Source organism: Ambystoma mexicanum, chromosome 6p, assembly GCF_040938575.1.
Source record: "Ambystoma mexicanum isolate Mex_15411 chromosome 6p, UKY_AmexF1_1, whole genome shotgun sequence".
NCBI classification, from domain to species: Eukaryota; Metazoa; Chordata; class Amphibia; order Caudata; family Ambystomatidae; genus Ambystoma; species Ambystoma mexicanum.
Genome location: NC_090935.1, coordinates 1,357,864,334 through 1,359,017,766, shown reverse-complemented (window position 1 = coordinate 1,359,017,766; position 1,153,433 = coordinate 1,357,864,334). Strand labels below are relative to the sequence as shown.

Here is a 1,153,433-nt window from a genome sequence, read left to right as displayed (position 1 = left end):
AGAGGGGAGAATTGAGAGTTAGAGAGAGTCACAGAGGTCACGAAAGAGTCCTGTGGAAGGACAAGAAGCATCCAGGTGGATGTTGAAGTCTCCAAGAAGGAGGAGTTTAGTGGTTGAGACCAAGAGGGAAGAGAAGAGGTCTGCCCACTCAGCGAGAAAGGAGTAGGTCTGACCGGGTGGCCGATAGATGGTAGCCACAGTAAGGGAATGGACAGGAGCGAGAGAGCCTGCAGACGAGGCATTCGAAAGAGGAGTAGGCCTGCGTATGAATGACAGATTCAGGAACCCACTCAGGGAAGATCAGGGTTACACCCCCTCTGTAACGGTTGGGTCTGGGTGGGAGAGGAACTTGTAGCCATCAGGGGGGAGAGTGTCAAAGCTTGTGACAGAGCTGGCCGTGAACCATGTCTCGGTGAGACCGAGGACATTGAGGTCAAAGTTCTCCAGGAGGTGGCAGATGTCAGAGGAGTGTTTGACAGCTGAGTGAAAGTTTAGAGTGGCAATATAGGGAAGGTTGCCGTCCTTGAAAGACTTCCGTGGTGGGGTACAAATCAGAGGTATGCCCTGCGGAGGTGGAGAAGAATCCAGAGGGGGGGCAGAAGAGGAAGGAGGAGAGGGCAAGGAAGCCAAGGAGGAGACAGCGAGTGGCGAGGAAGCTGTGGAGGGGAGAGAGGGGTCAGCAGGAGAACAGAAGAAATTGATGAGGCGCTGGAAGGTTGGCTTGAGGGCCTTGGAGCAAGACGGTACCATTCAGGTAAACATTAATGATGACCTTAGAGTACTGGAAGGAAGTCAGGAGGGCCTCCCACCAAGTGCCACCATTAATGGGAGAGGAAGAGAAGGGAGAGAGCACAGAGACCATATGTAGAGTCCATAGGTCCAGCGAGGGAACGACAAAGAGGATGTCAGTGAAGGTTTGCCTGGAGAAGGCGCTGATATAGGTGGCAAGCGATAGGGAGGCCTGGTCTGGAGACCAGGATGTCCTTTTTAAACTTCTTCCTACCAGATTTGGTGAGGAGAGCAGGATAGTCGATAGAGAAGCAGTTAGAAAAGATAGGAGAAACAGAGAGCACCATAGAGTAGGTAGGAAGGGGAGAGAAGAGGATGGGGGTGGGAAGGGTCAGGGGAGAACACTAGGGAAGGAAACAGGGCAGGGAGCAAGCAGTCGAGACAGAGACGAGACAAGTTGACAATTGGACAAGACGACAGGCACTAAGATTGTGGTAGAAGGGTTTGCAAGATGAGTGCTGTGCTAGGACGCAAGCCAGAGAACGGCACTACTCTCACAATGACATTTTTTAAATAGAGGGGAAAAATACACCTAAGTTTGAGAGTCCTGCATAGAGGAGAAAAGGCCTAGGTTTCACAGTGCAATTTTAAATACTTTCACAGTGCAATTTTAGAAAAGGAGAAAAACACACCTAAGTTTGAGAGTCCTGTATAGAGGGGAAAGAGGCCTAGGTTTCACAATGCAATTTTAAATACTTTCACAATGCAATTTTAAATACTTTCACAGTGCAAGTTTAGAAACAGGAGAAAACACACCTAAGTTTGAGAGTCCTGTATAGAGGGGAAAAAGGCATAGGTTTCACAGTGCAATTTTAAATACTTTTACAGTGCAATTTTTGAACACAAGAAAAATACACCTAAGTTTGAGAGTCTTGGTTAGAGGGGAAAGAGGCCTAGGTTTCACAATGCAATTAATACTTTCACAATGCAATTGTAAATACTTTCACAGTGCAATTTTAGAAACAGGAGAAATAACACACCTAAGATTGAGAGTCTGCTATGTGGACAAGTTGGCAGGGTAGAGTGAGGTTCTAAACCTAGCACCGGGCCACTCCTACCTTACTTAGTCGATGCTGGTTGACGGCTGGCAACTGGCTTCCCCTGCGGACACCTGCATGCACAACCAGGAACTGCCTCTGTGGGAGCCGCCGTTTGCCTAGGGGGCCTTAGCCGCAGCGGTTGCCGGATAGAGGGCTACACTTGGAAGGTCAATAGTGATAGAATGGAATGGCGAATTTGGGTGGTGGGCGGGCTTGGAGGTGGGAGGGAGGGAGGGGAAGAAGCGGATTGGAACCAGGAAGGGAAAAGAAAACAGCGGGGCAAGGGGGCACAAACAATAGACAAAATAAAATGAAAAGGACCAAGAGGGTTTCACCAGGAAGGATCTCGTGCAGCAGTCACCCGCTCGGCCAGGTGAAATGGTGAGCGCGGTGTGCAGCAGCCCGCTAGACCCAGACAGGATGATCTGACCATTCTGAGATCTGACTCTGGGTAAATGGGCACTCTAAACTTTACTTTACTTTTTTTATAATGCGCACCATTGATCCAGAGTTATTAGGGCACAGGCAATATAAATAGGCAGAGTGTAAGACCAGATCGCAATGGCAGGAGTAAAGACGGAGTCAAAAGCATAGACTTACGAAAATAACAGAGTTTTTAAGTCTTTCTTAAATGCCGTCAGCGAACTTTGGCTTCTTAAGGTTGCCGGGAGCTGATTCCAAAGCTTAGGGGCCACCAGAAAGAATGCACCATTCTCAGATTTCTTTGTTCTACTCCGAGTTAGAAACAAGTAGTTCTGCCCGCTAGACCTGAGAGTTCTCTCATTGGCTTTCTCGATGATATGTACCTGCAGGTAGGAAGGCATCAGTCCTAGCCTGCACTTAAAGGTTATAACCAATAGCCTAAACTTGGCTGTGCTTCAACCCGAAGCCAATGCAAAGAGCGCCTATCCTCTGAGACATGATTTCGGCGAGACAGACCCACCACAAATCTAACTGCTGGAGTCTGCAAATGTTACGCTTACAAAGACCAACCAGTAGAGTACTACAGTAGTCGAACTTAGACCCCATAATAGCTCTAGCAATCGTCTCTGAGTTAGCCTGAGTAATAAGTCGTCTGAGGTACAATAGCAATTTAACATAGTAAACCGAGGCTGAGACCACACTGGTTACATGAGACCTCATAGTGAGTGACTGATCCAAGACCACACACAAGAATTTTATCTTGGACAGGGGGGTGATGTTATCATCCCCTAACCTAAAGGATCTGTAGGCCGGGGCCAGCTTGAGAAGGGAGACTGAATTGCCCACAATCAACAATTCCATCTTCCCTTTATTCAATGCAAGGTTGTTATCGAGCATCCACTTTTCTATGAGAGTGAAGACTCTATTGAGTTCCTGTTTGTCCTGTAGATGACAACCTGAAAGAGGGACAACACATTGAGTGTCATCAGCATAGTTCGAAAACTTGACCCCTTCCATCTCTAAGAGCGAGAACAACGGGCCATGAAAATGTTATAGAGGCATGGGGACGTACTCGCCCCTTGTGCAACCCCAGAGAGGACTGGGATCGGAATGGCGTCTACTTCCTCGGACCATACTCTGCTATGTCTATTATCCAGGAAAGAGGCGATCCGGGATACGGCTGTGGACGAAAAGTTAGTAAACTGCGTACAATATTCTGGTTTTACCAACAGTATGGCTCCTTAAAAGGCAAGAGTGCATTGTAAGTCTCATGTAGCAGCCCCCAGGCAGAAGTCTGTGTCTTGACAGGGTAGAGCAGGGGATGTCCTTTACAACTACTCTGTGTATAGCATCACATAGCAGGTGGCAGCACCCACCCTTTTTAACTAAAGACACATATCATGTCATATATCCCCCTTCCATGAAACACCTTCCAGACATATCAAATAACTCAGACATTAGAGTCCTTGTTCCTGGCAAGCCAGGTCAGGGAGGCATTATTGGTATTAAGGACTAACTGGCAACCCATCAGATAATATCTTCTCTATCGGTCTGCCAGGCACTTCAGCTCAAGGACTGCACAATTAGTTTTTATTTGGAAGAGTATGGGGTGAAGTAAAGTGTACATTCTGCTACTGTATTGTGCCATTTCCCACTTTGGACCCCAGTACGTTTCCTAAGGAAATGGCAGATGACACTTGTCAGCATTTGCGTTAAGTCCAGATTTCCTTAGACTCTAGGAAAATTGGTGTAGATGGTACATGTGTACTTATCAATATTTTCTGTATATCACAATGTTATCCAGTATGCCCCGGTGTACCCCTGCTGAGGTTACATTGAGGTTACCAAATGCAATCCATTACTCCTTCAAATCATTGGCACCCAGTGGAGCCTTATGGGCAACATTGTAAACTGGAATGGAAAACCTGTCATAAAGACCCTTTTATCACAATCCTCTGGAGTAAAGGGTATGCTGATATCCTTTGGTCTGTTCTAACAAAGAGGTGTAGTAGCTGGTACGATTCTCTTTATAATTGTTATCAATGTGTGGCATTGGATGTGCATCATACATAAAGATTGTATTAATATTGTAGAAATCTCTACAGAACCTGTATGACCAACCTGGTTTGGCGAATAAGACTATCCATGATGACCAGTCCTTCTCTGATGGTTTTATGATGCAGATCTATACCATTGTGTTGGCATTTTTTTTAAATCCCTGGTGTCAGGCCTCTGGTAGCCTCTCGGGCAAGATCTTATGGATTTCCCAGGTGTTGTTTAGATAGGGTGTTCAGAGCCACTTCCTGTTCAGGGTTTATCAACAAACACATATTTAAAGTAGGTCAGATAATCCTATAAACCATTGACTTGATGCCCCTTCAAGGCCTCTGGGAACATCCTTCTTACGTTGAGGGTCAGACTGGTTTCAACATAAAACTCTGTGCCGGTCCTCAGGCCTAAGCCATCAAGATCCTTTCAGGCCTTCAGCCAGTTCAGGTGTTGCACTAGGTATCCCACTCAACCCATTAGTTCCTTGGTAGCCTCTATAAACTAGATGGTGATTTAATCTATTTCTTCTTGGTTCCCCATCGTTCCTTAAACATAACCAATGCATCTGAGTTTGCATCCATAAACCATTCGAAATGGGAAAACCCCGTGGAAAATGGATGGTCTTACTCATTGCAAATCGGGCCCAGGGAAGGAGAGCCTCACATTTCTTAGCATCTTCACCCACTAACGTCTGCATGAGGTTTCTTCAGGGTCTGATTAAATCACTCAAATAAGCCATCTGTCCGTGACCTAAAAAAGGATGTGTGCAGGGTAGCAATGTGTAATATAGTCTTCAATGTTCCCATTAGTCTATACCTGAATCTGGATTACTCACCTATTCAGTTATTCTTTGGGAACCCAACCCTGGAAAAAAGGAACCTAATGGAAAATAATCATCTTAGTTTTCTTGTTGCATACGTAAAAGTCTTCAGGATAACAGATGGCATAGACTACATTAACAATATATGCCCAAGGGTTCCATAATAGCCCTACCTATCCTGCAGGATAGAAAATCAATAAAAGATTAGAAAAAAGAGATGGTTATTACAACAAGCCATTACACACTTTGGCATTAAGGAGCTATCTTCCCTAGAGGAAAAAAAACATACTGCGTCTCATCTCATAGAGTCCTCTCATTCCCCTGGGCCTTTTCTCCTCCCAGGTTATCCTCCCACAGAACACCACCCCCGAGGTCAGGATCAGGAAGCATCTGCCTTTCCTGTGCCACCTGGGAGGAGACTTTAGGCAGGGATTTAGTGAGGAGTCTGCAGGATTCATCACACTGCCCACTCACAAACTCTTTTTTCTAACAACCACTCTGAGATTGTGGAAATCTTCAAGGTGAATTTTGTTATGCCTCAGGATGCCCCTAGGTGGATATGAAGATTCTGAGGTCTGATTCTCAGTTAATGGGCACTGTGAGAGTGGCACCAGACCAATTAGGTTTTTTAATCACATCATGGCTACTTGAAGGGTAAGAGTTCATTGTACCTCTCTTGTGGAGATACCCTACCAGAAGTCTCAGGATGGTGGGGTAGGCCAGGGGATCCCCCTAACACCACCCTAGAATCCAGCATTTTGTAGCATCTAGCCACATGGCACCCCAGCCCTCCACTCTAGGCCTCTAGCAATGAATATCACCACATGGGGCTAGGGTGAACATGTGGGTTGGTGCCACCACCAGTGCCTCGATGTACATCCCAGAAGAGGTAAACAAAGCATCCACCAGACTCCCAATGCCATCGCCAGACTTAGAAATTATTCCCCCTGCTGCATCCCAGGAGTCATCAAGATGAAAGGAGAAAAATGAAGCACTTCAAGTCTAACTAGCGGAGAACCAGCTAGTAACATTAGCTAGGAGGTATCATTTACCCACAACGGAGAGGCAGAGAGAATATCTCAATGACCCGCTCCCCACTAAAGAAGCCTTTGAACTCTGTGGCCCCTTTATTGGAAGGAGTTCTTCCTGTTTCCCAGCGCCCTGGCCTAATTCTTTTCTAAAGGACATGTCCAACCTTTTCTACTCTAAATTGTTACCACACTCCCGTAAATGCCAATGTCTCATACCAGCTGGTGTCTCTCTCTTTCCTAACACACACACAGATTTCGAGACTGTAGAGCAATGCTCATCTTCTTTACAAAGTATGCATTCCAGGGAGCCGTTTGGTTTTGAAAACGTGTTGCCAAAAGACAAAGAGAACAGGCAAGGCCTCTGGTGAGGAAGGGGTGCCGGGCGCCGCGTTTGGCACGAGAAATGCAGGAGCCCCCAGTCACGGATACTCGGAAATACAACAGTGGTTTAGATCCAGGAAGCGGAAAAGATCATCCCTTGGCATCCCTGTGACAGCCCGCGAGCTGAGAAGGAGAGTGCCCGTGGGTGAGTAATGACCAAGAAGGCAGTAATGTGAAAGACCCTAAGGATGTGATGACACAGAGAGCCTTGTAGGTTTCGGAACGCAGGTCCACGTGCAGGCCAATTAGAAATTACAAAGAGGAACAGTTTGAATAGAGTGGACCAATCCCAATGGTCAGCTGGTTGGGTTGTGCAGCTGAAATTGGTTTGGCATTCATGGGATCTGGAGGCGGAAAGGGAATTCATGGGAGCAAGGGTGTGGAATACTGGAGTGGAGAGCAGAGAGGAATGCAGATAGTGGCAAAGAGCGAGCAGGAGTCTAGGCAAGGTGGAGAAGCCGAAGCACAGGAGGAGGAGGATAAACATGACGAAGGAGCAAGAGGATTAAGGAGAGCGTGGAAAGACCTGGAGAGAGAGACCAGAAGTAGGCAGGAAGGAGAAGGAAAGGAGGGTGGCAACAACAGTAGAGGCAGGAGTAGAAGGAAAGAGTTGTGCAAATGAGCATGGAAGGCACCAAACAGCTGATCAGAAAGAGGTTGGGAAGAAAGCATTGGTATGGAGGAATAGAAGGAAAGAAAGATGCATTATTGAAGAGATGTCGAAGAGAAAAGCAGGTGGGCAGAAAGGACAGGGAGACAGGACAGAATAGAGGGGTATAAGAGAAGAAGAATGCCTAAAGGAGAGGAGGTTGAGAAAAGAGTATTGAGTTGGCAGGAGGAAAGAGAGGAACATGAAACAGAAGGAGAGGAGGAGGATATGAAGAGAGCAGCATTTAATAGGAGAGAGTGAGGATGATGAGGAGCAAATATTTGAAAAGACGTTTACATCAAGCAACGAATCCAGAAACAACTGGGAAGAGAGGAGGGTGAAGGGGAGAGGCCAGAGAAAGAGGAGAATGAAGGAGGAAAGCAAAAAGGAGAGGTGCAGGGCGGGTCTAGTGTTGAAGGGTGTTGAGGAGGTGATGGGAACATACTCGCTATCTGAATACAGCTGTACAGAGGTTGGGAGGTGAGGAAACTTCAGGCCAGGAATCCTACTCCTGATAAGAAGGTCGCCCGTAGTGCGCCTTTGGAGACGGTGGCAGTGTCTTTCAAGGGCACCGTGGTATCCGTGTCCCAATTCTAAGGAGGCCAGGCACACCTTTCCACAGAGCCCTGGTCCTCGACCCTTTGGTACATGAAAGGGACCTCCAGAAGAGTTCCAAGACAAGCAAACAAGCAAGAGGTACAGGGAGTGACTGACACCCCACAGACTGAGAGTGACTTTCAAGAATAGAGAAAGGGATGAACTGAGAGACTCACAGGACCTCATTATGAGTTGGGCGGTATTCCGGCAGTAAATTTACCACAATACCGCCCAATGGAATCACTGTTACTGCCACTTGGTCCAGCGGAATTACTGCCGGATTGCAAGTGGTGGTGGCGTAGTTAATCCCCATTTTATTAGAGTCGGTTGGACTCTATGGGGCATTTTTGCCAGAATTACAGCTGCAGTAATTGCACAAAATTTGAAGATTTTCAGCAGAAAGTGGGGGGGAGTTACCGCCAGTATTGTGCTGGAGGTAAACCCCCTCTGTGCCCCTCCTAAATTTGATTCCTGGCGATGCCACTGGTACTATATATGGTTTTGAACGCTAACGACAAGTATATATTATTCCATCTCAAAAGTATTTCTTGGCCATACAGGTCAGTGCTTCTCTTTTGGGATTGGGAAGTGGAGGTCTACTTGAATTACTGGAGCCCTTGGATATTCTTCCGGCGTTTTCCAATGTTCCGGATATTTCTACGGTGATAGTGGCCGTGGATCACGAATCCCATTCATGTTTTTGTTTTCGGGAGAGCGAACAGAACAACTCGTTCTCAGCTGGTTAAGGGGAGCAAAGTCTCACCATCCAAGCACTCCCTCTAGTAAGAAGTCAGAATGATCCCTAAAGGCTGCACTGTAGTGAACTTCAAAGGGAGAAAGGAAGCACAAAGGTTGCCCAAAATACCATTCCAATTGTATATGTCAATTAACTTTGAGAAGAAATCACGAGCAGGGAAATAAGCAGTGTATTCTCCTTCTGTTCCACACATCTAATTGTTCAGCCCCATTTTACTGGAGGGCAGCTCCTAGAGCAGGCAGGGACAAGAAGCTCTTGCGAGGTGTGTTATAGAACTTCAAAGTGCATTGACTAGCTACTGTAGAACGATTGGGTATTGTCTTCCTGCATGCAGTTCTGTGGAGGTGTCCACACAAACCTCCATTCCTGCCAAGAAATATGAATAGCTAATTATTTACGCCCCATTCACTCCCACTGGCTTCTATGCTGAAGTTGGAATTATCTATGTGGCCACTGTTTGATCTGATGTATTATAGGCCCTTTTCAATGTCAACTTTTATAACTTGAAAAAAATACGGTATTGACTTAATGTTCTGTGATGTCTTCATATAATGTGGCAACTGTATAGAACTTGATATGGAAAAACTATAATGTTCATAATGCAAATCTTACATGTTCGGGAAATAGTCAAGGCAGTGTTCCTGGAACATATTGTCTGATTCCAAAATCCTTTCCCATTAATAATGAGGCAAGGATCTCTTTTAAGGTTGCAGGGTAGTAAACATCTGTAAAGTGTCCACTGACTTCAGATTACTTATTTTTTCAGCATCCTATTCCAGCACTCACAGACTGAGAGAATTCAATAACACCTGTTTGTAAGGACCTAATTTGGTACAGCAATGTTACATCAGACCCCCTCTGGTATGTTCCATGTATTCTTGTTAAAGGATAGTTCCGGGACTTTTTTTTTATTGTCCCTACGGTTCGGCCATGTGTTTTTAAGCATAAATCGGTAGATCGTAGAAAACTTTCGTATGGACCTTACCCGACTTTTCGTCCATTAACGCACTCGAAATCAGCCGCCATTTTCTGATAATCCTATCATTTCCCGCCATCGACCTGGCTCACCTGCTTTTGCGGCACTAAATCAAATCCCCTGCCCCTGAAACAGACTTTATCAAAACATTCATATTCCCCGCCTCTATCCGTGACGTGACTGTGCTGCGTAGGCAAACGCGCCCAGGCGTCTTCTATACGACTCCACACAGAACCCGGAAATCAACACAGATCAGCTCACAACACAGCGCGCCACAATTGGGAATATGAAACTGTACTTTTAAATCAAACCGCAAGATTGTAAATTTGGTAAAGTACATTTATTTGACATCAAATGTTTAGAGAATATTCAGCGATTTTCATTTTTATTTGCTCACGTTCCAAAAAGTTCGTTTTGAGGCACGCGACGTTCCTTTGCTGTACACAGGGTCTTAGATCATCTCACAATACAGCGCCACAATTCGGAATATGAAACTGTGGTTTAAAAGCAAACGGCAAGATTGTACATTTGGCAAAGTACATTTATTGGACATCAAATGTTTAGAGAATATTCAGCGATTTGCATTTTTCTTTGCTCTCGATCCAAAATAGTTCGTCTTGAGGCAAGCGATGTTCGTGTGCAGTACACAGGGTGTTGGTTTACGATAAAATAAGCTCTTCGGTCGCACTGATAATCGCATGGCTGTTCCAACAACGAGGCACTAGGCCACCACAACGGTCTGTATGTTGCATCTAGCCGTTAGTACCGCGTAAGGGCATACTTGTACTTGGCGATCGTCCCATAAAATGGTCAGGGTGGTAACGTTGTTCACGCGGAGAAGCAACTGGCGGTTGAAAAAGCCATCCGCCGGTGTCTGGTACTCGTGACAAATACAATAATGAAGGATGTACCTGTTTTAAAAACATAAAAAATGAAATTAGTCTCACCATCAGATCTTTATTAAAATTATTCATTTTATATATTAGGTCGGGAAATTATTTCATAGCTAGGACAGTGCAACTGGGTATTATACGTCAAGGGGGGGCTGTAGGATACTGAGACAGTCCCCCAGTGCAGGGGTTGACAGGGAGGCAGTGCAGGTGGAGAGTGGAAGGGCCCAGGACCGAGGTCGCAGACAGTGGACCAGTTGTAGCAGGGGAGAGGGAGAGAGAAAGCAGAAGCAAAGAGGAAGGTTTTGAGGTGCTTCCGTAAAAGGAGATGGTTCTCCTCAAGATAGTGCGCGGTACAAAACAATATGCCACATAGAACGAACAAGTACAACTTAACCCGTCTTTAAAGCTACTGTATAGTAATTAAATTGCGGTATAAACTCATCTAAAGAGTTACTTACATTATATTTGCATTTTCCATTGTGTCTGTGCGTAGGGCAGCCCCGAAATACCACTCCTTCTATGCCGACGTTATTTCTTCTAATGAACGAACATTAAATGGCTTTCGTTTCTGAAATTATATTCATTATCGTTTCTTACGTTATTGCCCCACACCCCCAAAAATAAGTCTTTCGGGATGGTCCCGGCCTGTCAAGGTCAAATAACAATAGAACCTTATACTGAGTCGTGGGCCATTCCGGCACCCGAGAAAAAATCAAAGCAGCTGACCTTCACTTTGAACGAGCACACATTCCTAGTTAGCTACATTCAGTGTAAGGCCATCTCACAGGACTCACAGAGCAATCACTTTTATTTACACAATACATAGCTACACATATTCAATGGGCCTGCGACATGAGTAGACTCGAGAGAACAGACAATCAAATTACAATCATTTAAACCGTGATGTGTATTTCTCAATGAGCTCTTCTTTAGGTGGACATGGAACAGAGGCAATGTTGGGTGGCAATGCAGTTGTCCCCTGCACAGGTTCGTTCACAACTCCATGTATGTGCCTATCTAGGACATCAACAATAAGTCTCTCAATAAAGTCATATTGCATATCCTCAAACAATGGTTTGATAACCCATTGTTTACTTCTTTTAGTGAAGGCCTTATTGTAGCGAAGCGTCCCTAAAGTTCCGGTCGTCCTACTTTGTTGACGGCCAACATTATGGTTATGTGCCAAGACCGCTAGAAGAGTCCGATTTATCATGCTCTCCATGCCAAAATGCAATCGTTTTGGCCTGTACTTTAGGCACATATTGTGGAACACCTCCAAATCTCCTGTGTGGCAGAATTCCGTGAGTCCCCTCAAATCTCTTGTTATAGTTTTATCAAATACAATCTTTTCAATGGCTTTGTGAGTGGGTGATGAAGGAATCAACCACTTCTTCTTCCGTGCCTCCTCTGTGGACAAATGGCCATGTTCACAATTGTGGAAATGTTGGTTTGTGGTCCAGCGGTGAACGTTGCTATAGTGTAGCATTACTGACCGCCATTTTTCCAGTAGAATTTCCAACGACCCTCCACATGTTTTTGAGCTCCACCAAAGATGGTTGCTGATTGACTTGGACCACTGTGAAATACCTTGCATATCTTTTTTTTTACCTGCAGCCGACATTTTTTTATTGATTGTTTTTGCAAGATGCCAAACGTCAAATTGGTGATTTATATTTTTGTACTCTTCTCTCATTGTCTTGGCAATTGAAACGTGTCTGTCCGTGGCTATCAGGTCGATCACCATTCCCCGCGATTGTAGTTCTTGCAATGATGCTACAAAGCCAACTTTCTCCATGGCCACTGAGGATGTACTTTGTGACACCTGCACGACCACCGAACTCACAACTTTCTTACTTTCCATGTCCTGAAAGTGGTAGGTGCAGTACTTGGCTGAAAATCCTGGGCTGTCGCACTGTCCATCACCGGCTAGCCTGAACCGTTTGCCCGCGAATGTACTATCAATAGACATTTTTTCCATTCTCCAAGCTTCGCTAATGGCTGGAAATAGATAATCGGTTTGGTATTTGTAGAACTGAGTTTTCGCAATGAAATGGATTCCCACAAACTGAAAGAAAGACTCTAACTTTTTAAAACTTGAACCACTAAAAAGTGCAGCCGCTGCACAAAGTAGATTGCCTGCTGGCAGTTGCCCCAGCATGGGTTGTGCAGACCATGAGAAAGGATGATATTTTGTACAGGTGGCATGTATTTTAAGGTTAGTGCCTCGAATTGCACGAGTCACATTAATCAATGGCTTCCCACATACTTCCCCACCAACCGAATGCCCACATTTCATCCGAATAATAATATCAATCAAACAACTATCGAATACAATGAATTTGGCCTCTTTCCTTATACTGTCACTCTGCATCCCAGCTGGTTCGGCCTGTAACGTTGAGGACATGTCACTCACATGAAAGGTAGAATCTCTGATATCGTCTTCCGCTATGTTCAGTGATATTGATGGTGTTTCATTGTCGTCCACTTCATTCTCTTCCATTGCAACATCTGTTCCTTCTCCGGCGATGGGTGAATAAAACAATTTCTTCAACTTTCTCGCGGTCTTAGTTTTTGCGGGTGTGGATTCTGTGAATTGATCTCCGACTGCATCCGAACTACCAGGAGGACATTCACTATCAATGGCTGGTGGTGGTATAGCTCCGTTGTCAATCACTTCATATTCTTCCTATTGGCACGATGCATCTCCAGTCTCAAGTCCCTGCCAAAAGGTTTGACAAGCAACATCTCTCGTTCGCTTCACTGTCTGTGTAGATCTAGTTCGTACACCCACTCGCAACTAGAGGACAGATTGGAAAAGGGATGTTCAGTTTAAACACAACTTACAGTATTGAACTATTAACAGTGAAAAACAACATAATATAGTGACCAGGACACTAACCTTCTTTTGCTTTCTTTTCTTTGAAACTTTCTTGCCTCGAACTTCAACATCAGGACGCTGTTGCTCCGACTCGTGTGTGCATGTCTCCACTTCCTCTTGCGCTGCAACGACTATATTTTCATGATAAGCACATCCATCACGCACTGACGCTCCATCGACTCCCTGAAACATAGAACTTTCATTAGTATGTATAATAATATCGAAAACACAAAATGTACTTGGGGACCAATACCCACGTACATCTCAATAGCAAAACACGAATGAATGCTTTGTGTAGAACATTCAAACGACAATTATTCACGCAATGTTGATCTAGTTAGATGGAACTGTCAAGATCCATACCTCGGGCTCCTCATAGACTTCCATTGATGATATTATTGAAGATGATGCTTCAGTAACTCCCTGAAACACAGTAATTGCATTAGTATGGTTTTCTATTTTGTTAAAAAGAACATAAACTTTGTGCAGGCGTCAACGGCTCATCTAAATAGACCTGCACAAATGATCAGTTGTCTAAAATAAATAATGGATATGTAAATATGATTCGATTTGCTCGATCGTTGGAAGTGTCACCACCCAGAGATCTGCATCAACTACTAGGGGTGATGTTCTTGTAGAAGAAGCTCCGTCATCTCCCTGAAACATAGTACTTGCGTTAATAAAGAAGGAAGTATAGCGGATGTAATCACGTCATATGATTTCGCTTGATCGAACTGTCAGTATCCATACCTCGAAATGCATAAGAACATCAAGGGACGATGTAACTGCGGTGCACACTTCTGCAAGCTGTTGCGCCGACCCGTAACTGCATGCTCCCCCTTCTTCTTAGACTAATGCTCCATCGACTCCCTGAAACATAGGACTTTCATTAGTAATGAACACAATATTGAAAAAAGAAGACACATAGGAGGGCGACGACAGAAGGACATATCAATGGCTAAAAACGAAAGAAACATTGTGTGTAACAATCACGCTACAAGAATGCAAGATCTGATGATCTCCATCGATGGAACTGTCCGGAAACGTACCTCGAGCATCTGAGTGACATCAACGGTTGTCGTCAATACGTTGGACTCCTCAGCATCTCCCTGAAAGACAGTACTTGCATTATTTTGGATAACAATAATTATAACTGAAAACAAAGACTAGAGGACGAGTACAAGGGTGTACCATTAGGTAAAATAATCACACGATAAATTAAAACTATTGATTTACATGCCTAAAACAAGTCAGTGGCAGAATAGCTAAGTAAGATTACCCGATAGGCGCTTGAAGTGGCTGATGACTGCAATAACGACACGGATGGAGAATCTTCCGCCTTCATATTGAGTGGATACATAAATGGGGAAATTATTGTTAGCTAATGCTACACACTACCGCAAGGCCGAGAGCTAAATCCGTAAACTTGACTCACCAGTGGAGGGATGTGGACGAATAGAGTGGGAATAGCGGTTGAGAGCAATTTTCGCCTCGCTCGCGGTGTGTTCTTCTTTATTAGCAATGATGTGGAGTACATGTCTGAGCTAAAGTGCCTGCTGCAGATGCGGTATCGATCACCCCTCTTGTCCGCAAAGACTTCTAGGACTCTACTTTCAAGCTCAGACGGTGGATATCCGCAATATCGGACCCATTCTCTTATCTGATCTACTGTCTTAGGGAAAACATGCATTATAGTACCTTCAGATTTATTATGGGTCTTCGAAGGGCAATCGCCAATGGAACAGGCAGGCATTGTGGAAAGTTCTGAAAAGTAAAGATCAACAATTCTCTATGAATACCAATGTGTTAAAAAATTAAATGACACATAAAAGGTTCAATGCAAGGTTCGTTTTGGTTCTTGGAACTATACACGTTATTCACATGCGGATAAGTATTTGAATAACTTTAAAAAAATAGAAAGATAATTTGACTAAACTCAGAACATGTGACTAGTTCCTTGCATGTACTGTCTTGAACGAAAAGAAATTGGACGCAAAATGATTATGGTACATGGCCTTACCTTGACGAACAAACAGTTAGATGCAGGGATCAGAGTAGTTTCTTGTCGTAGAACAGGGAGCAGTTCACAGGTTGCAAACTGACGAGTTTCCTCGAAGTGGTCACGGAAGTTCACAGAGACGAAGAGCAGATAACCAGCACCTTCACGGGTTGACTAGCAAAGCGCAAAGAAGTTCTCATTAGAAATATGAAGTGGGTTATAAAGAATTCGAAACAGGGGTGTGTTTGTGAATGAATGACGTGTATATGTCGTGGCATTATGCGGTTTGCAGGGGGCCGTCCAGCGTGAGGGGGGATGCTTGGCAGGAGAGACGGGGTCTGGAGGTAGACATGGGAACAACAACCCATGCTCTATAGACCACTTTGAAGTGTACATGGTCTTTGGCACCTCTTGGCCTTTATCGCTCCCTGACAGCTCCACTTGCCAGCACAAGTACCCTGGTGCGAACTGCCTTTGATAGGGGGTGGGGGGGTGGATTGGGGCGGTGGTCGTGCAGACAAGACACAGGAAGACTCGTGAATGGAGACACACTTATGTGGATTGCAGGGGGCCGTCCAGCGTGAGGGGGGATGCTTGGCAGGAGACACGGGGTCTGGAGGTAGACATGGGAACAACAACCCATGCTCTATAGACCACTTTGAAGTGTACATGGTCTTTGGCACCTCTTGGCCTTTATCGCTCCCTGACAGCTCCACTTGCCAGCACAAGTACCCCGGTGCGAACTGCCTTTGATAGGGCGGGGGGGGGGGTGGATTGGGGCGGTGGTCGTGCAAACAAGACTCGTTTGCCGCAGGGCCTCACCAAGGAGAGGCCATCTAACTGCATGTAAGAGGCAGGCTGCAGGATCTAGTACATGGAAGGCAGGGGGGTGAGTTTATAAATACCTCACCCTCCCAGGAGAATATATGGGTGCAGTTCACCCTGGAGACCCTGGATGCCTAGGCAGTTAGTCAGCAGCAGGCTGGCCTGTGGTGGCAAGGCGGCACGGGCCAGAGGGGGTCATCTCTGTACCCGGTGCCCAAAAGGATGATTTATTATGATCAACCATATGGATTATTTACCTATAACCATGTTTTGTATCAATAAAATCCAACGGCCTTCCTTTTATTGCCAACGCTTGAACAAAGTGGTGTGGTAAGTATTTTTGGGGGAGGAGGCAAGGCCGGGAGGCTTGATGCCAACCCGCAAAATAACATATGTATGCCTGCTGCATATGGGTTCAACGGTTATGTGGATTGAAGGTGGGCGGCCAGCGTGAGGGAGGATGCTGGCCGGAGACATGTGGTGTGACAAGACAAGGCACAGGAAGACTATTCAATGGAGACACACTAGATTCATTTAAAAAATCAAAACAACCATTGTTAAAATATATGTTGGGTTTTATTTTAGATCTTAATTTCAATTGAACATAAATAATAAACATTACACATTGTAAAGTTCCGGTTGCAGCACATCCAGGGAAAATCGGCGGTATTGTCCACTGTCGCTGGGGAAATGTTGTCTAATGGCAAGTACCGCACAGGCAGGTATTACTCTCCGAACGCGGTGTCCGAGCCTCCCGTGAAGCCACCAAGTGAAGCAACGATAGGCCACCAGCCTGTACCACCTGTGAAAATGAAAGATGCAAACTGTATTAAAATGACAAAACTTTCTTATCACTGTCGATTCAGGTAAAAAATGTCATTCTGCTTTGAAAAAAATTCTATCTAGAAAATGCACAATATGGAACCAATTTACATGCATTTGAATGATATGTAGATGTAATTTTATATGTGGGAGACGACCATGACATAGTAGTGGCATCACTGACATCACAACCAGAGTATACTTACTCTTACTCGGATTACGCGGACGAACAGTGCCGCGAAGTTCGTGCATAAGCACCATCATCATCCTCAACACGGTCCGTGAGAGGCAGGCTTCCCTGAACTCTGGCAGCTCGGTGATGCATTGCGGACTTGGCTCGCCTTCCGAAATGTAGGCCAAGCACCCGGAATTTTCACGGCAGCAGCAGTTCTCCTCCTCAGTTGGCATTAGCTCGCACCGATTGCACGTGCACCAGGTGGAGACGCCGTCCATGCGACATGGTCCAGGCTCTTCATCCGTTGACTGGTCCTCCCAACTGCCGTCCGAATACCCATCGTTTTCGTGTGCTTGCCTTTCCAGTAGTTCTTGCTCGGTGTACTCGGGCTCGTACATATACGGCATTATTGTAGCCATTGTGTGGTAAAGAAAGTAAAATAATTTACAGAGATGGTACAGGTGTTCACAAGGCCTAGAAGCGGCGAAGGTAGCTGACCAGAGCACAGAAACGAGTCACAGAATACTCAAAGTAACACAGAGAGAGTAATGGAATCGAAAATCTGCTGCTGTGTGTTGTGAAACGGTGTGTTTATACTTATTGAGGAAAGAGGCGTCCTGCCATTTCCATGGCGACACTTCATTAGCTGAGGCGCAGCGATTGTTGACACGAAACGTGCTTTGGCGTTGGGAAATGGGCGGTACGTGTCTGCTGATGTCAGGCTCAGGGGCGGGGGATTTGATTTAGTGCCGCAAAAGCAGGTGAGCCAGGTCGATGGGGGGAAATGATAGGATTATCAGAAAATGGCGGCTGATTTCGAGTGCGTTAATGGACGAAAAGTCGGGTAAGGTCCATAGGAAAGTTTTCTACAATCTACCGATTTATGCTTAAAAACACATGGCCGAACCGTAGGGACAATAAAAAAAAAGTCCCGGAACTATCCTTTAATGTCCACGGTGGCCTACTCAGCAGACAAACCGGTTCTGTTTCAAGCCTGCAGAGGAAGACAGTGACAAGCTTTCCGTCCATGCTGCCCTCCACATCCCCACACCCGCTCAAGATGCCAGTCCTCCTTGTAGACAGTCTCAGATGAGCTTGTAACCGAAACTACACAATCCTCCGTTTTAGCATTGAAATGCTGGCGAGACAGTGTGAACAAGGGGTCTGCAGTGGGCCGTAACCACTGTTACAAGGCTTGATTTTTTTCCTAATGTTCCCGTGCAATTCTCAGTGCCGACTTTAGCCAACATTCCACAAGCACAATGCTCGCTGCGAGTTTCTGCGCACCACTGTCGACTGCTTTCTTTTGTTTTTCTAACCAACCTTTATATAATGGCATTACATCCCTAGGGGAAAAGGCTGCCTGCATTAGGCATTATCGTTCCCTTCTCTTATTATGTGCTTTTTGGTTCACTAGGGACCCATAACTCAGATGGGGGCCGATAATGCAAGTTACAGCCCTCCCCTCTGAGCTTTAATGTCGCCTTAAAAATCTACAAATGCCAAAGGAGAAGTCAAAACTGCAATCATATATAAGCAGAATCTTCTTTAACAATCCAATAGGATCGAACGCCACACATTCATCACGAGACAAAAAATGTGCATGGCAAGAAATGCCTGCAAGGAATGCATGTTATGTGATGTTATGTTAAAGGTACTTGTATAGCGCACCGTCACCAACGGAATTGGTCCCCCGGTGCTCTGGCGGATCTGTAAACAGGAAGGATGGGATAGGGTTAGTCGGGAGGAGGGGAGAAGGAGAGTGGGAGATGTGGTGTGCTGTTGGCAGCTTCAGCTCGGTATACACCGAGTGCTGGGCTTTGGTGCTAGTATCGGATCGGGCGAGGCCTTGTATGCTGTAGGTGATGTTTATATGTTGTTGATGCGGTGTGCTAAAGTGGGTGTGGATTGCTGGGAGAGAGATGGTTGTGTGGCTTTGTGTGGGTTAAGTATGCAGAAGATTGAGGGTTGGGTTAGTGGGTTTTGTATCCTGATTCAGGTACTTATGGTTCCGTTAGAGTTGAATCCCTCTGGGTTGGGTTGCTGCTGGTTCCTCGTGGGCCGTCTCGCTTTGGTGGTGCTGTGCTGATCCAGCTATATCATAGTGAGTATTGTATGGAGTGATAGGTGTGTCTGAACCTTTTCTTTGGGTGTGGGACTGGGTTGGTAATATCTATTCTCTTGTTATCTAGTGTGACTCTGGTCGGTTGAGGCTTTGAATGGTTCTGGGTCGGAGTGCTGTTGATATGGCGTCCTAGTGCATCTGTCTTGTTGAGCCTGTGTATTCAGTTGTTTGTTTCCTCCTGTCATTACTATCTTTCCGTAGCAAAAACTAGTTGAGTGAATGAATGAAGTTACATAGGCATACCATCTTGAACCACACAAAAAACAAAGTGGGGCACTATATAGCAGCACATGTACACACACACGCACAGCCACACAAATACACGCACGCAAACACAGACTGACTCACACAACCGGGCCTGTTTGTGATTGTATTGAAGGGGGGTCTATCTAATATGAGACAATAAAAACTGTGGGAGTTTGAGTGCTTGAAGATGCGCAAATTCAAAATCAGTGGTTTGAACCACGATGTTGGTTTTGGTTCCCACTATAGTTAACTAGGAACCTTAGAATATTAGGACAACCACAACAACATTGCCATGATACAACCAGAGTATGCAAGTGACATTCCAGTGCCACCCCCACCAACATCTGTGAGGTTCAACCAGGTATTGCCCTTAACAAGTCTAGGAGATACCAGACCTGTCAATGCACAGCTGGGATATATGAAGGCAACAGGGAAATGATACTACGAGGTGCAAAAATATATGATGTCAATTTTCTGATCAATGACCAAAAGCATCAGAAAGAATTTTAAGTTATACAAAGCTAGCTGTGTCCATGCTCAGCAACGTGTGGACATGGACAAGAAAATAAAGAAGAATCACGTTAATAGGAAAAACATGTATGAATCAGATATCATCAACAAAACGCGTACACAATTATGCACATATCACCAATGTGACTGTTGCGTACCACCACCAATTCACAATAGAGACTAGACATGTACAGGTACGCGCACATTTTATACAATGTCCAAATACAGAATATAGAGGCCCGTCAGGCTTTTAGAACAAAAGTCCTCATACAGAAAAACACCAATGAGTTTCGGCAACACTTAAGAGTGTGGGCCGCCTTCCTCAGGGTGAGCCCTTTAGAGTGCATGAAAAACATCATGAAGGTTCCCCTCATGATGGGTAATGTTGTGCCAACCGCATATAGTTGCCATCTATCTATGGGCAATTGTGGGGACACATGGGGCCATTCGGGGAATGTAAACCTCCCTTTTTTTCTTGATTCTTTTGGGTGTCCGCATGGGCAAATGTGATGTGTGCAGCGCCTGGCTCAAATGCAGGGATATAGATAATCCAGATATGAGCATACATGCACATCCCTACCCGCAGCAACTTCAGACCAGCAAAGAGTGTGCGTCAAACTGGACCCAGAGGGATATTTGTCGGTTTCAGGCCACTGAGTCTTCTAACATTACTGGGTTACAATCTCTTACAACCCGTCTAGGATCAACCATAAACCCAATATGTATTGCCAGGTAAAGTTGGAGGATGAAGCCTGGAAATCGTGCTTGTCTAAGCTGAACTATTATTGAGACATCTTGAAGTAGCCTTCCATAGAGTGTCAGTCAAGCACTGAAAACACATTCCATAAGTGCCTGTTACAATGTATGCAAGTCAATATATGGGAAAGTTACAGGGACTAACAAGTCTTTATATTCTGTCTAAAATGCAGGGTATTTATAACGCAGTTTTTTTGCACTGGCTTAAGTCACCAAATGCCTACACGTGTTTCACTCTTTAGTGGAGCTTCCTCAGGACCTTGTTCACAGTATAAATATTTCCTCTAGTGGTGAATCTTTCAGAGGGAGAATATGATGATATCCTTGATATCTCTTAATGTGTCCTTAAAAATAGTTTCTTGAGCGGTATTGTAACAAAGCAGATATGCATCCGTCCCGATGTATTTGCTCATAAAGCATCTCATTCGATTATTCATTAAAGTCTTTTTAAATTTCTTAGACTGATCTTTTGAAGAGGTTTTCTAATATGTATCATTTTGAGATAAGGAACATGTCAGTTCCTAATGCAAGGTTGGCATGGTATGCAGATCGGGAATTAGAGGCTGGTCCGCTAACATTATCATAGGCTTTATTAATTGTTTTTTCAGATGTTATAAATCCGTATCATTAAAAAACATAGCTTATATAATAGAGGTTCATTATTAGAATATTTCTTTATTTAAAAAATAAATTGGTGTTTTTTATTCACTAGAATAGGGGCTTAATTAGATGATTTAATGAAATTCTAGTATTAGCTAAAATTGTTGGTGCATCGAGTCTCCACCATATTCACCACAAGGCTCCTTGTGTATCTACCCAAATGCATAGACGTCACTAAGAAAGGGGCGTTGTAAGTAATTGCCATATTTCCTCAACAATTCATAGATCACATGCAACATGCGCGCTTGCCTGTGGCAGTACATCTTACTATGCGCAGTTGTGTAAAGCACTGCTTTTTTACTTAGATTTGTGTAGAAATGACTGTTGAGAATTAGGGTTGGATCAGCCATGGGAACAGCAGCTTCCATTTTAAAATCTCCCACTTGTTGCCAGGAATGCATTACAACAGACTCGTACCTCATTGCCTTGCAATCAGCTGACTCCACCGCCAAGCCCCCTGCACGAACTTGTACTTCAGTGGGTCCTCACCTGCCAAAAATGAAATAGGGTTTCTTTCACCCGCCTTGGCGACACTAAAAGTTGAGAGCTATGCACACTACAGACAAACATTTGTCTCCAGTATTGTTACAAAAGACCCTCTATGGATGGTTTAGGGTACTGCATTTGCGAGTATTTCCTCTGTGGCTGTGGTCAGGTAATGTGACCAACAGCTTACAAAGATAACTGTGACATAAATGTCAGCATCACCGTTCAGGAAGCTGTACAAAGGGCATACCTCTCAAAAGTGCTTAATTTATTAAAAAAAAAAAAAAAAGTGCCTGGGCCCAAAGAATCTTGCCTCACTAATGCCGGCCATGAGTGCCCCAAGAAACAAATTGTGATGCGCTATATGCCAAAGCTCCCTATTACTATACATTACACAACTAAAAAACAAACAATTCCTGTAACAGCGCCTTGATGCCTGCAGGCTGTGTGAGCGCTTTAAAAATGCTAAATAAATAAATAAATAAATAAATAAAGCAGTGCTATAGTCAATTAAACCATGAGTGCAGATTTTTTGAAGCATGCACACTGAGAACTAAATTACTCTGAGAAGCTGACCATTTTGAAATATTAGGGACTGGGCTGGCACTTTTTGCAGGTTAGGCACAGTGAGATTGAACGAGTTGCCTGTGATCAGACACATTTACTCACCTTGAGCCTAGAGTGTGCTGGGAGTGAGAGCTGGACTGGAGTGGAGCTGGGGAGGACTACTACTGTCCCGGTCCCGACTGCTTCAAGGACCAAAAAAAGGTTCAGTTGCCGCCGGCCGCCTCTGCTGATTCCTGTGCCACTGCCTGCCTGTGTGCACCAGTCAGGGTGGTCTAAGACCTGCCTGGCTGGCACGCACAGTCACGCACATGTTCAAAGAACAGGTGACCTGACCAATTGACACCCAGCGTCGCAAGAAAAAAGAAAAGAAATAAGTTGGTGCGCCGCTCGGATCATGATTGCTTACCAGGTGGCACAGCAGCCGTTTTAAATTAATTAGGCAGCCGAAAGAAAATGAGGGCAACTTACTTGAGTAAGTGTATGTTGTTTGTTGTGTATGCAAAAGACGGGTCGGGTCCTCCAGAATAGTTCACTAACTTGTCACAACTTACTGGCCTGGAGGACCCGACCCACCGCAGCATCCATGGGCTGGGCCCCGACACCAGCGGCAAGCAGCAGGTATCCTGCATATTGCTGGACCCGACGGCAATGAGCATTTCATTGCTGTCCACCAGACCTGTGCGGTGCCCGTGCGTGCAGTAGCACTGCAGCAGCGCTTACGCGGGATGGTGCGGGTCAGTGCCCAGCGATCTACTCTCCCCCCAATAAAATGCCAACAAGGAGGCGTCCCGGTGGCCATGCAGCACCCCATGGCCTCTGCAGCTGGCTGCAGATGCTTTGGTGCGCTATGCGGCCACCGGGCTGGCATTTTCTTTTTGAAGAACAAGATCTGGCTGTCACTGTCTGCTCAACAGCAGAGCACTGGGAGCAGTCAGATCGACTGAAAAAAAAAGGCAACAACAAAGCTTGTCCAGGCCCAAGTATGACCAAGGAAGGACTCTGCAGCTCAGCTGCAGTCTGCACTCAGACTCAAATTAGTGTTGATACCGAAAAAGAGTGCCGGTGTCAGCACCAGCAAACACCGGCACAAATTAAGCTCTGCCTCTCAACTCACATTCTTTTGGCAGGTGTCACCCGTCAAGGGAAGTATTCACTCATCCGCCAAGCTCCTCATCTGTCCATTAACTTCAATGGACTCTTCTCCACCTAAATGGCCACCTACTGAGGATAAGAGTGAGCAGGGCAAGAGTCCGGTTCGGATCAGAAACTGAAAGCACAGTGAGAGCCTACCATCAAGCCAAAAGAACGAGTAAGAAAGAGCCAGCTGTGACAAACTAGTAAAGCTAACTATGGGAAACTGGACAAGAAGCCTTAAGCACTTTGGCAGAGCAAAGTGGAATCTGGAGGAACTATGTATGAAACACTGTTCTCTGAGAGATTAGGTGGTAAAGAGCAGAACAAACAAAGAGAGCATTTCCTGCTTGAGATGATGTATGCCGGGAAAGTGCGTCAAAGGCGCCTCAGCAAACTGAGAAACGAACCAGTGAAAGGCCGAATGCCAGAAAAGTGAGTTCTAAAGCCCAGAGTAAACTGGGATATCATTTATTGCCTAAAATACTGCATTCTGCGAAAGTACATCTGAAAGCCCAGAGAAAAGCTGAGAAATCATGTTTTGCTTGAAATAGTGCATGCTGGTTGAGTGAGCCATAAAACCTAGAGCGAAGTGAGAAATCTTGCATTTCTTGAAACGTTGCATGCTGGGAAAGTGAGTCTAGTAGCCCAGGTTGCACTAAAAAATGATGCATTGCTTGATGGGAAAATTAGCATTAAATGTCAGAGCAAATGGATAAATAATGTATTGCTTTCAAGCAGAGCATGCTGCGAAAGTGACCTTTAAAGGCCGGCAGATAAATAGTTAATTGATTTAATCTCTGCCTGCTGGGAATTTGAGTTATAACTCTAGGACGATGAATGTTACATTTCAGAGCGAAGCAGGAAGTCGTTCATCGCTGAAACTGCTGTATGCCGGGAAAGTAGGTCTTGAAGCCCAGAGTGCACTGGGGACCTATTTGTAGTTCTAAATGCTGTAGACTGGGGAAATTGAGTCTTCAAGGCCAAAGTGAACTGAGCAATTGTTCGTTTGCCAAAATACTGCATTCTGGGAAGCAGAATCTTTAAGCTCACAGTGCACTGAGAAACCATTCCTGTCATGGAAGCCTGCACACTGGGTCTGGGAGGTGCATCTTCCATGCAACCATGAGTTCAAAGACAGTGATACCACACAGCTGGGACCACTCAAGCGAAAGACAGGGCCAGCGCCGACAGAGAGAGGCCACCACCCAGTAAAGCTTTCCTTTAACCCTTACAGGAGTAGCTCATCGTTTAGCTCATTGAGTCGGTCGCATAATACAGTCACGGCAATGGGAACGGTGGCAAATATGCAGTAGCATTGGCCATCTACATGTGCAATTAATGCATTGTAATATATATGGATTTAAATATGAGATGTTGAAATTCTTGCATGTCAACCTTATCTTACTATTGACATCGGCATGCTTTTTCAAACATTACGGCCTCATTAGGAGTTTGCTGGTCCGAAAATAAGGTGCCAGTAACAATGGGCCTCATTACGACCCTGGCGCTAAGGGATTACCGGTACCGGTAAGGGTACCTGTACCGGTAATCCCTTAGCGCCTGATTACGAGGTCCCTTTGCGGGTTCCCACCTCAACGCTTGGTTTTACCAGCCGTTAAGGAATGGACCCGCAAAGGGACCTTGGTGCTAATTAGGGTACAGCAATTTGCGGCACCGTAATTACCGCCTTCCCCATTCCCATTATGCCCTATGGGGCAAAAATGGGAATGGGGAAGGGTCATGGAGGAAGGGGGAATTACCGCCCCGCCAACCTTGTAATGGGGTGGTAATTCCCCCTTTCTCCATGGCGGAGTCGGTAAGTTACCGGCGTGGACCATGGTGCTACTAGCACCATGGTTTTCCGCCTGGGTCGTAATGAGGCCCAATGTACATCAGCACCTTTCCAGACCGGCAAACTCCAAGTCTCCCGGTAGGGGCTGTGACCTACAGGCAGGCCTGACCTACCGGCAGACAATTGCTGCAATCACTGGCACTGTTATTAGCGGTGCCTGTGATTACGGCATCCTTGGGAATGGGGAGTTACCAGCGTCTATTTCGCAAGTTATATCCCGGTAAAACCGGGATATCAGGTGGTGGAGACGGTATGGTTCTTTCCCGGGATCCCGCCGGTAATTCCTCTTAACTTTGGAAATGAGAAAGAATGTGTGCTGTAATGGGAAATGTCACCATTTGTGGAGAAACGCATGCACGTGCTCTGTGGGAGGAAGCCTTGTCCCTTTGGATTTCTGAAGCATCATTATTCTCTGCAGTTGCCCTCATTCCCACCTCTTGGAGGCATGTCATGGGAGCTTTTCCAGTGGGGAACTTTGCCTCCAGGCGATGTGTTTTGAAAACGCTGACAGTGCAGCCATGATTACTCTTCTGATGTGTAACCCTTTCAGGACTCTGGCGATCAGGATACTTTCCATATAATCTCAGGCACCTAGATTCATACCATCCCCTCACAGGCCAAAGATCACGATGGTAATAATAATAATGGCAAGTTTATATTTTTTATAAAAACGCTTTATAGTGGATCCTTCTAGTTTCTAAGCACTACATTATTCTGTGTCACCATTAGTACCTACCTTGCAGGAAAATAGGGACTTTGCAGGCCATTCTGCGCATTCATGGAATTGACTTTGCAGGACCTATCCGGACCTTGCGGGGGCTCCGTGCTGCTCCGGCACATATCTGCGTGCAGTCAAGAGCATTACGCGAGACTCCTAGCAGAGCGTGGGTCGGGCCTCCGCAGAGATGAATATGCATATACCCCATTTTCCACATAGAATGAGGAATTATGTGGACCTGTTGAGGGATGGGATACGGTAAGCAATGGCACGGCCAATCCACTGCAAACCCAAACGAATTAACATATTCCAACGCGCAACATTACGTTGGAAAAAGTAACACGCAAACCCTGTGATCCAACGGCCACACGATAGCAGGCGTAAAGTTCAACGTGCAAAGGATCCAATGCTATAAAGCATGCAATGTCGACAAAACTTAAGTTACACAACCACAATGAACGCTGCAATAGTGGGAGCCAATGTACATGGACACAGGAGGAGGAGGAGGATGCCCAGGCCCCAGATTTCTGCTACATGCACCACCCTGTTTGGGATACCTGATGACCAGCTGTATGCCAGGTACCGGTTCCCACCCCATGTCATCGTAGACCTTGTCATGGAGTGGGAGTAAGACGTAGCATCACCCCCTTCCAGGCCCTTGCCATCCATGAAAAGGTGCTGACAGCACTACATTTCATTGGCACAGGCTGCTTCCATCACACCACTGCCATAGGTGGTGGTATATCACAGGCCACACAGTCCTGCAGCCCACACCAGGTCTTGGCCTGCATAACATCACGTGTGTGTCTATGTTGGCACATATACATGCCGAGAACACTGGAGTAATGGCAGAGAGTGTTCCAGGATTTCTATGCGGTTGCACACTTTCCAAGTGTACTTGGAGCCATCGACTGTACACATGTTGCGCTACGGCCCCCCCAAATGACAAAGCACATATACTGCAATCACAAGCACTGGCATTCCATCAACGTGCAGGTCGTCTGTGATGCAAATGGAGTGATCATGCAAGTCAATGCCATGACAGCTACCTTTACTGCCATTCAACACTCTACCATGCCCTGGCATCGGGAAAATATGGCCACACCTGTCTGTTTGGTGAGTGTGAACTGGCACGCACATGCATGCACATCACACACTGAACAACAGACCATGAGAATAAGTTCCAATAACAACCATTTAAACATTTTTAGGGGACAATGCATACGCTCTGTCACCGTTCTTGATCACGCCATACAGGAATCCTGCCACACCAGCTGAGGTAAGATATAATACTGCTCATATGGCCACAAGGGGCATAGTGGAGCACGCATTCGGGGTGCTTAAGTCCCGTTTCCACTCCCTAGACCACTCTGGTGGGCTATTGCTATATGCCCCACCATTAGTCTGTAAAATCATTGTCGCAGCATGTGTACTCTACAATGTAGCCACACAGCGTGGCGTACCATTTGATATGCAGGTGGGACATCGACCTCAGCCACAGACACCACCCTTGCCCTTGGTTGACCAAAGGGCACAGGGAGAGTATGCACGCAAGCAGCTGGAGCAAACATACTTCATGTGAAAACACACACAGTGAGGCCACAGCCCTGGTGCCATTCAATGATGAATTGGGCACATCTTCCGTGCCCACAACAATACCTTGAGAATGTGTGTCTGTGAGACTCAAACTGTGTGTGTCCATTAGACATAATATAACATGCACCAAACACCAACAGAGTCAAAGTAAACGGAAACAACACAATCCATTCTGTTGTCGGGAAGCATGTTCAGATCCCAGCCTCTCCCAAATGATTCACATTGTGGAATCAACACTAACATGTGGGCAATTGACAGGGGCAGGCAAAGGGGTGAGGGGGAATCATGTAGGTAGAGGTGACTGAGGGGAGGCACGTGTATTGTTGATGCACATATATATTCAAGTGAAAAGAACCACTTGCTTTGCAGAAGTGTCACATACAATACATTGCATGTGTATGATATACAGAACATGAACTAACATTTTATTCGACAAGCCTCAATCCTCACAGGCTGTGTTGGAAGCACAGAACAACAAGGCCTCTTCTCTTGACTATCACATCACAACCCGAGGCAAGAAAGGGAACACGTGCGTACACACACACAAATACATCAAGTTACAAATTTGTATAATTAGACAAGAATGCAAGAGGCCGATTGTGAAGGTCAGACCCATTGGAGCCATAGCAGAGGTCCTGAGCTCCCAAAACCTAAGCAGAGATTTAGGACACCAGCACCCACCAGGATAACGGTCATTCCATTTGAATCACCAGATGCCCAGGGATAAAGATCATAAATCCTTTGTGAATCAGAAGGATCAGTGGGACTGGCAGGAACCCCAGGCTCTCCTGTATGATCTGAAGAAAGAGTGAGCCTGTGCAAGGCAAAACATCGGGAATGAGCGGAAAATGATCCACAAGTGCTCAGCTGCATGAACGGAACATTCGCTGCCAGTTCTGACATAGAATAAAGCAGAAAAACACGGCAGAAGAGTCTGACACAGATGTGGTGAAGAGTCTTCAAAATGGCGCCGGACTGCTCCATTTGACTGTGGAAGAGAGACAAATGCTAATCAACAACCGGAGCCCCGGCGGACCAGAGAAACAGCCCGCAGGTGGTCCGCGGATGTCTCAGAGAGGCTCAATGAGTGACGGAAGGCGGTAAGCTCCCGCTAGCGTTGCTGCAGCTGAAATAGAAACTGCGTAGTGCGCAACGTAAACACTACGCGGCAGCGAGATACCAGCAGCAGCTGATACCGCAGTAGCAGCCCTGGCTCTCCCACGTGACTTTATATACATTCCATTTAAAACGGAGACAGAAGCCCGGGCAGCCCAACTCACCCTCTGGGCACACCTGGCCGCATCACTTTGAACTTTCCACAACAAGCCCAGTGTCCCTGGGCAAATCCGGCCTGAAGAGCCACTCGGCTGGCGGGCAGCACCGAGTACCAATAAAGTGCGAGCGCTCCCTCCTGATAAATAATACAGAAATGTGCATACAACAGAGGAGTTTCCCCATTTGTAAAGTGATGCAGTGGGGCACATTGTAATGGGTTAAAATATTCCACAGAAGCGCCCCCCCCCCGACTTCGGCTTGACTTCCAGTCGTGGGGAAGTTGGGCACGTGGGATTTTTCTTTCTGACCATGTGAAGAAAACAGGTTTCTTCAGGTGTAGGTTGTTCTCCCCTCAGCGATTGATGCAACACGCTCTCCTCGCCGACTTTGGTTGGAATAGGAACGATCCCCCGTCTTCTCTCATGCTTTCTCTTCCAGTGTGGAGCCACACTCCAGATCTCTCTGCTTTTTCCTCTGGGGTCCCCGAGGAGGTACTCCTTGGTGATTAGGTACACTTATTGCCAATACTAGAAAACAGAACACAACCCAGTTATGGACATTTTCCCACTACTGCCCGCCAATAGGGATGACAGCCATGGGAGATAAATATGCATTCAGTGACAATTTACAATATTGCACTCATGTATTTAATAACAAATTCAGATTTTCCTAGGTTTCCTCATTCTCTCCCTCTGTGTTTTCTGTAGGCTCTTCTATTTGCCGCAAAGTATGCCTGGGGTGGCAACTCTTTAGCTGCTTAATGTGGATCCACTTGTCTTCTCCTGTCAAATCGCCCCAGGGGATGTGGATTCTGTAGGTGACTGGTGAGATTTTATCCACAATTTCAAAAGGTCCCCGCCAGTTGGGCAAAAATGTGCGCTCCTTGGCTTGGTTCCTTTGGAAATTGTACAAGCAGTCCCTGTCTCCTACTTGATATTCCTTTTTGGAAGTCTAAAGGTCATAGTGGGTCTTCATGCTGTCTGCAGATCTTTCTAGACTCCGCTGAGCATACGCAAAAGCATGTTGAAGGTGTTTTCTCAGATTCTCAGCATACTCATGAGTTGTGGAGGCATTTATCAAGGTCTGCTCTTGGGTTCTATAGAGCAGATGCTGAGGTACCACCATCCTTCTTCCAGTCATCAGTTCAAAAGTTGACATTTAAGTTGCAGATGAAGGGGTAGATCTGATGGCCATCAGGACAAGGGGTTATCGAATATCCCAACTTGGCCCAGTGTCTGCCACAAACTTTTTTAATATGCTCACAATGGTGTTATTATATCTCTCAACTCCAACACTAGAGGACAGGTGGTATGCAGTGTGTAGTTTCCTTTTTACCCCAAGTATCTCCCACATCTTTGTCATCACTTCGCTGGTGAAGTGACTACCTCGGTCTCACTCAATCCTTTGTGATAGTCCAAAACACGAGAAGTTGTGATTGATCATCATGGCAGCTGCTGTTTTTGCCTTGTAATTTGGGGCCGGGAGACATTCCACCCATTTAGTAAACAAGCATGTTACGGTTAACATGTCCTTGTTCCCCCTAGAGCAGCAAATCACAGGCCTGATGAAATCTACTTGTAAATCTGACCAAGGCAGTGTCATCCCCTTCTTTTGGAGGGGAGCACGGTGTGTGAGTGATGTTGGCTGAAATTGTGCACACACAAGACACCCCTTCAAGTATTGGTCAAGGTCCTGTCCCACTGTGGCCAGTATGCAACCTCTATCAAGATTTCTAATGTAGTATTAAACCCCAATGACTGACTGTGGCCGCATCATGGGTGTGACTTAGCATCAGGCTTTGGAATGAGGTAGGGACCACCCACTGGTCACTGCCAGATATGGATCTCTTCACCAACAAACCGTCTTGGATTCGGAACATTTTTTGCCATTTCATCAACACTCAGGTCCTCTTTCCCAATGCAATTGGTATCAGTCAGGGGAAAGTTCTCAGGGTCCTCAATGTGTTGATAAACCTACCAATTATTGGATCCCCGTTTTGAGCCGTGATTAAATCAGCATCTGGGGTCTCCTTACTCCACTGGGCAGTTGAGAGTTCATTGTGAGCATTTATCTGGGACCTAGTGATAGCAGTGACCTGGATTTCCTCCAACAGGGACTTGATCTCAAGAAGATCCCCTTGGATTGCTCCGGTTTTGGCCAGTTGATCAGCTAGGTCATTTCCAGTTTTGTCTGGTCCCTCTCCTTTGGAATGACCCTTGATCCTTTTCCAGTAGATGGTCATCCCACTAGAGTTGACCAGATCATCAATATTTTGTATTACTTTTCCAAGTTTTAGGGGTTTGTTGTTAGAACATAGCATGCCTCTGGTTTTCCAATTGACTAGGTGCTCCACAAACCCATTCCGGACATAATCTGAAGCAGTGATTATGACCAGTTCATGGAGTTGGTGTTAGACAGCAGTGAGGATGGCTTGATGAACTGCCATCAGCTCTGCCACCTGACTACTATGGGGACTGATTTTGTACCCAGAAGAGGGTTCCGGGGCATCATTCACCCAGGCATTCCCCACGCCGGCCACTAGTTCCTTTTCCCTGGTGTTGTCAATATGGTAGGAGCACCCATCCACATAGACAGTGGGCATTCCCTCACACTTGTCTTCTTCATAGACTTTGTGCGGGGAATTGAGGTATGCCTCCATGTTGTCCTGAATTTTAAGACTTTCGTCCTCAAGACAGTTTTCTCTGGCACAATCATGCAAGTCAGCCAGACCTTGCGCGAGGGGACTCTTCTTGTTTTGGCCATATCTGACCTGCACAGGAAATCCTTCCATTGACAGGTTCCAGGAAGTAATTCTGGAATTACTCTCATTTTCTGTCACTTTGAAGATATTGCAAAGGCTGGTGTGGAGTCTCCACTACGATGTGTTCCCCTTGGATTAATGGCTGGTAATTCTTCAATGCCCACACCGTTGCCAGGAGTGCTTTCTCACAATTGTTGAATTTTTCCTCCACAGAGGATAAAGTCTTACTTGCATAGGAAATGACTTTATTGACCTTGTTATGCTTTTGGTATAATACTGTGGTCAAGCTTGTATTTGAGAACCCTGTCTCCAAGAAGAACTTCTTGTTTTTGACAGGGTAAGCTAGGCAAGGCGCTTGTGAGAGGCTTCTTTTGAGTTGCTTTACTGCCTCGGCTTGTTCTGGACCCCACTCCCACTTGACCCCCCCATCAACAGATGGATCAGGGGTCTTGTGATCTCCGCGTAATCCTCAATGAACTTTCTACTGTACTTAGTCAGTCCAAGGAGGCTCCTTAGCGCACGCAGAGTTGTGGGGTCTTTTAGTTTCAGGAGTGCTTCCACTTTCCTTTCCTGGGGACAGAGACCCTCAGGAGTTATCTCATGCCCCAAGAAATTGACAGGGGTCCTGCACCACAGTGCCTTTTGGAAAGATAGTTCTGCTCCGGCAGCCCTCAACTGTGTCAGAACATAACAGATCTCCGCTATGTGTTCCGCCACAGTTGAGCTTTTGATCAGAAAATCATCTACATAGGCTAGGTTATCCCTTTCACCCAAGTCGGGCATGGCCTTGTGTAAGAAGATATTAAATTCATTGTCAGAGTTGATGTTTTTGAAGGGAGTCCGGGTCCAGCTATACTGCTGCCCCTGAAGGTAAATGCCAGCTTGTATTGGTCCTCCCTACTGACAGGTACGATCCAGTACCCATTGGTCAGGTCAATGGCAGTGTATACCTTTGACCCCTTGGTCTGGGCCAGTCCTTGGTCAATGTAGGGAAGAGGCCATCGGGACGTTTGGACCCATTTGATTAGCTGCTTTAGGTCAGCACAGAGTCTCCACTGGCCGTTCGGTTTTAAAATCCCCAGCACCGGATTATTAAAGGTGCTGTGGACTGGACGAATGATCCCACAGCACTCAAGGTTTTTCATTATTTCTGTGAGGGACTCTATGGATGCGAGAGGCAATCGATATTGCTTCATAAACACTGGAGTCATACCAGGGTCCGTGGGAATTGTTGTATGTATTTCGGTGCAACCACAATCACATGAGTCCAAAGCATCAGCTAGGTTGACTCTCTTCAACCATCTGCCTGAAGCCCGGAAAGACTTCTGGTTTGACTATCTCAGCGGCCTCCTCTAGCTGGGTGGAGAAGTCCCTGGTTAAATTATTGACCTGGACTGAGGGTTTTAGGTAGGGAAGGCAGTCCTTGTGGACTTGGAAGATCACCTCACCCCTCCTGAAGTCACAGGTCACTTCTTCCTTACCATAAGGGCAGGAAGAGTACCCCAGGAAATTCCCCCCATGTTGGGTGAAGAACCTGTCTGGTCTTGTGTCATTGTCGCTATCACTGTCAAAAATTAACTGCGGATTGGTCCTATCAGTTCATTACCTAAATATATGGAAAAATGCCGGTCATCAACCGCCATTCCAATAATAGTGCCTGCGCCAGTGGGATACTCCTAAAGTTGCTGTTATCCACCAATATTGGAATGGTGTCATGTTCTGTATTGACTAATGGTGTTGTGTTTAACCCCAACCCTTGCCATTGGAGATGGGCGCTGAGGTGACCATATGCGTCAGGATTTTGCATTTTCTGTCCTCTTTTAATTTTTACTTCAAGTGGGACCGTCCGTCCTGGGATGGTGACTTCCTCTCCAATTTGAACTTCAACTGCATACGGCAGCAATTGGGCGGACCAAAGTGCTTTTTCTGGATCATCAAAGTCCATGGGATTACACCCTAATCGGGACGAGGCTTTCAAGTTTATCAGGTCCAAACGAACGGCAAAGCGATTGAGAATGTCGCTGCCTAAATCGAAGGCAGCAGGGACATCTTGCACGACCCAACAGTTATGTACTATACTTTTGTTTCCTATAGAAATTTTGAGCATACACCTGCAGGAGATGTTTGGAATTGGGAGTTTCCAGGACCATTTCTCATTTGTCTATCAATTTAAATGTGGGAATGGCTGGATCTTTGGGGAGTTTTAGGAACATGGTTTTGCTGATGAAGCTCTTACTGTTGTTCACGCACACTCGGGCGAGAACAGAGTCCTTCCCCTCATTTAACTGAATAGGGATGAAGAACTGTTCTCTAATCTTCTGAATGTCAGCTAAACTTGAAGCTGGTTTCTCATCGTTTTGGACTATGGGGTGGGATTTTCTGATTGTGGATTAATATAGCATTTCAGAGTATTTCCTTCCAGGGTGGAATACCACTTGAAACTGGAAGGACGGTTGATTTTGAAAAATATAGAGGAATTCTCATCACCAGTTTGTTGTCCTACTGCAATTACTGTCACATCTTGGATTTGGTGTTTTGAAAATGGAACTCAATAGGATCCTGATTTTGTTCAACCATGCAGCATGTGCCATTTAAACTAACATGGTTGACACTATGTTTTAATTTTATTCGCCGGTTATTCTGGGTTCAGAGGACCTTGTTTACATAGTCTATTAGGGGAGACAATCTACAAAGGATGTCATTCCCCAGTAAACATAGTGTGCCCTCTGGAGTCATGACTATGACTGGGTGTCTCACCTTGTGTCGCCCAATTTTAATTTCTAAATCTGCAGTCCCCTCAACAGGAATTTCATTCCCATTGAAGTTCTGAAGTTGTCCAGGAAGAGGGATGAGAGGGATCTGGTACCTCTCCCCCCTTCTTGAATTCAGTTGATCATAGGCTCTCTTTGACAGGAGAGTGGCTTGGGATCCAGTGTCCACCAGTGCCAAAAATGTACATTGCCCTTGTACTTGGACCGGGGCATAACATCTTCCCTCCTTCTCCTCAAAGGGGCAAAGATAATATGCATTTTGGCCCAGTTGGTGGGTCAGTTTCTTGATTCTTGATTCCGACACAGCGGTAGTTTGGGCAGGATTCTGTGTGGGAGTTTGGGGATCTGTAAGAAAAATATGGCAGTTGGATATTGGAGGAGTTTTGGGTTCCCCTGGTTCCTGATTCTGGGCTCCCCCCCCTTTTTTGGAGGCAGTCCCCAGAATAGGTTTGGGCAAGGCGGTTTTCTGGCTTATCATTCTGGGGTTCAATGGAGGGCGATCCTAACTCAGTCCCCACATTCACCAAGTCTTCATTAGGATCTCTTGGGACCCAGTTTTCTGTGGGAGGAGTTCCCCCATCCCTGAAGGAGAAGATCTTTTCCCAGCGTCCTCTGAGGACTCCTCTCCTTCAACTTGGAGGACACTAACCTCCCCCACAAAATGGGTCTTTTTAGGTCCTTTATTTCTCCTACCCGCCCTCTGTTCCTTCGGTTGCAGACTTTCGGGGGCAGGAGATTTTGGTTCTGGTTCCTGGGATTCCAGTGGCTTTTCACAAGTGGGGAACGAAGCTTCCTCTAAGGCTTTACAACCCTCCTTCCCCCTGTGCCTCGTACTTTGGAACCAGTGAGTTGTCGGGGTTCTCTCCCCATAATTGTTCTGGAGTACCATAACATTGGTTTGTGGGGTTCTGAGCTTCCATGTTCATCTGAGGGTTCTGCTGAGCCCTCAACATGCCACCCAGATCATAGGACAAGTTCTGGACCTGGCGCTCCAGTTGGGACACCCGCTCTGGCTGGTACGGGGGTCTCTGGTCCATCCTAGGTGGATCATGGGAAGGGTAGCTTGGCCTCCCCTCTCCCAGATTGGGCTGTCTGGGCTCAGGAAAGTGGGGAAAGAAAGGAGGGTTGTTTTGTGGGTTGAGGTTTTGAGGGCACCTGTGAAAAAAACTCAACCAGGCATTTGCGGATTACTGCCCTCCTGGGGAAAGTTAGGAGGGAAGTCTCCTGGGTTGGTACCTACCTGGTTGGATCCCCCCCCCTTGGGCTGGGGGAGTCCACATATAACCCAGGATGGGTTTGTTTCCCTTGTATCAGGGGCTTATATAGTCCGGGGAGTTAGGGGTCCCATTTATGTGAATACCTCCCTGACTACCTGTCTGGGATTGGCCCGAGGGCCTTCTGGTTCTTTGGCTGGAAGGGTTCTGTGCAGGTATATTTTTAGGCTCCCCATCACCAGATCTAAAATGGGGGCAACCTTCACCTCTGCCACCTTAGCAGCAGCAGCGGTGTTGGCTGGTTTGGGGTTTTTATTGGTATTTTTGTTCTCTACAGGTTTCTTCACCTCATAAATACGGGTCACCTGTTCTATGAACCAGTCCGGTGATCTCCTCTCGTGAAAGTCCCTCACCAGCTGAGTCATGATGTATTTGGGGAGTGCATGGAAAAAGGTGTTAATGAACTCCCTACTGTCTGTGTGCACCCTCCTGGTGGTCTGCACAAAGGCCCGTTTGAGTTCCTGCACAAATTCTTGTGGGGTCTGATCTTCCCCACACTGCAGATTGTAGGCCACCTTGCAGGCCTCTTGGGGATTTCTATGGACAGAAAAGTGTTTTAAGATGGCTGCCCTGTAGGTGGACCATCTTGAGTGGTTCTGATCCTCCAGCCTCGCAAAGAAGCTGGAGTACTCAGGGGAGAAGTTCCATTTCACATATTGGATGAACTCTGCCTATCTTTCAGATGAAAAGTATCCATCATCTGTTCATATAAATCAATGTGTTCCCAGACTGAATACTTGGCATTTTTGTGATAGGGAGTTATAACACTCCTAATGGCCTTAATCTGCTTCAGGGGATCTTTTTGTATAGCCTTCTTGATTTTGTTGGCCTTTTTGGTCTTAGTCACCCGCGTCCACTCATCTTCTGACTACTACTGGAGGTGGCTATCTGATCCTCTAGGCACTCCCTGATTCTGCAAGCTTGAGAAGGACTTGCAGAATGTGGGGGCCTAGTTTCCAGATGCCTGTGGCGCTCAGAAGAGTCTTCTGACTGCCCCTGCACCCAGGATTGGCGGAGTACCCCGTCCCCACTGCCGTACCTGGGGAGAGGTCTTGAGGATACTCTTTTTGGCTTTTGTTTCCTGGAGTTCCCCACCAAATATTACAAACAGATCTTTTGGTAGGTGATATTTTTGAGGATCCAATTCCCTGACTCTCCCCTCAGAGAGGTTAAACCCATCATTTGGGGATCTGTACAGAGACACCGGTCCATCAATTTCTGGGAGGAGCTGATCTGTTATTCCCATTTTACCACTTCTGCTGAAGTCTACCATCCCCATGGCCCCCGGTTCATATGAGTCAGTGGACATGAAGGTGGCAAGGTTCATTGCATTGAAGGGGTTAGAGTCCCTGAGTACATGGGTCCTGATGTTAGGATCAGGGGTTTCTCTGTCCCTCTCAATCTCTTCTGTTTCAACCCCTATTCCCTGGTGATGTGCCAAAATCTGAACCTTTTCTTCCTCTATCAGGGCCTTACCGGTCTCATTCGCTCTTGCATGGCTATCTGTTTTTGGAGCACATCATTCTTTCACAGAGAGCCTCACAGAGAGCCTTATTGTCTCTCTGTGGTTCCTGCCTGGTTTGGAAATACTGGGCCAATTTCTGCTGCAGGAGATTTACATCCTGAGTTTTAGCATCATTGGTCTGGTTGTTGTTTTCCAGAGCATCTTCCACCCGCCTGGTGTGCTCTAGTAGCTTCTCATATTCTGTTTTAACTTCCTTGAGCTCCTGGAGGGTCAGCTTTCTTTCCTCTAGCTGGGTTTGTAATTGGCTTACTTCCTGGCCTAAGGTGTCCCTCTCCTGATTTAGGGTGCCCCTCTCTTCAGCCAGGTCGTCCCTTTGTTTTTTAAATGCAAATGCACTGGATTTCTGGCGCTCCTCCTCAAATTCCTCTTGAGAGTGGATGTCTTTAATAATTAATTTACTATTTTCCTCTTTCAAGGATTCTATGTGGTTTTGTAAGGTGACTACCTGCTCTGCGCAGGCTCTATTAAAGTTTAATTGTTGCGCCAGTTTCTGTTGACTCTGTTGTAAAGAGTCCACCCTTTCCTAACACTCCTCTTTCAGTGTCTGTAGTTGGGTGTCCTGCTCTGCGTTCTCTTTCTGTAGAATTCTTGGCTCTTCGGTAGCCTTTGCTCTGCAGAGTCTAGATCAGTCTGGATTTTCTCTAGTGTTTCCACTTGTGTCCTTGCCAGAACTATGTTCTCAGCATGTTTTTCCTGCATTACTCCTATGTGGAGGTACAGGTAGGTCGCTATTTTGGCAATTTTACTCTGCTCCTCTTTTAATTTTGGGGCCATATACAGTCCACTAAGAGCTTGGTGTAATGGGTCCTTGTCCTTCCATGTATCTAGGTCCATGGCAGTGAACTGTTATTTGATTTCCTGCAGCCATACCTGTTCATTCTGATCGGGCCACTCACCCCTGACAAACAGTTTGTGCAGGAGGTGTTCCATACCCATATTAATTTCTACTGGGATCACCATTTTGGAACTATCAATTTATTTATGAATTATTTTAGGGTTAATTTACTTTTACTTTTACAAACAGGCCTGATTTTGCAGCATTTATTTTGAGAGGTGCTTGTACACTGTAGCACAGTGTGCCAACCCAGCAAGGTGTCTGTACCCTGCAGGCTAGTATGCTGTGTTAGACTGTCAGGGGTGGTAACTCGAACTCAAAATCACGGCACAAGCCCCCAAATCTGTTAAGGATTTCAATCAGGCAATACACCTGGGTCTCGCCTGGCATGTAATGCACAAATGAAATACTTATTTATTGTGTCTATAGGTTCAATATTCTGAGTCAAATACCACTCATATCACACCGTTCTCAAAATACCCCCCAGGTCACACTGAACCAGGAATCAGGCTGGTTGGTAAAGGTATTATTTATTTATTGAAATTGAAATCAAACATAAGTTTTAATATATATGGGGCAGCAATCAACAATGTGTTGACAATACAAATCAGAAAGTAGGTAAGGCATTTGAATTCCTTTTAACAATACAGAAGATAAAACACAGGGAAAATAACAGTTTTGGCTTGTGAAAAGATAGCGCTTAGGTTAAGATTTCCCCCTGCAAATTTCTCAACTCACAAATAGGTAATTCTACACAGATGTAAGTAAGCAGCAGGTATTCAGGAATAAACAATAGTGTATAGAGTTGGAATACAATCTTCCCTACCCAAACAAGAGAGAAAACGTTTTTGGAACTTTTACACTTTTAAAATGACAGTTGAAAATGGCTGTGTGAAACAATCAAAAGTGTGCAAACATCCTTAAATTGATATAAGTCCCTATGAGAGCAACACTGAACAGGTCCTAACAAACATAAGATACAATATGAGCAACAGAACACACTTTAAATCAGAATGGGAGGTTGGGAATACTGTGAATGGGAAAACACATGTGTAAAACATTTGCAAAAATGCGAATTCCTGCCTAATTTCCACTATGCGATTTGTAATAAAAACGGGTCAAATACACTGTTTTGGGATGCAGGTCTTAGGTTTAACTCAGAGTTGAAATTAAGTCTCTAGCTATAAAATTGAGGAAGGTATGCAAGTTTGAATGAGAGGTGTTTTTGAGAAAAATAAACAGAGAAAAGCAGAAATTTGGTTTTAAATATGGCAGATTAGTTTTATTTAAACTATATTAATGACTAAGAAAAAGAAGAATGCCAACCGGAATCTCCACAGTTACAGACGGCCGATTGTAACCCTTCACGTGGCAGATATTCTGTTTTGCTTTTATGAGAATTACTTTATTTAATTCAAATCACTAATGGCTGATGGTCTAGTAAAACAAATGAGAGAAAATCAGCGCTAAGACTAGGGATACAAACAGGTTTGCAATAATGGTTCTGACACTATTGGAGGTTCTTAAGTTAAAGATGGGATAGGTTGAGAGATGGAGAAAGGACAAGGTAAGACAAGGTAGGACAAGATATGCTATGGTTTACTACGATTCCTATTTATACTTACAGTCCACTGTAAATTAAGATTGGACTGTCAGGTTCTGGTCATCAAGGATCGGGTTTACAGGCAGCAGGACACTTCTGGCAGAATTTCAGCTGGGCGGTTCTGGTCAATTTGAATGGATTGGATAGGCCCTTCTGGTTGCTGGACACTGTTTATCAGTGGGATGGGGAGTTTCAGCAGGCAAGCCTTAATGGTAGCAAGCCAAACTGGATCAGAATTGTTTCCCTGAAGTTTGGGATGGTTCAAGATTTAGGCCTAGCTGAAAAGAGTTCAGCAAATGCTGAGGCATGGGTCTTGCAAAGTAGTCTGGATCAGGACAAGATGAAGAATTCTTGAACAGGGCGTTCCACGGAAATTAGGATGTAGTCAGGAATCAGTGTGTGTCTGTGTGTTGTGAGGTTCTCTTATTTATCATGCCAAGTGACATCACTCAGTTTATGGTAGGGGCAGACTTACAACCCACACCCACAATGCTGTGATAGGTCAAAGGCACTTGCCTTTTCCTGGTTGGAAGACAAAAAGGGCTGTCACATTTTATGATGTGACTTGGGAAAAGCCCACAGGTATTTGGACCAAAATGTAACTTTCCCACAAATACACATTTCTATAATAATGCCCGCTAATAAAATCGGACACATACATTACATATTTTGTGGGTTATATTTACATCCAACTCCTACGTCAGTGTGAGCTGGCTTTGTCTTTCTGTGGAATTTTGTCAATTTTAATCATAAAGATTTGGCCTAACAATTCCTAATTCAGTACATATCTGTGCAATTACACCTAGAACACGGGTATACAATATTAAATTTGCAGCATTAATAGTCTTTGTGCAATCAGTGTTTTTGTATATCTTTGGTCCCTTATGCAGTACAGGGTTCAATCACGTCTTCAAAGAAAGAGCATAAAATTAGATTTACAACTACCAAATTTGATATTTATCCTCCTTTTTGTGGCAAAGTTAAAAGTCTTTAAAGCTTAATTACAAATAGGCATTTTACCACCAAAAGTCCTTCGCATTTTTTTAAACTTTTGTTTCAACTGGCAACAGCTGTCAAATTCCTTTGATCAGGGTGGGGGTCCTCTTCCTTGAGAGGGGCATTTCCTGCCCCTCCCCTGTGGGGATGAGTGTTCAAGCCTGCCATTGTCTTTGGCTGGGGCCCAGACAAAAGTCTGATGAGTTCTTTGTCATGAGTATGCGAAAACCCCCCAGCAGCAATTAGTCCTTTCCTGCCAGCAGTGAGGTGTCACCCATTCCCAGGCTGAGGCTGTCAAGTCAGAATTAAATAGTTAATTAACTCAGGGCTGGGTTTTAACTTTAAGTTACCTACATCTTTCATTAAACATTTAAAATGACACAGTTTATAGGTGGATTTTGACATTTAGCAATCCTTTGACATTTCTTACAGTATTAGGCCTTTCAACAAAACATGCTTTTAAACAGGCGATTTTGCACTTCCTTCAGGGAAAAAGCACATTTAAACTGAGTCCTTTAAATCAGATTTTCCTCTACAGCACACACATTTTATTCAGCACCAGTTTGTTCCTTAAGTGCCTGGATTTGCTTGTAGTCTGGCTATATGTATCCAGCCTTTTGTTTGGAGTTTCTGCATGCACAGTTGAAATTGGTACATGTTGCCATTTTAGCTGCATTTTACCCGTGGGAACTGAAAACAAATGTTGTTGGGCTGGATTTTCATGAGATACATTTCTTAGCTGCTGTCAGTCAATAAGGCCGGCTCCTCTGAACCACACTGGATGATCTGTAACCCTTTTACTCTCAAGGATTCACTGGAAAATAAATGGATCTAGCACCAAAACAGCACTTTGAAGGTCGCAAAGCTACCTATTAAAAGGCATTTTCGATTTTCAGGACAATTCTGCTACCTTTCTCCACGTTGAATGTAACAGAACCACTGGCATGCTCCTGCAGTGAGAATTCTGTTTTCACCCCCCCTTGACTATGTCTGGCAGGGTGTGCAGCCTTTTGTGGTTGTGACCCAAACGCAGTTTTGCAGATTTTTGCGCGCACAGGGGTTAGCGCGTCCATTTTTGGCTGTTTCTTTCCCCATTTGTAAAGTGATACAGTGGGGCATATTGGAATGTGTCAAAATATCCCACACATATTAGACCCAGCCCTAGATAGGTAGGTATGCCCACATCGGCCTCTCCTCCACCCGTCCAAAGCACTGAGAACACATTGGCTGCATCAAACTAAGTGGGAATACTCATTCTATTCAAGCGTACATAAAATATATACAAGAATAGACTATGGGCCTCATTACACAGATGGCGGTAAGGGTTTACCGGTACCGGTAAGGGCACCGGTACCGGTAAACCCTTACCGCCTTACTACGAGGTCCCTTTGCGGGTTGGTACTTTAACGCCTGCTGTTTAGCAGCCGTTAAAAACCAACCTGCAAAGGGACCAGGGTGCTAATTACGGTACCGCAATTTGCAGCACCGTAATTAGCGCCTTCCCCATTTCCATAGAGCCCTATGGGGAAAAAATGGGAATGGGGAAGAGCAATGGGGGAAGGGGGAATTACCACCCCGCCAACCTTGGAATAGGGCGGTAATTCCCCTTTCCTCCAAGGCGGTGCCGGTATTTTACCGGCATGGACCAAGGTGCTAATAGCACCTTGGTCCTCCGCCTACCGTGTAATGAGGCCCTATGTCTTCACGGGGAGGGAACACCTGGGAAGACTTGTTGAGGCCACGTATGAAGGCAGGACCCTGTCTGATCACTCACCCATGATCGTGCAGTGGGCCCTAGCGGATTGCCCGGCACGAATCCCCACATGGAAATTACGAGCAGAATCATTACGAGATAACAGTTTTAAAGAAGACCTGAGACTCCAGACCGAACAGTTCTTTTAACACAATCTGGAAAGCATTCAAAGCATCCGAACTGTGTGGAGGCCTATAAGGTGGTCATACGGGGAGCGGCAATAGCCACAGCAGGGGGAGTCCAGAAAGACCTAGAAAACCAGATATCTGCAGCAGATTCCGAGATCAAAGAATTGGAGAAGGCAAATTTACCGGGAAACAACAAGGAAAGTACCCTTATGGTTCCAAGACAAAAATGTATAGAACAATAGGAACAATTGGGCAACTTCACCTTTGCAAAATACACAGAATAAATACATGGTCAAGGTGACAAGCAGGGCAGACCCTTAGCTTGGTTAATTTGGGGCCTCGACGCGAGAGAAGAAGCAGTAGAAATAGCAGACTAATGTGGACACATATGTCGATCACAAACAGAGATTAATGATGCCTTTAGAGACTTCTACAACAAGCTATATGAAGACAATACGCACTCCAAGAACACAGAGATAAGGGAAACCCTAGAAGACATAGGACTGCCCACATTAATGACAGAGCAACGAGAAACACTAGATGGCCCCCTTACCTTAGAAGAAATACAAGGAATCATCACCTTGTTACCCAGTGGGAAAACCCCAGGCAGCGACGGACTCCCGTCTGAATTTTATAAAGAATACACAGACTTATTAGCCCCCGCAACTACTACAAGTCCTACAAGAAGCATACAAAACGGGGATCCTCCCGGACACGCTGGAACAAGCCCTGAAACCAGGCAAAGATAAGACGCTATGCGAATCCTATCAGCCAATCGCGCTGATGAACCAGGACACCAAGATACTCACAGCGATTCTAGCAGAACGGCTCAAAATAGTGATAACTACACTGGTCCACCCAGACCAGGCACAATATGTCCCGGGCAGGGCCACAACCGTAAACCTCAAGAGGCTCCATGCAGTCATAGGCAGTACACATGTAATCCATGAAGGATGTGCGGTAGCAGCATTAGACACCATCAAGGCAATTGAGATTGTTTTCAGCAGCGACATACGCAGGCCCACCATCCTCAGGAAGAAGGAGATATGGGAGCTGGTCTCGCAGAGGGTGAGCGCTGTCGGAAACACCCCCCGCAGCACGACGCATTGCCGCAAACGCTGGGATGACCTCCGTCTGAGGGTGCGGGCCATCCTCTCAGCAAACCGCAATCTGGCCCTAGAGACAGGAGGAGGCCCAGCCTCACCCAAAAAATGATGCCCTGGGAGGAAACATGTGCGGAGATGATAGGCACAGAAGCCATCGAAGGTGCCGGCGATATGGATTGCGGTGATCCTTCATCAGCTGATGCAGGTGAGTGCCATGAGTGTAAACAGTACATGCATCCCTAATGCAAGTCATCGCCAAGGGCTGGTCAAGCAGTCACATCATGTTTGGGTAACCCCCCCCCTCCAATGATGCCGTAACAACTGGGACCCAGGATGATGTCAGGTGCAAGGCTGACACCCATATTGGGCATGCCACACAAAAAGCTGGTCAATGTCAGTCACCACAGTACTCCGCCAACATGAGTGACCCTGCCGACAGTATGCTTTTCCCATCCAAGCAGAGATCACAGTCCCACTCAGCACCCAAATGTCACCAAAACGCTGCTATCCCATCGTAATACCGTTGTCTGGAAGTAATTCTGACCCCCAGATCATTGCTCATGCCGTCTCTCTCTTGCCCCCCACAGGCACCGGTCATGAAAGTGAGGACCAGGAAGGCCCCCGGACAAGTACCTCCCGGGGCACAGGCAGGGGACAGCGCACACCTGCAAGCAGGAAGAAGGCACATGCCACACCACCTGCCCCAGCAACCCCCATGGAGGGTACACAACCCCAATCCGCGGCCCTGGACATGGCTGCAGTTCTGCGGGACACATGCCCAACGCTGCACCATGAGGAATCGAGTGCGTCAGGGGAGAATGCTGCCATGTGCATCCTCGATGTGCAGGCAGCACATCACCAAACACCATTGACAACGTGGAGGAGCCCAATGACTATGTACAGAGCCCAGACACTCCCTCGTACAGCCAGGTTGCCCATAGCGACCCTGGGTCGAGTGACGGCCCAGGGCTCACAGGCAAAGGGGATTCACCTGTCTGTCATGAGCCCACTTCCCCTGCAGGAAGTCCTGAAAGCCCTGCAGGCACAACAACACGAAGCCTGCCGACCACATCGCCCACATCGGCTGCAGAAACAGTGCGCTGCCAGCACCTCACGGGCATGATAGAGGAGTTTCTCCGGGACAACCGGGAATCAGGGTTGGTGCTTCATAATGACCTTCAGGCTCTGGGCGAGATCTTCAGTACCAGCACAAACCGCATCTGTGAGATGCTTGGCAGGATTGCTGATGCCCTGGAGGCAACACCCCCCAGACCACAGCCCCAGCAAGAGGTGCCACCCTCCCAGAGCTCCTCCACTCAGACCAGCCCGGTCCGTAGGTCACTGCGCACGATGCGCCGGAATGGAAGGGATGCCCCAGGCTCTGGCAGTGCCCATTGACTGTGCAGCCACACACATGTGGCCAATGCTGCACTGATGGGAACATTGTGGGGTTGTTGTGGGGGGAGGGTGTGGGGGTTGAGGGTGTGTGTGGGAGTTGGGGGAAGGGTGAGGGGGTGAGGGTGTGTGTGGGAGTTGGGGGGAGGGTGAGGGGGTTGAGGGTGTGTGTGGGAGTTGGGGGAAGGGTGAGGGGGTGAGGGTGTGTGTGGGAGTTGGGGGGAGGGTGAGGGGGTTGAGGGTGTGTGTGGGAGTTGTGGGGGGGGAGGGAGGGGGTGAGGGTGAAGGATCTGTTGTACACGTTTGGACATCATCATACAATACACAGTTTGGTCTATCCTACAATACAGAGTGGACATTCATTATTGTGCATGTGTCTTTTAATGTCTCACAGTGCATGTAGTACATGTATCCCCACACCCAGTGCCCAATGCCCTGTCATCCTCACCCCCTCAGCTGACTTGTGATTCAGAAATATTGCTCGATCAATGCTTGTCGCACGGAACATCCCTCCCGTGCATCGGCACCGTGTTGCTGTTCTGCCATTCCTTCCTCCACCTCCTCCTCCTCCTCATCTGGTGGTAGCAGTCCCACGTCAGGGGGCAGTGGCACGTTCCGACGGATGCACATGTTGTGCAGCATTACACATGCCATGGTGATCTTGGACACCTTCTCGTGGCTGTAGATGAGGGCCCCACCTGACCGGCTGTGGCAATGGAATCGTGCCTTCAGAAGGCCGAAGGCCTGCTCTATGACCACCCGTGTACGGGTATGAGATCTATTATAGTCCTCCTCGTGCCTGTTTTGGGGGTTGTGGACCGGGGTCATGAGCCACGGTTTCAAAGGGTAGCCAGCACCACCTGCATGAGAGTGAAATGAAGGTAAGTGTTAGTACATTCATGGTGGAGAACTGTGCTAGTCTTACATTGCAGCGGGTGATGACTGGCCATGCACACAAGTCCCTGGATACAGTCAACCCATTACTGGTCTGGCCATGTGTGCTGGCCAATGGAATGATGGAGGGGGTAGCTTCTCCCTGATGGGTCATGGTGCGCACTCATGTCTTGTTGCATGTGCATCGTTTATGCATGCAGCAGTGTTGGACTGCATTAATTGATGACTTGCGTAAGACCTGCTGTAAGGGTGTGTTGGTAGTAGTTGGTAGCATACCCTTCATTCAGCACTGATCCCTATCATGGTGATTGGCAACTATCCTATGGAGGTGCCGAACCAGTCACACGCAGTAGGATCCCTGTTAGACTAACCTCTATGCACTCCCATGGATGACTGTCCTTTGTGTTGAGATGCAGGAGTCAGCGACATGGTGCTATTGCACTGCATGGTGCACGATGACCTTACGGTGTGTAAGGTCCACCGATGTGTGGTGCATGTGTCGTGGTCTTTGGCCAGGGTAACTGTTTGTCAGGTACCATTAGGTGTTGGCTCGTATTCACAACTGTGTGGTTAGGTGGTAATGTGGCGTGCCACTTGTCATGGGGCACAGTGTTCTGTGAGGTGCACAACGTACAATGGCGTTGACATTCCCTCCCGGGTGGAGTATGCACCCCCCCCCCACTTTCCCTCCCGGGTGGAGTATGCATCCCCCCCCACTTTCCCTCCCGGGTGGAGTATGCACCCCCCCCACTTTCCCTCCCGGGTGGAGTATGCACCCCCCCACTTTCCCTCCCGAGTGGAGTATGCATCCCCCCCCACTTTCCCTCCCGGGTGGAGTATGCATCTCCCCACCCCCTTTCACAGTGGGGTATGCTGACAACCTACTCAGAGCCTGAATGCACTGCCATGGCCCATTACGGTTACTCACTAAGCAGCCAGGTACGTTGTCCGGCATGTCGGTCCATGTAACGTGGTAGTGTTGAGTTCCACAGGACCAAGGAGTCATGAGTTGATCCGGGGTACCAAGCATTGCATTGTGTGATGGCTTTACTAGCATTACACACCATCTGGACGTTGATGGAGTGGTATTGCTTGCGGTTGCGATACGGCACCTCCATGGCATGAGGAACCACCAATTCTACGTGGGTGCAGTCGAGGGCACCTATGCAATTTGGCATGCCTGCAAGTGCCTGGAAGGCAGCTTTGGTATCATATATCTCCTGTGGAGTCCGGTTGAGGCATATGTAGTCCCATCTGTGCTTGAGGAGGGCATCCAGCACTTGGTTGAGTATCCGGGAAAATATTGGCTGTGAAATGCCATGCATGTACCCCACTGTATGCTGGTAGGTGCCTGTGACAAGGAAGTGGAGCACGGACACCACCTTTAGTAGAGGGGGGATGGCAGTGCTGATTTCTATGAGGCTCACTATGTCGGTATGTATCAGGGCCACTATGGTGGTTATGGTGTAACAGTCAAGCCGGTACAGGGTGTGGATCTGCTCTGGTGTGAAGTTGAAGGGGGTGGCTCTGATGCGGGGAATTGGGGGCTGCCGGCGTGGTAATGGTGGCTGCACCGGTAGGACATGCTGGCCCTGTCTCACCCTCCTTCTCCTCCTGTGTATCCTCTGTGGTGGGGGCTGTGGTTGATGTGGTTGCTGTTGTTGCTGGTGTCGTAGTTGCTGCCTTGCAAGCAGGGCCTCCAGCTCCAGGAATGCTGCTACAATTGATATCCTCTTGATGTGGGAGGGGGTGTGGTGTGTGGGTGTGCTCCTTTTGTGCTGTGCCAGACTCTATTGCCTCCACCTGTGCTGATTGGGTGCACCTATTCCTCTTCTAAACACTGATCAGGGTTGTTAACACCTTCCCCGCGATGCCGGTATTAACGCCATGGCGGTAAGGTACTTTGCGCCCTTGTGGAGGTCGTTATTTCCGTTTTCGCTTTGCTTGGAATCGGAGATGGTTTACGCCTTCCCGTTATTTCCGCGATGGTGTGTCGGGCACGCGACACTGGTCCGCTATTTACGCCATCGTAGTTTACGGTGACGTAAATAACGGTGTGGCGGGTCAGACTGGCCCGTGACGGTAAAGGAAGTCGTTATTCCTTTACCGGCCTCGTTTTTCCCTTAACGCCGGACTCGGAATGACCCCAATGATGTGAAAAGTCACGCTAACATGTGCCAGACATGTGGACCACACAGAATAATAACTGAATGCAAGCCATGTTACAGAAGTGTACTTGGTAGAAAACACGCATTGCCCAAAAATGGCTGACGGCTGCAGCCAGCTGTACTGCTACACAAATATGGGCAAATCAACCATGATTGCCCATAAATATGATGCACACAAACGCCACTCACCAGATGTGTCCTCAAGGGTCTGCATGCCTCCCATGCCTTGCACCTGCTCAATGCTGATGAGTTGGCTTGTGGCCTCTTCGATTGGAGCCAGCTCCTCCTCCTCTGCTGGCCCCACTCTAGCGGCCAGTGCTGAGGCCAGGTTGGTACTGAGCTTTGCATGAGATCATTCCACCACTTCTGGACCTATTCAGCATTGCACCTCTCCACACCGAAGGCGTTGATGTGGTCAGTGACACGCCACCAATGCACCAATCGTTGTGCGGTTGTAAACATTCCCCCCGCATACAGGAACATCTCGCAATGGTGTTCAGTCACATAGTCTGGAGCTCCTCATCAGTGAAGCGCCTCTTCCTCTGCGGACCAGTCTCCTGTGCTGTGTCTTGGGTTGGAGCCCGTTCTTGCTTTGCAGGTCAGCCCTTCTTGGCCCTAGTGGCCGTAGTTAGTGCTGCTTTACCTGTCTGGCTGTGACCACTTCGATGACCAGGGGCCGGGGTGCCTGTGGGCTGGGACCCACCACCTCCTCATGGAGCTGGGGCAGATGTGTCATTACCACATCCCACCGGCCCCGACCCGGAGCCTTTCCACTCATGTTTCAGATGTAAAGGAGAAATGGAAGGTACACCAAGATATTGTTCTGGCCAATATGAGGAAGGGGACACCCTACGTGATGTACAACATAGATGTGTGGTCTAGCAAGTTGTTACATTGACATCTCCGGGACAAGGATGTGATGTCTCCTCCCACTTCATTTGGAGCACAAGTGTACGTGTGCAATATGTGTTTGCTGAGCCACACAACATGAGCAATTGATTCCCAGATATTTGTGGCAGTCCATGTTGCTTGCTTGCAGGTCATGCTGTCACATATGCATGTTGATGACTGTGTTTGTGTGGGCAGGTGCCCTGCTGCAGTTACCATGCCCCTGGCTGCATCTTATACTTCTGTTGATTGGTATGGTGGAATTGCATGTTTTTGGTGATGTGTTTGTGGCCACACAACAATGTGTTGTGTTGACATGTGCCTGTGTCATGACTGTGAATCATCCTTCACACTACACTCATGTGGCAGTTGACATGCAGTTTGCATGGGCACATCTGTGTGTGTGTGCATTGTATGTGTGTGTCAGTTCCTGGTTGCAACATGCGGCATGATTGGTGATGTTACGTTGTGTATTCCACACATGCATTGACGACGATAACTGATGTTAATGTCTTTTGTCCAAATTTACACAGGTGCTGCATCTTGTGAAGAGGGCAGAGGCATCGCTGTGGAGCAGAAGGGCAGGGGCCAGGCTACCACATCCAAGCGCATACCCCGGCCAGCCACCACAGAGAAAACCTCATATGAGGGAGAGTTGGCTGGGGGAGCGCAATTAACATCGGGCAAAGAGGCTGTGGGCCACGGGGCGGAGACAGAAGGCCCATCCAGGGAGAAAGGCTCTCGGGCGTCTTCCTGGGAGATCGAGGTGGTGGTGGAGGAGGAGCAGGTGAAGGCCAGCACATGGGGTCTGGTGGGGGCATCCAGGAGGGTCTTCATGCTGCAACCCGGGCCAGGGACACAAGGATGTGCAATGCACCATGGAGGTAGTTGCTTAACCACCTGTCCCAGGTCCATCTGCTGCAGCAGTGCCCACCTTCGTGGATGCCTCCACCCAGACAAAGCCCCCCCCCTTGTGCCCGAGAAGACGAGCCCTGAGTTGGTGCATGCCCTGCTGGCTGGTCTGGTGAGTCAGACAGGCTCTATTTGTGATGCTGTGACAGCTACTCATGATGAGCTGGCACAGCATCACGGTTCGATATGCCTCTACCTGGGCCAGCTTGCATGTGCATTACTCTCGGGTGGTCTCTGTGCACTGGCACATTCACTTGTCCCCTCCTGCATTGCCTCCACTGTGCCCCAGTCGTCCTCTGGGGAGTCTTCCATGCCAGTTCCCATCACGGCCCTCCCTATCCCACCCACACTGCCAAAGCTGGTGGCAAGCACGTCCCTGCCTCTGGTGGAAGTCCCACATCCGACAGAAGGGATGGTCACTGTGCCTGCCCAGGCACCAACAGAGGGACAGGCAGCAGTGGGACAGATGGCACCTCAGGTCAGTGCTGGCTATCTACCCCCCAAAGCGTGACATCCAGACAGCGGGGGTACCTGCGCAGTCTAAGCTCAGCCAGGCAGCAGCAGGTGAGGAGTGCCCAGAGGCAATCCTCACAGGGCCATTCATCATCGAGGAGGCAAGTCAGGTAGGACAATTCAAACATCTGGCATGAGGAACATAGAAGACTCCGCAATATGGTGTGCATCCAAATGGAGTTCAGAAGGCAGCTGATGGCAGAGAGGCAGCGGGCTATAGAGGTGATGTTTGCTAGGGCCAGGGTAGAGGTGATGGAGAGATGTGCTTTCAGGCAGACTGCCATCCTGGAGGAGGCTTGCAGGGATGTGGAGGAGAAAGAGAGTAGGATGTTAGGGGGCCTGCAAGCCATCCAGACAAGAATGGAGGTCCGCCTCCACGTCGAGGGTGAGGAATGTGATTCTGCCCTAGAGAACATAATGAGAGACAATTGAGCCCGCTGCCTGTGTAAATAGTTCTTTGTGTGGATTTAATTTTTTTAAAACTTTTGTTCATTTTTGATCCTTGGACATTTTACCCTTCCACACAGTTGTTTTTTGTAGCGCACATATTTTGAATACAGATTTCAGTTTCTTGATAACACAGTTGTTGCTGTCTCTTCGTTCATGTGCCGAATCTGGTTTACTACGTTTTTGCAATGCATTTGTTTTGTGTCTGTCACGTGGGTTGGGGCCCTCACTGTGGATGTGTGGGATACACTCACCACTTGTGCAGTTGTTATTCGGTAGGTGTGTCCCTCCCAATGCATAGCCATCCACCTGCACACATCAGCTATCAGCCAGTAGATGCTTGCATGTCATGCTGCACATCTACCACTCAAAAGCTTCATCTTCACATGACCCGTTTTTTAAAGTTTGGCTTTACAAATCATCCATCTCTTTGATGCACACACTCTCAGACAGCCTTCACATTACCCATTCACTTGCCTGTTCTACTTGTGTTACTTGCAGGGGCTTTGACTGCTTTGCCTTCCTTCATTCACTGATTTTTACATGCTACTAGGCACACACATTACATATGACTCTGTCCCATCAGTGATGTCTTGGACTTGTGTTCTGCAAGGTCATTCACCTACGGCACTTTGAGGCCATTGCAGTGGCACATGTGAACAATGATATGTCACATTACATTACTTTGCTTTACTATGTCACATGTACATGGTGCGTTCACAGTGCAACTGGTGCTACATTCTGCTGTCCTGTTCCTGTGCAACTGAGTGTGATGTACCAGGGAGTCCTGTGATGAGCTACGGACATGGATTCTGCAGCAGTGCTCCCAGTTGTTCAGGATAGGGGAGGATATGTGGCCGGTTTGCTTCATGTTGGAGGCAGCTAGTGGAGTTGAGGTAAATTGTTAGTCAACATTTGACTGGTAGGGGTGTAATGTGGCAGGGCAAGGCTGGGGTAGTGTCAGAGGTGAGGGGGGCTGGTGAGTTGTGTCAGGACTTGAGGGGCTGCCTGGGGGTGGTGTTGGAGGTGAGGAGGGCTGGTGCGTGGTATCAGGGCTGCCCCAGGGTAGTGTCCGAGATGAGGGGGGCTGGTGAGTGGTGTCAGGACCTGAGGGACTGCCTGGGGGTGGTGTCAGAGGTGTGGGGGGCTGGTGGGTGGTGTCAGGACCTGATGGGCTGCCTTGGGGTGCTGTCAGAGGTGAGGGTGACTGGTGGATGGTATCAGGGCTGCCTGGGAGTAGAGTTGGAGATATAGGGGGCTTGTTGGTGGTGTCAGGACAGCCTGAGGGGCTGCCTGGGAGTGGTGTTGGAGGTGGGGAGGGCTGGTGTGTGGTATCAGGGCTGCCCCAGTGTAGTGTCCAAGATGAGGGGGGCTGGTGAGTGGTGTCAGGATGGCCTGAGGGGCTGCCTGGGAGTGGTGTCAGAGGGGAGGTGGGGCTGGTGGCTGGTGTCATGACGGAAGGGATATCTGTGGGTAGTGGGGCAGGTGGGTGGTGTGAGAGCTGCCTGGGGCAAGGCTGGGGTAGTGTCGGATGTGAGGGGGGCTGGTGAGTGATGTCAGGACCTGAGGGGCTGCCTGGGGGTGGTGTCAAGGGTGAGGGGGGCTGGTGGGTGGTGTCGGGGCTGCCTGAGAGTAGTGTTGGGGATAAGGGGGGCTGGTTGGTGGTGTCAGGACAGCCTGAGGGGCTGCCTGTGGTGGTGTTGGAGGTGAGTAGGGCTGGTGTGTGGTATCAGGGCTGCCCCAGAGTAGTGTCCGAGATGAGGGGGGCTGGTGGGTGGTGTCAGGACCTGAGGGGGTGCCTGGGGGTGGTATCAGGGGTGAGGGGGGCTGGTGGGTAGTGTCAGGACCTGATGGGCTGCCTGGAGTGCTGTCAGAGGTGAGGGTGGCTGGTGAGTGGTAGCAGGACCTGAGGGGCTACATGTGGGTGTTGTTGGAGGTGAGGGGGCTGGTGGGTGGTGTCAGAGCCTAAGGGGCTGACTGGGGGTGGTGTCAGAGGTGAGTGAGAGCTGTTGGGTGGTGTCAGGGCTGCCAGGGGTAGTGTTGGAGGGAGGGGGCTGCTGGTTAGTGTCAGAGCTGCCTGGGAGGGGTGTCAGAGGTGAGTGGGAGCTGGGGGGGGGGTATCAGGGCTGCCTGGGTGTAGTGTGGGAGGTGGGGGGAACTGCAGGGTGGCATCAGGACCTGAGGGGTTACCTGGGGGTAGTGTCGGAGGTGAGGGGGGCTGTTGGGTGGTGTCAGGGCTTCCTGCGGGTAGCGTTGGAGGTGAGGGGATTGGTGGGTGATGTCTAGGCTTGAGTGGGCTGCTGTGCAGTAGGGGCATATGCCAGCAGTTTCACTGCTTTGGGAGTATGGAGGGGGGTGGTTACATAGTTTCAAAGGGGTGCAGCCGGTACTTATGGGGGAGCTTGCACAGTTTTGCAAGGGTACAGACTTTCCTTATGGGGGACCTTACGCAGATTTGCAGGTGTGCAGCTGCTATTTACAGGGGACCTAGCACAGAATCGCAGGTGTGCAGCCATTACTTACGGAGGACCTCGGCCAGAATCGCAGGGGTGCAGCCATAACTTACGTAGGAACTTGTGCAGATTTGCAGGGTTACAGCCTTTACTTACGGGGGACCTCACACAGTTTAGTTGGGGTGCAGCCTTTACTTATAAGGGACCTCGCGCAATTTAGCTGGGGTGCAGCCTTTACTACTAAGGGACCTCACGCAGTTTACCTGTGGTGTAGCCTTTACTTACAGGGAGGTCATGCAGTTTACCTGGGGTGCAGCCTTTACTTACGGCGGACCTCGTGCAGTGTACCCGGGTCACTGTTAGTTTAGTTGTTGGAAAACGCTTCATCTTGGCCACAACAACACTACCCAGTCCTGAGGCAGTTAGTCAGAGAGATCACGCATCAACTAAAGGCGTCTGGAGCAGAACGTCCTCCCTCTCAGCGAGACTTCAACACCCGTGGTTCCACTTCTCTGTCACCTCATGGGGTCTTCACCTCTCTTCTTATGGGGATGAATCCCCGCCCCTCATAAATTGAAGACTGCCCCCAAAGGACAGACAGCAAGCATGGGAGATAAGAGTGGAAAATTCCAGACAGTGGAAAAACCCAGCTTGTCTCCCACGCTCTCGTTCCCGTCACCCCTTATCAATACACCTGCACATCTCTGACTTCCTTCTCGGCTCCTCCTTGAGCGAACAATTTGAAAACTATCCTCCACTGTGAGCTCATCTGCTTCATACTAAAATATTGCAATTGCTGCAGAAATCATGCCTGCCTTTTAACCAAGCTCGCAGAAATGTAGACCTTCATTAGTGTTTGGAAGTAAATGTCCAAAATGGCCGCACACCGCCGCATATCATCTAGTTCATTTTCGCACACGCACTACAATCCACCCTTTGGACAATGAACTACCATACCCGAATGTAACAAATGACAGTTTCTGAAACCGACGAAGCATCTCTGCTACATTGCCTATAGATGAAAGACAACAACAACAAACAACCAAAAACAAAACAATGACAAAAATACAAACAAAAGCATAGTGCAATCCAGAAAAACAGTTGATCCCACCAACTCCTGCCCTGATCTTGAGTTACTTGGGGAATCAGATAATTCAAATTACCAATATGTTTCTCAATAGAACGAGAATGGTTATTTAAATCAAAACAGCACATCCCTTCAACAGCATTGCAACCTAAATTATGCTTCAAAAACAAATAATCTATGGCAGCTCTGTTTTGTAAAATAGCCTTTCTAAAATGTCTGCTGTCCAAAGGCAGATCTGTTAAAGCCTGAGAGGTTTCATTAAGCTCTTTAACCACTACACATGCTAATCTAATCAAGGATTTATAACCACCAGTGGCCAACCCCCATACACCCACCAAGGAAAATGCGAGCAGCAAAACATTAGGTTCAGATAACAAATGCACATTAGAATCACAATCCGGCGCTAAATTAATATGATGAACAGAAAGTGTAGCACGATGAATCGCAGGCTGTAAATTAAACATCATCAAACTGAGCAGTGTCAAAGCACAAGGCCCATCATTAATATCCGCAGGAATGTAGGTGTGGGTCAAATTACCACAGGAAAATAACCAACGTGTTGGAAGTTTCACATGCCTACAATGGCTAGCAGCTAAAACAGTAAAATTACAAAACATAGTATTAGACACTTCAGTACATGCACCATTAGAACGTGCATATGTTTCTCAAAATCCGTTGCACTCTTCTCATCCGTCAAGTCCAATTGCTGACATTTGCCAATGTGTTGAGGATCACAAGTCATCATATAGCAGCATCAGCTGGAGCAATGTTATATGTGACAATAAGTGTCATATTTCTCCATATCCAATCGGTTTAGAACAAAACTTACAGTACTCAGACAGAAAAAGAAGTTCTCACATCCCAGTTCCCCTCACCTCCCACACTACACCCAGTTATCCACTAGAGTATCATGCAATACTCTGAAAACATGTCATAACACAGCTGCCGGCGTTGGTACGGCCACAATACACGTCGAAATCAAGTTTTGAAGCATCAATCCACATCAGCCAGGTAAAAGTGTGAGATGTTCAAAACCTGACAGGCTACAAAAATCCACATATTCTCAGTTTGCTTGACAATCGCAGCATAGCCATGTAGCACAAAAGATATGGATGTAGCGGACGAGGGCAAAGCTTCACGCTCATGGTCACGACGTCTCATTGACAAAACAGTCAAATCAGCATTAGGCAATGGGATAATATCAAAGCTGGCAGTCGTCATCCAGATCATTGGAGTCAGCTGAACAATGGAGACATTCGCCACATCTTTTTGCATGTCCCCGGACCCTCCTGAACGGACTCCACACAAGTGCATACATCACAAACAGGGTCTGGAAAGAAAATTACAAAACAAAACAAGATATGAGTGAAGTACATCACGCAAATAACATTTGTCAGCAAGAATTTGGCTCCAGTTCCTCTTTCCTGGCTTCATTACTAGAACAACTTGATCCTCCCCTGCTGCAATTGCATCTGCCGGAACTAGCGGGCCACTACGTTTCTCAACCAAAATTTCACTCCCAGAACCATTTTGTCTGATGAGCCTTTGTCTCCACATGTAGTTACCACTGTGGGTGGCTCTCCCTTTCTCACCATGGATAATTTTACAGGGACGATAATCAATTGTGCAACTCAATCCCCTTTATGATTTGGCAACATTTTCTCTCCACTATTGATTAAAATTACTTTTATTTCTCTCTGTTTTGGCCACTTGCCCAGGATCAAAGGAGCGGCACCATCAAGTGTAGGGAGCAGGTGACATCATGGTTCACACACGTCCCTTTGGGACGTTTATACGTGGGGGGGTGCCTGGTTAGACGCAGTCCTGCCGCCTTTGGCGCCAGGCTCATGGAAGGACTTAAATAGGACATTTTCATTATGGGCAGAAATACTTGGAAGGAAACTGAACTCTTTTATTATGAGCAGGAATCCTCTTAAGAACTTCTCATTTGTGTGTAACTAGTCCGGGTGTGGCCTCCATCTGCATCTGCACGTGCAACTTCTAGGAGTGGCAGGGTGTGGCAAGCAGGGCTGAGCTAGGGGGTGTGACCTTAAGAGCTCAGCTATAAAAGCCAGCCCAACCCCAAGGCACACGCTTTGCGTTATTCTGCACCTCCATGCAGCGTAACGCTCACCGTCGCCTGGGATTAATTTTACCTGGAGAGATCCTGCCATCTACATCCATACTTAGCAGCTGGAGGATCCTGCTCTCACCTGTGCGTATCTTCCTGGCACCACAGCACACCTGCAAACATCTTGGAGTGCAGACATCTTCTTCCTGGCACCGCGACTCACCTGCAAACATCTCGGAGCGCAGACATCTTCCTTGCACCGCGGCTCACCTGCAAACATCTCAGAGCGCAGACATCTTCTTCTTGGCAACACAACTCACCTGCCAACATCCCGAAACGCAGACAGCATCATCTGGGCACCGCGGCACGACGTACTCCATCTGAACTCGCAGCACCTGCAAAAGGAAGGCAGAAGACCAGGTTAGACACTTAACAGACATTACGTTATGGGCGTGCTGTCATTAAACCTTGCACCTTCCCTAAAACCATCACTCACCTGCTGCCGGACATCATGGCCGCATCCATCTACCACTCAGCCGCGTTCCACGCCTCCACAGCCATTGTTAGGTCGCATATCCATCTAATTGGGAGAAAACAGAGAGGAACGTTATTCAGTAAAAAACAACATTGAGAGCAATGACATCAAGACATTGAGAGAAAGCAGAAAGAGGGGAAAAGACAAGAGACATTGAGAGAAAGCAGAAAGAGGGGAAAAGACAAGAGATATTGAGAGAAAGCAAAAGGAGGAGCTTAGTCGCAGTTGAACTGGACTATTACTCAGGAATCAGTGAAAGAACTCGATTCCATTAACAAGCTCCCCTGGCAGAAGTAGCAGGACGGAGAGCTCATTATTAACATTTACCAGGAGCTGTGCCAATGATTGTCGCCGCCCACAGCTGATCCACAGGGGATGAAACCCAGAAGTGGTGACCTAACTCCAGGGAGGGCTACAACCGGCCCTCAACACCTCTGCAGGGACCAGGTGAGCATACCACTCCCTGATAATCTGCATCCACAATATCTCCCAGTACCTGGATCCCTCTCAATGCTAACCCAGATCCAGGGGCAATAAATCCCATATGTTCTGATGGAATCTGTACTCCAATTCCTTTGTCAATAACACTGATCCCTCTTGGTTCAAGGCTGATCTCCTCCATAGCAAGCAGGTCCACTCCTGCAGACTTAGGTGTCGCTCGATAAGGAGCCAGAGCTCCAGGTAACATTTCCCAATACATCAACATTTCAAATGCCCTATTTGGCTTAATTTGTAAATCTGGTGTTAACATTCGCATTAATGGAGTTTCACCATTTGCATTTGGTCTGTTAATCAAAACTTGCACTGTATCCAGAATGCGCTCACGCCACGCTTTCAGGTTACCATCACCAGTCTTTTTCGCAACTGTTCTTTCAACAAGCCATTCATTCACTCAAGTACTTCCTTGTAATAGGGCGGAATGGGTTTACCGGCACCGGCACCATTACCGGTGCCATTAAACCCATTATGACCACCTTGTAATGAGGCCCAATGTCTTCTCTTGGCACTCCATCTTTTAGTAGCACCAAAAATATGTCTTTTCTTGACACACAAGAGTCTCTACTGTTGGATCTCTTTAGAGGGAGTGTGCTTGTCACTACGCCCCTCTCTCTCTCTCCCGACAAGGGTGGTGCTTTGGTTATCTGGGACACAATCAATACCGATCTGAACTTGAAAGACAATTAGCCGATCAAGACACCTACTTGGAAATATTTAACAATCCAACTGAACATGTACAGAAAATCATCAACTGTGTTCTAGATGAGGCAGAGGCCGATGAACTTATAACTCACAGGACAAAGATGTTTCTTACCAACTCACACCCATCGATGCCTGTTATCTACATCCTACCCAAAATACACAAAAATCTTTCAGATCCCCCTGGGCGTCCAATTATAGCAGCCAACAACAGCTTGTTGGATTGATTAGCTCAGTACATAGATCGAGTTATACAACCACTGACACATGAATTTACTTCTTATGTTAAAGATACAAATCACTTTCTGAAGAAACTTGAAGGTGTGATATTTGAAGAAAGCACACATATTCTGTTCACCACGGACATTTCAAGATTATACACAGGCATCACACATCATGCTGGATTGGAGGCCATGGAATGGCTGTTACTTAACACCAAAGAAGTTTTGAAAGCAGATCAACTACTGATATTGAAACTACTTACTATTGTCCATAGCAACAATTTCTTCATGTTTGAAGACAGATACTTTGTCCACATCTCAGGCACCTTGATGGGAGCCGCAATGGCCCCGAGTTACGCCAATACCTACATGTCCTACCTGGATGAAACACTGGTTGTACTTAATGAAAGATGGAAGAAGCATTTCAAATGTTTCCTAAGATACATTGACAACCTATTTGGTATATGGAATGCGACCATTGATGAACTGATGGAATTCTTTGAATTTATGGCCTAATTGACTACAAGGATCAAATTAACCCACAAATTTAGCAACACGTCAATTGAATTTCTAGATGTATTAGTTTACTCCAAAGCTGGCAAGCTACAAACTACCATATCCACAAAACCTACAGACAGAAACAGTTTACTGCTTGCTGCGAGCTTCCATCTCAGAAAAACCATTGAGCGTATACCTCTTAGTCAACTTCTCAGATATAGACATATTATTTAGGAAGATCAAGAATATGTCACAAAAGCTGAACAACTAACTGAAAAATTTCACAAACGTGGTTACAATCCTGAATCTGTTCAGTCCAGTGCGACAAAGGTTATGAAAATACCAAGATCTGAATCCCTCAAATCAAAAGGAAAATCCACCAATAGTGATCTTGTCTATGTCACCACAAACTCGCAACAAAGCGGACAGATTAAAAAAATCATCAAAATAAATTGGCACTCTTTTTCATTTGACCTTACTCTAGCGAAGCTGTTCCCAAAACCCCCTGTGTTCACCTACACAAATGTAAATCAATACATGTTTACCTCATCCTGTGTCTAAAAAAGTGAAGTAACAAGACTTCAAGGACACTGTATCTTGTAACAATTGTAATAATTGCCACAATGTCATTAAAGGCAACTACATAACCAATCCCCACAAAGGTTACAATATTCCTTTACACCACACCTCAACGTGTGACACAAACAATGTGATCTAGGGAATTGAATGCCCATGCAGACTTTATCACGTGGGAATGACGACCAGTAAAGGCAAACACGTTGGATCGAACACAAGTCAAACATCAGACTTGCATCTGAAAAATCTCCTGTGGCACAACATTTCAATCAATTAAGACACACAATTGCACAAATACAGTTTATTATGTTGCAACATGTATTCCTGCCCAGAAGAGATGGCAATCTAAACAAACCCATGCAACAAAGGGATATCCACTGGATTGATCAACTTGATTCAATGTTCCCACATGGTGTGAATATGGATTGGAACTTAAAGGCATGGTCTAGTAAAAAATGTTATTTAAAAAATAAATAGGCAACATAAAAAAAAATATTAGCATTCTCTTTTTTAAAACTTCCTGTGTAAAATTTTGAGCTATTCAAGCTCAAAATTCGCAAAAGCAAGCACATGGGCGCATCCATTTTGTGAAATGGATGCCCTCCTGTGCTGGCTTTTGCTTTTGCAGCACTAATGAAGGAAAAGCCAGCCAGCTGTAGTAAACAAAAGCTACCGCTGGGTGGCTTTCCCTTCATTAGTGCTGTACGCGGAGGACGGGGACCGGAGACCAGAGCAGGAAAGCTGCAGCTGAATCTCAGTAAGTGCTATTTATTTTTTTTTAAAAATAAGCACTAGCTGCGTTTTTTTTTTTCTAAGTTTTTCGGGCTGGAGGAGCCCGGGAAACTTAGAAATAAAACCGCAGCTTTAAAAACGTTGTATTTATGTTTGCCGTCGCTTTTGAAGCGACCGCAAACATAAATACAACGTTATTGTGTTGGAAAACGCTGTGGTTTTTCTTTCCATGTTTCTCAGGCTCCTCCGGCTCGAGGAGCCTGAGAAACTCGGAAAGAAAAACCACAGCGTTTTCCAACACAACCGCGTTGTGTTTCTGCTTGAATCTGCTTTCCCATTTGGGGCTCTCGGGCTCCCTCCTGGGAGCCCGAGAGCCCCAAATGGGAAAGCAGATTCAGGCAGAAACAACGCAGCATTGCGGAAAACAACCGCGTTGTTTCTGCCTGAATCTGCTTTCCCATTTGGGTCTCTCGGCTCCCCACTGGGAGCCCGAGAGCCCCAAATGGGAAAGCAGATTCAGGCAGAAACAATGCAGCATTGCGGAAAACAACCGTGTTGTTTCTGCCTGAATCTGCTTTCCAATTTGGGGCTCCGAGCCGGAGGAGCCTGAGAAACATGGAAAGAAAAAACGCAGTGTTTTCCAACACAATAACGTTGTATTTATGTTTGCGGTCGCTTCAGAAGCGACCGCAAACATAAATACAACGTTTTTAAAGCTGCAGTTTTATTTCTAAGTTTCCCGGGCTCCTCCAGCCCGAAAAACTTTGAAAAAAAAACGTAGCTAGTGCTTATTTTTTAAAAAAATAAATAGCACTTACTGAGATTCAGCTGCAGCTTTCCTGCTCTGGTCTCCGGTCCCCGTCCTCCGCGTACAGCACTAATGAAGGGAAAGCCACCCAGCGGTAGCTTTTGTTTACTACAGCTGGCTGGCTTTTCCTTCATTAGTGCCGCAAAAGCAAAAGCCAGCACAGGAGGGCATCCATTTCACAAAATGGATGCGCCCATGTGCTTGCTTTTGTGAATTTTGAGCTTGAATAGCTCAAAATTTTACACAGGAAGTTTTAAAAAAGAGAATGCTAGTATATTTTTTTTCTGTTGCCTATCTATTTTTTAAATAACATTTTTTACTAGACCATGCCTTTAAGTTGCTATCTATAAAAAAAAACATTTTCTGCCCCCTCACTGCAATTGTATCTCGTTGTATTAACACCCAGAAAATTCTTCCATCACATCTTAAGATGTGTTTTCCTCTACTCAGTATCACCAGATGAGTGTGTTTGTATTACCTAATAATTGGCATATGTTTCAAACATGCAGCTGCCAAGTCCTTGCCACACAGAGCTTACACATATCAAAGGATCATTGCCGACACAGCACACAACTACAAGATGGAGCGCTGAGACAAAGTGCATTTGATTGCAGTCACCATAAGTATCCAGCACGCATGCGCCCCTGTTGCTTAGCGACTGGACACCTTTGCCAAATTCTATCAGATGGCAGCTTTGTTTCTCTGCTTGTCTCTGAACCCTTGAGACGACACCAGTAAGTCTCATCATATGTCACTTGAGACTACCGATGCATGCACTCTTAAATGGCCAACACTCCTCACAAGTACTCTTAAAGCATGAGATGCACGCAAGTCCCTTATGGGTTTTCCCCCTTTCTTTTCCCCGCAGGACGTGTAGTTCCCACAGTGCCAACTTTATGTAGGAAACTCTGAGCATTATGAAAATGACATCTTGACGCCAGATGGTGAGTATAGCTCACCGCCATCTGCATGAATGTGACAAAAGCTAGTTTCTGCAATGCAGTCATCACGTGGGCCCCAGCGCTTCCTCATAGCGACTGGTCCCGCGTCTCACTGCCTGTTTTAGTACCACCCCATATTCCTTAAATACTTCCAATTCTCTACCCACAAACACATGGTCAAGCTGTTCCATCCCCCTCGATAGTGAAGACACAACCATTTTCCGCCTTGACAATATGAAACCCGCTGTCGAGACAACTCCAAGGTTAGTGTATCATGAACATAGGTCACTCATGACAACTTAAATATGCGAATAGCATTGCTCCTTATCGAATTAAAATTACTTATGCAGTATTACCTTTATTTTTTGGAAAAGATATTAAATACACAGATATCCCTTACCTGATGAAGGGCTTCTCCATGACCGAAACACATCTTAAACAATAGGAGGTGACACGCAGAGATACATCATCTCACCATAGACAAGAACCCGTCCCTATTGAGATATCTGATTCAATTAATGTTTGGAAACGTGTACCTGTTTATGTTCTGTGAAATATCCTCACACTTTTATATGTAAGAATTTTTACAGGTTTGGCCATCACTGCAGTGGCCCTGATACATTGTTTCAAATTGTGCTGTTTCTAAAACATTCTTTTGTTCTCATTTATTATTATGTAATTACACAAATTGATTTGTAATCATACTGATACATTTAACTACATTGTTGTACCTATACACCTATTTATTATACTAAGTAAATCGACTTTATCCACCAAACAATTGTACTTTTGTTTGAAAACTGTAGGCAATTATATTGCTCTAGTGTGCCCTAGGTCTTGCCCCCCAATTCCTTTGAGGTACCCTCTCATTGTATTCCATTGTGATCTTGTAGACAAGATCTGACCAGGAGCACCTGAAACACCTCATAACCATCTCTGGAAATTAGTTGCCAACTATGTCCAAAACTCCATAATCTAGTGACTGCACCTCTACACACATCTTTAATACACCTGTCATCCCCACCATGAAAGTCATAATTATATTTTTATAGGCCAGTGGTGCAGTTTTAATGATTGTATTTCGGGTTGAAACCAATAATGCCACTAGCCCCATCTGTTCGGGATCATCAATATGGATGTCCTCTTTCGTAGCATAATCCCTAAACCTTTGGATTGCCTCTCTCAATGTGTACCACCACTTCTCGTTGTTAGACCAGTCCGACGTAATCGTATACTTGTGATTACACCCTTGAGCAGCTAAATGTAACAAAGACACTTGCGACGCTCTTCCCAGGGCATCAGGAGGCGGCCCTGCACACAATACCTCCTGAATATGGGTTTCATGGGACAATGGCAGGAACCTTGGAGAATCGGTCAGATCCACAAGAAGGCCTGCTGCACCTCCATCAAATAGCCTGACCATCCACGATAACAGAGGCTCACCAGTCCTCTGTTTCAATCTATTAATCATTTCCCCAACCTCTTGCTGAGAGTAAACCTCCAACGTTGTCAAATCCATTAGACCACCTACAGGGTTATTCAGATGTGGCCCAGCTTGTCTACGCGTAACCGGGTTAACGGTCACTTCCTTCCTGTCAAGCTCTGGTTTAGATGGTATCTCCCTTTCTGAACCACACTCTGAACTATTTATTTATTTTATTTATCTATTTCTAATTTATTTCTAATTTATTTTATTTATAAATGTCTAACTAGTGCTGTCAAATACATCCCCGTCCCACTGGTTGGGATCCCAATCAACCCCTGCAGAAGCAATTACTGTTGCCACGTTGCGGGTATTCACTCTCCCTCTTCTATTTCGATATTTGTATCGGGCAACTCTTACAGCAGCTCTTTCGGCCATTGCCTGATATTTATCAGCCTTATCATGATACAGTTTCATCTAAAGTTGTTGCATTTGCGCAATCTGTTTCTCAGCAGCCAACTTTTTTACAACCTCAAGACTTTTGCCTGCAATACTACATTCTTCTGATGCATCCTTCTGAATGCATGCAACAAAATCCAACCTCGTCTGCCCAACGCTGAGCACTCATTTCCCTCCTCTATGAGTACCTGTTGCAAACAAGCCGCAAACCAGGCCGGACTCACCTCTCCTATACTCTGTCCGCCAAGGGATCATCACTTCGGGACAATCTCTGCCTGCGGTACCTCTCCTTTTCCTAAATAAGGAACTCATCATTTCGATACATTTTTCAAGTCCCCTATCAAAACCTCAACAACAAAACACATAATACACAAATGTAAAACCTCAAAAATTGCAATTCTGTGTTCAAGCGTCAGATTCGTTTGAGTTCTTGGAATCAATTGCAGCACAAGAACCCTGCTCACAGTGCCACTATGTTTTGCTTTTCAGACACGTGTGACGACCGTAGCACTTACCCTATCACACAGACTAAATGTCTTGCACTCAGGAAGGCAATGATGTACACTTAGACCATTAGTTGGAAAACAAATAGCTCTTTACTCACATTCCATTAGTATACACATTACTACAAAATAAATGCAACTGGTTATACATGAATACATGGACGAGAATAAACACAATCGGTATACATCACAGTTAGTGTAGTTGTAGGAGAAAGCTTAATCTCAGCCAAAACACTACCCAGTCCCGAAGCAGGTAGTGCAGAGAGATTGTGCATCAACTAACGGGGTCTAGAGCGAGCGTCCTCCCTCTCAGTGACACTTCAACACCCGGGGTTTCATTTCTCTGTCACCTCATGGGGATTGCACCTCTCTTCTTAGGGGGATAACATCCTAGCCCCTCAAAAGTTGCAGACTGCCCCCGCCGAAGGACAGACAGCAAGGATGGGAGGCAAGAATGGAAAAATCCAGACAGTGGAAAAACCCAGCTTGTCTCCCGCACGCTCGTTCCCAGCACCCCTCATCAATGCACTTGCACATCTCTGACTCCCGTCTCCGCCCGTCCTTGAGTGAACAATGCAAAAACTATCCTCAAATGTGAGCTCATCTGCATCATACTAAAATATTGCAACCGTTGCAGAAATCATGTCTGCCTTGTTACTGAGTTCGCAGAAACGTAGACCTTCATTGTGGTTTGGAAGTGAAGGTCCAAAATGGTCACGCTCCAGCGGCATGTTATTTAGCTCATTTTCACACATGCACTACAGCGCATTGGACACTTTGCATGAAGGGCGATCCAGAGTCGTTTTCGGCACGGGGACTTTGCAAAATCAATGCAGACTTTTCTGTGAATCGGGCCCTTAATGATTTAAGCGCCACCTGCAGTGTATTTCACTTGAGCTGCTATCTACCCAAGCATGATATGTGGAGGAGGCAGAGCACCGATGCATGGCAGGCGCTAGCATAGTTCTAAATAGTGAGTTTTCAAGGCCTCCATTTGCTCCAATCCACTAGTGCATGCTGACGAAGTGTTAGTGGTTCTTGAATATCGACCTCTGTGTTTTTCGAGTTGGGTTTATAATGATCACTCTGATGCCTACTTTGCCAGCACTGTGTGCCCCCTTATTCCTGAACCAGCCATTCTGCTGTGTGGTCCTGTTGTCTGATGTCGCATTGAGCTCCCAGCGTGATCTGCTTGAAATGTATTCCTATTTGCAATTCCAAAACCCTTCTCCCTTCTTTCACTAGATCGGGTGAAATGGGTGTGAGTGTGGTTTGTGCTTGACTCTCCCTGTTCTGCTTCTTCGGTTTCCTGTTTCTTGGGTGGGGTGTTGGTTGTGTTTGCTTAGCTGCAGCTGTGTGATTGCCCTTGAGGTCGCCTCTGTTCTAGTGTGCAATGACTCTGCTTTGTTCCTTGTCTAGTGTTGCCACATATTAAGTTGGCTTCCCTTTGTTGTAAAGATACTCATTTTCCTGCACGGTTGGCAGGGTCTGTGGGCAGAGACACAGGTGGTGTTTATTGTCCGTAAGTCATATAATAATGCCAAAGTTGGCAGCTTTGAAGAGCATGCAATTTATAAGTGGAACTAGGGTATATGGTATCTTTTGCCACAACTCTGGCGAGGAGCTAGCTCGGGTCCAGTGACATCATATGGAGCTTCTGAGTGCTTACCCACAATGCATTTTGCATCTCTGTAATTAATTAGTGTAAATGATGTACTTATTTCTGAGTGCATGTTCTTGATGGGTTCTGATTCCACGTGTGATCTTGGGCAAATTTACTTTGCCATTATTTTCTGATTGGTGTCTATCCTGAACAGTAGGAACAGTACATATTGTCTCTCTACTTGTCATCGCACAAACTCTAATGAATCGTGTGACAACTGTTTAAAGAACCCCATACAGCCTTACTGTGGAGTAAATACTGCACATTGTTTCGTTTTTTTTCTCTCAGCACAGCCCCTTTCCAAGCTGCAGTTTCAAGGGCTGCCATAATTGTGCAGTTTTTTTCTTCCACGCATGATAAATTCTATATTTCTTTTTAACTAAAAAGGCCGTGTTTCAGATGTATTGCTCTTAAAATAATCTAGCCATACAAGACTGCATTCCGTGAATACTTTGCGAGTGTTCATGTGAATGAAACATCCACCATTGACTTCTGTCCATTCTTTTTTTACTTTGCAATTACCATTTAATGAAGAGGCTTGTGGTAATTTGAAAGCTAGGGCAGTGTACCATCTTATCATATGTCTTACCCCTAGTTCAATAAAAACGGTCACAAAACAATTAACACTGACCCCAAACAGCGTCAGACCTGTATGTGCGCCTGTATTTGTAACACGGTTTAAAAATAAATAAATAACTAGCCCAGGCAGCATCATGCAACGCCCAGTATCTGATACCTTCTTCAGTAGGATTGTCACTGGGTCAGCATTAACTGGTTGATAATTAAATGTTTAAATATATTATTTCAGATTAAGAGGAGTTTTTACGCGTTTTTGGATTCAGGGAAAATCCTTACTCTAAGTGCCAAGTGCCGCTTCCTTCCAGAGAGAGCGCCCTTTATTGCGTGTAGCCACAGGCACTCACAACCGGACACGAGGTACGTGTGGTGTGATGCCAGCATTGAGATCTCACACCTTGACTGCTTGCCCACACACCCTTCACCTGTCTTCATATAAGGAGCAATGCTCTAGGAAGTTCCAAGCTTCGTACGCGTGAACAGGGAGCGGTATCACGTGCCTCTAGTGCTGGAAGCTTCTCCATATCCATAGATAGCAACTCCTTGCCTATATAAATCAAGTACAGACAGGAAAACAGTAAAAAAAAAAGCAGGGCATTCACCTCATCCCTTTTTAGGTCAGACTAGTGAAATCCCGAACTCTCAGTCAGAGCTCTTAAAGGATAGTTCCGGGACTTTTTTTTTATTGTCCTTACGGTTCGGCCATGTGTTTTTAAGCATAAATCGGTAGATCGTAGAAAACTTTCCTATGGACCTTACCCGACTTTTCGTCCATTAACGCACTCGAAATCAGCCGCCATTTTCTGATAATCCTATCATTTCCCCCCATCGCCCTGGCTCACCTGCTTTTGCGGCACTAAATCAAATCCCCCGCCCCTGAGCCTGACATCAGCAGACGCGTACCGCCCATTTCCCAACGCCAAAGCACGTTTCGTGTCAACAATCGCTGCGCCTCAGCTAATGAAGTGTCGCCATGGAAATGGCAGGACGCCTCTTTCCTCTATAAGTATAAACACACCGTTTCACAACACACAGCAGCAGATTTTCGATTCCATTACTCTCTCTGTGTTACTTTGAGTATTCTGTGACTCGTTTCTGTGCTCTGGTCAGCTACCTTCGCCGCTTCTAGGCCTTGTGAACACCTGTACCATCTCTGTAAATTATTTTACTTTCTTTACCGCACAATGGCTACAATAATGCCGTATATGTACGAGCCCGAGTACACCGAGGAAGAACTACTGGAAAGGCAAGCACGAGAAAACGATGGGGATTCGGACGGCAGTTGGGAGGACCAGTCAACGGATGAAGAGCCTGGACCATGTCGCATGGACGGCGTCTCCACCTGGTGCACGTGCAATCGGTGCGAGCTAATGCCAACTGAGGAGGAGAACTGCTGCTGCCGTGAAAATTCCGGGTGCTTGGCCTACATTTCGGAAGGCGAGCCAAGTCCGCAATGCATCACCGAGCTGCCAGAGTTCAGGGAAGCCTGCCTCTCACGGACCGTGTTGAGGATGATGATGGTGCTTATGCACGAACTTCGCGGCACTGTTCGTCCGCGTAATCCGAGTAACGAGTAAGTATACTCTGGTTGTGATGTCAGTGATGCCACTACTATTTCATGTTCGTCTCCCACATATAAAATTACATCTACACATCATTCGAATGCATGTAAATTGGTTCCATATTGTGCATTTTCTAGATAGAATTTTTTTCAAAGCAGAATGACATGTTTTACCTGAATCGACAGTGATAAGAAAGTTTTGTCATATTAATACAGTTTACATCTTTCATTTTCACAGGTGGTACAGGCTGGTGGCCTATCGTTGCTTCACTTGGTGGCTTCACGGGAGGCTCGGACACCGCGTTCGGAGAGTAATACCTGCCTGTGCGGTACTTGCCATTAGACAACATTTCCCCAGCGACAGTGGACAATACCGCGGATTTTCCCTGGATGTGCTGCAACCGGAACTTTACAATGTGTAATGTTTATTATTTATGTTCAATTGAAATTAAGATCTAAAATAAAACCCAACATATATTTTAACAATGGTTGTTTTGATTTTTTAAATGAATCTAGTGTGTCTCCATTGAATAGTCTTCCTGTGCCTTGTCTTGTCACACCACATGTCTCCGGCCAGCATCCTCCCTCACGCTGGCCGCCCACCTTCAATCCACATAACCGTTGAACCCATATGCAGCAGACATACATATGTTATTTTGCGGGTTGGCATCAAGCCTCCCGGCCTTGCCTCCTCCCCCAAAAATACTTACCACACCATTTTGTTCAAGCGTTAGCAATAAAAGGAAGGCCGTTGGATTTTATTGATACAAAACATGGTTATAGGTAAATAAACCATATGGTTGATCATAATAAATCATCCTTTTGGGCACCGGGTACAGAGATGACCCCCTCTGGCCCGTGCCGCCTTGCCACCACAGGCCAGCCTGCTGCTGACTAACTGCCTAGGCATCCAGGGTCTCCAGGGTGAACTGCACCCATATATTCTCCTGGGAGGGTGAGGTATTTATAAACTCACACCCCTGCCTTCCATGTACTAGATCCTGCAGCCTGCCTCTTACATGCAGTTAGATGGCCTCTCCTTGGTGAGGCCCTGCGGCAAACGAGTCTTGTCTGCACGACCACCGCCCCAATCCACCCCCCCCCCGCCCTATCAAAGGCAGTTCGCACCGGGGTACTTGTGCTGGCAAGTGGAGCTGTCAGGGAGCGATAAAGGCCAAGAGGTGCCAAAGACCATGTACACTTCAAAGTGGTCTATAGAGCATGGGTTGTTGTTCCCATGTCTACCTCCAGACCCCGTGTCTCCTGCCAAGCATCCCCCCTCACGCTGGACGGCCCCCTGCAATCCACATAAGTGTGTCTCCATTCACGAGTCTTCCTGTGTCTTGTCTGCACGACCACCGCCCCAATCCACCCCCCCCGCCCTATCAAAGGCAGTTCGCACCGGGGTACTTGTGCTGGCAAGTGGAGCTGTCAGGGAGCGATAAAGGCCAAGAGGTGCCAAAGACCATGTACACTTCAAAGTGGTCTATAGAGCATGGGTTGTTGTTCCCATGTCTACCTCCAGACCCCGTGTCTCCTGCCAAGCATCCCCCCTCACGCTGGACGGCCCCCTGCAAACCGCATAATGCCACGACATATACACGTCATTCATTCACAAACACACCCCTGTTTCGAATTCTTTATAACCCACTTCATATTCTAATGAGAACTTCTTTGCGCTTTGCTAGTCAACCCGCGAAGGTGCTGGTTATCTGCTCTTCGTCTCTGTGAACTTCCGTGACCACTTCGAGGAAACTCGTCAGTTTGCAACCTGTGAACTGCTCCCTGTTCTACGACAAGAAACTACTCTGATCCCTGCATCTAACTGTTTGTTCGTCAAGGTAAGGCCATGTACCATAATCATTTTGCGTCCAATTTCTTTTCGTTCAAGACAGTACATGCAAGGAACTAGTCACATGTTCTGAGTTTAGTCAAATTATCTTTCTATTTTTTTTAAGTTATTCAAATACTTATCCGCATGTGAATAACGTGTATAGTTCCAAGAACCAAAACGAACCTTGCATTGAACCTTTTATGTGTCATTTAATTTTTTAACACATTGGTATTCATAGAGAATTGTTGATCTTTACTTTTCAGAACTTTCCACAATGCCTGCCTGTTCCATTGGCGGTTGCCCTTCGAAGACCCATAATAAATCTGAAGGTACTATAATGCATGTTTTCCCTAAGACAATAGATCAGATAAGAGAATGGGTCCGATATTGCGGATATCCACCGTCTGAGCTTGAAAGTAGAGTCCTAGAAGTCTTTGCGGACAAGAGGGGTGATCGATACCGCATCTGCAGCAGGCACTTTAGCTCAGACATGTACTCCACATCATTGCTAATAAAGAAGAACACACCGCGAGCGAGGCGAAAATTGCTCTCAACCGCTATTCCCACTCTATTCGTCCACATCCCTCCACTGGTGAGTCAAGTTTACGTATTTATCTCTCGGCCTTGCGGTAGTGTGTAGCATTAGCTAACAATAATTTCCCCATTTATGTATCCACTCAATATGAAGGCGGAAGATTCTCCATCCGTGTCGTTATTGCAGTCATCAGCCACTTCAAGCGCCTATCGGGTAATCTTACTTAGCTATTCTGCCACTGACTTGTTTTAGGCATGTAAATCAATAGTTTTAATTTATCGTGTGATTATTTTACCTAATGGTACACCCTTGTACTCGTCCTCTAGTCTTTGTTTTCAGTTATAATTATTGTTATCCAAAATAATGCAAGTACTGTCTTTCAGGGAGATTCTGAGGAGTCCAACGTATTGACGACAACCGTTGATGTCACTCAGATGCTCGAGGTACGTTTCCGGACAGTTCCATCGATGGAGATCATCAGATCTTGCATTCTTGTAGCGTGATTGTTACACACAATGTTTCTTTCGTTTTTAGCCATTGACAGGTCCTTCTGTCGTCGCCCTCCTATGTGTCTTCTTTTTTCAAAATTGTGTTCATTACTAATGAAAGTCCTATGTTTCAGGGAGTCGATGGAGCATTAGTCCAAGAAGAAGGGGGAGCATGCAGTTACGGGTCGGCGCAACAGCTTGCAGAAGTGTGCACCGCAGTTACATCGTCCCTTGATGTTCTTATGCATATCAAGGTATGGATACTGACAGTTCGATCAAGCGAAATCATATGACGTGATTACATCCGCTATACTTCCTTCTTTATTAACGCAAGTACTATGTTTCAGGGAGATGACAGAGCTTCTTCTACAAGAACATCACCCCTAGTAGTTGATGCAGATATCTGGGTGGTGACACTTCCAACGATCGAGCAAATCGAATCATATTTAGATATCCATTATTTATTTTAGACAACTGATCATTTGTGCAGGACTATTTAGATGAGCCGTTGACGCCTGCACAAAGTGTATGTTCTTTTTAACAAAATAGAAAACCATACTAATGAAATTACTGTGTTTCAGGGAGTTACTGAAGCATCATCTTCAATAATATCATCAATGGAAGTCTATGAGGAGCCCGAGGTATGGATCTTGACAGTTCCATCTAACTAGATCAACAATGCGTGAATAATTGTCGTTTGAATGTTCTACACAAAGTGTTCATTCGTGTTTTGCTATTGAGATGTACGTGGGTATTGGTCCCCAAGTACATTTTGTGTTTTCAATATTATTATACATACTAATGAAAGTTCTATGTTTCAGGGAGTCGATGGAGCGTCAGTGCGTGATGGATGTGCTTATCATGAAAATATAGTCGTTGCAGCGCAAGAGGAAGTGGAGACATGCACACACGAGTCGGAGCAACAGCGTCCCGATGTTGAAGTTCGAGGCAAGAAAGTTTCAAAGAAAAGAAAGCAAAAGAAGGTTAGTGTCCTGGTCACTATATTATGTTGTTTTTCACTGTTAATAGTTCAATACTGTAAGTTGTGTTTAAACTGAACATCCCTTTTCCAATCTGTCCTCTAGTTGCGAGTGGGTGTACGAACTAAATCTACACAGACAGTGAAGCGAACGAGAGATGTTGCTTGTCAAACCTTTTGGCAGGGACTTGAGACTGGAGATGCATCGTGCCAATGGGAAGAATATGAAGTGATTGACAACGGAGCTATACCACATCCAGCCATTGATAGTGAATGTCCTCCTGGTAGTTCGGATGCAGTCGGAGATCAATTCACAGAATCCACACCCGCAAAAACTAAGACCGCGAGAAAGTTGAAGAAATTGTTTTATCCACCCATCGCCGGAGAAGGAACAGATGTTGCAATGGAAGAGAATGAAGTGGACGACAATGAAACACCATCAATATCACTGAACATAGCGGAAGACGATATCAGAGATTCTACCTTTCATGTGAGTGACATGTCCTCAACGTTACAGGCCAAACCAGCTGGGATGCAGAGTGACAGTATAAGGAAAGAGGCCAAATTCATTGTATTCGATAGTTGTTTGATTGATATTATTATTCGGATGAAATGTGGGCATTCGGTTGGTGGGGAAGTATGTGGGGAGCCATTGATTAATGTGACTCGTGCAATTCGAGGCACTAACCTTAAAATACATGCCACCTGTACAAAATATCATCCTTTCTCATGGTCTGCGCAACCCATGCTGGGGCAACTGCCAGCAGGCAATCTACTTTGTGCAGCGGCTGCACTTTTTAGTGGTTCAAGTTTTAAAAAGTTAGAGTCTTTCTTTCAGTTTGTGGGAATCCATTTCATTGCGAAAACTCAGTTCTACAAATACCAAACCGATTATCTATTTCCAGCCATTAGCGAAGCTTGGAGAATGGAAAAAATGTCTATTGATAGTACATTCGCGGGCAAACGGTTCAGGCTAGCCGGTGATGGACAGTGCGACAGCCCAGGATTTTCAGCCAAGTACTGCACCTACCACTTTCAGGACATGGAAAGTAAGAAAATTGTGAGTTCGGTGGTCGTGCAGGTGTCACAAAGTACATCCTCAGTGGCCATGGAGAAAGTTGGCTTTGTAGCATCATTGCAAGAACTACAATCGCGGGGAATGGTGATCGACCTGATAGCCACGGACAGACATGTTTCAATTGCCAAGACAATGAGAGAAGAGTACAAAAATATAAATCACCAATTTGACGTTTGGCATCTTGCAAAAACAATCAATTAAAAAATGTCGGCTGCGGGTAAAAAAAAAGATATGCAAGGTATTTCACAGTGGTCCAAGTCAATCAGCAACCATCTTTGGTGGAGCTCAAAAACATGTGGAGGGTCGTTGGAAATTCTACTGGAAAAATGGCGGTCAGTAATGTTACACTGTAGCAACGTTCACCGCTGGACCACAAACCAACATTTACACAATTGTGAACATGGCCATTTGTCCACAGAGGAGGCACGGAAGAAGAAGTGGTTGATTCCTTCATCACCCACTCACAAAGCCATTGAAAAGATTGTATTTGATAAAACTATAACAAGAGATTTGAGGGGACTCACGGAATTCTGCCACACAGGAGATTTGGAGGTGTTCCACAATATGTGCCTAAAGTACAGGCCAAAACGATTGCATTTTGGCATGGAGGGCATGATAAATCGGACTCTTCTAGCGGTCTTGGCACATAACCATAATGTTGGCCGTCAACAAAGTAGGACGACCGGAACTTTAGGGACGCTTCGCTACAATAAGGCCTTCACAAAAAGAAGTAAACAATGGGTTATCAAACCAGTGTTTGAGGATATGCAATATGACTTTATTGAGAGACTTATTGTTGATGTCCTAGATAGGCACATACATGGAGTTGTGAACGAACCTGTGCAGGGGACAACTGCATTGCCACCCAACATTGCCTCTGTTCCATGTCCACCTAAAGCAGAGCTCATTGAGAAATACACATCGCGGTTTAAATGATTGTAATTTGATTGTCTGTTCTCTCGAGTCTCCTCATGTTGCAGGCCCATTGAATATGTGTATCTATGTAATGTGTAAATAAAAGTGATTGCTCAGTGTACATGCAATGTGTCTCTCCACCGTTGCCCCTCCCTTCACCGTGCAGTAGTGCGAACCACCCGGGTGTCACCTGTGACTTTGCTCTCGAGTCTCCTCATGTCGCAGGCCCATTGAATATGTGTAGCTATGTATTGCGTAAATAAAAGTGATTGCTCAGTGTACATGCAATGTGTCTCTCCAACCTTGTTCATTTGCGCATTGAATTAAACCAAACAGTAATATAAATCATTTTTCAAAATATATAGAATGTCTCCGTATTTATGGTTCTCTGGGGCTGCAAATACACGCACACAAAATGCAAAGATGGAGTGTAAATTTCAAGTCCTGTGAGATGGCCTTACACTGAATGTAGCTAACTAGGAATGTGTGCTCGTTCAAAGTGAAGGTCAGCTGCTTTGATTTTTTGCTCGGGTGCCGGAATGGCCCACGACTCAGTATAAGGTTCTATTGTTATTTGACCTTGACAGGCCGGGACCATCCCGAAAGACTTCTTTTTGGGGGTGTGGTGCAATAACGTAAACGATAATGAATATAATTTCAGAAACGAAAGCCATTTAATGTTCGTTCATTAGAAGAAATAACGTCGGCATAGAAGGAGTGGTATTTCGGGGCTGCCCTACGCACAGACACAATGGAAAATGCAAATATAATGTAAGTAACTCTTTAGATGAGTTTATACCGCAATTTAATTACTATACAGTAGCTTTAAAGACGGGTTAAGTTGTACTTGTTCGTTCTATGTGGCATATTGTTTTGTACCGCGCACTATCTTGAGGAGAACAATCTCCTTTTACGGAAGCACCTCAAAACCTTCCTCTTTGCTTCTGCTTTCTCTCTCCCTCTCCCCTGCTACAACTGGTCCACTGTCTGCGACCTCGGTCCTGGGCCCTTCCACTCTCCACCTGCACTGCCTCCCTGTCAACCCCTGCACTGGGGGACTGTCTCAGTATCCTACAGCCCCCCCTTGACGTATAATACCCAGTTGCACTGTCCTAGCTATGAAATAATTTCCCGACCTAATATATAAAATGAATAATTTTAATAAAGATCTGATGGTGAGACTAATTTCATTTTTTATGTTTTTAAAACAGGTACATCCTTCATTATTGTATGTGTCACGAGTACCAGACACCGGCGGATGGCTTTTTCAACCGCCAGTTGCTTCTCCGCGTGAACAACGTTAGCACCCTGACCATTTTATGGGACGATCGCCAAGTACAAGTATGCCCTTACGCAGTACTAACGGCTAGATGCAACATACAGACCGTTGTGGTGGCCTAGTGCCTCGTTGTTGGAACAGCCATGCGATTATCAGTGCGACCGAAGAGCTTATTTTATCGTAAACCAACACCCTGTGTACTGCACACGAACATCGCTTGCCTCAAGACGAACTATTTTGGATCGAGAGCAAAGAAAAATGCAAATCGCAGAATATTCTCTAAACATTTGATGTCCAATAAATGTACTTTGCCAAATGGACAATCTTGCCGTTTGCTTTTAAACCACAGTTTCATATTCCGAATTGTGGCGCTGTATTGTGAGATGATCTAAGACCCTGTGTACAGCAAAGGAACATCGCGTGCCTCAAAACGAACTTTTTGGAACGTGAGCAAATAAAAATGCAAATCGCTGAATATTCTCTAAACATTTGATGTCAAATAAATGTACTTTACCAAATTTACAATCTTGCGGTTTGATTTAAAAGTACAGTTTCATATTCCCAATTGTGGCGCGCTGTGTTGTGAGCTGATCTGTGTTGGTTTCCGGGTTCTGTGTGTAGTCGCGTAGAAGACGCCTGGGCGCGTTTGCCTACGCAGAACAGTCACGTCACGGATAGAGGCGGGGAATATGAATGTTTTGATAAAGTCTGTTTCAGGGGCGGGGGATTTGATTTAGTGCCGCAAAAGCAGGTGAGCCAGGGCGATGGGGGGAAATGATAGGATTATCAGAAAATGGCGGCTGATTTCGAGTGCGTTAATGGACGAAAAGTCGGGTAAGGTCCATAGGAAAGTTTTCTACGATCTACCGATTTATGCTTAAAAACACATGGCCGAACCGTAGGGACAATAAAAAAAAAGTCCCGGAACTATCCTTTAATCACGCATATTAGATAGGGGCCCCGGTGCTAAACAACTGCTCCATGACTCTGAATGCATCATTACAACAGCAGCCATTTTGCATAAATGAGCGGCTGTTTTCAAATTGGGGAGAGATTTGTGAATGGTGCTTTTGAAATCGTGTTTTGTTTCCATGCTGCTTAGTACAATAATGCATGTAACGCTTTTCTGCTACATTTCCTTGAGCTTGCTATTTTTGTTTTTCTTATTGCATGCGGCCGCTTCTGATCATGTAGTTACAGGTGCATGAATGTGAGTGCATGAAGTTTGCTATCATGGCTATGACAGGCTGAATGAATGAGTGTTCAGAAAGACACATCAGTGCATAGCATCCACTATACACAAACAATGCACACTCTCTTTGCTGCCATCTTTGCATAGATTGTCTTGGCATCAACCACTCCTGCAAGGCACCAAGTCATGAAGTGAGTCCCTACGCATCCACCCATGTCATACTTATTTGTACTTCTTTCAACTCTGAACAAAAGACTGGGTGGCTGGCAGAATTGACAGGTGAAGGCTACACCCAGTGAGTAGTCGCTTCCTTTCACACGTCTGCAGCACCCCATAGTGTACTATTTGACGATGTTTAGTTTGGGCTATTAGGTGGTGCTCGAGTGCCACCTATATGCTAAAACTACAGCATTGGAGTAGGAGGTAGGAGGGAGATCACGATTGAGGAGGGACACCCATCTTGAGTGTGTTTGGTTACTTACCCTTCTATTGAGTGCCCATGGCCATGCTAATTCCTATGGCCATTCCCAACAACTTCCTGCCCCCCCCCCAAAACACATCCTCCTGAAATCTCTTTGAGACCCATCTTTCAAGAGATATTCTCTAACAAAAGTCTGCTGAGAATAAATGCCTTCTTTGCAGCTGTACATGGCAACTGGTGTAATAGAAACGTCTTAACCAAGTGTTCCTTCTCTCACTTGATTTATATTTCTTGCATGCACTGAATGTATGTTGAAAACAAGCAATGCCAAGCCAACAGTTATGGCTTGAAGTATTGGATAACCATTTGCCAGGTAGAGTGTTTAATTTGTGCCGGTGTTTGCCAGTGACCAACACCAGCACTCTTTTGAGACTTAGAGCAGACTGCACCTGAGCTGCAGAGTACTTCCTTGGTCATGCTTGGGCCTGGCCATGCCTTGTTGTTGGCATTTATTTTTTAGAGAGATCTGACGGCTCCCAGTTCTCTGCTGCAGAGCAGACAGTGACAGTCAGATATCCCTCTTCAAAAACAAAATGCCAACAACGAGGTGACCAGCGGCCACACACACCTTGGTGCACTGTGCAGCCGCTGGGCCACCTCATTGTTGGCATTTTGTTTTGGGTGGGAATCACGGGCACTGACCCTCCCACATAAGCACTGCTGCTGTGCTACTACACTGCGCGCACGGCACCGCACAGGCCTGACGGCCAGCAATGGAATGTTCATTGCTGTCGGGCTGGGGCCAGCAATATGCAGCATACCTGCTGCTTGCCGTTGCCATCGGGGCCCGGGCCCATTGATGCTGCGGCGGGTCGGGTTCTCCAGGCTAGTACCTTGTGAGAAGTTAGTCAACTTGCCTGGAGGACCCAAACCCTTCTTTTGCATAAACAACAAACAACATATACTTACTTAAGTAAGTTTCCCTTACCTTCTTGTGGCTGCCTAATTAATTTAAAACTGCTGTTGTGCCACCCGGTAAGCAATTATGGCCAGAGCGGCGCACTAGTTTATTTTTTTTTTTTTCTTGTGACGCTGGGTGTCACACGGTCAGGTCACACCTTTTTTGAACGTGTGCATGACTGTCCGTGCGTGCCAGCTAGGCAGGGGTGTGCAGACTCCGTGAGTCTTAGATACACCGTGGCTGGTGCAGCGTGCAGGCAATGGCACAGGAATCAGCAAAGGCGGGCAGCGACAAATGAACCTTTTATTTGGTCTTTGAAGCAGTCGCAACCGGGACAGTAGTAGTCCTCCCCAGCTCCACTCCAGTTCAGCTCCCACTCCCAGCAATGCTCTAGGCTGAAGGTGAGTAAATGTGTCTGATCACAGGCAACTTGTTCAATCTCACTGTGCATAACCTGTACAAATTGCCAGACCCAGGCCCTAATATTTCAAAATGGTCAGCTCCTCAGAGAAATTTAGTTCTCAGTGTGCGTGCTTCAAAAAAACTACACTCATGGTTTAATTGGCGACAGCACTGCTTCATGTATAGTAATAGGGAGCTTTGGCATGTACCGCATCACAATTGTTTTCTTGGCGCACTCATGGCCGGCATTAGTGAGGCAAGATTCCTGGGTCCTGGCACTTATTTATTTTACAAATTAAGCACTGGCCAGGTACTGACACCATATGCCTAGGTAATAACCTAATTTTACAGCAATCTGGCACATGCCTATTCCATACCTAAATAAAAGCCCAAACGATTGGCTTTGCCAATGCTTGCTTTTAGGTGTGGGATAGACAGTAATATTAAAGTGGTGGTGCAAATCTCGCAGACCACCTTGCTGGTCTCACCTGCACAGGTAGCTGAAGCCCAGGGTGGCCTCAGCCAGCAGATGAGTGGGTGTATCACACATTTAGAGAAGGTCACGCATGCCCTGGCCTTAGATATGTAGCTTGCAGGGCCCTCACCACCATGCAGGAGCTGTAGAAAGCCATGCACAGTGAAGTGTGTGTATCAATGTTCATGTTTACTAATATAAAGGAAACATGTGTGCACATATGGGGTGTAAAACATATAACAATGTGTGCTCTGTGGGGTGGGTGTCATGCGCCTCTTACCGCGGCGCCTGTGGTCCAGAACGCACCTGGGTGGCCATTAGTCTACCTGCCGCGTTACACCACAGCCACAGGTAGCAGTCTAGTGTTTTACATGCACACTGGACGCTACTTTAGCCACGCCCATTGTGCTCCTCACTGCGTTGCAACCGACTCGGTTTCCTCCGCTGACTCGGCTGCATAACGCTCGTGAGTTTTCCTCTTGTTCCCTGATAGGAACCTTTCTGTTTCTTTATTTTCTGTGCTTTCTGTCCCCTGCAGCATTGTTCCGTGCCGTTCACCTCTTTCTCTTGGTGGCGGCCGGCGTCCCCTTTTGTCCGCAGCTCTCCGCCCGCCCTGTCTCCCTCTTTCTCCTTCCCTTTGCTGTGTGCTTTTGCTCCCTCTTGCCGCCACTCGCAGAAGCATTTTCCTTACCTTTCAGAGTCATTCTCTTTGGCCTCTTTACTTCCTCTTGGAAGTTGCTGTGTCCCTACCGGAGTTCCCGACTTTCATTGCTACTTGGACCTCATTCCTGGCAACTCATTGCATCATTGCCATAGGAGCCCATCTACCCTTCATCTTCGTGGCAATTCTAAGCTAGAATTTCTCCGGATTCTACCATCACAGGTTTTTTTTTATGCCGTATTAGGCTTTTTCCTCCTTTCTTTTTGTCTCCTTCTGGAAGGAAGTCCGCAGGGTAGCTGTTCAATAAACTTCCATTGTGGCTTCATTTCGGGAGAGACACTGTCTTATAAAAAAAAAAAAAGGTGAAGTATTACAACGCCCGAAGACTGCAGTTATTCTCCAGCCCGGGTTCAGGAACTGCAGGTGAGGAGGAGGAGGAGGGGGAGAAACGGACTTTGGGGAAAAAGGGTCACTGAAAGTTGACAGATTGTAACGCCAACGTATAGAAATGGCCACCACCGAACAGATCCAGGAACTAGTCACTACAGTTCAGAATATGTCAGTTGAATTGCAGAACCTAAAGGTAGAAAACAATGTGCTTCGCCAGATGGTGGCTAATCGAGACACTGGACATGCAGATCTACCCCCATATCTTTACCAACGGGCAAGTTTGATGGGACCCCGCAGAAGCTTAAAGAATTCCTTGATGCTTGCCAAGTACATTTCATCTTCTGTGCCAACACCTATACCACAGATCACTCCAAGGTGGGGTACTTAATCTCTAACATGACAGGTAATGCCCTGGCCTGGGCTACTCCACTCTTGCCCAGCTCCAGTCCAGTGCTGCAGGACTTTGGGGCCTTTACGGCTCAACTAAAGCAAACATTCAAGAGGCCTGTAATCACCTATACATCGCGTGAAGACATGTTGGATGCCCGACAGGGAAAAGATGGATGTCCTCACATATGTAACCTCATTTAAGAGACTCTCCACTGAGGCCGGATAGCCTGAGCACTCCCAATATGTTATATTTCGGTGTGGACTCAAGGATGAGATTAAAGATGAGCTGGCAAGAGCACCTCGTCCTGTTTCTTTTTCTGAGCTGGTATCTGCTGCTCTTCAGATAGAGTTCAGCCTCCAAGACCGAAGACAAGAAAGGTGTCGTCTGCGAAGCCAGTTTTCGATTGGCGAAACCCCACCTCCTCCAGCCGCTGCCCCCCAGAGGAATGAGGAACCAATGCAGATTGGCACAACTCGAGCCCCTCTAACTACGGAAGAACGGAGATGCCGGAAAGAGAAAGGCCCATGTGCCTATTTCGGTTCGGATGCTCATCTGACTAATAACTGTACAGAACTTCCATCTAGGCGCTCGGGAAACAAGCACCCTCGGTCTTAGGAGGAACGAGTAGTCGAGGGTTTCCTTCTAGTCCCTATGTCTCACTCTCAATTGGACCTAGAACATCATCAGAGGACTCCAGACTCGTGGTGATCGGAGTAAGACTTACTCTAGGCTCACAAAGGATAGAGGTCCTCCTAGATGTGGGGCGGTAGGCAACTTTGTTGACACCGTTTGGGCAGACAAGGTGGGGCTTCGCAGGCTGCACCGCAATGAAGATCAGGAAGTTGAAGGTGTTGATGGTAGTCTCCTCAGTTCTGGTCCCATCACACAGACCACGGAGGACCTACACCTCAACATTCTCCAACATACTGAAGTGCTACGATTTGACATAATACGCGCAGCACATTTCCCCATGATTTTGGGGATATATTGGCTTCGTAAGCATAATCCTCAGATTAATTGGTCCACACACCAGTTGATTTCTGACTCATTTTACTGCAAGAAGAACTGTCTCCAAGAATCTACTTGCCAGGAAGTTCATACTCTTCCGTCAAGTACTAGCACCACTGTAGGGGTACATATGGTTCCTTTATACCTTACCGAATATGATACGGTATTTGCTGATCAGGCCCTCTTGAATTGCCCCCTCATAGACCAGAGAACTGCTCCATAGATTTAGTACCAAACGCATTGGTCCCTTTTGAACGGATGTTCTCCTTATCACTGATTGAGAGGAAGGCACTCCGCTCCTACTTGGATGATAACCTGAGTAATGGACTCATCCGACCTTCGAAATAGCCTACCGGGGCCCCTTTATTTTTTATACCCAAAAGGGATTCTCAAGAACTCCGGCCTTGTATCGATTTCAGAGGCCTCAATAAGGTCACCATCCAGGATCGCTACCCCATGCCCCTTATTTCTGACATCCTTGAGGCGGTGCATGGGTCTAGAGTGCCGCCATCTCCTAAGGATCCGCGAAGGGAATGAATGGAAGACGGTATTTGGCACACCTTTTGGGTTATTCGAATACTGTGTGATGCCATTCGGCTTGGTCAATGCCCCTGCAGTCTTCCAGCGATTCATGGATCATATCTTCTCAGACCTCATGTTTATTTCTGTAATCGTCTACTTAGACGATATTCTGTTTTTTTCCTGGAACCATCAGGAACACGAACTTCATTTTAGGAAGGTCCTGAATCAGTTAAGGACTCATCATATTTTAGCAAAAAAAAGAAAAATGCCTTTTTGGAGTGGATTCTGTACCCTATATATGATATGTTCTATCTCAGAACAGCATTCAAATGGAGAAGAAGAAGGTGGAGGCTATCCCCAGTTTGTCTGATCCTACTTCTGTTAAGGAAGTACAGAGTTTCTTGGGGCTGGCTAATTTTTAGACGCTTCGTCCCTGCTTTCTCAGAGGTAGTCCTACCTATAACGCATTTACTCAAGAAATCCACTACTTCTTTTGTCTGGAGCCCTAGGGCAGAAGAGAGCTTTGACAGGTTGAAGGAATTGTTCTGTACCGCCCCCATCCTGCTTCACCCGGACCAAAGCAAGCCCTTCATACTAGAGACTAACGCTTCAGCCTCTGCTATCGGAGCAGTTTTGTTACAAGAATACCAAGGGGAAGAGCAGCCGATTGCTTATCTTTCCCGTACACTCACCGAAAGTCAACAGAACTATTCTGTATTGGAAAAAGAACTCTTAGCCATGAAGCTCACCTGCTAGGAATGGCGACACCTCTTGCAAGGAGGGACACATTCTTTCACGATAAGAACCGATCATAAGAATCTCCAGGTTTTACAGTCAATGGACTGCGTGAATTCTCGGCAGGCCCGGTGGGCTAATTTCTTTGCCCAGTATGGCTTTAGGATCACCTACATTCCGGGCTCTCAAAACACCTTGGCAGATGCATTATCATGCAAAACGGCTCAGAAGCCATCAGCGGCTCCTCTACCGGACCGTTTTTACCCCGGAATCACATCATCACGCAGATCACATCCTTCATCCAGAGGGTCAGGGAAGCAACCATCCGGATAGAACCTCCAGAGGCTGGCAAAGAGTTGGTGGAGCTTGATGGCCTTTTGTTCCATGATAACTGTCTATACTTACCTACAATTCCTTTTAGGTCCCAGGCTCTGGCTTGGTGCCATGACGCTCGGTCAGCTGGTAATCGAGGGCAAACCGGTACCTTGGAGCTACTCCGACAGTCTTTCTATTAGCCTACTATGACAGCTGACATCAAGAAGTATGTACAATCCTGCGCAGTGTGCGTCAGAAGTAAATATTCTACCTCGCGACCCATAGGTCCCCTGGAGAAAGATACGACACCCACACGACCGTGGAGCCATATCACCGCAAACTTTATTGTCGACCTGCCGCCCTCTCTGCACGTGCATCATGGTAACAGTGGACCAAATTGGCTAATTTTTCTCCTTTACCCGGAATACCAACCACCGCAGGTATGGCTGAAGTGTTTCTTTAGGACATTTTTCGCATTCACGGCTTCCAGAGAAGATCATCTCGGCCAGGGGAAGTCCATATACCTCCAATTTCGGGAAATCTCTGTTCCAACCTGGGCATTGAACGAGCCTTGTCTTCGGGGTTTCACCCCCAGACTAACGGCCAAACGGAGAGACTGAATGTTACGTTGGAACAGTATCTTCGATGCTACACCAACCGTGAACAAGACAATTGGGTGTCCTTATTGCCCACTGCAGAGTTTGCCTATAACAACTCCCGCCATTCCGCAACCAGACTTACACCTTCTAACGGACAACATCCTCTTGCGGTGCTTCCTTCTTTTCCGGTTCAGTCCAAACTACCCACCATCGAAGACACTTTGTTCCGACTATCTGAAGCACATAAAACCGCCAAGCTTAGCTTAACAGACAGTCAGAGGACATACAAGATCCAAGCTGATCGTCGCCGCCAAGTGGTGCCTGAATGGAAGGTGGGCTCCAGGGTATGGCTATCCACCAAGTACTTACTCGCTGGGTCCAACCGACTAAACTTTCACCAAGATATATCGGCCCATATCCCATTATGGCTAAACTCAATCCGGTTACTTTTCACCTTAAGTTTCTCCCTAGTCTTCAACGCATTCACCCTGTTTTCCATTCTTCTCTTCTTAAGGGGGTAACTCCTGCTTTGACCTCTCGTCCGTACCCTATTCGGACTTCCAGTCCCTCGGATCTAGAGTATGAGGTGGCACAGATATATGACTCAAGATATAGATGGGGTTGTCTTGAGTACTTGGTTCACTGGAAGGGGTACCCTAGGTCTGAGGACTCTTGGGAGCCGTTATCCCATATATCGGCTCCGATACTCCTGAGGAAATATCATCAGAGCATCCCGGAAAACCAGGAGGGACACGTTTTGGCAGGAGGCATACGGTCATGCGCCTCTTAACGCACCTGGGTGGCCATTAGTCTACCTGCCGCGTTACACCACAGCCACAGGTAGCAGTCTAGTGTTTTACACGCACACTGGACGCTACTTTAGCCACGCCCATTGTGCTCCTCACTGTGTTGCAACCTACTCGGTTTCCTCCACTAACTCGGCTGGATGATGCTTGTGAGTTTTCCTCTTGTTCCTTGATAGGAACCTTTCTGTTTCTTTATTTTCTGTGCTTTCTGTCGCCTGCAGTGTTGTTCCATGCTGTTCACCTCTTTCTCTTGGGGGCAGCCGGCGTCTCCTTTTCTGCTGCTCTCCGCCCGCTCTCTCTCCCTCTTTCTCCTTCCCTTTGCTGTGTGCTTTTGCTCCCTCTCGCCGCCTCTCACAGCAGCATTTTCCTACCATCACAGGGTTTTTTTTTATGCCGTATTAGGCTTTTTCCTCCTTTCTTTTTGTCTCCTTCTGGAAGGAAGTCGCCAGGGTAGCTGTTCAATAAGCTTCCATTGTGGCTTCATTTCGGGAGAGATTCTTCTAAAAAAAAAAAAAAAAAAAAAGGTGAAGGATTACAACGCGCGAAGCCCGCAGTTATTCTCCAGCTCGAGTTCAGGAACTGCAGGTGAAGAGGAGGAGGAGGAGATGGAGAAACGGGACTTTGGGGAAAAAGGGTCAGTGGAAGTTGACAGTGGCAGGGAAGCTGTGGTAGAAGCTGTCAGAATTTTTAAAATGAGCACCTTACTGTTATTTTTTATTTAGTAAAGTGTTCTTGGTTACATTTGAACCTTTTAAACACTACACAAAAACAAAAAGTAAAGAAATCATCATAAATATTCCCAACACAGTACAAATTCACACTTTAAATTTCATTATCCATCAGACAAAAAGTAGGTCACAATTTGCAAAATGGCACAATTACAGATCAAGCTATCATCACAAAATAGGAACCTAAAACCATTGATATTCCGGGCAATTCAGCCTAATTCATTGATCTTAATAGTAATTTCCTGTCAAATAAAACAATAATTTAAATTTAAAACATGGTCCTCTCCAGAATAAATGTTAGACGACATTTGATCACTCGCTAAAAAATCCATAGTCAGAGTCCCTTCCTATCCTTTTATATAAACATCTGCGAATTTGGAGCAGCACAATAAGTGTCTCGATGTTTAAATTTTTATTTTTACATAATTGGCACAACCGGTTTTCAAAACGGATACTCTTCCAGGCACCTATCCTGCTAAAAGTTGCGAGTTTGAACCTTAGAAGTAAAATACATCTTTTGATCCTATTATCATTTTCCTTGATAATATATTTAAAAGGTGAGTTTACTGGAAAATCTTGTTTCACATAATCCCCATACCTCCTTTTCTGATTAAGAATTCTCAAATGATTAGCTCTGTCCCAAACTGACTCCTTCTGTTTGATCTCTTTGATGGCAAATGTATGGGGTAAATAGCTTCATAATATACTGTGATGGCAGCCTGCATGTGGCCCCACAGTGAATCTGTGGCAGAATCTTCTTCTGCGTGTCTTATTAGGGCTGACTAGAGAGAACTTTGTTTCACTCATCCCATGCCACCCATCCACAAAGCAACACAATCAGATTGGTTATCCACACATGAAACTCATGCTACATCACACAGTCTCCCAGACATGTAGTTGCTCTAATTTAATAATCCGCCTAAGAAAACCCATTCCATCCAACAATCATCCATGTGCCCAATCACACTCATTCATGCTTTAATGCTCATGCATACATCCAATTTACCCCACTCATCCTTCCTCACAATCACACTAATCTATCCTTTTTCACCCATCCTTAAATTTACAAGCGCACATCTACCCAATCACATGCATTCATAAAATGTCATCCAGTGTCCATAGTAGTGAATCGGAAGTAGGACTCGGACTCTGGGGCATGATGTTCATGTATTTTTATTATATTCTTTTAAAATTATACTGATCTATTGGCCAGTTTCAAAGAAAATAACAAACTAAAATATTGAAAATTAACTGAAAATACTAAGTTTCCTATTCTAAAACTAAAATATTCAAGAAAAAGATATATTCTTGTCAGCATGAATCAAAACAAAGTGCCCAGTCTAAGCCCTATACTAGCCTACCACATCCATAGCAACTAACACTGATAAATCTAAAGGGTTTAACAATGAATGCCCTGATTGATGGATTATTTGCGCCGAAAAAAACAGGATTTGTGCACCATTCTGCCTGCAAATCCCTGTTTAACAAATAAGGATTTGCGGGCAGAATGGCGCACAAATCCTGTTTTGTTTCGGCGCAAATAAATCCATGAATCAGGCAGTGAAAGATGCTTGACTGCTGTTTCTGTTTCAGGTTGTCTCCCCTGGATACAGAGTTCTTCAAGTGCCACTGTAATGGCTAAATGTTCCAAATAAAATCTTACTTGGGGTATTTTAGTCTCCCTCTCTCTCTCCTGACACCTCAGGGTGCCCTTTGTACTTGTTTACCAAACTCCCGAGTGTTTATTTTACCACCCAGGGATTCACACACTATTTCACTACACTCAGGGTATTTCTCTCTTCCATCCCTGTTCCAGGGGTCTTCCGTATCGCCCCCTTTTCTGGGGTCTCTTGGTTCTTGTTCCCCACTCTTGGGGTATCTTTACTCTCACTCTTTCTTTTGACTATGGCCCACTCTCTTGGGGTGTCGTCACATAGGGATAAGCCTTTTACGTGTCTCCTTCACACTGGGATCATCCCTTCTCACCTTTGTGCCTCCAGGAGTAGTGAAGCTGCCTGCAGTCCCTTTATGGGGGAACTTTAGGTTGCCTAGTCCCTTCCACAGGCTAGCACAACCTGCCTTTCTTCCAGGGGTGGACTGGGAACTAAAAGAGGCCCTGGAAATAATTACTGGGGACCAAAAGAGGCCCTGGAAATAATGTCCAAAGTAGCCCCATATGACATATTTTCAGCAAGCCCAATGCTTTTCCTATGAGACAATTTTGAACTACCACATAAAAGAGGCCCAGGGTGCAGAGGCCCAACGGGAAATCTCCAGAGTTCCCTATAGGCCAGTCGTTCCCTACTTTCTTTCAGCTCCACTGGGCTCCTGGATCAGATGGGTTAGGCCTTTCCCCCCTTCTGAGTTCAGCTGGAAGTCACAGAGGCCACTACTTTACCAAAAGGCAGGGAACCAATTCCCCAGCTGAGACAACTTGCAACTGAACTTTCTCCCCATTATTCAGACCTTTCTCCCCTTAGCCTACTACTGATTGGGTTTGAGTTTGAGTAATTTCTTACATGCACCAAGCAGATAACTGCATTCGGGCGCAGATGTTCACTAAATGTTGAATATTTTGCTGTGGAAGCCTATAATCGCCCTGAAAGCTTAGGTTTATTTAAATAGGAAGGTTTTTAGTTCTTTTCGGAACCTTGCCAATCTAGTACATGAACGTATGCCAAGGGGCAACTGGTTCCACAACTTAGGACCAAACACAGAGAACCTCCTATCACCTTTGGAGGTGCGTTTTGTCCGGGGGACGTATATCAGGAGTTTGTCTCCTGATCAGAGGTCTCTGGTTGGGTAGTACTGGTGGATTCTCGTATTCAGGTATCTAGGTGCAAGTTTGTGGTAACACTTGTACACCAGACATGCCACCTTAAATTTGATGCTATCCACCATCAGCCAGTGGAATGTTTTCCTGGATGTAGAAACATGGTCTCTTTTACTCAGATGGGCAGTTAGCCTAACTGCCGCATTCTGGGCCCTCTGTAGTCTTGACATTTGTTTCACAGGAATTCCTATCATGAGACTGTTGCAGTAGTCGAGATGGGAGTTTACCAAAGCTCCCACAACCACTGGATGATCTTGAGGTATTAAGAAGGGAAGTACATTCCGAAGCCGACACAGAGAATAGTATATTGCTTTTACTTTTGCCCCTACCTGGGCTTCGCTGGCCAGATTTTCTTGCCAGATACACCCGAGATTTGTCACTCTCTTTGAGAACGGGATGTTCACACCTAGAATCTGTGGAGTTATATTTGTACCTTCCTCTCTATTTTTCTTCTATGATCTAAATAATATTACTTCTGTTTTGCCTGAATTAAGCTGTAATTGGTTGCAAGCCATTCACTTTTTTATTTCTTGCATACACCGGTCTATCCTCTCAACTGCCTCAGGCAGATTGTCTGTCTCCACATAAATCTGTGTATCGTCAGCATATGAATGGAATTGTAAACCGCGTTTCCTCAAGATGTCAAACAGCGGTCAAATATATAGGTTAAAGATCAGCTGTGAAAGTGCAGAACCCTGAGGGACTCCACATCTCAGTTGTATTAACTCTGAGAGGAATGCTCCCAGTATCACCTCCTCGGTTCTATCCTGTAGGAAGGAGTCAAACCAGTCCACCACTTCTTTAGCTGCTCTGCCTATATTTCCAATCCTTTGAAGTATGATCTTGTGGTTGATTGTGTCGAACGCCGCTGACAGGTCGAGCATCAGCAGTATCGTATTGCTTCCCCTGTCTGCGGCTTCCAGTAAATCATCCTGGACTGCTAATAGGGCAGTCTCTTTTTAAGCACCGTAGGGTCTAGGTTGGGCTTTTTCAATAGAGGTTTTACCAGCACTCCCTTAAGTGAGCATAGGACATAACCCTATATTAGGGATTCATTCACAAAGGTTGTTACAAATGGGGTAAGATTGGCTGCCAGACGAATGGCCGTGCAAGCTGGCATAGGGAAGGCCAGGTCTTTTGTAGGCTTTAGTTGGAGTATTAGTGCTTGTATTGCTTCCTTCTCAATAGGTTGGAAGCTGAAATTCTCCTCACTTTCCTGGTTTTCTACCCCTACTCCCTCTTCTCCAGAATCTCCCCATTCTTCTACAATCATTACTTCATTAATATTCTTCTGAATGTCCACAAATTTTTTGTTCATAAAATTTGTTGAACTTGTTAGCCTGTTCCTGTGAATTGGCGGTCGGTACTGATAAACATTTAGGGTTCCTGAACCATGACACTACATCAAATAAAGCTTTAGCCTGATTGCCCGCTAACTTAATTTCTTCTTGGAGGAAATCTTTGGCTGAACTATCCGGCTTCACCATTGGTGGAAGTAGTTCTTAAATCATATCAACTCAGAATAGGTCATCCCCTATTGGTCAGTTTGAATAACAGTTGGATCAATTAGAAGTTCCAATTAACTCTCCTATATAAGAGCTCTGCTCCAGTTTATCTGGTTTGCTCCTCCTGGGTAGATGGTAGTTATGGCTCTTTGTGGTCCTCTTGCTTCAAGAAATAAGGTGTTATGTTATTTCCCCATGCCTTTGTGGTCTTGTAGATATTATTGCATTGAGTCAGTTTACAGTCATTAATGGGAAATTGAAGCCAAGTATACATCATGGGAGGTAACCATTCTGCCAGTGTGCATTTTCAGCTGCACTGTTATTCAGTGGTGACAGAGGCTGAAGCCCTTTTCGTGCAGCTGACAAATGATTTTTCTCTCTGCCTGCTCTATCGATGCACGTTGCCAGCTTGACCAGCCGCTCCTCTCCCTTCAATGCCACTGGGATTCAGCGATATGTTATCTGTGTGAGCCGAGGGAAAGCCTCAATTCACCACACCATTCAAACAGACATGCCCACCAACTCCTGCATCCAGCCACCCATCCTGCATCTGGACAATCAATCACATCCCGCCAGCATTCTAGCCTTCCATGAACTAGAACAACTATACAAAAGCCAGAATTACTGGCTTTGCTGATGCTTGTTAAATAGCTCATTTGATCTAACCGTGCAATGTGCACAGGGATGCAAACATGGCTAAAAGATCAAACCAAAAAAGTGATATGCTTCAAATGACAGCATTTTTACGAAAAAGATGTAGTTATGTATTAATTTTTGCATTTATAACACCCTACATGCTATGAGTAGCCTTAGAGGTCATGGCACAATGGTAGGAAAATAAATAATTTAAATTAGGGAGAATTGTTTCTGAAATATACTTCTGAGTTTGAGGTGGGTTGTTCATGGTGAAGAGTAGAAGGGACTGAGTTCCACAGTTTGGCATCGATGTAAGAAAGACTTCTTCTCCTGTACTCTTCTATTTAATTTTTTTAGATCACAGGATATTGGTGCGGGTTGAGGGAAGATTTCTGTAACGTGTGTTGAGGGTGAAAATATGTAAGTCAGGAAATCAGCACCTAGTGCAGGTAGGGAATTGAGGGGAGGAAATGTACCACACTCAGATGGATTGCTGGGAACATTCATGTACCGCACTTAGATGGATTTCTGAGGGTAGGAAATGTACTGCATTCAGATGGATAATTGGGAACATTCATGTACCACAATTAGATGGATTGTTGGGGGGTAGTATATATACTGCACTTAGATGGATTGTTGGGGGTAGGAAATGTACCGCACTTAGATGGATTGTTGGGAACATTAATGTACCGCACTTAGATGGATTTTTGAGGGTAGGAAATGTACTGCACTCAGATGGATAGTTGGGAATATTCATGTACAGCACTTAGATGATTTTTTGGGAACATTCATGTACCTCACTTAGTTAGATTGTTGGGGGTACGAAATGTAACGCACTCAGATGGATTGTTGGGAACATTAATGTGTCACACTTAAATGGATTGTTTGGGGGGTTGTATATGTACTGCACTTAGATGGATTTTTGGGAACATTCATGTACCACACTGAGATGGATTTCTGGGAACATTCATGTACCACACTTAGTTACATTGTTGGGGGTAAGAAATGTACCATACTCAGTTGGATTGTTGGGAACATTAATGTATCGCACTTAGATGGCTTTTTGGGGGTAGGAAATGTACCGCTCTTAGATTTATTATTGGGAACATTAATGTACCACACTTATATGGATTGTTGGGGGTAGGAAATGTATTGCACTTAGATGGACTGTTAGGAAGGTTAATGTACCGCACTTAGATGGATTGATGGGAACATTAATGTACTGCACGTAGATGGATTGTTGGGGGTAGGAAATGGACCGCACTTAGATGTATTGTTGGGGGTAAGAAATGTATTGCCACTAACTAAACACACTAAAAACTCACCATTCTGCATACTCCCCCTCAAACTCTGAACTAAACCAACCAAACTTCTACCTCACTACAAACCGCTTTCGCTTCAGAACACCCAACATGAAACCAAACCACACACAATCTCACCTCGACAGCACATAACGGCTACCGACCAAAAACGCACCAAAGCTCAGTGAACGGTTTCTCCAAAACTGAAGCGGCCAAAAGCACATCAAAGCTCTCTTGCTCTTTTCCCACTCAAACTGACTAACAAATCATGCCATCCCCATTGCATTGCAGATCTGCCAGAGCACCAAGAGACCACGTAGGTGGCAACAGTGTGCAGTATAAGAAGCTTTAGCATAACAAACATATCTAACCAATCCCTTTAAGCAATCCCTAGTCTCTGTAGGTTTTTACTGAGATATTATTTTGTGATGTCAGCAGTATTTAACCCATTTTTTTCATTGAATTAATCGAGAGCTCCAAGACTTTTTATGCTTGTATGCTGTCCCTGCTTTAATTTGATGATAATAATAAAGCTGGGTTTTGCATTCCACTTTGTCTATTTCTGTTATTGAATCCAGTTTGATCTGGCTCCAGAACCTCTGTGTAATTTGGGACTTTCCAGGCCTCAAGAGCAGTCACACATTTCAATGTCAGCCAATAACAAGCAGGTAATAAATAAAAACAAGAGTACTGGCAGCATAGTTTTCAGACAAGCAAGTGGGTATATTAACGTTACTACATGTTTGCAGGTTTCCTTCAGTCTTTTTAATGTATTGTATAGTAGAAAAGGGACTACATATAAAAACAACAAATAGGCAACAATGAATACTGCACCCTACAATCAAATATCCAATAAAATGAACCAAAACAATAAATAACACAGGTGTAAAATGTAGCGTTTAATGATTGTATTCAAAATAACATTGATGGAGTAGCTTGAACTCTGGGACACAGTTGATTTAGGGGTCATCCAGTTAATGAGGCCTTCTCCCCTTTGATGTAGTATGCACCAGGTACAAACCCCAAACTAACGTGTGTGCCAGGTATGGGCGGGGACCTGTGCTCACCAATGTTTCTGCAGAAAATGGCAGATGCCTAAGCACCCATTTGATTGAAAGGATGCCTATGTTACACTCTCTTCCACCACACAGCTGACTGACAAGGAGGCAAATAGTGGTGGAATCATGAACAACATCTCGGAAGGCTGGCCCCGGCCTGCATTGGCAATTATTTGTGCCCAAATTAGTGATGGGGTGTGTTGGATAGATGGTCGGTTACAGGGCTCACACGATTCAAAAGGAGAGCAAAAAGTTGTATCATTGCCACAATTGAGCCATAAAATTATTGTGAACAATAGTATTCATTTAACAAAAAGCATGAATCAACCCTAATGTTTTCACATCTATTCTGTGGTTAAGATATGTCATTAATTACAATTACCAGTGAGAAAAGACTAGCAACACGATTTAAATAAATACATTAATACAAAACAAATTACAATTAAGTGCACCACAACTCAGTGTTTATAAATGTGTTGTGGCCACATTGCTATCATTTGAGAAGAGAACAACCAGATGTAATGCCTGCAGCACAGAGGGAAACTTACATACACAAGTGACTTTACATCAATGACTAATATCACGGTTACAGGGCTAATAACATTGCATTTTCATAGGAATTAGAATTTATACTAGCAAAGCATGAGCATCTGGTAAATGATGTGCATATATCACAACAGAGTAAGTATATGAATTGTAATTGAAGGTAGACAAATTGTGACTATGAACATCTACACCATATTGTAAACATTGTTCTTTTTTCTTTTTTCGCCTCTTTTACTTTACATCATTTATGTTTTTTATTTACACATTTTTGTTTGCTTTACACATTTTTAATAACAGTGATAACTCGAATACAAATGATACTGTTCCATACTTTCCTAACACTAAAAGTATTTTAATGCTTCATAAGTAATTGGATTTAATGTAAAATGGTCCTATATAGCACCCTTCTGCCATGCCTATGTGCCTAGCTTTGCAAGGTTCTTCAAGATGAAATTGGGGCAGAGGGAGTTAGTTGGATAGTGGGCGTGGAAGATATGAAACCTATTGTGTTGATGGGCGCAGGTCCCAAGCACCCGAGACCTGAGTGCCTTTTTGCCTTTATGGGATTTGCAGAGACACTTGGAAATTTGGTAATATGTTATCAGAAAAGGAGAGCCCAAGACATAGCAGACTACAGCGGTAAGAGTCTAGTTAGGTGCTGTAGAGAAGGAGCCAAGTACCCCCACCTCAACCACCTCGCCCATACTGCCTATATGTTGGGAACCAGAGTGTGAGACACGTGCAGTACCATTGAAAATACAGATACCAAGGAGAATCCTGAAAGCAAGGTTACCATTGAGAAAACCATACCTGCAAACGAGACAGTATGATGGCCATTTGAATGAAATCCCAGAATAAACAGAGCAAATGTCTGGAAGAACGGAATGGTGATGTCACACAAAGCCAGAATGGCATACATAGAAGAGATGCAGAGACAGAGAATGAAGATATTATATAAGGCTTCAAGAAAATATCAAAGATAAGTGACATCTTGGGCTCAAGATGAAGAAACCTATGCTATAGAAACGAAGAAGCTATCTAGTCATTTTACAAGTGTACATATGCAAAAAACGCAAGCAGATGAAGTATTCTTGAAGGCTAGCTAAGTAGTGAATAGATTGTGGCATGCTCCAATGTATAATTATATAGGAGCGAGTAAAGAATGGATGATTCCACTACCTGTTATAGCAGAGCTGGCCTAGGAAAGGAAGGACTTTTCCTGTGTTGCAGTTGAAAAAGCAATTGAATTACAGGAGTGAATCGTACAAGGGCGAGGCTGGACGAGCCCCAAAAATCCAAGGTCGTATCGTACTGGGATGAGCAGAGATTAGTTACAATCGTGTGAAAGAACAAAACTCCTGTTCAGAAGATATGGACAAAAACAAGGAAGACGTCAGAGGTCTATTAAAAAATAGTATTTTAAATACACTAGAGCTCAAATGTGTTGTCTTCAGTCACGTGGAAGGATGAACCAAACCTACGCAGGGAGGCAGAGTGTGCCTCTACTCCCCTGAATTCTCCAGAGCAAAGAACATTTCCAAGGCTGAGTTCAAAGCCTAATTGTTGTGCAGGCCACTGAGGTGATGATAGATGATATGCTAATTGGTGGGATTATGAACAGCTCACCAGCACCTGGCAGTCCAGCCTGCATGCTGCTAACATAGGTGGAAAAGTACTGAGGGATGGAAAAGAGCCAACCAATGATAGGGGGCCATGTAGTTAAGGGCCCTATAGTTTGTGTAACCAATGGGACGTTGTGTATTTAGTGATGTTCATAGTGACCTGTTTGAGGGGAGGACTTAGTCACCCAACCTGATGTTAAGGAGTCTATCACTTTCTTAGACTAGTATGGAATGTATACTTAGAGGTTCCGTTAGACCCAATCACTTTCTTCAGTAGGTTTTGGTAGTTTGCCATGTAGGATGATGTCAGCAAATGCGTAGGTCAACATCATCAATGAAGAGTTTCTACCATAAGTATGTTTTTTATGAAAATCGTTGAGACCATGCTGTGAGACGTCTGTTGATGTCCATTTTACTCCCTGTTTTAGCTAATTGATATTAAAACAGTCAACCTTTTTGCCAACTACCTGAATCGTTTTGATTATTGATGGTCGAGTAACTTCTGCAATCCCATTCATCTCTAAGTATTGTTACTTCATCTTTAAGGGCTGGTTTTGTCCCGGTTCACCTGGTAGCAGAGAGGATGGTTCAGAGCCATTGACCAAAGTAAGCTTTGGGATTCCCGGCAATATCAGACTTCCTCTGCCATTCGGATGAAAGGACGTGAGCTCCCTGCAGATAGCAGAACCAGTTTTTAAGATAGGCCTTGCAAGCGCAGGTTTTACGGGTCCCTCGGGTTTGTACAAAATCCCAATCCGACTTCTACAGGAAGCTGAATGAACAGCAGGTTGAAGCGGCTGATCAAGAGACGGCGATCCTGAGAGTCGAAAGTTGAAAGAGCGAATAGTGAGTAAAAACTGAGTGAGGTGGCAAAATTGTGAATGGGCAGTGAGTTGAGAAAATAATAAGAGGAAAATAAGTAATGGAGGGAGGTTGTGGTAAAAAGCAACTCGAAACGATGAGCGTCGAGTTATTAAATAATTCACTTGAGGAGAGGAGCCAAGCAATTGAGAAATCGTGAGACAAGGAACTAAGCCCAGTGTCCTGCGCCATAACACGTAACAGAAGGAGTCTTATCTAGAGTCCCATTAGCGGATGACGTGGACTACAGACTTGTTTAAAGACAGTCCAAAGAGAACGACTCAAATCCTAATCAGGATATTTTTTAGGGGCGAGGATAAGTATCAAGGATCGTAGACTGAGATATATGTGGCCGGTCGAGTATGTCAGTTTTTTTGTTTTATGTGATTGTATAGATATATATGGTGAAGAAATAATAGAGGAATTAAGAGACGTGAAAAGGAAAACATGAGATTCAAGAAGTTAATTATGTATTTGTTGAAATTGAATTGATGGTGTTTAAATGAATAAAGTAGATTGGAGTAAAACATGATATAGAGGGTTTGGAGCTGCGATGGTTGGTGCACGCTCATATTGGATTATTCTCTTGAAATGTATTGCTGAAAAGTGCAAAGTGTAAAGGTGAGTATTGACAGTCAAGTGTGACGGGTCAAAATGGAGGATATTACTCCACTTACACATCTGTTCATGCAGTTGCCAAAACACGCACCCAAGCTTAAGCAGTACAGTGCAGAATGGATTAAGGGCATGGCTGATAAGATGTTCATGCCATGGCCACAAGGGGATCACTATCGAAGGCAGTTTTACAAAACATAATGACATATTTGCACGCAGCATACACAGGGAAAAAGTTAGAAAGGGTACAGCAATCCGGCATATGAGTCACCTGCGCAAAGCAGTGATGAGGGTGCAAAGACAATACCCCAAAAAAGTGATCTTTAAAGTCCCAAGAGACAAGGAGAGACGCAACAAGGAGAGAAGTGACCGACCAAGTACATCCTTAGATATAGGACGGGAAATAAAGAGATGGAAAGGAGAAAAGGATAAGGCTGATGAAGTACTGCTCATACAGAGCTAATATATGGGTGGTCAGATTTTGCTCAAACTCTATGGTAAGTGCATCTAAGACGTAAGGCAAAGGGAAGATCGAGACGAAAGAGACAAAAAGGATAGAGAGAGAGAGAGAGAGGGGAAAGATGGGGCAAAGACAGGAACAGTTGTATCCAGATGAACAACTGAAAAAGCAGGAAAGGGCAGAGGAGCAAAGAAGATATGACAACAGACAGAGGGCAATTGAAGAATGAGACAAGCTAGAAAGAAAGAGAGAGGCGAAAGAACAGAAATTAAGCGATACATGAATACAAAGATATAGAGACGAAGAAATACGAAGGACAAATGAGAGAAGAGATATGAAAAGAAAGGAAGAAGACAGGGTGAGAGAAGAAGCAAGGAAACAAAGAGAGCTTGATGATGAAATAGAATGGAAGAGGAGGCAGAGAGTGTGCGATCTTGAACGTGTAGAAAAATAATTAATGGATCCTAACCCAATAGTGGCATGGGAGGACATAGAAGAGTTCTTCCCAGCACATGAACCAATGCCAGGTCCACCTAGAGGAAATCTACGGGATGAGTTTGACTCTAGAAACATTGGGGACACAATTGATAAGGTTTATCATGATATGAGGACTAAGAAAGAACTAAAAGGAAAGGGTAAAAATGATTGACTCGAAGGTACGTAGCTGTACGATAAAGAGGGAGGCTCATGTAATTTTGAGCCTAAAGAGCTGTCTTTAGATAGACTAACTCTGAATAGAGACGAAGAGGAGAGAAGCCACACAAGTAAGGGGACAGGATATGTCAGACGAGGACAGAGACACCTTCCGTGGGGAGGAAGGAGGTAACACATGTAGTCCTGAAGGATGTTTTTCAATGGACAAGGAAGTAAGATGGTTGGATCTAGGCCAACCTATATCTCGGGTGTCAGAATCTCTGATGCGGCTAGATCGACCCAGGGGGTGATCCCATGGTGAGAGGGGGGACTCGCCATCTTATGTGAGCAGGTTAAGGTCACTGCCAGGAAGAAGGCGGTGCAGAGCCATTGTCTCTGCTATGAACAGACAGATGATGGGGGATGACTGTGAGTTTGGGATTTCGCAGTTTCCCTTGTTAGAGAAAGGGGGAGCCAGACCACAGTATATATCTTGGCCACAAATGGACAAGGATAATTTAAGGTGTAAACTCCTGAGTTTAACCTCTGGCGCTGAGAAATGGATACACAAGTTAGAAAAAATGACAAGGGGAAATACGTTAGCTATAGGGGACGTTAAAGGTCTCCTAATCGCTATCCTTGGGGAAAGAGTTGACGGCGTTTGGTTAAGAGCAGAATACTCGAGTGTCACTAGGTTGAACACGGCCCATGATGGAGCACCCAGGGTCGGACTGGGACAAGAAATAGGCCCGGACACCCAAAAAAAAGTGGCCCACCCCTCGCCTCAAAAAAAGTGGCCCACCACTCGTATCAAATAAAGTAGCCCTCAAACCATCATCTGTGTCAATTCACGGTCATGCTGGGGGGTGCAGGTCTCATGTTGTGTGCCATGTTGCTGCAGAGCTCTGGTTGCATGTGGGTAGTAGCCTGCATGTGTGATGTGCTGGCGAGTGATATTTTGGGATAAGATTGTGGGTGGTCGACTGCATGTATGGGTGGCTGGGGGGCTTAACGTAGGCGGGTCCAGCGGAATTCAGAGTGCGGACGATGGCGGCAGTAAGTGCTACAAGCACATTTTGAGTCGTTTGGGCGGTAGATGGGGCACTAAAAATGTAGATTTTTTTGGGGGTATTTACCCAACCATTGATTGACTGCCCATAGGCATGCTAATACCTATGGCCATTACCACTGAGTTCCTGCCCCTCCCAACCCTAAACACTGCCTCATGGGAACTCTTTGAGCTTGCTTTAATCAAGTGTTAACCGTTAAACATTGCACTCAAAGGCTCTTCCAGTGTTTTTTCAAAGCAGCCTTCTGAGAGTTAATGACTTAATTGATTATATAAATGCGCTACTGGTGTAACAAAAATGTCTTAACCAGTTTTGACTTTATATTTATAAGCACTACCTGCGTCCTTTACTGAAGTCATGTTAAAACCAATAATTGGCAAACCAAACAGTTTTTGCTTGTGTAAGTATTAGGCTCTGCTCTAGGCTCTCTTAACATATTTACAATATTTCTGATAGTGTCAAAAGAGAAATTATATCGTGCCTCCTATTGCAATAAATATATCTATATTGGCCTACGCCAAGCTGCTCGAAAGTCGCTTACGAAAGAATCCTGACCTTAAATCAATGTAAGCTGCCATTTTAGGGCAATCCGCCATTTTGGGATTCGCTTTGTAAAAGTCACCCTGTGAGTTAAAATGGTGGACGATGTCATTCCAAAATACAACATGGCCGTCTTGACCTCTGTACATAGCTAATATGTAACTTGACTGCAGGCCACTTGTTGAGGTCGTGAACTGAGACCTTGTCCTTCGTTGACTTGTGTGTAAGGGATCACTCGTGTAAAGAAACTAATCCACGAGTATACTATAAAAACAATGTATTCAAATACTGAACATAGAACACTTGTTTAACCACATTGTATTAATGTTTAAGAAGACTAACATGGAAAATCCCAGATTACACAGTTGCTGCATAGGCTTGTTGATACGTATTAAAAGCAAACCAGTTATATGCGGTTGTTCGAGACTTGGCATGAACCCTAGATCGGTGATGTATTAAGTGGAATATTAACCCAAAGTGGGGCTGGACATCGTGCTCACAAAGTGTACAAAAAGCCAATGCATTCTAATGTACAGCGTCTCTCACTGAACACACTGAACGACGCTGGAGTTCATTATGTTGTACTGAGGGCCGATAGCTATCTGATTTTGCTCTGTTTGTGTAACTCGATTCAGTATAAAATAAAGTACTTTGTATGTTCCTTTGTAACCTGTATATTTCCTTTTGGGGTACTCAGCCTCGATATTTTGATTTTGTTTTCACAGTTGGCGCCCGAATAGGGACCCTCAAGATTGATGCCGGATTGTTGAAGTTGACACACGCTATCGGACCGGGATCGGACGGTGTGACAAAAAGGGGCCCCACTGAACGAGACGCGACACCTCAGCAGCGCTGCACGACTCGATCCCTGGACGATTAGCTTGTGGTCTGAGACAGCATCTTGACGAGGGTCCACTTATCGAGGCGGGCGGAGTTGCTGAAATCACCATACACGAGGTAAGATTAGTTAGGTAAGATTCTTTGAAATCCGATCGGACCTCCTTAGGTTTGTTCAGGTGAGTCGTGACCTGACTCTTAATTCAACCCTGAAAATTTGAATCTGGCGCATTGTATCTGCAGACACAATTATTGACCAGGTAACACCAATAAGTTGATATGCCTGGAAAATTGTCTACCTGCTTCAGGGCGTTGTTCCGCAGCGATAGACAATCTTTGGAATTTAGCCGTCCGGCACCACAAGAGGGGTCGCTGGCAGGTACTATGTACTGTAAGCATGGCATTGGAAGTATAGTATTCAATGACATTTGGCACAGACAAACCAGACATGCCTCCGAACTTCAGTGGCCAATCAATGGTAGTTTTGAAATCCCTCGTATTGAGTATTTAGAGTCAATTCTATTAAAGAAAAAGGCTAGACCTGCAGCATTTGTTGTTTTGCAGAATTGGAAAAAAGAAGCATTGCAACAACTTAAAAGTAGAGAAAAGCATGCGCGCCGTCATAAGACGAACGCCGAAAAAGCATTATTGTATGACCAAGGTAAACATTCTGAATCGACTAGGAATATGGATAGGGCTTTCTCACTTGGAATTCAAAAAATATATCCGTCCAAAGACCTCCATGCTTCCGATGAATTTATAGATAAATTGTTAAATGAACGAAGGCCTGGTGCCTCTGCGCCACCTCCATATGTTCCTCTTCCTGCTGCTTTGCCTCTTCCTCTTGTTATTCCTGCTCTACCTACTGTTGTTCCCATTGTTCCTGCTCCTCCTAATGTTCCCCTTCCTCCAGCTCCTCCACCTCTTCTTATCGCACCAGTTACAGTACCTGCATTAAATTTGCCTGCTCCCTCTCTTCCAAGTGGTCTGGAGCCGCTTGTAATCAATCGAGAAGCAGGGTCAAAGTTTGTCACTCGCAATACTGTACCACCGAAGAAGAAACGTGAGTTAATTGCATGGGCTAAGTATTGTATGGAGAAGGATGATCAAGCTAATATTTTTGCCACGCTTTGTAATGTGGATAATTTTCCTGAGAAAAATGTTTTTATTGAAGGTTTAGGGATTCAGTTATGTGTAATGTGGGGAAAATTAAATAATACAGATCTCCCGCAAGGGTTAAGGGATCTAAATACTTTAGCGTTTTCTAGAGACACTGTGGAGAAATTAAATGAGCATGTCGAGAGGTTATTTGGGTATAGAAAGGAGTTAGAAAAGATGCAGAATGAGGATGACAAGGAGGAAAGTATGTATTTACAGAAACTGTTCCTTCCTTGTCGTAAATCGATATCTGAGGAAGCACAAATTTGTACGAAGGACGCACTTAGATGGATTTCGGATATGTCAATAACTCCAGTTGAAGTATATGACACATATAGTCAGTATACGCCAGAAATGCAGAGGAAAGTGATACAGGTAATGATAGAGTACCTACAGGATGATTGTGTAAAAAGAAAGATTAGCTGTCCCACAGAGTTATTGAGTATTTACAAGAGAGTTTTTTCACTTGACACTTCTTCGACTGCTTTAGCGCTCGATTTAGCTCTGTTGCTTAGTAAGCGTTCGGAGTCACCTACTTCTCAGTTGCCTATGAGAGAGTTTCCTCCGACATTTGTCCCGAAGGTTGAGATTGCGGCCGATGCAGCACGGGGTATAGTCGCTGTGAACATTCCTGCACATTATGTATCACAGTTCGTTCACATCCCGTTCTCAAGACAGGAAGTCAATACTATTAGGCAATCTATTCCTGATATTAGGGAAAATCCGACAGGATTCTATAAAGAAATAGAGTCTGTCTTGCAATCCTCAGTGTTCACCTTAGGCGATATCGATTTATTATTCCCTGTACTCCTGCCCGTAGATTTGTGGAAGCAATTTAGAACTATAGACGATGTGCCAGGGTTGGGATATACATGGGTGAATATTACTAGACTCGATGGAGAAAGGCCAGCCTCAGTTGATATTAACTTTGCCTGATAGAATCATTGCTAAATTGAAAACCATAATTCCAGAGAAAATAATTATTTGGGACAAACTTACGGCCTGTGTCCAAGGAAAGTCTGAGGGTGCTACCGAGTTCTTTAATCGGTTCGAACAGGTACTCTCGGATTTCAGTGGACAAGACCTAGGCACAGAGTCTGGGAAAAGGTTGTTTGTGGACAAATTTGTGCGTGGATTGATGCCTGACATGCAGTCACAAATTATGTCTTCTGAGAGCGCTTGGCAGGCGAAGTCCCAATCAGAAGTGCTGCATATGGCACAGTACTACGAGAACCGTGTCAATAATGAAAAAGATAGGGTTGAAAAACGAAAAGGCGATTTGAAAACTAAAGTGCTATTGCAGCAAATTGTTAGAGGCCCCAGAGGGGGTAGTTCTCAGATTAGAGGTCAGTATGTCCCGCAACGGAATGTGCCCTTGGGTCCTGTGAACATTACCCAGTGTGCTTATTGTCGTCAAGAGGGTCATTGGCGAGTACAATGCCCCGTCCTTCAACAAAGGTCAAATAATACATTCGGAAATATGGGTAGACGATCCAGAGGTCGCCCGGGTATAGGGGGCCCTGGTAGAGGTCCGTTTACACAGGATCCTCAGCAACCTTTCTCGCAGGATAATCAGATTTCAAGTGTGGACACCAGGAACATATTTTATCATCCTTCCGCTGCATATTTATCTGAAGAGCTTCCTTTTGATGACATTCTGTTTCATTAGGATTGCCCGAAGCAGAGTTTGGAACCTACACCCATTCCCGTCAATCAGAAAGGTCCCTATGTTGAAATGATGGTGGGAAATAGGAAACATCTGTTTTTGATAGACACTGGAGCACAGAAGTGTTCCATTGATCATTCACGGGTTCCAAACATTCCACTGTCAGGGCAAACCAATGTTTCTGTAGGGTTTTCTGGCACACCAGTTGTTTGTCCGGTACCTATTTCTTTGGGTCCCTTTAAGGACCACTGTCCATTTGTGTTGACTTCGAATTGTGGAGAGAACTTGCTGGGGTTGAATCTGTTAAAAGAATTAAATGCAGTGATCTATTGTTCTTCTGATGGAGTGCGCTTGACGATTTCACCACAGACATTTTCTGTCTCACAATTCTTGACTAGACCTTTGCCGCCAGAATTCATTAATGTACCAGAGAGCTTGTGGGCTGTTGACGACAATGATGTCGGTGTTTTACAGATTGAACCTGTTAAGATAGTTTTGAAACATGGAATTGAGCTGCCACGCATTCCCCAGTATAAGATTTCAGTTGAGGGCGAGCGAGCTTGGAAATGCATTGTTTCCGATTTTGTGCATCGCGGGGTGATTGAAGAAATTTCAGGAAGTTTCTGTAATAGTCCGATTTTACCCGTGTACAAGAAAGGCGACAATGCAATTCCATTCCGTTTCATAATTGATTTATGTGCCATTAATAAAGTTGTGGCTCCACAATTTCCAATTGTGCCTGATGTAACGACAATCCTAACCATGATTCCAGCTACAGCTGCTTACTTTAGTGTGGTGGATCTTAAGAATGCTTTCTTTAGTATTCCTATACACAAGGATAGTAGATACTTGTTCGCGTTCACCCTAGGGGGACGCTCGTTCACATTTACTCGTGCACCTCAAGGGTACACAGAGAGTCCTAGCATTTATAGTAAGGCTTTGAAAAAACAACTTGATACCCTTGAATTGCCCTCTACCTGTACATTGCTTCAGTACTTTGATGACTTGCTTTTAGCTGCTGACTCTGAGAGCGCCTGTAAGGAGGGCACTGTGTTATTGCTTATCCATCTAGCTAAGCATGGTCACAAAGCTTCGCTTAAAAAATATCAACATTGTTTCCAGGAGGTCGCCTATTTAGGCTATCTCCTGTCAAAGGAGGGAAGAAGATTGACACCTGAAAGAATAAAACACATTTCTGGCATGTCTGTCCCAAATACACAGAAGGAAGTTAGAGCCTTGATAGGTATGGCTTCTTACTGTAGGTTGTGGATCCCAAATGTATCACTAGTGATCAAACCGATGTTGGCTTTGATGAAGAAGGGCATTTCTTCGCCATTGCCATGGAACGTGGAACACCAGCAATCGTTTGACTTGCTTAAGACTGCATTATGCTCTGCACCAATTTTGAGCACACCAAACTATGAAAGGGCCTTTGTGTTGTTTGTACATGAATGTGATGGATGTGGTTTGGCTGTATTAACGCAGGAACATGGAGGGAAGAATAGGCTGTGCAGTTACTTTTCTTCCGCCCTTGATCCTGTAGCCTGCACTTTGACAAGATGTTTGCGAGCTGTCGCTGCTGCTGCGTCTGTAAAACAGAGTGAGGGAATGGTCTTAGGCCATGATCTACCCCTGATGGTGCATCACTCTGTAGATGTTCTACTGAACCAAACTGAAACGCAACACCTCACTTTTGCCCGGTTGACAAGATATGAATTGATCTTGTTTGCTCCTCACATTCAAATTAAGAGGTGTTGTGTTCTTAATCCAGCTGAACTCCTACCTTTCCCGCAAGATACTACTTGCGGCGATGAAGAGCCACATGATTGTCTGTATACTACCGAACAAGAGACAAAGGGTAGAATTGATTTGAAAGACACTCCTTTGGATAATCCGCAAGGAGAACTGTTCTGTGATGGCTCCTGCGTCAAACTTCCGGATGGTACATCCACAGCTGCTTATGCAATCACCACATTAAGCACGGTTGTAGAAACTAAGAGAATCACGCATAATTCTGCGCAGGCCGCAGAGATTATAGCATTGACCCGAGCTTGTGAACTTTCCGAAGGGCTTGCAGTAAATATATATACTGATAGTCAGTATGCCTTTGGGGTGGTTCACAACTTTGGGAGACTTTGGTCAGAGAGAGGGTTCCTAACTTCACATGGCACCAAAATCCAACATGGCTCCCTAATAGTACAACTACTCTCAGCGCTTGCACTCCCTACTCAGTTAGCAGTTATGAAATGTGCAGCACATCGAAAGGTTACAGATGACATAGGGAAAGGGAATGCTTTCGCTGATCAGATAGCTAGAAAAACTGCTACCGATCTCCTTACGGAGATGTACGTTTCAAGGGAGACTGTAAATGCTTATGCAATGGATGAGGGTGTTGGGTCTGTATGGGATATCCAAGCTGAAGCCACATTAGAAGAATCCAAAAGGTAGGCTGAAGGCTTGGAGAAACTTGATGATGACGGGTGTTGGGTGGATATGGCAGAAGGGAAATGGCTACTCCCTGACGCGTATGTAATGATGATGGTCATCATGGCCAATGGTCCTACGCATGTATGTGCCCAGAAGATGACAAAAATGTTAGGGAAAGTTTGGTTAAATGACAAAATTTCGAAAAAATTCCCCAGCGCTACATCCAGGATTGCATGATTTGCCTACAACACAATGTGGGAAAGGGGACAGTACCTCCAAGGGGACGTTTTGGGCCACCCTCTGTCCCCTTCGAAGTGATCCACTTTGACTTTATTGAAAAGGAACAATGTGAGAATAAAAAATATGTGCTGGTGGTTATCTGCGCTTTTAGAAAATGGGTTGAGGCTTTCCCTGTTGAAGATGCTACAGCCATGACTACTGCAAAAATCATGTTAATGGAATACTTCCCGCGGTTCGGACTACCAAGAGTTATCTGGTCGGACAATGGTCCACATTTTGTCGCTGCTTTAATTCTGCAGATATGTACGGCATTACGAATTGACAAACTGTTCCATTCGGCCAGATATGCTCAGAGATTCGGGCTAGTAGAAAGACACAACGGTATCATTAAGAATAAGCTCACTAAGACGTGTGCCGGTACCAGACTAAAATGGCCGAACGCCTTACCGATCGTGTTGTTATCCATGCATAGAACCCCTCAAACTAAGACTGGTCTCTCTGCATTTGAGATGGTAATGGGAAGACCTGCCAATATTTGGAACCTTCCTAAATGCAATTCATTGAGAAATGTTGAAAACGTATTACTTTCAGATTATTGCAGCCAGTTGACTAAAAACCTGTATTTGAATGATCACCAGGTACGAGAAGCTCTACCTGTGCGATACGAGTCCCGGGCCACAGCATACGGCCTGGAAGCTGGGTGCTTGTGAAAGCATTTGAGCGCTCTTCCTGCCTTGCGCCTCGCTGGTGTGGGCTGTTCCAAGTCCTGTTGGTCACCCAGACAGTGGTGCGGGTCTCTGGGAGAAAGAACTGGATCCACGCGTCTCACGTCAAGAAACTTCCTCACACTGTGCCACATGTTACAGAAGAAACAGAACCCCTCGCTGATAATGCAACCAACGATCCCAAAGCAGTAAGTAGCACTGAGAATGTGTCGGAGAATCTCTCTGAGCCCTTGAGGCTTGGGGAAGCTGCCATTTTGTCTCCACACTCTCCAAAGGTTTTGCATCCGGAAACTGCTATTTCAAATTCGGCATCTTCACTTGTTTCTGACACCTTGCTTCCAGCAGGAAGTGACGACATATTGTTTCCGGATCAATCAGTACCGGGAAAAGTAAGGTACAATCTGCGTCCAAGAAAATAGACTTACGGTACGGTTTTGCTGTGCATCTGATAGACTTACGGCATGGTTTGGCTGTGCATTTGAAGAAGAAAAGGATCATTGAGGGCTTGTTTTTGCTCAAATTTGAGAAAGGGGATTCTGTTGGCTAGGGTTGTGGAAGGACTAAGAAGTCGCTGGACCGGGCTCGCCAGCAACGAACATTGGGGTATCCGTTTGAAGACTACAATGCCTGCTACCGCTACCGCTCGTATGGGACTAAGGGGGTGATCAACCGGGACAATGGACAAAATGCCTGGGCCCCGAAAATGTATTGCTGTATTTTTATAATGATATTTGGGTTTTTAATAGTCGCTGCCTTATGATTGTGGTACCTTGAGGAAACTCATTCTTTAAAACTTTTGTTACCTACTGAAAGTATACCTATTGTTCCTACTCCCTTTGTACATTTGCGTACTCTATCCCCTAGGGACTCTCAGCATAGACAAAGGTACCACAATACCACTCTACTGCTTATCATGAATGCTACACATGCCATTTTTAATAAGTCTAACTGTTGGGTCTGCTCACATTTACCGCAACACGGGGATAAGGGGCTAGGTTGGTATATTCATCCTTTACCTTTGACAACTGCTTGCTATGCTTCTCTTAGAGCACTGTTCTTTGGCCGATGTAATGATAGCATCTCAGGGAACTTTGATAGCACCAATTTGAATAGTTTTGAGAAACGTGTTTTGACTCCCCTGGGATGCTCGCTTTTTGCAAACAGGAGTAAACCTAACGTTGCTTCTATTAGGCCTTCTGACAAACTGTCTCGTCCCTTCCAATCTTTGATTTCCTTTAAGATGGCTCCAATAGGCAATAAGGATGCCATGCCTCCTTCTTACACTGTTAATCAAAGCCCCGATTCAGGTTCTTTTTGCATACAGAGGAATGGAACTCAGTCAATGGGAAATGTTCTAGGTTGTGCCAACGTTGCAAATTTGACTGGGGAAAATAGACCTTTGTATGTAGGCGAACCTGTCTACTTTGTCTGCAGTAATGCAGCATTCCCATGGTTGCCCAGTGATTGGCAGGGAACCTGTTATTTAGGGATCCTGTTACCTGGGGTGTTTATAGCTAGTACAAGAGAAGTTTCAAAGGCTTGTACACAGAGGAACGAGAATGGTGACACCCCAGCACAAATCTTGGGAGATATAGCTAAATCAGTTGTGCCATTTTGGGGGCAGATAGCGAATTCAGAAGATATCAGAAAACTAGCGAGAGTACTGGAGAGAACCATCAACCGGACCACGGACATACTCTATAATATGACGTTAGAACAGAAGGTGATAAGACTAGTAGCACTTCAAAACCGGATGGCATTAGATGTCATTCTGGCTGAGCATGGTGGAGTGTGTAAATTAGTGGGGTCCGCTTGTTGTGTTTTCGTACCAGATTCCTCCCCAACTATCTTCAAGGCAATACAGAATCTGCACGTCCTTAGTTCCGAAGTGCATGTTCCCGAGGGAAACTGGGATCTAAGCGCTTGGTTCTGGGACTTGTTGCGATCTTGGGGTTGGAAGGTACTTTCGGTCTTGCTATTATTTTGGGAATCCTGTCGTTTCTTTGTTGCTGTATTCAGTGTCTACCTGGTATGTGTTCGATGCAAGGGGGATGTTGCGCACAAGCGATAGGTTCGATAGGACATAAAGTGTATGCTCCAGATAAAACTTCCAAAGAATATGTCTTGAAAGAAATTTTAGCAAATTACCTAATGGCAATAGATATTTCCGACAGTGATTTGGGGTGCATGGACGATGATGCATGTAGTTATTTGCAAGGAGATCCAAAGTAGTTTTAGCACTTGGCATAGGCCAAAAGGAGGGTTTGTCGAAAGAGAAATTATATCGTGCCTCCTATTGCAATAAATATATGTATATTAGCCTACGCCAAGCTGCTCGAAAGTCGCTTGGAAAAGAATCCGTGTTGCAAGGTCCTGACCTTAAATCAATGTAAGCCGCCATTTTAGGCCAATCCGCCATTTTAGGATTTGCTTTGTAAAAGTCACCCTGTGAGTTAAAATGGTGGACGATGTCATTCCAAAATACAACATGGCTGTCTTGACCTCTGTACATAGATAATATGTAACTTGCCTGCAGGCCACTTGTTGAGGTTGTGAACTGAGACCTTGTCCTTCGTTGACTTGTGTGTAAGGGATTACTCGTGTAAAGAAACTAATCCACGAGTATACTATAAAAACAATGTATTCAAATACTGAACATAGAACACTTGTTTAACCACATTGTATTAATGTTTAAGAAGACTAACATGGAAAATCCCAGATTACACAGTTGCTGTATAGGCTTGTTGATACATATATTAAAAGCAAACCAGTTATAGGTGGTTGTTCGAGACTTGGCGTTAACCCTAGATCGGTGATGTATTAAGTGGAATATTAACCCGAAGTGGGGCTGGACATCGTGCTCACAAAGTGTATAAAAAGCCAATGCATTCTAATGTACAGCGTCTCTCACTGAACACACTGAACCACGCTGGAGTTTGTTGTGTTTCACTGAGGGCCGATAGCTATCTGATTTTGCTCTGTTTTTGTAACTGGATTCAGTATAAAATAAAGTACTTTGTATGTTCCTTTGTAACCCGTGTTCGGTGTATTTCCTTTTGGGGTACTCAGCCTCGATATTTTGATTTTGTTTTCACAATAGAAGGGTTCACTTTTCTCTTCAGTAAATGCAAAATATAAAAAATTAGCTCTGCACTGCTGCCAGCTGATGCCATGTCACAAAGGTCACCTCTAGCCAGTGGCACAGTGCTGTTTATTTAACCAACAGTGCAGTGCTTGCTGGGAAGTTTAGCTTTTAAAGACCCATATTTAATGGAACATGTTAAACTAAAACTCCCATAATCCAATGTGTTGTTGCCCAAATGTCCAGGCTTGGCTGAGGGGGAGCCCCATGACATGGGTCCAGTTGGCATCAAAGACCCCAGAACCCAAGAAAACCTCACCAGAGGCAGCTCACCTCATTTGGGCCCAGTCCACTCATTTCTCCCCAGTGACATTGGATGGATTTCTCCTCATTGACCTTGGAGAGATATCACTGCACTACTGTGGTTGCGGATGGGTTTCTGCCCAGTGATATTAAAGGGGTTTATGCCCCTGATGTTTGATGTATTTCTCCCCAGTGATCGTTGACTGATCTCTCCCCAGCGATCGTGGTTGGATTTCTGCCTGGGATCTTTACTGTTTCTCCACAGTGATCCTGGGGGGGGGAGGGTTGCGCTCCACTGGGGATTCTGAACAATGAAGGAGAGGAATAGGCCGGGACAGGAAACCCTGCTCCCTACAGGCACAAGCGCTGCACTGCCGCTGCTTGGAACAGAATGCAAGCCACAAATCACATGACCAGGAGGTGAGACACTGATCACCAGGAGGCGAGGCACCAATCACCAGGAGGTGAGACGCTAATCACCAAGTTACGCATCCGGCAACGGTGAGGCCCTCAGGGCTGGAGTCCGGCCCAGGCATGGGCTTTGGGAACCAGCCCCCAGGGCCTCGTCATGATTTCGGCCCGGCCACAGGCCGAATAGCTGACAGGTCAATCTGACACTGGGAGCACCATTCAACAACTGTAGGGCGGCAGTCTGGAAATCGCTTAGAGTGTTGTATATGGACATGTCAGATATGGGTGCTAAAATGACGAAAAAGATGCAGGAAGGGGATGATCCTCTTGTTTATATTCAGAATCTTCAGGCAAATGGAGCTTGGAGACACGAGAGCCTTAAGGGAAATCCATACCTGTGTTTTATCATATACTATGCCAAGGGCTACCAGATCCAGTACAGAAGCAGCTCAAGAAATTGGTGGGCATGGAAGCAAAGCCATGGTCATAAATAGAGCTGACCACTGCGCATTATTGCAGACTGCTGCAAGAGAAGAATCGAAAAAAAGATGATGCTAGGAAAGGTGAAGATGCAAAATTAGTGCAGAAAACATTGTCAAAATATGCCATTGAAGGGGTGATGTTGACTAGCGGAGAAGGGTCAGGCTCACAGCAAGCAGCAGGCATGCCACAGGTGAATAACAAAAGGCAGTACGATCAAGGCAATAATGGATTTGTACCACAAGGTACATTTCAGGAGCAGAAGCTTTCAGAATAATCAGGGACATTCCCAGAATAAACAGAGTGGGTTTCAAAACACACATAATGATAGTCAAGGCATGCAGGAAGGGCACATTAGGAGACCTCCTCTATGATGGACATGTGGTTTATCAGGACACCTTGCATGCATGTGTAGAATCCAAGGATTCTTGCAAAATGGGCAATTCTTGAGAGGGGGACCACAAACACACCTGCATACACTTAACAGAATGGAGAAGGGTTTGCTCAAAATCAGACAGTGCAGCAAACACAAGCACTGAGAATTCAACCAGGGTTGCAAACACAACAAACTGAAATTAATCCGCCGCAAGGGCAGTCACAGCATTAACCCATGCAAATGCAGAGGGCACAAGCACGGGACAATTGCTAACTCCTAGGATAGGGGGTGTCACTGTTGATGGAGGAAATCCTTTCACAGGTACAGGGATGAGAATGTACCCACAATAGGACAGCTCACTGGGAGACTTGATGTGCTCAATACTATTAGTGACGCCCAATCTTCAAGAGGTACTGAGGGTTGATGTCAATATAGGAGGCAAATCTTTTTCTTTTTGAGTAGACACGGGTGCAACACGCTCATGCATACGTATTTCACAATGTCTGGAAATGCCACGAATACTTAAGGTTTCACAGGAGCTACAAGTAGAGTTCCTTTTACTGAATAATTGCCAGTCTCTATAGGAGAATGTGACATGTCTGTAACATAATTATATTGAAGACAAACACCTGTCAATATATTAGGTCAAGATTTAATTACCAAGTTGAACATGATGATTTGGTTCAATGATGAAGGCATAGTGTGTTCAATGCCAGGAATGCATTATTTAAACGAGAGTGAATTTATTATGGCATTTGCTGGACGAGTAACCATACGAGGAGTACCGTTAGAACCAGAGTTTTTTTACTATTGGGTGCGCCTTTAGTAGGTAGTACTATGAGAATACCTGATGAATTTTTATTTAGGACAAAAATACCTATGGATGAAGAGGAAGGAAGAGTTTTTCATTTAGAATTGCAAGCAGCCATAGTGCGAGGAGAAATGGCTTTGCTTGATGGAACAAATTATGAAGGCAGACGATGGTGCACAGTGATCGCCATTGGGGAAGGTTATAGATTGACTGACATCACTGATGAGGATATGTTTGGGGACCATCCGTCAGATGAGGAAGTAAATGAGTATTATTAATTGGGTACAAGCGATTAAATGTGAGGTTCCTCAGAAGATGATGTTAGCACGGAAGTGCCCCGAGTTTTTTTATGAAGACATAGCGAAAGTGCCAGTTTCATTAAGGACAACAGGCCCCTATGATGTAGGCCTATTAAAGGGGGCTGGAGAAGTAAAGATTAAATTGAAACCAGGAGCAATTTTACCTCGAGCATGACAGCATCCATGTCTCGAGAGGCAGACAAAGGTATTTTCAAGACGATATCCACCTTGATGGAACAAGGTATCTTAGTAACGTCAGAATCGCCATGTAATAATATGTCAGTGTACCCTGTGAAAAAAGTAAGGGGGGGGTTGTGGCATTTAATTCAGGATTTATGCCTGATTAACCAGATTTTAGAGGCCGAGTACCCACTAGTTCCTAATCCTGCACCACTTTTATGTAGTATCCCTGTTGAGGCGAGATATTTCCACTGTGATGGACTTGAAAAATAATTTTTTATCAATCCCATTGCATAAAGACTCTCAAGATCTGACGTAATTTACGTTCAGACAAAAGAAACTGAAAAGCATGAGATTGCCTCAAGGGTACTGTGAGTGTCCATCGATTTTCAATAGAGTCCTGCAGATGGACTTAAGCAATATTGATTTGGAAAGTGTTTTATTGAAATACGTAGATAAAATATTAGTCTGTAGCACCTCAGAGGAAGAGTGCAGACATGATTTTATTCAGTTGATGACCATTCTTGCAGAGAAAGGATATAAAGTAGACAAGGAGAAACTGCAGTATTGTCAAGAAGAAATATTGTATATAGGCCAGTTAATTTTGCATGAAGGAAAGAAAGTCACTCCTGAGAGGGCTGAGTCTATTTTGAAAACAGCAAAGACAAACATGATAAAGCACATGCAGAGATTTCTGGGATTATGTAATTATGTGAGAGCATGGGTCTTTGACTACAGTTCGGACATAAGGCCCTTGTTGCAAGATCTGAAAAAAGCACAGGTAACTCGAGAGAAAATAGTTTGGACTGAGGAAATGGAAGAAGGGTTTGATGAGTTGAAAAAAGCAATTTGCACAGCCCCAGTTTCAGGGATTCCCAATTATGCAGAGGAATTCTTATTTTCACACATGAATGGCACTATTATGACAGCAGTACTCACGCAGTGAACCACATTGGGGTACAAGCCTCTTGCATATTACAGTAGGATTCTAGACCCAGTAATGAGGGGTCACTTTCCTTTCAGAAAATCTTTGGCAGCCGCCACGTTAGCCATTGAGAAGGCTGCCAGCATAGTAATGGGGTGTTCCATTACGTTATTTGTTGAACATGCTTTGTTGCCTACGAGGTTGTTATATCGAATCCAGCAATTAAAATAGTCTGATGCAGAATAGTGAACACTGCCATGTTTGTAGCAGAACCACTGGCAGAAGACGAGCATGCACATGATTGCTCAAACTAGGAGGAATTCTATGATGAACTCCCGAGGGTGAAGGAAAATGCGTTGGCAGCTGGGGAGACTCTCTTTATTGATGACTCTTCTAGGATCGATCAAAATGATGGACAGAAATATACAGGTGCCCCTGTGGTGAAGCACATGGCCAATGGGGAGTTTGAAGTATTGATAAGTGCACGACTACGGTCTCACTTTTCGGCATAGGCTGCAGAATTAGTGGTGCTAATTGTCACGCTCGAGAATCACACAGACTAGGAAGTAACTGTGTACAGTGACTCCGCTTATGTGACATCGACTGTGCATGCAGGGCTAGCACAAAGGAAAAGGATAGGCTACCTCCGAGCGGACGGCACTCTGGTGCAGCATGCAGCCTTATTGGACAGACTCATTAAAGCACTACAACGCCCATCGCATTCGTTAAGTGCACAGCACACACTAAAAGGGTAGACATTATCTCAAGAGGAAATCAAGCAGCAGACGAGGAAGCAAAATGTGTTGCATGTTCAGAAAATATCATGAAGTGTGACACGCCTGATGTTAATGAATGCGTGGTAGTGATGAGGAGTGTGCCTAATTGTTATAAAAATGTGTCCAAGACGCAGCTGGTAGAAATACAAGGGGAAGCGCTTCAGGATGAGAAAGACCTTTGAATGCGGAGGGGGTGTTCTTTAACTCTTTCTGAAGCATGGTGGCGACAAGACAGCACTGGTAAACTGGTGATGCCTGTAGCCATATTAAGGGTGGCATTGCAACAGCTACACTACCCTGCGCATGTCACTATAGAGAGCCTCGGCGCAACAATTGCGGAGGAATGGTTTGTTCCAAATTTGGTAGAACATGTTGCATTTTATGTAGTAAACTGCATTGTATGTCAAATGTTTACTGCTGGGCACACACTGCGTACAGTTAGAGGAATTATTCTGAGACCTAATGGTTCTTTTCAGCATTTACACATCGACTATGTCGACATGCTGCAAGTCTGTAATGGCTACAAATATATGATTGTAGTAGTATGTCCCTTCTCAAGGTGGATTGAGGCTGGTTCATGTACACATCCTGACTCCACCTGCGCAGCAAAATTTTTAGTACGAGAAGTGTTTCCTAGATGGGGAATATGTGAAATAGTAAGATCAGATAATGGCCCTCATTTTGTTAATGAAGTCGTTGAACAGATAAGCTTGTTGCTTAGTATAAAGCACAAGTTTTCATCGGTTTATCACCCTCAAGTGAACGGATTCTGTGAGAGTCTCAATGGCCTGCTTAAAGAAAGAACAGCCAAATTGAAGCTTACCCTGAAAAAAGGATGGTTGCATTGCCTACCACTGGCATTGTATGCGTTGAGAAATCAACTAGGTTCTGACCACCATCTCGCAGCCCATTAAATAGTGACAGGGAGGGTGATGAGGACAGCCCTCACACCTCCATCTAGAACTAGAAGGGATCCCCAGATGACAGCAGAATTATTAGTAAAGGAGTCACGTGATTACTTAACATGTATGACCATAAGTATCTCTGTCATATCAGATCAGCTCAAGCGGAAGGGCGTGGGACACAGAACACAGAAGGAGATGATACAACAACCAGATGTGAAGAGCTACGTCTTCCCAAAAGTTTTCCTGGTGATCAAATCTTGATCAGGAATTTCACTAGGAGAGGGCACGAGCAACGCTTTAATGGGCCATTCATCGTGGAGGATGTACCACTGTCAGCAGTGAAGGTGCAAGGCAAACGTGTGTGGATATTTCTTGGAGATGTACAGATCTACGCTGCAGAACCCCCTTCACCCTCACCCCAGTCAGAAGCAAGCATCAGAGGTGAACCTCAGCACATGCAGACTAAGTCCATGACGAGGAAGAAGGGTGCAGAAGCTGTCGAATAGACAGATAAAGTGCACATTGGACTGTGGCTTTTTTCGGGACACTCTTTTTAAGATTGCTGAAAATTGAGTAAAGGGAAGCTATTTGTTCTTAAGCCACAGGTGCTTGTTGACATTGGACAGAGACATGTTTAAGTCTTGATCGAGAAGGAAAGAGTGCCAGATCTGGAGTTCCTTTTTGATGACTGGAAGAGGGAACAGTTCCCCCGATTCCTTTCTCACTGAGTTTCTTTTTGGAGGTGCCCATGGTGGTGCCCAATGACAACGTTCATCAGATCAGCCTTGCTATTTTTATCTACATTCTTCGTTCTTGCCCTGCATTGGTGGGGAGAACTTTTGATGTTCGTAATTTCCTGCAAGTCCTGGTCCAATCGTGAGGAGATTGCTCGCAGCGCTAATAGGGCAAGTTTTCCAGCTTCCTGAATACAGTGGGGAAAACACAAACACACATATTGGCTGATAATGTGCATAGACTGGTTGGCATGGTGTTCCACTATTTGATTGAGGAATGCCCACATCCTGTTGGAAGACAAACTGACGTTCACACTTTTTTGAGAGATCCGAGGAATAACGTGGCACTTAATGAATTGTTACGAGGTATCAATGAACAAGTCAACCTATATTCTGAGAGAACACTGAGGACATCCTGAATGAGACTTTCGAGGGAAGAGATCCAAAAATCTGTCGTCTGACATTGTGTATTTCTTGCTGGAGGAGAATCTTCTTTTCGTCTGGTGAAAGGACAATTCCTTTGTCTGCATTGGTAACTTTGTTGATCGTCCAGCAGCAGCCAGCTGATCGAGAAACATGTGAAGCAGACTCAGCAGCTCCCAGAATATTTTATGATGTTGCCCGATTAAAAGTTGGTTTTTCCTTCCTTAAAAAAGATTAAGAATGGGCAGCGTCAATAGCAATAATGTAATTGCCAACAGCGAGGGACCTCCATGATGTGCAAGAAGATATTGTTGTAAGAAGTGGGTTTACCTGTACATTATTTACACATGCATTTTATTTATAGTGATACTTCTTTCACTTACAGTGTGTACTGCTTACTATGTAGATCCAAATAGAGCAAAGATTCCTGTGTATCTTCCTATGCACAAGGAGGGTACAGATGTGGCAACTACAAGGAAGCTGAGACCTTATGTAATTGTCCCTACTCTAGAGGTACATTCAAAGGCACCTAGTACTGTGATAGATAAATCTAGGCTTCCTTTTGGGAGGAGGTCCCATATGGAGATTATACAAGACATTTTTATGCCTGCATATTATGTTAATAGGATGAGACATTTGGAACTTTCTCCTACACAGGTACCACATGTAAAAACACAAAGTCCACTGACAAATATTTCTATGATTGGTCCAGAAAGATGGGATTATGCTGATATACTTCAGGAGATGATTATAGAAGCTTCTCACTGAGTTACTCCAGAGCTAATCTGAGAATGTAATATAGGACTCTCTGTAACAAAGTGTCGGGTACTTGTTGGTTTACAATTGTACTCTTCTTTATAATTTACTTTTCTGTATTAAAAAAAAAACACTTGAGCCATATTTACGTTCTTTCTTGAGAAAGATAAAAATGTTCTAATAATTGCATATTTAAAGTTTACCCTCTCTCAGTTTGAAAGCAATACTAGTGAATTGTTCATAAATATTTTTCTTGTAAAAAACTTAACTGGTGGTAGTCGGTACTCCCCTATGAATCCCAGTGTCGGGATTACTGGGGAGACAGACCCGTGAGTAAAATTTGGGAAAACGTTTTGTTCCCAATTGGAGTGCATATGAGGCTACCGGGTGGTAACACACGGTTCCATTTTGTCTAGTTTTTAAGTGGCCCCTAGTGGCCTCGTGGCATTTGCCCCTTTGCAACTGAATTGTGTTTGAGATTAATAATAATATTGATATCTTCTAGATACTTTTCGGAATACTTACTATGTGCTAGTGCCTCCTGCCACCAATTCTTTGTCATTTTCCTAGCGGCCACACACCTGGGAGGGCACACGAAGACTGAAGTTATATTTAGTTTATGGATCAGTATGTCCTTCACTAAAATAGACCAGACCACTAACCACAGAGCTGAGACCCTTGGTTTCAGCACAGAAGAAGCTAATCGTATTCTATCACTTATCAAGTTGACTTGGGAAGAGTTATTAACCTCGGAGAAACCTGAAGCGCTCATAAAACAATTGGAGTGGAAAATACGTTGTGAAGTTAACCTCAAGTTGCATGCGTCAACATTAGCACAGTATTATAAAGCCCAGAGGATCCCGAGGGGATTAAGGGTCAACCTAGAACCAGCCTTGTGCAAGGAGAATCCTGCATTCGTTAAGAGATGGCGTCAGATTCTTAATCAATGTTCGTTAGATCTTACAATAAAGGAACTAGCACAGAATCTCAAGAGTCTAGATGAAGACATTGTGAATCTTAAAACATCTCTAACCAAATGCTTTTCAGCTGATCAGCTTCAAGAAGTTCTCGACGATATGAACCAGAAGATACAGAGATATAAGCAGGAGTTACAAACTAAGAAGATCCGAAAATTTAGACGGGACACGCTTGATTACAAATTGGAGATCGTTTATACCTGGCAGGAGTACTACGGGCATCGCCAGAACAATCCTTACCAGGGCCAAGCAACGAAGCCGGGCACATCCCACACTGGTGCTACATCGTCAGACGCTTCAAGCACAGAATTGGATCCTGTCACAGAACCTGAGATCGCACAACCAACAGACTCAAGTAGTGCAGTAGCGATAGATGCAGAGGTACGTTTTTTAGAAAAGGACCTATCAGACGGGGAAATAAAAAGAAATCTATCGAGAAAGAAAACACAGAAGAAGACCTAGTATTCAATATATCCTCGTACAGACTTTCCCGTTTAGAGCTACAGGTGTTTAGGAAAGGTCTCTCATTAGTACCACAGAACAACAGCACGCTTCTCAAAGAGAAGACCAATTTTTTTAAACTACTGAGGAAAATGAAGCTGAAGCTATTCTTTGCAGGTCTGGAAGAAGATGGCCAGGAAGATAAGCTATCAGAGTACCTAGAGATCAGTCCAAAAAGCGTGTTTAATCCTCCGGTACAGAACCACATCCTATCCACTTTTGAGAAGGCAATACTGCAAGACCTGAGCAAACTGCAGTTTAAAAGTAAAGGACGGGGAAACTTCACAGCACGAGAGCGCCAAACATTAAAGAACCTTAAATGATTACCTGGACAGTACAGCACACTTGGGGAATAACATATGGTATCAACATATGAAAGAAGTGGGAAGGAGGACCTCAAAGGAGGAATGCTTTGTATGTCCAGTCCTGCCTTATAGCTTCGGGAAGTCTAAAATCTTCATAGCTATCGAAATAGATGTCCAGACTGCACATTGTCTATCGCACATAGCAAGCACTCAGTCATATACGAGGGCAGTTCATGGGCCAAACAGCCTATCACAAATGGGCAACTGAATGGACAGATCCAGATGAAGATGACTATGTCTAAGATACGAAGACAAGAAATAGGGTGCACACTAAGAATCACGTGGTCAGATACGAAAATCCTGGAAAAGGAACTGGAATCAGATGGGATGTAAAAAGAAGACTTAAAAGTCCAGGAACATCTTCAGAAGAAATTCATAGATGGAAGAATAGAGGCCAGATGCAGATTTGGGGATCAGTGCTATAACCAGATGGATGGGAAGAAAGAGTGGTCTTCTGCAGAGTCTAGGTGGTCATTGGTTTTTATCAGCCAACCATTGACATAGTACAGAATGGTTGCAAGCCTCTATGGCCAAGACTTGCTAAACTATTGACACGGGTCGAAGATAAAGGAGGAGCCTTGCAGATAGTGCCTTTTGGAAAGTGCAAAACTGTGCTTTAGAAATAACAGCACAAGGAAAGTCGGAGGGAACCAGACCTCTGGTCGAATTTTTGATGTACCAGGAATGAAAATTGGAACAGCAGTAATCATGGATCACTATTGGGCTTGTGGTTCCAGAGATTATATCAAGCTACCCACGTATTGGGTAGGATATTGCTCCCTAGTGAATGTCCATGTTCCAGCATTGGTGATTCCTAAAAGTGACCTGAACATTGACAGTTTTCCTAAAGTAGATGCTCACCTGAGGAAGAAGAGATCTGTAGAGCTGATAAATCAAATGAAGAGAGAGAACTATTTCTCAGCCAAGTGAATAGAAGCTTTTGACTCCATACCATATGAACACAGACTGTTCAGCCAGACTTCATCAATATTCACGATGATCTTCATGCCAAGGATCCAGGTCGGAGCAAATACTAAATGGTTACAGATTACCAGATGGGAATTGTTGCAGACAATCAACAATATCATAAAGGGATTCAATGCTATCAGGGAAAATATGAGAGCCAATACGACAGATGACTCTTCGGAATAGATATGTCCTGGACATGATCACAGTCATGGATGGAGGTGTTTGTGCAAAAATCGGGGAATCATGTTGCACGTTCATACCTTCTCATGATGACGAGAATGCAACCTTGACAGAGACTATAGAGATACTGATAAAACTACACGTCCAGATGGTTAACGAAGTGGAAGACATTGCTGATGGTAGCTGGTTTGGATCGACCTTTTCTTGGGTTCCACAATGGATGCCAGACATGTTCAAGTTCCTTGGAGCCCTTATGGTACTGTGTGGATTCTGTGTGATTAGGATAATAATCTCACAATGCAGGAAAACTGCAAATAAAGCTATTGGGATGAAGATTATGATTGATGTTGAATCAGAATGGAAGGCCAGAGATCTAACAGATGAAGAAATCAGAGATTTCGTCAATGCCAGTATCCATGCACCTGAGGGAACCAAGTTCCTGTATCCAAAGAACCATAAGAAGTATATGGGAAAGTGGATCTATTGCAGTCCAAGTAGACTGTCGGGGGGAAATTCTGCCGGGGTCGGCCGGGCCGTCCGCAGACCTCCGGGCAGGGAGGCCCCAACTCCTCCCGTATATCCCAGATGAGATGGAGTATGAGACACACGCAAGAAGCAAGGTGACTCTGCTGTTTATTAGACAAAAACGGCAGGGATGGGTCAAGGAGCGTACGCGTCCGTCCTGACACACACACAATCGTAGGGCTCGCAGGCCCTTTTTTACCTTAGTATGACGCGCTACTTGCGTCACCTTGGAAAGTTAGCAAAAACCTATCGCCACTCTTAATTGGTTGCTCGAGTGGTAGGGTTAGTATAGCACACGTATAGAGAACAATATTAGTGGACAAGGGTTAGTCAGGTGATATATCTGGGTTGTCCCTACAATTAGATACATGAGAATTGTTACATGAAGACCCCTGATGATTGGTCAATGTTAATGACGTCAGTGATAGGAGCCCCATGTTCTGATTGGTGCGCCCGCGAGCTTCCCAGCCTGGGACCATCGCTGTTCCCAGCTCTCGGTGTACCTGTCATTTGCAACAATGTTTCACTATGGGTACGTGCAGACAATGTGAGGACTTATTCATAGCTGGAAGGCCGACTACTCCCACTGTCGCAGATGTCCATTGATCCTTTTAATTGTATCTGCCTATGTCTTGTAACGAGGGATTCAGACGCCTTCTTCCTCCTTGGCTTGGCATCCTGTCAGGTTCGGCTTGGTCACATGAGGTGGGACCGTGTTTGAGGCAGAATTCTGCACAATTAATATTGTTTTTCCACTGTGTGCCTGGTTTAATTTGCAGGTGTGACTTTAACGTTGGGGTGCGGCGTGCGAGGTTGCAACATCGTGCCCTTGATGGTTTGCTCTCGGAATGTGGGTTTGCAACATTGCGACCTTGGCTGGTTGCTTCGCCGGGCTCATTCTGCAGGATCAGCAACCTGACTCTTGTTCTTTTAACGTCCATGGAAGCTCTTGCTTGCGGCCTACTTAGGCCTGGTGTATAAGTGGAACCGTTTGGTGCACAGGTGCTTTAGGTTACAGTACCATATTGTCTTATGACCAGTATCGTGTCTTCATTATATTTCTCATTGTGGCAACTGGTTTTAGGAGAAGCGTAGATGAGTTTATGATGCGTCTTGCGTTTCTGCATTTTGAAAGCCTATGTGGAAAATAATAAAGATGCACGTCCGTGAGTATGTCTGTCGCCTACGTCATAGCACTGAGTATATTCTTCGTGTAGATTGGTGCGGGAGTGTCAAGTGTGTATATTTGTACAGGTGTGCTGACCGTTGGCTAGGTCGTCATGGCATCTCTAACGACGTGAAGGTTGTAGTCTAGTTGATCCGTGCCGCAGGTGTCGGCATGGCCAGTGCGGGCTGCTGGGCAGGCAGATGGACACATCCGTATGTTCCTGTACCAGGGTATTTGGTCGTCTGGTAGATGGGCAAACTCTTCTCGTGGCGGGTGTCTGGGTCGTGACCCTTTAGGCCAAGCGCGAGAGGTGAAGGACGGGAGCCTGGTCTTCCATTCTCCCACTTCAATCCCCCCTCTGGTCGACTTGTCGACCACAAACATATCCTTTTCATTATCTCCTCTTACTCTCCATATCTTAGTTATTCCTCCTAAATGTCCATAGTGGTTCACATGATCTTCAAATGACCAATACATATATTCACAGGTTCCTCCAGGAGTACAGTATACCCATTTCCCTATGTAGCTCCTGGGGTTTCTTGGGTTCTCGATCTTCACCGATGGTGGGTCCAGATGGTTGGTGATGATCTGGTTGCGCAACTTCTCCCTCTCTTGTATTATTATGCCTGTGTGTTGGCCGTCATCTGCTGGCATCAAGGGGTGCATACCGACCATTTCAAGCAACTCGTCAGTGGTGCGTGCCTTCCGGGCCTTCCAAAATCTTATTATGATCAGTGTAGCTCCAGCCAAAATAGTACAACCAACTATAATTTTCAGTCCATCTGACAGCCAAGATGGCATCCATGAACATAATAGTGAAAACCAGCTCTTATCCTTGTTTACACCGTTACTTTCATCCATCATTTTGGAGTGCATCTGGGCCAATTGTGAAACTGCTTCTGTCAGTGTACCATTGTCAGCATCGTTGGCAGGAATGAACGTGCAGCATGATTGTCCTATTTTTGCACAAACTCCTCCTTCCATGGCTGTGAGGAGGTCCAATACATATCTGTTCTGGAGTGCTACCATCCTTATAGCTCGCAGCTCCTCTTTTATTGCGTTAAATCCATTTACTGTAGAATTGATGGTCATCATTAGTTCCCATCTAGTTATCTGGAGCCATTTTGCGTTTGCGTAGGCCTGCAGTCCCGGATGTATTATTGAGGAGAAGAACATTGCTGCTCTGCTGAATAGTCTGTGTTCTGGCGGGATTGAAGTGAGTGCCGTTTCCGACCTTCCCCACAGGTAATTTCCTGTCAGAGGTTCTCCTTGTCTTTTCCTTCTGTTTAGGACAGTATCATTGCTGTTGGTCCTGTTCCCTTGCTCCTCCTGAGGTGGTGCAGATCTCTTCCTTCTTTTGTCCCCTTCATCCATTTTGGGAAAGTTCGCCACATTCACATGCTTCTGGGGTACCACTAGTGATGGTAAATTGACGTGCACCATTGTACACACACCATTCCACAGGGGAGGCAGTGTATGGTATGCCTTTTCTCCACAGGCCCAATAATGGTCCATTATTACTGCTGTTCCTGCTCCCCCCTCAGCTAACTCCATCACGCTTGCACAGTTGGTGTTGTATCCTACGTCCACCTCTCCTTTATGTTGGTAGCATACCTTAGGCGCAGTCAGCGGCAGTATTGTTATTGGGTCTTCATCCGTCTCCACCCACGTGAGCATGGGTACGTACTTGATCCACGTCGTCCAACATCTGTGGTTGTGTGCCTCGATAGTTGAGATAGTTTCTTTTGTTACCATGTTGCTGCCAATCACTCCTATCTCCCAATTGTTGTCCAGGTACACCTTCCCTGTTATCGTCACCAGTGGCCTCTCCCAACATCCTGGTTTACCAGGAACTTCAGTGGCGTACCAATCACATGGTAGATACTGCAGTGTTACTTTCTTAGTTTCCCCTTTTGCAGGACCACTTGTTACGTATTTGAATGCTTCAGCATGTAGACTGCTCTTGTGGTAACTCAAATAAGTCTTGAGTAAGTTGTTTTCATATGGGTATGAGTCTCGTGTTTTCCACACCATATGCACCACTGTCCCTTGGAATCTTCCCTTCGTTTGGAACAGTGCCAAGTATATTATGCATCGTGTTGTCTTTTCATCTATTTCTGTGGCAACAAATGTTCGAGAAGCGCTCATGGCATATGGTATTAATGAGCAAACGTAGCAGCTGTCCTTTGTTGTCTGCTTACCAATGCGGGTCATGTGTTGGTACCATATGTTGTTTGAGACGTGTGCTGAATCTTGTATATAATTATCAATACCTTTATTATCTGAGTATGTGCTGCGTTTAACTCTATTTTGCTTGTGTGCAATTTTACTAGTATCACCTGACGTAACACCTGTTGCAGCAGGGGATGGGGGTGTATTAGGTTTGGGTGCAGCAATAAGATGAATAGCATAGCTGTACTGCCATACAGAGGCAGCCAAGAACCCGGTGATCATCAAAATCCCTATTAGTTTTATTACATAATCTAATTTCACCGGCATTTTGCTCTTACCTTGCTGCAGTGCTGGCAGCGTATTCTTGCGACGTTAAAGTTGCCCGCCTGAAAATTCTCAAAATGCTGGTAATTAAATGTTAGTTGTTGTTTTTTCTTTAAGCTCTCCCTATCAAATAGTCATTCAGTGCCCAGGCGAAGAGCTGTTCCCACGCTACTCTAAGTGATCTATCTCTTAGGGCAGGCAAGTATGGGTGGAGGTGGGGCATTGAATATTCTATGGCCAAGAGGAATGCTGTGTAGTAGACACGTACCCTTCTCCTTTTCAGGTACGTTGGCCTTTTTATTTCATATACAAATTGGTGTGACAATTTTTCTGGGTAGTTATCGTCTGGGGGTACCATCTACTCCTGGGCAGTGAATTTGTTAGTTATCTATTTTCTTAGCAATACAATAATACGCAGTTCCTGCATGTGCGAGAGAAGAGAAAAGAGAGCATTCACGTGTTTACATGTGTACGTGTGCAAGGCAATGTCCTCCAGTTCGGTTATTACTGTATTGGGGGTAGGGGTCAATGGGCAGGGGGTTTGGGCTCAGCTGGCGGAAGTATTTTTACTCTTTGAGCGTGTGACCATGGGGTGGGCAGTATGGGGATCACCCCTTTCTTCTTCAGTTATTGTCTCCGGGGAATCTGGGGAGTGACAGGGTATGGGAACAATTGGGTCGTTGGCTGTGGTAGGACTCTCTTCCTCCGTTGGTGATGTTGTTGCTGTTCTCCCAATGGACCTGTCGGTGGCGCTGGGGCGGGTCTGCAGTTTGTAGATCTTTACATCGTGTAGGTGGTTCCAGGCACGCTTGTCCTGTAGCTTTACTGCTCTTGTTGATACTTCCTCTACCAGATGGGGGCCAGTAAATCGTGCACTATTCCATTTCCTGTTGAAGTTGCGAAGTAGCACGTGGTCACCTTTAGCAATTTTACACAGTTTTTCCTTTTCCAATTCTTTATCCGCGTCTTCTTGTTGATTGCTGTCAGACCCGCCCCGTGTGCGCTCGAGCTGTTGAGACACAAACACTACACTAGTAATCAAAAAAGACACATATTGGTACATTTCATCACCAAGAACACTCGCTGTGCTTTCGTGGTCGGGAAATGCTCTTGATGTTGGCGTTAGGGGAAGGCGCATTTGACGTCCGGTAACCACCTCGTGTGGGGTGAGGTGGTGGTCGGACCCTGGTCTATTCCTTAGCTCAAATAGGGCTAATGGAAGGCAATATAACCAACTTTTCTTTGTTGTTTGCTGTATCTTTGCAATTGCCTCCTTTAATAGGCCATTCAGGCGTTCACATACACCGTTGGCCTGTGGGTGGTATGCACATGCAAATTTATGCTTTATGTTCAGCAAGGATGTGATATGCTGGAACATTTCGTTTGCGAAATGTGGGCCATTGTCTGACCTTAACACCTCGCACACTCCCCACCTGGGGAAGACCTCCCTCACTAGGAATTTAGCTGCTCTAACTGCATCTGGGTGTGAACAGGGCCCTGCTTCAATCCACCTAGAGAATGGGCATACTACTACAATCATATACCTATTACCTTGACATATGTTGATCATATCAACATAGTCAATATGGAGATGCCGAAAAGGTCCCTCTGGCCAGGGTATAGTACCTCTTATTACTTTTAGGGTATGGCCGGCCGTAAACTGTTGACATGTGAGACAATTGCTGATAAAATTTGACACATGAGAATTTAACTCGGGGCAGAACCAATCTTCTCTAATTCGTGCTGCAATTACTTCCTTGCCTGTGTGGGCTGGATGATGTAGTTGGCTCAGGGCGGTGTTCAAAAGTGCCAATGGTATTACAACCTTTCCAGTGCCACCCTGGCGCCATAGTGCGTCGGTTGGTGACATTGTGCACCCTCTTTTTACCCATATTTCTTTTTCGGCCATTGGTGCAGCCGCTTGTAGCTCCATAATCTGCGTGGCTGGGAGATGGGTGTACCCTTCTCTTATCAACATCTCCTTAGCCATTCCCCTCCCTCTCACTCTCTGTGACTCTGGGGGGTTCCATATCTCACCAAAGTATGCAGCATACTTCGCATGTGCGTCTGCTGCTGCATTCCCCTTTGAGACGTGGTCTTCACCATTGGTGTGTGCGGTGCATTATACTAGGGCTAATTCTTGGGGGTCATTTATTACTTCAATTAGTTCAGCCAATAAGAGGGCATGTTGCACTGGAGTGCCATCAGCTCTCCTAAACCCTCTTCTTCTCCATTTCGACAGCCCTGAGTGGACAGTGGATGTAACATATGCACTGTCGGAGTATATGGTTACTCGTTTGTCAAAGCTTTCCTTCAACGCCAAGATCAGTGCAACTAATTCCGCTGCTTGAGCGGAGTAATGCTGTGGTAATTGTACACATTTCATAGCCACACACACCGGTACCTCCATCATTTTTACCACTGCTGCCCCAGTTCTCCTTATCCCATCCCTTTGATCGATAGTTGATGACCCATCAATAAACAAAAGCTCACCTCCCTCTAGTGAGTTTTCTTCAACCTTTCTAGTACATGAGTACATTTCAGTTATTTGCGTACAGTCATGGGCATAATCTCCCTCCTCAATAACTTCTGCTAGGAACCTTGCAGGGTTAACCGTGCTACATCTAACAATTGATAGTTCAGCTCTAGATAGAATGATCTCATAACCTGATGCCCTCTGCGTGGTTAGGGTGGACTTAGGTTTATTCAATATTGCAAATAGTGCATGTTCCACAAACAGTGTAGTTGGGCACCCCATGGTGATTGCTGATGCTTTTTCCACTGCAAAAGCAGCTGCAGCGAGACCTTGTTCGCAAGGGAAGTGACCTAACATCACAGGATCTAAGTGACCGCTGTAAAATGCTACTGGTTTGTAGCCCATGCTTGTTTTTTGAGCCAACACTGCTTTCATTACTGCTGAGTCGCAATGTGAAAATATAAAAAATTGTCGCTCATAGTCTGGGGATGCCAGTACTGGAGCAGTTGATATCGCATCTTTCAATTCATCAAAAGCCTCTTTCATTTCCATCGTCCACCCCAGCTTTTTCTCCCCTTTATTAGCTTCCCTTAAAGCCTCAAGCAGGGGTCCTATGTACGAGCTGTAATCAAATACCCATACTCTACAGTAGTTGCACAGCCCCAGGAATTGCTGCAGTTCCCTCACAGTTTGTGGCATTGGAGTGCTTGAAATGGCCTGTGCTCTTTGTGGTGCAATCTTTCTTCCATGTTGGGATATAAATTGACCAATGTAAAGTACCTGTTCTTGACAGTATTGTATCTTTTCCATGTCTACCTTGTAACCTTTTTCAGCCAATATTGTCAACATCTTTAAGGAGTCCTCTCTGCATTTACTTTCGTTTGTACTGCAAATTATTATATCATCCACATACTGCAACACTGTGCTTTCCACTTCAATGTTACCCAAATCCATCTGTATTACTCTGTTGAAAATTGAGGGTGATTCGCAATACCCTTGTGGCAATCTGGTATGCTTCCACTTTGTGTTTCGGTAAGTGAAGCTCGTCAGATCTTGTGAGTCTGGGTGCAATGGTATTGAGAAAAAAGCATTTTTAAGGTCGATCACTGTAAATCATGATGCTTCTGCTGGAATGCCACACAATATTGTTGCCGGGTTTGCTGCTACGGGATATTCTGCTTCTACTATGTTGTTCAAGGGCCTGAGATCCTGTATGAAGCGCCAAGACCCCCCTTTAGCCTTGCGCACTGGGTACACAGCCGTGTTGCATGGTGATTCTGAGGGGACCAATATGCCATTGTTTATGAGGGCCGTTATGGTTTCATATATGCCCTCATCTGCCTCTTTTGACAGTGGGTACTGTTTCACTCTGGGGAGTATTGCACCTTTTTTCAATTTTATCCTTACTCCCCCTATGCTTTTTATGCACCCCACGTCATAAGGGCTAGTAGTCCACAATGATTTGGGTACCTTTGACATATCCTCCTTAAAGAAGGGGACTGGGGTGCATGCGGGTGCCTCAAGTGCCATTGCAATTTTCTGTGCTACTTGTTTGTAAGCCACTCTTAGCCATATTTCTACACTCATCATGAACACCATTTCACCTTCCTCCTTTTCTTCTGAGAACAGCTCCTCATCTGACACCTGGGTTAGCCTACATCCTTCTGCTAGTGCTATCACTGCCCTCCATGATCTTCCTTCTTTGTCTTGGGCATGCACAGCAATATAATCAGCTGTTGCAATAATGCTCTCAATGTCCATTAGAACCACCTTTCCTTCTGGTTCATTAACAGGTGTTTCTGGTCTGAACAGATAGGCTGCTGGCCTCCTCCATATTTTCCCTTCTATCCCTGGCATCCATGCAAATGCCATATCTGTTCCATACTGGAATAGTTCGCCATCTACTGGCTCCGCCCTAATCGCTGTCTGTCCGCAGTATGCTTGCATAATCTGTCGTGCTGTGAGCATGTTAATCCCTGGAGTAGAGCAAATGATGCCGTCCTCTGCAAAGGAGATCGTCATATTCAACCTGTTCATTATGTCTCTCCCCAGTATATTTACTGGTGAGGCACTATAATATAAAAGTGGAACTGACAGATCATAATCTCCAATAGATAAGGGAATGTTATCAGTAAAGGGAACCAACCCTCTAGCCCCAGAGAATCCTTGGGTGTTCATGGCTTCGCCTGACATCTTAAATTTACCTTCCCTTATGCAAGACCGGGTCGCCCCGGTGTCAACAAGGAATGATAATTTTTTGTCACCTATCGTTACCTCTATGCGTGGCTCCTCCGCACTATTAGGTGTTACTGACAGGATGGGACACACCAAGGCCGTCTGTGGGCTGTCCTATTGAGGGTACAATGATTGGCCATTTCCTGTGTAAGGGTTGTGTCCCAAGACCGTCACCCTACCCAGTTGTGCTTGGGGTTGTTGTGTCATCGCTACCTGTTGTGGCAGTGAATATGTCTGTGGTTGTTGTTGTGTTATTTGTTGTTGTTGTTCGTTTCCCTGTTGCAACGTCTGCTGTTGTTGTAGGCCCTGCTGTTCCTGTGAGGGCCTTGGTTGTCCCTGTTCACTCCATGATGGTGTTCCTGGCCTAACTCTACACGTGTGTGACATGTGTCCTAATAGTCCACAACTCCAACACACTGGTGGTTCCCTACTCTGCCATGGGAAGCTCCCTGTGTTGTCCTGGTATACTGGTTGCCCTGTGGGGTAGGAATTTCTAAGTCCTCCCACCTGCTGTTGGGTGTTATATCCGTATCCTCTCCCTCTCATAAATCCTCCTCTCCCCCTGTTATAATTATAATACCCAGCTCCTTGCATTGGGTATCCTCCTCCCATGTTGGTTGTGTATGGTTGCAGTGGCGGCGCCTGTTGTGTTACATTCTGTGAAGGTGGTATTTGGGCGGAATCTTGTGCAGCCACTACTTGTGTGGGGCTTTGGGCCATTGTTGTGGGCGTAGTTATTAGTGCCCCCTCCATTGTGTATTTAGTAAGTTTTTTCTGTACTAGTTTTCCTGTCCTCTTCCTTTTGTTTCATTTTTCCTTGCCATGTCCTGCAGTGATGCACTATAGTCAGTTGTATTTCTGGCCATGGTTTTGCTTCCATTCCCACTACTTTCTTTAGTTGTTTCTGAACTCCTTCTGGGAGCCCTTGTACTAGTATATGATAGAATATTGCTGGTGTTTTATCCCATTGCTCTCTAGTTTCCATGCGCCACTTCTCTTGGATCTCCTGGATATAATCAACAGGATCTTCATTCTCACGCATCTTACGGGAGGTAATTGCTCCTATGTCTGATGTGTCTGGGTACTGTACCCTCAGTGCCTGCCATAGTGCATGTCTGCAGTTTGCGAATGGTGCCCCATCATGCGATGTGTTTGTTATTGTTACCCCCTGGAATCCCGCTCTCTTCCAAATGTCATCCGCTCTATCCCCTAATATTGATATTAAAAGGCCCTTTACATCTCCTACTGCCAGTTTCTGTCCTGCGGTGTGTTTTTCCATTTCATATATCCACTTACCCGCACCTCCACTTAATGATGGGAGCCTGCATTTTATATTTTCTTTATCTGTATGCTTCCAAGGGACATACTGTGGTCTAACCCCTCCTCTCTCCAAAAGTGGCATTAAGTTGTGTCTCGTTTCACCCTTTATGTTCCATAATATCGAGTCCTCACACCCTTCCTCCTCTTCCCTTTCTTCTACATCTTCAATTTCGTCCTTATTACCCCTGCTTGTAACTTTCTTCTCCATCTTTTCCCCTTCTTCCATCATTTCCTGTATTTAATGTGGGCATGTGTATTCGTCTGTCCTGCCTGCGACTAGGGAGGTCTCTAAGCCGACATGCGTAGGGTGTCAGTTCGTCTGTGAAGGGCGCGAGTTTTATTTTGCGTAACGAGCGTGAGGTGGTTGAGCATGTAGGGTGCGATGGGGGAGGGCGTGATGGGGATGGGGATGGTGTGGCTTCATGTGTCTGTCTTTCCGCTAGTCCTTGCTCTCCCTCCTCACTTCTCTCCAGCTCATCCTTTCTCCTACTGATCCATGGTGAGTCTATGTTGGTTCGGGTGAGGTATAGTTTATCTAAGCTTTCCCTTTCACTTTTTCTTCCTTCCCTCTCCACTCCTTCTTCTTCCTCACTACAAAAGTCAGTCATAAACGGCACCCCCCACTCGGTCTTTTTACCTTTTATTGTTACTGTTTGTAAGTCTATTAGGTCCAATTCTCCTTTTTCTCCTTTACCAACTGCTCCCCCTTGTGCTGATGTTGTCGCTACTTCTGTGCTTCTATATACATCCCCCCATCTTTCACTCTCCCTACTCCTATCTTCTCTTTCTCCTTCACTTCTCTCCTCCATCTCCCTACTATTTTCCTCCCTTTTCCTTTTTAATTCCTCCATCACTTCACTGCTCATCTGTTCAAATATTCTTTCATCCTCTATCTTCCTTTCCCATTTCACCCTTTCTCTTTCTACTATACTCTCTATTACCTTCCCTTCTTCATATTTCTTAGTTGTTTCTGATAGTAACCTCCTCTTCCACATTGCCATTTCTTTTTCTTTTTCTTCTTCTTCCCTTTTCTTCTCTCGCAGCACTACTCTTGATACCCTTTCTGCTGCTGCTTTTACCCTTTCAGCTTCTCTCCTTTGCTCCTCATTCCGTTCCCTTATTTTTCCCAATTCGTTCTTACCTTCTTTCCTTTTCCTCGCGCTCTCTCTCTCCTCCCTCTCGAGCTGTTTGATCAATTCATTCTGCTCATCCCTTAGCTTTGCTAGTCGTTCCTCCAAAATCTCTTCCTTTTGTCGTAATAGCTCTTCCCCCCTCATTTCACTCTCACTGGCATTATCCTCGTCTGTTTTCTTTACTACCTCCTTCTCTTCTCCAGTTAATGAACCTCGTAATTTTAATAATATCTGTGCAGCTACCCAGTCATCATTTCCTATTTCCATAGTCTGCTCTTCCAGTCCTCCCCTCCCCCGCTGGCATCTTCCTATGAGCCACATATGGTGGAGGGCTGTATGCCGGGTTCGAGTAACCCTCAGCCGCCCTTAACTGTCCTCTTTCTATTTCTCCTAATTCTCTTAAAGGGTACAACCCCCCTCCCTCTGTTTTCACTTCCTGTGTTATGGGTATCTCGTTGCTCGGTTCCTTTTTTATGTCATCTGATTTATTATTCTTTTCTCCTCCCTCTCCTCCGTTCCCCGTGTTCTTTCTGCTTTCACTCCCCTTTTTCCCATCCTCTCCTTCCTCCTTAATCTCTTTTTCTTCTGGTGTTTCCCCCATAGTGAACATTCCATTTGGTCCTGGTCGGGACCCCTGGAACATCCTCCATAAGTTAAACACCTCCACATGGTTTGCCAACTTCTTCCCCTTGTATGTATTGTGCAGATGGTTTAGCAGTGAATGTTGGGCATATGGATCGAAACTACCATTAGGCGGCCACGGTGTTAGCATTTTGTTATCCGTCCCCTGGGTCCATTCTATGCTGTACTTAATCAGTTTCTCCCTATGGGGTGGCAGTGTTGTGCATATGTGTTGTAGTGGGGTAGTGAGGGTGTTCCCCCACCCTCCCGATCCTGTCCTGTATGAAATAGTAGCGCTCCACTTGTTACCCTTCCCCTATCTGGTAGCAGTTTATCTCACTAGCAGTTTACAATATACAACCTTATATCGTTTACCTGGCCCCGTAAGTTTGGGGACTTACGATAATCCGCTAATGAAAATTATAAAAAATATGGTATTTTACATTTGTATATTTTCTTCTGTCTTTCTTTCTTTATACACCACCCTTACGGCCCCCTGCGGCCGAGGCGCACCTAGCCCCCTGCGGCTGCGTACCCCTTATGACGCTCTTATACAGTCGTCCTATTTTCACGTGCTCCTCCCCCTTTTACACTTGCCGTGGCCGGCGTTTTCCGTGCGCAGCCACGCCCCCCTTTCTCCTTTCCCCGATCAACTCATTTACCGTTTATCTCCGTTTCCACTCCCTTACCATATTTCTCTTCCCCACCACTCTCAAAACGAAGATGCCTTGTGCTCGCGATATCCTATGAAAGCCCTACTGGTGACGTCACTGATCTCTTCGAGCTACTGGTAAGTTCTTCGTATATTCTTTAAGTTCAAAATACACTTGCAATCTACCCCCGTTAACCCTACAGCTGTCTTCCTGTCACTCCTGGAACAAGGTAATCAAATCAATAATATAATCGGACTGCGCACGCTGCGTCGCCTCGCGTGTGATACGCCCCTCAACAGGAGGGCTTAACCAGCCAATTATCTTCCGTATTGGCAACTAACTAGCTACCGCCTACAGGGAAACGTCATCTACCTATCGAGTTTCTTGCTCGAACAATAGGGATCCTCATCTACTCATTGATCAATAAATGCCAAATCGTAGGAAACCACACACACCCACCCTTACACGTAGTCGCGACCTAGGCCAATCAGTGTCTACGAGCGGTCGCACGTGATGTTTTCGTGCTCCGCCCCCCTCTTTCGTGTGACGTAGCCGACTGCTCTCGCACTCGTTCCACTACCATTCATTCCATTGCCAACACTAGATTGTCAAACATTCGCCGCGCACCTGTGCAACACCTCCCTCCTCCCTTATTTAATTCCTCCCCCCTCCCTCACAATTTCGCATTGCTTGTTGTGCATGTCATGCTCACCAAGTTCTCTTGATGCGGGGCCGCTCGACTGCGTGCACCCCTCCAAGCGGCTCGTCACCTCCCCTCGTCTGGACCACGTCTGGACACTCGTCAACCGCGGGCGGGATACTTCTCAACCGGCTCCCGAGGGCCTATATCCGGATTGCGCTGTCCGGTCTTCTCGCAGCTCAGCGATGGTCCTGTAGTCCTCAGAAGGGGGCAACGGCAGAGGGGGCCGCGCCGCCGGGCCTCCTCGCAGCGGGAGTGCCTGGAAAAAGTAAAAATGAAAAGGCGGATCTTAAACAGATCTCAGCAGTGCCTCCAACTTGTCGGGGGGAAATTCTGCCGGGGTCGGCCGGGCCATCCGCAGACCTCCGGGCAGGGAGGCCCCAACTCCTCCTGTATATCCCAGATGAGATAGAGTATGAGACACACGCAAGAAGCAAGGTGACTCTGCTGTTTATTAGACAAAAACGGCAGGGATGGGTCAAGGAACGTACGCGTCCGTCCTGACACACACACAATCGTAGGGCTCGCAGGCCCTTTTTTACCTTAGTATGACGCGCTACTTGCGTCACCTTGGAAAGTTAGCAAAAACCTATCGCCACTCTTAATTGGTTGCTCGAGTGGTAGGGTTAGTATAGCACACGTATAGAGAACAATATTAGTGGACAAGGGTTAGTCAGGTGATATATCTGGGTTGTCCCTACAATTAGATACATGAGAATTGTTACATGAAGACCCCTGATGATTGGTCAATGTTAATGGCGTCAGTGATAGGAGCCCCATGTTCTGATTGGTGCGCCCGCGAGCTTCCCAGCCTGGGACCATCGCTGTTCCCAGCTCTCGGTGTACCTGTCATTTGCAACAATGTTTCACTATGGGTACGTGCAGACAATGTGAGGACTTATTCATAGCTGGAAGGCCGACTACTCCCACTGTCGCAGATGTCCATTGATCCTTTTAATTGTATCTGCCTATGTCTTTTTACGAGGGATTCAGACGCCTTCTTCCTCCTGGGCTTGGCATCCTGTCAGGTTCGGCTTGGTCACGTGAGGTGGGACCGTGTTTGAGGCAGAATTCTGCACAATTAATATTGTTTTTCCACTGTGTGCCTGGTTTAATTTGCAGGTGTGACTTTAACGTTGGTGTGCGGCGTGCGAGGTTGCAACATCGTGCCCTTGATGGTTTGCTCTCGGAATGTGGGTTTGCAACATTGCGACCTTGGCTGGTTGCTTCGCCGGGCTCATTCTGCAGGATCAGCAACCTGACTCTTGTTCTTTTAACGTCCATGGAAGCTCTTGCTTGCGGCCTACTTAGGCCTGGTGTATAAGTGGAACCGTTTGGTGCACAGGCGCTTTAGGTTACAGTACCATATTGTCTTATGACCAGTATCTTGTCTTCATTATATTTCTCATTGTGGCAACTGGTTTTAGGAGAAGCGTAAGCAAGCTCTTTTAGATGAGTTCATGATGCGTCTTGCGTTTCTGCATTTTGAAAGCCTATGTGGAAAATAATAAAGATGCACGTCCGTGAGTATGTCTGTCGCCTACGTCATAGCACTGAGTATATTCTTAGTGTAGATTGGTGCGGGAGTGTCCAGTGTGTATATTTGTACAGGTGTGCTGACCGTTGGCTAGGTCGTCATGGCATCTCTAACGACGTGTAGGTTTTAGTCTAGTTGATCCGTGCCGCAGGAGTCGGCATGGCCAGTGCGGGCTGCTGGGCAGGCAGATGGACACATCCGTATGTTCCTGTACCAGGGTATTTGGTCGTCTGGTAGATGGGCAAACTCTTCTCGTGGCGGGTGTCTGGGTCGTGACCCTTTAGGCCAAGCGCGAGAGGTGAAGGACGGGAGCCTGGTCTTCCATTCTCCCACTTCAAGACAGTGCATGCCCATGACTCAGAACAAGATGAGCATGTGAAATCAGCTGGATGCCTGAAAGGAGTCATAAAGATATGGATACCAAGGAAGCATTTCTTCAGAAGAGGATGTCTAGATGTGAATGATGATGGGATAGTGATGGATGAATCACCCAGAGGGGGGGAGTGAGTGTAAAGAAGGAGCCAAGTACCCGACCTCAACCATCTCGCCCATATTGCCTATATGTTGGGAACCAGAGTGTGAGACATGTGTAGTACCATTGAAAATACAGATACCAAGGAGAATCCTGGAAGCAAGGTTCCCATTGAGAAAATCATACCTGCAAACGAGACAGTATGATGGCCATTTGAATGAAATCCAAGAACAAACAGAGCAAATGTCTGGAAGAACGGAATGGTGACATCACACAAAGCGCCAGACTGACATACATAGAAGAGACGCAGAGACAAGAGAATGAAGATATTCTTTAAGGCATCAAGAAAGTATCAAAGATAAGTGACATCTTGGGCTCAAGATGAAGAAACCTATGCTATAGTAACGAAGAAGAGATAAAGTCATTTTAAACGTGTACATATGCAAAGAAACGCAAGCAGACAAAGTATTCTTGAGGCTAGCTAAGTACTAAATAGATTGCGACATGCACCAATGTATACATATATAGCAGCGAGTAAAGAATGGATGATTCCACTACGTGCTGTAGCAGGGCTGGACTAGGAAAGGAAGTCCTTTACAGTGTGTTGCAGTTGAAAAAGCAATTGAACTACAGGAGTGAATCATAGAAGGGCGAGGCTGGATGAGCCCCAAGAAGCCAAGGTCGTATTGTACTGGGATGATCAGACATTAGTTACAATTGTGTGAAAAACGAAACTCCTGTTCAGAAGATATGGACAAAAACAAGGAAGAATTCAGAGGACTTTTAAAACATAGTATTTTAAATACACTAGAGCTCAAATTTGTTGTCCTCAGTCACGTGGAAGGATGAAACTGGATGACATGAGGAACCAAACCTACATAGGGAGGCAGAGTGTGCCTCTACTCCCCTGAATTCTCCAGAGCAAAGAACATTTCCAAGGCTGAGTTCAAAGCCTAATTGTTGTGCAGGCCACTGAGGGGATGATAGATGATATGCTAATTGGTGGGAATCTATGGTTAGGAACAGCTCACCAGCATCTGGCAGTCCAGCCTGCATGCTGCTAACGTAAGTGGAAAAGTACTGAGGGATGTAAAAGTGGCAACCAATGATAGGGGGCCACGTAGTTAAGGGCACTATAGTTTGTGTAACCAATGGGATGTTGTGTATTTAGTGATGTTCATAGTGACCTGTTTGAGGGGAGGACTTACTTGCCCATCCTGATGTTAAGGATTGTATCACTTTCTTAGACTAGTATGGAATGTATACTTAGAGGTTCCCTTAGACCCAATCACTTTCTCCAATAGGTTTTTGTAGTTTGCCACGTAGGATGACATTAGCAAATGCGTAGGTCAACGTCATCAATGACGAGTTTTAACAATAAGTATGTTTTTTATGAAAATCGCTGAGATCATGCTGTGAGACATTTGTTGATGTCCGTTGTACTCTCTGTTTTAGATAATTGATATTAAAACAGTCAACCTTTTTGTGAACTACCTGAGTTGTTTCGATTATTGATGTTTGAGTAACTTCTGCATCCCCATTCATCTCTAAGTATTGTTACCTCATCTTAAAGGGCTGGGTTTGTCCGGGTTCCGTGGTGATGTGGAGGAGTCTGATAGTGCAGGTGAGGAGAGCCTAGCCACAGCTCAGTGTTCATGTGGTAACTGCTAGGCACTGGTGGCCGTATGTGAGGACTTTTATGTGTATGTAGTGTAAAGTAATAGGAGATTTTACCAGTGAATTGGTTAGTCAGGGAGAAGAGGGGAGCAAACAAACAAGAGGTATGCGTGTTTGGGGAAGGAAGTGCTGGGCCCCATCTGGTAGTGAGGTAATGGGCGCCATCTTGGAAAATAATTAGTACAGTCTGTTAGAAGGTTGTGGTGGAATATCAGTTGTTTTGGTTTGGCTCAGGTGAGTCCCTTACACAATGTTCTTTCGCAGCTTGTTATGTGTGGGTTCCTGGTATTTCGTAGGGGTGATTTAGGGGGGTCGCTCCATTCTCTAAAGCCTCACCAGCTATGATTCAATATGTGTGATTTAGGAGGATAATTCTGCTGTCTAAATCCTCCCCATGTATCGTGCAGAATATGCAATGCATGAGATAACTCTACTCTCTAAAGCCTGACCCTGTATGGTGCAATACATTCTATTTAGGGTGATAGCTCTGCTGTCTGAAGCCTGCTCATGTGTGGTGCAATATGTGTGATTTAGGGGATTATTGCTGCTGCCTAAAGCCTGACCATGAAAGGTATCGTTTGTGTGTTGTAGAGTTATAGCTCTGTTGACTAAAGCCTGATCATGTAAGGTGCAGTATATCCACTATCTGCAATTTAGGAGATAGCTATGCTTTCCACTGCCTGACCCTATAGAGGGCAGTGTGTTCAATTTAGCGGGATAGCACTGCTGTCTAAAGCCTAACCATATAAGGTGCAGTAGGTTTGTTTTCGGGACTTAGAATTGCTGTCCAAAGCCTGACCCTTTAGGTTGCAGAATATGCAATTTAGGTGATAACTCTGCTGTCTTAATCCTGACCATGTACAGTGCTGCATGTTATGTTGTGTTATGTTGCTGGGGTGTACACATGCCATGTATACATGTTCGCTAGGTGCCCTGGCCGACCTGGCAGGCCAGTTTCTAGGTGTTCTTTGTTGAGAGCTGTGATGAATATTATGGATTCCTCACTAAATCTGATCCTGACCTTGGGGGTGGTGTTTTGTGTAAGGATCACCTGAGAGGAGAAAGGGGCATGGGGCATGAGAGGACCACATGGGGTGAGACGTGGTATTTGTCTTCCTCTAGGGATTATGTCTCCTTAATACCAGGGTTGTAATATCTTGTTGTAATAACCTTTTTGTTTCACAAGATACACATATAAATAGGGGGGTAACAATCATAAACTCCTGGGCTTTGGGAGAAGTGAGAATCTTTGCAAGACCTTGGAGACTTGAAAGCTAAAGACTTCCCTAAAACCCAAAGGCACAGTGAAAGGAAATCTGTGAATCTTAACAGTTTAAAAGAACTGCTTTCCCCTTTTCAATCAAGTCTGGTGATGAATCGTTGAGATGTTCCTTTAAAGAATACTATAAGGAACAGACTTGGGTTTAAAAGTAAAAATCAAACTCAAAAACCTAACTTTGTCATTAGGGACTTCAAGTCGCATAATTCCCTAAGTACTTGGACGAAGAAGAGGGCTAAAGAGCAATGTTGCCGAAGTGGTCAGATTTTTAGTGCAGATGACCCACACCTGAGGGAGACACAGAGGCTTAAAAGGCCCCATCAGGTGCAGGCCAAAGAGAAGAGCAGAGCAAGCAAGAAGCAGTAGCAGCGTGGTTCATGCAGGCAGCCCAGGCAGGAGCTGGAGGAGAGAGAAGATGCCAAGACCACCGTTTGGCAGATATCGGCTGCCGGTCCGGAGAGGGTCTATGTCTCCCGAATCCTGAAGTGTATAGGTTGCGCAGCGGGAAGCGTACAAGAGGGAATCATGCTCTCGGCGACCTGTTCTGCAGAAGCTGTGCTGTGGGAAGTGAATGCAAGGGAAGCTTTCCTTCCCAGGAGGCTGTCTCTGGTGGCCAGCGGGCGCCCGAGGGCCTCTAGGATGACTCTGATGACTGAAGTTGCATGAGAGTGCCTAAGGAGGAAAAAGACGTCCTGATGCAGGTTGCACAGGCAAAGGCGGACTAAGAAAAGCAGCTTGCTGTGTCAGGAGAAGCCACAGAAGCCGAAGTCCTGCAAGCGGCGAGGGGATTGGAAGTGCACATTTTACCAGGTGAGTTCACAAGTTGGTAGTGACCCCAGAGCAATCCACACCCTCTCGCGAGTACTAGGCAGGCGTTCAGTGAATAAGCAACACTTGCGTATGAGTAAAAGTCATTTTTTTGAATCTCGAACCACTGAAAAGCAGCAGAAGCAGCACTTGCACATGAGAGAAAGTGGTTCTCAAAGTAATTGTGAATACCAAACTATTGAAAATCAGTGAATACCTTAGGTAACAAAGCCAAATGACTGTAACTTTAAAAGTGTGAGTCTGTGGAAAGCCCAGCAACCCGATGGGGAATTATTGTTAAGAATGAATACCTACAAGCATTGCCCAAACCGAGAGAGACTAAAATAAAAGGCAAATACAACCAGCGGGTATTGCCAACAGCAAATAGGGACTAATGAAAGGTCCATAAGGTTTCCACTTGTTGCCCATCCTTTGCCCAACTTATTGTATTGTATTTTGTTATTTATATAGCGCTCTTTCCCCACATGTGGGGCCTCAATGCGCTTTTTCCTTGGTTGAATGCCCTTGGTGACCGTAATTGATGTCGGAGAGTTCTAGTGGGGTTAGTTTAGGAGATGCGTGTGTGCATATTACCTTTCTAGGACTTACTTGGCTGGCAAGGCTCGACTAAGCAGCCCTAGAGAGGTCAGCCACATGGGTGGGTGCTGTTGAGGGTTAGAGATAGATTGCTATTGTTGAGAGAGTTTATGTGGGTCAGCTATACCAAATTCCTTACGGGTGGTGGTCGCTGCATGCTAGTGGTAAAGGTGTTGAGGTACGTCAGGGGTGTCAGTCTGGACGGCTATGTGTGCACTACGCCGGATGTGCTTAGCCGTAGGTGCATTCTGTCATGCATGGATGCTTGGCCGTGCCTGCAGCCTGTGTACACGCTAGTGGTGTGAGCTATACGTACCGTAGATTCGAGAGTCCTGTATATTGGGAGAGAGGCCTACACCTAACAGTGAAATTTAAGAACAAGGCTAAGTATAGCTAGATTCGAGAGCCCTGTTTAGTGGGAGAGAGGCCTACATCTGACAATGCAATTGAGAACAAGGCTAAACAGGCTAGAGCCTACACTAACAGTGCAATTTGAGTAGAGGGCTAAGAAGAGAATCATTGAGTAGCGATTCCCGGGTGTCCCCCAGTAATATGTTTTGTTATACAGTAAGCCAAGAGAGGCTGTGCCTAATTTGAGAACCCTCTATAGTCGGCTGGCGGCCCAAGTTTTGCAGTGCAGGGATCTCCCTATAAAATGAGCAAACCGAGGGGACTACCCCTCGGTTCGTGAAGGTGGAGGGGGGCCTAGGCATGAAAGGCCATGGGTTACAGACGATTGTATAGTAAGTAACCGTGATGTAACAGTCATTGAGGGCTTGTTGGACCTAGCTTGGGGAATAAGGTTGTGGAGGGCGTTGCTAGTGGTGGGAGCTTCCCAGGGTAAGTGTTGCGGGTTAACAGAGGCAGTGAATAGTTAATGAAGTGTGTGTGCTATCCAGGGCCCTTATCTCGTAATTGTCTCTCTGGTGGGCAGGGTTTTGCAGTAAGTGTGAGGTTAGTGTAGCGATAGCAAAGGCTGCTGGCTTAGCTCGGGTGTTTGTAGGGTTTGAATGTTGTTGTGGGTGGGATGTTGGTGGATCAGGAAAGTCACAACGAAAGCTGCCGGCGCACCTGGAGTTCTAGACGGTGGGCAGTGGTGTTGAGCGGAGAGTGGTGGTGTGTCAGGTAAAACCACTGCAAGAGCTGCCGCCCCCTGAGTTATGATCGAAATCGGAGGAGATTATTAGTGGAGTATTCACATGGTGCAGTGGCTTAGGAGTGTATTGGGAAGAGCCAGGTTTTAAGGGACTTCCTGAATTTCAGGTGGTTTTTGATGTTGCAAATGTGTAGAGGGATGCAATACCAGATGATTGATGCTTGGACAGAGAAGGAGGAGCCGCCAAGTCTTATGGAGCTATGCGGTGGAATCACTAGGCGAAATGCATTGCAAGATCTGAGATTCCTGGAAGGTTAGTAAGGGACAATTTTGACTTGCAGGAATTCAGGGACAGTGTTGTGGATTGTGCAATGGGTGATACACATGGCTTTGAAGGTGGTTCATCGAGCAATAGGGAGCCAGTGGAGGAATCTCAGTGTAGGGCTGATGTGTTCTCTGGCGGGAAGGTTAATGAGGAGGCGTGCTGCCACATTTTGGATTCTGGAGTTTCCGTAGTTGGGATTCAGGGGCTCCTAGGTAAAGGCAGTTTGCATAGTGAAGGTGGGAGAGGAAGATGGAGTGGATAGCTGAGAAGCAGTGAGGATAGGTGAGGTAGGGGAAAATCCACCTGAGAATCCATAGGTGAAAGAAACAGGTTTTGGATACGCTGATGGTGTGTTGGGTGTGGGATAGATCTGAGTCGAATTCGCATCCAAGGTTTTTAACCACATTTGAGGGTTCTGGTGCTTGTCCTAGGGATTCCGGCCAAGGGATAGGTTGGGGTAAGAGAGATGTTTTCCCCCAGAGTAAGATTTCGGTTTTCCCAGGTTTGAGGATGTGATGATTGGTCGTCATCCGGGGATCAATGTCAGAGAGGCACGATGACAGGTTCGAGCTGCCGGATCCTTCTGTATTTGGGATTTTGAGAATGATCCAGGTATTATCCACATAGTTGTAGCAGGTAAGGTTGTACGAACGGATGATTGCGGGAATGGGTTGTATGTAGAAGTTGAAGATGAGCGGTGAAGTGGATGCTCCTTGGGGAACACCTTTGCAAATTGGATGTGATATGGATGTGAATTGGTCGAGGTGCATGATTTGCGACCGGTTAGAGATGAAGGAAGAGATCCACGACAGGGCTGTGGTTTTGATGCCTAGTGTTTGTAGTCTGTCTAATAGAATCATGTGATCGATGGTATTGAAAGCTGCAAAATGGTCTAGAAGAATGAGAACCGCGCATCAGTCTGCATCAGCTGTTCTTTTTAAGTCACCCCCGATGGAGACCAGGGAGGCTTCTGTTCCCCTGAGTGGTCTGAAACCTGATTGTGCTGGGTCTAGGAGGTCACGGGATTCAGCAAATTGGCCAAGCTGTTTGTAAGCCACGCGGTCAATTAGTTTGGCGATGTAACGCTTATTGGAGACAGGTCGGTAGTTTTGGGGAAGAAGCGGGTAAAGCGTTGGTTTTTTGAGAATGGGTTTGGTGTAGGATGTTTTTAGGGATTTCGGGAAGGATCCTGAGGTGAGTGAGTGGTTAAGGATTGTGCGAGAGACATTACCTGCACAGGTGTCAGCTAGTATTTTCTTGAGCAAGGTGGGTGGGGACGGGTCTTCCGGAGAGCCTGATTGGTGGCTGGTCAATACCAATGACAGGAATTCCTGGTGTGTGATGGGAGAGAAAGAGTCAAATGAAGATTGTGATTGGGGTGGGGTTTGTGTGGGGTGCTGCGGCAGGGCGGGCGGTGGTGATAGGATTTTTTGTTTGGCGATGGTGGTGTTGTGTCTTTCGTTGGTGGTGTTATAGAAATGGAGCGAGAGGGTGTTGCATAAGGCTTGGGAGCGTGAGATACTCAGGCGACAACATGAGGGTGCTTTGAATTATGCTGTGATTTTATGTAATTCCTTAATTGGGTTGTGGGCATTTGGGATTTGGTTCCCATAGAATGATTTCTTGCTTTTTCTGATTTCCGATCTGTAGGTTCTGGTTGTCCTTGCTAGGGCGGTTTTGTTTTGGGCTGAAGGGTCGGTTCTCCAGGCCCATTCCAGACGGTGCTTGAGAGTTTTGAGTGGTTTGAGATTGGGGGAGAACCACTTCCACGATGCTTCACATCTCGAGGGATGTTTTGACAGGGTGAGGGGTTTGAGGTCGAAGGAGTGAATTACTCGTGGTCCTTCCAGTAGGGCGAGGGAGTTGCAGAGTGAGAGTTCAAGATCTGGGGTGATTACCACTTTGTTCCATATTGGAAAAGTGGAAGGGACAGTTTGTGGAGGATGTGTTGGTTGTTGGCTGCTGACCCCAGTGTTGAGCGGTATGGTGAAACAGAGTGCTGAGTGATCAGACCATGACAGTGGGCACGGGGGTTGGGTGGATATGTTTGTGGAGCTGAATATTGCATCAAGGGTGTGGCCTCTCATGTGAGCGGTAGTGGATGTTTCAGATTGTGTGGATCTAGACTGTCTGTAAGTGACCTGGTCATGGGGTTTGATGGAGAATCAAACCATATGTTGAAATCTCCTAGGATGGTGAGGGTTGGGTGTTGGATGAGGTTGGTGGCCAGAGCTTCACCAAATGTATCTGCAAAGTTTTTGTTATAGCCGGGGGTCTATAAATGAGAAGGAAGCTGTATGAGGTGGATGGAGCGAGTTGGAGTTTTACCAGTAGGAATTCGTAATCAGTGGTGCTGGTGGAGGTGTCCTTGATTAATAGCTTGAATTGGACTTTGTGTAATATTGCAAGCCCACCTCCCCTATGAGATCCGTTCCGAATGTAACCAGGTGGGAAGGTATCATGTGTGAGAGGTTCACAGTCTTCCGAGAACCAGGTCTCAGTAATGACGGGGACTGGAGGAAAAGTGCTAAGGAGTGGAAACTCCCAGTCCACTAAGAATGCGTCCCCTAGAGCTCCTCGTGGAGGAAATTCCCTGGAGCAGATCAGTTTGTACTTCCAGTTGGCTCTGGACCTAAACAGAGCAACTTGAGGGGCTACCCGAAGGGTGAAGATCTCTTGAAGGACTTCCTGAGCTAGTTCCCACTCAAGGGAGACTGTGCTCTGCCTGTTCTGAGCATCTGCTGCTGTGTTCTCCTCTCTGGCTAGGTGAACTGCCGATAGGGAGGCTCCTTCTTGAATTAGCCAGAACCAGAGCTGCATTGCCTCTCTGCACAGTGGTAGTGACCCCTACACCTCCTATCTTTTTGAGGTAGTACATGCCCACTGTGTTGTCTGTCATTATCAGGTCATTTGTTCCCTGTACAGAGGACAGAAATGCCTTGTGGTAGTCTGATTGCCCTCAGCTCCAATAGGTCAATATGTAGTTTGGACTCCCAATGACCGCTGACTGTCATATTGTTGGCGTGGGGTCTGCACCCCGTGAGTGAGGCATCCGTAATTACTGTTATCACCAGCCATGGTTGCAAAGCTGGTGTAAAATCACATTATCAAAGCCAAAGGAAAAGCAGAGTGAGACCCTATCATTGTCAATATTTGGTTATGTGGGTAGTGGGGAAACAAGAGTGGCAAAAAGGCTGCCCTTCTGAAAAAGGATATTCAGAGTGAGAGGAGCATTATTTACAGAAGGGTATTAGAGATCAAGAGAATCTTGTGTTCCCTGAACAGTTGGTAAAAGTTTTGAAGCTGTAAACTGTTGAATACTGTGAAGTTGTTGTGAACCTTTTGTCAGTTTATCTTAACCATAAAAGCACTTGTTTTTTGTGAAACATTGTCCGGGCAGGGGAGCATACCCGGAGACAAACCTTTGGCGGAGTAAGTCTGGCATGGGAGTTAACCAGGTGGAAGTTGACGAAGACAATTTATATTGTTTGTGGCACTGAACCAAGAAAGGTGTAACGTTGTGAGAAAGAAGTTGTATTCCTTTAGAACTTCTGAGTTGTGGCAAATCATCCAGACCAAGACATTTATTGCTGCTATTGATGAACTGAGAGATAGATTATCACTTATCTAAGGAGGATAAATTATATACTTGTTCAAGGAAGAGGAAAAGTCTTCTATTTATTTTGTTGATTCACTAGAGTGTTAGAACTTTCTATTGACGAGTTGAAGTTGCAAAGAACTGTGTTGCAACTTTTTTGTTAACCAGGACTTCCTTCTTGTGTTTTCTTGAGCTGTGAAGCAGAATCCAATTTAAAAACTGGGAAAGGGGAATTCGCCCAGGTTATAAGGAAACACTGTGGTTACATTACAAATTCAGTCATTGTTGATTTTGAACTGCCATGCATTTCCTTGTTTATTTATTGTATGTATCAGTGTGAAGGACAGATATCCTTTGTTAAAGTGTATCCTTTAGTTTATTTTAGGCAGTGAAATCTTCATCAGGGTAAGAATAGTGTGGCGTTTATTCAACCTTCAAATATAATACAATGACATTTGTTGAGAAACTTTCACAAAGTTGTCCACCTCACATTTCTGACCCCTGGCACAGCATATAGACATTTGTGTCCAGTTGGGAGCCTTATATGCTGGTTGTGCTAGAATACATTGCGTGGCTCTGGAACATACATTGGTAGAAGATGTGTAGTCTCTTTTAATTGATGTCTTTTGAGAGTGCTGTTTAGTTGCCATGTGTGGGTGATTTAGCATGCATATTGCAATGTAGAATTGCTAGTGGTAACCTCTTTCAAAGATTTGAGAGAGTGAGGAGATTGGTGAGGGGAACAGACAATCCTGAAAACCACATATAGCAGATCATAAAATGGCATAACAAAGCATGAAGAAGGCATGATCCTCATCACAAAGCATAAAATGCCATACCAACACATGAACAAAGCCTCAAAGGTCCCAACACGCACTCACACTCACGCTATCTCCCTCGCTCTCTTTAGTTGTCGCTCTCTCTCTCTCTCTCTCTCTTGTTTCCCCTCTCAGATAGACTGCACCCCAAGTGCAAAAAGGACATGGGAATAGGCAGATGAGGGATGTGGCAACCCATAGAACAGGTGTTAAGAGTTACAGTAGTCAATAATGTTTGGTTTAGAGAATGGGTTGTTAAGTAACAGCAAGAATTAAAATGACACTATAATTGAAAAATTCAATTGAATTTCTATATTTTTATGAGAAAGAATCAATGAGCTTCAAGACAGGAAATGGACTCTGCAGGTAATGGATGAGCCCAAACTCTTGTAAAAAAAAAAGATACAAAGATGGCCGCCGCTATGAGAAATAGAAAAGGGAGTAAATCCCTTTTCTATTTGTACAGAGGCTTGCATGATGAGGGAAGGCAGGTGTCCAGGATGATGAGGACCCGGGGATGACTAGATAATTTGAATGGGTTTGGTAGAGGATGGAGGGTGAGGGTGAGGGTTTCTGTGGAGTTTGAGGATGTGAATTGGGGAGGTGCAAGAGGGACTTTGGCTGAAATAAATACATAGCTGCGACCTAGGAGTAGCTCTCAGGTGGGTGAAGCAATGAGGGCAGTCGCTGGGATAGTCTGCTACATTCCTGAGCACCTAAATCTACCTATCCATAGGAAATGTATAGAGCGCGGCTGTCACCAGTGGCATCACGGCGCTAAAGAGGAATGCAAAAAGGGCAGTGAGAGGAGATAGGAAAGATCAGCAAAACAGATAAGTTTTATGATTAGATTTAAAAAGATACAAATCTGAAATAGCCCTCAACAGCAGTGGGAGCGAGTTCCAGAGCTTAGGACCTGCTATAGAGAAAGCTCAGCTGCCGCATCGAGCCAACCGAAAGTGGGGAACGTTAAGGAGCAACAGACTGAAAGAACACAGCACCTGCAAAGGGCAATAAAAAGAAATCTTCTCTTGTAGCGAGAGACAACCTTGCTTGTATAAGGCTTGATATATTAGGCAAAAGTGCTTTAAACTGAACCTGTGCTGGGAGAGGGAGCCAGTGAGGTTTCCTCCGGTCTGACGCAATAGGCTGTCCATGAGGAGTCCCTGTGGCTAGGCTAACAGCAGTATTCTGCAGAACATGTAGCCAGCTAAGATAATAAAAAGGCTGGGCAAGTAGTGTGGCATTGCAGTAATCAAGACAGCCATTGATTCTGGCTATGATAACTGGAGCAAAATAAATAGGAGGAATGTAGAGGAGCACATTCTTGAGTTTACAGAAGCCAGCACTGCAAATGGCACTAACCTGTACCTTCGGCGAAAGTGAGGATGTTAATTTAATATAGAGATTTTTAATGACTAGAACTGGAAAAGGCACATCGCCTAGCGAAGATGGCAAGAAATCAGGGGTCCACATGGGCTTGGTAGGGGAGGAAGGACTCCCCACCAACACCTCCATGCTATCGCCATAAGTCTGCTTGTACTCATCCACTTACTAATGGCCTCAAGGCAGGACCTAAGACTGGGCGGCAGTGTTGTTGCGTTCCAGGTCCAGCATAAAGAGAATCTGGGTATCATCAGCATAAGTGTAGGAACAGAAACCACGGGAGTGGATGAGTTTAGATAAAGGCTGAATGGAAATGTTAAAATGCAGAGGTGAGACTGCGGATCACTGGGGAACCCTGCACGTAAGAGAGACTGAAGGAGATCGAAAAGGAGGCAGTGAACTAGACTGAGACCGAGAAGAAAGAAAAACATAAAACCACTCCAGAACTGTCACAGAATTACCTGATTCTGAGATCCTGAACAGGAGGGTGGCATGGTCAGTGGTGTGAAATGATGGCAGAAAAGTCCAAAAGAATGAGACCAGCTACTCATCCCTGATCACGGAGCACGGTCAAATCATCGATCACTGATACAAGGACTGATTCGGTGCCCATAAGAGGCTGGAAACCTAACTGAAAAGGGTCTGAAATGCCTGCCAATTTGAGAAAGTCTCTGAGTTGAGGAATAATCAGGACCTCCATGAAGCTTCTTCAAAAAGGAGAGAAGAAAGATAAGGCAAAAGCTTTGTGAAATAGAAGCATCAAGGGTGGGATTTTTAAGAAGGGGGACAACCAAAGCATGTTTTAGAGGGTCAGGAATTTGACCCGCTGACAAAGAGTAATTAACTACTTTGCCCAAGACCTCATCAAGATGGCTCACCATCAGATTTAACAAGGTGAAGGGGAATCACATCCAGGGGAGAATCAGACGTGAGACTCAAAGCTGCCCGAATAACAGCAGTGCAATCCGTAAGCAGAAAAGAATGAAAGCCCGGCAAATCAGAATTTAATTGAGGGGGTGAAGCAAAGGGATAGCGGGAATTACAGGGAAATTAGAGTGAGTGATACCAGCCCTAATTGTTTCTATTTTCTCAATGCAAACTACTGATAGATTATCACAAAAGCTTTGAGAGTCGGGAGCAGATGGCAGGGTTTTGGGAGCTGTCAGATATCGGATAGCCTGAAAAAGACTTTTGGAAGTGTTCTCTGCAGTTGATAAAGACTTCGCGTAATAAAGACACTTAGCTACTCTAATAGATCTGTGATATGCTACCTGTTTATCTTTAAAAAAGGTCTCAACTATAGCTGCATAATTTCAACACCATTTGACGGAGTTGAAGAGGCATAGCTGGAAACTCTGGTGTAAACCAAGGAGCTGAGGGATCCAACCATTTACGAATCAGTTTCAGGGATGCTAACGTGTCATCCACACTAGAAAAGGCTGTGACGAGATTTGAGAGAGGTGAAGAAGAAGAAACCTCAGAAAGGGAGACAAATTTAGAGTTGATGGTCTAGGCCAGGACCAAAGGTTAAATAGGTATTCAGCTCCTTAATAGAGTTTTGAACGGAGAGGAAAAAGCTCAGAGGGCAGGGAACAATATTTTAAAATGAATCAGATGATGGTCAGCCCAAGTCAATGGAAGAGTAGGAGATACTTGAACTAGTGAGGAACAAGTGAAAATGAGATCGAGGGTATGGACCTTACTGTGGGTGGGACCCGCAACATGTTGATGCAGAGAAATAGTCTGCACGCACGAGGAAAGTGGTGCCCCAATTGAGTCATCCATATCCTCAAACCAAATGTTAAAGACACCAACAACAATGAGATTTTGATAGGACAGTGCTAGATTAGTAATACATGAAGAAAAAGATGTTAAAAAGGTCGGATTCTGGGAGTGGGCGATACACCACCTGGATATGGATTGTTAGCGAGGGAGACACCATAATGCAAGCAAACAAACTCAACTATTGCATCACAATTTAGCCATAAAAGCAAACAAGACAGGCTAAATATATATGTTATATATAAGAGCAATGCCGCCTCCCGGAAAAGCTGCACCCCTGGTCGACACATAGGATGGAGAAACTATCAGCCGGCATATGGACAAGATCAGTAGACAAGGTTTAGGGAAGCCAGGTCTTGGTAAAAGAAACTAAATCTGCGTTGTGTAGAGGAGCAGTTACATGCCCCTGCAGGAAATCCCACCCCCTACCTCCTGTATGTTGGAAGCCTGAGATTGTGCCATGCTTGAAACCAGCAGTTGTGACCATACCACGGTGAATATTTGAAAGAAGATACCCACTGAGAAAACCTTAGCAGATGTATTCTCGAAGAGACGATAATCTGAGGGAGGAGCTGCCTGAAGGAATATGAGAACGAGTGAAAGAGGAGCTGGTGACGTCACGAGAGACAAACATGACGCACTGAGGATACTGGCTGAAGAGAGTGCATGGCCTTTATAGAAACTGATGACGAAGTTAAGAATCGAGTAAACTCTCATATGCAAAGAGAAGATTGCATGTGTGTGATGCACTGCAGAAAATACAAGCCGCTCAATAACTGTACAGATGCAGCAACGCAAGTAGACTAAGTAATCTTAGAAGCTGGCTATATGTAGTGAATAGAATGCAGGCGGAGCCATCATTGTATAGAAGCTGGACTTTGGCGTCATGAATTTAGTAAGCCCGGATCCATGGAGAGGAAAGTTAGAAAACTGTGTCGCAGCAAGAATTATTTGAGATTGTGGATACAAATGGTAAGGCTGTTTGGCATGGTGTCAAAGCTGAGGCGGCCAAGGCCGTTTATCTATTGTCAAAGGCAGTGAAGTTGAGAAGCTGAATCATCCCTTGTTAAGGTGCAAAGAAAGAACACCATGCGTGCCAAGTTGTATTCATTTAAGACATTTAAATACTGCAAAATGGACCAAATCGTGGTCTCCTGTAACGTGAGCCAAGGATGAAAATTGAGTTGAACATGGAGTCCTAGAACTACGATAGTGCGTGCTTGCACTCCCTTATATTCCCATAGACAAGAACATTCTTCAAGGCAAAGTTCAAAGACAATCTTCATGCCAGAAGGCATGGATGATGAGACTTGGGCTAAATGAGTGGGGTGGTAAAGTCAAGTCCACCTCCTGGCACCTGGGTATGAGCTTATGTGCTGCTAAGTGAACCGAATGTTCCAGACATGGCACAAGCATATCAACCAATTATAAAGGGCCATATAATGAAGCGCTTTATAGGTTGAGAGCCAATGATATGTTTTGTTCTTAATAGTGTTGAAGATTACATGTTTAAGAGGTCGGCATAAGTCGTCCACCTGACAGTAGATATCCAATCACAATCCCACCCCTCATAGAAAGTATACTTAGATGTTCCCCTTGATCCTATCACAACCCTTCATAGGTTTTTCTTATTTGCCACATTGTATGACTTCATGTATGACAAATCTTAAGTATATAAATATGTTTTTATGTGAAATGTTCGTGAGCTTGAGGGAACGTCCGCTGATATCCTTTGTAACTCCCTGTTTTAGATAATTGATAATAAAACAGCAACGTTTGCCATCTTCCTCAGTTGGTTTAATTATTTGGTGTTGGAGTTATTCTGCATCCCCATCCATTGCATGCACGATACCCAAAGGACTCTACACTCAATTTTGTTCTGAGAGAAGGTCACCCATATCAAGTTTATGTGCAACCAAAGAGCGAGTATTCAGTAGCAAGGCGTATAATGCTGGGGGCATGCTGGTACATGATGAAAGATGATCACGATCAACCATGGGGGCCAGGCCAGAGGGAAAAGCATTATCCAAAGGTGCCAGCGTAAAACTAGAGGGGGGCGCTGAGAGTCCCTACTCAGCATGGAGGAGTGCATACGGGCTAAACTTAGGTGCGACTTCGGCAAACGAACACTGTGCATGACCACTGACTTATCTCCTTCCCTACCTGCTGAAATAACACATTATCGAGCTAGTCCAATCAGGGCTCACTGGGACTTAAAAGTAGAAAGCTGACTGAAAAGCAGCAGTATGTGAAAGAAGGAGATCAAACTACAATTTGGTAAAACAAACAAACTTTGCAATACAGGTATGCAATGCACTTTTAAAAGCTACTACAGTAGCATAAAACGCAAGCTGCTTCGTTTTTTTAGAATTGAAAATGAGCTAGCAGGAATAAATAGAGCATCAAAAAAACGTTCACAACAAATGATTTGCGGACAAGTCGAGATTACAACAGCCCTTCTATAAAGATATCCAAAGGGGCTGAAGCTCAAGCTGCCTAAGAGCCGATGAGTGTCCAAACAGGGCTCACTGAGAGTTAAAAGTAGAAAGCGGACTGCAAAGCAGCCCGACGTGAAAGAAGATCAAAATACAGTTTAGTAAAACAAATAAACTTTGCAATAAGGGTAATGAATGTACTTTTAAAAACCACTACAGAAGCATAAAATCTCTACACTGGCTCCCAGTTGCTGTAAGGATCAAATTAAAATCCCTCTGCATCATCCATAAGGCTGACTGGGGCCGGGCACCACCGACAACTTGCTCTCACCAAATACTCTCCCTGCAGATCTCTCCCATCTTGTGGATCCAACTCTCTGCGTGTCAAGTGCATCTCTAAGTAGCGAGTGGGTGGCGATCTATTTCCTCGGCTGGCTCCCTCCTCTGGAACATCCTCCCCCTTCCTCTCCGTATTTTGACGATCTCCTCAAATTTCGCAAGCTCCTCAAGACTTTCCTCTTCTCCTCCTCCTTTCCCCTCCCATGCTAAACCCCACAGTCACTGATATTGGTGGCCCGGACCCTTATGTGTCCTTCCGGGTCCTGGCCTTCCGTCCAATCGCCTCCGGCTCCGCCCCCCTGCACTTGCCTTTGGCACACATTGGCTTGTGCTGTCTCACAGGCCTGCACTTATTGTACTGGCAGGTGACCACTGTCCACCAAGTGGTCTCTGCCAGGCACTTACCTGTTGCCTTGCAACTAACTCTCTGCCCCCCCTCTCTGGAAACTCTAGCACTTACCCTCTTTCCCCTGTCCCTTCTCTCTCTCTCTGCACTTGCAGGTTCCGAATGTTCACCAGGCCGAATAGGACTGCTGCTGTCTTTGTTCATCATTTTTATTCTATTTGTCTTTTTGTCCCCCCCCCCCCTTTGTCCCATGGGCGCTTTGAAACTCATTTTCTTGATGTATAAGCGCCTTACAAATGCACATTATATTTAAAAAAAAAAGAAAATGCAAGCCACTTTGTAATTTTAGAATTTAAATTGAGCAAGCAGGAATAAATAGAGCATCAGAAATACTTTCACAACGAATGATTAACGGACAAGCCGAGATTGCAACAGTCCTTCTACAAAGATTTCAGATCTAATTGAATTGGTACACTTTCTGGGTGGCGAATAGTAACTCCACCAGACTGTTTCCCCATCATTTTTTTCCTCGCTAAATTAGTAAGATCATCAGGCACAGTAATATGTAACAGCATTCTTGGACCTTGAATTAACTTTCATTTCTCTCTTTGAAGGATGCAAAGTCAGGTGCACAACCGTTTTCCTGGTGTGTCTCACAAAGTTCAGAGGTATTTAACATTCTTGTTCTAATGAAGAGATAATGTTAAAGGTACTCTTGTCCAAAACAGATGTTTACCATTTTATAAACACCATGAAATATCCCTATCCAGGCTTGTGTATACATTCAGTTATTGCCACCCGCAAATGCTGGTATTGTTGCCCACCGCTCATCCATCATACTAACCGTGTTTGTTCATACACTCTGTCATTTAATGTGCACAACGTCAGATTAAATCAACTTTTTAAATATTTTACATTTATTTATATTTGGATGTTCACTTAAATTTGTCTTTTCATAAAGATCATTACAATTTTTAAAAGTAAAATAAATGATGTGGTCTCGTAACTATAGTGTAATGTAAGGTGGCCTCCTTTCAGCTACTTACTCCACCTTAAGGAATGTATGGGCAGCTTCATGACAATTCAGAAATGGACCACATAAACTGAGCAAGAACCTATAATACTCTTGACAATATACTTTGTAAGTTGATATTTCACTTTTACAACTGAAAGTATTGCATTTGCACTCATGGCATTAACATTACAGAGTGGGCCTCATTGCGAGTTTGCCGGTCTAGAAACAACGGTACGGGTAAGCTTACCGGTACCGTTGTTTCCAGACTGGCAAACTACGAGTTCTGCGAGCGGGTGACTTTCAGCCTGCCAGTTCTGACATGGCAGGTGGAACGACACCCGCTCGCAGACCTTGACGGATGCACCGGCACTTTTGTGCACAGTGCCGGTGCATCCATCCTCCCCATTCCCATCGAGTCCAATGGGACTCGATGGGAATGGGGATTTTCTTTTTTTCTGGCGCCTGCCAGAGGCACCGCCGGGGTTGTAATGCCCAGGTAGTTCCCCATACCCAGGCGCCGGAAAAAAATGACTCAGGCGGCAGCCGTACCAGTATTTACTGGCACGGGTACCGCCAGAGTCATAATAAATGTTTCCATAAAAGTGAGGGGACGTACAACCACTGAATACTTTCACTGTCAAACTCTCTCTTTTCTATTTCTAACTGCTAAATATCCCTTTTTCTTTTTGGAGGTATAGTTTTTCACCTAACAATTGTGTGACCCAAACACAATTATATTAGTAAAGATTAGTAAAGATTTGAAAAGGAGTGGATGAAAACTCATTTTTGAACTTGTTATCTTAGATGACTACAATTATTTACAGTATTGAGCCAAATCTACAAGCTAATAACATTAACATAAACTCTCAAAATCGAAAAGAATGAATTTAGCTTCCTGAGAGGAAGCAATAAGGAGCACTGGCTTTACGGGGTGGTTTCCACTCTGTTTTTCTTGCCGTTATAGTTTTTCCTTCTGCCACCATTACCCGTTTCATGTGCCTCCTTCTAGATCCTATTGCCTGCCCCTTTCTTTTTACTCTTGTAACTTTCCCATTTTAGTCCACTAGCTATTGTCCTTTTCATTTTCCCTTTTGAAGACCTTATTCTTTTGTGTATCATCTTTCCAAAATTCAGAGAGAACCACTTGGCCACTGCTAATCTCTTCTCACTCCACTTCTGTTTTTTTTTTATTTATTTTTTTTTAAATATTCCTTGTCATTTATTTACTTGCTCTATCTGTGCCCTGCTTTCTGTACTCACTTTCCTCCACTTTTTCTTCCTCCCCTACTTTTGCTTTAGTCATTCAAGTACTTGTCATCAACATTTGAAATAACGGCCATTGCAGCATACACCTTTGGCCCCTATATGAGACCCATTGTCTCGCTGAATGATCTCTGGTTCATGTTATTCCTTTTTTCCCATTGCAGATTGTCCTGAAGAGAAACTAACAGCACTTCTGCATTCTCTTTGGTCTGGCACTTGATAGATAAGTAGTTCAAATATTCATAACCCCTTGACATCCAATGCTAATTTCTATTTCCCTCTCTGGAAAAAGTCACACTTTTTAATTATAGAACTAAAGAAGTTGAAAAAATGGTCTCTATTGAAATGTGCACTGAATTCTGGGATTGGTTTGTGTTGCAGCAACTCAGGTTTCCACTTGATTAGGACACTAGACTTCTTTATCAATCAGTCAATACGCTTCTGTTTGATTAAAAATCTTCAATCCAATAATTCATATAAGGGATATCAGAATTGACAGTATATAAATCATGACTTAAGCCATCAAACAATCTTTTAAGAACAATGCACAGGGGAGAGCCCAGCTTGCAGCCTCTATACTGATTATAACCCAACTATTTTGTCATAACGATATTCAACATCTTCTTTCTTAGTAACCATGACCTATGTGTGTATGGGCCACTGCATAAACTACATTTGTACATGAGTTGGTCTCAAAAATAACATCGCTGTTCTTGTATCTGTCACCCCGGCTTCCCTTAATGCTGGCCTCAGGTTTATATGGTGCAAATGGTTTGTTTTTCCAAATATCAACATAAAATGCATCATTGATTCAGACTTTTCCCCACACATTATACATAGCCACTGGAAGTATTCCCAATCTCACCCGCATGTATAGGGACTTTTAATATGGGGGGTTAAAAGGTCTAAATTTACCCTCCTACCAGGGGACATCAGCTCAAGGTATGTGGGCCTAGTTGTAACATCAGGGTGCCAGCCATCAACTGGTCTTTTGCTCTTTGTGCTACTTGAACCCTTTGCTCTCTCTTTAGTCCACTCACATGTTTATGAGGGTTTCCCCATAGATGACCACTTCCTAATTCATGCAGAGTTTCTTTTACGTGACATAACCAGTCTTTTGTCTTCCTAACATCCAATGACATCACATGGCGTAACACATCTCTCTATTTCTCCAGCCCTTCCTGGTTCCAAACTCTTAACCAGTAAATTACTGGGCCAGTAGATGCCAGTGTGGCTAGTGGGGTTATTTCGTGCTCCAGAAGTCGCAGTGTAGAGGGTGTGCTTTTAGTTAACAGAGCCATTTTTTTCCAAAAATGTTAGTTCATTAGATGATAATTTTGCCACATTGGCAGATCCCCTAACTCTATCCCATATAGAGCAGCAGGAATGGCCTATTTCCCGTAGAGATCCAGTGCCTGTGAGAATGCTCCTCTTCCATGACTAGCATGGAAAGCCTGAATTGACCCTCCACATTTTTAAAGGGTAATTACGGACTGTTTCACCTGGGCTGTCCATCCTTCTGATTCTTGAAAACAAACCCCTAGGTAGTCACAATTTTTGACCTGATCTAATTGGGTTTCAGTCACCTTTAACACTAAGGATTTAGATTTTACAAATCTGGGCTTGAATACCATGGTCTTCGATTTATCCATATTCAAATGCAGCTCCAGCTCTTTACATATAGCAAGAAAATTTGACAGCGCTTTTTCCAGGTCTTGAGGGGTTGTTGCCAAAAACACAGCGTTGTCCACATAGAATAATGCTGGGTACATATCCGTGGCCATTTTAGGGCAGTCCTGGTAATCCCTTAGCAACCTGTCTATTATCTCTTCTATATCCGGGTTGAATAAAAGAGGTGCCAGGGCACATCCCTGTCTCACCCCCTTTGTTACATTAAAAGCTATGTTTACCTCACCACCCAAGCCATAGCAAACCACAGCGGTGTTTCTTGACTAGAGGAGCCTAATAATCTCAACCAAATGTGCTGAAGCTTCATGCAATGGTAGCAGTTTCCACAAAGTTTCTCTTGATACTGCATCGAATTGTGTCCTCAAATCAAGGAATACAGAGTATAATTTCCTATGCTCCAATACCATTGAACCCATAGACCTAGGGCCCTTTAAGACAAGGTAGCAATATTTTGAGATGAATGAATCGGGATGCAGAAGTTACTCAAAAATCAATAATCAAACCGACTCAGGAAGTTGGCAAAATGTGGTGCTGTTTTATTTGCAATTATCTAAAACAGGGAGTTACAACAAATCATCAATGGACGTTCGCTCGATTTCTCTCAGCGCATCTCATAAAAAACACAACTTTTATAATCACAACTCAACATGAATGACGTCACACTATGTGGCAAACTACAAAAACCTACTTGGGAATGTGATAGGATTACAGGGAACATCTAAGTATACGTTCCATACTGACGGGGGAAGTGATTGGGTTTCTACTGTCAGGTGGGCAACTATGCCCATCCCAAGTGCAAATCATCTTTTGTGTCACTCTAATACTTGACAATTCATTGCTTATACAAACTGTAGGGCTCTTTGATACCTGGCCCTCTACCATTGGTTTGGCACCTTTGAACCCTTCTGGAATATTCCCACATCTATCACCACTCTTGCAGTCTGACAGTCAATTACGCTTTGAACTTGGCCTTGTAGAAGCTTTCTGTGCCTGGGAAATAAAGGGAGTATCTTCTTAGTTTCAGTGTAGCTCGACCCAATGTCTATTGTCATCTGACCATGTGACTGGGAGACCAAATTTTCAAGCCTTTTGCAGCATTTAATTCTATTAAATGGTGAACTCTTGACGCCTTCAGTGTTTTTCCATTTTATTTCAAACAGAAGTTCTTTCTCACGTTCATGTGACTACTGGATGGACACCCAGGCTCACGGTGGCCTCGTCTTCTTGGTGCTGGGCAAGCCAAGCCTTTCTTGTATTTCTCCATGGCCGCCATTAGTTGTTTTCCAACTGCGCCACACTGAAAACTCTTTCCAAATACAGGGTTTCAGCCTTGCTTAAAGTGCACTGTGGAATATCCAGGTTCTGGTTCTATGCATTTCTATGAATTACACATTGGCGCATTGCCGCAAAACTATTCACTACCTAGCCAGCCTTAAGATTACTTTGCCTACTTACGTGTTACTGCATCTGTACAAGTGTACATTGATTTACATATTGTTCAGCTTTTCTGTAGCTTGAGCATATTCATCTTGAGCCCGTAATGTTGCTCATCTTTACCATCTTCTCTTCAGAGCTTTATAGAACGTCTATGTTCTTCTGCCTTGTGCATCTTTTCAAGGTGCGTCATCATCTGCTCCGCATGACATCACCAGTCTTCTCCGTCACTCATTTTCACACTTCTTCTGGGACTTTATCCAAAAGGCCATTATTTCTTTGTGAATGCATGTAGGGCTTTCTCAATGGATACCTTGTTTCCATGATTTTGTGCGGTACAGGCATCCTTACTGGTACTGCACGTGTTGTAATTTCGAGCTACCAACGTATAGGCAGCATGGGGGCGGGGCTTTAGGTGGGGTTATTTGACTCCACCTCTACACTGTATATTTCTGTATCAGCATATGTAACAGGAAGCAATGATCAATAGTACCTCTGTTCTTTCTGAAATCCGCCTGTAGTTCGCTTATGACTTTATTGCCTTCTGCCAACTCTTGGAGATAACTTCGTATAATTTTCCCAAATAGTTTACCTGCACTGTCAAGAAGCGAAATCGAGCAATAATTTGCTGGGCTATTCCTTCCACCTTTTTTCTACAGGGGAAATAAAGTAGCCTTACGACAGTATTCAGGGATCACACCTTTCCTTATGGCAGCATTGAATATCCTACATAACACAGGTGCCCAAATATCGACCTCATCTTTAAACAGATCTGCTGGGATGAGGTCTTGCCCAGCTGCGTTTCCACCTTTTTGTGATTTGATTGCCTGCTCTACATCTCCTATTGTTATGCAGAGCCTATTGTCACTCAAGAAAACGACCTCATTATGTATCACACTGTGGAGGGCTTCACTCTCCCTGCCCCATACAGATTTTTTTAAATGAAGGCACGCCTTCTCTGCTCCTATGCAGCAGTTGAGTGTCTGGTCACCCTTTATGTCCTTGTTAGTTACGAGTTGACAAATGAGCACATCGTTTTTGCTCTCCAGGGCCTCTGACAGAATTGTCCATTTGTGTTTTATGAATTCATTTTGTTTCGAAGAAGTTATTTTTTAAATATTCAATGCATGCACAACGTAACTTAATCTTGTCTACTTCCCCCTTGGAGTCTATACAACCCAGTATTTTTTTTTTCCCCTGTGCACTCTTCATCGTACCATTCATTTTTGCTTAGGGTGTTCTTTTTGATTGTGTCTTTAGATACCGAGATGTGAGGAAACAAGTTTTCTTTTAGCCTCTCATAAACTTCTAAAATGATAGAATCATTTGTTTCCGGGTCACAGATGGCTTCTATGTCTGAACTGATTGCTGAATAGAGTAGGGTTCACTGTCATGCTCCAACACCTTTACCCACTTCACTGTTTTATGTGCATGGCCTCCTATTGATAGACCGTGAGCATGAATTGATTCGCTGTGGATGCCACTCCTTAACCCTTGACCTCTAATTCCTACTATCAGGGGATAATGGTCGCTCTCCCCTCTAGGATGAATCTCAAAATCTTCTACCCGGGCCCAAGCATTACCCGAGATAAGGATATCATCTATGAGTGAGGACTCATTAAGGCCCCTAAAGGTGTTTGAAGCAGGTAGGTCTTTGCAGAATCGCCCATTACATGCTCTTAAATTTAAGTTATACAGTACACATACTGTTTCTACTGCCAGGTGGTGGAGTCCCAGTGGGGGCAGTGCTATCAGGTCAGGGATTTCCCAAGCTGTATTCTGATCTTCCCATATATCTTCCAGTATTGCTACTCGTTCCATTTGCAGGTTAAAATCCCCTACTGCTAGAGTTAAGCTACCCCTACTTTTTCCTTTTGGGTGGAATTTGAGCTGTCCCTTAGGCTAAATATTGTTGTCATCCCCATTTTGGATGTGGGTTTATTGTAGATATTGAACAATTCTATGGATTCATTGTCTCTGGTTGAGATGGATAACCATTGCAAATCTGCACTACCTATTTGCTTAACCACCACCTTCCAACCCAAACTAACCTCCACCCAAATCATCAAACCACCACTCGGTCTGCCCTTTGTTCCCTTTGTGGCTGGTACATGGAATGTTTGATATCCCTGAAAGAAGACCGGCTCAAGGGACCACGTATCCTGTAGCACTATTACATAAACATTTCTTAAGAAAGTGCACCAGTTTGCATTGTCCATGTGTCTATTCAGACCAGCTATGTTCCAGGATACTAGAGAGAAACCCCCTTCCTTCCCAGTTGGACTGATATTGCCCCCTCCCAGCTAATCCACATCTTCTGTAGCGCCTGGACCCATCACTTGTTGTTCGGATGATGCCTTATTTTTTCTCCTATTCCCTCCTGGTTCTGAAGTGATCACCCAATTTCCAATAATACCTCTTCCCATATTTCTAGTATTGTTGCTGGACCTCAGCATTTGCAGAAACTCTGGGGATCCTAAGGTGATTGCAGACTTCCCCACTGACAGTGTCCTGCGATCTATACTCTATAGACCCTCGACTAGTTCCCAAGAACGTAGGAACACCTGTATATAGTCAAAATGAGGATCAGGGGTCCCACCCCTCTGGCCGCACACCAGGCCCTCTCTTACTACTGACAGACAACCTTTTGTATGCCGAATCCAGTGGATACATTTGTTTTAGATGCTGTCCTGGTCCTCATACAATCCTTGGCCCTTGTGTGGAATATTGGTCATTAAAACTGAAGGCCTCGGATCTCTCTCACATGTATGCATACCATTCCTTAACTGCTCAAAGCCCAATGATTTTCCCAAGGCTATAGTATTTGGGCCTGTCAGTGGGGTGGCCCTTTCTGCTTGCCTTCTAATTTTTTTTGGCAGCTCCATATTCCTTGTTCCGCCCACTATTCCATGAGCCTGCCCCCTCCAAAGGTTGATGTTCCCCCTTCAGGGTCGGATTGGCCCCTCAGCCTTTCAGCCTCTGGCTGGGCCGAAATTGTCCCTGTGGAGTGGGGGCCGGTTTCTGGCTATGCGTGGGCCAGTTTGGAAGAAAAAGAATGTTTTCAAAAAAGGGATTTTTCAAATTATTATTATTTTTTTTAAAAGCCTTTCATCCATTTTAGGTCAATAAATGAGTACCAACACAGGTTGGGTGATATTGCCTCCGTATTTGTTCTATAAAAAAGAGCTTAACCGTAGGTGCTATACAATAACATATAATTTGGCCTTGGACGTCTGCTTGGATTCACAGAAATTTAGTGTACTTAGGAACAATGCTATTTGATGCCACTTCATGTTTTGTCAAGGGGTAAAAGGTTGTGTTTCATCGCTTCCCAGGATGTCACTTTGGGGTGGATTCAAATGGCATCACTTCTGCTGATGTCATCAGAGGTCAAGGGTCGTGAGGCGAGGGGTGGGCACTTATTTGAGGCGAGGGGTGGGCCACTTTTTTTTTGGGTGACCGGGCCTATTTCTTCTCCCAGTCCGACCCTGTCCCCATTACAATGTTGGGGTTATTAATCATTGGGGTAAATTGGGGTATGACATTATAAGGCCGGGGGTTTTCTTTTAAATTGTGATTTTTTTTTCCTACTGCAGTGCATCTATCTCTCGCTGCTACTTCCAGGTCAGTCACCTTACTTTTAATCTCTTTGATTTCCCGTCCTATCTCTTTCAACAACTTTGCTCATTTAGAAGCTATACTTTCTTCCATCTCCATGAGGAAATCTTTCAACAATCATTTTATAGAATTCAGATCTAGATTAGCTATCTCCCCGCTTGGTTGCTTAAATCATCTGTCTGTGTGCCTACATCTTGTGGCCTAGATGGACCTGGTTTTTGCAAGGTCTTTTGCATCCTCCCTTTCACAGTCCCCTTGGTTATGGGCTTCTTCATGCCTCCTCCCCCATCCTACGCACCCCCTGAGTTCTTGCTTCAATGGCGGGCTCGGCACAATTATCCTGGGAGGATGTATATTTCTTCAGGGGGGGCAGGTATAGTAAGGGAACCATATCGATCTGTCAACACTATCAATGGATCTATTCCAACTAGGTCATCAATCTCATTCTCGCCGCTGACTTTTGCAGAACTGATATTATTCTCTTGCTGAGATTGCTGAACATTACCCCAAATCTACAACATTCTGGTCCTGCATAATTTTAGGCCCTTGGATGTTTTGGTCATCTATTTCTATTATATTGATCTTTCCCGGCTTCTGCCGCCATGTCCTTATTTGTAACTGGGAGCTTATAATTGTTCCCTCCCTCCTGGGCAAGTAATTTTACCACTTCAATGGGTGCCAGCCTATCTACTTTATCAGCTCGCTTACTTGCCCTAGTCGGAAATTGTGATTTGGGCTCCGGGATTGGATCACAAATGTCTATCAGGTCAAGCTCCTTGAAACCCCACAGTTGGAATTAGTTACTCTTGCCAGATCCTCTGCTTCTATATTCCCTCGGGATGCACACCCTTTCTCTTTTCCCCCTCCTTCACTTTGACCTCTTCATGCTCTTTATCCCCCTCCTTTCCTTTCCTCTTCTCATTCTCATTCAAATATTCTATACCATCTAGGTCATACAAGAAATCCTTGCTCTCTGAGATCAATAAGTCAACATCTTTTATCGGCTGCAACATTTTGAGATTTTCTTTTTTGAGGCCCCTGGGGGGTCCGCCCTTCTGCTTTCCTCTTTACCATTTCTGCTCGCGCTGGTGTTAATACCGGCCTACCGGTCTACCAGCCTTTCTATCAGAAAATATGTGCAAATTGGGAATAATCTAAAATATCTACATACAAAATACTACAAAACATATATTTGATTTGTAAAAAATTGAACTACAAAATACTAAAATGCTAAGTTAATACTAAAATGCCAAAATACAATTTAATCAGAAAATACTCCCTATACTCCCTATAAACATATACATAAAAAAGCAATTTATCTAAATACTATTGTAATTAACATTTTCTCAATTAATAATTGCTTAGAATCCACCTAGGACATTATTTTTGGAAGTGTGCTGACCTACTGCATACAACGGTTTTATCAGATACCTGACCCACTTATAAATGTTTTCAACCGCCTTAAGTCGGTTTAATAATAAAATAAGCAGAACGTTCTGAATGACCAGTTATTTTGCTGTCGAACTATGTAAAATGATCATAAATGAGTGTAGAGTCAAACAGAACTATACTTAATTAATCTGTTCCCCACACTATACCGTGTGGGCTTTGCAGCTTATTGCCATTCCTTGCTTCAGGAGCGGGGAACATCCAATCAGTTCAATGGGCATCCAGAGTCTGACTCCCCCCTCCCTTGCTCCCTTCAGCCCGTGACCTGGTGATTACTGGATCAATGCACCTTAATAAGCATCCAATGCCCTGCCCCTCTTTGACAGCGAGTCCAGTTTCTTCAACAGTCACAACTTTAACCTGCCCTCAATCGCAGTTTCTGCTTCGCAGATGCTGTACCCTTCGGATCCGTGTGTCCGCTAAAGCATGCATGGCTCTTCCTCACTGCTCCTCGCGTGGCAGGTCCTTCTGGGCGGTACACCCCGTTTCGGCGCTACCGTTTCGGCGCGGGCCGATTCGGCGCGGCCAGTTCGGCGACAGGATGTTTTGGCGCGGGGATGTTTTGGCGCGCCAGTATGTGCCTATGGTGGGCGTGTTATTTCCCCTTTAAAAAAGCAGGGCGACAGTTTCACAGCTTCCGATGGATGCCTCAGTCTCCAGAATTCCCTCAGCATTGTAAATGCAATCGAGATGTAGCATTCTCAGCCCAGAGCTTGCTTTGCCATCCGGTTCAAAAGCACTGACCACCAGATCTCATGCAGCACTTCACATTCTAGGTTGCCTTGACACATTAGCAGCTATGCAGGAGTTACAAATGTTGCCAGCACAGAAGAGGAGACTCAGGCAGTTTTGTAAGTGTATTCAAAGGAGGACTACAGTGTTGTTAATAGATTTGAAAGTCATGGCGGTGGCTGGGGATACTCTGCACATTCTGTTGAAGCCATCCGTTTCTGCGCGGACACTGACATTTTACTTGGTGGTCTGGGTCTTTTTGGTCAGCTGAGCTGTACATCCCGCGTTGCTGTGAACTCACCCTTCTTCTCGTGATTTCAAATACAGGGTGCTTCCATCCCCAGCGATGGCCGCAGAACCAGGATGCAGGCTCCGGAGCTGGACATTTCTCTGCAGCTAGTTCGGTGCAGGCTGCCGCGCCAAACTGGCCGTGCCAAATCGGCCCGCGCCAAACCGGCTGTGCTGAAATGTCCTGCTCCGCCTCCTGGGTGGGCTACCCCCAACGATCTAACAGCATGTGCACCAACACTGCACCGTTCAAACTGCTGCAGGCTTCATCACTCCGGGTCTCAGCAAGACATTATGAAGGCAGGGGGTGTGGCTTAATTGTGGACAGCAAAGAAATCCTCCATGTGACGCCAACACTGCCACGGCTTCACCACTCCGGGTCCCAGCAAGGGATTATGAAAGAAGGGGGTACGGTTAATTGTGGACAGCAAAGAAATTCTCCATGCGGCGCCACACTGCACACTTTACACTGCCGCAAGCTTCACCACTCCGGGTCCCAGCAAGGAATTATGAAGGCAGGAGGCGTGGATTAATTGTGGACAGCAAAGAATTCCTCCATGGAGGGCCAACACCGCGCCCTTCACACTGCCACATGCTTCACCACTCTGGGTCCCAGCAAGGGATTATGAAGGCAGGGGGCGTGGCTTAATTGTGGACATCCGTCCTTATGAGCTACAGATAGTCCTCTTTTTAGGGGCTGGGTGGGTGAGGACAATTAAATATCAAAACAGCAAGTTCCCACAAACCAACTTCCTATCCTTTTCACTAAGAGCGAGTGTTCACAGATACCAATGTATCAAGTCACGATAACCCCCTACTCAAAAGAAGGCCGAATAACCATGTAGTTTATCAAAAAATATACATATTTTAATTTTTAAGTATTTTCAACAACATATTGTACTCAACAGTATTGTACTAAAAACAAATATACAACAAAATCATTTGGAATACATTCCTCTGTGTTATATATGACTTGTCTATCTGGACTGGGAATTCGTATATCAAAAACCCTTTCCGTGCTCCACTACGAGGTCTGTGTGTTAACCCTCAATGATATTATTTATGCCCTTCCTAATTTACATGGGCAAGGAAAATGTGCCAACACTGTGTTCATGTGTTTCTAGGACCAGCATAAATCATAATTGTTACAGAAATATATATACGGAATCATCCCCAATACATATTCTGCTGGTTCTGTCTTCAGGGCACTTGTACTTTCCAGTGTGTCACGTATAACATTGCGTGGTATCAGCCATGGTTCCAATACTTCTAAAGACACAAAAAATAAATAAAAACATATAAACATTCTAAAAAACATGGTAATATAACTTAAAACATGACATTTCATACATCGGATCTGTATCAACTTCATCTCTATTTTCTAATACAAGTGAAAGGATATGTTACATCGTAGTATCTTTGTACACCACTCCAATTTAATTTCTTTAACATGCGGCCTCTTTGTATTTCGCATATCTATATCTTTCTCTGAATGTTTGCATATGTATCACTTGTAGCCAATGTGATTGGTATATCAACATTTCCCAGTGTTTACATCCTTCCTATGGTAGTTGCCATAGTGTCGACTGTGAGACAAGGAGACTGGGATGATGACACAGTCGACACTATGGCAACTACCACCAGTAGTGGGTCATTATACCTGCGGTAACTGTGCAGTATGTAAACTTACATCCAATATGAAATACGTAGATCTTAAGGGTAGAAAATTTCACCAACTGCAACTCTAAATGGGTGGTATATGGAATAAGGTGCCCATGTGGCCTTTTGTATATCGGGAAAACTAAAAGGCTGATACGACAGAGGATCTGTGAACACAGGTCCTGTGTAAAAAATCAGGTTCCTGAAAAACCTTTGGTGGCACATTTTAAAGGTGCTCACCATAATGCGGACGATATACATTGGTTCATTATTGAAGTGATTCTTCCACAACCAAGAGGGGGAGATAGGGATCTCAAACTCAGGCAGGCCGAACAGAAATGGATTTATTCATTAGATACGCTCAAAGCTGGTTTGAACATTTCCATTGAATGGGCTCTGTTTATTCATTATAAAAAAATAACAGGCTGATACTCAATGGGATATATGGAGGAGAAGAGATGTCCAATTTCTGTATGAGGTAAGGTAATGTTTCATGCGCCTTGACCGCCGGGCTATATACACCCACATTATGATTTTCCTTGTTGGGCACCTAATATAAGCAACAGTGTTTGGGCCGCCCATTTGGCCCACACACTATTGCCAATAGCTACTTTGGTTAAAAAAATGTTTTTAAAAATGTTTTCTATCTCGCCATTCAAAATCACTTATGGTTGTGTAAGGCATCATGTACCAATAAGACTTCACTTAGGTATTTAGTTAATACCACCAGATTTGATCTTTCTTGGCATCGGTTTTGCCATTCTTTATGGGGTTGTGCGGAGGCCGATACACAAGCAGCAGATTTTGCTCCCCGTTCCAAAATGGCGGAGGGTCGTAAGTCATGTGACCTTGCACGCACACGTACGTCACATGTAACATGACGCTGTTTACCCTTTAAACCGGAACAGGGAGTCTCACAGGCACACAGCACTGGAGACGATTGAGGTGTACCCATTGATGGACAGAGTAGTGCGAGCACGCTTTTCCCGTTTGACTTAAGAGCCATGAAAGAGAAACTTGGCAGTCGCTAGACACGGACGATCAGACGTTTCTGAATCCTCTCCCCCTTCTGATTCTACAGGCATTAGAACCACCGGCACACGTAAAGTGAAAACTCAGTGAAAGTGGAGTCTCCCGCGTGTAGCTAGTCACAATAAGATATATCTTGAAAATCTCTAAACCGGTAAGGCGGGTGAAGGATAATATGCTTTGTCTTATTCCCATTAAATGATAATGATTAAACTTAGAGAAATGTATTTTCTTTGTCTTAGAATTATACGGCTTAAGGCCGAATGCAGACAGCAAGAATAGCCACTTTGGTGACACAGAGAAGAAGGTCTCTCGCTGAGGGCGGATGTAGCGTACAGTCCACCTAATATTTTGGCGAACAAAGCAATTTCTAGGTAAATTAAGATGAAGTTTGAATCACGAGTGATCCCGGGTTCATTACATCCTTTTCCTAACCATTATCATTGAATGTTAACACTGGGAAATGTTGATATACCAATCACATTGGCTAGAAGTGATACATATGCAAACATTCAGAGAAAGATATAGATATGCGAAATACAAAGAGACCGCATGTTAAAGAAATGAAATTGGAGTGGTGTACAAAGATACTACGATGTAACATATCCTTTCACTTGTATTAGAAAATAGAGATGAAGTTGATACAGATCCGATGTATGAAATGTCAGGTTTTAAGTTATATTACCATGTTTTTTTAGAATGTTTATATGTTTTTATTTATTTTTTTGTGTCTTTAATTGTGGACAGCAAAGAAATCCTCTATGTGGTGCAGACAGCACACGCTTCACACTGTTGTGGGCTTCACCACTCTGGGTGCCAGCAAGAGAATATGAATGCAGGGGGCGTGGCTTAATTGTGGACAGTAAAGAAATCCTTCATGCAGCGTCAACACTGCGCCCTTCACACTGGCACCATTATAATGGTGTCATAAAAATTACGTGGTGGGTTGAAGTTTAAGTACTCTCTGAACTGCAGCTTTCGTACCCTTGCCTTACGGTGGAATAAGGGTTCTGTGCACTCACATGGCAACTTGAGGGAAGTATTTCATTGATCAAATTTTTCTGGACAGGCTCAGACAATCCATTCGGAACCACTCGACATCCAGTGCTGTTTTTTGTTCCCTCTCTGCGAACATATTTTTAATTAGAGCATAATTTAAAACAAGCTTCTTCACTCACATATGTGCTACTGCTTTTGGATGCATTTAGAACATGTCTTTCTTTGAGTTTTGGTTTGGGTATGAGTCACAGTAGCTCCTTTTTCACTTGTTTTGGGCATTGCATTTCAGAATGGGCCGTCTTTCTTCTTTCACGTAAATTGTCTGTTGGGTTGTTGCCAGGTGAGGAAGTCTCACTGATATGGAGATGACAACCTTCTACAGAGTGCCCGATTCCACTTCTGGCAAGGGTGTTCCGCCTTTTCACATGGACAATTCCTGTCTACCTGGGATAGAACATGTCAATAGTCCTTAAGGGACCAAGCATTGATGATTGTACTTTTGAAAGTACTCCATGAAACAAACTGCGCACATTTCTGCACCTTGCACACCCCTCCTTCTATCCTACCTCATTTAAAGGACCACATTGTAAAGACAACTATATATGAATTTGTTGTGAATTGCAACTCGTGAGCCACTTCAACTGTTGTACCTGCTCCGTTTGCAATGCCTAAAACCTTTCGCCAAGAGAAGAGCACAAAGCTGAGAGCACTTTTTGGTGCTGGGTCTTCCATTACAGAAAAGGCTTGTCACTCTCAGGATTTTATTCACACAGTCTGCCATCTAGATTCACACCACTGTGAAAGGGCTCCCTGGGAAGAGGATAATCAAGCATCGAGTGTTGTTCTCTATACAGTAGCACAGTGGTGCACAACATGCAGCCCTTCTGTAAATAATGGCCCTCCAAGTCACAGGAGTGTAATGATGAATTGTTGCTTGCCATACAGTCAGTCAACTAGTCACTGGTAATTCCATAAAAAGTCGAGGTATTACGTGCTGTGGTAACAAACGACACCATAACATTTGTGTTTTCTAAAAGTCATATTTGCGCACTGCCCACGCTACCACCCAATCATCCCAATGGATTGTTTGGCCTACTGTATGGGACTTGTGTGGTACATTTGGCCCTCCAGCGAAAACAGTTGTGCACCCTTGCAGTAGTGCATCAGTATTATTTGTGTGATCTACTGTATGCTGTTGGAGCTACAGGTGCCTATACATGCCAATCATTCATATTTAGACTGGGAGGGTTGTCTCCCGATTGGTTTTCTCTCCCTCATTAAGCCCTCTGAAATATCACGCATCCCAGTGCAAGTCAATGAGCACATTCAGTTTGCCCAGTTTCCCTTTCAAAATCTCAAAGAAATGTTCATGCTTCTGAACACTGACATCACTGTGCAATAACTTTTTGCTGTACTTGTAGGCGCATGTGTGAGATTATTTACGCCCTGCTTAAGGAAGATGACCAGCAAACTGTGTTCTAGCTCAAATCTCTACTGTACTTGCATCACAGGATAAAAGTTACGGAGGGAGTCATCTGCCATGTTCAGTGAGCATTTGGTTTGGAAAGGGCAGACTGCAGCATGAGTTAGACTTTGTAGTTGTCCTGGCTGAGGATGCGGTGGACAATATCTGAGACTTGGATTCCTGGTTTCATAATGGGACATCTTGTAGCCTGGGTGGTGGACTTGCTATTTCATCATAAGTGCTGTTACGTGGCGAGGCTGGACTGCATTGCTGCAGCCAGTCTGGTTACGTTTTCTGCATCAGGCATGTCATTTTGTACTGGCAATTTATGATAAAGCAAGCATGTTAAGTGGTATTGTATGGCTAGACTGGCATTTTGATGCAGCCAGTCTAGACATGTCTTACTGTGGCATGGATAATTTTACTGGTCATTTATGATAAAGCAAGAACGTAAGTGTTTTTATGTGGCTAGATTGGTGTTTTGGAGCAGCCAATCTAGTCATTTCTTACTCTTGCATGACATTTTTAACTGGGCATGTTAAGTGTTACTATTTGGCCAGACCTGCATTTTGGTGCAGCCAGTGTAGCCATTTCTTACTGTGGCATGGCATTTTTACTGAGAATCCATGACAAAGCAAACGTAAGTCTTATTACATGTCAAACATGTTTTCTTATTGTGGCATGACATTTTTAATGGCAAAGCCAACAGGAGTGTGCAGGTACTGCATATATTGACAAAGTGAGTTTGGACATGTTTTCTTATAGTCTCATTACTAGCATTCTGCACAAAGCAAACATGAGTGTGTTTTTATATGAGAATACTGGCATATCTAGGTGCAAGCAGCATAGAAATGTTTGGGCACAGCCAGCATTAAAATGTTTTCATACTGGCATACATTGTAGGGAAAAGCATCATGAAAACATGTTGGGAAATGCTCCAGTACACCGTTAGTGAGTTGAAACAATTGGATTTTCTCATGTGCTTCCTACAAAACCGATTGCAAATTATATGGCTGTCTATCCAATTTTTCACAAAAGGGTCTGCTGTATCAGGCACCATTTTAACCCATTGTTCAAAAATAATTCTAGGGTTAGTAGGGAGGAGAACCCTCACAGGATCCCTGTTGGATCATTTGGGCTCCTTCCGTATACTTGGTCACTCATGCATATTTGTTGCAAATACTTATGTCCCCTGTGAGACAGGCATTATATTAAGAGATGGTACAGACAACACAGTGTGACTTCAAAATTAATAGAATTTTATTAAAGGTCAGGATGGGTGTAATGCGTAACTTGCCCTATAACTATGGTGGGGATTTCCCTACCTAAAGAATCTAAGGAAAGTCTATGGGCCTCATTCCGAGTAGGCACCTTCCGCAAAACCTTGAAAACAATCTTATTCACATAAGATGCGTTGCACTAGTCGAATACATCTCATATATTCCTAATGCATAAACTGAACTGTAATGACATACTGTACCAACCAAAATGTCAGCTCTATGCTTTGTCGAACTCATACTGTACCTATGAATGACTATATGCCTGTAACTAAGATTTTTGCAAGTAACAGCGCCTCAATGCCCGTGGGTTACTTGTGCGCTATATAAATACAAATAAATAAATAAATAAAATAGGGCACCAAGGGATACCGAGCACCGTTAAGGACATCGGTGCCGGTAATCCCTTTGCGCCCTACTACGAGTTCCCTTAGCGGGTCCCTTCCTTGACGGCCTGCTTGAGGTAATCTCCGGCATGGTTTGAAGCCATTTAAAACCTTGGGCATATGGACTCCAAGCAATTTTGCCCTTTGATGGGACACTCCAGGAACAAGTTTTGTTGTGTTATGTCACTGGGATTTATACCGCACACCATGCCTTTTGCATGGTGCCCATGAACTCTGGTGGATCTGAAAGACCTTTTTAAATCAGATAGCGTGCCTTTAATGTGGCCCTTGACTCCCTTGGCAGTCAACAGACTGCTTTCCATGCTGGTTTCCCTTTGTTGTGTTTCTGCAAATTCAGGCAAAATATGGCTGTCTGATTCTTCAGCCTCTGTGGCATATCACAAGGCTTGTTGATGCTCCAAGTAGACTACATTGGAATAATCCAGACTGCCAACTACTACAGTTCTCGCCAGCTCCGCTCTGAGATCTTCCTGAAGCAGAACGGGTGTTGGGCGTTTCTCTGAGCATGTCCAGTGTAGGCTGATGCTCTTCACAACAGTGGCCATTTTATTGAATATGAACCTTAAATGTATTTATTTGTATGATATGGAAAGGTGATACAATAGTGGCATATTCATAATAATTCACTTTTATGAAGCATTTTCCGAAAAACAAATTATTTTGATCACAAACGAGGCCAGAACCCGCCATTGTTTTTAAAAAAAATGTATTTATTTAGTTTATATCAAACCGTGCCTAAAAAGACATACACAAACATCACACAGCAAATATAAGAACACTCTTCATAACACATATCAAAAAGAAACCTACAGTACCCTACTAAAGCTAAATTCAAAGCTACTTGTTACACATCATCATACAAGACCATCGTCATCTGGCGTCTAGAAAATCTATATTACTAACACATTTAAAAAAAAAATACGCTCTTACTGGGTGTAAAGCTCTACATTTAACACAATGAAATAGGGTTTCTACATATGCATCATCTTTACAGAAACAACAAATGCATTTAACAAGCGGGGTTCTGGGAGTCCCTCTACCAGCACGAACACAGCCTATTGACCTGTTCTTGGGTGCTTGGACCCTGGGAGAGACTATACCAAGTCTTTAGCTCACTGTCCCTTTCAGAGAGGAGAGATTTCCCTGCATATCAGTGTTTGTACTGCCCAGGGGCAGTCCAGCACCGAAATGCTAAGCAATTCTCCTTTGAACAAGAGTACCAACAGCAACCCCAGACACGCGTTTCGGCCTAGTCGGACCCTATCAGTGAGGTGGAGCTGTGCCTCTCTGAGAACAGTGGCAAGGGGTCCACGTCTGGATTCCCCTGGTAACTTAGGGTGAGACCCAAAGTTACTTAATATGCAAAACGAGGGGAGTTCTGGGAGTCCCTCTACCAGCAGGAACACAGCCCATTGACCTGAGGTCATTTTCATTCCATTCATTTTGACAATACCCTAGATAATCCTTCTAAAATCCCATTCAAAATTGAAAACATTGAAATCAAGGATGAGCATTATGATCTATTCAATCGTTTATTCACAGTAGCTGCAAGTTATCGAAAGTAAACATGTTTAGCAAAGGTGAAAGAATTTGTGAGTTTTCAGCTCAAAACCTTTGAAATAGATTTATTTAAACAATATTTAAGTGCGAGATTCCAAAATGACTTTTTCTTCCTGATCTTTCATTAATTAGATTTATTTTCATTGAACATTCTGGCAGTCATATTTATCGTCATTCAACTCAAAACCCTCATCACAATGCAACGTTTTAAATGAGGCATGTACTCATTTTTCTCTTTCAATGTATCGGCATTCATATATATCTCTTTTCAAGTAGAGGGCTTCAGAAAGCAATGTATATTAGTCCAGTAAAGCAATAACTTCTTGAAGACAAATGCTCCGATCATTACGTGCTGGACCGGCTCTTAGTGGTCATTAATCAGGGATGCCCAGCTGGGGAACACGAGCTGGCAGGATTGATTTTCCTCAATGCCGTCAAGATTAAGGATTCGTTGGCATCTTCTTGATGGGTTCCTGGCTTTTTATCATGGTGGTGGCTACGCTGTATGTGATGGTTGAAAGGTGACAGAAGTACAGCGTGTCCCGTAAGTGTGCGCGATACACCTGTGACGCAGCAGAAAAGCAAACTGAATCCGAGGTGAAGATGAGTACATGGCGTGAGCATTCTACCACTGCAGATGCTTTTTCTAGGTAGCATTGGGTTCAAATGTATTTATTTAAAGAGTGTGTCTAGACATACCTTTTGGTTTCTGCCACAAGGGCAGCCTGCACTTCATAAGTTTGAACCCTGTGGCAGGCCCAATTTAGGGCCTGCTTCATGGAATATTTGCCCGTTTTCAAGTGACTTTGCACTCCTGAAAAGGGACTTTGCACTGCTGACACAAACCCTGATTCATGGAACCGTGCAAAGTGTATTTTTGCCGTGCAAAGTCAGGGCATAGTCATTTTTGCAGTGCAAAGACGGCAAACATACACTTTGCACGGTTCCATGAATCAGGGTTTGCATTGGCATTGCAAAGTCACTTTTCAGCAGTGCAAATTCACTTTGAACCGGTCAAATATTCCATGAATCGGGCCCTTAGTCTTTCATGCAAGATGAATAAATCAAGTACCATTCACTATGGGGTAATAATGGCACCTTATTTCAGTGCATACAAGCTGGCGGAATGTGGCATGAAGTGCTATGTAAGAACACTATGATATTACTATGATTTTGGTGCTCGTTTTGATTGAGCATCTTTCTTGCACACAGAGACCCAGATATGATGTGCTACGAGTAAGCAGGCGGTTCTGCACTGAGAGAAACAGAGACTCTGCCTCCTCCAATATGGTGGCCAGACTTCGGAATACACTTTCAAGGGAACTCCACACACTACATGGCCACTTACCATTCAGGAAAAATCTAAAAGCATGGTTTTCAGTGCACAATCAATGGAAATTAGCCAACACTCAAACAGGAGCAGCACCTCTCAGTTGACCAACACCCATACAGAGAAACATCCTAAGGGAACGCCATACCGGCTCCTCACCGCCTGTTTCCATACCAGCTAATGGCACTCCATGAAAGATACCAATGACTAGACTATGTCAGCACCTTCAAGCACCACTAAAACTCTGACAACACAACTCCTCCTTCTTCTTTAATATCAAAAACCTAACACAGGAAATTAGCCCGCTAGAACCAAAAAGGAGCTCAGTGCCGCTCACCACAAGGCAAAAAAGGAGGGCCTCATCTGCTTGCACCCGCTAAGGAAATCATGCAGGATCAACCACCCACCCTATGCACTCATCAATTTCTCCACATTACTCACCACACGCAAGCTCAAACTAGTCTCCCGCACCAGGCTTTTAAATGACCCTCTTCACAGACACCATACAACATATCTCTACACTTCTAACACCAACTGGCACACCCATCCCTGGCCAATGAATATCCACAGTGCATGCATGACGTTGGCTTTCTGGATGGAAAGTCGTCAATGCTCCGAGCATATCGCACCTAGAAAGATATCATGGACGCAGAGCTCAAAGTACTTCCGGTCTGCACCACAAGCGCAAAGCACTGCAGTCTTGATGTTTCCCTCTCCTCCCAACTAACCAAACAAACCCACTCTCTGCCAGATGCCCCAGGAATGCCTGGAAACCACGCAAATGGCAGTGGTGTGTTGTACAAATCCTAATAAAATAACAGGTAGACACTTTCGTCTAAGCAGTCGTCTCAGTGCAATAACGATTGTTTGTGTGAAGGGGTGGGTACATCTAACACAGAAATCGAGGTGGACCCAAGCCTCTTTGCGAAATTTGCACACATTCACAAAATTGTAATTGTTTATTTATACAACGCTTATACACAGGTGCAGTGCTTCAAATCGCTTCAAGGCGGGAAGGGAACAAGGGAATACAGTAATAATTCTTAGGCCTTGAAGTTTCCGAATGATCTAACAGAAAAACTAGCATGCTAGGCCTGACGGCATCTCTCCGAGTGCAAGTGCATGAAGTGTTACAGTTGTGACCAAGCTAGGTAGGGGGGACAAAAAGGGGGGGGACAGGACAGACAAACTTACTAGTCCTAGTACATTTCGGTCATGCATGCGTACAGCCAGAGGTGCGAGGAAGAGTGTTGGGTGAAAAAACGCATCCAGTCCAGCAAGGCCTTGGGTTAAATGCAGAGAGGTTGCCCCGCTCATGGAGCGTAAGCTGAAAGTGCAGTAATACTGAATGGCCCAGAGGCAAGTGCAAAAGACTGGCGGGGGAGCCTGAGACCTGTAAGGCTCTGGAGGTGAACCAGGCAACCAGTCAGCAAAAAGTGACCAAGTTAGGGAGGAGAAGGAGGAAGAAGGGTGGAGAGAAAGAGAACGAAGGTTAGCAGGGGAGAGGGAGAGAGCAGGGGGAAGAGAAGAGAAGAAGAGGAAGGTCTTGAGGAGTTTCCGGAACTTAAGGTGCTCCGGCTCAAGACAGAGTGGCAGGGAGGCTCTTCCAGAGGGAAGCACCTGCAGAGGATAAATATCTAACCCCAAATCGCTGTTTGTGAAAGCAGCTCAACCGCAGAGTGTTGGAGGACGAGTGGAGGGCTCTAGAGGGAGAGTATTTAGGAAGGGAGCCAACAGCCAGAGTCTAAACCCTTCGGCTGGACTCTTCCTTCGCCATTTAGGTCCCAGGCAAAAGGTAAGTGTGGTGCCCAGCACTCTTTGTGCCTTTTTGTAATGTTCTTGCTAAAACTGCAACCAATGGGCTCTCCCACGGCTGCCCCTGACCCTGCTTCATGATCCATGTCACGCTCCCGCCTTCCACACCCCCTATGTCCTGTTTTGCCCGTAGCTCTTTCCACCAACAGCATGGGTCTAAACCCTTTGCTGGATGCTTCCTTCACCATTTAGGCCCCAGGCAGAAGGTAAGTGTGGCTCTGGTGCCCTTTTTGGTTTTTTTTAATGTTCTTGCTAAAATTGCAACCTGTGCACTCTCCCGTGCCTTCCCCCGACCCTATTCCTGGTCCATGTCCCACTCCTGCCTCCCACTCCACCCCCAAGCCCTGATTGGCCATTTGCACCTTCAAATTGCAACCAACCAGGCAGCCCCCTGCCCATGCAGCCCCCCAGCGAAGAGCCTCAAGGAAAATGGCAACTCTCAAAGAAGCAGCTCCAGATCTTGTCCACCAGTGTTAGCCGGGGAAGCAAGAAGCCAGCAGCTGTCAACCAGCAGCGACTGACACGGTTAGTGTGGTGCGGAAATGGGGCACAGCAATCACTGCACCGCATAAAACTGACCCACCTCTCTTATTACTCCTACTTTACCCAAACGCTTGCATACAGACACACTTTGTTAGCCCACCACAACTAGGCGGATTGTGTAACCTATCCACCTCTCTCATCTAGGTGAACTGTGTCCTAACTCTGCCAGTTAGCAATATCTTGCATCTGGTCCAGGCAGGGAGAACAACCATTACCGCTCCCCTTTGGGCTGGCACCCCGCTCTTGGTACCTAGCGGCTTTAGTATCACTCAAAGGGCCTGCATTGGGTTGCTAATACCATCCTGCACTAAAGCCATTATTTTAGCTAGCCATTCTGGATAACCCTCTGACTACCCACCTGCAGCATCACCAATTATCCTACTCATCTATGTCCATCAGCAATAGTCAGCATTTATCACACTTGTACAAGGTAGCCATCCTGCAACCAGCCTCATTGTGTAAGTTAACCACACTTTGCATTGTGCCAATGATGTTGGCCACCCACAGTTTGCATTCGAGCACGTAGGGATTGGATAGTATTATCAATTGACTAACATGCGCCACATCCACACAGATTTGCAAAGATAATCACTCATCTCATCTAGATAGAACTGTGAAGATTAGCATTAGTCACATCTAGATAGAATTGTGGCGATTAGCATGCCTCACATCTAGATACAATTGTGAAGATAACCTTGTGTCACATCTAGATGGAATTGTGAAGATAACATTGTGTCACATCTGGATAGAACTGTGAAGATAACCTGGCATCACATCTACAAAGAATTGAGGAGATTAGCATGTGTCACATCTAGATAGAATCGTGGAGATTAGCATGACTTGTATCTAGACATATTTTGGGGAATTAGCATGCCTCACATCTAGATAGAATTGTGAAGATAACCTTGCATCACATCTAGATAGAATTGTGAAGATAACCCTGTGTCACATCTAGATAGAACTGCAAAGATAACCTTGAATCACATCTAGATAGAATTGTGAAGATTAACATGTTTTACATTTAGATAGATTTGTGAAGATAACCCTGTGTCACATCTAGATAGAACTGCAAAGATAACCTTGAATCACATCTAGATAGAATTGTGAAGATAACCCTGTGTCACATCTAGATAGAACTGCAAAGATAACCTTGAATCACATCTAAATAGAATTGTGAAGATTAACATGTTTTACATCTAGATAGATTTGTGGGGATTAGCATGCGTTACCTCTAGATAGAACTGTGAAGATAATTTTGTGTCACATCTAGACACTGATGCGACTAACCAACCCTACTAAAAATCTCACCCGTCTGCATGAATCTCTGATGCTCAAACAAAACACAGCCATACCTCTAAGCACAACAAACGACATGCACATCACTACAGCGCAACAACAAAACAAACCAGACATAGGGCCTCATCACGAGTTGGGCGGTAACGCCGGCGCTATTAGTGCCGGCGCTATTAGCCCTACCGCCAAACCCCCCCAGTGCTATTAGCACCGGATCATGGGTTTGACGGAACGGTTAGTGCCCATTCCCCATTGGGCCCATTCGGGAATTCCTCATTCCCCATTGGGCCCAATGGGGAAAATGTGCGCTATTACCGCCAGCGAATTTCCCGCCACTGGTTATTGCGCCGAAAATCACCAAATTTGCCGCAGATTTCCCCCCAGCTTAGAGCTGGGGGGAAATCCGCCAAGGCCATGATCTGGCGGACACTTAAATGCGGCAGTAATAGCGCTACCACCGCATTTAAGGGTTACCTCCAGACTCGTGATGAGTCCCACAGTCTTGCACAACAGCATATGTCTGCAAACAACCGAAAAGCGCACTTAAGCTCAGTGAACAGTGTTAACCAAACTGATGCTGCCAACAGCACATCACAGCCCTATTGCTCTTCTCTCTCTCAGTCGTACTAACCCATCGCACCCTCTTTCCCTTTCAGATCCGCCAGGGGAACACTCTGGTGGTGATAGTCTGTGGTATAAATATCCTTTAACATTAACATATACATGCTTGGGTCTAAAATATTATACCCATTATTTACTAACCATATGTTTGCCACCAACACTGCAAAACAACCATACATTGCCCATCAACATCCACTGCTCTTTACACCTTGTACTCTGTTAATCTGAATTTGTTGGCAATGTTGTACCTCATCACCAACAACGCCCCTATTGGAAAGCAGCAGTGAAACATCTACCACAAAAAAGAAACAAAACAGAAACAAAAAACAACATGCACCAAACTAGTCTTGCTTCCGGCTTTCACATACAACTGAAACTACCGGGCTTCACATGAATGAGACGCTATCATCTGTCATGTATGAATATATACCAGAGTTCTGTTTCTGTATGAACCATCAACGGCAGCATCCGACACTGTCCCTCCCAAATCTGATTACAGAGTCTTCAGCACTCGATTGCCATTAAAAGAAGCTTCACTGCTAGATCTGGAATCTTGCCTTCAGTTTCTTATACCGCATCCTACAAAGCACTGTGTAAGTGATTTCAATCCGGCACTTCACCTAAGTCAATGCCTAGCGTGGGATGCACAACTGAAACCCTTAATTATTTATTTTTGTCTATAGACTCTTTTACTCTGAACGATGTACGACTTATATCACACCCCACTCTTTTAACCCCGCCGGTCACACTGAACCAGGAATCAGGCTAGTTTGCAAAGTTAAAATATTTATTTTATGGATTGCACAATATATATCACACTGTTCTTAATGGGTATACAATGATCACCAATGGGGCGATGTTCCACTAAACAATCTCTTTAATCACAAGGAGCAATGATGGGAAAAATAATGCCGCACAGAATAATACTTTTGTGTGGGTTCAGTGAAATGCATTGTGATTACTATTTCCCCCTGCACACTCTTCAATCCCCCCAATATGCAATATGCATAAATAGATGAAGAGAGAACAGGTTTCAGGAATGCAGAACTCCAAGCAAATATATCAATCCCAATTTCCCCCCAGCACATGCCAGAAAAAAACAGGATTGGCAAACTTGTCAAAATGGTTTTAAAGTTAGCTTCGAATGAAATGGGGAAAACACTGAAAATGGGATTAATTCACTGAAATTATTTACATACTAATGGGAGCCACTTTGTATGGTTTCAGACAAACACTAGCAATGAGTTGAGAGCAATCAGCAATGAGAAAACTTAATTTTGAGGTCGGGTGCAATGAAAAGCTATATTACACGTTATAGATTTTAGCCATACGAAATATTTGCGGCAAACTGGGTTCCTTGGAAAGCTTAGGATGTTAGCTTAAGGTAGAAACTTACATTTCGTTTCTAGCATAAAGTATGAAGAAGTTATGAACATTTTCGTGGAGGTCATTTTTTTAGATAGAGAAAAAATGTAAAACAATGATGTGCTTTTAAAAGTACAAACAAGGTTTCTTTACACGACGGCACAACCACCAGGCCAGGACGTCACCGATCAGGTTTTTGCACGCCGAGACGCTTGTCTTTCTTCAGATGCAATATATCAGCGCAAAGATGATTTTAACAATACTATTATAGAAGGACTATAGGATAAGAGAGAGAGTTCAGGCAAGACAAAAAGGATTTCTAGCAATACAGTTCTGGATAAAATAGATTTGATTTGGATAGGGATGACTATAGACAGTACATAGGCTAGTGACAATCCTATGCTATGGATACTCACTACCAATGTTTTGAATGGAACCGTCAGGGATTATGGTCAAGGATTTTGTTGGGACAGACTGCTGGGCACACCGGACTGGTCTGGTCAGCGATCAGCAAGGCGCTCTGGACACCGCATGGCAGGACTGGACAGCATGGTGGTCTGGTCTACACTGCACAGCACGACTGGACTGGATCTGCAATGGCTCTCTGGTCTGCACAGCACAGCACGGCACCAGACAGGGTTTAATCTGCCCTTCTGCTTATGAAGATAATTCTTTGGCAGGCAAGCAGTTACAGCACAGCCTGGCTGCTCTTTAGTTTCCCCTTAGAGTTGAGGGATGGGTTTTGGAAGTTAGGCCCAGTTGAAAGTGGTTCAGCTATGCTCTGAGCCTTTCTGCTTGCAAAGTTTTGGAGTCTGGAACAAGGAATATGGATGGATCTCCTTCAAAGTGCTTCGCCAAGATCGGGATGGTGGGTGAATCAGTGTGTCTTTCTAGGTCCTCAGCTGTCTCTATTTATGTGTTTGATAAAGGGGTGGGTAAGCTGAATTATCCTAGGCGCACCCCCAAGGTAGTCCATTGGCTAAAGTCTGCTCTCTCCCTTGATTGGAGGGGAAAAAAGAGTGTCATCATGCTGATGCAGTTTATGAGACAGGGAATACCTCACCTTTGCCTTTCGCACATAAAATCTATTTTTGATATAATACAACTTTACATGTGTACAATCTTTATACCAATGACATACATAGATCACATATTTGTTAGAGCACATATTCTTCAAACCCCATAGCTGTGAGGTCTTGGGTCTGGATTTGACAATTTTTCACACTTTTTATCCGGGACACAACATCTGATTTGTCCACAATTTTATACATATGTGCGCATTGTATATGGGCATAATCAAATGAAGTTTCATGCTTCTGACATGAATACAAGTGCTACAAAACCAGAATTTTCACTACTCCTTCTCAGAACATCGCACAGAGTTCTGGGTCCTTTTAAAATGTTCCCAAAAAAAGAAATCACATTAACAATCTTGTAATTTTACAATTTTTACAGATTTTCACAATACTTGTCCGTCTTTTTAGAAATATGCTTTCTGTCGATTGAGAATCAACAAAAATGTCTATCCCCGCCTCCAAGGTTTCTTGTAGCTCAAGAGCAAACCCCACCTTCTTCCTCTGGCAGAGGCCACTGTTGACACTTACAATCTGCATAATTTTTCAGCCAAGGAAGGTTCATTGCCTCTCCCAGGAGCAGCCCCATTTCCCCTCCCCTCTAAATCAACACCTGAATGTGAGTTCCTGGGCCAGAGAGCAGAAGGGAGGTGCCTTGCTCAGTGGGGAATTTGCTTTGTAGTATTGTGAGTCAGGCTTACTGTAAAAGTCAATTTTGTTACATTTTTCTTTGTTGAAAAACAATAAATAATAAAACAATTTTAAAACAGGCAACTCTAACTCTAATTCCAGTCTCTAAATCATGGAGATTAAACAGTTACAACCTATATTACTTTTGATACCAGGTCACTTAATTCCAAACATTTGATTCCAATTGCACAAGTTTAAGCTTCTGATGCAATTACTGACAGCTGCCAATACAGGCTGCCGTTGGTACTGCATCCATATTTTGACAGATTTTCACAGGCAAGCACACTTTTTACTATGGATATTTTTGATGATAGATTCCACTTTTCCTGACATTGTGTGCTCATATTGATTCCTTAAATGAAGTGGCAGGTAACACCCAGCAAAGATATTGGATATTTTGTGGTGTTTTGGTCCGGTATTTTATATTTTCAGCAACCAAGAAACAGGGATTTAAGAGCAATTTATGGGTTTCTTGCAATAAAGCACTGCCTTTCATGCAGTTTTCCTTTTTACTTGGTGGACAGCCCAGTAACATGTTTCAGCTGTGAGGTTTCCTTTCCACTACTGACAACAGGCAAAGTAGATCTGGCAGCCATCCTTTTCGGTTTAAAAGCGCAATTTTCATAGGTTTTGGCACGCATAGGACTTTTGCTGCCATTTTGCTGATTCTGGTGCCACCAGCACCCAGGGATGTCGCAGGGCAGAGCCTAGTGGGTTAAAACATCCCACAAAGGTTGCATCCGATTTGCTCGTCAACTGTTATTTAGCCGAGATTCTAGAGTGGTTCTCGAATTCATTACAGATGTATACAGACAATTCTCTAATCACTTTCAAAACACCTAACCTTGCTGATAATGGCCAGAAGATCTCATCATGCTTAGGCACGCCACAGGATTGGATGATAATCACCTATGTGTTATGGGGTCTGCCGTTTAGGCCCGTAGTGGTCATGGCGCCCCTGGAAGCAAGGCAGCCTTGCACAGACAGCAGAGCCGGCTGGCATGATGACACAGAGGCCAGTGGTTTTGTCTCTGTAACTGCTGAGCGGGCAACCGCTCAACCCTTTATTAGCTGGGGTCACTAGGCCATGTGACCACATTAAATGTGACTCAGCATGCACCCTCTGTTGGCGTGCTGAGGTCACACCACTTTGTATGAATGTTGAACTTATTGTCATCAGGTCTAACAGTCCTACTATACTTCCCTTCAACTTGCCTAGCACCCCAGGTCTGCCTCTCGTTCCTAATACTGAAGGCAAGAATCTGGGGTTCTTTTTTAATCGCAATGCAGCATATAGTGGCAGTTAAAAGAGCAATGGTGTTGAAAAGACCTCCCTAAAAGCGTAATCCATACCATGCAGTTTATCTGGAATAAGCTGTCTGCAGCTACGTGCAGACCCAACTGGGAGTGGTGTGCTTGAAGGCATGTGCCCTGCCACCCTGCCTAGTAACACCCTGTGTTATCCTACAAGGTCTTACTTGTTGCCCTGTGTTGCTCGGCTTGGAAGCGCAGCAGACCCTGCATCTGCTGCTGCCTTACTCATCGCCGGCTGTGGCCATGCCCCCCCACCCCTCCACTTGTACTTAAGCCTGAGGCAAAGCCACATGGAAGTCCGGCCAAGGCTCTTGCTGCCCACAGATGCAAGCAGCACCTTCTTTCTCACTTTGTCGGCACTATCCCTCCCTTCCTCTACTACTATGCTTTCTCATCCAGTCTTTCCTGCTGCTTCCACTGCGTTCCCGCTCCTTGGTCCTTAACATCTCTTCAGCCTCTGCCTTTTATTGCATGTAAACCCACATCATTGCTGGGTTTTTCTTATCTTTTTTCCATTGCTGTCCTGGTTCATTCATTTCTGGTTCAATTTACTTGGTTTGTTTCATATTTCATTCCTGTGTAGAGGAGGTCCCAGATACGACCTGCACCCCCATTGCAAGTTGCCAGTAAGGTACTCGCCAAGGTATGTGACAGACGAGGAGCAGCTGAACCAACAAAGGGCTGCAATGGGCCCCTGCCCTGTGTACATTAGAAGATCAATACCTGTTGAAATGCCCATAACCAGGCAACCCTGGGCAGCACGGTACCCAATCAGACAACCGTACCTGCCATTGGTACGAAACGATGAGTATTTACAGACTGCCCACGAGGAAACCCCAAAGGCCTTAATGGAAGGCCAATGGAAATAGACTAAGGGCCTGGGCAGCCCCGAGAACAACCAGAAGTGGCTACTGAAAGCTATGCATGCCAGTACCGACAACTGCAAGGATAATTGTAATGGATGAAGGGGAAAGACACTGTGAAAAATGTATGAGAATGGTGCCATGAGACAAGATGGAAGCAACCGCCTTATTGAAATTGTGTAAATAAGCTGGAAACGCAAGATGCTAAGTAATCGAGTCTGCTTGCAATGCTTAGTAGAAGTTAGAGCGGCAAGCGCCTACTGTATACATCTACCTCAATACAGCACAATGTACACGTGCGACTCCATTTTGTATAAACAGAAGTACTCCCAGGTGGCCATGGCCTGACTGGCCAAGTTTCATATCCAGGCCCAAGCGGAGGAAAAGAGCGGGATCGAAACTTAACAAAGGATGGCTCATGCCGGGGAAATCGAGGTCAACCAGAGAAGGGGAGGTGAGCATGAGCTCACGAGGCTCCAACTTCAGAGCATGCCAGCCCACCCGTGAAGGTCAAGATAAGAGAGGCCCATGCAGGTGGCCAAGCGCATGCAGAATTAAATGCACAAAAGGTTGGAAAGTGAAGCAGATTCACGGTGGACCAACACGTGACCAGACAGGCGCGAAGATGTACCACCGCCTGATGTCATCCAGAAACAGAGGGTGCCATAACTTTTCCTGATAAGAGACTACATATCCGAGGCCATACCCAGCCAACTAATTGACACATAGCCCTAAACCACTGATTGATGGAAGGGTGGCAGGGTGAATCTTGGGACATCAGGCACCAGGGTGTCTATTCTGCATGCTGCTAATTAAAGTGGAGATTTATGTTTAGGGGCGTAACTCGCCCAATCACAAGGGACCATGTAATCTAGGGTCCTATAGACATTGTAACCAATGAGACGTCGCACTTGTAGTGATGTCAATCACCTGTGGTGTAGAGGGATGGGCATAGATACCCACCCGATAAGAGTTATCCATTCCGTATGCCTTATATTCATATACAGATATAACAGCTATACTTAAGTTACCTTTCCCAACCAATTATATTGCATGATGATTTTGTATAGAAGTGTACGTCATTGATGACGGAATTTGCCAATAAAAAAGGCTGTTTGACTGAAGTTCGGGGAAGCCGGGGCGAGACAGGTGTTTGCGATGCTGCTGATTTCCATAAGCTGATGTATGTATTATTAAACAGACTTCCCTTTGCCAACTTACTGAGTCCCTAGTATTGATTTGTGCTGGAGTATGTAAGTCCTGCACCCTGTCCTCACACGGTGCAGCTATCTTGTAGTACAGGTTTTTGGGGGTCGAGAACTGACCATTGGGCCCGTCAGTAATTTCCTCTACCCGAGAACACTTGGTAGCGTGAGGATGGTTTCGGCCATCGATTATTGATAATCGATTAATATAGTTATAAAACACCTTTAAACCGACGGCACAAAGTAACTCTGGGCCTCCGGTTACATCGCGAGTCCTTTCGCTATTCCGGCTGAGTAGGCCGAGAAGCTTCCCGTGGACAGTGATAGTGTATTTACTCCCAGAAATCTGCAGTGGGTCTGAAGGAACCCGCTTTTCCAAGCATAACCCTTTTCATTCCCACGTGAAGCGGATCGGACGAAAACCATAAAGCGGGAAGAGGAAGGGGCGGTGATCCCGGAGATCCAGAGAGGAAAAGAGACGATCGGTGAGTGAAACAACGAAACTCGTTACCTTGGCAAATGGCTTATAGGCATTAGAGCAAGTGGGGGAAGGTAACGGAGGGTGGCGGAGAAAGATAAAATAGTTAGAGGTAGAGAAGACGGTATATATATAGTGGGTTAAAAGGAAGACAGATATAGCGGAATACAGGGGGGGCACCCGAGAATAAAAACTGTAAGGAATACCGGGGGGGCACCCGAGATTAAAAACTGTAAGGAATACCGGGGGGGGCACCCGAGACTAAAAACTGTAAGGAATACCGGGGGGGCACCCGAGGTTAAAAACTGTAAGGAATACCGGGGGGAGCACCCGAGAGAAAACTGTACATTCGCCTTGTTCGTGCGCTTTAAAGAGTGGTCAGAAGGAACTTGAACCCAGAGCCCACAGAGGGGGTGACGCTAGGCTACAATGACGTTTAAAGACGTCATAAAGGGGTAGTTCAAATCACATGACGGGGTAATAATTAGAAGGCAGGTATACGTTGACCAGCTGGTGTCTGTCTAGTCTGTCAAGCGTCTGTCCTACATGTTCTGTGCATGCTGAATGTGGAATTATTGTGATCTTAAATGATGGCAATGCATTTTGGTTTTCGCAATTCTGTAAATGAGAGGGAATCGCCACTGAATTGATGTTACTCGAGTAAAACTGTTGGTGTAAAAAGTTTGTGGAAAAGTTGGATTGAACCTTGCGTATGTGGTGCTCGCAATTGCCAAAACATGCAGCAAAGCTGAAGAAATACAGCCAGGAGTGGGTTAAGGGCACCGCAAATATAATGTTTATGCCGTGGCCCCAGAATGGGTCATTATCTAAGGCTGTCTTACAGCACATGACCACGTTCCTGCATGCCACATATAGCGGGAAGAAACTCGAGGAACGCCTTGCCGTTCTTGAGCTTTGGAAAATGTTTGAACAAGTAAAGGAAGAAGAACCTCCCATAGACTGGATATTAAATGTATGTACGGAGGGGGGTGAGACGCCTACCACGCCACCTGCCCCTCCGGAACCAGTTGTTGAGGGAAGTAAGTCGGAAGGCCTTTACCCAATACGAGAACTTAAGGCTGCCACAGGTTATAGCAACCCTGCATACGTGTCACCTGCTTGTAGAAGTGACGAGACAAAAGAAAAGGAACAGGAAATTGACTCGGCTTCCACGATCCCGTGGGACAAAGAGAGGCGAGATGAAGAAAGGAAGGACCAGGCACAAACAAGTGCACCTCTCGATAGAGAGAGAGAGGGAAAGAAGCGGAAAGGAACCGATGAGGTAACATTTGCAAAGGACGAATGGATGGGAGGGCAGATACTATTGAAATTAGATGGAAAAGGAAGTGATGACGCAAGGCCGAGTGAACGGTCTATTGAGGCGCAAAGTAAGGAAAAGAAGAAAGAAATGGCTATGAGAGACGAGAGGGCAAGAAAAAAGGATAGGTTGAGGCGAGACCAACTATATCGCGAAGAGCAGGGTATAACGCTCAGTCGCACGCAATATGCAGTCTATGAAAAGTGCAGGCAGAACATGCTAAAGTTGGAGGAAGAAAGGAGGGTGCACGAAAGGAAAGTGAAGAAGACAGAAGATGAGGAAAGTAGAAGGGCAAAAGAACGTAAAAACGAACGGGTGAGGGAAGTAGATAAGGCTAGAGAGGAGGCGAAGAAGCAAAGAGAAATGGATGAGGAAGCAGAGCGTAAGCGCAGGCAAAGGGCGCGAGATTTAGAATATTTGCAGCGGGAAGTGAAACAACCCAATCCTGTTGTAGACTGGGAAGACATAGAAGAGTTCTTTCCAGCAAGTGATGCAGTACCAGGTACAAGCGGGACAATTATTGATGATGACTTCGACACCAGAAGCATCGGGGAAGCGATTGATAAAATATGTGATGAAATGGGACTGGAACAAATCTCCCAAGAGGGAAGGGAAGATGAGCGCTTAGAGAGCACTCAGTTATATGACACTGAGGATGTCACCCAAAGTAGTGGGAGTAGGGGACGCTCCCTAGATAGACTCGAAGTCGAGCAGAACCAAGACGATACAAGAAGCTGTGTGAACTGGGAGTATTCAGAGTCTGACTCCGAAGGGGAAACGGAAGAAACTGTGTATGAAGAAGGGAGACGGTGCGAAAAGCAGCACCCAGGGAACCAAGAAGTACGATGGTCAGATGCTAGAGGGTCCACAAGTAGGACACCGAAGTCCACTGGACAGTCCAGCCGACACAGAGACACCGCACGGTCAGAGGAGGGCATCAGCCCTTGCCTATGCGGACAGGCTAAGAGCACTACCAGGCAGGCGGCAAGGCGGAAACGCCACCCTGGCAAAAGACCAGAAAGATAGAGAGGACTGCGCATTCCAATTCCCACTATTAGAGAAAGAGGGAGCAAGACCGCAGTATATTCCTTGGCCGCACATGGACCATGAGAATCTTAAAAATAAACTTCCCATGCTGACGTCGGGGGCTGGGAAGTGGATACATGAGTTAGAGAAAATGACAGGGGTTGTCACCCTAGCCATAGGGGACATCAAGGGTCCCCTAATTGCTATAACCGGAGAAAGATCAGACGATGTGTGGAAAAGGGCAGGCTACCCTAGGGTAACCATAACTAACACCTCTCATGACGGAGCACCGTTTAATAACTGTAGAGCAGCAGTATGGAAAGCGCTATGTACGCTATATCCAGACACATCCGATATGGGAGCTATAATGACTCGAAAAATGAAGGAGTCGGAGGATCCGTTGCTTTATATCCAGAATTTTCAAGACGTGTGGGTGCTTGAAACGCATGAGTCTTGGACGAAATCTATCCCTGTATTCTATCATACATTGTGCCAAGGGTTACCAGAAACGATGCAAAAACAACTAAAAAAATTGGTCGGAATAGAAACTAAACCATGGCCCGAAATCCAGTTGACAATTGCCCATTATTGTAGGCTGTTGCAAGAAAAGAATTGAAAGAAAGAGGCAACGCGTAAGGGAGAAGAGGCGAAGCTAGTGCAAAGGAAGCTCTCGAAGTATGCGCTCGAGGGAGCCATGCTAACAAGCCCAGACAATTCGAGTGCGCAATGTGCCACTAACCCACCACAGAACAGTCAAGGTAACGTGGGATATTATCCGAGAGGAAGGGGATTTGGAGGAAGAGGGTGGCAGGGTAACCATGGAGGCTTTAGAGGTAGCCAAGGAGGTTTTCAAAATGTTCAAGGTGGTATCGAGAGCGCACCAATGGGCAGTCCAGCTAAGCCAGATGGACAGATGGCCCGACCACCACCAGTGTGTTGGCTGTGTGGAGTGACAGGACATGTGGCACGCATGTGCAGAAGCCAAGGCATGTGGCAGAACAATCAAGGGATGGGGGCAGGCACGGTGAATCAACTGGCTACTGCACAACAGGGCAATGCACAAAACTATACCGTGCAGCAGCAGGCAGCTGGCTTGCAGCAAGGTGCACAGCAAGTGGTCCAACCACAGAACATGGGGAATGTACCACAGGGACAACCCCAGCAGACACTGACGCAAGTGGCTCAGAGCACTAACACTAGTGGGGGAAACCCACAGGTATACAGTGGACCAAACCTATACATGAAATAGGACGGCTCACAGGGATCTCTGATGTGCTCTATCCTATCGGTGACACCAGACCCTAATAGGGAACCGAGGGTAAATGTCACCATAGGGGGAAAAGAGTATTCCTTCTTAGTTGACACAGGCGCAACGCGTTCGTGCATAAGAGAAGGCAGGTTTTCCTTGTCCGGCGAGGCAATAGACACGCAGAGTTTCACTGGAGCTCATAGTAGAGTTCCCTTTATAGACACTCTCCCGGTCTCAGTGGGAGAGCATGAAATAAATGTGCCTTTACTGTACTCCCGTCAGTCCCCAGTAAACATCATGGGTCGAGATCTAAGACAAAGCTGAATATGTCAATCTCATTTACTGAGGATGGCATAGTGTGCTCCACGCCAGGAATGCATTATTCCAACGTATGCGAAATGATCAGAGCATTCTCGGGACGTGCAGCTATGAGAGCTTTACCGCTGGAGCCAGAGGTCTTCGAATATGGCATGCGAGTGCTTATGGCGGGATTGCCGGGCCTCGCAGGCAAAACTATGAGGACCCCTGACGAGTTTATTTTTAGACCAAGGATACGCATGCATGAAGAAGAGGGACAAATATTTCCTTTGGACATACAGTTTGACGCGGTAAAGAGCAAGGTGGTTTTAGTAAAAGGATACGATGACGAAGGAAGGCAATGGTGAGCAGTTATCGGCATTGAAGAAGGGTATCGAGTGACTGATGTCACAGATGCTGATCTGTTCGAAGAGCACCCTGAATTAGAGGAGACATGGGTGGAAGTAAGTCTCATATTCTGGGTCAAAATGGTCAAACGAGAAGTGCCACAGCGAATGATGCTAGTGATAGCACGACCAGAATACTTTGAGGAGGACATGGCCCAGGTGCCAGTCACAGTATGGACAAAAGGGCCTTATGACGTAGGACTCCTGAAGGGGGCAGGAGAGATGAAGATTAAACTCAAGCCTGGAGCAATCCTACCAAAAGCGCGACAATACCCCATGTCCAGAGAAGCTGAAGAGGGGATTGCAAAGACAATCTCTGCCATGATGGTACAGGGCATTCTGGTAATGTCAGAATCACTTTGTAACATGGTGATCTATCCTGTCAAGAAATCGAAGGGAGGATCTTGGCGTTTAATCCAGGATTTACGAGCATTGAACGACATAGTCGAAGCCAAGTTCCCTCTCGTCCCTAATCCATCCACCATTTTGTGCAACATACCCACGGAGGCAAAATATTTCACTGTAATCGATTTGAAGAATGCATTTTTCTCCATTCCATTGCACCGTGACTCACAAGACCTGACGGCATTTACTTTCAGACAAATGCGCCTGAAAAGTACAAGGCTGCCACAGGGGTATTGTGAATCTCCGTCTATTTTTAACAGAGTCCTGCAAATGGACCTAAGCAACATTGCGGTAGACAGTGTTGTATTGCAGTATGTAGATGACATTCTGATCTGCAGCACCACTGAAGAGCAATGCCGACACAACTTTGTTCAGCTATTGACCATATTAGCTGAGAAGGGATACAAGGTGGACAAGGACAAGTTGCAATACTGCCAACAGGAGGTGTTATACATAGGGCAACTAATCTCACATGAAAGGAAAAAGGTAACACCAGAGAGGGCTGAAGCTATCATGAACACGGCTAAGCCGCCCACGGTAAAACAAATGCAGAGCTTCTTAGGCCTATGCAATTATGTCAAAGCATGGGTCTTCGATTACAGCTCGTACATCAAGTCCTTGCTCCAGGCCTTAAAGAAAGCCCAGGCAACGGAGGGAAAAATTGAATGGACTGAAGAAATGGAAAAGGTATTTCCAGAGCTAAAGGGGGCAATTTGTAAGGCCCCGGTTCTCGGGATCCCCAATTATGCAGAGGAATTTTATCTCTTCTCTCATACCGATGGCAATTTTATGACGGCAGTGCTCGCTCAGCGAACATCGCTGGGGTACAAGCCTGTAACGTACTACAGTGGGAGCTTGGACCCGGTCATGAGGGGCCACTTCCCATGCGAGCAAAATTTAGCAGCCGCCGCGTTTGCCATAGAGAAAGTGTCATCCATTGTGATGGGATGCTCCATGACATTATATATTGAGCACTCATTATTTGCCATATTGGAGAAGCCAAACGGTACCTTGACTTAACAGAGAGCATCCGCATATGTGGTGATTATCTCAAATCCATTGATCAAAATAGTGCGATGCAAAACTGTGAACCCTGCTATGTTTATTGCTGAGCCAGTCACAGAGGGAGAACCTGTGCATGACTGTGCCAATTATGAAGAGTTTTATGATGAAATCCCCAGAGTAAGAGAGAATGCTCTGCCAAGCGGAGAAGTCGTCTTCATTGACGGGTCATCGAGAATTGACCAAGAAGATGGGCAACGGTATACAGGCGTGGCTGTGATCAAACACATGGCAAATGGAGAGTTCAAAGTACTTGTCAGTGCACGAATACCATCCCACTATTCGGCACAGGCTGCAGAACTAGTGGCATTGATACTCGTCATTGAGAAGCATGCAGACCAGGAAGTAACAGTGTACAGTGACTCCGCCTATGTGACGTCCACCATGCACGCAGGCCTGGCACGATGGAAAAGGAGCGGCTACCTCCGAGCGGATGGCACGCCAGTGCAACATGCAGCCTTGTTGGACAGGCTGATAAAAGCACTACAGCTCCCAGCGTGCATAGCGGTCGTTAAGTGCGCCGCTCACACCAAGGGAACAGATTTCGTGTCACGTGGAAACCATGAAGCGGACACGGAAGCCAAGCGCATGGCATCCAAGGGTGAGACAATCATGGACGTGGAGGTGGCACGTACCCATGAACGAATGATGATAGCCCGAGCCACTCCAGAAGCCTATAGCAATATGGGGCAGACACAGTTAATGGAACTCCAGGGGGAGGCACCTCAGGATGAGAAGAATTTATGGAAGCGTCAAGGGTGTTCTTTAAACCCCTCTGATGGGTTATGGAGGCAGGAGAGCACTGGTAACCCAGTAATGCCTGTCACCCTTCTAAAGGTAGCGTTGGAACAGCTCCACTACCCTTTCCATACGTCAAAAGAAAATCTTGTGGCAACGCTTTCAGAAGACTGGTTCATGCCGAATCTAGCGGAGCATGCTGCATTCTTTATGGTCAATTGCATAATTTGCCAGCAATTCACCTCTGGGCACACATTGAAGGTGATGAGAGGAATCATTCCCAGACCTGAAGGGCCTTTCCAGCACCTGCATATCGACTATGTCGATATGATTCAGGTTTGTAATGGGTACAGGTATTTAATTGTCGTGGTGTGTCCATTCTCTAGATGGATAGAAGCAGGGCCCTGTACACACCCTGACGCTGCCTCTGCTGCAAAATTCCTGGTGAGGGAGGTTTTCCCCAGGTGGGGGGTGTGTGAGGTTATGAGGTCAGACAACGGGCCCCATTTTGTAAACTCAGTATTTGAGCAGATTAGCTTGTTGCTTGGTATAAAGCACAAGTTCTTGTCGGCGTATCACCCAGAAGGAAATGGCATATGTGAACGGCTCAACGTCCTGTTGAAAGAAGGGATAGCCAAATTGAAGCTCACATTAAAGAAGGGATGGCTGCACTGCCTACCACTGGCATTATATGCGCTTCGGAACCAGCCAGGCTCCGACCATCACCTCACGCCGCACGAAATTATCACTGGTAGAAGAATGAAAACCCCTCTTGCCCCCCGAGATAGGGCTAGATGTGATGCCCAGCCTGGGAGAAGAAATGAAGAATTACCTTGACTGCCTTACCTCTAGTACACCTGTCATTTCAGGCCAGCTGCAGCGACGGCATAAAGGGAACAGCACATCACAAACCACAATAGACAGTGCTGAGACAGGCGCAGCACACAGTCTTTGTGCGCCACTCATCTTCCCTGGTGACAGCGTTTTGGTGAGGAACTTTACGAGGAAGAAATGGGACGAACCCCGATTTAATGGCCCTGTCATCGTAGAGGACTGCACCCCGTCCACTGTCAAGCTCCAAGGAAGAAGAGCCTGGATCTTCCTGAATGACGTCAAGCCCTTTATAGGAGAAGGCGCTCCTACTGCATCTACCGTGGAATCTACAGACAACGGGAAAGGACCACAGCACATGCAGACAAGGTCTATGGTGAGGAAGAAGGCTGCACAAACAGAAAAGACAAACTGAACAACTCGCTGTGAAAATTGTGGCTATACATTGAACTTTTTCTCTAAGCACTGAACGAGATGCAAGACTTTTCAAACAAACGCAATGTGCAGCTGAAATCGCAGAGCAAAGGAAAAGGTCACATACTTTGAATCTGCAGTGACGCTGGTAACATAAACACGTAGAGCCACAGAGTAGTGAACAAAGAACTCTAAGACTCTGATAAGCAGTAAAGGCAGGAAACTCTCATAAGCTAAAACTGTTATCCTGAAAGCATCCAGTATCTAGACTTTGTTCACGAATGTATGATACTCCCCAGCAGAAGCCTTAAGTGGGATGTACTCACCTACTTCCAATTAGTGATATTGACTTATCCATCACTCATAGGGAGAGAAACAAGTGTCACAGAATTCATCCAAGATCCAGAAAATAAGAAGGTAATTGGGCAACTATTGACTGTCATCACAGAGGTCCTCGCTGAATTGCCTGAGCACGAGGAGCAAAAGACTGATGCTACCACCACAAGCAGTCATTGATGAGATTACTTACGCGTTGTTCTTTTGGATCATAGAGGAGTGCCCAGCACTTGTCAGGAGGACCACCGACACACTGACTTTTATACGAAATCCCCGAAATAATCAGTTCCTGACCCAAATATGGAATAAAATAAACCATGTGGTAGCCATCCACGCAGCAAGCAAGTGCAAAGACTGCTCAAAGCAAAAGCGAGGCATGTGATTGGGACCCAGCAAGGCGAAGCAAATGCCACTGTCCCCCGCAGACACGCAGCTAGCCCACAATGTTCTGATTAGACTGCTCACAGACTTTCCTGAAATGGTGGGAAGGCCCTCTGGTGTCGACGTTGCAACCTTCCTCAGAAATTAAGCCAATTTATTACACTTGAAGACTCTTCTCCACGGAATCATGCTCCAGGTAGAACTGACCAACTTTCAGCAAGAATTCCTCAGGAGTCTCCAGTGAAACTTTCCGCCGAGGGACAGATCGGGGAGATAAGCAAAGAAACTGTTCACGACAGCAAAAAAACCTTGTGATTGAGACTCTGCAAAATGAATAAATGTCCCTGTCCCCTGAGGACAGCCTACTAGCCCACAATGTCCTCTTCGGCTTAGTAAATGACTTTCCGGAAATGGTAGGGAGACCTGCCGAGGTTGATGCCCTCACCTTCCTCAGAGACCCTGCCAACGCGAGAAAGATAGGACCACTCTTCTATAGCATACAGCTACAAATGGAACTGTCCAGCTTTCAGAGGAAGTTTCTGAGAGAATTCCATTGAAATTAGTCGGCGAGGGACAGATCGAGAAGGCAAGGACTGATCACACTGCAAAAAAAGACCAGTGACCTAAGAGACAGAGAATCAGAGCAAATGTCATTATCACCTGAAGATAGCAGAATTGCCTTCACAATCTTCTTTCACCTCATCGAGAACTTTCCAGAGGTCATGGGTAGACCCATCACTGTCGACGTGCACACGTTTCTCTGTGATCCAGCAAAGAATGCCCAACTTAACAGGCTCCTAGGAGCTATTGCATCACAATTAAGAAGCAATTATGGACATCCACTGCTGAGGCGAGCCTTAGAAAGGAGAGATCCAAGATAAAACCCTTTAGAAGCCCCAGCCGGGGGCAGAGCAAGGAAACAAAGACACAGTTCATCATGCTTCCAACGTAGAACGAATCGAAAGGGGATAACTACATCCTGAACTTCTTTTCCTATTTTTCTTATTTTTCTCTGTTTTTCATCATTATCCCGCAGAGGAGTAAATGGGGGGGAGAGAGACTGTTCAGCAACTCGACCTCGAAGAACCAAGCGAAAGGAGCAGAGCCACGAACATCACTGCCGTGTTTATCTTTTTCAACCTTTTTCTTATTTTTTCCTACCTCCTCATCTATTCACTGTTATTTTTATTTTTGTTTTTATTTTTTCAATGGCTTATCTATGCGTGACGTGCAGTGAAGCCATCCTTTTCTGGTGTCACTGCGAACAAATTCCTGCATGTCCTCAGGGCCAAGACAAATTGGGAAGGTGCCCTGGGAATGCGTTGTATACACAAATGCAAGAAGAATGTGATGTGCAAAAAATGGTAGTCTAACCTTTTTCCATAGTCTAGCAAAGGATCTGTACTCCATAACTAGAGACTTTCGTCATCACTCGCAAGAGGGGGGACATTAAGCTGCACCCGCCACTTTAGTGTTTGCTGAACTTTTTAAGTAACGAAATCAAGATAAGAAAAGAAATAAACTATTGACTATGGACTTGTTCGAGATGGGGGCCCAAAACAGTAATTTAGTTGTGCCACTAGTGGATGGGCGCCCCCGCGTTCCTGGAAGGAGGTGCTGCAAACTGTCTTTCAAGGCAATCATATGTATATGTATAGTGATTATTGTAGTATTTTTGTCATTTTTTATTGGTGCACGAAGCATCCCAATGTCCGTGCATCCACCAGGTAATGAGCGTCTGGGCCCCACAAAGGCACCCAGACCTTATATTGTCATCCCTGTACCAAGAAAAATTGATGATAAAGCAAATGATTTACAGTTGAATTTAATTAGCAGTGATATGGATGCACCTGAAATTATGAATGAAGAGAAAAGCTGGAGACAGGGTCAGCACGGAATGAATGACAACACAGCACTGTCCACAGCACGCACCCACAAACTGAGTGCACACGAGCAAGGCCAAGTGTGAATGGCTGTGAAACCCCAGGCCGAACCGACAGAAAACAAAAAGATACCTGTGAAACAAACAGCTCCAGAGAACAGAGAACCAAGCGAGCAATAAGACAGAGATGGCATGACAAAGTCCCTCAAGACAACAGAGGAAGCCACAAAAGAACTCATGGGGAAGACACATGCGGTAGTCAAGTATGTGTTTCCGCTCATACTAAGAGCAAAGAAACTACACGAGGAGCTGAGCAAGAAAACTGCAGCAACTGTGATAACAAGCACACCTGCTCCAACACCAGAGATAACGACCGAGCTTACGACACCGCCACATGTTGGAAGGATGATGAGCCACATGTGGAAGGAGGTCTACGAGAGAATGCATGAGGGAAGGAGAAGAAACACAAGACCTCCCCATAGTACTGCAGGGCAGGAAATGAAACCTGCCCCTCCAAGGATAATATGCGAGAAACTACCTGAACGAAAGAGCAGTACAGATGCATTCAGAGACATAGTGTTGGCCAACTACAGAAAAACGTTAAGAATCAAGAGAAGCCCATATGAAACAGACAATGAACTAAACGACTACTTGGACAGCACAGCCCATCTTGGAAACAACATATGGTACCAGCACATGAAGGAAGTTGGACGAAGAAAATCAGAAGGAGAATGTTTCGTCTGTGCACTCCTGCCATACAGCATGGGAAAGTCCAAGATCTTCGTGGCTGTAGAAGAAGATGTCCCCACAGCACACTGTATGTCACACGTAGCTATGTGCAACATCAGAGGACAATTCATGGGAAGAGATGCCTCATTGATATGGGCCAACGAAAAGGACTACCCTGATGAAGAATGGTTTGTCCAGGACATCAAAACAAGAAACAGGGTGCACACCAAGAATCACGTTATTAGATATGAAAACCCTGACGTCAAAGGTTCAGGAATAAGGTGGGAAATAAACTCAAGACTGAACGTCCAAGGAAAAATGGCAGAAGAAGCTCAAATATGGAGGATCCGAGGACAAATGCAGATCTGGGGATCAGCAGTTTCCCCTAACGGATGGGAGGAAGGAGTCGTAATCTGCCGAGCTTGGATGGTCCTTGGAGCCTGCAAGGAAGCAGCAGAAAACTCACAGAGGTTATGTAAATCTCTATGGCCGAAGTTGGTGAAGCTGTTAACATGGGTCAAAGAAAGGGGAGGGCCCCTGCAAATAGTACCATTGGAGAACCCAAAACTGTGCTTCAGAAGTAATGGTACAATCAAGATGGGGGAAACTCAAAACTGTGGACGAATATATGAGGCACCAGGAATGGCACAAGGAACTGCAGTCCTGATGGACCGTTATTGGGCGTGTGGATCCAAAGCATTCATAAGACTGCCAAGAAATTGGGGGGGCATATGTACATTGGTCACTGTCCATGTTCCCGCCCTGGTGATTCAAAAAAACAATCTGAATCTGGACAGCTTCCCGAAAGCAGATGCTCATCTGAGAAGGAGGAGATCCACAGAACTGATATCCAGAATGAAGAGAGAAAACTACTTTTCTGCCAAATCAGAAGAAGCATTCTATGCGATTCCATACAAACACAGGCTGTTCAGCCTCACTTCAACAGTATTCACCACAATGCTCCTGCCACACATCCAAATTGGAGTGAATGTTAAATGGTTGCAGATAACCAGATGGGAGCTACTGCAGACCATCAACACCACAATGAAAGAATTCAATGTGATCAAAGAAGAGCTGAGAGCGGTTAGACTGATGACCCTCCAGAACAGATATGTGCTTGACATGATCACAGCAATGGATAGAGGTGTTTGTGCAAAAATCGTAGAATCATGTTGCACATTTATACCATCGCATGATTAGTGAAATGGAACCCTCCCAGAGGCCATAAGCATGTTGACAACTTTAAAAAACCAGATGACTGATGAAACGGACGAAGTGGATGATGATAGCTGGTTTGGAAACCTATTCTCATGGGTCCCACAATGGATGGCAGACATATTCAAGTTTCTGGGAGCATTGCTAGCAATGGTGCTGCTAGGATTCTGTGTTATCAAGATAATCATCACACAGTGCCAGAAAACTGCAAAGAAGGCCATTGGGATGAAAGTAATGATCGATGTCGAGCCAGGGTGGAAGCCCAGAGACCTAACAGATGAGGAGATAAGGAATTTTGTAAAGGCCAGCAAATTTGCAACTGAGGGAACGAAATTCACTTATCCCAAGAAACGAAGAAGGTATGAAGGCAAATGGATTTACTGCAGTCCAAATGGACAATGCCAATTGATGACCTGGAACAAAAATGAGCATGTGAAAACAGCAGGAAGCTTGAAAGGGGTGATAAAGATATGGACACCAAAATTGCATACTTTCACGCCATCTTGTGTAAACCCAGGAGATGATGAGCAAGAAGCTGAGGAATCAAAGAAATTGAATATAAAGGAGGAAGTAGGAGTGGTCGATGAACCGACCAGAGGAGGGAGTGTAGAGGAAGTCCCAGATACGACCTGCACCCCTACCCCCCATTGCGAGTTGCCAGTAAGGTACTCGCCAAGGTATGTGACGTACGAGGAGCAGCTGAACCAACAAAGGGCTGCAATGGGCCCTTGCCCTGTGTACATTAGAAGATCAATACCTGTTGAAATGCCCATAACCAGGCAACCCTGGGCAGCACGGTACCCAATCAGACAACCGTACCTGCCATTGGTACGAACCGACGAGTATTTACAGACTGTCCACGAGGAAACCCCGAAGGCCTTAATGGAAGGCCAATGGAAATAGACTAAGGGCCTGGGCAGCCCCGAGAGCAACCAGAAGTGGCTACTGAAAGATATGCATGCCAGTACTGACAACTGTGAGGATAATTGTAATGGACGAAGGGGAAAGACACTGTGAAAAACGTATGGGAATGGTGCCATGAGACATGATGGAAGCAACCGCCTTATTGAACGTGTGTAAATAAGCTTGAAACGCAAGATGCTAAGTAATCGAGTCTGCTTTCAATGCTTAGTAGAAGTTAGAGCGGCAAGCGCCGACTGTATACATATAGTTCAATACAGCACAATGTACACGTGCGACTCCATTTTGAATAAACAGAAGTACTCCCAGGCGGCCAAGGCCTGACTGGCCAAGTTTCATATCCAGGCCCAAGTGGATAAAAAGAGCGGGATCGAAACTTAACAAAGGATGGCTCATGCCGGGGAAATCGAGGTCAACCAGAGAAGGGGAGGTGAGCATGATCTCACCAGGCTCCAACTTCAGAGCATGCCAGCCCACCCGTGAAGGTCAAGATAAGAGAGGCCCATGCAGGTGGCCAAGCGCATACAGAATTAAATGCACAAAAGGTTGGAAACTGAAGCAGATTCACGGTGGACCAACACGTGACCAGACAGGCGCAAAGATGTACCACCGCCTGATGTCATCCAGAACCAGAGGGTGCCATAACTTTTCCTGATAAGAGACTACAGATCCGAGGCCATACCCAGCCAACTAATTGACACATAGCCCTAAACCACTGATTGATGGAAGGGAGGCAGGGTGAATCTTGGGACACCAGGCACCAGGGTGTCTATTCTGCATGCTGCTAATTAAAGTGGAGATTTATGTTTAGGGGCGCAACTCGCCCAATCACAAGGGACCATGTAATCTAGGGTCCTATAGACATTGTAACCAATGAGACGTCGTACTTGTAGTGACGTCAATCACGTGTGGTGTAGAGGGATGGGCATAGACGCCCACCCGATAAGAGTTATCCAATCCGTATGCCTTATTTTCATATACAGATATAACACTTATTTTCATATACAGATATATCACCTATACTTAAGTTACCTTTCCCAACCAATTATATTGCATGATGATTTTCTATAGAAGTGTACGTCATTGATGATGGAATTTGCCAATAAAAAAGGCTGTTTGACTGAAGTTCGGGGAGTCGGGGCGAGACAGGTGTTTGCGATGCTGCTGATTTCCATAAGCTGATGTATGTATTATTAAACAGAGTTCCCTTTGCCAATTTACTGAGTCCCTAGTATTGATTTGTGCTAGAGTATGTAAGTCCTGCACCCTGTCCTCACACGGTGCAGCTATCTTGTAGTACAAGTTTTTTGGGTCGAGTACTGACCAATGGGCCCGTCAGTAATTTCCTCTCCCCGAGAACACTTTTGTTATTTATTGCTCGCTGCTGTGTCTTACCCTATCCCCTCCTGATAGACTTCTCATCCTCGGACACCTTATCTCTCCAATTGCAATCCACATAATCCTCTCACTGAACATTCTCCCCCTTTCAACCTCATGCTCCATGTGCAACAAAGCTCACTCTATTCTTGACACCCTTCTCCACCTAAGCTTAAATTTGCTCTGTATCATTGAATCTTGGTTGACACCTGCAAATTCCATTATCTCTACTGTGCTGACGTTCTCATATACTTCCTTCTCTCATACCCCTCACCCCTCGGGTTGTGTGGGTAGCGTTGGCAAAGTCTATCCTTCCTCCTACACTGCCTCCCCTCCCCCACCCAACCGTTTTTCTCAACCTTTGAATATCACTACTCGCCGTTTCCTAAACCTGATCCCAGAGCTTTTCTCCTGATCTATTGCCCCCTAGGTTCTGCTACCTCCTTCTGCACGGATCTTGATGCTCTTTTGTCCTCTGCCTTTTCCTATAATGCTTCTCTATTTCTCTTGGTGACTTTAATCTGCATCTGTCATTGACTCAAGCCTCGGATCCTCTTCCCTTCCTTCTTGACTCCTACTACATTCCCCCTGCTCCATCCACACCTTCTCATATCTCTTGCTCCTCCCTGGATTTCATTTTCTCTTCCTCGCTGTCTTTGACTTGGGTCACTGCCTTTCCCATCCATTTCTCAGAGCACGCTCTTCTTCCTTTCCTCTGATCCCTCCTCCTGCTTCCACCTCTCTTTCTGCTCCTTCCCAGTTCTTCCTTCGCCGAGACCTATGTAACTTTGATGCTTAGGATTTCATCTCAGCCATCACTTCTTCTCTTCGCTCCTTTCCCATGTGCGGTTACCTCTCTGTTAATTCTACGTTTGCTTTTTTTCTTGTTGCCCATTCTGGATTCTCTTAACACTCTTTCCATAATATCTAAACCTCCCCAACCGTGACTATCCCTTCATTACGCTCATTGCTCTCTTTGCCGCAGTGAGCGCCGTTGGCAGAAGTCACCTTCTCCTACCAACCCTGTGCCTCTCGCTTCTCTTCACACAGCCCTTTTCTCTGCCAAACAACATTACATTGATCTTCTCCATTCCTTCTCTTTTCAGCTTCTGCATCTTTTTCAGACTCTGGCTTCCATTCGCTCCCCTTCTCTTGATCTTGCTTCTACCTCGTCTCTATCCGCTTCTGATTGGGCCTATTATTTCTCTTCTAAAGTTGCTCTTTTGCTTTCTTCTATTATTTCCCGCTCCCCCTCTCCTTCTCCTTTTCCCTCTGTTCCTCTTCAGTTTTCTCTGTCTTCCTTTCTTCCTCTGGCTGGTGCTGATACTGCTACCTTGCTTCCCTATGCTTATCCTGCTTCTGCTCCAACTGATCCTCTTCCTTCACTCTTAATTCTCCAACTGATCCCCTTCCTTCACTCTTAATTCTTAAGCTCTTTCAACTCCTTTTCCCCATCTTACCTTTCTTTTCAATGCCTTTCTTACATCCTCTATCTTCTTTTAATCTTTTAAGCACTCTTCGATTGTCCCTATTCTCAAAAAGCCTACTCTGGATTCCTCTATCCCCTCTAATTTCAGACCCAGTTCCCTCCTTCCCTTTCTCTCTATGCTCTTACAGCAAATTTTCTATTCTCGGATCTCCACTTATCTCAACTCCCACCCTCTTCTTCCTCACTTCCAATCTTTGCTCCTATGATTCTACTGAGACTGCTCTCCTTTTTATTACCAACTCACTTCTGTCGGCCCACTAGGCCAAACATTCTTCCATCCTGGTACTTCTGGATCTATCAGCAACTTTTGAAACTGTTGACCACTCTCTTTTGCTCACATCTCTTGCTTCACTATGCTTCAAAAATTCTGTTCTTGACTTGTTCCACTCTAATATTTGTAACTGGGTCTATTCTGTCTCTTGTGCTGGTGACACCTCCTGTGCACTCCCTCTTCACCATGGTTCTGTCCTGGGTCCTCTTCTATTTTCCTTGTATACAATTACACTCACTCGCATTATCACCTCCTTTACCCTGATGGTACACACCTCTTGATTTCCTTCTCTGCCTTACCCCTGCCATTCATGAGATCATTTCCTTTTGCCTCTTTGCTATCCAGTCTTGGGCGTCTAACCATTTCCTTCATCGTAATTTCTCAAAAATCGAGGTTCTTTTCTTTCCTGCCACTACTTTTCTTCCTCCTCCCCCTCCTACGTCTATCTCCTTACCCCCTTACTCCTTGCCTATGTCATATTCTTCTTGCAACCTTGGTGTATACATGGATTTTTCTCCAACCTTCTCCCCACAGATTTCTACACTTTCTCACTCTTGTTGTGCAGGTCTATAATCTCCAGAACGCTAGATCCTTTCTTTCATTCTAGGCTGCTAAGCTACTTATATCTGTTGTTGAACTATTGATGAACTCAGTAGGATAGCACAGGGGCAACATGCTTGCCTCGGAAGCAAGACTACGCGGAGCAACACAGGTTCATTCCCTGTGTCCATGCTTAGAAACCTCTGGGTATTAAGGGCATTATAAATCACCTTTTATATCATATCATATCTTCTCTTTTTTTCCTCATCTTTTCTATTGCTTTACTTTTCTTCTTGGCCTAACTGCCACTCATCTTGCCCGATTTACAACTCCTCTTTATGCAGCGGTGGACTGCACTATAGGGATCTATGGAGATTTCCAGTAGGCCCCTGGGCCTCTTTTGTGTGGTAATCCATTTTATTTCCACATTTCCTCATAGGAAAAGGGTTGGGCTTGCTGCAAATGTGTAATATAGAGTTACCTTGAAAAATTATTTCCAGGGCCTCGTCTGGTTTGCAGTCCACCGCTGTCTATGCGTCTTCTTTTTTCTCTATCATCTCGTGATACTATCTCCCCAGCTTTAGCTTCACTTCACAGGTTTGCTTTTCATCATTGTTTGCTCTTCAATTTCCTTTGCATCATCTTCAAATGCCTTCATAATCTTGCTCCTCCCTATCTTTCTTCATTTAAATCCTTCTACTCACCCTCTCGCGCGCTACGCTATGAATCCTTATTCCTTCTCACAATCCCTCATCCTCCATTTGCATCGTCGCTTCCGCTCCTTTTCCTCGCGTGCACCTTTTCACTGGAATGCTCTTCCTCTTTGTTCTCTCGTCCTATTCATTGTTTCAGTCTCACATCTTCTTTCTTCCCGATTATATTTGCTTTTTTAAGTTTTTTTATTTTTATTTATATTGTACCATAATTATTATGTGCAGCGCTGTGGCACAAAGCGTTATATAAATGCTAATAAATACAAAAATAAGGACACAGCTTATTCTGGGGTTACATTCCATTAATCACATCTCCCCTGCCTTTGGTTCCCTTTGAAGGTAAAAACTGGTGTCAAAGTACAGTGCATCATACATATGTCTATTACTGGGACAAGGTGTTCCTACATCAGCCTGTCCATACATACATACATACATACATACATACATACTCTCTCTCTCTCTCTCTCTCTCTCTCTCTCTCTCTCTCATTGAGATTCACCACCTCACCAAGGGTAGCCTCTATGACCTTCAGGAAAAAGAAGGTTATATTGCATCCTACCATCACAGGTAACACTGCAAATGTACCTTTCAACAACAAGTCTGAGGAAAGCCACCTGGAAATTACAGAAATGCTTAAGACTGTGAGGTTGGCAGGTCCTCATTTACATTTTAGCCAGCTTGAGCCCTCCACTCCTTCTGTTCAAACAACCCAAGGTTTGTCGAGTGGTTGCACCTACAGTGGACTACTTGGACTGTGGACACCATCTATGGTGTGTAGTCCTGTATTTGCTCCTCGGGTAGTCTTTACCTTGTTTGATTCCTACTTGTGCGCTCTGCTATCCCCAAATTGCCTCTGCTCTTAAACGGACCGGATACTGCATGAACCACCGTGAATGCCATGCGTGTATCCTGTTCCCCCCTTTGTCCTTGTTCTCCCCACTTCCTCTTGCGGCACCACAAGCATTGTGCATATTTGAGGTGACACCTAAATCAGCTAAAAATACTACAATATGCCAACACAAATGACATGCACGCACCCACACTTCAAGGAGAACTACAGTAACGAAAGGAAACTGCCAAGCAAGAATGGAAATGCGCAACACTAGTTAGGGTCCTTTGATATTTGATGAGTTTGCCAAATACACATAACTGTATACGATTATTTGAAGATTTAATTTTCCAGGGGAGTCAGCAGAACAAGACGGGTCATGCTCAGTGCATGGCAGGGGCAGAGCTCTGGTTGTTTTAGAAGATGTTCCTTGGCTTTGTCTGGGGGGGATTTGTTGTGGTTCTGTGCTGCAGCAGCCCTTTAATAAGGCTTGTTCCCTCTTCTATGTGTATTTCAATGTTTCGTAGCCCATATGCTGCAACTGGATCCAGGAGGGATCATGTCTTAAACGTCACCTGCCACTTCCACTAGCATCAGCTCCGTGAACGTTCACGTGGAACTACTGGAGAAATCCACCCACCGCTGCTGTATGCCCTGGGGGAAATTAATTTGACCCTTTCCAAAGGGTTTGGTAAATATACAGTGTTAGTCATATGGGTTTCTGCACATCGCTTGAACTATGAAGAAGGTTTCAGTTGGGATTTTTCTCCCTCCCTGTGCACAGTGTCGGCCTACGTCTCCCTGTCCATATGCCCGCTGACAAATCCCGGTCTGCTACAGTCTTTTCTTCCCCTCAATCCCCCGTCTCCCTGACTATTCAGCACCCGTCTTGGGCATGAGCCTTGTAGACCCGCTTTCCATGGTCACTCCTCGTTCTTCCCTCCGAACCCCCTATTTTTCTCAATCCTCACAACCCCTCCTTACCTCTGCATTCCGCATCGCCTTGATCATCACTTCTTTTCAGTCCCTCATAACAAAGCAACAACTATTGGATTTGAAATGTTTTCATTCACATTTGTAGCCAATAATTGTGTATGTCTTGTTGAAATACACATCCTTTAGACATTCTGGGAAACGCTGGGAAACGCAGGGAACCTAGGGGTGCCTTTTCGTTGTCTTCTCTATTAGCTTATGTCATACCATGCGACATTTCTGGTGGATGACAGACTAGACTACAAAGTCTGCCTTCTATTTTCATTAGACCAGACTCTGCATTACATTCCACACATTGACCAATGCATGCCAGTGGGTGGGCTGATCTTGACATTGAGGTCCTGGAAACGAGGCAAATGTCTGCCAGTTATGGCTGAAATAAGTCCAGATCATTGCCTTTATGGTTTCCCCGTTCAAAGCTAAAGAAAAACAAGCATGGCATTTATTTATGATCGAATCTCAGTGTTTTTTCTCTCGCTCAACCTCAGTGCACAATTCACTCTGGATTACTTGTGCTCTTTATTTGCTGGCAGGATATTTTTCTACCAGGGTATTCGTATACTTGTATACATTTGTCTTCTATATATTTGTATACAAATGTATCACATAAGTGGTCAGTATTTTTGAAAACTAAAGTCTCATGCTTGCCGTTTGCCTTTTCTTGTACTTTTTCACAAGCCGCTCAGAGGAATATAATACCTTAGTACAGTACCCTTGACTCCACGGGCAAGCTAGGTTTCAGGCTTGCACACAGTTCCCAACATGACCCATTCCAATCTGTAGGTGCTTACCCAGTCCTGGTTTTTTCTTTGCATTCTGGGACATGTAGTCTAAGTTTTATAACGGGAAAAGCAGAACTACAAATCCCAGAATGCAAAGAAATAACCAGGACTGGATAAGCACCTACAGATTGGAATGGGTCATGCCGTCAACTATGATTTGCGGCAGAGCGACAACGAATGAAAATACTGAGCTGGATTCCTCTCTTGATTACAGAACCGACACTTTTTTCCACTGAGGCGTCAATTCTGAATTATAAGGGATTGTTCTGAGTCAATCCAAATGGCATCATTAGAATGCTATACAATGGGGTGTCAGTGGGAAATTCTCAGGCATGTCTTTTGTGATATGCTCACTTAAACAATGCAACAAATGACTGTTTTCTCCATTTTCTATTGTTGCTTCTCTAAAATGAGTAATCTAACATCCTTTCATGGGCCATGGATAACACATTGAGTTTCAATAAAGGCCATCACCTATATGTTGTTCTGTCTACACTGTTTTGCATGTTGCACTCGGTTTCCACTGTCTCCTGACGAAGGCTAAACAAAAAAAAAGCATATTGCAGAAACTCGCTGAATGTTGCTGCTGTCAATGGTGCCGGTTGTGTTCCCTTTTTTTAAGCGGCATACACCCTTTCCCCTCCTTCCCTCTCCTTCCACCACTATCTAAAACCACAATTTCCTTCCTAACCCGTTTGTAAATGATAATGCTCTGCCAGAGGTGTTGCTGATGGCATTCTGCCACCGCCCTAGTGACTACGTCAGCTGATTCTGTCCCTAGGCCAGGAGGCTGCTGTGCAGGCCAAGAAAGCCAGCCTACCAGTGCACTGCAAGGGCTCCGAGCTACCTCTAAGCGGTACAGAATGGGAGCGGCAGAGCGCTCTCCAGCCCTATAGCCATGCCCAGACATGACCTGCAGACTCAGATTAAGGACTAAACCTTAACTCTTGCATACAAATACCACAAGAACGAATCCAATAAGAGGACTTTGTTGGCACTAGCACTACTCACCCCCTCAACAACCCACAAGCCGGAGTATTATGTTATGATAGGTTATATCTGTCTTGCTTCCAAGGCGAGCACTTTGCCGCTGAGCTATCCTCCCGAGACAATTGTTGTTGAATGGGCCTATATCCAGAATTTAAAAAAGGTGCAGGCGCAGTAAGGATTCTGTGAGACCACGTATGCCACATGGACTCACCACGGCAGGCATGAGAGAAAGAGAAGAAACAGTTTGGCCTCCTGATCTCGATGTCCATTGGTGAAACCGAGTCCCTGAGAGTTGTTAACTCAAACATTCTTGAAGGAAGAAGCCCAACAGATCACTTTGGAACTGGGCAGCAAGGAGCCCCAGGGAGATGAGGCATGAATATTCAGAGCAAAGCAGAGCCGGTCATCAGGCGAGATTCTTGCCTGACAGCAAGTTGGCTGGTGGGCCATTTAAAAGCTTGGCGCAGTGCACACCGCTCGAATGGCTGAGGGGGCGGGTAAGAGGGAGAAACATCAATGAGCTGTTGTCAAGGTCCCACAGGTTAAAGACCAAAAGAGAACCAACCAAAAGGAGGCAAAACAGAGAATGGAAGGAAATGGTTTGTACAAAGCGGGCTCGTGAGCGGAATGAGGCAAGCAAGGGAACTGAACTCAAGGGAACGAGCAATGCAGAGCAAGCCAGTCAAATCCGACTGCAGAGCAGGTGGAAACGTGGTCTACACCAGAGCCAGCAGCATCTGTAAAGGGAGAGAGCCAGCGACAAGGGGAGACGGCCTAAGGCTATACCCCAGACCTATTGTTAGGAACGACTGAGGTCGGTGGTCATCTGTGGAGGGAGACTCAACAGCTGTGGCAAAGGATGCGGTGGGGTCATGAGCCGAGCAGAACACTGCTTGCCAGTTGTCCCAAATTGAGAGCGTGAGACGAGCACTGTGGGCCTCAAAACAAGATAGGTGGTGCAGTACATTTTTGGTGCTAAGGCCATTACCAACACTTTTTTGCTGGTAACAGAATTACAACCAGTTTTACTGCACTGCCAATTTCTGAGTTTGGAGGTGGAGTGGAGAAGTTACCTCCGGCATCTTGCTGTTGAGAGTGGGAAGGACACCAGACCCGTTACTAGTAATTTAGGACAGTATAACCATGGATCAGGAAAATAACATCCAGGCACTCTGGGTGGATTGCAAATCCAGAATGTGGTGCTACATTCCATTAAAGCGGACGCGAGGAAAATATAATGCAAACCACTATATCTATTAGACTGTAATCCCATGAAAGATGTGGTTGTGAGCTAAAAACCCTGTGACTGTAACCTGTGCAAGGAGGTGGCACTGTATCCCAGTGACTGCAACCTGCACTAAGAAGCAGGTGGGAGATGAATACTTGTGGCTGTGAGTTTTGGATGAAGAAGCAGACGAGAACAGCCTATACAAATCCAGTTGGGAGAGCAGAAGGAAGCAAGCGAGGGGAACACATGGCAAGCCAGTCACTGCAGGCCAGTGAGCGGTAGCAAACACGGTGCCACAGGAGCCAGCAGCATTCCCATAGGGAACAATTCAGAGATTCAGGTGGATAGGCCAAGACTGGACCTAACATCAATTGGAAGGAAATGCTTTGAGGTGTAGAGTAATCTGTGAAGGCAGACCCAGGGGTTGTAACAAAATTCCTGGACCTGATTGGTCTATGCAATGCAAGGGGCGTACACAACTTGGCAGTGGGAAATGCACGTTGCCCTCTATTGAGAGCAACGGGCACCATATCCATTACTGAGGGTGAGAAGGGCACCACATTCTTATTGAGATTAGAGCACCATGTCCCTTATTAAGATCATAAGGGCACTATATCTGTTAAGGAGAAAGAGAAGCACACTATATACTTTACTGCTCATTGGACCATAACCCTGGATGAAGAAGAATCGAGTCAGGCAGTAGCCTCCTAGCTGGATCACAAGTAGCGAGCTAGGTGCTATACCCCTGTGAAGAAGATGTTTGCCAAAGAAATAGCTAGGCACTATATCCATGTTACATGCACCTGAGCAAAAGAAGTGTTTGGGCACTGCATCGAAGAACCTGCCACCCGACTCAAGAAAAAGCTGGTTGCTATATACATGTAACTAAGTTTTGAATCTGGAAGCGGCTGAAAACTATATCCTTGAGACTGAGTTTACTTTACAGAAGATGGGGGATGGGGGGCTTTATCACCACTAGAAATAGATTTTTGACCATTCATAGTTCATCTAAACATAACTTTTTACTTTGGACAATCTTAGAGGGAGACCTTTGCTTTAGTTGGAGAATAAAAAGCTCTAATTTCCATAGGCGTTTCTCTAAGTCCCTTGAATATGAAAGGTATCACATAAGAGAAGAAACACACTACTTCAGTTTACCAAGGACCTATTGAAAACGGTTGCCGGGAAAATTGCCAAAGTATGTGTAACCCATTCTGACTGTTAGTTGAAACCATTCCCAGAAAGCAGGAGTCCCAGTTGTGTTTCATAAAATCCCCCAGGAAAGGGGTTTGCAACCTGGGACACGCGAGTTGTTTTGGACTACAACTCGATCATCAAGGACTATGCTGGCAGATATTATTTGAGTTGAAGTTCAAAACATACAGCGAGCCCAAGGTTGCAGACACTTGTTCTCGGCCCACGGGTGTTTATCCCAATCGATTTCTGTGGTTGAATAAAAACAGTTGGAGCCTTCAATTTGTGTGTCACATGATTTGGCGATCTACCACATTATGGTGTTAGCGACGGGATCGACAGAACCTAACCATTAGGTTTGAACTGAAAACCAACCGAGGCCCTAGAATACCCTGTGCTCCCCCATAGTTCCCTTATTGTGATTTGTCCCAAGCCTTCAGTTTCCATGAGCTTATCTCCCGATATCTGGCTGGAGACCTAGCTCATTTACTGCCAGTCCAGGAAACCCCAAAAGACTACTGAGCCAGACAATTTGAAAGGATGTTATCTGGTAGACCTGGCCTCAAGGAACTCATCCACTCACCTTTCCCCTTCCCACTTTGCATGAGAGCAGTTCACGCTCCATAACTAGAAAAGAGCCATCTTTCACAATCCAGTCCTCCCATAATCCATCTTCACTGAGATCTTCCCATGGAAAGATCTTATTTACAGGATTCATATCCCTATGGGGACTCTGGGGAGAGCTTTACCACTCTGCTGAATCCCAGACTCACTGATGAGATATCCGTAAATTGTTCCTATTGACTTGGTGTAGGGCAACTAAACACTGAGGAGAGGAATCAGAAGATAGTGGAGGAACTGAAACGAACCCATCATTCAAATATTCCCCCATCCAGCCAGTAGAGATGATCTGTTGACGAAAGTCATATAAAAGCATTCCTTCAGCAATTATGAAAGGGTGTCGGGGACAGCCCAATGGCTGAAAGATCAATGGGGATATTGTGCAGCTGCTCAACTAGGATGGTATGAGCCCTGTATAAGGACATTAGGAACGAGAACCTGAAGCGAATGGGCAGTGATGCCGAATGCCACCATCAGAGATAGGAAATTGAGACGGGACGAAGCAACTCACCATATGGCCCCTTGGATTAAGTATCTTTAACATAAACGGCTGGCCGATCTGACCGAGCCTTGAAGAGGTCAAGGAAACACTGGTCCTGGAACAATTTATAGAGTTCTTACCATCAGGTATCCAGAGAGGAGTGAGAACATTCTATAGTCTCGCTCTCTGAAGGGCAAATGCAGAGTGCCATGGGCCACCAGCAGGCACTGATCCCTGTGAGCATCAGAGTGAAGTTTACATTTAAAGTCTCCAGTGCACTTGTTCAGTGGAGGGGCTGCGTGGGGTTATACTCTGTTCCTCGAGCCATCAGGAAGCAAAGATGCTTGCAGGCTAGAACAAGTGTTGGCAAGGCCAGCCATTTTGGCTTTTGTGTCTGTGTGGGATAGACATTTTCCATCACTGCCATAATGGTACTACCTGGCCCTAAGAGGCCAACAGCTTGATAGTTTTGTGAATACTTGGGCATACAATAGCATTCCTGTTGCTCTGTAAATGCTTGCTTTAAGCAGGACCTTAGAGCAAGGAACTGATCTAAATCAAGTGGCTGAAGACACTCTTGGTTAAGATACTTTTATGTGACCAGAAGCACAGTTTACAGCTGTAATTAAGCCATTCATTCTCAGCAGATGGCTTAGAAATAACATTGGCATGCCAAAGCCAGATGGTACTGCTTGGTAGAGCTAGCTGAAGGAGATCTCAGGAGAAGGCGATTGGGCGGGAAAGGCCATAGGAATTAGCATGAATGATCAATGGGAGAGTAAATAACCAAACACCCACAAGACCTGTGTCCCTCCTCACATGTTATATGGCTGCACTCCAATGCAATAGTTTTGCTTTTAGGTGGTGCTTAAGCACCAAATAACCAAAACAGGCCAGGTCTAAGAGCAACCTTGATGCTGCAGAGGGATAGTGTGGCAGGGTATACTGTGGCATTTGCCTCTAGGTCATTAAAGGAAGTAGAGGCAAGGCATTCACCCGCCCACATATATTTGCATTGAAATTCATTGAAAAAGAAATTTGACAAATTCTTCCTCTGCCAATTCTGCTGTGGCAGAAACAACCTATCCCGTCATTTTTATGTGTTAGTTTTGATTGATTTGCTGTTTAAATGGCCAGAGATATGCATCTTGAGGAACACTTCCTTCGTAATTTTAATCCAATTCTTGGAAGCTGTATTTTGGAGTGAAGGTTATCTGCGGAAAGTGCTCACCAACAATGGACCACAAATGGTTTATACAACATTTGAGATTTTATTTAAAGCAGTTGTGGCTTCAAGCACTTGTCCACCGCTCTACATCATCCTAAACGTAATGGATGGATAATTCAATAGGACGATAATGGATGTTATACAAATGTCTATCAATGTGGCTCGTGACTTGGTACGTGCATTAAGTTAAAGAGTATTCCAATACAGGATTACACCAAATGGCACAACCGGAGAAACTTAGTATACATTGCTCAGGGGTAGAAGACCCAACACTCGCATGTGCCCTGGATGGATGGAAAGTTTGAGAATGATAAAAGTTGGTTTGGGAAAAGTGAAAGAGAAGAGGATTGAGCAAGGGATTGCAGCTAAAGAGGGAGATGATAAAAACAGTTGCCTGGAAATGTCATGTTTGAAGATCACATTACCCAGATGGGTGAATCTAAATGTTCTTGTAGGAATGTAGTCCTAGAAGATTACGGGAATTACGGGAATATTGTCAGATTGCAAGGAGGCGGTGTGTGGAACAAAGGAAGGATAGCAATCTTGAAGAATGGAGGGGGGTGAAAGAAGGCCCACTACATCCACTAGATCAATGGAAGGGAAAGAGGTGAGTTATGTATTACATGTTTAGCCCAAGAATTGTACATAGTTAATCTATAGAATGTATACTTCTAGAGAACATAGAGCGTTGAAGTGTGAAGGTTAAAAGGAAGGTTAAGTGTGTATGTTTTGACGTGAAAGGAATGAGGGTTGGAGAAGGTCTGTGAGCAAGGACTGCAGCGGTCATAGAGACTTACCAATAAAGTAATGTTTATAAGAAAACTCATGTGAGGCAAGCATCCAAGCATTCTTTACAAAAGGCTACAAGATTCTTTTGGAAAATCAGATAACTGATACCCGGCTAGATTCATGGAATAAAGAGATGGCCCTATGGACTGACCTAGTATCACCAGGCCAGGTCATCACACAGCAAACTGTGATAATATGTGTCCATGAGATCGACCCCAAAACCTAAGTAACACTCTGAGAAAAAGGTGTAGAGGGTCCAGTAAAAGCTGCAGCTATTGCCTGTTAGCAGTAACCATAATACCAGGAATGGATTTCCCATGGTTAACCATTGGCTTTCTCAAGCACAGAGAACCCGGTGGAGGGGGCTAAGCTCTGCAACAACGAGTCTACAGCCACATCACAACACTGAGAACAGTGGCTGCATGAATGGAAATCTTGAAATGACCACAAGAACCTTTCCCTGTAGCTTGCTGGTAACACCGGGGTATTACAACCACAGTGGCCGGAAAGACAGGCGCTGGTAACTATGTTGTTCCCCATCCCCATAGAGTCCTATAGGATTCTATGGGGGTGGGGACCACAGAAGCACCGGCACCGTTAATAACGGTGCCGGTGCTTCCGTGGTGGTCTGCTTACCGTGGTCCGACCTGTCGGGCACAGCGGCTCCGGTGCCGGTAAGCTTACCAGCACTGTTTTTTCTGGACTGGCATAGTTGTAATGAGGACCAATCTTCCTCATCTGGACCTGTTGGGACTGCAAGACTCCTTGAGGCTCCGAGGTCGGACATCAGAAGCTGCAAACAAATGTATATGGCATGTAAACCATCTAAAGAATCGCCACAAAGAACAGCTTTAATAGAAAGAGAAAAATCAAGTTCGGGAGAGGACTCTGCAGCCCGCCAAAGCTAGACTTCCTAGTTGTTGCTAGAGCTGTGAGCACCTACAAAAAAGGGTTGCTGGGAAATGGTATTATTTTACCCATTCTGACACAGAGTTTAGACAATTTCGGAAAGGGATTCCCCATTGTGTTTCAGTAAACACTCTGGACCCTATAGCTGTTTATCCCAACCAACCCACATGCTTGAATAAAAACGGTATGAATCTTCAATTTGTGTAGCACATCGTTTGTCAAATCGGCCACATGACCCGATATGCTTATTTTCTACATTTCAAATGTCTACCCAGCCATTATATTGTTCAAAATAAATAAACCATGCTCTTCTGTACATTGCTACTCTCGGTCTGCATATCCAGGGCACATCCTTCTCCAAACAGGCCAGTTATTAGCTCTAATAGTTGTGCTGAACTGTTCCTGTCCGTTGGTTCAAACCCGATTATTAGAAACTAGTACATCTCCATGAGTAATGCCAACTTGGCACTTTAAGCCTCCCTCCTTTTTTAATAGTAGACCCATTTAAGATGCTTTGCTTGGACCTGCATGAAGGCAACACATGATAGATGTTGGAGACACTTGTGGGCCTATGGCAAGGAGCTTTTAACCTGTGCGACACTGGCTTTACTTTTGAGGACAACCACCCGTACACTGTTTGGAGGAGCGCTGCCCATACAGTTTTGATTCGATAGGGAGAGAGGTCTGCTGACACATTACTTTGATTAAGTTTGGTTTCATTTGGCCCACTGTATAAATAATTCCCAACTGAAACTTGAAAAGTGATCTGTAGTCTTGGTATACTGCTTAGTCCCATGGTTTTTGACAGTGCTTCTATGGGTGGGTTCCCTCCAAGAGTCTCTTCTTGGGCCTATCCACATTTATTAAACACAGATTTGAAAGTCTACACTTTTGGGAATGCTAACAAAGGCTTAACATATTATAAAATCATCTAACATAAACTTAAACCAACAGTGTTGGTACCTCAACCCACCCTCGCAAATAGAATGTCAAATAGTAAGATCAGCACATACATGTATCTTTACTACATACACCTACAATAACCATGAAAAACAGGGAACCTAGGAACAGGTTACTTACCTGTAACTGTTGTTCTCCAGCATGGGGTCTGGCATGGATTCACATGCTCATGAATATTCCCCGTCGTCAGGCTGGGAATCCTCGGTAAAGAAAAATCAGTATCAGTTTTGTTTCTGATCTGTCTTTCGTAGCAGTAACCAATCACTGATCTCTCCGTCATACTGACCACAGCCAATGACTGCCATCTCCCTAAGCCCCGCCTCTGGCAGCCATCTTCAGATTTGGTAGCACGTGAAGTGGCAGTATGACCAAGTGAAGAGCCGCAGAGGGGTAGGCGGGAGGGTTCACATGTGAATCCATGCCAGACTCATGCTGGAGAACAACAGTTACAGGTAAGTAACTTGTTCCTTCTCCAGCATGGGGTCTGGCATGGATTCACATGCTCATGAATATAAGAATACATAGCAGTACACACATGCCCAACCACGGGAGGTGGCAAAAGGCTCAACATTAAGCAATACAAAAACATTAAGCATCTCTTACCTCCTCACCAGGCTCACCTTAAGCAAACAGGTTGCGCAGCACTGCTTGGCCGACCCTGGACTCCTCCCTGGAATCCCGATTGACGCAGTAGAATCTCGTGAAGGTGTGCGTCGACCTCCACGTAGCAGCCCTGCAGATGTCCAGCAGGGGCACACCAGATAGGAACGCCGTAGTAGCAGCGATCGCTCTGGTCGAATGGGCTCTCGGACGGCCTGGCAGCGGTCGGTTAGCCAACTGGTGGCAGTGCATGATGCAGCCGGAGAGCCATCTGGAAAGAGAAGACTTCGAGAGAGCCTTCCCTTGATTCACAGGTCCAAAGTTCACGAATAGCTGTGATGTCCTCCGAAAACTCTTTGTGCGGTCCACGTAGAACTTCAGCGCTCTAGACACATCCAGCGAGTGCAAAGTCCTCCCGGCCGGCGACAAAGGAAACGGGAAGAAAACAGGTAACACCAGGGGCTCGTTAAGATGGAAGTCCGACGGCACCTTGGGCATAAAGGAGGGGTGTGTCCTAAGCACCACCCTTGAGGCATGGAAAGTCAAGTACGGTGCTTTGCAGGATAGGGCCTGGATCTCTCCCACTCGTCGTGCAGAGGTAATGGCAACCAGGAATGCAGTCTTCCACGACACAAACTTCATCGGTGCGGAGTGCATCGGCTCGAATGGTGGCCCCATGAGCCTGGTCTGCACCACTTTAAGTTCCCACGCCGGGGCCGGGGCCTTCACCGGCGGGAACGTCCGGAACAGTCCTTTCATAAACTTTTTACCAGTCGATCGGACCACAGGGACCTCCGTCCTGTGGTTCTGGTATATCTGGAGATCGCCGCCAGATGAATCTTAATGGAGGCATGAGCTAGCCCAGCCTTTGCCAGCGATAGCAGGTACGACAGCACTTTAGGGGCCGTAATCCGTAGGGGGTTGATCTTCTGTGCTCGGCACCAGATAGAGAACCTCTTCCACTTGTGACCGTAGCATTTGAGAGTCGAGGACGCCCTGGCCTTTGCAAGAACCTCTCTGCAGTCGGCAGATATATCGTACCCTCCAAACTCTAGCGCTGCAGGAGCCAAGCCTGCAGGTTCAGCGATGCCGGGTCGTGGTGGAAGATGGCGCCTCCTTCTCTGGAGAGAAGATACACGTCCGCCGACAGCTTGATGGGAGGGGACGTTGACAAGTCCAGAAGGTCTGGGAACCAGATCTGCCTCGGCCACGCCGGTGCGACGAGGATCATCCTGCACCGGGACCTCTTGAGCTGGTTGATGAGTCGAAGCAGCAACGGCAACGGAGGGAACGCATACAGGTATAGGCCGTCCCAGGGAAACGAGAACGCATCGCCCATGCTTCTTGGCTGGGGAAACCTGCTGGCGAACCTCTGGCACTTCGAGTTCGTCGCTGTTGCGAACAGGTCGATTTGGGGTTTGCCCCCTCGTCGGAAGAGTTGATCCACCTGATCCTGGCGCAGTTCCCACTCGTGACACGCGCGCAGCTCCCTGCTGAGCGAGTCAGCAATGGTGTTTCTTTCTCCTGCCAGGTGGAAGGGAACCAGGAACATCCTCTGGGCGACCACCCAGTGCCACAGATCCTGTGCCTCCTTGGATAGGGCTGGGGATCTGGTGCCTCCCTGCTTCCGTATGTAAAACATTGTCATGGTGTTGTCCGTGAAGATCCGCACCACCTTGCCCTTGAGCGACGGGAGGAACGATTTGAGAGCCCAGAACACAGCTCGGAGTTCCAGGATGTTGATGGGCAGGAGCTTCTCCTCCGGGAGTCAGAGGCCTCTTGCGTGGAGATCTCCGGTGTGGGCGCCCCAACCTTCCAGGGAGACGTCCGTCGTCACCGTCTCCTGGTACGCCGGCGTCTGAAAGTCCTTGCCCGCCGTGAGGTGCGCTCGAACGCCCCACCACTGAATCGCCCACCGGAACACCTCGTTGAGGGGGGACCGTGTCTTCGAAGGTGCCCGTCGCCTGCATCCAAAGGGCGTCGAGAAATTCTTGAAGAGGACGCGTCTGCAGAGGCGCACCAGGTAGATGCAAGAGGACATCATCCCCAGGAGGGACTTGATGGACCTCACCCTGGCCACGTCCGTGGCTAGCAGGCGCTGCACTTTGCCCAGAATGGTCTTCGTCCGTTCTTCCGACGGTGCGCCAGGCGCCTCACCGTATCGAGCTTTGCTCCCAGAAACAGGGCCACCTGCGACGGCACCAGGTGGGACTTTGGGTAATTTATGGCGAATCCCAGGTCTGAGAGTAGGTGGACGGTCCTCGCAGTGTTTTCGACGGCGAGTTCCCTCGTCCTTGAGCAGATGAGCCAGTCGTCCAGGTAGGGGTAGACGTGAATCCCCTGCAGGCGCAGCCACGCCGCCACAGGTGCTAGGCACTTGGTAAAGACCCTGGGGGCCGACTTCAATCCGAACGGCAGTGCTCTGAATTGGTAGTGGCGTCCCTGGACGACGAACCTGAGGAACTTTCGGTGACTTTTGAGGATGGGAACGTGGAAGTATGCATCCTCCAGGTCCAACGACGATAGAAAGTCACCTTCCTCCAGCTGTCCCAGCACGTGCTGGAGGGTGACCATCTTGAACTTTTGTGACCTGATGTATTTGTTCAAACGACGAAGGTCCAGGATGGGGCGCCAGCCGCCCGTCTTCTTCCTGACGAGGAAGTATCTTGAGTACACCACGGAGCCCCTTCGGGACGAGCTCGATGGCGCCTTTCCGGAGCATCGCCCGTACTTCCAACAGCAGTTGCGGGATGTGATTTTCCTTCCTGGCCACAGGTGGAATGTGAGGGCACTTCTTCAGGAATTCGATAGAGTGTCCTCTTGCCAGGGTATCCAGCACCCAACGGTCGGTGGAGATGGACTTCCACACGCCGATGAAATTCGTCAGCCGGCCTCCCACCGGGGTGCTTCGGTGGGGCCCCGAGGCCACGGACGGATCAGTCCTGCTTGGAGGTGGTGGCCTTGCCGCCCTGGCCACCTTGCCGACAGCGGCGAGGCGCTCCCTGCTTGCCGCAACCCCAGTAGGCCTCCTGAGACGAGGAGCGTGCCACCTGGTGGTAGGACGACGAGCCACCGCTGGATCCCTTGGAGGCCCCCTGTCTGGCTCCGGAGCTCCGAAAGGGCCGTCGTTGCTGAAGGGCTCCTAGGGCGCAGGCCGTCTCCGTGTCCGTCTTTATGGCTTGGAGGGATTCGTCCACCGCCTTCCCGAACAAGTTTCTGCCATCGAACGGCATGTCCAACACCCTGGTCTGGACATCCTGATGGAAGTCGGTCACCCGGAGCCAACCCCGTCGTCGTAGGCAAACTCCGTTGCCCAGCTGGCGGAACCCGGCATCGGCAATATCGGTTGCCACCGTTATGGCGTGGTCCGACGCCACCTCACCTTTTCCAGGGCCTCGGACCTCTTGTCGTCCGGTAGGAAGTCCAATATGGGGGCCAGCTTAAACCAGAGCTCCCTGTCGTAACGAGCCACGATCGCCAGGGCGTTGGCCGCTTTGATCGTCGTCGCTGCCGACGAAATGACCCGTCGCCCCGTGGCGTCCAACTTCCTACCCTCGCCGTCCGGAGGGGAATTCGACGTTGAGGCTCCTGACCCCGCCGCTTTCTTCTTCGCCGCCGCCGAGACGACCGAGTCTGGCGTTGGCTGGGCCCTGAGGCACAGGGGAGCGGTCTCGGGGACCTGGTACTTCTTCTCGTACCGGTCCCGTTTGGCTGGTGCCGTGGAGGGGTTCTTGAGTACCGACAGGCCCTCCTCCCAGATGTCATCGATTAGAGGCACCGCGATGACAGTCTTCCTCTTGGCCTCCCGGCGCCGATAGAGGAAACCTTCCTTTTTCTGCTCCTCCGGGCAGAGCTGGAACAATTCGGACGCCCTGGCGATCATGGCGTGGAATGAGCCAATCTCGTCGGGCGGAGAGGCCTGTACGACGGGAGACGGGAGACCCGTTCCGTCGCCCTCAGAACCCGTCGTCGAGCCCACCGCACCGTCATCTCCCGACTCGTGGGAGGATGAGGAGGGAACTGTAGGCCTTACGGGGGCGAGTGGAGGAGAGGGTTGGGTCCTCCGTCGTTTGTTCTGAGGACTTCCCGACGGGCCAGGTTGCGGGTCCTCCGGTCTGGGCCGTGGTAATCTCGTCCTTATCTCAGAGCATAAGGACTGGATCGCAGACAAAATGACCGCCGAGCTATCCTGAGGCCTAGGTTCCGGCTGCGCCGGAAGGGAAGGCTGCTCTTCCTCGCCATCGTCGTCTTCCTCGGTTATCTCCCGAGGATCTTCCTTATGGGATCGAACCTTCTCGAATTGGACTTCAAGATTCCTCGCGGCCTCGGTCAGTTCCTCCTCCGAGGCTGACTCCGAGCTCGAGGAGGCTACCGTGCCCCCCCTCGCTTCTTCCATCATGGTGGCCATGACGATGGGCTGAAAAGAAGATTCCCTCCTTGGCGGCAGGGAAACTCTAGTCCCGGAGGCAATCTCCGCTGGCGGGGTCTTTGCCGGATTGGCCAGAGTCGCCGCGATCGCCTCGATAGAGGCCTTTGCCTGCTGGGTAGGGGCCTTCACCACCTTAGGTGCGTCCCGGGCCTTCTCCTTAGGGGGAGGGGCGACGCCTCGCTCCCCGTCTCCCGAGATCAGACGGGGCTTCTCCCGAAGCTTACCCGGGGTCTCGGACTTCCTCTTCCCCGAACCGGAGCGCTGGCTCGTGGTTGACGGTGCTGGGGAAGGTGTGCCCTGCCTGGCGACCGAAGAGCCCGACCTTTCGGCACTCCCGGAGCCAGCGGACTCGCGGCGCTTGGCCTGGTGTTGGGCCCCCGTCGCCGGGGCGCCCGCACAGGACTTAGAAACCCGCTCGGACCCTTTCTTCTTCTCACCCGTTGAGCCCTTCTCCAACCAGCTGGTGAGACGGGATCGACGGTCCCTCATGGTCCGCTCCGACAAGTTCTTACAGAACTGGCAGTCCTTCTCTACATGAGTCTTGCCCCCATGAAGACAGTAGAGGCAAATGTTCGTCCTCCTTAAACACATTCTGCAGCCCGCATCCAGGGCAGCTGCGAAACAGCTTGGGTCCGGGTGACGAACTCACGTCCTGGGCCATCTCGAAGTAGGCCGCAAATCTTCTGGAATCCTCCAAAAGGTTGATTCGACGAAATCTTCACGCTTGAGGGGCGTAGGAAAATCCTGCAACGGGTACCCGTTAACGGGAGTAGAAACGGTGGAGCTTGAGGCTCAATTAACCGAAAAATGTGAAAATTCACCTGAAAAAGCGTGAAAACGCAGCAAAAGCTCGAGAGCTAAGCACAAGGACTCCCAACACTTGAATGTGCGGTAAAAACCTGAAGATGGCTGCCAGAGGCGGGGCTTAGGGAGATGGCAGTCATTGGCTGTGGTCAGTATGACGCAGAGATCAGTGATTGGTTACTACTACGAAAGACAGATCAGAAAAGTAACTGATACTGATTTTTCTTTACCGAGGATTCCCAGCCTGACGACAGGGAATATTCATGAGCATGTGAATCCATGCCAGACCCCATGCTGGAGAATAATGCACTCAATACCCACACTACAATTTAAACAATAGTACAAATATACTCATTAAATAAGATTTAAAAAGTACACCCATTCTTCCACCAGGACCTACGTCACTAAAACACACTTTGTACTACCATCATCATACATTTTACATTAAAACAAGAACTAATATTCACTTGCTAAGTAAGCACACATAACAATATGGAAACACAAAGCACTATTAACACATTACTAAGCGCTTTTGGCGAAGAGCGCTCTATACATTTAGAAAAATTCAAATTAATAACAATCCAACAATGTTTGTTAGATGTTATGTTTAGTGTTCAATAATAGGTGAAACCTCAACATTGGCAGACCCAACATTTGTAGATCTTAACTTTTAGAGTTGGCGACTATAACTTTTTTTTTTAATGACCCACTTACACACAATAACACATCCGATAGCCACCCTCAAAGAAATAGTTATCCTCTTTGATCCAAGGGTTTTGAGAGACAGTCTAAGAAGCTACTAAGTCCTTAGGTTTGTTCCCTTTTCCCTAGGTCCCACAAGTTTGACCAATTACTTGTCCCCAATCACCTGCAATGTTAAGTTAGTCTAGCAGAAACTGAGGGATAATCAATGATATTATAAGGGCAGTATCAGAGTTGATAACCAGGTCAATGTTCAATAATGGCAGCTCACTCAGGGGTTTGTTATGGAGAAATTGGCATAATTTAGAATATCGCTCAAAGAGACCATGCTCTAGAAGAACAAGTTACTTACCAACTGGTAACGTTCTTTTGATTGGATGTTCCTCCAACGTATTCCTCATCTCAGATGTATTCCATCCAGCTTTGCTGCTCTTCGGAAATTTTTTCGGCAGAGGGTGCCGTGCGTCGATGTCGTCTAGTCGATGGTCCCTCGAAGGACTCCGTTGAGGGTGACGTCATCGGGTGTATAAGTAGCACGCGCTGCACCCGTTGGCCTCAGTTCTGTTTTTCCCCTTTATATCTTTGATCTTGTACTGTGTAGATTGTGCCGGCAGACAGCTATGATCCTTACGAGATTTGAGATGGCAATAACCCAGAAAAATCTACAGAGGGGTATGCTGGGAGGGCGATGAGGAATACATTGGAGGAACATCCAATCGAAAGAACTTTACCAGTTGGTAAGTAACTTGTTCTTCGAGTGGATTGTGTCCTCCAACGTATTCCTCATCTTAGATAGACTCCCAAAGCAGTATGGACAATTCCTCTGGAGGAGGGGGTAGATTTTTCGATACTCTTAGATGGCTGAGTATAGTACTGCTTTTCCAAAACTTAGCTCCCTAGAGTGGGAAGCATCCAGGTTATAGAATTTTGAGAAGGTGTGTAGCGAAGACCAAGTTGCTGTTTCGCAAATGGATCTTATTGGAACACCTCTTTGAAGGGCTGTGGAGGAGGCGATGCCTCTGGTGGAATGAGCCCTTAACCCTTCCGGAGGGTCTTTTTGAGCTAGTCTGTAGAATTCTGAAATGCAAAGCACAATCCAGCATCATGAAATTTTCTGTTTTGTCACTGATTGACCCAGTTTCCTTCCTGTGTAACCTATAAACAGCTGGTTGTCCACTCTAAGTCTGGAAAGTCTAGAGATGTACAAGCTTAAAGCTCTTTTCGGATCCAACCTGTGTAATCTTTCCTCCTCCTTCGAAGGATGGGGTGGAGGATAGAATGCGGGTAAGACAATTTTCTGACTTAAATGAAAATCAGATATTACTTTCGGTAAAAATGATGGTTTTACCCTCAACACAACTCTGTCCTTATGGAACACAGTATAGGGTGGCCTAGAAGACAGTGCCTGCAATTCGCTCACTCTTCTTGCTGATGTTAGAGCAACCATGAAGGCTTTTTTCCACGTTAGAAATCTTAATGGACACGTGTGCATAGGCTCAAAAGGAGCCCCACATTAAGAATTTTAGGACTAAATTTAGATCCCAGATCGGTACTTCAAATGGGTGAGGAGGAAACACATTAGTGAGTCCTTTTAAGAATTGTATTATCAAAGGAATTTTGAAGTAGGAGCATTCTTCCGATGAGCGCTTGAAAATGGAAAGCGCCGCAAGGTAACCTTTTATTGTTCCGATATTCAGACCTCTATGTGCTAGGGTCAGAAGGAAAGATAATACTTCCGGAATAGAACATAGAAAAGGATCGACATTCTTTTCTCTGCACCAGTTGCAAAACTTTTTCCAACGGCAATGGTATAGAGACTTTGTTGATGGCCTTCTTACCGAAAGCAACACCTCCATAATGTAATCTGGAAGGTTCCAATCCCTGTATCTCAGCCTTTCAGATACCAAGCATGAAGATTCGTGGGATACCGTGCTCTGCCTGCTCAGAGCATCTGCCGTCATATTCTCTTCCCCGGCTAAATGAATTGCCGTTAAAGAGATTCCCTCCAGAATCGCCCAATACCAGAGCTGCATTGCCTCTCTGCACAGGGGAAGTGACCCCACACCTCCTCTTTTGTTTAGGTAGTGCATGGCCACTGTGTTGTCCGTCATTATCAGGACATTCTTTCCCCTGACAGATGGCAGCAAGGCCTTCAGCGCTAGTCTGATTGCGCTCAGCTCTAAAAGGTTGATATGTAGTTTGGACTCAGATGGAGACCAACGACCGTTGATTGTCAAATTGTTGGCATGAGCTCCCCACCCCAGGAGTGAGGCGTCCGTCACTACTGTGATCTCCGTCCCTGGTTCCCCAAAAAGGTTCTCCTTTTAGGATGTTCTCTGTACAGGTCCACCATAGAAGGTCTTGTCTGACCTTGTTCGGAATCTGAAGACGATCCGTCATTTGACCCGAGAACTGGGACCACTGATTCTTTAGTGCCCATTGGAGATCTCATCCTCAAGCGTGCCTCTGGCACCAGAAAGTTGCAGGATGCCATGAGGCCGAGCAACCTTAAAAAGTCGTAAGCCTGGAGATTTTGGGCATTTTGGAATTTGGAAACCATCTGAAGAATGTCTTGAGCCCTCGACTTGGGAGGCAAGCTCTTTCCCAAGGACATGTCTAATACAGCTCCTATGTACTGAAGCTGTTGGGAAGGTGTCATCTGTGACTTCTTGAAATTGAGGGAGAAGCCCAGTTTTTGGAGGAAGTGGCAGGTGACTTTCAGATGATCCAGTGCTTGCTCGGCAGAACGCGCTCTGATCAACCAATCGTCCAGGTAGGGGTAGACATGAATCCCCCCTCTCCTGAGGTGCGCTGCCACCACTACCATTAACTTGGTGAAGACCCTCGGGGCGTAGGTCAACCCGAATGGCAGGACTCGAAACTGATAATGTGAGTCGCCAACTACGAACCTCAGGTATTTTCTGTGTTTGAGATGAATCGGCACATGAAAATAAGCATCCTGGAGGTCCAATGACACCAACCAGTCCTGAAGTTGAAGGGCCTGAAGGATCTGAGAAAGGGTAACCATCTTGAACTTGTCCTTTCTGAGGAACTTGTTCAATTTTCTTAAGTCCAAGATGGGTCTCAGTCCTCCGTCCTTTTTGGGGATCAAAATATACGGGGAGTGCCATCCCTTGTTCCTCTCCGCTGCAGGTACTGGTTCCATAGCACCTTTCCCCAGCAGGGTTAAAACTTCCTGCTGTAGGAGCGGGTTTGAAGACTTCAACGGGTGTCTCCCTGGAGGATTGCTTTGAGGTTGCGTTAGAAAAGGAAGGCAGTAACCTTGGGCTATTATTTCTAGAGCCCAAACATCTGAAGTACTGGCTCGCCATTCTTGCAGATGCCGTGACAGCCTGCGCCCTACAGGTGTTTTGTGATGCAAGTCCTCAAAGCGGTTTTGTGGCAGATGTTGCAGCCACTGATGGCAGAGAGGCTGCAGCTGGAGCTGGTTTAGCACGTTTTCCTCGTCCACCACGAGTGGCCTTTTTCTGGCCCCTTTGACTGGCCATTCCTCTCGCCTTTCCATATGAGGTGTAGTAACGATAGGATCGTCCCCTCCATGACTGTCCTTGCGCACGAAAAGGCTGAGGTTGCCTAATAGCTGCTCCTAAAGATTTGGCAGCTGCTTTTGAGGTCTGCAACCTCTCAACGCTCTCGTCAGCCTTGTTGCCAAAAAGGTGAGACCCGTCAAAAGGCATGTTCAGAAGGCAGTTGTGTACGTCCGGTGCGAAACCAGACTTCCGTAACCACGCAAATCTGCGCATTACCGTGCTAGTGCCCATGGACCTGCTTCCACTATCCGCAGTGTCCAATCCAGATTGAAGGGATTCCTGCATGGCTTCCTTTCCATCTCTAGCGATGGCTAGGAACCCTTCCCTTTCTTCCCCTTCTGGTATGTGCTCCGCCACCATTGCAATGCACTCCCAAAGAGTGTACGAAAATTTTGCCAAGGCACATGTGGAGTTGGCAGATTTTAATGCCATGCTCCCGGCTGAAAATACCTTCCGTGCCCAACCATCCACATGCTTATCGTCCCTGTCTGGAGGGATAGACGGGTATGCACGTTTGTTAGAAGCTGTGGCTGCCTGTATGACCAGACTCTCGGGAGTTGGGTGTTTGGACAGATAGCCAGGGTCACTACTGGCCAGGCGGTATTTTGAGGTGAGGGATTTATTTACCGGAGGAATAGAATCCGGAGTTTCCCAATTCTTGGCCACCCTATTTTGCAGGGCTACATGAAAGGGTAGTACTGGGTCTTCGGTGGGACCATGGTGCAATATATCTGTTAAATCATCCTGGATGAATTGGGCTGATGGTCAAGCCCATCCTAAGTAATCTATAACTTTGTCATTAATTGACGGTATGATGGACTGGCATGCTCTCCTGGTTCTGGTCTGCCAAAGTCGTTTTCAGGAGATGTGTCAATGCCACTTGCAATGTGTAATGATTCCATCAAGTCCCTCATTCTGCTTTCTTCTGAAATCAAGCATTCTGGGACATTTGGGGTGCCATATTCCATCCCAAAAGGTACATTCTCCTCATCAGATTTCTCCTGTTCCTCAGAAATTGAGGTCAGGGATTTGAAAAACTCCTTTCTGGGGAGAGGCTTGAAAACCTTCTCTGGGAGAGGAGGAGGAAGAGGTCTAGTACCTGGCTCTGAGGACAATACAGGTTTTGTAACCTTACCCTTCTCTTTTTCTGGCTTCCCTGGCTTGGCTAGAGCCTTTGGCGCCGAGGGTTTTGGCGTCGACCTTGATAACGGCGTTGTCGACAGGGTCTGTTTCGAGGGCGTCGAGGCGACCTTCGAAGATTTTCCCTTCGAGGTATGATGGGTCTCGGACGGCGTCGGTGACCTTGAGCGGTCGACTCGACTGTTTTCACTCGGCGTCCTGGAAGGTTCCCTATCCTTCCTTTTTCGATCACCCGGGCTCCAGTGTGGGAGCGATGACGCTCCCTGCTGGCTTCCGAAGAAGGCGCGGACCGAGGCTTTGCTTTTTCAAACACCTCCATCATTTTGACCCTGAATGCTTCCCACTCTTCAGCAGACAAATGTTTTGTGGGGCATTTCATCTTTTTTGGGGACTCGTCCGACGACAAGGTGGAGGGAGACCTGTGGCGTCGTTTCTTCAATCTTTTTGACGAAGGCAACGAGCGATGGGAATCGCTACGGGACCTCGATCGATGCCTTTTGCGTCGAGGAGAATTCTCCTCACGGGATCTCGACTCGACGCTACAGGTTTTTCGATCAGTTTTTTGACCTACCAGTAGCTTTCCTCTCCTCTCTCGCAATGCCTTCCCCATAATCGCCTGACACTTCGTACAGGCCTCCATGTCGTGGCCTTCTCCGAGGCACCACAAACACTCTCAATGAGGGTCTGTGATCGGTATTTTTGACCCGCACGATTTGCACTTTTTGAATCCCGATTTCGGGGTCGTGGTCGGCGTCGATGACGAGGACATATTTAGTTATTATATATTCTCACATAACACAAGGTGCGCCGAATGTCCAAAGCAACGTATACTGTGGAAAAACAGAACTGAGGCCAACGGGTGCCGCGTGTGCTGCTTATACACCTGATGACGTCACCCTCGACGGAGGCCTTCGAGGGACCATCGACTCGACGACATCGACGCACGGTGCCCTCTGCCGAAAAAATTTCCGAAGAGCAGCAAAGCTGGATGGAATACATCTAAGATGAGGAATACGTTGGAGGACACAATCCACTTAAATATACATTACTTGCCTCACAGGGCAGGGCTAGAAGCTTTAACACATTCCAAGCCTGGGACAATGGATCACACATTCTGATGTAGCCAGAAAAATAACCATGTGTTATTTCTGGTGACTCAGTGGAGGAAGGGAAGATTTGCTGGTGGTCCAAGAATACTCCAGTCTTCAAACAGGAAACCCTTATCATGACATTCGGCAGGAGAGGAATTTACAGTAACTAGTATACATTCTAGGATTATCTAGTATGGAAACACAATCACAGTTTAAAGTGTACAAGAACTCAGTTGTACCCATAACTACAGGCGGGCTGATGAAGGTTGCGTGTGTGAACAGTGTGGGACCTCCTGTCTGAGGAAGGGCAAAAGTAACAGCAGTGAGTGCAGCGTCCAAAGTGCCAAGACAAGAAGCAGCGACAAGAAGTCATCCTTTGGGGCTGCTGGGTTCTTGCTTTTATGGAGGTGAAATAAGCAGTCCTTTCAATTTTGATGTTATGGTGATTTCCTGCGTGTGAAGATACACCTGTTCATGTAAAGTGTGTGTTATCACGGCACTTGCCATTGCTACCAGTTAAACAGATTCTGTTGGTAAAATATTGCAGTAGATGTTCAACAACGAGTGGCATGCAAACAGCGATCAATGCACGAACGGATGCATCAAAGGTGTGAGCTGCGGTGGGGTGTTCATTTTGAGCAACAGTCAGGAAGGAAGGTCCCAGGTAGAAGTCACAAGAAGAGCAATATGTGCAAAATGAGGTCCATCAAGACACATATTTCAAAGACTCTTCAATACATCCAGAGACTGTCCATAGCCACATAGTCTGTATCCATCTAAATGTTCTTCCCCCAACAAAAATTGACTTACCATATGCTGTAGGCACTTTCAGAGACGGCAATCACTAACCGTGCCACGTAATGTACTCTAGGCATGGACAGATTCCTACCACTGCCATGTATTTGAACGTTCACCTAATGAGCAACTGTATGACCCTTTCGGCAGACTTATTTATTCCACATTACGAAAAATCGCAATTTTTGCAGAGTTCACCTTCTCCCGTACCACCTTTACATGCTCTTTGTTGCACGGTGAACACCAAATTGCCCATCGTAATTCACCATACAGTCTGCATCGCAGTCATATACGCACAAGGCGGCTTGCAGTTCTCCAATTCAGTTCACCCCTTTTTGCTTCTCTACCTTTGTTTCTGCAAAACTGCCTTTCACCAATTTAACAATAAAATTCACTGAACTTTATCAAGTTGCTTCCAAACCGTTCAGGGATTGACTTCCATGCGATGCTGTTGGTCACTAGCCGGCTTCAGCTGGGTTTTGGTGAGCATGCAGCAATCGCCGGGACTGATAAGTTATCTTTCATTCCTTTTGCCTCAACTACTTTGCATATCACAGTACACAAATACAAACATCACAACAGAAGTGGGAAATTGGCACAAGCAAAGACTAACTCTACTATCGCAAGTCTGTCTTTGTTTAAAGAAATTCTATTTTAACACAAGAGGAAGCACGCAGAAGGGCAGTGCTTGGTTTCGGAGAATTCAAAATCCGTCCTTGCAAACTGTTAGGTCAAAATAAACAACTTAAAGAAAACACAGTGCGTCACGTATCTGTAGCATAGCTCATTTTATTGTTTAAACAGTTTTTGCATAGGAAATATATCCGCTTCCAGTAATTGACTGCAGTATGAGCAGCTGCTAGCAGAATAGGCTGGATATAACAGTAACAATCACATTAAGTCAAGCTTGATTTACACCATTTTAAAACTTGTGGCAATTTCGAGTTCATTTATAACCTGCAAAACGTACCCAAAAAAATAAAATATATATTTATCCTCCAACCATGTGCAATAAAACCGTGGCTTTTACCCTGCCACTGTCTGGCTCGCCAATTGTGGGCACCATGTTCCAGAGACGCACGGCTAAAGGTGGGGTGGTGCATCGTCACTCCCCGAGAAGGCTGGCGGTAGCGTATCGCAGTGTCTCTCCCAGAGCACATGTGCACTTTCTTTTCAGTTCAATTGGAAAAAAAACGAGGTTCAGTATTCACTCCCAAGTCAGGGCTGGGGGGAAAGTGGCGGCGTGGAAGAGGTTAGGGAGGAGCGTGGGTCAGAAGATACAGCTGTGAAAGGACATGCCAAAAGTTTTAAAACGGATCAACCCTGGTGTGTAGCTAGCAAGCAATAACTGACTACTTGTCACCTACAGTTGTACTAAATGTATCTAAAGAAACACACAGCCCTACAAAAGTTGTTCAGAGAAATAGCATTGAGACGGGGCTCCTCCTCCCAGTTCACTAAAGGTTCTATATGATGTAAGCACAAATTAACAGCTCGATGAAGACATACGCTAATGCAGCTTTTGAGAAGCCTATCCCTGGGATTCAGTCACCCCTCACATTCTACGTGTTGTAGAGTTTGTTTATTTTCCTTGAAGAAATCGTTATCTGAAACATATTTACAACTGAACTCAACAGAGACCGTGAAACTGAACAGGCACTGCTCACTTGTTTGAGTTTTTTGGTAAACATTTTGCTGGTTTTTTTGTTTCTTTCATATTTTGCATCAACTTGTTTTCTTTCAGTCCATGCAACTTCAATGCCCTCAATGAAGAATGCATAAGTAGCTATACTTACTTTTTTTTTTAATAAAAAAAAACTTCCTTCTGCATAAAGAGATACATTTGCCACATCAGTCCCTGTAGCAGTTTGAAAACCATCCTGTCAAAAATACAGTAATACAAAGAGAGGCTAGAGTGCCACCAGCTCCCAGGGATCCCAGTGTTTTAGGCCACCGCGTGTTTGAAATGGTACCTGAACATGCATAAAAGTATCAAAGGCTCAACAGGGCACGCTGGTGTGCTGGTGGCACCAAAGCCCTTTTTCACAAATTCAACATACAATTGAATTGCAACACACACAGATATTTCTAAAGAGTTATAACTAGTGAACCCTTTTGTTACAAAAACAAAAAAAACTACTTACAACCATCGAAGAATAAAATTGCAATGAAAGAAAATGTAGAAATTGACCATCTCCAACCCCTCCCCCCCTTTTATTTTACTATTAACAATGTGACCAACAGAGCGGTGGCATGGAAACAGTACAAAGAGTTGTCATGGCAATACGTTTGGCTGATGCAAAGGTCATTGTGCAGGGTCAAAGGGCAAAATCAGTGGTCTGTGTTATCCTCCAACTGCAGTGCTCGACCACTCCCAAACCATCGTGCTGTGGGATGGGGGGCGGGCGGGGTTAAAAAAAAAAGGGGGAACTATGTCAGAAAGTGCAAAGATGAAGGAGGCTGCTGGTCCAGCTCCTTCGAGTACGAATGGATTACAACAGAGATCAGTTCCCGGGGTTTTCTGGTTGAACTTGCTGAGCTTGCACATTTAAATGGTTTTCCCTGGAAACCCAATAGAATAAAAAGTCCAGGAAGCATGCAGCTGGTTAACGTTAACAAAAAACATTGACAAGAACGTGCAAACTGTATTGGATCTCAGGCTTGGGGCCCAACTGCCAGCAACAACAGAGATGTTGCGTTGAAAGTGAACACCAAACATGGGAGAACTTTCTGTACCCTATATAATCTCTATTGGTATGTAGAATTTAGAGTGTAGGGGGCAATGAGCACTCTCCGGGGTCACAGCTGCCCACATCCCTGTATAACCTCTTTCCATTAAGTCCTTGTGAAGCTTGAAGTTGCAAATCCAAAATTCTGCTCCCTGAGGACATGGATGTGTGAGATATAAAAGTACTGTTTTCAGGTCCTTTGCTTTCTCCTGAATGCTCTGCGAAGCTAATCTTAAATACCAACATGTAACAATCACACAAAAAAACCATTTGCTAAAGGCCATATATACTAATAAAAAGACAGTGTTGCTTCCAACATTCTGAAATGCTCTGAAAACCAACTTTTCCAATACTAAATACAACAAAATAACCTTCATAAAATATAACTTTTCTCCATTTACATTTCTTTTTTGTTTTTTTTAAAGGATTAGCAACCTATGCTTTTAAAGCATAGGGTTTTGCGAAACATTTCCTAACATGGACAGTTTTTCTTGTGAATACATAAATTAAGAAACTGGAGAGTTTTAACCCAAGTCCAGTTTCAGAAAACAAGGACTATTCCTGTTTGTTTATAAAAAAAAGAAAATGGAAATAAAATATATCCCCCATTACAATTGTTAAAAAGTTAGCTTTACAAACGGGTATTTTAATTCAAAAAAATTTCTTAACAAAACTATACAGTGTACAAATTACTGTCTACAAGGTAGGCGGTTCATTAGAAGACCCCTTGGCTCTTCTGTCTATGTGCAGCTTCACAGACTCGTTCACATATTTTAACGGAGCTGCCCACCCATACATTATTACCCCACAACTATATTGCTATAATATTTTTTTTGCCATGCCTTTATGTACAGTCTCCTTCACTGCTTTTTTTCCCTTAATACAAGCTTCGAAACGTTCACGTCACTCCAGGGGAAACACACTTTAGGGGGGGCACCGCCAAGAGGGCCTGGGCTGCAAAGCGACTGGATAAAGGCAGAACAGTGCACATAGAACGGGGTGGCTCGGTTTAGTCAGAATTACACTTCCTGGTGAAGGAGGAGGCCAAAAACTAGACTTGAGTTTGGAAATCTTACTTTAAGAACAAGTATTTGCTTGCACCCGCCACTCATGCAACAAAAAGAGCAAAGCGCTTACGCATAACCTAGGTGTCTGAAAACGTACAACCTGGAATTCTGCTGGTCTCCAGGTGGCTTCCATGCTACAGCATGCATGCTTGTTTTCTATTTAAAGAACTTATATTCTTTTTATGTAGTGTGGATTTGGGTTCTTACAGAATTCACTGAGTTTATAAAGTGCAGCCTTATGGCGGTGGATTTGGCACAATGCCAGTAAACGTCAGCTTATTACTCTTACTGCTGTTTTTTTTTCTCGTGTTCTTAAAAGACAATTGAAAGTTGTTTCTACTGACAAATTGTTGTCATGTTCTTTCTCTACCGATTACCTGCCTTCAGCCATGTTCATGCAGTCAGTAGAGCACCCCGTCCCCCAGCCGAGTTCTGCGAACCGCGAATCAGCAAATGCTGAAGAACTCAGGGTTGTCCTCGCCTTTCTATACCCCTATGGGGTTTAAGGCGGTGGTGCTGCGACAGCAAGAGGGTGCCCCACCATACTCATCCAGGGCAGTCAGGTGAGGTCTGCAAAATGACTAACCATGGTTCACCAAGAGTTCCTTCCAAATGAGGATTGCACGAAGGGTTGTAATGCAACATTTACGTTTGTATGTGTTTTGCAGTACCTCAAGTTACACTCTGTGGCAGGAGGGGGCGAAAAAAGGAAGTACAGTTGACAAAACCATATACATTCAATAGATGTACACCCTGTTGATGGGCCTCAAAAAGTGGTTCCAAAGTATGTCATGAAATTCAGAGGATGGAGGGGTTGAACTTGGTAACCCGCATGGAGCTACATCTCAGCGATCGACGAGTACACTATAAGGACGATGCAAAAACCATATCACTCCACTTATTTTGTCAGGTATTGTGGCTTTATAGGCAATGACCTCTGCTTCCTTACCCTGGGACGTTTTTCAGTCATAGGAAGAAAAGCCAACTCTGCAAGAAAAGGTGAAAGTTCCATATTGCCTGCATTCCAAGGCGTGCAGCAATTGCACAGAACACATTGAAGGATCCATTGCAGAATCCTTGCAACAGTGCACATTTGCATGACATTTGCATCAGGGCAAACATGTCCCAGTTGTTTCAATGGTTTTCTGCACTAGGGTAATTTTTCCATTTGCGAATATACTGGGCACAATGGTACCTCGCCATGGCAAATATTCTGTAGCATGGAACCGGTAGGCAAAGGTTTTGCTCGCCAAGTGATTCAAAATAAAATATGAAAGCCCTGAAGGGCGGGGGGGCTGTATATTCGACCCCAATATGACATACAACAATGTGAAATGTTATTGTTTTGTGTCTAAACTTAAATATTCGAGCTGCACAGCGACACACATGCACCATCACAGGCAGGCGCCAGTATCCCACTGGCCTTTCCAGCACATGTGAGAAATGCAGAAAGACGTCATTTGACGCCAGGGTGGCGCGCTTCTTGAATGGCGGTTTGATGGCAAAGGGGTGAACAGGGGTGGACTGGGAACTAAAAGAGGCCATGGAAAAAATTACTGGGGAGCAAAAGAGGCCCTGGAAATAATGTTAAAAGTGGCCCCATATGCCACATTTTCAGCAAGCCCAATGCTTTTACTATGAGAAAATTTGGAAATACCACACAAAAGAGGGCCAGGGTGCAGAGGCCCACCGGGAAATCTCCAGAGTTCCCTTTAGGCCAGTCCACCCCTGGGGGTGAACACTCTATTTAGGCTAAAAGCAGGATTTCCTAGCTGCATAGACAAGGCTATCCTGAAAAAGTGTTTAGAGGAACTGGACCAAGTGGGCCTCTGCTACCACCCACATTCACAGAGGACAAATTACCAGTGGGGCGTTTCATGGGGGAGCAATGCAACCCAAGACTAAAATCCAGAATGGACCAACGCGGAGAAAAAAGAAGCTGGCACGAGTGACGGTGGCTTTTCAAAGCTCTCGCGATTTCCTCAAGTCAAGTCTGCCTCCAGCGGAGTTCATCTTTTTTTTATTTATTTTTTTATTTTATTTTTTACTTTTTGCATTACTAGCAATCCGGAAATAGATTCAGCTTGCACCCCAGGTGAAAAGTTAAAAGGAGGAAACCATGTCAGCTTGCTACAGTACAGTCGCTTTGTAGCCCGTGCCTGGCACAGGGTGTGTTGCATCACAGCTAGGGTGTAGAAAATATGCCCTCCCACCCTCCAAATATATATATGCACGTATAAAAACAAAAACAAAAAAAAACCTTTCCATCTTTCGGTGCACAGTAGGACCTCACTACACTGCAACATAGCAGAACCCACTTTGGTCAATAAAAAAAAAAAAAAGCATAAGTCATTCTTTTTTTTTTTCATCTGCAAACTTACCTAGAGCAACCAATAGAATTAAAAGCACAACCTACAGAGGCAAAACGTGGTATTGCATAATTTGTATAAATTTGAACTCCCTCCCACCCCTGCCCATCAACGCCCCACCGGTTCCCTCCCTCTAATATTAATTGGAAGATGAAAAACATGAAAGGTTAATAGAAAAAACACCAAAAATACTGAAAATATTGCTGGTCGATTACAATTCCTTAAGCGGCAGCTATACACAGCCATGATATGCATTATAAATGTGAGAAAAAGGTATAACTGTCTAAAAAATCCATGATGTCACATATTTCTCTTTTTTCCTCTGGCGTACAAAATATTTTGTCATAAAAATGGTAAAGATTTAAAATGATAATGAATGCAGCAAAACAAGTGTAGTGATGTCACCTTTTTTTTATATTCCAAGGCAAGGCACGTAATGTGGACATTATATCTTCGTGCAAATTAGGATTACTGGAAAGAGTAATTTTGATATATACTATATTTATATAATTATTTTTTTTTTAAAGAGACGGTGAGGCAAAATGTGTCTGCCCATGCAGGTTACAGTTTTGTCAATGCTAAAAAAAAACTTGTTGAACAAGACTTGAATATTTTTAGACAGCACCATGCAAGATGTGGACACCCTGCAACTAGACAATGTATTCAGAGTGTACAATTGTGTTTGTTGTACTGTATCACTGCTGGCAACCGCAGCTTGTAAACTGCAAGCTTCGCCCATTTTACGACATAGAATTTGCCTCTTGCCCATGTCTCTGTGATGCAGGGTTTTTTTCTTCTTTCCCTTGAACCTTCTGAACACGAAAAAGAGATTCGTGATGCAAACAGTAAATTCATTAATAAATAAATCCCTCCCTTCGGAAGAGCGGGACGCTAATCCCAATATACGGTAAGTGCTACGTCTCCATACTCTGTCTCTCAAGTACACAATTCCTCTCTGCTCCCACACCTTACGAATGCCCTCAACAACAACAAAAAGCAAGCAGGGACAGAGCAGGAGACCCATTTGTGTAAAATGCTTTCAAATTCTCGCTTGTCTCCTCAATTTAGAGTCTGAGGGATGAAGGACTGGTTTATTATGCCCCTTTGGGCATAATTCACAAATCACACTTGCCTGCATAAGTACTTCTTCCACGGGGGACATGCGAAATTCATTTCCCTGTTGCATGAGAAGGTAACACTATACTGTACCTACGCAGAGGCATTTTCTTCAGTCATGCCTTTTCCGTTGGGTCAAACTTTGCACTTCAAAATTGGTAACCGTGAAAAAAACTGGGTTAAGGGGAAAATGACTTTTCAGGATATACTAACAACCAAAATGATGTTACCTTTTATAAACTGTAACATACATATATATAAATATATATTTATGTAGGCTTATGGGCCTTGTCGTTTGGCAGCCTGGCTGCCGTCCACTAGCCTTTGTTCAGTGAGAAAGTCAGGAATGGTGATCCCATGCGTTAACACCAAGAATACTAAACCAATAAAACTAGCTTATCATGCAAATATTAAGGCATCTAGAAGTCAGTTAAAATATATTGTCAGAGAGAGACAAGAACATCTATTTCCCAGCGGACTTCAGACATCAAAGGCTAGTTCAGCCGGGGCAACATTTCACCCCTCAGAGAGACATCAAGACCTTTTTCTTATGTCATCAGAGTTTCAGCCTCGAGGGAATTAGTGATTGTAAGTGCTGCAATTGCTGGTCTGTTTTCTTCTCTTTCATCAGTTTAATAGTTTTTTTGTTTCGTTTTTATGTTGTCCCATTGTCCATTTTAGAAACATTTCTGGGCACTCTTATCTCAGTTGCTTGTTTCAGCTTGTAGAAAGGGTTCTCCGATTATGTTGAGTCCGTAATTCTGGACATTGGTTGGCAGGATTTGCGTCCTGTTCGATACTTGGAAAGGGACCAAACTAGCCCAGGTACCAGGACTGCAAAAGAAAAACAGAAAAAGTTGATTAACTTGAAAAAGACAATGACAACAGCACAGTCAAAGTTACTTCAGCCATCCTCTATTGTATGCTATTTTCTCATGCATCCAACTTGTTAGATCAATTGGAAACGGTGATGTGGGTTAAGTCCCCAAGCTAGTTCTTAGCCGCTTAGCTGCAGCAGGGCATTCCGGCCAGGAGCCCTTGCTATCTAACCACCAACCCTCATGCATGTTTTAGAGAATAAAATGTATCTTTTTTTGTAACAATCTATGTGGCTATTAAGTGTGAATGCTGTAATTGTGGCGTTACAGTAAATGGATTCCTTCGGGAATGACTTTGTAAATATTAGCAGAGGACAAATAATTCGGACGATTGTTGAGATATGCAGTTCCATATGTTGGTTGTGAGAAAATCCAAGAAGTGTGTTAAGGGCTGTTGGAGCATTTGGCAGATTCGACGCAGAGGCATCTTTGTATGATCGCCTGTGTGGGCATTGCCGAATAAAGAAACATGCATCTTTGGTCGTTCTGGAAAGGTTGCACTTTCACCATCTCTTACCAATTGACACTTGGCCTCTCACTATTGGGTTTATGAGCAACCTATTTCTATGTACACCAACAGTGACTCTAGCAAGAGCTTGTACAGGTGTGGGAGAAGGTTTGCATGAGCATACGCTCCCAATGCTTGCAGGACCAACACCAATTTTCGTACAGCTGAGCCCCCCCCCCAAACCCACCGCCCTCTGTGGAGCAGCAACGATGGGCCAAAAAAACAGGTAAGAGCAATGGCAGTCATCATGACCGATTCAAAACCTTCCATGCTTCCTTTTTGGTTTCACTTATCCTACCTATGTGCACACTCGCTTTGATACGATACTTAGTATAGGGTTCTACACGCTTGTGATAACCGAACGGCAGCCTTGACATAAAGTCGTCAATACTGACAACACAAGATCTTTTCAAGCAATATCTGCTGGCACCACAAAACACAATGATCTGTGATGGGCAATGCATGAATGCATGTCCCACAATATCTGGGATCTGAGGGGGAAGACAAAATATAAGATTGAAAAGAGGCGCAAAGATGTGGCATCAAATCAGGTCAACCGACCTTTGTGGAACGCAAGACTGCATTACTGTAAAAGATTACGTGGACATAAGAGGCTAAATGTGGTGACCCAGTTTACAGTATAATCTTATCGCATCTGGTGTTGATCTGCTCTAATAATGCCATATTCGCAACTAATGTAAAAAGGATAAAATATTGGTTGAAAAAGAAAATTAGAATATTTGATCGTGAGAATAACACAATGCAGCTAGCGTGTAATTCTCATAGTGGACTCTTTATCCAATACAAAGTCTCACAAACCAGTCTTCCAGCCTATATTGTGGCCTTTCCAGAATCATAGAGGATGAGACAGTATCTACCCCGGAAATTTAATAAAAGTAAAGCCTAGAAACTGAAGGAGTTTAGAAAGCCCTAGCGCAAAATGAACGTTTCGGTTATGAGGCAAAAAAACGATTCAATCGTTAGAACACATTTTGACACAATGTCAAAGTCTGATCCATATTAAAGAACAGACGCTGAAAGCCTACAATAACAGTTTTAGTCGTTGTGACCCCACTACGCTATGGCAAATGCTCAAGTATGGAAATGATTTCAATTTTATATCACATGACTACATTTTATATGGAACGGACTGCGATACTTGCACTTTATTAATAATGTAGGAATACAGTTGTTAAACTATATTTTAGAAAGAAATTATGAATTGATATGTGGATGAAATTGATAAAATGTATTTAATATTTCAGTGGATACACCATCTGTGGCTGTATGTATTCAGAATGTGAGTTTGTAATTCATATATGCTTTATGTATGTAATGGACTTTAAAAAAAATAATGTTTTATGTTGTATATACAAAGCAATCATGCTGAAAGTATATTAATACATTTAAATTTAAATGTGATCTGCTCTAATCACTGACATTCCTATAGTTGGCAAATTCTTGAACATCAGATACGGATTAGACCTATAATTGAATGTGGGCTTTTATAAATGCCTTTGTGTTGGCTCTGTGCCGAACCCCTCTCTTTCTAAAATAAAAGACAAAGGGCCTGATTCACAAAAGCGTTTTATAATGGTGCAATCCAATACGAAAACGCTCTTTGAATCAGGCCCAACGAGTGCATTAAAACTTTCAGATGGGCAAGGGGGCTCACGATTGTTTAGACGAGGCCATGACAGATGTTCCTTAATGAAAAGGGAAGGGTTGACAAAGAACCATTACACAAACCGTACTGCACCGAAAAGAAATCAATTATTGCACTGTATCCATTCTTGTTTCTGCATTGATTTTTTTAAGCAATGAATGTGCTTGTTCATTAAACATGGTTTATTAAGGAAACATTGGGTCCCCTACTTTAAAAGGATAGGTCCGCAGGAAGACTTTAAAAGTGCCTTAAAGCTAATAAGTAATTGAACAAACAGAACGGGGGAAAAAAGAACACTCAATTAAAATGCAAGTGCACCGCCCACAAGGGTCCTGCTTTAAGATCCGTTACACATTATGTGTATTACAAATTATAACAATTTGGGTTCGGTGTTCATGACGATACTCTTTTCTCTACACTTCCCTCTTGCATATGTTTTGCTTCTATCGTTTCAAATTCTTCTTCCCTGGTCTTAACGCCTCTTTTAGTTCTTTCCTATAATTTTTAAGAGTGATAATAGGGGAATAGTTTAGCAGTCATTTTCATTGCATATTAAAGCACCATTTTAGAAATGTTTCTCCAAAGAACAGAAATCGGTAGGGTTTTAGCACTTTGTGAACACCATCTGGACATCATAAGGGGTTTACCTAGAATTGTGCTACTGGTACTATGCATCAAGAACCCGTCTTGAGAAATCCCCTCTCCCAAGTTGGCTCAGGGGACAACGAGACCTGTTTACGAAATGACCATTATGGAAATGGCTGACAGGGCCCCAAGAGGAATTCCTCATCCAGGAGCGGGTGTAGAGACGGGTAGGTGCAATTGCTTGCCTCGGAAAGGAAGGTGGTGGAAGGTAGGAGCAGAAGGTTGAAGGTGCAGGAGGGTTTGGAGAAGACATCTGAAGCTAGCCAACTGGCTGCTCGAAAGATGGGTTTCTATCGTTAAGTAAGGGCCATGACCCGGGTAACCTGAATAACTGCGCACCCATTCAAATTATTGTCAATATAGGGGCTTCATGACAAGAAAGGAGCCATCTGTGGTCACATACAAATCATCTGGAAGCGTGCCACTGTTCAGCAACAGTAGAACTGTTCTGGGGCAGCTCTTTGAAAATGATGAGGAAAGAGCTAAAAAATCCAAACAGTGCAGCACAGGGAAGAGAAAAGTGATCAAAACCCCACAATTACGAGAGATAAGGGCAAGTATGCTTGGTCATCACCTCAGGAAGTGCATGCAAAGGTAGTGTATGTTGCCGCAGTCTGTGCACTACCCAAAGCATATGGCCCAGTCCACGCCTTCCTTTGCGGTTAGTGATGGCAGTGGGCCACAGGCCGCAGTAGTACAAGCAGACTAATTGCGTCACAGGCAGCAAATACCTGAAGGCAGAGACAAGCGCACCTGGGGCATTGCTGCACTACCCACAAGTTGTATATAAACGCATAGCACACGCAGGGCAAGGCTGCAGGTCTTGCGGAGGATTGTCGTTAAAAAACATCAACATTCACTGCCAACACTAATTAAGGAGAAGCTAAACTTAGGTTTTGCACAGCATCACATGTAAGGCCACTCACATTTTGCCCCAAGAAGCCACATCGTGCTGTGCGCGTGCTTTACACACATAAATAGAAATGCTATGGCATTTGGTGAGACACAAAGGCTATGGCATTCACGTAGATTGCCAAGAACGTGTAGAAATATGGTGAACGTTCCCTTTTATAGACTGCATGCATATGAAAGGCATGGACGTTAGCGAGCCTTTCTACCTCCATCTCGGGAATAGCTATCACGAATCACGAGGAAGCCAGATTGGTGAGCCAGGCAACCTAGTGGCAGGTTTTCTAGTCGGTTGTCAGCCTAATCATAGCAGCGGCCAGCAACTGGAATGGAACAAGGCAGGCCAAAGAGTGTGCGAGAAAGAGACACAGAGCTGTGACATCAGCAGAGAGCACTGGGAAGCACTGCACAGTTGTATAAACATGGCAGATAGCAGAGGCCCCGCTCACGTGCCGCCTTCCTAACATGTTCTCATAAGGGCAGAGACTTACAGCACACTTGTGGCTTCATCTTTTAGAGTTACGGCTCCATCCTCCCCCCGCACTCCCCCTCAGCCCACCCCCCGTCCGGGTGAGAACGCGGCCATATGCCATGCACACAGAACCAGCGTGGACATGGGATATGGCATCTGCGTTCAATGCTCAGGAGTAAAGACATAGGTTATAAATCTGAACATGCCAAAGTAGCTCCAGACTATTTTAAGCTTTTTCAGTTACTTCCCCCTAGTGCACGCTTACTTTTTAAAACATCAGGAAAAAAAACGTTTCCATAGCATTTTTTTCCTTTAGGAAACGTCAAAATTAATTTTGAAAGAGAGCTTATTTGGAGAGTGCGGTACTTGCTGTGTCACCCATGAATTATTTAGAATACTTGCCGAGGACAAAATGGTCCCAAATGTGTTATTATAATAAAATGACACATGGCCTAATTTGGCCTTCTTTTTAATCAAAGCAAGTCATCGTCTTTTGGGGGAAATGTATAAAACTGCGGATTCATTATTTCTACCCATTCGAGAGTGGATCGCTCACACAGGGCAAGTATTCACTCGCGTCCAATACGGGGTCACTCTGCAGTGCACACGTTCGAATCCTGACAGGGCCGATTCCAACCTCCACCCTTCCCAGGTCAATAAACTAACCACTAAATTGAGTAATAATCCCAGACAATATCACCGTGCTTAGAACAGGGATGAGTCCGGCATGAAGTGCCACGACTTTTCAAATTCTGCTCATCTAGTTTGTTCACATGCCCTTCAGGTCATAAGAAAAGTTCTTACGCTCTCTGTCATTGCATGTTGTATGCGTGTTCCCCAGCCATGTCTAGTCGGTCCAGTACTATACAATTTTAAGAATTGTGAAAGGGTTGGTACAAGCAACAGGATTTGTTCCTACTGGTTTATAAGGGATATCCTCGAAAACATGAGTGGAGCTCACGTTCCCGCGGAGGTCACTCTGAACCCAGTGATTAAATCAACCACTGCTTCAAGTACCATTTTGTCCAGAGTGTGGTTGTTTTTTCGCTGCTGCCGCCCATAAAATATACTTTCTTCGGTACAGCGGACAGTTTCTGAATTAATACGGCATGATGCTGTGACTCAGACAGAGAGGACACTATGCTTAATGATTGTCCCAGCCCACACAGGGGACACTAGAAGGACTGCCGGCATAGTGGTCCGTCCGTCTGATACCCTGTGTCCAGACGCCTCCACTCTCCTGAGGGAGGTGGAAGGATCATGCCTCCCCAGGCTTGATTTAATCTTTGGGTTCAGAGTGACATCTGCGAGAACGTGAGCCCCACTCATGTTTTCGAGGATGTCACTTATAAACCACTCATACGTATTGCATTTGGGAATTGCTTATAGAGGGTCCCAGGTTCCCCAACCCTTCCGAAGGCCCATTATAACAAGCATGTGCATCAGAGATGCAGGGGCCAGCACCGGCTAACACGCGCACATGCGCATGACATTATCAGCCGGCCAACTAGAAATTCACGCACTGCTGAGGAAAGCACCCAGTGGCGTGCAAATACGCTGCGCCATCTTGGTTACCAAGGGAACCAATAGACACAATAACAAAAGGACGTCCGCTTCGGAAGAGCAGAGGATGTGCAATATATTACATGTGTGTTTATTTTCTCGCTTTAAGACACTAAAAATAAAGCAGCAAACTGTCTAATCTGCTCCATCAATTCTCACAACGGTTTTATATCCAATAATCATTGCAGGATTGCACTGTACAATAAAATGGGTTTCTCCTTTAGTGGTGATGCATAAGCCCAATGGTAAGCTAAGGCTTTGCATTGATTTGAGATCTGTGTATCAATGTGTAATACTGGATAGGCATCCCTTACTCAATATAACTAAGATTCTAGGATCCATCAAGAGTGCAAAAGTCATGAGTACTTTAGACTTTAGCCGCCAAATTGTTCTGTACCAGTCTTCTAGAAATATGACAGGGTTTATTACTCCAGAGGGTCTGTTTCAATGCAGACCATGCCCTTTGGGCTAGTTTCTGCTTCTGCTGTATTTCAGCGCATTATGTATCAACATTTTCATGGCATAAAAGGGGTCCTGTGCGTTCAGGCTGACATCTTTGTGTATGGAGAGAGCGGTGAAGAACATGATCTGAGATTTAAAAATAAAAAAAGGTTCTAGATATTTTCATGAGTGCAAGATTACCCTTAAGTAGGGTAAATGTAAATATAGTATGACTGCTATCCAATATTTGGGACCAATGATCTCTGAACAAGTTATTAGACTCAAACCTGGCTTATTTAACAATATTGTGTATTTCCCCAGTACCGCAGACAAATAAAAGATAGTGTAATTCCTTGGCATGGCTGAATATTATTCGAAATGTGTACCAGGTCTGGCAAGAAAATCTGTTCACATGAAGAATTTGGTTAAAAAGGGTGTGAGATTTAATTGATGTGTACAATGTGAAACATAGATTCAAGAGATTAAATTGGCCCTACTTGAAGCTTCCACATTGAGCAGTTTTGATCTCAGCAGGAAAAGTGTGATAACGACTTATGCAAGTAACCATGGTCTATGTGCTGTACTCTCTCAAAGAGTGACGGAGGAGAATGTACAGTTGCGTTTTGAGGAATGCAGAAAAGAAACTACTCTACAATTGAAAAGGAGTTATTAGCAATTAAATGGGCTATTGAAAAATGTAGTCCTTTTCTGTGGGGTGTGAGATTCACGGTACAATCAGACCGCAACCCCTTGAACGAGATTCTCGCCACAAAGGAGTTGGATTTAGTATTGTCTAGGATTTAGAAGTGGGTTGCAGATTACAATTGGGAGATAGAGTATCTACTAAGCATTTAAAATGAAGCGGCAGATTGTCTCTCGAGGTTGACAAATGTGATTGATTATGAAGAGGACGGGGAAGATAGAGAAGATCAAGTTCTGAATGTCATCCAAGAGGCAGTGACGAAGAGTGAATGGCGCAAAGCAATGTTAGCATAGGCAGTGTTAGTTGATGTCAAGGAAAGGCTTGAATTTGGAGTAAAGATTAGTGAGATTAGGATAGAGATCATTCCTGAAACATATCTTTCATTAACTCCTCATAAAAGTTCAGATTGTTTTGAGAGGAGACACACTGTTTCCCCAGTTGGAGTACGCGGAAGAATTGTGGAAATGCCACATGAAGGTCATCATGGAATGACTAAAACAAAGCAGTTAATAAGGCAGGACTATTGGTGGCCAGGTATGGATTTGCAAATTGAGAGGGCCATCAGGGATTGTGCGATGTGCAAGAACACTGCAAAAGGTTGTGTCACGAGAGTGGAACCCATGACTTTTATGTCCTTTCCATCTGTGCCCTGGGAAAGATTAGGTCTTGATATTGTGGGACCAGTAAGGACACAGGGAACATGCAATTATTGTATTGTGTTCGGGGATATGCTTTCCGACTGAGTACAAATTTCTTGTGAGCAGAGTGTGTGTGTCAAAGAAATAATTAGATGTCGGGATGAAATCTTTAGAAGGGAAGGTTACCCTTCTACTATATTAACAGATAATGGTGTTCAATTTGTTTCTGATGAAATGGAAGGATTTCTGAGAATGAATGGCATAGAACATAAAACCAGCTCTATATATCACCCAGAAGCAAATGATATGGTTGAGAGGTTTAACAGAGTGATTAGGTACAGCATCAAATCTGCCATTTTAGAGGGAGGTGATTGGAGAAAAGCTGTGGACGACAGTGGTGGCTTACAGGTCTGACCCCTCATGCTACCACCGGAGTGTCCCCTTTTGAAATGTTAAGGGGCAGAACCCCCAATACCCGGGTTTGCCCAGCGTGGTTGGGCAGAGCAAGCTTGAAGGACATTGACATGGATGCTGCCAAGGAGAACATTAGCAGAAAGCAGATGTGTAATGAAGTTATTTTTGATGTTAGGAAGGCCACAACAAAATATGCGGTCAAGGTAGGGGACTGGGTGCGAATAAAATTTCCAAACAGGAAAATGGAAGGAGGTTTGACTTGGTCAAAACCAGTTGAAGTTCTTAAAAGATTACATGGTGCTCTGAAGGTGGCGGATGGGTGAGTATGGAATGTCAACAGAGTGTGCAAGAGTGTTGGAAGTTCTGTGGAATTGCAGGTTAGGAGAGAGATGACTAACCAGAACGTTCACAAAGAGAAAACAGTGTTGGGGCAGGATTGTAGTGTTGCCAAGAGAGCTCGCCTAACTAGTGGGTGTGGAAAACCTTTGTATCTGAGAGACTATGTTGAATAAAATCGCCTGTGGTGGCGTCAGTTGCATTTATATAAATGTCTTCATATATGTCTTAGATGTAGTATCCAAGTGTACTTCCAAAATAGTTAGAAGTGCTCAAAATGTTTTCTCATACAGTTTTAGTAATTTGTATTTAATAACGTTATGTGGAATGCGGATTGTAAATAGTTATGTTTTGTAAATAGTGTTCAGTATTGTGAAAAAAGGAGATGTGTAGCATTCTTCTATATGTGGAATGTTATGCATAAAACATGGAATCTAGAATGTAGGAGGAAGGATGCAGGACTGTGTGTCAGTTGAGAGGAAAGTTGAAGAGAAGCTGGTGGGGTGTACACATGTTCTACTATAAAGCAGTCATCAATCACTCACCTGCCTGGAGGATCATTTCAAAACTGTAATTTGTTTGCGATCGATGTGGTATTTGCATTGCAAGGGCAAGGGAATAATCAGACTTGGTAAGGGGTTGCAAAAGGGTTCAGGTTGTTTTATCGTTATTAATTTATTTGCATAGTTGCAGGACACCTGATGTGCGACGGCGAGGACCAGATGGGGCCACGAGATCCCCAGGTTTGAGTGGCAGACACGTGACTAGACGACAGTGGTAAATGAAGACGTTTTTCTCAGGTCTGGGAAAATGGCTCTAATGGTGTCACTAGTTTCTTGTTGCCATGTCACAGGATACAAGTCATCACAGAAGTTAACTAAGATATGAGGTTCATAACGAGTGGCGGCCAAGGCGAAGGACAAGTGATTGTGGAATACATTGGTAAGGTGGAATTTGAGGGGTAAATGAAGGTGTTGTGCCCCACAGGCTACAGTCATCACCCAGCCTTTTTTTCAGCAGGGAGAATATAGTCTGTGAACGGAGTAACGCAGTAACTGACACAAGAAAGGCTCCTGAATTGGGTGCGCTTCTCCAGGCAAGGGTATCCTTATGTTACATTGATAAGCAGGACACTGCTTGAGCTGGACAGATGCTAGTTCTGCAGAAGGATGGCATGGGTATTTCGTAAAACAGATTTATTTGTGGGGAGTAGCATACACAGGAATGTTTTTTCTTCACTCCCTGGAGCATCTGACTATAGTTATGAGTGCTACTGAATGAATTGAGGAAGTGCAGGATCGGCTGCACGCTTGTTAGGAGCTAGTGTAGAGTGCTGTGCTCCAACACAGAATGGAATGGGTTGTAAAAGGGCATCTCATGCTTATATGAAGCCATTTTCCATAATACAGGATTTTGTGCCACACAGATTTGCTAACAGGGCTGTTCTAGGCAACAAGCAGGAGATCATTAGCTCTCACCCCCTCAATTTCGAACATTACTCTATAAAACATCTATGGCCAACTCATTCTCCCTTCTTTCCTATCCAGGAGGAAGAGTAGCAACTTATATATCACTCTAGTACAAAAGATGTTTTAATTGAGGGCAGACACCGGAGCCGGAGGTTCGATGCAATCTTCTGGCTAAAAGGGAGCTCATTACAGGGGCCATTCCCAAGTTCGATTATGCAGATTGCTCGTCAGATAGGAAACGACAAGTAAATTGTTTGATGATGTTTGATGATGTAGGATATTATTATTTATATTACATGGGCAGAATGAAAAAGAGATTTTCAAAGTATTGCCAACATCGAGGCTGATGTTCTTTTAGTTGGACAATTTCAGAAGGGTCAACCAAGGGTAGGCAAAACAGAATGGTGGCTGCTGGTAGCGTGGACCAGATGGCCTGGGAGCTCAGGGAGTGTTCGCTCGTGCCAGGAGTTAGGTCCAGGCACCTGTGGTGCTACAGACGGAGGACATCACAAAGGTATCAAACCTACAAGGTTTGTAACAAGTAGCTGCTCAGGCGTAGAAGAGGAAGGCCAATCTTGGATTTCCATTGGTAAGTTGGAATTTGGGTTGAAGAGAAGGGGGGAGTCCCCCACAGTCTAAGGTCATCCAGTTGGTTACTGTTCTGGTGTTTAGGTGGAGCAAACATGGCAAGCCAAGGGGCACGCAGCAAATGTTTGCAGCGGGGTGAGTAGTGTCAGGTAAACGAGTGAGGCTGCAACGTGAACTAAAATGAGCTCATTGGTAGTGTGTCGATGTTGCCTTAAGATTTTACAATTCGATTAACACAGGTAGGTATTTATACAAAAATAGCTCAGTGAGCTGTAATTGGGCCCAAGCATTAGGCTGGAAAAAAGAGGGGCACCATTGTTAAAGACTATGGGTCATTGAGAATGCAGCCCGTGCACGTTATGAGAAAGGGGTGTGGGGCACTGTTGCAGATTCATGTTCACACATAGGCTGGAAAATGCTCAAAGGCCTCCAGAGGACTGGCCACTAGGAAAGAAGAGGTAAGGATCTTGCGTAAATATTTCTTTGTTAAGGAAGTGATGGGAGAAGAGAATGCTGAGCAAGTTCTTGCACACAGCAGCAGAGTGAAGACACTAACGGGGAACGTGTCCCCGCTCTGGAGACCCCCAGCCGAATGGCTAGAGCATGGTTTTACCAGTGAAAAGGTTGCCGGTGTAAGCCCACATGTTGGCTTGAAAATACTCACATGACGACAGCACTGTTCACTGAGGAAAAGGTGGAATTTATAGACTGCTCGCTACTTTCACAGGTTGGCAGGTAAAGATAACATGGCAAGGGCAGGGGGGCTTTAGGCCCCCAAAGCATAGCAGAGTTACTGGGCGGTCCTAGCTGGGGATGAGTCACACTGCAGATGCTGCTGTGAGAATTACCCTCTGGCCGCAGAAGCTAGTATGGGGTTTGACAGGCACCGACACCCTTAAGGACAGTTGGGACTTCTCGACAACTGATTGCAGTGACCCAGGGTTTGCTCCATACAAGGATATGGGGTCATACTGGCTTGGCAGTATATCGACCAGAGGCCAGCGTACCGCTAAGAACTAAAAGCGAAATTGACAGGATCACCCAGAAGGACGCTAAACCCGAAGTGAGGTTTCACTGGTTGTGGAAGCCCGGGAATGGCAAATGGCCACCTGGAGAGGTGTTCAGGTCAGGTACACTTGTGGCCTGAGCAAGGCTGGGACCACCGATTATGATGCCGCCAATACAAGTGATCTGTTTCTTCCAATGTAAAAAATTGTCAGTGCAATTTATTTACATGAAAAAATATTGTGATAATGTCAGGTTAGTGGGGGCCACAGCAGGGGTTAGTTAGCCCCGCTATGTCACAGGTGGGACTGCACTGAAGGAACTGAGCTTTGAGGACGACCTGAACGCGCGACTCCTGTGTACATAACACAGCAGTAGTCACCGCATTGTACAATCGTTTTTGTTGTACATTAACGTAATGAACAACCTTGTTTAGCGTTAGCTACGGTGACCAGTTTTTCAATACAAATAAAACAGGCATGTCCAACAAGGAAGGACCAATACTTGTCTCCCCTCGTCCACCCCCTCGCCCCCACCTCCTAGCCGGATCGCGGTTTTTCCAGCACTTTCCTGCATATAAACTGTGCGGGTTTGACACTTAAACATGTTATTAACAAAGGAACTTTAATCTGATTGATATTACAGGCCTTGTTATTTACCCGTTTCCGAAATGGTCTCTGTGGCACAATCTTTTCATACATGCGGTGGGTACCTGAAAGGTCGGGGGTTTGAGCAAAGGCGAAAAGCTTAAATGACGATCTTTATTCAGTTTATAATTGTTTGCAATTAAGTTGTTACTATTCCTTCCCCCAAAAGCGGGCCGAGGCTTTTAAAAGTACAAAAAAAAAATAACTCTTGGCACCGGGGATGGACAGAGGGCCCAATTCCAGGAGAGTCCCAGCAAAACCGGGGATGTCTGGTCACCCTAGATTTAGCTTTTGTACCTAACCACCATCAATGGAATCTATACCCAATGTAAACGTGTTCCCTCCCTGACTACCTCAGAGGAATGCACACGTAGTGACAGAATCAGATATCCCACACCACCAATGCTTTATTTAAAGCCAAACCACCTTTTAAACACTTAAGACTACATGTATTAGGAGGCAACCTCTTGACTGAGGTTCAGTAATTCTGTTTGCAGAGAATGCACTGTAAACTGGATTCGTTCTTGGTTCTTAAATGACAGGTATGTAATTGCCCAACAAAAAAAACCCGAATACTTTCGCAATAGAACGTCATGGTCAAAAAAATACAGTCATCAATGCCAACTCTTTTATGACTGGGCATTCAGCTCAGAAACATCTTGGCAAATCTGTCCCATGTATAATGACTAACAATGGATTCATTCATTTTTAATGTATTTTTATGAATGTATGCAGGTTGTAAATGGATTAAACAAGACTAAGGTGCACAAGATATCCAAGGAGAACAAAGATATGTTTGGCAGTGCCATTTTCAGCTTTATAAAGGTGAGGAATGTATTAATGTAGTGTCTTACGAAAGGTGTGCCGACACCTTTATTAAACTAAGGTGCAACTTTTTTGTAATACATATGTAAGGAACTGGGATGTTGCTAATGGACCTCTATATAGGTGTCATATAATGCACCCTCTAGGATTCTAACCTGGGCACACATTGCTCTACAGTGGGAGCCATCATATTCCAGGACTGTGGGGGGATGGATGAGGGGGGGGGGGGGCAATGAAATGTGTGTTCACTTTCAGGTAGATGAGGAAGACTGCCATCGTTTTGGAAAAGCAGTCCTCAAAGCGCATAACGAAGCACATACTGTGAGAAGCGATCAGTCCTGTGAGCAGCCCTCACTCCCTCCGGCCCTACTCTTTTCATCTGATAAAGTGGGGGAATGTAAGGCAGCCTTTCTGCTCGGAATACCTCACAATTATGAGGCTGACCAATGATGTTCACTCCAATTCCTTCAGCATGAGTGCAACTGCTGTGCACATGGGTTCAATTCTTTTAGTGTTTTCAGCCACACAAGGCTGGAGTCGGAAACGTTTTCTTTCTTCATCGTCCGGCGCAGTTCTTGCTGCTAGCACCCGATAATGCTCCGAATGTGGGGAAAGTCTGGCGGCGCCTCCGCCTGCAACCACAGACTCAGCTTAATGGTGAAGAGGCAGCACAGGCCCTGGCAGCAATGAACAATGGCTCCCAAATAGTTATGGGTATCAATCTGCAGTTCCTTTTCCTGCACTGAACCTTACAATTAGAAGGACTGAATTTTAGATCATGCAAACTAACTTGTGATCATTTGAATTGAATTGAATTGTCCTCGAAAGTATTTTTAAATGGTTACCATGGGAGGCTAAGGGCATTATGCAATCCGCTGATAAAAAATAAAATCGATATGCCAATTCCAGCAAACGAATGCGAGTGCAGAGATATTATGTGTCTACAGGTTCCGCAGTTTAAAGGTGAACCATGGTTATTTTTTGAAAGCTCACAAAACACAAATCAGCAGGATTGGCTTGCAATCACCTTATGTGCTGTATAACAAATTACATGTAGGTGTTTGTGCAAACCTTGCAGGCCTTCCATTTTATATGGCAACAGTGGCAAAAAGGCATTGTGCAATGTTTTGCCAATTATTTGTGGTCATTCATTAGACCATGGGGGAGAGAGGGGAGTCTCAAATGTTAACACTACACAGATCCCACGTGAGTTTAACAAGCCTCTAACCACCAGTTAACTAGTCACGTTTAAAGTTATATGGTGTGTGGCATTCTTCTGAAATCTAGCTCCTGTTCCCATGGTTACAGTGAATGTTTTTGTGTGTTTTTTTTAATAACAACTCATAATAAGCACAGTTTAATCCATGCGGTTTATTAGTGGCTATGAGGAGCAACAGGAGTTAGACATCTTATGATAGAGGAATCGCAGTCACTATAAGTCTTCGCTTTTTGCATCCACCAGTCCTATTGTTTTACTTGTAACCTTGTAATTGGCCCGATCCAATTGGAGTGGAAAAGCATAACGAATTGCTCCTTGCCTCATCGTTCCTCCATCGGCCACCAGTGCTGATGCAGGGACCATTTGTCTGCCCACGTATCCCATCGCATCGGCTCGGACTAGTACCCAATCACCCTGCCGTATGCAGACTTGCCATTGCTCATCAAGAAATTGTGGCCAGGATTGGCATACGGCCAACGACATGATCAGCTAGAGACGACCAACGAGGAAAAGCATATCAAATTGACCCTTGCCTAAAAGTTACCATGGTGGATTACAGGCAGGCTAACAGGGATCAGGCTTGGACCATCAAGCGGGCCCGAATCTATCATACCAACCGCTTGCCTAAGTGCCAAATTCCCAAGCAGGTTGTGGATCTACTAAAGCTCAATGAGGAAGTGTGACCCACAACTACGTGGCCAGCCCTCTCCTCTCCCGACTGTGGAAATAAGAGCATCCAAGCCAGAAACAATTGGCAAAGGGTGTGACCTGTTAATACTGTCTGCATGCCTGCCCTCTCCTCGCCAGCTGCCCAAGATAGCTGCAATCACCCATCACTTGGCGGCCTCCTATGGTGCCAACTATTATTAAGGTAAAATAGTATCTACAATGTGGCCACTAGTGGACTTTCATTTTACCTTTGGCCACTAATGGCTCAGTAACTAGCAGCCCTGAATTGAACATTTGATCACTGGTGACTCTGAGCTATACATCTGGTGGCTAGTGACTGTGTATTAGTATCAGCACCACTACTTCACAAATCGACCACCCCTCTTTCCTGCCACCACATTTATCCTCTTCTTCATCCTTCTACTCACTAATTGTGGCACACCATTGGATCACTCCCTTATCCAATGCAATCTCTATTCCTCATTCCCTACCGCTTCCTCCCTTCCCCTCTATCTCCAAGAGCAAGTTTGAATCAAAATGTAGCTGCTGACTTGGCCATGGCCAGGTCCTCCCTCCACAACCTGCTTTGACCTGCCCCTTTCAGCAGCGCTTTCCACACTTCAACCTGGCTCTCTTAATCCCTTTTTTATTCACTATTCTCTGCTCCTTTACTACCCCTTGCATTAAACCTCTGCATATGTCAGAAATTCACTAGCTGGAAAATGCTATGCAACGTCACCTTCAACAATGCGGCAAATCCTTTCTTCTCTTTGTATGCATCATGGCTCTTCATGCACTTTCCACAACTGTGGACACAACTAAATGCAACTACTTCATCAATCTCATTTCCTTGCTCCAATAACACCCCTGTACACTCTCCTATACCCTGCAAGCCATGCTGCTCCTGGGCCTAGAGCAATATCCTCCCCACTATCAGCTAACGACATTGCCCTCTACTTCACATCCAAGGTCTCAAACTTCAATGACACCTTGACAGTCTTCTCTCCCTTCCACCAATTCTCTGCGTCTTCTACCCATACCCACTCATGCCTACCTAACCTTGCATTGGCTCCTTCTCCCCTACCTCACCTCACCCACTGAGTTGGGTCACAGCCTTTGGAAAACCATCCTGTCATGTAGACATCTTTAACAATGTTTTCCAAGCCCACTGGAAGATGGCCACCGTCCTCTCTAACATTAACAGTCTTGATGACTATCGGCCAATCCCTTTTCACTCTGAAGGCTTGAAGCGTGGGATCTTCCAAAGGGTCACTAAATACTTTGAAACTAACAAATGCTGTGACCCACTCCATTTTGAATTCCACAGCCGTCACTCTTCTGAAACAGTGCTGATCAGTGTCTCCACCCACTTTTGTTCATACTCTAACCTTGAGATTCAGGGCAATGCACTCACCTGGTTCACCTCTTACCACTCCTTCTCTATCTCCTGGGACTTGGACACCTTGGATTCCAACCCTATACTAGCGTGGGGCCCTTTAGGCTGTGCCCTCAGCCCACTACTCTTAACCCTCTACACTTCCTTCCTCAGAAAACTCATTCCCACATTTGGCATGTCCTAAAACCTTTTTGTAGATGAAAAGAAAATGCGTTTTTCTTTAAGCACCTTCATCTTAAATCTCTTCACAAACCTCAGTGGCGGTCCCTCTGCCATTCGACACTGGATGGCACTTCAGTGTTCTCTAACTCCAAGCCCAAAACGCTCCAACTGCCCTCTCTCCCTAGATCATTCCCCTGACATCTTAGCCCCCTCCCATAAGCCTTAAATCCTTGGTTCTGTTCGACTGCAACATGAAACCCCAGAAGGCCATCACCTCAGAAAGAGTGGCCCACTAAATATGAGGAAGAGCTACCACCTACCTCACTGTTCACTCTATTAAAACCCGCATTTCCACTCTCATACTCTGTCATAGCGACTATTTCTGGAACCTCCTCCTGGGCCTACACTTCTACTCCTTTTCCCCACATGACAACATTCTCAACTTCTTCACTCACACACTATAAATCTCCCCTGGTTGTCACCCACGTCTCCTCGCCGCCTTCACGCTGTTTGGCTTTTCTCTACATAACCACCTCCTCTACATATTTCTATTACAGATCTTCAAATCTACTCATGGACTTGCCATTACTTGCCTTGCTGCATGTATCTCCCACAACTCTCCTCCTTGCCCCCTCTCTTAAAGAACTAATCTGAACCTCTTTATCCCATGACCATCCTGAAAACCCTCTCGCCTCCGCTCCCACCATGTCTCCCACTACTGGAACTCCCTAGGCCCTTTTACCAAAAACACTACTGTATCATACATTGGAATCTTCACCTGCCTCCCACTCTGCATGTAAATTGTGAAGAAAATGTTCCTGGGTGGTAAATAAGTGTAAAGACTGGCGTAAACTTCCTGTGCCTCGTTTTTAAACTTATTTTACTGCTTCAGGGCTTACAAAATCAGCCCTCTTATGGTATTTAATCCAATGTTAATGGCAATCTTATGGGGGAGCAATTTTCAGGGACATCTATCTTTCACTTTTTGAAACTAGCAACTACAGGCACCGCATGTTTCTTTCTACACTGCAATTCACATGTGTGTTCTCATGTTGTCTTCGGAAAGTGTTATTTACACGGACAAGCCAAGCAGGCTCATTTTCCAGGTGCCTGGAGTGCAAAAGGTATTGTACAAGCAGGTATAAAAGGGTCAAACCTGCTTCATGCTCTGAGATTTCTTCTGGTTTTTGCAGGTGGAGATGGGGCAAAGAACCGACGTACCGTTTCCACCGGGCATTCCCGCTCCGCCGGCAATAACCACATGGTCTTACGATAACATGACATCTTCATGATGGTGTAAAACGAATGGATTCCTATGGAAGCTGTCTATGGTTAACCACCTGCTAGAAGTAGGATGGCTCAAAAATAATCCATTGTAAATGACTTCTACAAGTAAGTAACTGTGTGAGTCATTTACACGTTTTACAGAATCAATTGCAACAAATGTTACAGGGCGATTTTATATGCTTTAAGACTCTTTTGGAACTATATCGCACGAAAATGTAAACGTAGCTAGTCGTCTTTGTGCAATGTACACAGTTTTTTAAAATGAGGCCCATGATATCAAGTGATTTAATAATCCTGAATCAAGATAGGTTTGCCAGACTAAATAGCAAACCCAGGAATGACTAGCGGATCCAGTTGACTTGGTTTCCTTCGATCTAAGTAAGCCTGTGTTAGTGCACCACAAAATATGAGTGCATAAGTGGAAGATGCTAAGGACGTGGCTATCAGAGTAGATAAATACTTTGGTAGGCTACCTCTGTCAGAGTAGTGATAAACTGATCGGCTTCAGATTGGAATATGGAAAAACAAGGGCAGTGCCAATGGAGCCGACGATTTATGTGAGATATCCACAGCCACTTTGACTGGTCAGATCTGCTGATGACAATATCACAATATAGTGAAGGAGGAGAACTCCCAAAATCTCCAAAGATAGTGAAACACTCAACTGGGGCCAATCAAATGGGATGCAGCTGAGATAATTGCGCTGGCTAACCGGAAAGGCCAATGAAAAGACAAGCCATTGAATTTTGTGCAGCCTGCAAACATTGCACGCAACAAGCTGGCAAGACCCAATAAAGGACATTTGCGTAATTAGAGCTGCAATTGCCACGCTGCTTTAGTCGTCCGGAGATGGTGCTGTGCATCATTCGTGGCCGTGCAACGGACCCGTGCCTTCCTATGAAAAGTTTATTTCCCCCTCCCCCGACCGCCGCCTGCTTGCAATGGGGCAACATTTGCTGCTTGTGGGAGCAATCCAGTGCAGTGCCCCGATGCTGATGGCACTCTGGGTGATTGAATAGTAATGCATTGCCCAAATACTGTCCCTGATGTCACTGGAACACAGGACAATTATGCTGCACGAGCAAAAGAGTGGATGCTTTACAAATAGTGATTCATGCCGATTTCTCTGATATGTTTCTTTTTATAGAGCACCCCATAAAATGGCTGGTCCAGGGAACTAACCAGCAAAGCCACTGCCAGAATCCTACGGATCTATGCGATTACTACGATCCCCAGAAATGTCACATTTTTGCACTTTTTCTCGCAAATAAATACGGGGGGAGGAGCCCCTGTCGCTCCCTCCCCGCACCATGTATGCCTAATTAATACCCCAACCCCACTTACCATCTATATTTGCGAGAAAAAGTGCAAACATTGACCAAAAAAAACAGTACATTTTCGGGGTCGCAGTGATGGCATTCGACATGTCCATCTTATTCCAATCCTAGAGTGCAAACTCGATCGGAGAGAGGGTTTCTCAGCCTTTAATGATCAGAGGCCACCCGTTGTATGCTACATTATTGCACACAATGGAAAGCTAATCGCATTTCGCAAGATGAACAGATCGGAGAGGAGGTTGCATGTTCTGCTGAGGCCCAGCCGATATGTTAGTTGCTGGTACTTCCGGTTTCACCTGCTAACAGGAAAAGCCCTGCCCACACTTCAAGGAATGGGCGAATCACATCCGTTTGCTTGTACCCTACATTTCGAGCACTTCTGTTCGCTGAGCGGTTACACGAGGAACCTGCCAACATTCAGCAATTGGGCGTAATGTCCCTTCAAGCCCACAGCGAATACTTGCCCGACCTTCAAGAGAGCACGCAGGCATCCATCCACTCGACACACATTTCTCAGGAGCTTGTTTGATAAAAACGAATGCACAACTCCCAACATTTGCTAAATGTCTCTAAAAAGTTACAACGTTTAAAGCATTCAGATTTGCACAAAGATACCAAACTTGAGCGAGATTTGAGACGCCCTGCACACTCACCCCAGATGCTGACAAATTAAGCCAGCAAACATTCCTGTACTCGCCCAAACTTCTGACCATCTGAAAGGCTTCACCAACTTGTCAAATTTCAATGCTGAAGATTTTTGCGCCTTAACCAAATCTCACATTTGTATCATTCAGCCGTCCTTTTTCGCCCATCTTCATGGCATGAGGCGACTGTTCCAAGGGCCGCTCCACCTTTACATTTTTCTGTGTTAAAGAACTTGGAAGGGGCTTTCAGAATGTCAGTGGTAGATATGCACCAGCTCTCCATGCATTACAAAAAAAAATGCCCTTTTCAAAACATTCTGACACAATTATCTCTAGAAGTGAATCAAAGCAGCACTGTGTACATTCAAATGAAGTACAGTCTGTGGTGCAGATAAGGTGAACATTCGGATAGCCCAGGGAGACTAAGCAGACGCCTGAACATGGCGGCAGAATGACATCAGGGCTCCTATCAGCTCGGTAGCCTGAAACAAGCGGCCGCTGTGCTGTGAATGATTGTGTGCTGCTGTGAAGAGAGTGGGGATGCGTCTCACGTACTAAACCTCGAGTTATTTACGGTTTCTCCCCATAACGTCAAACCATAAGGTCTTCAAGCCATGTATGTGGTAGGCAAATAATTGTCAGCTTTCACAATGTCCAATGTTGGTAAATCTTGTCAGCCACATTGGAATTTAAGCGTCTTGTGTTGGGTGATCTGTTTAAGCGTCTTGTGTTGGGTGATCTGTTGGAATGCCCCGAGCATAGCAGGTCCCAGTCCAGGTCTTTCTTTTAAGACATGAATGGCCTCCTTATAAGCCTGGCGGTCCGGAAATAAGGGTGCTGGTAGCAATGTAATGGCACCCATTCCGAACCACCAGACTGCAGGGGCCGTTGCTCCCGGTAGGTCGGACCTGGCAGGCATGGTTTTCACAAAAGCACCGGCACAGTTAGCAATGATGCGGTGCTTCTGAGTCCCCATTCCCTCCACGGGAATGGGTACTTAAGCTTTCCGCCGCCTGATATCCTGGGCCACCGGGACTTGTTCCGGTGGCACAGGGATATCAGGCAGCAGAACGCTGTTACAAGTTCAGCGGCAAGCCACCGGTAGCACAAGTGGGTTACCGCCAAACTCGGAATGGGTCCAATGTATTCTGGGAGATTTGGTCTTAGCTCCCACAGAGGTCCACTGTACAACAAACACCACAATATAGTGCGCTGTTTATAAAAGTAAAAACCTGTGTAGAAAGAATGGTGTCCGGGTGACATGGCACCACATGGTCATCAGAGCCTCCAGGTGTCCGCAATCAAACCTCAGGGGCCCAACACGCCCACTCAGAGCTCACCAACAGAGCTACCAAGTAGGGCTCTGCTTTCCAGTGAGGCTGTATGCATTTTACAAATCTCTCAAACTCATGTCTTAAGAATTACATAAACTGTAAGAAAACCACTTCGTTCATTTGCTGGCTCTAGATTAATTTGCAGAGGTCAGGTTCACTCTTTGCAACATCATTTATACTTAACATTCGAACCAAACCATCTGCGCAGATTGCAATTGCACTAATATTCCGTGAGGTTCCTGCAATCTTGGATTCTCTGCACACTGAACCTCGCATGACTTTGGGGTGCAAGAGACTGAATGTAATAGAAGATGATTTCAAGAATTCTATCTGTTAGTCTATGAAACATACACGATTTGTGCAATTCGAGCACTCTAAGGGACTTCCTCTGTGCAATTTTCCTGGCCTCGGGGATGCAGCTCAGTAAAAACATACAGAAGCAGACGATGGCATCAAGATCTTACCATAAACTAGCCCACTAGACCGATCAACGGCAAGCCACTGAGCCCCCACGACAGATCTGTGAAAGGTTTTTTTACAACATCATTTTTTAACATATTAAATGTTTAATAGGAATGCAGGTATTTTGAATGCTCTTCTTGTAAACGAACTGCTTAACTGATAAGAAGCAAAACAGAAGTCCGAAAATGGTTCAGAGCAAAGACAAACCTCTTGCTCATTTCGTCACTGTAGACTCCAATCGCAACAGTAAGGCAGGCCCGCCCTGGCTTTTTAAAACTTGGTGGGTTGCAGCTAACTTCCCATTGGTGAGGATAAGCAATTTCCACCATGTTGCGATTTCATATGTTCTTGACGAATGTAACATTGTACTCTAAGTGAATTCACATCCATCTTAAATGTGCTATGGAAATTACACAATTCATATTTGCTATGCCTACTAGGTAGGCCATGACCGTGCAGATACTTGACTTTCATGATATGCTTGGTTACTTATAATGCGCTTTATACCCAGAGGTCTCTAATTGCTGACCCAGGGATCGAACCTGTGTTGCTCCGTTTTGTCTTGCTTCCAAGGCGAGCACGTTGCCCATGAGCTAACCTCCCGAGACAAGAGCTATCATTATCGACACTGTGAAAACTAAGGACTGTGGAAGGGGCCATTATTGCAGGTTAATTGTCTGAAATAATAAGCTCAAAGAACTATGCAACAAATTATCACTTTGTGATTAAATGAAATTAAATTGTACATTTTTTGTTTCGGATTTCCCATGTTTTCCCTTTGAGGCTGTTTATTTTTCTCTGCTTGGGAAAAATATTGCCTTTGCTCTTCTTTGCAATTCCCGAACAAGTTGTGGGAAATGGCTTCACAATAGCCACTTTGCATTGTTGTGATTATGCCTTTGTATTGAAGATTTTTCAGGCTGGTGATGAAGTCACAATGGTTAGTGTGACAAATCACTTCATGGGCACCAGTAGTCCAGGGGTGAATATCGGTTTCTAAACTATCACTCAGCCCCACTACTCTAGTACACCAGAAGAGATGCAAACATATTGGAACAAGAAAATGATCAACCCCCTTGTCCTTTGTTAACGTGGATGGAACGGAAGCCTTATCTCCGAAAGGTTGTGGATCGTTGGTTAGGTGCAACACAACAAAAATACAGTTATTACCCAATGATGAAAGGAGTGTCCAGTCAAGGTTGTATTAAAAGTATCTACTTTATGAATCACAACAGACAGTCTAACAACACTACAAAATACAACCCACCCTGTAAAGGAATGCAGAGGACAGACAGTTTCAAAGAAGGAAAAGGGATGCGCTCCGGGTACTGACAGGAGGGTAGTCAGTACGGTTACTAACCAGAACAGTTTGTTAAGGTTACTTGGCTTCAGCACAAAGGGAGCAATGAGTCTCAAAATTTCTCTAGGATCCTTCTAGGAAGGACCAGGGAGAGAGAACTGCAGTGTACCTTGTGCTGTAGGTGTTCTTGGTGCTTCACAGGGTCGAGTTGGCTTCAGGGTGCTTCGCAGGCTTCTGTGACAGTGATCGAGATGGAGTCAGCTGTGGGTATCAGGCAGCAAGATGTTGCGGGGAGAGAAGCTGAACGAACGGTTGCAGACTGGCCTACATGGCAGCTAGGGGTCAAGAATCATTGTCTCAGTGCTGATCGGTGGTTCTGAAGCACTGGTTGCGATGTCCCGGATTTCTTTAAGCAACGGTGGCTCGACAACGGTCAGCGTTGCCATCGGTCGTAGATTGAGGAACTTGACTGGCTCGAAAAATGTCCTTCAAGGCGGACATCAGTAGATGCTAGTTGAAGCACTTCTCATAGCTTCTTCAATGGGCTTGTGTCATCCTTTAAGGTGGGTAGCCCATAGCTGTTGAGTGTGTGTTGCAGGCAGTTTCCTTGTCCTTAATTGCAGGTTCAGAGACCTTCTGGCACTTCTTATCCATGACTCTTGCTGCAGAGATTAGCAGGGCACATTGTGTGCTGGCTGGGTACCGGTTCTGGAGATGCAGGCGAGTCCTCCAAGTTCTGTAGCTTCCTCTGTTCCCTGGGAGATGTTATGTGGAGGGATCTTGCTTCCCTCTTTGGATCTCCTGGCCTTCGTTTACTGGCGGAAGCTGTAAGGCAGTCAGCACTTTCAGCCAGGGTCCAATGATGAGTTATTCTTGCTGCTTCTTGTGAAACCTTCAGATGATATGCTCGGGCCTCTTTTAAAGCCAAGTGGGCCACAGTGATTGGTGTAGGCTAAGCCTACCTTAATGACCCAATCCTGGGGTCCCTGGCAACAATTTTCTACATGTGTGAAGTCATAACAAGAGTGCTTTGCAACAGAAAAAGGTAAAGGGGTGGAACAGGAACCAGGGGTGTCCCAGAACCAAGATGGCAGAAAACTCCTCTCAACAGAAAGAACTCTGGGCTCACTCCCTTGTGCTACCAAGTCCCATCCATCTGCCTGTCTGCTGTGATCAAAGAGTCTCTCTGGTTAATGGATCACCCTGTGTGGTCCCTGTTAAAGCAGCAGGTCTCCCTTGAAGCTCCGGCGAGGCCAGATTCTCTGGCTCCTGCAAACCACATTCTTGTTGTTTATGAATGGGGTGGCCCTAGCGGGGTGGCCTACTGTAAACAACAGCCTCAGACATGACAGTTCACTGTCATTGATATGAGGGTGTCAGCTGGCTTCAGGTTGACACAGCTACATAGGAAAGTTTGTTGGGTTTCCTGTCTCCTTTGTTAACCTCTGCAGCCAGGCCCCATGTGGGCCTGTTTGAAGTACCCACTATTGGTGTGTTAATCGCTGCCAACAGCTGCAGCGCCTAACAAAAGAGCAGAGCGGTTCCATGGAGCCTTTGTCAGTTAATCAGACTAACCATGGCAGGCGGAAGGTTGGTCCTCCCCCTTCCTGGACATGAAATTGTGTACTCCTGGCTGCCATATTCCAGCTAAATATGAAAGGGGCAGACTGCGCCTGTAGGCTGTGTCCATGCCAGAGTTCATGGGTCTAAGCTTTTGTCATGGTGTGAGCATAGGAAAATGTGGTTGGATTAGCCCCACACATTTTCCTGAGATTGGTTTACCATCAATCTATTTAACTAAAAATGTCAAAAAAGCCCAGGCGAGCACACGCCCACCATGCAGATGGTCATATTCCTCACAGTTATAATTAGATAAATAGTGATAGTTAATCAATTGTATTTGGATTGGCTGTGGGGGCAGTCAATAATAGAATAATTGTGCTAATAATTGTTTTTAATTTGTCTTGTCTTCATAGTTTCCACTCATTTTTCAGGAAATAATTCAAATGTTTTTAAAAGGTGCTGTCAAGCAATCCTTAGGCATAACTTCCTTGAGTGGTGAATGGAACCAGTGGAAACATTCCTCTGCCGAAGTTAGCAGGCCTGAGCAGAGCAAGAGCCTTAATGAGGTCGGCAGGCCATTATCCTACCAATAAGGCTGAGACTGAAGGCATTATTGCCATCAAAGCCATTGGGGCAAATGCTTGGGTCCTGATGGCTTTTTAAAATATATATATATATAGATAAATTGTATGGAGACCGCATGATGTTTCCAATCATGAACTGATATTAAGATGCGGCCAAGGAAATGGCACAGGGAGCTTGCTAAAGAGCACCTTTACCATTTCCATGGCTGCCCTGGAGAGATGACGGATACATGAACATTTCAAATGTTGGGCCTGATGGTCATGTAAGGAATGGGGGAAGTAGGATGATGATTCAGTTAAAGGGGCCGGTGGGAGCGGGAGGAGGCGGTGATGCCAGAGAAGGCAGTAGCTTGCTCAGAACCCAGGCCTTCACCCGACGATTCAACTCTTTTTATTGAAACCATGTCAGTCGCCACCTCCAACCCAGGGTACTAATGGATAACGCTGCTGCTGCGAGTACCCCGAATTCTAAACCATTCATCAAACAATATTTGCTAACTTCTGTATTTTCTTGTCGTCTTCTCTTCTGGAGAAAATACACAGGGCACGATTTACAAGACGTGACCGGTAGTAACTCTGTTTTACTCCTTAAGACAGACTGTTCCATACACAAAGACGTTACTAGGAATAACTTTAACTTTCTCCTGCAAAGAAAGGAGTAGGGCAGGAGTAAGACAGAGTTACTCCCAGTTACTTCTTTGTTAAATTAATAGTTTCTCTTCAGGAGTAACCCAGAGTTATTCTTGGTACTTCTTTGTGGAGGGCCCCCCAAATACTGTTGGGTCATCACTACTGCTGCACATTAGTCCAACATATATCGAGGGTCAAACAATAACACCTGTCCCGCCGCAGGGTGCTAGAAGTGCCATGTCCATCCCAGCTGGTAATACACCAGTTATGCGCCCTGATCCCCCCTACTGAGCCCTTGCTTCGTGGGGGCAAATAAGGCGGGCTTACAGGCAGATACATGATGGTATTGCCTGAGGCCATAGTTTGAATCCTGCTGTCACTGTGTCAATCACTGCACGTCTTACAAAGGAAATTTAAAGATGGGATGAAGTTACATTTATGTGAACATATATTTTTTGGGGGGGTGGGGGTAAATCGGTCACTGTAATTAAGAGATCTGGTGCGTGCAGTCAATTCTCCCCTTTGCAGCTTCCCTTGTCAATGTGCAATGAAACCATAAACCAGTCATTGTATGTCTTTACTGATGACATCACACATGAACTGCATTCAGGTTGTACCGTCTTAAATTGGAAGTAGATTTACAGTGATGGAAAGTGATCGCCCAATTGCACAGAGGATGGGTAAGTGTCTGTGGCATCACTTGCTGTAGGAACTTGGTATACCAGGACGAGCATGCAAAGTGTTGTCTATGGGAAAAACGTCAAGGTCTTCATTGGTAATGTGATGTCATTTAAGCAAAGGATAGCGATGTAAGAGTGAATTGCATCTTAGCATTTGATTTTCCTTTTTTCCAATCCTAAACTCCAGTGCAGGGGAATATCTCGCCACAGATATAAGGCCAGCCTGTGCTTTGGGGGCTCGACCCCCCACTGCAGAACCAAACCTGTAATCCATTCTTCTGTGATCGATAATTGGAGGACCATTTAATGGGCCAATACTAGCACTTGTCGTTACAGTGAGTTGCAGTGCTCAGAAGCGTGGGAGCCCTGGCCTGAGAAGCTATTTAAGGACACAACTCATTCTAAAGTAGTTAAAGTAACGTTACCAATAACTCTTAAAACCAAAGACCCATAGAAATTGAATTCTAAGATGTAGTGGTCTCTGGACTTCCTCCCAATGCTGGATGGACATGGTTTTCCATCAAGTAACATGGCACCATTGAGTGCGTCATCTGTACTGTAACATCATTGATGATATTGTGCACGAGTTCATAGGTGACTTAGCTCATGCCAGCACTTATCATATTTTCATAGGAGAGCCCTACTTTTTTTTTTACAAAAAGAATTTGCACATTGGGCACTGGAGTTTTTCTAAAAGTACCACTTTTGGAGAAGGAATTAAAGATATTGCATTTGGAGATAGTATTAGCGACATCAAGTACACTGAGGTATAACAAAGATGACACATTGAGCAAAGTAAGATCCAACTAGGTTTGCTTTGGTTGAGGAAGAAACAGAGTAAACTACTGTTGCTTCGCTTTAGAAATGTGAAGATTTCGTTAAATAAGCGGCAGGGTCTTTTTTGCGGGAGATTGTGTCGCTGCAAAACCTGTCTGCTCCGTTCCATATTACGCAAGTGGCAGTATTCAACGCAGAATTGATTTACACCACATTTGCGCCACTGCAGCCTTTACAAAATAGGACCCACGGATTAAAGTAAAAAAGTAGGCACGTTTTATTTTTGGTCTTATTTTTTTAAAAGGATTTTCTTTTCTTTGTTTTATATATGGTATACCTTCTCGCAGCCACTTGAGACCACTTTGTGAAATAATTGAGCCCACAGGTATTATTAGGCACAGGCTGTGTTATCAGGATGCAGACAAAAAGGTTCAAGGCAGGCGGTTATTCACCAAGTGGGGTATGTGCCCCAGTCTGATGTCACCGGGTTGGGAAGAAGGGTGGCGAGACTGGTGTCACCAAGTCTAATAGCAACACTGCAGTTTTCTTGGGTTTCCTAAACCCAGAGTGTTTCCAGAATGACGCAATTGATGTACCTCCATTTTCACTGACCGATTGCAAAGTCTGTTTTCTCTTGGGGACACAGCGGCCAGCCAGTTGTTTTTGGTTGCTTGGTCCATTGTACCAGAAAAACGTGTGCATTTGACGAATTATTTCTAAATGTTCTGCAGTTTGTGCCAATTGGGTGATTATTTGGTGGGTTTTGTGTGCTGCCCTTGCACAGTGTTAGTACAGCATTTCGTTCACAGCCAACCAACACAGCCAAGGGGCGAAAGCTGGAAAAAAAGCCCTGTTGGTGAGAATAGTTTTGGGGCGTTGGAAGCAGACTGGAGAACTTGAAAGTTGAGGAGCGGCTGGATGAGATGGGTAAATTTACAATTCTGGAAATAGTCTGTACGAAATTGAGAAAATCTGGTTTGGCTACATGGCATTGTATAAAATAAAAATATCACTTGACTCCAGAAATCTTTCATCAATGCTTCGATGGAGGAAAATAAATTGACTACTGTGGAACAAAAATCTGAAAGATTTAGAGTACATTGCACATGTGTATAATTCTATGTCCATGCTGTGTGGAATCACTGAATAAAAAATGTGGGAGAAGATAGTTGATTGCTCCTCACCTGTTGGCTCTTATGGGATTAACAGGGAACATACTTTGCTTCCTCTCATAGTAGATGAGGTACGGGAATTGCCAACAGTGCAGTTAGGAAGGCCAGACTGTCAAAAAATCGCACGATTATAGCATTTATGGGAGCACGTCTGCAGATCCACTGACGATGTAATCAACACAGTACACGCCCTTTCCCTCCCAAAACGCTTTCTCCTGTCTGTAACTCTCTAAAACCCTGCTCTCCATTTCCCTCCAAGTGTACTCTTAGGGGATGATTCATGGAATTATTTGCACAGGAAATAGGGAACTTGTGCGCCAAAGTGCGTGCAAAATCCCCTTCGTCGATTCATGGAATCAAATGCGCGGGACTTTTCCAGGAGATGTGTGGAGTTTGTGCAGGCTCGGCACGTCTCAGAGCCGTCAAGCGCCTTGCGAGAGATACCATGCAGAGCAAGGGCGTGGCTTGCACAGAGGCCTGGGAAGGGGGCAGAAATCTGAAAATGGGGAAGAACGTACAAAAAAAGTGTTCATTACGAGGGACAGCCAGCAGGCTGTCCCCCGCACGCCCCCATTTGCGCCAAATGACACATTCATGGAGCCACCTGCGCCCGGATCTCGGCATAGAAATTGCCACGCAAATCCCTCGATCACTATGCCACCCGAAGGCAGGTGTAAGGACTCTTGCGCATATGATTTGGAGCGTGGAGGTAGGTTTGCATGTCGGATTTAGGGGTGCATGTACGCAACCGGGATTCCGATCGAACTTAGGGATGCGCGTACGCAGTGTAGCAGGGTACAGGAACATTTTAAGGGGGTTAGCATGAAGATCTCACGAGTTTAAACCAAGGTATGAATTTTCATATGCATGTGGTCGGGCTGCTTGCAACAGTAGCGTGGGATCCTGCGCTGGGTCCCCGAGATGCAGGCCTGCTTGTGTGGGACCCCATGCACTGTTTGAAGGGTGCCTTTATTCACGCCCGGGGGAGAAGACAAAAGGTAGCTGTTCTCGCTGTTTATGCTTTGCGAATACGGTTACTTTGCGAAGTAAATTACATGGATACGCGGTGCGCACATTTTTCATTCTGCGCGCAGGCTCGCACAGTGTCCTCCTCGGTGCGGGCTCTTGCTGGTTTTCTGCACACATCTTCATGAATCTGCCCCTTAATATTTGAGCCTTCTCATTTTATGGTACCATATTACTGCATACCCCGCCTGTAAAGTGCTCTTTTTCAGAAATAGGTTCGCGTTATTTAAAACCCAGCACATGTAGCAGCATATGGACACTGTTTCCATGTAGTGCTATTAAGAACTTGTACTTGTGTATCATGCTATGTGGGAAGTTAATTTCCTTGTAGTCATTAGATAATGAGTTTGTAAATAATTGCATGTGTATATTTCATTTTTGTAATTAGGTCTCCATTTTGCAATACAGTGTAATCTCAATTTAGCATTTCTATTAGTAGGATATGTGCTGTGGGTTTCTGCACAGATTTATGAGCCCATTGTGCATACTCATACGTGAACCCTGTTATACATTATGGCTTAATTCGAACTTCATGTCTTATTTCTGTATAGCGCCAAATGGACACCTTACTGGGGTATTGTATCTGGCATGTTACATATGTGTCTTCTCCTGTTGGTATCTACATGTGACCCGGGCACGGTTACAAGACTACACTTTCATGGATCTGGGCTTGGGATGGACCTTTAGCATGTTAAACCAGAGTATAGCACGTATGTGTCTCCCCGTTGCCAGGTCTTTAACCTTTATGCTTTTGAGTTGGTCCGCCTTTACAGGCTCCTTGCCGAATTCTAGGAATTGCTCTTTCCCCTACTCCAGTATCACAGGAGCAAGAGTTTACGGTCTTTCTGAAAGAACCACGCCATTTCATTCCTAGCAGAGTACTTGCTGCATTGTCTGCGGGTTTCATTACAGACTTGAGCACATTCACGGTTGGGAAATGATTGCGATAATATTGGCCTCATAAAAAAGCAAATATATCTAAAGATTGGGACAGAGTACGCAAATGAGCAGCATGATGGACATATACTACTGCCATTATGATTCCGTACGCAAATACATGGCCTGTGTTTTATTTTATTTTATTGTTAAAAGCGCAGACCTAGCTTGAGAGCAGCGGTGCGCTGTACAGGGTGTGGGTAACCAGCGTTTGGGCTTGCACCTTTTAACAGTAGCACAGTACTGTGAGTTGCGGTTTGTGCATCCATTGGGATTAGTCCATGGTGAGGTGTTGTTGAAAGAGACACGATTTGAGAGATTTGTGAAATTGGAGAATTGTGGGGGCATTCCGAGTTGATACCCGGATCGAGTTCCAGGACTGTGGGTGCGTGACAAAAGAAAGATTGTTTGCGAGTCCTCTCTTTGCAGACTAGTTGTAATTTGATCTGGGTGGTCAATTTGCTGTGCGAGGAGCGCGTGCCACAAGATATGCGAAGTTTAGCCACCAGGTAGACTGGGCCACTACTCATGACTGCTTTGTAGATGATCCATGCAGTTTTTAACAGTATCCTGGTCTGGAAAATAAGCCAATGTAGTTTGCGTGAGACGGGGAGAAGGGAGGCGGGGTGCGGTCGAATTTCCATGCCACCATAATAAGACATACTGCAGCGCGGTGGACTGCTTTTAGGGGAGCAAAGTGAGTGGTTGGGTGCCTTGTCAGGAGGGCATTTCGTCCATCGATGTATTCTTGCGGCGGAATGAAGGATTTGATTTTGAAAAGGGTGCAGATTTGGAGCGAGACCATTTGGGCCTTCTTGGCTACGTGTTTCTGGAAGGAGAGGCTGCTATCAATGGTGAAGCCTGTGATGGTACTCAGCACTTTCCAAATGTGAGGACTGAAGAAATGGGAAGGGGCTGTGTTCTTTATTCATTGAACTGTTTTTTTTCATACAGACCAGCCAGCTGGCCTGTGCCTTTACGGAAGGGAACCAAGCATAAGCAAATATGTAACTGCTAGGTAAGGCCTACCCTGCACAGGAACATAGGCAATCCCCAGGCATGTTTCGGCCATGTTGAGTCTCAATGATGAGATCCAGGTTGATTCCCCAAGCACAGAGACCCAGGGACCCATGCATGGCAATAGAGCCTTCTACTTTGGGGATCTCCCTACAAATACCACATAGTGGTAGAACTGGTCCTTGGAAATAATCATAACCATAACCAACATTAATAATCATTCCACTGAGCAGCTCTATTGCATTATTTTTTTTTTTAGGAACTGCAGTTGATCCCCATGTGTAACGACACGGAAGGACTTATAAATGAAGGAATGGAAGCGGCTCTGCAGAAATTCCCTGTGGTTAAAACGAATGCAAAACTTTCCATCCATCAGTTGTGCAGTTTATGGAGTTCAGTTTAGAGCAGGGAGTGCAGTTGTGTTGGGAGTAGGTGAATTCCAGATAGACGCGGGACAGTGCAGCATGGGCGGGCCTCGCAGTGGGCCGACAGTTAATACTGACCCGATGTGTGTAGAAGACTATTATGGTGCAAATAAACGTTGTGCTGCATATTGTGGCAATTAGTTCGAAGATTTTTCCTTTTGTATCCTTGCAATCAGAAAATTAATATATAAAAGTGTGCGTGTATTTGTGTGCGCATTTACATATTTACAAACCTCTGTATCTCACAGAAAATGAAGGTTGTAAGATACTAGTGAGTGACCTTAAAGTTTCAGGAGAATTCTAGTAAGCTCCGGCAGAGTGCCAGGTCAGGTGGCGTGATTTCATCATCAGGCGCTGCCGTCCGCCACTGAACGAGCAGGGTTCGAGTACGGGGTCTGGCCTCACCAGGGTTAAACGGGATAAAAGGTACCTGTGCGTCCAGCCCTGTGCTTGACAACAAGAGGAATGAAGCAAGGGACAAGGGCCATCCCAAGCACCAGATTTGGTGTTTGCCCATCTATGGGGAAATATTTTGAAAGGTTTGGGACAGCGACAACTGCACAAGAATTTCATTGGTGAGCCTGCAAGGGTAGTAACACTATGCACAGGGGCGGTTGTAGCATGGTTGCACATGACCGCAAGGAAGTGTTGCGGTGCGTTGGGGGGTGGGAGGTTTCCTAGCAAGACCATTCAACGTGTCAATACGAAGGTTAAACAATTAAATGGCCCATTTGACATCAAGTCCCAGGCGTTTGCAGAGAGAACATCCTGCACTGATCTAAGGATAGGATGCATCTATCAAAGAAAGGGGTGGACATTGTCACTGATATATTGGCGAAACTCGCCTTTGCCGGAGCCGCCTGTTGGGGGGACAACGTCATGTGCGCCCATGTGGGAGTGAGGCCCACACCCAGCAGGCTCAGGCGCACTGTGCCGGGATGTCTAGCACGTTGGCTATATTGTATCCAACAAATGGTCGTGATTTTGGAGCAAGATATTTTGCTTTTGACGACTGGAGTCCCGTAGTTTCACCTGCCACAGGTTACTTTTACCTCCATCCTGGGTTTTTTTAAAACACCACACTGCATGCAGGGACTTTTTTTGCCATTCCGGAGTATGAATCTGCAAGCCTGATATGTTAGTAAAAACGCCAACACTGGATAAAGGCGATGCTTGTGGCATTGGGACAGTTGCAGAAAGGCTCGGACTGGCCCATAGGGCAACAGGCCCATGGCTGAACCAAAAACACTAGTGTGGGCCTGTTTTTTGGGTCAAAGTGGTCCACTTTTTTGACCAATGTGGGTCAGTCTGATGAGTTACTTCACCATGCGGCTAATAGTTTTGACCAGTGTTGCTGAGTAAATATTCTTTAAAATGTACAATTTGCATCACATGTTCTCCAAAACCTCAAGGAATGAATTCCCATTTGCAACTATGGGCCACTTTTTCGTTGGTGCCCGAGACAATTATATGCCCCAGTCCGATCCTGGCTGCAATCAGGGGCGCCGAGTACGGGGGGGCTCCGGGGCCCGAGCCCCCACCTGGCAAAATCAAGTCGGGGCTGAGCCCCCCCCCACCCGGGCCGGAGCGAAGTAATGCAGCATCGATGGCCCTTTCCATCGATACTGCATCACTTCTCTCCGGCCGGGTATAATCGCGAAAATGTGCGATTAAGCCCTCCACTCTAGGACTCATTGGTGTATGGTCCTGGAGGGTAGGGCTTAGGCGCAGCGGTATTGAAACTGTGGGGCGCGCCCCTCTGGTGGGCCGCAGGCTCATGCCCACGGGGGCCCGCATCCACAGTTTGAAAAGAAAAAAGAAAAAAAAAGAAGGATAAATGACCAAAGGGTCGGGCTGTTGCTTCATTAACAAGCAGCAGCCCGATCCATGGCCCCTGCCACACATGCTTAGTGCGCCAGGGGCCGGGCCTTTGTGAGGTCTCAGGCGCCATTAGGAGCCTATTTATGAAGACAAAAGAAAAAGCGCACACCTTCTTCTGCCTTGACGGCAAAAGAAGGTGTGTGCTTTTTTTTGTCTTCATGAATAGGATACTAATGGAGCCCGAGGCCCAGGGTCAGATTGGCCCCTCAGCCTTTTGGCCTGTGGCCGGGGCGAAATCGTCCCTGGGGATTAGGGGCCGGTTTCTGGCCATGCCTGGGCTGGTTTGGAAGAAAAAAAAAACATTTTTTTTTTTCTTTTTTTTCTTTTTCCAAAAAAGCCTTTCATCCTTCTTAGGTCGATAAAGGAGTACCACCACAGGTTGGGTGATATTGTATGCATATTTCTTCTATAAAAAAAGAGCTTAAGCGTAAGTGCTATACAATAACATTATCATTTGGCCTTGGATGTCTGCTTGGATGCACAGTAATTTAGTGTACTTAGGGACAATGCTATTTGATGCCACTTCCTGTTTTGTTAAGGGGTGAAAGGTTGTGTTTCATCGCTTCCCAGGATGTCACTGTGGGGTCAAAGGACATCACTTCTGGTGATGTCATCAGAGGTCAAGGGTCGTGAGGCGAGGGGTGGGCCACTTTTTTGAGGCGAGGGGTCGGCCACTTTTTTTTGGGTGGCCTCCGTCGCACTATGGGTGGTGGCAGCAGTGGTGTGGAACTGCCCAAGTGTCACAGAAGTGCTAGAACATATTTGGGTACAGGCACCTACTGTTTTACAAATTAAGCACTTGGTATACACATGCAGTTGCAATTAAATGATCATTAAAAAAGTATGCCCTCAAGAGTATGCTATCACAGAGAAACGGGGACCCCAAAGCCAGTTCAACTACCCACTCCCAGGTGTGCTACTGAACAGGTAGACGTAAGTCGAGAGCCAACCAACCTCTTTCTCCTATCTGTGCTACTGTACCATACAAATAAGGGGGAATCGCTCTCCTGTAGCCTGTCTCCCAGTCATCGATTCTTGATGATTTACTGGTGCAGTCACAAAACATTTTTTGGGGGCTCATTTTCTTTACAAAAGTAGCGCATTACTAAAACCCCCTGGCTGCCAGTTGGTTGTCCTTGGAGCGTCCCAGGCTCCCTACCCCCTGAGAGCCACCAACCTTGGGTGCTGTTTTATAACAAATGAAAGACGCAGACAGAACAATAACTGTGTGAGTCAACTGAGAGATGAATGCACTCATGCTCCATTCAGAGAGAGGCTTTGAAAATGTAGCTCTGACAAATCAGAGAATCAGGGGGGCAAAGAAGCACTGCACATCTCTGCTCCCTCTTCATGGGTTTACGGTTGCCACCTGAAAGGTTGCCAGCAGCTAACCTGCCAACCTGTCCCAACTCCATGCCTCATGTGCTATTCCCTGGTTAACCAAACCCTGTGAACTCATAGGCCGCATACGACCCACAGAAGTCTTTTTACCGCCCGCCCTGAACGTCTGTTTCTTGCACTAGTGATATTAACGCGTGCAGCTCCAAGGTATAATATTAACAACCAGTGTTTGTGGGTAAAGGGCCGGCATAAAGTCTCTATTTCAGAGCCAGAGTCAAATAATAAGGTGCTTGTGGAAGTATGGAGTTCTAGGCCTCTGCTTGGACACGGGGTTCTGCAACCTTTAGCTCTGCAGACGTGTTGGACTACAATGCTCATCAGCATAGTCAATGGTGATGGATCATAGGAGTCGTAGTCCAAAACATCTGGAGAGCCACATGTTTAAGAGCCCTGGCTTTAAGGAACAGAAAGTAAAATAATCCATGAAAGTAAAAGGAGTATGACGTTCCTGGATCTACATGGGTAGAATAAAAGTAGACTAGAACAACAGCCTCGGGGCATCAAGTTTATGTAGGATGGAATGGTGGGGGTCTGAGTCACCCGAGGAGACAGGGGTATCTTACAGGTCTGAAACCTAGTAATCCACTTTACAATAAAAGACAACATGGAGAGGGGTGATGTATCTGTGTGGCCTGTAAATCTGCCGAGATACCACCAAACTGTACTACCATTACTGCCACTTGGTCTGGCGGTATTACTGCCGGATTACAAGTGGTGGTAGGCAGTGTTAGTCCCCATTAATTGGAGTCCATAGGACTCCATGGTGGATTTCAGCGGTATTACTGCTGGTAGTAATTTTGCTGGTGGTAATACCCCAAATTGTTCTATGTTGGGCGGTATGGTGGAGGAAATACCTCCAGCTTCTTGCTGAAGGATTTTCCTCCACCTTTGCCCTCAAACTCATAGTTCGGCGGTGCGATAATGTGGCTCTATACGGTATTACCAGTGTTGCCAGTCAGAACTCATTTACCTCAGCAATGTATTCAGTTCTCAGTTTTTTGCCCTGACGCTTAAAATGTGCAATTTGCATTACAAGCTGTGTGCCGCAGACTGCTTCTACTCTAATCGGAGGAGAAGTTAGGACTGTGGGGACTGAGACGGGAGGACTTTTCAACCTTTTGATACAAGGGGCCTTCACTGAGCCTTGGGAGGCATCACTTCCCACGGGATATGGTACAGTATAATTACCTCATTGCTTTCTAACACGGGTTCCTCTACATCAGCCTCTTGCTGACATAGAAGGGTTTATAGCTGTTCATTGGGCATTCAGTGGTTAAGATCTGTGCTGGCCTGCCATCTTGTGATAAACAGCAGCTATTAACCTTAAATTTGTCACCATCGCAAGTCTCACTTCTCCCACAGCAACAGCAGAGCCCGCTTGCCAGTGCCTGATAATCCCAAAATTCTCTGTAATTTTATGCAAAGCTGCATTTTATTTTTACAAGGTTATTTTACTCACTGAATGCTGATCAAGTGTTTTAAGTCTGGACTTTATTAACTGGGTGCTTGTAATTGCAGCACAAGCACTCTTTGCAATCTAAACTAGAGGTGTGTTTACAATGTTGATTGTTCCAAAATACATCTCCTAGTGTGCTGCTTTGGGTCAGGTGGCCCCCTTTAAGCTGTACACAATGATATATTGTCTGGTTGACATACTTTGTGGTTTGTGTATTTTATAAAGGAAACTAAGACCACTAGAACTCACCACCCCAGAAACTCCCAATCCCACCTTTGGGGCATGCCTGCGGACATGGGAACACAGAGGAAAGAATGAATAAAAAAGTATTTGCCTTCAAGAGGAAGCTAGACCTTTGCGAAAGAACAGTTGGAGCTGGGCAAGCCACCTAGAAACATTAAGGTCCAGCTTTGATGAATACTTCCCTGAAGTAAATGCTGGCATTAATGACTGGGTGATGCAGACTTTTCTGGCAGAGGAGGTGGTGCATCATCCATTTGATGCCCAGGAAGAGTTGACTGAGGTTCCGTCAAACACTACTCTGCAATCTGAATTTAGGAACATTGCAATGGGTGAATTTTGACTGAAGGTTTCTTGGAAGGTAAGACGTTATTAAGCATAACTGGGGTATACTTTTTTTTTTACTGACTCCTTCATTTTTTGAATAAGGGGTGTTTCAAATGAATGTTGAAAACCCGGAAAGTGGGAGTTTTAAAAACATGGAGACAACCATGGCTACAACATTTAGACGCGAGTGCTTCCATCAGTCCCAAACATCACCTGGGTGCAGGGTGAGCCTGGGTAACTGCTTTTTAACATTGTACACTACCTTACCAGAATTTCTGGTGAACTACAATGTTAAAAGCAGTTAACACTATTCCCCCTAAGTCTGAAACCACACTTGATTGCATTATACTTCAGCCAGGATTGCATTATACTTCAGCAGCACATCTGATCTGTCCACTGAAAGGTTTAAGATTAAGCTACATCCCTAATTCTATCTGGTTACCCAGGAGGTAACATCTGAGCAAATGTCACTTTCGGCTGGCCAATCTACAGCAGCACTATTGTAAGTTTGAATTGTTGATGTTTTACTGAACTATGGCACCACACATGTCTTGCTTGGTAGTTTTTAATCGGGAAACGTCTTTACTTCTCGTTTCCCTAGAATTGGGAACTTTTTTTTGGTGGTGGTACTCCACCTTGCAGCTGTACCTTCTGTTTAGCAAGCATTTCATTCTCCCATCCTAGTTGTGTTGCTAAACGATTATAGAGCGGTGCAGTAGGGGTGGTGATGTTTACTGGAATGCAACTCGAAGGCTTAAATCTCCTTTCTTGACTTTAGTATATGCAGTGCATGCTAGCCAATGTTTCCACTGTTCTGCGCTGCACGCGTCAACACCCACCCCCCCTGCGCGTCGTTGCACCAAGTTGGCGACTACATGCAAATCTGCAGTCATATAACTGCCACTGATGTCACTTCCTGTATTCCCCCTACCCTCCCCCCGCCCCCTGGGAAATTCATAAGTCGGCTCCCCTGGCTGCAATTACTTTTAACCAGTTTGTCTAACACTGAACGGCATTGAGACGGAGAGCAGGAGAGCACCCGATTTAATCATCACATGCTGAAACCTTAAAATGCTGTGATGTGCTCCAACAGTCACCAAAAACAACATAATAAGCAGATTACGGGTTACTGTACATGCAAACATAGGCCCAGAGTAAACGGAGGCCGAGTGGCGCGTGTGCCTGTACTCCTTAAACAACGGCAGTAGAAGTGTCCTTTTGCCCCAGTGAAGGATATTCTGCAACCAAACTGCAAGAAGAAATATCAGCGCTGCATAGCATTCTTTTACAAATCACTCAATGCGGCAGGGCTTCCGTCTCCTCTCGCACTGGACTCAGAAGTGGGGTAGTGTTAGCACGCATCTTGCAAAATTAGCAAATGCTGCTAACTTCAAAGTGGGTAGGCTGCCTCATTGTCACCACTGCCTTTATTTGGGGTGGGCGAGGGACAGGTCAGAGCTGTTTGCGGGCATGGCAGGAGTAGAGAATCCGAAAACAGAATGTAGCTAAGACAGCTCAGTAGGTACACGACTGTTGCAGAGATGTTTAACCTGCCTGTAACGCTATGGCCTTTTCCCAATTCCTACAGCTAAATGTACTGAAAACATGCTGGTCGGTCCCGAGGATGAATTTGGATCCCCCGTTATTGGTTTTACTACACCGTAGCCAAAAATCAAAACGTGGTTTTGCCCCGGTAGAAGTTGGCACCCAGGCATTCGAGACACAAAATCGTGCAAGTACTCCGCTTTCCACTGTGAAGTCACGGTAGTCGCTCTTCGGAGCGATAGGAGGATCCTCAGCAGCAGCCGGAGGATGGGTGAGGGCGGGGGTAGTGACGTGGGGGAGGTTAGAGAGCATTTCTGGGGTGGGCAGGGAGCACATTGTCAAAATGACTATGTAAATGTTCTTAACCAATGTCTCCAATGTCGAGTCCTTTAGCCTTAACCGCCAAACCACAGGTGACCGGGCTTAACCTTTGAACATGTAACTCGTGACCCCTATACTTCACTCTAGGCTCGAGGCCAAACCAAAGAGAAACATAATTAGGCCCATGTTTGCACCCGGAACACGGTGCAATGTGCGCTTTAAAGGACCGTCAGATTCGCCAACATTCGCTTGATGTAACAGAATGAGGGTGACACGCTGGCTCGCTCCCGAAAGGGTTAAAGGCACGGGTTACCAAGTAGGGACTATTTTTTCTGCCGCACGCTCCTCCCTTCCTTGCAGAGCTGCCAAAACTCATCTGACAGGATACGTAAGATTAAGTCTGTCCTAGCTACACGAACAAAGAGTGCTCAGAGCCGGCAACCGGTTTACAGCAGAGCGGGAACTTTTTTTTTTTTTTAATCCAGTTGGAATCTGCAGAGCCGCTGCGAGAGCACAACTGGGAGAAGGGGGAGGTTTAAAAAAAAAGCGGCGTTTGCTTTACTCCCAGCGTCTTGTCTCTGGGTCGCCTAACGCTGCAGATCCCCGACGAGCCTTCCATAAAAGTGACCCCGAAAATAATCGTGTACAAAACGGGCATCATTGATTCCTTCGGGCCGTTGTCCCCACATTCTGAGTCCCCGAAGTTCACGCTCACGCTGCTCTTACGTCATGTCTCAGTTCTCCTGCTTGCCAGACGGCTTGAGACGTGACTGCAGCCCAAGAAAAAACAAACACCCTCCTTCACGCTTCGCCTCCCCCTATCGATTCAAGCGCAGTGTTTTTTTTCTACTAGTTCTTTTTCTTCAAGTGGGCTTCAAGTATGGAGCACGGTTAATTTAGAGATTAGGTTCCAAATTAGATTATCTAATGGCATTTTAATGGATTGCTGTACAGTGGAATGGCAGCGTGCAGGTCTGGCTGAAATAAAATGTATTGGTTTGCAGAGGTTCGGTCGGGCAGAAGAAACCTGTTGTACTCGGGGAATACTCCCTTGTTCATAACCGGCTTTTCGAAAAGACACAATTGGAGTATGCGGCCACCAACAAAGCAATTCAAATAGAAGTGTGTTCAACTGCATCCGTACGATTCCTACTGTTATATGGGGGCCTGCTATAGGCACCCAGCAGGACCGCGGGGCGCCATGTCTCCTCAGCACCTCAGAGGGGTGCCGGGGGACAACCAGTCTTTAGTGGGGGCAGGAGTCCCACAGCATCATGGCCTGCGCTTTTGGGGGGAGGGGCGGGATTTGCAGGCCTAAATGAGAGACAGGCGAGTAATTCCTCTATGGGAGTCTGCAGCCTTTCTGGTGCACGTGCCTGAAGGGGCTCCTTTCATTAGCTTGGGACATGCTAAAAGGACAATACACATGGGAGGGAGACATTCCCTTAAAGGAGCAACACACTTGGTAGGGGCGCCCAACACACCTACGGGTATAAGCACTTTAATTCACTGGAGTCTTGAGTGACGAATGGTGCAACACAATGCCCAGGTGATGTCACTGGAAGTGACCTCACAGGAAGTGACATCACAATTATGTACCTGCGTGGTGGACACACTGTCCAGGCCTTTCTTTATGTATGCCGCTTCTTTTCACCAACATTAAATGATGGGCGGAAAGTTTTATATGAATCAGAACCACTGGCAAAGCTTTGGGCAACTATTGACACAGTAAAAGGGCCTGACCAACGCTTTACAAGCCACTCCCGATCCTGCTACCAATGGGGGCAGCCCAGTCAGAACTGCTAGATCCTGTCCCCTCCGCTCTGGAAAACAAGTAATCTCAGACTTATTTTGGCCTTGTTGGACAGTTTGATTCCCTAGGCCTAGAAGTTAGTGAGGCGATCTAAAACCAAAACTAATTTCAATCAACCACAATGCCTGCCATTGCCATGGGCAGCCATCTAGAACATTGTGTGCAAAGCAGTCTTGGTCTTGCCACCAATGTGAGCGGTCCTACCCAACTGCCAGACCACAAGGCAGAAACACGGCTGGGGTTACTTGTGTTCCCTTGCAGAGAGCATGTGACCTAGTCGTTCAGACGGGACTGTTACTATTGGTGGCAGGATTAAGACTGATTTGCACATGGCTGCTCACCTTGTGTCACAGGGCAAGTGGGCTAAACACAGTGACGGTATTGAACGGCTGTAGTGGTTTTATTTAAATTAAAGTAATGCACCCATCACCTTTTGATTTCTAAACCCTTTCCTAAGCCAGAATTACATTTCTCATGAAACAATCCTTATTTTTGTCACCTATTCTTAAGTGGACAAACCCATAAAATATTGTACAGTACCTCAGTTCATGCATGTAGTGCAGGAATCGATGTGAAAGTCCTAGGTCACACTTTGTGTCCTGGATTTGATGGCAACGCATTTCTTCCTTTTGAGGCTGATAAAATGAGTACCCTTGAGGAGTTGGCCCATGCCCTGCTGTGCAGGGAATAGGCAGATGTGAGGGAAGATTGTCAAACAGAGCAAATAGCAGCCTTAGGGGAGCTGTTCGAGTACCCCAGCAGACACAGGTGAGGGCCACCACCTGTCCGGCTTCGTGGGAGAAAGGGTAGGGAAACATTCAAGTGTATGATATGGCAAAGATTACACAGGCATAAGATCAGTGTGCACCCCCACACCAAACGACAGAGGTTAATAAAGGGAAACCCCATGACCAAAGGTCGTAGATCAAGAGGATGAGGAGAAAACGACATTGTAATTGTGCTGGTGGACTTTTTTCACAAGTATAGTCCATGCCCATGGCAAGCCCCCTTGCTCAACAAATGTACAAATTAATTTCACTTTTCTGTTCGGAGAGAAACACAGCTTACGCATTACAGTGTCATGTGCCAGCTAAGGGCAAGTTCAGTGTCCAGTGTGTAATATATCAATGGCCAAGATTATCCTCATATATGGAGAAAAGTCTATTAAACCAAGAGTGGGACACTTTTCATAGCACACTCAGGACCCAATTCATGGAATATTTGCCCGCTTCAAAGTGAATTTGCACTGCTAAAAAGTGACTTTGCACTGCCGACATAAAGTGATAACTTTGCGTTAACTCATATTTTGCAAGCAACATTAAAAAGATCCATGCAGGTAGAGTGATCTGCCTAGCATCACAGTGTGGTCAAGTGGCGAAGCCAAGCTCGGAGTCCAGGTTTTCTGAATGCATGGATTGCACATTTTTAGATTTCATACCACACTCAGCAAAGATGTAAAGGTACCAGGGTGCAGTGTGATGGGAGCCTAAAAGTCAGGACTGACATAGAATCTCATGGGCTGGCCAATTCAAGGTGCTGTTAAACTCTATTCTGGGTTATACATGTTTGATAACATTAACTCCTCTTAGTTAATGTTCAATAAGTCATAAATCGTATTTTTTTGCACGATGTTGAAAAACGATGGTGTGCTCAAGCTATCAATAGTGTGCTGAGTAGGTGGTAATTTCACCACCGCAGAGCGAAGATATCATAAATGTAAAGATGTATTGCTAGGCACACACAGGACAGAAATTGTCATTAGGGTGACCCGATTTTCAAGGTAGAAAATCGCGACGTCCAACAACATAAAAGAAGGACTAGCACACTTCCCTATCCCCCCTAACCCATCGGCCTTCCCACCTTGCCACCTCGTCTGCATACAAATTATGTGGTTTTCCCTTTTGGGGCCAGGAGGATATCATAGGGCCGATGTGTTTGTCTTGGAAGCAAACAACACAACACAGGTTCGAAACTGTTCCCGGTATTAGGCGCCTTATAAAAGAACAATTATAAAAGCATGTAAATAACATGCATGCTGATTGAATGATGTATTTTAATGCTATGTGTATACAATGAACTTTATTACTGGTATTTAGTGTGAAAAGTTGAGCATCTCAACTATAACAGTTTTATTTAAAACATTTTAAAAAGCACGCAAATAGCAAAGGGGCTGTTGCTCGGTTTGACATTACATGCCTTGCTATTTAGCTGTGTCTCAGCCTGTCTCTGTAGCGCAAGCATATGATGCACACAGCTGATGCCTAGTATATTGGGGGCTTGAGCCCATCCTCCGATGACAAAATTCAGAAAATCGTATGTTTATTAAGTTCATAGCTAATAGTGATTTAAAAAACATGGGACTTTCCGTAAAGGGGGTTTTAAAATTACAAAAACGTGCGGGACAGAGGGCCCAATTCTGCCATTGCCGGAGGGAGTCCTGCACCGCTCAGGATTTTTTCAGGAGAGGTTAAAATTCCACTGCCCTCTGCCCAACCCCATTGTTGTATGACACCCCTCCCGGGAGCATGGTAGTTCCCAGGACTTGTGTAATGGTCACATGGTGCTGCTAACCATGTGACCAACCTAATAAATGGGACAAGCTGCTTCCAGGTCGTCAATCTAACAAAGAACTGACTCCGTTGTGATTCTTGGGAGAACCATGCTGGACCCACACCGCATGCAGCAGGCCCGCTGGCGGGGCCCTGCATCAAGACGGTGCCCCTGCTGGGCAACACCGTCCCTATGGAATGATTGTGCCGTGTGACCATGGCTATTGGTGCAACCAGCCATGGTATGTGGCTCCGGAGGCCACCATCTACTGTGTGTGATTCCAGTGATCCGGATGCAGTAGGGTGCCCCTACGGTCCGACCTCTGCATGCCTGCAGATCGGGTGTCGGCCTGGTGATCCAGACACTCAGTGCGGCCTGCCAGGGAGACAATGGGCAGGCCGCCAACAGTGGCTGGTCTCGGCCCCGCATGCTGGAGCGTGCGGGCTGCTGGAAGCTCGTGTATTTTCTCTCCTTTGGATGGAGATGTGGCAGGTGGCCGAGGGCCCCGTGTTTTGCTTACACGGGCCGCCTGGTGCCCGCATGGAGGAGGCGGCATCGGTCACGTTTGTGGAGGAGGCGGCAGGTAGCCGCGGAATAAAGCACAGTCGTGAAAGAGGAGACGAAGCAGGTGATCCTTGCGCACTCGCTTCCATATGGGAAAAATGCTCCGGACCAGAGCACTTGCAAAGAACACGCTCCACGTGGGAGTCGGTGCAAGGTCAGCTGCATAGAGTACACCCCGGGCCCTCTGGCGGTGAATTGTAATGTGCTCCGGGTGGGAGAGGGAGGGACACACGAAGATTTGGTCCGGCAGGGAGACAGAAAAAAATGTGCTCCGGCGGGAGAATGAAGTGCTCCACCACGGCGCTGTGCTGGCCACAGCTCCAGACCCCACAGGAGGTGTATGCCATGTGGCGCAGAGTGGGAGGCAGGTGCAAATAGCCCTCTCAACTTCTCGGGCCGGTTTGCAGATGGCCCTCCTATTATCCCAGGCCGTGGTGCACACCATCCTGCTCCGTGCCAGAACAAGGAAAGAAGACTCCTGGGCCGCGTCGGCAGTACAATTTGAGTAAGTGCTCCCAGTCAGAGCACACGCACATAAGGAAATTGCATGCAAATGGCCCTCCCAACATCCTGGGCTGTTTGCACATCGCCCTCCTACATCGACCTCCTACCATCCCGGGCCGCTGCATTGGTGGTGTTTTGTTTAAAGAACAAAAGTGCTCCTGATCGGTACACACAAAAATAATAAGGGTTATCGCCGCTGGATCGGTGGAAGTCCTCCTACCTGGAAAAGTGAAGGGGGAAAATAACGCTGATGCTATGTGAGCAAAGAGAGCGGAGGCACTCTGTGTGTGAGGAGCGCCAGTATAGAGACAATGGCCCCTGCGAAACACTGGGTCCAAGGGGAGATGTGCTGGCTGCAAGATACAGGAAGGAGCGGAAAAGAGTTGCAGCTCTTGCGAGTGCTTGTGCACCCTCCAACGTCAGCAATGTCCGGCCAGCAACCTCGTGTGGAGGGGGAAGTGACGCGAGTAGCCTGTCATCCAACACCAGCACCCGGCCATCGTGCGGCCACAGTCTTCCTGCCACCATCTAGAGACTAGGCTGAGGTGGCCCCTGGCATCCCCAGGCGCAGCTTTGCTGGCCCTGAACTTTAAGCTGGCCCGTCATCGTAACACCAGCATCCTGTCATGGTCTTTCACCCACCAGCGAAGGAATAGGCCGATGTGGCCCCGGATATCCCCAGGTGCGGCTTTACCGGCCCTTGAATTCTGAACTGTCCTGAAGAGATCTCAAGGGAAGTCGGACTGGTATCCTGCGGACCTGCAGGTGATCAAAGTGGACCCGGTAATCATACACATCAAGACTGGGAGCCTGCAGGCCTACACTGGCCCGGCCAAAATATTGTGTGAATCTGTTCCTGCGCTTGTGGGTTTTTGTAGTGAGGGGTGCCAGGTGCGAGCAATGGTGTTCTATCAGTGGTGCAAGATCCACTCACCCAGGTTAATGAAGGGTGTGATTGCCTGTAGAGTTTCCAACTTTTCACCAGTAGCTCACCAACCCCGACTGTCACCCAGGGGTGACCTGGGCCCCCAAGTGTGTGGAGGTTAGTTGTAGTTATAGTCTTAGTACTATTGTGTGTATCTTGGTGTGATGTTATGTTGTTTGGTCTTTATGAAGAAGGAGGAGTGTTGTATGTCACCCCTCCTGGGAGCATGGTAGCTCCCAGGACTTGTGTAATGGTCGGATGGTGCTAACCCTGTGACCAACCTAATAAGACCAGATGCTTCCGGCTCGTCAGTCGAACAAAGAACTGACTCTGATGTGATTCTTGGGAGCACCATGCTGGTGCCACACCACATGCAGCAGGCCCACTGGCGGGGCCCTGCATCGGGACGGTGCCCCTGCTGGGCAACACCGTCCCCATGGAATGATTGTGCCGTGTGACCATGCCTATTGGTGCAACACCCGCCTGGGTACTCCCAGAGCCGGGGCTGTGGTGAGCTAGGTGCCCCCAGCCAAGGTATGTAGCTCTGGATGCCGTAGGGTGCCCCCCTGCGGTGCGCCATCTACCGTGTGTGATTCCGGTGATCCTGTAGCCATAGGGTGCCCCCTGCGGTCCGACCTCTGCATGCATGCAGAGCATGTGTTGGTCTGGTGATCCAGGCACTCAGTGCGGCCGGCCCGGGAAACAATGGGCAGGCCGCCAACATCCACTACCCTGCCCCAACATCCATTACTTGGGACAATTTTGAGCAGTCAACACCTCATATATTTAGGTCCATGCTGATCATAGAAAATACTCAACTACTTTTACCAGAATGCAAAGTTCAGTTTCTCGATAAACCTTGTCCGGCTCAGGGTGTCTCACAAAACATGGGGCGCTCGGCAGAAAAATAAAACGATGCCCGTTTCACTGCCTTATTTTGAGTGTGAACAGTTTTGCGCGCGCACATTTTTTGTAATTGCGGAAGTGGGCGGTGCCTACAAAGAGTCCTTATGGGAATTCAGGGTGAACATACGCGTCCATAGCACTTGAGCGGTTAAGCGACGTGAAATTAATAAGCTGAGCAGGGTGGAGTTCGTCCATTTTAACCGGTGTAGGTAAGTGCGAAATCTAATCGCTTTTAACTCGGTGTCGACAGCAAAGTGAGGTAATCCCTCCTCGTCTGTCACGAAAACATCCTGAGGAGAAGGTGCCTTTCTCTTTCGCACACTCTACCGCGAGGCGCAAAAATGGCCTAAGGGGTTGCCGCCCCCGCCTTTGCTTTAGCCCACTGGGCCCCCCTGCATTTATCTGCGTTTTATCGCCGTCGCACAGCGGTGCTGGGGGCCCTACAGCTGGGAGCCGAGGAGACTAAAACCCCCCCCAGGAACCTCTGGAACAAGCCAGCTGCTGTACTGTACTCATGTGTCAAGATAACAGACTGAAGGCAGGAAGTGCTGACCTGGCGCGTTTGCCTGCGCTGCCTAATGTTAGTGCCACAGAGCAGAAGTTAACCCTTGCAACAACAGCGGCTATACAGAGTGGTCTAATTACCGTGCAATTATGCATAATGCATCACTTCAGGCGGTCATGACACAAACAGGTTTCCAGGGAATGAGTTATGGCTGTGTACCTCTTATAAGTGGCAGAGTCGCAAGCCGGTAATTTGGTCATTTATAATGAATGAAATCAAAATACGCGAGTCGGTAATTGCATGAAGTAATGTATTTTGTGAATGTTTTTATATGACAGAGAAACAAAATGTGTTCAAGCAATGTCAATATTTTCCTCAAAAAATGGCCACACAGCCAGGAAATTAAGCATTAAGGTGATGTTTGGGTGGCCCAGTGCCGTCTTACAGTGTTTAGTCATCAAGGACCTCCATGGATTGCTTTGTAGAGGTGGACCCGAGAGTACTCACTTCGTAAGAGTGTCGGTTCTAAGGCTGGAAGTCCCAGGTCGTGGCCTTCATTTTACGATAGTGTTTTATTATCTGCAGTGACCACATCAAATCCCATTCCAAAATCCAAATGCCATCTCAGAACCACTAGCACCACCACCTGAGAAACACGCGCACCTACAAAAAAACGTAATAACCCACGCAAACTCCGGAGGCACACACCCCACAACCAATTACCTGCACCTCCACCACCTGAGAAATACCAGCCTCTGTAATGAACAAAAGGCAATAACTCAAACTCCAATTACCAACCCACCCACACACCCCCCCCCCCAGAAATCCATCTCCACCACCTTAGAAAGCAAAGCCAGTGGAATAAAAAAAAAACAGTAAGCCACGCAAACTCCATACACACAACCCACAACCAACTGCCCCATCTCCACCACCTGAGAAACAAGCTCCTGACACACTCCACACCAGCCAACACAACACCATCACACTAGCACCTGCAATAAACAAACAACTCACAACTCGAGATTGTGCTTCATCACTGACAAGGCAAGACAGACCCAGGGCAGCAATTGTCCTCTGAAGACAATGTGCAATTTGAAAGTAACCGGTTCAAATACACAAATCGGCACAGCTACTAGCCATTTGACTCACTGAAGTTTTCATGTAGTTGTGGTGGACTTCCCTTTCCAAGAATATCTCCTGCCTCCTTTACGGCCACAATCTGGATTCTGATGGCGCATGGAGAAGGTGTTACTTCCCGAGTGATCGTGCTCGAACTGAGGGACTCTAAAACAAAGGACCAGAGATCCTCTCGCAAGTGGTAGTAATATATCTGTAGCCCTCATGTGCTTCATCACAAAACTCAGAAGCCACTCCAGAAAATACTCTAGACCAATCCACATCTATTCACGGCCAACCCATGGTTGTATTCATCCACCAATGAAAATCCTCTGTTTGCATTACATTGCAAGAGCAGCAAGGACGCAACACTTCAACATGTGGATCACGCTGCGGGAAACCAATATCAAATCCTATAAACTCTGCCTGCACAGCATCGAAAACTTCATGTACAATTTTCTTACACTTAACAAGTCCAGTACTGAAGCCCCCCTGGAACAGAATGGACCAGTCACAAGCCACACATCTTCAACCAACCCATTACCCAGTGCCAAAAGGCCAACAGGCATGGAGTCACATTAGACCATGGCATGGTCCTATTCACCCCAACAGGGACAAGAATGTCTGCTTGCCACCGCTACCTGTTCCTCCGATGCCGACTGGCCTCATTGATTCCTACTAATGGCCAACCTATAGTAACAGTGCCGTAACTTGCTCCCAGCTGGACTATGCAAAGTGCCTACACTTAGGCCCTTTGCCAAGTATGTGCCAGCGTAAACTCAACCAATCAAGAAGATGTCTGCCAGACGTGATGTCAGGGTAACATCTTTCAGAATAATTCACATCCCACCTGTGATGTCTTCACTAACTCCTGGTGCAGTCAGGAGAAATGTCATTGTGTGTACTGCCTTCAGGGCAAAGTCCCAGGTGTCATCAGCTTTAAGGCTATGGTGTACACCCTCAGAAATGGACTTGCCGCTTGTAAACTGAACCTGCCAGCACTCCCCAAGACAGTTTTCTCCTCCAGACTTCTCCAATCGGTGCCATCAGTTCTGGAACTATGTGCGCCACCACATGAAGAAGCTCCTGGCATTCTTTAATTAACAAAAAGCCTGAAAACTCACTTGTTTTATGCCCATCTCACACTTTACAGGGGGCACTGCTTGGAAGTTGTCCAGTTTTCAGGATGTGCAATACAAGCCTCCTAAACATCCTGACCCACGTTTTAAGGTGTGATGAAGTGGCGTCACTGGAAGCAAGCCCCTTTGTAATGGCGGAAAGCCCTTCTGGAGTGCCTCAGGCCTTTAGTCACAGAATTGCAGTGTGCTCCCAGTGAAGGAGGCTGCACCGTCATGATGATGGCAGAAGCGGTATGGAAAAGGGATTTACAAGGATGTTCTGATAACCATCATTTGCAACGTGGAGCTTATCCGTGTGGGATTGCTCCCCTATCACTGTGGGTCTCAGTGACCCCCCTTGCTGGCAGGAGCATGCAGGTTTGCACTTTCCGGTTAGCTCTGTGCTCTGATCATTCTGACGTGACCCTGCAGGCATGCGAACTATCAGAGCTCTAACCCTAACATACATATTCTTTCTCACAGGAACACATGTTTCAGGTGCATTTAACCTTGCTCTCCCTTTGCCCTTCCCTGTCCTCTGCAGCCCTTTTCTATTCTCTCAAAGCCTAGGGTCTGGGGACCCCTCGAAGGGCAGAATGCACCACTTGCCGGGCAAGCCTCAGTGCTGTTAGACAACTATGGTGGTGACAGGTACAGTATAAAAACTAAGATGGATTGTTGAGGGTGGGAAATGTGCTGCACTCTATATGTTGGGGGAAGGAAATGTATTGCACTTCGATGGTTTGCCGGGGAAAGGAAATGTGTTGCTCCTAACTAACCGCATCAAAAATTCACCATTCTTCTGCATACTCAGCCTCAAACTCTAAACTCAATACAACCATACCTCCACCACACCACAAACCACACCCAACATGACACCAAACCACACAATCATACCTCAATACCACAGGACAGCTACCAACCAAATACGCACCTAAGCTCAGTGACCGGTTTCTCAGAACTGAAGCTGCCGACAGCACATCAAAGCCCTCTTGCTCTTTCCCTCTCCATATGACTTACAAACCCACTCTACACCCCCCTTCTATTGCAGATCTGCCAGAGCGCCAAGAGACCACGCAAGTGGCACCAGTGTGTGGTACAAAACCCCATTAACATAACTTGGCAAATTTATTTGCATACTGCAGTTCTCCACTTCATAAGAGACGGGCATTGTAGTGTTTGAAGGAGACATGTTGGGCCAAATGAGCGCCTGCCCCAATGTGCAACGACCATTCCACTCAACCAATGCTGGCTCATGTGTAAAACCAAACATATAGATAAGGAACGCTTTGCCCCAAGGATCTTTGCATAGTTTGCCTCTAGTTATTGCACCTGCTTTCTGGAAAGAGTTGGACATGTTGGAAAGTCAGAAATGCACCCACCAGATTGATTCGTAGGGGTCTGGGCAAGCAGTGCATCCATGATTGTGGCTTGTGCAAGCGGGCCTGCTTTGTCACACTTGTGTTATTGCCCAGAGGCAAATGATCAGTTCCAATTTCAACAACAATTGGCAATACTAGCATCTTTGGCTTTTGTGTAATCACAGTAAATGCATCTGCCAGGCACTCCTGTAGTGGTATTAACTGGCCATCAATGGTAGCAGCTGCAAAATGGTGCGATTATCTGGGCATATAGTAGCAGTGCCTGGCAAATGCCTAATACTTACACAAGCCAAAACAGTGGGTTTTGCCAATGCTTCTTTTTAATAGGACGTCAGTGAAGGACACCCATAGTGCTTATACATGAAATGGTTGATAGCAGACCTGGTTAAGACATTTGTATTACACCTATAGCCGCTGTCATTAACTCTCGGAAGACAGCTTTGAGAAAAAAACTGGCAGGCACTTTGAGATTAAAGTTTCATGGTAAGCCTTGATAAAGCAAGCTCAAAGAGTTCCCAGGAGGATGTGTTTTGGGTGAGGAGGTGCAGGGTGTGGGCCAGAATGGCCATAGGGATTAGCATGGCCATGGGAAGGCAATGTGTGGATGAATATGCCATTTCTCCCTAGCTGTATTCTAATTTAATAGCTATGGCTTACCGGGTGGCCACCTAATATCTAAAACTAGAAATAGAGACCCATAAACTGGAGCCAACCAGGAGTTGCTTGGAACCAAGACACTCGCCACAGATCACGGGCCTTCAGGTTTGGTTGCAGTTTTGCGTTTGGCCTGCTGGTTCTGGAAAGGGACAGGCTGCCTTTCCGACTGGGTGTCATATTTGTCCTCCAGTGATGTCATCTGTGCCATTCCTGAATAGGGAAATATTGCTAAACAGGACACTTACCCGGGATTACTTGGTAAAAACTAAAATGCACACCTTTACTGGGGATCTGCAACAAAATCAATATATGTGATTCAGCACACTCCACATGCCAGACACAGATGTGAGCCAGCATCCACGCAGAAGGAGTTGGTCCACTGCAAATATCCACCAAGAAAACCCGCAGCGTTCTTGTGGCTCCACCCTGTGTTGGCGTGAACAGGGGTCACACTGGAGTTTTCGATCAGGAGAAAGTTCTCGCCGTTCTAGGAGGGCTTTTCAGTCTTCGATTTGAGTTTCATCAAAATTAATGTTTCCGTGTCAAGACTCCGCGTGTTCATTTTTCATGGGTCAGAACATGTGTCCATGTCCCAAAAAGGGGCCGAAATGGAAAACAACCTCCAACCTCCCGCTTGCAACTCCTCCCCAGCATACACCAAATGTACATCAGGCGATACTCTGGATCAGGCTAGTCTCCACTGAAATACACAACCCATCCATGGACCTCGAAATTAACTGCCGCAAACTTGCCTCCAATCACTGTACGCTGCCCATCCGGTCACAACAGCCCCAGTGCCCACAACCCGAACGCACACCAGACGCCAGTTCCTCCTAGTTCTACAAGCACCAACAGAAAAGCAACATTTCTATTTTACACCCTCTCCTCCCACGAACCTACCCAGCCCTTTCGCTTACAGGACCACAAGAGCGCCTGAAGACTATACTAACGGTAACGGTGCACGGTACATGACAACCTACCCCAAAACAACAAACTGAAAGGAGAACAACATTGGGACAGAACAGATGCGCTGACAAATTGCAAGCTGCTATGGGGCCATGCACACCTCTACCTGCATTGCTCACCATTGCTTCCCTGTAATACTTCATTAGGACATCACAAGTGATTCTTGTATTTTCTTTTCTTCACTATCTATTATCCTTCCAAATGAGGTAAACCTAGGCTTCTAAAAGAGCAAGTGTGCTCTGAGATGGGAAGGCATGGGTCGAGTCATTAAAGCGCTTGTTAAGTGGCGCCATCATTCATATGACAGGAACTAAACAATGGTAAAATGGCTGCATTCACAAGGGATTTGGGAGGAAAATGTGAGCAGAGGTGACAAACACAAAGAGAAAGAATAATACTTTGATATTATCCACTGGGGAAATCTCCTAGGGCATGTTAAGATGTGCCAATGCTACAAGGCAATGGCATTGGCATAACACGCTGACCCCAAAAAGAGTCCAGAGGATACATAATGCTAGACCATGCAAGAGGGGCGTGAGCCCCCAGCATGCAAATACGCATAGCAGAAAATTGACAGGTAGTGTCTTTGGAAAGGTAGAGAGCAGTAGTGGAGGTGGTGAAACCAGTAGAGAGTAGCATAGTGGGGGGGGGGGTTCCCAGGGGCTGATGGGTGATATTGCTACAGGCAAATCAAGGAGGCAGTTATCCGAACAGGAGAAGAAACAAGGGAGGCAGCCCAGGGGAACGGTCGAGAGAGAAGCAAGGAAGGTCATACGGATGGTCAGAGAGTAGGGGAACATGGATGGCAGTGAGGTAAATGGGGGAGAGAGAAGCCAAGAAGAAGTAGCATGATCAGAGAAGAGAAAACCTGGCCAGGCAGTCAGAGGATCAGAGGAGGGAGAAGCTGGGCAGTCAGGCAGATGATCTGGGGTGGGGGGGAAGTAACTGGGAAGGCCGTCAGCCACCAAAGGATCAAAGGAGAGAGAAGCTAGGCAGTCAGGTAGAGGATCAGAGGAGGGAGAAGCTGGGCAGTCAAGCAGATGACCAAGGGGAAGGGCAGGGGGAGGCTGTGAGAAACTGGGAAGGTAGTCAGAGGATCAGAGGAGAGAGATGCTGGGCAGTCAGGCAGATGACGGGGGTGTGAAAAACTGGGCAGGCAGTCAGAGGATCATAGGAGAGAGATGCTGGGCAGTCAGGCAGATGACGGGGGTATGTGAAAAACTGGGCAGGCAGTCAAGAGGATTGGTGGAGACAGATGAAGTGAAGATAGGTCGTCGGTGGGAAGATGAGAGGGAGTTAGGTGATCAGAGGGCAGAAGAGATGGAGTCAGGCGATCAGAGAACAGGGAAGCAGAGAGGGATTACCATAGGCAGTCAGGTGACCAAAAGAGAAAAACTGCATGGATAGTCCGATAATCCGAGGACAATACATCAGGGAAGGCATTCAGGTGAAGAGAGGAGAAAAAAAAGGTAAAACAGATACTTGGAGGGGAGAGAAGCATGGTTGACAGCAATGCGATCATAGGCTAAGGGTGCAAGGGAAACACTAAGAACAGGAGAAGATAAAAGGGGGGACAGGTGGAGCAGGAAAGGTAGTTGGAACAAGTGGAGTAGTTGATATTGTGATTAGAGGGAAGGAGACCATCAGATGAACAGGGGAGAGAAGCGCAGACGTCAATTGGGCGATCAGAGAAGTAGGGAGGGCAGTAAGGTTGTTAAATGCACACAATGCAGGAAATAGAAGGAGAGAAGAACATTTCAGATAGGTAACATATGTGAAGAACAAATGGAAGAACGGCTTAAAAGGAGGAAGGGTAACATGGCAGAAGAAGAATTGGAAAAGAGAACATTCAAACCAATATTGTTGTTCTGTGCTCACAATGGAAAGACACGATGAGGGGCCACAAATGAGCTGCAATAGAACAAACTAAAGTTGTTGAAAGCATATTTCAAAGAGTGTCTTTCTGGCGCTGGAGAATCAAGGGGCATAAAGGATGTCTGTCCCGATTGGCCACGGTCTGGAACTACAAAAGTATGTTTTGCACAGCTAGCATAGCAACTCTGTCCAATTGCCGACTGGCTTTATGCAAGTGCCAGGCGACAGAAGAAAGCCAGGATAGATTCCCTCAAGAAAATGGGGCCGGGGGCCTACCGATAATAGAACAGCGACTCCAGTCTCAGAGCAGGGGAAATTAGTGCAATTTCTTATAAATGTCTAGATAGCCCACCACCTCGGCACGGGATTGTTACTGGCTCTGCAGCAGCCTGACTTATAAAGAGGAAACGATGCACGATCAATCAATCCACACAGGTTTATGGACGGATTGACAACCAGAGGAGATCAATGCCGATGTAGGCCCAGTTAAGCTTTCAAAGCCACAAATCACAGACATCAAATTAACTTGGGAAACAGGGCAGAATGTAGCACATGCAATTCCAGGCAAATGCCTGGAACACTACCCCATAAAAATGGGCACCAGGTTGCTCCTGCCAAACACAAATCTGAAACATGTGCACTGAGAGATGGGCTGCACAGGGGTAATTCACACACTGGACCTATTGGGAAGAAGAGCATTGTGTTAAAATGGGATTGAGTCTAAGTAGGATCTATTTTAAAAACAATTGGATTCCAATTGGGAGTGCCACATGGGTGATTTCTCAATGTTGTGCCCAGCAATGGAAACATTAAGGCGATGGGTATCTGAGTTGACATGACCATTCGTCATGGGCGTAGACACCTCAAATATAGAGGAAACTATTAATTGGGTAGCTGTCAGGGTTGTCAGAAAGTTGACATAGCTGAGTCAATGCAGTCATTTTTTCAGTATTTCACATATATTTCAGACAGCACTGTGCCGTGTGCTGGAAGGCTTATGAAAGAAATGGTGTACCAAAATGTTGGACAACTTGAACACAGCTCAGGAGGAGGGACGCAGGAAAGCAAGAATATACATAGCAAGAATGCCTTTTCATGATACGATGAGGAGCAGGAATTTCCTAAAGAGGCTTCCCAGCACCAAAGGTACCATTAGTGGTAGAGTTCTGCTGGTCCTAGATCCTGCCACCGGACTGGTGGTGGCTGTGGGTTGGTGCAGCAACAAGAGTATAACGCACATTTCCAAAAAAAGCACAGTCAAGCGCAGAACAGTCTTCTGCGTGCGCTTTCCGGCACACGCAGAAGAGGCAAGAACTTTACATGAAGTGAAAAACGAGCTGGGTAGAAACAGAAGAATAAGAGTCCTGGAGAAGAAGAGGGAACGTTGGAGACCACCTCAGATTTCGGGGTCAAGCTCAGCAGAAAAAGGAAAAATTACCAGGCTCTCATGACCACTTTATTTTTCTCCGAGACCTCACAGCAAAATACTAAGACAAAGCTTCAACTTGGGCAAAGAATTAAAGAAAGTGAATGGCTGCACTTCAATTTCATATTTTCTAGACTGGAGTCATCGTGTGCTTGCTTGTAGGCGCTTTTGTTGCAGCCTGCGCTCCAACGGTATGGCTAAGAGAATGCACTTAAAACTACTTTTGAGAGGGGCAAGAAAATGGTGACAAACCATCCCATTGGCAAATAATAAGTGATGCAAAGACATGACTTATTAACAGGATATGTGCATAGATTTGGAACGTACATTTTCCCTGACCGAGAAATTACTTTGCTGCATTGCCCAATCATGTGACCCTTCGACTGCCCCATTACATATACTAAAACATTATTTTTTTTTAAAACAGCCTTCCTCCCCTTTATGACGAGTACATTTGTATGAATACCTCCTAATGTTTTTTTTCTATCTTCTGGACTCCAGGCCACTGGGTTGTGGAGGTGCCAACTGAAGAGGCTAAAAAACCTACAGTTATAATTTTAGATTAAGTGTGCAGGTACATTCGGACATTGGAGAAAGACTATTTCATGTTCGTGGAAGAGGAGGAGTTCTGGTCATGACTGCTGCTGTGACAGTGACTGCAGCAGAGTGTACGCAGTGATTATATCAAAAATAAAATAACTAATGAAATTACAACGAAAACAAAAAGAACTAATTTAGGGAAAAACTAGAAATTAAGTAGAATAGTGGTTTTGGGGATGGGGAAAGTATTAGTAAAATAAATAAGGGTATTTGGCCTCCCCACCCCACCCCCCCCAAAAACAACGGAAGAGAATCGTGTTATTTTGGTATTAGAAGTTTTGTATTCGTTGAAATTTAATTTGTTGTTTTGGGATTTGATGAAATCACATGAAACCTGTCTCAAGACGTGGAACAAGGTATTCTGTGCCATGCCGCAGCAGGGTCTCACCACTCAGATTGATCGGCTCGCTGGTGAGGGATTTCCAGGGGGCAGCTGGATGGAGGTCGGTTGCACTGGTGGAACCAAAGTATGATGGCACTACAGTGCAGCCCTATTCTAGGCGCTCAATGAGTCTCACCTGAGCCACTGGAACCCGATAGAGATGCCTGTCCAGTGCCAGCAGCTATACTGCCAAAGCATTCATGTGACTGCAGGAGCAGTGACAGACAGCATTGTAAATTCACTTCTGCGTGTTCTCAGACACAGGAAACCTCAGGTACTGTTTGTCCAGTCCCTTGCGTGACTGTGTTGGTGTAATGGACCAGTTATGATGGGAGTAGCCGGGCCGTCATACTGGAAACACCATACCTCTTTCTAGCATGGTTCATTGCAGCTTTTTGCCGATCTGATGGGTATTTCTTGCTTCACTGCTTCATCTGATCCAGTGACTTCCAGTGGCACTTGCAGTGAGGCTGATGCCCTTTAAGGAATTTCTCATGGCCTCTCTGACCTTACTACCAGGAGTTGAGCTTGATCCTGCCTGACTGCAAGAATTGCCAGTTTTCTGGCATCGACTTTGTTCTTTGAAGCCTCTTTGGTCTAACTTTTCATCCTTGTCACATTAAGTTTGTCCACTGGAATATTTTCATCCCCCCTCATTCTGATCGTAGTAACCTTGCCCCCGGTTTCTTATTCTATCAGCGTCAAGAGGATACTGCAAGGTCGATAGACTGTTCTTTAAAACAATAAATCAAATTTAGGATTGCATTTCTTTTCGTATACCATTGTTGAGATTGTACAGATGTCTACCTATCTGGATTCGTGTCATTTTGGTTGTGTCTCTGACAACTTTTTGCAAACCATTGATGTATTTCATTGACATTTAGTTAACAGACATGGGTTAATACACTTAACTGTAAACATTCACTCTGTTGGAAACTCCAGTTGACCATCTGCAAATGGGTTGCACTGGATCCATTTGCTAGGAGGAAGGAGTGTTGGACCTCGGCTGTACTGCAATGCAATACATGCTGATTGTTTACAGTTAAAATATGGAAGTAGTTGCTGGGGCCTTGTGTGTCTTTTGAGAATAGATGGCAGACAAATGGACAAGTTAATGTTTAGGAAGCACCTGTAGTTTCCAAAATGAAATGTATACAAGAGTTTCACAAAATTTGACAAAATGACAAGACAGGTTTTAAGGTAGCAACACAAACATATGTGCGCAGGAAAAAAAATAGGGTCGGTATTGTATGCAGACGATCTGGTCTTGATTGACCAGACACCGATCGGCCTACAGCTTCAATTGAATCGCCTAAAAGGTTATGTTGCAGAGAATGGGCTAGAAAATAACGCAACAAAATTTAGAATCATGTGTATGCAACCACTGGGAGGCAAAAGCAAGATTTCCTTTAAGTGCATGTTGGGTAGTGAACAAACAATTATAGTAAAATCAGTACGGTACCTGGGTGTTTGTTTAATAATCAAACCTGAACGCTATCCCAAGATTAAAGGAGTTTAGAACCAAAGCTAAAAACCTAAAATCTCAAGGAATGTCACTAAATTCAAAATATGGGAAGTTCACGATCTTTCCATCTATAAACAAAAGGGGATTCCTATACTAATTTATGGAGCAGAAACATCATTCAGCGTACCTTGGCAAACCTGGGCAGTATTGGAATTAATTTCCCTGGAAGAAAGTATTATCAATCCCAAAGGGAGTACACATACAGATATCACATACAAATTAGGGCTAATATCGATGTATGCGATTACCCTTTGGAAGACGATTGGCTTATTTCGGATATGTGTAATGAAAGAGGCACAGATTTATTTTGACTTCAAAGGTATCGAGAGGGAGTGGGTCTATGAGAAATGGAGAGAAATGTGTGAGACAACATTGAAACTTCTTGATACGACAGTGGAATGTCTGATATCTAATCCTGACACTGTTAAGACTAAGATATGGCAAGAGATTGGATAGATGAAAGAAAAAGATATAAACTGTTTGCCTTGACAAATCAGGAGGATCATGGGGTGAAAGCGTATAATGCGATACCTAAATACCTGAGCAAGTTCCCTAGTTGTTACCATCAAACCCAGTTTCTGCTTGAATTTGTATCCATCCAACGAGGTAATAACGCGTGAGAAGGGAGACTTCTGAATTGATTTATAAGATATATGTGTGTCCTCACACCAGTTCCTTGTACTGTAGTTCTGTTCAAGCAAGAATGGGCAAAGCCAGTAGTTTTGTGTTGTGTGTAGGCATTGGGCATTTGCCAGGCACCAACATCATAATTCCAGGTTACTCACAGCACTGTCCAGAGGTTGTCATTGTATGACCATTTTGCACCAATACAACACTGCCTCCTAAATTCCTTTCCTATTCCTACACAAAAGGCAAAACTGCTGGCTTTGCCAATGCTTTCTACCACTGGTTTCTGTGTGAGCCAGCAGGCATGGGGAGGCGTATTCATCATAAATTGAGATGTGTGTTCTGAATTGAGGATGGCATGTGCATTTTCTTACTCTTCTTTCCAGAGGATCACACATGTAAAACAACAGGACTGCTGCTTACTTAACACTTCACCCTCATGCATATAGAAAATGAGATATAGGGATGGCACCAGGGCCTTTCAAGCTTTTTAGTTGAAAGGGGCCTTGAGGTTGGGGGGGTCCCCAGCAACTGGCCACATGTTACCATTCAGCAGTCTAATAAAACGGCAATATAATCCTTTCCAAATTACTTTCATTCTGGAGCTTTAAACATGCGCTGGGTCGCGCTCGCCTTACAAGCTGTGTTTGCTGGAGCACATTCAGCTGTCAATTCCCTCGGGGTATAGAGAAGCGTTATCACCTCGCCTTTTAACGCTGGTTCATTCACATCAGCCACTTGCAGACAAAGAAGGATGTATAGCTTTTCAGTGGGCATTTAGTGTTTCATATCCCTGCTGGCTGGCCGTCTCATGATAATTGGTGGCTATTACCCCAGCTGTATTTCTTTCTCCATCATAATGAATGAACCCCACGGGTGTCTCAGACTGTTTACTGCTCTAAGCAAGGGGGCCCTTCAGTCATCTGCTGCACATCTTCAGCCGGGCCTGCTCAGGTCTGCTACTCTCCCAGTCACTGCAATATCATGCAGGCATGGGGGAGCTTTGGAACATCTGGGAATTCTCCTTCAGTTTAAAGCTGGCTCTGAGCTATTTTCGATGGCATTACACAGATGTTTGGTGTACGCTTGGCACCCAATGACAACAGTGCGCTTACTTTAAACACTTGAAGCCTAAATTGTAGTTCCCATAAATCTACCGACAGCCAAAAAGCGGAATGAGAAAATGTCACCATCGTCTGCTTTTTTGATCTGTCCCTTCGCAGCCTCCTTGCCGAAGTATTTTCCCAAGTGAAGCAATCACGTGAGACTTGCTTTTTCGACGTGTGAGGCGGAGTCGGAACTCGGAAGCCGGCCTGAGGTTCCGGCCGAGCAGCATCGACGTGGACGCGGGGCGTGGATCGAAGGGCAGACTCGAGTCAAGAGGCCTGCGACGCCGCTCCATAGCACGAGGACACACGACCCCGTGCCCCCTGGGAGAATGGCTCTTTCTCACTCTGTCGAGTTCACTGCCAGGCCACGGCGAAGCAGCTGACAGTGCAGTTCTATCTTTAACCTGTGGCGTGCTTCTACCGAGCACTTCATTTCCCGCCTCCCCAAGCTTTCAGCCTAACAGGGGGAGGGGCGGGGGATACTAAAACGCCACGATCCATTCTGCCAGCACAAGGATGCCTACCCCTACACCCAGTAGCAGCCGGGATTCTGACAAGCCGCAAATGACATCAATAAATTAATTTCAAGTCACCAGGTTCACGTACAACTTTCCAGTAATAGCTGTTTTTCTTACGAATTTATTTAAATGGGATCCTCGGAGTTATCCTCGACTTTTTTTTTTAATTTTCTTTCTTCCATTGATAACCCCCAAAAATGAATCCGAGCAGCGCTTTACTTGGTCACCTCAATCTGCGTTTTCCAAAGTTGCAGTGAAGATGCACTGAACGTTTTACTGAGGTAACACCTCGAAAGGCTTGGTATAAAAAGATTGATTGCCTAACGTTTTGCGACAAGAAAAATGACATTTCACTTATCATGTAACAGAGATGATGTGTTTTAACAATAAATCTAATAGCAATTGAGTTGAAAATATGTCGGCATAACAAGCATTTTTGCTGTGCTGGAGACCAATTCTGGGAGTAGCGCGTGCCCCACCCGAGACCGATGTGCTTCGATAATGACAGAGGGGTGGGTGGCGAAGAAGTTACAAGGGAGCGCAGTGCACAAGAAAAACGCAGTTGGCGCACACTCTGAAAGCAGGGAGGATTGTCTGAGGCAAGCTGCTGCTAATGTATACCAAACAGATAACAGGCCGCTGCAGTGTATAAAGCCTTATTAGATTCATATCTAGTCCCTTCATAATGCTTAACAGAACTGGCACAAAATGCAATAGCAAAATGGCTGTGGGAAGTTCATTTGTGCTCCATGCCACGGTTAGCCCATGCTAAGAATGTGCAAACCTTGTTTACCTCAGTCCACGCTAAACTCATTCCACGCTAAATTCAGTCCATACTAAGCTCAGTCCATGCTAAACTCAGTCCATGCTAAACTCAGGCCATGCTAAACTCAGGCCATGCTAAGCTCAGGCCATGCTAAGCTCAGGCCATGCTAAGCTCAGTCCACGATAAGGTGAGTACTCAATAAACTCAGTCCATCATAAACTCAGTCCACGATAAGGTGAGTACTCAATAAACTCAGTCCACGCTAAACTCAGTCTATGATAAGCTCAGTTCATGCTAAGCTCAGTCCACGATAATGTGAGTACTCGATAAACTCAGTCCACGATAACCTCAGTCAATGATAAACTCAGTCCACGCTAAACTTAGTCCATGCTAAGCTCAGTCCACGCTAAGCTCAGTTATTGGTGTATCCAAACGGTTTATCAGCAGATCAATATCAAAATCGATGGAATGTCGGTTGGGAGTCAGATAGGATTTTAACCGAATTTCTGGAATGGAAGGGGTATGAAAGACATGCCAACATTAGTAAGAAACTTTCCACCTAAGTGTGCTTGTCCTGTTTTACGGTGCAGAGAATATTCAAATATGCTTGATATTAGAATCTCTGCTTGATTAGCATCTGTGGCTGTCCTAGCTAGTATTGCCAACTGGAACCAATTCAACTCCTAATATTATTTGCGCCGCTTCCTCTGCTTTCAGTAAACTACACACAATGCCCTTTTTTTCTTGCAGGTCTCAAAGTGCCACGAGACCATGCAATTGGCAGACGCAACGCAGTAGCAAGACCCAGTAACACTTCTTTATACAATACAGAAAGGGTGATGCCTGCCAGTGCCTCACAAACTCCACAAAGACACCCGAACAAGAAACTTTTCATGGAAGGCCATAGTCTTGCACAACAAAAGGCAGTTTTCCCAAAATCTGTGCAACTTAAACGTGGGTTAAGTAAATCCTTTCAAACGAACAACATGTATTCAACTAGATTTGTAACCAATTTCCCCACTTCAGAGAGATGCTGTACGTTCTCCTTACCCACATTCCACTTGCAGAATAGGATGTTGGGCTCAGGGCAGGGCGCTGCTGTGTTCTGAACCAATGTAATGGTACATTCAAGATGCTCACGTTGCATTCCGCCAGTGCCGGAGCAAACAACAATACCAGAAGTTGCAGAGAATTACACAGCACTTTGTCTATCTCTTCACTTTATGCACATTAATGAACAAGGCTGCTGTTGGGGAGCTGCACTCTTTAACATTGAACTGAAGAGAACTGGCTCGTCTAGAGAACCTCCATAGGAAAGGACATCACCAGAAGCCTTTACAACTCAAGAACATACATATAACACGTCCTGTGTGGCTTTAGCAGTCAGTACAGACCTGCACCGGTTGGCTCCTATGGGGGTTATTTCACCAGGATACTGGTGAAACAATGTGTGTCCACATAATACACATTCGAAGATCTAAAAAAGGAATGGCTGTGGGATAGATTGATGAGTCCGCGTGTGCTTTAATTACCCATTGTGAACTAGGCATGCCCTGCCTTTCTGACTTGCAGAGTTGTGCGAGAGTCTACTTGGCCCAAGCCATGTGCAAACTCACATTAAGCACCATGGAAGACTTGGCCTCTGGTGATATTGCGCACAGGAGGATGTACATCGAGACAAATCTAAAATGCCTTCACTTAGTATGATGGGCTGCTTAGCCTGAGACAATGCCCATTCCTGAAAATAATGATAACAAGAGACATGTTAGGGCAAGGGCAAAAATTCAAGCTCCGGGCTACTAGCCAGCCATGAAAATGTTACTTGCCACCTCAATTCTATATATACACATAGCACACAATTTGTTTTACTTGCCCAAGAGTATTTTTGTGCCCTGTGTTAGGGTACAGACGTATTCCCGGGAAGAACGAGAGAGCATAGTGCTATGGTGACCCGCTTTCAGCTAGGTTTGTTACCACAAACAAGTACAACAGGAAATTCTGAAATGTTTGCCATTCGTCACCTACGAGAGTCATGATGCACTATCTCCTAAAAGGGGATATATCTCTTATTCCATTGCTTAAGCAGCATGGTTTTACGCACTGCAGACTGGCTTGCTTCTTTCTGTTATTAATACCAGGGATTCTGGATTGACTTGCTGCAGAGAACATTCTGAGACTGGTTCTTCCTACAAGATCTAAGATGGCAAATGGCCACAGGATAGGATGATTTCGATGCTAAATACCAAAACAAATAATCACAGGCATGGCTAAACAAGCATTTGTCAAATCAATCATTTCAATTAATTTCAAAGAGCCCATTACCAAGGAAAAGTAACGAGCGATCCGGGCCATTAACGCCGTTGCAGCCCCTGGACCGGAGGATGCATGTCATTAGCACTATGGGTTGCCAAAGCAGTAACATGTGGTGCTAAAAAAAGGATTTTCCTTCCTACAACGGGACGCTTCCATTGTAGGAAGTAAAATCCCTTTTCCAAGATGGCCACCTAGGAAAGGGAAGGCTCAGTATGGAGTCCCTCTTCCCTTTCCATCGCAGCGAGCGGGAGGCGAGGGGAAAGAGCGAATGCAGCGGCGGCACCTGCTGCTGACGAAAAAAGGGGAGTGTTGGGTTGGAGGGGGAATAGAGTGATGGTGGGTATGGAGAAAATGGTGGTGGGGGGGCCGGCCGTTAGGCGGGCTTGGAGCGTGGGCTTGCACCGGTGGTTCAAGCTCGCATTCCTAGCCATCTGATTGGCTGGCTCCCCCAGCCCGGGTGCTAATACAGGCTATTAACTGAAAAACATTTATTCTTGGTATTAAATCCTGCAGGTTCGAAAAGAATACTTTAAGAGTATTCATTTTTTTTAGCATTAAGATTCCATTGGGATTTTTCAAAGTTTTATGAAATATGTTATGATTTCTAAATGATCTACGTTGATTGGATTTGATGTTCTAGGGGGAGAGTAGGGGAAATAAGGAGCCATCTGAAAGAAACCATAACATGGACTGAGCAATATCTTTTGTTTCTTTGGAAAAATTGAATTTTCTAAAGCGGTGTATTGTCTTCCTTCCTGAAATTCCATTTTGCTCAAAAGAAAAGGTGAAGATGCAAGGTTTTATATTTGTGTTATTCACATGCCAAACATTTTGCTTGCCTCTCAAAAATAATAGAACATTGGTGAAAAATCTAACAAAAGAAATCACAAGTCACTACAAAACCATCATGATTTTCGCAAAAGGGACTCGCACAGAGAAATGTCACGCCTCATTTTGTGCCAAATGTCAAAGGTCCATTTTCAGCGGCAGTTTGTAAAAAAAAACTGGGCACCTGGAGAATGTGCAAAGCAGGAATGATGCATGCCCTTGCACCCACAAATGCGGCATCAGGGTTATTAATCCTCAACATTAGTACTTAATTTCAAATTTGTTTAACTGATGTTGTGATTGAAAGTGACAAAGAGCAGTATTGCCACTCATATTTTTAGAGACATTTGGTAAGGGAGGTCAGTTTGGAGAGCCCTGGCTCAATGGCAATATTTGGAGACTCCCAGGGCAGAGCCCTGGCCCACTTAAAGCCGTGAAGGAATCTCAAAACTGATATTGGATTATTGGCTATGTTCTTGAATGAGGGGGTAAGCAGCCAGCCAGTGGGAGGGAAGGCGAAAAGAGAGCGAGAGAGAGAGATTTCACAGAAAGCAATAGGCTTAAAATAACACATTTCCAACCTACCTAAAACAATTGAGGGTAGGATTTGAGTATTTAAGAAAATGGGCGCCTGCATGGCTCCATAGAAGTGCTTCAACAGCTTGGTTAATGAAATATTTCTGTAAGGCTCAATGCCTGTGAAATACCTCTAGTAGGCAACACTGATTGCTTTGCTTACTGAGATAACATGACCAATACTTTTTGTAATATAGCAACTGAGCAGGTCAATTTTCTTGTGCAAGGTTTAGTAGAAGAATACTTTTGCCCTCAGACCACATTCAGATCCTCCCGGCCCTGGAGTCTGGCAAGATGAAATGACAAAATGGGAGCCTTCAACTACCAGATTTTCAAGAACCAAGAGTGGTGTGTATGAAGACACTTGTGCGCCCTCCTGGTGCCCTGGCCTAACTGTGACAGGTGAGGATTATTTTGAGAAAAGTAAAATCTGTCCCGTTCTAGAGACAGGAGATTGAAAAATCAGAACTGGGGGATTTAGGCGTGCACTGCAACAGTCACAGTGAAGTCACAGCTACGACTGCTTTGAAGTCACTATGCACATTATTGCAAAAGGAGGACATATGTTCTCCCTAAATGTCCACAACTAGTCAGGCAATCCTCTTTCAACCCCCAGCACTTGCTCTTCAAAAGTGCCAATTACAGAAATGTGGATTTGTGTTAGAGTGCAATATCAACTAAGAGACAGACATGTTCCACTTTTGGAGGACGCTGTTAACTCTGAGGACTGTAAATAGGAATATTAATCCCACAGAATGGATGTTTAAAAAGGAAAATGTTGATGTTAAGAACACAATACCATAGTTACAGTGCAAGTTAGCAGAGAAACGCACGATTTCCAGGTTGAAAGTCTGGACTAGTTCGCTGAAATTCTGGATTTTTCATCACAGAATTGACCACTCGACAAAGAGATACATGTTGAAGCAGTGCAATGGCCATCCTTGAATCAGTTTTCATAGCTACATTTAGATGAACCTCCTAGTCTTCAGGCGATGTCACTCAGGGATATCTACAGTTGTGGCAGCCACAGAGGTTGGCCACGATTAACGACAGCATGTATACAGCCCGGGGGTGAAGATGTGCTGTGGAACACTGTCATCTTTCTATAGAACCGTGAATAATGTGTATTAAACTATAAATGGGTCTAACAGACATGTTCCACGGTTTAGCTGCATTCCTGAAAAAGACCGTAGAAAAGCCTCGAACAGATGCCTGAGGAACACGTGGCAGCTCACCCCGCCCTCTACTATTATTGGATGTTAATCCGCCTACATTCCTCCAAACCCCACTGATGATTCACAAAGCTTCACTCTAACATCAATTTTCATTTTTCTTTAAAACACCACACTGGAACAAAGCAGGTTAAAAAATAGTCCACGTTAGACTACCTAGGAATATATATACTGTGCTTCATCAACTTACTGTTTATACATATTCAGCTGCATGCAAGACTGCTGCTATGTAAACTATTAAAAATACTATTGTAACATTATTTAGCCATTAAGAAGTTAGCATCGGTGCGTGTGCTATGTTACATTTTTTTCCGTCTGCACATGTAGGCCTGCAGGCCTAAAGTCTTAATGGTGCCATGTAGCAAGGTGTCTTAAACAACTTATAAACACACTGGCCCAAATTCACCGAGCTTTTTCCTATGAGATTGCGCAATTATAAAACGCTTCTGTGAATCAGGCCCCAAGAGTCAGTGTGACAAAGGCTGGTCAAGTTAGATTCACATCCTGGCACAATATACAAATGTTCCATGTGTAAATCACAGTGTGAATTACGCAACAATACGCTTTTCCATTTGAAGACATACATATGCATTACTGCAGTACTCAATGTCTAAATGTTTACACACTTCTATCACTATCCCATAAGTAGGGCCCCGTTGTGGAAAATGTGAAAATACTGTCCACCTTGACTGAGGGTAGTGTCTCCTTCGGGAGGGGCCCTCATGGTTGAAGGGGGGGATACAGAAAGATATCTGGCTCTGCCGCCTGAGGCAGGGAAAGCCAAGCAACCTATTTCCCTCTGACCGGGTGCATTTATGCATTATGCTAAAGTAACTTTGTCAATGTGTGGGGTGCATTTTTATGAGGCACCCACCCTCACCACCCCCCCTCAGATAAATGCACGTTGTTCTTTGCCCAGAGAAGATTCCCAGCAATAGTTCTCCTCAGTTCTGCGGAAGAGGCTGTAATGTGCAGTGTTCTTTCCCTCAGTAACCATCGTTAGCACTGGGCAGAAAAGTCCACCCCTTCTGGTGGTTCTGTGGTGGTACCCACCATCTTCAGTTTTCCTTCTACAACTGAAACTCATTGGTCAGGACAGCGGGGAAATACCTGCCAAGCAATGGCTGGATGATTATGAGTGCATGCATCAAAGGAGAACGTACAATGCAATCAATATATATGCATTTTACCGTGTATATCTATATTCTGCAGGTATGCACCCACTTGTTCAAGGGCATGTCGAGCGCATACATAGACCGTTTTGTTCGTGTGAGCCAGTCCACATGTTACATTGTTCACAGATCTGGTCATGAAATGCGCGTATCCGCGGTCTGCTTATTGTTGCTAATCGCAAGCACCAGCGCGGCCAGAGTTACTTTGTTAGAGCATTTAGTGCATGCAAATGTGAGCCAAATCACTTTTAATCAGTCATACACTCTCGACTCGATGTAGTTGTCATTTCAAAGGTGCATGCATGTTTCCTTACCTTAACTAGCAAACAAGTGGATAATTCACCACTGTGCCAGCCACTCTCACAGGGTTAGTTGGTTAGTAAATGGCTGCTTACAGTACACATGGCTAATCAGGTACAATCTTTTCCAAAAGAACAAACCAAAAACATCAGCGGGCTTGCCACACAGCCCAAGTGACATATGACGGAAACGTGCCTTCTTTACTCAGCGATATGAACACTGTGCATTTTTACTACAGGGCCCAGAAATATAAAGTTTTTAATTTCTAAGAAAAACCTGTGCTATCACATGTACAGAGGCTACGGTTCTTTGGGGTTACGCTGTGTATTGGACAGCCACAACTTGGCGGCCCAGGTGTTTAGTTACCAACCCTGAGTGAGGGTCTACAGCTTTACCTTACTGTTATACCGAAATGTGCAGAAACATGGGAACATGTATTTTTTGGGCTCACCTTGTATGTCTATTTCTCGCTATAATATATATAAAAATATAATTGAAAGTATAGATTTTTTATAAGACAGATACGGCAGCTCAATGTAAAGTATAGATGCAGAATTGCAGGGTTGAAAATAATCAAAATGTTACCTTTGCCAAGTAATTCCCAATGTGTCCTCACTGGCACTGGGGTATAAATGCCTGCCGTTTTGATTCATGCTCCAGTCACAAATCCTCAGCTGTCAAGTGAAACCTAGCAGTCAGATACGGATCGAGCAGTACTACAGTTTTTTTTAGTATTTATATGAACACATGCAATGGCACACACCTTAACTTCCCAAACTACTCAACTTACTCTTAAGAAGCAGAATGTCTCAGTTATCCACAAACTGCAGCTCACCAGATGCTTTGGACTACAACTCCCATGACCCCTCGCCATTATCTGGGCTACCTAGAGCTGACCGGACATTGTAGTCTGAAACATCTGGAGAGCAAAAGATTGCAGACATCTGCAGATGATATATATATTAATATAAAAAATAAACAACTACTTTTTCAGCATACAGAGATATACATTAATAGAGAACAAGCTGATCTAGAATAATAGAAAATGTTAACTGTACAGTGGCCACAGAATTTAGGCGGGAAATCAAAATAGTGCTGTTGATTTTTTTTTTTTTTTTTTTTGGTTAGCCTAAGCAATCACGCCAGAGTTTGATCGGTGAGGATCAAATAAATATTTGAAACTGGAAAGCATGCATTTATAAACTTAGAAATCATGCAATTTATTTAAGAAAAAACATTCAAAAACTTTACAGACACACACTGTGTGCGCGTTCTGGTGGTACAAATGAGCATTAGGCATATGTTCCAAAAAAGAAAGCGAGAGATCGGAGTTACAAAATGGCCTCTCGTTGACTGTTGCCACCCTCCATTTTAAATTGAAATCCAGCGCCACGGCGAGGCAGGCACGCATGCAGGAGAAAGCTCACGGTTTCCCTATTCCCAGATCGTGCGTTTTCTGCTTTAGAGATTGCATGCGTAACCCTATAGGTTTCTGTTTGTTTAACAGCTGCTCTACTGTGCTAGCAGATTTATTGACAATCTCGGCGGGTCATATTATGGGAAAGCGAATTGAACGGCATTCAGCGGAAAACGCACCACAACCATGTACGGTTAACCATGCCTGGAATGCAAGTTAGTTTTGCATGCAGAAGCAAAGAGAATTATGCGCAACAACACAATCATTATTAGGGTCTAGCGCACTGAAGTAGACATGGATAGTTTTTTTCAATCAAAGGTGTGAATGCGCCTTAGAAAAATAAACAGACTTATTCTTTTGGGAAAGTTCTGGAGTTCTTTTTTTCTCCTCCTATGTGTTGGATGACAGCAAAGCAAAATCCCTCACCTTTCAGCCACTGCGTATGCGTTAATAACGAAGAATTAACTGCCCTTTTAAAAACAATGAACGAAGTAACCCATGTATTGGTCATTAAAAAAGGAGATAGCATTTTCAATCCTGCACTCCTACTGAACACGAAATCCTAATACTTCTATAGATTTCCTCGACTAATCGAGAAGCCGTTATCCGGAGAAGGAGGGAGGAAAGGGCAACTTTAAACCTTAAGTTGGACCTACTGTGATTTATTTAAGTAATAAGGACATGTTCCATGGTCTGGGACAGGTGGTAATGTCCTGGGGCCTGAGTTAACGAGAGGGCCGTTAACGAGGGTTCCTGGTGCCGTTACCACCCGCAGAACTGTTGATTATTGCTTTTGGCACCCCGGGTTTGCCAATCCAGTAAATCAGGGTATTGATAGCCATGTCTTTCGTATGAATGAACAGGACACTTTGTGGCGTCCCATTCTTTCATATAAAAAAAACACAGACTCAAGATGGCTGCCACGGAGATGGAAGACAGGGCTTGAAGCGGAGCCCCTCTTCCATTTGCATGACGGCCAGCAGGAAGATGTAGCAGCAGTGGGAAATTGAAGAGGAACAGAAGGGAGGGTGAGGGAAGATGGCGGGGTAGGGGAAGCAGCATCAAGTTGCTTGGAATGCAGGCTTGGACCATGGGATTCAGCCCACGATCCAAGGAACCAGATTGGCTGAATCGCCCGCGCATAGTGCTAATTTAGCATGGAAAATATGGCAGACAACCAAGAAATAGCACAGTGTAGAGGAGGGGACAGAGGAATGCAGGAGACAAGTAGTGTAGGGGAGGCAACAGAGGAAGGGAAGGGACATGACTATAAACACAACTTGTCCAAGTTGCCTGTGTTACAGTGTTTTTGTGTATGTGTGATCCCTTGAGTAGAAAGTTGTTAAGAACACACTGCCATTTGGCCCCAGTGAGTTGCTTGCACCTGTTTCTTCTGAGAGATCACTCCAAGTGATCTATCCACTGGGGGAAAGATCTCACATTGGCACACAATGTTAATATAAAGCCCAACAGTAGTTGCATCTCTGGCCATGCATTCCGCAACACCAATTCTCATATCATGATGCTACATTCCAACCTTCAAAACTTAGTCTCTGGATTTTTCGCCTAGTGCCTAGGAGACTATGCAATAGGGGATAAGTGGTGTGTCAAATGGGTCTATTAAGCATACTTTCATGGAGGGAACTGCTACCACTAGGTGGGTAACTTGTGTTTACTTTATGGGAGAATTGTTCACCGGTTCACTTATGCCAGGCTGTATCCATCAGAGGCAATTACAGGCAAACTGTTTACTGGGCGAAGGGATTCTGAGGTCAGCCTGGCAGAGAGCAGTGCTTCATCCTAATGTTGCTGTTAAGGAAGTGGTATTTGAATATAGTTCCAGGATGGTGCAGGTTGTAATATTAAAGACAAGCACAGATGGTATAAATACCAACATAGCTGAGTGCCTTGTGGCTGCGCCTACCTGCCCAATCAGAACTTTCAACAATACAATAGCCTGTCAATCAGCTACAGTGGTAAGAGTGGTTTTACAAGGTGTCCAGTTAAAGGGTCGAAAGCAAAAGGGTCGAATGGAAAAGGGTCGAGTGCATTCGACTGAAAACGAAAACCAAAGAATCGACATTTTTAAAAAAATATATATATTTTTTTTGTTGCTCTAGTGTGGCTTTAAAAGGGGGTTTTTACCCCAAAAACGAGGGTTTGGGGGGGACCCCACCCCCCCAAAAAAAACAAAAAAAATAAAAAAATAAATCGATCCTTTTTTTCGGTCGAATTGACTCGACCCTTTTGTTATTCAACCCTTTTTTTTCAATCCTTTGACCTATAACAATTTTACAACTAGATGCGGATCACTAGAAGGAAAAACAAAAAATAATGCATGCAGGCAAATGCTTTTGCCAATGTTTCTTATCAGTAGGGACTCTAATTAGTGTTTCATCCCAAACAGCACGTTTGAAGATGGTCTATCCCACAACAGCTGTCAATCAAGAAAGATCAAAATCACTGAAGGGCTACATACAGGAAAGGTTGCTCTGGTCACAGGGTTCCGAAAAGGACTCGATGTTGTGCCACTAACGACTCGATGTTGTGCCACTAAAAACCATATAGCCATGGCGACTTTGACCTGTGCCGTGACTACCTTCTATCTCATTTAATCACGGTCTACTTTTATTCATTGCCCCATCTTTTCCCACGCAAGACTGATTCAGGATATCGTGTGGCTTTGCAGAAGCAAGTCTCCGACATGTGGCCGTTAAAACACACTTTATTTCTCTTTTTACCAAACCTATCCTACGTTCGAGCTCAGCTTCTCACCCCATATTAAGTTGTCTATTTCGGGGTTCTATGACAGCCACTCTTCCAAGTTTGTTATGCTATCCTACCAGGGTTTATACAGCGCTCCACTCCCATCCGCATGGTTTTCAGGTGCTCTGGCGGATCAGGAAAGGGGAGGGTGGGGGAGTAGGTGCAAGATAGCATTGCTCTCGTGTTCAGGCGTGCAGACCAGAAGTGTGAGCACATGAGCCCGGGCCTCGAGTTGGCAAAACATTCAAAGAGCATGGCACAAATAGGTGCCATCGTAGCGGTAATGGAAAACTGGTGATCACATGATTTTATTTGTTCGGCATCTATTTAACTGTCCTGCCCCACCAATGACTGTGGGCAGTCTAATCGAAGAGCATTACCCGCTGAGATGAACAGATTATGCAGCGCCCGCGGTGCCTTGTACAGAAACGGCTCATCTCCCAATAAGATCTTCCCATCCAAAGGAAAAAAAAGTACTTCCCTTTTAATTTGTGTAAATTGTATAAATTCTTTACTACTTCTCAAATGTAATTGGTTTAGCAACACCCATCAGATTGGTTTAGGTAGGAATCCATGGTGACCGCAGATGGTTGCCTGTATTAATAAAGCTCTGCAACATTTACAGAGCTAAATATTTCAGGTGGAGCCAATGAAAGATCCGAGACCAAATGTGAAGTGGTTGTTTCCTTCCACCAAGGCTCAGAGGCCGAAAAACTTGCATGGTGTCATTGTGTTGATGAAAACTTCCTCCCAATGTGTTTCCTTCCCAGCTCACATATGTGAAAGGTGACCTCTTATCCCTGCGCATACCGCACAGGCAGTCACGTGACCAGGAATGACGCCAAAGCTGTCAAGTGTGATAAGGGACACAATGAGAACAGCCAGAGTGTTGATTTCTCATTTCCTGACGTAACCGAAAAGCGTTCTATCGAAGAGCCTTCTGCAGCTCCTCTCCCATACGCAGGCCCGAACCCAGTGCAGCCTTTGAGGTTCAACCGCTTGAGAGTCCTCGCGCTGGTCAACCTAGTTTACGTTTTCCACGACAAATGGCACAGAGGGATTTCCATTCCCTGTGATAATTGTGACAACTAGCGGATGCATCTGGACAAGGCCACTTCCTCCTTCAATGCCAGGCCGATTTTCCTGTTGCAGGGACACACTCTTAATGTTCGAGTAAAGATTTTTGCAGCATGCGGCTTGGCTTTTTGGACCTCGTCTTCCAGCCGATGGCCACCAAGGCATGGCCGTGCATAGCTGGAAGACAGTGCATGAGGGAGGGTGAGGAAATAACGCGGTTGTATCGGAAGGGTAGGTGGCACATGCTCAGTCAAAACAGATGTACCAGTGTCTTCTTGTGAGTGCTAGTTTTAAAACCGACAGCAGACAATTCTCAAAGCATATTGTGTCAGTTAACCTTGCCGCCCAGCCCTGAGAAGGTCATATTGCATTGGGAGCCTGAAGCTGCATCTTTAGTATGGCATTGCAATGCTCACCAAGCCCAACCAGTCCCACAATGTATACATTCATGGTGGAGGCACAAAAGACTATGCACTTTTTGTGTTGAGCCAACAATAAATAGTCAGGCTCCCAGGACACAGTGGCACGGATTTCAAAATATTGAGGCAAGCTTTTGCAAATTTATTGACATGAATGCGTAATTATTGACTTTTAAATTGTTTTTATTTGTGATATGTATGTAGTGCAGACCTGTCCCCAGAGAGCAACAGTGCTTTGCATTGCACAATGATGCGGCCTACATCACATCCATGCAGGCTCCAGGTTTACAGGGAACAAGATGTTAGAATGGATGGCAGTGCGGTGCATACATTGGATAGGAGGAAATGAGCAAAGTCCAAAGGGATGGTTGGCAGGGGCAGAGCATCATGGAGCATTAACACGGGGGATTTGAGTTCCTTTCTGAACATTAACATGGAAGGAGCGAGGCTCAGGTGTGATGGCAAAGAGTTTCCGAGGGCAGAAGCATGGGCTGAGAAGGCCTGCTCCTCGTCTGAACATTAACGTGGAGGGAGAGAGGCTCAGGTGTGATGGCAAAGAGTTTCCGAGGGCAGAAACATGGGCTGAGAAGGCCTGCTCCTCGTCTGAAGATTAACGTGGAGGGAGGGGCTGAGAAGGCCTGCTCCTCGTCTGAACATTAACGTGGAGGGAGCGAGGCTCAGGTGTGATGGCAAAGAGTTTCCGAGGGCAGAAGCATGGGCTGAGAAGGCCTGCTCCTCGTCTGAACATTAACGTGGAGGGAGAGAGGCTCAGGTGTGATGGCAAAGAGTTTCCGAGGGCAGAAACATGGGCTGAGAAGGCCTGCTCCTCGTCTGAAGATTAACGTGGAGGGAGTGAGGCTCAGGTGTGATGGCAAAGAGTTTCCGAGGGCAGAAGCATGGGCTGAGAAGGCCTGCTCCTCGTCTGAAGATCAACGTGGAGGGAGAGAGGCTCAGGTGTGATGGCAAAGAGTTTCCGAGGTTAGAAGCATGGGCTGAGAAGGTCTGCTTCTCGTCTGTGCTCTGCAGGTCGTTGGGAATCTTGGAGCATTGCACGGGCACTGCAGGTTCTGTGCGTTTCTCCAGTGAGGTGTCGCTTCTAGTTCGGGTAGCCAGGGTCTACCCGTAAGAAAAGCTTTTGAGAGGATGAAAAGAGACTTTCATTGTATGTATGCCTGGGATGGGTGGTGGGAGCCACTGGAAGCTTATGAGAGTTGGGGGTGACATTATCCAATGGACACCAAGATTCGGGGTGTGGGGGGGCTAGGAGGATTGATCCTGTAATAAGTCGATTCTACAATGTGTCTGGGCTTGCTTTTTTATGTGATATTTGAAGTAGTAGACTGGGTCTATGTGGAAACCTGGATTTATCCGTTGAGGAGAGGGTGGGGAGACTTTTGGGCATGCCATTCGCTGCTTAGGATACATTTGGTGCTCATTGCATATATGAAAATACGGTATGTGGAAGTGAAGCCCTAGTCAGGAATGCGCACAACTGGATTTTCATGAAAGGAAGTAAAGTAAAATTGTGGTTGAGCTGCTGTCGTGTAGGTAGTGAGATGATCTGCCACTATCACCTTGAAGTATATCAAATTATTGTGAATTACTATCTACACAGGCTGCGCTTGGTAACCAACGTAAAGCCACTGATGTGCAAAATTTAAACAAGAATGATGGGGAATTAATCACAGAGATATTCTACTGGTTTATTAGTAACAAAGAGCAAAGTTGTTCATTCACAGGTAAAGTGTAACACATCAATTGTGTTGAATGAGTCTGAACTTGGATGAATTACACAGAGCAATTTATATGCAATCAATAAAACACCCACAATTTATATGCAATTGCGCAGCATATTTGTTGAGTACTTCAAAAACCAAAACTTGAATGAATCACATTGTTTGAGATAGGCTTATTCGCCAAAACACACACAATTTATATGCAATTGCGCAGCGTATTTCACATTAAAGAAAAGCCAAGAATTTGCCAAAACATGCCAACACGTGTTTCAACCAAAGAGGTCGTCCTCAGGGCATACAAATGTAGTTTACCATTTGCATTAATCTATAATTATTGAACCTTGGCTTAAATATGATTGAGGTTTCCTAATACTTGATTCAACTTTCAGTAGTTGAGAGATTTAGTGATTTCTACATGCTTGACTGGACAGGGTCTGTAAGTTATAAAGACAGTCTTGCAATCAAGAGGTAGTTGTCGTTCGACTGATATGCCGCTGTTGCAGTATCAATACTATTGAGAAACAACCGGCCATTGAGCACATCAACTTTTGGAGCGTATGCCGATTACGGCCGAATTTAAAGGCAAGGCACGCTAAAAACGTGCGTTACATTTCAATTATACTGCAACAGCGGCATATCAGTCGAACGACAACTACCTCTTGATTGCAAGACTGTCTTTATAACTTACAGACCCTGTCCAGTCAAGCATGTAGAAATCACTAAATCTCTCAACTACTGAAAGTTGAATCAAGTATTAGGAAACCTCAATCATATTTAAGCCAAGGTTCAATAATTATAGATTAATGCAAATGGTAAACTACATTTGTATGCCCTGAGGACGACCTCTTTGGTTGAAACACGTGTTGGCATGTTTTGGCAAATTCTTGGCTTTTCTTTAATGTGAAATACGCTGCGCAATTGCATATAAATTGTGTGTGTTTTGGCGAATAAGCCTATCTCAAACAATGTGATTCATTCAAGTTTTGGTTTTTGAAGTACTCAACAAATATGCTGCGCAATTGCATATAAATTGTGGGTGTTTTATTGATTGCATATAAATTGCTCTGTGTAATTCATCCAAGTTCAGACTCATTCAACACAATTGATGTGTTACACTTTACCTGTGAATGAACAACTTTGCTCTTTGTTACTAATAAACCAGTAGAATATCTCTGTGATTAATTCCCCATCATTCTTGTTTAAATTTTGCACATCAGTGGCTTTACACTCATTGCATATATGTATGATACAGAGAAGACACCCAGATCCGAAGGGTGACCAGAAAGATTACAGACATTATACAGCATTATCTAATGACACTTTGAGGTAGCAAAGTTAGTGATTGATGCATTGATGGGGCGTGATATTTCAGTTCGATGGTACAGTTCCCAATGGCGCCATATAAAGGATGTATAACATCTAGGGCCGGATTGAAGCTTTGGGGATGCTACAGTAGTCGGGAAGAGCTTGGGCTCCACAGACCATTTGAACATGCTGTCTACTTGGGAGGAAAGAAGTAGCCAAGAACAGCGCCAGAGATCCCACTGCAAGAGTATAGAGTGGACAGCAGGATGTTGTGATTTTCTGTGTCAGAGGCTGCCAAAAGATCCAAGAAGGCCAAGAGCCAGGGGTCACCCTTTTTGACAATTCTTAGGTTACCAACTACATGGATGGGAGCCCTTATGGTACTTCAGCATGGTCAGAAGCCTGATTGGTATGTCTCGAGGGGAGTGTTCCAGTTAATATGATTTTGTAATTAGTTTGCTACTATATGTTCCAGTGCTTTGCCGAGAAAAGGTAGGTGATGAGCAGTAATTGGTCAGGTCACCAGGGTGACTCGTTTTTTGAGGAGGTGCAGAAGCTGTCCACTTTTAAGGGAAGATTGAAAGGTGCCAAAGCAGAGGGTGGAGTAATAGCTGGTAAGAATGAGGAAGGGAAGCTGCAGGTTTGAAGAGTGTATTGATGGATGAGGCTAAGATGTCACTGTGTAGAATGTTTCTTTAAAGGTCGGTGTTTATGGTATAGATTGCGCCTACTGTGAGGGTTTGGAAAGTTTGCCTAGCAGTGGGCTAGCTGTCTGTGTTTGTCCTTGTGATTTTTTAAATTGCGGTCTATGGTGGTCATTTTGTTGATGAAGAATTGGTTTGAGTTGAAAGGCTAGTTTTATGAAACATGGATTGGTTGAAACCGGGCGTAAGACGGTGCATAGGTTGACTGCTTAGTTATGGAGTTCTCTTGAATTTTCTGCCTCTGCTGTTATATTAGTTTGGTCTTGTAGTCTGCCTTTGCTTCGTAAATTGAACTTTTTTGTGTTGTGTGGATAGATATAAGGCTTTTGTTTAAGTGCCAGACATCTTCAAGTTTCTTTTTACAGCCCTTTTTGACACTGAGTTGCTTGTCCTCACTGTGGCCCCAGATTCAAAACAACGTCTCACTGTGGGAGTTAAGTTTATTTAAGTGAGGTGTGAGGTTATTGAAAACTAATTTTTAGGTCCTTGGGTAGAAGAACTTGACACAGATGTGTCCTTCAGACTAATTAAACCGATGGGAAGGTGGGTAAAACACTACATCTTCTACCATTATAGCTCAATTTCAGAAATGTTAAGTTATATTTAAAAAGTGCACATTTTGCTTTTTGTATTGCAAATGCAAAATCCCTATAGTATGCACGTATTCTTCAATATACCCGCACCCACTGTAAATGCCATTGTTGATACTTCTTCTGGTGTGTTTATTTTTCAAAACTATGAAGAAAATATTTGAGAATTTAACAATGTGGACTTATTCCCAGAGATACAACTGCCGCAACTTGAATAACAGTTGAGTCCTTTGCAAAAGGAAGGATTTGTGACGAAACAGCAAAGCAGCGGTAGGATGAAACACCCCCCCCCCGTTCCTCAGTGAAGAGCAGCAGGGGCTACACAGACTGTGTAGGGACTCAATGGTTTTCAGCATGCTTCTGGGATACCTTTGTCCCGAGCGTGGCTAATTGCTATTGCTTTGGGGACACAAACGGAGTAGGCTAGTGGGAGGGTTATTGGGAGTGTTGCCTGGTATCACGTAGTATTATCCCCAACAAAAATATCGACGTATATATGGTCCTCAGGAAAGGCCATAGGCGATCATTTTATTGGAGATAATATTTGGAGTTTTTGGGAGCGGGGGTGTCCCTCGCTCCCTTTAAAATAATACAAGGGTTGCGGGGGTTTCCCCCACAGGTTCCATGCCTTAACATCGCCGCAACAATATGGCGAAATGTTTGTATGGCGATATTTTTGCGGTGAGATTAACACATGGGGCCGGTTGCCTTTACTGTACCTGCTGAGACAGTGAGTAACAGAGAAAAGGGGCAGAAAGTAAAAGGGTGGATGTGGAGAGGATGACAGTAGGAGCAGGAACAAAGAGTGGAAAGAGGAAAAGACATAGGAGGGTCAAAAAGAAATGTAAGATGAAAAAGAAGTGGGGTGGGGACGAGAAATCGTGAGAATGATGGGACAAACAATAAAAAAGAGGTTGTTGAAAAATAGAAAGTGGAGATGAAGAATAGACAGAACAGTGAGACACTACAGAAAGCAAGAATAACGGGAGGGAAGGAAGTGATATAGGGTTTCGGTTTAAAGAGGGACAGAAGGAGAAAGTGGGTGAGGCAAAGTGAGAAAACGATATTTGCTGTCAAGAGAAATGGGAAGAAGAGGGTTCTTATGGCTGGATTAGCCATCACTGAAACATTGTTTTTCATCATTGGCAGCATATCAGGCAGCATATCAGGGAAATGTGTTTAAATGGATCTTTTGGAGAGAGCAACCTTTTTGGAAAAAATACAAGTGGGTTTGGTAACATCCAGGTAATCGCTGTAACTGACACATTAAAAAAAATATTGACTCAGATGTGCGATTTGAATGATGACCAAATAACCTTCAGCTGTACGTAAACTAGTTACTGGCGCTCCTTGGCACACGGAAGAGTCATTCGGAATTACTAGAATCGCCAAAACACTAAAGCAGCAGTGCTACTTCCTAGTGAGAAAGTTAGCACGGAGTCCATTTTAGGAATGTGTGCATGTAAACTAGCATTCAACATTTTTCCAAAGAATTTAGCCTGTACTGCTCTTCAGTGCAGTCCACAAAATAGATACCAGAGCTTTCATTTGTGTACACTATTTTGCAAGACCTAAAGTACTGAGAAAAGTTCTCCCTTTCCTACCCACGGACTATACGATCAAGGTGGTCACCTCAATGATCATGGGATAGATTGGCTATTGCAACAGGATTTACCTAGGCCAAACGGCTTGATTCAACACCTGCAGGTTCCGGAAAATTCTGCAACGCGATTGCCCATAAATGCACCCAGACATACTTCTTCTGCTCCTCTGCTATGACAGCTTTATTGGTTGCCCGTTATTGCTCCAATTGAATTTAAGTTTTTATGCTTCTCTCATCGAGCTACTCATAATACGAGCACTGGCCATCACCAAGCCAAATCAGAGCGCTACTAGCCGACTGGGTATCTACGTTCAGAGTCCCAAATGCTGTTGAAAATTCCTTGCTTTCAGAAAGCCCATATTAGGGGCAGGTCTTTTTTGGTCCTTGCTCCCACTATTTGGAAGGGTCTACCTTTCTCTCTGCGAGGGACTGCAGGGTGTCTGTAGTTTCGAAAAGCTTTAAGAACACACCTTTTCAAGATGTCCCCATGACTGTTGAGTGTTCCTTTTTAGCGCCTAAATGCCTTTGGGCCATAGTCTGTGCGCCACAAATTAAAAAATAAACAAACAACTATTGTCAGGCATGGACCCTTTATAATTGACTCCTGGTTTTTGCTTCAGATCAGTGCCGTTTTGGCGGCAGTGGCTCATACTTAACCATCTCTCTGCAGGATTACAGCCAGTTTTCAAAGACCTTCATGAAGGGGGCCTCTCCACAGGGCAGCACTGTGGATAGGAAAGCTGACCAGTAGCAGGCTCCACAACTCTACAAACAGAGCCTGCGTGCACTTTCCTGTAGTGCTGAATGAACACAATTTTCAAGCATCTGCTTTAATGTTGCCTTGGGGTACTGCAAAATCAGCGCCCGTTGCATTTGTAGCGGGAAGATGATTAGCATTCTCTCTACTAGAGCAAGCCAGCCAGCACCCTACATGCCAAACTTACCCACCAACAGAGACATGCTGCCCTAGGATTCCAATTCCCAAGGGCTACTCTTGCTTCTGTGGCTACTGATCTAGCATGTTGCACAACACGGGTAATGGAATGTTTTTCTTGACACTCATATCAGCGAGTGTTAACTCATTGCTCCCACCGGCGCGGTATACAGTGTCGCGGTAGCGCGCATGTCAGTCCATGTCCACCACGCGACTGTGGAAGGACTTGCGGCTGAATAACGTGCTCATCATTCCTCGCGGCAGGCTATCCAAGGGGCTTGAAATTTATGACGGTTGCCATCGCATATTTGGCCTACCGGTATGGTTATTCCCTTTCCTGAAACCAAAAAGCTCTCAACACGGCACATGTCAATTCTTTGCGTAACCTGTTGCGATCAATCTCCTCAGGGGTCCTTCCCAATGAAGCGAAGAGCAGAGGCGGTGACAATATTTATTCGGCTGGGGTCACTGTATATTAAAGGGCATTGCCATTGTTTAAAAGACCGCGCTAAAATTAAAGCCATGGGCTTTCAGATTCCGCATCTCTCCCGGCTAATAGGACATGATGGATGGCCTTTACTGTAGGTAGCCCTTGATTTCAGCTTTCATTCATCATCAGCTGCTTTAGACCAAATGCATTTCGAATCTGCAACCAGAAGAGGGGTCTCTCCTTTGCCTCTTTACACAGTAATGGAAGGACACAGTAAATCAATAGGACTCTCCCCATCCTCCTCCTCCTCCTCTCACCGTCGCCAGGGATAACCTTTACACTGCCAATGTAATTCAAGCCAGTTCTGGGAAATCGTACCTGCTTTCCACAGTGACAGACATGTGAAACACTGCCACCTGCCTGACCCTCTTAAGCTATGAGTGGGATAGGAGCTTATCCCCTGCAGCCGATCAGCCTGCCATTTTGTGTGTGGTGGTGTGCGCTCTTGCATGTTATCGGTGTATGTGTGTAGTTGTGCTTCCAATGATGGCATGTGGTGTGCTTTGTGTCCGGCGTTGATCAGCGTGTTTATATACGTATGAGTGTGTGACGTAGTGTAAGAGACGGAAAATTAGAGAGTCTGGGAGAGAGAGCACAGCTAGAGTCAGGGCTTTAAGTGGGACGGTCTAAGCCAGGGTGCCAAAAAAAGCTCTCGAGCGGGGGCTCTGCCAGGGCTCCCTGAAGTGACTTCATCAGCTTGATTGCCTTGGGCACTAAAGTAAATGGACATCTGATGGGAAGCAGTACTGTTCTTTCCCAGAAGATGTCACCATCAGCCATGCTTAGATTAACATCATCAGTTGCAAACATTTGGAGTTAGATTATTGCTTTCTAGCAGGGAATGGAATGTATAGTGCACAGAATATGTTGCCTGATTTTTGCAACATTACACTGAAGTCTTGATGGATTAATAAAGCTGATATATATAAGAAATATATATTTCCCTCCAAAGTACTGCAGGATTGGAACCGACATATTTTGATTTGATTTAGATGTAATATTTGAATATCTTTTAGTCGACTTTCAGACTATATGTTTATTATATTTAAATCAGCTTTTAAATGGATGTAACTCCCTTTTCATTGTAAGTAGGAAAACGTAGCCGCATCTGTTAAACTACTACTCAAATGACAAAGCATTACATCTTTTAAAGGTTCCTCAGCAATGCACCCTCCCCCGCGCCCTCCCGCCCAGATTTCTTTTCCACTTAGAGCACTCTGTAGAATGCAGCCAGAAGTGAAACAATATAGTGGCAGAAATGGTTTCAAAGAAAAAACTGAAATACTCTTTCCTCAAAAACAGCTGTTTCATATTCCTATACTTCACTGCTGATAAAGTGGGGAGGGGCACAGACCTCTGGTAACTCCATGGCCACCTGGTTGTCACTTGCATGAGCTTTTGTGTGCCTACTATGTAAACCTGTGAAGGTATTTGCAAGTAAAATTCTCCACTTTTGAAAAAAGCTGATTTTATTATTTATGCCAGCTCACTAAGAATACCCAGACTTAGCAGGCTGGAAAAAGGCTGCCATGCACTTGGCTAGAGCCTCTCCATTGATTTATATATACACACGCAGACAGACACACATGCAGACCCACACACGTGCATGCAGATTTAGCGTCTGAAGTGCTCTCTCTTGTCCTGATTGAACTCAACTATGAATGTCATTTGTTGCCTATTAACAAGTAGTAATGATAATATTACTACTAATACATGTTATTTTCTTCTTTTGCAGTGAGTATAAACACTAATGCATCAGGATTATTCAGGGTGGCATCCTTCCGTTACACCTGTGTAAATGAAAGCGAAACGCTGAACAACAAGCGGTGCTTAGAAGAGACATCTGCATGCACTACAACCTCTCCCTCAGGCGTTAAACCTGCACATGGAGATAGCGATGTAATGTAATGTGGTGCAATAGCAGCTTGTGAGACGTTGGCGGCCTCTTGGCAACGTGTTGTGGAAGAGGGGAAGAGGACAGGAATGTAAGTGGGAGACGAGGCAGGTGCACACCCCGAGGTGTGGCTGGGTGCACACCGGAAGGAGCAGATTCCCGCGTGCCGATATGCTTCATGAGGATTCCTGCTGGCGACACCTGGGGTATCCAGACGGGTGAACCCAAGTGAAGGTGCCCTGCTCGATTCACCGTCAAAGTAGGTGAACCACTGCTATCCGGTATAAGGGGCGTCTCTGTGCTAGGGGGTAGAAGTCATGCAGAGAGCCCTCTCCATAGCACCATTAAGCTTAGTGAGTTGGCGAGGATGCTAGCAGGCCCTAGACTACAGTGTGTCTTGGGATCTGGGCATGTAGTGAACGGTGGAAAGAGGAAAAGGTGTGCAGGGTGGGTGGTGGAGGGAGTGCTGGATTGATGGGGATGATCAGATCTGAGAGTCCTGGCTGACCAAGGAATTGTTCCTATGATAATTGCTGTGGGCATATAAGTTCAGATGTTTCCAGTATACTTGTCCTTGCTGAGTGCATGCTCATTTAATGATCGTGATGTTCCATGACCATAGTCGATTTAGTGAGCCCGACTGACCAGATTTTGCCCAACAGGATGGCCATAATAGTTATGTTTCAACAGGAGAGAAGACTTCAAAACCTGTGTCTGACGCCGGGGATTGAAACCAGTTCATTCAATGGTCTTGGTCTAATGGTTGTCCTAGAGTTGGTCGAGGCATGTGCTTGAGGGTGGCAGTCACATTGTGTCTGTTATGGAGGATGCACTGGTGAGAGATTCCAAATCGAGGCCAATCTTGGGAAGTGCCTCTGTGTGTGGCCCTTTGTTGACCGGGAGACGTCCCATTGTACAAGCAGTTGAGTGGACTATGGTCCTCGAAGACCCCTCCCATAGTGATAAAACAAGCTTCTGATAAGACATCCATCCAGTGGGTCCTAAAGAGACTACATTTCACTCAAATCTGATAAGTTACACATCTGCCTTTGAGGAACGACTTTGAACAAATGTATTGGAGCAAATTGTGAATTACGCTTTGTTGTTATGGTTCTATGGAATAATAGTTGAGTAATAATAACGTTAGCGGATTTTAAAAACATAAAAATTAAATTGTGTTCTTGTATCACACTTCAGCCTCCAAGCATGGGACCGGGCTTTGAGCCTGTGCTGATCGCTGTTGTCTTGCTTCCATAACAAGAGCATTTCCTCCCCCTCAACACCCCCCCCCCCCCCCCGCCCCAGATATACTGCCGGCCACTAATAATGAAGAGTTACAAATAAGTAACAATACAATGTTGCCAATGTAAAATCTTAAAATATGGACATGGAAAACAAAATTAAGTAGGTCAGTTTGTTTTGTCATGTGCAAATATAGGTATTTTATTTTTAAAATACATTCATGGTCTACTATTGATTGAGCAATCCCGGTACCACAGCGCACCCTTCTTATTGCCCCTCACCCCCACTGTCGTCTGCTCGAAACCACACTGCTGTTAGCTAGAATTATTTTTTTTTGCGTTTCATCTATTTTATGTCTGTATTTTGTAATAAATATTATGTTTTGGTTGTTATTTCTTTCAGTTTTAGTTATTATTTTTACCTCGCTATGATCAGCATGTTTCGTTTTTGTGGCGCTAGTTTCACTTTCTGGCAATATTGCAATTCATATCTTTTCTTCCTGAAGTTTCCAGTCAGCAGGGGTGCGCATGCTCAGACATGCCCCCAGCTGTCCGCACTACATTTACAAAATGATTCTGCGATTCCAAGATGTGGTAACTGGAAACGGGCCACAGACGCATTCATTGTGTTATCTTTTGTGCAGATTGCAATGACATCTTGTAAGTGGTAAAGTTAGCTGTGTGCCGGTGAACATGAATGGTTTCATTCATAGACATAACCTTCGACTTAGGGTTTTCCGATATCACCAAAGAACTCTGTGCACGCAGTAGCATTCTGCGCTGAGCTGTGGTGGGTTACTAAGGGATTCTGAAAAAGCCTGGCACAAAAAGTATCCAACATGTCAACCTGTGTGGACTTCTGCTACGCGGGTGTATAACTGCGCAATGTGGCGCTAGACAGAAGAAAACATAACTTCTGCATACCCACTGCAGGATCTCCATCAAATAGGTGATTTCTCTGTGATTATCGAATACTTTGGAACTTTGACCTAAGCAACTGCAGCTAGCTCCGCAAGAGCTGAACCATTGCTAGAATCTGTGTATGGACAGGAACCCATAGGCGAGATGCATGCATGAATGTATGGGATTTATAAAGCGCAAACCTAGCCAGGGAGCAACAGATCTATGGATAGGAATGCCCCAAGTGGGGGCAACAGTAGAGTGCGGAGAAAGCAGGGCAGCTGGAACGGGCAGGGCGAGGAGGCAGGGGTTGTGTCAGAAGGGGGTCTACCCTCTTGGGTGGGTTGGGGCAATCCGAGTTTGGTAAGAGGTTCTTTGAAGAGTACAGCCTCCAGCTCCTTCCTGGAGTGCACGATAGAGCGGAGTGGGAGGGGGGTGAGTCTTATCAGCTTTGTTAGAGCTGTGAACCCCCTTGTTTCCACTTGTTTGACGAAACAGAAAAAGAAAAAATGACTTTTTTAATGCCCGGCTCATCAGAGCTTCTCAGATGCCAATGGAAAGGCTCAGCTATACTCCTTGATTGGTGAAGAGACCTACCATATCCAGAGAGAGCCCCTCAGGATCCAACCTCGTAGCATCTGTTCCTGTGGGTCTGTGTGTGAAGAAAGTGTGGCCTATGGGTCGCGCAGTCCTTACTTGGTGGCCCAGTCGAGCCAAATAGTCTTCACTTGCATGGCATTGGCCCAATGAAGAGGTGAAGGTTGAAGGGTATACTCCCCTATAAGCCATGACATACTACTTTTTCACTGTTGATATCATTTTGTAACACTGTGTTCTCAATAACTGGCTAGTTCTAGTGCAAATTCAATAGATCCAGTTGAAGGCACTGCATGCAGGGCCACAGTGGATTGTGCCAAGGAGAATGGGAACTTTGATAGAGGCTTCCTTTTATGCAGGGCATCAGTATATGTAATTATGGACCGTGTGGTTGGCTCAGTGCAGGATGTGTGACTGAATATCTTGTAAGCATGCATTTTATAGAAAAAAAAAAGTCACCACGTAAGCCACCCAACCGGCATATGTTACAGTAACACAGTGAGCGGGCACACGCGTGTCAAAGAGAGCCACACAGCGGAATTCAGAACATATTTCCCAAGGCAGCCCTTCCAAAGAGGAGGCGAGAAAGAAAGAAGCACACCAGTGAATTATAATATGAAGCACACGCTTGGCAGAGCCCCGGGTCTTATTTGGGATTTTCATAGGACCCATACGGATGTTTTTGGTTAGTTCTCACTGGAAACGAAAGCTGGCAGTGTCAAGCATCCCAAGCAAACTGTCATCGGTAGGATTTTCTGTGAGCTCTGCGCGAGGCAACCTTACAGTCACAATCATGCACAGAAACACATATACGTATGAACCTACACACGTCACACTGCACCTTAGACTTGGGCTGGAGTGGGATAGGTTTCCAAACAGATCCTGATTGAGAGCTGCCATGATGGGGAAGTGTTTGGGTCAGTCAGACAATGGAACACAGCGTGCTTTGGAGGCGAGTGGACTGAGCAGGGGGAGAGAGCGAGAGAAAGACATTTTGTTTGTGGAGGGTAGGCCAACAGGTGATGGCGGAGTCCACACAGGAGACAAACTCCACTGGCTCTCCAAACTCACACAGAGATCTTTCTGCCGGTCTTATTCCATCATTTTGTTCTGATTATAAGCACTTCACATCCTGGTAATTTAAGACTGTGCAGGGCATGTATAAACATTGTAAAGTATAGTCCAGGAACGTGTCTGAATTAATTTCCCTGATGGTTTTGGGAAGCCATTTTGTTTTTGGAGGAGCACAGAGCCACGCCACCTTCTGCTGCTGCTTGCCTCTAATTTGTTCCAACCCACTATTAATCCCAGATGCATATTTTCACAGTTTGGGCAAACACTTAATTTGCATTGAAATTTACAGCATTAATGAGATGCGAAACGTAAAATGCTACTTGAAACATAAATGATGCTGTTTCAAAAAAATGTGTTTTTAGCAGGTCAGGAATCAGCACACCAAATGAGATCTATTAACTGTGGAATGATGATGATGTGCTAAACGGAGACTTTGGCCTCGTAACTCATCTGCTGGAGCTGCACCAAATGCAGGCTCACACATCTGGAAAGTATGAAATAGCTCTGGGATCACAATGTGCTCCTTTTATTCACATTGCTTTCAAGATGAACTCTCAAATGTGTCGCTGTCACTCACGACGGGGAATGGAGCCCACATCTTTGCGCTCTCACGACACCCTGTTTCTTTCTGTACAGTTCTATCGGAGGTCCCTTAACCAAATTACTCGCATCGTAGCAATGTTTTGTCCTCGCAAGACCGGCCTAAAGCACGGGCCACGGTCCACCACAAAAAAACAACTGCTGTGTTAATGCAACGGGGTTGAATGTGGCAGTATTTCGTGGGGCTCGGCGAGGTCTGAAAGCATTCCGATCCCGTTCTACTCCAAGTGGTTGGTGGCAATGTGCAGACAGACACAGCACTACTCACACACAGGACTCTATGGAGCTACAATTACAATTATGTGAAAAGTGCCCACCTGTTGCTGGTGCAGGAAGGCTGGATCTCTTGGGCTGAGTCCCACATACCGGTTGGCTTGGGTAGTGCCTGAGGCTGTGTACGCTAGAAGAGGAAGACAAAAAGACAGAGAGGAGTACATGGCAAACCTCTTCATACAAGGGTATCATACAGCTACTGCATCGGCATCAGTGCACACTTTTTTGCCCCGGTTCTCTCTCCACGTGAGTTTGGTTATCAATTCTCAGAACTGTGACGTGGGATGGGGAAAATTCCAAATAACTTTGAAGGAGGGTGTACAGCACTCACTTAGCAGCAGATGGTGTAGTATGTAAAAATCATGCAGACACCACCCATGGTGAAAAAAACAACAACAGACAAGAGCGCTGAAGAAGACGGAAAGACCCAAGACCCTAATAGTCCCTCACCACTAGACAACAGATAATTACACCCGGCTAACTCCCAACCTACCAAAACACTTTGCAAAGAAAAAGACAGACAAAGATATACACACAATGGCACACACACTCAGTGGGAAATGGCCATACAATTGGAGGTGTAACACTTTACAAATATCACATAACTTCATTTGTATGTAGGAATGTCAGTGGTCCCCTGTGTCAGCCTGTATGCCTCCTGCCTCACAGGAAAAGTGCGAAAAACATCCATGGCTCAGGTCAGCCAAGTGGCAGAAAAATATTCATTGACACCATCTGCCTAACACTGGCAATGCCCAGAATATAAAGGTGCTGGATCTACACGGCAATATTAAGTTAAGTCTGCTCTATGTTCAATTCTCTGGGTTACTGAAAATGATGATTACTTCACATCGCTGACCCAGAATGCCCTCACTGGTCAGCATTTCCTGAGAGCAGACTGGAAGCATACCCTCGTAACTCTAGAAACTGACGTGGGGCCTCCTGAAACACAAGACAAAAGCTCATTTTATGGTGCTTTCTAGGAAGGTGGCTTTCTGCTCGACAGACAGGCACTCTGTGTGTAATGACTCAGAGCTGGCGGAAGGTTAAGTGATTCATCAGTTGGGAAAACAGGCCATCCCTCACACACAGTATGCCAATCTCACTCTCCCTTTCTAAGTCGAACAAGCAAAAAAAAAAATCTATGGCTGCTGGGAATTCAGGGCAAGCGAAGAATGCATGCTGTTTGTTGCATGCATTGTGTGGTTCACAGAATTTGACACGGTTTACAAAAGAAATGATCTGGCCACCGTGTATTACAGGGTTCTAGCTACGATTAGTACAATCGTCTGAAGTACAATTCTTAATGTTATTTCTAGATTCATCATAGGTGTACAAAGATTGGGAAAAACAACATCAAGGTACAAACACTCATGGTATGCCACCACAAATTCAACTATGACACCCAAGTTGTGCGAGTTAAGGATGGATTTGTTGGAGTGAGTGTTTATACTTCGAGTTTAATTGTTGAATTTGAAGTGGCATACAGTCAGCGTTTATACCTTTGTTACACCAACACTTTGTAAACATTACTTCTTGTTTGATTAACCAATACTCTTGGTTAAAAGGGGGCTTTTATATCTAAATTAAATGTTATTTTTTGAGGGGAGTGTGTAACATGCGAGTTTGCCTTAGGAGGAGTATCGCAATCTGGGGTATGAGCCATGCAGATTATATTTCATACATGTACACAATTTACATCTCGCATGTGTCTTATATACACATGAACGTTCACATCAATGTTAGCTCTGACTTTGATGTGAGATTTTATACATATAGTAGTGTGCACATGCACGTACATGTCCAGTTTGTGTACAAAATGTCCATTCATTTAGCTCATTTCTTGTAGCCTTTCTATACTTAGGTGACGGGGAGGCATGTGTATGTGCTGCAAGGGTCTGTGCAGTAAGATTGTATGATGTATGATGTCTGTCTGCAAGTGTATATCTTGTATAATAGCATATGAGTGTTTGGAGTTAAGTCATATGAATAGCACAAGTCCTATACACCCACTATATGTATGAAAACGCACAATAAAGTGAGGTTTCTCTTTGGTGTGAATTTTTAGATGTTTAGGAGGTGTACAACCCTTATACAGTTCGTACACGTACGACATTTTGATCTCTTGTTTCATGTAAATATTAAATATGACTTCAGTCAGGCCTGACTAATGACTTTTCACATGTATATTAACGTACATGCATGAAATGCACATTGTCTACATGTATGTGTACAGTTTCTTTAGAAGATCTACATTGATCCTGAGCATGTGACGTAATAGTGTGCGTTAAGTATGTTTCAAAATTGTGTGTGGTGTAAGGCACATGAGTGTCTGGTGTGTAGGTGTCTGACATGCGAGTGTATGGCATACAAGTAGTGCATGTTTGTTTGGTATAAAGTCAGGAAATGCACATGTCCTATATGCCTCCTATACGTATACAAACTTACATTACACCAAGGTTTGACTTTGAAGTCAGTTTTTTTACGTGTAGGAGGCATACAAGAGTTGCACATTTCATACATGCAGGCAGTTTACGGCTCCTGAAATCTGACAATCAGCCCTGACTTTGATGTGAGTTTTCATATGTATATTAGTGTATGAAATGTCTGACATCTCCTAGATGCATGTGTACAGTTTGTATATAAGATGTACATTCATTCCGCTCATGCCTTTTGAACAGTGTGTACATGTAAAACTGTACATTAAGGTGAGGTCTAACTTTGGTGTGAGTTTTCAATACTTAGAATGGGCATATAGGATTTTTACAAATCTTATATGCGTCCAATATACTTCTCTTGTGAATCTTAAATGCATATGAAAATGGGCAATAACGACAGTGCTGACTTTGATGTGAGTTTTCATATATTGTACAATACATGTATGAAATGTACACCTCAACATGTTTGTGTAGAGTTCACTTAACAGATGCACATTTATTCTATGCATGCATGATATATAGATGCATCTTAAAAAGTAAACATCTCAAAATTGTCAAGCTCGATTTTTCAGGTGCACGCCAGTATTCTAGAAAATTGAAGTGGCCGATTTTAAGATATTGGTACTACATAAATAATGTTTTCCCTAGAAGAAACCCCCATGTTAAAAGCTATTAAACATTAGACCAATACCATTAAAAAAACAAATATGAAGCAATTGATTAAAAATGTAGACCTTTTCCATGCAGGGGCGGCTGCATCAAAGCTTTTCTGTAGAAGTTGTTCAGATTTTTTTCTTGGAAGTTTTATTATAAAAAAGTTACTTTCTGAAACAGTTTATTGCAATGACACCCACACGTATGTAATTCAGCAGATATAATTGACAATCTAAACTAGGAGTCTTTTCTTTTTCAGCTACCGGTGAGATTACAACAGAAATTGCTCAAAATGAACAACAAAAATGCCTGCTTTTCTTTTGTGAAAAGCCTCATTGCTGCACAAGTTTGGCATGTGTGTCAGAATCTAAGCTGGTAGTTTGTCAAATTTGGCAAATGTACAAAGAAAAGGCCAAATATTACACAGGAAAATGTTCTCATTTTCTCATGTAAAGTGTCAAGTGACTTTAATTATAGTGACTATTCGATGTTGATGTGATACATTTAGATCCTTCAAGTCCTCCTAGAGGCACTTGCTTAAATAGGATTTGTTTCAATTCTGTATTCCTATCCCTGTGTAAACTTTGTCACTGGGGAACTACGACCTGTAGACATATGTCTTAGCAAAGTCTGAGAGGTCCCTTCCTCACCCCAGTGGCAAAGCAATGAATATTCATGAATAGCCCAGTTCTAGCAAATGAGGAGTAGTCACAGACAACCAGCACCAGAGTGTTTCAATCAACTCTGGTGTGGTATGTGCAGTTTACACAGGGGTAATTCCAGGCTTAGCAGTGCCAACATAATTGGCCTAGATGAAATGTACTTTGCAGTGTATTTTTTGAGACGGGTGTTGACTCGGCACCCATGGCAGAGAGGAGCAGCTGTCCACCATTCCATCCTGATCTGGAATTGTTCTCTGAATATCTTTGCATTTGCAGCCCAGATCAAAAGCAGAAGGGTTGTAAATGAGAAAGAATGGAGAGTGACAGAACCTCAATGGTATTAAAATTCACATAAATACCTATGGAAGTATTAGCCCAAACATCCCCAACGCATGGTAATAATGTGTGGGACCGAAATGCAACTAAGACTGGTGAAGACGATAGAGATTTTACAAATATCTGCCACTTGAAAAGACACCAGTATCTTTCTTCCATCTAAAATGCTGTAGAAGATTGAGAGTCTGACTCCCCTCACCTCAGTTACTGAATCCCCCCAGTTTGGTCAGCGAGTCCATCATACCCTTTACTAACGCTTTTCATCTGTCCGATGCCGATCTGCACCATCTGTCCCCCTGTGGGCAAGCAGCACAATGGTGTTAGATGTTATTCAGAAAGTTAAGGAACCCACTGGATGGCAGTGCTAGATTTTAGATGGTTAGCATTCGGTGTGCTTGGAGAGAGAAGCACAACCATCACCAGGTGCTAAGATAAAACACCCTGAAGCAAATGTATCAAAGAGCAATCCCCTGCTGGTGTCTGCACTGGCCATTCACAAAGCCTCCGACCCCCTACTTCCAGAGGCACAAGACAATAGGTCCAAAATAAACAAAGAATATATGATTCCACTCTGGAGGGATAGGGACTTTGTGAACAACTCTATTAGAGTGGAGGTTCAGAAGGTCTCAGTGGACCAAAGGCATCGAGGAGTGTTCCTCTGTCAATAAGCCTTATTGGGAGGGTGTCAGGAGATGCTGGCAGCCTGTCCCTGGCTGCACTGTTTGCATGCCTCTCACAAGAGATGTGCGGGCACATCCTTCTTGCTGGTAATGAGAGGTTGGGTGTGCCAAGAAGCAGTGTGGAGAAGCAAGACCAATTTGCACTTTCCTATTAGGAAAGTGTTGCAGAAAGGCAGGTAGGGCTACGAGACTGAAATGTGTGGTTCACTGACACAGCTTAGCATTTTAAGACAAAGGCCTGTAAGGTCAATCCCAGACAGGCAGTCTGCAGGGTTACCAAGGAACTTCTTTTCACCCGAGACATGCTTCCAGCCATGGTCTTTCATTTGATAACCTAATGCATTCTTGGATTTGTAGTCCTCGGAACCCCCCCTCCCCCCGACTTCAATATATTTGATAGGACTAATAGAACTCATTACAAGATTTTGTAATTCAAAATCACAGACCTGAAAATATGCTGAGCCTAATGGAGCAGCGGTCTGCAACCTTTGGCTCTCCAGATGCATTTGAACACAAATTCCATAGCCATGGAAATCATAATCCAAATCATGTGGGGATTTGCAGGCTGTAAGGCACCCCCTCCTACCCCCCACCCGATACAGTTATTTGGCAACCCTAACTAGTATATCCCTGGAAGACACCAACACGTTATAGACAATGTAAGGCTATTGCCCACTGGTACTATAGAACATGCAGGAAATACTCGAGCTAAGGGATCTGTCTCGAGGCATATGCACACTATTAATTGCTCTTATTGTGACTCACAATGCATCACAAAGAACTATCAGGTCTATGGATTTTTAATAAGTTGTTAATTCTGCGTGACAATGGCACAATGGCAAAAGCATACCATAAACCAGTGTGTCTGCTGGCCTAGGTTCAGATCACGTGCATGGATCCAATGCCATTGCCTAGGAAACACCTTTGCTGTGCAAGGCACTGTCCGTCTCTCCATTTCAGACACACACCCTGGCTTCTCCTAGAGAAACACCTTGTGGCTGCAGGTGGTGAAGTTGCCTTACCTTCAGTGGATGTTGTGATGGGCTTTGTGTCCGTCATGGTGAGCGTCACAGGCCGGACTGCACCGTGGTGGGGAGAGGGTGCCAACACTGGAGTGAAATGGCCGGGCACTTTCCCTACTTGGCCACTACTGTTAGGCTAGGAAGGAAAGCACAAGAGTCAGAGAAAGAGTAGACAGCAGCCTCGCCAAGGTGACACCATACAACATTTTCAACGGTTCAACTGCTCGAAGTCTTGCAGTGTTCACTTTTTTCATAGGCCAAAACCATTTCAGATATGAGGACTGAAAAAAACAAAAGTGTGCTCCCTAGACATCAGGATGTTTCAGCAATACTTCCTGGACAGGGAACTTCTGCAAAGGCAAACAATGATTCAAAATGACTTCTGGTGCAAGAGGATCAAATCCTAGGCCTACAGGATAAGTACGACTACAACACAGTACCGGGAAACAAAACATGCACACAATTTGGGGTGACAGAATTGATAACTAAACTAAAATCTACGGATGGGTAACAATGATTGCTTGCGTGTCCTTTTTTTCCCCCCTTCACATTTTCTTTCAGCCATTTTACCATTTTCTGTGAGTTATGAAATCGTTGCTTTCAAGGTGGACGCATAATAACAAACAAAAGCCAATATTTAGCACAGTCCATAAGTATACATACAAATGTCCTCTTCTGGCAAGTTATTGCCGAGGCGCCTCACTTCGATAACTTGTAGGGGACTATTTCTAGAAACGTTTAGGTCTTGATTTACAAACATGTTTTAACATGGGAAAGCCCCATTGAAATCATTTTTGTAAATCAGCCCTTTGGAGTGATTTATGCACATATGTGCTTCAAACCGGAAACTCGGAAGGGGTGGGAGACGGGAGAGGACTGAAAGCCCCATATTACTGGTTCACCACGATTCCAGTCCTGAAAAGGGGCGCTCCAGAAAAAGGATTGGTTTGTTCTCTCCCCCAGCCTCAGTGCGTCCCACCTGTTACACTCCAATCAAGGAATCTACGCGAGAGACATGCTTCCTGGTGCTAATCTGCCCTCGACCACTTGCCTGACCCCTCCGGTTTGATATTTTGATCCCCTACGCAAAATACTCTGCGAAGCCAGTCCGGCTTACCCACATTACCATATATTAATGAGAAATGTCTCCCCAAATCTAAAATTTGATGTAAACTTGCCCCTTAAACTGAGAAGTGCTGCAGATCGAAAATGTTGTGGAACAGACCTGAAAATGCACCCACCCCTGGATCAGACCCACAGACCTTTTTTAAGAGCGCAGAGTAGCAAAGAGATGCCCTGCGATAGGCCACGAAGGAGCATTCCGTGCACCGACATGTTTCTCTGAGCCAACAGGCCGACATCTCCTACTGCTGGATTATTACCTTATGAGAAATGACAATCCACTCTCGCCAAGTCCATGCCATGCTGATGCCTCAGACAGAGCAATGGAGGGGGGCGGGGATTGCCCTTTCCATACTGTTTTGCACACTGCTTAAAATGTTTATGAATTCTTCTCCTGAACAAAAAAAAGTGCAACTATCTTGGAGGAAGATCAATGTGGGCTGGACAAGGCCACCAGGTGTATGCATAGGCGGGGGTTCAGATAAGGCGATTAAGGGGGGCAGAGTGGACGGTATGACAGAATGAGAAAGGGCTGCTAATGGATTCTAGTCTTAGCCCTGTAGGGTACAATCCCTCACTTGGTATTTGGTGGGCTAGATTATGGGTTGAGTGGTGTCAAGTTTCGGGCATGTTTCTCCAGTGAATGATCTCCGCCTTTTACCTGTTTTTGTTTTGGCCAGCCCCTGGCCTGTGTTCAACGTTCTCTTGGTTGCCCCTACGATGAATCCTGAACGTCTCCCTGTAGCGCTTCTAAAGACCTTCCCAGTAGCTCTATCACCGTGGTCAAATGAACGGACAGTATCTTCATAGCGCTCGTTCCTTGGATCTCGGTGCTCCCCAGCCACCTGTTTTAGTTTGGATCAAAGCATGTCAAGAGGACCGAGGCCCTGCTGGTTCAATGCCAAAGTAGTGCCTCACCATTCTACTGACTCGTGCCTCCATTTATATTCACCAAAATACTCCCGTGCCCTCCTGCTTCATCTTCCAGTTCACCCATGAAACCTGCCGGATTGCTTCTTGAGGCCTCCGACTCTAAAACCGTGCAGCTGATGTCCTGGCTCACAACAAAAACATTTCTGCAAATGCATTAATCGCCCAGTCTTCCTCCTGTATCTTTCTGGCTCGCTTCAGAAAACATTGTAGCTGGTAGTTAAATGGAACATTACAGTCCTGTATTTGAAGCCTACTAGCTCAGCCATAAGTCAGTTTGGTCAATTCTACAGCATCTAAACTCTCCCGTAAAGGTTCCACACAGGGTATTGCCACATCATGAGATGCATAGGTCTGTTGAGCTTGTTTTCCTGGTGTGGATACACATTTATCCAGCAAACTGTTAAGATCGCACATGATGCACCATTACTCTCCTTTACTCACAGGACCATGTGGGCAAGACGTTTTGTGAGGGAGCAGCCATAGCAGTGAATCCAAAGGTGCACTACATCGTGAATGAGTTCCGCAGCACTGTAGAGTTCACCTGTGGGAATGGTGGTATGGACCGGGCTATCCAGCGATCACCCCCTCGAGGACTGCAACTGTGGTTGCCCCAAGGAGAAAGGAGGTCGCCCATGGGGGCAGCCCACTACTCAAATCCTCGTTTTCCTTGGATGGGTTGCCCTTGGAGAAGGGCAGACTCTGCACGCAGGAGCAGCCCAGCCAGAAGTAGAAGGAGGCAGCTGTGGCGACATTGGAGCATGTCCTGGATCGCTGCCGGTGTCGGAGCTGTCTGGTTTGAACAACGAAAGTCAGGGTGAGCAATCTGGCTCCTTCTGGACCTGTAGAGTGGTTTGGATCACACTAATCCGGCAAATATGCAGACCTGCGCGGCAGGAAAGTGAGCATGCCCGGGTCAGGAAGGGAAGATAGGGGACGGATCAATTGTGCAGCCTTTCTGAATACAACCCTAGTTGGGGGTACTCAATCGAAAACCAGTGCCAGACTAGAAAGGAGCCCACAGTAGAAGCACCCACGTGCTGGACCACCCCGTGATAAACAGTCAGAGGCTGGGCATTTTAAGAGGAAACTTATTAGAACAGATATAATTGAGTGGCTCGGCAGAGATGCTGGAAGAATCCCAGAGAAGAGGAGAAGCAGAGGAGCTGGCCAAGGGACAAAAACAGTGTTACCAGTGTCAGGCCTTAGGGAAGGGCTGCTTGTGGATTAGGATAGAAGAGGAAACTGACTCTGAAGTAGCAAAGTGGGCCAAGGAAGGATACCTGAAAAGAGGCCTGAGAGCACACTCCGTCACAGGGAAAGGGACTGTGCCAGCTGGGCATATGGAATCCAGGAATTCAGTCCCAGTATAAGAGGCATAGTCTGTGGAGGAGGAGGAAAAGCGGGTCATATTCCATAGCGATGGAGAGGACAGGAAAAGGGAGAGAAGGGCTCTCCTGAAAAGATCCTAAAAGGTGAAGAGGAAAGAAGTAGGTAAGAAGGGAGACTCAGATCTTATGGGGGAGCTGTGCCTTGCCAGAAAGAAAAGAGAACCCTCACACTCAGGAAGCAAAAGCGACTATAGCAAGAAAGATTCTTTCAAAATGGAGGAACCAAAGTGCTACAGCAAAAGTGGAAAGGCTACCAGGAGAAGGCCAGGGAAAAAAGAATGGCGGAACACAGGAAAGGAAAAGGGGGGCAGCCTAAAGGAAAAGGACCAACAATGAGCAGGATGCACAGAGCAAAAAAGAAGAGAGCATGGGGGTAGAGAGAAAGGTCCTCTGGCCAAGAGATAAGCCGACCAAGGTAACTAGAGAATGGAGCGACGTTGCATATGGGGTAATACAGAAGAGGAACAGATTAGGAAGAAGAAAGAGAAAGGACAGGTAGAAACATTTTAACGTAATTTCTAGGAGGCATAAGCGCGTTTTTTTAGGGGAAGAAGGAATGAAGGAAGAGGTCAAAGAATCGCCCCCTAAAATAAAGGTAAGAGTCCGAGGGAAATCAGGGGAGAACCCAGGGAACAGAAGACAACCATAAAAGTGTGATCAGAAGAGCACTCCAATGACCAGATAACAAGCCAACCGCAGAGAAGGGAAAGCTGTCGAGAAGCATGGAGGGGAGAGCACTGCAGAAGGTGAAAAGCATCAGGAAACGTGACATAAGGCACAGGGAGGGTGTCAGGGAGCCATGAGAGAATGGGGACATAAGAGGGGAGAGTTCCAGAAAGGAGGCAGAACAGAGGGGGAATTGTGAGATTGAGACACACAGGTGAGAGTGAGAGAGAATAAGAGATAAAAAGTGGGAGAGGAATGTGTGAACAAGGTATCCCGGAGGAAGCCAGATCAAGGAGCAGCTAGCAATCAATCCCTGGGGATGATAGACCCACGAGGCAGTGGGAATATTAAACCTGAAAAGAGAAAAGCACTTTGTAACAACCAAAGATTGCATAACCACCCTTACTGAAGGAAATAAACGGTTTGAACTTGAGGCCATTTCCATGATCCCTTGTAAGGCCTTGCTACATTACATACCACCAACTGGATATAGAGGTGCAGACTCTGCAACTGAAAGGATCCATTTCAGAATGAACCAACTGGCAAAACAACTTGTCTTCAGTGCATTTATACGCGCATTCATGCTTTGGAGGCAGTCAGTGCAGCCACATCTCCAGGTATATCTGCTAGGTCGAAGCCACCATAATTCATCAGTTTGCTTACCAGAAGGCACAGTGCAAGACTGAAGAAGAGGATCCATCAGCGTTAGTTCAAGCACTGAGTTCCAGTTACCCCAGACTGGGCGCACAATACGCCTCGGACAAGGATTTGAAGCTTTGAAACTATAACGGTGGTCGGCGCAGCACCATAGTAATATAGCATATCATATTTGTAATTTTACTGAAAACAAGGACAGCACATCTTAGTCGAGGACATTAATAACTTCAGTGTTTCCGGCTCAAGTCTGAAGAGCGATGGGGAAGCCTACCTCCTCCTACCCCTCCTACGAAATTCATGACGCGGAGCAAGGCCAGGGAACACAGCAATCACACATTCTATTGTGGACAAATTCCCAACGGACCTATGGTTGACAAGTATATCAAGAGATACATCCTCAACCAGCCATACGCCCACAACCAGCCCTACAGACCATCTGTGGTACATATTTACCCCAGCAATGATGAGGAGCCCCAGGCTGTACCCAAAGACACCTCAATTGACAGTCTGGATTAAAGTGCCAAGAAGCCATGTTGCTGATGTCGTTAGAGACACCACGACTTAGCAGCGTTAGACATGAAGCACACATGCCATCCACACTCCAGAACATAAACACACACTTGAATACAGGAAGAACACGAGCGTACAGTTCGATCGTTAGAGGACAGACACACATACATACGGTCATTGCTTTTATTATTTTTGCCATTAGCTAAACACAGCAGTTCAGAAACTGCAAGAAGCAAGAGATCCCGAGCAAAGCTTGCAGATGCTTACATGTGCATAAACCTAGGCAACTGCAGGAGCACCTTTGGGACCAAACAGGATCAAGTGTTACTAACCTATTGAGAATGTAGTTTAGCATGGATATTGTAGAAACCGCAGAATGGTTTAGGAAAGTTACAGCAGGCTTCTCAACAAACCGAGCTGAGCTGAATTCAGGCTGGACAGAGAGGAAGACTTGTGAGACAGGACCCGCAGCCAAGGCCACAAGATATGGATGACATTCCATTCTCTGGATGACAAAGGCACCAGCTGCAGTAAATAAGAATAATTCCTTATAATTCAGAGCTGCACAACTCAATATCATGGTCTCTGAACACGTGACCCATCCGACGCAGACAATGGACTGAGACCAGCGCTGGGAAAGGGAGCCAATCTCAGGCTACTAGACAGAAGACTGCAACAAATATGCTACAATATGAGACAAGTGTTGCCCCGAGCAAAGAAGCACTCTCAAAGAGTAAGGTGGTACACGCAAGTTACAATGCCGACACACAGTCATTCCTATTATGTTGAAAAGATACACAGAGAGCTGAGAACCTTTGCAGATCCTAGGCCTGGCGATGTCAGCTCTAGCCACTCACAGTTCAGTATCCTAGGGGTGGGTAGCAACTGGTCAGAACCAGTGGTAAGCCCACCACACTGCAACATTGTTATAGATAGTGACTTAGGGATGGACCAGGCCAGCCAGTAGAATAACATGTATAGTGTCCACTATAGGTGATTAGGAGGATAGGTTCTTGGAGACAGGCCCAAGTAATGACGGAGCAGTAGTGTCATTTTGCATGAAAACTGGCCTCCGAGCCAGGGAACGTTGAGACGTGCATGGATTTCCCCTGTTCCTGTGCTGATCCTTGTTAGTTTTGTCCGTAATAAACTGCAGTTTGAACTTGCCGTTGACTGAGTCCTCTGTTTAACCTAGGGAAGGTGTTGGGCCTGCCGAGAGTTGCAAACTCCTAGTGGCCCTCCGGAACACCTGGGAGTTTGTCCCAACAAGTCCTTGCTCGTCTATCGAGCGTCCATTGCACTGGTCACCGCAGGTTAAGCAGATCACTTGCTGTGGACGCAGGTCGATGCACCGCCATCTGCAAACCTTTGGTGGAAAACTGCAGACTTGGCGTCCGATGCCATGGAAAGAAAAACTCACAAATACACTCCCAGTCCCACTGTGAACATTAGAGGAACGGAGCATGCAGGGACCTTCAGACCTGCCAGAATTCGCTAGACTGTTTCATACGTGTAAGACCTTGTGTTATTTTTATTGCGACCTGTGTAAATATATTACATGTGTGCGCCTACTATTTGGACTCTTCTCACATTATTTGGATAAGGATTTTTCAATGTGAGTCATAAATAATAGGTTTTCCTGAGGCTGGGCCAGGCTTTTTTCCCTTTGGACAAATATTTTGACAGCGTCCATATGAGCAGTTGAAAATATGTAACGCCCAGAAGTACATTGCAGAAAGGTAGAGCTATTTTTGCGCTCAGTGACATACTATGAAAGCTGTACTTGGGGAGGATGAGGAGAGCGATTCTGATTGGCTCACTTCAGTAGATGTACCGCCTAATGCGCTTGCCTTGCCTTACTTGATTGGGCCGCTGCATTACCACAGCGTAATATATGGATGGGCTGTGTGGTGGCATAGACATTCTTCTGAAGGCTAACCATGTAGGTAAGATGCTCAGTTGCTCTGTGGCGAGACGGACTGTCAAAGGTCCACTTCCCAGTGTAGAGTGAGCGCTGGTTTGAATATTCAGGTGGTCCTTTAACAGGTAACTCTCACATCAACGCCCTTCTCTGTAATGTATGGTGAATAGAGAGTGGAGTTTGAGGCAGCCTTCACAAAGAGTTTCACTTCTTCATTTGAGAATGTACTCTGTTCACTGACGGCCCAAGTGAAGCTGAGGAAGTGAAGGTGCTCCCTGGTCGGTCTGCCGGGACCGAGGGCCAGCGTTTGCATTTGAATAGCTCATGAAAAAAAAGTGGAGTTGGAAAATTAAATGAGATTCTGGTCATTCCTTCCCTGTGCAGTTGGGGACTGCTCCCTTGGAAGCGCTGCAGGTATTCGTGCTCATATTTAAAGTTCATTATAGCACTATTGCACGTCACCGCCTGTTCATAGGGAAGACGCTCGACACCTCACCAAAACGAATGAAGATAGGTTTTATCAAATAGATATTTAGCACAGAAACGATGAGCATTTTTACTTTCAGCTGTCAGTGGCGCGTAAGCATCATCTCTAAGCCAAAACTACTTCATTGGAGTATGGATAGAAGGGAGAAACAGCTTCTGGGCATTTGGTTATTTACCCCACCACCGCCCAGTGTCTGCCCAGGGCCATAGTAATCCCTTTGGCCATTCCCATCCACTACCACAAAACGCATCCTCCTGGGATCTCTTCGAGGTAGTTCTATCAAGCAGAAACATCACACGTTGAGCTGTTAATGCCTGTGAGGGATATTTCTAAGCCTTCTAAGTTTTCTTAGAGTTAATGGCAGATGCAAATGCACTAGTGTAATACACATATCTTTAATCAAGTTTGCCTTCAGCCACTTTATTTTAAAGCACCCACCCATACCTGGGCAAAAGCCAACACTGTTCTATTTGCCAATGTTGTCCATGTTTTTATTAATTAGGTTTGCGTGAAACAGTAGGTCATGTGGGCATTCCTGAATGCAGTGAGGGTTGGGCGCAGTCTGATGGGTTAAGAGATTTTCCCCAGAGGTTATACCCGGGAGAAGCATTGCCCTCCACTGCTGACATACCTTGCCATGGACGTTTGCAGTCTGAGAAGCTTGGCTGATTGGATGTGGTTGTTAGAGGCAAAAGGTGTCCCGGGTAGGCAGCTAATGTTCCAACCTGATACCGACAATGATACCAGGTTTCCATATGCCGCCTCATGCAGCATTAATACTGCTCATAAGTTCTGTAAGAGCAGCTACCATTGCTAATAGCACTCAATGTTTTGATGTGAGAAGGATCAAAGACTGAGTTGCCCCTTCTGGGCATCCGAACTTGTGAAGTAGATGCTTGCCCCTTGACCGAGGCGAGTGCTAGAACCTGTGATTTATAAAGCCAACCATAAAAGGTCAGCCAACAAACCTTGAGGTGCATCCTTGCTCACACCGGGAGTAAGGAGAGCCTGCTTTATAATGGGATGATGCATGTGTCTTGCAGTGGCATTCAATAACTTCTGGAGGAAGCAGCTCCAGTCACCCAACAGGCCAGTGTACAGCTGTCGCCATGAGCTGGCCTTGATTAGATTGCCAACCACCACCATGTGCTTGTCAACTGGAACATAGGGCAAGAACTCTGTTTTGCCTCGGTTGAAACAAGGCCTCCCTGTTTAAAACCCTGACATGAACGTTCCTGTCACTGTACAGGTAGGTGCCTAGGGTTTTCACTGAATTATTGCAGGGGAGGGGGGTGGGGACTCCGTGATTGTGGATCGCAGGTCACCAGGAAGATGGAGAATTTCACATTTGTTGGAGGCATAAGAGTAAGACTTCAGTTTAAGGACCATTGGACTTCACAACATTCAGTTCCATTTCCCCAAGTTAATTATGCCATCAAACATGGGACAAAATCTACCTAGGAGCTCTGATTCCAGTCTAAGGGTAATCAGTCTAGGATTTGGGGAACCGGCGTATAACGAAGCAGCTGTTGGGGTGTCCAGTCTGAAGGTTCTTAGCATCAGGCTCTGCTCTCTACGACTTTGGGAGAAGCTTAACCAGTCCAGTGCCGGTGAGAGCGGAAGCACTTGTGGCCTTGTGATGGTACATGAGATTGTGTCGAAGGATATGGAGGGACATGGTTTAATCTACTCACGCTAGTCTCTGACCAAGAATCCAGATTGGTTGCAGTCTAGAATTTGTGAATATTGCACTCATTCATTAAATTGTGAAGTACTCCGTTGTCGAGCGGCATGGGCATAAAAGTGAGGCTGGCTCTGAGGCAGAAGCTGTGTGGGGTGCACGCCCTTGAAAGATAGTTTAAGGCATTGAGGACCTAGGGGCGGTTTAGAACTGCTCCTAAGGATTGTTCGGGTGAGTCACAATTTTGAGGACCACTTTGGTCATCCTGAGGTGCTTCCGTAATTGGAAGAGCCTTGATTTTGTTCTTAAACAGTTTGATTTATGCACCGCTGACTGAGAGCTTTTGAAAACTGAACTCAGCTCAGCAATATCTTGGCTTCTATAAACTCCAGTTTTTAAGTTTATCCTGGGCGATGAAATGTCAAAAAGGGAACACAGTGTTAATCATTAGCGGTTCTGTGGTGGGTATATGCGTACTCATATTGTCAAAATAAAACCAATGAAACAGGAAGAGACCGCATAGAAGCACATGCGCTGTTTTGCCAGAGGCACTTGCTCTTTCATCAGCGTGAACCCAGGCATGCCGGCGAGCAAACATACCTGGAGGGGTGCTTTGTTCCTGGTGGGTTGAAATACCACTGACGCTGAGCGAGCAGATAGGCCCAGCTGCCTGGGGCCATTACGCCATGCTGCCAGCAGGCAGGTAGGGCGTGGCACAGGGCCGCTATGCAGGACTGTAAAAGCAAACAGGTCCAGCGGCATAGGGCCAGTTTACAGGACTGCATAGAGTGTGGCATCACAATAGAGTGGCCTGTGCTGTGGAATGGCAAACTTGTGTCCCGTGACTTATACCAGGCACAGTATATCTCCGCCGCCATGAACACTGGCCATTTTAGGGCAAAAACTTGCTAGCATTATGAACCATGACTAGGAAGCAACTCAACCCCCTGTTGGGGCGCCGGGTGTGTTTTACAGGTTTGATTTTTGAAATAATGTGTAGCCTTCTATAAAACTCAGACATACAATCAGATAGCGGTACTCAGGTAGGACATGAACGGCAACTTCCCAACCCCTACGATTCCCCTAGCTACCACTTTCTCCCTAGTTGGCCGTCTCCCGATTCCCCTTTGGCCTATAGTCTGTGATGTCATCAGAGGATCAAAGGATGCGTGATGTCACACCTGTTACCTGATGATAATTTTGGAGAAATAAATCAACGTTATGGCATTATATTACTGATAATCCTAGCCTTGGATATCTCTTTAACACCTTAAGAACAAAAATTACAACTTTCTCAACAAATTATTTGGAGGAGTATTCAGTATTAACCACAAATAAATTCCCCAAACTAGAAGCCATAGCACGCTCAATGGCATGCTTTTCATGAACGTCAGTTGATGGGCTGAGCAAGGCTCTGCTGGGATTTTAACCTAGAAACTGTGTGCTGTTGCCCAAAGATTTTTGCAAAAGTGCATTGAACCATTCGGCTACCTTACAGACTTATCCTTGAAACACAGGCTCCCTGTTCTCGGGAAAGCATCTTTTTAGCGATGATAAAGAGTACCATTGGTCACCAGGAAACAGGCTCAGGCTCACTCCATTGGCGCTCCTCTCTAAATGGGCCCCAGCTTGCCAGACAAACCCATGGTCAAGGATACATTTTATTTGAAGACCCAAAAAAAAACAACCACAGCTTGATTCGCCGTTTGCCCGAGTGTATGTTAAACAGACAACATAAACCAATCTATTTTATGCAACATTGTGTATTTTATTGGGAAAAAAAGACTATCGTTCCTAAAATAGCTAAATGGGATGGCCACAAGTTCAAATCACTGCATGGTCAGCAGAATGTCAGTTTTTATGTCTACATATGTATGCCACACTTTTGTGGTAATGCCAACTTCCCTGAATTAATTTTTATAGAATTTGTTACCTATTTTTTTTGTAACCTTCACAGATGGCAAGTATGGGCAAGGTATATATAGAAGGGGTAGAAGGAAATGTTGCATAGTGTCTCCCCCTGCTTTCTGTGGTAAAAAGAAAGATACAAGAAGCGGGCGGATAAAAATAAAAAAATTAAAATCGGCAAAGCATCATAGATCCTATATACATTGAAGAGCCCAGATTTGGCTGCCAGAGAACACAAATCCGTTCAGATGACAAGAGCACACGTTGCGTGGTGTGTGCTGTGTGAATTCTCAATATCATATTAGAAATTATGAAGAATACCGGCCAACATGTTTGTAACTTTTTGGTCTTCGCCGCCTAACATGCTGAAGGGACTTTTTAACATCCAGAGAAATATCCCAGAACATATACCCGGCAGATGCCCCAGAAACACAGCAGTGGGACATGGTGTCAGTGTGGAAAGAGGTCCAAGGATGGGAACTGTGAAGAATACTGGCGAATGAGCACAAGCCAAAAGGTCGGTCGGATTTAAAGAAGCACGAATTCCACGTGTTTTTAAGAGGCTTCTATGACGCAAGAGAGCATCTGGCACCAGATGACACGAACAGTGTATGTGCGCAGAAATCCTGCAGGGTCTGCATGCCGAGACGGACACTGCATGAGCCTGCGCGCAGAAAGAAAAATGCACGCCCGCATATTCATGGAATTTGCTGCGCAAAGTAACCATATTCGCAAGTCGCGCCCGGAACGCCCCTAACATGCCCACATGCAAATCATTAACATCCACCTTTGCGCACTCCTCCGGGCGCGAATACACGCACCCTTCAAACAGTGTGTGGGGTCCCCCGTAAGCAGGCCTGCATCTCAGGGACCCTGTGCAGGGTCCCCCGTAACTGTATCCGGCACCCTGACAACATGCGCATAAAAAATGTGTAACTCGGTAATAACTCAGGAAATTTGTGTGCAAATCCCCCTAAACCGTTCCTGCACCCCGCTAAACTGCATACGCGCACCCCTAAATTAGATCAGAAACCTCGGTTGAGTACACGCACTGCAAAATCCGACATGTAACCCCACCCCCGCGCTGCCAATCCTATGTGCAAGTGTACTTACTCCAGCCTTCGGTTGGCAGATAGTATGTAGGACTTGCATGGCCATTTCCCAGCCGAAAGGTGGCGCCATCGAATCCATGAATATGGCTTGTGCTGCGCAATTGTGGGCGGGCACTTCTTTGCAAGTTCTTACCCATTTTTGGTGTTCTGCCCCCTTCCCAGCCCTCTGTGCAAGCCACTCTCACGCTCTGCGTGGAGTTTCGCACAAGGCCCTCGATAGCTCGCAGATGTGCCGAGCCTGCACGAACTCCACGCAAGTCCAGGATAAGTACTGCATATTCAATTATATGAATCAAAGAAGGCGGATTTGTGTGCAGTTTGGCACGCAAGTACCTTTTTTTCCATGCAAATAATTCCATGAATCGGGCCCTAACTATTTAGGGCCCGATTCATGGAAATGTGCGCAGAAATCCCACACGGTGCCCCATAAGTTCTGCCCCAAAAAGGATACGGTGTGAGTCTACGTGCAGAAAGAAAATGCACACACCGTGTATTCCTGGAATTTACAATGCAAAGTATTTGTATTTGCAAGTCACGGCCAGAACGCCCCCGACATGCCCACACTCAAAGCATAAACAGCCAGAACAGCTACCTTTGTGCGCTCCCCCGGGTGTGAATACATGCACCCTTCAAACAGTGCATGGGGTCCCCCATAAGCAGGCCTGCATCTCGGGGACCCTGCGCAGGGTCCCCCATAACTGTATCCGGCACCCCGACAACATGCGTATAAAAAAATCAAAACGTAACTCGGGAAATCTGTGTGAACCCCTGTAAACCATTCCTGCACCCCACTAAACTGCATACACAGACCCCTAAGTTAGATCGGAACCCTGGTTGAGTACATGCACCCCGAAAACAGACCTGCAACCCCACCGATGCGCGGAAATTCCTACGCGCAAGTACGCCGGTCTTCGGGTAGCGCATAGTATGTAGGACTTGTGTGGCCATTTCCCGGCTGAGAGGTTGCGCAATCAAATCCATGAATACGTCTCATGCCGCGCAATTGTGGGCGTGCGAGGGACGGCCTTCAGGCCGTCCCTCGGAACGCCCACTTTTTCACAAGTTCTTCACCATTTTTGGTGTTCTGCCCCTTCCAAGCTCTCTGCGCAAACCATGGCCATGCTCTGCATGGAGTCTTGCGCAAGGCCCTCGACGGCTCGCAGAGACATCCCGAGCCTGCGCGAACTCCAGGCAAGTCCAGGATAAGTACTGTGCATTCGATTCCATGAATCGAAGAAGGCGGATTTGCACACATTTGGCATGCAAGTACCGTTTTTTCCATGCAAATAATTCCATGAATCAGGCCCTGTGTAGTCAATGTGAGAACAGATTGACTACATGTAAACACGCGCAAATACACGCGTGCATGCAGCGGAACATGTCTCAGCTTGGACAATTTCTTTCCTATGACCATGTGCAATGTTGCTCAGTGTAATTTAGCACTACTGGTCTAAAATAAGGTAGAAAGGTAATTTACTCCACAAGTGAACTGGTAACAAGCTGGAAAGGTCTGCTGGTGGGCTAATGGACATTTACACTGCAAATCTGTGCACCTTGAAAGCCACGGGATTCATCCCAAAGAGGGGCCGACTCGGCTTAAATCAGGGCTAATGATGAGCTGTGTAAAATTAACACCTGCTATTTCCATTGCTTAGATTTAACCACCATGGACACATTAAGTTATTAACAAAGAAGCTTATTTTTTATTACATTAAAAGGAAAATGGACTCATATTAAGGCCTGAATAGAAAACAGAAACTCACAATGATACACTGAATTCTTTGCTGCAGCATTGTATTACCTGAACGATATTTTAAATTTCAATCAATACAAAACAAAGGCATCAATTTTGACAATACTTTCTAGGGTGCCCCCGTAGGACATGCATTTTCCATTATGACGTGGTTAATTGTCATGCGATGAAACATAATGGGAGACCACCGTGTGCCTTGCTTGCTCCCTGATGCTCTACATGGGAGGCACCACGGTAGGGAAGATATAAAAAATACGTTTGCAGCCAGAACTACTCAAAACGAGGGAAGTGCTCTCTTTCCAGCTCCAGCTCCACGGCTGCAGACTTTGCACTATCATTATTTTGTGCTTGGATATTCACTACAGTCTGTACAATCTCCATGTGTGTTAATGAAGCCCCTGTAGTTTTCCTTCTGTGATTGGTCCATTTATGGTCACATGGTATGACAATCTCTTGCTGTGTGCAGGTAGGTTTAAAAATACATATTGTTTAATGTGCACCATATCTGCTGGAACACTATTCTGTACATTCATTAGATTGTTCTCTTTTTAACGAGAAAGTAATGCAATTAATCATTTGGATTATAGAAAGACTAAAGCTTACTTCTGAACAGTGGAATATGGTATGATCACCATTTCTCGGGTGGCATGTGTAAACGTGTACTCAGCAGAGCCCTTAACATGTCAAACCCAGGGCCCGCCAAGAGACTTTAAGGGAAGGCTGCAAAAAGTGAAACCAGGTATCACTGGAAGACACAATTGCACCAACCCTCAAAAATAATCCAAGCATTGGCAGCGCAGGGTCCAGCCACTGCAGTGTGCGCTGCAGCTCAGTTCCACCACACAATGTGCAGATTCTGCCTTCCAAAGTGACAAGCTAATGCGCCAGGTGTGCATACAGGACCTAAACCAAATGAAGACAAGTTGCCCTACGGGAGCTTAGCAGGAACAGTAGAAAGTAGACGCACCTCAACGCAGACCCAGGTCATAGGCACCAAAACATGTCATTGCGTGTGCTTGCTCCTGGGAAGTATGATTAGAGGAAACACATCCCTGGAGTGTGGATGTATATGCCAGACTCCAGGAGGCAGAAACTCTTTCCTGCAGTATTCTTGACGGTGGTGGGGAGGGAGGTACATAGGGTGGGAAAGTGTATGAGCCTGTGGTATCCCTCAGCTTTGGGACTGCCCCCGGGCCCTTTTTCAAAGAAGCCACACATTGTGCAGGATAGTTATGGTTTGGACACCAGACCATAACCCCAATATGGCCATTGGCATGGTAGAGCAAAGTACTAAATCTATTCATGAAGAACAGATAGACTGTGCACAGTGCCACAAACTAGATGTCAGTGGCTCTCCAGTGTGGCTGAACACCAAGGTCTTGCATAATACACATGAGCAATACAGTATCCATTGCAAGCCCAAGACCTTACAACCTAACCACAAAAGAAATCAAAGCATGAAGAAGTTTCCTAACCACTGGCAGTCCTCATGAAGGGCTGCCCCGTGATAGCAAAGCAACAACACCCAAGCAACGTTATCACTAGCAGAGGAAAACACTTCACCCAACGGCAGGACCATCACCAGACATTGACCATCATAGAAGAAGTCATCTTACCCACAAAGCACCAAACATCATGCCGGTATGTTCCCAGTGCCACAACATGACGCTCTTGAATCCCTGGATACAGCACATCTCCAAGCATCAGCATCTACCAGAGACGCGGCGTCAGCCTGCGCATCACTTCAGAGGCTTGCCAGAGAGGTAGCCAAGGGCAGTGATAGGTAGTGTCCAGCAGATTCAGACACATGGATTCACCTCCAAAAGCAATCTGATCCTGGGGAGGGCGGGGGGTTCAGCAAAAGAGCCACATTCAAGCGATGATTAGGAAGTCAAGGCTAAGACACCCAACATGCGCAGTGTTGCCTCTTTGACCCCTGCTCTGTAGAAGATTTAGAACAATTTGCCATCTAGATGAGTGATGCAATAATTGGGTGATGTAAATAACTCAGTGGTTAAATAAAGAAAAAATGTGAGATGTGCTCCAATTTGCTTAAAAGCTTTGGTTGGCTTTGGTTGTCCTCCCCTTCCAGGATACATTAATCTCACGTCAGAAAAGATCCCTCCGTTCATTAGATGTATTTAACCCAGGCTAGTGAAATTGACCCATTTTAACTGTACGCCCCACCTCTTAACTCTCACATGGAAGCACATCACCATTAGTTTCTGGTTGGAGACTCTCGCCCAGCGTGCATTGGTCGTATATTTCACTGTCTGAGATGGGTTGCTCGACACTACCAAGACAAGGACAACCACCAAGAAAGGGGCAGTTCACACAAGGAAGGCTATCTTCCAAAAGCTTGCACACCCCACTTTAGATGTTCCATTTACACATGAGGAAACAGAAACCAATTCATAAAAGGAAAAGCAACGTGCAAACTGATTGACTTTCCTTTAACCTTTGGGAAAAAGACTTCTGCTTTACTGTGGATCTACTTTCAGGGCACGGGCACTGTAAATCCAGAGTTCAAAGGCCTACAAGAATCAACCTGCTGTTATTGATATTTTATTTTTATTGGGCTCGTACACAAGTTCCTCCAGCAGTGTGTGTGGTGACACCGCAAGTGTGTGCTTCGTTTGTGCCACGGAGACAGGCCCACGTTGAACGCGCGCCCGTCTATTGGGCGGGAGTAATTAAGTTTGGCTATGTGAATCTGAGAAACCCAATCTGCTAAAATAAGCCCCATTAGTAGAGAGGATGTTGATAATTATAGTGTCGGTTAACGCAAAAAGTGTTGGGCGCGTGATTCAGGTTTCTGTTCGGCTTAGACAGCTCACCGCATTTATGCCGGAATTGACGCCCACAGGTCCTTCTGGATAAAGCATTCCATTTAAGAAACAATACAGGAGGGAACCCACCTGTGGAAGGAACTTAATACCCAAGGAGTAGGGCCACGAGGTTGGCCAGCCTAGGACAGGATGAAGGTAGACTCAAGTATACTGTGTGTTTAAAATGGGGAAAACTATGAAGAACACATCTGGTCTTGATCAAAACCCCAATTGCTCTTCTTCCTGCCGGTGCAGTTTCACGCCACATCTGGCCCGGGAATGTTACACTTGAGTTGTAATGGAGTATGGTTGACTTTCCCCCCCTCCTCCAGCAGTGGAATAGCTGCACTCCCCTTGCGGGGTGTTTGGGATTGCTTACCTGGCTTGTCTGCGGACTGGACGGGTCGTACGACGGTACATAGTTCTTCAGCGAGTCCTGCGGGTTCAGGTGCGGGGGGTATCTGATCGTCGAATGAGAGAAGTAGGTAGACGGCGTGGGAGGAAGTATAGATTGTGCTGAGAATGGCAGCGGCGACGGCGAACTTCTGGTTGAGATGACTGCAGGGGAGGAAAGAGACACAAACACACACATACATTTAGCCAACTATTTGTTTTATTTCGCCACATGGTTTGCACCCCAGTCTTCGGTCGTGTGGAGAAAAATAATAACCCGTGCTTGGAATTGGCAGGATTGTGTGCCTTTTTCTAAAACAAACTATTTCAAAATGCTCTCCCTCCCCAGAGCATTGACAGCACAGCTTTCCCAGATTTGCAAGCGCTGAGGTCAGCCGAAAGGGTTAGCGGATTACAGCATAGTCTGATTTAACATCTCTGGGTATCAAACAGTGGTTCCCAGTAGAGCACATTTTTTAGGCGCAGCATATTTTGGCTCACGCGTGGCGAGGCGTAAATAGGCAATTGGGCCGCTTTCGGGGCTAAAACCCAATGCGACATTTCAGTCACTGAGGTCCTAGGAGGAAGGATGCCAGTCAAAAGCATGCACGAAACCTTTATTGATAGACTATACATATGCTGTGTGTGTGGGGTGGCAGGATTTTCATTGTCAAATCCACCAACAAGTTGACCCCAAAATCTGCACGGGCATTGTTTTCAGCCTACTGTCCCTCTTACGCTCTCCCTCTGTCTCGTGCCTTCTCTTTCATTTCCTTCCTCCCCCACTTTCTCCTCTCACTCACACACACACCCCCATGCACGCATTCCAAGCACACACGCATGCGGGCACCCACTCATGCCAGCGACCAATTGCGCCATATAGCAATGTTTAAGCCATGACGGTGGGTTGCACACTATACCACTCAAAAGGTTCAGGTGCAAGTGGAACACATTTTTTTTTTAAAAGCCCATTCACTGATTACATCTGTAAGACTGACTATTAAAGTGCTGCTGACACTGTGTCATGCCACTCTCTAGCACTAAACCCAGTGCACACTATTAGGCCTGGTGCATGAGGGGTGAGAAAACATATTGAAGCTAAGCGGTTTTGCCTGATTGTTTAATCAAGTTGTAGCATTGTATTGTTTATTTATATAGCGCCTGTACACATGAAGTGTTTCAAAGCGCTCAAGGAGGGTGGGAAGAAGGGGAAAAAAACAATAGTCACTCAGAGTCTTTGAAATTCTGAGACCATAATAGCCTGTGTACAGGAAAACTAAGTGCGTAAATACAATTAACAAATTGAGACACAGCAAATAGGCCTAATGGCGTTTCTGCAGTTTTACCAGTGCAATTCAGGGGGAACACAAGGGAGAACAGACAGACGATCATCAGGCACGTTGCATTTGGGTCTTGCAAGTGCATAGAGGGTCACAGGGCAGGGGAGGTCCAAGGGCACCCAGTCGGTGGAGAAGGGCAAGTGCAGAGAGAGCCATTCTCTAGTGCAGTGGTCTTCAAACTTTTTTGGCCGGGGCCCCCCTGAGCGAAATTTTGCCAGGTCGGGACCCCCCTGCAATGCCAAATGGACAGTATATATTGCGCGCCGTCACCTGCTGCCATTAGAGTCGCTGGGCTGCCTCATCCCCACTATCCCATGGTTCCCGCCCATTGTGCTCCCACCATAGTCCCTGGGTTCCCCCCATCCCGTTCCCAACACAGTCTGAGGGCCAGTGGCGGCTGGTGATTTTTTTAAGTGGAGGGACATAAGTATTTCCCCCAAAAATGCCATAACGACCGAGCATAGTGGGGGAGCCCGAACCAATAAACGACGGTTCGGGGGGGTTTGCCCCTGTTTTTTTTTAAATAATGCATTAAAATGTTGCATTGTACAGCATACTTTTAACAAAAAAATGGGTAAATAGCCAAACAGTTTGCAATTGGTGCTACGGGGCCCAGGGGGCAGACATGACATTTCTTACTGGACATCTATGATAGATGTCCAGTAAAAAGATTTCATCCCTGTCCCCTGGGCCCCACTGGGCCTAACACAATCAACATGATTATGTGTGTATGCAAGGAGCTGCACATTCATACAGCATTCACTCTATCATTCACACGAGCATCCATCACCATACACTCACTCATAACATAAGCATACACGCATCCATACACACGTTTAAATAAAAACAATGAACATAAACGTATCTCCATTGGCCTGCGTGTGGGTGCTGAAATGCCTTGCTCCAGGCTGCTCTGTCCGTATGTGCGAGGAGGTGTAGGAGCTCCCCCTCGGACATACAGACATGCAGTGCCCCAGCCAGCATTTCCAATGAGCTATGCAATGCTGGCGACGCAAAACGCCCCAGCATTTGTATGGCTCAGTGAGCATGTGCGGCTGGGGAACTAAACTGAACTGTCAAAGGGAAACAATGTTTCCCTTTGACAGTTCAGCCAGCCCAGGAGCAATCCATCAGCTGGAAAAAGCAGCTGAGGGAGTGCTCACTGTTCACTGGGCTGGCTCCTTGGCTCCTCCATAATGGGTGAGAGGCCACTGGGTGGGTGCCCTCTCGCCATTATGGATAAGCCGACGGGCTCAGACTGGCCTATAGGGCAATGCCTGTACCAAAAATGTAAAATGCTAGTGTGGCCCAGTAAAATGGGCCACCATTTTGGCCAATGTGGACCAGTTTGTTGAGTTACTTAACTATGCAGTTGGTCATTTTGACCATTGTTGCTGAATATATCACAATTTACTTACATTTTAACACAAAGCACCCCCTTGGGTGCTATTGAAACAGTGGGCCTTATTACAACCCTGGCGGTAGCTGTGCCAGTAAAACCGGCACGGCTGCCGCCGGAGTTGCATCCGGGTCCGGCACCTGCGAATGGGCAATTGCTGTGTCATGCCGAGTTAGGAGGACCTGATAATTGCCCTTTCGCGGGTGCCGGTACCGGTAGATCCCCATTCCTATTTGAACCCCATAGGGCTCAGTGGGAATGGGGAGCTCGGATGCACCGGCACCGTTAAAAACGGTGCCGGTGCATCCGATGAGCTGTGCTCGCGGGTGCCGCACGGCCTGCCAGGTCAGACCTGGCGGGCTGTCAGGCACCCCGCGAGCACAACTCTTACTATGGCGGTACGGTAGCAAAGGTGCCGGTAGCTTACCAGCACCGTTGTTACAGTACCGCCATAGTTGTAATGAGGCCCAGTCTGTGACTAAAGGAATGAATATCCATTTACAACTGCTGGCCACTTTTTCATTGTTGCCTGAGACAGTTTCATGCTTCAGCCTGACCATGTGAGCCACCCCTGCCCATTTCTTCCAATCTAAAAAAATATATATATACTTATTTTTGGGGATATTTCATGCTGAGCTCTCAGGGCTCCCCAGGGATGCACCCGCGGACCCCTGTGGGGTTGCGCCCCACAGTTTGAATACCGCTGCTCTAGTGTTATTCTAAGTGCAGTGAAAGTGTTTGGGTGTAAGGCCATGCGGCAAGTGCAAGAGAACTTGAGGGGGTACCTGGGACCGGTGGGACTTGGAGGTACACCAGCCGACCAGTCAGCAAGCTGTAAAGAAGAGGAGGGAGCGATGGAGAGAGCAGAGGGCTAGGTTAGCAGGATAGAGGGAGTACGAATGAAGAGGAGAAGAGTAAGGTCTTGAGGAGTTTCCGGAACTTAAGAAGCTCAGGCTCAAGACAGAGGGTGGCGAGGTGGCTATTCCAGAGGGAGGATAAGGATTTCCCTCCAAATCTCTGCTGGGAGAATTGACTCACTCGCAGAAGGTTGGAGGCAGATGAGCGAGGGCTCTTGAGGGAGAGTATTTAGTTAGGCATCATTGTAGGTAGGTAGGATCCAGGCCGAGAAAGCCTTGTGGACAATGCAGAGGGTCTTGAACTTGATCCTTACAGCCTTACAATCTAATTGCTGGACAAATTATGGTTGAATGACACAGGGAGCCAATGTAGAGATGTCAGCACCGGAGAGATGCAGTCACTGGGCTTCAGGCCGAGGATAAGTCTTGCGGTTCTGTTCTGAATGAGTTGCAGAGGGCGCAGTGCTGAAGAAGGGAGGTTGAGAAAGAGGCTGTTGCAATAATCCAGCCTAGAGAGAACCAAGGCTCTGGAGACAGCGAGCTGCTGGGTGAAAATGAGAAAAGGAAGAGTACCTCTGAGGAGGTGTAGCTGATAGACTATTTTGAGATATCAGAGATGTGCGAGGAGAGAGTGGAGTCAAAGATGAACCCGAGGTTTTTTGCCTCACATGTGGGTGCGGGTGCAGGGAGGCCGGACAGAGCGAAAGTGGGAAGGCGGGAGCAGGGTTCCCAATGCGAACTATCTCATTGCTGAACAAATTATGGTTGAATGACTCATGGTGTTATCAAAGTCTTAACACTTTGGGTGTGTTAAAACTATCTTGCCAGCACTGATGATGGCGACATCCACTATACCCACAATTCTTCAGGCATAGAAAGAAGCATGACCATGAATTTACAGTGTGTTGCCCTCCAACAATTTAAAAACATACCAAACCAAACTGTGTTGATTGGGGTCACCAAAAGATAAAGCCTGGCCCTTAGAAATGAGCCAACCTTCTTAATACACCATTTGTCAGAGAGCTCCCCCCCCAAGCCCCGCAAGAGGACATCAACTGCATGACATTATGCATTCTGACCATGCACAGAAGCTATATTTATCTCCAGCGAGGGACAAAATCCCTTTCGGCAAGAGAAAACGCTGAAAGCCGTCCTTTGGAAGAGATCCACTCAACGCATGGGCGGCCGATCTAAAGTTGGCTTCCACAAAAGACATCTGTCACCCCTTTGAGAAAGAGAAACTACAGCTTACAGCAATCTACAGTGTGTGGATACAAGTAAAAACTCGCAGGGCCGATTTTGAATTCAGGCTGCGTGACATTGATCAAAGTTACATTTTAGTAGGAAAATCGACAGGCAAAATCCAATTCGAAACAATTTCAGATAGGATATTCAAAATCATCCTAGATAAACAAATGTATTGTTTAGTGAGGGAGACGACCACCCCAATGCATGAGTGCAGAAACCCTGAATATCAAACTACAGAGAGAGAGAGGCGCTCATCTTGTTTTGCATGGTAAAGGACAGTCTTGTTCTCCTGTGTTTAAATGTCTCATGTCCGCATGTTGCAGGATAGCATGAACATTTTGATGTGTGTTTACAAGGAAGAGGGTTTCTGATTGCTTCACCAACTGTCTGGAGGTTGTGAGGTTGCATTGTGATGTTGGCCCTAGCCTCGCCCACATGTCACAAGTCGTGGGCCATCTTTACATAAACTTTGGAGAGGGACGAAGGGCAAAGGAAAAGATCTGTCCAAAATTACAAGGTTTGTGTATTCACGGGCACTGTGGATAGGTGTATCATGAAGACAATCTAATTACAAACATCAGACGTTCACACAGCTAAGTACAAAAACAAATCAGCAAAACAGGTGGACCCTCTTTAGAGTAATTTGTCCATTAATCATCTTAGTTTCTGCATTCCTGTGTCTCGGTGTGTGACGGGCTGATCTGGGCAGGTTCCTGTCCTTATATTTGGGAATGACGTGAGATGGTCATAGCACACTGTGCTTTTAATAGTGCAGGGAACAGAAAGGGCACTGGCGTGCCAGAGAAGCCTCAAGCCTTGGGTTGGGCCAGGAACCTGGCCTGGGATCCACTATCAGCCCCTAGAGCATACTGACCGAAACGCAGTGTTCAAACCTAACGTCGCCACCGTCTCCAGCCGCTACCGGGCAGGCACATACACCTCATCAGCTAATGATAGCCAGTGCCCTTTCCTAGGAACTGTATCCTAGGAAACAAACATAAGCACTAAGGATGGCATCCCTGTATCCTCTCATTGAGAAACTCATATACAGCCTGGCTCATTCTTGGCCCATATGAATCAAGAACGTTCAGATGCCTTTCCCCTATAACCACGCTCTGCAACTTTACTGGTGTCCACGATCATATAGTCCTATATCTATGTCTATTGAACGGACGCCCCGACTCCTCTTACACCTTGCCATGCGATAAGGCAGGAAGTCCTGTACCATCATGGAGTGAGAGGTTTGAATTAGGTCCACAATCGTCACGGGGCCCTCTTTTATAATGGAGAAACATGGACACCCTCAACTATCAATGGATTTCCCAATGGATAACGCAGTATATTTGTATTTTTATGTTAACTTGTTTTTTTCTTCCATTGTTGTGGTCGAGTGACAGGGCAATATTCATGCAGGATAGAAAATCTACTGCAGTAACAATTGGAAGCTAGCCAAGTTTCAATCCACAGTCCCACAAAGGAGTTACTGCCGTGCAGCCTTAGGAAGAATGCTGTAGCACTTTAGTGCAATACTGACAGCCGAAGGACACTCAACACGTGCAGAGCAGACGTGGAAAATGGCTCTACCCATGGGCCCAAAAAAAAACACTTCTCAAAGTGACTACTTTGATGTGGGGGGCGTTGTTCTCAGGAGAGAATCTTTTCACCCAAAGACATTACATTTTAGTGCTATAATTATCTTTCGATAAAGGCGCCAGCTCTATTTGAAATAGTGCCTTAAAGCCAGGCTTGGACTGGCCTATAGGGCAATAGGCTCATGGCCGAACCAAAAATACAAAATGCTGGTGTGGGCCAGTTTTTTTGGTCAAAGTGGGGCCCTTTTTTGGCCAATGTGGGTCAGTCTGATGAGTTACTTCACTATACAGCTAAATGTTCTGTCCAGCGTTGCTGAATAAATATTCTTTAAATGCACAATGTGCATCACATTTTATCAAAAAACTGCCCCTTGGGTACTCCAGTCTGTCACAAAAGGAGTGAATTGTCATTTGCAATTGTGGGACACTTTTTCACTGGTGCCCGAGACAAATGTATGGCCCAGTCCAACGCTGCTTAAAGCTAATTATTTCTACGTAACAAACCTGTACCCCCACCACCCACAACTGTGCCATAGCTAAAAGTATTGGGTTTTGTTGATGATGTGCGGGTCGGGGGAGAGAATCAAGCATGGGTTGGCACCACTTATAGTAGTCATCTGAACTCTTTGGTGCTCCATATGTTTTGGACTAGGACTCCAATGATCCCTCACCATTGACTATGATGCCTAAGGCTGATGGGAGTTGTAGTTCTAAACACCTGGCAAGCTCGCCCTTGCTTCCTCTGGGGTTCACTACTAATGACTGATAAGAATGACGGCATTTCAGAATACAGATGCATGATCTAGAACACTCCCCTTCCATCATATAGATGACTAGAAGATGGCGGGGCCCTGCAACTGGCACCCTCCTTCCTTGTATACTTGCGGAAAAGTGGCAATCGTCGCACACTTCTGGGTAGATGTATGTTATCCTTACCACTGTGTCCTACGCCTGGGATTCCGGGGTGATGATGCTGGGGGAAAGTGCTCAGTCTGGGTGAAGAATCTTGGGGGGACGTAGGACTAAATAATGGCTTTTCTTGCTTCTTCATTGTGGGAGAAGACATATCTGTTAAAAGAAAAAAGGGAAAAAACATGAGCGTACGCCTGGCCTCCGCTGCAGTTTCATCCTGAATCCTTATTTACACGCTGCCAGATGTATATATCCTTTTCATAAAAGCTGACACATGCACCTTTGTTTAATTACTGGAGTGCCGTGTTACAGGCACAGATCAAATTATAGGCTTTCAGCTTGGAGATGAATAGCAATGCAATTGTCTTTGACCTATTAGGGAAAAAAATGGCATTCCGCTCCTACCGGGCACGCACGTGCGTAGAGTAGCGCACGCATCCGCCGGCGCCGCTTCAAGGCTGCGAACACAATGGCTACTTCGCTGTGGAAAGGAAAATAACTTCAACCACGCAGCTATCGCGCAATGGTGGCAAGGGGCGAACAAATCTTCCCTTGAAATAAAACAATCTACGTTAAAAAAAATATTTTAAAAAAGAGTACGCTTTGAAGAGAGAAGAAAGGGGCCAGTGATAGTGCGCGCACTGCGGGGGCGGTGGAGGTGGGCGCGCATAGCAGGCCCTTTGTTCTGCCTGCGAGTTACGCGAAGAGAGTCCGGCCTTCGCGCCTGTCGAGCATCACTGAAAGATTCCCCGTGTTCCTTCCGGCGACGGTGACTGATTTTCCCAAACAGAATATTAAGGGATCGAGTGCCAGGGGAGCGGGTGAGTCCAGGCTGTAGAATACGCGACTGGGCAAGCACTGGCTCTCCAAGCATGGGTACTGTTTATGAGAGACGTGGGAGAGACCATTTTCGCTTTTGGGCCTGCCCGACCAACTGTCTGCACTCCTTCGCTCACAACACCCCCCTCGCTGCCGGCCCCTCGTCATAGAGTAGATTTATAGCCTGCCCTTCACACCAAACCAATAATACTCGCACAAATCACCTGCTCCAGTGAATGGACGTGACAGCTTGGTAATGCTAGGGTGACTGGAAAAGTTTAAAACCGGGACAGGGCAGCTAACATAAAAGTAGGACTAACTCTTGAAAGTGGCTGTCAAGGCACTACATTACAGTAGCGGTTGGAGGAGAAGGGGGTTTAAGTATTACTGTTCAAAGAAATGCATATTAGAATTAGTTAATCACAAACTAACACTATCTTAAGTTGTAAAATGCAGCATTTCTTCTGTGTGTGATTGTGCATTCCTGCCTGCCAGCTATGAAGGCCTACTAACAAACGGGTCCACTGCAGTTTCCATTGGGAACATAATCATGAGAAATGGGGAAAGAGCACCAAAACACCGGAAACACCCGGACATCTGGTCACCCTATGATGGCAACTCTGATTCCGAAACATGAATTTCGAGTCCCAGGGTGCAAGGTCATGACGTGGCATTCACACACAGTGTGTGGGATGTCTAAGGGATGTTGGTTGGCCCATTGAGTGCAACTGGTGAAGCGGACACACAAGGGCCACTGCATTTAACACCCCATTGATGGCCTGAATCGTCCTGCTTTCTGAGGGACGATGTTCGCAATTCCCAGCTCCTACTGCTCCAATGGATCTGGGGCATCAGCTATCCTGCACTGCACTTGCGCCACAAGCACTAGAGCAGCCATGTCGAGGTAAGGGGCGAGGTGCAGACGCACTAATCACCTTAAAACATGTGGTATGTTTAAGTTTTGAACTTTACAAGCCGACAGATAGGGTTCCACTTGTCAAAAAAGAAATGTGGGGGTCAGGGGAGAGGGAATTAACACCCCATACTAAAACTCCAGCCAAACTAATTGCTTGTAAAGTAACTGAACGCTCTAATTAGTGCACGTTTCATCATTTATAAGTGAACGTGTAACCAAATCCCTTCCTGCCACTTGCTTGGCCATAAAAGTGGCACATCTTTAACCAATTAGAGTATGAACCTCTGGTGCGGCTGAACAGATGTCATTCAAATGCTGTATCTGCAAAACAGCTTTGGAGCCCCAGTACGAATGAGATCTGCAATATTGCAGTGACCTGTCAAGAGTGTGCTTAAAATTGTCGCCCGGTACAGGAAATATACACAGGGTACATCCTGGTCGTGAAAGAATACTAGTGGTTACCTGTGGTCGTGACTATAAAAATAGCACTAACTCAATACGAGGCAGTGCCATTAGCAGGCCTTAAAGGGCTCCCAAGCCGGGACTCACCCCAGACTAGCCCCAGCCACAACGACACCCCAGGCAGCCCGTGTAGCCAAAGCACTGCACAAGTGTCAGCACTTCGGATTAGAAAAAGAAAAGGCTTTTCTTTTTTGTAAACTGAAGTACTGACACCTGCAGTTAGCCCTTTAACCGTGTAGACTGCGACTAAACAGCCTGCCTCCTGCCTGTGTACTCAGGAAGAGGAGGAGGAGGAGGAGGGCTGGAGTGCCCAGTCCCTACTTTTGTTTTTGAGCAGAGTCATTATACAGCAGGACGCCCTTTAACCACACGGTTAAAGGGTTTCCTAATGCATGATGAGGCTTTACTCGAAAACTAAAGTAGGGCCTGGGCACTCTAGCCCTCCCCCTGTTTCAGAGTACAGAGACATCACGCACACCTTTCACTCAAGGAGCTCTTGGTTAAAAGGTTTCCTGCGGTGGTACACAGGCAACCCTTTAACCACACAGCTCCTTCAATTAAAAGTTATGCCTGTAGTATGTGCGACCTGGGGCACAATGGTGTTACAAAGTAGGGGCTGGGTTCACCAAAGGTAATAATGCCTGTATGCCCCATTTGTCCTGCTTTTGGCAGCCCCACTTATCCAAGGGGGGGGCTCTCAATTGGGGGGTGGCATCTTAGGCCAGGCCCCCTACCAAGAGCCCCCACCCCTCGATTTAGCATCCCACTTCAAGCACCGGCCATCAGCCATCAAGAAGCTTGGTGTCAAAGAAGCACATGGCAGCATTTGTTGGCAGCACTAGAAGCAGGAACAAATGGAGTTCTAGTCCTGGGTCCCATGTACCACTGTCGGGTGTTACGGGGATGAGAGATGCCTCTTCTTGCAGCACACCTTTTAACCCCTCTTCTGCGTAAGTATTCTGCCACCTCTTTTTTCACTTCCACGGAAAATGCCCCAAAACCACTTCCTTATAAAAATGGCCCAGGGCATGGAACTCTAATTCAGCCTGCATTCACCTCTAGAGACTGGGCCAGGGATTGTTCCGGCTGTGCGGTTGCGGGCATGACTCTTGACTCAGCCTGCATTCACCCGTAATTCTCTGGCTGTGCGGACGCGGACATGAAACTCCACCCGGCTGCGTATCACAGGTTTTTACCGACTAAAGTGGTAACTTAGTCATGCACGTTCGTACGACCAGAATTCGACCTGTTTCTTAAATGGGTAGGTTTACGTAAGCATAGGCGGGATAGGGGACCAGGAGATGAGGGCATAGGCTAGTAAGGGGCCCAAAAGAAGTAACACCCCTATAATAAAAAAACGGGTTGAATTCTAGTTGAAAAAAAGTGCACGACCAAAATGACCACTTTAAAAAATACGTAGAAATATTCAGCCGGTATTCATCCTTAACATTCGGGTAGGGATTGCTCTGGCTGTGCGGACCCGGGCATGGAACCCTAACTCAGCCGGCAGCCACCCCTATACAATGGGGCAGGGATTGCTCTGGCTGTGCGGACCCGGGCATGGAACCCTAACTCAGCCGGCAGCCACCCCTATACACTGGGGCAGGGATTGCTCTGGCTGTGCAGACCCGGGCATGGAACCCTAACTCAGCCGGCCGCCAATCCTATACACTGGGGCAGGGGTTGCTCTGGCTGTGCGGACCCGGTCATGGAACCCTAACTCAGCCGGCAGCCACCCCTATACACTGGGGCAGGGATTGCTCTGGCTGTGCGGACCCGGGCATGGAACCCTAACTCAGCCGGCAGCCACACCTATACACTGGGGCAGGGATTGCTCTGGCTGTGCGGACCCGGGCATGGAACCCTAACTCAGCCGGCAGCCACCCCTATACACTGGGGCAGGGATTGCTCTGGCTGTGCGGACCCGGGCATGGAACCCTAACTCAGCCGGCAGCCACCCCTATACACTGGGGCAGGGATTGCTCTGGCTGTGCGGACCCGGGCATGGAACCCTAACTCAGCCGGCAGCCACCCCTATACACTGGAGCAGGGATTGCTCTGGCTGTGCGGACCCGGTCATGGAACCTTAACTCAGCCGGCAGCCTCCCCTATACACTGGGGCAGGGATTGCTATGGCTGTGCGGACCCGGGCATGGAACCCTAACTCAGCCGGCAGCCACTCCTATACACTGGGGCAGGGGTTGCTCTGGCTCGGCTGTGACGAACGCCCGCAGCTGGCAGTCTGCAGCACAATCTTTGTGCGGTTTCCAGAAGGGGTTTAAAATTGTTTGGTTAGGTCTAATCTGGAGGCAGCGACAGCGTGCTTTGCAGGCCTTTGTTTCATCAACACTGGGAATGTTGTGCCATAAGGGGTTTGTCAGCATTTGCAGCAGAGGGTACGCAGAGGAATCGTTAGGGGGAAAAGCTGCTCGGACCAAAACATGTGAAAGTTTATGAAAATATTTGTTTTCAGCACAGCTAAACCAAGCCCTATCCGTGCGAAAAGATTGCCAGGGAACAAAACTGACAAGTACTCTAATGACCTATGGACAGCGCGTGAGAATACCAGATCATGTCTGTCGCAGGCTGCCCTAGCGCTGGGGTAACCCAATATCTTCACACGATTCTCAGACACCACCAGCCCACCTTGCCCCTTGCACGGGATTAGAAGGCGAGGGTTAGGGAAAAGATTCAATTTCACTCTTCACCTCAAAAAAGGAACCTGTCAACATCTTTGCTTCTTTGCTCCCAACCAGGGCAAAACTGTGAGACTAAACCTCTAGAGGAGCTAGCCCCCGCCCCCAACCCAGTCTTTGAGTGCACATTTTGATTCAAAATGACTTTTGGAATGTGGCGCTGTACAAAACAATCCATTAAATAATTATTAAATACTGATCCAAGCTGGAGTTGTGGACTAAAGTTGTTTTAGCATCAGATCCCACCCTGAATGGACCTAGCCCACAGACCCTGAATAAAACAAGTCATAAAAGAAGAGGTGTGGGGGGAGATCTGAAAGGTGAAGCAGTACTGGAATGTGGGTGGGACTGATGGGCGGAGATAGGTGTAGAATAAGGTGGAATGGATTGTCATTTATATAGCGCCTTTTACCATTATTATAGTCGCAATGCACTGCCATGGTGCTTGATGTATTCTGATGTGTGCGGGTAGCCATGCCTGCGGCTAGAGTCCACTGGAGTAGTGTGTTATGTGTACCTAGCAGATTCGGTGCGGAGCTGTTGTGTGTGCGCCCAATCAAGTATTGGCTTCTGTCGATTCTTGAGGCTGCAATAAAATGGTTAGCAACAGTCTATGCTTTAACTCATTGCAACTAGAGGAGCAAGGGCTATAATTATAGGCTCTTCGAGGTGAATATCATGGCCAATTTACCCCGATATTCTGTGCTTACTGAACCTTCTCAATTGTAACTTTTACCATGGGCACCTGTGAAGAATCTTCTTCCGGGGCACCAGTGGTCCAGGGATGAATATTTGTTTCTAAACCACCAATCAGCCCCACACCTCTAGTACACCAGAAGAGATCTGAACAGATTGGAAACACACACAAATTATAAACCTCCTTGTCCAATTTTGGTAACGTGGACGGAAAGGCAGGCTCAATTTACGCAAGGCTGTGTATGATTGGTTAGTTGCAACACAATAAAAATACAGTTATTACCCAATGATAAAAGGGACTGTCCAGTCAAGATTGTATAACAATATGTTCTTTATTATTATTATCATCACAACAGACAGTTCTAACGCACTACAAAATACAGGCAACCCTGTAAAGGAATGCAGAGGGCAGTTTCAAAGAAGGAAAAGAGATGCACTCTGGATACTGGCAGAAGGGTAGTCGTTATAGTAAATCACAACAGTTCAAGGATACTTGGTTTCAGCACAAAGGGAGCAATGGGTCATAAGATGTCACTAAGGGCCTTCAGAGAAGAACTGGGGGACAGAACTACAATGTACCTTATGCTGTAGATGTTTTTGGAGCTCGACAGGGTCAAGTCGGTTTCAGGGCGCTTTGCAGCTTCTGCAACAGAGTTCAAGACGGAAGACAGCTGCGGGTATCAGGCTGCAGAGAGTTCAGCGAGCATGCCTGGACTGATGACTGCATGCTGGCATGTATGGTGGCTCAGGCTCAAGAACCTTTGTCTCAGTGCTGGTCAGCGTTTCTGAAGCATTGGTCGAGACATCTCGGACGGCTTTAGCGATTGCGGTGTAACAACAGTCAGCTGTACAGTTGAGCGCAGCTCGAGAGGCTCCACTGGCTCGAAAAAAGGCGGATATCAGCAGATGCTTGTCGATGCACTCTAGCTTCTTCACTGGGCTTGTGTCATACTTGAAGGAGCACGGCCAAAAGCTGAGGAGAGTGTTACAGGCCTTGTCCTTGGTTTGGTTCAGATACTCTCTGGCACTTCCCACCTAGTAAGCTTGCTGCAGAGCCTAGCAGGACACACTGTGTGCAGGCTGGGCACCAGTTCTGGAGCTGCTGGAGGGTCCTTTGGATTTTGTATCTCCCTCTGTTCCATCAGAGATGTTTAGGGGAGGGATATTGCTTCCCTCTTGGAGGTCCTGACTTGGAGGTCCAGGCCTTCCTTCACTGGCGAAAGATGTATGGCAGACTGTACCTTCAGCCAGGGTCTAATAAGGAGTTCTTCCTTCTGCTTCTGGTAAAGCCTCCAGATGATCTACCAAAAGAGGGGCTCAGCCCTCTTTTAAAGACAAATGGACCACAGGGATTGGTGTAGGCTACGACTACCTTAATGAACCAATCCTGGGTCCCCACCAACAATCTCCTGTATGCGCGAGGTCATAACCAGAGTGCTTTGCAATAGAAAAGGGGTGAAAACATGTAATACTAAGTCCCACCCATCTTCCTGTCTGTTGTGGATCAAAGTGTCCCTCTGGTTAATGGAGCTCTCTATGGTTCCTGATTAAAGCAGCAGGTATCCCTTGAAGCTGCAGCGAGACCAGACTTTCTGGCTCCGTCAGTCCACATGTTCGTACCTTCTGAATGGGGGCCCCCCTCCAGGGATGACTACTGTAAACATGCAGTCCAGACATGACGTTTCCCTGTCATCGATACTGAGGACAGGATCTGACATCAGGTTGACACAGTGCATATGAAAGGGTGTTGGAGTTTCCCGTCTTTGTTAGCCTCTGCAGTCAGGCGCGTTGTGGGCCGGTTTAAATTAAACTTGAATTAGTATGCGAGTGCTTCCACCAGCTACAGGGCTCAACAAAACGACATGGTGGATCCAAGAAGCCTTTTTTGTTAATTACGCTGGCCATGGCAGGGGGATGGTTTGGCCCTCCCCCTTCTGAGGTGACATGGTGTACTCCTGGCTGTTATAGCCCAACTAAATATGAGAGGGGTTACTGCGCCTGTGTCCACCCAGAGTACACAGGTCTATGCGTATGTCGTGCAGTGAACATAGGAAAACGTGTGCAGAAAAGCCCCACACATTTTCCAGAGGTTCATCTACCATCCTTCAATTTCATTTCAAATTTCAAAAAAACACAGGAGAGTGCCCACTCACTGTGTGTGTGGTCGAATTCCTCACAGCAGCCCATCATATAATTAATTCATGCCGGATGCCCTGAATGTCAAATGCTGTTTGCCTTGCATAAAAATCAAAGAGCATTCTGGAAACATGAGAATAACCACCGATTTGACAAAGACGTCTGTGCTAAGAATGCAAGCATACAAACCTTTTGATCATGTAATGCACACTGGGTTTGATGGTATTTTCCAAAATACTAAACCTAATGGTAAAATGCCTGCAAAGTACAAGCCATATACAATCATTTGGACTACACCACCATTTGGGATTGCGCTCTTGGCAAGCAAAGAACGCCTTTTGAATGCAGCAGCTAACAAATTAATTGTATATCACTGTATGCCAGTTTTTCTGGAGCGTGGCATGTACACAAAACAGCACATCGGATGAAGGGCATAGGAGGACTTTTGCACAATCCATGGGCTTGGGGCCTCCACGGAACACAACTCTGGCTAGACAGCTTTTGCGTGGTCCCGGCCCAATTCCTCCCCTGAGTAAAAGGAAAATAATTCAACAAAACGGACATATTGGGTGAATATTCGGAGTGTCACAGAAAAAGTCCCCAGGCTACAAAAGCACTGAAACATCACAACTCTAATTTAGAGACACCTTGCCGGCTTTGCTCTGTTCATCGCTACTACAGCGGCCAAACACGAAGCACTACCTGAGCATGTCCCAAACAATGTAATGTCTTCCTTAATGAGCACACTGCATGCTGGGAAGACGAAAAAATAGCTCTGCGGGTCAATGCGCGCCATACAGAAACCTGTGAAATGTAGCAGTGATAAAGATAACAAGAAACAATTATGTTTGTACTATGTGCTAAAAAATGGTTCGCTATTATTTTTATGTCCCACCCAAACGAAACGTAAAACAGATTTCAGCCAATGACACGCTCTGCACCATTAACCTAAATAAACCCGTGCAAAGTTCCAAAAGATAAGAGGCATTCTCAAAAAATACTTCTGTAAAATGGACATTTATATTTAAAAAAAGGAGGTGGTTCGGTTTTGCTGCTGCCCACCTCACTGCCAAAGTGGTCTTAATGCGCCGGACCCTGTCCGTGTGGAGATAAACTGAGAACGCGCCCAACCCGTGGTATAAACCAGGCCGTGCCAATAAGACATCGGAAGAAGCCCTTCCTTCCGGCCCATTAGTAAAACGAGTTCCCAGTGCAGACTGGCCTCGCTGGACTGCAGCGGACGCAACAAAAGAAACTCCTCACAATGGAGAACAAAGCGGCTGCCCATTTGCCTGGGACTGGAGTCAGAGGGCCGCGCGGCAGCGCCTTTCTCCCAGCCTCCGCAGCGTGCTGGCGGCCATTGGTGATGGGCATAAACAGACCTTCTGTTGTGTCTGGCTGGTCCCACGCTCGCGAGGCGGCTGAATAGAGACTGCGTAGTCAGAGCGGCCTTGCTCGGCACGCTGTCCCCCTCCAGTAATATATTCCCAGCTACCTCATTTGCATGAAGCCGAGCCCCCCCCCGCCCCCCACCCTGAACCGACAAGGCTTGAATAGTGAACCCCTTCCACATGAATACGTGTGGGCGGCTGGGCTGTAAATCAGGTGGTCCCTGCCATGTACCCCCTCCTGTGCACTAACACCACAATGATATGCACCATAAATAGTATGTTCAGGTCCCACGCGGACAAACCTCTTTGACGCCGCCGTCTTCATGGTTGCAGTAACAGGCGCAATTTGTAAAGATCTCAGTAAAAGGCTGCAGTGGCCTCAGTCTTGGGCAAAGGACAGAGAATCCAAAGGCCCGTGAGAAGCCAAGCTTGCGGTGGTGCCCCTCCTTAAATAACGGTAGCTGCCTGCATGCGGAGAAGCCTTTGGGCTGTAGCGCCTCACACCAATACACTGGACCAGTCTCGACACCGGCAGAGACCCGAGAACCTAACTACCCCACCAAAGTCAAACATGACTCAGACACCACAAGTTGCATGCTTTTTGGAATACGTTTGCCGATGGAAATCGATTTCAAGTATACAAGTAACGTCCTTTCATGGACGAATTGGGTGGAACCGATTTCTGGCAGCATAGTGGATCAAAAATTGAAAATTCGAAGAAAAATGATCACCATTAATCCAAAATATTGCATGAGATTTCTCCGTAACAGGATTGCAGATAACATGAACGTAGAAGTGGGGCCGGGTTTTTAGGGGAGGGCTTTAAATGGGCTAGCCAGCCCCGGTCAGATTGCTCTGTCTGTGTAGTTGGGGCTAGGCGTGGCGAATTTGCATGGGGGTGTCTGAGCCTGCTCATCGGGAGGAACATCGCAAGGGAATCGATGACGCAAAGGGTGATCCAGCTGCCATGCCATGCCTAATCCCTTTAAAGATTCAAAAGCCGAGGCGCATATTTACATCGGAACAGGTAGGCCCATTATAAGAGATCTTCTCCTTTAACTGAGACATAACTTTCTGGATATTCACACATCTTCCCGAGTGCCCCCTATTTGGATAGGCTTTAATATTATAGGCACACCCTCCTGTATGTTCTCATTGCAAGATACTTCGCAGTGCACATGCTTGCAATGTCCACAGGGCCAGATAGGAAATGTTCCCTGGTCTCTTTGGGACATACCTACTAGGTTGCATATTCGCGATGCCCCTACTTATGTGTTACTTTTTGAGTTCACTGTGCTGTCTTGTACTGTATGTTGCCCTTTGTTTGCCGGGGGCTGGGGTCACAGTTGGCCAGCTCATGGACAGGCACCAACTTCTGGTTTTCCCGGGAGTACCAAAAAATTTCAATTGAAAGTATAGGGACTCTTATGCAGGTGGCCTTTCCTGGAGAGTGGTGGACCGGGCCACTGAGCACCCGCTTACTTGGCGCCCCTGTGCACAGGGCCCTGGCATAATAAGCCAGCAGACACCAGGGTTCTACCCCCCCTTGCTCTAAAACTTTAGAAGTAGATGGCTGTGCGGGCTCTGGGCAGACTGCCCTCATCCCCTTTTCCTTGATTATGAACACTAGCCGGCCTCACCACTTCGCATACCCTTTCTTCGTGCCCATCTCTTCTCTCTCTGAGCACTTGTTACTAAAGGCCAATCCGTCATGAGATATGTTTAATCACTTCATAGAAATAGGCCCTATTAAAGCAAACAACATCATACAGCACTCATGACTCCCACAACTAGCATTTCGGGAGCTCAGCTTCATGGAGAGAAGATGCAGGCATGGCTCGTGCAGGTTGGCGTTCACTGCTTGATTTCCCACTGAGCGTAACAGCATCCAACTGTATCCACGGCAAGACCGTTGCTTGACCACCTCAGACAGCTGGCCTAGCAGTCCTAGAGCATATCTCTGACCCTTATTTATTTCTTCGAATTTGTTGAGCGCGCAGCAGCCCGGAGGCATCACCCTGCATGGGCGGTGCCTATAAAACGCAAACTGACTCTTTTGGCTTCCACAGTTCAAGAGTTGCCAGAGCACATCCTGGGCTGTCACACATTCTAGTACGCCCTTCTAGGTACTGGTACCCGGTCATTACAGGGAAAGTATTGTTACAAGTCCTATTATCTTCCATCTTCCAAGAACAGCATTTTCGTTTGAGCCACAGCTTGCCACTGCACACGCACCCATCCCTACAACCATAACCCCTCTTTCTCAACCCCATCTTATCTTCCCAAACTCTTTTACATTCCTTCCCAACTCCGCTTCTCCTCTGCGCTCACCTTTATTCTTGCTCCTTCTTACTACTCAAACTATGCCCTGGTTTACTCCAGGTGAAGGCACAATGCAGCAATTTCTCAGACTAGGTTCCATGGCTGTAAAACCACTATGTTGGCGATTGGCGCAGTGTCAAAGCTCTATAACTTAACATGACAACCTAACGACCAGTCTCAACAATTCTCTTAACAAAGTCTTCACAATGGCGTGTTGATGGAAGGGTACTCACAAGTCTTCCTTGTCCTTGACTTCCAAGATAGATGAATAAGGGAACGGCCCCCAGTCGTCCAGAGGCCAGAAAACTGGGCTCTGTGCAACCCAGGGGGCTTCCCCCTGGGAAACCCTCTTGGGGAATAAAACCCTGATGGTATGGTAGGATAAGGTGAAGAATTATCCCGCTCAGATGAAATCCAATTGAGCAGGATGACGTGAAGAGGCAAGCGACTTCAAGTATCAGGAATCCAAAATAGGCGGAGTGACCCCAATGTAACAGAAGGGTGGCAGAAGTACGGTGCAACCCCAGTCCAGTATTTTCAGCGGTTCAAGTGCGTGGAGTGGAAGCAAAGAAAAAGGTAACCAACACTGAAGGCACCGATCCAGACGGTGACAGAAAAAAAAAATGGAGAAATTTTATGCAGAAGGTAAGAAATGGCAGAATCGCCGTAGACAGAAGGAAAGGGAGCCACAGGAGAACGGCGAAGGCAGGAAGAGTGCGGCAAGTAGTTGGCAGAAATGGTAAGTAAGAAAGGGAATACCATGGTAAGACGGCAAAGGGAGAAGTAAGCAGCTGGCAGGGGTGCCACGAAAAACAAGGCGAGCCGCGGAGACGGCAAAGGGAGGAGGAAGCAAGCCACAAAGGTGCGGTGAAGGAAGGAAAACAGAATGGGCGGTCTTAATAAAAAGATCGCGCAAAGGGAGCCAGAGGAAAGGAAGAGGCCAAGAGTGAAAGCAGCAGAGCAGGCGGAAGGAAGAAAGAAAAGGTAAGGAAAGTCAGGAAGGTTCCAACTAATTCAAACACAAAGAAGAAGTAGATTTCAAGGCGGACTGCAAACGCGAAGGAGAGCAGGAGCAATGCTAAGTCGGAGTAGCAACGCAACTACCTGTCTTTCCCCACTGCACATATAGAAGAGAAGGGAGTCGTGGTTAGAACTCCTCCATCTTGGATGGAAGACTAGACTGGTAACAGTAGTTGATGGTAATGGAACGGAGTAGCCGCCATCTTGGATTCCATTGAGCATAACGAGGATAGTGAATCTTCCATTTTCTCCAGAAGGATCTGGGGGTACTTCTGACAACCAGTGGTTCGTAACCAAAACAGGAACAATAACATTCTAAAACTGATGTAAAATGGCAATAGGCAGGGAAATAAACTATACCAGCTATGGTACAGGTAGTAGGGTGTTGCAGAAACAAACAATATTGCTACAGCAGCACACCATTTTCTTAGGGTGATCTCAGTCACCCCTCTTCCCATGCTGCCGTTTGTGTCCAAAATAAAGGACTAACCTTCTCGCCCCATCGACAGAAGCAAGAGAAAGGCAGGTGCACGTAAGGAAGCCCGTAAAGAATAAAACATGAATATTCATCTACGGTCTCCACAATGGGAAGGGATTTTAACTTTTCCATGGGAGAGGGTCCATGGTTCTCATGATTAAGGAGTGCTGTTCACGGAGGGCGGTACACTTCCAAATCAGTACATTTTCAAATGAATTATGTCTTTACTTTTATTATTATTATGATATTTATTGAGCACAGACCAGAGGGGGACGGCATCCAACAAGTCGAGGGGTGCTGTGATGGCTTTCTTATATTTCAATAGGTGGACAGCGAGGGATCTGTGGCTGTAGTAGACTGTTGCGACTACTCTGAAGTGTACACTGCCAGGACATCACATTAGTCTACAATCACTTTTCTCCTGGCTAACATTGAAACTTATACGGCTGCCGTCTTGTCCCACATACCCGATATACACTGCCTTGAGTGAAGCAGTGGACGTGCTGATGCTGCGTTGAAGCTCACCAAACCTCCTCGGCCTTCAATGACTTTTGAGATATAGCGGCTGTGCAAGTTTAAACCACTGCCTCTGTTGTCGTTCCCCACAAACCACTGATCTTCACAGACCCGGGGAAAATGTGAAATGGTGTGCACATTAAAACTTCTTCCTACTGCTGTACCCTCGCCTGCCCGGAAACGATAGAGACGCACGAGCAGCAGGAGGTGAAAGGTTTGTACTCCGATGAGATACTGCCAAGTTACTCAGTCACTCACACCCTGGTGGGCCCCGGCAGTCAGGAGGCAAAGATGTCATTAGTCGTGCAGTTTGGTGGGTATTGGCTAAAGATTAACCTTTCCAAAGTTAAACAGAAGTGGGGCTGAAGGGGGATGGTCTGCTAGGTTGGGTGAGGAGAAGAAAAGCATGCAGATTTCATGTGGGCTGAATCATGTGAGCTTGCATGCCCCATCAGACCCTCTTGGTCCTCAGCTCATGAAGCCTATTGCCCCTATATTGGCCTCCCACCTCGCAGAACTCTTCAACCTGCCCTTCGACTCTGCTCGACTTCCATCTTTTTTCAAAACAGCCAGAGTCTTCCCTCTCCTAAAAAAAGCAAGGGGCTGATCAGAACCTACCGGCTAACTTTCGCCCTGTGTCTCTCCTTCCACACTTTAAAGTGCTCAAAATGGTTGTGTTCAGCCGTCTCACCAGTTTCTTAGACATCCACAACCTTTGAGACCCTTTAGGTTTCTGCTCCTGTCACTCAACGGAAACTCCCCTTGTGAATGTGTCCAACTTCATCATTTCTGCTAAGCACTCAAACCTAACCTATCCCTCTATCCAAATTCTCCTTTACCTCCCTGTAGCCTTTGACAATGTCGATCACTTATCTCCTTAATACTCTCTTCTTGCCTGGACTGAATCCTACCTTGCATCTTGCCAATTCTCTGTCTCTTGGAGCAACAGCACCTCTCAACTCACTCCTGTAACTGTTGGTGTACAAGGCTCTGTCTTGGGGCCGCTCCTCTTTGCACTCTACACTTCTGTTATTGGGGTTCTAATCTCCTGCTTTGGGTTCTTGTACCAACTCTTTACAGACAACACCAAAATCATCTTCTCTTTTCCTGAATTCTCCTCTGATCTCTCTATCAACATTTCTGACTGTCTCTCTGCATTTAACATTGGATGGCTTTGCACTCTCGGATGTTAAACTCAACCAAAACATAGGTACTATTCTTCCCTGCCAGAAGCTCTCCCTCATTTCCTCCTCTGCCTATCCAGTACCCAACCTCTCTCCCTTACTCTTCATCAGCTACAAACCGTGGCGTCATCTATAACCCTTCTCACACCTTCTCTACTTTCATCTCCGAAATTGGAACAGCAGCTCACCTCAGCCTACTAAATATTATGACAATCAGGCACCTCCTCCCTTTCAACACTGCCAAACATCTCTCTAAACAGGACTACTGTGCCACTATCCTCTATTCTTTCTGTCCTCTTGACAAGATCATTAACTTTGCTACCAGGTCTCTCTTTGAACTCCCTAACGCTGCACCTACTTCCTCGTACCGTCATCGGCTAGATGGCTGATAATGCAAAACAGGGCCAGATTGAAATGTCTTCTCCTGGTTCACAAATCTACCCAGGCACCACTGTATCTTGCCTTCTCTATCCAACTCTAGAAGCCTTCTCGTAATCTCTGCTCTGCCTCCTCGACTACCCTTGTGGCTCCCTGCCATCCTTGTGCTTCCTCTCCCTTCTGCTCTTTCTCTCTTCTTGCTCAACTTGCATAGAATTCTCTTCCCCTGGACAATGCTTTAACCGAATTACACTGCACCTTTTTAGGTCTATGAGTGGCGTTTCTAGATACAATAAGAAACGTATGGGTAAACTAGAGGAATATGGCCCAATTAATGAGCTAGTCAAATACTAAAATAAGCTTTAATGGATATGTTCTCCATGACGTTTATAAATGAAATCTGAACTAGTTAAAAGTTAACATATTGATAAAAACACTCGTCTTAACTAAATTAGAAGGCATATAGAAGGCATGGGACACACTCTTCTTAACTAAATTAGAAGGCATATAGGAGGCATGGGACACCAAGGCACTGACCATGACTACTGCCAGGAGTCAGGTGTGCATTTAACAAACAATAATATATCTTAAACTGAAATAATTAAATGCTATTGTGTCAAGATATTCTGTTTTTTTATGGATATCAGGGGAATGGATGAAAGCTTCTGCTCAAGGTTTTCTATTTGCCATTGATGCCAAGAGCGGACAGGGCAGGCTCACTCCGTGTAATAAGCATGATGTTTGACAGCCCATTTTGGCTTCGGCCTAGCTAGATTAGAAAGCCACAGATCAAGGGACCCCAAGTCATTATTGAAACCTTTCGTCAGTCGTGTTCTTTTTGCCAACAATACTTTGCTTGTTCGGCATGTAGCTACATAGTTGCAATGGGAAAAAAACAACATGTTCCAACAGGGTAAGGGGAAGGGGTTGCTGCTGGGGTTTTGAGGTTTTGAAGGAGGGCGAGTGGATAGGGTTCAGGAGAATAGATTGCATAGAATAGGAAGCGTGAATGAGGAGATGGTCCTAATTATTCCAGGGCAAATGGCTGTAAAGTGGCACATGAATAGCTGAGCGGAGTGCTGTTTGTGGGAATGCTAGATGGAGAAAATGAAAGAAAAGTACGAAGGGAGGAGTGAATTGGGTAAGAGCTAGTGGGGGGACGATGGGGAAGAGAAGATCAGGAACGGGGAAGAGTGATGTGCTGATGGTTTGAATCTTTGCTGAGAAGCAGGTTGCACGGTTGTGTGAAGTGAGGGAGGATGGAGCAATGCACATGTCATTGAGGAATAAAAGTGCCCTTAAGGTGGGTGAGAGCTAGTGGGTGTGAGGGAGGATGTAGCTTAAGACAAGTATTCTCAAATAGGAACTTGTGTTATTTTTTATGGCAGACATGAGGCTGCATTGCATTTTTTGTAGTGGGCATGGGTGATATGGTGAAGGCATTTCCAGGGTTGAGAAATAGGTGCTGAGCAGGCAAGAGTGGGCAGAAAATAGGTTGCTTTGAAGTCCAAGTTTAGACAGACTTGAGGGACTTCAATGATTTGCATGGGAAAAGGGTGAGAAGGCAGGTAGGTGACAGCGGACCTGGCCCACATAAGGACTGCAGTGAGAATTTTCATCTGCTCATGTAGGAACAACACGTACATGAAGGAGGGCGTGATCAATCTAGGTTGTTCGACTGGGGGTGGCACGGTTGTAGAGAAGAATGACATCTAGCAGGATTCTGTGCGAGTGAGTGGACAGGGAGTGTGTTGGTTCCGCCTTCGACCTTTAAGGCACCATGCATCTGGAACAGCCCCTCAACCTGCATTGGCGAAGCTCCCTCTAACCTACGCCTCAGGAAAGAATTGAAATCCTGCTCTTCAGACAAGGCCTCAGCAACCGCTGTACACACTCCCACTCATCCCCAACATGTATTTCTTTCGCCCCTTGTATGGTATTTCTCTTGCTTGCGAGCTAGGAATGGGCTTTGTAAATCCCTATCCAGGTAGACTATGCATTGACTGTGGGAGGGCAATAAGGCAAACTGGCAGGTTGGGTAGAAATATCAGTGTCCAGGCTGTAGTCTTCAAAGAGAAGTTTGGCTGGTAAAAAGGGAGTTTGTAACAATAGCATTGAATCCTATTCTACACGAAGGCATCCACCAGGCCAGGAAGATGCTAACGGCGTCAGTAATCCACGAAGTGGAGGATTGCGCCAGACGCTGCATGCTCACTGTTAGGCTAATTTCCCAAACCTAGTGAGTCCCCCAGCAGCTTTGCTGTATTTTTTGGGGTTTGTTTTTTTCTCCTGCTAAGAGTGAGACTCTTTTCCTCTCACTCTTAGGCATGATTTGAGGTATGTCTTTGACTTATTGTGTGCTTATGGGCTATGGGGTCTTTTACTCCATAGGGTATCATCTGTTTTAGTTTATGTGTTACACAGCACCCTCGGTGCAGTAACACAGGGGTGTCATAGTAACCCCCAAACATAGACTCCTTACCCTGGGACTGACTACTGTCTCCCAGGGCATGTAAAGTCACCATTGGCTTTACTAGTCCAAAATTGTGAACAGAACCAGTACAAACCATCATATTGTGGAAGTACTGAAAGGGGTTAATTAGATTGCCTCTGGGTCTGTTTCCAAGGGGGCACTGTCCAGTCCCCCCTTTTCAAGTTTCTGGCTGGTGGCAGTGGTTCCCACGCAAAATATTCCACCGGAATATTTCCTATGGGATTTTGCCATTTTAAACGCACCACTTTTTTTTGGTGCAATGTTAAAGAAACTGCCGGTTTATTTATTTAATATAAAATCACCGGTTGGGTCTTTTCGCCAGAACTCTTTTCCAAAATGGCGTTTGTGTCCGTCTCTGTAACTCCAACCAAGGTCGGGCCCTTTGTTCCACTTTTTGGCGGGCTTCTCCACAGAAGCCCTCCAACTGGTGCCACTCTGTCTGGGTTCCACGGGATGTGTGGGTGGGGGAATTGGCACCCTGGACTGCGTTGCCTTAGCAACTCAAGTTGCACTCTGTTCTGATTGGCCCAGTGGTGAGCCGCCCGGCTCACCACTTAGCATGTATGAGTGACAGCTAGGCTGTTGAATGAGGGGTTTTCCGCATAAAAGCAGGGCTTTTGGGACTGGAACTTCAGAAGTCGCCAAAGGACCTAAGAAATCCGAAGATGGGAGAAGCTGAGCCATCTGCAATGATGACACCACCGGTGGTGCCCTGCTGCAACAAACTCACCACTTTCCCGACGACAAGAGAAGATCTTCTGCTGTAAGAGTCTTCTCCCTTTGAGCTGGTGGGGACAACCAGTTCGCCATTCGCCTTCCAGGACTTCCCTTGGTCGAATCACTCGTGCCAAGCACCCCGGCGCCCGGATAGCCAAGCTTCACCACTGTGACCGCGAATAAAAGGAACGCACCTTTTAACCGAACAAACTCTGCGGCTGGCCTCTTCCCTGGGAAGTGGAATGAGTCCAAGTTTCCTCCTCGGCGAGATCTTCTCTTCCCCTGGTCGAAACCATGAACTGCACTCGCTGCCAGGAACAACTGCCACCGCTGGAGCTTCCTCACTCTTTAAGGTACTGTGTTCCGCCTGGCCTCCCTTTCTGCGGATTGCTAAAGGTGACCCTTAACTCCTTGGCTTTCCAACTGGGTTGGTCCCCAGACCTTCTAACTTTATCTTTTGCATCAAACCAAGCTCCTTTGAACATTCCTGCAAAGACTTGAGTGCTTTTTAAACTGTGTGATCTTGGGCACATTTCGACTTGCTCCATTTAAAGTGGACCTGGCCTATAAACTTTGGATCTACAATAGACTCTGCCTTCACTAACTTGCTGTGGTCTTAGAAAAGTGTTGGGAGCTGTTTTATTTTCATGACCTGCCTTCTTCTCTCCCTTTAACTTAATTATTGGAGTGCCATCTAAGTTACGCGCTCACATCTGTTTTTACAAATAGTGGTGTTTTAACCTAGACTTGTCTAATAATTATTAAGGGAGGTGTGTATACTTTATCTGACTGTGTTTGAACTTGCTTTGATTTAGAGTGCTTAGTGTATTTCCTAAAGTGTGTTTTAAATAAATAATTATATACTTTTGATACCAAGCTCTGGTCAGTGTTTGCTTGCTCTACTGTGTTTTTAGCCCTTTTGTGTATCCTCTGTATACTGCCCTACTCATCTTGAGAGCAGTCTGACTGCTCAGCCACAGGTACCAGGTAAATCTGGGTGGTGCAGACTGCTACCAATTGGGTTTACTGCTTACTCCTGTAGTCTTAATCTTCTTGCAGAGTTCCCTAAGGGAACTGCACAGGATTCTGCCTAACACTCACACAAGGTAGGAGTGCAGAGGAAATGGGGCAGCAAGGCTGAAGCAGGACATTGAGGCCGAAATTTTGAAAAATCCCAAGTCAGAACAATAAGGCGTGTTGCAGGGTTCTTATCTGGGCCCTCAATGTGCTCTTACAAGTTGGCAGAGAACATTGAAATGTCTGGGAAGGAGATTCTCTGGATATTGAGGTGTCCATCCTGAAATGCACAGAAACCTGGGACCTCGGTGTCCCTGTTATTTCACACTGCATCCAAAGGGCTGGCAACTGTAGGCAGCACATGACCCCCCCCCCTAAGCATCAGAATGAAGCCTGTCAGGTAGCTGCGTGAGTGATGTGCTTGCGGCTGAGATTTGTGTGCGTGTTCTGCAAGTCACAGGTTCAAATCCTTGCATTGATAACTACTATTTTCACCCTACTTGCGTTGGTTAAATCTGTCCATATGTTCTCAATGGGTAATGATAGATTTATAGGGCAACGCTCCATATGAAATGAAATATTTATTGTAAACTATTTTAATTTCCCAGAAGTCTCCCAGATTTTGGCTACTTTCCCCACAGACTCCATAAAATGACCCTAACCTTGTGTTCAGTTCGCCTCTCCCATTTTGTGAACCATTTAGCTGAATCTGATGACGCTTCATCACCTGCAGGCCGCACGCCCTGCTTCCAAAATGGCATTCTCCACTCAGCAATTGGAGTATGAATTGATTATGCGAATCAAGAATAAATTCCCTACTACGCGTCTCCAAATTAAAGTCTTAACAAATTGGGAGAAAAGGTACTGAGCAAAATATCACGCAAAAATTAAAATCACCGAATTAAAGTGGAAGAAAAAAAATGGGTTATTGATTCGATGTTATGGTCGGGAGTTTTCATATTGCCCTTTTACTTGGAGTGGAGTCTTATTGGGATCAGCCCTTCTGGCTGTGGCGTTACATTATTAGCAAATGCAGTTATATTTGGAATATGAACCTTCTTCCCGCCCCCGAAAAAGACACCTGGATTGATTGGAATTAATCTTTTGATTTGCTTTGTTTTAGAATACAAATATAGTTTATTTGGACAAGAGGTTTCTTTTCAATGTTTGTGATTTGTTATTCTTTTCTGAAATATTCAATTGCATAATTATCAGCTTTGCTTTTTTCTGCAACATGTTTACCCTGGACATGATCGCATAGACCCGTTGCCTGGTAACATTGGTCCATTGATTAATGCTGTCCATTGTGAATACCCAATTTATCAGGCAGTGATTTGAAAGCTCAAGGTTTTCCCCTCTTTTCACTTGTGTGCCTATGGACCGGGCAAGTCCATGGGTTTCTCTGAGCTCGGCCCCAACTCCTGCACAATCAGCAGCAGGGTCGAAGGCACAACATTAAGCCAGTCCATGTTTAAAAATCGCAGTTTGCTACATTTTGCAAGAAACTGCTCAAAAGAGACCACCCGAGGATGCAATTCTGGCAACTGATGTGATCCACGGTGCAGTTTAAAGCATATTGGATCAGCGGCATTGGTCAAAACTGCCAGCAGTGCAGTGCACCGAGTTATAGAACTGCCGTGCCCTATGCGCTACAGCAGCTTATTGACACCAAGGGCCCGATTCATGGAATTTTTTGCACGGGTTCAAACTGACTTTGCCCTGCTGAAAAATGACGTTGCACTGCTGACAAAAAACCCTGACTCATGGAACATTGCAAAGTAATTTTTGCAGTACAAAATTAACTTTGCACTGACTTTGCACTGCAAAAATCCACTTTTCACAGTTCCGTGATTCAGGGTTTTGTGTCGGCAGTGCAAAGTCACTTTAAACCGTGTAAAACATTGAAAACATTGCATGAATCGGGGCCCGAAGTACTTTCATGCACACATCACCTCTCGGGAGTTTTCCAAGTTCATTCTTGCACGCAGCTCTCGTATTACCAGCACTGCACGGTACGCGTGCAGCAATGGAGGTGGGTGTCAACTTTTCACGCACCACTTCAAATAGCTGAGGGCTTACCCAAATGGCATTTGGGATTTTTAAAAAGTCGGATTGAACGATACCTCAGCGTAGTAATTCTATCTAGAGAAGAGGAGTGTGGGGGGGCGAGGGTGGTGAAAAAAAAGACGACGGGGGGGGGGGTGGGGCGCGGGAGAGGCAGGACAGAGGTAGAGAGAAGGAAAGAGGGGGCAGAGTGAAATGGAATGTGGTAAAGGAGTATGACTGGGGAAAGGAGGGAAGGCGAGAGGCAGAGGGAAACGACGAGAATAGGCGGGATGGAGGGAAAATAGGGAGGAGGAAAGGCGCGAGAGATAGGGGAGTGGCGAATCGAGAAGGAGGAAGATGAGAGAATGGGGGACAGGTGAGGTCACGAAAAGGGGTGTGAATGTTAAAGAGCGGGGAGGAAAGAGAACGAGGGCGAGAGTAGAGGGAAATGAGACAGAGCCAGATGTGGGAGAGAGGCAGACAGAAAGGAAGGGACGGAAAGGGAGAGAGAGAGAGAGAGAGAGAGAGAGAGAGAGAGAGAGAGAGAGAGAGAGAGAGAGAGAGAGAGAGAGAGAGAGAGAGAGAGAGAGAGAGAGAGAGAGAGAGAGAGAGAGAGAGAGAGAGAGAGAGAGAGAGAGAGAGAGAGAGAGAGAGAGAGAGAGAGAGAGAGAGAGAGAGAGAGAGAGAGAGAGAGAGAGAGAGAGAGAGAGAGAGAGAGAGAGAGAGAGAGAGAGAGAGAGAGAGAGAGAGAGAGAGAGAGAGAGAGAGAGAGAGAGAGAGAGAGAGAGAGGTGGAGGAGTGAGCGAGAGAGAGGGCGGAGAGAGAGAGAGGGCGGAGAGAGAAAGAGAGAGAGGGCGGAGAGAGATGGATTATAGCCCAGTGCATTGTACTCGCCTCGCCGGCAGCTTGCACAAATGGGGCTCCAGATGCATAGTGGCTCAAGACAGCCCAAGGCAGACATTCTGATCAATTCTAATGTGATCAAATGCTGCAGGGGGAAGTGTGCGCGAACGTGTGTACGTCAGCGCTTAATTAAACTGTTGTTCGCTTCCAAAGCGCCTTAGAAAACACTAATGAGACATGAGTTTGGGCAATGTTCTCATCAAAGTAAAGACAACTCTTCTTCTGTCTGCAGCCGCCTGCCATGCGATCAGCTCCCTGGATGCAAGTCACGTGGGCTGCCGGTGGGCCAGGGCCGTCTGCTCTCGGCCCAGTTAACTAGTGATCCGGGGCAAGTTCAAAAAGTCACGCGCACACCTGTCTGCTGCACGCACCTGCTGACTTTTCCGCCGCGCGCATCGTGGCATATGCTCTAGTTTTTTTTTCTTCTTGCTTGTGGACTTTATTTCGCAGGCTGCATTGGAATCCTATCCTGCAACAAAAAAGGGCATTGCCGTGCTTGTGCTTCGAAACCGGCTGTTGGAATTAGCTGAAGGTGCGAGGTAAGTGCTCGTGCACCCCACCCACGATTGTAGTTGGTTCAAACCGCTATGGCTACTGAATTCAGTATTAAGCCCCACCATCTGGAAACGAAGGGAGAACGCGGATTCCAGGGGGCCTCTGGGATAAAATTCAATTCTTAAAGTAACACTAAAAAGTACTGTCCAGTGCAAATTATTTCAGCCAGCCGAGCAAGACACGTTAGTCAGGGCTTTAAGTGAGCCAGGGCTTTGAAAAGTGCTTCTGAGACGAGGCGCTGCCAGTTCTCCATCCAGTCCCCAAGACCCTAGAAGCCCGATCTGATCAGGCTGCTACAAGTGGAGATTGTTTTTGTTGTACTGCTTAATGCCTCTTGGGAACACGGGAGAAATCATATAGGCCCAATCCGATTTCTCCTAAAAGCACAAGAGTGCCTTGTAGCAGTGCCGACTGTTGAAAAGGGAGTGGGTGACCCCGCCAGGCATCCCTTTAACTAAAGAGATGCGAGTGGGTGATGATCATTGCATCTCTTTAGTTAAATGGATGCCTGGTAGGGTTCAGAGCTACAATTAAGTAACAAAAGGGTAGGGGGATGTTGTGCTAACCTAAGCCGCATGCTGCCCTGTTACGACTGCCCGTTGTCAGAGGCCCCCTCAATGTTGCAACTTACTAAAAGCCACTGATGTTAGTGCTGCCTCCATTCGATTGTATTCCTATAACATACACTTTACTATAGTAGTAGTGCAGAATTTATATAGCACCTTTCACCATTAGTATGGTCACAACGCACTGCAGGTTGAACACCCTCGGGGGACCAGAGTCTGGATATAGGAAGACATTTGAGATGCTAGTCTGCGTGTGCGCATATTGGCCAGTGCTTAAGATGTGAGGGGTGTCCAAGTACCTGCTAGCCACCCATGTCGAGCAGGCATGTGGATGGGTGGTGATAAGTGGTCTAGAGACGGTAAGCACGTATCAAATTTTTGTTGTGAAACAGTACCTGCATTCTTATGGCATATAGTGCTGGTACACTAGTTGCACTTTGACAATCAACTTTAAAGAACAGTGTATCTGCACCTTAACGGTTGCCTTGCCACATGCAACCACTGACAGTGAGAGTAAGGGCGTTGTGTTTTACCTGGTTGCTGCTGTCAATTGGTTTCGATGCCTGGAGGGGGCCTCCCACGGGAGAAGGGCAAGCTGTGGATTATAACCTGCCCCATCCCCCGGCTGGTTGGCGGGGCACAAGCTTCCTGGTTGTGCCATCGCATGCGAGTGTTCTCTGGTCGTGAGACTTGACTCAGGGAAAGGACAGGAATATTCTTATCCCACGTGTGCACGGGCACACAGACACACACACACACACACACACACTTACTTCCATTCCTACAATACATCGAGCCTTGGTGTAGTTTACTCCTACACCAAACACAAAGCACTGCACACGCAGGACTAATATAATGGACTTCCCTGTGCAGTTACACGCCCTTCTCGCACTGCTCAAATGCATATAACTACTGCACACTGTCATTTGCAAAGCATTTCACTGCACCACCCATCTTGCGCACTACCCTCTAACACACAATTCCAGGTAACTCCAACCCTCACTCATGCACCCAGGATATCACAAGAAACCCAATGCAAGAGCTGTAGCCCTCACTGCGCTGTTTACCACGCACACTGCCCACCTCGCATCCTACCTCAGCCCATTTTCAGCTGCAGCGACAGGTTTGCAGGTTAACTTCAGAGCAGTGCCACTACAATTACATTCATGGTAAGGCAGATCAAAATATTGCATGCCAGTGTTGGCCCATTCACATTACTGCATGGCCTCACAGAAAGGAGGCAATATATGCATGGGGACAGAAAAAAATCGACTAACTGTATGAGCTAAATATGTGACAACCAATCAGTTCTTTCCTGTTCACACTCCAGTAGAAGCACACAGTACTTACCACACTGTGCCACTCAATGTGCCACAAATCGAGACTGTAGTTCCATCACAGTGCCACTCAACGTACCACAGTTACACACGCTATTTACAGCACTGTGTCACTGAACGCAGCTATGGTACTGTCCCAGTCAATGTACTACAAATCCACTGAGTATTCACATCACTGTCCCATTCAAAGTACCACCGATCCCCACAATTACAATACTGCCCCATTCAATATCCCGAAGACCACACCGTAGTTACAGCACCGTCCTAATAACTGCAAGTCCACACATACAACCTACAGTGTTGTACTGTGATAAGTATTGCTGATACAAAAGGCAGTTACAGTGCTGTCCCCATTCACAGCATTGCAGGTTTACAAAGACGCGGCAGTACGGCCCTAATAGAAGTTTCAAAGACCTGTGTCTCGGTGGGCACCTCACAGTTAAGCGCTCGCCTCTGTCATGGGGAAAACCTGCAGTTCGCAAGTTCAAATACCTTCAGGCCCTGCCCTGCCCTTCATCCGTCCCAGGCTGATAAATGGATTAGCATTAAATTAGATACCAATACCAGCTTTTAGTGCAACACTTGCAAGTGAGTGGAAGCTGATAATAATTATCAGTATTGATTATTGATTAAAATAATGATAATTAGTGTCTGAATATCTTCAGTTCATTCTGGATTTAATTAAGCTTTTTCTTGTAAAGAAACGACTGCAGAGACGTTAGCCCCATTGCTGCAGAAACTAAACCTAACTGTCTTTCTCCAATGTTCTGCCAGCCTCAGTAGCGAGACAGCACTCCTCTGCTCTTGCTATCACTCCTGCTCCCTTTGTAATTCTTTGAGTATTACAGCGAATAGAACCCCCAGACATTACGTTTGTTCGGCACAGTCCACTGCTAAAGAAACCAACTATTGCCCCAAAGCAGGTTTGCTTTGGTTGGCTAAGATCATTTAGTCATTAGTGACACAACTATCAGCCTTTGAGGAAACACCACATTTTGGATCCATACCAATCTGGTTTCCATCCCATACATGGGACAGAAACAGCCTTGCCCTCGATTTGTGACGAGGCCCTGTCCCACTCAGACATGACTTTGCTATCTCTTCTGGTGCTTCTCAACCTGTCCGTGGCATTGGATACCATGGACCATACCATCCCGTTATCTCACCTGAGGAATTTTTTCAGACTACCTATCCCTGACATGGTTTCAGTGTTTTCTCTCGGGTAGACACCACATAGTCCAAATAGGTTATTTGACTTCAGCACATATGGCGTATTACCTGGGGTTCTCCACTATCGCCGCTTTTGTTTAATGTCTACATGCTACCTCTTATGTCCATTATTCGGAAACATCAGATTTTCTTTCAGTCCTATGAAGACAATACACAACTCCTATTCAATGTCCAGGGCCCATAAGAGTTATTTACAACTGCAGTCCTGCCATATTGAAATTAATTAATGAATGACTTACCATCAAACTTCAATTCAACCTCTCAAAAATCGAGATGCTACTGCTGGGCCCCAGACATCTATGAACAGACCCTGCAAGGAGTCCTTTACCCCCTTCATCTATTCGGGATGCCTATTACTTTTTCAAATAAGGTTAAGAACCTTGGAGTATTTTGAGGCTCAAACCAGACAACCGGATTTCATATAAACAAAGTGCTTAACTCCTCATTCTTCTGCGCCAGGCTTTTAAATCTAGTTCTACCATTTCTTTCTGCATCAAACTACCCCGTTGTACTGCGGGCCTTAGTTAAATCCCACTTGGACTACACCAATGCGCTATATATACACGTCTGCCAAAGCTCCCCACGAATCGTCATCAAAAAGTACAGAATGATGCAATAAGAGTCATCTACAAGTTACCTAGGCGGGCATGGATTTCAGACTTTCGGCAAGCATTGTACTGGCTGCCAATCGCTCCGTGCATTACTTTCAAAATCCTCTTGCTCCATTGGCTGGCCCGTCATCTGGCTCAGAAAATACTATAGTATCAACCCTTGAATTCCCAGCAAGCATGAACTTGCTGGTTATTACCCCATCAAACGGTGTCTCCTGTGGCGGCAGACCATTTTCCTTGACTAGTCCATTCTTATGGCACCCCCTACCATGCCACATCTATAACTTTAACTCCATCCTCTCCTTCCGTAAATAACTGAAGACTTTTCTGTTTACACAATCCTGGCCCACCTTTGTTGCCACAAGAGAACATTCCTCCCCATCTTTTGCTTACAACGGCGCATCGATGCAGTTTACACTGCCATAATGTTGTACAGAAGATAAATATCTCAAATCACATAGGCCCTTTAAAAAGCACACACCCCTTTGTCTGGGGTTGGCTGCCCTTCCTGCACCAGAGATCATGGTGTTCACTGTGCACCCTATGCAGATTAGCCTCTCTCCTCAGGGCCTCCTCTCTAGATTGCTACCAAGGCTGCATTTTGCAAATACGGTAAGCAGGAGCTGGAGTCAAGTTTGTGGGTGTCACACAGTGTCAGGCAACAGCTAGGCCATTAACGGGAACCTTGGGCCAGCTTCTGCAGGGAGCCTTTCCATAAACAGCTTAGCAGAAAGGCAGTTGGGCACAGACGTCCCCAAAACGGGAAGTTCTATTAAGGGAAGGCACGTAATCAGTTTGGAATCAGAAGCAAGCATGCCAGTTGTAAAGCGAAGTTCATCCTTTTGGATCTATTTCACAAGAACTAGAATTTCCCAGGTGAGGCGCGAGTAGAAGCTCTTCACACAACATCTGAATGAATGCACATTACAGGCGCCGGGTTTGCAGAAGGACGAAACGTCCCACCACTCTGTTTCAGAAGCATATGCAGGCAAGAACGCATAACTGGAGAGCTTGTACTGGGACCCCTTGGAAGCATCACCTGGAAATGTACACCAGATGCGTGCTGCACGGCGTGACCTGCAGCAACACAGCTGAGACGGGGGTTTAATGGAAAAATCTGGATTCCATTTAGGCTAAGAGTTGAGCTCAGCATTAAAGGCTCTGATAGGCTGCAATTCATGAAAAAATACTATTTTCACAAAGTCATCCACTTCCAGATACAGGTCATGCACATGGAATGCAACGAGCAAGCAGCCTCTAAACACAAAGGCAAGCTTATGTGGCTCTAAATATTCACAAATCTCAAAATTGATGGTTGCTCAGATCAGATGGCCGCAGATCTTTTTAAATATGGCACCTGGATCTCAAGTTTCCAGATGGCCTCAGAGGCAAAAAGGCTGATGCGATTAAAACATCACAGAATTCGTCCAAGAAGATGGCGCAATGGGGCCTTTACAATATCTGTCACATGGTTACCTTCACACGAGTGCAACAGGCCAAATGTGTGTGGCTTGGGTATGTCTTCTCCTTTCTCCTGCCAATTCTGTGCAAAAGTTTACCCTGTCAAGCTCTCTCTCTGTGCCTAGCAACTCTCCACCTGGCAGTCGATTGGGGAATGTATGAATGTGAGTTTGTAGTAAGCAGACAAGCAGTAAACAACTTTGAGGCCAGATGGAGGGAATGGTTCCATGCCCAAGAGGTTTTGAAATGCAATCAAGATGGATCTTCTTTGAGCAAGTATCACCCATCCTGTGAGAGCTCTACCTTTTACCTGTGGTCTTACATGTCAAATTTAAAATGGCTCTTGAGCTTAGAGGGTTCTGCAGGGTACTGGGCCTCCTTTGCTTGCAGTCTGCTTGGCACAACAGCGGTCAATTACTTATAGAGTTAGGCCTTCATCTAGTAGGCACTGAGCTCGGTCAACGATACTGCAGAGAACAAGACGGGAACCCTCGAACCAGGTGGAAGTATGAGCATGTTCAAGCATGTTCAAGTGCGTCCAGCATTCGCTCCTGTTCTCTTCGACAATCTCACAAACATATGGGCTATGAGCAAGACCGCCATTGCGCAAAGGCATTTTCAGCTGAATGAATAAAACCAGGTTTTGACAACATGATCACTGCTCTCCAAAAAGTAGATGGCAAAATAGACTGAATAAGATAAGGTAGCCTAGATGTTTTCATATGCGATCAACACGGGGACAGAGCCCTGAGACACTTTACTATTGATCGAGCACTGATGGAAAGCACATTGCAGATGTAATGGGCGGGGCTGGTAAGGGACAGGCGGGAGAATACACTACGATCATGTTCCGAGACCATCTGCGGGTGAATATTTACTGGCCCTCTCGGCCTATGATGAAATAAGGGATTTGCTGGGCGCTGATTGCAGTGCTTGATTTACAAAATGGGAATAATAATATCTACAATCCAGAACTCTATTATTCCACCGGGAACACAATTAGCCAAGAGCAAGGAGCACAAACTCCTTTACAAAGCGACTTTTCTGCAGTATGCTGCTCAAGACCCCTCAAAAAACGACATTTCAAGGCCAACTTTATGTAGTGTAGCTGTTCGCTTGAATTTAAGCCGCAATCCCTTTTTCAATACTTTTTATTCTTTGACGAAGTGTATTTATCCATATAATCTTTTAAGCAATTTAATTACGGCAGATAAAGCATTCAGCGTTTTAAAAAAAAAAACGGCTTAACTGCTATTAGGAAACCTAATTAAAACCAAAATTAAACCGGCGCTGGAGTACGTTTTAGCTACTTATTAAATATGGACATAGGTAAGATTCAGTGCGTCTCCAGGGACCGAGAATTGGCCACCGCCGCTTATTAGTGTTAAAAATCTGAGGGACGTGGACGATAAAAAAATCAATATTGCAACCTTAATTGTAAAAGTCAGAAAGAGAGTAGAAGGGTTCTAATTTAACAAGATTACAGATGAGCACTGGGAGGCCGTGGCGGCGAGAACTGCCTCACATTTGTAAAGATTTATGCGAAGAAGGCCTCTCTGGGGATTGCCTTTTCCTAAGTCGTTCGTGCAGAGGTTTAAGGCTATTTAACAGATGTGTTACTTTGGAAGGTTTACGGGAACAAAGCAGAGAAATTATCTGGAACTTCGACCAAGGGAAATCGATAGCTTGTGATCGAAGCAAACTGTATGGTGCAAATAGGATCAGGCGCGGTTGAAAGAAATAAAATGTCAGGGAAAGAAAGCATATGTTAAGGTGTGCATATTATCCCAAAAGAAAAAACAAGATGGCGTCATTGAAGCAAAGAAGTCTACGAGTTGGCACTGAAAACCGCTGCTCAGTATTCATGCGTTGGATCCACCAGCAAATTTTCCTCAGCGAGACTCGCTGTGAAAAAGTGGTTTGCACCATTTCTCTTTCTTCCTCTCATTCCATCTGGCATGGTAGGCCGCTCCTCCTGCCTGGGCGGGGACAAGCGATTTAAACTGATGCGAGTATGAAGTTTTCTTGTGGAATATCCCACATGCCTTTAATTTACTGGTGCTTTGGGGCAGGCCCCATTAGACTTTGTACACAGTGGCTGTTTGCTTTATACTCGGCCGTAGCAGTTACTGGTAACCAATGCAGCCTGCCCAACCTGGGCTATAAGTGACGCTAATGCAGCACTGGTGCCACTGGTCTTTCAGCTCCATTTTAGTTTTGCTATTAGATTGGGCATTAGTGCCACATACAAGCCAATGTATTTGAGTACTAATAGGAGCAGATGCAAAGTGAGGAGGGACACAGCCAGTGGTCATTGTTTGGTTATTTACTCACCCATGACCTTCCCATTTCCAATGGCCATTGCCACCCACAACGGCTCACAAAAAACACTCTTCTGATTCTCTTTAAGCCAGCTCTGCCATGCAGTAACATCACACTGTGCTGTATACTGCCTGCAAGTGTTATTTCAAAGAAACCCTATGAGAGCGAATGGCTTTATCTCCTGTAAATGAGTTCCCTCTTGATTTATAAGCAATGTGTGTGTCCTCACATCTGTTCCTTGCACTTAAATCTTATTAAAACAAGTATTAGCAAAGCCACGAGTTTTGGCATATGTGTATAGTTATTAAAATAGCATTTGCAGGAACGGACATCATATGCCCAGGTACACCATTTGACAGCCAATTCCATCTTATGGCCAGGCACTAAATGCCCAAGCAAAAAGCCAAAACGGCTGGCTTGAACAATACTTTTTGTGTTATTGCCAGGCAATAACTTTGAGCTTCCCACAAACAAGAGTCTATAATTTTCCAGCCTTAACTCTATGATTGCTCTTGCGATATCCGCTTCCTCTTTTCTTCTCAAAACAGTGGAACCTTTTCGAACAACTATGTATTTGTTCAAATTACTAGTGATAGCATTACTGCCATCTTCTATTGAGTATAAGAGGTTTTGCCATGTGCAAGGAAGATATATTTACCAATGGTGTTCTTAAGATCAAATCACATCTGGTTTTATGACGTTGTACGTCGTCTAGTTCGCTTTCATTCATTATTTTAGACCATGGTTCTGCAACCTTTTGCTCTCCAGATGTTTTGGCCCACAACTAGCATCAGCTCCAGCCAGAAAAGTCAATGGTGAGGCATCATGGGAGTCATAGCCCAAAACATCTGGAGATCCGTCGGGTGCAAACCCCTGTTTTAGACCCATGTAACAAGCATTTACAATAGTGTTGTGGTCTACTGTCCGTAAGCCTGTAGCATGGAAGAATAACTGGGTGTCATCAGCATGTGCACGAAACGCCAAGATTCGACTCATCAGCAGATCTTGTAAAATTCTTAAATAATAGAAATAGGACTAGCACACACTCAAGTACCTAAACCAAAAAGCTATGACACGATACGCCTACCAGTCTGATGAGATGGGAAAGTGTTTCATGCATGGGTACACATTTCCATTTTCAAGCTTCTAGCCAGACATCAAAAGTCCCTTTCCCACCAACCTCCCCCCGACAAACCCCCAGGTTCCTCCCATGCACAGAGCACATCATTTCTTGCTTCCCAAGCCAAGAGTGAATTATAACTCGTCAATGGCGAGTGCTCAATTTGAGTCCTGGTGTCAACTATGGCCATCAGCTATGTAAACCGAACAATAAGATAGTAAGCCGAGCGGCCCGTTGCCTAGAACGTCAGCACCGGCATCCCCAGGCCAACTGATAACAAACCAGGACTGCAACAGCCCTCATAACCCAAATAGAAAAAGGGACCATCACTCACAGTTCTTTGCTGAATTAAAACTCATTAATCTGAAATATTGAAACACTAGTGTGTTAGAAGAAGTCAACACTGAGAAATACACCAAGCCTTGACAAATCCGATATTTGTGGCTTTTGTATATGCCCCATTGCCAGGGATGATCATCAGCTACCATGTACTGCCACCACCTCCCCCTACTAAGACCCGACCCCTCAGTGCACGGGAGAAGAATGAAGCGGTACTGAACTCGCTTCCTCCAGCTGGCTCTTCTTTAATGTTGGCAGTGGGTGAAGTGTGCAGCGCTGCCGCTTGCAGCCCGAGCAGGGAGACAGATGCGCTGTTGAGCAGCGCTTCTATGCTGCAGCTCCTCCACTTCATGGCACTGGCCTTGCTGCACTTAGGACTTTGGCATGTAGGAGAAAACACGGGCAGGCAGCACAGCTTTGCAATGGGAGGTGCTTGCCTTAGTCTTCTCTTTCCATGAAACTAATTGGTAATGGCAGACCCATCGACATCCGCTAGGAAAGGTCTTTCATTCGACCACTTACCTACCAGCAAAATCTACTGGCCAAAACTAAACGGGCCTGTTATTTCTGAAACACAACCACAGACGATTTAGAGTTCAATTTCCACTGCCCAAACGGTGACATTTAAACCATAAGTGTCCCAGACCATGAAACATTGCTCCTTGAGGGTAACAATTACACAGAAAACACAACCAGAGAAGACTACAGGCCCAAGAGCCAGTCCAGAGTGTACAGCCAGGCAGTGTGCTTCTTGGTAGGGCTGTGTTGCAGGGACATTCTTGGAACTTCTTTCATAGTGACTCATTTGACAGAGGCTGGGAATTTTCCTCTGCTCTCCCCTCCACTCCTCACCTCCATCTCCTTCCTCATCTATGTTACCCCCTCTTCTCAACCGCGCCCATCTTCTTCCTACTCTATTCTACCTCTAATACCCCTGCCTCTTCGCTCCCATCGCATCTCCTGCCTCTATACAACCACCTACCCTCCCATTGCCTTCCTCCTATATTCTACCCTCCCTTACCCTGCAATCATGTCTACTCTATGCTACCCTCTGCGCCTCTCCATTCCCCCTCCTCCTCCTCTATGCTATCCTCTAATCTCCTCCCCACATCCCATCTCCTACCTCCTCCATGCTACCCTCTCCTCCCCGCTCCAGCTCTCCCCCTCCTCTATATCTCCTCTGTCGACTTCTTACTCTATTCTACCTCTCATCCCATCTCCTGCCTCTATGCTACCCTCCAATGACCTCGCAACCTCTATCCTCCCATCTCCTTCCTCGTATATGCTACCCTCTCCTTCCCTCCTGTCATGTCTACTCTACCCTCTCCATCTCTCCATTCCCCTCCTCCATGTTATCCTCAAATCCCTTCCCCACCTCCCATCACCTTCCTCCACCATGCTACCCTCATCTCCCGTCTCCACCTCTCCCCTCCTATCTCCTTCCTCCACTATTCTACCCTCCCCTCCCCTCCCCTCTACCTCTTCTCTACACCCCCCCCCCCCCTCTTCCGTCCCCTCTCGTCTGTTGTCCCCCCTCCTCTACCTATTCTAGTGCTCCTTCGTTTTTGGCCTTCTTCTGTTTCCACTCTCTCTTTCAGTCGTCCTTTACCTCCTGCTCGCCTCTGCATTTCTCCCGCCCTTAACCTCCCTCCTTCTCGGAAGGTATATTCATAACGCTAATAGCTTAGGAGATCAATTAAAATTGATCAGCAATAACAATGATGTTTGAAGCAAAATCGCTACATGGGGAAAAAGCAATCCAATTAAAAGAAAGCGAAATGAAAATTGAATCACCGTGCAGCATGGGGAGAGTGGAAGAAATGCTGAAATGACATGGAGGCGCAGACAGCCATTGCAGGTCGAAGAAAGGCGGAGTTGAAGTGCCTGATTTTACAATGAACGTGCACCCTTTTGCAATAACAGCAACCCTGAATCTAATGTGCGATGCTGGAGGGTGCACTTCTGCCAGGAACCGAAGATTATACTCAATGTGTTACTTGCAGTTTCCCGGCACTACATGTGCTAGGTGTTACCATTACCCAACTTCAAATTAGTCTGTTTCTCCACCACGCAGTGCATCTCCCCTGCTGGCAGATTAACCCATCAGCCGGCAAGTTACACCTGCAAGAGATGCCTACATGCACTGAGGTTTCTTACTCACAAGTAACCCAGTCACCGGAGTTTGAGGGTAACTATAAAAGAGGAATCGACCAGGCTAAAAAGTTTTGGCTGCCATATATGAGTTGTAGCCTCAAATGCCCCAGGTCATGTCATGCCATGACCACAGGACATCAATGTCCTTTCTACCATTACAAGCGCTAACTACTGACATAATTAACACAAAACAGCCACAAACGTCAAAAGCAAAGACAGTGGCATCAAAACAAACACGCTTCGGTCAAACCCCAGACATCTGTCCATTACACTGGGATCAGAGGCAAACAATTGAAACAAAGTTGCCCACAGACTGATCACCTTTCAGCCAATCACAATCCCAGAGCACAAAAAAGAGGATAATGATGCATTACTAAGATGATTGTGAACTCCTATGCATTTGTTATCTACCGCTATCATGCTATCAGCACTTGCTCCAAGAAGTGACAAATAAGCCAAAGCGTAAACATGGCATAGATCTTGGCTTCGTAAAAGCTGCCACATCACGCCACTTTAAATTCGTCAACAAAAAGGACAACAGGCCATTAGTGTTTATTGTCTGACACTGACTTGAAGGCCACCAGGTTGTGCCTGTTCCTCAGCTATGTATATGCATTATTCTGTTGTCATGGTGCCAGCACTTTGATGGTGTTTTCCCTGTGTGTACTCTAGTTTAAAACGGGTTGTGGGACTAGTTTAGTACCGACACATTTTAGATTTCGACTGGCAGTGTAGGGGGGAGCGAGCCCCCGCAGAGGTTTTGCAGAGGTTACAAGGTATTTTAATGTCATTCTTTAATCAAGTGGTACCAGGAAAGCGCTTTGGATGCTGGGATTATGTGACCCACAATTCTTTATATTCAGAGAAAATCAAAAAACCAAAGCACATTACCGGGTGACAGCCAAAAACAGCCCCAGCAATTACAGCGGAAGCAGCTGGTAAAGGGGGTATAATTCTCTTGGGTGTAGATAGGATGCCCTGAGAATTCAAATGAGGTCTAATGCATGGGTGCTCATTATGAGGCCCTACAGATGTTTCAGACTCCAACTCCTATCAGCCCTATCCAGCAATGTCACTGCAGAAAGACCATGGCAGTTGTAGTCCAAAACATCTGGAGGGCCACAACGTGAGAAACCATTGTTTACTGTATCGGGGCGGCAACCTCTCATTTAGTTTGGTTTGACGCCCAACAAGCTATTTTTTCTGAATTCAGTTCACCTGATGTTTCTCACTCGCCCAATCTCTTCTCTCCAGTTCCTTGTGGTGTGGCATCCAATGGATCACCCCCAACTGCTTAACACTTAAGGAGGTACAGTTTTCTTCAGCTCTCAGGAGCCTGACTGGAGCTTGAGTGTGGACTGACACATCTCCCCTGAGCATCATAAACGGCGACATGATTTAGAAGTAGCAACGGGTACCGCCGTGTAGTGGCATCCAGCACCTGAAGGCTGCCCGTTAACCCCCGTCATTGAAGCAATCTGAAGACTGTGGTCAATAAGCCCCCAGCCTTTTTTTTTTAAGTTGTAGATGTCTCTGGCTGGGCATGTCTGGGACATCAATCAGAAAGAATGTATTAACATTCTACTACATTGACTTCTAAAGGCCAATGTAAAAAAAAAGTTATCTGCATAGCTCGAAAGAATTGTGATGTCCCTTCTGGACATTGGAAAGGGGTCAATGCGTTACTTGTGCTACCCCTATGATTTTGATGAAATAAGCACACCAAGGTTGGCCTTCAACTATTCTCATATACCACAAGCTTCAGCGTGCGTGGCTCATGCAGGCGTTTGATTGACGCGCGGGCTGGAGTCCCACCATATGTAGGCCGGCCGCACTTACAGAGGCCTCTAGTAACCTGCCCTCCATACTTTATCAGAGAGCAATGGTCATGCTACCTTCTTGATAGGTTTTGAGGAATAGGTAAGGTAGCAGATTGGGTTTATGAACCTGCGGCTCAGGTTTTTATCTATTTGAGGTTGGCAAGGTGATCATCAATGCGTTTGGTGCACTGTAGTGCCAAGAGGATGTCGAGTCAGTGGTGAACCAAACAACAATTTGAACTTTTGCAGAACTGACGTGTCATCGTTCCGCAGACTATCAATCATAAGCGAGGAGTCACTTTTTAAGATTCTGATGGCGGTGCCGGAGTCGTGAACTAGCCAATTGAATTCACGCCCCCCGTTTACATGAGTGCGGTTTTAGTTTAAGGAACAGGAACTACTCTTTTGGTTGAATTCCTTTCAACTACCAAGCGCTCGGTGCTGTAGGAAACTTGAAATTAGGCTGTAGAAATCAAGTGTTTGAACTCCGACTGTTTAGACACATGCCTCTATAAATCTGTAAGCCTTTGCAGACGAAAGGGAAATGCCAAAAGCTGGTAAAAATACTGTGAAACTTTTATATTTCCTGTGCCAACACACATGCCAACAGTCAGGATTCCACGGGAGCCCCTCCTGGGGCAATACTGTTCACGCTGGGTGATTGTGTGCGTATTTACAGTGCGGCCGAGAGGGTCCCGCAACGATACTGGACCTCAAACACTTTTACCAGTACAGCTAAAGGCAACCTGTAAAGTGAGCTTGCTCTTCAAGTCATCTATTAAAACTCCCCGACAGAGTTTGGTTTCCAGCTTTACCTCCGCCTCAAATGAACACACTCCATGTATTTGCATGATAGATTTGTTTTAAATTCTGTTTTTAGTTTTGGGCCCGCTCCCTCTTCCTCATTACAATTCTGTGAAGGAAAACCCTTCATTCCCGATGCTCAACTTCAGAGTGAAAATAAAGCACAAACTGTGCATGCCGTGTTCTGGTGCTTGTGGCATACATTGTGCACACACAAGTTGCCCAGATGGAGGATTTGAGTGACACAGACACTGGCGTGGTCAGAGGCTAAGCACTGCATATGTAATTGTACCTCTAATTCCCAGAGAAAAATGTACAGCCGATTGCTTGCACTGGCTGGACTTGCCCTTTTGCCTCGCCTGACCAGGAGTACGCTAGGCGCAGGAGCGCCCTATTGTGACTGACTTGTCAGAGTGTTTACCATCCATCTCCGAGGCCATCCAAAAGCACACACCTACACGAATTGATGTTCATCTGTAATCAGTAAGGGGCATGGTTGCCTACTGGTATGTACCCTCTGCATTGATCTGTGAGTAGTTACCTTACGGACAACGGTCGAGGAAGACTCGTATGCTTCCCATATCAATTTAGTAAGTGATCCAGAGTTCAGTAATTGCAACAACGTCTATCACAGGGGTCTGCAACCTTTGGCTCTCCAGATGTTCTGGACTACAACTCCCCTCATTCGAACCAGCATAGCGAATAGCCAGATGTCATGGGAATTGTAGTCCGAAACATCTGGCGAGCCAAAGGTTGCAGAGCCCTGGTCTATTAAGTCATGAGGAACAATCCTTTGCAGGGGATGGCCATTATTGGCCTTTGCTAGGGTTTCCTTTATTTCTCATCACCAGGCCCAGAAATCACTGCGGCCAAAAATCGCAAACACGGCTGATGCCATTTTTGGCCACGGTATTGAAGCTCGTTGTGCTATTTCATACCCTGCTTGAAATGTTGCACTGAGTACACAATTCAGCCCTCAGTTTCTCTGCAAGGAGCTTGCGCGTCCCCACATCACGTTACATTTCTGCATTCAAGTAATGACAGGAGCCAGGCTCGGTGTGGCGGGGGGGGGGGGGGTGGCATGCTTGGGTAACAGTGTCCATTACAAGCAGAAGGAAGCCAGTTCCTTCCAATCGGCTTTGTTTAATTCCCAGACTCGGACTGTGTGCGTCCTATGATTAGTGTTTGTGTAAAGGGTCTTTCCGCTACGAGGCTGACGCAGTATTTAGGGTAGTTTCAGACCATGATGGGTAGGCTTGCTTCAGAGGTAGCCACAGAGTACTAGACCCAGCTCTGGTGCCAGAGACCTTTGTATCCTGGGTCAGGTCAAGAAACACCAGTTTTGGGGGATTCTCCCCAAACTAGTTTTAAAGCCTTGGTTTCCATCGAAATAGATTTGTGACTCTGGGTGCTGTGCCCTCCTCCTCTACCCTGAAGTAACGCCCCACAGTGCAAGTATGAACTATCAGAATTCGGAACCGGGGCTTAGTATTCACAGGTGTAAGAGCGAGCAGCGATAACGAATGGCTGGTGCTGCACACAGAGCCAGGAGCCACCCATAGAGCCAACCGACCTGGGTGGAATCGATACAGCACTCGGGCCGCCCGCAGAACATGCACCCCGGCATGCAACTCAACTGTTACTTACACCACACCCTGGTTTTCACCACAGCTTCCTGGTCACAGTCAGGATTCCTTTGACTCTGCAAAGACCACCCCCACACCCAGCCATTGGAATCCTTCCAGCACCATCTCAGATTCCAATTTTCTCGAAATGCACAAGAATTTTGAAGAGAGTGTGACCACCTTCTGTAAACCTACATGGACCTGCCTGTCTCAAGGAATACGCAGCCCAGGGCATTCCGTGGGAGTGCGTCCTTGTGATGGTAATTCCAATTGACCAGTTACAAATGTATTTTCTTTACCAGTTTCAGTTGGGAGCATATTGGTTTTTAGACAACTGGGGTTTTTAGACCTCCAATGGATGAAGTTCCAACAGATTTATCTTGCAACCATGGGTTCACAGTGGTGTGCATTATTAGTTCGTAATTTCCCTTTCCCAGAAGAAATCCCTTTGTTTTTCCTCTTCCCCATATATATACAAAATCCAATGTCCTAAAATCTGAACGGCCAAACAAGATCCCATAGAAGCAGTTGGTATCCGGTCATCTAGAATCCCGTGCCCCCGATCGCCTTCTACACCCAAAGATAGAGCCCAGCTTGTGCAGTCATTTGTATACGAGGACCCGTTTATCTCTTCTGTGCAATTGTTGCTGAAGAGCAAAACATTGCTGGATGGTTTACATCACACCAGTCGCTCATGTCTGGTTCTCCATGGCGTTGGCCATGAAGGGAGCATTGCAAGTTCTCCGGTAGGACCACGTCCTATCGCCAGCAGATCCTTCCATCCGCCCAAGCATCTGCAAAGTCATTAGCCAGCCAGTCAATGCATGTGAAGAAGGCCCACAGTTAAGGAACTCGGTGCAAAACCTCACCCGTTCCCGCACACGACGACCAAGGGCAGTGGCTTTGCGGGACCAGCCCGGGATGACAAAGCATTGATTTTCTTTGTATTCCTCTGGATTTACAGTTATCATGTACCTATCATGCAGTGCATGTGCTCAAGCGGAGCAGGCTTGCTTTCTGATGCTCGCTCAAGATTTGCGCGTGGGATTATTTTTTTTTAAAAATATTTTTTTTAATTTGGGAGTACAATAATATTTTAGGGAGGAAAATAAGCTGTTCCCCAAAGGAGGTATTTTTAGGCAAAAGTCGAAAAGAAATCGATGCATTTTTACCTTAATATCCCTCTTCAGTTTGGGCAGAAATAACATTAGGTTGCCTTCCTTTGGCACTTCTCTGTTGATACCACGGATCCACAGATAGCCATGGACTCATGTGGGTGTTGGCAGTTGGTGTCTTTGTATTTGAGTATTAGTATAACCTATTTTTTTTTTGTTGGGAGAATTTGCCTGTTTTTAGGGAGTATAAATGATGGGTCTAACACTTACCTGTAGGACTGGCTTGTATTATTTAGCTTCCTTATAATAAATACAGATTTTTTTTTCAGTTAGATCCATGGTGCACTACTCTGCCCCTCGAACCCACAAACCTACCGGAGTGCCACTCTGCCCCTCGAGCACACAAACGTCCTGATGCGCCACTCTGCCTCTCGAGCCCACAAACCTCCCGGTGTGCCACTCTGCCCCTCGAGCCCAGAAATCTCTCAGTCCACCACTCTGCCCCCTCGGGTCTATAAACCTCCTAGAGCACCACTCTGCCCCTCGACCCCACAAACCTCCTGGTGCGCCACTCTGCCCCTCGACCCCACAAGCCTCTTGGTGCACCAATCTGCTCTGTGAGCCCACAAACCTCCTGGTGATCCCTCTGCCCCTTGAGCCCAAAAACGTCCCGATGCGACACTCTGCCCCTCGAGCCCACGAAAATCCCTGTGTGCCACTCTGCCCCTCGAGCCCAGAAATCTCCCAGTCCACCACTCTGCCCCCTCGGGTCTACAAACCTCCTAGAGCACCACTCTGCCCCTCGACCCCACAAACCTCCTGGTGCACCACTCTGCCCCTTGAGCCCACAAGCCTCCTGGTGCACCACTCTGCCCCTCGAGCCCACAAACCTCCTGGTGCACCACTCTGGCCCTCGAGCTCACAAACCTCCCAGATATTCACTAAAGCCCCTGAAAATGTAAAAGGATGGCCTGCGGCGTCCATTGGATGTAAACTGATTTCTGGAAGGTGTATGATGGATATCCTGAAAACCGGGCCTGCGTGCGTCCTTCGACGACCAGAAATGTGCACTCTCTCCTGACTTGGATACAACAAAAAAGAACTCATTCAGTAGCACAGTGAAGGCACATCATATGAAAGACAATATCATACCAACAGCATTCAGGAAAGCACTCCAATGATGCAACATTACCGTAAACATACACGTATTTATTTTCCTTTCTGTTTAGCGCTATTGAAAAAACTAGGTCCTAAGTGGCTGATGACAATGTGCTGTGGCGGTGCAAACCCCCAGCAAACGATGCCTCCAACCCTGGCATTCGCCTGGAAAGCTTCCACGCCCTTATGCGGGTTTCACTTTGAAGGGGCCGACATAAATCCCGCGTCACGCTACAGTGTAATCTGCGGTAAATGCTTTCATCTGACAGAGCGCCAAGGTGTTATGGAAATGGCTATTCATTAACGAAACGAAGATAAATGCTGCTGGCGCTTAAGAAACACAGCTGCTTCATACATGGTACTTGGATGGACTGGTGGGCGGTGGACGTACATGCGGGCCCCCTGGCTTCCTGCTGCTCATAGCCCGTTTGCATGAGCAGCAATGCAACCTGCATGGGTATTGTACAAAATTACCTACTCCCAAAAGTTCGACCCCCAAAAGTCTGACCCCCAATTTTCTGCATATATATATGTGGGGGGTAAAGTGAATAAAACATGTGTAGGGGTAAGGTGGGGGGGGGGGGGGCTTGGGGGGTCTACCCCACATATATATTTGCGGAAAATTGAAGAAAAAAGAAAAACAGACTTTTGGGGGTCGAACTTTTCAGTTTGGTAAAATCAGGTAGATCCACCTGCATTGCATGCCTATGAAGTTGCGCACCCACTCCAGCTTAACCATAACTTGGTCCTCCACAGTAGATGCTACTATCGGCTTTTGAATCTGGAAGCGTAACAGGGGTTGGCCAAGTGGGGCTGGAGAGCGGCTCCTGCCAGTAGTCTATGGAGCGCTTATGTCCTGGCTAAAATGGGAACGCCTCTCATGTGGCTCTAATATATATCCATATCGGCACCAAGAGCATCATTCACCGGACATTACAAACAAGCATTGGAAATGCCAACAGTTTTGGCTTTTGCATAGGCCTGGGAAAAGAAATTTGCCAGGCACAGCTGTAATAGTATTGACTGGCCATGATGGTAGCATCTGCAAAACCGTTCGAGTACCAGGACATGTAATAGAAGTGCCTGGAAAATGCCTTATACTTATAAACAAGTTAATACTGGTTCACCACTGCCTTAATGGAACAGCTCCAGTATACCTGAAGAAAGAGTTCAGCTGGTACTAGCCAGGACGAAGCTTGAGATCCGCTAAACAAGGATTGCTCAAGCCTAGTCAACCCAGAGCAAAACCTACAGGTCTAGGCAGAGCATTTCCTAGTAAGGCCATCTCCTACTGGAATGAGCTACCTCGGAATCTCAGGCTCGAAAGCAATTTGCTTTTGTTTAGGAAACGGCTGAAAACCACGCTATTCAAGTAAGAAATCCCTTATCACTTACTTTCTGTGGCCATGTAGAGCCTGATCCTTCCCGTTTTCTGTCCTGTCACTCCACCGTCCCTGTGTCTTTGTCGCGCCCTGATGCCTGCAGGCTTTCTCCGCGTTATAAATATATAAATAAAATAAATAAGCAAGCTAAACCTGTTGGCTTTGCCAGTGCTGGTTTTTAACAGGATTTCAGTGAAGGACACACCGAGTGCTTATAAAAATGGCTTAACCCAGTCTGGGTTCCATTTATAACACCAACAGCACGTTTGCAGCTCCAATTAAGTCATTAACTCTCATAAGAATACTTTTAAAAAACACTGACAGGCGCTTCGAGCACAAAGTTTGATGGCAAGGATTGAAAAAGCTAGCTCAAAGAGATCCCAGGAGGATGTGTTTTGGGTGGGGAGGGGCAAGCAGTGGGTGGTAATGGCTGCAGAGATTAGCATGGCCATGGGAAGTCAATGTGTGGGCAAATAATCAAATACCACCTATGAGGTTTGTGCATCCCCTCCAATCCTATTGCCACCTAACTGTTCTCCAATGCAATCGGTTTGGCTTATAGATGGCGTTTTAGCGCCACCTAATAGTTAAAACTAAAAAACAGATTTTCCCAACTGTGTGCTGGCCCATTAACAGTCTCTCTGCAGTCCACCTTGGCAATGCCTTCCTTTTTGTGCTTGAATGTTTTCTCTCTATTGAAACCTGGTACTTGTAGGGGATTGGTGAATGTCAGAGACCCGCTCGTTCTCTCGTTCCCAGTGGTCCATATTCAGGAACTCTTTCACAAAGGCACGAAGGGCTGGGGGTAGAAAAGGAGCCAGGGTGAAAACTTTCTAAACAGAGGCAGGCCTGTTATCCCTTGAGTATATAGCATGGTCTTCTTCCAGGTTAACAGAGGTCCCAAACTAGGAGAACAGGCAGCTCCCCCATTCCAGCCTCCACAATGCATGCATTTACCCTACGGCCGCATTTGAGTGTCTCTCTTCTGGTACTCAGTGCCGCATTAAACCTTGTGGAGGCCCCTAGGCAGTCGAAATGTTGGAGCGCCCCTCCCAAATGATCTCCTAATACATTTTTTGTTTTCTGCAACGCTTTATTTTGATCTGTTGTCACGGGGCCAGTAAAAGGAGTGGGGCCCATAGGCCGGTGCCTACTTGGCCCGATGGATCATCCGGCACTGCTGGTACTCACCCTGATCTCGATCATGCCATGTCCGGCTCCCGGAAGCTGGGGAATTCGGCGAGGGGTAGAAGTCTCCTGTTGGGCTTGGCTCCATGTTCTCATCTATGGAGATGGTCTTGGGCCTTTTGCTGTAGAGAAACACAAGAGGAGCAAGGTTTAGAGGTTTCCTCGTGGAGTCTGCATGTGGCGGCGGCAGAAGCGTATGAACTTAAATTACCAGCGTAAAAAGTAGGCCATATCGCAGCCACGCGGCGCACAAAAGCACTCAAGAGAAGTGCCAGGACACAAGGGGGCAGTAATCCTGATACACCAAACAAGCTGTTTGTATGAATTTGGTACAATCACATTGATCTCTGTTAATCTGTGAGTGCTGGACTGTGGAAAAGAAAGCATGCAGTCGGAAAAAGCAGAAACCAATCCATGATAGTAGCCTTGCCTTACTTATCTCTCACCTGCCCTAGATTGCTGCATGCTCACACATTCACCTGATGTAAAGCCGTCTACTCGGGCTACATCCGAATGAGTGGCCTTGCCCTTGCGTTCTCCAGCCATGTCAGACTAGAAAGAATCTCGGGAGGAAAAATGGAAGGCAATGCGGTCAATGCGCCTGCGGAAAGGCTCGTGACGCTTCTGGGAGATGCAGCGACTCAAAAAAGCAGCAGTGTAAATCAGCACCAACAGTGGCACTGTGCATGCTAAACTACTGTGAGGGTGGGGTAGTATGGTGGTAAAATGGTACGGGTGGCTATGCGCCCACATGGATTGTAAACTAGGGATGGAAATGAGGACCAACTGTTCTGCAAAATCCAGTCAGGGTTTGGGATATCCACAATCAATAAATGACCAAAATGTTCATGACGATTCTGAGTGTAGAATATTTGCCTTATTTGTATCATTAAATACTGATTTGACTCTACTATTCGGGTAAATTGACCAGCCCAGATCTACTGCAGTCTTGAATGAGGGTGACATGGTAGTGCGAGGGGATTAATAGGTGAAAGGGCAGGTTTTGGCTGAATTCCATTAAAAAAGAAGAAGGAAGTAAGGGTTGAATAGCCACCACCGTCAATAAAATTGGAATGAAGAAAACCAGTTTACAGATAGCAATATTAAAGGATTTGCGCTCCTGACATGGTCACTATCGGGCATTAATGCACAAAAGCCTAACTTAATTGGCCAGAGTAAAGGGAGGGTCGTTCAGGAGGGATAAGTGTGTGAGCGCTTTAAAAATGCAAATAAATAAATAAGTGTACCTAATACCTGGCATGTCTCCCCACCCTTGTGGCTATGGCTTTGAGCAGCTTGCGGAGACCTAGGAGGACCCCAAAAAAAGAGAAAAGGCTTTGGTGCAACAGAAAGTGCATGCGAGGCATGTCTGATTGCATTGGTAACTTGTCAGCACAATGAGGGGAGGCGGCATGTAAAAAGGAGTTGGTGGCGCAGTTGCACAGAGGGAGACAGGGTAAATATGCAGGTGCGACTGCAGTGTGAGCAAGAGGAAGGAATGGGGAAGGAGAGAAGAGAGCATCGAGTTGAGCGAAGCAGCACTGTGCGAGTATGATATGATATGGCATTTATAACGTGCCTATACACAAGTGTTTCAAGGCGCGACAAGTAGAGCAGAGTGAGGTGGAGATAGCCAGTGTGACGGTGGCGTGCTGTGAACAAGTGGATACACAGAGAAATCAAAGCTGGCCTGCCTTTGGGAAGCCAAAATTCCACGCACTATTTGAGGATGGGGCCCGGGAATTGACCCATCCTGAATGTCTAGGTTGTGAACATTCTGAAAAGGGTCCTCAATTGCATAAATGTTGTAAGCGAATTATTACCAAACAGTTGGTAGTCCTGCACAATATAATGTGGATGTGACGAATCAACTTACGGGGCACCAGCGGTCCAGGGATGAATATCGGTTTCTTAAACATCAATCAGCCCCACACCTCTAGCACACCAGAAGTAATCCGAACAGATTAGAAACATAAGTCAATTATAAACCTCCTTGTCCAATTTTGGTAACGTGGACGGAACGTCAGGCTTATCTCAGCAAGGTCGTGGATCGTTGGCTAGTAGCAACAGAGTGAAAATACAATTATTACCCAATGATAAAAGGGTCTGTAGGGTCAAGGTTGTATACAAATATCTACTTTATTATTATCACAAAAGACATTTCTAGCACACTACAAAATACAACGGACCCTTTAAAGGAATGCAGAGGACAGACAGTTTCAAAGAAGAAAAAGGGATATGCTCTGCATACTGACAGGAGCGTATTCAGTACAGTAATTGACCACAATTGTTCAAGAATACTTGGTTTCAACACAAAGGGGCAATGGGTCATAACATGTCAGTAGGGTCTTTCAGAGAACGACCAGGGGGACAGAACCAAAATGTGGGTCGAGTTGGTTTCAGGGCGCCTTGTAGCTTCTGCGACAGAGTTGAAGAGGGCAGACAGCTGCAGGAATCAGGCAGTTTGGTGAGTGAGACTGGACGGATGGCTGCAGACAGGCCTACACAGCGGCTCAGGGTCTGCAATCGTCGTCTCAGTGCTGGTTGGCGGGTCTGAAGCTCTGGTCGAGGCATCTCGGACGGCGTTAGCGAATGCGGCGTAACAACAGTCAGTGGTGCAGTCGGTTGAAGTTAGAGGGACTCGACTGGCTCGAAAATATCCTTTAAGGCGGATGTTGGTAAATGCTTGTCAATGCACTCCTCCTAGCTTCTTCACTGGGCTAGTGTCGTCCTTTAAGGGGGACAGCCCAAAGCTGAGGAGTGTTGCAGGCTGCTGCCTTGTCCTCGGTTTGGTTCAGAGATTATCTGGCACCTCCCACCTATGAAGCATGTTGTAGAGCTAGCAGGGCACCCTGTGTGCTGGCTGAGTACCAGTTCTGGAGCAGGGCCGTCTGGACTCAGTATTTCCCTCTGTTCCCTGGGAGATGTTGTAGGGGAGGGATCTTGCTTCCCTCATGGAGGTCCTGGCCTTCCTTCACTGGCAGAAGATGTAAGGCAGACTATACCTTCAGCCAGGGTTAAATGCTGAGTTCTTCTGGTTACAACTTGTGAAGTCTTTAAATGATCTGCCCAAAAGAGGGGCTCAGTCCTCTTTTAAAGTCAAATGGGCCACAGTGATTGGTGTAGGCAATGCCTACCTTAATGGACCAATCCTGGGTCCCGACCAACAATCTCCTCTATGCACAAGGTGATAACCAGAGTGCTTTGCAACAGAAAAGGTAAAGGGGTGAAAACATATAATACTAAGTCCCACACCTCATCCCGTCTGTTGTAGATCAAAGGGTCTGTCTAGTTAATGGAGCTCTTTGGGTTTCCTGTTCAAAGAGGCATGTCTCCCTTGAAGCTGCGGTGGGACCAGACGTTCTGTCTCTGTCAAATCACATACTCCTACCTTCTGAATGGGGTCCCCCTGAGGGGATGACTACTGTAACATGCAGTCCCAGACATGATACTAAGGGCGCGAGCTGGATTCAGGTTGACACAGTGTATATCAAAGGTTGTCGGGGGTTTCCTGTCTCCTTTGTTAGCCTCCACAGCCAGGCCCCATGTGGGCCCGTTTGAATTAAACTCTGATTAGTATGCAAAGCTGCCACCAGCAGCAGAGCTAACAGAAGAACAGGGTGAATCCATGGAGCCTTAGTTAATTAGGCTGGCCATGGCAGGGGGAATATTTTGCCCTCCCCCTTCTGAGAGCACATGGTGTAATCTTGGCTGTCATATCCCAACTAAATATGACAAGGAGGACAGCACCTGTAGGCTGTGTCCACTCAGAGTACCCGGGTTTATGTGTATGTCGTGCAGTGAGCATAGGGAAATGTGTGCGGATTAGCCCCACACATTTCTACCATTATTCAATTTCGTAAAATCTTTTTAAAAACCCAGGCTACTGAACACCCATCGTGCAGATGGTCGAGTTCCTCACAATGGAGTAGCACAATTATGAATACAAATTGTGGGCATGAACATTCCCTGAATGCAGTGTCCAGGCACAATATCTCTAAGAATAGCCATTTCCAATTTTCCATTTATACAGCTCAGCCTTCAGCCACAGGTATCTTGCTTCCAGAAACAAAAGTGCTACTTTACTTTGAGAGCTCATTTTGACCGTGGAAAAATGCCAGGTCTTTATCATAGAATTAAAGATCAAGAAATACGAGTTCTTAGCAGGGCAGGTAGATTATTCCTTTCCTTTAGAACAATCGACAACTCAGACATGTGGGATGGTGAACAGACCAGGAGGAGGCTGAGAAAAGATTTTAAAATGGTAAATGTTTCTTAAATTTCCATGTGTTAAAGAAATGTCTATGCTGTCAAAGACACAGGGATACAGGCAAATTGCCTAAAACCCAGCACAGCAGTTTATCGGCAACCAGTGCAAGGATCTAAGAGAAAGAGATCCTGAATGGTGCGACAGGGTCATGTGGCAACCTGGTGCAGGTGGCCTACCACGGAATGCCAAACCTACCTCAGATCTGGTGTGGGGGCAATGAGAGGGACCACTGTCCCCGACTCCAGGGTATGCTTTGTGCGGTGTATGCACAATGATCCCCATTTCTCCGACCCAATGCCCATCAGCCTCTGTCCTGGCCGGTCCTCTTTCTCATCCAGGTGGTTTGAGAGACCACAGTGACCAGAATGCACCAGACTCCACACACACAAGGATGGGAAACAACACCATTGAGAGAAAAAATACAAGCACCACAATACACCTGGGCCCAAAGGACAAGGCTCCGCTCTGGAACAGGAGAAACAAACTGATTGCTCAAATAGAAACAGACTAGGCTGTCCCATTCCGCAACAGAATGGAACACTCAGGTTTATGCCACAAACCCCCCCTGGCTACAAGTGAAAAATGAGCGGCCATGGAGGATCCAACCACTCCATGCACTCCAACCGTTCCATGCACTCGTTCCATGCACCATGCATGGATAGATTTGTACCGCACTTGGTCTGTATGGCTGACTAAGAGGGTACCTCTCCATATATTTGTCAATCATTGGTGCATTTGGTATTTGTCCGAAATAGAATGGGTGGTCTCTGGCTTTCCGTCTTGTCATGAACTTGATGGGGCTGCGGGGTGGTCCGAGGATCGCGACTACCTCTTCAGGAGTACAAGAGATAAGGCCATAGCCTTATACCAGACCATAGGGGCTCTGGCTATAGTGAGCTGGCACTGCAACAAGATTTGTTGGACTACGGAGCGTTGGGCCAAGAGATGGGAGCCTCTTCACAGGTTTAGGGAAATGTAGACTGCGTGTCCCGAATGCCTGTTTTTGTAAAACCATTTTGCAATAAAAAGTGCAAATGTATTGGATTTGTCTTGTAAATCATCGAGAACGTTGTCACAATGGACAGAGAGAAAGCCAATTGGGCAGCAGCATTTTGAGCATTGTAGCCGACTTGACTTTGCGGTATCTTACGTAGGAGTAAGCATGTGGCACTGCAGTAATCAATTTTCAAGGAGATGCAATCATGAATGACTGCAGTTCATTTGACAACAAAGAAATTTCATCAGGTATGGGGAGTCAGCAAATGAGAAAAACAGGATTTGGTAAATTTACTTTTCTGAAAAGCAAACGTTAATCCTGAATCTTGGATCACACCAAGATTGTTTTACTTGTATGACCAATTCTAGACAGGAACCTATGTTTTCCAGACATAGAGATTGTTTTCCTCAGTGGATGAATTAAAGCTGCATTATATTTTAGCTTGTTTCGATGTATGCATTCTGCTATTTCATTCAAGCAGGTTTTAAAAGATGATCCAGACAACCACCAAAACGAAGGAAGATCTGGGTAACATCTATACACCCTCAGAGGAACAGACCTGCCGACCAGTTCAGTTCAGCTATTGGAGTAACAGGGGAGACAATATGGAGCCCACCGGTACACTGTTCAGAAATTGAGATGACAACTCATGAGGTCCCAGTGCCACAATTGGTGAGCATCCCTTTGGCATTCTCGCCCCCCCTAGTAGCGCTCTACCGAATTATGGAGGTGGGCAGGGACATAACTTATCTTGTGTCCAGTTGATGTTGGTGCCGAATCTGCCAAGCTTCAGGGGCATCAGAAGACCTCATGTCAGGGTGCAACATCTTCTCCCCAGTTTGGAGATGGGTGCCTGGGTTTAGCAAGTGCTTTTTCTATGCAGGAACATAGTTCATGGTTGGGGGAAGACTCCTGCACTGAAAAAAGAAAAATGGAAATTGGAAAGGGAACTACCTCAGAAAAGAAGGAGTCCCGTTTCTAATTTCAGAACACTACCACTCTGAAACAGTGCACCTTGGGGACTCCCGCTGCCGGCTCCCCAGCGGTGCTGCTGTGTAGCAGGGATCCCGGAATTCTCTCATCTCTGAGAGGAAGGTCCCACGCTAGGTTGTATGCTCATTCTTGTAGTGAGATTAATTCTCATTTATTTCCGGACTCAGACAGACTAACAAATACTCTGTTGCATGCAATTTATATTCTCAGAACTCATTATGAAACCTTTATTCACAGTTCATTCATCCCAGTACTTTCCAAAATGTTACTTTTTCTCCTACCTTTCCAGTCTCAAGTACACCCGTCGTGCTCGTTTTCACTTCTATTTTCAAGTTATCATCTTTCTTCTGTGGCCCTTTTCTTTGATCCTCTAACTTTGGTATAGACATATTTCTCATTATGGCTGTCACCACACACACGTCTCAATCTGTCCTCTTATCTGCAACACTTATTTATATAGGTAACCCAGACAAATGTACGGTGCAGTCCTATGATCAGTCCTGAGGACACTTCATCCCACCGCAACCAACATTCTAGTGACCTCATAAACACATGCGCATCTCATTTGTGATTAGTGAATATCTTTCTGCAGCCACTCCCGGTCATGGATACAAATTTTCCAGAATATTGTGCTTACCCATTGTGGTAGGTCAGAAGAAAGAGACAGACTAATATTTGCCATTCTCAAAAAGGTTTATTTGAAAATAATGTAAAACATACCTATCTTTCCCTATTTTATGGGGATCCCTACCTAACACAACTAAACTAGGGTGCTCTTCGTCAATAGTGAAGTCCACAACCAAAAGCCAATTCTCTGTGAAAGGTAATCTGGGGTGCCAAGTCCTCTTCGATACAGGATCATCAGATAGCCTGTCGCTAGTTCTCGCACCAAGTCATTCCGTTTTTTAAGGGGCTTTTCCAGGCCCTCTTGTATTGGTTCCTTTGGTTCCTCAAATTCATCTTTTGTGTTTCCTTGATACTGTGATGACCTTCCACCCTGTTTCTCCCAGATCTCCTCTTGGTCACTGTTTCTTCCCTTGGGGGTCTTTGTGCTCTACCCAATAAACAGTATAACGATGGCGGGTGTTGGTCCTCCAATATGATAGTTTTACTGAGTCTCTGAATATGTTTAATTCTTCACAATACTGGTTTCTTCTTTAGGATGAAAAAGTGTATTCTCAAAACAATTTTTTTTTACAAAGGTAGCGGGCGCCCCTCTCTCGCAAGAACAGACATGATAACCTGTTCAGTGGTTATTAACCACTTGAGAGTTCGCAGCCACTGCTTTTACTCACTGTGCCTTTCACAGATGGGTAATATCCATTTGCATATCAGTCTTTGTCCTGCCCAGGGGCAGTCCAGCACCGAAATACAATGGCAATTCCAATCTGAACGAGAGTACCACCAGCAACCCCATACACGTGTTTCACCCTTGTTGGGGATCATCAGTGAGGTGAAGCTGATGCCTCTCTAAGCACAGTGAGAGGGAGACCACGTCTGGTTGCCCCCAGGAGACCTAGGGTTACCAATCCCAGGTTCCTTAAAAAATAGTTTTACAAAGGTAGCGGGCGCACCTCTCTCGCAAGAACAGACATGATAACCTGTTCAGTGGTTATTAACCACTTGAGAGTTTGCAGCCACTGCTTTTACTCACTGTGCCTTTCACAGATGGGTAATATCCATTTGCATATCAGTCTTTGTCCTGCCCAGGGGCAGTCCAGCACCGAAATACAATGGCAATTCCAATCTGAACGAGAGTACCACCAGCAACCCCATACACGTGTTTCACCCTTGTTGGGGATCATCAGTGAGGTGAAGCTGATGCCTCTCTAAGCACAGTGAGAGGGAGACCACGTCTGGTTGCCCCCAGGAGACCTAGGGTTACCAATCCCAGGTTCCTTAAAAAATAGTTTTACAAAGGTAGCGGGCGCCCCTCTCTCGCAAGAACAGACATGATAACCTGTTCAGTGGTTATTAACCACTTGAGAGTTCGCAGCCACTGCTTTTACTCACTGTGCCTTTCACAGATGGGTAATATCCATTTGCATATCAGTCTTTGTCCTGCCCAGGGGCAGTCCAGCACCGAAATACAATGGCAATTCCAATCTGAACGAGAGTACCACCAGAAAACCCATACACGTGTTTCACCCTTGTTGGGGATCATCTATGAGGTGAAGCTGATGCCTCTCTAAGCACAGTGAGAGGGAGACCACGTCTGGTTCCCCCCAGGAGACCTAGGGTTACCAATCCCAGGTTCCTTAAAAAATAGTTTTACAAAGGTAGCGGGCGCCCCTCTCTCGCAAGAACAGACATGATAACCTGTTCAGTGGTTATTAACCACTTGAGAGTTCGCAGCCACTGCTTTTACTCACTGTGCCTTTCACAGATGGGTAATATCCATTTGCATATCAGTCTTTGTCCTGCCCAGGGGCAGTCCAGCACCGAAATACAATGGCAATTCCAATCTGAACGAGAGTACCACCAGCAACCCCATACACGTGTTTCACCCTTGCTGGGTCAAACACGTCAATCAGTGAGGTGAAGCTGATGCCTCTCCAAGCACAGTGCGAGGGAGACCACGTCTGGTTGCCCCCAGGAGACCTAGGGTTACCAATCCCAGGTTCCTTAAAAAATAGTTTTACAAAGGTAGCGGGCGCCCCTCTCTCGCAAGAACAGACATGATAACCTGTTCAGTGGTTATTAACCACTTGAGAGTTCGCAGCCACTGCTTTTACTCACTGTGCCTTTCACAGATGGGTAATATCCATTTGCATATCAGTCTTTGTCCTGCCCAGGGGCAGTCCAGCACCGAAATACAATGGCAATTCCAATCTGAACGAGAGTACCACCAGCAACCCCATACACGTGTTTCACCCTTGTTGGGGATCATCAGTGAGGTGAAGCTGATGCCTCTCTAAGCACAGTGAGAGGGAGACCACGTCTGGTTGCCCCCAGGAGACCTAGGGTTACCAATCCCAGGTTCCTTAAAAAATAGTTTTACAAAGGTAGCGGGCGCCCCTCTCTCGACAGAACAAGGCCTGATAACCTGTTCAGTGGTTATTAACCACTTGAGAGTTCGCAGCCACTGCTTTTACTCACTGTGCCTTTCACAGATGGGTAATATCCATTTGCATATCAGTCTTTGTCCTGCCCAGGGGCAGTCCAGCACCGAAATACAATGGCAATTCCAATCTGAACGAGAGTACCACCAGCAACCCCATACACGTGTTTCACCCTTGTTGGGGATCATCAGTGAGGTGAAGCTGATGCCTCTCTAAGCACAGTGAGAGGGAGACCACGTCTGGTTGCCCCCAGGAGACCTAGGGTTACCAATCCCAGGTTCCTTAAAAAATAGTTTTACAAAGGTAGCGGGCGCCCCTCTCTCGACAGAACAAGGCCTGATAACCTGTTCAGGATCATCCCAACAATCCCAACAAGGGTGAAACACGTGTATGGGGTTGCTGGTGGTACTCTCGTTCAGATTGGAATTGCCATTGTATTTCGGTGCTGGACTGCCCCTGGGCAGGACAAAGACTGATATGCAAATGGATATTACCCATCTGTGAAAGGCACAGTGAGTAAAAGCAGTGGCTGCGAACTCTCAAGTGGTTAATAACCACTGAACAGGTTATCAGGCCTTGTTCTGTCGAGAGAGGGGCGCCCGCTACCTTTGTAAAACTATTTTTTAAGGAACCTGGGATTGGTAACCCTAGGTCTCCTGGGGGCAACCATACGTGGTCTCCCTCTCACTGTGCTTAGAGAGGCATCAGCTTCACCTCACTGATGATCCCCAACAAGGGTGAAACACGTGTATGGGGTTGCTGGTGGTACTCTCGTTCAGGTTGGAATTGCTATTGCATTTCGGTGCTGGACTGCCCCTGGGCAGGACAAAGACTGATATGCAAATGGATATTACCCATCTGTGAAAGGCACAGTGAGTAAAAGCAGTGGCTGCGAACTCTCAAGTGGTTAATAACCACTGAACAGGTTATCAGGCCTTGTTCTGTCGAGAGAGGGGCGCCCGCTACCTTTGCAAACTAAATTTCAAGGAACCTGGGATTGGTAACCCTAGGTCTCCTGGGGGCCACCAGACGTGGTCTCCCTCTCACTGTGCTTAGAGAGGCATCAGCTTCACCTCACTGATGATCCCCAACAAGGGTGAAACACGTGTATGGGGTTGCTGGTGGTACTCTCGTTCAGGTTGGAATTGCCATTGCATTTCGGTGCTGGACTGCCCCTGGGCAGGACAAAGACTGATATGCAAATGGATATTTCCCATCTGTGAAAGGCACAGTGAGTAAAAGCAGTGGCTGCGAACTCTCAAGTGGTTAATAACCACTGAACAGGTTATCAGGCCTTGTTCTGTCGAGAGAGGGGTGCCCGCTACCTTTGCAAACTAAATTTCAAGGAACCTGGGATTGGTAACCCTAGGTCTCCTGGGGGCAACCAGACGTGGTCTCCCTCTCACTGTGCTTAGAGAGGCATCAGCTTCACCTCACTGATGATCCCCAACAAGGGTGAAACACGTGTATGGGGTTGCTGGTGGTACTCTCGTTCAGGTTGGAATTGCCATTGCATTTCGGTGCTGGACTGCCCCTGGGCAGGACAAAGACTGATATGCAAATGGATATTTCCCATCTGTGAAAGGCACAGTGAGTAAAAGCAGTGGCTGCGAACTCTCAAGTGGTTAATAACCACTGAACAGGTTATCAGGCCTTGTTCTGTCGAGAGAGGGGCGCCCGCTACCTTTGCAAACTAAATTTCAAGGAACCTGGGATTGGTAACCCTAGGTCTCCTGGGGGCAACCAGACGTGGTCTCCCTCTCACTGTGCTTAGAGAGGCATCAGCTTCACCTCACTGATGATCCCCAACAAGGGTGAAACACGTGTATGGGGTTGCTGGTGGTACTCTCGTTCAGGTTGGAATTGCCATTGCATTTCGGTGCTGGACTGCCCCTGGGCAGGACAAAGACTGATATGCAAATGGATATTTCCCATCTGTGAAAGGCACAGTGAGTAAAAGCAGTGGCTGCGAACTCTCAAGTGGTTAATAACCACTGAACAGGTTATCAGGCCTTGTTCTGTCGAGAGAGGGGCGCCCGCTACCTTTGCAAACTAAATTTCAAGGAACCTGGGATTGGTAACCCTAGGTCTCCTGGGGGCAACCAGACGTGGTCTCCCTCTCACTGTGCTTAGAGAGGCATCAGCTTCACCTCACTGATGATCCCCAACAAGGGTGAAACACGTGTATGGGGTTGCTGGTGGTACTCTCGTTCAGGTTGGAAGTGCCATTGTATTTCGGTGCTGGACTGCCCCTGGGCAGGACAAAGACTGATATGCAAATGGATATTTCCCATCTGTGAAAGGCACAGTGAGTAAAAGCAGTGGCTGCGAACTCTCAAGTGGTTAATAACCACTGAACAGGTTATCAGGCCTTGTCGAGAGAGGGGCGCCCGCTACCTTTGCAAACTAAATTTCAAGGAACCTGGGATTGGTAACCCTAGGTCTCCTGGGGGCAACCAGACGTGGTCTCCCTCTCACTGTGCTTAGAGAGGCATCAGCTTCACCTCACTGATGATCCCCAACAAGGGTGAAACACGTGTATGGGGTTGCTGGTGGTACTCTCGTTCAGATTGGAATTGCCATTGCATTTCGGTGCTGGACTGCCCCTGGGCAGGACAAAGACTGATATGCAAATGGATATTTCCCATCTGTGAAAGGCACAGTGAGTAAAAGCAGTGGCTGCGAACTCTCAAGTGGTTAATAACCACTGAACAGGTTATCAGGCCTTGTTCTGTCGAGAGAGGGGCGCCCGCTACCTTTGAAAACTATTCTCAAAACAACTCTCTCTCCTCTTCTTATTTATCTCTTCACTGAGACGAGTAGGTTGAGTCCCTGTTTGACTCTTATGGTTTTGCCACTCCCTGTAATGAGCATGAGGCGTCCCTGAATGATTCTCACTCTTCTTATGGTTCTGCCATTCACTTGTACTAGTATGGGGAGTCCTTAAATGATTCTCACTCTTATGGTTTTGCCTTTCACTCGGACGAGAAAGAGTCCGTAAATGATTCCCACACTGCTTATCGTTTTGCCATTCACTGGGAGGAGTATGACGATTCCCTGAATGATTCTCACTTTGCTTATGGTTTTTCCATTCACCGGGACGAGTATTAGACTCTTCAACTTTGCTTTCCACACTGGTACAATCAGGCTCACTCCAATCGTCATATCCGTGCTTTCTGGGTATTTATATATATACTCATCCTACATGCCCTATTTCCTGTGTCTTCCACTCTCCCCGTTACCTTTATTGTACTGGGGTTGCGTCACTGGGTCAACATTTGGCTCGCTTCAGTCAGGACGGCTTCACTATCTGTTCTGTTTGTGGTATTGCTGAAAAAAGGGTTCATGTCTCTCTGCCCTCTCATGCCACCACTTATTTCTCTCTTCTTCCCAACGGGTTCTCATGTCACCAGACAGAGCTTTGCATGTCCGTCTTTTGCGTGCTTTGGCTTAAGTACTTTCGTGTTGGGGTTTCTCCTCAGCCCTTCTTGGATGTTCCTCCTGCGACTTACAAGCATAGGACAGACTTCCTCCAGTTGGTCTCCCAATCCGTGCACCCCTTCTAGCACATTGCCAGCAGCCAGGCAAAGCAACTTTCTCTCTGGGCCACCAACCTCCCATCTCCAGCTGATTTGTAACTCCCGGGTCTTGTTCCTCCCACTTTGACCATGGAATGCTGGGGCTTCCCCAGTTTCTCAGGATAGTCCTTTCTTTGTGTTGGAGCTATACTCTTCATAACTCATTGTGGCTTCTTCGTCTCATTAGTTAAAAGACAGGTATTCCTTATCTCTACTATGTTCTTACTCTTCACAGTACCAGGCAGGTACTTCTCTTCTGAAGTTACATTACAATAGCATATATGAGAAGTCTAGTTGTCTGTCAACTGATAAGAGTTATACTGGGCTTTTGAGGATAGCAAAAAGCGAGTTCCTCGTCAGAAAGGGAGCTCTTATCCCCAATGGGGAGTCTCTCCCTTTGAGGTCCCACTTACCCCCAACCCTAAATGGAATATTGCGTAGTGGGCTCACCTCCCTAGCCTCCCAGGTAAAGGCTTCCCGCTATGGAGAAGTGACTGAATCCCACAATTCATCACACCATCCAACTGGGGAGCTGTGCACCCATTTTCACACTACCATTTGCGGCGAACATGTCCTTAAACAACCAAAGGCAACACTCTAGAGGGGATTCGCCACAAACAGCATCTGTGATGTTGTAAAATGCTACCTGCCATTCATACCCCACAGAAAAAGTGTTCCAGCTGTTAGCCTTATATCCCACTGCAGTGGGCTATACTGACTGAATCGCGGCCCTCTCATCAGGCTTCACCCTCTCTCTGCCATTGTTTACTCCGTCCCTCACTTGTGGTCTGCATTTTGTGCCCCGGCCATTGGGTGGTTTGTCAACCTTTACATATGCATTCCTCCTCATACCCTGTGCCCCTCCTTAGCACGCATAGGCAAGGAGTGGACTTCACGAAACTGCTGTTAGATTTCCAGCCTGGATTATTTATGCTTTCCCTAATCTGTATACCCATGTGACATTCCTTTCTACCCTTTGGCAATGCATCCCTGGATTCTCGCCCTAACTCATGTCCTCCCTCCTCAAAAGCGTGCAGTCCTCGCTTGCGCACGGTGAAGGCGGTAAGTTTGCACGTATAATCATTGCTGTGACTTGTTGATCTGATTCCATATGCCCTTGTTCTCTGTCCGCTTTAACATCCCTGCTGTGGACGGCTACAAGACTAATATTATCCAGGACAAATGCCAGGGTGCTATGTTTTTTTAAAATGTGGAAACCATTTATCGTCGTAAGAAAATTCCTGAATTGAAAAAAGAAAAGGAAATATGGGCAGCATGGAATTTGGAAAGGAAGTCTTGCTTCGGACTCCAGAGTATGCAACTGTGGGTTGCACGAACACACACCTTCTGTCGTATGTAGCAGGTGGTTTCTCCTACTCGCAACCGGATATTCTGCATGCTCATTCCATATAGAAAAATAGACCTCTGAAGGTACTGGACCCCAATCATACAGTGTATGCTTCTTTGGCCACCTGCCCAAACACCACAATTAGGATGCTTTTGTGCGAAAAGCGCTTTGCCCCATGATGAGGGAAATGCAGGTCCTGGACTCTGCATTAAGAGCCACCTGATGGTACACTGCAGAGAGACCCCCAGTGACAAAAGCAGGAACTCTCGTTATGGTGGTTAACATTTTTCCAATATTCGGATGAAGATACCAACAAATATGTCAATCTGATCTATCAAGAGCTAATCCAATTTATTTGTTTGCTCGTGGTATGAGCCATTGCCAACTGCACCGACGACAGGGCTAATGATATGCCCAGACTCTTCAGAGATGCCCTTTCCAAACACTATGGGAATTTCCCTGACCCTGTGAACCTTAGGTGCGCCCTGCACTTTAAATACATTTTCGTGAAATGTGTAGTTTTTCATATACAGGTGAATTGCATTTAGTAAAAATGACCACTTACAACTCCTCTGGTGTCCTGCAGACGTTCCTTAACATTCAGGGTTCAAGCCAGACTCAATTTCTTCTGTTCCCCATATCTTACAATTGGGCAGGAATGGAAATTAAGATTAGATAAGCAGGAGCTGAAAGCAGCACCCAAGTATCTGGCATTAACCAGTGACCGGGAGCGACCACTGGGGAACCAGGAGCTAGTGCATAGCCTTCTGATAATCTATCTTGAACATAAAACGCAAACATTACATTTTGCTTATTTTATGACCCCCCTATGCTTTAAATGTAATATAGATGTGTCCTAATGCTTATTTATAGAGCGTCCCAAATGCAGAGAGGTACATTCTCATAGATGTGCTCGTTTGGCCCAAGTTGGCCTGGGGAGCCAAAAGTAGCTCCTGGTGGCTGTCGGTGTCAAGCTAACCAGGCTCTGCTAGGCTACAAGCAGGAGCTAAATAGCTCCCAGCGTCCCTCAATTTCGAAACCCTGCAATTGGGGTTCCATTCTGCCAACCTTTCGCCCCCTCTTCAAACACTTGGGTATCTACTTAAATTTCATCAACATGAGACCTACTATCTCAACCAAGTAGCCGCAATCGACACATTTTTGTGCCATGTAACTTGCCTGGTAATGCAAATTTCATGACATGGAGAGCGAAGGACAAAGCTTTTTCTCCAAGCAGTCCCACTCACTGACAATACCCATGCCGGGGGCTTCCCTTTCTAACTTCATGCCACATTCAAATGAGCTCATCTTCGCAGACCATCCTCCCACTGTCTTTCTGCACATCTCACCCCAGAGGAACACTTTGATGTCTTCTTGCCCATGAAAAAGAATGCTACTTTACCCCACACCTCCTGCTTTTTGTTTCACAGTGCGCCATTTTTAAATGACCTGAATGTTCCCTACTATCACCGTCATAAACTTTTTGCTGCCTCCTTCATGTGTCACTTCCTTTACTGTACCTATTGTCTCATCCTTTATTTGTTGCTTAGCAACATTCTCTGATATTCTATGCACCAAATCACCTACCCCATCCCTTTCTTTATGGACATCTTTGGCACCTCCATGGGTAAGTGTGAAGTTTTTGGCAATGACAAAAGACTATTGTAGAGAAGGAAGCCGACTAAACCACAGTGTGCAGACATGACAGACCAGTCCTTAATAAATTTGCCATTAAATTCACCCAAGATTGCAAGAGATCAACCATGCACTTAGAGAGGACACGTGGTCACTTATAGCTTCTTGAACATTGCAGTAACATGCATAAAATGTTTGTCCGTCAATGGCAGTAGTTTAATGAAATCCGTTTCCAGCCTTACAATGGCTGCCTCAACAAATCCTTATCAACAATACCACAAGGGTTAGGTTCTTTGCACCGGACAGATTTCTCTTTACACTCAAGGGCTTCGTAAGGCAAAAAGGTTGTTTTTTCTTTTTTAGAGTAAATTGTACACTTCCATTTGCTGCCAAGTGAGCACTGCCCTGCTCCTTTCACCCCCTCCAGGACAACAGACTACAGCTATGTCTATGTCCTTATCTGGCGAGGCTAATGCAAGCAGGCCAAAGCTGCGCTGCTACTCTGGCCAGGGAGTCCAGCACAACAATGCAGGGTCCACTGCTTTGTAGGCTAGGAAATCCCGACGTCTATGTTGCCAGGAGACCAATATGCAAGTGTTCAGCATGACATACAGAACAACACGAATATTGTGACTTTCTGGGTGCCTGTGGAACTGCACTTATTGTCAAGGAGACAGCATGAAGAAGACGTGTGAAGGGAACATATGGCTATTGCATCACACGCTAAATCCTCCCTGCCATGGAGAAGTGTCTTTCAGGCTCAGGATATTACATGGATGGCGGCGTGGAAGGAGTGTGCACATGCCACGGGCATGCCAGAATAGCTTGTTGCCTCTTTTGCGCGTAATGCATATATATCAAAGAAAAAAGAAGGCCGATTCCACTCAGCTTACGGCGGCACTCCTCTTGTAATACCAATCATCACTCAAACACAAAGCATCTCTGTTAACGTCCTTTATTCTTCATATGGTGGACAAGGTAAGCACAGAATTCACCATAACGCATTTCACTCTTACAGACTTCGTCAAATTGTAAGTGAAGAGGGTTTCTGGGTTTTAACTTGTCACTGGCGAGTGAGTGCTTTTTTCATTTCTAAACATCCATAGTCATTGCACTGTGGTAAGCCTCAGTCCATTTGGCCGGCATGTTGGGAGTGGTTATTGCATACAAAACTTTACTGAGCATATTGGCTTGATTGTATATGTATATTGTTCACATGTTTTTGAACATTGGTTACCAATCAAAGCAGACAATGTCACGGCTAAGTGGTATACAATGTGTACTGCTTAGCAACAGTAATAATAATATATATGCAACCAAGTCTGATATTTTCCCACCATAAGAGGACTGAGTGTCTGCAGCCGCTGCCATGCAAACCCTTCACACCACCCAACAGCTACTGACAAGAACAGACACTAGCCCGAGCTCCAAGAAACAACAAACATGGCAGAAATTCTACTCGGGTGAGCCCCGAGAATCTGCAGCTCCTCCGGAATTGCACTTGCAACCTTCCCCCCATTCTCTTCAAAGCAGAACTCAATATAGTCTCGCTGAAAAGTATCTAAACGGCGAGAACTTACCCAGACCTCATTCTTAACAATAGAGATTCCAATTTCCCTCCAGCCAATGCCCTTTATGTGCAAGCTTAGAGCCTATATCCTCCTGATTCACCTATCCTTGTGTGGCCAGAAAATGCACTTTATCCTGAATCTTATGATGTGTAAACATGTATCTGTCCTATTCGTTGCCTCAGTAGCTACACTGAGAATATCTATCTTTTCTGCTCCAGGCTTACTGCCCCACAACGTTATGGTGCACCCGATCCCCAACCCACAGTAGCCTGGTATAGGAAATGCAGTCCACTTTCAATCGTCGGTTCACTTACATGGTTTTAGTTTGAAAACTTTCATTTTTTAACGCAAACTAATAAATGCACCTTTCGCCATAGTTTCCACTGCAGTTCAGACATTTGTACATTTTTCTCGTTATTTTATTATTTCTTTTTTCCCCACGTGTGCTTCTACTACCCCCACAGTCTAGTCATTTATATTCTTTCAAGCATTGTTACGAGGGGACCCCGCTGCTACCCTCTTCCCTTCCCTGTAGCCATGTTCAAGGATCCTGCTTTGCAAAATGTTAAAAGAGGACCGCCCTTCAACTGTCTGAACATCCTTCCCATTTTTCTACGTTGCCCCCCCCCCCCACATTTTCTATCAGCATGTGAGCATGCTTTGTGTACAGTAGGCATGATGATTTTACGTGGGTCGATCTTCAGCAACCCAGGGGTCTAGTGAGGTGGCAAGAGATGGTCATTATTTGTGAGAGGCAGCAAGCGATTGAATTGCCTCATGACAAAAAATATCACATGCACATCTGCTCTTTTCTCCGCTGGAGGCCGGCTGTGGCCAACAGACCATTGGGAGAAATCTCTGCATACATGATGCATTTAAAGAAGGACTTCCCTTATGATTTGCCAAATCTTGGCCTCCAGAGTGACACGTTGATCTATTGAGGGCTTCAATGTTGTAAGATCTCTTAGAAAAACGATTATGTTTAAGCTCAAAAACAAGACGTGTTTAGCCTGATGAGCAGGGCATGTTCATGATAGTCACCACACTACACAGGATGAGCTGCGCAAAGTTTACAGAAATATGGCAACATATGCCAGTGGTGTGGCATCTCACATGAGACCCCAAAACCAGATATCACCAAAGCTGCTCAGATAATCGGACCGTGAACAAGCTTTCCATCAAGGTCATTATTTAGTCTCCTCTCCCCAAAACATGCGAGGAAAGCACCAGAGAAACATGCCCACCCAAGTCTTGAATCAGTTCTAGAGGCAGTTAGGCGCATAACCTAAGAGGGATAAACCAAAAGGCCTGCCATACTACCAGATGAAGAAATGGGTCAGCAGAACTTCCGCGAGGAGGATGCGGATTATCCCAACCTACCTACCAGCTGACCTGCAATTATCCTTTGTGAGTGGCTTTCATCAGTCAACTTGAGAGATAAGGGATTGCATATTGTGTCCAAACCTGGATTTCCTCAACTTTCAATGAGCTGCAAGCATCACCGTAACCTTGGTACAAAGGCCACGGTGATGAGAAGATTGAAATAGCAAGAAACGGGTCACATAGTGTTTCGAAACCTATTCCCCACCTCGTAGACTGCACTGGTTGGTTAATTCTTAGACACTGTTGGTGGTCCCTATGGTATTCAAGAAGGTTTGGATGCAACTGAGCAGTCACGAATCTTACATCTGATTAGCATGTATCCGCTCGCCTGGAGTAGAGCTACAGTATTTAGAATTCATGGATTTGCCCTCCACTTTGTATTGTGCGAACAGCTCTTCTCTGCAGAGAGAACTGATGAAAACAGACACGCCGTGCCTGCTTTTGAACATATTGGTCGAGATGAGGAAGCATAAAATAACTACCATTAGGATTTGTGCTGCGGGGTAATTGAACCCTTTCTTCACATCTTAGGGGCTCGGTAACGGTACATATGCACATCCCAGCTTTTCAATGTATTTATTGACGGTCTAATTGAGAATTCGTTAACGGCTACTTCCGAGTTCCTTTTGCATCGGGGTTCTCCATTAACCATTATTGCTTTCAGCAGATGGTGTGGTTCTGATTGCAAAGACTGTAGCAGATTCCAGAAATAATAACTAGTTGGTTGATCCACATGGCGGAAAGAGATCAATATGATCAAAGCTAAGGTGATGCAATTAGGCAAATGAAACGCGCCATGTCACAATCATATGCGGATCAAAGTTCATGTCAATATCTTCGGAAAACAAGATACCATTCAAATGTCTCCGGTGAATGTCGCAATTTGAGATTTACTCAGATCCGCTTGATGAGAATGTATTCGGCCAAATCTACTACCATTGCAACATACACGGTTGCCAGGGGAGGGTTTGCAGCCAGCAGCCCAGTGTTAGTGGACCACTACACATTCTCAGGAACACTGTTAGAGCTAGGGCAATCTACCCAGGTTTATGTAATTAAATAGTACAGTTACGCTAATTAAGGAATTACAGTAATCTTAAACTAATGTTGCCTTGAGTTCCCATTCAGAAGAATAATCATGCCCGTCTGATACTGGGGCGAGTTCGGAGTTTATTTAGGGATATCACTAAGAGAGTCGCATATCTGGTACACATAAGGGCCGCATTGTATGGATTTTGTTCCCGATCTTATAGTCCAGAGCATCAAGACATTCCACAATATACTAGGAAAAGATTGATACTTCTAGAGAAACATGGGAGTTAGCTAGACTATCCTTTACAAGCATTCAAATGATTTAAAAACCTCTGCAAGGCATGGAGAATACTTAGTCGGGGTGAGTAAGCCCAATCACAGATCACTTTCAGCCATTTTGCTTTATTAAATGACCTCTACTGACTGGGACCGGATGACAGGTAGAGGGGAATGGGACCAGTTGCATTTGCCTGTGCCAGAGTAACATGATTTATACATCTATGACACTAACTTTGTTCTGTACGTTGTCTTCTGAAATCCGACTCACTTTCTTGTACCAGTACTGAAATCAAGGTTTTAGATAATGCAGTCCAAATGTGAATATCTTATTAATAACCTGGGGGGAATGCGTTCACCATTCAGGACAGAGGGAACGCGGGCACTATCTGTCAGGTCAGGCCTGCGTTTACGATTGTTCATTACCCAATGAATGGCAGGCACCATTTTTCTTTCCCTGTCTTAATCTTTTCCACTGCATCTCCTCCCACTGGCTCTCCACTCCCTCCCGCCATCCCACCCTGCTCCCCATGGAAGTTCTAAGCTTCTACCATCTTCCTACGTCAGCTTTCCTCCTCGGCTGCCAGGCCCAACACAAACCTCTGAGCCTGCTATGTCTTGGCCCTCCATACCTTATCTCACTACCGGTACCTCATATGCTACATAGAATGCATGATTTAGGCATGCCCTTAGCCTCTTGTTCTTTCCTGTTTTAGATTGAGCTATTAGATGGTTAATTAGCGTGACTTATATGCTGAAAATATTGCATTGGAGTACAGCCAGACAGGAAATGACAGGAAGGACACATAGCTTGTGGGTGTTGTTTGGCTATTTACCCACCCACGTACTGCCCATGTCATGCTAATCCCTATGGCCATTCCCACCCAATACCTGACCCTCTCCACCCAAAATACATCCTCCTGGGATCTCTTTAAGCTAGCTCTATCAAGCAGTAACATCCAACATTGGCCTGCTAGTGTTATTTGTAAGCATTCTTGTGACAGTTCATGGCTTAATAGCAGCTGTAAATGCACCGCTGATGTCTAAACCAAGTGTACCTTCAGCCACTTGATTTATATCAGTTCCCTGCACTAAAGTCCTGTTAAAAACAAGCCTTTACAAAGCCAACAGTTTGGGCTAATGTGTAAGCATGGCAAAGGCGTTAGCCAGGCAGTGCTACTGTATGCCCAGCATATCTCACTATTTTCCATCAGTTAACATGTTATGGCCAGGCAGTACCTACACAAAAGCCAAAACCGTTGTCTTTCCCAAGTCATGTTTTACTTTCCCCTTGCAATAAGGCACCAGCATTGCTCGGGCCAGGTTTTTGGTATGGAGGGCCATTACCAGCTAGTACTGTGCCCCCAACACCATTATGGTCAAATTAGTGTATGGATTCAAGTATAAACATTCTCTAAGCCAAAAAGAATGCTCGGAATGCCATTTATAATGTCTGGTATCGAAATCATGCCAAACAATCTGATGTAAGCAGCATCCTAAGAAGCAGCAGAGAAACACTTATAAGCACGTGCAGTTCCTTTACTCAAACTAACAAAAAGCAATGGAACAGGATGTGTAAAGTGTGTTCATCATCCTCGCCCCCCAACAATAAAAACACTGTCCTTTTATGCTTGCACAACTAACAGCGACTGGCTTCCCCTCGGGAAGTGACTTGGAGGTAGTAATTTGTCTATCATTCTATACAATGTTATCTTCTCCAGGCTATAAATATTAGAAGGGCATTTTTGCAAATTATCAATACGCAATATTTCATATTAAAATCCCGGGGGCAAGTGCCATCTAGTCATGTGGCAGAAAATGCAGGTTTTATTATATGGCAAAGCCAACATACCGCCTTTTTTGTCTGCATGCACCGACCCACAGCACTAGCCCCTGACACCTATAAGACCCTGTGGACATGCTGCATCACTTCCTGCACTTCGGAACCCATCTCCCTCATAGGTAAAAGCCCAAAGACCGCAATAACTTGGGCATCAGTTACCTCATCATCCATCGGCTACTGCGACTGACATCTGTTTCTATGTCGATGACGGCCATATTTGTCGTTTTCTTTTAAGCCAATTCAGTGAAGGCTACATTTTCTTTAAAAACACAGCTATTAGAAAACAGAGTTACTTGATTGAGATGCTAAGAGCTATATACACCTCGTTGAGGGGCATTACCGGCCTAAGGCCCAAGTTAAGGCACTCATTTGCTTGTGCCTCTAACTTGGTCAGCCCAAGGGGTGTTTCCATCTGATAATGCCCCCACCCCACACCTATGCATTTTTCTCATGTTTTCTAATAATTAATTCTAGCTCGTTTTACCCGTAACGCTAGTGTGGAGTTGTTTTTGTCGCTGCTCTGAAATGTTTTTTATGACCGACTCATGAAGGCAGCCCTCCACCATTATTATTGTGAGCTAACAACTCCTTCCTGTGGGACAGGAAGCATTGATTGAGGCCAACCAACGTCCAAGAGCAGCCAACTTGAATTTCTAAATGACAAGAAAAGTGTTCAAAGGAATGTAGGTCAGAATTGGTCAATAGGAATAGGCAACCACCTGCAATAAAATGCTCGACTCTCTTAGGCTAGAAGAACAGCTTACGGCCGTTTGCATGGAGAAAGACCGCCATTGAGGTGAAATGGGACTTCCTATAAAGGGTCTCCAATAGAACACATTGCTGTACCAACTCTTAATGGCGGACGCTGTACAGCATGGCAGGCAGGTATTTTATTATACTAGAATGTACACCCAAGTACATATAAAGACTGAAGCGGAAGATACCCTGTGAACAACCACTATGTTTGCCGAGTAGATTCTCATGCACTTAGGTAGCCTAAGGTGTTTGCAAAACATATCCTATCTCCAGAGACATGCAACTTAGTAAAGATACAGCATTCACGGAGGATCAGGGTATCACTTGGAGGTTTCCCAGAAGGACCACAGTATTATTTGAATTATCCAATTCATCCTCCTGACATCAGATTGATGCTCTTTTCCAATGCTACCCAGTGTTACCCAGGAGCCTGTTCCTCTTCTGTCATGACCCCAGATTCTAGAACACACATCTGTGATAGGCTTGCCTCAACAATAAATTGGATAGTGACCTGCCCCCAAGTTATTGTGCTGGTTTATGCCGAGGGATATAAGCTAGGGAGAGGTCATTATCTCAATCATGGAAAGTAAAGTCATAAGTTGGAGATGCGTCATTCACCCAAGGAAGGTTAATTATTTTAGAGTGCTTCTCAGGTAAGAATATTTTGTAATGAGGTCTATACCAGAGGTTACAGATTGCATTCCAATTGGGTGAGAGGAGGTCTATACTGAGGCGATATGCCTTGAGGTGGCGAGCAGTCCATGTAGCTAATGGCCCTCTGCCTAAGTAAAGGGCCCAAGAGCAGTGACGGTGCCGTTCCCGAAAGGGTCGGCCCGCCACCGAGGGGCAGATCACCATTAGCACCCTACACGACTGCTAATTTTATTTTTGTTTTTATTCAATAAAAACACCAAAAACAAGAAACTTACCTTTCCTGCGTGGCCCCGACCGGCCGCATTGTGCTGCTGAAAGTCTCAGTCTGTTTTCCAATTCCTCAGCATAAAAAACAGAATGAGGGGACAGCAGCACTGCCGACGCCGGGCCGCACAGGAAAGGTATTCTTTTCTTTTTTTTGTTGCAGACGCCATTAGCTCCCAGGTAGGAAACTACACAGATGCTTAGTGAGGGGGAAGGGAGATTGGGAGTGGGGCGCAAGCTGGCCAGGCAGCTCGGAACGTGGCCTTGTACCATACAGTACAGCCCGCATTCTGAGTCTCCTAATTGGCTTAAGCCCTGGGAGGAGGTCTATAAAGGAATCAATGTCTAATAATAATGCATACCATGCATAAATCACACAGCACAAACTGAAGTGTCTCCAGGTTCTTACAACAAGGTTTATTATTACCCACAACAATGGTACTCAACACATCTGTTTTAGAAGAATGAATGGCTCAGTCTGCTCTCCCAGTACTAGAACCTGGGTCTGCAGTTTGCACACAGGTGTCAGAGGAGAGCGCTTAACTCCCCGAGCGATCACAGTGGTAGTAGAATGTTCACTTTCATATGGTTTTAACACTGCAAAATCAGCCTTACATTCCCCGACTCCCCTGACACAACCCAAGATCCCTCGTATATTTGAGAACACAGTAAGACTCCAGGTAAGTAATGCATGACTTGTGTTAAGCGTTCGATTGAAGGCTGGCTCACTGACCACCGAATAGTAAAATGAAGATTTTCAGAATGACCAAAACATATGTGAAAAATCTGAATTTAAAAAAATCTTCGTATGTATGCTTTTCTCCCACTTGTCAATTGTGAATATGCTGAGAGCCAGGCTGGATTTGACTGTTCATTGGGTAGCTGGCTAAGCACCGCTGGCCCCTGCTGGAGAGGATGATCAAAGACTAGACAGCAAAAACTGAGGGCATCCATTTTAAAAACATGTTGTGGCGTAGCATGAATGAGGAAGAAATTGAAAGCAGCAGAAGAGCGGAAGATGTAAAAAAAAAAATATGTATGTCGTCCCCGCTGCCCATGCCAAGCCCCCATTCAATTACCTGTTTGGCGGAGAAGACAGTGACCGCTGTAAGTGTACGCTGGAGTTCATGTCGTGGTAGTATGGCTGGCTCAGCTGGTCTCCAATTGGAAAGGCCACCCCGGCCCCTTGGGTTATGGGTGCTGAAACATAAACGGAAACCATTCAGAGCAGCATTACAAGAAACCTTGCACACATATTAAGAAATTACGATCCATCAGAGATTAAAAGGCACGCATTAATTAAGGGCCTAATTCGTGGAACTTTTAGCACTGGTACAAAGTGACTTTGCACTGCAAACAAGCACCCCGATTCAAAGAGCTGTGCAAAGTGTATTCTTGCAGAGCAAAGTCACTCTGCACTGCAAATGTACTCTTTGCACTGTGCTAAATGGGTGACTTTGCGCTGCTCGGTGAATCAGGGTGTTGGTTGGCAGCGCAAAAAGTCACGTTGCACTTCGCTAAAAGTTCCATGAATTAGGCCCATCATTTACATTCAGTACAGTGGTGGGGTTGGACTTTTATCAAAATCACTCCCCAAAACTGCACATCCCCTCATCTCCAGGGCTGAAGGAGAGGATGCTTTTTTAAAAAAAAAAAAATCAGTAAAATGAACAAATGGAGAAAAAAAAAATCTCTAAATAGCGTACATAAAAACGTGTACATTTTTGGTCGCCACGGGTTAGATTTCTACTGACACCTGCTATAGAACCACTCTTCACTTACCTAAATCAGGTATTGTCCAGCATCATACCAATGCTGGGAGAGAGCTCCAGCTGGCAATACTGTTAGTCACTCACTGTACAAGCGGGAGAAATCCGGCATGAAGTGCGAAATACGATTACAAATGATTATTCTAAACAAGTGGCATTACTTGCCCACATCTGGAGGACTTGGTAAACCATTTTCCTCTCTATAAAGTCGATGGTGGAAAACGCTTCACAATAGCGATCTTGTTTGCCATGAGGGGGCTCGTCTGGGGAGTCACCGACTGCGGGCCGCAGTTTACAGCTGCCTCCTAGCGTGGCCGCCCCCTTAGCCACCATCCCTCAAATTATAATAGCCTGCTTTTCCTAAGGTCTATTAAAAGAGTAGGATCGCTAAGTGACTTCAAGGCCGATTCTGGAGGCATCCTTAACATTTTTAAAGATTATGCGTTTTAAAAAAAAAAAAAAATATATATATATATATATATATATATATATATATATATATATTTGTCTTCTTCTGCGGAATATTGGACCTGCTTCGCTCGCACTGGTCTTGGACTTGCAACTTAAGGCTCGGGTGAGAAGTGGTAATAGTGTATTCCTGTTTCACTCATACGCTAGAAATGCGGTTATACTTGAGTGGTGTTGAAAAGCATATTCACCAAGATGACTTCAGGCATTCAAAAGACACCATTGGTGGGTGCATTCATTACACTGGACTTGGGCACCTCATAACCTGTTCATTTCACTGCCTACTGCAGCGCCCGGAACCCTGCATAGGATGCGGATGATGTGAGACTCATGTCAAGTCTTGATGTGTAATCTTACTTGATAAAAAAAGAAAAGCATAACAAATATAAGGTAAGTCCCATGGCAGGGAGTATATGCAGGTGGCATGTTCGGTTCTATGCATCGGCCTCCTTAACCCCATCATATAGGTACTGATTTTTAATGCAAGTTTTACATGTGCCATACACAAGTCACTTAAGGGCACGTAAAGAGGCTGGGGAGGGGGGGCAGGGGGGACATGAGGAAAAGGTGATCACCAGCCGTAAAACCATGATGTAATTTGCATTGGTGGGCTGCCATATTCCCAGTTAAGTGCTTTTAGAGCTTCAATTGTGTGGCGGTGGGTTGGAGTGCAGGGGTTTGGCACAACCGAACGTGCACCTATGTGTTTGCTTAAGCATGTCCCAGAGCACCATGCTCGGGAGCACTAGTTGGCAGGGTCACGTGGACATTTCATGCATTGATTCTTTCGACTTCCGTCATCTGTGATTGAGCAACCGGGATCCACGTCAGCTCTGTCACATGCAGGGGCGAAGGTTGTACTTGATGGCTCAAGCTCCAAAGCTTCAGAGCTTCAGAGCTGGCCTTTCATTGAATTCACACTGCCTGCAAGTGTGTACGGTTTGTCCCGTATCCCCACCAGGGACAGCCTCTGCATCATTTAGCTCATGTGTATCCTAAAGACAGATATGAATTTATTTTGGGATTGAAAGCACAGTTTTGTATTTCCTTCAATGGGGTACCCGATATTTTGCACAAATAAAAAACAAACGATCTACCTACATTATGTTTATCACGAAGAAATTGGCATACTAAGCAGCATTGCATGTCTTTTTCGTGAAGCAACTGCAGTGTTGGCCTTTTCCACACCGCAATTGCTTTGCAGAAAAGAAACAGATCTCGAATGTGGTCAGAGGAGGATTTGGATATGGGGATTAGAATTGTGTGTGGCATCTAGCGGGGTCATGGCGTACAGGCCCGCAAAGGGTGTGAGACCAGAGGGTGGATGAGGGGGACTTCCCCCTTCTAGAAAAAAGGAACTAGGGCCTGCTGGTAAAAAAAAAATAAAAAAAATCAATTCCCTGTGAAAACAGGCACAAGGCATTGGAGCGGTCATGTTTTGCAATTGTTTTGAGCGGACATTGGGCTTGTTTTGTTGTTTTGGGGAACAGAAGGGGACAAAGGCGTTGATGCAGTGAAATCCTGAGATGCAAAACCATTGCGGCAAAGACAGGAGTGCAAACGGCAGGCACACTACATGGAACCGCTAAGTAGAATGCACAACCAAGTGGGGAAATCAAAAGGACCGCTAGAATGAGTGGTGACGCTCACCTTCATGCCCACACGCTAGCATGAGTGGTGACGTCAATGAAATAAATGACTCACCAGAGAGAGAGAGAGAGAGAGAGACAGAGAGAGAGAGACAGAGACAGAGACAGAGAGAGAGAGAGAGAGAGAGATACATCCTTGGACTGTCCTCAGGTTGGAAGCAGTTGTATGCGCTGCTAACATCATTGCTGCTCATCCAAAGCCAGCGGTCATTGACTATCTGGAGCTAGTGGTGTATCTGAGGTTTTCCAGCTGTTCTGAGAGGAATTTAATGGATAACATCGATTTAAGTGAGGGATAAGTCGATATTACCATGGCAGGAAAGTAAAGGGAGGTAGATACAATGAGCTTTCAGGATGACTGCATCGTGCGGCAGCCCGGCGTGAGCCACGTGCTGCTTATATCTGCAAGTGACCCCCAAGTCACCTGTGTGATGCGTGGGACACGGCTGGGGTTATAATCTCGCTTCCCCAGGGATTTTGGGACTCCTAATCCTGTACTTTTCAGGTTAGGAAAACAAAACTGCAAATCCTGTAAGGCTCAGAGCGGCCGGCTTAAAGCAAACCACTCGCCTACATGCCCAGGGTGACCAGAGGTCACGTCGCAGGTACAGCGCGGCCACGTCCTGAACTGCCCTGTGATTGCGGAGTCCAGATAGCGACAACTGCAAATACCCTCATCACGCTGACGGGCTCTTTCTTTTCTTTCATGTGAGGAAAAGCTAGCAATCGAGAGAAATGTAGGGAAGGAATTGGGCCGGGACAAGACAGAGCTGTGCTCCGACAAAAACTTGCTTGCCAGAGCGCCGTTCCGTGCAGACCATCCACCCACGTGGACCCTCGATTTGTGCCTGCTCGCCCTGTCGTAAACCAAATGGTATGAGATTTAGTTTTTTTAATTAACGAAACCATCTAATTTTTGAAGACCTGTTTCTTTTTAACAAAGTAACTTTTTTTTAAGGAAAGGGCCTTGTTTTCTTAAAGTATCAGTTGGTTTTTCTCAGATAAGTTTTTCCCTTTAAAAAACGTTTTTTTTTTAAATAATTTCTTCTTAGTTTAACGAAGTAAACTTTTTGCAAATATTGATCAGTATTTTCCTTAAGGCGAAACATTGTCAGTGTGGTATTCATAATTGGCCAGCACAGTACATTTTGTTTCTCACACCACCAAATTCTCTTTTGGAGGAGCTGAATTTGCAGAGCAGTATGAGACTGCTCAAATAGAAAGTGTAGATAGGACATCCTTACCCCCAGTCAGGTGGGTTTGGGAAGGACACCTGACCCTATCAGGTGAGGTGGCATCTCCCTCAGGGCTTCAGTCCTAAAAAGAAATGGTGGGGACTGACGTATTCAGTTGGGAGTGACGCCACTGGCAGTGAGCGTAAAAAATGGAAAGTAATGTGCACAGTTCATTTTAGGATGCCTTTCCCAACTCAAGAAAGTTCATAGGACACATTAGCATTTTCCAAGAGACCATGTTTTCTTAAAACATTGCTTGCTAACTAGAAAAAGGTGTGCATAAGATAATGTGTCCACTCCAGCAGAAAATCATTACGAGTCTTTCAGAAAAAATATGCTCATAGATTCTTGTGGTCCAACGGCTACGTTTCTTGCCTCATAGCCGCGCGACCTGGTTTCGGATCCCAAACACGGCTCTGTTTTATCAATTGGAGGCAGCATTTAAAAAAAATAGTCATTGATCACTCCCTCTGAAAAAAGAAGGCAGACGCTGTCTACTTGCGTGTTCCCTCAACGAGAGCCATGGTCTCACCCCATTAGGCAGCGTAACTCTTCACCCCATTAGGCAGTAATATATGAAACGTGTCCATCTATAATCCCATTGGGCACCAAAGAAATGAGAGCAATCTGGGTGCAATACCTTTGCAAACAGGCAGTAGAGGGATCCTACCCATGCCCGCATGAGGCATTTTAGGAAGGACCCACAGAATTAGGAAGAGGTAGGGAACCACTCCTAGCAAGAAGTCAGTACAAGAAGCACTCCCCAAACGCAGTGTAGGTATGACCACACATGATCAGTAAGTACAGCAACTTACCCCATTTATTGTAGTACAGGAATACCCCACCCCATAGAGCAGTTCAGGAAAGACCCTCCCAAATGACAATGTAGGTATGATGTTCATCAGGTAATAGGTGTATGCCTCCCATCAGGCAGCACAGGAATGAGCTCTTGGGTTCTATAATGGGACAGTAAGTTTATACATTCTTCCATTATTGGGGGAACCTATTGGGTTCTATAATGGGACAGCAAGTTTATAAATTATTCCATTATTGGGAGGACCTCTTGGGTCCTATAATGCAACAGCTAGTTTATACATTCTTCCATTATTGGGGGAACCTATTGGGTTCTATAATGGGACAGCTAGTTTATAAATTCTTCCATTATTGGGAGGACCTCTTGGGTTCTATGATGGAACAGCTAGTTTATAAATTCTTCCATTATTGGGGGGACCTATGGGGTTCTATAATGGGACAGCTAGTTTATAAATTCTTCCATTATTGGGAGGACCTCTTGGGTTCTATGATGGAACAGCTAGTTTGTAGATTACTCCATCAGGCAGTATAGAGATGACATCTTGGTTCTATAACGGGCAAGCTGCTTTATAAATTACTCCTTCAGGCATCATAGGGGTAACCTATTGGGTTCTATAACGGGACAGCAAGTTTATACGTTACTCCATCAGGCAGTATAAGGGTGACCTCCTGGGTTATATAATGGGCCAGCTAGTTTATACATTATTCCATTATTGGGAGGACCTCTTGGGTTCTATAATGGGACAGCTGCTTTATAAATTACTCCTTTAGGCATCATAGGGGTAACCTATGGAGTTCTATAACGGGACAGCAAGTTTACAAATTACTCTATCACATCAGACAATGCAGGGATGAACAACGCTAGTCAGAATAGAAAGAAGCACACCAGTCAACATGTGTATGACCCCATCAAACAATATAGTAATGACACTAGTATGCTTGTCTATACTGCCAACAACGTTAATGTTGTAATTCCTCAATGTGTGTATTGTATTGCAGAGGCCTTAAAATAAATTCCCATGAATCACTCTCATCTAGTGTGTGGCAAGATCAGTAGAATAAGGCAGAGTTTGCAGTAGAGGCAGCTCACTTTTCCTGCGTGGTTATGAATAGTCTTTGCTGGTTGGGTCCTCTAACCACGGAACCCAGATAGAAGTGGCTGCTGTCGCCAACTTGGCAATGGCCGCTCGCAGCATGCAGGCCCCTGCCACAGGGGGGCACGTCTGTGATCGCTGTACAAGCCCCGTTTTCCAGATCGGACCAGCAATCACAAAGTCACGTGAGGCCGCTTTCCAAGAACATCCGCAGCTACCACAGTCCTCAAATATACACGCATCTCTCACTTATATGAGCAGGTTCCGTGTTCAAAGCCATTTAATGTGCAAAGTATAATGAGATGAACTATGGATGAGCAGATCTTCAACCCAAAAACAAACCAAACAAAAAAACATGCAACAATAATGGAGGGGAACTCGCAAATTAGCATCTTCATTTTAGATATTTCAGAAACTGTGGCCCAAATTACACACATTTTGCCCTGGAGGTGCCGTTTTACATGTTTTGTTTGCAGCAGGGCACGCCAGTGTAGATGTGGGGCACCGTTTGGCGTTCACCTGATAATCCCCGATCTATCCGAAAAGCAGTTGACCTTTTGAAGAAGTGCACGGCATTGCATTTTTCATTTCATGTAAAATGTTTGGATACAGTGTACACACGATGCACGTGCCTCACAGGGATGTACACTAGCTCCTTATTGAAAGAAACACAACAAAACAGTGGTACAATTAACTGAAATAGCCTACAAAAAAGCCAGACGCCAAACATAAAAATTAAATAACACATTTGTAAAACAAAACTACCTATACAGAGAATCTATACAAATCACAAAAGCAGCTGGCTAAGAGGTGCCTGTAGTGGTTTCCAAACCTGAGCATGAGAGCAGGCTCCGGTGGCTGACCCCCTGCCCCCCAAGCCCAGAAAGAACATGGCATTGCGCGTGGGAGCCTCGAGCCTTGCAGGCACCTTGCTGACATCCTCGCACATTTACCATCTAGAGAAGCAGGTAGGCATGGCCAGGTGCACCCCTTCACAGCTAAGGGAAACCACTTTACCCTGGGTGACTCGCGCTCTGCCCTAACATGATAATGCTGTGGACCAACTATGCCGCGGGATGCCGCCATTCCCGCCTGCCAACTAGGGGCATTGGCAGCAATCAAGCCAGGACTGTCCAACTGAAAGCCGACGCGCAAGGATGCCGCGCGGGCCATTTCTTAACTAACTGTGTCCACTAGACTATGGGAGGGGAGCAAGTGCCTAGCCCACGCCGCACCCCACATATCCGAGTGGCAAATGCGTGCCCAACTTTCATGTGCCACACTCGTGTGGAATTTTGGGCTATGCTTTTTTTAAACACCATTTGCACTGCCAATCCGAGTGGCTGGGAATGATTTTCTAAAGATGGGTTTGCCTAAAAAAAAATATTTAGTTATGTGTTATTAAGTCCACTTGTAAAGCGCGCGGTCACCCGGGGGCATCATGGTGCTAGAGTAACCATGCAGCCTTCTGAAGTGGTTGGTTAGTGAATACGGAATTGCAATTGCTTCAAGCACCCATGTGGCTTTACTGCTGGGTGCCTGCTAATGTCAGAGTCCCAGCATTCTAAACACAAGGTGGATGGTAATGCATTTGAGGGGACATGCCTCAAGCTTACTCAAAAGTATTGCTTTAGATTTCCACCACCTGAAAAGGGCTGGCCACTGTGACGAATCTGGACAATGTTTCCCTTCTCCCCAGAGGGGAGCCACCCCCTTTGAGGCTAGGGAGGTGAGCCTGCTATGCAAGACCCCGCCCCCTAAAGATCTGGGCAAGTGGGACCTAACTGGGAGTGTCTCCCCACCTGGGGACAAGAACTACCATTCTAATAAGGAACTCTTCGCCCAAAACACAATTTCTGCTTATATCGGTTTTGGAAAAACTTTGATAGCTCCCGCTATGACTATATACCCTTCAAACAAATACCCTTCACTCACTCTATTGGCTGCGGGTAGTGCTAAACATCACCTGGAGATACACAGAGCCAGCAGTGACAGGAGAAACGCGAGACACGCCAGCTGGAGGCAGAGAAGCAGGTGCTCTGAGTTAGAGGCTCTGGTCAGGTGAGGAACTGAGATGGAAAGAAAGCCGTCTGCCATGGTGGCATGACCAAGGAAGAACAGTGGTTGGCCTGGTGCACAGCAACCGATGCCGAGACCAAGGAGAGGAAAGGAGCTGTGTCCCCAAGTTCCACAAGGCAAACGCCTTTACTGACAAGATGAGTACCGAAAGGGAAGCAAATGCTTCCAAAATGAGGATGTCCATGAGGGGTGTGAACTGTGTTGAAGATTGTTGAAATTGACAACAATACGAGAATCTGAGAAGATGGAATGGGCACACAACACAGGTAAAACAGAGTAAAAGAGATACGAAGATCGCATTTATCAGAGTTGGAGAAGCCGCCAACAGTAAGACTGCTTAAGCAAACTGAACGGGTATGTGACCTTTGTAAAAAGGAATGAAAGGGATACATGTGCTTTATGCCATGGATGAGAAAGCCGACCAACATATGAGGAACTGATAGTCAGAAGGACATATGTCCCAAGCTGAACTGAGCGAGACGAGTATGCACGCTCTGCAACAAGGCTAGCCAAGCCACCCAGGTAAGGGGAAGCCTGCCATACCCGAGCAGGAAGAAGCCCTATGTTTATTAATTGAACTGAGAAACAATCACCCTGCCAAAGAGTCACAGGACTTTGGGGATTCCCAGTGCCATTAAGGTGGGATACAGAGAAGCAGGTGTAAAATAATCCTGGAGGGATTTGACCACTGAACACAATGTAGAGAAAAAAAACTATAAGAAGAATTCTACTTTTCCAAAGGGGAAAGAGGAAGCAAGGCAGAGAATATCTGTTTTAACCAACTGTGAACTGTATCCATCTACTTCAAAGGAACTTTGAGACGGAGAACAAGTCATATATGAGTTGGGCCAGGCAGAAGCCCTTCCAAGTCTGAAGTGCAAGCCTCCCTTTTTCCTTTTAGGTAGATTTTCTAAAGTGGTAGGGCGAGTTAGTCGAGTAGGATTTGGACTCAGTACTCTTTTTGGACTTTGACAAGCACTCTTAGTTTTAGAACTTCCCTCATAGCGATAGGGGCATCAGATAGGCAATTTTCTTTTAGTTTAAATAAATCACAGTGAAATATGATCCATTGTAGTAAGAGTCCTTCTTCTATTTCACCACACCACATAAACCAAGCAATAGCCCCCAGGGCCTAAAAGTAGCAATTCTCTTGGGGGCAAAGAAAGCAATGCAGAGTCTGTAAATACTGCAGTATGACTTCCACTTTCCCCTGTGCAGGGTTTGCAGTTGAGAGTGCATCCCTGTCCGACTCATTGATCTCACAACTTTGCTTAAACTACTCCCGGCAATGCCACAACAAGTACAAATCTGGTGTGGTGCGTATGGACTGTGAGGTGTAGTTTCTCCACGTGCCGAGCAAATTATGCATGCATGTGCGGTACTCTAAAATGAAATCAATGGGGCAGGGGAAAAAAGTGTCCATCTCTACAAGAGAAAACTTGTAAAAAGTGCATACATTGTAGAATGTTACATGAAAAAGGATCACAGCATTAGATAGTGCGTGGGCAGATGTCAAGCAAAGAAGGAAGTAAGATGTGTTTCACTTAAAGGTACATGCCAATGGGAGTGGTGGAGGTCGAAGCGGCCAAAAAAGTCTCACACAGATATATTGCCCATGAGTGTGGATACAGTGACAGTGGTGGACATTAGTGGCCATGTCACAGCAGCCGGGTAACTTAAGTGCTGTGCCAAAGAATCTGATTATGAGATGCCATATGTAAAAATGTGTAGTTAGTGGTGTATATGTGTTTGGTGTATGGTTGTGGGGCGGTGATAGTGGCATGATGTACGAGGGTGTTGAAATGTGTGTATGTGAAGAGGTTCTGGAGGTAAAGGGTGCGTAAAGCGAGTGTGGCCTAAGGTTGACAGGGTAGGAATAATGTTAGCACAATTTTTGCCATGTCTATGCCTATGTCCATCATCCTGATCCCTTGACAGACAGGAACTGTCCTGGCAGAAGGCAATACGGGTGCACCAACTCAACCGCAAGGCACAGTTTTGTGCTCTCAGCTTATATACACGAGTGCTGCAGGACCTGCATGTGGCATTTGTCCTCCACAGTTACTGCATGTGTGGCCTTGCTAATAGGCAAGTATGCCTTCACATTGCCGGTCATGGTGGTGGGAAATGTTTTGCTATGTTAACCACAACGTGTACTACATCCTTCAACACTATCGGGCTTACAGCACCAAGGCGTGTTCGGGTAGTGGAGTGGAGACAGCAAATACCCCATCAAGCAACAGCAAGACTACCACTGTAGCAATGGAGATGGGCAAGAGCCTTTTCATCATCTATGAACCTTCATAAAAAATAAGAATGCACTGTCCATGCTCTGCAAACTGCTGGAAACAATATGTACAACTGACACAAATTACCAATAGGAATATACTGTCAAGGTGTGGAAGCTGCCTGGTATGAGTGTGGCTTCTCAAACACACACACACACACACACCCCCCCCCCCCAAACCCCCACCACCCCGCTCGCTCCCTCCTCTTCTCCCTCCTCCTCCCCCCCCCCTTTCGGTGCTAAGGAGGATATCTTTCCTCCTGCAAAATGCTGGAGGGAAATCCTCCACCTTTCTGCCATAATCAGCAGAATTACTGCCGGCAGTATTTCACTGGAAATCCCCATGGCGTCCGGTGGACTCCAAAAAAGGGGGACTTACACCACTGGTGTAACAGTAATTCCATTTCGCGGTATTTTGACAGATTTTACCATCGAAATCCAGCCTAACTGGTTGTGAGGCCCATGGTCTAAATACACATTTATATATGTCAAACTTGAATATACCTCAGCACAGTTAATATGGCACCTGTGCACCATTGTACTAGTTATTGCTATGTACCGGGGACCGCAGCCTGATGTTTGGACTACAACTCCCTTCAGCACTAACCAACAGTCAATAGTGAGTCAAACCTCTGGTGACCTGTAGCGTGCAGACCTCTGCTATAGACAATGCCTCGGCTCAATACATCATTAGCAGTGTGATCTGAACACGTTGGGCCCATTCACAAACAATGCTGCAAGCAGACTGCTCCCACATCTTCTGCACGGTCCCCACGATTCCTAAAGGAGACTTGCATGTAGGAAGAAGGGCAAGCTGCATGACAAAGGGACTCACATCCCATCACCCCTGCGATTTGTAAATGTGAGATGAGCTACTGACAACCATAAATGGATTGCCACCACTGTTCAAGTGAGCGGAGGTTAGTGTTCATGGGCACTGGCAGAAACCTTCAAACATGACAGAAAAGCTCATGGTTTGCGAAAACTTATCTGTCTGGCATGTAGGAAAGCAGGCAGTAGTATGAACAAAGCCCTGTCTGAATTGGGTTTGCTGCAGCCGTAACAAAGAGTGAATCACTAGGTGAATTAGAGTGCGCCCCCAAAACACAGATTAAGCTGATGGGGATGCTTGTGGTCTCGTGCAGAAGGGATGTGACCAAGCAGCTTGGGCTGGATTGTCCCTTTTGGGGTGGGACAAAGCCTGATTTGCATATGGTCTTTCCCCTTTCGTATTGGTTTGGAAGGTGAAGAACGATGGTCTGGAGCGAAGCCAGAGGTTAAGATTCATTCTAAACCTTTTAGCCATCACCTCTTTTGTTTTGATGAGCAAACACAGCCTGTGCAATGAGATTTGGACAAGCAATTTCCTTTCATGAATTGAAGGATCCCATATAATGCATCACTTGCAGCCGCATTAGGCATACAGAAGTTAAAGAAATTGAAGTGAGCCCATAAACGTTCTTCTAATAAACTAATTCCATCTTCACACTACCCATTGGATCAAGATGGCACCACTCTTTCCCATCTGAACTAACCTTACATGACTTCTTACTTATTTTACAAGCACTGCACCGCTGACATTTTGTTCCTAGTAATTTTCAAGTGGCTGGTCCCAAAATGAAACTTCAAGGCTGAAACTAAATTCTCTGATGGATGGAATCAAGGTCTGCCTTTACAGCGCTCAGATCCTTTCCACGTACAAAGTGGTGATAAGTCGGCGCACGCACACCTGCCGAGCTTCTTTCTTTAGAGTATCTCTTTCAAGGCGTTGCTGCAGAGCACAACATGCAACAAAACATCTGCAAGCCCCAAGGCCAGGCGCTCTTACAGACCAGCGTTTCCTGACGGAAACATGTCACCTTATTTAACAAAAACCTTGCAACAAATCTTAGACAACTCACTTAGGTGCTTTGCTTTCATAAATGAGTAAATATTTTACATGAACCCCAGTCGATGCACGCAAAAAACGAAACTTCTCCAATTTTCTTTGTGGTAACGTAAGCATTGATTTTGGCTTTCAGTGAACCTTTTGAACCTACGCAGTTTTCAAAACACCCGTTGCTTCTAACAGCCAACTGATTGCATGCCATTCTCTCGTCAATTTCGTGCATTTTAATATTTTAAGCATTAGTGAGTGAGCACATACCTCCCCCGAGTGCAAATGTAGGGCTGTGCACTTTTACACAGACAAGTCCAGTACAATAATGTAAATATCAAAAGCATAAGAATAATCACAAAAAGCCAGTGCCCACGCAGCGACGAAAACTTGAACAGCCAAGAATAGATCCCATCACCACCTGAGGGGAACACCTAGGAATAAAGACGCAGAGACACCAGGGTAATACATGTTTTCATTAAAAGTGTAGTGTGTGTTTTATGTATTTATGTGTATGTGTTCTCTGCTTTGGTCTTGGAATAAATCATCCAGCCCACCATCGGCCCAAACAAAGATGGCCACGAGGAGCGCGGGTGAGCAAGTGGCATGTCCATGACAATGGGGACGCCACCCGAAGTCAAAATGGTGCGGCGGCCATGGCAGTGATGTCGGGTAGATCTCCCAGGCAATGGGGCCCACCCTGAAAATAATGACAATGTTGTGGGTGTGGCAGTGAGTGTGCATGGGCCGCCCAGCCAACTTACCCACCCTGAAGATCAAGAAGGGCTGTGGGTGCAGCCGTGAGTGAGGGCAGACCCCCAAACCTGCACTACTCGTGCAGGGGGCTGCCCAGGATTTGATTAGAGCACAGCCTGCACGGTGAGTGTAGGTGTCCCAGTGTGATGGGCAGGGCCACACTGAAGAAATGAAGAGTGGCCAAGTCCAGCCATCACCTGTAGGGGACAGGCCCCTGCCAGGCACCATCCAGCATCAGGAGAACCAACAAGCCAACAACCAGCCTTGACTTCAGCCCTGCACCAGCCAACACAGAGCCAGCATCACCGTAGACAGGCGTGTGTACTAGCACCTTGGAGAGTCTTGTGTGCTCGATGGAGTTACCAACAATGATCTAAGACGCCAATAACCAGACAGACTCAAAGACTATGGCAAAGTCTACTTAAATGTTAGCTCAAATAAAGTAGGGCAATCTGGCGAATGGTGAAATGTAGTCCACGCACTCACACTTAAGTTTCGATTATACACAGGCTTTATACTGCAACATGCGTCATCTATGACATCATCGTACGTGCCAAACTATAAAGCCTATCGAACTGAGGGATTGGTTAAGGCAGAATATGTACCTATATATCATAAGTATTAGTACTATCACTGGATGCCCCTTATCTAATAGGCACGCCTTTAACCACCACTTAATACGTATAATACAGATTATAGCAGAGTAATAGCAGCCGGTTGGCCTGTGCAACATTGTTTGGCAGTCCGCTAGATAACCACTCATGATTGGTTGGCATACATTCTCAACTTTGGACATTCGGCTCCCTAGCAACACGCAAGCAAAACGAAACCCAGGTGCGGGGAACAATGTCAGACCACTGCCCACATTGGCCAATTAGCCTACTATCTCTCATCAGTTAGACAATGAGCCAAGGCTTCTCCTTTGTAGTTGACCTTGCTGACGGTTTTCTTCTGTGGGGCTTTTGAGGGAGTCAGGGTACACCATTATCTTCATCTGATGCTTGTTTTCAAGTCTTGCATCACGAGTCAGTGGTCTACGAATTTGTCAATTTCAACCTGTTATTTACTGCTATTTGATTTAATTATGCTGGGCGCTATTTCGCCTATAAGCCTCTGGATACTTGGTTACTCCATCTTAAGTGTGCTTTCTGCACCCTTGATTGTCCAATACTTGGCACTTGCAGAGGTTTTTGCTTCTGCTTAATCCAAGAGAAATGTGCCCTTCATTCATAGCTTATCCTGGTTCACTCCTTTTGTGCTTTCCAATTATGGCTTTCTGTGTCATCATCCTCAGTCAACAGATTTTTTTTTCCTTGCATGAAGCTGTTTTCTGCAGCATTTCTGATCTGCAGCCCTGGTTCGTTTCTGAGGTAGTTTTGACACCATCCAACGTCCTTCTATTCATCTCATCTACCTTGCGTTTCTGCGTATATACATTCAATACGCGTCTGGTTACATATCTTCTTTGCATATATGGTTTCTTCGCCTCTGCATACATGTTTCTCTTGTTACTTTCGCATATCGTTTCAGTACGTATTAGCATCTTCTTTTCATTGCCGGTCAGCTAGCACAGCGAGTAGATCGCTTGCTTAGACATCCGTGCAGAGCCTGCCGACGCAGGTTCAAATCCTGGCAGGGCCAAACTCAGTCTTTCAGCCTTTCTGAGGTCGATAAATGAGCACCACACACCGTGGGTAATAAGCAGTGCTCAGATGCCTGTGGGTTCATAGCGCTATATAAATGTGAATCATTACCACCATGACATCACTTTACTCTCATCTGACTTGCTTTACAGCTCTTCTATGTCCAATCATGTATGCCGACATCCTTCCACCATATTAGTGTGAGGGTACATTGAATACGGTTGTCTGAGTGCATAATGTCCATCATATCTTGTGTGCTGTATTGAGGCGATACCTTGTGCCATGCACATAGTCTTCCTGCTTTGCTTCCAGTATGACAGAGCTGAGGGGGCGGGCACTGGAGATGATATCATCTGCTCCTCTACATTCGTCAAGGTACTGTGAAGGGGTGACTGACTGCAGCAGTCATCCCATTGTGACATAGTGTTTTATGTAGTATATATGTTGTAAGTCAATGTATACATGTATGTATAGTTATATGTATATATTTATTAAGTGTTAAGTAGCATGTTAATTGGGGGAAGCACAGAGTATGGGGGTAGCTGCTAGGGGGAATGTTAAGTAGGATTAAGAGTTAAGTAGGGCTGAAATATTCATTATAAGAATGTCAAGTATGTAAAAGGGGTAGGTATGGAGCTGGTACCCCGGTGTGGTGGCCTGCTTTAGGTCACCTAGCAAGATGGGATCACCCACAGAGGCCATCCTCTGGCCTCACACTTTGTGTGGGTGGTACCTAAGGTTAGGTAGGGGGTCTGTTGCACCAGACTTACCCTAAGGGTCCATGAGACCCCTCCAAGCACGTAGCAGGTCGCCATTCAGTTGGAACTCACGCCAGGGGAATCCTAGGGAAAATGTAAAACAGACATAAGTGGTTTTATTAAATAAAGAGGGGTCACCGTTTGGATCCCTATAATATCCACTCTGGTGTGTGTCCCTTACTGATCTAAGAACTCAGGGTGTAGCCCATCTCCTTTAATCATCAATTTTATTTTGAGGTGCAGTGCCCCTCCCTAGCCAGTGGGCCTGGGGGACAGGTGTAGTGTTTCCCATGGGGACTGTCCCTGGTTCGTGGTGAGAGCTGCACGCCTTTGCTTGAATCAAGGTCTGGAAATAGGGGCTAAATGGGCAGATGATGTCTTGATTGGAACAGGAATAGGTGAGTTAATGTACGAGGAGAATACTGGTTGCCAAACATCAGCTAGTGTTAAGAGGAGGTGCCCCTCTTTCTTTCAGAAGTTACACTACGTCGTGAAGAGTTGCAGTGGCAATCCATGACAATCCTTTCCGCTTACATTAGCTGTGCTGATCTGCTTTTTAATCCCTATATTGGGACAAATTTGGTTTAAATTTCACTATTTGGACCAATTCTTCAAAATGTTCTAGTAATAGAACCCTCCAAATCCTCCTGAGAGGGGTGGTGCTTGCTTGCATGGTATATTGTGGTGCCACTTTCATAAGCACTTCCATGACTACTTTTGGTTCCCAGTCCTCGCCTGGCATTCACCAATATTTGCATTGTCCTCTCAGGTCCCCTACCTGGCACACACCTGGGAACACCAACTTAAGCATCTCTGCTTGCACATTATGTGTGTGTAAAGTACCCATCTATGGGTAGGCTATACATGTTCTTTACACTTCAACTCGTAAAAACGTCCTTTTCTGAGTCGTGTGCAATTAGTGGTATAAGCGTATAAAAAAAAGAAGTGAAAATCTGACACCGGCGGGGGACACAGTAGGCAGGAAGGGAGCAACATTCAAAACGTTTTTCAAGGGTTGCAGATATGCTGGTTAACAACCAATTGCATTAAAAAGATGGCAGTTTAGCTGTGAATGCTATTGTGTGGTAAAGTGGAGAAGCGTGCTTTAACTCCAAAAAGAGCAGCTCTAGAATGTTGAAAATGCTTCCAAAAAGTAGTGAAACTGGAACAGTAAAAAATAAAAGTAGCGGAATGCCGCTCCTGACCATTCATGTTCACTTTGACCACTGTGTGTAATTTACATGCGTGTGAATTTTAACCATTTCCAGATGTAAAGCTATGTGTGTTGGCCCCACGGCTCTTAAATCTGTGCAGTTGAAGACCTAGGTGAAGAGCCCATGCTTATATTATTTATTTTCATTGCGAGGAAGGCCGTTCCTAGATTTCCAGGCAGTGCATGGGGCAACTGCTTCATGTGTGAACACGCTGGGGGAGTCATGTGATCTAGGGCAGGGGTCTGCAACCTGTGGCTCGCCATATGTTTTGGAAAACCATTCCCATGATGCCTCGCCATTGACTATCCTGGCTAGGACTGGTAGGATGTGTAGTCGAAAACCTTTGGAGAGCCAAAGGTTGCATACCCATGCTATAGGGTCAGACATATCCACTTTTCCTTTTCTGGTCAGTGATTGATAGCAATTGGTGGCAGACTCATGCCAACCCATCCGTCGAGCAATTGTAAAATTGTTTATTTTCAATGCTAGGACAGCCAGGCTGATCTTAAAAACAAAGTTGTTGATTGGCACTGCATGCCTTCCTCACATTCAGTGTGATTAGACAGGAGTTTCAATTCATTAGTAACACAAGTATTTGTCTTTTGTCCAAGTACATGATATGGAGTAGCCGGGAGTGGTGAGTGAGGTGGGAGTAGGCTATGTGGCTGCAGCAGAGATGAGTTGCTGATTGGAGGGTGGTTCATTGATGACTGAAGAGAACTTTAACACAGACTTGATGATGGTTCAATCTGTCAACTTTGCCACCCAGTCACCTAAACCTATCACACAGCGGTAAAAGGTTTTCCAGCACAAGGCTCTGTGGGAGGCGGGATGGTCTCACAGGTGAGTGTAACGTGAATGAAGAGTGCAGCGGCATAAGCAGTGTATGAGACTACAATTCTGGTGGGGAGAAGGGAAGGCTGGCCTATTGTCACAACACAGGCCAACCAAAACCAAATTGATGTTGGTCCATGTACCACAGCCTTCATGAATAGGTATTAATAGTTAAGGAATACATTCTTAAAGATACCAAGTTATCCCTGTTTTACCAAGATAGTAACAGTCCAATTGGGGCGCGGCTTGTTTACATTTTTCACATTCTGTAAAAGGTGATTTTCAACACATGTTCATGTTCCCGGCTGGAATTTGCTTGTTCACGAAAGAACTAACGTGTCTTTTGTCCCAACCCATCACGTTAAGGCACCCTTCTCACCAGCACATTGTTTACCTTGCTTAATATGAATACATAGATTTATAGTTAATTGGTGGACAGGTCAATGTGGAAACTTTTTGCAACTCCCAAGATGCCTCCTCCAATGCCCCTCTCATGGGTGGTAATTGGCAGGGCAGCAGATGGAAAGCCTTGCATTTGAAAGGACATAAGATCCGATTATGGCTGTGCCTATTTGCCTATGACTCTGGAACAGCACTGAAAAAAGACCTTCCCCTTCCCCCCTTTAGCACCCCCAGGATTCACTATGCCCTGGATGTATCTCCTCTCCCAACGCTGGGAAGTGGGGGAATATGTCCCTCAAACCCCCAATGACGAGTATGAGAAAGGGGGATGAAGCAGAAACGTGAAAGCAAAGCAAATATTAACAAAAGGAACGCGCATGAGCAGAGCTCTCAAGTTTCCCCTGAAGCCCAGACCATGCGGTCCCTTTTATTCCCTTTGAATTGTGGGACTTGCAGTTTTTTCTTCTCATGTGAAATTAAGGAAGAATACAAGTCAGAGCATTAGAAGCAAAAACAGGACTAGGTGGCCTTCTCACACATAGCTGTGGGAACCTTCAGAGCTCTGCATGTGAACAGGACCGCATTCTGTTGAGTTCTGAAGTAAAGCCATTTGTGCATGCAAACAAACTCTACATTGATGGGTTTGAAATGGCCGCAACACTTGAACCTTAATATCCTGTTGTAATGTCAATAAGTGCTTATATACTCTTTTGTAGGATTGTCACCAAGACAAAGCCTTTTAAGTCCCAGTTGTTCATTTACCAAACCAATGCATTCTGGGAGTTAAAGTACTTAACCTATTGGACTGAAGCACCTGCTATCCATGACTTGCGTAATCAAAGTCCACGATTGGAAAAAGCAGTAAAGCAGTCTTCCAGTGGCATCCCATTTAAGCTATGTGTTGTAGTGGCGTGTGCGCACTTATCTCTGAGCGGTCACTGTTGGGTCTTTTGTGGAACGTTGGTGGTGTGGTGACCGTTGGTCAGTTAGAGATTGAGGTGGCTTGAAAGGGGTGTGGGGAGCGCGGTGTTCCGTGTCCTGGCATCATATCTGTACCAAGTGTTTTCCCTGCAGTGTACTGAACCAAGGACATTAAAGTGTGAAGTGTTGTACTAACACAGACTCTTCCGCCTTAATTACGTCACTGGCGACGAGGATGGAATCCGAACCCCCTAAGTTGCTTATGTTGGTGTTCTATTTGTGGCTGTGGAATGCCAGGTGTGGCAGGCCTGGGGTCTTGAGGTAGAGCTCAAGACCGGTGTTGGAGTTTTTTTTTTTTTTTTGGTTCTCAAGGGTCCATGGTGTCCGGGACAGGTTGGGGGGATATTTGGGCCCTTTTTCTACAATTCGGTGGGTCTCATCTTTGTACATTTGTGCGGTTGGTATGGTCAAAGAGTGCAGTTAGCTTAGTAGTAGAGGTTGGCACGGTGTGTTCCGGTTGGTTGTTGGGGATGACGTTCGCTCATTAGATTGGTTAGCATGGTGTGCTTAGTTGGTTGTGAGAATGGTGTTGCAGTGTATATACTGTGATACCGTGATGTGGCTAGTTGCCAGTGGTCCGTTGGTGGTTCAGTGAGGGTTGTCCTTTCTTCCTTTGTTGCTTCAGGTCTACTAACTAGCCAGCCACTTAGTGATGAGGCTGGAGTGTTCAGTGTTGTCATGGTGTGTGGTACATTGCTGGTCAACATTTCATGCATTTGTTATGTTGGTGCATAAGAGAGGAGGATGTGTCGCACTGGCGTGTGAGCGCTTATCTCTGTGAGGTCACCGTTCGATCTTTTGTGGAACGTTGGTGGCATGGGGACCGTTCAGTTAGAGATTGAGGTGGCTTGAAAGGGGTGTGGGGAGTGCGGTGTTCAGTGTCCTGGCGTCTTATCTGTACCAAGTGTTTTCCCTGGACTGTTCTGAACTAAGGACATTAAAGCGTGAAGTGTTATACTAACACGGACTCTTCCGCCTTTATTACGTCACTATGCTTAGAGTAATGAGCATTGACAAAGTCAATAATGTTCAAGATATTGTATAGAATTAGACAGAGGGTGACCATTAGCCAAGGATTGCCATCATATGTCCTGATACTATTAATTTTCCCTGCTGCTCCCTTTATTTAAGCCTTAGTGTGTGGCCAACGGTGGCCATTAGGTGCCGGAAAACCTGACACAGTCCAGCGTGAAGCAAGGGTGTTCAGAAATAGCTGCTGTTGCCCACCCTTGAGGGTGCTTATGATATTATCAGCTAGGGTGATAGATGGCAGGCAAGAAACACAAAATGCGAGTCAGGGCCCAAAGGGATCAGGCTGTCGCACAGTCAGCGGCCTCCCTGTACCTTTCTTGCATGCAGGAGTGATGATTAAAGGATGGGGTGTCTTTATCCATGATGCCGATGGCCTTATCAGGAGACGCGCAACAGGGGCGAGTCCTGCACATGGCCTGCTGTAGAAGGGCTCTTAGACGCTCCCTTCCAGTGGTGCTCCGCTCAGGCCAATGAGCCCCACTGCATCAACACTGCATGTAGCTGTAACCCACGGGTGCTGGTGCAGAAGACAAAAGATGCAGATGATAAGGAGATGTCACCAGTGGGGAGAAGGGAAAACAAAGGGGATTGAAGACAAGATGGAACCGGGCAGCACAGAGGGCCATCAGCTTTGTGCGGCCAAGTGGGTTCCGACTCCACTTGCTCTACAGGTGTTTTCCATAGAAAAACTATCACTGATGAGTCATACACATGGCTCCCAGTTTTCAATTTGTTACTGATTTTTGGGCATAAATTAAGACCAAAAACACTACGTTTTAGTATTGATTTTGTAAAAATAAATACGTGACTTGCTACACTCACCAAGTGGTCAGTCATCCCTTGCAGGCTATTGTAAAGTAACACAATAGGGATGCTTTAAACAATATGGATTACCCTTTGCAGTTGTTTAAATGGCTGCTGTTGAGGAAGTCATTTCGGTTAAAGGTGAAAATGGATTTTGGCTTGATGTGCAGGAACCCAGGTCTACAAGCATCCCATTACAAGCATTAAAGCACCACATTTTTCAACGCAACACATGTGGAAAGATAATTACCACAAAAATAGGAGCCCATTGTAGTAGAAAACCAGCATCTCCACATACCTGTGAAAATAAAACCACAGATAATGCCTCACTGGGAGCTCGAGGTGGCACGCAGAAGAGCTCTTATTCTGAGAGGGCCCATAACCACTGATATAGTTAATGGCATTGACACTTCTCTTGAACCCATTTTTGGTTCTTTCTTGAATGGGTTTGTCACTTGGTGCTTTCAGAACGAGTCAAATGGGTCCTCGGGTGGGAGTGAAAAGCCTGGGCACATTATTGCTCATTGCCTACTCAGGAAAGTCCATCTCTTCCAAAGTGGTCTTTTGTCTTTTTGGACTACAACTCCTGTCAGCCCTAGCCAGCATAGTTTATCTTGGGGGTTATGAAATTCGTAGTCCAAAACATTTAGAGAGCCACATATGACATACAGGCAAATAGAAGAAATCCCTTATGTGCCAAAACATGACCTCGTACAGCGGAAATGCCATCTACTTGAAAAGGACAGTCCTTTTCCTAAATTCTTGCATAGGTTCGTATCAATTCATTCCTACTGTATTTTTTAAAAAAATATTGCTTTCATGCTGCCTGTGTAACGATGATGATATTATGCCCATTAAAACTGTTGCAGTGTTGTCTGACTGACCCAATGGTTCTTAAAAACGAGGGAAAGCTATATTGGGGAGGAATTTAAAGGAGAAGGCCAATGTTTCAATGATGACACTCAATGGGGTTCAGTACAAGTTTGGAGGTTCAGGAAAAAGTGGTTGTAATTCCGTTACCGCCACTTTTCCCGCACCGGCAAACTAGAAGTTTGCCGGTGGGGTAGCCCGATTTACCTCCAGCCAAGTGCTGGAGGTAACAAGCACCCCACCATCAAAAAACAGCCAACATTACCCCCACAAGTATTACAGGAAATACAGCAATCCCTGTGGATTAACCTACCATTGCCGGCACCTGTAAATCTGCCAGTAATTCTGGTAGATCAGGAACCGGTAATGGTATTAATGTTTGCCGGTTATATCAGCAAAACAATAATGAGGGCTAATGTAGTATTTCAGATATGAAGCGTAAAGCCAGAGACCTAGTTCAGAGACTTCAGTCGGTTTACGACTTGGAGAAACGAAGAAGGACCTGCACCATGATTTTTTTGGCACCAACTGTGCATTTAAGTGAATTACGAATCACCACAACCACCTGCCTGCATCTGCCATTTCTGCCAAAGAGATTTCCGAGAGATAATGACAAAAAGAACATTAATCCATTACAACAACTGTATCAAAAGTGGTAAGTAATCAATTGATTTGTGCACAAATATTTGTTTAAAAAAGTGACAAAAATGGTTAAAGCCAAGCAATTCACAAATTCTAATTATATTTTTTGTAATGCCATATTTCATTGAGCTGCGTTTTTTAAGAAATTGCAAACTGTTCAGCCTGAATTGTAATTAACTTTTACAAAAAGAAAAAGAATATCTTTCCACCCCTAATCCATGTACCTGGAAAGTGAGCTCCAGTTGAAGGTTTCTGACGCCTGTGGCAGGAATCTTCCTGCCAATCAAGGTTATTCCGATGCTGCCAGATGTGGATGGGAAGGATGCATCCAACATAAGCAGCTGTTTGTGGAGGCTGCGGAAAATGGTTTACTTCTCTCTATTTCCTGTTCTTGGGAGCAGGGCGCAGCTTTGAGCCTCTAGCAGAATGTGCAATGGGGGTGCACAATGCTAGGGTGAGACATTTGATATTCTTCCTGGGGTCCTGGAGCACTCACTGCTCCCCCTTATTAAAGTGACTTTTGGTTAAAGTGTACAGGTGAAGAGGTTAAACTATGCCCAGGCAGACCATGGAGTTCTGATTATCCAGAACTTGACAGTTGACACTGGTGCATAATGGACAACTTTGTGCTTCGTGTGGTGCAAGAAACAGGGCACTAATCGAAGGTCGCTGGATTGGACGTAGGACTGCACTGGTCCTGGGTGGCAGGAATCAGTAGCCCCCACACATTTTGTTATGCCACTGACTGATTAATCCATCATTCATGTTGCATTTGCCATGTCGCTATACAACTCCAGCCATGATGCTGGTGAATTCCTGCTGGAAACTGGCCCATCCCAGGTCAAACATTACTGAGATGTCTACATATGCTTTGTCATTTCAGAATGTTCCCATAGTTGACGCCTGCGCCATCGTCCAGTGTGGATTGAGCTCGTGTTGTTACAGGGTGATGTCACGGCTTCGGAATGTTTGGCAGTTTAGAGTTCTGGCAGTTCGAATGAGCTCAGCTTCTTTGCTTGGCCCTCTAACGCGCCGCTTCGAAAGAGCACCGACCAGCAGTAAAATGTGTAACTTTTCCCCAATGAGAAACACACTTGGGGTTTACAGGTCCCCACGGCCCGTCGGTGGCGTAACCGCTTAATTAAAGCAAACAAGCGGTCTGACGGCCGATAAAACCGCAAGGCCCGTGCAGTCTGCCCGTTTCCCAGGCTGTCGTAAAACGCGTATATCACGTGATCTTTCGTGGGGCTGCTGCTGACGTTTCCGTCCCACGCGCCACCGTCCTAATAGCTATTGCCATGTCCTTCCGTGACTGACAGGCGACTTCACCAATCCAGTTTCTGTACTGATTGAAAAATAAACGCTGTGGAATATATCTCGAACCTGTGCTGCGATTAAGCATTTTGTTACCTATTCTGACAGCTGCATTATTGAGTACCGATTAAAGCATCTTTTTAAAAATAGGACTATATTGATGGAAGAATTGAGCCAATACAATGGGACGGGTATTACGGCATAGCACACCATATACAATGTACAGATTGTGTGCTTTCAGCAAAAAAGCCATTTTCAAATATGGTTGCAGCATTTTCAAAGAGCTGTTCATTTTTGTAATCCTCCGCTCGTTGTTTTGATTAGTCTGAGAAATCGATGCCCATTTCTGATATCCGAGGCCCAAGGCAGGCGCCAGCGTCCCGAGACCCACACTTCATTGCACGAAGCACTCCTTCAGGCAGAGCTTGTTTTCAGTTAGTGGAGCATAGCGAAGGATTCGGCAACGGAGTTCTGTTAGCTCACCAGATACTAATAAAAAAAAAAACACATTCTGTACTGCATATTGCACCTTTGCTTTAAAAGTCAAAACTGAAAACCGCATTCTTACCAAACGTACACGTTCTTTTTGTCGTTTGTCTGTGTGGCGGACTGATATACAGGGTTATTCACCCGCTTGCTGTCCTGTTCATCTTGCTGCGTCACAGTGAAGCATATCATCAGGTGCACAACTTGATATAAAGAGATTGTGACAGGAACGGCATCCATTTTTTCAGTACAAAGGGGCCTCGTGTCTCAGGGGGGCCCCAGCAACTGCCCCATGTTGCCAGTCTTATACCAAGGCAATATAGTATATTACATAGCTCTCAACCATTTGAGTCACAAAAGCGGGTGAACATAGCTCCCAACCTTTTTGGTCACCAAGGCAGGTGAAAACACCCGATTTTCTTTTTGGCGGGTGAGAGGCCCATTGAAATGAATGGGCCTGCAGGAGGCTTGGCGGGTGAGTCCGCTCTTTACAAGGCGGGTGACACCCGCCAAAATCGTGTGAGTTGAGAGCTATGATATTACTTTCGTTCTGTGGCTCTAAATTTCTGCTTTGTTGTGCTTACCTTACAAGCTGCCTGTGCTAGAGCCAGACCTGCCTAGTCTCTGGGTTCAGCCGAGGCACACTGGTTTTCCAGGCACTTAACCGGGTCTTTTAGGAAGAGCTTGGAGTCTCTGGGTTTCCAGGAGTGTCAGAAACCCCTTACACACCATCATGTGATTGGCCACTAGCAGAATGTTTGTAGCCAATCACATGGAGGAGCTGGTGGATAGAAAGCACAGTTAGCAATTCCCACCCCTTTTCTGGGTTCATACCATTGTGTTTGCTTTTTTTTAGCCATGTGGGTGGGGCCATGGGCGTCTCTTAGGTGGATGTGTGCGGGGCATCCGGTGACACGGATCTCCAGGTTTTTCTTTTTGAAATGTAGGTAAATCTGGCTGATCATCACTTCCCTCGGGATATACAGAAGTGTTATCACCTTGTTGCCCTTTCTCACCGGTTCCTCCACATCAGTCACTTGCTGACAAAGAAAGATGTATAACTTTTTTGGGGGCATTTAGTGTTTTAGCTCCCTGCTGCTGATAATCGGTGGCTATTAAACTCCGGCTGTATTTCTTGGTCTCTATTATGATGTATGCACCCTAAGGGTGCCTCAGAGTGTTTTCTGCTCTAAGCAAGGGGGCCCCAACCATCATCTTGAAATGGTCACCCAGACATCTTTAGCCGGGCCTGGGTATAAGGGTGTACTCAGCCTCGGTACGATTGTTAAAGTGTGAAACTGGCAGCTAGCGGCTCAATTTACTGCACAACGTTCATGTCAGTGCAGCTCATACAACTCAACCAAGCAGCCCAGATTCTGGCATTCACAAGAATGTTGAATACGACAGATCCTCCTCTTAACATCTAACTCTTACCTTCGACTAAATGAACACATGCACACTTTTGAGGCCGCTGGACCAAAGTTTGAAATAGTGACATTTAGTCTTTTTTGAAGTGACTAAACCTACTGTATGGCAGAAATCAGAACTGGAGGAACTTAGACACTGTGATGATAAAAATGTTAATTTATAACACGGAATACTTCAACAATTTTTACATAACACAATGACTTGGGGATAATTATTTTTTTACCAAACAAAATGTGAATTCTTTTTCTTCAGGAAACCTGGTTTCCTATGAAAATAATGTTGCCGACATGGAGGTTATGAAAGAAACCGAGAAACCAAAAAATATATACATTGTTGATGGGCTAGCAGTTTACCACATCTGCTAATCAGGTGTCTATTTGCTCAACAAAATCTATGTGCTGCCCCTTCCTAGGTCTGGCATTTAGGATTCCCCCTATATTAAAAAGTAAATTTGAAAAATGTCCATTATCCGCCCATACTGGGTGTGTAGAATGGAATTTTAAAGATCTCTTATTAGGTCATAGTGTTTTAAATTCTTGGTGGGCGTCTTAATCCAATAGTGGGTAGTGGTCCTACATCATGTAGGACTCCATTTCGAAGGTTAAAATAGGGGCATCCCCTTGAAAAACAGGACTCCTATGAAAGCATGCCACATCCCAACTGATCGCAGGACGCAGATGTTTTTATTGCATCACGCCGGTCCCTGAAAGTGGTTCCTTGATGCCCCTCTAGTCCATGATTCAATGTTAGTAATCTTGTCTAGTTGAGAAGGATTTCACCACAACACCCCTCAATACCCTGCACACAAATTACTCGGTGTGTACCCTCTTGTTTTTATCTAGAAGTGACAGGTACAACATATCCTATCAGTTTCCAAGCATGCAGAAACAAAATGATCTTGAGTCATTATGCCTCACGTCCCCAGAACATACTGAGAACATAGGCCCCGCCCCATACTACTCAGACTTTAGGTGGGGTATGCCTAGCATTGGTAAAGAGCATAAGCACAGTACAAATGGTCTACCGGCTGATCCGGTGCAAAGCCACTGAATTCAGTTTATCACTTACTTCTGGACACCCGCACAAGCTCGGACACGTTGAAGACTCCAGACTTCACAAAACTTTCCTCCAGGTACCCTGAAAAAGGAAGTTTATAATCAGAAAGCTATTTCGGGGGGGGGGGGGTGGAAGCAAAATCAGTTTGTTGCCATGACATAACGTTTGACAAATTGTAATTCTTTGCTTAAGCGCATACTGCCAAGAATTCTGTGGTTTTCTCTAGAAATTAAGACATATCCATATGTCCTAAGAGGAGTAAGAGGGTCAACATAACATCACATAGAACATCTGTCTGTATATTCTAAGATTGGGTGCATTGTTCAAAATACTCTAAATCTTTGTGCTACAGATTAGATCCGCCAACTAGTGAAGAAGTTGTACATACCAAGACACGTCCATCCAACCAGCTCTAAGCCTGCTCTTTACCTCAGAACCAGCGTGCTCCAAAGTACTTCTAGTGTTCAAGCTACTCAATCGCATTGAACTACAGGCTACTCCTGAACAAAGAGTGGTCAGTGTGTTCCAAGAGTATGGCCCTAGTCTAAGCTAACTTCGGACCTCTGAGCTGCTTACAGGGACTGCATGAACTAGGGAAGAGGGGGTGGGGGACACACAACTAGGCCAAGTACAAGGAATTATGCCATAAAAGGCAAAGTGCAATTTTCGGGCCCCATCATTTGCTTTGGGGTTGTATGCAATGTTTAACAGTCGAATTTGTTGAAACCTGGCATCTCCCTGCTTGTGGCAGCTGCATGTCTTTGCCTTGCTGCAGCATAGGCCATAGATGCGATCTAAGATGCAGTGCAAAAGCCATCCTCTCACGTTTGAGCTAGTTAAGAGGTCTCCGTAGGTCAACCCTGAACCAATGAAGAGTTAAGAGGTCTCTCTATTCCAAGTTCCGGTGCATTTTTCAAGCTACATGCTTCAAAGAAATGCAATAGAATCAAACCACGGAAATGCTAGCAAGTTATTGGTGTTCGTAAAGGATCTACTCTAGGCTGCTCGCTATTTGCTTGGGAGCAACCCGTAGCAGATGGTTGTCCAACTCCAGTCTTCGAGGGCCAGAATCCTGATGGGTTTTCAGTACATCCCTCATTAATGTTCTTGAGACTAAATGTGCATACAATCATACATCTTTAACAAATCATGTACGCCTAATATCAGCACAGCCGAGGAGACTTATTTTCAAGCAGAGAGCTTGAATTTTTGTTTAGGACATGAAAGAATTGTGTGAAAGTTTCCATAACAAAATCATTTCAATATTTTAGAAAGTAAAATACTGAGAAAAGACCATCCATGACTAGAGCATATATTATATAAGAAACAATACGCCCAATCCCGTCTGCAGACTCGCATGATAGCCCTTCGTGGAGGGCAGGGGGCCTTCACATCAGAAGCAAGGCCTAGCGGAAGGTGGAGGTTAACTCATTGTTTTTGGTGGAACATACAGTGATTAATTGTTTTGATTGTTTCCCTGACATTGCCTCAAAAAGCCTTAAACCAGCAATACCATAAGTAAGGGTGCTTTTTGAAAAGGAAATCGGGTCCTTTGTTACGCTTTCGGCCGAAGATTTCCTCCAGACTTGGTTATCTGCTATGGGTGTTGCTGACTGAGGCTAGGCACGTCATGTCAGGCCTTACTCCATGGAGCCTATCAGGGAGCTTAGCAAAGAGCATGTACTGTTGTAGCGGCAGCTTCTCAGTCTTGGGGGTGATGTATAAAACATACATGTGTGGGGGCAAGACGTGCAATGCCATTGAGCCGGCTGGGTTGAGCCCACCCCCCACCCGCCCTACAAAATTTGAGCTGAGGAACGGGGCTCTTTGTGTTACTCAGAGAGGGGAGAGAAGCCTTTCCTAAAATCTGTGGCTTTTAAGTGTTACTGTGTTCATACAGAAACATTTATTTGCACACACGCATCAAAACATTAAAGCTGCTAAGGCTTCCATCACTCCACTGCCTTACACAAATGAAATGCACACATCACCCCCCTCCCCACGGATGCAAGAGAACATATAACAACGTTATGTGTTCTTTCACATCCGAGGGGAGGGGGCTGATGTGCACACTTGCTTTTTGTTAGGCAGAGAGGCGAGGGAAGTCTTTTCTGAAACTAGCAGTGTGAAAGGGTGTTGCATGTTAGCTTAGTATGTATGTGTGCAAGGAGTGTGTATGCAATGAGTGCGATGTCTGAGGGCTGGGTGCACATGTACATGAGTGAGTCTATGGTCAATGGGATGTTTAAATGAGTGAGTGAATGTATAATTGCGTGTGTATATATATGTGTGCGCTTATGTGTAATGCTGGACCGAGGAGCTCATTCTGGCAGGTAGAGGGTGAGGGTGTGTGGTGGTTGGTAGGAGTGGGACGGGTGGGGAAAGAAGGGAAGGATATGTGTGCTCCCTGCCAGACAAGCCTGGGGGTAGGAAAGATGGGGGGAGAGCCTCGAAATTTGGCACGCCCAGTTTCTAAAGTTGCCCCACCCATAACCAGTTAGCCCCCCAAAATGTAGGTTTCGTTGCAGTCCTGTGGGGTGTCCAGTTGAGCCTATATCACATGCACCATGATCTGAATGTCAGAGGGTGGAACAGGTGACCGGGGACTACTAGACGGCAGCAACACAGCACATTTTTTTTTTTTTTTTTAATACTCCCCCAATTTGATGCACAGGCAGCTGCATCCTTCCCTCTTCCCAACCTCGCTCTTCCATCCCAATAATAGCATGGCCTTCATCCCACTATACATGACTCCAATTCTATTGCCAGTCTTAGTTTACGCACTGCATCTCCGTCTTTACCAACCAGTGTCTGGCTCCTCGCATCACCTTGTAAGGCACCCGGTCTCAGAATTTCACTGCATGCTCCAGTTAGAAGCACAATGTCCCTTTCAATAAAGACTTATTTTCCATGAATCAAGAACACTTTTCCACCGATGAAAGAGCACAGATTTGAACACCAGACCACAACTCCTGCTTGGAGAAGATGATGCTGAGCTATTTTCAGGATTTCACATAATCCATTTCGAAACATCAGGCCCAGAGAAAAAACATTTTGGAAAGATGACAATCACTATTTTTCTAGATCACACCGGTGTTGTTTTCTTAGGGCTAGGCGTTAAGACGTGTTAAGTGTGAATGGTGTATCCAGTAGCTAAGAGAAAGAAAATGTCAGCTCGTGTCCATGACTTTTACTAAACGTGGGTCCAAAATGGAGTGTACGTCGTCCACGCAAAGGGCTGCTGACGTAATGGCGTGTACGACGCACCGCTCCTGCCCCTTATTTATTTTTAAATACTGTATTGGTCGCCCCTGTGGCAAGAGGGATGCGCTTTGAATTTGCCGTGTAGCTGTACAATTGACAGATGCGGTGAGCCTTACGATATGCACCGTTGCGCCATGAACAGTGATCTGTACGTGCACAAGATTTCCCAAATGTTGCTTCAACTGGCTTGGAAGAGGCCAGAATGGGCTGCATCACAGATCTTATCAGCACATGGGGTTCTTCCCTTCTTCATTTATGAATCGTTTGTAAATATTTTATGAATGCCCCGCAAGGACTAAATGAAGCATGCTGATGTCCAAGGCCAGGGAGCCCCATTGCATGCAAATGGAGCTCGCATTTAATATTCATGCACAGACGTTCCAAAAACAGTGCCTCATGGCGAGTCCTGAGACATACTTTCCCGAAGCAGATCCGCGCCCGCTCGCACCATATTTTAAGAAGCTAGCGGTGTCATCCCCACACAGTCAGCTCATTGCAAGGCCGCCAAAACATATGATTCGGGTGCTGTGTAGATCACGGAATGGTTATGAAATCAGATTTTCTTGTACTTACTATTTTAGTTGTTTTGTACATTATTCCACTGTCACATTTATGATTAGAATAAGCCATAAGCCACAAGTAACACATGCCACAAACACATGCCACATCGCCTCCCAGTCGACCTCACTGGAAGCGTACTTCCAATACAGAGCCACATGAGCAAAAGTATTGTCAGTGTGATAACTAGCCCAAATTACATGATATGATAGGTTATGATAGGTTATTTATAACACGCTTAATAAACAGAGGTTTCTGAGCGCGGACCCGGGGATCAAACCTGCGTTGCTCCGTGTTGTCTTGCTTCCAAGGCGAGCACGTTGCCCCTAAGCTATCCTGCCAAGACTTCAAACCATTAGCACCAGAAAATTGTCATGGACTTACATGGCAGTGTTACTTTATAGATTGCTTTTTCAATCCAAGACAGACAGTTCTGAAGGCTGCAGAAAAAGCATACCAGTTTCACCCTTACTCGGAAGTCATCAGTGCAATATAGTTTTGACAGCCTTCTCTTCTTTCTTCTACTTGCTGATAGATTTTATACATCAGCAGTGATTATTGGATACCGAGACTTGAGCCTCATTACTCCATATTCTCGGGTTGAGTATGTAGTCGCGGGTTAGGATTCTTCAGGGTGTTTGTGGACTTTCACAGTAGGGCTGGTTTCACAGGGTCTTTGTTGTGAAGGGACCGGGTAGCGGTCGAAAGGGTTTGCAGTGGTGGCAGAGAGTCTTCTGATCAGAGGTTTCGGGTTCTGATCCAGTCCCTGGCAGAAGTTTTTACTCAGCTTCGCTAGATGTTTATCCAACACCTCAATGTCCAGGTCTCTGTGAAGGTCTGCTATCCTTGTGAAGAGTGGAGCTCCAGAGACTATCCACATGGCTTTGTTCTGGACTATCTGAAGACTCTTACAGTATCGCTCATGGCAGGTCATCCATGCTGGGGAGGCATAAGTCATGGTAGGTCTGATGATCGCCTTGCAGGCATTGATCTTTGCCTGCAAGGGCAAAGACTTGGTCTTCAGGAGTGGGTACAGTGCTGCCACCTCTCCGGTTGCCTTTGCTGAGTATTCTCGCTATAGCTTCTCCAGTTGAGTTTGCTGTCCAGGGTTACACAGAGCTACCGGCTGATTCTCTCCCACTTGATGGTCTCCCTGTTGAAGCTGATGTGCGCATGTTCCTTGATCTTCTTTCTAGTGAACAGCGTGGGCAGTTGTCTTGCTTCTATCTGCCAATCGCTGTACCAAGTCGAGATGGTATCCAATGAAGTTTGCCGGTTCTTCGCCACTTCCTTTTTGCTGAATGACTGGGAGATGACTGCAACATTGTCCGCATACAGTGCCAGGTCGGTCTTGTGGAGATCTGGTGAAGATGTTGAACAGGAAGTGTCCGAGGTTCCATCCATGTGACACGCCTGCTTGGATGGGATGTGATATGATGAGGAAAGCTCGACAACATGGAAGAAGCTGTCTCCTAGGTAGCTTGCAATCGTCTTGACCAGGTAGTTCAGAAATCCCAGGCCGATCATCTTGTGCAGCTGTCCCTTGCGCCAGAATATTTGAAGGGCTTATACATTTGGCACTGTTTCACAAATGTGCACAAAGGTTTGCAAAATAATTTTAGACCCATATTTGAATGTTTTTACAAAGTTTGGTGGAATTTTGTCAAGAGGGAGCAAAATTAGAGGGAAGGTCTTGACATTTTTAGCTGGCTTATAACTTTGTTGCTGTTTGATGAATCTGCACAAAGGTTTTCAGAATGATGGTAAAATCAACCTTCAATGTTTGTGCAAAGTCTAAATGGATTTTGTCAGGAGGGGGCTAAGATATATTCGTATTTTTTACTTTTTAAAAAATTAAACATGGACCGATTTGCAGCAAACCCCTGCAATGATCATTGGCAAGGACCAGAAAGCATGGTTTTGCAAATGTGTTTTATTTTCTGAAAAGTGTCATAATGTAGGTAAAATAATAATGATATACCTTTGGTGACTCAGTTATAGCCTGTGGCCCTGGATGATCTGGCTACTGGCCATGACCATGAAGGACCGGCAATGGGGTTAAAGTGGGCATGGCCACTAGGGACCGGCTATGTGGTAAAGTTTTTCAAAATCAAGGTAGGTTTGAATGGGAAAAGAATTTTGCTCCTGGTTACAGCCTGAAGTGCTGGACAGGACTGCAGCAAACATTCACGAGGAGCATCAGCAGGGACCTCAAAGCATGGTTTTGCAAATCTGTCTTGTGTTTTACTTTTTCCAAAGTGTCAAAATGTAAGTACAAAACAATAGAGATCTAGATTTGCTGCATGGGCAGTGGGCTTGGCCCTCATCAAGGACAAATGTCTACTCGGATTTGGTTATTGGGTAATGCTGCATGGCGAAGCCCATGCCCGATGGATTGTGGAGACTGGCCATGGATGCAAGCCATGAGCGCTGGCAATTGGTCACATTATCAGGGTATAGTGGACACTGAACTAGGATGACGGGTAAGTGCAGTGGATACCGGGGGTGGTTTGGTGGGGCTGGGGTCATGGTCGAGCCTCATGCCCTAGGCAATTCAACCATGACTTGCATCCCCAGCGTGCAATGTTGATAACGACACACATCAGTATGCGTTGCAAAAAATATGTTTGTTAAATGAGGTTTACAGTTCTTTCATAAATTTTAAAAGAGGAATTATTAATAACTTATATACAGTGATGTAACACCATGAAACATTTTCACTCATAAAAACCTATGAAATTCACAGAAAGAAAGTTGTTAAAGGGATGTTATGGTTATGTTGCACTTTTAAAAACCTATGAAATTCAGTGATAAATCTTTGTTAAAGAGACGTTATGGTTACAAGTAAAACCGAACACCCCCCAGAAATTCACCAGTTATGGTAAGCTAGGCAACAATAACTCGTGCCACCGCCGTGCACGTCTAAGACTAACACCAAAGACATCAAAGATGACATCACAAACGTCATTGATGACATCATGATGGCATCACATATTAAATTCATTTTGATAAACTCCCTACAAGGGGTTGTGTTTATAATGTTGGTAACAAGATGTCAGGGGTGATCTGAAGACCTACCATGAACTACGTATTGTATTAAAGAATGTAGCATCTACACAAAATATTATATTTGAGTGTTTTTGTTAATTCAGGAACCTAATCATAAATACACATAGGCAATGGCTGCAGTTTGCACCATAGAAATGCAATATTTTGAATCTGTTAATTTTGGATAGTAAAATAATGAATTCTACTTTACCAGAGTTTTCAGTAATATTAAACATGGAATAAATAGCTAATAATTCAAGAATTACTACACGCTTGGGTTAGTACAAAAAATGCATATGAAGAGCTTCAATGCCTACTTGAGGTATATACAGGGAAACTAAATTAAATAAGGGAGAAAGAAACAACATCACCAGAAAATGTCAATAACATTAAAGTTCATCTTCATGTATACAAATACATTGGGCCTCATTGCAACGAGTGCGGTAAGGGACCGGCACCGTTCATTCCGGGTTGCCTCATTATGAGGTCTGCAACGGGTCCCGCTGAGGACGTCTGGTCAGACCAGGCGTCCTTAGCGGGACCCGCTAGCAGACCAGGATGCTAACAACGGGCCTGTCATTAACGGGCCCGTTGTTAGCATCCTCCCCATTCCCATTGAGCCCTATGGGGACTCAAATAGGGATGTACCGGGTCCGGGTCCCGGGAAAGGGAATTACCGGGGTAATTCCCTATTCCTGGAACCCGGACCCGGTACCTGGTTTGGGGTAGCCATGCCGCTTTAGGCCCATTGTGTGTTTGAGACCTGCTAGTTGCCCCGTGTATGTGCATCATGAGCTGAGGCCAAACCCTAAGGAAAGTACTTTAAGAACATACAAGGTTAACGTCAAGATATATAGCATCTTTTGAATTTCCATATTCTGAATGTCAGTGAAAAAAAAGCATGTGGCCAAGATATGTGATGTCATCAGTGATGTCATCAATGACAATTGTGATGTCATTTTTGATTTCCTGGGTGTTAGTGTTAGCCGTGCACAGCGGCAGCACGCGTTATGGTTGCTTAGCTTATCATAAGTGGCGAATTTCTGGGGGGTTTCGGTTTTACTTGTAACCATAACGTCCCTTTAACAAAATGTTTTCACTGAATATATATTCACTGAAAAAACTTTAGCTAGCGTGCAGTTAAGTTGCACAGATTTACCGCAACAAAACCCTTGAAATTCAGCAGTTTTGGGAACTTAACTCGGCGCGCTCTACTATAACCCCGGTTATGCAAAAACATTCGGGCTTTCAGCTTGGTCTTCAGAAAGCTGGACTTTTTCCCTATCTGGCGGGGGTGTTCCTGTGGGGGTGCTGTTTGGAGGGTGGTGGTAGTGTGGGGTGGGGGAAAGGAAAGTGGGTGTGTTCCCGTGACAAACGTTTTGTGTGCAAAAAGTCAGCCAAATCCGTCATGCAAGTCAAAAGTTATTAGCAATTCAATGTTTGGGTTTCCTATGGAACTTGATAATCAACTTAACTAAAGTGAGGCGCCCGCTGGACTACAATATATTTATATTAATTGAAAACACTTTGTTGTTAAGGTGATGGCAACAAAACCATTGAAATTGGGCACATGATAGACGCTATGCCACCTTACATAATTTACCCGCCCCCTTGTGTAGCACACAAGCACATATGACATCACCAATGATATTACTTATTGCATCAAATATGACATTCTTGGAAACCCGAGAACACTGATGAAAGCCATAGCCTGTTGCAACATTGGACAAAACTTGGCTTTTGGCCAACACCAGTCAATCACCTCGAAATAGACATATCTAGTGGGCCTGTGTATCACATACAGGTCTGTGGCCCACTCGGCCAAGCCCATGGCCCTGGCATGCCATCCAAAGTAGACCTCCTGGCTAGCCTGCAGCCAGGCCCAGTTTCAATTTTACCCCCTTAATGGATCCATGGGTCACTAGCCATGGCCTGTATGCATGGCCACCGGCCACACTGCCTGCGGCATGGATGAAGGCAGGCCACCAACCCAATGTAGCCACTGGGCTCGACTTTACTCCCATAACAGATCTGCAGGTGTATTACACCTCTGTTAGCATGCCCCACACAGACACCTGTACAATCGGTTTGTCATACGCCATGAAATAGACCAAGAGAACTTTTGACTCTGACAGGTAGCTTCCCATGATATACATTGTGATTTTATCAGTGTTGTCATTTGTGATGTCATCAACATTAATTTGTGATGTCATCAACGTGCTCTAGTTTCCAGTGATGTCAGTGTGTTCAGGGGCTGTGTAATGAGGGCTCAGAGTTAAGATGGTGTAGCTGCCCACTCTTATCAAATTTCAATGGTTTTGTTGCATTCAATCTTCATCTTAATGTCACATGAATAAACGATTTTTCTTTGAATGTAAAGGGTTTTGTTGTGCTTTATCTTACACCAGCTATACTAGTAAAGTGAATTATTTTCACATCATTACAGATGTCATATATTCAAGATTATCAGTATGTTTCTAAGCTATGCACCATGCCATTGTTCCCCATTATGGGTACATGGTTCACTTGCCTGTGCCCATGGCTAGTGGCCACAATGGCATGAGGAACCAGGCCAAGAATGCATGTGATATTTGGTACGTTTTAGCATACATTTTGAAACGTTGTATTGTGACCCGCCCTCCTCCCTGCTCTCATGATAAAATGGCACAGTATTTTACAGAAAATTTTTCTAGTGAGAATTTACAGCAAGAATTTATTGCAAGAATCGCGAGAACAGGATGTTCCTATTGTCGTGAGAAATCACATTTGGAAATGGGGCATACCGCACAGGCGTGATTCTCCCAAATACGTCATTTATACTTGCTAGAAGATGAAAACACATACAAAAAAAAATCTTATCCCAAGCCTTTTACAAAGTTTAAATGTGCCCAGATGCTACTTTTTTACTCTCTGAACATACACCCTGAAGGCAATCTGTCACAGGACTCCTCCCGATAACATTTCAATCGTTGTCTTATTATCAATGAAAACAATTTTGTCTTTTCATTTCTAAAAAGCCCCAATCGCTGCCATGCACACCGGGAGATATGAACAAACAATAGTTTGTACCTGGGCACTCTTTCTCCTCCAAATTGAAAATAAAAACAACTGGATGGATTTACACCAACCCCCAAAAGAATTCTGCAGCGTTTTGTGCCCAACTTGTTTTGAATTTAAAGCAAAACCATCCAGCAATTTAGGCTGTATTCCTCTTTAATAAATGCTCATTTTCCGCAATGAGAAATCCAATGCAAAAAAGTTTATTTAATAAAGAAAACCTTCTTCAATACATATCTCTTAAAACATTATCTAAATTTCCACCACACTTTTGGCCTGTGCGAGAACACATCTTTGGAAAATGTATTCAGATACGTCAAACAAGTCAAAAGTTATTAGTTATAGAATTTTCGCAAAGTAAATGGATAGTAGGTTTCATCTTAACTATATGACGGAGACTATCACTGTGTATATATAATTTCAGTGAAAAGACTTCAGTTACTTTGAAATAGTTCAATGCCCCACTTGTCGAATTTGAATTTATTTCTAGCGATAAACCACCAAGCAAATGTACCTTTGACTAAGGTTTTTCACTTTATTTCAAGGATTTGTTGCGTTGAATTGCTTTAACATAACTCTCAAAGGTTCCTCAATGAATTTCAAGTTTTTTTAAGCTATCCCTCACATTACCTATAGTACTAATTATTCGTCTTTTCACATCTTCACAGATGTCATATTCTGCCCTCTGGCCCGACACTCTGTGCCGGACATACTCTGGATGTTCTCATCACCTCAGACATTCCCATCCCCCCTCTCTAACCCTCTCACCACTCCTCTCTCTTGGACTGACCACTTTCTACTCTCCTCTCATCTGAAAATCTCTATCCCTCAGGCAACGACCACCCCCCCCCAGGACTGCTACCTACCTTCTCTGCCATTCGGCTCATGAAACGTGTGTCAGTGGATTCCTTTGCCTCTACTTTCTCTGCTCCTCCTACTCCATCGGCTGACTCACACCCTGACACACCCCTCTCTAATCTGCAATTTTCTATTTCCAACACCCCAGACATCCTTGCCCCTGTCATGAAAATCCGGCTGAAGCCTACCTCCAAATGCAACTATTGGTATGATTCCGACCTTGCCACCCTGAAACGCAAGTGCAGGATGGCGGAAAGGAAGTGGAGGGCTTCAGGCACCTCTTCTGACAAACTGGCCTACCGCCTGCTCCAAAGGCAATACAGACTCTCTGTCCTGCCCAAGGAGAGAGCACACATTCAAGCTCATGTCTCTGGTTTCTAACAACATGGCCAAACTCTTAAATCGGCAAGGAACTGGCCAATCCTATTGCAGTCTCTACCTCTCCTGTTGCCTTCAGGCCCTCGGTATGGCTCTGGCTTCTCACTTCTCCGCTAAAACTCAGGATATCCTGTCCTATCGCTTCATCCTATCCCTCTTCCTCTCTCTGCCCCTTTGGGCATCTCTCCCTCTCATCCTCCTTCCTCCTCCTCCTCCTCCTCCTCCTCCTCTTCTTCTTCTTTCTCTCTGGCAACACCTGACAAGGTTTCTAGACAAGTCTGATCTATGAAAGTGCTGTCCAAACAGGTGCTTCCCTGCTCCTCCAGAACCATCAAGGACCATATTGACACCCTGCTCCAGCCTTGGCCGATTTCAGTAATCACTCTTTCACCAATGGAACGTTCCCCTCTCCCCTTAAGCACTTCCTTGTGCACCCCCTGTTCAAGAAGCTGTCCGCCGATCCTACCTGCCCAGCATCTATTGCCCAATCTCCAGCACACTTTCCCGGGCAAACTCTTGGAAAAGCTGATCATCTCCCAGTTAATTCTCCACACCAAATCTGTTGGTTGGCTCCATAACCATCAGTCTGGCTTCAGAACTGCCAGAGGCACAGAAACTGCTCTCCTGAACTCTTGTGAAGATCTGCTCTCTAACCTTAATTCCAGCATTCCCTCTGTCCTCATCCTCCTTGATCTTTCCTCTGCTTTCGACGTGATCAACCATGCCATCCTGATCAATCAACTTTGTGAGAACCTGGGCATCATGGACCAGGCCCTGGAGTGTCTGACCTCCTTCCTCTTGGATCGCCCATCACAGGTCCAAGTTGGTGCCTTTCTCTCCACTATCTCTCTCTCTACCTGGGGCGTTCCCTAGGGCTCTACCCTCTCACCCTGGTTTTTCCACCTCTACTTGGCCCCTTTGGCCCACCTGATCTCTAACTTCTCCTCAAACGTTCAGTGTTATGCCGATGACACTCAGCTTTCTTTCAGGCTCTCCTCAGTCTCCTCTCTCACTCACTCCTGACGGTCTACCCGAGATTCAGGATTGGTGTGCCTCCAACAATCTCTGCCTTAATGCCAGTAAAATGGAGATCCTTCTCATTGGGACCTCGGCCCCCGCTTTCCCTCTCTCACTCTGGCCGTCTGTCTTGGGCCCTCTTTCTTTGACTTCCTGCGAGGCAACGAACCTTGGTGTCATCTTTGACTCCACTCTCCCTTTTCTCTCCTCACATCTCGGACGTCGCCAAGAAGTCCCACTACCAGCTGCACCTCCTCAATGGGACTCTTCCCTTTCTCAGTTATCCCCAGAAGCTCACTGTCTCCAGAGCCCTGGTTCTCTCTACACTGGACTACTGCCTCTTTTTCAATCTGCCTTCCTCTACTGTCTGCCCTCGGCAACTAATCCAGAACAGGACTACGAGACTTATCCCTGGCCTCAAACCCAGGGACTGTATCTCTTCAGCCCTGAAATCACTGGATCCCAGTGGCTGCAAGGATCAAGTTCAAGACCCTTTGCATTGTCCACAAGGCTTTCTTGGACCAGGGCCCGCACTACATACAACGCTCTCTTCCAAAATGCCTTCCTTCTCTAACCCTTCGGTCAGCTACCTCCAACTCTTTAAGGGTTATACACTTCTCCAGGCAGAGTCTGTGGTAGATCTCTCTCCTCTGCAGACTCCCTCTGGAATTACCTCCCTGTCCCTCTCAAACCTCGGCCGGACCACCTGAAGCTCCGGAAGCAGCTCAAAAACCTTCCTCTTCACCTCTACTTTCCCTCTCTCTCTACCCTGCTGGCCTACCTGTCTGCTGTACCGACTGGTTGCTTAGCTACCCTCAGTCTCACTGGGTACCAAGCTCTTTCTTGATCAGTCACCCTTGCACTGCCTCTGGGCCTACCACGCATTTAGGGGCTGTAACTCTAACCCTATAGTCCCTTGTTCTCCTTGCACTACCCAGAGCTGTGCTGCTCTGGCTGCACTTACTCAGAGCATTGCTGCCCTGTTTTCCCCTCTGCTCTCCCTTGCACTTCCCCCTACCTTTCCACTTGCACTTCTCGTACAATCCGAATGACACAAGGCCTAGTAAGATCGTTTGTCTTGTCCTCCCCCTCTGTCTTCCCTCCCTTGTCTTGTCGCACCTAGAAACACTTGTGTACAGGTGCGTTATAAATGACATATCATATATCCAATATTATCAGTATGTTACTAAGCTACACACCATAGGATTTTTTCCATTTACTGGTCCAAGACCCACTAGCCATGACATGTGGCCATGTCCAGTGGGCACTTTGCAATAATGAGGAACCGGGATGAGAATGTGTGTGACATTTAGCAATATTTTAACATACATTTTGAAAATGGTTTTTATGCATTCCCTTTTCCTTGTAAGCTTCTACTAGAAGATCTTACTGGGAGATCTGACTGCAATACTTTATTATGAGAATTTCCAGCAAGAATTTCCAGCGAGATTTTCTCACGAGGACAAAAAAGTTGCATGACTCATGTGAAGGATTCTCGCAAATGTAATTTGGCGCATGACAAGACGAAAAAACGCATTAAAAATCTTATCCCAAACCATTCACAAACTTTAAAAGAGTAGTATGTGGGCATATCTACTTTCCTTACATCTACCTAGGAGACAAACTGTCACAAGAAACCCTCCAGATAACATTTCGTCCACAGTCTTACTCCTGTGACGCATTTCAAAATGCAAACCATATTCTTCAAGGAACACCACAATTGTCGCAAAAAGACAAATATACATAAAAAGTAATACTATCCATAGCTACCAAAATCTCTCAAACTTCCCAATTCTTGCTATTTCATTCAGCCTCCCTAAATTCACTCTGAAGGCAAACAATTTGCGAGAAGGGTTCTGAGAATGCCTCAGTAAAAAAAAAAATGTCAGCCTATCATTTCTGAATAGCCTCAGTTACTGCAGTGCAGCACGGATGATATAAAAGATCTTCGTGCCATGGATACCCGCACTCCGCCAATATTTTAACAAGTAATGGTCGGATTTCCACCAAAGTAACAAAAGGCTCATCTGCACTGCTCTGTGCCGCTTTGAAAACAAGTATGAGGAAAATCTGTCCACCAGTTTATCTGTCTGCATGTTCAATGAATGTCCATTTTCACTATGGGAACACCAAAGCAGAAAATAAAAAGCACCCCTTTTTGACACTTTATAACTTTTAAACTGTTGGATGGATTTGCGTTACATTTAACAGTTTTGGTCTGCCTGGGCCACAAAATACACCATACAGATGCATCAAATGAGTCAAAGGTTATTAGCAATAGAATTGTTTCACAGTCAATGCATCGTAGGTTTCACCTTAAATATAGGGTGATTAGCGTTGCATATATCTCGGATATAACTTACCCAGTAATCATCTTACAATACAATCAGTATTGTATCTGTTTAGTCACATGCTTTGCATAGTCCCCCATCTAGTGGTTGGTCCAGAGTAGTACAAGTTGTTCACTTTCAAAATAAAAAGAGTTGACAGGGCACTCCTGTGACACTATGCCTGCCCTATGTGTACAGGTATCCATGATCCCCTTATGCGTTGATGTCCTCAGATTGTTTATGTTTGTGAAATGATGTGAACAGAGAAATTTGAGTAACCATGACTGTGTGTCCCTCAGCTTCCATGTGGGGAGGCTGGGTGGGTGCCTGTGACTCTAAACAGATACAAGCCACAGATATATGATTACTGGGAAATGGAGATCTGCCTTTTGAGACATGCGAGTTTGTTTAGATTCACAGCCTTTGCCTATACTTGCAAACAGTATCAAAGGCAGGTGGAGGGAGAGCTTAATGAACAAAAATATATAAAATGCGCAAGTACAGTCTGTCCCAACTGCAAGCTTGATCTCACCTGTAGGCCTATGCAATAGCGTTGTGTGAAAGAGGTTCACAGAACTCCAGGTACCTGCCCTGCATGTTTACAATGAATGCTATGGTGACCCCTGTGCTTCTTGATGAATTACCTTTGAGGGTGAAAGGAAGAGGTTTGTGTGGTGATGAGTAGCAGAGGTGTACACAGCATACAATCCACTTTGCAATGGTAACTTAGTAACTTGACAACACTTCATTCCTGTTGCAAAAGAAACAAAGAACTGGCTTGTTTTAAACATTGACTTTGCTTTGTGTAGAGATAAAATTATCCCTCTGAGCACAACAGGTGTGTAACAGCAAGTGTGTGAAGTGTCTTTGCTCCACTTATTTTCTGGTCTTGAATATAAATCGGTAATTCCATCGACTGATTCACATGGCATTTTTAAATGAATGTCAGAGTTTAAGGTGGGAGAGTTCTAAAAACCACCTTATATTTGTGAATTCTGATATAGGGTTCATTTTGTGAGGGTGCTTGAAGTGTGTTTATGCTTCTTATTGATAGGAATGCAATGCGCCGGTAACTCGCAAGTCTCGGGGGACAGATACAAGGACACAAGAGACAAAGTATGACAGGACAACTCTGCGGGGGGACTAGATGTCAGCGGAATCTAGGAGCGTTGGTTTAGTCGAAGAGATGAGTTTTCACTAGTTAACGGAAACTTAGGTAATTTGATTATTTTCTTATGTTAGATGGCAGGTTATTCCAGATACCTGCTGTGATGACTGGAAAGGATTTACGCAGACCTAACTTGCGTTCGTGTATGGCTACTGCAATCTTATTTTGGTCCCTTGATCTTAGACTTCAGCTGGGAGCATAGGTGTAGATTCTGGATTTCAGGTAATCTGGGGCTTTCCCATGAATGCATCTATGAGCTATTGTAAGGGCCTTAAAGTGGGTTCTGCTTTCCAATTTGAGCCAGTGTAGCTCCTTCCTAGAATTACTGATGTGGTCGGATTTTGTTTTGCGTTTGATGATCCCGACTGCATCGTTTTGAATGATCCGATACACGTGTAAGCTTTTTTTGTCTGCACCTACCATTAATGCATTACCGTAGTCTAGGCGGGATAAAATAGTTGCCCTGGCCACGGTAGCACAGTTGTTCTCTGAGAGGTATGGTCTGATGGATTTGAGAAGCCTTAGATAGTAGTTACATGTTTTTTTATGTACTGTGTCTGGGCGTCTGCTTCTAAGGATGCTTCCATCATCATACCTAAGGTTTTCACTTTCGAGTACTTCGATGCTAGTGTCTTCAATCTGTAAATGGGTGTATTCTGGGCAGAGAGATTTTCTGGCTTGAGTGGACCCAAAAACCATCAGCTCTGTTTTCTTGCCATTTAGGCACATACAGTTAGAGTCCATCCATTTTTTGATGATATTGCATATTCTGAGTAAATTGTTGTTGTCTTTTTTGTGGTCTTCGCTAAGTTCTAGCACTTGCTGCGTATCGTCCGCGTAATTGGTGAAAAACACATTTACATGGTCTAATACGTAGCATAGGAATCTGATGTAAAGATTAAATAATAATGGCGACATACTGGCTCCCTGAGGAACCCCACAAAGTATCCCTCTTTCCATTAGTATACGCAATACTGTATTTAAGTCCCAAACTGGTGGTGGATGTGTACAAAACACAAAGACCCTTTTTATTGAATTCAGACAATTCTTATGAATCGGACACCAGACAGTTCGCATCTGACTGCTCAGTGAATAACGGTGCATAGAGCTTCTGGACAACTTAATCACAAAAAAAATAAATGTTTCATTAGATGTATAGCTGGCATTAAGAAACACTATGTGGGATGTGTTCTTCTATCAGCACAGCAAGTTGGTACTGACAGGGTTTTTACAAAATGGCTGCCTGGCACATTTTGACGCTGAGAAGTGATGCTTCCATAAAACATATGTCTGGCCCCCGGGAGGGCCGCGAGGATGGGTCTTGGCTTTCAATACTCTTTTATAGTCTCTTTAAACAATGTTATTGGTCTCCTGGACAAAACTCTGCTCCACGCAGAATCCCGGGCCTCTTGCATGCTTTGTGTGGGATCCATGTCATGCTACTGTGCCACTGTTAAATAAACATGGAGCCAAATGAAGCAGTGGTAAATATTTTATGTCATCCGCTATGTGCTCAGGAAAATGTTTGAAGACTCAATCAAGTGCTGTGGTGTGATTTGCAAATACATCCCCACAGGCACTTTAAAGTAACAGAACACAGAGACGGACGTTCATCTCGAGCACACACACAGACGTGCAAACACTAACAGGATGCTAGGCACATCTGTAAGAGTGAGGAAAATGTTGCCTTCTTATGTCACGAGAGTTACAATTTGCTGCAACACAGGAGTAAACTTATGAACATACTTACTACTGATAATAATTAATAGCTAATGGTAAAGATAATAAATCATATATAGTATCAACACTGTTAACTGCAGCGTTAACATCAAGATATAAATAATACTAGCTATCAGGGCAATTTTGAGTTTATTGACAATCAATAAAAGCAGATTGCGTTCAGACAATACAAATTATTATTGAGACAGGGGACATCACATTGGTTTCTAGCGTTTTATTACCTGATAAATGCCCAGTACCTCCCACTGCAAGTGGTAATACTAAAGGTATTCGGCAGGCCAAGCATAAGTGCTAATTGAATCATAGCTCATCTACACCACGCAAAACTTGCGATCAATGCAACTGAGGTTGATGGATGTTTCAAATGGCTTCTAGCAGCCACATTATCCAGAGTTTGCACTTTGTCTCCCACTTGTCTAAGTTTTGTGAGTTGCTATTTAACCAAGTGTGAAAAATGTGCCCACAGAAACCTACGTACGTGTTCCGCAGTCAATGTTTATCGTCCGAGCAGCTCTGCAAAAGTCATGAAGCTAGCTCTACCCAAACCTTAGGCACTAGAGTGTGTTAAAAGTGCTAATTCAGCACCAGAAGGGGGGGGGGCGTACCTAACAACAGCGAAAGTAAAGAAAGGGGATAGTGGGGGCCGCTACAGGAAATGACAGGTATTTTAAACCACAGGCACCCCACCCAGTACAAAGGGCTTCACCGATAGCGGCAGGGAGTAATGATGCATTGGGTGTACACACAGGCCAAGATACTGTCCTATTTATTTAATCGTTTTTTTAGAACGTGCCTAATACCATACCTGAGTTTGGTTTCTAAGCGCAGATTCGGGGTTCAAACCTCTGTTACTATGTGAGGTCTTGCTTCTGAGACCAGCACGTTGCCCCTGTGTTATCCTCCTTATGATTAGCTAAAGATGGCGAAGAACAAAAATAACACCATCATAAACACACATAGTGGGAAATTCCTCGGGGCGGGCTGTACCTGCGAAACCTCAATCTGAACCACGTGACCAATACAGGAGGGATATGCAAAGGGGGATTGGGTTCAAGCTGCTCAAAACTGAGGAGAGTGGCTCTGTACCAGTGTGCTGGTCACATGACCACTGATGCTCATCGGCAGGCAGCTGTGGAAACAGAACACTGGATGGCGTGGCGTTCCTGGGAGGCTCAATCAGATGGCAAGTTCTGGATTTCTGACAAGGAGGCCCGCCTCCAAAATATCTACTACAGAGTTCACAAAGATCATTATCCAACAGGTATCATGTGAATGTCCCCTTTCCCACTAGCTGTAGGGTGTCTTGTGTTCTGTTCTCAACAGTGCTGGCCAACAGCAGTGTATTATAGCTATGACGGACAGCACAAATGTTTCACCAACAATAACACATTTTTCCACGGTGGGAAGTGAATAAATGTGGTACCACATGAGGAGGCATTGTAATGGGAAATTGTTGAACTGTTTGCTTCATTTATGCTTCAAGAATCAACGTAAACTTCGAGAAGGTGATGTCTACGAACCAATAAAAATCCTGGGAAACAGAAAAAGTGAACCCCCTAACTTACAAATGCTTCAATGTATGTCCGACCATTGGATTCCTTGGTATAAAACTACTGTTCATATTCCATTCAGAAGTCAGCCGTTCAATCAGAGCCTTTCCACTCATTCAAACAGGCTGACAATCCTCGGTCTGGCCGGCTCGAAGTCGCCCCAGTTTCTAAAACCCTTTATGTATAACAAGAAGACTATGCAACCAAGTAAGCATTCATTCTGGTCCCACGGAAAAACTCAGACCTTTAGATCACTATTGATAGTGCAGGTGTTCAAACTTATGTTGTGTTTGCAATACCCATGTACAATAATTCCTGGTTACTCTCTGGAATCACAGTGTGTTACTTTTAGGTGTAACACCTTGTTTGATATGAGGCCACTGAATAGAATACAATTAAATCACTACAGATGTTTTGCTGCTTGAAGGCCAAATGTTCTGAAGCCAATGAAACTTTTTTTTTTATTTTTTTTTTTAGAAAGGATGTGTCTGGGTGATTCCAATGACCATGTAATTGGAAGTAAGCCATGCCCAAGAATACTCCCATTGATCGTTGCTGGGGTACTTGATTACTGTTTTATGCACAAGGAGGTCAATCCCAAAGCCGCTACCCTCATCTGGCCTCCCGATGGTATTAGTACAGGAAGGGTACAAACGGGCGTGGAAAAACCACTTCAGCTGAGAGATAGATATGTGTGGCTTGCTATGGCCGATTCTGAAAGGAGATCAATTGAACATCCGTAATACCTGCAAATGTGGTGGATGCGCAGACGACAATATGTTGTTTCCATCCATGTGCCAGACAGTCTGGTCCTTCTGGCCCGGATATGCCATGGTGGATTGACCTTGTAAAATTAGGGGAAGACCCTTAATGGATATACAGATGTCATTAAGGCATCTCCATCGATGCCACGTGAAGGCTGGCCCTCCTGACCTGCCATTGCCTTGATGGACCTGCCTCGTAAGCAGAAGAGAGTACCAAAGTGGATGTGTAGAATGCATGATGGTATCTCCAGCTATGCTGCCTGATAGCCTGCTTCTCCTGGCCAGAATTACCCTGATGCTTTTAGAGGGATCTGCGTGAAAAGACTGAATTAAAAAGTCTACGTCTTTTTTATTTCCCATTTGTTTATATATATATATATATATATATATATATATATAGGTCAGACCTTTGGGACTCAGACTTCACTCTGTCATTTTGGACAACACACTTTTGAGGATGTCAGGATGGCAACTCCATCCATGCTACCCGATGGCTCGTCCTCCTGGCCCGGCATTGCCTTAGCAGATCTGGCACATAAAGGGGTAGCAAGTCCCTTAGAGAATATGTGGAAGACATGACGGTGTCTCCAACCATGCTACCGGATAGCCTGGTTCTCCTGGCCCAGAATTGCCCCGACGCATGTCCCCTAAAAGAATGGTAAGCCTTCTGGAGGATGGGCGGATACTGTCTGGTGGTCTGGTTCTCCTATTCTGGCATTGCCTTAGCCGATCGGCTAGTGAAGCTGGGGCGGACACAAGACAGTAGGTTTGCTTGATTCTGTAACAATCTCTTGTCCCCCTCCTTTATCTGCTATCATAGCCTCCCAGCCCAAAAACAAACATCCGCAGGAGCACGGTATAAAAAAATCAAAGCAATCGGAAACAGAATTAAAATGTTTTGGTCATGTCTACAGTTTTCCCATCACATGGAAAAAAGGGTTGCATATCTTGGTATTGCAGCAAAACAAAAGAGGTGGTGGCTGGAAGGCTTAGAATTTATCTTAACCACTGGCATTTCTCTGGGAAACCCTCCATGCCATCATTCTTAACCTGCGAAGCCATTACAGAAAGGGGAACGACCATATGCAAATAAGGCTTGGTCCCACCCCAAAAGGGGCAGTCCAGCCCGAGCTGCTAGGTCACTTCCCTTCTGCACGAGACCACAAACATCCAGAGGCATGTTTCACCACACTGGGCGTCATTAGTGAGGAGTACCTTGCGTCTCTTGGCCCAGCATGCACGGGACCCACGTCTCGGCATACCCGTCCCACTCAGGGCAACTAAATCAAAACAAATGAGGTGATGCCTGTAAGGTTTAGGCATGTGACCAAGCACCGAGCAGTTGTCAGAGGTTTAAGATTAATTCTGAACCTTCCAGCCACAAACACTTAAACACATTTCTAATATTTATTCTTGCAGTTGAACCTCCTGTTCTTTTTTTATTTATTTTATTTTTATTATACAGTTTATTACAAACTTAATTCCATTCAATCGTTCCATCATTATGCATCAATTCATTCCGCTAAAACAAATTAAACCTCTAACATTAATACACAATTGATCAATGCATCTTAAAACCCCGTCAACGTTCTCCTTACTTTTTCCCCAACACTTATATGTTTCGCATATTATTCGCTTTTTGAAAAACAAAAGCACATTTCTTCAAATCATTTGTATCAGAGCGTATGTCGGCCTAAAATGTGTGCCCCGAGGTCGCCTAAACATGTGTCTGTCCAATCTTTTAGCCCAGGGCAGTCCATGACTAGATGTTTCAAAGATTCAACGTGGTTTCTACAGATTGGACGTGCATTGTCATGAACGTTTCCCACATTCCTATGCTAGAGCGTTATGACGGGGTACAGCACTTTATATAGCAGTTCATGCTGCCTTGCCACTTTTTCGATGGATGAAAACAGTAGATGGAGAAGGTACATTCCTGACAGAATGTTAAGGGAAAGAAAAAGGAAAAACAAAAAGGCTTGTGCAGTCCTAGTGCTTTGAAACGACCAAGTTGGAAATGTGTTGTTTTGTATCCCCGTGTGTGCACTTTCTTTCAATGCACATGTTATTGCTTGCAAGATACCCTGTATGTTAGGTTTTGTAGACTGAACTAATCCAAATACCCATGTTCCACAGTCCAGTGCTTTGGCAAGGATTGAAATTACTGAATGGAGTGACACTAGTAGTAAATGTGACCAGCAGGAGTGCCCAGCATTGATTAGCATTATATGCAGAAACACTACAACAATGATCAATACATCTTACACACGGCTGCAGCGGTCTGCAATGCTTGCATGAACACTACAGAAGCAAGCAGAATTGTGACATTACCACAATGGGGATCAGGGTTACTCATTATAACATGGTATCAGCATTGCTCACAACAGCAACATACCAGTCATCAACATTACTGAGAGTAACAATACAGCCAGGATCAGCATTACTGGCTGCATCACCATTAAGGGGGATAGGATTAATGGAATGAGCTCAATGGCTTGGGCTTCTGTTAGATGAAATAAGGATATAGCATTGACCAACACCACGCACCAGTAGCGCAACAAAAGTGAGGAATAGGCAAAAGATCAAAGCATTAAGGGAGTCTCTGGGCACTGGGACAGGCCCTGAGTATATGAGGAAGTCTCTGGGCATATGAGGTTTAAACTGTGTATATGAGGCTAAATCTAGAAATGTGTGGCTAACCCTAGGCATTTGGTGGGCAAGGGCGTGACGTTTGGCATAAGGCGCATTTCCAAAGGCATTGTGAAATTAGCATGACCATTTTCTGGGATCAAAATGGAAAGTGGCAGAGGCGCTGCTGGGTGCTGGGGGGGTGAGGGGGCTATAGCCCCAGGTCTTTTGGTTGCAGCCCCAGATAGAAGCTCAGGGACTACAATCAAAAGACTAGCTAGCCCCGAGTCCCGACAGTCCTGACATTAGCGCAGCCTGAGATCTTTTCCAGACCTAGCAACACCCCTGGAAAGTGGCATTGCAATGGGATTTAAACCAGGGCAAAGAAAAGCTGCATTGACAATTCTCTGGATCCAAAATTATGTTGCCACGGTCAATTAAAGAGGGAAATGTAAACTGTTCTAATGGCAGTATAGAAACTGTTAGGACAATATGGTTACATTGGTCTGTCTGAACATGGCAAGGTTCTATTGAAACTGGCACAACATTTTTTTGGAGACAATTGCGTTGTTGAAAATCGCATAGAAAGTTAATAGAGGACAATTGAAATTGTCATGGCAAATTTGGTAGAAACTGGCATGACAATGTTTTGAACTGGGGCAATGTGAAACAGACAAGTCCATTTACTGGTGACAATGTGCAACTGGCCTCGCATTTCTGAGGGCAACATAAAAGCAGGCATGACAATATGCTTAACGGTGATGCTTAACAGTGATGTGTACTTTGCGTGGCACTGTAAAAAAATGATTGCTTATATGTGAACTTTACTAGTACAGAGCTGGGTGGTCCTCTTTTTTCGGGGGCTGTGCGGAGGAGGACCAATTGTATATAGCACACAAATAATTCCACAGAACAGCTACCCACCTTAACACGCACAAGGTGTGAAAATCTACAGTTAACACCAATAGAGATCTGTCATAATTTATTTAGACAGGAGTAGACACAAATTTATACACATTTTAATCATTACATAGAAAACATAAAAATGATCAACATTATAAAACAGCTAAAGAGAGCGCCGGGACAACTCCGGTGGTGAGAGTGCGCGGTACAAATGCCCTCTAACATTATCATTAACATTAAAGAAACAATACATGATCTGACATTCACAAAGAGCTCTTAGTAGCTAGAGCAACAACACAAAAAAATGACTAAGTTAGATCTTATCATCACATGAGTAAGTGTGATTAGTAGGGGGGTGAGGGATATATTCTTGACAATGTATAGACCCTCTTGATTATTCTCCCTGGGATTCGATGAATCCCAAGGGAGAATAATCAATCCTTGCTTATATGTGATCAAAAGAAACAATGTGAAACTGACTTTACAATGTGAAAATTGAAATGTTAATAGTGTAAATTGAAATCTGGCATAATTGAGAGCAGCATGTTGCTTTTGAGTAGCACCCTAACAGGCTTCCAAATAACATTTTGTAATTAGCATTGCACCATTGAACATTTAAGTGGTATCAGAATATTGTAGCCACCACCATTAAATGTCTGAACTCTCACATTGGAATTGATCTGTTATATGGTGAAAGCCCCCTGGCGTTTAATAGAATTTTTGTTTGTTTGCTTGCTGGTTAACACAAATCAATGTCATGCTTTTTATCCCCTAGCACAGTATTTAAAGATGGTGTAATTGTAGCTTGCGGTGTAATATCAAAATTAGTACAATTTGTACTAACAGTGATTTATGCAGTTTTTCAGTTGGGTAGCAGCATGTCGTATCATGCACTGCTTAAACAATGGAGTACAAATGTTATCCAGGCCCCGATTCACAAAATGATTTTCCAGACATAAAATTACTCTATGGCCAATAACCGCAAATTCGGCCTCCTGCAAATTGTTCCAATTAATAAAAGTGCGAAAGAAGCCATTCGTGACCACAGACCATTGAAATTTGGTTACCTTAAAAATGGAGTGGGGGTAGAGTGAACCTACATGCATGCACACTCACTTTTTACATGCAAAATTGGTGCCAAAAGAGAAATGACAGTGCAGGTTCTACCTGCTCCCCAAAAAGTTTCATTAAAAAAGTCCTTCTTTAGGAAGTTGCCCCTGTCCCAAACTGGCATTAGTCAGTTTTGAAACCTAGGAAATTTACAAGCGTAAAATTAATTTAAAAAAATGTTCACTTTAAGCAGTGCAATTTCTCCAAAGTTTGACACCACTTTTAGATTAAAAAAAGTTTTAAATCTTGTTTTGCTTATCGCCATACCTTGATACTTTTGTAATCAAGGGACACACTCTGGGATTTTCTGACACTCCAAGTCCACATGCGTGTGGAAAATGGGGTTGACACAAGCTTTATGTGCTGCATGTTTGATACTTTGTAAATCTGTATTTGCACATCATTTGCAGGTGGTTGGTTGCAAGTGTCATTTTAGCTTTGCGCACTTTCCAGCAGCAAATGGATGTTTTTGTGAACTGGGCCCCCAGTATTTCCACCAGATATTTTTCAGTGGGCGCATGTATTATTTACTGCGAGAAATGCTCCCCTGTACTGTGGTGGATGCATCCCCGACCTATTGGAATATCTTTGGTGCTCCCCTTAGGAAAGGTTTGTAAATTCTACGAACATTACGGAATTATTTGGGAAACTATGGCGTAAAATGTACCACTTGGCCCTCTTGCTTTCAAATCCTGTCAATGGAAAAAAAAAACACACAAGACCTCCTTTCCGTGTTCTGTACACTCGCTTCCCATCCCAAGTCTGTGTAATTTTGTAGGGTATTTAGGCCCCAAATTACGGCTGGACATTTCACCATGTACCCTCGACACTTGCGTGTGCGGACTAATTCATAGGCGCGTGGCTGGCTAGGATGCGGGAAAGGATGAGGAGCAGGGGGGGGTGGGGTTCCCAGATTTTCACGCACTGAACAGATAATTAAGACTTATTGAGACAACCGAGCCGGAGGGCTGCGCTTGTAAGGTTGCTAGAACGTCTCTTTCACATCAAAAACACCCACAGAAAGTAAGAGCAATCGCCTGGCATTCAAAACGAATCAAATGTTAGTTTGAAGCGGAAGCACTCCCAAACGGCGTACTTCCTGGTTCTAGCCACCTCTCGTGTTTCTTTTTCCACTAACATCATCCCGTCCTTTTCCCCGCATTTCTATTTCCATTTAAAATGGCGGCCCTCTGAAACTAGGCTCCAGGTGGTCTTACTTTTGGACGGATCACACTGCCGTGACCGCGATTTTCTCACAGGGACCAACAGCACAGCTGCATGCGATTTTGCAGTTGTATAACAGAACTGTACATTCCGTAGGAAGCACTTTAAAAAGAAATGAAAATACTTATTTCACAGAAGGAATTGTGCAGACATATTTAAGCAGAAACACACAGGGTTTGCAGCAAAGTATTTCGAAGAATATTCTAATTAAGTGGCCTCCAAGTGTCTCAAAATCTTTTAATACATGCTCTCAAAGTTTGCTATTGCCTCTGTAGGAATAAAGCTGGATTGTTTGTTAATGTATTTATTTTATTGTTCACTTATTAGGCGCTTATACAATTAGCAAAACTGTTTCAAAGTCCCCACGGGGCAAACAGGGTGGGGGCAGCGGAAGGTAGACAATGATTTACAGGAAGGATAAAAAACTGCATTAATAGTACAAACAAATAATGAGAATAAGGGGAAGGGGAGACAAACCTACTATGCCTTGTGAGTGTTCAGAACGTGCAAGTGTGGAGGGGGGAAGGGTGAGGAATAAGGTGCTTTGATGCTCATGGAGAAGCGCTCAGGGTAAGTGCTAAGAGGCGAAGAACGTAAGTGCAACCACCCATGGGTAGGGTGAGCCCAAGTAAGTGCAGCAGAAGACAGCGGCTGGAATGAGAGATGTGGGGGGTTAAGGCCCCAAGGCCAGATAAGGGCCCTGCACATCAGTCACACTGCTGTAAGATTAGCAGGGAAGAGAGGAGGAGAAGGAAGAGGTAAAGAGAAAGGTCTAGAGTTTTTTTCAAAACTTAAGGAGGTCTTGCTCAAGACGCAGAGGGCTCTGGTGAAATTTGCCTTGCCAGAGCGCTGTTCTGGGGAAAGCTGATCCAGGCCTGGCCTGCGGCGGAATTCCACTGTGACGAATCAACTTCTGGGGCACCAGTGGTCCAGGCATGAATATCTGTTTTCTAAACCATCAATCAATCCCACACCTCTAGTACACTAGAAGGGATCTGAACAGATTGGAAACGCAAGTAAATTATAAGACCTCCTTGTTCAATGTTAGACGGAACAGCAAACTTATCTCCGCAAGGTTGTCGATTGTTGATTAGTTGCAACACTGCGAAAATACAATTATTTCCCAATGATAAAAGGGAATGTCCAGTCAAGGCTTTATACACATTTACTTTATTATTACTACAACAGACAGTTCTAGCACATTACAATTACAAACCAACTGTAAAGGAACGACGAGGACAGACAGTTTCACAAAGGAAAGGGATGCACTCTGGATAATGACAGGAGGGTAGTTGGTAAAGTAATCAGTCTTATAGTTCAAGATTATTTGGTTTCAGCACCAAACGGGCCAAGGGTTGTAACAGTCTCTAGGGGCCTCTGGAGAAGGACCATGGGGGCAAAACCAAAATGTACCTAGTGCTGAAGAATTGGTGCTTGACAGCGTCGAGGCGGTTTCAGGGTGCTTTGCATCCTATGAGAGAGAGTTAGTGGTGGGAGACCTCTGCGGGTACCAAGAATCGCTGTCTCTGTGCTGGTTGGCAGATCTGGAATGCTGGTTGAGGCGTCTCGGACGGCTTTGGCGACTGCAGCGAGTGAACAGTCAGCAGTGCAGCTAGATGCGGTTCGAGGACTCGACTGTCTCGAAATTGTCCTTAAAAAGATGGACGCTGGATGATGCTCGTGTGGCACTCCTCTTAGCTTCTTTGCAGGGCTCGTGTCCTTTCAAGGTGGACGGGCCAGAGCTCAGGTGGGTGTTAGCAGGCAACAGTCTTTTCCTTTGTCCAGAGACTCTCCGGCACTTCCCACATAGGAAGCTTGCTGTCAGAACCTAGCATGGCACTCCGAGTGCTGGCTGGGTACTGGTTTTGGAGCTGCTGGATGGGTCTGAGTCCAGTGTCTCCCTCTGTTCCCTGGTAGATGTTTAGGGGAGGGATTTTGCTTCCCTTTTGGAACTCTTGGCCTACCTTCACTGGTGGAAGATGTAAGGTAGACTTCCCTCAGCTCGGGCTAAATGAGTCGTCCTTCTTGCTCCTTGCGAAGTCTTCAGATGATCTGATCAGTGAGGGGCTCAACCCTCTTTTAAAGCCAAACGGGCCCCAGTGATTGGTGCAGGCTAAACGCACCTTAATGAACTAATGCTAGGTCCCCACCAACAATTTTCAGTGATGCTTCAGGTCAAAATCAGGGAGCTTGGCAACAGACAGGGGAAGGATGAAAACATATACTTCTAAGTCCCACCCATCTTCCTGTATACTGCACATCAAAGTGTCTCCCTAATTAACTGAGCCCTATGCAGTGCTTTGTCACAACATGGACCTCCTTTGAAGTAGGGGGTTTCAGGCAGACCCTAGCCTCCTACAATTCACATACTTCCATGCTCTGAAAGGAGTGGTTCCAGGCAGGACGTTCACTCCCCTTTCATACCAAGGAGGGGTGTTAGTACCAAGTTGACACATTGCATTACAAAGAGGTCTTGGTCTCTGGTCTCCATTGTCACTTCCTGCACCCAGGCCTTCCTTGAGACCTGCTAATTAACATTCTTCAGTATTCACTGCCACCAGCAAGGTGTAACAATGGAGATGCAAATCCATGGGGCCTTGAAATGCTAATCAGGCTGCCCATGGCCAGAGGCTTTTGATGTACCCACAGCTGTCAGGTGTCAGCTGAACATGACAGGGGAGGGCGGCGCTTGTAAGCTGTGCCCTCCCAGAGTACATGGCTATTTTTGTGCTTTGAGCATGGAAAACATGTGCCAAAATGGCCCCACATATTTTCCGAAGGTTGATCTCCCATCATTCATTCTTTTAAATAAACAAAAAATCAAATAGCCCAGGCGAGCGCACTCTCCCTGTGCAGATGGTCGAATTCCTCACATCCACCCACAACTTAACTTGTGAAAGCGGCATAATGACATTCAGCGTAGAATGCATGCAAGTGCTGAAGATTGATGCGAGTCCCTACATTTGCCCGGCTCTCCTGAAACTCGCATTGCCTACACTGGTTGTATGTGGAGTCACAGAGATACTCAGGAGAATTTGGGCAAAGGAGTGGAGATGTAAGTCCGGGCAGACAGTAAAATTACCCAAATATGGCCTCAACCAATCACCAGGCCACCAACCCACCAGGGCGTGGTCCAGCATTATCATATCTTATTCTCCAGCAGTGAATATTTCCACAATTAAACATACTAGACAAAAAAGTACAGGCATGGAATGATTTAAAAAAAAGCCTACTCTTCCTTTCCTCTCCCTTCTCCAACTACTTGTGTCAGGGGTCATGCTAAGCAGATAGTGCCTTCTTGTTGGCCAAAACTACCTTGTGGTGCATTTTGAATAATGCTGTCCTTCCAATCAGCTTCTGCTATTTTCAGAAATCATATATAATTCATCAAAGAAGCAAATACTGTTGTTGAAAAAGCAATTTTTGCTTGAAATGATAAGATGTCACATCGACTGCGAGTAGCTCACCCAGTCAATTTTTCTGTAGATTCAACTTTCTGAAGTTCATGACAAATGCACACATAAAAGCAGCATTGACTACTCACACCTGCATAGATGGGAGCTTGCGCCATGTCATGAAGATTGCACCAAAATTACTTGTATTCTGTAGAGGTACATTGATAAACAGTTGCTAAAGCGCATACCTGGCCCCACACTACTACTGAACCAACAATGTCCCCATAAAGAGTAAACAGCCACAGCCCTACGGGTATACCTCCTTGGCCTCTTTTGGTAACGTGGGCTGAGGGCAGGCTAAACTCTTCCGGAGGGACGTAAGTTGGTACAGAAGCAATGCAAACAACAATAGTAGTGTGGTTCCAAAATAAAAGAATGTCCAACCAAGTTTCTGTGAAAAGAGAACCTCTAATTCAACTAACAAAAATGCACACTGCTAATATAAAGATAGCTACTGGGCCACCTAAGGGAAAACAACAGAATAAAGTGTGACTCTGTGTTTGTAGACGGGGATGCTCAGACAAAGATTTCTGCAGCAAAATGTCAAAGGTATTTAATATGTATTTCAAAAGGTAAAGAAGGGGGCTTTAAAATCACAGGGGCCCTTTAAGGAGCACCAGTGGGACAGGGCCAATTCAAATACTTTTCAGTTTTTGTCTTTCAGGTTTTTCAGTGTCGAATCGGGTGTCTGGGCACTGAGCCGGGGTTCAGTCAGGAGTGGTGTCGACAGGATCCAAAGACCTGGTGTGATTCGGCAGCAGTGACTACTTGTGGATCAATGACGTTGATAAACAGGCAACATTAGGCCAGCAGTGCTGGAGGACTTGGATGCAAAGAAGAAAGAATTGCCTTCGGCGGTGAGCAGGTTTGACTTGCTCAGTACAGCATTGTGGTACTGTCGTGGCAACGGCTTGGAGCTCAAAGAGGCTGGTAGACAGGCAGGTGGTTTCGAGTTGGGGATGTTAAAAGACATAAAAAGACTTGGCGGCTCTCAGAGCCTTGATGTTGGGTGAAACCAAAATTCGGGGATGCCTAGGCAATCAAGCATCGAAGACAGATGACTCCGTTGGTTCCATGCAGCAGGTTGGTTAACGTTGAAGATGCTCAAACTTGTGTTAAGGCAGTTCAGAGATGCAGGGATAGCGTGGGGTCACTTCTAAGGATGTGATTGCCAGGAGACCCAGTCCCGGGTCTCTGGGACAAGGGGAGTCTTTTCTTTTGCCCTTCCCAACCAGGATTGTTTGTAGAGAGCACTTGCAGGGTTTCATCACTCCAGTGAGCATGGTACTGGGTAACAATGTCTCAGTTGTAATAGGCATTTTCCAGTCAGCAAGTCATCCCTAATAGGCCACTGGGATGTTTGGGGAGAAGAGCATTCTTCTGTCTTTGAGATCCTGTCTTCACAGCTCTGCCAGAGGACTTTGGCGTACACTGTACACCCTAATCAGTTCCTAGTGAGTCAGTGTTCCAAATATTAATCAACTAAGGGGAGAGTCTCCCCCCTTCTATAGGCAGAATGCTACAGTGGATCGGTCCACAGCAAGTCTGTTGTTGAGAGTCCAATCCAGGCTTCTGCAAAAAGTGTTCTTTGCCCGCTGTTGATGAGGGTGCTTTGTATGCAGGAAACAGGGGATGGGGACAAGCAGTTTGGGAGCCCAAAAATAAAGATGGGGAGATCCCTCTGGACTAAACATCCCTTCTGCGCTACTCTAACTCCATCTCTTCCTTTGCCTACATCAAAACATCTCCCAAAATTGGCACCCTCGTGCGAGGTGGCTATTATGACAGCACTGTCTGAAGCAACAGTTCCCATTGGGCCTCCCAGGGAGAGTTTTGGCTCCTTGGAGGAAGGCGTCAACCTGTCTGAGGGTGATCAAAGGGAGGTTTCCTCGAATGCACCCAGCATGGTTGTTCTGAGCACATCCAGTCCAGATGGCTAATACACACCAGGTCACGTCATGACTGAATCACTGTTCACCAAGCTGACAATAAATCACACCAATTGCTTGTGGCTCTATTATTGTGCCATCTCAGTAGCCACCATATCAAAAACAAACATGGCTTATATATAGATATGAATAGCTCCCACCAGGCTGCTATGGTACACAATTTGTAATATTTTGAATCAGGCGTGCAGATGGTTAAAAACCCACCTCAGCCTGTTGGAACTTTGAGTACCAGTCTCTGTGTTCGGAAATGTACATGTGAACTTTGAACCTACCCGGCTGCCACTGCAGGCCATCTGCTGGGGAAATCAGGAGACAGTAATAGTAACTTACATGACAGCAGTATGCTTTTTGGCATGGAGAATTATGAAGGATCACCTTCAGTAATTCTGTATTGTTGTGGACAAGGATTCTATGGAATCTGCAACTAGTTGTTTCACCTTTTGCAATAAGACAATGGGCCAACAGTCCCTAGGATATACAGTCGGGTGAATGTTACCCTCATGACAATGGATCGGATGCAAACTGTGCACCTAGCAATGGACAACTTCAGTTGTGTCTACTGCAGGAATCGTCCGTCCGAGTTCTTGCATTCGAGGGTCAGTGAGGACTAGGTATCATACAGCGTATATGGTGTACCCCCTCCAACAACTCTTCATGAAAACAGAGCTTTCCGAACATTTGACTGAATCGAGACTGGAATGTGTTGCAGGAGTAATAACAAAATCATGACATTGTTATTTAGCGCTTTACGCCAGATTCCTCTTGCTTTCAAATGTAAAAAAAAGTGTTATTACCCATTGTCACGATACTCAATCTATTGACCTCTGCAGGATTAGCCGCTGAGTCAGACTGCACTCTGACATGGGCAACGCCGACACTAAGCTATCGGCATCCTCTCACAAATGCCATCTTCCCGCAAAGATACAACTGGACTAATTGTCCTCTCGCCTCCTTCAAAGTCAGATCGCAAGCACAGCACTGATTCTCAAGGATAGGACTGATTCTCAAAGATGTTACCAGGAGTACCCCCGTACCCCCGAGTTACTCTTTGGGATGGACTATTTATTTCACAAAGAAGTTCCTGGTGGTAACTTTGACATCTTTCTGTCTTTCCAAGAATAAGTAAGAAGGCACAGTTACACCCAGTAACTTATTTGTGAATTGAATAGTATGTCTCCAGGAATCATTCACGAGTAAGTCAGAGTTACACCCGGCAACTTCTTTGGGAGCCCGCCTGCATGAGTTCAGCTACAATACTGGATCTTTCTCAATATGACTACACAATTTGCTTCACGCACCTCCATTTACCTTTCCCATTTGTTCCCTTTCCCTACACCCGATGGCTTTTCCAACCAAAGGACTCTCTGAAGCGGCCACAGGGTTACTTGCTTTGCGCTATAGAAAGCAGCATAAATAAATAGATAGATAACTAAATAAAGGCTAGGTTACTGCGGCCAGAGCTAAGGTTTTCCTCTTGGCTGCTGGACTGTGAAAGCAGACTGAACCAAATCAGACTTTCTCTTCTTGTCCTTTACATTCCCAATCAGTGAGTCACTGGCAGCTGCGGTCACGTGCAAGGTCAACAAAAAACACACTCTGCTGTTTGTTCAGCAGACAGTGGCTGAAGAAATGGACGAATGTGACTTGGAAATTAGGGAAGGCTGCCTGGGAAACCACACAGCAGATGCATCCAGTACCCAGCGAAAGCACGGCCAGCAAGCAGGGCCTTTTCTTTGCCAAGGCCATGCCAGTGGACAGCCCAGTGCAGCACGGATGAGGGCACCAAGGAGGCCCAGAATGGCTCCAAGTCCAAAAAATGAGGCCCAAATGCAAACAGGGGGCTGTAAAGTGTTACTATGTCTAGGTTATGTTAGATCTGGCTTAGAATTTGCACCACACACCCCTACAATTTGAATGTTAGTGGGGAGGGGAGATGCAAGATAGTTGTACTGTTGTGTTCATACATGCAAACCGGAAGTACCCAACGCTCTGTGTGTGGGTGTGTTTAAAGGTTTTCTGTACCAAGTGTCTTTGAGGTGACAAAGGCGAGCCACGTCATGTGCCAGTAGTGTGAGGATTCTTTTGTCGGTATTGTGATATATATGTAGCCCCTGCGGCCACGTCCTTCCACCTCCACCCAGAGAAGGGCGGAATAAAGAACACAGATACCAGGGTGATAAAGTTCCTTAGTGTGCATGTGTTTTTGAAATTATTTTAAAATAGAACTTGCCTGTTCTCCCACAGGGGGTGCACAGTTCCGTCAAGCCCCCAGGCAGGGCCACATAAATTGGCGGCAGAGCCTCAGGAATGGATGGTCCACGAGAGAACATTGGAGGGGAGAGAACTCATGAAAAAATGTTGGATATAACGGTTGGAAAAGGAGAGTGAGCCAAGGAAAAAACTAGGCCTTCTTGGGGGCCGCAGCCTTGAGCAGTCCTCCAGAGTGCGAGGTTCCCTGATAGCTGGGCTGTGTATGCCAGGGATAGATGCGCGCTGCTGCCTAGACACCCAGAGGGCCTGCAGGTAAGTCAGCAAGCCTGAGGTCCAGAAGATCAAGACTCTGGCAGGGTGTGCAGGTCGACCCAGGAACATAAGCAGCCCGTGAGGCTTTACGGCCCGCCCTGGGGTGGGACACAAGACAGCAAAACTCCTGGTTATGTGGGGATTGCGGCCTGATTGAAATTAGGGCTGCCAAGTATGGGACAAGCCTCCATGAAGGAGGAACAGTTGCACAATTGGGTCTTGCCATAATCCGGCAGCATCCCATCTGGGTATGGGGTGCCGCAAAATTAAAAAGATCCCCCAGGGCTCAAAGCAGTGACTACGTGGCACCCCACCCAGGCCCGACAAAACTTTCTCTTTCAGCCGGTTTGGGGAGGAGGGTTGGACACAGAGTGGTTTCTATTTGGCCTGGAGGGAAGAAGTGGGTGCCTGCCATCAAGCCACGGCAAAAACATGAGGGCTAATACATGTAAGTTGGTTGGAGAGTTGCAGTGTTCTGATGTTTTTCTAACCACTGTCCTGGGCAAGTGTGCACATTCCTTTTGCCAGGCCAGGGCTGGACCACACTGGAACCACCGCCACCCTCCCTGACCAGCTGGAGAGCAAGGGGCGCTGAGCAACCAGCAACGTGAAGATATTAATACAAAAAGGAGATGGGCCACAAACTTCAGTTTCTGATGGAAAGAATAAGGCACATACACAAAGGGACATTGTTAGCCCTTGCGGGCACTTTATTAAGAGGCACAACAGGCTAATACATCCTACAAAGCACAGCCCACCCTCTACATCTCCCCACGCACTGGTTTCTCCCTTTATTGATAAGGGTAATGAATATGCCCCTGTGGGCAATCCCTGAACCGAATGAACCTTGGGCGGGATCCTATTCAAGCTTCCCCCCCGCTTCCCTTCAGCCTCTCCCAATCCCTTCTTCACAAATTATAACTCCTGTTCTAGTAATCCGCCATTGGCAGCTGCAGTCTACCCTAAACAAACATCCTGTCTCTAATAACAGCCTTAGTTTATACACAACTGTCTTTGTCAAAGTACAATACCCCTCCCAACCCCAAGGTGGCACCAAACCGAACTGACTCCCACCCCCTGCAATGCTGGAGGTTGCTGCCACTGGTTAGTTGCTCTGTCCATCATGGGCAGGGCATATCGGAAGTAAATGCCCAATTGTTCTTCTATGGAGGTGCTTTTAATATCTTCAAGTCTACAGTTTCCCATTTTTATCTGCGGTGGTCCTGTTCTTGTCCTCAGTGCTACAGAAGCCCATATTCCTCTGTGGTGTTCATGTCGTCAACAGCAGGGCTGCACCAACCTCTCTGTCTTCTGTGGCAGTGCTTTTTCCACCGTGGAAAAGGCCTAGCACAAGGGCGAAGAACTCGCGGGCCCCTCGTTGGTGCGGCACGGCCCCGCACATGATGCCTGTGCCAGCGAGGCTGATGACTGTTCACCACCCATCCCGTCTAACCCTTGGTCAGGTGGAGTGCTACTCACTAGCCACTACACCTTCGCCCAGGCCACCATGAGCACACGGAACAGGGCTTCCAGGCCACGCCGCTTGCCTGAGTTCTTCCAGCTCATGTGGCCCCGGGTCAGGTCACCTATTCACCCTAGCCATACCGTGCACACGTCCCAGAGCTTGATTCTTTACCGGCCCGGTCTGGCCCCGGGTGAGCCATATGGGTCTGAGGTCATGCTCCAGGTCTGCGGCCGCCCTGTTCAAACAGACCTGGATCAGGACGCATGCTTAACCTGAGCCGCCAACCCATACAGCCTGGCACTTTCGCCATTAATTGGGCCCACCGTGTTTGGCCCCTGGGTTGGCCTACAGCTCCCCAAGCCATGCTGGAGCCCGGGCTGCTCCTGATATACAGCCCGGGCTCTAGAATCCACCGGGCTGTAGCTGACATACGCGTCCCAGTTTCCAGGAGCCATGGTGGGGACTTGAGGCAATGGCTCCCCAGGAAGCACACTCGTCATCTTTCTTCTTCCAACTGTTCCTTTTTTCCACCTCTTAAAATTCCTGGAGTTGAATCCTTAACAGGTAAGTCTTGTCAACAAGCTACAGGTGCAAGTTGTCACCCGCAGTAGGGACACATTGGAACAATCAGGAAAGTTATTACAGTGCACCAAGTAAAATCACCTACACGTTAATCTCTTCCTGTCTGTGTAGTATTTTATGCATCCCATCCTTTTCTATCTTATTACCCTGACACCCTAAAGTACCCCCCGCAGGTGTGGCGAGTACGTGGGTGCCCCGGGGCTCGGTCCTCTCCTCGAAAGGCCTTCTGCGTGAAAGTACCTATACTTACAACGAGATTACCCCCCCTCCGACAGCTGCCCCCGAGGCGCCCTGTCCCCAACTCCAGAGAAAACCAAAAGTCTAGGCCCGATGGCTTCCCATGTGGGCCAGAGGTTACACAGGGTTCTGATAATGTGTGTTGGGGGGGCACTTTCACCATTGGGGGGCATGTTCAATTGCCTTGTGTGGTTGGCTTAGTTGGGGTCTGGGATGTGTATTATGTTTTGGAAACCAGAATTTGAGCATGTTAGTATGGAATGCAGTCAGATGAGCCATTAATGAGCTTTTCGGCATCCTTTCCACTATAAGTTGCTGGCTTTGGGCCAAGTAAATGTCGCCAATCCCTTTGACTCAGATGATGCCGCTACAAGCTGCTATAATGGGACGGCCTTATGGCCAGCGATTCTACCAGAAGAAATCCGCCATGCTTGGAGGCGCAGACTAGCTTTATTAGGCCTCATTCTAACTTTGCCTGTATCATGGCGGTAGAGCCGTCAGGATACCAGCAAAAGTTAGTAACGTTTCCGGCACTCGGTCCGGCCTCATTGCCACTAGATTCAGAGTTCTCCATAAGGGGATTTGCTGTCATCACCAGCACCGGCATGAGTTTTTTTTGCTGGTAGTGTGCCTGGCTTATCTCCAGTTTGGATGAGGTAACCCAGGCGCCCCACCGGCAAACCCGTAGTCAGCCCGTTCGGCAAAGTGCCGGTATCCACAAATATCGGCACTTTTTTACCAGACCAGCCGACTAGGAATGAGGCCCATTGTGCAGCTAATCTTCAGCGCACTGCCAAGATCTGAGAGCATCAACCTATGAGGGGCAAGTTCTCTGTGACTTCACATAACACTGCCCTTAAAATCAGTGGCCCCAGGCGGTGTGCGTTTCCCACTTTCCTTTAACAGCCATGTGTAAACACGCTCGCCTCCCCCCCAGCCCAGTCTCCCCCTTGACTCACAACAGCGGCTAGTCTAAAGCCTTTCTCTAATTGATTAAGAGCTCAAAAGGCGTGCCTTTTCAAATCAAGATGTTTGCAGGCTCCCTTTCTTGCAGCGGCCCCCGTCTCGGGTTACTTGCAAGCTTGACTGTGACGTCTGCGTTTGCAAATCCTTAACCGGGCCTGTGGCTGCCTTTCTGAGCAATTATGCTTTTATGAATAGGCTGCTTGTTCCCTTAATGGGCCCTAGTCCCCTGCCTAGCCGCTGCAGTCCAGAGCAGGCCATTGTTTGCAGGAAGCTTCGCATTCTTGGGCAAGAAACAGGGCTGAAGGTTGTCCCGAGCAGGTGGCGACGCACGTTGCGTAGCCTTACCTGGGAACCATCGGCGTGTCATTACAGATACCCAACTCATCAATTACGCAGGGGCCAGCACGCCACAAGCACACAATCTTGGAGTGTGTGTGGGGTTGGGGGGGAGCAGACCATGCATGAGAAATGGGAAGAGGGCATACAGCTTGAGAGTATCAGGTGTTACAGCTCAGGCACAGCATACTTGCTAACCCTACAGATTTAGTCAGTAGTCTACTGCTTTCGAAGCAGCCCTACCGCCTACAGATTTCAGTGACAGATCCTACTGCTTTTTACAGTGGCAAGTAATTTATGTGATTCTAAGGCAGAGTGCTTGTGACTAGCCCAGGACAAAGCATGCAGCACATTAATTAATCTGTCTGTACAGTGCGCTGGTAGGTGATTACTTAGATTGGGCTCAGAGCAACCCACTGACCAGTCAGCTACGCGACTCTCTCCTGCACTTTTGCCGGTACAACCCTTAGGTGAACCAGCAGTGAAAGCCAGTGGCACAGTGTAACACCGTCACACAGCATCTGCCGACAATTTGGTGTTAGCATTCAGAATGATACATGTTTAACATTTCAACATCTTTCCATGTTGTGCCGTTTGTATGTTTTGTATTTTCCTGTGATGTCATTTTTATGGGAATAATTATTTTTCAAACTTGAAAAATTCTACATCTTTTTGGTCACAGAATGTTGCCAAGTATGGCACAGGTGCAATGCTCACCTTGATTCACAGTGTGTGAAATTGGGGGATTCAGTGGGGAGACCTGGGGGGGTGGAGTGGGGTTGTGAAAATCCAGGACTGCAAGTCACAGAATTAGGGCGACCAGATTTTCAAGATGGAAAACCGGGACGTCCAACAACATAAAAGAAGAACTACTCCAACACTCACCACCCACTGGCCCCGCCCCCTTCCACCTAGGACATCCCCCTTAACAATCCCCTCACCCACACCACCATCCCACAGTATTTCCAGCCCTGCTGCTGCATGTAAACGGTGTAGGTAATTGTTAATGAAAAATGAGCTTTTGCTCTGTTTGATATTACAAGCCTTGTCGTTTATTATTTCCCAGTGGATGTCTGTGGTGCAAGGAGTTAATGCTTGTGGCTGGCATGTGAAAGGTTGGGGATTCGAGCCATCCTGCATGGCATACTTGTGATGCTTGTTTATATGATTGTTTATAAAATTTAATTTTCACCCTTCATCTCCCCAAAACAGGGACTCAAATTCTCCCTCCTTCCAAAACTGGGATGGGTTTTTAATTGAAAAATCTCTTGGGACGGGGCGATAGAAGGCCCAATTCCGGGACAGTCCCCGCAAAACAGGGATCTCTGGTTGCCCTATCCAGAATGCAAAGTTAAAACCAGGACTGGACTAACATTGTTTAAATGGAATGATGCGTGTTGCCGAGCGTGTGAGCGCGCGCACGCCCCTTGTCCCCCTTTGATCAATTTTACGTCACTGCTTGTGTTTTTGGATTCAGACTTGTGCAATACCTTCTCCCATTATAGTGGAATGGCCCAGGAACGTGTGTGAATTGAGTGACGGCGTACCTGAAAGAAGGTGGAGACTGTTTGTGGCGTGCTGAAATATGAATGTTGGAATTTAAGTTGGTGAGTTTGCTAACAAGTTTCGGTGAAAAGATCGGGTTTGGCTGACACAGGACTGAAAAGCGTAAACACAGTGGTCTCTAAACCTTGGCGGTTGTGCAAGACATTTATAATGCCGAAAGGACACTGACACTAGTTTCATAGCTAATGCAATTTGTGGGTAGGTACATGTAACCAGTGCTGGTCATTGGGCCGGCTCTCGCCGGATCCGAGATCCGGCACCAGATGTGAAGCCGCATCTCGGGATCCGGCCAGAGACAGTCGCCCAAACACCAAACCCATGCTCTTGAGCTGGGTTTCGAGGAAAAAAACTTCTGCAATGGCATGGCATGATGTAACCATTGTGATAGTTGGCGCAAGCTCCGCGGGCACCGTCACTCTGTAGAATCAGTATGCGAAACACACGTCAAAAGAATTACTTTGTAACATTAATGATCTCTTCTGAAAGCACCAAGCAGTAGAGCCCTTCCTCTGTGCGTTTGTTAAATGCATCGAAAGGGCATCCTCTGCCTTTTGAGAATGTTGTAGCCACTTATTTGGTGCAATGGACCTAGCTGTTTTCACCCAAAAAATACCACCTTGGTGAAAACCGACTGAAGCCGGCCACTTTTCACTCACATTCACTGTGCCTTTTATGATGTTAGAATGGGGAGAAACCACTTTGCAGACTTTACAATACATGTAAACACAATAGACATGAATCAAGGATGAGATTCCATGTATAGTTTTAAACCATCTGCTTGGCTGGAAAAACCTTCCCGTACCATTTGGGAATCCATGTTCTTTCAAATGTGCGCTTGTAACAACTTGTTGCTGTTCTATGGCTGCAAAGAGGGACGGGTATGCAGAGCTCTCAAGTTTCCCGTGGCACTGCGTGAGAAGGCGATCCAGTCCTGTTTTTGCTTGGAATTCTGGGACTTGTCATTTTTTTCTTTCCCATATGAAATGTAGAAAAAATACAAGTCCCCGAATCCAAAGTGAAGAAGAAAAAAAACAGGACTGGATGCCCTTCTCCCGCCTGGGCACAGGAAACTCGAGAGCTCCAGTTATGAGACAACATCGTTGAGAATTTTTAAATAATTATTGGACAATTGGAATCTGCCCAGGTGCGCATGGTTGCCTGATCTGTAGTTCATTAGACTAATGAATCCACTGTAGCGACATGAGTTTGACCTCATAGTCACTAGCTCAAATCAGTCCAGGGCCACTCAACCCTTCCTCCCCATTAGGCGGCTGGGTAGACTGGTTGCCAAAGCCTGTACCCCTGGGAAAAGCCCAGAATGCAACATCAAGAGGTGGCCCTCTAGAGCAGTTTCAGTTCTTCAGATGAAATAGTACTTGCAGAGTAAGGAATAGTGCCACATAAAAAACAGTGGACTTGGTCAGTACTTCCTGCTAGATCCATATTCTAACACAAGCATTTCTTAGACAGATATTGATCTCACTGAAAGTGGATAGCAGAGTCTGTGGGTGCAGTGGCACAGAACTCCACTGTCTCTACCCAATTAACCACAGAGGTGTATTGGAGCTCAGCGACAACTCTTGACATTTGTGGACCAGGTGTTTGTCAACACGATCCGCACACCGCATCAAGAGCTCCCACCGAAATCTGACAGGCCCAACAGAATAAACCAGACCTGCCTTCTAACAGATGTCAGTTAAAAACGTTTTTCAGTCAATCCGCACATCCTAAACCAGTGGTCTCCAAATCCAGTCCTCGAAAAAACGATATCCACTCCGCGTATTAGGGCTAGCCACTCTAAATGAAATTGAATACAATGAATCTAAGCAGGAATGATTTAAATAATCTGTGGCTAGCCCGAACATATGGTGTGAAAGCAGCTCTCAAGGACTGAACTCGGAGAAGCCTGCCCAAAGCTTTCGTAAGAAGGGAAAGCTCTTCAAAGAGGCAGCAGACCTTGAGAGAACACATTTCGATAAAAAATGCAATCCACTTGCATTTCCGATACAATGATCCAAGGGAAAGGCGGCAAAGAGCAGCAGCAAAGGAGTCCATCTTTACTTTTGCCAGGCAACTCATTGCTCTTGATCCGGAGTGCCTTCAAACTGTGCTGAGGAGCGTCAGGGTGCAGATCCCAAATCACAAGCAGTAAATCAAAAGCGCGGGCATAAACTTCGTGCGCTTTACAAATGTACAAATAAATAAATAAATAAATACATAGCAGTATCTTGCTGCATCATTGCTGGTGATGCTTTAAAGCTTCATCGTTTTACAAATAATGTCAACAATGGATTTTGGGTCCTTTTTCATGAGTACATATGCATGGAAAATACGGCAATCAAGAGATCTAGAAATCTCAACAAAGGCAGATCTAGAAAATGGGCAAATTCCACATTATTTCTAGCACCGTTTTCTAAAAGTGTTGCATTAGCTGGTCTTTAACAGCCACAAGTCGAGACCTGGGGAGAAGAGCAAGTAAATGACTACTCTTTTGGGACTGACAATCCACTGTGTGGGCTTATAAAAGTGTCTTCCATTGGGATTTGCTTGTCCATGTGCACTCGCCTCCAATTCTGTTCTTGCTCGTCCATCACTCCCACGTTACCTCTAAGCACCACCTCTTTCCCTCCTTGTGGCACCTAACCCACGTTTCCCTTATGCTTCTTCTCTCGTCTTTATCTCTGCAAGCTTTGCTCGGTCTCCTTGTCTCTTCCAGTGTTCTCATCACATCATTGTCCGTCAACCTATAATCTCCTTCCCCAATAGGTCTTCCACTCACATCCTTCTCCATCCCACCCAGCTTGCGTCGCAGCTCCAGCTCTCATCCCCATGCCAACCTCTCAGATCCTCCCCTCCCCACTGTTCCCAAGATTACTCTCATGCTCATCTCTACAAGCCTTGCTTGGTCCTCTTGTTCGCATCACATCATCCTCCCACAGTAATCTCTTATGGAATCCCTCCAATGCTCCTATTCTGTCACTTCCTAGTCTACTTTGCTGCACATATTTCAAACCTCTCCATCGGTCTTTCTTTTTAAGTTCCTATTGCCACTCGCTCACATTGTCTACCTATTTTCCTTTCCTTTCTGACTGCATTCCCCACGTCATTCATTGTCTCTCCTGTATTTGCCGCACACTTTTACCCATTCCAATGTCTCACATACTTTATTTCTCTCTACACAATCTCTTCTCTTAGTTTTTTGTCCTTTTTCGTGTACATATTCTTATAACCTCTGTCCTTCGCTGCGTCTCTAGTCATTCTTTTCCTTGTCTCTTCAGTTATTTCTCTATGACTTTTATTGACTCTCCTGTTTTGTTTCAAGCAGCCCTTGGCTTTCTGTAGATCGCATGTTATTTAATTTTCCTTTCTCACTGCCTCTTCTTGTCATGGTTTCTTTGCCTTTTTTCTTCATCTTTTTTTTCACCCTGCCTTTCCCTCTACTTTACGCTTTGAAACCATGACAAAGAGCGCAAAGCTTAAAACACGTGTTAGCACAAGAGTATGGATTAGAATGAGCTTTGAAAGAGGAGTTTAATACATTTCTAGAAATGTGTATAATTGCACAACTCCCGTTAGGTTGGCACAGACCAGACACCTAAGATACTGTATTGTGCTGTATGACATAATACAATAGTTTTGAGAGAGAAAGCGAGACACTCGCGCGGAGTTGACTAGCTGAGGTTACATCGTTATTGTGCACAATAAAGTTTGTTCGATCAGAGGAGGGGCTTACGTGATACATGTTGTCGTTAGTTGTGATGCCAGTTTACCAGTCACAAACAAATACACAGGGACTGAAAAACAAAACACTGGCTGTTCCGTGTGCATAGCCAACCTCTGATGCGTATCTGCCCAGATATGGGCTCATGAGCCTTTCTTTCCCTGCCTCCAGCTGGAGGACCATGCCACAAATTATCCCGGTATACGGCGGAATAGTTGACAACAACGAGGAGGGTCTGTTCTAGAGCAGCATAATACAACCGTCTAGGGCTGCACCAGGAAGCAGAGGCGTCGCTAGGGGGGAAAAGGGGAGTGGGGCTATAGCCCGGGGTCTTTTGCTTGTAGCCCCAGATAGAAGCTCAGGGGCTACAATCAAAAGGCTAGATAGCCCCAAGTCAAGAGAGTCTGGACAATAGCATAGCCCCAGATCTTTTACAAACCTAGCAACACCCCTGCCAGGAAGAAGAGACAAATTGCTCCTATAATCATCACCTGTTAATGTTAAAGGACATTTGTACCGCGCACTATCACCACCGAAGTGGTCCCCTGGCGCTCTGGTGGTGTGGTGCATGTTAGGAATAACGTTTCTATCTAGATGTGACGCAAGCTTAAGTTCAGAATTCCATACTAGTGTGGCGCATGCTAACATTCACACTTCTATCCAGGTGCGACGCAGGCTAAAGTCAAGAGTCCTGAGTGAGGCACATGCTAGCAGTTACATTCTAAAGTTCAGAATTCCATGCGAGTGTGGCACATGCTAACAATCACATTTCTATCTAGATGCAACACAAGCTAGGGTTCAGAATTCTAAGTGTGGTGCATGTTAGGAATAACATTTCTATCTAGATGCGACGCTGGCTAAAGTTAAGAATCCTGAGTGAGGAAATTATGCTTTTCCTCAGGTGGTAAAAAGCCATGAATGGCCCGGCGCTGAAAAAAAAGCTTGGTGCCCCATTGAAGAGGGCATTGGTTTTCTCTTGGGCCACACAGGTAGAGTAAGGAGGCTGAGTGTGCCCCCACTACTTCCAGAGCGGAGGGTCAACCGCTGCTGTTCCAGACATTCACCCTGTGCCCCATGCTGGATACAGATTAGAGCCCCCGAGTTCTCCATTCCAGCAGTGTTTGAGGCGTGGGGGGCTACATATAGCCCTTTCTGTGTGACGGCAAAAATGCTGGGCTTCGGGAGTATTTTCTTACTTCTATTTTGTCAAACCACTTCTACAAAGACCAAAGGAAGGTCCTCATGATGGATTTACTCCCTTCCAATCGACCACAAGTGTAGACGATATAGTACATCTGTGGTATTAAGAAATCATGACATTTCGGTCCCAAAAACCCACAACGGAAACAATGTTTGCTCTATTAATAAAAGCGAGAAATCAGTTTTAATTGCACAGCAGTCCCAGAGGCCCCCAGAGGCAGGCTCTGTAAAGCAGGATTGTAATGGAATCCCAAGATTCCCCCAATTATATATGATAAACAGCAACCGGTTTTGATGAACGATAACACAGATTAAAATTCTTGCCGGAGAGCAAGCTGGAGGCTAATGCATAATTGCCACGCTCCGCCTAAATCTGTACCTAAAAACATCATAGTTGTCAAACCCTCCCCTGTTGAATTCCTTTTAGAGGTGAGACTACTTGTAGTGACCCCAAATGTGCTGTAGGATTGAGCTGTTACTGCTGGGGAAGTAAGCCATTTTTGGAGGGTTGTAATCAATGCATTGAGTGCTCGGTTAAAGCGGACGTTTTTATCGTAACAAAAATGTATCAAAAGCAATTAAAAACATCACTGCTGTTTAATGTATGTTCCCGTTTCTTTGATTCCTGCTACTTTTGCCAGAACAAGTTTTTGCAGTGAAAGTGTTTAGACCACAATGTAGGAAGTGCTCCTCAAGCAAAATGTTATTAGTAAAATACTAGGGTTTGAAATAAAGTGTTTTGTTCAGATCTATATTTGATACCTACTATCTTTACCAACAAGCTAGGGGTCTTCAGCATGCAGGGCCCCCAATGTTTTCAACGACTCCCCCCATGATCCATCACCATAGACCAGGCTTGATAGATTTATTTGGACTGTATGCCAAAAAATCTGCGAGTCAGCGCTTCCAACCCCCGCCATAGGCTTTGTCTCGGATTTTCTATACAGTCTTTGTCCAAAAATGGAGAAATTGCAATCTTTGTGTGCGCAGGCCACCTGTGGTAGATGCCCGATTTTTGTTGTAACCCATGAATACATTACTATGTATAAACTATTGGAACACTGTGATTGTTCGTAAACACTCAAACCTATCTGGCAGAACTCTTAAACTGCACAAAACAGTCCCAAAAATTGGTCAGTTACTGAAATTGTATGAACAAGTTTCTGAGCAAGAACTGCGGTCATGGACCAAGCAGGTGCAATACACAAAACACACGCAAAAAAGGGACAGTGAACGCCATCATGTCAGAAGGGTAATTCCACCACACACTAGCCAAAGAGTCACAATGAACGAAAGGAAAAGTTGAGGACACGAAGAACAGACAAGACCTTCAACCCAAGAGCACCTTCCTGTGAGCGGAAATGAGGCATCTCTGACAATCATGTGATCGAGGACCATGTCATCACGCTAGATTTACTGTAAGTAATAGGTGTGTGGACGTCCATATGTGTGCTGACCTCTCAAACCTAAACTTAATGTTTCCTTCCTGGCTACAAAGGATTTCTGGAACATTTGCGTTGAGGAGGGTGGCCTGCTGCACAGATTCTCACGACTTTTGGGCTCCCAGAAACACAAAGGACCTTTTTCCTCAGTAACTGCAACGGAAACGCGCGTGGTCTTCATGTACACTTTCTGTACTCTTCAGAAGCATAATTATTGTTTAAAAGCAGGTCAAATTAGGGCTTCACACTGCTGAATTGGCACGGTGTACACAAGCTATCCGGCATCTATAGTACTGTTTAATAAACAGATTGTATATATTTATATATTTACAAACGTTAAAGGGAAGCGATGGTCACCCTATAATTCAGTTAACCCATTGACTTTTCTTCAAATTCTACCACTAATAGCTTTTTGCTCACAGTATGGATTTGGATAAAGTTTTACCACAAAAAATTGTCTGGTACACTCATCTCTAAACTGGAAATTTTGCAGTACATGTATTAATCGGTTCAGATGTTATTTAGAAGAAGAAAAGAAAAAGCTGCTTTCAGTCTTCTCCCATTCATTTTTCCATAGAGAAAAAGTTGCTTCCATTGAACGTCCACAGCATGGAAACGACTGGACGAACTTGTAGCAAACAAGCATTGCGGTTCTTTCTTATTTTTGTTTGGTGTAAATCAGGCCAATATTTTCATATAGTATTTGACTGAGAAGTGGGTGACGGTGGTCCAAACAAAACCTTTCATATATCTCCTGTGGTGCATTATTGCATGGTTAGATAAATAAAAAACATTTTTTTTAAATTAACTCATATTTTTTTTGTTTGCTCGATGCAAGCGATTACCGCAGAAAGACAAAAGAAAACAGCTCAACATTAGATTTGAAGGGGGGGGGGGATTTCCATTAGCGTATAGCTGCGGAGGGATAAGAGAACCACATGTGTAGTTGGAGAGACTGGAGGGGTTGGAAAACCTGTTTTGTGACAGAATGTTTTTGTCTTCAAACTGAAATTTCGCAAATAAGAAAAAACGTCACAGGAACAGAGTGAAAGGGGCTAGTAGGAGAGGGTCAGGGATGGTTTACACTGAGTGTGGTTGGATGTAAAAAGGAGTGGGGTGCACTTTGAGAGTGGTGATGGGGAAGACTTTGAAACTGTCCAACATTTTCCCATTACTGCGGCAATCGGCAAACAATGCCTTTCCGCGGAAATGATTGCTGGGATGATTAGCATGGTAATAGAAGGCGGCATCAATTTGCCGTCGTTTGTTAACGTGGGGATGTCTTGGGCAAAACTACTGTGAACATCAAAGGAGGGGGGACAGCCATTCACTTTAAGTTCTGTTGGTGCAACAGGACACTGCCCATGGTCGGTGGAGTCTACTAATTTAAAAGTATGAGGATATGGGCCTCTGCGGGAGGCCTGGCAAACTGACCGTGGCTGATAGAGGTCCACAGTCTTTTTTGCCCAATTATTGCAACATGAACAGTGGACATTGCGGTAGGCCATGGCTACTGGTCATGACCAGAGGCCAAGGCTGGTGGGATGTGGTCAGTTACTAAGAAGGGGAGATGGGCCGTGGCTTGGGCCACAGTCTCTTTGCCTTGTTGGAACGTGGCTGGTGGGATCTGGTTAGTTACTAGGCAGGGTTGTATGGGCCATGGCCAAAGACCAGTGCCACTGGTAACGGCCAATGTGCCTCGATCTACCTTGTCCATGTAGAAGATCTAACATAACAAAACCCTTAAAATGCAGTGAAAAAAACTTTAGTTACAACAGAGTTAAGATGATCCAATTCATCGCAGCAAAACCCATTAAATTAGGCAGGTGTGGGAAGTGATGACAATCTTATCTCGCAGTCCGCCACCTCTGTTGCTTGCCTCACAAGCACATACATGAGATAACAACAGGGATCAACAATGAGAAAAAATGGCATCATAGGGGACATCTACTGGGGACTGGGGGCGAGGGACTCGGAAATAAGATTGTTGTCACTTCCCACACCAACTAAATTTCAAGGGTTGTGTGGTAATAAATTGGATCATTTCAACTCAGTCTTCACTAAAGTTTTTTCACTAGAATATACCAACGAGATGAATGAAGTCTCCCTCTTGGTCCATTTTTATTTTCGTTATGTTATTTTGTCTCAAAGCACACATGCTACCATTTTCACATGTCCACTTGTGACTTTGTGTTTACAAGAAATGGGTTGGTTGGGCGGTTGGCAGAAAGATGTGAACAATGTAGCGGTTACTTGTATATTGGTGTCTATAGATCAGGAGAAACTGGGCGGGGGTAAGCTTTGAGGTGGTTTTGTGTACGATAACCAAGAAACCCGGCCCCTGTGTGCCGTATATCTGGTCGATCGGCCTCCCTTGCTACAGAATTTATGTTCTGCAACTAGAATTGGTGTAGAGTTTGATTCGCTTCTTTATGATTTCATACCGTTTCGTTTTTGTTATTAACTCTTTATTTCTTTATTTATTGTGCATTTGTAAGGCGCTTATACATCAAGTTAATTGTGTTTCAAACCACCCACAGAGCAACGGGGAGGGAACATGGGGATGAAAGGCAAATATAACAATGCCAGAGAGAGGCGTCCTACTAGGCTTTGTGAGGGAGGTTAAGTGCTAGGAGTACCAAGGAGGTTAGTGCTAGGGAGTAAGTAGCAAGCAGCCGTTAGGTGACTGGTAGTGGTCAGCTGCCAATAAGTAAGTGCAGGCCTCTGATACACAGGTTAGTGGGTGCCAAGGCAAGTGCTGGGAGCGGGCGGAGGCTGAAGGCAATTGGGGGTAGGAGGCCAGGGCCCAGGTGGACGTCGCCGGGATCCCATTTGATACGCTGATAGACCCCTGATGTCATTTAGCCACCTTGGAGAGTTACTGTTGGTGTAGTAACTGCGTAGGAGTACGAAAGACTTCCGTCTTAGCAATGCCTAGCCATATGGCACAGAGTGATTCAAAAGAACTCGGTGCCTCCCCTTTCTTTGCTACTGAACTCTGTGGCGGGTGGGATAAATGCAGCCTCCTGGGAGTGTCAACTCTACGTTCCCCTCCCCCATCCCAACTGGCGCAAAGGCGGTTTCCAGAGCTTTACACTCATGGGTTGCAGATCTAGCAGCTGAGCTAATGTGAAACTGACTAACAAATATGCGCACAGGAAGAAAGACAAGGACCAGGGAGGTAGCATACAAGACATTTAAAACAATGTTTTATTGATGTACTCGCATCAATTTTACAACTCGTGAATCCTCCTTCACCATGACTTTTCGCGTAAATTGCTAAGGCCTCATGAGAAGAGAATGTTGCTTTCCAAGGCGCTGCTTGGAAATCCACCAAACAGCAAGAAAGGACTTAACGGAAGAGTACAGTCGGGCATCACTACAAAATGGAGGTGAAGACAGGAAGGAGAGGTTCCCGTCAAGGACGCAGCGATTCTGTCAGTGTTCAAAAGGATTTATGAACACCACGCTGGGAAGCACTGGCGTAGCAGGGGCCCTAAAAAAAGGCCACCGTCACAAGCTACTTTCCCCAACTAATCGTGTCCAACAAGAACAAACCTCACACCCGAAAGGAAAGGATATCTAAACTGGTCCACGCGACTCACATTTTGCAGACATTTTACCGCCAGGGTGAGTATTGACACAAATGAAAAACAAGCCCGCTCTACATTGTGTGCTCAAAATAGTTGCCTACTGACACTATTATCACAGACATTTGCATTCGATATCAAAAAAATCTGTCTATTTTTATGTTGCTAATATGTTCTTCCTGGCTGCTTTGTGTACAATCAAAGCACTGTGCTGTTTATCCTTATACCCTTTCCAATTAAGATATGTATTTACAGAATGAGGGAGATGTACTTATTTATGGACTTGTTTATATACTGAGAGAGATTTATTTACAAACTGAGCCAGAGAAATGTATTTACAATATGGAAACTCGATGCAAACAAGACCTCCAGAGAATGCGCTGCGTGACCCAAAATACATGTTTGCAGTGTCTCATCCCAAAATACATGTTTGCAGTGTCTCATCATTATTATTATTCGTCATGGAGGAAGTACACAATGAGGGAAACAGATCACAAGGGATCAATACAAGGGAGCGAACAATGGGGGAGAGCGGGCAAGTGGGCACCAAAGGATCCATAAGGAACCAGGGGATGAAACCGGGGGAGCACTATGCCCATTGTCCATTTAGGTGAAAAATGGAGGGTGTGTGGACTTAGGCACTAGGGAGAAGTAATTCCTTGAAGGAGTGTGCTTTGATATGCTATGGCATTTATAACGCGCCTATACACAAGTGTTTCAAGGCGTGAAATCTTGAGATCTATCCTGATATGTGAAATCAAGGAGGCACGTCCGGTGTTGATGGAGAGGAGGTTCCAGAGTCGGGAGACACCGAGTAAGAAAGCCTGTCTTCTGGGTGTTTCCTACGTGCACCGGCAGAGTTCAAGTCTGCACATGCCCTTGCTTCTGATTTATTGTGTGAGTGAGGTTTCTGTGTGGGTGATATGTGCCTGTGCGCAAATCATCCATGTGTTTGGCAACAGGGGGCTGTGTTATGGAAGTTCTTGATTTTGACAATGCTGGCTTAAAGTGTTTGTGCAACATTATCCAAATTGCTATATTGAGAATGTTGAAATAGATTGTGGCTGCAGCTATCAATGTGATTTACAGTGAGCACACACGCCTTAGTTGCATTCGCAGCTTTATAAAAGTTATTCACAGTGGCCATCATGGCAAAGATTGTGGTCACAAAATTAAAGTTCTTTAAACTAGGAATGCTGACATTTATTATGGACTTCGCTTCATGATATGTTTTACGCTGGCAATGCTGGGACATGTCTCTGGTGCAGCTGCATGAAAATGACTTGGAACGTCAATGCTGCCGTATATTGTGAACACAGGCATCATGGACACATTGTAAAATGCCCCTGTGTACTGTTGGTAACATGGATGACATCTCTTAGATTTTTTTTATTAATTGTCCTAGAAAACGAATTGTAAATTGTATGACTTTTTAACCCATTTATATTTAAAAATATGCTATAAAATACACAATTTCAAAAGATTATTTTAAACATTTTCTAGGGAGAAACACCTGATTTTGCCTTCATTTCTTAGGGCTGTGTTTCAAGGTTTGCTCGTTTGTGCAGATATGTGGAAGAGATTAATATCCCTGCACTAAAGATTTTCCTGTCACCCTGAACTTGAATCGCTTACAGTGCCAGTGCCTCGGGAACCGCTGACACCGTAGCACCAAAAGCTACCTCGGCTACTAGCACGTGCAAAATAATGTTACTTGCCACAAATGTGGCAGGAACATTTACGTGCCTGGGGCATGGCACCATTACCCTTTTTTTATGTCAGGTCTAGGATGTAAGATTAGATTCAAAACCTTATGCTCTTTACCTAGTGCAGTCCATCTCACAGCGCTGGCATCATAATCATTAGGAATGAGTGCTGACCTAGACCGGCCCGAGAGTCTGTGGCGCACTCGTATGGAAAGGTTGTGGGATGGAAAACCAATCAAGTCTCGGGAGGTTAGCTCAGCGGCACCGTGCTCACCTTGGAAGCAAGACAGAGCAACACAGGTTCGATACCGGGTCCGAGCTTAGAAACCTCTGGGTTTTAGGCGCGTTATAAATAACCAATCATATATCATAAGATGCATTGTGTTATGGTGCATACCCAAGGGGCACCACCACATACCCACTGTTTGCCATCTAGGCACAATTGTGCTGTCTCCATACTGGAGTAGACTTGAGGGCAGATGCCTACCGTGCCCGACGGTACAGAAAGAAGGGCCTGTTTTAATCTGCCCACAAGTACATCTGTGTGATGGGGATGTACTCACTTTGTTTTTGCTAATCAGCACCTCTGCAGCACCATCTTTTGTGGCAACACTGAGTACAGAGATTTTAAAGGTGAAAGCAGGCTCTTCGGTGCAGTGACAGAAGGAAGCAGAAGAGAACAATACACGAGAGAAACGCAAGGAATGAAAGAGATTAAACAGTGAGAATGAGAAAAAGGAGAAGCCAATTTGGGGTAAAGAGCCTGCGTAGGAGAACAAAAGTTTGGGGAGAAAGTGGTATGTGGAAAGCTGATTTTAGGGGAGTAGTGACAAAGCAAGCAAGATGAGGAGAAATTACAGAGATCTTACATCATTTCACGCTTTTAGAGACTACAAGGAATGGCACTGGAGACAGCCAAATGACCAAGGAAAAAATAATCATTTAACGCAGCACTAGGCAGAGCACATTACTTCCAACAAGTACACATCTCATTTAACATTGTAAAATTGAAAGTTATATAAATCAATAGTACAACCATTTTAAGTGTTTGGAATGTAACTGCTATTTCAGAAAATTGGCAATGGGATGGAAGTTTGGCAGAGTGGCCCAACAAGTGCATTTGGCAGTGGCGGCACGGTGGTACACCACCGTGCCAGCCTGCAGAGGAGGTGCCTTTGTCGCTCAACACAGGTAACATGTAAGCGCTCAAGAACTTACCTGGCAAATTCTTGGCAGGATCGTTGTGACTTGGACTTTCAGACTGCCCAGAGTCTGGAAAGAAGAAAAAATAAAACATCACAATATTAAAAATAACACAGCGTTTTCACAATGTGTGTACCAAATGCTCTCCATGAAATGGTGATCCGTAGACGTGAAACATGCCGCACAATTAGAAAAAGTGAGTTTACTTAGTCATTCGTAAAGTCATATTGTCAGGGGATGAACTGCTAAACCATTTAACATCTACAAAGTTGAAATGAACCAACCCGGGCTAGCACCTGCTTTTCTAGCCTTGCTGAACACTTCCATTGAGCAAGGGGCCGTACCCCTCCCCTACAACAATGTTGTTTTTTGTTTTTTATGAATGTCGATAACCCAGGGTTTTACAGACCATGTTGCCAATGACTGTGCTAACCCGGGGCTGTAGTGGCCATTTTGTTGTTTGTGCTAACGGTGATAACCCTGGATTTTACAGACCATGTTGTCAATGACTGTGCTATCCCGGGGCTGTAGTGGCCATTTTGTTGTTTGTGTGTGTGAATGGTGATAACCCTGGATTTTACAGATTATGCTGCTACTTGTTCACATGAATGCTGATGACCCTGGGCTTTGTAGAAAATTGTGTTTGTTTGTCTAGACTGTGCCAACCCAGGATGGAGTTACCATAGGACTTTACGGACTATTTAGTGGTTGGTCCATAAGAATAGTGTTAACAAAGGACTTTATAGACCATGTTGATGGCTGTTCTCAAGAATTCTGATTTCCAGATAGATTACTATGTTTTTTTTTGCTTATATGCAACATAAATAACTGAAATCCTCCTAGTTGGACCCCCAGCAGTATTGAAAAAACTGAGCAGTCAATACACAGCCTTTCACATTGGTATCCCGATCCCAGTCTCATCCTCAGTAAAAACCCTAGGGGTTTACCTTGATGCCACGCTCTCAATGTCCCAACAAGTGAAATCCATCCGGAGCAGCCTATGCCGCCAAAGTAATTAATGCGTCACAGCCTTTCCTCTCCAAAGCCGTGTGCCTAATAATCGCACAAGCAATCATAGGTTCTAGACTTGATTACTGCAACGCCCTGTTCGCTGGCACTTCTTCCAAAAACCTGCAGAAACTCAAACTCATACAAAACAATGCCTTGCGAGCAGCTCTGAACATTCCCAAAAAAAGAACATATCTCAACCACAAGAAGAGCCACTCATTGGCTGCCCATTCGTGAACCTATCATGCTCAAGATCCCATCCATCACCCACAAGCGTCTCTACGGCCCTCCCTACCTTGCCCAAACAATCACTAAAGCTCAATCCACCAGACCACCAGGCTGCCCTATGCCCACCGTCTTCTCCTTCCTAAAATAAGAAGAGCTAAAGCTGGGGGCTCAAGCTTCCCCTACATTGGAGCCAAGCACTGGAATCCCCTCCCACCCTCACTTAGAGCTGAACAGTCATACTGGGTTTCCCGCAGAACTCTGAAGACCCAGCTCTTCAAATAGTCTGCCTGGCCTACCTGCACCCACTTCCTCCCTGTATTTGTACCGTTGACACCTGAATAATAACCTATTTTGTATGTATAAAGATATGCTTCTAATCAGCGCCTCAATGCCCTTGGGTTGTTTGTGTACTTTATAAATTAAATGAATAAATATGGACGGTGTTCACATAAGACTCCACAGACTATGTTGCCACTTGTTCATGTGGACGGTTAGAACCGTGAATTTTAGAAACTACGTTGCAACTTGTTCCATTGTACGGTGGTAATCCAGGACATCACAGGTTACGCAGTTGCTTGTTCATATGGATAGTCAGTCTGCCCACTTGCAGATGCCGGTCACATGCAGGATGCTGCTGTGAAGCTAACTCTATGCAGATTAATAATGCACCACAAAACATGCCGTAAGCATTCCGCTTACAAATGATAACTTAGCAGTGGCATGATGTGCAGTCTGCATGCTAGTCTTGACAGTGTGGGATCTGCTGATGAGGGATGCTGGGATCAGGCAGGAGAACACCCCATATGCCGAGAGGCACAGTATGCCCGGTCTCTGGGTGAAGAACTCCATTAGCTCAAAGGGCATCCCCACCTGCCGGTATGTAGAGTGGCACCAATGCCGCCAGCTGGGGAAGCGAGCGAGAGCAGGCGCGAAGAGCCATCTGCCTCCATCGGCCAGGCACTGATCGAGGCAGTGAGCAGCTGTGAGCCACAGACAGTGGGAAGTGGGGCACGGCAAGGCACAGTCATGAGAATGGCAGATGAGGGGCCCAGGACTATGCATTTACACAGGCCCACTGGCACAATGCCCTCCAGGGATATCACCACTCGCCATTACAAAGGAGTCTGTTGAGTGTGGCACAAGTGAATAAAACAGCCACTGCATTGCAACAACAACAAAAAACACTACATGTATGTATATAAGGTTTGGTATAGATTAGTTAAGGTTACTAGACGTCTCGGTTTTCGGTGGACAGTCCCGTTTTTTCACACAATGGCCCCTTGTTCCGACAAGCTTCTTCCAAACAGTGAACTGTCTCTGTTTTAGGAACAAGATTTAGAAGCTAGGTCATGATCAACGTCTTTCCGATAACCGGTCAGTTTCCAGTTGCAGGGAAAGCTTGTGAGGGACAGGCAGTGTATTAGAACATAGAAAGCTCAAAGACCTCCATTACTTGTCATCTCACCGGGGCAATGACCAACTTGACATCGATCTTCCTGCAAATAGTTGCTGGAATGAAGAAGTCTATGATATGCCGATTATTCCTCAGGCTTAGCCATTCTGGTGGGTCATATTGTAGGGCTCTGTGTTTGATATCCCTTTTCTCTGTTGAATTTTGCAAACTTGTCCGGTTTTTGAAATTCTGGTCACTCTATACTTAGCACTGACACAATGCTGCTTGAAAGTACTTTTTGAAAGGTAGGTGGGCATGGGATGAAGAGCAGGAGTTAGCCGAAAGAACAAGGAGACAGTGGCGAGCTGTGCTATGTAGTTTAGGTGGTTTCCTGTCTTGGTAATACCAGTGTCTATCTGATAGAGGAGCACTGCTTAAATACACCTTCCAGAATACGGTTCACCCTGCATCCCGGTACAGGCGACAACAAGAACGAAATATATCGTTCTTGTCATGTTTTCCCTTTCTTCTCTGAATCTATAAAACGCGCCCCCATGAAAGCATCTACGCAAGTACACACACTTGAAACAGATGGTACTGATTGAAGTCATTTCGGGGAAATAATAGGATCAACACCATATTGCATGGCATCGTCTTGTTTCCAAGGTGAGCGAGTTGCCCCTGAGCTGTCCTCCAGACCTGCAAAATGTCCTCTCTCCTCGCCATTCTTTTGTGACTGTTCTGTGCCCCTTCGCGACACACCGGAGTTCACAGCCTAGGCGAACTGTGGACAATGCCGGGGCCTCCTTGGGAAACTGACAGGCATGTGATTATTTGGGGGCATTATCGACTGTTATATGTGCCGAATGTCGTTGTTGGCTTTCTGTCCGAAATGGCCCAGTCCAATGGCAGCCCGGCTGGTAATAAGCACTTGATGTGTGTGTTTGGAGGGACCAAAGCATGAGACAAACTGTTACTCCTTAGCCATGGGCAGAATCAACAACGCATAGTAATGAAAGTAGTCTGCTCATTTCCAAGTGGTCATTAAGGAGAGCGTCACGAGAGTCATGGATGTTCCAGGTGTCCACGACAGTGTTCAGGGGAGTCCTTGTGGGAGAGTGTTTAGAAGTAGGCAGGGGCCGTTGGTCATATAGGCAATGGTTCCTTTCGATTTGCAGCCGTAAACTGACAGATTATAACTCTGGAAATAATAGACCACCTCAGGCCTTTGGTCCACTGCTAGATTTAAAGACATGACTTGGGTCTTCGTGCGAGATGGAGTGTGTCTGCTACTGCTGCACGGCACTATGGGAAAGCACACAGAGCAGGAATGTGTAGGCCAAGGGAGGCGTGGTGGGACCACTCCAAAATGGAAGGAAACCAAGATGGTCTATGGACATGGAGGCCAAATTAAATGAGGAGCGTGTCAGCATTGTCCACCTGGGCTAGGAAAAAGGAGGAGGCGGAGCCTAATAAAATAAACGAGGTACAAATTAAAAAATTTAAATTCACGAAACCTTCTGACCAAGAGGTACGACATATGTATCTACTCACATAGCTGCCAAGAGACCCCATGTCATGACTGCCACCTTCAGCAAGTCTCGACTTTATTGTTTGCTCCGAAGCACATGTCCCAGAATACAGAATGTTGATGATTAAGAAGCAAGAAATGGCTCAAGGTGTCACACGTGACACAGAGCCACCTCTCCATGAGCGTAATGGCCACCCCTGTGGTGGAATCTGCCCCCCACTCTTCAATAGACTGTCCCAATGACTTTTTTCTTTAGGTTTCTGTGCGCCCACACCACATTTAGCAAAGGTCCTTTTTTGTTAATGTGCGAGTTGCATCGCTGCATAAGCGCAGGGACAGCAGGTAATGCTCCATGGCACTCTCATTATTGACCTGGTGTGACACAGTGACTACTGCTCTGCAGGGATGAGTAGTATGAGTAGTGGCTAAACCGTCTACTTAGCCAACTACTGAGCCAGCAGTGATCCCAATTATAAAGGTGTAACAGACACAGCCTGGCAAACATACCTCCTTCACCTCATTTGGTAACGTGGGCCGAGGGCAGGCTATACTTATCAGGAGGGGTCTGAACTGATAACAGTAGCAGCCCAAATGGCTTTAGTACAATGGTTTCAAAATAAAAGAATGTTCAAACAAGGTTCTAGAAAAATAGGAGCTTAAATAAAACAAACAATGCAAACAAATCAATGAAAACCACTAAAAACCCACCTCTTTAAAGGAAACACAGAGAAAGCAGAACTTTTATGTGAACGGGCACTATGGGTGGATAAGCAGGGATGTGCATTCAAGAGACTTAGCAGCAATGTCAGTTGTTCAAGGTTGTGTCCATGTGAGGTATAAAGGGGGGCTCAAAAGTCAATGTTGTTTCAAAAGATCAGGGAGCAAGCCCTCTTCAAAATACCATAGTTCTTGTCTTTTGGGTGCTCAGTAACATCCAGCTGTGTTTCTAGGCGCTTTTGCTGCATCTGAGCCAGAGGCATTCACACCAAACTGTGAGTTGGGATCAAGTAGTTCGATATGCGGGTTCCCATCGGTTTGAGGCGCCGTTCAAGATGGGGAGTTGGTGGCTTCTAGCAGTTTGGGATGGCGGTCAAATTGATGGTGAAGTACCACTTCTGCTGGGTTGAGTCCGCGTGTGAAACTGATGAGTTCGATGAATTTCAGCAGGTCAAGCTGGTGGGAAAATCAATTGCCGCCATGAAGTCAAGACAGCGATCAGGTTCATCAATGTGGGCCACAGAAATGGGTCGAAAAGGCATTTAAGTGGCTGCAAGTGCAGCAAGCGGTCCGAAGGTTTGTAGCAATTCAAAGCAGAACCGTGGGTCGTAGAGCAGCGCGAAGTGCATCGGGCGTAGTTATGCTGGCTCACAGACACCTTGAGACAATGAAACGGGGATCAAACTGCTTCTAAACTAATGGGTTGCAGAGTTGTGCTTTCACTCCCGGAAGGTGGCTGGCACCTACAAGGAGTCCTTCACGGACAGTCAGCAGGCTCCTCTGACAGCGCCACTCCCAGCAGAGAGGCCTTCATCCACAGCAGTTAACCCCATCGGATCCCTGGGATTATTAGGGAGCACAGGTTGCCTCTGCCTTGGATGCCTTCATCTCTCTGATAGAGGCCTTTGGAAAATGATGTATTCCCGAAAGAGGTACAATGAATCCTTGCTCTTGTCTTGAGAGTCCAAAGAAGAATCAAAGAAGATGGGGGTTCTTCCTCGTTAGAAGGGCACATTTCATAGGGGATTGTCCAAAAGGAAGCCTGATTTAAGGGGGTCTAAATCCAGGCTGTTGTTAACAAGTGCCTTTTGCTTCCGATATCATGTCCAGGATGATTTGCCCACGCTGGAAATGTTGGGGGCCGGGAGGGGGGGGGGGGTTACAGGAGGTTTTAGAGACTCCTAGCTAAAATCAATATGGTGGAACCCCTCTCTCAGCCTGCCTCTCTCCTATGGCAACTCCAAATCTGCTCCCTTCTCATGTCTACTGACTTCAAATGGAGTCCAGTAGTCTGCACCCTGGTATGAGTAAGGCCTTGTTATGTCAGTGCTGCCCTTGAAGCACTGACTGCCAGGAGATCTCCTGGGAAGTTTTCCTGTGCTCTAGAGGAAGGAGTTACCCTTTCTGTGGGAGGATCAAAGACGCAGTTTCCTGCCCATTTTCCCACATGGCAGTTGTGGATTCACTCAAGGGAAGACGTTAAATACACACCAACCCTGTCCTAGCTGAAGTCCTGATCACAGAGCTGACACTTGTATGATAGCCAACTGCTGTGGCTGTATAATTGTGTGCCTTAGTGGCCACAACACCACAACCAGGCATTGCTTATATTTAAAGATCAGCATGCCAAAAGGCTGCCAAAGGTACACAATTATTATGTTTTGAATCAGTTGTGCTGAATATTTTTTTTTAACACCTCTGTCTGCTGTCTCTTTGTGTTCCAGCAGTTGTCAGGAATGCAAATGTGACCTTTGAATCTACCCTGTGCTGCTGCAGGGCTGGTGCTGAGGGTTTCAGATGACTATCTCAGCAAAGGCACACACACATTTGCCCTATAATTCTGGCAGGCAGCATTAGTGAAAGGGGGTATGATTAGCAGGCCTCCCTTGCATAAACACCTGTATCATTTCAATTCATTAGAATAAAAATAAAAAAAGGTCATGCTTTCCTGTCCTGACCACATTGTCATTATGTAACACTTTGGAAAGATAAAAACCTGAGCAGATCTAGCCAGGGTTCGAACCAGTGACACCGCTGAACTGAGATTCCCACAAAAGGCGGTAAACCGAGCAAGCTATCACCCGAGATGCGTGCCCGGGCAGAATACTTCTATACATTCCTTGCGGATCTGTCGTCATCGTGGGATAAGGGCTGTCTGTTGCTTCACAGATCTGCTGAGCCGTGCCTGTCAATCACTGAAACGGGCATACAAAATAAATTTCTCTCAAAGGCTGGTTTCCCGCCCCATCACAAACGTCTTGGGTTACCACATTTCCAATTCATCTCTCCTTTTAGGCGACGCTGACCTTAAATCACTCCTCCTACTTTGTTTTTACCAGCCTATTCTCACTGCCACAGGTGTTTCCAGAGCCTGCCTATACAAGTCTGTCAGCATATCATACGAGGTGTATGGACTGTTTGTTAAGAGCAATACTGTAAACATGGCATCGGGCACCAGGTGCAAATGATTTCCTTGTCTTGCACAACCGTCTGAGTGTGGGAAAGTTTCTCTCTTTTTTTTTAATTCACTCCTTTGTACATTATGTTGTCTAAAGCTTCCCTGTGTCGCAAGACTCTGTAAACAGATGAAGTACGAAGGAATTTTACCTGCGGAGCCAAAGTTACAAAGGTCCACGGCTCGCAGCCCAGGCGGTGCATGTGCCAACATGATCCACGTGGCAGGAGCACACGAGGTAACCTCTGCTTCTAGCTTCTCCTGGCAGAAGAAGCTGGCCTGACATAAGCCATCAGCGTGTGTCACCAGGGAAGCCAGTGCTTGAATCCCAACGCCTCTCCCGAACACCTTTGCGGCTCTCGATTCGTCTTGGGTTCTTAGGCAGGCGAGTGGGCTTTGCTCTTTCTCAGTTCAAGTGTGACTGGGCACAGAGACATCGTCAGGTTTCATTCTTGGAATCTGTCTGTGCAGGACAGTTCAGAGGGAAGGGCTTGAAAGCAACCCCCGCTTCTCCACCTTTGGAAAGGACTCTGCGCCGGTGCCCCAGACTCTAGCTGTGCGGGCACTGATGTGGCATTTATCTATCCATACTATTGGGTGCTTGGAGAGAGATGGTCATGTTAATGTGTCATAGAGGTCTTACTTGAGCTGTGGCAAAAGCACACGTCTCTCTTACCTATATTTATAATTAACATTTTTATAGCACGCAGCAGCCCGCAGGCATCGTGGCGCTGTTACATGAAAGCATACTTAGTTACACTTAGCTTGCCATGGCACATAGCACAATGCTGGGCTATATTATGCTGTGTACGTTGAGGGATATTGGATTAGGTTTAGAACATGCCCACATGGCACTGAGGATCTTTGCGGTCCTGTTCACAGCAGGACATGAATCAACATCTCGGAGAGGTCTTTTCTGCAAAAACAGAGGATGTTTATAGTTCCATGTCCTTTCCACCGGACAACTACCCGTGGAGTATACCTTCCTGCAACTGTAGCAGGAAGTTCCACCTCTTAGGTAAACAATCTACCCGGTTCTAGCCCAGATATTAGTACTTAGAGCGCCACTGTGATCCAGTTGGCAAAGGACACATATGTATTTGTATCTAGACATGTTCTACTTGGGTTTTTACAAAGGTCCTGAGGCCTACAAGGTGGCAATTTTGGGATCCCAGTCACCTCACAGGTTCTAGGAGCCCTTGAATTCACACTTACTGACTCAAGAACCGCAGGGAATAGCAAGAGGCCTGCAGCCTTTGGCCCTGCAGATGTTTCTGACTACAACGCCCAGCAGCCCTCTCTAACACAGTTAATTGTACGGGATCATTGAAGGCATAGTTGTAAGCATTAAACATTTTATTTTCATGTGCCAAAAGCAAACAACAATATGATCAACAAAGTGTTCTAGTAAAAACAAACAGTAGAAGCAGTGCTGACGAACAATAGAAAATTTGGGTTATGGCATGTTGGACAGATATGGTAGGATCCAAATACAAGAACAACAGTGCAAGTAAAATAACACGGATGAGAATTTATCAGGATAAACATCGTAAAAGCATATCAGCCATATATCAGTGAATTTATCAGTGTCTCCAGACTGCTCGAAAATGTCCCTCTCCTACGTGGACACGGTCAATAACTCCTCCACCCAATCATCGATACAGAAGGGATTGGATGATTTCCATGCACGCATGATCATCCTCTTTGCAAGCATGCAGCTCCGGAACAGCCACATTTTCTTACAAAATGGCAGATCCTTTAATGAAGACACATCCACAAGAATCAAAAAGGGAAGCTTTCCTTGGAATAGTGCAGTTCAGCACCAGACTCAACCTCTCACAGACCCCTTCCCAAAAGTCTCTGGTCTTGCTGCAAAACCAAAGTTAGTAGCTCAATGAAACCCTTGCCGGCTTACACTTCCAGCAGTGGTCAATCTCAGAAAGCTGTCTCAGAAGCATAGGTTCCGGCGTCCAATATGTCCTAAAGAGAATTTTTGTTTGAGAGGTCCTGAGACCCCAGTCCATGCTGGCCAAACAGACATTGTTACAGTGTCTCTGCCAGCAGCGAGGATCAATTGACTCGCCCAGTTCACCAGCCCAAATATTGGCAAGCTCAGAGACCCCTTTACGATTAGACACAAAAGCACTGTACATAGCAGTAAACATCTGGAGAGCAACCGGTTATAGACCCATCTTGCAGGTCTAGACCACAGATGCAGTGGAAGGTGCAGCGGGAGGGGTAGATGGTTTCCCGATAAATGAAGCTGTTCTCCAGGCTAAACCAGGTCTACAATAGGTTTGGCAATTCAGGGGCAATGTCCTGCTGGAAGAGGTGGCAACTTATCCAGCCATCCTCATTTGGAATCTAGGAGTGTGGTACATGTTAGAACACTAATGCCAATTTAACAAGGATCTACAACTTAGGCGCGAGCGGGAGCAAGCACATGGTTCGATGTTAAAATATGGTAGCATTTTTATTATGATCCTAACTATTATTCTTATACCATCATATTCTATATGGTTAACACTTCATGCAGCGAGGCAAGGAAGGATATATAAAATTGCTTGGTGCCACCGTGTAGACTGCAGAGAGTATCTCCACAGAGATTGCGCACTCCAAGTGCACATGCGTAATCCCTCTCCAGTGTCACATGATTCAAGTGCAGGTGCTTCTGATGATGTCCTGCACCACAGGTGCACACGGAACTGCACAGTGCAATAGCCGCTAGGTGTTCCACCTCGGAAGGTGGGCCAGGACTGCTGTTCTCTGGTGCAGTCTCACGGACATCGTCTTAAAGAAATAAGCGATTTAATAAAGCTCTGTGGGTAAACAGTACAGTTTGAACAAAGCACCCGAGCGTTGTCCATGTATGGGTCCGCACTGAGAGCTATTGAGGGCTGTGAAGGGTGGCTGAGCACAACTCCCACGCGCTCATGCTTGAACGCTACAGGAGGGTGGCCTTCAGCAGGCGGCCCAGTGGCTGCGGTCCTACAAACCATGCCCTGTCGGGAACAAGGCTTCTGGCTGCTTTGATCGCTGTACCAATTCTTCTCTGAAACGTGAAATTGAACTTTGCAGACGCAAGACATGCTTTCATGAGGGGGTTTCAGAATAAAAGTTAAAACAAATACAGATACACACAGCAACATACACAAAATAGAGAATACAAAATGGACTATCCCCAATTCAATCCTTTGTAAATGTACAGTGACCGTGCTGCTCAGTGATCGAAGTGAGCAGGAACGGTCGGGAGCGGTGTTCGACTTTTTTTCTGTTTACCATTCCTCTACTTTTTATGAACATAGTCACCATTCTATACAGAGGATGTGTCCATTCATGTCCTTGTGCAAGTGTAAAGTTGTAATAGGAGCCTTAGTTACTTCTTGTCACTTAGACTATTGCAATGACCCCGCCGCAACACCTTGTCACATGTTGCACTATGCTTCCGCCTACCCTCTCCCATGCTGAGACCATAGTTCCACTACTTTTTTGGTACACTTCTACCACTGGTGCTGCTACACCTATAGATCTGTGTTCTACGTTAAATGGCTGAACTCAAAAGGTTGTAGCCAGGTATTGTGAATGTAGCCGTCCGTTATATACAAATCTTGTCGCGCTGCCGTTCCGTCCGGATGCCCAAGCACCCAGGGCTAGACTAGCCCAGCAGCCCACAAAATGTGCTCTCCGGGCCCCGGCTCCTCTCACCCGAAAGTAGGCTTCCAAAGAGTTGCATAGGAGCTCCGTGCAGAAGCAGCCCAAGCCTCACATCCAGCACGCCTTGATAATGAAATAGCCCCCACAACTGCCCTCACCTGGAACCTCTAAGACCTCTGCATTCAGCTGTGTCAATGCACCAATAGCCAAGTCAACAGTGGCAAGCCCAGAATCCCAACCGCCTCCCAGGGGCACTAGATGACACTACACTTATCGCACAACGATGCACATTTATATCGGCATAAATAGTCAGCACACCTTACATATCCGCATCACTAAATTCATTATTTTATTTTTCAAAAATAGCATTGCAAAAATATATATTGCGTGATTGCCATTCTCTGCACATAATATAATCAATAAACTCATCTATTTACAACCAGCGTGAATGCATTCAGAAAATGTTTTTAAAAGAAATGAATTAATTACATATGTATTTAATTTCTTTTTTAAACATAGGCGTAGACATAGACTTCAATGCAAACAAAATGGTATCACATCCAATAAATGACACTAAAGCCCCAGGGCCATCAATGAGGTCCATGTAATGTCACGTTGTAACATCATCTTAAATAAAAAGGAAGTGGTGCCCTGTGCTGGGTGTGAGGTTCCAAACACTATTCTTCCACCAGTAGACATTTGCCATCAGGAATTTGGCACCCACTCCGGTACCCTCCACCCCCTTACCGGCTCCCCCTGCCCCGCGTGTGGCGCCCTAAGCGACTATTGAGTATTGCATCATTGTGGAACCCACACTGCTCCCTACCAAAGCTGACGCCATTGCAATGGTGTGCAGCACAATCTGTGCATGCGAGTCTGGGTGTGGCAGGAATTGCTATTATTCGAGCCACAGAGCAAGCCTGCTGTGAAAGCGTGCGCCTTGCAGCAAGAGCTAAACAGAGCAAGCCAGCACATCCCTGGCCACTCAATTGGTGGCCTGGATAGTTACCACCCTGTGCCACCCAAAATGGTGCCTTTGCCCAATGTAGCAAATCTCAGCCGGTCTGCTCCTCTGGTAACAAGAGCGCCACCATGTAAGTTTACTGGACCCCAATGCCATGCTCAGTCCTAACACTTCAACCAAGATACGGGTGGGCCTCACAATGGAGTGCCCAGGCGAATTAGAACCTTCATGTTGTGGGTTGTGCAAGGCTGTACTGTAGTTACTATGAAGACAGCAGCACCCATAATTACAGGTCCCTTATGAATTCCTCAGTTGTGGTTACAGGCCACCAGGTGATGGGAGAAGGCTTGCAGGTGTCAGGTAAGGGACAGTGATACACCGGCACCCACCAACCAGGCCCAGTGTTCACAAGATGGTACCCGCGTTCCAACGGTGACATCACGCCCTACAGACAGGTCCCCAAACGTCACTCATGTATCTTCAGAGCTTTGGAGGCGTCCCCGGGTACAGCACAGGAACAATCACAAGGTCATCTTCTCATGCTGCCCCAAGCGTGCCCTCATCTGGCGCGGAACCTCAGGTAAGGAGTGCCTCAACCGGGGTTTCGTCAGCCGCCTTCTCTCTAGGTTTTTACTTGGGAAGCGTTAATGGCCACCAATGGCATTCAGTGACAGCCTGTCTCCCCCATCCACAAACTCCGACCCTCCTCCTGCCCCCCCCCCCACCCCAACTCCGGACTGAATAGCAGCAGCTTAGTAAGTGTGCATGTAGCAAGGGTGGTGAGCGTACGGGTAAATATAGCGACCAGGGCAGGGTCAGGTCAGGCTGTCCATGTTATGTGAGAAGGAGCCGCGGATCCGTACTGGGAAAGTGAGCAGTTCATGGCCCGGTTTCAGTTGCACTCGCATAACAGTCTCTCGAATAGCTCTTCTCCGCATCCAGCAAGCCCCCGACCCCCTTATAAAGGTTCCGCTCTTTACATCTCTAAGACGTGGCCGCGTTTTCCAGAACTGCACAGAAAGAAATGTGTTGGCGAATTACAGCCAGTCCTGAGTTACTGCAAACGAGTTTGGCGTCTGAAATTCCAGCCGACCTTTACTTGTACTCCTTCGGGATATATTTCTACTCTCAGCAAAGCGTGGGACAGGGGTGGGATGCCAAGTCACTGCTTTCAGAATCACGGATTCCCTTCTGGAGATGAAACAGCTCTCCTGGTTACAGCGCAGACCTCGTTGATTGGGTCTAAAGTAAACACGTGACTGACTCCCCTCCTCCCTCCTATCCCCATTCCAATAAGTTTAATAAAACACGTGCAAGTATGAAAAAGCCATCTTCAGACACAATTTGCAATGTTTCCTCAGTGTTTTTTGACTAGGCCGAAAAAGGGGGGCGGTTTAGGAATGTTCCAGAATTCTGATGCATTGCTCGAGAAAGTAATGCGGTTTCAGTAAAGAGTTACATACAGGCGAGAAGGCCATATAGAATCTTCAATAATCACATAGGGTGTCGACAGGATGCCGGTCAACTACGTGAGGGCCTTCTTAAGCACTTCCTAATGCAGAGCCTGCATGCCACACTAGGGGTCTTAAACTGGACGTGGTACTTTTCGGCAATGCAATGGAGATGACGCTGCTCTCAATCTGCTCCAGGCCCTTGGCAATGTCAATCATCAGGTCGCAGGGCCGCTCCACATGCAGGGTCTTTCATAGTCAACATCCTTTAACAAAAGCAGGACCTGGTGTGTAACCCTGTTTCGAATGGATTGCGTCCTCCCACGTATAACTCATCTTGTTTTGATATTATCTTTACCAGCTTCAGCTGTTTTGGAAAGAAATGTCAGCAGGGGGCGCTGTGCGTCGATTCCGTCTACTCGATGTCCACATCATCACCAGTACATATAGCACATGCAGCACCCGTTGGCTTCAGTTCTGTTTTCCCGATGCAGCTTTCGCTGAGAGAGAATTATGGCGCGCTTAGGTTTTTGAATAAAAACTACGACACTTGAGAAAAATGTCTTAATCGTCAGCTCCATCAACACTGAAGACAGGTTTCCAAAAAAGCCACGATTGCGGTGCCAAAATGTCGATCACTGAACCTCAGAGTGTGTCGGTGGTGTCTGGGCACAGAGCATCGAACGGCGGTCTGCGACTCCTGTCAGGCAATGACAGGTAAGGCTCTAAAAGAGCATAAAGAGAAACTAGCGGCAGTTAGGACCCCCTCGAAATCCCCTTTATCCAAATCTAAAACTCTATCTTCTGACGAGTCAAGAGGAGACTCTCCTCAGAGAAAATCATCCAAATGATCTTGCCCTAGGAGTGGGTCTCACCAGGCTTTGTCTTTGACAAAAAAGTACAAAAAGAGGCATCAAAGATCTCCATCGTCCTCTAGCGATTCCTCTCCTAAGAGAATGACATGTCCAATTAAATCCTCCACTCCTGCCCAATGTGAAGAGGTTCAGAGATAAATGTTGGAAATATTCATGCAGGATGCCCTGGCCCCCTCAAAGGACAAGGAGAGAAGCCATGCTACTGTTGCGCTGCATAAAGCCGACAAAGTAAAGGCAAAGGCTAAATACTGCGTGCCCTTGAGCCCGAGACTTAAGCCATCGACCCATCGAGAGCCGTCGAGGCTTCAACTTGACAACATTTTATCAAAGAATCCTTTGATAAAATGCCCTTCGAGGGCATTGTCTGCAAAAAAGGCTTCATCAACACCATCAGTGTTGAGGCCATCAATGTCGTTGGCGTTGAGGTCGTTGGTGTCTGCAGTAAAGACGTCGAAATCATTGATATCCAAGAAACTGTCGACAACAGGCTCAAAGCCATCCACGCCTTTAGTAAAGCAGATGGGGAAAACCTACAAACCTTTATCTTCAATTTTTCAAGAGAATGAACCTTCTGATGCGGACCCTCCATCATTTGGCCTGGAGTTTGGTACCCCTAACATGCCAGAGGCCCTGGTGTCAGAAGAGTCCAGGTTAAAGGACTTATATGAAACCCTCCAAACAGCTAGTGGTGTGGATACATCACCTACATTGGAATTTGGAAGCCAGACCCTCTAAACCATGCAGAAGCCTCCTATAAGCAACGCATGACCAAGGTGGTTGACTTTCTAGGTTGGAGCAGGCCTGCTCCCCCATGTGAGCAGGACGATTTAACAGATATCATGGAGCAGGGTCCACAAAAGGATCCAATTCCCTTTCACATTTCCCTTCAGAAAAGGGTTAAGACAAATTGTGAGGCACTGAGAAAATTAATGAAGGTGAACAAGAACCTCACCAAAAAGTATAAGCCGTTTAGCAGTGACCCTGAATATTTGGCAAAGCAACCCACACCAGAAATCATGGTGGTTCTGGCCGCGACGTCCTTGTCCAAATGGCCGCATATCCCACTATCCCTCCTGATAGAGACGATAAGTGTAGATGCTTGGGTAAGAAAGATTATTTCTGTGGGAAATATGGCATTGAAATCTGCCAACGCCACTCGCACCTTAGCAAAATTCATGTTCACCTTGTGGGATTGTATAGCAATGGCGCTGACCATATTCCCGAGGGGGGAAGAAAGAGATGGCTTCCTGGCCATCATAAGTGATGGAAAAGAGGCTATGTGTGAGTCTCTACAGTCAGGACTGCATACTGCTGACAGCATCAGTAGATCCATGGCGAGAAGTACCGTAATATGCAGATTTTCGTGGTTAAGAAGGTCGGGATTTGCACCGGACGTGCAGTCCAGAATACTCAACCTGCCTTTTGATGACTCCCACCTGTTTGGCAGCAAGGCTGACAAAAGTCTGGAGAAGCTGCAGACCTCTAAGGCAGCGGCAAAATCACTTTGTGTCACAGACAGCCACAACAATCTTACCCCAGTGGATCTTCTTAATTATAATAATTCAGCATTTATATAGCGCTACAAACCCTCAGGTATCGGAGCACTGCTTATTATTACCCACGGTGTATGGTGCTCATTTATCGACCTCGGAAGAATGAAAGGCTGAGTTTGGCCCTGCCAGGATTCGAACCTGCGTCAGCGGGCTTTGCACGGATGTCAAAGCAAGCGCTCTACTCGCTGTGCTATCTGACTGGCTTCTTGGAAGGGTAAGTAGTTTTGCTTCTATTCCTCACTTGGTAGAGCGAGAGGACAGGGTAGACATAGAGGCCAAAGAAGATTCCCTTGTAGAGGACGAGGGAGAGGTACTAAGCCTGCCCAAACAGCAGTTGCTTTAGCATCAGCCACTTTTCCAGCTGCCTCAAAACCTCTCTGAGGTCTTAAACCACAAGACCCCAGTGGGAAGCAGACTGTCTCTGCAAGAATGGCGAGGCATTACTTCATAAGCTTGGGCATTAGAAATTGTAGCCCCGGGTTATTATCTCCCATTCATAAAAACGCCTCAAAATCATCCACCAGGGAACCACCCACTCTCCAGATCTGTTCCTTGTGCAAGAAATGTTTGCCCTGCTAGAGAGAGGTGCTATAGAACCAGTACCTGTAGCGGAATGGAACACAGGGTGTATGCCCCATACTTTCTAATCCCCAAGAAGGACCGCGGATTGAGACCCATCTTGGACTTGAGATACTTGTACAAGTTCCTCAGGAAGGACAAGTTCAAGATGGTGACCCTTTCTCAGATCCTTCAGGCCCTCCAGCTCCAGGATTGGATGGTGTCATTGGACCTTCAGGATGCTTACTTGCATGTGCCAATCCATCACAAGCACAGATAGTATCTGTGATATGCTTCGACATATCATTGTACAACCTAAACATACCATCTTAAGAATACTTTAGCTCTATGATCCACACTACAGTTGTTTCTCTTTATGTATTATTTGATTGCTGTATTCACAAAAAAGCTTCACTACAAAGTTTTTTTTCCAATAAGCACCATTTATAGAGTAGTTTATTACAAGGCTACCTTTGATATGTTGCAAATGAGACTGTAAGCGGTACCCCTTATACCCATGTTCCATTTGCAATGTTATGCAATAGTAATATGATATGTGATAGTGATGTCATCTATGATGTCATTTGTGAGGTCATCTTTGATGTCCCGGGTGTTAGTGTTAGTAGTCCTTTGCTGTATCGTGAGTTATGGTTGCATAGCTTACCATAACTGGCAAATTTCTTGGGCTTGTTGATTTTACTTGTAACCATAATGTCCCTTTAACAAATTTTTTTTCCCTGGATAGATTTTTATTAGTGCAGTCCCTTTAGCAAAGTTTGTTCAGTGAATTCTATAGGTTTTTATGAGTGAAAATGTTTCATGATGTTATATCACTGTATGCAAGTTATTAATAATTCCTCTAACATATACAAAATAACTATAAACCTCCTTTAACAAATATATTTTTTGCAACAAATACTGATGTGTGTTGTTATCAGCAGCTCATGCTGGGGATGCAAGTCACGGTTGAATTGCCTAGGGCATAAGGCTCAATCAGGACCCCCGCCCCACCAAACCACCCTTATTATCCACTGCACCTACCCTGCATTCTAGTTCAGTGTCCACTATACCCTCATAATGGGACCAATGGCCAGTGCTCATGGCTTGCACCCATGGCCAGTCTCACAATCCATCGGGCATGGGCTTCGGCCATGCCACATTCCCCAATAAGCAAATCAGAGTAGACATTTGTCCTTGATGGGGGCCTAGCCCAATACACAGGCAGCAAAGTTATATCACTATTTTTTGTACTTAAATTTTGATACTTTCCAAATGTAAAACGCAGGACCTATTTGCAAAAGCATGCTTTCAGGTCCTTCCTGATGCTGCTCACGGAGGTTTGCTGCAATCCCGCCCAGCACTCTGCACTGTAGCGGCCAGCAGAATTATTTTCCCATTTAACCCTAGAGCTTCAGCCATGCCACATGTCCCAATAAGTAAATCTGAGTAAGCATTCATCCTTACCGAGGGCCTGGCCCCACTGTACACGAACCAAAGTTATCACTATTTTCTGCCTGTACATTTTGACACTTTGGAAAAAATGAAGGGGAAGATTCACAGACGAGTTTTATAGTGGCACAATCCCATAGGAAAACGCTCTGTGAATCTGGCCCTGAAAAACAGGACAGATTTGCAAAACTATGCTTTGAGGTTTTTGCTGATGCTCCTTGCGCATGTTTGCTGCAATCCCGTCCAGCACTTCGGGCTGCAGCCACAAACAGATTTTTTTATCCCATTCAAACCTATCCCAATTTCGAAATACTTTATCCCATAGCCGTTCGCTGGTGGACATGCCAACTTTAACCCCATTTCCAGTCCCTCGTGGTCATGGCCAGTGGACAGATTGTCCGGGTCATGGCCACAGGCTATACATCAGTCACCAAAAGGTATATCACTTTTTATTTACCTACATTATGACACATTTCAAAAAAACAAAATACGGCCACACTTGCAAAACCATGCTTTGGGGTCCTTGCCAATGCTCCTTGCACGGGTTTGCTGCAAATCCATCCATGTTTTATTTTTTTTTAAATCTCAAAATGTACATACAAAAAATAGTTGACAAAATCGATTCAAACTTCTATAACTTTTCTGCAAACATTTGCACAGATTCGTCAATTGGCAACAAAGCTATAAGCCATCTAAAAACGTTAAGATCCCCCACTTTAGTTTTACCCCTCTTGACAAAATCCCACCAAACTTTGCAAAAGCATTCACTTTTGGGTATAAAATATGTTTGCAAACGTTTGTGCAGATTTGTCAAACGGCACCAAATTTATAAGCCTTTCAAATATTTTGGACCGTCCGTCTAATTTTGCCCCCTCTCTGCGAAACAGCACCAAACCTTTGCAGAACCATTCAGGGCCGGGACTAAAATGATACTATAAAATGTTATACAGTTTCATTGAGTGGCACCAGTTATAAGCCATCCAGAAACCGTTTTTCACCAACCCTATAATGCAGAACTATGCATGGATGTCCCCGAATATCTGAGATGTTTGTGTACTTTGTAGAAGAAGAAATACCCGGTTTTGGTCTTTTTATGGCCATATCCCATCCCATCCTCATCCTTCACCTCCCCAGAGATGGTTTAATTATTTTGACAAGTGTAATATTGTGTTTTTTTAATATGTTTTTACCGCAATGTTCGCGGACTACGGGCACAATCCACAAATCCAACATGGCAACAGTTTCAAAAGTTGACGCACCAACTTTTTAAGTGACCAATCAGCAAGCGCGTACAATGTCCAAGAACGTCACGCCGAGCTCTGACTGGTCCAGAGGTTTCCGCGGCCACCGAATCAGGAAGTGAGTGCGCGGACTGGAACCCAGATATCAGTAATTTATTTGGACATACATTTTGGTCATTTAAAAAAAAAAATACTACTGGACGGATTTACACCAAATTTGCAAAAGCACACTTTTGGTACCAGGCCGCTGCTCCTCGCACAAGTTTGGTGCAAATCTGTCCAGGTGTTTGGTCTGTAGGTGTGAGCACATTTTTTTCTCCCTTATGTCTATGAGGATTTGAAACGTTTTGGGATGCCCGCTATAACTTTGCCCCCCTTAGACAAAACCGCATCAAACGGTGGCCATATACTTGTTTTGCAAAGTTTGGTGAGGATTCGTCAAATGGCGCCAACATTATAAGCTGCCCAAAAAGTTTTCTTCCTAGGAGTTGAGCATCTTAACTTTAACTACACGGCCGCTACCATAGGCCATGTAATATGAATATATACATATATATTTTTTCTGTGAAAAAACCTTGTTAAAGGGACGTTATGGTTAAGTTGCACAAATAAAAACCTCGAAAATTCAGTGAAAATAACTTTGTTAAAGGGACGTTATGGTTACAAGTGAATTCGAAAACCCACAGAAATTTGCAAGTTATGGTAAGCTAAGCAACCATAACTCACGCCACCACAGTGCACTACTATCACTAACACCCAGGACATCATCACAAATGTCATTGATGACATCACATATCAAATTAATTCTGATGAAGTCTATACAAGGAGTTGTGTTTACAATGTTGGTAGCAACATTTCAGGGATGGTCGGGAGTTCTCTCATGAAGTACTTACAGTATTAAAAAATTTACTAATTTAAACAAAATGTTATATTGGAGTGTTCTTGTTAATAAAACAACCTGATAATACATACACATAGGCAATGGGTGCAGCATGCACCACAGAAATACAGTATTTTTAATCTGGTAATATTGGTCAGTAAAATAATGAAGGCAAGGCTATAAGAAGCTTGACTAATGTAAAACTTGGAATTAATAGCTAACACAAAACTTACTACACACTTGTGGTAGTACAAACAATACATATGAAGAGCCACAATGCATAGGATTCTGAGGAACATACAGGGAAACTCCCGTAAGGTGGAAAGAAACAACATCACTAGAAAATGACAATAAGATTAGAGTGTATTGTCATGTATACAAATGAATTGTATGTTTGAGGCGTGCTTATTTCTCCATTTATGTGTACCATGAGCTGAGGCTGTATCCTAAAGAAAGAGCCTTAACATAGGACAAGGTTAACGTCTAGATATCAAGCACCTTTTCAATTATAAAATTCTTACTGTCATGGAAGATAAATAACTGCCATAGACATGTCAGTGAACAAAACCAACTGGCCCACATATGTGATGCCATCACATATGTCTTTAAATTAACATCAGATTTCTATTTGTAATCAGCATCTATCACACTTTCAATTCTCCCGATCGGAGCGTTATTCTGGTCCTGTTCGGGTCATCGCACCACATGGCAATCTACTGCCTAACAGATCTAACAACCATAGAAGGATCAACATTCTATATTGAATACGGGGAATTGAGAGTCCAACGTAAGGACACTATAAGTGGAAAACAAGTTTGATGAGCAAGCTAAAATATACAATGCAATGCCTTGAAGACGACCAAAGGTCGAAACACATGTCGGCAAGATTTAGGAATTCAGCAACCATTAAATTTGGCATGGAGATCAATGGTCTATATTAATGAACATTAATTAATGTATGGGCAAATTACTTGTAGGATAAGAGCAAAACCAGGAAGTGTTCAGACCTTTCTTCATAGCCATAGCTAGAGCCATCTTCACTACACACAACAAAGAAAACACTTGCTACCCTGTACACTTCAACTCCACCTACAGACCCACAAAACCTGATTGGCTAGTACCCGGATGTCCCCTTTCACTGCCAGGCATCCTCAAAAGACCTGGATGGAATGTGTGCATCCGCAGACTACCGCAGACTCTGCCACACAGGGCAGCCCTTCTACCTACACTGGCCACAACCACCACAATAAAATTAAAACCATATAACAAACATGTAAAATACATCTTCAAATAACAAGACTCTGAACCGCCCCACTTCCAATGTAGTCCAAGGGCAGTAAAAATGAACGCGGACTCAGCGGCACCTGCAAAGCTTTTATGTACCTGTAAAAACAGCCCCCCATCAACCCCCAGGCCCTGTTTCGGCAACAAAATAACCCCAAATACGTTTTCCAGACTTTTTCCTCACTGTGCTGTCCACGGACAACGGCGGCTGTCCGTGGATTCAATATGGCAACCATTCCAAAAATGATGACGCATATCACGTTTTTGAAATTCCAATCAGCATGCGTCTTTGGTGTCTGCGGACTCTGAAACAGGAAAAGAGTCTGCGGACCGGACCCAGATATCACAAATAAAATGTTATCCTACGTTTTGGCCATTTTGTGTAAAAAACTACAGGACTAATTTACACCATATTTGCAAAAGCACGCTTTCGGGACCAAGCCGCTGTTCCTCGCGCAGGTTTAGTGGAAATCCCTCCATAGGTTTGGGCTGTAGGAAGAAGCAAATTCCATTGTGTCTATGAGGACCTCAACATTTTTAGGACCCCTTATAACTTTGCCTCCCCTGGACGAAACCACACTAAACTTCACAAAATCATTCTGAGGGAGCCATATACTTGTTCTGCAAAGTTTGCTGAGGATTGGTCCAGTAGGGGCAAAGTCATAAGCCGCCCAAAAAGTGCTCATTCTATGAGTTGAGCAACTTAACCATAACTACACGCCCGCTACTGCAGGTGCCTACCGATGAAGTCGTAAACCATGTTCACCGGGAAGGGAAACAAAAAATGTTGTTTCTCAACCGGTCCGACACAAGAAACAAAAAGCAAGGTCAAAAACCATGTTTCAAGGCCCCAGGATGCACGGTTTCCGAGATATATATGCACTGAAATGAACTGCAACAAACTGCAGCACACCAGGGTGAGGCAGAACAGCGACCTACAGGATCATTCATTTTCAACAACTCATGAGTGTTATGATGTCTGTCTACAGAACCCGTTCAGAGAACGGGTACTTCTGCTAGTGTATATATATATATATGGCATGTACAGATACTAGACCCATCTGGTAGACCTATATTCCTGCAGCTTCAGCAAGGTTTCAAATCAATGTATGATTTCTAACCTGGCATCCCCATGCCATTTTAGTTTTGACTCCTAGAATGTTCTTTGGCGCCACTTACTGTGAGCCAAAGCTAATGGCATGAGGTGTAAAGAGAGAGGAAGCCATCACCATTGTTTGGCAATGTTCCTCTTCCATAGTTTTACAACAAATTGTATCTACCTCACAAGTCTGAGCAGAGAAGCAGCTCTCCCCAGCCATGAAAACCCAAGCGGAAGTGGGGGCTCTCTAGGCTGCACCCTACGACAGCCTTCCGTAGCCCGGCTCTACTCGGGTTGCACACTTCTGCAGCCCTTTCCTCCATTGAAAATGCATTGCACACGAGGACATCAGCGATGTCGCCTGAATAACGGGATAGTCAGATGAGGAGGTAGGCGACTTGTTAGGCCAGAGCACGCAGATCTCTACTGCAGTCTCGCAAGCCGCATCTGCACTCATGCACCAAATTGTTGGCTTTGTCAATGCTTGCTAATGCTGCGATCGATTGTGCTTTTGACTCTTTGCACACTGCCTAACAGCCACACTCTAGACAAGTAAGATACAGTGACGGCCATTTTGCCAAATCTCCCACGCACTGGCATTGGAGCCGGGGCAGGCGGGGGGAGGCTGCAACACCTGCTGCTGGTATTTTGGCGATGTCCCCCATCGCGGAATCCACAACTGTAGGAAAAAGGGACGCCTCAGAGATATTGTCATGTAATGGTCACGGCAATGACATGGGCCTTGTTGAAATTGCAAGCAAGGCATATTTTTAAAATCTGAAAGCAAGTGACAATGTCAATGACCAAAACAGAGATGCCTTCATTCAGGCATTTTCCTCATACAATGATGCTGTGGCACGAGCACAAGCATGTCACGGGGGCACGATGTCTGCACACCTGAGACCATTGAAGCCAATGACCAGAGAAACAGGACCTGCCGTCTGCAGGGCTGGAGCAGAACATTGTCTCTGGCACAAATGAGAAAGTGTCCTACAGTCTCAAATGGCAACCAGTTACCTTTGTGACAGGTATTTTGACTAGTAACCAAGGGGACGTTTGGGGGGGGGGGATGTGTTGCTCATTGTGCATTTCAAAGACTATTTGTTCAGGAACAATCATCAAAACTGCTAGCTGCACAGTGTAGTAGCTCAAACCGCCCCATTTTGGTAGGGTGACCAGACGTCCTGCTTTTCCCGGGAAATACCCTCCGTACCGGGGTCCCGAGAGTTTCTCAATTTAATAAGCCTCGTCCCAGGATCGGATGGGTGGGTGTTTACGGTCCCGGTTTTTGCCAGGAACCGATTCATAAATCCCGAAATCGGGCCCGGCGCGACTCTTCCTGCGTGTGAATGAATGCCTGAATGCTTTGCACGCCCTCATTTACTCCCCCTTGGCCCTCCCTGGCCGCTCTCCTCCAAAGGGAGGAGTGTGCCTGTGAACACACCCCCCTCTCAACAGGCCAGCGACATAGAAATAGGAATAGTTTTATCTGAATCCTGTTTGTGTTTACTGTAGCCCTACTTCTATGTCTGTGGCCTGTCCCATTTTTTATATCTGGCTCCTTACACTTGGTCAACAAACTAGCCCAGACTAAAATGTTGGGCATGCACTATGGGCATTGCCTTATAGGTAGGGCGACCAGATTTAAAAAGTAAAAAACCAGGACAGCGCAACTAACATAAAAGTAGGACTAGCTCTTGAAAGTGGCCGTCAAGGCACTACACTTCCATAGCGTTTGGAGGAGAATAGAGTTTAAGTGTTACTGTTCAAATAAACACCTATTATAATGAATTTAATCACAAAGTAACACTATCTTAAGTTGTAAAATGCAGCATTTCTTCTGTGTGGGACTGTGCATTCCTGCCTGCCAGCTATGAAGACCTACTACAAAAAAACGCGACCTCTGCACTTTCCAATGGAAACAATCTCGAGAAAGGGAGACAGAGCACGAGATTCAAGGACACTCCCGGCGAAACCGGGACATCTGGTCACTCAATTTATAGGCCAGACCGAGCCTGTCTGTGTGGATGGCTTGCCTCTGCCACAAGCTTGGCCATAAATAAGACTATGGGCAAAGAGCTGAGGATGCCATGAAGTGTCCCACACAGCAATGACTGAGCAGACATTGATTGAAAATCCGGGCTGAATTTGAGGCTTCACCCACTTTTTCTCGAGGGTGGACCCCGCCCCCACAGTATTTTAGAGGCAGTGTTTATAATGAGAAACATTTTGAATGCCTTTCTGGAATTTGTGAATTGTTGCCGACCTCGAGACTCCAACCGCAGTTACCAGGCCTGGCCAGGTACTTCACCACCGCACCATATAACCCGATGGAAAATAGCTAACCACTGAAGGTGAAATGCCACATTTCAGGACTGCAGGTTCCAGGGAAAACATGTGTATTGATTCTTGGAGTTTCAAACACGCACATTAACACTATTAGAGGAAAATATCCTATCTTGGTTTTTTGTGTGTTCATTTTATGGAAAGCAAATGCCATTCGTCCTGGGCAATTTGCATGGTTATGCAAAGTCAATTGAATGACATTTGCATATTTTACTTTGATATGCTAATTTGTGGTGACATCAATTCCCATCAATTGTTAATGAGTCCCCGGCTTTTATTTATTTTTTTAGGAGTTGACTGTTGAACAGTGGTCGGTTATACGTAGAATAAAAAACACGACCATTCATTTAGACATGAGGAGGCAATGGTTACTATGGGAGAACCTTGGCAGAGAGCATCCGCAGAGCGCGCGGAGCAGGAGGCCGAGGCCTCCATCCACCGCGGGCATCCTTATCTAAGGATGGGCACACTCCAAACGACGGCATGACAGTGGCACAGGTGATGGCTGGGCTCGCCTGGCTGACCTTCTGAGAGAAATGCTTGGCATGGATTACTTGGCAGCCCTGACACCGGGCCCGGGCCAGCCAAGAAGGAAGACAGGAAGTGTAGAACTGGTCATGTCTGCTTGGCAGCCGACGCTGCGGCAGGGTGAACAGGCTGCGGGGCTGCCAAAAGAGAAATCGCGGGGAAGCCCGGGACTCGCTGGCAAGTCTCGTGCAGCCGTGCATCCTGAACTCACAGTGCCTAAAAAACTGGAAGCCAGTGCCAAACTCTGAGTTGAATCATCTGTGAGCGTGGGCGGAAGTGCATGGAGCCCTTCTGCCAGTCCGGGCTTTGTGGCCAACAGCACGCTGCATTCTCGGTTTCACGTTTCCTGTTTTAAACATGAGACTACAAGACCCAGGATGCTAGAGAGGACGAGCTGAAATCGTAAGGTATGACATGATATGATTGGTTATTTATAACGCGCTTAATACCCAGAGGTTTCTAAGCGCGGACCCGGGGATCGAACCTGTGTTGCTCTGTGTCGTCTTGCTTCCAAGGCTAGCACGTTGCTGCTGATCTAGCCTCCTGAGACAATGAATCCACTTGGCAGATATAGGAGTCCTCTGGCAGGCGACTCTTAGCAGTACCATCGCTTCACACCCAAAGTGAGTTGGCTGGGGAAACGGGGTGAAGCAAGGGGACGGGCTGCTGCATAAGGAAAATACAGAGCTCTTTCAAAACAAGCATTGTCAAAGCCAATCGTTTTCTCTTTTGTGCAGGCATTGGATAGGCATTTGCTACTACCATAATAGAACTACCAGACCATACGATGGCAACAGTGCATGGTAATATGATAGCAGTGCCTGTCAAATGCCTGTCGTATACTTATACAGTAGCCAAAGCTGTTGCCAGTGTCAATGTTTATTTTCAAAATGACTTAAGTGGAAGGAACACATCTAAATCAAGTCGCTGAAGGCACACTTGGTTAAGACATTTTGAATTACACCAGTAAGCATTTACAGCTGCAAATGAACCTCAACTCTAAAAAGACTACTTTGTAATAAAACAAGTAGGCCAAAGTTTCATGTCACTGCTCGATAGAGCTAGCTCAAAGAGATCCCAGAAGGTTGTGCTGAGTGGAGAGGGGCAGGTAGTGGGTGGGAATGGCCATAGGGATTGGTAGGGCCATGGGCAGTTAAAGGGTGGCTAAATAACCAAACCACAGCCACAAACGGTGTGTCCCTCCTCACTTGTCATTTCCCTTCTAGCTGTACAGAAACATAGTTTCGGCCTGTAGGTGGAGCTTAAGCACCACCTCACAGCCAAAATTAAAAAGACTTTGTCTGAACTTTCAGACTGTGGTCTGCTGGGACCAGTCAGCATCTGCAAACCAAAATTGGGGCCAATAGCTGTTGCCTCAGCCCCCAGCAACCCTCAATCCCCCCGCTGCCCGAACCTCCTAACTTTGAACTCATCAGTTCAATCAAGATTTGTTGCCCTGGAAAATATCCAAGTACATCACTAGTGTGATCTGGTACAGGACACACAGAAATCAGGCTGCAGCTGAGGCCGAGAATCCCTCTGCAGTTTATAAATAAGATGTTTGGGAACTGGAAGTGTTTTTAGAAACATATAAGAGTACAGTGAATCCGAGCCTCCACTGCAGCCTGGTATTTGCATGGTTGCAGAGAGATCCTTTGCTTACCTCATAAAAGTCGAGATTGGCCGTCAGAACAGCGTGTTTTGGAACTGCTGCAAATTCAACGGGATGATTCTTGCAATGCTTCCCGAATACGGCGGAATTAGTTGGCAGGGAGCCCCTTAACCCACTGCTGGGTGCCCCACATAACCTTGCAGAAAATATTAGCAGAGCAAAAAGAGCTTCATTTGAATGTTTAGACTAATGTGGCTCGCTGGTTATCTCAACTACCCGTTTAGTACTTTTATAAGTGTCCCCCAAACTGGAAGACTTCTGGAGCAGCGTGGCAAGGCCACCAGCAGGACAGTTCTGTTTGATCTCGCGCTATCCTACACATTTGAAAAATGCACATCTCTTAAGAAAGCGGTGGGATAACAAGGAAATATACCAAAGACACTACACTAAACAAGTGCACTTATTAGGTTGCACCCAGGCACTAAGCATAGTGACATAACGTATGGGCAACACAAGCTGGCAGGCAAGAATGGACAGCAGTGGCCCTGCCATGTACTGCCACCCAGGGCACCGGGGGGTGGGGAGGGGGACTATGGGGACCCTGTATATTCGTTTACCAATAGTGGCTGCTGCGTCACTCTTCCTATCCCCAGTTCTTGAGTTTGACAACAGAGATGAGGGTCTTAGTTGCTGTTGTGAAGAATGGTTAAAAAAAAAACTATTCTAGCCATTACCTTAGGCATGTGTCATGAGAAAAGCACCTTCACAAATGCAGACCTGAGATGCTTCATCCAGCAATGTGTGCGGTGTAGACCGTGACATTATCTGCGTGGCATGAGTGGACCCCTACCACATCGCTTGCCCAAGCAAATGCACCCCGTTGCTGCGTGGTCGCGTCTATATTCAGGCCTCAAAATGTGCACTCCCCGCAAGCAAGTGGCTAGTCATAAATGACACCTGATTGGTTGGAAACAGTGTGCTTTGTGTAGATGTAGAATTAAGGGGGGCGTGGCTTCGTAGGCATGGCTAGAGGCTTGCAACTTGAAATGTTTACCCCTGTTTTTGTATACATGCTGCACTGCCACCTGTGCTGGAATACTCTGCTTGCATCTCCGACCACCCACATGACACATTCAGAAACAGAAGAGTTTTTTTGTTCCTCTCAGTTATTGTTCTTAAAACTAACTTAATGACGCACACTGTCAGAATTAGTAGCACTTTTATTCCTGGACGTCCACATAGCTGCCAAGTGGCTCCATGTCATGTGTGGCGCCTTGTGCCAGTCCTTGTAGTTTCATGTTTGCCCTTATAAGTATGGGCCCGCAAGGCAGACACACACACGTTTCAATCCTGGCTTCTCCTACTTCACCACGTAGTGTGTCCTGTCTGAATCCTTTAGCCTGTCTCCGCGTCAGTCCCCTTACGTGCCAAAACGTGGAGTGCTCAGGGCGCCGACTATCTCAAGCATAACGTGATACATAGATATGCAGGGATCACTTTGTCCATTTTTTCTGACCGGTTATGTTTTAAATGTTGCATAGATGTGTCTAAATGTTTATTTATAGATTGTCCAAAAAGTGAGATTTAAATTCACATAGGAATGTGTGTTTGGCATCGTTTGCCCTGGGGAGCCAAAGGTAGCTCCTGGTGGCTGTTGATGTCAAGCTAACCAGGCTCTGCTAGGGCAGATGCAGGAGCTAAATAGCTCCCAGCACCCCCCAGTTTTGATCCCTGATGATGTGACCATTACATCCCAAATACCCAGTTTCTCCTCTTTTTCTTCCTCATAATGTTGTGGCGGGGCGCTGCCATATTATGGGTCTACTATTCACATGGGCTCTTTGGTGCATCTGGGCCCATCTTGGGAACCTCAGACTTCGACATCTCCCCCTTGCACCGTGTTGCCCATCTTTCGCTAATTATATTGACACTAACCATGGGTACTGGTCATCTGTGCGGGATCGCCGAGCGAAAAGGAACATAACTAATGTGCACCTCAGAGAGCAAGCTTATTTTAAATGTTTATCACGCCTGGGAGTGACTAACGGAGGAAGTTGTGCATTCATGGTTGATGGGACGGGGACATGTTGCATTTTATTTTTACTGGTTGTGTGGATGAGCTCTTTCATGCACCTATTGAAGATTTTAAGATGATGTTAGTATTTCTGTGTTGTCAGTGTAACTACGCTCAAAAACAAATACTGGGTGTAATAAAAGAGACTCACCCTCCCACCCCCCACAAGTAAATTACTACTTTCCTGAAGTGTCTAATGGCATGGTTAGGCAGACTCACTGTTCTTAGAGAGGCGCAGCTCCACCTCACTGACGAGACCCAACTAGGCTGAGGCACGTGTCTGGGGTTGCTGTTGGTACTCTTGTTCAAAGGAGAATTGCCAGGAATTTCGGTGCTGGACTGCCCTTGGGCAGGACAAAGACTGATATGTAGTGGACATTTCTCTTCTGTGAAAGGATGGTGAGCTTATGACTCTGGTTGAGACTCTAACCCGGGATATAGGCCAGTAGTAGAGAAACTCCCAGAAAACCATTTGTTTAGGCAGACTCTAAGTCTTGACAATTTGCAACTGGGTAACAATAGAGCAAGGCAGAACGGAAAAAGTTTGTTTTCTGTGTCGGATGTACAGAGTGTCTCCCAAGCCCTGTCCAAGCAACTACGTCACCTACTAACGATTAAATATGTAAAGTTGGGCATTCCTCAGGCATCACTTGCTGCCCACAGCGATGTTGTCAACTTTGCACCTTCTGGGATGGAACCAATCTGACAAGTGGTGTACACAAAGTATGGGGGACTGCTCGGCATAGTTTTATTGGCTGTGTGTTTGTGTGTGTAATCAATCAAGGTTTATCAACACAGTGCCGGCTTGAGAGGTCAATAAAGTTTGTTTAAACAATGCAATTGCTAACCATTGTGGTGAAAGATCACGTGATGTCACTCCCTGGTTGTGTGGTTCCCTCTATGGCTTGTAGAGGGCTCTGTGCTTTCCCAAGCTTTGTTTGCTTTCAATAAATACCATAAAAAGGATAACTTCCTGTGATGTATTGAGGGGTATATCAATATCTGATTTTATTCCCATTGGACCTCTGATTTTGGTGAAAGGGCATCCTGTGGACAAGCAAAGCAGACGTCATGTCACCCATGGAGACTTGACGCCGCACTAACGCCTTATCAATAAAGCCGCACTTCCTCCTATTTGTGCCCGACAGTAGCTGAGTAAAGCCGGCAAGTCTTGGCCAGGAGGATAGCTCAGGAGCCACACGTTTGCCTTGGAAGCAAGACGGCAGAGACCAATCCCGCGCCTAGAGACTGGTCTCGGTATCAAGTGCATTACACAAAAAAAGGTTCATTAGAGTCCATATACAGAATGTGCGCCTTCACATATTATTTTACATTTCTTACCAAACGTACAAGAAAAAAAAATAGTTTGCATTACCTTGACTATGTGAGTTCCCAAACGTGATGCGAAAGTCAACGAATCTAAAAACTCGGTTTTAATTCTAAACGTGAAAGGCAAAATGGGTGTAGAAAATATAACACAACATAACAAAAATAAATCCTGATACAAAAAATGCATATCTATTACAGATATGTAACTTGTATAATATATAGGATTTATTTTTGTAATGCATTATATTTGCTTCACCCATGTTGAATTTCGCACATGTTAAATAATAAATATACGAAATAATGAATACACAAAATATATGTACACAATAAAATAAACATACTTGTATAAATATGCAGTAACAAATGTAACACAATGCTGTGATGGCTGCAGTAGTCTCCATATTTTTTTTCCATTTGGCAGCAGTTACTTATTAACATAAAAAGTGTAACATACACGTGAAATACCAGTTCCCATTTCTTGGCAGCTATGTAACCAAGCCCTCGGTCCGGTTCAAAACTATCATACTGATTCAGACGGGTTTTGGCTCCAGTCCTTCACACACAGAACAACTCCAGGTCGACGACATTTCAGGATAACTGCTTGGCAGCCATTTTAGATGCAGCCTGCACAGAGCCCTCTGACTGCCAAAATTACAGGCGCTCGATGCCAAAACACTCTTGGCAGTAGAGATAAACTTTGTCGAGATACACAGTCCAGAAATATCTTATAATTACAAAGCGCAGGGGGGCAGAATGTTTTTACAATACAGCTGTGCTAATGTAAACATTTAATTTGGCAACCTCCTCCACCCACTTTTCAATTAACTGGGTTTATGCATATAGCTTCAGTCTGTAATAAACTTTATGTCTGCCCCCTCTTCGAGTACAGTTTATGAAACACAGATTTGAGGTATTTTTCTGGGGGCAAGCCAGGCATTTTGCAGAGCACACTTGGGACGTTCTCTGCTGTCATAACGAGGAAGTGTCGATTCCTGCGCCAGAACACCATAGACTTGGCTGCGCTGAAACCTGGACTTCTCAACGTTATTCACCACGGCTGCCTTCCAACACAAGCAACAGGATATTAATAGCAAAAGGTGAACTCATGTTTATTGCTACAAAAGAACACTTATGTTTGGAGAGGAGGGCGAAAGTGAAAAAGGATGTGACTCGGCTGCAGTGCAATCCACACTTGCCGGCGCGCCACCTTCTTCAGGGCGTCTCTCCCAAACCTTTTCTCCCGAGTATGATACTTTTCCCGCTTTCATCTGATTACAAGACGAAATCCTCAGTGTACAGAGGTGAGGCAAGCGTCACCACGATGCCCTCTTTGGAAGTTTCACATCTTGCCCAGTAGGACAATTCTGCAGGACGTAAGAATAGGAAAGGTCAGAAATCTATTCCGGAGAGTGGCGCAGACAATGCCGCCATTTTCAGGACCAATGGTGTGAGGGGCGCTATAATGACTGATGTAATATCTATGCTCCTGAGGTGCTCCATTATTTTTGGATCTGCCTAGCACCCACAGGGGCAGAGGTACAGGTGTCTTTCTTAATTACTGCCGCACAAACCGCGAGTAAGAGTTGGCCAGGCATTCGGTGGCACAGCAATAAGTGGTGGAAACGTTCTATTCCCGCTCCTGGGAAACCCCTTCTGCCTTTAATCTGCATTTGCCCAATTGTGAAGTTATTTTATATTTGTACACTTACAGTAGGACTTTTTTTTAAATTTACTTCCATGACTTCACCAGAATGAAAGGCTGGTGGCCATCATTTCCTCTGCGGCCTAAAATAATTCAAAGCAATTTCCTGTGGTGTTTGTGATGTCACTTCCTACAACGCTATGAATTTGGTAAAACAATGCCAGTGGGCATACTCTTGCTTAGGCTAGACCTTTTGGTACGCGTCAAATGAATTTTATTGGCGGTTTTGGAAAGAACCTGGGGGTTAAATGTACCAACTATTTTCAATCCACAAAACCAGCAAAGTTCAAAATCACTGATTTTGTGAAATAGCACAAGGCTCGTGGATGTTAACAGTTTTTTTCAAAGTGCTCTTTAGGACCTCTGATGTATCACAACAAGATGGAGGTTGGGGACTTGGTATCCCCACCTTTCATTTCAACTTACATGGAAACTGCAATGATTTTCAGCCCCCCTCATGCAGTAAGTATTTGCAAAGTTGAAGTATTTGTATGCATTTTTTATTTATAAAGCGCCTTAATCCAAGGTGCTTTCCAAAGCAATTTTATAAAAACAGTACAAAAATAAGCAAATGAAATTGACAATAGATGCACAGAATCAGTCTTGAGAGGTCAGATGTGATGTCAGTGCTTTGCGGAATAAAGAAGAAGAGGTGATAGAACATATAGAAGGAGGAAGGAGATTCCAGTGCAAGGGAGCAAGGTGTGCAAGTGTACAAAAACGTGATTGTGCACAGGGTGGAGCTGAACTGTCAGTCTAAACTGAGTATTGGAACAAAGAGAGCGAGGGGGAGTATGGAATGAGACCAGTCAAGAAAGACAGGAATAAGACCATAGAGAGCTTTGAATATCAAACAAAGAAAATTAAATTTGAGCTGTGCATGAAAAGGAAGCAAGTCTGGGGTATGGAGAGCAGATGAAATTGATTCATGCGAAGTTAGATGAAAGAGTAACCGAATAGCAGCATTGAAGACAGATTTTAAAGGAACAAGTCGAGATGAAGGAAGGCCAAAGAGTGCAGGAGAGCAGTAAAAAAAGATGTGAGAAGATTAGGGAAGATATGAGTGATTTAGTTGTGTCAAAGTTTAGAAAGGAGCAAACATTTTAATGTTAAATAGATGATGGCGGCAGGCTCGAGAGGAAAGAGAGATATGAGGTTTAAATGATAAACCAGAGTCAAAATAGAGTCCCAGATTGCGGGCAGTAGATGCAAAGAAAAATTGAGAAGGAGGGAAAGAAATAAAGGGAGGAGGAATAGAATAGGGGATAGTAGTAGAGGGAAAAAAGAGTAATTCTGTTTTTGTAGTATTAAGTGTAAGGTAATGGGCGGACAAACATGATTTAATGGCCGTTAAACATGAGGAAAGCGGAGTGTGAAAATCTGAGGGAAAAGTGGAGAAAGACAGAAAAAGTTGGGTGTCGTCAGCATAGAAATGGTGTGATAGGCCAAAAGAAGAAATTACTGTAGCAAGAGGAGGACTATAAAGAGAAAAAATGAAAGGTCCTAAGACTGATCCCTGAGGGACACTGTGAGCAAGAAGATATGAATCAGAAGTTGTTCCACCCCAAGAGTCGGATAATGTCTGCGGTGATCGACAGTATCAAAAGCAGCAGAAAGATCTAATAAGATAAGAAGAGTGTTTAGAGTACCGATTTGTGAGTAGTGAATTTAGAACTGAGAGAAGAGCAGTTTCAGTAGAGTGTATAGGTCGAAAACCAGATTGAAAGCGGGGAACATTGGAATTATTAGAAACAAATCAGGAGACTTGAAGATGAACAAGGCGTTCAAGTAATTTAGATAAGTAGGGAAGACGAGAAATAGGACGAAAGTTAGAGACAAGAGAGGGATCAGAAGAAGGTTTTCTTCAGAATAGGAATGATGGAGGCATGTTTAAAAGAAAAAGGAAAGGTTGAGGTTGGAAGACAAATATTAAAGAAAGAAGTGAGATGCAATTGTAGAGAAGGGTAGACTGTAGAGATGAGAGCCGATAGGATAGGATCCGTGGGTGCAGCAGTAGGATGGGCACAAGCCATCAAAAGAGAGATATCTGTATCTGTGATGGCAGAAAAATGATAGATAGAATCACTCGGCATAGAGATAGGTGGAAAGGATAGACTAGGAGATGAGTCAATAGGAAGGCGAAGAGACGTCACCTTGGAAGTATCAGAGGCTGATAGCGATGATTTAAGCGAATAATCTGGAGTTGGAGGAGGAAGAAGACGAGAAAGAGTTTGAAATAGACGTTGTGGATGAGTTGACTGAGCATGTAAATTACCTGAGATATATGACCGCTTAGCAGCTAGAAGACAGTGCCCACTTTACGTTCAGATGTGTAGCGCTTCGGAGAGAAGAGCAGCCAGGTGCCTTGCAAAACCCCTCCTGCACCTCAAAAGTATAATTTTTCAATTCATACATTTGGGAACCCTTCTTTGTGAAAGCAAATGCTTGTACTACCGTCTGCTGTTGCTTGCCTGCTTCCATACCCACATTTGCTGCTGTGCCCAATGGGGCAACGCCATGGATATCAATTAGGCAAGCCATGTTCACCTTGTTGCACATAGTTCTTTTGCTGTGTGTGCGGTTGGTGCATCGGGCAACTTTCTGGCTGAGTCGCAGCACACCGCAAAGTTTGCAGAGTGCCAGGGTGCAACTGAGTCACCTAGTAGAGCGGTCACAAGATCTCCTGCCCTCTAATTCCTGATTCCCTCAAATGTTATTTCTGATCAGTTACATAATTACCATTACTGTCAATTTTGGAAAGGTCTGGCTCTCCATGTCAAAATCGACCCACATTCGAAACATTGTGCGAAAAAAGAAATCTGCACCATTTGATTATGGTGGACTATTACAGTGCTCGAGGATGCCACAAACCGTCATCAGAAACTTCTATTTTCTATGGGGATGCGTTCGCAATCTTCCAGGGTGTTTTGTGTCGCTTGCCAGGGTATGTTAATTAGTCTTTTATAGCACGCGCAAAACCAGAGAACCGTCTCTAAGTGAGGCACTGTGTTGCTCTGCGTGCCACGACAAACCTGTTGCCCCTGAGCTATCCTTCCAGCCTCATTCCCACTTGTGAGTCTCTGCACACCAAGACAAAGGCAGAACACACACCTAGAGAGGGAGAGTCCATGGCCAGGTGTGACCAGAGTCCGGGTCAGAGTCAAGAAACGTGTGCGGCACATGGTACACCTGCTGACATTTTCTGAGGATGAGCGTAAACCGCACAAACATCGACTTTTGCCTCCAGAAGCCCAAAATATTCTGGTGACCAAATCAAGTTCTGTCTTGCAGGAATACGATGAGCAACAGATTTTGATATTTAAACATTCAAATTCAATAGGCCATAAAAAACTGACAACAAATTAAACGATACAGTGTCTTGGCTCCATTGTCAAAAGTTAATTTGATAAATAACAGTTTTCAATGCGTTTTCTCACTTTGCAATTATTGCTGCCCATTGCCACACAGATTTCATGTGGTGTGTACACAAAATAATGAGTTCAGGTGCCATGTCTTGAAAATTGGGGAACAGTGCACATCAGGCAGCACGTTGGCACACCACTTTGTCGCATTGACGTGAAGACAAAAACCAGGTGAACCGCCATGGCCTAGTTATCCCCTTTACGCTTCCGCCTGTCATGGCATGTAAAGCCTGGGTGAAAGTGACCAGTCACCACATCCTCGCCTGCCACACAGTGGGCACAACAGGAGAAAAGAAGGCACGTCCCCCCCCCCCCCCACCCCAATGCACAGAGTATATCACTATTGCTTTGTGGTTGGCACGCTAGCATCAATAGTTTGCAAGCCTTTATTTGAGCAAATATCCTTTAATTCAACCTGAACATATTTCAGTGTTTCTCATGAACACCTGCAGAGGTTATCAGTGATAAATTATAAATATGGCAACCATGGCCCACTGAAAAAATGCCCCCTTTTCCTGCGACTCACTAATAACTGTAGTGTGTAGGGACTTCAGTCGTCGTTTTTCCACGTTTGCTCCTGGGAACTGAAAGACTGAAATGGGGGCGACCATGTTGAGCTCTGGGGGCTTTGTCGTGTACACAAGAGATTGTATCCAATGAACAGACAGCATGTGAGACTTTTAGGGCTTGTCCGAGCCAGGCACACGTTTGTTGGGCTGATTTTGTGGTGTAGCCGCATGTTTACTGTCAACAGTCTCTAGGCCCCACACAACACAAATCACTCAGTCCCCAGACGCCCATTTGTAATCAGATCTGCGGAGTAGGGGAGGATGCAGGCCAGAATCTATTTTGGAAAGTCGATTTGCTCCTTTCCCCACAAGATGGAGCATTTAAAGTTCTCATTATTTCCTCCGGCACCAGGCTCCCATGTTCTTGGCATCTTCGGTTTCGAATGAAATGAAGTGTGACCATGGACCGGGCCCAACCGCACTCTAACAAGCAGAGCGCATGTAAAAACTAAAATAATGAGCGGCAGTTGGCACGGCAGGACTCGTTGCTGGGCCGCAGAGTTTGGATGACGTCTACACGCAGGGCCGCTGCAGGCCATTAAGCAGCATCGGTTGCTGTGCCCTGTGTGGTGGCTACCATACCTCTTAACCCTTTTAGTCCCCTGGGCGGATGAAAAAAGCCCATTTCATTTTGGGCGGAGCAGAGCCCATTGAAGTGAAGGGACATGTATCTAATCAGCTTGATGGGTGAGAGAACTGAGGCCATGGTGGGTGACAGCCACCAAAAGCGTATTAGTTGAGTGGGTATGTAACTTTTTGTAACTAAGACTGCCACAAGTAACAGCGCCACGATGCATTTGTGCTGCATGTGCGCTATAGAAATGCAAAATAAATAAATATGGCCTACTAGAGAATTGGGTAGTACTTCTCTCCATACTCCCTGAGCCTAAATGTGAAGGCGTGACATGCCACACACTTGGTCATGATTTTTAATGTGTTTGGGTCGTTTCTGCCACATTCGCAACCTAAACTGTCATCAAAAACATTGAGGTAATGTTGGGGGAGTAGGGGTGTCTTTGCAAGCGCATGTGGAGATGTGCCCTAAGCGGGCCTGCTGCAGGTCACGAGGCGCGCTGGAGCAGCATTGGCATCCTAGCAAAGAGAGACAGAAACAGGCCACTCAGCCACAAACCTCTGCTCCGTCCCCGGCTAGGAACACTCAGCAACTGGAAGACAATGGCCGAGGAATATGGCTTTAATTGCGCATACGTATTTCAATTCAACTCGCCGAATAAGCAATAAAACGCCTCACTATGGGGCCCCTGGCTTCATAACACATTAATAGGGTTCCTTAAGGGTTTTGGCAGGGGGCCAGCACAGTCCATTAACTCCTTGCAAGTTGCAAAGAGAAGAGCGGCCATTGCGGGCTGCTTTGTGGTCATGAATGAAACAGCAGGCAGTCCGCGGGTCAACGTCACTTTGGATCTGCGAGTGGCCGGGGATGCGTTGCCGCTCAATCAATGAGGTAGGGGCCGCCATTAATGCGCGGCATGCCTGTCCGCGCGCTTGTGCGCCATGGGCCCTGATTCCATTCAGCTCCACGAGGAGGAAAAACCTGCGGGAGAATGCCCGCAATGAAGAGCTGTTTGTTTTGCTAACAAGCTGTCAGGCTGCATCTGGGCCTGCCGGCTCAGTGCAAGGCCAACAATGGGACACAATATGTCCCTTGAGCGCTGCAGAAAGGCCCACCAGCCTATTGCGTTTGGTGAGGAGTGTGCCCCCCACCCCTTTTTTGGGGCTTCAGAAGTATGTACCTCCGTGGCCAATTGACTGCGTCTCCCTCATGTACAATAGGGGTCACCTATAGGAGAGGATCTGACGGGCGCGTGTTCATTGTAGTGCTCCAGTTTCAATGCATGCTCTATTATGAATGTAATATTAGTGCATTTAATTCTTTTTTTATTTTGGAAGGAGCAACGAGCTTCCAACAGAATAATGAGGTTGAAAAATGTGCACTCGCCAATAGCCATTGGGTACTGGTAAGTATGACACTGTGTGATTTGTTTTTATATTGAATTAAGGTGACAAGTGACTATTTTTAGGGCTGTCTAGTAGCATGCAACTTCAATGTTTTCCCTCTGAGGTACATAAGACGGACATAGCAGACCAGGCGATTCTTGTCCCAGGTGCCTAATGTACCGATGGGAGCATGAGTGCATAACCAGTAATGAAGAGGGGGGAGCAATGACACAAACCAGGGAAATGCAGACAATTGACCTGCAGCATTATACAGTGAGATTGCAGGGGGTGGGGGTCGTGGGTTGGAGGGGGGGGGTAAGAGACATTCAGTCTTGGGAGGATAGCCTAGGGGCAACGTGCTCGCCTTGGAAGCAAGACGACATGGAGCACCACAGTTTCGATCCCCGGGTCCGAGCTTAGAAACCTCTGGGCATCAAGTGCATTATAAATAACCTATCATATCATATCATGATGGGGTGAGGAAAAACTTGAATACAAAAAAGGGAGTATGTACTGAATATCAGTTATTCTTTCTTAGACCAGCAGCGAGAATCAAAAAGGTGAAAATGGTGTTGCCAAGAATGAAAAAGTCCACGACAAGGTAGGTAATTCTTATAGTCAAACAACTTTATCAGGGGTGCCCCAATGTCTGCTCAACCCCCTTCGTCCCGTTTACTATATTTCAAGGAACAGGTAATAACCCCCAATGGAAGATACCTAGAGCCATAGTTTGCTTATATTTGTTGAACATGTGATGAATGAATTGTTATTATATTTCATATGTTAAGAATCTTTTATATTATGCCCATCACAACCATACAGATCTTACAGCAACGAGGCCAATAAGCTTTTATATTGCACATCAAAACCATATGGCCTTACAGTACCCAGGCTTGTCCGGATAGCAGTATATTGTGCCCCCGCCCAGGGTGAACTGGAAAATGGCCTGTGGTGAAAGGGCAGGAGTGTGAGGGATTAAAAGAAGCAGGTGTAAGATAGCGTGAGGCAGACAAGCAAATGGAAAGTTACAAGGGGCTGGGAGACAGTGTATGGTTGTGGCGGTAGGGGAGGGCACGCGTAATCATTGCTGGTGGACCAAACAAATGTTGATTGGAAAGCAAGCGAGTGAATTCCGCCCATGCCGCCGAAAGAGTTTCCGTGAGGGGCGATTCTAGTACATGGATTTCATGGTTGCAGAACTAAGCACAAGATTGTGTGGTGCACTTGAGTCATGTTCAAGGGAGCCCTTCAGGTGTGAATTATTCTACGCCGAAAATTCAAACATATAAGAAAATCAACCCGCCTGGAATCAACACAGTCAGTCAGTTCTGAGGCCTTCCAATCCCCGAAACTTTAGCAAATGATGAATCCACAGTGATTTACAATTTGTCCCCAGCCACTACAGATAATTACACATACTAGTGCCTATGTCTGGTGTAAGCTCAACTTGCAGTACAGTTCAATAGCCGATTCCAACTCGGTGGAACTGGCAAGTCACGCCCTATGAGACCGGTGTCTGGTGAACTGCAATGTAAGGTAAAGCTACTATTACTGATAACAAATACTGATAGTTAATAATGATGTATGTTTGCATTTATTGTAGTTATTTACCATGTATTAAGCATCTTATACATAGAAGCTCACAGCTTACATAGCACCCAGCTATGGCGAGTGGTGACAAAGCGGCAGCAAGGGTGAGGATTTAAGTGAATCACCAACAGAAATGACATGGCCATGGAAGTTAGAACCAGGTTGAGTTGCAGATCCAAGGATTTTCTTGGGAGCAGAAAGGAGCAATGGGGCCACCCAAGGATAAGACCTTTGCAGGATATGATTGTTCTGCAGTCTAGGGCAGGGATGAGGGGTCGTTTGTGGGTAAGCGGAGGAAGGAGAAATCTTGCAGGTGTTCAGTTGTTCGCATCAAGCAGAGGTGCTGTTGAATGGTTTGCTTCTGAAGCACTACTGCCCCCAGGTGGGCTTCTTGTCACTGAGAGGAAGGATTACTAACAGAAGTATACATAATAAATAAAGAAGACCCTCATTTCACTGTAGAAGTGGTCCCTAAAATGACACTTGCAGGAGGTGGTGGAGATTGCCGAGTTGCAAGGAAAGGAAAGGGGATTATGGTGACTCTAGGGCCAATGGAGACTCTCATTCAGGGTGGGTTGAGCATAAAGTGGTGGTACGAGGGGAAGACAGCTATGATTTGGGTGGCCTTAGGAAAGAGGTTGTAGTTGAATTAAAATTAGGAGATCATAATTACCGTGCAGGTGATGCATGGGGAGAAGAGGAAGTGGGCGGGAACTGAGCCTTGCTGGAGGACTTCACAGACAAGCGCCTAGAGTAAAGTTGGTCAGTTGGGAGGAGATGGTGTATACTCGCCGGTTAGAGTAAGAGAAGACCAATGAGAGGGCCTGTCCCAGTAATACCAAGGATAGAGATGGTTTTCAGGGTTATGGTGTTGCTTATGCCAGCAAAGGTCACAGAGTAGTTTCAAGATGCAGGATGAATGGTTGCCATCAACGTTTAGCTGTAGAGAAGGGAACTAGAATTCTGCATATACTTTGATTCGCACTTCTTCAGTGAAAGGTACTGCGTGAGTCCGCTAAGTGTTAGCCTTCTCAGGGTTCTGCAGAAGAAAGGGGCGTGAGAGACAAGATGGTAGCGGAAGAGCAAGGATCAGGTGTCAGATTGTTTCTGAAGTCTAGGTATGACCTGAGCAGATTTGAAGCCGGGGGGATAAAGAAAGAATCAGGGCTACATTAAATAAGTCACCCTATGGTAATAGTTAGTTTGTGTGCAATGTTGATTATCTCCCGATGAACGGTCATGTTCCGTAATTGATGCGGTTACGAAGCTAGAGAGAAATGAATAGGTGGTCTTGTGAGCAATGCTAGGGTCTATAAGGGAAGAGGATACACAGGGATCAAGTCAAGGATACCCACGGGTGCACTGGATGGCATCCACCCACTTTTTTCAGCAGGTGTAAACAGATCTGCTTGGGGCTTTGAAGGCAGTTCCTGAGACAGACAACATACTTTGACGACAACCAAAGGCTGCAGCTCTACATACAACTGAGAGTTGTCCTCAAAAGATCTCATTAGAATAATTATTATTAATGTATTTATTGAGCGTGGACCTAACTTTGGGAAGCAATGGAGTGCTTTACAAGTCATTATGAATACAGGTTGCTGGAAGAAGAGAGTGCCCTTTCCCACATTGTGTGTGCTCCGACAGCAAAGCGTTGTAATGTGACTTTCGTGTCACAGGTCCAAGCAATCATTACAATAATATTGTGTACATGCTGTCATACGAATATTGGGGTGCATTGCATGCATTATGTGCAGAACAATGCACAGTAAAACTGTGTATTCCTAGTTGAAGTCACCAAGGATCATTTAGCTGAGGTAGAACACCACCAGGTATGAGGTGCATAGATTCACTTGCCCCCCCCCACCAACCACATGTTATGTTGATTTATACCACGCACCCCCACCACCCGAGGGCAGTCTCCAAGCGAACTGGCTCAAAACCATAGTCGGCAGGATACCAAAGACCATCTATTTAGTAGGCCCTTCCATGACCGCCAGGCTTAACTTTCTTGGCTAGTAGACCAAGTGTGCGGTTCCATATAGCGACATATAAGCCTTATTATAGAACAATTCCAAACAGAGGCCCAAGCAGGTTGATTTTTGCAAGTTTGACAGAGTCTAGTCTTAAGCTTTGCCCCTTTGCTGCCAGGACAGTGGCACTGCATCTTTGGCAGGTAACATGAACCACATCTTATTTAAAGCTGGTGCATAGCCACCTCCCGAGAGCATGCCAGGCCATGCCTTGGAATTGCGGGAGAATAACGCCGTAGCCACCGATGAACCCACAAGGTGCAGCAGCGTAAGGTGACCCACCCAGTGTTTAAACAGGGTGATCAAGCTTCTCAGAGCGACAGCCACCGGTGACAAAAGGTGCTTGTTAAGGAACGCCTTGACGCAGAAGGTATTCATTCACCACCGCTGATCCCAAGATGCCCTTACTGTTGGCATGGCTGAGGTAAAGAGGGAGGGACCGTGTCATGACTGGGCTCCAGCTCTGCAGCTGCAGCTAAAGCCCGTCCCTACAGGGGCTGACAAACGCGAACAACACAAGCCAAAGACTGGAAGGAGACATGCGTTCTGTGAGCAAGCCCAGATCTGATTCTTTCTTGATTTTTGCATTCCACGATTTGACTATGAATGAACGCGATGTTCCCCCATGGCCTCAATGCGCGCTGCTCTGGATTAATAACACTAATATCAGGATTGAGATTGCCCTTCGTGATGAGTACCACCCTCTTCTAAGCACTGTAATAACAGCACATATTCTTGCGAAATTGATTGTTCTTAAATGATTGACCATGGAAGGAAAAAGGGCTGAGTTGGCCCTCTTATAGGAGTTGAAGTTTTGAAGTGAAGGCTGCCATCACTGTCTTACTAGGATCTTTCAATCCAAAGGGGGATCTAGGACACCTAGCTTTAAATATCAGTATGGGTGGACCTTAGCCCAGTGGTTGCCTTTTCCTAGGTGACAGTGACTCAATTCCCATGTATTACCAAAAGAAAATAAATCAAGATTGGTGCCCAAATATTGGAGCAAAAGCAGTGGAGGGAAGGGGTGCCAGGCCATCCACATAGGACACTAATGTGTATCACGTGCCAATGAAAAGCCCAGACTGTGGTCCAGGATAACGTGACCTTGAGCACATCAAATTCAATGGGTCCATTATAAAAGGGGTAAGGCATGCAAGAGGTCGATCGATTTTGAACAAATGGTGCGGCCACACTTTAATTTTCTTTCAGAAAAAGAAGAAGTGGCTAAATCGGTCACTATCCCTGGCACCACCACACATAGAAGGATGCATGCAGTGCGCGCAAGGGACGAAAGAGCAAGCAAAAGGTGTCCTTAACATGAAGCGTACCCTCATCCAATGTGAGCGAACACAGCAGTCCGGTAGAGGGGGCTCTTAAAATGTCACCCTATCACCTTTCTGCTAACTCAAAAGCTTTCCCTTTCCCCTCATCGGCACTAGGCGCTGATCAAGCTTTTGAGGTTGAACATTCTCAGGAGCAGGCCCTGCTTTCTGGCACTCGATCACTGCTCAAAACGTTCCTCTTTAAACATGCGCTAAAAACCAATTTCTCCAGCCATCACCTCTCAGATTGTATTTGTTTCTCCTGCCACAGTCAAATGTAGTTCAATCTATACACTCACTGTAGTTAGTTACACACCTGATGTCACCAACAAGACAAGCCTCATGTTCGCTGGTATTGTGACTCAGATGTCCACACAAAGCCAAATGATACTGCACTCCACAAATAACTCAATTTAAAAAGAACAATGAATGAATGAACTCGATGCAAGACAATAAAGGGCTGCAGCTTTTGCGCTGGCTTCTGTCTATAACTTGGAAGCAGTAGTTATATGCATCCCCCCAGTGCAATTGGCTTTCTGGTGTCCAAAGAGGAGTCTTGGCGATCATGAAAAAAAAATTGTGCACAGGCCAATTTTAACTATCGCACCAAACCGTAGAGGTGCATTTTCTTGGCTGCCGCAGAACAGAAATGCATGGAACATCCATTGTCACCTAAATTATTCTTATCGTTCCTCTTTTCATGCATGGGGGAAGTCGTTGGACTAGAGCAGAGGTATGCCTCAGTTTCAGGTTGGGTGACGTGGCACTTGGCCCATTTGGCCATGTTCTGGGCTGTACACAACCCCCACACTGAGTCTAGAACACTGCATAGCCAATGGCCCATGAGTGGAAAACTGTGAAATCAAGTGTATGTCATTTTTAATAGTGTCAGGAGTTTTTGTGAAGGGGGGCGCGCAGAGCCGGCCTTAGAGCAGGGCGGGCGACCGCCCAGGCGCAAAGCCCCCCAGGGTGCCATTAGCTCCCGCCGCGCCAGCTTAGGGGGATCTTTTAAGAGCTCCGCCGAGCTGGCATAGTGGGGGAGGGTGCGGCAAGCGCCCTTATGTTATTAAATGCGCCAGCGACAGTGGGGTGCATTTAATAACAATAGGGTGCTGGTAGCACCCTATTCACATGATGATTACCTCCCTGCTCCGGCACCTCGCAGGACGCTCATGTGTTAGCACTAGCGTCCTATTCCAGTGATTAACCCACTGCAAGGCGCCGGAGCAGGGAGGGACAAAACAAATGATAAGCTCCTGACTCCTCCCTCAACCCCCCCTCACCTCCTGTTGAACAGGGGAGCGCAGGGACCGCGCACGTGTGCATATGTGTGTGTGTGTGTGTGTGTGTGTGTGTGTGTGTGTCGCTCAATCTGCATCAACTCCGTTCTCAGAGTTGTGCAGCCTTCAGTGTTGATGGTGCGTTTGGAGGTGGCAGTATGCATTTGTGTTTCTTAACCAAGGAGTCCACACATTTAGGCTAAACTTGGCATGACGAGGGGTGCCTTTGCTGATTTTGGATCTGATAACGGGCCAGTACTGCAATGAGGCAACCGCGAGGAGCTGCAATCAACAGAGACGCCATTTTGCCCTTCAAGAGTAAAACTTCTCTCCATGGTAAAAGGGTGGCTGGTGGAGAGGGTTTCGGGGGCAGAAATACACTTCACAACAGGTGAGGTGCATCCCTGCCCCGTTTTTCACGAATGGCGTGCCCCTTGGGAGGTGAGACGCACGAGAGCAGGCTGTGAACGAGACCTAAATCAAGGACAAAAATGCCAGCAGAGCTGTGTAGTTCAGCATTCTTGGGTTAAAGACACAGCGCACCTTCCTTCGCGAGGGAGCGACACAGGCATCTGTCGAACGGGGAATGAAACGCTCGCGACCAAACAATGTCCACCGAGCACGTGATCTCTCGGCTTTGTATCACGCGCGCAACCGAACCCTCCCAGGGAGTGACTAAGCCCCAGTGAATGCGAGCGCATTGGCCGACGGGAACAGGTGCGGCCCCAGGCATGCAGCTCTCTCGGAGCCCTGCGTTCAAAGTGCGGGTAAATACTAGTAGTAAGGCAATCATTTATGCCAGCCACTCTTGCATGGGAGTGGAGTTTGAGCACGAGCACTGCCGGGAGGGGCTTGGGTGGGGAGACATGTATGCCCCTCGCACTAGAGGCATCGCTTTGTGTGATGGCACGAGGGTTTCGCTCAATGGATAAGTCTCACAGATGGGCCTTTTAATTCCAGAGAGCCCAAGCGGAGCCTGCAAACAGACCCCACTCACACACTGCACATACCACCTCACCAGAAACAAGCAGCAGGGGGCAATAGGCCTGCATGTTGGGCAGGGCACCTCCACGGATAATCCTATAAACTCACAGCGTTATTACCAGGGTTCCCATCAGCAACTATAACGAACATATACTTTTAAGGTTTTTGAAAATGTACTGCTGTTTTCGAACAGGGACGGAGGGCAGAGTTGCTCAGTCTTTTTGTAAACCCAGCCCCATTTTCTTTTGGTGACCCGAGCGTGGAAATTGTGCATTTTACAGAACACTTTCTTCACATTTTTTTAAAAAAAAAAACCACACCGTTTGTATCCGTTTTGCAGGGTAACATACCAACAGTGCTAAGGAGCCTTGTTTGATACATTTTCATGTATCGCCTTTGCGAACAATGTATGCCATTATAAACATATTTGTATGCTAGCTCTGACCATAAATGTCCATTCTGGCTGCCCCAATATATGCCATTATGAACAACTTAGAACATACTAGTGTTTGCTTTCCTCATAATGCCAGTAATTATATTATAGAAAAACATGCCCATGCTGGCTCTGCCAATATATGCAAGTATCTGCACGAAAGACCATACTCCTGTTGGTTTTGCCAGTAAAAAAATGCCATGTCACAGTAAGAAAATAAGTCCAGATTAGCTGTACAAATGTAGGCCAGTGTGGCCACGTAAGAACAATCATACTGGCTTTTCCCTTCATGTCAGTAAAAAAAAAAGACATGCCACAGTAATTAAATATGTACAGACTTGCTGCCCCAATGTAGGTCAGTAAGACCATGTAGGGACAATCATTAGGCTGGCTTTACTCTTGATGCCAGTAAAAAAAAAATACCATGCCACAGTAAGAAAATGTCCAGACTGGCTGTCGCTGTACCAATGCATCCTCCTCATCTCCAAAATCAGGCGCCCACTCCTTTGACACGCACGCAATCACACATATACAATATATATTCTCTCATTCTCCTGTGCATCCATAGAAAATACACGCTCATTCACACCCACATTTAAAGACACGATTAAGAGTAATATGCATTTTAATGTTGATTTTTAATAACTTCTTAGGAAACTGTCATTTCTTAGAGTTATCTCAACAGCCTATTGTGGCCATGGTGCAGGCTGTGCTTAGAATTTAGGTTCATAGGTTTCCATGGAATGATGTAGCTAAGCAGTCTAGGTTCATTTCACCAATGCAGGGGTGACTATATTGGATCCACCCTGACCCAATACAATCTAACCTCCCAAGCAAGTAATACACGCTGACGTTCATTATATTCTCAACTTTCACACGGATAAGCATTTTGGATATGCTGCCAACCCAGCTGGATTATGCGGTATGATGGGATGAAATGCCGAGCACTGGACGAATGTGTGAATCTGCATTTCATGCTACACCACCCTCTAATGACCAAATGCAAGTACGTTGGTAGCGTCGGAAGTGGACAGCGTAACTCCTCATACCAGCCAATGTTGCACTCAGAAAGAGCCCATCAAATCCAGTTTTGCCACCTTATATAGACTTCTGAGTTATAAACAGTAAGGGATTTAGAAAGCACTGTTTCAAGATAGAAGCTAAAATCGCCCATCTGAGGCACCTCGGGCTGCAGGGGGTCAGACGGACTGGCCTGCAGCCATGCCTCCTGCTTCCACTTTTCCAGCCCATTGGCTTTGCTGAGGAAAGCCCAGAGGGTGCAGGAGACCTCCTCGTGGAATACTACAGAGTATTAGGGTGACCAGACGTCTCGGTTTTGCCGGGACTGTCCCGGTTTTTAGTACTCTGTTCCCCTTTCTCAAGATTATGTTTCCATTGGAAACTGCAGTGGCCCCGGTTTTCGCTAGCTGGTCTTTATGGCTGACAGGCATGAATGCACAATATAACAGAAAAAAATGCTGCTTTTTACAACTTAAGGTACTGTTAGTTTTTGATACATTTTTGAACAGTAACACTTAAACCCCCTTCTCCTCCAACTGCTAATGAAGTGTAGTGCCTTCACAGCCACTTTCAAGAGTTAGTCCTACTTTTATGTTAGTTGCCCTGTCCCGGTTTTTTACTTTTTAAATCTGGTCACCCTACAGATTATGGAATCCAGTCAGTGAAGTGAGTTTATACTTTTCAATCGACCATTATAAAGTCAGCTCAAAAGTGTTCAGGCAACACCTTGGCAGTCAGTGCAAAGAAGAACTAAGACTTGAACTTTGAAGGATAAAAACTGATTTCTGGCGTTTGCTCCTGATGTGTGGCGGTTTGGGTACCAGCATGGCATAATACGATAAGGGTCTAGGAAACAGTGGCGTGCCCACACTCTTCTGACTGGGGTGGCACAAGTGGGCCACTGGCTTATGCAGGGGTGGCATGAAGTGCGAGCACGCACACACACACACACACATAATGATGATAGTTTAGGATAATGAGGTGTCACCTGGGGTGGCCAATCAGATTCAAGGGGTAGCATGTGCCACCCCAGGCCACTCACTGGACACGCTCCTGCTAGTAAATACACCATTTGCACAACAAGCATACAAGTACATTTGGAAAAAGGGTTCACAGCGTGGGAAGATCATGGGGTTAAAAGAGAGCCCTCAATGGAAAGTGAGTGGGACCTCAGGGCACTCTCCCCTTAATACAAGTGAGGAAAAAAAGTGGTCAAAATGTAAGTCGGGCAATAAATCATTGCTATGGACCTTAAGAATATCGAGTTCACCCCCACAGACCCTGAAAAACACAAGCTGAAAGATTCCTAACCGAATGGATCTCCATTTTCGAGCTGCAGCCCTGCTTCCTGATCTCCTGAACGGCTGGCGGTAACAGAAAGGGTTCAGAAATAACGCCGGAGCTATGTTTGGACCTAGAAATTGTTTGAAGGTTAGGTGCTGTAATTACAAACCCGGACGTCAAGGCCAACGGAGAGTTCACACGAGGGCACCAGGGAGATGCCAACTTAATCCCTTTGCAAAAGAAAGCATGTCTTTGCAGGCCGGCGCATCGCACGGCTTACTCCAACAATAGCCCCTTTTGTTCGTCCCCCACACTGGAACTAGTTAAATAAACAAAGCGCAGAGAAAGAATTGAGGGAAAAACTCCGGTTTCCTTCAATACTATACAAATATAGAATTACCTGCTTCAATGTCCCAACATCTTATAGTGCTGGAAGTCTGTGGGAAGACGACTCCCCACTTCTATGAGGAGCATATGACAAAAAGCTCTTTTTGTGACTGTGCCTTTAGCATTTAAGTATCATCTTGCATTACTGGGCCCATGAAGAGGCAGAAGATCTTGTGGCAACATGATTAATATTATTACTATGCTATTTATTGAGCACGGACCTAGCTTCGATAAGCAACGGCGCACGCTTTACAGAGGAATACACCAATACAGATAGATAACGGACGCTTTACAGAGGTGTACAAGATTATAGATGCAGAGCGTAGCATTTTCAGTGGTAGCAACAGAATAGATGGGGGTAGGCTACAGAAGAGGGGTACAGCTCTAACGGGTGGCGGGGAGGAGAGGGGCGGGCAGCATCTAGCGAGCCCTGGGGCACGAGGGGTGACGTGATGGCCTCGGTGTTGTGGAGGAGAGACTCCTTGAAGAGGTGGGTCTCGAGTTATTTTCTGAATTGCAGGAGCGAGTCTGATGTCGACGGGGAACTCAGTGGGTTCAGCATCCACTGCAAAGCTCTTGTAGGTCACACGTTAGAATCCCAGTTTGGCTAACTCACTTTTTCCTCTTCCGTAGATCATTGAATTAAGTACCATTAAGTCTGGTACTATAACATCTATTCATTTAAGCTTTAAGAGAACCACATTGGAGATGTGTGCTTTACACGTTTTCAATTATTTTTTATATAAAAGAGGGCTAGGGAGACATACAATGCAAACTGCTCACGAAAATTTGCAATGTTGTGGAATTCAACAGAGTTTCTCCAGAAGCCACTCCTGCCCATAACGAGACTGTGAAACGCAATATTAGGATTAAGAGTATGCATTCAGCACGGCAACCGCGGTTCACCAGAACCACCATCTTAATTCGCGTTCGCCCGTTTTCTCATGACGTTCATCTTGCTTGCTTAAATGGCATGCAGAAGAAGAGCGGCCTCGTTGGTTTACCATATGCACCCGGCGCTGCCTGTCTACCAAACCAACACAATGTGCAAAGTGGGTGCACCTGAGTGGGATTAGCAAAGAGGAGCGGGCTGTGAGCTTAGCGTGCCCTGTACTTCCCCCTAACAGCAGGAAGGGGATGATTACAGGAAGTGCCGGTGTAATGATACAGCAGGCAGACAATGGACAACTTTGGAGAAAATGGCCGGCCTACATTTCATGAGGCTCAGCTGAGCCCCGATAGGAAACACATGGCAGTTGTACGAAGGCTATTTGTGTGCTGTAGCTTTATCAAATTAAAATAATCAGCCTCTGCTCTAGCTGGTAGAAGAAACTAAAGAGCACAGTCTAGAAGAAAAGTGTGCTTACAATAAATGGCGTGCTTCAATTTAAAGGGAGGCCCATTCCCTCCACAGCATGGCTTTCGGAAGAATGGAGGAAGGACTCATTCCGAAGCTTATGTTTATATTTGAAACTTTTTAAACCTTTTCCCGGAAACCGTCTGTCCCATTTCATTGCATCTTGTATGGTGCTTTCAATTTCTTGTGTTCCTTATCTTTACTCCGATGTATGCTGCAAGTGGCTTACATGGTTGGAGACATGGCCTTTTTAAGTGTGACGTTCCATGGCTTCCACTGTAATGCCTTTGCTCCGGGGACGTCAAGTCATCACGAGCGTGTCTTCCACCCGCAGGAGTGGAGGTATAAGCACGTCTGTTCAGCCCCTTCCACTACTGGCACTAGCAAGGAACTGCTGGAAAACCAAACAGTGGCACAGGAAGGGATGTCGCTGGTGACCCTTAGCGGTGGCCGGGATATTTTCAAATGTGATCCGCCATCATCCAACCTTGCAATGCTATGCATGCCTTTGTAGTACTCTACTGCCTCCGTGGTTTCACTTCTTGTGAAATCATCAGGGCCAAAGGTCAGGCAACGTCACTTCTTGTGATTTTGGACATCAGAGGCCATTTGAGGCTACTTCTGCCAGCCGTGTGACTTTGGTGAATTGATCCGAGTGCCAGTTCATGGGCACACAAGTACAACTTTCCCATTCTATCTTCAATAGAAGTGGTTTGTTTTAAATAAAATCACGACAAGTTGTGCAGGTGTGGCCTTCATCATTGTGTTCCAGCTCAAACAAGATTCTTCCAGTGCCGGGCAGACCTTGACATCTCCAATGCATTGTAAAGTAAGTATCTACCCGACATGTCGTCACATGGCCACAAAATGGCTCCACTCTTTCTCTACCCCCAAAAATGTGAATTTCATCTTAACTATTTCATGTCTATAACTGCCTTAGCAGCCACCACATTTAACCCGCTTTTTGTATCTTATTTTACTTCCCTTAATCTTTTTTTTTTCTTCTTATATAATCAACAAGAATTGATAGGCCTGCGCCGCTGACCCCGGGTTGTCATAAAACTTCAGTAATTCCAAATATTTCAAGAGGCAATACGGTCCATTTGGCCACAAAACTCTTCAGCAAAGTTATCTGGCCTTTTACCTCCCTGCCCTGTATTCTAACACACGCCTCTCTCTTTCAAATCCTTCAGATCACCTGGAGTCAAGTAAAATAAAATATTTGAGCAGCATCATGTGCTTCAACAGACAATAAAATGCAGTCACATGAAAACAATAAAAACAATAAAAATAGAACAGTAATCAAATAATTATACAGCTTCAGGCGGTCAACTAAATTATCCATTGTTTGTATCCCTGATCGCTATTATTGAGTAATTAATAACTTCCATGCCAGCTTTCTAGGAGCTAGCCAAGTGGCCTGCCCACATCTTTGAAGCGCCCATGCTCTCGATGTATGTAAGGGGCAACCCAAAAATACAACAGCTCACTGGCAATACTATCGGCCCACACAAGGGTCTCTTGAAGATATACCTCGTTCCTTGAATAGGGGTTTCAAGCATGTTTGCCTGAGTGGGAGGAGTTAGGGCACAGGAATAAAAAATGAAGATTAGTTTCTGCATATGAACCAATCCGGGATCTTCCACCACCCGCCACCGCTGTGGTGGAAGAAAACCTATGCGAAACTTGGTGTAAGGAGAATTCATTTCAGGATTACAAGTTAGTAGTCCCACCTCCCTGGGAATTTGAATTCAAAGTACAGGAAAAGTCTAGGGTTTTGAGGCCTCAGACCATGCAAATGACAGCGATGTGCAGTAAACCTAGCAACGTAACAATATTTGAAGCTGTGTATGGATGATCACCTCCCAGTGCCGGCCCCTTATTTCAGTAAAATGACCAAATCATACCACATGAAATTGAGGTATCTAACAGAGATGGTACTAATCAGAATTGTAGAACAGTTCAGTGCATACACACACATACACACACACACACACAAAACCTAAGAAAGTGGACTTTTTGAGCAAATTTCTTAACCTTTAAGACATTCCCGATTTATGCAAGTTCTGAACAATGAGGGGCACTGTGAATTTAGCTACAGAGCTTGCAGATCTGATGATTCCGAGTCACTTTTGCTAAGTGCCAGGCACTTTTTTGTGTGGCCGAGGGGCAGTACAATATATTAACTATGGCTGTAGTGCATCAGGACAAATAGATGCCTTATGACAGAAGGCGCAGATTAGTACATACAATGATGCAGATTTCAAAAGTAAAAACAAAACAAAACAAAAAAATCGAGGGGACTCCAGAATGGAGCGAACTTTATGGACACAAAAAAGTGATGAATGGAATGCTTAGAATTAATCATAAGCACTGGCATGGCTCTGGGCTGCTTTCATTTAATCACTTTTCATATCACTATGCCATTTCAGAGCTGCACCTCACTGATGATGCCCAGTAAGGCTGAAAGATGTTGAGGGCTGCTTGCATTGTCGTATAGCGATGAGGTGGCCGGCACTTTGGGGTAGAATGCTCCCATTGGCGGCAGCACCATAACGGATGTGCTCATCATTGGTTACAATGCATTCATATTCATCACTTTTTCAGAGACTAACTCAAACAATAGGGACAAGAGATGTTTAGAGCCAGGTTATGCCTCGCTGTGTTCCAGTACCTTGTTTCAATCCACTTTTTGTGTTATTTTCCCTTCAGGTTATGCATTCCTTTTTTAAATGGTCCTTATCAGAGCTGTACAGTAGATTCTTGAAAAAAAATCAGTTTTCCAAAATACCTAATTAATGTACTTTTATATGATTATATGACCAGCACTGGTTCTAAACATATGGAATAAAGTGCCCCTTCACTGTACATTATAAGGATATCGTAAGTCGCAGAGGTGTTCCGTGGCCGAGTTCCTTATAAGGTCATGTAACTCGGAAGTGATTTGCTATATCCTTTTAATGTACGGTAGGGGGTATTTTATTGCTTATAATACATGGCCATACACTCATCCCCTAAAATACCTGACCTCTTGCTTAATCTAATGTAAGGGATCTTTTATTTTCTAATCCGTTAAATCAATTTAAAATATTTGAATTTAAAAACGCTAATATGTAGCTCCTAATGTGTTGCAGAGAAACATTTTAAGCAGTTTAATAAAATGCATAATTTTGTGTTTTAAAATAAGTAATAACATGCCGATGCTTGCTCACATGGGTTAAACTCAAGCAATACACACATTAAACATTCTCCAATTAAGAGTTCCTTGGATTTGAACGCCTGTGAAGTGCCACAGAAAACTATATTACAAGCAAGGAGTTTGATAAGCTTGTCAAGACTTTAAGTTCAGGAGTGGCAGCTGGAATTCTACTCTCTGCTGGCTCAAGCAGCAGGCACTGTAAGGTCACACAGAGCATTTTCTTATTACAGGTCACTGTTGCCTGCGGTAAGAACATGATGTCCTGGCTTTACTGTCGATATTGCAGGCTGTTATGTATTGTAAGGCTATTTTTGAGACCCACCATGGGCGCCACCAGCCAAGGGCCCCACATGGTGCCATACTGGCCCTAAAAGTCTCAAGTCTTCTACCTGGTGTAAGTGGGTGCCACAGGAGTGTACGAAGTGTGTCGTAAACGCACGGTCAATTATTTCCCAGATTGAAAGAGTTGTCCTGAAACAAATCCTCTGCACTCGACCACAGAAACTCACGTTGAGCCCCACTTGAGAAACGACGCGGCTGACAGCGGCGTGCACGGCTTTCTTCCAAGGAAAGGGCCTCTCGCTGCTGCTCTAATCACAGGCGTGCTGCGCGCGCAGCGCCTGGAGAAAAGCGCGGTTCCCGAAGCAAACAGGAGCCTCGGCGGCGTCCACGTTCCTGTTGAGCCGCAAAGGGCACGCGCGCGCGAGACCCGTCTCCGCGTGCATCCGAAGCCCGCGCACGTTTCTGGGAAGCTGTGTACGGCGCGAGGATTTGCTCCTATGCGGTGTCATTGTTTTACAACTTCCCATGTTTATTTGGACAGTTTCATAGCGCCGGGTAGGAAATGCCTCGGCTGACAGCGACGGGGCTTGGAAAAGAAAGCACAAACACGCCGATCAGCAGTGCACACATTTCATCTTCTCTCAGGCACTGTAAAAGAAGGTGTCCTCCCTCCACCCAAAACAAGCCCACCTCCTTCTGACCACAGCCGTGGTGACGTTTTTTGTCCAGGCTCTACTAGTGCTACCAGTTAGAAAGCCCAGTGAGCTATGGTACCTTACAGCGATATATGTTAATATAGACAAATTGTATAGTGCTTCATGCGGTATGCATCTGCTTCTAAACAAACTAATGACAGGTGTTAATGCTACTCAATTATATGACCTTGAACGGATCAAGGGCCAGGCGAGCCCTGCTAAGACACTAACCTGTGTCTACAGGCCGCACATAGATCTCTGAGGCAAGAGCTTAACTCCCTGAGCTATCAGACTACATTCAAGGCACACAGGACCCAACCTTCACTTCTTGGGCGCAGGGCCTGTGCAATGAAGTCTGATACCACAGGGTAAATGGCATTTTGCCGGGCAGTGCCTTGAAACCAGGGCCTTCGTAGATGCCTTCTGCTGGTGGCGTTCTACATGAACCGTCTCTGGTGAGGCGAGCAAAATGAGGCCAGTGAGTCAGATAATAAGAGCTATTATTTAAGTGCTGCTCAGTGACTATTCAACTTGTTGGCTGTGCTATATAAACAGCCATCATCATCATTAGTAGTATTCGTTTAATTACTATCATCAACACAGACATTTGTCAAACGGTGAAACGCCTCGGCATGCACCTCGCTGTTCGTATGGCTTTGCCATTGATGGAACGTAGAACGTGGGTGGATGGGATGCTTCAGCAGGACTAAATGGTTATATAAAATCTTGTATGCAATCGACATCCCCAACTTGAGTCAGGCCTAGGTCAGCAATGTTGACAAGTCATCACCGTGGGCCATTGTTTGATGCAGTATGTCAAATGGACTAAGTTATGCTGCCCAGTTCACGGTAGATCAGATCCCACAAATAAAAACCCAAGGTCACAATTTGCACCCGTGGAGAGATTTGAACTGGCCGTCTCATCTACCGGGGCAAGAACTTCCATCGATGAAGACGAGGTGTCTTCTGTGTTTGAAACAGATCAAGGACTCCATGTCAGAGCAAAACACGCGGTGGACGCTGCTGTGCCCACGCCAGAAGAATTCAACCAATGAAAAGTGAACTAGGGAGGAATTCAGGAGCCAATGGGGTCTACCAGCTGCCCCTCAAACTCTTCATGCACTGAGCAATTCCAGTCAACGATCCCAAGCACAGAACTCCCTAAAGCAACTCACAGTGTGCAAAGCTTTCCAAGTCCCAAAGAGCGCTTGTGTGGCCTCAAAGCTTTATACATTGTTCCATCAAAACATAAATCAATCGGAACACCAGAGACAACACTACACTTTACTCAAGTAATCTTTAAAATGCTGCTTGCTTGGAGTAGCTACGGGCGAGGAATGCATAATAGCCCAACAATCAAGGCGCGAGTAAGCGGCAAATCCATCAGGTAGCGCTCCTTCAGCTCAGTCACTCGGGAGCGACCAGCTGATTATGGACTTCCTTCTCAACAATGTCAGCGTTTCATTCGCTTGCTCTTAAATTTGAACGCTCCCTACTTTGCCAACATGTGATTCCATTTAGTTTCCCAGTCGTGGCTCTGAAGACTGATTCTAATCTTGAGAATAGTTAGACCAGCGCACAGCCCCATGGGCCTGGCATAAAAGTGATGAGGTCATCCGTGAGCAACCACTCTCTCGGCCCTTCAAGGCGGGCCGAGCCAGTGACTGCAATGCGGTCTTGGAGCTACTGAAGTACAGAACGCAGGGTCAGGCCTGCCCAATTCTCGCTCTGTTCTAGCTAGTCAGCGCATCAAGTTGTTTCCAAGTTATGCCTTACTTTCTCAATCATATTGCTTGAGTCAATTCTTCTGTATGACCATTACATGTTATCACGTGGTGTAGGCAGATCAGAATGTGGGGAGGTGAAGTTCCATGACACCAGTGATTGCCAGCTGACCACATTACGTGTTGTCGCATGGTGCGGGAGGAGTGTAACGCGGGGCGGTAAAGTTCCATGAGACTGGTGATTGACAGCTGACCATTACAAGTTGTCACGTGGTGTGGATGAAGTTCCATGAGGCCGTGATTGACAGTGGACACTGGCAGGAGAGGACGTGGGGTTCTGCAGGGGTGGGGCGTCTGATGCAGGTCTGGCTAATCCTTTACACTATTAAGGTCAGAAAACCTATTCTACTGGTGGCCTCTATTATTACAACCGTGACAAGAACACCACACGTTCACAGTTAGGCCAGATATTTGGAAGCTGACAAAATCAGCAATTATTTGTTGGGCTAGCGCCTGCAAAGCTTTAAAAGAAGCTCTGTCAAAACGGCCCGACTGAGAAATCATGTCAACTACGCGCTAGCGCCTGGCCTTTGGCAAGGGAGCTTGACCGGATGAAGGGAACTTGACCTTGTGAAGTTCACTGGGAATGACTCATGTGGCTACCCAACTACCTGGAAGACTCAACCCAAAAGTTACCAGCTACTAACAGATTCTAGAATAATAATGTGTGTTCTTATATAGCGCTTCATGCCAGATTCCTCCTACTGCAATAACATGCGTCACCATTATTGTATTGTAGTCATTTATATTACGCCCTTTCCCCATTTGTATGGCGTCAATGCGCTCTGTGGTTGGAACACCCTCTGGGACCGGAGTCCAGATATGGGAAGATCTAAGAGTTCTAAGAGTTTAGTTGAAGATGCGTGTGTGTGTGCATTCTGCCAGGATTAAGACTCAGGAGGGCGGGCTAGACTCCAGTAAGCAACACAGAGGTCATTTCAATGCTAATTTAATTGACCACAGAATGATGAAGGGCTGACAGTGTCCTGCCACAGAATGGAAACCTCCGAAATGCAGGCTAACCCCACATCTGAGGCGATTGCGTAACCCGCGAGCTATCGATCCAGGTTCACTGGGAAAGATATGACCTTGTTTCTACAGTATGGCAATTCTAGGTACCTGCCTTGGGCACAACCAGAACATGATCACCCAGTGGCACTGTTCTGGCCCACGAGAAAACTAATCTAAACCCATTTTAGAGAGGCGGACACCAACCTGGTACTTCCCCAGTAGCAGCATAAATCCTTTGACTTGCATTATAATTGCTCCTTCATGTGGCATAGGCTTCCCAAAACGACGTTCCCACTTCGCCTGCAGCATTTCATGCCATTGCCCCCTTTTTTATTGCATTTAGTTTCTTGAGAAGTTTGAACATGTCCACATTTCCCGAGGAAAACAGTTGAAAATCCCCTGGGCAAACAGTGGTCATCAGTGGAGAACCATAGAGAAACCACAGACGTCTATTGTCTTGTCAGTGATCATAAAACAGGGCACATCATATTCATTTGGTGACTTACATAGTGCCCCCAGACAGATTCCTCCAACATTAAAGTGCTGTAATAATCAATGTCACGACTTATCGCCTTGGTGAAGGGCTGCGCCGGCCCGACTGGGTTATCAAACTCATGGCGCACCGCTTCACCTTGCTCCCAAGGCAGGCTCTTTGCGTTGGAGCTATCCGCCCAGCTAGGAGGAGCTCAAAGACTTAGAGGTCTGGCATGAAGCCAGAAAAGCCTTTCCTCGCCGGGCCTCTGCAGTGCACCTTCCTCTTATTGGTGGTAGTGATAACGCTTTACACCTGGTAGCTTTTTGGTGGCCTGTGGGACACACTTTGGGGGCCTCGCAGACTCCATGTCCCTACGGGGTGCAGGTAACTGCCTCAAAGTTCCTAATGCCTTGTGCTAGGATAACTTAGCAACCAACTAGGGACGGTTCTAGGGAAAGGAAATGCTGGGCAGTTGCCAAATTGGCCTTCCGACGACAAAATGTCAGTTTGCATAGTGTTGTACAAATCCTAGTCCCAGACCGGCAGCGTGCTCCCCGAGAGCCTGGGCATGTTGCAGCGTCCATCACTTTCTTGGAGCTCGGTCTTATTTCTAGTTGCGGGGAAAACCTCAGTTTCGAGACACATTTTTTTGAAAAACCTATGTCTATTTCTTAGTGTAAGCATTGGAGATTAATGATGAGAAAAAGCTACATTACGGAACTGGTGCAAGAGGTCACTTTTCACAGCTTATTGATCCCATTGTGGAATTCACTGCACCAGGAACACATGTCTCAACCCTCCTGTTGCTACAACTGGAAGCAAAAGAATGCCCAGCTGATCCGAGTCTCTGGCCACCTCCGGCTCCTTACGCCGTGGGTGTCAGTCAGGCACTGCCCTCAGTCGTTACAGCTATGCGCAGACCGCTCCTTCACACAACACAATGGCTTCTGAATGTCAAGTACACCGCGCTGGCTAAAGAGCATGTGGAACCCAATGAAGCCCCAAAGCATTTCCTTCCGCCATGCCCCAACGCCGAGCGCACGCATCCGCCAGGCTCGATCAATTCATCTCCAAACAAAGGTAGGAAATGGCTGGATCCTACCTCATCACTGGAGCCCCTATGAGTCAGGCCCCTGGAAGTCATTGCCATTCTTCTGGACTTCTGCAACCAGAAAATATTCCCAACACACACTGGTCATACTCTGCAGCAACCGCACTCAACTGCCACAAATTGCACACGTGTTAAGCTCTCTGATCTTTTGCTGAGCTTTCAGAAAGCCAACAGAAAGGGGAACCTGTGTGAATCCTGAATGAGAAGCAGGTTGAATCCATTTGTAGCTGTCCATGAGAGAATGAGATAAACAAAGTGTGGAGAGCTGGAGGTGAGGCCTGGGGAAAGCACGCATGGAGCGATCCAGTCCCAGATTTCATAAACATCATATGTCTAAGAACTTCCTCTCCGTAGGCTATCATCAATTATTTACCTGCACTTAGGCCGTAAAAGGCTCATCCATCCAGAGCGTTCACCCGGCATGCCATTATTGTACACACACCGATCCCGCAATATCAATGGTGCATTTAGAAGGCACCTAAACATCTGGGCCGTATGGCCACTGCCAGCAGAATTACCAGTACAGAATAGTGGCTTATAAGGCACGGCAGCCTTCGCGGGATCCAATGCAGATGGAAACATGACGCAGGGGCGCAACGAAAACCTACATTTTGGGAGGGGGGGGCTAACTGGTGATGGGAGGTGCCACTTAAGAAACTGGGCAGGGCAAACTTGGAGGCTCCGCCCCCTCTGTTCACTCGTGCCCCCATTCACTGTACACACGCTCATTCACACGCGCACCCAGTGCCCATTCATCATGCACTCCTTCACACACACATTGTATAATATAGACACTCCTTGCACACATACATGCATAATGCGCTAACATGCAAGAATGCTTCCCTCGCCGCTCTTCTTAACAAAAAGCAAGTGCGCACATCAGCCCCCTCCCCTCGGATGTGAAAGAGCACACACATTATATGTTGGCTCGGATCCGTGGGGAGGGGGCTGGCTGATGGGTGCATTTTCTTTTTATTAGGCAATGCAGTGATGGAAGCATTTAGCTTTAAAGTTTAGCTACATTTGTTCAAATACATTTTTCTGCATGAACACAGTAAAACATTAACGTTGCAAGTTTCAGGAAAGGCTTCCCTCACCTCTCGACTGAACAAAAAGTAAGTGCGCACATCAGCTCCCTCCGGTGGTGCTGACTTTGGGGGGAGGGGGTAACCCTTCAAATGTCGCGAGAGGCACTAACTTCAGAGACTGTGGGGGGGGGCAAATTTACTTGTGTGGGCGAATGTAGCTTCTTTACGTATTCTAATGAGAACAGTCTAGTGCAGCATGAATGTTACAAGCAGTTCATTCTCTCCTTCACATCTGAAACCACACACTTAAGGAGTGCTGTAAGAATTAGCTTTCTCCCGCCCCACTCCCAATTCCAATCACTCCCCTCACATGCAAGTACTAATCACACATCACGATTGCAATTGCCTAAAAAAGTAGGCATATCTATGCAGGTGCTAACAATGAAATGCTTTAATTGCAGGGCTTTTAACAGCGAAGCCCAGGTGCAGTTTAATGTCTTTGTCCTGTTCTGTCCGGCCACGGTGCTGTAGGTAAGCCAGGTCGAGTCAACATAGCCCAAAATATCTGGGGGGGCTAGAGCCCGTTCAGCTCAATGGCGTGGCACCACTGACATGACCACTCGTGGTGCCAACTCTACTTTTTCTACTCACGCGGCAAGGCAGGCCGCTCCCTTCTGATGAGGCATTGGGACATTTCTTACCAAATGTCTCCACACACTTCAGTCTGAGTGTTGTTTCTTGAAGGGACCGGCTTTCCTTACAGGAAATGCCCATTTGATGCCTCAATTCAAAAGACGCCAAGGAAAACCACAGGTGTAGGCCATCAGATATGTCCCACAGTCCTAGAGGTGTTCCTGCTGGCAATGTCTGCTCATTGGGAAGCGGACCGAGGAGATCACAGGATGTGCAATGTCTCGATTAAACTAAAAAGGATGATGGGTTGAGTCACGCAGCCTTCCCATTCAAGTGCCCGGTCACAGGATCACACAGTCCTGCACAGGTGGACCCCTAAGATATTGCAGCATTCAAAAGAAGGCCGGTGCAGAAAGTGTGTAGCTTCTGCATGCAAAGCTAGACACACATGCAGACGGATCAGGCAACAGCACCAGAAAGAAAAGAGACAGTTTCCAAAAACCAAAAAGTCTGAATGCCTCCTAACCAACAAGCACCTCGATGGGATTCTATTTGCAGAGCCTCACTACAGAAATCATTCATTCGCCAAGGCATGCATGTGCAGTGAGAAATGCTCAGAAATGACAACATAAGCAGGGCACGCCCGCAGATTTTTGACGGATGATATGCCTCACCCCCATCCTGGGAAGCGCCCCAGTTTTTGTTATGGGGACCTGTTCATTAAGACAATGAGACAGGTCCATGGTTTCCAAGGGAAGCAATTCTGCCTCTGCGTGCAGGGCGGCACCTGGCCACGAGCGGCCCAGGCCACGGCCCCCTGTAGACTGCCTCGGAGGATGGCTGCCTGGCCACGGTCGTGCAAGGCCCTACAACTCTACCCAAAACCGGGCCCAAAATGTGCTTCGAATTAGAACGGGGAGAAAGGCCCTTTTTTGCTCAGTCAGAAGGTCAGCTTCGGCCTCACCCAATCAGGATAGGCGCGCGACCTACAGTTGCATTTTGTTTACGGACCAACGTATGGAACAATTTAAACTGCTAAAAGTAAACGTACTGTAAGCAACAAAAAAAAAAGCTAGAGGGCAAAACTAACAGCGCTATCTTGTTACAAACACTTGGCAACGTGTCCAAACCACTACGGTATAAAAAAAAAAAGCTTGATGCAGTCTAAGCCGCGTGCCCCTGCCAGCAGCACTCCTCGGTTCCAGGACTCCTTAGCCATCATCACCACTTCATTTGGCACTGGCTCCAGCCGACGGCTCCACCTCCACGTACACTGCACATGAAACAGGCTCGGCCTTCCCCGCTCTGCGTAGACCATGCGGTGGCGGACTGGGGTAAGAAAGCCTCTTGCCTAGGCCGCAATGCCTTCAGAAGGGAGGCCGGTGGTCCAGAGCGCCTTACCGCTCACAGGTCGGTCCCTCAAGGGTGAATTGTCATCCAGATCTTCTGAAAATGCACATAAATGCACGCAAACGAAATTACCTGAAAGGGGAGCTATTTACATGGTCAGTGGCTATCCTGAAAACCTGGTGTGGAGCAGACTCTTCGAGTATTGGGTTGGAAGGCCATCCCTCTTTGCTAACAGACTTGGGGCCAAACCCCCACTGACCTCCAAAAAAATGGAGTAAAAGGGGTCCCTTGACCTGATGGGGGCAAACAGATGTTACGCTCATCTGTGAACCCTGCTGAGGTGCCCAAAAACGGAAATGAACGGTCTACAAAGAACGTTGCATTGGTTTCCTTTTTTAAACCATGCGCATATTTTTTGTGTAGATCCACTAAAGGTGGCCCCTAACATGGGCACATTTCGCAATGTAGCAAACTCTCCCTTTTCTTGAAAACCGAGGAGCTAGAAAATTAGAGTGATGGCCAGGATCACAGAATGTGAAGAAGTAGGCAGGGACGCCAGGATTCGAACCCATACCTCTACATTCAACAGTCAATTACACCAGCACAAAATTAAAGCACAAACCCAGTGTGAAAACTCCAGTTGTTCTTCAGAGCCCGGCCAGTAGGCGTTCCTTCTTTCAGCATTGCGTTCGCCCTACTGTCATTGATTAGAAGGGCAAAGGAATCGTGGGCAGCACACTCCCTTGGATGCCCAAAAGAAAAGGCAGCAGCGCCCATACCGGCCCTCGGGTCTGCGAGTCGCGTGCCACAGGAAAGCTGAGGTTACAAAGTACTGCTTCTTTCTCGCCCTGCAGCTGTGGCTCCATTCACTCGATCCTCTGGAGGAGCTTACACAATGACAAGCACTGACACTCTTCATTTGGGGCACTCTAAAATGGCTCCTCACAGATCCTCAAGTCATTTCCCGGCAGGACCTTTTTGAAATTGGGAAGATTTCCATTGGAACAAGATGCACTTTAAGGGGTATGCTGGACGATACCAATACCCAGTGCCACCTCTATCTGTGTGAGATGCCAACAGGGGTGCCCCCTCTTCATACCCAGAGTGTACTAGTGGCCCCGTGTCATCAACATACCCTATTATTATTCTGTTATTTATGGAGCTCGGACATGGCTTCAAAATGCAACAGAACTGTACACCAGTACAGATGCACAACAGAGCGCTTTACGTAGGTGTACACCAGTACAGATGCACAACAGAGCGCTTTACGGAGGTGTACAATAGTACAGATGCACAACAGAGCGCTTTACACAGGTGTACAACAGTACAGATGCACAACAGAGCGCTTTACGGAGGTGTACAACAGTACAGATGCACAACAGAGCGCTTTACACAGGTGTACAACAGTACAGATGCACAACAGAGCGCTTTACAGAGGTGTACAACAGTACAGATGCACAACAGAACGCTTTACAGAGGTGTACAACAGTACAGATGCACAACAGAACGCTTTACAGAGGTATACAACAGTACAGATGCACAACAGAGCGCTTTACTGAGGTGTACAACAGTACAGATGCACAACAAAGCGCTTTACAGAGGTGTACAACAGTACAGGTGCACAACAGAGCGCTTTACAGAGATGTACAACAGTACAGATGCACAACAGAACGCTTTACAGAGGTATACACCAGTACAGGTGCACAACAGAGCGCTTTAGTGAGGTGTACAACAGTACAGATGCACAACAGAGCGCTTTACAGAGGTGTACAACAGTACAGGTGCACAACAAAGCGCTTTACAGAGGTAACAATAGAACAGATATACAGCGGGTGGTAGGATACGGAGGGGCACAGATTTGGGGTACAGATGTACAGGGTGGCGGAGAAGGGCGGGCAGCGTCTAGTGAGTCAGGTGACAGGGCGTGGGGAGGACGTGATGGCCTTTGTATTGTCCTGGCTTTGACTTTATTGATCCGGAGCACAGTTCCTGGAGACACTTGTTTTTTGCTGGCCCGATATAGGGATTCGAATCTGTGCACTGCTGTGAATGGTGGGTGATTAGAAAGTTGAGTGGGTTCCTAAAGCTGCATGCTGTGTGGGACAAGGATTGAAAATAAGCGCTGCCGTTTAAAGTGGCTTTTCTGGCACCATGTTGCTTTCAGTCTTGATAGTAGAGTTAGCGGTGGAGTGGAGGAAAGGCTTGAGCAGAGAGGGTTCATGGGGGCAGTGGTGAACCACTGGGGGCAGCAGGGGGCCCATGCCACACCAGCTTTAGGGAGCAAGGTCAGGTGCAAGGAGGCGATCCGACTCAGAAGGGGTAGGAGCCGAACGTGACATGTCATATGCAACGTTCAGCTCCTATCCCTTCTGCTGCCGCTTCCTCGCACCTTCATATACAGGAACCAGGAAGCTCCGACAGACTCCTGGTTCCTGTCTGGGAGCAGCGCTGAGAATCCGGGAGGCCTGGAGTGACGGACCGAAGGCCACTCAAGCGGGAAAGACAAGTAAAAGACTCTTTTCTTCCTAATAGAAATGTGTGAGGTGCTTGTCAGATGTATATATGTTGTATGGGCCAGTGATTGATGGGTGAGTGAGTTGAGAGTATTACTGTGATAGTGGGTTTGACTGTTCTGGGTAGGGGGCTGGATGCCTGTGTGGAGAATGCAGTGTGAGTGGATGTGAAGGAAGGTGCAGGAGTTGGACTGGTGGGAGAATGGGTACGAATGTGATTATGTGGGTGTTTGAATGTTCTGGGCAAGCGGGTGCAAGTGTGGCCAGCGCAATGTGAGAGCAGGTTTATGGAGTGCAGGGCTTTAAGTGGGCCTGGGCTAACCGGGGCTGAGCCCTGGCAGGCTCAGAAATCTCGTTCCGAGTGGCTCACTAATCTCCCCTATCAGCCCCAGCCGCTACAGGACAAGTCTTTTTCTAAAGCCTGAAGCTCTCGCTCATGTGCGAGAGCTGCTTCAGGCTTCACAAAATAATGCCCTTCATCCCTAATGGTGGCGTCGCAGCTCCGAGGCATCCCTTCATGCAAGAGATGCTCGTTGGCTGGCACCACCATTATGGAGAGAAAGCTGAGGCCACTGGAAGCAGAGGCCTTTTTTTTCAAAATCCTGAAGCTCCCGCAAATCAACGGAAGCTCAGGATTTTGAAAAAGAAGTCCTTTGCTTCCTGCGGCCTCACCTTTTCAGCCTTAATGGCGACACTGCCCCTTCCCAGCAGGCGAGGGGCAGTGCCATCATTAAGGCTGAAAAGGCAAGGCGCTGTCCCTGGCCAGGCAAGTCTTTCGAAAATAAATGCAGAGATCCGCACCCTCTCACCCAGGGGGGGAGGGTGCTGATCTCTACAAAAGGCTACCTGGCAGGGGTGTTTGTAGCCCACTGAGCCAGGGTCTGCAGGGGGGCGTGGCCTAATGAGCCAGCGGGCAACCCCCTGCTGGTAGGCCAAGCACCCTTGTTGGGCCCCGGCTCATTTTTCAGTACCACTTAAGGCACTCAATGCGTGTTTGAATGTGCTGAGTGGGTGGGTGTGTGACTGTGTGGAGAGTGCAGTGGGAGTGGATGGGAGAGGAGGTGAATGCCCGAGCGACTAGTGGTTGAATGGATATGAATGCAATTTTGTGGGTGTTTGAATGTTCTGGGTGGGTGCCTTTGTGTAGAATACACTGTGAGTGGATGTGACAGAAGGTTTATGAGTTAGTGACTGGTCTTTAAATGGTTATGAATGTGATAGTGTGTGTTTGAATGTTCTGCGTGGGAGGGTGGGTGGGTGGCTGTTTATGTGCCTCTTTGGAGAGTGCAGTGTGATTGGGTGTGAGATAATGTGTAAGAGTGAGTGACTAGTGGGTGAATGGATATGAATGTGATTTTGTGGGTGCATGAATGTTCCCACGCCTGTGTGGAGAATGCAGTGTGAGTAGATGAGCGAGAAGGTTTATAGCGGAGTGTATGGTGGGTGAATGAGTAGAAATGAGATTGTGTGTGTGTCAACATTCTGGGTGTGTGGATGCCAGTGTGGAGAATGTGAGAAAAGATGTATGGGTGAGTGACTGGTGGGTGAAAGAGGATAAACGTGATTGTGTGTGGAAGGCCCTGGGAGGACGGGATGGCGCATTTCTGACATATACTTAAGTGAAATGGCATGTTTTACTGGTATTTTTGGGCAAAGACAACTTCATGTGTGTTATTACGTGGCTAGACTGGCATTTTGGTGCAGCCAATCTAGCCATTGCTTAATGTGGTATGACATATATTACTGGGCATCTTTGATAAAACATGCATGATACGTGGTATTACATTGATAGAGAAGCATTTTGGTGTAGCGGCCTATCTATTTCTTACTATAGCATGATTTTCTATTAACTGAGCATCTGTGATATAGCAAGAGTGATCAATTTTCTTATGTGTCTAAACTGGCCTACATTGGAATTAACATGTTTTTTCTATTGTGGCATGACATTTTAATGACCAATCCAGCAGGAGTAGGTTCTTACGCAGGGTACTGACATATATTGGCAGAGCCAGCTTTGACCTTTTTTATATAGTATTATTACAGGCATTATGTGCAAAGCGAACATGAATATGTTCCTATATGGGAATACTGGCATATATTGGTGGAGCCAGCATAGAAATGTATGGGCACACCAGCATGAAAATGTTTTTAATACTGGCATATGTTGTGGGCAAAGGCATGAAAATACATTGGGAAATGCTCCTGTGCACTTTTGGACACTTGCATCTATTGTATTTTTTTCATGAGTTACCCTACCAAGACCGATTGCAAACTGCCTGGTCTTTTAGCCAATTTTTCACCTAAAGTCTGCTTTATAATGCTCTATTATTCAAAACATTTTCTATGGGGAGGAGGAATAATCCCACTCAAACCCCCAAAACCATTTTCGTTGGTTAGGGCTACTCGCTTCGCTCGGTCGCAATCGCATCGTTGTAGCACATATTCACGTCCTCCAATAAAACAGCTTGTGGCTGCTATATTAGGGACCAGACACTGTCCCCTTCTTTCTACCCTAGGTGAAACATTTAAGCTTTGATTAAAAAGCATATTGAATCTTTAACCTGGAGTAGCACGTAACCGCACAATCATCATGGACATTGCCCACATGTTGTGGTCCAAACAGGTCTGGACTGTGGCGTGCCCAGTGCTTTCTTAAGGAGCTCTTGGGCGGGGAGGAGCACTCAGCATGGATCATAGGGTAGCCCCAGTTGTTGTGCTATGCCACTGTGGGGACCGGGAGCAGGGCAGAGGGGAACATAGTCAATGCTGCTCTTTTGAGCTTCCCTACATTGAGAGGGGCACATCATTGACTTTGCCGCCTAAGGGAAGCTGCACCTTTGCAACACACTACGTCGCACCCTACCCCCAATATTGCTTTCAGAGTGATATTGCTGCATCTCCATCGCTGGATGGCAGCCACATAAAATGACACGTACGTTTAATACATAGGTCAGCTCTTCATTTCCTTGAAATGTTTAATACCCATCTGTCATTATAATTAAAGCGGAGGTAACGTTCCGCTGCAGTCTCGCACACGCAACCTTTACAGTGCGGGTCTCTGTTGGTATTATTTGCTCTCTCTGCAACTGAACGTCCTACTATATTCTTACATGTTATGCAGCAATTCTAAAGCGCATCAGCCTCTTGGCGCAGTGATGGAGACCATAGCACTTGAACGCAAGGGCGGCAAGGCCTACCGCATGTATATGCCTTCTGCTGTCTCGCACTGTACAGATGCGCAAGCCATGATTGGCGTAAGTTACTGAACAGGCAAGAGTGGAGTCTGCCTGCGCATCCACTACCCGCATCCTGAGTGGAGAAAGATGCACTATCGCATTGGCTGCGATGAGCTCCCTAGCCAGTGAAGCTTCGAGGTAGCCCCTCCCACCAGTGGAGTAACTTTGCTGAAAATGTTGGGGGGAGGGGGACAAGACATCTGAAGAAAAGGTGCCACAGCCAAATGGAGGGGGATAAAATGGTGTGCCATGAAAGTTGGGGGGGGACAAACACCCCTGTCGCCCCCTAAAATTATGCCCATGCCTCCCACACGTTTCCCTCAATTGTTTCCCCTTCTATTTCCCAATTTATCTTCCTCCCTCGTTTCAGTTTCCCTTTCATTCTTTCTACTGCTCAAACCCTCTACCCCCACTCTTTAAAAAAAAAAATATATATATATATATATATATATCTTACCTACTCTTTCTGTCTCTTAATTCACAGAAGCGTTTTATAATGGCAAAATCCCATTGGCAAACGCTCTGTGAATTAGGCCCTTTGTCTCTGCACACGTCTCTGGGCCTGGCTTCCACGACCCCCGCACCTCCTTTCTCTCCTCCTCATTCAATCTCTGCCTACTCTCGCTTTCCCACCTCTCCTCCCCGCCCGCATCCGTTCTTCCTCTTTTGCACTCTGTCCCTCCGCCCTCTCCCAACGTTCCCCTTCTCCCGCTCCTTCACGCCGACTTCCGCACCTCTCTTCTCCCCCTTTTGCATCTGTTTTCCTCACAGACTCCTCTCACACTTCCCTTCCCACCATTTTTTCTCAGACTCCATTGATCGCCAAACCCTCATCCCCCGTCTGCTCCCACCTCTCTTCCACACTCTATCTGTCCCCCCTCTGTCTACTCTCGTGCTCTCTCCCCAATCCCCCTCCTCGCCCTTCAACAATGCTCTGCAGCCCCTCTGGTCTCTCGCCGTCTCTCCTTCCCCAGCCGCCTTCTCAAAGGGAACACGATGGAAGCCAACTTTTAATGTAGAATTTAATAAAAATTGATTAAGCATCACAGAGCACAAACAAAGCTGTTCCATGAATCTTTCAGCTCTTTTTTTGTGCAGGGCTGAAAGAAAACACTGTCTGCCAAAGCAGATGACAGATGCTGGCTTAAAGATAAGTATTGTTTATTTTTTTGTACAAGGTTTTTTTCTTATGCATATCTTATCATGTACGGGTATGCAGTCTGCAGAACGCTTATTTGTCTCCAGTGAAAGAGCCAACAGATATGGGCCACTTTTCCACAAGAATTAATTTACTGCAGAGGCTCACAACTTAAAAACCATGCTTTAAAAAAACGGTACAAAAGTTTCCGGGTCCATTTGTCACTTTCTACGGATTGGCTGCCATTGACAATTCACTGCGAAGCGATTAGTCCAGGGGCTGTAGACAGAACAGACTGTTCCTTCAAACCACCCTATAAAAAAAAAAAGCAAATAGGGTTGAGTCAACCCAGTGGATTGGAACAAATCACTGCAAATGCTTCTGAGATTATCCAGCACAACACAGTCCCAAGGCTGGGGCTGCTGTTAAATCTGGAAGCAAGGGGTCTGGTGGCGCGTCCTCCTTGTTGCGCTTGCCACACAAAAGAGGGTTTGTCTCCACTGGCAACTAGTTAAAAAGAACTATTTTGTCTCCATGCGCCACTATCAAACGTGGAGCTTCCAAGGCTTGGCCATCTCAATGCTCGCCTGTTTATCGAACGCCAAACCTTTTTCCCCACTAACCAAGTAAACTGTCACCAAGAAACCCAAGAAGCCAAAATTCCCTGTCTGTGAAACTACCATCAGGAAACCACAGAAGCCAACATTCACTGACAGAGCAAATCATAGTAAAAAACAACAACAAAAAAACAGCCAAATTTAAGTGGTCAAGCAAGCCACCATCAAAAAACCCAACAAGCCATGCCCAAAGGAGCAACCATCTAGAAACCTTAGAAGCTAACTTCCCAGACCAAGCAAACTGCCATCAAGAAACAACCCAACGAGCAGTGTCCAAAGAAGCAACCATCTAGAAACCTTAGAAACTAAGTTCCCAGACCAAGCAAACTGCCATCAAGAAACTCAACAAGCCCTATCCAAAGAAGCAACCATCTAGAAACCTTAGAAGCTAAGTTCCCAGACCAATCAAACGGTCATCAAGAAACCCTGTCCAAAGAAACAACCATCTAGAAACCTTAGAAGCTAAGTTCCCAGACCAAGCAAACTGCCACCAAGAAACCCAACAAGCCCTGTCCAAAGAAGCAGCCATCTAGAAACCTTAGAAGCTAAGTTCCCAGACCAAGCAAACTGCCATCAAGAAACCCAACAAGCCCTGTCCAAAGAAGCAACCATCTAGAAACCTTAGAAGCTAAGCTCCCAGACCAAGCAAACTGCCATCAAGAAACTCAACAAGCCAAAGTTCCATGACAAGGACGCTACCATCAAGAAACATATGAAGCCAATGTTCCCCGAGCAAGCAAACTACAGCCAAGAAATCTAAGAAGTCCATCTTTGCACACCAAGCAAAGCAACACCAAGAAACCCATGAGCTGAAAGTTCCCAGGCCAAACAAACTGCCATCAAAGAACATAAGCCATAATCCACTGACCACGCAAACTACTATCAAGAAACCGAACAAGCCACAGTTTGCTGACAAAGCAAAATGCCTTCAAGAAACCTAAGAAGCTAAAGTTCTCAAAACAAGCAAACTGTTATTTATAAACATAAGCAAATATTCTGTGAACAATCAATCTGCCATTAAGAAGCCAAAGTTCCCTCAGACTGCAAACACACCACATTACAATTAACTTAAAATTGTGCTTGCAATTCTGTCCCGGCTCTACTCTCTCCTTTGGTGACCCGTTGACTCTATTCAATTGGGATACCACAATTCGACACTTGATCTTCCCTTTCACAAATCATTACTATCCGGTGTGTACAATTCCCAGAACACATCAGTTTCTTAGAATGCATAGGACAACAAATTGGAGGCCCTTTGTTGGAGAGTGACCCAACAAATCCACTTATGAACCAAAAAGCGTCCTTTTCCACACCGTCCGTGGAGAAAGATGCTTCACTCTCTCAGTTGTTCCCCTCTTGCCAGGTGATTGGGTCACCATCCTTTCCCCTCTTTACTGCTGCTTCTACCTGTTTTTAGATGGCTGCCCGGGGCACCACCAGAAGGAGGCATCAAGGGGGGGTGACAACAGATCTAGCCCCACTGAAAGGGGAGAGTGCAGCAAAATGGCACTTGCCTCGGAACGCTTGAATTCATGCACCAGCCCCGTCCAGTGCACAAACATGGCTGCATGCAACCATGTTAAAATTCGCCTTGACCCCATTGTATTTCCCTCTAGTCTCTAAAGTCTCTTTGTTCATCGTCCTTGCAGCTGCAGCTCACCTCGTTCACCCCACCGCGCCCAGCGATACCAGCGCGTCTCACCTGCAGCACACTCCCAATTGCTAATGCCCACAACCGCAGCTTCTCCCCTACTGTGACATATAAACCACCAACCGCACCCAGAGCTGCACCGTGCAGAAACGCATACTTCGCTGACTCAAGCCAGATGTGTGGGTATCTAGTTTTATGCTGACTTTATTTTCCTTTCGTCTTAACATGTCTGAATCTCCCTGGATCCTGTAGTGCACCAAGAAGAAGAAACGTGGAGAAATTCCTGCTGGGGCGGGGGCAGGCTGCTCAGATCGCAAGCACTGCAAGTGTGCCAGATCAGCCAGGCCCATTGCCAGGATCAGCCGGAGGATCCATCATGGCCTGCGTTGGGTGGGTCCCACTGCGACCTATAGCACCAATTGCATACACAAGGCTGTAAAAAAGGTCCTGTCCCCCACAGAAGGGCTGAGACCCGCTTCAGGTGAAACTGTGGAAAATGCCCACTGGGCACGCAGTGTTTGGCCCAAAAGGATGACGCGGAACTGCATAATGCTGCACTGCTTCATAATTACAGAAACCGTGGATGGTGGTATCTGCATGCAACTGGAGTTTCCACAAATAGCGGTGCATTCCGCAAATCCTAACATAACATACATGGAAACTGTAGACTTACAGGACAGGTGGGAATTTCACCACTACTCCTCAAAACTATTTCACAGATCCGGCCAGAGAATTTTCAAAAAGTTCTCAAATTCTGCTGTATATGAAGCAGAATTTTTTTGGGTAATTCTCTGCAAAATTCGACGGCATTCAGGATCCGTTCTTTCAGTTCTGTGCATGCTCCTCCCGGAGGAATGCGCACATTTCTCGTTCTTGAGGGAGACTTCCAAGCACACCAGCTTCAGGACTGCGGCCTGTTGCCCCATCTGTCCCTCCCACACTTTCCTCGCCTCACCCGGAGCACCAGTGAAAGGATGAGGTAGGTGATCAGCAGGGGACTTGGTGCATTGGAAAGTCCCACACTTTCCTCGCCTCACCGGGGGCACCAGTAAAAGGATGAGGTGGGTGTTCAGCAGGGGACTTGGTGCATTAGAAAGTCCCACACTTTCCTCGCCTCACCGGGGGCACCAGTAAAAGGATGAGGTGGGTGTTCAGCAGGGGACTTGGTGCATTAGAAAGTCCCACACTTTCCTCGCCTCACGTGGAGCACCAGTGAAAGGATGAGGTAGGTGATCAGCAGGGGACTTGGTGCATTGGAAAGTCCCACACTTTCCTCGCCTCACCGGGGGCACCAGTAAAAGGATGAGGTGGGTGTTCAGCAGGGGACTTGGTGCATTAGAAAGTCCCACACTTTCCTCGCCTCACCGGGGGCACCAGTAAAAGGATGAGGTGGGTGTTCAGCAGGGGACTTGGTGCATTAGAAAGTCCCACACTTCCCTCGCCTCCAAAGTGGATGGGGGTACACCCCAGTTTCTATGGGGGTTATTATACCCCCACTGCTTGCTGAAATGAGGGAGGATGAAGGATCCTCAGCAAAGGGCTCCTGGGTTGTCTATCATCAATTGTCATAGAGGCACAAGTAAAACTGAAGGTTAATGGCTGAAGGGCTTTGAATCAATCATAACCACTGGCATTGCTCTGGACAAACCCGAGACCAACATTTTTCAGCATAACAAACCATTACAGAAGGGGAAAGACAATCAGCAAATCGGGCTTGGGCCAACCCAAAAAGGGCACAGTCCATCCCAAACTGTTAGGTCATATCCCTTCTGCACCAGACCGGAAGGACACCACATATAGTTCAGACTCCTCGGACATCGCTTGTGACTGGACACACAACTGGGCATACCCATTTCACTTGTGTCGACATAAGCAAAACTGAAGGTTAATGGCTGGAAGTTCTGATACAATCAGAACCACTGGCAATGATCTGGGGCAAACCCTCAAGACCATCATTTTTAGGTAAACAGTCAAAGTTGCAATGATTTCCAAAACGGTTTAGAATGCAAATCTGCCCCATTGCCCTTTCGCAAACATCCATTTATCAGTAAGAAGGGCACAGGAGGGGGCGCAGCAGGGCTATGATTGGGGGTTCGAAAAGGTTTTGGAGTGACCTTTCCACCACTTATTTTGAAATGACTGCATTCAGACTTAGCAAGGCGAGAATCTCTCTTCAGTCAGCCACATGCTGGTCATTGTCTGGGTTTGCCCAGAGGCAATATGCAAACTAAGCGCTGCAACTCGGATGAATTTTTACCTTGTAAAATGGTTAAGCGTGCTGTTATCTGCATTTCCATAGTGGTTTCTCCATCACTGACGTAGAAAAAAAACCTCAATAAATGAATGACAAAATATATTGATACTTTTTTCCTTACTCTCCTAGGTTTTAACTTTCCTTCCTTTCTGGAACCTTTTTCCATTTTCCTTTCTTTCTTCTCTCTCCCCCCAGTTTTCTTTCTTTCCCACTTTCTTTCCGGCTCAACCCATTACGCCTTTATTCACTGCTTTCCCTCCTTTCCTATTCTTGTTTCTCAACTTGTTCCTTTTCTTTTTCCTTCTGTCACTTTTTTTATTTCTTCCTTCTTTCTTTGGTTTGTTCCTATCCTTACCAACCGTATATCTTCTTTTTCTGAGTTTTATTTATTTCCACCTTTCTTGCCTTTTCCATCCTTCTTTCTAACTTGCATCGTCCATGGCCTCCTTCTCTTAATATCCCCCTATTCCTGCTTTCTTCTTACCTTCCCCTATTTCTGTGTTTCCATATTGTTCTACCATCCTCTCCATTTCCTGTCTCCTCTTTTTTCACGCCATGCCACGTCATTGCTTCTCTGTTTTTTTAGCTTCCATTCATATTAACTGCTAGAGCTTTCCTTCGGTCTGTGTGTCCTTTCTTTCTTTCTTTCTTTTTCATGCACTAAACCATGCGGCGCAGCACTTCACTGCCGTGTAATGAATCCCAGCTCATTCGCCCAAATTGCCTTAGAGGTCACTGAACAGCAAATGGAGGGTAGACCTTTCACCTCCAAGGCAAACCACAAAATCCTCCTTGGAGGGTCGCCAACCAAAACATAAAACCTGCAGCAGGGTGTTGTGGTGCTATGCTTGGTTTCACAGACCACCAGTTAGACGATGGCTTCCTGGTCCAAGTCCTCCATGCGAGGCGAGTATGAAAAGGGGATAACCAGTCGAATTGTGGGGTGCAGTCCAGAAATGGGAAAAAACGTGGTTTTAATTAAGTTGAGACGAGACGTGCGGCTGTGAGCACCTGGCTTCATTCTGCAATGGTAGAGGTCTGCACTTTGCAATAGGTGTGGGTTTGAGGGATCGAGTGTGGCTACAAAAAAATGTGCTCCCACCGGCCGAATTAAGTGTACTTCTCATCATGCTCGGCTAAACAAAATGTGCTAACGTGTGTGCAGTAAGCGGTCACACCGCAGAATCGGGGGTAAACTGAGATTCTCTCACTTCATAAATGCTCCTTGTACCTAAGAATGTATCATTCCTATTGCTTTTATTTTACGCCATTTCGAACTTTCAGTTCTGCCAAAATATAAAGTGGCTTGTGGCAAGCTGATAGAGCAACTTACATGCAAAGCCGCTACAAAGCCTCGTGCAAAGTAACTTTGTGGGCTTGTTCTAACACTTTAATTAAAAATTCTTCATTAATCCATGAAACTACAAGATTTGTTCTCTGTGCACGGTCATTTTTTCTTTATCTCCTTTTTTTAAATACATATATCAATAATTACCTTTATTATAACAAACAACTGCAAGGATTGCATCGCCACGGATTAGTATTTCTTTAATGTCTTTCGTTGTAACATCAATTATGTCTATTAGTATCCAGTGAGTGTCAATGAGCTTGCAACAACCAAGCTCATTGGCACTTGCCGGGGCATTACCCAGTGGACAAGGCTCAGTTTACGCTACAGCCCTGGGTTCCTTCAGCGAGTGGCCACCATGGAAAGGGAGAAGGGACTACACGTAGTTCCATGGAAAGGTAGAAGGGACTACACGGAGTCCCTTTCCATGCCAGCCATTTTCTTTATTTTGATTTGTTTTCTTTTTTTAATGGCCGCTATGGAAAGGGAGAAGGGACTACATGTAGTCCGTTCTTGCCATTCCGTGGCAGGCATTTTTTTCATTTTTTCATTTGCGAAATGCCGACGATGTCTCACAGCTGAAAAAAACACCATTAGTACTCTGCTCTTACGGGCCGGAGTACTAACAGCAATAAGCCCCTCGGAGGTGAGGCATTACCGCTTTTGGTAATGCCCCGGGGCCTGCATTAAGTACTGTAACTATGGGCCCGGGCCTTTCCTGAAGTGGTAATGCCACCCCTGCGAGGAGTTTATTGCTTAATTAGTAACCAGCAAGGGACAATGAGCTTGTCATGAACAAGCGCATTGGCCCTCACCGGGTCGTTACCAGCCCGACAAAGCTTTTGTCGGGCTGGTCGCAGCTGCGTCCTGGCCACCATGGAAAGAGAGAAGGGACTATGTGTAGTCCCTTCTCCCGTTCCCTGGTGGCCATCTTTTTTGTCTACTTTTTACTTCGTTTTTCAATGGCCGCCATGGAAAGGGAGAAATTACAAGATATAGTCCATTATTCCCGTTCCTTGGCAGACGTTTTCTTTTCTTTTTTCAGTAGCAAGATACTGCAGGCAACTCAACTTAAAAATACACTATTAATACCCAGGTTTTACGGGCCAGGCTACTAATAGAAATAAGCTCCTCAGTGGGGGCGGGGAGCATTGCCACTTCAGGTAAAGCCTATTGACCTGCGGTAGGTACTGTAACTATGGGCTCGGGCATTAGCTGAAGTGGTAATGCCCCCCGCGAGGAACTTATTGCTTAATTAAACAGTCAACCACTTGCATTGTTCTCTGTAAATTCCAGAACACTGTCATTCATTTTTCTTAAACCCTCAAATGACGATTATTTCGCCATGAGCTGTTCTCTGCAGATGCTAGTTCTTCTTTCATGTCTATCGTTCTACTTTAACTGTGCAATCCTGTTGGATCAATCAGAATGATGGGAACAAGTCCTCTTTATGTTTCCATTGGAAACTGCAGAGGTCCCAGTTTTTGGTAGGCAGGAAGGCACAATCTCGCACAGAAGAAATGCTGCCTTTTACAACTTAAGATACTGTTAGTTTGTGATATATTAATTATAATATGTATTTATTTGAGCAGTAACACTTAAACCACCTTCTCCCCCGAACGCTACTGAAGTGTAGTGCCTAGACAGCCACTTTTATCAGTTAGTCCTACTTTTATGTCAGTTGCCCTGTACCGGTTTTTTACTTTTTAAGTCTGGTCACCCTACTGCAGTGTGTTGCTTCTTGGTAGGGTGAAGTGATTCTGTGCCCGCAGAATATGAAAGTAACCAATGAAATGCAAGGGATGATTGGAAACCTGTTCAGAACAGGGTAAACGGCCATGGTCTCTGCTGAGAGCAGGGTGTGTCAGTGGGGGGGATAGAGGCAGCATGTGCACTACACAGCCAAAGTGTCATTCAACTCATTACAACTCCAAATCTACCACAAATTCGTCCAAAAAAGTATTAGCAAATTCCTGAAATCTAAAGCAGAAATTGAAAGACACATTTGGGCTTAGAGCTGGCATGATTTGCACATTGTGGTGGCTCCTTCTGGGCTCGATACATTGCAGTACCATTAAATTTGGGTAACAGTAACCTCTATTTTTGCAGCGCTAGGAAGTGAGAGGAATCTGGTATGAAGCGCGATATAATAGAACTCCTACTATTATATAATTATTTGCAGCACAGCCCTGCTGTGCGGATATGGACATCAGTTTTGAAACTTGAGCTCTCTGCACTATCGCACTTCAAGCACTCACAATTGCAATTCTCTGTGGCATGGAGTTGGCAATTGCTGTATCACTGTATGGAGGCAAGAGAGCCCACTAGGGATTGGGCCTGTCTGGGCCAAAAGTGGGGCTCTGGCCCGACGCCGATCGCAAGTCAGTGCTTGCCCACAGCAGGGGCCGACCAAGAACCACACCTGCTGACCCGTAACCAGAATTTGCTTTTTAAAACCCATGCTCCTGACGTACTGGCAGAACATACAGAGATCAGTGCCTGACTTCCTGGTGGCCTGACTTTCTGTCCCGCCCTAGCCACTTGATTGGCTGAAATGGGACAGGAACACTTCCTGGTGCAGTGACTTTAAAAGGTAAGTGGTGCTGCCTTGCCCTTACCTCACTCATTGCCATCGACTTCTACCATACCCCACTCTTATCGTTCACCATTCAAAAAATAACATGCTGTCCCTGCCCACACAAGCGCCATCAGTCTCTTTCTGCCTCCTTCCCCCGTGCCATCCCCAAAACACTAGTGCCACCCACGCCCGTCTAGCGCCACTATCCCCTTGTTCTCTACCCAAGCCCTCCCACTCTCCATAAAAAAAAACACTGGCGCTGTCCCCCTGCATGCCACCATCCCTTTTATCCCCACTTCCCGCCCATCCAGCCAGCAGGCAGGCTTTGGCTTGAGTTGCCCCTGGAACTGGGCCGTATCCCAGAGTCCCCCACACCCTGGCTCTCCCAGCTCAATCCCTGTGTGCTGGAAATAGGGTGACCAAATAAAAAAAAAGTAAAAAACCGGGACAGGGCGCCTAACATAAAAGAAGGACTAACTCTTGAAAGTGGCTGTCAAGGCACTACACTTCAGTAGCGTTTGGAGGAGAAGGGCGTTTAAGTGTTACTTTTCGAATAAGCACACATTAGGATTCAATTATCACAAACACTTTAAGTTGTAAAATGCAGCATTTCTTCTGTGCGTGATTGTGCACGCCTGCCTGCCAGCTATGAAGGCCTACTACAAAAAAACAGGACCACTGCAGTTTCCAATGGGAACATAATCATGAGAAAGGGAGACAGGCCAGAGCACCAAATACACAGCCCCGGCAAAACCGTGACGTCTGGTCACCCTAGCTGGAAACGAGGCCGCCTTGCGTGTGGGCATGATCTCAGCTGCCACCATCAGTGCAAGCCCTCTGCGAGACATTCCAATGCCCTTTTGTGCGGTTACAAGAAGGCACTTCTTTAAGTACATAAAGGTGTGCTGCATTCCAACTCCAAGGAGTTTTCGAACATAGGTGACACGTTCACACTCCAGATTGAGGACACAGCAAAGGTGCTCTTTCGAACACCCACGGCATTCCCGTTAGTGGTGCACGTCTAAAATGCTGAGGCGTGCTTAACACTCGAGCTTCTCCGCGGGCTGGGTGCACGTGGTAAGCCCGCCCCCCTCTTCCTGTAAGCCTTTCCTGCCAGCAGCAAGTGCAGAACCGAAACGGTTAAAGTACAGCAACTTGGCTCAAGAGCGCTCATGGGTCACTCATGGCAGGCAGCCCGCCGTTCCCTGGAATGGCGCATGCTCCCGAGGTTGCGGCAGCCAGTCCCACTCAGTAAATACTGGTAAATTCGCGGGGGGTGCCCGGCCAGACCGGCGACGGCTGCCAGGCCCGTAAGGCCTAAGAAGGCTAGCCCAAGAGCTCTCCCCTCTGCCAGGATCACATGACGTCACTGCATTTCTGACCGGAAGAACCAGTCCTTCTGGTTACGTACGAAGCAGTGCAGGGCCCTGAGGTATGCAAGCACGCCGCATCTTAGTTAGCATCTGAGTTGGCATTTTCTTTTAACAGACGTCAGCCAACCGCGACACCAGACCGGGCCTTCCACGCAGCAGGCGTAAAAGCAACGTCGTGCAGTACCCACACTCCTTGCAGGAACTGAGCAGGTTTGGTGGCAAGCCAACACTGCATGCGTCAGACCCTTCACTGGAAAAGTAAGCGATGCTTTATTTTATTTAATGTTACGTAAAACAATAAATACAAGCAGAAACCCGTACACATGCTATAAGCAAACTTGTAAACAAAAAAAAACCACACATGTTACAAACACATATTATTTTGCCAGGGTTCAGGACAACACAGACTGCTTTTTTTTCGCAGACTCGGTCCCCAACAATGTGGATGGATGTTGCCTTTGGAATATGTTGCAATTCGAAAGTCACGTCCACTCCACTCCCTCACCTCAAATAGCAGTGAAGTTAAAGCACACTTCTCCACTTTACCACCATATATCAGTTGCAGCTAAAGTGAAATCTGTTTCAACTCAATTGGCTGTCAAACAGCATGACTGCACCCCTTCAAAAATGTGTTGCACGTTGCTCTCTTCCTACTCTCTCACAGTTCCACTACTTTTTTGGTGCACTCCCCCCTCAGAAGAACTCTACATGCACCACACACTTTGATTATACTGCCACCCGGTGGCCGGACCCAGTAACCATTTGGCTCTGTCATTGACAAAGCCGATAGGCTGACCACCTATTCGACGTGTTGTTTATGATGTAATAGTCTCAAAAATTGTCCCAAGGACTGTAACTCTTGCACGCAAAAACATGTCATGTTGTACTACAGAAAAGCAGAACATCTGGGTATTATGGGGGAGTTCAAGGGGCTTGGTGATGATACGGGCAGGATGTGATGCCGGAGTGGGTGGGGGGTGCGCAAATGCCTAGATGTGGCAGGGTAGAGGGTGTACCTCTTCCCTAGCTAGGCCCAGATATTCACAAACCTATTCACAAACTGAACCAGATATCATTTAATCTGGTCCGAAACAGCACCCGAGATCTATCTGTAGCGGTGCGCAGCAGTGTGGACTCTGGAGGCTGCTAGGCGGTAAGCATCCTGCAAACGTAACCTTTTGTCCCCGAATTTCAGTCTCTCCATTGCGCCAGGAACGATGAGTGCACCCGTCTCCACTGATGTCGTTTGCAAGTTGGGCAAGAGAATGGGAGACTGGTGCATTTCCAGACAGCGTGCATTTACATGTTGAGACCCTGTCAGTAAGCAGAAGGTAGAAAGGCACGGCTATTCGGTTACCAAATTTGGTAGCCTCCCTCCATTCATGGCTAAAATGTATGCAGTTGTAGCTAGGTTCAAACCTATATAAGATCTTCAACGCCTGCCCAGTCGCCATGTCCCGAGAGGTGTTACCCAAATGGACCTTTTGCAATTGACCGTTTGTCCTAATTGACCTAGTTATAGTAGTCATAATTGACCTTCTGCACAAGTGACCTTTATATTATTTTAGTTATTTTATATATGTATTGGGTTGGTTTTGGATTATAAATAATATAAGGGGTTTGGGTGGGAGGGTTGCAGGGGGTTTCCCCCTGCATATATGTCCTAATTGACATTTTAAATTAGGTTAATTCTCCCGAGGTCAATTCTCCCGAGATCAATTGTGAAAAGGCCAATTAGTATACATCCATCCGAGATGTGTTCAGCAAACTGGGAAACACTGGTGAGCCTAGCCGTCAGTGCGGATTGTTAACCCTGGGGCTAGATGTTGCCACATACTGTTTGCCCATTCTAAATAGTTCACCATTCCTGGCCATTCGACTCTGCACGATCCATGATCTTTCTCAATCCCTGACCGCAGAGAGTGACGACACCACCAGGATATGACGTGAGACAAAATTCCATTGTCCCACCCCGACTTGTGTAATGTCAATAACTCTCCTACAAAAACCCTAGAAAAATGTTCTGTGGAGAAGAATCAAATCTTGCCAGGATTCAACAAAATAATAGCTTTCCCCTCTTTCACAGGGCACTAAACTGGCAATACAGCCCCTTGTGTAATGCCAGAGTATTGAGCAACTGCCTCCGGGAGAAGAGTTGGATGCATTAGGGTGAATAAGTCCAAAGAGATATTTGGACTGCTAAATTTACATTGTTGCAGAAATGGCCTCCCAGTGCCATTCAATCGCTCTAGATGAAGTGGACTTGTTTGCAGGTTTTTGTACTGGCATAGCAGATGTGCAGTACAGGGCATCACAATATGCACAACTATTGCTTCATCGTTGTAGAGGCATTACATGGCACTGGTTGGTAGAAGCGGGCACAGGCAAGCTCTCTACCCTTTTCTTCGGTCCATGCTGTTCTGATGTGGATTGGCGTGGCGAACCGAGACACGGAGCAAAAAATATGCTGTGTGCAGTTCCCCGCTCCATTAGGGGAAACTGACCGCATCTTCCAATCTACTAATTTTGATGATGGGAGAGTGGTCCAAATCCCTATGGACGAGGCAGAATCCATAGGGATTCATAATAGTGGCTGCTGCCAGCAATACTGCTCACATTTTAGCCAGGGTGGTCAAAGGCCAGGATTATCATTTATTCTACTACCCTCGTCTCGCTCAGAAATGATAAAAATCTCCCACAGCGCATTGAAAGACACTGTCAAAATGAGCCTACCGCAGGAAGCAGATGGGGAGAGGGCCCAGTAAAATTTACATTGTGCAAATATATCCCATGTATCTTTCCATACACAGTAAGAGTAACCCTAAACAATGAAGTAAAATTGCTCCAATAAAAATACAAAATAAATGATTGAACTGTACTGGTTAAAAAAAAGTGGATTTCCAAAATAATTTCTATTGGACATTGAGTGGAGTAACTTGCTTGAAATGAGAAAGTAGAATACACAAACAACGCGAACATTGAAGTATATATACATCAATGCTTTTAAGGGAGAGGTTCGGGGAGAGGAGGGGGTGGACTGCTCCCCTTTAGTCACTGGGAGAATTGGGTGCCCCCAATACACTGGGAATGCCCCTTATCAACTGCAACAAAATATATTTAAAAAAACTAGTGTTACTTCCTTTATTAATATTTTGTGGCACATCCACTGAACACATTACACGAATTCTACTTTCTTTTACTCTCACTCACCCCTGTCCCATTTTAGATCCCCCAGAGCAGGTGGGGACCATGTAAATGGTAGCAGAGCACCAAATAAACCCCAATGACACAACTTCGTTGAGTTGGATGGTGTTCATTTTTACTTAGTTTTAATTTTTAGCATTGATTTATTTCGATTGTAAAAATGTTCTTGCACCTCTTGATTGTGACTTCTGATTTATTGTTGATCACACTGTATTTTTGGGGGGTCAATTTCAAGAACGGCCAAAGGACAGAAGCGATGTATGGCTTAGTGTGCAGTGGGTGGCTGCCCAGAAAAGGAAAAAATATACTGGAGAATTTTCCAGACGGTTTGATCTCATTTTCTCTTCAATTGGATCGCTAAGCACCCTCACAGTTCCGGTTTTAATCTTTGGCTTGTGGCACCAACACAGTGGACCCATTTTGCCTGGAGTGCGACGAGGAGGAACACCAGGTTTGCTCGACTTGTAGAAAAGTATCCATTTGACAGCAACCTTCTCCTGTATATCACCCACCGAGGTTTGCCACTGTGGCAATGCTCACCTGCAGAAATAATGCTGAAAGCTCATATGAAATTCCCTAACTAAACAGATGACACATATGCCGTGCAGGTGATTTCCTCATAGACTGTGAACACCGACTTAATTCCTTCTGGAACCTTCCCAGGGAGCGCGGATCAGCCTACGCAATCGCTTTTCACAGGTGGCCGTTTTGCCTCCAGTGAAACCGCTTTCTCTTCTCCTTGGCAAGTCAAAGCATAGCAAATGTATACAGAAACATTTCAGCAATGAAATAAACAGTTCTATAAAAGCAGCTGTGCTGCAATGCATCACTCATTCCTGTGCGGCTGGCGTTCTGCAACAGACTCCAGCTGCTCCGAGTGGGACGAGCGCTCCTCGGTTGGAGGCTTTCTCCCCTGGGATTAATGGATTGAGGCCTTTAGGTGGAGGGAGAGGGAAGCAAGGCGAGGGCGCCAGCGGGGAGAGGTTGTCCACTTGCGGGCACGGCCTCCACGAATTCCGCACAGTTCCGTCCATGGCCCTTATTACATTGAGTGAAAATTATGCTGGCCACAAGCAGCACCCCAAAATATGGAAACGCGGCCTACACCTCCGGGGACAGGGATCTTGCTGCCACTGCTCCGGAAAGTCCCACGCTCATTCGCTCCCTATTTTTGGTGATATCTTGAGGCACACTCAGGAGTGATGTCCAAAAGTATTAGCAATCCTGCTACTGTCAGCGCGCGGGCATCACATCGGATTTCCTCCACGGCTTCGGCCAACGGGGACCAGGATGCGTGATTTGCTGCATTTCTGAACGAACGATGCAACAGCTTCTTTTCTCCTGATCTGCCCACTCTGGATTCTGCCAGACTTGGGTATGCGTGCCTACATTCCAGGGCCGAAAAATGGCAGGACAGCAGGCGAGCAGCGAGGAGCCATCAGCTCAGCACTCTCTAAAGGCAATCCGATGGTCTTGCCTTCAAGAACAAAATTTCCAAGAAAAGGCACAACGTCAACGTCAATTTCCTACCAAACATCTGTTAAAACTCTTTCTAGGTCAGGGGTCTGAAACTGCTAAACACTGGGGGTCCAGACAGGACTTCTTTCCCAAGGTCTTCTGGGGCTGGAACATAAATAGGGAGCCTGTCATATTGTTTAAACATCTGGTGTTTCTTAGCCCCAAAAAGGGAAAAAAATGTTTACATTGCATTCTGTAATGCAGGGTATATTTTAAGCTGCAGCTCATGCGGTTGCTAACGCGTTAAGGGTGATTTTGTGAGAAGAAAAAAAAAAGTGTGCGGGGGACAGTGCGCGGATACAACGTGGGAACCGACTAGTGAAACATTACTTCTTTTGTCAGGAACGAGGGATTGCCGGCGCTGCAGAGCGACAACCCACAACAATGCGCGCCATCTGGGGAGCAGAGATTAATGGGTGAAAACAGATTCAGCGCCCCCAATTAAAGAAGGCCGCTCGGTTTCGGCGGAAGGTCATCGTTGCGAGACAGTTGCACAGACCCACTTTCCACGGGCTTCCAAAACATGCATTCTGGGGAAGATGGTGCACATTAAAAGGGGGGCCGGGCTGGGATCTTGGCATCCAATGTATTTTGCGCTGCTGTCTTCATTTGTCTGACCTTGATCAGTAGCTGCAAATTGATTAAACGCACAAGCAAAGCCTCTATGCTGGGCCTGTAGGCATTCTAGGTGTAGGCCTGGGGCCTGTAGGCATTATTATTTATTTATTTGCATTTTTAAAGCGCTCACACAGCCCGCGGGCATCGAGCCGCTGTTACAGGAATTAGTTTGTTTTTTAGTTGCATAGTTTTATTTTGTCTTAGTTGCGTATTTATAATGCGCTTAAATATCTAGAGGTTTCTAAGCGCGGTCCCGGGGATCGAACCTGTGTTGCTTCGTGTCGTCTTGCTTCCAAGGTGAGCACGTTGCCACTGAGCTATCCTCCCGGGACAATATAGGTGAGATTGTGCGACAGACAATGCCACTTTTCCGTGTGGGGGAGGGGCTTGGGAGGCAAAGCAGAGTCTTAACCAGCAAGACAAGGGGTCCCTGTTACGTGGTGCATCCTGGTGCCCATGCTTGTTGTGGCACTCCTCGTAGCTTCTTTGCAGACCTCGTGTTGTCCTTTATGGTGGACGGCCCAAAGCTGAGGAGAGTGTTTGCAGGCAACTGCCTTGTCCTTTGTTCAGAGACTCTCTGGCACTTCCCACCTAGGAAGTCTGCTGGCAGAACCTAGCCGGGCACGCCGTGGGCTGACTGAGTACCAGATCTGGAGCTGCTGGACGGGTCCTCTTAGTCCGGTATCTCCCTCTGTTCCCTGGGAGATGTTTAAGGGGAAGGGGGGTCTTGATTCCCTCTTAAAAATCCTGGCCTTCTTTCACTGCTGGAAGCTGGAAGGCAGACTGTACCTTCAGCCAGGGTCCAAATCCGTCCTTTTTACTCCTTTCAAAGTCGTCGGATGATCTGCCAAAAGAGGGGCTCAACCCTCTTTTAGAGCCAAATGGGCCCCAGTGATTGGTGCAGGCTAAGTGTACCATAAGGAACAATCCTGGGTCTCCACCAATAATCTTAAGTTATGCGTGAGGTCTTAACCAAAGCGCTTTGCAACAGGCAAGGTAAGGGGCGACAACATGTACTACTAAGTCCCACACATCTTCCTGTCTGTTGTGCATCAAAGTGTCTCTCTGGTTAATTGAGCTCTCTGTGACTCTTGATCAAAACGCATGTCCCCCTTCAAGTTTGTGGCCAGAACAGACTTCTGTCTCCATCAATTCACATACTTCTTCCCTCTGAAAGGGAGTCTCCCTGCAGGGGTTGCCTGCTGTAATACGTTGTCCCAGACATGCCATTCACTGCCCTTCATACAGAGAAGTATGTGAGCTAGCTTCAAGTTGACACCTTGCATATCAAAGAGGTGCAGGTTTTCCTGTCCCCTTTTGTCAGATCTGTGAACAAGCCCCTTTGCAGGCACTGCCACGTGTCCTTTATATAAGGATCCGCCTAGCCCCACCAGAGATGCACCGATTTAACGTGTGAATTTTAATGATCCATTCATTAATATAAAGATAATCAATACTTTCATTCTCATTGGCTGTGATACGCAATATATCACCTTCGTGCGCTGAAGTCATCATGTCACACTGCACCCGGTGCCCTGCCCCCCACCTCCTGTCGCGCAGAGGGCCTCGGTTCAATGTTGTTACAAGGGGAGCTCCAGGTTTGCCCTAGACCAACAGGTCACCACCTCATTCATGGTGTAGGATCTGGGCAGGGTGGGAGTTAGGACAGAGGGTGCACCCTTCCTACCTGGGCATCATCTGGCATGGGCATCACCTGCCATGCATATGCCCGCCTAAGAAATTTCCCATCTACTCTGGGTTGTGAAGAAAGGAATTCCCCCATTTCGTTCCGCTGTAAGCTCTTTTTTCCCCTAGCCTTGAATAGTTTGCTGATATTTAGGTTGCTTACAGCAAAATCGCCGCTGTTAAATCTGTTAATGTTCCTTATACAACAGACCAGGTGAGGAGCTCTGCCGTGTCTTCTTGCATGCATCAAAATTAGCGCTCTTAATGTTTGGCAAATATATTTCAGGGAGAGATTCTCAGACTTACTAAGTTCAGAAGAACACTCTTCAGCCGTCGGGTTTCATTGGCTGACCAGTGTAGGTGGACCGACGTACCTCCACTGACCATAACATGATCCCAGTCATACTGACACCATGTGGTCTCTTTCGGAGGACACACTGATGTATTCTGAGGTCTGGTCAGAACTACATATCTTAGTATAGTAAATTTAGAAAGGCACTTCCAGAGTTCAAATTCTGTGAAGTTGTAAAAAAATGAGATGGGCCTTCTGGATAAGGCACCCATGAAAGACCTGTTGCTGAAGGTGTTCGCTCACACTGGGCAGCAATGCCCACAACCCCGAAATAACCTAGAGCCAAAAGAGACACCAAAGGCGCTGGTGACAGACCTTTCATGGCAACAGTCGGAAAAATGGTTCGACTTACCGTGCTAGAACCCGTTTTCAACAAACATTCAGAACAAGACAACAGGTCTGCTAATGTCACCCAAGGTACCATGCAGCTAATTCACAGATGCCCTCAGGTGCAGGACGCCCTGGAGTGCCCTGGATCCTACTTCTCATTTCCCTCCATGTAAATCCCTGATTCTTAACAGTAAGTTGACTGCATGTGCAAGAGAAACGCAGAACACCCCCCCGCCCCCAGCCATTTCTAAGTGTTGGACACTTCCCAACAATTGCATATGCATTGACTGGCTGTATTTTTCTTCGGAGGACAATTTTCCATGTAAACGACGTGTATATCCAAGTATAGTCCCAAGCCCCAATCACAGGGATGTCAGACTGTACCACACTGATGAACACCTGCAAGGGTAAAGCATTTATGTAGTTGACTGCATCCTCGCGAGCTGTCTGCTTACATTGATAAAGCTAACTACAAAATTGTGCTACCCTATAAAACCAAAAGAATTTTCTAGACCAAACATACACTGTTTATCTAATGTGCATACCCACAATGCATTGCCCATTGCCTCTGAACTGGAGGTGAAGCTCCAAGCCTAACTTCTGGGTGGATTATAGCATGTGCAGTTTGTTTGCTGAAATGCCATGTTCAACATTCATGCATTCATGTTTTTTCATGCATTTTATGAGAACCAACATAACATTGCTGCCGTGTGTTCAAATAAACACATTGAGATTGGGGACGGGGCTCTACAAAACCTATGTACTGCCATGGCCCCTTTTCACACTGTTTTGCAATGGTTATGGTGTACAACCCAAACAATTGTGTGGTTTTCTAGGCTGCCAAGTTGGCAAGCAGATCACACAAGAACAACCAACACTGCCTTGTCACAAAGATGGCAAAACATAGAAATGGTCAATGTGTTACCCCAACACTTGAATCAAATTGAAAATGATACCTTCCATTAACGACGAACACGAGGACGTAACATGGGAGACCTCAACGCTACGTCCCTTCAGCTACACGAGTTACATTCCTGAAATTTGCATTGCTTTAAAATGGCCGTGCGGAGTCCATGTGCTGACTTCTGGCAATCCACCAATGGGCTGGAGGGTTGTAAGGGTAATGTGCCCAGACCGTGTGGAGGGGGAAAAGGAGCCATTATCCCTTAACAGACCAGGAAACCCAGATGGCAAAACAGCTGTGCGGAAAGTTCCAATCCGCAGAAAAGAAGAGCCCGCCTTCTGCCAGCTGGGCACATCAACCCCCATGCGGAGCCAGCAAGCAGAGGAGAGAGGAAGGTTAGCAGTGGGAAACAGCACCAGGAGATCAGATACTCGTGTCTGAAAAATGACGAATGTGAAAACCGGAATAACGTGCACTGATCACGCTAGAATGTGCAGCGCCATTTAACGTCCGTAGTAGAACCGCCCGAAGTCCATTCGCGTTACTGAAACATGGAAAAAATGGATTCCGTGAAAACAAGAGGGTAAGAATTTGCAGAAATAGTATGATCTTAAGAAAATGCCCCAACACGCTTTGCTTTGGAACCACAAAGGGGTTAATTCACAGAAGCGTTTTATAATGGCCAAACCCCATTGGAAAATGTTCTGTGAATTAGGGCCAAAGCGTTAAAAAAAGCAGTTCTGTGGCCGCAAGGTGGTGTGTTTCGTGCTGTACAAAAAGACCAAATTAAGTAAATCGACAGATAACATAAGCCGCTCACTTCCAAAGAAATTGCATTCGCTGGGTTTTGGATCATGTGCTGTTGGGTTTTATCTCAGTCACAGATTGAGCCGCTTGGACTCAGGTTCTCTTTATTGGTCTTGGTCCAGTACCCAAAGACAGGTGTACAGTCAACAGCGTATGGCCTTCCACTGCAGCGAGAGCCCAAGTCAGGCCCTGCTTATGGAGCATCCACAGTGCAAAATGTGAGGATATTCTCTAGAAAGCCAACTAGGTTGGTAGTAGGGACTATTACGCACCAAAAATGTACAAAACATGCCTAATCGGAGAAGTGCAAATTCCACCGAGTGATGTGCTGTGAGATACATTTATGGACCACGATTAATACAGGGAAGTCTTTCCCCCTCCCCACTCAAAAGTGCCACACCAATAGAACTTTACATTCAATCTAGTTCTGTCTGCGACTCATCCAGAACCACGTAAATCTCTCACCCTTTAGCAATCATAACCCAAGAACCAGGCCGCTACACAGAAAGAATATATTTGTATTAATTATTATGGAAAATATATTATTTACACAACATTAAACAACACGCCACATTCTCTGTGGCGCAAATGCTTTTCTTCCCGAAAGTTCACTTTTTATACCAATGGAAAAAAACACCTATTGGTTTAGAATCACACAAATCACAGACTCTTTAATCCAACATCATATACAGCATTCCTTCTTTGGATTCTTTTGCACCTAGGTTACATAGACCCATGGGTCTAAGGTGTATGTCGGATACTATACTTGCCATGAAGTTCCATTTTACTAACATGTAGCACCTTGAAAACTGACTGGATCACGAGCTTAGCACTACACTGTTCATGAACTTCAATTTAAATAAAATGCAACACTTTCTAATTTTCACAAAGACATTTCCTACACGCAGCAAACTGTATTTTTACCTCCCTGCCTGCTTGTCACAAATTATTTCTGTAGGGTTGCATTTAAATAACATGTACAATTTTAATGATAAAATGATTTTGACTGGAGCTGCACTCTTAGTAATGCTGGCAGTCTCTTAACACAACCAACTTTTCAAAGCAAACATTTCAAATTAATTTTTAGAAACCTTTTTCATCACCACTCTTCAATGCAAACTCTCCATTCTCTCAGGAAACACTTTCCCACTTTTTGCAGAGATGCACTTTTAACTCAGTGACTTCACTCTGTTCAATTTTGAGAAGACAGTGTTCTGCCCTCAGCACACAAACCCAGATTCAGTGTATCCTTTGGGAGCCCTCTGCTTTGGAAACAGCACATATGTTCGAGATAAAGAAACAATTGGGAGATTTGTTTGAAATTTGGCTGTATGAACATTACGTGCCGCCTGAAGGTAAGTAAGGGGGTGGGCGTGAGGGGTTTGTCAAAAATGTCTGTGGGAGTCGAAACCAAAAGTTATTTTTGTTCAAATAACTTTTGGTTTATTCTTCTTCAGACATTTTGTGTTCCAGCAATTAATGGATATCCCTCTGTTTTAACCTAGGGTTCAGGGGAATGGGAAACAATATGGAATTTAGTCAGGAATTTTGTGGTTGGAAAAAAGAAATAGGAGTACCCAATTACTTTATTAGGCTATAGTTATTTTTATCCACACTGGAAGCAAAGTTGTTGAATTTGAATTTCAACTAAATGACTCCATGTAATTTGCTACATGGGAATTAATTACATTGTTAACAAAAATTGCTAAGGGTCTGCCGCCATCCCCCCACTCACTAATTAAGGGAAAGGTATGAACTCAAACAGATACCCTCAAAACTTGGTTTAGTCGGACAAGTTAACTTACATCAATGTCATTGGGTTTGCGCTCAGGAAAAAGGACATACTTCAGGTACAGGACAGGGTCCATCAAAGTCCGACCAGAGTCATGGATATTCTCCTGGCTCAATCCCTCTATTTTGCCTCTCCTTTCTCCTGGCTTCTTCCAGCAATTAAATCAACAGTGCCAACCCAGGTAATTTCAGTCAGTCCCTCTTATTCATTTCTCAGTCAGATTCTGATTTCCAGTGTGCGTCTCCTTATAAACACCTAAACCACACCCCATAAATTTCTTTGGTAATTAGTTTTGATTGGACAACTATTTTCCATCCGCTTATTCAAGGGCTAGCCCCTCTCCTTTAATTAGTCCCTTCAGTTTACCAGGCCAAATTGCCAGGGGATTAGTCCATCCACTTGCATGTTTACATATTTCAATTTTGCACTAAAAACTCTAACATGACAAATATTTTTTCTTTACAGTTACGCATCACAATATAGATATATTTGGGTTCTTCTCATGCCAGACATATTGAAATATGTCCCATCGCAGCATAATGTTGCAGATTCGAGTGAGGGTTATTCGAGATTTCCTCAGAAAAGATAAAATAAAGGCCACAGTCACAAAATGTTATATACAATTAAATACTTCACAAAGTTACTATCTCCCAAAATCTCTGCTTCGCAACTTTTCTGGGGAGCTAACAACATATTTTAGGTTGAAGCTTTAGTTCGCATGGTCACATTTTTATGAGAGTTAAATTAAAAGATAGCCGATTTTTTAAATCAGCTTTGCAGTGACAAGTGTCTCATTGTGTGATGTATGGTTCCTGGGAAAACGAACAAAGAATGATCTATGTAACCCAATGGCATTGTATTCATTATACTCATTATCCCTTCAATGTTCACATTAAGTTTAATTTCTTCAAACTGAACAGGGGATCTGGCCATCAGGTTCCTGTGTTGACTCAAGCCTGCAATAAAGTCCATCACCATTCTTGCACAGTAAAAGGCTAATGGATGCTGGGAATGGGGATCTACCGGCACCAACACCCACGAAAGGCCTGTTCTTAGTATCTCTGAGCTGACCACTAACTCAGATTTTATATTTAAGAATTTTTCAAAGTTCAACCCATTAAATGAATTGTCAGTTTTTACCAGGGGTCATTTGTTGATAAAAGCCTTAGTCCAGCACAAGGTGGCAAGTGGGCCTTCGAATCTCATCAGAAATGTCATTTTGGGCTAAACACAGCTTTTCTTCATGCACAAAACATGTGATGTAGCATTTGAAAATGAAATCCTGCCTTATCAGTTCGACAGTCATCTCTGTGTGTTTCCAATCCTCTGCCTTTTTAGGCCCAATGTAGCCAAATGTAGTTTGATTTTTGTCTGGGGCTGGGTTTAAACGCCACAGTGCCACAATTTAGAAACCTGAACAATTGAGAGGTGACTGCTCAGTTGGAAAGTAATATGAATCTAACCCCATTCGAACATTATGATGGAGATTGGCATCACTGTATGTCGTCACCCGATTTAGTGGAGGAGCTACTACCAGCAGATATTGTGCTACTTCTGGAACCCTCTCCATCCCCCACCACAGAACATTACTGCCTCTTCAAACTGAGAAGCTAAGAAACTGCTGCTCCTATTAATGTTGGGCCATAGCAAGCATTGTTGCTACCACTGACAAGCTCTGGGCTGGCCATTACAGCCCTCATGCGCCACTCTCAGCTCCCAGTAAACCCTCTGGCATTACTCTGGCTGGGTCTCTGTGATATGCCTGTGGATGTTTTGTTCGCGGGCAGACTGCCCACATAAAAACTGCTCGGGCCCCCGTTTTGACCGTTCATTGAAAACAGGGGCCTGAGCAATTTTTGTCCCCCGCCTCCATTGTTAAGGAAGCGGGGGACACCCGTGCAACCAACAAGGCCGCAGATACCAAACATGGGGGTGATTAACACCCCTGCAACCACCGCTTCTTATGTTTGGTATTTTCAGACTCACATTTTTCAAAAAATATTCAAACTAATGGTAGTGACCGAATTCGGTCAAATCTACCATGTGCTCACATTTTATTGAACAATTTTGGTAATAGCCTGTGGCTAGCCCGGTTCTGAACAGGGGATAACCTGGAGCATTCCCCAAGTCAGTAAAGGCGAGTGGGAAGGGAGCGCCCTTCTCTTGCCCAAAGCTTGTGGCTCACCATTCTCAACACTACCTGGCGGCCTCTGGCTACCGCCTACTGGTAGAAACGTATCCACCAAGGTGATTGCAACCTCTACGCTGACATTGAGAGCCTGTTGCACTGCTTCCGCAACTTGTTGAATCCTAGGAAATGTCCTTACAAGAAATACTTACGATGCTGCTACATTTGTCAACCCAATTGTCGAGGATGCCATATGTTTGCTAATATGAACCACTTTCTGCTCTTCTCCAACCAGCAGATTTCTTTACCCAGCACTCTTATAATGTAACCCTGTCTTATTTTTAAATACCCAGTGCACATGGTTTGTGGGGAAAAAAATATCAGAACCGCCAGAGAGCCCGAACACCATGCAAGTGGCAACAGTGTGCGGAATAAATCCAAGTAACGTAGCACAACATGGAGGCTTCATGTTCAGGAAGAATTCTTAATAGGAATTCACTTCTTACATATGAACATGTGACTGCTCACCCAAAAGCGCAAGTGTGTAAAAACAAGCAAACAAGATGCAAATTGTAGAGGGCTTAGTACTGGCACTGTGAACGGTTTCCCCCTGTCGCCATTTCTTATGGTCATTTGCTCACTTTCTACCGTTTGAGGCAGCTAGTTTTCTCCACTTGTCTCGGGAGGATAGCTCAGGGGCAACGTGCTCGCCTTGGAAGCAATACGACATGGAGCACCACAGGTTCTATCCCCGGGTCCGTGCTTAGAAACCTCTGAGTTATAAATAACCTATTATATATCAGATCAATAACTACTAGGACCGGCGCTCTGACCTACGGACTCCCAGTTTAGTGGCATTTTTCCATGTTTGGCTGGGTCTGCTCACAGCTGCGTCACTAACAGGGTTAGCCAGGTCACCACCAACAGAGCGCTCAAGATTCCCAGTTCCACGTGTCAGAAAGCCATTAAATCCCGTCTTTTCTTTCAATTCTGGGGTTTGTAGTCCAACGTTTAAAATAGAAACGTTAAGACTACACTTCCTGGATTTTCAAGGGAAAAAAAAAAAAACAGGACTGGGTGGTTTTCTGACACATGGCACTGAGAAACTTAAAAGCTCGGCACCTGGCAGTTTCCCACATGCAAGATGGAATCAGTCATTGGCGCAGATGTCCCTGCCCCCATCCGAGGGAGCAGGTTGCAGAAGAGCAGAGAAGGTTCCCGGCGTGCGCATGCGCGAAACACACATGAGGGAAGGGGTGGCGGATCAATGCGGCGCTGTTTGCTGTGAATACTGATTAACCTCATGCTGCATACCTCAGAGAGAAAAAATATACTATTTACTCAAGTGTCGCATTACCTCTGCTCGAGCAGTTGCTCGGTTTCAAGTGTCAGGTGTAGGCCACTGATTTCTGCCACACACTTTTTTTTAGCACTGCTATACCCTGCAGGAAGCTCACAGCTAAACAAGAACTGTACCTTCGATTCCACCGTTGCGCTATTAAAAGCGCCTACACCCCATTTACCAGTCTTGATGTTTTTGTGTTGTTGTAGATTGTCAGATTATTCCCAATTTAAGAGGCCCCTGTAACTAACACGGGGGCATGGCGTGCTCCTCTACAGACACTGTACTCCTGCATTCTGAAGCGACATTGTGTTACCACATTTTGCTGGGCGGCACATGGTTTTGTGTTACATCACTGACCTGACTTCTATGAGCTACAACATTGCCATAGATTTTTTACAGTGACCGTTTTATGGAGTGGCTGATATCTGCGGCCCTTACCCTTCAGCAAATAACACTGATGGAGTGAAAGGCACGTGGGCTTCATTACGAGTTTGCCGGTCTGGTAACAACAGTACCAATATGCTTGCCGGTACCCTTGTATCCGGACCAGCAAAGTCCGAGTTGTGCCGCGGTTGCCTTTCATTCCGCCAGGTCTGCCCTGGCGGATGAAAGGCACCCGCGAGCACAGCATGCCTGCAGCACCGGCACCGTTCTGAACGGTGCCGGTGCTACAGGCATCCCCATTCCCATTTCAGCCCTATGGGGCCGAAATGGGAATGGGGATCTACCGGCACCAACACTCACGAAAGGGCAATTACCGGGTCCGGCGGGGTCAGAATACGCCGGTAATTGCCCATTCGTGGGTGCAGGTCTTTCATGCCTGTATGGAGGTAGCCTTAACGCTCTTACCGGCAAGGCTACCTCCAACCTCGTAATGAAGCCCAATATCTCTCCCTTTCTACTTCTGTCTTTACTCTCCGCCCACCTGCCAACAGAGGCGTAGACAGGGTAGGGCCTGATCGGGCAAGGCCCACCCAAAATCTGTAAATGCCCACTCTGCAGCGCTGTGTTAGTATTTACAGATATTAATGTCACTGCGGTGGGCCCAACTACAATAGATGCATGTCCCACATGATAGACAATCCTGGCTACACCTCTGCCCGCCAACACCACGGAAATCATGGAAACCTGGGAAAGGTGCCTGCACAAATCTCTATGTGCCCAGTGGAGTATCCAGCCTGGTGGGATGGCTGCAGGGTGCAACTATGGAAACATCCTGGTGTTTCTCTGGTGGCGGAGGGAGGATTTTGGTCTCCCAATGTGTGTATAAGAAGACGAGTGATACATGGCCACCCAGCTGCTTGGCCTCCAATGCCCTCCCCAGACAGCATCACGTGTCCGGAGATGGCCAGTCCAACATATTTTAAGGTGGGGTTGGAGTGTGAAATTTGAGTCCTCAAGCGGGCAGGGACCTAGTTCAGACATCATACGAACCGATATCAGGAAGTGATATCAAAAGACCTTTGTCGTCAGTGACATCACAGAAAGTGACAATGCAATGGGTCTGGAATTGTCACTTGTTGTCCTAATAATGTAAAGGCACCAATGCAATAATGCACCCTTACATGTGCTGCCAATGCATTCAAGTGCAGCTCATTCGGCTGGTAGTGTCCCCCTAGCTAAGGGGTGCGCTCACCGGTGCAGTCATCGTGTGCTATATGTAGCCTCAAATGCCATCTAATGCCAATGAATGCCTCCCATGCCAGATAGAATCACTGCATGCAAGGTACAGCCTCACGTGTGCAGGTAATGACAGTGCAGACTGCTTAGGCCCAGTCATTTCCTGCATATTAATAGGACTTAGGCCTTTGTAAAGTCACCACTTACAAGGTAGAGGCTTACACGTTCACTTATTCCAGGTGCGCCCTCAAAGGCCCCTGTAATGGCAGCCCATGCCAGTTAGCTCCTCAGATGTCTGAGCAAGAAAGCATGTGTATGGTATATCGCTGCATATGCACCCCCTAAGGTGTGACTCCTGCCTGCACTTGCCTAGGAAGGGACTCAGACGCCCATCTCGGTTGACACACAGTTCTCTAGCTCCTGGTGGCCATCACCCACACTTAGGGTGACCAGATGAAAAAAAAAAAACGGGACAGGCCAAAGACATAGAAGAAGGAATACCGTAAAGAAAACAAAAATGTAATCCTACTTCTAGGTCGCTGGCCTTTTGCGGGGTGGGGAGGGGATATGCTAACAGGCACACTCCTCTCATTGGAGGAGGGTGGGCGGGGAGGGAAAGGGGCAGGAAATGGGGGTGTGAAAAGGATTTCACGACCCCATCCACGCAGGAAGAGTTGCGCCAGGACCTGATTTCGGGATTTCGAAATCTGGTCCCGGCAAAAACAGGGACCATAGGCAGCCACCTTTGCAAACCCTGGACGTGGTTTGTAAAATGAAAAAACTCCCCGGACGCCGGGACGGAGGGACATTTCCCCAGACTGTCCCGGGAAAACCGGGACGTCTGGTCACCCTACCCACACTTCATCTGTTTTTTTTTTCTCTTCCCAAATGCAGCGGTGCAGCAGCAACAGCTTGCTGTTGGGGTGAAAGTGGGAAGAGGTGTCCCACCTCTTGCTCGTTACCCCTCTCCTCAGCAGCCATTTGCAAGCTGAGGAAATACTGCAGTGTGACTGGAGTGGGAACTGCAGAGAGTAAAGGCAGCTCTCAACTTTCCCTTCTGCAATCTCTGAACCAGAGGTTGCCAAAGCAGTGCCAGGTTCCATACAAAGCAGCTTGGGAAACAGCATGGCTGCCCATTGGCCCTGCGTTGGACGTTGTATGTTCGACAATCCTAGTCTAGAAGGCTACTTGGCAGAAGCACACCTTCACTGCATCACAGTGAGTGCTAGTAGCTTCACATCCTCGGGGTTCATAATTGAGGGGAGATGGCAGCTATTTAGCTCCTGCTTGTAGCATAGAAGAGCCTGGTTAGCTTGACACCAACGTCTATCAGGAGCTACTTGTGGCTCCCGAGGTCAACTGATGCAAAACAAACGTACCTGTGTGAATTTAACTCTGTGCATTTGGGGCAATCAATCAACATTACAATGCCTCAATAAGAACTTTGAAAGCATACAGGGTCGTAAGTAATGGACACAATTATATGTTTGCATCTTATGTGGAAGTTAGCTTTGCGGAACGCCTTGTACTAGCTCCCAGTTGCCTGGTTGCTGGATACCCAGGAGCTGCTTCTCGCTCCTGCTTATCCAATCTTAATTTCGGTCCCTGCATCATTGTACACAATGTTAAGGTTTGCCAACCAAACAGTGGTCATTTTTATCAACTGCATATGATGCTAATTTTACCAGCTGCATAACGGTGAAAGGCAGAGAGGACCTAGCCAGAGTTCTGACATTGCATACAGGCTGCACAGAGATCTAGGTACATTTACATATTTGCATACATGGAACCCTGGCAGCCGGTTGTCACGTCTGCCACACAACAGCACTCTACATGCAAAGTACCTACTGAATATGCAAATCCTAAATCCCCACACAGCACCTCCCACTTTTCTCACCCAACACCACTACCCCATGCACAAGCTTGCGTCTTAAAACATGTCAGAAACAGAGCTATGGAAATCATGTTGTGTAAATCCTGCCATTTCGAGTGCATGCCTTTTTGCATGTCTGCACACATTGTAAATGCATGACAACAAGTAGCGGAATGCAACATGTGAGCTTAACATCTATTAATGCTGTATTATGCACAAAAGACATGGGGCCATTTGTGATCTCTACAGGTTTTGCTACTTTTAAAACGTAAGGTACGCCCCAGAACATCCTTTGTGATCAAGCTAATTGTGCATTTAGTCACTCTGATACAAGCAAGCATTTGGTTCGCATGAACAACATGTACACCATCACACAGAATCAACATTAGCACTTAACAGGAGCGGAAACGTTTCACGCAATCCATTCACGCACTATTTGTGTTGTCTGCTGCGGCCGCTAGTGAAACGGCTACCCCATCGAGTTGCACTAAAGATAAAAATGGACAACGTGGAAAAATAAAATGATTCGCTGAACAGCAGTCCTAAAGCCCCGGGACCTGCAGGGCTCGCTCGAATGTTCTCCCAGGTGCAAGAACTGAGCAACAAAGTCCCAGAGGCCTCCAACATGTTCCAGTTCCCTTCACTAAGGAGCCTGTGCGTGGCAAGTGCCCCCTTTACACCCATGGTTGTGTGCCAACGTGAGTGGCATCCGTTTTTCTAGAGGAGGGCTATCGAGAGCCAAACCCACTCCATGTTTTCAGGATAGCCACATAAAATAATGTGGTGGGCCCAAATGGGAGTCATTTGCATTGTCAGTGGTTTCACTGAAAACCCTGTGTGGTTGGTTCCCTCGAGCATTGGAGTTCGCGATCCCTGTTTTATATAGATATGGTTTATTTAAAGTTCATTCAGAAGTAGGAGTAGTCAAACATCATATAATCTGTAGGTTGCCGGATGCACCGCACAATGTTTGCACGCGAGACAAGACGTGCCAGGAAAATAATGTTTGGACTGAACAATAATTGTCATATAGCTCATCACGTTGGATAATAATAATAATAATAATTTGGCATTTATATAGCGCTACGAACCCACAGGTATCTGAGCGCTGCTTATTATTACCCACGGTGTGTGGTGCTCATTTATCGACCTCGGAAGGATGAAAGGCTGAGTTTGGCCTTGCCGGGATTCGAACTTGCGTTAGCAAGCTCTACACGGATGTCAAAGCGAGCGCTCTACTCGCTGGATGGATTCAACTTCAAAGGGCTGTAATTATAGGTTTATTATTGCCCGTTTTAATGGTACTTATTGGATCTATATCTGAATGGTTAAAGGCTGACTTCACCCTGCCGGGGTGTGGACTTGCGAAGTGGAGGCTGAGACCCATGTGTAAGGACTGGTTAGCTACGCATCCCGGAAGTAGATGAGGTGAATGGATCACGGTCGGTGGAGGCGGGTGGGAAGGAAGTGGTGTGGAAAATCCGGTTAGCAAGTAGTCGAGGGATAACCAGAATATAATACTCGTAGCGCACTCCGAGATAATGCATGTGGGCGGCACGCAAATTATCCATTGGTGTGGTGCTCTTCTGCACATCCATAGGTCTCATTAAGAAGGAGTGGGAAGGTACGGTGTAGCCACGTTCAAGAGATGTGGCGTTCATACCTCCTCAAGCCGAGGAGAGTGGTGTGGGATGTGTTTCGTCGGTCACAGATTCTTCAGGGTTAAGGATGTGGGATGTGAGAATGAGCTTATGCCACACACGCAGTAGAGAATGGACCTTGAGGTAATATGTGCTCACCTCAAGGTAGCTAATCAATTTGCATGGAGAGACTAAATAGCATGCAGTAAAAAGAGGTTGTATTAGCGTGGTTCACGGCTCTGCTGAGACTTGATCTTCATTTTGCATTCTGTTCTGGAGGCCAGATGTCCACATGCCCCCAGACGGATTGAAATCATTATGAAGATGGCTGTCAGACACGTACACAGTCTAAGCAAAGGTCTTGAGGTGGGATTGGAGGGGATACCAGGAACAGGATCCTCCTTCAGAGCAATGCTCGCGACGCGCAGCTGGGTGGAGAGGTGCAGGAGTAGAGCAGAGGATATGGATCCAAGTCAAGGATGCATATTACATGCAGAGCAGAAGACACTACAGAACTCAGATCCTGGGACATAGGCCTGGGAGTAAAAGTACTGAGAATGTGCGGCTACAAATAGGGCTCGGGAAAACTCGCAGTTCATTCCATGGGGCTTACTTTCAAAGGGTCACGTGCACATTTGCACAGTGCAAACAGTGCTGGGCAGATGTCATCTCTCGTGCACCACAGGTAGGTACCACACAAATGGGACCTGTGTGTTGTGGGAGGACCAGGTGAATAGAACAAGTGTTCTGCAGCCTGGTCCACCTGGCAGGAGAGAGTATGGGCATGAGCCCTACACTTGCATGCGCGTTAGCGCCAATTGTCCACGTGGGTGAAGGCGACTGACTACCAACCGATGTCGGGGGGGGGGGGGGGTGGGAGGGAAGGCATTACCATCACTTTTCAGAAGTGCGCATTTTTATGCCTACTGCTGTGAGGCGCTAGATATGTCGGGCTGGACGCATCGATATGGATCAGTGGTGGAAGTGGAACAAAAGGAGGGAGTGGGATGGCCGGACAGAAGGTGGGGTGGGGGGATCAAGGAGGAGGAGTGTGGGTAGGAGTGGACAAGGATTGCAAACCATGGCTGAGCAGGGATTTTAATCCACTCTGCAGATTTGACCACATACCTTCAATGCTTTGCTTGATACGCATAGTTTGGATTTCAAGGCCAGCAGTAATAATGTCTTATAAAGTTTACTTACAAAAAACACAAATTGCATAATTGAGCCACATGGAGAACATGCAAATCCTTATAGCAACATGTTAAGCCAAAAGAATATCATTGTGTGCAAGATAAAGCCAACCTGAAAAATCTAGTTAACCCCCCTGTACTTTCAGTGATTTAAGGTATACAACTAAAGATGCCTCAGGTCTTTGTGCACGGATATAAATGTAAACAATTAAATAAATAAAAAGTTGTGTAATAAGCTCAAATACAAATGGGGATTCTTGGCAACAAACCTGCAGCTCATTGTTATTCATGATGTTGAAAACATTTGATTAGTAACATAAAGCAACTTTATTTATGTGTTCATGTCAAGATAGTAGTCATCATGGATTTAAGCAAATCTTAAATGGGTGCTCTGTGTTGCTCACTTTAACTGTCACAGATTTGCAAGGTAGCTGGTGCTTTGCGAGCTCTTTGAGTTGGAAATGTTCCATCATGCATATGAAAGGCTTTGCCACTGATAAAAGAAATGTGTTTGCAACCTGAGCACCTTAACGACCTGCAGAGCCATGGACACTGTATGGGTGTCTGCCTAGGTCAGACGTGGGAAACTTGCAGTGCTTGAATGTCCGGCCTGAGCCTCTCGGAATTAAGAAAACGCATCCACACGTGTTTCTTGAGCCTTTGAACTAAAGGTACTAGGGTGACCAGATTTTTTAAAATTGGGACAGGGCCTAGACATAGAGGTAGGACTAACAAATACAACTGTAGTCCTACTTCTATGTCGCTGGCCTGTTGCTGGGGCGGGGGTATGGTCAAAGCCAGACTCCTCTCACTGGAGGAGAGCGGCCGGGAGGAGGAGGAAATGGGGGCGTAAGAAGCATTCACGCCCCCTTTTCACACAACCATTCGCGTAGAAAGGGTCGCGCCAGGCACGATTTCAGGATTTTGAAATTGGGTACCGTCAAAAACAGGGACGGTAGCCACCCACCCTTGCAAACCCGGACAGGGTTTATAAAATAAAAAAACTCCTAGGATCCCGGGACGTCTGGTCACCCTAAAAGGTACGCTCTGTGAAAAGCAAATGAACTAGTGGTACGGCATATCAATGATTTATATTGCACTTCCATCTCTGGAACGGAGGAGCTTTGCTGCAGATGGAAAATACAATGAAGACAAGGATCAGAAATGGCCCCCGAGTGGTTTGCCCAGGTTCTGGGAAAGGCAGGCCTTAGATACACCCATGTGAGAGCACCCTCCCGCTGGCACAATCCTGGGCCCACCATTTTAAGAACACATTACTTTCCTAACACTTTTTTTTTTTAACATGAATGCAATGTTGCGATTGTGTACTTTGTATGCATTCATTTCATTGATTTTAAAAAGAAAAGGGGTCGTTGTTTACATCAAAAAAGGATCGCTCGCTCAATCGGCCGCCACTTTTTCCTGGTGCTGGCACTGGCCGCAAATATTGACACTGGCGATGGAATAAAGTACGAAAATGTATCAGTCCGTTCCATTCTGGTAGAAAATGGCAGTGAGCGAATGAGCCTACCGCAGAACGACCGCCACAAGCACGAGGCAAGGCACGTGCAAAAGAGGGGCAGGGGACGTCAAATGTAACGGGAAAAATCACCACGCTGCTTTCCTTTTGCACACTACTTTATCGGCACAATTCATTTGGTTTCATTGATTTTGGAGCTGGAGAATCTTTCGATTATGGAAAACACAATATGAAAAACATGTCCCGTATTATGCAAACTTTCGTTTGAATGTGTATGCGGCGACGACGGCCCAAACACACGCATAGTGCTGTGTTGCACGTGCTCAACTGGCATCTTCCTAGGCAGAGAACAGTCTACGCAGGTGGGCATCAGTCACGCAAGAAACGCAGTACTCGCCTACGCTCAAAAAGTCACCTGGGCGACACCACGCCTGAGTTTGGTGGTGGGGGCGCAACAGGATTTGGGGGACATGCAAGAGGCATGCAGTCCCCTCTCTCTGAGGTCCTTTGGCAAACACAACCCCTCATCCCCAATCTTCCTCCTGCTGGCCTTTGAGATGTCTAAACACGGATGCCATTGTAGGTAGAGGGTGAAACAGTGGATATGACGTCATCACAAAGGGGTTAAAAAATGGCCGACTCGCAAGGGCGTGCGTGAAGTTCTTTGGCCTAGACTCTCCCTAGTCAAGCATTGCTGACCCTGCAGACACCAAGAGCGTGGCGCATACTAGGAACGCTGAATGTTGTCTCAGTCAGGGGAGTTGCTAGGTCTGGAAAAGACCCGGGGCTAATCTGATGTCGGAACTGTTGGGACTGGGGGCTAGCTGGTCTTTTGGCTGTAGCTCCTGAGATTCTATCCGGGGCTACAACCAAAAGATCAGGGGCTATAGCCCTCTTAGCCCCCCCCTAGCAACGCCCCTGGTCTCAGCCCCCTTTAACAAATGAAAGTTTCCAAGGCATAGACACTTTAATTAGGCAATCGGCTGCCCCTCGAAAATCTGTCCCACGCGACAATGACATACTAGCTGTTCATAGAGGACGGACTTCTATACAGGTATAATTCGAGCATGCGCCACACCAATTTCCTTGTGCTTCCTTCAGGTCTGGCTGTGTCCAGATTACTATATGGTTTCCTTTACTGCAGCGTGCGTAACATAACATAACCTCACTTCATTCGATAGGCCACGGTAAGCATTTAAAAGGACTTTTTTTTTCATTTAGAAAATAGCATACAAACAGTAATACCCAGGCAGGAAACAGGAAATGGCGAGAGTATTTTGCTAGAACATTCCAGAACCCAATTCCTGGTAATAAAGCAGAACCTGGGATTTCTGGTGAATGTCAGCGCGGCTCTGCTCATTACATACACGGCTAGGTATGGAGCCGAGTCTCCACAGGCCTTGGAGAAACTGCACACGGCCCATGTAATGCAAACCAGAAGTCGGCGAGTGCGAGGAGAACATTTCGATTTCAGTCCCTCATGCACAATCCCCGCGCGCTCCCACCCTCCCCGCCAACTTCCAAGCAGAGGGGCGCCCTGAAAAGTCAGCGTCACTGGAGAGCAACCTTGAGGACAAGACTTTGTCCTGGCCTTTTCTCAACTATCCACTCACCCAACACCTGAAGGCTCCCCACTAACCCGTGCCCCCCTGCACTAGCACCTCACACCATTCTCCGGCCTCTGCAAAGAAAGGATTTGAGCTGCGAGTAACCTCTCCCCAGCTAGCATCTGCCTTGCCCAATCTCGCCTGGGCCAGTTCCAATAACAACATCTGCTTGGCAGCTTGTCAAGCCCATGGATAGTTATCTAACTGAGGCTTTTGTGCTGCACTATTTATTCTATGTGAAGAAATGCCTCCTTAGTTGAAAGAGTACTTTAGAAAAAGCTGTGCAGCTATTAGCAAGTGAAGCACAAGGCTAATAACCCCCACCTGCTTGTCAAATTAATTATGACATCTGAGTCATTATAACTGAGAATGAAAACATGACTGCAGACTTGTCACACACAGAAATAAACAATCATTAAAACAAAACAAAAAGGAGACCCGAAGGTCCAGCTGGACATCACACACGCACACTATAGTCATTTCACCAACCACAAACAGCACACTGCATGAACAACCAACACTCTCCACACACACCACCAATGTGCACAGCACACCCCACACAAGATACACCACAAAACACAGTAAAAAGTCACACAGACAAAATAGAAATCTAACTCAGCAACTTTACAGATTCATACACACCTTTCTGCAAACACACAACTACACAGCACGCCGTACACCAAATGGCCTGACATCAACATCACACAATACACCATACAGAGAACCAGCCACACAGACACACCAACTCACAATAAAATACGTGCACACACTCACACAGATCACCAAACATAAAACATCACATTCACACACAAGCAATGTAGCATTTACAAACAAGAAGACAACACATCACCCACCCACACATGGCTGACAAACCCAACATACCACATGCAGAGAACCACAGAACTCATGCACAAAATATAGTAAGCAGGCAAATACACAAATAGCATACCTCACACCGCAAAATGCACAAATCACAGAATAGACACACCTTGCTACACACAAATTGCACTGCATATTACACAAAATGCATACCACATACCATCCACACTAACACACTCGGTGCCACTCATAGAATCACAGCTACAGAAATGCAGAACTACATAGTGCACAAAACAAGCATTCACATACGGTGGGATCATTAACATAATCACACACAAGCATACACATATGCATGCATACAGATCGCCCATATGCACATGCATGGGAGCAGTGCTGGAAACTCACACAAAGCAACAACCAAGAGTTTCAATTATTCAAGTGATTCTTTATTACGTAATGTCTGGATTGTGGCCATTGAGTGGCCTTTTGGAGGCACACACTGCAGAATCCCCTCTCACCCACCCCCGCCAGTCTTCTCACCTAACCGATTATACAATATACATGTTGATGGGCACCTTATTTTTGGCCTGTCCAGATTCCCTCTCCAATCCCTCATCAAAAGGACACATCTTTCATTCCGCAATTTATCAAGTTGTGAGGAAAGGGTGTTGGTAGAAGCATGGCTGACACAGAGCATCAACAACAAGCTAGCTAGGGCAGGGAAGTCCTGCAACACCCAAGCGAGAAATAGTTTGCTTCACCAAAGTGCCAGGCATCTTCCCAACGGCCCTGAATGTGACAACCACGTCCCCAAAACCCGGCAAGGAGGTAGGCGACAGGTACGAGTTTTACATTTTCAAAAAAAAATCTCAAACTACTAACAAAACCCCGTAGAAAAACAAGACCTGCTCCTATGAATGTTTTGCTGTTGCCTTGGTGGCTACTGTGTGGCAAGAGATACGGTTACAAAGGAAGGCCAGCGACATCGAAATGGCAGAACGCAAGCACAAACTGGCCACAGAGCACCTGGGCTCCAAGGCAACAAGTTCATCCCATACAGCGACCAACCGGCCCAAGGCTTTCCGCACTTTGAACTATTTTCTACATCGAGCACACCACGCGGAGGTTAACCTTTCCTGTGCTGCGGTTATCGCAAACCTCTGTGCCAAGGACTTTTTCAAAAGTTCTCCCAGACATCAGTGGGCAAAAATAAAATAATGGGCGTGCCAGATAAGGTGCCACTCCACGCAGACGGCAAGAATGAACACGAAATTCCTGAGGCTAAAACAAACTCAAATACACCTATTTCCAGACTGCTTTGAAGGACATTTGTGCATATGGTACTGCAATTGACTGTCAGAATGAACAGCTGTGTTAATATGATATGATGGGTTATTTATAATGTGCTTAATACCCAGAGGTTTCTAAGCGAGGACCTGGGGATCGAACCTATGGTGCTCTGTGTCATCTTGTTTCCAAGGCGAGCACGTTGCCCCTGAGCTATCCTCCCGAGACAATACCCCGATATGCAGTATTACCGACTTCAAACATGTACAAGAACTATTTTCTGTCTAGAAGCAGGAAAAGTAGGGAACCGCCCTGTGCCTATTACCTTTGACATTTGAAAGTTAGAAGAGCAGATTCATTTAAAGGCTGCTGGTCACACTGGCTCTGGCCGTGGGCACTGTGTTTCAGCACTAGCTAGCTTCCCCGAATTCCAGAAGTTCACTTTGCTCCGCATAAGTATGGTCTTTGATCCTTGCTTCGGTCTTTAGCCAAAACTCCTTGCGGGACACTAAGATAAATGCCAACCTTGCTCTGAATAAAAAGAGGACGTTAGCTCCTCCCCATGCCACGTGTTGCCTTGACCTTGAAGCCTGAGCAACATCCATGATTGATTGTTCGAGTCTCAAGTCTGCATGTTCACCTGAATATCATCCTCTTGGCTTAGCCTGGACCCACTCTTCCAGACTGCTAATTCTTTAACTTGAGCCCATCTGAAATCACACCCATTGGTACGTATGGACTCCGTTCTGGATTCACCATCTTAGCATGAGAGCTAGGTCTTATGCCCGACCTTCTGGGTACACCATCCTAGTGTGAGAAACCGGTATCACACTTTATGCTCTGGATACACCACCAAGGTGTAAAAACCAGGTCTCGTGCTCCATCTTCTGGATGCACCATCTGGTGTGAAAACCATGTATCATGCTATGGCTCTGGATACACCATAAAGGTGTGAAAACCAGGTCCCATGCACCAGATTCTGGATACACCATCTGGTGTGAAAACCATGTATCATGCTCTATGCTCTGGATGCACCATCAAGGTGTGAAAACCAGGTATTGTGCTCCATCTTATGGATGCACCATCTGGTGTGAAAACCACGCATCAGGCTCTATGCTCTGGATACAGCATAGATGTGTGAAAACCAGGTCTTGTGCGCCATCTTCTGGATGCACCATTGTGGTGCGAAAACCAGGTCTCTTGATCCATCTTCTGGCGACACCATCTGGTGTGAAAACCATGGTTCATGCTATGCTCTGGATACACCACCAAGATGTGAAAACCAAGTCTTGTGCGCCATCTTCTGGATGCACCATCGTGGTGTGAAAACCAGGTCTGATGCTCATTTTATCCCTTGTATTCGACCACTTATCTCAGTGGTGTTACACCTCTTCACAGGAGATCATGTTTATCTTCAACCCGAAGGCCCTAAAGCACGGAACAATGCAAGGATGACGGTAGCACACCAACCCATGGCTTGACACAGACCGGCCCTGTTCTCCTTTGCAGAAGGCAAGGGCGGTAACAAAGCTTTTTTTAGTTTAGCTGTTTGGTATGCAAACTTTGTTGAAAGGGAAATTCCAAAGAGTTACCTTGACCACTGAATAATGAAACCTTGTTGTGCCTTAAAGCCTGTCGTAGCTGACGCAAGCAGACTATCAATGCCACTGGATTATCACTGCACGTCTCTGGGAGAAGACAGCTCTTCTCTAGTCATCACAGGCAGGCACTGCGGTTGACGGAAAAGTAGGGTGGCCACGGTTATGATTTAGTAAATGTTAGGGTTCAGCTCTGTCAAGTACTGGGTAGAAATGCAATTGGGTCTCTAGATATTCATGACCCATAGACCATGGCCGAGAAGACACACAACAAGCATAAGTTGCGAGCTGTGAGACAAAGGACGGTGTTATGCACAGTCACTGTGCAGGCCTCATTTTAACATCTTACTGCACAAAATGCCAGATAGTAAGTCACAGCCCGCCACAGGTATGTGCAGGATGTGTGTAACTGGCAGCGTGCCAAATTCTACCGTGAGCTGGTTTTTGGCCTGTGGGATCACGTTTGCAGTCTGTGTGGCTGTGTGTGTTTGGGCACTTCCCTTGTGAACTATGGGTAAGGACGCCGTTGACGTGCCAAAAGCAGTCGAGCCGGCTCCCGCCTCTTTGGAGCAAAATGGCTCGTGGAGAAAAGAAAAAAAAATTCAATCACAGAAAATTAAAGGTTGGTGTGATTTTTTTCATAGGCTTTTTAACACTTTGGTTGATTTGCTAAATTACGTATCTGTACAGTGTTTTCTTGCAATGTTCACTGCATTTACAACCATGCAAATCTTTTCCATTCCTCCCTGGATTAGGTCTTGGGCTGAGTCTCCACTCCCCTCTGAGCGCAGCTCCAGGTGTCAAGGCACCCACATTTCTAATAAGAAGTCGCCACAACACTGGCCTGACCTGCGAGATTTGGTTTTGCCTGTGTGAAGAACTCTTTTGCCGCAAATCATACATTCAGAAACATGCACAATAACTGTTCACACACTGTGGCGCATTCATAGGTTCAAAATGTCCACAAGCTCACCCCTTGGTACAGGATCATGTAGCGCATTGGGTTTCTAGGGCTGGAAAACAGGGGAGGTTTTCTGGCACATATCGAAGCACAGCGTAGCCCCTTCTCCTATACCTGCAGGCAGAGTTTGCTAATGGGCTTCCTGTACTGGAGGGCACTGTGCCCATGGGAGGGCTTCTGTGTAGAAAATGCACACAAGGGGCCTCATCACGAGTTTGGCTGTAACCCTTAAATCCGGCGGTAGCGCTATTACCGCCGGATTTAAGGGTCCTCCAAATCAGGGCTTCGGCAGATTTCTCCCCAGCTCTGAGCTGGGGGGAAATCTGCCGAAAATTCGCGCTATTACTGTCGGCGAATGGGGAATTCCCGAATGGGCTCAGTGGGGCCAAACCCGTGATCCCGCACTATTAGCGCCAGGGGGTTTGGCGGTAGGGCTATTAACCCCGCGCTAACAGCGCCGGCATTACGGCCTAACTCGTGATGAGGCCCTATCTATCTGTGTCTTTTTTGGAAAGATGCACTGAGCCAGTGAGAGGTGGGGTTGGAAAACTGTGCACAGGTGGGGACTGCATTTCTGATCATCTCTCATCATCGACTATGCTGGCTAGGGCTGATGGGAGATGTAGTCTGAAACGTACAACGAATCAAAGGTTGCAGATCCTTGCTGTAAAATCATAGCACTAATGCACTTCTGGCAGATTACATTGCATTACACATCCCTGTTTTTGCGCCTTTGCGAATAGAAACAACCAAACAGTGCACGGCTTAGAAGCCATAGGGTTGTAGCCGGAATGGCACCAAGCAGAAGGAAGCACAGTCTGCAGAAGTAGCACGAGACAAATGCTCCACGCTACTTTAATGCCACTGTGGCTCTAGTGGACATAGCAGGGGCCCCATTGGGAAAGGCCACAAATATAGAAGTGGTTCGAGGTCCCACCATGTGCTGCCTTAAAAAGAGAACCACCAAAGCGGGGGCAGTCGCCATAACCACCACACCACCAGGGCCTAAGCCTGTGATGCAAACTCAGGATTTGCTTGGCTCCTGAACGAATAGTACCTGGCGCTACCCCGTCCCGTACTGCCCAAACCAAATAGCACCCAGCGGTATTCAAGCATGGCTGTATGATTCCACACCCAGCCGGGAGACGGCTGAATCGCTGCTCGCTTCAATCCTTGAACATAGGAGTCATTGCATAACCAAAAGTACAGAAGCCGGTTTACAGAAATTGAGCACTGCCACCAAACGCAGTGGTCAGTTTCCAAAGCCCATGTCTGAGAGATGCAACGGGGAAAGGCCTACACACAATCACAGTATGCCCTCAGCGCAACAGGGGCGGACTTGGGGAAACACACCCGTTTCGCATGTGCATGTTGCGAGGATAAGCGCACCTCATAGGGCATGCTCTGCACCAGATACGTGCCGAGGGGTGGGGGTGTTGGCTGAGCCAGCTACTTTGCATTGGAGGGCCCAGTGGCCAGGAGCAGTGCTGGAAGCCTTTGTGGATCCACTGGCTGCTAACACGTGCACAACTGAAGCGGAAGCACTGTCCTGGGTTCAGCATCCAGTATCTGTACTTAATGATCATTATTTACATAGGGCTTTCGTCAAAGCGCTTTACAGAGAACATATTTACATACAATATGACCCAACCAAAGTTGGTACTCATTTATTGACCGCGGAAGGATGAAAGGCTGAGTTGGCCTTGCCGGGATTCGAACCTGCAGCCTGCAGATCATGCTCACATCTCAACAGCGAGCGATTAACTTGCTGAGCTATCTTACTGGCTTAATAACACCCAATCACATTGAAAGGGGTCTATGGTGAAGCCCTGCCACTTCAGACATGCAACCTTGATTCCTTTCTCAATGCTACACTCTGGATATCTGGATTCTCCATGGTGGACCATCAGTGACCGTGGCTTCCTTGCATTATTTTCCTTAGGAAAAATGGACGCGACAACAGGAAAGATTATAGTCTTACTCTAGACTATATTTTTTCTCTTGGTGTATCCCTACTAACATGCAGACCATGTATTTGATGTCTGTTGTCAAACACAATAGCCTTTTGGACCAATGTGGTACTATAGAAATCTTGGATCTATTCCTTAATGAATTATTCATCAGCCACCTCCACTTTTTGATGTTTTTAAGTATGAGTTGAACGCCAAATTATTTCTAAATGTTGCTATTTTTCTCAACTTTTCTCCCAATGCACATTGAGAGAACTACTAATAAGCTGTATTCTTAACTTCTTCCTTTAATATGCTTTTCCTGGAGTTGCTTGTTGTCTTTTTTCTTTACTTTTCAAATTAAAAGTAAAGTTGTACTTAAAAGCTGAATTCCAGCAACTTTTTTTCCACCCACCCTTGCTTATTTTTTCTTCTTCCTTCCTTTCTTTCGTTGTTCGTTCCCTACTGCCTTCTAACTGGTGATTTGAAAAGAGCAAAATCACATATTTGTCCTTAAGCTGCACCTACCAGCACCGCAGCGGTCTTAACGTTCCAAGCAAACCGGAAGAGCGGGGAAAGTCAGGGAGACAAAATGTACAGACTTCACTCAAAACATAAAGGGAAATGAACACCAGGGTGATCTATAGTGATCATCGAGATGAATGTATAGTGTTCAGTATTTGGACCAGAAGAAAATGTAATCAAAAGCAGGAACGAGAGCTTCCCTCGTTAGCCAGCAGAACCGCCATGGAGGAAATGACTGGAGTTAGGTTATCAGGCTTTTATATTGCACCATGTCAGCACTATGGAGTACCTGACTTGTCTGGAATGTGGCCGTAAAGTGTTCCTACCGGGAAAAGGCAGACCTTAGCTTGAGAAGGGGGAAGAGTGTAGAAAGAGAAAGGGGACAGGAACGCAGCAGGTAAAGTTGTAGACGGACATCAGGAGGAGGGATTGAGCCAGGAAGAGGTTTCCTTGGGATAGTATGGATGAGGGAGGGTCTGCTGGTAGGTCTGTTATGTGATAACTTGAGGAAGGATGTGCAGCTTTGTTCTTTTTTGAAAATTGGTGGAATGATTGCCAGTTGCCTTGTTTGACGCCTGTGTTGTGGTGATATTACGGTAAGGCATGTTGTGGATGCCTAACGAACTTCCGATGTGCTCAGGAGCGGCTAAGAGTTTTGGGGATTCCGTCCTGGTCATAGCCGGACTGCGGTGGGGGCCTGTTGCGAGGGAACTGGTTCATCCACGACTGCACACATTATGAGGGAAATCCATGCCTCAAAGTTAAGGCCTACTCGCTTACCAAAAACTCTACATTTTACCATCCCAGAACCACTGCATCTGTCAACAAGGCAGCCCTGGAACTATGTGATTTGTTTTGAAAAAAATGTTTTATCGGAAATATTAACGAATCGTAAATACCGAAAAAATCCTGATATATATATTACTATTTTGGGGTACCCCCCAAACCCTGTTTCTCCCTATGTCTATAACCCCAAACCAAACCCATGCCCACCCGTTTTACTCCCTTGCCCCACCCCAACATGTTCTTTTTAATTGTGTTTTTTCAGGTTTTTTTTGTATTCGTTAAAAAAGGTTTTAGGTAATTTATATTCGAAAATATAATTGGATACTGGCAGCCCCACATGTACAGAGATTGTTTTAATACTGGGTGAGATATGCCACAATCGCTGCTCGTCGATGCTAAAGATGTGGGTCTATGTCGACCTTGTAGGATGTAGCGGTTGTGTTAGGGATCGTTTTCGTTAATGACACAGTTGTGTATGTGACGGAATGGCAGATACTGGTCTCAGCACCAGGCGGAGAAACTTGTTGGGCTTCATCAGATGCACAGATGGTGAGAAAATTATGTTTAATAAAGAAAGCTTGTAAAAAATTAAAATGTTAAAAAAAAGATATGCCACAGTCAGCTCAAAGAGTGCAACCGTGGATGGGAGGTGGCAGCAAGGCGATGCTCTATGTCATGATTCAATAGATGAACAATATGGAGGAATACGTGTCATAAGCGCTTCTTGTGACCTAGCAGTCGGTGATAATTCGTCACAGCAATGGAAATGCTATAGCGGTTATTCCTACAGGTGCGCTCCACCATATCACTAGATTTCTACCCAAAGGAACGAAACCTAGCCCGTCAAGCATCACATCACTATTCCAGAGCGCTGAAAAGGCAGGAACAGGTTAGCGTATGTGCAGCGTGTCTTCAGACGACACAAAGAGGTCCCCCCGGGCCCGTCCGTGTGCTTGCCACAATGGACCCTTTAACCCAGGACACCTTTCATCCAGCTACCCCCAGCTACGTTTCATGCGTCCTTTGGCACAGAGTGGACCAAAAATCAGAGGTCACGTTTCCTGGTCTGTAGCAAACCATCAGATTGAAGCGTATAGCATACCGCGTGACATGACAACCGCGCAATGGAGAAACACAGACGGCTGCATTTTTTGAAAATTTAATTCATGTTCAAGTTTTCATACATGATTTAAAAAGTCAGCAAATGGAATGCTACACTTAACAGAACCCCTCTGGAAGATTCACTGTTATACATCTAGAAACATGAGGAGAAGGATGAACTTCACTAACTGGACCTGGAAAGGAGACTGACCCAAAGAACAAAAATACATCGTGAAGCGGACTAAACCCAGAACTGTGGAAAACCACGCCACCATCCCAATCAGAAATAAGGGGTGGTTGACTGTGTGACGTCAAAGGAAGGTTTTGGTGTCCATATTTAACACTGCTTTACTTTTGACTCTTTTACGTCCATTATTGCATCATTCTCATTAAAATGCAATTCCTTGGTAAATGACCGGGGGAGGGTGTGCGACAATGTGAATAGTGTGAAATTGCCGACAGTGCCCTTGCACACCTGTCAGCTTCTGCCCACCAATACTCTCTCATCAAGAACCTACCCCATACTTCTCCAATGGTGTCATTTGTATCTGCCAAATGTGCAAACTGCCCGAGTGTGCAATAACGGAATGCTGAATCCTTATTGGGCGACAACAGGTCAATATTTGCCAATGGATTTTACTGCCACAGAATACATCAGCCCCATGTTTCCGCAACTGCCCATGTCAATAAGCTCACCTCACATGTTCCTTGTCTCGGGAGGATAGAGCTCAGCAGCAACGTGCTCGCCTTGAAGCAAGACGACACTCGATCCCCGGGTCCGCGCTAAGAAATCTCTGGGTATTAAGCGAGTTATAAATAACCCATCATATCAAAAGGAAGAGCCTTTAAGGTGACAAAATACTTTCCTTCTTGATCTTGGAATCAGGGTCATATTGAATGAAACACCAACCCCCCCGACATCTGTGTTCCTCCGACAGGGCACAGACTTCAAACCCGCCAGGGCCGCCTCAGCTCTGCATCCACTTGGCTCAAATTCTTTAGGTAGGGGTGGGGCGCCAAGTGGCATAACATGGTGGCCATCTTTGAATGGCTCTGCTTTCCATACAATTAATTGAGATACCTTTGAAACACAACAATTTGGTACCATCTTACAATAATTAATTTCATTATTTTTTTAAGCAGACGATTTTTATGTTGAAGCAATATGTTCTCTTCCAAGAATTGTGAAGTAACTAACCGAAAAAGATGTAGTGCTTTAAGAAAATGATGAGGATCACTTTGGGACAAATGAAAAAAAGAGGAAAATTTAATTCAGACTATTTTAGAGCTCCAAATTTGTGCTGGTACCTAGCTTGCAAGCAATGGTGTTGTGAACAAAAAAGGAAGTAAAACAGAGCGAGGAGGACAGGGAAAGCCGGGCAGGTGTGAGCTCAAGCACGGCAAGAGGTACTCTCGGGGAGCAACAGGTGCCCAGATGTTCCTGGAAGAGCCAGGCCTTCATTGTTCTTTGCGGAGTGTAGGAGACGGTGCAATTTCTGGTGTTCATCAGTATGTTATTCAGGAGTCTTGGAGTGTGGCTGAGCAGGCCTGCTTTTTGGTTCTATCCTCTATGCATCTCTTGGATTCAAGTCTGGTGAAGTTGCGGCCTCTGGTGCCGCAGAGGCCTCCAGAGAGGGTGGGTTTTTCAGCCCAGAGGATGGAACTTTGTTCGTCATTACCTTGTATGTGTTGAGGGCTGTTTTGATCGTGATGTGGGCCTGGAGCGATAATTAACGAGTGTGGACCTCTGAGGGCTGGGGTGGTGTGGTCCTATATCTTCAGTTCCGTGATAAGACGTGCAGCAAAATGCTGATGGTCTGTCTGCGAGGTCAGATACTGTTTTAGTCGACAACTATTTCAATACTGCATGTCCCCCACCACCCCCCAAGGATGTTTCCATGAAATAGCTGCATCACAGCCCAGGTCAAACTAGGGTTTGGAGGAAGAAACTGCAGGTCATTTCACACTGGCCGCACTGCCAGGTCGCCAGTGGCCATCGTAATTAGTAATATAATACGACAGGGCCGAGGACTCTGGAAAATGTTAATATTAGCCAGTGCTAATGTCAACACTCCAGTCAAATACGTTCCCCAATTGTTCACATTATTTTAGAGTGTGATGAGATGTTGTTAAGGCACACTACTGTGCCATATATGGTTCAATGTATTTTTTAAAGTTTGATTGTGTTTGCCTTAATTGAAATCATTGGCCCAATGTAACTCGTCTGAGTCTAATAAATTAGGAATGGGTGAATGGAGATTCCTCCGATGCTGGTCTTGCTTGTAGTCATGTGGTCAGTGAAACGCTTAAGACTAAACCCAATACGTCATTCTGCTTCCCATATACCCGAGCCACAATGGTATGTTCCTGCCTCACCTGGGGTTGGATCTCCCCCTAGTCCACATAAACTCAGCCTTGGAGTGCCAGTGCATAAAGGGTACTTTAACACATGGTTCCCACCTGAATTAACAATGGCACCTATGGTCAGCAATGGCTGTAAAAAGAAAGCCAAGCAAGCCATGGGAAGTGGTGAGCCAGAGAGGAGAGCAAGCAGCAGAGGGGACACATCTTATCACTTTGTGGCGCACACCTAGCCCTGTGACCTACTGTAAAAGATATCATTCAGAGTCTAACTCTTTACATTTAAGACTTATTGTGAGACCATTATAAAGCATCCAATGAATATTGTGATGAATCATAAAGGCAGCAGCTGGTGAGGTGAGAGTGCTAATGGACATACAACATGTTCTGCATGTGTAGGTTTTGGAAGTGATGCACCACCTGGAGGAGACTAAATGGTAACTATTGCGATACTCTGGCAGAAGTGCAGACACTCTTGTATGTCCTGAAAGTCCCCGTAGAGCGTCCCAAAGAAGGAGGGGCCTAAAAATCGATAGGAAAACAAGATGGATGGGATATACCAATATCCAAGCAAAGAAAGAAGTAAGTTGGTCAAACCTAGATAGCAACAATTTTTTTTAAATAGCAGGGCCCAAAGATGAGTGTGAGCAAGGTAAAGATGGAGTAAGACCGGAAGAGTGGGTGGAAGAATGGAAGGTGGCGAGAGGAAGTGGGAAAGACTGAGCCGTCAAAGTATTTCCGTTGCTGCACTACGGCAAGTAGAGTGCTGCTCAGAACCACTTAATCGAGGCGCACATCCCCACCCTGGTTTCCTTTCCAGAGGCATGCGGTCTTAAAAACACAAATGTTCAGGTTTCCTGGAGCTGAGTTGCAAAGGAAAAGTCCCACTCCCCAGAGGCAGTACTGTCGGCGCTAGTGGCGCCTTCGGAGTAGGCCGAGCCTTGCTAATTGTGGAGCTTGACAACAGTTCATGTATATTAAAATGAACAGCATTTCGAATATCCCTGTGGCCGTTATGAGGGGTGTACATGAATACTCGTGGGCTGTGGACAACAGCAGACACCGCGCTGTCTAGGCAGGACTGTATTCTTTCCTTTTCAAGAGAAGAGTTGCAGGCAGCAAAGCTTGCACTCCACATTGGCAGGTGATTATTTACTCTTGGTAAGTAAAGAATAGGCAGGTGATCATTCGCTCTTGGCAATCAAGAAATGGTGTGCTTTTTGCATGTGCCGCCCTGGCATTCAGAAGTGAGGAAGGCGGGATTGAATGCCTTTCTGAGGAGGATCTGGCCCACCTCCAGTTCCTTGCAAGATGTCCTCTTTCCGAGGCACACTTGCCACAGTCCAATCCCACCCCCTCTTTTGCTTGCTCAGACGCCAAATTAAAGAAGAGATGTCTCTGTGTGAAGGGCCAAAGCGGTGAACTGGCAGAGACCTCGCTGCACTATTTGTTCAGCCTTTGGGCGTTGGCTTGCCTCGCCCAGAGTCTAAACATCTAGAGGAAAGAAGTTCCTCACTTGCAGCCTGCGGGACTAGATCAATTCCTGACGACACGAGAGTCTCGTTTCCGGACGCTTCGATAGTTCATGATTGCAATATGGAAATCTCTCACTCGTGGACCACATGAATTGCCACATGTCTGTAAACTTCGACAGCTTGTAATTGCAATCCACCGACATCTCACTTGGGTAGTAATACATGAATACCACGTTTCTGGACACTTCAATAATTCATGATTGTGTTATATTAACATCTAACCACCCACACATGAAGTTCTCACTTCTAGAATCCATTCATTTCGAACTCCAAACTCTCGGTACACCACCACTTTTGGGTGCCAGGACCAGTCCATGCATTTCTGACTTCAGAACTCTGGTTCCGTCTGAACTCCATGCGTGCAGAACTTCTGGACACCAATTTCTCACTTCTGAGGCCAGGAATGTCCCACCTCTGCACTCTTCGAACAATGCACAGAGGAGTCAATACAATGCTCAGTTGTTGACTCCATAGGCTTCACATTTCTGCGTAGCATTGGTCTAGCACCCAGAGGCAACATCCCCCACCTGCACATGAATACCAGGGGCACCATCACAACAATGTACCTCCTAGTTCCATATTGAACCTGGATATTAGGACAATGGGACTACCAGGAAATCGAGCTCGCACACATGTGTAGACCGAGGCGATGCCATGCCCCCACACACTTGGACTCCATGAGCTCCCACTTCTGCACACCATCTCCCACGTCCAGATAAGACATCTCACGCATCAACATGAATGCCACGGCCTGTCCTTTCTAAAAGCCATGAACTCATATTCCATGGCAGGGCCATCTGTGTGTAGAATGTATACACTTACTAGGAGTATTCAAAGTCTGCCTTGTGCCGCCCCCATTCCCCGTTTCCAGCTCCTATACCACTACCAGCCGATTTAATGGTCGAACGAGTATATCATAATGTGGACTGCTCCAGTCATCAATACCGAGAAGTACGTGTTGGTGAACCACTTTTCAGTTTATAAAAATAAATTAAATAAAGCCCCCTCCAAAACACCACTTTTAAAAAAAAAATTAAAAAGAAAATTACGAACCCGATATTTCCCCAATCTTCTCTCGTTTCTATGTATGGCTAGTAAGAGTGGCAGCTACTAAAACGATTGCATTAGAGTACAGATAGGGAGAGTGAGCCTATGAGAGGGGGGGGACACAAAGCTCGTAGGTGTGGTTTGGTTATTTGCCCACCCGCTGACTGCCCATTGCCATTCTAATCCCTATTCCTTTCCCACCAAGTTCTTGCCCCTCCACTCCCAAAATACCTCCTCTTGGGAACTCCTTGAGCTCCTTTTATTCAAGCATTACCATCAAACTTTGTACTCAACGTGCATGCTAGTATTTTTTCAAAGCAGTTTTTCCTGTGAGTTAATGACTTAATTGGAGCTGTAAACCCAATGCTGGTGAAAAAAAAATGTCCTAACCAGGTCTGCCTTCAGCCACTTGGATTTATAAGCACACTGCATGTCCTTCATTGAAGCCCTACTAAAAACAAGCTTTGGCAAAGCTAACGATTTTGTGCTTGTATATAAGTATAAGGCATGTGTCCGGCACTGCTATTAGATGCCCAGCTACCATCAATGGCCAGTTAACACCACTACGGGAGTGTCTGGCAAGTGCCTTTCCCATGCTTATACAAAAGCCCAAACGGTTGGCATTGCCAATGCTTGTTTTTAAAGCCTTATGCCCTGCAGCTCCTTTGCATCTCCCACTGCCCACCAACGGACTCTACTGCCTCGTTCTCCGTCTCTCACTCTCACCTGAACACATTTACCGCTGTGGCAACTCTCGCTTCTCTTTCCTTTCCTCTCTTTTTCTGCCTGGGAGAGCACAACAAAAAGCTACTTAGATATGCAAAGAAACCATATAGCCTGGTGCCACATGTCTTGGTTTCTTGGGAAATATCTACGCCACTGTACGTTACAGGGGCACAGTCGCACTGTTCCTTTTCAGGGTACACGTACAGGCCCTGCCTCGTCAAAACCGGACCACTCCAGACCCAAGCTGGAAATCTGAAGCCATGCCACAAGCCGCCATTCTCGTGCAACTCTAGGGCCTACAGAATTTGGACGCCAATATTTTGCTTCCACAACGAGAACAAAGATTTCATTGAGAAGGTTGCAGTTGGGAGGGAACCGGGGGAAATCTTGACAAAGAATAAAATGTAAGGAATTGAGGAATTCAATCTGTGGGCCTCAGATGAACGGAAAAGCAGACTGAATGCTGCTCGGCTCGCTACCCTGCGCGAGCTACACCGCTGCGGCTCAGAAACCAGATCCGATTGCAAGTTCGTCTCTGCATTCAGTAATAAATGCCATACTCTTTTCTTATCAAAGCTCAGGGAACTTTCCTCCAATGGACTTCCGCCCACGTGTGCGGATGCATCTCTCTGGGGCAAGGCGTGCAGGTTATCTGCGGCAACCTTTCAGAGAAAGAGTTCATGGCCGCCATGTTTGAGGAGATGACATCACCTCCTTTGTGCAGGGCATTTGGGATCAGCTTTCACTCTTTTGGGGCTGCAACGAATGTGAAACATTGAGCGCACTTCGCGCTAGGAGCGGGCCGGTCAAATGCAGCGCCATGTTGGCTAGGTGTCAGTCTTTTAGGCTGACGTCTCTCAGACTGCGGGTCTCGTCCCTCCTCTCTCTCATTGAGAATCCTTTTATTTGACCCGTGCGATAAATGCAATGTACAACCCGCCTGCACATTCCCGCCATTTTCCTTTTCTCTGGCCTGGTGGAAGTTGCAGTCCACCGGTAACGAGCGCTTCTACGGGATCACCCCGCTGCCATAGGGGTTTCTGCATTTCTTCCCAACTGCCATGAAGAAAGCTCCCTTCGATTAGAGAAGCATTGCGAAACAGGCTACTGCTATCCAATGGCGTCCAATAGTCCCTGGTCCATTTTATTAACCACTAGATTTTACTTTCTTTGAACACAAGGGATAAAGTAAAATGTTCAAAAATGCATATGCTTTAACTGCACCCAGAAAACAGCATTCGTCATTTGTAAGCTCTGAAGGATGGCCTTCTGAAACGCGCAATAGCACCCCAATGGCCCGCAACATACGATTCCGCGCCCCATCTACTCCAGGCACTCAAGATCCAAATGATCAAGTTCAACTGTGAAAGTCCAGGTGCAATTTGGATTTGGGGGCGGCAGTCGGAACTGAAAATATGGGATTTTGGATGACCACGGCATGCACTACACCGCCGGCAAGAATTAGGAACTGTCCCAAAACTCACCAACCTCCAGTGGCACAAGTAGAACGATCATTCCACTAACGAATGTGATGGCTTCCAGCCCGAAACTGTTCTCACCTGAGCCACTGGCCAACTAGAATGCTCTCAACATGACATGGACCATACAGGTTGCACACCTTTAAACCATCCAAATAGGTGGCCCCTAAAAGAGCCCTCTTCCTGCGGTCCCGGTCACCTTTCTTCAATGAATGGTAAAAGAGGTGGCAGTCAATCGGCTCACGTCCATTTGCCTCCGGGTATCCATATTTTGTTTGTACGGTTTCTCTCGGAGACCAACATTTTAGGCGTGCCATTTCAGCCGGCCCAGATATCCATCCCCACCCATGAATTTTGCTCATGGGCAATTCTTGGATATCAGGTACTTTCTTCAAGTACTGCATCCATGGCAGAACGGATCATAAAACGCTACTCCAGGCTGTCCCGACTCCCTAAGCCATTCGGAGAACCTTCAGAAGTGTGCCGGGGCTTGCTTCCTGGTGCCTTGCCAAATCCTGTGCTTCTGTTTGTGGCTTCCAACGAGGGAGTCGGCCCACGCACGAACAGTTTGGCAAGTAGTGACAATGGCCCAGTCTGAATAATTAGTTATTTAAGGCTCCCCTCCGTCTTAGTCAGGGAAGACCCAAAAAAGAAAAGAGAAAAGAAAACAACAACAACGTGCTTTAGATCCGTCCTGGCTTCCTTTCTCCGCCCATTCATGAAAGTGAGTAGTGAATTAGTGGGCAGAGGGAGGGCATTATCTTCAAACCCTGCAGTTACAGTTTAGCTTAACCTCAGAAACCCTCTCCAAGAACAAGTGCCAAAGAATAACAGGCAACTGGCAAGCAAGCAGGCGCTCCAAAAGGATTGAGGGCAACCAAGTTTTCTTCCGTTACGGAACTTGAGGTAATGTGGTTTCCTACAGTTTACGACGTGGCGGCCTATCCTAGAGCCTGGATGAAAATGGCACAGAACAAGCAGGTGCGGACGGGGTGGCGGGTAACTCTGAATTGTGCTGCTTTTCCATTCCATAATGTGGCCTAAAAGTATGCGTAATGTCAACACTGACTTTGGGGGCTAGCCAGGGGTGGACTGGCCTATAGGGAACTCTGGACATTTCCTGGTAGGCCTCTGCACCCTGGGCCTCTTTTGTGTAGTATTTCCAAATTTTCTCATAGGAAAAGGGTTGGGCATGTTGAAAAAGTGTGGTATGGGGCCACTTTGAGAATTATTTTCAGGGCCTCTTTTGGTGCCCAGTCCACCCCTGGCTAGCGGAGGGGCGTTAATTTATTGAGCGCATGCGTGCTAGCAGTCTAAAGTCAAGAAACCCCGTCTGCCCCTTAGTGCCACACCCTCTCCTATATACTGCACGGGCTGCCATTCTAGAGCTATAAAATGCATAGAACTGCTTTGCTATGTCAGGCTTTACGCTTTAAGTATGAGAATGTCCCTGCTTCTGCCCGGTCCTACCCCGTCATCTGATTGGTTCTCTCAACATTTTCTATCCCTGGGAAAGCTGGAAATCCTTGCTTGGAATGCTTCGAAAGAACGGATGGGTGCAACCATCTTCGAATGAGGGGCTTCTAAGAAGGCACTGGTCCGCACCCCCTCAAAATGAAAAATCACCCTCAAAGATAGTGGCACGCAAACCCCAATAGGAAGCATTTTGGTTTGTGAATTTTGTATCTAAATTAGATGTAATAAGTTAAGTAACTTACGCAGGGAGCGTGTACGGGAAAGTAAACATTGAAACATTCATGGAAACACAGACATGCACCTCTTGCCCACATTCACCGTCTTGCCCCAAGCGGTGTCGCAGTGGGGCAGGTGTGGCGAGATGTGTCACACATGGAAGGCTTAGAATTCCGGGGAGGTCGGGGGGCAGATTTAGACATTGACAGGGGCGCATTGTTAACTGAGTCTCCTGTGTGAAGGCTATAGGAAGGTTAGTGGATACAGCTGTTGCTATATGTCATAACAGGGCTAACAAGATACACATGTTGCAGACAGAAGAGTGGATAACAATCGCAAATGAACGCCGTGTACAAAGGAAACGCATTCAACAATGCCAGCGGTCCAGTATTTGAACGACACTCATTTGCGTTGAAACAGTGACCAAATTACACTCCACGGTGCGTAACCTTGCCTCAGAAGGAACTCTTTCACGTAGAACGTTCCATGCCCTCAAACAGGCAACATTTCAAGGCGTTGATTCATAAATGCAAGTGCAGGTCACAGCCCGGCACGTGAAGGGGACTTACCCCAGCCAGCATGGTCTACCTGCACATGTATGTCCTGCTCAGCGGTGATGGCGGCACAGGCATGGAAAGGATATCAGTTTGAGTGGCCTTTGCCCCGTGGATGTTGCCCACAGAGAACTGACTATCCCGTGGTGGGGATAGTGGAGTGACAGATGTCACCTCAGAAGAGCGCTCCTTCGGTTTTTCCTCAGGGAAGCACTGACATGGAAGTCTGTCTAGTCTACAGCATTATTCAGTCTTGTAAGGCGGCCAAAGCACAGCTGTTGTTAGGCCTGCATGCTGATTTCTGGCCATGATGGACCAGAAACAAGTGAACATGAGAGTAAAGCGCAAATCCACCCCAGAAGAGGAACATCTCGTGCCCTGGCCTCCAGTCAGTCACCCGGTGTGACCCGCATTCCATCAGTGGAAGGAGAGTATGGGGTGCAGATAGGATAGTAGCCATGTTAATGCGGGCTGCTGGCACTAGCGTCCCCATCCAGTCATGATCCATGGGTCAGGGGATCTAGAACTGAACTAGGAGCCCCACCACAGTGCTGAAGGATCATGGCATTGGAAGCCGAAGCTGCTTTGATGTTACTAACACATACAGCCACAAAGGACAGCGTACTCCGGCATGATATCATAACAGCGGAAAACGACTTTCGCTTCTGCTGCCCATGTTTCCAGTAAAAGGCCCGTGCCCGACCACTTCCTCAAGGGCACTGCACCCTCTGTGAACCCTAACCTATCCCACCCAGTAAGAGCAGTTTGCCCCATCAGAAGTGGCAGCTGTCACTGGTACCAGGGGCCCAGTGTGGCACTGAAAAAAGCAGGCATTTGTAAGCAAACAAAAAAACACCACCATAGACACCAGACGTTGTGGCTGAATCGGTAACAACAAGGTGTTTTCACAGCGAGTTCCGAGTGACGTCATGCACACTCAAGCTTTTCTCACACCTGTGTCCGTCATAGGCACTTAGCAAAAAACATACCCCATGTATATGAAAAGCCAACTATTGCCCAATAAACTCAATGCAATGTACACAACCACGAATTCCACATCCCCCACTGTGTTGCCGTCGCTTGCAGACCTTTGCATCCAACTTTCCTGAACAAGTGCACCCTGCTGGCTCTGCAAAGACACCATTGCCCATTTTCCATGGGAACGCGGCTCGCGCACTTGTGGCTGCGACACTGGCCACCTGGTTTCCGAAGACTGTAGTAGGCAAATTGTAAAAAGTGGCCGAAGGTGAGTACATGTGCAAGGAGTACGCCCTGGCAGTAGCTTGTACATCGCTGATGGCATCCCGAGGATGCATCTGGAGTCCTGGTGTTTCTTGGCATGACCCACTGGTGTTGGCCATCGCCACTCGGACAGGGTGGGACCACTTAAACCCCTACTGCCTGCAGCCGAGCTGCAAAAGGGGTGGGGGGAGCTAGTCGACCTGAGAATTGTTTAATCCTTCCTATGAACAGAAGATGCCTCCCCGCTCCCACGGGTTCTCATCTATATTTGCTGTAGACTCATCAGATGTCGCCGCTATCAGCGCTGTGACAGTAGCAGTGCCCCATGGACCATTCTTCACCTTAATGCGGTGCCCGATGCCCCACCTGGAGCACCGCCTTCACTGCTGCCAAGCCAGCAGGTGGTCATTTTTGCAGTGGCCCGTGCCCGTGGGGATCGCCAAACTCACTGCTGCGTCCCAGCACGCATATTTCCACTCCCCTTTGGGAGTTCTGGGAGCATGGCCTGCCTGCTCCATCAATGCGCAGATGCGGTGCAGGCCCACCCCAGTCTTTTCCATGTTTCGACTTGGGGAGAAGTCCCACCCTGGATCTTCACCTGGGCCACCACGTTCTTGTGGCATGGGAGTTTGCTGCTCGCTGGCCAGTTCTCCTGTTGGAACGGCACCATCATGACCTTCACCCAGGCAGCTGCAAGGATACAGACCGGGATTCTGCCGCTCGCCTGACTTCAGGCGAGAATGCAAAACTCATCAGGTCAGGCAACCACTGGTATGGCCACGCCCCTTAGTCCCAAGCCGCCCTGCTCATAATGTAGAATTGGTTATTTATAACGCTCTTAATACCCAGAGGTTTCTAGGTGCGGACCCGGGAATCGAACCTGTGTTGCTCTGCGACATCTTGCTTCCAAGGCGAGCACGCTGCCCTTGAGCTATCCTCCCGGCGAGGCCAGAGCTCGGGATCCCTGTCTTCAACCAGGTGCAACCCAGAGCTTGATATTTCAGAGCCCGCCCAGTCTGTCCCCTGAGCAGACCCGACAAGCCAACAGGCCCCTTGTGTGCCTTGGCTACACAGGGTACACAGGCCACGACCCACAGATAATGCCGGACTGCTCCTTGCATATGTGGCCTGGCTTGTAAAGTCCTTTTCGCCCTGGGGGGCCACACAAGGCCCCCAGGGAGCTTGTTCTCCAGGCTGCTGCTCTCTCATCTCCGCTATGCTTAACGTTTTTTTTCTTCGACATTCCACGTCCTCTACCCTTCCCAACCCACCCCTGAGGCAAGGGAGAGCGGGCCATTGTCCTTTCCCAAGTGAACATTCCATCCAGGCCCAGTCACGGTGGCACTGCATCCTTCGGCCCACAAACAGGCGAGACTTACAGTAAAAAGCACAAACCTATGTACATGTTAAATAACATACTTCCCCAGCCTGGTGTGTGGCTGCTTATTTATTCCCCTTTCCTTAGGGGACAAGAAATGCAGCCCTCCTAGCAGGACCCTATATGGGCCAGGATCTACATATCAATGAGCTGCCACACAAATATGGTGGGGACAAGAAATAGAAGGAAGGAGGAACAGTAAACATGTAAGGTGAGTAATGCGGAGATAGAAAACCTGACTATGATGACGTGTGAAGGGATCCTGATGTTCTCTATTGGGGACAATACAAAGCCCTCTCTAGGCAAGGCCCTTCTGCTGAGACTATGAGGGCAAAGGGTGCAAGAAAGGAAGGACTCGCGCAGCAACTGTTCATGCTGCTTTTTGGATCTTAAAACATACATACCCAAACTACCGTCCAAACCTGTTACACTTCAGCCGCTGCAGACCGACTGCAGGCAAAGAGCCAGAGCTTCCATCCAACTTTTTTTTTTTTTAAGAACCGGTTTAGTGTGTGCTCTAATTAAACGCTATGCAAACAAATATTCCTTACATTCAAGTCTTATTTGCCTTGGCTAGCTATAGGTTATTGCGGAACCCAATAATCAATGCGCAGGGTGCGCCATTTTTCCGCAGGAGCCCTTGACTTGGCAGCACCCTTTACTTTTGAGCTCCCGTTGGGCTGCAGTCAAGCCTCTTGCGCGGTCAGTTGCAAGCCACCGCTGGAAGCAATATATGTGCGCAATCAAGAAAAAAAAAGGCAGCATCCGGAACATACTCTACCCTTTCAGCAGCAGAAATTAGCTATGCAAGCTCTACTACTAACCAGTAAAGTCAAATTAATAACGATGAGTGCAGGCACTATAGAGGTCCTTCAAACTGATGACTTGCGTGGCCTTCAGTTTCTATGCTTGGGAGAGAAGCGATAACTGTGGGCGAAGACTGGCGAGGAAAACAGGCCGACTAGAGTGAACGAGCAGTGTTTTCCTTCCACCAGGTCTCTGGGTTTTGAAGAACTCCCAACCACTCCTCCCCAATCCGCCCATGTGACCTTCATCCAACACCACCTATGTAGAAGCCAGTGCTCCAGGTGAGATTTTGAAGTGGGAGTATTTTACACTCTGTTGTTTTGAAGTTGGGAGTAAAAGCCTGGAGCCGGCCATAAGTGTCCGTTTGGGTCTACTGCGATCAGCGCTGATCGTACGTAACCTACAAAATGTGACTTTGTTCCACAGTATGAAGATAGGACGAGGTCCAGACCCAAGTGTTCTAAAAGCAGATCCAGAGCAAACCATTTTTAACAGGTTTACTAGAATTTAAGACAAGAGGGAATGTTGATTCTCTGACAAAATTCATTGTTAGACAAAAGTGTCGCAATAAATGCCACAATTCAGGCAGGTTTTCAGAATCTCCACACAAATACGCACATCCTGGTAAATGTGGTCCATGGACCTTTCTCTGGCACATTTTCACCGTGGATGTACAGCAATTCGGATTGGATCGTATCGTTTGGCGTGTTAGCAAATCCAACCTTATTACACATTGGCTCTAAACGTATAGCTAATGAATGACTAAATGCGTGCTTTCGAACAGTGCTCGCAAACCCAACAATTGATACAACCTGAGCCGGTGGAAAATTGAACGGACTGCCTGCGGTGTTTGATATAAGACCACACTTGTAGTCTTGTAGGTGAGCGTTATTGGAAAGGGGTTCACCCGCTAAAATCCAATGCAATACGTCAGCGACTTAGGCCATAAGGGTCCTCTCTAGCAGGGACCTTTATTAGCAGTTAAGGGAAAATAACCATAGAGCACCTTGCTGGAAGTGGAACCCGAGGTCTGCAGGTTATAAACCGATCGGTTCTATGTCATTTCATCGACAGTCATTTTTACGAATAAATTTAGCCGAAATAAGTCATCGGAATTTTTATTTTTTATTTCTGGGGGTTCCCACCCAATCCTTCTTCCTCCACCTATTTTTACCTGTTCCTGACACCCCAGACCCTTTATCTGTCCTTTCTCACCTCCCACCCCCCAAAAAAGTCAATTATTTTGGCAAATTGTACTCGTAAAAAAAAAAAAAACTGTCGTAAAAAAAAAACGACTGTCGGTGAAAGTACGCTATACCCTACATCCAGCATAGTAAAGCAATAAGCTCTCTCACTGACATCATACCATAGGGCCAGAATATTACACACAGATCTATGCATTAACCCCCCTCGCTCCTCCTCCCATCCCCAACCACACACACGGATGCTCTCCTGGATAGTTTACGGGCAACAGTAGCTGAAGGCGCATTGGCCGACTTACCCACCTTATTGGGTTTAGCACTTGTGACCGGCACCTTACACAAGTAACTATGAAGGGGGAACTCCACCCCTGAGCAAACTCGAATGACCCTGCGATAATCATCAAGTTACACACACATGTATGCACCTTGTGCTCAACCCACTGAGCTATCTTGCCAGCGCATTGTCAGTTGTTTTTGTACAGTACACAATATCCTTTGTGTGGCATGATGGCGGAGGGGCTTAGTGTGCAAGCATTGCCTTTGCTTGCTTGCTTCACAGCCATTAGTTATGTCAATTACCACCTATACTTTGGCGGTCCCTTTACATCAGGTTGTTTTTTTCTGTTTATATTCGTGTTTCTTTTGTTTAAAATAATCCTGATAAATGTCGCTTTGCTCATATTGTATTCATAGGTTTGGAACGAATGACAAAATGAATGCAGAGACATTTCACAAGAGCAGTTCGCCACGCGGTGGGGAGAGGGGGGCAGGCTCCACAAAACTCGGAAGCACATAGAAAGGACTTCCAGGTCAGCTGCCAGCAATGGCTTTATGGCCTTGTACTCCCAGTGTTGCGGCCGGTTCCTAAGACCTGCTTAAAGCGCTGACGGATGTTTTTCGCTTGTTTGCAATAAGAACCAACCCACACTTGTAAACTCGTCGGCAAAGAAAAAATCCAGTAGGCTTTACATGAAATTATAACTCTGAGAAAGTTGGAGAGCTATTATTTGGAATGACTCTGCCAAGTTGGAAGAGAAAGCACGATGCCGAGAGAACAGAGGCACAACAAATGTCACGCGTCGGCTCACTTAACCACCAGTTATGTGGCCACATAAACACACACGCGAGTGGCAAGAGCTCCTCTCCAAACCCGATGCCAAGTAACAATTATTGCACGGCCAGGAGTGGGCGGGGCCAGGACTTTGAGCGCTGCGCCTCCCAAGGGAAGCGGTGCACTCTGGGACTGCTTTCACATCACTTTCCTGCGTGCAGCTAGATTTGGAAATATGGGTGTAATTATAGTCGCTGGCTCCTGGCTCTGTCTGCAAACCATGCAGAGATAAACTGCTATTAGAGAACAGCCCAACTCGGAGTAATTGTATTTTGACTTTATAGACAGAAACAGCCAGCTCAGAAAACTAACCACAGCAATTAAAAGCAGTGTGCGAAAGGGCACGGCAGGTCACTTGTGACCTTGGCGCAGCTGCGGCTGGGCCTCTCCCACTGCAGGGCCTGCCTGCGTGCGCGCGCACACGGGCATTCCTCAGATCCAGGCATTAGCAGGGAAGGAAGCGGCGGAAACATTTACAGGCAGCACTTCGCCTCGCTCCGGAGGCTTGTTTTTCGGCCAAAACAATCCAGAAATAGACGCTAGTTAAGGGCTTCCACAGCAAAGTCGAACACTCCCAAAGTCCGTTGGGCCGAGAGCAGCAATCCCAGTATGTAGTCAAGAAAAGTCACAGACCCATAGGAAAAGCAGACATGACTAATGCTCAACCTAGGTACAATGGCCCTGCGACTTTTCAACACAATGCCCAATTGAGGCACAGAGGACGACTATGACACAGCAAAGGACGTACTGACTAGGAAATACAAGCCTCAGCAGAGCCCAGACTTTGAGAGGTTCAAAATGAGCAAGGCAAGACCGCACCCTAATGAGAACATCAATGCCTTTCACGGCCGCCTCTGAGAAATGGCCATCGGATGTGTCTTCCCGGACGAGGAGTATGCCGTCCAGCAACTGGTCATCCACGGCCTATCATTGGAAAAGCTCCGCAGGACGATACTATCCAAAATGAACTCGCCCCTTCATCAGATCCCTACCATCGGGCACCAGACAGAGACGACCAAAGAGCATGTGGCAGAGATGGAACAAATGATCAGCCAACTGACACCTGACAGAGAGAACCCAAGCAACAGCATGACCACCATGGCATTAATGCCCTGCAACACAGGAAAAGCCTACAGACACCCTTTCAAGAAAAACCCGGGGACTGCCTGTGGTGCGGAGGACCACCACACAAGCAGAAGCCATGCCCGGCTTTTTGCACCACGTGCCACAAATGTTGGAAGCTGAACCACTTTGCGGGCGTGTGCCTGAGCTCCCAAAGTCCAAAGGAGCCACAAACGCCAGACAAATCCAAAGGATGGAAAGGTGAAATACACCATAAATGGCCCCAGTCACACTGCCCCCCCCCCCCCGACAACAAGAACCACAAACACATAGAAAGCTGATGCGGACACAGAACAGGTCAGGGGGACGAGCATGGGCAGTAGAGGCCGAAGACATTGGAAGCTACAGCGAAGAAGAAAACCAGTCAAGCAGAGAGTCCTCCAAAGATCATGCACCTCGGCACAGGAGTTGGAAAAAAGAGAGAGTACACATGATATCAGCCGTCAATCAATCGAGAAGCACCAGTGCACAGACCACAAAGTCACACCCCACGTGTGTAGTGATGGCATGTGAGATACCAGTAAAAATGATGATCGATACAGGGGATATAGTGAATGTCATGCCTGCCACCAGGTACAAGAAACCCCCCACACCCCCCCGACCAGCCTTACGCCGGAAGACAGTACAACTCTTCGCCTACGGGTGCAGGAAACCACTACCAGTAAAAGGCTACTTCAAAATAAAACTCACCTATGAGGAAAGAAGCTGCAAAACACAGATATACATCGTAGATGCAGGGATTGAAACCCTCCTCAGTTGCCCAACAGCGGAAAAACTGGAACTTATCCTCTTTTCATTTGCAATACATACCAGGAAAATGGACCGGCTGCTGGACAAGCATGCAAAACTATTCCAAGGGATTGGCTCCTTAAAAGGACGAACAGTAAAGCTCCAGATCGACCCCACAGTGGAACCGAGAGCCGTCAGACACTGGAGAGTATCATTCCACATGCAAGCAGCTGTGGAGGCTGTACTCAACCAATTGGAAGACCTCAGAATCATTGAAAAAACCACAGGTCCCACCCCATGGGTGTCTCCCATGGTGCTGACTGCAAAGCCGAGGCAGCCTCAAGCGGTGCGCATCTGCATTAATATGCGCTTACCAAATGTAGCCATAGGACGGGAGAGAAACGGTTCCATGTCATTTCATCACAGGATGTTTTTTCATGGTTTTTTTAACTGCAAATGTTTTAATGAAAAAAACCTTCACATTTTTTAAAAAAAATATTTTGGGGGGTCCCCTTAAACCCCCACATTCCCTTACATTTTTATCTATTCCCAAACACCCACATCCCATATATATAATTTTCTATCCCCCCCAAAAAATGTGATGTTTTTTTTCATTAAAACATTTGCGGTAAAAAACCCTGCGAAAAAAATGTCCCGCGATGAAAGGACAATGTACCAGAGAAACATCACCTTGACGATTGACAAACTGATAGTGGACCACACTAGGGCCACAGTTTTCAGCAAACTAGACCTGAGGTGGGGATACCATCAGATCCGCCTGGCCAAGGAGTCCCGGTATATTACAATGTTTTCTTCTCACCTAGTGTTACGAACATACCGCAGACTCAATTTCTGGATATCCTACGGGGGCGGAAGTCTTCTGGCAAGAAATCAGGAAAGTGCTACAAGATCTCCCCAGGGTCACAAACGTGAGCGACGACATCCTGGTGTATGGAAAGTCAGACGAAGAATATGACTCACAACTGGCATTGTTATGCGCACAATGCCAGCAGCAGTGCCATGAGCAACACAGGTTCTACATGCAGGGGAAAAAGAGATCAGATGGCTCCGGTGGATGAAATAAGAAAGCAGTGAATGGCGACATGCTTCCGTCAGCACGGAGGTGAGGCAATTGCAGTTGACAGGCTGGGGCTGGGACCCACTGAGCTCAGTCCCGCAGCCGAGTGTCGGTGCATAGCCCTTCCACACACACCGTCGTAGGTCCTACAACAGGAAGGTGTTGGGAGAGGGAAGCAGGCCGACAGAAGAGCTGGGAAGAGGAGGCAAGCCCCGGGTGAGGGACAACGCAAAACTGCATTTGCATGGCAAGCAGGGAGTGAGCAAGAACCCCTGCTCACTACTGCCACCCACTACTGCCAAATCAGTGCAGCACACCAGAGCCTCCACCCAGGCCTTAATGAGATTTGGGGGGAAAAACGAAAAACCACCAGGAGCTAACGCAATCATGACAAAAGCACTTCACCATTATCCAAGGGAAAGAGAGTCACAATGGTGTGACAATGGTGAGCCCACCAGCAAGCTCAGCCAGAGGGGGTACCCCCAGGAACCCAAGAGGGGTGGCCACTGAGCAAGAAGGACCTGTTCCAGGTCTATATGCAACCCAGGTTGCTTTTATGAGACCGTTTGACCCCTATGCAACCAGAGTTGCACTGCAATGGCAACTGTGGATCCAGCAGTTGCCATTGAAATAAAAAGTGACTTTTAATTACATTTGCACAGATATTTTGGTGTTCCAATTGCCCAACTGAGGATTGACTTTGGGATGGCCGCATCCTGCGTGTCAACCCGGCAAAAGCAAACATTCCAGCAAGAGAGCATGCACTTGAACTCTGCAAGAGGGAAGGTATTCATGACAGAGCAGGTGTCCTTGTGGAAGGACAGGTATGACTGCAGTGACACACCGCAGGGCACGGCTTCCAAAGAGGTGTCTTGCTCCCATCCACCCTCATATGAAACAAGCCGGTGTGCAGGGCCCAGGCAAGAAAACAAACCGGCCATTGTACGTAGCTCCCGGGGCTGACGTGAGGCGCGTGCGTCCCGCATTCTGGCGCTGCACGGCTCCGTCTCTGGAAGGTCGGGGACGATTCTACTCTACATCGTGTCCATGGATCTCTTGGTGTACTAAACATCACTGCGTTACCAACAGTGTTTCGGGCGCACCACTGCCATGAAAGTGCTGTGAAGTGGAATTGATGTACAATGTGGAGTTCAGAAAGAAGCGGCATAAAAGAAAAGAAACTGCACCATTTTAAAACTATTATTTTGAACATTTCCTTTGAGTGGAGTTCAACTGCCAGCTCTGCACCCTCAGAACTTTGCCCCCTCCTCTAAACGCCCCCCCCCCCGTGGGGTCCCCTTAACATTTTCCCCATTTCCACTACTGGCTAAATCACAAAATCAAATGTTGATGTTCGGCATGAGAAATGGCAACCTGAAAGTTTAAGGAAAAACACATGTTTTCTAAAAAAAATAATAGTGCTACACCCACTCCTCCCCACCGAAAATGCATATTTCTGGGATCTATGAACTAGCTATCAAGCAGTAACATCAAACGTTGGCCTTCCAGTGTTAGTTCTAAGAAGCCTGCTGAGAGTTAATGGCTCGATTCCAGCTGTACATGTACGTGCCACTGATTTATACACGTTTCTTCAACTGAAAAAAACAAGGATTGAGAAAGCCAACATGCTCTAGGAAGCACAATTCCCTTCAGAGGGGTCTTAAGGTGTGTACAGGCAAACACACGAAATGTGAATATGAAATTGAAGCTGCAGGGGACGCAGGAGAGGTACATTTTAAATGGCGGCGTGCCATCAACAGGGAAACATAACCGTTGGAAGCCCAGATAGCCTATACAGCTGTGTCTGGTGGCAACAAGTCGGCCAGCTCCATTCTGGGCCTTTAAGCCAGCATTCTCATGCCACTGGCAGTGGGACGCCCTTTTACACCCCATACAGGAGGCAAGGGGCATGGAGACAGGTGGTTGGCAAGGGCGTATGAAGAATGGCACGGCAGGGTACGTTCTTGTTATAAAAAAAAAAAGACGGGGCTGGTGTTTTTATGGCTGCTGGAATATCAAACGCAGCAGTTGTACCTTCCAACTCGACTCAGTTCCGCCCAGCAAAGCACAGATGGACTTCTCATCACTGAAAAGCCCGGATCACAGTCCCCGCCGCCGTGCATGGTTAGGGGCGAGGTGAGGTGGATATCCAAGGGGAAGATGCGTGGGGCCTTTAAGTGCATGTTGAGACACAGACGAGTTGTTCAGCCAACCTGTGGATAGGCCCAGTGAAAGAGTTAACAAAAATTGCATTTCATGTTCTCGAAATGTTTTTAGTTAATTCCCTATGTGCTAAAGAGGGTTACAGTCATTGCTTAACCCCTTTGCAATCAAACCCTCATATAAATATTTGAGAAACATACTCAACCATATTCTGCTTTCTTCTGCCAGCCGCCCCCAGAAATAGGGCAAAATAAGGGCACGTGTTTTGTTTTTTCATTTGTCCCATGTAGCCAAAATATGCGTGGAGTATTTCAGACGTAATTTAATTTTCAATAAAAGTTGTCCGAAAGGTATGCTGCTGTTTGGTGCTTTTAGTACTGCCCAGAAAAGCATTTATAAAACATCATTCTCTTAAACCTTACACATCCAGTGGATTAATTTTTTTAAACAATTTTTTTGAAGCAGAATGTATCGTGTTTTTAATGTCCCACGGTTGCTTGTGTCCACAAGCCTGTCCAAAGTTGGAACTAGGAACAACATTGCAATACACTTAAAAATAGATTGCAGTGCACTATCCATTCTGGTCCCACCCCATCTTTCACTGTCACCTTCCTGCAGCCGTCACACCCCCTCTAGGCCAATAGATGGTGCACTCCACTTTGTAGGGTATTCTGCGGAATCCACACTGTACCTTCTATTTTATTTATTTATTTATTTATTAACATTTCCATAGCGCACTAAGCCCTCAGGCATCATGGTGCTTGTTCTTGACCAATTACTTGCAAAAAGAAAGCAAGACAAAAATACAGAATTCACCTGGGGGTCAATAAATTACCTGGGGGTCAATGGGTTGTTGCTGATGAGTAACCTGGCAATTAAGGTCTACAATCCAGAGTGCGACCTTTCGCATGTGTGGGAGTGGAACCTCTGCGCAGAAAGCCTAGTGAGCCAAGTGTGTTTGCTACTGACGTGGCGGTGGCATCAGTGGGGCATTGGTACCCTAGGTTAAAGTCTCCTAGGAGTAGGGTTTTTGAAGTGGGTTTCATGTGAGCATATAGGGTGTGCACTAAGCCCTCCTCGAACGTGGGAGCTGGATCTGGGGGGCGATAGTCATAGTGTCCGAGATGGGCAGTTTCACTGGGAGGGTCTCCCAGTTATTATTAAGGGAGGTGCTGACAGGCAGGCTGCCTCTGGTTATTAGTGCGACTCCTCCACCCCTAGTGCCAGGTCTGTCACAGTGGAGGGTAGTCAATCCGAAGGGGATAGCTATAGATCGGGCAGGGGCCAAGCCAGGGTGTAGCCCGGTTTCAGTGAGGGCAAGTAGATCTAGGCTTAGACAGGCGATCAGGTCATTTATGTCCAGGGCATGGGCCGGGATGGACCTAGCGTTGATCGTGGCACTTTGGAGTGGTCAGATGCGCAGAATGTGGTTATTAAGGTTGTTAGTGGGTGTAGTCTTGTGGTTCCATACTTGTGCAGTGGCCTGTGTGGTGAGGCGGCCACCAGGGGGATGCCAGGGTTGGTGTGAAGGCTGGTGGCATGCTTAGATGTGGAGCAGACTCTGTGAAAGATAGTTCCTTCAGTTCTAAGTCTGGGGTGGATGGCAGTGTGCCCGCGCATGCATTTGTCCCCCATTGTAGTAGGCTGCGGGTAAGTGAGGGCACTCCAGTTGTCAGTGCAGCTGTGTGGGTCAAGAGACTAGTAAAGAGGGGGCGAAGGTGTGACAAATGTGCATCCTAAGGCGCATGTTTCTGCTGTAGACTGCTGGTGGCTGGGCAGAGTGGGGTGCGGTGAGTTTCGAGGTTGAAGACAGGGGGTAGGGGTCTCCCTAACTTTGTAGGTTTCGCTCCTCTGGTGTTTAAGGAAAGGGCGAGTTATGGTGTCTTGTTGGGTGCAATGTCTCTGTAGGCTGTGCGATGGCAAGGTGGGAATGAGGGCACGCTCCAAGTTTGCCGGGGTGTGGGCAGGCAGTGTTAGGGCTTTGGGAGTGGCGGCTGTGGTACAAGATCGATTCAGCATCGGACCAAAGCCTTGGTCGCCGGGGTTGTTGGGGGCACGTAGGCAGGGTGCATTTGAACATGTCTGCATGCATCGGCATGCTGGCTCCGCAGAGCAAGGGAGTGCATTCCTGGGTGCACATGGTGCAATTAAAAACAGGCTGAAGTTGGCGCAGGTGGGGATAAGACAGGCTAGCTGGCGGGAGCAATGGACTGGGTTGGAGCATGGATATAAGGGGGGTGTGGGAGTGAGGCGAATGGAAGATGTACAGGAGGCCGGTACAAAGGCATTACGGAGCATGTAGTTATAGCCATTGGTGGCTTACCTTTGCAGTTCTGGAGGTTGCTAAGCAGGTGGGACATCGGCTGCAGGCTGGCAGTGGTCAGGTCATCACAGGTGGTCTTCCAGGAGCAAGTGCTACTGGGGGCATGGGGGGGTTCCACTGAGGAGGGAAAGACAGAGGATGATAGTGAAGGCCTTCCCAGGCAGGATGCAGTAACATACTACTGCTTGGTCAATAGGATTGCACTAAAGGCAAGCATTTCAGGTGTGGGAGGTCTTATGGGATCTCCTGTGCATCTTGGTCAGCCATTTTAAAGCAGCCTGTTTCTTCTTTGATCAATACCCCAATGGGGCCTGCAGCATGCGTGAGGGATCTCAGATGAGGGTCGACAGGGACAGCAAGGCACTCCTGTGCCTGTGAGCACCAGGGCAAGACATTTATATTCTGCTCCTCAGGTGAGCAGATGATAGCAGAGAGAGGACTCGGTAGAGGTTAAAGATCAGAGAAGAGAGAGAAGTGCCCTGTGGTACTCCATAACAGGGCGGGGAGTCGAGAAGGAAGGCATGTGTATTATTTGAGATCTGTTGGAGAGGAAGGAGGAGATCCAGTTCAAGGCTGCATTCCAGATGTTGAGCGTGGAATCTGTCAGTGAGGGTGCGGTGGTCAATGGTATAATGATGTGCTAAGTGCATGTGGAGAACTCAGGGGGCGAGTAATTTTTCATCCGTGACTGATAGCTTTCACCATGCAATATATTTACCACCCCAGAAAAATCTGCACTCACTACTAGCCATTGGCAAGTGAGAATTGGCTGTTGGCAAGAAAGAAATTGTTGTGTACTCTGTCAATATGGAGAATTGATGGGGCAAGTGAATTTTTAGACCTGGCTAGTAGCTTGCAATATGACATTTCCCCCCTGATGAGTCAGTCGAGAGAGGTGTTTTGGTAGGCAAATGAGTGCAAGTAAAGTGCTGCAGCTCACAGCATAGCCTTGCCACCGGCCGATACTCTGGTTCTGGACTACAGCACTGTGTGTTGGCTTTGGTGAAACATTTGCTTTTTCGGCATTCTTCAGTCCATTGCCACCTTGTTCAGACCATGCAGCCCACCTGAAGGAAAAGTGCCCTAGGCAGAGTAGATCAATGTCACAGGCCACTAAGAACGTATTCTAAAGTTGGCCAATTTGGCCAAAAAAAGCAGTCTTGATGGGCATGTTCGAGTGGCAGATATGTGAGCACACCTAGAACTCTGTATTGATGGAAGTCCAGATCTGCAAGCATACAAGATGTGTCCCTGCACAGACTTCTGCATCCCACTCCCATAATAAGAGATCCTAGTCTATAAAAGCCACGATCCATTGCAAACTAAGCAAACCCATACTTTTCTAACAGGAACAAAAGGAACAAAGCACAAAATTATGGAGAGTCGTTTTGGTCCTGCACATTTTATATACCCCTCTGAAACTCTTTGTAAACATGAAATATCACACTCGTCCACAGCACAGTTCTTTCTCTGTGGCATAACTGGCCTCAATCTGTTCATTGCCACCAACCATTACTCCAAGTTTCGGGAGCATCTTGGTAGAATCGGCTCTCTTGTGAGAGTGCTGTTCTCGGGCAGAATGGGCCAGATGTGCAAACCGTTATACTGGAGTAAATCAGGGGATGCCTGTGATCATTTCTGGTTTGTAACTGCTAGCTGATTGACAACGCCTTAACTGGTGATAATCCGGAGCGGCTAGATTCTAGAAGCATCTTTAAGATTTAACATGCAAATCTGATTCACAAAGATTTGCTCCAGGCCATTTTAGCAAGGTCACAGGCATCACCTGATTGGACTCCAATGTGAGGCTTATTGAAAATGTTAGAAGGTAGCAGGTGCAAATCTGAGCTGGTCTCTGGCGTCGGCCATTTTGCTCCCTTGCAAATCCTTCTGAATCAGGACTAATGTGGTTCATGAAATGCCCTTATCCTCGGGTATATAGTATGGGGTGTCCTTTGGTCCCCATAACCATCTTCCTGCCCATAACAGATTTGCACATGAACTTATCGAGGAAATGCACCCATTAGAAGTGGTTCTGCGTTAAAATGCGGAATAAAAAATAAACGAGAGTTTTTTATATCCAAACTTTTTTTTTTTAAAATGCTGGCTATCCACCACCATGTATTCCCTTATCCAACTCCCCATCTATTTATTGGGGTCGGGGGGATGCACAAATCTGACTTAAAAAATGTGTTTTTCGGCCTGCTTATTTTCTTTTTTTTAGGGAATACTTTAACAAGAAGCTCTCACATCCGGGTGTTCTCCAACTAATGCTACACTCTCTGGGACAGGCCAGTAAAAAGAATGCCTGGCACAAAGCCAGAATTTCTGCTTCCTCACAAGGCCTCGCAGGTAACTCTGATCCACCACACGGCGGGATGCAGACACACTCTCGTGGCAGAGCAGAAAAGGCCACAAGGCGTCACCGTTTAACTATACCATTCCACTGTGCCAGACTATTCACTGGGATTTTGTGCGGGAGTCGCGGCATTCCAGGTGCAGGAGTATGGGGGGGTGAGCTGCCAGCCCGTTGTATCCAGATACAATGTGAACTCATCCTTGGCAATTAAGAGTCTAGCCTCGACACAGCGCAGCAGAAGGGATTCATTGAATGACCTCATTCAGACTCACTCCAGGGCCCAATGAAAACTTTTCTTAGTGCCAAGAAGTCATCTAAACCTTTGAAAAAAGTTTAATCCAGGGTTTTAATGAGGTTAAGTGAAACAGTGATTTGGCTATTCTATGTCTAAGCTCTACAGTGATTTAAAGGTGTGCTATGGTTTGTCAATTCTATGACAGGCTATTAGGGAGTATGTGGTGGTCTGTTTGGAGCTAAATGAGCTGTTGTGGCCTGTCCATGTACAGGGCGCGTTCTGTAGACCATAGGAGAGGTTTTTTTTGGGGGGGGGGGGGAATGCAAGAAGCTGTTGGGGGCACCCCAGGGTCTGCTGAGAGATATGTCAGAGTGTCTGCTAGGGGTCTTGAGATGATCTAATGGGGGCAAAGTGACACACGTGGGGAGCTATGTGGGGCAATTTTGGGAGCTGCTTCAGAGACTTTTGGGAGTTATGTCAGGGACTACTGGCTTCTATGGCTAGATTTGAGGTACTATGAACAGCTTTCTATCTAAAAAGAAAGAAACTGTGGTTCAACATTCACACGGCATGCTTCAAAACATCCAGGTTCTACTACAAGCAAACCTAACAGGAATGCAAAGGCAGCAGGGGGCTGACATGAAGAATGACTGTGTTACACAAACATACAAAACCTGAGTACACAGACCTAGCTAGTCAAGTGCTATTTTAGGGTTTCTGACTGGTGCGGTTTTGGATTCCAGTATTTCTGGTTATGTCCAGAGAGGTACACGTGCCCCTAGGGCTGAGGGGCCGCGCAGCCATCTTCCTTGTCATGTCTTGGATGGTTTCTGCAGCAATTTTAGTCAGTTTCAGTAATTACACTCAATTTCCCTCCGCTGTCCTAAACGCCTTAAATGCCTCCGAATGTTTTTCGAATGCGTGCTAATCACTGCACCTGGGGCTGAGCTCTCCTGCGCTCACAATAAACCTTTCTGTGCCTGCACGTGAAGGCCGGGCACTGTAAAGGGCTAAACGGCAAGAATTCCTGAAAATGGCCGGCCTGCTCCTGGAGAGACAAATCTACATTCTGATTCTGTCCTAGATTATTTTTCAACTAGAAGGCAGACATTAGAGAGTTACTTCTCGTGTTAAGTCTTTGCTCCAAAATACAGGTCGAGTTTCTTTTGCGCCACTGTCTTCATGTAGGCCCACCTAACATGAACTGCCATTTTCATGGCTTGATCCGGAGTAATGACAAACACTTGCTAGAAGAAAATGTATGAAAGGTAAAAAGAAAGAAATGGCAATAGACGAAGGATCTAAAAAGAAAATTCCAAAACAACCCTGCCATGGCAGCACTGTTCAAGTTGGGTACTCTGGCGAATCTGGACAATTCGTCCCCTCCATCCCCTTTGAGGCTAGGGAGGTGAGCTTGCGATGCAAGACCCTCCTTAGGGTCTGGGCAGGTGGGACCTCACTGGGAGTGACCGCCCCTCTTGGGGACAAGGACTCCCATTCAAGGATGGAACTCCCCATCCAAACCATCTTGTCTGTGTATATGAATATTGAAAACACTTTGATCTCTCCTGCAACCATGGTATTTTACAAAGATCTTTCTTCACCTCTCTTTACGGCAGGCAATGCTAAACACAACCTGGATGCCATGGTCAACAAAGGAGGACACTGTTCAAATTGTTTCTGTGACGTGTATAAGAAGAGAACGATTGTAAAGCAAAGAGAGACGCCTACGCAGGCAGTGGGACTGCTATGTAGCCTCTGCAGTATTGATATCCTAGAGAGGCAGAGCCACGCTGGTAGAACCAGTGTAGGCAAGGAAGGCGAGCAAAACGCTAACCTAACGCCTACGGGTTGGTGTTCTGTCGGACATAGAAGTCCAGGCAGGAATGGGAGCAGAGATGGAAAGACACCCATCTCGTCTGGTGGTGCAACTACGCAGGGCTTGTGGTAGCCTGGTAACAGACACCGAGACCAGACCTTATGAGGGTGCCTTGATCCCGAGCTCTGTACATGTCAGATCATAGCTGCAAAGATACAAAGTCACAGGGAAAGCTGATGAGGGATCAGGAGCCTGAGAAACCCGATGCAAGACATGAATAAAAGCTGGTAAATGCATCCCACTTACGAGAGCCTGAGAAAGCCAAGTGTGCAAATACTCCATAAAAGTGGCAGTAAGAGTAATAACGTGAAAAATCGCTGGAAAAGCTATTCAGGTTACGGGAGCCTGGGAAACCTGAGAATAAAATAATTAAATAAACTATGAAAGGGGAATGAGAAAAGTACTAAGACTGTAAATAACGGCTGGAAAAAGCTCTTCAGGTTATTGGAGCCTGTAAAACCAGAAGATGCAACAAACGCAGGAAAGGGGGAAAAAGAAGGCGATATGAGTAACTGAATTAAGGCCAAGTAAGCCAGAAAGATTGCAAACTTTGAAAATCCAGGGTGGACCACTACCCTATTCAAAATAACTTGTGTGAAAGAAAAGACACAGTCGGAGGGCTACTGGACTTTGGGTAGTCCTAGCGTCTAAAAGAAAGAAATTACAGAAACTTTTTTTTGTGTGCTCCCAAGCAATCCTGGAGGAATGGAATTGTTTGCACCAGGAAACATTTTTCTTTGTTAAGTGGAGAGACTGCAAAGCTTAACTTGGTATAAAGACTGGAAAGGATATCCTGCTAGGAAAAAAGGAACTTTGTAAGACTGAAACAATTAAAGTATAAACTTGGCCAGTGGAAGCCTGGCTGAAGCTAGTGTACAATGCATCCCCATTTCCTTCTTTAGTTAGGGGTTTTCTATAGTGGTAGGGCCAGTTAGATGAATAGAATTTGGACTAATGAGCTTAAATTTGGACTTTAGCATTCCCCCTTAGTTTTTTGTTTTGTTAGTTAGGTAACATCCCTCATAGAAATAGGGCAGGTTAGGCGCGTGATTCCTTTTCTTTTAATAAAACCCTTGAAGCATGGCTCACAATCATCTTGAGTCCTTCTTCTGGTTTGCTGCAGTACCCATATAGCTTCCCAATCTCCGGTCTGCCTGCATGTGCTTGTTCAGTTGATATCTGTCGCTTGGACTTCTGATTGGTGCGTTTAGTAGCAATTACTGGTGCGCAGGCTATTGGAAGGCTGTAAAAGTTCTGTGTGTGTTTGGTAGGTGAGCTGGTCAGCCCAGGCAGGGTGGTAAGGTGTCCGTGAGTCCTCGACAAGTGCCTTCTTCTCTGGCTTGTGAATGTTGTGTACGAGTGTCTGTACATTTTTAGTTTAGTACTCTGGGTTGAATGTTGTTCATTGGCATATGAAGAACTGGTTGTGGAAACCCCGGCCTAACGCTGGGCAGCCAGGTTGTGAGAGTGGGTCTAGGACGGCAGGAAGGGGCAAGGGGAGAGCCATCTCCCCTCATTCCCCCCGTTTGTTGACCCCCTTTACTAAAGCTGCTAGGTGACGCCACTTCAAAAATGCGGTGCATTTGTCAGTGCATGGGCCGAGGTTGTTCTTGCAGGGGCTACTGTCATTCGCCAGCATAGAAAGGATTGTGGGGCGTAAAGAAAGGGGGTGGAGTGCCCCATGGCAGATGGGGGCCCACGAAAAGGATTGGAGGGATGTTTTCCCCCAGGAGTGGTCCTGCTATCCGGGATCAGCTGGTGAAGTGGTCACACCACGCTAACCGGAGCTCTGGGCCAGTGGAGGTGGGATCAGGAGGCAGACAGGATCAGGGAGCCTCCTGGTATCGACCCCAAAGAGCGTGGTGGGAGTGGGGCCCCACGCATAAGGCAGATGGACTAATGGATCCTTTTATTGAATTCACTTGCATAATGTGTATTTGTCATTAATTTTGTTGCTTTTTGATATATATGTGGCCGAATGTTGGTCTAAGCTATTGTGTTGCATGTCTTCTTGGCGGGCCCCGACGCCTGCGCGCTGCCCATGACGGCAAGTCCTGGCTTAATGCTGGAGCAGCCAGGTTAGCAGAGCGTGGCTAGGCTAGCCCGAAGCGGGAAGTTCTTCTCCCCCCCCCCCCAGTCCCAGTTTTTTTCCCCCAACCCCCACCCCCTCTGATGTTCTGGTACTGCTGCTAAGGTTTTCCATGTGGTAACCTTATTGGCTGAAGGAAGACAGCGGGTTAATCCAATGCGTGGCTAAAGATGACGCAAATAATTCTAACTGTGATTGACACGCACTGACATCATTGCTTGGAAGTAATGTAATTGTTAAGGGCAAGAGCCAATCGTGTATTCCTAAAAGTAATACGAGCAGGATTCCCAATGGACTAGATTGTTTATATTTTAGCAAAAGTACTAGACTCATTTTTTGAGACAACACATAGGAAATTGGTAGTAGCAGCCTTTAGATGGCCCATGAAGTGGGGCTGTAACCCCAGCAATAAAGGGGTTCCCCATCACCCCCCCCCTCCCATAATCACAGGTCACCCCGAAGTTCACCCAATCCCCCATTTTCTGGTACATTTGGTTCTTTAAGGGCCAAGCCTTACTTGTGCTCTAGATGTAATTGCTACATGTACATGCAAGCAGGGTGCAATGGGGGCACCTTCCACGATGCTCTTTAGCAACTGGAGCAGGAACCGTCTTTGATTTGAGAGTCAAAATCCTAGATGAAACTGCGGGCGGCGTCCATGTGGCTGGAAGCATGGTGGCCATGCATCTATTGGCCACCATCAGGATCCTCATCAGATGTTGAATTCTTTGAGTGCTAAATCCTGCGGCACAAAGATGGACAGGTAGTTCAGCAGGTGAAGTGACTGCTGTGTAACACGCCTGCAACTGCGCGGTTTGAATTTTTTGGCGGCCTCCTCAGCCCCTTTCTTTGTTTCTTTCTTTGTTTCTTTCTTCAAAAGAGGTCAGGCACTCTTGCTTTTGCAAACCTGTATCTATCAAGATTTCATATATATATATATATATATATATATATATATATATATCTCGTAAGGATGATGGATAATGTAAATTGGTGCCTTGCAAGCAGAATATATAGAAGGCAGAGTACTCAATTAACCCTTGAAAGGGAGTCACCCATAAAGCATTGCATGACGGCTCTGAAGATTGCGGTCTAAAAATGCAAACAGCAGAACTAGAAATCCAGGCCTCAAATCCCAGCTCCCCACTTGACACACATTGTTATCCTGAACAAACCACTTTCGCTCACTCAGGCCTATTTTTCTTAATCACCAATACTGGGATCCTCCCCGCAGTGATTAGGTTCAGTGTATGCTACAGCAAATGCCACATTCGTAGGCGGTTTAACAGGGTTGCTCCATATATTAATATGACATGAACCTTTTATAGGAAGCTCACTGCAAGCGGAGGACAGCATTGCTTGCGAGTCATGGTTCTTACAGAGAATAATGAAATAAATGATATATATATATATATATATATATGGTTAAATGGATCAAAATGTTCCTGTTTTTTTTTTAATTGCATTTTCGTCCAAGAAATATGCCGTTAAATGACCCATCTAACCCATGAATACATTCATTGCCATTCCATCATCATCATCATGTCCCGGGAGGATAGCTCAGTGGCAAAGTTCTCGCTTTGGAAGCAGGGCATGAAGCAACACAGGTTCGGATCCGCGCTTAGAAACCTCTGTGTATTTAAGCGTGTTATAAATATGCAACTAAGACAACAACAAAAAATTCTGTAACAGCGCCTCGATGCCCCAGGGCTATGTGAGCGCTTTAAAAATGCAAATAAATAAATAATCTCTTTATTTGGGCACCTGGAACCGAAACAATGGTGCTTCTTGTTTTTAACTATTTGATACTCACATACCACCTAACCTAATATGATCAATGTGTGGACCCTACGATGCATGTAAGGCCCTCTCAGAAACATTCATCCATTCATCCATCCATCCATCCATTCATCCATCTAACGCTATACTCGTATATGTGGTGGGTGTGGCGACTAGAAATATGGTGCAGTGTGTATGCGCGTGCGCTAAAGATGAAACGTGTGTGGAATGGTTGGTTCAATGCATGTTGTATAAAACGATGTGAGCATGTCTGGTGTGTGGTGAGATGAAGAATACAAATGAGTCGAGGTGGGTGTGGATTCGTGCCCCCGCTTAAATTCCCTTAAATTGACCCGTTCACTTGACTTCCAGGCTGCGTCTAATTAATGAGCAAAAGAATACCAAGCAGAAAACATATGTTCACCCTCGAGAAGGTACAATATTTAATAAAAGCGTGGATGAAATGATCGTGCGCAACAAGATTTATTAATGTAAAAATCCCCCGGGACAAGGAAACAAGCCAGCCTGCCCCCTCCGCCCCCCCCCCCCTTCAAAAACTACAAACCCCCTCCTCCCAGCACTCTAACTCTCAACAACAATTTGTCCACATCACTGTCAGCAGACAAAGACTAAGTAACGGCGGCGGCCTGGTCATATCAAAGGGAAAGCCGCCTTCCCCCAGAGACAAGCCTGCAAGCCACTGGGGTGTGAAGTCAAGGCCGGGCCATGTTGTCTCTTCTAACCACAAAAGAGCCAGGGGGGGAAAGTGACGCGCGCAGACAATGGAGAGGTCAAACGGCGGCCCGCCGCTCCGTGACCCGGACAACGTAAGGTCAAGGGATTCAGGTATCAACGTGGCCTCGTCCCGCACAAATGAATTGTTTTAACAAATCAGCTCTGGTCAATTAAACCTAACAAGACATGTTGCATCACTTAGCGGGGTTTCCTGACACCAGGGCCAGAAGCCGAGGCAGGCCTCGTAAAAACAAGGCTCTTTAACGTGGCATAACAAATTTAAGGTAATCCATCCACAGACTGCAGATGTCAGGCTAACAAACGACAAGGGTCTTGACTGAGGCCATACTCGTGATTTCCAACTGCTGCTCTTTTTCTTGCAACAATTGACCCCACGACCTCCACTGCTAAGATTTCTCCCTGTAAAAAAAAGAGCTACTTAGTAAGCAGTGATCTACGTCAACTGCAAAGATGTGTGTGGTTTCTATTGTTTGTCAAATGCGGCCTTCCCACTAAACTAAAAACGTTGTTTATGATATATCCCCCACAATGCAGTGCGCTAATGCAGGGTTGTCCAACTGCAGGCCTGGAATAGTTTATTTTCAAACTCTTTTTCTGCCAAACATTTTTTTTGTACAGACATCTCATCTATTAGTAGAAACATTGTCTCAACAAATCTTTAAAAAAAAAAAAACCTTAACTCAAAGATAATTAGCAGTGCATTGTTTTGACTACTATTTTTTTGCCACAGAAGTGTTGCTGGGGGTGTTGTGTAATGTTGACGTGAATTATACTAATCTGCCTTCTAAGGCGTGAGGAGGAGGGGCGGGCATTGCCAGCGTGGCACCATCTTCAAGCTCCTTTCCGCCAGATTGAAGAGAGGAGCTGGGCAAACCGCGCTGCATCGAGCTGCACGATGGCCCATCTATGTGGCATTATAAACCGTTACGTTTAATGCTCACACACTTATTTCTCCGTTTAATAAAATATTCTCAGGTGCTGATGACTGTACGGTTTCAGATGAGATTCTGCTTTGATGCTACTACCTGCTCACAAATTGCGCAGTCCATCAAGGGCCGTACTAAGAGTTTCCTTATTCGCGGTACACATAATTAGTAATATACAGAGCAGACCATTTATGAAATTGCTCGAGATCATTTGAGCAGAGAATAGTACCAAGTGCAGATACGCGCAGGCGGATCACAATGCACTAGTGGCCAATTCACATGGGTGGGTTGTGCCTTGTGAGAAGGCTGTAGACGCAGTATCGTGTTGTAGACTCCACCCCCCCCCTCACAAATCTCCAGGAACCAGAAATCTTGCAGCTCCAAGGTATTAAATTGACTCCCACGGGACACTGGAAGGCCGCTAGCGACAAAAGTCCTCCGTCCATACTGCACAGAGCTGCTGATCCTGTGGAAGTCCTTGGCCACACAGTAAGTTCCAGGACCCTTCTGCCAGACAGGTTTTCCATAGAAGTATGTGGGAATTTCATATTCCAATGCTCTAACCACCAGTTCCTGCATGCAGCTGATGGCGCGACTCTTTTGCTGGCAGAGAGCACAATGCCTTCAGTAGCACTTTTTGGTTAACAAGATCAGAGATCAAGAAACTTGTTTCCAAGCTATGTTATGTGCAGTTCTATTATTTCTAATAACCATGTTATTCTGTGGCAAGGTAAACAAGGGATACAAATATACCCGTTATGTTATGTGTGTGGTGGTCTGGCTGTGAAAGTCATATTTGCAAGATCGCGCCTCACGTAGACAGCCAGTTGGGCAGAGCTTTCCTGATTGACGTCACCTCAGTAGAGTGTTGTGTCCTGGAGTAATTAAATAGTTAAAGATAAGCCACCAATATGAAAACTTTTGCACCCAGAGGATGCCGGTTCAGATGAATCCCAGGTAATTGAAAACTGGTGCATGTCCATTGGTCATTTTGGTTCACATGTGGTGGAAAAACGTTCCAATGATTGAAAGCCAGCCCGTCCTCTAAGCCGAGCTGCAAACAGGTGAGCCCTGAACGCGATAGCTTTTTTAATTTTTTTACTACGATGGAGTCTGCTTCTCGGAACAGCTGGGATTGAATCACCAAGTGCCAAATTCATTGAATTGATGTCCAACCAAATGAAGAAAATCACAGATTCTCTGCTAAATGTGATGGATGCTTTTATAATGCAGCCATGCCTAGGTAATACCAAAGTATTACCCATGCCATGCATGCCAGTGGGGTATGGAGTTATTTTCCAGCATTATGCCATTAAGAAAGAGCAAAGGAGGTTTTTTGCATGCAGTCCTGAGAGTGTGGTCCTTGCACAGTGCTCCATATGCATTGCATACTGATGTTGAAACTGCAACCTTTGTGCAAAGCAATTTATCAAAATGAAGGCATGCTGGAAGGCATACTACTAAAGATGCATTCAGGATGTGATGGCACACTCAAGTTCAAAGAAAATAGCTTGGTTTATCTCTCTGAGGAACTGGCTAAAAAAACGTGTGTCTGGGGCCATGGTTCTCCAGTCCAATCGCTCTCCCATAAAAATGGCTAAAAATGAGCGGAAGAGTTTCCGTAACAACCAGGACAGTTTGAGGGAGGTTCTCAAAACAACGGTGTCTGCCTAGCCTTTACATGTGCAAATAGGCAACCATTGTATCTTAAATGTGTGTGATACGCCAGAGGCATGCATCCATATTGCGAGGTTAGGGTTCCAGCTGCTAGCATTAGCAGCTAGTTCAGTTGGGTGGGTGAGTAATGTTTAAGGATGCTCCAGCCACTCCTGTGATGCTATCTCTAGTGAAACCAATATGTGCCGTTTACTCTTTTGCCTGCACTATATCAAGCACAGGAGACCCTATACGGTCCCCTTTCTTCCCGCGCATGGATTGTGGATTGTGTTGGCGTCAGACGGCCTCATTTTTTATGATGCTGGCTGATAGCATAAGAGCCATGAGCTCTTAGCATCTCCATGTAGAGGAAATGCAAACTAAGGCAAGATCCTTCTAGTAGATCCTCTATAGGATTGCCGATGGATTGTAGACTAGATTCCTGGAACACTAGGCTTTTATGCCGTTGGATCATCACAGCATCCTTAATATAACGCGGTTGGAATTGGAAGTATAAAAGGAAGATCATATTAACAGTCTTCTGTAAAAGATGGTCAGCCTCTACTGAACTATGAATGATATAAATTCATCATTTTTATACTAGTATTTGCACGCGTCTTTTAGTATTTTCATGCGTCTGAGGTTCTAGGAATGTATAATGCTTATCTGAATAAGAGCCAAGAATGAATGCATACCTCATGTATTTTTATTATGTTGATTTTAATTCTTATACTATATTTAATTGGATCAATAGTATCACTATTTCATTGGCTGGGGGATATGACTTCATCATATAACGAATATTATTTATCGTATGGGATTTTATGTTGCTGTTCCCCTGATATGTATGTTTCTGCTTAACAGAATCATATAGAATAATGAAAGCAATTCGATTAAATGATACTGAAAGATGCAACTGTTATTATGAATGCCCCCAATTAGCATGATCATCTCAATGCGCAATCCCAGGCTGGAACATATATGTAGAATGTAGTCCTGGCTCACTCTCCAGGACGTCCGTGGTTCAGGGGCTCCATCTACTGCGAAGGGACGGGCCAGCTCCTCGTTCATTTTAGCAGCACTTTAAAGAGCACTAAATCTGTCACTTTTTGCAAGCCCAACATACACTCCAAAGTAGCAAATCGTGATGTGCCTAGAAGCAACCAATTGACAATCATGCTGGCACTTGTCCCAAGAATGTACATTCTACAGTTGTGTTATCATACGGATGGATCCCTGGTCATGGGTCATTGGTTGGGTTTCCCTTCTCATATTGAAGTGCAGCACTCTAATGAAGTTGTATGCAAAGAGAAGAAAGTTGGAAGATATCCTGTTGCCAAAGGGTACTTTATTTAACAACTGAGAAATAAGGCAAGTTGTGATAGACAGAGAGCACCCAGGACCAAAACAACCAGCCTTTCAGGTTTGGAAAAAAGTGTGCGATTGCGCGTGTGCAAGTCGTGTGTAACTGCAAGGATACAGGTCGCAATATGAGCTCTCTCTGCATAGCATTCTTTTCAATGCTTGCTCTTTCAACAAAAAAAGAAAACAAAAAAAAGGAACTCAGGCGAATATTTGTACACAATGTACTTTTTGTCCCCCCAGTATAATCCAGCAAAAGTTTTCATTGAAAAAGAAGTGACGGGAGACACCTGCCTGCCATTGATAGGAAACTGAGGTCTGATTACAGCACTGAGGTTGGCGTCAAGGGTCCGGACCAGTGAGAAGCATCCAGTTTGGCTGCTTGGAGTGACCTCTACAGAAATTTCTTTGGAAGGCTACTAGAAAGCAGCAAAGTCTGGTCTGTCTATCAAGATGTAACCTCTATTTCATTTAAACTAACTATAAGGAGATTTTAGTCCAATATTTACCGCAGGGCTGAATCCAGAGTGCATACAAACCAAAGCTGAGGAAGAGCGGACAGCTCCTGTATGTGTGCAAATCCCCTATGCCTGTGCTTGTTGCAGAGGCGTTGCTAGCGGACGGCTGGGGGGCTATAGCCCCAGGTCTTTTGGTTGTAGCCCGGATAGAATCTCAGGGGCTACAACCAAAAGGCTAGCTAGCCCCGAGTCCCGACAGTCCTGACACGAGCATAGCCCAGATCTTTTCCAGACCTTGCAACACCCGTGGCCTGTTGTATGGTTATATAGAAATCAATGTTCCACGCGGCCGGAGTAAAGACACTTTGCAATTGGCTTTTAAATGAAAGCAGCATACTAGATTATCCTTCAAGTGAATAATCTTTCTAGAAAAATTAATTCTCTCCAGATAACAATGCCACAATGGTTCTTTTTGGATCCTGTGATCTGATAAATGGACCACGTGAGGCACAAAAAGACCCTGTCCAAGACTTTTTCAACAGACGATGCTAGTGATAAAATTACTCAGGCCGGCATCGGGGACCCACCAAAGTGTAATGGCCCCATTTTCAGAATGACCAACAGAGCTGTAAATATTCCCCACTGAAATGAGTTGTATGTAAATTCTTCTCATACATGTTTCCCTGTGCCTATGCTGAAAAGCTGACTCAATGGGCCGGCAATTGCACCTCTAGAAGCGAGACTTGCCAGCGCCAATTGGCCTCCCTTTGAAATGGCCCCAAAGAGTTACGATGAACACAGGGAGCCTGGAGGGGCATCCTCACCCCTGGATGCTTCTCCGTCATCAATGAAACTGCAGGTGTGTGCCAGGCAGGCACCCTCAGGAGCCGCATGCTCACTAACATGTACTGTGAAGCCTTACCAATCAGCTTTGGGTTTGCTTTACTGGGACTTGGAATGGGAAGTCACAACAGCATAGACATCACTTGTATAGTTCTGGGAAATGCCCATTTCGATACAATACACACATACAAGACGTTCGTGTTGAAGTCACATGCAGTCTGTTGATGTCCACCTCCAGGGTACATTCTGAATTTGGGAGTGCAGGAAGGCTCCATTTGTTTCGGAGTACACAACTCTGAAATGCAATAGGATGAACACTTATTAAGAAAGAGAGGCACATACAAAGGGGAATTCTGGACGTCAAATTCAGTGTCCGATCCCTGCCACATAGAAGGAGTACCGAAAAGCAGGCATTGGTCACAAGAGGGATTATTTCCATGTCATAGTTAAGACAATGTTTTTTACGTGTGGTCTTTTATACAAGAAATCACTTTCAAAGGGTGGGATTGGTTATATGAGTAATGCAGCAGGAAAATCACACTGTCTGCTTTTGCGGGAAACAATGATTTTCATGGCAGCCAGTGCCACTAACCTATCACGTGGTAGCATAGTAGCAAAAAAAGAGTTTGGTTTGACGCATTTTCACAGAAAGTGGAGGAATTTGGGGGGCCGAGGACCCAGTGTGTGCACATAAATGCTGCAATCCCCATCGCCATCATGACATTTGGAGGCATGTGTTGCACTGGTTTACGTTGGGCCTTTTGCATAATCCAGAAGCAATTACGAGACTTCGAGAAGCAGTCAAGACAACTGCTCAATTGCACCATCCAGCAGCTCTCTCTGCTGAAGATGCTGGCAGCGTCTCTTGCCAAAACTGACAAAATAGGGCTAACCACCACATCCGCTGAAGCCGAAATTGGGGAAATCTCGGTCGCGGCAGACAACTTAAATCTTAGTGTGGTTGGAAACTCCTGAGACGTTCAGTCAGACAAAAAAAAAAAAAAAAAGACAAAAAAAAGCCACTGAATGCCCTGCCAAGGAAGCAATTAAAAACTTTACTCGTGTGCGAGTTGTGACTGCGGGCCAAGAGGTATCTCATTCGATCCATTTCGTTAAGCAATTGTTGGCAGAGGGACTATCTTAAAAAGTACAAGAGGGCCCAATGAGTGAGCAGAATTGCCTTTCAGAGCCAAAAGCAGCAATGTGCATCGTGGCTCGCGATGCCAAGGAGACTTAATGGTTTTCAGATGACGACTTAGCGGGAGGTACCTCGATCAGGTGCTTTCTTTGCGTTGCAGTGGTTGCTGGTGTGCTCGGACAGGACATAGCGGGTGGGTTGCTGGAACTTCTTCAGCAAGAGCTTTACCACACTGCCATTCTGCTCTACACACTGTGGTCATACGATACAAAACAAAGACATGACTTCTGTGCTAATGGCTTCCTCCTCGTGTCACTTAAAGTACTTCAGACCACACGAGAGCTTGGTCAGACCCGGGAGCGGTTCAAGTCATAAAAAGCACATTTTAGGCTTTTCTGCATACCCACAGGCCCAACACACTGGAACGGTATTAGTCAATCTCATTATCATTGGTGCCATGACCATACCCAGGAGATCACAGCAATTTCATATGCCAATAGAGCACAGACGTCACTTGCAAAGGTAAATTGACGAGATCAAGCTTGCACAATACTACCACGTCTGCCTCGGTTTCACCAACCTGGACTATATGTTGCATAAAGTGGCATAAAGTGGCGACTTCCTCAAGATTTTATCAGCCGTTCTCTACGATATTCTGCATGGCTTAGGTAGGGGTAGGCCAGGCAGTATTCTTTGTACGCTGCATACCGATAGATCTGCCTTCACCACAAATGCCTCATCGAGTTACCTACCCTGAAATACACCCCTCTTCCTGCCCTTCCCCATTAACATTCCTCCAACCTTTGTTCCCCCTCGCCCAAGACTTGCAACATGGGGAACGGCTTTGACAGGGACTTTAAACTCCACCATTTTATCACATCTAAGTGGACTGACATGCAACCATCGTATTACAAAGCTTTTTTCCCCTGCCACCCCCGCCCCCCTTTCCTGGGTGTTTGTTGCATCTATTTCCTGCTTCCCCATCTTCCCATCTTCCTCTCACTCCTTTTATTTCCCCCAGCTGACTCAGGTCTGGAAACCCCTGGTGTGGGACAATACATCACTCCATGGACAATCTTCGGCACCCAATTACTACGGTGGTGATTTGGCACAGTACAAAAGCATTTTAGCATAACATAACTGCTACGGCAACAAGGCTCAGCCATACCAATATCTGGGAAATATGTTCCCTTCTCATCTACAATGCCACAAATACTCTCTTCTCCACCATAGTACTTGGTCACTTAGTCTACCGTTGTGTCTCCTCATGGACCTTACCCACTACTTGTAGCGCTATATATATAAAAAAAGCCTAATTATTATTATTATTACTCCTTTGCTCCTTCAACCAAATTCTCTACTTGTGCACGGTTGACTTAGCCTGCTCTTCTGCCTCACGTCCCTCTTCAGAGACTTGTACTTGTCTCTAAATAAATGAATGGGCTTGTCCCCCACTTTATGTGGCTGTCTCACTCTTCTGGTTTCACACACATGTCCACATGCCTGGAAAGGAGGATGTGCCTGCTGTTCGCTTGCCCTTTCTTTCTAAAATTCAATCGCCTTGTTGATCTGTACCTCTCATATGTCCCTGGTTGTCCGTCGTAAAGTGAAGACCAGACTCTTCTCCTACGTTTCCCCCAACTAATTTGCTCCCTGGCCTTTCCACCCTACTTTGGTCAGAACCAAGACACTACATGCAGAGATTAAGCAGAATAAGGAATACAAAGAAATACCTCCATCTTCTGCTCTGGAGCTCACCTCATTCTTTTTGTTCCTCACCCTCACTGCAAAGAATCTGGTTCCCACTCCTTACCCCTCGTCAACACCCACCACTGGAACCCATTGCCCTCAACTTTCACCAGCATCCTTCTGTTCAAGGCCATCCTCAAGCTCCATTTCCACTTTCTGGAACAGGCTCTTGCACTAGTCCAGTAGATTTTTCTCCTACAAACTCTCTCCACTTCCGGATATGAGGCGTTTACGTGGACTCCCCCTTGCACATACTCTTCGGTAAATATTGAGAGTGCTCCAATGGACATACTCATCTCTGTCCTGTGACCTCATGCCCTCTTCCACCCTACACCCATCCTCAACTGTTACATTCTCAAACTGCGATCTACTTTAAGGCATACACTCATGGTACCACTCTGATCTCAGCAATATTCCCTTATATTCTCGTTTCAGGTCAAAACACCATACCTTTGCAATCAATACAAATAACTCAAATAATACACTGGGTCACACCAAGCACATCCAAGTCAAAGCCTTTCGTCAAATGTCAGACTAGGTCTGTGTGAGGAATTTGACCATTCGCACGGTGGCTTGGCAGGCGCTCGCTCGGGTTTTTTTAAATTTTAAAAGAAATTAAATGATGATAGATCAACCTCTGGAAAAGCCTCGCTCACCGAACTGCCTGCCATCGGATACCCGCATCCGTCACCCATCTTGAACTCTGCCGTAGAAGCTGCAAGGTACCCGTCGAGCACCATGAACATCTACAGCACAAGGTACAAGGTATTGTTCTGTCCCCCTGGTCCTTCCCTGAAGGCTCCTAGTGACATTTTACGACCCATTGCTCCTTTTGTGTTGAAACCAAGTATCCTTGAATTATGGAGATTCATTACTTTACCGACTTTACCGACTACCCTCCTGTCATTATCCAGAGTGCATCCTTTTTCCTTTGTTGAAACTGTCTGTCTTCTGCATTCCTTTACAGGGTGGGTTGTATTTTGTAGTGTGCTAGAACTGTCTGTTGTGATAATAATAAAGGCAATATTTTTATACAACCATGATTGGACAGTCCCTTTTATCATTGGGTAATAACTATATTTTCGCTGTGTCACAACTAACCAACGATCCACGACCTTGCAGAGATAAGCCTGCCATTCCGTTGAGTTACCAAAATTGGACAAGGAGGTTTATAATTTGCTTGTGTTTCCAATCTGTTCAGATCGCTTCTTGTGTACTAGATGCGTGGGGCTGACTGATGGTTTAGAAACCAATATTCATCCCTGGACCACTGGTGCCCCAGAAGTTGATTGATCACAGTCTGTGATGGTGTTGGTACTTCATAATTTATTGCCTACTCCCAACCTTCTCAACTCCCCCTTTTCTTGTAGCGCTGAGAAAAAACATTAAAAGATACAACTTAATCTGAAAAGTGTCAGATCAAAGCACCATTATGGTCATTCACTAAAGCAAAGCAATGCACTATTGTGACCCCCCAAACTTCTCTGTAGAGTTGGGGAAGCATGCCCAGCATGCTAGCTGAAGCAGATGGCAATCCCAGCTTGGTCCAAGCATATGCCTGCTTTCATTGACCAAATTTCAAGGCAATACTGCACAACTAGAAATGATCAATAATAATTCTCCCAAGACTCCAGTGGCCACCTCTGCCTGATCATGGTATACACCCGGCAAAGGTGCGGTGCAAGCACCAGTCCAGAGGCTTACACTCAGAAGAAGACAGTGTTGTCAGACAAGGCATGTGAGCAGGATGGGAGGTAGTCATGTTTGTAAGTGAAGACAGTATTAAGACAGTGAACAAAATTGACCAAAACCTCGGCCTTAAAAACAGATTCTTAAACACCCCCCCCCCGCCCTCTCCCGAGGGGACAACCGAAGAGTTCATGACAATCATACCCTCAGTAAATCACTGAGATTGACTCCATGGCCTGGTTTTAAAACACCTATACACAGATTCTAATCTAAAATAGACTCTGCACACTTGAGGCCATTTTGTTTTTGCAGCCATTGCCACAATGAAGTACCCTTAAAGCAATTTTTTAGAAAAGAGATGTGGTGTGCTTGCTCTTCTTTTTTACGCTTTCCATTTCTCATATGGATTATAACACAACCAAGCAATTATTCCCGGCTACACTGTTGTCAGTATACTCGAACGAGGGTATATATGTGAGGCTAAGAAGCATAACATGTGGCTGTAAGTGCCTGGAGGTAACAGCCTGTGTACTGCGACTACGGCCAAGAGAAGGCCCGCATTCACTTTACGTCTCTGGCTCCATCCGATTATGCCAGCTGGTTCTGGAGAGAGCTGCCACTGCTGCAGTGGCATTGGCAGCTTCCTTAGGGACGGCTGTTCCCATTCTGTTCCTATGACGACATTTAACGACTGAGCACAAGGCACCATTTGGATGGGCAGGAGGAATCAGTGGTGTGTCTTTTTTGTGACAATGATGATGTGGGGTTTAGACCCATCTGTAAATTGAGGGCAAGAGAATCCAAACTAGTGGAGCTCAGGCAAGAACGAGGGTAGAGCATGACAAAGGGTGTTATAAACATTGAAGGAACGGTCGTTGCGTGACCCTGCTCTTTCCACACCATCACCAATGTGCATGCATAGACTACGATTTTACTGATCAATAGATTGTGTGTGCAACAGAGACACCTGTTTGACTGCTATTGTCCGAGTACTAGAGACAATTGTTCTTTATTCAGAATATGAGAGTCATGTACTGAAAAAGTAGGAGTCCCTCAGGTTATCTAAGGTTTAAATTAGATTCCTGGATAAAGATTTGTTGGTTTTTAAATTTGTTGGCTTTGATTTATTGTAGATTTGTTTATTGTGCATGCATTTATAATGATTCAATTGTTGGCCTAATGCCTGCTTATTTGCATTATAATATATTTGAAATTTAATATAATATGCTTTTGATGAATTCATTTATTATCGATTCATTGTTTTTGGTATATTTAGATCTAGCAATTAAGATGTATTAAATGTTATTCCATTGGATCACCCTAAATAGGTACATTCGATGTTTTCGATGAATAGAATATGAACAATGAGCTCAACGTTTGTATCTGTTTTAACAACAGGAATAATTATTTTCATTGCAATTTCATTTTCCTGAGATGCTAGTTGATGTATGAGTCTTCCTACTTCTCTGTTAGCAAATCCAAAATGGCAGCAGTCAAGGAAGGCTGTCAAGATATTTTGGAGAAAAGAAATCCAGCATTGTCAAGTCACAGGGAAGTGTGCCCATGAAGGAGAGGCATCGTAGGACCATGTCCAGTGATCAACTTTTCCTAAAATGCACCAAAGGGTGGTATCGAATGACAACTATTTATTCCGCCTCGGTGCTCCCAGAGGGAGTGTTCGGGGGAAGAGAATTATTTGATAGCTTATTATTGTGCGTCTTCTCTAAATGCAAGCTGAACATACCTCCCAAAATGCCTTCTCCTTCCGCATATTTAAAGATGTTTCTGTAGGATGGGAACAACACATCCAAGTAGAAATTAAGTGCTTCCAAGAAGTAGAGGTACCCTGCAGATATTAGATGCAGATCAAACTCAGGAGTGGTCAGAATCAGGCCAAACCCCACATTCCACAACCAATTCCTACAGGAAGGAACATGGAATTCTGGGCCAGTGAGCTCTTATTTCCATCGTCCATACTATGCATGCCTCTAATGTGAGGAAAGCATGCTTTCTGGACTGATTTCAGTTCTGCAAAACAGCTATTCACTGATTGGAAAGACAGCTTGGCAATACGTCTCTATGCCAGGGAGTGCAGAGAGAGATAGGCTGGCATCATTATCAATGCAAGGTGTAGAAGTGGGCCAATATATCTTAAGTTGCCCTAGCAGTGGCCTTCTGCTCACTTTATCAAGCAGTCTTACGTATTTTATTCATTGTTGCAATCACACTCATGTTGGGAACTGTAAAAGCCATGTACATCCATAGCCTGGTAGGATACGATGGTGACACCAGCTTTGACCTAAAAAGTTCACCATACCAACCACTGACTTCTGACCATGCGTCCCACCATTGAAAATCAAAAAGGTTTCCATCCCCTTGTCCAGGCCTGTATGTGGGATTCCGTTCAACAGAATAATCAAAATGTGTCTGGGCATTGATAGGATAGGTTATTTATAACACGCTTAATACCCAGAAGTTTCTAAGCGTGGACCCGAGAGGTTTCTAAGCGCGGACCCGGAGATCGAACCTGTGTTGCTCCGTGCCGCCTTGCTTCCAAGGCAAGCACGTTGCCTCGGAGCTATCCTCTGGAGACAAATGGAGCCCTGTGGAGGAAGCCACTGCTCCGCGCCAACAGACCCACAATAAAGTAGCTTCCAGTGTAGGGCTCAAAACACACTTGGATTAATTCAATGTGCCGAAATTGGATACCCACCAATAAAGGAGTCAAGGATCAGTTAGAGGAGCGGTGGTGTGACTTGAACTCCTTAAGCCAACAAATAAAATTGTGGATAGACTTAAGTGAAAAGAGGAAACCCTATGGCCCCTTTCCGAGCATACCAAACAAATAGCTTTGGGGAGTAAACTCATGAAGATGTGGTGTTTACAGGAACTTCGATCACACAAGATTCCCTGTGGATCGTCGGCTCAGCAGTAAATGGGAACCGCCATTACACTGATTCCAAGCGGACCTGGAGGCACTTGCACATGGCACAGTTGCCTCTGAGCCTTTGCTGGGCGCGGTGTGCCAGAGAAGATCTGAGATGCCGACAGTAGCAATGCTACTTTCCCTCATTTTTTGCCAGGAATTTTCCAGGCATTCTGGGACTGCTTTGTCCTTCTTTTCCAGCCTCAATTTAGCAATCCTGAAAACTAGACATTGTGGACTAAAGACGGTAAAGGGTTAGAGATCCCGGAAGCTTGATGTGCGAAACGCCAATAAGCCAGGGGAAGGAAAGCTTGGTGCGGAAAATGAGAATTCAATTGCAGGGCGTGTGTGGATAAAGGAGAATTTACTTGAGGGCAGCCTATTATAAGCTATTGGAAGTTGTAGAGTATGGTTGCATGATGGAATCGAGAAGTGCTCACCGACCCTTTGAAACGTTGAAGGCTTACGCTCGGAGAAGGCGTTCAGTGTCTCTGACAAACCAAACACCAGCATAACTAATTCTGGCACTACCAGGCACCATATGAACTTTCTGCTTTAAAAAAAAGATATACTTCTTCATGAGCAATGCCCCAGCCATCTTTTATTAAGGGCACAGGTGCATGAGTGTCCAACATTGAAAAAAACAAAACATTGTTTGCCATTGTCCTTGAAAACCATGGTTACATTTTCACCGGGACGGGAATATAAAATGGTTACTATGTAATGGGCAGTCAAACATGATGTGCGCTGTAAGGGAACGTTTTTCCGAGTCTCTGGGCCCGATTCACAGAGCGGTTTCCAATGGGGTTTGTCATTATAAATGCTTCTGTGTATTAGGCACTCTGACTCGTCGAGGGCAACGCATCAACCGTCTTTAGTCGGAGAGAATAATGCGCAGAGTGCGACGGCGCTTAAGCTTGATGTGTCCAAGCGGTTTTCTGAGAAATTTGGGCCGGAATGCGTTACAGCCCCCATGAATCTGCAAGCTCAGGAGGACGTCAAACTCAAGATGGAGTGAACCGCCTGGTGTACTGTGACTGTACAGCCTTCACTGTGCTATTCGTGCTACCGCTGCAGTGAGTAAAATCAGCCAGCTTCATTGTGATTATTAGTAATATCATGATAAATTATTATTTTTCTTTCTGAAAGACGGCGATGCAGTCGAGCAACACAGCAGCTCGCGCAGACCAAGCCAGCCTTCTGTGCAGGCGATTCGGAGAGAACAGCTAATCCTCTGTGGTAATTAACAAGATTGTGGTTGTTGGCCCAAAAATATACTTCCAAATTGCATAGAGGACATTTGGGATGCAATGGTATATTCGGACTTCTTGTTTCATAGTCCATCCAAAAATGTAAGCAGACGTTTTTTGTTCACGCTCATTGGCTCCGAAAAGTTGGTCTCTGCTCTGTGGCATTAGACAAGTCAAACATGTTTTGCGTCTTATCCCATGCTCCTCGTTTTGATCAGGTTTCCATCAAAGAGGTCCTGATGGTGGATCCCAAGTCAAAGCTAATTCTGGCTGCAGGGCCCAAAAAAGAAAGAAAAAATAAAAAAAAAACAGCACAGTATAGTATAGTTGGTTTTGCCTTTTCTTTTAAACCCTCCTCCCCACCCTCTGAGGGTTGGAGCCTGTGTTTCACTTGTGAAGAGAATACACACAGATCCTTGTTTGTGGGGCAACGTGACACTTGATAAAATAAAAGAGGGACCCCGATTATGCCAGACCTTATTCCAAAACAAATGCGAAGCTATTTGTAAAATGACTGGCAAAACAAAAGGCAACCAAACAAAAGCAGGGAAAAGGGGGCTGGCAGAGAAATAACAGAGCTGCCCCCCGTACAGACTGCTAGACTCCAGTGCTTTTCACGCCGCACTTCAGATCGTGCGTCTGAACGCCGTGCGTTGCAGCGGCGTATGAGCAACCCACGTCTAAACAGATTTGGATAACATGGAATAGCAGGCTGTTTTTGGGAATAAATAAAACTGAATGAGAAGATGCTAAAGCGTACATACACGCATTCTCTCGCGCGCACACACACCCACACGCACACACCTCGGAGTGTGCGATTAGCCCAAAACTTTCGAATGTGCCCACTGCAATGCGGATGCCAACCAACGAATCAAAGGCATTCAGCAACCAGACAAAGAGGGTCTGATGCCAACCTCGGTGCCACTGGCAACCATTATTGGCACCAAGCAGACTCTGCCTTTCTCTCTCTTGCTCTGCCCCTTCTCTCTCTCTCTCGCTCTTGGCACTTAAACAAAATGGCGATTCTTACAGCAACAACGGCACTCAGCGAAAATGCTGCAGCAGGAGAATTAGATACTATTAAAAAGTTTCTTCACGATTACAATCGGTTGGCACCATTCTGTAAAACCATAGGGCGATTCTGCGCTAAAAAGCTTTCCTTGCGCAAAATATTTTAAAGCGAAAATTAGATTTGGGAGTATGTAACTAAGTGTGTAGGCGAAAAAGAGTACATTTCGATGCCAAAGAGAGACCTCGTGTTTATGGACCGGCTTATTGTCTGGTCACGTTTTTGCGTGTTTTACCATCTCACGATGGATCCAAACATTTCAGTGGTCAGACAAAACCCACAAAGTAGATCAGGAGACTACACAGCCTGGAACAAGACAATGTCCTGCTGCTCGATGGTAGGAATGCACTTTCAATTTCAATTTCTGAAGAGAAAAAAATCAGAAAAGGATGAGGGAAAGGTTGATAGCAGGAAAGAAAGTGGGCGCAAATTCTAAACCGAGACAGTGGGGGAAGACTCAGATAGATGGGAACGTTTGGAAACGAGGCATTAAAATCCAGGACTTCGCTGCCGCAATATATTCTACTGCTTTCAGGAAAGAAAAATGGGGGATTATTGGTATTTGTACATCAGAAAAGTGTCAATAAATACTGTGGCGTGGCTAATACTGCAATGCGGACCCCGAACAACGAATCGCAGGCCGCCTCCGCAAAACAAAGAGTGTCTTATGCCAACATTGAATGCCACTGGCAACCATCACTGGCACTCACACAATTCTTCCTCATGTTTTTCTTCTTGCCACTAAAAAATTGCTTTCACCCCAACACTGCTTCATTTTGTTGAAATGACTGATTTCCCCTTATCGGCTTATTGTTGCAATGCGCACCCTGTTTTTTTAAACTTTCAATGGAATCAGATTAATTGAAAATTGAAGCTAGCCAGGAGGCCGACATTGTTCCCAGTTTATCTCCACTAAGAACAAAATAGCTGGACTTGCAATTTCAGCCCCATACCCATTGCCCGGACAAAGACTGCACGGCCAATCTCATAGCGACACACGTCCATTTGTCGGACTACGGTTCAGAGACTCAGATGACTCTGGAGCCCCAGTAATGTAACCGTCTGCTATATATGAAATGTGTCAAAGGATCTGTGGATCAATTTATCATGACCATTGTGTGGTTGATTTGGTTCTGTATTGGTTCCAGCAGTTTCCTTGAGAGGTCTAAGAAAGTTGCACACAATGATATCATGCTTAAAGATGTAATTCTAATTGCCGCTCTGCTAAGTATGAATACAAGAAGCCGATATCACCAACCAAATGAATAACATGACAGCAATAACTGTTTAACTTTGCTGGGAACTGGTACATTTCGCTGTATATTCATTACAAAAGAGGCGAGAGACGCAGATCCTGACCAGCTCTACCGAGATGTCCATTTTGAAAAAGAGGCTTAATGCTTTACATTTTAGGCAGACACACTTTTCCAAGAAAGATAGTTTAATGTGTCGTGCTATGGAATGAGCGGCAGGGAAGAACTCGCAGGTCAAGAGTTGGGGCCCATTGCAACTACAAGCATCCAATGTAGTAATGGCATATAGCGGAGAGGCGAACGCCCTGGGTGGACATCCTTGCACCCAAGAGGGTATGGTGTGTTTAGGCCTGTTAGCACAGACATGCACAGCCCAGAATGCTCTAGGAAGCACTTTTTAAAAAAATAATAGACATGTATCCCATGTTTGTTTTTTTTTATCGATTTATTTATCTACAGAATCCTCAATCAAATATCAAAAAAATTATGGATTCATAATCAGTCCGGCAGCTTGCAGCTGTACTATAGTTCCTCACTTGACGCAACTCAATGACCTGTCTTTATGAGCACTATGCAGTGCAAAAGATATTTTTACCAGAACAGATAAAAGAAGGGATATCCGAGCTAAAATAACACATAAGATCACTATCCGATTTTGAAGTGCCATGACTGTGTGAACACAGCACATCTGTAAAAGGTTGTACAGGCAACAGTGGACCTGCTATGAAATAGCCAAATGGGACTCCAACTAAGACTCGGAAGGGCATGCGTGTGGTGCTTTTTTTTTTTTTTTTTTTTAAGTTGAAAGATTGCCACTATAGTGTTCTCTTGTTTTTGTTCCTTGATACAGGTTATGCTGCGTTTGTCTTTCCAAAGAGGTCTTCGTGCCGTGTGATGATGGCGAAGGGGAGGAAGGGAAAGAAATGCATTTCTATTGGCGGTGCAAAGCGTTGGTTTCATACAGAAAAGCATAGGTGCGTTTCCATGTGTTAATATCCCCGGAAAAATATCGCCATACGAGAATAGCGCCAGATTTTTGCGGTGACATTAAGCCATGGAACCTGCGGGGGACACCCCCGCAACCATTAACCCCATAAATTATCCCCACAAATAATATCGCCTATGGCCTTACCCCACGACCATATATATGCCCCTATTATTGATGGGGATAATATTACCCAATACCATAGGTGCTCAGTGCCGCTGCAAAGGACCAAATGATAAGATCAAATCGTAATGTGTCCTAGGCACAAATATCAGCCGCAACATCAAATTTCCTCTCAATTCTCAATTAGAGGGCAGGATAGAGGAGAGGCCGGGCTGACTATACCGCGCACAAGGAGAGGATACGAAAAAGCCCGAAAACAAGTGATTTAACAAAAATTGCATTGTGTGGTCCAATGATCTTGTGCTCCTGTAGCCTAAAGAGTTACTTTTTCTGCATGCAACACAGAAAGACCAAAGACTGGTCATCTTTTAAAACTCGAGCAAATTATCTTAGCTTGAAGACTTATTACCAGTGGCAGAAAATGAAGCCCTTTAAATAAATACGGGATGTGTGCCATCACCTACACTTAGTTCAACCGATCGGCAAGAAAATGCAGTACTTCAACAAACACGAGACGCGAATGTACAAGGAATAAGACAGGTCAGCGAAGGACTGGCTCTGCTGCGAAAAACCAATGATCAAGCCGAAGTGGGCCTTTAGACTGCTGTCCAGGCTGCACAAGGACAACCACCAACAGTACGAGGAGCAATGCGTGTTGACCGGCAAGGGAAAGCGACAACCATGCTGCACACTGTCCAAAGCTGAACGGTAGGGCAAGATCAGGTGGGCCGATTGCCTACGGTAGGTGACACGCCCTGGCTGCTGTGCGGATTTTCTTTAATTGAAGATTCATGCTAACTCCATTTTTGAGGATGGAGTTAGGCCTGTCATGGTGGTTTGTAAATACCACATTAATGACGTGGTTTCTTCACAGCGAAATAACAGCTCCTGACTCTAATTCATGAGATACAAATAAATGTTTGTCTTCTGTATGCACACATTTATTTAATTTGTGTTGCTACCTCCTAGGAGCACCAGTGGCCCTCGATGACAATGTTAAATAGGTGTTCAGTTCAGTATTTTATTTTAATGTCATAGCTTTCGGAACCGTTGTGAGCACAAGTGGCTGAATACTGCGAGAGGCTCTGGACAAAGATGCTAGAACTGAACTGACCGCTCGCTTTTGCTCACTTCTAGCTGAGCATTTGATGTATTTTCAAACTTTAATCTTCTGTTTTACCGCTATTTTCGAGGGTAAATTATCATCGCCGTTTGGCGATGGGCTCACCCCTGTGCATGGAGGAACAACTGTCCCCACAACATTTATAGTTCCTTTGCCTGGATCGTGCTTTTAGTCTCTGAAGCGACTCCTCTCTCCATTCTACGCAGACCAGTTTGGCCCGCAAGCAGGCTTATGTAGGCATTTCACGTTGCTGGTTTTACCATTTAATGGCTGGATCTGATGTTGGCTGTTCAGTGGTGTGGTCACATTAAACCTGGAGGGTTCTACGATGTCTGCTCGAGAAAATTAGTTTGAGGCCCATTTGCTCGATTTTTTAATACACATTTCATCGCAAAGAAAAAGCAGGGTGAGACACCCCAGGAGCCTTCCACGTCCCCCCCACCTTACTATATACGTAACCCCCGCCCAATATACTTTTGTGGTGAAATGTGGAAGAACAACAAAAATCAAACAAATGAGGTTCGGGCAAATGGGCTAGAAACAACCTGGACACAGAATTTGCCATCCTGTAATATCCTAACTGCACACATTGGTTATTGAAATAATATATTACATAAGGCATGGGTGAGATAACTTTGGGAGTGAAGCCATGGCGCCGTGATGTGGCCCATTGCCCTTTGATGGTGCCACTCTTTGTTCAAGCTCAAACCACGGCAGGGCTCGGAAGGCCCTTGGATCATAGCCACCGGGCTGCAGTTGAAAAAAATCCCATGCATGAATGCCATCTTGAATGTCCCTAGTATCTAAAAGAATGCACATCATGATTAATATCAGAGACACTCCACTTGCAGAGAACGTGTACTCCCATTCCCTAATGACTCCAGCCAAAAAGAGACGTAATGCACATTGATGTACATTGCCATTAAACGAACCGGAGCCCTGCTCTTCCGATGACAGCAAGCACACAAGGAGACCAACGGCAGATGTCAAGATTTGGGGACCACCAACGAGCACTTGTATTCAAAGTTCCTGCCATTGAAGCAAGATGGCAGAAATCCACTGTAAGATAAATAAAATAAAAATAGAAACACCACCAGGTGCATCGGTACCATGATATCCATTCTTACTATTGCCAAACTGAACAGTGCACAGCGTGTCCATCTGCCATCGGTGAGCGGATGAGCCTTTGCATCTGGATGCAAGCCTGCATCCTCCAGGTTACTCCTACATCTACGCAGCATGAAGATCCACTAACCTACCTTATCAGCCCTACGTAACACTACTTTCCTGTGTATCTGTGGGAAATGTGCAGATATGAAATTGGCTTTCACCACTGGAAAGCATTCCAAGTATAGCAACATGACGAAAGTATGTTTCACAACACTTTTCAGGTCAGTGGCTTAGCCCAGAGGAAGCCATTAGTTTCCCACTAGGTCACTAGCTGGATTTCAGAACAGGTCTACGATGAATGAATTCCGGAACCATTGTGTGAATGTGGAGTTGTCCGACGAGAAATGGTCTCATTCGATTCTCTGTTATGTTGGCTTCCGTGCCACGAAAAAAAGAAACTGTCGTTTTGATTGACATTCTGACGCTTTCTGGCAACCTCTGCAGTCGGTCCGAGGAACGGAACCGTGTACATATCTACTCGAGTGGAGTCCATTGGTCCTCAGTAAGTCTGCGTTCCTTTTCATACTGTGGCCAGCAGCAAGATATGGTCCAGTACCACTTAAATAGGGTGGAACAGGGACCAGAAATCAGCTTAGCTGATGAAAGGCTGCTGCATTATTCGTTCTGAGGGGTGGTATGCAGAGATCCTGTGGGCAACATTTAGGGTAATTAAGAGAATGTAATAACCCTCTGTGACGCGGCCAATTAAAGAGGATAACCACATCTCAAATCTGAAGTTTATACAGAAAGAAATCGAGAAAAGATCAGGTTTTCCTTTTTCAATAAGCCAGCGAGAGAGCGACATGTCTCTTTGCTGTCTGCCGAAGATGTTTTAGAGAGCCAAATCAATAAATGGACCAGTAGCGGGAGCAGATCACCCGCACTGTTACAACACAAAGTTATATTGGAAGGACAAAAGTAAACAATTTTCAGTAAGAAAAGAAATCGGGATTGGGAGCAATATGGTTATGTACGATTCTGGCTGCTGCAGGTTGTATGTTACACAACACTGACAGAGATATACATGTAAATCATTACATCAGCATTAAAACTGCATTGCTGGATCACCTTTTGGTGGCAATGGGTTTCACTGTTCCAGATCAAACGTGCATTTGAATAAATACAAAACTCTTAAGGACCTCCATGGAGGCTCCTCCATTTTAAATTCTGGAAAAAAGTCTTGGCGTTCCAACCACGGTGAAGCAAAACAGAATTTTCAAAATGGCTGCCACAAATATGTACCAAGATCTCAGTCATGGCTTGCCCTATATCTCTGTAATATTAGTTGACCAATCTAGAAACATTTTTAAGGTGAGAAACACTTTTTGGGGAATCGTGAACTACCAGAGGCACAACCATGTTTCTTCCAAAGTGTGACACCTCCGGTACACCTCCTGCACAGTGTATCTACGATTGAATTTAAAGGGTATCTTTGCATGCAGGGGAAACGTTTTGTCAAATAATCATCAGAAAAAACATGAATTCCCAAAATAATTGCAATTTTGATTACATAAAATAAAAAATAAGGTGGCCAAATGCCATATTCCCTAACACACCGCAAGTAGAATTACAAACCATCTACGGCAGGCCTCATTCTCTTTAGTTATCCACTTGTGATCAGTTTCTTGTTATTTGCCAAACGGTGTGATTGGCTTCATATCACCACTAAGCAATAAACGCAATTATTTTTAAATAGCTTGTAGATCAGTCTTATATAGAGTTATTCAAGGACTACCACAGTGTATTTCTAATACGTGCGGATAATATGTGCTGTACAGTGCCCCAGCCCACATACTTTTTTGATGGCATCACTTGTAGAAAAGCATATTTTTCTCTCCCTTATTGATTTAACCCTTTAAATCAGGATTGTACATCAAAGCACAAACGTCCTGATGTACGGGCACCTGGCTACACTTTTGGCTGGCAGCAGTCAAATAATTGTCCTATTTTGCCTCGGTAGAAGGCCTGGCACGCGCTTCCATGAATCTAAATATCAAATCTCAATTAGTAATAGAGATTTGCTTTTAGGTTTTAAGTATGTTGGGGTGGCCAACTCGGAACACCTTTTTCCACCTCGGTTAGTCTTTCGGCTAATATCTGTAGTGCAGTGCTATCGATTGGCAGGTGTATCTTGATCCTTCCACCTCGATAGGTTTTTAGTCGAACCGACTTGTATTCTGAATTTTGATTTGTGCATTATGCTAGATTTGAATTGTGTACTATATTACACGTGTATGAATTATGATTTTAACTGAATTTTGATTTGTGTATTATGCTATAATTGAATTGTGTACTCTATCACATGTGTATGAATTATAATTTGAATGTTTTATGTTGTAAAAGTTCTTTGAACTATATACAAATAAATAAATAACATAAATGTAATATACACGCAAATGTTTAAATGGCTCAAAGGAAAACTGCTCACGTGTGTATTGCTGTGGTATGAAAAAATGGTTTTATATACGAATTCTGGTATTGGTGGAAAACAGGAACGTGTATCAAGTTCCCAAACAGTGTGCTACAAGTCAAAAAAATAATGACATGTTTTTCCTAACAATACTTTTTATGGCAACTCGTCTAGCCTTTCGTCACATGGTCAATGGTTCGCCAAATATTACAGAGCATCAGTCACATCATTGTGATGTTCTTTGTCCTTAGTAGATGACCCAGTGTTTTTTTTGTTGTTAAATCAGTCTATGCAACCAACACATTGATCTAAATGATATGCATTTCAAAAAGCCACATTAATTTCAGACAAACCAAAACAAGAAAATCGAAGCATCACCGTGATCTTACCTTGATCCTGCACATAGTACGCCAGAAACAAATCGAGCTCCTTGACCGATACGGTTATGTGGTGTGGCTGGACGCAAAGTGTGGGGTTTGTGCAGTGCGGGGACTTCATGAGCCGCTCCCCGTCTGTACTTTCCAAAGGGATGCCTTTGAAGAGGATCACCATAACTAGGTCCAGCCGCCAGACCTTGTCGGCCTGTCGCAGGCAGTCAATCCGCCTGATCTTACCCTTCTGGTCAGGGTTGGACAGCACACAGCATGGGTGCTTCTTCCCAGTGACCGTCAGCACAAAATCCTCCCGGTACTCTTGGCGGATGTCTTTGCGCAACTTGGCCAGCAGCCTAGATGCCCACTTCTGCTTGATCTCTGGCTTTTCGCTCAGGAGCTCGTCCTTCACTGCCCTCTCTTCGTCCTTGGACATCCGCTTCTCGTGCTTCTTGAAGTACTTGCGTTTTCTCGCCTGGAGGTTGAACCAAGTGTAGGCGATGGCACGTACATGGGGAAGGAGTGCCTCGATGAATGGGTGGAATTCATCCTGAGGGCCAATGGAGACAAGAAAAAAGAACACAAACACAAAATCAGAGTGTGCACAATTGAGTCATGTTGAGAACATGTTTACCGAAACAATATCCACAATGAGTTATGTGACTATGCAAGATAATTTCCTACATAGGCCTCTTCTAGCTGTCAGCTACAGAAAATAAATATATATAGAGCACTTTCCATGATTTACTGAGCTCTAGCGGGGCAAAACAGAAATGGGGGAATTCCGCTACAATGCCCGAGAAATTCCATGCAAGGCAGCCTGAGCAGCACCGTCGTCAGTGTGCAGTGCTCGTAGATGAATTGACTATTCAGCACAGGCGGACAGTACCATTCTGTTTTCTGTGAAAGAAGACGGGCGAGATTTAGAAAACCGTAGCCGAAGTGTTGAAAGGGCTGGAGCGGATGCCACAGTTCATTTCTCTTCTGTGTGGCACAGGAGCACAAAGCGCCCTTACGTGCAGAGGGTAGTGCCACGCAGTTCCCGTTTTTGGAGCATGCTCTTAGTGAGCGAGGGTGCCGGTGGCACAGGGAGCATGCGCCATTTTCACTCAATTCGCTTCCTTATCAAATGTCCAGCATTCCACTGCTGAGGCAGGCCCATTCCTGAGCTGGTAACTAGAGAAACCGGAGCACAGCAAGAGAGGATTTTCAAGTACCCAGCCTGCAGAACAAAATGGCTCTGTCAGAGCGCTCTCAAGCCGCCTCCAATGTACCGTTCCACATCTTCCCCTAAAAAACACTACGGCCACCACTCCGCCTGCAGCTCAAGTGCGAGATCTGAGGTCCCACGGTGTCAGCACAAGTGTGCCAATTTTACTAACCCCTTACAAAAATCCAGTCTGAGGTGGACAATGTGAAATGGCAGCTTGGCACGCACTGTGCATTCTTTGTGTTCCTGCACACTGTGGCAGGGTGACATTAGGAGTGCTTCACTGGGCAAACACTGCTTTTGTGAAAGCCCTGCAGCTTACGTATTGGGAGGCCATGCGGCATCCCGCTCTGCGGCGCGACATGCAAGCGTACCGTCTGCATTTCTTCTGGAAATGGAGCGTATCCTCAAGCACATATTGAATATGAGGCACCAGCTAAACTCCTGCAACATCAGTGAAGTCCCCGTCGTGGGCCCACAGTTCAATACGATCCCCAATATCCAGCTCTCTAGAAACGGCTTTTATGGGATTTATAGATTGACAAACCAAGAGAATTTGCCTGGGTCTGTGGTGGCATAGAGTGGACCATGGTTGGTCCGTAATCGTTACCATTTGCTTGCACAGGCTCCAAGTATGACAAGCTGCGATGGAACAAAGCAGCACCCGCTGGGGTTGTGATTTCCATGATTGCAGCTGATATTAAAAGCATGTCTGCTTCGACCAGGGCTGGCTCGTCCATGAACCTGAATTGTACACACATCGCTAATGCGGGTGCATATTTATACACAATTAAACTTTTTTTTGTCAAAAGCTGAAGACATGTATGTTATATAATTGTGCACTTTTAGTCTACCTGTGAGGAAATTATTTGCTTGATAAATGTCCATTAATCGATAGCAGTATTTCTTTCTTGATTTATTGCAAATTTACCTTCAGCCACAACAAGGCCCAAGCGGGTGTCAGAGCTTTTTTTTTAAAAAGTTAGCAAATAATGTCCCACTTTCAATGATTGTTGGGACTATATGTTTTGGGCATCCAACAGTCTACCAGCAGGCACAGGTTATGCATTGCATGTCAGAACAGAATGACATCCCCCCGACGCGGTTTAAAACACACCGTGAACCAGACAAAAACTAGACTCAAGTTTTTTGTTTTTGTTTCAACAATACTGGACATGGGGCGATTCCACTTCAACGAAAGTGCAAAGGAAGTGCCAGCCAGGAGGCCGCCTCAATGATGCCGGGTGCCCGGCAGAGAGGGAACAATTCCTCCACTATGTCAGCTCACCAAACTAGGCCGTGAAAGGGTTAAACCACAATCTATTCTTTGTGTGGGAAGCCTGCCCTGCTCTGAGCAACCACAGCCCACGATAAGACTTCCCTATCTTCAGAGCCGTCTGCTTGCCAAGCTCTTAGACTGTATTTTCACTTTGCAATAACCATGGATTGCCTTGTGCCTCAGAAGGCAGTTTGACTCTAGGCATTCCTAACCAAAACAAAAAAAAAAAAAAAACGGTCCAGTTTCTCAACGTGTCATTACAAACGGTTTGATAAAACCTCATACTGTTAATTTCCCCCTAATGTAAAGTGCTATCGCTCTTTCAAAAAAGAACCCTTTCATTTGTCCTCTTGAGATTAGCCAAATGTTGCAGTGCTCTCAACTGTTTAGAAATGCTTCACTCACATCTGATAATGTCAGCGCGCGGCTGTTTACCAGCTATGCATTAGTTAATCTAAATATTGCTAATAACTTGAAATTCCATAAACTTTGCTAGATCCAAGTGGAGCAAGTCTACGTGGTCGAAATTCACACAGATAGCAACAGGACGTTTCTTAAAGTGCTTGGCGATGATTTGCATGGTGTGCCTGCGTTACGGCATGTGGACTGTACGTGATCGGAGAGTTTCACGCAAGAAGTCAGATCAATATATTTTTAGGAGCCAGCGCCCAGCAATTTACTTTAGACACTTGTGTGTACATGTATACACTTTCTTTCATGTTAGCGCTTGCTTGCCAAACAAGGCTAGGCCATAACAACAACCCAGTGTGTAGAGTTTCTGTTACCCTACACATAATCGCCGGGAACAGCAGCCGGGCACTTTGACTCAAAGTTCCCTGCTTCAAACAGGTAGAGACGTGGTGTCTAGTGCTCATGTTACACTTTGTGACACAATCCAGGAGCTTGTAACACATTTACATTTTTTAGGAAATATATAATTGATGGGGGGAATTACTTTGAGCGTTGGGTTTAATAAGTAAACGTGGGTCAAGGGGGGATTAAAGAATTAACTTCTGTTAAAAATGAAATAAACTGGTGGAGATAGGGTAAAACATGTATATATTTCACATGACTACTACCCTGCCTTTTCTTGCAAATATTTACTTCATTGTTTGAAATTACACTACCAAAATGTGGGAAATGATTACAAAAAAGAACCCAATCCCAATGATCAACAAAAATTGTCAATCTCTAAAATGTATGATGTTACAAAGAATTTTTGGGACGCATGCTTGAACAGGCAGCCATTTTACTTTATGTTAAAATTGCTATATGTTTTCATTTTAATAAACAACTGAAATTAAATAAAACAGATGTTCTACGACATGAAGCCAAGCAGAAAACTCCAGAGGCATGTGCCCTGGTGGAATCTGCTCCGGCCTCAGGTGGACAGAAACAGCAGTTTAGGATTCTTGCTTAAATTGACGTCGGAGGGCGTTGGGGGGAACATTCAGTACGTGGAGCCGCTCGTACCCGAGCATTACACTCGGTCACACTTGCGCTAAATGACTGCGCTGCATCGCAATAAGACATGCATAGGACCCAACAACCCTTTAGATATTGATCACGCTCACACACTTTTCAAAACACCTTTCTTTAATTCTTAGAACTAATATTATATTATATTTAGCTTCTCAATAATCCAATCAAATGATCAGTAAATGCCCACATGGTAATATATCAAATTAGCGCAACTATGTTCCCGGATGAAGAACTAGAGTAATTTAACAGCATTCTTTTCCTCTTTTCTGGTGGGATATGGGAGAGGTGGCTAAGCTAATTTGTACAAGAGGTTTAGACCAAGTATCTAACATTTGATGTATGTGTGGTTTAATTAAAAGTATGACAAATAGAGATGGGTCCGTTTTATTGCTAATTCGGATATGCCAAAAACTAAATGCATATGGAGAAACAATAGGACTATGGTAGTAGAAGTGTATATATTAGAGCACAGAAAAAGGCAATGAGTAAAGGGACACCACAAGGGAGGTAAAGGGAGTCCAATAGAGAAAGTAAAAACATTTTGTTTTTACTGAAAGAAGTGTACTAGATACAAAGATTGCAACGAAGGGTTCGGGGTGGGATGGTGGCAATGTAGCCAACACTCTGTAGAAGCGAAACATGCAATGGATTGGGTTTTCCCTGGAACGTGTGTAATGGAAATTGACAAGAGGCAAACATACAAGCTGTGGGTTTCTATTGCTTGAGTGGCCAAGCAGCACTGCATACAACATGAGGAGGCTCGGCAAGATAACCGCCTGCAGCAAAGCCCAGAACGGCATCAAAAACACCACCACAACAAAGTGTCAGGCAATTGTACCAGTGACCGTAAAGGTCTGGTTCAACCCATGCACAAGGCTAAAGCAAAAGCAACACAATTAAGCTTCAGAAAGATACACAGCACTCATGTTTGTTCTCTTTCACACTCTTTTGCTTTGCCTAAAACATCCATTCACATGCACACAAAGACAGACAGACACACACATTCTGCAATACCCGAACTAGCTATAGTGTGTGTATAGGTGCAAGTGTTCTGGTCTTCTGGAATTTTACACTACAGGACTGAAAATTAACTTTAGCCATGTTTTGCAAGGCAGCTAGTATGGTATTTTTTACTTCGTAATATAATATATTTCATTGTAAACATGTAGGGTCATTTTGAGCAGTAGACACGGGATTTCCTCATGCAGAAAACAAGTGTGTGCCACTTTGGAGTCAAAAAGAAACCAACGAAAATATTATTTGTGAAATATGTTCACATGTTGCAACCATAACTCTTCTTATACTGATTACTTGCCTTCAACAATTTTTCACAGTGTGATGTTAATTATAAAAGAGCCTGCATAAATTCATGTAACTTAAAAGGAGTATTCAAGGCTCACTCATTGAGCAGAAAATATACATATTATAAATATATATGTGTGGGTGTACAATCGGCTAAAAATGTGCACACGTCATTTGCTATTGGCTAGTGATAAGATTTGTAGAATTGAGGTGGTGAGTGACTTTTTATGTATGGCTAATAGCTTGCAACTGAAAATGTATCACGTGTGTATGTATATATATATATATATATATATATATATATATATATATACACACACACACACACACACACGTGCGCGTGCCCCTACGCCGTAAAGGAATTTAGGCATACCTCTATATTTTTTCATATTGGACTGAAACATCATCGTCCTGAATAACACACTTCAAACAAGTGAAACCAAAAAACAGGATCTTGTATGGTAATAATATCCAATGCTGCCTTTTGAAAACCACTCGTCCTCGTAGTTTGAATATCATGGGGCTCGGTCAAAATGATTGAAAAAATTCATACAATCATTCGGCCAAGTGGTTTCAACATGTCAACGGCCTGCAAAGGTGGCCATTTGCCATATTGTGTGTCCCCAGATTTTCATTGTTGTAATAATGTTTGTTTTTTTCCTGGGCTCGTGCTGGCATGTTTTTGCAAATCAATGCAGTTATTGTCTTGATAAAACGGTCTGATTTTGTTGCATTGAGTCACAAAAGCCCAGGTGTTGGCAGGGATGCATGTGTCACACAGAATGTGGATGCAGTCATTGCGGGGAACCCCTCACGCCTGTGCCCTCTGCTAGGGCCTACCTCGGCCTCTGTGCCAGGCACCCATCACTGTCGTCTCGACACCGTGAACTGGACCAGCGACTAGTTTAACAGAAGAGATTTCCACTAAATGCTGTGGGATATTGCAAGAAGTCGTACTTCTGGGGAAAGCGGGCCCTACGTGCCGTTACAGCCCTTGTTTGCAATTGGCCATGCCGCATTTGCATACGATTTTCTTTTGTCCTATCCCCGATCTGTTTCTACTTCTCGCCTACACGGCTCACAATGTCCATGTTCTCGACTAAGAAAGTGACTCGCGGGGCATAACATTGCGGAAGAAATGTTGCCAACAGAAAAATGTAATATTGCATCACACAAAGGCCGCGGTGAAGGCAGGAGTCGCCCTCTTGAAAGGGGCATTGCGAGCTGAGCTCCCAGTTGTTGAATAGTAGTGGCAATATGCCCAAGGAAATGGCGATATATCAGATAGTTCTATTTTTTTTTAAATAAAACCACGGACATTATTTAAGTGTCTGTGTGCACATATATATATATATATACACACATATATACACACAGTATACTAAGGAAACTTAGGCGGGTGTCAATTATGTTATAAAAGGGTCAAGAAGTCATAACGACATAACAGTGTGACAGGTCCAAGGGGGGGGGGGGGGGCGGGGGGTTGATATGTCGCCAGCTTGCAGATTTTGCATTATAGGATAGAAAGTGCAGCTTGTGTATGCGGAAAAATGCAAAGTGCCCTTAGTTTCACTTAAATATATAGCAATACGTTGTGGGTGTATTTAGCCGACTATATGGCGAGTCAGGGGACATTTTGCGAATGGCCCGCATTATCTAGATAAGGGCGCGTGTGCAGGTATATTGAGAGCAGATACGCACGCGTATACTTTGTATATAAAGAATAGACATTCGGATACACGCGTATATGCCGGCATTGACCACTCTTGCGCACAATACGAGAATGTTGCGTTCCTCGGCAGCCCAGCCTTGCGTGCAAATTGGGCAGGTTACCCCCGCTCAGCCTCCCCGTGTGAGGGTACGGGGCCCGGGCTGCAGCGTACACCCACACACGCACACCCCCGAGCCAGGGCACGGGCGGCATTGACTTGCGAACATTCACACGCGCAGACTGACCGCGGACACGCAAAGTGAAAGTGCGCGTCGCCCTGCGTTACCTGAGTGAGGCAGATGGGGGAATACATCATGACTCCGTTGGGATACACGTTGCCAGCGGTCCCGAGCTCAGCATCCAAGGAAATGGGGGGAACAATGTCACCTATTCATCCCGCAGCCACCTGAGACCGGGGGGGAGGGAAGGGGGAATCGATCAGGACTGCTCCTCTGTGAACAACGGAGGCAAAAAAGAAGGAGAGAAAAAAAAAAAAATCACAGCACCTCCAACCCGGCCAGAAAAAAAAAAGAAAGGGAAATGCAATGCGGTCCTGCGGTTTCCGGGAGCTCCCTCCTGGGCCCGCGTCCTCGGGGGTCCCCCCTGCGCCCGGCGGGTTGCCCGCTCGCCTTGCCACGTTTCCCAGGCGCGCGGGGACGGCTGGCACCTCTTCCTCACGCCCGCGGGTTGCTACAGGGCGCTTGGCCGCGCTGGAGGAAGGAGGAGGAGGAGGAGGCGGTGGCGGGGCCGGGGCGGCAGCGGAGGAAGCGCCCTGAGTCCCTCCCGCCCTCTTCCCTTCCTGGCCGGCCAGCAGCAACCTGAGCCTGCCTCGCTCGCTCGCACGGTGCCCCCGCGCTCCTCCACTGCTGCTCGCTCGCTGTCACACAAAAAATGATCTCTGCGGAGAAAAAAATCAAAACCATAAATGCCCCCTCCCCTCCTCCTCTCCCGAGTCCTCGGCCCCCTCCCCTTCGCCTCCCGCTCCCCCCCGGCCGCCTGGCTCCCCTCTCCAAGTTGGAGTGGAATTGCAGCAGGCACCGCGCGCACCCCGCCCTCCAGATTCAGTTTTGTTTTAATTATTATTTAATTACACAATCATCCCGCACGTTGCATTACACTCCTCCCCCACCAATCCCCGCCGGCGAGCAGGAGCGGGAATAACTTTACGGGACGTGGCCGCCGCCCGCCCCTCACTAAATATTGTTTGAGGTGGCATGGGTTCTGTCTCCAGCTCGATCTTCTGCCCCGGGGTGGGAGAACCCTGCCACTCTGCAAAAACGAAGGCACGCTTCGCCACAAATGGCCAATCCTTCCATCGAGAAGCTGACACTGCAACCACCCAGCACTTCCCACACCTTGCTAAAGCTGAAGTAAGTGCTACCGCCTTAATACTCAACAAGAACGCCATGCCACTACACCAAATCCCCTGATGGCACCTCAAAAGCACCATTGCATTCAACCCCACCACCACACCTTCACCCGCTAAAGCTGCATGCAGTCAGCTCCGCCACTCCATCCTCCACAATTATCCTGTGCCACTACACCAAATCCCCTGATGGCACCTCAAAAGCCACCATTGCATTCAACCCCACCACCACACCTTCACCCGCTAAAGCTGCATGCAGTCAGCTCCGCCACTCCATCCTCCACAATTATCCTGTGCCACTACACCACAAGTCCACATTGCCTGATAGTACCTCAAAAGCTACCATTGCATCCAACCCCACCTCTGGACCCGCCACTACACCTTCAACCGCTAAAGCTGCATGCAGTCAGCTCCGCCACTCCATCCTCAATAATTATCCTGTGCCACTAGACCACAAGTCCACATTGCCGGATAGCACCTCAAAAGCCACCATTGCATCCAACCCCACCTCTGGACCCGCCACTACACCTTCAACCGCTAAAGCTGCATGCAGTCAGCTCCGCCACTCCATCCTCCACAATTATCCTGTGCCACTACACCACAAGTCCACATTGCCTGATAGTACCTCAAAAGCCACCATTGCATCCAACCCCACCTCTGGACCCGCCACTACACCTTCAACCGCTAAAGCTGCATGCAGTCAGCTCCACCACTCCATCCTCCACAATTATCATATGCCACTACACCACAAGTCCACATTGCCTGATAGTACCTCAAAAGCCACCATTGCATCCAACCCCACCTCTGGACCCGCCACTACACCTTCAACCGCTAAAGCTGCATGCAGTCAGCTCTGCCACTCCATCCTCTACAATTCTCCTATGCCAAAACACCACAAGTCCACATCTCCCGATATCACCTCAAAAGCCACCCTTGCATTCAACCCCACTTCTGCACCACCAGCCCACCTGCAACAGCTAAAGCTGCAGTCACCTTCACCACCATCATCCTCAATAGTAACCCTGCACCACCACAAAGACACACCACCACCACAGCCGCACACCTCACGGTAGCACCACTAAAACCACCATTGCATATACCTCAACACTACACCCACCAACAGATGGACCACCACCAACCCCTTTTCAACAAAGACATCCTCCTCACTAAGCCCACCACTGGACCCACCCCCAAAACCTACACCACCAATGTTGCCAGACCCCCTCTACCATCCTCACTCGCCCCAGGCACCACCCCATGACAGGTGCTAATCCTACGCCCGGCTGGGTGCCAGCCCCTGCCCACATTATGCCAAGCCGTCTAAAAGCGGCTCCTTCGTGTTCATTCTTGCTGGCAGGGTCAGCTACACATTTTAAGTCTGCGGTTTTAACACACGTGGTAAAAAAAAAGCATTGTGCGGGTGCTCATCACAAAGAACTCATACGTTGAAGACTAAAATTCTAGGAGAGGTAATTTACGATGAAAAGCACACACAAGTAGTCAAGTATTCGCATCAAAAACGGCGGTGTTGACACGCGATGTATTCTGTACAGCAGAGCAACAACGGCCGCCCGCAGTCGCTACTCTCTGGGGGGGGGGAGGGGTTCCCCTGGCCCTTTAGAGCCGTATACCCTCGTGCAGAGAAGAGGCGCTGCGAGGAGACTTGGCACGGCCAAGCGGTGCCCATGCGGGCAGGGGGCAGCCACGGGGATCCGGCGCAGGTGTGTGAGCGCGGTGGGCACTACTTGCGGTTTTGGGGGTGAGGGCTGCAGGAAGGGCGGGAGGCGCAGCGCGGGCGGGATCCGCCGCAGTGCGTGTGGTGTGGCGTGGGCCGTGCGCAGCACCCGCCTCCCCCGCCGCGGTTATCCGGGGTCAGGGCAGCCCGGGGCCGGGGAGAGGCACGAGTCTGCGGCCTCGGAGGAGGGAGGGAGCGACGGAGGCCGGCCGAGGAGAGGGGTTTCGCCAACGCGCCTCGTGATGGATTCGCAGCACCTTCGCGGGACCCAACTTTCTTTCGTTTTGTGCTCTTTTCGCTTAATCCGCGGCGGGTTTATTCCTTTTCGCCATTTTATTTTGTATTATTTAAATTCCAATTTGGACTTTGCTACTTCATTGTTTCTTAATTGATTTCTAATTCCTCTTTCACTTTTCTTGTATTCTTTTTTTAGTAATATTTCGTACTTTGCTTGTTTTTTGTAGTTTTAGCCGTCTGCTTCAGGTCACTATTTTTCATTCACTTTTCTGTGCATTTATTCTTATATTTGTGTTAATAAAATGCACACATATTCCGTATTGTAAATAATTTCATGTGAAGTAATTTTTAATGCACTTTCCCCATTCCGTTTTTTTTTATTTTCCGCAATTCCACACACTTTTCCTTTCCTTTTCTCAACTGTTTTGTTTTCATGCATTCTAGGAGTTGCTTTTTTCGCCCCCCGCCCGCCCCTCTAACCCTGTGTTCTCGCCCGGGGCAGGACACGCACCAGGGCCGCTGCGGAGCCTCCTCCGCGCTCTGCCAGTAGCGGGTGGGCAAGGCCCACACCATCCCATTCTCAGCCCCCTCCTCGCCTCAACTGTTCCCAAGGCCCCGTGCCACTTGCCGCCCCCTCCCATCTCCCCGCAGCCTGGGAGCCCAGGGCGCAGACAGGGGTGGGGCGGAGGCAAATGTCCCATTGTTGGCGGCCTCACTCCCGAGACAGTGCCGGGCGGGTTCAAATCCGCCGGCCACCCCTTAAGCCCATTGAGGGCACCCTCACGACCCCGCCATGATGAACTGCACTCACGCAGGCCCTCCCAAGTGTTCCCCGGGGCAGGCGATAGGGGTGTCCCCAGGCCACGTGCCGGGCCTCCCGCGGTCCGTGTGTGAAGGCAGCCCGCCTGGCGCGCCCAGCCACTGCCACACCTCTGTGGCTCCACTACCCGACCATACTGTGCAGTCTGTAAGAGGCCTGCCCCCGCACCCCAACAACTGACCACATCTCCACCTGATCTGCTTGTATGTTGCACCCCCCCCCTTGGACTCCCCACGCTCCCGTGCCAAAAAGCTATCACCGAGCTCCGCGCGAGGAGCGCTCCTTTTGCACGCGGAGGCCGCTCTTGGCACGGCACGCCTTGGCACGCCGCGCAATCTCACATTTCTGGCCTTTGGTGCTGGCGGAATGAAAACATGACCTGGGATGACTGCCACTGCAGCCTCCACTTTCTCAAGGACCCGCCCGCCTCGCCACTGCAGCCGGCACCCAGTGAACTCCACGGCAGGCAGGCAGGCAGGGCGCTGCCACACGCCGCCCGCCCCGGGGCTGGCCATGGACTCTGCGTTCGCGCTGACGTCTGCACATCATTGTATGTATCTACACACACAGACTTTCGCATGAGCCGTACTTAACATGCGTCTCTGGGGGGAGGGGGGTCCAAGTTGATAAGGGACCAAGCCTGTATTGGCGGGCACCAGTGACCTGGTTGCCAAAAATTGCAAATCGGCAAGAGCAACGTGGTCACCAAAAGCAAGTAATGTTTTTCTGCGTGGCATGGCGACACCAACATTTCGGCCATGAAATTAAAATTGCGCGCACGTCGCCACCCTGGACATGTTAGAAAGCCGGCATGGTGGCCCTTTTCCGAACATGTGAGCTGACACGGATATTACAAGCGAGGTAGCTCAGTGAGTTAAGGACTAGCGTCTTAGTTGTGCGTTCAGGATGCCAGCAGACGACTGCAGCGGTTGCGGTTCGGCCTCAGCCCGAGCGGCGTTGTGCCCGAAGCCATAGCGCCGCTTATTTCATCCCTAAAATGAAATGCACTCTATTGTTTATTAAAATAATTCAAACCCCCCTCGCCAAACGCTTACCGGCCCTGTTTGGCGCTATGTAACAGGTGCACATGTACCTGAAAACGGAGAGGCGCTAGGCCTGCTGCTGGCATATTTAAAGTAGGAAGGGAGACCTCAGCTTCTAGGCTATGAGTAACGTGTGAAGGGGTGCTCTAAGCCCCAGGGCTGTGAAATAAGTTGGCACCCCCTGACGTCAGAGAGAGACAGTATAGGACAGAATTCCTCGACAGTCGGGAACTGCCACCGACAGCCGTGCATGTGCGGCCCATAGTCTGTCCGCCCTGGCCTTTACCCTCCCCGGGCTTTCCGTTGCGGCTCCCCTCTTGGGGTTTTTATTTACACCCCCACCCCACCGCGCTCACTCGTGCACCCGTCACTGGGAATCGCCGCCGAGGTGGTGCCCGGGCCTCTGGCGGCCTGTGGGGGGTGGACGCCGCTCTCGCTTGCTTTCCAGGAATGCCCGGCGCCCTCCCTCGGCTCTACAGGCAGCCTGGGCCCGCCACGCGGAAAACCCACACAGCCCAGCGCACGGGCCCCGGACACGGCACCGAAAGGCGGCCAGCCACGGCCCACGCACGGCCCGCTGGCCCCGGGCCAGTGACGCCGCGGAAAGTCCCCACTGGACGGGTCCAAACGCACCGAGGAGGCGCCCCGTTCTCGCCAGACCACAGTGCTCCCCACCGGGGGTGTGCTGAATAAAGTGGGCGGATGCAGGTGGCGGACAGGTCCGGCCACCCACCCCCGCCGCCGCCGCCCTGCCATGCCGCATCTCGCTCCACATTCCCGCCACCAGTGCCCTGGTTGGACGAACGGAGGAGTTGGGAACCTCCGACCTGCCACTAACACAAGGCCTTTGCTCTGCACAGCCACGCCGAGGAACTAACACCATTTAGCGGCTCGCACGAATCCACATGTCATGGACTGATGTCATAACCGTTTAAAAAAAGTTTCTAAAATGTCGCAGAAATGTTGGGAGTATTCCAGCTTAGACCATAATAATGTGGCGACCCACCTCTGATTGCCTGTCAGGGGGTGTGCGCACATGTGCTGCGATTATTGCACACACCTTAATATTTTGGAATCCACCCCTTACAGTCTGTATCATAGGTGTAGATTATTTCCCATAATTCACAGCGACGACAGGCATTTTCTGTGAATTATGGCTTTCAACCAATGGCAAGCGCAGACACAATATGCGTAATGGAAAACTCGCAGAACCGTTCGCAACCAATCAATATCGGGCGTTCTGGTGACCTTTCCAAGCGGCTCGACTGTGGGACCTGCTGGGTACTATCTTGTCGCCGGACCCCGCCCCCCTTGATGACATTGTAGGACCCATGTGAAGTGGCGGTGGCCATTGCCCAAACCCTGGACAGTCTGGGCTCATGGTGCCCGAAACCGTCAGGGCCCTGCAGCGTCCATGGTAAGACACCCCTGCGTAAGCACGGCGCAAGGGAACTGTGCAAGTGCGCTCTTGTGTATCACTATTCGGAACTCTGTGGGATGCGACATTGGTGAAGCTGTGACGTCTGTTCCTCTCCCCCGTGTCCCGTGCTCCTCCCCGCCGCCAGCGCCTTGAAGCCCCTTAATCAGCACGCCCTGCAATGTGGAAAGCTGCGCGCCCTCCCTCGACATCCACCGAGAGTCTACGAGAGCACCGATCCACGTTGCAGATTTGAGCTGCGGTTTAAGGTTTCACTTCCCCGTGTCGGCGAGAGAACCCGAAAACCCGGCAAAGGCGACGCGGAAAGGCAAGGGCCGCTCCGGGGAACACTGCGCTGCGTAAAGTGCGATGGCGCAGCTCTCGAGAAAGTGCAAAAGATCGGGGTCTGGGAAACGGCCAGAGTTCTAAACCCACAAATCGCGCTTTAAGAGGCACATACGCGCAGCCAATCGCGGCTAGTTTTCTTTTGGGCTGAACCCGGGAGAAAAAACCTATGGTCGCGGATTGCGCTGGGAGAACCTGCTAATTAATGTACCTATTGGTACATAAAAGGCATAAAAGGCCAGGAACTACAAATAGGACTCCCCCCCCAGGTTAAAACATTTGTCTAAATCAGGCCCTTATAATTTAGAGAAAAATTGCGAAAATTGTGCGCAATTCTTTGTCTTCCTATTTTTCGTGATTGTACAATCTTTACGTAAGAGGCGCGACTGTGTCTGCACGATTCCCTGCTCAGCAAGTAGCAGAAAAACTCCATTTGTTGCCCCAGTGCAAACATTACGCAAGAGAAGTGACCGGCCAAGCCCTCCCATTCCGTAACTCTCTCCCAAAAGCGAGGTCAGGCGTCAACGTTCGCCTCATTGGCGATTTCTGACTTAAAAGTCGGCGCATAGCCCCGGGCCGGGCCGGAGAAACCCGAGAGTTAATCGTGTGTGTTTTGGCGCCTTTTCGTTGCCAGCTACTGTACTTGGAAGCTCTTGTCTGTCCCGTCTCAAGTTCAATGGCAGGCTCTGCGGCGGGGAGGGGAGGGGAGGGGAGGGGCGGGGCGGCCGTGTTCACAGCCCGCGGAATAATTCACATCACGCCACATCGGCCTCTAGTGTCAAAGAGGGGCGCTGCTTCCCCCCGCCCCCCTGAACCTGGGAGCTGCCAAGTGCTCGCTCGCACGCCCGCCCGCCCGCATTCAGGCCGCCTAATGGATGGGAACCCGAGCATTGTGATGGGGCCCAGACTGCTGCCCCCACCTACCCCCCAGACACGTCCTTGCAGCACACAGGCACCCGGCCTCGGAGGCACAGCATGAGCACTACAGGCCCAGGACACCCCCGGGCGATCAAGTGGGGTCACCCCGCGCCAACCAGACACACACACACAGGCCGCGTGACTGGCCGGCACGACAAACGTGCCACATGCACGCACGGTTGGCGGAGGCACCACACGCAGCGTAGAGGCGCGACACACAATCGGGGGTTAGCCTGCCCATAAAATGGCTAGCAGCCGCACAAACCAGCACACACAAATAGCCACGATGCACAACCAGAACCTGGCAAGAGTCACAACCCACGAAGGAAGGGCTTTTATGCGTAGCAGGAAAGTTGCACGCCCACACCAAGCGTGCACAGGCTCGCCTGCAAGGGACATGCAATGCAGACCCACATAACACACTTAGCTTTACTTACAGAACCAAGGCACCACTACGAACTCACTATCGGGCTGGGCCTCCTCGCGCAACAAAGGTTCCAGAAACTCAAAACAAGCATAAACTGGCAGCAGGGCTGCACAACTGCGGCCCCACACAACTTCATAACAGAGATGGCCTCTTGAACTTTGCCAGCTCGAATCCCGTGGCACGGCCAACGTAACCTTTCAAGCTTGCGAGGTCGATAATCTGAGCACCATTTCAATGGGTTCTTAACACCTGTTATTGCAGCGCTTAGTTCTTGGAGGTGTGTGGAAGCGCACACATTCATCTAGCACGCGCGCCGCGGTATCAAAACCTGCAACAATGGGCGGCCCTGAACACAAGTCCCACCAACGCGCGTGACACACAGAGAGCGGCCAGCGCTGCACAGGGAGGGCCTCCGAAACACACAGAGGGCAGAGCACACACTCACAGGACTAGAGCAGGCCCCACTGCCTCACCACCCAAAACCGTGTACACGTAGAGGGCAGAGACCGAACGCCAGCCAGCCAGCCAGCCTGCACAGTACGAGGCACAAGAAGCAACATGACAAACACACAATCTTCGGGAGGCGAGCAGTAATATCTCCTACCCATTCCCCCCACCCCCCCCGCGCAGAGACAAGACCCCCACGCCTGCTCTCTTGCAGGGCAGGGGGGTGGGGGGTACAACAAGCTCTCTCAGCCATGCTGCGTGGGCACAGACACCCTCTCGCACAAGGTCGCGAGACATGAGTAAAACACTTGGCCCAAGTCGTGGAGAAACTCTTCTCCGGGGGAGGGGGGTCTTCCTGGTACTCTCACTACAAGGCATGAACCGGTGCCCCCCTCCCCTCGCTGGAAGCCCTCCCCCTGCCTTGGCTGAACATGAGCTCATGTCCATATCGCTGCAGGAATGCGGCCCCTCCCTCCCAGCGCTTAGCAATGCGGACGTGCTGCCGGGGCAGCAGACTGGCCCCTGGGTAGGTAGGTGGGTAGGTAGGTAGGTAGGTAGGTGGGTGGGTGGGTGCGCGAGCGAGGTATGTGGCCCCATCCACCCGAACTGGGCAAAGGCAGGCAGTGCGCATTCCAGCAGAGAAAGAAAAAAAAAAAGGGAGCAGGAGCGGCCGGCCAGCCGCCCGCCCCTCCCCCCTCCCCCCTCCCCCCTCAACAGACTTCCACCGCAGCCCGCCTGCTGGAGAGGGAGGGGGCAAAAGTTACCGCAAGATATGTGCCAAGTTCACAGTCAAGCGTACACCACCCACTGGCACAAGGGCGTGCGAGGTGTGAACCACACAAGGGGCTGCCAAGAGATTAAAAGCGCGCAGGCCCGCAATCCAACCGCACTCCTGACCCGGGATCCCCACTCCCCCCGGGGCCGAGGCGGTACACAGCCACCCACCCCAGCATCCACATCCGGCACATGTAGCAGAGCAGAGGCAAGGCACATACCATGGCACTGTATTGCATTCAAGGGTCCTGAACTCGGGCACAGCGCAGGCCCGCTGGTTTCACATGTCTTTGGGCGGCACTGTTTGTTATTTTCCTACGGGCTGCTTTTTGTTGTTTTTTTTTTACTCCAAGAAGTGGCCTCGAGTCAGTGGCGTTCCCCTTTCTGCCAATTCAATAAAAAAATTAAAAAAATATTTTAAAAAAATGCAGAACCGGAAAAAGAACTCGCTGTGAGAGGAGGAGGAGGAGGAGGGGTGTGGTGGTGGAAGCGGGCGGTCCCCTCCCTGCTCCCAGGCTCTCCTCCCGGGCTGGAATCCGGAGCGGCTCCTGCAGGGGCTGCAGCTGCTCTCTTGAACGCGGTCCAGGAGAGGCGTTTTTTTTGGGGCTGGGCTGTGGGCCGTTGCAGGCGGCGTGCGTGGGGTTTTTTTTTTCTTCCTCCTCCTCGTCTCTCTGCGCCTCTCTCCTGCCCCCCTCACGGGCCGGCTCTGCAGATCCCCGCCGCAGCCTGAGCTCTTGGCCTCCGTCCACCGGGGCTGTGATTGGCCCGGGAGGCTCCCGGCGCTCCCTCCCTCCCACTCTCCCTGCGCGGGCAGGGGCTGCCTGCGCACCCTTCCTCCCCTCCCCCGCTTCTGCTCCTCCCGGCGCTCTGCCAGTGTTCGCTGGGCCGCAGCCGGCTCTGTGCTCCCCCTGGTGGCCACCGGGGAGACTGCCGGCGGCTGTGGGAAGGGCTGGCACAATGAGTGGGCGCCCTGCATATTCATGAGGCGTCGGCCGGGATAGAAAGGGCAGGCCTAGACTGTGGAGTTCAGAGCCAGACGGGGTCACAGCAGCACAATGAACGAGACACAACAGTGCCGGCCTGCTGCGTAGCCGTGCGGCAGTGGGTGCCGCCCAATGTTCCTGCAAGTGTGACTGTGTCTGGCGTTGTGGGGCTACCTTGTTTTAGAAGAGGACTTTTCGTTATTTGGGATGTGTATCTGCCCGTGTTTGTATTTATGAAGCTGAAGTATGTGCTGTGTGTGTCAGAGTGTACGGTAGTATGTGTGTGTCATTTGAGATGTGGTGGTGTGCAGGGTCGGACTTGGCCATAAAGTTGTCTTGGGCACCAATGAAAAAGTGGCCCACATTTGCAAATGGATATCCATTCCTATTGTGACACAGTTTGAATAGTAACCAAGGGGGAGTTTTTTGATAAAGTGTAACGCAATTGGGCATTTTAAAGAATATTTATTCAGCAACACTGGTCACAACTACTACCCGTAGAGTGTACTAACTCAGCAAACTGGCCCAAATTGGCCCAAAAAAAAGATGCCCGCTCCGACCCAAAATAAATGGCCCAGACCAGCATTTTGTGTTTTTGGTTCGGCCATGGGCCTATTGCCCTATAGGACAGTCCGAGCCTGGTGGTGTTCTACGCGCATGCTGTGTTCTTAGTGAAGTCTGCTGTGGTTTTTAAGGTGAAGTTATCAATTTGGCTCTTTGCGGTGTGTGTGCGGATTGTGGTGCATCTTGCAGACGAGCGTTTGCTGAGTACTCAATCTGAAAGGGCCTCACTGCTGCTTGATGCCACGGCCTGACTCATTTGCCCTCTGACATCTGTGTTTCACCTCTTAATCACGGCGTTGTCCGTTCGGCACTTGCCCTCTGACCTGCACGTGCCCTTGGCCGCCCGCCCTGCACTCTGATTTCTCACGCGCCTCCCCTGAGTGTGCCTTTTCAGCGTGTACAGCGACGCAGCACAACACAGCGAATGCTCGAGCGGTCAGAGAGGCACGGCAACACCTGGCAATGCGTCAATCCCAATTGTTGTGATAGCGATTAAGTTAATTTCTAAAAATACTACGATAGACCAAGTAATCTGGGCTCAAGGCCAGGGTGCATGCAGGTGCACGGAGTCCCCTCACTTTTTTTTGCAGGAGTCGCCCCTTTTTTTTTTCAGAGGGCACCTTGATATGGTAATTTCTGGTGACGCCACATTCAATTGGTATGTTAATGGGTCGCCCTACCTTTTGTTTAGGACTGGACCCCTGCAAGTAAACCGTATTCAGGAGTATCTATATTTCTGATTAAAGCTAAGCTCAAGGGCGAATTGGGCAGGTTTTTTTTCCAACATGATTGGACGTTTTTCGAATGTTGTGTGTGCTGGAAAGTTATAATAAGACTGCGTGGTATGCAGTAATAAAATCGCAGCAAAAATGTCGCCTTTACAGAAAATCGCTGCAAAAATGCTGTGGTTTGACCCGGTAAAGGTGTACCCCATTATACCATTTAAGGGGAGCAGGGGTCGCGGGGGTGTCTCCAGCTCCCCTTAAATGGTATAATGGGTCCAGGGTTGCGGGGGTGTCTCCAGCTCCCCTTAAATGGTATAATGGGTCCAGGGTTGCAGGGGTGTCCCCCGTATCCTTTCCATGGATTGCGGCAGCAAAACCTCAGCCTTTTTGCCAGGATTTTTTGTGTAAACAGCCATTTTTGCTGCAATTTTTACACATGGAACCGGCTGGGTGAGCGGTTGTGGACGCAGCCTGCATTGCACAATACCCAGGGTCGGACTGGGGCATAAAAGTATCACAGGCACCAGTGAAAAAGTGGCCCACTATTGCAAATGGCAAGTCCTTCCTTTTGTGAAAGACTGTTTGAGTAGTACCCAAGGGGTAGGTTTTTGATAAAAGGTGCTCGTTTCATGAAGTGGGCCAAAAAAGTGGCCCACTTTGACCCAAAGAACGGGCACACACTAGAATTTTGCATTTTTGGTTTGGGCGTGTCCGTATAGGGCAGTCCGCCCCTGAGCTGAGCCACATCACTTTGCAGCACATGTCACTGCCGATTGCCCGTACTTGGCTTGGATAGTTGGATAGTTGGATTTGCATTATCTGCTAGGAAATTCGAAATATCTATGGTCTGTTACATGTACCCAGTTAGGGTGGTTGTCAGTGTGTACCCAGCCAGACTGGCTGTCTCTATGTACCCATCTGGGTTGGCTGTCAGTGTGTACCCTGGTAGGCTAGCTGTCAGTGTGTTTCGAGCCAGGCTAGCTATTAGTCTATATTCAGCCAGGTTAGCTGTCAGTGTGTGTCGAGCCAGGCTAGCTATCACTGTGTACCCTGGTAGGCTAGCTGTCATTGTGTACCCTGGTAGGCTAGCTGTCAGTCTGTTCTGAGCCAGGCTGACTTTCAGTGTGTACTCGACCGGGCTGGCTGTCTGTGTACCCAGCCAGGCTGGGTGTCTGTTTGTGTGCAGGATGGCTGTCAGTGTGTACCTAGGCAGGCTGGCTGTTAGTGTATGCCCAGCTAGGCTGGCTGTCACTGCATACTGTGCCTGGCTCGCTCTGTGTGTAGTTAGCCAAGTTGGCAGTCAGTGTGTACTCAACAGGCTGTTTGGGTGTGTGAACACAGCCGGACTGGTTGTCTGTGTGTGTGTACCCAGACAGGCTGGCTGTCAGTGTGCACTGAGCCTGGCTGGCTGTCAGTGTGTAGTCAGTCAAGCTAGCTCTGAGTGTATACTGAGCCAGGCTAGCTTTCAGTATGTACCGGGCCAGGCTGGCTGTCCGAGCTGGCTGTCATTGTGTACAGAGTCTGGCTAGCGGTCAGTGTGTACTGAGCCAGGCTGGCTGTCAGTGTACACCCAGCCAGGCTGGCTGTCTGTGTGGTAGGGCTGCTTTCAGTGTTTACCCAGCCGGGCTGGCTGTCAATGTGTACTGTGTCTGGTTGACAGTCAGTGTGCACTGATCCAGGCTGGATGTCAGTGTGTACCCAGCTGAGCTGGCTGTCACTGTGTACTGAGCCTTGGTGCCTGTCAGCATGTACTCAGCCTTACTGGTTGTCACTTGTCAGTGTGTACTGAGCCTGGCTGTTTGTAAGTGTGTACCAGCCAGGCTGGCTGTCCGCGTCTAATGAGCCTTGCTCGCTGTCAGGGTGTACAGAGTCTGGCACGGCTGTCAGTGTGCACTGAGCCTGGCTGGCTGTCAGCGTGTATTGATCCAGTCTGGCTCTCGGGGTGTACTGAGTCAAGTCAGCTGTCAGGGTGTACGGAGTCTGGCTGGCTGTCTTTGTGTACTGAGCCAACCTGACTGAGCCTGGGTGCCTGTCAGTTTGTCCTGCACCATGCTGGCTGTCAGTATGTACTGAGCCTTGCTGGCTGCCATTGTGTATTGAGTCAGGCTGGCTGTCAGTGTATACTTAGCCTGGTGGGATGTCAGTGTGTATTGAGCCTGGCTGGCTGTCAGTGTGTACTGAGCCTGGCTAAAAGTCAGCGTGTATGGAGCTTGGCTGGCAGTCAGCATGTACTAAACCTGGCTGACTGTCAGTATGTACTGAGCCTGGCTGGCTGTTGGTGCGTACTGAGCCTGGCGGGCTGTCGGCGTGTACTGTGCCTTGCTGACTGTCGGCGTGTACTGAACCTGGCAGGCTGTCAGTGTGTACTGAGCCTGGCGGGCTGTCAATGTGGGCTGAGCCTGATGGGCTGTTTGCGTGTACTGAGCCTTGCTGACAGTCACTGTGTATTGAGCTTGGCTGGCTGTCAGCATGTACTAAGCCTAGCTGGCTGTCAGTGTGTACTGAGCCTTGCTGACTTCCAGCGTGTACTGAGCCTGGCTGTCAGCATGTACTGAGCCTTGCTGACTGCCAGTGTGTATTGGGTTAGGCTGGCTGTCAGCATGTACTGAGGCTGGCTGGCTGTCAGCATGTACTGAGCCTTGCTGACAGTCACTGTGTATTGAGCTTGGCTGGCTGTCAGCATGTACTAAGCCTAGCTGGCTGTCAGTGTGTACTGAGCCTTGCTGACTTCCAGCGTGTACTGAGCCTGGCTGTCAGCATGTACTGAGCCTTGCTGACTGCCAGTGTGTATTGGGTTAGGCTGGCTGTCAGCATGTACTGAGGCTGGCTGGCTGTCAGCATGTACTGAGCCTTGCTGACAGTCACTGTGTATTGAGCTTGGCTGGCTGTCAGCATATACTAAGCCTAGCTGACTGCCAGCGTGTACTGAGGCTGGCTGGCTGTCAGCATGTACTGAGCCTTGCTGGCTGCCATTGTGTATTGAGTCAGGCTGGCTGTCAGTGTATACTTAGCCTGGTGGGATGTCAGTGTGTATTGAGCCTGGCTGGCTGTCAGTGTGTACTGAGCCTGGCTAAAAGTCAGCGTGTATGGAGCTTGGCTGGCAGTCAGCATGTACTAAACCTGGCTGACTGTCAGTATGTACTGAGCCTGGCTGGCTGTTGGTGCGTACTGAGCCTGGCGGGCTGTCGGCGTGTACTGTGCCTTGCTGACTGTCGGCGTGTACTGAACCTGGCAGGCTGTCAGTGTGTACTGAGCCTGGCGGGCTGTCAATGTGGGCTGAGCCTGATGGGCTGTTTGCGTGTACTGAGCCTTGCTGACAGTCACTGTGTATTGAGCTTGGCTGGCTGTCAGCATGTACTAAGCCTAGCTGGCTGTCAGTGTGTACTGAGCCTTGCTGACTTCCAGCGTGTACTGAGCCTGGCTGTCAGCATGTACTGAGCCTTGCTGACTGCCAGTGTGTATTGGGTTAGGCTGGCTGTCAGCATGTACTGAGGCTGGCTGGCTGTCAGCATGTACTGAGCCTTGCTGACAGTCACTGTGTATTGAGCTTGGCTGGCTGTCAGCATGTACTAAGCCTAGCTGACTGCCAGCGTGTACTGAGGCTGGCTGGCTGTCAGCATGTACTGAGCCTTGCTGGCTGCCATTGTGTATTGAGTCAGGCTGGCTGTCAGTGTATACTTAGCCTGGTGGGATGTCAGTGTGTATTGAGCCTGGCTGGCTGTCAGTGTGTACTGAGCCTGGCTAAAAGTCAGCGTGTATGGAGCTTGGCTGGCAGTCAGCATGTACTAAACCTGGCTGACTGTCAGTATGTACTGAGCCTGGCTGGCTGTTGGTGCGTACTGAGCCTGGCGGGCTGTCGGCGTGTACTGTGCCTTGCTGACTGTCGGCGTGTACTGAACCTGGCAGGCTGTCAGTGTGTACTGAGCCTGGCGGGCTGTCAATGTGGGCTGAGCCTGATGGGCTGTTTGCGTGTACTGAGCCTTGCTGACAGTCACTGTGTATTGAGCTTGGCTGGCTGTCAGCATGTACTAAGCCTAGCTGGCTGTCAGTGTGTACTGAGCCTTGCTGACTTCCAGCGTGTACTGAGCCTGGCTGTCAGCATGTACTGAGCCTTGCTGACTGCCAGCGTGTACTGAGGCTGGCTGGCTGTCAGCATGTACTGAGCCTTGCTGACAGTCACTGTGTATTGAGCTTGGCTGGCTGTCAGCATGTACTAAGCCTAGCTGGCTGTCAGTGTGTACTGAGCCTTGCTGACTTCCAGCGTGTACTGAGCCTGGCTGTCAGCATGTACTGAGCCTTGCTGACTGCCAGCGTGTACTGAGGCTGGCTGGCTGTCAGCATGTACTGAGCCTTGCTGACAGTCACTGTGTATTGAGCTTGGCTGGCTGTCAGCATGTACTAAGCCTAGCTGGCTGTCAGTGTGTACTGAGCCTTGCTGACTTCCAGCGTGTACTGAGCCTGGCTGTCAGCATGTACTGAGCCTTGCTGACTGCCAGTGTGTATTGGGTCAGGCTGGCTGTCAGCATGTAATAAGACTGTCTGGCTGTCCCATGATCACATGATTGTCTTTTGAACTTTAGCGGGCGCCTGCTCTACTCTGAGCTTGGCTTTGTCGGTTTACCTCCCCTCTGCTACACGTAGCTCTGCTTCATCAACCTGTACCGCACCCCCCACCCAAATACCCATATACAAGAACGTCATATAAGGTGAAAAAACAAAGAAAATCTTGTTTTCTAGTAACAAACCGTTCACATGTGTATACAATTCAGGAGATCACGGGCCTGGTTTACAGAGGCGACTTCCCCATCCCACGGAAGAACGCTTTGTAAATCGGGCCCCAGGTGTTCCATGAATACTATTACTAGTGCGTGTCCCTGGCAATGATTCGCAGGGCGGTATTTTTTGCAGTGAGCGTTTCCCATTGTAAAACGTTTTGTGAATCGGGGCCGACCCATAAGATTTCAGACTCTGGGCACAGCTGCACTGTGGCATGATCTTGGAAGGGTTCTCCCGGTGTAGCTGGACTGTGGCTGGGCAGAGTACCCCATGCACCCCCCTTGCAGGCGGCCTCTGCCCCCTCGCTGAGGGCTGGTGACACGGGCCTCATGCCAGAGGCACCGGGCAATTGCTTCCATTCTTTCATACCTGCTGATCGACAATGGCATTTCTTAAACATGCATGTAAACATGCTATAAGTGTCGGGGACACAGCACCCCCAAGAAGTGAACAAAACGTGTTGCACACACGGGCCGAGACTTCCAGCCGGGAATCCTTTCAAGTGCGGCAATGGATGGCTCAAATTAGAAGCACACCAGTGACTTCGGCCTATCTGACTGGTGTCGAGTTCCAGTGAAAGCGCTGGGGTCACGAATGACCGATATGCAATTATATCGCGACGCGGCCGCTACTTCCATAGCTCACTGGTGATATGGGCTTGTGGGGGATGAGGGGCGGTTTTGTACCCACTGAACCTGCGGCCAGCTGAGCAGGGCACGGGCCCTCCCGTGGGCAGTGAAACCCGTGAGCGCTCTGCCTATTGGCACAGAGAGCACTGGCTGCCGCCTTTGCCCGGGTGCCTCACACTGCGCAGGGAGCACTGTGAGGGCCCTTGTGTCTGGGATAACTTCGAGAGAAAGAAAAAGCGACATGACATGACGAGAAAGAGGCGGACGACGAGACTGGGAGAGGGCGCCAGACAGCAGCCACGACAAACAAATAACACGCAGTGGTCGAAGTGTACGAAAAGAAGTAGTGGAACTATGTTCCCTGCTGGTCTGGCCCATCTCCCCACAAACCGCATCACCACGGCCCCTCCCACATGCAATACAAACCCCCAAACACACCTGCTGTTTATGGGAATATTCAGTGCTCTGCACTGAAGTGCAAGGTTCAACTTTTTCCTACACTTTTTTATTTTAAAAATAAACCATTCCAGAACGGTTTACGTTTAAAATAAAAGTATAGGAACAGTGAAACTTAAAAATAAAAAGTATAGGGGCACCACTCCCGACCGCTCCTGCCCACTTCGACCTCTGATAACACTGACTGATACGCCTTACAAAAAAGCGAGACGAACAGAAACGCCACCCATGAAGCGAAAACGAAAGCAAGAAAGCTAGCTAAACGTGCACACATGGAAGAAAAGGAAAACGCAGCGTCATATATAAATAGAAGCACCCAAACAGACACGACGAACGCAAACAATCTAGACAAACGGACAGTGACTGCAGGCTTCTTTGATTGGATGGCTGGATGGGTCACCCCGTGGAGGGGGTGGTTGATGATATGCACGTATGCTTGGCGGCCGCCGCAAATCATCAGGTCTCCAAATACTCATTTTAAATTGGTCTCTACCGCACCACGGAGATACACTGGAGCGGTCACCAGTAGTCGGGGAGCGACAAGCTAGGCAGGACATGCGCCCTGAGGCCTTCGGGCGCGCTGGCGCGTAACACATTTAAATAAATAAATTAGCAGTGTGGTCGCTTGCTTTGCAGGCATACTCACTCACCGACCATAGGTCAATATCACCACCCAACAGACTCTGGCTCCTGAAAAAAATCCCAATAAGCCACAGGGAGGGACTGAAACGTTTAGGGCGACAACATTGGGTTCAAGATAATGTACAAAAACACACAGAAATGTTTGAGACCCCAAGAATGTCGTCAGGGTCTTTTTCCTTGTTTAACTCAAGCACAAATGTGGTGATATGAGCTAGAGTATTGTAGTTGCTCTGTTTTTTGAATTGCACAGCACTGATTGCACTTTGCATTTGTGGTATAAGATGTGTACATGCTGTTGTTTTTATTGTACATATTTTGTCTATTTTTTTATTGACTCATTTTTTAATAATAAGTATATAGTTTTTATACAAGGTTTCTCTAATGTTATAGTCTAGAGCAGGGCTACCCAACATGCGGCCCCCCAAGCCATTTTATGTGGCCTCAAAGCCCAAGAGCACAGACAAAGCATTAGGGTTACTTTGTACATTTTGTATTTATTTTATAAGCAGTGAGTGTTATGGCTGCAGTTTCAGGGTAGGAATTGTAGTCCACACACATTATGATTTCCATTGGCTGAGAAACAGCCAATGGAAATACTGTTACCATGCAAGGCACGTTTTAGTAGTGGAAATAAATAAAATAAATAACTGCCTTGCATGGTAACAGTATTTCCATTGGCTGTTGCTCAGCCAATGGAAATCATAACCATGTAATGTGTGTGGGTGGAGTGACGGGCACACCGCGCCACCTTCACACATCTGCGTTGCCGAGCCAATGGCAAAGCCTGCGTGAGCCAGCAGCTCAGCCCAGCCCAGGTTCACAGTACTACGTGCGGTGCACACCGAGGCCTACTTCTCCTTGCCTCTAGCAGTGGGAAGTACTGCCTGCCATATTTTCCAGCGTATGTTTGCGGCATGCAGTGCTTTTGAGCCTCCGAGATACTGCTGGCCAGATAAACCGAAACACAAGTATCTGGCCAGCAGTATCTGGGAGGCTCAAAAGCAGCGTGGGCTGCCTTAATGTTTGAACATTCCGCCTCCGGAGGGAGGGTACAATTTGTATCACTTTTTGAGAAAAACCTCCCCCTTGGGCACTGTTCAAATTGCGGAAAAGGAATCAATTCCCACATGATTTTACCGCATGTGGGAATTAATTCCTTGCCAAAATGGCTAGGCAACACAATCACGCCATCTACACCCAGAAAATCAACACAGCGGGTGAAATGCCTGGGGCTCTATCCAGTTTTTGTTTTTGCAACTGACAAGTGGTAACCTGGACGAGGCAAAACAGCCCTTGGAAGGTGTCCGTGCCCCTGTCAGAGGAAGGCCAGCTGCGGGAGTGAATTTTCAGAGCACATAACACCGTAGCCTACCAGATCCAAGACACTGTGGGCTTTACAGCAGACACCATGAGGTCAATTCCCTCTCCAGTTCCTACACCATGGCCCTCATCTCAGCAGGAGTGATCGAGTACCGGCGCACCGGCCACCCATGGGCGCTGGGAGAGGAGGGCACTGGGCCCCGTCTAGTTCTTCATACTTTAAGATTGTGCTCACATTGCGTTTCTTCAAATAGGTTCACCTTTAGGTGATCACTTTTCCCCATTTTATCTGTTGAATTGGATTATGTTTCTTTCATTAACAAAGAAGTAATGAATGTGTATTACAGAGATAAGCTGGCATATGGATTGGACAGAATGCACAGGCAGCATCAATTATTAACACAGAAGTAATGAATGTGTATTACAGAGATAAGCTGCCATATTTATTGGACACACTGCACAGGCACCATCACTCATTAACACAGAAGTAATGAATGTGTATTACAGAGATAAGCTGCCATATTTATTGGACACACTGCACAGGCAGCAGCAATCATTAACACAGAAGTAATGAATGTGTATTACAGAGATACGCTGGCATATGTATTGGGCACACTGCACAGGCAGGATCACTCATTAACACAGAAGTAATGAATGTGTATTACAGAGATAAGCTGGCATATGGATTGGGCACACTGCACAGGCAGCATCAATTATTAACACAGAAGTAATGAATGTGCATTGCAGAGATAAGCTGCCATATGTATTAGGCACAATGCACAAGCAGCATCACTCATTAACACGGAAGTAATCAATGTGTATTACAGAGATACGCTGCCATATTTATTGGGCACACTGCACAGGCAGCATCACTCATTAACACAGAAGTAATGAATGTGTATTACAGAGATAAGCTGGCATATGGATTGGACAGAATGCACAGGCAGCATCAATTATTAACACAGAAGTAATGAATATGTATTACAGAGATAAACTGGCATATGTATTGGGCACAGGCAGCAGCAATCATTAACACAGAAGTAATGAATGTGTATTACAGAGATAAACTGGCATATGTATTGGGCACAGGCAGCAGCAATCATTAACACAGAAGTAATGAATGTGTATTACAGAGATAAACTGGCATATGTATTGGGCACAGGCAGCAGCAATCATTAACACAGAAGTAATGAATGTGTATTACAGAGATAAACTGGCATATGTATTGGGCACAGGCAGCAGCAATCATTAACACAGAAGTAATGAATGTGTATTACAGAGATAAACTGGCATATGTATTGGGCAAAGGCAGCAGCAATCATTAACACAGAAGTAATGAATGTGTATTACAGAGATAAACTGGCATATGTATTAGGCACACTGCACAGGCAGCATCACTCATTAACACAGAAGTAATGAATGTGTATTACAGAGATAAACTGGCATATGTATTGGGCACAGGCAGCAGCAATTATTAACACAGAAGTAATGAATGTGTATTACAGAGATAAACTGGCATATGTATTGGGCACAGGCAGCAGCAATCATTAACACAGAAGTAATGAATGTGTATTACAGAGATAAACTGGCATATGTATTGGGCACAGGCAGCAGCAATCATTAACACAGAAGTAATGAATGTGTATTACAGAGATAAGATGGCATATGTATTGGGCACAGGCAGCAGCAATCATTAACACAGAAGTAATGAATGTGTATTACAGAGATAAGATGGCACATGTATTGGGCACACTGCACATGCTCAGGCAGCATCAATCATGCTTTGTAAAGGACAATGTTGGCCTAAATTGGGAAAAGCCAGGATAGACATGTTGCTACAGAGGCCTATTTTGGGCACAACCACCTTACACTGTGGACACATAGATCATTAAAATGTGTTGTGTTGTAAAATGTTCTTGTCTGCTGTTGGTGACATGGAATTTTCATGTTCCCCTTTAGAACTGATTATAAACTTATGGCTTTTTGGTCAGTTGTTTTGCTGTAAAATGCACAATTTCAACCCCAAGTTTAAAAAAAAAAAATTTGGAGGGGGAAACCCCCCAAACCCTCCCTAGATCCTAGATCGCTATGCTCGGTCACCCCCACTATTTCAGGAAAATATGAACACATACACACTGAAAGAAACCACAAGCAACTGACCTCGAATCATTTGATGGAGGGGCTCCCTCAGATACTCACTGCCTCTGACACAAAAAGCTATCTTTGGGACTGCATGGCGCATCACTGCCTGTGATGCTACTGTGTCAAAGGTCACGCAATATCGCTTTTTAATATACTGCTTTGGGTGAGGTTGTTGACTTTTGGCTCGCCGGGCCACTGGGTGACTGGCCCCACATTCAAAAAGGTTGGACAAGCCTGGTCTAGAGTGTATCAAGCCATTATTTCCTTCGTACACTCCCTATTTGAGGATGCATATCGAACTGACCTGGGTAGATTTTGTGACTAAAGTTCAGCACTGTACCAGGAGGTGCAAGATGACGAGCAGGCCGCATCTTAAGCCGTCACCCTATAAAAGCCGCACATCACATCTCAGTAACGCTCGGGCATCAGAAGGTTTGACGGGCCGCAGCCAGTGATCTGAGAGCTGCAATCTACACCGGTCACAGAGGGAAGCAATACAGGCGCAACCGACGCGTCCTGTGGGGGAGACGGGCCCGTGCCCCGGGCTTCCAGCACCCTTTCTTTCTCCAGGACCTGCTAGGGATATTTATGCAGCAACCATTCATACAGCGGATCCTTTCCCTTCCCAATCAAAAGCACCTGATCAATATTCCTATGATGCGATTCACTCTAGACCCGTCTATGACTTATGTAGAGCCACGTAGATCCCTCCCGCTGAGCCACAGATAAGCCAAGAACCAGGCTGGGGTACACAAAGAATATATATATATATGTATATATATATATCAAAGAATAGGAAAATTAATATTGATCAAGCCACGTCACTCCGTGGCCCACATTTAAAAAATATATGTATATATTTTTTATTTTACACAAATGGAAAACATTAGTTGGTTTGGGATACACAGATCAAAAGTTTTTAACCCCCACAACAGGTACAGTGAAAACACGTTGTCTGGGGTCCCCTTTAATAACATGTAACACATTGAAGCATACGCTTGACACTCTATGGCGTAGGGAATTTAATGTAATAAAATGCAACACGTTTCTGCATGTAAAACGATTTCCCATACACAGCGCTCTTTATTGATCATCTCGCTATGCGCATGTCAAAAGTAACAATGTGACAGCACAATGGCACTTTTATCACATATGGAACTTTTCTTCCTTTGCCGATATGCCATACAGAATCTCTCTCTATCAGGAGAAACTCTCTCTCTCTCTGCAGGGACTTCACCTTATTTCATTTAGCAAGACAACTCTCTGTCCCAGGCATTCGGTTACATTCAGAGCACCTCTGCTTTAAGGCCAGGGCGGAGAAATGGTGAACAATTAGGAATGTCATTTTTAAACAGGGGCACCCCTTCCCTTGAGGGAGTTTTGGGGTTGGAATAAAATTAGGAATAACCAGTCACTAGAAATGACTATATTTCTTATTCACTCTGGGGGCAGTTTTGTTCATTTCGAACCGTAACAAAATCGCCCCGTGTTATTTGGCTATAGGAGAATTATTTGAATTATTATTTTGTAAAAAGCAAGGGTCTACTTCCATACCCCCAACCATTAATTTAGTGAAAGGCATCACATCAAACAAATCCCCACACTTGGCTCACTTAGACACATTACTTAAATAGAATGTCTCTGGGGCTGGCACTCAGGAAAGACATCAGCATTTCTGGACACTCTCTTGGAGAAAACAGGGCTCTGGTCAGGCACATCAGTCATGAATAGTCACTAGCATTCATCCCTCTATTTGGTTCTCCTTGCAAAGATCCCAGCATCTGTCTCTGTTTCCCTGGTTTCCCTCAGCACTCGTCAGCAATTCCACTGCATCTAGTTTCAGTTAGTCTTCCAGGCAAGGTTACATTCTGCAACCCTCTTTCAGTATTCACCCAGATGATTTTAGGCAGCCCTACCCTCTCCCATTGCACAGCACCTTTTAAACTCAAAACCACAACTCCAAAATATTAAAAGTAGGAGGTGCTAGCTTATTGACCCTGAATTTTGATTGGACTCCCTATGGTCCTCTCCAACCCTTAAGGCCTAGCCTCTCTCTGGGGATAGGCTCCTGGAGTTATGAAACTTAAGCTAAGCCACTGCGCTTTTTATTTTACGAATGTCAATTTTTGCACTGGAAAAATCCTACATGGCAAAAACCTTTACTTTACACCTAAGTCTAACAATATATATATATATTTCTGGGTTACTCTCATAATGCAGCATTTGACAAACTATGACCCATTTTGGCACGAAGTTGCATGTCCAAATGGCAATTTCTCTCAGTTTACTCAAATTATAACAAGTATCAACCCAAACCTGTCTAATCTATCTAATTTAATAGACTTCTGGCTACGGGACATTTTCTGAGGAGCTAGGAACACATTTTAGGTTGTAGGTTGAGTTTGAAGGTCAAATTCTCATGGACATTGTGGCAACAGAACGGCCTTAAGATAAGCTTTAAAATGAAAGTTATCTTTCTGTGACATACAGAACTGAAGAAAATGGACAGACTATGCTTTCCCATGTAAATCTATAGCAGCATATCTACATACCAATGATTCTGACCATCAAACAGCACACTAAGTTTAATTTCTTGTTCAAAGTTTTGTTTTCCCTCTGAACAGGGCATCTATTCCATTGTTGACTTTTGCCTGGTGTAAAGTCATCAGACTTTCTTCTCCCAGGGCTAATGGGGGATCTGTTGCTTATCTTAGATAGCAGCCCCTCATACATTTCTTCTTGGTCACTGTTTGAGTGTTCAGAATAGAAACTGAGGCTTTCTTAGCAAATGAAAACTTAGTCATGTCTCAGGAAACAGACACTTTTGTCTGTGAAGGTTACATCTGCTTGGGCACATGAGACCTTCTGTTTATTTTAAAAATGATTGCATCTTGCCACCACTGTTCATTTTTTTTATCATGATGTGTTCGCATTTCTCTGGCTAGGTAAACTTTGACTCCATACATTCATTTCAAGATGAAAAATGCCCACATTTCCATAATCACAGTTGCTGTGTTTTCAAATGCCCCACTTTAGACATCAGCCAACTTTAATACAAAGTAGCCCTTTATTTTTGGGCTTTATCAATGCCATGCAGGGACCACTTAGTAGTGTATTTTTCTTTCTTTGCAAACAGCATTTTAAGACGCGGCAGATGCAAGTGAAATGCTGCCTTTCCAGTTTGTCAGTCATCTGTGTGTGTTTTTGAAAGCTCTGCATTTTTAGGCCCAACGTGGCCAAATGCATTTTCCTTTTTCTTGGCAGAATATATCACACAAGGAAGGGCACTGACTCATACCAAGCCTGGGTGAACCGTCTCACTATTCTCTGATCAACTTGGATAGTAGCACACAGGGAACAACTTCTAAAATAAGTGTGGGGGTTATTACTCATGTGAAATGTGATATACCACAGGAAGTGACATCAGAGGACACAAAGTCAAAGCAAGACATTGGCAGCTGCTTAAATGGGGGCTTACCTGGACTCTCGGGTTCAATTTGCTTGACAGGCAGAAGACCAGGGGACGGATTTACAAAGTGTTTTCCAAGGGAATGTGCAATTGTAAAAGGAGTTTGTAAATCCGACCCCATGTTTTCTCTGTCACACAGTAGTAATCTGCATGCAGCGTAACTGCTGCAGAGGAAATGCTGAACTCCATTAAGCCTTGTGTTGGTGACTAACCCCTGCTCCCTTTACCTCACCTACCTTCACACCTCGACATTCTCATACAGTTCTAAAAAATATGCAGTTCATTTGCGTCTTTTCCTGTAATGTACTTGCAGTGTGGCATTATTTTCTCTAGGCCTACAGGTAAGGGAAAGCAAAATGGTGAGAGTTGTGCAGCCAGGACTAGGTGAACAACGCACAGCAGACAGGCAGAGACCTCTAAGTTATCCAACTCCCGTGACAGCACCCGATTTTGGTCATTCTTTAAGGCAGACAGCTTATGATATGATATAATAAGTCACTTATAACGTGCGTGCACACAAGTGTTTCTAGGCGCAACAAGACAAGGAAGGAAGGAAGGACAGAGGGAGGGCAAAACAATGATCTTATTAGGCCTCGTGTCATTTGGGGGGGGTGAAGTGCACAGGGAGGGTATTTAGCTCATAAGTGCTGCTGGTAAGTGCAGAGAATCGGGGGACCGAAGGTTTGCAGATACACACCTGCAGGGAGGCCCTGAGGAAGTGCAATGGCAACTGGAAATGCAGGAGCCTGGACCCAACATTCAGTAGGTGGCCAGGTTACCAGTGTGCATAACAGTCAGAAGAGGCATGTAGATTTAGAAAGAGGCTGTTACAGTAGTCCAGCCTAAAGAGGACCAGGGCTCTGGAGACAGTGAGCTTCTGGGGAAAAGTGAGAAAAGGAAGAATACCTCTGAGGAGGTGCAGCTCATAGTGTGACTTCTTAGAGATGTCAGAAATGTGACGAAATAAGGAGAGAGTGGAGTCGAAGATGACCCTAAGGTTCTTAGCCTCACAGGAAAGAGCAGGTAGAGGGCACAGGGTGGGCAGCCAGATTAAGAGAGGAAAAGAGGGAGCAGGTTTCCCATTGAGGAGGAACTCCATCTTACTGGCATTAAGGCAGAGATCGTTGGAGGCACACCATTTCTGAATTGCAGTTAGGCAGTCTGGTATGAGAGGAGGAGCAGCTGTGGTTGAGGGAAGCCTGAAGGAGAGCTGGGTGTCATCCACATAACACTGTAAATTAGATCAGACAGTCGAGATGCGGTGGGCAAGAGGTGCCAGATATTGGTTGAAAAGCCAGGGAGAGAGATTAGACCTCTAGGGAACACCACAAGTAGAAAAAGAGATAGAAGAGACGAAAGACCCAATTTGGACCTGAGAGGGTCGATCAGTGAGAAAGGAGGTCAATCACGCCAGGGCCCAACTGGAAATACCCAGGTTGTCATAGAGGCGATTGAGCAGGATGGCGTGGTTGACTGTACCGAAAGCAAAGGATAGATCAAGGAGAATGAGGAGAAGGTTAGAGTCAAGATTAGAGAACAAGTCTTCACAGGTGTTCAGGAGAGCAGTTTCTGTGCTTCTGGCTGCTCTGGAGCCAGACTGGTGTTCGTGGAGACAACCAGCAGATTCAGTATGTAGCTTAAACTGGGAGATGGCCAGCTTTTCCAGGAGTTTGCCCAGGAAAGGAGTGATGGAGATCGGGCAATAATGTGCCGGAGAGGAAGGATCGACAGAGGGATTCTTAAGAAGGGGAGCACAAGGGAGTGCTTAAGAGGTGGGAGGGAAGGTTCCAGTGGCAAAAGAGTGATTTCAGAAATCAGCCAAGGCTGGAGCAAGGGTGTCGATGTGGTTCTTGATGGTTCTGGGAGAGCAGGGAAGCACCTGCTTTGACAAGACTTTCATAGATCAGACTTGTCTAGAAACCTCATCATGGGTGAACAGGGGGAAGGAAGAGAAAAGAGTAGGAGAAAAGGCCAATGAGGGGGTTGAGGTGGAAGAGGGAGAGGAAGAGGAGGTAGAGGAAGATCGAGTGAACTGGATGTCCTGAGATTTAGTGGTGAAATGAGAAGCCAGAGCCACGCAAAGGGACTGGGAGGGCACAGGTGAGGTAGAGACCGCAACATGTTTGGCCACCTACTTGCACATTTTAAAAAGTTCAGCCGAGTTGTTAGAGGCCGCCAAGATGCAGGCTTGGATGTACGCTCACTTCTTCGAGAGGACAGAGAGTCTGTAATGCCTTTGAAGCAGGCGGCAGGCCCGTTTGTCAGACAGTAAGCCTGATGCCCTCCACTTTCTCTCAGCCACCCTACACTTGCGCTTAAGGGTGGTGAGGTCGGAATCGTACCTAGAGTTGTACTTGGATGCAGGCTTCAAACAGATCCTCATGACAGGGGCAAGAGCATCAAGGGTGTTAGAGGTAGAGAGATGAAGGTTGGAGAGGGCTGAGTCAGAGTGTGAGTTAGCCAAAGGTGTAGGAGGAGGAGAGAAAGTAGCATCAAAAGCCTCCACTGAAGCACGCTTCATGGGTCGGATGACTGAGAAGGTGGGTGGCAGTGCTGGTGCTGGCTTAACCTGAGGGGTTTAGAGAGAAAGGTGGGAGGAAAGAAGAAAGTGGTCACTCCAAGAGAGAGGATTTGTGAGAGGGTTGGAGGGGGGATGTCTGAGGAGATGAGAACATCCAGGGTGTGTCCTGCAGAGTGAGTAGGGCCAGAGGGAAGACTAGAGAGAGAGAGTCACAGAGGGTGCAAAAGAGCCCCGAAGAGGAGCTAGTAGCATCGAGGTGGATATTCAGGTTTCAGAGGAGGCTAAGGTGAGAGGTAGAGGCAGGAAGGAGGAGAGGTTAGCCCACTCAGAGAGGAAGAGGGCGACCTGTAGATATTGGCCACAGTGAGCGAGAGGCCAGGAGAGATAGAGAGCCTGCAGACCAGGCATTCAAAGGAGGAGTAGTCCTGCATATGAATGATAGAAGCAGGGATCCACTCCAGGATGGGGCAGAGTTCACTGTGCGCAGCTTTATGCTGCGCACAGTGAACTCAATCCGAAAGCTCGCTGGGCGGGTAGGTTTCTGAGCATCAGACAAGCCCTCATCATGCAAGTGACATGGGCAGCTTTGAACATTCTGTTTCAATTCCATTTTTGTTTTCTTGAACACATGTAATATTGATAAGTGTACCAGGGTTTTGTGGGGTTTTTGGCTTTTTGATTCTGATGTGCAGCTAAGATGCGCACCAAAACAAACAGCCTAGATATGATAAATAATTGCAGCTCAGCATGTCATTATCTGACCTGCCATGCACTTTTGGCTCCCCTAACCCACACTTCAATTGGGCACTGTCCAGTCCTCCCTCAGCCCACCTAAAGTGCATGGAGACCTTGTTGGATACAGCAGGTGCATGATAATCACACGCCTATGTGTTCCTTGGTAGCATGCAAGTCTTCACAAAGCTCACCTTATCTCACAGGGCTGCTGGCCAGGATAATGGGCATCACACGTGGAGGGGGAGGCCTCTTTGCATGTGGCTCTCGCTCTATTCACAGGGGAATGGTTGGCAGAGGGACAGTCTGTATTTTCTGGCAGGTATGATACAGCCGAGGCTGCAGGCCAATGCTATGTTGATTTTCTATGATACCATACCCTCTATGTACTGAAGCCTACAGTCCACATTCCAAGATAAAATACCCTGTGATTTTCCATCACAAAATGAAGATAAACCAAAGAGTACTGAAATAAAACCAGGAAACAAATAATGGCACATGATGTAGGCAACAATCCCCCCCAGCACCACTCCAGTGCCTTCTTTTAAGACATTATGAATGGCTTAGCATGATTTAAAAATATACATGTATATGTTTTCATTTTGTCCCTATTAATATGATTGGAAGGCTTTGTAAAGTAATTTTTAATCTATGCTTCAATAAAGGTTGTTTCAAACATTTAGGGCCATTTTAAAGAAGCTTTCAATTGGTCTGTGTGCAATTAGGACAAGAGTAAAATTTAATAGAAATTGCTTTTATTCTTTCAATGCATTTTTTCACCTAGTCCCAGCGCTAGGGTGGAATTAAGTTCTGGTGCAAACATGCATTAAAATATGTTTTTTTTTGCACAATGGCATTTGTATCCCTAGTGATAAATGCACTTGCACCAATGCAGAACCTGCCTCTCGCTGATCCAGTCTTGGATGTCCAGTGCATACTTGAAGCTCAACCCCTCCAAGACCGAATTCCTACTCCACACCAACAAAACTGAACACCAATACATAAAGACCTGGCTATCAACCATGAACCCTGAGGGCTTCACACTCGCACTCATCTACCTCGGTTTCCACATCGACAACCACCGCTCCTTCAGCACACACATAGCTAAGAAAACTCAGACAGCTTTGGATCAGCTCTCCCTCGTGTGGAAAGTCAAGCCCTTCCTCTCTCCAGACAGCTTTAGATCCACCGTTCAAGCACTGGTCCTATCCCACCTGGTTGATTGCAATTCCCTCCTTGAAGACCTCTTGTCATCCTCCGCCTCTGAGAAGTGTCCTAAACGCGACTGCATGCCTCGTCAAGGCTCTACACAGATACAACCACATTACCCTGGCCCTTGTGGGCCTTCACTGACTTCCACTGCATGTACAAATCACCTTCAAGTGTTACTGCATCATCTATAAAGCGGCCCCCCTCAAGTCACCGAGCTATCTTGCAGAGAAACTCAGCATCTCCATTAGACAGTGCACTACCAGAAGCCAGGACACGTGCACACTTGAAATCCACCAGCTGTAAAAAGGAAAGGACCAGAAAACAAGCCTGACTACACCCCAAGACTATGGAACCTCCTCCCCGTCAGCATTAGACTTGCTGCCACGTTTCTACAACTCAAGACCCACCTCTTCAATGAGTCTCTCCTCAACACCTAGGCCATCACGTCACCCCCTGTGCCACCTGACTCGCTAGACATTGCCCGCGCCTCTCCTTCCCGCCACCCCGTACAATTCTAGCCCGCCTCTGTATCCTTCCCCGTGCTGTATATCTGTTCTGTTGTTACCTCTGAAAAGTGCTCCATAATACCCTACTAATAAGTAACTTTGCACATCAGAAGATTCCACAATGTATCAGGTAAGTAACACAGTTTTCAGTAAGAGTTTTTTAGTTTCAAAAGAGAGTCCCTCACAGAAAGAAAAAGGCAGTGACAGTTAAGTAAACGCTTTTGTATCTGCGCTGGCAAGTTCAAGAGGAGTCCAAGGGAGATCAATAGTGTGGACAGATCCAGTCTTCAGCGGGAAAGAGTTGCATTTGTGTGAAACTGTCAAAAGGAGTAGTTCCTGGAGTTTTGTTCGAAGGAAGCTCTAATTGGAGATTAAGAAGATACCCATGGATGTCGAAATGTATGAAAAAATGCACTCTCCAAATGTGCTGGAGAGCCAGAACAGCAATGTCCTTAGATCGAAGACGCAGTTCTACAGCAGATGATTGGTCTTTTTGAGATGTGGTTGCTGTGCCCATTGTTCATCAACAAATGAGGGATCCAGCGATGGGTCACCAGTGTAGGATGGACTTGATACCCTTCTCGATGGAGTGATCCCCAGGGTTGGTCCTAGAGAAGCAGAAAGGTGAGTCGGATTCAGTTGGCAGTTGCTGGTGATACAGGATATCCTTGGGCAGATGATTCGGCTTCTGAGGATGGGATCAGCACAGAGAGACCACAAGGATGAATGTTGAATTAATGTCAATGAAATCACGCTGGAAGGATGGGTAAGGCGAGCTCTGCTGTGCGGTTTGGAGGAATTGAGGCAGCACATGCCTCTGGAGTTTCCCAATTGGGGAGAGTATAGTGGTGGGTGGGACCAGAACACTTGCTTGATTTCCTGTGATGAAGATTCTCTAGATGGTTCAGCACAGAGAGTGTTCTGAGTCTCGGACATGAAAGGGGACATGCTTCGGGGTGTGGTGATGCAGGCAGTATTGTGAGCTTCAAGGAGACGAGGCCATCCAGTAGGAGCTGTGATCCAGTTCCCCTAATGGATAAGGGAAAATGAGCACCAATTTGGGTTCCTTATGGTTATCCTAGAGGGGCATAGCTTCACTGTTGGATTATTCGAAGTGTCAAAGGATGCTGGTGCAGAGCTTCGGTCCTTCCTTGAGCAGCAGGCCTTCCAGAGTGCAGGTTCAGAGTTCCCTCTTGACAAGGTGACTGGATAAGGGGGTCTGTTTATATCCCCCTTGGGGGGTAATGAGTGAACACAGCACCAAATCACACTCCAAATCTCATTCAAACAGAGAGGTGGTCAGCCAATGGCCAAATATCCCTACAGTACACGGTGCACTCATGCACACAGGAAGGGCACTTACAGAAACGAGTGAATCCACACTGTCCCAGAAATCCATCTGCATATACTTGTAAGAATTGTGTCACACTGTCTACAGCCACCAGTCCTGGGGGACACAAATACAGTGGCCAAACATTGCCTCGTCCTCCCGTTGTATGTGATTTAATCTAAAACAATTTGTCGAATGTGATTTTGTCGATTAAGCTTTTTTCTTTAATTCAATTTGGCCGAAAATATATGCATGGGGAGACCCCTCGTACCCACCACAGCCCTACTGCACTTCCCCATCTTAATTATCACAATTACCCACCCCCACTTATATTTTCAACCAAATTCGATAAAATAAATTTGTCAAATTTGTATTTGATTAATTCTTCCATGACCTCCCTATCCCTCCTTCATTCACAAGTGGAACAAGCGCTTGTCATGTGACCCCTCATCAGTTCACCCATACACAAAGAGGAACACAGGCTTGTGAAGAGACCCCTTCGGTCTTCGAGGCAAGCAAAGACAACCTCCATTTTGATGGTTTGAGGAGGGGGGCAAAAAAGGACCCAACTAGGTAAAATGTATTGCACTGTGTGGAACCATTTTACACAGGTGAGGAAGCCACCACCAGCTCAGGCACATGACTAACAGGAAGAGAGGGTACTCTCCCTGGGAGTCTATGTGGTAACTTTGGGGGGCCTTTGGACCTTATTCTTTGATGCTTGCACAACCCTTCTTAACCACAGGTCCCTCTCGCTTCATTTTTCTTTTTCTTTTTATGTATATTTTTATGAACAAAAAACATATGATGGATTATTGGTGTTTTAGATTATATGTAAAAATAATGTTGTGGTTAAACCTTTATAAGGGCCTGGTGGGTTGAAACACGTGTCGGCTAGGGCACACTTTTCATTTTGCATAATGACTATAGTACAGTATTCATTTGTATGAATCGCAAGAATTGAATCGTAAGGACTAGGAGCCCATTGGGTAACTGTAGTACAGTTTTCTTTTGTTTAACACATAATATATTCAAGTTTTGAATAACAAGGAGTAAGAGTCCAGTTTGTGTTAAGGACTTGGAGTCCATCTTTTGTAATAAAACACATCTTTAACCTTTTGGATAAGTGCAATCCTTACTGATGTAGAATATTTTTTTTATTGTTTTCTGGGTGATAGGCAGGCGTAGAGGCTTAATACACCAGTTGTTGCAATTATCCTACGCAAGTATAACTACTGATAAATTACTTAAACCTAACCTAAGTGCAATTCTACACCTGGATATCCTCCTTGACAGTACAAGGCTTTGGATTAAGCCTGGCCGTGAGGAAAACAAGTTCAAAACCCAATAAAGAGAGCAAGCATACAGGAGGCTGCCACTTGGGGGCAAAAAAGTTGCTTACTACCTAGCACACACACCCGTGCCAGACAAGGTATATGAGAACTAACCTCCCATGACATGGGCCTAAGGTTATGGTCAGTTGAATAACCTAGAAAGACCCCATGCATTTTCATGACCAGGTCTATGGCCAATAGTGAAGTCCACCCACTGTTAGCTGATGGGTCACTAGAGCAACTTTGGGTTTCCCCCTGCATGTGAATTATCGACTTGAGGGTCTCTGTTTATGCCGAAGGTGAATCCAGGGAGGTAGTGGCAAACTCTTCTAAGGGCTTGCACAATTGCAAAGCACACCTTTCTGACTGTGGCTCACCTAAGATCTCTACACTTGAGCTTCTTAATAATGTAGATGGTGGGATGCTCCCTGCCCTTTCCATCAAGTTTGGAGAGTACTGACTCTATTCCAGCTTCACACACATCAGTCTAAACAATGAAGGGCTGACTCTGGTAGGGAGACTTCAGAACATGCGTCTTACACAAGGCTTCCATCAAGCCATCACAGGTCCACTGGCATGCATCTGTCCAATGCACATTTCTGGGGATGTTTTGAAGGGCAAAGCTGTCGAAGGAGCTGCTATGGCGCCACAATCAGCCATGTATGTCATATAGTAGCCAGTGAGGCCCAAAAAGCCTCTCACCCGAGTCTTTCTTGTTGGGGTTTCAAAGTCCCGGACAACTTGAACCTTACTGGGAAGAAGCTGAATTTTGACCCCAACGAACTTGTGACCGACATAGACCACAGAACTCTGACTTTTCAGATATGTAGAAGCTTTGATAGTCAGCTGGGCCTCTGTTAAGGTCTGCAAAACTTGATTGTGGTGACTCCTATGCTCTCCTCAGGAGTCACGGAACATAGCTATGTCATCAAGGAAGGCAACTGAGAAGCTCTCAAGACACCAGCTTCTGAAAAGTGACACGTCCATTCTTTAGTACAACGGTAATTACCCTGAAATGGTGCAAGCCTTCTGGGGTTACGAATGCGGTTTTGCCCTTGGCACAGTCTTTTAAGGCTAAGGTAGCTCTAGGTAGAGAATGTGAATCTGTCATTGCGACCGCTTTGAGAGGTCTATACTGCCTAGAGAACCTTCATTCCTTAGTTCCTGCTTTAGGCACCAGCACAACAGGACTATACCATGGACTGTTACAATGCTCTATTACTCCCAAATCTAATATCCTGGTAACGTCTGTCTTCATGTGGTCACGACATCCTGCAGCTCCTGTTTTGGACGGGCACATTTTCCCTTATGTCTATATCATGTGGGCACATAGCAGTAAGACCTTGTTCAAGTGCGAATAGGCAGGACAATTGTTGCAGCAAAGTACTACAACCACCCAGTCAGGGAGAGGCTCACTTTCTCCATCTTCGTGGTCCATAGGGGTGGGTGCAATTTTCACCCGCGAAGCAAAAAGTGTGGAATTTGCACTGGATTCCGCTTCCGCCCATTCTGTGTAATCAACATTATGGATTCTCGCCTCTGAAATTTCATCGGCTTTGTGCAGTCTCGTGCAGAGCGTAGTGTTTCGTTTCCATGTTGGTTTCATGCAGCGAGACGAGAAAACTTGCATGTGAATTTTGTTTTCAATCTGTGCTAGTTTCATGCAGCGACACGAGAAACTTTGTGAAGGTTTTATGAACCATGCTGATTTTGCGCAGAGCCACGAGAAACTTTGTGCAGGGTTTTGATTTGTCCTAGATTCACACAGCGACATGAAAAACATTGTGTGGTTCTTTTGCGATCTGTTCTAGTTTCACACAGCAACACAAGAAACTTTGTGCATTCTTTCTCGACCCATGCTATTTTGCGCAGTGACACAAAAAACTTCACGCAGGCCTTTTTTGACCCGTACTAGCTTTGCGCTTTGGCACAGGAAACATTGCACAGGGTTTTTCAATCTGCGCTATGCTTGCACAGCAGTGAGAGAAACTTCAGGCAGTTTTTGTTTTAATTTGTTCTAGGTTAGCGCAGCAGCATGAGAAACTTTGTGCCGCTGTTCACGATCTGTACTAGGTTAATGCATCGGCATGAGAAGTTTCAAGCAGCTCTTTTCGATTCTAGCTAGGTTTCGCACAGTGGCACATGAAACATCATGTGGCTATTTTCAATACGTATGAGGATCATGCGACGGCACAAGAAACTTCACGGAGCAGTACAAAAAACTTTGCATGGCTCTTTTCACTTCGCACAGTGGCACGAGAAACTTTGCACTGCTCTTTTCGATATGCGTGGGTGGGGGAATGGCGGATTGGGGTGAAGCAGAACGAAATCAGACAGATTTCTCTTCTGCCATTGGCAGAATGGAATTTAACAATTTCGCCCAGTCCTACTGGTCAGATACCAAAAGCAAGGCAGCTACTTCTTCCCCATGGAAGTAGGGCTTAAACCTGTTGACATTGAAGACCCTTGCACCCTTCTTGGGAATCCCAAAATTAACCAGGTCATTTACTTCCCCAAATTTTGCAGCAATATTGCAGGGGCCAGTACATTTGTCCTTCGGTACTTTAGGCTTGGTCAGTTCCATGATAAGAACATTTTGTGCTTCAGCTAAACCAACCTGAGAAACACTCATCAAACCACGGTTTCATCATAGTCTGACTTCTTTCACATGAGGAGGCTTCCCAGCATTCTTTGACCAAAACTAAGGGACCTCTCACCGGGTGGCCAAAGAGCAACTGGAGCTGAATCCAACTCACTCTGTGACCAAAGAGAAGGCATCTATCATGCTTTGCGAGAACCATCTCTGGTTCCGGAAGCACCTCAAGACCTTCCTCTTTGCTTCTGCCTTTGCTCTCCCTCTCACCTGCTGATCTGTTCTCTCTTGGCACCGTGCACCTGGCCACCCTCTGTCCTCTGGGCCCAGGTACCTGCTCACTCTGCCACCCTCCCGCACTGCCTCTGGGCCACCCCTTGCACTGGTGTCTGTATCTGTACTCATACAGTCCCCCCACCCCCTTTTTTCTTCCTGAACTTATCAGACCTACCCTGTCTGCTGCCTTAAACCCAGCACTTGCCACTTGCTGGCTGCACTACCACTGTGTGTTGCCTTTATTGTTTATGTATTTATTATTATTTATCTGGTTCTCCTTTGCTCCACACTCTCCACTCCCCCCCCTTCCATGCACTATTCCCCTCCCCCTCTCCCATGCACTTGCACTTTCTCAATGTCACTGTGCCTAGTAAGATCGTTGTTTTGTTCTCCCCTGTTCCCCTCCCTTGCCTTGTCGCGCTCTGAAACACTTGTGTACGAGGGCGATAGAAATATCAATCAATCAATGCTTTGAGGTTTTTTGAATCTCTCAACTAACCAATGGTTTGACAATGACATGCAGTGAAAGAATTTGTAGGATACACCACATAGTTTGCACATCCTACCCTGATCAAAACAATTTGGTGGCATGGTCCACCAAAACTAGAATAAATCTGCTTGCTGAGCAAGTAGGTGGTTCTAAGGGACCAACTATCTTGAGGCCCACACTCTCTCAAACGGAATCTTAACCACTCAGTGGGAAAAAGGGCATGTGGCACTTGCCACCCACTTTACCTAAAGTTTGACACGTGTGACAAGATTTACAGCAGGCCTCTATTCCAATTCTCATCTTTGGTTAAAAGATGTACAGGTTAATCTCTCTTTCTTTTTGGTACCCCGTGGGGCACACCCAAAGGTACCAGGTGGTCTAACTAGAGTAAGCAAGTCCTATAGATATTGGCCACCGCCATCGTGTAGGCACCGGGGTCAGGCTCACTGTGAAGAAGTGCTGGCCATGACTGGTGTATTGCTTGAAGGGACCCCCTTCTGCTCGAAGATTTTGTAGTTTGGAGTGGTTTCCAAAGTCAAGTGCTTGTGCCACTAAAGAGTCCTCATGGGCTTGCCCTGAAGGACTAAACCCTTCTGTAGGTGCTGGCTCGGGCTCTTGCTTGGCTACAGGAGGTGCAGTCCCCTTTTTTCTCCTGTTGGCTTTAGGTTTCCCCTTAGCCGTCTTTTACAACTTAGATGACTGGAGCATTGCAGATTTTGGGGCAGCCTTGTCAGCTTGCCCCTGTTGTGCTTGTGCACTGTGCCCAACAGCGGAGAAGCAGGTAATCCACTACCCCAACAGTTACAGCGCGGGTGGAATCTAGGAACTGACTTTGTAACTCTGAATGTGTTACAGGGTTACACTATGCAGCCGTTGCAGTGGTCTGCAACCTTTTGCTCTCCAGATGTTTTACACTACAACTCCAATTGGACCCCAAATTTTGCAGACCTAACGGAACAAATAGCAGCTGACACAACAAATCCAGAATGCAGCTGCACAAGTTTACCCCATAGACCAGAGCAGAGCCATGATAGCTGGCCCAAGGAAGAATGCAGTGGTACTCCACTCATAGGGCACACAGCAGCGCAAGCAGTGCTCGAAGTGTACGAAAATAAGTAGTGGAACTATATTCCCTGCTGACCTGCCTACGCTCTCCACAAACTCCATCGCCACGCCCCCTCCCACACACAATACAAATCCCCAAATACATGCGCCTGCTGTTGAAGGGAATGTTTAGTGCAGGGCACTGAACTGCAAGTTTCAACTTCTTCCTTCACTTTTACCTTAAAACTAAACCATTCTGGAACTGTTTAGTTTCAAAATAAAAGTATAGGAACAGTAAAACTTTAAAAATAAAAGTCAAGAAACACTGCTCCCACCCGCTCCCGCCACCTTCAACCACTGAGCGCAAGGGCACGCGCTGTCCTGCTAACCAAGAGATGGTTGGCCACTGAAATCACTGAAAGCCTACCTGAAAAGGGCCTTTCACTGTGACTGAAAGTGAAACCTTTCACCTGCAGATGTTTCAAATGTTAGCACAGGAATTCTCTTCTCTTGAATCCCAGTGGTGCTTACTTACCGGTAGCCTGTAAGTTAACTCAAAATATTATGGATAAAACCTGCTGCCTACCGACTTCCCAATAACACATTGTTGTGGTGTTCATTTTCTCACGGGCGTATGAGTGAAGCTTGGATTGTCACTATTAACAGGGCCTCATTTATATAAGCACTGTAGGCCTTACTTTTTCATTTCATTTTAAGTAACATTATTAATATCCACTTGTTCAATTGTATTTTGCATTTTATTGATTTGCTTTCATAATCTTGAATGTTCATTTAATTAAAGCACACATGTATACAAAAGACAAACTCTGGTCCAGTTTTAAAGAGTCTGCATAGAGTATTTGTTGTTGACAGCATGTTCACTGTTTCTAAATGCCTGTTAAATTGGCTAGTTTTGGAAGCTTCATCACTGTTTGCTGTCCTTGCCTCTGATACCCTCATGCTGCCCGCATCCCTATGCACCGTCTTAAATTGGCTAGTTTTGGAAGCTTCATCACTGTTTGCTGTCCTCGCCTCTGATACCGCCATGCTGCCCACATCCCTATGCACCGTCTTAATTGGCTAGTTTTGGAAGCTTCATCACTGTTTGCTGTCCTCGCCTCTGATACCGCCATGCTGCCCACATCCCTATGCACCGTCTTAAGTTGGCTAGTTTTGGATGATTTATCCCTGTTTGCTGTCCTCGCCTCTGATACCCCCATGATGGCCGCATCCCTATGCACCGCCTTTGCAATCCCTCTTTGTAGGCATGTACCCCTCTGCTTCACATCCTGGAACTGAGGTGCCCGGGTGAGTGTGGTCATCGGCAGTCGCCATGCTACTGTTTTATGGCAGTGAAAAAATTCCCATTTTGGGTGCAGAAACCGGCACACCGAGACCACGGAGCAGCACCCTGCCCATGGTATCACTGGCCAGCATTCTTACCCTGGCTTTGCTGACACAGAGGTGGCAGGGCAGCAGACTCTCTGGTGCCCGGCCACATCATGGCTCCTGTCCCCCATAGGTAGGAGCTGCAGATTTAGAGCCACTGGTTCCAGGATTGTACAGAGGTCGTGCATGTAACATTCTCCCTAGTCTGCTAAAGAGAACCGCCTAGAAGAGACACGCGCCTTCTCTCCGTTTAGTGTGAAAGTAGTTAATCCCCCTGATACTTCTGCTGTCCTTTGAAAGTGTGACATTATATCCCTTTGCACCACTTCTGATGTTACATTAGGAAGGAGATGTATCCCCTCAGTACCTCTGCTGTCCTTTCGCAGTGGGATGTGTTATCCCTTTGCACCACTTCTGATCTTACAGTTGGAAGGTGATTATCCCCCCAGTGCCTCTGCTGTCCATTCACAGTGTGGCATTGTATCCCTTTTCACCACTTCTGATCTTACAATAGGATGGTGATGTTTCCCCTGTGAAGGCATCATGAAGTAAGACACAGACAACAGATTCACCTTTCTAAAATAAAATTGTTTATTTCTTTTTGTCAGGATGGTGTAAGGCCTAACTTGCCCTATGTTAAGGTGGGATTTCCCTACTTAAGAAACCAAGGATAGTCTGTGTCAAAGTTATATTCAAAAGTCTGTCTGTGTCCAAAACCTAGACTTGCCCTCACAACTAGAGATATACAATGTCTAGGGATGTTAGCAACAAAAAGGGACAGTGTTCTGAGATAACGTTCCGAGCTTCTTCCAGCTCCTGGCTTGCTTTCTTAGCTCCCACTTTCTCAAGTTCAAAACAGTTCGACAAAAAAGGCCTCTTGGTTCCCTTCCCCAAGATCAACATAGTTTACAAAGACTATGGGTTTCCTTCCCCAAGAAGGCAGCTTTTCCAGCTTCAATAATGGTTCAACTTTATAACCCGTCAGGCTTTTCAACAGTTCATGTAGAGGTCACCTTTCTTTAATGACTTCAACACATGTTAGGTAAAACAACTTCAGTATCTTAACTGTCCACGTAGGGGTTACTCGGCCTAGGCACAGTTGTCGGACCACACAGTCAACCCATTACAGGTCATGCAACCGATAACCCTTGGCACATTGTAATATTCACAAGTTCTCATTGAACTTCCTTGCCAACACAGGTTTCCTCTCTGAAAAAGTGTCATTAGTCCACTTTCAATTCTGTTTCTCCTTGGCAGTCTCTTGACTCTGAGAAAAGAGGAAAGTCCAAACAATTAACTCTCCCATCTTTGCAGTCACTCAAGGTGGGCACCAACAGGGTACTTTAATCAGTCTCTTGACTCTGCCACAACATGACTTTCACATAACTTTCTTTGTGGTGTTTCTTCCTTTTCACCAACTTGCTTTCATATTGGTCATAAGTGCTCCTCGCTTGCTTTTGACTTATTCCATAAGTGCTCATTACTGGCTCTCACTTTTATTCAAACTTTCACATTGTCCATCAATGTATTTCATGCTTTCACTTACTCGATAAGTGCTCATCAATGGTTTTCGCTTTGTTCATAATTTCACATTACTTTCTTTTCACTCGTGCTGTGTTTTCATATAACTTGCACATCTTTCTTTCAGTTTGGTATTCATTAATACTGTTTGTAACTCAAAAGTACATTTCAGCTTTTTTGGTATTCAAAATTCTTCCATTCGGTCTCCAGACCCATTTATTATACGTTTTCACTCGATGGGCATTCTCCTCTGCCCAGAGACAGCCCCTGGAGCGCCCCAGCTTGAGTGTTCTCTCTCTGTCACTCACTGGTGTACGGCTGCTCCTCTGGGTGACTTTGATTTCTTCTCCGGCTTTCTCTCACTCCCCCTTTACTTGTCAGGAGCTGCGACAAGCAGCACTCGCCTCTTCCGAATCTTGCTGCTGCACTCAGCGGTACACTAGCATCTTCTGTGTCCTACAGCTCCAACTGTGGACACACACTGCAGGGGACTGCAGGGCTCTCGAATCTCGCGGCCCACTCAGGCCTTGGCGTCTTCCTCACTGCTCTGCAGCGGTTGGTGTCCTTTTCACCGGCCCATCTACAGCCTGCTCCACGTCAGGTTGCTGCCTCTGTCTTCCAAGGCGGGTTTCTCTTTTCCTTCTGCCTATCACTCCTTTTATGCACCTGTAGCCTCTCAATTGACTGCAGGTGCAAGTCCTTTGCCTGGCCATGGTTAACGTTGCTACCCCACTGAAACCGGTTGGCCATTCAGGTTTTGGAATGTCTGACTAGTAAACAGATATTCAGGAAGAACTGCTTTTGCTTTTAATGTTGTTACAAGTGAACAGATGAGGAGGGGGTATTAAAGTAGTCCAAACTCCCACTTTTGCTCCATGTTCCGGTATGCACAGATTTTATCATTATCATTTTTTGAGATTAGTCAAGTAACCCCCTTGTTTGTGTTGTTGCACTTCTACTGAGATTCCGGTCCGGAACAGTCTAGGACCAGTTCTCTATATCTATCCCCTAACCCTAGATAGGCGGTACATCACCTCCCACTAGGGCCAGTCACTTCATGAGGGATAGTTTGTTTGGTTGGAGGGAAAGTCTAGCCAAGTCAGACAGCTTTTAGAAGGAATCTTAAGTAAGATATTGATATCTGTACTTTCATGTGTATTCACACCATACCTTCAGCCAGGGTCCAAATGAGTTCTTCTTGCTACTCCTTGTGAAGTCTACAGATGATCTGCCCACAAGGCTCAGCCCTCTTTTAAAGCCAAATGGACCACAGTGATTGGTGTAGGTTAAGCCTACCTTATTTAACCAATCCTGGGTCCCCGCCAACAATCTCCTGTATGCATGAGGTCATAACCAGAGTGCTTTTCAACAGAAAAGGTAAAGGGGTGAAAACATGCAATATTAAGTCCCACCCTTCTTCCTGTCTGTTGTGGATCAAAGGGTCCCTCTAGTTAATGAAGCTCTCTGTGGCTCCCGATTAAAGGAACAGGACTCCTTTAAAGATGCAGTGAGAACAGACTTTCTGTCTCCTGCAAACCACATTCTCATACCTTCTGAATGGGGTCTCCCTGTGGGGGTTGCCTTCTGTAAACACATACTACCAGACATGACAGGTCACTGCCCTTCATACTAAGTGGCGGGAGCTGGCTTCAGGTTGACACAGTGCATATCAAAGATTGTTGTTGGGGTTTCCTGTCTTCTTTGTTAAAACTCTGCAACCATGCTTCATGTGGGCCTGTTTGAAGTATACTCTATTAGTATGTTAATTATGTTAATTGTTGCCATCATCTGCAGAGGGTAAACAGACAGGCAGATCCATGGAGACTTTGTACTCTTGGCTGTCATATCCCAACTAAATATGACAGGGGGGACAGCGCCTGCAGGCTTTGTCCAGCCAGAGTATACAAGTCTATGTGTATGTCGTGCAGTGAGCATAGGAAAATGTTTGCGGATTAGCCCCACACGTTTTCTGGAGGTTCATCTACCATCATTCCATTTCTTTTCAAATTTCCAAAACCCAGACAAGCACCCCCCCGTGCGGATGCTTGAATTCTCACAGTAGCTCTGATGTTCTTTCACAATGGGATGTGTTATCCCTTTGAAGAGAGGGTTCTTGGAATGACCCTCGTGTCCCTTATGCATGTGTCAGGCCAAAAGATGAGAAACAAGAGATGCCAGTCGCTGTTTGGCCAACCGCCAGATGGACCGGTGCATTCTACGTATGTGAGCAGATACAACCGTTCAAACCATATCCAGCTGATGTCTTTGCAGATACAGGCACCTCATCACTGGATCAGATTGATCTATTCATGCTGAGGTCATTAGTGACAACACGACATTGGAACATTAGTCACAAGGTAAACCCACATCCCTGCACGTAGTTACGTAGACACACAAGTGCACACATGAAGAACATGCACACACCATTCTGTAGATAGAGGGCAGATACATATACATACTGTCTGAATCCTTTCCTTTCCACTAGCCAAATGCAGAAACTCAAGAAAGAAAAATTCGCACGGAGCAAGCATGCAGTCGCTTATTGCAACTAACAATTTGATGCTACAGGGTCGAAGAAAGAACCTGGAAGGGCTCAAGTACGACTAACCTCCAGAGAAAATAATACAATATATATATATATATAGAGAGAGAGATCATAGAATGACTGTAGTGAAATGACCTGATGCCACAGGCCTCAGAATACGGGAAGAAAAGAGGCAGACTCTGCAGCACGAAGGACAGAGCCAGCACTCACAGCCAAGGATAAGGGCTAGTGGTAAATTGCTGGCTCCTGGGGCAGGAAGCCACCTACAAAATAACAAAATAAAATCCTCGCTAATTGCAGACCGAAAAGCTCTTTTTTGCAGTCCTCACCCATGTGAGTCGGCTGAGCAGAACAATGGCCATTTACCTATGATGGAACGAGAAGCTGTTCCCAGCGAAGATAGACAGAATTGATACTTGTGTTGTCTACCAAACATTGCAACCGAGAGGCACTCTGCCAGGCTAGGTGGCTGTACCAGTGGCAACAATTGGGACACACAGTCTTTCTCATTACCTTGAAAAGGTACACTAAGCACTGTGAACAGAACAAGGTCCCAAGCCTGGGAAGACCCACTGCAGCCAATCACAATGCTCAAATCCTGGGGTGGTGTGTAATGGGGCAAGGGCCAATGGGCGTCCTGCGACACTGCAACAATGTAATAGATCGTTTTGGGGAAGTCTCAGGCGAACCTACCTGACATGGGAAGACCAATATGGAAACACATATAGGGGACTTCTCTAGGTGTTATTACCCGAGCTATCCAATGGGTTCAGTTCTTTGGTAAGGGTTGGGAATTGTGGCGTCATTACAGGATAAAAGCGTGTGACACAAGCTCATGAGCTGTGATTGCTGGAGATGCTGTGATTTCCTGTATGATCCCTGTCTGTTTGGAAAAATAAAGGACAGTTCTAACTTGCCCCATGGCTGAGTCCTCGGTCATTGCCAGGGGAGAGTTTGATGGTCCTTGGGTACTCTGCTAAACTGTGATGTTGTAGTGCGAACCCTCAGTCCTCTGGAATACCTGTACACTTTTGCACCACTTCAAATCTTACAATTGGAAGGCAATGTATCCCCTGAGTGCCTCTGCTGTCCTTTCAAAGTGTGGCATTGTATCCCTTTTCACCAAATCTGATCTTACAATAGGAAGGTGATGTATTCCCTCAGCATCTCTGATTTAATTTCTAAGTGTGGTGTTTTATCCCTTTGCTCAATAATAAGAAGGCGATTCATCCTCTCAGGGCCTGTCCTTTTAGAAAGAGTGTGATGAGTTCCCTTGTCATGCACTCATGCTCCCCTCTCCCACAAAAACTGGGGGGATTTCTCTTCATCAACAAACTCATGTCCTTTCAGCTCAATAATAATGTATCTCCTGTCACACTGAATTATAAAATGTTGGGTTATTTATCTCCTCAATGACCCTCCTGTGCTTCCAGCTTCTTGCGGATTTATATCTTGGTAACCCATTCTGAGGAATTGGACCATCCACGTGGTGGGCATTAGCTCGCCTGGGCTTTTTTGAAATGTTTAATTAAATGAAATGATGGTAGACCAATCTCAGGAAAATATGTGGTGCTGATCCACACACATTTTCCTATGCTCAAACCACAACAAAGCATGGACCTGTGTACTCTGGGCTGGACAACGCCTACAGGCACCATCTGCCCATCTTATTTAGTTGGAATGTGACAGCTGAGGGGTGCACAATGTCATCTCCAGGAAGGGGGAGGACGAACCTGCCCCCTGCCATGGTGAACCTGATTAACTGACAAAGGATGCATTGCTTCACCTAAACCAATCAGTGTGGCCCACTTGGCTTTAAAAGATAGCTGAAGATTTCACCAGAAGTAACAAATAACTCAACCTTGGACCCTGGCTGAAGGTACAGTCTGCCTTACATCTTCCACTAGTGAAGGAAGGCCAGGATATCCAAAGATCTAAACATCACCCAGGGAACAGAGGGAGATACTCAAAGGACCCTCCAGCCTCTCCAGAACAGGTACCCAGCCAGCACACAGCATGCCCTGGTAGGGTCTGCAGCAAGCTTCCTGGATAGGAAGTGTCAGAAGGTCTATGAACCTACAACGAAGGACAAGGCAGCTACCTGCAACACACTCTTCAGCTTTGGGCCGTCTGCCTTAAAGGACGACACAAGCCCATTGAATAAGCTGGGAGAAGTGCCTCGACAAGCATCTACCGCTGTCCACCTTAAAGGGCATTTTCGAGCCAGCCAAGATACTTGATCCACAACCGACTACATTGCTGACAGTTGTCAAGCCACAGTCACCTAAAGACACCCGAGACGTCACAACCAGTGCTTCAGAACTGTCAATCAGCAATGAGACAATGATTCCTGACCCTGATCTGTGGTGTAGGCCAGCCTACAGGTCTAGCTTTGTTCACTGAACCTTCTTGCCTCCTGATACCGACAGCTAACTCCCATCTCAAACTCTGTCACAGAAACCTGTAAAGTGCCCTGAAGCCGACTCGACCCTGTCGAGCACCAAGAACACCTACAGCACAAGGAACATTGTGGTTCTGTCCCCCTTGCCCCTCTCAGAAGGCTCCTAGAGACATTTTACGACCCTTTGCTCCCTTTGTGATGAAGCCAAGAAACCTTAACAAACTGTTTTGGTCATTAACCATACCAACTACCCTCTTGTCAGTTTCCAGAGTACATCCCTTTTCCTTCTTGAAACTCTTTCCTCTGCATTCCTTTACAGGGTTGGTTGTATTTCGTAGTCTTGTTAGACTTTCTGTTGTGATTAATAAAGTAGATATTTTTAATACAACCTTGACTGGACACTCCTTTTATCATTGGGTAATAATCATATTTTTGCTGTGTTCAACTAACCAACGATCCACGACGATTCAGAGATAAGCCTGCTGTTCTGTCCACGTTACCAAAATTGGACAAGGAAGTTTATAATTTGCTTGCTATTCCAATCTGTTTGGATCCCTGATAGTGTATTAGATGTGTAGGGCTCATTGATGGTTTAGAAACCGATATTTACCCCTGGACCAGTGATACCCTGGATGTTGATTTGTCATACCTCTCTTGAAGAATATGTGGTGATTTGTCCCCTCAGGAACCCTTCTGTCCTTCCAGCTTCTTGCTAATGTATCTTTTATAAGAAGGTGATGTTTCTTTTCAGTACCTCTTTTATCTCTGTAGCTTGTCGTCGTGTTTCTAAAGTGGGCCAATGTAGCTCTTTAGCACCAATTCTTCACTCCCAATATGGGACCAATTAATTTCTGCAACTCACCTAGTCCCCAAAACGAACGGGGGTGTTTCATTCCCCCAGCTGCCCGCCTGACCTTCCAACTTCCATTTTCTCAGAATGCCTACAGTTAGGCTCACGTAGCTGGTATATATCCCCCCAGAACCCTTCATAATCTACTAGCTTGAGAGTGTTTCATGAGCAGTGCTCTGTTCTTGTTCTTTCAGTTTGTAAGGAATGCATACCTTCAGTATGCCTTAGGCCCTTCCACTATGGGATAGGTTTAGCCTCAGGGAATGCTTCCTGTCCTTCCGGCCTGCATATAAATGTGTATGTATGTATAGTTATTTATATAGGCTACGCCTGGCAACAGCTGAACCAAGTTCTTGCAGAAGTAGAATGATTGACAAAGATCAATGATTCTGGAGCGTGTGCAGTTTGGCCGGGGAGAAGGTGTCGCTCAGGTGTTATTCAAGAGATGGAGTCCCTCGTGGGTCTTTTTTGGGGGGAAATAAGGTGTCCTTTGAAGGGATGTGTGTGCATCTAATTTCTAAACTGCAAGTGTGTGGTTGCAAGCCTGGTTTGTGGTGGAATGTTTTTTCTACATTGTGTTGCTTTTTTTGTACATTTGTTTTGTTTCTAAACTGGTAATGTTGTGGCTTCTTGTGTTTCTTTGGGCACACTAGATGATGAGTTTTTCTGACAGGTAGGGTGAGATTCAGCTCGTTATTGCATAAAGGTGATGGAGGTATATTAAAGGTGGATTCGGGCCTGGATGGGTACCCAGCGTATAGTCATTAGAGTAAAGGTGATGTTGTCTTGCTTATGAAGTCCGCTGTTGACCGAGCGCAGTCAGGATTTCCAGCTGGTAGGACATGACTGCCGCCCAGGCGAGACAGGACCTGGGATGTCTGGCGGCTCTGAAGTATGCGCCATGTAGCATGGGTTCCTTTCGGCACAGGTCTCAGGTTGAGTTTTATTTTGAGATATGGGTTTTAAGGGAGAGGTCTCTGCCAACGATGAATCTTCATGTTTGAGCTGGTGGTGGGGTTGATGGTGATGTTGGAATTCTTGGTGAGGAGGACATATTCAGTCTAGTGTGAGCTCATTTTGTAATAGGACTTTGGCATACATGCTCCGGCCTATGACGAGACAGTTTCTGAGATGGTGGGTGACCTTCATTGTGGCGTGACCTCCGCTGGAGATAGATATCCTCTGCACATTGATGAATCTTGAGTCTAGGTTTGACAAGGAGACCCTCTACTGTTTTTTTGTAATCACAGATTAGTGGGGCTGTATCCTTTCCAGGGGCCTGCTGTCTTATGTATTCCTCAGGAGTCTTGTCAACTAAGTATGGGGACTTTCCGCCATTAGTGAAATGGGGTGCAAAAACCAAAACGCTCACTATTTAGAAAAAAAGAGCACATTGGCCCCTTTTTTACAGCATATTTTACCCCAGAGTTGCTTTATTTGCCAACAGATGTATACACTTTTCAACAAAAAAATTACCCCTGTTCAACACTTGTTTTTTAAAACAGCAAACAGTATTTATTTTCATTGTTCTTTAATTCGTATTTTTTCAAAAATGGGTTGTTTTTGTTAACAAAAAACGAATGAAAAACGTTTTCTGTGATGTAGTATTTAACAGTGAATTTTACACGTAACCCCTTAGCAACTGGTTTGGGGATGGTTTATCTTTTCAGCTTTACTTCTGTCATTCAATCTGGGATTATATGTGCTCTTTAGAGAGCCGGCCTGGTGAATGGGCAGTCTGGGCCGTCGTCCTGGAGCTGGCGCTCTTGGGTGCCCCGCAGCTACCTGCTGCCGTGAGTGCTAAGTAGGGCTCCTCTCCTTCCAGCCACAGGGCTTTTCTTTGTGCCTGTTTTAGCAAGGTCGTGCTGTCAGCTCCCAACCCCAGTGGCCCACTTCTAGAGATAAATACCTCCCACCCACCTCACCAGCAGCCCATCAGACCCGTGGGGCTTCCCAGTTGGGACTTATTGTGCTCTTTGTTTAAAGTAATGGTCCATTTAAGAAACTTTTTTTTTTTTTAAGGGGCATTTTATTCTGAAAGCACATACAGAAAAACTAGTTGACGCCCAAATCTGTCTTCTTTGAAGACAATGAAAATATTTTGACAAAAAATAGTTGTGCACTGTGTCGATAGTATTGAAATGTCCGCATTTGGTCTGTTAAATACATTATTTTTTGGGGGGAGAATGTCACATTTCACTCGCATCATATAAAGCATGCCTTTGTCAAACAATGCAAAAAGTTACCATTTCACATTCTTTTTTGTTGTAAAACAGCCTACAGGCTATTTTTTATATTTCATTCTAGTTTTTGTAGTCTTCAAGATGTGAATATAATGCACCATTTGTATTCTTTTTGCTTAGCACAGTTCTATAAGTATTCCTATATTGCTGGAGTACTTTAATTATGATGTGTGTAATTTTCAAGTACGATTTATAAAATAGGATTGTTGAAAGTGTGGGGTGCATTCAAAGGCCCCCCAAAAAAGTACCTTTTACATGAACAGCAGGATTTTGAAGAGTGAAACAAAAACGGAAGAGCCATGTAGAAAAGGGGCCTACCTGTCATTACCACAGAAAAGCAGCATTTTAATTTACAAAAGAAGGAGGAATCAAATATCCCTTTCACATGGATAACAGGATTTTCCAACAGTGACACAAAAACGGCTTGCACAGGTGTGTGCAAATAAAAGCAGTTTAAATGTGAAAATGTATCACTGCTAATAGAAAAATGTCAGGGAAAAGACATGATGTGCGGGTTGACAAAAAGCGAGGTATATTATGTTTCACATACAAAACTCCAGTGACATTTGAAAAGCCACTTTGTTTGAATGGAAAAATGTCCGCCCAAGACAAACGCTTTTGCTGGCTGTGGGACACTTCACAAAGAAATCCTCCTCTGTTAGTATGGATGTTTCATCTCCCATCTAATTACCAACTGCAATAAAGTGCCCTGCTACAGGTGTCGAAATGCAGTGTTCTCCAGACCTGCTGGCTCTGAAGGCATTGACTTCAGGAGAAGTTCCCTTTGGCTAGAGCATGACTAGAATGTGTGAACATGGGGGCAACAACTTCAAAGAGCAAGCTTCCAACACAAAGAGACTGATAAAAAAAAACTCTTGGTAAAGGCTGACCCAGTGAAAACAAATGGCCGGGAGGCAGGAGAATGGCCATTTGTCCCACATGAAGATTCACAATTAATTGAAAAGAACTATTAACATTTAGGCCTTTTTTCTCAGCAATAATAAGCCGCACTGATTTCATTTATGTAAAATAACAATGTAATTTCCAGGCGATTGGAGTGATATAAAATTGTTTCGCTGGTGACTCAGGGAACTGTAATTGCCAGGTAAACTACATTTCTGGTTGTCCTGAACATGTTCCAAATGTGAGAGTTGGTGATCGGGTGGAGAATAAAATTAGGGATATGTATAATAACTTACAAATTCCTAACTGTTATACTTTTTATGGTAATGGCAGAAAGGTGCCACATGGCCGTACGACATGGTACGGTACTGGTGGTTGCCTCATATAATTTGTCATGATTAGCTGAATCAGAAAATATGTATATATTGGCAGTTGCTAGTTAAATTATGGAAGTTGTGATACATCACTGAGCCCTGGAAAACCAAAAGGTGGGGGAGTCTGCTTTCCTTGAATCCTTTCCCTTTATAGTGGGGGTGGGGGGGAAACCTGTGTAGATCCTTAGCCTATTTTACTAAAAATGTTAATATAATTAATTCCCCATTTGGCAGAACACTACGGGATGAATTTTGCAAACATTTGAAATTAACAAGGCTCACTTCCCAGTGTGTGCTGAAAACTGTAGTCCATAAGATAATTGGGTAATCCTTGTTGTCCAGCTGACCCTGACTTCTTTAAGGAAGAGGGGTGCCTTTGTTCTTAAATCAGTCCAACCTTTTAATCCAACTTCCCCAACACAGGCCTTTCAGTGGAAGGGGGTGTGCGGGTCTGAAATCCATCATTACCCAAATCATTCCAATTTTTCTTTCTGAGTTCCCTAACACAAACCAAAGTAAGGGTGTGGGGTCTGAAAAACAAACTGCTAAATCACTGGGTTTATTTTAAACCAAATGTGTGGGCAAAATCATAATTGCCATGTGTATTTGTAAAAATCTTGAAATCCTACTGCTAGCCTTTAAGCAGGCAGGAAAATCAAAATGACACCCCTCTACATCATAACTGCTTTAGTTACTGATCAGTGTCATTATTTGTTGAAGTGAAATTTGGAGAAAGTGCACAATTGTGATTGTGTTCTTTTAAACTCACTTTTGTGATTTATTCATGCTGAAAGAAGTTGATTGTGTTATGCCACGGATAAAATGGTGTTCGAAATGTTCTAATTTCGGTTATTTTTAATTTAAATAAATGCAAAAATATTTCCTGTACACTGGCCTGGATCCAAGGGGCATGGTATGCGTCTGAAGTAGGGCTGAAGAAAAGAATCAGATAATCAGTTTGTTGCGTGACACCTTGAGCAGGGAGGGAAGGAACGCAATGTGGTGAGGGTGGTCTCTCAATAAACAGTTACAAAAGCCAAACATCGTGGTGAAGAGGGGAAAGGATCAGAGGGCACATGTGTTGGGATGATTTACCAGGATGATTTTGGATGAGAGTTTGCTGCACTGAAAAAGGTTTACCTGGCCCTGTGCTGATTTTCAGGGTACAAGTTGGGATTACATGTGCGTTGACAGTAACCACCCACTTTTTGCACAGTATCAACTCCATCCCCCTTGGGTATTTTTGAGGCCAGCTTACAAAAAAAGCTGGTTTGCGCAAGTTTTATCCCACCAGGATTTGAAATCACTAACCCACATGAAAGTGTCTTCAAAGCATGTCATATATTGGTATTTTGCTTTCCATGGAATATTTTAATATAGATTTTTGAGTTAAAAGGTGCACACCTTTTATACTTTACCAACAGTGTTCTAGGAAAACATCCTCCAGCTGTGTTTTTTTTTTTTTTTTTCGGGTAGTGATTCATTTTGTGAAAGATAATGTTCATTTCTATTTTGAATTGTCTTCCATTAGGAAAGGCCAGTTGAATTAAATGTGCATATTTGACTTTAGGATACGTTATTTCCCGCTGTGTATGTTAATGATCCCCCACACTTTTTTCTGGACTTGAGCCCTATTGTGGCATTTGAAGACCTATGGAATTGCTTACTCCGACTGCCTCAGAACCTTTCCGGTAAATAGGCTTTGTTACGATTGTACTATCCTGCAGCAAAAGCACTTTGCCCGATCTGGCCCAGGGCCAATCCCTGCCTTTACATCCTTAGAACATGCAGTCACATTAGGTATGTTTGGATCACTTACCAGTGATCTTCATTACTCTTTGCCCTGCTCTTCCTCGTCACAGTGCTTTCTTTTGAAGTCCCCATCTCTACAAATGATTCAGCTCACTCGGCCGGTTACTCCAAAATAAGCCTCACTCCTGATATTGCTACAGCCATAATATTAACTGTTAAATGTAAATATTTAACGCCAGTTTATTTGATCCCCATGGATATTAATGACTCGTTTTGTCACACCATTTTCTGCGATGCAAATAAAAATCCATGGCAAATCTTTTGCCGCCCTGGGCCTCGCAAATTCTAGGCCCGGCCCTGTCTCTTTACGACTCTGGTTACCCATCCACTAACAGAAATGTAACCACCCAAGTTACATTCCTTTGCTCTGGAAGCTGGGCAGAACCTTGGAGGCCTGCTGGTTAGGCCTTTTGCCATTCCCCATATTTGCCAGGCCGAGCATGGTGAAAGCGTGCCCTGCGGCTGCGGGAGGCTCCCATGGTTAAGTCCTTGACGACGACGGGTGTCTGGCCTGTGAGCACTCCTTCCATGGCCAGTGAGGAGAGTCTGGGTTTGCCAGAATGTGTCTGGCACCCCAGCCCTATCGCGCCGTGTGTTCAAAATAACGGTTCCTCTCTGCCGAAAAAAATAAAATAACACGGAGTCCTTCCACGCAACTCTGCAAGCAGCCACTATACCCACCCCACACTAATATAGAGCAGGTTGGGGGAGGGGTGGAGGATGGCAGCGAGAGCCCTGGCTGGTGGCACTGAGGCACAGGCTGCCTGGGCACTCAGCCTAAATACCAGGGAAAGTGGAACAAAAACGCTGTGTCTGAGAAGCGGGCAAAAATAAAGTGTGAACAAAAGTAGGCTCCAGACAGCACGTCCAGCTCCACCCCAGGCAGGAGGGTCCGGGGACGGCGCTGCGCTGTGGGGGAGAGCGGGAGCCCCCAGCTTAACACGGGGATGCCCGCCCGCCCGTGTGTGCCCCCAACCCGCAGAGAGCAGTAGGGGGAAGCAAACCCGCGCCCGCCAACCTCTAGGAGCCGTGGGCAAACTTTCCGACTCCTGCACGCGGACCGGTAACGTAGGGGCCTTGCTTGGAAATGTGTGTTTACGCTCCTAGCGCTTGAGAAGAGCCCTTCTCTTTGAGGAGCTGATTATCTGGTACTTTGGGGAGAAGATGCACGTCTGGGTTTGAAACCGCGCCGCCCGCAACATTATGACATTATCACCCTGTGTGAGCGCGCGTGTTCGTGGGAATCGTGCATTGACCGTATCTGAAATGCACAAGCGGAGAAAGCCGGGGGCTGGGCGGGGTGATGTCTGGGGTAATGTCATGCTACAGGGGCAGAGCTGAAAGACACTGGCGTGGCCGCGTGCCAGGTGCGCTAGCCCATTCTCCTCTCCTTTCCTTTCTGGAAAATACTTCGAGTATCCGTCGCCGAGTGATTTTCGGCGTAGGTTGCGGATGGCTTCGTTGTAGTGAGAAATTGCGCAGCACCGAAAACGGTGATTTCTCCCGGGGTTTCAGCTTGGGTCTAACGGTGAAATATATATAGATATATGGGTTTAAACTTGAATGACATAGGAGCGAAGCGAAAATGACGGAAAGAGGCGGCGCGCAGGCGTTCAGGTCACACGTCAGTCAAAGCATTGAGGTACACTAGCCACGTCATTTTCTGCTGTTTAGTGACACCACTTCCTTGTCGGCGAGTGAATGGGAAGAGATGTTCGAAATGGTATTTAAAGAGTGACGCAATTTATATTCAAGAATGAGGGCGGTGATTTGTTGTGGAAAATATCAGCGCGTTACTTCAGGAAGAGATGCGGAAAAAACGCAATTGGTGGTAGATCGTTTGTTTTAATTTCGTGCGGACATTTTTGGTCATATCCTGTCGTCTAAACCATGAGCCCAGTCTCCCTGGTTGGACGAGATTAATGGGGTACAGTAAATGTGGCCACCCTGCTGCCCGCGCGCGGACTCTTAAAATGCGCCCACCTTCGCACAGCTTGTGTGACGGGGGACCCACAATATTACAGAATGGGGAAAAACACATATGTGAAATGTGGACACGTAGCTTCTGGCGGAAGGCCACGCCTTAGCGGTGCTATACAATGCTCACTCCTGTGACTGGAAAGTGAGAGTCATTATTTTACCGCGCCTGATAATTGCAGCGCACGCCCCCAGCGAGGGGTCAATACAACGGTTAACGTCGGCAAAACACCGCCTTACTAATTCAAGCGCACGGTTTGCCGTGTGCGTTCGTTTTATACATAGCTGAAACAGCCTTTCCATTTCGTAGCGCTAGAAATAAGACGTGTCGCTCGTTTTTATATCGATCTCGAAATGATGAAACGGCGAATCAACGTTTTCTAGATACACCTTTTGGTTCTCCAGCTAAACTGCCCTGTAATGGGAGCGTTAACCGACTGAGCTACTTAACCAGCGTAACTGCCATGCCTGGACGTAACATGGTAGTATTTTAGACAGTTCTGTCTGATTTAGACACAGATGGGGGAGTGTGGGGGGGGTCAACCTCTGACTGAAACCCTTTTCAAACCGTACCCTAGACCACAATACCACACCCCCTGCGCAGGTTTCCGGGGAGGGAGAAAAGGTATGTTTCCTCCCAATTCATTGTTAAACAGCCAATAGGGCTTCACAGCCTCGCATGCACCCCCCCCTCCTCCAACGCACGCTGAAGGGTATCCAAAGTTGTATATGTCGGCCCCCTTGCAGCCCTCCCCGCTGCACTCACAGTGACCCAAGTTTTCTGGGGCAACGAGTTCGCGGGTGCGTGGGTCATGTACCCCATCAGCTTTGGGGGAGGGGCGGGTTCCCCAAACTCTCCAGCACTGCCATTATGTGAGGAGCTTCGGTCACTGGCCTTATATGACAGGGGTGCGAGTCTGTGACGTCCATGGGAGCACAAGTCACTAAGGGCTGATTTATGGTATATGGTACCCTTTGCCACCGCTTGTACACACGTGGGCACCCCCTGACTCGGGGTCACCCCGTGTCTGAATCCTGAGCACAGGCAGCCAGCACGGTTCTTTCCTCGGCTCCTTCTCCTTCTTTGCCCTGTCCTCCGTAGCCTCCATCTTGTCTTTCGTCGTCATCGCCTCCTTCTCTTTGGCCGTCCTTTCCTCCCTCCCCGGCTCCTTCTTCTCTTTCTCAAGCTCGGCTTCTCTCCTTTCTCTCCTCTTCTTCTCATTCCTTTCCTTATTTCCTCATCTCCTAATTAGCCCACCTCTCTTTTCACCCAAAGACATTCTCTATACTATCACACGCGGGCCTTCCTGGACAGTAAACGCAGTTTCTAAAGGAGGCTTCTCTTCTCTTCGGGGTATTTACGAACACAGAATGGCGCTAATTATCAGAAGCGTTTTATAATGGCAAAGCCCCACTGGAAAACGCTCTGTGAATCTGGTCCAATGTGCGGCAGGGAACACCAACGTATACCTCAATGAAATGAGTCTGCGGATATAACGCACATTAATTAACCACCAAGAGACCCACTGTATTCGTAAGGTAAATGGTCGATGTTGTCAATGGTCGATGTTATAAATGTCGGTATTGTGTCACTGCTTTTTATTTCTGCCCTAAAAGCTCTCCCTATGGTATGCCTTTGGGCGCTGGACCAGAAACGTGCCACCCATCTTTCTTGGTTGTAGTAGTCAGGGTAGGACAGGTGAGAGCACAAATATTCCGCACTTTGTAGAGCATTGTACTACTTGGATGTATGGTCGCTTTCTGACTGACAACGGCACTTTTGTTCTAAAACGTTTACAAACAGTCTGTTAAATGGCAAACCAAAAGAAGGGTGCTGGCCATTTTCTAACCAGGAAGCCATTTTGATGCGTGTTGGCACCCAATAGCCTCGCTCTGGATGTAGAAACAAAATGGCGCCATTCAAGGGCAAGTTCATTGCCATCATTGTGCCCTTCTGCACGACGTCATTTCAAAAATATATGTTACTCCCAAATAGGCCTGTCTTTACTAAGGCACACACGCCTGACCCTTACTATGTATTTTCTTTCACATGTTATATCTGTGCGTAACTGTTTCTGTCCACCGCTTTTTATTTTTTTGTCACCGACTTTCGACACCTTGCCATCTGTCTTTCAGTGTTTCCTAGTTTCTAATTTGTTCATTCTATTTGCCTGTTTTATATCTGCTTTGCACTCGGTCTGTTTATCTGATTTCTTTAACGACAGAGGGTGTGATTCTGTCTCCTCTTTGTGTCGCTCTGACATATACACACACACACACACACATATATATATATATATATATATATATATATATATATATATGGTTCTGTCTTCTGTGATAGGCGTGCGTTTTAACGTCCCAGTCACTAATATGTTAGGCTATGCATTATTGTTGTAGTTTTCTGTGCATAGATATCGATTCGTTTATGGGACTTTATATTAACCATCTAAAATGCTCTATCTAGTAATGCCATTTCTTGCGATGATATTAATCATGACAATACTAATAATATCGATACTATTACAATAGAAATATTACTAATGACACATAAGTGTTATCATGACTACTATGGCAGTATAAAGACACAACAAAATGTAGTAACGTGACAATTGTAATGAAAGTAACGCTCGTTTATGCATATAGGAATTTATATATATTTAAGTGCACATATACGAAGATGTGTGCGCGTGTTATTTAAAGATATATATATATATATTTAACTATATACACACATATGTAGGACATTTGCTCTTATGATGGAGGGCGCGTGTAGCGCTAAAGCGCAGGTGTGTCGCCCATTGTATGCACACATGCATATTCGATAGGCAAAAGTAAGTCTTAGCGCGTGGTTTGTTGCCCGTTGCACGCAGCACCTCCACGACGGGCCTCGAAGCAGCAATTCTAAGCGCGTGCCCGGCACTGCACGCGCGCCCCGGGTCTGTACATCTCATGCAGCGCCTTGACGCACAGAAATCCGGAGTCGAAGAGGCCCCCGGCAAGACATGAAACACCAAAGCACCCGAGATATGCGCTAGCCATGACGTGTCCGCTTCCAAGGGGTCACAGATGCGATGAGGGGGCGGGTGAGTCGGGGCAATGTGGGGGCGGTGAGGGGCGGCGAACTGCACGATCGATTAATGGACGTGCGATGGATGCGGCACGGGCAAATCACAGGCAAAGCGGCCCAGGCAGCAATAACGATGGATAGATACAGGCAGTGGCGATTGATGACTGTCGGAAACACAGACCTGCACAAAGACAGATATTATGTTTTTAAAATCGTATCTTGTGTATGGCGTGGATAGTGAAGTGCTAACAGAAACGTGCAGTTTTGCTGAAACGCTAAGCTGGGGCGCCGGGGCTTCGCGGGCGCTGCGTGTTCTATGGAGACGCGGCCCTGCGCTGCGGACGCGCAATCTGCCTGTGTTTCATGGAATAGCGCAGATTCTGCTGCGCGTGCCGGCGCTCACCCCGACCCCGGTGCGGTGCCCCTTCTTTCACGAATGCCACTATTTGCCATCCTTTACCCCGAGCCCAGGCCGCAGTGAAGAAACCTTCCCGCCAATTTAGAAGCGGCGCTCGAATTAATGTAAGTGCGCATTTAACACCGCCACTGGTAAATACCTGCAAACTGTGTTTGGTGAATAGCGTTTTGGCGTAAACAGGATTGCGAATGCATCAGTGAATTGTGGCAACTCGTAGTGTGTCAGGTACAAGGTTCGAAATACAAAGGCCAGCAAGGTGCCAGGGGACGGTCGGCCATGGGTTCTGGTTTCATGTTTACACCAAAAATATTTACAAAACGTGTTTCTATAGGAATGACCATTGAAAAAAAACGTGCACATCAGCCACGGTGCCCCCTGTGCGCCGGCAAAGCACGGGTGCCGTTTCACAAAGAACTTACAGAGCTGGTGGCTAGACCGGCTCATGTCGTCTCTTCGTGGATGTGGTCCCGTTACCCGTTAAAGGGCACCTGCGTGGGGCGACTGTGTCACCAACACTCGACCACCAGCCACCCCACCCCAGCACACCACACATTACTGTTAGCCACTGTCACACGCATCCCTTCTCCGGCGAGCTGGAGGCGTATAGGGCCACAGTGGGGAGTTGGGGTCACAGGGGGGCATGGCAAGGAGACCTTCAGTGCCATCATCTAAGTGTGGGCGTCTTCATGGAAACAAGGCGGCCTACACACTGCCCGAATCCCACATCCGAGGAAAACTTAGCAGTGGTCTTCGCTTCAGTGCGCTTCCTTAGTACTGGGGAGAAGCTTGGTAAGTGTCAATCGGGGAATGGGGGACCGCAGATCTGATAACTTCTGAAAAATCAATGCAGTGAACCCGACTAAAAGGGGGTGCCCGACACAGGGCCAACCAGCACTTCATGACACACCTTTGGATGCAACAAAAGCCATATCTTAGTACAGCTCATCAATGCCATATCCATAGGGGCCTACTTTTGATTTTCCCTATGGGTGCAAACACCCCTCTCCCCCCCCCCCCCAAGCAACCACAGCCAACCCCTTCCGGGTTGGAAACAGTGCATTTGAGAGCACATTCTACAGAAGAAATTAAAAAAACCTAAAAGAGTGTATAGGTTGATTCGACCATAATATATATCTCAGCAACAGTCACCCAACCTGCTGTGCTACCTTGCAGGGTTCTGCCCTGGGCACTGTCGCTCAACGTTAAAAGAATTGAACATTGCAAGTGGATTCCTGGCTCTGCTGAAAGTCACTGCATTAGCAGCTGTGCAGCTCATGCACACGGCTTAAGCGCCACTCGTGCTTTTTTCTCCTGCCGCATTGATAATACGCGCAGTGCCATTTGCTACGTTCAGTCGGCAACCGAAAAGTGTAAACATCTCTCCGCGGGCAAAGTGTACTTCCTGCCCCCGTTGCTACAGAAGTTTCCGCCTTTACTCCCCTGTACTTGGTGCCTATGGCCATATCTGCCAATATATTGCCCAATATTTGCAGGCTGTATCTCCGTCATAACCACACTCCTTCAACGCCTCCCGACCAGAATTCTTCACAGCACTAGCCCGCCCTGCACCCACCTACCACACGATGTGGTGCACTTTATTTCACTTATCTCTGTGGTGCAAACTATGGCTTACAATGAAGGTTGTCCTGAGTAAGGATCCACTCAGCCTATGCGTTGCACACTACATGCATGTAATCTGATTGTTACCTATGTAGCAACACTCTAAGGGGCTCATATTCGGCGCTGCATACCGGGAATGCATATTCGTCAATTTGCATGGCAGAGAGGAGGGGCGAAATGCAACTCGCTTTTCTGCTCCCATCCTCTCCGCCAATCAAGCGCTCCAGTATTTAAGCACACATGCATTTTCACGCGGGTTCAAATGCTGGGGGTGAAGGAAAAAGCAGACAGACTGCCTAGGCATCCATTCTTAAAGCTGTCTGCCATGCTTGTACACCTCCTTTTCTCCTTTACATTTGCACTATGCAGTGCAAATGATGAAATGTGGGCAGCGGTGAGTCATTTGCATTGCAGTGCAAATATAACCGATATCTGCGGAAAAAGTACTCATTTTTTGAAAATGAGCTCCTAAGTCTTTTTCAGCAGTGCACAATTCTGGGGGACCCCAGTTTTGGCAGCTCAGATGATGTAAAGTGATTTGCACAGGATCACAAGTTTAGGTCGAATGGGGAAGTTGGGAATTTAGCCCAGTTGTTATGGTGCCGAAGTTTGTAATTCAGGAAGTGGACCGCACCTCACTGCATCCCACCTTCAGTTTCACACCAACATACAATTCTTTCTGCATAGGTTTCTTTCAAAAGCAAAAATAATATTCTATTTACAATAAAGCTTAACTGCAAAGCTTCAAACCGCATGGTAAAAAAAAAGGGCACTATATAAGCCTTCTCTACAGAAGATGCTAGGAATACTATGCATGATTTAACCTGTAAATTATGAGAAAAGATGCAGGGCAAGGGCTCATTGCAAAAGCCATATGTCAGCTGCAGCCTGCGCACAGTAGTTGGGAAACCCATGTGCAAACGAAATGTGTAATGTTTTGCAGCCGCTCAAAACTCACTGACAAGGCCGGAGATGAACATTGCAAGTACCTACAAATAACCTGCAATTTTTGTATAAATGGTAAACTGCTTAACCTGAGGAGAAAGTGATCAGAAGTTCAAGAAGGAAAAACAGATGAGCCTTTTGTCTGCTGTGTGTGTTCATTTTCTTCTACTTAAATAAAAATCAGGATTAGGAAACCTTCAGATGTTGACAATTTTGTTCCTTGGGATTGACTGAAAGAACGAGACAAATTAAAATCCTAAAAAGGGTTTATTGGACCCCTGAACGATTATGGAAGAGAGTTTGGAAGGATGATCGGGAATGTTGGGCTTGTGTTCAGGAAACTGGTACATTGGAACACATGATGTGAGATTGCAGGAAGGTTAAAGGATTTTGGAGATAAATTGGTGTGATTTTTGAGAAGGTCTTGGATGAAATGCTTGATCTTGATATTGAAGCATTGATAATGGGAAATTATGCTACCTTGGATTTGCTCACTCAATACCAAAAGAAATGGTTATTTAGAGGTGCCATGGTGGGAAAAAAAATAATCCTTTAGAATTGGAAATCTAACGTTACTTTAGAGAACGAGGTCTGGTTGAATGAAATGCTTAACCTGGCAGATGTGGAAAGATTTATATATAAGAAACAAGGCAAGATTGGGTTATTTATGAAGATCTGGGGTAAATTGCTTGCGCTGTATTGAATCAAATATATTTATTACATGTTGTGAACTGTGTGACTGGGGGTGTGTGTTTTTATACTATTTTGTAATTATGTATATAGTTTTTGTAATCTTGTTGTCATTCCATGTATTGTTGTTATATTTAAAATGAAAATAAAGTTTTTTTAAAAAAGTGATGTTGACAATATGGACTGTTGATGGGGATTTAAAAAGCCATTGCAATATATGAACGTATGGACATTCAAAGTTGCAATTGGGATTGAAACCAACTTTAAATGGAGCCCGAAATGAATTCTGACATATGGCAATCCTTTCAACTCACAAAGCCATCCCAGCATACAGGATGGGAGGACCCATAAGTTCCCGTCCCATGCTAATACACTCTTTGATACTGCCCACTGCAGATAAGAATCCTTCTTCAAACAAGCAAAGCAAGCCAAACCATGTCATAAAGTGTGTTACATTTTATTACTTGACCTGTTTCGTTTGTTAGGGCTGAACATTAAAAACAAATAATTTAAATTAAGATGCATTTGTGGTCCTCTTCAATTGAACCTAATAATACCATCTCACAGGTCTTCCTGAAGGGAAGAATTTAGCACTTGACAGGACTACAAGACCTGAAACTTCTCAAGAGAAGACAGAACTAACACCTACATCGTCAGATATTCAAATTACAAAGGCTCTTTCATCAGCAGGCATATGGGTCTGGCCTGTGTCAGCAAAAGCAGATTTCAAGCCCTAACTCAATCAGAAATTACAATGTTCCTGGTGTCTAGGCTGAAAAACAATGCCATATTTTTGTATAAAAAAGCCTGTTTAATCTACACTGAATTGTTTGAATCTTGTGTATCTCTAAAAATAAAACTCTTATTGAACTAATTTGGGTGTCGAAACGTTCAGCTGAAAATCTTCTGTTTCCATCTGTCTCTTCTTTCACACCCGAAATCCACTCCACTCCTACTTCTTGTCTTTCAGCCATTAAATCTTGGATGGCTTCGCACTTCCTTACTCTTGATGCTGCGAAAACGTAGGTCTTATTTTTCCCTGCCAATACATTTTCTCCACCACCCTCTATCTCCTTTCCACCGTTAACTCTTCCTATTTACCCCATTGCTCGTAATCTTGGTCTCTATCTCGATTCTAATTTTTCCTTCACCCATCACATTTCCTTTACTTCCCGTTCTTGTCATTTTCACTTGCACAACATTCGCAAATTCCTTTCCTCTCTCACTTTTCATGCAACTAAATTACTTTTCTCTTATTTTTTCTCGACTCCTTTACTGTTCTGTTACACTCTTTGGTCTCCCCTCCTCTTGTCTTGCGCCTCTGAAATCTATTTATCATTCTTCTATTCACATACTTTGTCTTCTCTCTTACCGTGTTACCATTTTAGCTTCACTTGCATCCCTTGGATGGTTGTTTTTTCAGTCCCAACCTAAATTTCATTTTCTTTGTTTAGTTTGTAAATCTGTCTATGGGCTTGCCCCAGGCTATCTTGCTGTTCTGCTCTCCTTTTATATTCGTTCTCACTCTCTTCGTTCTTCTTGTCTTTTTAAGTTGACTATTCCCCATCCGCCCTGTGCCCACTATCGTTTTTGCTCTTTTGAGCTTCTTGCTCCTCTCTATCTTCTTCCGCTATCCCTTCGATCTATCACTGTCTATTCTTTTTTCTGTGTTTCTTTGAAGCGTCATCTACTTCACTGTCCATGATTGTTTGCTCTCTGGCTTGATATTTGAGTTATTTCATTTCAACAATTTTGTACCATTGTTTTTATACTATGTACAGCGCTTTGGATAAAAGTGCTTTATAAGAATTAATAAAATACAAATAAAAAATACAAATATTTGATAGACCACATTTAAAAAAAAGTATTTTAAATATGCAAATTAGACACATTTGCATTTTGACGCAAACAAAGGGTGCTACTGTGTCAAATGTCCTCACATTCGCAGTGACAAGCATATTATGTTGAGACAGAATGGAGATTTGAATATACACATAGAAGTGAGTTAAAGGGAAAAATCTATAATTCAGAAATTATTCATGATTTAGTGATAAGGATTGCATCAATTTCGTACCAGAGAGAGGAATCTGGTGAGCTGTTTCTTGAAATGGCAACATAATTGGAATGTAAAGTTTGAGAAGGTGGTAATATTTAATGCAAGAAATCCCAGAGATGACACCACATTAAATCAGAGGGGAACTGGGTATAGACGTTACTCCCATCTGACTACCTCCTTCATAAATATGCTCAAATGACTGCGGAGGGTTAGGCCTACTGTGATTTAACTTTTGGAAGATTGTCCAATCATATACATTGGCCAATAAGATTGGGGAAAGTACAAACACCTCAAAAAGGTGGTGTTTTCTGTTCTATAAAAGGTCAAACACAACACACTGGTGATCACTCATGCACCCTTACTGAAGGGACTCACTCACTCATACACTGGCTGATGGAGAGAAAGAAGAATTGAAAACAACAGGAAGTAGAAGGAATAGATTTGCTCTCCTTTTAAAACCTTTTATGGGTTATTGGTAGAGAGTGAAAATGAGGCCTACCAGGAGTTAAAGTATGCGCCTTCAGTGGAAGACAATGCAGGCAGGTCGTAGAGAAAAGCTGATCCTATCTTACTGGCTGATGCCAACCTGTTCCTAGAGGTGGAGAATTGAACCCGTCTTTCAGGGGGTGCCCACCTGTCTGATTCAGCCAAAACAAATCCTGATGTGAGTATCATCTAAAAGGGAAGTAATCTTGTGTCGAGTGATCCTATAAAGGGAATCAGACTAAGTCTAGGTCGCTATCCTTTGTAAGTATTGAGGTGTGGGAATAGATACATTAATTGTGCATCCCGAGAAGTTAGGTAACATTTCAGAAGTGTATGTGCTTCTTGAAAAATATATATTTTATAGATTAGGTCCCATGATGGGCATACAATGAGATCCACATGGCCCTTTTCTCTGGCGATGACGTCTACCACAGAAGAACTATTAACTTTCCACCAGTGTTTCAACATAGTATCCTACATGGCAAGCTTTTTTAGCTATTCAGGGAATTATTATACTACGGATGCCTCTTGTTGCTTAACCAGGATTTTGCCACATGTAGTGGCTCAACCGGGCCAGTGTGTGCATACCTTCAAAGAAGTTTGAGATGGTCAACCATTTGGCACAGAGTTGCAGATCCTTTTAAAACAATAGTCCGCCAGCCGACACGTGCAGATAACATATATGCAGTAGATTGGAGGTCGCTGTCCAGTTCCCAAGTGTCCTCTTCTAAAAGATGCAAAATCACAACTGGCACAGTTTGGATTCCTTATAGATAGCCTAAGACAGTCCACATAATAAAGCATGCAGTCCATGCTACAGAACATTTCTAAGCATTACTCAGTCATGCGTGATTAGTGGCACTGATTCAGGGAAGTGTCCATGGTTCATGGAATTCATGTTGTGCAGGCAAAAGGTTCAACATTCCTTCGATCTGTACCCAATGTGTTATATGGCAGAGCCAAAAGTGAACTTATTATTTAGCAGGCAATGGCAAAGTTAATAGATTTTGGCTGTCATATGCCAGATGCAGTCAGAAATACCCCAATAAGAACATGTGCCTCCTGGTACAGTCCACAAATGGCGAGGCCTAACCCACATCTGGATATGCTGCCATCATATTCCATGTGTATTTCAAATCTGCCAGCTGAAGATCACATGTGCATTTCATGATCTCACTATTATCGGTTTAAATTACTGTAAGCTTGCAATGTCACAGAGGGCTTCGTAGCAACCTCAAAGAGGCAGCAGATGGTTTATTTTAATATTAATTTAATTTTATTCTTGGTTCAATAACTTACCCCCCCCCCCCCAAGGCATATTGGCACTGGGCGAGCTAACAAATGCTGCAATATCTAAAGTCAAGCTGAACAAGGCCTAAAAGCGTTCTTAGCCAGGCATCACACTTTGAACTCTATTCTTTCTGGAATGGGAGTCAATGGAATTGCCTTGCGGCAGGCGATAAGTGAGCTTTTAGCGGTTTAAGGGGGATCCATGATCAAGAATGTGGGGTTCTCTGTAATCTAATAATGCAATGCTTAGGCAGCCCTAAGTAGATGGAATTACACAAATCAAGCCAAGATGAAACAAATACATTGGCGACCGTGACCATGTGATCAAACGTGAACAAGTTAAGAAGAGTTTAAGTGTCAGATTCAACCAACTGCTTTGTGAATTTGGTCATTCAAGGGGACTTGGCCGTCAGTATTGATGACATTATTGCACATTTCATCAGATGGTGAAGGAAGAGGAGCAAGATGAGCCCATTTCTAAGGGAAGAATTTCAATTAGGAAAATTAGTTTAATTGTTGGTACATTTCAAATGAATGTGGTCCATCAATCGTCGAAGGCCATCAGGCCGGGGCAAAACATGGATTAGTTGATGACACCCTTTCCAGATGTAATAGGATTCAGACGTCACCAGTATATATGTAGAAAGGCATGCCATGGGCACTTTGAAGCTTGGCAAGGAACTGTAGATAAAAATTGAAAAGTAGTGGGGAAATAGCAGCCCGCCAGGCGTTGCCACATGAGTGTTTCGAAGAAGAAGTTTCAAATGTATTTATGGCTACTATTTGTGATCCCCAGAACAGGAAGTCAGGCATCCAGGCAAGCACAGACCTGGAGAGACCTGGAAATTCCAAACAGCTAAAGCTCAGCCGGAGGATGGTGTATTCATCAGCATCAAAGGCAAGGGAAAGATCTACTAGTACTAGGATTCCAAAGCTGTCTCCATCTACCAGCCTCTTTACGTCATATATCATGGAAATCATGACTGACTCTGTGCCAAAACTATAACAGTATATGGCTGGTTAGGCAGCCACAGGTAAGTGTGGCAGTGGTTGAGAATGGTGGAGTGGGTGGGATAGGTGGAAATTGTGTGGAATGGGGGATGGGAGCGTGGGAAGACTTACCTGCTCTCCGGCAAGGCAGATGGCTAACTCCAACTTCTAGGAGGATGTGGGCAATACAATGAGGTACAGCACACCTTCCAAGCTTCCCAGTTGGCTGGGAGGTCCCATGGCTACAGTGCCACCTGATGGGTGCTAATGTGGGATTTGTCATTTCCTTGGAAAGATGTATCAAGGGTTTAACATCCAGGTCAAGGAGCATGGTGGATTTCAGTTCATCTATGATCTTGAACATTTCTGCAGTAGAATTCACATAAAAAACGAATTGGTAAAATATATATTTTTTGAAATTCAACTTTCTTTTTTCTAGGTGGAGGGATGGTAGCGTTGCAATGTACCATTTGCATCCAGCTCTAAATAATAATTATCCATCATTAGATGAATGGAGTGCTATGGTTGGTTGGTTGGTTATTTATTCTCAGATTCAAGGTCCTTAGATGCTAATGAATCAAAAACTGCAAAAAGAACATTGTTTCCAGAATCTCTGAGTTGTACAAGTTGTGAAAATCTAGGCCCCTAAGTGTCTTGATTAGAAGAGTATTCCTTTTCACTGAAACCGCTGACTACTCCCTGATCTGAATGTATTCAGGTTTATGTTTAAGAGGTCTTATTTTAGATTTAAATAAAAAACAAAATAAGATCCCTGTGTGGGCGGATCAGGAAAAAAAATGGGTGTAATGAAGTGAAAAGAAAGTGGAAGAGGATGAGATTACATCTAGGATGTTCCCTCTGGAATGAGTAGGAAAATCAGTCAGCTGGGTGAAGAGTAGGCAGCTCAAGGTTTCTAAGAGAAGTTTGGCTGGTGGTGATTCTTTTAGCTCTCGCCAGCAGTTAAAATGTCCGATAATCCAGATGTTCAGACCAATTTGGATAAAGGTAGTAACACAATTGGTTGAAAAGTTAGTAATGGCAGAGTCATCTAGAATGTTTTAAGAAGTATGAAATGTATGTAGTATATGTTTTAATCATGTGTTCTGTTCTTGTTGAATGATGATAGTTGTATAAGTTCTGTGAACTAAAAACAACTAAATAAATAAGTAAATGAATAATGGCAGGGTCTTACGTTGGTGGTCTTTAAAGTGATATATTATCACAAGAACCTGTGCGTCTCACCTAACATTTAACATGAAGTAGATCTTTTTCCCATGTTGGCGGATGGACTATTTTTTATGATTAAATTATCCTTTAAAATAAAATGATGGCTGCCACGCTCCCAGTTCTTGTTCGGTGGCTCGGTATCAATGATGTGTAGGTAGGAGGTGGAACATTATTCTAAATATTAGTGTTATCATCATTTAGCCTTCACTCTGTAGTACAGAGAATGTCCAAACGGTGGCCAAGTAGGCACACTCAAATGATGATTTCATTTGTGAAGATTGAGTTGACCATAATTGGGTGGCAGCTTAGGCTTGTAGGTTAGTTGTCAGTCTCTTTAGGCATTGGTAGGTATGACCTCATGCTGTGCAAACCAAAAATCCTTGGACAGCACAACAAAAGGACATGGGAGCATAGCCACAGAGATCTTGTGTTAGGCTATCTTACTGATATTTATACCGCACGTGAACAAATGTTTCCTTACATCAGGAGCAGCTTATCAACACATTAGTTAAGAAAAGATACAGTTTACCATTTGGGATAATGGTGGGCATGACCCTCGTGTGACTCTGAAGTGCACATGGCATGCCTGCGGCACTTGACATCTGCATGCCGATATCAGCTGTCAACACATAAGAAGGGGGGGGTCGATGGTGACCTTACTAAGCAGCCTGAATCATACTAATTCTTCAACCCACTAACAACAAACTCAGCATTTCTGCAGACGTACCTCACTCAAAAATCTCACACAACCATCTCTAGCACAACAACCTGCACGCACTTCACAACACTGCAACAACACATAAGCCACACCAACAGCACAAGAGGACTGACATTGATCCGAGACTCGCACCAAAGCTCAGCACCCGGTGTATACCGAGTTGAAGCTGCCAACAGAACACTACTCCTCTCACTATCCTACTCCCTCTTCACCTTACTAACCCATCCCACCTTCTCGTTTGCAGATCCGCCAGAGCGCCTGGGGACCAACTCTGTTGGTGACAGTGCACGGTACAAATACCTTTAACATTTAACATTTAACATGCTTCAGTGCATGCTATAACAGTCATTAGATGCAGGGACCAGATCACACCATCTCTCAAAGCTTGGCATAAAATGTGTGGGGTAAAACTGCATACATTTTCCTATGCTCACCCCATGACATACACCCGGACCCGTGTACTCTGGGTGGACACAGTCTACAGGAGCTGTTCCCCCTGTCATATTTAATTGGAATATGACAGCCAGGATTACACCCTGTCATCTCAGAAGGGGGAGGGCAAAACCTTCCTCCTGCCATGGCCAGATTAATTAACTATTGAATGCTCCATGGATCCGCCCTGCCTGTTTGTTTACCTCTGCTGCTGGTGGTAGCTTTGCATACTAATCAGAGTTTAATTCAAACAGGCCCACATTGGTCCTGGCTGCCGAGGCTTACAAAGGAGACAGGAATCCCCAACAACTTTTGTTATGCATCTGTCAACCTGAAGCCAGTTCCCACCCTTCAGTATCAAGGGCAGTGAACTGCCATGTTTGGGGCTGCATGTTTGCAGTAGTCATCCCGAGAGGGGGTCCCCATTCAGAAGGTACGAGCATATGGATTTATGGAGACAGAAAGTCTGTTCTCGCCACAGTTTCAAGGGAGACCTGCCACTTTAATCAGGGACCACAGAGAGCTCCATTAACTAGAGAGACCTTTTGATCCACAACAGACAGGAGGATGGTTGGGACTTAGTATTACATGTTTTCACCCCTTTACCTTTTTGTTGCAAACCACTCTGGTTATGACCTCATGCTTATAGGAGATTGTTGGTGGGGACCCAGGATTGGTTCATTAAGGTAGACTTAGTCTACACCAATCAATGTGGCCCGTTTGGCTTTAAAAGAGGGCTGGGCTCCTCTTTTAGAAGATCTGAAGACTTTGTAAAGAGTAGCATGAAGAGCTCAGCATTGGACCCTTAAGGTACAGTCTGACTTACATCTTCCACCAGTGAAGGAAGGCCAGGACATCCAAGTAGGATGCAAGATCCCTCCCCTAAACATCTCCCAGGAAACAGAGGGAGATACTGAATCCAGAGCACCCTCCAGCAACTCCAGAACCGGAACCCATCCAGCGTACAGCGTGCCCTGCTAGGCTCTGCAGCAAGCTTCCTAGGTGGGAAGTGCTAGAGAGTCTGTGAACCAAACCAAGGACAAGGCATCTGTCTGCAACACTCCTCAGCTTTGGGTTGTCCGCCTTAAAGGACGACACAAGCCCAGTGAAGAAGCTAAGAGGAGTGCATCGACAAGCATCTTCCAACGTCGGTCTTAAAGGACATTGTCGAGTCAGTTGAGCCCCTCTAGCTGCAACCAACTGCACTGCTGACTGTTATGCTGCAGTCTCGACAAGTTCAGAAATACTGACCAGCACTGAGACGATTCTTGACCCCGAGCCACCGTGTAGGCCAGCCTGCTGCCATCCATCCAGCCTCAGTCGCCGAACAGCCTGCTGCCTGATACCCGCAGCTGTCTCCCATCTTGAACTCTGCCGCAGAAGCTGCAAAGTGCCCTGAAACTGACTCTACACTGTCGAGCATCAAGAACCTCTACAAGCACAAGGTACATTGTGATTCTGTCCTCCTGGTCCTTCTCCAAAGGCCCTTAGTGACATTTTACGACCCATTGCTCCCTTTGTGTTGAAACCAACTATCCTTACACTATTGCGATGAATTACTATACCGACTACCCTCTGTCAGTATCCATTGTGCCCCCATTTTTCCTTCTATGAAACAGTCTGTCCTCTGTATTCCTTTACAGGGTGGGTTGTATATTGTAGTGTGCTATTACTGTCTGTTGTGATAATAATAAAGTAGATATGTTTATGCATATCCTTGACTGGACAGTACCTTTTTTCATTGGGTAAAAATTGTATTTTTACTGTGTTGCAACTAACCAATGATCCATGACCTTGAGGAGATAAGCATGCCGTTCCATTCACGCTACCAAAATTGGAGAAGGAGGTTTATAATTGACTTGTATTTCCAATCTGTTCATATCCCTTCTGGTTTACTAGAGGTGTGGGGCTGATTGATGGTTTAGAAACCGATATTCATCCCTGGACAACTCGTGCCCCGGAAGTTGATTTGTTACATATAGTTAAGATAAAACCTGTTTGCATTGACTCTTCCCATAATTCTATTGCCAATAACCTTGGCTCACTAGGCGGCTTTGGATGAAACCTTCCAAAACAAATACTTGCCACAGCCCCCTCCCCGTCCCTATCATCCCCTGGCCAAATTGGAAATTGTGTGGACAATTGATTAAATGGTTCAAAAGTTATTACTGAAACATACTTTTTCCAATAGAGAACATGGTGCTTCAATTGAGCACACATAGCAAGAAAACTACAGGATGGAAGTGCTCCAAATAAGAAACAGCTTAGTCACAAAATTATGTAGATCTGCCTTTTGCAGGTTTGAGGTAAAACCATGCTGTTGTTTTTAAATAATTTGATTTGGAAGGAGGTGCACCTAGTCCCAGAAAAATTTATATATCTCCCATTGTGCATTGCAGCAGTGAGGCTTTTCAGAAATTAAAAGCCATCATTTTGTTTGTCCCTTTCTGCAACTCCTGCAGTTATTCCGAGGGAAGCCAAAAAAGAAAAGTGCTCGAAATAATTTTTGGAGAGCGGAACAGGGTCCTTTCACATGAGGCTAGAAGTGGGGAGAGGAAAGAGGACCACATGTGACGTCGTAGAGTTTGGGGTATGCTGGTGATGTCACCAGTCATGTCTTTTTCGAATGTTATCAGTGTGTTTATGGGCTTCACAATAGGGGGGTAGAGTGGGTGCACATCTAAGGTGACGTAGCTTTCAGCACCTGACACATTTCTGGTGTTTTGTTGTGTTAAACCGGCATATTAACATTATTTCAAGTAAAGTTATTTCACAGATTTTCTAGGGTTTTGTTGCACTACACATATTCACCCAACTGTTCCTTAACTACATTTGTTTTCACTACATTTCACGTGTTTTGCTATGCTATATCTCTCACCACATGTAATTGTAAAATTCTGGCATCATGAATTATGTCATATGCATTGTTATCAATTTGTGTCCTTAATCTACGCAACATGTTTTTTTCCACACGTTGGAGTTCCTCGGACCGCTGGCCATGGCTTGTGGCCAAGGCTATCGGATATTTTCCTGGGACATAGCTAAAGGCAATATGCATGCCTTTCTTTGCCACCAACAAGTAAGATTAAAAGGTACTGGCACAAGGAAGAGGAGGAGAGTCTGTAATGAGGAAGAGGAGGAGGCACTGCGATGAGAAAGAGGCAGTGTGATCAGGAAGATGGACAGGGACCAGCAAGAGGTACTGTACCCAGGAATAGGTAGAGGGGCTGTGATGAGGAAGAGAGACTGAGATGGGGAAAAGGGACTGGGATCATGATATTATAAATTATATATATATATATAATGAATGTAATTTATAAAAACATAGAATGATAATAGATTCATCAAGATATACAGTTAAAAAGATACCAATCCCAAAGACAACTCCTGCCATGTTATCTTCACCTAACTTCAATCTGAAATTGTATGCATGGATTATCATTTTCTATATTGCGAAGGCATCATGAAGCAAGACACAGACAACAGATGCAATGTTTTAAATAAAAGGATTTATTTTCTTTAATGTCAGGATGGAGCAAGGCCTCACTTACCCTATGCTAAGGTCATATTTCCCTACCTAAAGAAACTAAGGATAGTCCAAGTCAGTAAGTTCTACTTAAAAATCTGTTTGTTTCCAATACCTACACTTGTCCTCACAACTAAGGATAACCAATGTGTAGAGATGACAGCAACAAGAGAAATAGTGTTCCAAATAAAGTTCTGAGCTACTTCCAGCTCTGGCTTACTTTCCAGCTTCCCCTTCACCAAGTTCAAAATAGTTCCAAAAGCCCTTGGTGTTCCCTTCTACAAGAGGGCACCACGGTTCACAAAGTCCTGGGTTTCCTTTCCCTAATAAATCAGATTTTTCAAAGTCAAAAGGGCCTTGGAGTTCCCTTTCCCAAGAAGACAACACAATTCACAAAGTCAGAGGGTTCAAATCAGCTTCAAAACCTACAGTCAGTTCAAATCTCTTGGCTTTCAAAAACAGTTCCAGTTCAACGTTGACATTTTTTAGACATTTCAATAGTTCTTATCGATTGCTCTCTTTCTCATTCACTTCAGCAATACTGTTCCAAAATGCAGTTTCTATCTTTGCTTTCCTTGGCTCTTTCCAAGTAGCGATCACTTGGTCCGGGTGCAGTAGTCAGACCACACGGTCCACCGATTACAGTCAAGCAACCGATGACCCTTGGCACCCTCTTCTCCTTCTGCATTCTTGAGCTTCTCCTTCTAAAACAGGCTTCTCGTCTCTGTACCGGTGTCATGGGTTTGCATTCACTTCTGATTCGCCTTGGCTATCTCCTGATTTTGCCACACCCTGCTTTCCACACAACTCACTTCGCGGTGTTCACCCTCTTCCACCACTTTAAGTGCTCATTGCTTGCTTTTCACTTAGTTCATCGTCATCATCTTCATCATAAAACTTTATTTCGATCCAAATCAGATCAAAAAAGTCACATACAAAATGTTTCAACAAATAAACTGCAAAAGCTATAAATAACCTAAATTAAAATACACAATACAATGACAACACTGCAAATAACTCAAGAAAAACAGTGGAGTATAAAACAGTCAACTAGACATCCTAGGCTGAGAGATTATCCACTTCAGGTGGTATTTTAAATCTCCTTCTGCATGCATGATGCAGATATGTTCCCATAAAGTGGGTTGCCAGTTTGTTCTCCCCCGCCAGACAAAAATAAAGCACCTCACTGACCCTTCTAACATAAAACGGCCTAAAAAGAGGTATCAGCTATTTTCTCCTTATAGGCAGATACTCAGGACAAAATAAAGTAAAATGTACTATGCTTTCAATTTCATCTGGGCAGAAGGGACAAGCTGCTGAATTAACCAAATTCCAATAATGCTTTAGACTAGCCAGAGGGAGGATACCAATGCTCAGCTTCACATACAGCGCTTTCATAGGCTTCGACTGCATTCTATCCAGGTAACACTCAAAGCCAGGATGTTCTTTCCTAAACAAGTAGGAAGCTAGACTTGGTGAGCTTGCAAGCTTTGCAGGAGTTTCACTCTCCCACCTAAGCTCGAGGGCCTTGTTTAGCTGTAGTTTAAAATTACCTGGTATTGTTTTGGGCTGCAGCCAATAGCCCTCCATCCCCAAAGCAAACAACTCAGTTCTTATGGCCAACAGCCAAGGCAAATCTAGGCTTCCTGGCTGTGACAAAATCTCTATTCTATGGATTTTTAATACAGCGCCAGCATGGCCGAGGCCTCAGGGCTCTCACAAAACATACAACAAAAAACAATCATGTAGGGACACAGAGCTATCAATCCGAAATTCTCACTCCTTTTCTTTGTCAAATAAATATGTTTTTAAACCTTTCTTGAACTCAGCATTTGAGGGAACCAGTCTAAGTGACAATGGTAAGCTGTTCCACATGGTTGGAGCCCACGAGTCAAAGTTGATTCCTCCAAACCTCTTCAGGACATAACGTGGCTGAAACAGAAGGTCATGCTTATATGAATGCAGAGAGCGCCTGATTGGTGCTCTCTTAATTCGTGAACTAAGGTACAGACGGGCATTACCAGCCAAACATTTGTATACCACGCTGGAGGCTTTGAAGGGAATTCTCCGTTGGATGGGGAGCCAGTGCAGCTTCTGACAGGCATCAGAAATGTGTCCGTCCTGTCCATGCCACAATCTGCCCCATTCTGAATCACTTGGAGTTTTTTAATGTTGGCCTGGGATGTTCCAACCAAAAGAATATAATATTATAATAATAAACGCATTATATTGGGGATCAAGGTTTTTCAACTTAGCGTCAATGGCGAATATCAGAAATTCTGTTTTTTTGTCATTTAGAACAAGTGAGTTTCTGGCCATCCATATTTTGATGGCCCCAAAAACCTCACTTCGCCTTGCTAGATCTTCTGAGTATGACCCTGACAACTCCAGGATGATCTGGGTGTCATCTGCATAATTTGCAAACTTGACACCCAGGCCGTCCAAGAGGTCACACAGTGGTCTAGAATACACATTGTACAGCAAAGGTGACAAACATGAGCCCTGCGGAACACCCAAGCTTAGTGGAACCTGTTGTGATTGGAAATCATCCCTGGCCACTCTTGCCATCCTTGGTCCAAGGAAGGATTTAAACCAGTTTGCAGCCAGCTTTGAGCATTTGCCAGTATCAATCAACCTGTCCGCCAGCATCTCGTGGTTCACCAACAGCCATCCTATAATGACCCAAATTTCCCTGTGACCACAATCAAGCCCAGAGAAACAATGGCCTCATTCGACATTTGAAGTCAATGCACTGCAGTCCCACCACCTTACTTTCACAGCCTATTAAGTGCTCATCATTTGCTTTTTCACATGGTTCAAAAATGCTCTGTTTGTAAATGTTCATTACTGATTTTTCATGCTTGATTTTCATTTTGTTTGAAGGGTCATCATAACTTCCTTTAGTTGGGTATTCAATATCACTTCCTTCACACTTATATTAATTCATAACAATTAGCAGCTTGCTCTCTATTCAAAACCTTTCACTCTGGGTTCCACGATCATTTGTTACTTGTTTCAGTTCGTTCTGCATTATCATATGCCCATTTACAGCCCCAGGAGTGCCCGGTATGAGTGTTCCCTTTATTCCACTCACTGGTATGTGCCCCCCCCTGGGCATTTTCTCTCTTCCCTCTGGCTTCCTTTCGCTCTATGTACTCTTCTCGGGAGCCTGGTGGGCATATCTCGCCTTCTTCGAACCTCGCTGCGTTTTATTGGTAGCCCCGCTTTTCCCTCAAGGATGCTTCCGGTGGCCATTATTGCATGGGAGCCTTCAGTGATCCAAAGCTCTGGCTGAGGGCACAAGGCAGAGCAGGCTGCAGGTCTCTTGACCCTCTCACAGCCAGCTCGGCCCCAGCATCACTTGCTGCCTTCTGCAGCGCACAGCGTCCTTCCCACTGGCCCTTCCCCAGCCTGCTCCACGATCAGCCTTGTCCTGTCCTCCAAGCAGCCTTCTCCCAGGCAGCTTTCTCTCAAGCAGGTTTCTCTTCCTCTGCTGGAGATCCCACCTTTCATGCACCTGTGACCTGTTAACTGGATGTAGGTGTAAGTCCTTAGTTTCAATTTCCTAACCATAATTACTCCTATTTGCTGGACATGCCTGACTCTTGTAATGGTATGCCTCTGCAGTCCTCTTCCTCATCTCAGTACCAGAGTGGTGTGAATTAATGGGAGTGTATACAACTCCTAGTTGCCTGTTCATCGTCCCAGTACCAAAGTGGTGTGAATGAGTGGAAGTAAGGAGAAATGACTGGCAATAACCTATCAAGGCAGGGGGAGGGTTTAGTCTTACAAGGGAAAGGGGTATACCATGTCTCACCCAAAGACATCCTCTCCAAGTCCCTCCACCCAGGTGATCCTCCCTTGCATCTCTAACCCAGGGTCCAAATCCAAGAGCGATGGCCTTTCCATGGCCACCTGAGAACAGGATCCAGGAGGAATAGATGTGAGGATGCCCTGAGCTTCCTCACAATATGTACATTTATAAATGTGCACATGGATTTATTTATATAATTTATATACATGTGTATATATGTATTTATAAATATATATGCATATATCTATATATCTTCGTGGCTACACGTCATCATGATGTGAACCAAGATTTTATATAAATGGAGTGTTTTTTCGTTCATGCCTCTTTCTTCCTCCTCACTACATGTTCCCTTCATCTAAACAAACAGTAAGCCGCTGTTTCCTATATGAGATGTATGTTTGATTTATACATGAAGATTGAGATTCCAATCACACGCATCTTGATGTTCGGGTAGCCTGCTAACAGATACAAGATATGGATCAAGATACGTATTAAAAAGAGCGCATATTTTTCTCCCTCCCGTCAGTTTCAGTTTTCACAGTGACGTGACACATTCCCTTCTATCACATTCCCTTGATCCACAACCTTTTAAATTGCTGTTTTATATATGTACTTCAATACATGGTTCTCATGTGAAGATTCTGATCTGCAGTGCTGATGTGCCATTTTATGGTTACGATCAGGATCAGTCTAGACTTTCTAATAAAAAAAAGTATATTGCAAACACACGTCGACACCATTTGAACCTTTGTGGCAAAGTTTATTTCCTCTAACAATAAATGGAACAATTTCTCCCCAATCCCACACCCTAAAGTACCAAATCTCCCTATTTCCACCCTACAAATATTTCAAGTGAATGTAAGAATCAATCCATGCATTTTTTTATTGATAGGCTTGCTTCTTAAATTCACTAAAGATTATTCTCACCTCTCAACTATCTAATCATAAAATGGAAAATGTCCAAGTATTTTCTCTTTTCTTTTGCTGCTCGATCAGGATTGAGCTCTTAGATCTCGATCTCTGGGGAAAGCTTGAAAATAAAAACAAATCTACATTATCCCTCATACCCAAACCTTCACAATTCCCCTTTTCTTGCCCTGCCAACAGGTTCCCTAGCATCAAACCTACCTTACTCCTCACGATATCATTTTATGGCAGCATTTAACAAGAATCTCAATCTTTTGCTCTCCCTAATCGATATGGCAGATTTTCAGAAAAGCCTCAGTTCCAGCAATGCATTATGGGAAATATATAAAGAAATGTCAGTGAACAGGCTTTTCAATATCCACCAAATGTTTAAAAGCTCCTTGATGGATTTCTGCCAAACCAAAAAAGGAGTTCCTTCACCTGCTTTGAGAAAAGTTTCAAATACATTTGGTGAGAATTCATCCAGTGGTTTGGCCTGTGCTCCTGAGCACTAAATGCATATTTCCCCTACGGGAAAACCAATGCAAAAAGTAATAAATGCACCATTTCTTGACCCTTTACATGTTTTGAATAATAACACAAATTGCAATGAAATAGTTTTTTGGATGTCTGCGCCAAACAATTTTCTTGGACAATTTCATGGTGATCAGTCCTATGGGTCAGAGTTATTTGGCATAGAACTTTTGCATTTTCTTTCCAATAGATGTTAGGTTTCACCTTAACTAAAGGGCGACTAGTCCAGCGTATACAATTGTAACCATGACCATGTATTATTGTATTATTAATATCAAATGTTACGTAATGGCATGTCATGTATTTCTAAGATATAACTAAATATGAAATGTATATAAACTAACTAAATATAAATGTACATAGCATTAGTAGCTGGTGGTATACATATATTGATAATATTTGTCACAATTCAATCCTTCAGGTGGACTATTTATTTATTTTAATTAATGATGGAATGATGGAACTCAGCACTAATTATTATTCACTAAGGCATTGTATGCTTTTGCCAGGCATGTTTGCACATTTTATTTCTAAGTTTGTTTGTCTACAGTTGTGCACAGGACTTAATTCATTCCTCTTAGAACTATAGGGATTGTAGTCCAATAACATGGTGTATAACAGCGAGTCTTATTTCTTTATCTTTAACCATGATTATGCTTTGTATAGCAGCAAAACTTTGGTTGGTTCTAAAATAAAACGCATCCTTTTATGTGCCGTGTCCTGGATTTCTTTATCCCGTAGAATATAATGTGATGTGATATTACATATATTACATTTCAACAGAGTTGCTAAGCGGTGCCTGCATTACTGAGACTTAATTGGTGCATTTGTTATTCATAGATAGATAGATAGATAGAGAGGTTCTTCTTCTTCTCAATTATCAGAGGCGTGGGCGGACCCACGCAGGCGCTTCCCCATCCTAAAGGATGATGTGCACCAGACCCACCAATCAATACACATCAACTCACAACTCCTCCCACCGCCCCGTCTGCCTCACAAAATCCAACATCACACTGCTCCTCCTCCTGCCTCTCACCCCGTCACCTCCCAGCAAAGCCTCCCACTCAGCTCAGCCACACCCAGCGCAGTCAACTGAACCCTCATTAATTCTCTCTCTTCAACATGTCTCTCACACCTAAGCAAAAAATGTCCCACAGTCTCAGGCACCCCACACACCGCACAGTCCCTCGACTCATGCTGGGGGGTGGTTGTAGGCATGTGTGCATCAAACGCCATCAATGTTATGGTTGAGTAAAAAATCATGAAAAAAACCTTTTATCTGACATGTGAGAGGAGAGTATGCCATTTCAGCTAACAAGCCACGCTTACCATTGGGCCATCCAGTATCAATCCCTGAAAGTGAACCTCCAGTTTAGAGCCACTGAGCAATGCATTGTGGGTAAGCAAATTAGATAAAAAGCGTGCATTTTTTGCTGCAGAAAATTATCTTTGTCTTATGCAGCAGCACTGATTTAGACAAAGATTTATGAAAGAAAGAGCAAACGAACAAACGCTAGAAAGGGCGCAGCCAACCACATTGGTGTTTCAGCCTCATCAGGGGTCATCTGTGTGGTACCGTATGACATTATGTTGAGTGACGTGTATGTGTTTGTCTGTTTCCTTGAGAGCTGTCTGTCGTGGCTTAATAAAGCAATGTATAACATAGCTTTGCCCCATAAAATGAAGACAATTGTCTAGAGCACAAATGCAGGTATTAAGCTAATTTGCATACCCGAAATTCACTTCTTCCAAGGTTTAAAACTGCCATCACTGGACAATGCTTGTTAGCTTGAATATTCTTATTTTCCTGCTGTCTGGATCAGAAGTTCATCTGATCTACTGTCTACCATTTAGCCAAACCCCTCATTACATAATCATGTGCCTTCTACCATAATTCCATCCTATTCCTGATTCGCCCCACCCGCACATTTTGCCCTGTTTCTCCTTTCTTCTTCCTCCACAGACTATGGTCGTGCGACCCTTGGCGGGGGCCGAATGTGCTACTTACTCAGGCAAGGTACCAATGCAGTAAAATAAATACGGTGGTGAATGGCGCAGTACAAAAGCGTCCTAACGTAACATAATATTATTGAGTGGCTTTGAAGGGGAGGATAACTTCCAAGGATGGCTATTGAGTGGTGCCAGGGTGTGTGTGTGGCTTTTTTCCTGAAATAACCTTTTCTACTGTCATATTTCAGGTATAGTGTTTTCCTTCACGCATTTTCTAAACCCCGTAGCACACCCGAATGTTCCAATCAAAAGGATGTCCAACTGTACCACACTGATGGAACCTGCTGTGGGTGACGTGTATATGCATGTCTGCATCCTTGAGAGCAGTCTGTCTAGGTTGGATACAAAGCTATATATACAATAGAAATGCCCTCAAACACGGCAGAAAATCATTTCCTGGAGCAGAAAATCAGCTAATTTGTACACCCACAATTATAAATAAATATTATAATTACTATAATTGGTTATTCATAATACGCTTAATACCCTGAGATTTTTAAGCGCGGTCCCGGGGTTCGAACCTGTGTTGCTTGTAAGACAAAGGGTTGCCCCATGCATTGCTCAGTGGTTCTGAACTACTAGTCATGTCTACTGGGATGAGCTGTGATATGTAAGGCTTGCTTGATGAAATAGCCTATTCTAGACCCGCATTTTATATATATAGTTCATGTTTCTTGCACTGTGTTAGCCAATGGTAATATGAACTGCACTGGTCCAAAATACGTTGACACCTTATTTAGGCTAACAAAGTCATATATTTGCAATTTTTCCTCCTCTTGTGATCACTTCTTCAGGTAGCAATGGAATGAGCCATTTGAAAAACATTACAACTTGACTAGTCTCTCCCGGAACTCCTAATCTGTGGCTGTCTGGGTCCCTGTTTTGTAGTTTCTTTAAGAGAGTCTTGCACGTCAGATGTTAACTTCCCCATGTCATGCAGAATTCAAGGTTTGTATGGGGCACACTGACCTATGTGGGGGCATTGGTGAGAAAAGATATTATGAGGATGCTCTCAGGAAGCAAGGAAGGGGTGGGATAGTGCCAGTCATTGTAGGGGCAGTCCTGCTGAAGGATACTATTTGCCAGGAGTCTCTCTTCGCACGACCAGTGGTGTCACTGTCACAGCCATTCACATATCAGGTTTGTGCCTCTGGAAGGCCAGTAGGGAGGGGGCGCGTCCAGTCATGTGTTAGTCCTTGTGGAATCTGGTGCGGCAAGGCTGGAATCCAATACCATGTTGAGATGGTGCTTCTTCGAGGGAAGGGCAGAGGCCGACCAGGGACATGGGCACACGCGGGCCTCTAGGAAGCTTGGAGGGACTGGTCTTTTAGGGGGCTGCTAGCGCTGTGTTTGAGGGGATCTTGAGAGCTTTTGGGGTTGGCACTGTGGCATTCAGATGCCGGTGAATGGACTATGAGAAATTGATGAGCGGTGTCAGGTCTGGATGCCGTGTTCTGAACAGTTCTATGGATGGATGGATGGAAGGGCCGTCTGTTGGACGGGATAGTGACTGATGAATGTACAATTTCTGGTGAAGCCCCCTGTCAGTGCATTGCATATCTGCATGCATTGGAATTTATAGGTCTTTTTGACTTTTTCAATCCTGAAATTACCCTTGAGTAGAGCAAATTTAAGATGATCGAGGGCATGATTCGGTCAATGCAAGGAGGGCTCACATGTCAGGAATAGCAGCAATTTCTATACCTATATGTGCACTTGTCCTTTCACAAATAGGGAGGGTCAGAGAGAATTCATGGGTGTCTTGAGCGCCCGCCTGCCACTATTGTAGTCATGGGGTTGGGGCAGGCTGTGCAGTCTTTGCTCTGCCTGTCCAAAATGTGGTGGGCATTTGGTGAATGGGGGGGACCTGCTAATTTATGGGAAACTGGAAATCTGTGCCAAACACATCAATTGCGCTTAACAGGGATGACCAATGTTCGTGACTCGTGCACCTATGTCACTTGACATTTGTAAGGGTAGCAGTGTGATTTCTTGTCCATAGGCGTGTGTGTGTGTGCGTGCGTGCGTGCGTGTGTGTGTGTGGCCGATTAGAATGCTAAATGCAGGGTGAGACAAAGAGGCAGAAACAGCTAATGAAAGAAGAGGCAATGAGACAGATGAGTTCTGGCACACTTCCTATTTAACCTCTATATAATGAACATCCCTAAAGCAATGATGCCAACCAAGGCAGAAGCACTGTGCATTACAGTCTCATCCTGCTGACACCGATGGATGACTCATGATGCAGTACCATTGAAAAGCAGCATCTAAAGTATTAGGATAACAATAGAAATTGTGTGTTGCAAAAATAGCTGCACATGAAAGCAAAAAGCCAAACAAATGAACTGTCGTGCCAAGGAGTGTATGCAGCCAGACATCAAGAATGCAGTTCTGTATTTATGCATTAATCAATTGCTTACCTTTGCCCTCCCTCCTTTCTTTTTCTTTTTTCTTCGTTCTGTTTCTTTATTCTCTCTTCTCTTCTTCCCTTCTTCCCCGATTTCCTTTTCTTCTTCCTCCCTTCCTCTTTTTCTTTCTTCCTCCCTTCCATCCTTCCCTCTTTTTCTTTCTTCCTTTCCTTTTCTCCCTTCCACCTCCCGATCCAAGCTTTTCCTCCACCCTTTCACTATTTCCACCTTACCTTTCCCTTTTAAATGCATGTTTACATTGTTTTTATTATTTGAAACAAAATGAATATTTGCTCATATAGATAAACTAGAAAACGTATTTCAAAATGAATAGGTGATAATTATTGTATTCATAAATAATGCCAGTGTTTAATCATGGATCATCTATAAGTCTTTACAAACATCATAAATGCAGCATGCACATCTTACTAAACCATATATCAGTAATGTCTGTTTTTGGATCTGTCACAGAGTCAAGCAGAATCAATGTGTGAGATACAGAAAGTTGATGCTCTTGATAAATGCAGGTATATTAGGGATTTGTAGAGTGGGGCCAACTTAATAAAGTAATACAGTGTGTAGGGGAGGCATGGTATCAACAGTATGACACTGACACAATGGGTACAATTGGCAAAACCTTTAGTGAAATCGTTGGGATTGCAGAATCTCCTAGTTTGCCCTATAAATAAGATGGGAGTAGTCTTGACCATCAAAAAATAAATAACACAGTCCTAGTGTAGTCTGCCAAATCAAAATGGCCTATGCTAAAAAAATAAATAAAAAAGAGGAAATGTATGCAAAAGGAAAAGTCAGTGTTCGGACACGGACCACTTTCGAATGTCAAAGACTTTCGAATGTGCGTGGTTTAATTTTCAGACCACTGCAGGACCACTCTGACTCAAAGCTTATAGTTAAATGTTCACTTTCCCATTCTCCAGGAGTTAAGCTTCTTTATTTCACTTTTGCTGTTCATTCGCTTTATCTTCTAACAATGTTCCTTTCACAGAGACTTTCGAGTGGGCTACTTCCTTTCATCGGACCACTCTGTTACTTACTTTCGCTGATTTCGCAGATGTCTTTTACTACAAAGTTCATTCACAGGTCTGCCTTTCATCACGTCTCATCCACAGGTGTGCAGCCTTCACTTGCGATATAATCTTACTACTTCCAATTCAACACAAACTGGTCTCTCAGGTCGCTTGCCAACTCACCGGCTGTGTGCGTCTCTTTCTTGGTTTTGCAATATCCACTTCACAAGTCAAGGTTAGTACCACAGGCTTGGCCTCGCTTCCCCAACTCTGCCGTTCACCCGTAAGGGACTGGAAAAACAATGCAGTTTTTGCATGTGGGACATGGCCTTATCCACATGTTTTCCACAGCTTGTCACAGGCAATGACCCCCAGTAGGGCACTCTTGGGATTTTCTAGCCACTGCTCTCGCCCCTTGGTGTGTCGCTCTGCTCCAGGAGGGTTTTCTTTGTCCGGGAAGTTCTGCTCGTACTCGTATTCCGCCTTGCTCAGAGTGTCTATTTGGGCTCTGCCTTTTTTTCGTGTGAGGAGAGCTAATTGGTATCAGGTGTATGCACCTGGAGTCAAGTGCCTGACTTTGCCTGACCCGATTAGCGGGACAGGTCCAGTACGATGTGTGAAAGTTAATAGTGTTACTCCCAGTCACCCTCTTCCTTGGCCCACTGTTTGTGTAAAATGGGGAGGGAGTTGGGACTTCAGTGAATCCTAAAAAATAGGATGGGTTGGGTACACAAAATAAGGGGCAATACCGCGTCTCACCATCAGCTGCCTCACCCCCACTCCCTGAAGACCCCTCACCCAGGTGATCCTCCTGTACTGGTCCACTCCCAGGGTCTGGATCCAAAGGTGATGGCCGTGCCCTGGCCACCTGAGAGAGAGATACCCTGGGACTAGCGGGTGAGACACCCTCTGGTTTCTCAGAAGTGCAAAAGAAGAACAGAATGGCTTCACTGTAAGGTTACAACACCCAAAGGTTACTGGGCCCAACACCAACATGTTTGGGGATTCTGTTATCATCAATCCTGAGATCTATCATTAAGTGTCAGTCACTTAAAGTCTGTGATGTTTGCGTACACCCACACATCTTTCTTGACTCCTGGTTCTATTGATTCTTGTCCTCTGCTTCTCGGCCTTGGCTCTTGAGTAAGACCTCTCTCCTGGGTCTCTTTGGGTCTCTTGCCCCTACATGCACTTGCATGTTTGGCCTGGGTGATTGCCGAAGTCAGGGCTCAGAAACAACTGCATGATCCCCAAATGTAGGCTTTATACCAAGTATGGGTAAGTTGGTATTTTCTTTTCCCTGTCTTGGGGAGCTACCACTAATCCCCCAACAACCCATCCTCATCCACCTTTTTGACGAGTTGCAACTTTCTCATATCTAAGGGGTTTATTTATTTTTGCATTTGGAAAGCATGCACGAACCTGCAGGCAACTGGGCGCTGGTTACATGGTGTACATTAGAACACCATGAAGGTGCCAGGTATCAATACAATGTCAGGGTTATTTTCTGCAACTACTGTTCTCCACTCTTGACTACATTTTCCTTCAGGTTCTCTCCTGTACCTCTTCAATGCTTCACCACCCTCCTCAGTTAATTCCCTTCAGGCTGCTCGCATGCTTCTCTTCACTTCTTCCAGCTTCCACCCTTCTTGCCCACCTTCTTCTTCCCCGACCACCACCAATTCTATCCAGCACTATTTCTACTTCCTAAGTCATCCTCACTGTGCTCTCCCAGTTCAGGGCTTTTGTAGGGATTTGGCCTTGCAATCATGTGCCAGCCCTGCCCAATCGTGCACAGGTGTTTTGTTATTGTACTGAAAATCTGATTGGATGGCTTGCTTTGATTCGAGGGTCTTTGCCACTACCTTTGTCCCACCCCTAGCCACGCCGCCAAACAACCCGAGCCTTTATAAAGGCTGTTCGCCATCTTAAATCCATATTGGTCTGGGTCTGGGTTGGGATTCTTTTCCCAGAGTTCTGTGGTTTAATACTGCATCATGCAGTGCTCTGCCGAGGAATGGAATGGGAGCTTCCTAGTGAACATTCACTTGTGCCTGCTGCTCCAGTGCAGGGTGCATGCGCTGTGCCTGGGTCCAACAGTGGGTGGTGGCACATGGCCCCAATGGCCATCTCACTTACCTCCCCGAGGTCCAGATAGTAGATTGTGTCATATATCTCAGGGAAGTGTTACCTTATTTAGATGCTGAAGCTGTGCGGGGCACACCAAATTGGTACATTACACATAGAAACTGACTGCAGATGCCCATTGCCCTGCTTCCCGGATCGCCAAACATGCTACTTCCTAGTCCACTCGTTGTTTGGATTTCCAATATTGTCTAATCAACAAGTGAACAGGACGAAATAGGATTGCTTTCCATCCATATCCAATTCCTCAATTTTCCTGAAACAATTTCTCCAATAAGGGGGATTATTATATTTCCATACTTGCAGAAAGTTTTTTTGTTGTTTTCATGAGAAATAAAACCTAAAATACAAATACCTTGGAGCGAAAACTCCTGAAAAAACTAAAATTAGAAGTGTTGTAATTCTGGAGAAAGAATTCAAATGGTTGTTCTCTGTTTTAGGAACAAGGGGAACACCTCTTTCCAGAAGCTATGTTTTAATCCTCACCAGTAAAGATGAGTACAAGTGTATTTGGCTCCTGTATGCTTAGCATATGCATCACCCTTACTGTCTAGCAAAGTAAATCTATGAAGGGCATTAGAGAAAGTTTAAATATTCCGGTTACACAATCGAAAACCGAACCACATCTTATTAGGATATTATTCAACTAGCTCTGACCACCTACTTAATTTTCAGGTTCATTACTATTGCTGGAAGTTTGCTTGTTCAACATATAAAACTGTTATGAACCACAAAGACTATTGATCGCTGATGCAGCAGATGCAATAGTTTCCTAAATAATTTTAGCGTCCTCTTTAAACCGTTCTGGTTGGCTCAAGTAAACAGAAGCAAGGATTTCTGAAAATCTCTTGGCACTATTAATCTGCATTGTATTGGAAATTCTCCTTTGGGCCTTGCTGGACCATCCAGAATGTCCTTGCTACCATAGCCTCATCTCTGCCTCACCTCCTGAGGGGGCCACTTGTCTGCTCTCACTTTATCTGTCTTCCATCTTCCCGCCTCTTTCTTTCTCAGCCCTGGCGGGCAGGCTCAGTGCACCCTGTTAGTGCTTCATGGGTGCAATGGCCCTGAACACACTGTGGCATGATGCTCCATGCCATAGCCGCGTCCGCCAGCGTGGTGATGTTGCCATAGCTGAACATAGGATTGGGGACGCCGCAACTGGCGAAGAAAGAATTGCTGTGTTTTATGGCGCTCGATGCAGTGACCTTCCCCCCCGCATGAGTGCGAAAACCCTTAGCGCCTGCAGGATGGTGTAATTCCAGGGCGTCAGGTTTCCAAAAACCTTCCCTAATGCCCTTGCATGACTTGGGACGTCATGTCGGGCGAATTCCACTAAACATGGGAGCCAAGGCTTAAGTATTGTCCCGAAACCCATCCACGGTTGTGCCATTGGAAAGACAAACGCAGGCCTTCTTTGGAAAAGAATGCAATTTTAGTCCTTTATGAAATGAAAATGAAATATTATCAGGAAACATCTTTGCGAATCGTTGCTGTCTTCTAGCTGTGAAGTCAAGCTATGGTTTCCCTGCAAAGATGCACAGTTTAATTTATCTCCACTATTCCTAGTATTTATATTGATTTCCATGTGTGATGCTTGTAGTCTAAAATAATAATAAACAGTCTAATAAATCACACTCCTCTTAGTAGGTGATACTTGGTGAATCTACTCTCTGGGGTTCCTATCTTTCCTATTCGGATGACCCATATTTCAAATTGTTTTCACTGGCCAAAAGAAAATATGGAATTCAGTTCTATTTCTGTCTGCTGTACGTAGGTATCTTATCTTAATTCCACTGGACCCCTACAAAGATAAGGTGGGGATGTGGGTCCCCCATCCTTTGTAAAATGTTCAATGCGATATTCAGGAGGTCTGTCCCAAAATCTTGGCTGAGTGTGGTAATAGTACCAATATATAAAAAGGGGGGCAGGGACCTCCCCGGGAATTGCCGCCCAATTGTTCTACTAGACTGCGCAGGAAAAACCTTTGGGAAAGCGATCCTCTATCATTTGTAAGAGTGGATCACTGCTTTTTGCTCTTTTTATTAATCCTAAAGTATACAGTGCTTTATATAATGAAGTTACATGCAATATTCCTGGATTAAAATAACAGTGTTTGATTCTGTATCAAGAAACATATTATGGCAAATCTTAGCAGAGTGTAAAGTCACTATTGAGTTGTTGGCACCCGCAATGCTGCTCTACTCCGAGAATCAAGCTACGGCACGTTATGGCGTGGGAGGCAAGCAGGCACAACCGTTTCATGTCACTTAAGGGGTGAGACAGGAGTGTGTACTGGCACCCCTGCTTTTTTACATTTACATTCAGATATAATAGACGTCCTCGTAAGGGATTGCCTAGATTGTCCAAAGATGGTGTCAATGAACTGTCCAGCATTATTTGATGCTGATGACGCGGTTATCTTGGCAAACACCCCCATGGGCTTGGACAAGTCACTAAAAATATTTTGTCCAAATGTAAGGAATTACATTTTGAACTAAACACAGACACAACTAAGGCTATGGTGTTCAACCCGCAGTTTGTCAAACACTGCCCCTTGTCCATAAAAGTAAACAAAGCCAAGTTGGAGCAGGTTAGACATTTTGACTACTTGGGTGTCAGATTTCATGAATCAGGCGGGTGGTGTCAGAATGTGCTCAAGGCGGGGAACAATTTGTAGAAACACAGTGGGGCCACCCAATTCTATTTTATCAGGCATGGCAGCTGTGCAATATCTGCGTCTCTGGACTTCTTTTAGAAACAGGCTTTACCGGCAGCTCCACCAACACAGGGAAACTGGCTACAATAGAGCACCGTTTTTTGATTAAATTAGTTCTCCTTCCCAAAAGTGCCCCCTTTTCATTAGCACAACTAGAGCTTAACATCATGCCACTCAGCGACCGGGTCGCATCCAAGCCCGCCCTATATTGGGAACAGAGGGCCTGGAGATTTATCAAGATGCCATAAAGCACCTGTTGTCACTCAATGGAGGTAAAAGCATCAAGTAGGTTGTACAAAGTCTGTTCTTTGTGAACTAGGAACTATTGGTTTATGGGAACACCCGACAGTTCGATGAGGTGGAAATGCACCCACCCTGAAGGAAGCAGTAAAAGAATAAATGCAAGCGAAAGGCTTAAGAGTAAGGCCATATCTCTTAAGCAAGGCCCTGGCAGACAATGGTTGGTAATTACATCTACCTTGATTTAATAAATCCTCCAAATGAACGATCACTGTGTGTGTGCCTGAGATTGGGGATCTTGCTATCAGCTTTTTTCACAAAATCATTGTTTGATAATGGTTTGGCTTTGTATTCTATATGTAGGTCGGCCAACAAAACCACCATTCACTCCTTCTTAAAACCTATTTTGAAGGAAGTGGGGATTCGCCACGAAGACGGAGCCATGATGTATTTAAGACAGTCAGTACAACCACATGTTATCTTTGCAACAGCAAGGTGTGGCTTCAACAATCAAATATACTGGAAAATTGAACTTGCTAATTTTGAAGAGTTATGTGAGCATAGCCATAGTTGATACCTTTGTAACAAAAAAACACAACATAGCTGATGAGACTTGCTGTGCATGGCTCTCCTTGCAAGAGCGATTTTGGAATTATTTAACATAGGGGTTCTGTCTTGCTTTTAGATAATAATACCCATCAGCTGTTATATGACTTAAGCAATTAATTGGAATCAATTGATTCTCTTGCCTAGGATTCAATAATCGTGACCTGGCTTTTTATACAGTGTTTATCCTTGAAAATACTTTTTTCCAATCTATTTAAGACTATTTTTTGGCTTTTGTTTTAGATTTTTGCATTCAATGTCTTGAGATGCATTCTAAACTATGTTTTACTTAAAGGTTTTATGCCGAATAACAGTTTGTTTGACTGACGTATCTTAGCAATACTTGTAGAGTGCAATGTAAGCCCAAAGGCAGCTTGGCACCAGCTTGGACAAGGCGTTGGAACTGAAGGAACCTAGAAGAGATAAGTCTTTAAAGAATGCCTAAATGGCAAGTTGTCAGCCACCCTCTGGAGGGAAAGAAGAAGTATTATTGCCTGGAAAGGTTTGATGTACTTTTTAAGGAGCATGATTCTGGTGGGATGGAAATGTGTATATCGCACCCCCGCCCCCCAAGAGCTTTCAGGTAAGGCGAATCCCCTACGGAATAGTGTAGTATATAAGGGGGGAGAGAAACGCACCATGAAACTCATTGCAAAAGCAATATTGCACGAAAAGCAGGCTCGTGGCGTTTAGAGGCGCATAGAAAGAAACGCCATTTTGTACTTATGGCGAAAACAAAGGCTTGTGTAATTACGCTGAAACAGCCGAGCACCATGGAAAGATTTTCACTAGGCCCAACACCCTCATGACAGAGCAAATGCTCACCCGCAGTTCCCACAGAAGTCCACTTCCCCATGTCCCTTAACTGTTGCTATTGTTTAGTATTGTTCAGAGGAATGTGCACTGCTAGAGCGTGAGACAACACCAGGCTCTGCACAACATCCATTCATCACCACTAAGCTGCCAGCAGTCCTCAAACGCCCACCCAGCCAGTCCAGAGTCAGCTCCACACCACTGACCCAACCCCCACACCCCTGCATTCCATGATAAGCAAGCGACCAACCTGTTCCAACACAAATCAAGTGTCCACAAAAGATCTAAGGATGCACAACTGTATTTCTTCCAGCATAGAATACATCCTTTGTAATACGAGGTACAGGGAGGGATAAATTAAAGATCAAAACCAGGGTGGAGACCTTGAGTGTGGGAGGTGCGGTATCAACGAAGCCCTGAGTGTGTGGGTCAGCATGACTGTATTTTATCCTCCCATCCCCCTGGCACCGACTCCCCAAGCGGCCCAGGTGCCTGCCACAGTGATATAGTAAGTCGGATTAGCATGTTCAGTTTAGAAAGCAAGATTGTATTATACAAGTGCCTCGACCTTCACCGCAAAGATGAGCTCAACTGACCCACGCGGATCCTGATCGACGGGGAAGAACCAACCAATTGTAGCCTGGCATTCCCTAGGGAGAAGGCCCATGTTTAGGTCCCACCAATCAGTGGCACCAGTTTGTACTGTATGTGATGACGCTATTTGACTTTTTAAGCTCTTGCTTGTATCAGGACTAATCAGAGCGCTCTCAAGCAGCAGAGTCCTTTGATGATATTTTGTATGCTGTACAATTAAAGCCTTGTTATCCTTGCAAGCTATCTCCTGGCCTATTTTCCTAGAGGGTTGTATTCACTCTATAGTGTGCGTTAAAAAGGGGACTTGCCTTCAATTCTCCTTAACTCCATTCCATATTTGCGACATGCTATCCTTGCAGTGCTCTTGTGCTAAATTACTACTGTGCCTGGCATGCTACTCAATGCCACGTTTCGCTATGTTTTTGTGCTTTTCAAGAAAACAACTCTCACCTCGCCTTTGGATATAAATGAACGAGGTTTTAATTGGATTTCAAATCTGTATTAAAGACAGCACACTTTTTTTGTCAAACCCAGAAGGAAATGGGTTCTACTCTGTAAAACAACTGTATGGAATGAAGGCAACTAGTGATAATTCTTTCAGTGTTCATCCAGAAAAAAAGACTCCAGGTACTCTTAGGCACAAGGTCCTCCAAGGCGGTCAAGGTAAGACAGCTATACATTGGTGTATCACCCACAACTTATTTTTCTCAATACACAGGTGCTCTTGAGAAATTGAAGTGTTCCTTAAGCACATTAAGACACAGAAAGAAAGACGGTCTTTTGAAGACCTTCTGCGTCTGACAATAGATCAAACGCCTGTCCTCTGGTCTTGGGTGCAGATCTGGAAGCACATTTGAGGGGTGGATTTCTCCAGATCACTTTTCAGACACATCTCTCAGGTTCTCTGGCCTTGCCTAACATCTGCTAAAGAAAGATTAATGTCTGCATTCAGACATATGAACTCAATCCCGAAAGAGCTACTAGCTCAAAGGCTTTGGCAGATCTGTCAAATAATGACACATTGACGTCATTGATATTTGGAAGTTTCTACAGTGATGGAAGGGAGACTCCTGTGACTCTTTGGCTGCAGATTTCCTCACATTACATAGAAAAATGCAATGGCATTGATAGTTAATTAGAAGACTGGCTCACTGATGGATACTTTATTTCTGGACTGGTTCACGATTAAGTCATGTGTTTTAACAAATTGGGATGATTCGAAGATAGATTATGCAGATTACAGACCATCATGAAGCAATAACCCATACAGGTTCCAGCATGCCCTTTCTGATCTCAGAACTGGTATTACACCAAAATTAACCCTCCGGCATCTGAGCGCTGCTATATTATTGTGGTGCTCATTTATTGACCTCTGAAGGATGAAAGGCTGAGTTTGGCCCTGCGAGGATTCGAACCTGAGTCCGCAGGCTCTGCACAGATGTCAAAGCAAGCGCTCTACTCACTGTGCTATCCAACTGGATAATACTAATCATTTCTAGATTATAGACCCAACATTCTCTTTCTTTCCCAAATCTTGGGTGAACACAGTTATTAACTATTAATGCTTAGATCTATCTTTCTGCTGGGACATGTGTTGCATTGGCCAAAAAAAAGGCGTGTTTTAAAAAAAGGGATTTACAGTTGTTGTCAATATATACCTATTTTATTTAATATATCACATGTTAATTGATAGAAATGGTAATGAAATGCAAATATGCAAGAGGATTGGTACATTTTGGGCAAATTCATAACGGAATCATTTTGGGGTAAGTCATGGCAAAGAGAATGTATTGACACAAATATGAACATTTCGATTTAAAGTGCTGTACAAGGTTCAACTATTTATTTTGTGTTCTGTTGTTATTAGATAGAAACCGTGTGCTTATCTGCAGTCCTCTGTGTTGTCATTATCCACGGCTCACCTGTGCATGTAAGCCACTTAATGAGACCTTCTCCATATTGTCCACCCCGCTTGCTGTATCAAACCCAAGAGAAGCACTTGTATTGCATCCTGTGCCTTTGGTATGAACTTAATATGGCAGAACTACAACTTTAACTTTTTATGTTGTGGAGGTGCAACTCCTTTCCTTCCTTGGAAAGTTGTCCCACTGTTGGGGCCTCTACCTCAGGGTCTGCAATCTTTGGCTCTCCTGCTGTTTTGGACTACAATTCCCATGATCACTCATTGATTATGCTGGCAATGGTGATGGGAGTTGCATTACAAAACATTTGGCTGGCCAAATGTTGCAGTCCCCTGCTCTACATCAACCGGCACCTCTTCATCCTCAACAAGTTCTACTCTGTGTTTGAGCCAACGTCTGGGGTCCCTCCTCATTGCCTGATTGTTGACTCCTGCATATTACTGTGTGAACTGCTCTTGTCTTGCCCTTATTATTTGAACCAATTACCCATTGCCGACTCCCACATTTGGAGTCAGGAGCCCCTCTTGACTTCTCCCTAGATAAGAAGAATGTTCAGAACCGGCCTTGGAAGAGGGTTCTGAGAGGCCCCTTAGTTAGCCAACCGGGTGATTAACACTCGGGTCTAGCTACACTCTTTCAAGGTAACAGTCTGAACAGTGAAGCAGAATTCAGGCGATATCAGGGCTGGGGTGCAATAGGACAGTTAACTACAGACAGAACACTCAAATAAGACACGCAGCACAGCAGTACAAAAACATACTAATTTATTTGCCCTTTAATCTATAAGCAGGTCAAGTAAAAGTCAAGCAGCTATACGTAAACAATCTATGTCATTCCATCGCCAGGGTTTTTTTCGTGGAGTTTTTTACCACCAATCTGTGGCTGAAAAAAATATGAGGGGCAGGGGGTAAAGGTATATAAGGGTATACCTTTTCCCCACACCCACTCCCCCTTATATCCCTTAACCCCCCCATATTTTTCGATGAGTTGTGATGAATGCATTTTGTACCATCTAACGCACACTAGAAACACATGAACACATTTTGTGATCACAAAGTGAGATGGCCTACCCTTTACACTAAAGACCTTACAAGCAGTTCAAATTCGTTAAACAGGTGAAACTGTGAGCAGAAAGACGAACAGATAATGCAATGCAACCCCAAACCATATATTCTTCCTTATACATATAAGGCCTCTATAGCTTAAGCAGTGCTTCCCTACCAGGTAAGCAGGGCTAGCACCTCAAGAGAGTCAGAGTTCCAGGTAAGTAAATAAATGGGGAGCAGGGCATTTTAAAAGTCCCTCAAGAACAAACTGTGGTCAAGCCAACAGGACAGTTCCAGAATCAAAGAACTTTGGGAGTTTGAGGGTAAGTAAAAAAGGTTTTAGGGCTACTCTCCAAACCCTCTGCGCATTGGGTTACCCTGGGGGAAATCATCGTCCAGAACTACACCAATCAGGATGAAGCGAGGGAGAGTTAGGGAGTGGACATTACTCCCATGCCATTCCTATGGCAGTAGGGGATTGGAGGGGTGGGAGAGAAGACAGCTATTCAGGTGCACGCTCCGAACTCCGATCTTCTGAGTGAACCCCCCAAGTTGACTCAGAATCACTGGTGACACTTAGTTCTGTCACTGGTCCAGTTGCAGGGGGTCTAGGGGCCGTGGATGCAGTGATTGAAGTCGGTGTCAGGATTGGTTCTGGCTATACAGCGGTTCTGTGCTGCAATGGGGCGTTTGGAATTATTTCCAGCAGGATGGGTATGATATCTGTCCCTCCACTTTGCTAGTCTTGCACTGGACCCAGATAATGCATGTGCACTTCGGAAGTGAGGTGAGCGCACTGGGAGCATAGTGTTGTGTTTTGAGTGAACCCTGCTCACGCGCTGATCCTTGCTGCGCTGTGAAAGTCCTGCCCACTTAAGCATCATGTCAATGAGCGGCGTGTTCTGGAACTTTGGGTGCTCCACGCGCTCGCGCAGCAATCTCTGGTAGTAGTTACTGCTCCTCCCTGATTTGTTGGTGTAAAGTTTGAAAAGTTGGCTCCACCCAACTGGGCAGCTGGCTACGATAAGTGGCTGTGTCCCCATATCACAAAGATATGGGAGACTGTAACAAACTTGTTTGCTATTTTGTCCAATAATGGCCACAGCACGCAAACTATGCTTTTGACCTACTTTCCTTCGCAGTATATTTTTATTGTATGTGTTTTTTTTAATAGAAATTATGCCAGCTCATTTCTAAGTAAATTGGATAAGACTATCTTTTATTGTCTATGTGCATCTTTGCAGGAGATATGCTGTATCTCACAATGCCTCCAGATATTCTTAGACGTTATCCTGACTGCTTGACCTCGCTACCCACAGGCATAGAGTGGTGTTCGAACCCCAGCTTTCACTTTAGACCATGGGCGGAGTCACTAGGTTGTAGGGGAATGATAGTGCACTTAATTTCGAGCTCACTGATTCCTTCCAAGTGGCCATGAACGAGAGGCTCCCCCGCCCCCCGTGACTCTGCACATCGAACCTGCCAAGAAACACACAAGTGCCTAGAAAACAGGCTTAGAGGCCCGTTCCCTTGAAACCATCAGCCTAGACATTGATGATCTATAAAGGCTGCCATTCCTAGACCTCCTAGATCTCCCGCCTTTGCCTGCCGGCTTTTACTGTAGAAACACGTGGTCTTCAGTGCATACGTATGCGCGCATAGAATATCGGAACCACAAAAAATAGGCCTACTTTAATTCACGGGCAAGCTCTCCAGATCTGCATATGCCTTCAACTGACTCTCATTTGTGATTAACAAAGGGACAAACGTGGCAATCTGTCCTCCAAGGAACTGCTGGTTACCTGTAAATCGGTGTACAGTTGTTTCATCGAAGTTAATTATTTAGTGGTAATTCAGTTCGATGCATTCACTTCATGGGGAAGTAATTTATGTATGTATATTTGGAGCTAAGGGAGGATGGTTGGAGGAGGATAAAGAGGTATGGGGAGAACCCCCGATAACAAAATGATAAAATAAATTGAAATAAATGCATCGGAGTGAATTGTAACAAAGTCATTCACTTTGATGAAACAACGTAGAACCCTGTAAATCTAGATGAAGGATATGGGGTGGGTATATGTTCTCTATCATCAGAAAAATAAATTAATAGGAAGCAAAATTGGTGTTTTAAATATGTGTATCATTATTTAATTTTTTAAACAAAGACAATGATTTAAAAAAATGCTTTCCTGGGTTACAGAACCCAAGCGCTGAGGCCTCAGTGCAAGGTATCTTGTTGCCAGGCAGCGCAGTTACATGTACCAAAGTCAGCAATGGTGCCAGCGTCCACAGTGCCATGCAGTGCTAGCGCCCCAAATGTGTTAGATCAGATCAGTGCAGGATCCACAGGACTAATCATTTACATGATCCCACGCCTGTAACATTGAGGGTGGCCCAACTGAGCCCACCATGCAAGAGGGGGAATTTACACAACATTGGGACTCAGCATCTCATCATTCTTGGGTCTCCATGGTGAACAGTTGACATTGCTAGCGGCTACTTCTCTGATAGGAAGCAAGGCTCTGACTACAATATTAAGTGTTGTTGCTTTACCTAACAATGGCATGGCAAGTGACTTTTCTCTTTCCTCGACTCTCCACGTGGGTATCTGCTCTGCTAATAATAATAATAATAATAATAATAATAATAATAATATTACTATGCTCCCACGTGGACGCCAGAAAGAGCGATGAAGCAACACACGAGAAGCGTGAGTCTATGGGCCACAGAAAATGTACAAAAGGGTCACCCAGGAATATAGTAGGCAACAGATAGGATGCAACATGGCCACACTCTATTCGAGGATACCTTCCAAAGCTATGAAGTCGTAGAATGAGCAAAACATATGGATAAATGCTTAGGTAAGATGTGCCGCGTCATGCACATCAAACACGAAAGTTCCACAACGGCTTGACCAGCAATGGTGGCAGGAAGCAATACATATCCCTGGCAACCTCAGCTCCTGTACACGGCTCCCGGCACCTATGTAGCGACGTACACTCTCAAGGGAAAATCCGGTCTCAGGAAACTATATTTACGCAGGATTGTGTGGTATAAGCGAGTTAGAGTTGAAGAAAAAAATGTCTTTTTTTGTATATATATTGTACATAAAAACACATTGGATGATTAAATACATTTTTCTGAAATATGGGGACTAAAATAAAGTCACGAGGTCTAGACAGCAAGGGATAATGTTTGTCATTTGAGCTAGCAATAGAGTCACATCTAAACATTTTCTGTGAAAGAGGTGGGGCCTCATAATTTCCAGTTAAGTGTTATTGTGTCACTACTATGCCACCTGTTGCCTGACTCCTGCCTCGCATCCAAACTACTTTCTTTCACTATTACGCATGGTCCCACCATCGCACTTGTCTTGGACCAGCTCACTTGTCAGCACTAATCGAGGAAGCAGTTGAGGAGGTGAGCACAAGATCCTGAATAAATCAAATTCATCCTGGTAATATTTTCCTTAACCAGACAGAAAATGATATACACCCATAAAAGTAAGTGATCTGGGGTTCTGCCCTTTGCCGTTTCACGATATGAGAAGGCCTCGCCCGGCCTAATTACCCCAGCTGCGCAGATTTCAGTGCTTTTACATTTTAAACAAATACCCCCTTCACACAGTCGATAGAATCTTCAAGAAGATGCCATACAGTTTGCCATTTAGCATTGCAGGCTGCCATGTATTTTAAAGCTTTACTCGAACTCCCTTTGCTTAATGTATTTTCCAAGGATATATATATTTGCAAGTTAATTATGTTTTTACTAACCACAGCTGAGACGTTATGTGTTCCGTCAAAGGCCAAATAGCCGACAGGGCTGAAATCCCAGTTTCTCCACTTATGTAAAGTGAGTGACATTCAGCCAATCATGTTTCACTTCCTGCGCCTTATTCACCACAATAGAGCCCCAGGATGTGATTAAGTTTATGCTATATGCTTTTTTTTAAAGTCCTCAATCATAGAATAACATTTCTTTTGCTACATTTATGTTTGTGACCCTTCCTATTAACTTACATCTCATCTTCCTTCCATCTATAATTTTTCCCCTCGCCCTCACCTCTAACCTGCCTCTGTCCCTCACTTCCTCCCTCTCCATTCTAGCACTTTGCCCATCATGGTCACATCCCGAGCCCACCTGGTTGTGCCGCCTGTCCTTTATTTATGTCCACTTATGTATTGTCCCTGGTGACTGTTCCATTCACCCCCCCCTCCACAAACTGCTCAGAATGTTCCTCAAGCTCACCCCATTGTAAGGAGCTCACTGCTTCCCAACAAATCTGATTTCTTATCTATTGTATGTTCTTGTGTGTTCAAAAAAGCATTGTGCCTCCCCCTATACAAATAAATGTGAATAACATATACACAGCTCAAAGTCATTTGTCTCTGTTTATTGAATTCCTGCAGCGTGACTCCAGGTTATGCGCTAGAGTACCGAGGATTGATGTAACACAGTCTGATGCATTTTTGCTGTACTGTCCCTTCTTCCAGTGATTGCAATGCCCACAAATTAGGAGGCCTCTCTGGTCTTTTGAGGACAGGGCCTCGCAGGTCCTAGCACCCGCTCTGATCTCGGCAAAATAAACAATATCCCGCATATTAATACTTCTGGTGGACAGGGACAGGTTCTGGTGGCAGTTGGGCGCTGCTATTATTGTAAGATGACCAGACGTCCCTTTTTGGCTGGGACTGTCTCGGTTTCTGGTGCTCTGTCCCCCTTTCTCAAGATTATGTTTCCATTGGAAACTGCAGTGGTCCCGGTTTTTGGTAGTCTGTCTTTATGGCTGACAGGCATGAATGCACAATCTGACACCGAAGAAATGCTGCTTTTTACAACTTAAGATATTGTTGGTTTATGATAAATTAATTATAATATGTGCATAGCGCTCAACCATTTGTGTCGCAAAGGCGAGTGAAAACACCCGATGTTGTGTATGGCGGCGAATGAGAGCCCATTAAAATTAATGGGCGTGCATGAGGCTTGGCGGGTGAGTCCGCTCTTTACGAGGCGGGTGACACCCGCCAAAAGCGTGTGAGTTGGGAGTTATGTATGTGTTTATTTGAACAGTGACACTTAAACCCCATTCTCCTCCAACCTCTACTGAAGTGTAGTGCCTTGACAGCCACTTTCAAGAGTTAGTCCTACTTTTATGTTAGTTGCCCTGTCCCGGTTTTTTTTATTTTTAAATCTGGCCACCCTATATTATTGAAACATAGTAGGGGGTGGGGGGCGGGAGGGACAAAGGCAAACACAACTGCAAACTTGTCCTCTGGCCGTAATTGCAGAGAACCTCCTTCTGAAACACGACTATTTCAGGGCAGATTTAAAGTAGCGTGAATTATCGAAGTTGCCAGTAATCTTTATGTCTAGGAAACCTTCATGTGCAAAGGAGTGGGGTGTTTTTCTAGGTGGATAAACGACGAGCGCGTCGGTAAAAGTATAATCTCTTTGGGCCCCGGCCAGAACGCCTTCACACATCCGGCCATGCGGCACGTCGGCGGCGGCCTATTTACCTCAGAGCGGGATGGCGCAGTTCGACGCCCCGCGAGGCGGCAGCAGGCGCGCATGGGCCCAGCGATAAGCCACGTCCACCCCGGGCTTTCCCCCCTCGTCCCCTCCGGGATACGCAGGCTCGAGAGCCGCACTTGAAAGGCATTTACCACGGGTGACGGAGCTGCACGGCCGTATCGCTTCCCTGCATGCTCGGAGATAGAAGGCGCCATCAATGGCGTCTCTGTTTTTCCTTCACGTCTAATTCTCCCGCCCGCCTCCAGCCAGCACCGATCAGTTAACACGACCCCGGAGCTTTAGGGACGTGCGGGCCTACGGTGCACACGAAGTGCGCAGAAAGTCGAACAAATGAGCACATGCGACCCCCAGCACGGATTCCTTCCATTCTAAGCCCACCAAAGACCCAGGAGGCTTGCCGTACGATTTATAAGACGAAAAGAAAATCTAAACGAATACATCCCTTTCATATTTTACATAGCTGGCTGGTGTGACCAGCAGAATTCACACACTGAGAAAGTGCAGGTATCGGTGACCTGAAACATGTCCGAGCTTCCCATACACTGTGCTGCCAGCCAGGATCCATACCTGCTGCCCTTCCGACCCTACCTGCTGCACGCTTATTCACAACGCAAAGACTTGCCGTGAAGGAGCTAGTGGCCGAAATAAAAGAGTAAGTAGGCTGAGAGAGTGGGGAAAGGGGGAGCTGCTGCCCCCCCCCAGCTCTCCACTGGTCTCCAGTGCACCCCCTGCCTCCCACCGGCGCCCTATGATCCACGCCCACCTCCCTGGCACCAAAAGCTGCCTTCGCCACTGGATTGAGGATTCCTGGCCTCTCCAGCAATCATATATAATGGAAATCAATAGGTAGGCTGAGCTAACAGTAAGGGGCACCTATAACAGACAAGGGAAACAACAAACCGCTTAATATAATAAAAACATGTATGTATAATTTCTACCTAGCTCCTGGAACCAAACTAAGTGCTCGGGCTATTATTTGTATACTGCCATGTCTGAAGTTGAAAAAGACTGGTTACGGTTAGGCATGGACTGGCAATGAGGCGAGAGTGCCATCTTGACTGGGAAAGCGCGTACAGAAACGGGGAGTACACACGAAAAGCCCTTATATTGAGGTCTGGGATGATTATGAAACTAGCAAAAAGGAGGACGAGGTGACCAGTTCAAGCATGGCACCGAAATTTAATTATCAAATTAGGTTTCCTGCAGATAACCTTTTTTATTTTCATGCCAGTACAAAAAAGCTCTCTTGGTGGGCAACACCTGAATATGCAAAGTGTGTTGCCCCAAGAGCGGTCTCCAGCCATTTCACAAGTGCTAAGGGCAGAGCGGCGCTGTGGCAGACTCATGGCTTTGCATTTCATAAACTGTAGCCAGGACTGGCTAAGAGTGAGCACGGGCCCATTTCAGAATTATGCATTAGGCCCAGTGCATAAACCCGAGATGTGCAGTACACATGCACGCTGTTCCTTACACGCACTCCCAATTCCATGCATGCTGGTGCATGCACAGTATCTGAGCTTCAAGGCTTAAACTTCAAAAAGAGTTGCACTTTCAAATGTTCATTTTTCTACCCTTATTGTCAGGAAATGTGTTAATGGATGAGAAATCTGATAACATGAAATATTTCAACACTAGAATTCCAAAGAGTCGAATTTGTGCTCAGTTGTACATATAAATAAATACATTTAGAAAGCATTTCTCCTTAACCTTTGTAGTATATCATTTGTAGATTTTTGTGTGAGACAACCACAACTCAAAGTGTTGCTGCTACGAATGAGAAAAAGGCTGTTCCACTAACAGGAAAGCCGCAGGGGGCGGATGAGCTTTTTTTGGTGGCTGGCCCCACCGTTGGGATTCCCTCCGCCTTTCCTTCATGTTAACTGAGAATTTCCTTCATTTCAGGAAATTGCTCAAAACTTTCCTTTTTCCTCATTGGTTCGTTTTGGCTATTCAACCCTCTTTTCTGTAGTTTTCTCCTCTTAGCGCCAGGATAACTCCAGGTGATAGCGCGCTATAGAAATAACCATAACATAACAGTGTGCACTATGTTAAAGGTTAATACTATAATTATATGTTTAGCAATACTTTGGTAATCAATGTATAAGTGACACTTTCGCTAAAGAACATAATGTATTCACTGTTGGGGTTCACATTTTTGTACCCTATTTCCCTGGTTTCACATGTTGCACTTCAAGCAACGCAGAAGGCTGTTCCATCTTCAGTTTTAAAACCAAAATTACGATATGTATTTGTCTTTCACAGTCTAAACGACGACTCACTTAATCAAACCTGACTTGCAAAGCACCAACTCACATGATAAATGAAGCTGATAAATCAGAAATCGCAATAGAACAGGTCTGCAAAAACAAGTATGATTCACTTCTTCAGAAACAAGAGCGGGACATAGTGAGACCCACAAGGATTAAAACCGCTGCAATGCTATACAGGTCACCTACAGACTTCAGCAATAGCCGCACAACTTGCTGAGTTACCTAATATTCAAACGCAAGTGGAGCACTTACTGAAATAGCAGATGTTTGCACCCAGTGGTTGGTCAAACAGTGTCCACTCCAGCCCCCCGACCCCCTGTAATATGCATGCCCCCATAGCCTTCTGTGACCCTGCTGCATATATATTTTAGTCTAATGACCGCTAAGCAAGGGATGCACGAGAAGGATCTGCTTGATACATTGGCCTTGGCTTGCCCTGCTGACAATACCATATCTAAGCATTGGATTTCAAGGCCCTGCCACCCACTGTACATTGTGGTGGTGAGGGAGGCTGGGGCGAGTGGGCCAGAAATTATGAAGATGGGGCTAGGACCCCATCTGCCCCACTCTCTCGCCAGACACTACTACAACCTTAAAGGTATCAGCCCTCCAAGAGGAATATATACATTTCTGTTGGCCTTTGCACAAGAATATAGCGCTGTTATGGAACCATTCTCTCGAGAATGGATTATGCAAACAGTCTGTGTATGAGTGTCCCTGCATAGGTAATTGCTAGGCGCTAGTAAGTGCAGAATGCAGCAGAACCATTGTCATTAAGAACAGGCCACAGAGACTACATAATCTCACCACTGAGATCTTTGCATTCACTCCCAGTTGGCCTAGAGTGGCCTTGAAGGTGCTTCGCTTCACGGCTATCCATGGGTGAGGACAAACATTCCTAGAAGCAAAAATAACGAGACACCCCCCCCCTAGTAACCTTAGCTCTTTGCACATACGCCTTGCAATGCCTTCATATTTCAAAAAAACGAATGGGTGACCCCCCCTTCTCAACAATTGAACCCAAAACCTAGAACTCCCTTCCTAAGCACATTAGAGACATTCCTGAGCTACATTAAGGCCGAATTCTCCAAATGTAGCCTTCCCAAGGGACCAACTATACTCCTATGTGACCATTGTCTCGAGGAGAACCCCTTTGTACTATGCCTAATAAACCCCTGCCCCACAATTCTCAACCTTGTCACACATGGGTCTCCAACCAGCACTGTTACCTTCCCAATATTGCCCTGGACCATTGGTTACATTCAAATGCAGGTGTCAATAATCGTTCAGGAATATTTTGAACATATTAAAAATCCAAAAGAACCATTTGACCTCTCTCGTGTGCCATCTTAATTCGTCTTTGTATGTAGAGATGGGGTTAAATATCTGTTTTAATTTATGTCTTACATATTGCCAGTGTTCAGCTCTGGTTATTGCGCTGGCACCAAACTACCATTATATCTTACATCAGTGTACACAGAGGGTTTACATACTTATTAATTTTTTGTCTGATTTATTAGGTCTCATGCACTGGCAAGTGATGTTCTATGTTGATCAGTAAGTAGTACTTTATGTGCACCAAGTTAAGTGGTTAACTTCATATTTTCTCATACAATAACTTCTGAGTTGGTCACATATGCAAGGAAGCTCAGTGACTATCATTATGTTTCATATGTATATCTGTCAGCACAGCAGCAACAACTAATGGCCGAACTTCGAGGTTCTTTGGTATTATGTGATCTTAAAAGGGCAAAGGAACTGCATCCTCCAGGATGGAATGATGGAGGCCTGGTCCCCGCTGGAAAACAGCATCCTAAGCTGTCTAGGTATGGGAAGCAGTTAGCATAGTTCTCTATTGTATATTTTTGCGTGCTTTTCAGATGCTGGCCTGAAATCTACGAGAACAGACAATGGAGGTGCAACATGTACATGGACGGCACATCTGTTATCACCTGTGTGTTAGTCCAAACAATGAAACAAGCCACGTGTACACAGCGAGTGGTGTAAGGAATCCATTCGCAGCTGGTTCGTCAGAGAAAATGGCCTAAAACAAAGTGAATTGACAACAGAAGTGTCGTTTCTGAAAGAAAGAGCTCGCACAGGGATCTCTTTCTCCCTCCTCACTTCTACCCTGATGCAAATCCAACGCTTTGTCTTCTCCAAACATTATTTTGAGAACTTTTCTTTTTTGATTTCAGGATTACTGCGGAAATCGTTCAAATCGAGGAAAATAAATATAAGATTTTCAATTCTTTAAAAGCCACAGTCCTGCAATGCACCATGGGAGATATATAGATGTATTTTTGGGCCCTGGGACACCTTCTCTTCTAATTTAAAAACAAAACTACTGTATGGTTTTACCCCAAACATTAACAAAGGCACATCTACAGCACTTGTGCCCAGGGTGTTTATTATTTGGTGCAAATCCATCCTGCATTTTTCATGCTCGGGGGTTCAACGGAAGCACCTTTTCATTTAGGGGAAAATGAATGGAAGTAGGCCAAAAGCAACTAACAATTTGTGATGTGTTTAACACATTTTCCCCTAAATTTCTAGTTTTCCAGTTTGTAGGCGCCTGTGCCAGACAATAATTGCAGCAGAGCTGGGACAACAGGCCATTCTTTCAGTTTTTACTGTTTGTAACTATTATTCAATCTTTAATGATTGCATCCATTACATTTTTTAAATCAGTTTGTATTCATTTGACATGTCCATCATTTGTTTTCTTTGTTAATGTTTTCAGTCAGCAATATGGGATCAGTTTTCCTCCAGAGCCTGTCTGCTGTCTCTTCCACCGAAGAAGGTCTGGTGCTGTAACTCTGGCTAGGTCTCACTTTCAGGGCACTGGTGATAATCCAAAATGGGTCTAAAAGGAACACAATCTGTTACTTCCCTTTCCTATTGTCATCAATTCTTCTTTCTCTCCATCGGTCAGTGAGTGAACAAGTGAGTCAGTCAGTCTTCCATTAAGTGTGTTGAATCATATATATATATTCGGGAGGATAGCTCAGGGGCAACGTGCTCGCCTTGGAGGCAAAACGACACGGAGCAACACAGGTTCGATCCCCGGGTCCACGCTTAGAAACCTCTAGGTATTAAGCACGCTATAAATAACCTATCATATCATATGATAAATTGTGCAAGGTGTATGTCTAAACCGAAACAAATATATTAAAATAAAATATTTGATGTGAAGTTCACCTTGCATTTTCTTGTTAGCAGAACATTACACTGCCTCTGAAAGGAAACTCGTTTCTGGCAGCCAATTAAAGAGCAGAAACTATTTCACAACAGGTCTGTTTGCATTAGATGAGAGCATGGTGGCATAGCATCGAACCATGCATTATGTTGTGTGGATGTTTGCTGCAGTGGCTGCCATCCACCCATCCAGCTTCTTTGATATATTAGGCTTTGGAAGATATCATTTCCCCAGGCTCCCTGTGATGAAATGACTACTGCTCCACAGGAGTACAGGGATGAGTAGTGGTTAAACTGCCTACTCAGCCCCACACAGCTACCAAACCAGCAGTGTTACCAATCATAAAAGGGAAACGGGCAAAGGCAAAAAGGTATATCTTGTTTGCTTCCTTTGGTAGCACAGGCAGAGGGCAGCTTATGTCTTCAAGAGGGGTGTGAGGTGATAACATTAGCAACCCAGACAGCAAAAGTACATAGACTCCAACATTAAATAATTTCCAATCAAGGTTCTATAAAATATAGCCTTTTAATGAAACAATACAATTCAAACTAACTAAAAAACACTAAACAAACACACACCCCACCCCAAAAAGAAAACACAGAGAATACATACTTTTGTAGAGGCACACTTGGAGTAGATGAGCAGGAATGTTCAGGCATTCAATTAGAAATACTCATTAAAGGTTATTTCCTGGAAGAAAAAGGTAGAGGGGTTTAACAGTCTCTATTGTACTAAAAGTGGTTGAGGAAATCAGCACCTCATCACATCACCTTATTTCTTGGCTTGAGTGCTCGGTAGCGCCAAGCCAGGCTTCTTGGCACTTTAGCCTTAGCCAGGTCAATGTTGAGATGTTTTGAGTTGATGCGATCCCACTGGTAGTCGATCTCGAGTTAGTTTGATCATGCAGGCTCCCAGAGCGTCGCACCAGCATACAAATCTGCAACATTTTGGCTTCCAATGTTTCAGGTAGCAATAAAGTCAACGGCAAGAAGATGGCTTCTGCTGGGCAAAGTCAGCGTTCGCAACAGCGAGGCCGTTAGCTTCCAGCAGGTCAACAGGTGCTCGAATCAGTGGGCACCATAAAAGTCGACCTCGCAGTTCGGTTGCTGGAGACGGTCAACAGCAATGGGTAGAGCCAGCATCTGGATGGCTCGAAATGCACCACGTGGGGTGAAGTGGCACTGGGTGCCAAAAGCATCACTTTGGGTCCTCTGGTGGCTCAAAGGTGTTGATCGCGTTTGATCTGGCTTGAAGATGTCTAAAACCATGAAAATATGATTCCAAGCTGCTTTTCGACTTCTGGTTTGCTGGGAGTCCCAATGCCGGGGCTCCAGCAAAAGGTGAGTCCTTCTGAGCTACACTTCCATTCCAGGGAGCTTGGCTTCCACCTAGGGGGATTCTTCAACTCCATTGAACAATGTTCTCACCCCAAGGCAAGTGAGGCCTTGATCCAACACCAGGCACCCCCACTGTTCCCTGGGGATGTGTAGGGGACGGAGCTCACCTCTGTCTTGCATGCCTTGAGTCTTCACCTCTATGGCAGAGGACTTTAAAGTAGCCAGTACTTCCAACAGAGATCCAGTGAATCCTTCTCATTCTTGTAAGAGTCCAAAGAGAAGATGCCTTCTCCTTTTAAAGGCAAACTGTCACTGGGGATCTATCCAAAGCAAGCCAGCTTCAAGGGGCCAATCCCAGTTGTTGTAACAAGTGCCCTTTTACTAATGACATCACACACAGAGTACCTGGCCTAAAGGAAATGGAGGGTAGACAAAAGGAACCAAGTCTTAACAGAAACAAAGATGGTGGGACCCTTCTCGCAGTCCACCTCTCAGTTGTGGCTACTCTTACTCTGTCCTGTCACATGCCTGCTGACTTGAAAGGGACTCCCCTGGTCAGCCCCCTGTTTAGAGAGTATCTTTGTTATGTCAGTGCTGCCTTTGAGGCACTGGTCCCCAGGAGACCTCCTGAGAAAATTTGTGTATGCCGGGCAAAGGTGTTACCCTTCTTTCAGGAGAATCAAAGGGTTAGCATCCTTGCCATTGTTCTACTTGGCTGCCGTGGAGACAGTCAGACGACAGACTAACCCACATTAGTCCTCTCATAGCGGGGCCCTTTTCACAGAGCTGGGTATGGCTTATATTTACACATTTACATGCTACCATACTGACTAGGTTACTCAAACATTATAATTTAGAAGTTCAGACAGTTACAATGCCAACTTTGCCTCTAGCAGCTGTTAGGAATGGCCATGGCCTTTGAACCTGCACTTTGCCAGGTGTGCTTTCTGGGTCCTGCGAGGGGAAGAAGGAGGTAAAAACAGGGCATTTATAATGTGCCCGTTATTACCTTCATCCCCATTCCCACTGAGCCCTATAGGGGCTCAATGGGAATGGGGAATGGTTCCTGCAAGGAAGAATGACTGGGTCCTCCAATTTTGGAATAACCTGGTTATTCCTCATTTCAGGAACCCGGTAAATGAGCCCGGTTTGGTGACAGCCATGGAGGTAATAGCTCCATGGCTACCGCCAAACTCGTAATGAGGGCCACAGACATTTGCATGTACAGCCTGGTCAGATTGAGGAGGTATTGGAGGCTAGTTCACTCCTATCGTTGAGTACATGTTAGTCTACCACACTGTATATAATGCTGCACACATATAGAGCTAAGCGCTATGTGATAAGATTCAAGTTACTTTGCAGAGGATCTCAGGACATTGTTTACATTTAAAATCAGGATTATCTTGGGGGCAAAAGACAGACAAATTACACCCCTCCTCATTCTAAAAAAGGCGGGCACCACCCGCTGTACAGTGAAGAATCACTCCTTTGCTCTTGGAAATAACCAAGCAAGTCAAACATCTTTAAGAACTGCAAGGATTGATGTAGCAGTCATGATCCTATGAGCATGCACAACCGGCCACGGCAGACCACATACACACGCATGCCTCAAAGGGGTGGGAAGAAACACCCCGGAAGACGGTGACATAAATCCACAGCTATTCCAGAATCATTTAAAAACAAAAAAAACTAGAAAATGCATCAACACATTGACCTCGTTTTCAGTAGTCATTAGAGATCCTTTGCGACCCTGCATGGCCAAGACTAACCCAAGTAGCAGTTTTGGGGCATTAAAGAACATTAGCAGCCTGCTTTGAAAGTTCATGCCCCGGCAGCCAATCATTGCTCAAGGAAGGCAAGCTTTACCCGATGAGGCAAGCCTATGTTCCACTAGTCTCCCTGCCAGAGTGGCACAGTCTGCCATCTTGCAATGTGCCCCCACTCACTCGCCTCTCAACCTTTCCCCCTGTGTCTCAACTTTCTCCCTTCACCGCCATCTTTCATTTTTTCTCTGACCCCGCTCTCCTGTCACCACTCGCTTCCTTTTGCATCAGGTCAACACACAGCTCTCCTTGACTCGCCCGGCCATTTCTCCACAGCAGCGTGCTCACGTCCTGTCGCCACCATGCCGACTCAACTTTCTCTCTCTTTCGTTTGCTTTTGGCCACTCGCCATTTGCACCCACCCTCTCTCCTGGAATAAGGCGGGTGGTAATGTTGATAAGGCCCACCAGTCGGGATGTAGCATGTGGTAATGGCCAGCCCCACTGGCAAGGCCCTCGCTTGACTCGGCCGGTACAGCAGGAACGCGGGCCGTTAGAAGACTGAATTGCTCTTCTCTGATGGCATTATCACTTAAGTAGAGTGTGCCATCGAGGGTACGACGTTCACTCATCACCCGTTTCCTTTTCGCAGCACTTAAATTGCCGGAAAAAAAACATTGAAAAATATGAGGATGAGGGGCATATAAGGGGTAGGGTGGGGCAGGGTTTAGGGAATAAATAATAAGGTTGGGGGGACCCCCAGTCAAATAAATGAAAAATACGATGATTTTTTGCGGCAAAACATTTTCGGCAAAAAAAAGCCACAAAAAATCAATAAATGGGGATGAATGCACATAGAACCCCATAGAGCAACCATTCCATGCTAAGGTCAAGAAGTCTCCAGGAGCATCCAATCCCATCAACTGTTACAAGGCAGCCAATGACAGCAACAGATTCCCGACATTAGCATATTTAAATCAGCATTACAAGCATCGTCTTGCTGGATCCACGAGACCCCAGGCAGACGCACCATTGGACCTTTGGAGTACCAGCAAGGTATACATGCTTTGTTATTTATTACATCAAAGTATTTTACTCTTAGTGCCAGGCATAAATAATCCACAAAAATGTGCAGCATTTTCAACCGTCTTGTGCTTGTGCCCATCTCCAATCCTGGCACATGAAGGCGGCGTTAAATTACATTTTTCACACAGAGCTGTCTCAATCAGGAAAGATGGGATACACCCAAACCACACAATATTTGTTGTGTCAATCCGTCTGTCATTATTCTATGCCTATTCCGAGTTTCAGAGCAGACATATTTGGGCAATAGACCCCCACGGGTCGCCAGTCTAAATGGGTACTGAGCATGGAGTGACATGCCCTCGCCTTTGTGAGCCTTCTCTTGCTGCTGGGAACCCGGAAGACTTCCAGCAGGCGGGGGCGGGGAAACTGGCATCTGCGCTGCTTCCTGGCACCTGGGCACCTTCTTTTAATTCCTGATGGACTTCTGTGTTAAATAGGTTTTTGGGGGGCTTTGTGACCGTTGACATGCCATGCCATGAAGCTCAATTTCACATTGAATAATAGTTGGGGGCAGTGGCAGATTTAAGGCAAAGGGCCCCGTGGCAGCACCGGGTACAGGGCCCTAGGTGGGCGGGTCATGGAGGCGGAGCTTTGGGTGGGCGGAGTTAATTGTGGTCACAAGTGCACAAGGGCAAACCGTTGGGACAAAAGCTATTTTTTATTAAGTTGTTTTTATTACAGGTCCCAAGGGGTGTGACTAACTGGAAACAGCTGGGCCTCCTCAGCAGGCTTTGCTATCAATGCTAAAGATTCTAAACCTAGAGAACATACGCGTCCTTGTAGCAGAAAAGTGATGTAATTCTGTTTGTGCGGGCGTTGCTGCGGCCGTGCATCGCAAAACGGCAGAATGATGGTGTTAAGCTTTTGCTGCACGGGTTGGAGAGTGAAAACCTCAGATCTGTGTAGCGGTTGGTGCACTGTAGAGTATGGAATTACAGAGCCCTTTAAAATATTCTCATCAGTCCGTTTACAACCTCTCTGCTCCTCTGCGTGTTCATTCACCCACTCACGGGCTGGCCCATACATCTGCTCGCCCATCTCTCCCTCACTGGGAGCCGTGTAGAGGTGCTGCGTCTCTGCAGGCAAAACATGATGCCCCCTGGCGGGAACACTACCTTGCTCACCGCTCATTGCACCTAACGGCAGCAAATCAGAGGACCCATAGGTGCTAACAGCCCACCCCTACCACCACCCCTTCCTTCCACCTCCCCATTCCCCGCCTCAGGACCAGGGAACACGCTTCGTCCAACACTGAGGGTGAGGAAAGGGGGTGGAAGGATGAATGGGTGGCATTCCAAAACCACCTGTAATAAACCCATTAAAGTGCTCGTACATACATCCATCCATACACAAATAAATAGGCCGAATTATGCCGCTCAAAGAGCGCTGTTAATGTTCATGTCCTTTTCTAACATTCATCCTCTCCACTTACTCTTTTCTCTCTCCCTCCCCCTCCTCTTTTGCCCTCTGAAGCAACTTGTATCCATGCTGGTCCTTACAGAAACCAAATACGAATATGGCAGCGTGACATTCCAATAGCAGGGCTGGCAGAAATGCTCACATTGCAAGCTGCAGAAGGAATGTTCTCCATTTTGCGTGGTGGGTGAAATCAGCAATGTCATGCATTTTCCTCAAGGGAGATGTATCGTTTCATGTATTTTTGTGTCAGGCAAAACCGTGTCAAAGGTCAATTTGACCCAAAGTGGCTAACACCGAGAAGAATTTGCCTGTCTGCCGAAGTGTAACATTAGGCAAATGTTGGCGATTCAGCTTCTTTTGTGAATACTTTGCCCACCCCTGGCCTGGACCACGGTCTTCTCAAGCTGGTAAAGCATGCTGGCACACAGCTGGTCCACACATGCATATGGGCGCCTGCAGAGGGCTGATGGCTCGCGGGCCCCCCAGGCTCGGATTCAGGCCCGCTGGGGGCAGAGGGGGAAGGGGATTGCTGGGTGCTGCAGCATCCGAAAGGGTGAGGGCATGGGAGGGGGGCTGAGAAGGAGAAAAGGGGGCAGGGTGAAGGGGCCCACGCCCTTTCCCAAGGCGAAGTTGCTCTCCCAGCTTGTTAGGAGCTGGACTGACGTCACAGCAGAAAGGGCCCTGTGCTGTGTGGAAGGGGCGGGGCCTAGCACAGGAGCCCGCTCGCCATTTGTTTGCCTCGCGACCGTTAAGTCCGCCTCTGGTTGGGGGTTGTCAATTAAGCGTGGGCTAAGCATCAGCAGAACTTGGGTACATACCTATTACTGCTAGTAGTGCCAGGGGTGGGGGATGGGGGGGAGAGGCGTGACATGTGATGTGTGCCTTACTAGAAACGCAGGGCTTCACAAATGCCAGCTACTCAGAATTAAAAGGAACGACCAGGGGTGTCCACTTGTCTCCACCCACTGCAAAGATGAGAACTTGATGGAAGAAAAGCTTTGAATGAATCATAACCACTGTGAATTCCTCTCGGCAGCTTCCATTCCAAGGTATTTTTGTAACACGCCTGGGTCTTTACGGCAGGTGCATAGCCACACATCAGTGGTGGTCCTTCCACCAGTAGGAGTTGTGGAGCCTGACCTGGGAACACGGTCGACCGCAGGCATGTTTCAGCTTTGCTGGGCCCCATCAGTCAGCGGCGGCTTTATTCCCTAGACACAGCCTGTAGGAGACCCAAGTCTGGGCACACCCCAATCTGCTTGGGGATACTCGGTACAAGCCTCAAAAGGTCAGGGGTGGACAACTTCGAATTAATTTATTTACTGAGCATTTGTAAGGTGCTTATACATCAAGAAAATGGCGACCGAGCAGTTTGGGATTGACAGCCCTTGCTGAGCAATGGCGGATAGTGATATGCATGTGGATTGCCCATTCAGTAATGGCGCAGGGGGCTAAAAACAAAGGAATGAAATGCTGCAAGGAACAAGTGTTAGTTAAGATAATTAATATGTATTGCAACATCACCGAAGGTGACCTGAGTATAACGAGTTTCAGCCCACGCTCGCTGAGTATATGACTCCAAGCCAAACCTCACAGATGACGCCCAATGAGGCCAAGGCATGCTTACACTTAATTTGTGGTCCCGGGCAGAAGGCATGTGACCTAGCATTATGATAGGACAGTGCCTTTTGGGGTGGTGGGCTCAAGAGGGATTGCCATGTGGAATGTCACCTTCTTTAATGGCACAAACAGGCTACAGGAAAATAGAAGAGAAAGCAGCCCATAGCAATTGCCACTGGTTATGATTAATGTAAAGCTTATCATTAAGCACCTTTTGATCATGCACTTGCATCTTCAATACTCTGCAGGTGGCCTCAGTGAACAGAAATAAGGAGCTACAGTTTACCGTCAGTAAAGAACATGGCCAAATGAATTTGGTGCAACTCCGCGCAGTGGCCATTTCACTGCATTTCTTTGCAGCGTTCTTTATTGGGAGGGGGCAAGCTCCCTATACCCCCCCCAGAACTGTCCATGCCCTCACTACCATAAAATCCAGGGGAAAGTATCCCCTTATACCGCACAGCACTAAAAAAGCTGGAAACAATGCGGTAATACGGACCTCAGGTGGATGTGGTCAAACGGCCATAGAGTTGCACAGGTACCACCAACGCTTATTAGCTCTGTTACACTTTGATGTTTTCTTTTTCAGAAAAAACACAAATAAAAAGAACATACTTTAATGAAAAATTAGAGGGTTCAGTGCGTACATCGCGATAAGGGCTTCCCATGGGGTCCTTGGCGTTTTAGCCCCTTCCGCGGCATGGTTTGGAGGGGTCAGTCCCACACAGTGAAGCCTCGGGGGCAGGATCCACGACTCTGAAGCAGAATGTTCCAGTCAGAGTTCACTGCAGGGCATTTGCGCTATCTCCTGTCTTGTCCTTCTTTCATCTCTTTCCCAAGATGTTCTATGGGGGATAAGGCACTGGGTCTGGATTCAAAGGCAGATGAGCCCAATTCATAGCCTGCAACCCCAGATGGTTACACCAAATCCCTTTCCCCCACCAGACTTGGTTTCCCATCTGATAACCGGAAGTGCCCAGAGGCAGCCCCAGGGTGAAATCAGCGGCCATGTTAGCATGCCCTCGCCTTCATTACATCTATTTCTCTCTGATCCCTAAGCACACATTGCCTTTTACAATAGTTCTGAATAATTTAGTGCATCTTGTTTTTATTATTCCACGTGACTGGCTAAAACTGATGCCAGGGATAATTCCAGAGTTAATCAATGCCGCAGAGAGCTCGAGCCGCGCAACCGCGCTGCAGCGTCAGCCGACGCGCCCCTGGAAGATGTAGGGGTGCTGCGGCAAAGACCTGGATTGCGCTCGTGAGGGCGCAGGGTCACTTGTATAGTGAGACAACGCAAACTGAATCGCCCCCAGGCACCCTTAGTGTGCTTTACTTAAAGCCGGGGGTACGCCTACAAATACAGTAGAGATCGGACTACAGTAGGCAGTCCAACATATGTTTTCAAATCCTTGCTCTTTTCCCAGTAGACCACCCTCCTAATGTAACAATTATGGGATGCGAAACGCATAATGTACTTAATATATAACATCAGCCAATAAAAGGTAGCCGTAAAGTGCTGGCTGCAGTATTTTGGACCCTCTGCAGCCATGAATTTGCGAGCTTTGGGAGACCCATATAAGTACTATTAGTAAAGTCCAGGCAGGAGATAACGAAAGAGTTCATCACTAGGACCTGATGTGCAAACGATAAGTAAGGAAAATTACTTTGCTTTGTTTTTAATCAAGAAGAAACAAGTTTGTGTAACTGCTTCAACTTGGTTGTTCAATGCCAACATATTGTACTAAATAATACCCAAGTTGTTAAACTCTGATTTCGAGTAAAGACTTTGCCCGAATGTACTTGGCCAGCCCAATGGTGTCCAAGTGTTAGGTTTCTGATTTACTATTAAGATTTGAGGTTTTTTTTAAATTTATTTTTAGGAAATTCGAGTGCATTCAACATTTGATTGAGACCAGATAGTCTCTTACCTTGGGAGACAAATGATCAACTCCCTTCGTGAGATCAACCAAAATCTTTGTGTCATCAAAGTTGTTAAAGAGGACTATGGGCGTAGGTAGAGATTAAAGAGTATAGGAGGTAAGGCAGATCCCCGTGGAACCCTACACTTCAGAGTGGAGACAAACTGGTAGGTGAATGAGAGTCAATTAAAGGAATACTGTATGCATGTGCCCGGGAAGGAGAGCAGGCATCTGATTTTGGTTAGTTGGTGATCTATTTGTGCAGCAGCCAGTCTGGGCATATTTTCTTACTCTGGAAGGCCATTTTTACTAGGCCTCAAGCATGAAACCAACATGAGTATTCAAATGTGGAAATACTAGCCTAGCTGGATAAATCCAGCATGATGAGTGCTCTAATGTGGCTGTGCCAACCTGTATTGGTGCAAATATGAGTAAGTTTTTACATGTGAATACTGCCAAATATTGGTGCAGCCAGCATAAACATCAGGCCCGCAACGCCATGGAGCTAATCAGGCTTCACCCCCGCCCCCACTGCCAAAATGTGAGTTGAGGGGAGTGGCTGAAGCTCAATGGTGTTGTTCAAAATAGGTTTTTGTTAGAGAGGGGAAGTAGCCTTTTCTGAAACTGGTGGCTTTATAGGGTTTGCTGTGTTCGTGCAGATAAATGTCTTTGCACAAACACAGAAAAACTTTAAAGCTGCTAGTTTCAAGAAAGGCATCCCTCACCTCTCCGGCTAACAAAAATCAAATGCACACATAAGCTCCCCTCCCCGCAGATGCGAGCAAACATATAACAGGGTTATATGTTCTTTCACCTCTGTGGGGAAGTGGCTGATGTGCACACTTGCGTTTTGTTAGGCCGAGACGTGACGGAAGCCTTTTCTGATAGCAGCAATTTTAAAGGGTGTTGTGTTTTATCTCATAATGTATGCACATGTGCAAGAAGTGTGTATGTAATGTGTGTGAATGAGTGTGTGTGTATGGGGGGCTGGGTGCACATGTAAATGAGAGTGTGTGGTGAATGGGATGTTTAAGTGAATGAATGTGTAATTGCGTGTGCGCCTTTGTGTAATCCTGGGCTGCTACCATTTGATACTTGGACCCAGTGCCAGACAACCCTTGGGGTTCATCAGAGGGGCGGAGTCTCTGAGTTTGCCATGCCCAGTTTAGAAAATGGCCCCTCCCATCACCACTTAGCCCCCCCCCAAATGTATGTTTCGTTTCGCCCTTGATGAACATGTATGGGTACAGCCAGAATGATTTTTTTGGTTTATACTAGTTTAGATTGTCGACAAAGGCATCATGAAGATGTGTTGGAAAATGTGACACTGCACTGTTGGTGATGTGCTCTAGCACCTTGAAGCGCCTCTTGTGCTAGATGGGATTACCAATCAAGATCTCAGACCAAATAACCAGACAGACTCAAAGAACATGGCAAAGTACTACTTTATTCTCAATTTAATAAAGTAGGTCAAAACTGGCAGACATCGGTCTGATACTTGCCCACTCACACACAAACGTGATTACACAGAGGTCTTATACCCCAATATGCATCATCTATGAGAGTCATTCTACATGGCAAACTGTAAAACCTATTGATAGGAGGGATTGGTTAGGGGACCATATCGATTTATAGAATACATATGGGTTAGTACTTCATTGGCTGTCTCTTATCTGTAAGACACACCTTGAACTACTGCTAAATACGTATATACTGATTGTAGTGGGCAAAATGGCAGCAGAATGGTCCATGCAACATTGTATAGCAGGTTGCCCCATAGACCCACTGATTGGTTGACATCCCCACCCAACCTCGGACTTTTGGATCGGCTAGTAGCATGTAAGCGAAATGAAACCCAGGTGCTTGAGTCACGCCAGATTACTCCCCACTTTCCCAATTAGTCCATCATCTCTCATCAGTCCGGCCATGAGCCAAGATTTCCCATCTGTAGTTGACCTTGTAGCCTGCTCTCTGTTCTGGGACATTCAAGGGAGTGTAAGCACATCACTATCTTCATCATTATCTTAATGAATAGCCCTTGTTTTTACCTTCTGGATCACGTTTGAAGAGACCACATACTTGTCCATTTCAACCTCTTATTTTCTGTTATTTAATTCAATTATGCTGGGTGTCATTGCTCCTCTTGACCTCTAGAGACTTGCTCACTCCATCTTGTATACACTCTTTGCACCTTTTAATTGTCCAATACTTGGCTCTTGTGAATGTTTTCTTCTTCTTTAATCTAAGAGAAAATATGTCTCACGTCCATGACTTATCCGCCGGCCTATCTTTGTGCTTTGCAGATATTCCTTAAAAATAGCATCCTTGATTCGAGGCCAACATAGACTCCTCTTTGCTTTGCACACAAAGCTGTTTTCCAGCATCTCCTGACTGTGCTCCCCTGGTCTGTCTCTGAGGTAGCTGGATTGAATATTTACACAAGCCGACGTCCATTTTCCTATCATCGCCATCCTTACCACGTTAAATTTTCCTCTATAGCAAGCTTCTATATGTCTCATCGACCTTGCGTTGATGCATATTTACACTTATTGATCAACAAGTTACTTTGTCTTCTCTGTATATGATCATTTTATTATTTCGTACATGTTTCTCTTGTCGCTTCACTTCCATCGTCACTCTTAAGTAGTTTCGTATCGTTTCAGTATATCACTGTACCCTCATCAGATTTCACTCAGCATTACATGAGGTCCAATGGAGCGTGCTGACATCCTTCCACACAATATCCCTCCACTCTTTCAGTGCGTGGATACATTTGATACTGTTGTCTGAGGTATAGGCATAACACATGGAGTGCAATATAGGGCTCTTCTCCTACTGTTCCGATATGACGGGGGGAGCTACGGAAAGCGCATCCAACTGCTCCTCTATAATGACTTGCATCTATTGAATTTTTTCATGTGTTACTCCAAAAAATGCTTTTGAAACTGTGTGACTTTTTTCCCAATTTTACACTAAAGTGTGCTGTAAATTGAAACATTTTAACCCATTAATAAGAAATATTCTCACAGGGAACTGCACCCCACCAAGCAATCCTTGATCACCCACATTTTAATGGTAAATATTTACATCATTCCAATTTCAAAATTCACATGCCGCCACACATGGCAACTTTAAACAACAAGTGTGAAAGGATAATGAAAACGTGGGGTTTGTCATTCACAAGAGGACATGCTCGCTATATGTAAGGATGCACTTAAGAGATGGTTAAAAAGACAGACTGAAACAAGAGGAGTGAGCCAAAGGTCAGAGATCTACCACCCGGTTCAGGAATCCCCCACTGCAAGGTTTATCGAAAGTGCACACTCATTATCCGTGTTGCCTGACATTAGCTCAGGTATCACCAAGGCAAGCTTTTGGAGTGTGAAAAAAATAAAACAAGAGGCTGTGGGATTGTCTTGCCAAGTCTGGATTGCTGTATGCTTTGGGGTCCTTACGAGAATTGAGGGGGCCCACTGTAGAGCAGATGGTTTATGCCTATGTTCTCAACAAATGCCAACAGGGTAGTTATGGAGATCTGCTGGCTGCAATTGTGACCCGGAAAGCGATCAGCCTGGCCATCTGTACTTGTTCGATTAGGTGTGGAAACCCAGGGCTGCCTCCTCGCCCACCAAATGTGGGGTGTGAATGCATTTTTAGTGCTGTGGGGCTACTGTCTGTGACCACAGGATAAGCCACAATGACACACATGTAAGAGAGTTTACTTTCATAAAAATATGAATGAGCATCTTATCAACGGAGGAAGACTATGGCAGGAGGAAACACCAAGCCCATAGCTTGAAATACTGCACAACAGATTTGTCAGACGACGAAGATTTGTGTGTGAACCAGCTACAGCCAATTGGATGGAGCAGCATGAAGTCACATGGGAAAAGATGGTGGAGAATTTCACTCAGACAATAGTGGTTGAGTGCCTTACAAAAGTAAATCTTTACTTTTCCCTTCATTCTTAATGTATTTGGCTCTACCAACAAGTGCAGCGGCTCCTCAACTCCCAGTACTTCGCTCACAAACTCTAGGTACTGCCTCAATTTACATGGCTCCACTAACCAGCAAAGCCACACAACATCCTCTGCATAGGGTCACCTTCTTGACTTCTTCAGTCCAGTTAACACGAGCATCTGATTCATAGGTGGTTTTGCCTGATTTTAATTTGCTCTACCAACCAGCATAGCCACCAGTGGCTTTTTATTCGCTCTCCCAGTGCTCCAATCCCCACTCCCATTGCTACTCTTTTGCATCTAGGAGATAATAGAGTTGTGCAGCAGCATGTGCTTGTCCATGGCATTCACCACCACCTCATTGACCCACTCACACTGACTGACAGACGACATGCAGTGCAAACTGTATGTCCCCGCATTCCTCATTCCACTGCGTAACCTGTTCTGCACACATTTCACCACACCCAGAATTCTGTCACCACTAAGATGAGGCTGTGCTCCTGGTATTGGTAAAGTGGCCTTGCTAGTCAATGGTGGTACTGGGTTGGGCTGTGCCTGGCCAGACTTGCGGGGTCATGGAGATGGCCCCACTTGCGCAGTGTTAGAGGACAGAGGTTGCTTGCTAGAGTATGACCAACAATGAACTTGGTTGCCCCAATGAACTCTTTTCTGGCAGAGGTCACACGTTACACTGCCTACTTCCCTCTCTGACAGTCACACTCTCAGGCAAGCGGAAGTAGTCCCACACCCATGACCAGATGCACAGTGATATCATGTTTGGAAAAGTAATCTGACCTGACTTCACCTGGGAGGCAAGCATGAGTCCACTTTGCCCAATTCACACAGCTAGTCAAAGCTGCAGTGGCCTAACTGCCCCCCCTCCTGCCCCCCCCCCCCCGAGCTATCTGCTGGGGGCTCATCTCTGGCTTCTTCCTCTGGGGACATTCCATCTCCTGCAGGACCACTACCTACTCTCCCCCGGCCCTTTCTCCCCCTGCAAATGTGTGGCTACCTCGCCCTGTTGTACCTGGAGTACCTTGTCCTCTATATCATCTTCAAAGTCAAGGTATTCAATGACATTCTGGAGGTACTTCTGGAGTGACTCTGCCTCTACCACAACCTTCTCTGGGTTAGAAGTCACTTCCTCCTCCTCCTTCCCCTCCCCCTCCTCCTCCTCCTCATGCTTTGTGTTCCCCTCCTGATGCTCCTTCTCCTGCTCCTCAACCATTGTCTTCCCATCCTCAACAACTGTTTCCCGCTTCATGATTCCCATCAACCTTAATCCGCCCCTGCCCACTCGAACTCTTTTCCTCCATCCTGGCTGATTAACTCAACCTCCCACTCAAAGGATGAGGAGTTCATCTTCCCATGGTCCAACCTTCTTCTAGCACTTCATCCGAATAAAAGGACATGTTGCCTATGGTCCTAATGTACACAAAAAACACATAGGCCTGTTGTGTCGATGTGTAAAACGCAAGACTTGCATGATGGGACGGGTTTCTGGAAACACAGGTAGAAAGGCGACTGAGAACAGTGCAGGAATACTTTTTGAGCTTCCATTCAAAAGTGTTTCTACAAATATAGGGAAGGAAAGGAAACGTTTTGTTTGTTTAAGTTTCTCAAAGAAGTACCGATACAAATGCAAGATTAGAGACAGAGCCTAGAGAACACACATATACAGACATAAGGAGATATAACAGGGACCAGGAAACAACAAACATACTTAAAACAACTAACAATCTCCTCCAAAACACTGCTAAGCTCCTCAAAACCATGCAAAAGCACTCCAAAACCACCAATGCATGTGCCTGCACTGCCCACTCTGTACTCGACAGACCAACAAAATACACAAAGGAAGGAAGCTGGGCCATTTAAATGCCATAAACCTATTCTGGGATGGGTCAGAGCTTCTAATTGGCTGGTCGACCGTTCCTCCCAAGTCTTGAATTTTGCAATTGGATGGACACCAACCCTGCCATGAGGCTTGCAACATGCTTTGACCCTCAACAAATCCCACAGGAATACTGCAGGGTGAGTCAAACCCACACAGGAAGCTGGACTTTCCCACAGGATACATTTTGCTAACTTCAAGCAACTCTACAAAGAACCATGTCCTTCCATTACAGTGTGGACCCAAGGCATTGTCCATCTTTACGGGTTCAAAGAGATTCTATATCTGTGAAATTGATTGTTATATTTTTGATGTAATTGATCATTGTTTCTACGTTTATTTTGGAAGAATCTTCAAGTTTATGCAAAAAGTACGAGCATACTCGTCCTTGGCACTTAAGGGGTTAAACTGATTTTTTAAAGGTACATAGCAATTGAAATATTGCAACACCCGTACGAAGTTACTACATCAAAGGCAGTTAGGAACTAGAATCGAAGCACTGTTTCCTAAATAAATCATAGAAGGGCTATATATGAGAGCACAAATGGAAGACAATATAAATCTACTCTGGAACATGTCCCATATGCTAAAATGAATGTGTAAGCATGCGAGATGTGTAGCGAGCTAAACAGCATGAGTGATGGCAAGGACAGATGGGACTGCAACACACACACGCGGAGTTTTGATCAATGAATTGAACATGTGCACACGATGACGTGTTCGTATGTGCACCCCTTTGTTGTGTGTTGATATTCTACTAATCAGGTGCGCCATCAATCAGATCCCTCCTGTGGCAATACACATGTCTGTGATCATTTCCCGACGATCCTCATCGTCTAAACAAAAACGTGCCAAAATGCAGTGGGAAAAAGTTAGACACATTTTTAAACAAATAATGTGCATGTCAAAATATTGTGGAGAGAATACAGTCTCCCAAAAACAGCTTGGAAAAAAATATAGTAAGTAGATTCATCAAAGTGGGCTACTTTTGGTGGGAATAGTGACAGGTTGTTTTTTTGTTCTGCTGTTTTGTTCCTGTGCTGGAGATTGCTTTTGCAGTTGGAAGGGTGGTTTTGGGGGTCCCCTCAATAAAGACACTGTCCAAGTATTGGCTAATGGCGGTGAAGGAGGGGACGGGTGTCTCCCTCGGGATGGTGGTCTTCATTAAGGTCAATTGCAATTGAGTTTACCATTAAGATATTGGTGTCTATATTGGGAAGTATTTTTTTCGTTTTGGACTTTACAATCTCTGCAATACTTTATTTGATGTAAGACATGTCTTTTGCATTTCCTCAAAGCATATTTGATTACAATAGGTATATATATTTTTTTTAATCAAAATATTAACATTTTCAGGTTATAACATCGTGCAATATAAATCAACTTTCTCCTCCAAAATAGCATTATAACAGTAGCCCTCCTCCTACCGACCCCCCCTTCTCTTTCCCGCAGCCATAGATCAAGCACCAGTACAAACCGCATCTATACAGCCACACATAGTGCTTCAGGATACAGTCAGGATTATATTCAATTGCACACCGAGGTCTTGGGCTCGACTTTTTTCACTCCCAGGCCCATTTCTCCCATGACATTTAGTCATAACAGTTTACAATTCTTGATGGTCTTCCACTTCTGGGGTTCACCCCATATATATTATTGCCGTCTCAAGCCATGCGTCCGTACTTTTAAAAAAAGGGAACCCTTCAATGTCCGACTTGGATTCATCAATAAGGTGTGTTAAGAATTCCATGTCATAGATGGCCCGGACTTTGGTGACCCAGTCTTTTTCCTGTGGCATGCATGGGTTTTTCCATTTGTGAGCTGGACAACACATGGCCCGCCACCAGCATCACCTGCAGCATGTGACCCTGGGTTCACATCTATTCCGAAAAGAAGAAGCCATGGGCATAGGATTCTTTCAACCCCATCCACCCCTTAGATCCAAGTCAGCACCTCCCCCCCATACACCTGCACCAGTGGGCATTTCCACTGCATATGTATGTATCACCCTTCTCCACCCTACATTTCCACCAGTGGGGATCATATCCCATCTTCATTCTGGCTATTCTCTGTGGGGGGTAGTGCCACCTGTGTAACACCTTCAAGGTCTGGTGTCGAAAATGGATCGGTTGGTACGTTTACACGTTGTAGACCATCTCTTGTCTATTTCTTCCCCTAGATCCCTCCCCCATTGTGTCCTCGCTGGTGGTGGGTCTCACGAGACGGAGAAAAGGAGGAGTTTGTAAAGTTGGGATATTACTCCCCTTGATCCCCGCCTAGAAATAAGAAGTTTTTCAAAATCTGTTAATTCTCCTCTAAGGGTAACCCCCCAGGATAGCTCAGAAAGCACCCCCCTAAGTTGGAGATAGCGAACCGGGGAGAGGTTGCTCAGTCTCAGGGCTTCCTCCAACTCTATCAGAGGCACAAAAGACCCTCCCACCCACATTTGGCCTGCTCTACTGAGACCCACCTCATACCATTGTTGAAACGCACCCGGGTCAACTATTTTGTCCCAGATAGGAGAGGCCCATATGCAGCTAAGTGGGGAAGGCCATGTAGTAAGCCACCTGAAGTATCCTCCTTCCTTCCACACCGACCAAAGGACACCTAATACCGGCTATTGTAGACTCTTCTAGGGATGCACGCCCTAGGGGCCCACAGCCATTCGTCCAGTGTTACCGGAGCAAGCAGCCTGTTGTCCATGGCTACCCATTGCTTCTCCGTCCCTGGAGTGAAGTGGTCCACCAATATTCTCAACTGGGAGGCTCTGTAATATGTGTCCAGATCCGGGAACCCCACTCCACCATCCTCTTTAGGCCTAGTGAGTACATCATAGGAGATCCTATGTTTCTTGCCTGCCCAGAGAAACTTCAGCAGGGCTCGTTTTACCTCTGTCAAGAATGTCCTCGGCACCCAGATCAGGAGCATTTGGAACAGAAACAGAAATTTGGGGAGAACCACCATTTTCACCAAATTGAGGCGCGCCATCCATGAGAGCCCTGATCCTACCATTCTTTCTATGTCCCTTTTTATCACAGTCCAGAGGGGGAGAAAATTATTAGGGAAAAGGTCATCAGGGTTGTGCGTCACCTGAACACCCAGATATTGAAACCCTTCCTTCTGGATCCGGAAAGGAAGCCCCTTCATATAATCTATTTCTGTGTCTGGTAGGTTGTCCACCGTGAACGCCACCGATTTCCATAAATTGACCTTGAACCCAGAGAGATCTCCAGAGTGTGTTAAACTCTGAAATACCCGGGGCACCGTCTGAGATGGTTTAGTAATGTAAAGCAGTGCATCATCGGCGAAAAGGCCTATCTTGCAGAGTGAGTCTACAACTCTATCCCCATCGATCCCCACATCGTTACGAACTGAAATCACAGAGGGTTCCATGACTAGTGCGTATATCAGGGGGGAGAGAGAGCACCCCAGCCTCGTGCCCCTCCCGAGGTGGAACGTCCCTGATTCCGTCCCATTCATCACCACTATGACAGAGGGAGCAGAATATAAAGCGAACATACAGCCTTGCCACCTAGTCCCATTCCCAGAGATGAAAAGACCTCACCCATAAAGGCGCAGTTGGCCTTTTTGGCATCCAGGGCTAGGAAAAGAGCCCCCTCCTCCCGAACCACCCTCAAGTTCAATATGTGAAGGGTTTTATGCATGCTATCTGAGCCTCTCTGTTCAACACAAACCCCACCTGATCCGGGTTAATCAGACAAGGGAGGTACCCCTCCAGCCGTGTCGCCAGGATTCTGGTGAATATTTTAGTGTATATGTTCAGGAGGGAGATAGGCCTGTATGAGCCACAGTCCGCCTGGTCCTTCCCTAACTTGGGTATCACCGCTATCTGGGCCTGTAAGAATGTGGGGAGGATGGAATCCTGGTCTCTAATTTGGTTAAATAACTTGGCCAACGGTTTTGCCAAAATAGATTGACACTGTTTATAGAAGTCAGCCATGTATCCATCGCCTCCCGGGGCTTTGCCCTTTTTTAACCTCTTGATGGCGCCCTTAACCTCTTCCACCGTTATTTCCCCCTCAAGACCCTCAAGTTCCGAAGCTGTTAGTCGAGGCAGGGGATGCTTGGCCAGATATGCCCTGATCTCTGCCATTGATTCGTCTACTTATTTGGTATATATTTCTCTATAGAACTCCGCAAAGCGTTCTGCTATTTCTTCCCTTTTTTTGTATATGGTACCTCCCCTATCCCTAATGAATCCAACCCTCTCCAGTCTGCATCCCTTTGCCCTGCGTGCCAAGAGGGTCCCCACCCTGTACCCTTGTTCGTAATACCTTTGCCTTGTGTACCTCAACTTTTTAACTACTTCCCCAATAAGGACCGTATGTAACGCCTGTCTTTTCTCACGCATCTCCCCTAGGAGGGTCTCTCGGTTTTCCCCCTCACTGGTGAGTCTCACCCGCATCGCCCTCAATTCTTCGCAGAGCCTATTCCCGATAAGTCCCCTTTCCCGCTTACGTCTGGATCCCTCAGAAATCAGAAGGCCCCGAAAAGTGGCCTTTGCCGCTTCCCAAACCATCGCCATATCGGTTTCCCCATCATTATTCATTTCAAAGTAAGCTAACATGTCTTCCTTCAGGGATTCCCTAAAAATCGGATCTCTCAGGAGCATATCATTGTAACACCATCTAGAGGTTCCCTGGGTGACAGGTATTAACCAATGTGCCACCAGGAGTTCATGGTGGGACCATGTGATTGCTTCCACTCTTGGTGCAGCAATGTCCCCTCCTCCCTCTTCAGAAATGAGTAGGAAATCAATTTGAGTATATGTATGGTGAGGGGGAGAGAAGAAGGTATAGCCCCCCGGGCTCAGCCAGAATCTACGCCATACGTCTACCCAGTAATGCTCCCTCAAAACGGCCTGTAGGGCCATGTTGTCCTTGGATGTCCCCTTGGTCCCCACTCCCTTTGCCGACCACCAATCCAGTTGTGGGTCCATTATAAGATTAAAATCACCGCCGAGTATCGTAGCCCCCTCAGCCCAGTTAACCTTTACCCTGAAGATCTGATTCAAAAATTGTATCTGCACTACATTGGGTGCATATAGGGTTGCTCAAGTAACCCGTTCACCCTCACAATTGCCCTTTATCCCAAGGAACCGTCCCCCAAAGCCCTGCTTAGTCTTTTTTTCCGTGAGTGGAACGATTTGCCCAAGAGTATCCCCACCCCCTCCTTATTAGAACTCTTGTGGGAGGCCCAGAAATGTCTTCCAATTTCCCTTCCCTTTATCGCAGATTCGCTCCCTTGTCTGTAATGAGTTACTTGCAAGAAGAGGACCATTAATTGTTGTTTACGAAACATGTTGCTAGTCAGTGATCTCTTGTTCTGAGAATGCAGGCCCTTGACATTCAGTGTGCCTATCCGTCCTTCAACCGTTATCATCCTTTATCCTGTCTTCTGAGAAAACTCCACTGTGCATCCAATTTAAAGCCCATTGTGATGCATAAAGCCATTGTCCGATCAGGCTGATCCCTTTCGATTCTTTTCTATCAAAACCCTACCCCCATAACAACCCCCCTTCCCAACCCCGCCCCTACCCCACCCACCCTACCTTCCCTCCCTCCCATTTCCCCTTTCAAGGCGTCCGTCTCCGTCATCCAAGAATCGTTGGGTTCAGTCAATGAACCACCAGGAAATCGCTCCTTGTCCCGATTCAATCAAGTAACGTGAGTCTCGCCCCAGCCTCGAAACCAAACCACCCTAGGTCACGTATCCCAATGAACCAGAGACCGGGCCTCCCAACCCCCCCCCCCCCAACGTGCACCCAACCGGGCCCTGGGCCTATCTGCGTCCTGGCTATCAATGAAATTAGCGAACTGGTTCTCCAACCACAAAAGTAAACACAACATCAACATAACTCGATCTATGCATGCATCTATGCATGGGGCCACAAATTCAAGAACAACATGTCCAACATTTCAGAGAACCGTTATGTAGTCACTTCAAGTGCCTCTCGGAAGCAGAGGAAGGGTGTGTCATTTTCTGAAATTTACGGGTCCCCTTTACCTTCGCCTTCCCCTTGAACAAGTCCGGACCACTTGGACCGGGTTGACCACTCACAAGATCTTCTGTTACCCTCTGGATGTCCTCCTTGGACACATGATGATACTTTTCCCCCTTCCACTCAAATGCCAGGTAAAAAGGATGACCCCAACGATATCTGTCCCCTTTCTCCTGTAGCCATCTGGTGAGGTTGCCAAATGTTTTTCTCATCAGCAGAGTGAGGGCCGAGAGGTCCTGAAAAATTGCCACTGTGGAGTCACCATACTGTATGTTCCTAAGGTTCTTGGCACTATCCAGGATCCTTGCTTTGTCTCTGTAATAATGTAGCCATGCCAGTACCGAGCGAGGACCCCTCCCTCCCCCCGGCGCAGTGGACTCTATTCTAGTATATAGTCTAGTATGATCTCCTCTCCTGCATCGGCACCCAAGACAATCTTTATAATGTCCTGCACCTTGCCTTCTAACCCAAGCAGGCTTTCACCTTCCGATTCTGCCAAGCCAAAGATGCGTAGGTTATTTCTTCTCTCCCTATTTTCCATGTCATCCACCTTGAAATGCATTTCTTCCTCTCGACGCTGCACCTCCATCTGGGTTTCCAGGAGTGTCGTGGAGAGCTGGTTGTTCTCGTCCCCTTACATGCGGTCCTCCAGCGTGGTTACTTTCGTTGTGAGGTCCGCCAGTTTGGCCCACATGCCCATTCGTATCCCTCGAATTTTCTCCAGGATCAACTGGATGTTATTTTGTATTGTTCCCAGATCAGGGGTGGGGGCCGGGGGGGCCCCCCGGACGCCTTCTCCCCATCGCCGGCCTGGAACTGGCATCTAGATAGAACCTCCTTCCAGCTCATGTTGGTCGAGTCACGACGTTGCCAGAGCCACCAAGTGCAGTAATGCTCCCGGGTCCACCACTGGAGAGTGTGGGTCTTTTTTTTTGGGGGGGGGTCAAGGCTGTCCCCCCGGTGTTATGTTGGCGACTCTGGCCGATGGGGTGTCATGTCTTAGAAGTGGTGCTGCAGCAAGGGGAGCAGACTCGGAGAGGGTCGCGGGATCCACCCCTTTCACTCGACCCCGGATCTCTGTGTGGGGTCCTCCGTGGCCAGTAGGCTCTGACATGGTGTGTCAGCCTTGGGTGAGTGAGGGGGTAATATTGTGTGAGGCCAGATGGAGCCTCATATGCAGGAAGCTGTGTGTATCTGCTTGCAGGGGGCCGTCCCGTTGAATGACAATTTTTCTCTGCCCTTATGTATTTATACTGTGATCTTGGGTTTCACACTGATGGACACAGGATCAAGGCTTGCTCCAAATGGGATCCACTGCATAGAGGAGGCCAGCACCTCAATGTTTAAGCCAAGTTGGGGGTTTTGAGGGGTCTCCTAAGACAACCCAGTGTGTACTGTCCTTATTCTAGTTTCTCTGTGGAAGGCCTGTCACTCATATCCGTTGGGAGCATGTGTGCCACTCTGTGTGGCACACACCGCCTCCGATCCGCAATGTGACTCCACCACCAGTACGTTCACTCGTTCAGTGCTTATTGGGGGGGGACTTACTGCAGGTCCGCACCTTCCCCCTCCCCCGACTGCCAGGCAGCTAGTTATCGTTCGGCCCGGGGGCGGAGCATGGGGAGGGCTGGCGGGAAAGTCTGTACCTCGCACCCGAGCCTATCCAGGCCCCACTCACATTGCCGTGCACCCCTGGGTCTCCCCCCCAGGCCTGGGCGTTCCTCCACAGATTACGGGCCTCCTCCGAAAAGGTCTCGGGGTGGAGGGTTGCATAGCACGCGCACCAGCTGAAACAGGAGGAAAGGGGGGCTGCCACTCACCGGCCTAGTGGTGCGGTTCTGGCTTCCGGTCCTCTGGGCGTTCAGGGCTGCGAGGGGTTCCCTTCTCCCCAGCCCCCACAGGCCAATGCCCTCTTCTAGACAGGCCCGCCGGGGGGCTCCACACTTCATCTGCAACACCTCCGGTCCATGGGTCAGGTCTTCAACACCTCCGGAGCCGTGTTCGTTCCGAAGCGGCACACAGCAGGCTGTGTCCTCGTGTGTGCAAGGGCCCGAACTGCCCGCTCAGCGGCCTCACCACACACCAGTGTGCCGCCTTGCGGCCTCGATTCCTCCGTTGGTTGCACGGACCACGTGAGTGTGGGGCAGGGGCATCTCAAACGACACTTCAATTATCTTGGCTCAGGGGGATTCCTCAAACACCAGAATTGTTCCCTCAGGGTGGCATCTGGTTCAGCCGTCGATCTCTGAGGCTGTATTAGGGGTTAGATCTCCCTCTCCACATGAACTCCGCAGGGTCCTCGGGGCTTTGAACAGAGCAAAAGGCTTAGGCGGCCATCTTTCCCACGCCCCCTGGTGGCTTTCAATAGGTATTTAATACATATTTTTCTCAGTTTGGTTTTACTTCAATATTTTTGCTTGAGAAATGATGCCATATATCCGTCGAACTGCACGGAAAGTCCAAAGAATTTCGCAAGCTAGCATCTTCTCCAATAGCTGCAAAGTCTTTTTTCCTTAGACCACACAGGTGGTAAGCAATTTTTCCAGTTTTCCAAGCCACATATCCTCCATGTTATTCTTTTCAGTTAATTATGTGCCTCTATTTTTTGCCAATTCTAATAAACCACCTCTTGCACTTGCTAATCAATTTACTTTTTGACTCTGGTACAATGTTGCCAAAGCTTGAGTCCCGCCAAGTTAGCTCCTCAGAGCTGTAAAGCTATCACAACGCTAGATGCCAAAATGGAGGGACGCCCTAGACTAGGGTTTCCTCAAAATCTCCTGTATCTTTGCAAAACTCAATTGACGCACTCATCTATCACTCACACTTACTCGGCTGCTCGAGAGTTGTACGTAAAAGGATGAATGTAGTTTTACTCAAAATGATACACCCCCGCTGTACATAGGGGTTCTTTCCCCCACTTCTTTGAACCCTACAGTGGTGTGTTGAACAGTGGTCCCCTGGTAAATGTACATTATGCTGAGTTAAGTTCTGTTGCCTTATTGTTCCTATATATTATCCAGGGTATTTCTGTTTGAGGATACCGCAGAACGGATTTGCGTGATCATTTCTCGAGAGAAGACATTGGACGAAAACTAAAGCCAATTGGAGAAAGCAAAATAAGAATTATCTGGGTAAAACTAGATACCTTGTTTGGGGGGCGTTGCTCATTATTGGTGGATTAGAGAAAGATCATCTCGGGAGCAGGTCTTTAGCCGGACGGTTCAGTTATTAACTTTTGGGAAATATTGTTTAAGGCCTTTTACGTCTCTGAATGGTGCTCCATGTATGTACACTATGTCTAGCTGTGCCCGGCACGCAATGGCGGCATCCCATTCTATCCTATCTAATTAAATTGATATATTGAGTTATGTTAATTGGGGCCTCAACTGGTTACTAATACATACATATTTAAAAGTTATCCATTCGGGTACAATGACAATTAGTCCGTCTTAATGGCAGTTCATATTACAACATTCCACCTTAAATCATTGTGCCACTTATGAGCTACCTAGTATGACCCTTTCAATTTGGGATGGTTCCATTATGGGTAAGGAGAACCCACGGCAACGTGGGACGAAAGCTAGCCTCCATCTAATGTCACGTGATTAGACATATCACAGGAGTGGCAACACCATCAGGCTAGGTACCAACCCACTGAAATTCAGAGGCAGTTATTACAGGGCCTCACTGGCTTCCAGACCTTGTCATGAGGAGGATGAGCATGCCTGAGTACGTGATGAGTACCTGGGCTGCAGCTCCCACTACCTTAAGACGGCCTGGCAAATACTTTCATTCATGAAATTATTATGATCCCTTATTGTTATGTGAATATTTCGGTGATTAAAACTATGATAGTTAAATTTCAATCTGGAAGGACATACACAGCTCCAGTTGCCGACCAAGTATGTGTTATCTTCAAAAGAGAATAAAATGGCTACTTCACATTGATTGTGTTTGCTAGTGGCACATGCAAAAAAGTGTTTCATCCTTTGTGTACATTCGAATTCTCTTATCATGACTGTGCCAAACAATGACTACATGCAAGTGAATTTATCACACAGTTAATTTTGTTATGCTTCTTTAAGTCATGAAAGTACAACGGCAAAACACAGGAGATTTTTTTAGTCTTGAATTTCTTTGTATTCTGATACTTGTAATTTTCCATTCAGAATGTGGATTTTAAAGCTACAACAAAGCTCTTAATGCTAAACATGTTTCTGTCAGTGTGTGTATGCTATCAGGTTGCTTTATTATGTGATTGCACTTTGCAGGTAACCATTTTAAATCATGTATTATTGTAAATGTTAAAAGTGAAAATGTAAGAGATATCTGTACAAATACATCCGGTCGACTGAGTTATGCTTTCTCTCCTCTTTCTACTTCGCTGGGCCGCCCAAAAACCATAGTGTTATGGAGAAGAGGCCAGTGCATTTTGGAGGATAGACTGCGCGTTGCCTCACATGGAATTCGATTCCTTGGGTGGTAGACCTAGTTGCTGGGGCAATAGGCAAGCTACACCCATTGGGTACACCAACACCCAGCACTTTCCTGGGCCAACTCATCCACAGTTGGGTGAAGACTTTATTGCAGGACTAGAAGCATTCTCTTGTCTGGGAGCAGGTGGGTCAGGCCTGTAAAATGGAGCACGGCCTAGCGGAAGAAGTCCACTGCTACCAGAATGCTGACTGCCCTCTTCAGGGGAATGGCACCAATGGCAACTTGAATGCCTGTATTGACTGGATTCTGATGTCACTCATCATCCTTCATCATTAATCACTCCAAGTGCAGCACCTCGATGCCTCTGGGCTGCAAGTGCGCTATACAAATGCAAATAAATAAATAAATACGTTTTTGACAAGAATTTCTCAAAAAGTTATTTGATGAGACGCTTAAGCTTAATTTAGGTCTTTAAAGAAACTGTGCATGAGTCATCTATAAAAATGCCATGAACAAAAAAAGAAAGTGGGAAGCGCCCTAAAAAATTGGGAACTCTCAAGCAGAGAGTGGGTAATCGGTTTTGATGTGCAATGCTGCAACATGTCTGCAGATGTGTTTCTTTAATTGCAAATGTAGTCGTGTGAGAAATTGGATCCCAGGCAGCATGAAGTTATTTTCATGAACTTGTTTGTTTTTGTCTGAAGTCTATAGTTCATGCTGTGGTCATGCACAGTGATACACTACTCTCTGCATCCTCCTCCATGCCTCTGCTCTCTCCCCACATCATTGCCTCGTTTTGGTCTGTGACTGTTGGGCTCATCTTCATATACGGGGAGAAGTCTATCTTAGCTTTCTGGAGCATGTTGATATGATATGACTGGTTATTGATTAATGCGCTTAATACCCAGAGGTTTCTAAGCGCGGACCCGGGAATCGAACCCGTGTTGCTCTGTGTCGTCTTGCTTCCAAGGCGAGGACGTTGCCGCTGAGCTATCCCACCCCCCAGACGATCTTCATGGGTCTCTTATGCACGCCCCCTAAGCATTCTATCTCTCCAACTTCCTGTGCATTTTCCTCGTCTAAACATTCTTGGCCCAGCCAAGTGCCTGAGAAGGAACGTTCCATGCCCTCCCATTCCTTATTGAAGCATTAGATCCTACACTGAAGGGCTCAATTGTGTGCTAGGTGGCTGCTGCCTAAAGTAGTGGTCCCGAGCTGAAGATGAGGGCCTCTGACGAGGGCAAAGGTCACCCAGCACACAATACAGCCTGATGGCAGGGGCTCTAAAGCATATAGAGGTTGTGGTGGGGGAGAGGGCGAGGGGGTGATGGGTGGCCGCCTCATCCAGAGCTTTCTGTGACACAACTTGCCCCTGTCTCCTTGACCAGTGCCGAGGGTGTTCAACTCACAAAAGGAAGGTTGGCATGCAGCCTTTACAGGCAGTTAGAGCCCCCATGGCAAGCTAGCTGATTGGCTAGAGCGCGGGAAGCTGTGGAAATTGAAACGGAGAAGCGCAGAATGCAGACTTGTGCTGTGGATAGAGCCAGGACTCCACATTTTCTGATTATCTTAATACAGGAAACCATGCTCCAATCAGTACCAAGTTAGAAGGAATGCTGCTAGCAATCCCAGTTCCCCGCAGAACGACTGGAAACGACGGACGGGCTCCATTTTCTCAATTCCATACATCCTGACGGGGACACCGTTTGTTTACACATCTCCCTGCAGCTAAATTGGTCAGTGCAGATTCAAGAATGAATGGTTTACCATGCAGAGACATTTTGTTACAACCCCTCCCTTAGAATTGGGCAGAGTTCATGGATTAAGGGACAGAATGGTGTCCTCTTGTGGTCCTCTGCCGTTGGCTACCTTAGCTTTCGACAATGCTTCAATTATTGTAGCAAAAGCCCTGCTTCAGTCCCAACCCACTTCATTTGGAAGATGAATGCATGTTCTCTGTAGCCAGTCAGGGCTTTGAAGATTCTAGATAGTGGTCTGCACCAGAAGCAGCATAATGACTTCACCTACTGCCACTTGTCTCCTGGGATGTGCTTGAAGGGCACAGCACCGCCATACAAGAGGAGTGAAGCTCTTTGCTGGGCCAAGTTATGAGTTTGTATGCTATAGTTTGCAACATTATGCCATGTCATGACATGTCATGTCATGTTATGCTATGCCAGGAACCAAATCCAAGACCCTACGGTTTGGTTTTGGAGTCAATTGCCTGGGGCCTCCCTTCCGACTGTCCAATAACACCTTCCAGACACTCCAACCATATCACCACTCAAGAATATATAGGATCATGATATAGTGCAACCTGACACGCACCACAGAGTAGCACCAGACAAAGACAATCGCACACCACATTGCAGCCGCAGTGCTGCCATGCCAACAGGTACCAACAGGAATGTGCATGTTGCATCCACATATTACCACGTTATAGGCAATAACACTGACCCAATATGTGTAAAGTGCAGCATCTGGTGCCAAATTCACACTGGTTCCCACAAACATTACTTGCGGAGAACAGGAAGCGAGCAACAGTTTGCTCCGGCGCGCCACATAGTCTCTGAAGGTAGCCACTACACCATCATTTAAAGTGTGGATCCCCCCGCCACTCTAACGTTTTGGGACAGGTTGTGCCTATGATAATAGAAAACCTACGAGACTAAGTGAATTATTACCTTCATGAAAAGACCAATCCAGTTTGTTTTCTTTCCTGAAGCCGCTCGTTGCCGTCATGCTGGCAGAGGAGCGCCTCATTACCTCAGGGCCCATCCAGTTGGCTTGTACTGGCACACATCCTGCAGATCTGCCCGCATGATGTATGGCCCACTTATTTGAGTGATGTCATTGATTGGACTGTAGCTCTGCCAGTGGCGGAAGGCTTTGGGGGGCCGTAGCAGCAGAACCCAGCTTCTAACCACAGAAACTGAAAAGCAACCCCCCCCCCCAGGGCTTCAGAGGCGCTTTCTCAGCCATGCCACCTTCACACGCTCGAGAGAAAGTACCACATTTTTGCACTCAAAACTCCCGTGGAACTATGAAGACATCTCCTTCCTCACTAATCACTGCAAGGTTTAGACAAGGGATTTCTGATGTGACGCCGGTTTGTTTTTGTTCATAAACAAACTGTGTGCGATTCATCTATGAACATGTCATGAACAAAAAAGAAACTGACAAGAGCCCCTAAGAAAATGGCTACCTCTCAAGCAGAGAGTAGGCAATCGGTTTCTATGCGCGATACATGTCTGCAGGACCTTTGAGGCAGTCGCCCAATCCACGCGATGGGATTTCGTTGTGTTCACAGGTAAGTGTTTCTTTCATTGCAAAGTTAGTGGCGCAAGAGAGTGGATCCCATGCATCATTAAATTGTGTTTATAAATGTGTGGGGTTCTGTCATAAGTCTATGACGGATTGTTTCGCTCGGATGGATCACACTAAATTGCTGGTCTCCGACAATAGATCCCCCTTCACTGTGCAATCTTGAAACCTGCAGTAGACCCATTCAGCCATTCATCCGTCCTCGGCCCATGAATTGAGTACCAATTCATCCATCAATGTTATTATTGCGCTTAGAAGCTGAAAGAATTCTGCATGAACCGCTAGATAAGAACACACATTCTCCTCATAGTCATATTGCCGCTGTCACGACAGGGGACTGAGTAAGTTACTGCTTGTGTGACTTGGAAAGGATAAGGAGCCAGCTTTCCTGTCACAGGCCCCCACCCAGGAGAACACCCGCCCCCTTTGCATCCAAGAAGAGCCATCTTATCCAGCCTTTAGAAAAAAACTAAAAACCTGGCTGTTCAACAAATACGACTAAGACTGCAAGATGATGCAAGCTAAGGCCCCGCCTTACCTTGCAACCTGACTGACCTGATTATTGTTTGCTTCATCTTCCTTCCTAAGATGCACCAGCGCCCTGATACCTCCGGGTTTGTGTGCCGTAAATTCATTAGATGAATGAATAAATATGTGAAAGCCCAGATCAGGTAGGTGCCTTTTTTATGTACAGGCACAGAGTTGTTCCCAATAAGCGTGGGCCAACTTAGAGACAGCAGGCAGGAGGGGAGATTGAGAGAAGATTGGCTGCCAGGAATTGAGGTGGATAAGCATGCTTCAAATGCATTGTGTCCTCCCACGTATTCCTCATCTTATGATAATAATCCTTCCAGCTTCATCTGCTTCAGAATTTATTTTTGACAGGGGGTGCTGTGTGCCGTCTCGTCGATGTCCCTCGAGGGCCTCAGTTCGACTGTCAAAGTCATCTACGGTATAAATAGCGCACACTACGCCTGTTGGCTTCAGCTCCGTTTTTCCGAGCCAAAGCTTTGAAGAATTACAGCGTGCCTCGGGTCTTCACTGAACTTCATCAGCTATGTTCGATCAACGAAAATGTCTTCCCCATCGGCTCCATCAATGCCTAAGAAGGGCTTTAAGAAGTGGCAAGTATGTGGATCGACAATGTCCATCACCGTCCCCCCACCGCACATGTCTCTGGTGACTTGTTGTCACCGAACCTCTGACATTAACTCCTGTCAGGCGATAACCAAAAAGGCTCTGAGGGAGCATAAAAGTAAATTGGCGGTGGGGAGGTTGGCATCAAAGTCTCCTTCGAAGAGCTCAAAAAGAAAATCTGATGAGTCAAGGGATTCTCCCCAACAGAAAAGATCTAAAAGATCTTGCTCGAGAAGTCGATCGCCCCATCCTTCATCTTCTTCGAAGAAGGCTAAGAAACAGCATCACAGGTCACCTTCTACCTGTAGTGATTTATCGACCGAGGTAATCAAATATCCAACAAAGTCAGACTCCCCCAGCTAAATGCATGCATTTTGTAAAGAAATGCTTAAAATCTTTGCGAATGCGGCCCAATCACCTAGAAGCACAAGCAGAAAGCCCATGTCCTGTCGGTCTGCATCAAGATGACAAAGGGAAGTCAAAGGCAAAATCATTCAGATATTTGAATCCGAGCTATAAGCCGGAACTGCATCGAGAAACATATCGATCCGACGAGAAATCTTCGAGGGCTTCAACAAGTCAGGAATCCAGTCCATCAAGGGTTCCTTTGAAAAAATATAAAAAGTCAACAACTCTGACGCCCTCGTTAACGTCTTCAGCATCCGAACCATTGATGCCATTTTCAAAGTCGACTCTGACAAAATCGACTTCAACTTTGAAGTCGCTGTAGACGATATCTTTGAAGTTGTAGAAGCCAATAGTAACTTTTTTCAAACCCATGCCAAAGAAATACTTTTCCAAGTCTTTAACCTCAATCTATGAAGACAATGAGCCTTCAGATGATAACACACCACCACTTGGGTTACATTATGGCACCCCTAATGTGCCAGAGGCATTGATTTCAGAAGAGTCTAGGTTAAAGGACTTGTATGATCACCTACAATCAGCCAGTGGTATAGAAACCTCTCCAGAACTGGAATTTGGTAAGCTAGATCGTACTGACCACACTGACTCCTCTTATAGGCAGGTAATGAGCAAGGTGGTAGAATGTTTAGGTTGGAGCAGGTCTACACCTTCTTTCGAACTTGATGACCCTACAGATATTTTGGATCAGGGTCAGCAAAGAGATCCAATTTACCTTTCCACATTGCTCTACAAAAAAGGGTCTCAACAAATTGGGAGACGGCAGAGACTGCGGCTGCAGTAAATTAATATTTAGCAAAAAAAATATAGGCCATCCAGCAGTGACCCAGAGTAATTAATCAAAACACCCAAAAGCAGAAAGTTTGGTGGTTCAAGCTGCTACATTGACCAAACAATCAGCAAACCCCTGACAGGGATGATAAGAGAGTGGATGCTTTGGCGAGAAAAATATTTCCTGCTGGTAAAATGCCTTTTTCACGAACTATGCTGATGACACTCAGCTGGTAGTGGAACTGAGCGGAGACCACGTAAAAGACAACAAAATGGTCAATGAACTATACAACATCATCTAACGATGGATGGATCATAGTTGGATGTGTTTGAATGGTAAAAAAACTGAGCTGATGGTTTTCGGGTCCAAACAAGCCAGGGCTAAACTACTATCCAGCTATGATGCCTTCATGATCAAAGAGTCCCACATCCAAGTAATGACTAGTGTAAAAACCCTGGGCATGACGCTGGAAGCCTCTCTGTGCTCAAACGCTCAAACCTCCTACGTAAACAAAAATTGCTCATACTACTTAAGACTGTTAAAAGCCATCAGACCTGTTCTAAACGAACATAACTGTGCTACCATTGCCACAGCAGCCATTCTATCTAGATTGGACTATGGTAATGCCCTACTACTGGGGGCCAGTAAACAATGCCTGACAAAACTCCAGCATTTTCAGAACCAGGCTGTTCGGATAATTAAGCAGAAAGCAAAAAGTGACCATATCAGTGAGGCACGAAGGGAATTGCACTGGCTTAGGGTCGAAGACCGTGTAATCTTTAAATCTTTGACAATCACGCACAGGGGCCTATACGGTAAAGCCCCATCATACCTGAAGTCCAAGATTGTGGGCTACACCACAACCCGTACCCTAAGATCTGAGATGCAAGGACTTGTTGCAACAAATATTCATAGGAAAGCAAATGGGTTAGGTAAAGCCTTCCCCAATCGAGCAGCTTAGCAATGGAATAAACTGTCATTGAGCTTGAGATCCGAATCAAACCTCCTCAGATTCTGAAAGCAATTAAAAACCGTTCTATTCAAATGAACTAGACATCCCTAAGTAGTACTTGTCCTTCTTTGTGTCTTGGCATCCTAAGTGTCTTGTGTTCTGTCAATTACGTAGTCAACTGTTATGTGTAAGTTAACGTCTCTATGTGGCACCCTGATGCCTGCAGGCTTTCAACGCCTTACAAACATATAAATAAATAAAATAATTACAAATCCAAACTTGTGCCTTGACAAAATTCACGTTTACCTTTTGGGACTGCATAGCCATGGCGGCTGACCACATCCCGGAAGGGGAACAAAGAAACAGCTTCCTGGCTATCATCAAGGATGGTAAAGAAGCAATGTGTGAATACCTCCAGCATCAGCAGATCCATGGCAACCAGCACTGTGTTGCAAAGATTTGTGTGGTTGAGGAAGTCCGGATGTGCACTAGATGTGCAGTCTAGACTTCTCAACATGCCCTCTGATGGCACGAGGTTGTTTGGCAGCAAGGCTGATGAAAGTTTGGAAAAGTTGCAGACCTCGAAAGCGGCGGCTACATCTTAGTGCCGCCATTAGACAGCCTCAACACTCCTACTCCGGTGCATCATCTTGGAGGGGTAAGTCCTTTCAATTCTACTCCTCAGCTGGAAGAGGACAAGTCTGTCAAAGAGGTCAGAGAAGATTCCCTCCTGGTGGACGAGGCAGAGGTGCTAAGTCAGCCCAACCAGCAGCAGTTTTACCTTCAGCCGCCACTTCACCCACCTCAAAACCACTCTGTGGCCTTGACTCACAAGACCCCGGTGGAAGGCAGACTTACTCAGCATCTGATAGAATGGCGGGATATTACTTCGGATGCCGAGGGTTACTGCCTACCTTTTCAAAAAAGGCTGCAGGGTCATCCACCGGGGAGCAACTCTTTCAAAGTTCCAGATCCGCTCCTTGTGCAGGAAATTTTAACCCTGCTAGAGAACAGTCCTATAGGTACCTGTGGCAGAGAGGAACAAGGGTTGGTACTCCCCATATTTTCTGATACCAAAAAAAAGGATGGAGGATTGAAACCCATCTCGAACTTACAAAACTTGAACAAGTTCCTCAAAACAGACAGCTCAATATGGTTACCCTTTATTTTATTTATATATATATTGCATTTTTGTATAAAACTGAACTTTTCACACATCAATTACAGAAATACCAATTAATATAATCAATTAAAAGTACAGGTTTCTACATTTTTAAAACGTTTTTCCTTTAAAAGCAACATCCAAAAATTCTGAAAACCTTAAAGATAAAGAAATGTCATTTGTGTTTCATAGATCCTCATCCGTCGAGTTCAAAAGCCCTTCTGTTTTTTCCCTCCACAAGGAACGCAGGTCAGGGAAATACACACAAAGATGTTTCAAGGTCTCATCCTGCAGGGCACAGTGCCAGCAAATTCTCATTCCTCTTGGGGCCTTACTCCTTATCCCCAATACCTCCATAGTAGGGAACAAATTTAATTTTAACCTCAGCATTTGAAACCTAAAATCTCTGGATGGATGCTTCTTCAAGTAGGGAGCCAGAATATTAAAACATTGTATTGACCAAACTGAGTGGTAGTTCAAACAATAGTATTCCTACAACTCAACCCTCAACTGTATCCAAGCATATCTGAATAATTTTTGTTTCACGATGGTTGGGTTCACGGTCAGTTCCTCCATTGAGGACTCAATTTTCACAAGCACCTGTGTACACCATTGAACAAGCATCCTACAGTTGCCAGCTACCCACATGGCGTTCAGATACATGAAAAAGGAGGCCTTCAAGGAAGAGACTATACAAGCATAGATTTGCAATTTGCCCCAATCAATCCCTGAATTGGCAGTTGACCCAATTCATACAAAATCCCAGCCATGAGGACTGATGCAGTGAGACGCAAGACCTTTCTCCACAGTTTCGCCTTCAACTTTGCCATGGTGCGCCATTTTCCCAAGTCAGAGCCCCAATGTTCAATATTGGGACTATTTGCTGTCTAAATAACTTCATCACAGGCGAAATCAAATTTGATTAGCTGACTTGTAGCTGCCAAGAATTTGGACTTTAGATCTCCCTCCGGGTTCCTTCCTTCCTTTTCCATCGTAAATGAAGGAGCCCAAGACTTATACTTGTTAACAACTCCAAAGGACCAACCAAATGATTTCCAATTAGACCTCTCCCCCATTCAGCACCAATATTTTTGATTTGGTGATGTTTAGTGAGAGGTCCAAATTACTCAGGAATTCATCAACACCGTAAAGCCTATAGGGGCATATCGCAGATGACGATGTCATATGCATAATTTAACTATTGCAATTTCATCTCCCCCAGTTTTGGCAGATTTTTTGTCCTCACTAGGTTCCAACAGACAGCCATATCCTTTATGTAGAAAATAAACAGGAATGACACAAGTACACAACCCTGGCGCAGCCCTCTATTTGTCTCTATCCAGCCTATAAAAGAAACATGAGAATCCATTCTTACCTTAATTTAATACCCAAATGGAGGGCCTCCAAGATACCAATCCGGGGTAGTGGGCATTCATTATCGTTCAAGCTCTTCCACAAAATTGCCATTTAGCGTGATCGAAAGCCTCTGCTTACATCATGGAATGCCAAATACACCGGTCATCCCTGTTGTTTAGCCTGCCCTGAAAGAAGAGCCAAAACAAAGCTGTTTAGGTATGTCCCCACTCCCTTCTTAAAACCTGCTTGGTAAAAATCCCAACAGTTAGCATCCTCCGCCCCGATCAAGTATGTAGTTCTTTCAATATCAGCTTGGCAAAGATCTTATTTGAGGCGTCCAATATGTAGAAATAGTGATGACTTTGCTTCCAAGCGCAAGCTCGTCTTCTCCAGGCAGCACTGAAAAAACTCTCCCCACAGCAACCACTTCTGCTACTTACTTTCACAGATCCTTCAGGCTCTCCAACTTCAAGACGAGATCTACATTGGACTAGTGTAGATATAGCTGATGGCAGGGCTTCCAGGCGTTAGCTCCTCCTTCTCCAGGCAGCAATTAAAAAAATACTCTCCCACAGCAACCACTTCTGCCACTTCTGCCACTTACTTTCACAGATCCTTCAGGCTCTCCAACTTCAAGACGAGATGGTGTCATTGGACCTTCAGGATGCTTACTTTCATGTGCCAATCCATCACAAACTCAGAAAGTACCTGAGGTTTGCGGTTCTCATTATCAGTTTCGAGTTCTGCGATTTGGGCTGACCTCCCCCCAAGGGTTTTCACCAAATTAATGGTGGTGGTGGCAGCGAGTCTCAGTTATGGGGGGGATTCACGTCTACCCCTACCAGAACGATTGGCTGATCGGGGCCCGTTCACCCAAACAAGCCTGGGAAAATCTCACTGTAACCTGCCACTCTATCCACAAACTGAGCTTCTCCCCCAATTACAAGAAGTCCCACATGATACCATCAAAGACTCCAATTTATTGGAGCAGTCCTAGATACTTCCTCTGGGAAAGACTTGCCACCTGAGGTGAGAGCTCAACACATTCTACAGATGGTCACCAAATCCCAGTGAGCCCATCCTCTTCCGGCCTTTGATTTTCTGAGGTTGCTCGGTCTCATAGCATCCTGCATTTTCCTGATGCCAGAGGCTCGCCTGAGAATGAGATCCCTCCAATGGGCTCTCAGGACGCAAAGGTCCCAATTCTCAGGCAGAATGTCAGACCACCTGCAAGTTCCGAGCCTCTGCTCAAGACCTCATTGGTGGGCTTGCAAGGACAACATTCTCAAGCGGGAATCTTTTTGGCAGTAATGGCCGGAGATAACTGCAGTGACAGGTGCCTTACGGGGAGCCTACGCCAAAGAGCTGGCAATCAACGGTCGTTGGTCTCCATCAGAGTCCAAACTACACATCAACTTATTGTAGCTGAGGGCAATCAGACCAGCACTGAAGGCCTTTCTGCCATCTGTGCGAGGAATGAATGTCCTGATAATGACGGATAAATCAGTGGCCATTTACTACCTCAACCGGAGAGGCGGCGTAGGGTCACTACCACTGTGCAGAGAAGCAATGCAGCTCTGGTTCTGGGAAATTCAAGAAGGAATCTCTCTATCAGCAGTTCGCCTAGCTGGAGAGGAGAACACATCGGCTTGATGCTCCAAGCAGGCAGAGCCTGTTCTCCCATGAGTGGGAACTAGCTCAGGAAGTCCTTCAAGAAATCTTCACCCTTTGAGGAACCCCTCAAGTGGTTCTGTTCGTGACTAGTGTCAACCGGAAGTGCAAACTGTTTTGCTCCAGGGAATTTCCTCCAAGAGGAGCTATAGGGGATTCGTTCATAGTGGATTAGGAGTTTCCACTCCTGCACATGTTTCCTCCAGTCCCCGTTATTCCTCATGTGATCAGGAAGTTGACAAAGTTTGGGAAATCCATGATCCTAATTGTCCCAGATTGGACCAGAAGGACATGGTACCTGAACCTTCTGGGCATGTCCATTTGCCATGCAATGCTTCTTCCACAAAGAGAGGACCATCTCTCGCGAGAGCAGGGTCTTGTTCTCCATCCAGAGGTCAAGACTCTCAACCTTCACGCATGGTTTCTGAGAAGTTGTGATGCAAGGTTTGGGACCTCCCAGATGACGTAATGGAGATCTTGCTTTCTGCCAGAAGGCCAGCAATTAAATCTTTGTACCGCTGCCATTGGAAGAAGTTCAGTAGTTGGTGCAGGGATAAGAATTTGGATCCCTCTCTACGTGATACACCCATGATGCTTACTTTTTTGCTACATTTGGCTAATCTGGGTTCCAGATTGGAACAATTGAAGGTTATCTGGCGGCGCTATCTATTTTTAAGCGTTCTTTAGAGGAAGATTCTTATTTTAAAATCCCCCTGATGGTTCAATTCCTAAATGGTCTTACTAACGTATTTCCACCAGTTCCATTCAAAGTCCCTGTATGGGATCTTAACCTGTTGTTAACATGTCTAACATGCATTCCTTTTGAGCCAATACACCCATGCCCATTAAGGCTATTAACCTTGAAAACTGGTTTGCTATTAGCAATAACGTCAGCCCGCGGGTAAGCTACTTGCTGACACATTCCTGTAAACCCCCACATACTGTTTTCCATAAAGACAAGGATGTTCTCAGGGTGAAACCTTCCTTTCTACCTAAGGTAGTCTCTGACTTCCACTTGTCGAAAACAATCATTTTGCCAACTTTCTATGCACCTTCTCATCCAGGAAAGGACAAGGAAAGATTTCATAGGTTGGACCCTAAAAGGGCTCTCTGTTTTTATATATCAAGAATGGCTACATTTTGTCATAATGACCAATTATTCATCGGCTATACAGGCCCTAAATTGGGTTTAGCTGTGACAAACGGACCCTATCCAGATGGATCATACTGGCTATTGGGGAATGTTACAGGTTAGCGGGCAAGGACATGCCGAAAGGATTGAGAGCACATTCCACAAGGGGCATGGCTTCCTCTGACAGAGGTGTTCCACTCAAAGACATTTGTGCAGCGGCCACTTGGTCGTCTGTTCACACGTTTGTGAAACATTACTGCCTGGATTCATCTTCCAGACAAGAAGGACAATTTGGAAAAGCAGTCCTTCATTCAGTCCATGATAACAATTGACACAAAATATAATTTGTACTCCCACCACCAAATATTTACTGCTTACGGAATACATGAGAGTACACATTCCATTCGAAGAACAAGTTACTTACCCCTGGTAACATTCTTTTGATTGGATGTTCCTCCCACAGATTCCTCATCACCCGTCCCAGCCTACCCTGCCATAGAATTTATGTGTCTTTACACTTTGCGCTTTCTTGCAGCCTACGGTCTATGGTATGCCTGGTAATCCTCTACAGGAGGGGGAAAACAGAACTGAAGCCAACGGGCGCTGTGTGCGCTAGTTATACTGATGATGACGTTGACAGTAAAATGGAGGCTCTCGAGGGACACCGACTCGACGAGACGGCACACAGTGACCCCTGTCGAAAATAAATTCCGAAGCAGCTGAAGCTGGAAAGATAATTATCATAAAATGAGGAATACGTGGGAGGAACATCCAATCGAAAGAACGTTACCAGGGGTAAGTAACCTGTTCATCTTTGCCTATAGACATTAGTTGTGTAGAAACCTGGATGTCCACATTCTAGTTCCATTATGTAATTATGCAGGCCTTCCACATCGCACGTATTTCTGCCTTCAAGTAAGCAGCTCATGGACCAGTTTTGTGCTTTGAGTTGTCCTGAATAGTTGCATACTCTTGACAATAGCCAGGGACCAACCTTTACTCTCTGAGCGTCCTGTCTTTTCTTCCAATTTGTGGGCACAAAGGAATCTATGACTCTTTCACTCATGACAGGCGACTGATAGCACTCACTCATAACCAGGCAGACAGCGTAGACAGTCTTATTCTCAGCAGCCTAGCAATCTTTCTCAGAGCCGTTGCAATGGGGAAAAAAGGGATGATCCCATATGAAACAACAAATCATAGAACATACCGGAAGGATACCTCAGAACAGAGGGGCGCCAGAGCGATCACAAAGTGCTTAAAAGGACACCATTGTGAATTGAAACGAAAATTCAGTTGAAAAGCAAGGAGCACATTCATTGGTTAAGACGCAAGCAGCTCTGGCATCTTGGGCATCTGGTAGCCTATAGCATGAAAGAGATGAGGGGAGTAGTTAGCCACTGTAACATCAGGAATTCACAGCTAGAGTTCTACAACCTGCATCAAAATAACTAAATATTTTCACTAAAATCCCTACAAGAGAAGATTGAGATGTAGGAGCAAAGAAGGCCCAGGGGGTGCTAGCTGTGTTACCCGTGGGGTGTGGTAAACAGCATATTTGTATTCTAATTTGAGGGAATATGATGAGTAGGGACATGGTAGCAGGCAAAGGGCAGCGTGAGGGGTGCAGTTGGAGTTGGGAGAGGGTGAGAACAGACAACAGCTTGTTGGAACACCCACTTATATCACTAGGTAAAGTCTACGATCCAACAACCTAATTTCTTGCTCACAGCCACCCAGGTGCTAGTGTTTATTCTAGCACTGGTGTGATTTATGTCTGCACTATGACCAGAAAGCATTTCTCTTATCCTAGTGTTGTGCAGTAAAAATAAATATATAGTTTTGATAAACACTTGCATACAATCTATGAAATGGGTGGTTTTTCTACTCTACCTTGTTAGTAGGAATTGAGGCCCGCCTTCTTCAGCGCAGATTTAGTGTTGACAGGACGCATAGAACTTGTATCAGTGGGGACACAGGTGAGGCATTATGACCGCAGGAAGGCTTTATGAGGCGAGCACATGGGTGTGAGTACCAACCATCAAATTCCCTAATGGTGATCGAAGTTGAATATTCTTGTTTGGGTCCTTGAAAAATGTATTTGTCATATTATTGATTTTGACATGATTTGGTGTGGTATAACAGAATATTAACATAACATATAGTAGATGCCACTGACATTAGTAATTACAACCGACGGCTGAAGGGGTCTTTTTCCAACACTGGATGTAAGGTTGCATATTGTTGATGCTCAAATGTCACATATTTGCATTTCACCTGTCACTGATCAGCCTGTGTCCAGATAAATAACCAACGTTCGCCATCCTCGAGGTATGAGGCCAGACCAAATCTGCAATGAAATGCTCATGTCAACATGTTTGGCTGAACTCAAGATGGTTGACTCTTTCCATGCTTGAGCTTCACTGCCAACTTCAAGATGGTGGATTGATAGCCCTCTTTCAAGCACATTTGGGCACTGGGGGGTATCTGTACCCAAGGTCCGCTGGGCAGGGGTCACCACGTTGTCCACTACAACCCAAGATTGATGTAGGCGATACCAAAAAAACCCACCCTACCCCTGCCAACCAAATGTAAAACAACTTGGAGGCAGAAAGCAGGACAAGCCTTCCTGCACCACGAAAGGGTGCCCTGAATTAACGTGACGCAGAAACAGTGCAGTGCACTGGGCAGGGGCACCATGTTGGTCAACAGAATAAGGCCAAGGAACAAGGCAAGGTAGCAGAAGACAAGAAGCAATTTAGCAGATGGCAAAATCAGGTTCGGCTCGGTCAATGAAGGTAAGAGCAAGGCAGGGAGAAACACCACAGAGCGGTTGCACGGAGAACAGATCAAAAACAGAATGGAGTGTGGGCAACAAGAGTGTTGAGATGCACAAGCAATGAATCATCACCCTTTTATGTCTCAGTGTAAAAGTGTGGTTGTTTGGGTACCATTGCATAGCAACTCTGTTTCAGCGTGTAAGCGGGGCCGACATAACGTCGTGATACGCCCGTCACCAAGAAAAGAAGAGGGTGCCTCCCCTCTGCCACAGAGGGTCAAAGACCTGGGACCCGATGTCACTGCCGCAGGCCCCACAAGACTGTGCGATAAGCCGTATCATGACAGGTAAGCCTTATGCTGACGTGGCAGCCGGCCAAATGAGCATAAAGCCACGCCAAACTCCTGGTCCCAGTCTGTGGGACCGGGTAGTGTGCCAGTGTGTAACACTCTGCCCCCACCCCTCAGACAACCAGGGCACCAGGTTTCCAAGGGTAACGCAGGTAGAAGTGCTGAATCAAGCGGCGGGAATGCACCTGCAAAACAGGTTCCCAAGTCTGATCACGAGTGCAGAGACCTTCCAATGGATCAGATACTGGAGATCGCCTCTGGTGAACTGGGAGTCACATTTCGCTACCACCTCATATTCAAGGTTCCCATCAGTCAAGAAGGGAGCAGGATGTAAACATGGACGGTGAAAAGTGTCCAACTGGTAGAAGGGACACATGGGACACTAGGTGGATGTGCCAAGTGGAAGGGAGATGAAGAAGGAACACCACAGGGGACACCTTCTTGTTAATGGCAAAAGACCCCATGGAACGTGGAGCAAATTTCCAGGGACAGTTGCGCAGTGGTAGATCATGAGCGCTAAGCCATACTTTGTCCCCAACGGAGTATGAAGATGCAAACATCCTGCGTCTGTTTGCAAAACATTCCTGACGAGCCTTGGTTTGTCCCAAGATGCTACATACAGTTCTATGAGCATCCTGTAATCTTCTGATTAGGGTAGCTATCGTTGGCAAGGCAGTAGCAGGAATAGAAGACATGGGCAGGAGTTTGGGATGGAGCCCGAAGGAACAAAAGAATTGACTACAGCGTATGGCAGTGTGATTTGCATTGTTAAAAGGCACCTCTGCCATATCCAGAACAAAGGCCAAGTCATCTTGTACAGCGTTTCTATAGCAACACAGATAGGTCCCCAGCGTCTGATTGGTCCTTTCTGTCTTTCCATATGACTGTGGGAGATATCCAGAACTAAGAGCCTTTTGGGTGTCAAGGGCTCAGAAAGCTGATCAGTAGTGCAAAACAAATTGCTGTCCTCGATCAGATGTCATTTTCTCTGGTAACCCTTGTAGACGAAAGATGTCATGGAGAAAAGCCTTTGCAGTCTGAAAGGCTGTAGGCAGAGCAGGAAAAGGAACAAAATGTGCCAGTTTGCTAAAACAGTCCACTACCACAAGTATACATGTATGACCTTGGGATGTCGGAAGGTCCACGATAAAGGACATGGCAATGGTATGCCAGGGAAAATGTGGAATCTCGGTGGACTGCAGGAGACCCACAGCTTTGTGGCGGGGAACCTTTTGCATGGCCCATGTGGGACAAGTAGATATGTATGAAAGGATCTGTTTTCTCATGTTGGGCCACCAGAAAAGACAGGAAATACGTTCCATGGTTGCTGTTTGTCCCCAATGACCTGCCATTTTGGTATCGTGGTAGTTTTGTAGGATCATGTGTTGCAAGCCGGTGGTAGAAACGTACAATTTGCCATGGAAAACCACCTATACGTCCTGGATACAAAAATGCTGAGAATTCCGTAATGTCGTATGGGGGTCAGTGGCTTGTGCAGTCTGTACAGTATCGAAGAAGTTTTGGACTGCCAACAGGAAATGCCGAGTGAGCAGGATCGGAGATGGTTCAGTATGTGATTTCGTACTGCAGTCAAAAGTGGGGGATAAGGCGTCCACTTTAATGTTTTGAGTTCCAGGTATATGGGTGATGGTAAAAGTAAATTGTCAGAAGAACAATGCCCACTGTGCCTAATGACTGTTGGTGCAAGACAAGGATTGTAGGTATTGTAGATTTCTGTGATCAGTGCGCACCTCCACAGGATATCTACCACTGAGGAGATGATGCCTCCACTCCATGAAACTGTCTTTAATAGATAATTCATTTTCTATGATAGTGTAGTTTCATTCACATAGGGTTAACTGCCGTGAATAGTTACCGGTGCAATGGTGAAGACTGGTTTCAGGCTTCTATTGTAGCAGAACGGAGCCAACAGCTCTATCGGACTCATCCATCTCAACGAAAATGGTAAGGCTTTTGTTGGGATGTCTTAGGATGAGAGCCTTCATGAATTCCGCTTTGATGTCTTGAAAGCCTTGTTCTGCTTGTTGATCCCAACAAAAAACGCCCCCTTTATGCAACAAACATGTGATCTGTGTAGTCTTTTGGGCAAAATCAGGAATAAAACGTCTGTAGAAATTAGCGAACCCCCATAATTGACGTCCAGCACGTTTGAATATCCCATGATAACTTCGATCTTCCTTGGATCCATCTGGATGCTGCTTGAATCAACTACGCATCACAGGAATTCAATCAGTTTCTGATGGAATTCACATTTTTCTTCCCTAGCAAAGAGATGGTTGTCTAATAACCTCTGATGGACCTCAGAGACATGGACCACAGGTTCTTTAAGTGTCTTGGAAAATATAAGAATATCATGAAGGTAAACCCAGGTGATTATACTGAGAAGATCAAAAAAATGAAATCCATAAATCGCTGGAATGCCACTGGGGCATTACATAAACCGAAAGGCATTACGTAATATTTGAAGTGCCCCAAAGGAGATTTAAAGGCGGTTTTCAATTCACCCCCGGGTTTAATTCTCACCAGGTGGTAGGCTCCCTGAAGGCCAATCTTTGTGAACACACAGGCATCATGCAAGGTCTCCAGGATATCACGCATCAACGACGGTGGATATCTGTCTTTTATGGTTATGTCGTTTAACAGGAGGTAGTCAACACAGGGCTCAAGGGGGCCCTCTTTCTTGGGCACAAAAAATGATGGAGCCCCAGCCGGGGCCTGCAGATGCTTGACGTAGCCTTTTCCACGGCATTCAGAGATGTACCATTTCAGCTCTTCTCACTCCTTTGCAGTGAGGGAATACACTCGCCATAAGGAATCGGTTGATCAGGACGTAACCTTATTTCACAATCAAAGGGATGTGACGGTGGTAAGGGTATGTCCTCAGTAGAGGAAAACACCTTATCGAAGTCAGCATAATGGGAAGGTTTTTTTGGCATCAGAAAATTGACTGAACAGGACTCATATTGGCAAGGTTAAATTGAACCGAAGGCAACAGTGAGACATATCAACACTTCCTGGTACAATGATCGGAACAAAAGATTAGAGTCCGAGTGGCCCAGTTAAAATAGGGATTATGGAAGACCAAACACGGAAGACCTAAGACCAAGGAATGGAAAGGTAATTGAATAATGTCAAATGCCAGTTTCCTTGTGATAGTTGTGGGTCAGTAGTGCGGGTTCAGATTAATGGGCCAGGCGACCCGAAGCCAGAGGAGTCCCATCTATTCCTTCCACAATCACCGAGTGTAGTTTCTTCAGGGAGTTCACCTCATGTTGGACACATAATCTGGCATCCATATGGCTGCCTGAAGCTCCTGAGTCCATCAGAACAATGGTGTTCATAGTATGTTTCCCTGTGCCCCATGATATGGTTACTTACAAGACGAACAAGACATGAGGTGGCATGGCATGCACTGGCCTGGGGGAAGGTAGGTTTGATTGGCTGGGCTCATTGTTTCCTTCCTGACTGACAACAAGCCTGCTAGTTTCATCCTTGTTTAGTAGACCTAATGGGACAGCTGCTCAAAAAATGGTTCCCACCCTGGCAGTAAAGACACAAATTGTTGTTTCTGCATCTTTTCCTCTATGCATCAGACAGGGGGCTGTGTACTGCCCCTAATCGTATAGGTTCGGCCCCAACATCCCCTAAAGGAGGAAGGCTTCTAGAAGAAGTACCGGAGAAGCAGGTAGAATTTGGGCCTCATCATGAGTTGGGCGGTATCCCGAAAGGGATGCAGCCCAACTTACATTTGCGTTACCGCCCACCCGTCGGGCGGTATGACAAGAACTGTACTAGGCAATGGTTAGAGATTTCTGTCAGGGTCTGGGGATATCCGTCATATTTGACTGACCCTGTAGTAGCCAAAGTGCTCTTGGCAAGTGGAGCCACTTTCTTTTTGTGCAATAGTATCTTTGAGTAACTGATTTTCCCGTTTAAGGGCTGTCATTTCCTGACATAGCGCCATTACTTCATCCCTCAGTTCCTGTAGGGATTCCATTTCAAAAGACTCAGAAGGCAGGCGTCTCAATCTTCAAGCAGATCTGAGCACTGGTGCGTACCTGTACGTAAGGTCCGTTGGGCAGGGGTCGCCACATTGTCCACTACAACCAGAGAGTGTTGTAGGTGATACCAACAAACCCACCCTATCCCCACCAACTGAAGTTAAAACAACTGAGTCAGAAAGCAGGACAGGTGTTCCTGTACCACGAAAGGGATCCCCCATTCTCTCTACCCCCCTAACCAACCCTCCTTCCAATCTCTCTATACCCACCCAACCTCCACTCTCTCAACCCCAATCCACCCACCATACCTCTACTTTCTTTACCTCCACTCACCCTACCCCAGCTCACTCTACCCCCACTCACTCTACCCCCAGCCACCATAACACCTTCTCTCTCTACAACAAAACCCACCCACCCTAAACCCACTCTCTCTACACCCATCCTCACAATCCCCACTCTCTCTAGCCCACCCACCCTACTGCCACTCCTTCTACCCCCAGTTCCTCTACCCCTACCCTCCCACCCTATCCCCACTTCTTCTAACCCCACCCACCCTACGCCCACTCTCTCTATGAACACCCACAAAACCCCCATTCTTTCTACCACTACCCAACCTACCTCTGCTCTCTCTACCACCATCAACCCACCCTACTGGCACACTCTCTACCACCACCCACCATACCCCCACTTTCTCTGTCTCAACCCATCCTACCCCCACTCAATCTACCCGCATCCAACCTCGCACACTTTCTCTACCCCCACCCACCCTCCCTACCCACTCTCTCTACCCCACCCAACCAACTCTCTCTACAACCCCCACACACTCACCACCCCCACTCTCTACCCACTCTCATCCTTCCTCTCACACTTTTGCTTCACTTAATACCCTCTCACTTTTACCTTTCTCGCTCATATTATCTCCCAATCGTTTTCTCCATTGCTCTATTGTCCTTCCTTCTCATTCTCGTGCACACCACCTGTGAACCCTTATCACGCTCCTCCTTGCACCCGGGTGCCTATAAATGCAAAGAACAACAGTAAACGTCAAAACTATTAGCTTTGCCAATGATTGTTGATTTTGGAGCCGTCGCAATTCTTTTTTTCTGGTCCCAAGAGCAATGCCATAAGTAAGGTGCCACTAATCTTCTGAACTGTATCATTGAGGACACAGACCCAGGGATGCACATTCTTTATTCTGCTTTATGCAGAAACAGAAAAGGCTTGATCAGGGCCGGCCTTGGGGCGAGGGTCGCCCAGGGTGCCATTAGCCCCCTGCCAGCTCGAGGGAGTCTTTCAAGGTTTCTGCTGACCTGGCATGGTGGGAGAAGGCACTTCAGGCACCCTATTGAAATTAAATGCACCCTACTCTTGGGGGTGGCTCGCATTTAATAACAATAGGGTACTGCCGCGCCTTTTGAAAAATGTTCGCCGCCACCCCTCCCCATGACCAGGGGGCAGACGGGGTGTCAAATGTTTGTTTTGCTATCCAGGGCGCTGCAGCCTCCAAGACCGGCCCTAGGCTTGATAGTAGAACATTCTGACTTGACGTAAATTCATAACCAATATGCCAGACAGTGTGAATTCTCCTTATGAGATGTTCAAATGGTATCCTGCGATGTTCTTAAGTCACCCAAACAGTACTGCGTGTTCCTTAGCTGAGTCTGACATCTACTGTATGTTCAAGTTCTTCTCCACTGTACTTTGCAAAAAATGCTGTCTAATATTGTATAAAGTTTGTGTAGCACATTGCCCAATTAGGGCCTGGCTAGGAGAGCGGCATTGTTTGCCCCCTGAGGGAAAATAAATAAAGGACACAGACACCTGGGTGTGGCAGTCGTTTATTTAGTGTGCATGCGTTTGGTTATAGTACTAAATGGCGGATCTATGTGATCACTGCGACCACACATAATTGCGACGGCCGAAAAAGACGATTTAAAAAAATTCTTTTTATTAAACCCCCTTTGCACCACATAGAAATGCGGCAGGAGACCCCCGCGCACCCCCCAATATTACTATAATATCCCATAGCCCCTCACATATATATGTGGTGTAAAGGGGGTGTTTTAAAAAAAAAATGTCTGGCATTTCGGCCGTCGCAATTGTGAGGTGCACATTTTGGGCCATTACCCTAAATGACTTATCTGGTGTGAATGGCCCCGCTGGATGGAATGTTGATGGATGAAAAGAAGCAATGGACAGATCTCCCCTGCCCAGGAATGGCTTGGGTAGGAGAGAGAACTGAGAGTCCTAACAAGTACACGCGGGAAGAATAGCGCTTGGTGTGTGTAGAGGGAAAGGGAGCTGGAGGCTAGAGAATAAGCTCCCTGTAGGGTTAATGTTAATGTTCAAGGATATGTGTGCTGGCCTCAAGCGTCCCCTGGGGCTAAAGAGACTGTATAATCTGGATCGAGAAATACCAGGAGTGCCCTAACTGAACCGTAAGCCTCAGGCACCCACGGAGGCCTGTCACCATGTCCGTTTGCTCTGGGGCCACGCCGGTCAGGTCCAGAAGAGGAGAAGACCTGGCCGCGTGTGCACCCCAGGAGAAGATCAGGGCCTCCCAGCCCCGAGCCGCATTAGCAGAGTGGCCCAGGTGACATCCTGGGAGTCATGGGATAGTCCACCCCACTGATTGTCAGGTGGGCAGGGCAATTAAGAACCCAAAGTCCTAAGACGAAAGGACTAGGCGACAGGGATGAAGACCATGGCGTGAGTAGAAGGAGGCTGAGACTGTCCCGCCCGCCTCTGCCGCACAGGCGCAATGATGGCACCAACTCCAGAATTCCAATAGCCCATCCCCTGTTGCACAGGACGGTTTAACCTCTATTTTTTAATTTTCAGTTTGCCTAGGGCCCCTCTTTTTGCAGCTGACGTCTGTGAGGCGGTGGTAAGTGCCCCACCCCCTGGCCTCGTGCTATGGAGTATGCACAGGCCAACAGGCCAGGGCAAGAAACACCAAGGGCTACGTTTGTACTTTGTAGGTCTCCTTCCTAAAATTGAAACAGACCATGATATTTTGGTTGAGCTTCAGTCTTCCAAGGAGTTGTTATATGGAGATGGAGATTCACTCTGATATATGTTCATTTAGCCCTGCTCTGCCCAGCACAGGGAGAGCCCTCGCCTTGCCGTTTCACAGGTATGGAAAATGCCCGGACAGTAGATTATTCAGATCCTTCTAAGTGTGGGAGGGAGGCACAGAGAAGCAAAATGGTTTGGGGGTCATCAGATGGTTCTTCAATGGGGATAACATGGCTGTGTAAAAGGCAATGCTACTTAGTCCTATACAAAAAACTCCTGGATATTATCTGGCTTCTGGAATTTTGTTTCACAAATCCCCATCATGGAGTTATAGAAGATCATTGGGTGGTGGCATCCAGGGCACCGCCAATCTGACTGGATTACCTGTCCAATCCTTCATGAGCCTGAATGAGGCTCATTGCGTGCATGTTTGCGCATTACCGCAATGATCCGTGTCTTGGAATTTCAAGATGCAGCATCCATATCCTGTCCCATTTGGAGAACTGGCGCTTTTAAAAGATACGCTCCTCTCCCGTGAACAGTGGACCTGGTGTAACTCCCAAAGCCTTTGATTGCACACACTGGGGAGCAAGATTAATCATGGCTTTTATATAGATTTGCCTCTGAGATGCTGTTAAATGGGGGCCCTCCACCAGTGTTAACCCAATTGTGTGGGATCTCTCGCGTGGGTCCCTGGGGTGGACTGACTTATAGGGAACTCTGGAGATTTCCAGGTAGGCCTATGCACCCTGGGCCTCTTTTGTGTGGTAACCTATTTTATTTCCAAATGTTCTCGTAGGAAAAGAGTTGAGCGTGCTCAAAATGCGTAATATGGGGCCACGTTGAAGATTATTTCCAGGGCCTCTTTTGGTTTCCAGTTCAGCCCTGGTGGGTGCAAAGACTGTGTGGTCAACCTTGGGCACAATGCAGGCGAGCCATAAATGTCCCCCCTTGGCACATGGCACATTATGTCTCCCCCTTGTAAGTGTTGGGTGAAGGTCACAGCAGGTCTTTGTCTCTTGGGTGCTGACAGCTGCTTATGCCAGATGTTGTGGCAGGTCCACCCACCTGCTACTCCTTCAGTGCTCAGTTGGTCAATGTACTGAGATATCGCCATGTGGCACCTGCTCTTGGCTAGGGCACATCAGGTGAGTGAGCTAAGATGAGGAAACAACCGTTACTTTCCAATGCTATGGAGTTGGTTCCCTGCTGGGACACACACAGGAGGGGAGGACAACAGAACAAGTGATCTGTTTTTAGATGTAGGTCTGGAGCAGCAGAGTCTGAACAAATAGGAAGCGCTTTACACTTGGAAACACAGAGGCAGGTACCTGGGGACACATCTCTGACTGGCAATGGTAATACTATCTGTAACCCAACACCATGCATGGTAAGACCCCGATGTATCATGCACAGAGGGATGTTCATGGGTATCTGCTTTGGTGCGGTACATAAAAGAACTGCGCACTCTCTCTCTCTCAATCAATCAATCAACCAATCAGCTATTTGTATAGCGCTCTTTCACCAAAGGCTTCATGGTGCTTGAAAACAGCCGACGGCCGAGACAGATGAAAAAATCACCAAAAAATGAGCAGAAGGAAAGTTCACCTAAAGAGAAATCTTTGAGGCTTTGTTTAAAAGATAACAAATCCTCAATTCTCCTAAGCTTATCAGGCAACAGGTTCCAAAGCTTGGGCCACGCCACTGAATAGGCGCGGCCGCCCAGACGTTCTTTCCTATATTTGGGTATGTGCAGCAATGCTGCATTAGAGGATCTCAAGGCGCGTGCCGGGATGTATCTGTTCAGTTTCTCCTGGATTGCTAAGCACCCCTTGCTGATTAAAGCACGGTGCATAATACACAGCACTTTAAATTTTACCCGTGCTTCAATCGGCAACTAGTGAAGAGATTTTTCGGGCCCTGGCTACTCCTGCTCCGGCTGGAATGTGTGTAACCAGGTGCAACGCTGCATTTTGTAGCACTTGCAGGCGCTGGATAAGAAAAGCTGGCTGTCACTCTTTCCTGGTGCTCGCAGGTTATAAGTGGGTGAAGCAACGATTTGCAACATTTCTTTGCGTAGCCCAACAATGGGCGCACATTTTTAGTGACTCTGACCTGCCACTCTCTCCCAAGTACCTCACTGCGTGAGGTGCATTCCTAGCCCTTGCCTAGAACCAAAACACATTGCCTGTGCCCCTTCTGCCCACCCCCCAAAACTCCCTTACCTCCTCCAACCCTCTCCTTCCCAGTGCGGCACATTGCAAGAGTGGGAACCAACTTCCCACCATTTGTCAGAGCGGCAAATCCGGCTGTGGGAGAGGCAGCGCAGCACCTGTTCTTGCAGTTTGACAAAGCTGCGGCTCCTGCTCTAAGAGCAGCTTCCAATGTCACAGAGGGGCTGCAGTTTGTCTGGCCTGCTTCCTCTAGTGCAGTGGTCTTCAAACTTTTTGGGCCAGGGCCCCCCTGAGCAAAGTTTGGGCAGGTCGGAACCCCCCAGAAATGCCAAATGGACAGTATATATTGTGCGCCGTCACCTGCTCCCATCACAGTCGCTGGGCTCCCTCATCCCACTCCTACCTAGTCCCTGGTCTCTCCCCACCCCATCACACACCCTGGGCTCTCCCCACTCTGCTCCCACCACTATCCCATGGTTCCTGCCCATTGTGATCCCACCATAGTCCCTGGGTTCCCCCCATCCCGTTCCCAACGCAGTCTGAGGGCCAGTGGCGGCTGGTGATTTTTTAAGTGGAGGGCCTTAACTATTTCCCCCAAAAATACCATAGCGACCGAGCATAGTGAGGGAGCCCGAACCAATAAAATGGATTTAGGGGGGGGGGTTCCCCCTGTGAATTCTTTTAAAATAAGGGGTTAAAATGTTGCATTGTAGAGCATTCCTTTAACAAAAAAATGGGTAAATAGCCAAACAGTTTGCAATTGGTGCTGGGGGGCCTAGGGGGCAGACATGACATGTTCTACTGGACATCTATGATAGATGTCCAGTAAAAAGATACCATCCCTGTCCCCTGGGCCCCACTGAGCCTAACACAATCAACATGATTATGTGTGTATGCAAGGCGCTGCACATTCATACAGCAATCACTCTATCATTCACACGAGCATCCATCACCATACACTCGCTGATAACATAAGCATACACTCATCCATACACGTGTTTAAATAAAAACAATGAACATAAACTTACTTTCTGCATTGGCCTGTGTGTGGGTGATGAAATGCCTTGCTCCAGGCTGCTCTGTCCGTATGTGCGAGGTGGCGCAGGAGCTCCCCCTCAGACATACAGACATGCATTGCCCCAGCCAGCTTTTCCAATGAGCTATGCAATGCTGGCGAAGTAAAACGCCCCAGCATTGCATGGCTCAGTGAGCATGTGCGGCTGGGGAACTAAACTGAACTGTCAGAGGGAAACATTGTTTCCCTTTGACAGTTTAGCCAGCCCAGGAGCACTCCATCAGCTGGAAAAAGCAGCTGAGGCAGCGCTCACTGTTTCACTAGGCTGGCTCCTTAGCTCCTCCATAATGGGTGAGGGGCCACTGGGTGGGCACCCCCTCGCCATTATGGATGAGCCGCTAGGCTTGGACTGGCCTATAGGGCAATGCCTGTACCAAAAATGTAAAATGCTAGTGTGGGCCAGTCAAAATGGACCACCATTTTGGCCAATGTGGACCAGTTTGATGAGTTACTTAACTATGTAGTTAGTAATTTTGACCATTGTTGCTGAATATATCACAATTTACTTACATTTCAACACAAAGCACCCCCTTGGGTACTATTGAAACAGCGGGCCGCATTACAACCAGGGCGGTAGCTGTGCTGGTAAAACCGGCACGGCTGCCGCCGGAGTTGCATCCGGGTCCGGCACCTGCAAATGGGCAATTACCGGGTCATGCCGAGTTAGGTGGACCTGATAATTGCCCTTCCGCGGGTGCCGGTACCGGTAGATCCCCATTCCCATTTGAGCTCCATAGGGCTCAATGGGAATAGGGAGCTAGGATGCTGAGCTCTCAGGGCCCCCCAGGGATGCACCCGCAGACCCCTGCGGGGTCGCGGCCCACAGTTTGAATACCGCTGCTCTAGTGGGTAACATAGGCCCTAGGGATGCAGAGGAAAATGCTGTACCTGAAACACTGACCTCATCCCACCCACCATGGACACCCCTGCCATACCACTATGCAATGTCACCCTCTGCTCAGAATTGAAGACCCTAACACTGGAAGAACCCACACGCATCATTGCACCACTCCAGGCCACGCGCTACAAAGATGGCACCACCCAGCCTCCAGAATGAAGAACATCACAGGAATGCCTAACTCTTGCAAGGCATCTTCCACAATGCATTGACAACTGACCATATCCTAAACCTACTAAGGAAGCCCACACTTGACCAGGACGACCTAGCACACTAACGCCCCATCACGCATTCTCTTTATTGGCAAGATCGGAGAGAAAACCATCAGGCTGAAACCACACAAAAAGATTGTGTAACACAACCTACTTCAAGAATACAGTCCAGCTTCTGACCAAAATGCAGCCCTTTGACCATGACTATCTAGGTCATTGATGAGGCACTTCTCATCATGGAAAGAGGTCATTCATGACTCCTGCTCCACCTCTCTGCCCCATTTGGAAGGGCAGACCACACAATATTACTTGCCGCCCTGTCTTCCATCATGGGTTTCCGATTGCACAGTCCTTCTATGGTTTAACTCCTACCTCAACAATTGATGCCACCTCACCCAGATGGGCAGCTGCATATCCCAATAATATCCAGTAACTTGCGGAGTCCCACAAGGCTTCAGCCTTCATCCGATGCCCTATCATCTTCAATTTATATTTATAGCCACTTTGGGCATACTTGGTCAAATTCAACATCAAACTCCACCAATATGCTGATGACACAAAGCTATACCTGAGGGTCAACTGCCTGAATGATATTCACCAATTGAAACACTGCCTCTCCACCATTCACGCCTGGATGTCAAGTGCCTACCTGAAACCCAACCCTACCAAAACCGAGTTCTCATTCTCCTTAGGGGGCCACCAAATGGAGCCAAGTTCATAACTGGCTGTGACACAAATGTATTTGAATCGCTTCTTCCCCTCCCCAACTCAGCACTAGTGAAAAGTCCCTCGGCTTCACCATCAATTCGGATGATTCCCTCAAAACATACATTGCCAAGAAGACACAACAAGTATGCTACCAGTTTGCACTCCTCCACTGAATCAAACCAGTCATCCCTGCCTCAAACATGAAAGTTATCACCCGGACTCTGGTGCTCTCCCTCTAGGGTCGAGGCAACACCCTGCTGGCAGGTGCCCCAACCTCAACTTTGGCCTCCCTGAAAACAGTCCAGCATGCCACAGCACACCTCATCACAGGACTGAAGAAAATTTACCACATTGCCACCACTCTCAAGGAACTACACCAGTTACCCATCCTGGCTTGCATCACCTTCATGACAGTCTGCATCACCTACAAAGCTGAAATGTCCAAGAGGCCAAAATGCTTACCTGAAATGATCACCCACTTATGAGGACAATGCAACACAAAGAGCCATGATATCACCAGGCTGGAATCCAGGAAGTGCAAGAAAGAGAAGACTAGAAAACAAGCATTCTTCTGCTATGCTCCACACACTGGAACAACCTTCCTGCTAACAGGCCCGCTCCCTCCCTTCTGTGATTTAGGAAATATTTGAAGACTCTGCTCTTCAAGGAACACCTAACTGCCAAAACTGGCAAACAAGGACGGTAGGCTGAACGCATGATCCTCCCCCAATATGCTCCACTCCCTTTGTGTTGAAACCAAGTATCCTTCACCTATTGCGATTAATTACTTCACCAACTCCCCTCTTCTCATTATCCAGAGTGCATTCCTTTTCCTTCTTGAAACTGTCTGTCCTCTGCATTCGTTTACAGGGGTGGGGGTGTATTTTGTAGTGTGCTAGAACTCTCTGTTGTGATAATAATAAAGTAGATATTTGTATACAACCTTGACTGGACAGTCCCTTTTATCTTTGGGTAATAATTGTATTTTCACTGTGTTGCTACTAAACAACGATCCACAACCTTTTGGAGATAAGCCTGCCGTTTCGTCCACGTTACCAAAATTGGACAAGGAGGTTTATAATTGACTTGTGTTTCCAATCTGTTCGGATCCCTTCTGGTATACTAGAGGTGTGGGGCTCATTGATGGTTTAGAAACAAACCGATATTCATCTGTGGACCACTGGTGCCCCAGAAGTTGATTCTTCACAATGACACAGAGGATTTGATTGCAGGAAATACTCTCCTGCTATTCCATGGTACACGGTGCACACAATGCACAGTAGCCATCTTCAGCCCTCTTATTCTGCTGGTAAGATAGTCCAGTTCACTAATGCGCATTTCACCAGAGCGTGAGCGCACCCAGCAAATCACACTGAAGCCACTTGTTTTAAGCAACAATGCCTTGCGCTTTCTGATCTGCGTCTGAATGCATGTAGTCACACTTCCCAACACACCAGCTGGGAGTGCGCAAATCTCGAACCACCAGCGTCCCTCCCCCACTCTATGTCACATTCCCCACGTTCTTGAATTACATTTTCATAGAAATATAAGTATCACTTGCACAATTGAAAGGTAACAAAAATCACAAGATTTCAGGGCTAAATTAAGAGTCATCCAACTTCCACTTTGCATTAAATGGTCAGGTGATGTCATCATTTCGCATATCAGGGAAATTAGTTCATGCACTGACAGTACAGGTTAAACGCTTACAGCCGTTTACAGCATAATGTATCGATTAGTTGCTTCCTCTTCGATGTTTATCTACATTTCTGATCATCATGTCCATCAACCATTGTTCTGAAGTATTTCCCACTGCTATTACGCTACATTTTATGTGACGTTCACTTTGATAATTTTAAAAGCAGTAAAAGGCTGATAGTGGTCTTGGAAACCCACGGGGGTTCATGTTTGTGGGCGGGTGTAACGTAAGTAAAGGCTTTTACACGTTTCTTACGTCACACCCAACATCATTAGTTTGTATGGCTCAAAGGAGGGGCGGAATGCTGCATGCATTTCCGCCACCTGCCTTCCTCTCTGCCATAGAGATGCCCCAGCATTTGCGCCAGCGTGGATTTTCATGCTGGGCTGGGGCAAATGCTGGAGATCCCTATGGAGCCCGCAGGCTTTATGTGCCAGCATAAAGCAGGCACACTCCATAGGGATCCTTTGTACATGCTGCCTAACATGCAAGCAGGTTTACCTGCATGCAGGCTTACCTGCAGGTGCTATATATCCCAAGTTCTCGGTTTTCATTCACTAAAAGGCCTGAGGCTGAGCATAGGAGGTCCTCAGATTGGGTCCCGCTGAGATATACAGGAACCCGGGCAGTAGTAGCGATCTACACGATGGTTCTGTGTAGAAAACAGAAAGACAATGGAGTGGTACAAGAGGAGCTGTTAAAGACCCACACTCCTATAGTGTCATCCTATGGAGGCAGTGAAAAAAAATTGTGGAGCGACCAGTAATGGACAAAAAGGATTCATGAGAAAAATACCTGCTGGTCGGGTGGTTCTGACCCACTGGGTGGTGGGTGGGTTGAAGTTGAAGTATTTATTCTTCCTATCAGCTGACTATTTGCTGAAACGAAACCTGGGTAGGTCAGGAATGAGAAAAGGGGTAAGCCCAAAATGAAATGGAAGACCAAAGGTAACTGTAAAGTTAATAGCTAAAGACCTTATTGCGTTCATTTTGTGTAATATGCAAAATGAAAAAAGAGTTGCGGGGAGAGAGATCTCGCCGAGAGTGCTAATGTAATAAGGTACAGGCTAATAAAATGCACTGGTGGCATTAGTTTTGTAGTGCAGGTGGCAGGGATTTGTTTTGTATCCTCACCATGCTGTCCGTTGCTGTGTGCAGAGATTCCAAGTTAGGTTAGGTTATGAAAGCTCCGATCCCAAGCATGCGGAACCACTTGTGATGATGCGACACCCGGAGTGTATTAGTACGCAGCAAGGAATACACAAACATTTTTTCCTTACCTGGTCGAGAGGTTCGGATGGTCCACCTGTACACGGAGGGCAGCTGGCCGGCTGGCGTTAAACGCGATTGAGCGTTGTCAGTGGTGGCACGAGCGCAGGATGCCGTTGTGTATGTAGAGGTGTCCCTGACGACCGCGCGTGCGTGGAGCTGGAAGCTCCATGACGACAGCCAATCCCGTGTAATCAGGAAGCGCAATCGAGTAAGGGGGCGTGCGTGTGCTCTCCCAGGCTTGTTGTTATGCTGGTAGCCATGGGGACCCACGGAAAGCTCGGGTCTGCAGAGTCTATACAGTTGCGCGCTGTAAGCCCAGGGGTCATCCCTCGTAGAAGGTTAGTATGTGTGTATAAAATCCTGCAGGTAGTTGTGCAGGTATGCAGTAGACCTCGGAGCCTGGGACCATGCATAATTCTCTTTTGTGTGAACACATGGTGTATGGGGCATCGGGGGCTAATATATAATGTCAAAACATGAGACATATAATACTGGTGGGTAATATTCAAAAGTACCTGTGTGTGAAACAGGTATCACAAACACCACTGGAACTGAGGAAACATATGTGGACAGTGGCACGTGTGATGATTCAATGTGCCCGAGTGCTCGCGGATGGTACAGCCAGGAGGGATGCATTGTGGGGGTCAGAACAACAGGGTCCTCATAGTTCGGGTGGCTTAAATGAGAGGCTGAAAAATCTCATTCAGACCATGGTGGTATGTGTCTAGGCAGTGGATCCACCTCAATTCTTTTTTCAGAAGACTGTGATGGATATCAGACCCACCTAATTTTTTCCACCACCCACCACAGGATGTCTTTGGGGGTGTGGTTCATGGTAAGATAATGCTCCACTAAGGGAGCTGTAAGGTTTTTGCATCTAATTTTTGAACGGTGTTCTGAGATGCGAATACTGACTGCCCGGGTGGGGTGGCCTATGTACCTAAGGCCACACGGGCACTCGATAAAGTAAATCACATGTTGACTTCTGCATAGAGAGGTTTCTGAGGGTCCATTGTCGTTCACCGATGGTAAAGGTTTTCATCTTCTTGGTGAATTTGCATGCAACACAATTGCCGCATGGATGGTGACCTTGTAGGGGACGGAGTGTGCGGGCACTGCCGTTAATTGTATCTTGTTGGTAAAGAGAGTGTACCAAATGTTCTTTGATGTTTTTTGCATGTTTGTAGGCGAACCTCGGAGGCTGTTCGTCCGGGAGGTTCAGGCATGCAATATGCCAGTGTTTGTTGACAATTTTCTTTAATTGTGCCGTATGTGTGCCGAAGGTGACAACACATGTGATACGGGTCTCATTAGGCGAGGGATCCTCCCTTTCTGGATGCATGAGATTGTCTCGATTGGTGTAACGGGCTCGTTTACTGGCCTGTGTGAGTTGTCTTTTGGGGTAGCCTCTGGCTTGTAAGCGGGTAGAGAGGGCCCATGAATGGCATTGATAGTCCACAGCCGAGGTACAATTCCTCAGAATACGGAGAAATTGTCCGTAGGGCAGATTGTCTTTGGTGTGGGCTGAGTGTTTGCCCTAGAAGGCAGACCACAGGTACACTCCTGGGTACATCTCCACCTTATGCACTAGAAGCTCAGAGCAAATGCAGATGCGCATCTATATTGCAGTGCTGTCTCCCTTTACAGTCGCCACTTTGGTTCCAGTTCTACGGGTCTCTCTATGGAATGGCGCTTGGGTGTTGGAAGCGATCATAGTGGCTTCTCACAGTTGGGAGTACCAGTCTGGCAACGTATAATGGAGTGTGGCAAACAGTTTGGAGCAGCCCTTGCTACTCTTGTTTTCATGACACATTTGTCTTTCACAGTCTATTCTTACCGGATGACACCTGGCTTCCAAGCTGGTAATACTCGGATTACTAGTCTGGAGTTTGCCCCATGGAAAAATGTTAAGGTAATCCCAGGCCAATTAGGCATTATGATTTAACCGTGCAGCTGGAGCACATCTGTAGTCCATCACACAGCCGAACACTAGAAATCATTCTGTACATATTGCCCTTCAAAGCTGCCTCAGTTAGACAGTCTGTTTGATTCCAAATTTATCAGAATATACCTTCCTTTCTGTAATCCCGATCTATGATCCACCCTAACAGATCCACAACCACCAGTCTCTTTCCCCTTCTACTGCCACCATCTGCACCCCCTTTCTCATCCCTTATCTTCTCTGCTGTTTTTCCTGCGCAGACGGAGGTCTGGAAACAATGGGTGGGGGCACAATACGCCAACCCCCAGACAAGCCGTGCACACTGAGAACAATACAGTGGTGATTTGGCACAGTATAAAAACCTTGTAACATAACATAACCTCCACCCACTTATGTTGTCTAATTAACATGTCAGTTGTTTATACTTCCATTTCCTTTTGTAAATAGGGTGGGTTTTTTTTCTCGTGTGAATTCACACCTATACGTGCCTTCTGTGCATTGGTCACATAGATGCATAGTTCATGTGCACTTCATATTTTGCTATATCCTAATGAGGGGTCATATTTACATGTGTGAAGAACAGTCTGTCTTGGAAAGCAGCCATTCTTTCATCTTTCACTTCTCATTTATCAAAGAAAAGTTATTGCTCACACTTTGTCTGTAACTCTAACAGAGACGGCTCGTCCTTAACGGTCGAAGGGGCACCAACCCAACAAGACCATCGCTCACCAAGGAAGAGCTGCCCAGATTACCTGTTGCAGCTGAGGGAGCACTCCTGGGCTGGCTTGGACTGTTAAAGAGAAACCTGGTTTCCCTTTGACAGTACGCACCACAGCCGCTCATATCCAATGGGCCATTGCAAGGTCAGTGACTTTTGTTTCCCCAGCCTTGCATGGCACCATTGGGGTGAAACCTGGGGTACTGCACATTTGTATGTGAAAGGAGGCGCTACTGAACCTCTCCGCACATACAAATGGATTGCAGTGCTGTGTCAGTAGATTTCTGGGTCATACATGCAAGAGCTGACTAGCAAGTGCTCTGCTTCTTGGCTACTATTTGTGCTGTGTGGGTGATGGAGGGCTTCCTGGGGAAAAGCAAAGGATAATAGGTCGACTACCCCTACCTTAAGTCCCTGAGAAACACAGGGTTAAATCCAAGCTAATCTCGTGCAATTTTAAGATTAGTTATACCACGCGCAATATTAATTGAAAAATTCATTTAATTGCTAGAGCATTTTATGCCCAGAGTAAAAAAGGCTCGCAAGGGCCTATATATGTAAAAACCAAAAACTGTGCTAATCACTTACACTCTAACTGGTGTCTTCACACCAAACCTTTCATGATGACAAAATACAAAGAGCAAGGAAAAAATGGGATAAACCAGTATGTAATACTGTAAATATAGACATATATAATCAAACAGAGGGATCAGGCATATTTGATCCTACCAACAATAATGTGTACCTCATAGGTTCAACAGGAGCGGTTGATCATTCGTGTGATCCTATATTTCATTTACTAACCACTCTATTTTGTTTGGCCACGTCGATGTAGGGCAAAAGGGGTTACTTTATACACACCAATTACCATGTATTAAATTGTTACAGTGAGAGATAGGAAACAAAGTTGTACAGGGTGCCTATTGGCAAGTCGACATATGTTTCAGCCTTCCTGACTCATACGGTGCACTCTCTCGGTGCCGTTGGTTCTGTTGGTGTTAATGGCCGTCTTCAGGACGTAAATATCTAGTATTTTCAGTACTTAATACTTTCCCTTTGGTTTGTTGTCTGTGTTTAACTCTATGTCTTTGAGACGTTGTAGGTCATTTTATAAGTAATTTCTTCTGGCTCCTTGACGGATGCCAAGCGTACAGTGTGAGTTCATTCACTGTATCTTTTTTTGTTTTCGTGTCACGATGGAATTGGAAAAGGACACTCCACACTGTGTTACTCAAGATGGTGCTGAGTTCAAAGTAGTGGTGATGCTGGCTGTGGTTGTGCGAAAATGTCAACGGCAGTGGGATAGTTTCTCTGCTCTTACTCTTGTGGCTTTCTTGGTCGGATGTAGAAGTTAAACAATCTCAGGCTGTAGACATGGGTTTCTTTCTAGGTCTGCTCTTTGAGTAGCGTTGCGCTCACGTCAGGGCTTCCTGGGGGCCAGAGCGGAGCTGCATGAGGATCGAGGCTGCGTGCAAGTAAGATTTTATTTTTGTGTGTATTATATATGTGTGAATCAGGGAGTGTATGATGTATGGGTGTGCGTGAATGAGTGATTGACTCCTGTGTGTGAATGGAATGAATGAGTGAACATGTTATGTGAATATGTGTGCAAGTGTGTGTGTGTGTTTGTGCTGGGCTCGCAAGTGGATGGGGGTGTAGGTGCAGCACAATACATTTGTTACTAGACATCTGTAGTAGACACCTAGTAAAAAATCATCATCCTTTCCTTTCCTTTATCAACTGATGGTTGATAAACGAAATAATAGGGTTTTATTATGTGGCCAGTCTAGCCCTTTCTTACTGTAGCATGAAGCTTTTTACTGGAAGTCTACTTGTTTAGCCCTTTCTTACTGTGGTATGACATTTATTACTGGTGATCTATGATACATCAAGCATGCTATGTGTTAGTTCTTGGCGAACCTTGCATTTTGGTGCAGCCATTCTAGCTATTCCTTACTGTTGCATGGCATTTTATTCTGGACATCTATGATAAAGTAAGCATGATAAGTGTTATGTGGCTAGACTGGCATTTTGGTGCAGGCAGTCTAGCTGTTTCTGACTGTGGCATGAGATTATTATACTGGACATCAAGGATAAAGCAAACATGATAATTGTTATTATGTGTCAAGACTGGACTACATTGTGCAGCCAGTTTAGGCATGTTTTTCTATGGTGGCATGACATTTTTTAAAGGCAAAGCCAACAGGAGTGTGTTCCTGTGTGGGGCTTCTGCCATGTATTGGCAGAGCCAGTGTGGTCGTGTTGTCTTATAGTATGGTTACTGTCATTATGTGCAAAGCAAATATGAATATGTTCTCATATAGGGATTATAACATAGATTGTTGCAGCCAGCATGGAAATGTATAGGCACAGCCAGTGTGAACATGTTTTTATACTGGCATGTATTGTGGGTGAAAGCATCATGAAAATGCTTTGAGAAATGCTCCTGTGCACTGTTGCCGATTTGCACCTATTGTATTTTTGGATTGGATTTACCCGACAAACCAGTTGCAAACAATCGTCCTTTTTACCCAGTTTTTCACAGAAAGTGAGAACCCTTCTTGGTTGGGGCTCACTCGCTACACTCGGTTGCTCAGGCATATTTGAGGGAAATATTTACCCTCCTGCAATTCAAAACTACACCAGCCACCACGGAACTCCATTGCTAGAGAGGTGAACGTTCACTTGAAGGTGCATTTTTGGACTGTGAATTTAAGTGCAGACCGACTCACTCCCAATGTTTGCATCGATTGCTTGTTTTACATAAGACCTATTCCACAAAAAGGCTGCATTCAAATCCATAGTGATTTTCACTATGGAATCTGCCTCCCAACACAGACTTCCACTGCAAGCAGCCTGCGCTGGCCCATCTCGCAGTTTATGCATCGCCATTTTTACCAAGGAACACAATGTGACAGGTGCCAGACACCCATTAGGCTGCGCGTCCCCTTAAATTCCAGAACTGCGGAGTGAGTTCCATGACGCATCTGACAGGCAGCTGACGGACACCCATCAGAATGCGCGCGCTCCTCGACTCATGAACAGAAGCGCCAGGTGGCAAGCCCTAATGGCAGGAATCCATGGGGTGGTGGATTTCGCTGAATAACCCTCACCTGTCAGATCATGGCGTCTAACGGAAGACTGAAGGGGCACTAACAAGACGTTGGCCCACTTCCAGGACACCATCTGCATGTACAGCAAACACAGAGGCCCCGCGGGGCGAGGCCATCTTACCCAGCACCGTGTTTACATTTTTTTTTCACAGTCCACGTTGTAAGGTTTCAAAAGAGAACTACTGGCAGCCTCACAGATGTGCGTTTGGTTAGGCAACACCGGAAGCATACGCGTGCACGCCACCGCATAGATAAGCATGGAGGCTAAGCTACATTTTACAAAAAAGACTATCATGGGAGATTATAGTAACAAAATCAATCGTGGCTGACCCACAACTCAAATATATACATGAGGGAGCGACAAAGTGAGGGTCTTTGGTGTCTTTGGGAGTCGAGGAAGCCGCTAGCGAAGTTACAGGAGCAAGCGGACTCTGCGTGCTGCAATACGCAGCTGATAAAGTGAGTACCTGATCATCAGGGCGACTGCGCGGCTGGGCCATCTGAGCCCTTTTGATACTTTTCCACACACAATTATGCAAAGTTAAATACTCACGACTGCAATCTCCCATTGTAAATTCCGATCATTGAACTAATTCAACCAGTCTAACCTTGTATGCGCGACTAATACAGGCACTGGGAGGGCAGCCCGAGTCGGCTTCCAACATAACGACACACGCCAGTCCCTCACTTGTTTCTTGCCCTCAATTAGTTGAACCGGTTACCTGCACAAATGAAGCGCTGCGCTACTCGAAAACCTACATTGCGCGACGCACACACCTGTTCATCAGGTGCTGCTAACAAACCATCTACTGGTTCAAAACGGGAGACTGCATACGCGAAAAGAATGACAAATAAAATGATTTAAAAAAAAAAATCCACAACCAAGCATGGCAAAAGAAAGAGATCATCATCTATGTCCTCCATTGACTCATTAGATCAAACACCCTCTAACACCATTGACAATAATAATTCCTTATTGAAATTGGTGGAGGGGTTGCAGCGCGCCTCACTGGGTGGTGAACAACTTGCCATTATCCATAATCCCGTGGAGGACATATTAGACGTGAATTTGTCTGATTCACCGGACTTGGGTGCCTTAATTTCATCCGCAGACTCATGTGAATTTCATGACTGGAGTGGAGTTAGTGAAGAACCTAACGTTGTTGGGGCAAAAGCATCCTGGCACAATGATTCCAACGTGCCCAAAAATATCGATGTCATCCTTGCCGTGGTAGACGCTTTTAGAGCTCTACTAGCCACAGTTGCCAACGACCAACTGGGGGTTAAAACGCTATTGAATAAACTCCTCGACATAATACAGGAAATGGCAAAAAAGATATTGTCACCTTGCAATCCCCTGGAACCCGAATTTGCTGCAACCCCCCTGAGCAAGCAACAGCTTAAGCTGCTACTTTCGCCATCAGATGGAGGATTCAATTCCCATGCAGCACTGTGTCCTTTTATTCACGACACTGCTGATCGTTATGCAAACTGGGATTACGAGCAGATTCACATCCTACCGGAACAAAGTAAGCGCATTCATGTGGATACGACTACAATGGCCAAGACGGCAATGGCCAAATTGGTGGCATCTGAAAATAGCAGCAATAAAAACCAAGCCTCAGACAAGAAGGTGAAGAAAACAGCCCATCATCTATCAGAAGCAAAAAGCCAGACACTTACTAAAAAATCTACGGTCACAAATAAGTTCTCTGATGGCCTGATGCGCCAAGTCCAGCTGGATGGCCATCGCACCACAAAAATGACTGCCAAAGTTGTGACACCTATCTCAAACGTTAACATGGCTAATTATGTTGCAGAAGAAAGAGGTTGCTGTTCTAAGGAGCATTCTTGCAAATGCTCAATTGATGTGATGGAAACTAGTTATAGCAACCAATTGCTCTCTCTTCACCCGGAATCCAATGGCCAAGCCAAAACTAGCTCACTTACTGGCAAGATGGATATGCCTCTGATTATCTCTAAAGACCTAGGAAAATGGGTTATACTAGAAGAAACAAACCCAACAGAATATAGCCCCTTCCTAAACAGGTCTAGACTGCTACATAGGTTTAAGCAATTACCATATTTCTATATGATCCTTTCTACAGACATATTGAAAATAGAGCTGCCTACTGTGGGCAGTTTAACTAATTGGGCACTAGTGGAATTTGCTTCCTCGTTGATTGCCAGTCTTCTCATGGCGCATGCTGGAACATTAAACATTTGGGGCTTTCCATGATTATTTGCCGTAAGGCAAAGAAAGTAAGTACTTCTGTGAACTTATCAAAATCTTTAAAACATGGTCATCACTGCAAAGACACTCTAATCTCGGAGAGAGTGAAACGACACACTCTTCAAGTAAACAGTGAACTGGAAAGAAACAGAGCCCAAGCAATAGGATATTGGGAAACTGAACATGCGTATAATGTTACCAATTGACTTGTATCCAAGAAAGATCGTCAAAAATGGCAAAGGTGGAACACTCGTGGCTATGCTCCTTTTTGTTCCACCCAGAAGGTGTGAAGATCTTAGCGTCAACAGACTTTGTTTTTATGTTTTACTACAGGAGACTTGGTGTAATAGGGAATTTGAAATACATGGCTTTCGGACGATTCATAACACTGCAGTCCCTTCAAACAGTGGCCTCGCTACGGGTGGGTTGGCTATAGGGGTAAAATCACAATATACCCTGATACAGTTCCCTAAGTATCTACTCTCCCCTCTTGTTTTATCAGGAACTCTGAAACCCCTCGGGAGGGGTACACAACCCATTTTATTTATAAACATCTACAATTCTCCAAGGGGCTTCCAGACAAAAAACATCTATAGTACTATAAATAATATTATATTGCAATGCTATGAGTCCTTTTCAAGTGAGCATATTATAATAGCAGGAGATCTCAATTATCATGACCTCCAGCTGCCTTGCCCCATTCTATCCGAGATAAACTGTTATTGGTCACAACTTATTGGTTTCTTTGATCCCACATAACTTAAGACTACATTGGTCTTCTATTAACATAAAGGTGACAAATTGATTTTTGCTCCATGATTCCAAATGCATAGCTAGTGCTTTGCAACAGACCAATGCGGACCTAGGGAGTTTTATAACTATAGTAACCAAAAAGGTCCTTAGAAATTGGAATAGGGGCACTAATTACGATGGGCAGAAGCATGAGGCGGCCTTCAATTCAAAAATAGATGATAAAAAGCGGGCACTGCCAAGGGACCAGGCAGCTATCAGAACTAACTACAAGTTAAACCTAATCAAAAAACGAGAACAAACAAAAAAATTGGCAACAAAATATAATAATTGGCTAAAGCAGCACAAAAGGTCCACCAGCAACTCATGTTGGTTGAGATTATTTGCCTGGCTAAGAACATACGATGTGCGCCGGTTTTGGGCTAGCTATTCTGATTTCAGCAAATCTACATCACCTGCAGAGCTGAATCCTATTTCCCAGGGAACTGGCTTAAGTACATAGAAGAGTTATGTAATGACACCTCCTCTCATTGTACTATTGACGACACACAGGGCCTAAGTATCCCTCTCAAGAAGCTCGACTCTGATGAGGATACCCTGGTGAACATTATAGCAAAACTTAAGGCCTCATGATCATCTGGCCCAGACGGTATCCCCAATGTGGTGCTTAAGGAACACCCAGAGCTCTGGACAAAAATTCAAAAAATGCTATATGATCATATTGAACTAACTGGGTCTATACCTCCAAGTATGCGCAAATCAGTTCTGGTGCCCATTTTTAAAAAGGGTGATAGGTTTGTTCCTTCCAACTAACACCTCTTGGCGAAGATGGACATCAGCCAGAAAATATTCTCAAGCATCATATTGGGTGAATTGAGAACCTGGACAACTAAATTCCAAAGAGGATTCTGGAAAGGGCATAGTACTACCACAAACATCTGTACTCTCCAGTCTTTAATCAGGAAGTATAATAATAAGCTGGGTAGGACACTGTACTGTTGTTTTGTCAAAGTCTGTAAAGCTTTTGATTAGATTTCTTGCCCCATCGTATGGCAAAAATTAAAGAAATTAGGTATCGACCCAACATTATTGCACCATATACAGCAGTTGTTCACAAATACATTAGTTACAATTAGAAGGATTTCATACCCACGATTTCAAAACTAACAGGCGTAAAACAAGGATGGATCCTGGGCCTGGTCCTATATGAGTTTTAGTCTGCTGATTTGGAGCAAGAACTGCAACAGGCAAAAAACCTCCCCCAAAAAATAAATGGTGAACAAATGTTGCGTCTATCGTACGCTGACAATACAATTCTATTCGACCAAACACCAATTGGTCTTCAGAGAACAGTAGATACTGGATGCAAATGCAGATAAAAATGGCATGATTTTGAACACTACAAAAACAATGTGTTTGAGCTATAGTAAGCTACGGAGCCATCCCTTTATGTAGAAATTGCCGAATGTTGACTTGGGCAGTATCAATGCGTTTATATATCTAGTCTTTCCTGTCATAATTAGCCCAACTACACTGCACTATGCTGAAATGATTACCAAAAAAAAAAAAAATCGAAAAAATGGCTGGCCCCAAAAACTTACATTGCGAATCATGGGAGACACAATATAGAGGGCTTGCTCAAGATTTATCGCATGAGGATTGTTCTGACAATTCTTTATGCCCTGGAGGTTCTCCCATATGCTCAGATATGCTGGCTGGACATGTTAGAAGGGAAATTACTCTGTTCCGTGATGAATTTACCTAATGCAACACCGGTGGAAGCACTAAGACTAGAGTTTGGCCTTTTGTCATTAAGAACTACATGGCTCACAGGTAAAACACTATTGTATGCGAAATGCCTAAAAAACAAATAAGAATTCAAATGAATTACATAAACTCTTGGGTAGGTAAGACGAAGCAGGTAGGAATAAAAATTTGTTTAAGGCAGAATTTCAATCCACAGCCTTAGCACACCTATGTGCATTGGATTACGAGCCCAACCTTCTGGAGTCAGAACCCAATTACGAATTGAAAATAAAATATAAATCAAGGCTCTGGGACCAGGCAAAGAATGTTGTCTCTCCCCATGATAAAAAAAAAAAAATTATAAAGAATTTTCACATCAGAGTTTCCCTTTCTTTATACCATGCAGCTGTTTGACCGAACACTGTTCTATAGGTGTAAAGCGATTTATCTTGCTCTAGCGATTTAATCTACTTCAAACAAAGGACGATACCGGTTCTTGGGTAAACTCTTCGTTATCTTCGTTATTGGAGCGACACTGTCGCCTGTGTAGGGAAAAAATAGACGCCACCTATTGACATCGTGCCCTCTTATGATAACTTGTTCCATGTCTCTAAAATTGAGGAAGTTTCTGATGATCCATTTTGGTCAGCTATCCTCGGAGGGGAATCCATAGTAATTACAGCCCGCGGCTTATTGGGCGTGGCAGGGGTTCCTGCGGAAAACTGACCAAATAGTGTATACAGTAATCTAAGTATATATAGAAGTTTCTTTTATATATTTTATGGTGATAGAATGTCACAATTACAATTGTATATTTAATATTTGTATCGATATCTGTTCCTTTTTTATATATTTGTTAGAATCTGGTACCAAAAGTTGTATTAAATAACTAAATGCACAATAAAAATAAAAATAAAAAATAGAAAATAATATGAGTTCTCTGCAGAAATGCGGTGAGGAAAGATCTCCTTTTCTGGTGCTCACACACCCACACCTGGATGCTAAGCCCAGTGATCTTGCTATGCCATATTCTAACTCACCTGAAAATTGGTGCGTCGGGTTTAGGTGAGCTTTCACAAACTTCATTTGAGGCCCGGACAAAGAGATTCAAGTGAGTTTGTGATACAATACTATACACTGCATGTTTTGAGTGCATGGTCAGTCTGGTAGGCAGAAACACAGGAGGTACATTTTTAGGGAAACAGAACATTAAGAAAACAAGCGTTAGTTAAGGGGGGTTACAAATTAAAAAACAATTTGGTGAGGGTAGAGGTATACATTTAAAATAGCTTTCATTGAAAGAGAGATATAAAATAGCAACATAATTTAATTGAGTGAGAGGTAGAACCATACAATAATAGGCTTTTGGTTAAAAGAGGGGTACACATTTGAAACAGGATAGGGTATCTTATTGTGACAACTAGGGCAGGAGGAAATCCCAGTAACCACCATGCATGACCATTTTTTGTCTCTGACAAGAGATTGAAGAGAACATCCTCTAATTAATGGCAGGCACGAGGTTACATTCCAGGGTTGTAATTGAGTGTGCCACCTTTTTGTGACAAGACAAAACAATATTTGTGAAGCAAATCTCTTGCAATTGTTCAGACGCACGAGAGTACATTTAGTGACTGTAACTGCATGCTGATTCTGATAAAGGTGTGAAATACCAAATCTGCACTAAGGAGTAAGTGCCACCGTTTTGTTAGTTCACACCTATTCTGATTGTTATGGAAAATAGCTTTCAGCAGAAGCAAACTCCACTTTTGGTTCTGTTATCACCAGGACAACGACCAGATTTGACAATGTATTGGATCTGTGTGTATTTTCATAAGGTTCTGATAATTTTACTTAAGCAATACAACCCGAGAAAGCGGTGGCATTACCGGTGAGGTAATGCCCCTGGGCAGCACTTAGAAGCTCGAGCAAAGCTTTAATGCGAGCCCTGAGGCATTACCTCATCGGTAATGCCCGCTCTCCAAGGGTTGTATTGCTATTGGTACCCGGCATGTTGTACCGGGGTAATTATAATGTATTTTTCTCGGGTTGGGAAATGGCGTGTTAACTGTTTCTCAACTTGTGAAAAAACTACCAAAAAAGATGGATCGGGTAGAAAGGAGGTGGTGGCCCCCAGCTCAGAAGAGGCTCAGAGTTGTGGCTTTACCATGTGGTACAGTTCCCGTTCTGAGCCTCCTCATTGGCTTGGAGGTCCAAGCCTTGCCCGGCCGGATACTAATAGATTATATAACAGGGATAGAACTGTTGGTACATTCCATGAAAGCTTTAACTCTGTGTTTTTAAGCATGTAATAAAAATCAGAACCCTTACAAACAATTGTTAAGTAAGCTTCACTCTTCAATATACTTCAAAGAGCACACCACAGTACATCATAAATTAGCACAAGTGTGTTCGCGCCATTTCTGGTATTAACCAAGTTTGAAGAAAATACATAATTTGGAGTAGAATACTGAACATGGTGAGGGCATTGTTGGTAATTAGCACATTAGAAGCTTTTTAGCAGCATTTATAGCATGACCTCAGGCACTGATGTACATATCACCATTAGAAACCAGGCACAACATAGATGTCCCGAAATGGTAAAATGCTGCATGCGCATATTTTAATGCAAATACAATTGTTATGCCAGCATTAGAATCAGGCTCTCAGTGTGCTAACATTTTGGATTGGAAATGAGGAAAAACTAGTTGCTAAGATTTGTGATGACACAAAATTCTAGTTGTGATGAAAAATTATTAGAATTGTTTAGTCAGGAAAGCTGACGCCTTAAAATGGTTGAATTAGATCACCAATTTTGCTGTCCATATTTCAGATATAGTTCATTGAATGTCGTTTTCAATAATTCATTAATGATTATTTAATTTTTGTACTGTTTACCTATGTTGATATGTATGTATGTATTACTACACATGTTTTTACACTGGTTGACACACAGCGAGAGCACTGGCATCCTATGGTCCGACGAGAGCGTAGGCCATCCGAGGATACCACAGATGCAACCTTCCAGCCGCCCACAATAGAAACACGCCTAACAGCATCTGACCAGCAGAGCTGCACGGAAGGTATATGGGATGACGGTTTTCCAGACCCCATCTATTTCCTGATCTCATCAAGACAGGCAAAAATCACAGTCCTGAAGAAAATGATAAATGACAATCATGGAAACCGGTCGACCTCTTTTTAACCAAGGATATCCCTAGAAATCAACCGGGATACCCCTTTTAAAAAAGATTCAACAACATCTTCTTGTTGTGGAGGAAGCATTCCCCCATAATGACCCTTGTATTATGGACTCCCATACCAGAAACCAATTGGATTGGTAAAGCACTAAGTAAAACATACCACAAAGGCAATACTGGACAACAACCCTAAAAGAAACCAGATCTAACCCAAAAAAAAGACCACCTGAAGGGAGAACATAACAACGGACGGGTTTCTATGAAATCCCTTTTTATTTTATTAATCACAGAGTGATCTATGACTTGGGGACCACACACTTCTTGCGAAGGTCAATAAAAGAAAAAAGGTCCCATGACCTATGAAACAGTTCCTCTTTGTGGCCCCAAGCCCCACAGAGACACTAACTTCCAGCCCTGTACCCAAATGGGCAGAAGATCCGTGCACCGCACTCCTAAGGACAGCACCCAAATGGGCAGAAGATCCGTGCACCGCACTCCTAAGGACAGCACCCAAATGGGCAGAAGATCCGTGCACCGCACTCCTAAGAACAGCACCCAAATGGGCAGAAGATCCATGCACCGCACTCCTAAGGACAGCAGCCCGCATATGTTACGAGGGCTACTCCAGAAGAGAGGATATTCTGAGGCCACACATTAAATGGTACCTGAATAACAAATAGTTCCCACACTGAAACAGTGGACCCCACAAAGTGTTCTTGTGTGTTAAAACCATGCCCAAAAATAACACTTCAGGCTAAAATACGAAGTAAAATTCAACTGTTCACTGAGTGTTTTTCGGTTACTACAGGTGTCTACAGCCACATAGGCACGGACAATCTTGTCTGCGAAAGTGTGTTTGGACTTTCTTCACCTTTTTGAATCAACAGACCTCCTTGACTTTTGATGCAGAATTCCTTCTGAACATTCTTTTCATGCATTGCATAACTTTTATGTCAAATCACTGTTTTTGTCTTAACCTATCAACAGTGAGTGAATAAACCACTTGCTAATACAGTTTCTTTGCCCAAGGTTTTTTTTAATTTTCCTTTTCTGTTTCAAGCATTTTTTGTCATTTCTTTACATTGGATGCCTTTAAAACAAACTTTGCTCACGTTCAAGTTACCCAATGCTCAGGGCGTCCCTGTCTTGGTGCTACCCAGCGTGATATCCGTGTCAATACACGCAACCACTACCATTTCTCTTTCCTTCATTAGTTACGAATAATTAAATACAGTGGGGGATCATTTTGTATGTGCAGTTATAGATTACGCCTGCCACCGCTGTTATTAGGGGTAGCCCCTATCTGCTCTCGCTAAGATTTTTGATGACACAAAATTCTAGTTGTGATGAAAAATGATTTGAATTGTTCAGAGTCACGAAAGCACTTTCAGTGCCTGCGATGAGTCTGCCAACATTTAGTGATGAGTTAAAATAACAGTGGAGAAAACCATATTTGAATTTTTGGCAGCAGACGTTTATATTCACTGGCTCTCGCTGAGTGTTATTTACCATTTGCAAAGTAACATTTTTAGAATTCTTTGGAGGCAGGAGAGTACATTCTGTAACTGAGTGAGCCAACTGTTTGTGACAGATGAGAAAATATTACTCGTGCAGATTTATGATGAGCCAAAATACCGTTAGCGAAGGACAATTCATATCATTATTAGGAGGCATGGGAGTGCATTCAGTGGTTATACATGAGTGTCCCTTCTTTTAGCAATGTGTCAAAATACTAGTTGCAAAGAAAATGTATTTTTATTCTTTGGAAACAGGAGAGTACATTCAGTGGATTTAACTGAGTGACACATTTTTGTGGTAGATGAGAGAAAAAAATACTACTTGCATAGATTTGTGTTTAGACAAAACACCAGCCGAAAAGAAACAATATTATAATTTAGCACATTCAGTAGCTACAATTGAGTGTGCCACCTTTTTGCAATGAGACACACTACTAGTTGTTAAGATACATCCTTAGACTTCTTTACAGGTAGTAGAGTACATTCTCTGGCAGTAAAGGAGTATACAACATGTGCTATCATTTAGTGGCTATGAGTTCTAGGGTGGAGGGAATACCAGTGACCACCTAGTGTGACATTTCTCAACAGTGGAAGGATAACCATGCAGAGTGCCAACATGACGGAAGCACCTAAACTTGCCAGAGTAAGACATATAGGCAGGGGGCTTTTTACGCCAGCCACAGAAGTGGCAGTGTGCACATGGGATGCCAGAATTGTGTGTGGTAAATTAAATGTGTCAATGCCACCTTCAGCAGCAGCTTCTGCACATGAGATCGTACTACATGCTGACTTTTGAACAGAAGAGTGAGAGGTGCAGATTTCATGATATGATATGATAGGTTATTTATAACGCGCTTAATACCTAGAGGTTTCTAAGCGCGGACCCGGGGATCGAACCTGTGTTGCGCGTTGTCGTCTTGCTTCCAAGGCGAGCGCGTTTCCACTGAGCTATCCTTCCGGGACATCCACTGATTAGCTGGAAAAGCAAATGAAATGTAAGGGGAAAGGATATGCGATATCCCTATTCTCCACTCCCACCCATATCCTGTGAGTCAGAGAATAATAATGATGATGATACAGATAACAACTCTGACCCACCTGAATCCAGCCTGCAACACACGATTCTGGAAATCATGGCGATGTAGGGAGAGGAGGCACGGGACAATGCCACAGTAACATTTAAATGAGAGAAGGGCAGTACTATTCCCTGTTATACCCTTACAAACACAGCCTGCAAAATCTCAAAGTGGGAAATGACAGTGTGTGGAAGCTAGACCACCACCTCCACGGTCGTATGAGCATAATATGCCACATCTTAGCCCGCCACAAAAATCCAAAGTGTGGAATTTTCCAGCTAGGACAAAGATCAACAGCATTGCGCCACCTGCAGCCTGTGCCAGAGAACTGTGTGCTAGGGAAATCCTGGGAACAACCCTGGGTAGCACATCTGTATGGTTTTGCATGATGTGGCACAATGCATACGCCTTCCAGTGCAGCATCCAATTGCCATACCACTCTCAGCTTATGCCAGCACTGAAGAGAACACCTCTCACAGTGATGCCCCTTTGCTGCAGGTCTGTATGATGTTGTTTGAGTGCAGACACAAATATAACATATTGCATGACAGACTGTCCTTGCTCAAACCTTGCCTGGTGATAATTAGATCTATGGACCCATTACTGTATTCCTTAATTCATGCAACCAATTTTTGTCATTGCTAGAAAAAAGCTGATTGTCGCTGGCAGCGTTACTTTTCACACACTGCTGTGCCAGATGTGTGCAACGAGCGACGTTTCACATTGGGGCCTGTGCTTGATAAACTGGAGGGCCAGAAAGTCAACTTCACCATGGACACGTTGACCAGTGGCATTGACCATATGGATGTGACACCACCTTGGATGACATTCCCTACCCCTGCTCTCAAAGAGGGGTCCCTGCCCCAAATTAATCGAATTGGGAAGTATGTGCCTGCAATGCCCCAAGTTGAAACATTAACATCTCACAGTGGCCCAGGTTGAAACATTAACAGTCATTAAAATGAGCTATCACTGTATTGAGGAAGACTAGGACCTCATTACGAGGTAGGAGGTAGCCATGGTGCTATTAGCACCATGGCTACCCCCTTACCACATTCTGGGTCCGGGTTCCCGAAATATGGACTTACCGGGTCATTCCAACCTTGGAGGACCCGGAAAGTCCCCATTCCGGGAACCATTCCCCATTCCCATTTGAGCCCCCATAGGGCTCAATGGGAATGGGGATGGAGCTAATAACGGTACCGTAATTTGCAGTACCGTTATTAGCTCTGAAGTCCCTTAACAGGTCCCATCCAGGGACCTCAGAATAGGATGGTAAGGGATTACCGGCACCAGTGTCCTTACCGGTGCCGGTAATCCCTTACCACCTACCTCGTAATGAGGCCCTTTGACAAACATCAAATCATTGCCAACACATCAGCTGTGATGGTGAAGACATGTTGTCCAATTCAAGGTGTACACCAGCAAATGCAGCAGGGTTGTTTAGTGGGACTTGCGGTTATGAAGCAATGGCTGTGGTGGCAGGCTGCTGGTGGTCCTTATCATGTCATGATGAGATGCCAGTACCATTTGTACTACTACTGTACCTCTCTTAAATTCTGCTCCTGCTATGCTAGATCCAAAGTGTCGTAGAGTAGGGCCACTTTTCACCAGGTAAGAGAGCTCTTATTTAGGGTTCTCCCCAATACATGAGTGCTGCCAGCAGGACAATATGTTGGGAATTTGTTTTTATATGACAGCCACCAACATGCTAATATTTTGGTGTACCTCCTCCCCCTACAACACAAGAGCCAGCAACATAATATGTCAGGTTCTCTCCACCACATAAGAGCTGGCATTATGGCAATTCTTTCGGCCTAATCACACGAGTTTGCCGGTAACCCTTAAATGCGACATTAAAGCTATTACCACAGCATTTAAGGATCTGCCAAACATGTGTTTGGCAGCATTTACACCCAGCTCTAAGCTGGGGGTAAATGCGCCAGTAATTTACTGATTTTCAGAGCAATTACTGCGCAATAATACCACCAACGGTAATCACTCCGAAAATTCCCCATTAGGTCCAAAGGGGAATGGGGAACTCCCCAATGGGCTCAATCGGGAGTGGGGAATTACTGTTTCACTAAACCCGTGATCCGGCGCTAATAGCGCCAGGGGGGGGGTTAGCGATAACACTATGAGCCCTGGCAGTATCCCAGCGGTAATACCGCAGGGATACCGCCCAACTCGTGATGAGGCCCTTTGTGTTCGTCCCACTAACAGGTTTGCACCAGTAAGTGAATATGTTGGGTTCATGTGCTACATGAGAGCTGCAGGCATGAACATCTTTTGGGTTCTCCCTGACAAACGAAAGGTACCAACATAAGAATGTTGTTGATTTACCCAGAACTCATGAGATACCAACAAGAACACTGTTCCGGTTCACACCAATTCATAAAGCGAGAGCCACACCTTTTTTCTCAACCCTGCTATTCAAAAGCTGCCGACACAAATAAGGTTCAGGGTTTATTACCTGACAGCTGTTTCCTGACCGCTTCCTCGTGCACCCTTTGCAAGTCTTTCCCCTGCCCTTTACTCACTTAAGTGGGGGGATGTTGAGGTGATGGGTACAGAAATGAACCTCCACAGAATCTTCTGCTGAACTGACTTCCAGCTCCCCCTGGCTGACCCTAACACTGTAACACAGGCATTGTGTATCTTCGTACTGGAACACGCAATCACACCAGTTGCTCCTCTTTGCAGGCACAGGAACATTTCCAACACTGGGGGAAGTGTCAGCACAGGAAGGGTAGCTGTGCCCAGTGCCACTGGCTGCGGCATGGCGTCTTTCATTTTGCCACTGCACTCCACATCATGGTGGGGGATAACCTGAATTTCCATATGTGCTGGGAGAGGGTTCCTTCCCGCCACTAGATCCACCAGATGAGGATACTGTGAGGGCGGTGGCAGTGGATGCCATGGGGGTGCTCAACCTCACTTTCTCCAGCTGAAGAATGTGGTTCTGTATTGCAATAATGACCAGTTCATTACACTCACACCCTATCTGCCTCTACATGTTGCCCCCCCGTCCCTGCCTCGTCTTGTTTGACCTTCTGCTAGGTGTCCACCTCCTTCTTGCCTTGCACCCCACCCCCACCTATGGGGCTGAATGGGAATGGGGAGCATCTTTTTTCCGGTGCCCGCAAATGGGCAATTACCAGGAAGTGAGCTCGGCCTTTTGTATGGCTACCAAACAGCCCCCGAGATTCCAGTTCTCTGATTGGCCTGATGAATACGTCAAACACAAGCACAAGTTCAAGCACAAGTTTGGGCTGGCAGTAGATCCTCAGGGATCTTGGAAACATGCAGAATCCCAATACCTCATTCAGCTCAACCCGAGATTTGTAGGCTACCATCCTTTTGCTGGTGGCCATGCAAACACTGAACCCTTGGATAACATTAAGCAACATTTTCCCAAAATGTTTCCGTTCATTCACTTGTACCGTTGTCTGCACACTAATCTTAAGTGTTCCTCCTCAAAGGTGCTGCCAACGTAACTGCCCATGGCTACGTGCACTGCAGTGTACAAAGTATGGGTTTGGAAGATGAGGCAAATGGAGACGTCATCCTGACAAGTGATACGTCTAATACCATACAACCCTTTATTTTCTGTTCTACAAGAGCAGCTCTCCCATGGAGCGCAGATTAATGAAACAGGCCTGTTTTGTTCATCACACTTGGAATATCTCTCTTAAGATGCATTACTCTATAACAACCGTATGCACTTGATGACCACCAAATATTTTCACATTTTCTTCTAAGGGGGTTTATTTTGCGGGATTCGTGGTGTTCTTAGTGGAGAGCAGTGGGCAGAGGATGCATTGCTGCCATTTTTAATTGATAATGAGAGTTTCTCCCTGAAATCATAGTGTGTGGGAAGAGTTCCATTGCAGAACCTTCCAGTTCCAGAAGCAATAAGCACCGGCTCCTGCTCAGGAGCGCTGAGGAATCATTGAGTTGCAACTGTGGCTCTAACTAAGTCTGACTCCTGTCAGTTTCAGGTTATACAGAACAACGCAGTAAGAGTAATCGAGGACCTTAAAAGAAGGACTAATGTGTCGGAGGCCAGGAGGAGCCTGCAGTGGCTTTCGATAGAAGCCAGAATGGATTTTCGTCTTCTCTTAATAACTCATAAGTACCTGATGGGATTGTCCCCAGTGTACCCGAGTGAAGTGTTGGAAACAAAATCAAGTGTATGTAATCTCAGATCTAATAACACTAACCAGCTGAGAGTTCCAGCCGATAGGCTGACTCAGGTGTAGAAAGGTGCATTCTTTGTAGCAGCCCCCACTGTCTCGAATGCTCTTCCGCCAGACATAAGGGAAGAAAGATCAACTTCTCTGTTTGGGGAAAAACTAAAGACCTTTCTGTTCAGATAGCCACTCTGTGATTGACAACTGTATCGCTCTATGGCTTGGTCTGAAGGCTCTATCTCTCCTGGCCTCTCTCTAGCTGTCACCACCATCTACAGACCACCTGGCTAGGCCAATCTATTCCTCTCTGAATAGGCTGACCTCATCTTCTCTCCTTGCCTCTACCTCTCAACCTCTCCTAGTTGGAGACCTCAACATCCATCTGGATGCTTTCAATCCCTCCTCGGGGCTCTTCCGCAATCTCTGATTCACTCTCTCTATTCTACCCTCTGGTCTGATACACTCTGCTGGGCACAACTTGGATGTTCTCATCTCCTCTGACACCCCCTCCCTAACCCTCTCACCACTCCTCTCTCTTGGATGGACCACTTTCTGTGCTCTCCTCCCACCTGACACTCTCTGTCACCCAGGTGAAGCCCACCCAAGCACTGCAACCAACCTTCTTGGTCATCTGGCCCGTCAAGGCCTTTGCTGCTACTTTCTCTCCTACTCCAACTACTGCGGCTGCCTCACACTCTGCCACAGCCCTCTCTAGCCTGCATCTTTCACTCACTAACACTCGTCCTTGACCCTGTCATGAGAATCCACCTGATGCCTACCTCCAAGTGCAACTCTTGGTATGACTCCCACTTGTGAATTCCAAATGTAGGGTGGCTGAGAGGAAGTGGAGGGCATATGGTTCATCCTTTGACAAACTGGCCTGTCGCCTGCTCCAAAGGCAAACAGACTGTCTGTAATGTCCAAGAAAATAGCCTACTTCAAAGGCCACATCTCAGCGGCCTCTAACAACACGGTCAAACTCTTCAAAATCTGTAAGGAGCTGGGCATTCCTGCTGCAGTCTCCACCTCTCCTATTCCCTCCCAACCCCTCTGCATGGCTCTGGCCTCTCACTTCTCTACTAAAACCTAGGATGTGTTGTCCTCCATATCTCCTCCTCTCTTTCCTCTTCCTCTCCCTCTACCTCTCCTGGCCCTCTTCTGGCTGCCTCTCCCTCTCCTACTCCCTTCTCCTCTTTCAGTGATCACTCCTGATGACGTTCCTAGACATGTCCGATCTATGAAAGTGTCATCCAAGCAGGCACTCCCGTGCTCCTCCAGAACCATCAAGGACCACATTGACACCCTCGCTGCAGCCTTGGCCTATTTCGGAAATCATTCTTTTCCCAATGGAACTTTCCCCTCCATCTTAAGCACTCCCTTGTGCATCCCCTCCTGAAGAAACCGTCTGCCGATCCTTCCTGTCCGTCAAACTACTGACGGATCTCTATCACTCCTTTCTTGAGCAAACTCTTGGAAAAGCTGACCATCTCCCAGCTCACTCTTCACACTTAATCTGTTAGTTGTCTCCATGACCATCCGACTGGCTTCAGAGCAGCCAGAGACACAAAACCTGCTCTCCTGAACACCCGTGAAGACCTGCTCACTAATCTTGATTCTAACCTTCCTTCTGTCCTCATCCTCCTTGATCTTTCCTCTGCATTCAGCTCTGTCAATCATGCCATCCTGATCAATCGTCACTGTGAGCACCTGGGCTTCACGGATCAGGCCGTCGCCTGGTTGACTTCCTTCCTGCTGGACCGTCCCTCACAGACCCAACTGGGGTCCTTTCTCCCCTACACCTCTCTCTCCACATGTGATGTTCCCCAGGGCTCCAACCTCTCCCACTGGCTTTTTAACCTCTATATGGCCCCTTTGTTCCACCTCATCTCCACCTTCTCCTCTAACTTTCAGTGTTATGCGGATGACACTCAGCTCTCCTTCAGGCTCCCCTCCACCTCCTCTCCCCTGTCGCTCATCTCTAACTGTCTATCCGCAATTCAGGAATATATGCCTGCAACAATCTCTGCCTCAATGCCAGCTAGACAGAGGTCCTCCTCTTTGGGACCCCAGCTCGCGCTTTTCCTCTTTCACTCGGGCCCACCTCCTTGGGTCCTCTCCCTGTGCCTTCCTGTTAAGCAAAACACCTTGGGGTCATCTTTCGACTCCACTCTCTCCTTTTCCCCTCACATCACGGACCTCTTGAAGAAGTCTCACTATAAGCTGCACCTCCTCAGGGGTATTCTTCCTTTTCTCACTTCCCCCGGAAGCTCAACATCTCCAGAGCCCTGCTTCTCTCTAGGCTGGACTCCTGCAACAACCACTTTCTCAACCTGCTTTCCTCTACTCTCCCCCTCTGCAACTAATCCAGAACAGGACTGCAAGACTTGTCATGGACCTCAAGCCCAGGGATCGTATTTCTCCAGCCCTGAAATCTCTCCACTGGTTCCCACTGGCTGCAAAGATCAAGATCAAGACCCTCTGTATGTCCACAAGGCTGTCTGGAGCAGAGGCCCGCGTTACATTCAACTCTCTCTTCCTAAACAACTTCCTTCTCAAGCCCTTCGCTCAGCCACCTATAACTCTCTAATGGTCAGATGCTTCTCCAGCCAGAGAGTTGGAGGTAGATCCCTCTCCTCTGCAGGGGGCTCCCTCTGGAATGGCCTCTCGGCCCCTCAAAAAAAATCGAGCAGGACCACCTAAGGTTCCAGAAGAAGCTCAAGACATTCCATTTCACTTCTGCTTTTTCTCCTGCTCTCCCTTGCTGACAGCCTGTCTGCTGCACTAGCTGGTCGCCTGGCTACCCTCTGAACTCAACGGGCACCTGGCTTCCTCCATGACCTGCAAGCACCTGCACTGCCTCTGGGCCTGCGGGCACTTAGGGGCTGTGTCAGTAACCCTACAGCCCCCACCCTTTTGCACTTCCCTTAGCTGGCTCCCCTGGCTGCACTTACTCAGAGCAATTGCTGCCCTGACCGCACTGCCCTTGATCCCTCCCCCTGGCGCATCTCCACCCCTGCACTTGCACAATTTGAATGACACAAGGCCTAGTAGATTGTTTGTTTCATCCTCCCTATGTCTCCCTACCTTGGCTTGTGGTGCCTAGAAACACTTGTGTACAGGCACATTATAAAGGACTCATCATATCATATATCTTTATTTGTTTATTTTTTACATTTGTAAAACGCCCAAACCCTGAGGCACCAGGGCACTGTTGCTAGACCAGTTACATGATACAATCTTAGTGAATTTAACAGTACATTCAGCATGAATAGCAGATTAAGGACAGCAAATACTGTTCAGAGGCCAGAAGGCCAGAGTGGGTGCTTATCAGTTAGGTGAAACGCCATGTTTTTAGAGCTTTGTGCAATGTCCAGTAGGAGTGCTCAGCTCATAGTTCAATAGGGAGAGAGTTCCAGTGATTGACTGATATCGTTGGGAAGCTCACCCCTCCTCCTTTAGCTCTTTTGATTTTAGGTAGGGTGAGGCATTGGGCATAGATGGACCTTACCAGTCTATTGTAATTGAATTTCTCAATTTTCTGGGCTAGGTACTGTGGTGCCGAATTGCTCAAATATTTGTGAGCCATCAATAGCGCTTTGAAAATGATCCTTTCTTTAATGGGGCGCCTATGTACTTTTCTTCTGGCAGCTGATATGTGGTCTCTCCTTGGGATGTTTAGGGCCGAGACGGAAGCCTGATTGCCGCATACCTAGGATGTGGTTAGATTCCAGACGACGGGCTTGGATCTGTTTGTATGCTGCTCTGTCTAAAATCTTCAGGAGGAAAGGTACTGTCATTATGGGGTGGTAGTTATTTGGTGCAGCGGAGTCCAGTGACGGTCTCTTAAATAGTGGGCAGACACAGGATTCTTTGAGGCTCACTGGAACCATGTTGTTGGCGGAGGAAACATGAATACATTTGGTGATGAATGGCACTGGGTCCTCTGAGCAGTCTTTGATAGTAGCTGCTGGGCAGATGTCACCCTTACAGTTGGAGGATTTAAGGTTATTTCGGAGGTTGGCTCTTTCAGGCCTCAGATAATTACCTGAATTTGATGGCTGATGCCGGGTGTTCTTTGGGGGGGATGTGGGATTAGGGTGGTTGTTTGTTCTGTAGTATGGAGATTTTCTTGCGCATAGCATTCTGAATGTTTGTGCACCCTGTTTCGTCTTTGTCAATGGGAGCAGGGGCTGTGGTGGGTGTCTCAAGTTCTCTGGGGATTTTGAACAATTCCTTAGAGTTTGAGTTGCCATTCTCAATTCTAGTGTTGTATAATTGGGGTTTTGCAGCTGTGATAGCTTGCTTGTGTTGTTTGGCGATTTTGTTAAAGGCTTTTTTTAGCGGCTTTGTGGGCTGTTTTTTCCAAAGCGCTTTTGCTTGTCTTTTCTTTCTGCGCAAGGTTTGAAGGTCTGTGGTGAACCAGGGGTTGAGGTGGCAGGTGGGCTTAGCCTTTCCTGGGATGAGAGGGGCAACCAGGTTGATAGCCTTAGTGAGGGTGATACATATAGGTCAGCTAGGGCTCGGGGGTCAGTTACCTCTGGAGGTACTGAGGTAAGGGGCTTGAGTGAGGGGGAGATGGAGTCTTTGGTTATTAGTCTCGAGCTACGGGACAGAGTAGGTAGAAGTGTAGGTGGTGGGCCGATCGATAGGTTGTTTAAGGGGTGGGAAGGAGAAGCTGGCGATGTGGTGGTCCGACCATGGGCATGAGGTGTTTTAGGTGATGGTGACCTGACTGTTCAGGTCGGCTATCAAAGTCGAGGGCTCTGCCTTTGTCATCGGTGGGAGAGGATACCAGTGTGTGAAGCCAAGGTCTGAAAGTGCATTTGCTGAAGTGGTGGCTGCTGCGTCAGAGGGGTCATGTAGGCCCAGATTGAAGTCACCTAGGGTTCTGGCTCTGGTGGTGGATTTGATGTTGCTGTCTAGCTGGTGGTTGATATGCTCCTTGAAAGTGACTGAATGGGCCTCATTACGAGTTTGGAGGGGATGGCTGCCTCCAAACTCGGGTCCGGGTCCGTGGTCCCCGAATGGGGAAATACCGGGCCATTCTGACTTTGGAGGGCCGGTATTTCCCCATTCAGGGAACCCGGACCATCCCCATTCCCATTTGAGCCCCCATAGGACTCAATGGGAATGGGGAGCATGCTAACAATGGGCCCGTAATTAACAGGCCCATTGTTAGCATGCTGGTCCCCTCGCGGGACCCGCAAAGGACGTCTGGTCTGACCAGACGTCCAGAGCGGGTCCCACGAGGGAACCTCGTGATGAGGCGGTACGGGGTTAACAGCGCCGGCACCTTTACTGGCGCCGTTAACCCCTTACCGTCTCACTTGTAATGAGGCCCATTGGTTGCCGGTAGAGAATGTGTAGGGGGATGGAGTCTGTTGGGGAAGTGGTCAGTTTAGTGCAAGGTGTTCACAGTGTTCCGCTGGGCAGTTACTACAGTGTCTAACTTGAAGGGACTTAGATAAGGACGACGCCACTCACTCTGAAGTATGGCCTGTCACACCTTATGCTGGTGTAGCCTGGTGGAAGGGCTAGGGATAGCGCAGGGCTGGAAGCTTGGTGGAGCCATGTCTCTGTGATGGCTAGGAGGTCTAGATGATGTCATTTATATCTAGAGTGTGGGCTGGGAGTGACCTAGCATTAATGAAGGCACCCTGGAGTTGTTGGGATGTTTGAGGGAGTGATATTAAGGTAGGGATGGCAGCAACAGTTGTTTTTAGTTTTGCAGCCACGGGTCCTTATGTGGTAGTGAGGTGGGGGTTGGTTGGGATGGTGGCATGAAGATACAGTGGTTGGTATTTGTATGTGAGTGGGTGACCTGGGTGCTGATGTAAGAGTGGGGTCCGTGGTTGGTGTTTGGGAGAGGAGGTGTTTGGTGCTGCATCTGGTGCTCAGGTGAGCATTTCTGAAAAAGATAGAGGCTGGCAGGTGTGTGAGTGTGTTCCTGGTGGTGCAAGCGCACAATCTGGCGTTCCGTGCAGAGGTGAGTGATTGGGGAGGTTTATTGGATGGATTGGAACATTCATGTGAGTGTGGTGGAGGTGGGGCACTAGAGGAGCTGTGGGCTAGCTCGTTGGGTGGTGCAGACCATTTACATGAGATGGGGATGGCGGTGTGTGGCAGACCGGCCGTGGCATGAGTAGCTGAGGCATGAGAATGAGTGGTAGGGGGCTGGTGTACCTGGTGGTCTGTAGGCAGGTTTGGGACAAGTGGTATAGGCGCAGCTTTGTAAGGCAGGGCAGTGGGACTTGTGCGGATGTGCGCAGGGCTCATGGAAGACTCATGGGCATGTCTAGGTAAGAGGAGGCTAGCAGGCGGGCTCGTCTCTTCATGGGTAGATGCTGATAGCTCCTCAGAGAGATAAAGGGACACAAGCTTGTTACAGTGGGGGATTGGCGGCATTTCCACGTTGTCAGAATGCATGTGTGTGCAGCGGGAGGTAAGGAGGATTGTGTGCACAGACTTGGATGCACCTGATGCTATGTTTGGGCAATCGTTGGTGAAACTATGTGGATTGTGGTGATAGTTTTGGGAAGAATCAGGAGTAACAGCGTGATAAGAAAAGGGGTTGGGCATGGCAGGGGAGTATGGTGCGAACATGTGGCAGGCTGAAAAACATATTGAGACAATAGGTGAGTGCTGGTGGTACTTAGGAGTAAGTTGGGCTTACCTTTGTTTTCTATGATGAGGCATGAGGCACAGAGTGCGTTGGCAAGGGACAATGGCAGCAAGCAGCGAACAGCTGCAGACAGCTCCTGCTGCCTTAGAAGCATGCCTTGGAATGATGCTTGCTACACCATCTGGCGGACCAAGGGCTAGGGCACAGGAAGCAGATTCAACATATCAAGACCATCAATGGAGGAGTGTGCCTCAACCTGGAAGATGTTTCTTGTTGATTCTGCGGGGGCCATCTTGGGAAGGGGTAATTCATACCCAAACCGAGTCATTTCCCTGGGGGGCTGCAAGCTTTCTTGTACTGGATGGCGGCTCAGCGTATCATAAGCTTACAGCCTTACCACTACCACCTGCACTCGCACACAGCTCACATAAGCTCACTAAATAACATATTCTGCCTTGGTTCGACACGCCCAGTCTTAAGCCTCCATTCTCAAATGACCCAAACATACTAGCTGGCATATATGCCTCAACATGATCATTATCTGTCACCACCATTGCCTCCTTAGCTCCCCGCAAAGCCAAACCTTTCAGACACTCAAACTCATGGTTCTCCTCTGACCTTCTAGAACTACATAACAAGAAACGACAAGCAGAATTAGCATGGCTAAAAAAGCCAGCGGACACTCAAGAGAGGAATACACTAAGACATCCAAAATGTATAAGTCGTCAATTATCTCAGCAAAATTCTCCTCCTTCAATGCTAGAATTTCCAATGCCAAATCAGACACCAGAGAGATCTTCACCATATTTAGGGAACTTGATACTCCTGCCCCTGAACCTTCACCAAGGATGAACTCTGGTACACAAACATCCAAAACGCAATGCTCAACAAAACTGACACACTGAACACAAAAAGCCTTAGTAAACAAGGCTACCACCACATACCACTTCCTGCATCAACAACTACCAGCACTTCAGACTGCCCAAACATCCAGACCCCCCAGTTTCACTTCAAAGTGATCACAGAGTCAGAGGCCCTAGCCATCATCAAATGTCTAAAACCCTCTAGGTACAAAGGAGATGTTTGTCCTGCCTCTCTCGCCAAGGACTGCTTGGAAACACTAGCACCTTTCATCTCCACCTTCATAAACACCTCCTTCTCTACAAGCATAGTGCCTGCAGCTTCAAATAAACATGGGTACTTCCCCTTCTAAAAAAACCTTCCTTAGAGACTGTAAAGACTGGAGGGGGGTGTCTGTACTTCTGCTCTCTATATGGTAGAGGAGAGGCACAGAGGACCCCAGCCAAGATTCTCTATTGTGGTAGCAATGGACGAGCAGTCAAGGCCTAGCTTCTCGGGAAGTGATGCAGGCTGGTTCTAAAGTACAGTGTAGTCCCCAAGCCCCCACAAAGGAATGTCCACACACTGTATTACTGAAAACACAGTCTTTATATAATTAATATTCAAAGGTATGTACACGATCACAATAACACACTTTGTACTCGGAAATCAACAATGATAAATATGTACAATTCTAAAGTGGTACCACCAATGTTATCAAATCTCATTAAAGTGCATCAACTGTACGGTTAAAATGTCACACAGATCAATAACAAGGAAACCAGCAATAGAGATAGGAAGGAATGCAAGATGGTTTAAACAATAGGCAGAATACTGGCCCCTACCGATAGACACAGTTCTGTGTGGAGATCCCCCCCACCTGGGCAACCTGTAAAATAAAGATATATAGCACAAGCCCAGTGCATATACTGTTCAATAGCCTTGTTTCCTCCTATTAAGGTTTTACCTCCCCCAGTGTACCTGGTGGAGTAGAGTTCTTCGAAGACGCGTCGAAGGATCCTTCTTGAGTGACTCCCTTTAAAGCAGGAGCCACGGATCGTCGAGAGGCGTTGAAGATGGTGAACTTGTCGTCGACAGTAGCGATGAGAAGTTCAAGGGTGCTGAGACCCCGATGTCGATCCAGGTGGTGCTCGTCAGCGATGTCCTGCGAAGATGAGGTGTGCGGGGCACCTCGGCGACATATTGTTCAGGACTGCAAAGAGTTTCAGAAGAACTATGGCCCACAAGGGCGTCGAGTTGACGAAGTCTTTGTGGCCTTCAGGTGGCGGGAAACCCACCGGCGGATTCTCCTCGGCGCGTTGGTCGTCCTCGGCTTTCCCTGGCGGGACAAAGCGGTCGACATTGCGGACAAGGGAGCCCTTGGATTCAAATGTTCTTAGGCAAAGGAGCGGGCGGCTCCGGTCGTCGGCGGCACGGCGTCAAGTGGTCCCCACGGCTGGGCAACATAACTTCAACAGGCCTCCAACGGTTACATAGACCTGCGTACCCTGGTCGACGGCAATGGACTTCGACAGCGGCGAAGTCCGGGTGCTTTGCTTCAATCTCCTCAGCGGTCCCGTCTCGGGTCGGCAGCCTTTCGAGGGTCTGACTTCCAGGGAGCTTCGGCGAAGGTTAGCGGTGCTCGATGGTCCCTCGGAGCACGGGAAGAGGGCGCCTTACCAGGTCCTCTCTCGGATCAGTCCTTGACGAGTTCGGCAACTTTCAGATCAGGTCAAAGCAAATGCAACAGCAAGTCTTCGTCTTCCAGCTGGGCGTCAAGGATCAGCAGTTCCAGTTACTCTTAAAGTGTAGACACAGCTTCTGAATGCTTCTGAACAATTTCCAGTGGTGAGAGGTCCCCAGATATACTATCTTGTCTCTCATCCACACTGCTGTGTCACTCTCAGCAGCCAATCATACAGAAGGGCATTCATGCAGTCAGTCAGCCAATCAGGCACACAGTGCATTCAGGCCATCCTCCTCCCTCTCAGACACTCACAACAAGGAATGTGGATTGGGACAAGTACCCACCCATTCAACACTACACACTGCATTCAGGCCAGTTTCGGGCAGGGCTGTCTCAGTCTTTGTCTCTCATACCAGAAACCATACAGCCACAACAAGAAGTGCATATTGGTCACACACTCCATTCACCCAGGTCCCACCCAGAGGAGGTACCCACAACATACAGTCACTGGGAAGGCTCTAGCCAGTCCGGACTGGACTTCACAACAACACCATATATGGAACTTCCACCCAACAGCCAGTCAGGGGGAAGGGACAGAGTCAGGGCTTCCCAGGACTTTGGGAAAACAAGGTAATAGGTAGTAGAAAGCAAGAGGCCACAGGGGACATCTTGTTTTCCATCAGGAATCAACTGATTCCAATGGCAGGGCCGGGGTATCCCAAAATGGAGGATACTCAGCGCACCTGTCAAATTCAGCATGGAGCTGCCACCAGCCCATACCCTGCTCTGCGGGTCACCCACGGGTGCCCAAAAACATACACTAGGGGCACAGGGTTTGCACCCCCCACCCATGGGTGCCGTAAGGGTATCCCATGGGTCTGTTCACCAAACCAAAAGAGAGAGAGCTGCACCGCCAGGAGTCCCACATGAACTCCTGCGCGGAAAATACAACAGAACACACGATAAAAAGGCAGTAAAGGACAAGGATACAGAGGACATGTCCCTCCGATGCATTTCCAGCATCACAGAGACCCAACTCCAACTAACTATAGGCCCATTACAACAGTCCCCTTCTTACTGAAAATACTAGATTGAGAGGCCTATCTGCAAGTCCAGCACTTCCTTGAAACCACCCACATCCTCAGAATGCGACAATCCGGCTTCCACACAGGCCACGGCAGAGAATCTGCCTGCTGGACCTAAAAAAACTGCTGGATGAGATCAGGGACAAGGGAAAGCAAGCACTTCTCCTCTTGGATCTATCTGCAGGATTCGACTTAGTCGATCATAAAATCCTGTGCCACCATCTCACTACCTCTGCAACTTTACACCTAAGGCTACCTCCCTGACCGCCTCGTTTCTTGAAGAAGGAGTCATGAAAGTATTTGCAGAGAACGCCAGTGCTTTGTCACCCCCTATCTCATGTTGGGTACCTCAAGGCTCTTGCATATCCCCCACGCTATCCAACATCTTCAACAAGACCCTATTTCACATCTTTGACTCCATCGGCATAGACTACACCAACTGTGCCGATGACACTCAAATCCTCCTCCCACTCACAGGAAACTATGTGGTTGACTCTAAAACCCTCAATGACACGTACTCCACAATTCAGACATGGATGGCGGCAAACCGCCTGTGCCTTAATGGGGACAAGACAGAAATCCTGCTAGTCGGACCCCCAGCAGTGCTAAAGTACTTCAATGAACAATACTCCCTGTTGACAACATCCTAATCCCATCTTGTGTCGGTACAGACCCTAGGAGGCTACCTTAACTCCACCCTCTCCATGACTCGCCAAGTGAGCGCTATCGCCTCCTCAGCAGTTTATGCTACCAAACTTCTAAATGCCTGCAGACCTTTCCCATCAACAGACAGTTGCATTACTATCGCCCAAGCAGTCATTGGCTCGAGGCTAGACTACTGTAACGTCCTCTTGGCAGGCACCTCATCGAGAAACCTACAGAAACTACAAGTTATACAAAATATTGCCCTTCGAGCAGCCCTTAACATTCCAAAAAAAGAATACATCGCTGCAGCCAGAAGAGCAGTACATTGGCTGCCCTTCAGAGAACGCATCATATTTAAAACCCTATCACTCATAAGTGCCTTTCAAATACAGCCCTCCCTACCCCTCCCAGAAAATCTCCAAAGCCCAATCCATCAGACCCACCAGGACACCCTATGCCCACCGCCTCCTCCTACCTAAAGTCAGGCGAGCTAAAGCTGCTGGTTCAAGCTTTCCCTACATCGCAGTGAAACATTGGAAACCCCCCCCCCCCAACACTAAGAGTGGAACATGGAACAGTCACACTGGGTATTCCGCAGAGCCCTCAAAACCCAATAGTTTGACTAGACCATCAGACCCAGACCTAATTGTTGCCTTTTCTCAAACCCCCCCGACCTTCTGTACCTATTCTCATCCTGCACAATATACCATCTGAATGTAAATAACGTATTTCTTCTCTTCAGGCATAATTTACCACCTGAATATAAAAGATATGTATCTGTAGCAGCGCCTCGATGCCCTAGGGTTGTCTGTGCGCTTTATAAGTGAAATAAATAAATCATCCCTTTTTTAAAAAAAATTTAATGTTTTGTATTGAAGTTTAAAAATACAATAAGATATGCAGAAATGTATAACAATATTTAAATGCATTGTTAAATAGAATGGCTAATGTTAGCCAAAATATAAACTTGTTGAACAACAGCAAGTGATTATAATACTTCAATAAGCTGATCAACAACATAAAAGACATGTAAAAAAAAAACATTACAGAAACATGTGGAGAGAGGGTAAAAATCAAGTTGATGGAGGTTTAGGAACATTTGAATTGTGATCAAAGTGTTGAATTCCAACTATCGGAGGGTTGTAATTGAGAAATTCAATGAACGGAGCCCACTTTAATTTGAATGTGTGCTCCTGGTGAACTATCTTCCCTTCTAATACTTGGCCTCTTGCTTACTCTAATGCAAGAGATCTTCCATTTGTTGATACGTATAAACAATGCACAGTCAGTTTGGAGGAGAATAAAACATTGCTATGCAGCTTGGAATGAATTCCAAAAATGTTTTATGCAGTTTAATGCAATACATTTAAATGACATTTTGTGGTTTAAAATAAATGATGGCACGTAGTTAGATTTGTGTTCTCCTGTATTAAACACCAGAATTGTACAATAAACATGCAACAGTATGCAGTTCCTTGTCAATTAATGCTTTTGAGGCGTGACAGAAAGCTATTTTGCAAGTAAAGGAATCTCAAAAGCCGGCCATGCATTGAGTAAAGTGCTCCGGTGGCAGCCGAAATTCTGCTCTATGCTGGCCCGAGCAACAGCACTGTGACGTCACAAACAAACTATAATACGTGTCTACAGTTAAAATAGTGATATTATTTTCTTATTACTGGTGAGTATTAATATCACTAGTAGGATGCAATACATGGGCTAAATGGCCCCCTTCTGTACATTGCAAGGATAGTGCAGGTCACTGAGCTGTTCCCTGGCCAAATACACTAGGTTTCATTATAAGGTCGCTGAACTCCAAGGTGACTTGCAATATATCCTTTCAACCAGCAACCAGGGGTATTTTATTCCTTATAATGCAAGGGCATACCATGATCTGCTTTAATACTTGTTCTCTTGATCGGTCTGATGTGAGTAAGGCTTCAGTTGCTGATATGTTGAATACATTCAGGGTCTGAAGGGTTGCAAAAATATGGCAATATAAGACGTATTTTAAGCATTTTAATAAAATGATCCATTTAAAAGCGGGCTTAGAAGATGAGCTAGCATGAAAATAGAGTCATGCTGTCTTGTGGTAAAAATGCATAAGTACACTAAGCAAATTTACAACCATAAATGTCTCCACATGTATATATTAACTAGTGTGGAAGCACGTAGACGGGCCAAAGTGCAGGCTTTCATTAGCAAAGTAGGACCACTATATGTCCTAAAACAACAGCTCCTTCGAGCGGTGACAACAGGCGAAGCTATGCGAATTGGCATTGCCTCTATATGTCCTGAGGCAGCAGCACCCTCTAGCGGAGACAACAGGCAGAGCTAGGACTCCAGCGAACAAACATACATCTGGCCTTTTATTATATTGTTATATTAGATGACTGTAACTTGATGAAAAGGAATTCAAAAGAAAGGAATCTCAAAAGCTTGCCAATGCCTTGATTCGATGTTTAAGTAGCAGTTGGAATTCTGCTGAGAGCTGCCTTTCACAGTGTGTTGGCTCTGGCAGCAGCTATTGTCATGTCACAACTCCACTGCAATACGAATAGTGATGTAATTCGTATAAAATGCCTCGACCTGTAGTAAGATTATTATGTACGAGCTTTCATATAGACATTGCAAGCTTCGCTGTGTTGTAATACTAATAGTGACCATTCCTACATTGCACAACACAGAGCGTTTGCCTTTGCCACAGAAACATCTTGTAATGCAACTTTTCCTTCTGTCTTGGAGAAGCAAAAACTCTTTTTGCACCTGTGATGTAAGTGCCTTAGAACTGGCAATGGACCTGCGATTTGCGGGTGTGGCACGCAAAAAAACAAGCAACTCTCGAAGACGGAAACGTGTCACGAAACCTGCGATCAGGGCAGGCCTGAGAAGAAAAGGTCAGCACTTGCTCAAGTGATGGTCCTTTTACATGCTTTCGTCTCTGCGTAATGGCTTCACCGAGGTCTGCTTCTGCCAGTGACAGAGCTGTCACCTCCTTTGATCTACTGAAGTTGGCAGATTTCACAGCCCAGAAGTGTATAGTCTTGCTTCCTCATCTCCAAAAAAAAAAAAAGTGTTTTGGGGTTAATCACGCAAGTTATTGGAGGGGAGTGGGTTGAAAAAAATTATAATTTCTGAATATAATTCAATTGTAAGTCTGGATAATTGTGTTTGCGCCATCAATACATACATTAATTACTGATATTTTAATTTATCAAGAAGGTCACTGCAAGTGAAGACACATTCTCAGAGCAGTTTTGCACAAGATCACAAGGCACTCTGGTGCAATCACATCACTGCTAATTACTCATTAAATGGTAACTCGAAAGTACAATGCAGTGCACACTTTATCTGAGTGATACAAACAAGATGAAGTGCTTGTCTTGCAAACTTATCACAAATCACAGTCAACTATGAAACGATCACCTCTATTGGGGCAAATGCAAACATCTATGCTATTAAACACGATGACAAAAAGATACATAAAAGGGAACTGTGTGTGTTTCCAATTTGAATACAGTTGTCCTCAATGTGGTGGGTTCATAGCGCATTTTGGCCTTTTAGTGAGGGGGGCAGAACTATACAATGTGTGCACCTTCATGATGTGCAGGTGCTTCCCTACAGCCGATGAATCAAGGCTTAGGTCCGATGTCATGGCTTAGATGGCATTGACTGCTGATGGAATGACCAGCAGGGCCATCTGAATGGAAAACAAGCATTGGCAATGCCAATATTTTGGGATTTTGTGCAGGCATAGGAAAGGCACTTACCAGGCACTGCCTTAGTGGTATTAAAAGGCTGTTGATGCTAGTAGGTACAAAATGGTGCGAAGGCCTGGGCTTCTAATAGCAGTTCCTGGCAAATGCCTAATACTTATACACAAGCCAAAACTGTTGGTTTTTCCAATGCTTGTTTTTAACAGGACTTCAGTGAAAGACACGCGTAGTGCTTATACATTTTGTGGCTGAAGGCAGACCTGTTATAGACATTTTTATAACACTAGTAGCGTGCTTATAGCTGCAGTTTCCGAACATCCCGGATGTACGCGAGGGCCGCCGGACCATTCTACACACAGACCTACACACGGTCCTGGACTCCGACGCACGCAATTGAGCGAGCGAGTGCCCCTCGCAGCAGATGCATTTTTCCTTCATCTCGAGCAAGCCAGCAGTCACCTAGCTGGTGGAAGCAAGATTGAACTCTTCTACCAATGAAGTGAACCTTATTCCATCAAGACTATAACCCCAGTACTGAGGGGTCCCCTCTTTCCTGTGAATTTTTACCCAGAAGGAGCTGATCTTTTCCCATTACAAAAATGATGAATTGGATAAAGAAGGAACGCATGGATTATACACAAATACAGAAGAAGAATTTGGCCATGGAAGGACACATGGACTAATTTCAAGATGTCTATCCGTTGACCATACAAATCCATTGCTGTTCCCATATTCTCATAACCATTTCTGTCCTGTCCTGAGGAAGACTGTCAAGCCATCTCTCTCTTTTTCCAAAGGAGACAGATGTCTTAGACATTTTTGGAGGTCATCGAAAACTACCTGATTGTGATACCAGTGTGGCACATGAGAACGGTGGAAGTCACACTAGGTACCGGTGGTTGACTGTTTAGGTCGAAATAGTGACTAGCACTGCAGGTTGCACCTTTAATTAATTTTGCACTGCAAGCCTGTCCATTAAGTTGTAAAAATAATTTCTGCCACTTTAGAACACGATATTGGAGAGGTGTTGTCATTTAACACATTTTGTATTTTCTTAGTTTCTTTATCTTCTATTCTTAATTGTTGGAATAGTTGCAGCCAGACTTAGAATTGATCTTTGGACTGTGCAGGCAGTTTGAGATCGGGGTTAGGATTAGGACCCTATCAAGGTATCCTTCTCTTTACCTTTATGCTCCCCGTCCCTCTCTTCCCCCCTTTCTTTTAATTTGCTTTGACCCTCCTGCAAGACTGTTTCTCCTCTTTTCTCTTGGGGGGCGATTGCACGTTGCACCTTGTATTCATCCTGCATTGCAGGGAGCTCAGGTGGGCGACATGCACTTTATCTGTACATATTCCATATTTATTGTCTGTTTTTATGCTGTTTTACCATGGATTCAGCACCATATGTTATGTGATTTAATATGTGAACAATAAAGATTATTAGATGTTCTATTATCCTTGTCCTGGCCTATCCCCTCATTTGGGCTTTCATATTGATGGTTACTTACCTTGCTTGATTCTTCTAGCAGTTTGCCCCGCGTTACCCCCTCTCCCTTGTTCACTTGCTCAGTTACTTCCCCAGGGTTTGCGCGGTAGGGGGCGCCTATCCTTGATCAAATATAGCTGCACTTAAGTCATGAACTCTCCGAAGGCTGCTTTGAAAAAATACTGGCAGGCACTTTGCAAAGTTTAATGCTAAGGGTTGATTAAAGAGATATGAACGAGTTCACATGGGGAGGTGTTTTGGGCGGGAGTGGTAGGAACTTGGTGGGAATGGCCATAGGGATTAGATTGGCCCTGGGCAGTCAATGGGTGGGCAAATAACCAAACAACCCATACAAGCTTTGTGTCCCTCCTCATATGCCATTTCTCCCTATCTGTACTCTAATGCAATCGTTTTGGAGAATAGGTAGAACTTAATAGCCCAAACTGAAAATGTAAATGTCTTTTATAACTATGGGGAACTGCCATGGGAGTGTAAGCAACATGACGACACTTTTGGTGATGATCATACATATGCAAATCGGGAGGGCGTGACGGAACACTTTTGTTACGCAGGACCAGGCACATTCTAGAAGCGCCCCTGCCTACTGAATATCGCTAAACATGTTTTCCATCCGAAAACAAATGTTATACCTAAGAAGCGAACAGCAATGGCTGCAATTAAAGCTTGCCTCCGGCAGATGGCGCCCTAAGCACATAGTGAAAATAATCATTGAGTTAATCTAACATGCTGACTGTGAGTGTGTCTCGTGCGTAAGGAATTAAAACAGTCGAAATCCCCGGTGTACAACTAGCAGCGAAGAGCTTTATCACAAGCACTTCCCTGAAGTCAAGTTGCATTTCACACAGTACACCCTCTTCAGAATTTGAAAGGCGTCCACAATGTAATCCCAAAGTTAAATGTTTTCGATTTAGATGCATGAAAATGCGTTGTTCTTCTTTAACTGTCAAATCAATTCGTGTGTGAACCCGGTCCTCATTCGCATCCCAGATGCCCCTCGGGTGACCTCTCATGTGCGCCGCTCAGCTGTGCTTACATGACAGTAGCGCACTGCTTCGCTCGGCGGGACTGACGCACGTGTCACGGGTAACACTCACCAATTCTTGCAACAACAGCACTTTGCACCTTTGGATTTGGATTTGTCGTGCGTCTTTAGGTTAATGGGAAAAACAAAACTATAAGCCACGGACATGAAAGCAAAAACGGACTGAAGGTGTCATCCGTGTGGCATGACCCCACTTTGCAATTATGGCTAAGTGCAGGGATTTAAGTGGGCCAGGGCTAAGCCCCGGAAGTCTCCAAAAAGGGCTCCTGAGCCGGGGCCATACCATGGCTAACCCCGACTATCCCCAGCTATGCTGACACCTCAGGCAGCCCGTGTAGCCAAAGCGCTGCACGGTTAAAGGGCTGCCAGCTGGTGTCAGCATTTAGGATTAGAAAAAAGAAAAGGCACAGCCCTTTCTTTTTTCTAAACCAAAGTACTGAAACCTGCAGTCTATCATGCCCATGGCCTTTCGCTAAATGGGCTGCCTGCAGCAGGATCTGTGAGGTTAAAGGGCGTGATGACTCTTTTAAGAAACAAAAGGAGAGTCCAGGCACTCCAGCCATCATGCAGCAGGCAGATCTTTCACTCAAGGAGCTGTGTGGTTTAAAGGGTTGCCTGCAGGGTAATAGTGCCAGTGCATCCCAGCTCTCCTGCTCCTTAGGCAAGGGGCGGCTCACATTAGGGGGCATGGTCTTAAGGGCGTGGCATTAGGCCATGCCACAACGACAGCACCTCCTCAATTTAGCATCCCATTTAAAGCACTGGCTCAGTGTGTACCAAGAACCCCCACTAGTGGTTTTGCAATAGATTTCAGTTTGCTTTGCCCACAGGGCATTCTTAAAGAATGTTGCATCCTAGGACACAAGCAACTCTGGGACCCCATCTAAACCAGAACAATGAAGGGAACCAAGAATCTTTATTTGCACCCCACGCCCCTTTGGTAACAATCACATTATTGATATATTAGCCTAGTAGCCCTTGAAATAAGCATTTGAATACCCTTGATTCATGCTGCAACGAGAATGATAAATTATGGATACTTCCTGGCCAGTATTTGCTGGGTACAGGAGACATTTTAACAATAGTAGCCACAAGGAAGGCATTTGGGCTGCAGTATAGATGAAGGGCACAGGTCAGTATCCGTATGACTAAGGTACACAACGCCCAGTATAGACACAGAACTCAGATTATTCGGCTCACATAACGTTCAAGTAAAAATGCATGGATCAGATATAGACTGGAAGCAACGAGAATGGTACACATACTATAGTATAGATGGAGAATAAGGGTTAGAGGTTACCAAGAAGGTGCAGATATCGGATCACTGACTCAGATTAGAAGAGGGCTTTGATTTGCAAGAGACGTGACCTTGAACAAATGTCTTTGTGGTGTGCAATAAAAATAATGTATTTTATATTTAACGCTTACACACCCATTGGTCTCAGAGCTCTGAAATAACAGAAGACATTATTAGCCCACAGAGTGGTATTCAATTTATCGACCTCAGAAGGATGAAAGGCTGGGTTGTCCCTGCTGGGATTCAGACCTGCCACACCAGGCTGTGCACAGGTATCAGGAGCGAGCGCTTAGCTCACTATGCCATCTTACCGGCAATGTACCAATGATCACTATTAAGAGTGTACCCTGAGAGCTGAACCACTTTCAGAGACTGATCATTATAAAATGTTCAGGGATAATGACTGGGAATTTTGACATGTTTTGCACTATGGTCCTCATTATGAGTTTGGTGGTAATTCAGCAGTAAATACACCAAATTATCGCCATTCTCGATTACCGTTACTGCCACTTGGTGGTGCAGCTTTACTGTGAGATTACAAGTGGTGGTAGGGGGGTCTGAATTCCCATTTTTGGAGTCCATAGGACTCCATGGGGATTGCTGCGGAATTACATCCAGCGGTCATTCCGCCGGCAGTTATCCTGCCAGTTTTACTGATTTTTGGCATTAAGGTGGTGGATTTACCTCTAGATTTTTCTGGAGGTAAATCCTCCACCTCACCACCAAACCTGTAGAACTGCAGTGTAGTAATACAACAGTAATCCAGCACTAATTATACTACTGCAGCATTACCACCGTTTTCACCTGCAATGCCATAATTGTAATGAAGTCAAGGAGATGTCAGGATGACACACTTTGTTTGAATTGATGTCACTGGGATTTGAGCACAGTTTGCATTTTCTACATTCTTTCCTAGCTCTTGTCATACAGCAAGGTGCAATTATTTGTAAATGTGTGTCTTTTGTGTACTGAAAATAAAACCCTGTTTTGTAGGCCTAATTAGGAAGGTACACACATCACATGATAAACCAACAAGACAATCTGAAGAAAAATCTGTATAAACATTTTTTATTTACTGCATATGGTTATAAAAAAACCTTTTAGACTATACAATCAATAATCACAATACAAATAATACAAAATATAAATATTAAAATATTAAAATCATGGCCTTGACGTCTATGTCCTTCACGGCCAATAATCATTACCTTCCTTTTTATCAAATTGATCTCTACATTATTACTAACAGCGTATGCATAAAGAGCTTCTAGCGAGCCTTGTAATCCAATTGGTGTACGGTTTAAAATCACAGGGTCGTCAGCATACGAAAGCCACGATTTAATTTCACTTCCGAATTTTGGAGGAAAATTGCGACAGTTCTTAAGTAAATGATCCATGTCAGTGACATTATAAGGGAAGCCGCCAACACCCAGCCCTGTTTAAGGCCGTGATTGTTGTCGATTGATTCAGAGACAATTCCCCCCAATCCAAGCAAACAACCACTGAAGTATCACGGCACATGTGCTTAATTGTAGAATGGCAGGATCAATACCCCACCTTTTAAGCTTATTCCATAATCTAGGGCGCCCTAGGCAATGGAATGCCCCAGCATATTCTATAAAACACATGACCAGCTTAGTATTAACATTCCGGTAAGTATCCGCAATCATGTAATGTAGTGTCCAAATATTATGGACAGTAGTAAGACCACATCTAAAAACCAGTCTGTTGCATCCCTACACGATTATCCTCAGGCCATCTATCCAGTTTACTCAATAGAGAAGAGAAAACGTTGCATCTGGAACCCATCAATGCAAGAAGGTGATCATTTTGAGGGGCAGTCCTCAGCCTCCTTTTAAACCCTGGCACCAGAATGGATTTCCTCCAACTTGGTGGATTAACACCAGCTCTCCATATTGATAGAAAGGTCCTATACAACAGTAGAGTCCAGTAGAGTGGAGCCCTCTTGATTACAACATTAGTAATCCCATCTGGGCCAGGCGCTCTTGATGCTTTAAGACCCTTAATTACATTCAAAATGTCCCCTACATCGAAACACATTTTATCATTGCCATGAATAATTAGGCTCTCGCCTTCGTTCATGTTTCCAAATTTATAACAATAGACCTTCTTTATATATGTCTCCCAAATGGCTTACGAAATGGGTTTCAAGTCCATCGACGTTCCACGATAAGGCTCTTACAATATAATTCTCAAAACATTTTATTATCATGCAATCTTAACATACCAAATATTGACTGCCAGTTTGCATTGCACACAACATGCTTGTATGACCAATTTTTATATTTCGTACACGGTTGTGCTATCAACAACTGTTTATCAACATGATTGCGTTTTCTAGATCTTTTGATCTGTCCAAGAAATGAGCGAACCAATTTTTTCCCTCTAGTAGTCGTGCCATCATATATATTGTAACGACCATTGTGACTATATGTGACAACTTTCGTCTTCATAGATGATTTCAACACACTGTTTAACTCAGTATAAATATCCATCTGATCACAGACAGGCGATTCTGGCATAAAGGCCGGATTATTCAGCAATTTAAAACTAAATCTGTCAATGTTAGCCTCTGTCCAAACAAGTCCATTACCCTGAGAGTTAACCATGATATTTGGCCGAGTTGCTAGATACTTCCTCGCTTTTCCCAGCCCAAAAGTCAGGCATAATATAGAGTGGGCACTTAATGGAGTACTAAACATTTCATATGTAGCAACAAACTTCCAGTAAATGTTGGAAGTTGCAACAAACGTGTTCCCATGAACATATAGTCCATCCTAGATGAAACTTTCCCTTTCCGTCACATATCAAGTTCCATGTGATAACAAATCCAAAAAGAACGATTTTTTTTAAGTGAATTAAAAATAATGAAAACATATCGATTTATTTTTGTTTTGTTTTTCAATTTAATGGGATCCCCCCAAACCCTGTTTCCCTAGAGTTATTACGCCAGCCCAAACCCTTGGTTTACTACCTTACCACCCCCCACATATACATTTACCCAAAAATGTGATAATTTTTCGTTATTAAAAATGTGTTAACAAAAGTGATGCGTTATTCTGAATTCGTCAATATCACTGTATACTATCAAGTCCACCCACACCCGTACGTGGCAGGGGGTTAAAAAATCCAATTCAAAACCGTATAAAAATTCAAGCCATTTCTACGCCATTGCAGACTTGTGGGCTTCTATACTTCCAGGTAAGATTTCCAGTATTTCCTTTTAGCCATGGCATCGTTAGCCATGCAGTGCTGATCTACGTCTAAGTCACTCGAATAAGCCTGATCACAATAAGAGTTACAATCACCTGCTACTAACAAGCGTGCCTTAGGATGTAATGTGGTACAATCCATTATAATATGTTCTAAATACATACAGCTCTGGGAAGTAAATTTTCCTCCTGGCGGATCACATACATTAATCAACAATATTTCCATCAAGGGAGGGATCCAGGCCAGTCAATGCAGCACACAAAACATAAGCTAGAACATCATTCCTTTTAAACTACTTTAAGTCAAAATACGTGTTAGCACCTATACAAAGGCCCCCTCCCCCTGATGGTCTACCCTTTCCTGAACTGTTGGCATGTCTTCATATCACCTTATAGCCATCAATCGCATATCCATCACGCAGCCAGGCTCCCTGGAGCACAACGATATTGCTATGAGTGAAAAAAGAGAGTGCATCGGTGTTAGATAAAAAAGAGCGAAAACCTCTTGTGTTCCAGGAAAGGAAGCAGCAGATATTACATGAATGACTACGTCAATGAGATAGCACACGTAATGGTACCAAAATCCACTGACCATCCTCCTGCGCGTATTGCACATTACACTTAACATTCAACTGAGCATTCAGCGAGCTAAGCCTTTAAGAAGCAGGATATTCCAAATTCACCTTATTTGCAAAAACACACACATCAGAATCCCTAAGGGACTTTTCTGACTGAGATATTTCCTACAAATAATAATCTCAAATGTTAATTTAAAAAAGGAAGCATAATGAGGAATAATACCTTTTGATACAAATTGTACCAAGGCCCAGTTGCAGGTGCTATACTGGTCAGCTAATTCGACAGCCTCAATATCCGCTGTGGTAATGGTTTTCAACTGAGGCACAAAATGCAGCCACTCATACACTTTAACTGGGTTCAAAAAAGGACTGTCTGATGAAGTAAAGAACTCCACAATTGTTATAGTTTTCCCTAGCCGTCCACACTGCAAAATGTCTCTGGGAATGCCATGGTCTGAGCCTCAATCCCCCCGATCCTAGTCAGTCAAAGAGTAGCTGGGCCCTTGTATATGCACGTTCCTCCCTGTAGTTTCTGACGCTCTTTGTGTTGTAACGTTTAATGGGCGCACCCTCGATGGTATACTTTTGTCATTTGCAACTGGAGAGTTTATAACTGCAGAGGCTTCCACCAGCGGGCTAGCGGCAGTCTTTATTCTCAGATTGCAACCACTTATCCCTCAACCGAATGTCATGAATCGGTGTAACTAGAGATTCCTTTGCAGTTTTGGCTGCAACAGCCAGATCGTATTGTGAGGATTTATTAGATGTCATCACTTCTCTCCGAGGGAGAGCCCCTTTCTATGAGGCTAGGGAAGTGAGGCCGTTACCCGATAGTCCCACTGGGGGTGGTACAATCCAGGAGGATCTCATGGGGAGGGACTTCCCCTCTAGGGATGAGTGCGACCGTCTAAGGTACAGCCCTTGAAGCAGTAACACCACCCATCCATTCTAACCTCTCCTTCCTCGAATAAACTCTTCTTAGAAAGTAAACCTATGTAATGCTATTAGGTTGAGATCTATAGGGGACCTGAAAGTACTAGGATGAGGAAGAGTGTAGGAAACATGACACTCAATTGCCACACAAGTACTAGTACGAGGTGGCCACGCTTGCGTATCAAGATCAAAACAACAAAAGAGATGAAGGACTTATACAACAAGCCGATTGGGAAGGAGACTCATTGTATAAAAACCAAAGAGGGACAAAGATACCTGACAACACCTGCCGATACATGCAGCAGCTCTGGAAACTCTCAGGTGCAGGAGTTTCAAAGCAGCTTGGGGGACCAGAGAAGGAGCAGCGCGGAGGACACTGTGGAACCACTGCAGCCTTTCTTTTCGGGTCCTGCAGAAGTGGTCCCTAAGGCCAGAAGGAAGCTGAACCGTGCAAGTACCGCTCTGATGTTTGCGATGCAGAGAGAAATCCAACTAACCCAAGCTGCAGAGAGGGATGCCACGCTGCTGTCGCACAGAGAACAGCCAAGAATCTTGGCCACACAGTGGGAAGCTGCACCCTTTGTTGATGGAGTGGAGAGAAGCCCGAAGCAGCAGAGAGGCAAACACTTGTCCATGGAACCCCCAGCGACATACCGAAATCCCTGTGAAGGTAAAGGGAGGTACCAGTGACCCGTAGAGGACTTGGGGTTCGAAGGGAGTCAGGCATTAAAGACTCTCCCTTTGGCCCAATAGTTGGGACACCCAGATTCGCTCTCATGTACGCCAGACCTACCTGAAACCTCCTCTTCTTTGTGTCAGTAGATGGGGGAATTTCACTGACCTTCAGAGAAGGGTGAAGATCCCATACTCAAGAATAATAAGAGAAACTAGGGTCAATAACCCTAAACAAGAGAATAATACAAGTCATCTTCCTCGTGGCAGTACTTGGCAGGTTAGTGAAGCAGGTGTATTGACTCAAAGAATAAGAACCATGGTTGAGGACTCACTCACAGCTTGAACTTTATATGTTTTTAAAACAAAGGAGACACTGGAGTGTCCAGGGGAAGGGAGTCATTCCCCCTGGCTCTAGTGTGACTGGCACATTATAATGAGCAAAACAAAATAGGTGAAGGCTGGAAGGTTTAGAATGGTATTGCTCTGATCAACCGTCTAGACCATCGCTCTTTGCCTCTCAAGCCATTACAAAAGGAGAAAAGCCATATGCAAATCAGGCTTGATCCCACCTCGAAAGGGGCAGTCCAGCCATAACTGCTTGGTCACATCCCTTCAGCACGAGACCACAAGCATCCCCAGACATGTTTCAGCCTCATCGGGCCTCATCAGTGAGGAGTAGCTTGGATCTCTAGGCCCAGCATGCAAAGGACCCACGTCTGGGCCTACCCGTCCCACTTGGAGTGACTACAGCAAAACCAAAGAGGTGATGGCTGGAAGGTTTAGAATCTTAACCTCTCACATTGCTCTGGGCAACCCCGCAGACCATCATTCTTCACCTGCCATGACATTGCAAAAGGGGGAAACCCATATGCATATCAGGCATGGTCACACCCCAAAAGTGGCAGTCCAGCCCAAACTCCCTGGTCACATCTATTCTGCATGAGACCCTTTTGCACGTTATAATGAGAAGCATCAGGAGGAGGCAGTCATCCTCCTGATGTAAAGTGGCGAAAGTAAGATTAATCTTCCAGCCCCCTTGGCCTTTAACTACAAAGTGCTAAAAGACCTTTTCAAGTAGTGGAAGGGAGGCATTCCCCGATACATCAATGGCCCAAGAGGAGAATGGTTGTTGAGCTTGTTTTATTTCTTTGAGGAGACTTTCAACCAGGGGAAGGGAGTCATTCTTAAGCTAAACGTACATTCTGACAGAACCTTTTTAGTCTTTAGTTCAGGCAGGGAAACCCCTTGTAGAAATAGGTACAGATAGGCCTTTCTCTCTCTTTTCATAAAAAATGCAAGTCTTTACCAAGCACCATGCCACCTCTGTGTCAGTCTCCGTCTTCTGCACCCTTTCAGTATCCATTTTCCGTAATAATACAACAAGATAGTTTGTGCAGGATTTAGCCTATGCTACTGCCTTCTTTCTGGAGCCTTCCGGGAAAGTAGATTTGGAGGTGGGCAGTGGTGCTTTCTTTTTCCTTTCCTTCCTCTTTTTATTTTGTTTCCAACGTGACCTTTTACGCTTCCCATGCGTATGCTGCCGCTTGGTATCCACCGTGGTGTCTTCCATAATAACCATGGCCACGGTGCCTCCTTCAACCTCTTGTACAACACGTTTACGTTGCTCCACCTGTGAGGGTTCCGGCAAAATAGACTGTACTGATGATGAAGTTAGTACAGAACATACTTAGAATGACCAGTCAGGTGGAGATCCATTGTGTCCGTCCAGAGCACTATTCTGTAATATTATATATACAATTCTTGCAATCACCATGCTCCTTTACCAATGTCGAGGACTGTCCAAAAATGGCATCGATAGTTACAACCATAGTACTCCCCATAGGCGAAGGATTATTCATTTCCGATTTCCTGCTGCTAGTACTAGTCAGCAAGACCGGGCCATTACAGAATCATCAAGCCCATTCGTAATTTGTACTAAATAAGGTGAAGCCGACAAATTTGTGGCAATTATGTTATCATTTACATTTGTTGCCAGCAGCGGTGTACTGGGAAGCGGATGACAACGGTGTTCAGGTTGGAGATTGTAGCAAAGATTAAGTAACACGTTGTAATCAACTTTCAGTGAGGAACAATTTGTATTTGGCAATGGAATCACTGTAGCACTCACCTCTTCCTGCTCTCCCACCTTTTCTTTCGGCATCGTGACCAGAAAGAAATCTGTTATCTTATATTGCTCCTTTGTATTGCCTGCGGGGTTATCTTTTTTTTTTAAAGATGTACATTCTAAGCCAGAGAGGTGTCTTCTGAAATTTGACTTCTTTTCTGCGTATTAATGCGGCATGTCCTACTCCACAGTTGATACGATCATTTTTTTGTAGGCATACGAAACAGCAATCACAAGCTTCTAATACACAATCTCTAATGTTGTGGGGTCGGAACATAATCGCAGTGGCACCCAATACCAGATAAGAAAAAAAATAACTATGCAGGACCGCCAGGCAGCCAGATTGCTCGACTGCACTTTCAACCGCACTTGAGCAACACGTGTGCACTATGCGCACCGTCCTGGCTTTCATCCTCTGTAGGTGGGTGGGGTTGCTTCCAAAACTACTCAGGTAGCATGCCAAATGTCTAGTCTCTGTCGTAAACAAAAGCTGTTCGACTGCACTTACCGCTCGCTGCACTTGCAATGCGCGCGCTTAATGCGCAGTTTCCTGGCTTTTATCTTCTGCAGGTGGGTAGGGTTACTTCAAATGCTGCTCAGGTAAAGTGGCAAATGTCTGAATTCTCCACCGTAAACAAAAGCTACTCGACTTCACTTATAGCCACACTTGAGCAAAACATACTATACAAAAGGAGAAGCTTTATATTCTCCCTCCTTAATTGAAATGTACAGGGACTAGAATAGCAGTTAATGTGAGTGTGTGATAATTTCACCTGCTTATAGACTTGCACATTGTTATTCTGGATCTGAAAAAGAACATTTTAAACAAACAATTTCTTGCATGAAATATGCAGGCCTGAAAATAGGCTTGCCAGAGGTCTGATGTTTGTTGGCATTTTTAGGAACCATTCTACTCAAATCTCCTACATGAAAAGAACGAGCAGGAAATCGGCTAAACGATGCCACCATGATATCAGAAAGCAACCCTTTTTGCCAAAACCAGTACAGTACTACTACACAGTAAGATAAAATGATTAATCTAGGATCATAATTATCATCTACTGGCAAAGACAGGATAGCAGCATCAACACTTTGTCCTCCTGGCTAACATTATTCTCATCACTGGTGGTAGTTGCTCAGTTTTTACAACACTCATTTGGAGGTACCAAACTTTAGACCTGCACTCCACTGGCCCTATGTTCGATTTTATAAATTGTGCATTCTGATGCAGATAGGTTGATTTGTCGCACAGTAGTGTTATCATCACCAAAGTTTATATACTCAAGTTTATCAACCTCAATGAGAGGAAAAGTGACGTCTGCCATACCAGTATTTGGAACTGCGATCTGGCATATGAACACAGATATCTGCACCACGTTTTAACACACTGAGGTATCTTCTGAACCACTGTGGCATTCAAGCCGTTTATATGCATTTCAATTTCGGTTATTGCACACGATCAGAATATTCTCTGAAGACAGGTGAAAATGCTAAACAAATCTGCAATAGTGAATTCACAAACTGTATGTACTATAGCAAACAAAGAATGCATTAGAAGATGAATCGATCAAATCAGACCTTAGTTGTCAACAACAGCCGAGTAGTAGACCCAGAGTCTCAGCAGTGAACTATGCAATATCATGCACATGACATATATGTCTTGTAAAAAAAATGTTCACTGCCTTCCTTCCATCAGGCGGTCCCCTCCGAGGCTGGTGGTGCGGTGCACATGCTCCTTTTGCTCTTCTATTAAGATGTCTCAGTTTGCCCATTATACAAAATGTCTGGTGTCGAGCAACAACGCTTACCTATCTATTGCCTAAATGCACGACAAAAGCTCAGCAAATATGCAGAAGGGACCTGCGTACGCCAAAGTGTAAAGATAATGGGTCCACCATGCATAATTTACACGTTACTCAGGTCCTCCCTGCATTTTCTCAGCTTCTACATTCCCGGTATCAGGCTTTGCCAATATATGCCAATATATATTGCTAATTATATTGTCCAGTAAACAATATTGTCATTTTCATTATGACCCATAACATGTATTGCAATTTTCTACGGTTGTTCCGAAATTCGGCTTTGAGCAAGTATTCAGCCGAATTCCGGCTGAAAATGAGATATTCGGACGAATACTTAATTTTCACTCGAAGCCGAATAGTTTCCCCTACAAAATACATTAAGCACTGCTTTTACTGCTGCCTTGAACCATTCAGACATTTCATGTTAACCTTTTAATGGATCATTAACCAAATGCTGCTGTCACTGTTTTGATTGAATACAGGAAGAGCAGAGGTGTGAAATTGCAGTGTCAGCCCTTCATGTGCTGGACAGACATTCTTTAGTCTGGTGATTTTCTGGGCAGGGGTGAGGTGATGTAATACTCACAATAGTTTGAATGTGCAAGGAGATGTCTCTGGTCTCCCCTGTATTTTGCAGTTTAAAACCATTTAGCTGGAACTATAGTTTACAAAATGGCTATTGGAAAATTGTCTTTTCTTTAGGGGCTTATCAATTTGCTGATGTGTGAGTAATCTGAAAGTTACAGGTTCCAGTCCCACCAATTCCCAATCCATGTAATATAATTAAGTCAATTAATATAACTGTTGCAGAGATCCCAGGAAGTTCCAGCGCCTGAGTCAATAGCTTAGGAGGTAGTCTACCTGCAGCAAAGAACTGTATTCAGCTGGCAGGCCAATGTTATGTAGCAAGTAAGATGGCTCACTGGAGAGTGTGCCTGCGGCAGAGATGTGCTTGTAGTAGCAAAACATAGGTTCAAACTCCTGGCCTTCAACTTTCTCATGTTGCCAAAATGAGTCCCTTTCAATTGGGTAAAAGGGACAGATGTTACTAAAGAATGTTGCTATCCAATAGATTGAGAGTTTTACAAACAAAATATTTTTAACCAAAAAGCCCCAGTCTGTTGCACCAGAAATATTCCTCCCACCATTAGAGAGATAAAAAGAGGAATATTTATCTGATAAAGATGAGGAGATACACGTTTACAATTTAGAAACATTGGACCAAATGTATGTACAAGTGAAGCAAATAAGTGAAATAAACAGGCACATGCCAATTAAGGATCTGAAAATCAGCACTGTCCCTTTTCTACAGGATTAGCCGAGAACCATGGAGGACTCAGCATTTACTACATATTTTTTAGCTGGTGTCTTTGTGATTTCCCAAAACATCACAGACACACCCCACCCGAAAAACAAAGAAAGATACTATCAATTAATGAAAAGACATTTTTCAAATGTCTTATGTCCGCTCAGAGTTGCATGTAGAAAGCATGGCTTTCTCATCCAAAAGGTTTGTATTCAGTAGCACGTCAGCAGGGTGCTAATTGATGTAATTACACCTTTTGTGTTTCAGTGCCTTGCTGGAGCCAGAAGCCTAAAGGTGGTCAACCCAAGGGTAAGCCCTTTAACAATGGAAAGACAAGAGTGGGCAACGTAAGGTTAGAGAACAGTAGGGTGTGGTCTTTCCACTGGTATAGTTATGTCATACTCTTGGGCTCAGTGTGTGTTATTTTCATAGAACAATGGCTTACAATGGATTCGCCTAAAAAATGATCCCCTACAGGGCCCTGGAGGAACCAGGTCAACAGCAGGGGAGTAACCAGCCTATTAGTTAAGCTCCACTAACCCGCACATATATAACATTTCACATGCATTTCTTTCTCAATGAGCGGTTCAGTCTGTAGCCGCTATTTATTTTTGTTTGTTTTCAATCAATTTCTGAAGAATTAATCTTTTTCATATATATTATAAAACATGATTACTACAAACAGAAAATCACAAACACTTACATTAGTGAATACATTGTGAAATAATTAATACAAATACAAAGAATACAAAAAAGTGACAATAACCCCTTTTGATCTTTGTTTGATAAACATAACAGAAGTTATTAAGGAAAATTTGATTTAGGCCTTGCCATGATTCTGAGAGATTTGAAAGTTGGTGTGAGGGTGAAGGACAAAATTAACATGTGTACTCTGAAATGTCATATTTGTCACGGATGCAGCTCCTGAGTAAATGAAGAAAACCCATATATCTGCATAGGGAGGGCGTGCCGATTTCAGATTAGCATCATCTGGTTTGCCTTAAAATGCAGTTATTAAAAGTATATCCATACATGTAAAGATTAGAAAAATTAGGGCACTTGCCATGTTGATAGATTTTCAGAGTTTAAACATGCCAAACCCACATGTCAGTTGGGAATGATGAAGCTTTCTCCTCCCACAGCTTTCCCAACTCACACCCCTCATCTCTTTGTCCCATTAGCACACAGGTGGGAGGTGGGTAGAGAAAACCAACCAAGTTCTTCCACGGGAATCATGACAAGTTTGTGATGTCATTTGCCCTTTAAGTAGACCAGTTTGCATTAAAATTGGGCTTTTTCACATATTCCGGGAGGTAACCTGCTGCTGAACTCTTGTGAGAAACACCCAAGCAGAGAGGCCCCTAATCTTGCATTGGAGACAGGGACATGGAGACATAGAAGCTGACTGGGATCCTGTTGGAGGAGCCAAGGGGGACTATCCTTGACTGACACCCTTGCTGTCTGAGAGGTGCCCTGCTGTTCCCTGGTGCTCATTACAAGGCCTCTCCTGTAAGTAAAACTATCCCAAGGCCATAGATTGTGCTGGCCCTGCATTTTTCTCAAGTATTGTTCCAGATATTTCCCCATAGAAAAATATCTGGTTTGTCTGTGTAGATCCTTAGCATATTTCATTAAAGCAAATCAATTAATTCCCCTATGGAAATCATGGGATGTGTTTTGTCAGCATTTAGAACTAACAAGCTCCTCCCAGTGAGTTTTGAGCCGGTATAGACAAAGATTTAATTGACTGTTTGTAAGAAAACCCATGACTTCGGTACAGAAGGGGGGGGGTCCTGAATCCAAAATAATGAATACCAAAACCCTGTTTCCAAGTTAGCGGGTGCAAAATGAAATTTCCCCTTGATCCCCTTCGTTTTAAATCAGAGGTGTGAAGCCTTGTATTTCCTTTTCATGTGTGGTGGAAAAAATGAATTTTGCCCCTTTGTTCCCATTGTGCTCTGACCCAACCCACAAAGCCCTGCCTGTTCTTTTTAGGTGTGACAAAACACATTTTCCCATTGCTTTTCTTTCCCTCATATTGCATCTGTGGTAATAAGTGAAAAATGATTTTTCCCCTTGAATCCCTTTTCCATAGAGTGTATTTCAATCAGAACCCAAAATGATTTTTCCATTGTGTTCCCACTCTCTGAAAGTGGTCTTCAATTCAGAGGGATCAAGTCTAATTGATGTTTGGAGGGTGGGGATAGCTGGAAGAAAAAGTATTATAACCAAATCAGAAATCACTGTGTGTCTTGAATTGTTCTTTTTCTGTATTGCTGAGTGATTTGAAAATAATGCTGCGGGAAATTGTGACTGCATATCTCATTATTATCTCTATGTTGGTGCCATTACGGAAGTCATTTTTGTTCTTGTGTTGCCACAGCACTGCTGGCAGATGTTAGTCTGTTTGTCAAATTTGGTTTAAATAAATTAATAAATCTTTATTCTTACTACACACCGGCCTGGTTCCTACTCCATTGTGGCACCGGGTATGTGTTGGGCTTGGGTGCGAGAGAGGTTGGAGGTCTTACCAAATTGAACCTCAATCAAAATAATAGTGATTTGGTGTGCGCCACCTTGATTGGGAGGAATGCAACTCCATGAGTTCAGTGTGACCGCGTAATAGACCGCAACAGCCCTCTCAACAAGATCATTAACTCTGCTACCAGTACTCTCTTTGAACCACCTCACTTCACACCTACTTCATCGCACCATCACCAGGCTGGATGGCTGATGATGCAAAACAGGGCCAGATTTAAATTTCTTCTCCTGGTTCACACATCTATGACACAGTAAGACATCACTGTATCTATCCCTCCTATCCGAACCTATAGGCCTTCTCGTAATCTCTGCTCTGCCTACTTCACTACCCTAGTGGCTCCTCGCCCTCCCTGTGCTTACTCTCACATCTGCTCTTTCTCTATTCTTGCTCCACTTGCATGGAATTCTCTTCCCCCGGACATCCAAGAAACAGTCCACACGGATCTGTTCGAAACCAAACTAAAAGCCTACCTCCCCGCCTCCTGTTAACCTACCTCTCATCTGCCTGCTAGCTGATATTTTCCCTCGCCTCTAACGTGCCTCTGTCTCCCACTTCATCTGTCTCCATTCTAGCACTTCACCCATCATGGTCACGTCCTGAGCACATCTGACTTTATCGCCTACCTGCACTTAAAAATGTCCAATGTTGTACCCAGAATCGAGGAGTCATGATCTTAATCCATAAAAGCCTCAAATTCCAACATAAAGTGACTCATATAGATTCCCTGGGACTTTATGAGTTATTATTCGGGTCCCTGATGGGCAGGGAGGTTGTGTTACTGAACGTATAAGGTCCCAACATCGATGATCCAGACTTCTATATACATCTCTCCTCCTTGCTGTCTGGATTCCCCCTTATCCCTATACTTTGGGGTGGGGACTTCAACACTATCTCAGATATTAACTTCGATAGATCAGGCTCTAAACCCCGGCAACTTTCCAAGGCAGCTAGATCCATCATGGACTTGCAGGCCCAGTTCGATATGTCCGATGCATGGCGACTGATTCACCCCGACAACCGTACATTCTCCTTTTACTCCTCAGTCCACGATTGCCACTCACATAGATAGATGGCTTATCTCAGATACACTTGTCAGAACCATCACTCAAATGTCTATCATTCCCAGAACATTCTCGGACCACTCCCCGGTGACGGTCTCCCTGAACTGGAATGCAGACTTTCCAGGGGCTCGCTCCTGGAGATTGAAACTGCATTCTTTACAAGATGTTGCCTTTGAGACTGAACTGGGAATCAGCATTGATGACTTCTTTACACTGAATACTGGTTCTGTTAAAGCACAAGCCACTCTTTGGGAGACATTCAAAGTCTATATCAGGGGCATCGTGATCTCCAAGGAGTCAGGGATTCTTAAGGTTATCTGGAGGGACATTAGCGAGAGTGAATCTCGACTTGCCCTGCTTGAGGCCCAATACGCCTCAGTCACCCATCACTCTAACCGATATAGGCACAGAATTGGATGCGTTGCACACCTACGCGGAACTCGAACAGAAGTTCCTTGATGACCCCCAGTCTGCTCGGAGGTACGGGGAGGGTGAGCACCCTGGTCGCGTACTGGCCAGATTGATTTGTCATGAGAATGGAATGTCACATATCTTGGCTATCAAGAGAGCAGATGGCACTCTAGCTCTGTCGTCGCCTGATATTAATACCAAATTTTGCACCTTTTATGAAACCGTCTATTCCAACTTTGATAGTGCGACATAGAAACATTCCTGGACAGCCTCCTGCTCTCTATCCTTTCCCCAGAGACTAGGGACGCCCTAGACACCCCGATCACACCCAAGGAAATCTCCAAGGCCATAGACTCGCTGGCCTCCAGGAAGGCCCCTCGGTCCGACGGACTTTCCTTTGAATTTTATAAACAATATAACAACTGTCCAGTCCCCCACTTGTCAACGCTCTGGGAGGAGGCCTGTGGAACGGGCGTCCTCCCCACCTCTTTTCGCGAGGCAATAATCTCAGTACTGCTTAAACAAGGCATGCCTTCCAGGCAATGTGGATCATACCGCCCCCTCTCTCTTATCAACTGCAATGTCAAAATTTATGCGAAGGTGCTAGCCCTGAGATTGGCTCCCTACATGGCACACATCATTCACCCGGACCAGTCAGGCTTCATTACGGGATGCTCCACCTCTCTCAATCTGCGCCACGTATTCAACATACTTGCCTGGATTGACCCAGTTACACAGGTAGTTGCAGCTACCCTCGATATGCAGAAAGCCTTTGATTCTGTTTCCTGAAGATATCTGTGGCAGGTTCCTGAAAAATGCAACTTTGGCCCCCACTTCAGATCCTGGGTTAAACTATGCTACTCCTCTCCCGTTGCTAGGGTTCGCACAGGGGACCGGTGTTCAGCCCCATTCCCAAAAGCTAGAGGCACGAGACAGGGTTGCGCCTTCTCACTGCAAATATTTGCTCTGGCCATCGAGCCCTTGGCAGACAGGATACGCCAACGACATGCACACAGAGGTATAAGATTGTCAGGTCCACCTGAGATCATCTCCCTCTACGCGGACGAAGCTGTCCTCTTCATCCGTTCACCTGAACGCCACCTACCCCAATATTGGAGGACGTCGTACACTTCAGTGAGCTCTCGGGTATCCGAGTGAATTGCTCTAAATCTATATAATTTCCTTTGACCGAGGCCAACCCCCCCAGACTCTCTAGGTTTTGCATGGGTGCAATCCGAGACCTATTTTGGAGTTGTGGTTACATGTCAGAAGAGCACCTTGTATGAGGTCAACTTTGGGAAGTACCTTACCACGCTTGTCCGAAAGTGCACGGGCTGGGCTAGATTACGGATTTCCCTGGCTGGCAAGACTGCCATCCTCAAGTTGGTGGTGCTGCCCCAACTTTTGTACAGATTTCTAAATGTCCCCATGTGGCCGGGCCGTGAGTTCTTTACGATACTTACCCGAACCATCAATATCTTTTTGTGGCACTCTGGCGCGATACGCAAGGAACTGGAAACGCTAACCATCCCTATGTCAAGGGGCGGCTTTAGCACCCCTAACTTTGAGAGGTACTGGATAGCTGAGCAAGCCCACTATGCATCACACTGGTTTGTACCTACCGATCCTCCTCTGCACGTTAAACTCAAACGTCTTGCCATGAATGGTAGAGATATCCGCCCCTTAGCTCTCCCCGCCCATCACATCAAATGTGAACCCCTTGACCCAGCTGGGTCCATGGCACTAGCTCTTAATAAGTTATGGCAGCACGCCAGCACCCTGTGCCCCTTTCACAGTGACCTTCCCCATTGGAACTTTTTTCCGGAATCAACTCGTGTAGATAACGCAACAACGCGCCGTTGGTCAGACGCAGGCCTCGGTAGTGTCCGAGATGTTTTTGATCAGGGCATATTTCTGGAATGGCCCAACCAACCAGAACCTCTACGAGGTAGGCCCTCCCACTGGCTACACTATGCAGGCCTGCGCTGCTCTCTCAAGAAGAGGTTCACAGACTTTCCCCCATCCCTCCAGATGACTCGATATTTTCAGAAATATTGAATACCACGACCTTCAAAGGAAAAGTCTCCAGATTGTACACTATCCTCCAGAGTAGGGTAGCCTCACTTCTCGCTCAGCTCAGGGACTCCTGGAGCAGGAATCTAGAGATTAAAATGACAGATCAGTGCTGGGACCATATGTGTACCCGCACCCACAACATCTCATTTAACTCACAATTCAAACTGATCCAATTCAAGGTACTCCATAGATTCCACTGCACACCGATTAGATTACACTGCATTACCGAAAGTCCATTTGCCCACGTGCCCTAGATGTGGATCAGACGACGCAAACTACATGCACATGGTGTAGTACCCACGCCTTTCCCTGTTTTGGGAGGAAGTATGTTCTACTTTGTCCGAAGTATTGGGGTACACCATTACCCCTTCCCCAATGACATGTCTTTTTCATGAGCTTCCCCAACTCAGACGGGACTCCAAGAAATTGACTGGACTCTGTCTACTGTTGGCAACCCGCTGTGTCCTTCTGCTTTGGCTTCAGCCGGTTACCCCTACACATACTCAGTGGCTCCGGGCTGTCACCTGGGCCTCCGACACTGAGGAGCGCTGGACACACCTACAGCCAATCATGTACAGACCCAGGAATATCTGGACCCCATTCCGCTCTTATCTCTCTTGACTGCTGATACCGAAGATGATGCCAGCGACCATATCTCTCCGGTGTCCACATCCGTTTAGCCGACATGCTTTGAATGTCATTGTGTTACCTGTATCTGTGGCTACCGTACCCCAGACTGCTAATTTATTATCCTATACGTTCTTCCTCCAGCACATGGATGCTGAATGTATACTTAAAGACTTTCTGTACACTGCTCGTTTTCTCCGCTGTGTTGTCACGCTCAATAAATAAAGTTTCTAAAAATAATGTCCAATGCTGGCTGTCCTTAATCTATTGTATGTCCACATATGTATTTTCCTCGGTGACGTTCCATTTACTCCCCTCCACACCCTAGTCAGAATGTACCTCAAACTCAAACTGTTGCAAAAAGCTCACTGCTTCCCTTCAAATCTGATTCCTTATCTATTGTATGTTCTTTTGTGCTCAAAATAGCTTGAGTTCTTAGGCACAGTGAGCATAGAAGTCCACATCTGGTTGCTCCTTATCTCTTAGCATTGCAAAACGAATTCAAAAGTTGGGAGCAGAATGCTTGTTATTACAGGACATCATCTTAAACTTAACTTAAAGAGACTGTGTACGATCAGTTTTTTGGATTTCCTCGTCATGCCGTGGCTTGTACAGTGCTACTAACAATTTGCTGCTTGCTAGCTTGCACTATAATGCTCAATCTGTTTATCCGTTAACTGCAAAATGCTTATTATATTTGTATTATATTGACGGGTAGTTTTGCACCATCCACTGCAGGTTTCTCATACTGTATCCAAATGGCATTTGGTTTTATGAGTACATTGGAGAGCCCAGTGCTCTACTTTCCTTCACCTTAAGTGCACCTCTGGGTTACAGCCTCTTCCTGGCCACCCCATACCTCTAAACACCAATGTGCAGCAAACATGCTTTGACTACCCAGCAATGCATCCCAATTTTGTTTCAGGAGCCATCACTATATCCCAATGTGCAATGAACAACTAGATACCTCACAGTGCTATGGCATCGCAACACACACACACACACACACACACGCGCTCGTACACCCCCCCTCCACCATCCACCCCAAGCATGGTTTCTAAGGGAGAAGTATCTTCAGCAAGACCATCACCAAAGTGGAAACTAGAGAGGCTTGCAAGGAGAAAACTAGAAAAAACGTATTTGTTAAGCCAGGCTTCAATCCTCTCCAACTCCCTTCCAGTGGCAATCCAGACGGCTCCAAATCTCCTTCACTTAAGGCAAGAGCTGAACTGGCTGTTCCAATTCTATGGTGTAACCTAGATTCAGGCTATTCTGTGCCTGCCCCCATCCGTATATTCTACCATAATTATAACTAATGTTTTCTTGATGACTTGTTGAATTACAACAATAATAAGAACAATACTAATGCAGATAGGATCTTGAGCGATTTGCGTCTCTAACATTTGGGTTTATGTTCCCATTTTCCTGCAAGGAACCTTGGCAATCCTTATGCAACTATGGATGGTTACCAAGATGACACGCACAAAAATGTGAGGACATTCACTGTTCCATTTGATACTGCAAGCCACAACGTATTAAGGTGCCTCTGGGTTCTTCTCAGTTGCACAATTAGTCTCAGGATATTTTTTTTCGTTATGTGTATTTTGTATTCACTTCTTAGCATACCTACGCTTGTGTTTCCTCTAAAGCAATGGCTTTAGGGGAAACAGAGGAAAGACTATCCCGTCTAGTGTTGCCATCCAGTCAGTCATGCTGAGAGAAGCAAAGAAGTAGATTTACACATTTGGCAGCTTCTGTTCCTAATTTGAGCACAACGTGTGGATAGCGTTGAAGTCCTAAGGCCCTTCTCCTCCTGCTGTCTACGGGCATAATCAATCAAGGATGTCTAGTTAAACGCTTCAAGCTGTTCTATTCTCTCCGGCCGTGCGCCGGCGAAGGAGAGAACGTGCAGGGCCCCGCGGGCCAAGGGCTGGTTGCGGAGCACAATGAAACAAACACACACGCACTGCTCGCATGTTGCCTGGAACTACTCCGTCATGGCGGGGGCGGGGCTGTTATTTAACGCGCCTTACGTCCCGCGGTGCGGTGAGGTAAGGCGTACACAACATTCCTCCTTTTGTCCAACAAATTACAACACAACACACTAGCTCGGAACATGTCAAACTGATTCAATTTAACTCTACTGTGCATTCTAGTCCAGCAAAACTCATGGTCCTACCACTCTTAGTCTTAACTTTTCTGAGGCTCTCAGTGCAGTCCTTAGGGCATAGCACCCACATCTGGGGGCTGTCCCCAAACTTGAGTCCTGTTGCGGCTCACCTGCCTTATTTGGAGACGCCTCCCTTGGTTCATCCAGCAGTCCATCTGTCCCGTGCCCCACGGTCGACTCCTCCTCGGGTTGTTGGTGCTCGTCCTCCGGCATTGACCATGCTTCCTCCAACTGCTGCTGGTCCCCCGTCAGTCCACATTTGTTGTGGCACTCCCTTGAACCATGATGCGTTCCTGGTGATCTGTTGTTGCCCTCGTGTGGCAGTTATCATGGTTCCTCGTTGTCGAGTTATGGTCCAGGGGACCATGTCGTACTGGGTGTCCAGCTTCATTTTCGAGGGGTTCCGCTTCACCAGCACTTGATCGCCGACTTGGTGTCTGGATTCCTTTGCATGTCTCTTGGTGCTCGTGCTCTCATTCACCGTGATCCTTCTTTGATTTGTGTGTTCGCTGTTGTAGGTGTCTGTGCCCCTGCTAGGATGGTGTGGAATGGAGGAGTTTATCACTGTCCCATACATGATGTCTGCCGGTGGTATTCCCGTGGTGCTGTGGGGTGTCACTCTGTAGTTCCTTAGGAATCGGTACAGGTCCACCCTCCAAGGGTTGGAGTGCGCCCGGGATAGGCGTTGTACCTTGTTGAGGGTACGCATAAACCTCTCTGCGTCTCTGTTGGCTTGGGGCCATCTCGGCGTGATGTGGTGGCATTGGATGTTCAAATCATCCAGGTATTTTTTCATTTCCGCCCCTTGGAAGGGTGGCCCGTTGTCGCTCCGGATGCGGCGATGTAGGTCATGGGTGGCGAAGATCTTCTCCAGAGCCGGCATCACCATGTCTGCAGAGGTAGATGACACGATTTCAACCTCAGGATATCTTGAGCAGTCATCAATGGCTACTAACAGATGCGTGCCTTCTTGGACCATGCAGAAGTCAACGCTGATCGCATCCCATCTTGAGGACCCCCGCTCTGCCGCTTGTATGGGTTCGGGGTTCGGTGGTGCACTTGTGATCTGACACGGGAGGCATGCTGTTATGAGTTGTTCTACCTTGGTGTCGATGTGCGAGAACCATACTCGGTGCCTGATCCTGGCTTTGGTCCTGATCATGCCTTGGTGACCTTCGTGGGCCAGCGCAATTACTCTGTTTTGCAGACCTGCCAGTATGATGATCCGAGCTTCTCTTAGTATGAGTCCTTCCTTGGTGAAAGACAGGTCTTGTGGTACTGGGAATATGCCCGTGAGGCAGTCTCTGGCTTTGGGTGTGCGATTGTGCATGTTTCGCAGAAAAGATTTTCATTCGCCGGAGATGATGGAGTCCTTGACAAGTTCACAGCAGGGGTCAGATTGTGTGGCTTGTACTATATCCTCAATGCCGATTGCTCTGGGTTTCGTGTGAACGACCTGGCAGATGTGTTCCTCGGTTTCTTCTGCCACATTCACTTCTCTTGGCGTGGCCGCTCTCGGGTGTCTGGATAAGAAGTCTGCGGGGTTGGTGGTACCAGGTTGGTATGTTAACTGAAATTTGTATTGTTGCAGGTGCAGCAGCCACTTCCCTATCCCGGCCGGGGGGTGTGAAGAGGATCCTGTGAATATGGGGATGAGAGGCTTGTGGTCTGTGTATGCCTTGAATCTTCGTCCATATAGGTATATGTGAAAATGGCGGCAACCCCACAGTACCGCAATGGCCTCTTTCTCAATGTGAGAATACCGTTGTTCAGTGGGAGTTAAAGCGCAGGACGTGTAGGCAATCGGCTTTGTTTCTCCAGTCTGGGCAACTTGGACCAGGATCGCCCGAGGCCGATGGGGCTGGCGCCAACATATAGTTCCGTTGACAGTGTGGGGTCGTAGTATACCATTGTGGTGTCGGCTGATAGGGCCGTCTTGATCTGCTCAAAGGCCTCCTGGCAGTTAGGGCTCCAGATCCATTTTGTGATAGATTTAGTGGGTTCCCTGAGTGGCTCGAACATCGTAGCCAGGATGGGGATGAATCTCACACAGTAAGTCGCCATCCCCAAGAAGCTGCGTACTTCTGTGGGTGTTGTGGGAGGTGAGGCTTCTTTGATGTCCGCAACTTTTTGTGGGTCGGCTGTGACTCCTGCACTGTTGAATCTCGAGGCGACGCATGTGTTCCTGCCTGCCGCTGGCGTGGATGAGAATATCGTCATTGAGATTGAAAACTCCCGGGATGCCCTGCATCACTTCCTGGATGGCCTGCTGGAAGACTTCGGCCGCTGAGGATATGCCGAAATGCAGTCTCTTGTATCGGCGCATACCCAGGTGTTTGGAGAAGGTCGTAATGTATCTCGAGTCCCGATTTCAGTTTTAGCTGATGGTACCCAGCATTGAGGTCAATCTTGGAGAACACCTTTGATCCAGTGAGATCTGTGATGATTTCGTCAAGCGTGGGGGTGATGAGTCATTCCCGCTTGATAGCTGCATTGTGGAGGCACATGTCGATGCACATCCTCACCTTCCCCGGTTGTTTTGGCTTCTTAGTCACCACCATGGGTGATACCCACAGTGTCGGCCCAGTTACTTCCTCTATGATGCCAGCTTTCTCAAGTTCTTGCAGCTCCTTTTCGACTTGGTCTCTCATGTGAAAGGGTGTCCTTCTGTGGTGCACCGCTCGGGGCTGTACCGATTTGTCGATATGGAGTTTAATGAGTTTGCCTTTCAGGCATCCAATACCTTTGAGGAGGCCTGGGTGCTTATTAAGGAAACTGGCAATGTCCATTGGGTCTGTTATGTTACAGACGAAGGGTATTAATTCTAGGTCTTCCGCTGCATCCCCACTCAGTAGGCATTCGATGCCCGTGTCAACGACATATACCTTGGATTGAAGTGTTTGGTCGCCTCTGCTGAGAGTTGTCCGAAAGCGCCCTACCACAGGTAGTGGAGTTTCGCACCCATAGGCGAATAGAAGCATGTCTGTCTTCTTTAAGACTGGGGGGGATGTAGTTTCTGGAACATGGTCACCGGCATAACGTTCACTGATGCCCCAGTATCGATTGTCATTTGTGTCTCTTGGCCTTGTATGGCCACTAGGCATTTCCGTCTTCTTTGCCTTTTTGTCGACCCTGTGCCTCTGTGATCAAGTGCTGAGACAAGGTACACTTTCCTCCCTCTTCTCAGTTGTCCACTTTCTGTCTCTTTTGTTGTCCACCGAATTACCACCACACAGGATTACCTACTCTCACTTGGTCCCGTGGAGTTACCCCGGGATTACAAGTGGTGGTAGTGCGGTGAAATTCCCCATTTTGGGGATTTTTGATGGATTTACCACCGGTCGAATTACTGCATGGTAAATATGCCACTTTTTTGGAGGTACAGTGGAGGATTTAACTCCAGCAACAAGCTGGAGGTGAATCCTTAGCTCAACCTCCAAAAATCAGCAGATTTTCCATGCAGTAATTCTGCCAGCGCCAAAATTTATAATTTAGCAGTGTGTGAAAAGCGGTAGTAATTTGGTTACCGCCCCAAAAAGTAGTGGTAACGGAATTACTCCTACTTTTTTACTGCACCGCCAATTTTGTAATGAGGCCACATGTCTTTTGACTTTACTAGTGTTTTTAAAGGTAATGGGTCTCATTACAAGTTTGCCAGTCCGGACACAACGGTACCAGTGAGTTCTGCGAGGGGGTGCCTTTCAGCCAGCCAGGTCTGACCTGGCGGGCGGAACGGCTCTCACTCGCAGACCTTGACGGATGCACCGGTCCATCCGGTTCATCCGTCCTCCCCATTCCCATTGAGTCCAACGGGACTCAAATGGGAATGGGGAGTAATATTTTCTGGCGCCCGGTAATGGGCAATTACCGGGTCATTGCCTATTCCCGGGCGCCCCAAAATTCATGACTCCGGCCGCCAACCTCGTAATGACCCCCAAAAACATTGTGTGACTAGTGTATACATACAAACACATTTAGCCTGATTCATGGAATTATTTGCGTGATAACAGGGATTTTCAGGTAGAAAGGCACGCAAATCTGCGCTTTTCACGCAAATAATTCCATGAATCAGGCTCATTCTATTTTAGAGTCTGATTCCAAAGGGTTTAAGAAATTAAATTCACTTTTCAAATCCATATGGAGAAGCCCGCTTCAATAGTGTCCACGGATCTAATTGTGCGTTGCATGTCAAGCCCAAGAGCTAACAAGGGCACGAATGCGAGCAATGACTATTATTTGGGAATTACCCTGACCCCTATCGAGGGTTCAAGAGAGAAAGCCAATTTCTGAACTGACGGGGAGACAGGCAACGTTACAAGACCTTCTATATTTCAGAACCACACCCAATTCAAAGGGCTGCTTTTCGTCCAGTCAAAGGCGTTAACTCCCAGAAGACAACAGAAGGTTAACCAATAGCACAAGGCCTACCTAACACCCTCTTGGAAGAGGAGCCACGCGCACTCTTCATTTGCCCAAACAGAAAAACACCATTCTAGACGGAATGCATTTAAATGCACAGATTGCAGTGTTGAACATTTGCTGGCACGGGGGAGTTTGGCGATCAGTCGCAGTATGTGGGAGCCAGAGCACTAAACTCGCCATGCTGTTTAACTGATATGTAAATTTACATTGTTGTTCATGCATAATACATGAAAGCCTGCAACATCTATATTTAGTGCCATGGTCACCTCAATTAGCAAATCAGAAAGCTAAGACTGCACACTTTAACTCATGATGTGGCCCTCTGTTCTTCTAGATGCTGTCTTCTCCAAATGGGCCAAATGACCGTGCACAGCATTTCCGCTTTGGATACCCCTCCTGCACGCCTGTAATCCCGACATTGCACATGTCTTTCCAAGTTGTCATTTATCTTTCTTCTTCTTCTTCCGGCGATTTGCATCTATTGAGACGAGGTTCGCCAAAATAAGCACCAACCAGCCACCCACCCACCTCCACTAGATCTCATCCCACTTCCCCGCCATTTATCTTGATGGCTCTTGATGGGTCCTCCAGGGGCTGCACTGTGACCTTGGACTCAGTGGCAGAGTCCGTTTCTGGTGATGTTGGGGGCGAGGGATGTCTGCGGGGGCATGGGCATTCATTGGCACTTGGTCTATTTTTTCATTGGAAGTGACCAAGCATAGAGAGGGACCCCAAACCAACCAAAAGTGAATTGGGGGATTATTCCCCCCCCCCAATTATCTGCTGTTTTAAAATAATCACTTAAAATAGTTCATTTTACAGCACACTTTTTGTGAGAAACTGTTCAAAATGTCATGCTATTTAGAATCATATTTTGGGAGCATCACAAGAAAACATCTAGTAGATGCCAGGTCACCAACAGCACAGGAGCATTTTCCACTGTATTTTGAGGATGCCTTTGCACACAATGGGCCTCATTACGACCCAGGCGGAGGACCATGGTGCTAATAGCACCATGGTCCATGCCGGTAACTTACCGACTCCGCCATGGAGAAAGGGGGAAATTACCACCCCATTACAAGGTTGGCGGGGCGGTAATTCCCCCTTCCTCCATGGCCCTTCCCCATTCCCATTTCTGCCCCATAGGGCTCAATGGAAATGGGGAAGGCGCTAAGTACGGTGCCGCAAATTGCAGCACCGCACTTAGCACAAAGGTCCCTTTGCGGGTCCCTACTTTAAATGCTGGTAAAACCAGCCGTTAAGGTCGGGTCCCGCAAAGGGAACTCGTAATTAGGCGCTAATAGGTTAACGGCGCCGCAGCCTTATATGGCGCCGTTAACCCATTAGCGCCTGGGTCCTAATGAGGCCCAATATATGCCAGTAATCTACCATTTAAAGAAGAACATTTTATGCTGACTGTGCCCATATCTGCAAGTATCTCCACACAAGATGAATAACTTTGGCTTTGCTCTTTATGCCACTAATAATGCATTGGGCTGGGTGAGATTGCAAAATTCCACTTCGCAGCTGTGGAAGCAAAATCTGTAGGATTTCGATCCGTTTTGCCACATTCTGCCATTCCACCAGCCATGCATATTGAAAAAGAGTGGCTTGACGGTTCACGTGCCGTCTCACAGACTGAAACGAGCTGCGCAAAGTTTCTTATGCCACTGCATGAACCTAGCATTGATCGAAAAGAGTGGCACAAAGTTTCTCATTCCGCGTGCCTTGTACGAAATGAAAAAAGCGCCACAAAGATTCTCTTGCCACTCCATGAACCTAACATGAAGCGAAAAGACTGCCACAAAGTGTCTTGTGCCGCTTCACGAACATAGTCTGAATCGAACAAAAGCTGCGTGAAGTTTCCCATGCCACTGCATGAACCTAGCACAAATCGAAAAGAACGGCACCAACTTTCATGTGCCGCTGCGCAAATCTCCGATGAATCGAACAAAAAGTTCTGCAAAGTTTCCTGTGCTGCAATGCGAACCTAGCACAGTTCGAAAAAACATTCAAGGTTTCTTGTGCAGCAACACAAAACTATTACGGATCTAAAAATACGCCCGCGCAATGTTTCTCGTGTAACTCTATGAAACTGCCATGGATCGAAAAAAAATAGCTGCACCAATTGTCTCGTGCCTCTGTATAAAACTATTACAGGTCGGAAAAAGACTTGAACGAAGTTTCTCGTGTCACAAACCTAAAACGGAACAAAAAAAGACCCACACGAAATTCATTGTGATTCTGCGCTAACCTATCACAAATTGAATAGACCATGCAAAGCTTCTCGTGGCACTGCGTGAAACTAGCACAGTTTGGAAAAACCCAAACATAGTTTCTCATGTCGCTGCACAAAACTAACACAGATGGAAAAAAAAAGATTTGTGAGAAGTTTCTCATCATGCTACATAAAACTAACATGAGAACGAAACACCACTCTGCACACGAAACTGCACAAAACCGGGGAAAATATCAGTGGGGGCGGAACCGTAATGGTGATTTCGCAGAACAGGCGAAAGTGGATTCCAGTGCAGATTCCACACTTTTTGCTTTACGGGTGACAATTTTGCTCACCCTTAATAATACATGCTATATCAAGAAAGCATGTCCATGCTGGCTGTGCCCATGAAAATATCCCCACAGAAGAACATTCGCTTTTGCTTTACCCATAATGCCAGTAATGATGCCATGCCAAGAAAACATATGCATGCTTTGCTGTGGCTATGACCATTAGATCAGTAAACAAAAGTAACAACACTTATCATGTTGTGTTTTCCCAAAAAACCAGTAAGAAATGCAATACTACTGTAAGAAAACACATCCACAAGGGCTGCAACCAAGGAGGCCAGTATACCCATTTAAGATCACTGATCATGTTGGCTTTGGCAATAATGCAGTAACAAATGACATGCCACTGTGCCACGGTTCCGCCTTGCCGCGGCCGCCCCTGTGTCAAGGCTATGCTCTGGCCGAGACGCTTGGCCCGTTTTCTCCCTTCAGGGCCTTCCTTGCTCTGGTCGTGCTGGAGGTTGCCGTGGCGACAAGGGGAATGCAGAACGAGGGGACGCCACTCTGCGCCTGTGTGTTCGGCCAACGCATGGACTACGGTTCATGACGGTCATCTGACTGAAAGGGCCACGTCCTCCTGCATGACCCGCCCACCCCAGCCCCATAAAATGCAATCGCTCAGCAGCTTCGGTGCTTCTGATTAAAGTTGCTGTTGTCAGAGGAGTCATTCTTTTCCTGCTCTATGAACCTGCTTATGTTGTTTCTGGACTGACTCTGGCCAGTGTTTTTGGACCCTCTGCTGACCACAAAGTATTTTGACTGACTGCTTGTCTTACGGATTGCCATTGGGTTACCCTATTTGTTACCTGTTTCCCTCACTGTAGCACGATCTGGACTGCCTTGTAGGATTGCTTCTGGTTAGCCCTATATTGGAACTGCTTTGGTACTTCTCAATTTTCAACGTGGAATCCTTTCCCACTACCTTGGGAATTTCTCATGTGCACTGAACTAAGGACGCCTTGCTGTATTTGTGCACCACCTCAGCATTAGTGCGTACTCGTGCCGCCCGGCGTGTTCGGTCCTTACTAACCCTCTAACTTTCCTTTTATTGTTTTTTCCTCCTGTTTTCATTTCCTTGTGGATTAGTGGATTCCCCTTAAGTTCTCATTCCCATTGCTCACTATCATCTTCTTCTCATAGCATAGCTGAGGGACTCTTGGATACGACTATCTTCCCATTCACCTTTCATTAGGTTACTTACCAATCTCTCATCCGTGTGTTCTGCAGGGTGGAACCGAACCTGGGAGGTTAACCTATACCACCGGAAAATAGTGAAGCCCTAGTGCCCTAATAAACACAAGTTCTTGGTATTCAATATCTGCAAACCCAATACTAGAGACCTGCCTTCTTTTACAGCTTGGTGCACGTTGATGGTGTCCATTCCTTCCTTTCTCTTTCAGTTGATCTACTCCTCTGTTCAAATTTTTTTACCGAATATAGGGGCATATCAATAGAAAGGTCACCCTCAGTGAGGAGACTTGGGCCGTTTGGTCCAGGTTACACTACAGCTTCTGCACCATCCCTACCTTTGATTCCAGTCCCGGTGAGTACTGACACACTGTATAACAGCATGTCCATACTGGCTGCACCAATGTAAGCCAGTGCCCACGTAACAATACTCAAGTTGTTTTTGCCGATACTGCCTCCCAAAAATGTCATGTCACTGTAAGAGAAGGATCTGTGTCTGAATGTGCATGGAACAAAAAACCAACCTTTCAGATTCCAGGCCGAGAAGGTCACACCCGCAAGTCCGGTCTCTTGTTCATGGCTGTCTCCTGGTCCCTTTTGGGGCGATGCAGGCTTTGCATTCCACCTCTGCTGTGCAGCCCCCTCCACACCTCTTGCCCGCTACTCTCCCCATTTCCTTGCTGCAGGCTCCAGCTCCCTTTTTCACAGTTTGCAGGCCTCTGAGATGGAACCCCGATGCACAGCACATTGCACTTTTGTGTGCAACTTTTTGTGCTTCTGGCTTCTGTCTCCATGACCTACAGACCTCAAACAAAGAAGATATGCTGATCTGAGTACACCAGTGTTGGCTTGTATACCCACATAAATTCACCCATTATGTTGGAATTAACCATGATGCCATAATATAATCCCTACCACTGTAAGAAAACATTTCTATACAGGTTGCACCATGGCAGAGCAGTGTGCCTATGTTAGAATACCTAATGTTGGTTTTGCTTATGATACCACTAATAATGTCATTGTGCAAACTGGTAAAAAGCCATGCAATCTACAATCAGTTTTGCATGGTAACACATGTATTAATTAAATCGGCATCAGATCACATGCGGTAGACAGGGGCATTTTCCAGGTGGGAATAATGGCACACATTGGCATATAATAAATATGTCTTCTTGCAACAACATAATTGGTAATGTTGGCAAAGTTAACATGTGTGCACTCTGTCATGGCAGTACTGGCATATATTGGTATAACCAGCATGGGCATGTCTTCTTACATTGGCATTACTGGCATAGGCAAAGTCAACATGAATATGTACGTATGTGGCAATAATGGAACATATTAGTAAATCCAGCAGGGGCTTGTTTTTCAGAGTGTCTAGACTTACATTATTGGGGACAGGCAGCTCCAAAAGGTCTTCTGAAAATGACAGAATACTGGCACATATTGTGGGCACAGCAAGTTGTACACTATCTTCATATATTGGCATATATTTTGGCCAAAGGCTTCATAACAATTCTTTGGAAAATGCTTCTGTCATGGAATTGCATCAAAGAAAGACGTTATAAAACACACAATTTGCACCTGCAGCTTCACAGCATTGGTGTGAATAGTGATGATTATCTGGCCATTACCAGAAGGGGCAGCTCAACGGCAGAGTTAGTATCTGTAGAAAAGCAGATTCCTAGGGAGACTTCTACAAGGTTCCACAGGTTAAGCTTTATTCTAGTTACAGATTAAGATGATACAGTGAACCACTGGGTCCCATCAGCCAGGCTAGGCTGTTCCATCTGCTCACTCCTGAAACCTTCACGACAGAATTCACACCCAAACATTCACTCAGGCACACCAGCATTCTCTCAGCATCATCATGTACCTGCATTCACTCCAAGCACAATACAACACATCTCCCTCCTTTACACTCACACAAAGAAACATGAAAGGAAACGCACAAGGGACACACTAACACATCATCTTTTTATATGAGAGATGCAAGTCAGAAAAGGCAGGGAGCGTCCTCCCCAACATACTCTGTATCCATACATTGAAGGCGTCCCCCTTTGTACACTTTCTGGCTTTAATGCAGCACTTTTCTGACATGTCAGAATGTAGACACATCCCTATCAACCAAGGTTAGTGCAAACATGCTGAATGCTGTTGTGTCATCAATGGGGCGGTGTACCCGACACCAGACCGTTCGCCCTCCCAAAGCTCCACTCCTCCAACTCCCAATATGTCTATTGCCATGTAATCATTTCTCCTTGGACAGCGGACCTCGCGAAGCTCTCTGCTTTGCAGCCGGTCGGCAACTGCAGACCTGTCGTTTCACACCAGCGCTCCACTGCACACTGCGGACCTGTCTTTTCGCAGCAAGACTGTTCACTCCCGGAACCTTCACGGCAGCATTCACACCCAAACATTCTCTTAGGCACACTAAATATTGCCTCAGCATCATCATGCACCTGCATACAATACACAACTCAATGGGCCTCATTACGAGGTAGGTGGTAAGGGATTACCGTCACTGGTAAGGACCCCGGTGCCGGTAATCCCTTACCACCCTATTCCGAGGTCCCTTAGAGGGTCCCTTCCTTAACACCTGGTTTTACCAGGCGCTATGGAAGGGACCCGTTAAGGGACTTCGGAGCTAATAACGGTACCGCAAATTGCGGTACCGTTATTAGCTCCATCCCCATTCCCATTGAGCCCTGTGGGGGCTACCTCCTACCTCGTAATGAGGCCCAATGTCTTCAGTGTAGAGCTGCAATAAAAGAAAATCACTTCACAACTATTGTTAGTGTTGAGTTAGGATGTCAAAATACTGTCTGGCATGTACAACACTCGGTGCTAAGGTCAGCGCTCTCAGAGGAACTCCATCTGTCACTAAAACGCATAACTAACTCCATCACTAGTTTTTCACATTGCTTTTTTACAAGTATTTTTTTCACAATTAAATTCATGGCCATTATTTGTTGATAAATAAGAAGACACTTATGGTTCAATGTTTATTTCGGCTACGGCTTTGATATAGCACATGAGAGCAGGAAACTACCTGCATGTTATAAACTATGGAATGCTCTCCCCAACCATCTCAGAGCAGAACTATCCCTCCTCATCCCAAACCCAGACCACTCCGTTCAACTAACCTCTCTCATTCCTCTAGCATTACCCACAGCTATGCCCCTCTCCTGATTTAATAACTTCTGAGTCATGAAAGTTACCAACAACTACTACACCCGAAGCAAGTTAAGTATACATATAAATTCAACTGCAATGAATCCCTACCGTAACCTTGCATATACCATGTGTACCGTGTTTCTTGTAACCATTAAACTAAAGCAGCTGCCCTGTAACCATTATGCCAGCTGTTGCCTCTAACCAATATGCCAGCTGTTGCCTCTAACCAATATGCCAGCTTCTGCATGTAACCATTATGCCAGCTTCTGCATGTAACCATTATGCCAGCTTCTGCATGTAACCAATATGCCAGCTATTGCCTCTAACCAATATGCCAGCTTCTGCATGTAACCATTATGCCAGCTATTGCCTCTAACCAATATGCCAGCTTCTGCATGTAACCATTATGCCAGCTTCTGCATGTAACCAATATGCCAGCTTCTGCATGTAACCATTATGCCAGCTTCTGCATGTAACCATTATGCCAGCTTCTGCATGTAACCAATATGCCAGCTATTGCCTCTAACCAATATGCCAGCTTCTGCATGTAACCATTATGCCAGCTATTGCCTCTAACCAATATGCCAGCTTCTGCATGTAACCATTATGCCAGCTTCTGCATGTAACCATTATGCCAGCTTCTGCATGTAACCAATATGCCAGCTATTGCCTCTAACCAATATGCCAGCTTCTGCATGTAACCATTATGCCAGCTTCTGCATGTAACCATTATGCCAGCTTCTGCATGTAACCAATATGCCAGCTATTGCCTCTAACCAATATGCGTACCACTCTCATTGTAACCAGCAAGTCTCTGTAACAACGCCACGATGCCTAAGGGCTGCTGTGCGCTCTATAAATGCGAATAAATAAATAAACAAATAAATGAATAAATAAATCACTCATTCTAAAAACTAGACATGTCTATGAAATTACTTCAACCTGTAGTATGCAGCACATTAGAAGCTCTGCATTAAAGTGTTTTTTTCTAAACAAAAAGATTATACACGTTTTCAACATTTCAACATCCTGAATGTCTCCTGCGTCAGAGTGAGCAAAAGATCACGTATGCAAGAGATGATAATGTGAACATGTGTTATAAGCAATACAATACACCACATCATATGTTAAAAGAATGTTGAATGTCAACTTGGAGGTCTGTGACCATATTAAGCAGGAATCTGCAACCTGTGACTCTCCAGATGTTTTGAACCATGACTCCCATGAGGCCTCACTGTGGACTACGCTGGTTAGGACTGATGGTATTTGTAGTTCAAAGCATTTTGAGAGCCAAAGGTTGCAGATCCCTCTTATAGAGGAATCCAGATTTGACTTTTTTCATCTGTTTCAGGGGTACTCACAAAGAGTTCTCAGAGGGGTAACATGTTTGGTTTGGTCTTTATCTGGGGCCACATTCATCACTGGCCACTCTGATAACTCGAAGACCCCCAAAAACACTAACGCCTCCATTATGACGACAGTGGGGATCCCAAGTCACACAAAACAAATTGTCAATGCAATGGTTAAAAGCCCACTGGGCAAGCACTATTGATAAAATATGATATGTTTGAAATGAAACATTGCGAGGGGCTTCATGGCTCTACCCAAGAAAGTTTGGTTGCCACTAGTGCTAAATGGTGCATTTTAAAGCACACAGACAAGTAACATTAGTAATAAATGAAAAGGTGCATATTTCAATTTCTTGGGAGGTTTCTAAGTTCTCCTACAAGGAATAATTGTCAGAAAGAAAACCTCAGCCAAAGCATAAAGCACTTGGAGCCTGTGACACTGATCAAAACATGATGGGATTTTAAAATATTCTCAGGGGTTGGACAACTTCACAAAGACATTTTTTACTGAATGATTGTAGGAGAGGCATTTTAAGGCAAATTGGCCCAGTGCCAGTCATATGAGAAATGAACTACCACTGTGTGCCATGACTGCGGTGGCAAGGTTAGACTTCAAGTGTCACATGAATGGAACACATACACGTGTGAGGCTGTTCAATACCTCAGACATAGGAACTATCTGATTTGTCCCGGTTGCTACCTCAGGTGTAATGTGCTCGCGACTCACATGGTGCCAGCCTGCCTTTTGCAAGTTCGAGTCCCGCAACAGTGGCATCGTACCCATTTATTCTTTCACGGTTGATAAACTGAGCACCATAAAATCGGGTGATAACACCTCTTTGTGCACAGCTTAGAAGGAAGAGGAATCAGGTATGAAATTGAAGCACTTCCTAAGAGCACACGTTATCATACCATGTCTAAGAGTCATTAACTGAAATTGAATGGTATTACTGAGGCATGCGAGGCTGCAGAGGCATGCGAGGTTGCAGAGGCTGCAGAGGCTGCAGACGCATGCAAGGCTGTACATTACATGTGGTGACTAAATGATGCATCTGCTCCTTTTACTAGCATTGGGTGGCATTTGTGGGGCATTGGAAGCTGTGCTTGCACATCATGGCACCACCTGCACATGTAATACTGTGTCTTTAAAGTAAAAAGTGCTACCTCGGTGCCAACACAAAAATAAATCCAATCCAAAAGCCAAACCATATGGTTTTATCGATGCGTGTTTTCTTTTCATTATTGTTCTCCCTGTCTTTTGGGATATATTTATTTTTTATTTTTGGGAACTCTTCTCCCCTAACCACCGTGACTCTAGCAGACTGAATTCCGGCCGTGCTGCTGAGGTCTAGCCTGATGGTAAATACACAACACCTCAAAGGTTCAGCGGGGGAGATCCAAACTCATCACGCAGGCCCCTTATCAGCTTCACCGCTGCTGTGCCTGGCTTTGCAGCAGAAGCAGAGCAAGGATGAGGCCAGCAGCGGGGACCTCAGCAAAGGCCCTCAGGGCCCCAAGCTGCCCCGTGGCCCTGTAATGAGTGCCACTGCTCAAGAACCCCACTGTGATTTGCCTTCTCCTTATAACCCACTGTGGGGGTACCTTATCCCATATATTAGTCCCACTGTGGCATCATGACTTCACTTCAATACTTGTTTACTCTTGAATCGTGGCATTGCCATGCCAGCCGCTGGGACCAGCGCACACTGTGAAAGGCAGCCCAAAGGGTAGAATATCAGCTGCCAGCTGAATGCATAATGAAAGGTATGACTAACGTCTATGCCTCCTTCTAAAGTGCTCTGAACATTAATTGTCATTAGCTGAGAAGCAGACATTTCTATGTTCATGCTTCTTTGGTGCTCTGCTGGTGTTTAGTTCACTAGACTAAGAATGGGTCTGCATGCAACCCCGTTTTATAAAACTTGAAGCCAACGTTTACGTTTTTTTTTTTAATTAAATTAAATGCTTTCAATGGTCTTGCTGCAGAGTGTTCTGTTAATAGCTAGAGTCCAGACTCGAGTAGTGGGATCTACAAATCCACAACTGGAGAGTTGGTGCGTGTCAGAGGATGCAAGAGAACAAGTATTGAATGAGTGACGGAAAAGTATCCCCTATTGTACCACCCAGGATATCGCGAGACAACATGGAGGTGCGGGACTTTCTATAGGCACGTGGCTTGGTGCCTCGTGCCTGCACCATAAATGAATACTGCTTGGTGACGACTAATATCATTAAAACACACAGTTGTGGGCACTTTGTATCATGTCTGCTGCTCCATAATGCAATTTAACTTATTTCTAAGTGCTCTAAATGTAGGTCGTTATTAAAACTGAGCCCCACAATCATAGAAAGTCATCCAAGTGTGGGTCAAAAATTAGGAGTCGGGTCTTCTGGATCTGTGGTCAGCAATTTAGGAAAAAGTAAAGAAACAAGAGACGGGAATTACTGAAATGCCACCCTTGCCTGCCACTGAATTCACATTCCTAGTATTTCCTGACAAATGCTTGTCACTTGATTGGGGTGAAAACTAAGGCCCAGGCGCAGCAGGACATGGTGGCGTGTCAATACCTAGAATACTTGTATCACACACGGGCTGGCAGTGAACTGCACTGGACCCTCTCACTTATCGGTCTGGATCTTGCATCAAAAGCATCTACAGGGAGACCTATGGAAATTCTTCCCCGGTCGCCACGTGCTGTGGCGCGGCCCTCTCTGGACAGACACATGGAAGCGGGTGCTGTCAGGCCCCATGCCCTTCTCTGGCGGTGTCACTATCAGACAAGGCGGCACTACGTACAAAGCAGAGGGAAGAATCCAGAGCAACCCCTCCCCCCCCACCCTTGAACTTGTTGGGTCCAATCAAAATGGCCACTTACCTGCAACAGGGCAGTGTGGCCTGAAGCATCATGGAGCGGCCGACCTCCAAAGAGATGCTCAAGGCAAGTAGCCGAAAGCCAGAGACAAAGACCAGGAAAGCAGACTCCTTCACACATGTTATGGCAAGGAAATCAGACCTATGCCGGGAATAATGCCAGCTCTTCCGCAATCAGCAGGGTTATAAAGCCATGCAAGCCAACCCAATGTGCAGGAGAAGATTAATAAAGGAGCAGAGGCTTCCTCATCATGCAGGCATTGTAAACCTCAATACATATGAAAATGCTAAGCTGCTTAGAACTAATATGCCCGAAATAAAGACCAATAGAAATCTGGCTAATTTAGGCAATTATTCCCCCCTAGCAGCCCCTCAGCTTCCTGGCTGCATTCCGTGCCCATTCTCTTGCGCTGCTTTCTTCGAATCGCCACCGATGCCAGGGGGAAGCACACCCCTCGCTTCTGTTGGTAAATGCGCAGCTGAGTTTGCGCGACTTGCGGAACCGTGTGCAGATACGGCGACACAATGGCAAGTGCTAAAGATTAGGCATCTGTCTGTGTCTTTTTCTTTGTCAAACCCCCGTCTATAAAACATTACAGTGGTAGGCACTGCACACAGCCAAAAGGGATAGCATTCATGTTACAGAGGCACACTTACAGCCGGGCAGGACTGGGGAGTTTTTGGTTAAAGCAGGTTTGTGCAGGACATCTTTGAATCCGCGGATTCTGTGCTTCCTGCAATGCATGCAGACACACCACGCCTGTGTGAGGACCTGCCATGCAGAGCAGCATGGAGATTCGGACTCCCACAGGATTGCTTAATCCTTTCAGCCATTACTTTTCTGTTGTGCAAATGTCACCCCAAGTGAGATGGGGGTGCACAGGTGTGGGCCCCGAAACTGGAACTCACTACCACTTAAACTCAGAAAGAAACATCCCTCAATGCCTTCACAAAAGCTCTGAAAAGCAAGCTTTTCAACTAAAGTTTGCTTGAAGATGTTCCCCTGTAACCATGGAACACTCCTACTGTATTGCTGCTTGAACACTGTAATCAATGTCTTTTCAGCCTGTTTCTTCTGTAATCTGTAACTGAAAAAATCTGTAACAGCGCCACGATGCCCCAGGGCCGCTGCGCGCTTTATACATAAATTCAAATAAATAAAAAAATAAAAAATACCCAAGGAGGCTGGAACATGTTTGAGGTTGTTTGTAGCCTCGTGCAGAAGGGACGCAAACTGGTAGGCCTAGCTGGACTGACCCTTGTGGCAGGGACCAAGACTGATTTGTATATGGTTTTGCCCTTCTAAAATGTCATGGAAGGCTGAGAAACGGTGGTAGAGAGGGTTGTTCAGAGCAATACAGGGGCTTAGTTTCAGCCATTAACTTCCAGCCATCACTTTTCTGGTTTGCAACCATTCAGGCTATGGACGTCGGCTTCCATAGCTGCAACCCCTTCTGCCGGGCCATTGGGGGAAGAGCCTAGTAGTGTCACCGCCCTGCCCCCATCTAACCATTTCATTTTTATCTGTCAATACGTTTTGTAATCAAAGGAGTGGGAGTTGCAGACAATCAAAAGCCATCTTTAAATAGATAAAAACAGCATCAAATACCTCTTTATATGCCAAGGACATGAAGGAGATGAAGATGAAACACCAGGTTTTTGATCCCTTACCTCTAGATGGGATAATGCCCAATGATCCCGCATCCACTGCTCCGGTCATTAGGGGGGAGCATCACCATATACCTTTTAAAGGTTATCTATTGACGGTATAGGGCCTCATTACGGCTTTGGCGGTAGCCATGCCGCTATTGGCGGCATGGCTGCCACCAAAACCATGTCCGGGTTCCCTGAATGGGGAATTACCGGGCCATTCCGAGTTTGGAGGGCCCGGTAATCCCCCCTACAGGGAACCCGGGCCCGGACCTTCCCCATTCCCATTGAGCCCTCATAGGGCTCAATGGGAATGGGTGCAGGGAGCTAACAACGGCCCTATTACGACCGGCCCGTTGTTAGCTCCCTGGTCCCCTTGCGGGACCTGGTAACGACGCCTGGTTTTACCAGGCATCGTTACGGGGTCCCGCGAGGGGACCTTGTAATCAGGCAGAATGGGTTTAACGGGTCCGCATCCATTTGCGGCACCCGTTAACCCATTCCGCCAGGGTTGTAATGAGGCTCATAGAGTGATGATAGGTTGCTGGAAAATTTCGGTGACTTTTTTCAAATATTGAATTTCAGCCCCACAGCAGTAGACAGAAAGAAGTGTAGTATAGGTGTAATATACTAAGCACAGACCCTGGATTCGAACCTGTGTTGCTCTGCGTCGACTTGTTTCCAAGACGAGCCATTGCCACTGAGATATACTACCTGTGCCCGCTCGTTGTGTTAAAAACTGTAGTAAGAAGAGGTACCCACACCAGACGTTCATATTTAAACAACTCCATAGTAAGCTTTTCTGGTCTGGGTGCCTTCTCTGATTTCTTTAAAGTCCAATGCACTTAATTATCGCATCTTGCCTAAAATCAGCCTTTCAAAAGGGCAGGGTGTTCAGTACCTAGGGACCAAATGAGTATGGCGGCCCACTTCGGTAATACTCGTTTCTAATACTGGTGGGTTGCTTGGTGAACCCTGCACAACAATTATCCAAAAGGCCCATTGGTCAATGTTTGCAATGGCCGACTGTCTCCTGTGACCTACGTGCCTACGATATTTTTTGTGGAGGCCTCTAAATACTTGTAAGAAATTCACCATCGGTTCCATGTAATAATGTCATTGCAAAAATGTCTCATGATAAAAATGTCACAGTTTTTTGCGGAGACATTATTACATTGAACATGCAGGGGACACCCCGGCAACTCTCCAATTTGTTTTTGTTTTTACAAGGAGAGCAGGGGACATCCCCGCAACCCGTCCCCATACATAATGTCACCATGTATAATGTTGCCAATGGCTTTTCCCGGCGACATCATGTATGGGGACATTATTACCTGACACCTCACCACCCATTAATTATTAGCTCAGAGCCCTCTTCCAGTAATTTAATGCCCTCAACAAATCGAGTTTACATCTCTTGCATTCTTTGTCACACCATGTACAGCACAGGGTTGACTGTTTCTGAATTACAGAGAATGGGCTGATTAGAAAAGGATGAACCAAGCCTTTCAAGCGTATTTAATACATTTCGGCTTTGGACATTGAGGATTACATTGTAAATTCATTAAGGAGAGGAAGAATTGAGTTCTACGCTAAAGGGTCCATCCGATTCCACCGAAACCTTTTGTAGTTGATCATGAGCACCGAGTTTACGTTCACCTTCATTTATCGGCTTGTGAATAATTTGTCTAGAGAAATATTTGTTTGAAGGACCAGTGATAAGTGCTGTGTACAACCAAATCTTGTACCTTAACCCAACAGGCCAAGTCCACCATAATGGAACCCATATGACTGCGTCTTCTGATAGTTCTGGATATTGAGCGAGTGTGATCCTCACCCGGAAGTTCACCATTGCTGGTACACAGCCCTGCTCTTACCAGGATGGAAGCCAAATGCAACGCATTATGCTGTCGATGGTCTGCTAGTATAGTGTTAGGATCAGGAATTCTCTGAGCTTCCTCAACTTCTGTAATTCCTCATGGAGAAATCAATGGCTTCAATTCAAGGATAAAGATCAACTTTAAAGCCATGTTGGACAGCTCCTCTGAGTCATGCACATCTACCTTCAATGGAAGTTACCAGATTTTCTAAGGTGACAAGAGTGGGTCAGACCCTCGGATACTAATGATGGCCTAATGTACAAATTCATTAAAAATGAAAAGCACATCTCATGCCAATTTAATCTAAAAGTGCCTATATATCATGCAAACTTGAAGAAAGTATTGTTACATTAACAATTAAAGATATGCTAGCCCAAGTTGCAAGTCTGCCACTTAGCTGCCCTCTATTACCCTTCCTAGCAAAACCCATACAATGTGTGTAGCAAGGCTTGAATAGGGGGTCCAGCTACCAGATCTCCTGAAAGCAAATATTCTGTTAATATTGAAGGAACATTTGCTAATAATGATCTAATGCTTTTCTACATAAACCAGTAATATTCTGGGACATGACTTTTATGCCTGTCAATGATTGGAGACGCAGGCTCCCAACATGGCTGCCTAAGGCCAGAGCCAGGGGCAGAAATTCTCAATCGACAGCATTTAGATACAACCTCGGACCAATTATGACTTCCAAGCAATTCACCCACCAGGGACCTAAACAGAGCAGTTAAGAATGGGTGAAAGCGTACGGCTAGTAGACGGGAGCTGGTTGCTACACAAGACCCCCCTCAGCCCCATCCCTGACACCCCAGGAGGCGGAGTCCTGTAATCAATCAATAGTCCCCCAGCAATGGAGTTATTAATCAGCTCCAATCTAATAACATCCGTATTGCAAATGCCTCGGTCACAGAGCACTTGTAAAGTAACCCCATCTGAGGGAGAGGCATCACTTGGCAGGAATAGGCCAGTGTTAGCATCTACTGACCAGAGGGTGCCCCCACTCAGATTGTTGCTTTTCAGTTTGGGTACCCCTTCATACTCATAGGGACTACGTTCGTAGGTTCATGCAAATGAGACACCCTTCTGCTTGGGGGCATGCGTTCCAGGGTGCTGCCATCAGAAAACCCTCCACAATAACCAGTACTCACCACAGATGTCTTTGGTGCGACATTCAGACCACCACTGGGCTCATATCTACGTCCACGAAGGGGATGGAAGGCAGCATGCTTGGCAGTAGTAAAGCTGTGTTAGGAGCAGTGTTGGTGGTGTGAGTTGGACTAGCCCTCTAATGACGGATTTTGCCTTTCAGGGCTAAGGTTTACGTACCAGACCCACCACACGCCCATACTCCCCCTGCTGGATTCGGCTGGGGTGTCACTCATTGAAAAAATTCTCAAACCATATATTTCTTCTCTCAGCAGAAGACCATGACTTAACTTAGATTACAAGGATGGAGGGTACATACACAAACTATATACTCACAGCCCCAACAGCTATTCCACTCAGCAAGAGCGGCATCATGGCCACCAAGCTAGCCTTGATCAGATGGTAGGCCCCCAGTGATCTCCCCGAGTCCACAGGGCTAGTGGGCCCACTCAATTGAACCACGGCGTGGCCTGCTCCAGGAACAGTAATAACGCCCACATCTTCTTGGTTCAATTGGTGCAGAAGGGAACACGTGTTAGTGCATTCTATGTGCAGGGGTGGGGATTTTTGCTGTGTGTAAATTTTAACTTTGACTGGAGTTGGCCACCTATTCTTTTTTGCACAGGGTCGCCCCTATCCAACTGGGCGGTCTGCTAATTCTACATAACTCTCTGAACATGCTGACAATGTTCGGTCTTGCTAATGAAGAATTGTCCTCCTTTATTGGTGTCACAACCGCTGCAGAGGCTGGCTTCCTGCAGCTCAGGTGTGGGGAATGCAGATGATCCACTTTACGATTCGCCGTGGCTCAATGCAGAGAACGGTCACATCGGTTCCTTTTACACGATAACACGACAATATCAAATGGTCCACTAGAAGCCACGCATGAAAATGAAAGCCGTGCTAGTAAAATGCTGAAGCAGTGCCACTGAACATTCCAACATCAAGCAGGTCATTAGCAGTTCAGAAAGGTTCTGATCCACTGCAAAACAACACCAGCCATGCCAATATCCCTAAGTCTTGACAAGAGGGTTATGTGACTGTCCGCCACACTTCTTCTCCAATCGTCTGAAACAGAGGTGATAACGGCTTCGGCTCCACAAGAGCAACGGAAGCCCCAACAACGCATGAGTTTCAACATAGTCCTGTAAATACTTGCCCACAGCGTGCGCCTGAATCTTGGCAGAGTGACCTCTAGCCATCAGATCTTTAAAACGTGCATGGCTAACACTAGTTCATCCTTTTGAATGTGAATACCTGCAACCCAAACCTTCCCCATTTCCTCCAAATTTCCAGAACTCACTGTTTTCTCCCGCTTTGGGATCCAAGCAGCCCAGGTTTTAGATCCAACAGCCAAATGAAAGAATCTAACTACTCAGCAGTGGGCCTCAAAGGATTCTTCTCAAACCTTCCACGGGACACGAGAGAGATGCTGAATGCATCTCTTGAACAAAATATGCTACCCAAGGTACTCAAGCATTTGGCCCCATTTATCACTTCCTTCATCAATGCCTCCTTTAAAACAGGAACTGTCCCTGACAACCTTAAGGACGCTTGGGTGATCCCCCTTCTCAAAAAACCCTCCCTTGACCCTAGCATACCTACCAACTACAGAACTATTACTACTGTCCCGTTCCTGCTAAAAATCCTAGACCGCGCAGCATACCAGCAAATCCAAGAGTACTTGGAAGCCAATAATCTTCTAGGTCTTAGACAATCTGGCTTCTGCCCCAGACACGGAACAGAGACAGCTCTACTAGACTTAAAGACTCAAATTGAAGTTTTAAAGGACAACGGCAAACTTGCCCTGTTACTTCTACTTGACCTCTCTGCGGCATTCGATTTGGTCAACCACCAAATCTTATGCAAGCATCTTCACTCTGCTGCCCATTTCTTTCCATCAGCTACGGCCTGGATCAAATCATTCTTGAGTAATAGATCTATGCATGTCTTTTCTCAATCTGCAGCTGCAGATCCTTCCCCTATTCACTGTGGCGTCCCCCAGGGCTCTTGCGTGTCGCCAACACTCTATAATGTTTTTACAAAACCACTCTTTGATGTACTTGACTACCTGGGTGTCTCTTATACGAATTACGCTGACGACACCCAGATACTCATTCCCATCACTGGTGACTACTTGGCTGACACCAAGGCCCTGAATGACGTCTACCTTGTCATCCAAATTTGGATGGCACAACACCAGTTATGCCTCAATGATGACAAGACTGAGCTCTTCATCTTGGGCATCACGCAACGCCTTAGTAAACTTGAGCCGGCCTACCAATCGTTTATCATCGATGGCAACACCGTCCAAGTTTCAAAAGACACTAAAACCTTAGGCGTCTACCTTGACGTCACCCTATCCCTCTCCCATCAAACTAATGCAGTCAGATCTGCCTCAGCATACACCTGCAAACTCATTGCAGCCTGCAGGCCATTTCTGACCACCCCCAACTCGGTCACACTGGCCAGAACCCTCATCATGGCTAAAATCGACTATGGTAGCGCCCTCTACCTAGGAACCAGCCAAGAGAATCTTAAAAAATTGCAAATCTCCCAGAACAACGCCATTAGAGCGGCCCTAGATATGCCGCGAAACCACCACATCTCGGAATCTAGATCCAATCTACACTGGCTATCGGTCAAACAAAGAATTGCACTGAAAGCCTTAGGCCTTACCCACAAATGCCTAGCCAACCAAGCCCCCCGTATCTCTGCAGCCGGCTATCCCGCCACGCGCCTACCCTCCCTCAAAGAACCGCCCAGACCCACTGTTTAACCATCCCTAGGTTCAAATTACAAAAAGCGGGTGGATCAAGCTTCCCCGTCCTAGCTTCCAAGCTTTGGAATGCCCTCCCCCTCACCATCAGATCAGAAGAATGCTTTAGTGCCTTCAAGTCCAAAACGAAATCCTGGCTCTTCAATCAGCCTTGAAACTCGGATTTCTTTGTACCTGGGGGGCCCTGTCCCAGTAAAACGCCTGCTTTAATCTCTACCCTGTAAATGATGTATATTTCTGTAGGCCCTGAATACTTTGCACTGTATGTAAATTTGAATATATGTATGCTCGTTATGTAACCATGTCCTAAGTTGCACCCTGATGCCTGACGGTGCGCGTTACAAATAAAACAAATATAAATACAAAAGCAATAACGCAACTGTTGAAGAAACCATCTGCTGACTTAAAAGGGTCAGTGTTGCACCTGCTAGCTAGACTGTACCAAAATCTTGCAGAGCAAAGCAAAGCAACTGCAAAAGCACTTATAATGCAACCACCTGCTCAACTAATGCCTTTTCTTATTTGGTTTCAAAGGGAAAACGAATACTCGTGAAGACCTCTTTTTAGCTCTTGGTGCGAAGCAATGCTTCTTGATTGATCTGCTGCTGACGACAAAAGTGCTTGATTGTGTCAGAGCATGTATATGTTGTACTACCTAAGCAGTTGACCTTCTCAAGTAGCTGAACATCGAGCACTCCAACAAAGAGCACAGGACAGGCCTTCGGACAATCAAGAGAAGAGAAACTGCACATGGTCTTTACAGAAGACTGCATGGCCTAACTGCATGGGTTGCTTTCTACCGGAGCCTGATGAGACCTGCTAAGCTTTACTTGGCCAAAGGCACACATGCATTCTAATCTTACCCCATGACCTCCAACACTCTGGACGTCGGTCCACCGAGGGCGTTCCCGCTATCAGCACATTGAGACTATAATAATGGTAAAGGGCGCTATATAAATGACAAGTACAATACAATACAATGACAGGTTATCGGTTTCATAGTGCTGGGGGGCGACTGTTGCATAACCAAAAATCCCTGGTACTTTAAGTTTTATTAAAGAAAGATATGCCGAAAAGCTCATCACCTTGATAGCAAAGAGCGGGAGAAAAGGCCAGAAGAAGTTCAGGGGAAATCTGACATCTACAGAACTATAGAGTAGCCTTCTTATGTGTCAGGGGACGTGCGCTAGCATAAATAATGTGTTATGCAGTCATCTTGAATAGAGCGCTGCACACACGGCCAATAATGCATTCATAGGTTTTCAACACTCACATGGGTACAGAGAGAGGATTTGATCAAGGGAGCCCTCAGTAGGGCCATAATGATGAAATGACAAAGAGAACATGGAAAAGTTCTCTAGATGCGTGTCTAATACAGTTACATTTCTCCAAATACTAAGACATGATATTTATATCTGTGAAAGGATGGGGAATGCTGGATTGGATGCGCTTAGGTATGATGTGTATTAGGGTCTAGTGTGCAGGACAGCTGCACATATCTGTGGAAGCTGCGATTAACCCCTGAATCTCTACAAATTAGAAGAGTAAGAGAAGCACTTCCTCCTGTGTGCGCTTGTCCAGAATAAATATATCAACTAGCAAATGGTGCTTATACTGATTCAATGTTTAATGAATGTCCGAATATGCTGATTGAATATTCTTGTTCGCCTTTGCCGACGCGTGTTTCAACCCTAGGTCGTTTTCAAGGCGTGGCCCAGCTATAAATCGAAGGTCACTTGTCTCAGGGACAATGAGGTGATATCGGTTCTTTGGAGTGAATTTTCTAGTGATATGTTATCAGCATCACAGTATCTTGGTATTCCCCCTCTGCAGAGTGTTATCCTGGACAGGCCGGCAGCGTTCTTGATATTCATAGGTTGCAAAGGAACGGCAGGTCATGGTCAAGATATGGTGGGTTTCCAGCTTTACAGAGCCTCGGAATTCAGGACACAAAATGCCTTTCAATGTATTTTCTCATAACATGATACTGAACTTAATTGAAGGTCTAAGTATTCATGTAGGTATATGGATTTCTATTGCACAAGCCTAGATGGAGAGCTTCAATGCGCTGTACAGGGTGTATGGGGGCGCTTTATAGGAAAAAGGCACAACACCAGAGGCAATGGCTGAGGCGTTGCTATGGCTGAGGGGGCTATAGCCCCAGGTCTTTTGGCTGTAGCCCCGGATAGAAGCTCTATGGCTACAACCAAAAGGCTACCTAGCCCCGAGTCCTGTCATTAGCGCAGCCCCGGATCCTTTCCAGATCAAGCAACACCCCAGAGCACTACATCACCCAGCGACGGGTGTGAGGCGTGTGCAGTGAAAGGCATGCTGGCACAGCAAAAGAAAGATGTGATTGGCCAGCGTGGCATAAGAAATGAAAATTGCACCTTAGAACTGCACGCCTCCATTCTCACCGATCTCTTAGAAGGATTAATATGGTAGCTCAGAGCAGCTTTATGTTATAGATTCAGCGGTTTAATTTTGCATCGGTGAGCTAATGAAATCGGTCAATAATATCGTACCACGCAGCACAGCAGCTCTCCTCAATTGTACTGGACTGCTGCAAAGCTGCAGTAATGCTAACAAGCAAACAAATTATAAAAAATAACAGCTTTTCAGAAAAAATCTCATTAGCCGTTCCTCTTGTTTACAATTTACGAATGCCTGCTTTCCCTGCCAAGATACAAGAATTTACCCCAGATTTTAAGCCATCCGTCACATACATCTTACACTTCTCCAGCAATAATGGAAGACATATTTGCATCTCTCTCCCGGTTTTGATTATTAAGTTGAAATAAAATGCTTTGTGATCGGGCCGCACTGCAAACCCTCACAATAGATAAACAACAATGTGTGGGTCTGTGACTTCAACTAATGCCCATCTTTGGTCTGTCAAAATCCCTGGATTCCCTCTCCCAAACACGCCAAATGCCACATACAGACTTCAATGGGATCACCCTGCAATCAAAAATGCTCCTCTGCATTGACTTGAGTGAAATCACCCTATGCTATCAAGCCGGTCCTCCCAATTGACTTCAGTGGGATCGCCCTGCCATCAAGACTTCAACACGCTCATCGGCATTAACCGTCTGCAAACATCTCCCTTCTGGAGATTCATCAGGTTAAGATATAACTCTCTCACCCTTCATAGAATAACATACATTCATCCTGGAGTTATAGAGTGGCCTACGGGCTCAAAATTTAGCATATTGAATAACAGATGAATTTTTTTGGTTACACATGACAAGCAACATAGGACCCCAAAAAGTAATTTGTCAAGCGCTCGGCTATCATTGGTTTGGTCTTGCAGCATTGTGGGTTGCCTAGGTTTGAAGCGATGGGCGGATCTTGGTTTGTGGTAGATGTAGTCTGACATTACATAACAAATGGCAATATATACATTAGATTAGTATGCAATGCAAACAATTGTATGCTAAGATAACCCATGCAACAGCATAACAGCATCGGCATAGCATTTTTGCAGGTTGCGGCGTGCATGTTTTTGGTTCGTGTGTGATCGACAATAGCAGTTGCTGATGCTGGGTGCATGGACACCCAATTTATTTTTTCGTTACCTGGTAGGAGTTTGAGTGGCACCGTGGTTAGACATGTCTGTGAGGTTTCAGTGGGTAGTTGGTGGGGATGATCCTTCCATCTGATTACAAATTGAGGCACGTGCATACACACACACACATTTAGGGATGACCCTTCCACCTGATTACAAATTGAGACACGCATTTAGATCTTCTATCACAGTCTTTATTTTATAGAATAAGGGTTCCCCTTTTTAAGTTTTCTCAGTGTATTGCATTGATGCGCATTAGCCATTGGTTAATCCAACAATGGTCATTGATTAGTTCATTCTAACAATCATGTTATGGCAAAGCCTGGCAATTCCAATAAATAAGATTTAGCATATTGACAAATGTTAGTAGATTTCCAAGGTCCCTAAGCGTGAGATTCATCTTAACAAAATGCACAGATCCAAATTCAGTCGGGTGTTAAAAAGGGTTGCTTCGACAAGAAACTAGGTTTTTTAGTTTTATGATTTGTGTATTTGTATTCTCAATTTTCATGAAATTGTTTGAAACGTTTTTTTTTTCACAATAACATTTTTAAACAGGATAGCACTGTTTTGGTTGGCACACAGCATCCTGAGGTGGAGGGGCACTATCCTTGAAGACTGTAACATTGTCTGCGGGTTGTTCAACGGCAAATTCCTAAACTGACTGCGTTAATAATGCCATGCCGGCTGCACTATACCGTAGCAAGCTTGCGGAACATCGGAACATTGACAATTGCTTCTATGCTTTTCTTTCCACACTCTGAGGAAGTTAGTCTAAAATAATGGACGAAACACAGTCATGAATGTGCGGATTACCAAGATTTACACGAATGCGTAATGTTCGAAGGAGAAAAAAACAAAAGTTATTTTACCAGAAACGTGTGCCTGATCCCCTTGCTTACTTGTGGGCGCCTCACCTCCTTGTGTACCGCAGTCTCCTGCAGCCCTTTGCATCTCCCATCCGTTTTATTTCTTTCGATTTAAATGTACGGATTCCGAATGTGCTGCCTTCGTGTTGCTGTTCAAAAAGTGGATTGCCCTGCTACACCAAAGGGAAATTAGGAGAGGATGGTGCTGGCACATGTTTCATGCTTCACACGCGCTTTGTCAAGGACTGATTCGCTGTCAATGTGCCTAAGTAAAGAGAAACATGCCGCAAAAATACATTCATTTAGTGAATTGGGCATATTGCAAGGCACAGGGATTTAAAGGAAATTAAATTCGGTGAGAAAAGCTGACAAAAAATACATACTTGAATTGTCAGATAAGTATTAATAGCATGGGTAATTCTCTCAGCATTTATAGATGCTTTCTAACTAAGTAGGGACATTGTTGTTATGTATTTATTATGGGCTGCTGGGGGTCACGTGTCCCGGAAAGAGCGCTCTTATCAGGCCCTGCCTGGGCAGCCAGCGAAGGGCAGTGGATACGGACGATTCCTGTGGGCCTATTCGCATGGTGCCCTGCCTTGCAGCCCCTTCCCCAACCCAGAGAACTACAGTAAAAAGGTAAGGGACATCACTATACAACTCAAACTGATTTAGTTTTTCCACTGCTTTTTCATTTAGCCACACTAAAAGCTGTACTGGTTCAATCTATATAACATTAGAACTTAGCCACACAAGAACTGCACTGAGTTGGCCTTCTGCTGCTTTTAAATTTAGCATCACAGGAACTGGACTGATTTGGTTCTATGCTGCTTTTAGATTTAGCCACGCTAAGGTTGCGCTAGCTCGCTCTATGCTGCTTTGAACTTGGCCACACAAGAATTGTACTGATTTGTTTTTAGTGCTGCTCTTGAAATTAGCCACCCGGGAACTGGACTGATTTGGTTCTAGGCTGCTTTTGAATTTACCCACACTAAAACTGAACTGGTGCAATCTATACTATTTTTGAATTTGCCAGACAAAAACTGCAGTGATTTTGGCTTTTCTGCTGCTCTTGAATTTAGCCACACAGGAATTGTACTGATTTCGTTCTAAGCTGCTTTTGAATGTACCCACACTAAAACTGGTCTGGTTCAATCTGGTTTGCAAGTTGATTGCGTTTGTCTTTGTTTGTGCTGCTTAGCGATAGGCTTGTGGTATTGCAAGGGCTATTGCATGGTGCAAAGTGGAGCAACATACTTCATTAAAATTCCTATTTTCCGAGGATCAGGCACTCAGGGCTCCTGTAGGCAGGAAAATTGGCTCATGGGGCAGCTGTGGTATTGTGCGGTTTTCTCTATAGGACCGTTTGTACTGGAGACTGGTGATGGCACGGACGTTGAGCTCAGAACTTTTCGTTGTAGTTGACTATGTATTACCACCACCACCAGGTCTGAATCCAATGTGAGTGCATGTTAATCAGTGTGCATGTCTTCTGCATGTAAAGTATAGCCGAGCCCTCAACTGTAGACACTTGCCCTTGGGGAGTGATAGACTATTATTAATACCCATGCCCTCACTTGTTCTGCAACCCATAGAATACAGTGGAGTCCCACGAAAAATGCATGATTTAAAATGTTTAACCTAGTCATCTCTTCTAATCACCAAATTCCAATGACTGTTTACATGTCTTGTATTGCTCCTTTTATTTTCATGTCTACACAGAATACGCTCTGCCAAAGTACATTCACCCGCCACATCACTTCAAAGCCATAGCAATGGCAGTAGGCACTATATCAATACCAAGCAAGGTAACATAACAGTGTATGTCTTAATGGTTTCCATTGAGAGGCTGTTTTGGGGAAAGCATCTGTCATAGAATTCAAAAATAAATTAATTAAACTTCAACCTATTCTTCCTATATGAACTTGTCGGGCATATGGAGCGGACTGCATCGACGACTCTAAATGAGCATTGGGAAAAGAATGTAAAGTACCTGCTGCTTCCTTGGTGCAGCTAAGGCAGGGGCAGGGATTCCTGAGAGTACTACATTCCTGTTTAACACACTGTGGCATAGAGGATATCCTCCAGAGGGTATTCCCTCTACTTTAAGCAATTATGGTAGGAGGAAAGAATGTGTCCACCCAGTGCTACAGATAAGATTTTGAGGTGGGAGTATTTTATTCCCCATTTTTAAACTTTGAGAGTAAATGAGATTTTATTTTTATTGAATTAGCTGATATAAATCAACTTTACAATATATAAAACCAATCATTTTCTTTTTTAAAACAAGCAGTTTAAACACAAGACAAAATCACAAACGAAACTAAAATGAAAATCTAAACAAATTAATAAAGCTAACACTGCTACACTGTAACAGAATTCATCGGACACTGGTTGACTTAACTTGGAGTGCATCAGTCAGTTTGAGTTCATGTAGTAAATGTGATTGTCAAAATGACCTTTCTCCTTTGTAAGAGAGTAAAATGTATATGACATCCAGCGGACGTGTGCAAAAACTATATGGAAATCATTACTATGCGGCAGCCTTCTGTATTGTGACAGAATACACCTTTCATTATTTCTCTAAGGTCTGGCCATTTGATCTCTCCTGTATATATTTAAATGTTGAAATCAAAAAACCTAGCCAATTACACAGTAAAGCAAACATGAATTGTATTCTGTGTTTTGAGGTTCAATAGCAGAATTGTCTTTTGATGTTTAATGAAAGTCCTCATTTCCTGGGGTTATTACTACTTAATGGTATGCCAATGGTATGATACAACGGTGCAGAGAGGCACAGACTCCTTGCTAAATTCTATATCTAATCTAATGGTCAAATGGTTATTTATATAGCACTTTTTGCAACGCGCTGTACATAGAACGTATTTACCACAATTATCACCAAACCAAAGTCAGTACTCCTTTTTCGATCTCGAAAGGATGAAAGGCTGAGTTGGCCTTAGCGGGATTCAAACCTGCAACCTACAGATCATGCACAGATTGCAGCAACGAGTACTCAACCGGCTGAGCTATCTTATTGGCTAACATCCTTCAGAGGTCGGTTCACCGAGTATCGACTGAGATATAATAATCACAGTACCTAGATGTTGGCCGAACCATTTATGAAGCGCTATGTAAAGTTAAATACCTATCTGGATTATCAAAGGGACAGGTTTTGCTGAGTTTGTATTTCAATTACCAATGTAACTTTCCTTTGTTTGATTTTGAACAGCACTTGCACTTCCTGGAGAGTCAGGTTTTGGATGCTTTAATTGTAGTCTTGAAGAATTGAGAGGCTAGAACACCCGTGATTGGTGTAATGACAACTACTCATCCTTGAGCAAAGAGTCTGCTGTCACTGACCATTTATAGTAATGCACCCCATTGACTGCAAGGTTGAATGGATGTAAACTATACTGTGCATAGTCATCATTTTACACACTGTTTTTATAATTAGAGTGTAAATTAAATTATAAGTGTAAAAATGATCTGCCTCCGCATGATTATGCACATAGCACCGGAACTCTGAAAAATACAATTGTGCAATACTGGTTTGCTTTCACTGTAAAAAAACATTATTTGATACAAAATATTAATTCTAAGTTGCAACTTAGTTTTCCATCTTATTAATTATACAATCCTAAAATTCTAGGAAAATATGCACAGTGCTTCTAAAGCTGAATGGAAAGAAACCATTACTTTTATCAGTGTGCAGTTTCTTTTTTTGAAAGGCTTCAGAGAAATCCATTCTGTTTCAGGGGTGGCTTACAATTACATCCATGTATATAAAAATCACAAGAAGCCTTCTGGTTTCTGTCAAGTAACCTGACCTTTGCACTGCCATCTGATTGAAGCCTGTGTGTAAATGTACACATGAAAATAATAAAGCTGCCGTATTTACATGATTTTCATGCGTAAAAAGGCCCCTTACGCACCTTATCTGGAGGCCTGTGTCCACCATTCCTTTCTGCAAATATGAAAAGTTTAAATTTTAACCACCACTATTGTGCAAACACCCTCCCCGCTATGCCACAAGGATGAGGTTGGTCGCTGCCTGATCTGGAGATGTCCTCCTACACTGTGAGATGTCCTCCTGCCTTGTGTGAATATTAGTGTCACTATGTCTTGGTGCTCTTGTACCCTGCTACAGAACACTAAAGAGTCACCTTCAGTGGGGGAGACAGTGGGGAAAGACACAAAAAGAAGAAGTTGAGAGGCTGGGAAAGACAACACAGCCAGAGGCAGAGAGCAAATGGGGAAATGAGAGAAGGAACCCGAAAAAGAGACACAATTATTTATTATTTCGAAGTTTTCTTTAGTGTGCGCCATGCTGTGTCTTGCATTTCAATAATGTTCCCATTCACATAGTACAAAAAAGTTTGAGTTTTTAAAAAATATTGTAGCTTATGCATCTATGTGTGTTTCAGGTACAGATGCCAGGCATTCACTGCCATTCATTTTATCTTCCCTTTTAGGCTTTCAATGTATATACAAAAAGCTGAAATGGCTGAAAAGAATGTTGAAACAGTTCCCAAGAACATAACCTGGGGACCTTTAATTATCTCAAGAAAGTAAACATTTCCCATTTCTACAAAAAAGTGTTTTCACAACTTGAAATGCATACATTGAAGAATGAAGACCAGGGGTGACTTGTCTATAATGGACGAGGGGTGCCGATCCACCAGTAACACCGCCCATCATGGAGGCGCTGTGCCAGCGCAGTGGAAACACTGAGCGCTCAGTCAGCTTCTTGATGCAGCTGAGAGCGCACTTCAGGACTGGCTTAAACTGTCAAAGGGAAGATCATTTAGTACCCATCACAAATGTCCAATGTCCCATGCAAGGCCGGGGGCATTTTGCTTCCCCATCCTTGCATGGCCCATTGGGGATTCAGGCTTGGGAACTGTACAACTCAATGTGCGAAAGGGTGCTCCTGTGCCTCCCTGCACGTTCAAACAGATTAGGGCACTGAGAATGGAGCGTTCTGCCTCCTACGCACATGTGCAGGAATCAGGAAGTACTCTTTGTTTCCTAGTTCCTGTTCGTGCTGCAATGGAGCTGGAGAGCTTTCATAGAGGCACCAGTGGAGCAGAGCAGAGTCTGGACCAGAGCTGCATGTAATATGCACTTTATAATGTAATAAATGATCATGTATTATGTAATGTGTGTGTGAATGAGTGAGTGTATGATGTACGGATGCACATCTGAATGAGCTAGCGTATGCTGTGTGTGAATGAGTGAGTGAATATTGTGTGAATATGTGTGCATGTGTCTTTTTGTGCTGAGTTGATTTTTGTGAGGGGTATAGGCCTTAGATGTGCGGGTTGCAGCAACAATGTCATTTTTTACTGGGAATCCATCATAGATAAATATCTGTGTTATTATGTTGCAAGACTGGCATTTTGGTGCATAAAGTCTAGCCATTTCTTAATGTTGTATGGCATTTTTCAGTAGGCATCTATGATAAAGTAAGCGTGATAAGTGTTATTACCGGGTAAGACCGGCATTTTGGTGCAGCCAGTGTAGCCAGTGGTCTGGCATTTATTACTGGGTATCTATCATAAAGCAAGTACGATAGGTCTTGTTACATGGCTAGACTGGCATTTTGGTGCAGCCAGTATGGCTATTCTTTACTGTGGCATGTTATTTTATTCTGGGTAACTATGTTAAAGCAAGCGTGATAGGTGTTATTAAGATACTAGACTGGCATTTTGGTGCAGTCAGTTCAGTCATTTCTTACTGTGGCATGGAATTTTTTACTGGACATCAAGGGTAAAGCAAACATGATAAGTATTATTATGTTTCTAGACTGGTATAAATTGTGCAGCAGGTTTGCACATGTTTTCTTACTGCGGAATGGAATTTTTAATGCGAAAGCCAACAGGAGTATGTTCGTACTTGGGGATACTGCCATACATTTGCAGAGGCAGCATGGACATGTTTCTTATACTATAATTACCGGCATTATGCACAAAGCAAACATGAGTATGTTCATGTGTGGTGATAATTGCATATATAAGGGCAGTCAGCATGGAAATGTATGGGAAGAGCCAGCGTGAAAATATTTTTATGCTGGCGTATATTGTTGAAAAAGGCATCATGCAAATACGTTGGAACATGCTCCTGTACACTGTTGGTGACTTGCATCTTTTGGATTTTTGGTTTGGAGTTATCCTCAGTCGCTCTGACATATTTGTGGGAAATATTTATCCCCCTTCCAATCAGAAAATTCACCAGCCACCACTGAACGAAGAGTGAAATAATACATGCAGTTAGCAGAACAAATACAAAAACAAGCTTCATGATGAAACGTCACCAAAGAAACAACAAAAAAGCATTGATGCTAATGCAAGACGCAAGCTAGCTATGGCGATCCTACATCTAAAGGCGATCACTCCCCACACCCTGTCCTCAGCTCCTGAGGCGAGCATTCAGCTTTCAACTGTGCACGACAAGAGGAACCTGCATCCATGCACCTTCCTCCACCTCCCCGACGCACCATGCCAACCCATTCCCCTGCAAATGATCATTTCAATTTTGCCAATTTTGAGGTGACCTTTTTACTCAAATGATTGCTTGATCTCTACTACGGCCGCTACCCTTGATATTTTCACTTGATTTCTGCTCATGACGCAGCCAACGTGAGGGCAGGTGTGCCAGTTTCCCACTTGCCTTGCTCAGCGAAAAACAGTAGAATGTCCCCTTTGCATCTCCTTCTGGACGTCCTTTGGCTTTTGATGACCCTTGCTTTGGGCAGTCAGAATGACCGAGGGGATGAGCAATCGGTCAGTGTGGAGTGTGTGAGTGCGCCAATGCGTGAGAAAATGGAGTGAATAAGTAACTGCATGTTTACAACGCTCTCTACGGCCCGTCACCCTCTAGGCACTGGTGATAAATGAGAAAAGAGGCAGAGATGCCAATTAGCGCCATTGTGGACATCAGCGGACAGATGTTCAAAATGTAGAATGTCCCGTTAGTTAAGGAAGCCTGGGGCTTGTCATCTGAGCCACTGCTGATGATGACCTAGGCTGCCTGCTCAACTGGTTGGACATGGCCCATAGGGAGGGTACTGAGCACAGGCACTTGAAGGCTAAAGGTTGCCCAGACCACCTTTTACATGATCTGATGACCAATGTCATGTGGTTGGAGGCCCCTGTGATGGTTATAGGTCAAAGATTTGAATGCAAAGGATCGAATAACAAAAGGGTTGAATCAAAAGGACCTAAAACAAAAGGGTCGATTGTTTATTTTTTTATTTTTTTTTTACAATATTTTTTTTACCAAACCGAAACCCCAAAAAATTATATATTTTAAAAAAAACAAAGTTCGACCCTTTTGTTTTAGGTCAAATTGACTCGATCCTATGGCATTCGATCCTTTTGGAGTCAAATCTTTGATCGGACACCCCCCTGTGATGTGTTCAGTGGTCCTCAGGCCAGTGACCTTCCATGCTGCTTGAAATGTGGGAGGTCAGCAGCAAGCACAACTCAATGATCTAACAGGAAGTAGACCTTGACACCTTTATTGCGCTAGGAGGGCAAAGGGCGGGACATTTCTATAGCATGTACACTTGGAAGAGCCATGCTTGGGGGGGGCAGAACTGCATTGGAGAGCCAAGATCATATATGCATCAAGTGTGAAAAACACATTTTTTATGTCATACATAAACTACATATGTGATAGTTGATTGATTCATTTATTGGGTTGTTTGGATTTTTAGAAATCTGAACAGGAGAACATGATAGTGCTCTGAGTGCTATTGTTGAATTAGAAATATTTTAATTGGTTATTTATGCTTAATACCCAGAGGTTTCTAAGCGCGGCCCAGAGGATCCTGTGTTGCTCCGTGTCGTCTTGCTTTCAAAGCAAGCACGTTGCCCCTGAGCCATGCCCCTGAGCCATCCTCTCGAGATAAAAGAAAAAGTTTGAAAGCTGGAGGCATTGCGGCATTGAAAGACTAATATGTATGTAACTCTATTCACTGTGTAACCAATGTATCCATGAGTTTATCTCCCTGTCCTTTCCACCTACAACCTACTGTTTAACTAATTCTACTCCCCACACCTGTATCATGACTTGTATGTGCAACAGCGCCTCAATGCCTCCGGGTTGTATGTGCGCTTTACAAATAAAATAAATAAATACATTGTTAGTTTTTCTTTTTTAGTATTCATGATACCTAACAGCAAGGACCGCAGTGGCATTGTGCTGTACTAAAGGTGCCTTTGTGGTTTTTATAACTTATATTCACAAGTGCAAACGTTGTAGTTGCAAACCAGTTGCAGTGGCCACTGTGCCAACATGGTCACACCAAGGTCGCCTACTTGTCTTTCTGCATACAGTTCATGAAACAATAGTCCATAGGCTCCCCTCTGCCAGAACAAACATGGCTAAATGACCTGTTCTTTGGGAAGGTACCCACTCGAGAGTCCGCAGCCACACTTTGGGTCACAGTACCTTTCACAGAACGGAAATATCCATTTGCATATCAGTCTTTGTCCCGCTCACATCGGCAGTCCAGCACCAAAATGCTATGGCAATTCTCTTCTGGACAAGAGTACCAACAGCAACTCCATACACGTGTTTCAGCCTTGTTGGGCCTCATTGGTGAGTTGGAGCAGTGCCTCTCTGAGCACAGTGAGCAAGGGACAACGTCTGAATGACCCTAGGAAACTTTAGGGTGACTAAACCTAAGTCCCTTAAACAATGAAAAAATGGTCCATAGGTGCACACACATGCACATACAGTTGGTGTGTGCACCTGCGTGCGCTTCCAATAAACCAGTTCACGCTTGAGCACCGAGCTCCACCTTTGGCCCATCATGAGAACAATTTAAGCTTTTGGAAAGATACGCCCAACACAACAACTCAAATGCCATTCAAAATGGGGTAATAATAATAACAATGATTATTAAAGATCTTGGAAGCTGTAGAAGTCTGGCACGAAGAACACAATTTTATTATAATATTATTAGCACAACCGTGTTTTTTGTGTTTGAGCATATTGATTGTATTTCTTGCATTTTATTGAATATGTATAGGTCTATACGCCAAAGCGCTTTGGCGCTACATTGTGGCAATACAATGCAGTGGAGTAACTTTGCTGAAAATGTTGGGGGTCAGGGGGAGTGGCAAACGAGTGGGACTAAATGGTGTGCCAAAATATTTGGGAGGGCAAACACCCTTTTCTCCCTCCTAAAATTACGCCAATGACAAAATGGTTTCCTGTAGAACTCTGGCCTAGGGACATGTAAGCTAGTTTTTAATGATGTTTGAAGATGAACAAGATTTAGCCTCCCAGTACCAGATACAGAAGCTTCATCTGCAACCATACCATGATGCCCGTTTAATTCCTGCCAGCCACAGAAGTGCTTACACCCTAATAGGTTTTTAGCTTAAGATCCAATCATCCACTCTTGAATTAAGATGCTTGAATGAAGCCCACTCATTCGGAACTAAGCACTTTAATGTCAACAGAAACATATGGTATTGGGACTGAATTACATGGGATCGCCCCTAAGCCATCCACTTCGCAAGCAGTCCGGGGACCTCCGGCATTATTCGTTTACTCGGTTATTTGCTAGCAATTTTAATTGAAAAGAAGATTTCCTTAAGAAAGTGGAAACGATCTAATAATTGCTGGGGGGACATGGTGCATGCTCGTGTGTTAATTAAATCTCAATCTTTCCTCTGTCCCTCCTCCCCCACAACTTACGCAATGGTGCGCAAAGCTCTCCTTGTAGACGCGCAGCCTCCGCTGCATCTGAAACGTATGTAAAAAACATACAGAATAAAGGAAAAAAACACTATTACAGAATAGGTTTCTCGAGATGTGAGTTGACTCTCAAACAATGCTGGCACCCTCGCACTCTCCTCCCTTCATGCAATATCTGGCTGTTCATTTAAATTTTCAGTTTTCTGGTTTACTCTGCATTTTGAAATTCGAGATTATGAGTATTCGACATTTACCATTCGATGTGGCCATTCTGTTTCTTCATTCTTCATTTTGAAACTGACAGACTTCATGAAAGATGTTTTTTCTGTGACTGGAATTTTACCCGGGTATAAATAATAAGCTGTTGTGCTGTGTTGCGATATTCATGATAATATCCGGGTCATGCTGGCGGGCAGGCATTCAAGCCCCTCTGTAAAGCAGGCTGAGACGCGTGTGCCCTGTCCCCTGCCCTTCAGCAGAGCCAAACACTAGTCTCTGGACCATAGGATCTCACTATCTAAGGAGTCAATCTCAGCTGCAACTGCTGCCAGTGGGGTAGGCACAGACAAAACCCAGTGTACTCTGCCAACACCGCGTATGGTCAAAAAACACTATCAAAGCCCACCCCAAATGATGCCACATGTCGAACTATTGTATGCCTAACAAAACGGCTGTAGAGACGGACCATCACATCACCATTTATACAGCAAGAATTCCCCCAGCAACATCTTTCCATTACCTCTACGTACCTGTATATGCAGCCGCCAGGCTACATTGGACATATGCAATGCAACGTATGTCTTCTCCCAATCTGTAATTGGGAATATTTCAAATGCCAACTGCATGCACAGCTTTCATGACCAAAGTAAGAAACGTTTGCCTTTTCAATATTTATTTCAGGGACATTCAGGGCATGATATGATATAAGTCATTTATAACGCGCCTGTACTCAAGTGTTTCTAGTTGTGACAAGACAAGGGAGGGAAGACAGAGGGCGGACAAGACAAACGATCTTACTAGGCCTTGTGTCATTCAGAACGTGCAAGTGCGAGAACGAGAATTGCAAGGGGAAAGGGAGGGGGGAAGGGAGAGGGGAGGGGAAAACAGGGCAGCAACGCTCTGAGTAAGTGCAGCCAGGGCAGCGCGGCTCTGGGTAGTGCAAAGAGAAAAAGAGACTGTAGGGTTACAGTTACAGCCCCTAAGTGCGTGGAAGGCCCGGAGGCAGTGCAAGGGTGACTGATCAAGAAAGAGCCTAGACTCAGTGAGACTCTGAGGGTAGTCCAGCAAGCAGTCACTGCAGCAGACAGGTAGGTCGGGTAGGTCAGAAGGAGAGGGAGATAGAGAAAGCAGAGTAGAAGAGGAAAGTTTTGAGCTGCTTCTGGAACTTCAGGTGGCGAGGCCAATCCAGAGGGAGGCACATGCAGAGGAGAGAGATCTACCCCCCCCCCACTCTCTGCCTGGAGAAGCCTCTAACCTTTGGAGAGTTGGAGATAGCTGAGCGAAGGGCTTGAGAAGGAAGGTATTTTGGAAGAGAGCGTTGGATGTAGTGTGGGCCCCAGTCCAGAAAGCCTTGTGGACAACACAAAGGGTCTTGAACTTGATACTTGCAGCCACCGGGAGCCAGTGGAGAGATTTCAGGGCTGGAGAGAAATGGTCCCAGGGCTTGAGGCCAAGCATAAGTTTGCCGTCCTGTTCTGGATTAGTTGCAGAGGGCGGAAGGTAGAGGAAGGCCGATTGAGAAAGAGGATGTTGCAGTGGTCCAGCCTAGAGAGAACCAGGGCTCTGGAGAAAGTGAGCTTCTGGGGGAAAGTGAGAAAGTGAAGTCCCTTTGAGGAGATGGAGCCGGTAGAGGGACTTCTTGGTGACAGAGCTGGCCTCAGGGTAGGGCGGATGGGACGAGCGCCCAGGGTTTCATAGTCCCCGCAGGGCGCCAACTCGTGGGAGCCTTTCAAGGGCTAACCCGAGCTGGCATGGTTGGAAAAGAGTCATTTAGAAATTAATTGCGCTCACGGGAGCAGGCGCATTCAACAACAGTAGGGTGCTGGCACCCTACTGAGATAATTACCACCCTGCTCCGGTGTGGAAGTGGGGTGATAATCATGCGCCGGCTCCCGCAAGCGCATTTAATTTTAAAATGACACTTCTCCCACCACAAAAAGAAACATTTGTTGCCTCCCCCCCACCCCAATTGACCAGGAGCGCGGCGGGAGGGGCAATTGTTCTTGTTCTGCCCGGGGTGCTGCTGCCACTAAGGCCGGCACGGGTTGGGCACATGGCGGCGAGGGGGGAAACTAGTCACTCTGCTCTTTAGCAACGGGGCAAAAACCTCACTACCGTTTTTGAATAGGAGATGAAATGTACTATGTCCAAATTGTAAACTGCGGCACCAGAAAACCAGGGATCAAATGCGGCTTTCCGTATTACACATTGTGTAATCCTCGGCAAATCACTTTACTTGAATATGCCTTATTTTCGGAAGCTACTAAATCTAGAGGACCCAGCAGTGATTCAGTTCATTGTGAGCTCTGGAGGAAGCCTCGCCAGACACGGTTTACTAGCCTATAGTAAATCTTTACTGTTAACCATGTATGTAGGAAACACGCTAAATTGCATTGTCTCTTTGCTCGCTCATGACATCAACCGTGATCACGATTCCCTCATAGAAAAGTGATATATCAGAGCGATTAATGGCAGATGTGTTCTCAATGTATTTATTCCTACATACAGACACACTTCACACACCTTGGTATCAATGCCCCGACCTTTGTCTACAGGACTCCCCAATGTTGGACTGCACCCAGATTATTCTCACTTTTTCTTTACTCTTCCCAGCAACTTCACTGCTGCACTTGGTATCTGAAGTATTGGAATGTCTGTACAACATTTCAACTCGAAATTTTAAAAAATATCTCGGAGGAGAACCTCCTAAGTCCTTCCCATTTCCAGATATCTTGCTCATATTCCAGAAGGAATGTTTGCCCTGTGGTGAAAAACAAAATTTGGCAACCATGTGCTTGCTCCAGTGTGGGGACCAATCCCGCGCCTCTAGAATTAAATGAGGTGGGTCAGGTGCAAATGACTACGCACAAACTCTTTGTGCAGGAATGAGTTTGTGCATCCAGTGCTGATTAAAGAAGATGCATGCCGTTGTGAAACCCAGTGCCGCTCAATTTGCAAAAAGTGGTTATTGCATGTGGAGGGCCACCTATATTGCCACCAACGTGCTCTTGAGTTCCCTGCATGCGATCTTCAGGTTTACAAAATGGAGAGGGAAAACGAAAGAGTGAAAACAGGCAAAATCGCTTTACTCTTTCAGTTTATGCACAATTTTTAAACAAATGTAAGTGCCTCCAAGTTATACTTTGCAGATGGCAGTTACCAATGGATTCCTATGGAATCATACTTTATTTTAGCAGGTGCTAAATAGAGGCGTCTTCCATAGAAATCCATTTGTTTGGCACTGGCATGAAAATCACATGCAGGCAGAAATGTTAGCTGAGCTAATTTTTGAGTTCCACGTAAATTACATTGTGGCGATCTGCTATATTTATACTTTTAGACAGGCACGTCTCCTTTACGTAATTTTCAACTTTTGCACAGCGGAGGGCAAAAGCGGAGTGTAAAAATGTGGCATACCTGCTTTTTGCCACCATTTTTAACTCAGCTAAGCAAAATGAGTAAACGCTTCCTGCCGTTTACGCATGACAGGCAGTGTTTACAATGGATTCTGTTGGAATCCGCCTGCTTTTGGCTGGTATAAAATGGAGACAGATTCCATAGAAATCCACAGCATTTGAGCCAGCATGAAAACACATGCTGGTGCAAATGCTGGCGTATTTGCATGGATAGAGGAAGGGTGAGGCAGAATCGTAATTTAGGATCCGTACCTCCTTTCCACCAAACAAATAACTGACAACGAGGTATAGTTTAAAGTACATGCATAAAAGTATTATGCAAGACTTTTACACATTAAATGTACCTTATGCCGCATCAAACATGAAACCATCACTACTAAAACAGGGTCCCGGAAAATAAGCGGATTATACCAGGCATACAACCAATAACAACACTGAGAAATCCTCTTGACATGCAAGCGTATCCTATACCCAAAACAATCAGATGTGGACTAAATCCACCACACTAACTCTGTGTCAAGAATAATATCAAAAATATTACTTTATTGATAAATATGCATGTACAAAATCTTAAAAACCATCCTTTCGCATCGTATTTAGAATTAATATCCATAGTAGAACCGCCAGATGATAATAGTGTTGGGAATCTCTCCTATAACACTGGCCCTCATTACGAGGTTGGCGGAATGGGTTTACCGGCATCGGTAATGGTGCCGGTAAACCCATTCCGCCCTATTACGAGGTCTCCTCGCGGGACCCGCAATGGGCGCCTAGTAAAACCAGGCGTCCTTACCGGGTCCCGCGAGGAGACCAGGGAGCTAACAACGGGCCCGTTATAAAGGGGCCCGTTGTTAGCTCCTTCACCATTCCCATTGAGCCCTATAGGGGCTCGAATGGGAATGGGGATGGACCGGGTCCGGGTTCCTCGGACGAGGAATTACCGGGTCCGCCAAGGTTGGGATGGCCCGGTAAGTCCTCATTTGAGGAACCCGTCCCGGTATGCGGTAAGGAGGCAACCATGCCGCTAAATCCGGCATGGTTACTTCCAACCTCGTAATTAGGGCCAATGTTCCCCTTCACCACACCCAGTGTCAATATGTGAAAGAACACAAAATAATACTCAAAACAACAGTTAAAAACACCCATGGGTATCTGTGTACATTTCTTTCCCACAGCCCCATAACCCCAACATGTTTCTGTTCCCTCTAATTAGGAACTTTCTTCAGGGGGAGGAACTGAATTAAACTCTCCACTTCATGGAAGTTTTCATATAACTGACTATTCAATTAATGCATATTTGCATGTGTCTTTATCGTTCCCCTCATACCAGGCGGAATGCTTGTGATCTTGTAAAAGGTATCAATTATTACTATTCGAATAGGAGATAGGGCCCATATTTGGATTATTTGGTGAAAACATTCATATGCACAGTACATGAGCCCCATTGTACTTTGAAGACGGAGATGAAAGAATGCAGGAAATGATAATGCCGCTTTATGCCCCTGATCTGCCTTCAAATGAATTGAAAACAAGAAGCACACACATTATGCCTTGTTTTTACGACTTGATTCACTGCTCAGCCCATATATAATGACCCTACCGATTGCCCCATATGTAATGACTCACAGTGAATGATTGCACCTCATTTTAAACGAGGTGGTCTGTTAAATGGAGAGGAACAAGCACATGTAGTTCATCCTCCAATGTGTTATACTTAGCAGAAAGTAAAAAGTTAGAAACATGTAATAGAGCAGATTAAGTGGAGTGGACAGGACCAAAACCAGATTGTAACAGAGGCAGAAGAGAGAGTAGATGTAAAAAGGAAGAGACTTGAACATATACCACACATTCAAGTAGTTTAGATAGGAAAGGGAGCAGGGAATTAGGATGGACATTTGAAGAAAGAGAAAAATCAAGTGTGGGTTTTTTAAGAATAGGGATAATAACAGCATGTTAAAGGAAGATGGAAAGCTAGCAGAGACACATGACAAGTTAATCAACACAATAAGATATGAAATTAAAGAAGGATAAATAGAAGTTATCAGGGAAGAACGAACAGGATCCATGGAGATGCAGTAGGAAGGATGAACCCTCCCCAAGAATGAGGAGGTGTCAGGATCAGATAGAAGGGTAAAAGAAGAGAGTGACAGAGAAACATTAGAAGAAGAAGAAATAGCAGGAAGAGAATAATCCAGAGTGGAAAGAGGCCCGAAGTGAAGTCCCTATTGAAGTAAAGAAATCTGAAAAATCATTAGCCGAAAGAGGAGAGGAAAGGGAAGGATGAGGGGGACAAGGAGAGAGAAAAGAACTTAATAGTTGAAAGAGACACTGAGGATGGCGAGAGACCGAAAGAGTAAGAGAAGAGAAAAGTATTGTTAAAAGAGATGAATTATAGGAGGAATGGAGTAAAGTTAAAGTATGTAGGGCAGCAGTAGATTTCTTCCACCGACGTTCAGCCTTATGCTATGCTGAGCAAAGGGAACGAAGAGTAGAGGAAAGCTAAAATTGAGAAGGTCTTTTAGAAAGAGGGAGAGGACAGGAAGTATGTAGACGATCAAGCATTGAGGTTAAAGCTGAATTAAGATGAGTGGAAGCAGAGCCAGCCAAGAAAGAAGAAAATTGATCAAGAGAAGAAAGTTTGGAATAAAGAGAGGAGGAAAGATAGTTCAATTAAAAGAATGAAGGTCACGATGTGAGAGAGAGTTATAGAAGGAGGATAATTAGAATAAGTATCAGGCAAAAGAGGATAGAATGAGGGAAAAACGTGATCCAATGAGTATAGGGACTGAAATTAAGATTGGATAAGCAGGAGCTAAACGCAGTTCCTGGGTATCCACTACTAAGCAGGGACCAGGAGCTACCTCTCGCAAATCTAACTTCCACATAAGATGCAAACTTTTCATTTTGTCCATTATTTATAACCTCATATGCCTCAAATGTTGTATATATATGTCCTAATGTTTATTTATATATTGTCCCAAATGTACAGAATTAAATTCACATAGGTGTGTTTGTTCGGCATCAGTTGGCCTGGGGAGCCAAAAGTAGCTCCTGGTAGCTGTTAGTGTCAAGCTAACCTGGCTCTTCTATGCTACAAGCAGGAGCTAAATAGCTCCCAGCTCTCCTCAATTTGAAACCCTGCAGTAGGTAGGCTGAGCAGACACAACAATGTCCGGTGAGAAAGAGGCAAATATTAAATCGAGTGAAAAGCTCAAAATATGGTAAGGAGGAGTACCAAGCTGAGTTATATTAAACGAGGTAAGAAGAGGAAGCAAGGGTAAAGATGCATGAGTAGAAGAAAGAGGAAGATTAAAGTCGCCAAGAAATATAACATAAGGGGAACGTGAGAGAAGGGTAGATAAGAAAATCAAAATCAGCCAGAAAAGATAAAAGAGGAGAGAGAGGACGATAGAGAATAAGAAAAGCAATAAGGCGAGGATGGGAAACTTGAGCAAAGTGATACCCAAACGAGGAAACAAATGGGAGTAAAATTGGTGAAGCAAGGGACCAGGAAGAGTGAAAAAGAATGCTGGTACCACCTCGCTTGCCATGAATACAGTTGGATTGAGAAAAATGTGTAGAAGAAGTAAGAAATGAAGCAAGAGTAACAGTGATGTCCAGGGTAATCCATGTCTCAGTAAGACATTAAAAATAGAAAATTAGAGCCAAGAAAAGTATTGAGAATAGAGTATGCCTTTTGGCAAGCACAGCAAACATTCCAGAGTCTGATTGGAAGTAAAAAGGAATTGCTAAAAGACAGTGAAGGATAGAGAAAATTGGTTGCATCACAAATCTGTGAAGCGAAGGAAGCGGCAGTACGAGCAGTGTAATGCGGAGGTATGCTTTGGGGCATATCGATTAGGAGAAAGCAAAGGCAAAATATGCCAAGTACAGGCAAGGAGCATGCCATGACCACGCATTTAGTAGGTGCAGGACAAGACCAAATCACTGAGAACCCCACATGCATTTACTAATACTAGCAAAAAGCCAAAGCACAGAGAACCCCATTTGTATTTGCTAGGCATAAGAGAAGGCCACATCATTGAGAACCCCATGTGCTTTTATTAGGCGTAGGAAAGTGGCACAGCACTTGGAATCCCACATGCAATTATTAGGCATAGGAGAAAGCCAAAGAACTGAGAATCCCATGTGCATTTATTATTTCTAGGAGAAGGCCAAATCACAGAGAACCCATATGTATTTACTAGGCATTGGTGAAGGCCAAATCACTCAGACACCCATTTGAATTTAATAGGTATAGGACATAGAGAACACACTGAGAACCCTATAGGAACTTAGTAAGTGCAGTAGAAGGACTAATCATTGAGGACTTCATATGCATTTACTAACCCAAGGAAAATGCCATATCACTGAGAAATCCACATGTATTTGCTAGGTGTAAGAGAAGGCCAAATCACTGAGAATCCCATGTGCATTTAGTAGACATAGGAGAAAGAGAAAGCACTGGGAATCTCAGGTGCATATACTAATTCTAGGACAAGGCCAAAGCAGAGAGAACCCTATGTGTTTTGTTTACGTGTCAGAGAAGGCCAAATCACTGATAACCCGAGGTGCGTTTAGTAGGTGGAGGAGAAAGCCAAAGCACAGGGAACTCCAGGTGCTTTTACAGATCCCAGGAGAAGGCCAAAGTCAAGAGAACGTATATGTTTTTACTAGGTATAAGGGAAGGCCAAAAAACTGATAACACCATATGCATATACTTGGAGTAAGAAAAGGACATGGCACTGAGAACACCATGTGCATTTAGAAGGCATGTGAACTATTCCTACTAATCATAGGAGAAAACCAAAGCACTGAGACCCCCAGGTGCATTGGCTAATTCTAGGAGAAGGCCAATTTACAGATAACCCAATGTGTATTTGCTGGTACAGTCCAAAGCAGTGAGAAACCATATGCACTGACCAGGCATTGGAAAAGGCCAAATCAATGAGAACTCCATGTGCATATATTAGGTGTAGGAAAATGTCACAGCACAGAAAACCCCACATGCATTTAGTAGGCCTAGGAGAAAGTCAAAGCACTGAGTATCCCATGTGCATTTATTATTTCTAGGAGAAGGCCAAAACACAGAGCACCAATATGCATTTACTAGGTGTTGGTGAAAGCAAGGTCACTGAGACCCCCATTTGCATTTAATAGGTATAGGACACAGAAAATGCACTGAAAACCCTATAGGCATTTAGTAGGTGCAGTAGAGTAGAAGGACCAATCAACTTCACATGCATTTACTAACCCAAGGAAAAAGCAATATCACTGAGGAACCCATATGTATTTGCTAGTCATAAGAGAAGACCAAATCACTGAGAACCCCATGTGAATTTACTAGGCTAGGAAAATGTGAAAGCACTGAGAAGCCCAGATTTATTTAATAAGCCTAGAAGGCCAAAGCAGAGAAAACGGTGTGCATATTTGTTAGGTGTAAGAGTAGACAAAATCATTTAGTAAGTGAAGGGGAAAGCCAAAGCACAGAGAACTCCAGGTGTATTTACAGATCGCAGGAAAAGGCCAAAGCCAAGAGAGTCTGTTTGTATTTTGAAGGCATCATGAAGTACACACAGACAACTGACTTCACAGTTTGGGCTATAAACTTGTATTCAATAAAAATCAGGTTGGAAAAAGGCCTAACATGCCCTACGCTAAGGTGGGATTTCCCTACCGAAAGAAAACGAAGGATAGTCTGCATCAGGATGTCCAAATCAAGTAACCTCCTGTGTCCAAACCCTATACTTGCCCTCACAACTAACTATATACAATGTTTATGGATGTCAGCTTCAAAATGAAGTGTTCAAAAGTTCAAATGAAAATGTAGAACCTCTTCCGGCTCTTGGCTTCTACTCAGCTCCCTGTTCCCCAAGTTCAAAACTGTTTACAAAAGACTGGGGTTCCCTTCCCCAAGAGTTCAGGTTCTCCAGCTTTACCAAAACAATACAGTTCCTTGAGACATTTCCCAACTCTCTGGTCATTAGCACTCTTCACTGGTTCTCAAACCAAGTCTGATTCTTGACTTCAAAATCATATAAGCAGTCGTTGCACAACACAGGCTTCTATAGGAATACTTTCATTGGCTTTCTTCACAAAGGGCCTTCAGTCTAGGCGCAGTTGTCGGACCACACGGTTCACCCATTACAGATCACACAACCAATACCCTTTCTTATCTGTTTTCCATTAACAATTGTCCATTGCTCTCATTGAACAGTTAAATATGTTCCTCGCATCAATGTTACTCTTCCAGCACTTAGCCGTGGCCTGATTTGCCACCATGCACTTTGTTACACCTTGTGTATTCTTCTCATACCCTTCTTGGGCTTTCCTTGACTTTTGCCAACACTTGTGTTACCAACAATTCATTATGTGGTAGCTCTCAGTTGCACCACCTTCTTTCCATTCCACTGCTGAATACTCATAACTTGTTTTTGCTTTATGCAGCATTCAAAATGGTTCACAATGTCTCAATTCATTTGGTATTCAAAATACCTGGCTTTTGCTTTATACAGCATTCAAAATTGCTTCTTGTCACTTTCAGTTCGTTCACTTTGCCAAAAGCACCTGTTTCTTAATCCGTGAAGTGGTTATAACAATTTTCCAATCATTCTGTAACTAAGAGTACGTGCGTCAAGCTTCCGGAGCGCTCCCGTATGAGTGTTTCCCTTGTATCACTCACCACCATTCAGCGGCTCCCTTTGGCTTCTCGCCTGCTCTCCGAACTGTTGTCTGGTTTCCTGGGTCTCCACTCTTGCTCAGCAGAGACCAGAGAGATCGCTGCTTGCTCATTGGGTGTTCTGCAGCTGCTGGAGTATCCCGGTGCCCACAGCTCCTGCTGCGTGCACCGAACGAGGAGAGTTGGCAGGCCTTCTGGACCCTCTCATGGCAGGCCTCTGCCACAGCGTCCCTCTCTCCTGCCTGACACTGCTTTCCCACACCTCTCGCTCTTCAGCCAGCTTCTTTCCTGCTCGTGTCAGCAACCCGCTTCTGTGTTCCTTCCTGTGCTCTCTCTTTTGCTGTGCAGTCAGGCTTCTTCTATCTAGTGGGATTGTTAAAGGCCCACAGGTGTGGGAAATTTAGTTTAATTGCCTGACCTTCAGGAAACCTATTAGCTGGATATGCCTAGCTATTCCAGCAGCATGCTTCCAGCGCCCTCTTCTTTGTCTCAGTACCAAAGTGGTGTTTGGGGAGGTTTGAAAATGAAGTGTGAATTACGCTGTGCTGCCTCCTACTTGTCTTGCCACTTCACTGATGTGTGTCTGCATTAACACCTTAAGGTGAATATGGATTTCTCTCACCTATATGAGGATTTGTCCTCCTAGTTGGTCTCTTCCTCGTACCAGTTTCGAGGTGATCATTTTGGGGGACATTTCAGAAGGAAGAAAAGGCAAAGGGCTGACAGTAGCCTACAAAGGGTTCGGGGATAGAAGGTAATTTTTGGAAATGGAATGGGGGATACCATGTCTCACCTAAGGACGTCCTCTCCCTACTCCACAGGTTCCCTTGTATATGAACCCCCAGGGGTGGGATCCAAAAGCGATGGCCTTTCCCTGGCCACCTAAGAGGAGGATTCTGGGGGAAAAGAATTGAGGACACCCTCGTTCCTCACAGTCAGTAAGTCCAAAGTAAAAATCTGTCTGTGTCCAAAACCTAAGCTTGCGCTCACAGCTATTTGTATACAATGTGCAGGGATGTCAGTGTCAAAACATGAAATGTTGAAATAAAAGAGCTTCTTCCAGCTCGTAGTTTGTAAAGGGTTTCCCTTCCTCAAGCTTCAAGATAGTTCACAAGATAGATCACAATGCAAATGGGCTCCCTTCCCCATGCTTTCAAGTCTTTCAGGTTTTTCAAAACACAATTCTTTGTGATACTTTCTGCCTCCTCTGGGTTGGTTATCTTTCACCAATTTCACAAAGTACAGTCCTTAACTTCAGTTCACCAAATTTCCTTTATATTCAATTACAAGTTTCTTGGCTGGTATTTTAAGTGGCTTTCACATACGTAGGTGTCCTCGGTCTAGGCACAGTTGCCGGACCACATGGTCCACCCTTTACAGGTCACGCATCTGGTGTCTTGCCTCTTTTTCCTTGTATACACGCTGCCACTGTTTCAGCTCTACAGTGGGACTTGGGTTCTTACCATTTCGCATCTTAACGATGCTTTCCCATGTGCTTGATTTGCTACTATTCACTTGTTACACTTTCATATCTTTCTATGGCTTTTGACAACAATTGTTCTCTCAGTTCAAACAGTTCCTTTATAATGTAGGAATTCATTCAGATCAGTTTTCAATAGTACTTGTTTTCACCCAAATTGATATTTATTTTTTATTTTCTTGCTTTCATTCCTCTTTCTCTTGGCAAGGCTTATAACCTCCTCTTGGCACTTTCATAAAGCTTGCTTAAACTCAAATTTTCATGTAATTCACCCTGGGGTTTCGCTCGGCTCCAGGTTAGCCTTTCTTTCATCTCAGTTTAAGTTTGATATTCATAAAACCTTTCACTCGGTTTTCTTAGCAGTTTTTTGTCATCATTATTATCAAAAGTATTCAGCAATTTGTTCAAACTTGACCGGCATTCAAATCGGCCAAATGATCTCGCGCTCACTCACGAGCGACCTGACCTGCAGCAACTACATGGTCTACACCTCATCGTCCCGGAGTCACTCAGGTTTCTCTGTCTCAACAGATACGCTGTTTCTTGGTGTTCTTCTCCACGTCGGCAGACCCGTTGTGGCTGCCACTTCTCCCGGCTCGGCTAGCCTCTCCTCCAGGGTCACCTAGGTGCTTCGGGGAGGCATCTCTCTGGCTTCATCTCCAGCTTCTCTGGCAAACATTCCACACGTGATCCTCCTACCCTCACCTGAGCGGGCCATTTATACCATCCCCTCGGCTTCATATGTAGGCAATGTTCATTCATTACATAGCGATCTTGGTACTCAGCATCCCTCTTCCTCGTCCCAGTACCAAAGTGGTGTTTATTAGGGAAAGAGTTGGGAAAACCATAGAAGGGATTGACAACAGCCTATAACGGCCTGGGAAAGTGTGGACTCATTATGAAAGGGAACTGGGGTATACCGTGTCTCACCCAAGGGTGCCCCCTACCCTCTCCCCAAGTCTCCTCTGCCCAGGTGATTCTCCCTTGCATATCCACCCCAATGGTCAGGATCCGAAAGCGACGGCCTATCCCTGGCTGCCTTTGGAGGGGTGGGGGGGATATATTGGGGAAAGAAGTGAGGACGCCCTCAGATTCCTCACAGAATTTACTAGGCATAACAGAAGGCCAAATCACTGATAAACCCATGTGCATTTACTCAGAGTAGAAGAAGGCCAAATCACTGATAAACCCATGTGAATTTATCAGGCAAAGGAGATGGCCAAACTGCTGAGAATTACTAGTTGTATGCGAAGGCCTGAGCACTGAGAATCCTGTTTGCATTTACTAATTCTAGGAGAAGGCCATAGCACAGATAACTCCATGAGTATTTACTAGGTGTGAGAGAGGATCAAAGGAATGAGAACCCTATGTTTATTTACTATGCGTAGGAGAATGCCAAATCACTGAAAATGCCATGTGCACTGCATCTAAGTCTCCGGCGCCCAGTTACCCCAGGGTTCGGCGCGCGGTATAAATAAAGAAACTAAACTAAACTAAACATGCATTTTGTAGGTGAAGAAGAAAGCCAAAGCACTGAGAACCCATGTGCATTTACTAATGATACGAGAAGGTCAAAGCACAGAGAAACCCCATGTGTATTTACTAGCAGTATGAGACGGCCAAAGCACTGAGTACCGCATGTGTATTAAAGCCAAAGCACTGAGAACCCCTTGTGATGTTACTAGGCATAGGAAAAGGCTATGGCACAGAGAACCCCATGCACATTTACTAATCCTAGGAAGAGGTCAAAGCACTGAGATCCCCATGCTTATTTACTACATGTAAGAGAGGGCCAAAGGACCGGGAACCCAAATGCATTTACTATGCATACGAGATTATGAAATCACTGAGAACCACAGGCACATTTAATATACATATATAGGAAAAAGCCAAAGCACTAAGAACTCTGTGTGAATTTACTAATCCTAGCAAAAGTCCAAAGAACAGAGAACCCCATGTGTATTTACGAGGCGTAAGAGAGGGCCAAAGCACTGAGAACTCCATGTGCACTTAATAGGTATCGGAAAAAGAGAAAGCACTGACATCTCCATGCACATTATGAAGATGTAGGAGAAGGCTAAAGCACTGAGAACCCCACCTGTGTTTACTAGACATAATAGAAGGCCAAATCACTGGTAACAGTGAGGATGTAGAAGAAGGAAACTCACAAAGAGCAGTCATGGTCTAGATTGTGTATTCTATAAAGAAACAATCTATCGTTCCCAATGTCTAAGGGGCTTTCCCTGCCTCTACCTAAGAAAACTTTGGGATCCATCAGAATGTCCATCAACAGAAAGGTTCTTCCTGTCCTCAGTCAGAACACCATCTAATCTAAATCTAACACAAGAAACATGAGCGTTTAACTAAAGTCAAGTTTGCGATTCCATCACCAGGAGAATGACTCCCTTCTCCTGGTTAACACTTCAGTCATATAGCAATGTAGGAGTAATTCCTTCAATGTTCAACTACAATGGACCAGGAGAATGATTCCCTTTTCCTGGTCCTTCCGTAAAAGCTCCACAGAGCCTTCTTTAAGCACTTGAGTAGAAAACTTGAACTAGTCTTTAATTTAATTCTTTCCAGGCAATATTGAAGCCCACAACCTTATTTGGCTCACATCTTGATAAGTGAGATGTCTCCCAAAGCACTCTGGTTATCCAGTTTTATTTGATGCACCAGTACCATGAGGGAGCGGGCTCCCATTACACTCAGTCTTATTAGTGGTATTTGCTGGGCCAATGTGCTGAGGTAGATGACTCCCGGGTGCACTCTTGTTTTTGCACTGGTATTTGACAAACCACTGCTACAGGTGAGATGACTCCCGATGCAATCTGTTCCATTCAAGCCGTTCCTGTTACCTGCAGTATTCTTGGGACATGACTGTGGTTCTTCACTAGGTCGTGGGCATCTCTCTTCCTTCTTCCTGCTTCCTGCAGAGCAGGCTTATGGTCTCGGCATCGTTTCCAGACCCAACAGCCCATCTCTCTGCGGTCATCCCATTTTGAACTTCAGGGATCGGTTTGCGTACTGCAGGGTTCCACAATGAGACTCCTGGTGCTTTCTTGCTTTCTGCTTTCTGCTTTATATTGTTAACTCCGCCCTTGCATAACGTCAACACCATTCACTAAAGTCGATTTAGTATTGTTCATTCCTCCCGTGGCCCACCTCATTACAGTACTTGATTGTCTTTGCATTTGGAAATGCTTCCCTTGCTCTTCTTCGTCCCAGTATATTTTACTTTTGGCACAGTCAAGGTCCTGGAATAGCACATGGTTTCATTATCAATGGTGGGAGAAAAGGATAGCCATGAGGTTAGGAGGTTATGTGACAGGGTTTTACGGGGGGGAGGAGTTTCCCAGGTGGATGTCCTTATCCCCAGGAGGGGAGTCCCTCCCTATGAGGTCCTCCTGCATATTACCACCTATCTGGGGACTATCGAGTAGCGGCCTCACCTCCCTAACCTCATAAGAAAGGCCTCCCCTCTGGGGAGAAGTGTACTAGGCAAAAAAGAAGGCCACAGCAATGAGAATCCCGCATGCATTTAGTATGCAATACAAAAAAAACGGAAGCACTGTGAACCCCAGGTGGATTTACTAATTGTGGGAGAAGGCCAAAGCACAGAGAACCTCATGTGTATTTACTAGGTGTAGTAGAAGTCCAGCACACTGAACACACAATGTGCATTTAGTAGGTGTAGGAGAAAGTAAAGAACTGAGAACTCCAGGTAAATGTATTAATCCTAGGACAAGGTCAAAGCTCTGAGAACCCCATGTGCATTAAATAGGTATTGGAAAAGGACAACGCATATTAAGAAGGTGTAGGAGAAGGATAAAGCACTGAGACCCCAGGGGCATTTACTAATCCTAGCAAAAGGCTAAAGAACAGAGAACCCCATCTGTATTTACTAGGCATAAAAAAGGCTAAAGCACTGTGAACCCACACACATTTAGAGGGAGTAGGAGAAGGCCAAAGCACTGAGAATCCCATTTAGATTTAGTAGGTGTAGGAGAAATGCACATCACTGAAAGCCTCATGTGCATTTAGTAGGTGTAGGAAAAAGCCAAAGCACAGAGATCACCACCTGCACTTAGTAGGTGTAGGAGAACGCCAAAGCACTAAGAATACTAAATATGAGAAGGTCAAAGCACAGAGACCCCCCTGTGAATTTACTGGGAGCAACAGAAGGATAAAGCACAGAGAACCCCATATCTATTTACTAGGCAAACAAGAAGGCCAAATCACTCAGAACCCCAAGTGCATTCACTGGGCATAGCAGAAGACCAAAGCACTGAGAACCCAAGATGCATTAGTAGGTGTAGGAGAAGGTCAACCCATCTAAAACCCAGGTCTATTTACTAATCCTACGAGAAGGCCAAAGCACAAGACCCCCATGTGTATTTACTAGAAGAAGGTCATAGCACTGAGAACCCTAAGTGCATTTACAAATCCTAGGAGAAGGCCAAAGTAAGTGACCCTCATGTGTTTTTACTAGGCATAAAAGATGGCCAAAGCACTGTGAAACTGCATGCCTTTTGCAGGCATAGGAGGCCAAATCACTCAGAATCCCATGTGCAGTTAATAGGTATACGAGAAGGCCAATTCACTGAGAACCACAGGTGCATTTAGTAATCCTAGGAAAAGGCCAAAGCATAGAGAACCCCATGCGTATTTACTAGGTGTAAGAGAAGGACAAAGCAATGAGAACCCCATGTTCATTTACTATGCGTAGTAGTAGGTATAGAAAGTTTTACACCAGACTTACATGGTCGATGACACAAACAAAATGCATCAAGCTATTATGTTTGGTTTGTATGTGCATTGACCACATTTGTATGCCTGTATGCCAATCACTGCCAACCTGACCTGAGAGTGACGGTCACTGAGGAAGGAGGCCAGCCAGTCCAGTGCCCACTCCGAGATACCAAGGATATCCTGGACCGTTTTATGAGGATGAAGTGGTTGACCGTATCAAATGCAGAGAAAAGATCAAGTAGGGTGAGAACTGCGTGAGAGTTAGTGTCAAGAGATGCTAGCAGTTCTTCACGGATGTTCAGAAGAGCAGTCGCTATGCCTCTGGATGCTCAGAATCCAGATTGGTGGTCGTGCAGGCAACCAATGAGCTCAGTATGCTGGGCCAGTTGGGGGAACACCAGATTCTCCAGGAGTTTCCCAAGGAAGGGAGTGATAGAGATGGGGTGGTAGTTAGCCAGGCATGAGGGGTCGGCAGAAGGCTTTTTCAGGAGGGGGTGCACAAGAGAGTGCTTTAGGGAAGAGAGAAAAGACCCAGTAGCAAAAGAGTGATTGCAGAAATCCGCAAGTGCAGGGGCAATGGAGCTGATGTTGTCATCAATATTTCTGGAAGAACAGGGGGAGACCTCTTTGGAGGAGACCATCCTAGAGCAGCAAACCGTAGTGATCTCATCCGATGTGACAGGGAGAAGGAGGAGAGAAAGGCAGAGGAAGTATCCTTTTGGCTCAAGATATGATAGAACGAATTACTCATTTGGTCGAGGACCAGCCAGAGTCAGTGACAATCAGTTTGCCAGTCCATCTGGCTCTACACTCCTGGACCCCTACTGTAATCCACCCAAGCCTATTAGGCAGGGAGCAGATGGGAAAGTTAGTATTGTCTCAAGGAGGTGGTTTAATAGTAGGAGAACAACCGATACCCTTCGTAAACCTTCAGCAGAGAAGGGAAATGTCATCCAAACTCCAGTTTATGCTCAACTCCACCAATGGTTATGTGCCGCAAATGATCAAGAAGCAAGAAGAGAGAAACACTAATCGTTTGACCAGTTTGCACACTAATCAGGGGGGCCCAGGACTTACAGTATTAGATGAACCTCCCTATGGTCATCTGGAATGTTTTGAACAAACTGATGCCTCAGCCTGGGCCTCCTGTGTTGTACCACCTAATGATAAGGGGAAGTTTCCCGTGTTATTGGAATGTTTGATGGATTGCCCTGAGCCTAGGGTTTTGAATAGAGACAATGTGCTGTGTTTATTCGACATGATCCCTCATTTAAGATCCATTGAATCAGGAGACAGATCAGGTGTAGTTTGTCAAGGAGTCAGATTTACACAGAGTGTTCCTGTATATTCCATCAAAGATAATAAGGGATATATTAATGGAAGTGGGAGCCCTTTTCCATACCCTTGGATATGTTATATTTGAAGTTTGCGAGTGGGAAAAACAGTACGTAAGGCTTCTTCCAGCACCCTCATTACTGAAATGAAGCCTACAGCCTCACTTTGTTCCTTTGAGGATAACCTTTACACAGGGTCTCATTGAGGGCTGCCGCCAAATTCCATATGGTTACACCCAAGAGAAATCTCAAGGGTATTCAGATTAGTCCTGGTTACCAGGGGCCCTTCTGTACAACGTAAATGGAATTTAGCCACAAAAGGGAGTTCCCAGATTGCAAATACAGATGGGGAGCTGGAACACAAGGGGACACTCACATCTATTACAAAGCAATGACAACCCTCTAGACAGCTTAGATGTTTTCTGTTTACAGGAGACATGGCTCTTAGAGGATAACGCTGTGGACAGTTATTCCCTTACTCAAGTAACAGCAAGTAAAGGCATTTATGGAAGACCTACAGCAGGTAGCCTCTTAACAGCATGCAGAAATGGCCTGGGTCTGTTTCCGTGGTTCTCCCTTAATGGATTCTCACAACTGTCGAGACTCTGTTAGCCCTCTGATACAGAAGATCTGGGAGGCTTTGTGGGCCTTATCAACTTATAATGGAATCCCCTGGGTATAACGGTTAAAGCTTTTATGGAGGGTGTGGTCCTGAAATTGGGTTTGTGTATTTTGGACTCCTTATTACAGGGGGTGGAAATAATGTGGGACCCAAATATTTCCTGCATCACTAATTCATCCGGGCCGAAGCAGTCCAGAACAAAAGCTTTGATGGCTTTAATGAAATCTAGAGGCCTTCTCATGGTAAATGGCACACTAAAAGGGGATATCCCCCCCGCGCAGCACATGGTTTAGACGTCAAAACTCAGAGACCTTTGATTATGTCTTTATCTCTAGTAACATTTATGTGTGGATAGATAATTTACTGGTGATCCATCATAAAAATAGCGACCATGCTTTGGTCGCTACAATCTGGGTTTTCTCGGTAGCCCCGCAGGTTAAAGAGACATATAGGAAAAATGTGTTGATAGGGCGGGAGAAATTATTTTTTAGTTGGTCTAACAAACTATTGCAGGGCCTAATTAGGCAGTTAGAATTTAACGGTAACCAAATTCAAGAGTATCTGACTATTTTGGACGAGTTTGCTATTAAAACAGGTGGCATAAATAGTCAGAGACCTTCACACAACCATGTTTTTGACTGAGAGTTAGTATCTAAAAAGAGCGAAATAAAATGGGAAATTAGGATGGTTAGGCCTCAGGACGGAGAAGTGGATTGGACCAAAATTAAGTCTCTTAAACAAAAATTTCAAAACTGTCTTCGAGACCACACATTTCCTATGCGTCAAAGGGATGCAGAGCAAATGTGAGAGCTCTAGCTTCGAAAAACAGTGCAGCAATATGGTCACTGTTAAATTATAATAACCATGCTAAGCAGTTAGAGCTTCAGGGCATTGGTGCAGGGCAATACCAAGGTATGAATACATGTTCTTGCTGGCTGCATGCAATAGACGCAGTCAGCAAGAACATGTTTCTATACTATGGCATGGCATTTTTTACTAGACATCTGTGATAAAGTAAGCTTGATGAGTGCTATTACTTGGCTAGACTGGCATATTTTGGTGCTGCCAGTCTAGCTATGATTTCGTACTGTGACATGGCATTTTTACTGGGCCTCAAGGGTAAAACAAGCATCCTAAGTGTTATTACATGCCTAGACTGGGTTACGTTTTTTAAGCCAATTCAGACTTTAAAAAAAAATTGTTGCCATTGCATATTTAATAGCAAGCCAAATGCAGTATGTTCTGACAAGGGGATACTGGCATTATGTGTAAAGCAATACTGGCTTTATGCACAATATTGATGCAGCGTACATCTGTACAGCCAGCTTGAAAATGTTTTTTCTATTGGCATATATTGTGAGTGAAGGCATCATGAAAAGGCATTGGTAAATGCTCCCTTGCACTGTTGGTCACTTGCATCAATTGGATTTTTCTATGAGTTACCCAACAAAACTTATTGCAAGCTGTTCTGCTTTTTACCCAATTTTTCAGAAAGTGTGCTGTATAATGCACAATTTTAACACATTAGTCAAAAATTATTTAGCAGGGTGGGGATAACCATCCCCCTCCCCCACAAACCATCCTGGCTGATTTGGGCTCCCTCGCTGCTCTAGTTCACTGATGCAGATTTGCAGGACATTTTACACCCCTCCAATCAAAAGATGCACCCGCTGCCACTGCAGTGAATGCTCGTTACAGCTACAATTAACGGTCACACCACAGAAAACCTATAGAAATTGATATAAAAACGGTCTATTATTTTCTCTCTCTCCTTTTATATAACCATCTTCTGTGTAAGGTGCACCACTCATGAGCTCACATAACCAGCGGGCTTCCTATGGAAAGGCAAGCGCAACAGGCACATGGGCACCTGCGTTAGAGCCACTTCAAATTAAGTGCACAGCATCCATTTTAGGATATCCTAATTTGTCTTCCTTACACAATCTTTTCAATCCTCAGTTATTCTATTCACTCACCAGATTTAATTCAAACTCCTAATTCCTCACTCATTAAAACTGACATGGGAGGTGAGTGGTGAGAAGATCATCTGAGTTTGGAGAAATAGGATGGCCTAAAAGGGACAGGGGTGGTGACCATTTCAGCACATTCTCGTTGCTATTCTATGAACCTGCTTCTCACTCTTCCCCCATCTTCCTCACTCTTGATTCTGATTCCAAAGATCTAACTCCTCCCCGCTCAGGTGTGAGACGTTGGGAACAAGAGTCCAGACTGATGATTAAGTGGTGAGTCAGAGAAATAGGAGTTCTTAAAATGGAGACATTGGTGTCCATTTTAGGGGACATCCTCATTCCTCCACCTAACACCTACTTCACAGCCCTCCTCCTCACACTTCAAATTTCATTCTAACGTGCGTCATATTAATATACTTTATTCCCACAACTAGAAATAGTACTTGGACTCCTATATTTCAAATCCACCAATGGTAATGTGTTCAACTTGTTTTTAAAGTTCACACTACTTTCAGAGATTGGCGCGTGCTTGCGTTTTACAATGCGCGAAGCCTTGAGTTTTGAAGCATGGTTTCCTCATTCTAATGTGTGATGAGTGTGGCAAAGTGAGAAATGAGGATGAATAATTGTGAGCGAGGATGACTGTGGAGGGAGAAGGATGTATGAGGGGGGAATTGATGAATAAGAATGAAGACTGGCGAGTGAGTAGAATGACTGATATATGGGAAGGAGGTGTTTGGAGGAGAAATGAGAAGTAGAAATAAAGACTGATGAGTGGGAAGGATGACTGATGAGTGAGACGGAAGAGAAATGAGGAATAAGAATGAAGACCGGTAAGTGAGGAGCATGGCCGGGGTATGAGAAGGAGATGTGAGAGGGAGAAACGTGGAAGTCGTAATAAACGCCTTAATATGGGAACTTTAGGACATGCTCATTTCTGCTTCTCATACCTGCTTCTGACTCTTTAGTCATCCTCCTCCCTTCTCAGTTTAATTTGTTTTCCTAATATTTCACTCCTCTACACTAGCAATGATTCCAAGTGAGGACTAATGAGCGGTGTGGCGCCTGGTGGGAAAAAGGAGGATACATGAGAACGTCCTAAAATAGTTACAAGAAGAATGCCAGGTAGAGGAAACATACACAGTCCATTCGCAGATGCTAGACAAAACACACATGTTAAACGTCAACACCTCATGTTAATACAATCGATCTGCCACAAAGAACACTGACAACATCCATGCCTGTAGCAGGAGAGAGAAGCAGTGCTCGTATTCTCATTCACTGCTTTGGAGCAGGAGAATTAAGCAAACTTTAGCTCCATTTTGGATTGATTCGTACAAAAATAGCTCAGAGCACGTCTTTTGGAAGAAGTCCATGTTTACCGAATTGGACCACTGTACCCATCCCATCAGTGAAATTAAATAAATACTGAGGCCTGATGAAGCAGCTGGTGCTGGCTTAAAGGGGATTGCGCTTTTTCAAAACCCTGCCTGTTCCCTTGTCTCCTGGGAAATGTGCTTGGAAGAGGTGGCTCTTTTTTTTTGCACTGCCAGAGGATGAAAAACGTGGCTGCCAGGAACCCACCAATATCATGAGTTCCTAAGCGCAGTTGGCTAGGATGAAAATAAGCAGGGACAGGACACATGTGGCTGGCCTGTCCTTCTGTGTGTAACCTCTGGAGGGCTGGCACAGGCCATTCCTGAAATGATGTGGTTGCAACAATTGACGAAGGCCCCGCCTTGCCCCCGACTGAGCACGGCTCCACACATTACAGCCCACACGAAGGGCTGTTTGAACTCTGCACAAGAATCCTGTAGATATTGAATCTGTATTGAATCTGTGCTTCCTCTTTCTGGAATAACTCCTACACAGACATGTGTCGCGAAGCCAACAGGCAACATGCATGGGTTACCAATTGCAGGAAACCACGTGCTTGCAAAATTCCACAAATCGGGCACAGTAAACAAAGGTACACATGGGGCACTGTGACGAGGGAAGAACAGAACAAAAGGTCACGTACAGGTTTTAGGGCAATCACAATATAAGTGCATTTTTACTCTTTCCCTAAAATCCCCCAAGGACCTCACTCTCCTAGGGTTACAGTGCACAGCACACTTGTTGGGTCAAATTTAAAGTCTCCGGTCACTTCCCATACTAGCAGGTAGTTCCAGATGGGGCGCCTCCTGTGCGATGCTGACAGCCGTAACACACTTGCATCTGCAAGAGTCTTCCCCCTTGGTTATTTCTTTGCTAGGCTGTGTTATTGTAACCCATCCACCAGGAGTCACTCTCCTGGACCAAGGTCTCCTCTGGTCTATATTGCTTTCTCCCTGACTCTGGCTCCTCCCCTGGCTTGACTCTCTTCTGGGTATTCCTTGCTCTGTGGGTCTGACTCTGTTCGTGCCCGATTGGTGGTTCCCCTTTCCCACTTATGCCCCCAGTGTGCTACGGGTTATTCGCGTATCCACACTGTTTCTGCCCAGTTTTCCCTTGTGTCTAATGAGGGGTTTCAGGTGTTTGTTTTTGACTCTCCCGTTGGTCATTGGAGTCTGCTAGGCATCCAAAGCAACTGCCAACAGTACCAAGGGATCTATGTGATCACTACGCCGCCGAAAATATAGGCAAAATAAACGCTGAATACAAAGACGACAGTGATCACATAGATCACTCTTGGCCGCATCCGCATACCCGCTTCCCCTGTTCCTCCCTACTTACCTCTCTGCGGCACACTCGTGTGTGTCGCCTACTCTCCTCTCTCCCTGCGGCATCAGTTCCCTTCCACTAATGTGAGTTGGAACTGGCGCTGCAGGGTCCGTTATTCTTTTCTTTTTTACTTTATTGTCCCCCGCTATCCATGCAAGGGAATCGGAGGACACCCCTGCAACCCTGCTCCCCTTATTCGGTAATATGGGATTCGTTTTTTTTTCCCGCCGAATGCGAAGTGAACGCGCATTCAGGATTGTTTCATCAGCATTTTGCCCAAATACCACTGTCAAGAACTTAAAGGGTTTCACTGCCATTTTGAGGGTTTCTGGGGCTTCTCTGGGTTTGACCGAGACCCTGCGTACACTATAAGTGTACCTATGATATGATTGGTTATTTATAACGCGCTTAATACCCAGAGGTTTCTAAGCGCGGACCCGGGATAGAACCTCTGTTGCTCTGTGTCGTCTTGCTTCCAAGGCGAGCACGTTGCCGCTGAGCTATCCTTCCAAGACCTAAGGTCTTGGTGTGCCCCAGCAAATGAAAATGTTTGTGTGTCATGAGGTTATGTTATTACTATTTACCGTGAACCACTGCCATTTGCATGGTCTCCATGGGCTCTGGCGGTTCTCCAAGAGAGTGGGTGGGTTTGCTTAGGAGAAGAGGGAACGATGAAATTCCAGTACTTTGTGTTGAAGTTGCAGATTGGAAAGACCATGGAAGAGGTGTTGCAGGTGCGATGCAAGGTAAGGCTACCATTATTATCATTTTCTCTGTGTTGCGGTTCAGGTAGTTGGCCATCCTCCATTCAATTATTCAAGTTAGGCAGTTGCTGAGAGTGATGCTGAAGTTTCCATCGTAGTGATTTTATTTTGGGAGCGCAGTTGCAGTATCCTGTGGCTCCAGTATCTTGACTTCTGTTCCCATGCGTATGCTGTCTTCCAGGGCTAAGTCTCTTGCTAGTTCCGAGAGCCGAGTTGTCTGCAAAAAGTGGGTGGGTGGCGAGTGGCATACCATCATGTGGGATCAAATCTTATCATAGATGTAGCAGCACCCTCAATCTTCCAGTCTCTCACTGTGGATGTCTGACCATTTCTCCTGCCAAATGGAGAAAGCACACTCAACACCAATTCCTTTGGATTCTAATTCCCTCCCTGTGGGGTCGGCATTTTCGTGAGATTAGCAGAATCTTTCCTTGGTTTTCTTTTACATGGACCGCAGATGGGACAAAATCCCCCTCATTCCCGGTTACAATAGCTCCTCCAAGCCCAGATGTTGGTGGATTCCATGTGACTTAACAACATACACGTTCTGCAGTTTAATGCTAATCATAAGTCATCTTCATGATGTAAACAAGGGACATGACCTCCTCCTTGGCAGCCCAAGTCTCTGGATTTCTCTGTGCATGCTGCCAAGGATCTCCCAATGCAGTGGGCTTTACCAATGAGGAATGCACTGCTGGTGTGATGCTTCCACCAGGCCTGAGATTCCTCTGAGCAGACTTGGAAATTCTGTCTGATAATAGGCGGTGCCACATCACAAAGAAAACACTTCACTCAATATTATCTACACACTCAGTGTTGGGGTGGAGCATTCCTTTTAATGTATTTTCACATGTTTTTCCAACTTGGACATTTACCCATTTTAGCCCTTAGCAACTCCATACAGACTTAGGCAAGGTGCTATCCTCCTACTGTAAACTCAAACGATCTCAGTTCCAGGTTGCACCAAACTCTTCCTCAGTGCACAGACTCCAGCTGAGCCCCCTAGTTCATAACCATATAAGAAACTGTTAGGAGTCCTAAGTGATATACCTCATTGTGACGAGGTTCTGAGTCAACATATAACTTCACCATCAACCCTTGGTGAGCCCTGTCAACCCTAATTTATAGAATCATAGATATCATTTTAAAGTTTGGAGGGAATTCCCTAGCTATCAGTGTCTCTAGTCATCTGTCCCAGTGCTTCCTTCCTTGCCAGGTTCTCCTCCATAGTCCAACACCAGGCCACAGGCACCGGCAACCTCTCAGTTGGTTTTGGAAGGGGCACCACCAAAGCCATGCATTGCAATTGTGATACATTAAGTTGTGATGCAGGGTAAGGCCCTGGGTACAATGAGTTCATGTCATCATGCAACTCTCACACCAGACATTGCATAACAGTGTCTGTCCGCTTTGCTGTTGGGAGCTGCAGCTCCGTTTTCCTCACCTTGTGTTTGCTGTGCCTGCAGTGTCTGCCCTGCCCCCAGACTGGAAGAGGAAGAGGACTACAATTTCCGCTACACAGACCATTTCAGCCAAGCCATGAGGCCAGCCCTACAGATAAGGGGGGTATCAGCCACTTTTACTCTCTAAATGTAGACAAATACTCCCATAAAATAAAAATAGGGTGTAAAAATACTCCCAATAGAAAATGGAAAATGGACAAATAGGAGCTTGTGGCCCTGATTTCACCCAAATAGATCCATACATGTTTTTGGACCAGTAATTCATGTAGTATCGCAGGAAGAAACAACTAGAATTATGGAAAAGGTCACATTTATCTTTTAATGTGCATGAATAACTTGGTGCAAAGATGTATTTCTCACAAAAATATTTCTGTTACTCCCATTGGGAACGCACTCATGTTTTGACTCCCTAAAAAAATGTTTTACTCCCAACTTTCAAAAATAGGCAGTAAAATACTCCCACTTCAAAATGTTATCTGGAGCACTGCCTGAGACCAAGTCCAAGTTGGCTTTGCTGTTGGGAGACTGTGGTGAGACTGCAGCATGGAGGGGTTGGGCTGGTGCCAGTCCAGTGCTGAAGCAGCAGGTGATCGTTTAAAGAGGATTACGAACACCAGCATTGTGTCAGGTGAGAGATTTGTATTTGGCCTGTAGTAAAAAATGTGAGCAGGCAAGACACAGGCTCAGTCTGAAGTACAGTGTTTTGCTCTGCTTCAATATGGTGACAGGAAAAGCTGCATCCATGGATTCTCTGGTGGAGGGGAAAAAGAAGCTTTATAAACTTTTTCAACCAATTAAGGATGTTAATCTCCAGATTACGGAAATACAAGATTTACTGGAGGATATTGTCCCCACTAGTACTGCTACCAGCAAGCAGTCACTCGAACCCTGTGAGTTATTTGGTTTCAGGGGATTGACACCTAAATCTAACTGTGTTGTGAGCCCAGGCACATCCAAGCAAAGGGATGCAATAAGTGTGGCCAGAGAGCCTGTGAGGAAGCCTGTATCGCTGAGGAGTAACGTATGTGCCAAAGGGAAAACGTTACCTGACCTATTGGAGACTTTTCAGGTGGCTGAAGAGTCTGACCAGGTTGGGGGGGAAGAATGATGTTATCCTTGTATCTGGGCCAGCTGTGTTTCCAGGCAGAGTAGCAGTCAAATGCCACCCGCATCCTAGGACAACCATACTTCCCGTAGGCCCAAATGCCCGAGGTGCACAGGAATCTCTGGTTTAGGTGTTGTCTATAGATCCTGCCCAGAAAAGTGCAGGGGTAATATGCACTATACCAGAGACTGGTCTCAAGTTGACTGATGACAGCATTGTGGGATTGGGCTCAGATACGGGCTGGGCAGCTCTGATTCAACATGCAAGCTCACTGACCCCAGTTGAAGATTTGGCTTATAATGCAGCTCGGGTGATTATAGCTCCTAATGTCCCGCTAAGTAATCACCTTGGGCTGCTGGATGTGATGGCTAGTGAGGAGAACGGAAGGAGCTTAATCTCCCAGCCAATGCAGCAAATAAAAAAGGATAGCTTTGAGAAGATTGTGGCCACTACCATAGCCAGTGGATCTTTCACTGTTCATTTGGACGCATGGCCATGTCTCGCCCTTGCTGTGGCCATAGTTGTGGATATGGTGGTGGGGGGATGGGCGCTAATTTGAAAGAGGTTTTCTATCAGAACTTGGTAAACTAGGAAAAGTCATTTTTCAACTGGTTGGAGAAGTGGCAAATGTATCTAGTTCTAGAGATTATCCTGCCACAGTGCCTTTGAAAAACATTGTCTCTGCCCAAGCATCCCCTCTCGGGTAGTGCAATAGGGCCCCCGGTAGGTTGGGAGTTAAGGCCATTGTTGGACAGGGCTCTGTAGCGGCCAAGAAATGATCAACAGCATTAATTGGCTCTAAATAAGGGAGGCTGGGTTGGAGAACCCAGCCAAACCAAGTGTGTATGCCGCCTGTCTCTGTGTCGGGAGCCAAGGTCAGGGCCAATCCAAGCGATACAGGGTTGATTATAGAGACTATTGATGAATACTGGCCACAGAATCAGTCAAAGAAAACTCCTGCAAATGGGATTTTGCCAGTGCCTGGCTATACACAAATGAAGTATTTTTCTCCCCAAGACCAGATAGGTCTTATGGCCCGCAATGGGTCTTATGGCCTCCAATTTTGTGTTTATGTACAATGTGCCGTGGTTTCAGGCAGGGCGCTATGAGAGCAATGGAGCCCTGGCAAATAAATCCATCCATTGGCAACGCCATATTAGAGGTTGTAGGTCCATAATCAGAGATGATATCCATGGATGTGCAAATATCAACATGCCAACAGGTAATGACTTTATAAGGTTGTCCCTGGCCAAAGGTGTATTGATAGAGGCCTTGATGTCTATTGAACTCTGTACCTAACCCCCAATTGGCTCAAAGATCACTTTGCGCCCATATGCACCTGCCCTAGGGCAATTCCAGGATCATTGTGGTGAGGTAGATGGTGGTTCGACTCTTGTTGGCCAGATTGAGGAGGAAGAGGAAGGACTAGAAGGCGTAGACTGATCATCACCAACGACAGCACTTATACCTATGATACCAGGCTGCATATGGTGTGCCTCCAAACATTGAGACTCGCATGACCAGGTATTTTTTATGATGTGTGTTTGAAATGTACATTGTTATATGGCTGGAATGTTTATCAATCTCGGTAACCTCTTTTGATTTTAATGTATCATTGTTTTATATTTTAATGTTTTCTAAATGTTATGTGTTTATGGCAACCGCCAAATAAAGCTGTGTAACAACCAACAGTCTCTGGTATTGCTCACCTCAGTCTTGCTCTCAACATACTCTGTCCTTCTGCTCCAGTCAGATCTCCACCACTGCCATTCAGTGTACAACCTTTCATACACTATTGCACTCTATTCTTTCCTTCTAAGAGTCTGCATTGCTGTCTTTCTCTGTGGGTGTCCTCACCTTTCTATTATACTGTGAGGTAAAAAAAAAGTATCTAACTGGGCTGGTCAGAAACAGTTTTCATCGGCCAGTGTAATTTCCTCTTAGTGAACCTATTTATATAATGGTGTCAATGTTATTTCTATGGCTGTCTCATTCACACAAACCACGGACAAAGAGGAAGTAATATTTCACATTCATTTAACATCCTAATTTCACATTTCACAACGTATGTGATTGATGAAGCATACTAGGAAAGCAATACAGGACACATTCCTTTGTCCGACTCTAATTAAGCAATATTCCCCAAGCCGGGGGAGCATTACAAAGTCAGGTAATGCCCCTGGGCCCATAGTTAACGGAGACCCCGGTGCATTACCTGACTCAGTAATGTCCCCCCTAAATGCTCTGGAGTTTCGGAAAGGAAGAAAAAAAAGAACAAAAATGGCCACCGGGGAAGGGAAAACAAAATCTGTTTTCCCTTTCCATGGCAGCCATTGAAAATAATTTTTAAAAAGTAAACAAAAGCAGAGAAGGGACTATGTGTAGTCCTTTTTTCCTTTCCATTGCGGCCTGTCACAAATCGGTAGTGGACGCGCGGGAGAAAGAAGTGTTTCCAGCGACTCTGCTCCCAAAGAGGAGCAAAAAAGCAGGTAAGTGAATGCAAGGGCGAGATCTGTGGAGAGGGAGGATGGAAGGGGAGCACTTACCTGAATTCCCGGTGTGGGAACATGGCGGCCTCCCGCCGAGAGGAGGCTTGGAGCGGTGCGATTACCATGTGGTAATTCCCCCATCCCGAGCCTCCTCGTTGGCTGGGAGTCTGCCACCAGCCCGCCTACACCACCGTCGGGTATGAATTTAGAACAGCACTATCACTGCTCCACCTTCTTTTACATCAACAGTGTAATGCAAGGTACAAAAAGCACAGGCACAATTCTGATAATCAGCACAGGATATTGGCTATACAGATCTAGAATAAACATTTCCTTTTACCAATGAACCGCTATTGGGCTTTCAGGGTCTCAATACACACAGGCCTTTAGATCTACACATCTATATTTTTATGACCCTAAAGTCGTGGGGTTGGGGTTTGCACCTAGGCTTCTCTCAGGTAAGAGGAAACTCAGTTTGGAGTAATGAATGCCCCTAAAAGGATGCTGCGCAGGACCCTGGATACACGGCACAGCATGTTGTCAAGTGCAGGATGTAGTTCCCTGGACACTGGGTTGGTATCTTTGGCTTTCTGTAGACATGGTGTGTTTGAGCTCTTGTGCTAAACGGATGGGATTGGTTCTTTTAAACCCAACTGATATCATTCAAAGAAGCATCCCCTCAGCTTCCATTATTATGGCATCCTGAACAATCATGGGACACACATGTTATGATGGATGATGTATCTGTTCTGTGTGTGAGTAGGGAAGGTTTTAAGTTTATGTCTACTAGGCCCTGCTGCACTGCCACTCACCGGTGCCTTGCCATCCCTTAGCATTTGCCGGCCTCTGTTGGATAATCGAATCTAGGTACTGTGATTATTAGCCTATGCCTGCCTTTCTTGGATAATTGAATCTAGGTATTGTGTTTATTGCTACACTGCCACTCACCTGTGTCGTGCCATCTCTTAGCATTTGCTGGCCTCTCTCAGATAATCGAATCTAGGTACTGTGATTATTAGCCTATGCCTGCTTCTCTTGGATAATTGTATCTAGGTATTGTGTTTATTGATGCACTGACACTCACCTGTGCTGTGCCATCTCTTAGGCTTTGCTGGCCTCTATTGGATAATCAAATCTAGGTACTGTGATTTTACTGTACTGCCACTATCCTCTTGTCAACTCTATCCTCTCTACTACCAATACTTTATATTGTCTAGCATATACTCCCCATTGATATCTAGCTATAGTGTACTGCACTGTGTCTGTCCCTTCACAACTATACCACATTGTGCATACCCATTTAGCATCTTTCCATTGATTATCAGCTTGCCTGCCTGCCTCCTGCTCCTTATAAACAATATAGCATTGCCTAGCATGTCAATTTACCCACAGATCACTATGTACTCCACTATACCTAACGTTAAATCATCTAGTCGCTCACCTCTAGTCATAAAAGACCCACATCCAGTGCTACCCACTAGCTTCCCCCGCCCTACTATAGACAGGAATCTAAGACTTACAGCAAGATTAGCTAAAATCTATGAACCACTCGCCCGCTCAATGCCGACTGCACAGAGACTAAAATCCACGACTGTCAGCCTAAATACCCTAAAATCTAACTTATATCAGAATTCCTATCCTAAATTTCCACATAGTCCCTCTAAACAGAGCAATCCTGAAACAACACAAGTCCACCCTCCCACCATAACCACCGCAAGCCCCCAAATCAAGGGAGCTTTGATCAACGCCAGATCGTTAGTGGCTCATGCAACAAAAATTGCAGACTTGATCCTCAAAGAAGACCTTGACCTCCACGCTATCACGGAGACATGGCTTCGTCCGGCAGCAGGCCCCATGCTAATGCTTGCAGTCCCTGACAATTATTCCATCCTGAGACAAGACCGACCCAACTCTAGAGGAGGGGGTGTCGCTATTATCCACAAATGTAGTCTCACCATGAGATTAGCAACTACTATCAACATCCTCTCTTGCGAACTACTCTCAGTTAAAGTCCCCCTCACTAATGCCCAAACTCACAACATCCATGTGATCTATCGCCCTCCAGGCCCAATAGGCACATTTGATGAGGATATTAATACCATCCTATCCAGCAACCTCAAAGGTTCCACTCAAGTACTCACCCTTGGGGACTTTAATATGGGTTTCAATGACCCAGAAGACCAATTCGCCAGTATCACCCTTAATACTCTTTCTGAACTAGGATTTACCCAAAGAAGCATGGAACCTACACATGTCAAAGGTAGAATACTCGATTGGGTGGCTGCCTACAACTGCCTAGCTGATATTACCAACATCTCACCGCTAGCCTGGACTGACCACCACCTGGTATTGTTCACGCTTTCTACCACCCGACCCCAACCCCTGCCGGCCAGTAGGGCTCCACCCACACGTACGAGAAATAAGAAGAGCATAACTGCAGAGAGACTTATCCCGAACTTACTCCCCACACTCAACACACTCCCTGACAACCTGGATCCTGAGACTCTGGTTGAAGAATACTATAAAGTTATGTCCACTTCGCTGGACCTAATAGCCCCCCTCAAACTCCGTCCAAGTAAGTCCAAATTGCACCTGAACAAATGGTATACTCCTTTCCTAAGGCAGCAAAAAAGAAACTGCAAGGCCAACTGGAAAAAAGTCCCGTCAGCAGCCAATAAACTCAAATTCACTAAACTAGTGGCCGTTTACAAAAAAGAAATCTACTTAGCAAAACAAACCTCCTTCGACTCCCGTATATCACAAGCCAAATCAAATATGAAGGAATTATTCTCTATCCTTAAAGAAATAGAAACCCCTATAGCACCACCAGATACTTGTATTAAAGATGAAAACTGGTGCTCAGCAATTCCGAATGCCTTAGCCAACAAGATCGCTACCCTACAAAACAAAATCTCCTGTAAAAAAAGCCTCCTTGAATGACCCCCACCTGTCCAAACCTTCCGAGAAGCCGACCCCAAGGGAAACCACCCGCTTCAATTTCTCTAAAGTCACCACACTGGAAGTAGAAAAAATCACCCTGTCACTTAAACCCTCCAACTGTCAGGGAGATCTGTGCCCTGCACAGCTCATGAAAGACGCTGCCCGTGACCTCTCCCCTTTCATCATGAAGCTAATTAACGCATCCTTCTGCACTGGTTCTATCCCCACTAATTTAAAACAATCTTGGGTATTACCACTATTAAAAATAAACACACTTGACCCAGCCACGCCCACAAACTATAGACCTATAATGACCGTACCATTCCTTCTAAAAATCCTGGATAAGGTCGCCTACGTACAAATTCAGAAGTACTTGGAAGAACATCATCTACTAGGAGCCAGACAGTCAGGCTTCCGTACACAACATGGGACTGAGACGGCCCTTATTGACCTTAAAACACAGATCGATATGCTCAGAGACAATGGACAAGCTGCCTTACTCCTCCTCCTTGACCTCTCTGCAGCATTAGACCTGGTCGACCACTCTGCCCAAAGCACACACCTCCATACTTCAGCTCACTTCTTTGTCGAGGCCATTACATGGGCTAGATCATTCCTCAACAGCAGAACCATGAGGGTCTTTTCACCTACAGCTGCAGCAGACCCTATACCTATCACTTGTGGCGTGCCACAAGGTTCTTGTGTCTCCCATACACTGTACAATATATTTACCAAGCCCCTTTTCGATGATCTGGATCATCTCGGTATCACCTACACTAATTACGCAGATGATACCCAGATCCTCCTTCCGCTTTCTGGAGATTATGGGAAGGATTTGGCCTTGGTGAATAGATTGTACATCATCATCCAGGCATGGATGGCCACCCATGGACTATGCCTGAATGATGATAAAACTGAACTCATCATCCTGGGTACTACCGCCATCTTAAAGAAATTAGGGCCCGCCTATTCATCTTTCACGACTGATGGCAATAGTATCAAGGTAGGACTAGAGGTAAAAACGCCAGGCTTTTATTTAGACTCTAATTTCTCCTTCAACAGACAGGTGAACTCCCTAGCCTCCTCCACGGCCTACACGTGCAAATTGATCCGTGCAGCCAAACCCTTTCTGTCCGACGAACGCTGCTTGACCCTTGCTGGAGCCCTCATACTGTCCCACCTGGACTACTGCAACGCGCTCTGTCTTGGGTCTTCCAAAGCCACCACTAGCAAATTACAAACTCTTCAGAATAACGCTCTCATAGCGGCTCTGGGCTTCTCTAGAAGAGATCATATCACAGTCCACAGCCAACAGAACAATTGGCTCTCTATTAACGACAAAATTCTCTTAAAAACTGTGTCACTTACTCACAAGGCCCTCAATAACGCTGCTCCCATTGACTTGATCGACACATTTCATAGGCAGACCTCCCTGAGACCCACAAGAACAGCCTACAAAGACTGGATCTCTGTCCCTAACTTTAAACGTGCCACTATAGGGGGCAACAAATTCCCAGTGAAAGCGGCTAAACTGTGGAACTCCCTACCACCTACTCTCAGAATGGACTCACATTACCAAAACTTCTGATCTAAGATTGTTTCATGGTTGAAGACGTAAGCCTCAAACATATTCAGTCGCTAAGTCTTTCATATTCCTGCCAACTGTACACACTGTATATATGAATATAATCCTGCCATTATTATTATTGTGTGTATGTACTTGTATATTTTATTATTGTTGTAACTAAGCTTCGCAAATTTATGTAACTGCTGCGCCCTGTTACCCCAGGGTATTCTGGCGCATTATAAATAATAAAACAAACAAGCAAACATATAAGCCACATTATTTAATGGGCACATTTTAAAGTTGTGCTGTAGATGCAGCAATGCCCGCAAACTCCCAAAAATATATATTAGAATGGTGCTTGGAGAGAAACATACATTTCTAGAAACCCGAGTGGCATTTACAGCAAAACTGCCATAAGTACCTTGAAAGGTAGAATATGTCCTTTGAACAATTCCTTTTTTCAGGTTCTACGTTATATATATTTTCTTAGAAGAATTCAGTGTTTTTTGGTATTTAAGGTTTGTGTAAAAAGTTATTTGTTATTTCATTTTCGTTATTATCACTGGATACCGTTTTTAGCCAATACTTGAGACAAATACTGCATTTTAAAGCAACTTGGTACAGTAACATTGGCCAAAACTAAAAGTCCCACACGGAAATCCCTTCTTAAAATGACCAACATTAGTCCCGAAAAATGGCTCACACTGAAATGATGGTCCGTACCTTTGGTCATTGCCCTATCAGCCAGTCAATGCATGCTGCTGAACCACTGACGTCATTACTACACACTGCTCATCTCCCCCCTACTGGTCTCCAAATCCAAGGTAAGGGAAGGAAGTTTGAGCTGATAGTGTGGAGAGGTCCTATTACCTTTATCCCGGTACCACCATATTAAGCTGCCCAACTTTTGGGGGGGCCAAAGTTCCCAAACACCCCTAATTATTATTATTATTATTTGAAAATGTATAGAGCACGAAACTAAGGCCCAAAGGCATCTAGGCGCTGCAATTTGTACGCATATGCTGGTATTGTATATCTGGGCACCGGATTTCCAGACTGCAAACATGTCTGCAAACTCATGGCAAAAGTCTTCAAACTCACAGGAATATTTAAAAATCCCAAAGAAACGATGTAAATACAATAAAACACTAAACCCCCTCAAAAGCACTAACTGCATCAGAAGCAGTACAAAGGAAGCCTAAGCAGGCAGACCTCAATCTCTCCTACTCCTGGAGCCAAAGTAGAATCCAAAATGTCCGGCAGCCCTCATACTACTTTTGGCCATCCTTTTGACACACCACAGTACCCTATAGACAAATGGCCCAATCAGGGGTTAGACCCTACAGCAGAGGTGCAACCAATGTGCTCAGGTCTCCTCCAAAGGGAGAGGGAACAGGTCTTTAGACGGCAGCCAGCCCAAATAGAGGTTGTCAGTCCATGAGTGAGCGGCCAGCGGGCAGACCACAGATTCTGTGAGATCCCAAGCGTGCGGTTATAAGGAAGAGAGGCCAGAAGAGGAGCCTGAGACACATATATTCGTGGTGTGCAGTGAAGCGAGAGAAGTGTGTGGAGGGCCAAAAGAGATTTGTTAGGGCTTGAGGAGGGGGAAGCTTTTGAGGAGAAAGCACAGTGTTTGATTGGGAAGAAAGTCACCACATAGCTTGAGGAGGCATAGTGTGAGTAGGAAACCGAGACAGAATGGAATAGAGACAAAGGGATACCACCTGTGAGAGAACGAGATAAGGGCTATCATCTGGGAAAAGGATCTGAGGACAGCAGAGGAGGGAGAGAGAATTAAAAAAGAGACAGAAACAGATCATGTAATAAGAAAGAAGATGAAACATAACAGCTAGGAGGAGACACCAAGTTTGATTGCTGAGGGAATAGGGAGAAAGTACTGGAGAGTCTAGAGGGGAAAATGTTCAATACATAAGAATAGAGATTTTTTTATGAGGAGAAGGAAGGAAACGATATGAGATTGGAAGTAAGTGGAGAGATGAAGCACACACCACATAATGAAAGGAAAGGCAGGGTTGAAAGCTTAGAAAGGGGGGAACATAGTCCATCAGGGAGAAGACAGTGAAAGCACACAGAGCTGGATAAATGCAGACCTTCATAGAAAAGAGAAAGGAATTGAGACCTGTTTCCTAGAGATGGTGGGCAGGTCTCTGAGGACCCCATTGATACAGGAGAAAGAGTAACTACAAGTGGAGGAGCGATATTACATGAGTATGCTTTGGGACTGGAAGGAAAGGCAAAGCATAGACTGGGGAGGACAAGGGAAGATGGGAGACCCAGAGAAAGACAGGGGTGGAAAGGGAGAATATGAGCATGCTTTTCCACCATTGCACAATAAATCCTCACAGAAGCACACCACGGGTGGGACCCAGCTGGACTGGATGCTGTTGCAGGTCACCAAGAAGACTGCCCTCCAGACATCTACAAGGAGGACACAGGCATGAGGACCCCGAAAGCATCTGACTGCCAGGACCTGTGGGTCCACAGCTGCAGAAATTCTACATCCCGAGCTAAAGGTTGGAAGACTGGATGACCCCCACTGACCCTGGGAGGAGCACCAATGCCCTCCTTGAAAATTAAACTTTTAGATGTGGACCTTTTTCTTTTGATGAGACCTGAAGGAACACTCTATTTGCACCCCTATCTTGACTGGGTTTGTTTTGAGTTATTTTCTCTGTAACTTCATGAGACTGACTAATGCTTTGGCTGAACCACTTTGGAGTAGGTAGAGATGGCGCTGTTCTGTTGAAAGTCTGGCCTCGCGTCCTGACACTTTAAGACACGATCAACCTCACACTTAGCTTATCTTATCTTGACACAGTCTACTTTGGTTTGTACACAGAAACTGTAACACATTGGGCCTCATTACAACCCTGCCGGTCCGGAAAGAACGGTGGTGGTAAATCCGCCACCACTGTTCTTTCCGGACCGGCTGATTAAGAGTCCTGCAGGAGGGAGGTGTCACTCCCGCCAGGTCTGACCTGGCGATTTAACACCACCCGCCTGCAGGCGGACATGGAAACACCGGTTCTGTCATAGACGGAGCCGGTGTTTCCATGGTGCCCATTCCCATCGAGTCCTACTGGACTCCATGGGAATTACATTTTCTGGGGATTACATTTTCTGAGGACATTAGTGAAGAAGCATGTTTTTAGTCCTCAATTATAGGTAATAAAAGATGGCTTCAATCAGAGTTACAGATGAGAGTGTAAGGAAAGATGTTCCTCCAACTGAATACCCGATTCCTCCCTAGAGGAGAAGGACAATGTTCCAATAGATATTGTTGGAATTTTGAGAACTAGAGTTGGCATCTACTACCACAGATCAGAGCATCAGTTTGACGGCAACTTAGCTTAAACAATGTGGCCTCTACATAATGATGTGTGGCAATATAATGATGGCAAGTTGTAGCAGCACAGTAAGGATGGTTGTCAATTTCCAGAGATATCAAAACATCATCCATATCATCTTCATGGAAAAAATACTGATGGTCAGAAGAAGAGATACATTTGACCCGTGGTCTGCTGTGACGTTTGAAGAGTGTATGGTCAAGAAGGAAGCCCACATACAGGCCACAAGTACCTAGCAGCAAGCTATGGAAAGCCACATCACCTATGTTGTCCACCACAAAATGGGCTATTAACAAACCTTACACTAACTAAATTAGTCTACATGGAATAGTCATAGTTGTCTGGCTGAGGGACTGGACTTCACCAATAGATGAACAATCTACTAGTTTGCTGTCATTCTGACCCCTAATTAAATAGCCCATTAGCCAATCAGGCAACCACTACGGCAGGTCAAAATGAGGTCGCACTTGACACTGCCCACTAGGCGGACAAGTTGTTTGAAGAGGCATCAAATTAGTATGTAGTCCATAATTTAGCATTAGACATAATAAGCACTCACCAAATCCACACAGCCATTCATCACACCACAATGCCACCTACATTCTGCACTAGCACCACCCAACCCACATCACCCCACTTTAACCACTTAACCAAACATTAACCACTTCATAAAATGTGTACAACCAAACATTTACCCGTGCTACAGCTGCTCTTTAGATGCAACCATCAGTAACTTTCAGTATCCTGCAAATAAACCTATGCAACTTCAGAACCACACAACAGCCCAAACTAGCACACACCACTTGCACAACCAAAACAACCTCCAACACCAAATCACTACAAACTCAGCTAGGGTTTTCATCCCAAACCCCCAGCCACTCACCTAGTGCTTTGTCCGAATGAATTCTCACTACAACCCCTGTGCTCTCTTGGCATTGGTTTGCTGTGCCAGTATACAGAGGTTCCGTCCATTTGCGTGATGGACCACCCATCCCACAGCATTACCTCTCAACATCACGGTTCTGGAAAGAGAGGTCACATATCCCAGGTGTGCCCATGGGTGCCATGAATGAGGAGCCTGTTCTGGAGCTTTGCAAGGAGACTCATATTTGCAGCCAGGGTGGCGCTGGACCCCTAGTGGGCCTTGCCCAGGTTATAAAAATCCCCTAAGTCTAAAATCCTAAAAACCTATAACATTTTACAATAACTGTGCAGCTCTACAGTGAATAGACGCTATTGATGTTGGTTTGTGTTGTTGCTCTTACATTCCAAGGGCCCACTCGCCCAATGCATCTCAAATAAAATGTATATGTATTTTTTATTTATTCTTAATGCGTTTTAGTTATTACAAGCGTCACACATATATATCGTTAAACATGAATCATCAAGTAAAAACCTATGGGGGCATACATTTTAAAAAAAAACATTTTTATTAGTGATTTGGTTTTATAAAGTTAAACCTTTTCAAATGTTTCCAAAAGATTAACACACAATCCGTCAATCTAAAAATTGCTACAATCATATATGCATTAAAATGTTAACGATAAAATTATATTGGTCATAAAACCCATGAAAATTCTTAAATTACTAAAAATGCATTACGACCCGTATTTTTACGCAGTAAAATTATATCTGAAATTACATCAATATCATCCAATACAGCAATACAAAAAAGGTAGCAGGCGCCCCTCTCTCGAAAGTACATGGCATGATAACCTGTTCAGTGGTTTTTAACCACTTTGAGAGTTCGCAGCCATCTGCTTTTTGCTCACTGTACCTTTCACAGATGGGAAATATCGACTTGCATTTCAGTCTTTGTCCCGCCCACATGGGCAGTCCAGCACCGAAATGCTATGGCAATTCTCTTCTGAACAAGAGTACCAACAGCAAGCCCATACACATGTTTCAGCCTTGCTGGGCCTCATCGGTGAGGTGAAGCTGTGCCTCTCTGAACACAGTGAGCATGGAGTCCACATCTGGTTGCCCCCAGCTAACTTAGGGTGACCAACCCCAAGTTCCTTCCAAAAATACAACAGGTCTATCAGATGAGTTATGTTATCCCCTACCATCAAATTGGACCATAACGTTTCTTCACAGAGGACACCCAAAGTTTTAAAGTGCTTGGGCCTCATTACGAGGAAGGCGGTAGAGGGTTAACGGTGCCGGTAGAGCTGCCGGCGCCGTTAACCCTCTACTGCCTCATTACGAGGTCTGCTCGCGGGTCCCGCTAAGGATGCCTGGTAAAACAAGGCGTCCTTAGCGGGACCCGCTAACAGACCAGGATGCTAACAACGGGCCCGTCATTAACGGGCCCATTGTTAGCATCCTCCCCATTCCCATTGAGCCCTATGGGGCTCAAAGGGAATGGGGATGTACCAGGTCTGGGTTCCTGGTATAGGGAATTACCGGGCCCTCCAAGGTCAGAATGGCCCGGTATTTCCCCATTCCAGGAACCCGGATCCGGTACCCGGTATGGGGGTAGCCATGCAGCTAAAAGCGGCATGGCTACATCCATACTCGTAATGAGGCCCCTTCTGTTGGGCGATTCTCATTGGGAGCTAAAATGTCCCTTTTTAAAAACTTTAATGATTTCAGCTCTGAATGCACCTAGGGTCCTAATCTTCACACCCAGCCCATGGCCATAGTCACATGGCAACAAAAACTCAGCTTCTCTTTAGCCCTTCTCCTCTGATTGGCGATGGCCACCAACCCATTCTCTTTAGGCCCCCGAAAGAGCTGTCGGTGGCATTCAGCCGACCCAAAATGTTTTAGGATGACCATGACATCACTTGCATGAAAAAGAACAGTTTGAATTGCCCCCAAGTTTCTGGAAAGTTATTCGTTGTTCAATGACGTAACGTAAAGTGAGGTTGGTTGCCTGCAAAATGTAAGAGGGGCGTCCAAAGATGAACTCCACCCTGAGTCACGCAAAAGCGATGGCCTTGAAAAGCAGGGGCTCACCTGCCCTGCACAGTAAAGTCTTTAGGGGCGAGCACATGGTACACCCTGTAGCTGGTGTGACATAATTTCCTAGAATCATACGTGCAGGACCTTAGGCCCCATTTCGAAATGGGCGGTGCACTAAACCGAGGCACAAAAGCAAGGTGTATTACTTTTACACATCCATTTAACGCTCCAGCCCATTTTCAAGCAGTAGTGAGACGGAGGAGGGGAAGAGAGCGGAGATGAGATCTCCATCGTGGAGTCCTCCACCATCTTGTCAGTGTGATTTGTTGCACGCCTGCAGAGCTTCAGCTCAGGCCCATATCTCGGATGTGGGCTAGTAACACATGTTAAAACCTCTACACCAGGGCTGTAATGCCTCATTCAATGCCCACAAAGGAGCCTTCTGATCCGATGCAGTTAAGCACATTGTATCTCTGCAGGACTGAAATCTCTGCACTGGCTCCCAGTGGCTGCGAGGATTAAGTCCAAAACCATCTGCATTGTCCACAAAGCCTACTGGGGCTTGGGGCCTCAATACTATCAACTTTCTCTTCCTAAATATCTTCTTTCTCGAGCTCTTCGCTCAGCCACCTCCTACTCACTCAGGGTCAGTCACTTCTCCAAGCAGCGAGTTGGTGGTAGATCTCTATCTTCAGCTGTGGCATCCCTCTGGAACAGCCTCTCTGAAACTTGAGGAGAATCAGCTCCGGTTCCGGAAGCACCTCAATATCTTCCTCTTTCTCTCCTCCTCTCCCCTGCAGAACTCCTGACTGAAACGGCACTGGTCACCTGGGCACCCTCTGATCTCAGGCCCAGGTCCCCTCCCCCACCAGTTGCACACCTGCACTGCCTCCGGGCAACACCTGCACTCGGGGCCGTCTCTATATCCCTACAGTCCCCTACCAGCTCTTGACACTTGATGTCTGCACTTAGCCCTGCACTTGCCACTTCCTGTCGCACTTTTTACCTATTTTACTTATTTATTTTATTTATTCTACTGTTGATCCTATGTATTGCACTGCCCCTTTCCCCCCTGCACTGTTCCCTTTGCCCCTCCCCTGCACTTGTGCGATCTGAATGACACCTGCCCTAGTAAGATCATTGTCTTTGTTTTCCCTCTGTTACCCCTCCCTTGCCTCGTCGCGCCTTGAAACACTTGTGTGTAGGCGCGTAATAAATGCCATATCATACCAAGCAGAGTTCCCTGCTGTTGTCACTCTGGGAAGATGTGGTGCTGCCTTCTTCGTGCTCTGTTCCTGCTATGGTATGTTTTGAGGGATTGGGGAGTGGTATGTGTTCTTGGCGAATCGTATATTTCCGTTAATCTCTTAACAGTGAATTTCAGATTAATATAAAGCAAACACTGCACGACAAGCAACGTTGTGCCATACCCTAGCCCTGTCATGCATGCGGCAGAAATCTACAGCAAGGCAGTTTGTCACCACGGTTTCATTGTTGATGCGTGAACACTTCGAATACATCTCTAGCAAGTGGTCATTCTAAAACCGCCAAACCGTCTTTTTTTTTTACCAGAGTGTAATGCAGACAACGTTTCAGCGTGAAGCCGACTATCACGGGAGTGTACCTTTCTAAACGGGCGCATTGTGCGGCGGGGTTCCTTCTACCGTGCTTTGGGAGTGGGGGCAATACACGCTCTGTGGTTGCGGAAAGGTAACGCTTCTCTGTCAGCAAGGACCAGAATGTCCCCACAATTGGCCCCCTTCTTCGGGGATCGTCTGACCAAGGGTTTAAGCTGCTATTTAATTTCTTCCTGGCTTAACATGAAAGCCGCCTCTTCTGCGAAATTACAAACCCCATTATCTTGCCCCCTGGGCCAACGGCGCAGTGGCTGTGCACTGTGCAGAGAAGTCGGTATTTACTCACCCAGAAGCTTCCTCGATACTGTGCACATTTTTAGAACTCTTTTGCGTGATATCATAATTAGGTGGCATTGTACTCCCATGCAAAGGAATTACATTAATTAACATGTGAAATATGATCTGGCCGTTGCCCAGCGCGCTGAATGCTACCGATTGTCCTCCGGCTCTTACGGCCCCTTATCGGAAGCGGCCCTTTCATGTCACACGCAGCGGCGCCGGCGCGCGAGGCCATGTGACGCGCGCGCGCATGTGCGCCCCCACAATACCCGCGCGCCGGTGCCGTTGTGAGGCGAAAAAAGGGCAGCATAATTACACCCTGTCTAGCATGCTGATAAAATGCATTAGCCTACATTATAAGAACACCTCGGCGATACAATCAAGATAGTCTCTTGCTGAACTAACTACTACCTCTACTCGCCCTGTTGGCTGGGGGCGGTGGGAGGAAGGAGGCCCCGGCATGCGATATGACCAAGGCCGTCAATAAGGTCTTTGTTGCTAAGGTTTCCGTGGAGCGGGAGGTCTGAATGGCAGCCGCCTGCTCAGGGAGGCAGTGGCTGCTACAGGTGTAACTGCGGCTATGCTTCAATGAATGCTAAGCATAAGCGAAGAAACAGTGAAGGGAGAAGGTGGCGAAGCGTCCATAGGTTGGTCCATGGGAGACGCTGAGAACCTTGAATACGCGTTGTTGGCATAGCCGAAAAACAGGCTGCGCTAGGATATGTTCAGTGAACCCATTGGTATTCAAACGTGTTCATACCGAGAACCCCTTGAGTAAAACTATTGTTTCTGCCCTCCACCCTAGGTGTTGGCCTCATTAGGGGGCTCAAAGTATGCCCTGGGGTGCCCCAGGCTCTTTCAACAAGGTTTGGCAAATGCATTCGTTTTGGCAATTCATTTTTTTGTATTGTGAAGAATATTAATGATGTTTGTTCATTTGTGTGGCAAAAATGCTAAACATTAAGTTTGACAAGGAATGTTTGAATATATTGTTTTTATTTCGAAGAATAGTAATGACTGCTTTAAAAAAACACTGTCAGACACTTCAAGCACAAAGTTTGATAGTGAGACTTGATAAAGCTAGCTCAAAGATTCCAACAGGATAGGTTTTGGGCATTGCACCTGCTACCATCAGCATCCAGGTAATACAACTATGGCAGTTCCTGGCAAGAGCCTTTCCTACGACTACACAAAACCCCAACCATAAACATAAATTGTACCCCAGAATAATAAAAAACAACATGGGGATTGGTCATTTCAGCAGAGGGGCGCTCCCATTTTTGACAAATGTTTAAACGCATAGTGCTTATAAATAAAGTGGCTGAAGAGAGACCTCATTAACACCTTTTATAGCACACCACCGAAGCACCGTTGTCAATACAAAGTAAGCAATACCGTAATTCTAAATGTATGCCTTTTTCACTGACCTGTATTGCAAATTCTGTTTTTAAACTGACACGCCAGAGGGCAAACTATTAGAAAGCCGTTCGGAAAGTCATGTAAACTGACTATAAGAAAAGATTTGCCTAAAAATCCAATTCAATTCATTTCAATTCATGGGGCCAGTGCTCCAGATAAGATTTACATGTGGAAGTATTTTACTATGCATTTTAAAGTTGGGAGTAAAATGATTTTTTAGGGAGTAAAAAAGTAAGTTCAATTCCCAATGGGAGTATTTTATAAGCGAGTAAAATAATGTTGTAACTGCAAAACGGAATGTTTTGTAGTTATCATTATTTCTTTGTAACTAGTTATTCATGCATGTTTACCTCTGTAGCAGGCAGTAATAATGGCAGTTTATTTTTGTGGAACTACGTACACTACTGATCCAAACATATCCATGAAGCTGTGTGGTTGAAAGCAGGGGCACAAGGTCCTATGAGGCTGTTTCTTATTTTTTGTTGGGATTATTTTTACTCCCCATTTTTATTTTTTGGGAGTATTTGCCTATATTCAGGGAGTAAAAGTGTCAGATACACCCCTTATCTGTAGGGCTGCATGGGGCAGACATTTGGTTTTGTCCATATTCGCGCTTTGCCTCCAACGCTATAAGGAGGCTCATTTTGTACAGAGACACTGTTCACATGAAGGCCAGCCAGGGTACATAAGCTAATTAATTGAGGTTGGATCGTCCAGGAGCAATGCCTCTGATTTCCAAATCGAGGAGAGAAGGAGTTTACACATGGACCATCCAGATTGGGCTGAACCTGGGAGTACATTTCAACACTGCAACGGACAACCTCCATTACCTGGACAGTGAGCCCGGGAGGGGAAGTACACATCATCTTAATGGAGGGGATAGAAGGGAATTGAGTAGTGATGAAGAGAAACTCAGCAAAAAAAGGCCCTCCATGTTGCCTAAGTCATGTATGAGCGCAGAGGCTACCAGAGTGGTTGCAGTCTTTCGGTCCCCATTTGCCCATCAGAAAATCTCCTTCACACAAGGGACAGGAGGCGGCAAAAATGCCTGCCTAGGATGTTAAATGTATAAATGGACTTGAAGGGAAGCAAAGGAATTCTCATAATTTAACACAACGCTCAGGTCAAGCCAGAAACTGTAGACCACAGATCCCGGGACTGCATACCCTAAGGTCCCAGTCACGTGAACCCCAGACAGGGAATTCCCTATAGTGGACCCTGAGTAATGTACAAGGACATTGTGTGTACTTGTACTGTGGCCTCTTGCTGCCGCCTTTGTCACAGGTGCAAGTCGTGTGAGCCACCTGTGGCACTCCATCTTCTGTCAGCATGGCTGCGTTTTTTGAAAATATGATGGGGAGTAAATATTTGTATGGCTTTAATATCTGAGGCACAGCATTAATATATTAACATACACCTGTAGGTCCACTGTTGATCATCGGAATATAATAAATGCATTCCTGATCCCATAGAAGGCCAAAAAGAAGCCAGGACGTGTTCAGTGTATATTGTCTGCTAGGTTACCATCCAAAAGGTAGGCCTATTGTCCCTATGACCGTACCAGACAGCGTGGAATACTAATTTTTTTTTTTTTTTTTTATTATTTTGTTTTTAATTGTATCACAATTTTTACAAAAATATAGGAATGATAGTCTTCATATATCAAATGTCCGAATTCTTTTTAGAAGTGTCTTTGTTTAGTAGGCTTAGCCTTAAGGGAAATCCTCCTACTCGAGCGTCAAGGATTTAAGGAAGAGTGTTACTCCTATAACGCATCTAATGTTGTTCCCGTTCGTCAGGAGTATCCAGAGGTTTTCTTCGTCGAGGGTGAGGTAATTTTTCAATGGGACTGCAAGGTATCTATCTCTTTTCGTTTTGAGCCCAGTACATTCCATTAGCAGATGTTTTGTGCTTTCGATGGCATTTATCGATTGGCAGAAGCGGCAGGAACTTGATGGTACTTGCTTGCGTAGTGCCAAAATTTCGTTGGTTTTTATTTGGTTCAGCTTAAATCTTAGGAACAGACGACTTAAGTTCTTATCTGGAAACCTCAGTAGATAGCCCCGCATGTCGTTTAGCTTCATTGGAGCAGTTGGTAATTTTGCTGTGGTGGAATACGACCAGGCCATTTCTTGGGTATGGATCCAATCTGCTTCTAAAAGTTTTTGCGACACTCGATTTGGATTGTGTATGAGTGTTTCAACAGAAAGATCCAGTTCTTCCAACATTTTCCGGTTGGATTGCTCCCAGCTTACAAGCGCCCGATTGTTTCCCTCGTTAAGTTCTTTCCGTATGAGGTCCAATACTTTGACTTCTGGATTGTTTATTACCTTGCGGTATAACATCAAGGTGGCTCTCAGTCTTATTGCCAACAGTGAGGAAATGCATAGCTCTCGTCTTATTAGTGCGATTGGAGTGGATTGGGCTAAACCGAGGACCTTTCGCCAGAAAAAAGCTTCCAGTTTCTCCCAGATGGTGTTCGGAGCTAGCAGCATTGCGTCCATCCCATAAACTAGGGTAGGAACAACCTTGGCTTTGTAAAATCTCACGATGGGTACAATCGAAAAACGGCCGTGTTTCTTGTCCACGGCCTTAGCTTGGGCTGTGAGATTTTTTAACTTTGTCCAGAGTGTTTCAAGCGCGGGTTTTTCCTCTTTATCGTTACTGATTACAATCCCAAGGTATTTAAAGGCTTCCACTCTTTCCAGCTTCCTTCCATCACAATGCCAAGTAAACTTAGAGTTCCACTTTGAGGGTCTCCCCAGGGTAAGCACTTTGGTCTTTGCGGTGTTAAGGCATAAGTTGTTTTTCGACATATATGCTACCATGTTGTCCAGTTGTCGTTGAAGACCTATAGGGGTTAAATCCATCAGGATGATATCATCCGCGTACAGTAGACGGTCTATCTTCTCCCCTCCCATTGTCGGGGGAAAGTGTCTGATCGTAAGAGTGGAATCTTCATAATCGGCGATGTAAGAGTTGTACAGCGATGGAGCCAAAGGGCAACCCTGCTTGACTCCACGTGCTGTTACAATTTCTTCCGAGAGTCGGCCGTCTGCACTTAGACGAACTCGGATTGATGTTTCTTGATGTAAAGCCTTGATTGGATTTAAAATTGACTCCGGACAGCCTTTAGATTCCAGTTTCGCCCATAAGCGTTCCCTATCTACCTGGTCAAACGCTTGTACCAGATCGATGAAAACGATATAGATTGGGTTGCCACTTTGAAGAGCCTTTCCCTTTAGCACACTCATGAGTAGGATGTTTGTTGAAGTTCCAGAGTTTCTGATAAAACCGTTCTGGAATGGGTCCATTGCTTTTGACGAACGCGTCCATTCTTGGAACGCGTCTAGGGCCAAGGACGCAAAAACTTTCCCCATTACGTCCAAGAGGGCGATGGGCCTGTATTGGTTCGGATCGTCTGTCGCACCTCTCTTGTAAATGGGCACAATATTGGCTTTTCGCCATGTTGGTGGTATTGCTCTTTTACTGTTACAGTTGGAGAAGAGTTCGCTCATGATGTTGGCCCAGCATTCAGGATTTTTTTTTAATTCCATGTTGCTGATCCCGTCAGGTCCTGGAGCCCTCGAGTTATTTAGTTTTTTTAATTTGTCTAGGATAGACTCTTTATCGTCAGGGATAGACCATGGGCTTGTCTTTTTGTGGCGGTCGCTCGTCGGAGTTTCAGTTACGTTCACTTCACTAGTGGGAGCAAATAATTTTGAAAAATGATCGATCCAGCGTGCCTCGCCCACGTTGTTCTGGATGCTCTCGTTGGTATTCTTTTGTGTTCCTTTGATCAAGTTCCAGAACTCTTTAGGCTTCTTGCCACAGATGGTTGACAGCATTTGCTGAGAATCGTTCAGGTATAGCTGGTAGCGATGGTTGTGAAGCCAGCTTCTGTAGTGCCGGGCCGATTTTAGCCACTTTTCGTTGTTCTCTGAGGATGGAGTTCTTTGTGCTAATCTTTTGAGTCTTCTAAGTTCCTTCCTTTTCATTACCAGATCTTTGTTGTAAGCATGGGGATAAGATTGGTCTTTCTTCTCCACCGATGCTTTAGCTGGTTCCATTAGAAATCTGGTTAGCAGGGGTGTGTAGTCAAGGTCCAACTCTTTTCTTTTAGACACTGTTGATCCTGTAATTTGAGAGCCAGCGAATTGGGCTTCCAGTTCCCGTATGCCCTTTGCAGATATTTTGACTCGCTTACCTTTTTCTGTTATCTCCAGTGGCAGATTGTTCAGAATCGTTTGGGATTTGGTGGCCCAAACTTCTATCACCAAGAGATTGTGGTCACTGAAAGTTGTTGGCCTGATTGTAAAGGAGCAAATCTCTGGCAAGATGTCTCTCGAGACGAAAATATGGTCTATTGTTCCTTTTTGATCGTCTCGTTGCCATGAAGGAATTGCCAGATTTGCTTTGTTTCGCTGCCAGTGAAGATTGTGCATGTCTCGTTCGGCCATGATCTTGTCCAGAAAAATACCTCTCTCCCGCACGGGAGACTTTAGGTTTAGCGATGTAGAGCGGTTGCCAATTCCTTCACATATGGCATTGAAATCCCCGCCTATAATGGTACTGTGATCATCCCATATCTTCTGTGCTTCCTCAAAAGCGTTTTGAAGTTCGTTGAGGAGGTCTTCGTTGGTTGTTACCTGAGGGTTCCAATAAACGTTGACCAAAAGAATCGAGCTTTCCTTTTGATTCAGTGTGACGGATTTTCTTGTAAGAAGCACGGCTTGCATCCAATAAGGAGTTTGTAGTGTTTTGAAAATTTCCAGGCCTGATCCTGCTCTAATGGCGATAATGAGGCCAGCTGATGGTCTTCCCGATTCACCTTTTCTAGCACACGTGAAAACTATGTCGTAACCATCTAGTTGGGGTTTAGTGGTTAGCCAAGTCTCCTGGAGGCAAAGTGCATCGAAAATTCCCAGATTAACATCGGTTTCTCTTGTTAAGTGTGCAAAACCTCTCGTGTTCCAACTGCCAAATCTTAATGGATGTGGCGATGGAAATTGTGTTTTTCGTTCTTTTGGCTTTCCCAAGCACATATGGGTCTTCATTCCTCTCGATCGTTGCTAGTAATTTTTGTGGTTTGATGCTTCGGTTCTGTGCCGTGTCCAAGATTCCACTTCGTTTGAACTTAGTCTGTCATCGTTGTTGGGAGACCAGTTATTACAGTTGGAATGTTGGGGTCGTTTGATTCGTAGAGTGTTTTGCTCCCGGTGCGTGTCTTTTTGAGGAGTTATCTCAGATCTTTTTCTCTCTTTCTGGTTATCCGCTCCGTTTCTTAAATTCAGTGGACTTCGGTTCGTTCGGCCAGGTTGTGCATGAGGCATTTTGCTGATGTATCTAGTGCTCTTTTGCAGGGTGGCCTCTGTGTTTCTCTTGACTCTTTCGGTTCGCGTAGATAGGTCCTTTTTTATGTTAGCCTGTTTCGGATCCGTTACTTCAAATCCCGTGGAAAGTAGGTTTTCGGATTCTCTCAGTATGTATCGTTTAGTATTTTCCGAGTAGAGATGTATATAAGAATAGTCAGTTCTCCCGATGGTGCTTGGTTCTACTATCCACAGGTCTTTATTTCCAATCTTCTTCAAACTTGTAATTCGAGTCAGAATTTTTAGAATATTTGATCTGTTCATAGTTATATCCTCTTGCTTTGAGTTGATGTTTTTCAGTCTTAACATATGGGCGGTTAGGATTTGCTTTGCTGCTTTTTTCCGTTCTTGGTCTTGTTCTAATGTGCTTTCTCCTTTTTTTTTCTGGTTCACCTCAGTGATATATTGGAGGTAAGAATCTGAGGTCTTTTTTTTTTTTTTTTTTTTTTGTTTTCAAGGCTAGAGTTACGAGCCTTTTTCCGCTCTCCTGGGTCCACCTGTCCTCGAGTGTGAGCTGGAATAGACCGGGTTTTATTTTCCTTCCATATGTTTGTGTCGTGTCTGCGTCTCTCGATTGATCTTTGTTCTTTCTGGATGCTAGGCCTTGAGCTCCGGGTGGATATATAGTCTACTTTTTGCGGTCTATGAGTTTTCACTGATGCTTCTATTGGAGAATCAGGAATTTCGTACATAAAGACCTTGTGCGGCGGTTCGTTTTTGGGAGAGTCCATGATCGCTCTGTGGATTTTTCTCTTTGACGATTTTGTTGGATGAATTTCGGATCCTGTCTCATCCCCAATAGCAATACTCCCGTCTAATTGCTCCAGAACCATGAGGACTGGTTCTTTTTCCTTTGCACGGTTGGGTCGCTTTTCACTCTCCTCAGTACTTCGAGTAACTGTTTTCTTCACTGCTCTCTTTGCAAGACCATTTTTCCTAACGTCAACCTTTGACTGCTTCGGAGGTATTTGAGAGACCAAAGAAGTGGTTGATCTGTTCACATCCTTCTTCGAAGTTTGGTTGACAATTGATTTTTGTTGCGAGAATATTCCAAATGTAAAGTTCTTTGGCTTTACAGTGGTGTTTTTACTGGGGTTCCTCAATTTTCCCCCGGTCTTGATGTAGGAAAAGGGATTAGCTGTTTCTTGATTTGCCCCCGACGTGCCTGCTTCGTTTTCCGTCACCATATAGTTCTCTCCTTCGTCCAGGATAGCAATAATATCGTCCAGTGGCTCTTCGCCTTGTTCGATGTTGGAGATGTAGGTGGTTCTGTCATCGTGGGCCAGTGGCTCAACCGTTTCGTCCTGTCTGATAGCGAGGGCTATCTGATCCGTAATGGGATTTTGTGATTGTTTGTTCTCTGGCTCCTCAGCTGGAGGATGGAATCCATAGGCAATAGCGCAGCTGCAAGATGGAGCCTGTCCTTTTTTTTTGCGTGATTTTTTCCATTTCAGGGTTTTGGGTCCCCATTATGTAACCTTCCAAATATTGCAATTTAGATTGCATTGCTGAGAGCATATACATCTGGTCCCGAAGCGTGTCGTTAATAGTCTCGTACATCTTTGTGAATGGTGCCATTGCTATCGTCACTGACGACATTAATGTTGATTGGTCCCTATTTTGCTGCACGAGATTTAGTGAAGGAGACCGTTGAGTTTCCTCAAAATACCGCGTCACAGATCGTGCTCGATGCAGTAGGTTTGTTTTTTCCCTGTTGATCTCATGTTCCTTTGGGGAAACAATTAGGCCTTGTTCGGCTGGAAGCAACACTGCTCCGACGTCTATCACTAGCTTCTCGTCGGCTTGTGGACTCTTGTTGTTAACACTTTTCGTATCCATATCTCGTGGTTCTTTGGTAGAGCTACCTTCTATGATTGTAGTTTCATGTAGGTATGTATTCGGCTCTAGGGTCAAGATCTCTTCTTCAGTTCTCTCCTTTTCTGTCCTTAGTTCAGCCTCCGGTAGAGCTTGGGAACGTATTTCAGTGGTCTTTCCCATTGACTCACCAAAGTCAAACCTCTTCTTATGATTGTTAGAATAATGCCATCTTAGGGGGGTAGAGGACCCTCCTTGTGCTTTATCTGATAAACTGGTCATTAAGTCTGGACTCGCAGTGGTCTCTGTTATAAGGCACTCAGATCTTAATATATTTGTTTCTGCTTCGCCTAGACTCTCAAGAATTTCATTGTCGGACAACTCGTGACCTTGATTTAGATTTGCCTCCAATTTCAATCTAAAAAAGTCATTCATGGCTGCCACTATGCCGCCTTTAATGGGACCGGTTTTTGGCCCTAGTTTCTTTTTTGATGGAGCTTTCGGTCTTGGGGCCATTCTACTTCTCGCTTTGTTGTGATTATAGCGGTGCGGTTTGCAGATCGTCGTTAAGGATGAAATGTCCAGCCTCTCGTTGTCCGTTCCCGTTTTTTCTTGTTTCTTTTTCGATTGAGTTTCCATTTGAAAGTATGCGACGGTCGGTTTTACCAGGGTCTTAGTTGCAGTGCCCGGTTCCGCAGCGGTTTCGATGTCCTCAGTAGTTCCATCCTCTGAGTGATCAAAAACCGCCGGATTTCGATGGGCAATTTTGCAATTGTGTGCTTCTCCAGATTTATCATTAGCCCCGGATGTCATCAGCCAGGGTTCCTTTGCCTGGCGCTGTTGATTATCTAGTGCTGATGCAGTATGAATTTGCGCAGCACATAGGATTCTCGTTGCAGGCTCCGACAGCTTGGGCGTGGCGTCTTGGTCACTGTCCTTGATAATTAGATGTTTTGAAGACTCGTCGTCGGTGGTCGCTATCGTCCTTGGGCGTTGTCCCGCAAGTGCCTCAGGTTGGTCTTTTTCTCTCTTGGGGCTGTTGCGATTCGTTTCAGCGGTAGGCAGTGGCTCACAAGCTGTGCGATTTCTGGTAATCTGGTTCACCTCCCCCTCTTGGCACACACGTTCATCTCCGGGGGGCAGCATCGGCGGTACGATAGTTCTTCCCCGCTGAGTCTCTGCTAGCGAGTTGTCTCTCAAGTCCATCAAGAACGAAGGCCTGCCTTGGTCCGTTTCCAGTATGCGGCAGGACACTTCGTTGCAGGAAGTGTCCAGCAGGAGTCTCGCGGTCTTGAGTTTGGGTGTCTCAGAAGGCTCTGCTTGACCAGACGAGATAGTGCGCTTCGGCACCCGCTTGAGAGCAATGCTCTTCTCTCCACGCTTCCGAAGGGGTCCTCTTCCCGGACCAGACTCCTTCAAAGGCCTGAGTACCCGTTGATTTGTTACAGTCTCCGCCTCCAAAGTCGAACAGGTAAGGAGAGGGAAAGGCGGGGAAGGGGTAAGGGAAGTAGGTAGGATAACGGGAAGACGGGTTTCATGGAGGGGTGACTTTTCCGGCATGAGAGGCGGAGAAATCGGACGAGCAGCTGGAAGAACTGAGAAATCAGCGGGGTCCACCGCTCCCCACGTGTGATGGGTAAGGGGTGCCGTACCTGGTTGGGGTATCTCCGCCCTTGTAGTTGACTGTTCGTTCACACGGTGCATCACAGCAGTAGTCCTCACAGGCTCATCTGTACACGGGTATATATCCATGTCGGTGGCTTGTCCCTTAGTCCTCGCTCAAACCGCGGTCTGCCGCTGTCTGCAACCTCACTCTGCTGCTCACTCCGCGGCCGCTCCGCGGGTGGGAGGCCTTTTTGTAGATGGGTACGCTGGGAAAAAAAAAGTGGAGAAACAGCAGAAAGACTCCGGTCTGCCGCTGTCTGCAACCTCACTCTGCTGCTCACTCCGCGGCCGCTCCGCGGGTGGGAGGCCTTTTTGTAGATGGGTACGCTGGGAAAAAAAAAGTGGAGAAACAGCAGAAAGACTCCGGTCTGCCGCTGTCTGCAACCTCACTCTGCTGCTCACTCCGCGGCCGCTCCGCGGGTGGGAGGCCTTTTTGTAGATGGGTACGCTGGGAAAAAAAAAGTGGAGAAACAGCAGAAAGACTCCGGTCTGCCGCTGTCTGCAACCTCACTCTGCTGCTCACTCCGGAATACTAATTACAATCCATTTCATGATGTGAGCCTTTGATGACCTTCGTTTGTTTGACCAGGCTGTGAGAAGCCAACGGGGGCCCAGCCCTTAAACAAATACGTCAATTTCCACTTCCAAGGCTCCCGATAGTAAGAGGCCATCTGCACTGTGTCCTGTCAGCTAAATCGGCTGACCTTTGGATGCAACCGGACAAGGGGCAGATGATAAAACAAGACACCTCATCCTAGGTTGACCTCTTTGGGTGCAGCCATTAAGGGATCGCAAAAGCGCTGTTGATCTCTGTAAGGCATGTGCTCAGCTCTCAGAGACATACCGCGAGTTGAGTGGCATACAACTAAACTATCCAGGTAGCTCTGATACAGGGCCTCTTCCCTTGCATTATGCTAAAGACAAGTTGAACGTACTGAAACAGACGGGGACCTGGAGCCGCATGTGTTATTATGGGCACAAAAATGGCTTATGATGAACTGCTTGGCTGCACTAGGATCGCAGGTAGACATGTTTTCATAGAAGACAGAACCCCCTTGCTCCTTCCCAATTTTATTTAGCCTGGGCAACATGATGCCATGCCCTGGCCCCGTATACTATATGGAAGTTCCTGCACTTGGTATCACTAACATTGCAAACATGTGCCGGCAGCAGGTTAACAACATGAATCCACCACCAGCACATATTTGCAACGTTAGTAAAGCAAAGTGAAAGTCGTCTACAGCATCAGGAAAGCCAAGCTGCTGCCAACATTACATTAGTTTGACTAACATTGTAAATATGTGCCGGCAGCGGGTTAACAACATTAATTCGCTGCCAGCACATATTTCTAACGTTAGCAAAAACAAATTCAATGTCAGCGGCGGCCTAAAGCCGCAGACACACATTACCATAAACTTTAAAAAAACAAATTGAGTGCCGGTGGTGGCTTAATAACATTAGGCAAACCAAGCTGCCACCAGCATTAAATGAAAGCACATTTAACAAACATTAAGCAAAGTAAAATATGCACAAAGAAAATGGCTTACTAGAAACAAAATGGCTTACTTGTACAAACAAAAACATACTGCACATCCAATCAGATCACTAACTACACAGCCAATCAGGTGGTGCTTACATGAAAAACACTTGAAAAACACTGGACCAATCCCCCACACGTCACTAGATGGGGGACCAAAACGAAACTAGTACAGTACCTTGTTTACTTTTAATAAAATAAATACTGTAAAATGCGTAACATAACTTGAAAGCTGCAGTACATATATTTTGAAGCATCAATCAAGTCAAATAACATTTAAATAACATTAACAGACGGTGGTCGCCATTTTGAAAGTAAAAATGGCTGACAAATTCACTGCACAATACAAATTCAGCAAACGAGTGCAAAAAGAGGTTTGGTTGGAGGGAAATAAGGTGGTAATGGGAGGAAAATCCAATAGATTTCACTTTGCAATGGGCGTTAAATGGGTGGGACACATAGCCAAACCACATAAATCCACCCTCATATGCCATCTGCATTGAAAGGCATTACAAACCTACATTCAGGGCCCCTATTTCAGCTCTTATGTTAAAGCTCTTATTTTAATTACAATAGTTTTGGCTTTAAAGGTAGCTCTTTCAGTGCCACCTAATAGGAAAGGATTAAGGGGACTACTTTTAATAGAAAACATAAGCAGTAGAAAATCTTCTTATATTTTATATTAAAACCAGTAATCTTAGTCAAGTTTTAAATAATCTGCCCCCAACCCAACCGCCAGACATCCTTTGACCCCCCCTCCCACTTAGGGGGTGCCAGGCGCCCAGTTTGAAGACTACTGAGTTAAGCAGAAATGTTGTGTCATGCTGTGTTCTTACAATCAATAAAATGTATGTGTGGCTGTTTCAAAGAGCGTTTTCCAATGGGATTGTGCCATTATAAAACACTTCTGTGAATCAGGCCGTAAGGCTTTAGCTACTGTTCCTGCCTCTTAAATCATCATACATGACAAACATGCATCTACTGGGCTCTGAGCACACTAGCTGCTGAATAATGTTTCCCTAAGCAGACTTCACCTGTTACCAATGGTGTCCTTTGATGGAGCAGGGATTGATTTGGAAAGACTAGGAAATTACTTTTTAAGATGTTTCTTTGTTACTAGCAGTGCCTATTCTAATATGCAAATGTTTAAGTAATTGGAGTTAGAATGGAACGTTTTTTACTGAAAACTTGCAAAGAGATCCAGTTATCTACCAAATTTCTTATTAGGCAATGAAAGCAAGCAATAATAAAGCTCCCCTTCAAAAGCTTAGTTTACAGCTATGATATCTGCTATAGGTATTCAAACTCTCTTAATACCATGCATAACAACAAACTGGAAGTTTGTGTGAAAGCATCTCAGACACACTGCTTTACCAAAGTGTGTGCTCCTTGGTGCACAATTTTATCGGACTAGGCATTGCCTGCAAACAACAGGGTGTGCCTAAAAGGGACCCACAGGTTGCTGTGGCGAAATAGCCGGTGCCGAAAGCGAAAGCGCTGCGTTGGAATGTCTGGGTTCGTAGCTTGATCCTGCACTTCTTTTTTTCCATTTAAAGCACTGGTTCATAGCATATGTAGCTCTCCCAGGGCAGCTGTATGCAACTGTGGGCTGAGGAAAAATAGAGGAATGCATTTAAGTTAATTCAAAACATTTTAAAATATCTTTTTTCCTTGTGGAGATTTTCGAAGAGGGCAAAGTGCGGGTGGGCACCTCTATGTGGATTTGGAGTAAAGAGAAAGCAAACAGAGGATTACATAGTACAGACACCCTCCCACCACCACAACCCCCCAAATGCAATATTTGCCCAAATTAGCCAGCATAAACTAAACTTTTTTTTTCATTTCAAGGGGCAGTGTCCTATCACTAAACAGAACAAATGGGAGTTATGGAATGAATTCGACCGTCCACACAGTGGGCATGTGCTCACGTGGACTTTTTTTGACATTATATATGCAATTGGTGGTAGATCAACCTCTCTTGACCAGAGACACTTTTATCCACAACAGACAGGAAGATGGGTGGGACTTAGTATTACAGGTTTTCACTGTGATGCTGGAAATGCATTGAAGGGACAGGGCCTCCCTGTCCTTGTCCTGTAGTCCTTTTTCATTGATGTTCTGTATTATTTTCTGCCCAGGGGTCCATGTGGGACTCCTGGCAGTGCAGCTCTTTGGTTTGGTGTTCAGACCCATGGGATACCCTTATGGCACCCATCGGTGGGGGTAAAACCCTGTGCCCCTAGTGTATGTTTTGGGCACCTGTGTGTGGCCCACAGAGCAGGGTATGGGCTGGTGGCAGCTCCGTGCTGAATTTGACAGGTGCTCTGAGTATCCTCCATTTTGGGATACCCAGGCCCTGCCATTGGAATCAGTTGATTCCTGATAGGAAACAAGATGCCCCCTGTGGCATCTTGCTTTCTATTGCCTGTTACCTTGTTTTCCCAAAGTCCTGGGAAGCCCTGACTCTGTCCCTTCACCCTGACTGGCTGTTGGGTGGAAGTTCCATATATGGTGTTGTTGTGAAGTACAGGCCAGACTGAATGCAGCCTTCCCAGTGACTGTATGTTGTGGGTACACCCTGTGGGTGGGACCTGGGTGAATGGAGTGTGTGACCAATATGCACTTCTTGTTGTGGGTGTCTGGTTTCTGGTATGAGAGACAAAGACTGAGACAGCCCTGCCCAAAACTGGCATGAATGCAGTATATTGTGTTGAATGGCTGGGTACTTGTCCCAGTCCTTATTCCTTGTTGTGAGTGTCTAAGAGGGAGGAGTATGGCCTAAATGCACTGCATGCCTGATTGGCTGACTGACTGCATGAATGCCCTTCTGAATGATTGGCTGCTGAGTGTGACCCAGCAGTGTGGATGAAAGACAGAATAGTATATCTGGGGACCTCTCACCACTGGAAATTGTTCAGAAGCTGAGTTGACACTTGAAGAGTAACTGGAACTGCTTATCCTTGACGCCCAGCTGGAAGAAGAAGAACTACTGCTGCATTTGCTTCGACCCGATCCGAAAGCTGTCGAGTTTGTCGAGGACTGATCCGAGAGAGGACCTGGTTAGGCGCCCTCTTCCCGTGCGCCGAGGGACCATCGAGCACCTTCTAACCTTCGCCAAAGCTCCCAGCATAGACGCTGTGGTCTCGGCACCCTCGAACTTTTCATCGACGCCGTTGACGCCAAGTTCACCTTCTTCGACGCCTCTCGACGATCCGTGACTCCTGCTTTAAAGGGAGTCACTCGAGAAGGATCCATCGACGCCTCTTCGAAGAACTCTGCTCTACCAGGTACATTGGGGGTGGGGTGGGGGGGGAGAAACATTATAGAAGGAAATAAGACTTATAGAACAATATATGGACTGGGCTTGTGTTATATCTTTATTTTACAGGTTGCCCAGGTGGGGGCATCTCCACACAGAACTGTGTCTAGTGGTAGGGGCCAGTATTTTCCCAATTGTTCTAACCAACTGCTTTCCTCGTATGTCTATTGTTGGTTGCCTTTATGGTGGCCAGTCATAATGTCGAATGCAAAAAGTCGAATCCAAAAATGTCAACAACAACAAAAATATTGAAAAAGAAAATTCGAATGTGTTTTTTTTATTTGTATGTTTTTTTGGCTTTAGGTAGTAAAAATAAACAGGGGGATGGGGGGAACCCCCCCATTAAAAAAATAAAAACACATTCAAAATATTTTTTTCTTTCGACATTTTTGCATTTGAGTTTTTTGAATTCGACTTATTCACTATAAACCTGCCTTTATTAAGTGATCTGTGTGACATTTGACCAGAGTATAGTTGATGCACTTTAATGAGATCTAATAATATTTGTGGTACCACTTTAGACTTATATATATTTGCCATTGTTGATTTTCCTGAGTACAAAGTGAGTTATTGTGATAGTGTACATAACCTTGAATATTGATTATATAAAGCCTGTGCTCTAACCAATACAGTGTGTGGACATTCCTTTGTGGGAGCTTGGGGACTACACTGTACTTAAGAACCAGCCTGCATCACCTCCTGAGAAGCTAGGCCTTGATTGCTCGTCCGTTGCTACCATAATAGAGAATCTTGGCTGGGGTCCTCTGTGCCTCTCCTCTACCATATAGAGAGCAAAAGTACAGACACCCCCCACCGGTCTTTACATTCACCCCTTTACCTTTTCTGTTGCAAAATGTGTGGGCTAATCCGCACAAATTTTCCTGTGCTCACCGCATGACATACACTTTGACCTGGGTGGGCACAGCCACAGGTGCAGAGCCCTATGTCATATTTAGGTGGGATCTGACAGGTGGAGTACACAATGCATCGCAGAAGGGGGAGGGCCAACATCTTTCTCCTGCCATGGCAAGCCTAATTAACTAACAAAGGCTCCATGGATCCACCCTGCCCCTTTTGTTTAGCCCTGCATATGGCGGGAGCAATCAACATAATCAACATATTAATAGAGTGTACTTCAAACAGGCCCACATGGGGCCTGGCTGCCGAGGCTAACAAAGGAGACAGAAACACCCCAACAACCTATGATATGCACTGTGTCAATCTGAAGCAAGCCCCTGTCCTAAGTATCAGTGGACAGTAAAATGTCATGTCATATAAGACTGTGTGCATTACAGTAGTCATCCCTGCAGGGGAACCCGATTCAGAAGGTAGGAGTATGTGGATTGATGGCGCCAGAAAGTCTGTGCTCGCCACTGCTTCAAGGGAAACCTTCCGCTTTAATCAGAAACCACAGAAAGGACCATTGACCAGAGAGACACTTTGATCCACAACAGACAGGAAGATGGGTAGGACTTAGTATTGCAGGTTTTATCCCTTTTTCCTTTTCTGTTGCAAAACACTCTGGTTAGGACTTCACGCATACAGGATATTGTTTGTTGCGAGCCAGAATTGGTTCCTTTAGGTAGGCTTAGCCTACACCAATCGCTGTGGTCCATTTGGCTTTGAAAGGGAGTCGAGCCCCTCTTGAGCAAATCATCTGAAGGCTTCATCTGAAGCAGGAAAGAAGAACTCCACATTGGTACAGTCTGACTTACATCTTCCGCCAGTAACAGAAGGCCAAGACCCTCAAGAAGGAAGCAAGATCCCTCCCCTAAACATCTCCCAAGGAACAGAGGGAGATACTGAATCCAGAGGACCCTTTAGCAACTCCATAACCAGTACCTATCCAGCCCACTGCATGCTCTGCTAGGCTCTGCAGCAAGGTTCCTAGGTGGAAGTGCCAGAGAGTCTCTGTACAAAACCAAGAACAAGGCATCTTCCTGCACCACTCTCCTCAGCTTTGGGCTGTCCACCTTAAAGGATGACACAAGCCCAGTGAAGAAGCTAGGAGGAGTTGATCGATAAGCATCTACCAAGGTCTGCCTTAAAAGAAATTTTCAAGCCAGTCGAGCCCCTCGAACTGCAACCGACTGCACCACTGCCTGTTGTTACGCTGCAGTCGCTAAAGCCGTCTGAGAGGCCTCGACCAGTGCTTCAGAAATTCTGACCAGCACTGAGACGATTCCTGACCCTGAGCTGCCATGTAGGTCAGCCTGCAGCCATCTGTCCAGCTTTGTGCACCGAACTGCCTGCCGCCTGATACTCGCAGCTGCCTCCCATCTTGAACTCTGATGCAGAAGCTTTAAAGTGCCCTGAAACTGACTCAACCCCGTTGAGCACCAAGAACTTCTACAGCACAAGATACATTGTGGTTCTGTCCCCCTGGTGCTTCTCAAAGGCCCCTATTGACATTTTATGACCCAATGCTCCCTTTGCGCTGAAACCAAGTATCCTTGAACATTTGCAATTATTTGCTATCCTGTCTACCCTCCTGTCAGTATCCAGAGTGCATACCTTTCCTTTGTGAAACTGTCTGTCCTCTGCATTCCTTTACAGGGTGGGTTGTATTTTGTAGCGTTTTGTAAACAGGGAGTCCCAATTCTAATGTTCAGGCCTCTGTTACAGGCCAATTATAACTCATAAGAGCATTACACTAAGTTAATAGCCCCCCCCCTTTAGAAAATCCACAATGTCAATGTGGAGAGCTGGCTAATAACCCAAAGGAAATGTCTAAATTATTAACCACGGGTGAAGGTAATTCAGAGGCGTTTTTTGACGCCTAACACTGGTATCAAGTTTTTTAAAATGCCATTTTGGTCTCTAATGTATCAAGAGCAAATACAAGCAAATGTGCTCACCTGGATGAGTCAATTCCGGAGGCACCAATATCTATTTGCAAAACCTGAAACATTGTCCCCTCCCTCCATTTCATGTCCCATTTCATAGAACTGTCTGTTGTGATAATAATAAAGTAGATGTTATTCATCCTTGACTGGACAGTCCCTTTTATCATTGTGTAATAATTTTACTTTCATTGTGTTGCAACTAACCAACGATCCATGGTATTGCGGAAATAAGCTTACCATTCCGTCCACGTTTCCAAAATTGGACAAAGAGGTTTATAACTTGCTTGTGTTTCCAATCTATTTGCATCCCTTCTGGTGTACTAGATGTGTGGGGCTGTTTGATGGTTTATAAACCGATATTCATCCCTGGACCACTGGGGCTCCGGAAGTTGATTCGTCGCAAGGTCAGTGTGCCATTCTGAGACGAATATGCCCAACTATCAATATCCCTTTATGTCAGCTATTTCCAAAAGCTGAGGGGACATGAAATGGAGGGAGGGGACAATGTTCTCCCAGGTGTACCACTCTTCCTATGCCTCCTCCCACTTCCTGTGGGCAACGCACTCTGGCACTGACAACACCAGGAAAAGACACTGATCACAGCCACCAGGACTGGAGTCTTACAGAAGGTTTTAAATGGACCAATGCGCTGTGACAGATTGACTATGTGAGGGGGTGTGAAAACTCTTTAATTACTTCATCTTTTCACTTCACAGGAAGAAGAATTTCACCTGGATCTCTATCAAGGTCTAGATTGTGCAATGTTCTCTGACATAGAGATGAAGATAGAGCCTCCAAGGAGGGAGATAGCCCCTCCCCTAACCCATCAAGGAGAAACATTTGAGGTGAACGTCTGCGTAGTTAAAGTCTTCCTGCTGCTTGAACCAGGGAACCAGTATCCTGCTCACTGGAGGTGACAGCCCTTGCAAGTGCTTCCTGGCAACCTTACTGACCACAACGTGTTTGCAAATGTCTCCCATTTTCCCTGTAGACCCCGGACAGCATTCCCCAGCAACCCAGTTGTCAAGGAAGAGCTCTGGGTTCTTCCTCTCATCTAGGACCACTTTTGAGCCAACTCAACCACTTTCAAGTCGTTTTTGAGCTGCTGCAGGATCCCTAGAGCTGTCTTTGACACTGCTGCTGACTCAACTAAACCATGGCTGTGCTCGAGCCGTTCTCAAAACAATTTCCATTGAATAAACACATAACGTTGCTGGACCTTGTCGGACTGACTCGGCTGCTTTGGGACACCCTCCTTGACCATTGCCTTCTTCGCCCAATTTGAGCTGATCACTGCTGCAGAACAGCATCACATCACTCTAATCTTTAGTGCGGACTCAAGCATCATGCTTGATCAATTGTCAACAATCGACTCTACCGACTATAAACAAAGACTCGACCCATTTTAAAGCACCTAGAAGGCAGCCTTTTCCGTTTAATTAAAGTCTCCTATTTTTATAGAACCTTGGCTGGACATTCTTCAATGTTGATAGCTCAGGACTATTCTTGTCGGTAGGCCTATTTGGTTGCTCATCTACCTCCTGAAGAGTATAGCCTGCCTCATGTTATCGCAAGAGGTGACAGAGGGATGCCTATCAGGCTCTGCCTCCTTCACCTTTATAATTGGGATCACTGCTGGTTTAGTATTAGTGTGGGGCTGAGTAGGAGTTGTATCCCCTACTCATCCCTGTACTCCTGCAGAACACTAGTCATTACATCACATACATGAATCCTTATAATACACAGTCACATCACCCCTTTAATACTTGATCTCTTGTTGACATGTCTTAACCAAGTGTGCTCACAGCCACTTGATTTATAAGCAGTATTCGGGTCCTTCACTGAAGTCCTCTTTAAAATCGAGCATTGGCAAAACCGACTGTTTTGGCTTGTGTATTGGTTTTAGATAGGGATTTGCCAGGCACTGGTTTTAAATGTCCAAGTACTAAAACCTTTTTGCAGCTGCTACCATAAATGGCCAGTTAGCACCATTACGGCAGTCCGGCTTATGCCTGTTCTATGCCTACACAAAAGCCAACATTGTTGGTATTGTCATTGCTTGTTCTTTTATCTATCCCACAAGTATGCCAGATATTTATAATGCACTCTTGTACAGTGGCTAAATGGATTGACAATCCGGCGGTCCATGCCACTTTTAGTGCAGTTGAAAGACATGCTAGTGCCTAGATGCCTCCAGGTTATGTGCGCTATATGAATGAATAAATGAATAAAATAAATAAATAAATGCTCTTTTTTTGCGCACAGCATTTGGCGTTGCCCACTAATGTTTAACTTCTGTGCCTCCTGACCCCCAGAACCTAACCTTGGTCTACATGTTTAGATTTCTTTCTTTCCTTTTGTATGTGAGTTGCTGATTGCTTTGTCCTGATTGCAGTATCACCTCCTCACATTCACCTCATCTATGGTAACCAGACGTCCTGGTTTTCCCGGGACAGTCCTGGGAAATCGCCCTCCGTCCAGGGGTCCCGGGAGTTTTTTAATTTTACAAACCCCGTCCTGGGTTTGCATGGGTGGGTGGCTACAGTCCCAGTTTTTTCCGGGACCTGATTTTGAAATCCCGAAATCGGGTTCCGGCATGACTCTTCCTGCGCGAATGGGGGCGTGAAATGCTTTTCACGCCCCATTTTCTCCCCTTTCCCCTCCCCGGCTACTCTCCTCCAATGAGAGGAGTGTGGCCGTGAGCACACCCCTTCCCCGCCCCCTGCAACAGGCCAGCGACATAGAAGTAGGACTCCAGTTTTATTTGTATTTACTTTATTCCTTCATTCCTTCATTTATGTCTATGGCCCGTCCCGTTTTTTTCTTTGTTTTTTTAATCTGGTCACCCTAACCTCACCTGCCCTGGCCATTTCCAAGAATTCTCTGCTCCCGATTTATTTCTCATTGTTTTACTGCTGTATATGTTCACTATCTCACTCATCCGCTAGGTTGAAATACACTCTTTTATAACTATGGTAAAACAATTATAGCTGAATGGGAGCCACATAGAGCCGCGGACACAGAAAGGTCATTGAATAAGAACTGGAACCACGCGCGGACTGCCATTCCCAGTGCCACGTGCCATCCGAGTGCTGCTTAAATGACCTGGGAGTCATGGGCGTAGGACATGGTGGGGAGAGGGAGGAAAAATCCCCCCACAATTGTAAGTGGGGAGGATGTAATGTCATTTATCCCCCCCAGAATATGTTTGGTGTGTCATGCAGGGATCTGTTTTTGAAGTGGGGGAGGGACAGCCCTCTCCTCCCGACCCCCAAAGCATGGGGGCAATACCCTGGGGGCAGATGGGTGATCATCTGCCCCCAGGGAAGGTTCAAACAAAGTATATATATATATATATATATATATATATATATATATATATATATATATATATATATATATTTTTAAACAGATTTTTAAACAGAGTTTTGAGTGGTGGTGGGTGCGGGTGGGGCCACTAGCCACTAGGGATTTTTGCAAGGGGTGGCCCTCTCCCCCCACCCTAAGTGGATGGGGGCCCCTTATGTAGCCCCCCCGGGGACAGATTTCTGCCCCTAGGAAGGGGTACATGAGATGCCCCCCATCCATTTGGGGTGGGGGGGCACTGCACATTTTGGCAGAGCCACCCTTCCCAAGCCTGGGGCAGTATGTTTTGACCCCCCTGGGGGCAGATGGCCACACACATGTGTCCATCTGCCCCTAGGGAAGGGGCAAAACAAAAATATATATTACAACTTGTTTTGGGTGGGTGTGGGGAGGTCCAGGGGGGCCCCCTAGACCACCAGGACTTTTTGTGTTTTAAAGGGGGGCCTCTCCCCCCACCCTAGGTGGATGTGGGGACATCTTATGTAGCCCTCCCTTGGGGCAGATTTCTGCCCCCAGGAAGGGGTACATGAGATGCCCCCATCCATTTGGGGTGGGGGGAGATGCCTCTGTAAATATTGGCAGAACCAACCCCCCAAGATTGGGGCAGTACATTTTGCCCCGCCACCCCCCAGGGCAGATGGCCACACACATGTGGGCAAAACTAAAATAAAACAAATTATAACTTGTTTAGGTGGGTGTGGGGGGCCACTGAACCACCATGGATGTTATTAGTGGAAAGGGGGTGCCCTCCCCCCCCTGAATGGATGGGGTCATCTCATGTAGCTTTCCCTGCAGGCAAATTGCTAGACTGCGATTATCAGTGGGTTAGCCTTTTCCCTTTGCGCCCTGGTAGGTGCATCCACACATATGAGGTACCGTTTTCGTCGGGACACCTGTGAGAACGCAGGAAGGTAGGACATGTGTTGTTGGCTGCATGTTTCGTTGGGTGGGCAGAGAGAAATGTCTGAAATTTGGTGGAAAAAAAACACAATTTTCAGACATTTCACTCTGGACACCCACCGAAACACGCCGCCAACAACACATGTCCTAACATCCTGCATTCCCACAGGTGTCCCAACGAAATCGGTAACTCACATGTGTGGGTGCACCTACCTGGGCGCAAAGGGAAAAGGCTAACCCACTGGTAACCCAAGCCTTTCGGCAGAGCAGATTTTGTTCATGTGGACAACCTACAGATTTGGGACCATGGTGTCGAAGCCACCAAGGAAAACAGGGAACCTCATGCATTTCCGAAAAGAGGACACCCGTGGGAACCCACAGAGGTCTGACTTGCGCGAACTGCCCCAGAATATATTACCCACAAACCCTGGCAAAGTCAGAAAAATTACGAAAAAGGGGCCAAATTTGGCCGAGATATCTTATGTAACAAAAAAGTTACAAGGGGTTGAATGGTGAAATATTGAAATCACCAAAGAAGGCCTTGGCAGAAATACCCATGGCAGTTAAGGGGTTAAGACGGTAAAGCCCCAGAAGAGATATCATGTGTAAGGTAGCTCAGTGAGTTAATGCTCCAAATGCAGATTGTGAACAGGAATATGTAACACCTGTGTTCAGCACCTGGTTTAATATTCCGGTGGGATAATAAGCTGACTGAATGCATTCAGCTTTTGATGCAACACAGCATTTTCCAGGTCAATTGGTTCAGAAAAAGTGGTGGAAAACACTATTACTGTCTCTTTTTCTAATTGGCTGGATTTTCGTGAATTTTCTGGGTGGAGTTCGGGAGCCGAGTGGACACACCAGGACCCCCTGTATTTCCCGCTCCAACCGACAAATGTCGCCTTACTGCCAGCATGGATTCTCATGCTGGAAATAAGGAAAGGGATTCCTCTGGGATCTCCTTGGAAATTAAACCTGGTAAAAGCGGGCAGAGTCCAGAGGAACCAATTGTCAATTCCGCCAGCAATCGCAAGGTATTTACACTCTACCAGAGTGGAAAAGCAATGTGATTTCACCTGCCTTTTATGCTAAAATCTTCCATTTTGTGTCGGAAAAGTAAAAACTGCACCAATGGAAGTGGTCAACCCCATGCAGTTTACTTTGCGCCTTGATGCTGGTGGGTTTTGCGTGATGCTACACATGTAATAAATAAATAAATACATTTAACAGGACCCAAGATAAATGGCAATTCGTGATCAGAATGAGTGAGCATGGCATGTCGCTGGTAAGAGGGTGTCCTGTGCTTCTTGAGTGCGTTGGCTAATGCTCTTAATTGCCATCTCACATTAAACAGATGCTTAAACCCATCAGTGTGGATTGCGCAATAATAAGTCAACAGAGGTATTTCAAATGGACAATTTAGCTCTTTGGGTGACATTGTCAAAGTGGGAGAATGTTGCCCAGAATGTGCCACTTTCTCTGCGGAGTAAATTGTGCCCACCCCGAGGAAGAAGTGTGAAAAACCCACAAGGGCACTGTGCCCTGCTCTTTCTGTGTGTGTCTTCCCCACAGGGCAACAGATGCAGACTCAGACATGGGTAAGTCTCAGGTGGCAGGCCGGTACACTAGTTGATGTGGCAAAGGACTCCAGATTTCAGAGGCTGATAACATTAGTAGCATTGAGTTACATGCCACCTGACAGGTATGTGTGATAAAGTTGCAAAGCAGAGCTGTTAGTGGGCTAAAGCAGGAGGCAATGTCTGCGCACCCTCAAAGGATACGTACAACCAAAAGTAAAAGACCCCCCCCTATCATGGCTGTATGGGCCAGGCTCCAAACCAGGGCAAGAATGCCCTCCAATCATCCATGCCCACGAGAAGGGTACCCTTCGTGCTCCAGGAACCCTGTTGAGCAACCTCTGTGCTTTCCAGGTGATACTAACATTATTTAAAGACAGAGGTCTAAAAGGTAACCGCTTAATTGCAGCTGGAAATTAGCTCCTGGCCTGATCAAAATTTCTTAACCAAGAGTGACATCATCCCCTTCATTTATAAGCAATATGTTTGTTCTCGCGGTTCTTCATCCACTGAATTTCTGTTAGAAACAAAGGCAAGAGTTGTGACTCTTGTGTAGGCATTACGAAGGCAGTTGCCAGCCTCTGGCATAATATGCCCATGTTCTTCAAATATTGGCTAGCTGTTGCCCTTTTATGCCCAGGTAGAACTATTATGGCAGTGACTGGCAAATTCCTTTCCCCGGTAGACAGTAAAGCAGAAAGAAGAGGCCAATTCAAGACACAGAACAAATATAAGTTAAAACAGACTGCAGCTGCCATTGCTTTGTTAGGGAGAATATGTTGAGTGTTCAAGCAAGGAGGTATGTATTAAGCAAGCAAGCAGTGAGACAAGGGAGAGGCAAAGAAAGGCCAGAGGGGCTCTTTGAATAGTGTAACAGGGCAGAGGACCCATGTTCTGCCGTCCTAGTAACATATGAGAGAATCAAATAGATCAGGCTTTGCAGCAAATGTTAAACGAGAAAGGAACAGAGTCAAGCTCTGCATTCAGAATAACAAAGGCAAAGAAAGGCTAGGCTCTGACGCCAGCATGAGATGGAATAAGAGGGACCAGACTCATCGTGAGAGGCTGGCCCGGCCCTCACAGGGTCCACATACACCTTACCTACTAGGCATCCCACGGGTCCGACGCATCCGGCTGCGGACCTGGGGAGTGCTTATAAGGGGGTGGGCTTGCAATCGCTCATCCTCCTTGTTTGCTCTACCCCCCACTCTCCAGAGGACAGTCAAAGCAGCAACATCACACACCTGGTCCCTCTACTCCAATAACAGGGCTTACTCAGGGGTACAAGCAAGATTTCCTCTTTCTTTGAAACCCCCAACCTTCCATTCCAAGAAACACACACGTCTCCTTGCCACACACAAAAAAGTAGCAACTTGCAGTTGGTAGAAAAGGCTGCAACTCCTTTATTTGGCAGGAATCCACCTACAGGTAATCTGCCTCTTAACGAGCTTGCGTCCTAGCTGTGGCCCACTGGAAGTAATTGTTATTTCCTCTCTCTTACCATGAGCTCATAGTCAGATGACAAATCCAGAAATGCAACATATAAAGACATGTTCTTTGCTGCTGCATCCTTTTAATTTTATTCTGTTTTCTTATCTTCTTTTCTCTTGTTTTATACAGTGATGATATTTGTAATTTAATACGTACTGCTATTTTAATTTTAATTTTGGGAAAAGTCAAGTTCTTTGACTAAAACACAATAAATACATTTAAAAAAGCAAAGTCCCCAAGGTGTCCACTGTCCCCCCCCCCCAGATTTTATGTGTCTCCTACGCCCCTGCTGGGAGTTGCTCAGTCTTTGATACCCACCGAAAGACCAAGTTGTGTTCTATTCCCCTTAGACTTAAAATTAGAAAAGCAAGCAGGTGAAACCATTGCAAGAACTAACAAATAACCAAGGCTCCCGTTCTCTAAGAGGCGTGAAAGCGCTCAATTGCATTGCATAGCACACTGATATGCTGAGTTTCCGCTGTGCGTGTGTTTTTATTTTGCACTTTAGTCTTTAGTGTGGCCACCTTGCACTGTTGACATGCAAAAGACAGTGAGCAAAGAAAAGATGGCACATTGTCGATCAAACTATTCTACTGGAGCAGTAACAAAGCAGTTTTGCGCTGTTCTTTTCATGGCTGTGTGTCCACGTCCCATGTAATGTGTAAGAGACTGAAAGTTCTGTCATGATTTTACCAATCTGCCATCCTGGAGTAATGGGATGTCTTCTCGGAGAGGTTGGCGTCATTCAGTCATCTTTACGCTGCATCAAAAAGGTGGCTGCCTCTTAACCAGGCACAACCGTGATGCCTCCACAATGAAGAAGACAGCTGCACTGCTCTCATTGGTCAGAAAAGGCACCTTTCCAACTGCTGCACTTAATTGTTAAGGTGTTGAATGGTAGATGCTTTGTTAGCAACCTTTGATGTAGCCATTGCTTCAAATAGCTTTTAAATGGCTGTAAGGCAATACTCTAGAGCAGTGAAGTAGCACAAAATTTGGTGTGCCCCCTGTGAGCCTTCCTGCCCCCCCCCCTGCGCTTTGCAACAAATCACGGTCACGCCACATTCTGGACTGGCATAGACTACCACCCCAACTGCCAATATCAGTCCCTCGGCCCAGAATTACTATCACGCCTATCTTCCTCGTCCCAGTACTTACCTATGAGGCACGGAAGAGTGGGATTAGGAGTAATGAAGATTACAGGTAACTAAATCTGGCCTCATACACAAGTACTGGGACGAGGAAGAGTATGGCTAAGAGTAATGAGAATTGCTAATTTGTAACCCAGGCATTAAACACAAGCACACACCATTACCTCCACATCCCTCTTCCTCGTCCCAGTACTTACATATGAGGCAGCTTGCCTCGTAGGTATGTACTGGAACAAGGAGGAGTGGGATTAGGAGTAATGAAGAGTACAGGTAAGTAAACCAGGCATTACATCCACATCCCTCTACCTCGTCCCAGTACTTGTGCATGAGGCAATATACAAGTACTGTAACGAAGAAGATTAGGAGTAGGCATCATGAAATTTACTGGTAAGTAATCACAGCATTTGCATAACTAGTCACCCATACATGTACATGTGCATCCTTTCACCATACACTCACACACACACATCCAGGCAGCCACCCATACATCATGCACTCATTCACACATTACATTATATACATACACACACACTTAAATGCACGCACACACATTTACAAAAAATACATTTTCTTACCTTTGAATCGGATGATCTAGGACAGGGAACGAGGTCTCCATCTCCCTGCAGCGGGAACGTTTGTTGCCGTCATGGAGCTGGAGGCCTCCATGCCACGATGTGCCGTGAACCCTTATGACTTAAAAAAAAATACTTTCTTTTTGAAGTCACTGTGCCTTCATAAAAAAATTATTTCCATTACGAAACCAATTACGGTAACAGAAATAATTTAAAGGCAGAACGACTTACAAAATAAACTTCTTTTTTGAAGTCATAGGGCAAACCCCCACCTCATCACATGGAGGTCTCCATCCTGGAAGCCTCCATGTCATGTGGTGGGCGGGTGGGGGCTAAGACTTCAAAAAGAAGTCCTTTGTAATTAGGCAGCAGGGACCTGTACGTTTACAATTTTGGGTAAACGGGTCCTGCCACATAATTTCCCTCATTTGCACTGCAGAGTGCAAAAGTGGAGTGTAAAAAGCTGCGTACATGCTTCTACGCCGCCCTTTTGCAATCCTCCGTACAAATGAAGTAAACTTGCCTGCTGTCTACCATGTGCATGTACGATGTGCCATCTACAGTCTGCATGTGTCATGCAGGCAGCGTTTACAATGGATTCCTATGGCCTTTGCCTGCTCTTTGCTGGTGTAAAACGCAGGCAGACACCATAGGAATCAAAAGCATTTTGCACCAGCATGAAAATCCATGCTGGTGCAAATGCTGTCGTATTTGTGTGGCTTAGAGGAAGGAGGTGGCGGAACAGTAAGTTACGGTCCACCCCTCATCTCTGCCTGTACAAAATTAATAAAAATGAGCCGTGACGGGAATCTAGTATATAAAAGCCTCATGCAAGGCTTTTTATGCATTAGATTCCCGTTAAGGGCTCATGGAAAATTAGCTCCGTTGGGGGTCTTTTTACAATGGCCCTCATTACGACCCTGGCGGAAAGTGACTGACCGGACCGCAACAGCGTAAATAGCGTTTCCGCCATTGCACGAAGGAGCAAAGTGCGGCCCATTCCGACCCATCGGGCACGAGCACCACGGCATGGCGGAAGTGCAAAGTCCGCGATGGCGGAAATGACCCCAAAACGGCCCACACCGCCGCCGTACGGCGCCCTAGGTGCAATACCGCCACCCATCACAGCGGGCACCGCAGAGTGCGCCTACCGGAAAGTACGGTGACCGGAAATATACGGAAACGGAAGTTAAAACATGGTCCCGGAACGGGAAACAACCCGCCGTACACCTATAAAACCACAAAAACCACACAACCACTAAAAACACTACCCCGAGACACACCCCAACCCGTCATCCACCCTAGCGAAACCAAGAAAAATGGGAAAAGTAGCGAAGAAAGCGTCCGACCGCAAGCGGCAGGTCCACTTCTCCCGTGAGGAACTCACCGTGCTAACAGAGACCCTCCAGGAGAATGCTGCCGTCGTCTTCTCCACGCAAATGACCAGGACGGCACTTGCGAACAAGAAGGCCATATGGGCTCTGGTGGCACAGCGGGTAAGCGCGGTGGGGACCGCACCCCGCAACCCACAGCAATGCAGAAAGCGGTGGGACGACCTGCGGATACGCGTCCGCAGCATACTCTCTGCCAACCGCAACATTGCCACAGCCACCGGGGGAGGTCCTGAATCACCCATCAAGTTGACCCCCTGGGAAGAAATCTGTGCCTCCACCATCGGAATGGAGAGCATAGAGGGAGTCGGAGGGATGGAGAAAGGAGTGCAGACATCAGAAGAATCAGGTAGGTGGCCCAGATAAAACAATGCAAAATCCACAATGTCCAATCATGTGAAGTACCATGTGTCCACATAGTGCAACAGAAACACATGTCCAGGAGAACGTCCACACACATCGCCCTGATCGCGCACCTTAAAACCACAATAAATACATAAATAATTAAAAACCCCTAAAACACCCACCACACGTCCAGCAGGCACACCCTAACTGCAGGCTGCCAAACAACTGCACCCTCACCCCACACACAAATAAAAGCACCTCCAAGGCACCGACCCAAATCACCCTCATGTACCACCCCAATGCATGTGATACAATGCCATTCCAATACCCACAGACCCATTAATAACCCTCGCCCTCCTTTACTCCACCACAGGCTCCGATCCAAACGACGAGCATCAGGACACCCCTACCAGCACATCTGCTATGAGGGCCAAGACCAACGGCCAAAGACCCTCCACCTCAGCTGCACGCATCAAGACACGGCAGCAGCACAAATCAGGTGGCAGCACAGAGGAGGGAACATCAACAGGCACCCCAGCAGCCAGCATGCCCACAACACCACCACCACAGGTCCCCCCAACGGATGCCACAGAAGGCACTGCCTCTGGTGGCAGCAGCACCATAGGTGACACCCCATTGATGGCAGCATGCTCCGACACAGAAGACGGGGATGTCGAAGTCAGATCCATCCATGACCTGTCCCATTCCCCCTGTCTGTCCCATCCCGTACAACATGAGGATACCACGCAGGGGCACCCACAAGACGACGACTGGCCATCCCCCCCAAGCCCTGTGGCAAGGCAACATGAGGTCAACAGCCCCTCTGTGACACCCCCGCAAATGGCCATGGCCCAGCAGAGGCAACAGTCCCTCGACCAGTTAATCGAGCAACAGCAGCAACTGGCCACGCTCCTCAAGGACCATGCCGATGAATGTGGGCGCACTAAGTCAGACATAGAAACATCAACTGAGACACTCAGGGCAGAAATGGAGAGAAGTACAGAGACACTAAGGGCACAAATGGAGAGTAGCACCGAGAGCCTGAGAGTCCAGATGGAGAGTAGCACCGAGAGCCTGAGAGTCCAGATGGAGAGAAGCACCGAGAGCCTGAGGGGGGAACTGCATGCGACGTCCAAAGACGTATGTGCCGAACTTGCCGCAGTGCGCCGTGTGCTCACTGAGCTCTCACAAACCCTTAGGGACATGCATGGACGTGAGCAGGCAGACACATCATCCGTAGCAAGTTCCGTCCAGGGCAGCCCCCAACGTAGATCTGGGAGGAACCTGCGCTCCACAGGCAGGGGTGCCCCTGACACCCGCAGAGGCGGCTTGCAATAGCGACAGCCCACTGACAATGAGCATCTTTGGACACTGGTGTTCGGGGGGGAGGTAGGAGGGTGGAGGGGGTGTGTTGGGCTCACTTGGGTGGCGGGTCGATAGGGTGTTCAACATGATATCACATATGCCATAAACAGTGCACGATCAACCAATGAGATGTGTGGACAATGATCTTTGTGTACTAGGCCATCATAGGCGTACAGTCCATATTGTGCATGTACCAGACACACACAGTGCCACGAGTCCCGTGTCCATGTATCAGCCACCAGGCGTGAGTGCTAGAAGCATGCATCAATGAGATGCTGACGAATGTCACGGCCCTCCGGTGCCTCGCAGACTCCTTGAGGTGCTGCCACATCCCCACCCTCATCATGACCATCATCAGGTGCTTGCAGTTCTGCGTCAGGGGGCATGGGCACATTTCTACGTACACACATGTTGTGGAGCATGACACATGCCATGACCATCTTTGCAACCTTCTCATGGCGGTACAGGAGTGCCCCGCCAGACCTGCTGAGGCAGCGGAAACGAGTCTTCAGTAGGCCGAATGCCTGTTCAATGACTACACGGGTACGTGAGTGGGCATGGTTGTAGTCCTCCTCATGCTGGTCCCGTGGGTTCCGGACTGGTGTGAGGAGCCATCTCTTCAGTGGATACCCAGCATCACCTGTATGTGGACGATAAACGTATGATGTGGAATGCCATTGCTACGTACGCACACCCCCCCCCTTCCTGCCAGTTCATTGCCGCATCACATACCCCACATCATCATGCATGAAATGAGACTCACCGAGTAGCCAGGATCTGTTCCCTGCGTGTCGCTCCATGTAGCGTGGTATAGTAGAGTTCCTCAAGACCATAGAATCATGGGTTGATCCAGGGAATCTGGCACAACAATGTGTAATGATCCTGTTGGAGTCACACACCATTTGTACATTCAGGGAATGAAATTGTTTTCGGTTGCGGTACTGGGCCTCCATGGCATGTGGGACGACCAATTCCACATGGGTGCAGTCGATGGCACCAATGCAACCCGGTATGCCGGCAAGTGCATGGAATCCCACTTTTGTGTTGGTAATTTCCTGCTCCGAGCGTGGTAGAGAGATGTAGTCGTCTGCGTGCTGCAGGAGGGCATCGAGCACTTGCAATAGTGTCCGTGAGAACAGTGGCTGAGAAATGCCATGCAACTGTCCCACTGTGTGCTGGTAGGTGCCTGTGGCCAGGAAGTGGAGTACAGACACCACCTTCAGTAGGGGTGGGATGGCGGTTGGGCTATCTATCATGCTGACAAGGTCAACGTGTGTCATGTCCACTATTGCGGCTATGGTGTCCCGGTCCAAACGGTAGAGGGTGTGGATCTGCTCATCAGTGAGGTTGAACGGATGTGCTCGGAGGCGTGGGATTGCGGGCTGCCTGCGTGGTGGTAGTGGCTGTGCTGGCGGCCCTTGCTGGCCCTGCCTTGGCCTCCTCCTCCTCCTGCGTCTCCTCCGTGCGGCCGGTTGTAGTTGGTGTTCGTCTTCTTCTTGGAGTTGGAGTACTTGCAGTGCTATCAGGTCCCCCAGGGCCAACATCGCGAGTCCTGCCGGTAGCATTTCGGAGTGGGTGTGGTTGTGGGAGGAGACTGGGTGTGCAATTTATGTGTTTTCAGGCTGTATGGCCTCCACCTGTGGTGATTCATTCCACCTGTGCAAGCTGCTCTCCCCTTTGGCCGAGCACGTCCCGCACACAACGCTGCAATTCGAGGAATGGCATCTTGCTATTGTAATCATGTATTTGTACCCGATGGCCGTGTAACATTTGTTGATATGTACATTCGGCTATGGTCCCATTGTTTCACATACAATCTTTGCAGTCGCGAACAGACTTGTGATGGGTCAGTGGAACGTAGTACTCGAGTAACGGTGGGCCCTCATGCATCACTGTACCGAGTTGCACCGACGGGCGGGGCGTCCCATTCGTGGGTGAAGGCAGTTGCCATTTTCACACACAGCCGCACTAGATGGATTAATTTGTGATTTCAAACGGCCACAGATGCCTTTTCGACGTGATGTTGCAAATGAGGAATTCGAAGGGCGGCGCTTTCGGTCTCCAGCTAGCGCCGGGGAGATGCCCACAGGTCTGACTGCAAATATAACGTTCTTTTGTTCGATGTCCTTGAGACAGGGGCCATGGTGAGGAAGCAATGATTGATATGAATAGTTTGGGATGCACAATAGTGACGTGGGCGATGAGGCCGGACGTTCCCAAATACATGTAACTTCACAACACTGGAATTACGGGCTCGGGCACTGTGGATTTTGCAGGCTGCATAACGCACAGACTCAATGGAAATTTCGAATGTTTTGTGAGTAAATATTCAGGCGTTTTTATAACAGGATGAGGGAATGATGAATGGATGCATGGGCAGGTGATTTGATACAGGGTTTGCCATGTACAGGGCTTGTTGGAATCTATCCGCCTCCCCTGCGCTATGTGATGCAGGGCTGCCATAGTGGGACCATCGTCTATCTGGCCTTGTTGTGCCCTCCCTGTCTCGACGCGCCTTCAGACACTTGTGTCCATGCACGTTAACATTCCCATCTGATGGAATCTGTTTTGACAGACGCATGCACAGGTACACTCGTTTGTGATGGTGTTTACACCTCGATATAGATAGTTATGAGTCGCAAGTGGTTTCGGGGTGGTGATGATCCTTTCGAGTGGGCTAGCATGCATATGACTGTGGATTTAGTGTGATCATTGAAGTGAGTTGTTCGAATGTAGTTCTGATGGCCATTCTGTTCTTTTTCTTTTCTTTTGGTTGACAGGTATCTCCTCCCCTTTTGCCACTGCCACCTGTATGCCACTCCTGCAGATGGCGTTTACTCCCGCCACCTGCTGCTTCGTGTTAATCAGTGGAGCAGCATTACGATCTTATGGGACGATCGCCAATGGGCCACATGCCCTTACGCAGTACTAGTGGCTCGGAGCAACATTTCGGCCTTTCAGCTGGACTAGTGCCTCCCCATTGGGACGGGCCTGCGGTTCTGTGCGCTTCCATGTTGCCTTTTCGTACGTGAATGTGGCTCTGTGTACCATGATGGAACAGGGCGTCACACAAGTAGTAGCTGGTCATTCCTTGCGGATGCAGCCCACAATGGTGATATGTGTTTTGGAGTTCATGGACTAATGGCTGTATGGGCTTGGTGATTTAGTTGTGCATTAAATTTCTATTCTGATATGGGCCGTGTAGCGTTCTTCTTTGCGAGTGATGTGGCATATTACTATTTGGGGAGCGATGTATTGTGAGGAGATCTGTATTGGGTTCCAGCTTCGGAGTTTAGTCGCGTGGTACTGTGCTGGGCGCGTTTGCCTACGGAGCCCAGTGAGGTCAGGGATGGGGGCTGCCAATATGACTGTTTGAATGTTGTCATGCTCAGGGGCGGGGGAATGGGTTTTGTGTAACAGATGCCGGTCAGCCAGGTGGACTGGTGGAATGTTGTGATTTTCGGAATATTGCTGATCACAGGTGCCTGTGTTTGCGTGCGTTTCTGGGGGGGGGACTGTGGTCATGTCCATTGGAATGGCTTCTGTATTCGTGCCATCTGTGCCCTGCAGCTCCCATTGGCCCCTCTTGTGTTTCTTTTGTTCGTTGGCATGCATGGGTGACTTGTACATTTCACTGGTTGCATTGTGACTTCATTGCACCTACGGGGAGTTGTACTTTGTGGGCAGGGAGCGGTGTACAGGCACTCAGTGGGGCCGTTTACGGTTGATTCGCGATGCCGTACTTCTCACCATGGCGGATTGGTGCTTTCCGCCATGCTTGATGGCGTTAGGTACATGTCCGCTAGGGTCGGAATTCGCGTACCCTTGCGCCATGGTGGTATTTACGGTTTGGCATGGCGCGCGCGCGCGCGTACTTGGTGCAGTTAGCGTTGGCGTTCACTACGGTGTCGCTAATGGCTTCGTACTTTGCGGTGACGGGTCATAGTCGCACCGAGCGGTATTCGATGGCGGTATTGCATTTCCGCCATCGTTTTTCGGATTCCGCCAGGGTCGTAATGAGGGCCAATGTTCTGGAGCATAAAAGTGAAGGGTGTAATGCGTTTATGCTTTACTTTTACCTTCCGGCACATCTGTTACTGTCACAAAGTGCAGGATTGCGTCAAATAGTGGAGTAACTTTGCTGAAAATGTTGGGTGGGGACAGGGGTGGGGTGGAGGGAGGGCGGGTGGTGGCTTGTAGGGATCGTTTCGGCCAAATTGTTCGACAAAGTTTGGTAGAATGGTAGATTTGACTGAATTTGGTCACCATCATTAGTTTGAAGCCAAATATACCAAACATGAATAGCTGGGGTTGCGGGGGTGTTCCCGGATCTCCATGTTCGGTATTTTTTACTTCGGCAGTTGCGTGGGTGTCCCCCGCTTCCTCAGCATTGGTTGCAAGGGATCCAAAAAAAAAAGAAGAAAAAGGGACCGTTCGGCATCAGATCCGACCCGGATGGATCTGACGCTGCAGGGTACAGGAGAGGCGGCGAATGGAGAAAAGGTAAGTAGGGGGGTATGGGTGTACTGGCGGTTTGGGGGGAAACAGATTTGCAGCGAAAATAACTATGGACAATTTCGCTGTGATTTTGTACCTCGGTCAAACAACCTGAATCCCTGAGGGATAACACTAAAACACAAGAGTCCATTGCTGATGCTCTGTTACAACTTTCATAAGACTGGTGGCCTATCTTTAAAATTCAATTGGGCCCCACACATCTCCAGCCAGCCTGCCATGCACCTAGTTACACAACATAACATTCACATACTTAATTGCAATAGAACATACAAACAATGCATTATTTATCATTCGTTCAGACACAAAAGTCAACACACATATGCTTGCATGCACTCTCACTCACACACAAATGCACCCAGCACCTCCATTGACATACACTGTGTGCACACAACTTTTATATGTACATATACAATAACACATGTAAACAGTGGCGCAACGTCCATTGAGCAGACCAGACTTTATCACCCCCTGATCCTGGAAATTTTGGGCTAAGTTGACTTGACCTAGCTGAACTATAAAGCCATGGCCGAAAGGAACAGATTCACTGGAATGTCAGCAATTTCCTTGATTTTTCCTTTCATTCAAAGGCAGAAGCCATCGGCTAATGCAGTGCAGTGGGTGACCAAGTATACTTGGTATCAATTTTTAAATGCCATATATCTCCAAACTTGGGTTCTGCACAGGACCTTATATCCCCCTAAATTTTGGAACAACTTACCAAAAGAATTAAGACTCTCTGGGTTCCTTCCCGTCTTCAAGAAAGCATTAAAAACCCATCTCTTCAGATAATCTGTCTCTCCTCTGAACTTTCTGGTTCGATCTTTATGTTACATGTTCTTGTCTACCCGTTAGCGCCTTTATGCCCGAGGGTCCAGAGTGAGCTCAACAAATGTTGTAAAGTAAAAGTAAAGTAATGTTAAGTAAAGTGTACGGGCTGAAAGATTTTTTCTACAAGATTCTGACTGATTAAAATTAAGGTATGTTTTCCTGTATTCAAATGGCTCCAAGCAGTGGAGTACCAAGTGGGAGAGGCAGGGGGGGGGCAAGCCGCCCCCGTCGCTCTTTTAAGAGGCAGACCGGGACATTTTTCATTGGGGCTACTCTCCCATTCGGCACATCAAAGAGAGCGCCCAACAGCAAAGGTGTCCCGCTGGCAGGACAATGTGTGCTGAGCAATTCCTGCCCAGCACGCTCATTGGACTGGCAATAGGACACATTACCCGTTCCAAATGGTAGAGGTGTCCCGCTGCCAGGACAATGTGCCAAAAGAGATCCGGGCAGCAGAGGGTCCTCACGTTGCTCTGTATCAACAAAGCATTACAATGTGAGCGATTAGGCACTGATGGAAGGGAGGAGGGTACTATTTGCAGGGACTTTTGTCCCTTTAGAAATGTGAATGGGAGGGAGTGATCAGAAGTGAGAAGGGTACATAATGTTGCATGCTTTATGAAATAATTACTATGGCTTTAAAGCCCAAGGGGGATTTGTTGGGCTCACGTTAATCTACATGATGGTATTGTGACTTTGCATGCAGAATGGGGAGAGTAAAACTAAAGCCATACTCCCATTGCTCAAAATAGTTCTATGACAATGTATATAGTGTATGGTTAGTTTACTATAAAAGTCTAGTTTATTATGTAATGTGGTTTGCTTCCAAGGCTTTGCTATAAATAATTATTTAAGCACATGAAATGTAAAGCAAGACCTTAATAAATATGTATATTAACTAAACCTGGAAAGAAGTGTGCTGTCGCTTAAATTGTCCACAACCCAGTTTCACCATTTAACCAAGTGTGTTTACCAGAGCAAATTATCACATTGTGCCTTATCTGCAGCTCTGCAAGTGACTCTGATTCACTTCAAAGCTTATGTTAATGTATCAAGGTATTATAATGGAAAAGCCTAATGACTATAGAGTTGTTCCACATATAACAAAAGTGCAATTTAGGTATTTTGCACCACAAAGTTATTTGTCACTTGGTTTATTTATGGCAATTTATTCTAAAGTCACTCCCAGGGTGCCTACAAGTATCAATGACTGACGATGCACCTTTCAATGTCCTTTTCTGTGAAGTCACTTCTGTTGGTGCAAACCATATAATAATTAGGAAGTTTGCATGTATTTTGCCTTCCACCAATGTTACCAAAAAGTAGATTGTGGCAGGGGTGGCCGGTTTGCGGGCGCCTATGAAACCATGTGGAATTTGACACACTGCATTCCTTGCTCACTACTTTGCCCTCCAACCCCCGCTCTTACAATGCTGGATACTCCCTGGCTTAGTTTGGTAAGTGAAGCAGTTTTTGGTGGCCTGTAACCTGAACCATGACACCCATTGACTAATTTGCACCAAACTGTCTTGAAAAAGTGTCAGCAAAACTCGAAATACTTTTTGCCAGTTTGGTGAACGTTATGTTTGGCGGCAGGGGGAAAAGTTATGCAGGGCTCCTAAAACTATGCTTTTAACACAAAATCCCATACGGTTCCTTCTGCGCACCTAGAGCAAAAACTGCTTAACAAAGGTTCACCATGTTTCGAAGGCGTATAGGACTCAAATTCATTTCACAGAATTTGCAGAGTACGCTAGTTTTGGGTCACAGGTTTTCTCAGCTTGACTCTTTCCACTTTACTTGGGGAGGGCACCTTCCGCCAACTTAATTTTGAAATTAGGATGGTGGTGCTTTAGTAGCATCTGAAAAATGGCAAGACTAATTTTACAGGTGTTGCAGAGCTGTAGCTTGCCACAGAGAATGCACCATTTGTTATTGTTAGTGTGTCTTCATACCTGGGGCCTTAATGTGTACTGTGAGCTCTGCTCACATTGTCCAAATGTGACACGCGCCCTCACTAGGGTCAACCCGCAGCCCAGACCCCCAACAAACATACACAAACACAATTAAATATGATTTTAAAAAAATATATCTCTGCTCTGCTTTCAAATACCGCCAAATACCGCCCGGGTCACGTCTCATGTTACTCCGATCTAACCTCTTCGCACTCACACACCTCCAGACAGAAACCAGCAAGCTGAATGAGCTTCCTAATTCCTGTCTGAGTGCCGCACGAACACACAGCCGGAAAGCGATTCTCTGCACTGCGGCCCCTGGAAGTGCTGCTGCAAGTGTGGCAGCACAGGCGCCAAGCCCAGCAACACCCAGTTCAGCACCCTAGCTGCTGACTTTGAGTCAGGCCAGCCAGGGTGAGGGACTGAGCCATGCAGCGCATCCCGGCCCTGATGTGTTGCAGCGCAGCTGCCAGGCATCTCTGCATTATGTAATGAGACAGCGCACGCCTTGCTGGGCACCCCAGCTGGGCTCGTGCTGTCCAATTACATAATTGATGATTGCGGCCCCCCTCTGCCCTCCCTCCAAAAGTTGGGGGGACAAAAAGGCATACCACAAAAGTTGGGGGGGGGACAAAACTCCCTGTACCCCCCTATAATTACGCCCATGGTGTCAAAGCAGAGATAGCATCTCCATTTCACTTTCCTCCTCCTTCTTGGCAAAGCATTTGGTTTTACACCTGCATGGCATTTTCATGCAGGCTTAAAACAATAAAATATTAATCTGACCAGCACCTGCTAATGAGCAGCCGCGTTCCATTGGAATCCATTCTATAACACTGTCTGCAAAGAATATTTTCAGGCAGTGTTTTATTTCTCCCAAAGTGGTGGGTAAAAGTGAAGAATAAAAGGCGTTCATTTTCGAGTTCTACGTAATTAGGCAGTGGGGACCTGCTATGTTTACACTTATGTGTTAACAGGTTCACACCGAGTCATTTTCCTCATTTACTCGTCAGAGTGCAAAAAAGGAGTGCAAAATGATGGCGTACTCGCCTGTGCGCCATCCTTTTGCGCTCGATGTACAAATGGAGTAAACACTGCCTGCCATTTATGCAGGCCAGGCGGCGCTTACAATGGATTCCTATGGGATCCGCCTCTTTTTTGCAGGTGTTAAACGCAGGCAAATTCTATAGGAATCGCCAGCATTTGCACCAGCACGAAAATACATGCCGGCGCAAATGCTTTGTATGGCTGACAGGAATGTACATTTGAAATGAATCTAATTACCTTTTCACACTGCACGTGTACAGTAATTGTGGGCTAGAGCGCCACCTGACACGTGACCCGAATGAAATGATACGGCTACATATTATAAACAACGCGCGAGGCGGTGAGCGGAGAGCCCCGCTTGGATGCAGGAGGTACTCCGTCCCATACCCCGCCCCCACCCTGGTGTCCTTTCCATGACTCACTGGACCATGAGTATTTAAATGTGTGTGTTTTTCGACAGAGTGCAACGGTCGGCCCCGACAGTATTGGTTTTCATGAGAATGCTTTCAAATTATTCGGGAGATACCCTCCCGGTGCAGGGTAATCTCTTAGTTTTCATTAATTCTGCTGAACGGGCCGTGGGTTGGAACCGGAGAGGGGGCAGTATTGTCTTTGAAGTTTACCGGCTCGCTCATTGATGCCAGTTCACGTTTCACTTCAATTAGAAAAGTACATTCTCGGCCCATCCTCGGCAAAATGGCGGGCTCACTGGTGTACTGTGTGAGGTACAGTTCACGCAGGCTTGGGCTACAGGCATACAGTGGCGGTTTGTACGCTGTGCAGCGGCTCTCTGTCTTTCAGGTTTAATTACAGTTTTCCTTTCTACATGTCCATATGCAGCCGTATCCTTTGCTGGGATGCATACACTATGGCGCCATTGTTGTCTCGAAAGTTCATTGGCCAATTTGGTCCCATTGGTCATCGGGGAACGCTCTTCAGAGACTTTTTTTCGCCGCATACCTGAAGTGACTGTGGGAATGTGACTATGCCGCCCTGCAGTGTGAGGTCATGTTTTTGAAAATGTGAAAAAAACAGATATTTTGGGTATATTTGAAAGCTATATTTGCCGTGGCAATATGGCTTCTTTCCTATTTTGATCTCAATATGGCCCTGTTTTTCCAACTCCGCCTACAATGCCACATTCAATTCTCAAGAGCCGCCATGTGCCAAGTTCCAAGCTTTACTAAAATTCACAACCATCTGTGACATCTGGCTGAGATCAGGGTGTTTAGCGGGATAGACGATGAGACCGATGAGACCGCAGTGCTGTGGGAGTCTAGCAAGTGTCTCGGGGAGCCCCATACATTTAAGCAAAGTTTGCCAGTCCCATGCTGAAGGCTTGCTGTATTTAGCAAGATTTGCCCTTCCAATACATAATGCTTGCTCTATTTAAGAATGTCTACCATTCCCATACGGAATGCTTGCTATATTTAGCAAGGTTTGCCATTGTCATGCGAAATGCATGTTTTAATTTAGTAAAGTTTGCCAGTCTCATGCTGAATGCTTGCTGTATTTGGCAAGGTTTGCCAATATCATATGGAATGCTTGCTATATTTAGCAAGGTTTGCCGTTACAATACCGAATACTTGCTGTATTAAACAAAGCTTCCCTTCCCATAGAAATATTTGCTGAACTTAGCAAGGTTTGCCATTCTAATGAAGAATGCTTGCTGTATTTAACAAGGTTTGCCGTTCTCATAGGAAATGCTTGCTGCATTAAGCAAGGTTTGCCATTCTCATACAGAATAGTTGGTGTATTTAGGAAAAGTTGCCATTCCCATAGGGAACGTGTGCTGTATTTAGCCAAGTTTTACATTCCCATATCGAATGCTTGCTACATTTAGTAAGGTTGACGATTTCCATAGAAAAACCTTCGGTATTTAGCAAGGTTTGCAAATCTCATACGAAATGCTTGCTGTATTTAGCAAAGTTTGCCATCCCCACAGGGAATGTTTGCTTTATTTATCAAATGTTGCCATTCCCATACATAAAGTTTGCTGTATTTAGCAGGCTTTGCCATTCTTAAACAGAATGCTTGCTGTGATTTAGCAAAGTTTGCCATTCTCATGCTAAATGCTTGCTGTACTTTTGCTGTGGTTTGCTGTTCTCATACGGAATGCTTGCTTTTTTTAGCAAGATTGGTGATCTAATCCAGAATGCCTGCTGTATTCAAATTGTCTGCCATTCCCATACAAATGCTTGCGTCATTAAGCAAGGTTTGCTGTTCTCATTCGAAATGCTTGCGTCATTAAGCAGGGTTTGCCATTCTCATATGAAACAACTGCTGCATTTAGCAAAGTTTGCCATTCTTGTACACAATGTTTGCTGTATTTAGCAGGGTTTTCCATTACCATACGGAATGCTTGCTGTATTTAACAATGTCCTCAATTCTCATATGGAATGCTCTCTGTGTTTAGAAAGGTTTGCAGTTCCAATACGGAATGCTTGCTGTATTTAGACAAGTTTAGCATTCCCATACTGAATGCTTGCTGTGTTTAGCAAGGTCTGCTGTATTTAGCAAGGTTTACTGTTCTCATAGGGAATGCTTGCTGTATTTAGCAAGATGTACACTTCCAATAGAGAAAGCCTGCTGTATTTAACAATTTCTGCCATTCGAATACGGAATGCTTGCAGTATTTCGCAAGGTTTGCTATTGCCATACGGAATGCTTGTTGTATTTAGCAATGTTTGCTGTTCTCATAGGCAATGCTTGCTGTATGTAGCAAGATTTGCCCTTCCAATACAGAATGCTTGCTCTATTTAAGAATGTCTGCCATTCCCATACGGAATGCTTGCTATATTTAGCAAGGTGTGCCATTGTCATACGAAATGCGTGTTTTAATTTAGCAGAGTTTGCCAGTCTCTTGCTGAATGCTTGCTGTATTTGGCAAGGTTTGCCAATGTCATACAGAATGCTTGCTATATTTAGCAAGGTGTGCCATTGTGATAAGAAATGCGTGTTTTAATTTAGCGGAGTTTGCCAGTCTCATGCTGAATGCTTGCTATATTTAGCAAGGTTTGCCGTTCCAATACTGAATACTTGATGTATTAAAGAAAGCTTCCCTTCCCATAAGGAATGTTTGCTGTATTTAGCAAGGTTTGCCATTCTCATATGACATGCTTGCTGTACTTTGCAAGGTTTGCCATTCTCATACGAAATGCTTGTTGTATTTAGCAAAGTTTTCCATCCCCACAGGGAATGTTTGCTTTATCTATCAAATTTTTGCCATTCCCAAACAGAAAGTTTGCTGTATTCAGCAAGGTTTGCCATTCTTAGACAGAATGCTTGCTGTGATTTAGCAAAGTTTGCCAGTCTCATGCTAAATGCTTGCTGTATTTTGTAAGGGTTGCTGTTTTTTGCTTGCTTTTTTTTTTAGCAAGATTGCTGATCTAATCCAGAATGCTTGCTGTATTCAAATTGTCTGCCATTCCCATACAAATGCTTGCTGTATTTAGCAAGGTTTGCCATTCTCATATGAAATGCGTGCGTCATTAAGCAGGGTTTGCCATTCTCATATGGAACACTTGCTGCATTTAGCAAAGTTTGCCATTCTTGTACAGAATGTTTGCTGTATTTAGCAAGGTTTGCCTTTGCAATACGGAATGCTTGCTGTATTTAGCAATGTTCTCAATTCTCACATGGAATGCTTGCTGTGTTTAGAAAGGTTTGCAATTCCAATACGGAATGCTTGATGTATTTAGCAAAGTGTGCATTCCCTTACATAATGCTTGCTGTATTTAGCAAGATGTACACTTCCAATAGAGAAAGCCTGCTGTATTTAACAATGTCTGCCATTCGAATACGGAATGTTTGCGGTATTTCGCAAGGTTTGCTATTGCCATACGGAATGCCTGTTGTATTTAGCAATATTTGCTGTTCTCATAGGCAATGCTTGCTGTATTTAGCAAGATTTGCCCTTCCAATACAGAATGCTTGCTCTATTTAAGAATGTCTGCCATTCCCATACGGAATGCTTGCTATATTTAGCAAGGTGAGCCATTGTCATACGAAATGCGTGTTTTAATTTAGCGGTGTTTGCCAGTCTCATGCTGAATGCTTGCTGTATTTGGCAAGGTTTGCCAATGTCATACAGAATGCTTGCTATATTTAGCAAGGTGTGCCATTGTCATACGAAATGCGTGTTTTAATTTAGCAGTGTTTGCCAGTCTCATGCTGAATGCTTGCTGTATTTGGCAAGGTTTGCCAATGTCATACAGAATGCTTGCTATATTTAGCAAGGTGTGCCATTGTCATACGAAATGCGTGTTTTAATTTAGCGGAGTTTGCCAGTCTCATGTTGAATGCTTGCTGTATTTGGCAATGTTTGCCAATGTCATACAGAATGCTTGCTATATTTAGCAAGGTGTGCCATTGTCATACGAAATGCGTGTTTTAATTTAGCGGAGTTTGCCAGTCTCATGCTGAATGCTTGCTATATTTAGCAAGGTTTGCCGTTCCAATACTGAATACTTGATGTATTAAAGAAAGCTTCCATTCCCATACAGAATGTTTGCTGTATTTAGCAAAGTTTAACATTTCCATAGAAATATTTGCTGTCTTTAGCAAGGTTTGCCATTCTCATATGACATGCTTGCTGTACTTTGCAAGGTTTGCCATTCTAATGCAGAATGCTTGCTGTATTTAACAAGGTTTGCCGTTCTCATAGGAACTGCTTTCTGCATTAAGCAAGGTTTGCCATTCTCATACAGAATTTTTGCTGTATTTAGCAAATGTTGACATTCCCATAAGGAATGTGTGCTGTATTTAGCCAAGTTTTACATACCCATACCAAATGCTTGCTACATTCAGTAAGGTTTACGATTCCCATAGAAATACTTTCTGTATTTAGCAAGGTTTGCCATTCTCATACGAAATGCTTGTTGTATTTAGCAAAGTTTGCCATCCCCACAGGGAATGTTTGCTTTATCTATCAAATTTTTTCCATTACCATACAGAAAGTTTGCTGTATTCAGCAAGGTTTGCCATTCTTAGACAGAATGCTTGCTGTGATTTAGCAAAGTTTGCCAGTCTCATGCTAAATGCTTGCTGTATTTTGTAAGGTTTGCTGTCTTTTGCTTGCTTTTTTTTTAGCAAGATTGCTGATCTAATCCAGAATGCTTGCTGTATTCAAATTGTCTGCCATTCCCATACAAATGCTTGCTGTATTTAGCAAGGTTTGCCATTCTCATATGAAATGCGTGCGTCATTAAGCAGGGTTTGCCATTCTCATATGGAACACTTGCTGCATTTAGCAAAGTTTGCCATTCTTGTACAGAATGTTTGCTGTATTTAGCAAGGTTTGCCATTGCAATACGGAATGCTTGCTGTATTTAGCAATGTCCTCAATTCTCACATGGAATGCTTGCTGTGTTTAGAAAGTTTTGCAGTTCCAATACGGAATGCTTGATGTATTTAGCAAAGTTTGCATTCCCTTACAGAATGTTTGCTGTATTTCGCAAAGTTTAGCATTCCCACACTGAATGCTTGCTGTATTTAGCAAGGTTTACTATTCTCATAACAAGTGCTTGCTGTAGTTAGCAAAGTTTGCCAGTCTCATGCTGAATGCTTGCTGTATTTGGCAAGGTTTTACATTCTTATACTGAATGTGTACTGTATTTAGCAGGTTTTGCTGTTCTCATACTGAATGCTTGCTGTATTTAGCAAGGTGTGCAATTCTAATACGAAATGCAAGGTTTGCCATTTTCATACAGAATGTTTGCTGTATTTAGCAAACTTTGCAATTTCCATACAGAATGTTTGCTGTATTTACCAAAGTTTTCCATTCACATACGGAATGTTTGCTGTATTCAGCAAAGTTTGCCTTTCTCAAAAGGAATACTTGCTGTATTTAGCAAGGTTTGACTTTCTGAGATGGAATATTCCTGTACTTCGCAAGGTCTGCCATTCTAATACAGAATGCTTGCAGTATTTAACAATGTCTGCCATTCACATACGGTATGCTTGCTATATTTAGCAAGATTTGCCATTCTTATATGGAACACTTGCAGTATTTAGCAAGGTTTGCCATTCCAATACGGAATGCCTGCTGTATATAGCACGGTTTGCCGTTCCAATACAGAATGTTTGCAGTATTTACCAAAGTTTTCATTACTATACGGAATGTTTGCAGTATTTAGCAAAGTTTAACATTCTCATACCTAATGCTTGCTGTATTTACCAAACCTTTCCATTCCCATACGGAATGTTTTCTGTATTTAGGACGGCTTGACATTACCATATGGAATGTTTGCTGTACTTAGCAAGGATTGCCATTTTCAAACTTGCTATATTTAGCAAGAATTACCATTGACATACAGAGTGCTTCCTGTATTTAGCAAGGTGTTCCAGTCTCACATATAATGCTCACTGCATTAAGCAGGGTTTGCCATTCTCATATAGAATGCTTGCTGTATTTAGCAAGGTTTGCCAGTCTCACGCTGAATGCTTGCTGTATTCAGCAAGGTTTGCCATTCTAATACAGAATGCTTGCTGCATTTAGAAAGGTTTGCCGCTGTCATACAAAATCCTTGCTGTATTTAGCAAGGTTTGTCATTCTCATACGTAATGCGTGCTGCATTAAACAAGTTGTGCCTTTCTCCTATAGAATGCTTGCTGCACTTAGCAAGGTTTGCCTTTTTCATATGGAATACTTGCTGTATTTACCTAGTGGTATGGTTATGCCACCATATTAGGGTAAGGATTCCCTTAGACACTTATACTGATCAGCAGCACTGGTCTTGCATTAGATTCCTTTCTGTAAGTGCAGAGAACAAACAGATGTTAAGAGGCAGATGTACACGTCATCTATAGAGCCCACCCCCTCATCTCCGTCATATTGGAAGAACAGCAAGAAAAGTCTCTGCATGATAGCTGGTATCATCCCAATACCACATCGAAGATATGAGAGATGCTATGCACTCAGACAACCGTATCGAATGTACCCTCGAAATGAAGTGGTAGAAGGATGTCTGCATACACCACGGGACATAGAAGAGCTATAAGTGAAGTGAGAATAGAAAGCAGGAGGAAGCAACGTTAGTTCAGAAAAAAATTGTCGAAGTTTGCAATAGAAGGAGCAGAATTGACGAGTGGTGAAGGCCTGGGCACCCAAGAGTTACAGCCTACACAGCCAAGCAATGTGGGGTACCCTATAGATCAAGGGCGGTAACATTTTGGTATTTAGGTAAAGGAAATGGACCCAGAGGACGAGGAAGCGGATTTCAAAACCCTCAAGGGGAGGAGGATTTAATGGAGGACAGCCGCAACAGTGTTGGAATTGTGGGAGAACAGGAAATATGGCCTGAACGTGTAGAAGTAGAGGGGGCATACAGCAGAACTGGCAAGCTCCAATAGGGGGGACGGGCTATTCTCCATAGTATAATACAGAACCACAGGAGTAGTATGCCCAAGATCACGCGCAGCATCAGACACGTGCACTGCAAATTCAACAAACACAGCAAACACGGCAGAACCCACTGCAAACACAGTCACCACAAGGGCAACCACAGCAAGCGCCAATGCTAACACAACAAGTACAGACACAACAACAGAACACTCTGATGCAAAAAGCAACAGTGCCACAATAGAAGGCAAATACAGGAGCCCCAAAAGCACCCACACCAAGGATAGGGAGTGTAACAGTAGTTGGAGGGAATCCTTTTACAGGTACAGGGATGAATGTATACCCACAATAGGAGAGCCCGCAGAACGACTTGATATGTTCAGTACTATCAGTGACACCAGACCCACACGAGGAATCGAGGGTCAGGATAATGATACGAGGCACGACATTTCTATTCCTTGTAGCCAGAGGAGCAACTTGTTCCTGTGTTCAAGAGGGAAAGTACCCAGTGCCTGGGGTAGTCATGAATGCGCAGAACTTCTCTGGGGCTACAAGTTGGGTTCATTTTACTGATGAATTGCCAATTTCTATAGGAGAACATGACGTGTATATACCACTATTATCCTTGGCAGAAATCAGTTAATATATTAGGATATGACGTGATGACAAAACTTCACATGATGATATCTTTCACTGACAAAGGGACAGTGTGTCCCACTCCAGGGATACACTACATAAATGTAAGAGAATTCCTAATAGCTTTTACAGGCAAAAAGGCATTACGAGCGGTTCCTTTAGACCCCAAAGTATTTTTGTATGGAGTAAATATTTTGTTGACATGGCTTCCTGGATTGATAGGTAAATTGGTGAGAATAACTGAGTAATTATTGTTTAGGCCAGAAATACCTATGGATGACAAGGAAGGACATGTTATCCTCATAGAATTAGAGGCAGCAGTGCTAAAAGAGGAAAGGGTGGTTGTTCATAGGACAGATGATTTATTTATTTATTTATTTGAATTTTATTTTATTTATTGGACATTTGTATGGTGCCTATACACAAGTGTGTCCAGGTGCCATAAGACAATGGTGGGGGGGGGGCAGAGGAGAAAAAACAATAACATTAAGGAACGGTCCTACTAGGCCATGTGACATTCAGATTTTGCAAGTACAGTGGCAATAAGTGCAGTTGGGAGGGGGCAGGTCAGGGCGGAAGAGCTGTGGGGAGGGAGAAGTGCAGGAAGGCAGGGGACCCAGGGGCTGGGCAAGTGCTGAGGGGGGCCCAGAAGGGCAAGTGCCAGGGGGAGCCAGGGGTCAGGTTCAGATAGTGCAGGGGAGGGGTTGGCCAGATTCAGGCTATTCAGGGAAGGGAGCCCGTGGGCAAGTGCTGGTGAGGGGTACTGGGGTAGACTGGACAAGGAGGGCATGGTCCCAGTAAGGCATATAAGCGTTCAGGCACCGGTCGCAATGGCAAAGGGACAGATTAGCAAGTGAGGGGGAGAGGGAAGGAGGAGGTGAAAAGGAGAGTCTTGGGAAGTTTCTGGAATTTAAGGAGATCTGGCTCAAGTCTGAAAGGGGCAGGAAGGCCATTCCAGAGGGAGGCTCCTGCCCAAGAAAGAGATCTACACCAACTCGCTGCTCAGAGAAACATATGATCTGCAGAGAGTCGGAGCTAGAGGACCTAAGGACTCTAGCAGGGAGGCATTTATTGAGAGACATTGTGATGTAGTGGGGTTCCAGGCCCCAGAAAGCCTTGTGGATGATGCAGAGAGTCTCGAATTTGACCCTTGGAGCCACTGGGAGCCAGTGGAGAGATTTTGGGCTGGAGAGCTGCAGTCCCTGGGCTTGAGGCTAAGGAAAAGTCTTGCAGCTCAATTCTGGATTAATTGAAGATGGCTAAGGGAGGGAAGATGCAGATTGAGGAAGAGGCTGTTGCAGTAGTCCTCGGGAGGTGGAGCAGAAATTCGGACTTCTTGGCAAAGTCTGTGATGTGAGGGGAGAGGGAGAGAGAGAAGTTGAAGATGACCCCAAGGTTTTTTGCCTCACTAGTGGGTAAGTGGAGGGGGCCTAAGGAAGGTGGCCAGAGAGTGGAAGGGAAACAGGGAGCAGGCATCCCATTGAGAAGGATCTCAGTCTTAGTGGCATTATTGCAGAGATCATTAGCAGAACACCATGCCTGAATAGCAGTCAGGCAGTCAGGTATGAGAGAGGAAGAGATGGTAGAGGAGGGAACCTCAAAGGAGAGATTTGTGCCATCGGCATAGCAAGGGAAATGAGGAGAGAAGGTGGAGATGAAGTGGGCCACAGGGGCAAAGTAAATGTTGAAAAGCCACAGCAATAGGATAGATCCCAGAGGAACACTGCAGGTAGAGAGTGAGGTGGAGGAGAGGAAAGGACCCAGTTGCAATTGGGAAGTTCGGTTAGAAAGGAAGGAAGTCAGCAAGGCAGGTGCCGGTCCATGATGCCTATGGCATCACAGAAACGATTTATGAGGATGGCATGATTGACTCTGTCAAAGGTAGAAGAAATATTGAGAAGGATCGGAACAGAGGAAGAGTTGGAATCAAGCTTTGAGAGCAGGTCTTCACGGGTGTTCAGGAGAGCAGTTTCTATGCCTCTGGCTGCTCTGAAGCCAGACTGGTGGTCATGGAAACAGACAACAGATTCAGTGTGGTGGGTCAATGAGGGGATGACCAACTTCTTCAGGAGTTTGCCCAGGAAAGGGGTGATGGAGATGGAATGATAGTTAGCTGGCAGGAAGTGTCAGCAGACAGTTTTTTTAGGAGAGGGTGCACAATGGAGTGTTTGAGGGGTTGTGGGAAAGAACCAATGGTTACAGATGTCAGTGAAGGCAGGGGCAAAACTAGAAAGACTGTGTAGCAAGGAAATAAATACATTCTGGGAGCGATGTACCCTCCAAACCTACCTTGAACAAGACAAAGTACCAAGAGGACTCAGGATTTACCAACTGTACCAATTCGGAAGATGCTGACCTTGCAGGAAAATGGGAGGACAATTTAGTCACTGTATCCAAAGTAATGCTGGAACTATTGATTGAGCCCATGGACCGTGAACACAAGAGAGACATCATGTCAATTGATACCATCAAAAATGTAATTGAAACATTTAACGCCCCTGCAAACATGAAAGACAAAAATTACAAAACAATGTATGAGATCTTAAGAAAACATCAGGATGAGGTCAAATTAAGCAAATACATGAAATTCTCAAGAGATGAGAGAGATTACAGAGACGATAGGTTGTTTACTTTCCAGCAAAAATTTGATGACCATTACAAAATCTCATCAAGGAAAGCACACCCAACACCTAAGCAGGAAACTCTGACGTCGATAGTGAACCAGACACAATCAGTGAAACTCAGTGACTTCCATACCGAGTAGACAGACACATGAACTGGCCCCTCCCTCCAATAACAGCACCACAACCACTTCATCTTTTTTATACCAAATAATACATTACAAGAAAGGAAATCACAATTACAACGTGAAACAAGTGCGTTTCCAGGACCCACTAGAGGGAGATATTTCAACATGCAGAGGAAGACCAAAGGCAAGAGAGCAGGGGACACCAAATACAAAAACATAATCCGAAGGAGCTGTAGCACTAACAAGATCACAACTACAACAGAGGGATTAATGGACTTAAGTCTTGTACTCAACCTGTTCAAATACAAACTTTCACCATTTGAGGAATCGATGTTGAATAAGGGGTTAACCTAAACACCAACAAGCACAGCAAATCCTATGGATGCACACACCAACCTCTTTGAATACACGAGAAACTGAAACTAAAGAAATGATTTGCAAAGGAAATACCATGGAGAACACCAGGAAATGAAAAACCTCCAATCAGCGAGAAAAACCATGGAGAAACATTGGCACCTAATGGCCCTATACGAAGACATCCACAAATGGATATCAGACAAACCAGAATTCTCCTTCGCGAAGGCACCAAACCAGAAAACCATCCTAAGCGCTTCTTACCGGACACCTATATCTGACACCACACAAAACTAGCTCACTAATACACAAACGGTGGGCTTCCACAAACGTGTCACCTGGCCTATGTGCCCTTACACTAAAAACACTAAAGAATGCACCTTCAGTGGCACCCAATGCCACAAGGTAGAACAAATTATCAGTTGCAGGTCCAAATATGTTGTGTATGTCATCACCTGTGTTTGTAAGTCAATGTACATGGGGAGCACCATCAGAGAACTAAGGATCAGAATCCGTGAACCCCTCAACCTGCTAAGCTCACATGATGTAAGATATCAACTGGTTGAACACTGGCAAGACAAGCACCAACTAGAGAACAAAAGAAACATTCAATTCATCGGCCTGGAAACAGTCAAATGTAACACAAGACAAGGATACAGAGAGTTAAGACTGCGCCAGAGAGAAGCTAGACTGATATGTAAACATAGATGTGTCAATAATGGTTTGAATACTGAACATGAACTAAATGTTTTCTTGTGAGCAACTAACAATAGTTTCTTCAGAGATCCCCAGCTCCCCAAAAAGAGTGTACCTTAATGCATATCTGCATCCAGAAGAGATACTCACTCTTCCCCAACCTTCCTTCTCACACCCGTACCATGCCCAACCCAGGCTTGCCCATGGCCCTGATTACATATGCCCGACCTTACTGGTATCAACAAAGACGGCCACCCAGCCATCCAATATGGGTTTCTCCCACTGCTAATTTCCACTTAGTACTCCAATGCCTCCAACATCAGGCTGGGTTTTTGACCCCCCATGCCAATGTCTTAATCATCTTCCAGGTCTCAAACTGATAGTTTGATCAGAAATTGCCCACCATGACGACTAAGTTTGAACTACGGCCCACCCGGGGGTCACACAAATAACTACATTTGCCTTTCACAGCAAGCCACTCTCCCCGACCATCAGGCCCGGCTGCCACTCGCTTAACAATGCCTACCCTTGTCATTTGGAATATAAATGAGACCAATAAGGCCAATCCGCACCTCTGGCCCCGACCAGGACCACCCACGCAAATGCGTCAGCTTACCTCAACTCATAAGGCTTGACTTACTGGACTATGCACTGTATACCTTTGTACAACTTGTATCCACTTGCCCTGTAGCTATGCATAATTTCAACTAAATTTGTAAAAGATTTCTCCAATCGGGACTCAGGCGGCCCTTGCCACACCACTGAGGCAATGAATTTGGATCTCTCCTTGTAACTTTGGGGCTCCGTGTACTTGATCACACAGAATCAAGGGCACCCTAGAGGAAATTTGCACCCTCATTTAAATATGAGGCAATGTTTCACGTATTTTATTTACAATTTTTCTCCCATACTGGACAACCTTATTATCCACTAACAGGCAACCCCCTCAACCAATCATATTGGCGCCTGACACCAGCCACTCAAGAGAGACCTCTTTGACTATTTAAATCACAGTACAAGATGGCGGCTGGTATTGAGAGATTGCAGTGATTGATAATCTGCATGCAGAGGCCTCTTGGACTTACAGGTAAGTTCTCAGGAACCATATGCTCTTGGCTCTTCAGCCCCTCACCATGCCCACCTCAACCCAGCAGACACGCAGCCTTCCTGGATCTACACATAGGGCCTCATTACGAGGCTGGCGGTATTACTCTGTAATACAGGCACGGCTGCCGCCGGTATTAATTTTTTTCCGGTGTCCAGAAAATGGAAATTACCGGGTCATTACAGCCTTGCTGGACCCGGCATTTGCCCATTCCTGGGCACCGAAAAAATGTCTTCCCCATTCCCATATGAGCCCATTAGGGCTCAAATGGGAATGGGGAGGTCGGATGCACCTGCGTCGTTTATAATGGTGCCGGTGCATCCGACATGCTCTGTGCTCTCAGGTGCCTTTCATTCCGCCAGGTCAGACCTGTTAAATGTAGAGAAGTGAATCAAGCAACATTCATAGCAGAACCAGTAGGGAAGGAGGACAATGAACATGACAGCACAATGTAAACTGTGTTTTATGACGATATTCCCCATGTTAGAGAAAATGCTCTCAGAGAGTGGAAATTCTATTAATTGATGGTTCTTCGAAAATTGATCAAATGACAGGAGAAAGCCATACTGGATCAGCAGTAGTAAAGTTAATACATGATGGTGAATTTGAGGTAGTGACGAGTGCAAGACTGCCTTCACATTGTTCAGTACAGGCTGTACTATTAGTGGTGCTTATTGCTGCACTCAAGAGGTATGAGGATGAGGAAGTGACAGTGTACTGTGACTCCACCTATGTGACGTCAACCATACACGCAGGATTGTCATGACAAATTGGGGGACCCTAAAATTCCAGAAACTTAGTTGCAGAGCCTCTGAACGGTCTACCGCCACAAAAGAATTCATAGGCTTTGATATTTTAGCAGCAGAGAAGCCACTATCCCTCCTGGGAAAAGAGGGATGATTTCCACAGACTTAGTTCTAATACCCCCCTGCGGGTTGTTACATAAGATCCACCCCAAAATCTGGCCCGTTCTGGCAGTTTGGCCTAGATGTCCTAGTAGGCCTCACAGTTCGAGAGTTTCAGCGAGACATAAAAGTTCTCCTACAGAACCATGGCAAAACTCTGTTTGAAATTTCACATTCAAATGGAGAATTAATGACAGCAGTCCTCACAAAGAAGGCAACATTAGGACATGGACATAAACCATTAGCCTACTATAGTGGGATTTAAAACCCAGTAGTGAAAGGGCAATACCCCTGTGAACAAGCGTTAGCTGCTACTGCTTTTGCAATTGAAAAAGCTGCAAGTATTACAATGGTATGCTCAATTACGTTATTCGTTGAGCAATCCCTGTTCACCATTTTGGAGAAGCCCAAAAGCACAGTGACTGCACAAAGAGCATCAAGGTACGAAGTGATTATTTCAAACCCAGAAATCAAAATTGTTAGAATTAGATGAGTGAATCCAGCGACATTCATAGCAGAACCAGTAGGGAAGGAGGGCTATGTACATGACAGCACAACGTATACTGAGTTTTATGACGATATTACCAATGTTAGAGAAAATGCTCTCGGAGGGGGGAAATTTGATTAATTGATGGTTCTTTGAAAATTGATCAAATGACAGGAGAACCACATACTGGATCAGCAGTAGTAAAGTTAATACATTATGGTGAATTTGAGATAGTGACGAGTGCAAGACTGCCTTCACATTGTTCAGCACAGGCTGTAGAATTAGTGGTGCTTATTGCCGCACTCCAGAGATATGAGGATGAGGAAGTGACAGTGTACTCTGACTCCGCCTATGTGACGTCAACCATGCACACAGGATTGTCACGTGGAAAAAGGATGGGTTTGCTTTGTGCAGACGAAACACCAGTGCAAATGTGTCACTATTGTACAAGATCATTAAGGTACTAAAGCTTCCATTGGCTATTGCTGTGTTGAAATGTGGAGTCCATACTAAGAGGACAGACACGATTTCTGGCTGTAACAGCTGTAACAAAGCCGCAGACATTGAAGGGAAAAGGGCAGCGTATTTTCTAAACATTTCTGATTTCGAAGTAGAAAATGTTAAGCAAATGTCAGGGTGATGTATGATGGTGAAGGAAGGTTTTAACATGTTATCCATTGTACAGTTAGTTGAGCTGCAAGGTCAAGCTCCACAGAATGAGCAGGATTAAAAGAAAAGACTGTGGTGTCCTTTAACCACCACATAGGCTATATGGAAACAAGATAGTACTGAAAAGCCAGTCATGCCTCTATCATTATTGAAAGTGGCGCTGGATCAGCTTCACTATCCTGCGCATATAACCACAGAGAGAATCTTGCTGCCATGATCGCAGAAGACTGGTTTTCACCAAATTTGTTAGAATATGTTGTACAGTTTGTTATGCACTGCATTTTCTGCCTAAGGTTCTCAGCAGGGCATACCTTGTGAACAGTGCGAGGAGCAATAAAAGACCCAATGGTCCATTTCAGAATCAACATATAGATTGTGGGGATATGTTGCAAACATGCAATGGCTACAGATACATGTTTGTGATAGTATGTCCCTTTTCCAGATGAATTGAGGCAGGTCCATGCACTCACCCTGATGCCACATGTGCTGCCACGTTTCTCGTACGTGAGGTGTTTCCTAGATGGGGTGTGTGGGAAGTCCTGTGGTCTAATAATGGGCCGCATTTGGTCAATGAATTGTTCAAACAGATAGTTCTTCTATTAGGCATAAAGCACACGTTTTTGTCTGTGTTTCACCCACAGGTGAATGGGATCTGTGAGTGTTTAAACAGAATCCTCAAAGAAAGATTAGCTAACATTAAGATGACTTTGAAGAAGGGATGCGTACATTGCCCACTCCTTGCATTATTTGCACTGAGAAACCAGCCTGGCTCAGATCACCACCTCACTCCTCATGAGTTGGTGACTGGACATCGCATGAGAGTACCTCTTGCTCATAGTGTAGTAAAAACATTAGGGGATGAGATGCATGATTATTTGATGAATATGACCCCTAGTGTTTCTTTTATTTCCCAACAGATCAAAAATCAGAGGGAAAGGTCAAAATTGTATTTATTTTTTGGTCATTTGTACAGCGCTTATGCATCTAAACAAATCTTTTCAAAGAGCCATGTTGATTGAAGACAGCCAAACAATTGATACTATAGACTTGTTCAAGCCACCCATTTTTTACCCTGGGGAGCAAGTGCGTGTAAAGAATTTTGGCCGCACTTGGAATAAGTTGAAGGACCGTACCTAGTAGAGGGGGTTACTGCCACCACTGTAAAGATCGAAGGAAGAAGAGCTTGGCTCCACCTGAGTGACATAAAGCTTTACAAAGGAAAGACCTTTATCCCTGCTGCACTCGCTCACAGTGAAGCAACAGAAGAATGTCCAGCCTTGCAGACTAGATCGGCTACCAAGAGCCAACAAAGAACAGATGAAGTAAAAACAATTTGAACTGTTGTTTATTCCCAAGTTCAAAGGGAAATAAACAAACTTTGCAGTGTTCACATAACTATTCCAGTTAGGCTAAAGAGACAATGATTTGACGACAGAACACAAAGACTGAACGTGACCCTTTATGTTGTCAATAACATTGCACTCATTTCTGCATGCTGTTTCTGTGCACATAGTTTGATCTTAACCAGCTGTAGTGAGATGACACCTTGATATTGTCACATATTTTTGGAAATCCTAAAAACAGTCCTATCATTTGCAGGATCATCATTGCAATAATATTACAATTCTTGTTATAAAAAAAGCGTGGTTTATAAAAGTGATAGAAGCTAAACGATTGAATTAAAGAAAATGGGAATCTTTCGTTATGTAAGATGCACATTGCTAGTGAGAAGGCCGCTTGTTGCACAAGACACAATTAGGCGCATTAATTCTTTTGCAATATTTCTTCTGCTACATTTTGCACAATGCGTTCTCTTTATTTCCTTCTTATGGAATTTCGTGAAATGAAGTTTCATAACTTAAATTAAGTATCCAACACTGAGACATCTCGTTCTATTCCTAACAAAAGCACAGGTGATATTTTCCCTGTTATTTCCAAGCAAATTAATTGACTAAAGGGGAATGTTAGAGAAAACTATCAGGAAACAAACACATAACTCGATAATTCAGCCCATGTAAAAAATAACATGTGGTATCAGCACATGAGTGAGATGGGGAGGAGAAAATCAGATGTGAGCTGCTATGTATGTTCTCTCATTCCTTATGCCATGAGCACAGCCAGAACATTTATTGCAACAGCAATACCTATACATGATGCAACGTGTCTCGGCCATCTATCACTGTGCAGGACAATAGGACAATTTGACGGGAAATGGGCAACCCTACGATGGATGTCAAAGAGAACATTCCGATACGAAGATGCTAACATAAAGACACAGAAGATGATAAAAGACACACATTGGAAGAGCAGAATGCCCCTGTACTCATTTAGAGGTTTCAGTGGAGGAGAGATGAGGATTGTTGAACAAAAGATACTGAATTATGCAGATACATGGGAAACACCAGGATTGCCACGATGCTGGGAGAGACCTCAACTATTGTTATATGGACAAGTATTCACCGGTACAGGATGGGAGGAAAGAATGTTGTGATGCAGTGCACACTTATTGATGACAGCACCAGTAAATATAGTGCAAATAGTGAATGATGAATGTCTTAAGGAATGGGCCAAATATGCAAAGTTACTAACATGGTTTGAAGAAGAAGCACGACCTGTATCTAAAGAAGAATGCAACACTGTCTTTCAGAAACATGGGTCTGACCAAAATTGGAGAAAATAAAGGATGCAAGCAAATAATTGATGTACCAAGAATGTGGAGGAACAGCCGTGTTGATGGACCACTATTGGGCCTGTGGATCCAAAGCTCATATGAAGCTACCTAAAAATTGGGGAGGAATACGTTCTGCAGTGATAATACATGTTCCTCTGTTGGTGATCCCTCAAAGTGATCTCCACATAGACAGATTTCCAAAAATGGATGCACACCAGAGGAATAAGAGGTCGCTCTACCTCACCGACAGAAGAGAGAGAATTACTTTTCCGGCAAAGTCAATAGAAGCTTATCATGCCATTCCAGATGTTCAATATGAAGGCAGTGATATTTACAGCCATATTCCCAACAGGACTAAAAGCTGGAGCAAACCCCAAGTGGTTACAATTCACTAAGTGGGAGCTGCTACAATCAATACAAAAATAAAAGGTTTTAATGTGATTAAAGAAGAATTGAGGGCCATCAGACTCATGACCCTCCAGAAAAGGTATGTCTTGGACATAATTACAGCAATGGAAGGAGGCTTGTGTGCAAAGATCAGGCCTTCTTGCTGTACATACACACCTGCCCATGTTGGAGAAAATGGAACCCTGACAGAAGCAAAACCTATGTTTTCGACCCTGAACACAAAAATGGTGGAAGAATTAGATGAGACCAAAGATGAAGATTGGTTTTCATCTCTATTCTGGTGGTTTCAACTTGGCTGGAAAATGAATGCAAAATGTTGGGAGAAATACTAGTGTGAGTATTGCTAGGAGTCTGTCTTATAAGAATAATCATAGGACAGTGTAAGAAGACAGTGAAGAAGCTATTGTGATGAAGATAATGATCAATATGAATGCCGTGGCTGACAAGCATACACAGACCAAAAACACCACCCGTGAGCACCGGAACGAAAACCCTCTGGCACCCCCGGAACTAGGTTTTTCTATCCCAAGGGTCACAAGAATTATGTGGGACATTGGGTGTTTGTTCACTGACTGGAGAGTGTTGCTCTATGACCTGGAGTGTGGATGAACACATGTAGAATGCAGGTGACCTGGAGAGCGTGGCCCTCAGCCAAGCTGTGAGGAAGCACTTATGGAAGCTCCTGCTTGATCCATACTGATCAGAGCCCTAATAGCGAATTGCGAGCACACCTGTGTCCCACAGTCACTGCAAAAGCTGAGTGAACAAGTGCAGTTTAAGAGTATAAAAAGAAAACTGAGTCTTGGTTGTCAGCGCTCAACCCTGTTAGTTATCTAAAATTCCATTTATGAATATATAGTCTTTCAATGATGATTTAAGTCTGATTAAATGCAGCTGTCAGCAAAATTTGATATTAACAATCTTCGTTTAATTATTTCATTAGGAAAAAAGATTAGATGACATGTGTTTTGACCCCCTCTGGGTCGTCCTCAAGGCAGGTAAATCTGTAATCCAGGTCCCTGTTCTAGATCCACATTGAGAATAAGATATTAGATATAGAAAGTATGTTCCTTATCAAGTTGCCCCAAATTTGTAGTCCGAGAAAAAATCCAGTCCAGTACCTATAAACCTGTTCTAGATCTGCATGGAGAATAAGATATTAGATATAGAAAGTCTGTTCCTTATCAAGTTGTCCCAAATTTGTAGTCCGAGAATAAATCCAGTCCAGTACTTATTAAGTTTGACTCTTAGCTCCAACTAGTGTTGTCAGAGATGAATATGTAGTAGAAGTAAATCCGAGTTAAATCCCTGAAACAATTCTGATAGATCCTATAAGCAACGGCTTTCATACTCTTACACTTACCATAGGTTTTACGGGTTGTCTATCGGTCTTTGGTAAACGCAGCCTTCCATCTCAATATTTATTGTAGGGCTCTAGCGCCTTCCAACTAAGGATCATACCTGCAGTTTCTTTTCCAACAAGTGCAGTTTACGTTGGTGTGAAAACAGAGTAGAATCTAAATGGCTGACTTGGCGGTTTCCCCTGGTGTTGGAGCTCCAAACCTTGACAATGTTACCAAGACGGTGCCCTGCATGCAGCACCAGCAGCAGACCAGCTCGTAATCCAATGACGGCCTTTAATACTCCACCGTGTCCACAAAAGCACAAGCCGGCTACGCAGTCTCCTGCAGCGGTACTGAATGCTGTGTGCAGTGTGATGTCGACGTGAGACACATGTTAAGGGGCATAGGGGCTTGTGCTAGCACAATGCATCACAGCAGGAAGACGCAAAAATAAATTGCTGCCACAAGGTACAGATCTAACCTCTGGGAAATGTAATCAAAACAAGCAGCTATACTTACGTTTGTACCCTTTTGGGTAGCCACGTTATGTGACTTTGTGACCTGCGGCGACTATTATACTAGTCCGTTCCAGACTGCAACTAGCCGTTAGTGCCAACAAGCTCCATCATACGGCTGCTTCTTCAACACGAAAATAGCACATATCTCAATAGCCACCAAATCTACTTCTGTGCATAGATGGGTGGCTGGTGGGCTCATTCACACCGCACGAACAACAGAGGCACAAGGCCCAATTAGGTCGCTTGTATTGAAAAATAACAGGCATAACAGATTTATCAGCCAAACAGCCCAACCCTCATAGTGAGGGCCCCAACAGATATATCTGACATTATCAACCAGACACAGCAGTGCACCCGAGTTGCAAAGGTGGCACTTTCTGTGAAACACATTGCACTGTGAGATTCTGGTAGAAATTAGTAAACAATGACCTGTGAGGACACATTGTGGTCGAGCCGGCGGGCGGGTGCAGCTACTGTTGAATTGAAACCATAGCCACATTGCCTCTGCCATCAATACGCGCAATCAACAGCGCAGATGACCACCAATTCAGCAAGAGGCCCACATAACAGATATATACCGGAAGGAAAAAAAGGGTATCCACAGCGGGAAACGTGCATAAAACACGCATAGGTGGACATCCAGACGTGAATAGGAGCCAGGCTCGGAAAGCCTTGTGTCAGGCAGTAAACTCGAAACCTGCAAATCATAGCTGAAAATACAGAAAACCTAACAGAGTACAGCGATCAGAATACCTCAGCTTTTGGGCAGAGTGATCAAAAGGTTTCCAGGAGCCACATAGTGCGAAGCTCCAGTACATAGCAGCCAGGCTTGACAATGTGCTCTCCTTAAGTCTACCAAAGCATCCAAGAGCAAGAATAAGCCAACCACAATTGAAACATACACAAATACTCCAATGGCTGCGCCGGACACGAACATGTCCTCACCCTCCTCTGTGACAATGAAAGAACATTATGAGGAGGAAAAGCAGATCCTACAAGCCTTTGCAGCTTTAAAGTCCTTGTTGGAATCCAAGATGGATGCCATTATCATCGCTGTAGGTCTCCTAAAACAGGATGTCCGTCCATTAACAGAAAGGACCAGATCATTGGAAAAGCAAGTAACAGATAATACTTCTGATATTAAGACTACATTAGGAGACATCAAGATGTTACAGCAAAAATAAAAACAACTGGAAAATAGGTTTGAGGACACTGAAGGATGGGCCCGAAGAAACAATATCAGGATAATAGGACTCTCAGAGGGTGCAGAAGGTGCATATCCCACGACATACATAGAGAATATGCTGTTGTAAGAAATAGGAACCAGTAATCTCACCCAGGGCTTTACGGACAAACATGCCCTTAGGTCCTTAAACATTATATCCCTGCCAGGTGTGCCCCCTAGACTGATAATAGCCATGATAATGAAGTATAAAGGCAGAGAAAAAATCTTGGTGTTTTTGAGATCTGGAGGCTCTATTCAAAGAGCGTCTGCAAAAGTGGTGGTTTATCTTGACTACACCTTATAAGTACAGAGGTGTAGAGCCCAATTTGGATCCACGAAAGAAAGACTCTGAAAGGTAAACCTTAAATACATGCTGACATGTCCTGCTCGACTGAAAGTCTCATACAAAGGGACGAGCCCTGATTTTTGACACCCCAGACGATACACATGACTGGATGGATGCAGAAAAACTGCCACCGTTAAAGGAATGATGCCCTCATGGGCAAACTGCGCCTCCAATGCACTACACTTTCAGCGTGGCCCCGGATGGTAAAACAACGGTGGTGCAACCTCTTCATACCCAATGCACTCTGGCGCTAAAGAGTGGTTAAGCAACAGAACGTACCAGACTGATCAACACTTGAACTGAGCAATAGTCTCTGGGACATAGATGCTACAGCAAAGCAGCAGCAGACTTGAGAAGGAATTCCTACATTCTGTAAGGAGCAATATACACTGGGTGGCTTCCACCCCATCGTGGTTACATCTTTGGGATACTGGTTGAGTGGTACCCAACCGCAGTACACTTGTCACTGTGAACTTGACCAGACAGTGCTTGTGTGAAAAGTGGGAGCACCTGAGCATGTCACGTATAGCTGGGTGACAGTTGGAAGTTGGGTTTGAGTGGGGGAGGGAACTTATTATAGTTGTGTTACTCCATCCTCTGGTAACATCTGTGTTGATGCTTAAAGACAAACGAAAAGCTGACGTCTCATATATTCAATGCCTTGAGCCTAATGCATGCCTTCCTGCAGCACAGTTCAATTATAAATATAAGGTCAAAATGAATTACAAAAGCAGAAGGTGTTTCCAAGGTTACAGCATACCTAACAAATATGATAGAAGGTCTTAAAATAATAACCTGCAATGTCCAGGGACTCAATATTTATATAAAGAGAAACAGGGTAATGTTGTATCTACATCGGCACAAAGTTGATATAACATTGCTACAAGAAACACATCTCGCTAGAAGCAAACAAAACACACTAGAGACGAATAGGGTGGTAAAATTGTTTGATTGACATATTCCACATACGCCAGAGGGGTATTGACCTGGGTGGCCCCCACAGAGCCCCTGCGGGTCCTGAAGATGACCACAGACAACGAACGCAGGATGATCCTAGTACACGGGTTCCTAGAAAACAAAGAAATATGTATCATCAATGCATATGCCCCCAATCACGATGGTACAGCCTTCTTCCGATTGATGTACTCAAGAGTGGGCCCATTTAGGAATAGCGCCATAATATGGTGAGGTGATTTCAACTGTACTTGGGAAGCACTGTTAGACAGATCAGACAATAAATGTACACATCCGCCCCACCCCTCTCCAAAACATTAAACGCACTGCTAAGTCCCTTCAACTTGGTCGACATTTGGCAGGAACTTCACCCAGACTCACAAGAGTACTCACATTACTCTGCTCCACACGACATACATACTAGATTAGATTATTTTTTTCACTGGCGTCGAAACAGCAGATTAATTCACTGAGGCAGAATATAAAGTGCGCGTTCTATCGAACCACACCCCGTTTTTTCTCACATGGCAAGCTGCTGCCCCGAGCGTGCATATTCTGACGTGGAAACTTAGAGGTGAATCTCTACAGGACGAGATGTTTAGGAACCACCAAAGGGAGAGTATTAATAGTTACTTTGAACACAACTCTGGCAGTGTTGCTGCAGCAAGCACACTCTGGGAAGCCTTTAAGGTGGTAATTGGAAGGGAAGCAATAGCTAGGTCAGAGTGGGTTACAGGCTGAAATTACAAAGGAATAGCGCAAGAAAGAATGCAAACTGGAAGAACTGGAAAAAGTGTTAGAAGATACACGCACTCGCCTCCCAGACATAATAAAACTGAAACAAGAATGCTTAATTCACTGGGATAGGCTTCGAACCTGGCTATATAAGAGTGAAGTTAAACGGGACATGATATGTACTATTGCAGACAGCCAAGGCACCTTACAAACAATGCAAGTAGATATAAACGGTACCTTCTACAAGTATTATAAATCCTTGGACCAGGAAGTATCCGATGTTCAGCGCTCGGAGCTGGAGGAGGATCTGGCCCAGATTAAATCCCCCAGCCTAGACGCTACAACTGCAGAACTATTTCAGGGCCACATCACAATGGAAGAAATATTAGTCACAATTAGGACATTGCCAACAGGTAAAACTCGAGATGCGGACGGATTGCCAAGCACATTTTACAAGGAATTTGCAAGTGAATTGGCACCTATGTTACTAAACATACTAAACAAGGCATACAAGGCGGGCTCCCTCCCTCTATCACTAAGAGAATCTATAATCATACCCCTCCCCAAGCCAAATAAACCTGCCACAGCCTGTGGCTCATATAGGCTTCTGTCCTTGTTAAACCAGGACAGCAAAATATTGACTGCATTGTTGTCAAATAGGCTCAAGAAAGTTATTGCAGACCTAATACACCCAGACCAAACGGGATATGCACCAGGGAGAAATATGACGTGGAACTTACATAGGCTACATCACATAATAGATTTCACTAAACATTGTACCAATCATTATGCAGTAGTTTCTTTAGATGCCGTTAAGGCACTTGACTCTATTAGATTGACCTGGTTATAATCGTCATTGTAGTGATTTGGTATTGGCCTGCGATATATTAGATGGGTACAGTTGTTATATGACAAACCTGTAGCCAGAGTCAAAACAGGTTGTCAGTTTTCCGAAAGCTGGCTATTGGAGAAGGGCACCAGACAAGGTTGCCTCCTATCCCCTGTGCTTTTTATTCTGGCTTTTGAACCAATCACAGTATTTCTCAGGGAGGAATATAAAGAAGCGGGCATAATGCTACAGGATGAGAGCATCTGATATCTATCTACGCAGACAACATGTTGCTATACATACAACAACCAGAAACCAATTTGCAATACATACTGCATGTCCCGGAAAGATTTGCAGAACTTTCTGGCATCACGAGAAATCATGTTTGTTTCCACTGGTGGGACCAAGAGGGAAAAGAGTAGATCTATTGCCTACATTGGCATTACGATGGAACATAAATACATTCAGATACCTTGGAATAGACATAAACCACAACCCTCACATGGAACACACTCACAACACCTAACAGGCATTAGAGGTAGTGAGGAAGTCTATGGATTTATGGGGGGCACCATTACCTCTCTTGTTGATGGGGGAGCTGCCCTTCTGAAGATGGTGGTTCTCCCCAGAATGTTACATTACTTTACTAATGTCTCATATGACATACCCAAAAGTTTCTTCACAGCATTCTACATGACATGTAGGAGATTTTTATGGCACAACAAAAGATGTAGACTAGCTTTATGGTTGTCAGACGAGCCGACACTGGACACCGCAATAGTACAACCCGCCAGCACACCCTTTTATCTGAAAGAAGTACTTTGGCTACAAAACTCCCACTTACTACACCCCTCACAACTATTGGTTTTAGGCAAACGTTTGTGGCATAGAACTTGTAAAATACTCAGTATAACAGTCCCATTTTCCTCACAGATCCTGTTAGCTGCATTACTGGCAGACAATCCACAAGGGAGATTAAGCATACGTAGATATTGGGTGACCAGGGGAGTCACGACTGTTAGAGATTTGTTCGAAGATGGTAAGTTAATCAAATTACCAGTCCTAACAGACCGAAGAGGACTGCACGAGGGGCAGTACATTATGCACATTACATTGCTATGTAAACTTAAACTGCCTTGGCCGGTGCTGAGTGAAGAAATAGGCTCCAATGCAGTGATAGAAACATTGTACTACATGTCAGAAGGTGGACACGTTGTGTCTAGGTTATATGATTTGTTTCTCACACAATACTTTGCTTCTGAATTCAATGTAAGACAACTGTGGGAACGTGATCTGGGGAAACCCTTCACCGACAATGCTTGGTCACAGGTGCTCAGATATCATAAACGTGTTTCTAGAAATGCAAAACTGCAACTCATACAATTGTATATTATTTTTTGTATTTTTTATTTTTATTGGTTTATACAAACCTTTAAAACGCTTCGAGTTAGTCCAGACCCAATACATAACAAAACAAGACAAAACATATGCATGAGATAAAGTTCCGTCCTTTTGACACGGTTTGTGTCTTTAGTGCCAAAGGAGCCTTGTCAGGGAGTGATTCGTTTGCTTCGTGTGATGACCAATTGTATATTACACACAAGGCGTATTAAACACACCAAAAGATTTCCAGGTTCAGCAACCCTGGCAATCGGCGCTGCCCCAAATGTAAGTGTGAGAATGCCGGTTGTTACATATGTTTTGGTCCTGCCCCAACATCCAGCAGTACTGGGAGATGATAGCGCATACATTATCCAGTAAAGACATGACACTGAATGTCCAATCTCTGGGAGCTTGTCTATTAGGCGTGTTTCCATGTCCCAGAAAAAGGAGATATGTCAATAGACTTAAAGACTTGGCTTATCTGCTGGCTAAACGCAGAATAGCAATGGAATGGAAATCTGAAAGGGGCCCAGAGGTAGAGCAGTGGTGGAGAGATCTTCAGAAATGGACAATGGCAGAAACCTTAGTCTGGAAAAAAGCTGCTCATAGGGGCCAGACAGAAGTCGGAGCAGACATTGACTCCTGGAGAATACTGATACAGTCTATATTCACACCAACAGATATTACACAAACAGCCAAATCACTTCGGAGTGACCGCTTAAGTCTTCTACTGGGTGTCTTATGAATTGCTTATGTGCCAGAAGCAAGGACAATGCAGACAGCCAGAGCCAAGAAGGGGCTTGTTTATGTTGGGTTAGGGTCGGGGGTTGTATTTGGGAGGTAGACATAATCCTATGTGAATGCCCATATCATGTAAAGTTGATAGGATGTGGGGATTATGATGTGTGAGACTGTTACGTTATAAAATGGAAATAATAAAAAACATATTAAACAAAATTAAACAGAAATGAGACAAAAAAGAATGCAGGTGACCTGAGGGAGTGTGGGGGGGGAGGGGCTGAAAAAGATATGTATCCCAAAGAAACCACTCTGTGGAGAAAAGGTGAAGAAAATTGAGAAGGTGGTTGAGGACTCGACCAGAGAGGAATTTACTCTCCTGTCTCCTCTGCACAGTTTCAACACACACAATCAGATCACACACATGCACACTTTAGCACTGAAACTCAGATTTCGCTTAATGCCTCAAAGCCTGACCACCCCTGAGCCAAAGACATACTCACATCATACTGTAGGCGTGTCAGGGATGTTCCACAGCTGTTCTAGCGGGGGTCATTTCTGAGGGCAGCCTACCCCTCCCAAAACAACCCCTTGCTCTATCACCACTGCCTGCACTAGGAAGCTGTAGAAATGGCCAACATTGGGCCTCATTATGAGCATGGCGCTACCGCCATGCTCGCTACCGGCCCTGCCACACGCAATTGGGCAATAACCGTCCCATTACGAGTTGAATGAGCCGGTAATTGCCCATTCGCGGGTGGTGGTATTGCCTGGCTCCCGATCCCCATTCTGCCCAATAGGGCACAATGGGGGTGGGGAGCATGGTTGCACCGGCACCTTTGATAACGGTGCCGGTGCAATCATGAGTTCTGCTTTTCAAATGGACCTTTCTGGCCTTTCTGCTTCCCCTCTGTTACACTGGCTACAAAGCCTGGCTTCCATGCCCATAGGTGCTTTAGTCTTACACCACTAAATGCTTACATTTGATAATTACATTGTCCATCAAAATAGCAGGCAATCCCTAGTAACTGCAGAAAGCATCAAATGGGTACAGGTCAGATGGTGACAGGTATCAGTCTATAATATGGCCATGCACAATGTTATCAATTATGAAAGAGCATAGACAACTGGGGTTGGACTCATATGATGCACTTTTCCATTTGAGTATAGGTATCACAGCTCTTACAAGTTAACACTAACAAGTGGTTCCGGCTTCGGGAAGGACTGGTCATTGGCTGTTGCCTGGAGAGAACAGATGAAGGAGAGGGCCCTTCCATCCAATCTGAATACGATAAAGTAGACAAGACAGGGAGAAAGTGTAGCTCCTGTTTTTGAAAGTCTACATAATCAACCATTGGTAGAATGTGATCACCAGATAATACTAAAAGTATTATGCTGAGAAGGTCCGATGCATCCACACCCTTCTTCGTAAAATGGTACTTGCAGAGCAAACGACTAGTAAAAAACTCGCATTGGATGGCTCTTTATCAAAGAAAAAGGAAATAAAAGCATTTGTGCCTTAAACTTCGATGGGTGAAGCACAGAATGTGCGGAATGAAGCCTAGGATGGCTTTGTTATCCACAAAGGCATACACCTGGCAACAAGGAATGGTATACAACACCCCCTCGTAATCCAAGCAGTGCGGGGCATCCTCAAACTTCAAGATGGCACACATGATGCACCTAATATGGTCAGCACTGGTCACAAGCACCATCAACGTGGTAGCCAGTAAGTTTGAAACATTCCCTAGGTTACAGTAGAAATACATTGAAGTGAAGTGTTCAAAATCACAGATCTTGAAAGCACTGTGTACTGCTTCACGGCCTCCCCACATGGAGTCCAAATGTGTGAACATGTATGCTATGTTATCTTATGCCCTTCCTTGCTATATTATGCTATGTTAGTAGGTATTTAGAATTCACCCATCAACACCATAGCTTTTTATGGCACTGCATGTGAAAAATAGTACATTGCGGGAAGAGCCAGAATTGATAGTTTCCACTGAATCTTTGAGGTCCAAGGTGGCAGCAAGCAGGGAAGAACACAAATATATGTTAAATGTGAACATGTGGAAGTTGTGAAATAACGGGCATGAGGCACAAAGCAACTAGTCAAATGTGTGGGAGTTGACAAAAGAGTGATAGAGTTTCAAAAAGCCTGTAGCCCCTGTTGGAGCAAAGGTTTGGGAAATGGAAGGTAGGTGTTCTTGATGCTACAATAAGTTGGGAAGCACATGATGAGATGGGCCGGCCACTTCTTTTGCAGTCACACTTCGTATAATGGGAGGATGAATGTGTCCGCCTGGGAGTGATCTGTGCTTATGGCCTCAGAATGGCTGTCTGGTGTGCATCAAGTCACGATAATTTTCTAAATAGTGAGCGAGCGACCTTTCCAGTCTCCCATATCAATGAGCAATGATATGATATGATGAGCTATTTATAACGCATTTAATACCCAGAGGTTTCTAAGCGCGGCCCTGATCGAACCTGTGGTGGAACCTGTGGTGCTCTGTGACGCCTTGCTTTCAAGGCGAGCCCGTTGCCCAAGAGCTATCCTCCCGAGACAATAGACCTGTGTCCCAAACCGATGTGTGCAGCAATGTAATTTTATACGGCCTTACAAGATTATACACTTTGCAGACTCTTCCATCATCCTCAGACCATCATATGATTCTCATGAGACATAACATTGACACACTCTTCAAGAGGACAGTGCAGATCATGAAACTCTCAGCTAATTAAATGGAAAAGGGGAGCTATCTGTGGCCCCCCATATGTTCACCTGATCCTAAAACCGCTACTACTGGGTGATGCATTCTTGCTATGCTCACAGCCGAAGACCTCAATCCCACTTGCAATGCCTGTTGCCCCACACCAGACAGCCCAACTACTCAGTCCTTTAGAGAAGCAACCCCACCGATCTCTCCGTTGAATGTGTGGGAATCAACCAGGTGTGTGGTAATTCCAGCTAAAAGCTGGGAAGCATTCTCATTATTATTCATAGCTTCTTTAGCCATGACAATCTATGTGCGTTTTTCTCAATGAAAACTTGGATGCCATCCAGAACAGCATCTGCTAGTCTTCAAAACTTTAGTCTAATCCGGGTCTTGAATGTTTCAAGCCAGAGAGGCCACCAGTACCCACATACCCTCATACCCACATGGATGGTAGCACATGGTAGGGCAAAGGTGTTCTTGTGATATTGTGGGAAACTGTGGAGTTCTCATAGGTTGCTATCTAAGAAGCCATTTTGAGAGGTTTTGTGAGAAAAACCTGTAGGATGAACCAGGAAAATGCAATTTCAACAGTAAATGAAGACAGATGGTTACACTGCATTATTTCTTTAATTTTACTTTTGGGAAATTGGGTTTCTTCAAGTAGATTGTTCTTTAGATATTTGAAACATTCCATAACATTTTTTTTTAAAGTGGATTGTTTTTAGGACATTTTAATCTTTGCCAAGCAAATTTGTAAAGTACTTGTTGCTTTTTCCAAGTCGTTTTTTCCAGATTCTTTCTGGAAGGCAACATCTTATATGAGGAGAAAGAAATGTGATTTTTAGGGATGTACCATCAAATTGCGCCAGTTCATGCTTAAATGGTGTATCAGAAGGGCAATTTCTCATTTCAAGTGTCCTTTGATCTCTTCCCAGCATCACTCTTTCTTTGTCTCTTGTCACTTGTCCTAGTTTCCGCCTCAATAATCACGTTCTCCTACAGCAGGGTGCACAACTGATTTTGACAGAGGGCCGAAAGTACCTTACATAAGGGCTATAGTGGGCCGAAAAGTAAAAGTGGGCAGGGCGGTAGGCGGGACATGTCAGGAGGCTTTTTCAACCCCCAATTTGTATTAAACACACGGAAAAATAATATCTTTTTGAGGGGTAACGACCAACCAAACACTATGCCCCATGGCTCCCACCCCCAACCAAACACTATGCCCCCTGTCCCTCACCCCCAAACAAACACTATACCCCATGGCCCCTCACCCCCAACCAGACACTATGCCCCATGGCTCCCACCCCCAACCAAACACTATGCCCCATGACCCCCTCACCCCCAACCAAACACTATGCCCCATGGCTCCCACCCCCAACCAAACACTATGTCCCCTGTCCCTCACCCCCCAAGCAAACACTATGCCCCCTGTCCCTCACCCCCCAACCAAACACTATGCCCCATGGCCCCCTCACCCCCAACCAAACACTATGCCCCATGGCTCCCACCCCCAACCAAACACTATGCCCCCTGTCCCTCACCCCCAAGCAAACACTATGCCCCCTGTCCCTCACCCCCAACCAAACACGATGCCCCATGCACCCCTCACCCTCAACCAAACACTATGCCCCATGGCTCCCTCACCCCCAACCAAACACTATGCCCCATGGCTCCCACCCCCAACCAAACACTATGCCCCATGGCCCCCTCACCCCCAACCAAACACTATGCCCCAAACACACTCAAGCATGCTCCCATACAGACCTGAACCCCCCAAATCAGCACACTCTCAAACATGCACCCATATAGACCCGAACCCCCCACCCCCCAACTCACCACACATACTCTCAAACATGCACCCATACAGACACGAACCCCCAGCCCCCAAATCAGCGCACTCTCAAACATGCACCCATACAGACCCGAACCCCCACCCCCCAAAATCAGCACACTCTCAAACACGCACCCATACAGACCCGAACCCCCCACCCCCCAACTCAGCACACACACTCTCAAACATGCACCCATACAGACACGAACCCCCCAAATCAGCACACACTCTCAAGCATACACCATGCACCCATACAGACCCGAACCACCCACCCCCCAACTCAGCACACACACTCTCAAACATGCACCCATACAGACCCGAACCCCCACCCCCCAAATCAGCACACTCTCAAAAATGCACCCATACAGACCCGAACCCCCCACCCCCCAACTCAGCACACACACTCTCAAGCATGCACCCATAAAGACCCGAACCCCCCAACCCCCAACTCAGCACACACACTCTCAAGCATGCACCCATACAGACCCGAACCCCCCACCCCCAACTCAGCACAAAAACTCTGAAGCATGCACCCATACATGCATCTCAACATACACAACACAAACATTCAAAAACAAACATTCATGCACATCCGACACCCCCCATCTCAACATACACAACACAAACACTCAAAAACAAACATTCATACACATCCGACACGCCCCCCCACCCCCCATCTCAACACACACAACACAAACACTCAAAAACAAACATTCATACACATCCGACACGCCCCCCCACCCCCGCATCTCAACACACACAACACAAACACTCAAAAACAAACATTCATACACATCAGACACACCCCACCACCCCCATCTCAACATACACAACACAAACACTCAGAAACAAACATTCATACACATCGGACACACCCCCACACCCCCCATCTCAACATACACAACACAAACATACAGCAGAACAGACCCGACACACAAACACACAGACCACTTACCGGAGACGTGCTGGAAGGCAGGTAAGCTGGAACGCTGGCGAGGTAAATGGAATCGTACTACGGCTGGCGTGGCAAGCAAGGCTGAAATGCCTTCCGGCATCAAGCCTTACTGGCCACGCCAGCCGTAGTGCTGGCACTCCATTGGTGCAGCACACACGCACTGCGTGGCTCGTAGGAGTGACGTGGTGCATGTGTGCTGAGCCATTGACGTACAGTGTTTTGTCCGGCCCGGAAGACAACAAAGACTTTCCTAATGGAGGGCGGCCGATGCTGCTTGCGGGCCGCCCTCCATTAGGAAAGTCTTTGTGCCTCGCGGACCGGACAAAACAGCATGGCGGGCCGCAACTGTCCCGGGGGCCGTATGTTGTGCACCCATGTCCTACAGTGTTCACTGGTGGGTACAAAAAAGGTTTCAGTTCCTGACTCCAACTCAAGCACAGTCGAGTCTGTAAAAAGTGGCATAAGCTTCTTCCAGAGGCTCAGAAGACCCATAGGGTTGCAGGCTCAGTTTTGAGCTCTTGTCAACAACCCTGACCAAGCGTCCTAGCTCGATAGGCCACTAGCTCACTCTAACTCTCCTCCTCATTGCCCTGACATACCCTTGTTCATATGGGTTCTCCTGGTACTTACCAACTGTCCTTGATGATGATCCGGTTATTTATAATGCGCTTAATACCCAGAGGTTTCTAAGAGCGGACCCGGGGACCGAGTGTCGTCTTGCTTCCAAGGCGAGCACGTTGCCCCTGAACTGTCCTCCCGAGACGAGCTATCACTCTTTATTGGCTCCTTGTTGGACACCCAATGCTATTCCACATGCAAATAGGACATTCGTTTTCATGAAACTGTCACATTGGCTTTTGATGAATAAAAGGATCCAGCAGCAAACTTCAGTTCATGAGTTGATAAACTTCTCTCCCACTTTTCTCACACAATCTGTAGTCTTGGGCCGCTCGTCTTCCTTTTATTCTTCAACTTCTTTGTAAGTTTTCTACTCTCCCTTTCTCCTCATTTTCCACCTTAAATCTCGCTGTCCCTGCCAAATACTAGTACCTTACTCAAAATCCCCCTCCAGATAGTATTCCCTCCTTCAGCCAATTGACTCTTCCCATCACCACATTCTCCTCCTCAGATCATACTCCCACTCATCGGCTCCTCCTTTCACCACGTCCTCTTGCTCCTCTACTCCTACTCTTATCCCAGCCTCCTCTGCTCCACTGCCTTTCCTTTCTCCAACTTTTACCAAACGTTCTGTTTATCTTTCTCTAAATTCCCACACACCTGATATCTTTGGGCTATGCCTCTCCCCCTATTCACGATGGCTGAATCCCTGTGAGGTTCTGCACATATAAGTGATGTTCTATGTTAGTCTGGAACTGGCTATTTTTGATTATATGTTTAATTTCATGTGTTTCTAAGCAAGGAATGCAGACTCCACGTATCCTCCAGACTGGTGATACGTAAAGTCAGTACGCCATGTTGTGCTTTGCTAAAGATTCACACATCCGTAGAGGCTCAGAAGCTTTGCAAGGGGTATTCGGAGCCAGCACCACTCCAGCAGCATGTTCTCAAGGACTCTGTTCCTCTACATGAATGTCGGTAAGTGGGGTTGCCTCTAGTTCAGTTTCCCCAACAGATTCAGGGATGTTTTCAAACCACAAGGGTTGACTCACGGGCCCGCAGAGCTTGTTACACTGTTACATGTACTTTAGGTCTTTCTTATATGACCAGGTGTTTTGTTGGGTATCCAGTGATTTATTCCAGTGAGAATTTTTTATTCAAGGCAAGTTTTACTGGAAAAATGTTAGTATATATATATATATATATATATAGGTTAATGGGTTAAAACAGGTGGGGTGGAGATTGGGGGTTAAACATGGGGAAACTCGGGGCTTGGGAGGCATGAGCCCACCAAATAAAAAATAATAAAAAGATTCAGTATTTTTTCTGTAAAATGTTTTGGGTATAAAATGGCTCGAATAAAAAAATCTTCGGTAAAATCACCTAGAACCATTTTGTTGTAGCTAATGTGGCATGCCCCAACCTCCTGACCTAGGTTTTGGGTAGGTAACCAGGGTATCCTTCCCACCCTGCCCCTGGGAGCTGCATCTCGGACTGCATGGCCGGAAAGTGCCCACATGGCCGCCTTGCCCCATGCACCTGTGATGAGTCAGAAGACATTGCTGAAATCATTGTTCCTACCAACACATCCATGGAAGTCTATGTGAGTTCAATATTACCATGCCATATTTAATATGACTTCACACATTGATGATTAGCATTAGAAGCTAGCCAGGGCAGTAGTAGGGTTGTGTTGTGTATGCCATCAAACCTATACCTGTTTGCTGTATGTTGAGAGTGGTTGATGTCAGAGTGAATGATGTCATGACTGGGCGGTCGGCAGCGCGTGGCTCTTCTCTTCCTATGAACTTACTGGATGTATCTTAATAATGTACTTATGGATGACTTATCTATGGGTCCAAGAATCTTGGACTAGAACACTGGCGATGAGTTGGTCCAACGAGGGGAAAGGGGCCCGAATCCAAGAGAGCTGTGGAGGGTGCCCCCAACAGAAGACCCACCACCCGGGGGGTCTAAGAGGAATCAGGCATGCGATAGACTGTTAAGTTGAGGACCACAGTGAAGGAAAGTGCATGAATCTGGACTACCAAGCAAACCTATGGGCCTATGTGATCACTGCCATGCAAGGGCTGTAAAGATCCTGGTAGATGCTGATATGTACAGACTGCATGTGGCTGAGAAGAGTACCATTATGAGGAGACAGTGATCCAGGACAGTGAGCTGGCTGCATAGAGTAATGGAAAGGCATTAGTTGAGGGAGTGCGGCAAGACCAAAAGAGGGGATACATACGGGCCATTGACAAGTACAGGAAGCCAGGAGGTGCTCATTGTATCCGCAAAGGACCTTGGGGCAGCTGGTGAGAATAGACCCATGCTCTACCTATGAAGTTGTGCACAATTATGGAGGGGAGCCAATGTGGATGCTAGCTGGCTGGCTTGATGCAAGAACGATCACTGTGGGATATTCGAGTCCCTGGAGGCACACTCTCCGGGTGATGCGGTAGGTTGAAGCGGCTGTCGAACAGAGAAGGTGGCTAAAGAAAGGAAACTCATTACGGAGGGAAGCAAAATGAAAAAATATGCCAAAATAATCTCACCCCAGGGTGTTTTGTCCTGCTATTTTTAAAGTGGCACAGAAAATGAGAAGGATGGACACTGAGAAGGATGGACACTGCTGGGCACTGAGCATCATAGGGTGTGTGGCGTGTGTGTGTACGTGCTGTTTCAGTATAGGGCGGCTTGCAGAACTCCAATTGTAGCAATACAGTAGATTGTTTTGGGTGAGGCAGTTGAAGGGTATTCTCGCGAGAAGAAAATGTTAACGAGGCACAATGGTAGAGGGTTCATCAGACCACTGCTTCTTGTATACAAGGTAGGCCACGCTACTGAGTAGGGGCTGGCTTGAAAATGGGCTAAGGTGATGTAATGTGCAAGGTGGAAAGTTCCTGCTGATTCTTTCATTGAATAGGACTTTGGGGCATAGAACTGGTTTGTTGAGTCGAGTGTGGAGGGAAGGTTTCTGCAGAAAGTGAGGAGCGATGGCAGGGATGGAGAACGTATATGTAGGAAGATGATACGGTACAAAGTGGGTGGGTGGTAAGGGCAGAAGAGAAAAGAGGGAGGTCCAACTTGGTTGGATTCTCGCTGGGGAGAAAACAAGTAATCAGTTGGCTGTGACACTAATCATAAATGCAAACCAACACATACACAATATTCTGGATTGTGTGATTGGTAGATGTAAGGTTTGGGAGAGTGTTTGCAGATTTCTAGGAACACAGGAGATTAATTTCAGAAGCAAAATAATTGGAGAACATCACGAGGGTAGTTGAGAAACTTGGCCATAGACCTTTTCCGTCTGCAGCAACCGACTCAGGGGCAATCAGGGTTGTTTGTGTAGGCAAGTGAGCCTTTAGGTTTTCATGGTCTGTTCATCATGCTTCTTGGAAGGTCTTGGAGGGGTGGGAGGCGTTCAAGGCATATGAGGCAATGCTTGGTGCCTGGAGGGCACTGCAACTGGATGAAGAGAGGGCGGGTGTGTCTTGGGGTATCACGGGATGCATTGTGCACTAGCATGTGATGCGACCACGCAGGCACTACAGTTGCCTTGGGTCTCATGCTGGTCCACTTCATGATGCCAGGGTGCCCGGGAGGAAGCCTTGCCGGAGAGAACCAATGGATTCACAGGACAACAAAGTGGGTCCAGCATGTTCAGAGAGAGGCTCTTATTCTAATTGTTTTTCCAGGGTGCATATCGATGGCTGGCATGGTCTCCATTGCTCGGGTGATTTGCCCATGCTTCACAACAGGAACGGCTGTAGTCATGCACCCCTCATTGGATTTGGTGTCAATTAATTCATCTAGAACAGACTCCTTGTTGGTGACCATTGTGTGCATAAGGGGCTTGGCCCCAAGTCTACTGCACACGTGAGTGGTGTATATGCAGATCAATAGAGGGCTATTGTAAGTTTGCTTTAACCATGTCAGTGCCCTTTAGGTGTATCATATATATATATAAGAAGTGGGCCGATTGTGCTCTTAGGATGACTACATATACGCTAAAACGGGGTGGGGTGGGCAACAGAGAGTTCCTCTGGGAAGCATTTCAGGGTGGCAGTGTCTATAAAGGGAAAGACCAATTTTGTCCGGCTGTGAGTCTCCAAGTCTGGCGCCGGATCTTTTAATGAATTAATCTTTGATTGCACGCCAAATACCAGAGACCAATCTCTAACTGCGGGACCAAGTTTTGAACCTGTGATGCTCTGCGTTGTCTTGCTTCCAACTGGCTTCCTTTTATTCACGAATAGCCATGGGGAAAGTTTCAGGAATACTGATTTCTCATTTGCATATTATTTCCCCATTCCCCGACTATGGCCCCTAATAATTAAGTGACCCTCTACGCAAAAGACAGTGGGCCTCATTACGACATAATACAGGCACGGCTGCTGCCGGTATTCTTTTCTTTCCCGGCGCCCAGAAATGGACAATTACCGGGTCATTACGGCCTTGCCGAACCCGGTATTTGCCCATTCTTGGGCACCGGAAAACATTCTTCCCCATTCCCATTGAGCCGCATAGTGCTCAATGGGAATGACGAAGCCGGATGCACCAGCACCATTATCAACGGTGCCGGTGCATCCGACATGCTCTGCTCGCGGGTGCCACAATGGCACCCGCGAGCAGAACTCGTATTTTGCCGGTCCGGGAACTACTGTACCGGCAAGCTTACCAGTACCATAGTTTCCGGAACGGCAAACTTATAATGAGGCCCAATGTTTGCTCTAGTGTGCTCGGAACAGCACAAGGTAGATTGCACTTATCCACTAGTGAGGCAGTACTATGCTGTGAACGCCCCCAGCCAGCCCCACAGCAAAGGGCCACTGAGGGATCCATGGCCTCCCTTGAGGGCACAGTTCAAATCCTTTACACGGTGTATGGTAGTTTTTCCACCAGCCCAGAGTTGGCAAAAAGATACAATTTCCTATTTCTCACTATGGACTTCTGCCTCATGTTAGGCTGGATAAATTACAAGTAGAAAGCGAAGGTTCGTATTTTCACTTGGCTCACAAGTTAAAACAGCCTGATGAGCAAATATGCTAACCAACAATTCTTCTTGTGACCCCTCCATAATTTGCACGAACTGCAAGAATCTTATGTTATGGTATTTGTACTGCACCAACCACCACCGTAGTGGTCCTATGGCACCTGACATTCGGCCTCATTGCAAGTATGGCGGTAAGGCTACCGGCACTGTTGCTACTATACCGCCATACTAGGAGGTTTGCTCGCAGTTACCCTTGCAGCCACCAGGTCTGACCTGGTGGCCGTACCGGCACCCGCGAGCAGAACATGATGGTAGCACCGGTACCGTTATTAACGGTACCGGTGCTACCACCCTCCCCATTCCCATTGAGCCCTACAGTGCTCAAAGGGGAATGGGGATGTACCGGGCCCAGCACCCGCGAAAGGGCAGTTACCGGGTGCGGCTGGGCCGGAATAGGCTGGAAATTGCCCATTCGCGGGTGCCGGACCCTGATGCGAGTTTAGAGGTAGCCTTGCCGGTAAAACCGGCAAGGCTGCCTCCAACCTCGTAATGAGGCCCATTGTCTGAGAAGCAGCGTATTGTGACCCTGCCAGGCTGTCATCAGACCTTGGTCTTTGACTATAAAAGAAGAAGGATTGGGGGGATAGGAGGTGACAGAAATGGGGGGATTAGCCAGTGGGCATATAACTTAGTGGGGGAAAAACATATGAGGTGATGAGTAGGGATTGTGGTTGTGTTAGGTGGGATGTGTGTTTCTTAATTGTGATTAGTTAGTGGTAAGCGTGAGGGAAAGTGTAAGGAACATGAAGCCCGTTTCACAAGCAAAACCTAACATTAATGGCGGTATCTACACCAGACGATACGTGGTGCTAAATCTGGCTGCTGTGTAGTTGTGTCATGGACTTGAGTAGAGCTCAGGCAGGCCCTGGCGATATGAGGCTTTCCCCCGAAACTCTCGCTGTTACAAGGGAGAGAATTGGGTATGCCAAGCAAGTTGCCAGAGTGACAGGAGTGGCATTGCCAAGAGTTGAAGGTGTATAGATGAATGCAATGGGAAGAAAGAGGGAGGGGATAGGGGAGAAGGGCAGGTGCGGAAGCGTCCAATAATACAACATTCTTCAGCTGTGAGCTGGCTATAGTTCACCTTAACGTCAAGAGAAGATTGGGAGTGTCCTGTTTATACGGTAATATTTTAAAGTCTCCGAATTTATTTAGCCCTGTAAGTCCATGTGTTCCCCAAGGTCACTTCCCCTGTTAGGCAAGTGTAATCTTAAATACAAGTTCGCATATTTACAAACTTGCCCACAGCCCATGGTTCCATATGTCATACATGTATACAATAACGTAATCCATACTAAGTCTAACATGCCCAACTGGGTATAGAATGAGGTAAGTCACGTAGCAGCTGGTGGTCAAAATGTTTATTGAAGTCTAGGCTTGCAAACTTGAGCTAGGTTACTGTCACTTTTAATGTCATGGTGAGCGAACATTACAAGGTGATTTTATAATATTGTGTATATAGAACGTTTATTTCAGTACAAAACAATATACGTTATAGAAGGTCCACCATTGCATAGAAATGGATGGTAAGAACTGTGCAACACAGGAACATTGTTTCATTGTAATAATCAGCTTAATCAGCTGTTTCTGGTGCACTCCATGAAGTATTGCAGCATTGTAATGTACAATACTTGAAAGTGCAGTATGTATGTTAGAGTTAGTAAGGTATAGTGGACTTAATTCTTCTGCTTTGTTAAGCTCTTCTGCATGCTGTGTTATGTTGATGTTCACTTGAAATGTGTAACTGACACATGTTTACCATTCAATGCCCTTCATTAATCTCTGGTGGATCAGATGGATGGTAGGCCCCATTGCACCGCTCAGTGGCTTTGTCTTGGTCAGAGGCAATATTAACTACCAACTAACCTACAAGCCTTCGACCCTAACTAACACCACACCCCTCCACATCACCAGAATATTGACACACTCATGACTACAACCTGAAAGCACATGACATGCCTGCTTGAACCAGACTCAGTCACCACACAAACTCATTCTTGATATCAAACATATTGGACAGAGGGTATGCCCAGGCTGGATCTCACTAGACACATCACCTCCAAAGATACCTAGAATCTTATCTTCACTCGAGTTCTGTGTGTGGGGATCCACATGCATCAACAAAGCAGCAGCAGCCATCTTGCCCCCCTCTACTCCAACTTCCCATCCCAAGTAACCCCAGCCCAACCCATCTCTTGATGCTCCCAAAGCTCCAAGATGACACGAGAATGACAAAACTCCCCTTATGTACCCTAAAATAGGAGTCTTGCAACCACAGTCTAGAGACCCATTTCAGGATATCGCTAGGGGACGACTACGGTATAGAGGCATGCAGGCGTTCAGCAATGAACAAATGCCACTTTGGACAGTAATGCATCGAACATTCAATAAACCAGACTCTCGCATAGTTAGATGCCGTTTTCGATGTGGCACTTCATAGGCAACAACGGACGCAAGCAATTATCCTGCCCCAATCACCCTTGGCGCGTTCGGCAATGAGTAAATCCCTGAATACAAGGAGAAGGGAGGGCACCATGTGGAATCACCAGCTGATCTCTAATAAAAAGGGGTCATGGACTCTTGAATAGGCTGTAGGGTTTCCACACTATCCTTCTCATGAAGGCTAACGCCGCAAATTCAATAGCGAAAGAAGCCTTCTTGTATACGCCCCCGCGTCAAGATCTCATCTCTATGCTTCTTGTTTTTTGCTGTCTTCCCTTTGCGCAGCGTTTGTCCAGCGCTGTAATGAATGCAAACGATCTCTGTGATTAGTTAGTATTATGCTAATCTGAGCCTTGAATTTCCCTAAATCTGCATCATGTTGTCTGAGCAGCAGATTGGTCGGCCTTCTAAGTCATATTCCATTAGCCCGGCAGCTGCACGCGGCAACACGATAGAGCAGATATCCCAGCAAATAATCAAGATTACACGAGTTGTCTTTCTTAATGAACAACTGCTTGAGTGAGGGATTAGAGGCAAATTATGGTTTTCCTCTTTGCGCGCGGCCGCGCCAAGCATCTGCTGGGGAGGATGGGGTGCCGCTTCCTGCTTTGCTCCTAGTTTACTCCCTCTACTTAATGCACTGAGGGTCGTCAGACCAGGGGACGGGAGTCTTCCGTGCCCTGTAATTGAATTGATTCAATTGCTAAATAATTACTGCTTTGAGGCCATCTCCAACACCCCGAATTTCCCCTAAAACCAATATATAACACAGAGCCGTCAATAAGAGGTTTGAAGTGGGATTGTGAGCCCCTTGCATACGTGCAGACATTGGGAAAAAGCCGAGTGCTGGCAGAGTATAGCATTGGGGGGTAGGATCCTTCCTGTGGCCCTCATCTCACTATAAACTCAGGGGTGCCTGGGCTCCTCATACGCATACGAATAAAGTGTCAGCTTTGGTGATGTTAGCAAATTCGTTTTTTTTCCATGCAGCAGTCATTAAATATAAGTTTGATGGGGTCCAACTCTGGTCCCCAAGGGCCAAATGTATCCCTGTTTTTTTAGAACACCCACACGTCACACGTTTGAATACAGTGAATTTAAATTGCAATATTTTCCAAAGGCTACGCTTATCCTGAAAACATTTCTTGACTGGGTCCTTCCACTGTTTCAGTGCCCTTAAGATGCATATATATGCCCTTAAAAAGTGGTTGTATTTTTCCACAAAGCATACACGTATACGTCCTAATTGGGGGCATGAGGGTACCAAGCACTGTGACTCTCCCCGAGTCCCAGCGATAATCCATATTTTGGTGGAGACACCCTAGGCCCCCTGGATGGGGGCACTCACAGGCTTTAGGGCTGAACGCCATGTAGGTTCCAGATTGGCAAGGGCCCCATTTTGCAGTTGGTCTCTGGGAGCAGCAGGTAAGACTGTCACCCCCGAGTAGTTCCCTTATTGCTGTGTGCATGGGATGAATCGAGTCCGAAACTAGCTGTCGTGCAATAGCGCAGTGCAGGATTTCTCCAGCATGGAAGGCACATGCAAGCATGTATTGCATGCATGAAGACATGTACTGACCGGATCACAGGTGCTAGAAGCCCCTGGCAATGAGTCTGGTCATAATGCAGGCACGAAAATGACAAGAAGTGAATTTGTACTAATTAATGACCCCAGGCATATAAAGAAATGATGAAAACAATCCAATTCTCTCATATCTGCCAAGCTTCCTCTATTTTCCTTTCGCTGTCTTCCACTTAATCAACTGCTCTCAGTACTTTTATCTCGCTCTCTCTGTCTCCCCCCTCTCTCTCTCTGTCTCCCCCTCTCTCTCTGTCTCCCCCCTCTCTCTCTGTCTCCCACCTACCATCTCTGAATATGACTTAATTACTGTCCCCAGACAGTTAATGCATATAAAGAAATGTTAAGAAATAAAATACTCACACCTCAGCCAAGCTTCCTCTACCTCGATTTCCCTTTTGCTGCCTTCTCGCTTTATCAATTGCGATCTCTCTTTTTTTTATCTCTCTCTGTGTCTCCCACCTACCATATCTAAGTATAATTTAATTCCTGGCCCCATACAGTTAATACATAAAAAGACATGTTAAGAAATGTAATTCCCCCATCTCTACCAACATTCCTCTTCCATTATTTCATTTCTGCTATCTCCTCACTTTTCCAATTGTACTCTCTCTCTCTCTCTCTCTCTCTCTCCCCCTCTCTCTCCCTCCCTCTCTCTCTCTTTCTCTCTCTCTCTCTCTCTCTCTCTTTCTCTCTCTCTCTCTCTCTCTCTCTCTCATTCTCTCCCTGTCTCCCATCTATCGTCTCTCGCTTTCTTTTTCTCTTAATTTGTTCTTTTTTCGTTGGACCTCCCAACAAATATGTCCACTATTGTGGGACGCTGTAGGCAACACACTGTCATTTTCTATATTCCCAATCGTTTTGCTTTCACTGAACAAAAATCGAGACCTTCACTGGGGTCTGCTTCTGTTAAAACAGTGCCAGGCCTATGTTCCCCCCGTAGAAATGTGGACCCTAGTACAGCACAGCATCTAAGCCAGCTATTATGGTATGCAGAGCAGAACGTCTGCTACAAGACTATATAGGGCTTCATCACGGCCTTGGCGGTATCCCGGCGGTAACTTGTGCTGGGATACCGCCAACACAAATTGCATTATCACAACTCAGTCTGGCGCTACTAGCGCTGAATCCCGAGTTGTGGTATGGCTGTTACTCACCATTTTTTGTAGAGTCCATAGGACTGTATGGGCAGTAATGGCGTTATTACCACCGGCGGTATTAGCGCCACGGTAATAGCACCACAAATGGCAGAAAGGGCAGACTTTTACCTCCAGCAAAAACCTGGAGGAAAACCTCCCTCTTTTGCCCAAACTCAGGATTGGGCAGAGCGGCAATGCAGCAGTAATAGCGTTACCGCCACATTTGTGCCACCCCGCCCCAACCCCCTGATAACGCACTATGTACCATGATGGTAGGTTTCATCACAATTACAGAAGGTAATTGCTCATTTTTAACTGGATATTTCCATCTAAACGAAATCTTAAAGCAGTCATTTGATGACGGTATGTATGCCTCTTTACCCAAGTAGCTAAATAATGTGAATTTGAGTCCAGGTAGACCCACCACTCAGGTAAGAGGCGAACCCCTTTGTTTAGTAAAGACAAACCTTATTTATTTGCATTTGTTTAATTCAACCCTTTGCAAAAAGACACATTAGTTAAGACATTTCTCACATCATATTACAATTCTTAGTCAATTCATAATCAATTCATAATCAATATATTTCTAAAACCTTTAAAAGCATTTAAAATACACAAAACATCCAATTTTACACTTCATAAAACTTCAATTCATAATAACAAATCAAATAGAAAATCAGATATTATTTAAAAGAAAAACCGCTCAAATCATCCAGTATTTCCTATCATTTGATCCAAATCACCTTCCAGAAGTTTTAGAATAGACCAGTCTAAAAATAATTTGTGGCTTTTCAATATTTTTCCCCAAAACCACTCGGTATTAATTAGAGCTATATCAGGGACAAAGCAGAGGAAAAGCTTACAGAGAATTTCAGTGAAGACAAAGCATTCTAGCAAAAGATGTCGACTTGTTTCAATGTTTTGAAAACAGTGCCTACATACCCTCAGTGAACACTTGAAATCCTGTCTCGAGCCAGTGACTTCCCTAGTCGAAATTACATTCAGTTTAAAGCATAGCATGTCACAACAATGTTTTCTTGACAGGTGCTTTTTCAGGTAGAACGGCATATCATTAAATGCTCTAGTTTCATATTTTAAGTTATAAAACGAATGATAGCACACAGCTAATTCTCTATTCTTTACCCAGTCAAGCTCAAACATACTTTTCTTTTTGTCAATGTACACTGCTACCAATTTGTCAAGATTCAGGTCATAATCAGCCAACAATTTCATACCTGAGTGAAACCACTCTGTAAAAACTCTCGAGGAGTTACAAAAAAGCACTGAACGTAATTCCACTAGTATATTGTTCGCAGGAGGGAGTAGAAGAGATCTTAACAATTGCAAAGGCTTGCAGTCCGCCCATGATTGAAGTGAAATTAAGCCCACCTAAAGTCCGATCACCGATATGGGCGTTCCCCTAGGAAGAGGTTATCAAAGACTCTATTCTATTCCAGATATTTGAGAGTAAGCCCGATTCCACTCCATACAAAAGACGTGGGATCATTTTTTGATGGTAATATTTGATCATTGAGATTGCTGAACATCTACCAAACTTCCTGTCAAAGGCGATCTTACTGCATACCTACCAAAGGTTACAATGCAGCCAGCTTTACAACTTCTGCTACTTTACGCTTCCCAGTTTCCTAAGCCACGCTGCCGGATTTTGCTTTCTTAAATGGTTGTCCCACGTTTGGGGTGACTGTGCCCCTTATGACCTTGGTCACACTTTTCACAATCACCTCGGAACTACTCCTCTTTTGTGTCATGTTGAGAATGCTTCTGGGGCGTACAGTCACCACTTCCTTTTCCCTTCTGGACACCTGTTAGCTGTGACTACCTCATCCTGAATGGTGCTCTTGTCCTGTCGGGGAACTTGGTGTCCCAGGAGGAGAAGCGGCAGCCCAGGAGTGAAAGCTACAGGAGAGTCTGTGGCAGTAGCAAGGCAAAGCGGTAAATAAGTGCCAGCACTTTCCCCCAGCGAAGCAATGTTGCTGCTAAAATGAGCCGATGCCCTCTGAAGAGTCTTTCCAGAAGTGCTGGTATCACCGCAGCTGTGTGTGTGCTATTGAAGCCAATCCCCTCATCTGAATGCAGTGCAATAATTTCATGTTTGTGTTCACTTGGAGAGGAAAGTGACACACTTCACTTGGCTTGGACTTGCACATTATTAAGGGAAGGTTTCGCCAGCCTACAGGGTGACCTGAATGCTTGTTTCACAGAAATACAACAAAAATACTGCACTGGGAAATATGAAGCCAAACGTATTGATTCGAACAGAAAATAATTTATTTAACTAAGTAAGGGGAACTTATTTGGTTTAAGTGGAGGGGAGATCTGCTCTTCAGACATGTTTGAGGGGAATGCCCTTTTGGGAATAATTATTGTAGCCTTGTTCTATGACATGATGCCATAGTAAGAAAATATGTCTATACGGGCTTTGTTATGGCATATTTTATTAGCATGAAAGGTGAGGCCAACATGATAAGTGTTCTTGCTTGGCCACACTGGCCTATATTGGGGCAGCCAGTCTGTACATGCTTTCTTACTGTGAAATGGCTTTTTTTAGTTGTGAAGTCAATAGCATATATTGGCAGAGCCAGCATGATCATGTTTTCTTAAAGTATCTTTACTGGCATTATGGCCAATGCAAACATGAGTATGTTCCAATATGGCAAAGGCCTACAACCATTAGCTCAACAGATGTGCTGGGCTACAAATCCCATCAGCCCTATCCAGCATAGCCAATAGTGAATGATTATGGAAGTTGTGGTCCAAAACATCTGGCGAGCCACAGGTTGATGACCCTCTGTTACTGTTATACGGGAATACTGGCATTCACTGATGAAGTCAGCATGGACATATATGGACAAAGTCAGTATGAAAATTATTTGAATACTGGCATAAATTGTGGGAAAAGCATCATGAAAATGTGTTGGCAAATGCTTCTGTGTGCTGTTGGCGACTATGGATTTTTTCATGGGTTACTATAAAAAAAACATTGCAAGCTGAGTGGCTGTCTACCCACATTTTCACAGACAGTGTGGCATAAAAGGAACTCTTATAATCCATTCTTTTAAAAAAAAGATCTCAAGGTGGACCCACGCGAATCTGCCTTGGTTGCTTTGGGATCCCTTGCAAGGCTCGCTAGCTCCTGCATATTGGTGGGAAAAACGGATACCCACTAATAAAAAACCGACCCGCTGCCACTGAGAGCCATTATTTTGGGGGCTGTGATGATCATCACCTAGGCCACCCAGCATTACTGTGTGTGATCTAAGATTCCAGCAATCTGAGTTTTGGCTCCTGCAAGGCATGTCCTGCATAACAACTCCTAATGCCCTGGCCTAGCAGTTTCAAGCACTGGCCTGGACACCAAGAGGGGCAGCAAGTTGGAACAAACCATTGTTGATAACAGGGAGCCTTCGAATCTGGCAATAAAGTGGTTATATCAAAAGGATGGGTGCTGGCCCTTTGCCCTGGACTGCACCTCCTGAGGTGGCCGACTTCACAGAAACCTACGAAAAATTAAAAGAATGCTATTCCATTTCAGAGCTGAAAATACTCATGGGAGATGAGCTGCAGGCATTATGACTTTTATGGGCGCCCTTTCCACCAGCGAACACGTTGGAGTCAACAAAAAAACACCTGTCCTTCTCAAGAAAGAATACGTGTAAATGTAACCAAATCCCGTGAACTTCCCAGATGCGTCACTATTGCTTTTATTTCTCTTAAGGAAGTCTGTACTCAATACGCTAGGCATGATGTGGTGGGTCATATTGTATTTGTATAGCACTCATATGTCTCATGCGAGATCTTGGTGCAGACAATATGGACCGAGCAGTACGCAGCCAGCCTGCAGAAGAGCTTCACATTTGACTCTACTGTGGACGTAAGACAGTGCAGAGACTGCAGGCCGCGAGAGGCGGGGGCATGCCGTGTCGGACCAGCAGGCCAACTGGCTGAAGCATTTTCAAAGCGGCCTACAGGCCACCCTCTTCATGCCCGTAGTCCATTGAAGAAGATATAAAGGCACTGACGGCTGATGCCTGATAGGTATGATGGGGGCCCAGCAAGATGTCCATTTTAGGAAGTAGAGAAAACAAATGGAAGCTTTAGTGATACTTCACCATCCCCTAAGGGTCGAGAGGATGCCTTCACCACTTTGAATACCGTGGTCTGGACAGAAGGAACTTCTTCAGATCCTCATCCAAGGAGACATCTCAGAAGGAAAGATCACCGGGGATGGAAGGCCATGCCAGATGAGAGCATTTCTGATTTGGCCGGGTTAAGCGTTAGCCCACTGCATGACATCCGGTATCGGGCCTCCGGGGACAGAGGATGAGCCTTGCTGGGGGCTGATATCATTGCATTCTAAAGCCCCAAACGGCCATGTAGTATGTTATTTCTGGCATCTTCTGCGACCCCCATCAAGCCACCAGAAGGGGAGCCAATGGGGCACGAGCAAGTCTTTGACTCTGCTTTTCTTGTGAGCAACTGGGATCCAGGGCTGCTGAAGCCCTGCTCTTGTGTGCCGTCTCTTTCACCATTACTCCGTCGACAGTACACAAAGCAATTGCCAGTGACACTTGAGAGCGGGAGAACCAGTTTGTCAGAACATTGTGGTGGAAAATGGTTCCAATAGAGTTATCAGTTCAGTGAAAAAATAGTGCTTGCGCACAAATATTTATATCCCATTGCTCTGAAGTAAGCTCATTTAAATGGGCAAACCCCCACTTAATCTTCTTTAGCAGCTAAAAAAGTTTCAGGTGTTAGGCCCCCCAAAATATACATGCATTCAATACATTGACAATCATATGACCTTATTAGAAATTTGACAGGTTGAGAGCTATGGTTTAAAAACCAAATATGTGCAGTTATACCTTACAAAGAAGGCAAACATGTTTACCTACCCTAGAACAATGCCCCATCAATGCGATGCCCCAGGTGACCCATAAAAAAAGAAGGTTCCATTTCAGGTGTAGTGTTCGACTCAAACTGCTTGATGTAATCGCCGGTTTGGTCTTGAACGCTAGCGCCCAAAATTATTAGTTAAATAAATAAAGGTATTCAATTCTTGAAAACTTCCAATGCCAGTCATTCTAGTTACCGATCATCCTGCGACCTGTCATTCATAGAAATCTCAGCCATTCACTATCACATATAGGGGGTCATTATGAGTTGGGCGGTAAGGGATACCGTGCACCGGTAAGGAGACCGGTGCCGGTAATCCTTTACCGCCCAATTCCGAGGTCCCTTAGCGGGAGCCTGAAAGAACGTGTGGTCTGACCACACGTCCTTTACGGGTCCTGCTAAGGGACCAGGGCGCTAATAACGGTACCGCAAATTGCGGTACCGTTATTAGCTACTTCCCCATTCCCATTGAGCCCTATGGGGGCTCAAATGGGAATGGGGAATGGTTTCTTCAATGGGGACTTACCGGTCCCTCCAGGGTCGGAATGCACCGATAAGTCACCATTGAACAAGGCCGGTGCCGGACCCGTTATTGGAGGCTGCCACGGCGCAAATAGCACCATGGCTACCTCCAATCTCAGAATGAGGCCCTGTGTCTAGAGTGTAGGGTCACAGGCGCGGCAGGCATACTTTTACATCACTTGAGAGCATGCTATTGTGTCCACTCTCCTTGCCTGTTGCCTGTGTCCTTGCTCTCTGGGACTGTGACACTGGAACCAACATTCTTGTGTTTGGAGCCGATGGATGAGTAAATGGGCCTCATTACGACCCTGGCGTTAAGGGTTTAACGGCGCCGTAAAAGGTGTCAGTGCCGTTAAACCCTTAACGCCTGATTATGAGGTCCCTTTGCGGGACCCGACCTTAACGGCTGGTTTTTCCAGCCGTTAAAAGTAGGGACCCGGAAAGGGACTTTGGTGCTAATAATGGTACCGCAATTTGCGGTACCGTTATTAGCGCCTTCCCCATTCCCATTGAGCCCTATGAGGCAAAAATGGGAATGGGGAAGGGCCATGGCGGCATGGGGAATTACCGCCCCACCAACCTCGGAATGGGGTGGTAATCCCCCATTCCGCCATGGCGGACACCGGCATGGACCATGGTGCTAATAGCACCATGGTCCTCCGCCTGGGTCGTAATGAGGCTCAATGTGTTGTCGAGTTCCAAACGCCAGTGCTTCAATGGGGCAATGAAACCTAGGAATTGGATGGGACTACACTCAGTGTGCCCTTTCTGACTGTCAGTAGGCACTGCTGTCTCAGCACAACATCATGCTGGCCTTCTGCTGCTGGAAGCCCCCTCAGATACCTTGAAATAGTCCTACAAACAAGATGTTCTTGGGTGGAGTAGGTTGAGCGTTATGTTCACTTCACTGCACAAGTGGCACAAGTGTATCAGCGGGGCCATGACCCAGTGACTGGGTATCGGATGGTGAGCCCAATTGCGCTAACATATGGCGGTGGTGGCATTGGGTTATATTCTCCTCAGCGCTCCTTTCCTATGAACAGTGGGGGATTTCAAAGGGTGGGGCTTCCACATGAGGCAGAGCAAAGATAGAGAGGAAACAGATATTTTACTGTAAATCCTCACTTAAATCCACACCAGAACATTACACAAAACTTAGAATCCTAGATGACAAGGGCACAGACCGCCCTCATCACTAACCCTGCTAACGCGTTTCCAATATCCTGCATAGCCACCTTCAAACACCAAAACAAAACACGCGTACTCCTACGGGAGCAGAATCCTGAAGCCGGCACAAACTGCACACAACCTGCAATCCCCCTCTAAACCAAACGCACTATAAAAACCAAACCACAAACACAAAAACCAACCCATACACTCTCATGCACAAAACCTTGCCAAACAATGACATATCAAGCAACACACGCAGTGCACAGTGACTGTTTTTTCCGAACTGAAGCTACCAACAGCACATCAAAGGTCTTTTGCACTGTCCCTCTCAATCCCACTAACCAACCCTCCTTTTCAGATCCACCAGAGAGCCTGGAGACCATGAAACTGACAGCATAACACAAATTACATTGAGCACAGTGTAGAATGTGCTCTGTCCCCAGATTTCTTTCCTCAAATTGCCTTTTCATTGTTTTGGTCTCTTGAGATTAATAAAATATGAATGATCTTGTTTCACAGCTTGGCCATGCTTCTTGCCACAACACCTTCTGTATTTTCAAAATGTATCGGGTAAACTGTAGACAATCCAGCAGCCATTGCCCAACCACCCCTACTCCTCCAATTCTCCAAGGCTAATTATGTGACCATAGGCTGTACAACATGTTTCTAGCTGCTGGCCAATGTTACCTGCATCCCTGCCCTCTGGGACATTCACCCGGGGACTTGCAGATCCAGTGATAATGCTTGGAGGGGGTTCAACTCCCGCAGAGACAGAGAGACAGTGTGTCTGTGTGTGTGTGTACCTATCTAAAACTATATCACAGTTGTGCAACACTTCTTCTTACAATTGTGTCATCCCTGAGAGTTCTGTGATGTTTCCAGCAACAAAAACCTCTTGACCCTCGCTGGTATACACAGTGGTTTGGGTGTGTGCAGTGCTGCACGTGGTGTAGGAGGGCTTTGATACCAAATGAATGGATGCCAAAGAGCTTGCCCCTGCAGACAGGTGCTTGACACTATGTGCACACGACTGCTTCAACTTCTTTTGTTACGATCCTTTTGGGCACATTGATATAATCCCAGAACCAGGAAGTTGATGCCAAGATTGGAGGGATTCATAGATAACTCACAAGCACACACGTTGGCATGCCTCACATCCTTATTAAATGCAGTGCCACCAGGTCCCTGCTTCGCTGGTGGTACTGCCTCCTCAATCTCCTCCTTTTCACTCTTTCCATGAGGCTCCTCCCCATCACCGACTCCTGCTCAAGCTTCTTTGCCACTCCCTCGTGTTCAGGATTTGTTGGAACTGAAGGCTGTTTCTCAGTGTGGCTCGCCTCCATGTTCAAGAGGATGTGTAACTCAGCTTCCCCGCTTCAAACTGGAAGTAGGAGAACATTTCCGCAAGTATCAAGACCACTGTACTCAATGATGGAAACCACATACTCTCATTGCCATCTAATCTTTTCTCAAAAAAATAAAAATAAATATGCAGAAAATGAAACCAGGTACAAGGAATGTCACCATGTAAATTACTAATATGCACCTACAAAAGGAAAATGCTGGCAGCAAACATTATTAACAAGGACAAAATAATGTTGCCTGCAATACAAGCCACGCAAACTAAAATAACAAAAGAAAACGTGAACTTTACTTATAAAAACAAAAGCACATCAAAGGAAGTTTCAAATATAAAAAAAGAAACGGCTTTCCCTAACAAAGAAATCAAAACACATTAAGCTTTCTCTTGCTAAAGTAATGCCAACAAAATGTTTTCCCTAAGAAAACACAAGTCCTGGTTTCCCTAACCAAGAAAACAAATCTAAGTGCATGTTCAGAATTAGAGAGTAAAAAGAAAGAGTTCATTAACAAAATAAGTGACACAACAAAGTACGATTTCACTTACTTTGAAAAAAAACACATTAAACTTTCCCTAGCTAAAGGAATTAAGGTATAACAAGAGTGCTCCTGAATTTCAAAGGTCCTTGTCTCGTCTCTATGGTATCTCCCGGTCAGGGATAACAACAACTTTACTGAAGGCAGCAGCCCAACCTACTGCACGATGGGACTACATTTTCTGGGTGAGTTTTACACTCTTTCTTTCAATTAATACTTTACCCATTTTTGCAATTTCAAACAATATTGATAAGTTTTATTTATTTTGTGATATTCTTGGACTTTTAAAATCCTCATTTTTAAATTCACACAATGTGCATCAATCTTGATAGGCGACATTCATTTCAATATCTGGCACTTGTGTAACTGGAAAAATGTGTAAAGTATTCATTGCAAGAAGAAGTGTAACACTCAGAAAATGTGGGCTGCAGCTTTCAGTAAAGTCTATCTAAAGGAATGCCAACAAAATGTTTTCCCTAAAAAAACACAAATCCTGGTTTCCCTAACTAAGAAAACAAAACAAAGTGCATGTTCATAACTAGAGAGTGAGTTCCATAACAAAATAAGTGACACAACCAAGATTTCACTACAAAAAAAGATACTGATTTCCCAACGTTACTTAAGAAAACACATAAAGTTCTCCATAAATTAAATGAAGACAACTAATAAAGGTTTCATTAACAAAACAAAAACCAAAATTAAGAAGAATGGAGTTTTCATTAATATAACTTAAGAGTACAAGGAAGAAATCCATCCACAAAGAATTGACAATGCAAAGGATGGTATCCTTATCAGAAATAAACCAGTCACCCCAACTACTCGAACGAAGAAAATCAAGGCTGACCTAAATAATATAAACAGGTCAAAGTTTTGCATAATATGCTGCCTACATCCCACACAACATTATTCAACTCCTCCCACTTCCTGCAGCATAACAAAACCCAGAAAGGGAATGGGTAGTTTCTGGGTTCCTCATATGGATCGCCAAACTCGGTTTCCACTTTATAACTTCCCCAAATGTCACACAACTACCCGATGCCATCCGAGCTTGCGTGTCCCGTCTGAATCCTTCTGTGTGCCTGAATCCCACCTACGCCATATGAGAGTAAGCCATACATGAAGCTTGAGTGCCACCATTCACCCACCGGCTTATGCAAATTCCACTGATTGTGGTGGGTGAGGCCAGGGCGATTTGCGCGTCACTTTTAGGGAGATCCGCCCATGATTACACCTGAATTCGGAAGGCTGCCTCCGAGACTCACTAGAGACCAGCGTGAATGTCCACTCCTGAAATGTACCTTTATGAAAACAATGCATTACCCAAGGAACATTTAAAAAGACACAAATAGATATTTTTGACAAATATACCTCTTTAAACCAGTTGAGATAGTCATTTCTGTGGCTCAAACACTGTGCTTAGAGTGGGGCTTCCCCAGAATGCGATGCTGTCCAGTCTGCTTCAGTCACTGCAGACAAATGGTGGTCATATCCAGTCCTACAGCTATGGGGTGTATCAGCCACTTTTACTCCCTTAAAACGGGCAAATACTCCCAAATAATAAAAATAGGGAGTAAAAATACACCCAACAAAGAATTGGAAGCAGACACGTATGAACTTGTGCTCCTGCTTTCAATCATACAGCTCCATGGATATGCTTGGACCAGTAGTACCACAGGAAGAAACTGCTATTATTACTGCCTGATCTGAAGAAATAAAGATGTATCTTTTAATATGTGTGAAGAACTAGCTGCAAAAGAATAACTATTACAAAAACATTTCCGTTCTCCAGTTAAAACATTTTTACTTGCTTATAAAATACTCTCATTGGGAATTGAACTTACATTTTCACTCCCTAAAAAATAATTTTGATCACAACTTTAAAAAATAGGGAGTAAAATACTCCCACTTCAAAATCTTATTTGGAACACTAGTCATATCCAAGTCGACATTACCATATACAGCGCTGCTCCCTGTTTGAAAATCGCCTGCAAGTTTTATGAACGGTCCTGAGGATGATTCCACTGTCATGAGACTGAAGCATAATTGTAAAATGGCCCTTCCCGGTATCCGTTCCAAGCTGACGCATGTCATGACCAGATTTCCAGATTGGTAGGTAGTTTATTTTTCTAGGTCATTCATGAAAAGAGGTTTCAGCTCTTAAATGCAAACACTTTATAACTGGCTCGTTTCTTGGCATTGAGCAACTCAATTTAATACCACATGGCCCTGAAGACCAATTAGTGTTTTAGACATGATTAGGTCCCATTTCAATCTGTCCTTAGCTAACCCCACGACCCCACACAGCCAGATCCCTGTGGAAAGGATGGGAGCCTGAGCTGACCTTGCCAGGCTTTGAACCTGCAAACAGTGGCCTGCACAGATGCTGTGGGCAAATCCTTGGAAGGCTCAGCTGCTGCCATCTGTTATTGGACTTTGGCAGAAAAAAGCAGGGCGAAAAGAGATCAAAATGAGACTCTCAGCCCCTCGTCACCGCAGAAAGCGCCCGGGTGAAGAGTTTGTTTACTGCTCGTTTGCCATCCTTGAAATGTACACAGCCCTATCTGAGGGCAGTATACTATGAAATGGCTGGTACCTTCTGCATGATCTCCTTACAGTTCATTAGTCATCTTGTGTGCTGGTTTATTCACTCTTCCACGCACTAATCACTGCGATCAACCCGCGCAGTATGAAAAATCTCATTACCGTGGATAAAAATCAGAGGCCATGATAAGAAAGGGAAGACAGTGGTCTAAATCTCATCGCAGCTAGATGTCCTTATTACAAGAGGCAAGCAATGAACTGATAGCGAAGGCGATCATCGAGTGTCGGAAGGGAGAGCGCGATGACGCGCGCACCACATGCTACTCAAGAACTAGACAAGGCCTTCCTGTATCGATCTTTGTCCTCACGCCACCCGGATAATGCTTTGCGTTAAAGCTGAGTCCTCCCTATCACAAATGCAATTATAGCCCATTACCACAATCTGCTGTGGAATTCCACTGCTATCGAGTACCGAGTCCCGGGAGGATAGCTCAGCGGCAGCGTGCGCGTCTTGGAAGCAAGACGACACGAAGCAGCAACAGGTTCGATCCCCGGGTCCGCGCTTAGAAACCTTCGGGTGTTTAAGCGCGTTATAAATACGTAACTAAGACAAAAAAACGCAACTAAGAAAAACAAACAATTCCTGTAACAGCGCCTCGATGCCTGCGGGCTGTGTGAGCGCTTTATAAATGTAAATAAATAAATAAATAAATAAATAAATAAAGAGTATTGATTACGGCTAACCAGCTAAGGACATTTGGAGAAACAATTAGCGAAAGCAATTGGAACATTCTGCGCATCTATTCCACCACATGGTGCATGTCTGCATGCAGTTTGCAATAGATGCATAATTCTGGCTGCATTGTCAACTAGAAATGCATGCACTACGATAAAAAGGAACAGATATAGCTGCAGTTCGATCTAGGCCTGTGAGTGTGATTGCAAGTTTTACGTAATTCTTCCTATGTGTGTACTCTAGGGATATTGCAGCACTAGAATCCTGCCAGAGTGCTCAGCGGGGACCTTAAAGAGGCCTTGCTCAGTGGGACTTAAGTTTGGAGATCCAGCTGCATTTGTGTAAATCTGTCAGAAATATGGACCAGCCCATCTATTTAGAGGTCATTGTTGCTATTCAAAGTGTTATTCTTCGAGGTCAATGTCCTACAAGTCCCGCCTTACTAAGTGAACGGATTTGTCTAGAGCTCCTCTGAAGATTGTGTCTGCTCTATTTCCCTTACCCAAATGTGTGGTTGGTTCTACATTGCTTTAAATGGGCAGGTACTGTCAGGCCCCAGGACCAGCACTTCCTGGAAGTTCTCAATGCTTTCGTTTTAGTGGGAAGGATTTGGCATTTTGTAGAAAGGTGTGATGTAAGACAGATACCAATGAAAAGGAAATCTTCCCGTGCCAAAACAGATCTTGCGAAGGTGATCAATTGAAGTAACTTTTCAATAGAAATGTTAAGTCAAGTGAAAAAGAGCGGAGATTTGTTTTGTATCCTCCCAAAATCAAATCATAATTTCTGGACCAGATGAACGCTGTGGTGCAAATGGCATTCACCTCAATGTCGGGGGGCGGACCTGGCCCGTCATGTCCCACAGCCTTCACTGAGGCCCTTGCTTGCGGGCCGTTACCAGCCATGTCGCCCCCCCCCCCACCAGATGCGGGGGTGATTGCCATAAGGTCATTGGATAACTCTGAGATGGGTTCATAACTTACTGCATGGCTATTGGAAGGGTTGGGCATCAGGGACCAAGGGTGCCATTACTCTCTGTTTGGATTCATTTGCTGGAGCTCAGGGGGAATCTCCCAGTCTTGGCACTGGACCCGAACGGCAATAAAGAAGCACATTTAAGATGTGCCAAGAAATGCCCTAATTCATTTGTGTAAATGATATGATAAGTTATTTATAATGCTCTTAATACCCAGAGGTTTCAAAGTGCGGAACGGGGGATCGAACCAGTGTTGCTCTGTGTTGTCTTGCTTTCAAGGCGAGCTCCTTACCCCTGAGCTATCGTCCTGACTCAATCTGCCATGTGTAGGCTCTGTCACACGTAAAACACCTGTCATGTCTATTATTTACCTCTGCAGGTTGATGTGGTGGCCTGATCACCTTATAAAAAGGCAACCGATTCATTCTCGTGAGAACCACATGTGGCCCATCTCTTTGCCCAGGATGGTCTTGGTGGTAGTGTGAAATGACTATGACTGTAGGTATGATTTTGGCAAACTGAATTCCAGTAGAAGACTAGGTTGGGGCTTCCTTTAGATGGTGGTGGATTGAACTTTTATCAGTTTCACACTGGCCGAAATGACTGTATATAGTTCAAGCCAAGGCTGCGCGGCCAGAGCCCTGAGCCCAATCTGTTTGCGTCACCAAGAACAAACACTTAAGGGGAATTGTTGGCATTGCTTCATATGCCTATCCCTAGGCTTTCACCAGCCGGGTATGTGAGGCCAGCACTTAGATCATGGGCAGGAGCAAGCCTAGGCAAAGAGTTGATATGGTGCACCACTTATGCCAACCATTATTTGATGGAAGCAATATGGCCTTGGACTTCATGATCCTGTACTGGAGTCCATAATATTGCACAGACACAAGAGTGAGGTTTTGATACCCGAGGTTGAGAGCGCTGAAGCTGAGGGCAAGCAGTGAGCGTGTCCCATGTGGTATGCAGAGACCAGAGCACAAGAGCTCAGATGAAAGACTGCATCTAAATGTAGAGTCCAGGAGGGAAAACAGCCAACACCGTCCTGTGCTTCCAGTGCCTTTACATCCTCAGAGTTTTACATTTAAACTTGTAGGCCCAAGCTGGAGAAATATCAAAGCTGACCCCACCTTGCAGTCTGGGCCATTGTCAGCACTGGCTAATTGTCTTCACCCTCAAAATGTCTGAGTCTAATCAGAAGACCAATGTTGTGAAACAGCTCTCATAATACAAACCTCTAGATCCTGGGTTTTGGCAGCTAATCTCTACAAGCTTTCCTAACTAAAGTTTCTTGACATGTATTAATCTTTTAAAACATAGGGAGTCATTACGGGTTGGATAAACGTTCTGCAGAAATAACGGCAGCAGTAAGCACACCTCCCAACCCTGAATTGGGCAGAGAACCCGGCTGTGTTTTGCAAACACCTCCAGATAAACATGTATCGCCAAACTCCCAATCATGCTCTCCTAAGGCCGTTTCCCTCGCTGTTTGTCAACCATTCTAGTATCTCTACATCCACCTAAATTAACTGTTTATTCTAAAGCTTGAATATGTTTGATCGTGGTTAGGGTATTGGTGTTTAATGTTTACTGTATTAGCGATTAGTAAACACATTTCTATATTGTAATTAATGTGTCTATATGTTGAGGTCTTTGTATGACTCTAAAGAATTATTTCCAAAACGTTGCATAAGGAGGTGTGTGTCAATCTCTCAGACGATAAAGTATCTCTCTGTCCTTAAGAACTGTAGTTACTTTTTTATTTTATTTATTGTTTTCTTGTTAGACGATTATACAATAAGAAAATACTGTTTCAAGGCGCCCACAGGGAAGGGAGGGCCAATACATTACAACAGAAATATTTAAGAGCAGAGGGAGGAAGTGACAAACCTACTATGCCTTGTGAGTATTCAGAATGTGCGAGTGCAGAAAGGAAGAGGGAAGAGGGGGTAGGTGCTCAGGGGTCCGGGTTCGTGAGTGAGTCATAGACAAAGTGCAAGGAAAGTTGAGTCGTATGCGGCCTGTTCCACTGGAGGTGTAAGTGCGAGCCTCCAGTGCGGAGGGCGTGAAATTCTAGTGCTGTGGATAGACAGGAGCTGGGAAGAATTGGTGTGGGAGGTCAAGGCCTGAGGATGCATAAGGGTCAAGGACACTGATTCAGCGACTGCGGGATTAGTAGAGACAAGAAGGAGGGAAGGAGGAGGAAAAGAGGAAAGTCTTAAGGAACTTTCGGAATTTGAGAAGATCCTGCTCAAAATGTAGTGGGAGGGGAAGGCTATTCCAAAGGAAGGGGCCCACTGAGGAAAGTGAGCAACACCCTGCCCTCTGTTTAGCAAAACGCTTTACACACAAAGAATTGGTGCCAGAGGAACACAATGGTCTAGAGGTAGAGTATTTAGTGAGATAAAGTTTAAGATAGTTTGGTCATTGGGCCCAGACAGCCTTGTAGATGATGCAGAGGGGTGTGAATTTAATCCATGCAGCAACTCGGAGCCAGTGAAGACTTTTTAGTGCTGGAGAAATGCGGTCCCCGGGCTTAAGGCCAAGGATAAATCTCGCTGCCCTATTCTGTATAAGCTGCAGGGGTCGCAGAGGGGAAGAAGGAAGATTAAGGAGGAGGCTGTTACAGTAGTCAAGTCTAGAGAGAAACAGGGCTTGAGTCACATTGAGCCACTGGGGGAAAGTGAGAAAAGGTAAAATTCCTTTGAGAAGGAAGAGCTGATAGTTGGACTTCTTTGCCATGTCCTGAGTGTGAGGGAAGGAGAGGGAGTAGTCAAAGATGACTCCAAGGTTTCTGGCTTCAGTTGAAGGTGCAAAGGGAGAGCCTAAGGAGGAGGCCAAAGTGAGTGAAAGAAGGATGGAACAGGAGCCACAGTGGGAAGGATCTCAGTTTTACAGGCGTTGAGGCAGATATCATTGGAGACGCACCCGGGCTGGATGGCATATAGGCAGTCAGGGATGATGGAGGGTGAACGAGGGTCAGGAGGGAGTCTGAAGAAGAGCTGTTTGTCATCTGCTTAACACTCGAAGTTGGAAGAGAAATAGATGAGGTGTGCAAGGAGAGCAAGTTAGATGTTAAAGAGTTAGGGGGAGAGTACAGAGGCCTGCGGAACACCACAGGTGGAGATGGAAGAAGGAGAGGAGAAGCTGGGGAGTTGGAATAAAGAGATGCTAGCAGTTCTTCACAGGTGTTCAGAAGAGCAGTTTCCATGCTTCTGGATGCTTGGAATCCAGATTGATGGTCATGGAGGCCACCAACAAGTTCAGTGTGAGAGTTGGGGCAAGGCCAGTTTCTCAAGCAGCTTCCCCAAGAAGGGGGTGATGGAGATAGCTTGATAGCTGACAGAGAAGGAAAGGCACAGGATTTTCTTTTCAGGAGTGGGCACACAAGGGAGTGCTTAAGGGTGGAGGGGAAAGATCCAGTGACAAAAGAGTGATTGCAGAAATCAGCAAGAGCAGGGGAAAGAGAGCCAATGTTATCCTTGATGGTTCTGGATGAGCAAAAGGAGACCTGTTTAGAAGAGACCTTCATGGAGGATAAGAAAAAAGAATCTTAAAGGAGGACCCCTAAGGGTCCCCACCAACACTGCCTATAAGGAGCTTTGTGCTGCAATAGTACAGTACAGATGCCTTTAAGAGGTATGGAGCAGACAGACTCCATAGTACAGGTAGAATACAAAGAATAGAGTTCCAAAATACAGAGCCTAAATTAATGAATGAGTGTGAAAAGGCTCCACTCATTCAGGGTTAAATGTAAATGTCCAGAAGCCCAGCAAAAAGTGCTGTGGGGTCTCACTAGGAGAGGGGTGAAGGATACAAATTATATATATCCCTAACACCCAGGGCATGGGCTGAGCTGGCCGCTTGCTTACATTCAAGGCAGTGGTAGGGGTATGTATGCCATTGTAGTGAAAATCAAATGTTGGCACCCATGAACCCACAGTCTAATTTCTTAATAACTGCTATGTGATTAAGCAGTTTGACAAGCAATAGCATCTTTATAAATAACCTGTGTTAAAACACAAAGGAAGAAGCACAAACATTACAGGGTATTTGTGTGGTAGTCTGGTAAAAAAAGAAATAGATTTCAAAGAAAACGAGTGAATGCAAGTTTAAGCAGCATTTTTGAGCTGGGAAATTACTTTTCTTTCCCTATGAAAGTGTAAGATGCACATTTGGAAAACAAAAGTGTGGCCAGCTCATAGAAAGCCTGCTTTTAACAGTGATGGCCGCCACCCCAGTGATAGTCATGGCCCATTGATTCCTGTGGTGTCCCTTTCAGGCCAGAAGAAAGGAAACAGGCTGAACAAATAGAACTGCAGACCTCTGAGTGACGGCAGGGTAAAGGAGGACAGAGCCGATTAGATCACCGAGCCCCCAGCTTCCCTCAGCGAAGATGGGGCCTCGGAAGAGCATTGTCAGGGCTGAGGCAGGCCGGGTCCGAGATCCGGCCAGACATCTGATGGCGGATCTTCGAGCCACAAAGAGCCGGCCCATTGACCAGTATTGTGAAGGACAGAGAACCCTGACGTAATGTGGTTTGAAGATGTATGACTAACGAGTGCCTAGTAGGACTGTAAGTGGCTGAAGCGTGGATAACCAAAGGATGGATTAGGAAGGATGCTGATTTGAAAAACTTATATCTGATAGGTTTTGCAGCGGATCCAACATTGATCATGTCAAATATTTTAATTAAATTCCCATCACGGGAAACACTTTCTTTCATTTGAGCGGGTAGTTGAAACGGCAATGGATCGATGGTGCTACTAAGACATTTGAAGAACCGAAATCAGGCCTTCTATCTTCATAAGGTGCAAGAAATTCCACTAACAATTGCAATCAGATAGACATCATTATTGACCACTTCTCAGCCAATAAGAATGCTAGGAATGTCGTCAATAACAGCTGCCATTGACTGCAACTGCAACATTCAGACTTAAGCAGTAGGTAGCTTGTGGATAAGCAGTGCTCTGGTGTTCCAGTTTCAACATGTCAAGGGCCAGAAATATGTAACATAGTGTGAATAATCGTGGTGGCATAGAGCACCCTCCTGCTATACTGTTGGCTTTGCTGCACGTTACCCTGTCTGAAAAGAGGAAGGGTGTTTTTAGTGTGCTAGTGGGAGAGGCGGATGGGAAACCTGTGCTTGGTTTTGAAGTACCTGATTCCGGAGTGCCGCACTGGTGTTCTGTGTCTGACTGTGCCACTTAGGGTTATGTTGATCTGGAGGGGAAAGCCCACGAGCTAAAAGATCACTGCCCTCTGAGTCGGGGTTAGACGCTGATCTCAGTTCATGATTCCTGAAGGACAAGCACAAGGCGTTCTGATTCCGGTAGAATCGCAGTCCAAAGTTGAGTAATCACCGTTAAGGATTCGCAGTAATTCTATTTTTTTGTAATTGGTTATTTATAATGCACTTAATATCCAGAGGTTTCTAAGCGCGGACCCGGGAATCGAACCTGTGTTGCTCTGTGTCGTCTTGCTTCCAAGGCGAGCGCGTTGCCCCCGAGCTATCCTCCCGAGAACCCGCAAATCAGCCAATCCCATGCCATGTTTTATCCAAAGACCTTCTCGTCCTTCGTGGTACTCAGAACAGGAAAAGTTGTTCACAGTCCAGGAGTAGTGACTATCATGCATCATGTAACCAAGGCCACCCAGCAGTTACATCTAGAGAAGAGCTTGCCTGAACACATAGAAAGGGCATAATCCATTGCCCCTATGCCTCGCTTAGCATTACTTTCATCTAGCTACTTCTATCATAATAGCATTATTCGTGCAAGTACACATTGCACTTCCGCCTATGCTAAGATAATAGGGCAGAGGACAGAGTCTCACAGGCCACACAAAACCCAAGAGCGAAGTTCAGAGAAAAAAGTCACAACTGGCTTCAAAGCACAATATATGTGTTGCAGAGGTAACACAGGTCGTTTAAGGAACAGGTCAGAGGGTCACTAAGACCGCATGAAACGAATATGAACGTGTTGCTATATGAGTGCTCTTTTATATTTTGCACCCACTTAACCCCAGTCAGGAGGTGGTGGTGAAAGTGCGCCATTCTGCTGCATTTTCGCACGATTCACAGATTGCATATTTTGTATTGTGTTTTATGAATCTCTATTTGCGACTTTTCGCGCTTGCACTGCGGACCCTTGACTTCTGCAAATTGCAATGCAAATGCTGCAGTCTCCTAGGGCGCTTTTGCATTGTGAATTCTCTTGGCACATTCACAATGCGCTTTCGGTTCCACTGCAAACTCGCACCCACTTTGCACGTCTGTGGCTTGTCGACTTGAAGGTAGAAAAATATCTTACAAAAGTCCCTCAAAAAAAAAAAAAGAATCTTCTAAGAAAAGCCATCCTGGATGATCACCGGGAAGACAGCATTTCCTTAATCAGAGCAATATATTCCCTGAGGTAAGGACCAGCAAGCGTGAGGCGTGCCATGTACACCGCATGGTCTCCCTTTGTCCTGGACTAGGCCACTCAGGAGTCAGCTGTGGAAGTCCCCGAATTCGCATTTTGGAATTCAGCCTGCAGTGCATTGTCAAAATATACCCAGGCAAAAAAGCTGCAAAGCTTGCAGGATTGCTACTGGACCTTCTGACTCACGCCCCTCATATATCCGACACTGCACTCTGTATTAACTGACATCCCCCCAAATCTGCCTTGCAAACAAATGACCTCATTTTTAAAAACCTAAACAGCCCCATGACCGAAACTTGAACCCAGGTCACGTGGCTGTGAAGGGAAACCAGAAGACCACATACGTCCCTTGCCAAGAAGCTCTGTGTTATAACTGTCATAAGACTGGCGTAAAAGACACACCCCATTCTTACAGTGTGTTTTTTTAAATTACATTTTAAAGACACTGCAAACATCTCCTGTCTAGCTGAGCTGCTTGAGGCGGGCAGGGTTCTGCCCCTAGGGGTAATGAGTGACAGGCTTTGCTAAGCCCTGCTATGTTATTGAGTCTTGTATAGCACAACGTCTTGCAGGTTGTATGGCCAATTGGCTCTTCCGGGTCAGCAAAAGATGGGGTAGGCAGCTAACCGAGGAACAGAGGGAGCGGGGCAGAGTTGCTGCGTTTCACTTTTGATATGGGCAGACCTGGAAAGCTAGGGCTCAGCAAAGAGTGCACTATTCATGGTATTTTAATGCATTGTTAATAGTAGTGGTTAATGTGCACTCCAGATGGGGTTGCATTGTTGTCTGTGGTGTCTGGAAGAGAACCGTTTTTAGGAGAGTTTGAAGAGTTGTATCGATGCATCTGTGGTGGCTTAGGGTGCTGTTTAGGTAAGTGCTGTGCATGCACACGTGTTACTGGATATTGTACATTACCTTGCATTATCCCGTGTTGTTTTTCGGAATCGGAGTTGCGGGTCGAGGTGTGCTTTTGTTTAGGGTGAGAGGCAGGATGATTTGGAGGTGGTTATTGTTGTCATATCCAGCTCACCTCACTAACAAACTTTTTGACTTTGGAACATCAAGAGGTTGCATTCATGAAAAAGCATTTCTTTTCTCCAGCTTTCATGGCCTGTTATGCTGTATAATGTGATGTTCGGTCACACTATGGTGGGGCACACATCCAGGGCCCACATGTTGTGGTCCATTGCCCAGGGCCTCCCTTCTGGCTGCCCCCTGACTCCTTAAAGAGAATCCGTTCATACCACTGCTCAGGTTTACCTGAGATTATGGTACAAACTTGTAATATGGCGGTAGCAGAATGCAGCAATTAGAGAATGACTGTTCCGTTGCCGCTATTTTTACCCACACCGCCACACTTGTAGTGAGGCAAAATGTCCTTTTTGAGGAAAGTGGATTTTATTTCAATGGATAACCAAATGCAGAAGTTGGCCGTGCCGTCAATGACACTACAGTAACAAAGGAGCACTGTGGACTTGTACACGTTTTTTCTTTCTATGCAAACTGACGCTCTTTAATTCTGTGGAAAATCCAATGTCACTGCTGCCCATTCTAGCAGATAATTCATCCAAATAGATTACGAGGACATTATCGTTTTATTTTAAATTCAATTGAGGAAACATTGAACTGTTCACCTTACTATCGGTTCTCATTTAAATAGAAGTTCCCTGTTTGACCCCAGCAGATATTACACTACGTCTTAATCACCTTGAGTCAGCTACGGGCAGAGGCGTTGCTGGGTGTAGGCTTGGGGGACTATAGCCCCTGGTCTTTTGGTTGTAGCCCCGGAAAGAAGCTCAGGGACTACAACGAAAAGGCAATAGCTAGCCCCGAATCCTGCCAGTCCCAACATTAGCTTAGCCCCGGATCTTTTCCAGACCTAGCAACTCCCCTGGCTACAGGACTGTTAACGAAACTTCACCGGCATCAGCATCATTGCATTTTTGTTGCTATAAGTTACTAATAGTTTTACAGACCGTGAGGACGGACATTTATTGCTTGGGTTAATTGACCTTCCCCAAATTATAGCCCTGAATTCGCTTTTGTCCATATCTTGGGGTGCACAGTTATCCTGGGTAAACAGTTGTTTCATCACCAGTATATTTTTCGATAAGCTTTCCCCCGAAAATATTTGAATGAAAAACGAATCGAAAGATATAGGGAGGGGGGTGGGGATAGGTAGAATATAATAGTGGAGAGTGATTGGGGGGGACCCCCTAAAACCTCCAAGTTTATAAAAAACACATTTTCAATTTGTTTTTTCAGTCAAAAGGTTTTGGCAAAAACTCATCGAAAATAAAACTGAGGATGAAACAACCCCATAGAACCATTATCCAGTGATAATGACCAGGGAATGGGGGTCAAAATAAGCCCTTTTGGAAATTCACAGAAATTCTTAGTAGACTTGCGTGTGGGCATCAGGAGCAGAATTGGATCCTATCAGGAAATGTTCCGGCTGCTTCTACATATGGTGACGCACTGCCACTGTGGCATCCTTTTATTACCTGCAGAGAGCATTTATCATTGGCCATGTGCAGAAAGAACTAAGATGGGGGCACAGTCCTGTTTAAAACACCCATATCTGGTGACTCCAAGTAACAGCTTTGAGGTTAAATAAAGGTAGCACCCCTGGCCAGCTTGTGGGTCTGCAAAGTATCTCAGCATTAACAAAGCTCCTCATCGCATCCAAAGGGGGCAACCAACGTCTAATGTGTCTCACAGTCATAGACGGCAAGCCCCTGTTTGCCATTGGGCGAAAAGGCAAGCTGTGTATAATGAACTAGAATGTGGATTACAAGATGCACACTGCACCAGTGTGGTAACACGGAAAGCGGGTTGCCCATGAAAAATGTAGCGATCAGCCCCTAACCCCACTGCCACACAGAGATATAAACATGGCATGGTGTGATATGAGGACCCTCCCTTCATTTATAGGGGTCCCAAGAATTGCAGCGGCTGCATTCGTGTCTTTTACGCCTCGGCACGGCACCTTGATTTAGCAAATGCTAACGGATCAGTATTCCACCCATATTCACATTCCACAAGCCTGATGGTAACCTAGGTCCAAAATGGAGGGGGCATCCCCTGGAGCACACCGAGTGAGCTCTTTGGCACACACCATAAGTGTTGGTAAGGGGCGGCTGAGGGGCCTATAGCCCCTGGTCTTTTGGTTGATGCCCTGGATAAAAGGTCAGGAACTATAAACAAAAGGCTAGATACCCCGAATCGCGACAATCCCGACATTAGCGTAGACCCGGATCTTTATCAGACCTAGCAACACCCCTGGCACACACCCTCCACAGGTGGCAGGCTCTGTGAGACTTGACCTGCTTGGCCTGATCACTGATGATGGAGGTCCCTAGGCCTAAGCAACACAAACCACCAAATTCCAGGTAGCCCTAGGGTTCTCCCGAGGCAATGCTTGAGAACGAGGAGTACCCAGTTCATAGCCACTCGGTTAATCCATTACTCGATCGCCAAGTCAAGCACGAACATCAACTCATAACAGTCCCCTTTCCGTCCTCCATTCCAAAATGGCGCAGAAAACTCTGAGCTACAACTGGTCGTGGCAAACAGGAATTACAAAAGCAGCTACAAGAATCCATTTTTAAAAATTAAGTAAGACAACTCCCAAATATAAGTCCAAATGGTTCCTATGCACTGTCCAGGATAAAAACTCCGGGGGAAAGAGCACCCTCCAAAGAGAAGATGAAATATACAGGTCCAGTCTTAAATATGGTGCTCCGTACCTCCCATGTATGTTGAGTACCAAGTGGCACAATCATTCCGTAAAGCCCAATGGATTTCGTATAGAGAGGCACAATTTAAAACTGATAGCAATGTGTGCATTTAAATGCAGACTGCTTTTTTTAAAGATTAAACATCATTGAACAAAATCCTTGACTGCCGACACAGACTGTAGCGCAGTCGACCCGCTATCATCTAATGAGATGTCATGCAAAAAATCTGGCATTGTTCACACGTACAAATGTGATGAGCGTCACCTACATGAGTTCTTCTTCTTCTTCTTCTTCTTCTTCAATGTAGTAAAGAAAGTCACACAATAAATCATTGAACTTTTCTCTTGATAAGCAAAAGAAAACACAAGTGTCTCCTACATCAAACCGAAGGGTCACACATTAAATAACTCTACACAACGTGTACACTCTCCTGTTTTTACTTAAATCCTTCTCTTAAAGCCTTCCCCACTGTTTTAAAAAAAATAGACTAACATAAATAAACACCCTCGTTGGATTGTTGGGTTGTGATATTGCCCCCCCAGAAATTTTATCAATGGCGGTTTACAAAATAAGCATATCTGAAGCAAAAGCCGGGCCTTTATGGTGGATCAATGTCTCCCCAGGCCGGCCGGTGACCCTGGTGCGTGGACCGCGTTCTTGCGTTCCCCCCTCTGCGCCCTCAGAACAGGATGTGCCATTGTTCTCTCTAATCTGGCAGGTCAATTATCTCGCTCCAATGCAAATCTACTGCTCAATTAGAGCGGGCCATAATCTGATTTAATTGCCCATTAAAACATGAACTGATTCTTACCTTGAATCAGATATGGAACTGATTTCAGCATATGTGGGTTTTGTTGTCCTTCAAAGCAGCATTTATCCTACTCCTTTTAATTAATAATAATAATAATAGTTTTTTTATAACACTTCAGTTTGTAAGTGCTCTACGTGATCCTGTTTCCAAGAACAGTGCTTGCCCCTGTGCTATCCTCCATAGCTCCAATAATAGGTCTGCATCCATGCGTGCGCGCATGGCTATTTCAAATGAAGCACAAATTACTTCAAGAGGAACACGGCCACCAACACTTGAATCTCCTTTTGTGTAATTTTGAAGGTTTTGTGAAAGTGGTGTAAAAAAGACAAGGCAATCTTGGTGCTTCAAGGGTCCTGTGGTTTTTCATCCCTGAAACAAAATGAGCGGTAATGCAGGCCGCCATTTATGTGCATGGCAACCAGCATTATAAGGGATCATCTGTATGGCGTCTGCTTGCTTTTTACTGGTTTAAAATGCATACGGAATCCATAAGGATTCCAGCAGCTCTGCCCACATCAAAATTAGATGCAGGCATAGATTCTGGCAGTTTAACTCCACGTACTCCGTGCGCCATCTGAGTGCAAAAAATAGGTTAAAAATGGGTGGCACAGTATTTAACAAGAACAGTGCTAGTCTCCCCCTACCCCACTGTTAATTACCTTTGGAGCGATGTTGTGTGTCCTAAAAAATATAATTGTCTTTACTACCTAATTGAAGTTGAAAATATTGCTTATTTTGTCCTTTGTTGTTGATTTTCTGTGTGGCAGAGCTCTCAAGTTGCCTCTGGCCGTGAGCGAGAAGGCCATCCAGTTCTGTTTTTTTTTTTTTTTTTAATTCTGGGACTTGAAGTTTTCATGAATTTCAAATGGGAATGAAAAAACGACAAGTCCCAAAATGCAAAGGGAAAAGCAGGACTGTACGACCTTCTTATGCATGCCCACGGGAAACTTGAGCGCTCGGCTGAGGACATGTGGTGGAAGGCCTGCCACACTGGCCAAGTATTACTTTTGAACGGGATCTCGTTAGTTAGTAACTTTCCGTACACTTTATCCATAAACTTTCCTCTTATGAGGACGCTTTTCCTTAAATCAGGACCCTTTGACAATTTTAGACTATCGCCCCCACCCATTCCCCGATCATAAACAGAAATTTGGCCTGGCGGGCTCAAATGGCGCAAATGGCTAAAATGTTTCAGGATCAACGTTTAATGCTGCAGGCGAAGTGACCAATTAATATAACCGTTTTTGAAGCATATATACACAAGAAATGTTGCATAAAGCTCAGGAGTTATTCTTCCCAACTGTAAAAAGCAACTGCATTGAGGGCATCAAGCAAGTAAACATTGAAGGGGCGATTGGGGCAGACAGTATGCCCAAGGCTCTCCTGACTCCGATGTATGGGGTGATCGGTAGTGGCAAGTGGTTTTTCCCAGGATCCCCTGACCCTGAGTATCGATGTGAGTGTGTGGGCGGCTAATGGTCTGCCATGAGGTCACCAAACCTTTCCCGTAGGTTTGAGGGAAGTCAGGTGCCACAGTAAAGAGGATGGATGAATGAGAAGGGCCCTAACCTGCAACCCCCCCTTTAAATCAGGGCACGGAGTTATCGGGTGAGGAGTCAGAGGCCTGACCAAGGGGCGTCAGTCCCCTGTTTATTCCTGGCCCCAGCATGATATAGCAGACTGCCCTCTGTTTAATGGAGTGGGCTAGCAGCAAGACTGTGGGATTCTCCCACCACCGGCCGCCCCTGGTTATATCAGGGTAGGAGGTTTAATCAGAGACTCGTGCCACTGCAATAATCATGGAGCATAATGCCAAACAGGGCTCAATTCTCCAGCATCCCAACCCCCACAAGCCGCAACGTTTATTACAGCAGCAAGTGGGTGGAAAAAGCTAGCCCTATGGCTTACTTAGTGTAGGATGTGGGGGCCTGGTCTGTTCCAGGTAGGGTGAGCAGATAAAAGAAAAAAGGGACAGACAATAGACATAGAAGTAGGACTAAAGTAAACACAAATAAAACTGGAGTCCTACTTCTATGTCGATGGCCTGTTGCCGGGTGTACTCACAGGCACATCCTCTCATTGGAGGAGAGCGGCTGGGAAGGGGGAGGAAATGGGAGCGTCAAAAGCATTCATGCCCCCATTCGCGTGCAGGAAGAGTTGCGCCGGGCCCAATTTCGGGCTTTCGAAATTGGGTTCTGGCTAAAACCGAGACCGTAGCCACCCACCCTTGCAATCCCAGGCCGGGGTTTATAAAAGTAAAAAACTCACGGGACGGAGGGCGATTTCCCGGGACTGTCCCGGGAAAACCGGGACATCTGGTCACCCTAGTTCCAGGAGCCTCCTGCCGCTGGTAAACTTGCCAGGCACCTGCTCTGGTGGCATCACGCCCCCGGTTTAATGCTAGAATGTGGTGCAGGTAAGAGGCCAAATCAAGTATCTTTCCCCCATTTAAGCATGCTGGCTAGAGTAAATGCAATATATTTCAAATATATGCCCCTTTGGCATCACGCATTTTCAACCACATACAATTCAGGCTAGACACATAAAGCCAGCTCGGGCAGCATTCCGGCATGTTGTGGATATCATCTTTTACTCAGATAATGTGCCTCATCACATTTTTATTGGCACCTGGCTTGCCGGAAACACTGGGGCATTACAGCCCCGGCGGTCTGGGAAGTCAGACGGTGGTAATTGTAAATCCCCATTCCCATTTACTCAATGGGAATTGGGACCACGGAAGCACCGGCACTGTCAATAACGGTGCTGGTGCTTCCGGGACACTCTGCGGGCGGCTGCTGATCCGCCTGCGAGGTCTGACCGTGGCGGGTGGGATAGCACCCGCCCACATAGTTGTACTATGCCGGTCCGGTAACAGAGGTGCCGGTAGGTTTACCGCATCATTGTTACCAAACAGGCATACTTAGAATGAGGCCCGATGTTATCTTTTACAAGAATTTAGAGGTGCAGCACGCTCAAGTGGAAGAGGTGTTGAGCAAACAAACTGTATGTTGGAATAAAGTACTGGGATTATTAATGTCCCTGGGCTATGTTAAAAGAGCTCCTGAAAAATGGCTTCAACAGGCACAGTTCAAAGCTGCATAGTACCAACACGTGTGAATGAGAGCCACGACTTCTGGGATTGGCCAATTTCTACTGAATAATTGAGACGTTTTCAACTCCTGTCACACTGAACCACACATAAACAGACTTGGAACCTGTCTGACAGCTAGGGATGCTTTGCCATGAACCCTCATATGGTTGCTGTGGGCACCTAGTGCCCCAGATGAGGGAGGATCGAGTGACGGCAGCGTCAAGAAGACTGAGGACCTGTGAGTTGGAGAAAGTGCCTAGAGGTGGAACTGTTATGTTATGTGTATGTGGAGAGTGCTCATTCGCCCGAAGGCACCTTGGCGCTAAGCAGCAGAGGTGAGGCAGTGGTTGGAAGAAGAAGAGGGCCTAGAACAGTAGAGTTTTCAGTGAACAGCGAACTGATGCAGCTGTGAACATTTATAGAGTGCTCCACCCACTGTCAGTTGCCAGGAGCAAGGACGGACGGGCCTATGGGTAGCCTATTTTATTTACAAATGTTCTCATAGGAAAGGATTGGGCTTGCTGGAAATGTGTAAAATGGGGCCACTTTGAACATTATTTCCAGGGTCTCTTTTGGTTCCCACAGTTCACCACTGGCCAGGGGTGACTATGCGGATCCCCTAAAAGCTGAAAAGGAACAGCAAAGGAACAGCCGCCGCGTGCCCTGTGGCTGCCCAGAAGGCCAGGCCTCGCTTGGCACTGATTTGGATGTTGCCAGGGTGCAGCTTCTGAGCAAGGAATGCCCTGAGGGCTGTCTGATTCCCTGGCTCCCTGGACGGGCACAGCTTTTCCGTTTGCGCTGCCAGCGAGATTTCTGCTGCATGCCAGAGCTCTGGGGCAAGATTACCTAACATTTGCATCAGTGCTATAAATAGAGCATACGCTTCGATAATACGAAATAATACGTTATCACTATCCGTGTTATCTAAAAACATTTGCACTTGGGCAAAAAGGAATCTGACAGTAGCGTTTCTGCGTCCTTTTCGCTCTAGTGCAGACATGTTTAGATAGTATGGATTTGGGCTGAACCTGTTGGTTCCATTCAGTAATATCCAAGTAGAAAAAATGGTGCTAAATTCATTTGCTGTATTTGTTTGCAGAGGTACAAGGTTTCCATAATCTGGCCCCGTGTCATGTGCTGTCATGCTTGCAGATGTTTCTGTGATTAAGATTGGCCCCAATAATAATTTATGGTATTGGGATCTGATTGGCTGTGGGTTTTTTTTTTTAAATGTGGTTTTTATTAGGTTTTAACACAAAACTATTTCTCAATGGAAAAGAAACAAAAGAAAAAGTTACATATGGAGTCATAGGCATTAAACAGGTGGAAATAAAACCAGAATACATTGCACAATTTCGTAACCATGAACCAAACTGAATAACAGTGAAAACGTTTTACTTGGATCCCTCGTTTCTTAATTCTCTTACACTTTCCCCCTAGTCCCCACCCCCCATGGACTAGGAAGTCGTGTTGCCAAAGAGTTGTGCTTGTATGGTCATGTGGTCATTGTCACCGCTTGAAACTTTTTCGATGTCATGTGTGCAGGGGCTCTCCATAGGGAGGGCTTCCTATCCTATCTTAATTTGGATGTCGTCTGGTCGGTAGTATGGGAACAGGATCAAGGCGGAGGGCGGAGGGGGGACAACATCAAGAGGGCAGGGACCCATTCGAGCCACACGGACATTGGACCTTGGACCCACTAGGGTGGATGTCTGTTTGATGTGTGTTTGGATAAAAAATCGGACCACAGGGTCTCACACTGTGTTGCTCTGCCGTGGAGTGAGGCTGTGATTTTTTCCATGGTGCATATGTTCATTACAATGTTTATCCATTCGTTTTCGGTTGGGGTCGTAGCTGATTTCCACTTGGTGGCTATTAAGGCTCGGGCTGGAAGCAGGAGATGGGGGGGCCAAGCCTTGTACTCTCTTCCACTCATCTTCTATTTTCTCTAGACAGAAAAGGACTAGATGAGGGTCCGCTGTTCTCTGAATCCCGTCCAGGTGTCTAATCCACCCCAAGACCTCATCCCAATGGATCTTAATTTTTGGGCATCCCCACCACATGTGCCAATAGTCCGCAACTTGTCCACATTCACGCCAACAGAGGGGGGGATGACTGGTACATTTTGGATAGTCTTTAGGGGTCATACTGCCAGCGATGCAAAAGTTTAATGGAATGGAGCTTGTATTGGCACGATATGGATGTGCGCGTTGCCATGCGGCACATATTATCCCACATGTCATCATCTATTTCTAGGCCCATGTCTTTCTCCCAACGCGTCCTGAGATTAAGTGTGTTCCCTCCACCCGCTTCTACGAGTAATTTATAAATGGCGGAAATCAGGCCTTTCCTGTCAGTTTTGGACTGTGGGGTTTTTTTCTTCACATTTCTTTTACGAACATCAGATAAAATTGGCTATTTCATTAACTTGGTATGGACAGTGATTTCTTTTGCAGTATTTAATTCAGTACCTTTTTTAAATTAAAAAATAACGTTTTTATGAATTATTTGTAAATAGACAATAAACAGAACCCATAACAAGCAGTGCAAGAGCGAAGAGCGAAACAAAAGAAAAAATGTTACCTCCCCCTTCTTTTTCCTGATTTCCCTTTCCCCTTCCCTTCTTCTTTTTTTCTACCACCCCCTCCCCTTAGAAAACCATACACAAGTAGAGTTTATAGGTAGTATACAAATTGCTGGTTCCCATAACAAATGCTTTAACTTTTGCATGAGTCCAATAGGATCTGCCTCTATGTCTGAGTGTCTTTCAAACATCCTTGTCACGTGTCTCACTGTGTCCCCAGGAACCTTCCCCATAGCATGTTCGCTCTCCTTTCTCCCACTGTCCTTCTAAGTGAGTATCCTACATATGCGGCTATTTGCGTCAATAAGTCATCCATTCTGGACCCCCTTCCATTGTCAGGGGATAACCCTTCTACCTTTTGCTATAACAAGGAGCTTGGACTTTTCTTGCTGGTTTCATAGCTCTAGTCGTGTGTCCGGTACTCCCGCCACAGCCAGGGTTTCTGAGTAATCCACTGTGCAGAGTAGGATCGTTCTCGTAAATGCCATCGGCCAGAAGGTCCTCACTTGTGGGCAGGCCCACAGCATATGTAATAGGGCCCCTTGCTCCGCACCCTCTCCAGCACATTGTCGATGGGAACTGTGTGCTCAGTCTTGGTACCAATATGCGCTGTGCACAATTTTGTAGGATATTAGGCGCATATTTGAGTCACTGGGCCTTACAAACCCCCCCCCCCATTTAACAAAAAAATAATGACCCATAAGGAAGCGTCCCTAGGAAGGGTGGCAGGTCCATTCCCAGACCCACCTTTGCGTGACTTCATTTCTCTGCTTTTAGTCATGGCACCGAAAAAAGAGAAAGGCCAGTTCCATTTGATCTACAACCTATAATTTCTGAGAGGGGCATCAGTGAATGATGAAATAGATGCTGGTGGGTGCCTATCAGATAATCATTACTTGACTAGGCACCACAATGTATGAGGAGTATTGGGTTATGAACATTGATGGCAAAAGCCAGGATGATCACCGCCTGCAGGGGTTACATTTTGAAGGGCAGTACTATTTTGTCAAATGCATGCAAATGGTCTGTTCTGTATCTTGTACATATTTCAAAAACTTCTGTACCTTTTTAGAGTGAGTAATTAGGGAGGAATCGGTTTTCAACAGTTGTTATATTTCCTGGGAAATTGTTTGTTTTTTGGCCCTCCTGCATAGCAGAAATGTGCTACTTCATTCAGATTATTCCAGCAGGTTACTGAAATAAGGCTCCAGTCATCACCACTTCAAGTAAAGTCTTTATTGCGTGACAAAGCCCCAGCTGTCATCCCAGCCAGCCTTCCACTTCTAACCACTTCCTATAGAACATTCCACATCTCGCTGTGTGGTAGTCCCATTCCACATTCTCCTTCCACCTGGCTTCACGAGATCACTTCACGTATCCATATATATAACAGTTACCCAGAGTCCGGGAAGGCCTTTGACTCAGAGGAAGATGGAAGGAACCCCAAAAAGACTTTTTTGGCTACTGAATTGGACTCTGAGGCTTGAGTATGTCGGTCACCATAGGAGAACCTAGAGACCTTTAGGGAATCAATCGATCTGTGTCGGTCGGGGGCAAGAAAAGTGACATTACATCAGTTGCAGGGCTTGGTGGGGCAATTGAACATCGCCCTCAATGGATCGCTGGTGTGGCCTTTGGTGATGATGGCAATACATACATTGAATTGTTCACAGACGCAGCGGGTAGCATCAGCTTCAGTGTGATTTTGGGCAGGAAATGATGCACGGCCCATTGGCCTTGAGAAATGGATCCAGCGTGGCTTGGTCAGGAATGTGACTTTTCTGGAGCCTTTTCCCATTGTGGTGGCACTGTCGGCTTGGATGCCAGAATTTCGAGACAGGAGCGTTGTGTTTTGGTTTGACGGTATATCGTTTGTGCAGGCAATTAACAACAAGAGAGCCAGATGCTAAATGGTGTTGAGATTGCCGAAGGAATTGGTGTTGATTTGTTTGAGGGCAAATATAAACCTTAAAGCTATGCACGTCACGGAGTGGATAATAATGCAGACGAGTCTTACTCTCATTCCAAGATGCATGAATTCGGGCGATGGCATCCAGCAGTAGAGGAGAAGATGACGAAATTCCCGGAAGTACTGTTAAAGCTTGATGCCGGACACAACGGCACTTGATTATGGAGTTATTGGCTACCAGGTTGAAAACCGCCTATGACTGGGTTTTCAAAGGGTTTCTTGAATTTTATCAAAAGGGGATATTGTCAATATGTTCCGACATTGCTGAAATATTTGGATATTCTGCAAGCCGGCTGTTGGACATTAGCGATGGCAAAAGGGCATGTGGTGGTGATTGAATTCTTTGCTTGTTTGGCAGGGGCAAAGGGGTGATCCAAGAACTTCTAGGTCAGAAAGGCTTAAACTGGTTGGTGGACAATGCATGGGTCAAGACCTGACACCAGGAAGACTTTTGATGCTGGGAAATTGTGTGCCATACTGTGATCATTGGTCAGGGCAGCGATTTGCTGGCTTTTTATGGGGATTTTGAGACAAGAGAGCTAGAGTCACGAAATAAGGATGACAACTCAGGAAGATTGGGGAAGGGTGAAGTGTCAGTATCATAAGGTAGCGTGCATGTTTGGATGATGGTCTTCATGGGCCAAGCTCAGCACCCAATAGCCTGCCCTGTTAAGCTAATGGTGGAATATTTGGCTGTAAGGTCAGGCATGGGCAGCAGCCTGTTAGGGGCGCATGAGGGTGGGTCATGCATGTCACAGTACCAATTTCGGAGGGTCTTCTGCTGTGCTGGTGGCTTCTGTCACAGTGTTCAATTAGTAGTGAAAACACAAAGGCGTGCCTTTTTGACACAGGCATCATCTATCAGGTGCCTCCAGGATCGCCGAAGTACCTGTGTGTGGTTTCTAAGCATTATGAACACGGAAAAGGGATGCAAACATAAAAAGACACAGGGAAGGCAGGCAGAAATCTCAGAATATTGCCACGAGCAATAAACGGCATGCGACAGCCTGCAGGGGCACTGCCACGCTGTCCCTTTGCATTGACATGGACCGCACCCATTGGTATAAACGGAGAATATTTGTGAATTGTCAATGCGGCCAGTGGCATATGTGCAGGGCCGTTTCTAAGGTGGACAAACCAGGAAACAGCTTTTGGCCAAGTTAGCGAAAAGGGGGGCAAAAGGGAAACCCTGCTAAATCTCCAACATAGAATCGCAGGAAGCCTTTGCATTGTAACATCATTATCAGGCAGCCAAAATCCATGGACAGAGGGAGGGGACAGACGCATGTCCTGCCCATATCCGTCTCCCCTCCCCCACCCCAGGATACAGCCAATGGCTTAATACTCTGGAATGGGGGGTTGAGACCTTTCACATTCGCACCAGGTACCGTAATGAGATTGAGAGTGTATTCTCTCTAATAATGCATCCAAGATCTTGGTTTAGGCAGTGTAACAAGTGTTAACTAGTGTTGCCGCACTGGAGTAACGGGGGCCCCTGCAGCCCCTGCGGTGTAGGTGGCCCCGCACTTATCCTGGGAGGGGGCCCCTCAGACAAAAAGAAATTCTTTAAAATAAAATACAAAAACTGAAAAAATAGTTTCTTTTTGAAGTCACTCTGCCTTCGTAAAGAAATTATTTCTGTTCAATTTCTTTATAAAGGCAGAGTGACTTGAAAAAGATACTATTTCTTTATGAAGTCCGAGGGCTCCCCCACCCCATGACATGGAAGCCTACAGGCTGGGGGAGCCCTGTGACTTCAAAAAGAGATTGTTTCTGTTTGAAGTCACTCTGACTTCATAAACAAATTTCTGTTCCGGTTCGGTCCTTTAATGGAACTTAGTGACTTAAAAAAGAAACCATTTCTTTTTGAAGTAATGGGGCTCCCCACCATTCCCATGACACAGAGGCCTCCAGATCCTCTGCAGATGACGGGAACAAGCTTTCCTGGCTGCTGCAGGAAGCTGAAGGTTGTGTTCCCTGGACCAACGGATTAAAGGTAAGAAAATGTATTTTCTTTAAATGTGTGTGTGTGTAAGGGAACCGCACTCTCCCCAGACAGAATAAAGGTGCCCAAGTGAACAAAAATTAGCGCAGCTCACAACGTAGGAATGGTCATACATTTTATTTAATGTGTAATACAAAAATAGAATAAAAACACGGCCAGAAAGGTAGCAGCAAAAACAGAGGCAGGACGCCTAGAGGCACGACCCGCACACAACGCGTTTCACGCTCAACTGAGAGCTTGATCACGTGAGGGAAAGAAGGACCAGAGCACTCTCATAGCTGGAAGGTGTAGTCCTTTTGCTATGTCAATGAAACTGTGAACGTGCATGGAGGGATGGAAAGGGTGGCAGACATGTTGGAATGGAGGGCAGCAGTGGCCGACAATGGGAGCAGAGGTGAATCCCAATGAAAAGGGGACGATGGATTAGAGTGTCTTATACAGTGCAAAGTGCACAAAAGGGACAAAATAACATTGGAATGGTAAAGGACCCAAAATAATAAGGTCGGTACCACAGGTACACACCAGGCACACCCACAGTTCCACTTTGATTCAAATATAGTTTGCAAGTTTAAGAAAAAAACGTTAGTTGCAGGGACGTTAAGGTGAGAACTTAATGCAACAAAACCCCTGAAATTCAGCTAAAGCCACCTTAACTTCGCACCCCTTGTTGCGCAGCCTATGACCACAATGACGACATCACAGATCACATCACTGATGGCATCACTAATTACATGTTGTATGAGAACACTGATGCCATTACAAATCACATCACTGATGCCATCACTGGTGATAACACTAATTACTTTGAATATAAATGATTACAACAAAAATGGAATTAGACATAACATCAATTAAAAGTTAGCTCATGAAAGGTTTGATTACCTTAATAACAATTTAGGCCGTGTGCTTGGCCATAACAAAGGCTGAGGTCACTGGCTAGTACCAAAGACCATAGCTAGTGGCCGGTTACTGTTCAAATATACCAATGTGCATGGTTAAAAGACATGCCTAGTAGACAATGACTGTTTTCAAATATATAGTGGGGAACATTCAAAGCTGTAGTCAGTGGCCATGGCTAAAGGCCATAGCTAGTGCCCATTAATATGTTAGAACATACCGTCCTCATAGCTCAAAACCATGGCCACTGGCTATTATTATGTTGAAGATCATGACTAGAGGCCATAGCTAGTGGCTGGTTAGTATTGTGTAATACACAGCGGGCACAGCCGAAGGCCATCGCTTATTGCATTTTATTACTGTAAAATATACAGTGGACATGGCCAAAAGATGTACAAACTGCTCAAGGTCAAAGGCCATGGCCAGGGGCCCATTTATATGTTAGAATGTATAGTGAGCGCAGCCAAAGATAGTGGCCACTTGCCTGTATTGTTCTAATGTCCATGGCTAGTTCCTGACCAGTGTATATAATATACAGTGGGCACGGTTGAAAGCTGCATCCACTGGTAAAGGGCAAAGTCTATGGCTGGTAGCCTGTTAGAGTTTTAAAATACTCAGTGCACATGGGCGAAGGTTGTCACCAATGTCCAAAACTGAAGGCCATGACTAGCACCCATTCATGTGTTAAACTACATTTTGCAATGCACACTGACCATGGCTGAAGGCCATGCTTAAGGCCAGTTATTGGTGTAATGTAATTAGTGTTGTTACAAGTGATGGCATCAGTGATGTGATTTGTTATGTCATCGATGTTCTCATTCAACATGCAATTAGTGATGTCATCAGTGTGGTCACAGGCTGCGCAACAGTGGGTGCACAGTTAAGGTGGCTTTAGCTGAATTTCAGGAGTTTTGTTGCATTAAGTTCTCACCTTAGCATCCCTGGAAATAAAGTGTTTTGCTTAAATGTCAAGGGTTTTGTTACAATGTACTGTTCACCTCAACATCCCTGCAACTAAAGTTTTTTCCTTGAATTTCAAAGGTTTTGTTACAAAGTATTTCTCACCTTAGCGTCCCTGTAACTAAAGGTTTTTTCTTGAATTTCAAGGGTTTTGTTATTCAATCGATTTTAGAATGCTTCCTGACCACTAGCATGGTCAGTTGGCATGGCCTTTGGCCGTGTCCACTGTCCATTTTAAAATGCTACAAGACCACTAGCCATGGCCTTCGGATTACAGGCTTTGAGAACTCACAATGTTTTTAGGCAATGCGCAGTGATATTAAATTATTTGCCATGCAGCGCACACTTTGGTTAAGCAGTGTTCTCCAAGCAGTACATCCCTTTTCGGCGCCATCATTTTGTTGTGGGCCAATTTGGCATGCCCATTCTGCTGCAGTGCGCATTTCGGCACACCCTTTTTGGCGTGACAGCCATTCCGGCACCGTAATTTTGTCACAAGGAATGTTTGGGCATTGCTGACATTGCTGCCACGTCTAAATGCCCTCATGCGAAATACAATCACAGGACTGCACTTCAACAAACCTCACCACCTTCCACTTACATTGCTTTTCTTTTAATAACATTAAATTAATTAAATAAAAACATACAGCCTTGAACCCTAGTCTGCCAGAGTTCAAGGCCAGCATTTAACGACTAGTCAACAATGGCATGGCATTTCAGGGGGCATACATTTCATACTTAGCCTATAATTTAATATGTTCAATGATAAAAGGCTAGGTATGAAACTTGTGAAAATTCAAACATTAACATTGTTTTAGCATAATGGTTAATTGCTGCATCTCAAACTCCTTAAGGCCAGGGTTCACTGATAGCAGCGTCCAGCATAAATGTGATTTTGTTTATTTAATTTATTCTGTTTTATAATATTGCCCAGAGAGTCCTCTTTTGGAATACATGTGCAGTGTAAGGGGGAATGTGTGGTGTGAGGGTGTGCATGTCATCTGAGAGGGTGTTCATGCAATGTGCGTGCGTTTGATGTGAGCATGTGTGTGCACATGGTGTAAAGTTGTTTGTGAGGGATAGTTGCCTGCAGTTTATAATGTTGCAATAAATAAATGTGTTTCATTAATACGTGTTCAATTCTGCAATGACGGTGTAATACATATCCCATCCTGTTTTATAATGTTGCAGTAAATACATATTTTTCACATTTAATCCACATTACAAAATGTAAAGTGCCTGCAGGTTCATGCCAATTGGGTCCTCTTGCGCCAAAATATCCTTGCGCCGAGAGGTACAAAATGCAAAGTGCCTGCAGGTTCATTCAGCATCAATTGTGACCTCTCATGCCAAAACATCCTTGCACCGAGAGGTCCCTACCCCAACTGGCTGCATCCAACTGGGTGTGCCCAAACAGAAACTGCAGCGAAAAAAGTCACGCCATAACGCTCTGCACCTAACCAGCCATGCCGAAAAGTCCGGTCCGGGGATCCAAGCCCTTGTTTTATGGCCGGTCTCTTGGTGACTGTTGTGATACATCGCACAACCCCAACTAACCACATTTAAGCAGCACGGAAAAGGGGGAAAAAGGACCGGCTGCAAAAATAACATATGCCCAGGTACTTTCTGCACCCAGAGCGAAAATCAAAAGCTGGCACCCATGAATATACGCACAGTACTGCTTAGCTTCAAAGTGAGGAAGGGGCCAGCCCGCTCAGGCCATGTTGCTCTAAGTGGTCTTGTAACTTTGTCTTTAATTAGGCACCATGGCCTGAGGGGGCTGGCCTTTTCCTCATTTTGAAGATAAGCAGGGCCAGTCCTGGTTACTGCATGGATGGGAGACCTGGGTCACCAGTGATTTTTCGCTCTCGATGTCACTGTAGCTGTTCAAATGTCTATTTTTTTATTATGTATAAAACATTGCAGGAATTGAGAACTCCCAATGTTTTTAGTTAATGCCCCGTGTGATTACATTATTTGCCAAGGATCACACACTTTGGTTAAGCTGCGTGCTACAAGCCCCTTGTTTTATGGCCGGTCTCTTGGTGACTGTTGCAATACATCACACAACCCCAACTACCCGCATTTAAGCAGCACAGAAAAGGGTAAAAAATCATCAGCTGCAAGAATAACATATGCCCAGGTACTTTTGCCCCCATAGCAGAAATCAAAGGCTGACACCAGTGAATATACGCACAGTAAGTGGCCACATATTTTAAAGTGAAATAAACAAATGTAGTTCAATTGACCTTCTCATTAGAAGACAATGCGCAAGACAAAATAGCATTGGACATTGAAAAAAAGTAATGAACACCAGAAAAATAACCTGAGAGAAGAAATATTTCTATAAATATGGTTGCAAAGTATAAAAGGTGCTCACCTTTTAAAACCAGGAATCTGTAGTGAAATATTCCATGGAAAACAAAAATCCAATATGAAACAAGTGCTTGTGGTCTTGTGGGTAAGCGTCTGCAATGCGAACATGACAACCTGAGTAAAATCCTGGTATCCAAATACTTACCAACCTAAAATAAACAAGGGGTTGCACCCGCCCTCTGAAAAAAAGTAAAGATGTCCACCCACATGTGTCCTTTACTGGTGCCCTGAAAAACAACCACAGTCAGGGGAAAATAACTGCACCATTGTTCAGGATTACAAACTCTCTTGCCACATCGTGGGCAAATACTCATGACTTACTTGCCCTCTCATAATTTCCCCTCCTCACCCGCATATCTGTCTTTCAACAACACTCTGCTTTATAAAGCTAACTTCAAAAGTACACATACCATAGTGTCACTCAAATATATAAATCATTATAGAACTGTGTTAGGCAAAAGTGTACAATTCTGGCATTGTTGCCCTCATCTTGACTGTGTGACTACAATACCAGAATGCAATTCAGCAAAAGGCAACAAAATTGTCTCTGCAAGCTTTCAAGGACTGACAGTGGCATGTTTTTTTTTTAAAAAAAATAATGCGGATGCCGTATGTTATGAGATATTTCAAACTTTGAGAACTCACAATGTTTTTGGGCACGGCGCAGTGAGATTAAATGATTTGCCATGGAGCACACACTTTGGTTAAGCAGTGTTCTCCAAGTGGTACACCCGTTTTCGGTGCCACCATTTTGGTGTGGGCCGATTTGGCACGGGCATTGTGCAGCAGCACCCATTGCGGTGCGCCCTTTTTGGAGCAAAAGCCATTCTGGTGCTGTTATTTTGGCAGGAGGGATGTTTGGACGTGGCTGACTTTGCAGCCACGTCTAAATGCCCTTATGCTAAATAAGATCACATGACTTCACTGCATCAAACCTCGCCATCTCCCACTTGCGTTGCTTTATTTTACATTTAATTAAATTAGTTCAATTAAAAAAACATACATCCATGAACCCCGGTCTGCCAGAGTTCGAGGGCCAGCATTTAACCACTAATCCACAATGGCTTGCTTCTTCATTGGGGCATACATTTCATACTTAGGCTATACTTTCATATGTTCAATGATAAAAGGCTAGTTATGAAACTTGTGACAATACAAACAGTAACATCATTGTAGCATAATGGTTAAGTGCTGCGTCTCAAACTACCTAAAGCCAGGGATCCCTGATAGCAGTGTTTAGCATAAATGTGATTATTTTTTAATTTAATTTTTTCTGTGTTATAAAAATGTGGATGCCGTGTTTTATGAGATATTTAAAACTAAGAACACACACAGTATTCAGGACTGTGGACTGTCCCCCATCCATGCAATAACCGGGACCGACCCTGCTTCGTTTCAAAGCGAGGAAAGATCCAGCCCCCTTAGGCCATGGGCCAAGAAGGGCCCCATATACTTGGCAATATGGCCTTAGTGGGTTGACCCCTTCCTCACTTTGAAGCCACGCAAGGCTTGTCGCAGTTACTGCATGGATGGGAAACCCACTGTTGCTATTAAAATACCTGTTTTTTTTAGTATTGATTGGGAGACTACCAATACCAGAATGCAATTCCGTAAAAAGGCAAAAAAAATTGTCTCTGAGTGCAAAACCTTCAAGGCCTGACAGTAGCACAGTTTTTAAAAAAGTAAATAATTCAGATGCACATTCGGTTGCCCATCCTCTAAGTGGTCTTGTAAGTTTAGCCCATTCATCAGGCAACATCACCTGAGGATGAGGATGAAGCTAAGCAGAGTCTTTCCTGGTTACTGCATGAATGGGAGACCTGGATGGCATTTAAATCATGGAGAGTGATGTTTCACCCCTGATGTCACTATAGTTATAAAAATATCTTTAAAAGAAAAATGTAACCACGGGTACCACACACTCGTGGTTATCTGTAGTCCTTCCTTTGTAACGCGAATATCAGCAAAACAGCCCGATATAAAATGCTTCCTTGCCCCATGGGCCCCTCACATCTATGCCAGCTCCCCCCACCCCCACACATCCTCCTCACCTCCCTGGCCCTCTCCCTTTCACCCCAGATTGTGTGACGCAGTTTGCTTTCAGATGGCGGCTATAGCAGGCTATGGAAAGATTTGTGTTGCAAACTCGGTCCCTGGACCCCTCCAACTCTCAAATTTCACTCAGTCATCCACCCTCTAGCCTGGCATTTGTATGTTTTTTGACCTGCAAATAGATTTTTACAGCATTTCATTTTCCCGTAACCTCAGCTATACCCTCGAATATCTCACTCTTCAAGAGAAAAACAAGATGGCGGTTGTTTCCTTTCTGAAAACCATGATCCTGCAATGCACCATAGGAGATATAACTATAATTTTTGGAGAAGGGGACACCCCCTTCTCCATCAAATTTTAATATAACCACAGCACGTAATAACCCCAAACCATGCATGACGTGCGATTCAATACTTCATGCCCAAGTTTTTTCAGACCTTGTCCAAATCCGTACAGCGATTTGGGATGTGCGCTTTGGCAAAAATTGACCTTTTTTGTCTATGGGAAAAGTAATGGCAAATAGGCCGCACTTTTGGACAAAAACAAATGTTGACACTTGGGGGCTAGGTATGGAGTTGCAGACTTTTAATCACTTTCAACAGTTCTGCCAAATCCGTTACTTGAATCAAAAGTTAATAGCAGAATTTTGAAGGATTCCTATGTGTCTCCGACTCACCTTAACTATAGGGCGGTTATATGTAATGTGCATTAATGAGTGGGTGCATGATGCGGCCTGGGTATGCCTGTGGGAGTGTATGGAGAAAGGGTGCACACTGAAATTTATGGGTGGCTGGGTGTGCGTGTGTGAGTGTATGCTGAAAAGGTGCCCACTTAAATGTATGGGTGGCTGCCTGGGTGTGCCTGTATGGTGAAAGGGTGCACACTGAAATGTACGGGCGGCTGCCTCGGTGTGCCGGCATGGTGAAAGAGTACACACTTAAATGTATGAGTGACTGGGTGTGCATGTGTATGTGTATGGTGAATGGTGTGTGTGCTTGGGTTCAGGGGCTCAACAAAACCACCATTTCGGAGGGCTAACCCTTCAAATGTTGGGAGAGCTGCTAACTTCACGGGGTGGTAGGAGAAGGGCAAAAGTATTTGTGTGGGGGCATGTAGCTCCTTTACGCATTCTAATGAGACTATTCTAGTGCAGCTTCAATGTTACAAGCAGTTAATTTGCTTCTTTAAGTCTGAAAGCACCCACTTATGGACTTCTGTGAGAATGAGCGGTCTCCTGTCCCCTCTCTACCCGTCCAATCACTCCCCTGTCATGCAAGGACTAATCCCACATCAAAATTTCAACTGCCTAAAATTCTTTACCTTAGTAACTGTTGGGCCTTTGCTAACGATGAAACACAGGGGCTGATTAACATCTGTCTCCTGTCCTGTCCTGTCCAGCAACGGCTGTCATGATGCCTACCCCCGGGGATCCAGACCAGGTCCAGCAACCCCGGAAGCAGGCATCAAGTTATTTTGGGCAAGCCCAAAAACCCCTGCTAGGGGGTGTTTGGGTGCGGTCCTGGCGCCTATGGCGCCAGGCTCATATGGAGAGTCAGTCCTGGCGCCATAGGCGCAAGGCTCATAGAGTAGAACTTACCTGATGCAGACCATGCTGCAAGCTTACCTGATGCAGACCATGCTGCAAGAGCTCCAAACCAAATGAGGCTTGGAAGGGACTATTTTACCTAGGGACTATTTTTTACTCGGGCGGGGCTGGGGAGGAATACTTACCTGGGACTACTTTGGTCGCAATTTAAACCATGCCCAAAGAGCAGCACATGCTTCGTGTTATTCTGCATCCAGCAGCGTAACGCTCACCGTGCCTGCAAGTCTGCATCCAGCCTTCTGCCACGCCCGCCTCGAGTTTGGAGCTCCTAGAAAAAAGGAGAAAGAAGGAGAAAAGGTTAGAACAAGAGCAATACCTTTGATCCTTACCTGAATTCCCGATCCATCGCGCCTTCGAGCTGGAAGAAAGAAGCTATTTTATGCGCGTCGCCTCGCCTGCTGCAGCGCCGCGCTGAACTCAACAGCCTTCGCAGCATCTTAACATTCCACTGCATCCTCCTGCATGTTCCTGCCGCATTCCGGCACCTAAGGAGTAGACAAGAACAGCAAGGTGAGCCAAGGGAATACACAGAGGAATATTAGTAACCCCCCCATAGACTTACCTGATTTTACCACCGGGGGTACTATTCCTCTTCACGGGTCGGCGCAGCTTCCACTGCATCTTCGCCGAACCCCGGCCCCTAAGGGGAAACAAAAGGACAGCAAGGTGAAACAAAGGGACTATCAAGGGGAACCCTCCTCACCACATTAGACTTACCTGATTTTACCGCCGGAGGTATTATTCCCCGAGACTTCATACTTTATCTCAGTGCCTGAATAAGGGAGAAAGCAACAGGTTACATATTGACATTATTTATCGAACTGTGTTGGAAATACAAATCCTTACCAGAATATTACCGGTTGCCACGAGGAACTCTTCACTAGGGTCAAGCTGCAATCTGCAAGGAATCAGACAAGAGTGAAAGTCAGGCATTTGAACTCTTGCGAACTACATACTTTTCAGAGTCAATATCGTTCTGGAACTCACCAATTCCTTTGAGCCAATGAAGCAACTGGTTATCAACGCGCCCCTGCGCTCAATGCAGGATGGAGAGCTCCTCTTTTCAAACCATCAGGTGAGACTATAAGAGGGGACATCAAAGGTGATCTGTGGGGAGAACAGTGGGGAGGGGGGATTTACGCTCAACTCCACGGGTGGTTAATTCCCTTTCTCCATTTGCAGAAGAATATTCCTACAGGCCAAGCAAGCAAAGCTAGGTGGGCCAGTCTAGTCTGTCATCATGCTCTATGGGTCACATTGGTGGAGTTAGCAGCTGTCCAGTTCAGATCGACGCCTCTGTGGGAGCCAGGTGAGCGTAACAACGGCTTTGTTGGTCAGTCAGGTCGAGTCAACATAGCCCAAAATTTCAGGCGCTGGGGGAGAGGACGGAAGCCCAGTCAGATCAATGGTGTTGTGCCACTGTTTGTGTTTGATGGCATGATTACTTAGTGGTAATCTTCATCACTCGTATCCCCATTCTTCCTCATCCCAGTACTTGTGTATGAGGCACTTTGCCTCATACACAAGTACTGGGAAGGGGTAGTGGGACATGGAGGTAATGCCTGGCTTAGGTACTTGTAATCTTTATCACTCCTAGCCCCACTCTTCCTCATCCTAGTACTTACCTATGAGGCAAGGTGCCTCATACGTCAGCACTGGGACTAGGAAGAGGGACATGGAGGTAATTCTAGACCGATGTGCTAATTTTGGGTGTTGGGGCAGGGGGTTGAAGGGCAAAAGGATTTGTGGGGGAGCTGGGGTTGTGCGATAAATCATAATGTCATCCATCTCTAGGATAAGCAGGCATGATATGTGCTATTATGCTATTAGTGGCTAGAGATGCATGTTGCTGCAGCCAGTCTAGTCATTCCTGAGTTTGGCTAGATGTTTTTTTAACTGGGCATCTCTGATAAAGCATTGCTCCTAAGTGTAATTACCTGGATAGATTGGCATTTGGGTGCTGCCAGTCTAGCCGTTTCTTACTGTGGCATTGTATATTTTTCTGGGCATCTGGTATAAAACAACCATGATAAATGTTATTGCTTTGACTGGCCTTTTGGTGCAACCAGTACAAGTTTGTCTAAATGTGGCCTGGCATGCTTTACTGTAATATGTTCTTACGTGTCTAAACTGGTCTATAATGTGCAGGCATTTGAACATGTTTTCAATGTGGCATGGCATTTTTAATAGCAAAGCATTAAATAAATTAAAGCATTAATGTTCCTGTGCACTGTTGGTGACTTACACGTATTGAATTTTTGGACAGTGTTACTCTACAAAACAATTGCATATGCTCTGGCTTTTTAGCCAATTTTTCTCAGAAAGTGTGATGTATAATGCATTAAAACACACACACACATAAATCTATATACTTCTCCTAGTACAGTGTGCGGTGTACCCCTGAAGCAGCATGTTTGTCCGTATTACGCAAGCATGATAATCTTGGCCGGCCCAGAGTGTGGCACGACCCTTGATTTGTTACCGAGCTGGGGGGGAGGGCCTCAGTATGGCTCACACGGAGGCCGCCACATGTTGTGTTACGCCACTCTGCTGCCGACATGTGTTTCAACCATCAGCGGTCATTTTCAAGGCAACAATGTTTTATTGAGTCTTGCAAATAAGTCTTGCTGTGAGCCGGGGAGGTGCCAACAGTTAATCACGTGGTTAACCGACATTCCAGAATTATTGAAGAGCTTGATCTGACTCTTTGCAACTTGCCGGGCGGCCGCAATGCGTTCAGTCTGGCAAGCTGCAAAGAGTCAGATCCAGCACTCCCTAAACCAAGATCTCAGACGCATTATTAGAGAGAATACACTCCCAATTTCTTTACTGTACCTGGCACAAATGTGAAGGGTCTCAACTCCCCATTCCAATTTTCAGCCAAGGACAGTGGGGCACGTAACCACCCGCAGCAGGGTACGCAACAAACTCATAATCAAGCGCGGCAGTGCCATGTTTCTAGTGCTCCCAATTAATACTCTGTTCATAGGTTAATGTTTCTTTTAGAAGGCCCACATCTCCCGATTTTCATCTTTATCTTTTAAACTAAACTAAAGATGCTTAAACAGGCGCCAGAACCTTAGACGGTGTGATAATTGCTGCATAACACTTGCATGCCAGAATGGAGGGTTGGGGGTTTATGGGGCACTGAAAGATTTATTTTTCTGGCTTAATGAAAAGGTTCAGAGACTGCCTGCAGGAGTAGGAGGTAGTGTGGGAAGGGGGGAAGACCGAAGGAGATCTCTGAAGGGAGCCATCATATATGGAAAGGAATGACCATTCATGTAGCAGGTGACTAGGCTCATTTTCTTGTTTGTGGGATGTCCTGGGGCTATCAAATGGGTGGCTCCATGTCATGTGACCCCTGTGGTTCGGTTTATTTTGAAAAGCATTATTTTCTTTAATAGGAATCTGGTTGAAACAAAAATGTCTATATCCCCCAGACTGCACTGATCTTTTAAATAAAACGGCCCCGACTAGAGAACACATGTTCAAGTGACATGGAGTAACCTTGCCAAAGTATGCTGCTTTACGGGAAGCAACAACATTTTGAGTAAGGCTGAAAAAAAAGCAATATTGTTACCTATTATGTTTGTAGCTGCCCTTTAAGTTTTAGCAAAGGGGCCAGGAGTTGAAAAAATTGAAGGTTTGAAGTCTGAGGGGATTGCACTTAGGGGGATTACCTCCTTTGTGTGGTGGTGGTGTGTGAATGTGTGTTATTTATTGTGAACAACTTGTATATGCAAAGTGAGAAAACAAGCATTACCAAAGCCAACAGTTTTGATTTGTGTCCAGTGAAAAGGTTCTCTCTGTTGCTCCTGTAGTCATTGAGATCAAATGCCTGTGTACGATCATAATTTGCATAGTGCTACAATTTCATTTCCAAGTTACCATCATTTCATAGGTTTTGCCGGGACATGTTCACATACAACCTATTGCAGGTATTATCCTCACACAGTAAGGTACTTGCATCACTGCCAGGTATTCACACAAATTGCCAGCTTTTGCCACCTGACAACAGCAACTAGCCCAATTTACTAGGCATTTCAATATGCTGGCATTGTACTTGCATCGTGTAATTATAATGTTGTGATTGTTTATAGAGCTGTAAATGGACGTCGTCTACGCTCTGTATTAATCAGTGTACTTATTTACACACTGATGCTACTCGATTCATCACCCTCAAAATGATGAAGGGCCTAGATGGCCGCGCGGGGTTGCAAACCTGTCACATGGAATTGTCCCATTCCAAAAACAAGCCTGCTGCGCCCGAGCGATCCATCTGGCATGCAGCGATTTGCCAGAAGTGAACAATATATGCCCAGGAAGTCGCCCCATTAGGTTCATCACGTGCCTAAGTACTCATGCCATTTTCTAGCTATTGCCATCCTTGCTTTACTGCGGTGCTCTCGCTATGGACAAGGTTTTCCCATTAAATGCTCGTGCACTCACTCACACCATCTGGCACGCATTATTATACTTGGCCTAGGTACTCAGATCATATGGCAACATGACTGCTTCACCTCATAGCCCATCTACTTCTTTGGCCTTTCCCGATAGCGCTTGCACGTGGCTTCGGGGCACTCTTTGTAGCCTAACCATGCATAACATGGCTGGGAACTGCCTCCTTTTTGCTCACTGCCTCTTTCCCCTTATTTCACACCCATCTTCTGTTCTTCGAGTTCCACCGGAGCATTCGGAACAGCCTCTGGGCGCTGGGCAAAACCAGCTGAAGGGAGTGGCTGCCTCTTACTACGTAAAAATGACGGGACAATAGATTGTAGCAGCTATAGACGCTTTTGTGGCAGCAACATCCGGGAGACTGCCCTTCAGTCAGGCACTGAACCTAGGCATGGGACAATTAAAACTCAATTCATGTTTGTAACATTGTAGCATGTGTTGCCTTCATATCCATTTTAAGTACAAGTCAATAAAACAGTATTTAAATGTCAATGAGTTTGAGAGGGGGTGCGGTGCGGGGTAGCTGCAGAGGGGCCTTCTCGCGTTTCCCCCTGGCTGAAATTTTGTCTAGGCACTGCCCTGCATATGCGGTGCTGGACAGCAGGCTCCGTGTGTAGAAGTAAGAACAGGGTACAGGCAGCTCACAGCTGATGTAGAAGGGCAGCCGCAGAACAATAGATGGACGGCGAGGGAGACGATCACACAGAGTGGTGGACGGTCCGGAAAAGCCGAGATTCGAACCCACGGCTAAGGCGCAACAACACCTCCACGAGTGGTAGCCGCGGCGTAGGCATCATATTAGCACCTGGGTAATCCAAACCAGATTTCATTAAAAAATGACTGCGTTTAGGGGGTTTGTTGTCCACCTACTCCTTTCCAAAGTGCAATGTGTAACACTCGAGATTGTTGGGAATACAAAAACAAGTGCCATTCCCCGATATCTGGAGGAGAGCTCGTGGGCAACGTTCTCGCAAGGCGACACGGAGCAACACAGGTTCGATCCCTGGGTCCGCGCTTAGAAACCTCTTGGTACTAAGCACATTATAAATAGCCTATCGCAGCAAGTGCATCCGAAATTATTGAAACCGAAATATGTATGCTTTGCAAAAGGCACCACAGAGCTCAGTGCAAGCTGATCTAATTTACTCCACAAAAACGGGACAGGCGCACACCTCAAACACAAGCGAGGGTGTGCATTTATGACGCCAGGGCATCTGCAGAAAGGAAACACTATCCGTGTTTTTGTTTTTAGAATGAGTCCCCTCCCTTCTAGGTGTGTGCCCTAAAATACGAATGCTCAGATTAATAGCAAAGCGAGAGAGGAACAGAATGCTTCGTGTACTCCAAAATGTGCACTCCCGCTGAGAGAACGCGGGAGTTCCTTCCCAGTGATTTTGCATATGCCCAGGGCCTCCACGCGCGCCCTCATGCTGGCATGAAAAGCACTCGATGAAGAGGTGCGTGCGAGCGGTGTGGGGAAACGAATTCCAGCAATGAAAAAAACGGTGCACGCGGAGATTCCGCCCCTAAGGTGCACTACGCTTCTTAAAAGGCAAAAGAAGAAAACTTTGCCAGGACGGACGATGATGAATAGGCCCACCGGTATTTTGCCACTAGATTCCCGAGCCGCCTGGGAGCAGGAGGACGTTGAGGGTCTTGTTTTAGTGGAGGAGATCTGAGGCGAACTGCACCCGTTCTAAATGACTCTCAAATAGAGGCGGGCGGGCCCATTCCCAGCCACACTCTGTCACCGCAGCGTGACTGAACATTTAGGTCGTATTAGTTGACGGACGTGCCATGTGGAAATATGTTCAATGCACACGCTCAGCAACGCTAGCCTGTGGGGAATTACATGGAATGCGCCATCCCGCAAACGCGGGCGTCAATCCGCGGACAGCGTGATACCGTGCGCCCTTGCCGCGTTAGATAATATGCATGTGTGCCTTATACCACTCCTCGTGCATGTCCGCGTGTAGCGCCAGTGGGTGTGCGTAGAAAGGTAGGTTCTCCTTGGGGCTCGAAAATGAAAATGCACCCTTCCTGTTCCCTCCCCAGGAAGGCGCGATGGAAAGTCGGTGCACCCGTTCCGAAGCTTGACTCGCCTCCGCGGCTGATCCCTAGAAACACACGGTCAAATGTGTCGTTTGAAAAACAAATGTTTTTCTGTATTCGGATGCATGTTTCTAATGTCCGGCTCAGCTGTCTCGGCAAAGGGTATGAATTCGTTTGGTATCAATATAGCAGGTTGCATATACATTGCTGGACTGGGCTGTTCTGTGGCACTGCCCGGAAACGCCGCAGTCATTTTGGAAAGCCCTGAGATGACTTGTGCCATTTTTTTTAATGGTTTTTATTGGTCAAGATACTGAAAGACTTGTGCAATGTTAACACCTGCTTCTTAGGCACGCATTCTCTGCCACGCGTGAGCACGCGCATCATCCCGGAGAGTGGCACGCACACTCACATTCTCTCACACACGCACTACCGCAGGTATCGGCTCGCACACCCATCGCTTACACTCCCCTCACGCGCACACTGGCACATATTTTGTCACGTGTTCTCACACACTGCCACATCCTCACTATAGCATGTGAGTGTTGTGACACGCCGTACACGCACTCTTTCACAAGTGCACTCACTCACACCCACGCGTACGTACCACTATATACAGCCTCTGTGACACAAAGTGCACCCCCCCCCCCCCCCCCGCGTGCACACACGGTCACACGCCGCATGCACTGCGCTACAGCGTGTCGTCTCAGGTTTCGCATGTCCGGTAGGTCTGTTTTTTTACCAATGCAATCCAGTCTCCTCGCCAGTATGCATCGGTGCGAGGATGAGGATGAGTGCGAGCGCGCGCTGCTCTGCAGGTGCGCCCAAATAAACGCCCCTCCCTCCCGCGCGCTCAACCCCAACCCGGGCCCGTTCGTCCACCTCTCCGCAGTGGCTCCTTTTCTGCCGCCTCAAGGAAGACATCCTTGTGTTTTGCTAAAACACGTCCATCTCGAATCGGAAACAGATGGAAGACATTTTAGAGTCGGTGTTTGTTTTTTCCTGTCAAACTAGACGAGCCCCTTCGGCTGCAGAACAAATAAAGCGCCACTGTAGCCGGCCCGAAGTGCCCTCACGGCGCCTAGAGGCGCTTTGCGTGTGAAGTGGAGTCCACTAGTCGAGTGTGGTCATGTTCGTATGCACACCGCATCCTCGGCTATTATATTAATTTAAATCGGCGCCAAGAAGCCACGGACATGGCCCATCACACCCGCCTTCAAACAACGTATTAGTGAGGCACATCCTTCGCATGTATTGGTGAAGATTATTGCACCCTAGTGCGTTTTTTGTGTGTGGTGCATGCTCCCACGCCAAGGCATGTACAGTTGCATTAATAGCATTGATTTTCCCACGAAAAGTGCGTGCTCAAATACACTGCGTAGTTGACATAAAATGCACCGGAAGCATTATCAACTCTTCCGGTATCGATGTTTTTAATGTGCAATATTAAAAGTTACAGGTCTTTTTAGTTTTTTTTTTTACAAGAATCTAGTGCTGTGGGGGCTGGGGTGGAAAATATCACTCTGGTCTCTACGGATTTCAGTAGCTGTTTTTATTCAACCAATTCCACTGTGCTCTTCCAAATGACCTCTAACAGATATAATCATGCGTCCAGAAACTGATGTGGTGCAGTTGGATACCGTGCAAACCATTTGTTGACGTTCCACCCGCCATTTTCACTCGGGCGGGAGAGGGAAGTGGTACATAAACTGCCAGACGAAAGCAAGCAGCATGAGATAAGCTGAAATCCTGCTAGAGTGCACGTTCATTGTTTAACCAAAACATATTTTCGTTCTACTTCCCCCAAAATATGAATTCTCCAATTTCCTTTAGTGTCAGTTGGCTCAAGCGTAGAGGTGGCACGCAGCACGTGCCTGGACATTACCTCACACGGATATGGCGTGAGTTGCGCGTTTCGGAGGCAGACGCGACGCCGATTCTAAAGTGCGTCACACGCAGTCGAACAGGCGGGCTGGTAGTCTAGCCCTGTCAATTTCCATTGCATTGTGGGGCTTGTGGTCCGGAATTTATAAAGGGGGGAAATCGTGGCGACAAGTGGCGGAAAGCCAAGGAAAAAAAGAAAGGACACCCCGAGCATGTGCAATGTCGCTGAGGGTACTTTTAATGGATCAGTGGTCCGCCTACATCATTTTTTTTTCATAAACGTCGCTGGTCAAACGTAAGATGTCGCCATGGCCCGTTATGAAGCACCTTGACGGACTAATGCGCCCTCCCACTGAGAATGTGAAAAGAGAAGGAGCAGCCCTCTTAACAAGTCCCATTTTCCACACACCACATTGCCGTTACTTTTCATATGGATAAAGCGCATACAAATTCTGAGAAATAACTCCACCAAAAACATACACATTTATCACAATATGTCACCAAGTGCATTAGTTAAAAATACGACAGACTTTTAACCCAAAAACTACAGAGTATCTAGGTGAATAAAACACCAAAGACCGTTCAAAAATACAAAACATGAATGGGTAAAAAATAAATACATGTTACAGGTGGCTTGCAAAGGTAAGTTGTGCAGTGGGCGGTCTAGGGAGACGTTCCAGATTGCAGAGCACTTCTCGCCGGCCCAGCCCGGAAGAAAGCGCCTTTTGTCGCCGCGGCACTGTACTAATTGTGAAAAAGAAGTCCACGGAGCAAGCATAATAATTATCCAGACAAACAAGCAGGGGCAGTCAATGGGGGAATGAAAGAGCCGGCGAGGGGAACAAAATCACAAAAGCGGCCCAAGAATGAAATTAATATTCATAAAGGAATGCCAGTCCGCAGAAGGCCGCCATTCACGGCGCACAAGAGGCCATTGTGTGTACAGCAAAAAAAAAAAAAAACACATCGGTATATGAAGGGAAGGGGGTAGGGGAATTCTGAACACTGATAAGGGGAGGAAGCCTCTCTTCCCGAAACACTTGTTCCCTGTTCGGGTCTCACCATCAACAAGCTTTAGGGCCCCCTTCTCTCAACAGAAACGCGCATATGCCATCCTCTTGGAGAGCGTAGTGTGCTAGTTAGAGCAGTGCGAGTATAGTCGGAATCTTACGCTCAAGCAACAAACAAATAAATAAAGAAATGGGGTTGGATATTCGCAGCCTCATTAAATTGAAGTTAATTACGACAGGCTGCGTGTTAATCAGACGGCGCCCCAGTTGCTCTGCTCATTATAAGGGACGAGGAGTCGGAATTAAAGGGGAGGGGGCGCTTTGGGGGGACAGTGGCATATCGTGGAAGCGACATACACCGTGACTCCGGCTGCTTCTTTCACGCAATGCATAATTAGCCCGCAGCACAGTGGGGCTGGCGCCTCAGGTCTAGCGTGTTGACCTGCCCCATCTCAGAAGTCACCCCCTGCCCCCCCCCCCACATGGACAGGTGTACAGTATAATTCATGAGTTCCCTCCTTCAATAACAAATGATAAGAACCAAGGCCGCTGGGTGTTACGCATTCGTCGCAGCACACAGGCGACAGAACGCTGCACCTGAAAGATTCGCAAAGTTCGGAGGTTGGGGTTCGAAACTTTCCCGAACTTTTATCTTCAAACACGTGCGGCCCAGTAGCAAAGGAGTAGTTCGTGCGGGAGGGGACACACACTGCAAGGGAGAGAGAGAGAGAGGGGGGCGATGTCATCATCCCAGTCCACTTACCATCCACCAGGTCCGGGCCGACATGTCGTAACAGAGCTGCCATTTTATGGCGCTGTCCGACGCTTTCCCGGCCATCGCGCTGTCAGCGCCCCTCATCGGTCGCCGCTCACCGGAGATAAGAGGGGACACGGGCGGTGCCAAGAGGGCCAGTCCTTATCACGCTGCATCACGGGAAGGGCGCCGAACTCAGCACGGACTCCATCCTCCGGGGCAGTGCGTTTGGCCTGCAGTGACCGGTGCTGTCGCAGCCTCTGGGAGTTTGTGTGTGTGTGTCAGAGTTAAGTGTCTTGCAAGTGGGCGGCCGACTGCTATCCCGGGCTACCGGCTAAAAGTTTATTCGCATTCTCGTCTGTTGTGTGTTGTCTGACGTTTGAGCCGATCAGGAGTGGGGGGAGGGGAGGAGGGACGCAATTGCTCTGAATTAATATCTCCCTGCCCCATCCCACTCCCTCCCCAAAACAAAGCCGTGACAGTTTCAGTGACACCGCCGGGGCCACGGTTCAGATGTCGGCGATGCGCGCTCGGGGAGGAGGAACACACAGGTAGCGGCCGCAGCTGGAGCCGCGCCGCCTGCCAAGGGCTACACTACTTGGCTGCCACCCGGGGCGCCGGGCGGGGGGAGCTTCCACTCCTCGCTCGCCGCTGCTGCCGAATACCGGCTGCGCCCCTGGGAATCGCGGCCCGGCGGGGAAAGCTGCCCACAGGTGGTTGCGCTGCCACACCCGCAACCGCCCGCCTATCTATCCATCCATCAATTGCTATCTCTATCCAACCATCTGTCCATTTAAAGGTGCGCCTACCCCTCGATTCCCCCGCGTGCTCAGCCATCTATTTATCTATCTATGTGATTATTTCTCTATTTCGAGCTCTCTATGGGCCCGAGTTACAAAAGCCATTTACAATGACTCGATCCAATTGAAGAACGCTCTCTAAATCAGGTCCCATGATTATTAACTATTCTACGATTTATTATCACGCCAATCTCTCTCTATATCGCTTTCTCTATCACACTATCTATCGATCTATCTCTGAGTTTGGCTTGCTATCTTTTCATCTACAACTTTCTCTCTGTCTCCCCCACCACCCAACCTTTCTATCTAATGCCGGTCGGTCTGTCTGTCCTCGTGGTGATCTCGCCGCCTGTCCGCCTACTCATCGCCCATCGCTAAGCAATCGATCGTTACCACCCGTGTATCACACTAGGCGTTTACGCGTTTAAGTGGGCCTGGTCCCTCGCCCACGCGTCCCCTCGTTCATTGTGGGGAATTGTTCTGGCATATAGACAAATAGGCGCATGATGCAGGGAAATCGAGGTGCGGGGGTGTGTAGGGCGACTAACCCCCCCCCCCACCCCAATCTGGCCGAGGGGTATTACTCTGAGGCAGGTCGGGCTCGTAGGAAAATCCGGGTTGCTGGATTGTGGACTCGGGCACACCTGTGACGCCCGGCTGCTAAAGTCATGCTGTGCTGGTTCTTTTAATGTTATCAATATAACCCAGTGGGTACATCCATCACTCCAGGATTCTACCCGCTCATCGCGACCAGCGTTCCACGCACAGCAGAAGCACCTACCCCGAGGCAAACCTGTACACTGACCCAATGCATAATTACACATAATCACACATTAGCAGAGTACACACGTCGGCGCACAAGTGCGCTGTGCCGTGCAATCGCAGGTGATGTGGGCACATTGATCACACAATCCTACCAGTTGGGCTGAACCCTGCTTTTTTTAGTGTGTGATAAAATGGGTGCCCTTTAGTTTGATTGAAAAGTAGCAGCTGTTGTTTCCAGGACTCCAGAAGTGAAATATAACACGCGGCGGGGGTATTTTGTTTAATATTAAGGTGATGTTACATGCCCGGCCGCCTACCCCCTGCTACTTCTGCCAGGCTGTGGCATCTGGTACTCGGATGGGGTGGGGGATGGCATGAACATTCATCTGTGCGGCTCCGACGCCCCATATGCCCTGCACGCGCATTGGCACAGGACGGTATCTGCGCCGATGATCACGTATATTTGTTTACATGCGTGCTGCGCCGTGATTCCATCCACCATATCTCTAAAAATAGACAAGGGAACCCTGCGGCTGACCTCTTTTTTTTGGGAGGGCAGGAAGTGACCCCAGGGGGCGGGAAAGCGGCGGGGGCGTGAGCCCGTTAGGCGAGGCTCACGCGCCTCCGCGATTGATGAACCCACAGCCAACGGCGATAAACGAGAGACAGGACAGAAAGACGGCGATGCCCGGAATCACACCGTGCGAGACAACGGCAAATGAGCGCAAGGAAAGCAAATGCGACGGTCATGGCAGCCCAGCCACGCGCCCCACACCAACCAACACGCATTGCGCTCCCTCTATTCCACCCACCGACTGGTACAACTCATTTAAGCTGGAACCATCTCTACACACATCATCACACGCAGCACGCTGTGACATATCGTTAGAACTCCTACAGTGCCATGCCACTAAACCCACCGTGCACCGTGCCTGCCAACCCCCCGCTGACTGAAACGGCCGTACTCGATGTTGCCAGGTCAGCTTTAGGACTGTTGCCGACCCCCGCCCTCGCCCCCACCCCAGCCAGAACATCAATGACGCAGGGCCTTCGCCCTGGTGACATTGCCTACACGGATAGCTCCATGAAGACTGGCGTAGGGTACTCCACGCGCTTTCCCGATACGCCTGTGAGGCAGCAGCGGGACAAGTGCGCACATAACATGACTCATCACTAGACACACGCACGTGTTAGCAGTACCCGGCTATAGTTTCCACTTGAGAGGATCCATAGGGCGCACTGTCTATGCAAGGAGATGGGGGTATGGGAGAAGGGGGGGGGGGCTTGGAATTAGGATACAATGTAATGATAACGGTGGGTATGGGGCACGAGGGCATGCACATGCCCTTTTTAAAAGCAAGCATTTAAAAAGCCAGTAGCTATCGGCTGTTATATGTCAAGTGCAGCCACAAATGCCATGATATGTTTTAGTGATCTCCCCGTATAGGGAAAACGGTCGGAGGAGCTCACAGAGTTGGGTCTATGCTGTATCCTGGGCCCTCAGAATCATCCAACAGGCTCTCATAGGCCCCAATTGTCAAAACTCAAAGAAGCCCAAAAGGAACGAACAAGGAGGGCAGAAGAGGCAGACATAGGCTGGGCAGCCGCATTTGTGGCGGTGGAGGTCCTCAACCATATGGATGAGCTTGACAGCATCCGCGATTCAGGCAACTTAGCCACCCTGCTCGACCTCTCCGCAGCATTCGACCTGGCCATCACCTGAGTTCACACTTCCACTTCTCCTCAAACGCGGTGTCCTGGGTCAAATAATTCCTCAGTGACTGCACATTGAGAGTCTCCATCGACAATTCAGTCGCCAACCCCATTCCAGTACCTGTAGGTGTTCCTCAAGGCTCTTGCCTGTTACCCACCCTTATAACACGTACAACAAGCCCCTTTTCGACATCCTGGATTCCCTTGATATTAACTATACCAACTTTGCCGATGACAGGCAAATTCTCATCCCTATCTCTGGCAACTATACAGAGGACATCGTCACTATTAACAATGTGTACAACACTATTCAGAATTGGATGGCCGCCCACAACCTCTGCCTCAATGATGACAAAACAGAACTACTAATTGTTGGCCCAACCCATCGCCTCAGAAATCTTGCCACCGCCTACTCCTCATTCCCATTGAGGGAACTACCATGCTGGTCCTCAAGCAGGTAGTTGGGGTATGCTTAGATGCAAAGCTATCCATGACTAAGCACATTAACACTCTTGCATCATCTGCACTTTATACAGGCAAAGTCATCTCCTTGAGTAGACAATTCCTCCCACCAAGCATTTGCCTGTCACTCGCCAAAGTTATCATACTCAGGTAAATTGGACTACTGTAATGTCCTCCTGATGGGCATTTCCGCCTCCAACCTAGCTAAGCTCCAACTCCTCCATAATAAAGCCCTGTGGGCAGTGCTAGGACTTTGCCACTCCGACCACATCACAGCACCTAGGCGGAAAGCACACTTCCTCCCTGTCAAAGCCTACATTGGTAATGGTAATGTTTATTTATAAAGTGCCCATACACAAGACAAGTGTTTCAAAGCACTCAAGGAGGGTGGGAATATGGGGAAAGATAACAGTCGAATCACAGCCCTCGAAATTCTGAGACGATAATAGTCTGCACAGACAGAGTGAGTGCATATAAAACAATTACAGTTCAGACACAGCAAATAGGCTTGGCGGCGACTCTGTGGTTTTACCACGAGCAATTAAGGGGTGAAGACAGGGTAAAGCAGACAGGTGATCTTCCGGCAACAGTACATTCGGATCGTGCAAGTGCACAGGCGGATACAGGGACTGCGAGGTCCAAGTGCACCCAGTCGGTGGAATCTGGGGTAAGTGCAGATAGAGCCACTCTCTTGGGTCATTTCTCAAGTGCAGTGGTGTGGGGCGAGTGCAGGGCCCTGAGGCAAGTTGCCGAGAGGACTGCCAGGGGTGCCCGGAACCTGTGAGACTCTGAGGTACACCAGGTGGCCAATCAGCAAGCTGTGAGGAAGAGGAAGGGAAGAGGAAAAGAGCAGAGAGCTAGGTTAGCAGGGTAGAGGGAGAGAGAAGGAAGAGGAGAAGAGGAAGGTCTTGACGAGTTTACGGAATTTAAGAAGGTCAGGCTCAAGGTGGAGGGAGGTAAGGAGGCTATTCCAGAGGGCAGCACCTGCTGAGGATAAGGATCTCCCTCAAAATCTCTGCTTGGAGAACCGGCTCACTGGCAGAAGGTAGGAGGTAGAAGAGCGGAGGGCTCATGAGGGACAGTATTTAGATAGGCAGCGTTGCAGGTAGGTAGGTCCCAGGCCCCAGAAAGCGGTGTGGACAATGCAGATGGTCTTGAACTTGATCCTTGCAGCCACTGGGAGCCAGTGAAGGGATTTCATCGCCGGAGAGATGCGGCCCCTGGGCTTGAGGCCAAGGATAAGTCTTGTGGTTCTGTTGAAGAGTTGAAGAGGGCGCAAGGCAGAAACAGGGAGGTTGAGGAAGAGTCTTTGACTTTGGTTGACTTTAAAAACTTGACTATTGTTCATCGCTGTATCCACAAAGAAGCACACCTCTACCTCAACAATGGCATTGCCAAGAAACAGCAGGCGTGTCTAGTATGCTGCTCCAGTAACCTGTCAAGAAACAGCAGGCGCGTCTTCTCCGCTGCTCCAGTAACCTGTCTCTCATCACCCTAAGCCTTCAAGAAACTTGTGAAAACATCGCTCTTTGACAAATATGACTAACTTTTCATTGACATTCTCATTTTCAGTTGTAAACTCATGTTTCTATTTGACCTCTTTACTGTACACACGCTGTGCTACCCTGGGCGTTACATAAATGCCATGAATAAAGAATTATCTGTCAACCCCCAGATGAGGTGCCTCTTTGCCCTTGGCAGAGCAGACATCTGAGCTTTAGCTTCGACTATCAGTAAAAGGAATGGCCTATCAAGTCCAACATGTAAAATATTTGGGGCAGAGGAGGAAGACTTGCCACATTTGATTCTTGCCCGTCCAGCCTACGGTCCCCTGAGGTTGCATTGTTTCTTGGGTAACCCTAATAACTTATTGTCATTCCTCCAGCGGGATCTCGATAGAGACGCCACCAAAGCAACTGCAAGTTTTATCTTTGGGGCCCGGTGACAGACAGCCCATAAGGGCAGCACCCTATGAGGCTAGGGCGCTTGAGTATTGGATAATTACAGACTTTCCCTTTTCTTTCCTTGTTCACCCCCATATCAAATACCGCGGACCGTGTTCCCTCCATTCACTTTTAAGAATGTCAACATTTTCGAACTCACTTTTTATTCTATTTATTCTCCTATTAGGTTGGTTCCAGTCATTATGTATTTATTATATATTTACCAGGTCTGATGCTGTGTTTTTACAGTATTGTCTGTAAAGCTATGTATGTTTTTAGACATTGGGGGTCATTCCGAGTGGGGCGGTAAGGGTTAATGGTCACCGGTAACGAGACCGGTGCCGTTAAACCCTTACCGCCCTATTCCGAGTTCCCTTTGCGGGTTGGTACTTAACGTCTGCTTTTTGCAGGCGTTAAAAAACCAACCCGCAAAGGGACCTAGGAGCTAATTACGGCACCGTAATTTACGGTGCCGTAATTAGCGCCTTCCCCATTCCCATTGAGCCCTATGGGGCGAAAATGGGAATGGGGAAGGGCCCATGGTGAATGGGGAATTACCGCCCCCGCCAACCTTGGAATGGGGCGGTAATTCCGCCATTCACCATGGCAGAGTCGGAAAAATAACGGCGTCAACCAAGGCGCTAATAGCGCCTTGGTTAACGCCAGGGTCGGAGTGAGGCCCAATGTATCCTGCTATCAAAAATGGGTTAGATGCCCGAAAGTGTAAATATAACCGTATCTAATATGGCATAGTCACCATGTAAGAGGGGTCTGCAACCCTTGTCTTACCAGTTGTTTTGGACTACAACTCCCGTGATCCTTAACCATTAACTATACTGGCTACGGATGATGGGAAGTGTAGCCAAAAACATCCGGAGAGCCAAAGGTTGCAGACCTCTGCCAAACAGTAATACTAACCCTACACGGGCAGATGCTGCCATCAGATGCCATGCTCAGACTCAAATGCCCCAACAATTCCACCATATGCCTGGCACCATTACCATGTGCTAAGGTGTAACCTGCCATGGGCAGCTGCTGCCAGCATATGCCATGTGCATCCTCAAATGCCCCAAAATCAAGCTATATACGACTTCCAAACCGATGGCTAAATTCATCTATTCATCTAAAGTTATCCTTGTGTAAGTTGTGAGTCACAGCCTGACAGTCTACTGCTCCATGTCAGGCTTATAGCAGCTTAACGTCAACCTACGAAGAAAGTGACTTTTCAAAGCTTGTATTGAATCGTCTTTATTCATAAATGAATGCATTTGACCTCACAAGCCAGAGGAATACACACAGCTCCTTCTGGCCCACGACCTGCCAACTAAATTGAGTGTGTGTGTGTTTCATGATCGCAGTTGTATTGTTTTACACTTCTGCATGTTTTGAATGTCCTAGCGCGCTTCACAGCACCGCCAAGGCAGCAGAAGGGTAGCGGCAAGGAGGGAGGACAAGGGGACCAGTGGAGTAACTTTGCTGAAAATGTTGGGGGGGAACATGACATCTGAAGAAAAGGTACCCCAGCCAAATGAATGGGGACAAAATGGTGTGCCATGAAAGTTGGGGGGGGTGGCAAACACCGCTGTTACCCCTAAAATTACACCCATGAAGGGGACGTTGTGGGTAGGTGTACAGGAGGGAGAGGGCGGGTCGTGCAATGCACAGGGAGGGAGGACAATCACCCGATAATCTTTTATAATAGTTCAGATGTAAAAGAAAAATAGGCTAGCAACGGAATCCAGTAGAAACCAGATGGTCACGTCGAAAACCGCCAAGTAGATATTAGGGGCCTAATTCATGGAATTCTTTGCACGGTCCAAAGATACTTTGCACTCATGACACAAACCCTAATTCGTGGAACTGCGCAAAGACTTTTTTTGCAGTGAAAACTCAGTGCAAAGTTCATTTTGTACTGCAAAAATGACTTTGCATTGACTTTGCATGGCAAAAATACACTTTACACAGGTCCATGAATCAGGGTTTGTTGTCTGCAGTGCAAAGTCACTTTTCAGCAGTGCAAAGTCACTTTTGAATCGTGCAAATAATTCCATGAATCGAGCCCATTGTATCCGTTTTTTCCATTTTTGAGAATTCACCACAGCTGGCAGACCACTTCTATAAATCATTCATTCAACTACTTTCATCATATCTTAAATGCACGACACATAGAATCACAATGCTAGAACGTGTGCATTCGACACCGAGATAAAGGTTGATTGCTGGTAAGATACCCAGTGGGTAAGCAATCATTGCTGAGATCTTTGTGGGACCTGCAGGTTGCCAGTTCAAATCCCGGCAACTTTGACTCAGCCGTTCATCCTTCCGAGGTCGATAAATTAGCACCTATTTCGACTGGGTAGTCGTAATTGAATCTAAAAATGTTCCACATAAAGCTCTTTGGATAAAATTGCTATATACATGAAAGGCTATTATTATTGATTAGAAAGACACAAACACAAGCATCTGAATTGCTTTGGGGGTGCAGAAGACAATTTTGCAGTGTTCAAAAAACGGTTGGAGGTGGTGATCACAGGTGGTAGGCTGATTGGCTGTGTGACAGAGCCCACCACTTGCCAGAGAGCAGTAGGACTCGAGATGAACAGACATGGACATTGCAGCTACTTTCAGCAGTTGCGCTGCGGTCGGGTGTGAGAGCATAACGTGCAACCTCCTCTAGAAAACAGCTCTCACAGGGCTGCCAGTGTCCGTCCGTAGTGTTTGAGGGAAAAAGCAACACCAATTAAGATGCTCTCAGAGCCAAAGGTCCAAAGTGGGAGGGGGGGAGGGAAGGTACTGCAGGAATGTTACTCGGATTGCTGTTGCAACAGTTGCTACCAGGGCCGGCTTTAGGCATGGGCAACCTGGGCAGTCGCCCGGGATGCCACATTAGCCCCGCTGACACACCAGCTCTGGGGAGTCTTTCAAGGGCGCTCCAGCATGAGAGCGGGGTGCTTTTCATTGCAATAGGGCGATGCTGCTAAACTAGCATGGGGCAGCCTTTCAAAGCAGTGCTCCATTGAAGGGATTAACTCACTGCTCCAGCACAGAAGCAGGTTTTTTTTTCATTTCAATTGGGCGCCGCTGCTACACAAACATGGGACAGTCTTTAACAGTCTTGCCCCATGCTGCTTTGCCAGCGGAGCTCTATTTAGCAGAGCAACCCCATATTTGGTGACCCCTCCTGCCTTGACTGGGAAAGGGGGGTGGCAGTAACTTTTGTTTCTTCGCCATGGGAGCTTCCAAAGCTGAGGCTGGCCTCGATAGCTACTGAAATTATTGGGAATGTACACATCTTGGGTAGTAGAGTACTGCAACGTTAATCATCAAAAGTTTCGCTTCCACCACAAGTATTGCAAGCCTTCAAACTCCATTGTGGGGATGGCTACTAGTGCTTTTAATGTCATTTCTGGCTTAGCTAATGATGAAGCATAGAAACAAGTGAACTCTCAAAGTATAAAAAAAGATTACTCATGCACAAGGTGCTGCAGAAAATCAAATGTTCAATAAATGTATAGACGCTGAAACGCAAGGCAGACTAAGTCGTCATCGAAGCTGGCCATACATAGTGAATAGAACACAGACAACATCGCCATTATATAGAAGCTGGACATCGGTATCATGAATTTAGTAAGCCAGGACCCATGAAGCAGGAAGGTAAAACTGTGTCGTAGCAAGAATAAACAGAATCTTGAAGCTGCAAGATGAGGCTGTCTGGCCTGGAGTCAAGACTGAAGCAGCCAAGGTCAACTATATATTCTGGAAATGAGCGAAGGTGCGGAGGATGAATCTTCCCTTGTTAAGGTGCAGAGAAAGAACACCAAGAGTGCCAAGTTTAATTTATTTAGAGCATTTTAAACCTAAATCATGGACCAAATCGTGGTCTCCTGTCACGTGAGCCAAGGATGAAAATAGAGTTTGAACTTGGAGTCACAGACATGATAGTGAGTACTTTCACTCCTGTGCATTCTCAAAGACAAGGATACTTTGCAAGGCCAATCACAAAGACAATCTTCATGGCAGAAGGCATGGGCGATGAGAGATGCCGGGCTAATTGGGTGAGGAGGTAGTGTCATGCCCTATCTCCTTACATCTAGGTCTGGGCTTACGTGCTGCTAAATGAACCGAATGTTCCAAGCATGACACAAGCGTGCCAACCAATTATATTAGTCCATATAACAAATGACTTTATAGTTTGAAGACCAGTTGAGAAACTGTGTAGCTAATGTTTCTGAAAATGACACGTGTTAGAGGTAGGCAGATGTTGTCCACTTGATAGTGGACAACCAATCACAATCCTAGCTCCTATAGAAAAGTATACGTAGATGTTTCCCTTAGATAATCCCGACCCGTGATAGTTTTTTCACTTTTGCCACGTAGTATGATGTCACCACTGATGTATGTTTGGTATAAAAACTATGTTTTGTATAAAGATCACTGAGAGGCTGAGCGTCCGTCCGTTGAAGTTCGTTGTAAACTCCCTGTTTTAGATCATTTTTAATAAATCAGTACTTTTCCATCTTCCTGAGTTGGTTCTCTTATTTGTACTCAGAATTATTCTGTATGATCTCATCCATTACATATGCATGTCCCTAAAGGGCCCTAAGCTCACTGGGAGAGATGTTCAAGGCTACAAGCACGGAAACTGAGTCCAACCACAGCAGTGACCCTGAGGGAGGGTTGGAGGAAAAAACACATCCTAAACAGGCACCTACTCCCACAACCCCAGCACAGATTCAGAGCATAGAAATGTCAACACAAAGCCCTCGCCCTGTGCACACTTTCTTTGTGACACTTCAGAGCTCCTGGTGTGCCAACGATGTACAACATCAATCAATGACACCATCCAAAAGCCAATGATACCTACTGTGACTCCACAATGCATCCACAGAGCAGAGGTTCTTCGTACACTGCCAAGAGCAGCATTGTGCACCTGCCATTTGTGCAGAAAAGTTGTGTCCCATGAGATGCCAAAGACAAATCTTGGCACACCATCATTTCTGAGCCATATTAAGTGACATCATGCATAAGAGTGGGGCTCACATATTACACTGCATAGCCTCAGGAGCCTGCAAACACTCAGCATACTGGCACTCTCATGCGCAGTGAACCCAAAACTGAGAAGTGTGTCAGTCCCAAAGCAAAGTAGAGTTTCAGCCAGTGCCATCAACAGCATCCCAAAACAAACTAGCAGTGGCAGAACTATGCCATGCACCATCGCAGCCACAGCCCGTCATTTGGGCACATACAGAAATCGCATAATAACCATCAATGAGTACAGCTGCTCAGTTCTAATGTGGAAATAAGACTGAGAGCAGACCTTCTGTGTACTACTTTGGTGAAAAACAAAGATTTTAGCGAGTTGATGCCTGCTGGCAAATTCCCAGAGAGACTTACGTTTCATGCTAGGCTGTACCTGTATTGTCAGGTGCCATGATTCTTGCAGTGAGAAAAGCCTTGAAAAGCTCAGAAGATAGAAACAAAAGTGCGCTTCACTATGGATATGTGGACAAGTGGGAAAACACTGATTACTTGGATGTAACTGGGTCGCCTTTCCATCTAGGGGGAGCAATGGAAGTCAGAGCAGCTGCATGCTGTGCACCAACAAGCCCCTTTGCACATGAAAGGCTTTGATAGTAGGAACCACATCAGAGCAGACATCTGGGATACAGTGAGGCAGGTTGTGGCAGAGTTTCTAATGTCCCAGCAACTAACATTGTGATTTGTGGCAGCAGAAAATGGCTCCAATGTCATTGCTGCACTAAGGCTAGCAAACAGGTTGCATGTACCATTCTCTTCACATGTTCTCCACCTTGTGGTGACAAATTTCACCAGTGATTGTTACACTGTATGTCTGCAGTGGAGTAAGAGATCTGCCCTCATTACAGCTGATCATACAGCGCCTGAAATGCTTGCAATGGTTTGCATGTGCAGCACACCCTCCACCACCACCAGCTAAACATGTCTGTGCCAACCCACTGGAATTCAAAATTGCATATGGTTGGCAAGCTGTGTGAGAAAAGCAAAGCTGTAAGGGACTACAGCTGCAGCCACAGTCAAGCATTGGATGGGGCCTTTTTCACCCTGACTCAGTGGGAGTTCATGAACAATGTCAGCTGTTTGTTACAGTCCTTTGAGGCAGCCACCCATCTTGTGAGTCAAAGCTCTGTGTTACTAAGCAAAGTACTTCCATTGATCTACTTCCTGAAAATTAACCTGTCCCGAACAGCAATGTAACATGATAACAAGGAGTAAGACATTACACAGCTGATGAGATAACAGATGACAATCTTTCAGAATGACCCACAAATAAAACACATGAAATAAACCATTGAGTATCATTTGACATCATTTGTTGACCCCTGTTTTAAGGTTAAAGTGTCTGTTTTCCAAACTTTGGGCAGTCGGGCGATACATACAGTAGACATAGTTGGAATGTGCAGACTACACTCATAAGCAATTTGCAAGATCACTTTCTTGTGGAGCAGAGGATTGAAGGACAGGAAACAATGACAAATGCGCATGTCCAACAGTCAGTAAGAGGTCTATCTTCATCTGGTAGTTTGCCCTCAAATACAACGGTATATGTTGCAGGGGCACCGGATGTAGGGAGTGAAATTCTCAGAAATGCACTCCTGTGGGAATCATTTCCAGATTCTGCATTCCACAGTGTGTCTTGCCCTGGGAGAGCAACAGGTAGCAGTAGTGGGCCTACAACTACACAAAGGGTGGATGCATATTTGATTGACGCATGCAAGCTTGGAAAGGAAGGTGACTCACTGATGGATTGGCTCTCCAAGCAGTCTGTCTGGCCAGCAGTACTTGTCCTTATTTTTTTTATTTTCTTTTTTTTAGCATTTGTAAGGCGCTTTACTCAACAGAATTGTGTTTCAAAGCACCACAAGGCTAAATGGCAAGGGAACTGGGGAAATAATAACAATTGCACAAACGGGAATATACCGTTGTGGTCCTACTAGGCATTGTATGCATTCAGCCATGCAAGTGCATTGAGGAGAAGTGCAGGGGAAGGGAATGGAAGGGGGAGCAGAGGAGTGGAAAAATGTTGGAGGAAGGCCCGAGAAGAAAGCGCTAAGGGGAGCCAAGGAGGAGAACCTCAGGCTTAGTGCTGGTACAGGTGACTCTCAAGGGTGGGATGTAAAGCCACCAAGCAGGGGCCCGCAGGGCAATTTAGTGGGGGTAGGGGTGCTGGTACTGACTGGCAGGAAGGGCCTGGGATCCTGTGAGATACATGAGGGTCAGGCCACCGGTCACAGCGACAGTGGGGTGATTAGCAGGGAAAGAGGGAAAGAGGTAGAGAAGAACAGGGTTTTGAGAAGTTTCTGGAACTTAAGGCGGTCTGGCTCAAATCTGAGAGGGGCACGGAGGCTGTTCCAAAGGGTGGCACTGGCCGAGGAGAGAGACCTACCCCCCACTCTCTGCTTGGATAAGTGTTTGACAGTTTTAGAGGAGCTCAGGGCTCTGGCAGGGGAGTATTTAGGGAGGGAAAGTTGGAGATAGCGTGGTCCCAGTCTACAGAAGGCTTTGGGGATGATGTAGAGGGTCTTTAATTTGATCCTTGCAGCCACCGGGAGCCAGTGGAGAGATTTTAGGGCTGGAGAGATACAGTCCCTGGGCTTGAGGCCAAGGATAAGTCTTGCAGCCATATTCTGGATTAATTCTGAATTAACTGGAGTGGGTAGAGGGAGGAAAGGCAGAGATTGAGAAAGAGGCTGAGCTTTGGAGACATTGAGCTTCTGGGGCAAGGTGAGAAAAGGAAGAATGCCTCTGAGGAGGTGGAGCTGGAAGTGAGACTTCTTGGTAAGGTCCATGATGTGAGGGGTGAAGGAGAGCAGAGTCAAATATGACCCCAAGGTTTTTGGCATCACAAGATGGTGGGGGTACAGGGCCCAAACGGGGTGGCCAGAGGGTAGGAGGAAAAGAGGGTACAGGTGTCCCAATGTGGAGGATCTCCATCCTACTGGCATTGAGACAAAGATAATTTGCTGCACACCATGGCTGAACGGTTGACAGACAGTTGGGGACGAGAGAAGAGGAAGATGAGGAAGTAGAGGGAAGTTTCAAGGAAAGCTGTGTGTCATCAGCGCAACACTGGAAATGAAGAGAGAAGGAGGAGATCAGGTGAGCAAGAGGGGCGAGATAGATATTTAAGAGCCAAGGCCATAGGATAGAGCCCTGGAGGATGCCACGGGTAGAGAGGGTGGTGGTGGAGGAGAAAGGGCCCAGTTGCAGCTGGGAAAGGCAGTTAATGAGAAAGGAGGTCAGCCAATCCAGTGCCCGGCCAGTGATGCTGAGGGTGTCACTCAGGCATTTTATGAGGATGGAATGGTTGACTGTATCAAAGGCAGAGGAGAGATTGAGAATGAGAACAGCAGGAAAGTGGGAGTTGAGATTTGCGAGCATGGTTTCACAGGTGTTCAGGAGAGCAGTTTCTGTGCCTCTGGATGCCCAGAATTCAGATTGATTGTCATGAAAGTAACCAACAATATCAGTGTGGAGGGTGAGTTGGGGGAGGACCAACTTTTCCAAGAGTTTACCCAGGAAGGGTGTAGTAGAGATAGGGTGATAGCTGGGCAGGAGGGATCAGTAGACAGCTTTTTTAGGAGAGGGTGCACAAGGGAATGCTTGAGGAATAGAGGGAAAGAGCTAGTGGCGAAGGAGTGGTTACTGAAGTCAGCAAGAGCCGGGGCGAGAGAATAAATGTTGTTCTTGATGGTTCTGGAGGATCAGGGGAGCACTTGTTTGGAGGAGGCCTGCATAGAGCGAACCACTTTGGAGACCTCATCCGGTGCTAGGACAGCAGGGAGGAGAGTGAGGGGCTAGGAGGAAGGGGGTAAGGGAGCAGGCGTGGAAGAGGAGGTGTGGGGAGGAGAGTAAGGACATGATGTCTTGAATTTTGGATGTGAAGTGGGAGGCAAAGGCAGTGCAGAGAGCCTGGGAAGGGAGGCGTGAGGTGGATACTGCAAGTGGATTGGTGAGTTCCTTACAGATTTTGAAAAGTTCAGCCGTGTTGTTAGTGGCTCCTGTTGTGGAATTGAATGGCCTAATTGTGTCTGACCAAAAGAGAAGCCTTTAGGTAGCTCATGTAGAACAGCTGATGTTGACTGACTAAATGACCACCATATCCAAGAGTCATTGATAGAAACATACCATTGCTCTCTCAAGCACAGCAACAGGGTCCGCAAAGTCAGCAGCAGATCTTGAGTCAGAGGTTGATGTGTCCCAGTGTACAGGGCAACCGGGGCACAGGAGGAGGTGTAGCATTGATAATACTATTGCAGGCTTTAAATATGAAACTACATTAGGATGGTGAAAGCTGGTGACTGAGAGGATGAAGAACAAGACTTTTGAAGTGTGCTGCATTCTGTGTGTCTACTATCAACGCATAACACAGGTGTGCATTATAAATTCATAATAAATGTTCAAATGATTAAACAGAGTCATTCAAACACTGAACATTTGCATATCTCCTCTCTAACAAGGTTGGGTGTAGATAATTACTTTTGATTTCTCTCCTCTCTTGGAGGGGTGGGAGCACACACTTAATTTAGACATCTCCTGTCTCGCAAGTGTGGCCAAGCACTACATTTTACATTTCTAAGCTCTTGCAGGGGTTGGGCACATAATTAAATGTATGTCTCCTCTCTCTCGCCTGGGTCTTTCAGTGGGATGGGTGCACACACTGAATCTTTACATCTCTCCTCTCTCTTGCATGGGTGAGCACACACCTTACATTTTTACTTTTCACCTGTGTCTCTCCTTTTTCAAAGCGGTGGGGAAACACACTCAATTTTGATGTCCCTCCTCTCTCGCAGGGTGGGCACACACACCAAATTTGTTCATATCTTCTGTCTTTGCAGTGTTGGGCAACACACTCAATTTGTATGTCTTTCCTGTCATAGGAGTTAGGGCACACACTGACTTTTTATGTCCCTCCTCTCTCTGAGGGGTGGGTACACATACTACATTTTTACGTCCCGCCTCTCTCATGGGTTTGAGGGCACACTCATGTTTTACATCTTTCCTCTCTCAGACGGGTGGGTGCACACACTACATTGTATGTCTTTCCTTTCGTGCTGGAGTGGGGGCACACAGTTAGGGCCTGATTCACAGAAGTGTTTTACAACGGCACAATCCCATAGGAAACGGCTCTGTGAATCACGCCTTAAATGTGTACATTTCTTCTCTCTCGCACATGTGGAGGCGCACACTGAGTTTTTACATCTCTATCAGGAGACATAAGGTGGAATAGAGAGAAGTTGCTCAATGAAATACCCTCAATTCTGAGCTGAGTATCTTCACATGGTGGAACTCCTTGCAAAACATCATTACCAAATCTCAGCACACAAGGTGTAATCACAAGCATTGTTTCTTATTAGTGTTTGTTGTGTTAGGAAAGATAACTTTCTCCCTATTTACAGCCTCTCTCCCAAGACAAGCAAATAATGCACTAACTATCTAAAAGGAATTAGAAAGACTATTCAAAGTCTCAGCAAGTGACATATTCTTCAATGTTCATTCAAAAGAATTCCATCTTGATATATGAGTTAGGGACCCTACTTTCCAAATGTATACCCTAAATGGAATGTTAATCTTCAACACCCAACATATTACACCAAACTAAATTGAACACAGTTTACAAAATTAGATCTTGTGTAATGTTTTGTAACTTGTTTTAAAGGAAAGAAGGAGAAAAAGAAAACATAAATGGCCCTCGCCAGAAACAAAACAAACATCATTTACAGAGTTTCCCAAGTACCTCGCCACTACAGCACAACTCTCAGCATTCCCAAATGTGCTTGACTTGATGCTTCACATAATGAGGCTCTAATCTGGCCAGTACCTCCTCCGGGACCAATGTTCCCCAGCTGAAGAAGTGCTGACACATTGGGCACAATGTACAATTCTGCAAGGCAATGATATTTGTGACCCTGCCCCGTGGCACATTAACTCTCTCTCCGACAGACCCTGGAATGGGCCTGGCCCTTTTGTGAGTTGGTACCACTCCAACACTGTGTGAGAGTGACTGCTCATTGCATGGGCAAGACTGTGCTTATGGCAGCATGACTGTTCCCCTGTGTCATGGGAGATCTGTGCTGCAGCCGCATCATCATTACTCTTATGGGGTCTGGATTGGTGGAACTTATTGTACAAATCCCGGTGTCAGCCCCGCAGGTAGGCCAGGAGGGCGATGGTACTCAGAGAATGGCTAACAGAGATCTTCCCCCTCCTAACAGCATTTGACCGCAAGCACAAAGTGCACTCCATGGATTCAGCATCTGCTTCTGAAACCCCTATATGCACCTAAGAGTAATCCCAAAACCATGAGGAGGATGGCAAATGTGGGCTGTCTCCCTCCCCACCCTGTACTTTCAGGGGGACTCCTGGGCCTTTCTTGAATCCTGACTGGCCTCTCCACCTCCTAACCCCTGCAGCACTAGTTCTCCCCCTGACCACTGCGATATTGACTTTGTCACCGGCTCTGGTTCCGCCACTGTCTCTGTGGCACCACCATTCCCACCATCACACAAAGCAGCAGCATCATCCTCACAACCAACTATCTCACAACATCCTCTGCAGCAGCCGCATCATCTGCTGTGGTAGGTAGAGTGTGCGCATTAGCCCGAGGTTGTTCAGGACCTCAAACTCCCCCCTCTTCAGATTCCAAGTTGGAGGATATAAAATATCTATGTCTGTTGATCCAGATCACTGTAATCCTCCTGCACAGACTGCACCACTTCAGATTCCTCCTTCTGCACCCTACCAGTTTCCCAAAAGAAAGGATGTTCTCCAAAACAAAATAAAAAACACGTTTTTGCCCTAAAAAATATAGGTTTTTCATCTAAAATACCAAAGGTTTCCCTTACAAAAAATGAGCTCCTCAAACTGGCTTTAAAAGTAAGAAAAAATGAAAGTAGGAAAGGTTTGCAATTAAAATCACATCACAACAGAAACGGATTCCCTAACAAAATGGCTTCCAAAATAAACTGCCTAGCTCCAAAGTAAGAAAAAAATAAAGGTTTCCGAGCTAAAAACGAAAAGTTTAAAAATCCCATAAGACACACAGTCACTCAAGAAAAAAAGTCCTCCCCAACTCCACAAAAATGTCCCTCTTTCTCTAACTCCTCATGGAGATGAACCCTGGCCTTGCCTTCCTGCAGCTAGACTAATCCCACAGAGGAAACATGAAGTTGCAGGTTCTCTACATAGGCTTCCAAACTCACATTCTGCGTAAGAACTCACCCAAATCCATGAAAGAAAAACGATATCACTAGGATGCTCGAGGACAAATCCTTGCACAACGCCCGCCCAACTATGTCTCTGGGTCTTCCAATGTCTTTAAAACCGCAAGAGAAATTCAGGGGTCACAATTCTTTGACAAACTCCCGTGGATGCACCCGAATTCGAACACTAAGCCTGTGGGTATTCACAGGGGAGATTTGGAAAGGTTTAGTGTTAACAAATAATGTTTGACAAAGAGAATACCCAAAAAAACTGCCGAAAAGAGCAAACAAGAGAGCTAGAAATAATAACTGGCAAATACCACTGGATCCCTTGCATTTGCACTACAAGACCCATAACACCGAGATTCCTCACTGATTCGGGACTCATGACTCCTTGGAACAGAGATGTCAATTGATTAAAACGAAATGCCATAACACCCAGCGCCATACGAAACAAAATTCCAATGCCCAGAGCTAATTTGATCTAAAATTACGATATAGACTAATACAGTTAACTTGAATCTCATGAACCCTAATTATTTTAAAATTGAAAGAAACTCTTCTTTAATATATATTTTTTTAGAAGAAGCATCTGAAGTCTTGATATCCAAATCTGAAGAAGGCCGAATCTATGCCCGAAACACGTAGTTTAATGATAGGAGACAACTCGGAGGACAATGCTGAGTATTATTTGGTAAAGACACCTATCAAGATATCTGGATGAATCCAAATTGTTTCATAGAATTTTTGTAAAAAGGATTGTTACTATTATATAGTCATGATGTAAGATCAATGTTGTGAAAACTGTGAAAAATATATGTGAATGGAATTGTATGGTATTAATTGAAATTACATGATATAAACACATATGTCTATCTTTTTTTATAAAATTAAAGTTACAGTTATAACTACACTTAAGCATCAAGAGAATAATTTGAACTATTTGTGAAAACAAGGAAATAATATGAGGCAGGGTAACCAAAAAGGAAACACACCAAACACAGGTTACAAAGGAACATACAAAGCACTTTATTTTACACTGAATCCAGTTACAAAAGAACAGAACAAAATTCAGATAGCTATCGACCCTCAGTACAACACAGCAAACTCCGGCTTGGTTCGGTGTGCTCAGTGAGTGCAAATATTCATTGAAACAGTCAGGCTTTTATACATTTCAAGCCTGCTGTTCAGCCCTCCTTTGGGTTAACCATTCCATAAATAAGTTACTGCTCTAGGGTCCCTTGCCAGGTCAAATCTAGTTCATCTTAGGTTTATACATTAACAAGAAGAAATGGTAACAATGTATGCTCTAGGCCTAACATTACAATGCGGGACTTAATTTATACAATATAGTTAAGCAGGTGTTCTCATTCAATTATAGATCAGTTTCGGTGATACAGGTAATCCATTGCACACAGGTCAGCAGAAGGACAAGGTCACAGCTCATGACCCTAACAAGTGGCCTGCAGGCAAGTTATACATTAGCTGTACAGAGGTCATGACAATTGAGTTCTGTTCTGAATAACATAGGCTACCATTTTAGCTCACATGGTGACTTTATAGAGCAAGAAAACCTAAAATGGCGGCTTGACCCAAAATGACAGTTTACATGGTTTCTAAGGTCAGGACCTTGCAATGCGAGTTTATTCACATGTAATTTATAAGCAGCTTGTTAGCAGCTTGGCGTAGGCCAATATACATATATTCATAGCAATAGGAGGCACGATATAATTTCTAGTTTGACAAACTCTCCTTTTGGCCTATGCCAAGTGCTAAACTACTTCTGATCTCCCTGCAAATAACTCCATGTGTCATCGTCCATACACCCTGAATAGCTGTCAGAAATATCTATCGCCATTAGATCTTTTACTAAGATCTCTTTCAGTACATACTCCTTAGAGGTTTTATCCGCGGCATACACTTTATGTCCTATTGTAACTATCGCCTGAGCGCAACATCCCCCTAGCATTGAACATATACTTGGTAGACATTGGATACAACAACAAAGAAATAGCAGAATTCCCAAAATAATCAGCAAGACTGAAAGCACTTTCCAACCCCAAGACCGCAAGAAGTCCCAGAACCAAGCGCTAAGATTCCAGTTCCCCTCAGGAACATGCACTTCTGAGCTAAGGACATGCAGATTCTGAATTGCTTTAAAAATGGTTGGGGAGGAGTCTGGTACGAAAACACAGCAAGCGGACCCCACTAGTTTACATACTCCACCACATTCAGCCAGAATGACATCTAATGCCATCCGGTTCTGAAGCGCTACCAATCTGATCGCTTTCTGCTCTAAAGTCATATTATAGAGTATATCTGTGGTCCGGTTGATGGTTCTCTCCAGTACTCTCGCTAGTTTCCTGATATCCTCGGAATTTGCTATCTGCCCAAAGAATGGAAGGAATGATGACGAGCCTTCGAAACCTCCTCAGTACTTGCTATAAACACCCCAGGCAACAGGATTCCTAGATAACAAGTTCCTTGCCAATCCCTGGGCAACCATGGAAATGCTACATTACCGCAAACAAAATAGATAGGTTCGCCTACATACAAAGGTCTGTCTTCCCTAGTCAAATTTGCAACGTTGGCACAACCTTTAAAATCTCCCATTGACCGGGTGCCATTCCTCTGTATGCAGAAAGAAACTGAATCGGGGCTATGGTTAACAGTATGAGAAGGAGGCACGGCATCCTTATTGCCTATCGGAGCCATTTTCAAGGAAATTAAAGATTGGATTTTACGAGACAGTCTATCAGAAGGCCTAATAGAAGCAATATTGAGCTTACTCCTATTTGCGAAAAGCGAGCATCCCAGGGGAGTCAGAACACGTTTCTCAAAACTATTCAAATTAGTGCCATCAAAGTTCCCCGAGATGCTATCGTTCCATCGGCCAAAGAACAGTGCTCTAAGTGAAGCATAACAAGCAGTTGTCAAAGGTAAAGGGTGAATATACCAACCTAGCCCCTTATCCCCATGTTGCGGTAAATACGAGCAGATCCAACAATTGGTTCTGTTAAAGATTGCATGGGTAGTATTCATAATTAGAAGTAGAGTGTTATTTTGCTAATTCCGTCTATGCAAAAGATCTCTAGGTGACAAGGTATGTAGTTGCACAGAAGGAGTGGGAACAACAGTTATATTTTCAACAGGTAGGAAATCATTCAAAGGGTACATTCTCTCCAAATACCAAAACCCACAACCAACAGTTACTAAAAGTCCCGTGATTATCACCAGTAGACAACAAAACGTTTTCGGGGCCCCCATACATATCTGCTCATTGTCTCTCCTAGTCACATTTTTTTCCAAAAGTTCAGTACGAACGGTAGCGGATGCGGGCATTGTCGTCTTCAATCGAGAAACACCAATTGTTCGTTTGCTGGCGACTCCGGTCGCGCATCTTCTTAATGCCTTTTCCCACAACCCTTAGCCAGCAGAACCCTTTATGCAATTGGGCCAAAAAAAGGCAAGCCCTCAAATTCCTTCAATTGTACAGCAAGAGCCGTATTGCAAACCTATCTCCTTGGGCAGAGATTATACTTCACAGTTTTCGGTGCAAAAGAATCAGCAGACAGGATGTCGTCACTTCCCACAGGAGGTGGCGAGTGAACGGAAGTTGGATCAGAAGATGGATGATCCACAAACGATGCAGTGGGAGAGCAAGGAGGCAAGATGGCCGTTTTGTCGGGCCTTACAACTTCCGGAACGGCCTCCGATACTCTCTTTCCACCATCTGCTGTTTCGGGTATGTTGGTTTCAATGTCGGAAAGGGGTTCTGCGTCTTCTGTATCGTATGGCACTGGGTGTGGGATCCGTTTGGTGTGGCTGCCGTGGATCCAGTGGCGACGTCCTCCTACCCGCACCGCAGTCTGAGTGACCAGGAGCACCTGGTAGGGGCCCCTCCAACGTGGTGCGAGGCAAGACGCTCTATCGAAGGATTTAACGAGGATCCAATCCCCTGGTCGTAGACTGTGACCGGGGCCCTCGTACCTCACCGGCAATGCCTCTCGCACCTGGTGATAAATTGAAAACAGGTTTTTAGTGAATTGGTTACAATAGTCGGAGAGAAGTACATTTTATACATCGCGCAATGCGCAGCTTTTAGGCAAACCCTAAATATTAGCAGGTCTCCCCATTACCACCTCAAAGGGAGAGAGCCCAGTCTTAGTTTGAGGGGTTGTCCACATTGAAAGTAACACGATCGGTAAGGCGTCCGGCCATTTTAGTTTGGTGCCGGCACACGTCTTAGCGAGCTTGTTTTTTATGATACCATTATGTCTTTCCACTAATCCGGCGCTCTGAGCATGTCTGGCCGAATGGAATTGTTTGTCAATTTGCAATGCCGTACATATCTGTAGAATTACAGCAGCGATAAAATGCGGACCATTATCCGACCAGATAACTCTCGGTAAACCGAACCGTGGCAAGAATTCCTTTAACATGGTCTTTGCAGTGGTCATGGCTGTAGCGTCTTTAACAGGGAAAGCCTCGACCCACTTACTAAAGGCGCAAATGACCACAAGGACATATTTTAGATTGTTACATCGCTCCAGTTCAATAAAGGCAAAGTGGATCATTTCAAACGGGACAGAAGGAGGTCCAAAACTACCTCTTGGAGTTGCTATCCCCTTTCCCACATTGTGTTGTAGGCAAATCATGCAATTTTGGACATAATGCTGGGCAATTTTTGAAATCTTATCATTTACCCAGACTTTCTCTAACATTCTTGTGATCTGTTGAGCGCACACATGTGTGGGACCGTGTGCCATGGTAACCATCATTACTATATAGGCATTAGGAAGCAACCATTTCCCTTCAACCATGTCCACCCAACACCCATCATCATCGAGTTTCCCCAATCCCTCAGCCCACCTCTTGGATTCTTCTAATGTGGCATCGGCTTGGATATCCCATACAGACCCAACACCCTCATCCATTGCATAGGCATCTACAGTCTCCCTTGAAACATACATCTCCGTGAAGAGATCAGAGGCAGTTTGTCTAGCTATTTGATCAGCGAAAGCATTCCCTTTCCCTACATCATCTATAATCTTGCGATGTGCTGCGCACTTAATGATTGCTAACTGACTAGGGAGTGCAAGCGCTGAAAGCAATTGTACTATCAGGGAGCCATGTTGGATCTTGGTGCCATGCGAAGTTAAAAACCCTCTCTCTGACCAAAGTCTCCCAAAGTTGTGAGCCACCCCAAAGGCATACTGGCTATCAGTATATATGTTTACTGTTAGCCCTTCGGAAAGCTCACAAGCTCGAGTCAATGCTATAATCTCTGCGGCCTGCGCAGAGTTATGCCTAATTCTCTTGGTCTCCACAACCGTACTCAATGTAGTGACTGCATAAGCAGCTGTGGATGTACCATCCAGTAGTTTGAAGCAGGAGCCATCACAAAACAGCTCCCCTTGTGGGTTATCCAAAGGAGTGTCCCTCAAATCAACTCTGCCTTTTGTATCTTGTTGAGTAGTATACAGGCAGTCATGTGACTCTTCGTCACCACAAACAGTATTTTGCGGGAAAGGTAGGAGTTCAGCCGGATTAAGAACGCAGCACCTCCTAATTTGAATGTGAGGAGCAAACAAGATTAATTCATATCTTGCCAGTCGTGCGGAAGTGAGGTGTTGCGTTTGGGTTTTGTTCAATAGAATATCTACAGAGTGAGGCACCATCAGGGTTAAATCATGGCCTAGGACCATTCCCTCACTCTGTTTTACAGACGCAGCAGCAGCAGCGACAGCGCGCAAACATTTTGGCAAAGCGCATGCAACAGGATCAAGGGCGGAAGAGTAGTAACTGCATGGCCTATTCTTCCCTCCATGTTCCTGCGTTAATACAGCCAAAGCACATCCATCACATTCATGCACAAACAACACAAAGGCCTTCTCATAGTTCGGTGTGCCCAAAACTGACGCCGAACATAATGCAGTCTTGAGCAACTCGAATGAATGTTGATGCTCCGTATTCCATGGCAATGGCGAAGAAATACCCTTCTTTGTCAAGGCCAACATCGGTTTTATCACTAGTGAGAAGTTTGGGATCCATAACCTACAGTAAGAAGCCATACCTATCAAGGCTCTAACTTCCTTTTGTGTATTTGGGACAGACATGCCAGAAATGTGTTTTATTCTTTCAGGTGTCAATCTTCTTCCCTCCTTTGACAGGAGATAGCCTAAATAGGTGACTTCCTGGCAACAATATTGAAACTTTTTAAGCGAAGCTTTGTGACCATGCTTAGCTAGATGAATGAGCAACAACACAGTGCCCTCTTTACAAGAGGTCTCAGAGTCAGCGGCCAAAAGCAAATCATCAACATATTGAAGCAACGTACAAGTAGGGGGCAATCCAAGGGTATCAAGCTGCTCTTTCAAAGCCCTACTATAAATACTAGGACTCTCAGTATAACCTTGAGGTGCACAAGTAAATGTGAATGAGCGTCCCCCTAAGGTGAACACGAACAAGTATCTACTATCCTCATGTATAGGAATACTGAAGAAAGCATTCTTTGGGACCACAACACTGAAGTGAGTAGCCGTACCTGGAATCATGGTTAATATTGTCGTCACATCAGGCACAATCGGAAATTGCGGAGCGACGACTTTATTAATGGCACGTAAATCAATTATAAAACGAAATGGAATTGCATTATCACCTTTTTTGTACACAGGTAAAATCGGACTATTGCACAAACTTCCTGCAATCTCCTCAATCACCCCACGATGCACAAAATCGGGAACAATGCTCTTCAAAGCTCGCTCGCCTTCAACTGAGATCTTATACTGTGGAATACGGGCCAGCTTAATTCCATGGTTCAAAACTATTTTAACAGGCTCAATCTGCAAAACACCGACATCATTGTCATCAACTGCCCACAAACACTCTGGTACATTACTGAATTCTGGCGGCAAAGGTGTAGTCAAGAATTGTGAAACAGAACATTGCTGTGGTGAAATCGTCAAACGCACTCCATCAGAAGAACAATGAATTACCGCATTTAATTCCTTCAACAGATTCAACCCCAGCAAATTCTCTCCACAATTCGAAGTCAAGAGAAATGGACAGTGGTCCGTAAAGGGACCCAAAGAAATAGGTACCGGTGAAGAAACCAGACAAACAACTGGTGTGCCAGAAAACCCTACAGAAACATTGGTTTGCCCTGACAGTGGAATGTTTGGAACCCGAGAATGATCAATGGAGCACTTCTGTGCTCCAGTGTCTATCACAAATTGATGTTTCCTACTTCCCACTACCATTTCAACGTAGGGACCTTTCCGATTAACGGGAATAGGTGTAGGTTCCAAACCCTGCTTCGGGCAATCCTAACGAAACAAAATATCATCAAAAGGAAGCTCTTCAGATAGATATGCAGCAGAAGGATGATCAAATATGTTTCTAGTATCCACACTCGAAGTCTGATTATCCTGTGAAAAAGGTTGTTGGGGATCCTGCAAAAACTGGCCTCTACCAGGGCCCCCTACACCCGGGCGACCTCTGGATCGTCTACCCATATTGCCAAATGTGTTATTCGACCTCTGTCGAAGGACGGGGCATTGTGCACGCCAATGACCCTCCTGGCGACAATAGGCACACTGGTTAATATTCACAGGACCCAAGGGCACATTCCCTTGTGAAACATACTGACCTCTAATCTGCGAACTACCCCCTCTGGGGCCTCTAACAATTTGCTGTAACAATACTTTAGTCTTCAAATCACCTTTTCTCTTCTCGACTCTATCTTTTTCATTATTGACACGGTTCTCGTAGTACTGAGCCATGTGCAGTACTTCTGATTGGGATTTCGCCTGCCAAGCGCTCTCAGAAGACATAATTTGTGACTGGATGTAAATTTGTCCACAAATAATCTTTTCCCAGACTCTGTGCCTAAGTCTTGTCCACTGAAATCCGAGAATACCTGTTCGAACCGATTAAAGAACTCGGTAGCACCCTCAGATTTTCCTAGGACACAGGCCGTAAGCTTGTCCCAAATGATTCTCTTTTCGGGGATTATAGTTTTCAGTTTTGCAATGATTCTGTCAGGCAAAGTTAGTATCACCTGAGGTGGTCTCTCACCAGCTGGCCTTTCCCCATCAAGCCTAACTATGTTAGCCCATGTATCTCCCAACCCTGGTACATCGTCTATAGTTCTAACTTGTTTCCACAAATCTACAGGCAGGAGCACAGGGAATAACAAATCAATGTCGCCTAGGGTAAACACTGAGGACTGCAAAACGGACTCTATCTCTTTTTAGAACCCTGTCGGATTTTTCCTAATGTCAGGAATAGTTTGTCTAATTGTATTCACTTCCTGTCGTGAAAACGGGATGTGAACAAACTGCGATACATAATGTGCAGGAATGTCCACAGCAGGTGTACCTGCTGCAGCATTAGCAGGAATCCCAACCTTTGGGACAAATGTCGGAGGAACCTCTCTATTAGGCAACTGAGATGTAGGCAACTCCGAACGCTTACTAAGCAACAGAGCTAAGTCGAGCGCTAAAGCAGTTGAAGAAGTGTCAAGTGAAAAAGCTCTCTTATAAATGCTCAATAACTCTGTGGGACAACTTACCTTTCTCTTTAAACATTCATCCTGCAGGTACTCTACCATTACCTGTATCACTTTCCTCTGCATTTCTAGCGTATATTGACTGTATGTGTCATATACCTCAACTGGAGTTATCGATATGTCTGAAATCCATCTAATCGCATCTTTTGTACAAATCCGCGCCTCCTCAGATGTCGATTTACGACACGGAAGAAATCGTTTCTGTACATACATACTTTCTTCTTCGTCATCCTCATTCCGTAACCTTTCCAACTCCTTTCTATACTCAAATATCCTCTCAACATGCTCATGTACCTTCTCCATAGTGTCACTTGAAAACGCTAAAGTATTCAGGTCCTTCAACCCTTGTGGGAGGTCTGCATTATTTAATTTACCCCACATTACATATAAATGAATCCCTAAACCTTGAATGAAAACGTTTTTCTCAGGAAAATTATCCATATTAGAAAGTGTGGCAAGAACATTAGCTCGATCATCTCTCTCCATACAATGCTTAGCCCATGCAAACAAATCCTGTTTCTTTTCTGTAGGAACAGTATTACGAGTAACAATCCTCGACCCCGCACCCTGATCAACTACAGGCGGTACAGAACTACTTGGGAGTGAGGGTGCAGGCAAATTCAATGGAGGTACTATTACTGGTGCAATGGGAAGAGGCAGAGGAGCAGGTGGAGGAACAACAACCGGAGGAATAGGAACAACAGGTTGAGCAGGAAGAGCAGGAATAACAGCAGGAAGAGGTACAGCAGGAGGAAGAGGAACATACGGAGGTGGTGCAGAGGCACCAGGCCTTCGTTCATTTAACAATTTGTCGATAAACTCATCAGAAACATGAAGACCTTTAGAAGGATAGATTTTCTGAATACCGAGTGAGAAAGCCCTGTCCATATTCCTAACCGACTCAGACTGTTTGTCCTGATCATATAACAACGCCTTTTCAGCATTTGTTTTATGACGGCGCACATGTTTTTCCCTACTTTTAAGCTGCTGCAACGCTTCTCTTTTCCAATTTTGCAAAACATCAAATGCTGCAGGTCTGGCCTTCTTTTTTAACAAGACTGACTCTAAATATTCAATACGAGGGATCTCAAAACTACCATTGACTGGCCACTGAAGTTTGGAGGCATGTCTGGTTTGTCTGTGCCAAATTTTATTAAATACTACACTTCCAATGCCATGCTTACAGTACATAGTACATGCCGGTGACCCCTCCTGTGGTGCCGGACGGCTAAATTCCAAAGATTGTCTATCGCTGCAGAATAATGCCCTAAAGCAGCTAGACAATTTCCCAGGCATTTCTCAAATACTCGGTGTTACCTGGTCAATAATTGTGTCTGCAGATACAATGCGCCAAATTCAAATTGTCAGGGTTGAATTAAGAGTTGGGTAACGACTCATCTGACCAAACCTAAGGAGGACCGATCGGTTTACAAAGGACTTGCCTAACGAATTTTACCTTGTGTATGGTGATTTCGGCAAATCTGCCCGCCTCAAAAAATTGACCCTCGTCAAGATGCCCTCTCAGACCACACGGCTATCGTCCAGGGAACGGATCGTGCAGCGCTGTTGAGGTGTTGCTTCTCGTTCAGTCGGGCCCGTTATGTCACACCGTCCGATCCCGGTCCGATAGCGTGCGTCAACCTTCAATAATCCGGCATCAATCTTGAGGGTCCCTATTCCGGGCGCCAACTGTGAAAACAAGGAAATAATATGAGGCAAGGTAACCAAAAAGGAAACACACCAAACACAGGTTACAAAGGAACATACAAAGCACTTTATTTTATACTGAATCCAGTTACAAAAGAACAGAACAAAATTCAGATAGCTATCGACCCTCAGTACAACACAGCGAACTCCGGCGTGGTTCGGTGTGCTCAGTGAGTGCAAATATTCATTGAAACAGTCAGGCTTTTATACATTTCAAGCCTGCTGTTCAGCCCTCCTTTGGGTTAACCATTTCATAAATAAGTTACTGCTCTAGGGTCCCTTGCCAGGTCAAATCTAGTTCATCTTAGGTTTATACATTAACAAGAGGAAATGGTAATAATGTATGCTCTAGGCCTAACATTACAATGCGGGACTTAATTTACACAATATAGTTAAGCAGGTGTTCTCATTCAATTATAGATCAGTTTCGGTGATACAGGTAATCCATTGCGCACAGGTCAGCAGAAGGACAAGGTCTCAGCTCATGACCCTAACAAGTGGCCTGCAGGCAAGTTATACATTAGCTGTACAGAGGTCATGACAATCGAGTTCTGTTCTGAATAACATAGGCTACCATTTTAGCTCACATGGTGACTTTATAGAGCAAGAAAACCTAAAATGGCGGCTTGACCCAAAATGACAGTTTACATGGTTTCTAAGGTCAGGACCTTGCAATGCGAGTTTATTCACATGTAGTTTATAAGCAGCTTGTTAGCAGCTTGGCGTAGGCCAATATACATATATTCATAGCAATAGGAAGCACGGTATAATTTCTAGTTTGACATATTGACCTGGTTAAACATTGAATAATTGCAATTATATTGCATACGAGAGTGCCCCTATTTGTCCCTGTCATATGACTCGGGACCACATCCCCACAACTCTTTCCAAGTGCTGGTAGCACAGTGCCAATAGGGAGCACCTAGAAGTGGTTGATCGTTATTTAATCAATTAAGTTCTTGATTCATTAATTGAAAGTGAGTGCACCTCCATCACCCCACGATCATTCTTCTTTGTAGTTGACCCTGCTGGATGCTCTCTTCCTCAGAACTTTAAAGGGACTGAAGCCACATTGCTATCTTCATCTGGAGCTTTATGAATAGGCCTTGTTTCTGGTCGTGCACCATGTGTGAGCAGACCATGATTTTGTCCATTCTGCCCTTTGATTTAGTGCTATTTGTTTCCATTATATTGAGTGTTATTACTCTCTCCGGCATCTGGAGACTTGGTTCCTCCACTCTACATGTGCTTTCTATGTCTTCAATTGTGCAGTAATTGACACTCGCAAATGTTCACCCCTTTACCTAATCCAAGAGAAATATGTCCTGCGTACATAGCTTATCCTCTTTGATTCCTTTTGTCACTTGCAACTGCATCTTGCTGTGGCATCCTTGATCCTCAGCCAAACAGCTATCCTTTGTTCATACACAAGTTTGTGTTCCATTGCCTGTTAGCGTGTGTTTCTGTGTATATTCATCTACTACATCTCTTCTCACTTATCTTCTTTGTGTATATGGTTTCTTCACATTCAGATATATGTTTTTCTTTGCTTCTTCAGTTATATATTTATTCTTTTAGTATTCTTATATCGTTCCAGTGTGCCATTGTGTTGTTTCTTCATGATGCTTTAGACAGGCTACCTAGGTGAGTGCATCGTTTACCAGACCCCTCTGGGCCTTGCCACTATCTAATTTTGAAAGTAAATTTCAAGCCTCGAGCCCCGTTGTGCCCCTGTGCATTCCTGATCCCTCTTCCTGGTCGCTTTCCCCGTTCCCGCCTAACGACCCGCCCACCCTGCCCTGATTGGTGATTTCTCTGTGTGTAGTAAGGCCTACTGGCCTGCACTGCCTCCGGCTCACCTGCTTTAGACCGGCTACCTAGATGAGTGTATCATTTACCAGACCCCTCTGGGCCTTGCCACTACCTAATTTTGAAAGTAAATTTCAGGCCCCGAGCCCCGTTGTGCCCCTGTGCATTCCTGATCCCTCTTCCTGGTCACATTTCCCGTTCCTGCCTCCTGACCCGCCCACCTTGCCCTGATTGGTGATTTCTCTGTGTGTATTAAGGCCTACTGGTCTGCACTGCCTCCGGCTCGCCTGTTTTAGACCGGCTACCTAGGTGAGTGCATCGTTTACCAGACCCTTCTGTGCCTTGCCACTATCTAATTTTGAAAGTAAATTTCAGGCCCCGAGCCCCGTTGTGCCCCCGTGCATTCCTGATCCCTCTTCCTGGTCGCTTTCCCCGTTCCCGCCTCCCGACCCTCCCACCCTGCCCTGATTGGTGATTTCTCCGTGTGTAGTAAGGCCTACTGGCCTGCACTGCCTCCGGCTCACCTGCTTTAGACCGGCTACCTAGATGAGTGTATCATTTACCAGACCCCTCTGGGCCTTGCCACTATCTAATTTTGAAAGCAAATTTCAGGCCCCGAGCCCCGTTGTGCCCCCGTGCATAACTGATCCCTCTTCCTGGTCCCATTCCCCGTTCCCGCCTCCTGACCCGCCCACCTTGCCCTGATTGGTGATTTCTCTGTGTGTAGTAAGGCCTACTGGTCTGCACTGCCTCCGGCTCGCCTGCTTTAGACCGGCTACCTAGGTGAGTGCATCGTTTACCAGACCCCTCTGTGCCTTGCCACTATCTAATTTTGAAAGTAAATTTCAGGCCCCGAGCCCCGTTGTGCCCCCGTGCATTCCTGATCCCTCTTCCTGGTCGCTTTCCCCGTTCCCGCCTCCCGACCCGCCCACCCTGCCCTGATTAGTGATTTCTCCGTGTGTAGTAAGGCCTACTGGCCTGCACTGCCTCTGGCACGCCTGCTTTAGACCGGCTACCTAGGTGGATGCATCGTTTACCAGACCCCTCTGGGCCTTGCCACTATCTAATTTTGAAAGTAAATTTCAGGCCCCAAGCCCGTTGTGCCCTCGTGCATTCCTGATCCCTCTTCCTGGTTGCTTTCCCCATTCCCGCCTCCCGACCCGCCCACCCTGCCCTGATTGGTGATTTCTCCGTGTGTAGTAAGGCCTACTGGCCTGCACTGCCTCCGGCTCGCCTGATTTAGACCGGCTACCTAGGTGAGTGCATCGTTTACCAGACCCCTTTGGGCCTTGCCACTATCTAATTTTGAAAGTAAATTTCAGGCCCCGAGCCCATTGTGCCCCCATGCATTCCTGATCCCTCTTCCTGGTCACTTTCCCCGTTCCCACCTCCCGACCCACCCACCTTGCCCTGATTGGTGATTTCTCTGTGTGTAGTAAGGCCTACTGGCCTGCACTGCCTCTGGCTCGCCTGCTTTAGACCGGCTACCTAGGTGAGTGCATTGTTTACCAGACCCCTCTGGGCCTTGCCACTATCTAATTTTGAAAGTACATTTCAGGCCCCGAGCCCCATTGTGCCCCCGTGCTTTCCTGATCCCTCTTCCTAGTCACTTTCCCTGTTCCCGCCTCCCAACCCGCCCACCGTGCCCTGATTGGTCCAACTATCCTCTACTCAGCTCATCTCTGACCCCCGCCCAGGGCAGCCCTCTGCCCGGCAGCCCCATCGGCTAAGGACCGTGAGGCAAAGGGCGGCTCCACAAAGACGGCTCCAGGTCGTATCTGCAGGAGAAGCAAGAAGCCAACAATAAGTAAGTGTGGCAAGGGCGAGGACAGAACCAATTACTTCTCGCCATACTACCCTACCACTCAACCTTCAGCATTTTGGATGTGTGCTCAGTGGTCTCTCTATAGTAAGCTGAATTTAGAAGTGTGCCCAATAGCCTCTCTGTGAAAGTTGAATCAAGATGTGTGCCCAATAGCCTCTCTGTGAAAGCTGAATTAAGAAGTGTGCCCAATAGCCTCTCTGTGGAAGCTGAATCAAGAATTGTGCCCAATAGCCCCTCTGTGAATTTAGAAGTGTGCCCTGTAACACCTCTGTGCAAAGTCGAATCTAGAAGTCTGCCCAATAGCCTCTCTGTGAAAGCTGAATTTAGAAGTGTGCCCAATAGCCTCTCTGTGAAAGTTGAATCTAGAAGTGTGACCAATAGCCTCTCTGTGAAAGCTGAATTTAGAAGTGTGCCCAATAGCCTCTCTGTGAAAGTTGAATCTAGAAGTGTGCCCAATAGCCCCTCTGTAAAAGTTGAATCTAGAAGTGTGCCCAATAGACTCACTGTGAAAGATGAATCTAGAAGTGTGCCCAATAGCCTCCCTGTGAAAGTTGAATTTAGTAGTGTGCCCAATAGCCTCTCGGTGGAAAGTTGAATTTAGAAGTGTGCCCAATAGCCTCTCTGTGAAAGCTGAATTTAGAAGTGTGCCCAATAGCCTCTCTGTGAAAGTTGAATCTAGAAGTGTGCCCAATAGCCTCTCTGTGTAAGCTAAATGTAGAAGTGTGCTCAATAGCCTCTCTGTGAAAGCTGAATTTAGAAGTGTGCCCAATACCCTCTCTGTGAAAACTGAATTTAGAAGTGTGCCCAATAGCATCTCAGTGGAAAGTTGAATTTAGAAGTGTGCCCAATAGCCTCTCTGTGAAAGCTGAATTTAGTAGTGTGCCCAATAGCCTCTCTGTGTAAGCTGAATTTAGAAGTGTGACCAATAGCCTCTCTGTGAAAGCTGAATTTAGAAGTGTGTCCACTAGCCTCTCGGTAGAAAGTTGAATTTTGAAGTGTGCCCAATAGCCTCTCTGTGAAAGCTGAATTTAGACGTGTGCTCAATAGCCTCTCTGTGTAAGCTGAATTTAGAATTGTGCCCAATAGCCTCTCTGTGAAAGTTGAATCTAGAAGTGTGCCCAATAGCCTCTCTGTGTAAACTGAATTTAGAAGTGTGCCCAATAGCCTCTCTGTGAAAGCTGAATTTAGAAGTGTGCCCAATAGCCTCTCTGTGAAAGTTGAATCTAGAAGTGTGCCCAATAGCCTCTCCGTGAAAGCTGAATTTTAGAAGTGTGACCAATAGCCTTTCTGTGAAAGCTGAATCTAGAAGTGTGCCCAATAGTCTCTCTGTGTAAGCTGAATTTAGAAGTGTGCCCAATAGCCTCTCGATGGAAAGTTGAATTTAGAAGTGTGCCCAATAGCCTCTCTGTGTAAGCTGAATTTAGAAGTGTGTCCAATAGCCTCTCAGTAGAAAGTTGAATTTAGAAGTGTGCCCAATAGCCTCTCTGTGTAAGCTGAATTTAGAAGTGTGCCCAATAGCCTCTCTGTGAAAGTTGAATCTAGAAGTGTGCCCAATAGCCTCTCTGTGAAAGCTGAATTTAGTAGTGTGCCCAATAGCCTCTCTGTGTAAGCTGCATTTAGAAGTGTGCCCAATAGCCTCTCTGTGAAAGTTGAATCTAGAAGTGTGCCCAATAGCCTCTCTGTGAAAGCTGAATTTAGAAGTCTGCCCAATAGCCTCTCTGTGAAAGTTGAATCTAGAAGTGTGCCCAATAGCCTCTCTGTGTAAGCTGAATTTAGAAGTGTGCCCAATAGCCTCTCTGTGAAAGCTGAATTTAGAAGTGTGCCCAATAGCCCCTCTGTGAAAGTTGAATCAAGAAGTGTGCCCAATAGCCTCCCTGTGAAAGCTGAATTTAGAAGTGTGCCCAATAGCCTCTCTGTGTAAGCTGAATTTAGAAGTGTGCCCAATAGCCTCTCTGTGAAAGCTGAATTTAGAAGTGTGCCCAATAGCCCCTCTGTGAAAGTTGAATCAAGAAGTGTGCCCAATAGCCTCTTTGTGTAAGCTGAATTTAGAAGTGTGCCCAATAGCCTCTCTGTGAAAGTTGAATCTAGAAGTGTGCCCAATAGCCTCTCTGTGTAAGCTGAATTTAGATGTGTGACCAATAGCCTCTCTGTGTAAGCTGAATTTAGAAGTGTGCCCAATAGCCCCTCTGTGAATTTAGAAGTGTGCCCTGTAACACCTCTGTGCAAAGTCGAATCTAGAATCAAGCCTAATACCCACCCTGTATAAAGTCGGATTGAGAGAAGGGTGCCTAATAGTCTAATATCCCCTCTACACAAAATTGAACCTAGAGATAAACCTAATAACATCTCTATACAAACTGAATCTAGATGTAGACCTAATATCATCTCTTCTACAGTTGAATCTAGAACTGCTCCTAATAGTCGAATACCCCTCTATACAAAACTGAATCTAGAGGTAGACCTAATACCATCTCTGTGTGCAGTTGAATTTAGAAGTGTACCTAATGGTACCTAATAGCTTAATATCATCTCTGTGTACAGTCGAACCTAGAAGTGCACCTAATAGTCTAATATTGTCTCTGTGCAAATTGAACTTGGAAGTGTGCCTAAAAGTGTACCCCCACTGAATTTAGAACTACAATTAGAAAGCCCTCCTAAAGCTCGTACCAAACTTGAGTACACCCACTCCACCAAAGTTTGTCAGAAATGACCAACGTGAACCGCCCCCACTCCATGATCTGCCTCCCCTTCAGTCCCCCCCTGCACAAATCATCGCACCCCCCTTGGCATTCACTACCATTCTCCTCTCCAAACACCAAGCCAGAGGGGCACGATGGCGTGCCAACCACCCTAAGACCACTCCTCCCTGCACCGACCTGCCAATGTTAACCATGCCTGCTCCCCGTCTATCATAACAGGCACACCCCACCCTGCAATCACCCACCCCCCGCCTTGCCCACAAACCCCTGCCACCTTCCCCCCCGACCGCACCCTTTCCCCTCCCTAAAAACTGCATGCCTAGCCCTAGCAAGAACCGAAGCTGCATCCCTCTCCCCCTCTGACCCCCCTACCCTCTCTCACACTCCAATCGCAACAAAGAAACTAAAGAGGAAACGTACCTGGTCCCCCTCAATCTCTCAGCACTCTTCGCCTCCCCTGTCCCGACACACCACCTCATTCCCGCAATCACCTCCTTCCCCTGTGGGTTCACCCTTCCTGAAACCCCTCTCCCTCGATTTCTCAACAACTGAAACTGAAACTCCTAACCACCCACACCCCACCTTCAAATCCCCCAAACCAAACCCGATCATCCTAACAAACGCAGCCGCCCACCCCTGTCCTAAGCCTGGCAATTTTTCTGCTCGCCCACTATTCACATCGAGCATCACACACCCTACCCCTCTCCCTCCACTCTCTCCGCCACCACCCCCCCGCTCCAGCACCGAGACCAACCTCGCCTGCCGATATGAACTGCATCCCATTTAATGCCTGATTCGTGGCAAAAAACAGACACTGCATCTTTGACCTCCTCACCTCTGCTAAACCAGACCTAGTTTTCATCACTGAAACTTGGTTCTCTGACGACTTCGCCCCAATCGCTAATGAAGCCTTCCCCCCTGACTACTCCCTCATCCCACTGAACCGTACGTCCAGAGGAGGGTGAGTAGCATTTGTCTTCAAGTCTCTTTTCCATGCCTTAATCATCGACAACCAACCGTTCCATTCCTTACTGCGAATCTCTCCTCGTCAAACTATCCCTCTCCCCGTCGCTCTCTCACTGCTTCCTAATAATCTACAGGCCCCCTGGCTACGATAGACAATTTGCAAACAACCTCTGCAACTCTATTGCCACCCTTCAACTAAACCATCCCATCCTCACCCTTTTTGGAGACTTCAACATATGGCTCGACATCCCCACCAACCCTATGGCACACTCTCTGGTTGATGGTTTAGATGCAATTAACCTCCAACCCCACATAAATGGCCCGACTCACTATAAAGGACACACTCTTGATGCCATTTTTAGCTCCAACACCCTGATTCATTTAAAGCCCCCCACCCCTATCATCTGGTCCAATCACTTAATTCTCTCGTTCACCATTCGCTCACCCGACCCCCTTCCCGTACTCAAATCTGAACCTCCGAATCTATGAAAATGCTGGAAAAACTAATAATCGCCCTGGACCTAGCCGAGGCACTCCTCCAGTCTCCACCACCTACCTGCCATCTCAACAAACAACTAACCCCTGACGCCTTTGACTCATGGCGGCTCACACCCCCTTGCAAACCATCAACCCGCCGTGGCCTCTTCACCAGATGGTTCACTCCTGAGTTAAAGATCACTAAACAACTATACAAATATCTAGAACGCAAATGGCAGAAAGACAAAACCCAGGAAAGCAGGGCCACCTTGGCCCGACACCTTTATCAGTACAAGGCCGAAATCCGTAAAGCAAAAAAAGCCGACTACAACTCCCGAATCCTAAACTGCAAAAACCCAAGCAAAGAACTCCACAAAACCATCTTCGAATTAACCAATCCAGCTTGCACCACAACCATCCCGACCCCCTCACAATCACTGTGCGACTCACTCTCCCTCCACTTTTACACCACGGCTCTCGAAAGAACAAAAACTCTAACCACAAAACTGGCTCTCTTACATCCACCAGGCAATTCTCCACCCGTACCGGCCAGCCCACCAGCTGCTACCTCTACGCAACCAACGTTCCAATCCTTTAGTCCAATATCACCAGAGCAATTTCTCAAACTTCTATCTGCCCGCAAACCATCTGGCTCGCCGCTGGACCCTTGCCCAGCGACAACCCTCAAAGAAATTTTCACTTCCACCTGCGCAGGAGAACACGCAAGATCCATCATAAATGCCTCCCTTTCCTCTAGTATCTTTGCCGACGCATTGAAAACAGTTCATGTCAAGCCTCTAATTAAAAAACCTTTGCTCGACCCTCTCGAGCCCAAAAACTACCGCCCCACCTCAAACACCAGGTTCCTTGCCAAACTCATTGACTGAACTGCCTACTCCCAACTAAATGCCTTTGTCGAAGCCAACAATCTTCTAGACCCCGCCCAATCAGGTTTTAGAGCACGTCACGGAACAGAAACTACCCTAACTTCAATCTGGGATGACCTTAAAATGATGGCAGACTCTGCGGGATGCGCCGCACTTATCCTTCTCGACCTATCCGCAGCCTTTGAAATGATCAATCACTCGATCCTCCTAGACCGCCTCCACTCCCTAAGAATTTGTGGAACCGCTCTTAAATGGATAGCTTCATTCCTCAAAGATAGGTACCAAATAACGATACTCTCCACCTATACCTCCTAAGCCCGACCAGTCGACACAGGAGTCCCACAAGGAGCATGCCTATCTGCCCTCCTGTTCAATCTCTACCTGATCACCCTCAGACCAATAATTCGTTCACACAACATCCTGTGCTACAACTACGCCGACGACACTCAACTAATTCTAAAACTCCTGAACTCAAAACCCAACTCCCGACCTGACCTGGCCTCCTGCTTCCTTGACATAGAACTCTGCATGACCCAAAGTCACCTCCTGTTAAACCCCTCCAAAACGGAAATCATGGTATGTGGCAACGCCGAACTTCTTCCGCACCCAATACCATGGCCATCCACCATGGGCAACTCACCGACCACCTCCAAATCAGTGAAACATCTTGGATGCACCCTTGACTCTGACCTAACACTCTCGCGCCAAGTCAACAAAGTCTCAAAATCCTGCCACTACCACCTCAAAACGCTTAGGCGCATCTTTCCATACCTCTCCTTTCCCAACAGACTCTCCGCGGTCCAATCAATTGTTATATCAAGACTGGACTACGCAAACCCCCTATACCTCGGAGTCCACGCGTACCAACTGAATAAACTCCAAAGTGCACAAAACGCGGCAGCCAAATTGCTACTTGCGCTTGGTCCAAGAGACCACGTCTCCCCAGCCCTTAAGATGCTTCACTGGCTTCCAGTTGCCCGAATGGTGACTTTCAAAACCTTATGCATCTCCCATCGAGCACTGCATTAAACCGGACCTCAATATCTCCAAGACAAACTAAAATCCTATCACCTGTTACGCTCACCTGGTTCCCACGGGGGCGTCGACCGGAACTGGGCTGCTGTTGTTTCCACCAGCGTGATGTGTAGCGCCGAGATGACTGTCTGGACTGGCCCGCTCTGCCTAGTTTGTCTGGCTCGCAGGAATATTCTTCTGCAAAGGAGAAGGGGAATTAACCACCCGTGGAATTGAGTGTCAACCCACCTTCCCCACTCCCGTTGTCTTCCCACAGATCACTCTTGATGTCCCCTCCTTAGTCTCACCTGATGGTTTGGAAGGATGAGCTCTCCATCCTGCGTCGACCGCAGGGGCGCGTTGATGACCAGTTACTTCACTGGCGTAGAGGAATTGGTGAGTTCCAGTATTCACTCTAAAGTCCAATTGTTCATAAGAGTTCAAATGTCTGATCTTCACTCTGTCCGATTCCTTGCAGGTTGCCGATTAATCCACTCGAAGATTTCCAAATGGCAATTGGTAAGATTCAGGTAAGTCTATTGTGGTTTTCCCCTTAGGGGCCGGGGTACGGCGATGAAGCAGAGTTGACTGCGCCGACCCGAGATGAGGTGAGTACCCCCCGTGGTAAATCAGGTAAATCCTTGGGGGTAGCTTGTATAGCCTTAGAGAGTCCCCTTGCTCACCTTGCTGTCTTTGTCTCCTTAGGTGTCGGAGGCCGGCCGCGTGATGGAGAGAGCGTGATGGAATGCTGAAGTACCGCCAAGCAGGTGAGTTCAGCGCGGCGCCGTAGGAATGCGAAGCGATGCTTCAAAGACTTCTGTCTTTCAGCTCCGTGGCGAAATGGATCAAGATTCAGGTAAGGATTAAAGTTAAAACTCCTGTTCTAACCTTTATCCTTCATTTCTCCTTGTTTCAGGAGTGCCAGAACTGAAGCGGGCGTGGCTGAAGACTGGAGCTGCTGAAAACACGGTGAGCGTTACGCTGCAGCAAGCAGAATAACGCGAAGCACGAGTGGATGTCCGGGCGTGGTTTAAATAGCATTGGAAGAAGTTCCAGGTAAGTATTCTTCCACAGCCCCACCCAAGTAACAAAATAGTCCCTTCAGTAAAATAGTCCCTCCTAAGCCTCATTTGGCTTGAGTCTTCATGCAGCATGGTCTGCTTCAGGTAAGTTATCAATAATGAGCCTGGCGCCCATGGCGCCAGGACTGACTTTATCTTTATGAGCCTGGCGCCATAGGCGCCAGGACTGCACCCAAACAGCCCCTAACTGGGGCTTTTGGGCATGCTCCAAGTGGCATGATGCCTGCTTCCGGGGCTGCTGGGACTGGTCTGGTGTTCCGGGGGCAGGCATCATGACATCACCCCCCACGGACCCTAAAATCGAGCTCAGCCCGCTTCCTAGCCATACCGAAGACAAACTCAGCCAGGTTAGGCGGATCATCATTCTCAGCCTTGGCCCCCACGCTATGGAATTCACTCCCACCCCACATCCGCCTAGCTGAGGATTCTTTCCGCAAACTGCTGAAAACCCGGGCTCTTCCCATAAAACCAACCTGTACCATACTAACCCAAACAGATTAACAGCAACTCAATGACACCAATCCAACAAACTACCTGATGCGAGAAATTGACAGCTAATAACCCCTAATATAAACTAGAAGGACAATCAGAATTAAACAAATAAATTAGATCAAAGCAGTAAAAGGGTTAATAAGAGTTAATCATACGGAAACAGTAAAGAGAGTTAAACTGCTGAAATGGACAAAATGCATGAGGAGTGAACGAAGTGAATGGCATGGATGAAATAGTTTGAATTGATGAAGCTGGTGGAACAGATGAATGCGCTGAGTGAAAAAATGCATGAGGGGAAGAACAGATAACTTTATGGTCCGACTGAGTGTGGAAATCGAATGAATAAGTAGACTGGATGAGTGTATAGAATGATTGAACATGTTGAACGGATGAGTGTGTATAGCGGACGAGCGTGTAGCGCGGATGAGTGCATAAATACAGTGAAGCAAGTAGAACCCAGGAGTGTGTAAAACAGATGAATGTGCAGAACGGATGAGCGTAAACCGGATGAGAGTGTAGAACAGATGAGTATGTGGAGCGGATGAGTATGTAGAGCATGTGACAGCTCCAGGTCGTATCTGCAGGAGAAGCAAGTAAAGCGCACAAGTGTGGATAGTGGATGAATTCAGAAGTGCGGAGAGTGTGTAAATCGCTGGAGAAGATGAACGTACAGACCGGGCGAATGTATAGAGCGGATGAGTGTATAGAACGGATGAGTGTATAGATCGAATGAGTGTATAGAGTGGACGAGTAGTTAGAGTGAACGAGTGGATAGAGTGGACGAATGGATAGATCAGACGAGTGGATAGAGCGTATGAGTGTATAGAGCGGATGAGTGTATAGAGCGGATGAGTGTATAGAGCGGATGAGTGTATAGAGTGGATGAGTATATAGAGCGGATGAGTATATAGAGCGGATGAGTATATAGAGTGGATGAGCACAGAGGGGTCGAGTACGTAGAAGGGATGAGTACGTAGGGAGGACGAGTGCATAGAGGGGACGAGTGCGTAGAGGAGACGAGTGTGTAGAGGGGATGAGTGCATAGAGGGGGCAAGTGCGTAGAAGGGATGAGTGCGTAGAGAGGATGAGTGCGTAGAGGGATGAGTGCATAGAGGGGATGAGTACATAGAAGGGATGAGTGCGTAGATGGGATGAGTACGTAGAGGGGATGAGTGCGTAGAGGGGATAAGTGCGTAGAGGGGATGAGCACATAGAGGGGATGAGCGCGTAGAGGGGGTGAGCATGTAGAGGGGATGAGCGTGTAGAGGGGATGAGGGCATAGAGGGGGCGAATGCATAAAGGGGGTGAATACATATTACGTGTGAGGGCATAAAGCTGATTAGTGCCTGGAGCAAAGGAGCGCATAGAATTGCGTGACGTATACAGTATGGTTTGGAATGCAGAGAACGTCTGAAAGAGCATATAACCCATCATATCACACCACCACGCTTACTCTCTCCTTTACATCACCACTCAACTAGAACACAGAGATACTATGACACCATTCGGTATAACTGTTCTCATACCAACATCCGCCGCTCACTCCACATCATTCTAAGTAAACACTGCCGGTTAAACACCCCCCAGCCAGGCGTTCTCCTCAGGCCTAACGCAGCCACATCCGGTCTGGATAAAACCTGCCAGAACAAACACATACGGCTGATCTCTCAACCACCGCACCTACAGCTAAGAAGCAGCTATTACACGAATACCGCACAAGCTGCACACATACCCGGTGCTCACACGCACCTTTTGACTCCCTCCACTCTCTCTAGTGACCTGAACTTCGGTTCCCAAGAGCGTTCAACCAACCAGTGCCTTCAGACCATACCAATGGTATATAAGGCGCTATATAAATGCAAAATAACATAACATAACATGTCACTTTGCACATGTCAGATTTCACTTATAGTTCTTCTAGCTCGATTGAAATCTGCCGACTTCTTTCTACAGCTTCAGTTCGAGGGTACATTTGATACGGTTGTCAGAGTACATAACATCTCTCATATCTTTGTTGTGGTATTGGGATAATACCCGGGTTCAGGCATACTGTCTCATCAGGAGTTTGGCGGTAACCCTTAAATGCGGTGGTAACGCTATTACCGCCGCATTTAAGGGTCCGCCAAATCACGGGCTTGGCGGATTTACTGCCAGCTCTGAGCTGGGGGCATATCCGCCGCGAATTTGCCGATTTTCAGCACTATTACTCATTGGGCCCAATGGGGAATGGGAAATTCCCGAATGGGCCCAATGGGGAATGGGGACTTATCGTTCTACCAAACTCGTGATCCGGTGCTAATAGCGCCGGGGGATTTGGCGGCAATATCGGCGGGGTTACCGGCCAACTCGTGATGAGGCCCATAGTGTCTTCTTGTTCTTCCAATATAACCAAGGTGAGAGAGTGGGGTCTAATGACATATATATCTGCTTCTTTGCACACTATTATAATGTGTAATTAAGAGCTGTGCTAATCTATCTCTGTTGATATTCAGACAAACAACAGAATTTGGTACCTCAAGTCTGGAAAGTTCACTGACAGAATGTCTGTGGCTCGCTGAATTACCTCTCTCGTTCTGCTTACATGGACCTAAGATGTTGGGGGTGGGGTCCAATGAAATATACATCTGCTTCTCTACATTCCCCCCTCTGGTTGATTCCTCAACCACTTCCTCAATCTTGTTAATCTTTTCTCCACAAAATGGTTTCTTCAGGATCCATATCTTTTGTCACCCCGCTCAGCTCACCTACATTCTTTATGTGTTCGTCCACACTCCAGGTCATATAACAGCACACTCCAGTCAGTGAACTGAACGCCCAACGTCCCACATAGTTCTTATGATCCTCGGGATAGCAAAACCTTGTTCCTGGGGGCGCCACAGGGTTCTCATTAAGGTGCTCATGGGTAGTGTTCTCAGTTTGTTTGTGCTCATCAGTTACAGGATTGACATCAATCATTATCTTCATCACAATAGCTTTTTTTGCTGTCTTCTTGCACTGTCCGATAATTATTTTTATAAGACAGAATCCTACCAATACTAACACTCATATTGCTTCTACCATTTGGAAGGCATTTGCCATCCAGGTTGGGACCCATGAGAACAGGGATTAAAAACAATCTTGATCTTTGGTCTTATCTACTTCTTTCACCATTTTCATATGCAGAGTTGACAGTATAGTTATTGCTTCTGTCAGGGTTCCATTTTCTTCATCGTGGGCAGGACTGTATGTACAGCAAGAAGGCCCGATGTTATGCACCTACACCTCATTCCATTGCTGTAATTAAGTCCATGAGATACCTGTTCGGCAGGGTCATGAGTCTGATGGCCCACACTTTTCCTTTAATCCCATGAAATCCTTTTATTGTTCTGTTAATTGCCTGTAGCAGCTTCCACCTTGTGATTTGTAACCACTTGGCATTTGCTGCAGCTTGAAGTCCTGGCAGGAATATGGCATTAAATATTAATGCCATCCTCTCAAACAATGTATGCTCATCTGGGATGTTGTGATAAGGGTCTATTGACTTTGCCAAAAAGTAATTCTCCCTTTTCTGTCAGGTGAGGTTGAGCGACCTCTTCTTCTTTTGGTGTGCATCCATTTTTGGAAAGCTGTCTTAAAGATTAAAAAAAGGAGGTTGTGGTGGACTCCCCCATAAAAAAAAAAATGCCTTTTTTAGATGCTTTTTTTTATAGATGGTATGGCATTAGATGCTTTGGCTGTCGATGGAATGACTATGAACCAACTTGCCTCATCCATCTAGAAGCATGCATGACCAGAGGACAATTTGAAGGTAAATGGGAAACCCTACAATGGATGCCAAAGAAAACATTCCCATATGAAGATGCTTGCATTAAGACACAAAAGATGGAAAAAGATCCAGGTTGGGAGAGCAGGATGATCTTGTATTCAATTTGTGGTTTTACCGTAGGAGAAATAAGGATTATTGAACAAAAAGATTGAATTGTGCAGATGCATGGGAAACACCAGGATTGCCACAATACTGGGAGAGACCTCAGATATAGGTTTATGGACAAGTGGCCACTAATACAGGATCAGAAGCAAGAATGCTAGCATGCAGTGCACACTTATTGATGCAGCATTAGTGCAGACAGTGCAAATAGTGAATGATGGATGTCTCAAGGAGAGGGACAAGTTTGTGAAGTTACTAACATGGGTCGAAGATGAAGCAGGACCTGTACCTGTTGTACCAATAAAGAATGCAACACTGCGTTTTAGAAACAAGGGTCTGACCAAAGATGGAAAAAAGAAAGGATGCAAGCAGATAATTGATGTACCAGGAATGACAGGAGGAACTGTTGTATTGATGGGGTGTCATTGGGCCTGTGGATCCAAAAGTTTATATGAAGTTACCCAAAGGTTGGGAAAGAATATGTTCTTTAGTGGTAATACATGTTAGTGCTTTGGTGATCCCTCAGAATGACCTCCAGGCAATTTGGTTCATAGTCATTCCATCGACAGCCAAAGCATCTAATGCCATACCATCTATAAAAAAAAGCATCTAAAAAAAGCATTTTTTTTTTAATGGGGGAGTCCCCCACAACCTCCTTTTTTTAATCTTTAAAACATTTTTTTATTAAATAAACCCTTTACGATCTAAAAAAATGCATTAGATGCTTTTTTTTAGATGCTATTTTTTAGATGGCTGTCGATGCTTTGGTTGTCGATGCAATGACCGGATACCGGCAATTTGCATTATGTACAGGTATTTCTCTCACTATAAATGTTCTGGCTGTGTTCATGGCCTAAGGGATGAGAGAACATACATAACAGCTCTCATCTGATGTTGCACTTCCCACCCCACTCCTTTGCTGATACCACATGTTATTTTTTAAATGAGCTGAATTATTATCATTATGTTTTTATACCCTGATGGTCTTCTCCAGCATCCCCCTTAACTTGATTGATTTGTTTAAAAATATCAGGGAAAATATAATTTATGCTTTTGTTAGGGATAGAAAGAGATATTGCATTGTTGGATACTTCATGTGAATCATAAAACAATATATCACAAAATGTTATGAGCATAAGAAAATAAAGACAGCACATTGTACAAAATGCAGCTATGATACGTATGGCCATAGTATTCAGGTGTTGCATTGTCACCTGTGGAGCAAGTGGTCTTCTTGCTAGCAATGTGCATCTTACATAATGGAAAATTCATATTTTCTTTAATTCGATTGTTCACCTTTTCACTTTTATAAACCACACCTTTTATAATGTAATTTGTAATATTGCAATAATTACCTTGCGAATAATAGGGCTGTTAGGATTTCAGAAAAAGGCAACAATATCTATGTTTCATCGCACTAGAGCTGGATATGATCGAAGTATGTATACAAAAACAGCATGCAGAAATGCGTGCAAAGTTTCAGGCAGTCTTCGTGTTTTAATTTTCAGGTTTTGTCTTTTCTATTCTAACTGGAATCATTCTAAAAACATTGCAAAGTAAATTTTTAACTGCCTGTCGCTAGAACCTTAGCTATACACATTCTCCCACTCACACAATAACGTTCTCTCTTGCATCACCAGGCTTCTATACCCATCACAAGCACTATACAACACATCTCCCTTCCTTCCAGATCTCACCACATCACAAGAAAGCACTTCACAATAGGTTTCCTTTAAACTTGGAAGAAGTCAACAGTTCAAATTGTTTTTATTTCATCTGTTCTTTATTTTGCCTCTTGGTAGCCGATCTGGTTTGAATGCGCAGAACCTTTTCTCTTGCTTCACTGTCAGTGGTTGTAGGAGGGGTGAGGGTGTCTCCTTTCAAGAGTTTCATGTCATTAAAGTGCAGCCAGGCTCTTCTTCCATGAAGTTTCACAACAGTAGGAGTGACCCCCTCTACTAGGTATGGTCCCTCAAAACGGGGTTTATTCCAAGTGCGGACAAAACTCCTTAAAAGCACTTGGTCCTCTTGGTACAAACAAGGTTGCTTCAGCAAGTCTATAGGATCAATTGTTTGGCTGTCTTCATCAATCTTCGTCGACCTTTCCCTCCGTTTTCTGACCTATTGAGAGATAAAAGAAACTCTAGCGATCACATATGTCAAATAATCATACATCTCATCCCCTAATGTTTTCGCTAGACTGTGGGCATCAGTTTATATTCGAGTGGGAGGAGCAAATGGTATACTGATGCAGCATCCACTCACCAACTAATGAGGGGTCAGGTGGTGATCTGAGCCAGACTGGTTTCTCACAGCAAACAGAGCAAGGGGTGCAGTGCAATGCAATGCAGCCATCCCTTCTTCAAAGTTATTTTAATTTTGGCTATCCTTTCTTTCTTTGAGAAGTCAGTTTATCCTCTCACAGATACCATTCGCTTGTTGGTGATAGGCAGATGAAAACATGTGCTTTATGCCTAATAAAAGAACCATCTTTTTGAACAATACATTCACAAAATGCAGCCCATTATCAGACCACAGGACTTCGCACACACCCCATATAGGAAACACCTCACGTACCATAAACTTGGCATAACATGTGGCATCAGGGTACATGCATAGACCTGCCTCGATCCATCTGGAAAAAGGACATACCACCACTAACATGTATCTGTAGCCATTGCATGTTTGCAGCATATCCACATAATCTATATGGAGATGCTGAATTGGGCCATTGGGTTTCGGGATTGCTCCTCTCACTGTTCGTAGGGTATGCCCTGCAATACATTTCTGCCAGATGACGCAGTTTACAATAAACTGTGCCATGTGTTTTAACACATTTGGTGAGAACCAGTCGTCTGCGATCATGGAAGCAAGACTCTCTCTGGTTGTGGGAGCGTGATAGTGGAGCTGATTCAGTGCAACCCTCAATAATGCTAGAGACATAACTGGCTTTCCAGTACTGTCCCATCTCCATATGGCCTCTGTGGGCGATAAAGAACACGCCCATTTTCTCCTATTAATCCTGTTCTTCCTGTGGAGCTCGACCTTGCAGGTTAATTATCTGTCCCCCTCCTTTCTGCACTTGCACATTCTGAACACTCACAAGGCAAGGTAGGTTGTTCCTCCACCCATCCACTGTATTTAATAGTGCTTATGTATTTAATTGTATTAATTGTTTACTTTCACATCCCCTTGTCCCCTGCCTTCTGCCCTGTGGGCGCTTTGAAACAGTATTTACTTCCTTTATAAGCACCTACCAAGCAAACAATAAATAAATAAATAAATAAATACAATGGATAATATATAAAAACCTTCCTTCACCATCAAACAGCGTTTTGATACTTGCTTAACATCTTCTACTTCAAAATCAGACATTTTGGGAAAATACGCTGCTCTTTGCACCTCAACATCTGGAGCTTCGTTACCGCAAGAAATCATGTCTGGCCTTCTAGTATAGGCTGTGCATTTCACCATGGCAATAGCCAATGGGAGTTTTAATACTTTTGTGAGTTCGTCCAATTATGGCGTATGCTGCACAGGTGTGCCATCTGCGCATAGGAAACCCCTTCTTTTCCAACATGACAAGCCTGCGTGTACAGTTGACATGCCATAGGCGGAGCAGAGTTCACTGTCACTTCCTCATTCTCATACATCTGGAGTGCAGTGATAAGTGCCACAAATTCTGCAGCCTGTGCTGAACAATGAGAAAGCAATCTTGCACTCGTCAATACTTCAAATTCACCACCCTTTTGTAACTTTACTACTGCCAATCCTGTATGTCTTTCTCCTCTTGTTTGATATATTTTTGAAGAACCATCAATAAATAGAATTCCCCCCGCCCCCGAGATCATTCTCTCTAACATGGGGACTATCATCATAAAACTCAGTATACGTTGTTCAGTCATGTACCTAGTCCTCCTTTCCTACTGGTTCTGACATGAATGTTGCTGGATTCACTACTCTACATTGAACAATTTTGATTGCTGGGTTCAAATTAGTCACTTCGTACCCTGCAATACACTCTTTTTGTAGTCAATGTACTTTTGGGTTTCACCAAAATGGCAAAAAAGGAATGCTCGACAAATAACGTCATTGGGCATCCCATTGTAATACTTGCAGTTTTTTTCACACGAAAGCAGCAGCAGCTGATGCTTGTTCACAGGGATAATGCCCTTTCATTACTGGGTCTAAAATTCCACTATAATAGGCTAGTGGTTTAATTCCATGTCCTAATGCTGTATTCTGCTGGAGGACCGATGTTATCACTTCTCCATTTGAATGTGAGAATAAGTAAAACTCCTCATTATAGTTTGGAATCTCTAAAACAGGGGTGTGCACATCTCCCTTTTTAATTCTTCAAATCCTTTAGTCATCTCAACTGTCCATGTTATCTTACTTTTACCTATCTGTGCTTCCTTGAAACCTTTTAAAAGTGGTTGAATATATGTACTGTGATAAAAAACCCAGGCCCTACACTAATTACATAGGCCTAAAAACTGTTGCATTTCCCTAACTGTCTCAGGTTTTGGAGTTTTCAGAATTGCTTTTCTCTCTCAGTTGTCACTTTTCTCCCCTCTTGAGAGATTAGCTGTCCTATATACAGGACCTCTTCCTGACAGTATTGTCGTTTTTCTTTGTCTACCGTGTATCCCTTTTCTGCTACTATTGTCATTAGTTGAACTGAATCTTTTCTGCATTTTTCCTCTATCTCACTGCACACTAATATATCATCCACATACTGAATTATTGTGCTGTCGAGTTGTATGTTGCCTAGGTCCATCTGAAGGACGCTATTAAAGATTGATGGGGACTCACTATAGCCCTGAGGTAACCTTGTATGTTTCCAGGACTGATTTCTATATGAAAATGAAGTCAAATCTTGTGAGTCTTCATGAAGGGAAATTGAAAAGAAGGCAATTTTTAAGTCGTTAACTGTACAATATTTGGCTTTAGCTGGGATCCTACATAATGTTGTAGCTGGATTTGGAACCAGTGGAAATTCTCCTTTGACAATATTGTTTAGGGGGCGCAGATCCTGAATAAATATCCACCACACCCTGTTGATTTCTTTACGGGGTATACAGACGTCTTACTTGGGGATTCTGATGGCACGAATATTCCCTGCTGTATCAAAGCTAAAATTGTCTTAAATATACCTTCATCTGCCTTTCTGGGCACGGGATACTGTTTTGCTCGTGGCAAAATTGCTCCTGGCTTAAGCTTAATTTTAACTGCTCCTGCTCCACTCAGTAGGACCAGGTCAAGTTCAAAACCCTCTGCATTGTCCATAAGGCCTTCTGGGGCCTTGAGCCAAAATACCTTCAACTCCCTCTTCCTAAATATCTTCCTTCTCGAGCTCGTCGCTCACCCCCCCCTTTCCTGCACACAGTAGTCTGTCCTGATACATTCTGGTTTCACCATCACCGTCTTGTGGCCAATGCTGGATTTTACTTTTATGGACTTCATTGATTCACAGTGTGTCACCCTTTCTCAACTCTCATGCTGGACTTCCTTTGCATCTTGTACTCATGGTGGCCCTGAATCATGCTGTTCCATCTTCATCTTTTATCCTGGCTTGCAACATTATGTGTTACTACTGACTTCTCCAATTGTATTCGCTCTCCTCTCTTGCTTCTCCACTCTTTTTGACTGCTTACTCTCTGTTCTCTCCTCCCCTCTCCCTTTTCCCCATCTCCTTCCCTCCTCCCCTTACTTTCTTCTATGCACATACTCTATCAGAATTGTCCCTGGACCTATTATGATAGCAACCTCGTCTGTCGCTCCCCTATCCCCTTACTGTTGCCCCCCTCCCTCCAGCACTATCTGAAATGTTGTCAGGCCTAGTACGATAGTCACTTGTTTTGTTCCTCCCCTCCCTTTCTGCACCCCTCTCCCTCACCTTTTGTTTTCCTCCGGCTCTACCAGAAATGTCAGGCTTAGTACGGTAGTCACCTGTCTGTTTCCATTTCCTTCCCACTCCCCTCCTCCCTTCCTTATCTATGTCTTAGCACTTGCACTATCTGAAATGTCGTCAGGCCGAGTACGATAGTTAATTTCACATCCTTACTGTTCATGGCCTGCAAGAATGTCGTATTTTCCCTTGTTCCCTTCCTTGCCTTGAAGCGCTTTGAAACACATTGTGTATAGGCGCTATATAAATAAACTATCATATCATATCATATCAACTCCCTCATGGTCAGCCGCTTTTCCAAACAACGAGTTGGTGGCAGATCTTTCTCCGCTGCAGGGGCCTCCCTCTGGAACAGCCTTCCTGCCCCCCTGAAACTTGAGGAGAACCATCTCTGGTTCCGGAAGCACCTCAAAACCTTCCTCTTCGCCTCCGCTTTCTCTCCCCCTCTCCCCTGCTAAAGTTACTAAACTGCACCAAATCTGCAACTGTGCCACTCACCTTCACGGTCCTTGGCCCAGCCACTCTCCCCTGCACTGCCTCCCTGGCACCCCCTGCACTATGGGACTGTATCTGTATCCCTACACTTGCTCGCACTGCCACTAGCTGGCCCTTGTTACTTTCCTGTATGCTATTACCCTGTACTGCACTTTCCCCTCTCCCTATCCCCTTGCACTTCTCCCTTTCCCCTCCTCCCTTGCACTTGCGCGATCTGAATGACACCTGGTCTAGTAGGATCGTTGTATGTCTCCCCTTGTTCCCCCCCCCTGCCTCGTCGCGCCTTGAAACACTTGTGTATAGGCGCGTTATAAATATCATATCATATCATATCATATCATATCATATCATATCATATCATATGGACCGCTGGTCGATAAGATGCTTGCCACCTTTTCTAAATCTTCCTGGAAAAATTGTGGCTTTTTTATCATTGCCATTCTCAGTGGTATTTCTGTATTCTCAAATTGAATCCAATAAGTGAGACGTACAACAAATAATAATTCATCATCCGAATACCCATCTCTGAACAATTCCTTGTCTGTCAAGTCGGTTAGTTTGTATTTTCCTTAAGATCTATTACTGTTCTCCATGCTCTTCCCTCATCAGCTGTGAACAGCCACCATTTCGTCTCTTATTACTGCTGCTGCCTCTATATGGGGATAACCTTTCCTTCCTTGTCATCCATAGGTATTTCTCGTCTAAACAGAAATGTTTCTGGTATTCTCAACTATTTACCTATTAATCTGGGAGGCCATGTCAACAAAATGTTTACCCCATACAAAAATACTTCTGGGTCTAAACCCCTCATAATGCCATTTGACATGTAAATGCTACTATGCATTATCTTACATTCATGTAGTGTACCCCTGGAGTTGAACACACTATCCCTTTATCAGTGAATGATATTGTCAAATTAAGTTTTGTCATCAAGTCACACCCTAATAAAGTTACCTGGTGTCTGCCGAGATTTCAATAGTGGCCTAGCCATGTCATGTTCTTCTATAGAAAGTGGTAATAGGTCAGTAAAAGGAACCAAACCTGTGGCCCCAGAGAATCCCTGCGCATTCATGGTGATCCCAGACATTTGATATTTTCCCTCTTGAACACAGGAACGAGTTGCTCCCGTATCTACAAGGAACGAAAATGTCTTGCCTCCTATCGTTACCCTGACCGTTGGTTCCTCTTGTGGGTCTGGTGTCACAGATAGTACTGAACACATCAAGTCTCTCTGTGTGCTCTCCTATTGTGGATATACATTCAGTACTGTACCTGTAAAAGGATTCCCTCCCACTACTGTCACATTCCCTATGCTGGGTCTGAGTGCTTATGGGACTCCTGTATTCGCCTTCCATTGTGGCACCATTGCTTGTTGCATCCGAGTGTACTGTTGTTGTTGTGTCTGTACTTGTGTTTGAATAGGCGTTTGCCGTGTTTGCCCATGTTATGATTGTGTTTGCAGCGGGGTCTGTATTTGTGGCATGTGTGTCTGATACTGTGTGTGATCCTGGCCATAAAACTCCTGTGGTTCTGTATTAAAGTGTGCAGAATAGCCCATCCATCTCCTTGAAGCTTGCCAGTTCTGTTGCATGCCTCCTCTACTTCTACATTATTGGGCCATATGTCCTGTCCTCCCACAATTCCAGCACTGTTGTGGCTGTCCCCCATTAAATCCTCCTCCCCCTTCAGGTTTGTGAAATCCACCTCGTCCACTAGGTCCATTCCCTCTGCCTCATGGCCAAAAGTTGTACCCACCTTGAACTATAGGATACCCTGCATTTCTTTGCTGCGCTGGCTGAAACTCTTGTGTGGCCACGCCTTCACTTCTCGTCAGTACTGATCCTACTATGGCAAATAAAAAAAATGTCTGAACTAACTTTGCTTCCTCCTGCTTTCTATTCCCAGCTTGTTTCTTATTCTTCTCTTCTAATAATCGACAATGATGTACAATAACAAACTGTATTTCTGGCCATGGCTTTGCTTCCATTCCCACCTGTTTTTTCATCTGCCTTTGCAATGGCTCGGGCAGTCTCTGATATAGACTGCACTCTCTCATTTTCTATTTCTTCCCTTTCTTCATCTGACATCATTATACCCCAACTGGCTGTTATGGCTATTATCCTTTTCCTCATCATCAAGATCTAGCCTGCTTAGGGACAGCCTTCTATGATTGCCCATCATTATGTCATCCGATCTACCTCCTGTTTCTTTCAGTGAAAATCCCTTGATGCTTCCTCTGGTCTCATAACCATCTTTCTCTCTCATTTGTCTATACAGATCCCCAATCCTTTTCCCTATGCTTTCTGCCTCATGCTCATCCGCCCATGTCAGTACTTTTGGTATCTCATGCAGCTCCCTGTGGGGCTCTTGTGATCGCCCTATCTTCTTCCCAACGCTCTCGTGCTTCAATGGGTATTATACATCTATTAACAATGTGATCTATTTCGTCAACCCTTTGTCCCCTACTCCTTCTCATGTCTTCTTCCCTTCTTCTCATCTCGCCTTCTTTGCAACCTATGTTATTTAAATCTTTGTGCTTCTATTTCTTTGTGTTTCTGCTCTTCTATTCTCTTTCTTTTTTTCTGTTCCTCATACTCTCTTCATTCTTCCTTTTGCTTCCTCTCTTTTTCCTTCTCCTCTTTGTATGCCCTTTTCAATCCTGTTCCTTCTTTTCATGTTCCTCTCTTTCTTCTCTTTCTCTAAAGTCTTCAATACTCTTTCCATCCAAGTTGAGTATTATCTGTCCTCCCATCCACTCGTTCTGTACTGTTGTTATTCCACTTGCTCTGTCATTCTCTCCTTTTTGTCTCTTGGCTTACTCTTCTATCTCTGTGTTTGTCCATTCTTTTATCGTGCTCTTTACATTTATAGCATATGGACATGTATTTCCATTTTTTACTCTTGCTCTCTTCTGCATTATCTTCACTACTATAAGCAGGGGGTGTGTATGTTGGATTAACATATCCTGCTGCTGCTTTAAAGTCCTTTGGAGGATACATTCCCTGTTTGTCCTCAATTGTGCTATTGTCTTCGGAAGGATAAAGAGGAGCTGAGGGCGTTACGCCCTCCCCTTTCTGCTGAGTAAGCATCCACTCCTTCTCGGGCGGGTCTTCTTTCTCGCTCTGATACATTTCCCATAGCTCTAAAACGGCTAACCTTTTCTGTAACGTTTTCTTTGAGTATGCAGCATGTCAATATGTTGTTATGTGTTGCAATACTGTTCTTGATAGGGAAAGCTCTTGAGACCAAGGCATGAACATCTTGTTAGTCGTGCCTTTTACCCACTCAGCATGGTATTTCCTAATTTTGGGTGTGTATCTTGGTAGTGTTTTGCCCAAGTGTAAAAGGGGAGTGTCCCGCTTAATGACAAGTCATTTTCAACTGTCAATACTTACCGGATCTTTTATTCTGTTATTACTTTAATTATTTATACCACAACAATCAATTAGGGCAAGCACCATCAATTGTCGCCCATTTCCCCAAAATATTCTTCAAAAAATTTCCAAGCCTACACAATAATATTCTTTCTACTTCTTTGTTTATAGTTCTATCAATTATTACTATCCTGCTTTTCAATCTAAGAATCTTATTTTATTCTATTTTTTTTACACTCCTTTGATTGCTTGGTGACAATTGCTTGTTTTTAGGGTCTGATAGTTAGGCAAATTATTATTATTGTTCCATAGTTTCAACCTACAACCTATATTATCACAGCTAATAAAAAGCCTGTCACTTTTTACACTAATATTTTCATAAGCCCAAACAAATGTGCACAACTATAAAAGTATCTCATCTCTATTTAATTCCATTTTGGAGTGTGTGCGCAACCTTTGTTAGCCTAGCCGCAGGAATGTCTTAAAAATACTCTGTTCTGCAGTGTGATGCGGTCCCTTCTCCCTCCTTGAGGACAGGTATCAAGGTATCTCTTTCTCCTTAAATAAATCATGTTACTTTTCCCATATATATATATATATACAATTTATTTGCCACTTTCAATGTTTCTACTTACATCTGTTGTTCAGTTCGAGCCCTTCGGTATCAACTCTTCCTCAATCGACCACTTTGCCATCGGTCTGTGGGGTGTCCGTGCGGACCGGTCCTGCGTACATAGCTCAACCTCTTTGACTTCTTTTGTGCCTCGCAGTTGCCTCTTGCTGCGGCATCCTTGAACCTGACTCAAACAGCTATCCTTTGTTCATTTAAGAGTTAGTGTTACAGTGCCTGTCAGCTCTGCAGCCTTGGTCTTTCTCCTTCAAGCTTTTTACTTACTATTATACAGAGCGGACATCCATTTCCTCATCATGGCCGCTTTTCCTGTGTTATATTTTCTATTGCAGCAAGCTTCTACGTGTCTCATCTACCTTGCATTTCTGCGTTTACACATTTACTACATCTCGTCTCATTTATCTTCTTTGTGTATATTGTTTCTTCACATTCGCGTTTATATTTACTTTGCTTGTTTGGCTATATCTTTATTCTTTAAGTATTCTTATATCGTCGCAGTGCCCCATTGTGTCTTTTCTCATGATGTCACTATGAACCTGTCAGATTTCATTTCTAGCACCATTGATGTCTGCAGACTTCATGCTTCAGCTTCAGTTCGAGGGTGCATTTAATCCGGTTGTCTGAGTGGATAACAGCTCTCATATCTTCAATGTGGTTATTGGGATAATACCCGGGTTCCAGCATAGTGTCTTCTTGTTCTTCCAATATGACGTAGGTGAGGGGCTGCGGTCTAATGACGTATACATCTGCTTCTCTACACACCAAAGTAATGTGTACCTCAGAGCTGTCCTAATCTATCACTGTTGACAGTCAGACAAACAACGTAATTCTGTGGCTCACTGAAATACCTCTGTCATTCTGCTTACATAGACTTAAGACGTTGATAATTGAGAGAATCCACATTGACTATGACATTACCAATATAAAAATCTGAAATTACATTTATCACTATCCAACAGTTAAGATTGTTTTGGTTTCCACAGTAATCCTCAACATACACCTGTTAGGAATCAGCTGTTAGGATTCTTGAGCAGCAAGATTTGAATCTCTCTTTTTTACAAGATATTCAGGGAAATGACATGATCTTTTTGCAATTTTATGAAGAATTGTTCACCGATAAAATTATTTTCATTAGTTAGATAGACTTTGGTGAGAACATGATCTTTAACTCCATTGATTTGAATGGAGAAAAATACTGTTTCTGCTTGCTTTTGAATATTAGATTCCAGATCATATTTCTTGATTTATCCACTGGATGACCTTGAACCTGGTCTCCCTTGAATAAAACTGTGATATGTTTTCATCAAGAATGGAGAACCACTCATTGCTGTTTGAGAGGTTGATTTTCAATGGTTGACGTGAAGTCCCCTCACCTGTCATTCTATTCACTTACAAATATGATGGTGATGTTGAGATCTGATTCTTTGGAAAAATGTATTTCAACTTGGTTTGGATGCTGCGCAATAAAGTGGCGAATACCATAAAGGCTAATATAATCGGCACATTTATTTAGCTTGATCGGGCTGTACGTTTGGATAAAGAAGATATGGTTCACTCAAACAATAAAAGCCTCCAAAGTATATCATCATTCCCCATTAGAAAGGATGTACTCTTTTATTTGCTAGGAAACTTGGAGGCGCCTCATCAAATTGTTTGCTCTGTGGATGATGTGATGTAATCTCTCAATTGCTTTGTGTTACTCGTTAGCGTTATTAATTCTTTTGTCTTATACACAAAACTTAAATAAAAGTTTTAAAAACCATTAAAGCATTTTTATAATGCCAATGGCAAAAAGAGAAATTACATGCACAAGAGCCACGATGACCATTGGATGTTCAAGCCAGTGTCATTGTATTTTTATTTACAATTATGTGGCTCCTTCTCTACTGGAATTTCAGACATTATTCTTATCACCCTTATCTCCAGAGCCCCTCCTCCACCTCCAGGGCAGTGCATAACTCCCCATCCCCCAGTTGGACAGATAGGGAAGAGCATATACTTGTCACTGTGTATCAGTAAAGAGAGAAGGCAACAACCCCTGCAGTAGGCGGCTAATCTCTTTGCACCTAAAGCAGCCCATGAGACTGCATTGGAGTTGACTGCATATTCCTCAACTTCATCTGAAAATACTGATTTAATCACTTCCTTCCCCCTAGGGCTTTCCCTCACATATAGTCTAGACCAATGATGTTCTGCTAAAAGGACATCTTGTGTTTTATGCAAATTAGACAAAAATAGGGCCTCTATTTCTTTTGGATGTTCCTCCTCAAGTTGGATTGTAACTATATGCACATTACTGTCATCAACCACTTTTCCTGTTGGCGTAATAACCTCTACGTTTTGAGTAGTAGAAATGTGATGCAACACCTTCTTGTGTCTTTCTTTAAATATGGCGACTTGTGTGCCAGAAGGGACACTAGCCAATCACTTGGATCTTTAAGCACTGGTATTATACTGTGAGTCTCATTTGGAGCTTTTGCCATTGTCCACTCATAAAGCTGCAGTTTGCATCCTTTCTCCTATCTTCTCCTCCCTCCTGGCAGAGTTCTGCTCTCCCTGGGGTGCTGGGCCCTGTTTCCTATCTTTCTGTGAATGAGAAGGCGGATCATCTTAATCTCTGTATCTTTCTGGTTGCCTAAGCTATGCCCTGTCCCTTAATTGATAGGTACCTTTTCCACTACTTCTTCCCTTGTAAGGTTTCCTATCCCAACCAGCTTCTTGCCAGGGACTGGTCCTATCTCTTACTACAAATATAGTTCTGCTACAAAAGGTCTCCCGTTTTTCTTTAGCAGGGGGGCATACCATGCTGGAAATCCTCATCCTTCCCTTTCTGCCTCTAGCTGAGAAGGTATTTCTGCCTCATACCAGTGGTACCAGTAGGTGGTGTTCTTTTAGAGTGCTTATTCTCACCTGCCTCCTTCCTCTGCCTATGGACCTGTAAGTAGCTGTTACAAATGTGACCAAACTGGAGTTTCCTTTCCTTGTTACTGGGCAGTACTGCTAGACAGCTGAAAACTTCTTGTCTCACCGACTCACCTTTGGTGAGGAGCATGAGTACTCCTTCTGTCATTGAATAATTGCACAGCTATTGCCAGCCCTAAACTCATTGCTGCTTCTGCTCTCTGCCAGTTCATTATCTCTCCCAGAACGGAGGTAAGTGCTGCAATTGAAGGAGTCCATATTAGATGAAGGTGCAACCAACTATACACTGAAACACAATTATCACAGTGTTCCATTGGTGGATTACAACCCGTTGGCATTATAATTGCTAGAGCCCTCTTCCTCTACCGAGGAGTGACCTTAGGGTAGACTGCTTCTAGCTGGCTCAACTTAGTGTATTACCATCTACAGATTTATTCCTGCCTTGTGGGGCAGGTGCCCAATAAGAATTTGAGGGTCTGAAATGGAAGTGTTCCTTCCTCCCCTGCTATTACTGGTCTGGGAGCTGCCTGAGCGGCTGCCAAGGCACTATATTCTAGAGCTTGAGTGCGGACAGTGTCAAAATGTCTTACCAGAAGGTCATAGAGCTCCCGGGTATATGGGGCAATTGCTTCCCTATTTTGATTGAACCTAAGGATCTGTTATAAGGTTACCCCTTCCATAGAAAAAGGACCATGGGCTCCATCAGAGCATTGACAGTATTCTGGCGGTAATACTGCCAGGATACTGCCAATGCAAATAACGTTACCGCTACTCAGCCCGGCACTATTA

General features: G+C 45.7%; 1 protein-coding gene across 8 annotated transcripts; it reads right to left on the bottom strand.

Moving 5' to 3' along the window:
• Positions 1-225,987: 225,987 nt before the first annotated feature.
• On the bottom strand, positions 225,988-1,096,265 carry NFIB (nuclear factor I B). Of its 8 annotated transcripts, none has more exons than XM_069626059.1 (12): positions 1,095,962-1,096,260; positions 661,170-661,701; positions 496,051-496,104; positions 444,510-444,578; positions 418,087-418,207; positions 393,349-393,467; positions 350,392-350,523; positions 343,006-343,184; positions 325,661-325,796; positions 319,913-319,995; positions 300,834-300,922; positions 225,988-233,329 (listed from the first exon to the last, which is right to left on the bottom strand). In XM_069626059.1, the coding sequence occupies exons 1-12, from the start codon at positions 1,096,055-1,096,057 to the stop codon at positions 233,200-233,202; spliced, it is 1,740 nt and encodes a 579-aa protein (XP_069482160.1). In that variant the 5' UTR covers positions 1,096,058-1,096,260; the 3' UTR covers positions 225,988-233,199. The 8 variants fall into 8 exon arrangements, with proteins under 8 accessions (XP_069482160.1, XP_069482163.1, XP_069482162.1 ...); XM_069626062.1 differs by lacking the exon at positions 1,095,962-1,096,260 and adding an exon at positions 677,886-678,409; XM_069626061.1 differs by lacking the exon at positions 1,095,962-1,096,260 and adding an exon at positions 668,422-669,029.
• Between the last annotated feature and the right edge of the window lie 57,168 nt (positions 1,096,266-1,153,433).

Bases quoted from the DNA above. Each gene is read 5' to 3' on its own strand.
- NFIB (XM_069626059.1), bottom strand. From the start codon at position 1,096,057: ATGAGGGGCGCTGACAGCGCGATGGCCGGGAAAGCGTCGGACAGCGCC. The intron at 393,468-418,086 runs GTAATTGAATGG...GTTTCTCTACAG, and splicing joins CTGTCTTCTCCGCCAAACAG to CAAAAGGCCCAAGACCATCT. The intron at 233,330-300,833 runs GTAACATTTTGA...TTTCTTTTGCAG, and splicing joins TTGGGAATTACTTGGCAAAG to TCCTGGTACCTGGGCTAGTT.